At 51.7% G+C, this 1,035,350-nt stretch overlaps 5 protein-coding genes and 1 long non-coding RNA gene across 18 annotated transcripts; 3 read left to right on the top strand and 3 right to left on the bottom strand.

The window, feature by feature from the left end:
• Nucleotides 1-182,688: 182,688 nt before the first annotated feature.
• KCNK9 (potassium two pore domain channel subfamily K member 9) lies at nt 182,689-258,563 on the bottom strand. The gene is made up of 2 exons (XM_027063836.2): nt 257,914-258,563; nt 182,689-183,673 (listed from the first exon to the last, which is right to left on the bottom strand). The coding sequence occupies exons 1-2, from the start codon at nt 258,194-258,196 to the stop codon at nt 182,832-182,834; spliced, it is 1,125 nt and encodes a 374-aa protein (XP_026919637.1). The 5' UTR covers nt 258,197-258,563; the 3' UTR covers nt 182,689-182,831.
• Nucleotides 258,564-289,219: 30,656 nt separating this feature from the next.
• On the bottom strand, nt 289,220-855,739 carry TRAPPC9 (trafficking protein particle complex subunit 9). Of its 8 annotated transcripts, XM_053208248.1 has the most exons (23): nt 855,601-855,739; nt 848,925-849,518; nt 840,039-840,184; nt 837,380-837,508; nt 829,132-829,158; nt 808,969-809,090; nt 801,676-801,801; nt 780,467-780,683; nt 776,556-776,699; nt 744,841-744,967; nt 733,663-733,808; nt 725,291-725,376; nt 722,200-722,326; nt 718,528-718,660; nt 715,139-715,302; nt 697,916-698,068; nt 669,602-669,726; nt 501,657-501,799; nt 479,991-480,101; nt 426,194-426,337; nt 407,568-407,668; nt 290,394-290,614; nt 289,220-289,849 (listed from the first exon to the last, which is right to left on the bottom strand). In XM_053208248.1, the coding sequence occupies exons 2-23, from the start codon at nt 849,506-849,508 to the stop codon at nt 289,682-289,684; spliced, it is 3,444 nt and encodes a 1,147-aa protein (XP_053064223.1). In that variant the 5' UTR covers nt 849,509-849,518; nt 855,601-855,739; the 3' UTR covers nt 289,220-289,681. The 8 variants fall into 8 exon arrangements, with proteins under 8 accessions (XP_053064223.1, XP_053064225.1, XP_053064228.1 ...); XM_053208250.1 differs by lacking the exon at nt 479,991-480,101; XM_053208253.1 differs by lacking the exon at nt 697,916-698,068.
• On the top strand, nt 349,474-360,160 carry LOC128312824 (uncharacterized). Its single transcript, XR_008292616.1, has 3 exons — nt 349,474-352,018; nt 352,975-353,738; nt 354,354-360,160. It is a non-coding gene; the product is annotated as an uncharacterized LOC128312824 (long non-coding RNA).
• A 36,756-nt stretch (nt 855,740-892,495) lies between the features above and the next one.
• On the top strand, nt 892,496-895,540 carry CHRAC1 (chromatin accessibility complex subunit 1). Of its 2 annotated transcripts, none has more exons than XM_027063827.2 (3): nt 892,496-892,764; nt 894,085-894,211; nt 894,332-894,886. In XM_027063827.2, the coding sequence occupies exons 1-3, from the start codon at nt 892,618-892,620 to the stop codon at nt 894,394-894,396; spliced, it is 339 nt and encodes a 112-aa protein (XP_026919628.1). In that variant the 5' UTR covers nt 892,496-892,617; the 3' UTR covers nt 894,397-894,886. The 2 variants fall into 2 exon arrangements, with proteins under 2 accessions (XP_026919628.1, XP_026919629.1); XM_027063828.2 differs by lacking the exon at nt 894,332-894,886 and adding an exon at nt 894,893-895,540 and having other exon boundaries at nt 892,499-892,764.
• A 4,782-nt stretch (nt 895,541-900,322) lies between these two features.
• AGO2 (argonaute RISC catalytic component 2) lies at nt 900,323-1,014,388 on the bottom strand. Of its 4 annotated transcripts, none has more exons than XM_027063823.2 (19): nt 1,014,197-1,014,388; nt 964,002-964,197; nt 945,542-945,662; nt 937,491-937,672; nt 935,548-935,684; nt 934,637-934,771; nt 933,755-933,842; nt 932,955-933,102; nt 932,132-932,251; nt 931,877-931,999; nt 928,244-928,377; nt 926,344-926,528; nt 924,872-925,031; nt 921,161-921,251; nt 918,768-918,962; nt 916,707-916,841; nt 913,417-913,518; nt 912,658-912,857; nt 900,323-912,452 (listed from the first exon to the last, which is right to left on the bottom strand). In XM_027063823.2, the coding sequence occupies exons 1-19, from the start codon at nt 1,014,243-1,014,245 to the stop codon at nt 912,344-912,346; spliced, it is 2,610 nt and encodes an 869-aa protein (XP_026919624.1). In that variant the 5' UTR covers nt 1,014,246-1,014,388; the 3' UTR covers nt 900,323-912,343. The 4 variants fall into 4 exon arrangements, with proteins under 4 accessions (XP_026919624.1, XP_053064339.1, XP_053064341.1 ...); XM_053208364.1 differs by lacking the exon at nt 1,014,197-1,014,388 and adding an exon at nt 1,012,941-1,013,107; XM_053208366.1 differs by lacking the exons at nt 964,002-964,197; nt 1,014,197-1,014,388 and adding an exon at nt 1,012,941-1,013,121.
• On the top strand, nt 1,012,948-1,015,388 carry LOC106984415 (uncharacterized). 2 transcript variants are annotated; one of them, XR_008292707.1, is made up of 3 exons: nt 1,012,948-1,013,089; nt 1,013,921-1,014,058; nt 1,014,589-1,014,943. XR_008292707.1 is itself a non-coding variant. In XM_027063826.2 (2 exons), the coding sequence occupies exons 1-2, from the start codon at nt 1,013,934-1,013,936 to the stop codon at nt 1,015,136-1,015,138; spliced, it is 675 nt and encodes a 224-aa protein (XP_026919627.1). In that variant the 5' UTR covers nt 1,013,536-1,013,933; the 3' UTR covers nt 1,015,139-1,015,388. The 2 variants fall into 2 exon arrangements, 1 of the variants encoding a protein (XP_026919627.1); XM_027063826.2 differs by lacking the exon at nt 1,012,948-1,013,089 and having other exon boundaries at nt 1,013,536-1,014,058; nt 1,014,589-1,015,388.
• The last annotated feature ends 19,962 nt before the right edge of the window (nt 1,015,389-1,035,350 follow it).

Here is a 1,035,350-nt window from a genome sequence, read left to right as displayed (position 1 = left end):
TCTTCAGAGCCAGAAAGCTCTGAATTCCATTAAACGTCTGCTCTGTGCCCTGCAGTGTTCTGAGAACACCATTCCGAGTTTCCAAGGAGTTCTGACGAGCTTGGAAAATTCCAAGCCTGGTGCTTCTAGAAATAGTATTTGTGAGGGCTCTGAATGCGAGCTGTAGTCTGCAGTGCGGAAGCCCTGATGCCAGGTGTCCCAGGTATTCTTGGAGCTCCCCCAGAGCGGCTCGGCCAACCTCTCTTCTGTCCAAGGAGAAGGAATTGTTCTCTGTTGACTTGCCACCAGCACCAGGCCAGGCCACCTGCCCGCTTCAGGAGAGAGCAGAGGGAAGTTTTGGGGAGGGCCACAGGTGACAGCCGGGCCCAGGGAGGGAGCCTGTGCCGTGCCGTGGGCACCTGGGTCTCCTTGGTCAAGCTCCAGCGGGCTCTGTGAGCAGAGGGAAGGCCAGGTGCCACCATATTAATCAAGGATGTCACTTTAATGGAAGCAATGAAGTTATTACTTTATTAATTGATTAACTCATTCACGCTTTCTTTCTTGTTGCCTTGTGCCCATTTAGCTTTGTTCTTTTTCCATTCAAAATAGGGGCGATAAGACATATCTTGATGGGTCCTTGTCATGATAATTGGCAAGGATAGTGAGGGCTTGCATCAAGTTCCGGCACCAGGAAGGGCTCAACAGACTCCATGTTCTGGACAGTTGATGATCCGTTAGCTCTCTAATCATCTCTGCATCTCTGTCTTCTGCTGTCACTAAGCAAACTGAGTTTTCTGCCACACTCCATTCTCTTTGCCGGAGGGAGTGATCAGGAAAATAAAGAACACCAGGTTGCCAGCATTCAGGATGACAGATGGTCCTGATTTGCCCAGGATGGAGGGGATTACCCAGGAAGTGAGACTTGTAGTTCTTTTTTTTTTTTCTATGTTTATTCATTATATTTGAGAGAGAAAGAGAGTGAAAGCAGGGGAGGGGCAGAGAGAGAGGGAGACAGAGAATCTGAAGCAGGCTTCTCGCTGACAGCACAGAGCCTGATGTGGGGCCCGAACTCACAAACCGTGAGATCATGACCTGAGCTGAAGTCGGACACTCAACCGACTGAGCCACCCAGGCGCTCCAAGACTTGTAGTTCTAAATAGGAGAAGTCTCACCGAGATGAGTTGGTCACCCTACCTCAGTCAGCAAAAGGGCTGTTGGAGAACCAATAATGGAAGAGCAACGAAGGTACTCAAAGTCCCATCTACATATGGAGAATACATTGATTTTTCTTGATTTGCCAAGGTCTAGATCTCTCAACACTATCCTATTAAACACTGTCAAGCAGGACCCTCTCTCTGGAGTCCAGTCCTGGTTCAGCCACCTCCAATCCACTTGGACAGAGTACTTAGCTTTTCTCTGCACAACTTCCTTGTCTAGATTCAGTTTGCTAATATCTTGGTTAGGATTTTTGGATCTATATTTCTTGTAAATCACCCTTACTTGGTTTGGGTATTGATGTTACATTCCAATGCCTCACAAATGAGCTGGGGATGAGTTGTGTTCTCTGGAAGCATTTGTATCAAAATGGAATTATATATATTTGTATGTGTTTGTATATAAATTATATATATTTTTCATTTTGTCTATATTTATCGACATACTGCATTTGACACAGACAGTTATCTTTAATGTTTGACATTTGTAGTTATGTTCAATTTTCATTCCTATCGTTAATGTTTACTGGTTATTATTTTTTCTTGGTCAGCATTATTAGATGTTGTCCAAATTACTGACACCTCAAAAAGCAAATATTGCCCTGTTCTATTTTTGCTTTCTAAGTCACTACATTCTTGTCTTATATGTAGATTTTTGCTATATATTAAGAGGAAGCAGGGGAGAGTTGTCTTGGCCTTTTCCCAAACTGCCCGAAGCTTAACTCCCCAGCTGTAAGGCTGTCTTTTTCCCCAACATAAAACACCATGGTTTGGTACGCAATAATTTCATTATTATCAATGTACAGAATATTGACGATTGTTCACTCCAATTTCCCCTTCGAATGAGTTGTTTAGAACTTCACATCATTTCAAATTCTTTTGAGGACATGAAAGATGTGAGCTTTTCCCCTCCAGGCCTGTTCTCCATCCCTCTTCCATTCTGCGCTCTGTCCAACAAACCCACAGATGTGAACTGAGCCACTGGCTCCATGGCCCCTGGCTTCACGGGAAGGAGCCAAGAGGGGCAAAGAGAGCCAGGTGAGGTATGCATTCGTGGGCTCTTGTCCGTTCACTTCACTCAGAGCACATGTCACATCCTGGAGCTGTGCTGTTCACACCTGCTTACCTACCCCTGCATACTCTGTCTCCCCGTTGATACAGTAAGTTCCAGGGTGGAGGTTTCCCATCATTGAGCCCAGGGCCTGGCATGGATTAAGATCCCCTCTGCTACCAGGGCGCCTGGGTGGCTCAGTCAGTTGAGCATCCGACTTCAGCTCAGATCATGATCTCATGGTTCATGAGTTCGAGCCCCACATCAGGCTCACTGCTGTCCATGCAGAGCCCGCTTCAGACCCTCTGTCCTCCTCTCTCTCTGCCTCTCTCTCTCTCTCTGTCTCAAAAATAAATAAACATTAAAAACAAAATGAAACAGAACAAAAAAGATCCTCTCTGGCACCTGGTCCTGAAAGGAAGAGTTGGAGGGAGGTTTGTAGATTGCAGAGCTCCGCTCCGTCCTGCTACATCTATGAAGCTGGGGCCAAAGAGGCAAGAAGATGCATGGATTGTCAGGAATCTCATAAGAGGCACAGCCAGGCCGACACTCAGCTCCTGGGGCTCCCGCAGGTACAGCGTGAGTGCTCTGGGAGGGACAAGGGAAGGGACGTGAGGCATCACACCTGCACATGGTGTGGAGATGTTATCGATCCATCAACAAAGGAGGTGGAAACACCCGCCAGCCTGAGTCACTCCTTCCATTTCTTCTCCTAAGCCGCCCAGCCCCTGATGTTTGTGCCTCGTGTATCAAGCCTGCACAGACGGTCAGTTAATTAAATGAGGCCACAAAGAGCCAAATGGCCTGGAAGGTGTCTGTTCCCACTGCCAAAACTGTAACTTCTTTATGGCTGGGATTTTGAAAATAGAATAAACAAAAGTTTCCCAAGAAGCGGAGAGAAAACTACTCTCTTGAGATCCGACCAAGTAAGCAGTGACTGCCAAGGGACGGATGCCCAGGTCGCCATCTCAGAGCAGCCGGTCCCCACATGCGGTTTCAGTGCCCAGGCTGCCCACATCTCATTTACCTTCCTCCCCCACTGATCTGGGGCCAGTAACCAAAGCACAAAAGGGAAACATAGACATTTTGAAAGAAACCACTGTGGGGCCATAAGAGGGAAGGAAGGCCAGCAAACATTGTTGAAAATTTTGATTCCGTGTGCTTTTAAAAATATTTAAGACTTTCCAAAGAGGACCTTGCTCATATGTAGATGTTTAAAAACTCATAATTAGTTTTATAATGGTTACCTTTAAAGGAATGAGAGCACTTGCCCTTGGGTCAGAAGTGGGACCAAAATACCACCTCCCTGTATTCCCGTGAGCATGATTCCAATGGTGCGTTCATCCCCTGGGGGGAGGGGCACCTGCTTGGGCCCAGACACTCACAGCCTGCTCTCAGAATGAACCCTTCTGGTAAGTTCCACCTTTCGGTTTTTATAAAACCCTTTCATGGGCTGATTTCTCATCATTCCGTGAGCCTGGCAATTACCAGTCTTATTTAAAGAGGGAAAAAAATTGAGGCTCATGTAGGTTGAATTAATCTGCTCAGTCCATCCAGCACTAAGTGACAGCCTCCGAATTTGAACCTTACCTGTCCTGTGTATCGCTCTGGGACATATCATCATGTGTGTTGTTAGTTGAGTGTGTGTTTCTTGGGATAACGTCTCTAAGTTTCTTGGGATAACATCTCATCTACTTTGCTATTGGCCAATTCAGTCACTGGATTACACTGAACAGGGGCCTCGTGGTCACATGTTTAAAACGTTTGCCTGCACGTTTGAATGAATGAATGAACGGAAGTTCACCTGGATAAGTAACCTGAACAATAACAACCCCATCCTTGGCTCTGCTGTGTGACTTTGGACAACTCACTTTTGCTTTCTGGTCCTTGGATTTTCCACCTGTGACAAGAGTTCTTTAAATCCAATAATCTCCCACTTCCCTTTTTGTGCCACAGGTCTTGGCATGAATCAGCACAGCCAAATAGAAAGTGAGATCTCTTCCCATACTTTTTAAAAAATTGTTAATGTTTTATTTATTTTTGAGAGATAGAGAGAGACTGAGAGCAAGTGGGGGAGTGGTAGAGAGCGAGGGGGACCCAGAATCCGAAGAAGGCTCCAGGCTCTGAGCTGTCATCACAGAGCCCAACACGGGGCTCAAACCCACAAATTGCGAGATTACGACCTGAACTGAAGTCAGATGCTTAACTGACTGAGCCACCCAGGCACCCCTCTTCCCATACTCTTAAAACCAAATCAAAGACACCAGTAGAGAGAAGACAAACTTTTTGGCATGAGGCTTTCAAAGTGACCAGGCAGCAGGAATGACTACATAATTTGGGGGACCCGGTCAAAATGAAAATGCAGGTCCCTTACTGAAAATGCTTAAAATTTTTTTTGTGTGTTTATTGATTTTTGAGAGATAGAGAGTCAGAACGTGAGCTGGGGAGGAGCAGAGAGAGAGGGAGACACAGAATCGGAAGCAGGCTCCAGGCTCCAAGCTGTCAGCACAGAGCCCGAAGCGGGGCTCGAACTCACGAACCGTGAGATCATGGCCTGAGTTAAAGTTGGATGCTCAACCGACTGAGCCCCCCAGGTGCCCCAAAAATGTTTAAACAGATGACAGCAGAAGAACTTTAAGCCCTCGAGAGCCCTTTTGAGCACGGTGCCCTGTGTGAATGTGTCGCCTGCACACATGTGAAGCTGGCCTTGCAAACAGCAACCCATGAAAACACGTGCTTCTGGCTGATGCCACCTGATGGAAGCACTTCCCCTCCAGGAACCAGGGCACACAGCTCAGAGCTGGGCTCTGGGTGATGGCCCCCAGGGCTACGCCCCCCACCCTGTTGGGCTTGAATCTGCCTTTTGGATCACAAAACCGCCTGGGTAGTTGATTTGGGAAATGGTGTTTGACAAGAGGGCACCATTACCCCCCGGGGGACGTTGGACAACATCTGCAGATGTATTTGGTTGTCACGGCTTGGGGAGGAGGTACCGCTGGCACATGGTGGGTTGAAGACAGGGGAGCTGGTAAACACCCTGCAAAATACAGGACAGTCCTCTGTGACAAAGTCTTATCTGGACCCAGGGGCACCTGCGGGGCTCAGTCGGGTGAGCATCTGACTCTCGATTTCGGCTCGGGTCATGATCTTAGAGTTGTGGGATCAAGCCTGAGCCCTGCATCAGCCCTGGGTCTGTGCTGAACATGGATCCTGCTTGGGATTCTCTCTTTCCCTCTCCCTCTCCCTCTCTCTCTCTCTCTCTCTCCCCCTCTCTCTCTCAAATAGAAAAATTAAAAAATGAAAAGGCTTGCTGGCCCTAAATGTGATGGTCTCACAGTGAAAACCCTTGATTTAGGGCATACACTGCACCCCAAATTCAACTAACGGAGCAGGGCCCTCGACAGTCATTGACTTAACACCGACAGAGTGCACGCACCAAGGTCTCCAACATACTTCTTACTCACCTGTCCAGTTGGTCTGATGTCATCGATATCTGATCGGGGGGGATTTCCAAACGGTCCAGATCCCTTCAGACTCCACCGCACCAAGGGACGTAGAAGTAACATGGCTTTGGGGCAAGCATGTAAATGGACGCCACTACCCGTGCCGTGTGAATGCCAACTGTATACATGATCCTACTTTCTGATTCAAGTGTAAGAAAAGGTGGACTCTGCCATATTAATGGCCTCCTCGAGGATATGCATGAAACACATTGATGCGGCTTCTTCCAGTGGCGGGGAAGGGAATGGACTGTGAATTATGAATGAATGAGTCAGCAGTCCGTACGTAAAAGACAAGAGAGAGTTCTTGTACGCACCAGTGATGGTAGTGATTTAGCTAGTGTTTCGTGAACTTGAGGGAAAGACCAACCCAGCCCCGTGTCAGTCTTCTCGGGCTGACGTAACAGAACATCACAGAATGGAAATCAAGGCCAGACTGCTACTTCCCTTCACGAGATGCGAACATCGCTTGATGGGGGTTGGCAGTGCTAATGAGCAGAAATTCTCCAAACTCTGGCCTCCAGGTCAGCCTGCAGGGATCCCAGCCTCTACCCTCAGGCCCTCTCCCCACCAGCCACGAGGGCTCCCCAGACACCTGCCGGTGCAGGCACCGCAGGGGATGCCTCTTACCTGCTGAGTGGCTGTCTCCTCTGAATCACCCCTGCAGGATTCTGGAGCTTAGGGAGGAGCTTTTTCTAGACCTGGGGAGCCCTGGGGTCTGGGCTAGATATTGTCACACCAGGGCTAGTGCCTAATGAGTGGTTATACCTCACGAGGGTAAATGACCAAACTGGAAATTGATGCGGGGCCAAAACCCCCTAGGAGCTAACTCTCGTTCCCTAAAGCGCAGAATGAATGCCTGGCCTCTTCTCCGCAAGTCCCGAGAGGGGCTCACACGGGCTTCGGTTGCCCGTTTGCAAAGAAACACGGCTCCTCATTCCGCACAACCGGAAGATCCTGCTGTCACAACGTTCCGTGAAGAGATGTCCTCGTGAGTGGGCAGACAGCCCTCCCCGAGGAGCCCCCTGCCCTTAGCTCGTGCAGGAGACCCCACAGTGTGTCTGTTTGCTACCCATTCGCCCGCCCCTCTACCTCTTTGTGGAGGCCCTACATGACCTGGGGAGGGAATGGGCACAGCTGAAATGACCTCTCCAGGTCCTCACGGCAGGGGGTGGCTGTGTGACTCAGTTCTGGCCAGCTCCACTTGGGGAAACCTCACATGAGGGGAGAAGGCCACATGGGAAGAAATCCTCCTTTGCCTTTGCCTTTTCTGACTACCTAAAAAGCAGAAGCCATCTGCAAACGTAAAAATAAAAGCTAAAAGGAAAGAAATATTCTGGGTCCCTGACGAGTAGGCTGCACTGGCCCCGGACAACCTGCCTCCAGTAAGAACACGCCCGCGTTTGTTCACACCAGCCTTTTGCCGGGGTTACCATAGATGTGCCGCAGGCTGGGGCTTACACAACAGGAATGTGTGTTCCCAGAGTTCCGGAGGCTACAAGGCTGAGGTCAAGGTGTGCCCAGGGCTGGTCCTCTTGAGGCCTCTCTCCTGGCATGTAGACGGCGTCTCCTGCCCGTGTCCTCAAATGGTCCCTCGTGTGTGTTTGGGTACTTGTCTCTCTCTCTCTCTCTCTCTCTTTTTTTAGTGTGTATATATTTGAGAAAAAAGTGAGAGAGAGCCCAAATGGGAAAGGGGCAGAGAGAGAGAGACGGGGACAGAGGATCTGAAGCAGGCTCTGTGCTGACAGCAGACTGCCCGATGCAGGGCTCAAACTCACAAGCCGTGAGATCAAGACCTGAGCCGAAGTCGGACGCTCCACCAACTGAGCCACCCAGGAGCCCCTGTTCTGCTCTCTTCTAAGGACATCCGTTGTACTGGATCAGGGCTCACCCCAGTGAACTCGTCTTACCTTAATCACCTCTTTTAAGACCCCATCTCTAAACACAGTCACATTGTGAGGTAGTAATGGTTAGGACTTCACATATGACCTTGGGGGTGGGGGGTGGGGAGCCCAGGTCATCCTCCAACACCACCTCCCATTGTTGGGTTTTCTGTAATTTGCTGCGATCCACGCAGCTGTTTGCCATGTTGGGTAAACAGAGGCACCAGAGTTTGAGGGGTTGTTTGGTCCAGGACAGGGCCTCAAGGCCAGGTGGCCACCCTGGGAGGCACAGGTGTGTGCGCAGGGGGCAAACGCAGCCTATGGGGGAAGGGGCCCGGGGTGAGAAGGTGAGCAGCAGACAGCAGGTGGCAGGGCCACAGGGGTGACCGCGTTCCAGGGCCAGCACCCACTGTCTGTCTCGTATGAAGTTTGCGCGTGCGCAGCACATACCTCGGCACCGCGCAGGCCTGCTATCTGGCACAAATGGAAAGGAGCTGGGACAGTGACACACACTAACCCTTTACCAGGTCCTGGGACCCTCTCCCAGGGCTCTGACGGAAGCCGAGCGATGCGGGGAAGGAATAGAGAGGGGCCAGCACACAGGCCCTTGAGCCAAACCCGGGCTCCGCAACCCACTTGTTCCGTGACCTTCAGCAATCGAACGCCCTCTCTGTGCCTGTCTCCTCATCCCTAAACAGGAACGTTCACCAAACTCTCCTCAGTGGCTTACCTTGAGGAATAAACAATTAACACCTTTGAACCTTAGGAGAGCGCATAGCACACGGTTCTCCTTAAGTGTTCAGGATTGTGGGTGTTTGAAAATGTTTATTCTAGTCCCAATATTTAATCCAATACCATGGGCCCAGCGGCCAACCACTACCCTATTCTCAGTTCCGGATTCCTCCTGGCAAATATTCAGTCGGCAAGGGCATTCCTAATATTCATTAAGTGCCGACCGTGTACAGAGCACCAAGGTCAGCACTGTGGGCTGAAGGCTGTGGGCGGATGGAATATAATTGCGGTTGATAAACTGCATGCTGCTGTGTAGGGTTTAAGACTCACTAACACTACCGTCCAGTGTGCACCGGATGCTTGGGTGGGCGGCAGGGGGGAGGACGGCCCAGAACAGCGAGGGGCTGAGAGGGACCAGACGTCAGAAGAGATCTCACTGGGAGCTGCCACGGACAGGTACCCACTGTGGGCGGGCACTGGGCGCTAGGCCCTTTGCAGGCACGTTTTGTTGTGGGCCGGGGAACGCAGGGCTCAGGCGGGCCCAGGCGTCTGCTCCTTCCTGGGCCCTGGGGGAGATGCGCAGTGACTATGTCTGTCTGGCAGGCTATGGGGAGAAATGAGGCCGCTTGCAGGTGGAGACGCGGGTGAGCGGATATGGCTCCTGCCGCGGCTATTTCCCTGCTGCTGGGAACTTCAAGCTGCATGTTCAGGATGGAAGGTCTAAAACACGAAGGAGGACGGCCTCACCCACATCAGGCGTCACGTGGGCCATAAGCACACCTACACTCCTTGATTAAGCACCGAAGTGTCTGAGTTGTTAATTTATAGCCTCCCAACTGCCCCCACCCCCACCTCGTGCCCACTGATCCCCGCAGACTGTTCTCGACACTGCGGGAAGAGCAATCCTGTTGCCATGTGGATCCATAGCTCACAGCTTCCAGTGCTTTCCCTAACTTGAGCTTGGAGTGAAGTCCTCACCCCAGATGCCTCCAGCCCTCCGCCCACCCCAGGCCCTCTGCCTCCCCCCTCCTCCCGGGGCCCTCTGCCTCCTGGGCCTTCTACCCATCTTGCACCACTCGGCTCCCGACTCCCGCAGACCCCGGCTCCTGGCTGTTGCTTCCGCCAACAGGCTGCTCCTCGGAGCCTCCCCGGGCACCACTTCCTTGACCCTGAGGCTCTTCCCCAGATACAGTGCGCCTAGCTCTCGCCACTCCTTTGGGTCTTTGCTCCACGGGACTTTCTTAGCAAGGTCTCTCTTCAGCAGCCACTGAAAATGCGTCCCACCTGGGAGTCCTGTCCAGTCCTTGAAGCGGGGAGCTCCATGCCCGTCCCTCAGCCACTGCTCCTCCCTGTAAGGCCAGGCCAGGATCAGTGGGAACCTGCAGACAGGCTTTCTCTCCCCTAAAGACAATGACAAGGGCTCTTGGAGGCTGGCTTGCAAAACCCTCTTCATTATCCCCTTGACTTGCAAGCAGGCACCGTTTGAAATTCCCCCAGTGGCTGAGGCAAGATGGTGTCAGGTTGAGAAACGGAACAATGGCTCAAAAGGAGGCTTGCAAGCTCCTTCTTCTGCCCCGAATCCTCCAGAAAGCACTGGCCTGGCTCCAAACCATAATTGGAACAGAGAGGCGGGTGGGCTTGTGCAGAGTTGCGGGTCTCCTCTGTCCCTTCGTGTGAGCCTGGCCGCGTTTGCTCCCCTCTCTGACCCTGTTTCCTCATCCGAGACGCAGGGGTACGGGGACCCGGTGTTGCTCCTGTTCTCCCCGGGGAGGCCCGAGGGCTGTGGCTGGCATCTCTCCCCGTTGTTCTGTTCAGCGTCAGATGGTGCCGCGGTTTGACGAGCATCCCTGGGAGCCGTGACAAGGACAGAACAAGGCAACCTATAGCGAGCCCCTTTCACAGAACCTGACACAGACCCGCTGGGTCAAAGATGAACAACTAATTGTGGGTGGCTAACGACATCGTCCCCAAAAAGGATCCGTGCACCTGTCAGATGGCAATCAGAGAGGCCTTTAGGTATCAAGGGTGTTCCCTTTAATAATGAAACTGGAGGCAGGTGGGTGGGAAGGGAACTCCCTTAAAGATAGCCTCACCTGAATAAAGGACTTTCTGCTAATGAAACTCTACACCCAGATTCCAATGCAGGCTTTTCTAAAAACTTGCTGTGTGATCTGGGCTAATTGCTCAACTCTCTGTTTTTCATCTCAAAGATCATACGGTTAGAGTAGATAGCATCTAAGAGCTAGAAGGAGTGTTTGAAAACATCTAGTCCAATTTCTGACCATACAGATGAGGAAGGTAAGTTTCAGAGAGGAGATAGGACTTCTGATTCCAGAAATCTTTGGACTCTAAGTTCTAGGCAACTCACACAATACTGCGGAGAACCAATATTAGACGCACAGAGACAGCCCCACCCAGCAGGTTCAGATTCTTCCTCAGATGCGCCCACCAGTAATGATGATGGAGGCTTCAGAAGCCTGTTCATTTCCATTGAATGCATGTCTGTCAGGCCGTGCAGGGTGAAAAGGAAAGATAATGGAGTCGCATCCAACTCTCGACCCAGCTGATAAAGAAGACACTGGTGGCAGAGATCAGCAGCCAGCAGGGCAGGGGGAAGGGTAGAAAGAGTTTTCCATCTTCTTAAGCCAGACAGCTCTGTGACTACTGAGTGATGAGCCGCATTCATTCTGGATTATTCATTAAAGGCAACTTTGATTCTACCTCTTAAAATGGCTGTGGGGAGGTGTGGGGGAGGGAAGACAGGAAGAGCAAATAAGGGTCAAGAGAGAGCATCCCCTTAGCAGGAACCTAGGGTTCATCAGACAAAGAGAATTGTGGATCTGGGAGGAACAGGAATGTCCGTGTAGCCTCCAACTCCTATGTACAGAAAAATACCTTAATACATACTTTGGGGGGGCATCAAACTAATGTTTTCAGTCTCATTCATAAGTTATCCTTGCTTTACCTGACCCTTCAGTCTTGAGGTCCCGCAGGCCTCCAAACTTTTCATTCTTATCTCCCATTCGTGGGTCATGAATCCCCGTTGGAGGACCTTATGAAAATTGCTGACTCCTTCACCAAGAAAGGTCCCATAAACAAGTATGTGGAAATACAGACCACAATTGCAGGGAGTTCAGAACCCTTGGTCTATATATACTGGTGAGTTTCATTTACTCATCTAGCCTCTATACCCTATGTGCCTACAAATTCATACCTTTAACCCAGAATTTTTCTCAAACATCATCTATATGAACCCAAACGCTCTGTGCCATCAATACAGTGGGGAGGATTCCTACACCACCTGTACACCCCATGGGCTTTTGGTATGAAATGAGATGCCCCAGGAAAAAGGCTATGCATGCTGCACAGTGAGATGATACACAACATCTTGGAGAAGCCTGATCATGCTTTTCACTTATGGAGAAGACCAGGCACATAGAAGAGTTGTCTTTGTCATTTTCATCCAAAAGGGCAGAGGAAGGAAGGAATTTTGTATGTCACCGTATCTTGGGTGGATGGGAAGGAGAATTTCCTCATAATTCAAGCCGTCCCAAAGCAGAAGTTCACAACATGGGAAGACCCAAGCTGCTGCTTGGCTCCTTGGGTGTGTTTTAGAGGAGCGCTCTGGGTTTTTGATAGCATATTTCCAAACTGAGTCTTACAGGTGTGCATTTGGAAATAGGCTTCCCTCGCTTCCTGCAGTCTTTAGTGAAGCATGTCCCCAGCGTGTGTGCTGTTTCAGAACACCATCGAGCCGAGCCTCGAATACCCCACTCAGCCAATGGGATGGGGAATCCACCCTACAAAAGGGCTCTTGAGATGATTTGCTCATGGTGCCAGCACTTGGTTCTTCCAGAAACTTTACCCGTCTCCCACTCTAGACAGAACAGAGGTCTGGGTAGGAGCCGAAGGTTTGGGGTTGAAGAGATCTGAATCTTTACATATCGGTTTAATTTGAAATCACTTTCAAGAACTCTGTTTTTCCTGCCACTGTTTGTTCTGTAAACCCTTCATTAACTTCCATGGAAGCATCACCAAAACATGCTCCCTGATCGAGGACTGAGATGAATTTTCAATGTGGCCTTGAGGTCTATGAAGATGATAGCGATGGAGGAACAGAGACTTACTGAGTGTGTTGTGACAGAGAAAGGAGATATTTTATCTTGACAGTGACGTTCACAGACCATCATTGACTTTCTACAGAATGGGCATGCTAATTACCACTGGTGATACCTGTTTGTTTATTATAATTTTTAAAGATCTTTGGAGGAGTTCAATTTGATTAACTTTTTAATCTGCCCGTGATGGCTGTGATGCCCCATTTGCTGGAAATTAATGAAAATAGTAAGCAATGGAAAAGTTTGAGGGATTTGGAGGCGTCCTTTAATATAGGTTAGGACCCTTGGCGTCGGGGAAAGAGAAAACTGGGTTTAAAACTTCAAAGTCATTTAAACTTCTTAACTTTCAATTTTTGCATCTATAAAATTATATCCACAAGAGTACATTTTAAAATTATTTATTTGGTGGGGGAGCACCTGGGTGGCTTAGCTGATTAAGTGTCCAACTCTTGATTTTGTCTCAGGTCATGCTCTCGCAGTCATGAGATCGAGTCCTGTGTCAGGCTCTGCACGGAGTGCTGAACATGGAGACTGCTTGGGGTTCTCTCTCTCTCTCTCTCTCTCTCTCTCTCTCTCTCTCTGCCCCTCCCCTGTTCATGTGCTCGCTCGCTCTCACGAAATAACTAAATAAATTGAGGTATAATTAACATGCAATGTGAGATTAGTTTCAGATGTGCAACATACCGATTCAACAATTCCATACATACTTCTTATCACAATGAATGTGGCCACCATTTGTCACCATAGGACATTATTATAACATTATTGACTCTATTCCCTGTGCTGCACTTTTCACCTCTGCGACTTGTTTATTGTATAGCTGGAAGTTTGTACTTCTCAACCCCTTTATCTATTCTTTCCGATTGTGTTGAAGACTGAATGTGTTCACATATTTCAAGTGCTTGACATATTGCTCAACACATGGTAATACATCCAATGGATGCTGGCCATCCATATTTGGTGCTACTGGGTTTCTTGTTAATATGAGACACATTGTATCTAAAATAAATAGGAATGCAAAGGACTTCCAATAGGCAGAATGACCCTGAAGAAGGAAACTCTGAAGCACTCATACAACTTGGTATCGAGACTTAATAGAAACCTACAGGATCCAGAGAGTGTGATATTGGTAATATCGTCACAAAGAGATGAATGGATCGAAGGCATAGACCAAGTCATATATGTAATTTGTTGTGTAGCATTTTGCTGCAGAGAAGAATACGTTTTTAACAAAGGGGGAAGGACGAACTGGATAAATGTAGGAAAAATATCACACAGCTGGAATATGGTGCAGCCAAGATCTAATGATGAGTTTTTACCTTCAAAGTCTGTGTTTACATATTTCCCTCTACTGTCATCCAGCACAAAGATCTGCAAAGCATCCTAATTAAACATCCAGTCATCTTCGTCAAGCTGTTTCTCAAGTCATTCTTTACAAGGATAAGTTGAGATGATTTACAAGGTGGCTTTAGACTTGAAGAATCTGTCCCTAAATGACAGAGCAAGGATTGGACACCAGACCTTCCTGGGCACAACTCACGCTACCCCAACCTGCTTCTCAGCAGCCGCCTCTGCCCTGCAGGAAGCGAATGAGGGCTGCCTCGGGGACCTCAGGAGCCCTTGTCATTGCAGAATAGAGACAGATCCAGAAATATCTCAAGGGCTTGGCAATGCATTTAATTTAATCTTTCGCCTTGCCCCTGAAATCAATTAGACTTGTTTTTTTAAACTCCAGGAGTGTGTGCAGGCTACCGCCTTTCTCCAAAGTCACCAGAACATATAAGAAATGATTCCATGATCTGCCGACTCCCAGGCATCCCCAGCTTGGTTGATCTGCCTCCCTAAGGAGAACTGTCCTTGTTTATCTTTCTACAGCAAGTACCATAGGCAAACCCCCGATGCCAACATCTGCAATCCCTTGGCTTTTGGATGACGTCCCGTATTATGCAGGTCTATAAAGTGCTCACCAAAGGGATTGGCCTGGCAAGGGCTGCCCCCTGACCCTGCATATAAGCCACAAAAGGTGGGAGCTCAATCTGATGGGAGGAAACAATGAATTATGGTGGTGATAGGCAAGTGACTGCACTAGAAACCAGGCATCCCGGCCCAGGAGAGGTGAAAGTAGTGGGCATTCTACAAGGGGATGACATCCGGTTAGGTGTCAAGACATGTGTCAACATGAGGTCCAGGGCTGAGGCTGATGATGGGGAAGGGGAGGGATGGAAGGTTCCAGCAGAGTCCAGAAATCAAAGGGCACGTCTTTAGGAAGATGGGTACCAGAGCATGACCTGGGGAAGGTGAGCTGAGAGTTGAAGGACTGGCATGAGCTAAAGATGGAAGAAGAGGAAAAGGAGGGTCACTAAGGGACAGGAATGGCATATGCGGGAGCCTGATGCTGGGATGGATCATGGTGTTTCAAAGGGAATGAGAACAGAGGCTGCCGAAAGGGGGAGGGAACAGGGGGGCAGAGCAAGATGAGGCTGGGGGGCTGAGGTCTGGGGCTTCCTTTGTCCCAAATCATGGGAAGACACTGGAGGCATTAAGTGAGGGTAGCAGTGATGTGCTCTGTGTTGGGAAATGAGAAAGAAATCTGACTCTCAAGACAGAAAATCAACGATGCTTGTTGGATGTATAAACACATACACATGGTATAAGCACCCAAACTTGTAAGAAACGGATAGCAAACTGATTAGAACAGTCATCTCAGTGAGATGGAATTTCAAGAGGATTTTGCTTTTCCTAGGGTACCTTTCTGTATGTCACAAATATCTTGCATTGGTACATTTTGCCTTTTCTGAAAAGAAAATAAAGTTTGTTTTGTTTTCCTTCTTTAAAAAGCAAAATCTCTGCAGACAATGGTTTCTTTAGACAATAGGAATAGATCGCAAAGGAAATTGCCCTAATGTGACCCAGTCTGGGACCAGGCATGCTTTAAACATAAATAGAAAGGTCTTTTGATGATGTCATTTTGAAAGTGTCCTTGACATTCTTAAAGGTTTTAGCAAGCCCAAAGAAAAGGAAAAAAGTAGCATCATGTTGCTGAAAAGGACCTTACAGTTCAAACAACCCAACGTGCATATTTTACCACTGCAGGAAACGATGCTCTGAAAGACGTTTACTTCGAAGAGAAATCCACTCAATAATCAAGAGCATTTCTAAACAACAATAATAACCAAGTAGACATCTACATGTTTAAATGGTTTCAATCATCAATAGCAACAAAAGAGGTCGACTAAGAGAAAATCTGACCACATGTGTGCAAGTTCATCACAAAGACTGTAAGGAAAAAAGATTTAAAATTAAAAAAAAAAAAAAAAGGCCTGCAGAAATGAAGACCTATACACCTTGGTCAAGAGCAGGAAGATTTACCATCGGGACCTGCAGAATGGGCCACCATATAGCAGATGCCCCATATATCCAGGCTGGAGTGAATTCTTTGGAAAGAAGTCAGTCCTCCCCACAGGGTAAGCACACGGTCATTAGCGCCCCAGAAAAAATCCTGACAAGGTTGGTTGGTTGGCTGGCTTTTCTTTTTAAATCGGTGTTTTGTGCTGTAATTTCCACGAAACAGAATGCATTTATTTCCAAGCGTACGATGAATTTCTACAAACATCTACATCGGCACGATCACGACACCACTAGAGGTTCAGATACTCCCGAAATCATTGTTGCACAATATACTAACTAACTTGGGTGTACGTTTTTAAAAATAAAGAAAATAAATAAAAATAAAAGAACATCTCCATGACCCTGAAACGTCTCACGGGGGCTTTTCAGGAACTTGGCAGACTGATCTGTAAATACACACTGTATGGCAAAAGGTCAAGGAGAATGTAGACAGTGATAGGGAACAACAGCAAGTGTGGGGAGGGGGTTGATCTAACAGATACAAGATTAGTTTTAAAACCATAGTAATGAAGACACGAACAGTCCAAACGCATAGTTATGGATTCCAGAAATAGACACACTCAGATAAGAGGTCTCTCCACATTTCCCAAACTATATATGCCCCAAATAGCATCTCAGGTCAGTGTCACTGGAAGACGGCCACTCCAGCTCACCGGCGGGTTGTCCACGACTGTTCAATTCTACGTATAGATTACATTTTGGCTCTTCGTTCCTTCTCTCATTTCTTTATTTTTATATGGGATCATTTTCTCTGCCTTTGATGTTTAGTGCAGCTATGTTGATATTCAAGTTAATCTCTTATTTCCTTCTAAAGTGTTTTTACTTTGCCTTCATTTTTGGAGCTGCTTTTGCTTGATATGGAGCTGGAGGATGGTGTTAGTTTCCTTTCAGCACCCTGGTGTCCCCCTATGCATCCCTGACTTATTACAAATGAAACACGGATTATTACTTTTATCAATTCTCTCACAATGCGAGGACCCTGCGATAGTCAAATTCTAATGATTACCTTCATTTTTTTTTCTGTTATTTTAGACTACAAGAGATTAAGGACCCACATTCTAATCACTGGGTAACCACTAAAAGAATAAAAAAGTAACAGATGTAATGCAAAATTAATTTAATGGACAGACACAGGGAACAACAATATATTGAAAAGAAGGCCAAAAAAAAAAAAAAAAGAGAACAGAAATAGAAACATACAATAAATGGATGTGTCAAGAAGAGAACAAATAGTAAAAAGGTAGACAGAACCCTACATCTATTAGTCTTATTTTAATTGTAAATAGATATTCTTTCGATGAAAACGTTGAGATCATCGAAGCAGATACGAAAGCAAATGCAGCAATATTTTTGCATGTAGGAGTTGTATCTTTATTACAAAAACATAGAAATATACAAAGCAAAGGGTGAAATGTGTGTATCATGCAAATACTAACCAAAGGGAGATAAAATTGGCTTAGCTATATTAATGTCAGCTATATTAATGTCATGTGAATTCAGGCAAAATAGACTTTAAGGCAAAAAACATTACTAAAGAAAAACCACCTTTCCTTCATGAAAAAGGGGCCAAACCATCACGAGGAAATAACAGTTCTGAACCAGTGTAACTTCAAAACCTATAGAGCAACACCCAACCAAAACAAAAGGGGAACTGAAGAAATTCACAATGATCCTGGAAGTTCTATGACACTTGCCACAGTAGGCGATAGGTCATCCGAGGAAAAACTCCATACAGAGAAAGAAAATCAAAAGAAAACACCAAATTTAAATTATTTGACACATATGGAACACTGTGCCCACACTCACCATGTATGCATTCTCCGCAAGGATACATGACCGCTTCCCAAAGTTGATCATATAACAGATTGCAAAGCAAGCCTTAGCATTCAAAGGACTGCAATTATGCAGGTTAAATGCTCTGATCACAGTGAAATTAGGCTGGAAATATACATCAAAAGATAATTCACAAATCACCAAATTATTTGTAAGTTAAGCAATACACTTTAAAATAATGTATCATTCAAACAAAAAAATCACAACACAAAGTAGAAACGTGTTGAACTGAACATTAAGGATGCGACTGAGCAAAACGTTTGTGATACAGCCAAAGCAGTTCCTAGAGAGAAATGCATACCCTCAAGTCCGTATGTTAGAAAGGGAGAGAAGATAAAAAGTATGGACTCAATTCTATCTCACAAAACTAGGGAGGAAAGAGGATTAAATGGAAGCAAAGAAAAGGAAATAAAATAATAAAAAAAAACCCAGAATTTGATGGATTAGGAAAAAATGTAACATAGAGAAAATCATCAAAGCCACAAATTTATTCTTTGAAAATATTCATAATGTTGGTAACCCCCTAGCAATGCTATTCAAAAAAGAGTATGGGAATAAACATGTATTACCAACACTGGGCAAAAAAAAAAAAAAAAAAAGGTTGGGGGGCGAATCACTATACAACCTCATACATCACTGATACAGGAGTAAGTCGAGAAAACCACTGTGTAGCCCACATCAGTGGTGTGCACAAAGTTTGATGATCCTGTAATTCTGCATGGAGGGATGTGGCTTCAGGTGGTGGTTCTAGAGTCTGTATGTACATTAGAACGCCTGGCAAGCTAAAAATCAAAGCAAAACCCAACTGACAGATTAACGACATTGGAATATCCAGGCCTGGAGAGCACATGTATTCTGCCATTTTAAAAATGCTCTCGTTTTTAAATTCTTCTTAACGTATCACCAGAGTTGAGAACCACTTCCCAAGGGAAACATGTAAATATTCATAAGGAGATAAGGATATTCTTTGTAGCGTCTGCAAGGAAATTAAGAAGGAAACTATAAACGTTCATCAACAGAAACATAAATAATGAATCTGGAAATTTTCAGTATTGGAATACTATTCAATTCGTTTTCAGACAAATGAATGAATGCCCCAATAGGTTGACACGGAGGCAGCTCACAAAGTAGGAAGAAAAAGTCCAGTATGATACCAGTTTTATAGAGTTTCGAAAGATCCCCAAAATCTACTCCATGTTTTATTTATTTTATATATTTTTTATTTTTTATAATTAAAAAAATTTAATGTTTATTTATTTTTGAGACAGACAGAGTGTGAGTGGGGGAGGGTCAGAGAGAGAGGGAGACCCAGAATCCGAAGCATGCTCCAGGCTCCAAGCTGTCAGCACAGAGCCCGACACGAGGCTTGAACTCACAAACCATGAGATCATGACGTGAGCTGGTCAGAGACTTAACCAACGGAGCCAGGCAGGCGCCCCTCTACTCCATGTTTTTTTTTTTAAATTTTTTTTAACGTTTATTTATTTTTATTTATTTTTCATTATTTTTTTTAACGTTTATTTATTTTTGAGACAGAGAGAGACAGAGCATGAACGGGGGAGGGGCAGAGAGAGAGAGGGAGACACAGAATCGGAAGCAGGTTCCAGGCTCTGAGCCATCAGCCCAGAGCCTGACACGGGGCTCCAACTCATGGACCGCAAGATCATGACCTGAGCCGAAGTCAGCCGCTTAACGGACTGAGCCACCTAGGCGCCCCTCTACTCCATGTTTTAAAGTCAGCAGAGCGCAGTGGGTGAGAACTCAGATACCGGCTTCCCTCCCAACAAGTAATCATGTGATTTCTGTGCACCTCACTGCTCCCCCATATAAAATGAGGGCCACCTCAGAAGACTGCGGTGAGGACAGGATGAGCTGACAGATGTGAAGTGATCTGGGACCATCCAATGTTACCACTGTTATCGCTCAGGCCTCCACCGTATCTATGCTTCTTAGTATCAAGCATGGAGGGTTGGTAGAACTGGGTGGTGAGTGTTGTTTTGGTTTTTTTTCCTACATATTTAAAATATTTTGCAAGGAAAACAATTTAAGGGTTAGAGACCATGCTCACAGCTCAAGTCTTCTACCTGGACTCACTGCCTGTGTCACTCAACTGTTCACTGTAGACAGCAGTCAACCCAAGGTTCTGAATCCACATTGAGGGGAGTCTGAAAATCCCAAAGCCTTCTTGCCCCAGAGATCTTGCAACTAATTTAGCAATTGTGATATAAGAAATTAAATTCATTATGTGCATAGGAGTCATTTCTATTCCAACTGCTACAAAACTGGTCTGCAGAAGCCACAGTTTCAAAAGTCCTTTGTGAGATGCTCCTGGGTGGCTCAGTTGGTTAACCATCCGACTTTGGCTCAGGTCATGATCTCACGGTCCGTGAGTTCAAGCCCCACATTGGGCTCTGTGCTGACAGCTCAGAGCCTGGACTTGCTTCCGATTCTGTGTCTCCCTCTCTCTGCCCCTTCCCTGCCCACACTCTTTCAAAAAATAAATAAACATTAAAAAACTTTTTTTAAGTCCTTTGTGACCCTTTAATTGGCTTCTTGTTGTGTTGGGTTGTTTTTCCTTTGCTCACCTCTCCTTCACTGACTTACGACCAGAAAACTCAATGGGAAAACACTTCCTGGAATTCCCACCTCACTCATTATTACCACCAGACTTCATGCTGGCCGCTGAACACATTTCTCTCCTGATCTCCTGCCCCCTTCCCTGTGCCCCACTGTCCTGGCCACACTCTAGTTTGGGTTCTGGTTTTTCCTTTTCAAACCTGCCAAGCATCCTCTCATCTCAGAGTCCTGGTACTCACTCTGCCTGGGTCTCTCCCTACAGATCACTCTGTGGCTCACTCCTCCCTTCCCCTGGGTCTCCACTCAGACAGCAACACCCTTCCTGGCCAGCGCGTCTAAAATAGCCACTCCCCTCTATTACTCTCTGCCCAGCCTGGTTTCTTTCTCCTCCTGGCTCGCATGCAGGCCAGCCTCCAACATGCACAAGACCCAGAGCGAGGATGCAAACAGAGGCCCACGTATCTGATTATTTACGAGTTACGAGTCAAGCTGGCAAGTTGCGAATAAGATGTTTTCTATTCTCCTACATTGACAAATAAGCAGTCGTAACCACCTACCAGGCTAAGTTTAAATTTAGGATTTTCAGATTCCTCTGAATTTTGTACCAGAAAGCAGGGAGAGTGGGGCAGGCTCTGGTTCCCAGACTGGCTCTTACTCCCTTCTATCCCAGCCCGGCTTACAGACCAAGGGAACAGGCCCCACTGTGGGGCGTCAACCACCCCGTGTCTTAGATCATGCACATTCCCATGGAAGGGGCTCTGATTTTGTCTGGGCAGAGCCTTTCAAGTGATCGGACACTGCCGCCCAGTAGATGGCTCAGGGATGGTCACGGGCAGAGATGACTACACAAAAAGAAGATGTCACACAGGCAGAGACACATTCCTGGTACAGGTCTGTGGCTCAGGATGTGAAAGAACCAATCAAAGTCAGACAGGCAGGATGGATTATGGGCTCTTAGTGGCACTGGGTGGCTCAGTCAGTTGAGCATCTGACTTCAGGTCATGATCTCACAGTTCGTGAGTTCGAGCCCCACATCATGCTCTGTGCTGACATCTCAGAGTCTGGAGCCTGCTTCACGTTCTGTGTCTCCCTCTCTCTCTCTCTGCCCCTCCCCCTCTCATGCTCTGTCTCTCTGTCTCTCAAAAAAATAATAAATAAACATAAAAAAATATATATGGGCTCTTAGATCACCCGGCTAGTGTTCAAATCCTGGCTCTGTCACTTACCAGCTTTGTGACTTTGAACAAGTTATGTAACTGGCCTTTGGCTGCTCCAGAGGGTGTTTGAGGTGATTTCTCGAGTTAATCCAAGTGAGTAGAACAGGGTCAGGCAGTTATTAAACTCTGGTAGGTGTTAGGCAGTAGAGTAATGTAGCCTTGAAAGTCCTCACTCTTCCCTTCACCAAATCCTGTGATTTGTAATAGAATCAAGGGCTGATATACAAATTAAATGTCCCCTTGAAAATAAATTCTGAATTGTAGACTTTTCATTTCATAAGATTTTACAAGAAGGAGAGGAGAGTAGGCCCTGGAGCCACCCAGAAAATCTTCCAAGAGGAGCCCAGAGGAGGGGCATCAGGCTGGAAAGGGCCCCTTCATTGGAATAAGGGTTGAGTGTCCAAAGGGCAGTGCTTTGAAGGATACAGCGAATTTGGGTATTTATGCAGTAGTTTAAAGAACAATCACATTACGCTATAGTTGTAACTTTTAACGAACCGCTTCTCTGACGAGGGAGGAGACAGATGTTCTCAATCATTCTACTTCCTGCCCCTTGACAAGGCTTTCTTTTCACCATAAGGCAGCCTCCTCTTCCAAGTGGTCGTTTGTGGGTGCTTCCGTGAGCAGCCTTATTAGGAACCCTGCCCGGAAAGCCAAGTCAAGCTTGTCCACAGAGCCACTCAGCTGCCTTGTCTAATTGGAGTTTGCTAACAACAGGCTGACGGACAATGGTCTCTGCACAGATGCCATATTGATTTCAGTCCATCCCCAAAGCCTTGCCCACCTCATGCCCAGTTATGTTCTCAGCTAATTAAACCCTGGTGTCCTTGGGATCGGACCAAGCTAGATGCAGGGGATCTCTCTGCCCCTCTACTTCTCCCCTCGTTTCCTGAAGACTGACCTAGAGGGCAATCCAGGACTTGTGTTTGGAAAAGGCTGCTTAAGAACATGGTGAACACACTGGATTTATGATCTCAGAACTGATCTCAGGAATAAGAGCTAATGTTCAGTTATGGTGTGTGTGTGTGTGTGTGTGCGCGCGCGCGCGCGCACGCACACTACATGCTGCCTCTGGCTGTGGCATGGAGCGCTCTCTGCAGCAGTGCTCAGCACATCAGCTCTTTCCTAGCTGTCTTCTCATGGCTGTTGCCATTGGAAAGGGCCTCAGACCTCTAAGAAAATACGGTCCTCCCCCTCAATCCCCACCATTCCCCCTCCACCCCCCCCACTCCATGTTCTGGCTTTTCTGTGCTTGGTCTGCCAGGTCAGTGCTGGTCATTCCCATGCTTTTGTCTTTTGTTGGCTGCCTTTTTCACCCTCATGCTCCCCAGGGCATGGTCATGGTGCCCATAGTTTTACATGCTGCCTTTAAGCCCGTGTTCCTGAACTCTGGCCCGAATGACACTTTTTGGGGACTGTCTTGAGCGTTGTATGAAACTTGGCCACATTCTTGGCCTCTACCCACTGGATGCCAGTGGTGCACCAGCCCCCACGGTTGTGACAACCCCAAATGTTTCTAGACACCAGCAAGAGTCCTCTGAGGGCACGACTGTCACTGGTTGGGCACCCATGGTGGAAGCTGGTGCCTCTCTACTCTGTGCTTGCAGAAACTAAGAACCTGAGTCTGGGAGATGATAGCTGAGCACAGCCTAGAAATCTCCATGTGGAGCCCCTGTGGGTACCCGCCCCCTGCACACAAACATACACAATTCATCTGGGTCCCAGCATCCTCTCCTTGAGCCTCTTTCTGACTCACTGACCTCACTGATCCTCCATTCTTCTGTTTTCCTCAGTGGCCCCTCAACCTGCTTAAGTTTTTCTCATACCCACCCTGTGCTCTCCATTTCAATCACCACTGTTCTGGGGCAGGACCTTGTCTTCTCTTGTCTTAGTGACAGCCTCCCTCTTCTTCCTCTATCTTCCACAGGCAGCTAGCTTAGTCTATTTGAAATCCAAATCCATGAAAAAACAATTTTAAAAAATCCAGTTGGGTCACTTCTCAGCCTACAATTTCAAAAGGGACCAAGAGCTCCCCATGCTCAGCCTCATAAAGTCCAGGTTCCTAAGTCTGGACTGCTAAGCCATCCCTGCCTATCTTTCCAGAGACTCCCCAGTTCTTCAGTTCTATTAATGCCCAAATGTCTGCAGTTCTACCCATAAGCCATGCATTCTGTCTCTGGGCCTCTGTTATCATTCTTTGTACTGCTGGGAATGTTTTTTCCTCTCCTCAACACTCGGCTACATTCTAGACCTTTTCCAAATTTGCCCAGATATCTTTTCTCCCAGGAGGGTGAGAGAAGACCTGGAACCCCAGGCCAGGTTCCCCTTCTAGGCTCCCAAAGCACCTTGTAATCACCCCCACCAGACACTTGCCACATGCCACCTTCTCCCCACATCATGACCTGTTCTCAGCACACCCAGCTCTCCAGCAGTGCCTGACCCAGGGTGGTCTTCAGTACCTGTTTACTACCTAACCCAGCTTCAGCCCCTGGCTAATTACGTCTCATCCTGCAGCACTCAACTTGGGCATCATCTCCTTCAGACCTCAACGCCTCACTCCCCGCCATGGGGTTGAGTGCCCTTCCCCTTTGCTTTCCAAAGTCTCCTCTCTGTAGGCCTCCCATGATGTCTGTCACAGACTCTGCATGGCTGCCTTTCTCCTTCTGTCTCACCAACCATACTTAAGCTCCAGGACAGCAGAGTCTGTTGTGGGTTGAATTGTGTCTTCCCCAAAGTTATATTGAACTCCTTGCCCCTAGTAGCTAGGAATGTGATCTTACTTGGAAATTAGGGTCTTTGCAGATAAAGTCAGGTTACGGTGAGGTCATTAGGATGGGTCTGAACACAATGACTCATGTCCTTCTAAGAAGAGGAAAAGAGACACAGACACAGAGACACACAGGGAGAACACGGGACACATGACTGACAGAGGCAGAGACTGGAGTTGTGCATCAAGGACTGCCCATCACTGTTGCAGCCACCAGAAGCTATGAGGGAGGCATGGAACAGAACTTAGAACACTTTAAAAGAAGCAAACTTGGCTTGAACTTTGGACTTTTGCATCCAGAAGAATGAGGATAGATCCCTGTTGTTGTAAGCCACCCATTTGTAGTTCTTTGTTACCCAGCCCTAGGAGTCTAGCACAGGACACACAAGCTATTCATCTTCAACACCTGCAGGGGCGTCAGGGGTCCAAGGGCATTCACTGCCAACCTTGCATCCACCAGCCCTGTTTAGAGGGGCCTCTTTGAGGGCACCTGGGTGGCTCAGTCGGTTAAGCATCTGACTCCAGCTCAGGCCATCATCTCACAGTTCATGAGTTTGAGCCTGCGTCTGGCTCTGTGCTGACAGCTCAGAGCCCGGAGCCTGCTTCAGATTCTGTGTCTCCCTCTTTCTCTGCCCCTCCCCTGCTCATGCTCTCTTTCTGTGTCTCAAAAGTAAATAAACATTAAAAAATTTTTAAATCTTAAAAAAAAATAGAGGGGCCTCTTTGCATGTCTGCCTTCCTTTTATTTTTTTATGACTATTTCAACTAAATGTTAAGTTGTTCCTGGATGAAAACTTCTTCTATCAAGCGGGACCATTAATGTAAACTTCTCACCTACCCTGAGCTTACCAGTAATACCCCAAAGCCTCTGAAGGGAAAGAGCATCTCACTCAAGTGAGGACAAAAGCTTCCAGAATTTCCCCCAAAGTCCTTGCCTCATCAATCCCAACCGTCTACATGGTCATTGTTCTTTCTGAGAATAGATTCTCTTTGACATAATTAATTCCCCAGGCCTGTCTCTTGCCTCAGCATTTATTCATTCATCCATTCAACAAATATTTATCAAGAGATACTGTATTCCAGACATTTTTCTAAATGCTAAAACCACTAGGGATAGAGCAGTAGACAAAAATAATCAACAATCCCAGGCCTCCTAGGATGTACATTCTGGAAAGTAAAGCCAAACAGCAAACGAGCCAAAAGTTAGGAAAATATATAGTATATTTTGTATAATATTATATAATAATATATACTATATTATGTATATGATATCATATAGGTTCGTGGAGAATACTAAATCAGAAATGGCGAATAGGAGGTGCACATGGGTGGCTCCATTGGTTAAGTGTCCGACTTCAACTTAGGTCATGATCTTGCAGATTGTGAGTTCGAGCCCCACGTTGGGCTCTGTGCTGACAGCTCAGAGCCTGGAGCTGCTTCAGATTCTGTGTCTCCCTCTCTCTCTCTGCCCCTCCCCTGCTCATGCTCTATCTCTCTCTCAAAAATAAATAAACATTAGAAAGAAAGAGAGAAAGAAAGAAAGGAAAGAAGGAAGGAAGGAAGGAAGGAAGGAAAGAAAGAAAGAAAGAAAGAAAGAAAGAAAGAAAGAAAGAAAGAGAAAAGAAAGAGAAAGAAAAAGAAGGAAAGAAGAAAGGAAGGAAGGAAGGATGGAAGGAAGGGCAGGTAGGAAGTTTTGAATGGAGAGGCTGTGTCCACCTGACTGCCTTAGCCACTTTTCCATAGAGTGATAACCAACTGCCGGGTCTCATTGGCTTGTGAGAGCGGCCACTGCTTTCTCTTTGATGGGCCTCTAGGCCAGCCAGTTGCTATTCTGGGCCTACTTGGACTTAGCCGGGTTCCGTTGGTCTCCTCAGGTCAGGACTCAGAGTGGGGGGCAGAGTCTAGGATGGCCCCCAATGACCTCAGCATCTCGTCTCGATATTTACACCCTGGGGTAACCTGGCCTGGACTTAGCGACTCGCTTCTGATGGATGAACAGGGCAAAAGCAATGGGACAGCACTTCTGAGAGTAGGTTACAAAAGACTGCCTCTTCTGTCTTGCTTGTCCTTTCTTATTCTTTCTCTGCATCCTCCCTCTGAAGGAAGCAGCTGCCATGCTATGAGCTGTCCCACAGAGAGGCCCACATGGCAAGAAACTGGTGTCCCTGGCCAACAACCAGTGAGATTCTGAATGTCTGACTCAGGATGAGTCAGTAAATGAGTGCTCTGTGCTCAACAGGCCAGTGGATGACGTGAGAGGGGCCGACAGTGCCTCTCGATGGGAACGAAAGCACAGACACCTTCCAGAAGGTGGCATCGTACTAGGGTGGAGGGACACAGAAACATGTATTTTTCACAAATTTATTCTAGGCAAATCAGGTGCTGTTTTATTTCTTTTTTGGAAAGAGTGAAGTACGATCAAGACAGGAGATTCTTTTTAAAAAGATTCCCCACTAAGGAGCTGTTTTTATTTTGAGTTCCTTTGCTAATGTGTACTGATCAGATACCTTGGGTATCTTTTTCACCACGGTTTTATTATTGTTTTTCTTTCATGTGGAACTTCAAATATAACACTTGCTACTTTGCAAAAAAAAAAAAAAAGTCTAGTTTTTATGATACTCAGGCACAAGGCTTAAGATAAATCTCTCAGGATGGTTTCAGGGCCAGCGTGGGTGGGGGCAGGGCAGCCCCTGAAAGGCACTGGGACCAAGCTTGGCATGGGCAGGTGGACTTGAGGTGCAGGACCCCTGCTGGGGGACCTGCTGCAGTTGCTCCCACAAACTGAAACTCGGGATTTCTAGTACGAGAACCCGTGTTCAGGTCCCAGCTCTGCTGCCTCGCCTCTGTGTGGGCTTTGGCAAACCCCTTCATCTCTCTGGTTAATTCTGCTGACCCCAAAATGGATAAGCATGACGGTACTGTTTGCATCTCCAGGTTCTGATAGATTTTAAATCACATGGAGTATAAAAAGAACCTCAGATGTGGCCCTCTAACCCAACACGACAATGCAATGGTTATTAAGTAGGAAAAGATAGGCAGAGGTTGCTGGGACAAGGAAGACGTTGCACAGACATTGGGCCCTGCTGGTATTAGAACCCCAGGAGAGGGTTGGTTGCCCCTTCCCAGGGGGCACAATGCTGTTGAGTGGGCACTGCGAGTTCTGACCCCTGAAGGGAAGAATCAGAGTCGACCCTTTTGAAACATGACAGAGAGTGTCTTCCAGCCTCGCTGGGTTCCTGGACCATTCCTAACCCTGTTCGCCATTTTATCTTTCTCCTTCCTCCGCTTCCTTATTTCTTTCTCATTTATCATCCTTCTTCCCTGTGGCCGTCGAGGAGGTGACGGCTTGGGGGGACTTGCCCATCCACTGCGAGGGCCACTGTCTCCTGGCAGCCGCCAGCTGTAGCTCCTTTGGATGGCAGCGACGGAGCAGGGCAGTGAGTGGGGTCTGCCATGTTCACCCAATGGGGCTCGTCTTTGCTCCAGACCTCTGCGTGGACTGGTGGAGCCTCCGGTTCAGACTCGCCTTGCAGACGGAGATGTTCTCTGCTCGGCTCTGCAGCCTCTGCTTTCCTGTCTCAGGTGTCAGACCTGTACTGGGGTCTGAGTGCTTTCCTCCCCAATCCCATTTGGCCCCATTGATCTTGCACGCGTTCCCCTCCCCACCCCCACCCAGGATAAGCGTCTCCTGTGCCTAACCCCATGTCAGTGTATGCATACCGAACTGACCCATTTTCCTTCTGCACCTGCTCCCCTTCCTTCTTTCGTTGGACATCAGCTATGGTGCTCCACACAGGTGTAGGTCGTGCACCCCCAGCAGGCAGATCAGTGACACCATCTGGTGACGGGAGGGCTGGCCAGCTGGGACCTCAGGAGCCGCAGAGAGGTCATCTCAGGATTGAAAACGCCAAGCTGGTGGTCATGTTCTGAGCAGTTAGAGGTTGCTGCCGGCACCCCTTTGCCAATGCCATTCGCCTTTCAAGGTGGTGATGGCACCCCAGGCCCAAGAGTCATTCCCCCAGAATCTATTCTGGACCATAGGGGTCTCTGGGACTGACATGATCAGGGAGTCAGGAGGGCGGTGTGGAACTTTGGCTACAGTACAGTCACATCTCCTCTTCCTGAGTTTTCCCCGAGGGCCCACTGGTGCCTTAAGCGTTCACAGAGTGACTTTGCTCCCCAGTACTTAGTGCCTTTTGGTCCCACCTCCCCTCAAACCAGCCCCAGAGAGAGTCTGATTGGCACAGTGGTGGCTAAGATGGAAAACCTTCCAAAGGTTTCAGGAATTTTTGAGTGACAACTGATCTCACCCAGAGGGTATGTGCATGTTAACAAGGGTGAAAGACAAGGTCTGAAACCAAAGGAAGAATTTCAAACAGCCTGAGCCCAGATCCTGCGGGACCACTGGGATTGGTGTGTTCTGCCTGGTGCTTCTCAGGTCACGATTTCTTTTCACCGTTTTCTCCCTGCCTCTCAGGAGGGCAAGAGACCCGCACTTGTGGACGACCGGCTCTGTGTGCAGCACGCCTCTGAGCTGCTAAGCATGATCTTACTCAAACTTCGCAAGGATCCTCTGAGGCAAGTATTAAGAAATCTTGGGGAGGGAGGTTGTTTTGGTTTTTTGGTTTTGTTTCAGGTGAGAAGAGAGCCTTGTGGTCAAGTGACTTGCCGGGGGTGACAAGGCAGTGGCAAAACTGGACCGGGGACCCAGGTCTGGCTGACATCCACCTCAGGGTCTCTCCCCAGGGGACTTTCACAGACCTTCCTGAATACAAGGACCACCTGAGGTGCATACCCAAAATGGAGCTTCCGAGGACCCCTCCAGGCATTCGGAAGCAAGTCTGGGAATCATGCACCCCAGGGTGGTGGCCCCAGGCCCAGGTCCCCAGCAGCAGATTCAGAGGCAGAAATACAGGGCAGGACACTCACTGGGAAGGGCTCTCGGGATCCTCACCTGTAGGAAAGGATTCAGGTCAGGCTGTAAAAGTCTTCAGTGGGGGAACCTGCTGGAAACTCTGAGGCTGGGATAACCCATCAGAACTGGCCTGAGCTGGTCAGAGGGGCCAGACTTTCCACCCCTGCCTGAGCAATCAATCACCAGTGAGTTGGCCTGGGTGTGCCCGGGGACAGGCAGCGCTGTTCAGCCGAAGCAGTCCCCAAAATGTCAAGAGTGGAGAACTGGTAACCAACACCCCCCCAGCAGCTGGCAAAATAGATCCTTTAGTGCTGAAGGGGAATTTGAGCAGGGCCAGAGCGTCCACCACAGGAACGACTGTATAAAATCCACAGAAATCGTGATATAAAGTCCCAACGGTTAACGTACAGCAAGTGTATAGATTTTCTTGTCCTCACGGGTAGTTTGAGGCCAGTAGGGGGCAGCAAAGAGCTGGCCAGGGGCTGCTACACAAGTGTTGCCTGGATGGCTTTAGGAAACTTCCTCTGCCTGCCTGGAGGATGCAGGCAGTGGGGCTGTAGAAGACAGGATGCCTTATTAAGGGGCTCGCCTCCTTGCAGCCATGCAACGAGTTCCTCAGCCTCATTATCCACATCTGAAAAACTGTGGGATGTGGTAGTACCCACCATACAGTGTTCTCACGTCAAACAGTTGAAAGATGTACAATGCTTAGCACGATGCCTGATAAATAATGCCTTGTCACTGAACCTCATTAGACTTGTTGTTTTCACCATACTTCAGAGATATTTGTCATTCAATTGGGAGGCTATGGTGACAGGTTGTACACATGGCGAAGAAGATGGTGGGGCCATTTGTAGAGACCAGGTGGGGAAGGGGAGGAGCAGGTGTGCAGGGAGAGGAGGAGGTCAGCCCAGAAGGTAGACATTCTGGAGTCAGTGTTCAGGTAAGGATGGAGATATTAGGGATCTGAGAGTCGATGGCATATTGGAAATAATTATGCCAAAAGGATGTATGAGGTCATCCAGAGGCATGACCGATCAAATAATTAAGCATGCAGTCAGAATAGAGTTTCAGAAGAGAAAAAGGCTAAAGAAGGAACCAGGGGGATGCTGACATTTTAAGAGTGTTGAGAGAGGGGAAGGGCAGCCCATGGTTGAGAATGAAGAGGAAGCCAGGCAGGTGTGAGGACAGGTGAGGGTCAGGCAGGTGTGAGGAAGGCAGGTGAGGGTAGTGGTCCAGTAGCCAGGAGAGGAAGGTTTTCACTAAGGAGAGGTGGCCTGAAAAGTAAAGCAGGCACAGATGTCAGGCCGAATGGGGCTGGAGAGAAGTAATGGGCAACTTTCCCAAGAACAAACTTAGTGAGGGCAGAGGCCCAACTGTACAGGTCCAGGAGCCAGTGAAGGAGAACTGGTGGATGCATTCAAGGGAGGCATGCAGGTGAGAAGCCTAAAGATTGTATTAAGTAGGCAGTGGGGAGGGAGAGGCAGATGGATGGATGGGTGGGTGGGTGGGGGTGGACGATTAGACAGATGGACAGACAGGCTGCCTATGGTTTAAATATCATTTGTCAAGTTGTTCTTCTAAGCACTGACCTGTGTTATGAAACTTAACTGTATGAGATGTATACTATTAGTCTATTTTCCTATTCTTATGCTAATAGAACTCTGTTCTGATTGTCTCATCTTTGTAATAAGATTTCATATCTGACTTCTTTGGGCCTTTTCTCTCCATATAGGTTTTAGAATAAACTTAAGTTCCAAGAGAAAAAAAAAAAGGTAGGCGATTTGGCATTAAATTTTTAGATTAAACATAATCAGAATCTTAGAGTGAATCTACTCATCCATGAACATAGTATATATCACCATCTTTGCATTTCTGGGAGAAGATGTTCTCATTCAAAATTGATTTAAAAAAATTAAAACAAATTACCCTAACCTATTTTAACATAGGGCTATGTCGAGAGCCTTTCTTTATAAGTGTTTTCTAAAAGATATCACTTGTCTTCAGGAAAAAACCACATAGCCAATCATCTCCTTCCCCTATTTAAAATCTTTCAGTGGCTCTCTGTTGCCTACTAAAGACAAGATCCTTTGATGTACATGCATGGTTCTTCAGGACATGATCCTTAAGTTGCAAATTCTCTGCTCATCTCTGGCCCCTTTTCTTTGTTCATTGTGTCTAACCTGTCATCAATGCCTTAAAATATATTTATTATATTATAGTATAATAATACTTGATATTTATTTTATTTATTATATATAGACTATATATAACTATATATGTGTGTGTGTGTAGAGTTGACCCCAAGAATCTTTCATCCAGATGATCACAATGGGGTCCTGAACAGTTACCAAAATGATACTGTAAAATACAATTCAGTTTATGTCACTCCCAAATCCTTCAATTGGCCCAGTGGTATGCTGCAGTCTGTTCATACTGGCTTCTGAGTGAATTGTTAATACTCAGAAGTCTCACAAGCCAATTGTTAAGCTGTTGTTTGCTTGAAAATGATCCTGGCGGGACTACTTACTCTAGAAAATAAAAGGGCAAATTCTACAAATCAGTGAATTTTGTGTTTGAAGCCAGGTTTCCAGCACATCGCTGAATATACCCTTTACCCATGAGATAAAGACCACAGCCCATAATCAAGTTTCTACCTATGTCCTAGCCAAACCGTAGCTCCGAAAGCTTTTATACTTATTTGATTTTGCACGATCTTCCTTCTGACTGTAATGTATTTCCTTTTCCCAGCTTATATGCACCGCTGCCTAGACTCAGTTCAGTGTTTATCCCCTAAGGAAGCACAGGATCCCTCTTGCCTGTACCTGTACAAAAAGCACTTCTAACATGATGCCTAGTCATTGGTCTCTGTGTCTGTGTTCTCCTTAATCTGCAAGCTTCTGGAAGGCAGGCCCTCTTTGTTGTTCATCTATTTATTCCTGTGGTTAGTCCAAGCATCCTTCAGAGCTGTTACAAGTTTGGTTTCAGACTCCTGCAATAAAGTGAATATTGCAATAAAGGGAGTCAAATGAAAATTTTCCCCAGTGCATCTAAAAGTTATGTTTATCCTCTACTCTAGTCTATTAAGTATGCAATAACATTGTGCCTAAAAAATGTACAAAGTTTAATTAAAAAATACCTTATTGCTAAAAAATGTTAACCATCATCTGAGCTTTCAGCAAGTTGCAATCACTGGTCACAGATCGCCATGACAAAAATAACAATGAAAAAGCCTAAACTAGTGGAAGAATTACCAAAATGTGACACAAAGACCCCACGGGAGTGGACACAGTTAGAGAAATGGCATTAATAGACTTGTTCAACACAGAGTTACCACAAACCTTCAATTGTAAAACACGCAGCATCTGGGAAGCGCCATAGAGTGAAACGTAATAAAGTGAGGTATGTCTTCACGTTGTCTAGCACATGACAGGTGGTACGTAAACGTTGGCCATCTAGGAAAGGAGTTAATAAAAGATCTTCCCCGCCTTTTTTTAAGTGCCCATGTTTCCTTCATGCTTGCCTCCTTTCCCAGACTTTGTTCCTTCTGTGTCCCCCAGATCTGCCCTGTAGAGAGGAATACGGCATAGCACTGCCCCCAATCCCACACTTAGCCATAAAGCAGGACCGGTGAATCAACCCTAAGTCCAGACAGAAAGCAAACTGAATGGGAATTCTGTCTTCCCATCTTACTGGAAAGTACTGGAAATAATTGCTGGGGTAAAATTGTTGAAAGAGGCTGTTCTGGTTATCTATTGCTGAATCATGAGCTACCCCCAAATTTGGTGGTTTGAAAGAGCCATTTTGGGGGCACCTGGGTGGCTCAGTCGGTTAAGCATCTGACTCTTGATTTTGGCCCAGGTCATGACCTCACAGTCATGAGATTGAGCGCCGAGTCAGTCTCTGCACTGGCAACGTGGAGCCTGCTTGGGATTCTCTCTCTCTCCCTCTCTCTCCCTCTCTCTCTCTCTCTCTCTCTCTCTCTCTCTCTCTCTGCTCTTCCTCCCCATGCTCTCTTTCTCTCTCTCAAAATAAATACCTAAACTTAAAAAAAAAAAAGAGAGAGACTTTTTTTTTTCTCACAACTGTGTGGGTCAGTAATTCAGGAAGGCCTGGACTCTGCAGGTTGACTCTTACCCATGTGGCCTCCAGTGGTGTGGAGGTGGGGTGGAGGGTGGGGGAGGCCTCATTTGCTTCCAGGTTGGCATCTTCACTCACATATTCAGCATCTCTGTGTTCTCTGGCCTCTCTGTCTCCACATGACATTTCATCTTCCAGGGCTTCTCCATGTGGCTTGGGTTTCTCACAGCATGGGGATCTCAGGATAGTTGTCCTTATATGGCGGCTGCCTTCCAGAAGAACAAGGCAGAAGCTGCCAATCTTCTTAAAAAGTGGCCCCAGTGACCATTGGGCCACCTCTCATGCACTCTATTGGCAAAAGCAGTACTGGGCCAGACGGGCTCAAGAAGATGGAAATAGACCCCATTTTCTTTTCTTTTAATCATTTTTTAATGTTCATTTATTTTTGAGAGAGAGAGAGAGAGCATGAGCAGGGGAGGGGCAGAGAGAGAGAGAGAGGGGGAGACACAGAATCTGAAGCAGGCTCCAGGCTCCGAGCTGTCAGTACAGAGGCTGACGCGGGGCTCAAACGCACGAACCGTGAGATCATGACCTGAACCGAAGTCGGACGCTCAACTGACTAAGCCACACAGGTGCCCCAACGCCATTTTCAATGAGAAGGGTATAAAACACTTCATGTCTCTCTTTAATCTTCCACAGAGGTGACTCACTTTTGTCTCTCTCTGATGGAAATTGGATAGCAAGGCTACACTGAAAGGAAAACATGAAGCCCGGAGCACCCTCTGTGGAATCAGTTACTATTTCCAACCAGGTAGAGTGAAACCTGGCACCAGACATTTAATCAAATCCCAAAAGAAAGTGCTGAACTCAGTTTTTTCTAACATTGACCTGCAATCCATCTCAGATGACTTAACCTCCGGTTATTCCGTAAGTCACAAAAGTAGGCAGAATCTGTTCTCTGAGTGTCAGAGAAAAAGTGTTGCCTCTCTTGAGGTGACCAGGGAGTCCAGGAGCCATCCTCGCTGTGTCAGAGAAAACAGAAAGAATCGAGCCATCTAGAAGAGATCGGGATGAGAAGACGTGGCATGTAAACCATTCACACAAACTGCTGAAAGGGGAAGGCAGCAGAAATAAGCACACAGAACAGACAAAAGCCATTTTTTCCAGACATTGGATGTCAAGGCTTTAATGTGTTTCCTTGAGGAATATGAACTTTAATCACTAAAGGATTTTTATGCTTAGAGATCGCTGTATTAGTCAAGGTTAAACAGGAAACACGGAGACTCAGTTCAAAGGGATGAATGATAATTGTGGAGAAAGTAGCCTGTTAACAAAGATGAAGGAAGCATTGTGCAAAATCACAGGAGACGGTGAGACAGGAAGGTACAAACAATGGAAAGAAGTCATTGTGACCCTATGGATGGGGGTAGGAAGGGAAGACCCTAATGCTGGAAGACAACAAGACCAGAAGCTGTAGGGAAGGGCCGCCTGATGGAGCTACTGCGTAGGAACAAGGCTTCAACCAAGACCCAACTGTGGTCCAGCAGGGATTCTCCCGCCCCAGGTGAGCTGTCAGTGACTGCAGCCACCTGAGCAAACTCAGGCCGAACCAGCAGAAGACTGGCCAGTTGAGCCCATTGCAAATTGCTGACCTACAGAATCTTATATTCCCAGAAAATTTGGTGAAATTTCTAGGGGCCAGTAGTGTGAGGCACATTGATATATTCCTTCCAAGGTGAGCTACGCATTTCTCTCTCTGGCCCCCCTACCCATGAGAAGGCACAATACCTAGTGGGTCTCCTTGGGTCTTAGAGGCAACATATACTGTATTTGGTCAAGCTGCTCTGACCCGTTTTCCAAGTAACATAAAGGGTGCCCATTTTGATTAACGAGCAGAGGAAGAAAGGCACTGGATCTGGTCAGGGTTGTCATTCAAGCTGCTGTAGCCCTTAGGCCATATAACCAGCAAATCTGATGGTATTTAAAGTGCCTGTGGTAGATACTGATGCTTTGTGGAACCCTAAGCAGGTCTCATAGAAGAATCCCAGCATAAACTTTGAAGAATTTAGAGTGAAGCTCATCCTCTCCAGATATTATTCTGTTGACAGTTCCTGGCTTGGACAGGCCGTAGTGGACAATAAATGCCCATCCATAATTCTCCAAATGACTAGGCAACCCCAGGTATTCACCACAAACTGGATGTTGTCTGATCCAACACGTTACAATATTTGGCGTGCCCTGTAGCACTCCATCATCAAGTGGGAATGGTAGATACAAGATTGGCTTCCCAGGGTCTGAACTCAAGTGAATCTCATGGACAAGTGGCTCCAATTCCCATAACTCCTACGCTTGCTGTATTCCCTCCTATCCCTCAGGTGAGCACCCATTGCTTCATGGGCAATTCCCTACGACCAATCAGCTGAGGAAGAAAAAATTCCAGCCTTGTTTACAGAGAGTTCTGCACAAGGTTCTGGCACTATCCAAGAATGGGCAGCAACAACATCTCTGCCACATTGAGGAGCTGACCCAGAGGACAGTAAAGGCATTAAAGAAGCCCTCACAATGGCCAGAACTGCCGGCGATGCACCTGTGGCCCTTCCATTTGCCTGAAAGTAGAGATTGTCGGAGATCTCGTGAACACTGACTCATGAACACTGACTAAGTCTGGCTGGACCTGAAAGTAAGATGGTTGGAAAATTTCTGACAAGAAGGTCTGTGGGAGAGGAATGTACATAGACCTCTCTGAATGTTTACAACCGTGAGGATGTTTGTCTCATGTGTGAATGCTCACTAAAGAGCAATCAACGATAGATCTGAACGATCAGGTGGATGAAATGACTAATTCTAGGATGTCAGTTCATCTCATTCCAAAGTCACCCTGTTTAAGCAATGGGCTCCTGAACAGAGGGCATGGTGGCAGGGATGGAGATTCTGCTCGGGCTCAGCAACATGGACTTACATTCATCAAAGCCAATCTGGCTGCTGTCGCTGCTGAATGCCCAACCTGCCGACAGGAAGACCAACAATAGGCCCCTAATTTGGCTCCTTTCTCCTAAGGGGACCAGATTGCCACTTGGTGGCAGGTTGATTAATAGAACCACTTCCATCATGAAAGAAGCAGCACTTTGTTCTCTCTGAAAGAAAGACTTCCCTGGATGTGGATTTGCCCTTTCTGTCCACAGTGCTTCTGCCCAAACCAGCATCTTTGGACTCATTAGCTACCTTATTGACCATCATGGTAATCCATACTTCATTATTTCTGACCAAGCAAGATCTCGTAGCAAATGGAGGTTAGCAATGGGCTCAAGTGCATGTAAGTTACCAGTGTTACCATGGTCCCAAGGATCAGCTCGCTGTACAGAATGGTGATATGGTCTTTGAAAGTCTCCGTTTGGTATCGGGGCAGTGGGCAACACTCGGAAGGGATGAGGTATATACTCAGAATCAGCAAATGATATCCAGTAGTTTCTTCCTTGCCAGGACTTCCAGGTCTGGATACAAGGTGGAAATAGGAGTAGTTCTTCATATTTTCCCTTAATGATCCACTAGCCATGTTTTTGTAACCCATCCCTGCAACTTTCCACTTTCCTGCTTAAAGAGTCTTTAGTTCCCAAGGGGCGTCTGGGTGGCTCCATCAGTTGAGCATCCAACTTTGCCTCAGGTCATGATCTCACAGTTCGTGGGTTTGAGCCCCACGTTGGGCTCTGTGCTCACAGCTCAGAGCCTGGAGCCAGCTTTGGATTCTGTGTCTCCCCCTCTCTCTCTGCCCCTCCCCTGCTCATGCTCTCTCTCAAAAATGAATAAACATTAATTTTTTTTAAAAAAAGAGTTTAGTTCCCAAGGGAGGGATGCTTCTATCAAGGGACATAGTAACCATTCCATTGACCTGGAAATTTGGTTGGACACTGAATCAGAAGGCAAATATAGGGCTGTTGTGTGGGCTGGGCTGCTTGACCCTGACTATCAAGGGGACTGGGGGCTGCTACCAAACAACAGGGGCAAGGAGAAATATGTCTGGAATGCAAGAGATCTGGGTACCTCTTAACATTCCTTTATCCCTTAAGGAAGGTTGATAAAATATTGCAAAACACAATACTGACAAAAGTGAAAACAGTATAGCCATTTCAAGAATAAGGTTTGGAGCATCCCACCAATTAAGGAACCATAAGCATCTGAGGTCCTTGCTGAGGGGAAAGGGAAAATTCACAGGCTGTAGATGATGAAAGTTTGTAAGTGCTAGCAACAACTCATGGCCAATGTGAGAAATGAGGATTGCTAAAGTTTTCGGTCTTTCTTTCTTGCTCTTATATAAGAAAATTTGTGTAATATTAACCAGATCTCTCTCTCTCTGTCTCTCCCTCTCTCTGTCTCTCTTCCATTTTCCAACTATTTAGCATAAGATATATTCTTAGCAGTCAACCTTGTCTCGCAGGAAGTGAGATACAGGCTATCAAAGGGGAGTATGACTCAGCTAAAATGGCATTGGATACCATCAGATGGATAACTTGAACACATAGAACTTTGAATTCTCCTTTGGAGAGAGAGTTAGCATGTTTTCACTTGCACAAGCTTAGGTGCTTCATTTTAGGAAGAAGCAGGATTTTGCTTGTCTTTTCACTTGGAGAGTAAATGTGTTAAAGAGGCTGTCAAGGAATGGACAGTGTTGAAGTAGACTGTGCTGATTTTGCTGAGCCGGGGATTGGATTCCCCATAATTTTCTCCTCTGAATGATTCCAGGTTAGAGTTGTCCTAAAGAAGAACATACTCAAGGTCTGGAAGGAGAAGTGCCTGAGCCGCCATAACTCTCTGGAGGGGTTGTGGATGTGACAGAAAGATGCAAAGATGCCCTCTGGGCTCCAGGCCATTCACACTCTCCTCCACCCTGTCCAGCTCTTCCTCCCTCTCTGCTGACCCACAGCAATTCTGGGGCCCCCAGGAGAAGCCCAGTTGTGGTCACGCACAGACTGCTCTATGGGCTCTGCCCTTCAGCACCACTTTGGAAGCAGGACAAACAAGTCTCAGATTGACTGGTTAGTGCCTCCTTTTCCGACTTCTGGACTCACATTCTGCACCTGCTCCAACAAATGACGAGGTCTAATTCTGATAATGAAGTCTTTATTCCCTTGTCTCAGAGTGACTCTGCTCCCTTGAATGAATTCTGGCTTCTGGATGGGGTCAGCCAATGGAGAGCAGCAGACAAGACCAGAAGAAGGAAGGAAAAGTGGGTCAGGGAATACATTTCCTGGTCCCCCCACCCTGTGCTGCTGAGTCACTCTGGATCAACCAACCTAAGGTACAGCTCCCATGGGTCAGTCTGTCCTCAGAACGCCTCTGTGTTCCACTCCCTGCAATTGTTCTGCAGGTCTTGGGATGGGCCAGACTTCGTCTATAGCCCTGAGCCCCGAGGCTCTGCACCGCCCCTGCTGGTTTTGCTTCACCCTGCCCACACCTTTGTAAACATTGCTGCAGCAAATTCTCCTGAATTTTAGGTATGCTTCATTGACCTAAATGAAAAGTGTGCAACTACACAAGTCTTAAAGAGACTCCTAAGAGCCAACCTTTGTGGCCTTGGGTCAGGCGATGGATGGTTCCTTGGAGGTGATAACAAAAGTACAGTTGGACTTCAAAATGTAAGACTTTTGTGCTTCAAAAGACACCATTAAAAAGTGAAAACACAACTCATGGAATGGAAGAAAACATTTGAACATCATATATCTGACAAAGGTCTAGTATCCAGAACACATATATCTTAAAAAATATTATTACTCAACAATAAAAAGACAAGCAACCTAGTTAAAAACAGGCAAAGCATTTGACTCGATATTCCTCTCATACAGTTACATAGATTGTCAATAAACACAGGAAAAGATGCTCAGTGCCATTAGTCATCAGGGAAATGAAAAACAAAAACACTCTGGAATACTACATCATGTTCCCTAGGGTAGATGAAGTAAAACATAAGGATAATAACAAGTATTGACGACAAGGTGGAGAAATCGGAGCTCTTCTACACCTGCCGTGGGGGGAGTGATACAAAGCCCTTCTTCCTCCAAAGGTCAACCCTGAGTTGCCGTATGACCCCGCAGCTCTACTCCTCAGCTTATACCAGGGAAAATGGGAACGCACGGCTGCACCAAAGCCTGTACGTTGGTGTTCATAGCAACATTATTCATAAAAATCAAAAAGTGCAAACGATTGAAACATACATCACCTGATGGGTAGATGAGCAGAACGGGACGTGTTCATACCACAGGATATTGGCGATAAGAGGCAGGGGGCGCCTGGGTGGCTCAGTTGGTTAAGTGTCTGACTCTTGATTACCCCTCAGGTCATGATCTCACAGTTGTAAGGTGGAGACCTGCATCGGGCTCTGGGCCGGGCATGGAGCCTGCTTGAGATTCTCTCTCTCTGCCCCTCCCCTGCCTTGCTCCTGCACTCTCTCTCTCTCTCTCTCTCTCTCTCACTCTCTCTCACTCAAAAAAGAAAAGAAGAGAAAAGAAAAGAAAGAAAAGAAGAAACAGTAAAGTACAGATACACACTACAACATAGACCAACTTGTAAACCAGTGGACTATGTGAAGAATCCAGTCAGAAAAGACCACAGATGATAGGATTTCATTTATATGAAATCTCCAGACAGATCACTACATAAAGTGCTTGCCAGGGACTGGAGGGAGGGGAAATGCAAAATGATTGCTCATGGGTGCGGGATCTCTTTTTGGAGTGATACAAATGTTCCAAAATTAAATAGTAGTGATGGTTGGACAACTGTGCGAATGTACTAAAACCTGCCGAATTAAACACTTCAGAAGGGTGAATTTTATGGGATGTAAGTTACATCGAGATAAACCAGCTATTTAAAGAAATTAAGTGTACCACCTTTTTCCTGTTGGGACCCTGACTGCCAATGGTTGAAATAACAGACGTGCTATTTTATTATAAAAGCTGGTTTCACCCATGTGACTGAACCTGACATCATACCTACATCGTGAACGTCAGGAAAACAAAAAAGATGTTTTAGAGAGTAAACTCGAACTTCTCAACTGTGCTGTACAAGGCACACTTTCATAGTTTAACAATGGCCAAAAATAAGTTTTCATAATATTACCTGGCCATGCAGAAATATCACATCTAGAATTCCTGAATATCAGCCCTGGAAAGAAACAGCACTCTCGATAGTGAACCAGGATACATTGCCCCATCGTGGTTTCGTGGGGAAAATAGATCCTGAATGAGAAGCTGCTATTCCCAGGACACAGGAATCGGGTCCAAACGCTATTGATGAGAAACTATGTGATTTTATGGAGACGATCATGAGCGAGGACTTAAGAGTTTGTGGTTCTTCTCGCCACAAACAAAACTTGAGCCACTACATGCATAACAGGGGAGGGGCGGGAGGAGGTTGAAGGAGTCAAGAGCCTGGACCTTGGGGGGAAGTGTCTAACACTGGCTGGGCTCCTTCACAGGGACCAGCTGGGACCTCCTCACAGGGTGAGGGGCTACCCTGCCATCTCGCAGGTGGGGGCTCTGTAGACCGTGGCGGGAAGCCCATACAACAATGCCCTGTGGGGTCCTGGAAGGCAGCCGGGCCATGTGTTCATCACTCATTAGCTGTGCAAACTTGGGCAAGTCTCTGGTCCTCCCAGAACCTCAGTACCCTTGTCTATAGTAAATAGTACTATAGTAATACTATAGTAATACTATAGTAAATAAAGTCACCATTGCAGGGCCATCCCGGAAGAGTAAATAAGATAGAACATATGTGATGTGCATGGCACAGTGTGGGTGGTGCTGTGCTTGGGATGTGATTCCAGGCAGATGTCCCCGCCCCACTTCCCGGTCTCTCAAATGAGGATGTTGAACGAGGTCAGTGACAACTAAACTGGACATCCACCCATTTAATCAAGGAACTTGTTTACAATGGAGACCCCTGGGGCCAAGCCCAGGTCTCCTGGCCTGGAATGTGCAGGGGCAGAAACTGGGAGCCTGTATTTGCAAACGAGCACCCCAGGGAAGTCTAATCCTCAGATGGCTCCAGGACGAGGTTGGGAGCTACAGGGCAAGATGCCCTCTAAGCCCGGGGCCTGCGAGCCCGGGCTCTGGGCCGTGTGATGGTCCGGAGGTCACCTCTGCAGACTAGCTATTTTCAGATCCACCTCCCGGGCCTCTGGCAGTGTCTGTGCAGATTACACTGGGCGCCTGCTCTCTGCTTCTCTCTGCTTCCTAATCTAATTATCACAACAACCAGATGTGACAGGCTCCCTCTCAGACCCATTTAATAGCCTCCAAAGGCACCTCTCCGTGTTCCAGCTTTCTCTAATTTTCCCCTCCCTCCTCGAGCTGGACACCTTGGCTCCTGGCACCTTCCCTATGCCAATTAGCAGTGAAGTATCCTTCTGCCAAAATAATCCGATTATTGGGCGCTGAATAGCAACCACAGACTGTCACAATCAAATCCTCGTCCCCAGATCTCCAGGGAAAAGAAAATCAGCATTCTCCAGGGTCGGCCTCCTGAAAAAGTACAGCATCTATTTTGGAGAGCCGTACTTCTGAGCACTGTTGTGAGACCGTGCCTCTCCCTCCGTACCTTTGAAAATGCGGTGGATGTAAAAATCTCCTTCCCAGAAAAAAATGCACATGTGCGCCTTGATTCAATTCCAGTTTCCAGAGCTCATGGCCCCTTGGAGACCATCCTGGACCCTGGCCGTCCGTTGTCTCCTCTGTGGCTGACGTGAACAGTCCAGGCCCAATCTGTGGCCCAGAAACTCACCACGCATGGTTTCTGTATTCCCTTCCCTACCTTTCCCTATTCCCGAATTTCCCTTCCTTTCCAGAACAGTAAGTGGGAAATTCCCGTTCCTGGACTTGCCTCAACGTGTTCTTTACACTTTGCAATACGCCTGCCGGTCTTCCTGTGTCCGGAAGGTGCCTCTGTTATTTGTAATGCCGTGCCCGTGCCATGGCGTGGGTTTTTCTTCACCACGGATGGACGTTTAAATTCCTCCCTTCCTCTTTAAGGCAAATCGTGCACCCTTAGAGTGCAGAGAATTAAGGAATCAGCATAAACAATATTGATCAAGGGAGAGAAAGCATTATTTTAAAACACTGCAGGCCACAAATCGAATCGTGGTGTAACCGACAGGTCCGCCCAAGGCCTCACTGGCCGGCAGACGGAGCGCACACTCCCCAGAAGGGCCTGGTTAAGGGCACCCCCGCCCACCCAGATGTGCGCCCTGAATCCCAGGGCCAGTGCTCCTGCCTGTGCACCCTCCCGGGTTATTTCTGATTTCTTGAGCAAGCCGTGACTTTCCCGCACCCATTACTGAGCTCAGACTCCCTCGGGGAGCTCCACCGCGCACATTTACATGTTAAAGGCTTGAAGCCGAGCTAAAGGAAAGGGAGAGAGACTTCCATTCACATTCTGCACCTCCTCCTGTCACATCCTTCCACACCAGCTTTGCTGGTGCCAGTGTCAGGTGCAGAACAGGAACAGGCAGGCCTGGCTCCCCACTTGCTGGGACCAGCAAGCCGCCCTTCAGCCGGACCAGCCTCTCGTGCAAAGTACGTGAACAAGGGACTGTCGTTTTGTGGCTGTTGCAGGGCTCGTCCTGGGCCATGGATTCCCTCAAGTCTGTGGTGTCCTGGGCTTCAACAGTGACCCGTTTTGATGTGTCCAGCAAGCCCGACGATCCTTTTCTGTGCACACACCTGGCCTCCCTCCCGCTACCAGCAGCCGGACAGGTGGGGCTTATCAGGGCTTATTACCTTACAGCCTGAAAAGGGGTGTGACGGAGGACAGGTCACATGACCCAAGTGGCCCATCATTCATCCCTGGGTCTGCACCCCTGCGTGCTGGAGGGAGGGGCTGACTGGTAGAGGGGCGGGTGCGGCCACAAGCCATTTGCACAGAGAAGCAGAAGGTCTGGAAGTGGACGGAGAGAAGGGTCAGGTGAGTGTGAGGTCCTCAGCTCAAGTCCTCGGGGCTGCTTCCTGAAGTCCTGCCTTGGCTCCCTGAGCTGCCCCAGACAGCTTTCCAGAAAGTAGAACAGTAAATTCCTCTTCAAAAAAATTTAAGTCTCTTTGATGTGGGGCCTTGACCCATGAAAATAAATGCATGACACACATATAAAGAGTTTAGCAGCTAGATTTGTCTTTTGTGTTGAGTTAAAGGCTCTGTGCCCTGGGCCCCTCCACCTCTCTGAGCTCACCCCTGTTCACGCAAATCCAAGGCAACCATTTCTTTCCTGCTGCTGCAAATGCACTTAAGGAGTATTGTGGGCATTTCCCGTTCAGCTAAGATCTCTGTGCCCAGCTCTTCCCTCCGCCAGCTTCGCAGCTGTGCCTCCAACATCTAGAAGAGTGCCAGGCATAAATGGCGTGCGGTCACATGACTGAATGAGCCACCTAACAAACGAAGGAAGTCCTAGAGAGCAAAGGGCTCAGAGGCTGAACCAATGACCTAAAATTGCATATAAGCTCTACCACTTAAAAGCTTAGCTTCCTTGAAAAAAAAAAAAGTAGGTAATTTTCTGAGACTCTGTATTGCTACTCACAATGCAGAAAATATCCATGCACAATATAGGTTTTTTATTTGACATTTTTGGTCAGGGTTCTTCCAAAAACCTATGGTCTTAATCAGTGTTCTATAAATGGGTATAACCTTGAGCCCTTTCCTTCCTAAGACTCAGATAACTTATCTCGAACATGAGGATAATAAGCCTATTGATTTATTTTTTACCTCCTACGAGACCAGAGTGCATGAGCGTTCCATGTTAACTGGGAGATGTTGGCCAAATGATGAGGATAATGATGCTAACTGCGGTTAACAATTATGCAGTACATATTGTATTCTGGACATTGTGCTAATAGCTTTATTCTGTGAACTCACCAGGACCCTTAGTCAGGTATTAATCTGCCTGCATTAACGAGAAGGTGCAGCTGAGGCTGGGGGGGGGGTGGGGTGGCCGGAGGTATGCATAGCATCCTATGGTCAGCTGGCAGGACTGCCCTGCTATTTGGATCACTCACAGGCTACAGAAACATGCTGAGCAGGGAGGGCCACGCGGCCAGTGGGATGGTGGGACTAAGGAACCGAGAGGAACTTTTGGGGCTCCCAGATTCCGTGAATGTCATTGCCAACCAGCTTCCACTTATGATCTGTTCCCCAGTGCCGCTGTGCTTCCTCTGGGCTGCCACTTGATCAACTCCTCACTCAGTGTGGACCCAAGACACCCCCGATCACGGACCTTTGGGTGAGTTCAAAACAAAGGACACACCATTGTTAGAAGAGGGGTGTGGGCCCCACCTACTGGCTCTGGACCCAGAAAGCCTGAATGTGAACAAGGTGTGCCTCCAACGAGCTGCGTGACCCTAGGTGGGTTATTAATCGCTCTTTGCCTCAGTTTCCCCAGGACAAAAGGGGGCATAGTGAGAGTCTGTCCTCACAGAGTGTCTGGGAGCATTACATGAGTCAATGTAACTAAAGCACTTGGGCCCGTGTCTGGCCCATAGTGAGCATTCCATCAGCACTGGCTATAAAAAATAGGGTTCTGTAGAAATGGGAAGAAAGCAAGTCAGAATTAGCAATTCTGAATTCCACGATGAGAAAAGAACATTAAAGTAATCTCAGGGCCAACTCCCAGCGTACAATACCCTTTGGAATCCTTGAATCTCTTTTATAGCATTCATCTAGTCGCACATTCATTCAAAAACCAAACAAAAAGCCTTACTGAGCTTTGTTAACGCTCCTGCCTCCCCCCACCCCTCCACTCTTCCCACCTGAGACTCATGCAGTTATTAGCCTGCTGAACCAAGATGGAAGTGTAGTCAGCAGAATTCACTCAGTAAGAGCGTGCAGCCCTGCGTGGAGTCAGGAGAAATCCAAGGTGAGCCGCCTGGGGATGGGGCGGGGAGGGGGCACGAGTCTCTGAAGGTCCCTGGAAACTGCCTTCTAGGAAGGGGGTGCGCTGCTGAGACGTGGCCCCTTCGTTTGCAGAGCGCTGGTGGAAGCCGGGGACACACGCTCATATCTGACTAATGGAAGAGGGCGCCTTTGGCAATGGAATCGGAGGTGGGATCTACAGAGAAGGGAGTGGAAGCTTGCTGCTCCTAAGGCCGCAGGAGGAGAGGAAACAGGAAAACCACATGCAACTAAACAATCCCAGAAGAGGCACAGGTGTTGGAAGAAAATATTCCTTCCAGGCTTCCCCAATGGCATGCTGCAAGAAACTGGGCGAAATTTCTAAGAGGACATTTCACGGAGTTAACTTCACGGAGGCATTCAAGTAGAGAAGGGTCTCTTGCTGAGGGAAACACTGGCTTCTGAGTTCCCTGTGTCACAAAGAGAAAAGCAGACTCATGACTATAGGTCACGTGCTGTGGAGGGGTGTGTGCCTGAAGCCCCTCCTCCATCCTGGGAAATCTTCATCCCAAGCTTTTTCTGCAGGTGGATTATTCTAGCCAAACATAAAGATGCACTTTGTTCTCTGTCCAGGTTAGTAATGGGATGAACACCAGGACAGTGCATATAGACAAAAAGTGACCCAAGGATAGGAAATGTAATGGACTGAACTGTGTCGCCCGCCCCCCCCCCCCCACCGTGTTGAAGCCCTAACCCCCAGGACCTCCAGATGTGACTGTATTTGGAAAGAGGGCCTTTACAGAGGTCATGCAGTTAAAGTGAGGTCAGCAGAGTGGGCCCTGATCCAATGTGGTGTCCTTATAAGAAGAGATTGGGACACGGGCACACACTGGGGAAAGACCATGCGGAGGACACAGCGGGAAGGCGGCATCTAGAATTCAAGGAGAGAGATTTCAGAGGAAGCCAACCTTGCTGATTCCTTGCGTGGCCTTTATCTTCTGGCTTCCAGAATTATGAGAAAATAAATTTCTGTTGTTTATACCACCCGGTCTTTGGTATTTTGTTACTGCTGCGCTGGCAGATGAATTTGCAGAAGTGACATCTGGATGACCTCTATTTTACAGAAGGGGAGCTAAGCCTTGGTGAGAATTAAGTGATTTGCCCCAGTGTAAATGATGGAAGATTGTAACCAGGTGGGTCTGATTCCACAGTTCCTGCGTTACTTCTGCTCTTCTGTACTGCCTCTTAGGTGCAAAATAGCACGCTCCACGCTAGGAAATGATAGCAGGGGATCCCAAGCAAAGCCTTTCTTCCCTGCTTAAATACCTCCACTGCTAGTGAGCTCACTACCGTTCAGATAAGCCGTTTCCATCTCTGAACATCTGAACTTGTCAAAATAAATCTTCTTTATATGGAAAACAAATGTTATTTTAGAATATTCATTCAGTGCTTTATAGCCCTGTCTTTGGAGCAGCATGGACAAAGTATTTTTTTGTATCCCCAGAATGTCCTTCAAGTTCTGTTAGAGGACAGTCATGTCCATATTGCAGTGTCTCAAGATAAAGCAACTACCATATCATGAGAGCATCTTTATACGACAATAATTCCAACGTCCCTCCTTATTACACTAAAATTAGGTTAACCGACAGTTGCCTGGTCCAGTTAGTAAGACCATCCTTTAAAAATGGACAAGCGTGATTTGAAATGAGTATAATTTGGCATCTTTACCAATTCATAGGCACAGGAAATTATTCACCAACGGTTTGCCTTTTCCCTGAGCCAAAGACATACCGGGAGTGGCCTGTACGTGGACTTGGGCTGCCGATGTACGAAGCAGCCAAGTGGAAACCGCCATCTGTTAAATGGAAATGAGAGCACCTGAGAGGAACCTAGAGGCGGCATCTTCTCTCGAAGCAAAGCCGCGAGGAAGGAAGAGTCCAGTGGGAAGCTCCATCCCCACCACACGCTCCAGCACACGGTGTGGACAGGGGAGCCCGCCATGCAGTGCGTGCTCCCGGGGAGGCTGGCTCTGGCTGGCCTGTCAGAACAGTGGGGAGGGACACGTGGCCCCCTCCCCGTCTCTCCCGGTCCCTGGCTGTCATCCCGTCCACCCCAAGGTTCCCGTCAGTCCAAATCATCGTCAAGGCCACGGCAAGGTCCCTGCCAAGGAGAGGAAGGAAAGGTGCTACTTCCCTGGCCAAGTTGGATCCCAAACGGGGATGTGGGACCACAGGGTTCCCGTAAAAGTCACTGAAGAATTTTGAGTGGCTTCAGCAAAAGGACCAGAAGGCACGGTTCTACACTGCAGGCAACACTGAGAAAGGCTCAAAGTGCCCAGCAGAAAGGAGAAGTCTGAATGACTTACGTGCAGGCACTTTTGGAGAGCAGTATTAGTTGTGGCTCTGTGATGCCAACGCCAGTGCGAGATGGGTGTTTTAAATACTTTTAAGAGGTATATAATTTTCTACTTTCAAATGCATGCAGATATACAAAGACAGCTAATACAGGGATGCGTAGAAGGGCCTCCGAGAACTGGCTTTAATTAAATTACCCCATTAAGTGCTTCTTGATGGCTTCTAATGTGCCTGAACATTCACCACTAAGTACATTAAAACATTTTTCTCTCATAAGAGCAATAAAAAGGATGAACTACCTCAACAGCCTTAAAATAAATGAACATATCGTATCTGAAAACAAACAAAATAACGAAAACTAAACACACACAGACACACACACACACACACACACACACACGAAAATCTGGCCAAGTTTTTTTGATGGGTATCCAGCAGATTTGAAGAGAGAACTGTGCTGTCTTCCCAGGTGGGCACACTCAGTGTTACACATTATCCGTTCTTTTCAAGTCTACTTACGATTCCATGACTCCAACCTAAATCTTAGTGTGATGTGGTGAAATGCCACAAAGGGTTTCTAACGTTCGTCTGGAAATAAGCGCACAGAGGATGCTGGCCAAGATGTGTTGGAAAAGAATACTGGGTAGGACTTATCCTTCCAGGTAGAAACTGGAATAAATCAAAAATAGTTTAAACAGTATGATGTGCAATCTTACCAGCCACTTGGTGCCAGATGGGTCATGAACAAAAATGCACGCAGGGCCCTGATATTGCACGATGGTTTTGAACAGGGGTCACCTTTCATATCTGCAAAGGGCCAGATAATAAATATTTAGACTTGGTGAGCGATCCCTTCTCAGTTGTAACAACCCACATCTGCTGTTCTAGCACAAAAGCCACCATGGATGATGTAAGACGAGTGCCTGTGTTCCAATATAACTTTATTTACAAAATCAGGCAGCAGGCTCAGTTTAACTCATGGGCTGTGTTTGCCAACCCGGATCTTTAAAGGCTTTTGTCCAGAATCTAGAATTCGAAACGTTCATGTACATATTATCCTGGAACTCAGAACTGTTTAGACTTCTTAGGCAGACCTCTGTGGTAGACTGGGGAGAGGAAAAGGTCATCCTCCTTTTCAGCCCTCCCATCAAGAGTGAAACTAGGCTCCCACTCTCTGACTTGCTTTGGCCAGTAAAATGGTGTGATGTCATCATCAGGAGCCTGGGCCCCTGGAGGAGATGCGAGCCTCCTCTTATGCTGAGAGCCAGTTTCCATGGCAACAGACCTGGTTTCCTTTGCTGGAGGATGGGATTCTACGTGGAGGAGAACCCTGGAGCCTTAGCTGAGTTTCTGGATGCCAAGCAGACTCACTTACAAGCCCCAGTTGAGGTCAGCTGAGCCCGGGGAGATAAACAGAACTGCCTAGCTGAGCCCAGGGGAAGTCGCTGACCAAGAGACTCATGAAGTCAACAGAAGATGTCCTGTTAAGCCACTACATCTTGGGATGGTTTGTATGTAGCAAAAGCTAATTAACACCAATCTGCCCCTAAACGTGGAAAACAAACTTATTTCATAAGGTAGTTCTTCCAAAGGGAAGAATAATTAGCAAATCAACTATGCTTTTATTTACAGACTTGTTCTTAAGACCTCTTGGCTCCACTAGGTCCTTCTGTTTTCATTTCTGATTCGATTGTAGGAATGTACTTAAGATTAGATGCTTCATACTAAATGCCATGGGAGTGCAGGCACACTTCTGAAACATCTGATCTGTTAGAACCCATGATCAAGGCAGAATCATTTTTGCTCGTGACCGTATTAGCACCAGGAAGCTAAGTACCATTGCCCGAATTGTCTCAGACTAATGAGGGAAGAATAAGGAAGATTAACATGCAAATGGCATGTGTGTGTGTGTATGTGTGTGTCTGTCTGTCTTTCTGGACAAGTAAAAGGACATGATTTTATAGTGAGCTATATCCTATAAAGTTTTTCAGTAGTTTGGAGTAAGATGTGAGAGGAAATTAAGTGTCCGTATGGCAATAAGAAGTAAAGACATACAAATCACCAGAAATTGTCCAGCAGTGCCCATGGTCCTCCATATCACAATCAGACATTTCATTCCAGCAAAATAACTTTCTCCATCATGTCAGTGTCATCATTTAGAACTTTTCTGTTTTCTTATGGCTTTAATGGGGTGTGTCCTTTATAATTTTTCTTTGGTTCTGATTCTGTGTTTGCTCATTCTCTCAAGGTAAGATCAGAGCCTTTAACTGTGCTCGGTCCACTTTTGGTGCAATTCACCAGACTAAACCCGGACTAGATGTCAACACGGGAGGTCCCTGCTCTCATCAGCACTCCTGTCAGCATCTGAAATAAGGTAATCTCACTTGAATTATGGCTCTCAAACTTCAGGAACATGTGAAAATGCATAGTTATGAGCTTTACCTCCAGAAAATGTCATGAAGAGTAGAGAGTAAGACAGAAACCAAAGCAAAAAAAAAAGGCAGCAAAAATGGACAGAATTTAAGGTCGATATTAACAATTCAACAAAAGCAGTTGAGTATTTTTTTTTATTTTAGAGAGAGAGAGTTGGGGAGAGGGGCAGAGAGAGATAGAGAATCTGAAGGAGGCTGCACGTCTAGCATGAAGCCCAATCCATGACCCTGAGATCATGACCTGAACCAAAATCAAGAGTCAGACACTCAGTGACTGAGTCACACAGGTGCCTCGGCTGTTGAATATTTTAATACCACACGTGTACAGAACAACTAGACAGAAGATCGATGAGGAAACAGACAGCTTGAACACGATCAGCCAACTCCAGGCTAATGACCCTCATAGAGCAGCTCTGTCCTCTCAAGTGCTCGTTCTCCAGGGCAGGCTGTTTGTTAGACCATAAAACAAATCTGAATAAATTTAAAAGAAGTGAAGTCATGCAAAGTGTGTTCTCTGGCCACAATGCTAAGAAATTAGGAGTCAATTACACAAGGAAATCTGGGAAATTTCACAAATATGTGGAAATCAAACAATGCAAGCCCAAACAACCAACGGGTCAAAGGAAAGAAAATCTCAAGGGAAATTAGGAAATACATTGGGATGAATGAAAACAAAAACACAACATACCAAAGCTTATGGGATTCAGTCGAAGCAGTGCTTAGGAGGAAATATGTTCCTGTAACTGCTGTCTTTAAAAGGAGAGACCTGAAGCATAACCCCACTTCCTACGTTAAGCAAATAGAGAAAGAGCAAACTAAACCCAAACCAAGAAAAAGGAAGAACATTAGAGCAGAAATAAATTAAATAGAGGATACAAAAACACTAGAAAAACCAAGGCCTGGCTCTTTGCAAAGATCAACAACATTGACAAACCTTTATGTAGACTGACCAGGAAAAAAACCCAGAAGACTCACATAATGAAAATCAGGAGTCAAAGAGGGAATGTCACCATGGGCTTTACAGAAATAAGGATTGTATGGAAATACTATGAAAAAGTGTAGGTGAACAAATTGAACATCCTATATGAAATGGACACATTTCTAAAAAGACAGATTCTAAATTCTAAATGGGCACATTTCTACAACTGACTCAAGCAGATAGAAAGCTGAATAAACCCATAGCAAGAGCGACTGAATCAGTCACCAAAGACTTCCAAAAGAGAGACACCAGTACGAGACAGCTTTCTTGGTGAATGCTACCAACATTTAAAGAATTAAAATCAATTATTCCTAAACTCTTACAAAAAACAGAAGAGAGAACGCTTTTCAAGTCATTCTATAAAGCCAGGTTTATCCTAATACAAAAATCAAACGACATCACAAGAAAAGAAAACACTAGACCAATATCCTTTGTGAATATAAATGCAAAACCCTAACAAACTACTACCAAACCAAATCCAGAAACGTATAAAAAGGATCATACAACATGACCAAATGGGATTTATCCCAAGAATACAAGATTCAACACACAATATGGCATATTAATAGAAGAAAGGGCAAAAACCACAATCACCTCAACAGATGGAAGAAAAGCATCTGACAAAACCCAGCAGCCTTTTATGATAAAAACACTCAACAAACCAGAAGTAGAAGAGTACTTTTTCAACCTGAGAATTAATATGGGTTTATCAAGGCTATAGGATACAGGATCAATTTAAAAATTGTGTTCTATCTACTAAAACTGTCAAAAAATTATCATTTAAAACCATCACTTTCAGGAAGATGGAAAACATGTGCTTTGCCCTATTTCTCCCAATAGGGCACCTGGACACCTTGGACCTTATGTGTAAAACAAACGTGGCGGGATTCTGAGAAGTAGAGGGAAGAAGGCAGACTGTTTAGGAATCTCAGGACCCAAGGAATGACATGGTGGTGAGTTCCCTGTGTTTTCTTTTTGCCTCATTTATCCCAGACTTGGAGCCAAAGAAAGTGGCAACTCAGAAACACCAACAGCTACAGCCCCAAAAAGCGCCAACGAAAGCCTGTCCCGTCTAGCCAAGGGCCAGAAAGTAGGCAGCCTAGCAAGACAGAAACCTTTTAAATAATAACCAGTTGGCTCCATGAAAACATAAGAAAAATCTGCTACCCTACCCCCATACACACCAACTCATATGGCTGGACTTCTTCTGTCCTTTGGAGGCCCTAATGAGCCTCCCTCTTCTCAGGGTAGGGGCTAGCTCAGAGAAGGCCAGGTAGAGAAGCATGGCCTTCCCACCTGGAACAAGGCATGGGATCCCCTTCTCTGGTCAGTGGAGACCATGTAGGGAGCCAGAACTCCCAACTCCACCCTTGGGATGAGACCAAGGGTCTCCCAAGGGAGATCCTGTATTTCTACCTCCATCAGGCAGTGAGGCAGCTGGTGGGAACTTAATTGGTGTGATCACCATAGAAGACAGTCTGGCTGTTTATTTAAACATTTACCTGCATATGATCCAGCCATTCTTGTCACAGATCACTGTCCCAAATGTGGAAGTGTATGTCCACACAAAGACTCATATACAAATGCCCTATCCACCTTGTTGTTGTTGTTTTTATTTATTTATATATTTTTTGGTTTATTTATTTTGGGAGAGAGAGCCTGAGCAGGGGAGGGGGGCAGAGAGAGAGAGGGAGAGAGAGAATCCAAAGTAGGCTCTGTGCTCTCAGCACAAAGCCAGATGTGGGGCTCGAACCCACAAACCGTGAGATGATGACCTGAGCCGAAATCAAGGGTTGGACGCTGAACAGACTGAACCACCCAGCCCCCTGCCACGCCACCTTATTTGTAGTAGGTGAATGCTAAGAAACAGTCCAAGTGTCCATCAGCAGATGAATGGATAGACTCATTTTGGTGTGTCTGTACAATGAAATCCCACTTAGGAGGGAGAGAGACAAGCCATGTGACCAACAACATGCAAGAATCTCAAAATAGTTATAGAAAGCCAAACAAAAGAAGTACATGATGTGTGAGTCCATTTAAAAAACTCGCTATTCTCTAATGACAGAGAGCAGATGCGTGGTTGCCTGGGAACCTGAGAAAACAAGAAGAATGTAAGGAGAGCTCACTAAGGGATGCACGAGGAAGCTTGGGGGGTGATGGATCTGTTCATTATCTTAAGGCCCCATGTTTATCCCTATTGACTAGAACAGAAGGGTCTGGAACACTGATAAGTTAAGTTGGATGCCTTCATTAGTAAAAAAAAAAAAAAAAAAAAAAAAAAAAAAAAAAAAAAGGCAAAAAAACCCCAAAACCCAGAAGATAAATTTCTCCTCTATGTGAAGTTGGGGGGGAAAATGATAAGGGGACAAATTTGGGGCAAAATATGAAATTGCAAGGTTTTCTCGCTCAATACTTAAAAAACTTTGCACTATGAAAGTAGCCTGCTTTAGCAAAGAGCATAGCCTCCTTGCCCAGGTCCACAGGCTGAATCCTCAATGTAGATGTTTCGGTTCAGAAACATGGGCTGAACACTGCAGCCAACAGAGGTGAAATTCCCTGAATCTAGAAAAACTGATTAACACCTTTACGTGCAGTAAACTGGAATGCATCATGCATCATGCCTTTACAGTTATTTTAATAAATGGTCCAATAATTTGAAGTTAAATAATCTGTCCTCCTTGCTCCCTCAGCTCTACAGCTTGGAAGATATATAATAAGCTGAAATCATGGTACAGTCTTCTCTTCAGTGAGTCCTTTTACCAAATTCCAGTCTTAAAGGCATGACTGGAATGGTTCCTAGTAAATAGTAGTCCCTTGAATGGTCATATTTGCCAAATAAATGGCTAAGAGTAGATTTGCGGAATTGCAGTCACCCAGAGGTAAGAGGTGAAGCTCTTCGTTCCTGCCACCAATTCCCTCCGCTCTACCTCATGGGGACCTACTTGGATCACTCACTTTGGAAACCTTGCCATGTTGCTAGATACATCACTCATACCTCTCTAACTAGGACATCTCCCTTTCCAGGAACTTAGCCCAAATGCATCCAAAAGTGGGACAAAAACATCACAAGCTGTGTTCTCTCGATCCCAGGAAGCAAAATCAAAGAGCGTCTCCACCCTGGGTACCGAAGCGTCCACCTTCAGGAGCGTCCCTCTTGAAAACTACTTGTGTATTGCATCCTTCCTGAAACTAAATCCACGGAAGAAAAACGTGCTCCAAACACCAGAGTGTTTTTAAACAAGCCTTCTTAACTATCCTAAATATGGAGAAGGGGCAAACAGATTCTATTTCATTAACAAAATTCATGGCCAGCTCCTAACACACTCATTCTACAAGTATTTGTTGACCACCTACTATGTGCTGGTCACTTTTCCAGCTCTGGTGATATAGCCATGAAAGAAGAGGCAAAAATGGCTGTCCTTGTAGAGGACATTCTAGAGGGCAGAGCCAGCCTGAAATACTTACAATAAGTAAGTCTTAAAGCATGTGAGAAAATCCTCAGTTTTGAGGAGGTGAGGGAAGTATGGGATGGAGATAGGGAGTGCCAGGGAAGGGGCATCTGCAATCAGCTAGAGAAGAAAAGCCCACGTGGAGGCTTGTGAAGGGGGTGAGGAGATGAGCCACACAGATACTGCCGGGAAAGGAGGTTCTTGTCAGAGGAAACAGAAGGGCAGTGCTCAGACGCACCAGTAGAAGCGCCAGCCATGTTTGGGGGCCTTCATGGAGGCCCGGGAGGCTGAGAAGGACACCAGAGAAATGTGTAAATGTATACAGACCCTGGCTGTAAGGACTTTGACCATGCTGTGAGTGAAAGGGGGAATCCCTAAGAAGTTTTGAGCAGGGATGACATAATCCAACTTAAGTAGTTTTTGTTTTGTTCACTGTTTTTCAACTGTGATCAAATACATACAACTTTTACCATCCTAACCATTTGTAAGTGTACAGTTAGTGATCTTAAGTACATGCACATATCCAGAAGTCTTTTCGTCTTGCAAAACTAAAACTCTATAGATACTAAACAACGCCCTGCTCCCCCCTCCCCCCTCCCCCCAGTCCCTGCAACCCCCTTTCTACTTTCTGTCTCTACCAACTTGACTACTCTAGGTACCTCACACTGGTGCAATCATACAATGTGCTTTTATGATTGGCTTATTTTGCAAGCATAACGTCCTCAAGGTTCATCCTCATTTAGCATGAGTCAGAACATTATTCCTGTTTAAGGCTGAATTATTGTCCATTGTATGAACAAACTGCCTTTTGCTTCTTCATCTGTAAATGGACACTTGGGTTGGTTCTACCATTCCACTGTTGTGAATGATGCTGCTGTGAGCATGGAGGTACAAATATCTCTTCAAGACCCTGCTTTCAATCTTTTTGGGCATGTATCCAGAAGTGGAATTTTTGGATATGGCAGTTCTATGTTTAGTTGGTGGGGGTGGGGGGGGGGAACTGCCAGACTACTTAAGCTCTACTTAAGCTCTAGAGGGGCACTCTTGCTATAGTGTTTAGGGATACACTACAGGCAGGCAAGAATGATAGCTCACTCTTGCTCACTGAGGAGGCTGTCTTAGATATGTTTCCCTGCCAGACTCCAAGATGGAAATCTGCATGTAGACAGTGCACCAGCAATTATATCTGAGGGGAGGGATGTACCCAGGGAGGGAAGAAAATGGGATTTGGTGGAAGGAGGATTTGAACAGAGATGCCGATGCCAAAAAAAAAAAAAAAAAAAGTGCATCTGATCCATGGGACTCTGAAGCTGGGATGGCCCTTTAGTGCTGTCCAACCTCAAGACAAGATGGCTGGGCCTTCCTACCCAACAGTGGCCAGTCTCTGGATGTACGCTGACCCCACAGTGAAGATGTGACTTGGACTGAGCAACTCTCGTCCATGGAGGACACTCCCCAGAGAGGGACTCACTGACAACCTTCAGCCACCAACCCTACCAGCAGCTAGGAATGTAAGCTCAGTTTTTAGGGGGAAGGGGTCTTGACAGCATACCACAGCTCCTCACAGAGGCTACTGCAATTATCTATGCTTGGTCAAGGGTCTTAGCAGACAAGGTGAAGGGAAGTACAGAATTCTTGAACCATCTTGAAGGTGGAGTAGAAATTATTTGCTGACAAGTAGGATATTTGGTGAGGTTAAAACCCAAAGCCAGAATGATGTCGAAACTGTTGACCTAGCCACCAGAAAGATCAAGTTGCCATTTACTAAGATGAGGAAGACTATTATTGGAACAGGTTTTGGGGTGCCGCTCAGGAGTTTAATTTTGGACATGTTAAACAGGGGGTGACTAGTAGACACTCAAGGGCAAATGTCAAGCAGGTGGTTGGATATACCAGGGTGGGTTTCTGGGGAAAGGTCCATTTGGGTTATAAGCATAGGGACATTAGCATGTAGACATTATTGGAGACTGTGAGGTTGGAAAAGATCATGAAGGAAATGTGAAGAGGGAAGAGAAGAGGTCTGAGCACTGAATCATGGGCAAGTCCAGCTCTTAGGTGAGGGAGACCCAGCAGAGAAGATGGAGACGGGGCAGTCAGTGAGACGAGAAAATGCGAGAGCATTTAGTGTGTTTCCTATGGTGCTACCATCACCCTCTGCTCTTTGTCCTCTCCAGCTGTTATGTGTCCTGGAAGGCTGTCACCTATGTGATGCATCTCATGGGCTTCCTTGCCCTCGGGATTCCTTTCGGGTTTAGCCAGTGGGAGTCCCTGTCAGGACATCAGAAGGTGCCGGGAGAGAGGTGGAGATATTTATTCCTCCCATGTCATCCTTCCTCAAAGCAGTTTGGGGCTACTGTATCCTTCTATGATCAAGCTTTGTGCCCAGCTGCCCCTTCCTTGGCCCCAACTCTCCACTAGATCCTGGTACCAACATTTCCATCCTCTACCCCATGGGGTGTAGGAGTGCTGACAGCTTCTTGAGGGGTGGTTATTCTCCAGGTGAATCTACATCCCTTTACCCTGTCATGCTCTTTCAAATAGTCCACTCATTAAAATGTCCCTTTGAAAATTCCTGATGAGCATTTCATCTGGATCTGCCAAGACCCTGACTTATGTAATGTGTCATCTTGGAAGGAAAGGAAGATTAAGAAGTTTGAAGGAAAAGGGTGAAATCCACTGTGTCGTGTGCTGCCCGTAGTTTCACTAGGATGTGGACTGAAAACATGGCCACAGGCACCCACAGCCCGGAACAAGTGCAGATATTTGCAAGAGTGATGCCTTTAGCAGGTGGTGGCAAAGGGATGGTAACCGCCTAAGAGAGACAAAGAGAGGAACCTGGAAAAGCAAAGGTATACAACTGTTTTAGGGAGTTTTGCTGTAAACAGGAGCAGAAATGAAACCAACGCCAGGTTTTTAAGATTGGAGAAATGCATCCATGTGCATGACAATGACCCAGCACAAGGAGGAATCGAGGCTGTAGAAAGGAGTAGAAAGTTACTGCGGCCATGTCTTTGAGTAGGAGAAAGCAGATGCCTCCCTGTGCGGGGGATGGGCTGGCCCCCAAATGTTTCTGAGGGTGTTTATCTACTGGGAGAGAAGGCAGAAGGTGCGCTTCCAGATGCTGACAGGTGGGGACGTGTGGGAGGAGAAGTGTGTGGGGCTTCTTTTCTTATCACTTCTATTTTTTGAACAAGAAGAAAGGCCATCACCTGAGAGTGAGGATGGGGTGGAGGTGAAGTGTTGGGAGATCCGAAGAGAGAAGCATGGCATGCCATTGTCCCCAGCTGGGGAGACTGGGCCAGGGAAGGTAGGACCATTGTGGAAGTGCACGAGGGCCACACCATAGAGATTCAGTCCTCAACTTAAATAAGTCCAAGGTGTTCTGGGCTCCTTCTGCCATATTTAGCTACCTGGGTGCAGGAACAGAGTAGAGAAGAATTCTTTTACATGTCTGGGCTTTTCCAAGAGAGTACTGCCTAGCAAGAAAGGGCAAGAGAGCTGGGAGTTGCGCAGAGAGTGCTTGTAATCCTTTTTCAGGAATCAGCATGTTAAGGTGGAGTGCGACTAACAGTGCAAAGATGTGAATCCAGGTACTAGAAGGAATGATCTAGAAATGTGGGTGGTGTAGTTGATGTATCAATCCCTACCCAAGATGCACTGAAGGATACAAAGGATCTTCGTATATATTCCTCGTTCTCAGCTTAACGTCTAATGGCAAGGAGTACGTTTTACACTGTGGGAGAAGAGAGTTTAGCGCTAGACAGCACACTTTCTACATGCAGGGAAATTTGCAATCTCTGGCTTAAGAACCTTCATTGAAAGGTAGACATGGTTGCTCCATTGAACGGATGGGGAAACTCAAGCTCGGTAACTTGTCCTCTGTTGGAAGAGCTGGGATAACTCAGACTCAGTGTCTTAGTCACTAGTCACCTCGGCTGCCTCAAGACGGCAGCCTGCACAACAGATGTTATTTTCTCAGATTTCTGGAAGCTACAAGTCCAAGATCAAGGTGTTGGCAAGGTTGGTTCCTTCTGAGGCCCCTCTTCTTACCTTGTGGATGGATGTCTTCTCCCCATGTTTTCAAATGGTCTTCCTTCTGTGCCTACTTACCTGTGTCTAAATTTCCTCTTCTTGTAAGGACAGGAGTCACCTGGGATCAGGGCCCACCCTAATGGTCCCCATGGTAACCTAATCACCTCCTTAAAGACTCCATCTCCAAACGCAGTCATGTTCTGACATACTGGGGTTAGGACCTCAACATTGAATTTGGGGGTTCACAATTCAGCCCATAACAGACACCTACGTTGCATATGTGGGGAGTGTCCATGTGTGTGTGCATGGGTGTTTGTAAGATGTGGAGGTGTGTTCGTAAGTGCAGAAGGTGATGTTTTAAAAGTACACAAAAAATTAATAGCATTTGCCTTTCGGTTGGAGAATTCATTTTGGAGATAATGTATAAAGGAGGACTTGTGCTTCTGATTCTTACACAGGTCTTCATTCTTGATGTCTTACAATTAAAATATATTAGTTTGTATTGAAAATAATGGAAAAGTTTCAAACAATAAAGAGAGGAGGAGTATGTAACAAGGGCCACGTTGCACTTGAGTATGTAAACAAGGTTATATAGACTCAAAGCTTGTGGAGTTTCAGACCAAAACCAATGGTGGTAGTTGATCACAGCTAAGTGATGGGAGTTTCCCTCCCTGTGTGAGGATCCCTTTCTCGGAACCTTGGTGCCCTCATCTACAGGATGAGGGTCTGGCTGAGATGATGCTCAAGGCCTTTTCCATTTATAAATGTCTACATTCCACAGTGCCTGAAGGTTGGGGTGAGAATAGCAGGCAGGAGAGAATCTTGAGCCACAAGAGGTGGGGGTTCTAATCCTCATGCTGGTATCTACATCACTGTATGAACCTGGGAAACTCACTTTCTCTCTATGGTCTTGGTTTCATCATGAGCAGAGTAAGAGACTTGAACTAGATCAATAGTTCTTTACTCAGTTCTGGACTATCCTGACCAGGAGGAACTTCCCAGTGGCTTTTTAAAGGGCCAGTGAGCTGAGGTTTCTCTCTCCTGCCACAAATGGGCAACTTCATATCTGTCCATAAAAAAACAATCGACTTCTGGGGCGCCTGGGTTGGCTCAGTCGGTTAAGCGTCCGACTTTGGCTCAGGTCATGATCTTGCAGTTTGTGAGTTCGAGCCCTGTGTCGGGCTCTGTGCTGACAGCTCGGAGCCTGGAGCCTGCTTAGGATTCTGTGACTCCTTCTCTCTCTGCCCCTCCCCCACTTGTGCTCTGTCTCTCTCTATCAAAAAGAAATAAATGTAAAAAAAAATTTTTAAAAATCAATCGACTTCTAAGGAAGTTTTTACTTAGAGAAGCAGGTTCTTTGGCTAAAGGAAGTTTCTCACAGGGGAAGTGATTTGAGACCTGGCAGTTTAAAGGCTTAGAACTCTAAGGGACAGGCAGAAACAACGCCTGATATGTTCAAGCATTTATACAGGTGGAGTATGTAGCATGCATGAAGATGTAAACTGCCAGAGCACACAGGATATTGTGGGCCATATTAAAGCCTTGGCTTTTACTGTGCTGTATGTATTTAGGGGCTGTGTTAATATGTGCATACAAATTTATTATTATATCTTGACAAGTTATTCCTTTTATCATTATGTAGCACCCCTTTTCACATAACTTGAAAATAGCATTGATACAATGTTTTTTGATACTATTTCCCATCAATTTAATTTCAACTACTTTGATTTATTTTTATATGCTGCTTTTGTTGTAGATGGAACTTTTGTAAGCAGCATAGATGCATTTTTTATTTTGCATTATCAAATCTAATATACTCTGTCTTTTAATACATACACATAATCTGTTTACCTTTGTTGTAATTACTGATAACATTAGATTATTTTTACCACTATGCTTTCTCTTTCTCTGCTTTCTCTGGGGCTAATGGAGATTTACTGTTTTTCCTTTATCCTTACATTAATGATTCTATCTCTTTTCCATTGTGGTTACTCTTAAATTTTCAAAATATATACCTTTTTCTAACTACTTATGAAGTTGTTCAATGTCACTATTTTCAGCAACTTTCTCCCCTCACCAAAAGTGTTGGAACTCAGGCATGCTTTAATTACCCTACAGATGCTGTCTGCATTCATGCATCTCTTATTACCACTTGACTAGCATTTTCCTCTGTTGTAAAACACAAATAAGTAATATTCTTATTTGTTGTTAATGTTTTTTGTGTTTTTTTTTATTTTATTTTTAAAATTTACATCCAAATTAGTTAGCATCTAGTGCAACAATGATTTCAGGAGCAGATTCCTTAATGCCTCTTCCCCGTTTAGCCCACCCTCCCCTCCCACAACCCCTCCAGCAACCCTCAGTTTGTTCTCCATATTTATGAGTCTCTTCTGTTTTGTCCCCCTCCCTGTTTTTATATTATTTTTCTTTCCCTTCCCTTATGTTCATCTGTTTTGTCTCTTAAAGGCCTCATATGAGTGAAGTCATATGATTTTTGTCTTTCTCTGACTGACTGACTAATTTCACTTAGTGTAATACCCTCCAGTTCCATCCACGTAGTTGCAAATGGCAAGATTTCATTCTTTTTGATTGCTGAGTAATACGCCATTGTATATATAAACCACGTCATCTTTATCCATTCATCCATCAATGGACTTTTGGGCTCTTTCCATGCTTTGGTTATTGTTGATAGTGCTGCTATAAACATGGGGGTGCATGTGTCCCTTTGAAAGGTAAGATTTAATTACATTTACCAACATAGTATACTGGTTTCTCTCTTTCTTCTTCTTTTAACTTGTATCCTAGCCAAATTTCTAGATTCATCTCTTTTCATGCTCAAATATATCCTTATGGATCTGGGTGTTTCAGCGAGAGTCAGACTGAGGTCAACTCTCTTTGTATATGTGAAAACAACTTCATTTCACTTCACTTTTGAATAATGATATAGATTGTGTTTAATATTCCAGGTTGATATTTATTTCCCTGCTACATTTTGAAGATGTTAATCTAGCATCTAGTATAGTTGATTAAAAGTTCTATATAAGGGGCGCCTGGGTGGCTCAGTTGGTTGAGCATATGACTTTGGCTCAGGTCATGACCTCTCAGTTCACAAGTTCGAGCCCCGTGTTGGGCTCTGTGCTGACAGCTTGGAGCCTGGATCCTGCTTCCGATTCTGTATCTCCCTCTCTCTCTGTCCCTCCTTCGCTCGTCCTCTGCACTCTCTACAATAAATAAACATTAAAAAAAATGTTTTAAGTCCCATATAAGTCTAGTTGTTGTTCATTTGTACATAATATTTGCTTCTCTTTCTGGTAACTTGGAAGAGTTTCCCTTTATTCTTGAACTTCCTGAAATTTTACCACAGTGTTAGTAGGCGTGGACTTGTTTTATTCTACTCAGCAAGATTCACGTCTGTCTTCACTCTGGAAATGATTTTTCTTAGAATATTACTACACTTGCCACTCTGCCTATTTTCTAGTTCTGGAAATAGTGTGATAATGTATATATTATCCCACAATCTGTCCCTAATGTCCTATAACATCTGCTTCACATTTCAACATTTTACACTCCTGCACCAGGGTCTGGGTGAGTTTGTCACAATTACCTTCCAATGCTTCATTCTCTCTTTGTGTTCAGTTTACAGCTGTTCTACCTGTTGACTGAAATTTTATTAATTTAAATTTCTAAAGGCTTTGGTTCCTTATCTATCAATGCCTCGTTTTCCTCTCTTGCTTTTGTCATACAATGCTCCATGACTGTATAGAATTTTTCCTTTTTGATTTCTTCTTATTTTACTTCCAAGCAAGCCCACTTTCATTTTTGTTTTCTTTTAGCGTTTTTAAAATGTTTAGGGTCTCCTGGCTGGCTCAGTCAGTAGAATATGTGAGCGACTCTTGATCTCAGGGTTGTGAGTTTGAGCCCCACAGTGGGCATGGAGCCTGCTTGAATGAATGAATGAATGAATGAATGAATGAATAAAACTATTTTAAAATATAGGGTTTTTAATTTTTTATAGTATATAAAATTATCTCACCTATAACAGCTGTTTCTTAGTATTGGTCTCTCCACATAGTCCCCTAGGGCTCCCATTTCAAAACCACATACGATATTGTCATCTCACCGGGATGTTTTGGTGTTCTTCCCAGTTCTTGATTTGGGCTGCCTCTGCTCATTTCTGCTCCTCTGGGAAAGCAGCATCTTTCTGGCCACAGCCTTGGACCTTGATCACAAATTTCATCTGCCTCTTTTCAATGGCAAACCTCCCTTGACTATGAGCCCCTTGTTTTGTGCGATGATCCCGGATCAGCCGTTATCACACTCTAAGCCTGGGTTCCCCGTGTTAGTGGCCACAGCAGAATTTGAACACATGATTGTCCGTGTGTGCAGGAGGTGTGCATAGTGATTCCTTATTTACAGCTGGGCATCTTTGGTGTCTGACCCATGGAGGTGTTTGCTTTTATTTTCAGTGGGACTAAGTCCACTGATATAAGTGCGCACACACACATATTATTGTTCCAAATGTAGAGTTGAAATTGCACAAAATAAGCCTTAGGCCTTAGGCCAACGGGTCCCCATCAAGGAGGGGAATGATGAGGTCAGTTTCACACAGTAGCAGGAGGCAACTGCAAATAAGGAGGAGGAGGTGGGTCTTGTTAGCAAACCACGTCAAAAGGCAGTGGAGGAAGCTGAATGGGAAAAGCGGGGGCTTCAAATCTCGGCCCCACCACCTGCTTACGGTGTGACACTGGATCTCTCAACCTCCCCGCGGCTTCCTTTTCTTCTCCCGTAAGATGCGAATGGCGGTATACTATTTACCAGTAACGTTTGAGTGATGAGCTCAAATCGGGTGCTCGTCAGCCCTGACTCTTGTTTATTGAGCTGTTCCTATGCTAAGTGCTTTGTAGATATCATTTCAGTTACTGCTCACAAGAACCCTGTGAGGTCGGCTTCATGACGCTAACGTGCAGAGGTAAACTCTGAGGCTTAAGGGAGTAGCAGTAGTTGATTTGTCTGCGGTTGGAGGGCACGCAGGCAGGGGAATGCTTACTTGCCTCTACTTGCTGCTTCCATCTGGCCGGCAACCAGCAGACAGAAGACAGCTTTTGTTTTACTCTCCTTATTGATAAGGCCACGTCCCCAGTGAGAGGGAAAGAAGGTGACGGTGGCACAGAGAGTGGGGATACGGCAGGTGAGGACAGGAAGGAAGCGAGGACAATTCGGGTGTGAGCTAGAGGGGCGAGGGGGCGATATTCCCGAGAGCGGGGCACACCCATCTGTCTCTTGCAGGCACCATCTGGAAGCTTGCCTTCAGGCACACAGACACGGGTTTCCGCCTGGGCTCTTGGGACCTTGGGGAAGTCATTTCACCTTCTGGGCTTCCAGGTCCGCATGCGTGACGCGGGAGTAACGGTGCGTAGGCTGCAGGCTTGTGGGGAAGATGAAATCGTGTAGCACGTGTGGAGACGCCTAGAACGGTGCTTATCAGAGTAGAAGGGCAAGGCCAGGAGTCAGACTCCAGTCCCCGTAATTCACAAGTGCTTGCGCGTTCTGCATCCCGCCGAGGACCGGGCGCTTGACCCTGGCCTCCAGAGACAGGCAGGGCTGAAAATGCAGAAGGGAGAAGCCTGCAGACCACTTCAAGGATTGTTTCTTCACTTTTTCAGCTGCTTTTAGCCCTGAAGACACTTTCCATGCGTTGCTAATAAAGCCAAATGGGAAACCGGCCTAAAGAACGTAAAGGTGAAGGCTACTTCCTCCCTTGGTTCTTTCCACCGCCCCCCCCCCTTTTTTTCTAATTCTTGTAATTAAACACAAGTCCTGAATAATGCAAACCTATAATTCATGCAAATTGATCCCTAATGAGATGGAAACAAGCCAAGTTTTAATTTGTTGAACTTGTGGGAGATAGTATAATGAGTTGGAAGGAGCAGACGCAAAAATATGTCCCCTTTCCTCTAAAATGAGCCCAAACATTTCATTTCTGTGCCTAGTCTCAGGCGCTTTTAACACCTTCAATATGATTTTAAATATTTCTGTCAAGGAGATGACCGCTCATCACAGGCCCCCTGAGCTACCTTCACGCAGGCTTTGCGGTTTCCCGGGATCCCCACATTTGTCCAGGCTCTGCCGTGACCTCTACTGCCTACGACTTCTCAGTGGGTGACAGAACTTGATCCCTTAGCGGTCCGTAACCTGCAAACGCTCTGCCCAAACCGAAGCCTCAAGAATCTTCGTCATTCGTTCCAATGTGGGGAAGAGGGCGAGGTGCTCCTGAGCTCTGTTCAGGCGAAGCGCTCAGAATGGAAGCCAACAGAGAAAAGCATTTCAGGCAAAAGAACTGAATAAGCCAAAGTGTGGGCGCATGAATATGCATGAGGTGCTTAGCATGTAGCGATGAGACAGATCGTTCTCTTTGTGTGGACTCTGCTAGGTACACACGGAAGGAGGTCGCGCGTGTTGAATTCGTCGGGGTGCCCCTCCTGCGACTGCTGTCCTGGAGCCCCAGCCCTTCCCCTCAGCGGTAACCAACACATCCCCCTTTGTACAGAACAGGGGGGAGACCGGTGTGCATGTGCATGACCCACGCTGGGTGATGAGCAAGGGCGCCCCAGATGTGGTCCCCACTTGTGAGTGTGCTACTTAAGGAGGCCCCCAAGACAATTCCCCAGGAGGACTCGTAGGACTCACCCTACGGATGTGCCCGGGGGCGAAGCTTTACGACAGCAAAACGATCCAAAGCAAAGTCAGCAAGGGGAAGTGTACAAAATCCAGAGGGGACCAGGCGGAAGCTTCCAAGGGTCTTCTCTCAGCGGGCGCAGAGAGGAGGCACCCCGTTCCCACAGCAGGGAGGTGTGAACATGCGTGAAGTATCTAGCAGGGGAGCTCACTGGAGGCTCCGTGGCCAGGCTTTTCCCTGGGAGCTGGCAGTGTAGGCCCAGCCATGACTCAGGCCAAACTGCAGACGCCCACTGGGAACATGGCTGTTGAGAATAAACCCCTTTGTATGGTGGCCACTCTTATCCATTCCGAGGATGGTGGGAACCCTCCCGAAATCCACGTTTCCACCTCCAGCCAAGCACCAACCTGGCGAGGAGCCCTGCAAAGGACAGCAGTCCCCAGTACGCCGTGCTGAATATCCTCTTAGCGGGAGGGCAGGGAAAAGCGTTTACTAGCCGGTGCGGAACACAACCAGTGACGCTAGAGAGTATGGGAAAAATAATTTCTAATGTGTACTTATGTTTGAGAGAGAGAGGGACAGAATGCAAGTGGGGGAGGGGCAGGGAGCGAGGGAGACACAGAATCCGAAGCAGGCTCCAGGCTCTGAGCTGTCAGCACAGAGCCCGACGCGGGGCTCGAACCCACAGACTGCAAGATCATGACCCGAGCGGAAGTTGGATGCTTAGCAGTGTTCCCCGAGGGAGAAGAAGGTGGATGGAGAGAATGCTGGAGGGTCACGTCGATGGCACAGATGAGCGACTTAGGGACGAAACAGACTGGTCAGCACAGGCTCATTCATCTGTCTGTGTCCCCTTCCTTCCGCCATTGGAACCAATCGGTGCAGACGCAGTGACTGAGCGCCACACAAGTTTATTCTCTCACGGTCCTGGTGGCCAGTCTGAAATGAGTCTTCCAGGGTTAAAAGCAAACTACTGGGGACTCTGAGGGGGGATTCCAATTGTTCAAGATGTTCTGATGCCAAATTATAGATTACATTTATTTGGCCAATGGCTGAGTCTATTTTTTTTTTTTACAAGAACTTTACCAATTAGTTGTTAATAACAATCTAAGCTGAGAATAATTAAAATACTGTCATAGATACAAAATCAACTTGGCGGTCAGAAATCCCTTATATGGTGGCATCAATCAAATTGTTGAAGTCTGGCGTTTAAAAGAACGAGTGTGCAAGTTTCTGCAAGTTTTAAATATCCCGTCAATGTACATTTAGGGAGCACTAAAGGTGTTCAAGGTATTCTATTAAGGCAAGAGTCACGGGGGCATCTGGGTGGCTCAGTTAAGCGTCTGACTCTTGATTTCAGCTCACATCATGATCTCGTGGTTCATGAGATTAAGCCCCGTATTGGACTTTGTGCTGGCAGCACAGAGCCTGCTTGGGGTTCTCTCTTCTCTCTCTGCTCCTGCCCCACTAGTGCTCGCTCTCTCTCTCTCTCTCTCTCTCTCTCTTTCTCTCTCAAAATAAGTAAATAAACTTTAAAAAAAAAAAGAGTCACAGAACTTGATCTCTAGGAACCTGCTGGAGGAGACACATGCACAAACATCATGTGCAATTCTGGCCTTGAGAGACGAGGCCGTGTCTGTGCAAAGTGCCTGACGACCCCACCGTTTCATTCTGACCCAGAGAGTCCCACGAAATCCAGAGTAGGCATATGTTCAGTTAAGCCTTGAAGGTCACCATGACAATAGTCATGTTCATAGTTAACGATATCCACTTTTTCTGTTTGTATGAATTTTTTTTGAAAGGAAAAAGACAAACCCATGAGAGAGACACAAATCAGCACGGCTGTACGCATGACCGACTTCTTGCCAACGTAGAGAAAAGAGCAGGGGTTCTAGACCCACACAGACCAAGATTCAAAGGCTGGCTCTCACACTAAAGACCTGTGTTTATTTGAGTGATTTATTTAGCTTCTGTAAGTCTTGATACCCTCATTTATAGAGCAGAATTGTTAATAACACAGAACCTGGCAAAGTTACTTCTTTCCAACACCTCGGCCATTTTGCTAACTTGGTAAACTTGGGGGCAATTTCTTCACCGTTAATTTCTTCAACTGCAAAGTACAATTTACACTATGTACTTAAAAGAGATGCTGTGTTAAGATAATGATGTATGCAACATCTTCTCTGTAAATTATAGAATGCCAAACAAAAGTTAATATGTGCAATTTAAATACTGCCTCCGAGGAGATAGAACTATACATAGAGGTTCGAGGGATGAGCAATTAGAATTGGGTAATCTTGGAAGGCTTCCTGTAGGAAGTAGGATATGAATTGGTATATTTATGTCACTTTTGAAGCACTAGGTATAAATAACACGGTTCAGGTCTCCATGATAAGAGAAGTAACTGCTAAGACGTCCCCACTGGGGATTTAATCAGCATAATGGTCTTCTACACAGGAATATTGATTGAGTTTTCTTTTTATAATATAGTCAGCTTTACTGAGATAGCAATTCTTTTATCCAGGAAATTGATCGGGGACACAGCTCATCCAGGGTCAGTTTTTAGCATAAAGGATGGTCAAAACGGACAGTACATGGTCTAGACAGGCCCCTGAAATTTTGATTTTTCAGAACCATACTGGCAGATGAAGGAAGGTTCAACAGGAGTTACGGGTAATTAGAGTGGCAGGTGTCTCACTTAGAGAGAAAAGAGTCATGTGTACAGACAGGGTTCTGGCCTAGGGAAGCAGGGAGGTCAGGCACGGGAACCTCGCTGCCCCAGACAGCACCTGAGAGCCTGCTTGCTAGAAACAGGTCACTCCAACACCAGCTGCAGATCGGGGAAGTTTCTAACCATCACTCCAGTACGTCAAGAGAAGCACGGTGTGAACACCCTTTTGGAAAAAAGGAAATTTGAAAAAATATCAACTTTATTCCTTCATGAGTATGGAGAAAAAAGGATACATTGATGCTATGAAGGATGGCGTGGGCAGGGAGGGTCAAGGTTAGCTGCAGAGTCTTCTGCCGAGAATGATCTAGTTCGGTGCGGTAGAAAATTCCAGAAGGCTGTCTGGGAATTTTCAAAAGGTACAACGAAGTTTATCCCCTTGCAAAGAGTAGCAGAAAACCGTAAAGATAAGACCAGTTGAGTCAACTAGGCATCACAGAGAGACGTGGATGAGAGGGACTAGGGAGACTGGGAACAACTATCTTAAGAGTCAGACCAGAGTCTATAAAATAATCTTTAAGTGGATACAAAAAGGGGCAGGTGAAAATAAGTGATATGGACAAAAAATTTGCAAAACCATCCCAAATTGCAGAGAAAATGCAGAAAGATGAAAACACAAAAATTCAAAGTAGTGTAATTAATATCTGAAAACAAAGATATAGCAATAGGTTCAGAGGACACCACAATATAAAAATGTTGCCTTACTAGCAAATCCGAATATAAGTTATTTTTATATACAAAAATGTAACCAATTAAATAAAGTTATTAGAAAACCTAAATAGGGCAGCAACCATGGGCCAAAATGGAAGAAAAAAAAAGGAGTTAAGGAATTACTTCTGTAAAAGTGCTCAGACAAGGCATAAGTGAATTTTTTTTTCAAAATTCTTATCCCTTATAAGCAGGGCTAAAACACAGAAATATGGAAATGCTTTACACCCAGTATATTACCTTGTTTCCAAACCCAGATGAAGATAGCATACGAAAAAAATCAAAGGCTTACTTTGAAATATTGCTATTCAAGCCCATAATAAATTACATGCATATGAAACTCACAGTAAAATACAGTTAAAGTAATAAGGTATTATTTCAGAATGAAAGGATGGATTCTTAATTATCGTTAATATTTTTATCATTTCTGGAAGAGACAGATAATTTTTACATCCTCTTGGTGGTAAAGCCCAACCTTATTGTCTATTATTATCATTTCTCCATGTCTCTACCTCTGATTCTCTTCTCAGACCCTTGCCCTCAGCACCCTGAGAGATGGAACCCCTCTGCCATCTTGCAAAGGCCAGTGGCCAACTCTCTGGACTCACTGTATTCCAACTCTGGTCAGCATTTGACATGGTTGAACATGGCGTCCTTGAACTTAACACTCTCTTCACATTTCCTTCTGCCTTTCTGGTGGCTCTTTTGCTTATTCCTTCTACTCATGTAAATGGCAGTGCCCCAGGGCTCATCATTTATATTTATATACAGGGCTAACTTATGAGCTCCACTTTCTCGGTGCTCACTGTCATCACCTACTGAGACGTTAACAGACTTCTCGAGGCCAAAGTCTAACTCCCCATCCCTTCCTCCCAAAGGTTCACCCACTGAGTCACTGGCACCACCAGAACCTTAGGTGGCATCCTTCTCTGCTCCCTTCTCCTCTTACCCATGTGCAATCTGTCCGCAGGTCTTGCCAGCTCTGTTTTCAAAATTAATCCCCAAACTTCCCACTTGTCACTGCCTCAACCATGTTCATCCTCCAAGAGAGATGCTCTCATCTTTGAGTTGAAAGCCCATGAACACACTCAGGATGTAGGTAAGAACATGTGCATTATTCCGCATCCACTTCTACTCTTCCCTCATTGTACTCCCCCACCAGAATTAAGCTCTCTTAAAATAATGGAACAGGGCTCCGAAAAACCGTCTATCCCATCCCAATGTGTTTCCATTTATCTAACAACCCCTCTTGAACTTGGGTGATTGTCTCTCCTCTGCACACACCACCATCACAGAACTCACTTCCTCCAGTTTTCTGAGTCCCCTCTGCCCTCCGTGAGAGAATGTCGCTATAGGATCTGTCCCTCCTTCTATACCTGCGCTTTTCCGTACCCAAACTGATCATAAGCATCTGTGAGAGGAGGGACTTCCAGCTGGCACCCCACGATAAAGGGTCTCTGTTCCAGAAGAAACCTTGAAAATCTGCTTGAAGTCAACACTCAGACACTGAAGCCTTGGGGAGCAGAGTCCAAAAACATATGGGGAGCTACAATGCTTAGTCCTGGGAAAGGCGGAAGATGTGGAACACAGAGAAGGAATGGTGGGGGGAGGGGAGACCAGGAAGTAAGGCTCGCCGGCCAGCATGTCTCCTACGCTCAGGGAATCTTGGTCACGATCACACTGTGTCAGTGTAGCCGGCTCCCTCCCGTTCCCCAACTCTCAGGCAAGTTGCCACCAGGTATAAATACCGTGCAATGCTGTGTGCGCAAGTGCTCATGTGGCAACGGAGGGAGGAAGAACAGAGAGGCAGTGTGTCAACTCAACCCGGCAGACGCAGGAGTCTTGAGCCAGAGGCAACAGATGAGCATGTGAGATAACCACTCCCCACCCCGCCACACACACCTCTCATCACTGGAAGTGTATAGAATCTTAAGTAGGGGTTTTCCTGAGTGTGCAACATGGAGCTACCATCATGGACCGTCCACGGATGGTCTGTCTTCTACGGACCCGAGGGGTGGGGAGACGGCCACTGCTGCGTGGACCACACACGCTTAGCCTCCAGTGTGCACTGAAACACCCTACATGTCAACGCAATACCTAAACAGCCGCCAGTGTTGTTCATAAGGGCGGCGGAGGAGGAGTACTAGACCCTCTTACCCGATGAGACACTTGTAAGCTCTAATGGTTCAGTAAAGGATCTTTTGCTAACTCCAAAACGTGGCCTTAATGAATGCTGGCAAATGTTCAAAGTGAGGGAGGAGGTATGCAAATAGGATTAATCTGCGCCTTATCGAAGGTACAAACAGAAGCTGAGTAAATGTGTTCAAAGGGAGATTTGCTTGCTTAGTGCTTTGTAATACAGTCCCACACATACTCCATCAAGAGCTCAGCCTACAAACACATGCAGAGGCACATCTCCTACCAGCTGCTTGCCTGACTCTTCTCCGGAGTCCAAGAATGTCAGGCCTGGAAGTCACGGCACTGATTTCCAAACAGCCGTCCTTGGCCCAGTGTAATCCATAAGGAAGGTGCTCCCGTTTCTTTATAAAAATAGTGACAATGAGAAGGTTCAATTACAAAGAGCCAGTCTCGTCTCACGCACGTCTCTTCCCACGTGATGTGGCTCGGGCAGTGTGTCTGCACCGGCTGTGCCTCTTGCCTGGCTACACCTCCTACCGGATGGGTCCACGCTGGTTCTGGCTCTTGTCAAGCAATGTTAGCCACTGGGATCCAGTAATGGTGCCTCTTTGCTCCAAAACATGAAAAGAAGTGGATTTCTGGTGTTGCTAAATCTGGGCTGGCTCAACATTGCCTACTGATTTATCCACTGTCCTATGACCTGTTGAACCAACTCCCTGCATTAAATTCCCTCTCAAATACTTGGCATTGTTGGTTCTGAACAGAGATGGAAGGAAAAGGGGGGCCAGTCCTGATCAGTAGGTGGCAGGTTTAAGAAGCAAGGGAACTTACTTACCAGGCTTGCCTTGAGCGCCACCTGACGAGAAGGTCTCTGCACCCACCTGCAAGAATCTTCAGTTTATAGAGAGGCCTTAACAGGATTGATTCAACCACATCTGCCATCGAGATGTTCTCAACAACACCATGTTCTCTCAAGGTGGAGTCCTTGGACATGGCTCCACTGTGGGACAAGGATGGGGGTGGGTGTGGGGGGGGGGGTGGAGGGCAGAGAGCACGTCCCAAGGGAGGAGCCTCTGCTGGCCAGGGCCAGATTGTAGGCCAGCTGGTGGTCACGGCCTCTCCATGACCTTCTCCCAGCAGAATGGTGTCTTCTTTCCCGGTTTTATCCTAACCGGTCCATTATCTTTCTGGGGTTTTGTATAGTTACAAAGTTAATATATGAAAGTAACTACCACAATGCCAGCATCCGGTTGGCACGTAGTGGTTGTGGATATGCTACTCAGTACTCAAGATCAGACTCACAGATTCGAAATCTGGTTCCATCCCTTACTGGCTGTGTGACCCTAAGCAAGAATGGAAACATTCTTTGCCTCTGGGTGGCTCAGTCGGTTAGGTGTCTGACTCTTGATCTCAACTCAGGTCTCGGTTTTATGTTCGTATGTTTGAGCCCTGCATTGGTCTCTGTGCTGGGCAGGAAGTCTACTTAAAAAAAAAAAAAAAAAAGAATTCTTTGCCTCGTTTTCCAAATGTGCAAAATCAGGACAGAGATTTTGCAACAACCCAAAGCATTGTTGTAAAGATTAGTTTGGTTCATGTAAAGCACTGGTACCAGTCCCAGTTATAATGGGTCCGGTAAATATGGTTCTATTCGTGAGATTATCGCCCACACACAACAAGTCAACCGATAAAATTCCAGCAGAAAGGGGAATGCGAAATAAGTTTTTGAGACCTAGAGTGAGCTGGTTGGAACCTTAGGATTTCAAAAGCAAAACACGTATCTTTTAAATGAGATACTTCAAGAGGTTAAAGAAAGGTATTACCCTGAGTAAACTGGTAAGACTCTGGATGCTCTCATCCCCTGTAGAAGTGAATGGTGTGTATATCTACACGTATATGTCTATATGCGTACCTGTGTGTGTCTGTCTTTGTAGCTGGCTAGTAGGAGAGGGAAATGCACCTGTCAAGTTGTTCCTGGCTTAGCCGATTATATTCTCTGGAGAAAAGAAACCCAGTTCTGGAGGCAGGAGGCAGAAACTGGGATTTCCAGTTGTGGTTGCCACATGTAATGCTTACGTGATTGCGAACATGTTACGAACTCTCTGAATTTCATTCCATTTACCCCGCCGTGGAATGTGTCCGCCTTCAGAGTCTGTCGAGCAGAAGGAATGGAATTGTGCTTGTAAGATAACAGCGGATTATGAAAGGGATTTCAGCTGTTCTCCAGTAAAAAGCAGAGGTGCAGGCTCAGGCCGAAGAAACCGGGAAGCAGGCTTCGATCTCTGTTGCAGATTTTGGTTCCATTTTCAGAGGAGAAAATGTCCCATTTTCAGATGGAGGAAACAGATACTCGGGGAACTTGACTGTCTTGCCCAAGATTGTTGGTAAAGCTGAAGGGCCTGGATTTGAACTCGAAGAGCGTGGAAGGAGAGCTCAGGTTAGCAGCCTTGACTGTCTCGAACGCCTCTAACCGGGTGAGGCAGTGGGGCTGGACTGCATCTCCCAGGGGGCTGCGGGAGGCGTGAATGTCATCTGAATGTCATCTATGACATAAGAGCCATTGCCAAGGCAGCCCAGTGCGGGGCTCGAGAGCCAGGGGGATGGAACCAATGGGCTGCTTTATAAGCAGTCCCCAGTGACTTCTCAGACCCATAGGAAAGTTTACAACAAGACCATTCTCGAGTGAAATTAATTCATTGAGAAAAATGGTAAGGGGCCAGGGTCTGTTGCACACAGACATGTGCAGGTGCGCACAGAGGGGGCCATGTGAAAGTTAACGGGGAGACATGATAGATGTTGGGGGGGGGGCGCCACCAAAACCAGCCTCTGGTGTTGGAGATTCAGGCCTTTGGGAGGCCCCGTGTCATTTCTGGGCTCCGTGGTCACATGCTAAGAGAACCCGCAACAATGTAGGAATTACACTTCCATCAGATGTCAGGTGACAAGGGGCCTCGAGGTCCCCGTGTACACGTATTTGGTGTGTGCAGTAGAAACATTACCTGTCATATCTGTGCCAGCTCCACATAAGGAGAAAACAGGACAAATCATAATAACTGATTCATTATATACTTGTGTTTGCAAAATGTTTCCAAATACATCTTCCCAGCTGACTCTTATACCAACCCAACTATATTAATAAAAGCTGATATTTATTGAAAACTTACAATAGACCAGGCATAATAGTAGTAAGCACTTAACCTGTATCTCCTAATTTAATCCTAAACAACAACAACAACAAACACCCACCATCTTATTGGTGAGAAAACAGGTCAGGAGAGATTGAGGACTTTGTTCAAGGCCTCCCGGCAGGGAATTGGTGAGAGGCAGATGCCAGCCCAGAAAGTCCGCTTCCAGAGGCCAGAAGGTGTGGGCCAGGCAGCCAACCACACTCACCTCCTATAAAAAGTGGCTCTGAGGCTCGGAAGATTGAGCAATGACTTTGAAAAGTATTGAGTGCTAGCAAAGGGATCACTTTCATGCAGACACAGATCTCATTGCCAGCGGCGAACAGCAGGTGCCAAAGTCGCCTCTGCGGTGTCGGGCCAGATTGCAGTCCTTCTGGTGGGTCCGCGGTCGGCTGATTTGCCTGACGAGTGCCACGCTGGAGTCAGGAAGCTGCTTCCCAAGAGCGGGAGAGCCCTCCCCAGCTCCCCCCACACTGACCAAATGGCAGGTCTTCAGGCCTTCACTCGCTCATTTACATTTCAGGCAGAGCCAGCCCTGCTCGTCTCTAAATATTTTATAGTAGAGGCAAGAAAGACGCCTATTGTTTAATTTATACCTTAACTTTCTTCCTTTAACCCCTGTCATTGCCTGAAGCCGGAGCTGGAATCTAGGGAGAGTCTGGGCCTGGATTTAGAAAGCAAGTGGTACCCAGAAGCACCTGCTTTATGGGATCCTTATGAGATTAAATCGAGGCAAGGGTACAGGCAGCCAGACCCCGCCCACAGCTCGGGACATTTGAGTGAGGCCAGCTCCAGGAGGCCCCCAGGGCAGGCTTTCCAGTACATCCAGCACCTCCTTCTTGTCCCGGGGTTCAGTTGCTCTAACAGAATTAGCCCTGCTACTAAGTAAGGTGGAAGGAGTGGAGAGACCCAGCCACCCCACACTGTAACCCCCTTGGAGCGCCACTGCGGGGTCACTGCATCTCGCCTGCGTGGAGCCCTCTTTCTTAACCACTGCTTCCTTGACGTTCCCGCCGTCGGGTTCCAGGGCAGGCGTGCTTGGCCCTTCTAGAAAGGATGACCCTAAGCCCTCTGATGCTCGCCTGGGCCACAGTCCTGCCCCCTTGAGCCAGTTTGTTTATATCCACAAGCTCAGTGTCTTTGAGCGAGCCCTTGGGGCTGGGGGGCTGGCTAGGGGTTCAGGCTTTTCCGCCATAGCCTTGCCCGGCACCAGAAGCCACCCGCCACAGAAGAATGTCTGAGACCACGGTTCTCCCGGGCCTGTTTTGTTGCCACTCGTAGTAAGACTCGTACTCCATTAAAAAGGCTAAACAGCAATAAATGTTGAAATGAACAGGATGCGAATATAGTTGGGTCTAAACTGGTCTGTGCAGGGCAAACGGGCCCTCCGCCACCGGAGCTAAGAACCATATAGGGTGGAAGGAGTTATGGTTCTTGTTTCCAGATAGCTCTGGCAAGTGGCTGAGACTGTGTGAGCATCACTGTTTTATGGCCTGTCTGGTTTCCTCCTGGTATCATAAAGGCAGAGAACAGCATGTAAATCCCGTGGTCGAGGCGGGAACGAGGCGAGACCTCACGAATGCGATTGCATTTAAGCCAAGTCTTAAAGGCCGTTGGGATTGTGATATTCCCCAGAGACAGGGTGGGGGTCCGGAGGTGGAAGCACACGGAAAAGGGGCAGAACTGACACGCACGGGATGTTCAGGGAGGGTGGAATCATCCAGGCGGAAGCAGCAGAGGATAAAAGAAAAGAGGAAGGGGGAGGTGAGTTGTGGAAAAGTAGTTTGCGGGGCCAGCACGCTCCCCGGGAAGTTTAGATTTGACTCCCAAGGGAGTGCAGGCTCCCTCGGGGGGTTGCAATGGAGCAGTGGCCCAATCAGAAGAGGAGCCAGAGAAAGTGCTGGCGGCCCCTCTGTGTGTCTCAGTGAGGGGTGGAGGGGGTGTCAAGGGAGAAGAGCCACCATCCAGCCAGACTGCATGCAGCAGGAGGGCCCAGGCGGGGAGAGGTGACTGGGGACATCAGCGGAACTCGGTGGTCCCCAAGGGGTCAAGGGAGAACCCTTGCTACCTGCTTCTTCCAGATCAGGAGACAAGACAGCCTGAGTGAAGAAAACGAGAGTGTTGTGTTCACGGCGTCGATGGGAACGCAGGTTAACAATGGGCTTAAATGAAACTTTGGGGCTGCAGACCCAGTTAGGGGGTCTCATTAGAGGCCTACACAAGGGGCTTCAGCTTTGCTTTCCGGGTGACTCTTAGTGGCAGTGCCGTGGAGGTGAACGGGAGAGACACAGAACATGTCGGTGATGGATGTCATGGGTGCAGCGTGGTCTCTGAATGGGTCCTAGAGGGCAGGGCTGTGGAGAAGGGCAGCTCCTGCCACAGACCCGATTCAGCCTGTTTCTGGCAAAAATAATCAGAACTAATTTTAGGGTCTTTGCTGGATACCCTCCCCAAACTCACAGATTCACACTGTTATCCCCATTTCATAGGATGCAAAAGCATACTCACCTCAAAAGAGAAGAATCCCACAGTTGGCGAAGGCCCCAGTTTGGGCTCTGAGGCACCTTCTGTGTGGGCTAGTCTTTTTTTTTTTTTAATTTTTTTTAACATTTATTTAGTTTTGAGACAGAGACGGAGCATGAATGGGGGGAGGGGCAGAGAGAGAGAGGGAGACACAGAATCCGAAGCAGCTCCAGGCTCCGAGCTGTCAGCACAGAGCCCGACGCGGGGCTCGAACTCACGGACCATGAGATCGTGACCTGAGCCGAAGTCGGAAGCTCAACCGACTGAGCCACCCGGGCGCCCCAAGCCTCAGTACACTCAGAAGAAAACGCCAACCTGAAGCTGACTTGAACTTAAACTCGAGTCCTTGGTAAAAACTAAAGCTTTGGGAATCAATACCGTAAACTTAAAAGTAAGCTGTCTCCGATGTTACTTTCAGTAATAACAATCACGGCTCATAGTTACTGAGCACTTAACCAGCGCCAGGCTCCACGCTAAGTGGCCTACCCATATCACCTCTTGAACTCTTGACACGGCCATGGAGGTGATCTGGTACCCTCGAGGAACACAAGAGGAAAAAACCGAGGCTCCTGTTAACAAGTGGTAAGTCAGGGAACCGACCTCCATTCCCTCTGACTCTTGAGACTTGGCAAATACACACGGTGTTCTAGACCTAACACGACCTTTTGCAGGCAGCAATTTGCTTTTTTTTTTTTTTTTATTTTCAAGACAACACAAAGACGTTACTATTAATAGCCTCCGTGCAGCTGGAGCAGGCGGAGGCTCAGAGAGCTTAAGTGACTCACTGAACAGTCATACGGCTCCAGAGTGGCTTGCTGGGGATTTTCAGCAAGTTCCCCTGACTCCAAAATATATGGGTGAGTCAGGTACACAGCCCATCCTGTTCTTTCTCTAACCTGTTCCTCTTCCTTTACTTGTTCCCTATTTTGGTCCATGGCCTTGCCAAGTCACCCCCGCTCAGAACCAGAACCATCTCGATTCTTGTCTCCTTTCTCCCCGCCCACGTGCACAGTCACCGCGGCCTGCTTCTTTATTTCCTAAACGTCTCTTTCCTCCTCTCTGGCTTCATCTCCCCTGATTTAAATAGAGCCTCCACCTCCAACAGTCCGCTGGCCTTTCTGGGCACTCTCCCCATTTCTCCCAGGGACACGAACCTGCGGGTCTGCACAAGAGGTACCTGAGGGCTTTTGGACACACAGATCTAGAGATTCGGATTCTGGGGTCTGGGGTGGGGCTCACACCTTGGCGTCTCTAATGAGCTCCCAGAGGAGGCTGCTTCTTTGGCTGCTGCTTCTGGTCTGACTCACTTAGAGAACCACTGTCCCACACCATAACCCCGGAATCATCACTTCACTCTGTGCATCTAAACTCTCCCGCGTTTCCAGAGGAAGGCGGATTCCTGGCATTTTAAAACCTTTATGTGAGCCCAGGTGAGGCAAAACAGACCTGATATCACTGCAGAAACCAGAGCTGAGAAACACCACTCATGCTGATGGTGCACACGTACAGAAACCCTCCTCAGCTCAAAGAAACCAACCAAACTCCGTGGATGCAGAGGTCTGAGTGAGCGGGTCAGGGGCAACCGATCTATGTTCACATCCCCCCCCCCCAATTTCAGTGTTTCATTTATTTGGTCATTCCTTCATGACTCTAGGTGACTAGAATCCTTCTTTGAAAAAATGAACAAAAATCCTTGTTCTCTTTGGGTAAGTATGACCCATGAAACCTGCTCTTAGATACCAGGGATACCGAGATAAAAGAGGCTGAGAGAATATTCCCAAGTCCCCTCGGAAGGCAGGAAGCCATTCACTGCTCAACCTGCAGTTGGGTTTGGGAGGCTCAGGCCATGAACAGAGGCTTAAAAGTCCTGCTGGTGAAACTATCATCTGGATTATGATTTGTCAATCACTGTAATGCACTATATTAATAGAATAAAGAACAAAAACCACACAGTCATCTCAACTGATGCAGAAAAAGCATTTGACAAAAATCCAATGTCCTTTCATGATAAAAACACTCCATAAAGTAGGAATACAGGGAGACCTCTCAGCATGGCAGAAGGTCCATCTAGGAGACACCCAGCATTCTTACGGCTGAAAGACTGAATGTTTGCCTCTAAGGTCAGGAATGAGACCAGCATGTCTGCTCTTACCACTTCTGCCCAACATTTCACTGGAGGTTCCAGTCCAGATAATTAAGCAAGAAAAAGAGAAAAAAGAAAGACTTAAAACTTTCTTTGTTTATAGGTGACATTATCTTTAAATAGAACACCTGAAGGAATCCACTAAAAATCCACTGGACTAATAAATGGGGTCAGCAACTTTGCAGGATACAAGATCAATACACAAATTGTAATGGTTTCCTTACCTACCAATGAACAACCCTACAATAAAATTAAGAAAGCAACTCCATTACTAACATCATTAAAAACTGAAGTGTTTAAAAACAAACTTTAAAAAAGTACAAGACTTACACACCAAAAAGTATAAAATGTTGATGATACTTATAGATCAGTATAAAGGTAAGGAAAGCCCATGTTCATGGATCAGAAGACATAACATTGGTAAAACATAATCCCTAGGGAGAGATCTACAGATTTTATTTAATGTTTTTCAAAATCGCAGCTGGCTTTATTCTGCAGAAATGGGTAAGAAGATTCTAAATTTCACTTGGAGGTGCCAGGGACCCCGAATAGCCAAAACAGCGTTGAAAAAGAACAAAGTTAGATGACTCACAATTTTAAAACTGTCTACGAAGGTCCAGTCATGAAGGTGATGTTGTACTGGCATAAGGGTAGACATGGAGATCAATAAAGGGAACAGAGACCGCAGGAATAAGTTCTTACATTTACAGCTGATTGGTCTGCAAGAGGGGTACCAGAAAAACTCAACGGGAGAAGCTTGTGTTTTCAACAAATGGCGCCATCACAACTGGATAGGCATATGGCCCCTCCCTCAGATCATTAAAAATAAAAAGATTCCAAATAGATCAGAGATCTACATGTAAGAATTAACACTTTGAAAATCTTAGAAGAAAAGAAGGAGCAAATCTTCACGACCTGGGGGTTGACAGTGGTTTCTTAGATACAGAACCAAGAGAAAAAAAATAAATAAACTGGATTTCAATACAATGAAAAACTTTGGTGGTGAAAATGGCACTCTTGAGAAAGTAAACCGGCAACCCAGAGTGGGAAAAAAATATTTGTAAATCATGTATCAATAAGGGATTTTTATCTAGAATATTTTTTTAAACTCTTACAATAATAAAAGGGGGGCACTTCAAACAGACCCAAAAATGAGTAGATATTTCTCCAAAGAAGATATACCAGTGGCCAACAACTGCACGAAAAGGTGCTCAACATCATTAGTCACTACAGAAATGCAAATGAAAACCACAACGAGGCTGTGTTACACTCGGTGATGCACAGGCTGCTGGTGGGAATGTAAAACAGTGTAGCCACTTTGGCACAGTCTGGCAGGTCCCCAAAAAGTCACACATAGAGCTATCACGGGACCCAGCAATCCCGCAGCTAGGTATCTGCCCAAGAGACTTGAAAACAGCCCACAAAACTGTGTGCATGAAGTTCATAGCAGCACGATGCATAATAACCAGAAAGTGGAAACAGCCCAAATGTGTTTCAATTGATGAATGGATAAACACTATGTGGAACATTTACACAATGGAAATTATTCTGCCACGATAAAGATGAAGTACTAACTCATGCTACAATATAGGTGAGCCTTAAAACATTATGCTAAGTAAAAGGATCCAGACACAGAGGGCCACATAGTCTATGTTTCCATTTGTATGAAATGTCCAGAACAAGCAAATGTATAGAAACAGATTAGTTCCTCTCAAGGGAACTTGAGGGCTGAAGGGAACAGAGGAATCCCATACTAACGGGTATGGGATTTCCTTTTGGAGTGCCAAGAAAGTTCCCAAGCCGGGGCAACTGGGTGGCTTAGTCGGTTAAGCGTCAGACTTCAGCTCAGGTCACGATCTCACTATTTGTAAGTTCGAGCCCCACATCGGGCTCTGTGCTGACAGCTCAGAGCCTGGAACTCACTTCAAATTCTGTGTCTGTGTGTGTCTCTCTCTCTCTCTCCCCCTCCTCCACTCATGCTCTCTCAAAAATGAATAAACGTTAAAAATATTTTTTTAATTTAAAAAATTAAATAAACATTTAAAAATTTTGAATAAAAAAAGGAAAGTTTCCAAGCTAAACCGTGATGGTTATGTAAACACATTGAAATGTACAGTTTAAATGGGTTGAATTTATACTATGTGAATTATATAATAATAGAGTGAGTTTTAGTAAGCCCATAGGATTAACTCCTGACCAGAGCCGGTAGAATAAGCCGGTGGTGCATGGGAAGATGATACTGAGGAAGTCGCCCAGAATGCAATGGAGGGTTACAAAGAAATGACGGGCCTGGCAAGAAGCAGGGAGGCTAGATCAGGAGCCTCTGATGTCCCTGCAACAATAGTGCCAGAAGGAAGAAATTAACGAATGTTGACAATGGAGATAATAACCAAAAATATTCCAGGAGTGAAGATTTTTTCTTTTGTAAGACATAGTCTCTCCTGTTCAAAGATGATACACTGAGTTCCAAGCAAAAGGCATAGATGTCTCGAGAGACTTTAAACATAAAGAAAACAGAAAATCCTAGAAGCTTTTCAAAAAGAATAGTTCGCCTACAAAGAAATCCTCTTGAGGACAGATTTTCCATCAGCAAAAAAAAAAAAAAAAAAAAAAAAGACACAGAAATGGAATACTATCTTCAAGGTACCGAAGGAAAGTAACTTTCAATCCCAAAGCCTCACTAAGCCATAATTTATATGCAATGAAAAGTTGAAAAATTGCGGATAAACGCATGTCTCTGGAGCTAGAATGCACGGATTTGCAACCCAGCTCTGCTACATATTATCTATGGGGCCTTGGGCACAGTCGGCCTGAGTTTCCTGACCTGTTGCATGGCTATAAACACCACAGAGGGAGCTGTGAGTATTAAGTGAGTTGGTGGGTGTATGTACAGGTGCTCAGAACATGCGTGGCACATAGAACTGCTATTTAAGGGTTAGTTACAAATTTAAGAGACCTAATTTGACAATGAATATGGAAAACAGCTTTCCAGTCCTATAACCCAGAAAGTTATTTTTGTAAAAATTAGTATCAGATTTAAAAAAAAGACCCAAAAGAAAAGTATTAAAAGAATAAAAGGACCAGGGCACCTGGACAGCACAGTTGGTTGAGCGTTTGACTCTTGATCTCAGCTCAGGTCATGATCCCAGGGTCATGGGATCCAACCCACTTGGGGCTCTGTGCTGACATCATGGAACCCGCTTTAAGATTCTCTCTCCCTTCCTCTGCCCTCCCCCACTCTCATGTGCACTCTCTCTCTCTCTCTAAAATAAAATCAAGATTAAAAAAAAATTTACTGAAAAAAATGTTTAGAAAGAATAAAAGTGTCAACTCAATGAAAGGATAAAACAAACTACCCATCAACCTATATCACATGCAGGATCTTGCTTACATCTTTGTGCACAAAACATAACCTCAAGGTATGTACAATAAAAATTAAAGAAAAAAATGGACAAATCCATGGTATATTTTAATGTAACAAGATTACAATAGAAGTGTTGTGAATGAACACACACACACACATACACACATGTGCACACGCACACACACACTCTCTCCCTCACAAATCTCATAAAAATGTTTCAACAGTTTGAGTTTAGATAGTTTTTAACTATCGATCTCTTGATGTATAGTAAATTAGAAACCAACAGTGAAAGTGTAGAACAAACAGAAGCCACCCCCTCAAAAAAAATGTATACTTTGAAATCAGAGGGAAAAAATAAGAAAGAGTAAATATATGCAAATTAAGTGTTCAACAACCTAGAAAAATTAGATTAAAGGAGGATATAACAGAGAAGCCTGTTGAAAATGCAGAATTTAAAATTATTTTTTTTTTGAGAGACAGAGAGACAGAGACAACAAGCAGGGAGAGGGAGAGAGAGAATCCCAAGTAGGCTCCATGCTGTCAGCACAAGTCTGACATGGGGTTTGATCTCACGAACTAACAGATCATGACCCAAGCCAAGATCAAGAGTGGGACGTATAACTGACCATGTCACCCAGGCACCCTGAAGAGGTACAATTTATAGTCCACTAATATTTTGCTCTAAAATCTCCTTCCTAGTTGGTACCATTTGTAAAATACTGTTACTTTTCTTTTTACACATACGTTCAAAATGTTATTAAATTCTTAAAATTGTGAGACTCGTACCATAAATAGCGTGCCTCTGTGTATGTGTTTGTAATGCTTAACAAAGATTATAAATTCCAGGAGGAGAAGGATGATGATTTATTCACTACCATATCCCCATTCCATATAATAGCGCTTGGCATCTAGGAGCATGATAAATATTTATTGAATATTGTAGTTGAATATGAAGTAAAATGAGTCAGAAGCTCACCCTCAGAGACTTTTGCAGAGTCAAACAGAAGTGGATTATAATCCTGGTTCTAGAACATTCTGGCTGAACTCGAGCAGAGTGTAACGTCTCTAACTACAATTTCCTATGGCATGAAACGGAAATGACAAGAACTCCTTTGCAGGGACCTTGCAGGACTTAGGGATGGGGACCAAGCATCAACTGTTAAGTCAGGGCTCTGCTTTGTGATGCTGGGGCTGGGACTGCAAACCACATTTCTGCTGGTTCCTTGTTATGCGCTGGTGACAGTGGTGGGGGCAGGGGGGAGGACACTAGAAAGGAATGTAGGGCTGGGGGAGACGGAGGTTGCCTGCTCCTTCCTGTTTGCTCCCACGCACTTCCTGTCTACTTCCTGTTCATGTCTAAATTTTAATGTAACTCATTCTAGCCTTTTCCCTTGGATCCCGGAGCCCTGAAATCGCCACTTCTGTACATCTTCGAGTTCCCTTTCTATCCTTTTGCTTACCTAACAGTCGTCTCTGTTAAAATCTCTGTTGAAGTATCTTGTGTGGGTTTTGTCTTCTGACTGGCTGCAGCTGCCGGTTGATGAAGAAGTCAAAGCCCCAGTCTGGTGACTCCCCTGGTCTTTGCTGTCTTTCGCGGAGCCCTTTTGCTGGTATTTTGCTTTCTCACAACAGTGCCCACAAAAATCTCTCTAGGCAGCTCCCCTTCCTCAGATAAAAATGGCCAGATTTGGGGTGCCCGTGTGGCTCAGTCGGTTAAGCGTCGGACTTCAGCTCAGGTCATGATCTCGCGGTTCCTGAGTTTGAGCCCCGCATCGGTCTCTGTGCCGACAGCTCAGAGCCTGGAGCCTGCTTCGGATTCTGTGTCTCCCTGTCTCTCTGCCCCTCCCCAGCTTGCACTCTGTCTTTGTTTCTCTCAAAAATAAATAAACTTAAAAAAAAATTTTTTTTTTAAATGGCCAGATTTACAGAACCAAATCCTAGCTATCTCCGGGATTCAACTTTGCCCCTCATTAGATACACTGTTTCAAAATTTATTTGCCACTATTTTGTTTTAGGATAACAACCTGAGCTAGATATCGAATTAGTCTTCATTGATTTTTCTCAGCACAATGCTGAACTTGATCGAAATCTCTCGGTTCTTTTGAAATGTTTTCCCGTAAAGTCATACTCAAAAAGATACACACATTTGACAAATTGCAACGGTCTGATGAGAAAGTGAGGAGCGCCGACCTTATTTAATTCAGCTAATTAGCAGGCAGCCCTGAGAATCGGAGACCTGGCCTTGACTCTGGGTGGGCCCCACGAGTTATTAGCCGTGTGAACTTGCACACAACAGGGGACTGCTCAACCTAAATCTTCCCACACGTAGAACAGCTAATGCCTTGTTGGGCTATTAGGAAGATTAAGTGGTTTCTGTACAGTTCCTGGTACACAGACCATTTTGAGTCAAACTTGGGTAGCGTAGGCTACAGACACTGGTCTCATCCTCAGAACGAAACGAAACATATTACCTTCAAAATTTCTATAAGATACGGTTGGATAATTGGCACAGTTCTCTGGACCCGGAGGGCACGGGCTCTTTTCCACCTTCTGCATCCCTAAATGGAGAGGTGTATTCAGTCCATGACTTCCAGCGGTATTTCTTGGAGCCTGGATGATCCTTAAAGTTCCTTCAGAGGCTGACGTGAAGATCAGCGACGCCAGCCAGGAGACAGGAGACCAGTGGGGAGCCTTCAACCCATCAGGAAGGTTCTGGCAGCCCATAAAGGAATCTCTAGTCAAACTGGCACAAACACTAGAGACATTTGTCAACTCAATACCAAGTCCAACAGTAACATAGGCTTCGGTGTCTGAAAATAGCCACGAGGACCAAGTCTTTCCATTCTGTCCATTCTGCCATCCTCGGTGTTGATTTCCCCCTCAAGCCAGGAGGACGAGATGCTTAGAATCTTACAAGCTTCACACGTGATCCACTGACACCTTGTGGAAGAAAAGCGTCACCTCTTGCTTCACTATCGGGACCAAAGACTACTTTCCCAGAAGGCTTCTCAGCCTTTACTTGGTAACTCATCAGGCAGGGCGAGGCCATATGTTCATTTGCAAGAAATAAATGCAATCCCGGAGTCCTGCGGCTGCTTAGGGGAGGACGGCACTCACAAAACACCAGGTTTCCGTTACGGAGAAGCGGGGCTGGGAGAAGGGATCCCATTACAAGCACGTGTCAGGAGACCACTGACCCCAGTGACGCCCAGGCTTCTTCTTGGTTGTCGAGATCTCTGTGCGTCAGTTTCCCAGGGCTGCTGTCAGGAGTTAGTTACCACGGCGTGCGGCTCAGAACAACGGAATTTATTTTATCACAGTTCTGAGGCCTGCGTAAAACATCCAAGTGTGGGCAGAGCTATGCTTCTTCCAAAGCTTCTAGGGGACTACCTGCTGCTCACCTCCACTGGCTTCTGGGGGCTCCTGGAGTTCCCGGGCTGTGGGGCTGCACCACTCCACCCTGCCTTGTTGGCCACATGCCTCTGTCTGGACCAACCCTCTCTCTGCACCCCCTCCCCCCATGAGGGCACGCTCACTGGATTTAGGCCCACCGGATAAACCAGGATGAGCTCATCCCGAGACCCTTAGCCTGATTATGTCCGCAACAAACCCTTTTTCAGCTAAGATAAGCTTTATGGGTTGTGAGGACTAGGATGTGGATAGAACTTTTCGACAGGGAGGGGTGTCACCATTCAGCCCACTGCCCCCACCACAGGGCTGCTGTGACACAGCGGATTAATAGCTCCAGCGAAGCGCAGCCCCCAGTGAGTGTGTGATAAATAGTGGTTGAGTCTACATCCATTTATACATCTCTGCGGACTCAGCTGGCATTTTACTCGCTCCCTATGCCATTACTTCTGGGGTTCTTGGCAGAAGGCAGCCTTCCCTTGGCCCGAACAAGAAGAGAGTGAGCCAACAGGACAAAGGGGAGAGGCGGGTGGAGGCTCAAATACAGGGGTGAGGAGGTTGACCCAGATGGCAAGGAGAAAGAACAAGATGGCCGTGACCGTGGGAGTCCTGTGTGTGTGTGTGTGTGTGTGTGTGTGTGTGTGTGTGTTGTGTGTGCTTGTGTTAAGAGGTGCACCCAGGACTGCGGGCCGCCTGCCTCACTGCTTTCTCAGTCCTGCCATGGGCCAGGAACACATCCCATGCCTCGAGTCACCAACAAGCCCCAGAGCATGTCATGTCTTCTATCTTGAAAGACTCGCAGCGCCACAAAGGGCACGCCTTACCCTACGGCCAAGCTTGTTTTCCTTTGGGGCAAACACATCAACCTTCCCAATCCTTCATTTTCAAATAATAGCCAAAACAGTTTTCTCATCACTCTGTTTTCCACTTTTCAAAGACAGGTGGTGCTGAAATTTCATATTGAGATTTCGTGCTCAGCCATTGTCCCAGCTGCAGTGAGGGGCCACAGGGGTCACCACCCCAGGCCCGCATCGTACGGGGGAGGGATCTGAGGCTGTGAGAGACGTTAGCTCACCTGCCCACAGCCATAGTCAGGGGGTTGGAAGGAAAGGCCAGAGGAACACACTGAGCAAAGCCCCAGATGGAAAAAGTTCCTGGAAATCTAGGAAGATGTGCAGGGCGGGAGCGTGGAGCCGTGAGCTTGTCCCTTTCCTGGGTCGCCAAACTCGAGTCAAAAATTCCTGTTTTGTCGCTCAAATCATCCCTAAGATTCTTTATGCAGTCCCATTTACCAAATAAAGGTTAGACACTTAAACTGTAAAGGGGTCATTACTCATGTTCTGGAAACTCTGAGCAAGTGAAGTGAATCCAAAGTATAAAATAATAAGATCTATAACTTTGTCATTGATTGCGTCAAATGTGCTATTTATCACCAGCCATTGACATGCAGTTACCATCCTCAAACTGATCCCTATTATATTCACCTTTAAAAAAAAATTTTTTTTTTGGCTTGGGCAAAAAGCCAAAAGTCGAAAATGACAAGATGAATGGAAGAGGTCATCGAAGAAAAGAGCAACCTTGAAACCTTGAACTAGCCAAGTGAAATTGCAAAATTGCATCTTTTTGCCCTCTGTCCTCTGGCAGGCTCTGGCCGTGGGGGCTGGGCGGGAGAGAACAGCTCAGCCAGCACCTTCTTGGTGCTCCCCACGAAAGACAGACCCAAGAATTTAAGTGACTTGTCCATGATCACACGTTCAGTTAGTGAAACTGGCGGGCTGGGAACTTCTGTCTCCTGACGGCTTTCCACAATGCCACCTTGTTAACCCAGCGACTCAGGGTATGACTTTGTCTCAAATAAAAGTATCTCTGCTCAAAGGCTTTGAGAAAATTGCAAGGAGAGTAATTGACTTGGCAACAGCAACAGAGTAATTCTATCAGTCAAGGTTCAACCTGAGAGTCCCAGCCAGCACGATGGGGAGCATGAGAGGGTGGGAGAAGGGGAGGGAGGGGCAGATAGGGAGACAGGAGGAGGGAAAGGGGGAGGGAGGGGGAGGAGAGGAGGGAGGGAGGAGCAAATGGCGGGGGAGGGGGAGGGGAGGGAGGAGGGGCAGGGAGGTAGAGAGAGGAAGAGGGGGGAGAGGAGAGAGGGATGGGGAAGGAGAGAGAGAGCAAGGTAGAGAGGGGAAGGGGGAGGGAGAGAGGGAGGGAGGGAGAATATGGGGGGAGGGGAGGGAGGGGGTAAGGAGAGAGGGAGGAAGAGGGGGGACAGAGGGAGGGGGAGGGGAGGGAGAGGGAGGGGAGGGAGGAGGGGCAGGGAGGGACAGAGGGGGACAGGGGGTGGGGGAGAAGGATGGGAGAGAGGGTGGAGAGAGAGAGGGAGGGAAGAGGAGGGAGAGAGGGATAGAGAAGGAGAGAAAGCAAGGTAGAGAGGAGGGAGGAGGGGCAGGGAGGAAGAGAGAGGGAGGGAGAAGATGGGAGGGGAGGGAGGGGGGAAGGAGAGAGGGAGGGGGGAAGGAGAGAGGGAGGGAGGAAGAGGGGGGACAGAGGGGGAGAGGGAGGGAGGAAGAGAGGGGGACACAGGGAGAGAAGGAGGGAGGAAGAGGGGGGGACAGAGGGGGAGAGGGAGGGAAGGGGAGGAAGAGGATGGAGGAGGAGAGAGAGAGCAAGGTAGGGGAGGGGAGGGGAGGGGGGAGGGGGAGGGATGGGAGGGTGGGAGAGAGGGGAGGGGAAGCAAGGGGCAGACAGACGGGAGGCAGAGGGGGCGAGGACAATGGTCACACAACTCCAAGGACCAGCCAACCATTGTGAAGGCAGTGGGACAGGCAGGCCACAGGAAGAGAAGATCAAGTGTGGGCTGGGGCCCCACAGGCACGTGTGCACAGGCAGGAGCTGCCCTCCCCCCCCACCCCCGCCCTTCTCCCCAGGGAAAGCGGAAGCCCTCTTTTAAGGTCTCCCCTGATTAGGTCAGGCCCACTCAAGATGATCCCCCCAATTCAAAGGCAGCTGAATGTGGTCTTTAACCACGTCGTAGCGTTTGCACAACCGCATCTAGATTAGCGTTTCACTGAGTGATGGGTGAGTTGTTCCGCCCAGCCAAGGTGACAAGCCAAGAGGCTGTCATAACCATCACGGATCCCCGGTGAGGGAGCGTTCGAAGTCCACGGTGAAGTTTCCAAATTGTATTTATAATGAAACAATAGTTTCGAGAGATGCCAAGCCTCCAGATGCATTACTGGCTATAAAAGGCTATATGGCTGGATTCAATCTTCTAATATATGTCAAGGATTTTGCATCTATCTTCAGGAGAGGCGGTGGCCTCTGGTTGTTTTCTTTCTGGTAAGATCTTTCTCAGGCTTCAGTATCAAGATTATGCTAATAAAGTCAGGGTGGTGGTCACCTCTGGGTGGGGGTAGAAACTGCCAGGAGATGCCAGGGGACTTGCCTGGCACTGGGAATGTGTTTCTCCTGATCTGTGTAGCTTACAGGGGTGCATCCCCCTTGTAAAGACTCACTGATTTGCACCCCGATGAAACAGGCACTTTTCCACGTGTAGGTGTGACTGTCCAGGCCTTCAGGGAGCAGACGCTAAGAAGGGCTTTTCCAGGGGGAGTGTGATGGGGTGACAGAGGGAAGGAAAGGAGGGCCTTGGGTGAAAACTGAAGCAGGTCCCGAAGGTGCGGAGGCTGGAGGCTGAACGCTCCTCGTGGCCAAGTCCCTCTTAAAGGGAGGGCAGGCTGACCGCTGACCCGCACGCGTCCACGCTGCTCTGGAGCAGGTGCAGAGAGGCGTTTGGAGCCTCCGCGCCCCAAACTAGTGAGTCTTGAGGATACAGAATTCCAGCCCAGCTCCTCTTGGGTCCCATCTTTATGTCCTTCCCGTGTGTGGGACCGCCAGGGCACGGGTCCTCACGGGCTCCACATCGGGCCCTTTATCACTGCAGACCCGTACCGGACTGGCGAGCGAACGGGCCTGCCCCTCAAAACATCCCTCTGCGGCTCGTGGAGCCCACTGGAAACTTGAGGAGACAAGGTGTTAAATGCAGGCAAAGTCCTCTTGGGTTATTTTGCAGACAACCGTCCTCAGAAATTGGTGGTAATTAGTATTCTGGCTATTTTTCCAAGGCTGAATTCCTCCGAGGTGAAGCAGTTCAGCTTTGTAATACCTGGAGCAGAAATGATGCATGTTATGAGCGCAGGGAATCATCAAACAGCCACTGAAGGGCACCCACTGAGAAACCAGAGATCAGCCTCGTGAGACGGTTTGCTTTGCCAGGCTCGGGCCCCCTGCAGAGGGAAACCAAAGGCTACGGAACGAGAAAGTCCAGGCCAGCCTGTGCGAGGAAGGACCAGCCTCTCCAATTAATTAGCCAGAAGAGCAGCCTTACCTCTGATGCAGTGCCAGGGTCTGTGTTTCCCATCGTCGCCCTCAGATGGAGAACACTGGCTCCTCCTGGATCAGTTTCCTCTTGCAATTGTAACAAATGGCTCCAAATTTAGAGCCCTCAAATGAAACAAAGTTACTCTCTCACAGTTCTGGGGGTGGGAAGTCCTACCGGGCACCTCCTGGGGCTCCAACCATGGTGCTGGCAGTCGCTGCCCCCTCCCCCCCCCCCACCCCCCCCACCCCCCCCCCCCCCGGAGGCTCTGGGGAGAGTCTGTTCCCTGCTTTTCCCAGCTTTTAGAGGCACCTGCCTTCCTTGGCTCCGGCCCCAGCGTGCTAATCTCCACTGCTGACAACAAATCTCTTCTTCTCCAACTCTGACCCACCTGCTGTCCTCCCTCGGGTGGCTTTAAGTCAAATCCCTGTCCTTGTCTCTTTTGGGTCTTGGAGGCCATCTGCAATTCTGGGCTTGTGGCTCCTTCCTCTGTCTTCAAGCCAGTGGCCCAGCACCTTCAAATCTCTCTGTCCCCTGCCTCTGTCCCCCCTCCCTTTTCTCCTCTGTGCCCCGTCATCCTATTACTGCCCCTTCTCTGCCTCTGCCGCCTGAGGAGGTGCTCTTGGGTGTGGTGCGGTCATCAGCATGGAGTGTGAGAGATGTGTGTGTGTGTGTGCAAGTGTGGTGTGCACGAGCATGAGTGTGTGCGTGTGGTGTGTGAGGGTATGAATGTCCAAGTGTGGTGTGTGAGAGCCTGAGTGTGTAGTGTGGGGTGAGTGTGTAATGTGTGGGAATGTGTGCATGAGCACGTGTGTGAGTGTACTGTGTGAGAGCAGGAGAAGGCATTTGAAACTTGCCAGGTCAGAAACCGAAGTCTGGATCTTGCCCCCAGACACCTGCTCCTCTCCCGGTCTTACCCGCGGGGGGGGAAGTGCCAACCCCCTGCGGCCCCCTTGGCGTCCTTCCTGCACACCCCCTCCAGCCCACCAGCAAGCCCAGTCGCCTGCAGACTTACCCTAAGCCTGACACCGCCACGTCCGTGTCCAGACCAGTGGGTCCGCGCACAAAGACGCTAACCCCTCACTGCTTCTCTTGCTTCAAGAGGCTGTCCTCGAAACAGCAGACAAAGTGACCTTGCAGCTCACGCCCGGCCCCTCGAAGCAGGGCCTGCAAGGCGGGTGTGGGTGCACGGGACAGACTGAAGGAGTTCTTTCAGGGGAAAACGTCGGTGAGGGAGTAGGGGGGCACAGAATGCACGAGGGGACTGATCAGAGCCAGGACGGGGTCTCGGTGAAGTGTGGCCTCAGCCCATCCGCAGTGGGGGAGCACTCGGAAGAATAAACCGCGTAGCAGAGTCCTCACTCCTGGGCACAAGAACACTCTGAGCCCTTTGCTTGTCCCGAGGGCGGTTGTGGTCAGCTGTGGGCAATACGCCACGGAGGGCAGCAGCTGAGCACCATCAGCCATCAGCACTCGAGGGGCCAGGGATGGCCGCCCCGGCATCCAGGGGAAGGGCACGAGGGTGGCTCATCAACAGTTCTAGAACGGTGATTCTCAGACTTCGGCGCACATCAGAGTCATCTGCGGGAGGGTTTCCGGGTTTAGTAGATATAGGACACGCAGGTAAATTTGAATTGCAGGTAAACAAGTCCTTTTTTTTTGTTTTTTGTAGAAGTATGCGATATTGCATGGGGCACGGTTACATAAACATTATTCACTGTTTATCAGACATACTCAAATATACCTGGGCGTGCGGTGTTTTATGTCTTCCCCGGAGGGCTTGGTGACAAATGCACTGTGTGGTCCCTGAATCAGGGGGTCGGGGGTGAGGTCTGTGAATGGGTCCTTCTAATAAATTCCCAGGTTCCACTGATTCTGCTGATCCCGGGAGCACACGCATGTTGAAAACTCCTTTTGTAGTGTGTATTTTGAGAACGTAAGTCAGATTGTTGCTCAAACCCTTCTGGGGCTTTCCAATCCCATAAAGGAAAAGCCAAAGCCTTTTAAGGGCCCAGGTGCCCTGGCAGTAACCTCTCTGGCCACGCCCCCTAATTCCTTCCCCTCACCACTGTACAGATACTGGCCATAGGACGGTTTCTAGAACAAATCAGAGTCCAACCCGAGGACCTTCACACAGAATTCTCCTGATTAAGTGATTCTCCTCTAAGTAGATGCACTGCCTAGCCCTCCCCCTCCTTCCACCTTTGCTTAATTTCACTTTTGACCCCATTTTAAATTGCCCCATGACCCCCCCCCACCACCACCGATCTGCTCTGCGATGTTCATCACGGCAGCATGGCTTCCATCTGACAAGCAGGAAAATCAATCACTGTTTATGATCTACCTCCTCCTGCTAAACTCGAGTTTCCATGGGCATGCACATTGGTGTTGAGTGTACCCACTTCTATTCCCAGGAAGGATGTCATTTCCCAGCACAGAAGAGGTGTTCAGCAAACATGTGGGATCGGGGTGCAAAGACAGGAAGACGATGTACCCAGACGCCACCGGGCCCACTGTTCCCTCATTCTGTGAGCACTGGAATGAAGTCACCCTGAGTGCCAGGCACAGAGGATCGTCTGCAAAAAAGAGCTCTTTTGCAAACGGGTAAAGTGAGCCACCCAGGGTACGGGGAGGTGGAATACAGCTTTAAAAATGCGGTTGCAAGAGGACTTCGCGCGGTTGGACCATTGCACGACTGCCAGCTATTCGTCGTTGTTTCTAAATGAATCATCAGGCGACAGTGGCCGCTGACACAAGCCGCCAGCAGATAATGTCACAAAGATGAGGCTCAGAGCCCGTTGTGACAAACCCGCCAGTGTGCGTCAGCAATCAGCACCAAGCAGCCCTACGCTCTAAGTTCAGAGGGCTCCCTACACTTTGTCCCCAAGCATTCCAAAAACAGCACGAACATTTCACTCTCAGAAAATACAGTATCTGTAAGGCAGAAACAGCCAAGCCTTCCGTCTCTTCAGGGGGTTAGAGGCCTCCGTGAGAGCAGAGAGGCTGAGGAGGAAGAACCTGGCCCCACAAGTTGCTCTGCATGTAGGGTCCCGGGAGGTGCTGGGCAGATGGGCTGCTCGGTCCTTAGGCTGTTCACCCAAGGGTGGTGGCATCCACAAGCCAGTCACATGCAGCTTGGCCGTAGCTCGTTGTGCCAAAGCAAAGTTGCTGCGCGCGTCCCTTAGGGACAGATGAAGGCGCTTAAACACTTTGTGGTCCTCTCTAGAGATTAAAATCTTGTTAAATTACTGCAAAGTTAACTGAAGCCTCCGAGGGTGGAGATGAAAAGTATACAAACACCTTCCGCTATTTCTACCGAAATATTTTTTATTGGAACTACACCTAGACGGCTTAACAAATGTCTATATATTAACTCTGAAATGTGTTAACTAAAGTCATCAACACATGTATCAATTAAAACTAAAGTAAGCTTTACGAATGGAACAGATTCAAGATGCCTCGATTGAACATCAAAGCTGGCAACTGAACCAAAAACTGTGTCATTCGTTGACCTCACTGGATTGCAGTCCTGAGGACAAATGCAATGAAATAAACGTACAACCTCCCGTAGAGGCAGATTCCAAATTCTTCCTTCCGACCATGCGTGCTCTGTTTGAAGGTTCCTCACCTTTGGAACTACCTACGCTCTTTCATGGAGGCCTAAGAGTAAACACCTGACACCGAACTCCTCAAGCAGGGGGTAATCAAACTTCCAAAAAAGTCTCAACAGGCACAATTGGTGAGTTTGTTCGTAACTAAGGCACAGAGGTACACATCTAACGAATCTCACAAAACCCTTCACCTTGCTACCCCAACTTGAAACAACTTGAATTGAGAGGAATAGGACATGCTTCCTGTCTTTCAATAGGCAGAGTTGGAATAGGTCTAGGGTGATTTGTAAATCTAAGTGGTTTAGAGACACTCAAGGGCTTTTAAATACAATAAAGTGTTTCCTTACAGCTCCCAGCCCAACCCTTGCCAACTGCGGGAGGCCAGACCCCGTATCTTCCTGTACGAGGGTGACCAGCTTCCAGTTTGCTTGGGACCTGGGGGTGGGCGGGGGTGTCTCCCAGGGCACACAGACTTTCAGTGCTAAAACTCGGACAGCTGCAGGCAGACAGGGATGAGTTGGTCACTCCAGGTGAACCCTCAGGTCTCTCGGAAAATTCTTTCCCCACCATGACTGCCCCCGAGGCCAGGGAGGACCTCCTAAGAGTTATTTTCTCACTCATAGGATGCTGCTGAGGTTCCCTCCCCCACCCCGCCGCCCCCACGAGCTGTTGCAAGCCCCTCCCCTCAGCTCTGCATAGCAGTGTTTGTGGCTCTGCCCCCTGAAGGCGCCAGCTGTCCCTGGTCAGCCCCCAGAAGCCAACGGGAGGCCGGGGAGGGCTGGGCAGGTGAGTGGCTGCTGGTACAGGTGGCTGTCGTTCTAGTTAACTGAGGGGCGGGGGAGAAAGCAGCTTATAAAAAGGCAGGTTGCCACCGGTCCCTGGTGGAGGGTGGCTGTGAACTTTGACATGGGGGTGGTGGGGTTGCTGTGTGTTTTCAAGCTGGCAAGTTCGGCTCTCTCTCTCTCTCTCTAGATTCCTTCCTCTTGAGAAAACTCCTGTTTTTTGCTTCTCTCTCTTGCTTTCACCCCGCTAGAGCCTAAAGAGGCCGTAGCCAACAAAAGTCTGCTTTAGCGCATCTTCACCTGCACATCTGAGGCATCCTCTTTACGTAAAAGGCCCTCCTTTGCTTTGAGCCCTTTCCCCCTCTGAAGAGGAAGCCGGGAGCATGTCTTTGGTTCAGAGTGCTAAGGTGAGGCTCTGCTGCTTTTCTCCAACAGAACAGGGCAAGAAGGAACCGGCTGGCCCCTCGTAGCCCAACCTCGGGGGGAATAGAGTAGGCTTTCAAAGGCACCCCCACCCCCTCACAATGAAAATCCACGTTGATAGGCGAACCATAGGCAGGGCCCCACAAAGCCTCTGAATCAGGCGTGGAGAATCCTGGGAGCCTGGGGTCTGTGTGACAGCTGTGTCGGGCTATCCGTGCCCATCTTCCTTGAGCTTGGTTGTTAGCTGGGTCAGAACAGAGCCAGCAATGTGAGACGTCAAGTAGATGAACCTGAGCTCCTAACCAGTGAGCTGCAGGCTTTCCTACGTTCTGACCGCTCTCTCCAGGGCAACAGGACTGGCCGCTCTGAGCAGCGGGCACTGTCTTCTAGACGCGGCTTTATTAGTTCCTGCTGTGGTCCTGGGGGGGTCTAGATGGCTGCTCAGATCTGAATTCATGACGGTCGAGAACTCCTGACCCCTATCAGGTGTTGAATCCACACGGCACCAGAGTAAGGTGCTCAGCAGAACCAAAACGTGTGAGGATCTTGCCACAAGCTTTGCCTGAGACTCAGGATGTCAGTCCCTTCTCTGGGCAGTGACTAAAACAGACTGTTTTCCTTAGACCTCTTCTGATAATCCCCTCAGCCTGCATTGTCCTGGAATGAGCAGCAAAAGGGGCCATTACTTTGTCCTCCCTAGAAAACCTTAGGGCCACCTCTCCCTAACCTGTGAAGTATGAGGACTTCTACCTCCAGTCACTGAAGTGTTGTCCGGGTACCACATTGTCAGCAAAGAGCTGCAGACTGAGCTTTCTTGTAAAACTTAAAAGACTGTTACTGCATTAAGACCTTGGAGCTAAAACGCACCAAAACCTCTTCCTTTACCTGGCAGGGGTCCGATGTCCTTTGCCAATCCTTGTCTCGTCAGGATTCACCTTCCCAGGAGAAAGTGGCCCTGATCCTAGTTCCTGCCTTTCCTGGTGACCGACTTCCACACCTCCCGTCCCCTGAAGGACACTTTACCCCTACCTTGGAAGGGAGGAAAAGTCTTGTTTGGGCTTTCTCAAAGCACCCCAACTAGTCCCTGCTGGGGAAAAGAATTTAGGCCCAGTTCTTTCCAATTCATTGGCTCTGATTTTATGATGGGAGCCACGTGAACCTAGTTGTAGCCAGACTCCTTCCTACTCCTGTAAACCTGAGCTTTCTTGATCTGATGCTACTGCCCAAACTTGTGAAACCGGGAATAGGAAATAGCTTCTGAGGCTTTCACAGACCCCATCTCAACGTGGATTGTGCCCAGAGTCCGGGGACCCCAGCTGTGCCACTTCCGTGGGTCCAGGGGTAGCATCTGGTTGGAAACGGGGTGCTAACAAGATCATGAGGCAGCCCCCGACATGGCCACAAATGGCCAGCAGGTGCAGCTTACGCCAAGTACAGGTGATGCCAGTGCTCCTCGTGGGGAACTTGGAAACGCAGAGCACTTGAAAACTAAGCCCACAGCTCAGAGTGTTGCCTAGCTTTTGCTGCCCTGCTATAAATACGGTGCAGAAATCCTGCCCTCTCCTAAGAGCTTAGAGGAAGGTTCTACAGAGCCTCATGCCCTGGTCACAGCCTGGCCTTCGGTCTCCAAGCTGTCATTCCTTCGTGAGCTGTCACTCGTGAGAAATGTTGCCTTTAGCACCTTGGTGGTCAAAACCATCCTTCCCAAACAGTACGAGGGCCTGGGTGGGTGGGTGACCACTTTGAATCCTCCACAAAGGAACAGTGTAAGGACTGCTGCAAAGCTGAGCCTGAGTGTCTTTGAAGTATGGTGCTGATGTGACCTTAGGAAGGTAGGTGGTAGCTGATCTGGTCTTCCCGCATCTTCTCCGTGTCACACCCTCCACTCCGGCTGCAATCAAATGTACGTGAAGTTGAACATGTTGAGGCTGAACGTCAAAATAGGTGGTGTGCAGTGGGGAGGTTAACTTTGCTGATTTGTGCAATGTCCCGTGATACTTGTACTAGGGCCATTTAGATGCCATCCCGTGAGGGACCAGTGGCTCTTGTGCTGAACCTTAAGCTCTAGGTGCCTGGCAAACAGACTCCTCTGCCTCCAGGGGTGGTAAAGCTTGTAATCCTAGATTAAACATCCGTGTATATAGGCGTTCCCCCAGAGATCTTGTGGGATCTTCTAGGCTACCACAATAAAGCCGCGAAATGAACTTCTTGGCTTCCAAGTACATATAAAAGTTCTATACTGTGGTCTATGAAGTGTGATAACCTGGTCCTAAAACCCTTGAACTAAATATTGCTGGGAGAACGGTAACCATTTGAGCTCTCAGCAAGTCTGGCTTTCTGTTGGTGGAGGGTCTGCCCTGATGCTGATGGTTGCTGACAGATCCTGGTGGTGGCTGCTGAAGGCTGGGGTGACTGGCAATTTCTTAAGACTGAGATGAAGTTTGCCACGTCGACTGACCCTTCCTTTCACAAGTGACTTCTCTGTAGCATGTGATGCTGTTTGACAGCATCTTGCCCACAGTAGAACTTCTTTGAAAACCTGGGGTCCTTTCAAGCCCTGCCACCTTACCAACGAGGGCTCCGGAATATTCTAAATCCTGTCTTTCCAACAATCTCCACTGCATCCTCACCAGGAGAAGCTTCCGTCTCCAGGAAACATGCTCTCTGCTCCTCCCCGAGCAGCACCTCCTCCTTCACTAGTCTTATCCTGAGAGGACAGGAGTTCAGTCCCCTCTTCAGGCTCCACTTCTGATTCTGGTTTTCCTGCTGTTTCCACCACATTCACGGGGCGTCCTCTGCTGCTGCCCTGAGCCCCTCAAAGCCCTCTGCGAGGGCTGAATCCACTTCTTCCAAACTGCTGGTTAGTGTTAACCCTTCAACCTCTTCACATGATATCATAGATGTTCATGGCCTAGAACAGTGAATCCTTCCCAGAAGGTTTTCAACTTTGCCCAGATCCACCCAAGGACTCCTGTCTATGGAAGCTATATCCTTACAGAATGTACTTCCTAAGTAACAAGACTTGCAACTCAAAAGTTACCCCCGATCTGTGGGCTATGGAATGAATGTTGTGTTAGCAAACATGAACACCTTAATCTTGCTGTGAGGCTCCTTCAGACCTCTTGGGTGAGCAGGTACTAGGCTGAGAGCAGTAAAACGAATCTCTAGCAGTTCTCAACAGTAAGCCTGAAATACTCTGTTGAACCATGTCATAAGCACTCAGTCAGGCTTTGTTGTATTGATAGAGCACAGGCAGAGTAGACCTAGCGTCCTTCCTAGGGGCCTTAGGATTTCAGCATGGCCAATGAGCATTGGCCTTCTCTTAAAGTCTGGAGCAGCGTTAGCCCCTAACAAGAGAGTCCGTCTGTCCTCCGAATTCCTGGCTTCAAACTTCAATCTATAGATGTCCTAGATGACTGCCTCTTACAAACATAAGGTGATTCTTGCTATAGTGAAAATCTTACAGATTCGCTAAATCTTACAGGTAACTTGCTGTATCACTTTGTACTTGTGTTATGGAGATCGCTTCTTGAACCTGAAGAACCAACCTGTCAGCCTCAAACTTCAGCTCTCCACCTCTCTCGGCCCTTACAGAATTGGGAAGTTAGGGCCTTGCTCTGGACTAAACTTTGGCTTGAAGAAACATTAGGGCTGCCTTGACCTTCCATCTCGAATACTAAAGCTTTCTTCATATCTGCAATTGGGTTGCCTGGCATTCTTATTCCTGTATTTGCTGGAGAAGCCCTTTTTTAATTTCCTTTGGGAACTTTTTCCTTCGTGTTCACAACCTGGGTCACTGGCCAAAGACTAGCTTTTGGCCTGTCGGCTTTCAATGTGCCTTCCTCCCCAAGTTTTTTGACTTTGTGTTCGAGTGGAAAGAGTCCCATCTCCCTTGGAGACCATTGTAGGCTACTAATTGGTCTAATCTCCGTATGGTCTCACCAAGGCTTGAAGAGAAGGGGAGAGACCAGAGTGGCATGTCAGTGGAATAGTCTGAACACTGCCATTAGCTAAGTTTGTGGTCTTATGGTCATGGTCCTGGATCGTGGTGCCCTGAAACAATTAAAATCACCACATCAAAGATCACGGATCCCCGAACAACATCACCAATAGAAAAGTCTGAAATACTGTGAATTTCCAAAATGTACTGCAGAGAGCAAGTAGATAGGTGAAAAATCACACCGATAGACTTGCTCCATGAAAGGTTGCCACAAACTTTAACTGGTGTTTAAAAGTGCAAGCACTCGAGGTAGGTCTGTAGATGATCAAATGGAGAGCAGTTTCTGTAGCTGTCCTTCCCAACAGGGAAGAGAACTTTTCAAAATACTTGCACATTAGACCTTCAGTCAGGTCAGTAAGAATACTCCAAGCATCCCAACTGAGGGTTGTCCAGAGTCTTGAGTGCTAGACCAGAGCTCACAGGTACATGGCTTTGCTGAGGAAAAGGAGCCACCAGCCTCTGCCCTGAACTGTGCTTGTTTTGGGGAATCCTCATTGCTTTCAAGATAAGAATCCATTCTATCAGGCTCCAGGGTGACAACTGTAGCTAGACTTTGCTCCTGGTTGAAGCTCTGAAGGCCCCGAGGTGGAATCCAAATAGGCACGAAGTAGACTGTACTGAGCAAGTTGGCACTTAAGGCAGCCCGCTTAGATGTGGTTCTTCTCTCCCCACCCCCCCCCCCCATAGGTTTGGGTCTGCCTGAAACATTCAGGCTCCATGATTCCCGCTCTCCTCTTACCCATGGCTTGTCTCCTCCTGAGGTGGTTTTAAGACCTTCATGGACCCCTAGGAACTGGGTTCCTTTGCCTCTACGGTTCTGGGCTTGACTACAGCCTAGTAGCTAATAAGAATTTCATAAAGGGAAAGTTCTTACTGATTCAAGTGGCAAAAACTAGCAAAGGTTGGTTCAAATATCACCAAAGGCTATCTGGACCTGGGCTGGGATCAAGAGGTGGCAAGAAATACAAAGAGAACGGTTGGCTGCAGAAAGGTTAGCATCTGCTGGCCTGGACTAGTCCTGTAAGAAAGGAGCCCTGTCAGAGGGCAAGCCTCCAGATAGGAGCAGCTTTGTTGTTCTGATGCATGTGATGTTGGAAGTTGGCAACAGTTTTAGGCAAAGGACACTGAACTTGGAGCTCTACGGGGTTTGCCCTGGTCTATCCTAAACTCTTCGAGCTATGGAAGTTGGGAGGCTGTACATCACATGCAACCAGATCCTACCATGGCTCTTGATCCTTGTCTAATGAGGTTGCTACAGTTAGGGATACAGGCTAAGTCAGGCTGTCTTCCACATCGAAATCCCCTCGGGAGAAGGTGGGGGGGACACTCCTATATTCCTGGTCTGAGAATTCATGTTCTCCTAATTTAGCTTCTTACCACAGTTGTGTTTATCATGCACAAGTGCTGACAAAACTGAACTTGAGGCTAACTGCACCTTGGTGACCAGCATGAGTGGCAGGTAAACAACTGCTTGCTTGAAGTAAACAAAACTACCAGGAGCTCTGGGTCCCAAGTGTCCACAACCTGAAAGCAACCACAGCCAGAGCATTTTCTTTGCTACCCGGGCCCCTGGATCTGACTCAGTAGCTGGCCTTCCTACTACAGAACAAAGGCTTGATGTATCTGGGGACAACTGGACAAACCTGGCCCCATGCAATATCTGTACCAGCTGGGCTTCAGAAGATACTCTGAAACCTACACCTACTTAGGTAGAAGGTTCCTATGGGCATTCACTTTGGGTCCCAGGTGACCTGGCATCTGTCAAAGTATATTCGTGTCCCTCTACTGCAAATGGAACATATCTCCCTCCTTCCCTACCTCTTAAGAATTGAGAACCCGGTCTTAATATGAAACAGAGACCAGAACTTTGGAGGGATTATCCTCCCCATAGGCAACCTGTCTGAAGTGATGGTTTGGGGTAAAACTGGGGCAGAACAAGTCTCTTGCCTCATGCCCTAAACTGTGTGCTCTTCCCTGTGAAGAGGGCTATACACCCCTATACACTTGGGCTTCACTATCTTCTAGAGGTGAAATCTAGCGAAGTCTGCTATGTACTTCTGGTCCTCCAGACTCTGAGGTCTCAGGGCATGGGGTTCTGAATGGTTCGGGGTGGCGGGGGGTGCATGATTTCTGCTCAAGGGACCCAAACAAATCATGGCTTTTTTTTTTCCTTTTGAGTAGGTTTCTGAATTCTTCCTCAGCCTCAAGAGAACTTGGGGGCAGGAAACCAGAGGTTTACTGGGGCAGCCTTTCTGTACTAGTGTGCCTAGGGAAATCTGTCCAGTGTTAATACTATGACTGACAATACAGGTCACCATGAGTCTGGAGGGCTAGGTGCAGGAAGGTTCCCAAAGGGTGGCCTTCTGGGTTGGATGAACACTTCTCCCTTGGTTTTCTACCTGGGAGTTCCAGGAATCCTGCCAGGGCACACTATCTGTTTCACCAATATCTCAGTGGTTCTTGTTCCTTGAAGGGACTTCTCAGTCATAGAAGGCACAACGGGGGTCTGCCCTTCATTGGGGGTCTCAGTCCTGGAGAAGTGGATCTTCCATTCTCCAGGATTCTTCCCACTGCACCATCTTCTAGACACTCTACAACTCCTATACCTGGGTGTCCTCCTCAAACCAGGGTCTCTGTCCCGAAAACCATCCCCCCACTAATACTTTTGAGTTGGCATGTTGGTAAGATCTTCCCAATTTCTAGGATCTGAATGTGCCCAACATATTGCAACTTCTCTACCATGAAGGCTTGGGTTGAGGGGGCTCTGGCTCATGAGTCTCTATTTTGTTCATGTCCCCTTTAGAAGCTGTTCTTTGGCTGGTCCCCATTGCTCCTGCTCTGGGTTCTGTCTTGAGACTTCATGGCTTTGACTAGCAGCTCTGTGCCTGTTCCACCCCCTATCCCTGCTCTGCTCTGCTCTGCTCTGCTCTGCTCTGCTCCCCTCTAATGGAGCTTTTCCGAGTTGCCTCCTAGCATATTCAAACACCTATGGGCTGTCCCTACAGGGGTCTCCTAGGCACCCCGAACACGAGTTGGTCTTGGTGGACTTGACCATCTCCCCTAAACTAGCTACACCTCCAAATTCCTCCTCCTCCTCTGATACCATTTGGAGGGGAGCATAAAATAACACTTTCTCAGCTTCCAGATAACCTTGCACAGATGGTTCTCTTGCAGTCTCTGGGATTTAAGCAGCTATCCTGAAGTTTATAGTGAGAAGGGGCTGAGGGTAAGCTGGTGTTCGTGTTGGGTTACAAATCTGGCAATACTACCACTAACGTGACTTCTACATGCAGTGGCAGCTCCTAATGGGTCCTCCACCCTTCCATCAACATGTCTGAAATCTGTCTCTCTGGCTGAGGCCCTTGGGAATGGGATCAGCAGTAAGTTGAGGAAAAGGAGGCCCATATATGAACATAAGCCCATGGTGACTTGTATCAGATGAACAATCTTGGCAAAGGATACTCTCGTGATCCTGATCTGCAAGGCTGGCAATCCTTGACCTGCTAGCTTTTTGGCTAGAACACGTACTATTAAAAGCTCGGTGCCCACAAAAGCACCTAAAAACTGAAAACTTAGACTGGATCAGAACTCGGTTTCTGGTGCTGGGAGAGAACGACCTTGGCATCTATAGCTATGAAGCTTCCCATGTACAGAATGGCTGCCAGCAGTGCCCCTTCTCCAGTGGTACCCAGAAGTTCTGTGATGGATTTCCCTTGAATTCTGATGTCACTACTGAGACTTCGAATTGTCCTCATTCCTACAAAAAGTTCCCAATGTTTCTAACTTCAAGTGACTATCGGGTGACCAATGACTAATGCTGCTAGTAAAAATAGGTAGTTTCTGTAGAACTGTTGCTACATTGCTTTAGAAAAAGATGTCTCTCTTCCAGCCATGAGTGTTAGCTCAATCTTCAATGTCTGGATGACCTAGTCTGCCATGCTTTATGTACCCAGTACATACAAAGGCTGGGGATAACTTGGTGGCCACCTGCCACGAGACTGGGAACTCCTCAAGGAGGAAGTTGACCTGGAGCACATAAGGGCAGAGCCTTTCAGTTCTGGGTCTCACCCAGTTGAATGGATTGTGCGGAGCTGATCTGGCACTACTCTTGATCAAAACTACAGATGTTGGCGGTAGTCTGTATGACCAGACATCAAGGCAATTCTGGCTCAGGACCCTTGTCTAACACTCACTCTAGAAAGCCCTCTACTGAAGTGACCAATAAAAGTTGAAGAAGACTTGTTTAGAAAATGCCGTGAGGCCAGTCCTGTTAAAGTCTCATAGGTCCTTCCAGATGCCCAGTTCTATGAATATAGTCTGGGGTCAGACTAGGTCTCTTCCCCCCCCCCTTTCTTTTTTAAACCTTAAGAGCAGTTTTAAGCTCACAAAAGATGAGCAGGAACTAGAGGGACTTCTACCTGCTTCCTGCCTCATACGCATAGCCTCCCTCACTGAATATCTGCCAGCAGATGGTACACTTGTCAGTGAACCTACACTGACCCGTCATCTCACACAAAGCTCTTAGTTGATATTGGGCTTATTCTTTGTGTACACTTCAATAGACATTGTACAAATGTGTGGCCCATATCCACCATCACAGTATCCTATGGAAAATTTTCCTTCCCTAAGAAAATTCCGGATGAAGTGGTTTGTGCAAAGCAAACCTAATACGCTATGGACTTGATTGAAGATCCTCCTCTGAGTTCATTAGTGTGTGACCAGACTTTGGTCCATATAGACCTGCCACAGGCCTCCTCCATACTGTTATCCGTGGGACAAGAAAAAGCTCAAAGTCTTCAAGTGCATAAGGCAGGTGGTAAGGAAGTGTGTCAAAGACCAAACTGATCTTTGGGGTTTGTGCTAGAGGAAGGAGGTGAAATGTAAGCACAGAGCTGAACAGAATGGTGGACAGGACCTAGGTCTTGCATGGACTGGGAGCAGGGGTGAGTGCAATCTGCTGACTGTAACAGGGACACGCAGTGTGGGTAGCATTTTTCCATCTTCAGAGCTCCAGTAGACCTTGAGGATGGAACAAGTTGAAGTCCCCTCCTGCAGGGCCTACTAACTACCAGACCCCCGTGAGAAAGCAGGCTCACCAGGTCTGATGAGACGGGTAGAACACATTACTGTCCTTCCTCAGGGCAGTGTGGGTGCCGAAGCAAACAAAAACAAGGTCCCATCAATGTGACTGGCCAGCTATGTGGTCACATAAGATGTCTTTTCTTTCAAGTAGAAATAATTTAGGCTCACAACAGTTCCAAAGAACAGTACTAAGTTTCAGCAAACAAGTAGCCAGAGAATAAACCACTGTTCCCAGGAGACTGGTCAAGGCTTCCTTCAAGCTGATGAAACAAACGTGTGGTGCTAAGGAATCCAATGTGAAATATAGCAGCTCTGGAAGCCTTAGGAATTTGACTGCATTTGCCTGAGGCCAGCCCAGCCAAGGGTGTTTCCATAGTGACTAGCAGGTGCACAGGGAAATCTGGGTCTCCAACCATGTTCTCTAGGACCCCATCACAAGGACTCCAAATGCTGGAATTGAGCAGAAACTGTGAGAGGCAGACTTGTAAAGTTTGGACTGTCTGAATTTGCCGGTATGACCTTCTGTCCTTTTCAATGTTCCCCCCAGTTCTATTCCATTCGTGAAATGTTACAGTGAATGTATGTGTGAAAACCAGGGCCCGGAAGGTTGGAGTACATTACCAACAGAGATGTCTTCCTTGTGCCTCCTCTGATCATTCTCGAGGGCAAAGCTCATCAATGGTGATAGAAGTGGGAAAAACAAGTAGTCTTGAACTTCACATACTAGGATTCCATTTCTATATGCTCGTTTTCCACACTTGTCTGAGACTTATGCATGCTGTATATAGCCGTAGCTCCTTTCTACTGTACACGATTTCCTTATAGGAATATACTCTGCCTTATCCACTGTCATACACAGGGGGCGCCATTAATTTTTAGCCATCCCCAAGCTGTCATGTTGGATCTAGAACTGGTACACATACATACCAGTCCTAGGCTGGGTCCTAGGCTTTGTGCTTGGCTTTGGGATGGGGATTGGGGCAGGGTGGGGGCACACCAGAACAGTCTTCCAGAAGGTATCTGATTTTACACAGTTGCTAAAGCAACTGGAATGCTCTTATATGTACTTGCTAGGGCTTATAGAATTCCTGCCTTGCTGGTGACTCGGCAGTGGTATTTGTAGTATCTTTAACTACTGAGGTTGTGTCCTAGTTACTTAAATCTCCTGCTTGGGTATCTGGAATATGTAAGGTGTTTTCAACGTGACCCACAACACTTCGTGACGATGATGGGAAGAACTTCCAAGTCCCGTGGGCCCTTCACTAGCATGTGCATGTATAGTCTCTGAAAGCTCCAGTGACCAACTAGGGCCCTTGGACTTCTGGAGTAGTTAAGCGTACTTAGGACACTAGTGTTTAACTGAACTAGCTATAGTGAATCGACTGGGGGGGGGGGGTGGTCTCTGGTTCCTTTCAAGATACAAATATACCTGGAGTGCTTCTTATGTAAATCTCCTGCTAAGAAATAAGTAGGGGGTTCCAAGATACTCAAAGGAAAACCAGGCCACCCCTCCTTCCCAGGTCTTCTGAAGATGGAGGTGAATGTCAAGGGCATAAGTCATTGTAACCCTGTTACTCCTGGCTAATGACTGTCACTGCTTCAGTATAGAACAAGGCAAGGGCAAGCATTCTTCCATCTCTTCCATAATCTGAAATAAGGGTGTTCAGAGACTGAAAGAAAACTCCCTGGTGATGTCTTAACCTAGACTGGAAAATGCGATTGCTATGTGACCTCTTACTGCTGAAGGAATCTGAACAGAAGGAATCCTGCCTTCTATCTCCTGAGCAGGACTCTGCTCCCCAGAGTGTAACACGTGGGCAGGGAAAAATACGTTAGTGGCTCTCTGGATACCTGGAGCTACATGTAGTTTAAGAAAACCATGGTAGAGCACTGCAGAAGTCCACTTCTTCCACAGCCTCCTATGGAGCTTAAGGCAGCTCTGGCCTTGGATGGCCCTGGGAAATGGGCTGAAAACGTGCAAGGAAAGGTATAGCTAATAGACTTCACACTGGGTTTATTTTCCTCTAGGACTCTGGCTCCTAGGCCTATGGCTGGTTCAAAGAGTCTCTTAAGACTGGTGCCTACTCGGGAGTTGCCCAATAGACCATGCCTAGAAGATCCCTACTTCTCAAGGCTGAACAACTAGCTTCTCTGAATAGCAACTCCACACCTATTTGGTTGATGGTGTTGGAGCTCTAGGAAGCCTGGCGAGATAGGACCTCTTCCCAATTCCTCTAGGAAACTGGCTTCCACCTACACAAGCAGGTTTCCGTGTGGTTCTTGGGTCTCAACCCAGCTCCGTGCACTAACGGCCACATCTAGGTGGGTGACTTGTTGCCATACCAGCAAAATGTGTGCGTTAAACCAGCAAAGCTAAGTCCACCAGTGTCTCCCATTGACTTTTCTGGCTTGTATTTTCTCCACTTGAATAGCAAGTGTGTGATCGGTGGAAACCTAACCCATTAGTATCCTACAGAACATTAAGTGAAAACAACGTGGCCTATAGCCTTTGGATGCTAACTTCTTCAAATACAGAGTACTTCCAATGCATTGTGGTGATTTTAAAGAACAAGTGTGCCTCTGCCAGCGAGGAGACCATGCCCTAGTCGGTGAGGAAGACAATGTAGTCAGAGGGGTATAGAGTGTAAAGTTTCAAGGCAGAGATCATGCAAGGCCTTAGGGACTCCAAAGACTTCGTCCCCTACTTAAAACTCAACAGTACATTTCCATTTTACTCAAAGCAAAAATGAGGGCTTACTTCTAAGGCTTTCACTGGCTCTTTGTAGAGAACAGGTGGTAGGGAGGACAAAACCAGTTAAGAGTATCCTGTAGAAATCAAAACACAGAGTCATGATTCAGTCCAGAGGGGTGCATGGGAATAGAGAATGGACTGAAACTAGAATGTTTTGAAGGAAAAATAGACAACTGCTTTGATGCTCAAGTTAGGGAGACCACTATGAGGAGAAAGTCAGAAGTTGGGCAAAAGTTTGAGATCCATAAGAGCAAATAGCTGTTAAAAGCAAACTGTATGAGGTTTAAACTCTCCCCATATTCTCTATGCAGAGCGTAGTGAAGGAGTTATGTTTTTGTTTTTGTTTTCCTTCCGTGTCAGGTAAATGGAGGAAGGATGAGCCAACAGTGTTTGCAAGCAAGTCGTTATGGGGGATGGGTCTCCCAAACTCCGTTCAGAAAGGTTTACTGGCAATTGACACTGGCTGTCAAACGGTAGGACCTGCATTGATATCAGAGTAAAATAGTGTCAAAACTTGAAGGTAGTCCCTTTTAAAACTCAAGATGGCGTCTACAGGCAGCTGTGGGTACTGACAGACTCTAGGTGGAGTAGAAAAGCATCTTAGGTGGGATCTCAAAACCAGGAGACCAACTGCTCTGGATCCTCTAAATGTATGTTGAAGTAGCCATGGGTGACCTGCGGTGCTGAGGACAGAGGGGAGAGCAAGAGGCAAGTATGGTCAGTGAAGGGAGTGGGGGTGTCCCTGTGGGATCAGAAGATACTTGGAACAACTTGGAAAAACAAGGTGGAAAATGATGCTTGGGCTCTAGAGATGAGGAGTTTGAGGGAGAAGTGAGGAATGTTCTGGAGTTGCTAGGAAAACTTGCACCCATCTCTAAGCCCAGTAACTTCAGGGATGTAAGAAGTCCTAAGCAGAGGTGGTACAAAGGGGCAGCCATGTTTGTTTCCCCAAAATAACGTCCCCAAAATGAACTCTGCCATAGGAATACCAGAAATCCCCAACCCCCCCCCCCCAATCAAATGTTTTGGGGCATCGGGGGGCCTGGATGGCTCAGTTGGATACGCGTCTCTTGATTTCAGCTTAGACCATGCTTTCCTGGTTCTTAAGATTGAACCTCTCATCGGGCCCTGCAGAGCCTGCTTGGTTGGAATTGTCTCCCTCTCTGCTCTTCCCTCACTCCTTCAAAATAAACCTTAAAAAAAAAAAAATGCCCCAGGGCATCATACTAGGAATGATGAGTCCAGACAAATAGTAAAGACGAGATACATGAACCTCTTCAGACTCTATCTTCTTGACCACCACAACTTTAAAACTGTCTCCTCTTGTGCCTCTTCTGCCTTCTGACTCTTGAGGCTGATCTAAAGCCTGCAGTTCTAAATCCCTTCTCCCTACAAGTACGTTTTCATTCATTGTAAAGAATCTGACTCCAATTACCTGACTCTATCTTAAAAATACACAATTGACGTGAAAACGGACTTCCCCAGTGGTCATCCCTAAATTCTCCTCCCTGGAAATCACTGCACATGTCCTCTAGAAATGAGGGTCTGATCTTCATCCCTAATGGAGTTGGTCTGTACCATGCTAATAGGGTTTCTCCTTTCCGCCTCTTCTGCTAGGTGATCTTGTCCTATAACATCAGCACTGACCTCCCTAACTCTGAAAAGAGGGACTCCCAGGGAACCAAGGAAATGGATGTGTCATCAGGGAGAAAATCTCTGGCCACAAATGCCCAGTGTTTCCTGTTAGAATCAAATATAACCAGACACCAAAGCTTAAGGAGCTGGAGCTAGGAATTCTTTCACTTGGGATTGGCTGATTCCCCTACCTTCTGGACCTATGGTGTGGGCTTTGACCCTCATGTATATGCTGTCTTCACTAGGAGAGGACTCTGATAGAATCCTGTAGATGAAGTAGTAGCATCCTACCTAGGGAAGTCCTGTGTTCCTGCAAGAATCCTTGGTTTTCTTGGCAAGGTCAAAAGGATTGTGCCTTTTTAGCACTATGTTGTCTTTAATTGGCTAACCTTAAAAGTACCTTCGAATTTCTGAGATCGCAGGGTCTTAGGGAAATCAGGTGTGTAGTTTTCTTAGCTTTATCCAGGTACATCTTACATAAAATACAAAGTATGCTTTGAGTTTGGACACCTGCATAGACCCATAATACCATCACCCTGATCAAGGCAAGAGTATTTCTATAAGTGTACACACACCAGGCACTATTGACTGGATCCTACAGGGAACCAACGGAAAGTTATGCAGAGAACATGGTCTATGGTGATCAGTGATGCTGGCAAGAAGGCGTTAGGGAGGCTGAGTCCACAAGAAAGGGAAAACTCTTGAAAGGGGTATGTCCAAGGAGGAAGCCTGTGGCCCTGGTATAGGGTAGTGGAAGCTGGTGCATAGGGCACAATCCCCATATCGCCTCACGAGGTGCCCAAAGAAACTTGGAAATGTTGAGGCTAAGATAGTTCATGTCCACACTATAGTGTGGTAAAGATGGCCTTCTGGTGAGGACAACAGGCCACTTCCTCTAGGGTTACAGCTGGCTGGACTCCACTCCTAGGGCACTGGCACCACCACTGATGTCAGGTGAAACAGGATTCTTGGTGGTCCTCTGGATGAATACCCAACGCTCCTGGGATTCCTGGCCACACAAGGCCAAGTTTGTGTTCTGAAGACTGCATCTGGCCTAGATCAAAAGACCCAATCCCCGAAACATCCCTCTACCAGCCCCTCCCTTAAGTTTAAGGGACCTTAACAGGTCTCAGCAGGTGGTGGACCCCCAGCACAATATGGAGGATGAAGTCTGGCATTAAGCTCTCCAAACTCTTTCCAATCAGGCTGAGGTGTTGAGAGTCTTGATGGTCCTGTGTGAACTAAAAGCTATTGTTACCCCTGTGATCAAAGTTCAAACTGGGACCAGAGATGGACCAGTCAGGAATAATCCTCAGACTCCAGCCAATAACCTGGTAAAGCTTGTCTTCCAGACCTGGAAATGGCTTGGTCTTAAATCTTTGTACTGGCATTCTGCTGTGAAGAATCTCATGATTGCTTATGTGTCAGATGACCTCCAGCTTATGACCGTTTGGCCACTGGAAAGTTCTAGGCACTTAATGACCACTCTCTAGGCATTTATTGCTACCAGGACCCAGGCACAAGAGAAGAGTTGACTTTCAAACTAGTGGGAGTGGACGTGTTGCTTCTCCAGGAATCTGTTGTGATCACCCAGCTGGGCTCTTCAGCGGCTCCACACCGTAATTCTCTGCCATTGATCCTTCCTGTGTTAAGTCCCTTGAGATGTAAAGAATACGTGGCCTGGAAGCTCCTATCCTGGCCTGGGTGATGCACAGCCTCATTGCTCTGTGTGTCCAGCTCTGAAATAGCTATAAGGGTAAACTGTTCCATGGATCCAAGCAGCATCCTCAAATGTGCAGCCTTCCAATTCTAAAGGTGCCCATGAGGCAATGCTTCTTCATGTTAGCACAAAGACCATAACTTGCCCTCCTCTTGAAGTCATCCTGACAAGTTCCAGATCCCTGAACACCGCAATGACCCTGAGTCATGCCTTTCCCTAGAGAATCCTGTGTGCTTGAAGCAACCCTAGATTTTATCCCCCCCAACCCCAAGAAGCAGGGTCCCCCAGCTTCACATGGACAAAGTGGAGCTCTGATCTGCTTAGCCAGGTGACCTCTTACTAGCCAGAGGCACTAGCTCCATGAACTCGATTTGCTTGGGAAAGCCATTGCCTAGAGTTGGGTTAATGGTCAGGGTCCATTCTGGGCCTCCCTTGCTTTGACAGGGCCTCCAAGGACGTGGCTATTCTGCCTGGCACTGTTCTGGGCCCTCTCCTTTGGAGTAGATGAGGGGAACAGTGTTATACTAAGTGCTATACTTGTCGTTGGGGCTGTAACCAAGACTGTGACTGGATGCCAGTGCTCAGGGTAGATGTTCTGCCCAATGAGCTCTCTCCTTGACTTAGATGGTCAGCCTTAACTCTCCTGAAGGGACTTTCCTAGAAGTTTTTCCTGGGATACTTCCATGTGGAAATCACATAGAACCTAGAAGCTGGAGGCTGACCCAGGTTCCTGCATGTTGCTGGAGTAGGGGCACCTCAATGATGTCAAAGTGGGTCCTGTTTCCAGACTCCTTGGTTCTGTTGACCCAATCTGAACAGATTATTTCTACTGACCTACAAGTTCATGAATTCCTTCCTCTGTCCTCCATTCTACTAGAGTCTGTCCAGTGAATTTTAACTTTTCTTGTTGTTCTAGAACTGGAATATAGGTCTATCTTCTAACAATCTTATAATTCTAATCTGTGTTCTCAGTGTTCCTCTTGTCAGTCTTTCCCTTCAAGCTGAAGTTTTCCTGGTCCTCAGGAGTAATTTTGGGCTGTACTCCGAGAAATCAGGCTTACAAAATGCAAGCCTATTCTCCCATTTGAGCAGGTAGTCAACCTGTCTGTTCAGAATTCACATCCCTTTCATGAGCTGTGGATCAAATGTCAATTCGGCTAATGAAGCTCCTGCAGAGCTATTCTAGTCGATCCCACCTGTGTTGCCCAGATGACAAGACTCTCCCAGGCATCCCCTCTGCACCAGCTGGGAAGGGGGAGGTGGGCTGCTGCCCACAGGCTCTGGGAGAGGGGCACCTCTTTCTCACTGCAGGGAGTAGAAAAGCAACTTCCTCCCATGAAATCTGCTATAATAATGCTCATTACAGTTGGGAAAAGGCTTGATTTTTTTCTCACCCCAAGAACTGGCAGGTGTGATTAAAGCATTCTTGTCATGTTGGGTGCCCTTTTTCCAGGCTTCTGGCTGGAGAGAATAGCTGATGATCCTTGGCTATTTCTTGTCTGTGCCTGTTGGCATTTCCTGGCTGCAGCACTCCCCAGTGTCCAGGCAAGGGCATCTAGGAGCTCAGACAACAATCCAGGAAACTCTCGGCTGGGTTGTTGTTGGCATTCCAAGGTCTCCAGCCAGTATGCCTTCTCTGCTACTTCCAGCATCTTCTGGTCAGTGGCTTACTCGGGGAGCCGGCCATTTTTAGGCAAAACTGTGAACTCCAGCTGCTGACTGCAGGGAATGGACTCCTCAAGACCACGAAAGAACACCAGTTTGTACTTCCCCAACTACTATACTTCAGTTTTGCTTAGCAGCCAAATAAATGGTTGTTTGCTTATCTTCATCCTTTGGCTTCTGGACCTTATGCCTATCTTCTGATGCTTAAGCAGAAACAAAGCAATCCTGGGTGTTTTCTCAGACTCTGACTACTGCTGGGAATATAACGACATGTTTTAATCCCCTCTTATTCACCCATGAATGAACAAGTGAACTTCCCATTCTGTAGGGAAACAATTGGGCAGATGAGGTCAAAGTTTGTCCTACATACAGCCTAGGTGAGGAGGACACCTGCCACATGGGAACAGAGAATCGGGGGCTGCATGAGGCAGGCTCTGTAATGAACAAAAGATGGGTGTCCCCTGGTTTCCATGGAGGATGTTGTTGGCTTGTCTGAATAATACCATCGTCTGGCAGGGAACTGAAACCTGCCACTCGGGGATAAGCAGGGGTTGTGCCTGGTCCTCCCTTAAGGGTTGTTTGGCTGGACCCCTTCTCCACGGAGGCAGAGTCCAGTAGGGAAACTTGTGGTAAGGCCCTCCTGGCTTCCCCAGAAAACAAGGCAGCACCTAATCCTGAGCCTCCATCTCAGGCCTTAAACAACACTGGAGGAACCATCATCTTTATCCTTCTGCAGCCAATGTGCTAGCTCCTCCTTCAAACACCTCAGAAGGCAAACTTCCTTCTATGGATTCCTTCTTCTAGTCCTTCAGTTACCCTCATATTAACACCATCTCCAATTCTACAACCTCTTACCAACATTTGGGACTGCTGCTGAGTTTATTCCAACTCTATCAGCTAAGCCCAGCTCATCAGGAATATATGCTAGTAGTGGGTAAGGTTTGAAGGAGCCAGACGATTGCAGACGGAGTTCTTGCTTTGCAAGAGTGGCATAATCTAAAGACCCTGCCTACCTGGTGGGTCAAGATCTAGGCTAAGTCCGTGATAAATGATACTCGCACTCCCAATACATGGGTGTCCAACTTGGGTACTGCTATGCGGATACCAGGCTTCTATCTGCCTGCCTCCCACCCCAAGTACTAACCCTTTGTATTGGAGCTGAGACAATACACTTAAAACCACCTCCCCTCCAGTAGACATCCTTCCCTAATAGACCTCCAGAAACCTCCAAAATGAGGCAAGCAGGGGCTACTCAGGAGAACTTCCAAGAGCAAGGTTTCCCTCCTGTTGCATCCTGTGCAAGCTTGAATTCCCACAGTAAGACTAATACAGATGGAAAGTGGCCAGTAATTTCTGTCACCCCGGTGGTAGAGGCTCTTTTTAGAGGCCCAAAAAACCTAAATTCACTAGCCATAGTTGTGGTGCATAATTTCATTGTACTTGATTCTTAGCTGGGCAAGAAGGAACTGGAGGCTAGCACAAACACCCTTCTTGCTGGAACTACATAGACATGGTCAAGAACAAGTCTGTCAGTTAAAAGAAAAACCATCTGGTTCTCCATAACCGACCCAGTTGGATTTTTGGATGTGTTTTCGACATGAGCAGCACTTAGTAACCTAGTCTCTAGCTACCAGGCCTGATAAGAACTAATAAGCCTTCTGTTTCCAGTAATTTGCTATTACAGTTGGATTATGAATCCTACCCAGAGTCCTTAAAGCAACTGTACATCTGTTAAGTCAGATGTTTCTATATCTTAAACTAAAGTCACTCCTACTCCTTTAATTGCCTGACTACAGACTGCATTCCCAGGAAAACTTTCTAATTGAAACTGCTGCAATGGTTAGGATCTGGATGGTCTTACTTCTCCTGCCCTTGGCCAAAGGAGGTCAACAAGAGGGAGAGGGATGGAAAGAATCCTGATCATTCTAGTTGTGCTACCTGTTGAAAGCTAGTAGTTTTACAGAATAACAAGATTAAACCTGTCACTTCACAACAATGATAAAATGAGGCATTAATAAGATTCCTCTGTAGTTGGCCACACACCCACAAAAAACAGGCGTAAAATGCCAATGACTAGCGATCCTTAACAAGCATGGTTTTTCTCTGAATCTTGTATTTCTGTCCTAGCTCACTGTTGTGTTCTCCATAAGATGTTGAGAAATGGTCTGAGGAGGATGGATTTTTATTAGGCCTAGAACCTGGGTAAAGAAAAGGAGGAAGGACTAGGTAGAGAAAACAGAACTTGGGCTCAAGTCCAACAAAGCCTTGGATCAAACTGGCCAGGTCTTCTGTACTCTCACCTGTTGGTCACTGGGTGTTAACACTAAGAAGGGGATGACTTGTGGGGAAAGTGGCTTAAATATGGCAGACCCTGAAGGAGCTGGCAGCTGGAAGTAGCTGGGTAGCCTCCCTCACCACAGGTGGGCAGCAAGACCCTATTTAGGAAGGGACCTCTATACTCATGATACTTGAGCTCATGAAGCTGACCAGTCTGCACTGGCTAGAGAACAGCTTCTTAGACTAGTAAATCCTAAGATCAACTCCATCTTTCTCACAGTCTAAATACCTGACTTTAGGAAGAGGCTTCCATTTGGTGTGGTCTTAGTTTATGGCTTCAAGATGAAATTCCTACAAGAGGACTTGAGCCAACTAGTAAAATCCATTGGGCATGCTGAAGCAGGGCGCTGTGCCAAGACCAGAGAAGCTACAGGATGCAGGTCTTTGGCTAGACTGCAGTTCCCCAAGGGATGGCCGAGACTTAGAGTAATAGCTCCTGTTAGATTATAAGGTTAAGGGACTTAGAGGTATTGGTGAAGACGATGAATCCACTGGTAGAAGGATCTTGACAAAAAGGCAAGTGAAAGTCAGAAGCTGTGTGAAATGATAAATGATCCAGGAAAAAAAAAAATTCTACTCTTGCTCTCCAGTACCCTGATCTGTATGGGAGACAGAAGGTGGAGGAGAGCAGACTTGACATTTCTGGGGCCAGTGATGACTTTATGAGCAGGGTATGGGCTACTGGTGCAGGCATTTACCAAAATGGATTAAGCAGCACACTTAAGATCTGTGCATCTCTGCATATGTGGCTTTTATTTCAAAGGGAAAAAGCTGGAAACCACTATTGAACTGGAATAAGCATATTAATCTGATGTACTTAAGGCAAAGGCAGCTGATCCTATAACTCTGAAATACATCAAAAGTTAGATACACAACAAATATCAAAATGTTAACCATAATAACTAAGTAGAGGGGCAATATAGAATCTCAACTCTTCTGTACATCCAAGTTCTTAATACTAAAAGGGGTAAAAACAAAAAATCCTGAAAGTCCAAAGCTGGTGGCCTAATCCCTTCTGCATTAGCATGTCTTCACGTGCAGAAAAACAAGATCTTGCAGGACCTCCCATGGTTCCTCTTTTCCAATGGATTATATTAACCCATACGTACTACACTGCTGCTGGAAATAGAAGAAAAATCCTCCATCACCATAGGACCTTCTAGATAAAATGAAAATAGGCAATTAATTGGCAAGTACTTTATAGACCTTGTGTCTTAATTGTCACCACAGACCTAGAGGGAGTACTCTGAAACCGCACCTTCCTCACGTGGACACTTAAGCCTTAAATTACTCTAAAGACTTCAACTAAAAATCCATCTGTAGGATTCAATTACTGGATAAATCTGGAGTTAGGTGCAATTTTGTCTCGGTAACAGATCCTTTATTTCTAAGTTACAAAGAATTTGCTCAGAACCTCTCAATTGATCACCATACTCCTTTAAATTCAAATAAGATTCCAAATTAGCATAACATGAAGTAGAAAAACATCCTAGGTTCATTAGGGTCAGGATATGGAAAGTTCCCATACTTTTATGTTGGTCTAGCTTACCACTTTTCTGTAAACCTCTCAGACGTGATCATGCTAATGACCTGTAGCAAAAAGGAAAACTTGATCAGTGCTAAACAGAAAAACTGACATGCATACCTTGCAGTAGAAATCAGTATTGCACACGACCATGAACTGAAACTGTAAATCGTCAAAACAAAAAAGATGCAGGACACTGATAAGTACAAACTTGGAAGTGAAAGACCAGTGGGGGTGTAGCGAGGCCTGGCCTTGGGCACAAGGACCCAAGGCAAGGGTTCCGCTAACCTGGCTGAAGTGTCCTCTCTGCCACCATGATGTTTCTACCAAACTTTTTAAACTTAAATGGGACACCTGGGTCTGTGGGCTTTTCTCCATTCTGATTAGTGTTGAAAGAAACTAGCTCACCTATGAAAGTAGAGCCTTCTGTGTGTAGTTTTAGCTAAACTTCTAGGGACTGGTTTCTTTATAATGAGAAACTTCTGAGAGGCCTCAAGTATGAGAAAACCATAGAGTTGGTGAAGGAGGCACATGTTGGGTGCTGATTTCCAAGTTCATGTTCAGTCCTAATTGAATGATTCTGCTAGGGCTTCTGAAATAACAGCACGTTCTGAATGCTGCACATTCTCCATATTCCTGCTAAGGTTTGGGGCTGTAAAACCTAAGATAAGGGCATTCTGTGGTTCTAGGATAAATAGTGGGGCTAAATACTTGACCTGCCCCAAAGCCTGGTTTCCTGGTCTCGGGCTAGGGTTGAAGAGGCCCCAACACAGCCAGGATTAGCCTTAGCCTGGATGCTACTCGCAGAAAGATAGGAGAGGGAGGGAATATGTGAATGGCTAGTCTGGCTGCAGGAATCCAATTCCTGAGCCTCCTAGACCCTCTATGTCCACATGACACGCTAACTGGGTACCTCTGCCTATAGTTAACAAAAGCCAATTTCCTCAGCTTGATAAGAAAGCCAGTCATCGGTCATGGAGCACCAAGCTTTGTAAAAACTAGGCTCTTCTGGGAGGTTGCTTCTCCCCTGGTGGAGTAGGCTCCATGATCCTTAATTCTTGCTCCTGGGAATCTTCTGGCCTGACGTGAAGCTGGGTTCAGAAGCCAGCATCTCCTGGGTGTTGCAGCAGGCTCTTCTGGAGCGTGGTGCTGATCTCTACCCCCTGCCTGGGCTCTGCAGGTGGGACAGTCTTGGCTTCCTTAGTTCCTTGGCTGTGAAGGCCTTACCATGCATACCACTCTTCTGATGAGAGTGATCAGATTTCTACGGTGCAGTCCAGGGGAACCAGACTAAAAAAAATCAGCTAACGTGTGCCTACACGAGCCAGGAAAGTACATGTAGGGACCAGATCCTGAAGATGCTTGATCAAAGGACTTGAATTCACATGGGATGAGGGAGTTCGTCAACTTGGAGCCACTTTCTTTGAATATACTCCAAGACCTCATGGGACAGTAGAAACTCATTGGACAGAATTTGCTCAACACAGATCTCCTTGAGCTTCTAAGTGAAATGCTTGTTATCCTGGTAACAGGAAAAGGGACCAAGGGGGGGGGGGTCCAGTGAAGTAGGAATGTTGGGGGAGCATATATTATGACCCTGGAAATTGAATGGAAGATCATACCCATGTGAAGGCCTAGAGGTAAACGCCATCAAGAACCCATTGGTGAGAGGGACACAGCAACCCCAAGTACAATGATGGCTTCCTGCAAGATTGGGCTGTGGGCAGGAGAGGGGTTCATGGAATCTGGCTCACTCATTAACAATAGAGATTATTCCACATCCCTATACTGACCCAAGCAATAGAAGTCCAAAAACACTTAACTGTTGTAGCCAAGAAACCATGGCTTTCAAAGAACAGTGGAGATGATTAAGAGAAAATGTCAGATACTAAGCAGCACATCTGGCTGAATATCTAGTTTTCCCTGTGCGTAGGATCAAAAGCAAGAATGAGGAGCAAGGGACACAATAGTTGGAGTCAAGATCTCCTGGTCTAATTCCTGGACCTGACCATATGCATTCAGTTTTCTCCCAGGACTGTGCAAAATTACCTGTTCTTCTTAAACTACAGACTGTCAATGTGAATTTCTTGACTTTCTGCAGGATGTTCTGCTAGTTCAGTGTCCTGCTAATCATGCATGATGAGTAAGAAGTAGTTAATATGCAGGAGGCCTAGGTATATTGTTCCAACCCATATACTGGATGACCTGAAAGAAACTTCCAGCTTTGTGTGAGATTGTGAACAGGAAAGGACACTACAAGGGGCTTAGGCTGTAGAGCAAATGGCCTTGGCATTACACTTGAGCTACATAATCAGGCAGACTCCAGGGTGATGAAGATGTCAGTGGTAGGGAAAGGGGGCATGGTGGAGTTCACAGAAACCTGCCATGAGAAAATCACATGGTCGGTCCCCAAGGTTCTAAAGGTACACCATCTGCATCTAGCCCTGCAGAGAACTATCTTAAAGCAAAATAATGGCCTATCGTATGTGAAGCTGAAGCACCATTTTTGCAATGACGTGAGGATGGGTGCCACCTTTCAGGATTAATAGAACTCTCTATGGTGTTCTACCCCCAATAAAAACAATTTAGAAACCAAGGGGGGTGGAAATAAGTCACGCCTATTTCCATCATTCCTAGTGACCCATGGGGGACTTTGTGTTTACCATCTCAAATTCAGCCCTGCATGGATGGAGGCTCCAGCCTCAAGAGAGGGGCTTGGGGAAAAGGGTGAGAGAATGGTTCATTCCTGCCAGGGAACACAGCAAGTTTCCCCTTGAGCCATGAGATACCACTGCAGCCCAGGCACTTTGAATTCCTTGCATCCTGGAGCCACAGGCAAGAAAGGCCACCATTCCAACAGGGATGGCTGACCCTGGCTGATCATGTGGAGGTATGGAGCTGCTAGTATATAAGGAGGGGGGAGTGTACTCAAGTGATCCAATCAGATGCTTCCTGGTATTCCCTTTCCCAGTTGTGACTATGAAGTATAGCAATCTAGCCTGAGAAGGGTAGGTTTACTGGGGACTCAGACACTCTGGGGTGAGGGTTAATTCTCCCCTCCTAAGCCAATGAGGGCAGCAAAAGTGAATGGCTGAGGGTCATGGAGTTCCTTCAGTGGAGATGGGAGAAGGAGACTGAGTCCTGGGACCAAATGCAGGAACGGTAGCTGTGCATCACCTTGCTCTAGCCCTTTGCTGAGTTCAGGAAGGAGGAGGGTCCTACCAAGGCCCAGGAAGAGCTGATCCCCAAAACTCAGACCATAGAGGTATCCCTCTGCCCTATACTCGATCTGCTTCAGACCATGGCAAATGTGATTCAGATTTCTGGAAGAACTTCTGCCTGCCAGTCCACAAGTCCTCCAGGAGTGATGCTCATGTCTTCCTTGGAAGGGTATTGATCCACTCTTGAGAAACCTGGAGGCTCCTGACTCCCCATCAACAAGATGTCTATTCCTTAGCTGATCCACAGAAATGATGCCAATCTGTCCCACAGAGTCTTAACACAGCGTTTAACAAAACGTATGTTGGTGCTTTAGTATCAGAAGAGGTGCTTCCATCGAAAGATAATTCAGTGGCTCTGAAAATGTAGACTGATGGAATACTGAAGAATTGGATACTTGGAGCAAAGGGTAAATAGATGGACTTCTTTAGAGTTGCTTTTCTCAGGCATCCCAGAATTTGAGAAGCTGCTTTCCTGTGGCATCTGAGCATCTGATCCTAGCTATAAGAATTAGATACGGAAATCACCAGTGAGTAGATTTGAACAGCTCATTCTCAGGAGGACAGTAATATAAGGAAACAAGTCTTCTAAATTACATTTTCCCCCTGTACTTGCACTGAAAGTAACGGATCCCACAGAGGACAACACATGCCTCCGAATGTGGGTAGCCCTTACAATGGAGGGGGAAGGTCCCCTGTGATCATTAGAACAGGAGACCCTTTGTGGGATCAGGTGCTCAACAACTCCCCTGCCACTAGTGGAGGGTGGAGCTTCCTGATGCTTGCATTGTCAGATCTCTTTGTCCTGGAACAACCTGTATACCAGGCTCCATGGGTACGGACAAAGCCCAGAAGGTACTACAAATAAAGGATTACTGGGGTCAAAGAAAGCCCTCCAGGCAGAAAAAGGCCAGTGGAAATTGGTACTAAGACTTTAGCAGGAAACTGCTCAGAGGAACTTAAAACGGAGACCTTGTACATCCTATGTATCTGACAGACCTACAGTGACATTATTTTATCATAGGACTTTTTCACTACCCCAAAAATCCCTGTGATCCACCAACCATGGACCCCCTGAAATAAACTATGAACTTGACGAACTTAAAACCTCACTGGGTATTACAAGCATACAACCCTGATGGGGAAGTTGATAATGGAGGAGCCTATGCGCAGGTGAGGTGGGAGTTATATGGAAAACCTCTGCCTTCCTCTGTTTTGCTATGTACTTAAAATTGCTTGAAATCCCACGTTTCCCTCTGGAGCATGGCTCTATCCATCTTCTATGTCTGACTGGGGGATCTCTCTTGGAGTTAAGTCTACATATGGAACCTCTTAAGATCACCCCCTGAGCTCTCCAGAATCCCATGCCGGGGGGGGGGGGGGGTCTGCTGTTCCAGGGCTAGACTCATGGCTGCAGGTGTACCATGAGCACATTAGTTGATCACTGTGGGGTTAACTCCCTTCTGAAGGGGAAGCTGCTTCATGGTTACTCACAATGTGAACACATTGTACTTGAGACTCCATAGAATGACTTAGTCTAGGGATATAGAGTGTGTTGGTGATAATCTTGTATGAACTCCAGGATTTTTCAACCCTCTCCTTACTACTTTGACAAGTTGGCCTGTGGAAGGTTGACCTACTTTCACACCTGGTTGAAACACCATGACAAATGGGGTATGGTATCTGGATTCCTAAAGAAGATACTAAAGTATGGTGTCGAGCTTCACATGGGATAAACCTTCACCTACAAGGAGATAGCAGACAACAGGCTGACCAATTCTTCCATGGGCTACTCAAAGTGCAATCTCTTTGTGACTTTTCTGGACCTGGTGAACAAATCTAACTTAACACCTATGTCAACATGTAGTTTTGTGACCGGGTAGCTAGAGGGGGCATGCACAGTTACCCATCACTTCACATCCTTTTCTCTGGGCAGAGGAGTCTACCCAGACTGGGTCTAACTATAGACCTAACCATTTTGAGCAAATGGGGGAACTCCAGGGCACAGATAGCCACTAGAAGCCCAACATAGGGTAGAGATGCAGAATCCTTGGCAGAGTCTGCCTAGGAAAGCTACCCACTCTGATCAAATACTGGGGTGACTCCTAAAATTACTAGAGGCTGTCCAAGGATTCTCCTTGCAGGTGAACACCTTCCTCTTTAAAGACTCAAGGCATGTACTCTGGCTGCCCTAGTCCTCACCTGTGCCATACAGGTGCTCTTCATATGTGTAGAGCAGCTTCCCAGCTCTAGAAGGCAAACTTAGAAATGAGAGGTTGGAGTGAACTTGTGCCCCTTACTGTGGGTGGTCTCGGGCCACAACTGTACACATGCTTTTGCTCCTCCACCATCCATTCTAAATCCTCTCCTCATACCTCCCCTGGTCTCAGTGACTGATTTGATGTGACTCAAACCCTCCTTAAGGTTCTGAGCCCCTGATAAATCTCAGGCTGGTGTTGCTGTACTAGTCACCCTTGGTTGAGAGAGCACCATGAATGGAGTATGATGTGTCCAAGAGGACTAATCAATGTCATGGATCCTCCATTCTGCCTGGTGTCACAGAAACCCTACTGTGTCTTGATCAGAGCCAATGCCTCTACCAGGATAGTGACCCTTCTTCCCTGCTGGTTCTGGACACAGGGAGCCCAAAATACCCGGTAACCATTATGACTGAAAGGTCAACAAGACCCTTTGGCCGAGGAACATAACCTAGTCCTTGAGGAATGTAACCTAGTCTAACCCTGTAGAGGCAAGAGTTGCAGGGACAGGAAGCAGTCTCCCAGCAGGTCATTGGGAGTTATGGCAAGTGGCAGCCTCTGCTGTTTTAACCCCTTGGTTCCTGTACCTGTGTCCCTTCCACTGGAGACCGAGCACCCTAGGGACCTCTGTTTCTGCGCATCCTGGAGGATGGTGCCTCTCCTTGCAGAGGATTGCCTCTGAGCTGGCGCTTCAGCTATGCCTCCAGGAGGCTATTCCAACACTGTCAGGCCAGCACCATCTTAAAGACACATCTAGGAGGCAGCCACTATATCCGAGGGTCTCTCCATCATTGTCCCTCATAGGAGAAACCTCAGACACAGCCAAGTCCCCAAGGTAGCTCACAATACTTTTCTTAATGTTTATGTTTGAGACAGAGCATGAATGGGAGAGGATCAGAGAGAGACACAGAATCTGAAACAGGCTCCAGGCTCTGAGTTGTCATCACAGAGCCCAACGCGGGGCTTGAACTCGTGGACCATGAGATGACCTGAGCTGAAGTCGGATGCTTAACCGACTGAGCCACCCAGGGACCCCATTACTTCAATATTCTCTACAAGATAACAAATCTTCATCTGCAGAAAAAATCATTCTTTGCAAAGCCATGGTTCCCTCTGATTCACATAACTGTGTGCCTAGTGTCTGAGTCCTAGCTTGTGAATGGATCCCAGGAAGGCCTCCTGGTTTTATTGGGGGACCCTTGACCCATATCACCATGTTGTCACTGGAACTCCTTGTTTTTACTCTGATGTTAGCATGAAATTGAGGTCTTGCTATGTATACCCCCACCTCTGCCCCACCACATGCTCAACATCTGTGCTTGGTGGCAGCTTTTTGCAACTTTCTCCCATGTGCCATAACAGAAGCACAAAAGGCTCACAGAGCTGGCTCATCTCTCAGCTGGAACCTTCTCCCCAAGTACATCCAGTTGAGTCTGTGATCCTGGCTGACTTTAGGTATCCTTCAAGAACAAAATGTCACTCAAAACAGTGACCCACCTTTCTGTTGCCAGTTGATGTCCAGAGATGGAAAGCATGAGTTTTTGGAGCTTCCGATTAAAGGCCTTTGTGCCACAGGCCAAAGGAACTGGTCTTAGATCACAAATGGCACTAAGTGTTCCCGGGAAGGTCCCATGTTTGTTGTTACATGGTGTTCCCAGTGGATTCTGACTCAGAGGGCTCCAATTGTTATGTTGATGGGCATCTGATTTGAGAAAGGTAGAGCGGCCTGATGGTGTCACCAGCTCTGAAAGCCCTCCTTCAACCACAAGATGGTTCTAGAAGGCTAGCAGCAGCTCTTCTAGTTCCAATTAAGCCTGGCCTGAAGGTTCCTTCTTAGGGCGTAGAGGTATTGACCTGATTGGAGGTGAAGGTGACCATGAGGAAAAGGCTACTAGGTCACTCTGGGTGACTAAGGCTACAGTGGATGGGGGCAAATTCATGTGCACTAAGAATAAAACCCCAAGAGTACTGGTTCTAGGACTAGGACTCTATCCCTGGGAATGGTTCTGCTGGCTTCCCAAACCAATGATTTCTCTACCAACATGCCACATAATCTCATCCAAATTGGTGTGACAAGGGGCCCTGTCTCCAGATGCAGTAAACCATCTGATGGAGCAGCGGCTCTGAGAAGGAGAGTCGGGCTGTTGGAGTAAAGGGAAAATGCTGCCATGGATTAAACCTGATGGGGCTTACCTGAGAACTTCTGCAGAGGGGGCAATGCCCTTAACCGCTGTTCCTCTGCAATCCTCACCAGAGCTTTGGGATGGCTTGCCTGAAATAGCTAGAATCTGACCGCTGACACGAGGGTGAAGTGGAGGGCAGCCTGTTAGGAGGGAAGGGATACCCTTTAGAATTGGAGGCTTCGGAGGTGATACACTCCTGGGGTGCAGGCTAACCCAGTTCTGTGAGGCCCCTTCTCCTTTCTCTGCCTCATGTAACCAGTAGGGAGGGGACCCTAGGATGCTTCTGACTTTTGTGATACTGGCCATCTCTTCCCAGATGGCCCTGAATTTGGTGACAGTAACCCTGCTCTTTGATAGAAGTTAAATGATTGTCAGTCTCTTTGTAACTAATGGTCTTTCTTCAACCCATCCCACCTGCTTTCAGTTTCTGATGGGTTCCTTTGTGCTGATGTAGGTGTAGAAGATGAACGTATCCTTTGTGATTAAAAGGATAAAAGATTAAGTGATAGCTCACTTATTCAAAATTAACGTTTTCTTGAAATGTGTTTGAAGTTATAATTCCCTGATGCAACTGTATGTTACAGGCTACAATAACTCCCATTTCAAATACATAATAACGCTATTAATAAAAACAACCTAAGCCTACTAAAACATTCCCAGTGTTCACTGATCCGTGAGCTACCATTAGAACATGGGCCAGTCTGGAAGCACCGAGTCCCAAGACACAATGGGTAGATCCTGCTTGCCCCTTCACTTGCCCTCTCGAGGGCCAGTGAGGCCAGGCTTGAGGGTGTCTCCTACCTCAAAACGCTGTTTATTTACCTCCTGGGAGGGGTGTGATCTTCCAAGGTAACATGAGGAAAGTGTTTGTCACACTTCATTGGACCCTAGAGAGACAAAACCATATGTTTGAGGTCCTTGTAGAAAGTTAGGCTGGGGCATCCCCATACCTGGAATGCCACAGATTCCTTCCCAATAGCAAAGAAAAAGGACTCTAAGTTTGGGTTGTGGAGAGGGCAGGGGTCTATATTCCAGTTTAACTTTACAGAGCTAGTGACAGTCCAGTTGGCCACTGGGTCCAGCTGTGGTGCTTATCTAGTTGGGGCCCAGTCTAGTGGTGCTTCAGAAAGCTGGAGGGCCTAGAAGGATTCCACACCTCTTCTCTTGGGGCTGTGATGGGAGTGCTGCAGGAAATGATTGGTTTCTTGATTGCTTACTGAGGACCCTAGTTCAAAACAAGGGACCATGGAGGACTCTTGGGTTGTGACTCTGTTCTAACAAAGACGTAATTGTCTTGGCTCCATACTGGGCACTGCAAACTAAGCCCACATGGAGTTCCTTTGCTGATGCTGGTCAGGTGCATGGCTGAATTCTCATGCAGCCCTGGCCAGGTCTCTTGACAGATGGCACCTGTAGGAGGATGGAGCCCAGGCAAGCTTGCTTGTTTAATAACCAGAAGGCACATTGAATTCTGTGCTTAGTGCAGCATTCCAGAAAAGCCTTCCAAGAGGCTATACCTTGCTGGTACCTCTGAATACTTTTTTAGAATATGGAGAACTACTTGGTCTTTCACTTTATTTTTGATGCTTTTCCTTGTCCTTTTTCTTGACAAACCCTGGATTAGAGCTTCTCAAGTCTCCTTGACTCTAGGTGAGTCTTCTGATTTTTCCCAACCAGGGGGCCAGAGCACTGCAGGACTTCAAGGAGAACCTTCTGAAGGTTACAGAGTGTCCCAATTCACAACCTATCATCATGGGCTCTTCTACCAAAGGCTGACATACCACTTCTGCCTATTGTCTTCTGTACTTCAAATTTGAGCCTGAGCCTCATGCTGCTTCCTCCCCCCAGCTCTGCCCACTCTTCCTTAGATACTTTCCTCTGATGGTTTAGTTTTTCCCTTTTGGATGCTGCTGCTTTTATCCTTTGCTGGCTCCTTCTTTCTACCATGTTTTTCTTTAATGGTTGTGTTCCATGGGATTCAAGGCTATGCATCCTGAGCATTCTCTCCCTGGGTGACAGTAATGGAAGCACCAATGTGATCTCTATGGATCTCCTCTCTACCTTTCAGACCTGCAGCCTGAATGTGAGTGGAGCTTCAGACCCACCTATTCACCTGCATGTCTGATGGTCTTCCCAACTCCATTCACCCAAATGGAGCTCTGGTTCATTCTCTCCAAACCTGCTGCTTCCTCCCTCCCTGATAGCGCTCTGCACCAGGTGGCCAGGTCGGAATCACTCTACTTGACTCTTCTCTACCTTGCCATGTATGCAAATCTAACTCAAGTCCAGATTCTAATCTTCTCTTGAGTTTGGATTTAAGCAAAAGATGGAAGAATGGAGACCAATTCAAAACCTCCTTCTTTTTTTTCCCTGTTCACCATAGCAGCCTAACTTAATCCTCCCTTCTAGGCTTGCTTCCCTCCAACACTTGATTCTACATAGTGAGAGCTATGTTCCACTTTATTTCATTATCTGATATTTGTCATGTTTCTAACACTTAGTGGCAATAGGGGGCACAAAAGCCAGCGTTCTATTTGCTTTTCCTCGAGAAACCTGTCTCCCAAGCTCTCTAGCTGCCTCCCTCCCTATCCAGCTCTTCTGCCCTCACCCTTGCTCAACCCAAGCGTATGGCAGCCAGGCTGCAGGAATATAGGTCCCTAATGGGACCCAGAGGAGACCAGAAGAGGGTCCTGCCAGAATCACACCCCTTCTAAGAGTCTTCTTTCCTTGGAAATCTTCCTATGTCTTTCATAAAAGGATCTTGGGAACCGTGTTCCCAGTTTAGGAAGCCAGGGGGGGAGGTTTGGGTTACTAATTCAAAAGGAAGAGGGCAAGGAAGAACAATAGTGGAGGGATTTGACCTCACCATGGAAACCAAGTGCCTGGTAGGGAGCTTGGGGAGGAAGAAATGGGGGGCTGCCCAATACTAGAGGGGTGGAGCCTTCACACATGGGAGAGCCAAGCAGTGAAGATTTTCTTCGTGTTCTTTGTTGAACTCCTTATTTCCACTTTAACCTGGCAACTGTTAGACAGCTAAGCCTTGTGTGGTTCTCTATTGATGATAAGCAGTTATATTGATCCCTAAATGGAGAGTACAGAACAGTCCTTAGAGATCCTATTTCCTCTTCATAGTGAGGAAAATAGCTGCTCTTCTAGTGCCCATGGAGAGCCAGGCCCTGTCCTAGGATGTTAACTCAATAGTTCATGTAGTCTGAGGGTTAAATGGTGACAAGTATGGGCTCTTATTAACCAATAGAGATCTACGTAAAGATTCAGTGTATCCCTTGCTTGATTCAAATAAACCTATACTGTGACATATGCTGTATAGGATTGAGAAAGGCAGGACGATTCCAGTAAAACATGGCCTGAAATTCTTGATGCTAGTTCTTCCTAGCAGTAAGTAAACAAATGTGAAGATTTGGTCTCTAGACCCTTCTGTAGTAACACCACTGCGCTAGCTATGCCTGGGATGGAAGTGGTGGAGAGGGCAAAGTGTGGGATGCTGTTAGTTTCTGCTGATCCCAGGAAGCCTGTAAATATGTAAATATGTTCATAAAGTACTGACTGGGTACCAGACATCAGTGCTATCACAAGATGAAATCGTAACTGTAGACTTGGGGTATTTGCTCCTGTAACTTAAGTAAATGTTACTGGTCCATTAAGACTCAATTTGACAAACTGAACTTTGGTTGGTCGATCGTTTTTCTTAGCCAGGTAGGATGTTCCACTGCAATTCGTGGTGACATGAGTACTGAGGTTCTAGACCATGTGGGGGTGGGGATGGGTGAGGGTAATGTAGAATATGTCTCCACTTGGAGTATACTTGAGAATATACAGAAGCCATCATTCTGCAACATCACTAGGAGGGGGGAAGTGTGCTTGGAACTCGACTTGCTCAAAGCAACACAGCTAGCTACTGATGGAGAAAGAATGGAGTCTGAGGTCTTCCAGTGAGGCTGAAGGCCTTTGTTACTTGATGCTGGGAATTAGGGGAGCTAAACTATAGCCATAGACTGACCACAGACCTGGTACCTTGGGCTAATCTCCAAAATACATGTGCACCAGGCTTTCTGTACCTGTACACAAGAATGACCACCTGGGGGTTTTATCTAGTCTCATTGGATGGAGTGGATGTTGTGGGCACTAAGTAATGGAGAGCTGACAATGAGATCAGCATCCTGTTGGAATGCTAACCGTACTTAATGGGAAATGCCACTAACCAGACCTGCTGTGTTAGTCTGATTTCTCTGGGGAAATGGGATAGAGCAGATGATAAATTGGCTCTTATAGAGGTGTACAAGTCCCAAGATCTGCAGGCTGAGTCAGCAAGCTGCAGACCCAAGAGAGCCAATTGTGTGGTTCCCATCCCTAGGTCATCAGGCTTGAGACCCAAGAAGAGCCAATGTTCCAATGTCTTAGTTTGAGTCCCAAATCAGGAAAACTGACTTCTCTGTGTGAAGGCGATGAGGTGGGAAGAATTCTTCCTTGGGAGGGAGTCTGTCTTGTTCTACTCAGGTCTTGAACTGCCCTCTGTAGTGTGAGTGACTGACTTGGCATCCACTCTGCTCTATTCAGTCCACCAACTCAAGTGTTCATCTCATCCCAAAATGCCCTCACAGGCACACCCAGAATAACACTTGACTAGATACCTGGGCACCCAGTGACCCAACTAAGTGGACATGTAAAATTAGCCATCACACATGCGAATGCTTCAAGAATTCTAGATGAGGTTCTGTGTTCTTAGTTGAAAACCTGAAATAACACTAGAAAATGACCCATACATACAAAATCTTAGAAATTATGTGTTTTTTACAGAATATAGGATACTGTTCTATAAAGAGCTCTCATGGAGTAGAAAATACTATAGTCTAACACCTTGCCTGTAGCTTCATTGGAGGACCTTACTAAAACTCCTCTTATGGTCACGGCCTGGCTCCTGTCCTGGTTTTATTGTCTGTGCAGCTAGCCAAGTCCATTCCCTCAAGGGTGACATCAGAAGATGTTTGTCAAAATGGTGATTCTCAGTAGTATACAACCCTCTGCTAGGATGCCACAGCCTCCCTGCTACTCCGAAAAATGAAAAGTGGGGCTAATGTGACTCTTAATCCCCTCAAAAACTTTTGCTTCCCTTTGCCTCCTTTATACAAATTGGATAAACTCCATAACTCTTAGCTAAGGCAGGCCTCTCCCTCACTCCTCCAAGTTTGCTTCCTCCACAGCTAATGACCAATACCCCTCTAATTCACTTGGAATCAAGACTGGGCTTTGATAATACTCAAGCAGAAGCAATTTCCCCTTTGGCTTTTCCTGCCTACTTTTCACACCACATGGGACATCTGAAGAAAGAACTAACCTCTAATCTTAAGACAAAACCCATCCATAGCCAGGATCAAATATTTTGCTGTGTTTCAGCAGAATTGTTTATCCCATTTATCCCACTGTGTTTGGATTCCTCCCAAATTAGGCCCTGAGATAGAATACCCTGAGAAAAAGGTTTGACTGTGAAGTCCTGGCAAAGGAGTTGAGGTGATCTAGGGAAAGGAAAGCTGTGACCATAAGAGTCCTAATAAGCCAGCTTCTACAGGGATAGACTAGAGATTATACGGATTGCTAGAGCTTTTCTTAAGGGTTAAACACCTACTTCAGAATTATTCTGGACTGAGAAATCTGGGTTATATATGCTCATGACGTGTTAGTCATTTATTAAACAGTGCCTCTGAGATACTCTAAGCTTACTGGGCCATAGATACAAAGTGGGTTCTCCAGCCCATGAGTTGCCTCCAAAGAAGATGGAGCTATTCTGATGCAGAGTCCAGGATGTCAGCCCCGGGGTGCACAAAACTTCCAGCATGGGGATTCAAGGGGCATGGTAGAGGATGGGCCGTATGTTCCACTAAGTGTTGGAGATATTAAGATGAAGGCTTCTTTAAGTGTCCATAATGCAGAGTAGGAGCTGAGAATAGTGGATGGTAGAGAGGTAGGTTTTCCTTTTTTTTTTTTTTTTTCCTCCTTGAAATGGTATCTTAGAAAGCCGTTAACACTTGATTTTTTTCCTATAAGATGTAACAGGGCCAGTTCCACCACTCACCCCTTTCCATCTTGGATTAAGCAAACCTTTCATGGAAATCCCTTGAAATCCTATGTTCAGTCTTGGATATATAGAAACCAGCGCAAACATCTGGTCTGCCTGCAAGCCTGCTCAGTGTCTTTGCTCAATCATCCCAAGATACATATAGGGGGGAGAGAGAGAGAGAGCGAGCAAGGAGAACAATCTCTTAAGAACTAAGAGCCAAAATATCCCCAAATGTGATAAGTGACCTGAATCTATTCATCCAAAAATTGTAATGAACTCCAAGGAGGATAAACCTAAAGAAATCTACAAGACGCGGTATCAGATTGTCAAAGGACAAAAATGGAGTCAACTCATTATGTACAAGGGTATCCTCCACTAAGATTAACAACTGAATTCTCATCAGATCATGGAAGCCAGAAGGCTGTGGGGTGATTGACAGGTTTTTTTTTTCCTTTTTCCTTTTAGTACTTAAAGAATTTTATGTCTGGCAAAACTGTTCTCCCAAAACAGAAATCAAATTCCTAGACAAACAAAAACTGAGACCTTGCCATACAAAAAATGCTAAATGGAGTCCTTCAGATTTAAAGGACACTGGAAAGTAACTCCAATCCATGTGAAGAAATCACTGGAATATGTTTCCTATTGGGGTGATGCAAACATTGTGGAACTAGATAGTAGTGATGATTGCATAACTTTGGGGATATACTGAATGCTACTGAATTGTATATTTTAAAATGGTTCAAATGGTGAATTTTAGGTTCTATAAATCTTATACCAATTTTAAAATGTCTTCTGGGAGACCACCAACTGGAGGACTACTTAGGGCCCATCTGATTGAACTGTCATGCTCCCAAAGGATCTCATGTCCACAAAACCAAGGTATTAGAACTGCATAATCTTAGTTCTGGAACAGCTGAGAATATGTGGAAGAACATAGTGGAAGATGTCTGACAAGACCACGCACACATACTTGGTTACCTGGGTGGAACTGGCTTCAACCCTCAACCTTAATGAGCCAATAGTAAAGTTTTGGTTCAATGACCATATCTGATGGTTGTAGTCATGACCCATGCTGAGACTGCCTCTGAAATTCCTGGATTTTGAAAAACCTGTGTCAGATGTTGTTCATCTTTTCAGATCTGATTAACTTTGGGATGTATGAATGAAAGGTAGACTTTGGGTAACCTAGTTGCTCCCTCTTTGGGTTGTATTGGTCTTAGAAGGGGGCTGGACTTTGATAGAAGAGCCATCTATTCCTTGGCAGTAATGGTCTTCTCCTCCACACCCGAACCTCTGAAGATGAGGTACTTTTTCCTTGCCTTCCAGGTCCTCCAGGAGGAAGTCTCTTTGACCATCACTGTAGCTTCTGTCCTGGATCATTCCTGAAAAGCAAACATCTACCACTCATGCAGAATTTCTGGGATTACAGATTCTCCATCCAGGTGAAATTATTATAGCCTGAGTTTAAGAGGCTGATTAAGCCTGGCCATAGTCCTTAAGGGCGAAAGGTGTTGTAGACTGAGCTTTTCTTGTACATTCATCTCCATCTCAGAAAGCTGCTTCCTGAATTGTGTCCCATGGAGTACTGTTGAGAGCAGCACTTGTAGGAGGATTGATCCAGCAGGACTTGGGTAGAGAAGTTGATCTGTCACTTAGGCTGAGAGGGCCAGGCCTTTATGCTGCTATTTTGGGATAACTCTGAATCCTCCTCCCAGTCTCACAATTCTCTGTAGCACTAGTGGTGTTCCCCCACTGGAATGTGTCCCTGAGAATGGTGCATGACCTTTGGCAAAGATGATATCCTCAGACGAAGCAGCCCCGTAGAGTGGTAGCATTATTCCAGGTATCACTACATGTAGCTGAGGGGGGAGAAGCTCTCTGTTCCTTGAGTCCTCAGGCGGCAACAATAACTCATTTTTAAGTTCGTCTTTGCTATGTCCCCTGACATAAGCATGCCCCTTTTGGGAGCTAGTGCCTCTAAATCTACAAGTCCCAGAGTTGTAGAGTCAGGAAGAAGGACAAATCCACAAGTGGGTCACTGGGAGTGATGGTAAATGGGAGGTGTGCCTACCTGAAGCCTTTGACCTCGTCCTGATGCAGAATACGTTAAATCAGATACGTTTCTGTAGTGGTATATCATTCAAAGAAGGGCATTTAAGTGTAAAAAGGATGGATTGTGGTTGATCCTGTCACGGACCTGGGAGCCAAAGTATTGTCTGCAAACTGGTACTTCAGCTTTGAAGGAAGATTTGTATGTATGTACTAAAGAATTAACCCAGGACTCATGAGTTGTCTATACCCTGTATATTCTAAAGAAGGGTCTGATCCTTGCCTGGCTCTTGAGAGAGCACCTCTAATACTTTGGAACATCCTGCCTGATGAGCGTGTTTTTGCTTACTTGGGTACCATGGGCAACCCCAAACCGTCTATGCTAAACCATGTGATTTATAGTGGCAGACTTAGCCCACATGGTATCAGCTTGACCTCTGGAGGAGCTGGGTACTAAGTTCTCCCACACAGGGGGCCATCCCATACCTACTTCCAATAAAAACTCGATACCAAGGCTCACCTGAGCTTCCCTGTTTCCGTGTGTGGGTCACACATCATTGCTGGGAGACATAAGTATATGACCCCACTAGGAGAGAACAACTAGAAACTTGTGCCTGATGTCTCCTGGACCCTGCCCTTTGTGCATAGGGGCATGAGTAGCAGCCACTACAATGGGGCTTTACATGAAATCTTGTCCTTACTTGGCCACCCCTTCCTTCTCTTGCTCATCTTTAGTACCTTGTCACTTCCTCTTGGAAGCACTTCCCTTCATAAACCATTTGCATGTAATTTCCATATTTCTGGGATAATCAATGCAAGATAGTTTTTACCAGAAGTCTCCCTTGGAAGCAGAGTTTCAGAATGAGATTTTTGAAGATGAATCACTCGCCAGCCTAATGACCAGGATCCCATCTCTGGAGATAAGTAGATGACTGGTCATAATGGTAAAACTAGAGTGGTGGTTTTCAACGTGGTCCCCCGGCCAGCAGCATTGGCATCTCCTGGGAACCTTCTAGAAATGCAAATCTCTGGACTCCATTCCAGACCTACTGAATCCAACTCGGGGAGTGGGTCTTAATCAGTTGGAACAAGCTCTGTAGGTGTTTCAAGTACATACTGAAAGGCTGACTTCCACCTCTGGATTTGGATGGTGGAAGGGGATGCATGGTTTTGTGTAATCTCTAGCATGTGAGAAAAGTGGGGGGAGGATGGCTTGAATGAATTAAGGATTGGAACTTGTGGAGTAGGACTGGGCCAATCCTCTACGCTAAGTATGACCCAGTGCAAAAATTGAAAGGGCCCAATGGTGATAGTTTTAAGACTTTCCTCACCTACAGCCCTGGTTTCATGCAGTGAGCCCAGCTTCTAGAATTCCGTGGAGTTTAAGACCCATTACCTGCATACTGCAGACTCCTGGCCACCTCTTGCTATTTCCAATCTTAACACCTGGCAGGACACAGTCTCCTCCCCAGCTTTTCGATGCTGCTATGTCACTTCTAAAGCATGTACTTGCCATACCCTGTTGACTGTTCAGAATGTGTTAAAATAAAAAATAAATCAGAAGCTTAGGTATCTGGCCTGACCATGATTCCAACCCGCAACTTTAAAACCCAGAAAGAGCATGCTGGGGTGGAAAAGCCCTTTCCAAGCTGAACTTTCTGAAGGACTACATATGTAATTGATCAGCAATTCATATGCTACAATAGCTGCATTAATGTTTTCTACCTTCTGTTCACTTCAATTTCAGAGGTTCTATTGTGGACCAGACCAAACTGCAATATACTTAGTTGGTGCTAAATAGAAGTGTCCAATTTAGCATAGCCCTTTGGACTCTGAGAATTATGTGGGTTTTTACATGTTTTACTCCAAGCACAGTTATTCTGAAATAAACCTTCCCTTTAAAGAGGTTTGCCAGGTAAAACATAAGTGTCTAGTTAAACTTAAATTTCAGGAAAATGAATATTTTAATATAAATCCCAAATATTACATGAGACCTAATTATGCTAAAAAAAAAAACACTTAAACTTGGCATCCACTATTCTTATAAGGCAATAAAAATAGGATTTTTACAGGCTTCACACAGTGCTTTCCTGAAACCGATATTCTAACTTTTTGGTATTTCCTACCAATAGCAAAGCTAGATAGCTTTATGCCTCTAGGTATGAATAAGATCCTGGGATCTGAGATTATACTGACAGATGGTGACTCCATGGATGGCCTCTATGCTTCAGCATGGGGGGGGAGGGACCCAGATTAGTCTAACTCCCTGGAAATGGTCATTCTGTCACATTTCAGTTGGTACTGGTCCCATGGATGGTCAAGACCACCCTGGACTATGAAGTGTAGGCTCCTGACTTCAGCCTTAAACATCAGCAACAACATAGAATACCAGGCACTGGGATCTATCCTGGGACTAGAAAAATCAACTGGAGGCCTCTTAATTGGCAATAAACTGGGGATCTTAAACTTTCCTAAGCCTTCATTCAGTATTTACACTTGGCTCTTTCCATTTGCCTCCTGGACAACTAAAACTTTGCCCATATGTGATGGTTCCCATATATTTTAGTAACATGTTTAGTTCCCACATTCATTATCTAGTAATATTTTTTTTTACTTTAGGACTACATCTTTATTTTCCCCCAACAACCCTCTCAGCTTTCCTCCATTTTTATTTCATCGCATTCCAATATGCCAGTCATGACCAAATACATAGGGAAGTGTAGAGTCCGTGACTCCCATCTGTCCTCACCACTCCTTGATCTTCTATATCTTGGTGGCCAGAAATCTAATGGGAAATCTGTCTCCTGCCACTCCCCATCCATTTAACTGTTCACTTTTAGCACAAATGTAGCAGATTTAGAATCAGGACACCTACCCTTGTGGGAAACAAATTTATTGACTAGAGTGTGCTCCCGTGCTGTTCCTTTTACCTTGATCCTTAAAGCATCCATTCATGTTGACCTCTCCCCTTGCCCTCTCCAGAGAGGGTTTCATACACCTGTGCTATAGTGAGATTCTTGTCAGTCTGCCGCCTTCTGGGATTCCCTAACCTTCTAAGTGACTTCCTAGTTTGTATACATTAAGATTTACTTTGTTTTAAAAATCTACAGGTTTTGGCAAATACATAATGTGTCCACCAGTAGCTTATAGAATAGTTTCACTTCCCCCCAAATCCTGTGCTCTACCTATTCTCTCTCCCTCCTCCCCCACCAAATAACTAGGAACAAGTAATACTCTTACTATACGGTATTGGAATCCTACAGTACAGTCCTTTAAAAACTCGTTTAACTTAGCAATACGCATTTAAGACTGCTACATGCCTTTCTGTGGCTTGTTAGCTCCTTTATTTTTATTCCTTGGTAATATTCTATTAAATGAATAGAACACTTTACTCATCTATTGAATAATACCATGGTTGCTTCCAGTTTTTGGCAGTTGTGAAAAAAACTTGCTATAAACACTCATGTACAGCACTTACTTTGAAGTATAGTCAACAGTGGTATTTTCAAGTGCAAAATGATTCAACAACTCTATAGGTCTTGCAGTGCTCCTCGTGATAAATGTACTGTTAATCCCCCTTCATTTTATCCATCGCCCCTTACCATCCCTCTGGAAACCACCAATTTGTTCTCCGTTTTTTAAGTCTGGTCTTCCTGTGGAATTTAACAAGATGAAATGAGACATGAGCGAAATCCTATTGTATTTGTCTTTCCCTTATTTCATTCAGCATTCTACCCTCTAGTTCAGTCCATGTTGTTGTAAATGACAAGACTTCATTCTTATGGCTGAGTGCTATTCCATTGTGTGTATATACCACATCTTTATCCATTCATCTCTGGATGGGCACCTGGGTTGCTTCCTTGTCTCAGCTATTGTAAATAATGCTGCAGTGAACATGGGGGTGCACGTGTCTTTTTGAATGAATGTTTTCATTTTCTTTGAGTAAATGCCCAGTAGTAGAATTACTGGATCATATGGTAATTCTATCTTTAACTTTTTGAAGACCCTCCACCTGTGCAGGATTTTGTGTGCACAGAAATTAATGGGGGTAGAAATATCTAGGAGCATAATTGCTGGATTATGTTAAGACTATGCTTACCTTTGTAAGTTAGTGTCAAACTGTCCTTCCAAAGTGATTATACCATCTTTTATCCTCCCCACCGCCCCCCCCCCCCCACCAGTGATGATCCTAGAGGTTCTGCACCCTGGTGGGCATTTATTTTGTCAGTTTTTGTTTTTAATCTAATAGGAATGTAGTGGCAACTGGCTTTAATTTGCAATTCCCTGATGACAAGTGATGCTTAACTGGCCATTTGTGTATCTTCCTTGCTGAAATACCTGTTCAGTTCTTACCATTTTTAAAAATTGGATCACTTTTATTCACAAAATCTAAGAACCTCTTAAAATAGAACAGTATTTTCCAAGTCTGTGAAAGAGGTTAAGAAAGTGAAAGACAGCCACATAGTAGTACTCATTTTAACAAAGTCCAACTTACTGAGTTCTTAGATGGAACATCAAAGGCACAATCCATGAAAAATGTATCCCCAAACCCAAGATGATCATGACTGTTCTCACGTGTTCTCTTCTAGAAGTTTTATAGTCTTGCATTTTACATTTAGGCCCATGACACATTTTGAATTTGTGGAGAGTGTAAGGTCTGTGTCAAGATTTTTTTTTTTTAACAAGTGGACTTCTACTTGCTCCAACACCGTTTGTTGAAAAGACCATTCACAGTAGAACAAACACAGAGAAAAGGATAAGCTCTATTTGTGTGGATCTTTCTGGGCTTTGTTCCATGCCCTCAACCTATGTCTACTTCACAAATACCACACTGTCTTGATCACAGTAGTGATCTAGTGTTGAAAGTGGGTGATGTTAGACTTCTCTTGTTCATTCTTCAGTACTATTGACTGTTCTGAATTTTTGTCTTTCCATGTTTGCCTTTAGAATGTTTGTCAGTATCCACAAAGGGTGTACTGGGAATTGAGCAGCTCACAATAGCTTATGGGAGTTAGTGTGGGCAAAAGAAATCCTGTCCTCCAAATATCAGGGATCTGTGCTCTTGGGATCTGTGACCAGAAGCAACAGATCCCTGGTATTTGTGTAGAGGTATGGACAGAGGCAAATAGTCCTTGTTGGACCTCCCCCTCCTATTTTAACCTTCTCCTTCTCCAGCTGAAATGGAAATATGAAAAAAATGGAAATCTCAGTAACGAGATAAAAAACCTAAGAAACCAAAATTTTCTAGAGCTGACAAGTAAAATAACTGAAATGAAAAACTCACTAGAAAGATTCAAATACAGGTTTGAGCAGGCAGAAGAATTTGAACTTAAAATAGGACTACAAAGTGTTCCCTTTTAGGGACACCTGGGTGGCTCCATCTGTTGAGCAGCCAACTCTTGACTTAGGCTCAGGTCATGATCCGGGGTGGTGGGATGGAGCCCTGTGTCGAACTCTGCTGAGCATGGTGCCTGCTTAAGTTTCTCTCCCCCTGTCCCTCTCTCCTGCTTGCATTCTCACTCTCTCTCAAAAACAAAAATGTTCACTTTTATTCAGTCTTTTGTCAGACTCCAAGCCTAAGGGATCCAAGTGGACCAATATGGGCATCACTGGAATCCCAGAAGGAGAAGAGAAATGGGCAGAGAGAATAGTTGGGGAAAAAATAATTCCTGAATTCTTCCTAAGTTTGAACTGCTTAGAGTTTATGAAGCTTCTTGGATGTCTATATCATGTAAGGTGAACTCAGAGGACCGCACTGTGACACATTATAAGCAAAGTTTCCTAAGATAGATGAAAGGAATCTTAAATGGCAAGAGAAATGACTTGCCAAATACAAGAGGGCCTCAATAAGATTAACAGCATATTTTTCATCAGAAACTTTGGAAGCTAAAGGCAGTGGGCTGACTTCTCTTTTAGCCCCTTTGACTAGGTCAACCAAGAATTCTATACCTGGTGAAACCACCCTTCAAAAGTAAGGCATAATTTAAGACCTTTCCAGAAAACCAAAAGCCGATCAGAAGGACATTCATGACCAATAGACTTGTCCTGCAAGAATTGTTAAGGTAGTTATGTAAGATGAAATGAAAGGACACTAGACCATACTCGAGGCCATGTGAAGAGATAAAGATCTTAATAAAAGTAAAGGAGTAATTATGAAAGCTACTATTAAAACAGTGGCTTAGGACTCCACTTTTTCTACATAATTCTTCTAAATGGATTCTCTTAAACTAGTCTGGGGGCACAAATTGTATAAAGATGTAATTCTGTGAGCACTACAACAGCTCTAAAGGGAGTAGGGACAGCCCTAAAGGGAACAGAGTTTTTGTATATTATTGAGTTAAACTGGTATAAATTCAAATTAGAGTGTAATAACATTAGATATGTAATCCCCTGGTAATCACACAAGAAAATTATTATGGTATATATACAAAAGGAAATGATGGATTCAAATACTTCAAAATCAATTAAAACAAAATACACTAATACAGGAAATAAGCACAAGAACTAAAAGGATAGAAGTCTCTATCAGTAATTATTTTAAATGTAAATGGGTTAAAATCTCCAATTAAGACAGATTGGCAGACTGGATTTTCTTCAGTACAACTAAATGGTGTCTACAAAAGACCCACTTAAGTCCAAACACTTATAAAAAGATTACATGAGATATGTTTCCATTATTTAAAATAGTAATGAAAATATGGTAGGGGTGGCTATACTCTCTGGAAAATTAGCCTTAAAGGTTATTAGAGACCAGGACACTACATATTAATTAAAAGTTCAGTGCAAAAATATAAATACTTAGGTATCTAATGATATATTAAAAGGACAGAATTAAGGAAAGAACTAGACATCTCGGCAGTAACAGACTTAGGATCCCACTGAGGGGATTAAACTGGATAATTTCAACTGCTGTGTCTTAAAGTTTGCTGATGCTGCTTCCACTTCACAAAAGCTCAGCAGAAGGTGATCTTTTTAGTGGTCTTTCAACTCGTAATTGTGTTGGTTCTCCTATAACTTGTATTTCTTCATTAACCATCTTTATTTGGGAGATGACATTCTTCTAGTTCTTAGACATCTTTTGGCCTTTGTTTAGTTCTTTGAACATTTACAACAGCTGGTTTAAAGTCTAGATCTATGTCTGACTTCTTCCTTGGAGACAGTTTGCTGGCTGCTTTTTCTTTCTAGATGGTTCATACTTCCTCTTTCCTGGGAGACTTGTAATTTCTTGCTGGACATGTTAACTGGAAGTCCGATCTTCCCCTCCTTCTGTTTTGTTGCTTTTTGTTGCTGATCCTGCTGTTCTTTCTTGGATTCAAACAGTACTTTACAAACTTAAGAGCCTTCACTAAGCTAACTGCCATGTGTAGCCACCAGTCCGCTAATAATTGGACAGATTTCTCTTTGTAAAATGTTTGAGAGTGCAAGCAGAGGAGAGGCAGAGAGAGGGGGAGAAAGCATTCTAAGCAGACTCTATGCTGTCAGTGCAGGGCTTGATCTCCCAAATCACAGGATTTTGACCTGAGCGAAAATTACGAGTTGAACACTCAACCGACTGAGCCACAAAGGCACCCCAGGCAGATCTCTTTAACTGCCTCAGCTCTTAAGTCTCCAAGCTCTTACTAAGTGAATGTGTGTGTGTTGTAGATCAAGCTGTCAATGTTCTTGTAGGCAGTTTACGACTTTTCAGCTTTTACTTCCTGTTAGCACAGGGCCAAGATCAGCTAGAGGTAAGAAATCAGGACCTTCTCAGGTCTTCCCTGGGTATGCAACAACTCTCACCTATGTGTGGCCATGTAGATTTCCAGGAATAAGCTGGAACTTTTCAAATCATGCTGTAGAATTCTCATTCCCAATTTTTTTTCCTTTTAAGCTTTTGGGTCAACCTTTATTATCCCCAATTGGTAATGATGCCTCAGACCTCCATGATGTTCACAATTGCCACTGAGTGTCTTCAACAAACAGCCTGGTATAGGACTTGTCATAATCCTTCCTGAGAATGGAGATTTCCAGTGGTGTTTCAGGCCAAATCGTGAAAATTCTATTAATGTGGTTGTGGAGAAGCTTCAAGCTCCAAGTTGTTCTGTTCTTTCCAGTGGCTGCTGGTTCTCCCACCCACCATGGGAGTAATGTTTGTTGGCTGTAAGTAAAGTTGTAAGGCTGTTGTAATGTTTGGGCTACCCTGAGGCTGGGGAGAAGGAGAAAACACACTGAAGATCACTGCTATGACTGAGACGGAGTCATTTCTCTTGAAGAAATGCTACTGATGGTTAGCCTTTGACTAGCCTGAAAAGTTCTAAAGTCGACTTATTTTGCCAGTGTTCTCCCTACTTCTAATAGAAGAGTAAATTTTAAGAGGTTGTTTCTCAAACTAAGGAGTTCTTACAACAGCCATTTTGGTCTCAAACATTTCCTTCATCTTTAAAAATGACATTGGTGTTTTTGAAGTGTCTGGACCAGATACTTCCACTGGATCATCCCATATTGTGGGCAGAATCCATCCACTATTTCAAATGTCTTTTTTCCCCACAGAAAATTCTGGTGTTAAACCATAATTTCTCCGTGTCCTCTGGAGGAGGTAATATGGGGGAGATGGAGAAATTAAGACTATCAAAAAACTAATAGCAAAAGTATTTAAGGAGAAAAATGAGAAATGTTGCTTATTTACTGTTGATAGGATCTTTTGTGGATTTGATTATAATCAACAGCACTTTTTTTTTTTAACGTGTATTTATTTTTGAGACAGACAGAGCATGAACGGGGGAGGGGCAGAGAGAGAGGGAGACCCAGAATCTGAAGCAGGCTCCAGGCTCTGAGCCATCAGCCCAGAGCCTGATGCTGGGCTCGAACTCTGACTGCGAGATCATGACCTGAGTTGAAGTTGGACGCTTGACTGACTGAGCCACCCAGGCGTCCCTCAACAGAACTTTTGGTATGACTGGGTAGAGAAGGCGTACTGACATTGCAATAACCTACTCCTAATAAACCGCGTAATAATGTGTACAAACAGGAGTTCCCATAGAAATTCACTAATTCTGATACATCATAAGTTATTTCAACCTTTAGTGCTAATACCTAAATTGTACTTCTAGTGCAGATATTTATATTTGTGCATGGTATATGGTAGAGTATACCTGCAACTTCTGCATTAGCAATTTTGTAGATATTAGAGGAGAAACAGGAATCACCATTCAATTACTAAAGGCTACTAGCACTTCCTACAAAAAGTTTTCCCTGATGCAATTAGCAATATCTGTCAAACCTGACAATTGTCAAAGTGAAATCTTAAAATTCCCACTTGTGTTATGCTTTCCATTTTCAGTCACTTTCTCATTAAAATACTAAATACCACCAGTCTATTACAGGACTTGTGCGAGGTAGAGAGAACTTGGTTGTCCAATTCCCCCCACCCCCACCCCCACTACAAGTGGACTTCTTCCCACTACAAGATAATGGTTGCAAATAAGAGTTTAAGGCTTACAAACAAGTAAAAATGTTTGTTTTTCCTTCTGAGCCCAGAAGCTTTTCTAAGCCCATGGTCTAAGTCCAAGCCTGGCTGTCCTAGAAAAGAATTCCTTTTCCTAAAAGAGACCTCGAAATTTAATGAAGTGAAATCCTATACCTTTATATTTAATACTGGACTATCAGAGTTTATTCACTCTAGGATACTTGGAAGCCATGAATCACTGAGCTAAGTAAATAGTGAAGAAATTCTAAGATTTCTCCCACATCCAACTTGGCCAAGACACAAACCTATGATAAATAAAGGGATTCTAAAACAAGCGTCTGACAAATTTAGCGATGGAAATTTCAAGTCTCCAATTAAGTATCGTAATTGATTGTTGAGAAGGCATCTTTCCAAACAATTACTTTCAAAACTTTGCAAGTGCTGAGCACTAATTTTAACCCAATTATCTCTACATATCTTCTGAACAAATCAAAGTCCAAGATCAGAGTTCTTCAGTAAAAACTGTTCTTTTCCTATCCAATTCCCTTGCTAAAATTGGGACATCCCCCTCCTTCCCCGCCACCACAATCCCTACTTCAGAACTTCCACATTTTAAAGCCAACAAACTCAGGAACATATTCATTGGTTTGTCTTTCCCCAAAACAAAGAAACTTAAACTATTTTTGTGCTGTGGTTGTTTATTTTGCTCTCCCTTGTGCCTTGGGGGCTGGATACATCTAATAGCTAGTTCTCATTAGTAGAATATAAATCTAGGACCCTGGAGGCAAGGGACTCTGGCAAACTTATGCTGCAGGCTTGATAAAGTAAAATGGAAACAGAATCCATTTCCTTACCTCTAAATGCATGTGCTTGCCAAATAGAAACTTGAGAGGTGTCCTGCGTGATCCCCCGTTACCCTGTGGACTCTGGGGACCTGAATGCTGGGGAGAAGTGGCTATTGAGCCTCTGTAGCGGAGACCCTGAAAGTTAGATTTGGTCCCTCTCTTTTTCCTTAAAAACGTCACTGTAGGTATTTCAAGCAAAAAATCTCTAATTCAGAGACTCACACACTTACAAAATCACCAGAATGATGTCTCCCTGTACCTTGAATTATATGGCACTTGATGCCAAAACACGAGATTGGCTACTTCCTAGTGTCCTGGAGAGATTATAGAACAAAAAGGCCACATTCGTACTTTTCCCTTTTCAGTGCAAGGTATGGTCAGAGGAGCAGAGCTTTTTAAGCCTTCCCTAAAAGAATGTAGCCTGTCTTCTAGCTATGGGGTCAGTATATAAGAAAAACTCAAGTATTAGTCCTTCAAGTGGCAAATTAACTACTAAAACTTAGCTTCATATCTGTATCAGGGCTCTTAGGTGAAAGTCTGTTTCATTCATATAATCCCCTTTCCAATCTCCAGAATTCTCCATCATGAAACTACAAATCCTGCAGAGTTCCACTTCTGCCAAAGTAGCCCCTCCTCCCCTGGGTGAGGCCCCAGATCCCCCATGCACTCTTGCCTGGAGCTGTGGTATAGACCTGATCTGAGGAAGTTACCTCGAAGGGGATTCTGCATCTGTACCAATCCTCACTTCCTCCAGGCCCATTACAATCGAATCATCCCAGCGGACAGAAGTTGAACATAGGAAGCAATAGCTTACATGCTGTCAGAATTGCAACTTTTGGTTGTCACATCAGCTAAAGCATAGGTATGTGTGTGTGGGAACTAATTACAAGGGTGCTGGACCAAGGAAGATGACCTGGAATTACCTTGGTCCAAAATCCTCAGGAAAAGAGCCCTTCCTATAAAGGTTCAGATGTAATGCATGGTCCCTAGCAACAAACTGCTCGGTGTCGGTCTGTATTAAGTGAAGTCAAGTTGCCGGAACCTCTCTCATGTAGAGGAAGGAACCTAAAGACTCTGGAAGATGTACATTTCAGCATGTGGGTTGAGTAGTCTCTGGCTGCCTTGCTCCAGGGTTCCTGCAGCCATTTGACAACCACTCCCCTCTACTGCACCACCTCTGCCTTGCTTTTGGCCCCAGGACGGCTCTGCTGCTGTCGTGTGAAGACCTGTGGGAGCCCGTGTCTCCATCTTGGTTCAGGCACCCATCTAGAATTTCAAGGTAGTTGCCATCTGGCTAAAGCAGAATGGAATATTTATAGAATTCTTCTACCCTATTTTGTGCCTTGTATGGCACCTTCTATATGGTTCCTCAGAGGGTTCCAGAAGTGTTTTTTTAGTCCCAGTTTCCAGAAGTGATAAGGACCCCAGATTTCACCACCACAGATGCTAGCAGTGGCCCGAGGGGGCTTTCCTATTGAAGTGCATGTGGTGGCTGCCACCAGCCTCCCGTCTTTATCTGACAGTTTCCCTGGCCACTGGTGGCTACTCTGCTTGCACACCTGTTTGAAGTGCCTGAGAATTTGTGCCCTGAAGCCACCTGACAGTATTGAGCTCTGGTTACCCATAGGGTGAACATAGTTGATAATGTGCCATGGTGTGGAAGATGATCCCTAGAAGTGCTGGCAAGCTAATGGGAAAGTGAGGGAGGAGAAGGCAGCAAGGAGTCCCTCTCCCCAGGGTTGCTTCTAGGGGGACTTTAAGACCCTTAAACTGAAAGGTTTAAGGTTGACTGCAAGTGGCCTTAGGAAGTAGATGATCGAAATGGAAACCTGTCAAAAGATCAATGAAACACATTAAAAGGAATACTTTATATAAGCAAAAATCCTTTCAAATTGGGCAGCACCATCCCAGAGGGTGTTAAGAGCATTCCACAGACAGGAGCCAGGGGAAACACTTCTATGTGGCAGGCATGGAAGCAAAGAAGGAGTTGCTCCCCTGGCTGTGGCTTAAAGCCTACGTGGCTATTTGTGACTGGCTGTAGGTGGGCAGTTAAAATCCCTGGCACGCTGGAGATCCCATTACTAGGACCTTCCCTGTAGTTGATCAGGATGTGAAGTCGATGGAATAGGGATCTCTGACAAGGGACATGTGACAGTGTCTGGAGATGGTCTTGTTTGTCACATACAGGTTGGTGGGGGGAGACTACTCCTGCCATCTAGTATGTAGAGGCCAGGGATGCTGCTGAACAACCTGTCCTGCTAGCACAGCCCCAGTACAAAGATTACTTGGCCCAAGTCCACTCCATGGGGATCAGAAGAACCCCAGGAACCTATTGAGTCTTCAGTTATGCTGACCTCTGGGGTTTATGATCAAAACTGCCCAGATACAGCTGTAACCCCCAAGAACCCCAAGCAAGGGTACCCACCCAGCTGAGCTCAATCAACCCACAGAACCGGGAGAGAGTGTAAGGCCTTACTGTTTTAAGCCACTGAGAATTGGGGTGGTTGTTTACACAGCAACAGATGAACAGTAAGCTAACATGGTTGTTTTTGTTCTCTCTCCTGCTCCCAACCGAAAGAACCTTCACAGAGTGTCTTTTACTTAAGTTTTTCCTGTGAGGTCTTAGAACACCTGCTTTGTTTATTCAGGCTAATTCTCTATTTTGATTCTCGAAGTCCTTCATAAGTCTCAGTCCTCCTCATGTGGAGGACCTCAATCCACAAAGGTGAGTGGGAGAGTCCCTTTCAACACGGACTGTGCCGGGATTCCTGCTACAACCGTTGGACTCTTCCCAAGAGTCCACCAGCTGCTAGAGAGTTCTCACTACCTTACCAGACTGGTTATCTTCAGCAGGATTTGGGAAAGGCATTCACTCATTCAGAGCTCTGAGAATGCCTGACTGCCTCTGCACATGTTTGTGGAGCTAGGTCTACTGAACACGTTAAGTAGCAGGAGCTATTTTCTCCCCACTGTGAGTTGGATCACTTATCGATATAAAATAGCCCTTTGCTTGATTTCATAACATGTCTGGAATCAATGGATCCATGCCGCCTTTCTGTTCGTTGGCATTGCCCTGCAATAAAAACAGAAGTTTCAAGACAGGAGGGTAAACAAGCTTGAGTTTCTTACAAGGAACATGTGGCTGAAGTGTTTTTCAGCCCATTTTGAGTTGGGCATTTGTTTTTGTTTCTTACATTTTTTGTTAATGTTTATTCATTATTTTTGAGAGAGACAGAGTGAGCGGGGGAGGGGGAGAGAGAGGAGACACAGAATCGGAAGCAGCCTCCAGGCTCCGAGCTGTCAGCACAGAGCCCGACGCGGGGCTTGAACTCAGACTGTGAGATCATGACTTGAGCCAAGGTCGGATGCTTAACTGACTGAGCCACCCAGGCACCCCGTATTTGTTTTTTTTTAATAAATGGGTTTAAATCCTTTGTTTCATCTTTGCTATTACTGTTTGTTACAATAGCGTGTGGTGCTTTCGATCTTGGCTGCTCACAGGTGGAGGTGAGACCAGTATAGTCAGGTGATTTCCCAGAGAAGCTTTTTCCCAAATGGGAAGCAGTGGTGTGGGCACCAAAAACAAAAAACCCAAAACAAAAACAAAACCAGCCATATTTAAGCCAGTTATGTTGCTATAAATGGGTTAATGATAGCAGGTAAATGCTAGTGTCGTTGCAAGAAGTAAATCTGGTCATGTGTGTATGTAAACCTGAACTCCACATATATCCAAGCTAAATGTAGATAAATACTAAAATTAAGTTTCTTTAAACTTTATTTTGAGAGAGCGAGCACATGAGCAGGGGAGGGGGAAGAGAGAGGGGGAGAGAGACTCCCAAGCTGGCTTCAAGCTGTCAGCACAGAGCCCAATGCGGGGCTCGAACCCATGAAGCGTGAGATGGTGACCTGAGCTTGAAATCAGGAGTCGGGTGCTTCACCCGACTGAGCCACGCAGGTGACCCTTGAATTAAGTTTTTAAACGATGTCCGGCATTCAGAGAACAATGTCAGATCTACGAGATCCCAGATTACCATTACTAAACTAAGAAGTCTGGAGTCTATTGCTGCAAAAGCTTGAAGTGTGTGTTTCGTTGTAAAGAGGGCGGAAACCAAACTAAATCTACAGAGGGCTTTCTGACCCAGCCCCTAATAACCATGCCCCACGGGCTCTGGTTCCCCACGGGTTCCAGAACACTGGGAGGCAGTGGTGGCTGCTTCCGCAAACCCTTTGGGCTACAACCTCTTGACTTTGCCTTCACCGGTGCTAACGCTACTACCCAATGACTCCAAGTTAAGCAAACACTCACTGCAGCCTCAAAGTGCAGAGGAGAATGGTGTTGTCTCTGGAGGCATGGTGTCCAGGAGAGCAAAGGAGGGGGCTGCGTCCACATGCCTGGTTTACTCTTCCCCAGTGTCCCATTCAGTCCAGCTTCCTCTCTCCCAGATGCAAAATGAAGATCTGGGACAAAGACAGAAGCTAACATTCATTGAACCCTGGCCGCCTAAAAGGAAACATCCAAAGTAGAGAAGGAAATCCCCTCACACAGGAGAATCAAATGACAGCCCCAGTGGCACATCTGGAACCCCACACCCCTGTCCTGGCTCTCTCCTCTCTCCCCTGCCTCTTCATTACATCCTTTCCCTTTGCCCGGCCTTCACGTGTTCTCCCAAGGTCTGCTCCTTGGTCTGCTTTCTCTGTTAGCACTCTGCTTCCGGGGTGAGCTCATTTAGGACCTTAAATACCAAAAACAAATTTGGATAGTAAGATTACACTAGATACGGAAAACTGAAATTTCTAACTAAAATACAACCAAAATCTAGATTGTATTAGGACTATAAATGTCAATCCAGGAACGTGGTAGCATATCAAAATGTTACTCCTAGGGGGTGGCTGAATGTCCCCTGCAGATCTCCTCTGGCCCCCTTGATGGACATCTGAGCTAATGGGTGGTTGGTGTATGATCAGGCTCAGCTGTGTCCTTCTCTGGGCACTGGCATTGGCTGAAAAGACCTGCATCCCCAAGGTTCAAGGTTACACTCTCCCTGTGGATGTAGGTGTGCAAGCCTCCTTGCCTCGATCCAAGACCACTCTGATGGGGCAAAGGCAGAGGACTGGAAAGGAGAGTTTGGGCTGCCAGCCCCCCAGGGCTCTCTGGACGTGGGTGATCATCAGAATTGTTGTTTCACATAAATCTCCACCTTTGAGCTTGTTTCCATGGAACCAACCTGCAGCATTATAGACAATGACCAAATCTGTTTTAGCCCAAGAATGTAAAAATTCGACATCAAGAATCCTACCCTGTTAATGGTACAAATTATGTGACAAAGGAGGTAAAAAAAAAAAAAATTACATTAATGGCTAGCCAAATGTCATTTCCCATAAACCAGCAGTAGTTCCTAGTAAAAATTATATGTAAAAGAGGATTAATCAAAACTACTTCTGGGTTTTAATAAAACTGACCTTAATATCTGAAAATACGAAAAGTTCTTGTAGCACTTGCTGTTATACATTATAAAGACTGGGAAACATTAACAAGCATAATACACAAAAGTAAATACTCAGAACAAATATTTGAAAAAGCAACCATTCTTTATAGATGCTATAATTACATAACTATAAACCCAGAAATCCCTGGACGCTTTGCTCTGAAAATCTTGGTTTGTTTTTTTAACTTGTTATGGTGAAAATCCATCACATTTGTACCCAAAAATAAATAGCATTTCCCTATATTAACAAAAAGCTAGAAATTAAAATGACATAAAATCCCATTCACAGTAGCAATAAACCTATAAGATATCTAGAAACTTGCCAAAAATGGTCCAGAATCAATATGGAAAATGTTACAAAATCTTAAGGATATAAAACCAGACCTGAACAAATGACAAGACCTATTATGTCCGTGGATGGGAATATGTTTAATTATGACTAACGAGTTATAATTTATAACATCTGAAATCTGACCTCTTGATCTAAACACAAAGGCAACAGAGTCTAAAGATAGGAATGTAATGTTTTCAAGCAGAATCCTAAAGATCACTTTTAAATGTAATCAAGTGATTTAAATTTTACAAAGAAATGTTCAAATGAACAAATTCAAAGTGTGTGTTCAAAAACTGACTCCTGGGGCTTTTTCCCTGTCAGGTATTAGGACTTCTCACAAAGCTACTCTAAGATAACCGCATGTGGGGCGCCTGGGGGCTCAGTCCGTTAAGCATCCAACTTTAGCTCAGGTCATGATCTCACGGTTCGTGGCTTTGAGCCCTGTGTTGGGGTCTGTGCTGACAGCTCAGAGCTTGGAGCCTGCTTTGGATTCTGTGTCTCCCTCTCTCTCTGCCCTCTCCTGCACACTGTCTCTCTCTCAAAAATTAAAAAACAAAACCAAACAGAAAACAGCATGTTATTGTCTGAGGAACACACATACAGTCTGGCACACACTTCATCTGATGAAGATTCTGAGGCCGTTATTTTACCCCACTGTGGGTCCTGGATCGTTAATGGCTCTGCAAAGTGATTCCACTCCCCTTTGCCCCTGGCCCCCAGGCTTGGGAAAAACCTTTGCAAATATGTCTGGGGTTTTTTTTTTATTATTACTATTCCTTTTGAACAGGTTGTAACACCTCAATGGGTTTCCTCGTTAATTAGGTGAAAATTTTAACATCATGTTCATCTTTATGAGAATCCTCACTTAGATGAAAAAGTTAAACATGGGTCACCTGGATGGCTCGGTTAAGTGTCCAACTCTTGATTTAGGCTCCAGTCATGATCTCCCCTCCAAGTCAGCCTCCGCGCTGGGCACAGAGCCTGCTTAAGATCCTCTTTCCCTCTACCGCTTGAGCGTTCTCTTCTAAAAATTAAATAGAAAAATAAACACATTTTGGAGGTCTTCCCTTGGGATGCCCAATGGATGCACCTATCAGAGTCAGCTAAACTTCACCAAGGAAATGCTGCTTGTGGGCTGTGTTAGCCCATCTATATCTGTCTTGGGTCACAGCAGCCATAAAACATTGCTGACTTTTTCTAATCTTAATTTTCTTCTCTATTAATCTTGTGTCTTGTTTTTTTTTGGTTTGTGGCCCCTTAAGTAATTTCTTCTAGGGGCCACAGTGATTGGAAATTTGGTTTTATGATCTCCCCACTAAGTGATCTCTGTAAATTGACCAACACTTTCTAGAGATCTATTTTCTATTGGGTGAGAGAAGACTGAGAATCTGACTTGTTAGTCTTTGTCTATCTTGACCTCAATTAGTAATCCTGTCCTCACCAGGAAGGAGAACATCTCTTTAATCTCTAGACTGGAGAAGTTTGTGGGTCTGTGTTTACCCTTGATCCATGGCTAAGATTGCAGAATTGAAGCTATAAGCTGTCTGTATGTCTGCATCTATAATTCAGAAAGCCTTCTACCTCTAAGCAGTAATGTTTCCCTACATCCAAATGGCATTAATACATTAGATTATAACATCTCTTAAAGTAAATGAGCTCTCTTCTGATTATCTTCTGAAGATAAGCACTCATGATTAGAATATCCCTAATTCCGAGAAAATAAGGAAATTATAATGTAAGACTTCTAATATGCTAAATGAAGAAGCAAATCCTTAAAATGTCATTCCTGGGGCTCCTTCATGGCTCAGTTAGTTAAGTGTCCAACTCTTGATTTCAGCTCAAGTCCTAATCTCAGGCTTTGTGACCGAGTCCCTGCTTCGGCCTCTGCACTAACAGCACAAGGCCTGATCAGGATTCTCTCTCTCCTCTGCCCCTCCCCCCCACCCCCACTCGCATGCGTGCGTGCTCTCTCTCTCCCCTCACCACTCCTGCAAAATAAACTTAAAAAAAAAAAACACTCCTTACAAAACCAAGTTGGCGAAAAGATAATCCATAGACTAAGAAAAAGATCTTTGCAAACCATATGTCTGATGAGGGACTTCTACCCAGAACATATAAAGAACTCTTACAACTCAATAGCAAAAAGATAACCCAGTTAAAAGTGGACAATCGACTTAGCATTCCTCCAAAGCATGTGTACACATGGCCAATAAACACACGAAACTATGCTCAAAATCATTAATCGTTAGGGAAATGCCAAACAAAGCCACAGATGCCACTTCATGCTCACCAGAATTGCCATAATTCAAAAAGACGATAATGTGGAGATACTGGAACTCTCCTATGTTACTGGTGGGAAAGTAAAAGGGTGCAGCCGCTTTGGCAGAGTCTCCATTTTAAACACCAAACTCTTTTCCAGAGTTACCTGTGACTCAGCAATTCTCCTAGGTGTCTACCTAGAAGACAGGAAATCAGCTGTCCATGCAAAAACTTTTACGTGAATGTTCGTAGTAGATTCATGATCACCCCAAAGCTGAAACAACCCAGCTGTCCATCAACTGACGAGCACATAATACAACGTGTGGTTATCCATACAATGGAATGCCGGAAGCAGTAAAGAGGAATGAGGTACTGATCCATGCTACAGCTTTATGGGCTTAAGAAGTCGTTATGCTAAATGAAAACCCATACAAGACACCGTATTGTATGATTCCATTAATACGAACTGTCATCATAGGCAAAGCAATGGAGGAAAAATACGTTAGTGGTTGCCTAGGGCTGATGGAAGTGATGGCTTTCAGGGGTGACAGAAATGTCCCAAAATCTGTGGTGATTTTTGTATAACTATAAATCTACCAAAAACGTTGCATTAATACACTTAATACTGAATTTTATTATATGTATATTAGACCTCAAAGCTACTTTTAAAAAGTCCATGCAAATATTTTAATAATTCAAGTTCACCTAATTTAAATTTTTAGCAAGTGGAGACTAATATTTTTAATAAAAAGCTAGGTCTTTGATTTTTATCAGTGTTTAGAATATTCACATTTTTCATAATCTTAAATATGTAGGAATGATGTTGGCTCTTCTGAGCAGTAAACCTGCATCCGTTTAGGATGAACATCCCCAAGTAGAATAAAAATACGTGCTTTTAACTAACCAGGCTCATTATGATGATGAACTTGGGTTTATTTTGGCCTTATATTTTGTGATTTGTCAACTTCAAGGTTTTACGTTAAAAATCTTAGAAGTCTTTTAACTACTAGGTTAATAATATTCCCTGGATTCCTAGATGCTTTCTAAGTAAAACAGAAGCATGACACATGGATTACTAAGCTTATTATTTTTATACACTACGAAGAGGCTATATCTTTGGGTCTGTTAATATTTTCATTTTCGCCACTGAGAAGTTTATAAGGAATGTGGCAAAAGCTGTGTTATGTGTATTCATGACCTTTGATACATAAAATGCTGGTGTATGGCCGACATTTCTCCATTCCTTCTGCCTGTTTGTCTCTGCGAAAGCGCTAGTTACTTGGTTCTAGAGTTACCAGTCTGTCGAGCCTGCCCTTGGCAGCAATGGTCTCCAACAAATACAACCATGTATGTGCTTCTGGTTTGCAAATAAGAGTAGTTTGGTCTTAGAGCACAGCGTTCAGGATATTTCTTCTTCTGTCTCCAAACCCCTGTATACTCCTCAAAGTTCTTAAGCTCTCAAGAACTCGGGTATTAATGTCCAGTCTGAGACTTTTTATGTGAACTTGCTAGCAAAGCAAACTTCTGGCCTGTAAGGTAAATTAACACCCTCAATGCACCTATGTGCTTAATCAGGCCAGAACTAAGGAGACCGGCCTTCCTCTGTAATCAGGAAAACTTCAAGATTAACTTCGATTATTGTGTCTCAGTGGAAAATGATGGAAGAGTGTGTTTATAGCCCTCCCTTCTGAGTGGGATTCTGACTCTATGGGAGCTATTTGATAACTCTAAGTTGTCACTGATTGATAAAAGTACAAAATAATTCTCACTATGAAATATGAATGAAACCTCCACACCCCTTCCCCCCCAAAAAAGAAAAAAACCTAACATTTCTGCTCCATGGGCACATCCAACATTTTTTAAAATGATTTATTTATTTAAAAAGCATAAGCAGGGGAGGGGCAGAAAGAGGTGGGGAGAGAATCTTGAGCAGGCTCCACGCTCAGTGCGGAGCCTGATGCAGAATTCGATACCACAACCCTGGGGTCATGACCTGAGCTGAAATCAAGAGTCAGACACTTAACCTACTGAGCCCCACCCAGGTGCCCCACGTTTTTGGTGGTGGTAGTGGTGGTGTGTGTGTGTGTGTGTGTGTGTAAGTCATTTCAACATTTTTGATCTATAAACGTGTTCTTTGAATTCTTCTCAAACTGGTTATGGCATCTCCTCAGTTTCCTCATTATTTACTTAAAATATTTAATGAATCATCTTCATACCTGTATGAAGGTCATAACTTCCCTTTTCCCAAAATTCTCTTAACATGGTTTTGTTGTCCTGATTTGCATACCCTGGGAAGCTCCCTCTCTGGTGAAGGCTGCGTTTCAGTTCAGTGGGGAAAAGACTGGGGTGTAACTGCCACTGGTGTACCTGGCCCCCTCTCTGGGAGAGAACATTCTAGACCTCCTAGAACATACCACATAGGAAAGTGAGCTCCAAGTGGATTAAAGGTATACATGTACAAATGTTAGAACATGAAGATTTTAAAAATAAAAATGTGAATGATGCATCTACTAGAAGAACACTTAAGAGAAATGCTAATCAAACTGGTGTGCTGGAGACCTTCCTGAGCCAGGACCGGAAAAGTATGCCATTTGAATATTAAGGATGCTAACTTTTATCTTTCCTATGGGTTACATAAGATTCTTGCTCGTAAAATTGGTATTAAAAGGATGAACATTCTCTCAGGCTATTTGTGTTTTGACTGTATAATCTTGTTACTCAAAATTTTACACGCTTCAGTCCAATTGTTCTTACCATAGGGTTTCCTGTCTTGCTAAGGAAGGTCTCCATCATACCAAACTATTTTTCTATCCATACGTAGCTCTTCATAGCTCTATGAGTAGAAAACAGATCTGGACAGTTACGCACTACGGCACGCATGGAGACTTTTTCTGGAGCTGGGATTATGGGTGACTTTATTCTCCTCTCTTGGATTCTGTTTGCTTATCTCCTTAAGCAATATATGTTCGTTGTAGAAAAACTACAAAAGCAATCTAAGAATTTTAAATGCCTTCTCTCTAGAAGGACACGTAAAAGGCATCAAAGGTATGGGCTTTGGCGTCCACACTACCTCCCTCCAAATCCGCGCCCCAGGCTCTTAGTGAAGGGGGCACCACAAGCAGCTTGCTTTCCCTCTGCCTGATCTGCTCTTCTCCAGTGTACAGGGAGTTAATTGCAGACCAAGAGGCTTGCTGAGGTTGAGATGCTGTATGTAAAGTGCCTCCTATATAGTAGGGGCTCAATAAATAGTAGCTGTAATGAGATCTGTCGATCAGGTATCCTCCTGAGTAGGGTATCACAGTTTGGCATTATCGGCTTTTTAGATCACTATTTGGGGGGAGGGGGTAGAATAACCTGTCCTGTGTATTATAGGATGCTTAGCAGCATCCCTGACCTCTACGCATTAGAACCTCCCCACCCCCCACTACTGGGCATCCAAGTACCTCTGAAGGCCTCCCACCACGACTGAAGAGACGACTGGGGTCCGTGACTAGCCGAGCGCTGTCTGTGATCAGTGGGAATAGGACCATGCTGCCGTGTCCAAACTCAAGAAGGGGATGTAGGTGACCCCCCAACCCCCGTGTAGAATGTGTATTTGTGCACAAGCTGTCAGAGCAGAAGGTTCCAGGTCATTCCAGGGGCTGCCTTCTGGTTGTGGAATCCTCGGACAACACTGGGGCTTACTCAGGTGAAGGGCCTGGTGCAAAGGGAGCCCGGAGGGTATGCTCAGTGCCCGTGTGGGCTGAAAATTCATCTGGACTCTGCCTTCCTGATACTCGGTTATTCCGGGATTCTCCCAAGCCATGCGGGAGAGCAGGTGGTAGTGTGAGAAAGGTGGGATGGTGTGTATGTGATGCACAGGTGGCTGAGCACAGATTAATGGCCTGGCACACAGTACGTTGGCCATCGGAGATTAGTACAAAGACCACTGATTGCTTGAGGCCCTGCCTGTCCCAGGTCCTGCTTCATTTCCTCAGCAGGCCTGTAAAAATACCTTTCCTTGGCTATTATTTCCAGGACCCCTGTGGGGTTCAATGCTCTTGAACTTGAGCATTGGTCTGTCTGAGGGGAAAGACCGGCAGTGTAAAGTAGAATCATCAATCAGGCAGTGTCCTCGTTGAAAGGTCCCTATGCCTTTGCTTTGTGCTGCCCCGGTCCTGAAGATGGGAACATGTGTGGCTCTGGGAAGCCTTGCCCTCCTTCCCACCTCAGGTGGGTAATCAGGGAATGAGGGTTGTGGCTGCCTTCCTCCCACCACCCCACACCCCCACCAACCCCAGGAGACTTGGAGCTGTATCCCTAGCTCTCCCTTTAAGCAAGAACATTGACCGGCAGCTGCAAATAGTAATTTCCTCCATCTCGCTTGTTCTGAGGCTGCGTTCTTCCCAGGCCGTCCACCACCACTGACTAAGCACTGGGAGGTACTATGCTTTGCCACATGTGTCTGACGTGGCCTTCTCCAACCAGCCGCCTTTGCTCTGGAGCTCCTGGCTGAGTTGACTGAAGTTTGGTCAGACCTCTCTTGCTCTTAGGATTTTCTCTGTCCACCCCTGCTTCCTTGTTCTAACGGTCGCCGATGTTGTCACAATACGCCTCGGGCAATCCTAGTTCTGTCTCCCGGTCGGTTTCCTGTGGCTCTGCACCCATACCGTCCTTCCGCCAACGGCCCCTCCAGTGCATCTGAGCAAGATGCCACCCCTGCGGGCCCGGTGGGCCCACCTGGGCACAGAGGGGTTGGTCTTGCTGAGCTCTGGGCTTTTCAGCTTGGCCATCCTTGGGCCTGGCCCCACTGGGAGGCCTTATCCAGAAAGCTTACTCGACACCTGCTGACCTCCCACCCCTGGCTCACGCACTCCAAAATGACTTCGGCCCTCAGCACAGGCCATCCCTGCTGTTCTCTCTTTCTGTCACGTTTTTAAAGTTCCTCACACAGCCCTTCCCTTCCCCCACACACCTCTGTGATCTTGGCTCCCAGAAGGAGCCACAGCGTTTATCAACAGGGATCTGCGAGAGGCTCACAGAGCGCCCCAGTGTTCCTCTCCCCACGTGCACAAAGAGCGAGTAAAAAGATCCCCCAAGGCCCAGAGCAGAGAAGGGACCAGGACAAGTCACACGGCTGGCCGTGGGCAGAGGGCCAGGGCAGTAAAAGCGTGTTCTGAGGATATTTCACCTGAGATGTTCTGTCTCCTAAAGATAGGGGGTGTTGCACAGATCTCTGATCTTTGTCCCGTGAATCTCCACTAAAACCACAGGAAAGGAATTTTTTTAGGCTCTGAATCCAGATGAACAGGAAGAGGAGGGGACAGACCCAAATCGCTGTAACCAGGAAGCATGGGGATGGTAGGACTTCCTTCTGTGAGGCATGGGATACTAACCGGGAAGTGGGCAAAGCCAGGAACCAACCGGACGTATGCCACAGGATCTGCAGAAAACTCCAGGGTTGATGGCCCCAGGCACTTCTAGAGGTGGGGTGGAAACAGGCTGAAGGGAGGAGGATTCCATGATTGTCATCCAAAAGCCTCCATGGAAACCATCTCTCGCACCCCTGGACCCCCTCCCCTCTCCCTGGCAGAAGACTGGAGCTTTGTTCACTGCAGTGAGTCACCGAATCTGTAGCCCAGAAGACCCCTGAACACTTAGGGACAGAGATGCTGTTAGAAAACCAGAGGGGGCGCCTGGGTGGCTCAGTCGGTTAAGCATCCAACTTTCACTCAGGTCATGATCTCATGGTTCGTGGGTTCGAGCCCCACGTCGGACCCTGTGCTGACAGCTTGGAGCCTGCTTCCGATTCTGTGTCTCCCTCTGTCTCTCTGCCCCTCCCCTGCTCACACTCTGTCTGTCTTCCTGCCTCTTTTTTAATATTTTTGAGAGAAGAAAAAAGGTGCTAAGTGGCCGTGGTGCATACGAACGTGAGTGGCTTTGGCTCTTTTCCCTTCTCTGCTCCCAAATGCTGGCAGCCCAACCTTCATCCTCAGACGTGAGTTGGAAAAAGTAAACTCCACGAGCTCTGACCAGCTTCAGGGATCCCTCAAAAAAGGGCCTTGCGAGGGCAGCCCACACTGAAGCTGAGTCAGAAAACTATCCTGTGCTCAGACACCCCATCAGCTCCTTATCCCCCACTCTTACACATGAGCAGACAATCAGAGGTTACCAAAAGTCTGACGGAAACCTCCAACAAAAAGCAAAGGCCAAAACAAGTGGGGGGAACAAGATGAAATCACTGGGACAAAGCAGGAAAAAATTAGGAAAAATTATTAATGTCATGAATACAGATACTGTATTCATGATGTGGAAACAGGATGCTATCTTTTTAGGGGAAAAGGTGAGAAAACAGAAAGGAGCTCTTGAAATTGGAGAAAGAAATGCAGACACGAAAAACTCCATGGGAGGACAATGTAAGATGAGTTTTCTTTTTTAATTTTTTTTAAATGCCTGTTTATTTTTGAGAGTACGAGTGGAAGGGCGGTGGGCAGAGAGAAAGAGAGGGACACACGGAATCTGAAGCAGGCTCCAGTCTCTGAGCTGTCAGCACAGAGCCAGATGCAGGGCTCAAACCCACGAAGCATGAGATCATGACTTGAGCTGAAGTCAGAAGCTTCACCAACTGAGCCACCCAGGTGCCCTGGTGTTTGAGGAAATGTCCAGGAGATAAGCAAAGAACAAAGACGGAAATAGAAAATGAGCCATGCCAATAATAAACGACCGTCTCGGGCAATAGAAGCTGTGAATAGGGGTTCCAGAAAGCAAAGCCAGAGAAGAAAAGTGTTTAAAAATGTCTTCCCAGAAATTAAGGACCTGCTTTCTAGACTTAAAGTGTTTACCAAGTCCCCTTGCACACACTCATCCCTACACCTCAACATGAGGATCCAGAACAATAAAGGTTGTACGTCTTGAGAGGAAAACAAACCCCATACACAGGTACACAGGACCAAATATCAGAACGTCTTTAGACTTCTTGACACCACATTAAAAGAGAATTCTGCAGCAATACCTTGAAGAATATGAGGGAAAACGTTTCCAAACCAAAACTCTATTCCCATTCAGAACAGTAGCCACAATAACGGTAAAATCAAGACCTTTTTGTAGAAAGGTCTCCAAAAATGTACCTCCCATGGGACAATTTTGCAGAAAGCTCCCATAGGATATGCTCCAGCAAAATAATGGAGCACGTAGTGAAAGTGGGATTGAGGACACTGGAGAGCGCGCGCGCTCTCTCTCTCTCTCTCTCTCTCTCTCTCTCTCTCTCTCACACACACACACACACACACACACACACACACACACACACACACACACTCGTGTTGAAGACCCAGAATGACTGCTGTGTACCAAGCAGTTAGTCTGGATTGCACAAGGATGAGTCAGGCCAAATCTTGAGCACTGTGATTACCAAGAGACCTACTACGACCATTGCTAGATCCTGGGCTCGTTTTGTCGGAAAGTGTTTTCTTTTTGTTCAAGAGAACGTGAGTTGGGAACAGGGCAGAGGGAGACAGCATCTTAAGCAGGTTCCACGCTCAGCATGGAGCCTGACATGGGGCTCGGTCTCTCGAACAGTGATGGGGACTCTGAAGCTAAGCGACGAGATGGTCCACGGCAGTAAGTCCTAGATGCTGCTCTCCCGGGGGTGGAGCGTGTTGTCTTACTTGGTTAATATCTGCTTACAAACGTTCACCACAACTGTGAAGAGTTCAGTGCGGAAGGAGAATATAAGCGGGAAAACAGAATTTACATTGGGGGGGGTGGGGAGGTGGGGTCAGGGGAACCATCTGAGACCTGAAGAATGGGTAAGGGTTGACCAGGCCCCGGGCCCCAGATCAGGAGAACACGGGATGCCCTGAAGGTGCCAAGAGAAGAGTGTGGCTGGGGGACGGCCAGGAGGAGCACGTTGGACGCCGGGCCAGCCGGGCAGGGTTCATGGCAGGAATTCCTCCGCCCAGAACCTATTCATGGCTTCTCATCAGCTGCGGACAACAGAATCCTGGTGGTGGGGCGCTGTCACTGGCCAGAGAAGGCATGCTCTAGCGTGTCACTCAGTCTGATTGGAGAGGCTTTGATTTAATTCAGAGCAGACCGTGATCCCTGACCTCTCAAACCTCAGGAGAGCCAGGGCTGGGTGGGACCAGAGTTGGACCATCACCTCAAAGTCCCCTACAGGCCTCAGGGCCCAAGCCCCTGGGAGAGGCTTATCCGCATGACCTTGTTCTGGTTGCTCTGGTTCACCTAGGGACAACGGAGGGTGACAGGCACGGGGTGGCCCCTGGCCCCACTACTCCGTGCTGCTGGTTTGATTGAGTGCCGTCTGCCCAGCTCCTGGAAGATGCCTGGTACAGAGAGCTACTCGACAGGTGGTTTGTTGAGCCCGTGAGAGCAGGCATCAGATTTATTGTCAGCGAGGCGAGGGACATCCGGGGAAGGGGAACGATGTGTACAGAGGAAGGACTCTGCGGCCCCAGTCCCCTGCCTGGCATTGCTGATTAAATATAGACTTCTACTCCTTCCTGCCAGGACTTTAAGAGGAGGTGGCTTGTGAGCTGACAGTGACATTAGAACAATTAAGAGTGCCTGGGGAAATCTAGACCCCACCGCGAGAGAGGTACGGAGGAGGAGCGCTTATCTCCTGTTTTAATTATTATTAAATACTCGGTAATTGTGCTGGGCCCCGGGGACGCAATCTGCCAAGCAATTAGACCCAGCCAGGCCTTCGGAGGGAATTACTGGGGGAAGCGGTATTTCCAGGCAGTGAGCTCCCCGAAGCGAGGCAGGGTCAAGGGGAGGGGGCCTGCCAAGCTACCTGCGCGGGGTCAAGAGGCTCCAAGAGACAGGGGCAAAGTTGCTCTCCCCTCCCCCACAAAGCCCGGGCCTGGGGACACGTTTGGCCATCTCCCAGAGTGGCAAAGCCGCTGAGCACCCTGTGTGGCAACCCTAGGTGACTCCGCTCTGGGCTACCACCTGTGCCCATCTGCCTGGGACTGGGGAGTCCCAGCACAAGGGACATGGAGTGTAAAGATCAGGAAAGTCGCAGGCAGGACGACTTGGGCACTCCACGGTTGCTGGCAACACCAAGTGGGGGGCAGACCAGTCTGTCCTCTGAATGGCTCACAAAGCAGGTTATCCCCCTGCAGAAGCTGGAGCGGCTCTTCTCCCCCGCTGCCTCAGTTCCTGTCACACACCTTCCGTCTCTCTAGGTGGGCTCCCGCCCACCAGGCCCCAGACCCACCTGTCCGTGGGGGCTCCAGCCAAATGGTTGCCTTGGAGTCCAATAAAAAGACCGTAAGTATGGGGCGCCTGGGTGGCTCAGTCCGTTAAGCGTCCGACCTCGGCTCAGGTGATGATCTCAGTTTGTGAGTTCGAGCCCCGTGCCGGACTCTGTGCTGACAGCTCGGAGCCTGGAGCCTGCCTCTAATTCTGTGTCTCACTCTCTCTCTCTGCCCCTCCCCTGCTCATGCTCACGCTCGCTCTCTCTCTCTCTCTCTCCCTCTTTCAGAAACAAATAAATGTAAAATTTTTTTCTTAAACTTTAAAAGACTGTAAATACAGGTGGGAGATCAGGAAGGGAGGGCGAGGCACCCTGAGCCTAACTGTGGGGAGTCTTCTCCGCTCTGGGGCCAGAAGGCTCTTTGGGGCAGGCGGAAAGGGGAGCTGCCAGAGACCAGACACAGATAAACCACTACCATTCCACGGCCAGGCACGGAGTGGTCAAGGGGTAGCATGTATGCTGCTCTCCCTTCCCGCCCTCTGTCTCCCCCCAGTGTCTGCCACTGACCACCCCACATGGAAGCCGGAGGCACCTGGGGGATGCAGTCCGCAGGGTCAGCCTCCCAGTGCAGGGCAGGGTGGGCAGGGAACAGATCTGGAGAGCAGTCGGCACATGCATCCACAGGAAGGTTATCCCAGAACCGAGCCTCGGAGCCCTTGAGTGTGAGAGCTCCAAAGCCAAGCAGGTACCTCTTCCAAAAATGTGAAGTATCCGGGAGGTCATGAGCCTTCCAGCCACACAGACCCTGGCCTTACCCACAGTCCGGGCTCGGTGTCCTCCACCATCACACGAGGCTAAAGACCCCTCAGTATGGAGGGCACGGAGGGTGGGGGTGAGGGGACGGGGGGCCTGCAACCTGTGTGCAGGATGGGGGCGCGAGCGAATGCACAAAAGTGCTTGTCCGCTCTCCTCAGCTTGAACTCCGCCCTGGCCCACCTCGCCTCGCCTCGCCTCGATGCACAGCATCCGGCAGCACTCCTGGAAGAAAATATCATTTTCTTTGCCTTCTGGCCCCTGCTGTCTCCTGGAAGGGCTTAGACTAAGTTAGACAACCTACTCTCTTCTTTGGCAGGTACCTTTTGATCCCCAGGTGCCAGACAGGGTCTTTGTGAGGATTAGAGGTGCTGAGAAGGTGCCTGGCACCTGGTGAGGATTCCCCAAAGTCCTCTGTGGCTACCATTGCTGTCGGTTCTTGTTGGAATTAGGCCGAAACAAAACCCCCTGGGTAAATCCTGCAGCAAGCTCCCGAAGAGCCTGCCAGCCCTGTTCTATCGAGAAGCCACCGGTGACCGTGGCCTTTGTGTGTGTCAACCTGGTCCCTGGTTCCTTGGCCAAACTCTAATCCGGGCACTGCTGGGAAGGGTTTGTTTTGTTTTTATTTTTTTCATGTTTGTTTTGTTTATTGAGAGAGAGGGAGAGCGAGTGAGTGGGGGAGGGGCAGAGAGAGAGGGAGACACAGAATCCAAAGCAGGCTCCAGGCTCTGAGCTGTCAGCGCAGAGGGGCTCGAACTCCTGAACTGTGAGATCATGACCTGAGCCGAAGCCGGGCACTTAACCGAGTCACCAGGCACCCCTACAGCGTTTTGTAGATGTGCTTAAAGGCCAGAATTGAGTGACTTCCCTGAGGAAGGAGAGACCCCACCCGTGGACATGGCTTCAGCCTGTATTTGAGAGTTCCAGTCTGCCCTTCCTGGTGGTTTGCCCTGTGGATTCCAGACTCACTGAGCCACAGCTGGGACTCCACAACCATGTAAACCAACTCCCTGGAATCTCTTACTGCCTAAGTCCCCCTGGTTCTCCTCTGGTTGGGCATCTGAGCCTTGGAAAGGTTGAGGGACTTGCCTGGGTTTACTTGGTGAGAGGTGCGGACCCTGAGCCCTGCACTCCCCCCTCTAACTGGGAAAGGTCAGGGGCCCAGGGATGAATGGACACTGGTTATGCCCCCCATGTGCCTGGGGATTTGATGCCCTACTGCCCCATCATGTCCAGCACTGCGAACTACAGCATGCAGGTGGTAGATGTTTGTCTCCAGAATGAACAGAAGGGCCACCGCTGGCAAGACAGCTGGAAAGGAGAATCCTGTGCCCACTCGGAATCCCTCATAGAAAATCCCCTCCCCCAGCCTCCTCCTACCTTTAACAAGACTCCACCCACTCACCCTTCAAAAGCCATCTATTCCTGGTGCTGCACTGGGGCATTACCATGGCAACGGGACGACGCGGGAGGCCGGTCAGCCACTGGCTTCTCTGATGGCTCTATGGGGACCTCATGGTATGCAGAGCGGCTGTGTGAGCCAGCAATGTCTGCTCTGAGCTAGGATCCCCCCCTCCCCTCCCTCCCCTCCCCTCCCTCCCTCCCCTCCCCTCCCTCCCCTCCCTCCCTCCCCTCCCTCCCTCCCGGGCTCTACTTCCAGACAGCCCATGGTGAGGGCCATAAAAGGAACCCTGGCTGAGTTCTGATCCCAGCTGAAGCCAGGAGCAAATGGGCCCCACCAATACCCTAGGGAAAAACTGGCCCTAGAACCCCCCCAAAGGGACCTGCTGGGTGCATGGTGAGTGGTCAGAGACCAGTGTCCCAGCTGTGTCACTTCAGCCTGGAGCTGGAGGGGCCAGCCTTCTCTAAGCTGGGCGGTCAACAGACAGAGAGCTGGACTTGAGGGGGCTGGGCCCACATGCCTCCCAGGGTAACGTGTTCCTGGTCATTCCCTCCCCACCCCTCCTCAGGACGGTCCTCCATACCAGGCGAGTGAGGGCAAGTCCTCCCTGTCTGCAGGGGCGGGGGGTGGAGGGGACTGTGGGATGCACATTGGCTACGCCCATCACTCCTCACTGCCTCATAGACTCCAGCTCGAACCTGTTCTAGAATTCTCAGCCATGACCCTACAAGGGGGAGGTCCGATCACTTCTCCTTAACCGTGTGTGTCCTGTCGCAGCTCCAGGTCTGTGGAGGAGCGGGGAGAGGCGGCATTGGCTGGCGTGGCTGGCTCCTCCCCTTCCTCAAGCCTTTGCTCAAGTTCACCTTTCAGCCCTGAGTGCCACTTGCACAGGCTACCACCTCCTGCTGGCCTCCAAGTCCCCACTCTGGCCGCCGCCGCCTCTGTTCCGTGACCACACCCTCAAATGTGGGACAGCATCATTTCTCTATTCACCACATTTATTATCTCTCATCCCATACTACATACAAGCTCTTCAAAGGTATCTTTGTGCCTGCCTGGCATCTCCTAGGCTTACAATTATTTCCTGAATGAACTAAATGAGAAAAGATGGCTCAAAACAGAGCTCGCCTTACTAAATAATAAATGTGTGGTTTTGTGTATGAGGGACTAGGTTTGTGCTAAACATGCCCACAGAGCACAGTCTACCTTTAATTAATACTTTGGCCTATTTGAGATTCAGCATTTGGTCAGCACCAGGGTGTCTAATTTAGCTCTTCCCTGCATGACCTTGGCATGATGTATTTTAACTTCTCTGGTATAAAAAAAACCATGAAGGCTGCTGCATACAGGTGTGCCTGTTGTGCACTGCACAGGCAAGCTGGACCAAGGTGGTATGTGGGAATGGAAATAGGGCTGACCCTCACCGAGCTGTGCTTCTGGGGCCAGAGGCTATATCCATGCAAAGGAAAGAGTGATTTTTGTCTTTGTGAAGGTGCCATCTGCTCATCAGATCCTGTGGCCACTGGGTCGTATCTCAGTTTAACAGACACACCACACTGTCCAGGGACACATTGGTCCCATTTTACAGCTGAACATTGATGGGACTGTGCGGAACCCCCAAGTCCTCCCCACAGTCTTAACCTCACCTGCTCTGCCATCCACCCCTGATCTCCACTTCTTTACCTCTCTCTTAGTAGGTAATAGATGCTGCCTTTGCAGGGCACATGGCCACAGGACCCTGGACAGATGGCCGACCACATTATGAACAAGTCTTGGTGGAGGGAGGGAGGGGACTGGAAGGACGTGCCAAGAAGCAAAGAACACACCATGAACACAATTATTAATGGGGATAAGGGAGACCCTCATAATGGGGTGGGGGGCTGGCAATGTAAACAGTTTACAAACGAGGCCGGGTGAGCATCAAAACCTCTGAGAACCTGTAATGTGTTTTTGCTTGAGCAGAAATGTTGTCTGCCCTAAGCCACCCTGGCCACCCATAGATGGGCATCATCATGCCAACCACAGATGTATGACCCAAACCAAGTCTGGCCCATCAGATTCTCTCTGGGAAGTGGAATCGAAATACTGTGAATTAAGAGTAGGAAGACAAGGCGAGAGATCAGGTCAAGCAGGAGCGTGGGTGTAGCCCTAACTTGACGTGAGAGACCCGAGAGCTGTGAATTTGACTTGGGTCGTCGGTCAGGCGCTGAGCAACAGGATTATTGATGACCCTACGTCTAGGCCGATCAAATGATCAGTACCTGATCATGGTATCATGGTTCATCAGCTTGAGCCCTACATTGGGCTCTGCTCTGCCTGTGCATTGGATCTGTTGCTTGGGATTCTCTCTCTCTCTCTCTCTCTCTCTCTCTCTCTCTCTCTCTCTCTCAATAAGTCAATAAAATAAGAAACTACCCAATTCCCATCCCTGGTTCTGTTCACCTGGAACTACTTGCAGTCCCCACAGCTGCATCCCTCAGGCATCGGGGTTGGGATGATGTGGAAGCCAGAGGTTCACAGCAGGAACTGGACCCCGCACAGGTGCGGGTGGGCCATGGGGCTCTGGAAAATTTTATAGCGATATGTATATTGTTCCTCAGTAGATTTTTCCAGTGGCTCAGCCTCCCCCTGCTTTTGTAACATTCCAGAATGTTCATATCTGTATAACAAATAATCTCCAGCTAGAAAGAATGTCCATCTACCATGGACTGGCACGCTTGTAGAGTGGAACTCAGCAGTGAGAACAAAAGCCATAACAGGCAATGTGGGTGAAGTTCACACGTACACAAAAGAAGCAGATATTAGAAGTATACACACGGGTCCATTTATTTAAGATCTTAATATAATCAGAGGTCAGGAGGGTAGTGGCCTTGCTGGGGTGTCCGTGCCTGGAGAGGGTGAGGGCAGCTTCTGGGGTGCCCGTCATCTGCTTCTGGACTTGGGACTTGGGTGATGTGGATGGGTCAGTCTGTGGAGGTTCATCAAGCCGCACACTTAGATGGGTATACTTTTCTGTAACACCTGCCATGCCTCAATAACACTTAAATTGAAAAAAAGGAAGAGAATCTCAGTTCCAGATTTGCTTTCAGCAGAAGTTGAGTTGCTATTGGATGGCCGTATGTCCATTCGGGTGGTTATTCCAGAATACCACAGACTGGGGGGCTTCTCAACTACAGAAGTTTATTCCTCCTGGTTCTGGAGGCTGGAAACTCAAGATCAAGAGCCCAATTCCTGGTTCACGGACAACCGTCTTCTTGCTATGTCCTCGCATGGCAGAAGAGGGGGAGGGAGCTCTGTGGGGTCTCCTTGATAAGGTCACCAATTTCATGAGGGCTCCACCCTTCTGTCCTCCTCACCTCCCAAATGCCCTGCCCCCCGATACCATAGCACTGGGGCTAGGTTTGAACATACAAATCTGTGGAAGACCTAGACATTTGGTCCAGAACAGACCATTAAGAAATGTAGTGAACACAAGAGTTCTGCTCTAAAAGCAGGGCCATCCTCACTTGTGAAGGGTGCCAGTTCTTGGGGTGAACTGTTCCAGTGGGAAACCCGGCATCAGAAGTACCCAAGACCATGCATGGCAACAGAACGAATGCCGGCTTGTTTCCTAAGCAATTGCTCTCCTTTGCTAGATGACTCGTTAGCTTTCCCAAGACCATTGTTTGGGCAGAGATGTATGTCCAGCTCTCAGAATGATCTCGTGATATTTTGTCAACGTCGGTTTAGTCGTGTGAATGTAGCAATCACGTGTGTGCAGCAGGCGGGGTCCACCAGGAGAGAGACCACATACTCACAGTGGATGAGTTGAGAATAGTTGATTGCAAGAGCCATTTTCAAAAACTCAGCAGAGTACAAGGAAACCACAAAGGGTGGTACAGTACCTGGGGTGAATGGCAGGGCACTGTGGCCCTCTTGGGGGCAGGGGAAGGGGTTAGTTCAGAACCTTGAAAACCAGAGATTATGAAAAGAAGGCCACCTGGCAGAAGCTGGGACCCTTGCTTTAGAAACCATCCAGAACCCAGAGTCTCCCCAGGGCAAACCAGGAATAAATGTTCCCACCTTCCTTCCCCCCCAACCCCAAACTCCAGACTTCACTCTGGATGCTGCTTATTGGCCAAACCTAAATGGAAGCCACAGGTTTGTTTCCATGGACACAGCAGCGTGAAAAAAGGTGGAGAGATCTGGAGAGGAAACTCCCAGCTCAGCCTCTGACTTGGGATGGTGGATCACCAAATCCCACCTCACACTGGCTTCTTAAAAACTGATGACCTCATCAGCCAGTCGAAAGGGCAGGGGTGGATCTGGCCTTGATCAAGGATGCCTTGATTCAGGACTTAAATCCTCTAGGCTTTGTAGGATGAGTCTGAATTCTGGCCTCTTCCTCTCCACCTGCCTGCTTCAAGGGACCCCATGCCACGGCTGGTGGCACATGGACCCTTCTCCACCAGCTCCTGTGGGGGAGAGAAAGGAGGGCTCTGATCGGCTGCTCTGGGCCACAGATTCATTCCTGGAACAATCACCTGGTGGCACAGGGGACACGGTGCTCTAATCAGAGCCTGGGTGACCAGCCATGCATGTGGCCAGGGGCAAGGTCTGTTTCCAGTGAGGGGATCCTGCCAGTTGTTGAGCATGGCTACCCCACTGTGCATTCCAGAACTTGAGAAGCAACACAGGGTGACTTGGGAGGCCCCCTGTGAGCCTGGTTGGAGCTAAGCTGCATTGATCACCTGACCTCCATGAGCCTCTGCTCCGATGGTGGACCACATGCCAGTGTGGGTCTTCTGGAATTTGTGTCCGTTCAGAGCCAATGTCCAATAATCCCCCCAATTCTGGTTATTCTCCCTCCCACAATGCACAGTCACCCTGGTAAATGGCCATAGGTCCCTTCAGGGAAGGCTAGGAGGAAGATTAATAGTATCAATTTTTGGCAGTGTGGCTGGATCTTTCCTCAAGGGGACCTGGACTCCCTTTCATCCAGCAGTTCTGCGTCACTAAACTGGCTCAAGCCTGGAGTGTTCCCAGGATAAGGGACCAAAGGGGGCACGGGGCAAATAAACACTCTAGAAGCCACTTTTCACGGGAGACCTACGGCCACGGGAACGTGCTTGGAATGCACACAGCTGAGCTGAAAGGAACAGCACAGAAACCGCATTCTCGGTGCCTGGCACACAGCTAGCATTTATTATGAGCATTACATATATTATCTCAGTGGGTTGCTTGGCTCATGGGGAGATGTTAATAATAATAATTCCTCAAAAGAACCTGGTTTTACACATGTGAAACCTGCAGTGTAATGGGGTTAAGTAGCATTTCCGCCTGAGACTGTGGGCTCTGAGCCGGGCAGCTGACCCCATCCCACGGGGGACTCCCTGCGGCCCCTCCTGGCCCTGCAGGGGGCGGCCAGGTGAGGGAGTCCTGCATGCCAGGCTCTTGGGTTTGTTTATCCATGGTGTTCTTGGTCTGGCTGGGGCTTGAGTGGACAGGAGCTGCCGGGAGGTGGAGAGTTTCTTGGACAGCACAACTACCAAGCTGATAGACCTTTAACTCTGTAATGAGGACTTGAAAAAGCCGCCCAGGCTTCACCCGACACCTGGCCCCTGGAGTTCCATCCAGACACGTTGTGTTCTCTGTTCAGATGAATGATTCAGGGTTCTGATGAGAGTTTGGCAGGACAGGAATCCCAGCCATGGTTCTGCTTGTTTCTGTTCCCTGCTCCAATCACCACCACCACCGGCTCTAGACGCATTATGAAAACCAAGGCCCGGATTGCCATCCACGGCCAGTGCGTCCCCATCCCCTTCGGCCACTGCTGGTTGACGGACGCTAAGGATTCTGGAGAAGTGGCTCCTTGGCTTTGTCCTTTGTAGAAGGTGTCACCAGCCCCTTCAGGGGCCTCCCCCAATTGGGGGGGCGGTGTGCTGGACGTACCAAAGAGATGGTGTGAAAACAATCCCCGGCACGGAGATGGGACTGGAATGGGGCAATGCTTGACCCAGATAAGGAGGAGCCAAAGTGGGGTTTCATTGTAGGCAACTGCCCCCAGCAAGATGCTGCTGGCCAGTGGCTAATTCAATGAATTCTTATGAGCCAACCATGTGCCAGACACAAAAGGGCTGAGGACCCAGTGTCCTGAGACACATGGACCAGTTGGGAAAGTCGGAACTCCGGTAGGACTCAAAGGTATTTTTCTCCTTCACTTTATATGTCCACGGTTGGCCAGCTGGGGACTCTATGCTTCATGTCTTCACTTCAAGAACCAGACTCGGCGGCCACTATCTTGAAACCTGTCAGCATGACAGAAGGAGAGTTCCAGAAGGCCTCACACTGTGACAGTTAATACTCCAGCCAGGAAGTGACCTATGTCGCTTCCCTCATGATGCATTGGCCAGAACTAGTCCTAGGAATCCACTCACCCAGGGGGCCGGGAAGAGCCACCCTATCATGTGCCTGGAGGGTAGTGGACTGGAAGGAGTGGGTGCACAGCATGGCTGACCACCAGGGGACACATGCCTGGGGCCCCATGCACGTGAGCATGTGTGCTGGGGGGTGGGCGCAGTGCTCCTCAGACCCATTTGCTCAGGAGTCACCAGGGTAACAAAGCTCAAAACTTTCTTCAGGATAGTAAAGGCTGTGAGAAGTTGTGGTGTGGTGGGCTATGAATCACCAGGAGAAGGACCTAGAACACAGCAAGGCACATCACCTTTCGGGGGGAGGGGAGGAGCAACTTGGAGAACCAGTGTTGTGGGAGCACACTGTGGGAAATGCTGCATCATTCTGTGAAAAGCACTTGGGGGATGAGTAGGAAGACAAGATTTCAGGGCGGTGAAACTACTCTGTATGGTACTCTAATGGTGGATACGTGTCACCACACGTTTGTGCAAGCTCGTGGGGGGTACAGCACCAAGAGTGGGCCCTACCATAAACTCGAGGCTCTGGGTGATGATATGTCCATGTGGGTTTGTCTTATGGTGGGGGATGCTGACAACAGGGGAGGCTTGGGAAGGGGGGAGGAAGAGCTCAGGGAACCTCTCTGAACCGTCCTCTCCATCTTGCTGTGAACCTTAAGCTTCTCTAAAAAAAAAAATTTTGTTTAGGGCACCTGAGTGGCTCAGTCAGTTGAGCGTCCAACTCTTGATTTCAGCTCGAGTCGTGATCTCACAGTTTGTGAGATCAAGCCCCGTGTCAGGTGATGTACTGTCCTATGAGGAGCCTGCTTGGGATTCTCTCTCCCCTGCCCCCTCTCTCTGCCCCTCCCCCACTCAAAATAAATATTTTAGAAGGGGACGAATACTAAATAGGTGAAAACATTATCTGAACATCTTCTCCATTAAAAAGCACTTGGCACACAGTGATAGTATCTCACCATTACTAAGCAGTGACTACTTGGCCCTTAGTTAATAGTGTCTCTCTGCCCATGTGTAGATGAGGAATGTCCAAGGACATGGCGCCATTAAATGGTAGAAGTGACAAAGAATTATTAATCGTCATAAAATAAAGTTCCTTTTATTACTCCTTCTGGAGGACACAGAGATGCCCACAGAAGCAGCTGGATTGAAAACCAGCCCCTGCGATCGGTGATGTCCACCCTGTGGCTTTTGATGATGGGATTTTCCATTTGTGGCAGGGTAGAATAAAATCTTCAAAATCTCACGTTCTTTGCACTGTGACCTGTCCCCCGCCCCCCAATAGGAGTCACAGGACCTCTTTGTCACCTTGGTTTCAGCCACCCTGGTGTCCTATTTAGGGACCCCCAAAGTGAATGTTTTTATACTAAATATCGGGCTAACATCAACATACCCTACAATGTGGTGAAAATCCAACAATGTAGTACAGTAACGAACAGAAAAATTACACAGAATTTAATTTTTTTAGATGGTCATTTTTATTAATAGGTACACAGTGATAACTGTGAATGTTGACGAACAGATTCCCTGAGTAGGCTCCAAAGCCACCACCCTGCGAAGGCAGGACGTGGAGACTGGACGTGAGCAGGTTCTCTGCGTGGTACAGGATGTGGGACAGCAGCCCCTGCCCCCTGCCCCCTGCCCCCTGCCCCCTGCCCCCTGCCCCCACCTCGGGCGTGAGGATTGCTGCATCTGGCCCTTACCTGTGACTGAGGGGTCATGGCCATGTCTTGGCCCGTGCTGGGGTGGAAGGAGGCATGGCACAGAGAGAAAGGAAGACAATGCATGGGGTGTGAGGGTCAGGGAAGGCTAGTCTGGGGTCTGCCCAGGGTAATCATCTCTCTGAACCCTCCCAAGAAGTGGCAGCCCAAGAACAATGGGTAAAATAAAGGCTCCTCCAACTCGTGACCTGATTTTAGCCCTTCTACTATCGTAAGAAGCAGGAAGCTGACAACCTTCAAATTCTGGCTCCCTGCCCAACCCCCCCCCCAACCTTTTACAGATGACCTCACAGAGGGGTTCACAACAAGGGTCTCTGTAGGGCCTCCCAGCTCAGAATGACTTTTACATTATTAAATGGGGGGGAGGGGCAAGAGGAGAATAATATTTCGTTGCCATGAAAATGAGAGGAAACTCAAACTTCAGTCTCCATAAATAAGTTTTTTATTGGGCACCATCCCATACGTTCCTTTATGAATCCTCTCTGGCTGCTTTCCTGCCACATCAACCCAGTTAGGTTGTCGCACGGAGTCTAAGCTACCTAGCTGGCATTCTGTAGAAAGTTTGCCGATGCCTGGCTCAGAAGACCCAGCTCCTGAAGCCAGGCATGTGTTCGGGGAACAGGTGCAGTCACCAAGAGCTCAGGTACTCACCGGAGTCCATCCCGTTTCCTGTACGAACCTCTGGCAAGCGCCCAAGGAAGCCACACCAAGCTGGGAGGGCAGCTAGGTGTTCCGTGAGTACAGACGTTTCCTACAAGACAGGCAGCAAGGAACCTGGCCTTGTGGGGCTCCCCCTGTGGCCATGATGTGCTTTTGGCCAGGGTCTCCCCCTAATCTCAGTTGGGACAGTACAGAGACCGCTGTCTTCAAGGTGGGGCCCCCACCCACCCCAGCAGCGTCAACATCACCTGAGACCTTGTTAGAGGCATGTACTCCCGTCCCCATCCTGGACCTACATTCAGGGTGGGGTCTGGCAGTCTGTTTGTGGGAGCCCTCGGGCAAAGGTGATGCCCAGATTGGGGAGCCACGGCCCCCGGGAAGCTCTGACCCTGGCATCCCCAGGTGGGGCTCCATGAGGCCTGTGACTCCAGAGCACGTGTGAAGTCAGGAAGCCCCCAACGTTGGGGGGGCTACCACAGATTTTGCCCTTGATTTAGAGAATACCAGGCACCTGCTGTTTTCCCCATCTTTCTTCAACACTCAGCAGTTGAAAAGGGGCAAAGGGGACGTCTCCTGTTTTGAACTAAGGCTCCTCACTCAGAAAAGAAAAACAAATGCTGTGGGGCGCCTGGGTGGCTCAGTCGGTTGAGCGTCCGACTTCGGCTCAGGTCATGATCTCACGGTCCGTGAGTCTGAGCCCTGCGTCGGTCTCTGTGCTGAGAGCTTGGAGCCTGCTTCCGATTCTGTGTCTCCCTCTCTCTCTGCCCTCCCCCTGCTCATGCTCTGGCTCTGTCTGTCAAAAATAAATATTTAAAAAAATTTTTTTAAGAAAAACAAACACTGGCAAATCAGCTCTCGGTTCAGCTGAGGTCTTTGCTGGGCTTTTTAGGACCAAGGCTCCTTAGTGGGCCTGCCATGGGCTGCCCAGTTTTGACCCTGTCTACCTCGCTACAGGAAGCCGTCAGAAGGTGGCTGAGGGGTGGGGGGCCCCACATCAGGGGGACTCTTGCCCTGTCTTAGTGAAGGAAGACAAAGACACATTTGCAAACGTGCCATAGAGATTTTAATGAAAAAATTAGAAAAGTGCATTATTTTACAACACTACAGTAAATGATTCTTTCTTTTTCTGTAAAGACATTGTAAAATATATACAGGTTGCTTAGTGCATTCGTTACAAAAGAAAGATGCAATCCCTTGCATAAATTACATATTTTACACGGGCTGGATGTCTACTCGGACTTGTAAACATTGGTGATACAGTTTTGTTTGTTTTCGTTCTTCAGGTAAGCTGTGACAATAAATACCTCTGATTTCAGTTGATGGTTATCTCATTCTGTTCAACTTCAGAACGGCATGCTAAGGCCATTTGTGAAGGCACCCTCTCCACAGGCGGAGAAGGCCAGAGAAGATCAACAAAGGGGAAACACAGGAAAAGGACAAGAGTAGGCTTCTTGGAATTTGGTTCACTGTGGTCCAGTTGGAATCACTGGTTTTGCCGAACCCGGAATGGCTTCCCACCACCTGGTCCGATGCCCAGACCACAGTTAGACTCGTGGTCCGGTGCCCAAACCACCCACCAGGGTGGGAAGGGAGGTCCCAGCTAGGGGCTCGGGACAAACCATCCCATCCACCCGCAGTGTGGCCGAGCCGGCCCAGTTTCTGGTAGAAACATCCTGACTTCCAAAACCGTCCCCTGGGAACATCCTTGAGGGCCTCCAGCCACATCCACACGCCCATCAGAACCAGACCCCTGTCCTCTTCACACGCAGACATGAAAATGTCCAGCAATGAAGGAAAAAAAAAACAAAAACAAAACTCAGATACCCAGTCAGTGCACACACACACACACACACACACACACACACACGCTCTAAATGAATATGTGAGAATCCACATCTCTGTGCCCGCCCCATTCCCGTGCATACATACCCATCATTTCACTGCGTGTGAGTTTGTAACTAATTCAAGCTTAACAACTCTATGCGTGGGGTCACAAATGATGCTCTTTTCTTGTTAAAGTTTTGAGGTACAAGGACACACGGTTGGTTGACATTAAAAATTGTGCGTCTTCGAGGGAGCATCTGTAATTTCTTGGCCTGCTGGGAATAGCCTAGAAATTCTTCCTCCTTGTTAACCAGATCAGTGGTTTAAAACCTACTTGTCTTCTCTGAAGTCTCTGCCTGGGTCTGATGTCGGTTTAGTTGCAAGCCCCATAGTTAACATTTAAGGGCATACGAGACTGCTTCAAACCTTCCGGTGGGGGTAAGCTGGATAATGCAGAGGGTGGCCTAAGAGAACCTCTGGAAGTCCCTGCCATCCCCAGATGGCTGTCAAAATGCTATTTGTAGGCTGAATAAACCAATATATAATTGGCCTTTTTTCAGGAGTGTGTTCTCTGAGGAGCCATCAAATTATAGAGAAATATTATTAATTGTGGGTTCTGCTCCACTGGGTTCTCGATATCATGTTTTTTCTGTTCGTTGGATTTTTACATTTCTACCCAACTCCTAAAATTCAGCTCAGACTACAGTAATTGCTGAAACATGTTCTCATCCCAATATCTGTTCAGCCGACTCTCTTTCTAGACCTTGGGCATCTTGGAAGCATGTGCTAGAGTTTGGTGTTCAGAGGTCAGGGACCTTGATGGTCCCACTCACCACGCCTCTCGCTGAGGCTGTCCCATGGCCGATGCCCAGCATGCTCAGTGAATAATCAACAGGCCATACCACACATAGGGGCCCGTGGAGCCACCAGGGCCACCATGGCTGCAGCTCACACCTGGTGGCTGTAGGGTCCCCTTAGATTCAGGAAAGGCAAGACTTTCCCCCAAGGTTTGTCAGAGGCTTGGGACAGACTGTGGGCTTCGGGTCCTTGGAGGACCTCCCACCCACCCCCTCACCACGCATCTGGTCCACTGGGAACTGAAAGGTGGGGCCAGAGAGGAGAACCCATCAACAGAGAGGGGTCGGAGGAAGTAGATGGAGACTTGATTCATCGGTGTGAGAAGGCCTACAGAAAACCTGTACCTGAAAAATGTGCTGTTCCTGGGAGAGAAGAGCTGGTCCAGCTCAGGAACCCTTCACTGGGAGCACCTGGTCCTGCCCCCCCACTGAAAGGTCAAGCAAGAGCCCCACACATAATGACACGTATTTCCTTCATCTCCACCTATACCTATCTGGGGGACACCTGCTTCTCCCTGGCTATTACATCATCCTTCGTGCAAGAGACTAAGACACGGCTTGCCCAAGGCCATGTGGCCCGATCACAAAGGGGGAGGCAGGAAGCCAGGGCCAGGTGCTGACAGAGGTCCCTGAGGCCGCCAGCTCCCAGTGCTGAGGAGCTGGAAGAAGCAATGCTAGGGCTTCGTTTTCACTTGCCGAGGCTGAGGGCCACACCTCACGAAACCAAGAGCTGCTCTCTGGATGCTGGAGGTCTCCAGGAACCTGAACTGGGACCCAGGAGTGATAGGAAGCCATGAAGAACACAAGCTTCCCCAAGTAGAGATGCCTCACCTTGCAAGTGCCCTCCTGCCCTGACTCCTCCCATGGTCACCAGGCAAGGAGGCACAGGTGCCAGGAAGGCCATGCCCCTGTGCCTCAGGCAGAACCCAGGCAGCATCTAAAGGACCGGGTTCTCCACTCTCAATCCTTCTGGAACAATCCCACCCTTCTAGACCCTTCACAGGGGCCCAGGGAGATGGGGCATGTCCACCCGGATGACCTATCTGAACGTCAGTCCTCCTCCAAGCCATTCTCATGTCTCCCTCCCAGGGACGGTGACCTCCCCAGGCACAGAGTAGACTATGGAGAGGGTTCAGCTGAAGTTCTTCTGTCCCCTTTGGCCAGGCCCTTTGCCTCATGCAGGGGACCCTATGGCCTTTCTGGGAGACCCGCATCTCATAGTCACATTCTGACTCCCCTGCCTCCTGCCTGGGTCCACCAGCCCACCCTCCCAGTAGCAGGGAACTGCCCTCTGGGCTGGGGTCTGCCCTCTGGGGCCACTGCTACTCAGCCAAGACACCTGAGGACGAAGCTTGGCATGATTAATGACAAAGGCTTGCTCTGAGCATGGCTCTCCTCTCGGGCTTTGGGCCCTGGTGATTTGCACAGAGCTGGGCATTTGAACCATGTGAAGGAACCAGCACATTCAGCAAATGCTCTTCCTGAAGGCCCAGAACTTTGTCCTGTCCAATGCCCGCCCATCTGGAAGCCTCCCCGCTCACCTAGAAGTGACCCCCTTCTGCCTCCCCCCTCAGGCAGTCCCCGTGTCCCTTCTGGTAAGCAAGAAGACCCACCTCTCCCTGTGAGCCTGAGCACAGAGCCTGGGGAGGAAGGGCCAGAAAGTGTGCATTCAGGGCTCCCTCCCAGTGATGCTACTTCTGAGCCCAGCCGCCCCACCCAGCACAAGACTGGAGGAGCAGTAAAGGGGCTGTCTACATAGTGCCACACTGCGTGCAGGCCCAAGAGCTGTCGTGGCTCAGCCCCAGCAGAGCAAAGACAGCTGACCTGAGTCAGATGGGGCCCTGCAGGATGGCCCGTGCTGAGCCAGTGGCTTCTGTAGGGGGGCGACATATCCTCCCAGGAAGCAAAGAGCCCTGAAGTCAGGACGAGCTGAGAACACAGCAGGGAAGAACAGAGGTAGATGGAAGGGAGAACTGGGGTTTCCGGACTAATGGGAAGGCAGATCCTGGGGAGGCAGACCCATCCTCCTACCAGCAAGGGGGAGGGCTGCAGACACGGCATCCCAGGGTTCCCCCGGGCACAGGTGCTCTCTCTTTAGAACAGGCACCTTGTGCAGTCAGGGTGCCTTACGTAGACCCAGGAAACTAAGCAAAGATGCACCACAAGAAGCTATCGGTTAATTAAGGATCCATATGCCATTAAACACGTCTAACTGGGAGAGTTACCTTCAGCAGAAGGTGTCTGGGTTGATACTTCCAGATGCCGGTTGACGTCAGCCCAGCTGGTCCTCCCCAGGCTGGAGCTGGGGGCAGAGAGAACGAGGCAGACAAGGTTTGGGGGAGGGGTGGGGCACGGTGGGAATTTGGGACCTTGGCCAAACCCCTCAGTCTAGAAAGGAAGAAACTCGGGCCCAGAGAAGTGAAATGACTTGCTCTGGGTCACACAGCAAATCACAAAGGCAAGGTTTGAACCCTGGGTCATGTTTCCTAGGCTAGACTACTTTCCACTCAGCCAATGCCTCCCCTCAGCCTCCACCACTCAGAGGCCTCGCCTCAAAATCAAAGTCCACAACGCATTGCCTACGGGGGTGGGTGGGGAGCTCCATACCAGGATGCCACTCCTTGACCTTGACCGGACATCATGGCACGTGCCCGCCAGCGCTCACCACGACGGCAGATGGCCCTGGCTCTTCAAAGGGCCCTGCCCTCAGCACCACAGCCATAAGAGACCCTAACTCGAGGGGAGAAACCTGCAATAAGGGCAGGGGCCCAGACCAGCATCTGCAACTCCCATGAGGCCTTAGCCCAGGGCCCGAGGCCCTAGTCACAGGCAATCACAGAATCTGTTGATCAGGGAGCGGCAAATTCTTCACGCCAAGTGAGCGTGACCTTTTCCTTTCATCAGCTCCATGCTAATCTTTGGTAGCTGTCAGACTTTGCCAGGACAAGTCCCACGGATGCCCGAGTGACAGACCAAGCAGCCCTTATCCAAAAATGTTCCCCTATGCAAATTAGAGCCAATGTCCAGAAGACTTAAACACTCCCCCCGCCGCACACACACACACAACCATTAACGCCACCTCAACAATAAGACTCCAAAGGCTTCAAGTTTGGTGAGACTCCAGGATCTGCCTGTGGAGTTGTCACGGGAGGAGACCCCAGTAGGGACATTCGGATGGACAGGTCCTCCACAGAAGCCTGAGACTCGGGCTAGGGTGTGAGGGGGGAGAGCCTTGAAATAAACTTACTGTGTGGGCACTGGGGAGCCGGGGAATGTTCTTGAGCACAAGACTGGCCCGAACGACTGAGGATGTGAGCAGCTTGTGAAGGTTCTGGACAGTTGCGCCGCCTCCTGTCTGTCGGGTGTGGCTCTGGGGCAGGATTCCACTGCTCGCTGGCTGAAATCTGCACTCCCGTGCCATGCCTCTGCTGAAAACAGCACCCACCTGCTCCTTCAAGGCTTGCCCAGAGAGTTCTAAAAGCTACTTCCTCCACAAAGCCCTACCTGAGTTCCTCGACCAGACTCCATCACTTCCTCTCCACGGTATGATTTCAAGTCCAATGCCTGGGAGTTAACCCACGGGAGCCTTGAGGCTGGCCGCTCTGAGAGCAGCAGATGGTGAGGGCACCAGTGGGGCACCTGGCATGGACCGGGTACCCAGTGTCATCCCCTGTGGCTCCCATAGCCACTCTGCACAGCAGGGTTTATTTCTAACCTCCAACTTAAAGCTAGGGAAACGGAGGCCCAGAGAGGCAGAACCACCCCCCACCTGTGAATGTCAGAGGCCAGTCTCGGGTGTGCAAGGTGCCACCAGACTAAGCGGCTTCCTCCCCACACGCTGCCCCACAGAGGCAGGAAGGGTGTGCCTGTGTCCCAGGGCCCCAGAGCCATGATGGGCAGGTGCAGAGCTGAGGCCCCAGAGGTTCCGGTCACTCACTGCGCATGGTCCCACACTACTCAGCCTCTACTGGCGGGACTTCCGTGAGAACACAGCGCTGACCTGGCTCCTGGTGACAGACAGGGCCACCACAGGGCCCCCTCCCCCCACTGCAGGGTGAAATGGCACAAGTGTGCTTCTGGAGACTGAGGACGTACCAATCACCCACTTTATGGGAAGTGCCCAGCTGTGGGCAGCTTGGGGCACACTCAACATTGGCAGGCAAACGACACGGAGTAACCAATGGCAGATGACAGATTTTTAGCACACGGGTGTGCACCGATTTTCAGGGAAGGAGCAACTACCTGCATTGAAGGTCAGACATGTCTTGATAGCGGGGATGAGTGGCCACGTAGGCAAGAAGCTAGAAATGGGACTGTCACGGTTCACCTCTCTGGGTCCTCCCAGCACTTACAGCGCTTAAGGCCAGGACCATCGCCATTTGCCCCCCACAATGTTCTTCTGCAACAGAAAGAATTAGGGAGCCCAGAGGAAGGCATCCCTGAGTCCATCAAGGGACAAAAGGTCAAGAGCGGCTTTTGAAGGATGAGGGAGAAGCCCCCTTCTCCACCTGCATGCTGGAAAGCAGCAGGGAGACCTTCCAGGTAGCAGGAACAGCAGGGGCAAAGGCTCAGAGGTGGGAATCTGCCTGGGCATGTTTTCTTGATTTTCTTGATCAAAATGAAAGGTTACTTAGCCACGGCAGGTAGGCTGCTTTATGGCATCAGAACCGAAAAATCCGTGCTATAGAACCTGCCGGTGTAAAGATCTCAAAGATAGAGGTCAGAATCACAGTCTTTAATAGCCAAGAGCACTGCCATAAAACCAATTACAGTTCTATGATTATTAATTATAGGAAAGGCTCAGCGATCATTAATACTCATTGAGCAGCTATCTGGTGCCAGAGCACCCTAACTAGCTTACAGGATCCTTACAACAATCCTACTGGGTTCTACCTGCCAGCCAGCTTTGAAATCGATAAAAGCAGATCTCTGTGCTTCATGTGTATTTATAGCTGGATCACCCCTACAGATGTTTAGGGAAAAGATGGCTGGTGTTTCCACAGCACAGCAGAGCTCCGTGTCAGAAGTCAGAAATAGCAGGGTGGTGTTGGGCTTCGGTATCTAGGGACTCATGGACACCTCCAGAAGCTTCCACTAGTCTCACCAACACGAGAACCATGTTTAATGTGACTTCTCTTTCTACAATGAGAGGGGTAATCACAGAGGTCTCAAGAGAGCCAAACACCTCAAATGCATTAATCATGGCTACACATCTCCAGTGTTTTCTTGCCTAAAATTCCCTAACCTGAGCAAATCAGCAGACGGAAGCAGATCATGGGTCCGTTCCCCAAGACAACTGGCCTGGAATCTTCAAAATGGCAATCTCCCAAAAGAAAAAAATGGTGAGAAAGAATGTCCTAGATTGGGCAAATCTGGGCCAACCAGACAGGCAACATGGAACGTGACCTTGGGCTGTCTGTCCGATTCACAAGAAAGCTCCGGAGGACGTTTCTGGGACAATCGGGGAAATGTGGATGCTGTATTTGAGATATTATTATTGTACGAATGCTAACTTTCCTAAGGTGTTAAGGGCACTGTTCTCTAGGACAATGCTCTCGTTCCCAGGAGATCAGCAATTTTTTCTTTGGCTGATCCACCTAAATGTTCCAGACCCCACTTCATTCTCCACATACCTCAGCATGGGCATGAGGGCATGGGAAGGGTGGGAGAGGTAAGCAAATGTCACAAAGTACCAAACATTGGGGAGTCTAGGTGATAGGTATATGGCAATTCATCATGCTGTTCTCTCAACTTTAATCTGGAACTTTCAAAACAGTCGGTGGGGAGAATCATGCAAACAAGATCTCCCCCCACCCCACCCCACCCCACCCCACCCCCCAACAGCAGCGCCTACTAAGGTGTGCGGTCAAGAATGTACGGGTCCTGGTTCACATGATGACCTCTGTTCTCGGTGTCACCACATGTCCCTCTCTGTCTCCCCAGCACCCTGCCAAACCAAATCGTTGCTGGTATTCTTTCTGGTGTCCTGACCTTCAAATATGCTCATTGATGGGGGCACCCAGGGCACACGTCTTCGTGGGTCAAATTCATTTTGTGCTAAGTGCTCATCAATCCCACCCAAGCTGTCCCGTCGTGTTATGGGACAGTAAGAGGTCTAGGAAGGTCCTATGACTTCTGGGGGCCCAGCGAAGCAGCAGGTATGCACCAGGTCCCTGCCCTGCCAACCCTTCCTCTACTGGGAGGCATCCAGAGTCCCACACAAGCCATTACCGGAAGAAACCCACATCAGAGCCCCAGCAGCAGGCCTGCACGTGACACGCGCCCAGTCTGACACCCCTCTTGGAGCACTTCAGAAGGTGGTACCCGTCACACTAGTAGAATGGATGCATTCCAACACAGACCTCAGACCTCACGCCTCTGTGGATGCCCGTAACTGGTATCTTAATTAGGGCCAATTATTTAAAAAGACTGCCTAAAGAAATAGGGCCATAGACCTCAGTGGTGGGTGGCTTTCCTCCTCTGATCATCTGTGCTCTTACCTCCCTCTCCAAGTCAATGTGCACACACAGTGAACGCCTCTAACCCGTTCCTTCCAGCTGCTAGTGATCGTTGCTAGGAATCAGGATCCACAAGGCTTTCAGATCTAGGTGAGGCAGAGAAAAACGACCTCCTAGACTTATTGGTGGGTTTCTGAGTTACTGTCCAGACGGTTCCCCACTCAAGGCCCCTTGCGCAGAGAAGAAACAGCCAAGGTTCTGCAGTCACCCTCCCCTTTTTACAGATGGGGTTTCAGCACCTGCAAAGGCGGGCCTCCTGGCCAACAGCCTGGGTCCATCCGCTTCCTCTCCCAGTGGGGATCTTTGGGCTGCAAATGACCTGCTGTGATCATGCCCAGTGCAGGCAGCTCTTCCCCATCAGTGATGCACGGCAGGAGCACAACAGATGCTGCAGGGAGCACCGGGCAGCTGACTGCGCTGAAGGGTCTGCTGCCTGGGTTTCAAGACAAAGGGGGTGTGGGTGGGAAGAGACCCGATCCCAGCTCCGGGGCTAAGCAGGCATCTCAAAAACCCAGACAGTGGGTTCACTCTGAGGTAAATGAGAGTCTAACAGTCCCGTGGTGTGATAGCACCTTCCACCCAGCAAGGGTGTGGTGAAGAGGGAAACAGGGAAGGTCTCTAGAAAGCACCCAGACCTGTTTGGGACCATTAGGGCCACTGCCCACCCTCCTGTCTTTGGTGGAGTGGATGGATTAAGATCTCCTAGGCGGAAAACGTTCGAGCAAGAGTCCAAAAGCTCTTGAAGGATCTACAAGGCATATTGACTTTTAGACCCTGCATCTAGAACTGGGTGGCCAGCCAGTCCCCCTGTGATTCAGGTGGAATGCAGCTCTTCTCAGCTCGTCCTAACTGAAGCTGAAGCCTGCCTCCAAACTCCTGTGACTTCTCCCCTTCGCCGAGTGGGCACTGCTACCTGGAAGGGTGTGAGAAGCCTGACTCCGGAAAGAAGTCGTCAGGCATGAGAGGGAGGAACAGAGACTCCTTGAGGTGCTGAGGGACCTTGGGGGTATAAGCAACAGCAGTGACCGAAGAGCCAGAAAGAAAGCAGGAGAAACCCACAAGAAGACCAAGGGCCTGGCTGGCTGACCTGAGATGCCAGCTCACTCTTTCTGCACCTCAACTCCTCCCCCACCCCCCAAAAATGAGGGATCTCGGTGAGGTGACTCAGACTAAGCTTCCTCTTGGCTTTTTGAGGATTCTTGTGCTGACTGAGCAGGTCTCAGGTGTCCAAGCCCTAGATGGAGATTCCTCAGACCCATTTTATTGGAAGAGAAGGACCCTGGAGGCCCTTGACTCACTGTCCCCAAGAGAGCACCTCATTGGTGCGCATGGAGAACTCCTTGGCCAGAGACCACGGTAGCGAACCGCTGGGCCATCACCTAAGAAAGAGATGGCCGTCACAAAAGAAGCAAAGCTAGGTTCCCCTCTGTCCCCTCAATATACCAAGCATGAAAAAGGATGTTTAACTTTGGAAGAGAAGACTCACTGATTGTCCTTCAGAGGGCTGAACAGTCGCCAAGGACAGAGAAATAAGAGGGATATGGCAGGACAGGTTCCATGCTGCTTCCAATATTTAAGTTGGTGGTCATCACTGAACAGCAAAAACTCCATCCTACGATCCTTAATCCTATACAGAACAGTCAACTCTGTGGAAATATAGAATACGGAATGTTTTCCCAATCTCCCCAAGAAAGGAGGAGCTCTCTGTCACTGGAGGCATTTAAGTAGAAGGCCACTTTAAATGGATATTTGAGTCAGGAAACCAGCTCTGAATGAAGAGTTGAGCCCATGCTCCTCTGACTCAAGAGTCCTGGTGCACCCACCTGTGGACAGAGAGGCAGGTGCCCTCAGTAGAGGGCCTAACGAGGACACCGTGGTGTGGTGGGGTCCGCTTCCTGGACCAGGACCAGCTCTGGGACATTGAGCAAACCCCTCACCCTCTCAGTACCTCAGTCTCCTCTCTAGATCAAAGACATCTGAGGACACACCTTACAAAGGTTTTGATGAGAAACCTCACACTTCTTCTAAGCGGACTCCTCCAATACATGAAGCACTCTGCAAGGATGGGCTAGTATTTTCATACCCGTGACCCCCTATCACCAAAAATTTCTTCCGATGGGAAAAAAAAATTAACTGCTTCTATTTTCTGGACAAATTTTTATCCCTAAAATATGCATCTATTCAAAATGAGTGCATTGAGACAACCTTGAAGGTTGAGAACGGTCTATTCTGGCCTCGAGAAGCTGTGGTTCCCAGACCCCTTCCTCAGGCTCTGTGTCCTGATGCAGGCGCCATTTTCAACATGTGACATAAACACTGCAGCATCTGCCTCTTTGGAGGAGCCTGGACTGCTGCATTTCAGTCCAGTGGCCCAGGTGCTTGGGACTGGTGGCATTTAGTGCCCTCTCCTTTCAGGAAGCTTGAAGGTCCACTCTTTCTAGGGAGATCCTCCCTTCTGGGAGATCCCACGGGGGCTCCCACTGCTGCTTCTGGGCAAAGCAGTTAAAGCCCTTTTCTATCTAAGAGCTGTGACCTTTGAGTTTATGTAGAAGCCATGGGAGGATAGGTGAGTTTTACAAATGACAGGGGTGGTGACCAGGCAAATGAAAGGCACCAGACTTTCCTTTACTCCTGTCATTGAAAAGGCCTGCAACATGCCATATTCAATGACCTAGCTGCCCCCAGGAGACTAACAGGCCTTCCCATTGAGCCATCTAAAGGGAGGGTGGGGAGGAATTTCTCCACTCCTCAGGAAAACCATCCCCGGAGATCGACAAGTTCCCAACAGGCCAAGACACCACCCTTACCTCCAAACGCTTCCTGAGACCAACACAGACTTGCCCTTATTTACAAATCAAATGCAATTAGAGACCGTCTTTCTTGAACTACATACATACATATATATATATATTTTTTTTAAACAAGGAATGCCCTGTCATTTTTTTATTAGGAAAAGAAACCACATCCACGAATACCCATTCTCATCCAAGCATCCCACACTGTGATTCTTACTTATGCAGATCGATGCTGCATAAACCACCATCACCACCATGTAAGCGAGAGGGAAATAACAAAATAGGTACTCTGAGGTTCCAACAATTTTCCAGTTTCCCCTGACGCTTCCAGTTGTGTGGTAAATTGTTGGAACTGGAGATGATAAAATTAAAAATGTCTTTAATTCGTATTATTCTTGGCTTTTGATTAATTCCGCTGCTAGTTCTGTTTTCTTGCGTTGATAATGCATACCAGTTTTAACAAAGTGCATGCTTTTAAAAAATTTTTGAACTGGCAAGCTAAGATGATCCGTATCTTCTTTCCCACCCACCCCGAAAAAGAAGTTAATATAATTTAGAACGTAGCGTCTAAAGAATATGGTCATGACACATCTGGGATAGGGCCTGCTTATGGAGCATGCTTGATTTGGCAGAATGGTAAATCAAAAGCCTAGTGGGTTTTGTTTTCCCATTTTTGTTTGGAAGCAGCTGAAAGCAGGTTCTTAACAGAACTGTGTCGTGGAAAAGAAAATTAATACCTGCCACTTTCCGCTTTGTCACACGATACACACATACACACACAGGTACATGGGCGTGTGCACTCACTCACACACCATCCGCGCACGCACACCCACCCAGTGCTCGGGAGGACGAGAGGGAGGAAGTTAGGGCAGACACCACGTCGGTGGTCCCTGGCCGGCTGGCAGCCTGGGGGGCAACTTTGGGTCGGATATATTCTCTCAGCTCTGCCTGGTGGTCTTGGTCTCACACCTGTCCTGGGAGAGCCACCCCAGAGGTGGGGCAGGCTGGGGAGGGGTGTAAGGCATTCTTCGCTGGGAAGGAAGGAAGGGAGGAAGGAATCCATGCTTCATGCTCAGACGCGAGTCTCAGAGGGAGTCGGGCCTTTCTCTCCCCTTGGGCCTGCTCTGTCTCGCCGGGGGCGGTGGGGGAGGACGTGAAACCTGGGGGGGGGAGGGAAAAGGAAGGAGGGAAGGTAATCGTGACAATGACCATCACAACCAAGGATGCCCGGAACGAATAAATGAGAACGAAAAGACGAGGTGGGCCGGTGGCACGTGACGTCAAGGAGGACAAGCGACTTTTCCCGCCTGCCCGGCACGCCCCGCACCCTAAACGGACTTCCGCCGTCGCATCAGCCTGTGGTTGTCGGTAAAGCTGTGTAACCCGGGGGAGGTGGAGCTGATGGGGGAGGGGAAGAGGCTGTTTTTCAACGTGCTTGGTGAGATCTCCTCGATCTTGTACGAGATGGAGTGGAAGTACTGGGGGGCGAGCTTGGCGCTGAAGGAGTTCTGCTGGGCGGCTGGGCGGCCCCCATACTCCTGCGGGCGGTAGCAGGTGCAGGAGCACACGTACTGCAGGTCCGGCGCGTCCGCCTTGTAGCGGGGCCGGCCCTGCCGCGCCTCCTCGGGGATGTGGATGACCATGCTGTTGCGGTTCCCGGCCAGGGACGCCCTCTCCTCGGCGTCCCGTCGCTCGTCCTCGCTGTTCATGGTCAAGAACCTGAGGACCACCAGGTTGAGGAAGGCGCCGATGACCGTCAGCCCCACCAGGATGTACATGAAGCTGAAGGCCACGTAGAGCGGCTTCTTCTGCAGGGCGCCCTTGGTCTGCAGGGCCACGTAGTCCCCGAACCCGATGGTAGTCAACGTGATGAAACAGTAGTAATAGGCGTGGAAAAAACTCCACTCCTCGCACTGGGAGAACGCGGCCGCGCCGATGCACAGCGTCCCCATGCAGGAGAAGAAGCCCACGGTCACCATGTTCTCCATGGACACCTCCGTGTTGCGCATCCCGCAGCACCTCTTGATGCGCTTCAGCAGGTAGCGCACAAAGGTGTTCATCCGCTCGCCCAGGCTCTGGAACATGACCAGTGTCAGCGGGATGCCCAGCACCGCGTAGAACATGCAGAAGGCCTTGCCCGCGTCGGTGCCCGGGGCCGCGTGCCCATAACCTGAGGGGAGGGGTGAGAAAACAGGGAGAAGGCGTGAGGAGAGGCCCCATGAGCTCTGGGGTGGGGTCGCACTTGGGCATCTCCGTTGGGGTGGGGCTGGGACAGACAGGGAGGGAGAGAGGAGGACAAGGGGGAGCCGGGGAAGAGGTCGCTGGAGGCTGGGGCTGGGAAGACGGTGGAGGCCGGGAGAGGGGGGGAGAGGAACAAGGAAGAATTGGTCAAGGGTCCTTTGCAATTCAGGGGTGGGGGGGGGACTTGGGGGCGGTTCATCTGGGGCCGTTCAGAGGGGTGCGGAGGGGCTTTCCCTGCTCCTCTTAGAGCAAAGCAAAGCTTGAAAAGGAAAAGCCACACACCCACTAACGAGAAGACCGCAGAAGGAGTGAGCCCAAGGGAGAATATTACATATGCCCACCATGCAACACCAGTGCCGCTGCCTCTCTGCTGAGTCCTGGTCCTACGGTGCCTCGTTCTGACCTCCTAACAACCTTCCAAACCCAGCACGACGAGTCCAACACCAAGGGCGGGAAAACTGAGTCAGTTACTTAATAGCAGGATAACTTGATTTCTTCAGAGCTGGGATTTGAGCCCAGAGTTTTCAGGCACCAAGAATAAGGTGGATGTTGACAAGAGGAGTCATTGCAGAGTGGAATATACACACCATGACAGCAAAGACTCGTATCCGCTTTGTTCACGGTTAGATCCCCGCACCACCACCCCCACCCAAGGTGATAGGTAGCAGGTAGAATATTGAACAAATGAAGGAATAACATTGTGCCACTGTGTGAATGGAGGCTTCTCAGGAACGAGGGGACCAAAGAATCCTTCCAGACCTCCCATGTGTAAGTGCTTCTCAAACTCTTCATGCAACTTCATCCAGCCCGTGTCAACTTTATAGAGTTGAGCTGTATTTTCCTCACATTCTGAATGACGATGGCAGTGCTTGAAGGGTGAAGGCACCTGCCAGGGTCATTCAGCTAGTTAGTGATCATGTGAGAGCCAGGATAGGGTCCGCACAATATGGCAGAAAGAACATGAGACTCGGTAGGCTCTAGTTCAAGTTCTGGAACTAATACTGTCCAGGAAAAAAAAACAAACCAAACCCTGAATCCTGGGGCAGTATTTAGACTGAGACCTTCCAACATGTCAGATCTTGCTCCATCAAGAAAGGCTTCCCTGATGTTACCCCGAGCCATTATGGGCCCATAGCTCTTTAATCATGTGCACTATCTTGGGCACCAACCCTTCCCAACCCTGGTTTCTTCGTGTTACTACCATCCCATGTAAGTCCCAGTCCCCACTGGGACTGGGTTGTGCAGATCTGCTGAGTCAGCATCTAGTCAGGGCCTGGTACCTCCGTAGGGACCAACCAGGCCCCAAGACCTTCACCTGCCCCTTCTCCCCCCTAGGAAACAGTCTGACTACTCAAGTCCCCAGCTCTCTACCAGGGCCACATCACTTAGGGCCAGCTTGTCTGTCTCTCCCCTGGCATGAATCTGTGCGTGCCCTACCTGCCCCAAGGGCCCTAATCTTGCTAGAGCAGTGACCTCCTATGCTTGCCTCCAGGGCGCCTTCTCTTCATCCTCTCTGGCCCTCAATCCCACTGGGCCAGCACGGAGCTCCAACCCCTCAGAAACCCCATCGTCCTTGCACAAGAGGGAAAACGACAGGACAAAGTTGGAGTCAGGCCAGAAAGGCTAAAATGGGAAACAGAAAGCCGAGGGGGAGAACAACCAAGATAGTAACAGAAATCCAACCTGAAGAACAGAGCAAGAGCAGATTAAAAATAAATTCTCAAAGCCTCAGAGACCTTTAGGAAAATATCAAAAGGCATCCCAGCAAGACCAAAAAAAAAAAAAAAAAAGTGAATAGCCAAAATGGACCAAATTTGGTGAAAGACACATATTTACAGATTCAAGAAGCCCAGTGAACTCCAAGCGGGAGAACTACAAAGAAAACCAGCCATCAGAGCCAAACTGCTAAAAACCAGAGAGAGAAGTCTTGAAGGCAGCCAGAAAGAAACAAGACATCACACAGAAAACCATCTCAATACTCCTTCTAATCATAAGCAATAGGAGCCATGAAACCGTGAAAGAACATCTTTAAGGAGCTTGAAACAAACAAAAAAAGACTGGTAACTTGGAATTGTGCATCCACAGAAAACAGCATTTAAGAGTGATGTCAAGGGACACCAGGGTGGCTCCATCAGTTAAGCGTCTGACTTCGGCTCAGCTCATGATCTCACGGTTCATGAGTTCAAGCCCCACACCGGGCTTTCCACAGTCAGCACGGAGCCCGTTTCACATCCTCTGTCCCCCTCTCCCTCTGCCCCTCCCCTGCTTACTCGCTCTCAAAAATCAAATAACAAAAATAATTCTAAAGAATGAAGTCAAAGCACGTTTTAACATGAAAGAAAACTTGTTCTCAGTAGATCTGCACGGCACAATTACTAAAGGAAGCTCTTCTTCCTAGAGGGAAAGGGTACCAGATGGAGGCTTGGGTCTTCAGGAAAGAATGAGGCACATCTCGGTAAACAAGTGGGTTTATATTTATACAAAATGCAGGGGTGGGAGTCCCACTATGTCTCCATATAGCTCACCTGCGTGGCAGATACCAAAGCCAGATGGATGGTGGGGAAACAGATTGTTGGACACGTAGAAAGGTGGTGATGTTAGCTGATGGCTCTGGATGCAATCTATTTACTAGAGGAGACCAATGATGCATCTGCTGGGTCAAAAGCTGCTCATGGGGTTCTCGGGCCCCACCCACACCTGTCAGCAGTGATGGTCAGAGCCGTTTCCTTCACGTGGCCCCGGGGAACAGCAGCCCCAAGCCCGTGACAGGGTGGTTCGGTTCTCTGGCCATCTGTCCTGCTGCATAATGAAAGCACTTCATTCTGGTGCCCCCACGGCGTATCCCGCTGCTCCATTACAGTGGTGACACACAGCAGTCAGGTGCAGGTGTCGCCGAGTGTGGGAGATGGATGCCCCCAGAGGTCAGGACCTTCCGAGGAGGAGACAGCCAGGCAGGACCTCTTCAACACCCTGCTGTCTGGCTTCCAGTTAGGTCGCCAGGAGGCCAGAAGAAGACCAGGACCTTGGTCATGAGCCTCATCTGCCAGCAGCCTCACAGCCTCGAGCCACTCTCCACAGTCCCAGTAACGCAGACCGCACCCTGCCAGGGAGCCACGCCCTCCCTAGTGGCTTTCCCTCCGCCAGACTCACCCTTTCCAGAAGAGTCTATAAACAGCCCATTAATTGATTGCTCCAACTGAGAGTGCTGCTTCCTGCACAGGCTCCAACTGACACACCGCATGTATTCTCCACTGGACCCGCTTCCTGTCTCTGCTGTGACACAACACTACAACCAGGGGTACAAATAACCACGTGTGCAAGTAAAGTACGCACAAGCTATCTGTGGAACACACAAGGGCAGCGTCTACGGGTACATCACACAGGACGTCCACAGCACAGACGGGAACTTTGTGACCAGCGTGAACGTGTACGCGGAACGGGACCCATAACCACCTGCATTACACCAATACCCAAAAGGCACATACGCTATATTCCTAGCACACTCGCGTTCAAGGACACGTTCTGTCTATGTGCAATGTGTGTGTGTAGAGTCACTCAATGCGCAGGACGGGTACACCCTGTTCCCGTATATGCTGCAGGGATTACATGCAAGGATTTGAAATTCAACAGCATCCACGCAATCTATGAGTTACACGTATGAGAGGAAAGGAGAGCACGTGCACCAGACGTTGGGAAGGCCATCACTCCTTCCCCAGAGAATGAGGCATAAATCTCTGGGGTCTCACGGAACCTGTGTGACAGTTCAGGCCCTGAAAGATGGGGTTTTCCATCCATGCGTGAACGAGTGCACCCCGGCCTCCCTGGGTTGGGCGCCACATTCATTCAACGATTCATGTGTTTTCTGTCCAGACTGGTGACTGCGTACCAGGACCTGTGATTGTCACGGGGGATCCACAGGGACTTCTCCCAAAATCTCCCAAGGGGCTCTAGCCAGCCAGCCTGGGCCCAGGGCCCTGCCCAATGCCTGGCACGATGGGTCCTGGGAAGTTAAGGGCACATGGGTGTCCAGGCCACCGAGGACCTCCAGGCTGAGCCGCCCCTGTCCTCCTTGATCATTTCCCGTCCCCCAACCCCTGGTTAGGACCAGTCCTGGCAGCTCAGGAGCCACATCCCTGTCCAGGCTTTCCCACTAAGTCCCCAGGCTCCCCACGCACCCGGGCCAGTTCCCCCTCCACCTCTGCGCCCTGCAGAGGCAACATAACGTCAGAAATCCCACCGAGGACTACACTGCCCATCCCCCCCCCCGTATGAATAACCCATCCTTCTGGCAAAGCAGTGTCAAAAAATGATTGACACGGCATTCAGGAGGCATGCACAAGGCCCAGAAGAGATACCAACACCAGGTATCCGGTGCCTGCCTCTGGGCTGCGGGCCTGTGACCTCTGCAGGGTCACTCAGTTCACTAGATGGAGGTGGAAGAGGAGGCTGAAAAGGGGACAGTAGACCAGCCTGCAGCCGCCCTGGAGAGGCGGGGTCATCATTCCCCAGCCCTGCAGGTGACCAGCGCTGACCAACACCCAGAGCTCACGAGCTGGAGCACGCACTACTGGGTGCAAACCTCCCTGTGCACAGGGGCACAGCCGCTCATGCTGTCCGTCCGCACCCGGCCGTGCCTCCCGCAGACTTTTCCATGTGTGCAGAGTCAGGGACGGACTTGCTTGTGGCCCCAGCGCTGGCCCTGACAGGCTGCTTGGGTGGCTGCTGGGTGTGGGGCCAGCCCTGGGGCCTGCTCACAAGGACAGCGCCCAGTCTGAAAAGCTGCCCCCGGTGCTGCACTCCAAACACCATGCTCCCTGAGTTCCCAGGTGCTGAAGCTCCGACGAGTCACCCGTGAGCCCGTCTGAGGAGGTGACCCATCCTAACCTCCCCAGCCCTTGCCGCATCCTCACCCCCAGCACCTGCTGTAGCCTTAGCCTGCCGACCACTGCCAAGGCTCTACCCCCGCATCTAAGGTGTTTGTGCGGTGCCATGGGGTGCCTGGGGCTGGCCAGGAAAGAGCTGAGTGGCCCCGGGTCGAGTTCAGTCCCCATGCTGGCCCAGCACAGGAGCTGGCCCAGCACAGGAGCTGACAAGGACACAGATTGGAATCGAATTCAAGGGACCTCGGTGCCATGGGGCAGCAGAGTCCTTGTCAGAGGGACCCCGGCACCTGAGACCCAGCTTAGCGCACTGGCTAAGGCAGGGCCATTGCTTAGGGCCCAGGAAGTGGCGGGCAGGGAGGGCATGGGTTGAACTACAGCTACTGCCCTCCCCGGGCCAGGCCCGGCCCTGTGTGGGCTGCTGGAGAATCAGAGAGGAAGACAGACCTGACTGCCAACTCCAGGGAGGTGAGCAGGGTCACAATCATCTGCTCTGCCGGGTGCAAAGTTCTAGCACGAGGCCCATGCTGGAAGCAGGGGAAGCACAGAGGAACGACCCAAGTCAGACGGGGACATCAGCCTGCGGTCACTGCCTCTACACAGCCTCCAGGGTTTTGATGGGGAAGTAGGAGTTTGCCGGGAGGAGAGGAGGCTGCAGACTGCTCAGGCTGCCCACCTCCGTGGCGTTCGGACCTTGCTCTCACCAGTCAGTGTTCCTCCCCGGGCCTGGGAGCTCTCTGTCAGCAGGTGGCAGGGCCTGAGCCCATCAGGAGCACTAAGGACAGGGCAGGGGGTGAGGGAGGGCAGGGTCAACATGGGTGTGTGCGGTGAAGCAGGTTTAGGAGAATGGGAAGGAAGACCCGTGCCCCGTGTCCTGCCCCAGATTCTAGCACGTGAACCCCCACCCCCAGGAGAGCACCTACTTGCTAAGCCTGGAGGGGGCTGGAGGGTCCTAAGAGCCGCAAGGCTATTTGTTACGAGGCATGCGTGCAGTGACCCTGGAAAAGGCCCATATCACCCTCCCCACGATCAGAGAGGCAAAGTGAGGCCCAGGGGCAAGCAGGTCGCCCCCCACTCCACACACCAGGCCATCACCACCCAGACTGTACTCCCCTCTCACCCACAGAGAGTCACAGCTGGGCTGCTGTGGGCCAGGCCACGGACAGGGGGTCCTGGCCTCCCTCCCTTCCACCGCCCTCTGGCCAGACTGTGAGCTCTGAGGACAGTACTGCCCACTCCTGACTCACCTCTGTGATCCCAGAGTGTGGCATGGGGGAGGCACTTGGAGTTTAGAAGGATGCATCACTGGGTAAATGATTTCTGTCCCCGGGGCCCTGCCTGGAGTCCTGGCCAATCCCGAGCCCAGCACGGCTGGGGGCAGCTTTGCCCAAGACACTGCATCATCCAGCCTGATTTCATGGCCTCTTTAATATACTTCCTGGGTCTCCTTGATCTGTCCCGGGAGAGGCTTTGCAGAGAAGACGCCTGCGTCTCCCGGCTGCAGCTGGCTAACAAATAAAATGAATAGGCGCCAGCTTTCCGGAGGGGAAAGATGCAGGGAAGAGGGTAATAACACTCATCATTTCTGTTGGGTCTGGGGCTCCCTGAAGAACCAGCTGTGGCTAGAAGGCAGCCCTCCCTTCCAAGACGCCTTGTGCTCCTCGCTGGCTCCTACTAGACTTTCCAGAAGTTGACAATCACGAGACACAAGAAGTTTCCCAGACCTGGCCCTGTTCCGGGCAGTGATTCATTAAAGGTGCCGTGAGGGTCCAGCAGGCTCTCCCCACTGTGAAAAGTAAGTAAGGCAGCCAGACAGTGTGGGTCACAGAGCTGCCTTGCTCCTGGCACGCTGGTGCTCAAGAACTCTTTGTGGCTCCCCTTAGCTCCCTGGAAATCTAGGCCCATTAACAGCTGGCCTAAATGACTTCCTCAGGCTTGCACGGCACCGAACAGTTTGCAAAACTTCCTGCTGGGGACTGCCCCTCCCTGAAGCCTGCCCTGATCCCTTGGCCAGAATTCCACTCCAGGACACGGCAATGGAGGAGACGGGCCCCCGGCATGGGGCCAATTCAGGTTGGAGCCCCGACTCTGGATGGTCACCCTCCCTCCCCAGGCACCCTCACTCTCTTCTGTCACGTTCAGGGGGGCTGGGCTGCTCCCTGAGCCATCACAGGCAGGTGCTGGATGAGGGTGGTGGGGGCTGTCAGCTCCAGCCCACAGCTGCCCGGGTTGGGGACAGACTGCCCCACACAGGGAGGGAGATGGCTACACGGGCCTTGGGTAGTGGGAAACTTGCTACCGGAAGAGAATGAAATGTTTATAAAGGACATACAAGGTTTTTGTGCCAATAGGAATTAAAATAGGCACACACTGCATTAAAGAATGACTCAGGGAGGTGCCAGGGAGGGGGGCCGCCCTCAGCCCCCTGTGCTTCCTGGCTGGCTCCCCTACCTCTGTGTGCAACATGCATCTCACTCCTGCACCCTCCCACGAAGCTGGCCTTGCTCAAGCCCCCAGTGAGCGCCGCATGATTATTAAGACCCAGGTGTCTGCTGACACCAAAAAGGAAAATGACTCATGGGCGACCAGGGGGTGGAGAGTGGGCAGGACGGGTTCTCAGGAGGTTCCTGGGTAGGATGAGCAGGTCCCAAGGTCCACCACTCACTGACCATGACCTTGGGAAAGCCACCTAGACTCTCGAAGCCTGAGCTTTCTCTCTGTAACGGGGGAATGTGGAGGGAAGCAGTCCCTTGCGGTTACACGGCACCTTACAGTTCACAAAGGTGAGCTCTGAGGACAGTTCTGCCCACTCCTGACTCACCTCTGTGATCCCAGAGTGTGGCACGGGGGAGGCACTTGGAGTTTAGAAGGATGCATCACTGTGTAAGTGAGTTCTGTCTCCGGGGGCCCTGCCTGTCCACAAAGCTTGTCCACATCCATTCTTCCATCCGAGAGGGACGTCCTTCCTGCAGCTTCCCCAAGTCGGCTCTGCCTTCCTGCAACGTAACAGAGCTGGGTACCAGCGCCTGGGCTGGGCTCATGTGCAGGTCTCCGTTCAACCCCTGAGAGGGTCCGGTGCTTCTTGTGGGCTTTGATTGGGTGGCTAGCCAAGCCCCCCAAAACAATGAGCCTTTGGCTCTTTCCCGCCAGACTAGTAGGGTGCCAGAGCGTGATGTCTGGAGCCGCTGAAGTAATTTTGGTACCATGAGGATGGGTGCAACCACAGAGGAGAAATCCCTGACCGGAGAGACCGGGCGGATCATTGCACCCCTGTGTCTGAGCCCAGCTCACAGACGGTCCAGCCTGTTCCCCAATAAGTCTTTTGGCTTCAGCCGGTGTTTTGATTGCAATTGGTTAACACTCCACATGCTCTACTGCTTAGCATGACTAAAAATAAGGAGCAACAGTTTTGTATGGACAACGCAGTCCTCTGTAGGTCACTCCCCCTGCACCTGACACGGCTTCTCCCACAAGCGCCTCAGATCCGTCCGAGGGCAGACAGGTGGGGGAGGCGAGGCAAGCCGGCAGGCGGCCAGTGGCACAGCCCAGTCCCCAGAAAGAGCAGCTTCTCCAGGGCCCGGCCACAGGGCACAGGCCAGGGCGGCCCAACTTCCTGATTTTTAAAGAGAAGCTGGAAATACAGATTTTGTAAATGTAGAATCCAACTGGTGTCTAATTAAACATTTTAATGGCACAGGCCAAACAAAACGAGACAAAACAGACCATCTGTTTGTCTAAAACAAGAGGTCGTGATGCTCCAGAAATGGGGGGAAAGGAGGTGAGAAGGGCAGGACGGAAGGCTGGAAAGCGGAGGTGGGGGAACAGGGGGAACGAGAGGTCAGTGAGCCTGCCACTCGTCACTCCCTGCCACCAACCCTCCACGGTCGTGAGCCCAGGGGACAGCAATCACCAGCCAGTCCGTCTCACAGATGCACAAACCCAAGGCAGCAACAGGTGCCATCGCCCATGGAAGCTCCTCCCCAAGTGGGCTGAGGCCAGCCCTGCCTCCCGCCACGCAGACGGGAAAGCCACACCCAGGCGGGCACAGTCCTCCTAGGTAGACTGAAGCCCCTCCCACAATCCCCATGGGGAGCTCCACCCCCACAGAATGCACGAACCCATCTCACAGATGAGAACACTGAGGGTCTTTGCTCAGAGCCCTCGGATTCCAAGTCCCCAGCCCTTCACCCTTCTTGGAGCCATGAGGAGGCCCCAGTGATTTGCTGATTCACAGGTTTGGCACTCTGTGTTCTCTGGAGGAAAATCTGGCAGATTTGGTCTTATTTAATGAGAGAACATCTCCCTCAGATACTTTTAAGATTATTATTAATTTCCCAAATAGTTCCCTTTTGGTTTCTCTTCATTTTATGTCTTAGGGGGAAAAGGGGACCTGAAAATTTATTTTTGGAAACTATACAAGCTTAGGGGCACCTGAGTGGCTCAGTCGGTAAAGCGTCCGACTTCCGCTCAGGTCATGATCTTGCGGTTCGTGAATTTGAGCCCTGCGTCGGGCTCTGTGCTGACAGCTCAGAGCTTTGGATTCTGTGTCTCCTTCTCTCTTTGCCCCTCTCCCCCTCGTGCTGTGTCTGTCAAAAACAAATCAAAAGCATTAAAAAAAAAAAAACTTTTAAAATGTAAAAACAAAACATTGTCTAAGCTTATAAAAGGCATGAATCTGTGACCAGAGCGCCTGACCGGCCTTTCTGCTCTTCTGTCCTGTGCGGGGGCGGGGCACGCTGGATGCGGGGTTCTGGGTGCGGGCATAGCCCATGCTGGCCACAGGGAGCCTCCACACTTGGCACGTCGGCCTGGCGCCCACTCCCACGGCTCCGCCAACCGGACATCCTATCTTCTCGTCGGTCTGCAGGCATCCCTCAGGAGGGAGCGCCTCTCAGCGCGCAGACTCACAGGAAGCCTGGCCCAGACCCCAGCTGCACCTCCACCCCTGTTTCCTTCACCTTGGGAGGGTCCGGTGTGGGTCAAGTAACAGGTTATTATCCCAAGTGATGAACGAAAAGCAGCCCGGACGGCCACACACACGTCTCCGTTAGTCCCCAAAACAACCGTGCAAGGTGGGCATCAGGGAGCCCTTGGGGGCGCAGGCGCATCCAGGGGGGCCCTGCTGGAGGCGGTGTGCCCACCCAGGAGTCCACCGGAAGGCAAGAGGCAGGCCTTACAGCTTTCTCCGCTCTCGGCGCCGACCCAGATAACAAAGAAATGCATTCTATAAAAGCTATTTTTAGCACTTCTGCTGTAGGTGTCTACACCCAAAGACTTGAAAATAAGTCTTTAGACACTCGTACGCCCATGTTCCCCCGTGGATGAATGGACAAGCAAACTGTGGTCTACCCCCACGAGGGAATATTACTCGGTCTTGAAGAGGAAGGCTATTCTGACACATGGTAGAATGTGGATGAGCCTTGAAATATCACGCCAAGTGAAAGATGCCAGGCACCGAGCCCATACTGTAGGACTCCACTTCCACGAGGGGCCCAGAACAGGCAAATCCATGAGGCAGGAAGCAGGTGAGCGGTCGACCGAGGCTGGGGGAGGGAAGAATACGGGGTGGTTGCCTGCTGGGCCCGGGGTTTTCTTCTGGGGCAATAAAAATGTCCCGGAACTAGACAGGGGTGGTGATCACATGGGATTACGAATGGACCAGATGCCACTGAATTGTACACGTTAAAATGTGAATTGTGAATTTTACTTCAACGGAAAGAGTAAAGAAGCTATTTATTTTTAAGGCAAAACTCTCCCCCTTTTCTCCCTGAGGCTGAGGGAGGGAGGGAGGAGTGGCGGAGGCCTGGGGGTCGGTGGGGTTCTGGGAGGAGAGGCTGAGCTGGCCTGGGCACAGGGCCCCCGGCAGACTGAGCGCACCCAGGAGAAGCCCGGACCCTGGGCAGCACCGCCCTCCCCGCCGGCCTCCTGGGGTGCAGGGGCGAGGCAGCCCTCACACCTGCCCTCCACCCCCAAGCCTGCCTCACAGTCCTGTGGGCTCCCTTAACCAACCCCCACTCGGGCCTCTGGACGCAGGTGACAGGCGTCCGTCCTGAACCAGCCACGGGCCACCTCCTCCAACACAAGGCCCCCCTGGCAGGCAGCTCTGACAGCACAGCCTGGCGGGCAGAGTCGGAGCAAAGGACCTGGACCAGCGTCGGAGACCCAGGCCTGCTCCAGCGGGGAGGGAGGACCAGGCCGTGGGGCGGGCAGTGGCCCAGCCCGCTCCCTCCTGCCATGAGATACACGGCGATGCCGGGCTGCCGGGCTCTGATGAGGCACCCACGGGGGGGGGGGGGGGGGGGGAGGGGTGGCAGTGGGGGCGCAGCTCTGACACCTGGGGCAGGACGAGGTCAAGGTCAGCCCCGCCCACTCGAATACCCTAAGCCGGAAGCACAGAAGCCGGGACTACAGGGCTAGGGCTGGGAGAGGCTAGTGCCGACCACCCACCAGGCAAGCTTGTTCCTGCAGGGGCGCCCCCTCCAGGGGACAGGGAAGCGTGCGTGGGGCGGGGACTGGCGGAAGCCGCGTCCCCATCCTCCCGGTCGGGCCCTCCCCGGGGCCGGGGTGCTCCGCTCAGCGACCAAAGAAGCTCGGGCGCCCTCTGGCGGGCACTCGGCGGCCGCAGAGCCGCCAGCCCGGCCCGCAGCCCACGTTTCCCTGGGCGGCATCCAGAGCCCGTTCTCCTCCTCCTCAGTGATCCTTGTCATGCGCGGAGTCTCTTCCCAGAAGTTCCCATCAGTCAGCGGCAGCGCTGACGACACAGAGGAACGATCGTAATAACGCGGCACTAAATGACCGCAACCACCTATACCGAGGGCGCGGGCTGGGCCAGGAACTGAGCTAAATGGTTTAAAGACTCCCTCACTCTGGGGGGAGGGGACACCCTCTGCAGGTGCGTGCTGTCACCTCCACAGCGTGGAAACGTGCCTTGCTCCCACGCAGGCCCCTGACACCAGGCACGACCGCGACCCCACTGTGGGTGTGGTGGCGCCCACCCCTTCCAGAACGTGCCAGAAGCCCGTGGTTCCCTTCCTGCCCTCCTGCGTCCGTTCCTAGTAACAAAAAAAAGAAAAAGCTCCTCACTCTTCTTCTCTCCTTTCCTCCTCCCCCACAGTACAAAACCCCCCAAAAAGAAACCAGAAGAAAATGTGGTAAAAACAAACCCATATTTAAAAACTTAAGTTCGGGGGCTGCTTGGGTGGCTCATTCAGTTAAGGGACCGACTTCAGCTCAGGTCATGATCTCATGGTTCATGGGTTTGAGCCCTACATCAGGCTCTGTGCTGACAGCTCAGAGCCTGGAGCCTGCTTCGGATTCTGTGTCTCCCTCTCTCTCTGCTCCTCCCCACCCCCGCCCCCATGCGTGCTCTAATAGACATGTAAAAAAATTTACTAAGATCATAGGAATAAGTATATAAAATTTGGCTGACTTTTGAAAGTCAATGGTAGAATAAGAAAATGTAAAGTCAAGCAAGGCCTAACGCCCTTTAATAACTGGTACATTTTTTAAAAAGAGAAACCAAGTCAAAAATATTAAAACTTATGCTGTCTGATGCGGAGACTGTCTTTCGGGGCTAATTCACCCTGGAGTTCACGGGAGGAAGGAAGTGAGAATTCATACCAGAAAGACCAATAGGGCAGAACATGCAGAGCCTTGAATGCCAAATTACTCTTGGCTCTAAGAACCAGCCAAACTAGGCAGGTGGCCACGGCCCCAGGGGCTGGCAGATTCCACCGCTCTGTTCAGATGCTCCCTGCCCTCTCAAAGGACCCTGTGCAAATGCCACCTTCTCCAGGAAGGCTCTCTCCTCCTTCCTCTGAATCCCCAAAAGAGCCCGGGTACACGTGGATCTAAGTGGCACAGAGTTACGGGGCCTGATGGCAAGGTCCTCATCCCTCATCTGTGACATGGGCATGACCCATGGGGCCAACAAGGCCTGGGGAGCAAAGACAAGGGCGCACATTCCGAGTTGAAAATGGTAAACTACAAACACCCGTGCCTCTCAGATACCTAACGCGCCGAAATGAAGGTAAAAAGCGTTGTGTTTGTGGCTTCTGAGGCGTTGCTTCCTAAACTTTGGTGCTCACGGGGACTGGACAGCCTGGGATCTTATTATAGTGCAGGTCCTGAGTCAGGCGGGCTGGGAGCCCAGGACTCTGCATTTCTACCTAGGCCCCTGGGGACCCGCTGCTCCGTGGAGCTCCCGCCGTGCCGGTAGGACCCAAAGAGAAGCCAGGTCACATCAGAGCTGTAGGGGGGCCAGTGCCCCTAGAGATGGTACCAGGCCTTGTTCTAAGCACATCTGAGCTGGCGGAATTGAACTCGTTTCCTGCTCACATGCAGCAGCTGCAGGAGACGGATGGCAGCACGTTCCCTTCCAGGGCCTCAAGCGTTGGGAGATGCTCATTTTGTCTAGAAGCAACAGGAAAGGGCGGTTTCAAGCCCGTGGTGCCCACCCACATGCGTGACCTCCTGTTGCTCGTGCGCACACAGCTGGCCCACGCCGTCCCTTGCGAGTAGACACGGCGTATGACTCAGTGACAGCAGCAGGGTTCCGGCCTGGCCCATAAACACCGGCCTCACAGTTCTCTTGCTCTCTCCTCTCCTTCTCTGAGTGTGTCTGTCCCCTTCCCTCTCTGTCCCCCTCCCTCTCTGTTCCCCTCTCCCTCCCTCTCCCTGAAGATTGCAGAAGACTCAGGATCTCGGGAGGACAGAGCCTCTGGCTGTCAGGAGCCGGGGTTCCTGAACAACCACACACAACACAGCCCTGCTGACCCAAGAGGACAAGTCGCTTGTACTGTGCCACGCCCCTGAGACTCGGGCCACACCTGCAGTGACGCGTCCTAGAGATGGTGGTCTACCAGCTGAGAGGCCAGACCCCAGCGGCAAACACGTACAGACGGACACGGCCCAGCAGGCCCGAGGAGAAACCACACTTGCATGTGGACACAGACCCCACAAAGCCCTTCTGCAGCCCGTCCTCACATCTGCCATGTGGTCAGCACTGGAACAGTCCCGTCCATTTCACACGGGAGGAAACTGGATCTCAGGTCCTGTGCATGTGCACACACAGACACACGCAGGCCCGTGCACATGCAGGGATGTGTGCAGGCACAGGAACATGTGCACACACAGGTGCACACACACACGCACAGGCCCATGCAGACTCACACGCACGACCCCTGTGGCCCTGGATGCTCTTGGAGAGTCACGAAAAAGGAGCAGGAAAAACTGAAGAATCTTAGCCCCACTCCCTAACTTTTAGTGGTAAACACGCATTAAACGTGAGCGCTGATAAAAAGCACAGAACGATGCTCGGCTCATAGCCTTTCTGTGCTCGGTTTCCTTGTTGGCAAATTGAGAATACCACTACCGCCAGCCTCTTGAAGTTGTAAGGATTAATTCAGCCGAGTCACTTGCCCGATCCTACGTAGACAACCCTCAGTTGCCACAAAACCACCCTGTGTCAAGATCGTGTGAAAAGGCCGCCTCCGGCACCTGCGGGAGAACATACACACACACGCACAGACACACATGGCCCAGACCCACCCTAACAGAACAGTAACCCCAGGTCTCCCAGTCTCAAGGCAGAGTGGAAAAACCCAGACGTAGAGGCAGACCAGCTCAGCCTGACTCCTGTTCACCTGCACAACTTCAGGAACAGGCTTCGGCACCTTGTGCCTGGTCTGTTCTGGAGATCAAGTACACAGCACCTTCCCCCGAGGCTTGCTGGGAGTTCAAGATAACAGATACGAGTACCAGGCCTGTGCCTCCCTAATGTCAGGGGCCTCTCCCTGGACCCTCTGGTCTTGGCTTCTGCCTTTCAGTTTCCAAGATAGCGGGTAAACGTTGTCCAGGAGTTTATCACAGGTGCACACGATTCCTATTTCTTCTGCCTTATGCCTCAGGACCTTTGCACATGCGGAGCTGCCGGCCTTGAACACCCCCTCCTCTGCTCGACACCCCGCCTGCAGGCTCACTCCCTTTTCCCTCAGCCTTGGGCTGGGATGGCTCAGCGGCGGGGAGCCAGGGTGCTGAGTCAAAGCACTCCTGCTTCTGGCTCCCTCAGGCTGCTGGTCCCAAGTTCAAATGGCTTTGGGACCATGTAAGCACCATCTGCAGGGGAACAGAACTTGTCTGAGAGGTCGGAGGGAAGTGGAGACCCCGATGAAGGAGATAACCACCAGGGAGCTCCAGGCGGCTACTGCTTTAAGGGAGGGAGGCCCAGGAAGGGGGGGCCCGATGCTACACCCTTCTCTGAAAGGCAGGCCTCCAGATGCATCTGTGGACAGAGTGCAGACCACGTGTTCGCAAAGCCCCTCCCTTATTGCTACGTCCTCCTCATCCGCCCAGCAGGATGCATTTGTGTCTGTGTGCCAGTGACCCGCCACTGCCCCCCTGTGGCCCTCCCTGCGGGGCCTGCGGGACACGGGTGGCAAGCCCACCAAATCACTGGCCATCTCTTGAGATTTCCCACACCCTCCTGCCCCCTGGAAAGGGCCCTTCACAGAAGCCACTTGGGTTATCTGCACTGTGGCGGGGGGGGGGGGGCATCTGTCCTCCCCAGACCAGCAGGAGCACCTCAAGGGCGAGCTCTGACCCCAACTCTTTCTGAAGTCCTGGGGCCCTGCCGGGCACACAGGGAGTGGGTGCTTGCCAAACAGCTGGGTAAGGAAGGTCTGCTGTGGTGTCTCTCCACCTGGTCTCCTTACACACGGGATGGAAACTTCGAGTAAACCGCACCCTTGAATGAAGGGGGTGGTAAGTAGTTTATAAAGAAATCAGTTCACCGGGCCTGCCCTGGACTCCTCAGTGGGGGGACCCCCTCCTGGTGTGTGGGGCACTTGCGTTTTGCCAGAAACTTTCGGGGGCTTTGTTGAAGAGGTGTCGCCCTGGGGGTGGGGAGAAGCCACCTAGACAGACACCTCGAGGTGCCTGGGTGGCTCAGTCGGTTAAGCGTCCGACTTAGGTCATGATCGTGTGGTTTGTGGGTTTGAGCCCCAAGTCAGGCTGTGTGCTGACAGCTTAGAGCCTGGAGCCTGCTTCAGATTCTCTGTCTCCCTCTCTCTCTGCCCCTCCCCCACTCATGCTCTGTCTCCCTCTCTCTCTCAAAAATAAATTTTAAAAAAATGTAGAAAACAAAGAGCATAAGGATGTCGGCCATGTGCCGGGCACTGTCCTAAACACCAAAGTGCTGTACCCATATTTTAAACGCGGACTCTGAGGATCAGGGGTTAGTAAGCACAAAGTCACTGTCAACCTGGCAAAGCAGGGATTCAAATCCAGACCCCTGCCTGCCCCACAGCCCTGTCCCCTGGGCCACCTTGCTGCCAGGGTGGCCTCAGCTTGTCCACAGAGCAATGCTCACTGTCCTAGAGGAGGGTGGGAGGGGCGTGGGTGCAGGGCGGGGAAGAAGGCCGGGGCAGGAACAAGGGAAGGCCACAGAGAGGCAAGCGGAAAGTGTCGACGTGGACGAGAGGCAGGCTGAGGGCCCCGACGTCGGGGGGGCGGGGGGTGCGCCTGCCGTCACACGAACAGACTGTCACCGTCCGGGCTGGGGGCACCTCCTTCCTTCCTATCTCGGGGGATGAAATGGCCGTGTCATTCGTTTCGGCATTCCCAGTGCCTGGCACGTGTGGGCACCTTATCTAGTGCACTCACTCGCCAGGTGACTACTGGGCACCTAGCACGGGTCGGGCACCGTGCCAGGCACTGGGGAGCAGTGACAGCGATGGCCACGGTGCTGCTGACCGCAGCACAGTGATGGGCAGGAGGGCGCTCTGTGCGGGGCCCTCTTCTCCAAGCTCTAGCCGCTGGGGACAGTCGGCACAACACTCACAAGGATGCCACACAGCGTGTGAGGGAAGAACTCTCGGGTGGGCCGCTAATAAGCCCATTTCACAGGCAAAGAAGTGAGGCACAGGGAAGCTGTGCCCACTCAGGGTCTCACCTGCCCAGTCCCCCTCCCAGGCCCTGCCTGTAAATGGGAGCCTGGCCCCGCACTCAGATTCTGGAGCGGCCCGCCCACCTGCCCTGTGGAGAAGGACAAGCCACACACCTCCATCCCTGTTTGCAGGAGGTGTCTATAAACACAAGCTGGCCTCGACTCATCTCTCCGGAGCCAAGGAGCCCTTTTAATCAAAGCGGCTGCCCAGCTGTCTGTGGGTGAGGGACGGCCCTGGACCGTGAGAACGGCCCTGCACCTGTCTTGTTAGCGGCCTGGTGTCTGGGAGGCGCGGGGCGGGGAGGGACACAGCCTCAGCCAAGGAGCCCGGACCGCGGGGGCCACCCCAGCCTGGGGTGCCATGAGCTCTCTCTGCCAGGACCAGGCCCGGCCCCTGCTCAGCCCCCTCCATCCCCCCGGGGGGAAAACGAGGACAAGTTCAGCTTCTGTGGCTGCCACGGACGGGGCCCCTCCGAGAGCCCAGATGCTGGCCGCGGGGGGCCGTGCTGGGGAAGGCGGCCTTCACGGGACGGGTCTGGGAAGAGCGCTGGGCTCAGGTCACAGTCTCCCTCTCTGGGGCTCCGTTTCCCGTGTCCCTTGGGGGTGAGCTTGGCCCTGCTGCCTGGGGTAGCTGTGAGGGCTCAAAGGAGCGACCCTGCGGAGCGCTCGAACTCTGACGGGGTGCCAGGCACACAGCAGGTGCCGTGTCGATTCTAGAGAGAGCACAAGGCAGCCTTCTGTTCCGAGCTTCCTCCTCAGGGCACCGTGGCTGTGATGTCACAGACGTGAAGCACACAGTGGGCCCTCCACAAATGTCAGTGGGAACTGAATCCCGTCTGCCATCCCCCTCGTTCCCACAGTCAAAAGCTGTCCCCAGAACACAGTCTTCGACCAGGACGACCTGCTGGAAGGGCTGGGTCAGCCTTGCGGCAGGAAAGCCGTCCCCACCATGCGGACAGGGCCGACGTCCAGGGAGCCCTGCACCGGCTGGTCCTCGTGCTGGCCGCTGGCCGAGCCTGGTGTCCTCATCTGTCACAGGGCCCGCAGCCCCTCCCCAGCCCAGTGAGGTAGGCGTTGTGTGGGACCCGTGCAGCCCAGGCCCGAGCACAAGGACATCCCCACAGTGGTCACCTTTCCTCCCAAGCCAGCCCTGGGCCACCCCCACATCTTTCTGCCAAATCCCGCATCACGTCCTGCCGAGGGGCCAACCACCCTCAAAGTGTGGCCACAAAACGTCCCTGGGAAGCCACAGGGTGCTGGTCAACATGCAGGTTCCCGACCCTGACCCTGACCCATAGAACCAGGACCCTGGGCACAGGCCCGGCATCAGCATGGCAGAACCACCCAAACGAGTCGAGGAGCCCCAGCCCCCACATGCGGGGCTCTGGGCTTGGTGCCCACTCCGGGGCCTGCCGTGAGGCAGGAGACGGGATGGGTCTCCGGGCCTGTGCAGTTTGTGCGGACGTCCACAGGGTCCCCAGGGACAAAAGCCCATGGGGTCCCCAGAGGCAAATACCCACCGATAAAGCTTCCTTCCACCAGCCCCGCAGGGAGAAAATCATGCCTGACCACAGCATCGCCCCTGATACCCTTCCTGAAAAACGCCAAGGGTGACAGTCGTTTGGGTGGACTCGCTCCAGAATCTGTCACCGCCAGTTCCCATCACTGCCCAGCGCTGGGCACCACCAGCAAGGGAGCAGGCCGGCAGCTCCAGGGGGCTGCTTTGTTATCCGATTACCCTTCCTCACTGTTCGAGGAGACCCGGGTCCTGGCACCAGCCCCTCCCTGCCTCAGCTCTGTGACCTTGGGCAAGTCACGTAACACCTTGCAGAGATCAAAACCTGAAACGCAAAACAAGAAATGGAAAAATCCCCACAGATCTAATCCTTCTTAATTTATCTCCTAGACTCCCAGCTACTTTATTTCCTACTTCTTAGATTTTTTTCCATTTTGTAATTTGCTAATTGTAGGAATAATGCTCGCTGCAAAGTGTCGTGAAAAGTCTTTTTAAAAGGCTACGGAAGCAGGAGAGCATTACCCACAGACCGACCAGTTCAAGGGGCAGCCTCGTGAGCGTTTTCTCATATCTTCCAAATCCTCCTGCCGAACACACCTTCCAGGGCTGAGAGCAAACTCTAGAGAAGCAGTTATGTGGCCTTCTTGTAAGAAAATGTTTGTGTCGTTATATTACCGGTAAAAATTCTTCACAAACATCATTTTTAATTCTTCGTAAGCTTCAAGCAGACGCACCATAATTTCTTCACCTAAATAAGCTATATAGGGAATCCGAGGGGCTCTAATTTGTCTCCATTGCTAATAACCATTTGTGTTTTGGTCAAAAGCACACTATTTCCGGCCCTTGGGATCTTATTCTTACCACGTAAAAAGACCAGACACCAATGAAATGCCAGAACGTGGGATAAGCACTGCACAAAATTAAAAAATAGAGATGCTTCATCGTCTCCTTTCCTGAGGGAAGGGTCTAAGGAGAACCTTCTTCTCATCGCACCCCCCAACTGCTAGGGATGATTGCTCCTGTTTTCCTAGAAGAAACATGTTCAAAGAGGTCGAGTCCTGGCTTCTGCTGATGAACCCAATCCTTAACATGCTTTCTGAGGTCACAGAACCTCACTGACGGCCAGACAACTTCCAGAGTGGCAGAGTAAGGACTGTGAAAGATCTGCTCCTCCAAAGCCATGAGAACACTCCCGAAAGTATCTAAATCAACTTTTTTGAGGGGCACTCAGTCAGTTAAGTGTCTGACTTCAGATCAGGTCATGATCTCACAGTTCATGGGTTTGAGCCCCACATCAGGCTCCTTGCAGACAGCTCAGAGCCTGGAGCCTGCTTCCGATTCTGTGTCTCCTGGTCTCTCTCTGCCCCTCCCCTGCTCACACTCTGTCTCCCTCCCCTCAAAAATAAGCATTAAAAAAAATATATTTTTAAATCCACTCTTTTGAAACCTGGAAGTTAACTGCAGGCTTGCAATAATCCAAGAAGTGTTTATCCAAGAAAAATAACTACATTTCAGAAAAAAAGGAAAGCTTTACGGTGTTCCAACTTACCTACCCTCTTCCCACCTCCCTGTTCCCAGCTCCGAGACGCCCTTGAAAACCAACAGCCCAGCAATCACGATCTCTATGAAAAACAGCATCCACCAGCCACAGGAAGGGGGCAGAGCAAGTCTGGAGCACCCCCTCCCCAAAGCCTCACCCCGACAGAAATGCCATTATTTGGCCCGTCTGGCGGCTCCCTGTAAAGTTCCATTCCCATGGTTTGTCTTTATGTGATCTGACTCAGAGCCTGCTCAGTGATAAACCATATCGCCAGGACACTTGTTGAAAACAATCACAGGCCATTTTTTTAACATTACAGTTGCCTGAATGGGGATTACTAGTTGGAGCTCACAAGAGGGTGACCTTAAAACTAGAAAAGGAAAACTGGAGAATGGGAGACTTTGAGACACTCCAGTACACCCATGGGAACCAAAAAGGCCACACATGCACAGGGCTGTGCACGTTACCGGGAAACCCTTGAGGTGGTCCCCATGCCTCACTTCCGGCTGACCTTGAGGCCCCGCACAAGCAGGAAGCAAAGGCTAAGATAGCTGTAAATGTCCTGCCAGAGCACTGCATACCCCCGCCACACACACACACACACACACACACACACACACACACACACACACACATAGCTTCTCTTGGAGAAGACCGGGGGACCTGCTGGCTTAAGGCCTTTAAGGAAACCTCTGTCCAATGATTAGCTGACCACGAAGCAAACCAAGGAGAGATTTTGCAGCCACATGTGACAAAGATTACAGATGTTACAGAATTCATCCAGCAAAACACAAACAGCAATAACACTGAACCCTGTGGAGGAGGGCGAATTGATTCCCAGAGTTACCATATTGTATCATTTTAAATAGTTACTTTTGAACAGAAAATTCTAAGGCACACAAAGACCTAGGAAAGGATGGCCCATCCACAGGAATAACACACAGTTGGTAGCAAATGTCCCTGAGGAATCCAGAGATTAGTAGAGATACATCAGCTGTTACAAATATGTCCAAAGAATAAAAGAAACCACATCTAAAGACTTACAGGAAAGTAGGAGAACGGGGTCTCACTAAACAGTAACAATTGAATAAAGCAATAATAATAAAGCAGTGTTGAAGGGCTCAGAACATATACAGATGTAATTTGTATGATAATAACAGAGCAGAGAAGAGAGAGGAACGGAGTTTTGTGGCATTCTGCATACTATTGAAATTAAGTTGGTATTAATCCAAACTACACTTTAAAAAGTTAAGATGTTAATTATAACCCCCAGGGCAAGTACCAAGAAAATAATTCAGGAAACATAGTAAAACAAACAACAAAGGAATCCAAATTGTATACTAGAAAATATCTACTTAAAAACAAAATGCAATAACAGAGGAATCAAGGCACACACACACAAAGATATACAGAAAACAAACAGCAAAACAGCAGACTTAAATCCTACCTTATCAGTAACTGAATATAGATTGACCGCATACTACTATCAACAGGAAAAAACTGGCAGTATGGACAAAACATGATCCAGCCACACGCTGTCTATAAAAGACACACTTCAGATTCAAAGACACAACCAGGTTTGACTTAAAAGGACAGAAAAATCACGCAAACCACCCAAAAGAGCCACAGCGTCTATACTGCCATCAGACAGAACAGACTCTAAGACAAAAATTTTTACTCGAGCCGAAAAGGGAGATTTTACGATAGTCAAAGCTCAATCTGTCAGCAAGGCACCACCATTATTCACACACCTAACGGCAGAGCCCCAAATACGTGAAACAGAACGTCACTGCTGTAACGGCTGGTTAGATTTTTCTCCGTCACCGCCTTCAACCACGCCCTGTCAACCGTCCCATCGCCCATTCAGGACACCTGGGGAAGAGTCCATAACTTCCCCACCCCTTTCAGTTATTCAAACCTCAAGCTAGTCTAAGCGTCCTCTCAGACTCCATCTGAATCTCGTCTCCTCCTCTACGCCCAGGGCAATCCGTAGCTGGGATGCAGACGGGGACAGGAAGGAACGCAAGGGGACCCTGGTCTGGCCGGGACGCCTCCTGCCCCTGCCCTCACAGGCCCGCCTGTGTGACCCCAGGGACAGACCGCAGGAAAGAGCGGAGTCCTCTCCCCGTCTGCCTCCTGCTCCCTCTGCCCTGCGGTGGCCGAGGACTGGCACTGGTGTGGACACAAGCCTCGGTTCCCAGGTGCTTTCATGCCCCCGTGCCAGCGTGAGAAGGAAGAGCCCCCCCCCACCCCCCTCTTGCCTGGGGTCCCCTCACCTCAGGTGGTGGCCGCTGTCCCTCCCCAGGGCTAGGCTGGACCCAAGAGGGCCTCTCTCTCCCCGGGGCAGGGACCCCCAGCAGGAATTCCTGTGCTGGAAGTGGTGACCGCCCCTCTGCACCCGGGCAGGCCACAATCAGAGCCCCCCCCCTCCCGCCTGGGTCTCCAACATCAGCTTCCAGCTGGTCCCTAAGTCTCATGCCTTCCACCATCCATCCGCGTCCCACGGCCCACCCCCCTTAGCCGCTGCCAGGCCTCAGCACCCTTACCCCCTGCGGAACTGCTCCTGCCCCGAGCCCCCGCCACGGCCCCGCTGCCTCTGACATCTGGGCATTCGCTGCCAGGTGGATTTTACCAGATGTATTCTGCAGGCCACAGAGCCATTCGGTGTGTGATCCGAATTAAATAAACGGGAGGGGCACGGAGACGATGCAACCTGAGCTTTGAAGCCTGGGAGCTGTGCCACCTTAGGAAAGTTGCTTCCCCTCTCTGAGCTCCACTTTTCCCATATAGAAAATATCAGCTGCTGGGGTGCCTGGGGGGCTCAGTCGGTTGAGCGTCTGACTCTTGGTTTCGGCTCAGGTCGTGATCTCGTGGTCTGTGAGATCGAGCCCGGCGTTGGGCTCTGTGCTGACGGTGTGGAGCCTGCTTGGGATTCTCTCTCTGCCCCTCCCCTGCTCTCTCTCAAAATAAATAAAGTTAAAAAAAAATATTAGCTGCTAACGTTCACTCTCTGCCAAGTGATTCCACGCAGATAAGCCCACTAATTCTCCCGACCACGGCAGTCACTGCAGGAGTGGATCTGGAGGCTCAGAGAAGGTGAACAGCCTTATCGAAGGCCAGGCCTCCAGCAAGTGGTGATGCCAGGGCCTGACTGCACACTGGCGTATCACGGGTGACGGGCAAATGCCAGCGCTCTCCCCTTCCCTGCCCACAAGCGCCAGCGGACCCTGAGATGCACACAGTGAGTCCGTGCCCCGAGCTGAGCAAGTGGGTGAAGGGTGAGAACCAAATCACAAAGCCCTTTGCCCTGCACTGGCCGGTGGGTCCGTCTCCATAGCTCTGGGGGTCTGGAATCCGGGCCCGGTCACAGGGCTTGTTTTAGCCAAAGGGACAGTAGCAAAGGTGAGGAAGAAAGGGTGACAACACACTTCTGATTCTGGGCTTACGCCCTCCGATTGCCTTCAGGGCTCAGCCTCCGTGTGACAAGACCCCAGCCCTCGCGGAGCAGACAGTGGCTGGCCCGGCTGAGGCTCTAAACCAACCAGCCCCCCGCCCAGCTTGCAGGCCAGCCCCCGCCGGCTGCCCCCACCCAGGCCAGCAAGACTGCCCAGCCGGGCCCTGGACATAACCTCCCTGAGGACGGCATCCGCATCTGTGACGTGAGGTAAGGACCCCGGCCCTGCCCCCTCAGCACACAGGTGCCGGGGGAGAGGGCAGGCCTGTGCCAGGCCCGAGCCGCTGTCTGTGTCCCCTCACCTCCGCTGAGCCCGCTAACACACACCTCCAACTGCCCGCCCCCCACCTCTCCCCTGCCCCTCCAGGCAGGGCTCAGGTCACAGCGACTCCCGTGCCTGGGGCTCCTTCTAGCCCCAGAAGAGCAGCGGACATCAGCAAACCTCAGCTAGCACGAGCGTCCATAGGCACCGCGGAGCTGAAATAAAATAACGGTGTGGCCCTTTTACCTGCAGACCATCGCTGCCTTGGGGGTGTCAGCGGTCAAGCTGGTCGCTGGAACCCTCGTCTGTCACCCGACCCACCTCTTTAAGTCTGTCCTCGCTCCACTGAAAAAACCGCGCCCAGCTCCTGCCACACCGCGCTCATCTGTTCACGGGACAGGCCAAGTGGCCGGGACGATGATGGGCTAGTCCCTCGGCCTGTGACGCCAGCTTGAAGGTGTGCTAGTCCCTCGGCCTGTGACGCCTCGCCCCTTCCCCAGCAGGGCAGTCGGCTTGTCTCCCGGGTCCCTCTGGACCGGGCTGGGGGGTCCCCTGCCCCGAGCTCCTGCAGCTCCCGGACTGGCCAGTGTCAGAGCCCTTTGCTCACAGATCTGTGGGCAGGATTCAGGGGCCCCAGGAACTCGGATGAGAAATCAAACCACTTCCCTAATCTCCACCACCCTCTGGCTGACATTCAGCGTCTCCCACCACGCACGTGAACAAACCGAGGAGGGGTCTGCGGTGGCCGTCACTGCTGTCACCGCAGCAGTGAAGGAAACGCTGTATTTCCGTGCCACGTTCGCGGCTGGGGACCCTGACACATCGCGGGTGCATACTGTCACCTGGAGCCCAGCATAGTCACCCCCGGCCGTCCTTGCCGAATGCATCGGTCAGGAGGCACATTTCTCACCGGATCCCTCTGCAGAAATTATCTTCCTTTCCGTGTTTCGGTTTTACTGGTTTCTTGGGGAGGGTTGAACGAGATCAGGGAGTCACCTGCCCAGAGTCTGGTGCCCCTAGAGGCTCCCTCCCTCCTGGCGCAACAGGGCCGCCTGTGACCCGCAGGTTCAGGGGTGGACGTCTGGGCCGCCGTGCAGGGCCGGGCCATCTGTGCCCTGCAGCTGCACGCTGGATCCACCCCGGGTGCCCTCAAGGCACGGGACACTCCTTGAACTCCCCTCTCCAGCGCTGCCCTCCTGAAAACCAGCCATCAGCATGCAGGGCTCAGCACAGGTGCAGACCACAGAGCCTGTCCCTCATTACTGGAGGGACACGGGCCTGGCTCTGGCATCTTAGTGCTTGCCCAACCCCCTGAGACGGGCCACACGCCCTGTCGCGCGTTCACCGTGGTCTCCCCGCACCTGGCCCGGCCTGGGAGTCAAAACCATCCCCGCAAAACCACAGCCTGCCCAGAGCACGGATGATCATTAACAGGACTGGCCCCCAGAAGGGACCGCCAGCAACAAGTTCAGGGGGAATCAGGGTCTTGGGACAGACACTCCTTTCTCTCAGCAGCAGAACCCTCCCTCCAGAACGTGTTAGAGCTGGGGGAGGGGGTGGTGAGCTCAGCTGTGCTGTTCCCGGGGAGACAGGGAGGTGATCTGTCTCCAAATGAGGGAGCCTCTGGCCGGGGTGCCCTGCCACCAAGTGGGTGGGGTCCGGCAGCCCCACGCTGGACTGAGGGACACCGCAAGGAAGGGGGGGTGGGGGGGAGAGCAAAGAAGATTCTAGAACCTGGACCCAGAAGCCCAGTGCGGTTTGGTCCCTGAATATGTTGTGTGATGCTGAGGTCAACCCCGCTCTCCAATCACTCTCTCCACTGTGACATCATCGAGCAGGACAGCTCTCCGGCCCCCTTCCCCAGAAGAACAAATAATGCCCCTCTGAACGCCACCCTATTCAGGCAGAGGGCTGCGTGCGGCTGGCTCTGGCAGGCCCGTCCGTCCGGGACACCAGGAAGCATCCCTCTTGGGCAGGGAGAAGGCTGGGGGGTTGACAGCCCAAGCACACAACCTGGGGACTGTGGTCAAAAGGGGACACCTGCGGTCCATCGCCCTGCCCCAATACACCCAACGGCCACCGCCTCCGCAGTCCTGCCAAGGAGGCCCAGCCCCCGGGCCTCTCCCCACCTGCCCTAAACCCGGCTGGGCCTCATGCTCTCCGCGTCATGCTCCTGCCTCCCGGGTGTGCGGTGAACCAGCTAGCCACGGCCACGGGTTGCCTCTGTAAGGTGGGCTCTGATGCCCGCTCATTCCATCCTGTCCACAGAGGAGGGGCTTCAGGTGACACGGGTTCAACAGTATAAAAATCCACAACGCCAGCCAAACCAGACGGGCCCCCAGGAACCCTCACTCAGCAGTCCCCACCCTCCGCCGAGCTGTGCCCACCGCTGTGTCTCCAAGCCAATCCCTTTCCACCAGGCTGCCTCTTACAGGAAGCCTCCCTGCCATTCCAACAGGAAGCATTTTGGAGAAGGTGGGGAAGAACATCCCTTCTCTTGCTCAGTCACACACTGTGCAGGCATCATGGGAGCCCAGAGCGCTTGGAGCAAATAGGTCAGGGCTGGTCAGTGTGGAGCCAGCACCCCCAACCGGAGGCCACGTTCAAGGCCACGCTGATCAGTCCCTAGGCTGCGGGAGGGGACCTGGAGGAGACGCTGGGAGCCCGCACAGGTGTCCCTCGCCCAGACTCCCGGACTGTCCACAGGGGGCTCCCTGGAGGGGGCAGCAAACCTCATCTCCCATCGGGACTCAGCTGCAGCTGCACAAAATCCCGGGGAGCAGGGTCCCACGTACGACTGCCAGAGCCAAAGCCCAAGGGCTTCTAATGCAGACCCTGGGAAAGCCAGCGGGGGAGCAGGGGCCCTCACGGGGGCTCCCCCACACCTGCCCTGGACCCCTCTGGTAGCTATTGTGAAACAAAGATCATCCAGGCTTTAATACTCTTATTCTGCAGAGCTGGGTCCACACAAAGCATATCTACAGACCCCTGAGAAGAGGGACAGGGGAGGAAGGACCCCTGTCCCCAGCTCATAGGTGGCACGGCCGACCGTCGAGCCCAGGCAGCCCGCGGGTGGACCCGAGCCCAGGACTGCGTCCCAGCAGCCGGTGCATGCAGCCTGACTCCGGACAGTTTCTCTTGCCATTCTGTTATTTGATTCCATTCTATTATTCTATTTCATTTTTTAATATTCTAGCTGTGACCCACTAACTCGATTTCGTGACCCACTAATGGATCATAGCCCACGGTTTAGACAATATTCCCAGGCAGGGTTTTTCAGCCAGAGGCGGATCGGGGCAGGCCGGGAAGTGAGCGGGCTTGGAACATCCACACGGGTCCTGAGGCTCAGACCCGACATTCCTAAAGTGGGCGCCACTGCCCTCCCCCCATGCCGAGCTGAGGAAACTGAGGCTCAGGAGGCCTGCTCAGCAGCCCCAGGTGGCACAGGGGGGTTTGGAGCCAGGCCCAGCTGGGGCCACACCAGGCAAAGGGAGCTGCGGAGGTGGAAGGCTGGCCTCAGACCCGAACACGAGGATGCTTCCCTCCAAGCGCACCGCTGCCCCCTCCGCGGAGACCCTCTCCCCAACCAGAGGAGCCCTGGAGAGTGCACATGGGGCCCTGGGCACGGAGGTCGGACAGAAGACTCATGCTGTGTGCCTTTTGGGTGCCTCGCTCACCCTCTCTGGGCCCCGGGGGTACCACCTATAAGAAGAGGTCAGGACTCCTTCACCTTCCGAAGGCTGGGACTCACCCAGCTCAAGGATTCAGCTCCAGAGGGCAGAGTGCCTGCCCCCAGCACCAGAACGGGCAGGGGCCTTCGAGGTCTAGGCTGGGAGGGCGGGAGGTGGCAAAGCTAAGCAAGGGGGCGCTGGGACCCTCCCCAGCCCGGGGCTTCCCTGCCAGTAACCAAGGCTTGAACCCCCTCCTGCTCAGGCTGCGGGAAGCGCCACCAGAGAGGATGTTCGGAAACATGGCGCTCCACGGGAGGCCCGGGGCAGGTGTCTGGTGGGAGCCAGTTTCCTGCCCCCCTGCCACCTCCCCCACATTCCCAGCACCCGTGTGTCTCAGGGTCAGCTTCAGCCAGAAGGTCCCTCACGTCACCCGGAGCCAATTAGCCAGCCTTCTGCGCACCTGCCCGCTGCCATCCCCAGAGGCGGATGGGAGGGCTCCATCGTCACCGCCTGGGGCCTCACCTCCCTCAACCTGCTCCCCAGCCTGCACCCCCCAGGCAGCCCAAGGGGTTTCCTGAACCTCAGACCTGCCCTTGCCGGAGACCCTGAATGCTCTGTGACTGCACCCCGCTGCCTCAGCTGGCTCCTAGCATGCCCGGGGCTCTGGAGAACACCTGTGCTCCCCCACCGCCATCCTCTCAGATGACCGCACCCCACGGCCCTGCTGCTCACCTTTCCAGAAAGATCCCCCCTCCCTCCTCAGGTGGGAACTGTACCCAGTGTTCAAGGCCTGGGTCTGAGGCCACCGTCCCCAGGAGGCCCTGTCTGCGTCTAGGGGACAGGGGAGCCCCGGGGGCAGCACCTATCAGGAAAGCCTCGATCGGGGTGTCTCTGCCTCTGACACTCTGCATGGCACATCCACATCCCACTAGGACACAGCCCCACAGCCTGCAGGCCCCGTCACGCTCCCCGGCCGGCCCCCTGCCAGCCCCTGCAGACACACCGTGCTGGTTCAGTGTGCAAAGCCCCAGACCAACAACAACTGACGTTTTGCCAAAGCCATCAGTTTCCGAATCTCTTCCAGTATCCCGTGGAGGAGACAAGGGAACGCGGGCCGACGACAGGTCAGCGGCTTCCAAACTTCTGTTAGTAAGAACGACAGAGACCCGACTGCCGGGTCAACGCGGAAGGAGGTCTCTAGCGGCCGGCCACAGGGCTCCATCTTGACCCGAGCGATATTTTTCACTGATGATTCAGATATGACCCAGAAGAAGCCTCACACGGAACAGAGAGGGACACCCCACCAGTAAACGCTCACCGTCCTCAAGGAGAGTCCTACACACGGGAGCGTCAGGTATTCCAGGGGCATCTGCTAACTGACGGGCCGAAAGACTGAACGAACGAGCCATATCGTGGAAGAGTGTTCCGGCCATCTTTCCAACCTTTCACAGTCTAGAACTTAACAAGGGAAGATAGATCAGATTCCTAGAAACGGGGGTACGTTTGTGGCCTAACACTAACTGGCTCTTCTTGGTTTAATACAATGAGGTGATGTGGTCGCCCCAGAAGGGGGGACCCTGGTTCGTGGTCTGACACAGGCCATCTGCTACCACACCCACCTGTGGGCTGGGCATGGCTGCCCCTGCCCCCACACCCCTCTCCCACAGCAGTGGGGAGCTCCACAAGCCTGAGGTTCAAGGGCACAAGCAGAGAGGTGCTCGGGCCGTGCTCCGCTGAGCGTTAGCATTAGTGGACTGTCCCAGGGACGATGCCCGGGAAGGAAACGGTAGAGGCTGAGAGGTGGTTCCAGGCTTCCCACCATCACTAACCCCTGAGAAGTTGCGGGCGGGGGTGCTTACGGCAGAAGCTGATCTGTGTCCTTCGCTCCATTCACCCATTTAACAAGCATGTACTGAGCACTCGCAACCTGTCAGGCCCAGTTGTAGACATTTAGACTCTTTGGGGAAGGAGAGGGAGGGAGACAACACTAAACACTAAACACTAAACACTGGGCAGTGAACTGTGCAGTAGGACAGGAAGTGCTAAGGGCGGGCCGCCTGGCCGGCTCAGTCCCGGAGCATGCAACTCTTCAACTCTGCGGCTGTTAAGTTTGAGCCCCACGTTGAGTGTAGAGATTAAAAATAAAATCTTAAAAAAGAAAGAAAGAAAGAAAGAAAATGCCAAGGGCCCGTGTCATGCTCTCCTGCAGTGACCCCCCATGGCTAAGGGGCAGCCGTGCAAAGGTCCTGAGACACAAGCATGCTGGCCTATAGGAGGATGCAGAGGGACAGGGTGGCCGGGGGGCCGCTGGAGAGGGGAAGGAGGCAATGACATAACACGGACCCCATTAGCAGGGTCGGCGGGCCATTGTAAGGACACTGGCTTTTGCTCTGAGAGAGACAGGAAGCTTCTAGAGGAGCCTTCTAGAGCTTCCCAAAGTGCCCTGCCCTGACTGTCACTTTACAGGAACCCCCCCCCCCCGGAGTCTCCAATTTCCACACGAGCCAGCGATTCTCCAGGGGAATATACCCACAGGGCTGCCAAGAGGACCCCGACCAATACTTGCATACATCTGTGCCCAGCAGCACCGCTCACAGCAGCCGCGAGGAGGAAGCAGCCCACACGTCCGCACGTCTATAGAGGGACAGACCGGCCGAGGGCGGCGGGACAGCATCCACGGTGGGGTTATCCAGCCCTAGACAGCCATGAAGGGCTGAGCCAGGCAGCCAGCGCGGATGAGCCTCGAACACGTGAAACTGAGTGAAAGCAGCCAGAGACAAAAAGCCACATGTGGTCTGGTGCTGTCTGTGTGCAGTGTCCACAACAGGCCAATCCGCAGAGACAGGAAGCAGGTTCCTTGTGCCGCCAGGTCTGGAGGGAGGGACGCGGGGAGTCGGTGTTTACGGGTACAGGGTCTCTCCTTCTGGGGGGGGGGGGGGGAACTGGAACGAGACCCGAGTGGCGGCTGTGCAACACCGCGAATGCACTGCAAGCCACCGGACTGCATACTTTAAAGTTGCTGATTTTATGGTATGCATTTTATGTCAAGGTGGGGCGGGCAGAGGCTGGCCCAGCCATTCGCGCTCAACAGAGCAGTGGCCACCACGTCACCCCTCACAGGGGGCTCCGGCCCCCCGCCCCCTGACCCAGGGGGCGGCCACTAGCTCAGCACACAAATTCAGAGGCCGGCTGTCGCCGAGTGCTGACCACAAATGGCAGCTGGCACCAGCCCGTCCCCAGCAGCTGCGTCTCAGCCCTCAGCCCAAAGGTACAAGCAGGGTTAAGGATCTTCCCAGCCTGCAGACTGGTAAGGACCTGAGCCTGCCCGCAAGGAGCTCACTGCCAGCCTCCAGTGTCCTGGAGGGGCTCTGACCGCCGGGCCATGATGGGTACCCTCGGGCACGTGGGTGTCCCCACCACTCCAGGCTGGGATCTGGCCCAGGGGGCGCTGTCTCTCCGGATTTCAATCTCCACCTCCCACGTCCCCTGTGGCGGCAGGTCACTCCTTACAAGGGGAAAGAAGCCACTGGAAGCCTAAGGAATTATGTTCACTGGTTTTCATAAGCCCCTTCTGTGAATGTCCTCCCAAAAATAACCGAAGAAGGCTGAGCTAATGTTCACCCTCCAAGAAGTGTTCTCTGCCCTCCCCAGCGCCGCGGCCCCCCCCCCCCCCGCCTTCCACACCGCCAGCCTCGGATGGGACTGTGGCGCTCACATCCACTGAAGATGGACGGGCTCCCCTGAAATTCTCCTTTCTCACTCCAACTCGGCTGGTGGAAAATGGCGGGATTTTCGAGTAGAGGCGATCTGGAAAATCGGTCCTAGCAGCGGGTCACAAGCGTGTGTTTAATTATGCAGACGCGGAAGCCTGGGGCGCGGGAGGCTGCTCGGTGAGCTCGGGCCCTTTGATCCGGGGGTTGGCAAGCCCGTGGCTATCATGGCTGCGCAGTGAGGGTGGATTTTGCGAAAACAGAGAGTCACCGGGCGGGCCACAGTCGCTCCCAGGCTTCACGGGGCTCCTGCTCTGGATCCCACCCCTGGGCGGCCCCAGCCTGGCCTTTCTGTGGCTGGTCCCGTTCCTGATCCTCCTGCACTAGGCCAGCAGGGCGCTCCCCTGTGCAAGTGCCTTCCATGGCTCCCTAGCACCTGTAAGACAATGGGGTGTGGCTTTAGGGCTTCTAATCCCAGTTCTACCGCTTAGCTGTGTAACTCTGGGAAAATGACTTAACCTCTCTGCCTCAATCAGTCATTAAGAGGATACTTACTGGGCACCTAACATGCCCTAAAGTCTGGGGACAGAGCAGAGAACAAAGTACCACCTCCAGATAGGCAGTAAACATCTCCCCACCAGAATGGAGGCTCCGTGGGAGCTGAGTGGGAATTCTGTGCTCACCGAGGAAAGGGGGAGGGGTAGGAGTAGCAGTCAGGAAAGGACCCTCTTTTGTCATCTCCCAAAAGGTACTGAGAGAGCAAGCCAAGGAGATACCTGGGGAAGAGCATTCCAGGCAATGGAATAGCACATACAAATGTCCTGTGGTAGGAGCAGCCTATTCAGGTAAGTTAAGATCAAATGGGGCCTTGCGGCCGCATGAAGAACCTAGTTCAGAACTCCTGAGTGGCTTCTCGCTTCACCCAGCATAAGATCCAAAGGAGTGAATCTGTCTGATCTCCGATATCTCATTCTGGTTACTGTCTGAATACACCAGGAGCACAAGTGGGGCATCTTAACACCAGGAGAGGCTGAGCCCACTCACATCACCGCACAACTCTGTGGGATCCTAGTAGGCTCCCCGCCCGTCCCGGCCTCCATCACGTCTCACCTTGAACACTGCAACAGCCTGGCACACACAATGGTTTAATGAGCACTAAGGACTATCGACAGAGTACTCAGAGGCCCGAGGTGGGGGGGGGGGGGGGGGCAGCAGGGGCAGGTGCTGACTTAGTACAGAGGAAGGGGCTGAGCAGAGCCGGGTGCCCTGCGGCTGCCTGGCTGCTGTGTCTCTTCTTCCTTGTCCCCTCTCTGTCTTCCTCCCTGTCCTCCCCACTGAGGGAGGCTGACCCTGCGGAGGGACTATGTCCTGTCCCCACGTTAGGGTCCTTGTCATCTGACTCGGAGCAGGAAGGGACTGGATTTGAGCCAGACAGGGTTGAGCCAGTTTGCACCTAGACCAGAGTGAATTTCAACAAGCACAAATCCCTGGGAATGTGGGTGAGGGTCTCGACCCCGTTGGCGGGAGGACCAAAACAGCTGCCCATCATCCCTCAGTGAGCTCAACCCGGAGATTCACCAAGACCCCACCAAGCCCCTTGTCCCCACGTCCCTCCCAAGTGATTCTGGTGAGCCTGGTGGCTGGCCGTTAGAGCCCCACCCAATCCTAAGAACACTTGTTCCCATTAATATGGAAAGCTTGAGAATATCTGGATAAATGCAGGATAAATTCATCCAGGAGAGTATCCGGATAAATATCTGGATGAACGCCGGGCCACAGGCCACTGCAAACACGGCTTCATTGCCACTTTGCTTCTTCCTAGCTGCAAGACCTAGGGACCATGGTCCCCCACGTGCCCCCAGTCCGTGGTCCTGGTGGGGCCTGCCAAGCACAGCCCCGTCCGGCCCCTTGCCCGAGTCTTCCCCTGGCATTGTGCACAAGGACACTGGATCTTTGCTCTAGACTCATTTTCTGGGACTGATGCTCTGGCCTGAGCCGGGGAAGGAGCCCACCTGTCCACCACGTCGCCCGGCTCTAGCCCTCCCCGACCTCGGATCACATCGGTTGAGGCCCAGACCCCAAGAACCTGATGTCCAGTCAATTCCAACACTCCCCCATCTTATGAACCCCCTGCAGCACCAGTTGAGTCTCAAATGTCCTCACTCTCAACCCCCACGAACGGGTAACATCACCCCCAGCTGGCGAAGATTTGATAAGACAGTAAGTGACAGGCACTGGATTGTGGGGTGCAAGTGGAAAACACCCACCACAGAGGGTCCCCAAGGCACCAAGCCCTCCCAGCAGGCTGGAGCCAAACAGCCCAAACAGAATTGGCCACATGGGGATGCTTACAACCTGAGCAAGCGGGGCGTGAGGAGCTGACCACATGCACACGGGACCCCTGGGGCTGGGGGACCCGCCCTCCCTCCCTGACCTGTTGGCTGTCCCAAGGGCTCAGCACTCAAGCCACTGTCCTGCTGCCTTCCTGTGCCAGCCCCAGCACCCCTCCCTGTGCCACTTTGGCGGGGGGGGGGGGGGGGGCTTCTTCCTCTGATGCTCAGAACACAGGGTGCTGCCCACTGAGGCATCCACCAAGGGCAGGATTCTCCTGCCGGGAGCTGGAGGTTGATTAGATGGTTATTTGTTTTGCCTTCCGGGGGCAGGGTGGGGGGCGCATATGGACCCTAAAGAGCGTTCAGGAGAAAGGTTGGTATTTTATGGGCCCATAAATACACAGAGTGCTGCGTAGCCAAAGGCTGTCCCCGGAGCCAGGAGCCCAGTTGGCAGGTGGCACAGTCAGGGCACTCCTGACACCCAGTTCCTCGCTGGCAGCCGCGGTGGGTCCCTCTGTGCCACGGGGGCTCCTGGCGTGGGCTCCTCTCCTCTCCTGCGGCCTGAATGCAGCGTCCCCGGGGGCTAGGGACCATGATGCCGCCCACATGGGGCGTTGCTGTGCCACTTACGTCCCTCCTTCTGCCCCACCCGCACTCCGTCTCTGTTCAGATGTTTCTAGGATGTTGATGGAGCACACAGAGCCCGGCGCATCCCAGCCACCCAGTGTTCGCTGTATGAAGGGCGGACAATAGTCACAAAAGCCACCAGCCCTGTGGGCCTCTGATTCCATACTGGGCTTTCGAGTGACAGAGAGCACTCTTTTTGAAAGTATTTTATTACAAGAAATCACAAATATATGGCCAGGAACAGAAGACGGTATAAACATATTTTACACGCATTTGGCTCTATCTTAATAAAAAGAGCACCTGAAACGTTTTATTTCTTTGTGCCATATTTGCTTTGAATCGAATCCAGGTCCCCCACCCGGAGCCTCCGCCTACTCTAGCCACCTCCCCCCGCCACCACAGGGACCCTCTCCCAGTGTCAGGGCTCATCACTCCAGTGGTCCACACTCACAACCGCCACAAGAGACCCTTTCTCTCCTCTCCAGACACTTACGAGGTATCACTATATTTAAACACTTGTTTAACAGACACTCAAAACTCAAATCAGACGACGTAAGGGGAAGTGCTTTCAAAACCCATAAATCGCTCGACAAACACGAGGCGGTATTATCAGCTCAAGAAGAATCTGTCTTCCACGCCCTCTGGAGGCCCATGAGCTCACCACCCCCCCCCCCCCCCCCCCCCCGGCCAGCTCACAACTCAGCTCTCAGGCGGCACCCTCCCCAGAACTTCGGCTTCCACGCTGCCAGGGACCTCGATTCTCATGTCCTCAAACTCCAGAGCCTCAGGGCCGAAGGGGTCAGATCTAATCCCCATGCTCATTTCACCCTGGGGGTGGCGGGGGAGGGGGGAAGTGGAGGTCCAGAGTGGGTAAGCTAGTATACAGAGGCCACACAGCAAGTCAGTGCCCAGGCCAGGACTCTGGGCCTAAAGCCTTATCCACTCAATTCCCTCAAGAACAGAGCTTTCTAGTTTAACACCCTTGGGAAGGAAAAGGAGGAGTCTTTTTTTAAGAGAAAGAAAAGTCTAAATAAGACCAAGCATAACCTAGGAATAGCTGAAGTTTATCTCAATTTTCTGCTTACACAGCCAGAGAAGGCTCTGGGGAGTGTTTCTAACATTTACTTGTAAAACGAGCCACCAGGCCCCTGGGTGCCCATGTCCCACTGCCCCAGCTCCCTTCCTTGGGGACAGCTCTGCCTGGTGGAGGAGAGTGAGCCTGAGGACAGGAAGCTGGCCTCAGAGTGCGTGCCCACACACCCAGACCCTGCCAGGCTGCCCACGGACTGTACCCAGCGGGCAGGCAGACGGACAGACGCTCTCCAACACGCAGGGCCGAGCACTGACCCTCCATTCCACACCCACCCCCTCCCTGTCTGACCCCTAGACCCTCTGGCTTTCTGACAACAAGCCCATCCCTACTCAAGGGCCTCCCCCAGGCTCTTCCCTCAGCTAAGGCGACAGCAGCAGAGGCACACGCTGGGCGGATGCCTGGACTCTGCGCGGTCACAGATGAGATATCACATCCTCTAAGAGTCTTTCATTTTGGTCCCTGTGTGGTCGCATCACACTGCACTTTGTTCAAAAGCTTTCTCGGCACCTGAGGATACTGTAAGATCCAGAAGATAAGCATTCAATGCTGAATTCATGGCCTCTGTTGGGGAAGGCAGGTGGCAGTGACATGTCTTGTTTTCCATTCTATCCTGGGGCCTCACACGGAACCAAGCATGGATTTATGGAGCACCTATGGTGCCTGCTGCAAAAGGCTGGATGCATGGGGGGTTGAGTAGGTGGATGGGTGGATGGGGAGATGGATGGTGGAGGGGTGGGTGGCTGGGTGGATGAGTGGGTAGCTGGGTGGATGGATGGTGGATCAATGGATGGATGGATGGATGGATGGATGGTGGGTGGGTGGATGGGTGGGTGGCTGGGGAGATGGGGAGATGGACGGATCAGTACATGGATGGGTGGCTGGGTGGTTGGATAAACAGATGGGTCAGTGGATGGATAGGTGGCTGGGTAGAAAAATGCGTAAACATTATGAACAGGTGAGAGGATGGCTGAGTGGGCAAATGGGTGGGTACGTGGGGAGACAGAGATATGGATGAGGGATGGTTGGGAAGATGGATGGCGGACGGGTGGGTGGCTGGGTGGATGGATGATGGATCAATGGATGGATGGGTGGGTGGATGGATGGGTGGGTGGCTGGGTAGACAGGGAGATGGATGATGAGTTCATGGATGGGTGGCTGGGTGGATGGCTACCTGGGTGGTTGGGTAGATGGATGGTAGTTATGTGGATGGGTGGCTGGGTAGATGGATAAACAGTTGGGTCAGTGGATGGATGGGTGGTTGGGTAGAAAAATGGGCAAACATTATGAACAGGTGAGAGGATGGCTGGGTGGGCAAACGGGTGGGTGCGTGGGGAGACAGAGATCTCGATGAGGGATGGTTGGGAAGATGGATGCGTGGGTGGGTGGGTGGATGGATGGATGGACGGATGGGCTGATGGATAGAGAGATGAATAGATGGTCCAAATGGACAAATGGATCGGTGGGTGGGTGGATGGATGGATGGACGGATGGTTGGTTGGAAATGGACAGGTCAGTGGGTGGATGGGTGGACACACGGGCAGATGGCAGGGCTGGAAATAAAATTCTCGTGTGTCAGGATCCGAGTTCCCTGCTTTCTCAACCCTCCCCCCGACTCCCCTGCTCTCAGACACGGCTTAGGAACAAGCTGACAGCGACAAGCGATGGGGGCTAGGCTGCAGACCCATGCGGCCTCCAGTTGTCAGGAAGTCTGACAGTCCGTCTCACAGAGAACCACGTCCCTCCTTCTCTCCCCCGAACCTTGCTCAGCTCACTCGGTGTGTCCAGGAGAGGAGAGGGGAGGCAGGACTCACCACCTCCTGTGATCACGAGGAACAAACAAAACAAAACACTCCTTCCCCAGCTCGTTCCCAAAATAGCCTCTCTCGCCACCCAGACACGCTGGCTGGCTGGCTCTCCCTCATTCAGACCTGACTAGGCAGATTTTCTAGAGCCCTGAGCTAGGGGGAGGGAGGGGAGTGGTGGGAGAGGCTGAGACTCCCACCGGGTCCGGGGCCAGAATGACAAGGGCAGGGCCACCCAGCAGAGCAGCCGGCAGCGGAAGTGAGTGGAGCCAAGCCCTGTGCAATCACCGGCCATCCCAATTCCACCCTGCAAGGAAGCTGCTGTCATCCCCATTTCACATATGAGTAAACCAAGACCCAGAGAGAGGGAGTGATTGCTGAAGGCCACACAAGCTGCTCTCCCCATGTCCCCGGGCCTCCGTATCCTGGGCAGTGCCAACCAGAGTCAGGGGGAGAACGCAGATCCCAAGCAGTCAGGGAGGCCTCCTGGAGGAGAAGGCAGGGTACCCGAGAGCCTCCAAGCCTACAGCAAGGGCAGCTCCTGGAGCACCTTGAGTCTCTGTTTCCTGGCGCGCACAAAGGGAACAAGAGCCCCGGGAGGAAGGGCAAGAGGTGAGGTTCTTCTAATGGGAACTGAGCCACAAAACCCGGGGGGCACGCAGGAGACACGGTCGCCCTTCTCCTGGACACAGCCACGGAGGTCGGGATGGGCCCGGGGGGGGGGCAGGCAGACTCCCCGGTGCCAGTGAATGGGCCCAGACCTGAGCCGAGAGGCAGCTGTCGGCCCTCCGGAGCACAGGAATAAAGCAAACACAAGCAGCTTGAGCAGGGAGCCTGTGCTGGCTCAGCCCAGGACACGGCGGTTCTGCCTGGGCCCCCTGCCCATGCCTCCCGCCACCTCCCGCAATGTAACCCTTGCTCCCCTCTGGGCTTCCACCCGTGCTCTTCCCTCGGCCCCAAGGGCCTTTCCCATTCTCCTGGGTGCCCTCAGCCCTCCCCCAGCACCTCAGGCATGACCCCTCGGCCCTGCTCCCAGAGGGGCTCCCAGCCCCAGGACCAAACGGATGAGTCGCCTCAGATGGCCCCTCCTCCAGGAAGCCATCCACAACCCCTCACCACCTCCCTGCACACAACTGACCACTTTCTCTTTTAGGTCAAATTTTGGAGGGGCCCAAACTGATACGGTGCTCTGTCTTCTGCCACCAATACTTCCTAAATGACCGTGGGCATGTCCTAGACCTGTCGCCTGTCTTGGCCTCCACACACAGGCTGGCACAGGCCACCATCACCTCTCACCTGATATACACCACACCCTCCTCACGGCCTCCCTTCCCCGGCCCCGAGGGCCAGACCACAGGGTGACCAGAGCGAGCCTCAACACAGATCACGCTGCCCCGGCTCAGGCCCCGACACAACCTGTGCTCCCCTCTTCCGGACTCGTCCTCCTACAGACCCTGGCCCCCGGGCCCTTCCCCGCCCACCACCAGCGCCCCCACACCACAGCACGCTCCGTCCTCCAACAGGAACAGCCCATCTGCAACCTGCACGGTCCTCCTGGCTCAGTCCTGCCTGTCTCCTGGGGCTCACCTCCCACCTTGCCACCCCCAGGACAACTGCCTTGTCTCTCCAGGCCACACAGAGCAGTGGGAAGTCAGCCGCCGGCTTGAGCCAGGATGGGACCCAGGCACCCCGGTGCCCCTAACTGGCTGTGTGACCTCGGTGGGTTGCTGAACCTCTCGGGGGTCTGGCAGGGAATGAGAGCCGACCTCAAGGCTTCGGAACAAAGAGGATTCCACCCAGAGCACTGGTCACAGAGGTGACAGGGAAGCCGAGGCAGTCCAGAGCCGGAGGCACAGGACCACCCACCAGGGGCCGGAGCCACGTGGAGGGAGGATGTGACGTGCATTCTCTGATGTCCTGCCCACTGAATGGGACAGAAGCGAGGGGTTTCAACGAACACCTCCGTGATCTGTCTTAATATCTGGGCTACGTGAAAGTATCACCTGCTCAAACAGCTGGTCAGGGCTATTCTGTTTGTTTACTTTTGTGTTTACTCACCCTGGGCGAGTAGCACCTTTCCAAAGGTACCAATGCTAGTGGTGAAACAGAGTCTCCACCTGCCTGGAATGTTAGGATGTTGGTAAACGGGAGAATGTCTGCAAAGCTCTTAGACCACCCTATCACTGGCAGCAAACACTCAGGAAGACGGGAGCTATGTGCCCCAACTTCACCGTAGAAGGCACAAAAATGTCGGTAAAACCCACATATTGCATATATTTTTCATTCAGCCAACAAACATTTATTGACTGTGAAAAGTACACGCTGCCTTGTCATCAAGGGGCTTAATTAGCACATGAAACAGCCACTTCTACACAGGCTGTTCTGAGAACTTGGACATGTCTGTGACCGTCTTCATACTCCATATGGGAAACTGAGGCTCCCAGGAGTCATCTGCCTAAGGAGGTCTCAGAGCCTGTCGGCAGAGGAGCCCGGCTTCAGGGCCCTCCTTGCTGCCCCCATCTCACTCCCGAGGACCCCCTCACCACCCTCCCCCAGCTCCTGACCAGCACCCACACCTTCCATGCATCTTTGGTAAAAATGCAATGACTGTCTCTCAATAATAAATAAACATTAAAAAAATAAAAAAAAGGGGGGGGGGGGCACCTGGGTGGCTCAGTCGGTTAAGCGTCTGACTTCGGCTCAGGTCATGATCTCACAGTCCGTGGGTTCAAGCCCCGCGTCGGGCTCTGTGCTGACAGCTCGGAGCCTGGAGCCTGTTTCGGATTCTGTGTCTCCCCTTCTCTCTACCCCTCCCCTGCTCACACTCTGTGTCTGTTTCTCAATAATAAATAAACGTTAAAAAAAAAAAAAAAGAATGCAATGAAAATGCACAACTCCAGATACTTTCCCAGAGTGGAGCCAGGACTCAAACCAGGTGTGGTGGACTCCACAGCACCAGCTCCCCAACCTTCCCCAGGCCTCAGGCTGCACAGTGGGGCCAATTCATGCAGGCCACACACACATAATGAGCGCCTACTGTGTGCAGGCCATGTTCTAGCCACTGAGGAGGACAGTGATTTGGGGGAGCGGCTGTAAACTCCCTGCGATGGAGACATGACCACCTGGTGAGACAGAATAAGGCAGGGCCCGGGCATAGGTACATAACATGGGAGGGGAGTAAGGGTGATGACAGAGGGCTTGGAGCTCACTGAGGCAGGAAGTGGAGAGGTATCTCCCAAAAGAGCATCTCTGCCAGGAAGATGCGGTCCTGGGCAGGTGTCGAGGCAGCAGGCAGGCGGGAACAGAAGGACCGCATCTCCTGACCTTTTCCTGCTTCCCGGGCTGGGGGTGCAGGGGAGGCAGGTAGCCCATGGCTTCAGGGGTGTCCTGAGGGCTTTAGCACTACCTCTTTGTGGGAAAACTGAGGCTCAGCGTGGAAATCTGGTCCAGCTTCCCAGGTCTTCCTGGAGAATGAGGCCCGGACCCCACGACCCCCAGGGGGCGGCCAAGAGCCACCACCCAAGAAAACCAAGGGAGCTCACTCCTGCCCTCCAGAGCCCACGCCACCTGCTTCCCCACAGCCACGGCAGCTGCCTTAAAGGGCCCTGCTACCCACTCTGAGGTGGTGGGGTGGACACGAAGTCAGGAGAGCCTCAGCTGAAGCTAGAAGGGGCTCAGGACCCGACCCCAGCGGTGCTGGGCAGACAGCTGTGCCCTCCTCCTCCGGTGACTGCCAAGGGCCCGGACCATGCTCAAAGCCCCACCTGGAGAGCCACTGCCTGGGTTCAGGACCTGGGAGCTGTCCGCGCCCTGGGGGACAGTCTCCTGGCCTCTTGCTCAGGCCTTACTCTCTGAGTCCCTTTGCTCCTGAGGTCCCATAAACCCTGCCAGCCTCCAGGCCCGGCCTCCCGCCCACAAGCCCACTTTACTGCGGGCCGGGAGGGACAGGTGGGCAGCATGGAAGTGAGCAGAGAGGCCAGTGGTCCCACCTTCCCGGCCCGGGGGCTCAGGGAAGCCAAGTGAGGACTGGTGGGGGAGGAAGTCTGGCAGGAGGCACAGGGGTGGCCAGAGGAGGACAGGCACATGGTCAGCAACGGCAGGAGGGGAAGGAAGGATGAGGTCTTTGTACTGAGCCACATGCCAGGTGACTCTGCCCTCCGCCAGCTGCTCTGGTTAATGAGACAGGTAAGTGCGAGAAAGGAGATCATAGTTCTGACCATCATCCTCTGCTAACATTCCCCCAAAGGACAAGCCTCCAACCAGCCTCTGGCCCTCCTGGTGTGGGGGGAGGGGAGGGCTGGGGGACTAACCTCAGGCCAGGAGTAGCACCGGCATGGGTGTAGGGATGCTTCAGGTGCAGGAATCCAAACAGGGAGCTCCCCTGCTCCTCACCAGGGCAGCACCCCACTCCCACGAAGGACACCCCACGCAGAAGTGTTTGGTAGTTCTACCTGATGGATTTGGGGGGATGCTTACTTCCCAGAAGAAGGATGCACAGACCCCACTATTTTATGCAGAGTAATCAAGCTGACATCTGGTGACGGCATTGTTTCTCGTAGCGGCCGGAACAAACTGCCACAAACCTGGTGGCTTCACGCAGCACAAATTTCTTTTCTTATGGTGCAAGAGCTCAGAAGCCAAAGTGTGTCTCACTTGGCTAAAAACGGGGTTCGGGTTTGGGGGGATCTCATTCTTTCTGGGAGCTCCTGCTCTCTGCTTCCCTGGTCCCTCCCTCTGCCTGCAAAGGACCCAGATTACATCTGGCCCCCAGGATCATCCAGGACACTCTCCCTGTCTTCAGGTCAGCTGCTGAGCAACCTTAGTTCCGTCTGCAACCTTAATTTCTCCTGGCCACGTAAGGTAACGGACTCACGGGTGTGCGGGCTTTGGGGCGGGGGCATTACTCTGCTTACCACAGTGAGCAGCTGCTGGGTGCCCCCCACCCGCCCACAGCACTGCGCGGGGGCGGGGTGGGGGGGCCTCATGGAGGTTACAACTTCCCCTTCTGTGAAATGGAGCAAGGAGACGTGGGGGGGGGTGTCATTACCCCCAAGATCTGCCTCAAAACAGCCAGGGCAACATAAGCTACAGCCCACTGTCCAGACCAGCGCCTCCCAAACTTGTAACAGTCCCCCGGGGCCTTGTCAGAATACAGGACACAGGTCTGGATGACCCCAGCACTCCCCCTGTCTAGCCAGCTGTCAGGTGAGGCCCCAGACTGCCCCTTACATGGCCACTTGTGAGAATCTCCGCCCTAAACCACTTCACAAGAGCCAAGTTCATCAACTCCCCCCTTCTGCTCCCTCAGCACCATACCTGGTATGCAGAAAGCACTCACACATTAGCCAAGTACTCCCAAAGCTCAGTCTTTTTTTTTAAGGTTTCTTTTAATTTATTTATTTTTGAGAGACACAGAGAGAGAACGTGGGGAAGGGGCAGACAGGGAGAGAGACAGAATCCCAAGCAGGTTCCGCACCAGTAGCATGGAGCCCGATGCAGGGTTTGAACCCACAAACCATGAGGTCACGACTTGAGCCGAAGCTGGATGCTCAACTGACTGAGACACCCAGCTGCCCCCAAAGCTCAGTCTTTCAAGGGAGAGGTCAGGACCCACCTGGGATCTGAGCCCAGCTTACCAGGCATTCAAGCAACAGCAATCAGGCCTTCCTGTTATAAGGTGGAGGAAACTATGAGGGAACAGCAGGAACCACCTAACAGGGACAGAGGTGCAAATCTACTTCTATATATATATATTTTATTTTTTTAATACTTATTTTTGAGAGGGGGTGGGAGGCAGGGAGTGGGGAGACAGGATCCTAAGCAGGCTCTGAGCTGTCGGCACACAGCCCAATGCGGGGCTCAAACTCACGAACCGCGAGATCATGACCTGAGCCAAAGTCGGACGCTGAACTGACTAAGCCACCCAGGCGCCCCACAAATCCACTTTTACTATGTACCATGGGCCGGGTGACCAGAGGCAAGTTCCAAAGATTCCTGGGCCTCGGTTTCCCCACCTGCGCTGTCGCATAGGGCAGGCAAAACAGTATGCAATGCTGCTGCCAGGGGCTGACCCCCACCATATGCAGTGCTTACCAGACCCTTCTGTCCATTAAGTGCTAAGTAAATGGGTCCCCATGAGGTAGGTGCTCATAGGTCCCCATGAGGTAGGTTCCATATCTATTTCATAGATAAGGAACCTGATGGGAGAGAGGGTCCATTCATCAGCCACCCAGCTCTTGAGGCCAGTGAGTGGCACTGCTGAGACTCGAACCCGGCCGCCAGCCCGAGTCCGTACTCTCAACCACCACAGCGCTGCACACAGCGGCCCTCAGATACCTGCTGACTGAAAAGGAGGCACCTGACGACACAGAAAGACCCAGATCCACATCAGACTGCATCTTTTACCTGGCACCTCGCCGCCTCCCCAGCAGCATCTCCAGCAGCGTCTAGTCTGATTTTCTTTCTTTCCCCCGACTTTCGCTCCATCTGGTTCTCAACCGCGGCCGTGTGCCTCCTTCAAGATAAGACCCAGCGGGGCACCCACGGCCTTGCCCTGGCCTGGAGAGCTGGGTCTCGCCCTAGAGTAAAGGGGCTCCCCCATCCACTGCAGCAGCGCTGCGGCTACACTCGAGGCCAAACCGGGTCAGGTGCACGGCTGACCCGCCCAGCACCTGAGGGCTCAGTGGTGCAGGGGCCCGGAGGGAGGCACAGCCCGGCTCCCGCCTGCATGCCTGGGACATGATGTGGCCTCGGAGCAGTCCCGGTGGGACGGGGGTCAGGCTGCCGTCCCCACATTTGCAAAACGAGGCACCACGTGCAACTGTCTACAAGCATCCCTGGGATAGAGGTGAGGACACAGCACAGGGCTCAGCACATGGACGGTTCCAGCACTGCTAACGCCATGAGGCCAAGGACTTGTAGCAAGGATGAACATACAGGCGAGAGAGAAAAGCACCCATTTCCAGAACCTGCCACACCCTACACACCCCAAAGCATCTCTGCACGACTCATCCGCACACAGCAACATGTCCCTGCTGATTAAAGCTTGCAGCGGGCTGGGCACTTCCCACCTCCACTCCACGGAGAACTCACCGCACCTGTCACCCCCGTTACAGGTGAGGAGACTCAGCTGTGGTGGGGGGGGGGTTGCACCCTGGCTGGCTCCTCAACCTGGGACCCTGGCCCTCCGTCCCTCAGATGTGACGTTTGAGACCAGATGGTGGGGAAGGAGCCAAGGTCAGGATGACAGAGCTCCTGGGGCATGCCAGTACCCCATGTGAGACATCTGCTCTCTCTGAACCCTTCCCAGGACCCTGTGAGCCCAGGGCCACGGTCCACACCCCACAGATGGAGAAAACCTGTGGTCTCATGAGGCCAAGGGGATCATCCAAGGTCCTGTGGTAAGTGTGAGCTCGTCTGGGGTTCAAAGCTGTCTGACTCCCTACTCAAGGCAGGACCTCCATGAGAGCCCGCTCCCATGGGCCCACCCTTAGGGGTGTCCATTGGCTTATAAAATACGTGACCCAAGGTCCACCTTTAGGAGTGTCTGCCCAGTCCTGCTGGTGTTTCCTTGGGCACAGGGAAAGTGGGAGAGGCGGCCGGGGCCAGAACACCTGGTGCAGCAGGGCCCCCACTGCCCTCACATGCACTCTGCCCACCCAGGCCTGCCCAAGCCTCTGCCTGAGCCCCAGCACGCCTGGATCAGAGACCATGGGCCACAGTAGTGGGCAGAGAATCAATTTCACAAAAATGGGATCCTTACCTTTTTCTGAGGATGGAAGGAAAGGAGGGAAGGAGGGAGGGAGGGGAGGGGAGGGAGGGAAGGAAGGAAGGAGGGAAGGAAGGGAGGAGAGAGGGAGGAAGGAAGGAAAGAAGGACAGAGGGATGAAGGAAGGAAAGAAGGAAGGGAAAGAGAGAAGGAAAGAAAGAGGAAAAGGGAGAAAGAAAAAGGAAGGAAGGAGGAAAAGAAAGAAAAAGAAAGAAAGAAAGAAAGAAAGAGAGAGAGAGAGAGAGAGAGAGAGAGAAAGAAAGAAAGAAAGAAAGAGAGAGAGAGAGAGAGAGAAAGAAAGAAAGAAAAAGAAAGAGAAAGAAAGAAAGAAAGAAAAGAAAGAAAGAAAGAAAGAAAGAAAGAAAGAAAGAAAGAAAGAAAGAAAGAAAGAAAGAAAGAAAGAAAGAAGAAAGAGAAAGAGGGGAAAACAGCATCAGGGGAGCCCAACACAGTTACCGCTTCATGAACCGTCTCATTTGTAAGAGTGAAGGAGGTGGGCAGACACGTACTGGGCCACGGAGTATACGGTGGGCCTCACGTTGGTCAGCCTGGAGTCTCCTGAGGCTGCCATCCAGCTCGGCCTTCCTGGGGTCGGCACCGAGGCCGCCCGGCCGGCACCCAGCCCCTGGCCTCTGCCTGTGTCCTCTCCACGCTGCCCCGCTCCTCCCGGGAACATGAGGGGCCCACGGGGATGGGCGGCCTCCTGCCCTTCACATGCTATCACTCACGGCCAGGGCCACGCAGAGCCGGCGTCGGGCTGCCGGAAGCCTCCTAAGTGGCCTGGGAGAACGACGCCGTCCCGGGACCCCAAGGTGCCCCGAGCAGGACCCTCACCAACCTCTGCGGCCCGGGGGGCCACGGCCGTGAAGCTCTGAGAGTATCACCCCGCGGGACAGCAGCTCACTGCCCCCACCTCCCTTCTCTCCGGGAATCGCTGCACTTAACCGCCCCCTTCCTTTGCCAGGACAGCCCCCGCCCCCCACCCTCCCCTCCTCAGGGACGGCTGCCCACAGACCCGGGAGCCGCTGAGCCCCTTAGACTCTGGGGGCCTCTGACCCACCACACCACTATTTTTTCCGCAACACCACCAGTCACTCTCCGGGGCGCCAATTTTCTCTCCTCCGCGAATGGTCTGCAGGAGCCCCAGGCAGCACCGAGGGGACCGAGGAGGGCCAGGGTCCACCATGGGACACTGGCCCTGGCCCAGCAGCGGAAGGAACTAAGGCCCAGCTTCCACCCTTGAGGCACACGTGGGATGACACACACCCAGGGTACCAGCCGTGCACTTCCTTAGAAAGGCCAGCGCCCGACACCAGGAGGGGCCAGGCGCCATGACATTTCCCCTGCCAGGCGGACAGTCATCCCCCTTACGGAGGCGAGGACACTGAGGCTCGGGGACGTCGATCGGCGGCTCTTGGTGTCACGCACAATTGCCTGGAAGCAAAGAAGCCTTAGCAACCGCCAGGGGGAGGGAAGCTCACATCAGCTGTCCCCCACGCCCACCACACAAGGGTCCGGTGGACACGGGCCCCACCTCACAGCCCAGGCAGCACCATCCCTGGGGGCCTCGCTGAGGAAGACGGAACGGAACAGGGTCGGGCGTGTGTGACCCTGTGGCTGCATGTCCGGGGACACACGCGGAGGGGAAAGGGGATGGGTGCACGGACGGGAGTGCACAGGCCTCATCCCAGCAGCCCAAGCAACGATGAAAACTCGAGTTACTCTAAGCCTCCAACACAGGAGAATGGTGAGTCCCGGCTTAGGAAGACTCTACCGCACGGACGGACGGTTAAAACCGCGCTCCAGGGCTGTGGTGCTGTCTTTACGTCCATTAAAGCAGGTTCTGGATACGTCAAATAGAAAAACACCAAAGTTACAGGGAAGTTAAGGGGAGTAGAAACCCGTTTTTATCAAGTAAACGGGAACAGGAACCAGGTGCCAGCTGTACGTGTGTTTGGAAAGTAAGGGCAAGTGACATGTGGGGCCTCTGAGCCGTAGATCTGGGGGCAGGAGCGCAGGTCTTTGTTCCTTACTTGCGTTTTCTGTCTGCTCCCACAAGGACTGTGTGGTATTGGTGCAATTAAGAGGTTTTGTTTTTCAAGGTGAAAACCATCACGGTGAGACAGGCAGGCCGAGCTTCCCACCTCCGGCCTCCTCGGGGACGTCCCACCACAGGGCAGGGGCAGGGTCCTGAGCCCGTGACAACCACCTGCGGCTGCGTCATCCCCACCCCTGCGGCTGCTGAGCCACCCTGCGGCTGCTGAGCCACGCGGAGCGGGAACAGTGTCCCCTGCTCAGCTCAGCTTTAGACCTTGCTCATCCCAGGGGCCCCCTTCCTGCATGCACGTCTGTTCTAACAACACAGGTCACAAGAAGGAAGCACACGGAACACAGCAAGAGCCAGCCCACGTGGGCACAGGCATGTCACCTGCCACTCTGCTCCTGCAGCCCGAGGCGACAAGGCTGGCCCATTTGCAGAGGTGCCCAGGCTCCGGGTGGCCTGGCCCCAAAGACGGGCACTCCGTGGTCGGCGCTCCCCTCCCTGCCTCCCTTTCCTGGCTCATCCCTCCTGGGTGATGCTCTTCTGGAACCCCTTGGGCCTACACGCTCATGTCCTTGCTCTGTGGCCCCAGCAGCAGGCCCCCCAAGCCTGCGGGGGAGGTGCCTCCAGAAGCTGCCACGGGCAGGAGGCTTCGTAGCTCCGTCCCCGCACGGCGGCAACCCCAAGGCCACTTGCGTAAGGTCTTTCTTTATCCCCAAGTGTCCACTCGTGGCTCCCTGCTCATCTGCAGTCCGGTGGGACACGGGCGTCAAGTGTATGAACACACTCAGCTCATGTTCTGGTGAATGCCGGGAAGGGGAGGCTGGCTGGGGGCCACAGGAGCCAACAGCAGCCGCTCACCGTGGTCCTGCAAAGGCTCGGTGGCCAGGCCTACTCCCAAGCGCTCACACAATTCCCGGAGCCCAGGAAGTGCTCCCTGGGTCCCTCTGTCGCAGAGGGCATGTGCCCCGCCCACGGATGTCACCAAGCTGATCAGAGGCAGAATCTGGGGACAGGACACTGTGTCAGCCCCTCTGCACCCGCTCCACAGCAGCAGGCTGGGGAGCCCAGGCTTTGAAGGGGGTCACGGCAAGGCCCCTGTCACCTCTTACTAAACGCCCAACGTTCCGGGCAATGCCATACCCAGGAACAAAAACGGCCAAACCTCACTGGCTAGCCGAAATCCACTCCCTTGGGCAAACGTAGAAAACCAACAGCCAACACCAGGCAGTATTAAGAATCACACTACAAAATGGTCTCAAAATAGATCCCAATACATAATTCCCATGGCAACGGCCCCACGCCTGAGGACCGCCTCCGGGAGTGGGGAGCAGAGGGGACACGGGGCAGGGTGGGTCCAGGTTCTCCAGGACGTGGCCCGCCAGAGGGACACAGAGGGCCCAGCCCCTCCCTTCCAGTCCCATGCCTTCTCCAGGGACCGTGTGGGGAAGGACGTGGGGGTCCAGAAGCACCCTAGAATCTGGGGGGCTGGAGGGCCGTGGGGAGAAGCACCCAAGCCTGCGGACGCCCCCGCCACCCCAGGCTCCTCACCGGGCCGATCTTCCCAGTGTCGCCGGGCTCGAGGCTACGTGCCAGGGCGGACAGACTCAGAGATCTGGGGAGTACAAGTCCAGGGAGCGGGGACAACGGACGAGACAAGAGCAGTAAACAGCCACGGTTCAGCCCGCCCACCGCTGACAGAGCCCCTGCCCCATTCCAGGATGGGATGTGAGCGCACAGAATGACAGTAAGGAAGCCCTGGGTTCTTGGAGTCAGGGACCTGATGCCCCCCTGCTGCTGAGCGGCCGGATGAACGCCCAGCAAAGCCTGACACACAGAGAGGAGACCAGTGGTTGCTTCAAGCTGGGGGAAATGGGGGAACAGGGGGCAGGAGAGGGCTAAGGGCTTGGGGCTTCTCTCTGAGGCCACGGACGGGTCCTGAGGCTGAGCGGGGCGCTTGCACAATCTGAGAATGTACTAAAAACCATGGGATTGCACACTCTGAGAGCGAGAATCGGACGGTATATGAACTATATCTCAATGAAGCTATAACAAAGACGACCTGGCTGTACCTGGGCCGGCAGTTGGGACAGGACACCCTAGAAGTACCTGGCAGGTGCCAGGTGAGCAGTGGGGACCCCGTGCATTCCACCTGTCACCTCTGCAGGTCAGTACCTCAGTTAATGGCCCTGATGGTCTGACCTGGTAAGCACCGTGAGCCCATTTTACAGATGGAGACAATCGGGTTAGGAAAGCTTCGGAGTTTACCAAGGCTGCACAGCTGGCAAACAGCAGGCCGGAAAGAGAATGCGTGTCTATAAGCAAGACGTCAGCTACGTATGTTTGGGAGGACGGGCAAAGCGCCTTTTGGCAGGTTGCAGAAATGCCGTCCAGGAGATGGCCAGGCCTCCCTGAGCTTCTGCGGCGGCCGGCAGAGGGGAGGGGCCTCACGGTCCAACAGGACAGAATACACCCCAGCAGCACCCGTCACCCACGGCCACAGCAACCCCTCCAAGGCCAGATTCGGGGCCCCCCTCCCCCCCCTCAGAGCCAGCCCCAGCTGCTGAGACCCCATGCTCACCCCTCTGAGTTCCTCGGGCCCTAGGCACGCCCAGGACACGGCAGCCCCAGCTCTGTTCCCACAGCCCACCCAGGGTGTGATCTGAATGTCTGTGTCTCCCCCAAACTACACGTTGAAATCCCAACCCCCAAGGTAACTGGGTATCGAGTCCATCGTAACAGTGGGGCATCCGTGACCGTAAGCATCCTTCTGAGAGGTGAGAAAGCAGAGTGCTCTCTGAGAGCGACACGGAGGCCGCCCCCGAGCCAGGAAGAGGCCCTCACCCGGCCACGGGGCAGCGAGGGCACACTTCCCAGCCTCCAGAGCCGTGAGGTATGAATCCGGGGCGGCTAGGCCACCAGCCTGTTACGGCAACCGGCAGGCCAGGCAGACAGGCTGCAGTGTCCCTGGTGCCATCTGTGTGTGAGGCAGGGGACCCCACGCTCCCGTTTCACAGAGGAGGCTCTTTCTCACACTCAGGCACACAGCTCCAGAGGGAGGAGCCGGGGTTTAGAACCCCAGACCCCACGACCCCAGCGCCCCGCGCTGCCCGGAGCAGCTGGCCAGACAGCCTCCCTCCCCTTGTTCTAGAGCCCCGAGGCCCTCCTCCTCTGCTGACGTGTTTGTGGGGACTAACAGCACCCATGACGTCAGGGTCACCCAAGCTCCAACTCCCACTGGCCCCGAGGCCAGGGGCAGAGCAGGGGATCAGCACCAGGGAGGGCCCGCACGTGCCTGCATCCCACGGGCCATGCTCCCCGCAGGGCAGCGCAGGGACGTGGCAGTACCTCCCCCCAGAGCCTCCCCCACGCAGGGTCCCCACCCCGCGTCCTCTCAGTCTCGCTGAAGCAAAGCGGCGTGGGGTTCCAGAAATAGCTCCGGCCGTAGAGTCACACACACCAGGATTCAAATCCGGGCTCCGCGCTACTTGGCTGTGTGAGCTACGGGAAAGCAACTTCCTCTCCCAGAGCCCCGCTGCCCCCCAGCCCCACAAGAGCAGAGGTGGACGGACTGAATGAGGTAATAACGTCCCTGGCCAGGCCCTGCTTGGGGACACAGGCGGTGCCTGAACTGGAAAGGACGCAGGGATGGGGGCAAAGAGGACGGTGGGGAAACAGGCTATGACCTCCCACACTCCCTTCCACCCACCCCGACCCCCTGGGCTTCTTGTGCCCCCAAAATGAGCTGGACGCTCTCGTACCTCGCCCGGGTTGACCCCTCCCCACCTCCTGCCACCTTCCACAGGCTGAGCCACACTCGGCTTCTCCCAGAAGCCTCCGCGGCAGACCCTGCTGGGCTCACAGCTAGCCCACATGTGCCAGACCCCTTTGCGGTGAGGCAGGACCACGTGACTGCGTGCCGACCCATGGATGGAATGGGGGGGGGAGGGCAAGACACGACGATTCCAGGTCCAGCCCGTGAAAATGCTCCACGCACGCCTCCAAGCTCTTGCCCCACCAGCTAGTTGAACGGAGAGGACACCGAGGACCTGAGGAGAGCAGGGCCACAAGCTGGAAGGGGCCTGGGGCCCTGAATGACCCGGCAGGGCAGAGCCTGTCACCCGTATCCACGTGAGAGCGAGATGAGCTTGCACCGTGCTGAGCCGCTGGCACCCGGGGTTGTTTGTTACGGCAGTTAGCCCACGCTGACAAATACACAGCCCCGACTCCTCCCCCGACTCCCTCCTCGTGTCCCTCCTGGCCCTTGGTCCTCTGCACCATCATCAGCCGGTCATCTCTCTCCCGTCCTGTTCGGTGAGCTGTTGGAGAACCAACACCTAGGACTACGCATTTCCGTTCCTAGCTGGGGTGGGTGCAGAGAGGGCGCTCCTAAACTGTGCCCGGCAGATAGGCTAGGATTCCCGAGAACGGGAAGTCTGTCCCCACAGGGCCCTCCGGCCGTAGCGTGCCCCTGATCCTCTGAGAGTAAGTCTTACTAACCACATGCCAGGCACCGTTCTAAGCGCTTCCCAAGGACGCACTCACTTTGCCCTTCACAACACAGAGGCGCACTTGTCCACGGCCCATGGTGGGCAGGCCGCAAAGGCAGGACAGAAGCCCAGGCTGTGGGGCTCTGAGACACACGGGCTTCCCCAGGAACCATCCAGCGCACGTTTGGGCCCTCTCCTGTCCCACGCCCCACTGAGAATGCACCTTCGGGCCATCACAGCCCAGCCCTAGGGTCCACTGCCCCCCAAGCCGCCTTCACGGGCTGCTCACCCCCACCGCAGCTGAGTGCAAAAGCTGGGGACTCTGAGCAAGACTGGGGTGGGAGCAGGCATTTCTCCCCAGCCGGCCAGATGTGAGTGTCACAGGGGAACGGAGCGCCCTGGCGGCTGCCCGCCCCCCCCCCCCCGCCAGTCCAGGAGCTCCACATGGTTTGGGAATAAGGACCCCATGCTGGGGGGTCAGAGACCTCATGGGACCTCCAGGGCCTGCCCTCTGCACACAAGATGCCCCACAGACACTGCTGCCCCTTGCAAGATGGGCACATGTGTCGTGAGTGGTTCTCACCAACGTATGACCGCCGTGATGCTAAAATGCCATAACTCCCAGCGTCCGCTGGTCAGCAGCCACCCCTTGCCTGTCACCACCCTGCCACCCCATCCCTTACGTCTCCCAGCTCAGCTGATCACAGGCAAAGTGGGTCCCGCAGCACCGATGTCAGATGTTTCCGTGGTCACCTCTGGGTGTGCAAACCCTCATGCAGCCCATGGGGAAACTGAGGCTAAGGCACTGACTCACACCACGGGGAAGGGATGGCATCAGGCTTCCCAGCAGTCCCGGCTCACCCATGGCCTGTGGCTCTATCCACACTGCTTACACCGCAGGCCAGTCTGACCCCAAACGCCGAGAAGCGTTCATCATCCGGCCGACCCAGGCTGCCGCTTTGTTCAAACCCCAAGAGGCAGCTCAGGGCCCAGTGAGAGAGTAATTTCTCTAAACTCCAAGCACTCTGTGAGAGGTGAGAAGTGGGCTGGACCCCTTTACAAAGGAGAAGAGAAAAACCCGATGCTCCCAAGTGTCTGTGACCGCAGAGGGGAACGTGGCACCTCGTCCCGACGGGACAAGCCCGCAGCCACCCCGCTGAGGCACACGGTCCGTCACCTGCTCTCCCCGCTGCCCACACCTGCTTGGCCTGGTGACCACCGGCCCCCAGGGCTCCACCTTCTTCCCCAGAGGTCTCAGGGCCACAGCAACCCTTTGCAGGTTTTGGAATCCAGATTTCACCCACGGGTAAAAGGGCTCTCAGAGAGGGCTTTCCCCAGGAGGGGGCCTCCCCGAGACCTCCTCTCGGATTCAGGAGTTGAACCCACCTCCCCTGTGGGCTGAGAGAGCCAGAGCCACTGCCCCTCTGGGACCACTGTCCCGTGTTCACCCCGGCTCGCAGGGTACCTGTCTCCAGGTCACTTCCAAGTGCATCTGGATCTTAGCTCACGGCCAGCGTCTCTGCCCTCACTCCCGGCTCTGCTAGGATGAGCCTCCAAGAAGCCGGATGTCCTCTGTCGGGAAGGTCCCAGGTTCAGCGGCGTGGCCGGTTCTGACCTCCACAGACACCACTCCCTTTGACGGCCTGAGGACACTGGGCTGGCCTGTGGCCTCATGTGGCCAGGCTGGGGCCACCAATGGGTCCTTGCTGACATACAGGCTCCCATCCTGGGACCAATGTCCTCGCTCTAAGACACGGCAATGAATGCTCTCTCTCTCCAGACTTCAAGCAGGCCAAACAGCTGCCCCCTCGCTCCCCAGGCCAGCCACGCCCAGCTTTTCCATCCACACGGCGGTGGAGCCCCAGCCGCCGCTGCAGGGGCCCGGAGAAACACCCCGATGATTTACAAGTTTGTTTTTGTTTTAAAGCACATTTCAGAGTAATAAGCATCTGATTCCGGGACTGCACACAGGTTGTCCCCTAGATACCTCACCCCTCGTCCTCACGAAGAGAACCTCAGTCTTATCTGAAAGCCACGGGCCCACCTAGAAATACCAGGGGTGGCCACGTGACCCTGATGAGGCCAGGGAGGGCGGACGCTCACTCCAGGCGGGGCTGTGGGAGAGTCTATGTCCCTCATACTCAGGTGCAGCCCCAGGGGACACCCCCCTTAGCTCCTCCCCTTCCTCACCCCACCCCAGATGAGGAATGACAAATAAAAGCCACTCACTAAAGGGGACACAGGAGGCCAGAGGGGCTGAGTCCTTGACGATCTCCTGAGGAGCTAACCTGGCCTGTTGACACCCAAGCTTCCTCTTCCGGGGAAAATCCCCAACCGAGCCGCTGTGGTCAGATTCTCCTTCCAAGAGGTCAGCACCATGCTGACTGACGGACACAGGTAGTGACCATTCGGCCCAGGACGTCTGGGTGCGAGCATCCCCGGGTAACACTGGGGGCACCACAGTGACCGGCACCAGTCACCAGGCACCTAGAGCTCACTCTCCAGCATCTTCTCAGTCAGTCCTCGCGCTGGGAGTCCCACATCACAGGTCACATACTGCTCAGAGAGGTTGATGAGCTCACTCAAGGCCACACAGCCTGCGAGGGCAGAGCCCGGGATTTGGGCCAGGTCTCTCCCAGGTGCCTGTTCACAGCTCGGGAGACTAAAGCCGGGGAGGGGAAGCGGCCGCACAGCTGGGGGCAGAGCAGGACTCCACGCGGATTCACTCGCTAACAAACAAGCATTTATCAAGTGCCTTGTGTGTCACAAGCACCGAGTCACTGAGGACACAGGGACAAGGAAGGAGCCAGGACGAAGGGTGCATCACCACGGCCCTCCCACCTGTGTGCTGGGGCTCCTTCCCAACTGCCCTGGAGCCCCCGTCACGGCTGCCATGATGTGTTGAGGCGGGGAGCGTCCCTGCTGCGTGTGCCGGGCTCGGTGCCGTCCCGGGGTGCGTGGCCGGGGAGCCCACGTTCCCGGGTCCCTTCCCCTGAGCCACCTGGTCCCACCCCATGCCGGAGGGGACCTGGGAAGCTGCACCCACAGCCAGCGGGCGCTGGCCGCTTCGCTTCCTGCTGGCACAGCCTCGGCCTGGCGGAGCGAGCCAAGCGTGGGCTCCTGGCTTGATTTTTGGCCAGCAGCAGAAGTGCAGGGGCCGGAAGTTCCAGGGCCGGGTCCTCCGGGGCTGCCACAGGGGCAGGGAAGGCCCAGCTTCGTTCGGGACGGAGCCTTCGCCGGGGCCACGGGAGCGTGCGGCCTCTTAGCCCGGTCTCCCATTTCACGCCCCGTGACGCGTCCGAGCCGGGGCCGCCATCCGGAACCTGCAGATGGCAGCTCGTGAGGCCGGCCAGGTCCTGTGTGTCCAGAGGGGCTGTGATCGGACAGCGGAGGGCCGTGGGGGAGGCAGGGGGTGAGCCCGAGGAAGCTGGTCTGTCCCCCTGAGACTTCAGTGCCCCAGGCCTGCCTCTCTCCTTCAGTGCAGCCGGGACCTGTGCTCAACGGCCGGGGGGTGGGGGCGGGAGGCTGAAGCCGCTGCCACTCTCAGGCCTCCCCACAGCCCCGCCACCCCACTTCCCCTGCAGCCGGGGGCTCTTTCTCAGGTGCACCTTGCCCTGTGTCATGGCTACTATCATTGACTGGGGGACGGCGTGTCCTAAGTGAGGTGCACGCCCAGCGTGCACCAGGCCTGTCACCTGTAGTCCCTCTCTGGAGCCACACCCAGCCCTCTAGCACTGGCATTCTTGTGGTCCCCAGTCCGTAGTGCAGAAAACGAGGGCAGACAGAATGACACCTGGGGCCACCCTCTAGTAAATGGCTGAGCCAGGACTTGAGCCCAGTCGGTCTCATTCTCCGGCTCCAGAGCGGAGTGCCCTCCCCCTCCATGTCCTCCAAGGTGCCTCACCCCTGCCTTCAGTAGGGGGCCAGCCTGAAGAGCTCTCCCCGGGGGCACGGACGCCGTCCCTGACCGTCAGTCAGAACTCAGCCCCGCCCTGGCTCCGGCCTTCTCGGCACATCTCGTAACTGCAGCTCCAGACGCATGTTTGCTCTTTCCACAACTGAGTCCCCAGACGTGCGCCTCCCACCCCCTGCGCAGGGGCACCTGGCACAGAGTGTGCTTCCTCACAGCCTCCCCCGCCCGACGGCGCACCTTTCGGTCACCGTGCACCGCGTGCCCATGTCATCTCACCACACCCTCACGGTCTCTCTTCTACCCACGTTACCGATGGGAACCGAGCTACATGGCCTGTTCACGGTCGCCCGGCTAGAGAGAGGCCAGGCCAGGCCGTGCCCCCAGCAGAGTGGCGCCCCCGGCGGCTCTGACCGCTGGGCACCCTCCCCCTCGAACGGGCTGCTCCACCGAGCAGAAGGAACAGCACAGTGGCCTACAGAGGTGCCAGGCAGAGGGACCAGCCCGAGCAAAGGCGGGAGGCAGGGGCACAGGCCACCTGAAGAGAGGCAGCTGGCAGAGAAGGGTGGCTTCGCGTGGGCGTCCGCACACCTCAGAAGTCTGGACGGGATCCTGCAGATTCCCCGGAGCCCTCTCGGGAGCTGGGACGAGGGCCTCCGGCCTCAGGAGGCTCACCCCTGCTGCAGAGCCGTAGACGGCACAGCGGTGGGAAGGCTGGGTTGAGTGATGCCTCTGCCAGAAAGAGTGAGAGTCCGGAACATTCCGCAGCAAGGCTGGCCGTGGGTCAGGCCCACCTCACGGGGACGATCTGAGTGGAGAGGCCACCGGCCTGGAGAGGCCAACATGAGGGACAGTGCCCGGAGCACCACTGCGGAGCACGGCTACTAGGCTGGCCCGCTGGCCAGCCCGGAGTTAGGGGGAGTGAGCCACCCGGAAGAGTGGCCCAGCCTCAGGTGGGGAGAGGGCTCCCTTCCCAAGCTCCTGGTGGCCCCACAGAAACCAGGCCAGGCCGTGCAGGTGCCCGGGGAATCTGGTGGGAGACCAGAAAAGTCAGCGGGTGTCTCAGAGTGAGCGGAGGTGCAGGGACGACCCAATCCCATGGCAGGCGGGACCGCCCTCCCAACAACGACCCACCACATTGTGCCGACACCTGCCCTTCAGCTGTTGTTTTTCAAGAATTTGCTCTTCTGAAAGGCCTGGAGAATATTCTAGAACAATTAAATACAGCTTTTGCGGAAGCTGTTCCATTTACACGCCTATGTTCATTCAACAAACGTTCTCGGGAGGGCCTCCTCGGTGCCAGACGCAGAGGACAAACGCCTCAGCCACAGGGAGGTGAAGGCAGTCCTGTTGAGGCAGGGGAGGAAGCCAGGCCTGGGACGCGCTGAGCTGCACGCAGGGCGACAGGTGCTAAGCCCGCAGGGGCCCTGGCGCTGCAGGGACACGTGGGAGGGGCACCTAAGCAGCCAGAGAGGACTCCAAAGAGGGTGGGTCTTGAGTGGTCGGGAAACTCGGTCTGCAGGCCCCGGGTGCTGCCGGGACGGGGCTGAGCGGCAGGCGAGAGCTCCGCCCTCAAGGACCGCGAGAAGCAGCGCCCGCACGCTCTAGGCCGCCGGGGGCCATCGATGGCTTTTCGGCAAGGGAGTGACTCGACGCGATCCGATGGCCCGCGGCCAGCGCAATGCACATCAGCACAGGCCTTGAGCCACCCCAGAAATGCACGCGCCTGGAGAGGGCCGGCGGGAACCGCGGTCTTAGTGCTGTGTTGCATAATGCCTGGCGGCCCCCGCCAGCCCTCTGGAAACAAATGCTTAGGTCATCCCCAGAGGAAGCCAAAAATCAGAGGGCTCCTCTCTGTGCCCAGAAAGGACCTAGGCTGGGCTGGAAAACAAAACCCGAAGGAAAAAACCCAGGACACCTCTGCTGGCCGGGTCTCCCGGGTCTGCGGTGGGGGGCGGGGGTAGGACGGGCTTCGGCCAGGGGCGTCAGGGGCTGGGGACAGGGGCCCCCACAGGACTCTGGTAAAGCACACGAGAGCAAGGTGCTGGCCGATGGCCAAGCCCCCCCCCCCGCCCCCGCCCGGGTAGCGACACACTTAACACCCCCTCTTGGGAGGCCGCTGCTGGGCCCAGGAGGAAACGCTTAAGAAGCAGAGAACGATGTCCTGCCAGGGCCAGAGTCCCCTGCCTAGAGGAGGAGAGCAGATGTCTGGAAACGAGGCAGCCCCCTCCTACACACCCCTACGGCCATGCCCGCCGCCCTCTGGGGTGCCCCTCTGTGCAAGTGTTTCCCATTTCAGTGCCATCTTCTGGGCTGATTCCTCCACGAGCGATTCTGGAGACACCCTGGCCCTTGCCTTCAGCAGCAGGAGGCCTCAGAGCCAACCCCGTCTGCAGGATCAGGATCGCTCCCTAGACGGGGAGAGAAAGCCCAGGCAGGGAAGACAGATCTGTCCACGGGACTGCCTGCAAGGCACCCGGTCGCCCGTCGGCACGCGTAGTGGCTGACCGCGGCTGAGGGCTCAGAGGGCTGTCCCTGCCACGGGGAGAGCGTGAGCAGAGTCTGCAGGGCGAATGAACGGGTGGCCAGGGTGACCAGGAGTCGGGGCTCTGTGTCCCCGGGGCCTGGAGGCAGGTGTGAGACGGGGCACACAGCCACGCCCCCCGCGCTAAGTGGGGCCGTGAGACCCGCCCCCGGCCAACGAGGTAGGAGCAGAAGCTGCCCCGGGCTCCCAGGGCAGTGTGTCCAGAGGGTGGTGTTGGCTGGCATAACCCTGCTGACCTCTGCCCTGTCCTCTCCCTCTTGGAACAGAAATGCAGCCAGCACAGGTCCAAATGGCAGCACTCAGGAAGACGGAGTGGGCGAATCCGAGGAGCCTGGGCACCGATGGCCCTGGGGAGCACAGCCCAGAGACCTGCACCTTCGCCCCGGGACGGTCCACTCACACTTCCCCGGGGAATCCGCGCCCTCTGGCTGCCTCCAGGCCAGCCACACCTCAGCCTGGTCCCCATCGCTGTTCCTGACACAGGCACCTTACTTGGCCAGCCCTCTCCGAGCACAGGAAAACACACTCTGCAACTCTGAGCCCAATGCGTGATGTTCTCTTTTTGTCCTGCCTCCCAGGAAGCTCCAAATACGCATCAACTTGTCTCAAAGCCGTCGTGAAGGTTAATATGTATGAATCTCTCTCTCTCTCTCTCTCTCTCACACACACACACGATTTTTGACCTGGTTTTATACCTTACTTTTACACGTTTTGTTATAAGCCATGTCACAACCTTCCTGATGAAAAAGGGTAAAATAGAAGCTAAAAACACGAACGGCTATATAACAGGTGCTCATAAAAGAAATCAGACACAGACATAATCTCGGGACAAGAAAGAATTTACAGCTAAAAGTATCAAAAACAGGGACACCAGGGGGGCTCAGCGGTTTAAGCATCTGACCCTTGATTTTGGCTCGGGTCATGATCTCAGCATTCATGAGTTCGAGCCCCACATCCGCCTCTATGCTGACAGCACAGAACCTGCTTGAAATTCTCCCTCTCTCTGCCCCTCCCCCACTCACACTGTGTCTCTCTCAAAAACAAATAAACTTTAAATAAATAAATAAATAAATAAATAAATAAATAAATAAATAAAGGTATCAAAAACCATAAAGAAGCTTGCTTTGTAAAGCTTCTCCACCAGGGAGAGAGAACACACCTTTATACATCTAACCGCATGGCTTCAAAACACACGAAACTAAAATCGCCAGAAATACAGAAATACAATTTGCCAGAAATACACTGGCAAATCCCAGTGGCAAAGTGCTGAAGGAGGCACTAACAGACGTCCCTCGGAAATTCATCGGGCCTCAGTAAGAATGACGATCCTCACACGATCACAGACCGGGCGTGGGACGGGATGTCTCCGGGGCCCGGCAGCGGAAGCGAGCGGCGTGGGCACCTGATGTGACCGCCATGGGGGCCGTGGGCGGCGGGAATGAACGCAGGTTCCGCTATGGGCACAAAAGGCAACCAAACAGTGATCACTTAAAACACTCTGTGTGCCAAACCCCACGTGCGCGCAGGCTGAGTTAGCCAGCATTCGCTGGTTTTCCACCCTTGAAAAGGAGTCGAATAACGTAATAAACCAGTCTGATTTTACAGGTGTACGTAGAACTGTAGGCACAGCAGAGAGATAGATGTTCTTTTCCGGCATCCTTGGAACTTTATAAAAAGTGACCCTTGGGGCGTCTGGGTGGCTCAGTCGGTTAAGCGTCCGACTTCGGCTCAGGTCATGATCTCGCGGTCCGTGAGTTCGAGCCCCGCGTCGGGCTCTGTGCTGACAGCTCGGAGCCTGGAGCCTGCTTCGGATTCTGTATCTCCCTCCCTCTCTGTCTCTCCCCCACTCATGCTCTGTCTCTGTCTCTCAAAAATAAATTTAAAAAGTTGAAAAAAAAAAGTGATCCTTGAACAAGGAAAAAGCCCAAAAATCTTGAAATGTAGAAGCCATATGTAATTCAGACATGAACTTCCAGACAGAGAACACTCAACAGCCGTTAGCGCCTTCAAAAGTTTGGAATGCAACAGCCAACTCAGTCTTCTTGACAACCTTGAGGGCTCTTGTTATTTTCATTGCTATTATTACGCCCATTTTGTAGATGGCAAAAGCCAAAGCACAGAGAGGTTGTGTTCTACACTGAAGGTCACACAGCTAGCAAATGGCCAAGACAGGACAACAGCCAGGCAGTCTGGCCGCAAAGCTCACGTTCGTAATCACGATGCTGACAAGAGTGTGTGCGTGCACGTGTGCGTGTAAATTTAAAACAGAACACTTCAAATAATTCTTGGATTAGAGAAAAAATATGCCCAGCAGTGAATTATTTACAAATAAGTGATGATAACAGACCTGCGGGATGCAGCCATGGTGGTACACAGAGGAACATGTGTAGCCGTTAATGCCTGCATTTAAAAAAGAAAAGCCTGGTATCTCTCGGTGCTTGAAGGTGAAGAAGGAAGAACAAACCTAAGGCATGTAAGAGGCATTTGATAAATACCACTGCAAAAGTCAGCAAGACAGACGACATGACTAATAACCAAAACCAAGAAGTTCTTTTGAAAGATCAATACGTGTCCTCAACTAATTCCAAATATTTTCAAGCAACATCAGGGCCAAAGGAAGCTTGCGAGCAGGCCAGAGCCTGGGGGGGCAGCTGAGGAAGTGCTCCGTCCCCCTGCACACGGCCCGCTGCCGGCCGCTGCCCCGTCCCGGGGACCCAACCGCACAGAGCCGGCCGCTTCCGCTCTGCATTCTGTTCAAATGGTTTCAGTTTCACGATGCAAATTTTCAAACATATACTAAGGTAAGAGAACCGTGTAACAGACTCCCGCATACAAATAATGAACAGCTCACGGTCGCTCCACCCAATTCAGATTATTTTGAGGCTGGTAATTCCCGGCAATTCAGATTATTTTGAAACAAGTGCCAGAGGCTGCATTTTACCTCTAAGTGTTTTGGTATCTATCTCCAAAAGAGAAGGACTCGTGTATTCTATAGAACCATAATAAGATAACCACACCAAAAACCTAACATTAGAGTGTGTGTGTGTGTGTGTGTGTGTGTAACTTACAGAAATACTACATGTCACCTGTTTAAAAATCCAGTTACAGACACGTTTAGAAGCAGCACATCAGACTTCATGTATCCGAACCCGCAGACATGCCGAAGGAGGCAGGATCACTCCCAGTCTGCAAGTGGGGACACTGAGGCTGAGACCAGTGAGGGGGCTTCCCCGCCACCCCCTGCCAGCATGGGGAGGGGGCAGGGATGGGAGCTCGGTCTCCCGAGGACACATCGGACGCTGGGTCCACTCCGCCACCGTGGCCTTTCCACCCAACACAGAACTAGATTTTGAGAATAACAAAAAAATATGGGACACATCAGGGCAATAAAATATAAACTCCCCTTGACCATAATGAGACAGGCTCGTCTTCCTACGGGTGACACAGAGGAGAACCAGCATGCATGGAACAGCCTCTCCACGCGCATCCTGCACCAGGCGCTTTCGGGTCCGCTTTCACACTTAATGCTCAGCCCCAGGAGGATGTCATGGGCCGAGCTGCGTTCCCCAAAATCCATATGCTGAAGTCCTGACCCACAAGACCTCAGAATGGGACTGTATTTGGAGACGGGTCTTCACAGGCGTGATCAACATAAACCGAGGTCAGGCACGGGGCCCTGCTCCAAGGTGACAGGTGTTCTTATAAGAAGAGATTAGGACACGGACACACCAGGGGACGACCAGACACCTTGACCTCAGACTTCTGTTCTGTAGAGCTGGGGGAGATCAAGCTTCTGGTGCTCTAGCCCTGGGTCTGTGGCACTTCATCATGGAGTGGGGCTGCCGAATGCAGAGAGATGGCTCCCTGTCTGCCTTACAGAGGGGTGGGGAGCATTCGAACCCAGATCATAGTCCAAAGCCGTGCTCGCTCCACTGTGCCGGGCAGCTGAGTACAGGGAGCAGCGAGGGGCGTGGCGAGGGGCATGGACGGGCTCTGGGTCAGCCAGCAGAAGGAGCAGACAGCACCGGCAACCTGGCCTCATCGAGGGGAGGCGGATGTCCTGCCCGTGGACACTGGCTTTGATCATGTGACTGGCTTCAGCCAATGGTACGTGGATGGAATGACAGCATAAGTGTAGGGTCATGGCATAAGGGACCTCACTCGCCTTCCCTGCCTGCTGATCCCTTGCCACCATCGAAGGAAAACACACAACGGCTTAGCACAGAGCCGTCTGTCAGCCTGAAGACCAGCAGTGAGAAAAGGCGCCCGGCTGAGCCATCTGGGGCAGCCAGGCCCAGCTGAGCCACACACTGCAAGCAGTAATAAATGGTTGTTGTTGTAAGCCTCCACATTTGCGGGTGATTTGTTACACGTCGCTAGCTAGCTGATACAGAAGGTCGAAAGAAGCAGTATGTAACAGGATAGTTACAAGCACAGACTCTGAGGTCAGACTGCCCGGGCATAACTCCTGGCGTGGCCGCTCTTTAGCTGCGTGACCTTGGGCGAACTGTTTAACCTCTCTGGTCTACCACATCAGCTTAAAACGGGAATACACGAAAGTATCCGTCCGATAGGGTTGCTGAGAGGATGCAACTCGTTGAGATGGAGGCTGTCAAGAACCAGAACCCCATGGAGAAATCACGAATGGTCACTCCATTGTTGTGGCGAGAGAAGGGAGGTTAACCTTGCCCCGGGAAGCTCTGGTCGGCATGACGAAAACAAGCCGCCGAGAGATCTTCTGTCTCTTTTGTTTGTTTCAACACTGATGCCACATCTGCCTTTGTCACTGTGTGACCTCGGGCAAGTCACTGGATCTCTCTGAGCCTCAACATAACAGGGCTAATCTTTGACCCCACCTAGTTCACAGGGTTACAGAGGTGGTAGAGAACGGGCACCTGTGTTGTAAATCAGACACCCCCCTACCCCCGCCCAGGGACAAGCAACCCATGGAGTGCTGGCACGCCAGGCACAGCGACGGAAAAGCCTTCCATCTCCACAGCTCTCCCTTTCACTGGTGCAGGGTGGACAAGGATGCACGCCACCGTTGTCCACGCTATCCCCAAGGCAGACGCGACTAATCCATCGCGGAGGGCACTCTTCCCACTGGGGCTGCTTCTCAGCTTGGTGTTCCAGTGACCAAGCCAACCGGCAGGACTAGCGGGACCCGATGAAACTTCCCATCCCCGGAGCTTGACCAGGGCCCAGGGGCTCCCCTTCCCAGGCCTGGCTCCACGCTGTTCAGAAGGTCAAGGGCCCCAGGTCCACAACCGCACCCACGGAGTCCCTTGGACCAGCTGTGTCCGAGATGACGGTGGGTTTTTGGCACCTGGGGACACCAGCCTTCCGACGCGGCACGACCGGGTCCCGGCCACACAAAGATTGCTAAGAAAATGTTCTGAGATGGCGAGGACCTCAAAAACGTCTTCCCCACTGCCAAGAGCTGCCGAAGCCGCGGCGGCACCAGGAGACCCACACCCGCCCGTGTGGTTGGTGGGAACACTACCCGCCATCACCAGTGCCCTCGCGCCCTCTGGCCTGGGAATCCCACCGTCACCCAAAACCCTTAGGGAAGAACCCAACCCAAGCCACACATGCACACAGATGTTCACGAAAGCGCTGCCTAGAGTTGGCAAAAAATGAAAATAAAAAAAGGTACGTTAAATTGCCATGAATAGAGGAGTCAAGAGATGACAAGACATTCTGTTACTGGAGTTAGAGCCGTGAAAACAAATCTCCCTTAAGACGGCAGAAACACAAGGCAGTGCTGGACACAAACTTAGAAACAAAAGGGCTCTGAACTGCTAGGCGTCCCCTACAGACACTATGGGTGCCTACCAACACCTAGCTCCGCTCCTTCCTCACCATCAGAACCCCAGTTAGGTCTGAGAAACAGCACACCTCATTTTCCAAGCTCCCTCGCAGCTAGGGTTGGTCATGAGACACAGTCCTGGCCGTGGGTGGGCCATCCGGAAAAGCTCTTCAGATAGGAGCAAGCCCAGCTGGCACACACCTTTCTCTTTTGTTCTTCTGCTTCTCGCTGCCAGGAGGATGCCGGAGGTGATGCCGGTGCTGATGCAGCCATCTTGGAGCCATGAGGCACCGGCTTTAGGACAAAAGCCACACTAAGAGGGCAGAAGAGAATGACAGCAGGAGCCAGAGTCTCTGAAGGCATCCTGGAGTGCCTGGCAGCCCACCTGCTCATCCCAGACTCCAAAACAGAGAGACAGGAAACTGCTTTTGGTCAAGGCACCACCGAAAGCGTTTTCAGCTACAGGCAGCTGAACATAATCTCTAACACGCTCATTCTGATGAAGTGATAAAAACAGTACACAAATGTGGGCAAAATGATGAGCATGTGAGCAAGAAAAGCTAAAGTCATTTTCAGATACGACCACAGAACCACAGGGGAGTTGTGGGGGCTTTTCTCCCCTCTTTATAAAATGTTCTCTGCCATTGCATTCTCTGCTCAGTGATGTGAGCACACACCAGCATTCATTCTGCCGGTGCCTGGGTCCCTCTGGCCTGAGCACTGCCCCTAACAGATGACAGACCCATTCTGCCAACCGCCAGTGTTCCCCAGCGCTCTGGGTTTATCTCCCAGAAATGGCACTCACGCTGGGAGGCCCCTCATGACAACCAGACCCGGCAGGGACATCTCCCCAGTCATCCCCAGCATCCCGGGGCCTGGCCCTTTCCCAGGGCCCAGACAAGATACGTGGCTCGAAGCCCAGGCCAGCCCTGTACCACCAGCACCTGTTTTCACACCTACTCCAAGAGACACAAAGGCCCCAACACCACCTGGCAGACCATGGAGCCCAGAGCTGTCTCCATTCCCAGGGCCTCAGGGCAGGGCTGGAGCCGAGGCCACGCTCCCCCAACACAGCGTGCCCGGGGTGTCTGCTTAAGGGGTGGAAGCCGAGGGTCCACCTGGGGTCCTCCCAACACCAGTGAGCTTACCCTGCCCACCTGCGTGGCACCCCCCCAAGACCCCTAAAATGGCTCCCCCTGAGACCCCCTAAAGTGGCCCTCCAAGACCCCCAAAGTGGCTCACCTGAACCCTCTATAAGCAGGCTCACCTCAGCCCCACCTGAGATCCCCTGCCTATCCACATCCTGACGCGGATGTCACCTCCCCTGAGAAACCCCACCACTGGGCTGCCTCTCCCAGCGTGGCCCCCACCTGCCGTGGCCCAGAAGGTGGCTTATTCTCCAGTTCCGCGGAAGAGCTTCAGGGAAGAGAAGTCACCAGGCCAGGGGCTGTTCTGCACTTCAGGGGACACGTGGCGATGTCTGGGGACATTTTTGTGTGTCACAACTCAGGGGGGTGCCCCTGACAACGAGTCAGTGGAGGTCAGGGATGCTGCCCAACGTCCTGCCGCGTACAGGATGACCCCCACTGTGCAGACGCATCCAGCCCTGAAGTCAGGGGTGGGCCCCGGGGAGACCGCTGCCCCAGCCCGAGGTCACCGGGGAGGATTAGAACCCAGCACACCCCAGGCCTGGGCTGGGGCCCTCCGCGCGGTCCCTCCACGCGGTCCCGTGCTCTCTGCTGCGCTCACACCAGCATCCTCGCTGTGGCTCGGAAGAAATCATGGTCTCTTGCCCGCAGAGGTGGGAACCCTGCCGGCAGGCACCACACAAGCCCCCAACCAAGGCCCCGAGTCGCCGGGCAGAGTCACCTCACCGAGCTCCTCCTGGGCTCCAAGCAGCGGGCGGGGGCAGCAGCAGAGGAGGTGCGCGGGCACAAACGGTGGCGGGGGCCCGGGGCGTGAGCGCACAGCCCAGACCGCCTCCGGGGCTGGACGGCCCCCCAGGCTCTGCCCCTCATCCCTGGAAGACTGCAGCCACCCCTGAAACCCACAGCGTCCCAGCTACGTGCCCGCTCCGCACCCCCAGGGAACGGTCGACAGGACCCAGAGACACACATCACACGCTCACGCTCCCGGCCCCTGACCCTCTGGCCGACAGTCAGTCAACAAACGCCTTCTCTGCATCTTGCGCCCAGGCTGGGTGGAGGGAACAGCGCGTGCGAGGTCTCCGGTGGGAACTACCAGGTACGCGGTAGTCCGGGCCGTGTGTGAGGGAGGTAGAGGGAGGAAGGGAAGCAGGGAGAGGAGGGGCCCCAGGATAGGAGGCCGGGGGCGGGGGGGCCGGGCAGCGCCAGGGGTGCAGCGGCCACATGTATGAACCCCCGTGGCCCTCGGCCCGGGCAAAGGCCTCACGATGCTTGCTGGGAGGCCTCTCACCTTCCCCAACGGGGTGCCCCCCACACACCCGGCACAGCCGGTGAAGCCAAAGGCCGTGTCGCAGATGGGTGTCCCTTCCCGCCAGGCGCCCAACTAACTCACGTGGGTCTGTCACCGGTGGTGGGTTGGGGACCAACGTCACACATCTAAGCCGCAGGAGCGGGAAGGTCCCCATTTGGCACGACGGGCCCCTAACCTGCCATCTCCCATTAAAACCAACAGCTCGAGTTCCAAAGGGGCCTCCTCCATCTGGCACGCGCCCAGGGGCCCGAAGGCACAACCACGCGGGAAGATGGCCCCCTGAAGCAGCCAGCCCGAAGTCCTCCTGCTCCTGGGGGCCAGAGGTGGCACTTGGGTCTCTAGCGGGCCTGCCCTGAGCACCGTCCGGGGAGCCCGAGCCCAGCCCTGCCCTGCCCTGGGGCCTCTGGTGTGGGACGGGGATGTTGTGGCACAGACACAAAACTAGGGCACCGCGTGAGAGGCGTCCCAGGACGGCGAGGTACAGCAGGCCGGGGGCACAGCCACGCATCCCCTGCCCAGGCGGGGAAAGGACAGCGGGGGAGGGGCAGGGCACAGCTGGACCAGGGACGCCGGCGCGAACTGTGACCCAGGCAGGCACTGGACCGGCTGGGGCTTTGGCCCGAGGCTCTGGCCCTATGGGGAATGGGGTGCTGGGGGGCCTGGCAGGGTGTCACCTTCACAAAGGGGGTCATGGCGGCAGGCATCCCCAAAGTCGCATCCTCTCAGCTAGAACCGTCTGGGGAAATCGAGCACCTGGGCTTGTACGCGGTGGCCCCAAAAGACCCGGGCCCGGCGTCCCGCCCTGAGAGCCTCCTTCTGCAGCTGGCGGGAGCCCCTCACGAGGGTCCGGGCCACGGGCCCCACAAGTCGCAGCGCAGATGACCCTCGAGAAGGCGGGCGGCATAGCGGCACGTGACCAGTCTCCCACGTCGCACACAGGAGCCCGGCGTCTGCCTGACCGTCATCATCACAACCAAAAGCCCCAGGTGCCTCCGAGGACGCCTTTCACAGACGTGCGCTCAATGTTCACGGCCACACACGCAAAGCTCTAGGTCCCCATCTCACAGACAAGGAAGCGAGGCTGGTGGGACACAGCTGGGATTGGGCGTCCGGGACAGACAGACACGGGCAGTCCTGCCTGGGGCTACAGGCCCCCGGGGCTCCGCCTGTTCCCCGAGCCCCTCCGTGCCCAGTCCGAGGAGGCACGTGGCTTCCCCTGGACGGGAAGGCCGAGGCCACGGGCAGGGCTCAGATCTACCTCCCCCGCTCCCTGGACACCTGGCCCAGCATCCCCCGCTGCACCAAAGCTGTCCCCGTCATGACCACCGCACCATGGCCACAGGGCCGCCTCCTCTAGTCTGACCCCACGCTTCACCCGGGGCCACCCACTGGCTCCTTCTAAGGCTGGGCACGTGATGAGGGTGAGAACCGGGCAGGGCTCGCCCACCCCACTCAGCTAGCACCCCTGCGAGTGGCTGTTCCCCAGGCAGGTTTTGTCATGGCTCAAGGCCTGGCTGACCCCAAAAGCCCAGGCGGGAGCAGGTGGGGTGGGGATGTGGCCACGGCCAGGATGCACCCGCCAGGGAACCCCCAGCACGGACAGCTGCTCACAGTGCCCTGACCCGCAGGCCCAACACACTCCTGGCCACTCCTGAATTTCCTCCCCTTCCCCTGCCGCTGCGAATTCTTCTGTCAACCATCCCCTCTTCTCTGGGTCCACAGCACACGATCCCACTCTTTTCCTCAGAGATCCACGTCAGGGACCGTACTTGGGTTCACACCGACGCAAGACAGAGAAACCGCTGCTCAGGAGCAGACGAAAGAAGTCTGCGTGAACTAGAAGCTCGAGACACGTCAACGCAGGGAGGGGCTGCCCAGAAAAGCTGGCATACCAAGCGGGGGGGCATGAACAGAAGCACAGCACCTAGACGAGGGGAGGGGATATTCTGCACTCGGAGAGCACACACGCAGACCGAAATTGCTCGGAGAAGAACCAGGCTTAGGGAGGTACGACTGGAAGAAACTCGGGGGCCTAGGACTGTCTCCAATTTCCTAAAGTCGGTTACAGCACAGGGGGCAAGCCGAGCTCCGCTCACTCCTTCCTTTGGGGAACCGCAAGCTACAGCTTGGGCGCCCTTAGCTATTCTACAGGCAGAGATCCCAGAGGCGGGATGGGCAGGAAAAGGAGCCCTCAAACAAAATCCCCTGATGAAATGAACCCCAGAACCCCCTTCCCCAAGGCTGGCAGGGAGGCGGATGCTCCACTGGGGGAGGAGACCCTCACTGGAATGCTCACACCCCAGAATTCCTCTGCCCGCGGGGCTCCCTTAACGGCGCACACTGCCTGCCCCTCCTTTGTCAGCCCAGCCCGCCTGGGTCCTTGCCGCCAAATTCCTGGGGCTCTGCTGAGACCAGGACACTTGTTTCCCACGGTGTTTTCCTGGTGCTCCGGCAAGGCTGGTGTAAGACCAAGAGTAGCGTTGCTCCGTGCCCTAACTCACAGGGGCAGGCCCCCTGGGCTGGCGGCCTGCCCGTCCTGGCTCCAGGGCCAGCCGCACCCTGGACTGCCCAAGCACACCCCCCCTTACGGCAGTGGCACCACACGTCCATGTGCTGAGTCCCTCTTCTCTTCTGCACCTGAGCCCCCCCGTCTCCAACTTCTAAATGCAGACCTTCTGTCCCCTCTTTAGGTGACCACCACAGAGACTGGCCACCCCTTTGAAAGAATGACCCCCTAACACACACACCGCTTTTCCACATGGTGGCCCCACCAGATCAGAACCTCACACAATACCCTCATCGTGCATATAAACACACCCTACTACCTTGCACGCAAGGGAATGAGCTCCCTGTCACTAGGGGCATTCAAGAAGCTGACCGGCGGAGGGAGGTTCTGGGGTGCCGGTAATAATGTTTCTTGATTTGAGTGGGGCTTACAAGGGTGTGGTTTGGTCACAGGAACCACTGAACGATATACTTCTGCTTAAGCGCGCTTTTCCGCGTGAACGTCGTACTTCGGTCAACATTTCTAAAAGGCAAAAGTGCCTGGGATTGGCCGACCGCTTTTCAGGAAGGTGACGTGGCTGGAACACCTTCGGTCCCCCCACACCGGGGCATCAGCACTTACTGAGAGGCTACCCGGGGCCCTGGGCACTCCCACCCAGCACAGGGACGGAGACGGGTAAAACCCCAGCGCTGAAGGGGTGAACACGGTACATAGAGGGCTGAGTGACCGTTCAGAGGAGTCAACGAGCGAACGAGTGAGAGGGGGAGTGAGTGGCTGTAGAGAAGGCTGGTTGCAATCATGCACGGACACACAGAACACGAACAAACAGGTGCCTGGAGCACCCTGGGAGGGAGTGCAAGGGGATGGGGGGCGGTGCGAACGCAAGACGCCTGGGGGACCCGGGGATGGACCGGCGACTGGAGACGTGGACACAGGTGTGGGTGGAGGCCAGATGCAAAGAGGGCCGCTTCGCCTCCTGCTGCTGCTCTGACCCTCCTGGACCTGACTAGTGAGGTGACCCAGGAAAGAGGAGGCAGCGGCGACGGGTGTCGGGACGGTGGATGCCGTCTGATACCTGTCCCCGCCTCAGAGCACCTGGCCAGGTGTCCCCATGCCCTTCAGTAAAGCTATCTCTCTCACGTCACCCGGAGTCAGAAGGAACCTCACTTCTCGGCTTCCTCCACGACACCCACAGGCAGTGTTTACTGGAGGGCCGATGCTACCTCGAGCGCTGCGGGGTCCAGGCGGGGCCCGGGGAGGAGGAGCCAGCCACGCGCTCCCGCCCGCCTCCTGCACACCGCCAGCGGCCACACCGGAAAGTAGCAGGGAGACGCCTCCTGTCCAGGCCCCGCGCGCTGGGTGAGCCGGCCCTTCACCTGACCCTCGCTAAGCAGGTGTCCTGAACAGCGGAGTGAGAGGGAGAAGCAGAAGACGTGGATGGAATGTTCCACAGGCCCATCCTCGGCTCCTGGGACAAAGCCACAGTTGGAGCTCGCAGCCCTCGGCCTCCGCGTGGGCTGCCTCATCATGCCTCGGTTTCCCCATCCATCAGGTGGGGTGATGCTCCCACCGGTCTTGTGGGAGAAACGAGCGCAGGTGTGCGAAAGCACCACGATCCCTCCGGCACCAGCCCGCTCGGTCCCCCCGGGCCTGTTTCCACCCTGCGATCCTTCACAAGATGCCCGCGGGGGCGGGGGCGGGATGGACAGACAGTCTGCCTGGGGCGGGACAGATATCAACCTCGCTGGCACCAAGGGAGGCACAGGGGGCAGAGGCACAGCTCAGGGAGGCCGTGAGTGGCCAAGGGGAAGGCCAAGCCTCCCTGGAGGGTGAGAACCTGTCAGAAGGATGCAAAGGGCCAACCGAGGAACGCACCCCCCAGGGCCGTCTGCACCCGCGGCACTGAACGGGTTAAGGGAGTTTCGCTGTCCCTGTGCCTCACACTGAAGCTCAACCAACCGTTCGGGTTTCCAGCTCCGCCTCGCCCCCCCCTCAAGGCCAGGCCTTATCTTGTCATCTAGACTGTCCCCAGAGCCTCAGAGGCAACGCAGACCAGGCAGGGGCAGGCGCACAGCAAGAGTGTAAAACTATGTATTGAAAACTACACCCAAGAGTGCCAGAAAAACACAGAAAACGCTTTCCGCTTTGTGAAAACTCCACTCGGGCTCTGTGCGTGAATGAGGAAGGGGAGATGCCCCTCGGCGCTCCGACTTCAAGCCGGCAGGGGGCCTGGAGCAAGGAACGCACAGGGGCCCCGAAACTCTCAGGGTGTGCCCCACCCCCAGCCAGCAGACCGTGGCTCCCAGGCCTGTCACCCCAGCTCCCGGGGCAGCCACCCCGGCTTCAGAGGAGCCCAAAGGGCCCAGAGAGACACCGCCCCTCCAAACTGCAGCCAAAACAGAAAACCTGTGTCTCCTTCCCTCCGTCTTTCCCCTACACAGACCAGTTTTTAAATGGGCCTCCTGGACCCCGCAGAGGAGATCTGAATTCTAAGCACTGTTTCTTCCTCTGATGATCCTAGAGGTGGTGACAACTTAGATACAGACGTTAGATCCAAAACAGAAGTGTCCAGGAGATGCCCCCTCTGCTGTCAGAGGGGCACTGACCGTGGGGCGCAGCGCCTCCTATAGGAAGCCTACAGACTTGCTGGGAGAGTGGGGGTCCCTTAGGCCTCCGCCCCAAGCAGGAAATTCGAGTCAGGCCCTGGCCCTGCCAGGCAGAGGCTTCCGACCATCCTGCTAAGCAGCCGAGCACAACGGGACGTGGATACAGGGCTCCCACCTTCCACACGGGCCTCTCGGAAGTCAACACCACCCCATCCCGCAGGCAGCTTCAGATGGCAGGTGGCGCAGACATCAAAAAAGAGACAGAGGAAGGAACTGCACCCGGAAGCGGTGGAGGGCAGCACTGGGCGTGCCCTTCCGGGCCCGCTGGACCTGTGCTGCCCTCCTCTGTCCGCGGTGCCCGTGCCCGAGTCCCCCGCCCCGAGGGCTGGGCGAGGTTCACGTGCCAGCCCCTCACAACCTGTCATGGGGCCGCGGAGCCAATGCAAAATGGTAACCGCGTCGCTTTTAAAATCCACCTCACGGAGGGAGCTAGTAACTGAACCCGAGAAGCGCCGTTTGCCTACAGACCACGAGCGCCACGAGGTTCCTGCCCGCCTCGCGGGCTGGAGCTCAAAGTTGAAGTCCGCTCGAGAAATCGCTCAAGGTTAGATTAAAAATAAGAACGCCCGTGAAGATTCACCTGACCCGTTAATATCACCGTCCAATAGGAGACGGTGCCTCAGAGGGCCCGGCTTGGGGCTGCTTTTTGTTCTAGGCCTAGGAGGACCTTAATTTGCATTTATATTAAAAAAAGAAGAAGAAGAAGAAGAAGAAGAAAACAAACAGAATTAACTAGAAAGGTGCTTTGTTTCCTGTAAATTTGAGCTCTTGGGCTAAACAGCTTTCCAGGGCAGACAGCACGGACTCAGCCCGTGTCAAAGAGCGTAAATTCACACCTACAGAGCAAGTGCTTTGCACTGTGCTGAGGTAGCCGCAGGCAGCTGGGCGCCTGCCCGCCCTCGGGTCCAACCGGGCAGATCAGTCCTATGTCAGGCTCCTCCTGTAGGTGGGGAAACTGAGGTCGGGAGGAGCGACATGACCCCGCTGTGGTCTGCTAGGGTGGCCAGACTCGAGATGCAAGCCAGATCGCGGGGCTCCGAGTTCAGCGTCAGGGCGGCTGAGTTGGGGCAACGTTTTCTTCCTTGTCCTTGCGTCTGTGCCCCAACCTTCCTTCCCAGAAACTGGGGTTGAAAACTCAACGAAAGAAGTGAGGAAAACCAACAGCCGGCAGATGCCCCCCTGGTCCTGGACAGACTGGAGGCCCACCTGTGCACCGGGCCAAAGAACACCCTCGGTCTGGCCACACGTTCCTTGACGTGTTTCTCCTTAGAATGTGCTCGGAGCTACCCGCCAGGGTCAATAAACACGCCTTGATGAGAACTTTACCAGCCTCTTTCTATTTTCAGGTAAATGGGAGCATCTCAGGGTTTGATTTTAACTCCAACCCGCTCCGCGAGGCTGGAGCTCAGCTCTCGAGACCAGATGGGTTTCAGGTGCGCGTTTCGCTCCTGGGTGCAGTGTGCTAGGGATTTCACCTGCCGGGGGCTAGATCATCGAAGGCATGCTCAGGGGATGACGGGTTCCCCTCCCCGCCCAGAGCAGTCAGTTCTTAGAGGCCCATTTCTTGTTCTCGGGCTCTCCAGCAAACAGGCCCCTGAGCCCCAGGATCGGCACCATGTGCGTCTATGACCGCCACAGCTCATGCTGGAAGTTTCACGACAAAAATGACGGTAATGACCGCCTGGCCCTTCCAGGCACTGGAGGCACAGTGGGGTGTGGGGAAGGAAGGACTTTTCTGTGTTTTGGCCGCCGGGCCAAGCAGGAGCAAAGCTAGTTACGTAGACAACAGAAGAGCATTTTCCTCCCAAAGACGTAAAAACCTGCACCAATGAATTAAACATTTCAAACAAGATGACTCTCTACAAAGTCTTCTCAACCAAGAAGCAGAGACAGGCCGTCCTGTGCTGGTACATCCTGTTGCATATGGCACTGAGAAATCCTGCTTTTTCAGCACACAGAGCTTTCCAGACAAAGAAAAATACCAAGGGGGAAATTAGAGGAGGAGGTCCAGAGGAGTCAGGGCAGACGGAGGAGACAAGGGTGGGCAGGAGGGGACCTCTTCTCACGGCGAGGGGGCACAGGGGGCTGGGCGGGCACAGAAAAGAGGCCACCCGAGCCAACACAGCGGCCCTGACAGGGCCAAGGAGACGGCTGGGCAGAGACAGGGTGCCGCGCGGGGACAAGTTGCAAACCACAGAGACACCACCCTACCTACTGCCGTGTCCGCTGGGTTGAAGCGACCCGCTCCGGTTCCCAAGGGTCTCCAAGTGCCACGTGATCTCAGCCAGGGCCCTGCCCTGGGCACCCACTAGGGACTTTGCTCTCTGGCTAGCACCATTGGGAGAGGGACCCACGGGAGTCCCCAGGGTGTACCCATTGGACTCTCTTCCCCAGACCAGGGCTGAACCTCCCCAGTTTCTGGGGACTCCGCAGACCTGCCTCACCCACTATCACAGCCGGTGGGGGCGGAGGGGCCGGAGGACAGGTCCTGCCCTGCCCCCCACCCTCCACTGCCCTCTTAGAGCGCTTCACCCGGTTGCCACCCCCACCCCAATCACCAGAGAGTAAACTCTCTCTCTCCTCTGGGGGCCTGGCAAGACCGGGCTCCAGAATTCGAAGAGGAGCCCCGAGGGAGGAAAGCTGGACTCCGGGCTCAGAGAAGGCTGGAGGCTGGCGAGGGTCCCCCGCCGCCCGAGTCCCTCTCCGCGCGGCGGAGCCAGGCCAGCCGTCTCCAAGTCCCGCAGAGGTAGTAAGTGTAAGGCTTGGAACCCCGCGCAGCCCAGCCCGCGCCGGGGCGGTGGGTGGGTGGGTGTCTGCTACGGAATTATTCTTAGCGCTCCACTCTCTTCGCAAAAGTGGCGCCTCCGCCCTCCCGGCTCCGGCACGCTCGCTCGGGGCTCGCACGCCCGGCCCAGACAGCGGCGCGGAGCGGAGCACCGGGTGGGGTCCACGAGGGGCGAGGCGCGGAGGCGCAGGAGAGGCGGGGGCTCCCGAGAGAGGAGGGGGCGCGGCGGGAGGGGCCCCGGCGACGAGGCTGCGTTTAACCCTCGGCGCCCCGCACCCAGCCCTGCGCCGCGCGCTCAGCCGCCTCCCCGGACTCCTCCCGGGGCGCGGGGAGCCCGGCGGCGGCGCGCCCGGCCCTTACCTATGGTGGTGATGACCGTGATGGCAAAGTAGAAGGAGCCGGCGAATTTCCACTGGACGCCGGCGCGGTGCGGCTCCGACTGCAGGATCACCAGCTCCAGCTGCCGGTAGTCCTCGGCGCTGATGTTGTACTTCCCCTTGATCCGGATCTCCTCGGCTTTGAGTTTCTCCTCCTCGCGCATCTCGTGGTCCGACTCGAGGGCGTCGAAGACGGCGGCGCCCACCAGCAGGTAGGTGAAGGTGCAGACGATGAGGGACAGAGTCCGCACGTTCTGCCTCTTCATGGCCGCCAGCAAGGAGCCGGCGCGGGGGGCATGTCCCGCAGGCTCGCAGCCGCGCGCGTCCCACTGCAGCGCCCGGCGGCCGCCGCCGCCTCCTCCGCCGCCGCCGCCGCCTCCAAGTTGTAAGCGGCGGCGGCAGCAGCAGCAGCAGCAGCAGCAGCGGCGGCGGGGAGGCGGGGGGCGGGGAGGCTGGGGGGGCCCCCCTCCGCCGGGGCCGCCACAGCCGCCGCCACCGCGAGGCGGCTGGCGGGGCAGGGGCGGCGCGGGCCCGGGCTCGGGCGAGAAGGCGGACAGGCACAGGAGGCTGCTCGAGCGCCGGGGCCAGGCGTCCGGGAGCCCCGACACCCTGCGCCAGACCCGGCCGAAGCAGCCCGCCCCACTGCGCAGGGCCATGCACGGCGGCCCCGCTGGGCACCGCGCGGGCCGCGCTGCCCTCCGCGCCCCGCCCCCCGCTCCCGCCGGAAAAGCAGGGGCGGGAGCCGGAGCGCGGCTGGAGGGCGGCCGCCGGAGCCCGCGCCCCTCCGGGTCCGGCTCCCGGGCGGCGGCGCCCGGCTAGGAGCCCGCAGGTCTGCGCGCGCGCCTCGCGGGACCTCCTTCCCCTTCAGCCCTCTTCGCCCCCCCCTCGGGGGGGGGGGGTGGAAAAGTTTGCGAAGTGGCGGCGTCTCCGGAGTCCCCAGCAGGCGGGGAGGGGGCCGAGCAGGTGCAGCGGGCGGGGCGGCCGGATGCCCGAAGGTCCGAGCGCCCCGCGCCCACCCGGGCGCGCAGGGACGCGGCGGGGTCCCCGCCGGGCGTCGGCCGGTCGGCGAAGTTTGCTCGGCTCAGCCCCCGAGGCGCGGGAGCGGGGCGCGGCCCCAGGGCGGCAGGGCCCGCGGCGGAGCGGCCTCGGGGGCGGCCCGGGGACGGCGCGGCGGCGGTCGGCCAGCCCGCTCCTCCGGGGGCGGCGGACGCGGCGGCGGCGGCGGCGGCGGCGGGAGGGGTCCCGCGGGCCTCGCGGAGCTGCGGGATGGGCGCGGGCGCATGAGCCGCGCCGGGGTCGGGGCCCTCCGGCGTCCGGGCGTCCGGGGAGGCGGCCGCGGCGCTGGTCTGCCAGGGGCGCTGCGTGCGTGCGCGCCGGAGGGAGCCGAGTGTGTGTGCGTGTGTCTGTGCGTATGTGTGCCCGTGTGTGTGCCCGTGTGTATGTATGTGTGTGTGTGTGTGTGTGTGTGTGCGCGCGCGCGCGGCACCTCGCTCCGGCGGGAGGGCCGTGGGGGGCGGGGGCCGGGCTACGCCGAGGCCAGGCCTCCCTCCCTTCCTCTCTCCCTCCCTCCCGCAGCCTCCCGGGCGCGCCACCTCCCGCCTGGTCCCCAGCCAGCTGGCGAGGCGGCCTCGGCGGCTCCCGCTGCAGACCGAGCGCGGCGCACGGCGCACGCGGAGGGAGCCAGGGAGGGGCGGCCGGTGCCGCTGGGGAGGGGGCGGAGGCGGGCCGAGGACTGGGTGTCGCCAGAGTGGGGGTGGGAGGCGGAGCCACCAGCAGGTTTCGCAAGGGGGAAGGGAGGATAAATGAGACTGCTCGGGTCCTTGTAGCCCAGCTCCCCGGGAGCTCCTGCCGCTTCGCGGGGCTGAGAGTTTGAGAGAACCGGGCCTGGGGGAGGAAATGGGATTCATCCCGAGAAGGCCGACCGGCGGCTTAAGGGAGAGGAGAGACCCGGAGGAGGGTGGGAGCTCGAGGGGAGGGCGTTCCCCGGGGCGGCCACCGGCCGGGCGCACCTCCTCCTCGCGCGCTGCGGTCCCGAGGGCCGCCTCGGTCCCTGCGAGCGTCTCCGGCCAGGTGGCCCCGCACCTGCTGATCCTGAGCTCTTACCCGGAGAGCGCGGAGGATGTCACGGGCGGCTGCTACTCTCGCGGTCAGGGCCTCGGGGGGAGGATGCCGCATTCCTCCTTCCCTGTCCCCTCCTCCCTGTTGCTTTTCCCAGAAACACTCCTTGGTTCCCCGAGGCTGGGCGCGGGGTGCACCCAGAACAGAAGCCTGCCCCTCCTCCTGCACCCCAGCGCCTCGCGACGGCCCCACTGCCGGCCAGCCTGGGCAGGCGAACAGGAAGCCCAGGCTGGGGAGAGCTATTCCTTGAGTCGGAGAGGAGGCTTCGCCCTGCTTTGTCCCTTTCCCATACCCTTCAGGTCGTCGAGGGGTTTCCCTCGACCACCGACCCCCTTAATCTCCACTTGAGCAGTGGAGCTCGAAGTGGGGAGGCCGAAGGCGCGGAGACCCTGGGCTCCCCCTTGCCTGGGTCTGGCGACCTCCCTTGGACCCCAGCCGGGGAAGAGATGGAGACCTGGGGAAAGGGACGCCCCCAGGCGGCGGGCTAGGAGACTGGGCAGAGGCGGCCAAGGGCGTCGCGGAGTAGGCCAGAGAAGCCCACCCAACCTTGCGCAGCAGCGCGCGGGCGCCTTGAGCCCTCAGCGTCGCCCCCCTCGGGCAGTGCTCAGACTCCCCATCCGCGGAGACTCGGGGCCCCGCGAGTCTGGGAACCCTGCTAGGGCGCTCTCCACCCCACTTCTGGGATTCGCAGGTGTTTGCGCCCACGGCGCTGTGGGTGAGGGGACCCGAGCTGTGGGAGACGTCTGGGTCGGCGGGCACCGCTGGGCACAGGGAAGGGGAGCCCCACCCGGAGCAGTCGCTTCCCCAGATTCATTTTGGAACGGAGGCCCCTGCGCTTGGCGAATGAGCCTGGCCTCCCGGTGAGTCACCGCGAGCGGGCGACAAGGATTCCCGCAGCTGGTAATTAATCGCGCCGCTCGGCCCACGACGGAACCCCAGTCGGGCCTCCCGCCGCCCTGCAGAGGCGCCACCCCTGAGTCACAGCCGTCGGGCCTCGGCAGGCAGTCCGGAAGCCGCCTGCCCGCCGGGGCGCCACCAGGGGGCACTGGACTCCGACCCACAGGTGGCCCCGCTCTGAGCCAGCCCTGTAGGGGAGTCCAGGCTGTCCCCGCCGGCAGGTGCAGCAGCGGGGGCTGAGATGCGCTCCATCGACAGATCCCAAGCTTTGTAGAGAGCCGCTTTTATTCGGTTTACATACAGCCTTTCAGGAAAACGGAACCGCTTTGCGTGCCTACCGGAAGCGGCCTCAGAGATAAAACTAGTCCAAACTGCTTGTTTGACAGATGGGAACACTTCCAACGAGAGAGATTCACGTGCCCGGGGACACAGGACAATTACCATCTACAACCAGCTCTTGAACCTCTGCCGGGGTTCTGTCCAGCATTCCTTCCAGGACCCCAGCTGCCTTCTGACCCCAAAGTCCCAGCGCCTCGAATGGCCCCAGACCGCCCCTCAAACGCTGGTTCTTCCTTTTCTGTATTTCTCCAAAATACAGCCTTTGGGCTCAAAAGAAACAAGCTCAGGGAGCCAAGCCTCCCGGAGGGACCTTGGGGAGCTGGAAGAGGGGACACACACGCACACAGCCCTCTCTGTACCCCACACTCCTTCCATGGCCTTGGCCTGCAGGTGGAAGTGAAGTCCTTGGAGCGGAACTTGGCTCTTGGCATCTTCCCTGTGTCTCCAGCCCTCTTCGCTTCAGCTGCTCAGCACGTGGGTTGGTACCACTGTCCAGAAAGAGGTTAGACTGGTGACAGTGCCTCTGGGGAGCCCAACGCCCTGTCTACCTCCAAGGTTGCAGCCCAGCCCCAGGCGGCTTGGGAGCTCAGGTGTGGCGAATCAGAGCCCAGGCTTTCCACCCCCCACCTCCCCCGCCAGAGAGTGGCTGGGTGTGGCTCATCTCTCAACCAATGAGAGCCCGGGAAAGCATTCCTAAAAGGAGCTGATGGCAGAGAGCGGGAGGCAGGAAGGCCCCTCACCCAAGAGCCACCCGCTTTGCTTTAGGGGAACAAGTGCATTCTCTGTGCCGCTTAGGCCACCGGTGAGTTAATCCCGAGCCTGAGCACTGCTGCTGGTGGCCTGTCTGTGCTCCTCCAGTGGACCGTCACTGGGCCTCCCTGGACCTCGGTGTCTTCTTCAGTAAAAACAGATGTATTTGATTAGATAATAAAGAACATCATGGTTTCATAACTAGCTACTGACTACTTGTTTCCTAGGTTCTTTACACACGCCTGGCATGTTCTTAGACTCTAGGGGCTAAGGAATATGACCCCGTCTTACCCAGAGAAGCCGAGCGGTTGATTCTGGTCCCGCAGTGACTACGAGTGGCCCCGACTCCCAGCCCGGGGCTTCTTCCACATCAGCGCTCCGTGTCTCGGAAACCGATTCTGCTGCTGGCGGAAGGCCGGGAGGGCCAGTGCTCTAGGCCAGGGCCCCAGCTGGCTGCCCGGGTGCCTCCGCAGGCAGAACCATCTTGCTGGCCCACGACCATTTGCTGGCAAGGAGCCACAACAGCCCGCTGCTTCCAGAACATCACAACTCCCTGGGCAAGTTTAATGTTTTGTCGTGGTAATGCCCACATCATTGAAAGTGGGCAGGACGTGCAGAATCGTCGTCCCCATTTGACAGATGGGAAAAGTGAGGCACTAAGCCTAGCAGCCCCCGAATCACAAAGAGAAGCTGTAATGCCAGCCCTATCGGTTCCTCCCTGTGCCCCCAGCTCTGCCAGCCCTATCGGTTCCTCTGGCCCATGACGTTCGCAGCTGATGAACCCAGCAGTGGCCGATTCTGGAGGGAAATACTCTGTATCCCAGCAGCTAGGCCCATCAGGAGCTTCCCAGACTGTTCTTGGGAACATGAGAGAGTTACTCTGGAAACACTGGTTAAATGGGGAAATGAAGGATTTCTCAGAGCCCTCAGTCTCCTAACGGGCGTCATGACCTCCAGACAGGAGTAGGATGAGCGGCATTTCTCAAATTCATTTGACCACGGAATCTGCTTTTGGGCACAGAGTTGGCCCCAGCGCCAGGTTCCGGGCTGCTTTTTGGGAACCGCTGTGCCAGCCCATGGAGCTGGGCACAGAGGGGCAGGAAGCCTGGATTCCACTTCTGGTCCCACATGGACGAGCCCTCCTCCACCTCCAGTCCTTTCTGTCTCCAGCTGAGCACCGCCCCCCTCCTCTGCCTGCAGAGGTCTTGTGAACGTGCTGACTCTTGAACTTTCCTGATGGAACCCTCTTGGAGCTCCTAGTCAAGGCTCTGCCCACCCCTAGCATTGCTTCCCTCAGCTCCTGCCTCCCTGCTGCCCTCCTCCAGTGCCAGCCATTCAGTGCACATCGAGCCTCCGTGCCCTTGCTCATGCTGTTCCCTCTGCCTGTATGCCTTTCCCTGTCTTCTTTGGGCTCTCTGCTTTCAAGCTTCAGCTCTGGCAGTGTCTCTTCCAGAAGCTTCCCTGTCCTCAGGCTGGACTAAGCTCCTGTGTCCCTGCACACACTTTTCTTGCAGTGACTCCTTTGGTGCCTGTCACATCTCCCCTGCCAGACTGAGCTCCTCGAGGGCAGGGCTGTGCCTGCCTCAACTCGGTCGTGCAGAGCCTGTCACTCAGCAGGTGCACAGTAAATGCTTGATGACAACTAAAAAGCAGAGTGGGGTTCACTCACCAGCAGGTCTGAGGTCACTCTTAGGAAGTGATGTCTCTTAGGAAAGCAAGAAAAAGTCGATGCACAGAACAGAAAGGAAATACTGCTGTGCAGATGGCAGAGAAGGCTGCCTACTGGGGTCCTGTAGGTCCCCACACTTTAGGCCTTGACTCTGATGTCGCCTGGGGTCCAATGCAGTAAAGGAGGAGGAGAGAGAACAAGAAAGAGGTGGGAGAGAGAGGGGACATCAGGAAAGAAGCTCAGACAGGAAAGGGGACTGGGCCTGGCGCCAGTGGGGCCAAGGGCGAGTTCACCAGGACTGGCACTTAGGGTGCCTGTCCTTGGCCTGTGCCCGTGGCAGACACTGTTCATTGATCCCAGCCCTGTCTTCGGCTGGGAGACTCTTGAAACCGGGGTACACACAGGGCTCATCCTGGGCTCAGCACGGACATGTTTCCTTCCAAGGCCGTCACCAATCTGGCTTCAGCTGAGATGGCCAAGAAGAACGTGGACAATATGAGAGGACATAGGGACCCATTGCAAGTTCTTGAGCAGGAGGGTGGTACAGAGATAGTGGGGAACTGCACCCTGGTGTGCTGATCCTGAGTGTTTCTTGAACACCTGCTGGATGCCGGGCCTCAGTTGGGCATTGCATCCTCGTAACTCTTAGCTTAGGACGGTAGCCAAGACTCCACTGCCCTTGTGGGGGTGGAGGTGGGGTGGGAGCTAGGACGCTGTGCCCTTTCTTTCCAGGCATAGGTAACAAGGGGCTGGACCGGCAAGGTGACAGGAAGGACAAGAAGAAAGAGGGAGGGTCAGCCCTGCCCCTGGTACACAGCAGGTGCTAAAAGGTATTTCATTAATCCCATGATTGACTCCAGATGATGCCAAGATAAGTCCCAGGGTTTGGTGACATGCGGTGAGGGCCAGAGGGGAGGGAGGTGGGAAAATGGCCCAGCGCTTCTGAGATACAAGAGGCACAGCCACTGATGGGAAACTAAGGCTGGGTCTGCCTCCGTCTGCCCACAGGGTTCCAGAACGTTATGTCAGGGAGCAGGGAGCATGGGTCCAAGCTTGGACAGCCAGAGCCTGTGGCCTTTGGGTTGTCAGATCCCCACCTCCCCCGAATGCCCATTGCCAGGTGACCTGGGGACATGAGCTGCAAACTGGCTGGGGCTCCTCCCTGAGTTGTCGGGCCCAAGTGGGTCCTACTGGACATTTCCGAGCTCCAAAGTTCTTGGGTCTCAAGACTTCAGTGAGGTCTCCAACTGTAGCCATGTGGGTACAGTCACCCTGGGGTTCATACTCTGAACTGCTGTAGGGACAGATGGTGTGGGGAGCCGTGGCTCGGGGCAGCTCTGATCCGCTCCCGGAGTTAGGGCACTTTTAAAAGTGGGAACTTCGTGTAATGGGTGGTGAATGTGGCCAATGAAGCCAGGCTAAGCGCCCCCACCTTCAAGCCAAGGACATCCTCCCAAACCCCATGCACACATACTTTATTAGAGGACAGGTGATCAGTGGACTTCAGGCTTCTTAATGGGGCCTGAGCCACTGCCCATCTCCACACCTGATCCATAAATAGCTCCATCGCATTCCCCATGGAGCCCAAGTGCTGCCAGGATCAATCCAAGGATCGCAGAGGCTTCCTGCCCTGACAGCTCCCGGGAGGGGCCGCCGGAGGGGCGTGAACCTGCGCCCACCGGGAGCGTCTCATTAATTGAAGCCCCAGCAGCAGGCCGACCCCCTCGGGAGTCAGTTCTAAACCAGGCTCAGCCGGGTTCCTGCGCAGCAGTAAGGGCACCCTGCCCCCCCTCCACTTCTGGGTATGTGGGACTTGGCAGGACAGAGGCTCCCGGCGTTGGCCGACTGGGTTAATGAAATGGGTTTGGGAACAACAAACCGATGGCCCCGAAATGGCACTGGTGACCCTTCTCTCAGTCCCTTCCCCACCCCCCCCCCAGTGGCTGGAATAATTAGATATTCATAGAGGGGACATTTGTTGAACCCAACTCTCTGCCTTCTTAAAATAAATAAATACATAAATAATAATAAAACAAGAATAAAAACCTTCCCCTCTTAAACAAAAAGAGGGTCTCCTGGGTGACTCAGTCAAGCACTTGACTTCGGCTCAGTTCATGATCTCACACAGTTTGTGGGTTCCAGCCCCGCGTCGGGCTGTGTGCCGACATCTCAGAGCCTGGAGCCTGCTTCAGATTCTGTGTCTTCCTCTCTCTGTGCTCCTCCCCCGTTCACGCTCTGTCTCTCTGTCTCTCTCTCAAAAATAAATCATATTAAAAAACATTTAAATAAAAAATAAAAAGAATCCTTTGGAATAAGACACTACCTGCAGACGTGGGGAAGCAGCCCATCAGAACTTCCTCATCTTGAACCTGAGCACGATGGGATGATCTCCTGCAGTTGTGGACCAGGCGAGATAGGAGTGCTTGGAAAGTGCCAGCTCAGACGAAGGGGCAGGGCTAGGACCGAAGGCAGGTCTGGGACTCCAGTCACGGGAGCAGCCTGCCTCTGTAGCGCACGCTCCAGTGGGGCCAGGCTGTCCATCGTCCGCACTCGGGCTGTGGAGGAAGTCCGTGCTGCAAAGGCAGGCCACCAACGTCCAGATCCCAAGGTTGTTACTTTCTCCGGCTGTGACCTGGGGTGTGACCTGGGGTGAGGGAGGCGCCCTCTCGGTGCCTCTCCTGGGTTGGTCAAGCCAGACGAGAGCCCTCGGAGACGTGACCGGGCGTGGTGGCTCCATCATCGTGGCCACTCCCCCCGCGCCTCCCCGCCCACCCGGGCTGGCTGTCAGCGCTCCCGGTGGGAGCCGACTCACCTGGGGGCTCCGGTGGGGGTCCTGGGCACAGCGCCTGCGCGGGGAGTTTACGGATACCTGTGGAAGGTGTTGCAATATTTTCCCTTTCCACAAGCCTGGTTCTCGCCTCTGCCATTTTCACCTTTGTGCGGCAGAAGGTATTTTTGCAAACACAGCCAGGGTGGCAGCAACAGCGGGTCCCCGCGGCACACGGCTGCTATTTTGGGGACTCGCAGGTGTACGTATGGATCGTTACAGGCCTGTCGACTCACGGGGAGAAGGAAGAGAGCCCCCCCTTCCGCCAACCCCCCCGCCCCAGGAGGGTTCTTGCGCCAAGGCTGGGTCTGGACAAGGCCCTGTGCTCCTGTTGCAAACACCCAGCATCGTTTCTCCATTCCCCGCCCCCGCCCCCAGGCCTAGAGCATCCTGAGGACGGGGTCTGTTCAACCCACCGTGTCCCCAGCACAGAGTAGAGCTGGGTAAACTTTTACTGGGTTGAATCAACGCCCGGTGCTCTGCGTGCAAGTGCCTGGGCTCTTCTGAGCAGCTTTCTCTACCTCTGACCTGCTCTCTGCCCCCAACCCCCCCAACATCACCTGCCAGGCTAGGCACTCCATGCTGGATGGTCTGGGCTCTGCAGCGTGGACGGGAGACCGCGGGGTCTGGAGTTGGAGACCCAGGGCTCACATGAGGCCTGCGGGACCCCAGAGGGCTTCCCCGCACAGGGGTCTTTGCCTTCTGGTCCCCAGGCCACGGAACGGGCTAATCCCCAGCTCTCGCGGTTGTTGTGAACACTGGGTAGACTTGGCCGCACGCTGATGTGCACACAGTAGGGCAGAATCCAGGGTTTAAGTCCTTCCCCCCACCTAGGGCTGGAAGGAATGCTGGCAATTAGATCTCCTTCCTCCTTTGACAGATGAGGAGTCCCTGACCCAGAGAAGTCCAGGGAGTTATTGTCAGCAGAGCCGGGACACGATGTACCTCCTGGGTTCCCTGAGCCCAGGGAAGTCTGTGCAGCTCAGCAGTACAACCCTTGCCTCCAGGGCCCACTGGGGGGATTGGAGAGCCAACAGCAAGGTCCCTGCCATTGTGGAGCATACATCCTGCTGGGAGAGTGGACAGTAGACCAGGGAAGCGGCAGGGTAAAGCTGGAGCCAGATGATGGTAGGAAGATGAGAAAATGTGGGGCAGTGCAAGGGTGGGGTGCGTAGAGGGAGATTTGGACGTGCTGGTCAGGGATGGCCTCCCCGAGGAGACGGCATTTGAGCTGGGACGGGAAATGACATGTTCCAATTCAGGGGAGGCATCCAGGCAGAGGGAACAGCCAATGCAAAGGCCCTGGGGTCAGTGGAAGGAGTCTGACTTGTTCAGGCAAGAGCAAGAAGGTGGATGTGGCTGGAAGGTGGCACAGAGGCGATCAGAGGGTATGGCTCCCAGGCCCCCAGCAGGATGGGAGGCAGGGCCAGATTATGACGGTTCTCACAGGCCATGGGAGGGACTCAGAAGTCTCACGTGCACTGTGGGGACAGACTTGAGGCATGTCACTCCCCACTGGGTGGGTGTGGGGCATCCACGTCCTGCCTGCATCATCAGCGCAGGGTCTGGGGCCTGGGGATCTCTGTGACCCGGAGGAAGAAGGGCCCCCAGGAAGTGGATGGCTAATTAAAATAATAACGGCTCCAACTCTGATGACTCCGAAAGCGGGCGGTATTATTTTATCATTTGCTCACAGGGCGCTGGGGGCTTCTGGGGGTGAGCTGGGCGAAGTCACTGCAGGGTCTGACGCTGTCTGATCCCCAAGCCCCCAGGGCAGGCCCCACGGACGCAGCATCAGGAAGCATCCCAGTCCCCAAATCACTGCCCCGGGGCACCATCTCTATGGCTCTAATCTTTTAAATGGTGGCAGTTTGAATCGCTGCCTCTTTTTTTTTTAATCATTTTATCCTTTTTACGTATTTATTCTTGATCACAAATAATACTTTTTGCATAAAATCTAAAAAGGAGCAGAAAACAGAATGAGACACAAGAAAAGTACCCTCCAGGTCCTAAGGATTTTGCCCCCCACAAAATCAGGGAAGTTCGCAGCGTTTCAGCAACAGGCACCAGCCCTGACTTTTACACCCTGAAGCGGATGGCTGGCTGCTGGCGTAAGTTTAAAGGAGCAGGAGAGGGGGGCAAAGGCAGGGGATGTTCGAGAGGGTTTGCGGGGGAGGTTGGAGGGAGACAGGAGGCCCCGATGCCACCGGGCTGGGCCCAGACTCGCATCACAGGCCTGTGCCCATCTCTGTCCCACCCAGGTCCCCAGTGCAGCCTGGGGAAGCCAGACAGAGGTTCCATCCATCCCGGGTAGATGGCAGCCAGGCAGTCCTAACACCACACAGGTAATTATCACTGCACGAAGACTGACTCAAGCATGGGGGCAGTCGTGGCTGCACAGGGCCCCTTGTGCTCAGAGGTGTCCTGTCACAGTCGAGGGCTCAGTCTGTGCTCGGGGCCGGCCTGGCTCAGAGCCGAGCACCGACATTTCGTGGGTGAGGGCCCTGGACTCTGGGCCCCCCGGCCCTTCCGTCGCAGGATGGGTGCCGTGAAGGCTCCTGGCTGATCAGGTGGCAGGAGGGCGACAATCCCTAAGGAGAGCCATGTACTGGTTTCTGAACTTGAGATGGGGGTAATGCAAACAGGTAGGCTTGGAGCCTGATGGTCCTGGCTCCACCGAAGACTGGCTGGCTGACCCTGGGCTGGTCACTTCACCTGTGTCGCAGTCTCCCCATCTGTGAAATGGGGATGTGGTGCACGTTGTGCCCTTCGCAGAGCACCCTGCACAGGTGAGCACCGAATGCAGCTGCACCTGTTGTGTTTGTCTCTGTCTCTTGCCTTGAACCTTGTTCTCTTGTAAGATACCACTGTTTCTCCAGATGTAGGGACACTGGTGACCCCCACGCAACTGTCCTGGGGGGCTCTGGACCCAGCAGAGAGGCAGCACCAGAACTGGACACCAGAGAGAAGGCAGAAGAGATGGACGGTGCAGTGAGGAAGGGAGTGTTGGGGAAGATCAGAGGGAAGGTGGCAGAGGGGGTGACCAGGTGGGTCTAGGGGGCCCTCTCCTTGGTGTTTCCACCCCAGAGTCTCATCTCTCCCAGACTCGATCTTCGAATGCGAGACAACCAGGAACAGAATAGCTACATTTGTTCATTCTTTCTTGACACAGAGGTCTGCTGAGCACCTACTGAGCCAGTTCCTGGCCCGGGCCCTGGAGGCTGCCAAGATGAGGTCAGGGTGCTCACATGTCACAGACCAAGGCGTTGTGTTCCTGTTGGCATCTCTGGTCCATTGTCAGCAGTCCTGCCCCTAGTTTAGCCCCAAATGCACCGACCCATTTCCATTCTCATGTAGCCCACGCCTGGCCATACTGACCCTACAAGTGCGTCCAGAGTGTGCACCTCTCAGCTGTCACGGGGAGCATGAGGGAAAAGGATCAGGTCCAGGCTCTGGAGGTGAGGCCTCTCTTTACCTCCAGTTGATTTGCCTTTTCTGAGCAAGAGGCTGAATCCAGCTGAGCGTTTGGCCTCTACCCTCCTGTCCTTCCTTCCCTCGCTCTTCCCTCTTTCCCTCGGGGTCAGCTCTGTATCACTGGCAATGGCTCTCCCGGCTTTCTCTCCATTTCCTCTCCTAGGCGTCCTGCCCAGTTAAGTTCTTGTGTGTTCAACTGCATCCCAGCCACTGCTTCTTGGTGGTGGCGGGGGTGGTTTCAGACTAACACAGGGCCACTCTGCAGTCGGACCTGAGCCCCCAAAGAGCTGACAAAGAAACTGCTCTCTGCCACGTGAGGCTTCGAGTGCTGCCGGAAAGGGAGCCCTCCCTGGGAACTGATCTGCTGCATCCCGATCAGGCACCTCCAGCCTCCAGAGCTGTAAGAGGTATATGTCTGTGGCTTAAGTCTCCCCAGTCTGTGGAATTTTGGCATAGCAGCCAGAGTTGACTAAGACAGCAGTACCAAAACAATTTTTTTTTTAGTTAAAAAACTCAGTGGCTTAAAATTACAAAAGCTTATTTCTGGCTCATGTGAGTTGACAGGGAGCTTTGCTCAGTGAGGTCCCTCTGAGACCCAGGCTGACAGACGCTCTCCTCCCAGGGGCTTCCGTGGTCCCTGATGGGGAAGGGAATCTGACAGATCTGGCCGTGGTCCTGAAAGCTTCTGCTCAGAAATGTCCTTCATCACTTCGGAGTGTGTTTTGTTGACTGAAGCGTGCCACATGGCCAAGCCTGGGGCGGGGGGCAGGGGCGGTCAGGCCAACCTCATGCCCAGCGAAGACCTTTGCCCAAGAATCCTGTCCCCTGCCCGGTGGAGGTAAAAGGAAGGTGTCTGAGAGTAATTCCTGAGTCCTCGTTCATCCCCGGCATCCCTCACTCAAGGAAAAGACTCAAGAGAAGACTCAAGCCTGAATGTGAATGAGAGCAGGGCTCACAAAATGAAGATCCATGAAAAGGGAAAGACACAGCGGTGAGCGGCAGACCTTGATATGTGGATACAGTAAATCAAAATGAATAAGGACAGACCTGTCTTGGACCATGTCATCCAAGTGCTAAGTAAGGGTTCCTGAAATAGAAGGTCCATACTAGAAGCAAAAATTCTAATGATAATCTATTTATAAAAGTCACAGCTCAGCGACCTCTACAAGTTATGGGCATGGGGAAATGATAGACTTCCCAAGGATCTCATCTTTGACGGGGACAGGAGAGGAAGAAAATAAAAGAATTCTAGAAGTGTCATCTTATCAGACTGAGGAGAAATAATTAGGAGGAAAATAGAACATCTTATTGTGTGAGATAGCCGGTATCTCATTCTCAGCTACTGGTGGAGAAATCTGTGTCTGGTTGTACACACAGGGAAGAGAAGTTGGCCGTCACTGCAGTGGAAGGTGTCTCTATGTCTGCTCTGGCTGCCATGACAAAATTCCACAGATTAGGGGACGTAAACAAATGTTGTTTTCTCCCAGTTCTGGACACTGGTAGTTCATGATCAAGGTGCTGGCAAGGTAGATTTCATCCTCAGATTTTGTCTCTTGGCTTACCGATGGCTGCCATCTTGCTGTGTGCTCACATGACCTCTTCTTTGTGCAGGTGCTGAGGGGAGGAGGGGAAGAGAGAGCACTGTGTGTCTCTTCCTATAAGGACACCAATCCTGTCGGATCTGGGCTCCACCCTTAAGACTTCATTTAACCTTGCTTACATTCTTAGAGGCCCCATTTCCAAATATGGCCACATTGAGTAGTAGGGCTTCAACATAGGAATTTTGAGGAGACACAAACATTCAGCCCATAACTGAAGGGCCAAGGTAGGGACCTGCAAATTAATAAAAGGAAAAATGGAAGGACCAGGAACTTGATGAAACCATCAAAAATGAGGAACAGTGATGCAAAATACAACAGACTATTGTAAAAACCACATTAAACATAGGAGATAATATCTCAAATGGATAGGACTGAATTCTCCCAGTACAGGAAAGGCACTGTCTTACTGGGCTCAACAAGAAAAAGGAATAAAGGAACAAAGTTAATTATATGCTGTTTTTTAGAAATACACTTGAAACAAAATGATATTTTAAATATTTTTAAAAATTGTTGGGAAGATATTTACAAGGATAAAGCAAATTAAAATAAAGTAGAACAGATATTAATCTCAAACAGGTTAAAAATACTTACATGTGATAAATTAGAATATCATACGATAAAGTGATATATGGCCATAAACCTGTATCAAAAAAAAAAAAAAGATACAAAGCTGTATATAGCAAAGCCTATTAGGAAAGGACAGAGAACTTGATAAAAATAAAATTAGAGTATGATGCAACTGCACGTTTCTAACAGAAATGGACGAAAGTATCAGAAATTAAGGAGCAGTCTGATGTATCGCATGGCCACTGATTAGATCATAGTTTGAACAAATCAGATTTTAAAAAGTCATTTTAGAAACAATTAGGGAAATTTGGGGTGCCTGGGTGGCTCAGTCGGTTGAGCCTCCGACTTCAGCTCAGGTCATGATTTCACGGTTCGTGAGTTCAGGCCCCGCATCAGGCTCTGTGCTGACAGCTCAGAGCCTGGAGCCTGCTTTGGGTTCTGTGTTCCCCTCTCTCTCTGCCCCTCCCCCACTCATGCTCCGTCTCTCTCTGCCTCTCAAAAATAAAGAAAATAAAAAAATTTAAAAAAAGAAACAATTAGGCAAATTTGAATATGGAGTTTTAGAAGATCATGGAACATCACTGTAATTTTCTCATGTGCAATGATGGTACCTCGACTATGTGGAGAAGCCTCCTTTTTTTTAAAGACAAAGTCTATCCTGGAGCAGTTCTTTTTCTTTCTTTTTTTTTTTTTTAATGTTTATTCATTTTTGAGAGACAGAGAGAGACAGAGAGCAAGTGGGGGAGAGGCAGAGAGGGAGGCACAGAATCTGAAACAGGCTCCAGGCTCTGAGCTGTCAGCACAGAGCCCAACGCGAGGCTTGAACCCATGAACCATGAGATCATGACCTAAGCTGAAGTTGGGTGCTTAACTGACTGAGCCAGCCAGGTGCCCCAAAGCCTCCTTCTTTATTAAGGAGGCAAACTGAACTATCTAGGGATGAAATGCCATAAAACCTATACTTTAACTTTAAATACCTCAGTAAAAAACATATATGGTAAAATGCACCATTATTGAATCTTCCTGATGAATATATAGTATACCTTACATTTGACTGTTTTTTGTACATTTGACATTTTAAAACAACAAAGTAATAACACCAGAATTGAATAATTCAACCAATAAATGTGAATATGTATAATATACAATTACATATAAAATTTTATACACACATATCACATAATTACACAATTATAATATTTATTATATATTTTTAATTCATATTAACTATATTATATGTGAATATCATATATAAAAATTATATATGTAAACACACATGTTCTCAGTGAATACTTTTTCAGGCATTTCCAAAGGCCACTGATAAAAATCAGCATATAACTGTATTTTTAATTTTTTTTACTTATTCTTTTTAATGTTTATTTTTGAGACAGAGAAGGAGACAGAGTGCAAGCAAGGGAGGGGCAGAGAGAGAGGGAGACACAGAATCAGAGGCAGGCTCCAAGCTCTGAGCTGTCAACACAGAGCCCGATGTGAGGCTCAAACCCACGAGACATGAGATCATGACCTGAGCTGAAGTCGGACACTTAACCAACTGAGCTACCCAGGTGCCCCATGTATTAAAAAAAAATCAGTATATAATAGGCCACCAAGAAAATTTTACCCAATTCAAGAACACAAGAACAGTTTTTCACCTTGTGCCATATCAATGCAAGTAGAAATAAATGATTTTAAAAAGGGACCCAAAATCTTCACTTGAAGATTTAAAACATTCCTATAGAACTCTTGGGTCAAGGAGAAAGTCAAAGGAGAAATCACACACTATCTGGAAAGCAAAGACAAAGATGTGTCACACTAGAACAGTGGAATGGAGTGAATACAGCTGAGACTCACAGGGCCGGGGATGCTTTCACTAGGACCAGGGAAGACTGAACACAACATGGTTAGAAATCAGGAAAAGAAACAACAAAAGAAATACAACAGAGGGAATTCATGAATATAAGAACTGAAATTGAGGACATAGAAAACATTTTAAAACAGTGGAAAGAATATGTAAATGCAAAAGCTTGTTCTTTGAAAAGGCTAATAAAACTTTTTTCAAAGCCCTGTGAGTCCAATTATGGAGAATAAAGAGGGAAAGTGAAGTTAGGGCAGATTGCGAGTGAGGAGGCAGACAGACCAGTATAACTACAGATACAGGGGAGATAAAAATAATTATGAGGGAATATTCTATGCCACTCTGTGATAACAAATTGAAAACCTCAGGGAAATGGGTGATTTCCTGGTAAAAGTAAATTACTAAAGTCAGCCCAAGAAAAAATGGAAAATTCTAATAGACCAATTACCATATAAGAGATGAGAAGGTGATTGGCGGTCCATCAGTGAAAAGGCACCATAATCAGATGGGCTCACAGCTGAGTTCTATCTGGTTTCTAAAGAACTAATCATTTCAGTGCTGTTTAGACTATTTTAGGGCATTTAAAACGATAGAAGAGAAAGTCCCTTATCCATTCTGTGCATCTAGAATAACTTTAATACAAACTATACAAAATAAGGGGTACTATAGACCAGGGCACTTAAGAATATAGGTGAAAACTTCTAAATAGAACACTAGCAAATAGAATCTAGCAATTAGTCGAAAGAAGAGTATGTCATCCTTCAGGTTTCTTTTGGAAATGTGATGTGATTGAGGACCCTTGGCACTGGGGACATGTTGTAGGCACTGGTCACCCTCTTCTCAAAGCATTTCTTGTGACAGAGTAAAGATTGGGCAGAACTAAGACGTTGTTGCCAGATGCCAAGACTTTATACGGGAATATTATGGGGCTTATTTCCAAAACAAGCTCTAAAAGGTAGTATTGGTTCATCATCTTTTAAATGTTCCACAAAACCAATTACTTTCTGATTTGAAATCCGCTAAGGGATTTTTTTTTTTTTTTGCATTTAATTGAACACCGGTACACAAGACACTGTACTTTTGTTTGTGATACGTCTAATATCATTGAATCCTTGCAGCAGCACTGTGGGGAGTGGGTGTGATGGACACGGAGACTTAGAGGTGCAGTGACTTCTGAGAGCACTCAGAGTCTGGACCTAACCCCTGCTGGACTGACTGCTAAGCCCATGGGTTCAGCGGCATACAGGGAAGCCACATGTGGAAGTCCCCCAGTGACTTTCTAGTTCCTGGAGGAGTTCCATTCCTCTCCTCCAAAGCCAGGGGCAACGGAATGAACACTGGATTAGGCTCCAGGAGACCTGGGTTCTAGTTAGTGCTCAGCCACCAGCTTGCTGATGGGTTGGGTTTTGACTCTGAAGACCTTTGCCCTTCTGCAACGTTCTGCAGCGCCAGCTCTTGGTCGCTGTCCACGGTGCTGAAGGCACTCCTGCCCCAGGGCTCCAGCTTCACCCATTTTCAGGGAGCTGGCCTGGGTGGTTGCCAGGAACATACTGCGATTAATCAGCAGGTTTGAAACGGCAAACTAAATTCTAAAGGTGGAAGAAGGGAAGAATTCTTTATTGGTTTGCTGAATCAGTGCCAAAGGATCTTTCCTTTTTTACCGAAAGCCATGTCTTTGACAATTCTTGTCACGCAGGCCTGAATTGAACATCTCAATTTTTGGAGAGAGGCGTATAATTAAGTTTCCACTGCCCAGGTGAATAAATGGAACATTACCTAATTCCCAAAACCCCCTGTTTGCTCCTCTCAAATCCAATCCTTCTCTTCTTTACCCAAGAATCTATGCCAAATTTTATGTCAATTACTCACTTTTGTCCGTATGCTTTTTTTTTTTTTTAAACAATCTGTGTATGTATCTTTAATAAACACAGTGATTTACTTTTGGGATTTCAGGTAACTAGAATCGTAGCACATGTATTCTTTGATTGCTTTCTTCATTCCATCAACCTGTTTTTGAAGTACATCTGTATTGCATATTCACCATTGTATATAGCGTTCTGTTACACACATATGCCACAACATACATGTGCATTCCATTCTTAATATGGCAGATAGACTTAAGTCCCTTTTTCATATTATGAACAATTCTATAAACATTCTGGCACATGGCTCACATTGCACAAGCCATGAAATATTAAGATATGTACATTTTAGTGGGATCATTGGGTCATACGGTATGAGCAGTTCAGCTTTACTAGCATTGGTAGAGACTTCTGGTGCTTCCCATTCTCCCCTCCTCCCTATAGGAGACATGCCCCTTTTGCAGTCAGGTGGGGCCATATAACTTGCTCTTCTCTGTGGATTGTGAGCATGAGTTACATTATTTCCAGAATGAATAATCTCACTACAGTGTCAGACCCTCCTATTTCTCCCAGTTTGTGACCTGTCTTTCCACTTTCCTCATGAACAAAAGTTCTTAATCTTAATATAGTAAAATTTATCATTTTTTATGGCTTTTGATTTTTGTGTCTTATTTAGGATAGCCATCTCTACCCTAAGATTGTAAAGATATATCATGTCTTCTAAACATTTTATGCTTTGGCTTTCACATTCAAATCTTAACCTAGAACAGATTTTTGTATATGGTGTTTAGTAGGGTCTCATGTCTCTCCCTATGGCTACTCAGTCTCCCAGCACTATTCAAGGAAGAGTCTATCTCTTCCCATTGGCATGTGGTAGCAATATGTGTAGGGGTCTGTTTCTGGGCTCTCCATTCATCCATTTTTCTATTCCACAGTGTCTATTTATTTTGTATCATGATACATTTTGACTTATTCTTCAAGAATATGTTGGATATTACTGAGCCTTTGAATTTCTAAATAAATTTTAGAATCAAGTTGCTAAGTTTCACCAAAGAAAAAGTTGTGAAGATTTTTATTGAGGTTGTATTGAATCTATAGATCAATTTAGTGAGAATTTATATCTTTATGCTATAAATACAGTGTTCCACCGTTTATTTAGCTCTTCTTTAATACCCTCCAATAAGTTTTTTTCTTCACAATGATCTTGCACATAAGAAAGATTTACCCCTGGGTTCTGTATTATTTTCTTATTGCTGCTACAGCAGCAATACAACAATATAACAATAGCAGTAGGTGACTGCAAACTTAGTGGCTTAAACAATGCAACTTGTTATAGTTTGGATGTCAGGATTCAAAATTGAGTCTCACTGGGCAAAATAAAGGTGTTGGAGGGCTGTGTTCTTTGTGGAGGCTCTAGGACAGAATCTGTTTCCTTGCTTCTAGAAGTTCAGGCATCTCTTGGCTTATGGACTCGTTCCTCCATCTCCAAAGTCAGGAATATCAGGCTAAATTCTTCTCAAGTTGCCATCTCTCTTGTTCTCTTTTGTCTCCCTCTTCCTTCTTCTTTTATGGATCCTTGTGAATACATTGGGCCCTCCTGGATGCTTCAGGATAATGTCCCTATTTTCAAGTCAGGTGTTTAGCGACTTTAATTTTATCTGTACCCATAACTACTCTTTGCCATGTAACCCCATATATTCACAGGTTGTGAGAATTCGGACATGGACATCTTTGGAATGCCATTATTCTGCCTGCCACAGATTCTTTTTTTTTTTTTTTTGTAATTTTATGAATGGTAAATTTTATCATTTTATTTTCTAGCTGTTGGTTGCTGTGGTACAAAAATGCTGTGGATTTTTCTATATTGATTTCGTATCCAACAGTTTTGCTAAGCACTTATTAATTCTAATAAATATGAATATTCTTTAGTTTGTTGTTTGGTTGATGATATAATGTGCAAATAATGATAGTTTTGCTTCTTCCTTTCTAACCCTTATGCCTTTCAATTTGTTCTTTTCTTGAATTTCTCTGCTGGCATGGACCACTTATATAATGCTGAACAGAAGTTCAGCTCAGAAATAATGAGCTTGTTTTGTTCCTGATCATAAAGAGTGCTTATAATATTTCAACATTAAGAATAAGATTTTCTGTATGTATAGTTTTTATAGGTATCCTTTTTATCAGGTTAGGGAAACTCTCTTCTAGACCTAAATTGCTAAGAGGTTTTTTGGGGACTTAGGGGGTTTTTGAAAGTCGTGAAAGGACATTGACTTTTATCAAAGATTTTTCCCACATCTATAAGAATGATCATATAATTTTTCTTCTTTCATTTGTTAATGTGGTAGATTCATAATATCTTTACCAATGTAAAACCAACCTTGCATTCTCTGAATAGATGTAATTTGGCCATGATATGCTATCTTCTTCACATAACACTAATCTGCTTGCTAACATTTAGATTTGAATTTTGCATCTACACTGATACATGATTTAGCCTGGAATTTTCTTTTCTCATGCTGTTTGTCAGATTTTGGTATCAAGGTTATAATGGCCTTCTAAAAAATATGAGTGTTTTTCCTCTTTCCCCATATTCAGCAATATTTTGTATATCATTGGCATTTTTGCAGTTGTTGTTCCTTGAACTAGAATTTACTAGTAAAAACCATCTGGTCCTGGATTTTCATTTTGAAACAGTTTTTAACTACTGATTTGATTCTTAATGGCTCTAGGATTATTCAGTCTAATTACTATTATCATAAATTTCAATTTTTATCACATTTTCTAGAAAATTTATATTTCATTTGTTTTCAAGTTTATTGGTATGAAGTTCTTCATAATTTCCTCTTATAATATCCTCCTATTATTGTCTGCAGTATCTGATGTCCCCTCTTATTTGTAATGTGATTATTTGTGCCTTTTTTCTTTATTAATCTAGTCAGAGGTTTCTCAATTTTATTAGCCTTTTCAAGAAATAACCTTTTGCTTGTTGTTATTGTGTGTTTCTTCTTTTATTAATTTATGATCTTATCTTTATTATATTCTTCTATTTTCTTTAATCTCTTCTGCCATCATTTTCAGCTCCTGGAGATGGTGCTTAGTTCATTAACTTTTACACTTTTCTCTTTTGAATATAAGCATTTAAGTATATATAAGCATCCCTCTGAAATCTAATTTATCTGTATCACACAAGTTTGGGTACATACTTTTATTATTGTTCAACTTCAATATTTCTTACTTTCCAATGTAATTTCTTCTTTCAATTATCTATAAATGTTTCCTAATTTCCAAATACATGAGACTTTTATAATCATATTTTTGTGATTGATTTCTAACTTAACCATATTGGGTTCAGAAAATGTGTTGGTATGATAACAGTCCTTCAACTAAATATTGGGTCACAAAGCAAATCTCAACATATGTGCTTGATAAAAATGTCTCTCTATAGCTGTTGAGTGAAGTGTTCTATATAAGTCTATTAAATCAAATCTATTGAGTTTTTCCAATATTCTACATGTTTAATACTTTTTGTCTTCTTGATTTTTCAGTTATAGAGAGATATTTGTTTACTTCTTGTGGTTCTATCAATTTTGCTTTATGTATTTGTAGCTATATTGTTGGTTGCATATATATTTAGAGATACTATAGCCTCCTGGTGAGTTATCACTCCTATCATTATGATGTTATTGTCTTTATCTCTAGAAGTAATTTATTTTTTGCTTTAGACTTTCTATTATTGGGATTTTTCAGGAACAGCTTTTCCTTGTGTAGTCTTTTATTTGGGGTATATCAGTACTTTATTTCTATAACTTATTATTTTTTAATGTTTATTTAATTTTGAGAGAGGGCATGAGTGGGGGGGAGGGATAGAGAGAATCTCAAGCAGGGCTTGCATTGTTAGCGCAGACAGAGCCTGACTCCAGGCTCCATCGCACAAGCCATGAGATCATGACCTGAGCTGAAATCAAGAGTTGGATGCCTAACCAACTGAGCCACCCAGGTGCCCCTCTATAACTTATTTTATAACCAATTCTGTTACTTACCTGCTGTATGCCTCATTTTTCTCAACTATAATATGAGGATAATATAATTATTGTTGTGGTTTTATTTGTTCTGCCATTTTCATTTTATTTCTGTGGTCTTTTTTCTTTTTTTGCCTTCTTTTTGGACTGAATAATTCTGATTTTTTTAAAGTTCTTTTTTTTAAGAGCATCTAGTTTAAAGTTGCTCATGCTATTTCTCATTTTCCTAAAGGTTACCCCAGAATTGAAATTTACATGGTTAAAGCAACAAAGCTTAAATCTAACTTAATATCTTTACCCTCATTCTAATCCTTTGAAATTGAAATTAAAGCACTGTAGGGGTGCCTGGGTGGCTCAGTTGGGTAAGCGTCTGACTCTTGATCTCAGCTCAGGTCTTGACCTCAGGGTCATGAGTTTGTGCCCCATGTTGGGCTACATGCTGAGCATGGAGCCTACTTTAAAAAAAAATTAAAACACCTTAGAACACTTTGATTCCAGTCACACCAATATTTATGTTATTTTGCTATATATGTTAATTCTGCTGAACTCCATAATCCATAATTATTTACACAGTAAGTGCTTATTTATATACTCACGTATGTGCCACTTTATTGTTCCTTTCTTCACGCATCTCTATCTGGTATCAATTTCTTTCTGCCTGGAGTTCATTCTTCAGAATTCCATTTAATGGGGGTTTGGTGGTGGAAAACACTGCTTTTTTAAATATGAAAATGTTATTTCACCTGTTGAAGAGTGTGTTACTTAGCATATTCTCAGGTATTATTCCACTGACTTCTGAACTTTGTTTTTGCTGATGACAAGTCAGCTAGCAAGCAAATTGCTATTTAAAAAAATATTTTGAGAGGGAGACTGAGAGTGTGGGACAAGAACAGAGAGAATCCCAAGTAGTCTCCACAGTGTCAGTGCAGAGCCCGACGCAGGGCTTGATCTCACTTTTTTTGAAGGTAATTTGTCTTGTCTCTCCAGCCCCTGTTAAATTATCCCTTTGCATCTGGTCTTTGAAATTGTATTATGATGTGTGTACTGTGTATTTTAAATGTTAAGCTAAATGTTGAGTTTGTTGATCTTCTTAAATACACGGATTTTTGTCTTATCATTCTGAGAAGTTCTCAGTCATTATCTCTTTGAATACTGCCTTTTCTCCATTCTCTTTACTGTCCTCCAGGACCTCTGATGAGATATATGTGAGAGCTTCTCACTCTGTTCTCCGTGTTCTCTTAAGTCTCTTTCATGCTTTCTGATCTTTGTGGGCTGCATTTTTTATAACTTGTTCGGCTCTCTCTTTCATTCACTAGTTCTCCCCTGAGCTGGGTTTAATCTGCTCTTCAACCTATTCATTAAGTATTTAATTTTAATTCTATTTTTCAGTTATAGGAGCGCCATTTGATTATTTCTTTATGTTCTAGATCTTTACTCATTTTAATCTTCTTTTTCATTTCTCCTAACAGATTAAGCATGCTTATTTTATAGTCTGCGTGTGATAAAACCAATACCTGATTTTTTTTTTTTTATCAACCCTAAGTTGATTTTTTTCTGGCTCTCACGAATGATGCATTGTGTCCTTTTATATTTGATAATTTTCTTTTAACACTCCAAATTATTCATTTTCCTTGTAGAAACCCTTGGAATTCTGAGAAAAAGTAGATTCTTTCAGAAAGGATGTGCTTACTTCTGTAAGGTGCCCCGTATGTGATGGCAGGGTGTGTGAGGTGTGTAGGACCACTTTCAAGCTTATAAATGACTCAAGGTTTGGGGAAAGCACTTAGGGAGTGTGGCTTGGGAATGCAGGTGCATGGGAGGGCCATTCTGTGTGAGAATCAAAGCGTGGAGACAGAAAAGTTTTATTTCTGCCCTCTGAGTAGGGTAGGGGATATTTTCAGTTCATCCTTTACTAAGGATTTAATCCTTTGGGCTCCTAAATTCATGAGGAGCGGTCTCCTATGATTCCCCACCTGATGCGCCCAAGGGGTTGTCTTTCTCCTCTCAATTTTTTAAGACTATAAAAACTGATACTCCTATGTTGACAAAAACCCTCAAAGTGAAAGTTGGCATCAGTGCCCCACTTGCCTCTCTGGAGGTTCTGGGGCTGAGTATCTCTCACTTTCCTGCCAGCTAATAGATGCATTCACAAATGTTTTTTGTATAATTACCGTCCTTTTTCATTGTTTTCTGTAAGAGTCTTAGGGCCCCTAACCCATCACATTGACACCCTCTTTTGATCCTTATTTATAATTTGTCTTAATCCCTTAAGACAATGTTCAGAGGCCCCAGGAGCCAGGTGACCCCATGCATCCCACTCTCTTCTCTGCTTACTGGGAGCAGGCTAGCTCAGAAGGTGTCATAATGACAGTGCTTTCTGGGCTGGCAGGGATGATCTTTTGAAACCATCCACAAATCCAGCCTTTGCTTGAATACAAAGAGCTCACTGTGACAAGTCACAGAGCTCACTCCTTCGCCAGGCAATCCATTTCTCACTTGGGCATGTGCATTAGAAAGACCTGCCTTCTATCATTTCATGTTACCTAATAAATGAACCCAGGGAGCAGACTAATGGGGAACAGAGACATCAGGTGTCAGGCTTCCTAGAAGACTAGTGGAATGCCAGGCTCAGAGCTGGACAGGTACCTGGTAGGACAAAGAAAGGCAGTGAGAAGGGAGGAGAAGGAAGCCGGGATCTATCAAGGCATTGCTATCGTGTGTAGCAACGTTGAGGACAAGGTGCCCATGAAATGAGAATTTTTATCTCCATTTATCCAGAAGAAAAAAGAGGCTTAATTTAAGTGACTTGCCTGAGGTCAGAGTTGACAAGAGGCTGAGCCGGGCGGGGTCCAGCTCATCCGGCGTCTTCCTATGGATCTTTGCTTGGTGAATTTTGGATGACAGAGCGTGACAGCTGGGTGATTATGGGGCCATTGCAGGCCTGTTCTGCCTAAAGGGAACAAACATCAGGAGGACGAGACCAACCCGGCTCAGCTGGTGAAGTGAAAAGCACACAGCCTATTCCTGGGATAGCTTCTTCTGGCCCTTGGGAGAGGGGAGGTTTCTAGATACCCCAGCTGTAGGATGGCAGTGCCCAGGAGCACACAGCACCTGGAGGAACCAGGATGTGGAGCCCTCACCAAGACACCTGCTCCTGGGTTCCTGCCTCGGCCAATGCTAACGCGTAACACAGTCCCGTGATTGCGAGGACTCAGCCACACAAATGCCGACAAGCAGCCACCCCAGGTTTTCATGGGTCTTGGCTCCCGCTGAGCCCGCGACAAAGCTACAACTTCCTACAGTCCACGTGGCCTGACTCCGTTCACGTCTCGGCCTGAGGGTGGTGGGGGCATTCTGGCAGCGGAAGGGGCTGGGGGCATTGGAGCACGGGCTCTGGCTGGGTCATTTTTCGGGGTGCCTGTATTCTTTTGAACATCCCCTCCTCCAAAAAGACAACAACCTCTGCCCTTCAAGACTTCCCTCTCGTTGCAGTCAGTATCTTCTCCGGTAAGTGTTGTGAAGTTTCTGTTTGTTTGTGGAAACGAAAAATACGGAAAAAGTCAAAGAAGGACAATTGCCACTATGCTTCTCGGTGGGAGTCACACGCTGTCAGGGTTTTGCACAAGCTTTCCTGTGCTTCCATCTCCGTCCTCCTGTCTCCACCAACTCTCTCCGTCTCCACCCGTCATCGCGCCCCCTTTCTCTCCATCATCTCTATTTCTACCGCACCTCTCTCCCCCCTCCCCCCATGTACTTGTAAAAAGCAAGCTGCCATGACTGAGGTGCCCCCAGCCTGCACCCCATTCTGAAACCCCCTTTTGGCCCCGAAGGAGACCACTGTTCTCACAGAGGTATGTATCCTTTCCATCTCTTAAACATGTTTTTCTAGATAGCTTTTGATGCATAGAAATGTAGAGTCTGTTTGTTGGCGGGGCGGGGGGGGGGGTTGTTTGCCTGAGCGGGGTCAGCTGCACACATCAGTTCCATCTACAGCGGCCCCTGGGACGTGTGCACGCTGGGTGCTCAGGTACCGTCTGTCCCATTTGGCCTCGTCTCCATAAGTGCAGTAGACTCGTCCAGTCCCCATTAGTGGCCATTTAGGTTGTCTCGAGGTTTTTGCAAAGCCTGCGGTGATGAGATGCGTCTTGGCTTCTGCTGGGCTGGCTAAGCTCTTTGTCCTATTTCCTGTCTCCTGATTCCTGGCCCACCCCCTCTCCATCTGGGTGGGTGGAGGCCCTTGGGAGCCCGCCTGTTGGCCCTGCTCAGGAGTTTACAGAGAGCTGATACATGGCCTGGGGACTTTTTGTCTCGAGGGCCCTGATAACCTGGGCCCAGTGTTGTGCCCAAGCTTCCCCTTCTCCATCCCGTGGCCTCTTCCCTGACTGTGTGTTGGGGGTGGCAGAGGGGCAGGGTCGGATGAATACGGACCACAGAGCATCCTGTCCTGGCTTTGCTCAACACTTTTCACAGGGTGGAGAGTTGGGGTCCTACCTGCCTCAGAGAACCCCGTCTGGACAGCTCAGAGCATCTTGGGGGTCAGGAGAGCCTTGAAAGAGCCTCATGTCTTCTCCTCCTGTGGGTGGTGAATTTGGGGGCTGAAATGGGGTAGATCTCATTTTACGGAGCAGGACACTGAGGCCAAGGTCATGTGTCTCACAGGGCCAAGACTGCTTCACAGCCGGGGAATGGCTATGTTCATTCTTTCATTCAACCGATGTTTGCTGGGCACCCAGGCATGCTCATACATTCCAGGCTTCTAGATAGAACCTTCAAGCTCCCGCTGAGCTGCATATCATTATCTCCATTCTACACATGATAAGTCCAGGCTCAGAGAAGTGGAGTGGCCAGCCCGTGGTCACACAGCAAGGCAGAGCAGGAGCTGTGTTTGAGCTCCAGACCTCGTGCTCGACCCACGCAGGGCCCTGCCTCCAGACTGGGGACGGCTCGCAGCCACCTCCCACCCAGTGCCCTCCACCCACCGGCCACCTTCCCAGGGGCTCACATTTCAGCAGAGGACAGAGCACACAATGCACGAGCAAGCAAAGAGACCATTCCAGATTGGGCCACTTCCTCCACGGACAGCCGGGTGGTCAGGAGGGGCCCCTCGTGGGAGGTGATGTGGGGCTGAGAGCGGAATGCAGGCGGCCCCGTGAGGCCGGTGGGCAGGGCACCCATCCAGGCAGAGAGAACGGTCAAGCCCCCAGGGCACAACAGGCTTGCTGATGGAGAAGAAAAGGCCACCGTGGCTGGGGCACACTGTGTGCCCTGTGGGAGGGGTACAGGACGTGAGGTGGAGAAGCGGGCAGTGGCCAATACCCCCGTCCCCCAGGTCCAAGAGGACCCAGCCACAAACCCCACACCCCCCGCTGGCCCAAACCCCTCTTCTTTCCCTCCTGTCTCCCGGCCTGGCCTCTCCCCTGGGCTCCTGCCCGTTGGGCTCCTGCCCGTTTGCCTCCTGGGTGTCTCCGCCCTCCTCAGGCCCCCGTCTGGCCCCAAACAGAACCCGACCCCCTCCCCCGTGCCCCCACAAGGTCACCACCTCTTCGTGGGGCCTGCCCCAGCCGAGCACAGACCCTGTCAGTCCTCAGTGGCCGAGAGGAGTGGCGGGGCCCCTCCGTGTTCCAGGGGCTCACGAGCCTGCTGTCCTGCCTCCAGGTCTTCGCTCTGCCCTCCTGCACTCCTAGAAATCCCTTCTTCCTCCCCCACCCCACGCCACCTCCTCCAGGAAGCCTTCCCAGACCCTCCTGCCCACAGGCCCAGCCAGCCGGCCCTTTGGTCTCCCAGGTGCCGCTGCTGCAAGCGGGTTCCATATCCTCAGTCCGGCTGCTGGGCCCAGTGCACCTGCCCACCGGCCCACCTGTGGGCGGTGCTGAGTTCCTGGCTGCCTGGGACAGGTGCCCGTCTACCCGCTCACAGCACAGCATTCAGTTTAATCCAGTTAAGCCCCACAGTGTCCTGGGCTCCTTCCTCAGGCTGGGGCAGAGTAAAACCAAGTCTTCCCATGTCCCTCTTCACTGTTTGCCCGGCCCTGGGCAAATGGCCCCCCGAGCCCAGCAATCCTCGCCAGGGAACTGCTTCGGTTTCCTTCTGAAGGCGTCTCTGGACTCGAACCAAGGATGAACAGCCAGCCTCACATGGTCCCCACCCAACGGGGTGATGCATCTGTAACAGGTGCATAGGATGGACACCATGAGTGGACCCCCTGCCAGGAGTCCCAGGCTGCCCGGGGACACAAGGCACATTCCCAGACCCTGGCCCAAGGGCCAACTGGCCATTCAGAGAGCACCTACTGTGTGCAGGGCAGCGGAATAAGCCCTTGTCTTGGATCCCCTCATCTGAGCCTCACGGACAAGATGCCTCAGGCGAGGAGCCCAGGAAGCATCTCAGCCGGGACTTGACCCGGGACGAGGCCTCCTGCAGTGGGCTTGTCCATCTGACCTCCGTGGACGGATCATCTTGGATGGGGAGCCACGGACAGATGGTCACACGGCCCGGGAAGGCATTTTCTGGTGCCTGAGCAAAGGGCTTTGGCCGTCTGCTGCCAGCAATCCTGCTCTGAGGCCCCAGCCCCTGCCCCGGTGGCCACCTGGGCCTGTGTCCCGTACGGAGCCGTGAGCCTCGGGCAGCCGATGACGTGTAGCACTAACTCCCGCCACCCACGGCGTGCCCGCCCCGACTGCCCCGCAGGAGGCCACGGACGGCAGCCTGGACACGGGGTCCCTGGGGCCAGATGCCGCAGGGGGACCCTGTGCCTGGGGAGGAGGCTTGGGCCTAGAGTTTCGGGTCCCTGGGAAGCTCCCTGGCCCCCAGGCCAGCTAATGTAACCCCCCCGCCCCGGCCAGGAGACGAGGCAGCCGGTTCCCTCCCTGGCTTAGCCAGCGAAACGGCCTTCTCACAGCGCCTTCTGATGCCAAGTGCGTGGTTCCCACCCCAGCCAGTTCCCCGCTCCGGCCCTGGCTGGGTGTCCTGCAGGTCAACTTAGCTCTGACGTGAACTACCGGGAGTTAGGTCAAGGGCTCAGTCCCATAAAACGACTGCCACTGCAGACACCCTTTGCAAGTCCTGGCCGCCTGTACTTCTGACCAGTCAGCTACAAACTGGGGTTCCCATGACCCCCTCCTCAGGTCCCAGGGCAGCTCACAGAACCCAGGGAGATGCTGCTTATGTTTACCGGCTTATTATAGGAGATATTACAAAGAGTACAGATGAATGGCCAAATCAAGAGGTGCACAGGGGAGGTCTGGAAGGGTCCGGGGCTGTCCCCTGAAGCTGGGGTGACCCCCTCCAGCACGTGGATGTGTTCACTAAACAGGAAGCTCTCTGGAGCCTAGAGTTCAGGGAGTTTTGCAGAAGCTTCGTCTCACGGGAACAACGGGTCCTTAACTCAAGCTCCAGCCCCTCTCTGCCACCACCCACCTGATGGAGGGGGTGGGCCCGAAAGTTCCAAGCTTTTAGTCATTCTGGGTCTTTCTGGTGACCACGTCTCATTAGAACAAAAACACACCTATCACCCAGGGAATCCAAGGGACGTAGGAGGCCTGTGCCAGGCCTGGGCAGCGGCGGGATATCATTGCTATGCCACACCCAGCCCGTCTCAGAAAATGGCCTTGGGCAAGCCCCCACTCCCCATCCCTGCCTCCAAGATTCCGGGAAACTTCCAGTGCCCCGGGGACGATGGGGAAGCATTGGCTGCCGATCTGGTAGTGCCCGGCAGGCGGGCAGCAGGAACCAGCTCCGGGGATGGAGTATACACGCAGGCTGGGGGGCCCCGAGGCAGGCGCTCTCTTGCTACTATGTTCCGTCACTTGCCCTCTCCCTTCCCTTTGACCCTCACTCTCCACAGGGCTGGGGGTGGCGGTGGGGGCTCCTCCTAGACATGCTGCTTGGGCTGATTCCTGTCTCAGGGCTTGCTGCGGGGACTCAGACACGGACCCTTCCTGGGTTGGCCTCTGCCGAAAAGCTGAGGCTTCCTCCTGCCTGGGAGATTGGAGGCAGGGGGTAGGGGTGGGGCTGCTCAGAGCAGAGCTCAGTGAGAGACGTGTCCTGTGAGGGTGGACGCTGAGGAGCCAGGCGCGGGCCACCACGGTCCCCACGGGAGCTTCGTGCGATCTCAGTCAGGTGCCCCTCCCCTGGGCGGCACGGGCCTGCAGGGCAAGGCTGGGCTCTGGCCCCACTCACCCTCGTGGGAGCCGCTAAGCAGCCTGACCTCAGGGCCTGGGCCTGGATGCACATCCTCAGAGTGAAGTGTGGGGAAGGCGGCCCCTCCTGGCGGTCTCCTGGGTGCCGAGGGCTGCAGCAGCAGGGAGGACCCCTGTGGGGTTCTCATCCCACTCGGCCATCTCCTGCCATGTGCTCCAGGCACGTGGAGACTCAGTTCCCTGCTCCCCCCCCCCCCCATGAGGGGGATGGTGCCCCTGGGCCCAGGGTAGTTGGGGAACGCACAACAGGGCCACATGTCCCAGCCACGCTTGGCACAGGGGGGCATTGACCGGATGACCTCTTATGAGGTTGGGCCTGTAAAGTTCTCCCCACTCCGAACCCGCAGCTTTGATCGGGACCAGGGGGCTCTAGACCCCCTCAAAGAGCACCCACCTCTCAAGTCACAGGGTCCCCCTGGGTCAACGCACCCAGGCTTTCCTCCTGGACAGGTGACGGGTGACCGTCCTTCCTCCTCTGTCCCTGAGGGTGAGTCCGTGCCATACCCGCTGTCTGGGTGGCCTCGTGGAAATGGGGTGGCCCCAGAGTCCCACCCAGAGAGCAGTGTGTGGCAGACAAAAAGCAATGCTGGTGGGGCAGAAGTGGGGCGCTGGGGCCCGCCAGGTAGGGAGGGCTGCAGGTGGCAGGTGGCCCCGAGGGAGCGAGGAAGAGGGGAGTCCTAAGGGGACAGCCGCCCTCACCAGCCAAGGGCTGCCGTGGCCTCAGCAGGGCTTGTTCCTTGGGGCCAAGGACGCCCAGACCAGCGTATACCCGCTGTCACTCCTGAACGTCCTCCGAGGGAGTGGAAGGGGAGAAAGGAGAGGATGTGGTGTGGATCCCATGAGAGAAAGTGGGAGGCCGAGACGGCCAGAGCTGGGGAGAGGGGCCCGAGTCAGTGCTGTGACAGGGGCCGGGGACCCAGGCCCAAGGAGCGCATGCACAGGGCAGGGCTGGGGTCGCAGAGACAGACAGACACAGACCCGACCGCGTGGGCCACCAGCCACGTGTGACATGGGGATTTCTGTTCCGTGTCCCTACCGGAGTTGGGGGCTGATGGGCTGGGTGGGTGGCCCCCTGACCACACTGGACGAGCAGATGCGTGGATACAGGCGGAGCAGCAGAGAAGCAAGGCGGGCCTTTTATTGGAGAACTTGTCACAGACACACAGACACGCAGGCCTGGCCAGGGAATGGCCCCGGGCCCCCCAACATCGGCCTGCTGGGGGCAGACTCCCTCCAAGCCGTCTCTCCTGCCGGGGCTGCCTCAGGGGGGTCCCTGCCTCACGTGTGCCGTCTTTTTCTCCTGGCTGGGCTGCGATCCCCAGGTCCCGGGAGCAGGTGCAGGGACCCCGGGACCCGGGCATGGTGGGTGCTGCGCTCTGGGGTTTGGTTAATGCCAGGCTCCAGCGGAGGGTCCTGCTGGCCAGTCCAGGAAGGGGTGAGGCTGCCGTGTCTGGGGCGCAGGAGAGAGGGGAGGAAGAGTAGGGGCCGAGACTGGGGCCGGGTGGAGGGAAGGCGGGGGCCAGGCCGGGCCAGCTGCGCCCACAGGAACAGGGACCCCGAGGGGGCGGGAGGGGCTCAGGCCTGTGCATCCAGGGCCCGCACGTGCACGCTGGGCAGGCAGAACCAGGATGGCGGCAGCTCCTTGCTCGCACTGTCCTGGTGGAAGTGGATGTGGAGGAAGAAGTCACCCGTGTACAGGAAGAGCAGGGCTCCGAGGCAGGCCGACTGGCCTGAGGGCTGCACCTGCGGGGAAGAGGGAGCGATGTCAGCCCAGAGCAGCACAACCCCCAATGCCACCAGGAGACCCCTGAACCTGCCTGGAAGTGGGGGCAATGGGGTGGGGGGGAGGGCCCCCCCAAGGGCTTTCCTGCTGTGCTCCCCCAAGCAGGTGGCTGTCCCTCTCTGAGCTGTAGCTTCTGGCTTTGGAAGGAGCATAGCACTTCCCTCCCTGGACCATCCGGGGGTGCCGGCAGGGTGGGGAGTGGCTGGGGTGAGGTGTCATTTCAGTGGCGTGAGGGCTGCTCTCAGTGGACTTCCCCAGTTCTCCTGGGCCGCAGGCTGCCACGAAGCGGGGGGCGCTGACCGAGAGGGGCAGGGGCCGGGGATGACGGCAGTAAGGCCCCAGGTCTCGCCATCCTGGTTCACGGCCAGGACTCAGTACACAGAGAAGTGAGCTACGTGAGGCCCACGGTGAGTTAGGGAAGTCCCCGTCCCCACCAGGGGAAGGCAGGGGGCACCGGGACAGTGGCCGTGGGGGCCGCTCTGGGGCTCACAGACCGCCACGCACCGCGTCAAGGTAGAAAGTGCTGGAGCCCACGAAGGAGACGGCGTCATGCAGGTCGTAGTTGTGCACGCCATTCTGGTGGTCCTGGAAGGGGGCCACGGTGAGGGCGAAGGGCCCCACGCTGCGCGGGCTCTGGTTGGTCAGCCGCACCTCCAGACGCACAGGGTCGCCCACCCGGCAGGCTGCAGCCTCACAGTCACATGGCTGTCCGTCCACCAGCACATCTGCAAGGGTCACAGGACACGAGAATGTCAAGGGCACCGCCCAGCTGGCCTTGCCAGCCAGCCAGCCATCCAACCATCCGTCCAGCCATCCGTCCATCGATCCATCCATCCATCCATCCATCCACCCCCTAACTTGTTCCCCCACGAACGCAGCCAGCCCCTCCGTGTAGGCTGAGTGCTGGGACACAGACATGTGGCCCGGTCCTTGCCGTCCTGATGTGCAGGCTGGAGGAGACACGTGTGGGCACCAGATCTGTAACCCAGAGGGTGTGTGCCACGCTGGAGGGGCCCCGGGTCATTTAGGGGTCTCCCAGATGCTCCTGCCTGAAAGGGCTGAACCGAGATGGCAGCCCATGGGGGCTCCTGCAGGTGAGAGAGACTCAGAACCGCAGGGCAAGACTGTGGCAGGGGTGGCGCACGGTGTTTGTAAGATGAACAGCCAGTAGGCACCTGGCTGGGCCTCTGCCACACACACTGTTGATTCACACGCAGAAGGGCCTGCCCAGCTTCCCCCAGACACCCCAGAGGTGACAGGATGCCAGCTGGGGAAAGGTCTGGAACCCAAGGAGCAGAGCAGGGATTGGGGGGCAGAGGTGCGGGGGAGAGGGGGGTGGGGGCCGGTGGACTGGAAAGTGCCGTGCTGGGACCCCCAGCCCCCCGGAGCCCCGGCACATCCCAGTGGGATGATGGGAGGGGCGGTCTGGGGGACCTGCCTGGAGGCAGGGGTCGGGGGCACAGGCTGGGATCTGAGCAGGAGACGTTCTCAGGACAGGCAGATAAGGGGAGAGCAGACCCCGAGGAGAACCCCCGTGAAGACGAGGCAGAGACTGGGGGCCGCAGCACGAGAAGCTGCAAGGCGCAGGAAGGAGCCTTCCCCGGGGCCTCCGGAGCAGAGCACAGCCCCGCGGCACCGTGACTTCGGCCTTCCGGCCTCCAGACCCTGCTGCGTGGAGCCCACAGGTGGTAGCTTCTCATGGTGGCCCTAGACGCCGAGACGGCGGGTCAGGAGGTCGTGGGGGTCAGGGACGGGGTCCTAAGGCTGCATCGGGACCTGGCATCACCCGGTACCGGTGCGGCTGCCAGCCCGCCTCACCGACCTCTCCCTGTCACGTCCACGGGCCCATGGAGGGGTGACGTGACCACAACCCACGGGTGTGCACGTCCTCACGCGTGAGGACTGCTTGGAGCCACAGAAGCGCTCCCGCCCACCCCGCCGTGTAACGATTCCTCACGTGCTCATGAGCGTGACCCCGTCATCGCCACTTCCCATGGCGGGGGCCGGCTGGGGTCGCCAGGTGGCCGTGGCGAAGACCCTCCTGCCCGGCAGCCGGGGGGCCCGGGCATCCACATGAGGCTGATTCCTCACTCGGGGTCCTGGAGGCGCAGGCTTGGGGGAAGGTCAGGGTGGCCTGCCCTGGAGTGGAGGGGGGGGAGATCCTCCCTCCAGGGCGAGTGCGGTCCTCAGGGAGCGTGTGCATCTGTGCAGCTGACCCTGCGTGGCCAAGCCAGGGCTCGGAGCGTGTGAGCGTGTGTGCGTGTGTGTGTGTAAGAGCGTGCAAGTTATGGGTGGGAGTGTGTAAGTATTGCGTGGGGGGAGCATGCATGTATGTGTGTATGAGTGTGCGTGGGAGTGCAAGTGTGCATGCGAGTGACAGTGTGGGTGTGCATATGAGCGTGCGTGAGGGGCAGCGTGCGTGTGAGTGTGGACAGAGAGGGGGCGTGCCCGGACGGGCTCCGTGGGCAGCTGGGTGGGGGGAGGGAGCTGCGGGTCCAGAATACCCCACGTTTCCCACCAAGTCCGTTCTTCCAGCAAAGCCTTCTGAGATGAAGTGCCCCCCACATCCTTTGTTTCTTGAGAATCACAAGCTTTTACGACACGTTACGGAAAACTTGGGAAGTTCATAGAAACAGAACTCATTTTCTGATAAGCCCCCATAATCCCAGCCCTTCCCCCAGCCACACTCAGTGTCACGGTGCCGACTTCCACGTGTCTTCAGTACCGTGGCCCGGTACCTGCTCTCTGGGACCACGGAACATAAGCGTGTTCCACATGTTGATGTTTCCGTGAGCACATTTTCAAAGCCTGCAGGGGATTCCATTAAAGCAATAAACTAATCTACCCACCCAGCCCCACGCAGGCCGTGTCCACCTTTTCGGTATATAAATATCCCCGATGCACACATTTTTATACTGAGCTCTGTCTGGATTCCTGCCTCACGTTCCTGGGATACAGTGTCAGGAGTGGACACGAGTGAAAATGTCTCTGAGAGTGTGGGTGTGGGGCGCCAGTGGAGACTGACCTCCAGGAAGCCCCAGGGCCCGCCCCTTGCCCACCCCACATCCCCAGGAGGAGAACCCACTCCCTGCCGCCCGCCCCAGATCACTGGATAACATTCACTCACTCTAATGTTCGCTACCCGCCCCACAAGTCCCACTAGCACCTGCAGCGAAGGTGACAGGAGCAGAGAAATGTGCAAGTCCCAGCCTTCAGAAAGTTCTCAGTCCAGACAGGCAGGCCACGAGCTGGGCCACGCTGAGCCACACAGCCAGGTGTGCAATGGTGGGCGGGGGGGTGGGGGGCGGCTGCTACACGGCCCAGAGGACAGGCTGTCACCAAGTGCAGGCACAGGCCAGCCCGGTAACCCTAACGTCTGCTCAACACTGAACTGGACGTGACCCGGCACCACCTAAACCTCTCGAATCAAATGGGGAAAATGGAGGGAGCAGGTGTCAGGGCGCCTCGGTCGGTGGTTCCATTAAGGGAAAGACACGATTATGTGCAAATCAGTGAAGGGTGGCTGGCTCATTACATCTCTGCTCTTTTTTTCCTTGCAGAGAATTGTGTGGGTCGCGGGCTTGCTAGGGCAGCTGAGGACTGGCCTCTGGCTCATCTGCAGAGTGGCCCCCAGCCCGCCTGTGGGTGCTGTTAACCCTTCCCTGGCCTCCAGCTCTGTCTGCCTTCCGCCCCCCACCCTGGCAGGGGAGAGGGGAGACAAGGCTCTGCACGCAGCTACTGGTGGTGACCTTCCCTCAGCACTCTCCAGAAGGAGCAGGGACTTGTGGCCAGGCCAGGGCAGCAGGGGTGGGGGACGGGCCCCTGGCTAAGCAGCAGGCTGGGCTGGGGTGTCAACTTTGCCTTGACCCTTCATCCTGGGAGAGGCCTCTGCCCATCTGAGTGTCCTTCACCTCATCTGTAAAGCTGGGATACTGATCCTGGCCTCAGAGGCCTGGGGTAGGGCTGAGGACCAGAGAGAGAACAGAGGACCCAGCCAGGCCTTCCCTGCCCTGGTCTGAGGTGAGCAGTCCCCGCTGGGCCCCCAGATCTTTGGCTCTTACTCATAGATGTGACTGCTGGGCCCCTGGAAAACAGGCTGTGGTCCTCCAGAGGGGCAGGACCCACCTGTCTTGCCACCCGCTGGGTCTTCCCTCACAGGTGACAACTGTCCCTGTCATTCTGGCCTGAGGGCTGTGTCCTCCCTCACAGGGTGACAACTGTCCCCACCATCCTGGCCTGAGTGCTGGGAGTCCTGCACCCAGAAAACCCCTGGTACCAGGCAAACTGGGAGCGCAGGGCGTGCCCCCCCCCACCAGACCTGGCACCCATAATGACTGCCAGGGTCAAATTAGGGAACTTCTGCACTCAGAAAGCAGCTGTTTCCTTCCTTTCTGCAGTCCAGCATCTCAGATCCGGGCACCAAACCTTCCCAGGTCACTGGGAGGACACAGAGGGGCAGAGCAGAGGGCTGTAGTTCCCTGAGAGAAGGACAGGCTTCCTGAATTGAGAAGGGTGGTGAGGCCAGTCTCCCCTGGGACCCAGGGGTCGGGGGCTGTTTCAGAAACCTGCTGAAGATAAGCCCAAAGATGCTGGGGACGTGGAGGATGCTGGCTGTGCTCAGGTGGGGTCTGTAACCCCACTGGCACTGCTTCCCCAGCACATGCCGGGCTCTGGCTCTGAACCGGGCCAGCTGTGTCCCGTCCTGGGAGGAGGGCCCTTCTGGGCACAGCGGGCAGAGGCAGCCGGGACCAGAGGAGAAGACTGAGCTTTCCGCCAGTGGTTCACGGGACTCACTGGAAAGGGGATGGGGTTGGATAACTAAATACTTCTCAAAGGCGAGCTGTTCCGGAGTCATTTCTAACGTGCCGGGGAGGGGACGAAGACCACCGAGTCACCACGGGCCTGTGGCACATGCTGGGCTCGGCTCCAGCTTCTCGGTTCGAGTCCTGTCTGCAGAGGCCCCTGTGAAGGCCTCCCCGCCAGGTCAGCCCGCTGCCCTCACACGGGGAAGGCGGGTGCAATGTCTACCCGTTCACGGCAAGACTGGGACCTTGAGAGCCTGGGACCACGGCAAGACTGCGACAAGGAGCTCCTGCTCTGTGTGCACAGCGGACCGGCCAGCCGGCCCCCTCAGGTGGGCAGGGACAGCAGCGTGTGTGATGTGTCCCACGCAGGCGGCACGTCCCCACTCGAGTGTCCCCCACGACCACCATGGTGCCTTTCTATGGCGTGTGGGGTGGGCTCATCTGGGGTCGGCGTGAGTGGGGCCTAATTTCCCCCCTTGACCTCCAGGGCCACCTGCCCCGCTTCCCCCCACACTGGTGGGGGCACCCCCCACGTCCCTCTGCAGGCGGGGTGGGGTGTTCCTGCCGTCTGCGTCTGCACCCGACACTGCCTGCCTTCTCTGAGCCTCGGCTTCTGCTCTTTTAGCTGGGAGAGCAGAACGCGTTTCGGGGCTTTTGTGAGAATCGGGTGTGTGTGAGCAGAGCTGGGGGTGCACAGTGGCCTCAGGGCTGCTCTGAGTGGTGCTGTTACCACCGTGACTGGCACCCACGCTGGGGGTACAGGTCAGGCCCGTGGGGCTGTCACACCACTGCAGACTCCCAGTACCCTTCTTCACCTAGAGGACTGGGTGTTGCTGGGGAGCGGGGCCTTGGCAGCGAGGGGCTAGGAGCCAGCGACAGAAGGGACAGATGTGCAGCCTGTGAGCCCACATGGCCAGGACCCAGAACGTCCCAGACTCAGGGAAGCGGAGCCCCGGGAGGGGCCAGCCCACAAGGCGCCGACCTGCCCTCCCCCCCCCGCCCCGTGCCAGCGACAGGTGCCCAGCAGCTGTGCACGGGGCACCCCCACCTGGGAGCGGAGAGCAGGACAGACAGGTCTCCAGCTTTGGAGGGTCCCACCTTCCCGAACCCTGAGTCTGCTTTGCTGCCACAGGGATGGTGTGGAGACAGAATAACGCCCCTCTAAAGATGTCCACATCATAATCCCTGGGACCTGTGGAATATGTTCCCTCGCGTGACAAAGGCACTTTGCGGCTGTGATGAGGTAGGGATCCTGAGACGGGGAGATGATCCTGGAGTATCAGGTGGGCCTGATGTCATCACAGGGGCCCCGCCTTGCACCTGATGGTCACACGGAGGCCACTCCACCTCGGCACCCACACCCAGCCCATTGGCACGACCGCTGGTCAGTGGCCACCACTCCCTTCTCCACCCTAGCCCTGGCCAGCTTCCTGGCAGGCCTCCCTGTGTCCACACTTCCTGTTCTACCCTTTTCCACACAACAGTCAAAGGGATGGTGTAAAAATGCCATTCGATCTTGTCACCCCCTTGGTTGACCCTTGGCTGGCCTGTGGCTTCTCTTTATACTCAGAATGAAAGGGAGGTTCAATCAGACCATGGCTACTGACCCTGGCTTCCCAGGCCCTGCATGGCTCCAGCCAGGGTCCCCCCACTTCCTGCTCTAACCACACGACCTCCTTCCTGCCCCTCCAGCACGTCCGGCACGCACCTGCCCTGGGCTTCTGCACCTGCTACCCTTGCCACCTTGGCCCTGTCCTCAGGCTATTTTGGACCACTCAGTGAAAAGTCTTCCTATCCTTTTTCCTCTTCACGACCCCTCCGTCACCCTCGACATCTTATCTCTTGTTTACCCATTTGTTTAATATTAACTGTGTTCCTTCCTCCCTGGACACTGCGGGAGAACTGGCACCTGCTGTGTCCCCAGCACCAGGCCAGGCGGGCACTCGCTGTTTGCTATCTGCGGGGTGACTGAGAGGCTGGGTGAAGGAGTGCATGTGTGCGCTTTGGGGCTGGCCACGCCCTGCCCCCTTGAGGCCCCCAGTCACTCGTCCATAACTTGTGACTCAGGGAGACTGGGCCATGTCCCTGAAGTGCCCTGTGGGGAGGACGTTCAGATCAACCTGCCACTTCCTGGCTCCGGGTCCCTGACTCGTCCACCAAGCTTTCGTGGAGGACATTATTCATGCAGGAGAATCTCATGTTGTAAGAAATCTCCTGGGAGCAGATTAGTCTCTTCCCTCAAAGCATTAAATCGGGTCCACCTTCTCCCTCCGCCCCCGGCCCTGCTTCTCCTTCACTTTTAATACCAGCCAGAGTCACGGACTTAATTTTGTCTGGCCCAGAATTCTTCCCGAAACCGCTGCCACGTTTATGCTACAGCACGTCCCCGGGCTCTGGCAGAAGCACAGGCTATAAATAGAAGCAGGGATGAGGGAAGGGCCCCGGGGGGCCCACTCTGGAGAGGCGCGAGGAGGAAGAAGCTGCCGGTGCCAGCCTGCTCTTTGGCCGAGGGCAGCCACCGTTGGGTGGGGGTTGAGGTGCGGAGCGAGCCACAAGATGGGGGAGAGGTGAGCACCCTGGGTGGGGGTTGGAATCTGGTGTTGCCCCCACCTGCTGGTGTCTTACTCGGGGCCAAGCCCTCGACTGGCAACCTCCTGTCCCTACTGGAGGACACACAGAGCGGTGTGACTATTGTTAAGGGACCCTGAGGTGCAGGAAGCTGATGCAGCTGCCAGGGCCTGGGCCCAACGGCCTGGCCCCTGGAGAGCCTGCTGTGGGCCAGTGAGGTAAGCAGGGGCTGCCCCCAAGTCCCCAGGGGAGACCACCCGGACAGGGAGCCCGTCATCCAGGTCTCGGAATCGGCATGAGAGACCGGGGTCCCGCTTCTGGGACAGGTCTCTGCCCTCCAGCGTCAGTTTCCTATCTCTCCCCAGGAGGGGCCGGAGCAGCTCTGCTTGGCCACGAAGGCTCCCGGGAGGCAGACACAGGGCTAGTTTAGGTCCCTGCCTGGGTTCCTGTCAAACGCTGACTCTGCTGAGCTCTGCTCCAGTTCGCAAGCGGTGCCAGGAAGGAGCAACCTGTTCCTGGTGCCTTGGAGATGCGGAGGTACGGTCCTGGGGATGCACCAATCTACTGCGTGCATTTCACCCCAGAAGTTTCCATGATCTGAAGAAGCCCAGAGAAGGTGGAAAGCGCAGTGGAAGGGGCTTGTCCCGACTCAGCCCCTGTAGCTAGGCCTCTGGTACGCCTGGCACTGGCTTCCCTGTTCTTGTTGGTTCCTCGAGCACCCGCTGTATCCTAGCTTCTGCTCGAAGGCTCCACGGTGTTGTCTCATTCAGTGCCCGGAACAACCCGCCGGGCCGGCACCCTCGCTGGTGTGGACAGTCTCGGGAGCTGGCCCTGCTGTGCGGTGGTCCGGGCCGAGCTCCCCCTGCACCCCTGCACTCCAGAGCTTTACTGAAATATACTTCACAGACCCCACGGCTCTTCCATTTACAGGGGACAATTCAATGTTGTTAGTACATTTCCAGAGCTGTGCAGCCATCACCACGGACGATTTGAGGATGTTCTCATCGCTCCAAGAAGAACCTCCATTCCCTTAGCCTCACCCCCCTCCCCCCCCCCCCCCGTTCCCCCAGCCCTGAATGACCACTGACCGACTTCCTGGCTCTTCTGGACTTCACCAGGAGGAGAATCACGCATATGTGGTCTCTGTGTCTGCCTGGTTTCACTCAGCATCCTGCCATCAAGGGTCATCCTTCCTACCACAGGACAGGGCTCCCGTGTGGACATACCACACCTTGTTCATCCGTCCGTCCGTCCGTCACCAACATTTGGGTTGTGTCCACCGACGTCTGTCAGGAGCAGCGGTACCGTGGACTCCCGTGGGCACAGTCTGCGCGGATGCGGGTCTTTGTCACCCCAGGGCACATACCTCGGAGTCGAGTCGCCGGGTCACATGGGGACTATATTTAACCCGAGGAGCCAGCAGGCTGCTTTCCACAGCAGTGGGACTGTTTCACATTCCCACCGGCAGTGCACGGGGTTCCGGTTTCTGCATAGCCTCCCGACACCTGCTGTGGTGGCCCTTCTGGTTCCAGCCGCCCTAGTGGGGATGAAGGAACATTTCCCGATGGTTTCCTGGGTATTTCTGGTTTGGCCACGTCTGGTCATGCCGCACCGGCCCTTGCTGCCCCACGGGGTGGGTGGGTGTTCCGAAGGGCTCTTTTGTGAAGTCGTTACTCACCCTGCATAGCTGTGAGAACCTTCTGGAATCCCAAGCCCTTAGCTCCCACTCCTCCCGGAGCCCAGGACCAGACCCTGGGACAAGCAGGGACCGAGAGTGTGGCTGCAGGCGAGGGGCAGGTTGGAAGCGGGGGTCACAGAGTTGCAGGGGGGCCTCCGCGAGGAGAATGATCCTGAGGATGCGCAGGTCAGAGGTAGGCAGGCAGGCAGTCAGGCTCGGCTGCGAGGCCCACGGTTGTCTGTCCAGTCTGCTCTGTGCAGAGAGGCTGTGTGAGGGGTCACGGGCAGGGGCGTGCTCCTGGCCAGTCAGGAGACATCTGCTAACCAGCTGTGAACAGCCCTGGGGGTTCCGACCCACAGTAGACTTTTCAAAAGAGAACTTCCTGGCCGTGCTGTGTCCCGAGTGTCTGGCTTTCTGGGTCTGGGGTGGCGCTGAGCATATAATGGCGATGTGCCCGCGTCCACAGTCTCACCCAGAGCGGGCAGCACACAGGAGCAGGGAGGGCAGGAGAGGAAGCTGGGGCGGGACCTCCTGAAATACCAGTCTGCCCCAACATCATGTGCAAATCACCTTCAGGGGTAAAAAGGGTGGACCTCTTGCTCAACTGGCTTATGTGACAACCGGCTCACTTCTCCTTTAGGACCAGGCTCCCACGGCCAGCTGAGCTCAAACTCCTAGCAAGGACGCCCTCCCCGCCCTCCCCCCACAACTCGCCTCTCCCTGCCTTTGCTGACGGCAAGAGATGGGATGGCCAAGTAGACTTTAGGCACAAGTGTCTAATTTGGGATAAAGAAAAATTCAAGGACGTAAGAACAAAGCAATAGACACCAATTAGGTGAAGACCCAAGAACAGCTGAGGTGTCTCAGGTTTTGGAAGTTAAAGCAGACGCAAAACTTAAACTTCAACTTCACAGGACACACGTTTTTCTCGTCCACATAAATTTGGGGCGGGCCTAAATTTTACAGTCACATTTGATTCAGGTGAGGCGTGGCTCAGGCATTAATTGAGAAGCTTTGTCACTCTTTAAATGAAGTGAAAGAACTTCAAGCGGACAGACAAGCGGATCCTGGGATGGAAGGAGAGGTAAGGTGAGGCCCCGGGTTGCACCCTCCTCCCTGGCAGCGGCTGGGCGGCTGTCCTGGGGCACATCTAGCAGGCAACTCTGCAGTTTCCAAGAATCCAGTAAAAAGTGGAGAATTTTCTCTAATGCCAATGTACTAGTCAGCTGCCATATCTTTCCTCTTTACCAACAAGAGCCAAGTAACTGACCTTTTCTCTTTGGCTGTTAGGAAGCCCAGAGCCAATGGTGTACCAATCTAGACCACCATGTCGGCCCTCAGTGAGCCGTGTTGTAGTCTATACACGTACACACACATGTGTGCACACGCGTGCACACACACACACACACACACACCCTCTCCTACAGGTCTTGACCAATTATGCCAAATATGGTCCCTTTTAGTCAAGGAATTTCCGGTTTAATTTTGCTGCTTTCTTGTATATTGAGAGAGGGTTTAGAAAAGAGGTTAGAAGCATGGACACGCCCAGGAGGGGGGGTGATGGTGTTTGGGACAAGGGTATTGTGCCCAGAAAGGCCGCGCACAGCCTGGGGAGGGGGTGACAGACCACACAGCCCCCTCGCTGTTCCTGCGGCTCTGTGAGCCTCCAGCACCGGGGGAAGCGAGTCTTTCCGTCGGGTGTGCTGCTCGGACGGAGCTGGCCAGAGATGGACAGTGGCCGGCAGGAGGAGGGCCGGCTTGTCTGCCCAGAACCACAGTGCTGTTTTCGGAGAGCTCAGCTCCCGGGGTTCCTGCGGGTCACGGGGCTGGAACACAGGCTCTCTCTCTGCCCCCATCGGCGACTGTCAGGGTGTGCACCAGATGAGGCCGGAGCTCTGCTCTCAATCCACCAAATGGCATGCATTTTTACCAGTTACTGAGGTAGCTAATTAGTTCATAAACCAGAATGCCTCCTCCTCGGCATCCAGGGAGGGAGCCTGTTCAAGGCCCACACGTGTAATTACCCTCAAGTGGAGGACAGCTCCTGAGGAGCCGTTTGGCTCTCTTGGGTAAATAATTTACTTTTACAACTTTTCATTAAAGATTAAAGGGAATTAAATTAAAATTAAGGCGGGTTGGACTGGCAGAGGAGGCCCGTGCCACTCAGAATTCTCTCACCGAGAGGCTCTCCGGCCTCCTGAACCCGGCCGGCCATCAGCACGCCTGGCACAGGGCGTCCAGTGCTGCGGGGGGCTCAGGGGGCGGAGTCCAGGGTAGGGGTGGGGGCGAGCTCTGGCAGGAAGGGAGCACTGCCCCCAGCAGACAGGTCTCGGGCTGCATCCTGGCGCGGCTCGCGGCTGCCTGTGGACCGCGGCGAACCACCGCCTCGAACACAGGGAGAAACACGCATCCCCAACACTGCACACCGGTCTGGGGTCCCAGCCGCAGACACCCTCCACAGCCTCCAGGCCGGTGCCCTCAGGCCACACAGGTAGATGGCAGAGCTCAGATGCCAAGTGGAGGGCCAGGTGAGCCCCTTCAGAAGCTGCTTCCTCAGCTGAATGCAGGCACCACGCCCGCACCACCTGGCACATGGAATGGAGGAGACACACGCGGGCGAGGGCGGAGCCTGCCCAACAGGCATGGGGGCCTGGGGCAGGGACAGCAAGGCAGTGGCTCGGAGCACACTGACACGGCTACCTCGGTGGCAGAGGCTGTAAGTAAGGGCAGAGCCCCAACCTGGGTCCCCCAGGCACCAGAGCCGGTGCATACCCCTTCGCCGAGGGCTCCACGCTCACGGCGGTGCCTGCAGCTGTCTGCGCCCACCCTGCCGTCTGTGCTGGGCTCCTGTTTCCTCTCACTGGCACGCAACCTCCCAGCTCTGCATCTCAAAGCCCTGCTCATACGCCCCCTCCACCAGGGAGCCCTCCCTGCTCTTCCCTCAAGGAACACTTGCTTGAACTTGAGGAGGTTCTGGTGGCAGAGGCCGGCCGGGTATTCACCAAGCCATGCCCTTTCCTCCTGGGCACACAGTAGTGAGTGTGAACACGGGACGGAGTCCTGCTCAGGGGACAGCCGGGGAAATGACACCCCCCAAACCTGGCCCACAAACACATCCGTCCCACAATCCCCATCTCCACAGAGGACTAGAAGTGGAGAGAGGGGCCACAGAAGGGGCAGAACTGGGGTCCCCCACTGAGCTCCAGAAAGGCCCCCCCAGAACAGCATGAACCCTAAACACAGTAAGGTTGGTGTGAGGTCCCTGAAAGCTGCGGCTGTCACAACACCGAGCCGTGACACCCACAGGCCTCCAGCGCTCACATGCCCAAGCTCCCGGCACTCGGGAGCATGGCTCGGAGGCCTCGCTGGGTGCACTGCAGCCGGGTCCCCGCTCCTTCCCAGGGGACAGGGAACACACCGGCCGAGGGAGAGGAGCCTCCAGTGAGCCCGCCCCCTTCAACCGCCTGGATTTGGACACGCTGAGACAACCGGAGATCAAAGGGGAGAAAACCACGGAGGACGTGCCTGCTGGCTGGTAGCATTACGCAAAGACGTCTGAGAAGAGCAGAGAGTGTGAAATGACTCCCCCGTCCCCGAGCAATGTCTGTGCCTTTTCACTCTCTCAGGTTTCATCTTTTCTCGGGCCTTTCTACACAGAGCCGGCCCCGCCACCCAGGGAGCCCTGGCACAGCTCCGCGCTCCTGCACCCAGCCCTGCTCTCACCGCACGACACCATCCCAGCCTCGGACCCCCTCGCCTGCGGGGCCAGCTCACACGGGGCCTCCACCAGGATCTGCAGGCCTGCCACCGGCCAGGCCCCAAAGCCAGGACTCCGGCCTCCTCGGCTGCCCAGCAGAAGACAGAGGGTTTTCCGGAGAGAAGACGTCAAGTGACGTGGGACGTAGGAATGAATGATGCCGACTGCTCCTGCAGAGTAGTCCAGACCAAGGTGAAGGCGGTCGGCTTCTCCCTCCCTGTGGTCGCTCTCCCCCAGCACCCTGAGACCACCTCCACATGTCAACCCCCCACAGCCGTATGCAGTGCCCCTCAGAGCCTCCCCTCGCTGACTCCTACTGGCCTCTTCAAAACTCAGCTCAAGCAGCACCTCCTCCTGGAAGACTTCCTACATACTGCACCCAGCCCCACGCCAGCTCCTTGCCATACCAGGAACTGCCCCTACTCAAGAGTTTTCTGTTGACAGACTGCCTTCGGGCGGAGACTAGCTGCTCAAGGGTAGGGGCTCAGGGTTCGTTCACCGAACTAACTGAAGAATGAACTCAGCCAATCCATCACTTGTTGTGTGACCTTAGGTAAATCACTTAACCTCTCTGAGCTTCCCTGTCTGCTTCCTTATCTGCTACATGAGAGGAACGGGCTGGATGATTTCAAAACGGGCTATTACTTTATGGTTCTCATGCCTGGGCTCAGCCCCTCCAAGTGCATGTCCAGACCCCTCTTTCTACTGGGCCAGGGTGGGACGTCTGCTCCCACAGTATACCAGACACTGCCAGGGGCCTCCCCCCACTCCCACACACAGCCCAGGGCCTGACATCTGGCGGGTCAACGTTCATCATGTCGGACAGACTCTTCAAGTGGCAACAGCCCAAGCTGCCCGCAGAACCACAGCGTCCCGGAGCACACACAGTCAGTCGGGAACGACTTGGGCCACCAAAGAAACTTCCGAGCGGCCGGAGAGGCCAAACCACAGGGGCAGCTGGACAAACAGGGTGCTGGTGAGCCTGCTGCCCTGTGCTTAACTGGGAACAGGGTCAGGGCTGCTCCCGGCTGTATGAATGGGTGTCCCAGGGAGTCCATCACTGCCTTTGGTTCACAAGGACACGGTCAGGGGGCAGGGTCCCTCACCTTCTGCCTTCCCCGGGGCGAGGGCCGGCAGTGCAGGAATGCGTAGGGGGTGGCAGGCCCGGGGAGCTCACGGAGTAGGGGGAGACTGAGCCCTGCATAGACCCAGGGCAGGGCAAGGAGCCCACCAGCCCACAGCCCACCCCAGGACAGTACAGGGGGATGTCAGGGCAGAGACGCCTGAGGGTTAGGCGCCCCAGGTGTCCCAGGGTGGCACGTGGGATGCCTGCTGGACCTGAAGACCCTCGTCGGAAGCAATCCCCCTGACTGAGGCCCCAGGAGCAATGCTCCCAGCCTGGGCTTCTCTGACTAGGGCTGAACATCCCAGAGGCCCCAGAGGGCAGGATGTGCATGAGATCCCAGCTCTCCCCAGTGGAGGCATACGCCCTGCAAATGCGTGTGTATTTACCGCATCCCCGAGGCAGGTCTCCCTGGGGCTCTGGCCAGCTCCCATCTGCTGGTCCTCCGTGGCCCCTCGGCCCCCGCCACCCCGGCACAGAGACACATGTCCTCAGGCCGCTGCCCCTCTGTGTTAGCTGGGTCCTCTCCGGTGTGCAGAGGAGGAGCCTGGGGCCAGGCAGCACCCCTGCATGCACAACCCCTGGGGCTGTGCTGGGCATAGGCTGAGGGGGCGTCCAGGCAGACAGAGTCGGAGAAGGGCCTTGGCAGGCCCCACAGCTGGCCTCTGGGCCTCTGCTCTCAGGACAGACCTCTTGCCTGTCTCCACCAACGGGTGGCTTCTCTGAATGCACGTTCTAGGCCTGGGAGGGAGGGATCTGGGAGTCCTGGGATCTCCCCATGGCCTGAGGGATGTGTCCTGAGGGGCCACTCTGATGGCAGCTGTCCACCAGGTCAGGCAGTACGCTCTTGGGGGGCGTAGTCCTGATGGCGTGAGTGGCTGCTGCGGGTCACAGCTGTCACTGTACCGCCTCGAGGGGGCACTGATCCCATAGCAAGTGTGGATGATCCCGCCAGGGCAACCTGGCTTCCCACCCGGAGGCTTCCGCACAGCTATCCCTGGAGGAAGGGCTCCCTGGTCCTGTGACCACACAGATGACACACAGCAGCCACAGGTTTGCAGAGAATGCTCAGCAGGGAGGACACGCCCAGAGGGCCCTGCCTGGAGCTGCTGTGGACGAGGACTGACAAGCCTCAGTCTCCTCATCTGTAGGATGGGACGAGACCGCCCACCCGGCAGGGATGCGGGACGGCAAAGGGCTGCAGAAAGCAGGGTGCTCTTTGCGTGCAGGCCTACGCAAGCATGCTGTTCCGCTCGCAGCGTGGGGGTGCTGGAACGCTGAACGTGCTCCGAACTGCAGCCTGGGCTACCCCGGCTGTCCCCGCCTATCCCTGCTGTGTCCCCATACACTAGGAGCCCCAGAGGCAGGGGCTGAGGTTCACCCATCTCCTGACCAGCGAGTGCCTGTGAATGAAGGGATGTGTGAGGGGAGGGACGGCGCCTTCCTGTGGCCGCCGTTGGCCTCCCCACTTCCAAAGTCCCCCTGCAGTGGCCACCACTACAGCACGTTAACTCCCACTCTCTCAAGGCTCCCTGTGCACCTGGCACTGTTCTCAGTCCACTGGACGGATGATCCCATCAAGCCTCACAAAGGCGATAGGACAAAGGAGTCTTACTGTTCCCATTTTACAGATGAGGCGCACAGAGGTCAGGTCACCTGCCAGAGCTGAGATTCAATCTGCAGAGCTCATGCTCCTTCCTTCTGCGTGCCTTCATCTGTTCCCTGCGGCAGCGGCAGCCAGTGACACAGGCAGGAAAGACTGCCAAGTGGACCCACAGGCACCGAGTGTGACTCCAACACAGGAGCCAAGAGCCCTCGTCCCTCCACCAGGCAGCTCAGGCAGGGCTCTGCTCGGAGGCTTGCAGAGGCCAAGCAAGAGGGGAGGAGGCCTTTTCAAGGGCAGCGCCGGGGCCGGTCAGCGGGGCTGCAAAGGCCGTCCTGAGGAATAACTGGCCTGCTTCCTGCTAAGCCGACCAATATGCCATTGAGTCCAGCCTGGGGCGCCTGGGTGGCTCAGTCGGTTGTTGAGCATCCGACTTTGGCTCAGGTCATGATCTCGCGGTTTGTGAGTTTGAGCCCCGCGTCGGGCTCTGTGCTGACAGCTCGGAGCCTGGAGCCTGCTTCGGATTCTGTGTCTCCCTTTTTCTCTCTCTGCCCCTCCCCGCTCATGTTCTGTCTCTCTGTCTCTCTCTCAAAAATAAACACTTAAAAAAAAAAAAAGATTTTGAAATGAGTCCAGCCCATCCCAGCAAAAGGTTATGGGTAGCCCACTGGGTCGGCCCACCTGGCCATGTGTCTGAAACTTCTGGCCCAATTCTGTCAGCTATCAGTCTGAAAATCACAAAGGATTTCTCAGCTCTGAAACGACCAGCAGCCAGGGATGCTCAGGGGTCAAGATTATAGCTCCTGGAACTGACCACAACTTGGCTCTCAGACAAAACCGGCCCTTTCAGAAACCAGGTCACCCATAAGCATCCTTGCTCTAGGTATCAGGGCCATCCTCTGGCCCTTACTCATTTCTCTGCCTCTGTGTGCTGCCCACCTGCTCCCAACACCAGCATGTACCCATTGGCAACAGGGTCAGGCTCCTCTGTTTCACCTACTGAGGTTGTCGACCATGGCTTTGTTGTGCCCCCAGCTAAGGTGACCCCCACAGCTCCTTTTAATCTGCCTAGCTATTGGGGTTCCTGTGCCCACAGGATCTGGATACTTCATCTCTGTCTTCATAAACTCAACCAACACTAGACTACGTGTCCCATCTATCCACCCACTCACTCGCCCATCCCATTCATACGCTCACCCACTCACCCATCCACCACCATCTGTCCACCTATCTATCCATCTACCCAGCATGCATCTGTCCATCTAACACCATCCATCTATCCATCCATTTACCCACCATCCATCCATCCTCCCTCCCTCTGTCATTCACTTTCCATCATACTTCTTGATTGCATTTCCCCCCTTTACTAATTTGCTCTGTTCATCCTTCAGGGTGGGATAACCCCAGTGCCTGCTAAACTCTCATTCCCCCTTTAGGGCCTAAATTCACTACTGTCTCCAACACAAGCCTTTCTTATTCCTTCCAGATTTTCCTACGTTTTCCTGGGGCCTTGACTGTGCCTTTACTCAACTTCCTGAGTCAAATAGGCCACACTGAGTCTCCCCTCTGCCATTTATTAGTTGCTTGCCCTTTGGAGAGCTACTCATTTTAGGAGCTCCAGAATCCTACTTGGAATACAGACTGAAGGCAGATGGGGACTGAGGGAAAGTGCCTGCCCTCTGCACACCACCGGATGGATCATGTCAACCCCCTTCCCTCTCGCAGCATCACAGCTGGCTTATACGATGGCTCACTTATCTGTTGGTCTGTTTCCTCAGCTGCAACACAACCGTATTGTCTGTACTTCCCAAGCCCATTTCTTGGCACTTAGTAGGCATTCAATAAACATTTGCTGCATTGAACTGACTGCATTATGCCAAGTATGGACCTGTGAGCTGAGAACCACAGGGACAGAGAGACACTCTGGAGCAGTCCTGGTTCATCTGGCTTGGGGCACCCGAGCAGGCGGCAATCGCTCAGTGGCACAGCCAAGGTTGCCCTCGGTCTCTGGGCCTCGGTTTCCTCCTGTAAGATGTGGCAGTCACCTGCGGCCTGCAGAGCCCTTCCCCTGCCTGGTCTCAGCCACCTAATCAGCAGCAAATGTCACCACAGACGCACTGACGGCATAAACCCTAGACGACCACATCTACCCCCTCAGAGACAGGAGCGCTGCCCCCAGGAGCATGGTCTGTGGGGGCCACTGGTGGTCCCCATCCCAGGCACCGCTCCAGAGTGAGGCCTTAGTCCCCCAGAGGCTGGCAGTGCTACCTGTAAACAGCCTGGACTTAGGAGCACTGCCCCACCCAAGGTCACATCTCCTTCTCCAGGCTGCCTAAATCCAGGGGCTGCTGGAGCAGGGTGATGAGGCCCGACCCTTAGTCCCTGGGGGCCATCCCTGCTCTAGAGCTCTCGTGGGCCGGCACCTCAGCCCGGCTCCTCCCTGCCTCGCACACGGCACAGTGAGCCAGTCTCCACCCCAGTACGGGCCAGGGATCTCGACCCGGGATGCAAGCCAAAGGTACAGCTCCCTTCCCTCCTGTTGTTACACAGCCAGCCTTCCAGTTTGGGTTGGATACTTAAACCCTGGTGGGACGTCTTGCTGTAAAATGGACCAAAGCACCGCATGCACACAGCACCCTTTGGTGATTACGGGAGGTGAACCACGGAAGCTTTGGAGTACATGGCGCTGTCGCCGCCTGGGGGCCCAGGAAGGACCGGCAGGGCCACCTGTTCTGGTGGTCAGGGGCCAGTGGACCAGCGGGTGAGGAGACGGGCAGCCAGGAGGGCACCGTGGCTTGGCAGAGCAGAGGGGGAGAGGCAGGCAGGCAGGGACGGCGAGCTCTGTGCCGGTGGGCCTGTGTGCACCCTGCTTCCCTCTGCTGGCCCAGCGCTGGTGGGCCTGCTCCTTAGCCGTTCTGTGCTGGGTGAATCCGGAACCCGGGATCACATGGAGCACACGCTTCGAGGTGAATCCGGAACCCGGGATCACACGCTTCCAGGGGCAGCAGGCAGCCTTGACTACCAGCACGCTTGGCCTGTGCTCGTTGGTGCTGACGGTCCTGGAAGGTGTCCGTGGCCGCCCTGACGGGGCCCGTGCGTGCCATTCCGAGGGCGTCCTCGGCTCAGGTCCTCGTCCACTTCTGGGGCTGCTGGCCGGGCTGTGGCTGGTGAGCGCAGGTGCTCCCCCTAACAATGCGGAGACCAGGGGGGCCATCCCACCCTCTCATGGCGATGACACCCTGCCACGGCTGGTGCCCGCACAGAGATGGGAGCAGTCAGCGTCCAGTGGAGCTTTAGTGTGCTGTGTGGCCAGAAGACAAGGAGAGGGTGGACGCTCTTGCTAATGGGCATGATTCCTGGCCTGTGAGTGTGCCTGGGCTCGTCCTGAGTGAGGCTGGGCGCTGCCCTGGGTCGTGGGTACCGTGTTCCTGGGCTTGGTCTCTCCGAGCCTGCTTGATGACCCTGAGCACGGGGCAGAACTCGTTCCGCTTCCAGACTGACCGCGCTGCCCACAAGTCGCGCACCTAGTAGGCGCTCAATAAACGCTTGCTGGCAGACATGCCTTGTCGTCCCAAGGGGACGCCCCGGCCCAGGGCAGGGACGCTTCCCACAGCGAGACGTGCTCCCGGAGGCTACTGTGGGCCCTGGGGCTGGGAGGTTTCTCCAGGAATTGAAAAGGTCGTTCTGCCAGAGCGACCTCATTTATTATTTTAAACAACGCAGGGACTGTGCCCGGGGCCCTGAGGTGGCCTCCTACAGAGGAGAGGGCGGCCGGAAGGGGAATTACACACAAACTAGTCTTTGCCCCGTTCTGCTTACGAGGCAGTCCTGCGACACACCCAGCCGAGCACCTGGGCCTGGGAGTGGCCTGCACCTGCCCGCAGGAGCTGGGGCTCACGCCACAGGGTCTGCTGTGGGCAGGCGGCCTGTAGTGCTGGGCTCTGTCTGCTCATCTGAGGGAGTACGTGTCGTCCTGCCCGTCTCGCCACGGAGGGGAAACGCCAATGCCCGGGCTTGGTTCAAGTACAGACCCTCCCACCATGCTGGCGCTCACACTGGCTGTGCAGCCGCAGAGACGAGGTCCCGGCAGGGAGGCGGACGCAGACCCGGGACGCAGGAGGGACGGCCCTCCCGCCTGTGATGCTCAGGGCAGCAGGGTGGGGGATCCAGCGGCCGGGGGGTGTGTGGGGAGTGTATCCTGGGGACAGGGCGTGGGTTTGGGGCAGTTCTGGAGCTGGACGGGGGGACAGCTAGTCAGCAACAGTGCACGTGATGTCACTCAGCCGCACAGATGCTTACGTGGTTTTACGTCGTGTGTGTCATGTCAGAAGATGTACGGAATCCGATACGTTAAAGTTATAAATAAACTGCCTTAAACATTTTAAACTGCATGTAAGCAAGTCTGCAAATGGGCCAAATGGAATCAAAGGCTCCCCTAAGAGAGACTGTTAAAATACCAGATTCGTAAACGACATCGCAAGACACAGAAGTTCACGTGAAGGGCTTACGGAAGAGCTGAGATTTGGAATTTAATGTCATAAATTAAATAGCTTTTTAAAACTAAAGCTAAGTCTTTGGACGGTTTTTTCTATGAAAGAGAAAACACCCCCGGGAGCCTGAAAGCCTCCCATTTGACGCCTGGAGCCCCCATGACCCCTGGCCCCGCCTCCAGCCAGCAGCCGTGGGCCCCCACCCCTGCCGGTACCAGCCCGGGGCCTCGACTCTCACCTCAACAATCTCAACAATCTCATCTCAACAATCACCTGGCACTTCCCAGAGCCCCAGTCGCGCTCCCCCGCAATCCTGTCCTTCCCAAAATGGGCCCACAGCTACCTGCCTCCACTCTTTTGGGATGGGGGACGGTTAACTGCCCATTCCTGGCCCCCCAGCCCCAGAGAAGGGTCCCGGGGTTGTGCCACCAACCACTCTCTGGGATGCTGAGCGACAGCAGGTGGGGGCTGGGTCTCCCTGATGCTGCTACAAGACACAGCCCTGTTGCTTCCTCTGCCCGCCCCCCCCCACCCCGTGCCCCCCCCCCGCCCAAGGCCCCAGCAAGCACTCAGGGGACAGAGAGGTCTCCAGACAGATTGCTGTCTTCCATTTCTCAGAACACAGTGGTAGGTTCGTGGATCAGCACTGAGCAGGGCCTGTGCTTTTCAGGAAGATTCTTGGGTAATGGGCCCCTCGCTGGGCCTCCAGAAGCTGACTCGGCGGTGGGCAGGACAGTGGGCAGGACAGAGTGGATGTGCCCAGCAGTCTCGTGGGCAGCGGTGTGGCCGGGGAGCCCTGCACTATGGTCGAGGCCCAGAACGGCCATCCAGGAGGTGACATAAACCACCTTCCCTCGGTGGCCGGCCTCTCCTGCTCCCGCTAGTCGTGCACCCCCAGCCCCCCAACCCTCACCGCCACCACTGGCTCTAGACGGAGCGCCTGACCCCGAGCTGACCCCCAGACCTCAGAGAAGGGAGGCCCCGGGGACTGCTGTGGCGACAAGTGTGGACCTCTGTGGGCCAGGAGCATCGTGGGGCCGTGCGGCGGGCCTTCAGCTGGGCAGCGGGGGGACGTGAGGAAAAGCAGAGGGCGGGGTCCACAGGGGTGGGGGCGGGGGGACGGAAGTGAGCGCAAACGTGAGGTGATGGGAGCAGTGAGGCTGCACGGGCCCCGAGGAGACCAGGAGTGTGGGCTGGGGACCCCGAGGGAACTTGAGGGGCGTGCCTGGCGGCGGCTGACCATCCCCCCCCGGGCCCAGGCAAACGTCAGCCTGGCTGCTCTGTGCCCTCCTGGCCACGGTCTGCCAGCTGGCACCGTCCACCCTCTCGAGACGGGTTAGGGAGACCCCTGCCCGCAGCGTCTGAGCACAGGGCCTGCCCCACGTCTCCTCTTGGTGCCTCTTCCGCCCGCTGACCCTCCTCCAGTCCCGGCTGTTGCACGCGGACAGACGTGGGCCTCATCTCTCCCCACTCTCCGTCGTCCTGACCCCCGCAGCAATGGTCTGGAACAGTCTCCCTTCTGTTTCAACAAGCATCACTTTCTCTCTCATGGTACACGGCTTCCACACCGCCCCCCCCCCCCCCACCACAAGCCTGGCTGAAGGGTTAACACGCGCTCCACCCCAGGCCTAGGCAGGACGGGGAGACCCTGGACGATACCGGGCAGGGTGTGGACTGCCAGATAACGGGCCTGGGTTCAAACCCCAGCCCTGTATCTGCGAGCCCAGGTCACGGGGACGACCGCAGGCCGGGGCCTGACCTCCGGGCTTCATCCAGACATGAGGTGCACGTGTGCAGGTGTGTGGCTCACATAACCTGCTCTCTGGGGGCTCCAGGGAGGCACGGCTGGGCGGGGGGCAGGGGGCAGGGGGCAGGGCTTGGGGTATACGGTGGGTGAGCACGGCTCCTTCACTCTCGGTCCCTGAAACACCAGATGGAGAGAGCAGAGGGTGGAGAAGAGATGGTGGGAGGGCCCAGGCTGAAGGGTTGCGGGGGGCTGGGTGCCCCCGCCTGTCCCCTCCCTCTCCAGGACAGGCGGAGAGTGTCCCCACAACCCAGCGCCCCAAAGGACGCCGGGTCCCTGGCAAAGCTTCCGGCGTGTCCTCAGAGGCCCTGCCCCTGCTTCCTCCTCTGTGAAGCCCTCCTGTACCTGCCCAACTAGAGCAAGGCCCCCGTCAGTCCCCCACGCCAGGATGCGCCTTGCTCTGAGCCCTGACCACTGGTCCTCAGCATGGGAACGCACCAGGCTCCACTAAGCCCGGCAGCGAAGTTTCTGACCCTCAGTCCCTGCTCGGGCCGGGCCTCCAGGGGGACTTGATTGGCGCCTGCTGAGAGGATGGAGCAGCACACTTAAACCCCTTCTGGGTCACAGCACTTTCCATCTTGCTGGTGGTGACTTCTGCAGGTCTGTCCCTACTACATAAAATACTGCCTTTTTTTCCCCTAGCCTCAGGCCCTGCACTAAGTTTGGGGTGAGGGTCTGCTAAGCTTCTTATTCTTAGGCTGGGGAATTCTAAGAGAAGCAATCTTGGCACAGTCGGAAAATCCAACCCCCGCCCCAATAAATGATGTTGACCCTTATGTACAACTATGCACATCTCATCAGCTGTTTGCAGACCGGTTTTTCATTAACAGAAAATGAAAAAATTAGAGACAGAGAAGTCCCCAGAGATGCAGGAGGGGGGTGGTGGGGGTAGGGATGGGCCCTGGTGGCTGCCCTGCCCCCCACCCCCAGGGCTGGGCACAGCCACTCGTGGGACGTGGGACGTGGGACGTGGGACGTGGGACGGTCACTTTCTAACACCAGAGCTGGGGCGAAGCACCGTGCTAAGGCCACGCCAAGGTCTCGAGGCTGGGGCATGGCAAGGCCAGAATAAGACCTGTCTGTGGTACTCCATCAGGTCCCGCCCCCGTCCCCTCCCACGGGGCCGTCTCTCAACCTTCCTTGTCCAGCAGCAAAGGTCCAGGGATGGCTGGGAGGAGGTCGGCTCACTCCAAGGGCCTGGACCGGGAGGCGCTCAGGAAATGGCTGATGAGGAGCAGAGACCCCAGCCCTCCCAGTCCTGGTGCAGCTGCTGCACCTCTGCCCACCTGAGCCAGGCTCCCCGACGTTGCCATCTGCTGAGGGCCACGGAACCGTCCCTCCCTCCCGGGCTTGGGAGACAGGCAGTGTGTGGGAACAGCCCGTTCCCTGGGGAGCTGGTGGCGGGTTGGGGAGGCTCCTAACCCTTCAACCAGGACACTGAATTAGGGCCCCAAGCTCGTGCTGGTGTCCTCAAGCGGTCCCATGTCACCCCACCCTCTGTCCGTGCCCCTGCACACGCCCTGGCCCCAGGTCCCCCCAGCCAGCCTGAGGGCCGTCTCCCTGTCGAATGCAGACTGTGTATCTCAGGGCAGCCCAGCACGTGGTGGCTGGGCCACCGCGAAGGCAGACGGAGGGACGGAGCCTGAGCGAGCCCGGCCACAGGACTGCCTGCCCGTCGTCCCACAGAACCTGCTGGCCTAAGTGAGCGAGGCCAAATGGGCTGCCCCTGAAGAAGTTCCCTCGTGATGTTCCAGGTGCCCCACTGAGGGCCCCGGGAGCTCTGAGGCGCCCACTGGAAATGTGGCAATGTGGGCCGAGCCACCTGGAGCGGGGCTCTGAGGCCAACGCGGGCTGAGCCCCTTAGTCCTGAGCAGCTTGAGGGGCCCCTGCAGCCGGCTGCTCCCACGCCCTCCACCCATGGCCCACGACGACACGTGAGGAACATCTGAGGAACCCCGGCTGCACACTGGGTGTAGGGGACCCCGGGGTCCCGGCCCAGGCGATTCACGCAGGGTGGGCTCACAGCAGTGCAGAGCTCGGCAGGGACTGGAGGTCCCGGGGGCGACCTCGCTGGCCGTCCTGCTGGCCTGGGGGCGGGTCCTGGTGTCCTGCTGCTCTGAATGGTCGTGCGGAGCCGGGCTCCGGGGCAGGCGCAATCCGGGCATGCACGTGCAGTCCTGCGGCCGGCTGCGGGGGAGAGAGCTCCGGCCCCGGGAGGCTCGGCGAAGGCTCGCCCTCACCCGACACACAGCCCACGCCCGCGCCTGCACCACACCTGCCGTGTCTGGTGGCCCTGCTCCGCCGTCCACCCCAAACACGGCACAGGCCCCTTCTCTGGGTGGTGTGAACTGGCCTGCGGCTGGGCCCTCGCCCCGGCCCTGCGATCCGCGCCCCCCAGGCCTCGGGCGACAGCGTGGCTGCCATGACCACGCGGGATCACCTCCACTAGGTCGTGAGCCGCCTCGGCCCCTCACCTCTGAGGTTGGGTCCGGTCCACACGGCCAGCCATCTACCCCGCAGCCCCGCGTGGGTGCCTGACGGACCCTGCGCTTTGCTCCCGCCTCCACCCCATCTTGAGAAAGGCCCAACAGCACCTCTACGCCTCCCCCTTCCTCATCCTCTCCACCCACTCTATCCGCCTACACCGCACTCCAGAAATCAGACCGCTACAGACACCGCCTGCCTGGTCTCCTGGCTGTCGTTCTCATTCTCCACAGAGCTGTAGAAGTCACATCATGTAACTTCCCTGAATAAAACGCACCAGTGGCTCTTCAGTTCACTTAGAATAAAAGTCCACATTCCATAGTGGCCTCCCCCAAACCCTACATAGCCTGGCTCCTACCTATCTCTGTCCTTTCCCCATGGCCCACAGGGCTTCCTTCCATGCCCCAAACGCACCGATATTGCTGCCACCTCAGGGCCTTTGCACATGCTGCTGTGCCTGGAACACTGTCCCTAGCTGTTCACATGGCTGGACCCCTCCCAACTCAAGGCCCTCCCACTTCAAGAGGGGTCCTCCCCGGGCCCCCAGTGGCCCTCGGTTCCTCTCCTTGATTTTGTATCTTAGCAGCACAGCACTGAGTGAACAGTCTTTGTGTGTGGGTCTCTGCACCATCTGTCTCTCCGGCAGAAGTCGGGAGAGGACAGAACAGATTCTCCCTCACGGCCTCAGAGACGACCAGCCGCACTGACACCCTGGTCTTGGACTTCTGGCCGCCAGACCCACAAGACCACAGATTGTTGCTTTAGCCACTCCAATTTTCACCTTGTAGGGCAGCCTCCGGACACGAAAGAGAAGGCCGGCCGGCACCCACGCTCTGTAGTGAAGGCTTACGATGGGAACATAAGGCAGCAGGCCCAAGAAACTCCCCCAAAACAGCCATCTTGCTTTGCTCCCGATTCTGAGCTGAGCTCAGTGGCTCAGGGAGGGCTCGGCCAGGCCCAGTGACGTCCTTCCTGCCCCGTCCTGGGGGCTGCCTCACTCTCAGGGTCCGTCGCATGGTCTCTCACAGTGCCGTGGTCTCAGTGTGGTCACCCTGCGTATGTGGTGTTGACACTCGAGGGCAGAGAGGGTGCTGTCAGGCCAGCCGAAGGCTCTGTCACCCCTCTGGCATATTCTGTGGGTCAAAGCAGTCCCAGGGCCGTCCCAGCCCCAAGCGGATGCAGAAGGAGGTCCGTCCTCTTGACGGGGAGCACGAGGTTACAGCACAAAGGTGCATGTGGGAGGGGAAAGGGTCTGAGGAAAACACAGGCTGCCACAGGGAGAGGGTTCGGGCGCTGCTGGAGGTTCCCAGCACCCACCCCGGACACCCACCCGTAGCAGGGACCCAATCGGAAACAATACACACTGGTCCCTGACTGCAAGTCCCGTGACCGGGGCTCTCACAGGCTAGGGGAGCAGTGCCTGGGGCAAAAGCAGGGAGGCACAGATGTGCACAGAGGAGGTGACTTCTGGTTCAGGGAAGCTCGCCCAGGAGCAAATGCCAGGGTCCCGGCGGTGGGTGATGGCAGCTAAGAATCAGTCTTTCTGCTCCTTCCTGGTTCGGCTGGTCAGTCTCTGTCCACTGAGAAGCAGCACTCACCTCTCTGGGCCAACAACACTGCTTCCACGAGAAAAATGGGATTTTTACTGTTATAATCTTTTTAATGTTTATTTTTGAGAGAGAGAGAGAGAGAGAGACAGACAGACAGACAGCATGTGAGTCGGGGAGGAGCAGACAGAGAGGGAGACAGAGAATCCGAAGCAGGCTCCAGGCTCTGAGCTGTCAGCACAGAGCTTGATGCGGGGCTCGAACCCACAAACTGCAACATCATAAACTGAGCTGAAGTCAGATGCTTAACCAACTGAGCCACCCAGGGGCCCCAGAAAAATGGGAGTTTTAAAGCAAGTTGTGAATGACTGCTTCCTAGGTCTGCTTCATCAAGCAGTTTCTGACCCAGGGGGTGGGCGGCCGTGGCCTCTGCTGCTGAAGGCGGCGGGGAGAGATCCGGACCAGCCAGGCCCCCCCACACCATCTGCGGGGCTCGGGGCAGGAGCTCTGGCAGATACCCACCACCCGGTGTCCACACGTTCAGAAGCTACAAATCCAGCTAACAGACCAGAACCTAACATTTGTCTTCTCCTCCTCCTCCTCACTTGACAACGATACCTTCGTGAGGACAGGGAGGGCCGAGTTCTCATCTAGGATGTTTGGACTCCTCAGGGTTCGGGATGGGAGGCTGGCCCTCCCCTCCCCCACCTGTCAAACTTCTGCCTGCTGGGCCTTCAACGGCCTCAAGGCTGGTGACGTGAGTTCTGACTCCAGACAAGTGACGGGTCCCCCACTTCCCAGCACCTCCACCAGATGATGGCGAGCTGGAGAGCACTCTCAGTGCACTGGGCTGGGTGGTCCCCCCCAGAGATGGCCCCTGACACTCAGCCAGACCCTGGACCCAGAGTCACCCAGCCCCGCCCTCCTGGAGGTCCAAGGTCATCCTGCTCCCCAGTCCTTGGGCTGCCCACAGCACATATCTGCGTCCTGTGCTCTGCTCCCCTTCGCGCCCCCCTCCTCCAGATTCTCTGCACTGGGACACAGACATCCCTCTGCAGGACAGGGGGGCTCCCTCCTGGGCCACCCTGAGGGAGGGTCCCTGCCGCACCTGGTCAGAGGAGGGGGAGCCGTAACTCCACACGGGCGGAGTCTCGGCCAAGGAGCACCTGTGTGGTGCTCCCACTGCACACAGAGCAGCCGACCGGAGGGCTTGCTAAGGGCTGTGGCTTCAGAGGGGCAGGAAGAATGGTTTGTCATGAGCACATGAGGAGTCAGCATGCAAATCAGCCTGCTTGCAAACACTTTGTCCTCTTAAATAATTCAGTCATCTCCACCACCATCTTCTGAGCGCCATGTGTTTGCTTCGGAAGTGGGTGGCAGAGGTGGCCTGGGTACCTGGGTATCAGAAGCCCCCAGGGCCGCCCCTGTTAGCTGTGGACCCTGGCCTCCATCGTAGCTGGAGAGTGGGGATCAGAACCCCAGCCCTGAGGCTCCTGGGGTTGCAGAAGTGGGGCGAGGCAGCAGCCAGGGCCCTGCAGCCACAGCAGGCCCCAGGGGAGGGAAGTTACTGTGGGCCTTCCCGGCCCACACCCCCCTCCAAGCCCCGAGTCCATGCGGGCCAACCTGGCCCCTGGCTTCCCAAAGTGGGGATGGGGTCTCTGTAACGGCACGCGCTGAAACTTTGGCCTATTCTTTGATCAAATAGGGAAGAAAGCAATATTTACTGAGGGCCTTAACACTACCCCGGCTATGTGGAGTAACAGGCATGTTTCAAGCAACTCCTTTTTTTCTTCTCAATAATCCTATAAGCCAAGCTTTAGAGAGAAAGAAACAAGGCTGAGACAGGTAATTTGATTGCAGCCGTGCAGTGGACCAGCATGAAGACAAGCCTCCATCTGAAGACAGAGCTCACGGCCTCTCACCACAGCCACACAAAGGCCTAGTCTCTGGAGAGAGTGAAAACAGAATTGTGGATTTACCTAGGAAAACAATTCTTTACGGAAACGCCCTTCATGAGTCCTGGGGAAGTCTGAAAATCAGATGGAAGCCCCAGCCGGTCTTACCCACCAGAGCCCTTGTAGTCTGTCCGTCTGTCCGTCCCTCCAGCCAGTTCGTTCACCGGGCACCTGCCATGTAGCATGCACTGTGCTCCGTGCTAGGAGTACACGCTGAAGGCCCTGACTTCCAGCCTACTCCTGGCCGGAGAGGAAACTGGCAAGCCGTGAACACACACACACACACACACACACACACACACACACACACACGTGCACTTCTGTGCATTTATCGGTCAGCCAGCGAGGGATAAACGGGAGGCTGTTTTACGTCGGGGGTCAGGGAGGGTCTCTGTGAGGAGGGGACATTCAAGCTGAGTCTGGAAGGAGCTGGACAGACACCCGCAGGAACTTGCAGAGGCCTTGGTGCACAAGGACGCTGGGCAGAGAAGAGGCCAGAGAGCAGAGGGCTGAGTCCAGGAGGAGCCCTCTGGAGCAGGGCAAGCTTTCCCCCAGGCGACATGGAAGCTTCCAGAGGGCTCCGGGCAGAGGGGATGTGGGGGCTGACAGGCTCTGCGGGCTCCCTCAGCCTGCTGTGAGCAGGACACAGGGACGTGGGCAGTGAGGAAATCAGGCAGGGATGCTCAGACCGGGTGAAGCAGTGGTAAGGTAAGAAGTGGTCAGGCCCAGAGGGATCGGGGGCTGGGTGAGGGGGTGGGTGAGGGGGCATCCAGGTCCCAAGCAGCCTAGATGGCTGAGTAGGGCCCCAGGTGGGATCTGGGATTTGGGATAATGGGGATTCGGGAGTTCGGGGGATTACGGATTCATTCATGGCCTTCCTTAACTGAAGTGCCCTTTGGATATCTAAGCAGCCTCACTGACAGGGGCTGCGGAGAGAAGCCACATGCTGGCACACGCCGTGGGACCCCCACTGATGCGAGCCATCCAGACAGGCAATCGTGGAGACAGGAAGTGGATGGGGGTGGCCAGGGCTGCAGAGGAGGAACAGGGGTGACTGCCAATGGTCTGAGCTGATGAAAATGTTCTAAGATGAGACCATGGTGATGGCGGGCTGCATAGCTTTGTGAAGATACTACCAGCCACCAAACGGTGGACCTTAAAGGGTAAACCTTATGGCACACGAAATGTGTACCGATGGTAGAGACGAAGTCAAGGGTGGGCACGGAAGGGACGTTGTGCACTCGCAAGGGCCCCTGGGGCTCATGTGACACTGGGAGATGTCGGTATGTGAGAACTGAGCCCAGGGCACTGTGCCCCAGAGGTGGGGGGAGGGCAGCGAAGGCACACACGGTGTCCTCTGGGAGCCAATGCAGGAGGGTCTTAGAAGGAAGGGTGAGCAGGCTGACAACGTGATGGCAGGACAGGGGGTGTGGAGGACAGTTGTCTGGGTAGGATGGAGTGACGGGGACAGCAGCCTGGTGCACGTGGGGAAGGGGCTTCAGTGAGCCCAGGAAGAGGGAGGAGCTGGTCCCAAGTCAGTGTGGTTATAAAGGGGGCAGGAAATTCGGGGTGTCTGGAAGCCAGGCTCACAGGAGGCCACCACATGGCACGACAGCACCTTTGCAGAGGGGCACAAGTGGAGCTGCCCCCGGGGGCAGAGCCAGGCCACAGCCCAGGACAGCATGAAGAGGCGTGTCTCAGAGAGCGGCCAGAGCACTGTCCTGCATCGTCCCCTCCCCCTCCCCTGCGCTCTGGTCTGCTCTCCTCTCCCCAGCCCCATGGCTCCTTGCTTACTGCCCTTGCCTGGAAGTAGGCCGAACGCAAGGGCCTGGGTGGGTGCCCAGGTGTGGGAGCGGGAGCAAGAGGAAACCCTGTGCAGGGAGACTCCAAGGGAGGGTGGCCACTGGGAGCCCGGCCCACCCCTGCGGGGTCCTGCCCGGAAGACACGCGGTCGTGTGTTCGCTCACGGGTCTGTGCTTTTTCCAGAACGGAAGGCCACCTCCGTCTGAATTTTCAAATGCTCTGAGGCCCCAGCAGGTGAAGAGCTAGGATTTCAAAGGACGTGCTGGGCCTGGGCAGGGGGAGAGGTGAGGGGGGCAGGAGGAGAGGTGAGGGGGGCAGGAGGAGAGGTGAGGGGGGCAGCAGAGGAGTCAGTTCAAAAAAGGAAAATGAGGGAGGGCTTGTGGTCCGCTCACGGCCCGGCCCGGCCCCGCGTCCAGTGTGGCGCAAGGCCCCGCCGAGGCAGAGCAGCCGGGCTCCCAGGCAGGCCCCGTGGGGGGAGCCGGGGAGTGTGCAGGCCCAAAGCAAGAATGCCAGAGTGGGTGCGAGAGACACATGGCCTCGGAGGGCAAAGCCTGCACCAGTCTGCTTCCGGATCACGCCCAAGTCGGCGCTTTCCCCACAGCTGAACTTCACACACAAGCACGAACGCCCACCCGGCCGATCACGCTCTGTCCCCGTGCGCTCCCCCGGGGGGACCTCTCCTTGGGGCCAGGAGTGGGGGAGCCGCTCAGCCGGGCTCCTCACACCGGACCAGCAGCTCAGAAACCGCCAGTGGCCCCTTTTAAGGACACAGATCCAGTCTGGAGAGCTTTATCCCCAGAAGGGTTACAGGCACAAAAATAATCACCAAGCAATTTTCATAGACAAAACATCTAACACACAAAGCAATTCAACGGCAGAGTGTTTCGCTTTTTTTCTCTTTCACTAGTCCTCAGGGAACCGTCAAATCCCTTTGGCCCCACACATGGAGGAACAGAGATGGAAAATATGTCTCAAAGACCACACTCTGCCCTCCAGCTCTGAGCCCTTATGGCACGCGTGTCCTTGGGCAGGTCCCTGCTCGGGCTCCGTCCCGACCTGTGACCGCAGAGGGGCTCAGGGATCAGGGAGTCCCAGGGTCCCCCGCTCGGGCTTACGGGGCTGTGGCCATCTGCAGCCCGCAGCCCCCGTGGCCCCAGGCCGGGCCTCCCCTGCGGTCCCCACCCTCTGCATCCAGAGCATCACGCACATCCTCTGGAGGCAGGTTGTAATCCACCTAAACCTTCCTCCAACAAACACGTATTGACCTCCACACCAGGGTCTTTGAAATCAGCTCATGTTTCAAATCGGGGCTCTGATGCTGACCACCACTGGGACCTTGGGGAGGACAGGCCACCTCGGGGCACTTCCGTTCCCTCATCCCTGACGTGCGTACCTGGCATCGCATGGGGACCCAACAAGCTGGTCCCTGGAGAGGCAGTCCAGCCATGGCTCCCGAGGCTCCCATAGGAGGGAGGACACGGGTGGGTCACAGGGCTGATGCTCTGTGTTCATCAGCCTCCCTGCCTGGCTCCTCCTGGAAGCACCTTCTTCAGGGGCAAAGCTAAGCTGATGTCACATCCTCTGGGGAGCGTCCTGTTCTCCAGAGGGAGCTGCCTGACAACTGCTTTAATGGTGCCCATCGTAGGTTCCGTGTGTCTGGGGGCCCTGGGCCCAGCCCGGCACAAGTCCCGGTCGACAGCTGCTACATCACACCCGATGCCACCCCTCCGCGTGGTGATCACCACGGCCACAGCTGCCAGCCTCTGCTGGCCCCAGGACCTTTACACACATCACCTCACTTAATTCACATGACAGCCAGAGAGACAGGAACGGCCACTCCTCGTACCACAGATGCAAAGACACCCCCCCCCCCCCCGCCGCTAAGGGGTCACACCACATGGCCGGGCCAGCTCTGTCTGATTCCAAAGCCCTGCTCCCCCAGCTCTGGCCAGGCATTCTGTGGCATGCTGAGTCAAGGAGTTCAACACAAGGAGAAAACGCCAAGTGCGGGAAGGGGAGTCCACTTTCTCTCCCGACACAACAGGATGGCTGGCTGGGAAGGGCCCTGGACGGCTGGATTAGACAGGCCCCCATGGAGAACTCAGGCAGGTGCAGGTGGGGAAGGGAGAAGAGTTCCAAATGGAGGACATGTGGGGGCCCAGGGCCCCCAGAGCTGGGAAGGTGAGTGTGACCTACAGCAGGTCGCTTTCCCCGCCGGGCCCACATCCAACCGAAGCCAGAGGGACAGCAGATGTGAGGGGCACATGGTTCCAGAAGAAACACAGGCAGTGGGCTCTCACCCCTACGTCCCGAAGACTGGCCAGCCAGTAATCAACGCATGCAAAGTGGAGGGCGGTGAAGCCTGTCTTTCCAACCCAGTGACTGGCTCGGGGTTCGGGAAAATAAAAGCTGCTTCCGGCAAGAGTCGAGGGAAGTGATGTTCGCATACGTGGGTGGGCAGCATCCAGAACCTCTAACGTTCATGGAGGACAATCTCATAATGTAGCAAACAGCCTTAACGAATACACACACTTGGGGCAATTTCACCTCTGGAACGTTATCAGAACGGGTGGATTTAGCTTATAACACCAAGAACCTAGAAACCACCTACAGTCCCAAAACCCAGGGCAGGGGCTGCATAACTTAGGGAACACCAGTGTGGAGGAATACTACGCAGGCATTAAAAGACACACTTTAAATGTCCATGGCAAGTCTGTGAATATATACATAAGAAAAAGCAGATATACACCCATATTCTCAGTCGTGTCTCGTTTTTATAAAATACGTACATACAAAATAATCTAGATGACTGCATACCCATTTGTTATAACTGCCATCTCTGGATGACAGGGTTAGTGGTAATATCTAATTTCTCCTTTGCATCTACCTATAATTGTTATTTTTCTACAATGAATATGAGTTGTTAAAAAATCGTCCACCAGGGTTCTCTGGATGAACCTCATAGCCCACTTTTATTTTCATCGTTGCATAATTTGTATCAAATGAATACCAGTGTATATTTCACATTATGGGCTAAATGGTGTCCCCCAAAATTCACACGTTGAAGCTCTAAGCCCCAGTACCTCAAAATGGGGTCCTCAGTGGGTTCCGATCCAGGGCGACTGATGGGCACAGGATATATGCCCATGGAAGCCACGGTGGCGCTCGCAGCGGGGCCCACACGAGCCCCGGGAGCCGCTTGCCGTCCTTCTCAGGAGTCCCAGGAGCCTGTGGGCCCCGCCCAGAGTGGCCGCCCGGTAATGCAATTTTGACCGAGGCAGGTGAGTTCTCCTTACGTACGTGCCCACTCTTCTGAAATAGGGGCTAAGTGCACGCGTTCAGATAAAAAATGTTCGAGGAGAGAACCTGACGCCTGCCTACGTCACTGAGGAAGGGGGCAGTGGGGCTGGGAGGGACCTCACTGGTCATCTATAAACAACTCCACGGAGGGGAAGAATGGACACATGGTGGGGGAAGAGGACACGTGTCTCCTGACTCAAGCGTGGGGACCACAAGGTGCTCATGATGCGAACAGAGACGGGGCGAGTACGTCGGTGACTCCGGCCCGTGAGTGTGCAGACGGCAGACCCCACCCTGCCCCTACAGCCTCCATCTGGGTTGGGGGTGTCCAGGAACAGAGTTCCCAAAGCCTCCTTGCCTGCCGAGAGCTGAGGCCGGGAGGAGTCTCTCCCGTGGCACGAACCCGGACGGCTGCCCAGGTTGGCTGGGCCGGGAGATGACTCAGTTAACTGTGACAGCCCCTTCAGGGGAAACGTAATTTTGCTGCAACCTGGCTAGGAGGGTCGCAGGGGCGCTGCCTGAACATTTGCCAATGGCTGTTGATCAGTCCCGCCAATCGCCAAGGCCTACGTATAGCCTGCTTACACCCAAATGGAAAGCGATCATTAAGCCAGTAAGTGTGCACAGGTGAGCCCACTCACACACAGGTCCGTGCATGCGGGTGGCGAGGAGAGACCCCGATGGGGCGCCTTCATCTCCCCCCACAGGGACCCCGCAAGGCAGAGGGGATCATCTCATCCTGGAGTTGAGGACATGGAGGTGATCTGCCCACGGGTGCCCACCCGGTGACAGGTGGCTGAGCGGAAGAATGGACAGCCCCTCGCTGGTGAGGCCCACCCAGTCCCTGCTCTAGAAAAGGACTCCCTGGGCCCACCCACAGTGGCCGTGGTGTCCTCGCTGGTGGGGTGAAGGAGAGGGGCTGGGCCCCCCGTGCGGAGACCTTTGCTCCCAGCTGCTGCAGACTCTACTTGGGAGAAGAAGTGGACATCCAGAAAGATGACGAGGCAGCCCAGGCCGGGGCCTTGTGAGGGGCCCCTTCTCCAGGCCCAAACCCCTTCCCTCCAGCTGTCTCCACAGCTACCCCGTCTCACCCCACACCTCCAAGGCCCCAGGGCCATGGCAGGAACCCGCGGCCGCCCAGAAATCCCACACTCCGCCTGTCTGCTCCCTGCTCCGGCTGCACCCTAGCTGTCCCCCACCGCCCCACCTGCAGTCCTGCTCATCTCCCGAGGACACCAGGAGTCCCCAGAGCCACAGCAGAGCCCAAGGGTGTTCACAGGGGAGGTGAGGCCTGGCTGGGGTGACCGTGTCTCCTTCCAGCCTGAAGCCTGCTCTCCCCGCTCTGGCACCTGTCAGCAGCCCCACAGGCAGGGTTCATGCGGTGCTACTTCTCAGCGGCTGGCAGCCAGGGCCTGGCTTCTAGGGAGTGGAGCCCTCGCTTCCTTAGTGGCACCACGTGGCTGTGCCCACCCGGCAGGCAGGGTCGCATGAGGCTGGCTGTACCAGCTCAACGCCAGGCACACCTACGTCTCTGCCTCTTTGTCCGTGCTTGTGGCTGTCATAGGTCTTAACTAAGATCCAAAGGAAAAGTGAGACTGTACTTAGTGCTAATTGGGACCATTAAAACAGAAGTAAATGAAGATAAAGCTCCCAGTGGCTGTCAGAGGCTCTGCCTGCACTGGAGTTTTCCCTGAGGCTATAAATCACCCCTTGGTACCCCTTGAAGCAGCTGAGATGAAAGCTCAGGGAATCAGCCCCGAAGGCAGACTTCCCCTCCCTCAGGCAAAGTGGTGGTGACCAGACGACCCTCCCCTGAGGATGCGCCCCAGGGGCCAGCAGCTCCCTACTTGCCCGGCCCCGTGGCCCCCATGGCTTCGTGGCCCGCGCTCAGTTACCGCCAGCGCCTCCCGGGCACCCGCTGCCTGGCGCTGGGGCCCGTCGCCACTAAGGCCAGCTGCGCCAGCTCCATGCGCCTCTGTGCAGCGCAGCTCCTGTGCCTGAAACCAACCGATCAATTAATCAATGCATTCTTTCAACCGACGACTCTTAATTCAACTCCTCCTATGTGCCAGGCGCTCTTCGAGAAGAAACCCCACAAACTCGTAGAAAGAGAATGGAAAGGCAAACAACGTGCCTGCTCTCAGGAGCTCACGTTCTAGTGGGAAGGCAGAAAACACGCACACAGTGTGTGCTTTGTTGGGGAGGGACGGGCTCAGAGAAGGGGCCCTGCTGGAAACCGTCCTAGGGGGCAGCAGCCACAGGACTGGCAGACAGCAAAGGGGGCGCTCGGGGCAGGGAGGGGAGCGGAGCTCCCTGGGTTGGGCGGCTGGGCAAGCGAAGACCCTCCAGGCCAGCCGGGCCCCCTCCTGGCGGACCGTCAGCGAGGGCAGGTGCGCCTGTGTTCCGGGCCCCGGACTCAGCCGGCCCGGGGCAGGCACTGTGTTCCTCAGGCCCAGCAGCCAGCAGGGAGGGGGTGCTCGCTGGCAGTTACCGAAGGAATGTAGGTATCTCCCTGCCAACCCGAGCGCGACTTCTTGCCTCTCGTTATTGAGATGATTATTTCCTGATAAGGACAGGAAAGCTCGGGAAGGGGAGGGCGTGTGTCTCACTGACAAGGGAGGGCAGCGCTAGGGACTGGCCTCGGCTGCCCTGGCCAAGCCCGATCCCAGCACACACTTCTGGGAGTCCCAGGGGTGACAGGGCACAGGCGGTGGGCCAGTCATAGAGGGACATGACCCAGTGAGGTCGACCTTGGGGTAATGCCTGATAAAGAAGCATGTGGAAGGCTGTGATTCAAGCGGTGCCCCAAACACCCAGAGCGGGCCCAGGAGGCTCCCTGGCAGCTGCTGAGCCTGGGGTGGGACTCCTGGGAGAGTGCGGGCATCTACACCTGTCCCTCAGGCACTGGTGGCCAGTGAGCACACATTCTTGTGCATCCTGGGTATGGCCTCCTGTCCACAGGGAGGGACCCCGGCAGGAGGCCCTCAGGGCCCCTTCTCCCAAGCCAACCCAGGAGGCCTTGGGCGCCCCCAGTGCTCTGGATGAGCTGTCTTCAGCTCCCTTTTCTAACAAATGCAAGAGACTAGAATGTTGGTCTCTGGGGACCAAGACCCACGCTGTGATTAGTCATGTTCTGTGCCTTCCTTTCCTGTAAACACTTCCCCCTTTCACGAGCCGACAGATTTGCTGTTCCCAGAAACTGAGAAGAGGGCCTTTGGCCCAGGCCAGGCGCGGAGTGTGTCGTTCGAGGCTAGGAATCACCAGCTGCTCTCCCGGGGCACCGCCAAGCGGAGGGGCTGAGGCTACATCCCGGGGCGGGCGGTGCAGGCCGGCTCAAGGCAGGGTGGCGTCCCGCACTGATCCGGCCCGGCCGCAGCACAGAGTGCTGGGCTGTGTGAGCACAGGGTCTGGGCTGGGAGCCCGGCAGGCTGGGCGACCCCTGCCCCCTGCCCCCTGCCCTGGGGCGTTAGGACAGACACTTGCACCTCTACCCATGGTCCCAGGGTGAAGCCCAGACTCTGGAGCCTTTGAAGGCCTGCAAGACCCCAGCCGGGACCACGTGCTTTGACCTGTCCTCCAGGACCGTCTGTCCTTCCAAGCCTTGGTGCCTGCCTCGACGTGGCTATACCCACATGGAACCCCACTTCCACTGCTGAAATTCAACTCTGCCTCTGGGGCCGACCTAAAGGCAGGTCCCTTCCTGGCCCCTCCCTGCTATGATGTCTTGGGGACAGGCGCCCGGCCCGGTGGCCACCCGAGTCCCGGCCCGGTGGCTCATGCTGCCCCTGCACCTGAGCGGTCTCTCTCCTCTCACTGGCTACTCCCAGAGGTCGTGGGTATGAGCCTCCGGGCCGGCCCCACGCTACCAAAGACAAGGGGACGATGCTGGGCAGACTCCACCAGGACCCTGGCTGGTTCAGTGGGGACTCGGAATCCAGACCCAGTACCCTCTAAAGATGCTGGCCTGCACACCAACTCCAGGTGACCGGGTGTCCAGGGTCCCTCAGCTGTCCCAGGGAAGCCTGCCCCGGGGGGCCAGCGCGCCAACCGGGGAAAACGAACTGCCGCGTGACGTCCTCCGACTGCTCTCAGTCCAGCGCGGAGCGGTCTGTCCTCTGTGGTCAGAGAGAGGCAGGCCTGCCTGGAAGGCTGGATGGCACGGAGGTGGGGCTGGTGAAGGCACAGCCCACGGATGAGCACGGCTAAGTTACAGAAAGGGGACGCGTCACTCCTTCCAGAAACAGGAGCCTAATTACAAAATCAATCGCCGAATTAGGGAAGCGTGCTGATCACCGCAGCAGCCAGGCCCTGCACCCGGCCCCAGAGTGGTTTCCGTCAGCCGCCTCTCAGCATCCCAGGTTCTGGGCCCACCCGTCTGCCCGTGAGCACAGCTGTGTGTGTGTGCACATGCATGTGCATGTGGAAGGGAACACATCTGTGTCACAGAAAGACATGTGTGTGCACTGGCTTCAAGAGCTCCCAAGCCAACAAACAGATTTGACTTTTTTTTAAAGGATTAAAAAAACTTTTCCTTAATGTTTATTTAAATTATGAAAGAGAGCGCGAACAGGAGAGGGGCAGAGAGAGAGGGAGACACAGAATCCGAAGCAGGCTCCAGGCTCCGAGCTGTCAGCACAGGGCCCAACGTGGGGCTCGAACTCCCAAACCGTTGACATCATGACCTGAGCTGAAGTCTGTGGCTTAACTGACTGAGCCACCCAGGTGCCCCCAAATAGATCTTACTTGAGAAACTACAATAATGTTCCTTCCGGGAAACCAAAAATGATTTTGAGACAATAAAAGCAAGAGTCCATCATGCCTCTGAATTCATATAAAACGACCATATAATCACTTTTTCCTAAACCACAGATCCAATGTGCCTTTGAGCCTCTGCGCTTGATCCCTCACCTGCCATGGCACCCCCTCCCCCCGCCTCGATCATCTTTCAAGATTCAGCTCCACGGGCATCTTCTCTGGTACTTTCTAGCTCCTGGTCAAAACTGAACACATTCACCCTGTCTCTGGATCTGTTCCGGCATTCAGCAGGCAGCCTTCTGGATTCTCTGTTTGTGCACATACCTCCCCCAGGCTGGTCTGCTCCTCGGGCAGCGCCGGGCAGAGTCTGGCAGGACGCTGGGTGCTTAGTACACGTCTGCTGAATGAATGATGCAGGGTTTTGTTTTACTCAAGTTTTCCCAGGGGGGTTGTTAAAATTCCTTAGATCTGGTTCCAAATTAGCTCCAAAGGAAACCGAGTGCTTTATTCTCCCCCTGTCCGGGTAGGGGCTAGGTGAACATTTCCTGAATGGGCAAATAAATGAATAAATGACTTTCTTCTGGACAATCATGAATAAGTTATGCATCCTGGCCATGAGACTTCTTACATATTAACACGCACTTTGGGGAGACAAAATCATGTCAAAACATCTAGAGTGAAAGAGACTTTCACTTCTAGTCAAGAAGGAGTAGTAAGGACAGATTCACCCTCCCTCTGGCACAAAACAAGCAAGACAAAATGCACGAAACGATGGTTTTCAAGACACCGGCCATTAGGCAACACAGTACGGTGACCCCTGAGAGAGAAAGAGGTGAAGCGAGCCCCGTGAGACCTCGAGAAGTTCTGGGTCGTGACACAGGGAGAGGGGGCCCCCACGCCTCTGTGGGTTGAGGAGTGAGAGCGGAGAGTCTGGGGAGACGAACGTAGCTAGAGCTCACAGGATGGAAAACTGGGAGGACGAGAGCAAGAGGAGGATTTGTACCTTCCTCTGTAGAGGATCCCCTCAGGCGCTCAGCGGAGTACCAGAAGGACCCGAGGCCAGGGAGGGCCCGCCCAAAAGGACTGCAGGGAAAAGGGTCCAGGGCTCACACAGGCCCCGGAATAGCACCTACCCCCCGAAGCCAGGCAACAAAACATCAGAATTCTTAAGGTGCTGGCCTACTTACGAAGCTCTTGCCTTTGTAGCGGGGCATAATTAGCCCTAGACTAAACACTGCTCTGGTCCTGCCCCAAACATCTTGAAAGCAAAACCCCAAATGATGTAACTTTTTCTAAGTAATAAAACAGCGTCCTAGAATCTCAAGGATATTTATATCCAGCACCCAAAAAGATAAAACTGATAATGTCTGGCATCCAGGGAAAGATCACCAGGCATGCAAAGAAACAGAAAAACATGACTCACGAGGAAGAGGGAAGAAACCACCAATCAAAATGGGCCCAGAACTGACACAAACGTCAGAATTAGCAAATGAGAACACTAGAACAATTAAAACCACCCCAGATGTTCAAGAAGTCTAGCAATGGCAGAGAAGGTACAAAGAAGACCCAATTCCAACTTCAAACAGTGAAACGTACAGTCTCTGAGATGAAAGCAAACTGGACGGGTTAATAGCAGATTACGCGCCGGGGAAGAAAAGGTAAGCGTACCTGAAGACACAGCAATCAAATCTGTCCAAAATGAAACACACAGATAAAATATTTTATAAAAAGAACAACTGGTAAGCTCTCAGAAAATTTCAGGTGGCCAAACTTATCTGCAGCTGGAGTCCCCCGAAGGAGAAGAGCACGGAGGGAGACAAAAAGGATTGAGAACTAATGGCTGAACATTTTCCCAAACAGACAAAAATCATAAATTCCTGGATCTCAAAAGCCCACAAAATATGAAGTAAACTCAATCAAACTGCCCTCTACTCACATGGCTCAAACCTAGTGGTAAAGAAAAAAAAATCTTTTTTTTGAAGTGTAGTTTTATTATTTTTTTATGCTTTTTTTAATGTTTATTTTTGAGAGAGAGAGAGAGGAGAGAGAGATGGAGCATGAGCAGGGGAGGGGCAGAGAGAGAGGGAGACACAGAATCCGAAGCAGGTTCCAGGCTCCGGGCTGTCGGCACAGAGTCCGACATGGGACCTGAACCCACGAACCGTGAGATCATGACCTGAGCCAAAGTTGGATGCTTAGCTAACTGAGCCACCCAGGCGCCCTAAGAAAAAAATCTCAAAAGCAGTCAGGGTGGGGGGCTGGGAGGGGACATATTACATCTAGAGAAATAAAGAATGACAGCAGTTTCTCCTTAGAAAGAGTGTAAGAGAGGAGACAGTGAAGCAACATCTCACAGTACTAGGCAGGGTGGGGTGGAGAACTATTGACCTAGAACCTGAAACCAGGCAAAAAAAAGGAGTCTTTTAAAAACCAAAGTAAGATGAAGACTTTTTCAGAAATACCAAAGCAGAAAGAAGTTAGCAGCAGGAGGCCTGAACTTCCAGAAACATTAAAATCTTTAGGCACAAAGAAAACAGCACCACGTGGAAACACAGACCAACAAAAAGAAATGAAGGCACAGGAAATGGTAACTATGTGGGTAAATATGTAAGATGTTTTTTCATACTTAGATCTCTTTAAAATAAAAATGTTTTGTGGGGTTTATAACATATACACAAATAAAATATGTGATAACAGTAGTATTCAGGTTCAGAAAGAACTGAAACTCCAATATTACAAAGTCCTTGAAGTATAAAGTTGTATACTGTCACTTCTAGACGGACTGCGGTAAGTTAAAGATGTATGCCAATAAACCCTACAAAAGGCCCTACAACAACGAAATGAAAGGGTTCTAGTTATAAGCCAATAAAGGAGATAAGCTGTCTTTGTTTGCAGATGACATGATGGTCTATGTAGAAAATCTGAAAGAAGTAACAGCAACAACAACAACAAAAAGCTCTTGGAATTAAGTGATTATGGCTACATTGCAGGACATAAGGTAAATATACGAAAGTCAGTTAGCCCCCTGCCCCCAGATGAAATACTTAGGTAAAAATATAACAAAATGTGTGTTGGATCTACACGAGGGAACCAATAAAACTCTGACTAATGCAATCAAAGTACTAAATCTATACAGAGATACTACATGTTCATGAATAGGAGGATTGAATATTGTCAAGATGTCAGTCCTTCCCAACTTCATCCACAGAGTCAATGCCATCAAAATAAAAATCCCAGCGGGATTTTACTTTTTTTGGGCACTGACAAACTAGGTCTAAAGTTTATATGGAGTGGCAAAATAAAAATGAACAAACAAACACCCCCCGGCCCCCGCCACCACCCTGACCCAGAAGAGCTAACACAATATCGAAGGAAAAGAACAAAGTCAGAAGACTGGCATTATCTGACTTCAAGACTTACTATAAAGCTACATTAATCAAGACATGGGGGAGGGGAAGCGGAAAAACAAAGTTACAGAGAGGCAAACCAGAAGAGACTCTTAAGGACTGAGAACAAACTAAGGGTGGATGGGGGGTGGGGGAGAGGGGGAAGTGGGTGATGGGTAGGGAGGAGGACACTTGTTGGGATGAGCACTGGGTGTTGTATGGAAACCAATTTGACAATAAATTTTAAAAAAAAGTGTTATTGGTGAAAGAACAAACAGATCGATGGGACGGAATAGAAACCCGAGAAATAGATCCAGATCAATCTAGCCAACCAACCTTTGACAAGGAATAAAGGCAATACAGTGGAGAAAAGATAGTCTTTTCCACGAGTGATCCTAGAACATGTGCATCTAGACACAGATCCTATGCCCCTTCACAAAAATTAGCTCCAAATGTATCATAGACCTAAACATAGAATGCAAAACTACAAAATTCCTGGAAGCTCACATAAGAAAAAAAAATCTAGACAACCTTGGTATGGTAATGATTTTTTTTTAAATTTTTTTTTTAATGTTTATTTATTTTTGAGACAGAGCATGAACGGGGGAGGGTCAGAGAGAGAGGGAGACACAGAACCTGAAGCAGGCTCCAGGCTCTGAGCTGTCAGCACAGAGCCCGACACGGGGCTTGAAATCATGGACCACGAGATCATGACCTGAGCCGAAGTTGGACGCTTAACCGACTGAGCCACCCAGTCACCCCGGTAATGACTTTTTAAATAGGACATTGAAGGCACTCCTCTGAAAGATTTGGTAAGCTGGAATTCATTAAAATTGAAAATCTCTGCTCTGCAAGGACATTGCCAAGGGAATAAGATAAGCCTGGGAGAAAATATTTGCAAAACACATATTTGGTAAAAAAAAAAAAAAAAAAAAAAAAATGTAAAATACATATAGAACCCTTAGAACTCAATGATAAGAAAACAACTCAACTGAAAAATGGGCAAAAGGTCTGAACAGACAGCTCACCAAAGAAGATAAATGGATGGCAAATAAGCTTTAAAAAGATGCCCCACATCATAGGTCATCAGAGAATTGCAATTTAAAACACAGGATACCACTCTGGACCTGTTAAAGTAGCCAAATTCCCAAACACTGACTCCAAGTGCTGGCAAGGATATGAAGGAAAAGAAGCGCTCGTTCATTGCTGGCGCGAGTGCACGTTGGGACGACCATTTTGGAAGACAGTTTGGCGGTTTCTTATAAAACCAAGCAGACTCTTACCATACAATCTAGCAACCATGCTCTTTGCTATTTACCTAAATGATTCCGAAACTTATGACCACACAACACACGCACATGGACGTGGATAACGGCTTTTTCACAACTGTCAAAACTTAGAAGCAACCAAAATGCTCTTCAGTAGGTGAATGGATAAATAAACAGGGGTCCACCCAGACCCACGGAATTTTAGACTAAAAAGAAATGAGCTATTGAGCCATGAAAAGACACAGAGGAACCTTAAATACACATTGGGAAGTGAAAGAAGCCAGTCCAAAAAGGCTACACACTGTAGAATTCCAACTACATGACATTCTGGATAAGGCAAAACTATGGAGAGAGTAAAAAGATCAGTGGTTGTCAAGGGATTAGGCGGAAGGATGAATGGGCAGAGGACAGAGGATTTTCAGGGCAGTCAAACTACTCTGGATGATACTATAATACAGATATATGGATACATGTCATTAGACATTTGTTCAAACATGTAGAATTCACAACACCAAAAATGAACCCTAATGTAAACTATGGCTGGTGGGTGACACTGATGTGCCCATGTAGGTTCACTGATTGTGACCAATGCCCCACTCTGGGATAGTGACGGTAGGGGAGGCTGTGAGGGTGGGGGTAAAGGGTATGTAGGAACTCGCTGTACTTTCCACGCAGTTTTGCTGTGAACCTAAAACTGTTGTAAAACAACAATGTCTATTTTATAAAATGGAATCATAAAAATACTTAAGCCCAAAAGGAGGCAATAAATGAATAAAACAGAAAAAGAACAGTTGGGACAGACAGGAAACCAAAGATCACAGATTTCAACCTAAGCATATTAATGATTATGTTAAATGTTAGTAGACTAAACGTGAAAGGGCCCAAATAAAAGGCAGACATTGTCAGGATAAAAACAAAACATAATTTAGAAAGGCCCATGAACAAAATGTTGCTTACAAGAAATGCACTTAAAAAGATTTTTTTTAATGTTTGTTTTTGAGAGAGACACAGAGAGACAGAGTACGAGCAGGGCAGAGGCAGAGAAAGAGAGGGAGACAGAATCTGAAGCAGGTTCCAAGCTCTGAGCTGTCAGCACAGAGCCCGACGTTGGGCTTGAACTCATGAACCGTGAGATCATGATCTGAGCTGAAGTCAAATGCTTAACCAAATGAGCTATCCAGGCACCCCAAGAAATAAATGCACTTTAAATATAAAGAAACGAATAGGTTACAATTGAAAGCATGGGGAAATGCATATCATGCTAACACTCATGCAAAGAAGGCTGGAATGAATATATTAATATCAGAGCAACTGATACTAGGAGGTTAGGAATGTTATTTCATAATTATAAGGGGGCCAATTCATCAAAGGACATAGTCCTAAACGTTTATGTACCTAATAACAGAGCTTTAAAATATGTGAAGTAAAACCTGTTAAAGCTGCCAATAAAAACAGAGAAATCCACAACTGTGGGTGCATACTTCAAGACCCTTCTCTCTGCAATTGATACAAGTAAACAGAAGATCAACCAGAACATGAAAGACGACCATCATCAAGTAAGTTGGTCTAATTAACACTCACAGAACATACTACTCAAATAGCAGATATATATTATTTTCGAGTACAGACGAAATAGCGACACAGACCATATTTTCTCAACTACAGGTTTAAGAGAATTTACATCATAGAAAGTACATTCTCTGACAACAATGCCATTATATTAGCAATCAATCTCTAGGAAGAGATCTGGAAAATCTCCAAGTATTTAGAAATTGAACAACGTGCTTCCAAATAACCCTCAGGTCAAAGATGAAATTAAATGGGAAAATTAGAAATCATTTTGAATGGAGTGAAAATGAAAACATATCAAAATTTGTGAGATGCCAATACAGGGGTGCTTACTGGGAAATTTATAGCACTGAACACCTACTAGAAAAAAAGAAAAATCTCCAATTTATGATTTCAGCTTCTATATTAAGAAATCAGGGACACAGGAATACATTAAACCCCAAGTAAGAAAATAGAGGAAATCATAAATGGCCCAGTAGAAATCACTGAACTAGAAAGCAGGGAATCAATAAAGAAGAACAATGGAAGCAGAGCTGGTTCTTCAAGCAGCTCGTAGAGTTGGTGACTCTCTAGCCACACTGGTGAGGAGAGAAGAGGAAAGACCCAGACCATCCCGGTCAGGAGGGAGGGGGACGTGCAGAAGATGTGCACGCTCCCGCCCTGCGACCCAACGATTCCGCTCCTGGGCGGGGACTCCAAACGGATGAAAGCACACGTCCACACGAAGCCTTTTACACGAATGGCTGTAGCTGATTGTATTTTTAATGGCCACAACCTGGAAGCAAGCCAAACGTCTTCGTACGGGCGGAGGGGTAAGGAACGCGTGTTGTGAGCGTACGACGCACCGCGACCCAGCCACAGAAAGAACACACTGTGGGTTCACGTCGCGATATGAATCTCTCTCGACGCGGCTGTTCTGAATCCACGAGGCGGGCCACGGTAGCACACAGCGTAAGTGTCTGCAGACAGGAACCTCTAGGCAGTGAGAAGTGACCTACAGGAATGCAAAGGAGCCTGGTGACCGGGAGGCGTGCCAGGAGGGCGCAAGACGGCCCTGGCAAGGATGAGGCGAGCACACAGATTCCCGCTGCCCCGCTTGGCTCTTACAAGCACACCCGCCACCAATACCTGCCTCGCTAACCAAAAGAAATCCAAGGCGGATTTTGTGCTTGTAAAAAAAATAGAAAGCAGAAAATAAGATCAAGGCGAGAAGCAAGGAGAGCGCTCAGTGTTCACTCTGCAGCCAGCCACCACAGGGGCCGCGCAAGCCCCGAGCAAGGAGAGTGGTGCCACCGACCCCTTCCCGGGAATGGCCCGTGGCTGCCGTGGCCTGAGGAGCCGTGTCTGTGAGTATCTGTGCTTCACCTCCATGTATTTTGTGCATCTGTTAGCAAGACGCGTCCTCAGGGCTCCAAAACGCCCAAGAGAGGTTCTTTTTTGGGTCTGGTGACGGCTACGTAACTGCCACGAAGGGTTTCACAGGAACACCCGGCTTCTGGATAGCAGAGGGAACCTACATACGTTTCTCCAAACTCACCGAACCGCACGTTTCAGATGTACTTTACTGCGTGCTAATCAGACCTCAACAAAGCTGCTTATCAAAATCCGAAGGCTGGCCAGGGTGCAGCGGTGTTTCCTTTCATTACTGGCCCCCAGGCAGGCCTTGCCCCTTCCCCGAAGAAGCACTGAAGGGTTATATGACATCCAGTCACTGCTTAATCTGAATGCAAGGAGGGGGTACTTGCTCAGAAGGGACTGAGTCGCTTCGTTCCGCGTCACAGCCCAGCCGAGAGGAGGGGGACGGGCGTGGGCGGGCCCCGCGGGACTCTGGGGTCACCAGCGCCCTCCGACCTCATCGCAGCCGGAAGCACAGCTGCTGCGCCCGCCTGGGATGGACGAGGACCTCGGCTCAGAGAGGGGACTTCTTCCCTGGGGTCTCCTTGCCAACACGAGAAAAGGGTCTCACCAAAAGCTTCAGTGTAAATGGAGCAATCCTCTGACGTACGTTTACGTTTGTTTACAATCTGTATCAGGTTAAGAGTTAAAAATTGGTGACTACTTAACTGTGACGTTAATGTTTCGAACCAGCCTCACCGTTTTTTAACCTGTGAACCTAACACGTCCCGGCCCTTGGTCGGGTACTACCTACCCATCCGCACGCGGCCGTTTCTGCCCAGGGCGCCACTGTGTGCGCACCAGGGGCTGCGGGACAGCTGCTCCACGGCCTGACCTGGGGCAACGTGTGATTTCGTGGCGGGGGAAACCTGTGAGGTGGCCTCACTCCCAGGGCCATGGTCAGCATGAAACAAGCTGGGGCCCAGGAGAGCCTCGGGAGGCGCGGGGCACTGCCTGGAGACCAGAGGACCGCCCGTCCACTGCACAACGTACCCTCGCCTCCCGGGGGCCTCCCCTGCCACCACCCCACTTCTGGGGACGACAGAGGGCATCTGGATCAGGCCCTGACCAGCCACTTCTCCCGGGACTCGTTCCCGTCGCATACAGCGGTGCTGACAGTCACCCGGATCGCGGCCGCCAGCGCCCCTCGCAGAGCCTGGCGTGCGGCAACCCCTCCCCTCCTGCAAGACTTCACACTCGGTGTGGCCGCCGTGTGTGCGGGTGCGTGCTGGAGGAGGAGGGGCGGTGGGTTCATTTAAAATTTAACTTGCTTTCTTCTTCCCACAGGGACAAGGAGTGGGAACAGGTTTCTAAAAATAACCTGGCCTGTCAAAGCTGGTAACCATCAGGCAGGGCAAAGACAGGGCTACTTGGGGAAGGAGCGCAGCGAGGAAGGGGGAGGACTCCCAGCTCCGGACCCTCTGCTGCTGATGCCTGCCAGGCTCAGGGGCCAGTGAGCGGTCCACACCCTGGGCCCAGGACCGCCTCTCAGGCCAGGCCGTCGGAACCCGGCTTGGGTACTTCCTGACAACCGCCACCACGGAAGTCATGGCGCCTGGGTCAAGGGCTTCCCCCACGCTCCTCGACCCGACCCCTCACACACCTGCAGCGCCCCGTCTTCCTTCGTCAACACAGATGGAGGCTCAGAGAGGGTGGGAGCCTCCCCCAGGCCACCCAGCTGGCCTGAGGCCTGAAAGTTCAGCGCGTCTGGGATGCCTGCCGGGCACCAGGGCCCCCCGCATGTGGAGGTGTGATGCTGGTGCCCTCCCACAGGCTCCGGGGTGGCCGTTCACGTGCAGCGGGAGGGACTGCAGGTACTCCAGCCATGGCCTGTGCTGGGCTTGGGCTCTATCCACCTCCTACCTTCCTCTCCAGGGACGGAACGCGCCCAGCAGAGGTGTGCACGGCTAGAGGGAAGGAACCCCCGAGACGGTTTCAAACCGCCAATCCCGGGGGTCGCAGCCCAAGCCCCACACAAAGTCAGCCCCCCACGAGTCTCAGCAGATTCACCCACAAACCCGAACGGGGGACCAGACCGGAGGCCCTCTGCCACTGCTCTCCAGGTCAGCCCAGGATCTGGAAGCAAAGTCCACAGGAAAAGCACTTCACACGGAACGCTGGATTCTGACAGGGAAACGTCTATACACTAAGATGCAAACCGTGGGAGTGAACAGAGTGCAGCTAAGACCGGCGTGAGTGTCAAAGTAAACACGACACAGTTCTACGAGCCTGGAGCTCCCGTCTGGGGAAGTGCACTGCCCACCTACGCGTGGGGCCCACACGCACAGTGCTCCCCTCTCTGGGCAGCCGCGAGACAGCCGCCCCGGCCTCGGCCCCAGGCGACAGCACAGAGCCCGGTTGGGGGGGCCGTGCCGCCACGGGACAAACCACACCCTCCTCTGCCTGCCACCCAGCTCACTGGGAGCCCCACCGAGGGGGTCTCGGCACCTTGCCCACACCACCACGCTCATCACAGCGGCCTCACCGGACCTGCCTTCGCACACCTGTTTAGACTTGGCCTCACCATCCCCCGCGCTACTCAAATTTTAGCCCAGCTGAGCCACACTTTAAGACAAGGAAGGGCTGCCTGCCTGGATTACGCCTTCTAGGGGTCCCGCGCTCCGTGGCTGTCATCTCGTGGAACCCGGAAACGCATCTGCGTGGCCAGGATCCTCGTGCGCATCGGCGGTGTGGGGAGGTGGGGGTGGGAGGGAGAGTCGTGAGGATACCTGGAGCCTTGGCCATGCGACATCCACGTGGCCTCCTGCCCTGGCCAGACACAGCACGTGCTGACTGTTTGCTCACGTCTCCGGGGCTGGGAGAAAAGGTAAGCACACCTTTGACCCCGCCCCAGAGGGAGGCAGGTGATGGAGGGCGGAGGAGGGCAGCCAGACTGAGGCAAGCGTCTTACTGAGGAAGGACAAAAAGGCAGCCTTATTGAGCGAGATCTCAACACCGGGCTGAGCACATCCATTTTATTAACAGCCTCGATTGGAACATGTGAGATCAGTAATCTGATTAAGGAGGGTTTCGCTGGCTGCCTCCTCCCGCTTTCTCCCCTCCGCCGCCCCTCCCGACTGCGGGCAGGACATTTGGTATGGATCATCTTTCTCAGTAATGGGGTTATTTGGGGCCTGGCTGGGCTGGGGAACATGACGACGTGTCGCTGCTGAGCTGGGACAGCAGGTGTTTGTCGATGCATCTGTGGAAAATGCTCACAGCACAATCTCTGCATCAGGACACACACGCGGGCAAGGACACCGGGAAATTGAATCTTATTACTAATTAATGGCTTTAATGCCTATGATTAGGCCTGAAACACAGTCTATTTTCCCAAAGATAAGTTTAGCTCTGTTTGAACCAGGAACCCAAGTGCTCTGTTAACGCTGACGCCAAAGAGCTCAGCTCTGCTAATCAAATTCAGAAGTTCTGAATCGACCGCCTAGATTTTCGAAAACCGTCATCTGAGAATAAATGACACCAGGAGGGCAGCTTTGTTCTCTAGCAAGTGCCACGGTGGGGGTGGGGGGTGAAGGAGCACAGGTGTGGGGTGCAAAGGCCCAGGGGTCCATGCTGACTGGGCAAGGCTTGCATGCCAGGCCCTGTGGCCGGAGACTCAGCCCTGGGACTCAGGGTGTGGGGAATGTTCCAAAGGGTGGGGGTGCAGAGCGGGGGTTCGGGATGGGGGCGATTCTGCCTCCCCCCACCACAGGGCACTTGATAATGTCTGCAAACAGTTGTGGCTGTCACATTTGGGGGAGGGGTACCACTGGCATCTAGCGGGTAGAGGCATGGGGTGCTGTTGGACCTCCCATGGGGCACGGGACGGCCCCCGACAAAGCAGCATGCAGCCCCAAACGTCCACACTGCTGAGGGGAGGGCATTCAGCATAGGACACGGGGCCCGTCGGGAGCACACGACACCTCCTGCCGAGACAGGGTCAGTGCCTCTGGCCGGTCGGCCACAGACGTCACCTGCAGCCCGCGTGCACATGCACACTCACGCGCTCACCCCCAGGCGTGCACGGGGTGTGTGGCGGCGTGAGTGTGCCCCCACTGGGCAGAGCAGCAGCCTGCTGGAGGAAGCCCCGAGCGTGGGGCTGGAGAGGCAGGCCAGGGCCAGGCCGCAGGGGCCCTGCTTCTCTGGTCTGTGAAGACAAGGACCCTCCGGCCCCCAAAGACAGCGAGTCCTCTGCCCACAGGCACCCAGTGAGCAGCAGCTCGGTGGACGCCGAGGCCTGAGCACGGCAGAGCTGGCGTCCATGGGCCAGCGAGAGCAGGTCTCAGCCTGCACCACCCCGGGGCAAAGTGCCACTGTGTGGCTGGACTTGAAATCCTCTTGTCCAGAGACGTTAATCAACAGCAGCTGAATATCACCATCATTCACGGGAAAGCAGAGTGACAAAAGGCCTCCTTGGGAGGCCATCAGTCAGCAGGACAGGAGCTGGCTGCTGGCAGGGTCGCAGCCAACAGGACTTGCTTGCTGCCTAAGACGACTGACTCACTGGCCTTGCACGCCCAGCTGGGAGGTCCAAGCGGCCCAGCCATCAGGGGCAGAGGGGCCTGTGTCACTTACCAGGCTGTGTGCCCTGAGCGAGACACTTAACTTCTCTGAGCCTTGTTTCCACCCCTCTTATAATGGGACATAATTCTTGCCTCCCAAGGTTGCTATAAGGACTAGCCTGTGAGGGGGGATGCTGGGGGGCTAGCACAGAGGGACCATATTATGGATGAAGGCATTTCCGGGACTGGCCTGAGGGTCCAGAGCTGGTTGCAGGGCGGAACGAGCTTGCTAAAGGCCAACAAAACCATGTCTGACTCTGCCCAGGACACTCGAAGTTTCGCCTTCCAGCCCAGGTTCTGGCCCCCTACCTCCACCCTGTGGCACGCTCCCCTCCGTGGGGGCACCTCTGTGCCCTGTGTAGCAGCCTCAGCCTGACTCCCAGCAGATGCCCCTTCGCTCATCATTCTGTGGCTGCTCCCATCGGACTGGGTCCCACGCCCCCACCTCAGTTAACAGGACAGGCTCCTGGGGCCGGGCAGGGCCCTGAGGACGCAGGTGGCAAGGGTCTGCCTGTGTACAGGCAGCACGTGAGGGGCGGGCCACGAGACCCGGAGCCCGTCCTGGTCAAGCAGCTCTGAACTGGAGAGGAGGCGCTTTCCCTTCCCAGCTGAGTTGGCGAGGGGGGGGGTGGGAGTAATCAGAAGAGGCCCTGAAAACCACGTTTGGGATTGCAGGGGCCTCTGCACCCCTGTGCCCGGGGCCCTGGAGGCCCTCCTTTCCCACCACCCCTTTGGCCGCGGCACCAGTTCCATCACATGACCCCACGAGCACCGTCCCAACTCAGAGCCTTCTTACACCCAGGAGCTTCTCCCTCGAATGTTCTTTCCTTCCTGCAGGTCTCCTCGGAGAGACCTTCCCCGACAACCCTCCTCACCTCCGTCACCTCCTCGCCCTTCTTGACTCTGCTTTTCCTCGTTGCGCTTGGTGCCTGCGGACAGACTTCCGTCGTGTCCTCCTGCCCCCTGGCCCTCTGTCCTGGCTCCGTCCAGGAGCTCAGAGACTCGGTTTGGGACCCCACCCAGCACTGTCCACGACAACACCCTCCCTGGCTGCCCCCAGCATTCGCCAAACCATTGTACAACACAAATAGGGTTGCCCAAAGTTGCCGTCAACAAACAGGTGTATCAGGAGAAATGGGTTCCAAGGCCAAACAGGGACGTACTCATCACAAGGGGGACTTCCTGGAGCCTCAACTGTGCCGAGGGCAGTGGTCCCCACAAGGGGCTCGGGGATGCACTTTGGGAACCCAGGTGTGAACATGCACTCCCCGGGAGCGGGACAACGACCTGGCCATCCTTTCTGGCCCTGTTCCTGACACAGAGCGGGCCACTGTGTCCCCCTGTTCCCAGAAGACTGAGCTTTCCCTCTACTCTGTCAGGTCTGGGCCACCATGAGAGGGGTCCTGGGGCACACTGTGCCTGCCCGGGAGCTCTCGGTGCCTGAACCTCAGAGGGTCTGGTGGGGACAGGTGCTGAGTCAAGACGTGCAAACTGTGCAGCCCTGCATCCCAAACAAGCAGCACGGAACTACTGAGGTCACTGTACTTTTAAGGCCGTTCATGTGACGGAGGCTGTGTGTGTCCTGAAAGTGATCTGACGTCAGGCCCGTGGCCTGAGAAGGCGCATCTGCTCCTTTCCTAAGCCTGGGTGAAGAAAGCAAGGGAACAGAAGGGCAGGGACCAGGATTTATGAAGTACCTACTATGAGCTGGGTACCCCTTGTACCCTAACTCACCCAGTCCTCTTAGCTCCCTGGGAGACAGAGCTTGGTGGGTTCTTATGGACAGAGTGAGGATGTGCACAAAGGCTGATTCTTTGTACCAAGCTGGGCTCTTTATACACAAGGCTCAGGGGTGAAACGTCCTGGTCCAGGTCCCTATAGGCCATAGTGGGTCAAGGATGGGGACCCAGGTGTCTTGGCCGGCATAGATCCCGTTCCTCACTACCAGGTCTGTATCCTGCCCGTGACCCCATCCACCCACAACTGCAGCAGGAGAAAGGCCACCCAGGCTGCCACCGTGCACCCCCAGTGACCTCTCTGTGGGCCCTCCGGCAAGACCCCATGCTTCTCCTGGACACAGGGGTCTCAAACACTGCTCAGAAGTTGGGTATTTGGTCAGATAATCCCCAAGGACCTTCCAGCTCAGGAAGTCTGTGCTTCCATGATTCAGAAACGGCTTTCCCCCAGATCTCACATGGCTTAATTGCCAGGCAATGCAGCTGATAGGATCTGTAATCAAAGCTGGGTGGTGGGGGCGGGGGTGAGGTCATCAGTAAGGGGACACTTTGATGAGCACTTACGACCAGGATTTAGCCTCTGAAAGCATCCTTTTCAATTACCAGAAAAATAATCCACGAACTAGCCTGAAACCCAGAGCACGCGGTTTGAGTGTGGTAAGTGACCAGAGATCATGGCACCCGCCCAGTCCCCGTGAGGCTCAAGAGGTGGGAGACAGACCTTTGCAACTGAAAACCAGCCAAGCCTGAGCCAATTACCAGCCTGAGATCAATTCTCAAAATGGCACGGGAGGGAACAGGGACCCCGGTGCATGAATGCTTAGGGTCCTCAGCCCATGGTGGACAGTCACCGAGCAAATCCAACAGAGGAGACGGCCAGGCTCAGGCTCAAACTGCTTTAAGAACCAGACATCCTTAGTGCACCAAGGCGGCGGTGGGGGTGGGAGCTCACTGGAGATGCTTCCTTTCCTTTCTGTGCTGCTCACAGCGATAGCCACAAAAGTTAGCCCCCGAGCAGTGTCCTGGGCTGCTCAGGGTGCTCAGAGCCCAGCTCTACACTGTGGGGCGCCCTGAAAGTCCCTTAGGGATGCTGGGGCTCAGAGGAGTCCACCTCGGTCTCCTGACAGGCCTGTTCCAGCCCCCCACCGGAGGCACGTGCTCAAAACCAGGGTGATGGCAGTCACGCCCACCCTAGCCCCAAACCCTCCCAGCCCGGCCACCACTAATCTCATTCCCATCTCGGTACATGTGCCCACTGTGGGCATTTCACACGAACGGAATCATACAATAGGTGGGCTTTTGTGTTTGCCTTCTTTCAGTTGGCATGAGGTTTTCAAGATTCATCCGTGTAGCGTGGGTCAGTACTCCGTACCTTTTTATAGGAGGATAACACCCGCCATGGGGATAATTCACATTGTGTTTATCTGTTTGTCAGGTGGCAGACGCTTGTGTGGCCTCCACTCTTCGGCTATTATGAATCATGCTGCTTTGGATATTCATGTATGTAAGTTCTTGTGCGAACATTAAGTTTTCAATTCTTTTGGGGATATATACGTAGGTGTGGAATTGCTGGGCCATACGGTAACTACATGTTTAACGTTTTGAGGAACTGTCAGACTGTCTTCCAAACCAGCTGTACCGTTTTATATTTCTACCAGCAGTCTAAGAGGTTCTCCACATCATCACCAGCACTGGCCATCCTAGCGGTGAGAAAGCATTTATTGTGCTTTTGATCTGCACTTCCCAAATGACTAATAGTGTTGAACATCTTTTCATATGTTTGTTGGCCATTTGATTTTTCCTTGAAGAAATGTTCATCCTACTCCTTTGTCCATTTTTAAATTGGGTCATTTATCTTCATTGTTGAGTTGTAAATTCTCAGAATTCTTAACTACTCTGGATACTGGTCCCTTATCAGATACATGATTTACAAACATTTTCTTCCATTCTGTGAGTTGTCTTTTCACTTTCTTGATGGTGCCCTTAGGAGCACAAAAGTTTCTAGTCTTGTTGGAGACCAATTTGCCTTTTGTTGTTGTTGTTGTTGTACTTTGGTATCCCATCTGGGGAAAATAGGGCCAAATCCAGGGTCATGAAGATTCACTGCTATATTTTCCTCTAAATGTTTTATAGTTTTAGCTTTTACAAAGTAAGTATTTGATTCATTTAGAAATAATTTTTACATGTGGTATGAGGTAGGGGTCCAATTTTGTTCTTTTGCTCAGGGATATCCATTCAGTTGTCCCCGCACCATTCATTGAAAAGACTACTCTTTCTCTATTGAACTGTCTTGCCATCTTGTTAAAAATCAATTCGTTAATGTGAAGGTTTATTTCTGGACACTCAATTTTATTCCATTGACCTATACGTCCATTCTTGTGCAAGAACCCCACTATCTTGGTTACTAATAACATTATAGTAAGTTTGAAATTTGGAAATGTAAGTTGTCCAACTTTGTTCTTTTTTTCAATATATTTTGGCTGTTCTGGGTCCCATGGATTTTCATACAAATTCTAGGAGCAGGTGGTCAATTTCTGCCAAGAAGCCAGCTGGGATTTTGATCAGGATTGTGTTGAATCTACAGATCAGTTTGGAGACGATGGAAATCTTACAAAATTAAATATTCCAATCCATGAACAAAGGATGTCTACTTACTTAGAGTTTTTAACATTAAAAAAAGTTTTTTAATGTTTATTTTTGAGAGAGAGAGAGAGAGAGAGAGAGAGAGAGCGCGCGCACAAGTGGGGAGGGGCAGAGAGAGAGGGAGACACAGAATGTGAAGCAGGCTCTGAGCTGTCAGCACAGAGCCCAATGCAGGGGCTCGAATTCCTGGACTGTGAGATCATGACCTGAACCGAAGCCAGACGCCTAACCGACTGAGCCACCCGGGTGCCCCAGGTTTTTTAACATTTTCAAAAGTTTCTTTCAAGGTTGTTTTATAACTTTCAGTGTATACTTCTTATGTTAGATCTATTCCCAAGTATTTTATTATCTTTGCTGCTACTGTAGACAGAATTGTGTTCTTAATTTCATTTTTGGATTGTTCATTGCTGGTATACAGAAATACTGGATATACCAACTTGTATGGGAACAGAGACTTAATCAGAGCTGGGATTGAAAAATGTTACCTTAGTATCCTAAGAAAAGCTTCTGGAGATACTAGAAACGTTGAACTTGGTGGCTTAAAACAACGTAAACTTATTCTCTTATAGTTCTGGAGTCAGAAGTCTGAAATTAGTATCACGAGGCTAGAAGGAAGGTGTTGGCAGGACAGCATCCCTCTGGAGGCCCTAGGGGAGGTTCTGTTCCTTGTTTCTTCTAGCTTTTCATGGTTGCTGGCACTCTGGCTTGTAGCCACATCACCCAACCTCTACGTCCAGGGTCGCAGGGTTTTCTACGTGTCACAATCACCCTCAGAACGATACATGTGATTGCATTTGGGGCCCATGCAGATAGAAAATCCAGGACGACCCTATCTCAAGTTGCTTAACCTAATCACATGTGCAAAGACCACTTTTTTGGCCATATATGCTCAGATTCCCAAGGTCCCAGGGATGAGGACTTGTACGTCTTTTGGAGGGCCGTTTCTTGCCCACCACACTGCCCTTTGTGCAGCTGGGGATAACTCTGCAGACGAGAGGAATCCTATAACCCCATCATCAAATACGGCCCCTCAATCTGCCTGAACCTCCACTCCTGACTGGCTCCAAAAGGGCCTCACAGTTACATTTTCCATTCAGTTGCAGAAGGCTCTGGTAGAACCTGTACTCCTGAACCGAATGACCACCATGAAAACTCTACGCCCTGTCTCCACCCGTCTGCGCTGAGCCCTGGGCCAGGCAATGTAGCGAGTGAGGCCAGACAGCCTTCTGGAAGGCCCTGAAGTTCCATGGGCTGGGTCTCCATGGGTCATTCATTAAACGTTTACCGAACCTGGGTCTGTGCTGGACACAGGGACCCTGAGGCCAGTACAACATCACTGCTGCCCTCAAGACACAACCCCACTTGTTCAGCACCTGCTGCCACCTGTACAGTATGAGCTATGGGCCTCAAGCAGGCCACCTGTTGCCTCTGGGCCCCCGGCCTCTCATGACACCCCGCTCTGCAGCCCGGAGACTGGGTGCTCAGTACCCAGCGGACATGGCCTCAGGCCTGTTCTTACCTCCATCCAGGCAGAGGCTCTGGGCTGGGGTCCTCAGCTGTGACACTTTAGGTCACTTCCCCTTTCTGGGCCTCAGTCTCCTCCTCTGCCTGCAGACGGTTAAGCTAGAGGGTCTGGAGGAGGCTAGGAGGCTGTGTGGTCCCACCTGCCCGTCCCTCCAAGAGGAGGGAGCTCACAGCCAGGGGGGCTGCCCTGGAATGAGGACGGGGCCTCTTTCCCTGGCCTCCTCGTCTCCTTGAGCAGGGTGGGGGCCACAGGCTCGTCCCACACCCATGGAGCTCCTGCCGGAGGGAGATTTCCACAGCAGGCCAGTGGATGACATTGCAGGGACCCTAGGCTCCGCAGGAACAGAGGAGGAAGCGGCTGGGATGTGTGCTGCACAGGGCAGGCTGCTGGGCCCCGGGGCAGAGGACAGAAGAAGCGTCTCCTGGTGCACAGTGGGGTTTTGGCAGTTCTATGGAAAAACGGTTTTTCAGAAGGAAGCTATACATCAAATGGAATGTTTTTAATATGCATTCATCTATTTATCCAGCACTTGCTGAGGGCCTTGGAGATGCCCAGGCCAGACGCTGGCTCAGCTGCAGGCCCAGGGAAATGAGAAGCTATGGTCTGTTCCGTGAAGTTCTAGCACACGGCACTGATCATCACTGCGCTCCTGTACCTGGACCTTCACACGCGTGCTGTCCTCAAGTCCCACAATGCCCGTGCCCTGAAGCAAGAGACGGAGACCCTGCTGAGCAAGCGGGGACAGATGCTGGGGGGCTCCCTGGGAAAGATGCTGGGGAGCCCCCAGCTGTGCCCCTGCTGGCCGTGTACGTGGCAGAGGGGCCCAACAGGTGGGGCAGGAGCACGTGACAGACACATGAGGGGACCTCATGCTCCCTCTTTCCCACACTGTCGCACGGATGAAGCTGGCGGTGCCGGCCCCTGAGACGGCGAGGGACAGCCAGCACCCGCTTCGTCACGTGTCACGTGGGGCTCTCCCAGCGCAGCTGCCCAGGGATCAGGGCCAGTGTGCAGGCGAGGGGGCACCCACCGGCTAGGTCTCTGCACTCCCCTATCCGCACACAAGCCGGCCGAGGTCAGGCTGGAGCTAGTGATAAGGAGCCGCGTGCCCGAGCAGCTAAGGTTCGCGGAGCCCTCGCCGAGCCCCGTTCCGGACATCTGAGACACGTGAGCTCACTCAGCCCGCACACAGCCTTCTGAGTCAGGTGCTGGTGTCACCTTCACTTTACAGAGGAGGACACTGAAGGCCAGAGAGGCTGTGTGGTCACACACACAGCCGCCCCCGCCCTCCTAACCCGCACCATAAAATCAAGAAGGAGGGGAGGCACATGAGCAGATAGAGAAGCGGTAAGCTTTTGATGCCCGCCTTGGAACCAGCCACTTCGGCAGGCGCCCCAGCATGCCTTCACCTCGGGCGATGCCCCCAGGAGTCAACAAGGCAGGGGCTGGCACTGTTGAGATGGGAAAATCCGGGCTCGCAGAGCTTAGGTAAGTTTTGCAAAGTCCACACAGAAGGCCAGATTTAAATTCGCCTGCCCTGAACACATACACTGCGTGGCCTCGGCCTCATTCCCACACAGGTCCTGGAGCTGACAGGCACCCCGAGGTTGGGGACGGGGCAGTCTGACTGCTCACACGCGGGGCGCTGGGGCAGGACGGCTCAGAGCAGGGGATGGGTGGTTCCGGCCAAGTCACGGTCACTCCTGGCACTCACGAAAGTGGCATGGGTCACGCCAGATGGCCTCGCCACCTGACAGGGCAAGCCCCAGCCCTCACAACCCGTGACTCCTCAAAGCCTGGCTTTTCAGGAAGGCATCTCATCCTAGAAAATCCTGGTACTTCTCCATCACTCAGAGCATCAGAAGTTTAGCCAGAGACGCTGTGGCTGTCTCAGAAATACACAGGCGTGGCAAGAACCGGGCCGGCACAATCACCCAGACTCCTCTCCGGGGGACAGGGACAGCTGGCTTCCACCCACACCTCGGGCTGGCCGACCCCAGGACACACTTGAGGGTCGACGGGCCCAGCGTGCAGGGAACTGGCTCTTGTGGGGGGACAAGGAGGGGTGCCGTGTTCGGGGGAAGAGGCTCCCTCAGACACTTCGTATCCAGACCACCATAAGGGCTGCCGGGCATGGCAGCGCACGAGGTGTGGTCAGAGCGACAGGCGAGGCCTCCCCTGCCCTCGGCCCTCAGATGTGCTCTCTTCACCTTGAAGAGGCGGATGGTAGCCAACTGTGCGCAGGGCTGCCGCCAAGATGAGATGCGACAGGGCCGTGCACGCGGTCAGACCCTGTGAGACGCTTGCACTGGCCCCGAGGCAGACACTCAGTAATGGTCTCTTCTGTGGGCAAGGTATCGACTGCTGTTTATTTCTGACGATGGTGGAATGTGCTCCATGCAGCACATTCTGTTTGGAAAAATGACGGTCTTTGCCTCTAATGCTAAGAGCTGGTGTCTGGTTTGGGAAATAAAGCTTTGTGCTGGAAGCAGCAGTGGGGTTTGCAGCGTGGAGAGGGGGAGGGAGAGAGAGCATGGGTGCGTGTGTGTGTCTACGTGGCACGAGGGAGTCTGTGTGTTACTGCGTGTGTACCGTTCTGTGTCTGTGTGATGCTGCGTGTGTCTATGTGTTCTATCTGCGTGTCTATATGTTGTGTATCTGTGTTGCGTGTATTGCTATACTGTGTGCATGCGTCTGTGTGCCGTACGTGTGCATTTGTCTCTATGCTGTGGTGTGCGTGTCTGGGCGTGTGGCTGGGAGGAAGCCTAGAGCAGCCGGCCACAGCCTTCCCTCCGGGGGGGGTGGGGGGTGGGGACGGCACCCCGCTCCCTGCTGGACCCCGCACGGGGTCGCGGCACGGCGGCCAGGCCCAGAGCCCAACCCTTCGGGCCAGAATCATCTCTGGGCAGGCAGCTGGACCAGAAGACACGGCCTCTGCCCTGGGGCAGCCAGACGCACACGAGTCCCTCGAACGTGGCTGGGCACCCACTCCTGTGACAGGCCATCCCGGCAAGTGGTACATTAGGCCATCAACAAACGGTTCCCGTCTGGATTCACGGGTGGCGACGCCCAAAGAACGTCAAACCCTTTCTCCTCACGGGACACACTTAAAAGCCCCACGAAACAGCCAGGAGGCTGGCTGATCTCTCTCAAGAAGGACGTGGTGCGTCCTCCAGCCTCTTGGAGCCTGGTTCCCGCTCATCACCTTCCCGGGACAACCGTGCCGCAGAGGGATTTCTCTTTCGGTCACTTTGCCAACAATCATAAATAAGTGAACACTACCCGAACACGGCATCTGAACTTTCGGTGAATTCACCAAGTCAGAAGCCAAGGTTTTCCCCACGCGCCTTTGAAGCCGCCAGTCAGCAGACAAAACACCAAGACCACCACTGTCGACCCTTCTGAGGACAGGGCACCATAGGCAAAGCACAGACAAGCTGCTCAACTTGTCCTGCTCGGCATTTACCACAAAAGGAAAACATGTGACTGTGAACCGTACCAGAGCTGTTTCTACAGCTGCCTCCGAGTGCAGTCTCGTCCGAGGCAGAGTCGGCAGGGTGTGCCCTGTGCCGGCGACACAGCAACTCCGCAGCCCCACGACCGGGAGTGAGTGTCCCCTTTTCAGAGCACCCGAAGGCTGGCTGTACTGAGGGGAGGCAGACCGGGGACTGGGGAAAGTGGGAGACCACCGAGGGCCACCGGGCGGCTGCCTGCTCCAGAAGGGGCAGCTGTGCAAGTGCTCGGTGCGGACGGTACGGATCTCCTTCCCACCCGGTCACCCTTTCACTGCGGACGGCACAGGGGGTGGGGGGGGGTCTCCTTCTGACCCAGTCACCTCTGCTGCCCAGGACGCTCAGCTGCCCCCTGAGGTCCCGCCCTTCCAGCCCCGTTCCTCCTCCCCTCCCACTGCAGCCTCCATTCTCTCTCGGGGGTCCCCACAGACCAGCCCCGTCACGCCCAGACCCACACCAGCCGCCGGCACACGCCCTACAGCCGTGGCTATGCCCACCGCAGCCACGTTGCCGCGAGATAAATGACCGGCAATGGCGGGCCAGCGCCCAGGTCACCAGCACTTTCCCAAGGGCACGAATATCCACCAATTCCCTTGCCTTCCCCGTGCCCCCAGTCCCCGCTCCCACCTTGCTCCCTGATGGCTCCCTGAGCAGGTGTTGCTGTGGGCACACCTGCCTTGGGTGTAGACCACCAGGGACCTGGAAGGACATGGTGGTCGGGATTCGGGGGACGGGTGGAAGGCACACACAAATTTGTCTCCGTGGCCTCCTGACACCCGCCAACAGAGCAGCAACAGAATAAGTGAGGCGTGAAGCCAGGAGGAGGGAGAGGTAACAGCCGCTGAGGAAAGAGAGCAGCTAACTCTGGGGAGAAGGGAGGAGGAAGGCCACTGAACACAGCGGCAGGTGCCAAGGAGGAGGGAGCAGGGTGGGAGGTGAGGGGTGGGATGCTGGCGCAGGAGACACATGAGGCTAATGCGACCCGAGGCCGGCGGCATGGACACTGGGTCCAGGGAGCTGAGGGACACAGCTCAGGACCTCATGAGTAGATGACATCGTGTCGGCAGCCTGAAATTGGCTATCGTAGGAATGTGTGCATCTCTGAACCCAGCGAATGCCACCAGCCAGAGCTTCCCCCCGGCCCCTCCCCCAGACAGCTGGCTGTTAAACATTTACCAGCACATCACTGTTTAAATGCCTGGACCTCGGTCCAAGAGGACAGAAGGCGTATTCTCAACAGAAGTTGAGCAGAGGAGCCTGTGGACTCCACCCCACGGCATCAGACACGGAATGCTGGGAAGAACAGCGCCTTCTCTGACCTGCTGGCCCTCGTCAGCAGATCTGGGGGTCGGTCCAGAGTGAAGATCGGAGCATCCGGGCAGTGTGAGGGGTCCCCGAGGAACTGGAAAGGCCCCCCTCCCCGACAGGAATGAAAGCTCAGGGGCACAGTCCTCTGGAGAAACCTTTCCAAGGAAAGAGCCCAGATAACGGAGAAGAGGAGAGCAGGGACAAACAGAAGCCGTGTGGGAGCCGAGAAGACATCACAGCCGACTCTACCTGATAGTCTCAGAGGCCCCAGAGAAGGCAGTCCGTCCGCGAGGAAAGAACTGGATGCTGTGAAAAGGGGCAGTGGGACAAGGAAGAGCTCTTGGAAATTAAAAGCGTAACTGGAAAAACACAAGAAATGCAGGACACGGACTGGACACACTTGTGGACATTTCCTGGGAAGCAGAATAAAAATTCTAAGAGATGGAAAATGGGGAGAAAAGATAATCAAATGGCCAGCTAAGGAGACCCCACCTCTGCTTCACACGCACCCTGGGAGAGAACACAGAGGGAGCAGAAGGGGTGATTATTAAAGAAATCGTAGGAGAGATTGTCCTGCTTTTTCCTTCCTTAGTGAAACGGCCCACTAAGGGCCCCAATGACTTTCACGAAAGCAGCTCCAGGAGACATCATGAGAAATTAGACAAGGCCAGAGGAGGAAGACAAGATACCAAAGGCTCCCAGGAGAAGCAGGAGGGTTACTCACAAAGGTCAGCAATTCAGAATTCCCGGAGCAGCAGACTTCTCACTAGGAGCTCAGAAACTCATGTTTTAAATACGTAAGTTTTTGGAAGCTGGAAGACGGAAGAAATGCCCTCCAAATTCCAAGGGAAAGAGAATTCCAAGTTCTAAATCCAGGCAAATAATCAGTTAGGTTTGGGGGAGAATAAAGATACCTTTCAGACATGCAATACTTCAAAACTATTTTTTCCTGTGTGTTCTTTCCTGGCTCAGCACTCGAGGATGCGCTCCAGCCAGCTGAAGGAGGAGACCTGGTGTGAGAAAGCAGGGGCAGGAGAAGCAGGGCTCGGCCCAGAGGAGACACAAAAGGGCAGCCTGGCCGGTGGGGGCGGTCAGGACATCTCGCTGCTGGGCAGCCTGCGGGCGCACAGACCAGAAGGGCAGAGAGACAGGAGGGCACCGGGAGGGCGCCCTCCAGGAACGAAGCAAATCCTGCAGGTTAGCCGATGGGGCTGGTGGTGAGCGAGGGGTTTATGGCTCCGGTGGAGAGCTTCAGAAAATTAACTTCGGTTCACGGACAAATTTAAAAAAAGGGGGAGGGGGCAATTATTAACTGCAGAAAAAGCAAACAATATACAAAGAACGAAGTATAATCGTAACACATAGATGGCTCTGCTGGAGAATATTCACCTTGTCATAATAAAAATTAACAGAAGAAATGATGGTGGTTGAAGCAAAACCCGCGATCCACCCACAGTCAGAGGGCAGAGGCCGGAAGTCAGTGCGTGTCTGGCCCGGAGGCTCTGGAAAGACCAGTGGCCACTACTTGCATTAACTCGGCCGAGGTCTTCGAGGTGGGTTCCTGAAGGAACAGCTGAGCCGTCCTGGGGGTCAGAGTGCTCGGGGGTCAGGACTCAGCGATGCAGGGAGACAGGGCTGCTGGTCCCCTCGTGTGTCTCCTGCAACTAACGGGCTGTTTCAGTCCTGTGTGTATGTTAATTTGAATAAAAAGTATTCTTACAGAAAACTAATCATCAAAGGGCAATGTTAAGGAATGAAAATAATAGACACTTTAGACTCCTGAGTGCACCGGTATGCAGGAACACACAGACTGGAGTCTAGAGTCTGGGTCCCTCAAAGGGCTGGTCTGTTCTTTGGTCCCCTCGGCGAGGAAATGGGCCAAATGCCCACCCTGCCTGGCTGTGGGGGATGAAAGAAACTTAGCATGCCAGGTGCGGGGGACATCATGGGCGCTGTAGAAATACGTGATGGAGGGTCCTGTGGAAAGCGAGCTCTGTGCCTGACCCCTGGCAGGTCCTCAGGAAGGCAGTTCTTTACCACTTCCGACCCTTCTTCCAGGCTGTCCTCCAGGTTGTCCTGAGTCCCTCGGGTAAGCGGGTGAGAGCAGGGAGGCCCGGCTAGCTGGGTGGGGGGAAGAAAGCAAGAGGACGACTTGGGACCCACACCAAGGGGACGTCGAGTTTGCCTGACTTTGAGCAAGTCACTTGACCTTTGAGCCCCAGTGTCCTCTACAAGGTCTGTCCACAATGTACCCTCTGCAGTGCTGGTGGGGTGACAGGGTGAGCAGAGTATGAGGGCCAAGCCAGGCCTCTCACTGCCCCGAGGCCTGAGGCCTCTCGCTCCCCTTGGAAGGATGGCTGATGGGACTGATGCCGAGGCCCTGAGCAGGACATGAGGAAGGGAAGGGGACCTGCGACCTGAGGCTTGTTAGGGGAGACGAGCTTCATGTCCAGGGAGAGGTGAAACTGACGCTCGGAATACTAACTTTCTGGGGCTTTCCGGCTAACAGGCAACAGACTGAGACTCTGAATCCGGATCTGACTTCAGAGCATCCCCCCAAACTCTGCGAGCCCGGCCCAGAAACCAACGGAGGCCAGGGGCGGAGAGACCTCCAAGTCTTCAAATGCTGGAAGATTCCGGGAAGAATGCCGAGGACACACAGAAGGCGGTGCTGCATCAGGACCCTGTGCCCGTGGAGCTCATGAGGGTAGACACAACAGGGCCACTGAGGCTCCAGACAACCCATGTGCTTCCCGCTGCCACTGGTGCTGTGCACAGTGGTGTGGCAGGTGCCCAGCTGGGACCCAGGGGCTCCCCCACCCCTCGGCCTGGGCCAGCTGCACCCCAGGGCAGGCTGGGGAAAGGGACGCTGCGGGCAATCACTTGGTCTGCCCGCCAGTGACAGCTGGGGAGGAGAAGGGACAGAGCTGTCAGGGCCCAGCAGAAGGCAAACTCTATCACCCCGTGTCAGAGTCGACACTGGGGTCCGGGTGCAGTAGGTCACCTGCTCGAGGTCACACAGCTGCCCTGAGACCCAAATTCTGTTTCTAAGTCACCAGGATGGCTCCATGTTCCACTGACGCCCAGCGCCCATCCACTCACTTGCCTCAACCCGCCGGGGTCCACCGAGGGCCAGGCTCCGTGCTGCCTGCGGGGGCTCACGGTGGAGAAGGCCGGCCTGGGCTAACGAGGGAACGTCAGCGAGGATGAGAGCGGCCCTGCTCTAACCACCGCTCCTGGTCACGCCCTGGACCACCACAGCCACCCTGCAAGGTAAGGCCGAGGCCCACAGAGGCTGAGGAACAGTACAAGGCAACACGGGCAGAGGTATCAGAGCCAGGAGGTGAGCCCGGCAGCCTGACCCCAAGCCTGTGCTCCTTACCACGGGGCCAGACCCTTAAGAATCATGACGGTTGGTGAACGTCCACCAGACAACATGCAGGGCACTCTGGGCAGACTCGCTGACCAAGGAGGCTTCTGGAAGGCCAGACAAGAGAGGAGTTGCTCAGGCAAAGCAGGGTGCAGAGGAGAGCTGGGTTGTTCCCAGAACGGGGCTGACAGCCAGGGTTCCAGACCCAAAGCAGCTTGGCCCAGCCGGGGTTTGGGGAGGCCAGGGGAGGCGGGGAAGGTGTGAGTTCATTCAGGAAACGCCCTGTCAGTCCACCAAGTGCACATTTAGGATCGCGTAGGCCCAGGCAGGCACACAGACGGTTCTGAGAGCCCAGCTGCACGGGGCCAGCCAGGACCTGGCGCCACTGGCCCACCCACTGTGGAGATGGGTGGCAGGGGCTGGCAGAGGGGCAGGGGCTGGATGGTTCCTTCTGATCCTGACGATGCCTCCAAGGACGTCTCACGGTTACCAAGGGTTCCTTCTAACTGCCTTTCTAGGACTTTCCATTCAACAGTGCCTACAAGTGGGAAGGGACATCTCCTAAGAGGATGGTTTCCTCCGTAGGTAACATTCACATTTCAGAGACGGAAGCACGAGTCAGGACGACCTGGCTGTGCTTCTGGAGAGAATGCCGCGGTGGGCCTCTGCCCTGCTGGGAACGGGGGCTGTGTCCCCAAGGGTCCTCCCCCACCCGATGCTCAGAGGCCTCGTGCAGCCGGAGGCCACCATGACACATGCCATGGCTTTCCTTTGCCTCCCTTTAATGACCACACTTCTTCCTTTCTCCTTCTGCCTCAGTTTAAATGTCTGTTCTTTTTTTTTTTCTTTTTTTTAATGGACCTTTATAAGCCATTTAAGCCCTGCCCTCCACGCGGCTGGATGTAAACAAGCACACGTGCCAACCACTGTTGGGGGCCAGACCTGTGCCTAGGGCTTCCCGTCCATCCCGCCTCTGAGCAGACACAAGGTGCCCGGCCTGGAGCTGCACCGGGGAGGCTCGGAGACGCGACCTCCTGCTCAGCAAGTGCAGCCAGTATAGGCAGGACACGAGGAAGGGAAGGGACGGCTCTGGCTTGTCTGAAGACAGACCCTTAGAACGTTACTTATGGCAATGGCGTCTCAGAAGCTCCTTCTTCCTTGACAACTGAGCAGCACATGAGCCACTCAGAGAACGGGGGAAGACACGGCGGAAGAACCGTGGCTCACAGCCGCTTCAGGCACCCAGGCCGTGACGTATCCCTGCGTCACTCAAAATAGCTGCTATAGAGCCTAAGAAAGCCCTCTCTGCCTCCCTGGACTCCCTGCTCCACGCACTTGGTTAAACCTCACTTCTCATTCCTTACGTTACCCGTGGCTGCTTCCTGCTCACTGCCGTCATGAGGCTGGTGGGCAGAGTGATGGGTAGCCTTCGCTTTGGAAGGCTTTTCCTTATTTTAGTCTCTGCCACTGCTGGAGGGCCCCAGCCATGAGCCCCTGCTGTTCTGTAGCGTGGTGGGACAGCCATGGCTCAGGTGAGAGACTTTCAGGGGTGACCTCGAACAGCACACGCCAGGAGACATTATGACCTGCGCCCTGGGTCGGAGGTGACCTTATCGATGTCCTACAGAACCACTCCTAAATCCCAAAGATAAACAGGAAGATCCCAACAACGTGCCGAATTAATGTAGAGTTTCACCATTTTATTTTTAGGCCAACACGTACCAATAAACACTAAGTGATTGACACGTATTGATTACGCACTTGTGTAGGGATTATTGCCCTCATTTCACGGGTGAGGAGACAGGCTGGGGGTTGTCCAGTCACCCGCCCTCAGCCCAGGCTTCTGACTCCCAAGTTCTGCCGCGTTCCCCTTTTCCAAGTACCAGGCCCTCGAAGTGACTCTGATTAGGAGCTCAGGATAAGGTAAGAAGACGGCGACCAAACATTTAACAACCCACTGTTTGGGGGAAAAAAAAAAAAAACCCAAAGAACAAAAAAACGCAAACTGACTTGTCACATTTGCCAATTTCCATGATGTAAATTCTTCCCACCCTGCTGATTTCCAGCTACCAGTGTCATGTTAACTGAAGTCATAAAATTCCTGAAAATGTGAGCCAGTCCACGTGTACTCCAGCACATGTCTGGACAGTTTTCCTCCTCTGCCATCTCACTCCGTCCAGAAGGATCTGTTCAAGTGCCAGCACCTTGCAAAAGCCTTCCGTGACCTCCCAGGTACAACCCACACCATTTTCTGGCCCCTCCGCCCCTTGTACACTTATCAATCACAATGGCTATCCCCCAGCACGATCACTGTTGTGGGGAACCCCCAAAGATAGGGACCTCATCAGTGCCCAGAGGGGACCCAGGGGAGACAGCGTTTCAGAGACAACTAGAAAGAAATTCCACTTAGGAGCACACAGGCAACAAAATCTAAATCCAGTATTAGCAAACAGAATCCAACAGCCCTTCAATAAAACAATTCACCGTGACCAAGAATGGTTTCTTCTAAGGATGGGTCGCATCAAGAAATCTATCAGCCTGGCCTGAATCACCACTACACTTAAAATGGGAAAGAAATTATGATTGTATTAATTAGATTAATAAATGCCAAAAGTCATTTGGTGAAAAAAAAATGCAGAAGGCTTCTGAAAACAATAAAATAGGACTAGGCGAAAACAAAATTATATGAAATATTTTTATGAGAAAGCAAATATTTTACCTACACAATTGACCCTTGAATGACGTGGGGGTTAGGGGTTAAGGGGCGCTGGCCTCCCCACCCCGTGTGGTCAAAAATCTGTGTATCATTTTTTATTTGCCCAAACTTAATTACTAATAGCCTACTGTTACCAATAGAGTAAAGGGCTAATGCCTACTTTGCATGTTACACGTTAGACACCATTTTTACAATAAAGAGAAAAGAAACTGTTAAAATCATAAGAAATACTTTTACAGTGCTAAAAAAATCTGTCAGTGGGCCTCTGCAGGGCAATCCCGGGTCGTTCAAGGCTCAACTGCCCATAAACCTGTAAATTTGTTTCTAATGTCTAATTAGAATGTTAATTTTTAAGTGAACAAAAATGCCCTCAAACTTCATATGGACATAGAACTTCATATAGCTCATGGTTCATGACCACAATGGCCTCCTCAGTGCGGTCCTCCCAGCTGTAAAAGGAAGGGGCTGAACCGACATAGTGCCCGAGGACTCCGGTGCCAGACCCTGGGGACAGACAAGCTTTAAGGAAAGCTTAAAAGGAAGCACAGCAAGAAGGACTTGCTTTTGGGGCACCTGGGTGGCTCAGTCCGTTGAGTGTCCGACTTCGGCTCAGGTCATGATCTCACAGCTCGTGAGTTCGAGCCCCGCGTCGGGCTCTGTGCCGACAGCTCAGAGCCTGGAGCCCGCTTCCGATTCTGTGTCTCCCTCTCTCTCTGCCCCTAACCCACTTGCATTCTGCTCTGTCTCCCTCAAAAATAAATAAACATTAAAAAATTTTTTTAAAGAAGAGACTTGTTTTGCAGATATTAAAACAGCCTAAAGCCGCCATGATATCTGTGCAGAAACAGGCAAATCTCCTCAATACAACAGATAAGAGACTCCAGAGACAGACCCGTGTTTATAAAGAAACTAAATATGTCACACAGGTGGCATGTTAGTTAAGAGGAGAAAGAATATTTGCCAAAATAAACTGGTCCTGGCATAACAGACTAAACATCTCAGAACACAAAATTCAGGATCCACCTCATTCTACATCCACAAGTAAGATCCAGATAGATTAATGCTTTAAATCAGAGGGTAAAAAAAAAAAAAGAAATCAAGAGAACATGTATACAGGAGAAAGTGGGGGAGGCATTCCTAAGAAGAGAGACATACTTGAAGACTGCACAAAGTAGACTTCGTATGGCAAAAGCCATGTAAACAAAATCAGAAGAAACACCAGAGTGGGAAAATGTACCCGCTGCACATGTAACAGACGATCGGCTCTTAAGCCCAGGCTAGTTTCCTACAGACGGGAAAGACAAAGAAAGGATCTTCTAGGAGGGGTGGAAGACGCGCACAGGGAATTCAAGGAGCGGACTGAAGAGCCCCAACCTCACCGGTACCTGGGGAAAGGCAAAGCAGCACGACACCACGTTTGACGCGGCAGAGCACAAAGTATGGAGACATTAGATGGAAACGTGAGGACACGGGCAGGCAGGTGCGAGAACCACTACGGCAGCTCTTGCTTTGGGAGGTAGGCTGGGTGTTCACTGAAATGTCAAGTACATGGACCTCAGAAGAATCCAAAAATGGCAGGGTCCCACGTGTGTCAAAGAAATATGGGTCATATGGGTGTAAATTACACCTACATGCAGTTTGTGAGCCTGGAGAAACGTATGGACAGACACAAATATGTATATTCAATGCAAGGGTGTTGCTACTGGGTTTCTTCTTGGAAGGATGGAAATGGTAGGGGGGCCAGTACGTTTCATACCCGCCTCTATTATTTCACTGGTTAAAATAAACAGGGATTACTTCTATAATTTAAAAAAGTGTAACACGCGGTTTTAAAGCGCTTTCTAGACCGAAAACCAATACCAATGGCAAGGCTTATAACTGGTGTAACCATTGTCATTGCTTACAGGGTCCCTAGGCTTGTTACGGCTTCAGCGTAGAGCGATCAAGGATTCTCAGCATCGTAATAACCTGGTAAATAGGAATCAAAAAGGTAGCAGCTGGAGCTCTCCCTGCGGAGCTCGATGGAGAGAAAATGAATCACAGCACCACGTGCAGCTATTGGCTGGACCTAAATTGTTCCTCACTCTGAGAATTAGTTAAGTGGCTGAGCAATAAAGCAGAGAGATTGGAGAGTTCTTTCTCAGCACAACGGCCTTGACTTCTGCCCTTTCAGTCGGCATGGCTTCCTCGGGGACTGTGGCGTGCTACAGAGTCCCAGGGGGGGCCTCGGGAAGGCGTGCTCCGGCCCCCTCCTCCCCCGCCCCTGGCTGCCCCAGCAGCCCTGCGGCCTCGAGGCTCCGGACAAACCAGTTCATCCAACTTGACTGAAAACCCATCACTGGGGCCGAGCTGGGCCAGACCCGTGCCAGGCCTTGGGTTGCGTCAGTGACTCCTTCATTTCCGGCCAAGTGCTAGGGTGCCAAGGAATTAGGCATGGGGAGGCGACACAGACCCTGGCCCAAGGCGGCTCGTGGTTCACGACCACAATGGCCTCCTCAGTGCGGTCCTCCCAGCTGTGAAAGGAAGGGGCTGAACCCACACACTGCCCGAGGACTCCTGTGCCAGACCCTGGGGACAGACAGACCCAGGCTCAGAGCCCCAGTTCACAGACCGTCGGTGCCAGAAGAGAGCCCAGCAGGGCTGGAGAGAGCAGCCGGGGCCACGTCTCAGGCGGGCGTTAGGCCCCCGCAGAGGAGAGAACTGAGCCAAGAGCAGTGGGAAGGGGAGAGGTAGGCTCTGCCTGGACGTCACAGGGAGGAGGCAGTGGGGCTGGTGCCCACCGGGCGACAACTGCAGGGTACACGTGCACTTGTGTCCTTTGTCAGCAGCACACAGGGCCGTCAGAAACCGGGACCGTGTGCTGCACGAGGCTCTGAAAATGCAAAGATGGACAGAGCCTTGTTCCCACGGTCTGGGTCGGCTCCGGCTGCTACAACAACAGCCCACGGGCCAGGGGCTCGGACAACAGGCATTTGCTTCCTGCAGCTCTGGAGGATGGAGTCCAGGAACAAGGTGCTGGGAAGCTGGGGGTCTGGGGAGGGCCTCCCCTCGGGGTGAGTGTATGGGGAACTCGTGAGCTCTCATTCCTCTTCTTACAAGACAAGGACACCAGCGCCTGTCAGACTGGGGCCCCACCCTCGTTGACTTCCGCAGAGGCCCTGTCTCCAAACACAGCCACACAGCGGGTCAGGACGTCAACATATGAACTTGCAGGGGACACACTCACTCCATACATGACCCCTCCAGGTGCCTGGTTGCTCCAAAGGCATAAAGAGGGGAGGAGCCCCAGTTGTCATAGACAAGGTGGGAGCTGGGACTTAGGATGAACAGTGGTGTGGCACAGAGTAAAGGGTATTAAGTGAAGGGGTGGGAGGGTTAGAGTGAGTTGGGGGGCAGAGTGGGCATTCAAGCTAAGGGGCCTGAGTGAGGACAGGCCGTGGTGCCTATGACGGCAGGGAGGCTTGGAGAAAAGACCAAGGTGCAGGGGGCACCGTGGGGGTGGGGCAGTGGGTGAGGAATCTGAAAAGGCTTCAAGGAAGACACGGACGCCAGGCCAAGGATGTCATCCTCTAGCCCCAAACCCCCGGCGACTCAAGCAGGGGCCTCGGGCAACCCAGTGAGATCAGGGATGTGACCATTTCTCCACTGCTGGACACCTGGGCCTCTCTCCTGTGCCAGGAGCTTCCACCCCCGGGGAAGAAGTGAGACCAGGTCCCTGCCTTCCTGGATCTCCCCAGTTGGTGGGGGAGACACGAATCCACAGCACAGCCTGGGTGGGAAGTGGGTGTGGGAGGGTGCGGGAGTCATCCAAGGAGGAAGACCAACTGGAAGGATGGGAGGAGGCCAGAGGTTCCTGGAAGGAGCCCTGCCATGGTCAGTGGGGGAACAATGAAAAGTTGTTCTGGGGTTTCGAACGCACTGCCTTCAGGGGTCAGAATAAGCCGGGCAGTGTAGACAGATTATGCAGCCCCTCCCTTGCAGACTGAGAGGTGACCATGTCAGTGGGGGCCCAGTTCCTGTAAGATGCTGTGAAGGTCTGACCACTGACGCCATGACTACTGAGGCTGGAGGGAGGGTGGGCGGAGCAGGGAGGGGCCCTCGCCGCCGGGGGGCGCTGCCTGAACAAGCACACTCACGGACATGGTCCTCGACGGAGCTCAGGGTGGGTTCCTTGGTCAAGGGTCCTAGGACCCTTAGGGCCAGCTGGGCTTGCTGTGGTTCAGACATCTGTACTCCAGGACGCCTCCGAGCCTCTCCTGTGCTCACAGGAGTCTCCAACAGGGAGGTGGGTGTGCCTATGGCAGACTCCCTTCCCTTACACAGAGCACGGTGAGGAACGAGGGCTCCCGGAGATCACACAGGTGGGTGCCAGAGGGAGCGCGGCCACCGAGGCGCCCTGGACAGTGTGGGCAGACTCGTCAGGGGAAACCACTGTGGCCGGAGAGGGGAGTCCTGGGCAGGTGGGGGCAGGGCGTGAGTCTGCTGGTCCTCCCCGTACCGCAGTCTCTGGGGGTGGGACAAGGCCGGCCCTGGAGGCTAGAAGATGTGAGGTGAGGTGAGTCCCCTCTCCTCTCAACCCGAAAACAAAGGCTTATAGTGAAGATCAAAGGAGATGCGACACACCAGGAGCCCCTGTGGACTGTGACGCACTCTCCAGACACGGGGCAGTAGTTTCTGCATTACGTTGTGGATGACGAAGTCAGGCGTCCGTCTACAGCACAGCCTCCCCGCCCGCCTCGGAGGGCTACTGTGAACGCGGGGGTTGTTGGTTGTTTTCCTTTGTTTCTCAGCCAAACTTGCTGTTAAGCTCCAAGTAAGGCCAAGTGGGTGAAGCAGTGGCTACCAGTGTTGGCCCTGGATCACCGGGCCAGGAGGGGTGGCCACCGGGATGGGTCGGCCGAGCGCTGGGGACTGGAAAGATCTCACTGCGGGCAGCAGCCTGGGTGCAGAGGCTGGTGTTGGGTCCTCGGAAGGACCTAGAAGGACCCACAGAGCAGCCCTGCAGGGCCAGGCAGAGGGGCAGCTCCAGTCTTCCTGCGGGTGGCCTCCCCTCGGGGGCCTGTGGCTGCACTGGCTCCAGAAATGAGCCGGTATGGGACTCCCTCCACACCGTTGCTCAGCGCAGCACTCACAGCTGTGCCCAGGCGGTGCCGGCTGGCGGGACGAGGGCCACGGACGGCACAACGGAGGCCAGAGGACACAGTCGGGGTGCCGCATGGGCAGCAAGTGTGGCCTCAGGATCCCCTGATCTGACACTCTGACCCAAGAATCTCTGCCCTCCATCCCTGTGGGATCAATTAATGTTCCCAATAAAAATGGAAATTTAATTTCCATAAGTTCTAAGGAAAAGGTCACCTCCACCCCCGGGAAATTGCGTTCCTTGGTTGGTTTGTTTTCAGCCAGGCACTCTGCGGGACAGAGCGGTGACGCATGCCCCACGGAGGACCCGGGGGCAGCTCACCCGAACAGAAGGCCAGGCGTCCTCAAGAGTGGCCACACCCCAGACAACAGCAGAATGGCGTTTCGGTGCTGATTTTCCAGCCACTCCCTCCCTCACACGTCCATAATCTGAATATTTATCATGCGAGGGCGGTGCCAGGCTCGGGGGCTAAAAGTAGGGATGAGGCTGCGGTGATGAAGAGCTGGCCGGGGGCAGGGGAGGGGCAGGGAGAGGTTCTCCCAGGTGCTGCTCCCGCTGTGGTAGGCAAGCCGGGAGGGGTGTGGGGCCAGAGGCAGCCAGAGAAGCCAAGCTTTGGTGCTGGGAATAAACCGGGGGGCCACCGGAGAACCCTGAGACATCTGTGATCTGTTCCGGCAATGCGGACACGGGGTTGAAGGGACGAGATGACAGGTGGACCAGAGGACACGGGGCCTGGGCAGCTGAGGCCAGGGGAGAACAGTCAGCCATGCACAAGGCACACCTGATCCCTGGTGGGCAGTGACCTGGGGAGGAGGAGACTCGGCAGGGACCCTGCCAGAGTCCTGGGTGGGGACCGAGGGGACGCGACAGAGGAGGACAAGGCCTTAAACACGGCAAGTGAGGACTGGGTGTGCCAGAAGACCAGGCTGGAGGACGCAGAACCACATCCTCGTGGGGGACACGATGAACGGCAGGCAGGCCGTCCAGCAGCAGAGCATCGGAGGGCAAGAGGCCAAGGTGGGCCATCCTGGTGGTCATCCAGGGACCGGGCACCGGGAGGCAGGAGACAGCCCTCAGGGAAGGAGAAGCAATTCTGAAACCCTCGGAGACCACAGAAAAGGTAAGTACTTAGAACAGAACAAAGTAAGGCCTCCTGCACGCCGGGCACTTTATATTTGCCACCTCCTTCGATCCCACGGGGCCACAGTTGCCACCTCGTCCGTGTGGCTGCAGAAGCGGGGCCCCGAGGAGCACAGTCACCGGCCCTGGTCCGGCTGTCATAGGCGCAGCCGGCGACCGGCCTGCGTCCCAACTCCAAGCAAAGCCTCGTTGGCTGAGTGACTCATGCTAGTGTCGAAGCTCCTGTCGTCCTGTCCCACAGTCACCACGTGGAGCACTGGAGCCGAGGGCCATCAGGGGACCGCCAGGGGCTGGGGCCTCTTTCTGCCCCACTTCTTGGTTTCCCACAACCCCCAGGCCCTTCACAACTGGAGGCGGCACAGAGATGCAGCGTTTCAGCCTCTGGGTTATCAAATGAGCCTCAGCTGTGACTTATGGTGCAGCGAAGGTGTAGATGCCACGTCAGCCTTCAGGCCCACAGAGGAGGGAAGAATAAGGACAAAGACACAGAGCAGAGGCCTGGTATTCCTGCCTGAGCACCAGCAAGCCCCGTACGTCATCTTACCGTCACCAGACCCTCACGGCAAGCCCGCGGGACGTGTCCCTGTGCCCACCGCGCTGCAGGTGATAAAACGCAGGGCCCCGTCTTTCCTTCCATTTACAAGTAAGGCGCTGAGGGTCACTCTCCACAGAGCCATGGATCCGGGATCACTGGCACACCAAGCTAAGGAGTCCAGGATGAGGAGGCCACTGAGGACGTCAAGCAGAGGCTGACCTGCCACGTTTACAAAGATCGTTCTGGACTGGGTATAGAGGAGGGTCTGGCAGTGTGCATCCGTTCGTGTAGCACGCGTGTTGCTCAGTACCAGGCACGTGCGAGGAGCTGGCTTCACAGGAAGCCTGGTGGCTGCAGAGGAGCAAGGGCTCTGTGGCAGAGAACACAACGTGGGAAGACTGGGCACTGGGACCTCAGAGCAGGGTCCCCCGTGCACGTGGCAGGGGAGGCCAGTGATGGCAGTGACCCAGGCACGGCACGGTGAGGGTCTGCACCAAGCCACAGCACGGGGAAGTGAAAACATGGCAGGTTCGAGAAAGATTGCAGAAATAAAATTTACAGGTAGTTGTCAAGGAGGAATGGGGACATGGGTCAGAGGAATCCCCAAGGGACTCCCAGCGGTAAACAAGTTTCCCTGATAGTTTGTCCTAATAGGCAGAGACCATAGAAAGAACACCCCCCAACCCGATGCTTGCATGCATGCTCACATTAATATAAACACACATCTGGATTTGTGCACACATGTATACACAAATCACTCAGACACACATGCATGTACGAATATACATATATACACACGTGTGCACACATGTACACATAAACCACTCAGGTACACATGCATACGCCCACTAATATACACGTATGTACCCACATGGGCACACATGTACTCACAGATCACTCACAGGTGCACATATATATACACATACCAATATATACATGTCCACAGACCACTCACAGATGCACACACATGCATGTGCATGCTAATGCACGCAATATACACACATGTGCACACACAGATCACTTGAAGATGCATGCATACTTACTCAGGCAAACACACACAATACATGTGTCCACACATATAAATTACTCACACATGCATTCATGTACATGCTAATATATGCCTATATTCACGTATGCACACATGTATATACAACTCGCTCAGATGCACACATACACACTTATGTATATATGCATATGCGTGTGCATATGCTAATAAACGCATATATATGCATGCGTACACTCATGTACACAAATACACTCAGATGCACATGTATACACACACTAATATACACACATATATATGCACGTGTATATATGCACATATACACATGCTTTCACCAATATACACGTGTACAGATATGTACGCATATGTATACTAATATGCTCATGCATGCACACACTGATAGATGTATACACACTCACATGTGCACATGCACGCACCAAGACACATATACAGAGACATGTACACTAGTACACTCATACACACACACTAATACATACACATGCATGTGCACATACACTGATACACATGTACACATGCATGCATACACCTACCAATACACATGCACACATATGTGCACACTAATACACACATATGCGCAGGTAAGCACACGCGTATACTGGTGCATACATACCATGCACATGCTAATATATACATATACACACACATATGTGCACACATACACTAATACATACACAACTCACGGGCAAATCATGTCAATCATGACACCTGCTCTCTACATAGAACTGGGATAGCTTTGGATTTCCCCAAACTCAGGCATCCCCCAGGAGGCCCACCGCCTGTGGGCCCACCTCATGGCATCCTCACGAAGATAACCCACCCATCACCATCCCTTCACAGCAGGAAGTCTCACACGAATACACACAAGATCTCTGTTCACCACCCCTGGACTGGGGGCCAGGCACTACATAGGAGCTACTCGAAACACGGTCTTATTTGTATGCAAAGCAAGCTTGCGGCAGTGAGGTCATCACTGTCGTCATTCTAGTGAGGGAGACAGAGCTTCTGAAAGGCCGAGTCACGCATGGAGGGGTCTCGGCCAGCCCGCAAGAGAGGCAGAACGTGGCGGGTCAGCCCAGGGCCTGTGCTCTTCCCCCGGGCACCTGCAAGTCACGTTTCCCAACGGCCCTCATCCTGGCTGACCGTCAGAAGTTACTCAGAAGATGTCCCTTTTCCTCCATGCGAACGGCTCAGTAACCCGGTCTCTCCAGGTCCCGCTTCCTCCCCCAAGGTGTCCGTGCTGGCATCCTTCCTTCCAGGCTGTCACGGGTGTCTCCTGCCAGGAACATTATGAAGGGGGTGAGGGCAGGGGTGGCCTCAGAGGGGACCCCTTCTGGGGCTCTTGGGCTTTGTCAGGAAGGCTTTCTCTGCCCTTCCAGACTCACTGGTCTCCTCAGATGAGGCCTCATGAGGACATTTTCTAACCAAAGTGCAAAACAGTCCCTCTCTGCCTTGGCCTTCCTGCATGGTAACACCTGAATCTGTGAAACCTGACGAGGCAGGTGCACCACGGAGACGAGGTGCCCAGGACACCCTGCATGACAGCTTATACACCTGCCGTCTTCTGCCAAAGTCATGCTTCTGGTCGTCAGGGGGAGTGGCCAGGGGAGAGGCATCGGACCTCACCATTTCCCTGGAGCCCCATCAGAGTGAACAAACGGTTCTGCCCTCTGCTCGGAGCACCTTGCTTTGGCTGACCTCTATTCTACTCAGCGTTCACCATTCTGCCCAGAACAGCCTCCTCCAGGAAGCAGTCTTTGCCTCCAAGCTGGACTGGCTGTCCCTCCCTCCAAGTGGCAGGCAGAATTCTAAGATGACCCCCCAGTGACTCTCACCCTTGTATAATCTAACGTGTGGATAGAAGCTGTGGATGTGAGGATGTCACTGCCGTGATAATGTTTCATCATCTGACAAAAGGGAGATTATCTGGGTGGGCCTGACCTAATCAGGGGAGCCCTTTAAAAATAGAGGATTTTCTCCACTGATGTCAGAAGAGGAAGTCAGAGATGCAGATTTGATATGCTGTTGCAAGTCTGCGAGGGAGGGGCTACATGTCTAGAAGCTGACGGTGGCCTCCAACTGACCGACAGCAAGGAGATGGGATCTCAGTCCTAAATTCTGCCAATAACAAGTCTGAGAGCCAATTCTTCCCCAGAGCCTGCAGGTGAGAACTCCACCCAACCAACACCTTGATGTCAGCCCTGTAGCACCCTGAGCAGAGAACCTCCCTGAAGCCTGAAGCCCCCTCACCCTCACTGACGTCTCCGTAACGTTCAAGATTCTGCCAACAGCAGGGGCTTTCTGCCTTGGTTTCCCCAGAGCATCCTCCTACTGCCTGCTGGGTAGGGAGTGCTCCTGGGCAGGCTGCTGGCCCCTCCCCTTCCCCTCAGATGACCATCCAGCCTCCTCTACGCTGGCCTGGAAGGAGCTGGTCACAAAGAATCCGGCCACTGGCACTGGCCGACTACAGAGGGTCCTGTGTAGCAGACCAAAGCCCCCTCCTTACACAAAGCGGAGCCTCCCCCCGGTATGGCCCTGGCCCAAGGCTCACTGCCAGGGCACTGCACTGCCCCCTCCCCCGGTCCGGCCCTCTGCCCAGGATACGTGAAGAAGTGGAGTATTACCAGAAGAAACTGGTACCAAACTGGAGAGACCCATTTAAAGTAAATTATTGACTCATTAGGTGTTCCCTGTCACTGGAATGCCTGATTTTAGCTTCCTTCTGTCGTCACAGGCGGGAGGGAGGGAATGTACCTGAATGTGGGGGAGGGGATCCGGGCCACACTGAGTGTTATTTGTGGGCACAGCCAGCAGCTCAGAACCACTTCCAGAGCTGCCATAATTCAGATCAGAAATGGGACAGCTACGAGAAGGAGTCCCGGCAGTAGAGACAATTCAGGGTTTCGTCTGGAACGACTGGCTTCATATCCCTGCCCCCACCCCCACCAGGCCCGGGACCTCGGGCAGGCCCCGGGACCTTGTGGGCCTGTGATGTAAAATGGGGATAAAATGCCCACTTCAGAGCTGTGAGGGGTGGCCAAGTGCCCGACAAGCCCGGCACACAGTAGGCGCTCGGTAACCACCAAGCGCTCTGCCCTCCTAGTGGCTGCTGGTGCTGCGGTCCCCAGAGACCCTGGGGGCCGATAACCTCAGGCCAGGTCAGGCGTCGCTCCGGTCACGGCACACCTGCCTTCCGAGGAGCAGAAACTCTGGGCAACTCAGTGGCTACAAATTCGTATCTGGGCGGTGCTCCACGGACAGCAGAAGGCTATGCTGGCAATAAGTGGGCTAAGATTCCTATAATCTGGGCCACTCATGCATTCATTAGATGATCTACACATCGAGAGTGAGGTAGCTCTTTCATGGAGATTGAGAACAGGAGCCTCTAGAGCACATGTGAGGGACCCACTGCCAACAAGACAGTGCGACCGTGTGGCGAGTGCCAGGGGGGCTGTCCTCCGTGACTTAGCCTTTGGGGCCACGTGGGGCGGTGGGTACTTTTACCACCTGAGCCTCCAGCCGAGGGAGCTGAAGTCCGGACAGATCCACTCGTCAGTAGAACAGCCTGAACTTGGCCTCGATTCCTGCAGGCTGCAGGGTGAGTTTCTCCACCTGTCCTTGGTGATAAGCCGTCCTACATGCTGACCTCTCTTCCCTCAGTCTGTGCAGGAGCCCGAGGGGGTCACATCCGAGAGGCACAGGCTCCGTCACCAGCACCCCTATCTCAAGACGCCACGCCCACGTGGCAGCAGGCCCGAGAGGCGCAGGCCTGGGGGTGTGAGCACGCACGACCACGGGCGCGCCCTCACTGCCTCTGCCCACCCATCCCTCTGCGCCTCCATCCACCCTACATCCACAAAACAGTCTGACTAATAACCCTGGGAGATCTCGGAAGGCGGCAAGGAAGGAAGGCCGGTCACTGCCGCTGCTGTGAACTGACCGAGGCCCGGCCGACAGCAGATAAGAGCTCCTGTTGCCAAATCGGCTTTCTTTAATTAAGGGGGGAGATTGATAAGAGCTGTCAGGGTGAAATGAAGCATCACTGGTTTGCTACGACAGGAGGAGAGAGACCACGGAAGATTATAAGTTTCCTTGGCCAAGCCCACAGCAGCAGGGAAAGCGAGGCCTGGGCGGAGGACAGCAGGAGTCTAGTGATATTGTGGAACCGAGCTGCCCCGGAGCCTCCAGCACAGGATGTGGATGCGGCTGGATCTTGCCAGGTGCCTGGACAAACTGTATTTTTTTTGTGTATATATATATAAATAGTATCCTCACCGAAGGAAGCTGGAACAGCACAAAGGCAAGCGCTCCCAGACAAAGAGCGCATCCTGGCTTCTCAGGCATCTAAGGGCGGCCGCTCCGGTTCTGGCCGGGGACTGGGCCTACACACGCCTCCCGTGATCCTCCCCAAGCCCAAGGCTGTGGAGCCCTCTTACAGGTGGATTGGCAGGGAGAGAGCTCGCCAGGATCAGTCCCCAGGACTCAACCCCAGGCCGTCTAACCCCTGAAGCTGCACCCTCGGGGTGGAGGCCTCTTCATCTGGATGCAGGAAGAGAATGCAAGAGAAGCAGGCTTGGCCTCCCAAAAGGCCCTCGGAACGTTCTCTTGAACTCCCCATGAGCAGAGACCAAGGCTCTGAGAAACTTCAACATACGTGTAATTTGTTCTGAGAAGAAAACTGTTCTTCCAGGAGGATGCTTCTACTTGGAGACATTTTATTTTATAAGCTAAAGAATATGGTCGTTTAAAAGCCCCAACATTTTCTATTCTTGCTGCCAACAGTTAAGATGTGACTCCCTTCAGGGAGTCGGCGAGGCCTGATGGGAAGCCTTCTGCTGCTTCTATTTTTTTTTTTTTTTCCCCAGAAAGAAAACCAAGGCTGAGGACTGAAGCCTAGGGACCTGGGTTCAAGTCCAGCCTCAGCTGTGAGACCTTGAGCAAGAAGCACAGACCTGAGTTCACGGCAGGGTCTGGACAGTCTGCCCAGCAGTGGGGTTAGGAACCAGAACCAATATGAAAACGGACAGAAAAAGACTTTGTAAACTTCAAGGCTCAAGAGAACACATCCATATAAAAGGGCTATTCAAAGTCACCAGCTAGATCACGGTCCCTATCGTCACCACAACTAAGTGTAAGAACCCCATTGGCAGCAACGACCGTGGGACAGGCTGTGTCTACAGACACAGAGGGCAAGTGTACCTGATGGGGGCCCCTCCTGGGCACATAGCCGCCTGGCCGGTATCTTCTGGCTCCCGGCCAGGCACGGCCCCAGCACCGGGCAGCTCTCCCCGGGGCCTAGGGACTCGCTTCTGCTGTGGCCTGCTCTCCCGTGGAGCTCCCGTGGAGCCCTCGTGATCCCTCATTGACAATGTACGTACGGAGCTGCCTTTCAAGCTCTGTGAGCACAGGGATGGGAGCGGTCATGCCTCACTGCAGCCTGAGCGCTAGAGAACGAACACAAGTGCATGAACCAGTGAAGCCATGGAACTTCAGGGCACGTGAGTGGTGCTGGGGGCTGCAGAAGGGATCCTTTTGGGTCTGCGCCTTCTCCATCAGGGCTGGAAGCCACCCAAGCAGATGCCCCTCTTTTCCTGCTGCTGCTGGACCTGGGCGTTCGGAAACCTCCGGGGTGCCGGCTCTGGGGCTGGCCTGCGTCAGGTGCCCCTCCTCTGGGTGGCCAGGCTTCCGGGGCCCGACGGCTGGCCGTTACCTGGGTGGCGATGGCCATCCCCACCTGCTGGCTGCTGCCTGGCGGGAGCCTACTGGGGATTCTCGACCCTGTCAAAGGCATTTTTATGGTTGCCCCCGACAGATGGTCCTTCTGAATGATGCTTGATGTCCAGAAGTCGCCTGGAAACCTGATCATCAGTTTTCTTCCCGTTGTGCCCCCACCAGTCCAGCCCCTTCTGTGGGGAGATCCAGGCCTTTACCCAGCTGGTGGATGGGCAGCTGTGGGCCTGGTCAGCCAGCCTTGCGGCCAGGGCCACGTTTCTCCCTTTCCATAGAGGGAGGCCTGTTTGGTAGAAACATCTACCCAGTAATACCAAATACATCCCAACATAGTAAGCACCAGCCGCCTGCCTCTGGCCTTTGGTCAAGTTTCACCTGGGCCCCTTTGCCTGCCTGGCTGCCTGACACCGTTTGTTGGGAAACGTGATGCAGGCGAGCCCTGGAGGACTTGCTCCCTTGTACATCCAGCAAACGGAGCGCCTGTTAGGTGTCTGACCCCGTGCTTGGTGCTGGGGACGTGGCGAGGGGACATGAGTATCATGGCCTTGCTCTCATGGACACGCAGCTAGGCGGGGAGCTCAGTAAGAGCAGGGTCGGGGTGAAGCGTGACTTGTGCACCCCTGGGTGCTGAGGGAACCGGGCAGGCCACCAGGGGTCCACACAAGTGGACATGGGGGTAGCACAGGTCAATAAACACCTGATGCCAAAGGGACTCAGTCTTTGCCCCTTTAAAAGGGACTCGTTCAGGGAGAGTCTAACCCGTCATAGTGGTCCTTTTGCTCCACACACCTGCCAGCAGCCGTACCCTCAACAGGGCTCTGTGCACCTCCCTTGTCCTGCCCACTCCCTGTGACCAGCCACCCGTCCCTCAGGTCACCATTGAGATGCCACTTTCTCTGGAAGACTTGGACTCTGCTGGGTAGCTCCTCTGTTTAGTTAACAAGATGAGGGAGGGAAGGAATGCTCCGAGGGCAGCAGATGGCCAATGCATCAGGAGGGGGAGCACCGGACGTCCCGGAGCTGGGAAGTGCCAGCCTGTGCCAGGAGCTGGGACATGCGGTGGAAGTCCATGGCCTCTCCCTTCGGGAACCCAAAGCTTTCAGGGCAGTGTTCATGTCGTCTCCAGCGGACTTCATTTTCTAAGAGGCTGTGCCAAAGGATGAGGATGAGCAGGTATTCACAATTACTTCGCTTCTGTAGCGACTGCCACACAGGGTTGCTGTTTCCCATCAGAGGTGATATAAGTGGAATTTGCCACTGGCTGAGGCCACCTGAGCCCAGAGAGAGAGCCACACACACCTGAGGCACTCAGACGTGCTGGACACGGCTCCCAGCTTCCAGCCCTCACCTGGGGGACCTCTGGCCATGGCCACAGAAGGGTCACGGGACCTGTGCATGACCACTTGCCCAGATTTATCAGATGTTTCACCACCATGTGAATGGAAGTCACTGTGCCAGGGCAAACCTGAATAGACTCTCAGTAATGGATGGGACAACCCTGCATGGCTCCCCAGGAATCCCTGAGAGGCCCCGTCACTGCCCAGGTGCTGCGGGCTGACGAGGGAGGCTCCGAGGGCCCCTTGTCACAGGCTTCCAGGCTCTAAAGCAAACAGCAGAGCCAGGTAAGAACCCATCATGACTCTCACTTGCCTTCGGTCTCAGGCCCAGAGTTCTCCCGGGGCAGGAGTTCATAGCATCTGCCTGTTTCTGGATGACCTTGGCCCAGCAACGTGGGGGCGCCTCAAGAGCCTCCTGGACACCGCGGTCCCCGCTGAGGGATGCCTATGCCATCTCCCGCGTGTGGTCAGAGGCTGTTTTCACTCTTGTCCATCCGGAGCTCAGATGGACTGCTGTCCACGCAGATTTGCTTACAGAAGCGCTGTTCTTTGTTAAGACCCTCTGCTGCACCGGCCCGTCCACGGGAGTGCTTGGGATGCGTGCGTCCCGGCCCGCACAGAACGCACGTCCTCAGGCGGCTGTGGGCAGAGTCTGCTGGGGGCTGAGGTGTGCTCGATGGAGCCGGTGACTGCGTTTCATCGGCTGCTACTGGTCTCTGGAAACCCATCTGGAGAATTCTGAGCCTGGGAACCAGACAGTCCTCCGCTGGCTCGAGGCTCTGCCACAGAGAAGGCGGGTGACCTTGGGTGAGTCCCTTGACTTCTCTAAGCCTGATGGGGTGGGGTGGGGTGGGCCCTAAGTGACGGTGTGAGACCACAGCGCCCGTGGGGTTCCCGCCTCCGCACACGGTGCTCTCCTCTGCCCTCCCCACGGCCTCTACCCCAGGGGCGTGGCTGATGCGCCAGGACCCTCATGCAGGGCGGGCTCCACGGCCTTGGGAGCAGGGGGTGGGGAAACCCACAAGCGAATGCAGACTCGGTGACCACCTACTGGGTGTCTGCTATGTGCCAGCCTCCGCCGGTTGCACTTACTCACCCCTACCCTACCTCACACAGTCCCCACGCCATGCCCGCGAGGTGAAATGTAACTGGCTCCCTGTTTCAGATGCAGCAGGTGGCGGAGGGTCCCCGACTACACGGGTCACCAGGAGCCGAGCCCGGACTGGGTTCAGAGCTACCTACAGCCACTGGGGCCTCTTTAACGACCGCACACCGGTGGAGGCACGGGGGGAAGCACAGGCTCTGCGGGCGAGAGTGGGGGGAGGCTCTGCAGGGGAGAGTAGGGGGAGGGTCTGTGGAGGAGAGCGGGGCGGGGGGGGGGAAGGACTGGGCTGTGAGCGGAAGAGTGTGCCTCCCAGGTCTCTGTCTAGCCGGGACCTCCGATTGTGACTTATTTGGGCACGAGGTCCTGCAGACACAATTAAGGAACTCGGACGGGATCTTCCTGGCTAAGGGCAAACCCTAAATCCAACCAGGAGAGGGAGGGAGACACACACAGAAGGTGGCCGTGCGGACACGCAGGCGGAGACCGCACTGAGGCAGCAGGAGCTGGGAGCAGCAAGGAAAGATCTGCTCCTGCGACTTCGAGGGGCATGGCCTGCTCGCACCTCGACCGTGGACGTCTAGGCTCCAGAACCGTGAGAATAAATTTGTGGTCTTAAGCCCCTCACACCAGTCTGTGGCATCTTGTTCCGGCAGCCACAGCCAAGGCCCCGACAGACCCAGAGCCGCCTGAAGGGCAGAGTCCACGACATGCCCGGCCCAAAGCAGAACCCAGTGGACCCGGGCCACGGACGTGGACCTTGCTGCTACCACGTCCTCACCAGACTGGCAGGTGCCTCGGTCGCATGCACACAGCTCGCCCACGAGGAGGCGGGCTGCCGCGGAGGAGGGCAGGACCACGGGAGCACACGGATACCACTGGGGCAGCCTCGTTCGTTCTTTCCTCGCATGGCCCGTGGCATTTGCTCCACATCTGTGCTGTGACAGGCCTGGTCCTGGACGCTGGCGGCACAAAGCCGCTTCACGTGAGTCGGAAACACAGTGCGTATCATCGGTTTAGACACAAGTCTGAGCCTTCGAGGGAACATTCGCGCAGGGCCTGGCGGCACGTGACAGGGCTGGCTCTGCCGTGGCGGACACAGCCGAAGAGACAGCATGTCCAGAGGCGAGGAGGAAATGCAGCTGGACGCTAAATCCCAGGGGGTCTGCACCCACCGATGTCCTGAATGTCCTGCTGGGGGACTGCTGACGGTTTCCGCAGGGGGCTTCCGAGCAAGACAGTGACACGGCCCGACGCGGTTCTGGGGACCTCTCACACCAGGACCGTTCAGCCCTGTTCAGAGGCACCAGGGGCACAGAGGAGCCTGCCCTGCTCTGCTGTCCCTGGGGCTGCTACTAGAGGCCCTGCTTCTCTCTGGCCTTCTGTCCCTCGCACCAACTCAGAGTTTTCTGCCACCTTCTGCTGTTGTCATCTGATGCTGAGGCTCCTGCTTGACCCTGGGAAGCCAAGAGAAGCGGCATAGCCCCCCAGCCGCCTACCGGGGTGCTTGGGGCCGGGAGGGACAACTGGGGTTCATCACTTCCCTGCTGCTGGGGCTTAACCTAAAGCCACACAAATCCGTTTTCTTGTAGACCTGGAGGCCAGAAGTTGGAAGGGAGTCTCACTAGGCCAAGGGCAAGGTGCTGGCAGGACTGTGCTCCTTCTGGAGCCCGAGGGGAGCATCTGCCCCTGGCCCTTTCCAGCTTCAGGCGGCCTCCCACGTTACTCAGCTTCCAGCCCCTTCCTCCACCTCCAAAGCCGGCAACACAGTCAAGCCCTTCTTATTGACGTCTCTCTGACCACCTCTTGGGCCTCCCTCACCCACTTTTAAGGGCCCTTGTGATTACACTGTGTCCACCTGGAGAATCCTAGCTATTTCCTACATTTAAAGTTAGATTAACAACTTTATTCCGTGTGCAACCTTAATTCCCCCTGCCACTTACCGTGACATATTCCCACATTCTGGGGGTCAGGAACTTTGGGAGGCCTTCTGCAACCACATGGGCTGGCACACCCTCACTGGCCTCCTGCCCTCATTGTACCTGTTTCTGCCCCCATTTTCCCAAGATTTCTGCTTGCCTGGCCGGGGAGGCTCACCCATGAAGTCGGCCAGCACAGAAGTGGCTGCACTAATGGTCACCGCCTGACCACGCACCGCTGAGGGCGGGCTGTAACAGATCTGTCCCAGAGTGCTCAGGCCTCACCCTCCCAGAGAGGCCATGGGCACCTCATGGATGCAGACAGAATCCCCAGAATTCACCTTGCTCACAGCTGGGAGTGGAGGGAAGGGATCCCCGTGCAGGCCCCGGGGAGATGCACACAGCAGGCCCGTGCCACCAGAGACCCCGGCCCTGATGTACCCCAAGGCAATAGGACGAGATCTAGGAAGAAGTCAGGCCCAGAGGGGGAAGCCAGGACCCCCCCACCCCCCACTGAGGTAGCCAGGGAAGGCTTCCCAGCAGAGGGGGCATTAGAGCCAGGACAGCAGGAGCCAGGAGGAGCTGGGAAGGTGGTGGCGAGCAGGTGGAGACACAGAGGAGGGGGCCCGGCTCACTGCAGAGAAGCAGAGCCGGAGGCTTTGTGAGGCCACCCCATGAGGCCGTTGGATTGGAAACTAAGATGTCTGGATTGGATCCTTTTGGCCACTGGATCTATGCTTTTAAAAGACTGCTGTGGCCCTGACCTGGCCAGGTTGCAGCCTCTCTGGACAGCTGTAGGGAGCTTTAATTTTATGGCCCCTGCTTGGCCTTGGGAGCTTTTCCTCCTCCGCCCGCTGAAGGAACAGCCTGGGCCTGTGCCATCCTGCCTGCAGCAACGTGCTTTAGAAACCCTGCTACCGTCCGGCTCTGTCCGGAGAGAAGCCCTCCAGCCAGGCCACGCACAGAGTGAGCAGCACGGGTCTGCGGGAGAAAACAAAGCCCTTCGAACTTGTGCCAGAGCAGACACCGGCTTCGATCGCATGGACACCCCCCACGGGCACCGGCTTCGCGGCAGCCTTGACAAATAAACACAGTCGGCAGGTGGGCCGTCACATTTGTAAACTGAATCGACATCTTCTCCTGCCTTCTTCCTGGGCCACCATCACAGCCCCCCTGGCACCAGGAGCGGGGAGGCAGGCTCGGGATGCAGGGCGGACCCCGGCAAGGGGGCAGCGGGAGCCAGCACTGCCCACCGAAGCACAGGCAAGGGCACGGCAGCTGCCACCCCGCAGCGCACGGCCCTGCCCTTCGGGTTTCAAAGTCGCTGCAGGGGGAACAAGCATGACTTGGCCGGGTGGCCTCCACACTCGCACACCGAGCCTCCCCACGAAGTGAGTGCCCGTGCCAGGCCCCAGGACAGGTGTCAACCGATTTGACGTCCCGCAGTCCAGCAGGCAGGGGTAAGGATTTTCATTCTATGGCCAAGGACACCCAGGCGGGAGGGTGACGAGGAAGCTGTCCCTGCCCTGGCCTGGTGGTCAGCCCGCAGGCAGCTGGAGGCGGGCGGCCTGTCTCGCTCACGGGTCTGTGCCCGGCACTGTGTCTGACACGTGACAGCACTCACCAGCCCCGAGTCAGAGAAAGAATAAGCAGACACCATAGGTATTCACATATCTGTGGAATAAACAGTCGTGTGGGGTGAAGAGGGCAGAGATGGGTCTCCATTTCAGAAGTGAAAGACTGTTGGGGTGTCCGGCTGACCCAGTCGGTAGAGCATGAGACTCTTGATCTCGGGGTTGTGAGATCTAGCCCCGTGTCAGACACAGACATTACACGAAATTAAGAAATGAAAGACCGAGGCTCAGGGAAGCGAACCAGTGGAGCCACGTGGTGGCAGGGCTGGGGCCGGAACCACCCTCTGATCTCCCAGTGACATGCTTTCTGCATTCCAGGCTCCTGAGCCTCAGGCGGACAAGTCCTGCAGTGTCCACTCTGTGCACTGGGCTAAGTTAAACTCCGGGGAATTTCCATAATTCTTAGCAGGTGTGGTAGGCAGAGTTAGCCCTGCCCCCAGATGCCCGGAGCATCTGTCAGGTCACGTGACACTTGTCAGGTCACGGGGCAGAGGGGACTTTAGATTGTGCGTGGAATTAAGGTTGCTACTCAGCTGCCTTCCAAACAGCGAGATTAGCCTGTATCGCCCAGGCGAGTCCAACATAATCGCCAGGGTCCTTAAACGTGGAAGATGAACCCGAGAGATGGCATCGGGACAGAGGCTCAAGCGGCCATCGCTGGCTCTGGAGGTGAAATGCCCAGCAGCCAAGGAACACGAGCGGCCCCTGGAAACATGAGCGGATACGGAACGGAGCTTTCTTCAGAGCCTCCAGAAGAACACAGCCCTGCCAACACCCTGACCTTAGCCCTGCGAGACACATTCCTGACTTCTGACCTCTGGAACTGTAAGAAAACAGATGTGTGCTGCCTTAAGCCACCAAGTTCATGATTATTGCGGCAGCACCAGGACTCGGACACAGAGCCTAAGGCAGAGCTCAGCACCAGCTACTTACTCTCCTCACAGCTCGCCTCAGTTTCCCCTTGATAACCTGCGGATGGCCACACGCCACACTGCCCTTCGTGTCTATGCCCAACCTCTAGAAGGCACAGCCTGGGGGTGGGGTTCTCCAGACTTCCACAGCATCTCCCCACCTTCCAACACGGGCTCCTTCACGAAGAGACCCTCCCCACCCCACCCCAAAGTCAAGGAGCAGCCTGCACCCAAGACCTCATCGCTGGAAGGATCAGGTCAGGGACACCTGCAGAACTGCCCCCTGGCTGGGGACATGGTGTCTCTGCCCGCCTCCTTTTCCCCATCTGTCAATCAGGGCGACTAACAGCACACCAGGCTGTCTGGGAGCCTGCGTGCAACAGCCAAGTGCCTGGTGTAGGGAAGGGAGCCAACCCGCTGGCCCTCCCCCCCCCCCCCCCCCCGCACACTGTAATGAGGCTTGAAACCCTCCGCGGGCTGAGACAAAAGGACGAGGCATTTCTGTCTCACCGAGCCTTCCATCCTCATCCTCTCCGTGAACAACTTTTCCAGAAAGGCAGGTAGACTGGGAAGAAAACGCCTCTCTCCACGCCACGGAGACAGACAGACGCACACACACACCCAGAAGAGCTGGTGGGAGGGCTGCTCCACAGCTAGCCTACCTCCTGTTTGCCCACAACCCACAGACCCCAAATGAGGTGCTGTAAGTTAAGAAAGGAAGAGGGAGAACAAGAAAGGAAGGTGGGGGAGGGGCTCTACTCTCACAGGCTGTTAGTTTGAGCGGGAATGGGCACAGGCTTTCTGGATAGTCTGGGAAAGAAAACCCTTTTTTTCATTTTGTAACAGCAAGTACTCCTCATTCACCACTTACGTGAGGTCTTGACCTGCTTTTTTTAAAGTTTTTTACAAATGTATTTCTTTCGAGAGAGAGAGAAAGAGAGCGTGGGCGTACGCAGGAGTGGGGGGAGCGGGGAGAGGGAATCCCAAGCAGGCTCCACCCTGTCAGTGCAGAGCCCGCTGCGGGGCTCGAACCCTCAAACTGTGAGATCATGGCCTGAGCTGAAATCAAGAGTCCGACAAGTCACCAACTGAGCCACCAGGCGCCCCTCCATCTGCTTTTTCAGAACCGGGTTTGGGTCGCTCTGGCCACGCGGGTGCCTCGCCTGGGACCCTTAAGCGGCCAACCTGACTGGCCGGCCAGGCTCGGCCCGAAGGCCTCAGCCCTCACGGGCTCCCGGCCCTCACACGGTCACCAGGGCCACGGAAGCCCCATCGCGGCATTTCTTCTGGCACCTTCCCAGCCCAGCTTCATCACGGTGTCCTCTGGCCCCAGCACTTGACCCTGATTTTGTCCTGTGTTAGAGTTCAGTTTCTCCCATCAGAGGTAACTAAGAACGGTGCAGTCTTTGGAGTAAGAAAATTCTAGCTTTTAATCCCAGTTTACCATCGCCTGGCTGTACAACTTGGCTGAATCTCTTCACTTTTTCGGGTCTCAGAAACAAGGGCCCTGTGCCCCTGCCTTGTGGGGCAGTGAGGGAGGTTGGAGGAGGTGCAGACACAGAGCGCTGGCCCCTGTTTACACACTGGTCCTTGTCCCTCCCGCCTCGGGGCCTATGAATACGCACAGTGCTCCATCAACGTCTCCAAAATCCAAATACACCAACGTAGCAGAGACTGCTAATTGCCTCCTAATACTTTCCTCCACAGCGAGGGGATCCCAACTCTACCTGGGTATTTGACCACTGCGAACAAAGCCAAACTTCCCCACTTCCCTGGCCGCCAGGTGTGGCGCTGGAAGGTAAGCGGGGGTCTGTGCAAATTCCACCAAGTCTCCTTGAGGAGCGGGGGCGCCTTCCTCCCCCTTCCTTCGTTCTGCTGGCTGCACACCTGCAGGTGCCCGGCTTGGGGGCAGCCGGCCTAGACTCCCAGGCCACTCAGGGCGGGAGGAGTCCTGGTACGCGGCAGGGGGCGTGTCATGCCAGCTTTGGCCCTCCTGCCACCAAGTTTTGTGTGACTAAGACATTGTAACGTAAGCCACTATTATTACTTTGAGGTCTCCGCTCTAGTAGCCAAACCTCACCTTAAGGGACACCACCTAGGCAGCCTTCTGAGCGTTCCGGGCACGGTCCTTCTTCTTCAAGCGCTCACAGCCTGATGGGGAGCCAGCTGAGTCAGCCCCCGCATCACAGTCAGGGAAGCGCTTGGACCAGAAAGCGTCAAGGGCCAGGGGACGGATCGTCACAGAGCAGGTGACATGCAGTCTGCCGGGCAAGCAGGGGACACAGGGAAGGGTTTGGGCGGAGACAGGCATGGCTAGGAGGGTTCAGGAACTCTGTGAAGGGCCCAGAGGTAGAGGACACACAGCCACACCTGCATGACAGGCTGACGTCCTGGCTGGGAGAGAGAACAGTCCTGGCGACAGGGGATGAGGGCACGCTCCCTACCAGAGTCAACCATCAGTCCCAGAGCGAATCAGGCTCTTTCCTAGGCAGCCAGGACTGTGAGAGGCTGGGGACTGGGACCAATGGCCCAGTTCCAGGCCCACCAGATTCTCCCAGTGTACCAGCCTCGGGCTCTGAGTGCCCCAAGGTGAATGAGCCTGGTGAGATCCTGAATCAGCACAGTGGATGCCATGAATCCATCATTTCCGGAAGAAAATGAATAATGAGGATAGGTACTTACAAACTACTGCAAACACATTAATTCTCACACCCACGTCATTGTAATGGTCTCTGAAAGAAAACGTAACTACTGCACCGAGTTCTGGTTAATCTGGGATCGAAACTCGAATGTAAACACCGGACGCTGGCTGATGGTTTCCGAAGTCTGACACGTGTGAGGCTACAAGCCCCCACGGCCTCATGGGCGGGAGGGCACAGACCCACATGGACGAAGCATTTCTCACCCCCTCCCACTGGGTTCTTCTGCTGTCCGGATGGGCCCCGACACTCCCTCCAGGGGAGGCCCCAGCAAGCCCAAGAGACTGGGGTTCCCATGACTCCATGAGTCTGTGAGTTCAAGACCACAGCAAATCAACACCCTTTTAATTACACTGATGATCCGAACTCATCGAGAAGCTATTGAAACTACCGGGTCAAGCGAATCAAAACATTCCTTCCTTCAGTCACCCACTCAGACACTGCTTATTAAGAGAGAACTGTGTGCCTGGATCTGGGCTTCCAGCTGTCCCTGCCGGGCCAGGTCCCCAAATGCCAGCCGCCATGGGCACACAGCAGCATGAAGCCCTGCCCGCCAAGGAGGGAAGAGCCCGTGAGACCATTCAGAACCAGAGGGCCCCCGGGGAACAAACACACCCGTTTTCCAAAATCAAGGGCTTCTGCCAAGAAAGCTGAATGCCGGCTTATGGCAAACAGGAAAAAAAGAAAAAAAAGTTGAGGTTTGTGAGAAGGGGAAACACACACTCCCAGAAGAGCTGAGGCGAGGAAAGACTGGAACCCACGTTTATCCTGGAAGAGGGAGGGAATCAATTCAGTTCATTCTGTCAGAGTCGTGTGCGGGCACGTGTGCACGCGGGCGCGCGCGCGCGCGCACACACACACACACACACACACACACACACACACACGGGTTTCTGGAGCCAGTGAGCACGCTGACTCACCCCCATATTATGCTTCAAGACAAACATGGAGCATGTGAGACGGAAACCTGGAAGGTTTGGGAGCACTCACACCCCACGGAGGGAGCACAGCTAAAGACCCCTCCCAGACACAAGAATCCCCACCAACCAAGCGCTGCCCCTCCTGGCCCAGCGTGCGCCACCCCCTAACCCCCCCCCCCCCCCCACCAGCGGCCGGGACTTCAGTCTCCAGGAGCTGGAGGATTGCAGTCACTCGGCAGGACTGTGCTGGGACGCCCCACGGCCGCCTCCCTCGGGCACATCAGTCAATCAATTTCAATGGCTTTCTCAATGGGCCTTTGAGGGAAAAGGGCGGATGACAGAAACGGGTAACGGAAGAATGCAGGGGATGACAGCCCGGCTCTAGACAGCTGGGCCCGTGGGGCGCCAGCCAAACATCCATCATACAGCCAGCCACCAGTCCCGAGCAGCGGGCCTCACCCACGGGGCGGGCTCGGAGGAAGCGCCATCATCTGGCCCCCCGACCCTGAGGCCCACGTGGCCGCTCTAATGACCACGAGAGATGAGCGGCACACAGCCACGCGCATGTGCACACGCACGCACATCCAATGCACTTTACACAACGGCTGATGACCCACACAGGCTGGAAAAGAGAGCAACAGGATGTGCTGTGAGGCTTACGCGTGTGTGAGGACGTGTACACGCAGACTCTGTGTGCGGGACTCTTTCTACAGATGGACGTAAGCGCGGACAGGTGCGGCCCTCTCCACAGAAATACGCATGTGCGCACATACATCTCCCAGCCCTTGAGACAGAGATCGACGGACCGAGATGAATTTGAGTGTTTCGGAAGGAAGATGCCTGGGCCGAGCACCGTGCCCCGGACTAGGCGGGCCTCAGCTGCCTCCTCCTCCTGAAGCAGCCTCGCCTTGGCGCCACCTGCGTGTCTGATTCAGGGCGGGGTGACTTCGGCCCCACGGCAGGTGGGCGGTCCAGTGACCAGCGTGTTGGCCAGAGGCAGGTCTGCTCGGGATAGAGGGCTCTGGAGACACCCCAACATCAAAGGGCGTCACCTTAAAAGGCTTGTGCCTCTTTGAGTCACTGTCCATGCAGGTGGCTTCAGGACATGCCTGCCTGGGACTCAGGTTTCTGAGCATCAGCTCCACTTGTCCACCCCCCGCCGCACGATGCCCATCGTCAGCACTGCGCCTCCAGCAGCAATCAGGAGAGGCCATCCCTGGACCCCGTTCTCCCCTCCTGCCTTTGCCTGGACACCTGCAGACAAGATGGACCTTCTGGGGTCTCCAGGAACCCACTCAAGGGCCACGACACAGAGCACAGAACAAACGGGACATGGACGGTGTGGGGCGTGCCATCTGGACGCGCTCCCATCGCCAGGAAGCCCTCACGATGGTCGCCCCTGCCTGCCCACCTGCTTAGGTGTCCGAGGCAGCCAGGGTGCCAGGAACCAGGAAGAGAGGGAAACACAGCTGTTGCCTGTCCTTACCCCACCTCCCGGTTCTGCATCTTCGTTATGCTCCTCAGTAGGGATTTCTTCATAATCACAAGGGAACTACACAGCAATTATTATCATTTTACAACAAATACAACAAATGCATTTACTTACCATATTAAATAGACAGCATATCCTTGATTATATATACTACAGTATACAATGTAATCCTCGATAATACAACATAGGATGGTGAATACGGTCATGGTAACACCATCACATTCTGTGCAGGAACCGTGCTGAGTGCTCCCGGCCCCACACCCTGCCCTGCAAGGTGGTCTCACCGGCCGGCTTTGCCATGGGTGAAGGAGCTTCCTCTAGGGCACCCTACCAGGACTACTCTCTGAGTGTGTGTGAGTCAAGGGAGCACCGTCAGGGCGCCTCCGTGAGCATGAACCCCGGCTCGGCACCAGGGACTCCTGACCTCTGGGGGAGAGGGCCTGGAGGGGCTGCCACCTGTGGCCTGGGGGCCTGTGCATTTCCCCACTTGGCCCACAGTGCCCGGGCTTCCAAAAGTTTTTGGCTCTGCTTCCTGGTTCCTGTATCAGCATCCCAGCTGCACCTGAGCCCATCCCTGAACCTCCACCTAGTTGTTTGGGGGCTGGACCACTGTCCAAGTGCCCTGGCATCCGCTGTCTCCCTGGTTCACGCTACATGGGAAAGACTGGAGGAAAATTAGAATTGTTGAGTGTTCACTATGTGCCAATCACGGTGGTAAGTATTTTACACGCATGACTCTAATTCATGCTGACCTCTGTGAAGTGGGCAGTCTCGTGAGGAGTAGCTGGCAGAGCCATGACTGGCCCCTGGGGCTCTGGACCCCAGTTCAGGGCTCTCCCCACGTGCCCAGAGCAGCAGAGCTCCCAAGAGCAGTCTTGCCACTGCGACCCCCACAGTGCTTTTGTCCTAGCGACAGACAAGGGGTCTTACGACAATACTCTCATCATGAGTCACCAAGCTGTCCTGAGAAAAATAAGACACTCTAATACACATCTCAGGACATCTACAAAAGCTGGGCCATAGAATTTGTCTTGTGAAGGAATTCAAGCCCCCAAAAGGAACGCTTTTTTGTATGCCAATGAGTTGGGCAAGCAAACTGTCCATCCATCCAGAAACAGCCAACCACCCGCCCATTCATTTGTCATGCACTCAGCCTTTTTCACCCACCTGACCGTCCACCTAACTCTGCACCCACCCACTCACCCAACTTCTCGACCTGTCTGACCATTTACCCAGCTAGCGACGTACTCATCCTCCCATCCTCCTGCCCTCCAGTCCACCTTACCAACGACTACGGAAGACCAGTTGCGTGCCGGGTGCTGGGGCACCAACATGAAGACAACAAGCCCCCGCTGGAAGGGAACTCGGTGTGAAGGAGGTACCATCGCGTGAGGTCAACTACAGAAGCTCCAGCATCCACAGACTCTCACTTGAGTGACTGGCGGGAACAAGGACAGCCGAGAACGGACAGACACGACCACGAGCTCAGCCCCCAAAGGGCACACGACATTACTGGACACTTCCATGGTGTTGCTCCTGGACATACCGGTGGAAAGGCTAGTGACCAGACTTTCAGAGTTTACTCTGCTGGTTACTAGAGGAACTTTGGTCCAACAACACACTAAGTTCTACAGGAAGGCACAGAAGACGTACCACAGGAGTGGGAAGAACATTGCGCCAGGGTCAGAGAAGATGGTACATCACGTGCCCCTGACTTGATTCAAACCTAAGTCTGGGTGATTCGAAAGCTCACGCCCGTACCTGCTTTCAGTAAGAACTCAGCATCTCAGGCCCGGAACAGCTCAGCAAGTAGAAACGCTGACCCCCAATACTATCAGCTGCTCCCCCATCTTGACTGCAGGAGCAGTGGGGGTGGCCGGCAGGTGGTGGACTTCCTGATAATGCGGTGTCCTGGGAGGAAGGGGACCTCGGATGCTGTCCAGAAGGCCCCCGGGCCTTGGCGTGGCCCCGCACCACCCCCGGTCCTCCAGAGGAAGCACAGCACGAAGAGCATCATGGACACTGGGGACGTAGCCTGGGAAGCATGGAGGGTGCCAGAAACCAAGTCTAAACTTTCAACAGAGAAACCGACTGGTAAGGGAAAGGGGTCCCGTGGACTAACTGGAAATATGTATATTTAAGGATCTTAGAGCACACGGCAGGGGGCCGCATAAAGTAATTTTCTGCTTAACGTTCTGGAGAAAGTCGGAGGGCATCAGGAAGGATTTCCCGAGTCATGAGGCTACAAATGGTCCAGCCACCCCAAGGAACCTGAGCAGGCTCCGTCGGTATGAAGCAGGGCGGTGGCGAACGGATACGGGTTTAGTAACAAGCGTGCATTCCGCAGATGCTCCCGGAGGGCCTCCCACCAAGAGAGCACCTCGTGTCTGAGATCTGACCCCTGCCCAGCCAGCACCCCGTAGCCCTGGACGTGCCCGCCTCATCGTTCAACACTGGGTCAGAAACGCATCTGCTCGCGCCTGGCCCCCACTGGATCGTAAGCCCCTCCCACGATGCAGGGGGTGCAGCAAACACTCGTCCGGCATCAGTTCTGGCCCTGCCCTGATGCTCACGAAACTGCTTCTCGCGGGCAGTTTGCAGATGCGTAAGATGACAGAGAGGAATCACACCGACGGCTCCTACCCGGGGCCTCCTAGAAGCACCGATGGCATTTGGGCTCGTGAGTCTCAGTATTTCCGACAATCCATGGGAAACCACAGGTTTACCCTCTGTCGGGCAAGTGCACACTAAGGAAAACATCACCTGTCCTCCCCTCGGGCTAGAATGCTCTCAGCTCCGTGAGCGTGCACCAGTTACCGCGGGCTGGCAGGTATGTGGTTCTGCCTAATGAGACGAGAAAACGGGATCATCATCCTTCACTGAACAGGCTGGAACACAACCTTTTGAAATACGGGTGGACCCTGGGGAGAGAGAGCGGAGAACGACGGGTTCCTCGGCAGTGGGGAGAGAAAACCCCTCAGGTGCCTGCCCACTCCTACCTTCTGAGCAACCGTGTAAACCACGGAGCAGGCCACGTGTCGTTCCTCCGTTCAACACTGCTCTCTGCATCTTCCTTCCTGGTAAGGGATCGCTTATGAAACTTTTTTTTTTTTAATGTTTATTTATATTTGAGAGGGGGATAGAAAGAGAGAGAGAGAGAAGGGGGGAGGGGTGCAGAGAGAGAGGGACACAGAATCAGAAGCAGGCTCCAGGATCTGAGCTATCAGTACAGAGCCCAACGCTGGGCTCGAACCCACGAGCTGTGAGATCATGACCTGAGCCAAAGTCGGAAGCTCAACCAACTGAGCCACCCAGGTGCCCATCTTGTGAAACGTTCTTAAGCGACACCAAGGCCTGATATTATACTGCTCCTGTCCTATCAGCACACGGGAGGCCCTTGGCCCACAGACCTGCCCCGTCAGAGCCTGTGCTAGCTGGCGTGCCCCAAACCCAGCACCTGTCAGTAATGCCACAGCAGGCAAGAACATGGATGTGCAGGTCACCTTCTTCTTTGTGACCGAAATAACCAGTTTCCCGTTTGCAGGGGTCCTCACGGGGTGAACCACGGGAGAGGTCCAGAGATCAGCACAGAGTCACTCAGAAGCCCCTTCCAAATCTCTCCTCTGTTTTGGAAAGAGCTAGAGATTGTACCCCACCTTATGCAACACAGGGCAATGGATCAGTGACTTGGAGTCTGTCCGCCCCCAGCTAGGACAGGCTGGGAAGAAAGGGACAGAACCCAGTGCACCCTGAGCTACCAGCATGAGGGGCACAAGGCAGGTATTCACAGGGTGAACAAACAGATGAATGAGGGAAGGAGTGGATGAGTGAATGAATGAACAAACAGGTCTCTAACCCCTGGCCTCCCCCAGCCCCACAGGCTGTGACTGTCCCCTTCTGGGTTGGTGGTGGTTAGGAGCCGGGAGGAGGGGGGCCAGGGGCACACCTGGTGAAAAGCCGAGAATGGAGGGTGGGACACAGCATGGTGCGCTCTCTCCAAGGACCTAGCATGGAGCCTCGGGCACAGATGCCCCTCAGTAGATGGGGAGCACGATGGCAGAGCTGGGGACCAACACGGGGCAACGGTGAAGAGAAGGCAAAGGGTTCTCGTTTTGATTTGGGTATTTCTATTTGTATGGGAATGTGTGAATATTTAATACTTTTGTATTAGACACCACATGCGACTATTGTAATTATGAGGAATTATTATATATACATACATGTGCATATCACATATCGTTACATAACAAACGTGCAAACGTGTAATTATTCTCGTTTTGCTTCAACTCAAAGGGCAGGTGGTCTCACCCTGAGGCTCCCCTGAAGAAAGCAGTAAAGCCGGGAAAAGGAACACATGTGTTCATGCTTCATCTTTGAGCATTCTCGGGTGGAAAACTCATCGTTTTCTACCAGCTCATCGGAGCCTGGGAGGGTGTCTGGGGGTTCCCTGTGCCGGGAAACCTCAGCAGACCGACTTCTTCCAGCACTCGGGAAATTTCTGCGTTCCTTGCACGACTCTGGAACGTCAGAAACCGCAATCGCCACCTTCTGAGTCCAGATCGACAGGGCCAGCTTGGTTCCCTGGAGCTGCAGACCACAGACACCGCTGTTGACCAGGCTTTCAGCTTGGCTGGGAGTCAGGCCTGGGTTGGGGCCCCACCCTCCCCGGGCAGCGATCCAACCCTCAGCAGCCTCGTCTGCGCCCGGCGTGGAGGTGAGGGACGAGGCACGGGGGCACCCGCCACGGTGTCCTCACCGAAGCCTAGCCTATCCAGGCCCCCAGACTCAGATCTGGCTCCTCGTCTTCCCGGCCGTGTGGCTGGGGGAAGGAATTTAGAATCTCTGGGCCTCGGGGGCGGGGGAGGCGGTAAGAGTCACAGCGATCACGGCAGCTACCTCGTAAGGACCCCTCAGCATAATGCCAGGCGTGCAGTAAAATCGTAATAAACGCTAAAGAATGCCTCTCCTTTCTCCTTTCTGGTCGAATCTCTCAGGAGCCTTGCCGGGGGTGGGGAGTTCTCACGTGAGCTAAGCAAAGCGGTGCCAGTGGGCACCGGGGCCGGCACAGGGAGCACGCTGGCATCCCCTCCCATCCGCAAATCGTACCAGCCTGGCTACCCGCCTTGCCTTCTTGAAGCCAGGATGACAGGGCCCGGCCTCTGTGCGGGCTCCCTGGCTCCTGCCGCGGCGTGATTCGTCGTCTTCCTATGCAGCTGGCACGGTGCTCCTGAGGTAGACGCGTCAATCATTAAACCACTATTTGTTCACGTCCCGGAGAGGCGGGCGACTTTGCCTCCTCCACAAACATGCCTGGAAGACCAGCGGGCCTACGTGGTTACCCTGTCACCAGGAGCAGGCCCACAGATCAAAAGATAGATAGATAGATAGATAGATAGATAGATAGATAGATAGATGGATAAAAATAGGCCCAGAGACTCTGTGATTCTGGGACCTGAAGCCTCAGACGACAATGGCACCACCAGGCCGCAGGTCGACCTGGAGATACCCAACAACGAAAAGCAGGCATTGCCAACTTGGCCTCTCGTAACGGTTGTGTCGGGCACTCAGCACACATGGGGATTCTGAGCCCCATACCTGACTTCCGACATCAGAACCCCAGTGAGGCAGGGGTCGGGACCTTGTGCTTACCCTTCAGGAGATTCCAATGCGGCAGCCTCGCACCCGCGTCCTCCATGGGACTAGCTGGTGAGAAGCCCTCTCAGGTGCCGGGCACACAAGAGCCGCTGGGCAACAGGCACGCTCTTCTTCCGGAGGGCCCGGCTTGGCCCTGGTGTCATGGGGCCACCGTGAGACGGAACCGACAGGTCCTGAGGAGACCCCCGAGCCACCCTGTCCATCAGCAGGCACCGCCAGCACGGGCCTCCCACAGAATCGTAAACTGGGTGATGTTCTCCTCCTCCCGGGGCCGAGGAGACAAGAGGTGGTGGTGCCCGCAAGCAGGAAGGACGCAGGACACAGCAAGCACCGCAGTGGCTTCCCCGGGCTACCTCATCCGTCCTGGCTCCCGGGTGGAAACCCCTCCTACCACCACATCCTCGGCACGTCGGGCGTTTGGGAACTTGGGGGGCAGACGCTGGGCAGAGCTGCGGGTCGAGGACTGAGCTGGGAGGCCCCAGGCTGGGGGCAGAAACATGCCCAACTTCAGTGTGCCTTTCCTCACGGTTTCTCCTTCCACCTGGAACCTTGTGAGGACCTGTTGCCGACCCGCCGGGGACTGCATCCCGAAACCATCTCTGCTCCCCCGAGGGATGGACCTCACGGCCCTTGGTGCTCCCCCAGCCTCCCTGACGAGGGGACAGGGCGGTGAGCCCACCCACTCCCGATGCAGCCTGCGATCCGTGTGGGCCCCTGCTCTCCCCAAGCCCGCTTGGGCCTTCCCAGAGCTCACCTGTAAGGCAGGCCGACAGCAAAGTGGTCAGACTGGGGACGGAGGGGGCGGGCAAAGGGGCTTAGGAATGTCTTTTCTCAAGAGAAGCCACATAATCATGTCTGAATGCCGTCACCAATTGTGCATGTGACAGGCCTGCTTCCAGAATTCACTTTTGCCCATAGTAAAACCTGGTGCTTGACAGCAAAAGGCCAGGACATAGGAAGTTCAGGCAGAGCCAGCTAAGGCGCAAGACTGTATGCATGCATGCATTCATTCATTCATTCATTCATTCACAGAGTCGTTTTCTCAACACTTGTGTGTCCGTCTGCCCATTTGTCCTCATTCCTTTGTTCATTCACGCAGTCATTTCTCACTCAGATGTCCTCCGGGCACCTGGCGGGTGTCTGGTGTGCTCGGCATGAGGACACAAAGTGACTCTGCCACACCTCTGCCCTCAAGGAGGCTCACGGTCAGACGAGAAACAGGGCCACAAGTGTAGGAGGAGCCAGCTGGGAGGCCTGGGAGCCCAGGGCAGGGCTCAGAAGGATGGGGTCCCCGTGCTGCATCCTGAGAGGAGAGCAGGAAGGTGCGTGGGGCCCTCCGGGCAGAGGTGTCCGGAAGCTGTGTGTTGGCCAGCATGGCAGGAGGAGAGGAGGGCGACCAGCCCTGGCCCCGGAGGTCCCACTAGTGTCTGCCCTCTGAGGACAATGGGAGCCAGGGGGCATGTGAAGTAGGCAGAAAGTGTTTAGAAATACAGGCAGGGGGACAAAGCACTACGGCTTCCCGTGTTCACGAGGAACATGACACGGGTCTCACGGTGCGGCCTGACAGCAGCTCTGCGACGTGAACTCAGGAGAGTGGGGGCCCCCACGGCGAGCAAGGGCAGCAGCGGGAACCCCAACCTGCCTACGAAGGTCAGTCCAGTGCCTGCCGACGGCCACGTGCAGGGACACGCCAGCCGGGGAGGCTTCGGGGGTGCCTCGCGTGCCCCCAAGAGTCAGGAGCTGGGCGCACGGTCCCTTCGGTCTTCTGCCACCCCTCGGTCAAGGGCGAAGCCCCTTTCCCATCGGGAAGAACTCGTCAGCCGCTGCCACGGAGCCTGCGGCGGGGGAAGGGAGCAGCCAGCCCGAGTGAAGGCGCGAAGGAGCCAAGTGGCCTGCCTCGTGGCCCCCCTGCCTTTCAACCAGTCACTGAACAGACCGCTGTCCCAAGGATAGGAGGCCTTGCCACCTCGGAAGTGCTCGAAAAAGAATACTTTTAAGTGAGTCCGTGTACAAATGGGACCAAGTGGTCACAGCACATAGCGGGAAGAAGGTGTGATTGGGGCTTTACTTTGAAAGTGAAACTTAAAAAAAAATGATGAAAACAAGTTTACTTGAGGTGAGTTGATAAAATTCAGGTCCTATTCACCATAGGTGCCCATCCTTTCCAAGGGCAAAGAGTCCGTTGTGATCGCTTTTTCCGGTACCTTTCTCACCAGCGTGTGTGAGAGCACAAGACAGCACGCTTAGCCTGCACTCGACCCCACGGTATGACTGCAGAGGGGGCCGCTTCTGCACGGCCCTAGGAATGCCCCTGAGGCCCAGCTCCCTGGGACCTCAGCGGCCTCCCCAGCCGGCGTCAGGCCCCGGCAGGCCTCCTCCTCACCGTCAGCTCTGCCCCACGGGCCCTCCTTTGCCCAGGGCTGGGGGCAGGGCGTCCACCAGCAGCTCTCCCCTATCGTTTTCACCCACTTCGAGAAACTCTGCATCTTTGCCAAGGTTTGCAATGTGCCTTGCAACCGGTTGACATTTTCTCTGCATTCTACTGTCAAATGTTCAGAAGCTGGGGGCAGGGGACGGCACTGGAAGGGTGGTGGCTGCACGGGAGGAGGCGTGGAAGAACGTGCACGGGAACCCACGCTACCGTGATCCTCACCTGTGACGCGGGCTGCACCCGCGGGGCCCTGAACACTGAACGACGACACGCTGCACATTCCAGAAGCACAGCAGCTTTGCCCAGGCCAGAGCCTGCGAGCAGAGTGGAGGTCCAGGTCTGCTAATGCCGGGCACACCACCCACACCCCTCCGGCCACCCCATCCTCACACCGCCTACAGGCCACCCCGTGGCCCTGGCTCATCCTGCTGTCCCCACCTGGGATCTTTCCCTGTTTCTGCACACTGAAATCCTACTCATTCTAGCCCTCTCTCACAGGTGACTTCCTCCACCACGTCTCTGCCCAGCCCCGGACGAGGCACTGAGAACATTCTGTATTTGCAATGCCACACGAGTGACGCCTAGGCCAAGCCCAGGAACCTGGTGCTTCTCCAAGGCTGGAGCTCCCCCCCATCCCCCGCCCCATCCTCCAACACCTGGCCCCAAGTCAAAGTTCAAGAAGTGACTCTGACTTGAACTGAGCTGCAGGGTCTGAAGCCCAGATGCCCCCCAGGCGGCCACAGACCCGGATGGCTTCCTTGAGTGCTGGGGCACACAGGAGAGCCCCTCACACCATGCCCTTCCCGATCATCAAGCCCATCCTGTTTCCAGGTATTTAGAAGCAACAATCGATACCGCTCACTGTCCTGATGACCTACAGAGACATTAAGTTAAAGCAGGGCCCTCCAGTGCTTACGAAGCAAAGCTGGGTTTCCGCATAATGAAGTTCATGTTTCCAAAAATAGAAAAGGTGTGTGGGTGATAACATGCCACGGCTTCAGAAAGCAGGGGCATTAATGTTTCCTCGTAACGACAGCATGGCAGGCTTGGTGTCTGAGAAAGGGAACGGCCACCCAGAGACCATTCGGCCTGCAGCTCTCACCTTTGCACACACGGAGCAGGCACTGACACCACTTCTGTCCCCATGCAGCCAGCAAGGTGCACATGAGCTGCTGAGGACGGGTATTTTATCTTTGTACTTCCAGGGCTCCGCCCAGGGCCTGGGGCATCCAGAGGCACTGAACACAGGCTCCCTGCATGACTGAATCAATGACCGTCTCAAGCTCTTCATTAACCAAGTTTATCTGGTTTTCTAGAGATAAACCCACATCTTCTCCAAATTAAGAACAAGCTCATGAAAACCACTTGTGGAACGACAATACAGGCCCCAGTCCTAAAGAGACGGTCACAAGGTTCCTGGAGGCAGAGGAGGGCAATGTGCCCCTGGGAGCGGAGTGTCACGGAGCAAGGCACATCGTCGGTGGCTCTGATTTTCCAACACAAGCCCCCGAGGCTGGTCCGCACAGGAGACCAGCACCGGGGGATGCAACTCATGATGAAACGCAAGCTGTATATTCTCACTGTGGTTTCTCAAGAGCTCAGATGGGTTTTTAACAAAAGTTGGCCAAATTTAAACCAATCTGTTGCACACCAAATACCGGGACTAGAACAGACAGTCCAATCAGAGCAATTCTTCCTGCCCGCCCTCCCCGCCCGCTGCCGTTCTGAGCGCCGATTGTGTGTAACTGTCCCAAAGGTGCAGAAAACCCCAGTATTTCCAAGTCTGCAGTGAAGCCTCCCACCGCTCAGGCCGCCTGTTACGCCCGGAAGCACTCGATCCTACATGAGACCCTGGGCCCTACTTCGCTTCAGAAATTAGAGACCACGCCAGTCTGTGTCCGAGGCCTCATGCGAAGTGCCCCGAGGGGTTGGGAACCCAAAGAACGGATGGATTCGGGCCTCAGGAAGATCACACACAGATAAGTAGCTGCTGCCCAGAAGGGGAAGCGGGTGGTCTCCTGGGAGGGCGGCGGTGAGGACCGGTGAGCGGAGCTGCAGAATCTCGGCTGGGATGGGCCCGGGCACGAGGACACCGGCTGAACGGGCAGGGAAAGCAGAGCGCTGGACATCACCGCGCACCGTGCAGGCTTCAGGCAGGCGACCACGGAGAGGTCCTCCTGCTTTTTGTGACCTCCGACCCGTGGCAGCGTGGCCTCTCTCCACGGGGGACCTCACCCACTCCTATGGCCCGTGCCCGTCTTGCTCCCCTACCTCCGGAATGACCTCTGTCCTGTCCGGCCCCAGCCGTGTGCAGGTCTGCCCCTCTACTCCGGGATGAGGCCTGCACGGATTCGTCTGTGTTCCCACCATCCACCATCTCCTCAGGCTTGAAGGAGAGGAAGATTAGCAAAGGGAGACAAACATGTTCACAACCCGCCGAGAAACACACTCCAGCGTGAAACTCCCCGATGGCTGGGTGGTGAGCCTTCCTCCTGCTCCGGGCAACCAGCCTCCGTTCCACACCCGGCCTGGGCCTGCCCATGCAGAGCCCTTAGGTAATTCCCTCAGGGTTATGAACGAAGAACCTTCCATCTGTCAGGCCCAGCACTCCATCATCTCTGCTCACGCTGGGCCCTCCCCATCTTCCTACAAAGTTCTCCTCGGAACAGAATCTGCCCCTATCAGGACCACATCCCTTCCTCCTCCCGCAAATTCAGTGTAGGTCTAGTGAACTGTGACCAGGGCTAAGCTCCTTCTGTGTCCCATACTGTACATAAACTCTCCTACACCCTCCTGTTTTTCAGATCCACGCACAACCCCCATCCCTTGCCATGATCTCACTTCCTGTTTCACAAAGAAAACACAGGCCACCAGTGGGACCCCTGCGTCTTCCTGCTACAAAATACATGCCCCAAATGTAACCGGACCTCCCTAGATTCCCTGTCACCTGCCGACGTGGGGGCTTAGCCTCCTTACACACCAGGGCCAGCTGCAGCGGTCATGCCTCTGTGAGACGGTCAGCTCTCTGGCGACAAGCTGGGAACCTCTCCTGCATGCTGCTAGGTCCTGAGCCCTGAGAGCAGAGAGGTTTTGACAATCCTGACGATATGCTCCTGGTCATCCAATAAGCCAGTATTGGCACTAAGGGCTGAGCCCAAACCCAGCACTTTCCATCAAGCAGGCTACACTGCCTTCAGCATCTCCTACCAGCCCACCGCCCTTGCACCCCATTTCTCGCCCAGAGCTGGGCTCACGGTATGTGCGCAGGAAGTGAGTGTTGAGTGAATGAGCCCCCTGCACAGAAGGGGCTGGACCCACCTCGGCCATCTGAACATAGCTTACCGCTAGATGAGGCTGGAAGGAACATGCCAGCCTACGGGTTCCAGGAAGCCCGTGGCCATGGCAGAGAGGCTATCTTGCACCAATCCATTGCTGCACCTCTGTACTTTCTGTCAAGCCACCCACACGGAAAGGACACCTGGTTTCCACGGGCGCCCATCCTAGACCAGAGGAGCGTGGATGTGCCTGGGGCCCCGTGGCACTTACGAACCAAGGGATTCAGAGCAAGAGCTTTAGGCCTCTGAGCCCTGGTCTCCCTACGTGACAAAGCGGAGGCAGTTTCGTCTACGCAGCTGTCCAGCCCGTGGCCACCACGTCGTGACAGTGCTTCGCTCCCGCCCCCTTGTGAAAGCAGGCTCTTCACTGAGAACCAGCCAACTTCTGGGTGGGCCCGGGGGGGAACATGTGGAAGAACTGGTCGAGTCTCTGGAAGGGAACACAGAACCTTGTTTCCATGTGGGTTTATCATCAGATTCTCAGGAGTCCTCAGCACAAGATACCTAGTCACCACTGTCGTGTCTGGACACTTCTCCATTTGCGGACAACACGACGTCACCGGCCACTCCTGCTCTGCAGAGGCCACGTGTACATTCTGCCATCACCTTCCCCACTCTCGTTCGCATTGGGACTGTGGTCCATCTGCAGACTCAGAGACCAGGGTCTGCCGGCCAAACAATGAACCTACCCTCATGGAGGGAAAAGGTCCCGTCAGGAGAAGCCAGGCTCTTGACTCTGAAGGCTGTGCTCCCCCTGATCTGCTGTGATTTCAGAAGACGGGCTGACGCCTGCATTTTGCGGCCCCACCAGGAGTTACACATCCACCATCAGGGGAGATGTGGCGAACTCGTTTCAAGCTAAGGAGCTCGTCCTCCGACAGAACGGACATCTCTGAGAGCGAAGGTTATGTGGCTCTTTTTTTCCAGCTGTTGGACTGGATCAACGGTCCAGGGACGAATCGCCAGCCAAGGGCCTGGGGGAGGAGGCTGTTGTCAGGAGCTGCCTGAGGAAGGTCAGGAGGCTCAGTCTTTGAAGTAGGCCTGACTGCTCAAGGTCTGGCTTCAAAGTGGCCCAGAGGCCAGCGCTTCCTTCTCAGGTCCTCAAATGGGAAGGAGCTATTTTTCCCCCAAACCTCTCAGTACTGCAGACTAAGCTGACCCACATTTGCTTCCAGACCTTTTTTTCCTTCCTAAGAAATTAAACAGCTTAATTTCAAACACATTCCCTTAAGCATCTGCTCTGTGCTTGTTTAGCACATTCTGAATAATGCAGGGCAGACAAAAAATGAGGGTAAGGCACAGCAAGGCCAGCAGCCTGTCCCTGTCCTTCGATGGCAGCCCAGGAAGAGGGACAGACCAGAAGGGGACAGGCTGGGGTCCAGGGTGCTGGGTGTGACACGAGGGAGGTGAGGTGACCTCCAGGCCCCGCTCACACTGGCCCCACAAGAGCTCTCGGCCCTGAGCATCTCCCTGCACCGCTCACTTCCGGCAAGACTGTCCCTGGAGGGAGAGGGGAAGGAGCCTCAGAGCGGGAGCACTCAGAACTGGAAACCAGAGTTTCTACACCCAGACCTGTGTTCTTCCTGCTGCTGGTGGCGCCTGGTGGGGGTGGGGACGGCTCAGACAGGGTCCGTGAGTGACATCAACTGGAGGGAGGTCATCAGGCCGCCTGGCCTCCATCGGCTCAGCCGTACACAGGGGCCGGAGCATAGCTCGGAGGTGGTGGCCGTCCCACCACGAGGGAGCACGGCCCCTCTCCCTTCCCCAGCTGACGGGCAGCGCAGCTCGGTGCAGTTCCGGGAAAACGACCCAGATCCATCCTACTTCATGGTGTTTGATTTGAAGCAAGTTGCCAAAACGTGAGCTTCTCCATCTGCCACAGGGGAAATGTCTGTGGCTCTGGATGGTCCCCAGATGCTAGCCCCAGAGTATGGGGAGGGCTAGTGCCTGCCCCCCACCTCCAGACCACCCACCATCTTCCAGGGCCCTACTGAGACGTAGGCGTGTGAGAAGGGCCCTTTCCACTTGGTCTGCCTTCCTTCTACAGCCTGGTGTGCCGGGGGTGACTTGGTCACCCCTGTAGCATGGACAGACGGCCCGAGACACCTCCCCCACCTCCTGGCAAGAGCCAGAAGCCGGGAAGCCCCCTCCTCTGACCCGGAAGCTCCTCATGCCCTGTCTGGGTCCAGGGACCCAGAGGCCAAGCCCTGCGCCCTTGTCTCAGTCGACGCTTCCAAAACTACTGACAAGACGTCCTGCAGCTCATCTCCTCTGTGAGAAGAAGCCGCGGGACTCGAACTTAACACAGAGTGCTGGAGCCAACAAGTGGCATGGCTCCTGCGTGCCCTTCAACTCCGAATCCTGGGCCTGGCTCAGCTCCTGGCACCGACCCAACACGCTCACAATCCGCCTCCCTGAGAAACCGTGAACGAATCCCTGTGCACACGAGCAGAGGACGTGCTGCCCCAGGCCTGGCCTCAACGGGCTCCCGGTGGCACCACCAGGCTCAGGAAAACAGAGACGGGGGTACCGGACCTGACGCGCCCCCGGGAGCACCTCCCATGCTGAGTGAGCACAGCCTCTTGGCCAAAGGTTCCCCTTCCTCCGCGGGTGGGCCCCCTGCGGCTTCAACACCTGGAGCTCGGCCTGCTGGGTTGCGAGGCGCCAGGCCCCGCGAGGGACTCAGCTTCTGTGTGGTGCATGGAGCCAAAGGCGGGAGCCAGGAAGGACGGCGGGCACCCCGTTCTGAACGCACCCTCGACCTCCCACGCCGAAGACTCTCGTACCTTTGCAAAGGACTGAAGAGGCAAGCTTGTCAGCGCGGGGACGGCGGAGGCGCCCCGGCCACCACTGTGCATACCCAGGGCTCCCTGTCTCAGCCGCAGCCTTGGTTTGAGCGCTGCAGCTAAAAGCACACACGGGACGGAGGAGCCTGGGAGGGGCGCACATGGCAGTCGGCCCGTTCTCCCCACGGCAGGCTGCAAACAGGATCGGAACAAGGGCAACAGTTAACCCTGCCCGGAAATGCCAATAAACCCTGTGCTTGCAGCAAGGACCGAAGCATCGGGGGCCCAGGAACGGCACTGCCCACCAGCAGGAGCCCCAACGCCATCCCCACCCTGAGTGAGCCACCCCCCCCCGCCCCCGCCCCGGGCACAGCCCCTCGGAGAGGGGTGCGTGGGGCCTGGCATATGAGCTACTTAAGGACAGGCCTCATTTCCCTAAAAGATGCCTTGCGGGGCCACAGGAGAAAAGCAGGTAGTAAATACATACATTTATCACCGGTTGGCTGTGGATCCTCACAGCCACGTCTGGGTCTTAGATCAAGACAGTTGCTAAGGCCACAAAGCTGGGACGGGAGCCCTGAGCGGCTGCCTCCCAAGTCTGCCCGGAGGCGGAGGCAGAGGTGAGGGAGTGGGGCCGCCGTCCAGGAGGAGCTGGCTGCTGCAGGCCTTGCTGCCGGTGCCTTAGCAAGGACACGGCCCCAGCGTTCTACCGCTCACCTGCACTTCTCAATGCATGTGGGCACCCACCGTGTCCCCATCTCACCAGGCGTCCTTGCTCCCTTCCGGTGGAAGCCGCGCAGTACCCACCTGCAGCCCTCACCGGGCCTCTGGCCCAGGCACCAGGTCTTGGGAAGCAGGCAGCCTGGGGGCACAGCGGAGGGACTCGGAGGCCTGCAGTTGATTTCCTGGCCAGGAGACCTCGGGCGGGTCGCCTCGCCTGGCTGGAGGCCCCAGGGCTCTCGCCTGTAACTCTGTGACCGAGTCCAAGGCTCTGATGCGAACGGATGTGGGAGCGCTTTGTGAGCTCATCCTCAGGGACCGAAGACATGGGCACCGGTATCAGGCATCTTCTCCAGTGAAGCAGGAAACAAGAGAGGCAGAGCCTGCGTCTACACTTGAAGAGTGTCCACACTAGAGGGGGAGGCCTGGGTGAAGTGACTTAAGACGTGAAGGACACCACCAGCCCAAGGGCACAGAGCTGGCACGGCCTACACACAAGCATCGCGTGTTCACACACGGGCCCACACTTGCCGCGTCCCTGCAGAGGACACCCAGGGCAGGGGTGACGTGATGGGGGCTGGGCCGCACCGGGAAGCTCCCCAAGGGGACCTGAGCCTTGGAGGATATGAGGGCTAGGGACAAGGAGAGGCCGGCAAGGCTGCTGATGGGCCACCGGGCAAACGTGCAAGTGACCCTCTGGCAGAGGCTCCTCCCTCCTCAGGGCTCCCACGGCACCCCTGGATGGCAGCAGCCTGCGAGACGCCCCGCGTGACCAGACGGAGCCCAGGGGTGAGGGGCAGGAGAGGGGAGGGGGTGCATCTCAAATGCAGGGGCCGACAGGACCTGGACGGGGAAGAACCACCACCATCAGGACATCCTCCGGCAGCAGCAGGGACGCGGTGACTGGAGGAGGAGGGAAAGGGGCAGGAGGCAGCGGGGGAGGCGGGCTGCCGGTGGAGAGGCCTTTGTGATGGACAGCCGATGGGTAGGACAGGTCTGGGCTGCGGGGAGTGGCCAGCCTCGCGCGGAGGCCCCAGCGCAGCAGCAATGGGGACAGTCTTCACCAGGTGAGCCCCCAGGCTGCCGCAGCCCCAGCCCGCATTCAGCAGGATAACCAAGGCCCGGTTCCCAGCAAGGCCCTATTTAACAGCCAGGGCTCCCGGCAGCCCAGAGGATGGGGGAAACGTGGTCAGAGGACTCCTTCCTCTCCTGCATGACCTCCTCTACCAGAAGCCCTTAGTGCCCCGGCCTGTCCACAGAACCATCCACCCGGCCGGTGCCCAAGGACCTTTCCCGTGTTGTCCTCGGACGAGGCATCCAAGAAAGCGGGACCTCACTGACGGATACGGTAAGTCCTGGCTGGTCCGCGTCCGGACACCCCGTTCAACTACACTGAGCTCCAGCAAGAACATATATTCTCCCCCAAGCCCCGCATTCAGGGACTGGGAAAGGCCTGCAGAATCCAGAGAGAAAGGTTCCTGCAGTGCGGAAGCACCAGGGGCTAAAATTTACTGTCATGTGAAGAAACAATGGAAGATGAGAGAAAGACTGAAATGTCCACCTCCTGGGTCAGCAGGTCTCGAAATTTCTTGAAATACAGTCTTCCTGAAGGTACAGTGAACACCCAGGCAGTGTGACAGAGCATAAGCCCCATGGTTGGCCCCAGACAGACACCGATCCCAATGCCAGCTCTGTGACTTCCCGGCTGGTGACCGCACAGCTGCTGGTCCCCACCTGCAGGAGGAGAGGTACTCTGCCTGAGGGGTAGCAGGCGCGTCATGCAGGGCGGGAGGGAGAGCCGAGAGCACAGCGCCCACGGGGAACTGCATGGCCACGGCCCCAGACAGACCCCTGCTGCCAGGGCACTGGTCCTGGAGGAAAAGCCTCAGCAGATGGCAAGTCCAGTATAACCATCGCTCATGGCCTCTGACCTAGGTGGGGGCAGGTCATTTACCCCACCCCTGAGAGGCCTGCCCCAGCCACTGGTGACAAAGGTGACTTATGCCTCAGCCAAGTGCTGTGGCCATGTGCCAGGGGAGGGCAGGCGGCCACCAGCATCCCAGGACACGGAAAGTCTCATCAGGCCCAGGAGGGCGGCGTGAGGCCGCAGGGAACACGTGTCGTATGTGACCTCTGCCTGGCAGGTCCTGTGACCCTGGAACCACGGGCCTGACTTACATCTACACGAATTAGCACCAGTTCAAAGCAGCCGGCTCAGGTCTCTGGATTCCATGTGGTCAGGCGGCAGGAGCAGAGGAGCGGTCGTCACCACGGACGCCGTCCCCGTGGGGTCTGGCGGAAGGCTGCTCTCAGGGCCCAGAGCCGCAGGCACCCTCACAGATGCCGAGAGAGGCTCTCCTCCGTGAAGTCAGGTCGTTATGTCTGCTGGGAACACAGCCTTCCTCCCCAACGGGTCCATGAACTCCTCGAGGAAAGGGACTATTTCTCTCCCGCACTCACTCACCGAGTATTCGCTCAAGGCTCACTGCTTACCAGTCACTCAAGCAGCAGCTCTGTGCCCACTCCATGCCAGGTAAGGAGCAGGCCGGGGTGTGGGGATGCAGACGTAACTTGGAGCTCCCAGAGAGCCTGTGACAGGCACGGATACCCCCAGGAGAACCGGGAGAGCTCCGGGCCTGGGGGAAGAGTGGAGCCCAGGGAAAGGGGTGTTGGAGAAGAGTATACGCCTCACGCGGGCCCGGAAGAATGAATGAGCACGACTGACCAGCCAGGAAAGGCAATGGCAGGGGCAGGGGCCTCACCTCACATCACAGGCAGCCTGGCAGAGCCCGGCCCCCTTCCTGCATAAGCCGAGTCCCGAGGCCCCAGGGAGGGTGGTTGTTGGGGGCATCTGCATGACAGAGCGGCCCCACGCAGGACACCAGGGCCCAAGCGGGGGGAAGAGGGCGCCCACATAAAGGGCAGCCTGGCCGGGGTCTGGAGCATAAGCTGGGGTGTCCGCAGGGCAGGGCCCCTTCGCTGAGAGGCCGAGATCCTGTGGGGGAGGGGCTACAGCAGGTACTTGCAGCCAGTTTCTCAGTGCCAAGGGAGAGGGACACTTTTTATTTTCTTAAGTATTTATTTATTTTTGAGACAGAGAGACAGAGTGTGAGCAGGGGAGGGGCAGAGAGAGGGGGAGACACAGAATCCGAAGCAGGCTCCAGGCTCCGAGCTGTCAGCACAGAGCCTGACGCGGGGCTCAAAATCACAAACCATGAGATCGTGACCTGAGTCGAAGTTGGATGTTCAACGGACTGAGCTGCCCAGGCGCCCCTGGAAAACACTTTAAAGTTGGATTGCAAACCAAAATTCAACTCCTTGCTTCATCTAAGAGAACCACATGCGGGAAGAGAAAAGGACATCTTAAATGTTTAAAATAGAATGACAGGCAAAGGCATCCCAGCCCAACTAAAAGTAGGCGGGAACAAGAGTAATTGTATCAGACGGAACAACAAGCACAGAAACGGACAAAGAAGGGCACTTCAAGGGATACAGGGCGCAGCACAATGAGGACAAGGAGGATATCTATGCACCACAGACCTCCCACACTCGTCCTGCGGACCCAGGGCCACCGCACCCATAGACAGAAGTCCCCTCAGGGTGAAGAGGGCCCACAGTAGCAGCGGCTGTAAGACACCTCTCAAAGTCTGTGGCGGTTCAAAGTGAGTGTCCTAAAGACCTAAGCAACGCAATTAATGAGGGAATTGAACGGATACGTGTTGCAACACAGTATATTTAAAACCAGGAACATGCCTTCCTTTTCATCGTCTGTGGTGTGTTCACAAAGAATGAAGCACAAAGAAACCTCAGTAAACTCTCAGAGGTGAAAACAGCACTAGGATGGTCACAATTCCCTCACATTACAAAGTCACCACAAGTTCAGGCAACAGAACACCTATGTTTTCAAGGACCCTGGGGACAAAGAGGAAACAAACTAAAATTGCACAATGCCTGAACCATATCAAATGTGGACATGTCAACTATCAGGACACAGGTAATGGGGTAATTGTAGGAAAATTCATAGCCTTAAAATCATTGCACTACTAATAGGACATTTTAAATAAATGGACTCAACAGCTGGCTCCGTAAGTGAGGAAAAACTAACAGAGTGAGCCCACATGAAGCAGCAGTGTGAGGACGGGAACGGCAGGGATTGACTTAGAGAAGGGAGAACGGATGGGGAGGAGATCATCGGTTAGCCGGCTGAATCAAGAAAAAGAGGAGGAAGAAAAATTATATAAAAGAAACCAAACTGAGAAAATGACCTCAGGTGAAAAGGCAGTTAAATACCAACAGAAGTTCAATGTTTAAAAAGTGAGCTCCTTCTGAAGTTCCGTAAAAACATGAAAGGTGTTCCATAGGCACAGGGTTCTGACTTTGCAAGTAAATGGTCTGGTGCACGATAGTATGAATGCAGTTAAGCCTCGAATTGTACACTTTAAAATGGCCCAGATGGCATATTTATGTGTTTTTATCACAGTTTTAAATAAAGATGAGAAAGAGAGGCAAGAAAATGACATGGAAGCAAATACCCAAGCAAATATTAAAATATACTATCAACCCATAATAGTTACAAGGGTGGTTCTGCCTCATGGGTGGAAAAAGATCCATGGAAGAGAGTCCAAAAATGTTCCTACACACGAGAAAAATGACACTGCTTATCAGTGGAGAAAGTTTACCATTAAGTGACTTGGAGACAATTAAACAGTTTTCTGGGAAGAGAGGCTCCATGCCTCGTTCCTCACACCTTAATAAATTCCAGATCAAGAGGAGATCTCAGTGTTGCAGTGGATGAGCCCATGAAGCATGAGAATTTAAAATATGCATATAATCTAGAGGAGGGAAGTCTTTCTAAGCATGACACAGAAACAGAAGATATTTTTAAAGAGCTTGCTAAATTTAAAATAAGCGACTTCCAGCTTGTCTCGCTCATGTGAGGACTGGCACGCTTGCTTGTTCCGACAATGTTCAGGAGAGCGAACGACCAGGAACCACCTCAGGGCTGGTCAGAAGGCGCAGTACGGACAGAAGAATGTGGCCGCTCCGTGTGGGCGGCCAGGGGAGGGTACCCAGGACCTGTTGGTAAGTGAGGAAGACAAGTGGCAGGACTCCCTCATGGGCTCCCCTGGGGGAGGAAAATGCAGCAGGCTCTGGCACAGCTCGGCCTGTGGGATGGGACGGCTCCAGCGGGGTGGGGGGGTGGGGAGGGGGACGGGGGCAGGACAGAGACTCCACACACAGCTTGCTGCACCTCCCCAATTCTGAAGCTCGTTTGTGCCTGTTTATCTTTGCAAAAGCAACAGACCAAACGCGGAGTGTGTGGCCTCAAAGGGGTTACACTTAGACGGGAGCTTAGCAGGAAGCTTCCGATCAGAGTCTCTCCCTTTGAGGCAGGGGCACAGGCCTGGAATCACTCCTCACTCTGCCACCCGCATGCACGCCAGGGATGGGGACGTGAGCTTTCTATAAAACAAGAGTGGTCTTTCCAATCTCTCAGGGTTGTCGTGGGGACTGTGTGACTTGGGGCACGTTCAGCGCCAGCAGACGTCCACCCCAGGGCATTCTCCACACAGATAGTGGTGCTGATATCGCTGGTACAAGTTTGAGAGCTGGGACATTTCTTGGCTTGGTGGCTCACGTCTGTCATAACCAGGGTGCCTGGCCCACTTGTGCTGGGCAGGGAGGTCTCCCAACTCTTTGCCCATCAGGGACTGGAAACCTGCCGCCTGGCACCCTGGAGATCTCAGACCTGTCTCCTTTCTTCTCAGAGCTTGACAGCCGCACGCACACCTGTCCTTTCTCAGCACCTGTGGAGCAGGGGCACGGTGTGTAGCACGTGCACTGGACCTCTCATCTTCTCCTGGATGGCCTGTCCTGGCCCAAGGGGCCACAGGGCACCGGGGAGACCCCATACACCACACTGCAGAGACACGAACCTTGATTTCCCAGATTGGGAGTCAAAAGTTGAAAGGCATGGCCCCGTGGCCCATCCTCCCATGGGCAGAGACTTACTGCAGAAATCTTCTTCCAGAAGGAAGGTGGCTCTTAAAGAAAGCGGCAGGCAGCTGACGGCTGGGGGGCCCAAGGCAGCCCCCCTGCGCATGGCCCAGACGGGCACCTAGAAGGGGTTCAGTAGCCATTTGCTGGGTGGACGGCCGGGTGACTGGGGGCAGCACAGGGCATGTAAGAAAGCACCACAGGTCTGCAGAGAACCCTGGATCACAGGGAGCAGATCAGATGCGGAAGTAGCAACTTTGGGGACAAATTATATGATCTTTTCACTCACCAGCTTCTCCCGGAAGATACGTAATAACGCCAATCTCAGTGGGTGATTATGGAGAGTGAGTGAGGGGACACAGAAAGCGACCACGAACTGTTCCTGACGTGCTGCGGTAAGCTCTCCACAAAGTTACTCTTTGGGGGGAAATCATCACAAGAAAGCAGTGCTCCCAAACATTATTTTACAACTAGTATGCCTGGGACCAATGAGAAGATTGGGGTGGAGGGGGGCGGGGGAACAGGTGGGAAGACGGGTCTCACAGAGGTGCCTGGCCCCACAAAGCCTGCCTCACCGGTGGGCCTGTGTACTAACACTCTCTCCCGGGCACAGATGCTTGGAGAAATCCACAGCCCTGTGCCGTTGCCAAGTTCCCTGGGAAAGAGGCAGGGGTTAGCAGGCAGGCTGGGCCTCCAGGGAGGCCTGGGCCACCTGTGGCCACGTGTGGCTGTCACCTGTCCTGCCGATGGCTGGCTGGAACCTGCCTCTCCACGTGCCCTCTCGAGGCGTCTGAGACACGACATCACTTGCTGACTCACCACAGCCATTGCGCACGACTCTCAGGTCGGAGACAAACTGAGCTCCACAAGGCCTCCACGTGACACATGTGCCAAAAAGACACTCTGCCGAAGTGTCCCCATGATGCAGCCCCGCCTCGAGGCAAGGACAGCCTGGCTTCCCGGACCCCAGATCCAGATTCCTGAACAGGGTTGCCAAATGCAGCAGGTGCCACAGAGGTAGGAGGATCAATGTTCAGACGCGACAGGCCTGCAGGTGGTTCTGTGCCTTGTCCCCAAATGTAGGGCTGGCCCCTCTGGAACAAGGTGGCTGCAGGAGTCTGGTTCCCGAGCTGCCTCTGGCCTCTGCATCCAGGATGCCAGGCTGTGTGTGTGCCAGGCTGTGTGTGCCAGGCTGTGTGTGGTTAAGCCACCTGGGTCCACCCACATCAGACCAGGAGTGTCCTGAAGGCAGGGATGAAGTGGAACTTCTATCTGGGTCCCCGGCACCCGGGACAGGGCCTGCTATAGACTGGATGGTCAAGTAGACAGCTATCCACTGAGTGAACGTACAAATCCCTCGATCCAACAATCTAGGTTTTCCCCGTAACCTTAGGTGACAGAAATCCCTGAGCACCTCCTACCCTGTAAGAGGAGAACAGTGAGTAAGGCCTCGCAGACTCGCACAGGTTGGACAAACCGCATGGAAAGTGTGGACCCCGTGTCGCGCTCTCCAAAGGTGAGGGTGTTGTTCCCTGAGGCAGGACACCAGTGTCACATGTCTGCTGGTCCCCAGACCTGTGACTCTCACACCCGTGCACGCAGCCGGCACATCATAGCTCGGGTCGGGGCCGGAGCGCATGGGGGGGCTGGCTTGATGATGACTCAGAAGATGTGTGCTCAAAATATCCACTGCCTAACGTAGCCAGCACCTAACCTGTATTCCCGGCTGTCAATGAAAGCACAGACCATCCCTGATATACCTAGGAAGCTACGGAAAGTGTCATCAGCTGAGGGAGGTGGCGGGGGCACAGTAATGGGACACTGAAATCAGTGTGGCAGACCGCTTGGCCTCATTTGTCACCACACCCGGCACCTACGGACCAGAAGGGAAACGGCCCTCAGGCAGTCAGGGGACGCTGGGCTCTGCCACCCGCCCTGTCCTCCCGCCTGGTGGGCAGGGCAGTTTCCAGCCACAGACGGGAGCACCTGGGAAGCCGCAGCCCAATGATGCTGACCTGGGGTCCCGCCCTAGCCCCACCCTGCCTCTGGATGCACCCCAGAACCCCAGCTTCCTCCTCCCCATGACCAACAGGCACCCAGCAATTCCGCGGTCCCCCACCCGCCTCAGAGGCAGAGAAGCGCGACCTCACTGGGATCACGGACATCTCCATAAACCCTCACTGAGGACCTGCTGCCGTCGGGGCCTCCGTAAGAGACCGAGGTTCAGAGGACTCGTCCACTTGCACGAGGACGTCACGCACGAGGAAGCAGCAGAGCCGAGGCCAAGATGCATGGCAGCCTGGTGCCAACAGCGTGCCCGTCCACGCCAGGTGATGCCACCATCACACACAGATGCTGACACGTTTGTGCTCTCCAACCGCCCCATGAAACAGTAACGACTTCAGAGATTCCTTGCAGAGGGACTGACCCCCAAACACGGAAAAGCTCTACGTGCAAGCCGCTGCATGCAACCTGCAGAAACATGAACATCTCAAAACAACCCAAACATCCAACAACAGACCAAGCACTACATGACCTCGCATCCGTCTGATGAGGTTACCACTAGGCCTTTAACAGCGAGCATTCGACAGGCCTGTGATACAGGAGATACGTTTCGTCAAGTAAAAAAAAAGAAAAAAAAAGACGCAATATACAGACACGGTCTGGGCATCTCTATAAACAGAATTTAAATTTGGGGATAGCAAAAAGGCTTAGAAATACACAAAAGTTCAATGAAATAGAGGTTGTTTTGGAAGCTGGGAAGAGGGTCATTTTTTTCTGAACACGTTTCTGATTTTGCCTGGCTTTCCGCAGTGAGAATATATTCTTTTTATCGAGTCATCTGGTGGAAAGGTCCAGATTCCAGTTGAGGGCGTCTGCCTTTGAACGTGGATCAGTCACCCCTCAGCAGGGCGGTGCCGGACAAGATGGCTGATGTGGCCGAGCCGCAGCGTCCTCGTTTAGGGAAGGACACGTGCAGCACGCGAGGGTACCAGAAGTGACCATGTGGGTCCTCGTACCTCGCCTGGTATGTTATACACACGTGCAGAGTGGTGAAAGTAACAGGCTGGATGTTGGGTGGCCCACCTGAGCCTGCTCTAAGTCAGAGAGAGGACCCTGCCGGCACAGGCCAAGCTGGCCAGCATTTGGGCAGGTGAGCGAGGGCCCGGCCGGGCTAGGCCACCTGTGCAGCACAATCTGGACCCCCTCAGGTTGGAGGGGGGTCCAGTCATGGGGCGGGGGCGGGGCAGACCCCAGGCCTGCCTGCCGTGAGGAGGGGGGTATAACCTGCAGGGTTATGGAAGGGGGGGGCACTGGCACGGGCAGCGGCCAGGGAGGAAGACCCTGTCCACTGTGGACGAAACCCAAGCCCTGGAGGCAGGGCGGTCTGGGTGTCTGAGCCTGCTCAGCTATCCACACCTGGTGGAAATAGCTGGCTCTGTCCAGGTAAGCAAGAGATCGGACATTCCAACCTGGAAAAGTGGGCTGAGGGAAGCCCCCCATGGTGCAAACACTGATTCTCTGCAGAAACACCCCCTTCCTTCCACTCAGGCTGGACGCACGAAGGAGCCCCTTGGGTGTAAAAGGCCATCCATTCACTGCTGTCACGTCGGCAGCTCACGGACTCCCGCCGGCCTTCATCTGTGGGAGCAGGGAGCCGGGCAGCGAGGAGAACCCCCCCGCCGCAGTATGTGGGGGTCTCGCAAACTGATGGGGGAGGAAGGGAAGGCCAGGAGAAAGGTTTTTCTCTTCAAGCCCCTGGGACAATTCCCATGTGTTTCTAGCAGGCAAAAGGAGGAGATCATACTTTAATTAACCAGAGAAAAGACTTGACACTAATTACAACAATATCTGGGGTATAAAAAAAAAAAACAAAAAAACACACAAACTGCTTGCTCGCATCTGACCTAAAATAGATTATATAATGAAACCGTTTCCAGAAAATAATGAAGCCTCTCACTTCAACAAAAATACACTTAGCTTGTTTCTCAACAAAGCAGTTTTGACTCCTATTTGGGAAGACACAGGCCAGGGTAACGGCTTCTGGTGCAACAGGAAGCAGACATTTGGAAAGATTGTTCCAGGTGAACTCACGGGCCGGGGACCCAGTCAGGGTGTTGACCACACAGGCACCCTTCCGGGCTGACCCCGTGTGAAGCCGTCAGAGCTCATCCAGAGAAGGGTAGGAGCAAGGAGGCTGCACACCTGCTCGCGTCCGCCACGCCAATCACTCAAGACCCAAACGCGGAGGGGGGGCGGGGCCACGCACACGAGGCCAAGTGCCGCCACGGAGGAGGTCGGACTCCGCAGCGGCTAGAACCATACGGGGTCTCGACGTCCACCGCCACACGCGTATCTGGAGGGCGCTGACCCTTTCATCGGTCTGTGCCGATGGGACACGTCTGAAGACACACCCTCGCCGTGGCCAGCTGGCCCACGCAGCCGCGCACAGGAGCAGATGCGGGCGCGGGGAGGGCCGCGCTCACCCGGCGGGGACCGGCAGGTACTCACCCCACTGCAGCGGAGCCAGCTGCAGATGCTCCAGGACAAGCTGGCTCAGGAGCCCTTCCACGCTCGCCTCGCCGGTGCGCTTCAGAGATGGGTGAGAGCCAGTCAAGGAAAAACCTGTTCCCGCCGAGCCCCAGGGACAGGAGGAGGAGTTCTGGAAATTTCTACAGACTCCCACACGGGAACCCTCCCACAGCAGATCCAGGTCACCCCTTCTTCGCCAGTGATGGCCCAACCAACCACTGAGACGTGACCTGCGGGTGGAAAACAGGCATATAAACATGGCGAGTGCCTCTGTCCCTTCAACCTACGTCAAGTAAAGCCGCTGCCGTGTAAAGAAGGGAATCCATCGGGATCATTCTGATCCAACAGCTATTCTCGCTGGCGGAAATAAGGAAAATAGAAGTCGTTTTTCCTTAATGAGGCAAACCATGGCTCATTGTTCAATGTAACCCGATGTGTTTCTGGACACGTGTTGGCTTCATGCTGGTTTCCTGTCTGCCGTGCTACACGTCTTGATGTAATCACACATATTATTACAAATGGCTCACTTAGGCCAGTTCGTAATTGAGGAAGTCAAGGTTTCTCAGCAAGTACCAGCGGATGAAGAAATTAGGTTTAGGAAGGCAGAAAATAGATGTCTCCTGGGCGCTAATATTCAACAGCCAACGCGGCGCTGACACAGATCCGCAAACCTCTTTCCCTTTCCCTACATGAATTTAAGCCACAGAATGTAAGTTGCAACCAAAAGGGAAGAATTCAGTTCCTGACACTCTTCCCTGATTAGGGAAGTGAAAAGAAAACCCTCTTCTTTCTGCTTTTAGCAAGTTAACTGCACCCAGGAAACACATCGTGGCTCTAATCCAAACCATGGGTGGACATGCATGGAGGATGCCGAAATAACTCAGGAGCTCGAACCTGGGAGGCTTACATCTGGGTGGAGATGACAGCACAGGGACAGGGGGCCGTGCCCAGCAAGATGGAGGGCAGCTGTGTGGGGACGAAGCCACGCAGGCAGGGCAGATCAGGGCCCAGGGGGAGGCACAGAGGCACCAGGGCCCCGAGGAACAGAGACTAGAGCTCCCAGTCCTTCCTGCCGAAGGGCCTGGCACACGGGGGCCACGTGATCATCTGGATGGGAGTGTCTGGGTGCAGGGACACTGAGAGCAGTGAGGACACACCAGCCGGGCACCCAGGAAAGCTCGAGAGGGCAGGGCTGAGCGTGCACGGCAACAGGACTCCGCAGGGAGAGCAGGCCGAACAGTGCAGTGACGCCGGGATCCCTGCCTCCCACTCCGCCCCTAAGTCCTTCTTCGGCTATTTAGGACTTCTTCCAAAACACCGTGTGCTCTCTCTGGATTCCATGCTTCCCGCAGCTGTGCTGTGTTCCTAGAAGTGCTTCTCCCTGCCCTCCTCCCTCAACTCTCAAGCCCTCCCTGAGCCCCGTCCCTGCTCTGAAGGCACTCGGGCCTCCCCGTGGCAGCCCGCCCCAGATGTGCCCACTCTCCAGTGCTCAGCCTAGACACCAGCCCGGCAGCTGCATGAGGGCCCAGCCCTCGTCCTGGGACTACACAAAGCCCTAGAGTTGCTCGGTGGATTCTGTCTGATGAATAAACAAACTCAGGATGGTTACACGTCCTCGACAGGTGGTACAGGAGCCCACAGCCCTCAACACGCAGCCCAGAGGCCGCAAGACCTGGAAACTTCCCTACCCTGAGCCCAGTGCCTGCCTCTAGCCAGTGCCCTCTGCAGACGCTCGGCCCCAAACTCCAGGGAACCCGTGCTGCTTGCCCCCACCACACCAGCCCGGACATCAGCTGGGCAGGCGTGAAAGCAGGCTCCTTTCGGCCAAGCTGAGCTCCCCAACAGATGTGGGAAAACGCGGGGGCACTGCGGCCCGAGCCAACAGCACCTGTCCCCTCTGTCCCTAGAACGGTGGGTTCTGGATACCCTCAACCTGGCTGTGAGTCCTGGCACCACCACTGACACCCACTGGTCAGTCTACCTACGTTCCTGGGTCTATTTCCTCACCTGTGAATGGGCGTAACAGCCCACGAACTTCACAGGACTGTCCTGAGGAATAAATGGAACTGCAGTCCGGGCCACGGTGAGCACGCCATGAATGTCCTGTCCACGCAGACCCCTCCCCGGGCCCTGACGACGTCGTGCCTGGTGCGCGGCCAACCACACAGCGCCAAGCACTGTGAGCTCCCATGTCTCGGAGGCCCCGGAGTCAGCAAGCTCGTGGGGACAGCTCTCTCTCTCCCCCCCCCCGCCCCCCCACTGCCCTCTAGGAAGGCAAGCACGGTGGTGCTGGGGACTTATCTCCAACAGAAGAGGAAACTGAGTCCTTGGAGGGAGCGAGCGTTGGTGCACACACCCGACCCCAAGGCCCCCCTGGCCCTCCTGCTCCCTCAAAGTGGCAATGGGGTGGCATTCCCGAGCAACCCCGCGGATGCCCTGGCCCCTGGGTGTGTCACAACCGCTCAGTGTCCTTCCGTCCTCAGGCCACATCCCAGTGAGGGGAGCCCACTTCTTGGCACAGAGTGTGGGCGCATGGAAGCCACGTGGGGAGGGTCCTGCCAGTTTCCATCCCCCCAGCGGCAGCCAGGGCCCCTCAGCTCCATTACCTGCATGGCAGAAAGCCCGGCATCCAGGATGCATTGCACCTCAGGGGTGACTGGCGCAGCCCCCTGCCCAAGCCAGGACAGACACACAGCGTCCCAGACGGGACCCCGCACTCAGCACTCCCACCCCCACTGCTCGGGAGCCCGGGGGGCTTACCCAGCTGGTGACAGGCTGACATGGGGAGGAGGGGGTGCGTGCCAAGACAGGCCGGATCCTCATACCGAGACTTATTCCAGGCAAGTCAAGCTCCAGAACGGAGGACCCTCTCTGCCCACATCTTCCTGCAGGCGTCGCCCCTCTCAGTTACTCCTCTGAGCCTCACTCAGGCTCTGGGCACCTGATCACACTCACAGGCCGAGAGGGGGACCCTGGCTGAATGGGGAGAGGGCCCAAGGCCACCCAGGGTCTGTTCTCTCTACTTTAAGACTGGGAGGAGAACTTGTCTCCAACATGGGACTCTGAGATCCCAGAAACTTGTTCTCCCCAGAACTGGGCATTTAGGTCCAGAGTGGGGTTCAGAAAATATCTGTGGTTGTCTGTGATTGGCCACCCGGCTCCCCCAGAGGAAGAGGGTTCAGCCTGCTGCTTAGACCACCTGCTTTCACAGCAGCTGAAGATAACGGGCCTTCTCCACCCCAGAGCCAAGGAGCATTACCTGTGCAAACAACCACTGAGTAAATGGCAACGCACTCTGCCTTCCCAGAAATTGAATGTTCTCAAGAGAAGTGCTCAATATTAAAAATGTATTCACCGGGAAGGTCTCTGTCTTAAGGAACGGGACACTGTACGGTGTTTAATTTCCATGGATAATGACTGACCGATCGTGTTTCTTCCTCTCACCCCACGGATCCGAATATTCTAATTTTAACATGGGAGACGCCGTATTAACTTACTTCTCCAGGTGAGGAATGTGACAGAAGTGATTCCAGTCAGGGAAGAGTGGAGGGCTTCTCTGGAGAGGGGAATGCAGGGCCTGGCCAACACAGGGGGGCAAAGACCCGCCCTAGGAGGGGGCAGGCACCTCACTACTTCAGTGTCGCCTCGGGGCGGGGGGGGGGGGACGTGCTCATGTGCTTGCTCACGGACGGGCGTGCGGGTGTATGCCCACGGCCAGACCAGAGCACAGCTCACCAGGCCCCTTCTTCTCGCTTGGCGCTCACGGCCTAGTGGCAACGGGCCAGGCAGGGCCGGCTGCCCTGTGCTGCCTCCTCAGACTCCCCAAATCCCTCAGGCATGTGGGCTTTTGGGGGGCAGGCAAAACGTTCAGACCCCAACCTAACCCTATGGATCCGCACGGGTGTGAGTGTGCAGACTGTAATAGCCAAGATCACTTTCTGGCTGAGGCCTGGTCTAAGCACCTTACACAAACTGACTCAAAGTCTGTCACGCACTAAGTACTATGCCAACTTTGCACACGAGGAAATGGAGGCACAGGGAGGTTGGGACACTTACCCAAAGCCACACATTCACGATTAGTGCCCAGACAGTCTCACTCCAGAGTCTATGTTCTTACTCACTGCTCAAAGCTGTTACATTGCAGACAGCAGACAACAACGTAAGACCCAGGATGTCAAAAGTTCGGTTCGTGGGCCAATGTATACACACCAGCGTAGAGTCACGAACGCCCATGTGGTATTCCGCTCCCCACCAGCACTCACTCACTCCCAGGCCTCACCCCACAGAAACCCTGACGTTGGGCCCTCTCGGCAGTGCCTAAAGGAACACAGAGAAATTACCCCCCGGGCCAGGGGCTCTCATGGGAAGAAACCAGAGCCCCCAAGACAGTCCTGACAGTCCAGCTGCCTCTCTCCAACACAGAGCTGAAGGAGAAACTGTTGTACCTCCCAGGACAGTCTCCCTTTGAGAATCCGTGAGGCAGAGGGCCGAGGGCCTCACCAGGAAGAAAGCAATACAAAAAGTGACCACACAGGAGAGGGAGGCATGGAGGAGGGGCCACCCTGACAGCATGAGGGTAGGGGTGCCTCCTCCACGTGTTAACTCACACCGCACGGCCAAGGTGCAGACACCCGCATCCCGTTTGTTATCGTAAACACAGCGGTGCGCTACAAAGCCGCTCCGTTCGTGGCTGTCCTCCGATGATCACAGGCACTGATGCCTCAACATCTATCTCCCCGGGGGCACCATGAGCACGTCTTTCATCGTTCAAGTGCCAGCGTCTTTCATGATGCCTGGGCCCCAGTGATAGCTCGATAAATGTTGACATCACCTAATGAATGAAAGTGTGAATGCACATTTGCGTGACTGTCAGCATGTAGAAGTGGGTGGCTTTCATCAGAGGCTAACTTTCACTGGTGTGCGGTGCCCCCAGCTCTCACTGCCGGAGCAAGGAAAGTAGGACCCTCTGATAGGATTACTCCAGCGTCACCGTGGGATACCCGGTAGAGCCCTCAGCACAGCCAGGCACATGTGGCTATTACAACAGTTCGGAATGTGAGGACACAGAGCCTCGGAGAGGTTGGCAACTTGCCTGCTGTGAGTGACAGAATGGCCATGAGGCCTGGCCCATTACTCAGCAGCACAGGGCATGAACAGGGAGCGTGGCTGGGTTTCTCAGCTAATAGGAGCCCACCTCCCTCTCCAGGAGGCACGAGGTAGACACAAACACACTCCCAGGCAACGCTGGCCCAGTTCTGTGGACTCCTCTGTGACCAGCGTTCAGCACTGCAAGCCTGACCATGGCCAGCACATGGCTGGTCTGCTCTGTCCCTGTCGGTCAATCAGCCAGAGCAGCACACGCTGCCATGACACCACCAGGGAGAAACACAAGCAAACAGCTTTTCTTAGAGAACTTAGAGATTTTAGGCAATAGACTCTCACCTGGGATGTGTCTCTAAGAGGGGATGGCACCTGTCAGTCCCATGCTGGGACTCCTCTTTTCCAATCCCTGAATGAATAAGATCCATGGGAAACAGGATGAGGGGTCACCTCCCTCCCAAGAGAATGATCCAGGAATGGGCCAATGCCAGCCCCCAGTGAAACCACAGACCACTGTGCAGGTACTGGATGGTCACGAAGAGTGGGGTCCTTCTTGGGATAAATCACTTCTGCTGAGTTGGTCCCCTAGGCCCTGATCCTGCCACCCACTCAGGTCAGCATCTCCCTGCTGTCACGGCCCCAGTGCTACCCAGAGACAACCTCTCTGTTGGGAAAACACATCCCCTGCAGAGTCTGATGAAGGACTAGAGCCCAGGGACTTGCCAGGCAGTGGCAAAAAGCAGTTACATTTCCCTTCGCTCCCTTTGCAGCCACCATGTGAAGAGCTACTTTCTCTTTATAAAGACAACACCAAGTCCCCCTTCCTTAGCTCATGACCATGTCCCTGCACAGCACTCTGTGATTCACTGTAATCAAAGAGATGAAGGGAAAGCAGTCTTTCACGTGTGGCGCCGGCCAGGTAAGCCAGCCTCGCTCTTTTCAGTTTGGGTTTCAGCTGCGATCTGGTGGGCCACGTGCCTCACAGGCACACAGAAGAAATTCACTCTCAAGGGTGACCAATTTCCAACATACAACACGCTCCCAGAGGAATTCTAAGTCTCAGACTCAAAGACATACATCCCAAAAGACGGGGGCTGGGGGAGGGAACAAATGTTGGGGGCATTCCTGTCGAGGCAAGTTCTGTGGCAAGCGTTCTACATGTTCCCTTCAACCGGGGTGGGGGGGGGGGGCTGTTCCAGTTGAGACAGTGCAGATGAGGAACTGGAAGCTGGGAGCACAGAGCAGGGAATCCCCCAGAGATCCTTGCACCTCAGGCATCCCAGGGCTTTCCCACAGAATGGCAGCTCCACAAAGGAAAGAGATCTTGTTCGACATTACAGCTTCCAGACGGGCCAACCTCCAAAGTTCAAAAACCCCCGTGATGGCAAAGCTATGGGAGTGCAGGCATAAGAGTCACACTCTGCTACTGGGCAAAGGAGAAAGTTTACTATGAAGATGCAAAGTTTTCCAAGGCGTGCACAGTTAAGTGGAGAAACCAAGATGCAAAACATTCTTTACACAAAATACTTTTGTGTAAAAAAAAAAAAAAATCTATGTGTTTGCAATTATAGTTTCAGTGAGAAATTCTGACATACGTGGAAGGAATGGAGAAAAACGGGCATGTGGGGATGATGGGCAAGATGGCAACACCTTTTTTTAAGATGTGTTTAGCCACGTGCATCTTTTACACATTTAAAATCAACATTTTAGAAAAAGTCAACAATACAGTTCTGCTGATAACATTATGAAACAACACCGGGAGCAGCTGAAGTCAACACGCCTCATCCCAGTCAGAAGGGAGAGGGGTTCAGCATGCAGGTTGTCAGTGGATTTGAGTTTAACATGCACATTTTCATGTTTCTTTCTTTCCTGATTCCCTCCAGGGGTATCAGATTAAGACTTCAGAACATGGTATATTACTTCCTCTTAGGGAAAAAAAAAATATGCCAGACTTTCGAGGCAGATCTCACCACAGTGCTTGAAACGTAGAAATCGTGCCTACTGGACAGGGCCAGGATGAGGAGTTTTGAAATGATTATCAGAGGAGCAAGTTAGCGTGTGAGTAGTTACAAAGTTGCCAAATGGCACTGGGGCTCTGGAAACCATTCCAATAGCATATTTCTGTATTAATTTGCTTTCGGACATGAGCCATAAAATTATACAGCTGAGCTAATAAAGCTAATTACCTGCATGCACGCCCCTCCCTTTCAGCCCCATAAGCCACCAAAAAACAGCCTGCTGTCTGAGCCTGGACCCAAATGCAAAGCTGGCTGACCAGTCAGTCATGCAGCTGCCCTCATCACCTGCTAGTACACGCAAGACCGCAACGTGGCCGTAGCGAGGGTGGAGGTGGAAGCGGTCACTAAATGATGATGGTGATTCTAATCCCTGTCATCATTTCTGTTAGAAAGAATGCTTCCAAAGTGCTTCCCATGAGAAAGGCCCTTTGGTAAGGAAGTGATACGTATCATTGCAATTTAATGCTATCTTTAAGACTTCAGAACCCAATGGATGTAAGGTAGGAGCTGCTATTTCTATTTCAAAAAATTCTTTTCAACTTGGGCACAAGGTGAGAGCAAGAAAGGTGACACAGCCGTGAGGCGGCAGGATCCAGGTAGTCTGACCCTGCAGCCCCCAATCGGGACCCCACTTTCTGACAGCTTCCGGTAAACACTGGATCAATTCTTCACGGTACCCTCGGTGTGGACCCACAACCTCCACACCGGACAGACAAGGATCTTTCTGTGCACAGGGCTGGGTCAAGCCAGAGCCCAGAGGCTGCGGGGGTGGTGGAGCTGGCCATGCGGGGAACTCTCCGTGGTGCTGAAAATGCTCCCTGCCTTTAAAACCCTTTCTGGACACCCAGGACACAGCAATCACATCTCCAAGCAGTCTGCATGTCTTTGTCCTGAGATCCTGCTCCTGTCCCTTAGGAGGTCAAGGATGCGATGCCGCAGCAGGACTGTGGAGCCCCTGTTGGCATGGACCCAGGCTTTGTGGGTCTCCTAAACCACACCCACATATAATGATCAACAATCTGTGTGCCTGAACCAGGAGAACACACAAGCTCCCAGCTCAGGTTAGCACAACCCACATTCTGCCTCTGGGGTTCCCAAAGGCAGTATCTAACTCCCAGCAAGAAATGCCAAATGTCCTTTATGGTGCCCTCCATGCTTGCCATTTCTGCCTCAAAAACACTGCTGAGTTACCTAGAGTCACTGCTGTTGGCTCACTCCTACTGGTCACAAACCCTTGAAAGGTGGTGATCCATGAGCCCAGGGTCTGGTGCTGGACCTTGCTCAGCATGAACTTCTGCCCTCCCCTCCCCAAACTAGCAAGGTCAATAAGCAGGCAGCCATATCTTCCCAACTGCTTAGCTGAATTCAGAGGACTGCTTGTGGTCGTAAGCCCCAGGAGAGTAGGTGTCGTCTCTGGTCACCAGCACTGTGCCTGGCACACCGTAGGTGCTCAATAAATGCCTGCCTCTTTTCCCTGAGCACGTATTATGTGTTAGCTACCTACAAATCATCTCATACAGTCCTTACAACAATGGCAGATTGATGAAACCTCTTCGAGGATACTAAGAAACTTTTCCAAAGCCACATAGCCAAGAAGAGTGTGAGGTTCACATGCAGTTGATTCCAAGTGCACTGCTCATTCCCTGGACTTTCTCCGCACATGCCACATGTTTCCAGGGAGATGTGTCTTAAGTCCACTGTGTAGCAGATGGAATGGGTCAGGATCTCACCTTCAAGACATCTTCAAAGCAACAGACTCAAGACGCCATGGGGCCCCAGAAGGCACCTTGCTGAGGTCAAGATTCTCTTGGACCCTAAATGGCTCACTCTTCCTCCTGTGAGGTGATCCATGAAGTCCTGGGGTAGGACCTAAAGGTAGTGGGCACCCAGATGTGTCCAGCAATATTGGCTCAAGCCCACAGGGCTTGGGTATGTCCCACAGATGAGACAGTGTGGTACCTAGTTCTAGCACTGTAAGGCATGTGTTAAGTGAGGTCCCCTTCTGGAAGGTTTAGGGCTAGGGGAGGAGGAGGAGAGATGATGCTTCCTGCATGGCAAGAACAGCCCCAAACTGGCCAATGATGAGTACCAACACGAACCTAGCAGGCCATCCCTAAGCTCTGGGCTCCCACCTAATTCCCACTGTAGCACTGGTTACCCAGGCTCCAGACATCTGTTGCTATAACTGATTCCCCAACTAAGCCAGGGTGAGCACCCTGGGGGCAAAGACCAGGTTTCCTGCCTCTAAGTCCCTAATTCAGACCTATGGAGTTGAGAGGCAGTAAAAGTCAACTAAGTAAGTTTTTCCAGGAATAACGTAGAAGGAATTGTACTGGTAGCTTTAAGTTATATCTCTGCTGGGCCACAGTTTATCATCACGTCGCTACCTGCACAAGCTTGGGTCAGTGACCATTTACTGAGCACCTACTGTGTACCTAGACCCTTGAGTGTGCAGTCCATGATGACACAGCACCCTGAAGGACACCATGGTGAGGACATGTCTGAGCTTCATGCCCACCCCATGCGAGAGCTGTGCAGCAGAGAGGAGACATATGCTTACAGAAGATACACAAACATAATGAGTGACCCCCATGCTCAGAGAGACCTCATTCTATATTCCTTTTCCACACTCAAGGCTCAGAGTGCCGCCATTATTCTGGTTTTCCTCTGTAGCATTTTACCTAGCTAGCTAGCTAGCTAGCTAGCGTGTGTGTGTGTGTGTGTGTGTGTGTGAAAGCATGTGCAAGTGTGCGAGCGGGGGAGGGGGAGAGGTAGACAGAGACTCCCAAGCAGGCTCCACACTGTCAGCACACAGCCAGGTGTGGGGCTCAATCCCATGAACCATGAGATCATGACCTGGACTGAAATCAGGAGTCAGACGCTTAACCGTCTGAGCCACCCAGGCGCCCCTCTGCCTAACATTTTAGAGCAGAAATAGATGTCAGGTGTCTGTAGCCCAACAGGAACCCCAGTCCTAGCAGTGATCCTCCATATGTTAACTCGACACCCTGTGAGAGCCTCACCAAGAACACGAGACAGCAGAGACAGACCTGCACCGCCCTGTACATCTTTGCAGGTTCTTGCACCAAATTCCCAAAAGAAGGCAGCGGAATCGCACGATACAAAAACAAACACGTCCTGGAGACACCATGCCCAGAGAGCAGCGGGGTGAGGAGCACCAGAGCCATCTTCCTAAAGGGAGTCTCATGACAATGCTCCCTGGCCCAAAATCCTGCTGTGGCTACTCGCTGCTCGTGGGATAAAATCCGACTCCCTAGAAGTTTATGCAAGTTCCCCATGGGTGTTTCCGTGACCTCCCCCCCCCCCCCCCCAACGTTTTGCACATCTCACTCCCGAGAACATGTACCAGCCACGTCAAACTACCAGTACTTCTTACAACAGATGGTGCTGCCTCCTGCCTTGGTGCCTTGACTCGCGTCCTCTCCCTGCCTGGAACCCTCTTCAGTCTTTCTAGTGAGCACACCCCAGTCTCTGGAGCTTAAACTCCACTTCACCTGGGACGTCCTCTCTGACCCATGCCCAGCCTGGAAGCCAGCCCTTCCTCCCCCGCTGGCTGTGGTGGCTGAACCCTGGAGTATCTTTCCTGAACTGGTCACATGCATTTGTCCCCGTGTGCCTCCACCACTGCAGCGTGTGCACTGTGATTCATACCAAGTACCTGTTAATACCTACTCCGTGTACTGTGCTAGCTGTCGTGGACAGAAGGCTAACCAAGACGAGAGTCTTCCTACTTTTAAGGAGTTCAGTCTGTTGTGTAAGGATTATATGTTATTATTACTCACCATTATTAATTAAACTTAATATGTGGGCACAGTCTTTTTATTTACAACATTCTCCATGCATACTCAGTTAATATTCTATGTGTCTTGAGAACCATGAATGTTTGCTTCCAAATCTTTGAAAAGCAGCTAGATGCAAGGAAAATGCAGGAAGTTAATAAAATACCTTCCCTCTCATCTTCTGCTAGACCATTAGCAGTGAAATACTTGGGAATGTACTGCAATTTGAAAACACTGAGCAGTTTTTTGAGGTCTTGTCTTTATTCGTGTGACTCAAGTTTACCATGAATTGGTGTTCTGTTACAGAAAAAAGTGATTGCTCAACCAACTATTCCCTGGGGGAACCTGGAGCCCAGTGGGTCACCAGGCTCTCCTCTGAGCCCACAGGCCTGAGTTCTAATGGCCTTGCCTCTCACAGGAGAAAGCAGTGCCAGGATCAGAACTCTTAGTTCTTACCCACAGCCTTCTGAGCAAAAGCTGGAAACCCATCACACGAGAGCAACTGACAGTCACTTCCAAGTCGGCTTCTAGGTGAGTGTCCCAGAGAGGGTGCTCTCAGAAGGGGTGGGGCTATACCTCAGGTGACCCCCAGGAAGATGGGCGTCTGCACCCCACGTGCCAGATCTGGAAGAACTACAGGTGCAAGGACTTCGACCAGGCCCACTTCAGCTCAAATAAATGAGAAGATTGTCATAAATAGAAATTACACTAATGGAAAGGCTGCTTTGAGTGATTACTGAGCCTCTTTCCCGTGACCGTGTTTTCTAATCTGCCTCGTGAACTTTGAGAATGCTGACGTGGGCTGTTCTCCTCTCAGTAGGGGCGCCCGCATCTCGGCTCAGCTCCCTGGTGTCAGAGGCCCAACTGGACGCAAAATGCCATGCAGCGTGGTGAGCTGCCAAGGGGTAGTCTGCAGTGGCTCAGCTCTGCACGTCTTGTGGGGCTGCGGGTGGAGCAGGTGAAATGGAGGAGGACTCTGTGCGGGGTGGGTACAGTACCAAGCAGCAGGGTGCCCAAGGAGCAGTGCAGCCTCACTCGGCCTCATCTGGAAAATGGGGGTAATGCGGAGACCTTGGCAGTGACCAGATGCTCTTCTGCCGTCCCCAGCCTGGAGCCAAGAGCACAGACTCTGAAGCCAGACGACTGGGGACGAATCCCAGCTCTGCCACTCAGTACCTGGCGACCTGGAACAAGTCAGTGTCCTCACCTGTGGGACGTGCATAAAACTACTTCCTAGGGTTTTAGTGAAAAGCAAGTGAGTCAATCCAAATAAACCACTCAGAACAGTGCCCAGCACCTGGCAGGTGTTATATGGGCATTAGCGCTCACAGTGACTGTCACACCCAAAGGACAGAGGAAGGAGCAGGCTTGCACCCATACACACTGTGCATATCGATTCGGGTAATGTTTACACACACACATCGTCTGCGACAGGCACACACCATACGCCCCACCCCCACGCCCCACACACACCATGGTGCACACGCATCACACACAGATCTGAAACAGTGCTTTGCATCTGGGGAAGCCCTTCTTCACTCTCACGAGCCAAATTTGAAATCTATGCTGGGTGCCAAACCTTGATTCTTTTCAAAGTAACTGGCTACCGTGTCTGGATTGGGGGAGGCAGCAATCAAACCCGCGTCGTCCTCACCTTCCTCCCTCTGCGCACCGCAGGCCAAAGAGCCCGGGCCACGGCACCGCACTGGTGGTCGGTGGAACCTTCTCCCGGGCTGGCGAGGCTCCTCTGTGAGATCAAAGACCTCTGAGCCCAGTGATTACCAGCAGCTGGAGAAGCTAACCTCCCTGATGGCAGACACAGAAGGCAACCCTGTACTGCACTTAAGATGATCAAGCAGCCAGCTGTACTGACGACAGGAGCTATTTGTACTAAATTCATCTAGATTAAACCGCTTCTCCGCACAGGACTACTAGGAGAGCACGGCGTGCTGGGTTTTAAAGGAATCTTGTTTTAAGACATTTGATTTTTCTCAGGGGGTGCGAAGACACAGCCCCACGAAGCAGCATCTTGGAGAATAAGCCACAAGCCAGGTGGCGAGAGTGAAGAGTAAAGGGCAACCCCCCCCCACCCCAACACACACGGCTCCATCTAGGCCTCGCCTTGAAGGGAGGAGGAATCAGCTGAAGGCAGATTCCCCTTCACGAGAAGAGTGCAGTCTGGAAAACTGAGAAGCCAGGCATAGCTGTGTTCCAGGCCGGCTGTCCTGGTCAAGACCAACTGAACTGAGGACACTGTGCCTATAGTCTTTAGGCTTCTGCTTGTCAAGCCTAGCAAAAACCAGTCACAAATGTCACAGCCCGTGGAGCTTCCTGGGTTTGCAGAGGGCGACTGGTGTTGGCAAGGCCAGACGCAGACACTGCCTAGCAGCGCACAGGCTGGGGCTCCTGGGCCCACGCATGACCCCACGCTCAGAACAGCCGCACTGCTCCGTGTCCTGCCACGTTCTGGTTACTTAGGTTCACGTGACCTCGGCAGGCTGCGAGGACTCTCCACCTCCCGCGCTGGGATGTGAATCCCCAGGCATCTGAAACCCGGGCTGCAGTTGGGCTCCTTGAGCCTCTACCTGGCCCACAAAGCAGCCAGATGGTGACAAACGGTCTCCAGACAGCACGGAGGAGACGCGTGTTTGTCAGGCCACCTGGTGGAGACGCTGCCCAGATGGCCCAGGTCACCGGAGCCGGTGCACCTGGCTCTTGTCATGAAACCTACACGGGGTCGGATTCCGACGCGTCAGCGAGTATCCCACCGACCCCTGAAATGCTCCTTGGAGGGACATTTGCAACGAAACCGGGAAAAGGAGAAGGTGAGAGGACTCCAGGCTCATCCTTCACCTGTTTCCACCACAGATCGTCCGTGCACGGCTGCCCTCTGGAAAAGGAGCCAGGCTTCAGAGATGACTCACCCTGTGCGTGCAAACTCCCTTCACACACGCCACAGCAGCGGGCACAGCACAGCAAGGCTGGTAACCATGCAGTCTGCAGCATCAATGAGATGGAAGCTGTTCATTCGCCACGGGTTTTAACACCTACGTGCCGGGGAGGACACGTGGCTCTGTCGGGTCAGGGTCCACACCTGGTCTCGCTCATCACGGAGGTCCCTGGTGCTGAGCGCAAGCCCAGCACACAGCGGGCCACCAGTCAACAGCTGCTAAAGGAAAGGCTGCGATGTGGCTTCAAGGACAGCACGGCTGGGCACAGGAGACGTGAACTTTGGGAAAAATAAACCTCCCTGCACTTTGCAAGGCCTGTAGCAAACAAGACCTAGGCACAGAGTGCTGCTGGAGTCCAGCAGAAGGGGCGGCTCCAGCCGCGCGAGATAGGAGAGGTCAGTGATGGACCAGGCTCCTCGGGAGACTGGAAGCGCAAGGTCAACCACAAAGGATGAGGAAGACGCATCATCAAAGGATGAGACACTGACGGACACTCTCCTCTCCTGAATTACAAATGCAAAGTGAAAACAGACACAGCCGATCTCCAAACGCCCCAGAACCGGCCACTCTGGGGGACTCTCAGAACGGCAATCCCAGACCCTTGTGGCAGGTCCCATCACAGGTGGAAGTGAGGACGTGGGCAAGGCCTGGCCCACGGACTTTTGTGCAGGATGGTCCTCCTGTGAGGCCAGGTCACAGGAGCAGGGCGGTTCTGGCAGCAGGAGAGGGGGCCCACAGTGTGGACACCTCCCAACGTTAGAAACTAGGCTTACACCTGGACAGTGAGCCTCACTTCAAGTAGCCAGTAAGAAAATCACACAGGTTTTAGGATCCTGGCTATCTGGCCAGCTGTGTTGCTCTCAGGTCAGTTACTTAACTTCCAAGATGCATTTATTTTGAAAACCAGAGTACTATCTGTTTTGCAGGTTCGGGGTTAGAAGAAAATGCTAATATCTCGGTTGATACCTGGGAGATGATCAAAAGGGCAATAGGATTATTAGAACTAAGCCTAACAGCTAATTGAGCAAGTGTTCTCACCTGAACAGACAAGGACAAGGGCCCCTTGGGCCACAGCCTCTCCGTGGGGACACTGGAAACGGCAGAGCTGGGCCTCTGACCCCGGGCTCCAGCCCCAATAGTGAGGCATCTTTGGTCCCATCCCAAAGCCAAACAGGTACTTTCTGGATTATGTGTGGAAGGCTATTATCTGCTACCAACAAACTTAGCTATATCAAGGTTTCCAAAGTTCAGTAAAGATTGCCCAGGAGTGGTAGCCAGCAGGTAAGAAGGTGGAAAGGAGATTGCGCAAAGGAGTTGAAAGTAAGGGTGTATTGCATCGATGAAGTATCAATGTCTGCCACACGAGCCCAGCTCTCCAGGCCAGATGCTGCCTGTGCAGGCTGCTCTCCCACCCCCCTGGGAAACCGCACAGACATTACATGGACGTGGTTCCTCTTGAGAAAGAGGAAAAGTCCCTTTAAAAATTACCAGGCTGGGGAGCCTGGGTGGCTCAGTCGGTTGAGTGTCTGACTCTTGGTTCTGGCTCTGGTCATGATCCCAGGGTCCCGGGATTGAGCCCCACATTGGGCTCTGTGCTGAGCATGGAGCCTGCTTGGGATTCTTTCTCTCCGCCTCTGCTCCCCCCCCCCCCCCCAGTTCACTTGCACTCTAAAATTAAAAAAAAAAAATGAATGAAAACAATTACCAGCAAAGGTTGGTGATGAGGAATGGGTCATGCAGGAGAAAGAACTTCCTAACAGATTTTTGAGTATGGCAGGGAGGGGGAGGAGGGGAGGAAGGCCCAACTCCAGGCACAGCGCAGGAGGCCTCTAGACCCTGCCACCTCTCTGGTCTGCCTGCTGTATTACTGGTCACAGGGAATGACATAGGTCCCTGCTGCTTTCGGACTCTGGAATGTGCCAGCCCTCACACAGGAAGGCTCCTGTCTCAGTCCTTCCAGGCTGCACTGTAAGAGCCCATCTCTGGGTCTGCTCAGCCCCTTAGACTGGGGCATCTCTAGGGCCCCAGCACGTGAGCGCAGCAAAACGTACAGCTCGCTAAGCAGGTAAACACTGGGGCTGGAATCCCTGGTGTGCCCAACTGCTTATCTGGTCATTACAGATTCGATGCTGACGGGTCCAGAGGTCCACCATCTCCACGGAAACAGGTCGAGCTAGCCCTACATGCTACATGTGGGCCACTGTTATTACTCCTTAGAGGAGTGTCAAATTAGGCTCAAATCTTGGCATAAAGTCTAAATATTGAGAAAATATCACTAAAATGCATAATAAGAGTATTAGCCAATTCAATCTTTGGTCTTTTCATCTGCTTGAATCCAGGTTGACAACAGCAGAATTGTGCTATTCATCCCATGCCAGATGTCATTACCAGATATGAGAGGGAGGGAGGGAGGGAGGGAGGGAGGGAGAGAGAGAGACAGAGAGAGAGAGACAGAGAGACAGAGAGAGAGAGAGGTGTCTTACTGTTCATTCTCTTTAATGGAATCCGCCTGTAGGGACGGTCTCTCAAAAACTCCCAGTCAGTACATCTAGGAGACAGATGTACCTGGCACATGGTAGACATTCAATAAATATTTGTTGCATGAATTATTAAGCAAATACAGAAAATGGGGATATCAACCTCTTAAAGGAGGCAAAACTAAAAGGAGAGAAACCAAAGACATTTTCAGCATGTTTCTGGTCGGTGTTATCAAAATATAAGCATTTTGATGGTCAGCATTATCCCACTAGAAGGCACTGCATCCTGGCCAAGGGCCGCTGGCTTGCAGGGCGACTGATGGGCTTCTGGTAAGCGCCCGCTCCCCTTCTTCCTGTGTGTGAGCTGGAGAGGTTGTCATCTCTAAGACAGGGCGGCGGAGCCCCCCTGGGACTTGAAACCATGGAGAACGACCTGGGCCAGCCCAGGGGTGCACCTGGGAAGTGGCAGGTGCGTCATCAGCAGGTGCTACCGTAGCCCTAACAGCAGGGGTGCAAACCACCCCCCCCCCATTCCGAGGCTTCGTGCTTCTATCTTCACCCAGAATGAGACACTCGGGAGACAGATGCCTTCCTGCCAGGCCCCCCACACACACCGCCCTTCCCTCCATGGGCCAGAGGCGGACTCGTTCGCAGCCAGGACTCCTGGTCTGAGAGAAGCTCCCCGCATGAAGCCCAGAGGCCTGGGAGCAGGGCATGTCCTGCCTCACATGGGGACGTGCACATCTAGAGGTTACAGAGCCTCTCCACCCCAAACCCCCCTACCCCAGCATCAGCATCACAACCACAGATACCAGGACAGGAGAGCTCTGTGCCTTCTGCTGTCCCCCAACAGGACGGGGGTGGGGGGCGGGGTTGTTTCCTCGATCTTCCCTGAGGACAGGCAACCCCACCGGGCAGCCGGCTTCACCACGTCCTGGATGGACTCACAGGCGACCCAGCCAACCTCTCCCCAGGGGTGCGAGAGCACGCGTCAGAGACGGGAGGGATAAAGGAGACGGCCTGGTGTGCAGGGTGAATGCCGCTGCCTTCTGGGCTCTGTCACCAGCAGGCACTGGCTGGGCCCCGACCCTATGGCTGAGCTCTGGGTGGGCTCGAGACAGGGAGGACTCCAATCATCCCTCCTTTTCACCTCCTTCTGTACAAAGGCAAACACCTTAACTATGTGATGTGCCACTGAGATTCTGAGTCCCCGGGGACTTGGGTTTAATGTCTTATTCCCGAAGCCTCCGGTTTACATGTGAAGGGCTTATTTTGTCCCAGCTCCTTGGGGACAGGGTCTATCAGCTCCAGACCCTCTCTAGTGGGCACAAAGCAATGTGCCTCAACTCTTGGAGATGGCCACCTGCAGACTGAGGATCTGTCCAGAATCCAGGGAGATGGTCTAGAATGATCTGGGACTGCTGGGCCATCCCCTACCCTCATCCCTCGAAGAAACTTCTACTCACCCTACAAAAGCCACTCTAACATCTCCCCTTGTGTCAAGCCTTCTCCAAGGGCCCCATGCCCACAGCTTCCACCCCTGAACCTCACAGACGTGGTGTGATGCCCTGCCCTGTGCCTCAAGTGCATGTCGTCCCCAGTTGGCGAGCCACACCCCGCAGGGCCATGAAGAAACACTGAGGCTTCTCTTGCCGTCTCAGCCTAAGCGTCTCGCTGAATACCCAGCCCAAAGCAGGTGCTCTGGAAGACGGTCGAACACTCACACAAGTGCGCCTGGGATCCTCTCACGTGCTCGCTTGTGGAAAGGAGCACCTGCTGTGAGCCAGGCACGTCCCAAGTTTGCAGCAGGGCCGGGGACTGCCCTAGGCGCTCTCGTGCAGCACTGCCCCTGTGAAACCCCTCAGGGTTCTCATGCCTTGTAAGCCGTGCAATGCGATTTCAGTCTCCCGGACAACTGACCGGGAGGAGTGGACAGTCTGTGAAGCCTGGAGCCCAGCATTGACAGGCAGGCATGAGAACGTGTCACTAACACAAACATCAACACTGGCAAGAAACATGTGATTTGAGACGTTCCAGGGAAGTGGCCTTTCCTCACCCTGATCTGATACCCCGTTGGTGGGGCCCTGGGAGTGGGAAGAGGCTAAGAAAGGACAACCTTGGTCCGTGTCTCCTTGACACAACCCTTTGTCTACAGCTCCACGGTGAAGCCCCTCGGGGGTCCTTCCCAGAGGGCAGAGCCCCCAAGCAGGGTGTGCCCAGTGCCAGGGCGGCCACCGTGAGAAGGATATGATTCTCCAGTGGACGCCCAGCTTGCTGTCGATCTCCAAGCCGCGGGCCTCCTGCCTCTCCTCCTCCAGCTGCTTTGGATTTGCAAGCTGTCCCTTCTCCCCAGGGGATTCTGGGAAACTCTCGAAGCTGAACTTGTCCACTTGAATGGCCATTCTAAGAGAAGGGGGGAAAAAGCAGAGGATTAATCAGCAGGGCAGTATCTTCTGCTGGCTGTTGGAGAATCAGCACATGCCAGCGTGAGACGGTATAATGAATCATTATCGTTAGTAATTCATAATGGATTCATTCCAAGAAAATGAAATAATAGACTCCCAGGGTAGCAGTGGCTTCAGAGCTGGTTCAACACACAGTTTAGAGCTGAAGACACAGTCAGAGAGCCCAACCTCAGAGAAGACTCACATACCCCGAAGGAAATGTAATTTCTGGAACAGGACAAAGCAGACGGGACCCCATGTGGAAAATCAGAGAGGACTAGCAATTATTTAGCCCTGGGGGCCCCAAAAGCCTCCTCATCAGAGCCCTGCCCATCAACTCCCATTTCACCTTCGGCCACAGGACTTGCTCACACACACCAGGCCTGACCAGCTACACCCTGCCCATCCCCTTCTGGCCCCTGCACCCAGGACCTTGTCTTGTGACACCCACCCCTTCGGGTTTCTGCTCAACGGTCACATCCTCCACAAAGCCTCCCTGCCTGCTGTGTCCAGCCCTCTCCACCTTCTGGAAGCTTCTAGAACACACCAGGCTCTTTCTGCCTTAGCCTTAGTGCTAAGCTGTGGGGCTGGAGCCCCACACTCTCGAGGTCTGAGCTTAAGGAAGGTGTTCTGGGCACCTCCCCCACAGCATCCTCCTCCTTTCTCCCCCCCTGGCCTCCCCTCCATGGCAGCATCCATTCTGCCATAGCCTTTCCCACGCGCTGTAGACACGAACGTGTGGGCTTTGCTGTCCAACAGCTCTACTGGAATTTAGCTCCCTGAGGACGGAGGTCTGTGTGGTCTTGCTCCCACAGTCTCCCAGGCCTGGATAATGCCTGGCACGCCACAGCAACTCGGCCAACAATTCCCCGCATAAACGAACACGTGAACTAAGCACGTTCCCAGACAGCCTGGGCCGGCGTTCACCTCCTGCCTGACCTCTGCACCTGTGCCCTTCTGCTACACCCCCAGACCCTACAGCACCTGACATGTAGACGCCACATGGCACACAGGTGTGGGCGCTCTAATCGGCTGCTTGCAGCCTGCCTCAGCTCCCGACCGTGACCTTCATGCCGGCAGAGGCTGTGTCTCACTGATGCTTGCAACCCTGCCTCTTAGCACAGAATCAGGCATACAGGAGGTGCTCAGTAAAGGCGTGTTACGTGGATAGACGGAAGGAGAAGGGGAGGAAGGGGTTTTCTTTATGTGAGGCCCCCGACGTTCTGGCTCAACCGAAAGTTGACAGAGTCACTCAAAGGATAAAAGTGAGTGTGTTATCCCAGACTCTGGTGTGGCCCAAACATTCAGCCAAACCCAGTATGATCTAAGCGGCCCTCGGGGCTATTCCGTGGGACAACCAAGAGACAAGAGTTGCTACTCTGTTCGGGGTGTACACACCTAAGATTCAACCCCAAGAACCTTAACAGCTTAGCGAAAACTACTGGGGTGTCAGGAAATGGATGGCCTTTGGCCAGGAGATGTCTGAGGCTTGGAGACTCCCAAAGAATGAGAGACTCCTGTGCACACAGAGAACATGGCATCCCATAGCAAGAACTTCGTTCCAGAGTCACACTGACTCTCTTTTCAGCCCGTAAAACTCGTTTCAAGCCCAGAAAAAGCGGGAAAACAGCAAAAAGCACAATAAGGAAACAAGGACTCATCCTTAAACCCTAATTGTAATACTTTAATTCTAGAGTCTTTTTTCTAAGTATTTGTATTTTAATGCAGTTCAAACTACTATAGGTGTATGTTATCACACGTCTCATTTTATACGAACACACACATATATACATGCATTTTATATCTTGTTTTACTCTTTCAAGATACTGTGAACACGTTCACATCATTAAAAATTAGTCTGCAGAACGTCTTGTCACCCAACCCTGTCATCGCTTACTTAACAATTCCGCTATTTTCAGACTCATACTTTCCATTTTTCAAAAAGTTACTATTGAAAAAAATCCTAAACATCTTTGTGCTTCAATTTCCTGTCTGCATTTATGCTGCGGGTTGAGGTCCACATCTAGAAGCAGAGACCGAATCGAGAGGGTGGAAAAGGTCAAGGCTGGCAGGTGGGCGCCCAGTTCCTTCTCAGAAAGGCGTTCACTGGGGCACGCGCCCCAGGCAGCGAGGCTGGCGCCCCTCTCCCTGCGCCCCTGCCAATACTGGCCATGATCGATTTTCCGCCTTTGCTAGGAAGGGGCGAAATGCTACCTCACTGATGTTTTAATTTGCAGGTCTGAATCGCTCCTGAAAGAGAACGCTTTTTGAGAAGCTTATTAGCCATTTTTTGTACATACATTTCTTCCCTTGCGAGGTGTCTACATGTCCAGCAGGAGTGCCTCTAATGTCTCACTCGGTATAGGCTCTTTCCAGGCCCCACCTCGAAGGAAGAATGAACCAAACAAGGGCTCTCCTTAAGCTAAAGGTCAGAATATTCCTAAGTTTCACTAAAAACGCCAATTTCAGTTCATCACCTGATAACCCGAAAGGAACTAATAACTTTCACCTTTGAAAGGGGTTTGGAAACATTCTGGATACCAGGCTCTTCCTGTTGCACACAGAAGGAGACAGCGCACCTAGAATGCCAGATCCCCGGGGCCAGAGACACCCCAGACGCTATGGCCACCGGGATTGTATTTATGTGATCACTTGAAGGGCTTTTCTCAACAATCTCGATGAAGTAAGCATCACACTACATTCCGCCCCCACCCCGCCCCCCCCGCCCCCAGCCTTGATGAAATCATGGCCACGCGGGCCCACAACACGGAAGGGGGAAGAAAATGAAATGTAACAGACACTACGTGCCAAGCCCTGTGCTAAGTGTCCTGCACGTACCTTCGTCTGATTTATGACAGCAAGTGTAAGGACGGGAGCGGTTTGCTTTCTCACAGCTCTGATGAGGCGCTGGGCACGGGCTGCAGCCCCACACCACAGAGCCTGTCGCTCAGACTCAGCACCACGGTTTTGTTTTTCGCTCCATTTGGCTCCCTCTTGCTCAGGCAGAGCACCTCAAAGGAAATGATGGCTTGCTCACGCCGTGTGCAGAGCCGGAATGGGACACAGACCTAGTGACCGTGAAGCCTACTGCCACGTGAACCGCCACTGCCCCGCCACCTGTGACAGAGCTGTGAGCATCCCGAAGGCGGCACCCCTCCTTTCCCACAGGTGCTAACGCTGAGGTACCAAGAAACCGAGTACCACACCAGGGTCACCCAGCTCCAAGCCCTGGAGCCAGAATGCCAAGGCTGGAGGCCAAGGATTATTTCCCCAAACCACAGGCAGCATGGCTGGCCTGGACATCGCTACGTGGTCTCAGAGCACAGCCCCCAGACATCACCACCTCCGCCTCTATCCTCACCTCCAGGAAGGAGAGGGCAGTGTGCGACGACCTGTTTTCCTAGAGCCCAGTCTTGATGAGTGACCTCTCCCGCTGTGGGAAGCTGCTGTATTACGTGCAGCACCAGGGACAGCACCAGGCGGCAGTGGGGGGGGGGGGGGGGGGGCGGGGAGGGCTGCCTGAGAGCCCCAGGAGGGGTCCTGGCTCTGAGTCCAGCCGTCTCACTGGCTTCAGCCATCATGGTTTGAGGCTGTTGCTTCTGTCAGAAAGCCACGCGGACTGGGGACGACAGTGCTGCCGGCAATGACAACGACCAGGGAGGTGGGAGCAGGCAGAGGACAGAGCCCTGGGTTCAGAGCTGGATGCCCACTCCAACCCAACCAGAGATGCGGTCGGCAGTACCTGACCCGGAGGGAGGGCTGAGAGGGTTCACACCTTCTCACCCAGGCCTGGTAGCAGCCTCCATCAGCCCAGGGAAGGATCAGCCTCACGCCCTGGACGATGCACATCCCTCTTCTCAGTTAACAAGCATTCCTCATAACCAGGAAGCAACAAAACCCTCAGCAGACACAGAAGCCATGGCATCCCCACCGCCCTGCCAAGGACAACTTCCCGGGCACAGCCCTCCTCAGTTGGGTATAAGCTCATGGCCCTGTGAAACCTCTTCTTGGGGGTGAAGCAACACGGATGGGAGAGTATTGGTGCAATCCCCCACAAACAAGCGTCCAAAAAATAATCCCAAACACAGCTGACCCTCTGGCAAATCACAGCAAAACCGGAAAACACTATCTTCAGTAATGACAAAGGGAAGGAAAGGAGAACAGGTGGGCCCAGGACCCACAGGGTGTGGGGGCGCACCTGCCGTTGGGGCAGCTGCAGGGGTTTGGCACGTAGCCGCACGGTCTTCACGGGGGACTCACGCCAGCACGGAAATCGTCCTTCACGCACCTTTTCACCAGGATGCCTCTCCTGTCCGTTGTTGGTTTCTACTTATTTTAATTTTTTTTTTCATTTCAAAGTATAATTGGCACGTATTAGTTCCGGGTGTACAACACAGTGATTCAATGCTTATGCGCCACCTGAATGTTGCCGACAGTAAGCGCACTATGGTATTAGTAACTACACTCCCCATGCTGTACGTTTCATCCCCGTGACTTATTTTTTTGCCTGTCACCGCCCGCCTCCCCTCGGAAACCACCAGTTTGTTCTCTGTATCTACGAGTCTGTGTCTGTTTTCCTGTTTGCTCGTGTCTGTGTGTGTTTAGTTTCCACATGGAAGTGAAACCATACGGTGTTTTTCCCGCTCTGGCTTATTTCATTTAGCATCACGCCCTCTAGGTCCATCTACACTGTCACAAATGGCAGGGTCTCTATTTTTAATCAAGTAGCAGCATGACGCTGAGCGCAAGGGGCATGACCTACAGTCAGTGGCTGGCTTGGGGCAAGAATCTGTTCTCTGGGCTCTCTGTCCAGTGTGGTCTCAGAAGCGGGAGGGCATCTGCGAGGGACGCCAGGGCGAGACCGATCCCTGGTGAACGGCAGAGAGTGGAAGAGCCCGGCCACTTGCTGGCCGAGGAGGCAACCTCCAGGGCTCGGCCGCCAGCTCCACGCGAGGGCTTTCTCAGTTGTCTGTCTTCCACGTACCCTGTAACTTCTCGAAACCCAACCTCATTTTCTGAAGTGGGGAATATGCCCACTGGCTTGCTGGTCATGCTGTCGAGAAGTCTGATCCTGTGTGTAAACATGTGTGGCACTTTGTCAGGGTCCCTCTGGATTAGATGAAAGGACCAGACTTGAATCCCAGATGGGGGAGAGGCCCAGGCCCCACACACACCTGTCAGGACAGGACGCCTTCAGATCTTCTAAATCCGTGCTCAAGGGCCAGCTCTCCACAAGGTTTGCCCAACCGCACAAACCCTCGCTGCACATTTCCTCCTGGGAGACTGCTATCACCCCCACAGTCCCTCAGGGTGTGCAGAACACCGCAGCTGAGACTGGGGCTGAACCCCACCTTGCACGGTTTTGTGTGGCTTAAGCGAGACGGTAGACACAGCATGGTCAGCCCAGTGCCCAGCACACAAGCGGCGCGCTATAAATAGCACCTGCTGTCATGGCGGTTAATCCCTCGTCAGGGACCAGGAGCCCACGGCACTGCAGAGCCTCGGAGGTAATCTCGGCTGCCCGTGGAACCGCGGACACTCTCATTTCAGACGCGGTTGTGAGTCTACATGCAATATCCTGGGAGCGCTCCCCGGCCTCCCCGTCAGATAGTCCCTACCGCTACTCCACCCTGTTCATCTTCGATGAGTCGGAGTTACACAAAATTAATACGACTACTGAAAGCCAATTTTCATGCTTAATCTTATGGCCAAATGTGACAATAATAGTCAAGAGTTGGCACTGGAAAAAGGTGCTGCGATTTTTGAAGAGTCTATATAAAAGCGGCGGTTTTTAAAATATCACATGATCCAGTCTTTGAACAGCTGATAACCTCACCAGGGAAGTCATAATGATGACATTTAAATACAAATCAGGGAGTTGGATTTAGAAGGACGATCCACATGTAATTAAATTGAACTTTCATTGGGAGATAATTGATAGTTATAAGACTGGTATTCTAAATTTATGTGCCGCGTCACATGGGCGTCTGCTCGGCTCTCCCGGCCTATTCTGTTTTATAATGAAGCACAACCCAAGTGAAAGGAAGCAGTCAACCTTGAGGCGCCATCCATCCTGAGGAGGGGCTCCAAGCAGGCAAGAAAATGGCATGAACATCGACATCTGGATCACACCCAAAGAAGATAATTTTCTTCTTAGGCCTCATAGATCAATTATAATAGAGAAAATCCATTATTTTTAATTGAAGAGAAAAGATACACTGGATTCCAAACACCAAAGCCCAGCACAATCCAATCAGAGCATCGCCAGGGACCGCGCCAACCACAGGCCACCTGGGTGCCATCAGTGTGCCTCACCGCCATCATCTCCATGTTCACAGCAGCCCAGAGACGGATTAAGTCTGTATGCGGCAAAAATAACTTGCCTGAGGGCACAGAGATGGCAAACGGAGGTGAGGAATTCCTCACCAGGCCTGAAGATCCTGGAGCCCGAAGCGGGCAGTGACTGGACGAGTCCAGACGGGCATCCCCGCTCTCCTGAACTCCGGGTGCACACCTGGCGGGTGCTCAGCAATGAACACCGTCCACTGTCAACAGCTGTGCACCTGCGGCCGCTGTGGTTAGTGCAGCTACAGGGCCCGAGGGGCTGGACGATGGGTCGGTGCGGCTTATGAACAAGCCTGGGGCTGGGGGTCAGGGGTCTGAGGTCCAGTGCTCTGCCCCCCACCCCGTCTGCTCCGTGCACAGGCTGGAAGATCACGAGGCCAGGGCAAGCCGAGCAGAAGCCTGCATCACACAGATAGATGCCCAGTCTCTTTCACTGGTAAAGCCTGGGTCTCTGAGGTATTCAGTCTGTCTGAATCTCAAGTTCCTCGTTGTAAACTGAAGGGGTTTCGAACACACCTACCTCTTTAGTGTGGATTTTATGAGCTCGGGGAAGGCCCAGGGTGGGAATTACAGTGGCTGTCAGGTGACAGTGGCCTCTCACCGCCGAGACAACTTCTCAGGAGAGTGACTGTCTGGTCTGAACACCCCGGTACCTTAATCAGAGTCCAGCTGGTTCCACGAGAGACAGGGGCCAGTGAAGACACCCCCCCCCACCTCCGTGACACCGAGGAAGCTCCTGCAGTCATAGTGTCTCATTCTATACTCACCCACTTTTACAGAGGGGTGAACTGAGCTCACAAGAGGGAAACAGCCCCACACAGTCATCAGGTGTTACTAAAAACAGCCAGATTCTACTGGGGTCCGCAGCCTTGGGACGCTAGCTGCTGGTGCTCACCCCGCCCCACCTCCAGGGAACTGACTCCACCCACCCTTGCAGCCCTGGCCGAAACGGCTTCCCTGAGAGGCGTCCCTGCCTGCCCCCTCTGCTTTCTGAGCCTCCGAGGTGCCCGGGGATCGCCAGCGTCCATGCCTACCCCACCCAGGGCAGGACCGCGTGTCCACGCGCCGAACTTGCTCTGGGACCCCCGGTGAGGGGACAGGTGCAGCTCCAGGAACACCCTGCACTTGCAGACGCTTCTTTTATAAACTTTACACACTTTCTTCTGTATCAGAGGGAGAAGGACGAAACGAACGCTGCTTCCAGTGTCCGGAGACTGTGGCCCCGCTGCAGAGAAGCCAGGTCTGAAGCGTGGGACGCAAGGAGCGCCTGCTTCTACCTCGGCCAACGTGTGTGTGGAGGCACAACCCCTTAGCTTGCACGTCTGTAGGTGAACATTGATTTCAGGACCCGTAAGTACCTTCCTTGGCACGGAAAACAGCGCCCAGTAAAAGGAGGCGTGCGGGTGTGCACGGGGCCAGCAAGGGCGACCACACGGCGAGGCACCAGGTCCTCCCTCCGGTCCAGGCAACACCTGGGACACCTGTTTCCCAGAAGCCAGAGCCCAGTGGGGTGGGGGTGGGGGGGCAAGTCTCCAAAGTGAGAAGGCGACTTTGCTAAGTGCATCACGAAGGACCACGCAACAGAGCAGTCCCAAACCCCCCCAGTGAGTAGGGGCAAACACTCACCGCCAGGACCCCAGGCCCAGAGAAATGAAGAGAAAGAGACAGGAAGAAAACATCTCTGGCAGGTTTTTTCCCCCTAGTACGCTGCCATAGAGAGAATGCACGAGCAATACACAGAAGTATTTTTGACATCTGGATTTAAGACGGACCGTGGCGGTTTCCCTCGTCAAGACGCAAAAGGACCAACGGAGTTAAATAACCCTAAAGTAGCTTTCAAAGAGCAGCTACAGATCGATCAGACAGGGAAACCGATCAGAACGCGGCACAAGGATCCCGTACACTGCCAATTCCAAAGGTAAATGAAAATATACCGGACGTGTTCAAGGACACCGGTGTTTCAATTATCCTCCACGGAAATAAAAATTCCCTTGTAGAAACACGTTCCTGTTAAAGGGAGCTGAGCCTGTAGAAATTCCTACGTTGTTATCAGCCCTTGTGGGCAGCCATCTGTCCACGTTAGCATGCGGATTCCCCCACCTTCCACAGGCCACGTGCCTGCAGTCACCTACCCTGGGGATGGGGGTTCCCTGTGAGCCACGGGGACGGTCTCGGCAGGGGCCAGGGGCACCTGACTACATCCGCACCTGTGGAGTGGTCCCCTCCCCGAGGACTTCCTCACAGGCCGGGTGTACCACTAGGCTCTCCGCCATGTCTCCACCGCCCGGGTGATAAGTGTCGTCACAGGATAGTCTGGATCCTACAGGAGAGGAAGCTGGGACTCGGACCACCGAGCAGCATGTGGTGGGATTGGCACACCAAGGCTCAGGGGTCAGAGGAGCAGAAGCGCCCGGGGTCCAGGGGAGCCGAGTCTCCCCACATCACAGTGCTGCCCAGAAAGGGTCACAGGTGGCCTGGCAGACGCCGACCGGTCCCCAGGGCCGAGCCCTGACACGTGTGAGTCACCTCTGCGGACTCGGTTCTCTCGCCAGAAGGCAGCGCTCCTCTTGCAACAGTCATGTCGTGCCCCAGGAGTATCCTGGACATCGAGCCTCAAGCGTGTCTCCTGTGCAACGAGCACACTACCTGTCTACAAGCAGGTGAGCTGTGGACTAACTAGGACAGTGTGTGCTTAATAATAAGAAAGCCTAGGGGCGCCTGGGTGGCTCAGTCGGTGAAGCGTTCGACTTCGGCTCAGGTCATGATCTCACAGTTTGTGGGTTCGAGCCCCGCGTCGGGCTCTGTGCTGGCAGCTCGGAGCCCAGAGCCTGCTGCTGATTCTGTGTCTCCCTCTCTCTCTGCACCACCGCCCTCCCCCCCACCGGCTCACGCTGTCTCTGTCTCTCAAAAATAAATAAATGTAAAAAAAAAAATTAAAAAAAAAAAAAAAGAAAGCCTTTTAGAAGTTCTAGTTCTTTTATCGCTATCGTTACTGCACCTCTACCTTCTCACCGGCACCTCAGATCGATCCGCCCCAAACCAGACACACGACGTGCCCAAGCCTACACTCCTCCTGGGCCTTCTGCATGTCACCTCCCTCGGGGCTGCACTCCCCACTCCCCTCTGCCCTCCAGGCCTGGGATTCCAGGCGAGGCAGCCCCTGCCTCCTTCCCCACACCCTAGTCCAGGCCTCCTGCCCTGGGGTGTCATTCTAACTGCCGGCCCCGCCCTCCTCTCCCAAGCCCCCGGTACGCTGTGCCCAGGACACGGATCACAATGTATACGAGCTGCCCTGGTTCTGAAGGGCTCGCACTTTCCTGGGGGTGCGGACAAGTGGAGGCCGGCCTTGGAGGACCGTGGTCCTGCCAAGTGGTTTCCTAGAGTTTCCAGAGCTTTCTTCAGACAGACGGGGTCAAGGAGGTTTAGCAGAAGGCAGGGATCAGTCATCCCTGCACTGACAGAAGAAGCCAGATGGAAGGCTGGATTGGCGGGGTAACTGGTGACAAGGCCAGTGTGGAGGCCGGTGCGGTGGCCCAGATCCAAGAGAGCGTTGCCCTAAGAAAAACGAAGTTCCCAAGGTATGGAATTCTCAAAGGGACTGACAAATTGCCTAATTATCATATGTGTACAAAATAGCATTTGTGTGGCCAGCAAACAGCATAAATACAGACTATTTATAGAACACAGACACAGAATTAAAGGAGATTCCTGGAGGAAATAAAAATTAGAATACATTTCCCGAAGGCCAAAACTCTTTCAAAGAGGCAAGAGTGCCAGGGAGGAAACAACTTGCTAAAAGAGGAACCCCTAACATGTACGTGGCCCTCCTCTGGGCCAGGCCCCGCTCCGTCTGTGAGCAGACATCAGCGGGATGCTGGGCGCAGGACGGGTGGCCGAGCCCAGCCTGAACTAGCAGCGCGAGCTCGGGGAGCCGCAGGGGCCAGGCAGTAGCCGGGACATGGCAGGGCCCGGATGCCTCAAAACAGCGTTAGGAGGGTGCCACGGTCCCGGGTGCAGCACGCGGCCCCAGAAGGTCTAACAGCAGATGGCACCACCAGAGCCCCGGTGAGGCCTGGTGTGAGGGGTCCAGCTGGCCACAGCGCTACATTAACAGAGGGTGGGCTGGAGAGGCCAGACCGAGGCCAGCACTGGCGGGGCAGGTGGGGCGGTGATTCTGGGATAGATCCTGGGTCCCGAACTCAAGGGGGAAGGAAAACAAGAAGCGGGGGCCCGAACTGATCCTGCTTCCAGGAACAGCCTTTCTGACCCAGTCCTCCATAGTACTGCACCAGAGCTGGCTCCAGGACAGCAGTGAGCAAACCCATCCCAAGTTCAAAGTACCTTCAGGTCAAAGTGCATGTAACACACCCAACCTACCGCCCACCACAGCTGAGCCACGCCCTCCTGAAACCTGCTCACAACACACACACACACACACACACACACACACACACACACACACACACACGAGGCTACAGGTGGGCAAAACCATCTAACACAAAGCCTGTTTCATAACTGACTGTTGACTGTCCCTTGTGATGTAATGAAGACTGTACACAAAGTGACAGGATGGCTGTGTGGGCACAGGATGGTTTTCGGTGTTGGCTGTGGGCCCTCGTGATCTCCGGCTGATGGGGAGCTATGGCCACTGTCACCACCCCGTACCACATACGCATCGCTCCTGCACCATCGCAAAGTGGAAGGAGCTGGGTCAAATAATTATGAGGTTGGGGATGGTCTGTGCCAGCCTCCCCCTGCAAAACGGCTCAGAGTGACTTCCCCCCCCCCCCCCCCCAGCACTTCCAAGTCGAGACGCCGCAGAGCTGCACAGGCTTCCTTCCAGCTGCTTCCAGCTGCCTCCTGCTGTCACCACTGCTAAGGTGCCACTGTCCCCACACCTCCACGTCCCGCCACGCTCACGCTCACACAGCAGTCGGCTTACCCGGCCCACCCTCACCTGGCTGAGTCACCTTCCATCGAACCACCTCCTTTCTCACCCTCTGTGCTTCTAGTAGTTTCTCTGCAAAGTGTCTACTGATGAAATTAGCACTGAACACGCGTTTCTCCCCACACGACAAGTAGAGACCTAACCTGTCCTCACCTTCCTAGTCCAAGGCACCGTGCCTGGCACGTGAGTGCTCAAGAAAATGTTGGCTCAATCAAGAGGCACCCCGAAAGCTTTTTGTGTGGCTGAAGCATTGTCCACCTGCTCCCCCCGCCCCCAGACAGAACCACTCAGTACAGAGCAGATTGATTTAAGGCCATGAAATGCCCCCATTTTGTTAACAAAATGCCTCAATCATACTAAATCAGTTGCCATTAGTTAAAAAAAAAAAGCGCTATTACATCTAATTACACATTTCATTGATTCTGAGTTAAAGCTCTTATTTCCTAAATTAAACGAGGAAAACAAACAGGAACAGGAAACAGATTTCCCTGGCACGCGCTTGGAAGGTGTGCGCCAAGCTCGGGGAGAGGGACCCGCCAGGGTCCTCCCATCCGAAGCCTGAGCTCAGCGCAGGGAGAGCGGGGCTCTCGGGGCTGCGGAGACAGGAAATCCGGGTCTGCATTTCAGCTCTGTCTCAACAATGTCTGTGTCATCCTGAGCACATCATTTGGCCTTTTAAAGCATTTTCTTGCTGTAAAAATAAAGACAATGATGCCAACCCCAGAGTGTAGTAGTGACAGTTTAAAAAGCCACGAGCCACGCGCTGAGCACTGAGTATACACCCAAGCGGCGGTGGTAGCTGGCATCACTTCCCGGCATCCACAACATCCACACTGGCACTTAATCCCGCCACAGGGAGAAGAGAACCCCGAGGGCACAGGAAATAAAAGCTCTGCAGGAAGGCGTCCAAAGGCTGCCGCCGCCTGGGCCCACGCGCCTTCAGGCCTCACCTGTCGTGACTCACCTGCACACATGCGCCTGCCCCACGGGACCGCCTCCTGCCCGCGGACCTTCAGCACGCTCATGGGGCTGGGCCTTGGCTCATTGCTCAGGGACACACTTTGTCCAGCCTGCTCTGCCCTGTTCCCCACCCCCACCCCATGAGAGCCGCGTCCTTGCTACACTGAACACTAACGGGGGGTTTGTGCCCACTGTGTCAACACGGTGGTTTCCTGACATGTCTGCTTCACCCATCTCCATCCCCTGGACCGGGAATTCTACGAAGTGAGGAAACTAGGTCTTACTCATCTTTCACAGACCTGGAACTTGAATGTTCAACAAGTGTTTGCTGAATGAATCACTGCAACGTGCCTTGGATAACCTGGAAGATCTTAATGAAAATGAGGGGTCGGCTTGGTCCTGTGTGACCCCATAGGGAAGAGCAGAGGGACTAAAGCCACGCCGAGTCCTCCTCAGCCTAGAGACACCTGGCACATCCCCCTCCTACCCCCACTGACCGCAAAGCAAAGTTCAGGCGGATACAAAAACAGCCCCTGAGCTCTGGGGGCTGGGGGGACACAAGCAGAGCAAAGTCACACAGGACTAGCCCCCGACACCGTCCTCTCACTTTGCCCATGGCGTGGCCCGGGGTGCCCGGATGGCTGTAATTCTGATAGAAACACTGTCTTTCTGGCCAGAAACACCAGGAAAAGGGGTACCTAGGTGTGACAGGACATGTGTATGTGTGGAGGGAATCCAAGAGGGGACAGAGCCAGGGAAGGGGATCCCCCAACACAACACAGCAAAGGCTCAGAGATTGGGTCTGGGATTTGAGCCCTCAACACGCACACATACATTTGAGATTCACCTCCGAGTTGCGTGCACACAGGATGGACCCCATTCGGCACGGGCCGGCACGGACCGCGGGCGCGCTGAGGCCACCTCACGCCAGGCCACGGGAGCCAACCGTAGGCATCTCTTCTCAACACTGCATTCCGTGGTGTCGCGCTGGCAGCCTGAAATTGGCCACAGGGAAGTTTGAGCGCCGCAGAGACTAGCAGATGCCGTACGATCCACACTTGGTTATTAAAGATTTCCAGGTCACAAGTGGACAGACCCAAACGAAGGAAGCAGAGGCTTGGGGAACTGAGCTGGAGAGCTAAGATCCTGACCTCCACCCAAGGATGGGGAGCAGGATTTGTCACTGGAGCCTCACCAAACAGGCTGCCTGCCCAAACAGGCCATCCGTGTTCTCCAGAGCCTTATAAAAAGTAACATGCAGAGTTATAGTCCACAAAAAATGACATTCACAATGTCCCAATACAATTTAAAATAAATGCTATGCAAAACACCTAGGAAAACGTGACCAATTCTCAAGCACCCATGATGCCAACCTCAAGCTGATCCAAATGCTGTGACTGTCAAGGCTTTTAGGCAGCTATTATACATGCTCCCTAGGATAAAAGAAAACACACGTGGAAGGAACAAAAAAATAAAGATTTGCAGTAAAGAAATAGAAAACATTTTTTAAGGAGGCAAAAGGAAATTTTGTACCTTAAAAATATAATAAAAATTTTGAAAAACCTGACAGAATGAGTTCCATGGAACAGAAATGACAGAAAATTAAGTGAACTTGAAGACGAAGCACAAAAGAAAGTATTGTAAACGGGACTTCATAAGAATTTAAAACTTGAGAACCTTCAAACAGCACCTGAAGCAAACAGGAGACTCATACCCAGACAATAAAGAACGCTCACAACTCAATACCGAGAGCGCCAACAAACAACCTCACCAAAAATGGGCGAAAGACTGAAACAGACACTTCGCAGAAGGGGTGTAAAGGGGCAGCCAAGCACAAGAAGCCACTGAGAAGCCACCAAGAAGCCACCTGGAAGGAGCTTTCCACGTGAGCGCGTGTCCAGACCGGGGACGTGCACCTGCTTGCCTGACAAGTGCAAGAAAGCCCGGCCGCACCCCGGACTGGTTCCGATGAGCAGGGCTCCCGGATTCCTGGATGGTTATACACAGACCTGTCCTAAGAGCTAGTGGAATGAAAACAGGAGTCTCTCAAAGACTTGCACGCAAATGGCCAGAGCAGCAGATCTATAAAAGTCAGAAGGAGAAACAGCCCCAATGCCCAACAGGTGAACAAATAATAGTGGCATGTCCTTGTGGTGAAATACTGGTGGGCAGTAAAGGAGAGAGGGGCGCTGGGACACAGTACAAGGACGCAGCCCAGAACTGCAGGCCTGCGGGGCGCTGGGGTCTCCTTGGCGCTTAAGGCCTTAAAGGGACCAAACCGCATGCTTTAAAGACGTGCATTCTCCCTCTACAATGTGGTGCCAGAAGACAGAGCGAATGTCTCAGCCCAAAACCACCGGCCTCCATGACGTGGGCTCTTAGCCACCTGAAAGATGACACCTGGGCTTGAACCCTGGCCTGGCAGGTGACTGCCTTCCCTCAAGTCGATTCCCTTGTAAGGTGTAAACAGCCAGGGAACCCACCTCCCTGCAGGGTGCTGTGCTTAGTGAGCCACTGGCCAGGAAGTGTGTCCGGGCCATGGTGGTGGTGGTCACTCAGCCTCTTGTGCACCCGGACTGCCACCCTCACACCTCCACATCCCTGCGACACTCTTCCCTCCTCCCAGCAGCCACCACTAGTTACCGTTAGCGAGCAAGGACCCGATCCCTCCTCGGAACCCCAAATCCTGTATTCGGCCTGTTCAGGGGGCTTATGTGGTTTTCACCCGCACTTTTGCTGGGATCCTGCACAGCTCTCGCAAACAGCGGGCTCCCGGAGGAGGAACGCACCTTCTCCTGTGCCATACGCCCTGCGATTCCTAAGGTAAGGACCACGTGCTTCCACACCTCGAAGGACAGAGGGTGAGTGGGGCGGGGCTGTGACAGACTCTGTAATACCCTGAGGACAACTATTTTGCAGCAAATCTGTGAGAAGCAAGGGCTTAATGAAGGGCTGATTATCTTTAGTTCTATTCGTCTAAAACTTAAAGTGATTCTCTTACAAAATACAGTAATTCATGAGCAATCCCCTAACCTTGAGCTGTTAGAGGCCTTTTTGCTGCTTTCCCTAACAAAAGTCACACAGGTGGGACTGTGTCTGTCGCATCCCGGACAGTGAAGTCTCTGAGGCTGTTCACAGAACAACACAGGTTACGTCAACAACAAATGAATGTTCTTAAAACTCAGAGCCACCAGCATAAAGTCTGACAAATTTTAGTTAAGACAGGTGCCTTTAAATAACTTCATGAGGGGCGCCTGGGTGGCTCAGTCGGTTGAGCATCTGACTTCAGCTCAGGTCATGATCTCGCAGTCCGTGAGTTCGAGCCCCGCGTCGGGCTCTGGGCTGATGGCTCAGAGCCTGGAGCCTGTTTCGGATTCTGTGTCTCCCTCTCTCTCTGACCCTCCCCCGTTCATGCTCTGTCTCTATCTCAAAAATAAACGTTAAAAAAAATTTTTTTTTTAAATTTTTTTTTCAACGTTTATTTATTTTTGGGACAGAGAGAGACAGAGCATGAACGGGGAGGGCAGAGAGAGAGGGAGACACAGAATCCGAAACAGGCTCCAGGCTCCGAGCCATCAGCCCAGAGCCCGACGCGGGGCTCGAACTCACGGACCGCGAGATCGTGACCTGGCTGAAGTCGGACGCTTAACCGACTGCGCCACCCAGGCGCCCCCCAAAAAATTTTTAAATAACTTCATGACACGGCGATTTTCAAACACTGCTGGCCTCAGATTTGGAAACAAGAGGAAGCCGCTGGGCGCTGTCCACCCTCAGGCAGCTGCCCCTCCGGGCTGTGCCTGCTCCCCTCTCCCCCTGCGCAGTTTCCAGCGGCTCCGTAGCATGATAGCCCTACCTCCTCTGAGACCGTGCTCCTGCGTGTGTCCTGCAATCCCGGGCCACGGAGCCGTGGCCTGACGTGCGGGCCCCAGCAGGGCCAGGTGGAGTTCGCTTCAGGGTCTGAGAACAGGCTGACCCCAGGAGGGACCTCTGGGATCCCCTCGTGCTGCCTTTCCAGCCTCACTTCCAGCCCAGCCTCACATACCACAATCTCCCTGGACACACTGCCAAATGGGGGTGACAGCGACCCCACAGGTGGGGGGTCTTAGCCCTGGGAGCAGCACTCGGTGTGCACAGAAGGCCGTGGAAGTCACTGACGGAGGCTGTCCCTGGATGTTTCTCTAAAGCTCTGTTACGTACAGGGGACGTGAAGAAAACATTCGGCATCACGGCTGGCACAGAACAGGTGTTGGCCAAGCACAGCCGGCCCTCGGTTGACACAGAACGTGAGAACAGCTGGACTGCACCCTGAACTGTTCTCTCGGGCAAACCTCAGCCACGCCCTTAGGTGGACAGATGGCTCGGACCACACGGGAAAACAAGGGACTTGATGACTGACCGAAGCTCTGAGTTGAGCTTCTGTTGTGCATTCAAGAGAGCGATCGTAGTCAGGTCTTTAAGGAAACAGACTCCGGCTATTTGCAGCCTCCTTTCCAGCTAAGACGTTAAAAGGACAAAAAGGTAATAGTGACAAGATTAACATTCAAGGACAATTTCAATCTCTCCAGGCCTGTCGAATACAGTGAGAGGCATTCCAAATCTGGCCCCACGGAAGAGGAAATTGACGCAGACATTTCATTTTCCAGCCATCGGAGTGACCGGCGGCCCCTTGGGAGCCCAGAGTTTCCCGGGAGAGGCTCAGAAGAGGAAGGTGGAGGGAAGGAGGCCACGCGGTGGCGTCATCACGAAGGTGACATCACAACAGGGACCTTGTGAGCGTTCACCACACACAGACACGTGCATTAGGTCAGCGACTCTTCACGACCCTGCAGCGCCCCCTTTCACAGATGCAGAAACTGAGGCGCGGGCAGGCCAAGCACAGGGCTAGAATCGGCCCTGGGGCACCGGCACCGCCTCCCTTCCTGGCACTGCTATCCTGCACGAGAAGCAAGCCCGAGGCCCCGCCTCTCCAGCTGCCACCTCCCGGGCTGCTCCGGCAGGGTGAGGGCAGGAGCCCGTCGGCCACCCCAACCCCATCTCCACCATTACGAGCGTGAGGTCACGGCCATCTGAGCCGAGTATGAGCAACCTGACCGCACGAGACCGCCAGGTACCCCACGCCTCCAACCCTCACAACCACCTCGGGAGCCAGGGGCCAACACCCCAGCTCATGAAGGAGGAAACGGGCGATCAGGCAGCCTAGCGCTGAGGCAAATACAGAGGGCGGCAGCTTCCCAACGCGAGGCCTAACCGGGGGAATCCCAGAGAGGAGAAGGAAGGCTCTTCCAGGGCCTCCAACACGCGGCTCCGACAGCTGCCCCCCTGCAACCTAGTCGGTGGCGTTGGGAGTCTTAGAGCTGAAGGGGGCACAGGTGCAACAATCCCGAGCCCCGGCCTCCACTTGCCCGTGAGCTGCTGGTCCGCGTGGGCCGGTCCCTCCCGGCACAGACCTCCGTCACGGTCACGTGTTGGCCCATGGGGGTAAGACAGAGGCTCTGACTGTCATGTCCCATCACAGGGTCATTTAGGATCACAAGTGCCGCGTGGCAGGGGAGGGAGGGAAACCTCAACGCGTGAGGAGACCAAGCCTGTTTCAGCCTGGCAACGTGACTGTGATTTATCACTCGACGGCAGACGACGGTGGCCTGTCACAGGAGCGCTGCTGAAAATAAAGAATGAAAACCACCCAGAGCTGTTGTGCCACACAGCCAAATTAGAAAACGCTACTCCCTGGGTGATTTATGCTTCAAATTTTCCCTTGTTCGCAGAGAATTTGTCAAGCATTACGGGAGCACCTAGGAGTGGCAGCAGGGTTCAGGATAACAGGCGAGGTGAGTCCAGAGGTACGGCTGAGGTCGGCGGTGGCTCCGGAGTAAGAGGTCCCCAGCTTGGTGGCGCTGACCTCCCGCGTCCGGACACAGAAACTGGGTGGGCAGCGCCTGAGCCTTCAGGAGGGGCGGCCTCCTGGGAAGGGGGTGTGTGTCCTCACCTCATAGGGTCAGGGTCAGGCTCGGCCATGTGACGTGGGCCCGGGGACACACCCGCTCGGGATCAGCAGCCTGAAGGAACACGGTGTGGTTCGGCCGTCCCCCTCCCTGTGCGAGTACAGGTTACGGGCTGGCTGGCCTGACTTCTAGAACGGGAAGGGCATGCGGTGCAGGGTCCCGGAGCTTCGGCCAACCTCGCTGACGGCGATGAGCCACGTGAGCATAGCATAACCCGCTCTCCTCCCTGTCACAGCACGTGTGCACTTCAAGGCCTAGCTCAGTGGCCACCTCTTCCAGAAGCCTCCGTGACTCCTCAGCCAAGACCCATGTTTCCCCCGACCGGACCCCCAGCCCTTTACCTTGTCTACCTGGGGACTTTGTTACTTGGTTCCTTGCATTGTGGTTCTCATACTTCACTTTTCCTTCCCCGGCCACGGGATAATTTCCCCGAACACATGCCACAGGTAATACCACTACGACTCTTGTCCTAAAACAGCTATATCTCCATGAGCAAGATCTCTTCCACATTTAAGAAATATTGAACGATACTCTATGTGGTAGCTATACAATGAGTGAGCTAACATCTCCTGCGGGGAGGAATTCCTAACTTCTGTTAATCCATTTAGAATAAAGGAGAGCAACTACTTACAAACCCTCGGATGCCAGGCCAGAGCAGGACCCTGGGGCCAACAGAGGCCACGTCGGAACAACAGGGCCAGAGTCCCAAGCCCCCCCCCACGGCCTCCCGCCGGCTCCCTGGCCACGCCGAGGCTCAGGTCTCTGCGCCTGCATCTGGGCCTTTCCTCTGAGGACCGCCGGCGGTCGGATCTGACTCGTCCACACACGCTTGCTCATTTTCCTGATACCTGCCCTCAGCTGGGCCCTGTCTCGGTTTCTGATCCACGAGTACTGAGCTGCGGGGTCGAGTCAGACATACGTGACGTGTGATCTAAGCCCACAATCGGTTTTCCACGGGCACCTGTTTCAACATCAATTTCCCCCAAGAAAGCAGCTCGGAGGGACCAAGGATAGGACTCCCACGTCTGCCTTGCCTGCTGTGTGAGCCTAGTGAATCACACAACCTGTCTGAACCCTAACTTCTTTACCTGCAAATGGCAGTAATAACGCCTCGAAGGTTAAGGTAAAGACGAGGAATCATCTGCTCTAATTTGCAGCTGCTGGTAGTTACCAGCTGCTATTTTAGAACTCTGTCTGATGCGACAGCTTCCTGCCCGCAATTTCTCCATCCTCAGCTGAGACCAAATTACAGAAGCAAACATGAGAAGTTACTCAGCAGAATTCACGTTCGAGGACAAATTCGACCAGAAGGACGAAGCCACGCCGCAGCTCTCATTCATCCCACACAACGTTCTGTGCGCTGACACGGCGCCATCACTGTTTTAGGGGAATTGGCCGAGTCCTTGACTTCGAGGCCCCCCCCGAGTGCCCCCAGAGACAGGCTCACCAACAGGGTGCTTGGTGGTGGTGCCCAGCGGTGCCAATTTTCAGACGAGCAAGCTCTGGGCTCTGTGGACGTCGCTCTCCCAGCCTCTCGGACTGTGTACCACGGCTGGCATCACGCTACTGTCTCCGTGGTACCCGCGGCACAGTCAGCGACTGAAGTCACTGCTGCCGAAATGCTAAGTGCTTCTTCCCCTTTCCTTCTCCTCCAGCTCCAGGAACCCAACTCTCGTCCCGCGGCGGAGCCTCTGGGCTGAGCACGTGCTCAAAGACCCGCCCCTGCCACGGTGAGCGGACACCCCGGGCACAGTGCCAGGGGCCCTCCGGCGGGCGTCCCCGCAGACGGGGCGCCGCTCCAGACAGGACGTGGAGTCACTCACACTGGGGTTCGGAACCCCGGCTCTGCCAAGTGCTGCTGCGACCCTGGTCGGGCCGTGGACGGCTCTGAGGTTTTGCTCTCCCCCACTGGGTAACGGGGATGACGACCGGTGCACTTGCTGTGGTGAGAATCGAGTGCCCCCTCCTTCGTGGAGTCTTTGGCACAACGGAAACAGGAGGGACGGGGACCCGCGGGCACCATCAGGAAACCTGTGACTCCAGGCAGTCCCTTCCCGGCAGGACGTCAGCCCCCTGCCCACAAATCACCTCCCGCGAGTCCTGTAAAGACCCAGCAGGACAACACCGTGAGAGAGCGTGCTGCCAGCGGACACGCCACCGTTTGAGACGACGGAGGTCTTCACGCAAGACCATCCGTCCTATAATGATGCAAATGGGGGACCCAGTGGTGCCGCAAGCACAGCTGCTGAAAGGGAAGGAGGGACAGGCTTCGTTAGTCACACCTGCTTTTCACGTTAGACTCGACGACGGAAGACACTCGTCCTGCCCACCGCACGTGGCTGCAGGACAACTGGCGAGCCCTGAAGCCTCTGACAGTGTCTTCCTCTCTGGTGTCCGTGTCTCTGTCCTCAAGATAAAACAAAACGCGTATGCCATGGCGTCCTTAGAAGAACGAAAGGCAGAAAATGTCCTGAGTGCTGAGCACAGTGAGGACCACCAGGCCCAAGATGCGGACGTGGAAATTCCTTCTGTTTCCACTCCAGGCACCTGCAAACACGGTGAGCAGGTGCAGCCCGGCTGGCTCGGTCGGTGAGCACACGACTCTTCATTTCGGCTCAGGTCGTGATCTCACAGTCGCGAGATACAGCCCCGCGCTGGGCTCCATGCTGAAAATGGGGCTACCTGGGATTCTCTCTCTTTCTCTTTTTCTTCTGTCTCTCTCTCTCTCTCTCCCTTTGCCCCTCCCCTGCTGTGTGCACACAATCCCCCCCAAAATACAAAATAAAATAAATAAAACTCTAAAAGCCAAAGCACACAGGTAGCAAAGATGATGTCGGGGTCCCTCCAGAGCCCCAGACCAGGACACAGGCATGCGATGTGGCATTTTTGCACAAAGCATCTCCCAGATCCGAACCCCACATTAAAACAGGTTTCTTCAAGACTCTGTGTTTAAAAAAAAAAAAAAGTTGACATTTGTTTTGAGTTCAACTACCTGGCTGCATGAGCTCTGGGTCCCCACGGGAAGAGAGTGAATAAAGCACGATTTCTGTCACGACTTACTGAATTATCATTTCACGTACTTTCAGATCAGTTCCCTCATTTCACCTCCACACGGGCCCTGCCTCGCTCGTGGATGAGGAAACCCGGGCACAGGGCACAGGGCAGGCACTCACGGTCTCACCTGACAGAGCCCATGTCAGTGCAGGATGCACACATGACCTTTCCGAGCCACGCCCCACGGCGGGGCGGCTGGCGTGGGGCTGTGAGGACCACACTGCCCAGGGACCGCGGGGCCGGTGGGACCACTAGGCAAGGCGGGGCCACTCGGCAGAGGAGGTTCGCTTTGGCCTCACCCACCGGCCACATGCTGCCCGTCCTGGATCCCCAACCGCCGCCCCAGAGAGACAGGACGCGGCGGGCTAGGAGAGCCACAGGCTCAAACAACATTTGGCATATACGCCGCCGGGCTCGCCAGTCCCGCTAGAGATGGAAAACCCAAAGCACCTCCCCAGGTGATTTTCGAGGATGCAGTCGTTTATTCAGTCACAAACTGCACACCGAGGGCAGCCCTGTAAGGAGCCCCTGGGCACGTGGAAGAAACACACGAGGAGGGAGTGCAGCCCCACAATCAGGAGCCAGGGTCGGCGGGGGCCGGCCCACCTTACACAGAAGTGACGGGAATGGCGACAGAGCTGAGCGCGAGCCCCCGCGGGGTGCAGGGGTCACTGGAGGCGGCACCCGGAGGTGGAGGGACACCCAGCCTTCACGCGCATGTCAGCGGGTGACAGGGTGGAGGGGCTGCAGGCAGAAGATGGGCGGGGGTCAGGTGGCCCCGAGCCGCATCCCCGGCGGGGCACCGCGCAGAGAAACTGTGTTTACGGGATACCATGAAACCGAGACGAACAAGAAAAGCTCTCGTTACGTTGTGGGGAAAAGGCAGCTTACAAGAGCGGACACAACGCGATCCTGGCCCCGTATGCATCAAGTTGACACGCGGTGGATGTGGGTCTGGTGGGTAAGGGCATCCAGGGGGCGGGATTACGCGCGATTTGAAAAGCCATTTTCCTCACGGTCTGAGACCAGCATATGTCATTTCCGCAGGGCCAACAGGTGCCACCTCGAAGAAGAAAGGAAACTGTCACTGGGAAGCTGGACGGAAGGGCGAGGGCAGCCACGGCCAGTGGCAGGGTGAAGGCGGAGGGCCAGGGGCTGGCATAGGGGACGTGACGCCGCGGGCAAGCAGGTGGAGACGGGCAGGGGTGATCAAGCCAGCCCTACACAGTTGCCACCCTGGCCCTTCCATCTGCTGCAAGGCCGACACTGCCCAGCAAAGCAAACCACGTGAAAATACGTTAACAAGACCTACAAAGAGAGGCACGCTTCCTAAACTGCTCTGCACCTTTGGGGATTTGAAAACAGAGGACTCAACCTTGTGAGACATCGATTCAACTAGAAGAATCTTTCAGGAGTCTGGCTGATACCAAAACCCCAGAGCCATGGAAAGGGGACTAGGACAAAGGCCCTAATGGTAGGGAACTGATGACGGGAACAACAAAGAATTTTGGAAAGAATCTGTCCTCGGCAACAGCCCTTCGGGCAAATGCTCACTTGCTGTGACTGACCAGGACCAGCCTGACCACAGCTGGGGGCAGTTCACCTATCACCACAACATCTTCTACCCTAAATCCCAGAACCAGAAAGAAAGCTCTAAGCTCAGGGGGGGCAACAACAGTGCCCCAGGCTTGGCAGTCTCCCTCTCCGACTGTGCTGACGCAGCCTGTGCATGCAGGGAGGCGGGGGGCAGGGCAGGGGAGGTCCGGCTTGGGCAGGCGAGGGGTCTGCAGGACGTGGGTCCCTGCTACCCAGTCTCCAGAGTCTACAGGAGCACCAGAAACTGGACTGAATCTGAAATCTCTACATATTTTAGATGGTGGCTCCATGTTTTTTCCAACACGAGGCAGGCCAAGTGTGTCTGTGAGTAGCCCCGGGCCCACTGTTCCTCCATCTAAGCCTCCCTGACACGCGTCCCCCTCAGCGCACAGCCCCCAGAAACACCTCCTCAGAGGCTGTGCTCCAGCTTGGGGGCTCGTCATGGCCTGGAATTACTCTCGTTTGGGGACAGCTCTGGGAGTCAGAGCTGTTCACACACCGCCTCTGCCATCGCCAGCCCAGCAGGGAGCAGCTCTGGAGAGCTTCGGGAGAGAGGATCCAAATGGCACCTGCCCCCAACCACTTGGCCTGGAGGTGCCGGAGTGGGAAGCCCCGGGCAAGGGCAGAGGCGGTCGTGGCAGGCGGACAGGCTCAACGTGGGGCTTGAACTCATGAACCATGAGATCATGACCTGAGCTGAAGCCGGATGCTCAACCGACTGAGCCACCCAGGTGCCCCGGGAATCCCAAAAAGCTTTGAAGAGAGGTAACGCATTAAAGCTTAGAAAATTGTTCCCAGAACTGCTGCTGGTGTTCACAGGTATAATGCAAGCACGATTGTCAGATAAATTGGGAAACATGAAATTTTAAAGAACAGACAAGTTCTGGTATGCCCGAGGAAGCCCCAACTGCTCGTGCAGGTAACAACTGTAAACTCTGACCAAGACATTTAAAATCCAGCCACATGAAGGCACAGTAGGGTGAAGGAAAGCAGGCAGATCCCCGAGGAGAACGGACATTTGGAAGGACAAAGCCTCATTTCCATTGTGAATCCCAAGAGGGGGTTGGCTGGGCACTATTTCCCCCAACGTATCTGGCTCAAGACCTGCACGGCCATCCCTAAAGGAAGATCTCAAGGAAACGGGGGCCCTAAGACTGTTCCGGGGTTAGCAGGACAGGCCTCACCAGAACATGTGTCAGGTAGACCGGGTCTGTATTCTGATCTCACTAACCCCTGACCGTGGAGCTTTTGTATCTTCCTGAGTCTCAGGTCCACCATCCATAGAATGCGGCCAATAACTGATCTACTTTCAGGATTCGGTGGGAGCTAAAAGGGCCCGGGGATGTTCCAAGCCTACCTCGCTGTCTGGAACACAGCAGGCACGTGGTAATTCTTAGGGACCCTCCCCTACCCCTTGGGCAGCACCATGAAGGCACTTGTTTAAGGAACGAAAGTCAGTTCTGCTGAGGAGGAGCTGAGGCTCGGGACGGCCGAGGGGATGGCCAGGACGCAGGGCGACCCAGCCCTGCTCTTCTCCCGGGTAGCAGCGGCTCCACTGTCTGACAGGGCGACAGAGGGGCACAGGACCATCACCTACAGCCCACCAGGCAGCCACTTAAGCTCAGGGCACCCTCCAGGCAGGGAAGGCCAAGCGCCAAGACGAGGTACATGACGATCACTGTGTCTGCCAAGCATAGTCAGGGTGGGAGACGTTCCGGCCACCTCCGCTGCCACATCTCAAAGACTTGTTCGTCAGGCTCACCAAAAGACGCGTTTTAATAAAAGACAATTTCTCTGTTCTAATCTCCTTCCTTCTGAGGAATAAGGAGGAGGAAACGAACCATCTCTGCAGCCTGAAAATCCGAGAGTCTATCTTGCTTTCTCTCTACTCCACGACTTAATGTCTTACTAAATTCGGTCTCAGAATGGCTGATGTTTTTCTTCTTTCTGCGCTCCTGAGGCAAAGGTGCTGGTCCGTGTTATGCATGGTGAGCGTGTGCACCGTGCAAGGGGCTTTGTCCTCAGTGTCCCAGCCAGTCTTCTTCACAGGCCGGACAAGTCACTCCTCTTCTCCTTTCCAAGGAAGAATCGGCTCAGGGGACTCAAGTGACACGCCTGGTCAAACAGTGAAACAGACAGAATCACGGAAGCCTAGGGCAGAACCCAGTGAACTGGACCCCACGCACCGAAATGTCGCAGGCGTCCAGCAGGTGGACCATCTAAGGCTGCTCCCCAGGAACAGGGAACAAAGAGAGAGCCAAGAGCATGGAACAAGAGAGAACACTGTGCCAAGAACATGGAACAACGAAATAAAAAAGACAGCTGACAATGTTCAGGGGTGCCTACATTTGAGAACAAGCTATTACAAGACATGCCAGGACACCCGAGGATGGGCTGAGGGGCCGGTAGGCAGGCACGTTCACCGCGCAGGGTGACGGCTGCAGTGAGGACATCAGCACTGTGAGCCGGGCCCCTCCCTTGCGCCAGACCCCGTGCTAAGAGCATGAGATACAGCATCTAAGTTATCATAAACTACATTATCAAGAATAGCATCTATTAAGTTTTCTCATCAACTCTAACAAGTATACTCTGCTGATAACCACACTTTGCAGACGAGGGGACTGAAGGTTCTGGGCCCAGTTAATTCCCCCAAGGTCCTGCTGCTTGTAGGAGGGATCTGACTCCAAGGGGCCCAGGCCTGAGCCACCATGCACGCCACCTGCCATGAGCAGCAAGGGGACCGCAATTAGTGCTGAGACAGGTGCTGACCTCCGTGGGTGACCATCATGTGCAACAATGACCTCAAAATATGAAACCTAAAATGATGAAACTTCTAAAGTCAACCTAAGAGAAAATCTTTGTGGCCTGGGAATAAACAAAGATTTCCTCATACAGAAAGAAACAGGCGCCTGGGTGACTCAGTCGGTTAAGTGTCCGATTTCGACTCGGGTCATGATCTCGCGGTTTGTGAGTTCAAGCCCCACGTCGGGCTCTGTGCTGACAGCTCAGAGCCTAGAGCCTGCCTTGTATTCTGTGTCTCCTCCTCTCTCTGCCCCTCCCATACTCATGCTCGGTCTCTCTCTCTCAAGAATAAATAAACATCAAAAAAAATTTAAGAAAAAAAAAAAAGAAACAAACTGGTCAGTTAGGCCTCATTAAAGTTAAAAACTTCTGCTCTTTGACATTTGAGCAGATAAAGTAGGTTGGAATTAAATACTCACAGATCATTTATCTAATTACGTATTTTTATGTAGCTACGTTAAAGATCTCAAAACTCAATACTAATGAAATAAACCAGGTCAAAAATAAAGAAATGGAATGCACGCTTCATCCAGGAAAGTTACAGATGGCAAAAAAGTCCACAAAAAGGTGGTCATTGATCATTAGGGAAATTCAAATTAAAACCATAATGACATGCCTCTCTACACACCTGTTAGGAGGGCTAAGCTGAAAGAGACCGCATCAAGTATTAGGAATATGGAGAAACTACAGGTGCCCAACAACATGGACAAATCTCAGAATAATTACACTGAGTCCAAGGAGCCACGTCAACGGAGCAGGGCAAGGAAAGAGCGCGTACAATACGATTCATTCATATAAAACTCGAGAAAATGCCAACGCTGTGTAGTAACAGAAAAACAGGTCGGAATTTATTTCCCTGGGTACTGGGCCAGGGGTGGGGAGAGATAAAGGGGACTCAGGGAAACTTTTGGGGGTGAGGACACGCTCATTATCTTGACTACGGTGACTGTTTGCTTGAGTGTAAACTATGCCAAGATTATCAAACTGAACCATTCACTCCTGTGTACTTTATCGTACGTCAGTTGTATCTTAGTGACATTGGTGTCACAGACTGAATGCTTGTCCCCAGGACGCCTATGCAGAAGCGCTGAAGCCTGATGCGATGACGCTTGCAGATGGAGCCTTAGGAGGTACTTGGGGTCAGATGAGGTCCTGAGGGTGGGGCCCCAGGATGGGACTAGCACCCCCATGAGGAGAGACACCAGAGACCTCGTGTTTCTTGCCCTCACCCCCCATGCGCACACAGGGAGAAGGCGGCTGTCGGCCAACCGGGAAGTGTCCTTACCAGGGAAGGGAGCGGACAGCTCCCTGACCACTGACGTCCAGCCTCCGAAGCCCCGAGACATAAACGCCTGTTGCTCAGGCTGCCCCATTCGTGGTGTTCTGTTATGGTGGCCCGAGCTGAGACAGCGGTTACAAACCAACGTACAGACATCCTAAGTCACCTCGATGACCGCTTAGGGGAGGAACCTGCCGTGCAGTCTCAGGGCCTCACCTGCACCATCCCAGTGATGGCGTTCACAGTCACCGGCTACCGATCGAGGAACAAAGGCAGACGTGATCGCACTGCTCGACACTCAAATAACATCACGTGCGTCGATGAAGGTTTTCCCTTGGTCTGAATGAAGACAAACGTTGAGAATACACACCGTCCATCCCACCCACAGGCAGGCTACCAGCTCTGCAGTGGCATGTGCCCACATTTCTATCAGCTACTTGCTTTGACCAAAACATCTCCAGTTAATCTTCACACTGTAGCCCAGTGAGAAAAGGTCACTCAGAACTCGAGCAGAGGGCACAGTGCTGCCCGGGGCGCAGCTCTGAGGCCCCTCCGGTCAGTGGCCACGGGAGGGTCAGAGCACAAAACACAGAGAGGCCTCTGAATCACCAGCCATCAGACTGGACTGAGTTTTGCAAATCATTCAAGGCCTGCGCTTCTGCGTCCAGCTAACCCATGACAATGAGTCACAGCACCAGGACAGACTTCTGGGGGGTTGTGGTGGCCCGCCATTCATACGCCGCAACCTGTAGGCAGCTGTGTCTGCACACGGCCCTCATTCAGAGGCACAGCATTGTGGTGGCGGTGGTACTGCGTCTGCACGGACCGGACCTGGTCCTTGTGGAGCACTGCAGAAGGAAGGGGGAGCCCTGGGGACCCACCGCCCTGGAAGGAAAGCACCCACCTGCCTCAGGCCAGTTCTGCCACGGGAGGTCACGTGCAATCATTTCCAGCTGGAAAACAACCATCCCCTCTTCTAATAAGCCCAGAAAAACTTTATGGGGGTTCAGGAGCTCAAAGTCCAAGAGCAAGTGCATCGGGGAGCACTTGCGTAGCTTGCTTCGAGTCTGAGAGAAAATGGCAACAAAAGGCCATTTTCTCAGAGATGGAGAGGTCACATTCCACAGCGAGTGTGCTCGTGTGCTCTAGAAACATATTTTATCCGGTAACGTTTCTAAGTCAAAAGATGTTCCTCACTGGAGCTAAAAATAGCTAACACAATCCAAATCAGTCCCAACAGCAACCACCACCTTCGTCCGCGACACTTGGGCGGGCCCAGGCTGAGCGAGTTGCCATAGCAACAGTGCACAGGGGAAGGCGCCAGGAGAGAAGGGCCCGGCACCTGCAAGGTGTCCCGGGACTGGGCGACCCCGGAGCACGGCGCCAGAGGGGGTTGCTGGGGCCATCTGGCAGAGACGCTTCTTCCAAACACCCGTCTCAGGCGAAAAGCACACAAACTTCCGCGCCGTAACGTAAGCCAGCCCTGTCTTTGTACAGTAAGCAAGGAGATGGCGGGAGGTACTGGAGGGCAAGCACTGTGGAGCCGGACAGGGCTGGGGTCACGGGGGACCTACTGCACACTCACTGCTTGGACCAGGTGGACTGTCCTGGGTCCCGGTTTGCTCGGTAACAGACGGGACGGCGACAACCCCCACGGGGTGTCGTGTGACAACAGGATGTGCCTTTCCGGCCCCAGGCACACCTGTGCGCAAATGGGCTGCTGGCTGCCGCTGGCTGCACGTGCTGAGAAAGAATATGAAGACGTGAGGGTCAGGTGCCCCGGCATCAGGCACATCTCAGAGCAGAAGCTGGGTCACGGCCAAGAAACACGCTCGCTTACTCGTCAAGCCTTGGCTTGGCTGGGTCGGACGCTCACCGCGAGTGGTCCCGTTCCTCTGCCTGCAGGATCAAGTCGGCCTGACGTGTGGGGGGCTGCGAGCTGTCAGCCACGTGTCCAGGTGCCCCCCGTGCCCCCCAGAGACCCTGTGTTCTAATCAAATTCACCTCTTTGCTGTTCCCAAATGTACCTGACCTTTTGGCCCGTTTTCCAGCTCCACCCACAGCCCTACAGGAGTCACGCTGTGAATGGAAAGATCCTGAATGTCGGGGGGAGGGGGGGCTGGCACCAAAAGCACGTGCTGGGTCAGGGCCAGGGTCAGGCACGGTGTGGGGACCAAAGACGAGGCACTCGGCAGCGAGGACAGAGGAGCCATGAAGGCGGGGACCGACGCAAGACACCAGAGACGGAGGGACGGACAGAGTGGCAGCCCCAGGCCCTCCCAGCCGTCCAGGCCCCAGAACCGATCCCAGGACACCTCCTCCTGACAAAACACCTCCTGCTTCTTCAGCCGGCATGAGAGTCTTTATGCCCCCAGCTAAATTCTCCCATTTACTTTAAACCTCCAAGTCTTGTCTTCAGTTTTCCCAACACCTCAGCCTGTTGAAACTCGCCGCTTCACGAGAACAACGTCCGGGGACTCCCACGGCTCCTGCTGGATCCTCACGTCCAAGGGGTGCATGGCCCTCCCGTGGGCACACCGGAATCTCGGCCCTCACCTGTTCCGAGGTGGGAGCCCCACGTACCGTCTGTACATGCATCTTGCATTGCCTCCTCCGCTGGACGGTACGCTCCGCGGGACAGGACCCGCTCATTATTCCCACGCCCCAGTAGCACCCAGCTCTGAGAAACCCTCCGGGCTGGAGAACACAGACCCCTACTCTTCTGCCGAAGCGCTGCCCCCATGGACACGGAGACCACGGGTTCTGAAGACCGTGCACCTGCGGGGAGCGGCACTCAATGCTCCGTCCCTGAGGAGCAGGGCTGTGGGGCTGGGAGGACAAAAGCTGTTGGGCACTAAGTGCACGTGTGAGGTGCCCCAGAGCACGTTTCATCTACAGCGGCTCATGTGCTCATCGCGAGGAGCTGCTCACAGACGCGGAAGTCAGCGTAGGGGGGTTGAGAAATCATGCCCAGAATCGGCAGCCGGAATTCAAGTGTAACTGCTTGGCTGTATGGCCTGTGAGGAACATACTCTGGACCCAGCCCTGCACCGAGCCGCCCAAGCAGAGCACTGTGGCCAAGCCCTGCCCCATCCCAGAAGGAGGGCCCTCCAACCACACCCACCTGCCGAGGGCCTGCACACCCACGTGGGGCAAAGCGAGGGGAGACCCGGGCCCCAGTGAAGCTCTCCAAGGGAGGGCCTTGGAGCCCAGGCCCACTTCTACCCCGAATTCAGAGCCCTCCACCTGTGTGCCTGTTCCAAACCCGCCTCCCGTCCTGGTTCCCTTGTCACTGTCACTCACACCTGCAGGCCATCTGACCATTGACCAGGTCAGCTCCACCCACCCCCCCGCATCGACAGCCCCCACAAAGGCCGGACCGCTTCACGGTCACCACCCACGGCACCAGAAAATCCAGGCGTCGGGTCCTGCCTGCCTCTCCCTGGCACATCCAGCCCTGCTCACTGTCCCTGACCCTCCAACACCTCAGCTGGGAAGCAAGCACACGGGCCACCAGGCGGAGCTCTGCGGAGGGCGGCAGCGCAGGGCGGCCCCCAGCACCCGGGAGGGGCCCAGCCTGACGGGCACAGGGCAGTACCTTGTGTGCGGCCTGCGACAAGGACATCTGTTCCCAGGGATGCCCTGAGGAAGACGGGACCGCAAGTGTAGGCGGCCTAGAGGCGGAAACCCTAACTTGTTAGGATTTGCCTTCGGGGCCCAATTGTTCCCAACACCAAGTTCCGTAAACCAGGCAACAATGAAACGCGTCCTTATGACTCAGAGACAAGCGGGAAAACTAAAACCCAGCAAGCAGCCTATGGGACATTATGTTCTAGTCAGGAACGTGCACTTCTGAGATGACGTTTAAATGGCGGCAGCAGCAGGAACACGTTAGAACCCAGAACACGCACATGTGTGCACGGGTGCGGCCCCCAGACCCTCACTACACGCCCACCACGTGGAGCTGGGGCATGTGGGGAGCAGACCAGGACTTTCCAGATGGGTCTGCCTCAGGGCCTGTGCTAGTTCTGGGGCCGCAGAAATGGTCAAGCTACCGACATGCCCAGGCAGGAGAGCACGAGCAAGGGCACAGAGGCTCTAACACGTAAGCTGCACGTTCTCTCCCATCCGTTCGGTCGGCAAACGTTTACGGAGGACCCAAGATGTGCTGTGCTGGCTTCAGGTACATACGAAGATTTTACAAACGCTTTGAATCTGCTACTGCCACCAAGTTTAGGGCCTGTGCAAGGGGCACGCAGGGAGTCAAGTGAACTGAACAGAAAGGGATGAAAACGGGCTCAAGTTATGGAAGGGCGACGTGGTGCGTGTGCCAGGTCAGGGACGGGTGGACAGGGCCCCTCAGGAGGGAATCTCACCAAACGCAGGAAGGAGGAACAGGAAAGAGCGAGTTCCAGGTGGAAGGGAAACCATGTGCAGGGGAACACCACGGTGGGCCCCGGTCCACTTGCTAGAGCGCGTGGTGCGGGGGAGGGGGCATGCCTACAGGTACCAGTGAACAGACACGAATGAATCCAGGAAGATGATGTACGAGACGAGGCCAGGGGCCCTCACGTCCTGCGTCCTCACCGGCCGGCACCTGCCTGCCTCCCTACTACAGAACCTTTCAGGAGTGACAAGATCTTCTGCTACAGAATCCAGAGCAGCGCCTAGCACCATCGTCTCACACATCTGAAGAAGGGAAAGGAGGAAGCTGGAGAACTCATCAGTCCTGCGCAGGGGAGAAGGCCTTCCTGCACAGGTGAAGGGGGAAGCTCCTGGAATATTGACATGACATTCCTGAAACCGGAGGGACACCCTGGATGGAAGGGAACGCCCTTAGGCCAAAAGATAGATAAAGGGAGCCCAAAAACCAGAGTGAGGTCTAGCGGCAGAGCTGGAGAACAGAGGACGCCCGGAAGGCAGGTGTGCAGGGGCGAGATGAACAGACTCAGATGTAGGGTGGCCGCACACCCCACGGGGCCGTCTGGGGTCACCCGCTGGCAAGGCAGTCCCCTGCCCTGCAGAGGACACAGGGGAAGCCAGCTAACGTCCTACGGCTCGCTCTGGCTCATCGGAGGCACCTCAAGTGGCTGAGCAAACCCGAGGGAGAAGAGAGTCCATGGGCACCGAGACAGAAGAGAAAAAACAAGAAGGCCAGCTGGACGGCCGTGTGATTTCAGAACTGCAGTCTCCCCTCAAGGGAGCAAACACCCAAAAGCTGCTTTTCTAAACAGGGCAGGCAGGCGAGCCCTGGAAGGAAGGTGCCTGGCTGGCAATGCAATGGGCAAGTGTCAAGTTCAAACCTGTCCCAAATAAACATGAAGCTTCTACAGCCCCAGACACAGTGGGGGCTGCTGGTAGACAACACGTGGGCAACCCCAACGCACACCCGATGAAAATGGCATAAATGAGCAGTAGGGCTCTTTGAAAACCAAAAAGCACTTGGTAATGTACTGTGGTGAGGGTTTAAAAAAAAAGGATGTATTTCAAATAATAGTACATGCACATCATAAAAACTGAAAGACGTACAAGGAAATGATTCACCGTGATTCTCGAACATTTTGCTGCATTTCCTTGCAGGCACATGAACACGTGCATGTATTATTTATGCTACTTGATTTTTCTGTATTGTGTATCCCATTATAAACACTGCTTTGCATCCCGCCTTCCCACATATTAAGTAGTGGATCCTTACCCATGATGCAGGAATCCACCTCAGGCCCCCCTGAAGTCTGGGCCTACAGGAAGGTGCTGGGTCTCGGCTGTGACCCTGAGAACTGGGCTTTGTGCTCGTCCAGCCTCGTGGGAGCACCCGTGAACATTCAGCATGCGGTGGATGGGGGGACAGCAGAGTTTCTGTGAGAATCTGACCAGAGCCCCCTCCCCACAAGGGGGTCCAGCAGCAGCTTTGGGGCGTCCTGACCTTGCACACCAAGGCACTGGGGGCTCTGAGGGGACGGCTGCTGGGCCTCCTGTCAGGGTAGGACCGTGCCTCACACGCCTGGTGGCTGGGGGGGGGGGGGGGGGCGGATCTCCTCACAGCCTCGTAGGGCGTGTGTCTCTCCTGCCTGTGCCTGTCATCCTCACTGTGACAACTGAGAACTGCATTACAAATTCTACAAAAACACAATTTCTGATAGCTGCCTAAGTCAATTGTATCCATGTAGCATAATTTACTCATCACATCCTAGTGTCAGACATTTTGGTTTCTATAAATAACAGAAATAAAAGCCTTGTGTTCAGCACTTGGTCTATAGATTTCTTTAACGAGGAGAGCTTTCCAGGAGGGAATCACTCACCTGTTCAAAAGCTTCCGAGCCTCTTTGTTATGTCATCAGACGGCCCTGCAGTGAGGCGAAGGTGTGTTCACGGTCACGAAAACCTCAACATTTCATGGCGGAACATGCAAAAGTGGAAGGCAGAGGGACCCACAGGCCCAGAGGCCCATTCCTCTGCAGGTGCTGCAGAGCTGTGCACACAGGGTGCCACGCCCACTTGGGGACACGGGGAAAATGGGGGACAGGTGACTCTGGCCGATGCCCCCAAAGCCCACCTCACGAGCCCCGTCTTAGCAGTTCAAGGACATCAGAAGCATGTGGGCAGCCCAGACGGAAGGACAGGGCCTAGGCCTCAGAGCCACAGAGACGGTGGTACGAACCCCATTTCTGGTCCTACTGGCTGATCCCCTAATAACATCAGTCAGATGACGTCTGTCCTTCTGCTCATAACACTCCAGTGCCTTCCTGGTTCCGAGTAAACCCAGGGTATTTCCCAAGCCCTTGAACCTGCGAGGCTCTGTCCTGCTCTCCTTCCTCACTGCCCCTCCTGCCACGGATTCCTTCCAAGCACTTCGCATCACCAGACACTGCCCGGGGTGAGTGCCCCACTGGAACATAAGCCCCACGGAAGCGGAGACTCATCTCATGCTTACAGTTACATCCACAGAACTGAAAATGGAATCTTGTAGGCACGTGGCAGGCCCTCAGTAAATCCTTTTACAGGAACGAGTAAAATAACAAAAAGGGGAAAATGGCTAATTCTCTAAACCTCAGCGGCCATCTGTGAAACCTGGAACAAAATCTACCTTATTAGGAGGAGCAAATACAGTATTTTGAGATTTCGAGATACCTAACAATGTGATCGCTAGCCATAGTTTGGCACAGTGGTCTCCAAGGCCAACCAAGAGATCCTCCCAAGTGCAGAAGAAATAACATTATAACCTATTCTATGTATTTTGCCCACAAGTATACAAAAACCTACCTCTTCCGAGTACATAACGTGCAGGCTGAGAATAGTCCCCGTATGTGATTACAGTGGGTATCCAGGAAAGTGGGGACTAGAAAGGACTCTGCCTTTGACACTGGCAGACCTGGGTCAGAGCAGACGGCAGCCACTTGATCGGGGGCAGAGAGCCTCACTTCAGCAGGCAAATTTTATCCCCCCGTCCATAAGCTGAGGTCATCACAGCGGCCACCATCCTGAGGGCTACTGTGAAGGTCAAAGACAGCCTTCCAGGCAAAGAGCACGGCTCGGGGCCCAGCTGAACGAGAAGCAGAAGCCGACTGCCTGCCATCACATCACCGAGCTCTGAACTCGCCGCAAGACGAGCCTGGAGTGCACACTCCATGCATGTGCAAATGCTCACCCCAGATTTGATCAAGTTAACCGTTTAACAAATCTGTCAGAGGGACATTCTGGACCAAATACAGAACTGGGGAGCAGCGGAACACGGTTAGCACCTCAAGTCTCAACATTAAGGCTTCTGGCCTAAGAAAGCACAAGTCTGAAGGCCCCCAAGGCTCAGAACCCAGGACTGCATGCTACAGTGGGGGGGAGCTCCTGTTCTCTGTACCCCTGCAAGGTTGGCCAAGTGCTGTGCACCCTGTCCCCTCTTCTCCAGGCCGCCCCAGAACCGCTGCGAGGAGGGGAAGGGGGCACGTCAAAATGAGGCCGACCTAACAACGTGACTGACGGCATGCTGACCTCACAGGACGCGCCTCTGGGCGCTTCCCCCACACCACACACACACACCCCACTGTTCCTCTAGGTCCCTGTGCTGTTGTGACAAGTTACCACACACACTTAACACAAACTGTCACGTTACAATTATGCAGGTCAGAGGTCTTAAAACGGGTCAGCAGGGCTGCGTTTCGTCGGGAGGCTGAGAGGAGAAGCAAGGTTCTGGCCTCTTCTAGCATCTTCTGGAGACTGCCTCGAACCTCTCTGCTTCCATTGTCACATCTTCCTGGACTCACACCCGATCACCCCCGTTTCCCTGGGAAGGATCCTTGGGACAGCAGCAGGCCCATCTGGATACCCCAGGGGCAACGCACTGCATGTCTGTGTCCCTCCAAACCGCCAAAGCAGGGACCCCGATCCAACCTCTGCGAGGTGAGGCGGTCACAAGGGAGAGGTCCTCATGAATGGGATCAGCACCCTCCTAAGAGGAGGCCAGAGAGCGGCTCCCCTCTTCCCACCACGCGAGGATGCGCTGAAAAGGCAGCCGTTTGCAAGCTGGAAGAGGGCCTCACTCGAACTGGACCATGATGGCACCCGATCCTGGACACCCAGCCTCCCCGAACTGTGAAAAATAAGTTCCTATTGTTTAAAGGCCACCCGTCCTGTTACAACAGCCCACACAGACTAAAGCACCAGGACCATCTCCCTAGCTCAGAGGAGCTTCACTTAATCACATCTGCCTTGTAAGGAAACACACAGGTTCTGGGGATTAAGATGTAGATACCCTGAGAGGGGAGGGCATTATTCTACAACCATACCTTTTTTTTTCTTTTTTTTTTAATATGAAGTTTATGGCCAAATTGGTTTCCATACAACACCCAGGGCTCATCCCAACAGGTGCCCTCCTCAATGCCCATCACCCACCCTTCCATCCCTCCCACCCCCCATCAACCCTCAGTTTGTTCTCAGTTTTTAAGAGTCTCTCATGGTTTGCCTCCTTCCCTCTCTGTAACTTTTTTTTCCCCCTTCCCCTCCCCCATGGTCTTCTGCCAAGTTTCTCAGGATCCACATAAGAGCGAAAACATATGGTATCTGTCTTTCTCTGTATGACTTATTTCACTTAGCATAACACTCTCCAGTTCCATCCACATTGCTGCAAAAGGCCAGATTTCATTCTTTCTCATTGCCAAGTAGCATTCCATTGTGTATGTAAACCACAATTTCTTTACCCATTCATCAGTTGATGGACATTTAGGCTCTTTCCAGAATTTGGCTATTGTACAACCACACTTTTTAACCACTTACGACTGCACTGGGCCCTGGGGATAGAGAAAAAAATAAGGCAGAGACCCTGCTCCCGATGCCCCCATTTGGGGAAAGGCACCTGCGGACACACGGTAATGTCAGAGTGCAGTCTTAACCACAGGGGCAGGTACCAGGGGCCGTAAGACACAGAGAGGAAAGTAGTGTCTCAGGAGGTCAGGGAAGGCCTCTGGCAGACAGGACGCCTGGCCTGGGGCTGGGAGAACGAGCAGAGGGTCCAGGCTGAGAGAAGGGAGAAACCAGCCTATATGCGACTTGGACAGTACACCCCGTCTCAGAGATCCCTGGTCCAAACCGAGAATCCACCGCCTTTGGGAGGATAAAACTATTGCCGTGTTTACGAATCAGAAACCCAAACCAAGTCTAGTCTGGGCTCTTTCGCTAATCGGCCACAAAATCTTGGGAAAGACACTCTACCTTCTCTGGGTCTGAGGATCCACATCAGTACTGTGGGGTCTGGGCTTTGGGGATCTCAAAGACCCTTGCAACTTGCAGATTCCAAAGTCTCATGGGGTTAGGTATTTTTCAGAGCAATCATTACAGATGTTCGAAACTGCACCTCCAAAATGATACTAAGAACAGTTAAGAAAACATTGAGATTAAAGCAGAAAATCAAACATGGCAAGACTGAATTTCCCCACATTTGCTGAGTGCCTTAAGTTACATAATGTTTGATAGAAGCTAGATCTTTAATTTCCCTAAAATATTAAACATTTCTACTAAGGAACTATGATGACACCCCCCACCACCATGCTATTAATATGCTCACTGGAGAAGGTCATTCAGTGAGAGCAGCAGGGGGAGGCCGCCCATAACACCATCCGAACAAGTGCCTCCCTCCGTGGGACTAAGCACAGGTAGAAACTTCACCCTATGCTGGCCAGTGATGGCAGGGCAGGCCAAGGGCCCTCCTCACTGTGTGTCCTCAGCCTGCCCGGCTGGTGGCAACTGTGGGCTTGTACGTGTTCATCCCCTAGAGCAGGTGCGTCCCGGGGGAGGTGCTGCCCACCTCCCTCTACACCACCTATAGCTATGGTGTGGAGCTTGCTCCTCTCAGACCCTGGACACCTCACACATGCAGACACTTAGAAAGGGCTGGGAATGGAGAACAAGGATTTACATACTCTCGTGTATCCTGAAATGTGCCCTTTGTGCTCGGAGGTCACAGCTGCTCCCCACAGGACAATCCTTTTCTCCAGAATAGACACCACGTCCCCCGAACAGAGGGGGCTCTGCACAAGCCCTACTGGGTCAGGGAGCACAAGCCTCGTGCACAGAGCTGCAGAACGTGGGGTGCCAAGGGGGCCCTGCCTGAAGTCCTGTTGAAGCAGAAAATGCTGCCTCTGTGAATTTTTAATATAAACACTTACCAAGGACAAAGACCCCCAACGCACAGAAGCTTTGCCTCCCGGCCTCTGGGAGCCCCCGGCTGGCACGGGCTAACTAAGATTTTCCCATCAAGGTGTCCATTATCATTCATCAACCATAACCTCAGCTTCCTTGTTCTAGAAACATCCCCAAACACAAGGAGCAAATACAAATAATGCAATTACTTTTTAAAAATAGAGAAGAATCCCAGAGGGGAGAGAGGAAGCTCCATGTTAAGCAGGGAGTCTGCTGTGTGCTGAATACAGAGCAGGTTCACGAGGGATGATTAATTGGAAATAAGAGAATTTCCTTTAACCTAATCGCCAGTAAGCAGCGCAGAAGGAAGCAAGGCAGACGGGCATCTGGGAGGGCGGTGCGGCCTCCGGGACGGCCTCTCCCAGCACAACACCCTGTGTTCTCACCGAGGGGGGCTCAGGGGGAGAGGTCCTCGGGATGCATCAATTATTGAGAAGAAGAAACATCTTCCAGAAAAACGGGCATACACAAGCAGGAAAGGTAAGGGTGCGGCCCTCCCCGCCCCTCCCCCACGGGGCAAGGAGCCCATCCGGTTCTCCCTCTACCAGGCGGGCATAGGCCTTCCTCGGATCGCTGAGACGTCAAGGAAGTCTACCGAACCAGCCGCACAACACCGGGCACGTGCCGGGTGTCCGTGCATCGTGGTGCCTTTCTGGTTCTGCTACAGCCAAACCCGAGAACAGAGAGCAGGCCTGTTTCTTCACACAGCAGGGTCGGGGGAGTCTGACGGGTGCTCAGTAAACCCCAGTTAACGCAACAAGGGGCCCATTTCCACACCAAGCACACGCACATCACGCCAGGCCAAACGGGCAGTTGTGTGTGCCCTCCTCAGCACTGTGGCCCCAGGAGAGCCCTCTGGGTATACACAGGAAGGAGGGAAAGAACATAAAGCCAACTGTAACCAACGTGTTCACCCGAGGAAAAAGCAAGCATCCTCCGAAGAGGGCGAAGGTGAACCCAAGACAGGCCAGGCTATGCAAGTGTGTGAGGCAGACAGAGATCATGGCTGTGTCCACACATCCAGTGTCCCTCCCTACGGGGCCATCCACCCCCACGTCCTGGTGCCCTTCCCTACAGGGCCATCCGCCCCCGCCTCCCAGTGTCCCTCCCTACGGGGCCGTCCACCCCCGCCTCCTGACTTCAGGCTGGCTGTGACCTGCTGGACACAGAACACGTGGAAATGACAGGCCACATGCAAGCAGCATGCTCCCGAGCTGTCATGTGGCCTGTCCCCTCCCCTTCTCCCTCTGCCACAAAACCAGCGCGTCTTAGACAGAATGTGGGTCCTGAATGACAGCCCCACGAGCTGAGCTGCAGCCTGCCTGTCGTGCACACAGGAGGCCTGAGCAGGAAGCCATCGTTCGTCGTGCTAAGTCACGACAATTCCGGGCCTTCTGCAACTGCACAGGACCTGAGCCTCCACTGCCGGGAGGCACATGGGGATGTCATTCTGTTCCCAATGGGCTGGGAGCCAACACAGAGATGTGACAAACACGTGAGCCCTGCCCAAGGTGGCTCCCAGGGCAGGGACATGGAAGAGACACTGGCATCACGTGAGAGGCGGAGGGCGGGTGGACACAGTCTTAAAGGACAAAGAGGTGGTTAGACAGATTAGGCGGTACACGGCGTCCCCAAGAAAGGACCACCGGCGCCATCCAGGCCCCAGCCCCCGTGACGCTCTATGTTGTGACGCTCCAACGCGACGTCCTTCTTTTTCGTTTCCTTAACTGGAACAGTATGAGGAGAAGAGAAGGGCAGGAACGCACACATTGTTTCCGGCTTTTAAAGATGTACAGCGATTCTTATAAAACTGAACATACTTTGACCATGTGATCTAGACACCACACACCTTGCTATTTACATAAAGGAGCTGGAAACCTCTGTCCACACGAAAACCCGCACGTGCATGTTTACAGCAGCTTTATTCACAATTGCCTGAATCTGGACACAACCAAGATGTCTTTCAGGTGGTGCACGGGTAAGCTGTGGTCCATCCAGACAACGGGTTATCACCCAGCGCCTCACGGAAATGAACTACCGCGCCACGAAGGAACCCTAAACACGCATCGCTAACTCAAAGGGGCTGATCCGAACGATTCCAACTACAGGACGTTCTGGAAAAGGCAAAACTAAGAAGGCAGCGAAAGGACTAGTGTTTATGAGGGTTGGGAGCACGGAAGGAGGAACAGGCAGAGTGCAGAGGATTTCATCATGGCGGATGCAGGTCATTTGTCCAAACCCACGGAATAAGCAACGTAAGAGGTGAGACTCTCTTCCAGTACAAAGCCAGTCTCCCTGCAGGTGAGGGCGGTACAGGGACGTGGGCACGTGCTCTGTTTCTCCTAAGAAACCCGCAGCCTTCGCCCTGGGGCCCTACGACCTCCCCACCTCTCAAGGCTGGCTTGTTATCTAGGTGTCCCCTGGCCCCCTCTCAGGAGTCTTAGGCTCTTTCCCGGCATGGGAAGCCCACTGTGTCCCCAGTGTGGAGTCTCAGGAGTGTCCACGACGACCCTGAGGTCAGATGGGAGGACACGGCCACAGGCGAAGCAGGCCTCGGGCACGCCGTCCGCCAACTGACTCACACGTTCAGGAAAGTAGCCACTGCCCACTCCCTCGGTCTCGTCCTACGGGGCCTTTGCCTCTTCTCCTCCGTGCTGCTGAGACAGAACGGCACTCTGAGGGTCTCAAGAGAAAAGAAGTAGACTCCCATTCACGGAGAGGTCCCCAAATCCTGCCCAGGCTCTATGCTGGGACCGGATTGCTGGTCGTGCACTGCTCAGACCCACCTTGCCCGGCGGGCGTGGTCACCGTCCCTGCTTTGTAGATGGCAGCACAGAGGCGAGGGCGAGCTCTCCGGCCAGGATCATGCAATGTGCAAAAGGCAGGACGACTGTGACCCAGGTCTCCAGGCCCCAGAGCTCCCGCCTTCCCACCATTTCTGAAGTGGGGAGGTTATCAGCCACAAGCACGCTTCAGACAAAGGCCATGAGCTGTGACAGTAACTCACAGGCATTAAGAATAACGTTCATGGTTTCATGCGTGTGCAGGTACGTATAAACTCAGGTCCCTCACAGATCATACGTCGTGCGTGTAAAACACGTATGCCCTACAGGCATCCCTGGGAGATTCCGGAAGGCAGCTGGCAAGACGGCCATGAATGGGGAGAGGCCTGTTCCCACATGGACACTCCACACCCAGGCTCCAGGAATGACACCCAACACGGTGTCCCTCCTGCCTGTCTTGCAGCCGCTCCCGTGACGCACTGACTGCCCGGTTGCCGGCCTTCCCCGCAACCCAGCAGGAGTCTCTGTGCTGCCTGAGTCCCCGTGCCGGGCACATGGCGTGGCTCCCGACTCAGTCAGAATGGACCTGCGTGGGGAGTTCCCGGCATCGTGTACACAAGCCCGGCTCAGACCCTGGCTTGGACGCACACCTGCTGCGTCACGTGGGGTGAGTCACGTGATCTCACCGAGCCTCAGTTTCCTCGGCTGGCAAGTGGGGATCATCTGACAAAAGGGTGACAGAGGCAACCTGAGAGGACTGGAAGTCTGCTAACAGGCGCGGCTCTCCAACATGACCACGTAGGGGAGAGCGTGTCAGCAAATGGTCAGTGCGGAAAGCCCTGGAACGTTCCCTCTGCCAAGGGCGGCAGGCATTATGGTTTGAGCCCTGGAGACCATGCTGGCTTCCCTTCCATCTCGGGCAGGGGCCAGCAGCTAACAGGTCTTCAGACTTGATGTAAGTCCGCAGAGACTTTCTGAACTGACACAAATTAAAGGCTCCATTTCGTCCACCCCATCTCACCCGGGTTTTGCCGCCAAGCACTCCTGCAGGCGAGCACTGGGCCTTGTCATCCAGGCTCCCGGCCGGTTTTCAACTGCAGTACCTCCCTCACGATGTGAAAAACGTTGTGTAAGCCACAGTCCGCGGAAGGACACGGCCATTCTCCTGGGCCGGAAGTCACGTGCTAAGTCACATGCACACACGCACAGCACGCCTTTGACAAGATCCCCCCACCCAAGAGCAAAGTCGCTGGACCGGTTTCGGGGCTGCCGATCCAGGACGTGCCCGCCTGGGGGACCAGCCTGCCGGGTGCACCCCATGCCCAGCAGGCAGGCCCGGGTAACCCTCCTACAGCCCCTTCCACTTCTCCTCCAGCACGGAGTGGGGTTTGCGTTGCATTCCTGGGCTGCAAAGACGTGTGAGGTCCAACCCGAGGAAACACAGCGCCAGCCAGGCCCCAACAGAAACAGCAGATGCCCAGAGCCCCGCAGAGGGTCTACGCCCCGACTCTCTGAGCTTTCGCGGTGAGCAAGCCCCAGCAGGGCCGGGACAGCCAGGTCCCAGCAGCCTGAGGTCCCCTGTGCGGCTCCAGAATGCCCTTCCTAGGAAACAAGGGATCGCTCGGCCCTCCCACTCTCTCCCAGGAAGACCTGTTCCCTTTCTCCCAGCAGGGAACAGAGTAACAATGGCCAAATTTTCCAAGGGCCCCGCAGGGTACCTCAGCCCTGGCTTCTGTTCTCTCACGGGACCTAAAGAGGTCCCCGTCTGTGGGGCTGGAGGCTTCACAAGGCCCGAGCAGCAAGCCCCAGGTCAGAGACCGAGGACTTGGCAGTGGGAGAGACGGACCTTTGGCCCCCCGTCCGGTTCTCCTTGCCCAAGGTCAGAGCGGCATTTCTGCTTGGCAGGAAGCCAGCCTGTGGCCGCAGCCTGTGCAGCCCACCGAGCCCTCCCCCAGCCCGCTCAGACCCTGCATTCCCTGGGGGAGTGAACAGTAACACCATCCACCCAGCTGTCCGAACGAGATACTTCCTTCCTTGTCACACCCACCCCCAAGCCCTGCCAACTCTCCCTCCCTCCCGAGGGGTCTAGGGCCCAGCCTCTCCTCGCAGCACCCCAGTCGCACCCACTACCTAGACCAGGACCCGGGCTCTCTCCAGCTATCACCCCTTTCCAGACACTCCCTAGAGGCCAGTCTGACACTGTCCCACCTAAAACGCTCTTGTGACCGTCCCTTCCCCTCCAGAACAAGACCCGGCTGTGGCTCACAGGCCCTGCTGCCTCTCTGGCCTCCCCCTGGCCTCTCCTCTCTGCCCGTGTAGCCCCAACCCAGAACAGTACCCTGCCTCCTGCTGGACCCAGCGTGTTCTCCTGGCCTAGCAGCCCCGTCTCCCATCTTCCCTGGTCTGGCCAGCTCCTTCTTGGCCCCAGGCTCCCGGGAAGATCTTCATGGAGACACTGCCCACAGCCACCCCACCCCACCCCGCCCCCAGCTGGCCAGGGGATGGGCCCCGGCACTCACATCCCCTGCCCCGAGCCCGACACCAGGGTGGGTGGTCAGTCTGCACAGTGCTTTGTGCGACACAGCCAAGTCTCGCCCTCAGCTCTTCTGACAACAGCGAGTCTGGAACAAATGGAAACAGGAATGAAGGCCAAAGGTGTCCATTATAGATTTATGGACTGGTGCCTACACATCCCACCGCCACCCAACCCCCACGCCCACAACCCTCCACCAAATCCTCGACAGAGACCTTACTGAAGTATGTTAAAGGGACGCGGTCTCTAACCACTTGTAGATTATCCACGGCACAGCTCTGATGCGAGGGTGAGCCCCAAACTTAGAGGACCAGTTTATCCTATAGGGGATAAAATGTGGCATCTTCTTGCCAGTTTCCCCCACAGGAATAGGTACACAAGACGGAGGTAAGGAGAAGAATCACGCCTTAGGAGGACACACCCAGGATGCCCTTCGGTACATTAGAAAAGCGTGTTCCCCTCCGGGCGGGCACACTGCAAACACCACTCCCCCTGTGCAGGCCAATTAGAGGAAGGCACTCTCTTCCCAACGCTAACACCAGCCCTGACAGCATTCCAGACCACAGTGTGGGTGGAATTTCAGACCCCCCCGGGCCAGGGACAACTTACACAAGGTACCGACTATGCCGTCACATGCCACGGCCCCAGTTATGACTCAACCAACTCAAAGCAACGCTGGTCCCTGAAGCCCTGACCTCAGCATCTGAGGCCGGATCCCTGGAGCAACAGAGAGAATGAAGACCTCAGATCCCCGAGAGGAGAGGACACTGTGAATGACACTGCAGCCAGCCCACTGTTACCCCACTCACCACCAAACAGCACCCGAGCACCTACTACGTGCTGGACGCTGGACCAAGGAGGGGAGACATCCAACAACAACCACGACACAAACACGGCTCCCAAACAATTCCCCACGTGGCCCCGGCGGTTCCGGCACTTGCCACAGGGGAGAGTCACAAATCCTGGTGTCCTAGCAGCACCCAACCAATCAGGTCAGGACACGGGATTAGGAGGGGGGGAAGACAGGCATCACTTTATTAGAAAGGTCCCTGTCATTACACTACACAGCAAAGCTCGGGGCCTTCTAGTCTGGCAGGAGTGAGAATAAGAGAGACCACCGAGACCCCGTGGGCATGCAGAAGAGCAGGACGTTTCTAGCAGGGAGACCGGGGGTGCAAAGCAGGGCGTGACGCTACATCCTGCAGGTGCCCCCTCTGCAAGCCACATCTCTGCTCTCCCAGCCGCTCAGGGTGTGGAAGGAGGAAGCAGGACATAGGGGAAGGAGGCACGTGCTCCCTCTAGGGCTTCCTGTGGCCTCCTGAGGGTTGTCCTTCTGCCCTTGGTTCTAACAGGTACAGTCCCACAACGTGGCACCTCCCTCTGAGACCCCAGACTCCGGCATCCTCAGAGTGCCATGTGTCGGCCCCACGCCCGCAGTGGCCGGCTTCTAACTAATAATCCCAGTCCCCTGCCTTGGCCACCAGTACCAGGGACGGTGAAGCTCCCTGCAGCGGCGACACCGGACGCCTCGCTGGTCCGTTCTACGCTCACAGTTACCTAGTTACCAACCTCACGCCTCGGTAACAATTCCTTACATCAAATCCTCTCTGTGGCTTCTGACTCCTGATGACGAGAACTTTCTCTGCCTCAACATCAGACACCATCGAGAAGCCAGGGAAATGAGGTTCCAAATAACAACTAACCACCTAAGCAACACTCTGGTACAGTCATCTCCCCAAAAAGGAAACACAAGACCTCAAATGCATGCCCTTCACCCACCAGCCACGGCGGCTGGACTGGTGGGAACCGTTTTCAAGGCGTGACACGGGAGTACTGAAAAATAACCACGTGCCACCTGTGGAGCGCCCACTGTAGGTCGCGGGTGACGCCGTGTACTCAACACGGCTTAACGCTGGCATTTGTAACCACCTCTGACAGGCATTACTGTTCCCATTTTAAAGAAAAGCACTGGGACCTCAGACCATAAAAATCCTCGAAGGGAACACAGGCAGTAATTTCTTTGACATCGGCCGAAGCAACGATTTTCTATATATGTCTCCAGAGGTGAGGGAAATGAAAGCAAAAATAAGCTACCAGGACCCCATCAAAATACAAAGCTTCTGCACAGCAAAGGAAACAACCCACAAAACTAAAATTCAGCCTGCAGAATGGGAGGAGACATTTGCGAATGGCATATCCGATAAAGGGTTAGTGTCCAAAATATATAAAGAACTTCTAAAACTCAACACCCAAGAAACAAATAATCCGATTAAAAAATGAGAAGACGTGAATAGATGCATTTCCAAAAACAACATACAAATGGTCAACGGACACATGAAAAGATGCTCGATATCACTCATCATTAGGGAAACACAAATCAGAAGTACAATGAGATACCACCGGACACACGTCAGAACGGCTAGAATTAACGACACGGGACACAACAGATGCTCGCTATGATGCAGAGAAAGGGGAGCCCTGTGCACAGCAGATGGGAATGCGAACCAGCACAGCTACTCTGGACAACAGGCCAGAGGTTCCTTAAAAAGTTTCAAGAGAAAACAAACCACCACCTTACAACCCAGCAATTGCACTACTAGGTATTTACCCAAAGGATACAAAAATACTGATTCAGAGAGGTACACGCACCCTGATGTGCATAGTGGCACTCTCGGCAATAGTCAAATTATGGAAGGAGCCCAAATGCCCGTCGACTGGTGAATGGATAAAGATGTGGTGCGTGTACACACACACACACACACACACACACACACACACACACGCACGCTAGAATGTTTCCCAACCATCAAGAATGAAATCTAGCCATTTGCGATGATGTGGATGGAGCCAGAGAATATCATGCTAAGTAAAACAAGCCAAGGACAAATCCCCTATGATTTCACTCATATGGGGAACAGAACAAAGGAGCAAGGGGAAAAAAAGAGACTCTGGGAGGCAAACCGAGAAATAGATTCTTACCTCCAGAGGACAAATGGATGGTGACCAGGGGAGGTTGCAGGGGTGGGGGGGGGCGCAGGTAAGAATGGCAGTGGGCATGGAGCAGGGTACTTGCTGTGATGAGCCCCGGGTGTTACACAGAATCACTACATGGATCGCTACGTGGTGCACCTGGAACTAGTATTATGCTGCACGGTAACTACCTGGAATCTAAATAAAAGCAAAATAAAGGAACAAAGAAAGAAAAGCACTCAGAATTCACCAAGGGCCACACCACTTGCCCAAGACAGCGGAGGGAGCCAGCGGCTAAGCCTGGACGCGGGCTCGGGGCGGCCCCAGGCCAGTGGCCGCTCAGCCTTGGCGCACGAGATCCCCCGCAGCCACGGGCGGGCCGTGCGTGAGGAGGGGCCGCGTCCCGCACCAGAGGGAAGACCCCCGTCAGGAACAACGCGGCACAAAGCCCAGCGGAGGCCCCGCATCTGAGACTTTTCAGGAAAGAAAGCCGCGTGGCGCACAGTACTGACCAGTCATCTTTTTCTTCTCTCACCAAAAGCACCTCGCCCATCACCTGAGTCAGCAGAAGGCTGTGTCTTCCAAGGGGCCAACTCTGTAGCCCACCTGCTCCAGGCTGGACTCCGGCATTTCTCCTCGCTGCCCATTAATCGTCAGGGGCTCCTCCTGAGCAACCTGAGGCAGAGCCGGGTGGTGGAAGCCTCCCTGGACGGGGAATTTAACACCCTGGGTTCTAACATCACTCTACCCAGGGCCTGCTGGATAGACTTGAGCCTCAGTTTCCCCATAAGTCAGCTGAAAGATGAGAACACATCAAGATGCTTTCTGAAGCTGTTTCTAATGGACTTTCCCAGATTCTCTCCAGTTTTCAAGCAAATCCCCAAAGCCCTCCACTCAGAATGTGTCAGGAGACACCGCCCAGGTCAAGGGCACAGGCTCGTCCACCGCAAGGGGCAGGGTATGCTGCCCTGGCCAGGAGGCAAGCAGCAGTTACAAATATGAGTGAGGAGCCCCCAGCACGAGCTCGGGCCCACACAACGAGGTGTGCCCTGCGGGACACACAAAGAAAGGTCCTCAGAGCATCTGAAGAAAGTGAAGAGGAAAAATAAGGTTACAGGCAGTTGAGCGGTGCACCCAGTGTTTGGGCTTGGGCTGTTCTAGGCTGGGGTACACAGGAACCTGCTACACAACAGCAGGTAGGACCACGCAGAGCTCACGGTCACCCGCTTCCAGGGGCAGGCGCTCAGTGGCTACAGGTGCCCAGGGTGGGGGATGTGGGTGCCTGGGGATGGGGGGAATGCAAGTGCCCCGGGGGGATGGGTGGTATGGGTGTCTGGGGGGTGGGGGGGACACATGTGCACGGTGGGAGAGTGTGGGTGTTGGGGGTGGGGGGGTGCAGGTGCCCAGGGTGGGGTGTAGGTGCCTGGGGATGGGGGGGGACCCATGTGTCCCTGGGGGGTGCTGTGGCTCTCTGGGGATGAGGGGACGCATGTGCTCCAGAGGGTGGTGTGGGTGTCTGGGGATGGGGGGACGCATGTGCTGGGGGGCCTCACTCTGCCAGCACCTTCCCTGCCTCTAAGCGCCTGTGAAGACTTTCATGAGATCACAACCGAAAGAACTGGGGAGGAAGGGCCCCTTGCTGGTCACCTCTCTCAGCTGGACTTCTCGTCTGCTAAGAAGGGACGGTGACAGTGAGGAGGACGGCAAGGCGGGAGGAGACCCCGGAGGGCGAGCAGCGGTGTGACTGACTCACGTAGGCGCTGGCACAGCAGCACTTGCTGTCACCCCTACGTCCACTCATTCATTCCCGTGGCCAACGTCTTCTCTCCTGTGACCAAGGAAGAATGAAAACCCAGGGGAGGAAAGAGGCTTGTCTGAGACCCCTCAAGAGGCAGGAGAAGAGCTGAACCAGAGACGGCCCGCAGGGCGGACGCAGCCCTGGGCCGCAGCTGGAGCCCGCTCACAGATTAGCAGGAGATGTGGGGTTCGGGGGGGGGGGGCACCTGGCCCTCTCTGCCACCGGAACAGTGTCCAGGCGAGGCTTCGGAGCACCGGGGCCCAGCGTGCTCTGGGAGCCCCTCCTGCCCTGTGGCGGGAAGGCCACTCTAGCATGCCCGTGACAGGGCAGACCGCTCACCGCCAGCCAGCAATGGGTCCTCCCAGGGAGGCCCCATCTGGACATGCTGCTACACAGGCGGGGCCTCTGCGTGGGGCAGGGGACAGCGTGGGACAGCCTGAGGCACGGAACATCCTATTACCGGAGTTTTAAAAAGATGCGTACGTAAGTGAGGGTGGTCATGAAATTTAATTTTAATGGTTTGACAATTAAGCAAAAAACCACATTAATTACCATCTCAATTCTCCAGTAAATTTGCTGCTGGCAGCATCGTATTTTCTTAAGAAAGTTTATGCTGTTTCACGGTGAAAGCTTTCTACTGTTTCTAGTTGTCATCTGCAATCAGACAGGAGGGATGCCCAACTCCGGGGGACACGGCCCCGGGAACTGCAGACGGCCCCTGCAGAGAGGCACCGTGGCCAACAGGCGGGCTTGGCTCCGGGGGCACCTGACTTCCGCCCGCCTTGGGCAGGCGTGGCCTCTCTTCTGCAGAAGCAAACGTGCGTAGCGCTCTCACTGGAGCTGCTGTGAGGTATGGAGACGCCACGGCCTGACAAAAGGGGTGTCTGTGGTACACAGCCCTTGGCTAAATATGGTGTTGCTGCGGGCACCCAGCTAAGGCAGGGGGACAAGGTTGTGAAGGTGACCACTGATGGCGGGGAGCCCCAGAAAATGCAATCCCTACGGGCCAAGCGTCACGATTCACGTTTGGCAAAAGTGAGCTTAACTCGCGGTCCCTGATTACAGGACTGATGCACCGGCCATGCCCCAGACACTCATAAGGTGAGCGAGGAGTCACTGATTTCCAGAGGACCCTCCAAAGGAGAGTTCAGGAAAGGGAGGTGGTACTTTCTACATCCATTTGCTGAAATGCTCTATTTTAAGCTGAAAGATTGGGAAGATATCTCTAAGACACATGGTCACAAAAGTGGTGTTTCTAAGCTAAGCACACGAGCGTTTCATCCATCAAGAGCTCTCTCACAGTATTCCCGAGAGCACGCCGTGCCCGCACTTGTACGGCAGCCCAAGCTCACTCCTACTCCGCTGTTCTGCTCCACATCAGCACCCCTTCCTCCAGGAAGCCTTCCCAGCCGCCCCTCATCCTGTCTGGGCCAGATTTCTGACTGCATGCTTTCACCTCCCCTCACTGTGCATGCCGACTGCCTGATGGTATGCCTCGATTCCACACCAAAACAGAGGGCAGGGCGATGCCACCTTCCCTCACCGTCTCACCTGCTGGCCAGGCCCGCCACCAGCACAACACTCTGGGAGTATCTGTGAAATGAATTCATGAACACCTTGGAAGCCAAAATCCGAGCAGCTTCTCCATCTTCCCGGCCTTCTGTCGGCCTTTACACTTGATAGGGGACCTCACAGGGCTGGTCACACACAGAGCACAAGGGGAGAGGAACAGAACCTCTCTCAACCTTCGGTCACCATTGCAAGGACAGCCGTGAGCCAGATAAATGAGAGGCCCACCGAGTGATTGTGAACACCGGACTCTTCACTTATCTATCAAATGCAGACAACGCCTCCGTCGAGTGACCTTGAGGACATGAGTGCCTAACTCCCAACACACAAGCCCAGTAACTGTGCCTTCCATTGTTTCTTCCACCTGGAAGCATGTTGCTCCTTCGTGCTCCTGAGGACATATGCTTCCGGTACTGGGTAGAATGAGGTCACCTCTTCTACTGGTGGGGAGCAGAGGCAAGCACCTCAATCTAGTGGAGGGGTCCCCTTCCTGGAGGACAGGAGGGGGTCAAATGCCTGTTGACCCAGGGATGCCTGGGCTCTGGGCAGGGCAGTAACAACGCCACGCTAACCCAGCACCCTGGCCATTTAAGACTAGGCCATCTCTAGCACAATGCGCTGTCTGTCCGCCCACCTCCGGGGTGGCCGTGGGAACATCACCTACAGGCAGAGGGATTAACGTGGAGTCCAAGAACCACTGCGCCCTCACCTGCGGGCAGAGCCCAACCCCACGTGGGAGCTTGACCGCAGAGAAGCCTCCTTCTTCAGCCCTGGGCAAAGCATGAGGTACGGTGGGGATGGTTCCTCATGGGGGAAGGGAAGAGGCAGGACACTGGCTGAGCTCAGGACTCCGGGAAGAGACGGGACCCTGAGGACACGGCCTGGATACACAGGGACAGTGTCCCAGCCAAGGTCTGCCAGGTGCTGCGAGGCTCCACTGTACCTGCTCCCTCCACCAGAACTGCTCTGTGAGAACCCAAGAGCTGCGATGCCCGCCACAGGGGTAGAGGGTGTGTCTGATATGGTCCGGGGAAGGCCAGGGAGGCTCAGAAAGCAGAAAGGAAGCACCTCCCTGCGCCCCACAAACACCGAGCTCCCTGGCACTCAACACTGGTTAGTGGGGACAGTGGGACCAGAGCCAAACAGGACCTCCCAGACCAGTGGCTCACCACTCGCACCCGGGCCAGCAAGATGCCCCGTTGGGCAGGGAAGGTAGAGGCGCCTGGCTGGCTGCAGGGGACGCTCATCGCCTGCACCTCACACCTGCTCCCGCTGAGAGGGGCCCCTGTTTATCCCCGCACTCCTGGAGCCCGAGGCAGGTACCACAGAGCAGGTTCTCGAAGCACCAATGCTTATTGGGTGAATATTTTATGAATGAATAGAGAACGTGTGAGCTAGGAGCATTGAGAAATGAGAATTTAAGCACAGGGCTCGATAACGAGCAAGCCTGAAGCACAAGACTAATTTGTGATTATCTGCGAATGGGACTGCTAACATCATTCAGCCTTCCATCCATGAGAACGATCCAGGATAGAACGGGCTTAACAGTTTCTAATTTTTAACAACAGGTTTCACGTCAGTGTCAGAAGACGGCCAGATTTACATCCCCTGGGGCCTCAGACCACATCCAAACATCCAGACAAAGACAAGGCAGAGAGCAGAGAGCAGACAGCGTCCTCCACAATCTGGAGAACAACACTGGGCCCAGGCAGCTGCCGGGGGTGTAGACCCCAGGATGCGCCAGCGCCCTACAAAGCAGCCGGTCCTGCGCCGGGCGCCAGGCGCATTCAGCCGCGACCTGTGTGCAGGTGCAGCACGTGAGCCCCCGCACAGCCATCCCCACACGGCAAGTCCTCTGCAGGGGACCGGACAGACACCTCCAGGGGGAGTGTTCCGGGCTCCTCTCAAAGGCAGGCCATGAAAGGCCCCAAGTCACTGGACCTCAGGCCTCCAACTATCAGCCTAAACTGTCCTGCAGTGGGGACCCCAGAGCCTGACCCTGCATCCGTATGCGTCATCAGCAATAATCACATGACACAGCAATACTTTGGAGCAGCCTCAGAGTGGATTAGCGTGGACACAGACAAAGTGGCGTATTCGTGTGATGAAATATAAATACCAGTTGAAAGGAGAGAAGCAGATTTATACTTAGCTCCGAAGCGGAATGCTGATTTAAAGTTATAAAAAGATGCATTTTTAAAAAGACATATGCGATATAGAACTGCTTGTCATAAAAAACTCTGGAAGTAATGTTTGGTTGTAGATATAAATACAATAAAAGTAGCAAAACATGGTATGAATGATTCCATCGCCTCCAAGACAGCAATTCCCCACCGAGGAGGGAGGGAGGGAGGGAGGGAGGAATAAAGACGGCAGTCCAGGGAGGAGGGCTGAGCTACTCCTGCACTCAATTTTTTCCAGCATTTGCTTAGGAAAAATGTCAACCGTAATGCTGAAAGAACTCTCCCGTGAACATCCCATAAGGCCCTTGGAAGAGTCCACCGTCAACAGTTCACTCCATGTGCTTTCCGGCTCCTCTCTCCACGACCAGCCCCTTTACCCATCATTAGTGCTTCTCAGACCTTCCAGAGATGCTGCCGATGGCGGGCGGCCCTCCAAAGCCGATCTTCAGCTAGCGCTCAACATGTGTACAGTTTTTCTTTCGAGGTGAAGTTGACTTACAACGGAACGCACGAGTCTTAAGTGCACGTGCTGAATTTTAACAAATGCGAACCCGTGTGTGGCCCACACCCAAAAATCAAGTTGTACAACAAGACCTCCCAGACAACACCTGTGCCCCTTCCTGCTCGACCCCCAGCCCAGCCTCTGCAGAGGCAACCGATGTGCTGCTTTTTCCATGGTGCACCAGTTTGCTCGCTCTGGGATTTCAGGCGAATGGAGTCCCACGGCGCCTGCCTCCCTCAGGGAGACCCCCCTCAGTGCTGTGTTCCTGGGATTCACCCTACTGGCTGCGTATTGGGAACGTGTCAGGTCTGGTTGCTGAGCATTCCCCCACTTGCAGGAGAAATGCCACCCTTTGCTTATCCACTTTCCTGTAATGGACATCTGGGCTCTATCTTTTGGCTACGAACATTCTTGTGTAAGTCTTTTTGTGAATAAACATTTACATTTTTCTTGAATAAATTACTGGATTTGGAACTGCTGGGCACAGGGTAGGTGTACGTTTAGTTTTCTAAGAAACCGCAAACCCTCCTGAAAGTGGTCACACCAGCTCATCCCCCCACCGAGGCGGGCGAGTTCCGGCTGCTTCACATCCTCACCAGCATCCAGCACCGTCCGTGTCTTTAAACGCTCTGATGAATGTGGAGTGGTGTGGCTTGAAATTATAATTCCCCCACTGACTGTGTTCATGTCAGTTTTTTTTTAAACATTTTATTTCCCTAAATAAAGAGGAAGACACAGACAAGACTGACAGAGGAAGAATGATGAAGTGAAGGAGTGACGAAGAAAGATAGGAAGAGACAGAGATCTGGGGCCAATACAACCAAGTGCTAAAATCTGGGACATGCGTGTGCCGGTTTCCAAATTATTTTCTTTCTGTGGAAAGTATTTTGCAATTAAACATAAAAATTGCATTCCATTTCCATCTCATCCCAGCTATAATTCCGTCTATACCATACGAGCTGGGCTTGGAGACACAGGTGCCGACGTGAGCAGAGGCCCCGCGGGCCGGGGGCTGGCCCGGGGAAGGGGCTCCCCAGGCAGAAGAGCTTCCTCCTAAAGTCCACCTGCCTCGGGACATGCTCTGGGGGCCCTGGCTTTGCTCGGGTCAGCGCTCACTTCCAACTCCGCTCCTGCTGGACCAGGGCACGTCCACAGCTCGGTGGAGCCCCGTCTTTGCCATCTGGGGACTGGGAGTGGGTGGCACCACACCCCTCCCGCAGGACTGAGCCTGGCCTTTTTGCGGAATTCTTCCAAGGGACTTCCCGGTACTACCGATGCAGGCCCCACAATCAACATCAACTATTCCCAGATACAGCTTCCAGAATTTGCCAGCCAAGGCAGGCCCAGGCGCCACAGCGTCTCCCGAGACGCGGCTCCCGGAAGCACGTGCCACTGCTTCCTTCGACAGACACCCCGTGGCTTTACCTGGACTCGACACCTGCCTCCAATTCGAAGCCACTTCAGGTTCTTTCACTGAACCTTGCACGGAGAGACAGACAGACAAGCCCGTCTATCCTCTGGGGGCTCAGAGGGAGGGTTATCTCAAGGTGCTTCCGAGTGAGGAGACAGAAGCAGGGAGAGGCAGGACACGGGGACACTCACCGCTGACACTCGCCGGCGTGCAGGATGAGCTCCTCGTTGCCGCGGGCGCTGACCGTCAGCTCATGCTCCGTGGAGTTGAAGATGTCTAGGAGCAGGTGGCACTGGCGGGTACTGTGTGGAAGACAAGGGAAAGTTGAGGATCTTCTGAGAGCCAGAGAGGAGAGCTACTTGGCCTTTTCTCCCCCCCAAAGACCTCCCATTTCTTGAGGATATCAGAGGAGCAACGGATCAAACTGTCACGTGCCCCGGCATGAAGGGTTACAGAGGCTCACTCTGCAAAACAGGTTTGGGCATCAGATCCTCCCTGGCCCCGGGGACACACGCCTGTAATGCAGCGCGCCCTTTACAAACGAAATGGCCCTGGGACAGTAACCGGAGTTCTCCAAGCCTCGCGAGTGTGAGGCCTCGAACACCGGACGCAGAAGTAAGACAGCGGCTGGCAAAGCGCTTGGTGCACACACAGTGCCTGTCAATGAACGGCGCGTCCACGTCGCAACCCCGTTGCCGGGCCTGCAGGGCTCCCGCCGGGGCCCAGAGAGGTGCGGGGCGCTGGCACGTGGAGAACACATCGCGGGGCGGAGGGGGGGGAGGGTGTGTGTGCGCCTACTGGGAGCCTCACACAGACTGCACCTTCCTTACTCTCCCCCACACTCCTGACACCAGCAGCCCTGTTCTCTCTAGTCCAGAAGGTAACAACGCTCAAATCCCAGTGCCCCCGCCACAGCAGAAGTCCAGGAGCCACGGTGTTAGCCAGTGAGGACAGGAGACCTTCTCTCCCAGCTAAGACGTCCCGGCCCCCCCAACAAGAGAAGGTGGTCCCCTCTTCAGCCTCCCCATTCCCACGCCCCACCTGCCTCGACAGGAACAGGATGCTGAGCAGTCCAGCACCCACCGGGAGGCGTGGAAGCTGTGGATGTGAGTGGGGCCGGGAGGATTCTGGGAGGCCAGGACATGTGCAGCAGCAAAAGCAGCCCCTCGGCGCCTCCTGCCCGCCAGACTCCTCAGCTGCACGCGCAAACAGCAACCGCACGTGTGCCATCTGGGTCAGTCACCATTTGGTAGGTTTCCATTACACTCGAAAGCTCGTCTGAAGCTTGCCCAGTGTCTTAAATACCAAGTGTCACAGCGGGCACACGACAAGGAGCCAGTGTTTGCTCATGTGACAGAGACAGCCGTACCCACGACTGGAGCAGACACAGATGTCAGCAACAGAGGTAGAAATGGTTCTGGAGTGAGGCAAGCACTTTTTCATAGGAGGAAAAAAGGCCTCAGAAGAAGATCTGTGCTTGGGGTCTTCTTCAGCTTGGTAGGTCTTCAAAACATGACCCTCCAGCACCTGGGGGCTCAGTCGGTCAAGGGTCCGACTTCGGCTCAGGTCATGATCTCCTAGTTCATGAGTTCGAGCCCTGCGTCGGGCTCCATGCTGACAGCTCAGAGCCTGAAGCCTGCTTCGGATTCTGTGTGTGTGTGTGTGTGTGTGTGTGTGTGTGTGTGTGTGTGTCTGCCCCTTGCCTGCACACACTCTCTCTCTCTAAAGTAAATAAACATTAAAAAAAAACATGACCCTCCAAAGGGCATCAAAGTTCTCAAGTTTATGTCTCAAGGCTTTGTTGGTAGCACAGGAAGGTGGGAGGGCAAACATCCCGTGAGGGCTGCCTGCACTTCATTTCACCTCCACACCCTTGGGAAGCTGTCCTCCCCAGACCCGTTTATAGGTAAGGAAAGTGAGGCTCAGGGCACGGCCACCAACACCAGTGAGGCGGCCAACACCCAAGTCTTACAACTCAAAATCCTTTGCTTTTCAGGGTAGAGGGAGTCAAGTATTCTAAACTTCATTGTCTGCTCTTTCCAGAGAAGGGATCTGAGGGGGGGAAGTGTGCAGTCACCTGGCCAGGGATGCACACACCCACATGTGCACCGCCATCATCATCACCAGGCTACGGGGCATCTGTGAAATACCACCTCTTCAAGATGTGCACTTGTAAACCTGCACTCTCAGGGAAGGAAGGTAAACCTTTCTCGTTCCTGCTGTTTCTGTGAGACAGTGCCCCACACGTCTTCAGAGAAGCAGGTTCACGTTGGTTGATTCTAGGTTCCTTGGGTGGGAGTGTTTTCCCCAGAGGTACGGCACTTGGAAAATATTCATTAGCTCTGACAGCTGCATACAAGAGGCGTCTTCACTCCGCTCACAGAAAAATGAGCTTTCAAGAATGAAGATCTATTCTGCCTTTGTCATAACTTCATGAAATCTTTAATCACAGCAAAATCTTTCATCAGGAATGGGAATTCGTAAAACATTTATCAGAGGAGGAAAATTGAAGTGATTTTTTAGAGCAGGAAGAAAAGACTCAGATATATGTGGTTTTCACTCACAGAATGTTAGAGAACCACACGGGAATGAACGAACACCAGTCCGTCATGCTCGTGTGTCCTCTGTTTCCTCTGACTCACTGAGTGTGGGGGCCTCTTGACATGGTGTTTCTATTCCCCAGGAGTGTTGGAGTCATGATGTACTGGAAGACCTTTACTTTCCATCATTCATAAATTAATTTCCTCAACTGCAGCAGCATTTTGTACCCACCATAATGTCCTTTACTCTGTGTATCTTTCCATATCACTTTGGATGATTTTCTTAGGTTTTACGATCCATTTGAGCACATAGCTACTTTTAATCCCAGCTTGCTTTGCTTTGTTTTGTCTTCTTTTTTTCTTTGTGTTTTTCTGGATCCATCTTTATGAAGTATAGGGAAACCCAGGAATACTTCCTGGAAGAACTGGCCCATCTGCCTGGGAAGGGGATGATGCTGTCATGTAGACAGGAGACACACATTCCAGGCAAAGACAGCCGTGTGTGTGTGTGAAACCACCTCAATTGAGTTAGTATGTACTGTTTCCTCTGCTGAGGGTTAGGAACTGTGTTACTTCATCTAACACATACAAACATCCACTGAGTACCTGCTGTGTGTCAGGCACTGTTTCAGGCACTGGGAGTCTGTATGAGAGTAACGAGAAAAATTCACCTCCACCTTCATGGAAATCACAGTGTTGTGATGGGAGAGGGCTGGGAAAGAGGAGGCGAGCTTACAAAATGAAACGTTTAGTCATTTTGTAAAATGAGGAAAACCACACTCAAAAGGCTGTTGAATAGTAGGTGAGGACACAGACCCACACAAATCAGTAACTTTCGTATATGCCAACAAGAAACGATTACCAAATCATTGTGTTAAGAAAGCGTATTTACAATAGCAATGCACTTAGGAATAAATCTTTTTAAAAATGTTTTCAGGACATTCATGAAGAATGGTTTTAAAGTTTTATGGATTGGTATTGAAGACAATGGATAAATGCAGAAATGGATTTTGTTCAAGGAGGGGAAGACTTAACTTTTTAAAAAATACATCCCCACTTTATAAATTTCTAGAAATTCAGTGAAACACAATACAAAATCCCAACAGAGTTTCAGTTTTGGTCAAAACTATTCAAAATACTGCTTCTAAAATTTATATGTAAGACCAAAGGGCGAGTAACATACAGAACAATGGTCAGGATGATGTTTGGAAGGGAGCTGGCCAAACAGATATCAAGAACTGTTATAAAGCTGGAGTCATGAGGACAGTGATGCTGGGGGGCAGTGATATACCAATACATCAGTGGAAAAAAACAGGCCCCAAACAGATCCATGAATATAAGACAAGTAGATATATGACTGAAGTGGCAGTGTTGATTAATGGGAAGATTCACTAACTGGTGCTGGTACACATGGTGATGCAGACATACCAAGAAATGATATCCCTACCTCACACCATCAACAAAAATAAATTTCAAATAGACTTAGTAACTAAATGTTAAAAAAATAAGTCCTTTAGAAGAAAATATAGATAAACCTAAATACGAATACATCAAGAACTACATTAAATATAAATGACCTAAACATTATAATTAACAGAGACTGTAAGAACAGACTCAAAAAGATTGAACTATATGTTATTTAGAATAAACTCACACCAAATAAACATTCATTTAAAAAAAACAACAACCCTGGAGTATTACATTAGGATCAGACACTTCGGGGTACATGTAAGAGCAGAAAACAAGCAGAGATAAAGAAGAATGTTATATCCTAGAGGAGAACACAGGCAAAAACCTCTTTGACTTCAGTGGGAACAATTTCTTACTAGACCCATTGCCGGAAGCAAGGGAAACAAAGCAAACATGAACTATTGGAACCTCATCAAGATAAAAAGCTTCTGCATAGCAACAGAAACCACCAACATAACTAAAAGGCAGCCTATAGAATGGGAAAAGATATTCACAAAGGACATATCTGATAAAAGGTTAGTATCCAAAAATCTATAAAGAATCTATCAAACTCAACACCCAAAAACAAACAATCCAGTGAAGAAATGGGCAAAAGACACGAATAGTCATTTTCCCAAAGAAGACATTCAGACGGCTAACATGCACATGAAAAAATGCTCAACATCACTCATCACCAGGGAAATACAAGTCAAAACCATGATAAGATATCATCTCACGCCTGTCAGAATACCCAAAATTAACAACACAAGAAACAATAGGTGTTGGCAAGCATGTGGAGAAAGGGGAATCCTTTTAGACCCTTGGTGGGATTGCAAATTGGTACAGCCACTCTGTAAAACAGTGTGGAGGTTCCTTAAAAAGTTAAAAGCAGAACTACCATATGATCCAGCAATTGTACTACTAGGTATTTAACCAAATGATACAAAGATATTGATTCGAAGGGTTACATGCACCCTGATGTTTTAGCAGCATTATCAACAATAGCTAAACTATGGAAAGAGCCCATCTGTCCACCAACGGTTGAATGGATAAAGAAGATGTGTTGTGTGTGTGTGTACACACACACAGACAATGGAATATTAGCCACCAAAAAGAATTAAATCTTGCCATTTGCAATGACATAGATGGAGCTAGACTGTATTATGCTAAGTAAAGTAAGTCAGAGAAAGACAAATACCATATGATTTTACTCATGTACAGTTTAACAGAAGAACATACAGGAAGGAGAAGAGAGAGAGAGAGAGAGAGAGAGAGAGAGAGAGAGAGAGAGAGAGAGTACCAAATCATGAGAGACTCTTAACAACAGAAAACAAACTGAGGGTTGATGGAGGGAGGTGGGTGAGCAATGGGCTACATGGGTGATGGGTATTAAGGAGGGCACTTGTGATAAGCACTGGGTGTTGTATGTAAGTGATGAATCACTGAGCTCTACTCCTGAAACCAATATGGTACTGTATGGTAATAACTAGAATTTAAATAAAAATTTGAGAAGAAAATCAATAAGAACATGAAGGATCATTACACAATGATAAAGCATTAATTTACCAAGAACACATAATAATTCTCAACCTAAATACACCTAGCTACAGAAGCTTCAAAATGCATACAGAAAGAAAGAGAAGTGAAAGAAGAAATGGACAAAATCGCCAAGTTGAAGATGTCACCCCACTCTCAGCAAGGCACGGCAAATCAGACATGAAATCAGCAAGGACACAGAACAAACAACCCCACAGACCACCTGGATCTGATGGACACTAAGAGAACACTCCACCCAACAGCAGCACAACACATGTACTTCTCAAGCGTTCAGCAACATTTACCAGAATACTGACCATATTTTAAGCCATGAAAAAAATCCCCACGAATACTACATTCATGAAAACACTATACACAGGTATTCACAGCAGCTCTATTCACAATCACAAAAAGCTGGGGACAATACCCAGAAATGGGCCCACAAATATATGGCCAACTAATCTTTGAAAAAGCAGGAAAGAGAATCCAATGAAAAAAGTCTCTCTAGCAAATGGTGCTGGGAGAACTGGACAACAACATGCAGAAGAAGGAAACTGGACCACTTCCTTACACCAGACACAAAAATAAATTCCAAATGGATGAAAGACCTAAACGTGAGACAGGAAACCATCAAAATCCTACAGGAGAAAACAGGCAGGAACCTCTTTGACCTCGGCTGCAGCAACTTCTTACTCGACATGTCTCCAGAGGCAAGGGAAACAAAAGCAACAATGAACTATTGGGACCTCATCAAGATAAAAAGCTTCTGCACAGCAAAAGAAACAATCAGCAAAACTAAAGGCAACCCTTCAGGATGGGAGAAGGTATGTGTAAATGACATATCGATAAAGGGAATCTATAAAGAATTTATCCAACTCAACACCAAAGAAAACCCAATAATCCAGTGAAGAAGTGGGCAAAAGTCACGAATAGATACTTTTCCAAAGAAGACATCCAGAGGGCTAACAGGCACATGAAAAGATGCTCAACATCACTCATCATCAGGGAAACACAAATCAAAACCACAGAGATACCACCTTGCACCGGTCTGAATGTCTAAAATTAACAACTCAGGAAACAACAGATGCTACTGAGGATGTAGAGAAAGGGGAGCCCTACTGCATTCTTGGTGGGAATGCAAACTGGTGCAGCCACTCTGGAAAAGAGTGTGGAGTTTCCCCAAGAAATTAAAAATAGAACTTCCTTATGACCCAGCAATTGCTCCTAGGAATCTATCCAAAGGATACAAAAATGCTGATTTGAAGGGGCACATGCACCCAACGTTTAGAGCAGTGCTGTCAATAATAGCCGAATTATGGATAGAGCCCGAATGTCCATCAGCTGATGAATGGATTAAGAAGATGTGGTTTACATATACAATGGAATACTATTCAGTGATGAAACAGAATGAAATCTTGCCATTTACAACAATGTGGATGGAACTGGAGGTTATTATGCTAAGCTAAATAAGTCAGTCAGAGAAAGACAGATATCACATGATTTTACTCATATGTGGAATGTGAGAAACTTAATGGGTGATCCTAGAGGAGAGGAAGGAAAAAAATAAAAACAGAGAGGGAGGCAAACGTTAAGAGGCTCTTGAAAACAGAGAACAAACTGAGGGTGGCTGGAAGGGTGTTGGGTGGGGGGATGGGTTAGATGGGTGATGGGCATTAAGGAGGGCACTTGTTGGGATGAGCGCTGGGGGTTATAGGTCAATGATGAGTCACTGGTTTCTACTCCTGAAGCCAAGACCACAGTGTATGTTAACTAACTTGAAAAAAAAAAAAAGCTGGGAACAATCCAAATGTCTTTTAACTGGTACAAGAACTCACAAACTACAGTACATCTATACAGCGGAAACCTCCTTGGCAATAATAAAAAAAAAAAATCCAACTACTGACATATTCAACAACTTGGGACGGATCTCAAAATCAATAGTCAGTGAAAAAACTCACTTTCCAAAGCTTAAATACAGCATGATTCCATTTATATAACATTCTGGGAGAGTCAAACCCAGCGACAGAGAACAGATCTGTGGTCACCTGTTGAGGGGTGGGGCAGGGTAAGATTATAACGGGTAACGCAATGAATGAACTTTTGGGGGTGACAGAACTGTTTTTTACCCTGACTGTGGTGAATATACAAATGTCCATGTGAGTTAGAACTAATAAAACTGTACATCAGAGAAGTCATGTTTACTGTGTGTCAATTTAAAATGTTTTTAACTGACACAATTAAAAAATAAACATCATGACGAGTCTGATGAGCTCTAGTGCATAAAACTTGTCGTGAATGAATACCAATTCTGTAGCCCAATGTCTGTAATGTCTTAAGCAAACCGTTTCATTTCTCTGAGCCTCAGTTTTCCCAACGGGGACAAGAGTGCCTGTATCATAAAATTATTAAAAGGTTCCAATGGAAAAAGAAGGTGAAAGTAGGAGCAGGAAGAAAACTCCGGCAGAGGATTACATCAACACACGAGCTGGTGATTATTATTAGCTGGGTAGCTGTCAGTGGAGCCGCCAAAGGGAAAGCATACAGGCCTGCCAACCAAGCACTCCCAGCTAATTATTCAATATTGACTCAGCTGAAAGTGAGCCTGAGAAATTCCCACGCCAAGGTCTCAGTCTATCTAAACACCGCAGTGCCTCAACCAGAAAGTAAGTGGGGCGCTCTCTCCCCTCAGCCCCCCAGAGTCTGGTCAGTATCTCTGAGGCCTCCCAGGGTCTAAATGTTAGTGTTCAATCATCCTGAGGAGTGCAGTCAAGTGAGCAAACAAAACCAAAACACACGGGGATAGCCACGCACACCAAATTGGCCAAATGCGTGTGGTCTTTTATCAAAGTTCTGTAAGCCTTCTTGTTTTCTCTCATCTGCTTTCTTTCCAGAAAAAAAAATGAGTGCCCAGCTTGAGAATGGCAGGAAGGATCTCTGTTTCTAACTTTTCAGTTAATAAGCTCTTAAATAATGTTTTAAAAACTTCCCTTTAAGAGAAGCCACTTGGAATGGCTATAATTACAAAGACACACTAACAAATGTCGGCAAGACGTGCAGAAATTGGAACCCTCAGATACTACTGTGGGAATGCAAAATGGTGCACCCACTTTGCAAAACAGTCTGGCAGGTCCCTAAAAGGACTAAATATAGAGTTACCATATGATCCGATATTTCCACTCCTAGGTATCCCCAAGAGAAATAAAAACATATGTCCACACAAAAACTTGCCCATAAATATTCACAACAGTATTATTCGTAACAGCCAGAAAATGGAATCAACCCAAATACCCATCAACTAAAGAATGGATCAACAGAACGTGGTATATCCACACGATGGAATATTATTCAGCCATAAAAACAAAGGACAGGATACTTCACTATGGGTGAACCTTGAAAACCCTATGCTAAGTGGAAGAAGGCAGTCACCTACTGCATAATTCCACTGATATAAAATATCAAGAACAGACAATCTAGAGAGATTTGTGGCTGCCAGGAATGAAGGATGGGCGTAACTACTAAAGGGTACAGGGCCTCTTCGGGGAGGATGGAAAGTTCCAAATTTAGACTGCGCTAAGGGTTGAACAACTCTCTGAACATACTAAACATACTCAATTACGGTCTAAGCGGGTGGACTGTATGGTATGTGAATGACGTTTCGATAAAGCTGTTTAAATAGAAAGCAACCATGTCACAGGCTGAGGGTGCAGGACACAGAGCGCCCAGGAGCCACTGGCGCTCAGAGAAACATGCTCACGGCTCGGTCACAACGCGGTCTCGTCTTCCAACAGACCAGCATAGCACCACAGCAGCTCCGAAGAACCCACCGCTTACTCTCCGTTACATCGCCGAACTTGTACTCAGAATGGACCACGAGTGAGAGACAGGAGCCAGGAGCACACGTGTGACATTGTGCCTCTGGTGACTGACACCAGGTGTGTGTGCTGGGCACCGCCAGATGCTTTGTGACTCACAACGATAGCACATAAGCATGACTGGGTCCAATATGGCTTTTCGTTTTCTGGGAATGGTGAGAAGCCAGATTCAAATAGAATTGCTCACAGAAGAATATTTGCAAACAACCGCCTGGAATCACTCCACACATCAGCATTTGAGACTCACTCTACAAGGATTAAACAAACAAACTAGTAAAACTTTAAAAATGCAAAGTGCAAGAATTCTAATCATTAGGTTGCAAAGAAACTCTGGCCAACCTTTGCTTTTATAGAATCTGCCTTTACCCTTACGTTCAATCCCTAAATCAAATGTGACCTAGGCATTTTAAATTGACATTTATAAATCACACTTTCCAAACATATTAGTGTCTATTATTTGTTAAATAGAAAACTTTACATCTGTCTTTAGTAAGTATATGGTCTTAAAACGAACATCAACAGGTGATATTTAAGGATATCACAACCTAAGATAAAATACAGATCACTTAAAATTATATTTTTGTTGTTTATTTTTTTTTGAGTGAGAGCGCAAACGAGCAGGCAAGGGGCAGAGAGAGGGGGGGGGGAGAGACTCCCAGCAGGCTCCAAGCAGTCAGCACAGAGCCCAATGCGGGGCTCAAACTCATGAATTGTGAGATCATGACCCAAGCCAAAATTGAGAGTCAGACGTTCAACCAAGCCACCCGGGCCCCCCAAAATTATCAGTTTTAATAGTTTATTACTAAGTATCAGTAAGACACAAAAGGAGTCTCCTCAAGATACACCTGTGAGCAGACACAGAAACTGGGAGGCGGTACACTTGGGGCTCATGGCCAGCAGACCAGGAGCCAGAGAGGGCTAACCGTGTGGGTATCAGTCTAGACAGAATGTCCAGCCGCTCCTGCCTCTGACAGGCTGCGTCCCGCCCTCCAGGCCTCCGCAGGCCTACAATACACTAACAGCAGGAAAGACAATGAAAGGGGGGGGGTCAACATCTCAGGGAACACGAGCCAGCAGGTGGGGGGGGGGGGAGGAAGCTCCCTCCAACCTGACGCGCCCACCCACCGAACCGCCGTGGCAGCTGGGAGCAGCGGTGCTGCGTGTGGTTCTCTCCAAGAGGCAAGGCAGCCCTCCTCCCGTCCCCGCAGACAGCGGAGAAGGTGGTGATGGTGGGGCAGAGGCGGGCTCACCACCCTCTCACGTGGGCTCGCTGGCTGGACCACCCTGGCCCCTGCCACAAGGCAAGAGCACGAGTTCCCCACCCTGCGCTGGACCATCCTTCCCAGAAATGAGATGTGTGAGGCAGCAGCTGAGAGCAGCATCCCAACGATACCACCTCCGGTCCAAGTGGGAGCGGGGCCGCAGTGGGCCTCCCCCAGACACGGACCCAGGGCTAAGCACAGGGCACCGTCTCCAGGACTTCTGGGCCTTTCATGGCCTACTCTAGCTCATGGACATCAACAACCTTGCTAAAGCCTCTGTGTTGAAAAAAAATCTGGAAAGTTCGGGGCGCCTGGGTGGCTCGATCAGTTATGCATCCGACTTCGGCTCAGGTCATGATCTCCTGGTTCATGGGTTCAAGCCCCGCACAGGGCTCTGTGCAGACAGCTCAGAGCCTGGAGCCTGCTTCGGATTCTGTGTCTCCCTCTCTCTCTGCCTCTCCCCTGCTGGTGCGCGCTCTCTCTCTCTCTCTTAAAAGTAAATAAACATTTAAAAAACTTTTAATAAAAAAATTTGGAAAGTTCATTAAATATTATAAAGGGGTCTTCACTGGGCACTTCAAGTAATTCTTCTCAGTATTTATTCTCTCCATTTCCCAACTGCAGACCTGAATATTTTATATCCTACTGGGGAGGGCGGGATGTGGGCTGCACAGGATCTGTACATTTTTTGGCAACTTCCTGTGAAAATCTACTTCAAAATAAATTGGAAAAAAAAATGGCATGGGTCTGAATCAGACCAACAGAATTTAAAACCTCATTTCATTTTCTGTCATCTCAGAGGAGAGGAGGATTGAGCCTTTTTCTTCCTAGGTTTAATTGGTAATAAATACTCCGGTGCAAAAGATGAGGCAGCTCTCTGGTGCCTGCCAGCCACCTGGGGCCAAACCAGGTTAATACCCGCCCCCCAGCAGCCAGCAGGGTCCACTCCAGTGCCCAGCCGCACCCTGCACTGGGCGCCCCCTTCTGCCCGTCGCTCCCCATCACAGGGACCATGAAGTGCCCCACCCCCACCTCCCCGAAGAGTCTGCCATACCCCCTGTAACCATCCGATGCAAATTCAGCTGTTTTCTTCAAGATTCTCACCCCACACTGCTCACATCCCCATTCTAATATTTAACAATTCCATTGATTACTGCCTGGTTATTTTTTTAAGTAGGCTCCACGCCCGGGGTGAAGCCCAGTACGGGGCTTGAACTCACGACCCCGGGATCAAGACCGGAGCGGGGATCAAGACCGGAGCGGAGATCAAGAGCCGGATGCCTAAGGGACCGAGCCACACAGGGGCTCCAGTGACCGCTTGCGTCATTGGCTAGGCGGTACCGATACAGCAGTGCGTCCAGCAGTGGGGCAAAGGCGAAGGGACCGTTCAGATACGTTCCGTGAGCGACATCATAAGGACGTCCACAGAGCCCGCTGCACCAAAGCTGTTACGTTTCTGCACGACCCACCCTAGCCCTTTGTCCCTAGAATGTGGCACACGACTGGAACGTGCACGGCAGACACACGAGAAAAGTGACAACCACCTCCTTTCAGTGATCTACCTGGTGTCAGGCACTGTATTAGGTACTTTACACACATTTTTACGTCAGCACAACTGGACACTATCAATGTTATCTGTTTCAGGCTAAAGGAATATAAATGATTTGCTCAAGATCACAGTGCAGGTAAGCAGTGGAATCAAAATTTGAAAGCAGATACAAGTACGTCTTCTGAATCCTGGTGCTTGTTAAAACGCTACATTCTTGTTAAGCTTGAAACCAACTTAATAAATAAATATAACAACTTGAAAAAGATCTACCACGATAAAACCCAACAACCCAACGTTAAGATTGCCTTTATTATGGGTCTGTGAGCACATGTTCCCTACAGAGTTGAGCGGTCTTACCCCATGGGGGGAAATGGAACTTTTCTAAACGGCCAGGGATAAGTACTGTGATGTGTCAAGTGGTAGGATTTCTCTTAATAACGTAGTAACGATTACACCCTGGCCCTGCGCAGGGGAGAGTGTTTTTCACATAGCTCAGAGTAGCAATGCATGAGATTGGATCATTTATTCTAACAGACTAGAAAGAAATTGCTCCTCAGGAGAGACGAGGGCTGGGCATTCAGACAGGGGTGGCATGGCCCAATCCGTTTCAGTCTGCTCCCTAACAACATACCAGCCAGCTTTGTGTGAAACGAGTGAATCTCAAAGCAACCAATCTCCTCAATACAAGTCATCTGAGACCCATGCACACCCCTGAGGGAGAAGTGGGGGGAAAGAGCAAAGAGAGCTCTGCCTCCCATCTACACCGCGCGCTGGGGTCAAGAACACACCTGCATCCTCCGTGGCGTCCTCTGCTTCTCGCATCAGCTGGGTGAGGTGAGCAGGGCCACACCGAGCGCTCCCGTGAGGGGCAGGAAGGCAGACCTGGGGGAGAGCCAGCCGCCTCCAAAGATATGGCAGGGGTGAGGGGCAGAATGCAGACCAGAACCCAGGCCTCTGCGCTCCCAGCTCAGAGGACCGCTGGCAGAAACGGTGCCCAGAAGGCCGGAAAGCACACCATACCTCTTCCACTCGTTAACGTATGGCTCAGGCAACATCTCCAGAGAGCAAGGCCGACTTCGAAGGGTTTACGGAGTTTAATAGGACGCTGAGCCCGACAGACCTACGTCACTCCCTAGAATACAGCAGGCCCTGAATAAATAGGATTTCCCATCCCCCTTCACTCCTAAAACACTCTCATTAAACAACTCCCAGTGAGAAAAACTGCATCAGTTATCAATATTCGCGAGAGGAGCAGGTATATAGAACCATCCCAAGGAGCACAATGCCTTCATATCCATTTATATTTTGGGTTCCAAGTAGATTGTTTATGCCAGCATTAGTTATCTTTTGATGTGTATGTGGCTTTTTTGCACCAAAGTCAGCCCGAATCTCCACACAAGCTCCAACTAACACGTACTGGGGGTCATCCAGCCGTCTGTGCTGCAGAGGTCTTGAAGCCGTGACCCGTGGATGCCAGTCTGTCACCAGCAAGCTGTGAGAACCTGGGCAAATCACACACCCTTCTCTGGACCTCATTTATAAAGCAAATGAGTCAAAATGGGCCCGCTATGGGGATGGATGCTTGACTCTAAAATGGCATGATGCTAACAGAAAAATCACCTGTGAGCAAGATAAAAAATAATGAATTCCAGAGACACTGTCACATCAACCTCAATGAAATGCAAAATTCGAGTACCCAAATCAAATGCATGGTAATTCTACTATATTCCAGGCCATGTAGTTTACATAGGTCTCTAAGGAAAATAGAGCTTAAGAAAATTTTTTAGAAGCAATGCCTTTTACACAAAAGACACCTGAAAAAATGTAGTATTGCTGTCATCTACAGATCTTCCTCCAGTTACAGTGGAGTTACATCCAGATAAACCCATCCTAAGTTGAAATGCATTTCATACACTAACCTACCAAATACCACGGTTTAGCCTCGCCCACCTTAAATGTGCCTAAGAACACTTACATTAGTCTACAGTTGGGCAGAAACATCAAAAATGCCTGTTTAATAATATCTCATATAACTGACTACCGTACTGACCAACAGAATGGCCATTGAGGATGTAGAATGGGCGTCAGTGTGCCAGTCGTGGACCCTCATACTCACTGGCTGACTGGGGCCGCAGCTCCCCACCACTGCCCGGCCTAACAAGCCAAGTATCCACATACCGCTAGCCCAGGAAAAGATCCAAGTTCAAAATCACAAAAACAGTAGAAACTGAATTCAGATCACTTTCACCCTACTATAAGGTTGAAAGATTCTAAGTCAGGCCATCATAAGTCAAGAACTGTCTATACTCGTCCAATCACTCCTTAAGTTTCGCACGGCCCTACCATGGGCCAAAGGTGCCAAGCCTTGAGGTACCAAGGTTAACCTCCTGCCTCCGGACTGCACAGAGCTCAAAATCTGGCCAAGGAAACAGAAGTCCAGTGTTAGTCCCCCACTCCTCCCAGCAAATGAGTGGTGAAACCTTGCTCATTCTTCAAGAATTTGGACAATGTTCCATTTTCTTTGCCACCTTTCCTTCTCCAGTATAAAATCAAGTGTTCTTGTGGCTCCTGGGAGCCTCAGTCAGTTAAGCGTCTGACTTTAGCTCAGGTCAAGATCTCACGGTCACTGAGACTGAGCCCTGTGTCAGGCTCTGTGCTGACAGCTCAGCCTGGGGCCTGCTTCAATTCTGTGTCTCCCTCTCTCTCTCTCTGCCCCTCCTCTGCTCATGCTCTGTCTCTCAAAAATGAATAAACATTTAAAAAAATTGAAAAAAAAATCAAGTGTTCTCTCCAGTTGTACATATACTTTTGCATGTGAACAACAAAATTTTGGAGGTATAGTTCATATACAATGAAATACACAGACCAGAAATACACACACAGTTTGACGAGCTTTACATTTGTCTACAATCCTGTAACCCACACCTCCATCAAGATATACATTTCACCATCTCAGAAAGATGCTATTCTTTCTGGGGTGACCCCCTGTTTGGATTTGCCCAGCACTGAAGGCTCTCCCAGGGCAAAGGGATTTCGGACCTAAAAGCTGCTAAGTCCCAGGCAAACTGGCACAATTTGTAGCCTCATCCTTCCAAGTCAATTCCTGCCCTGCCCCACCTCAACCTATAGACAACCACTGTTTAGACTTGTTTTCTCAGAATGAGTTTTCCTTTTCTAGAAATTGTTATAAATGAAGTCATACAGTGATTAGCATCACAGTTTCGACTTTATTCCATGTTGTTGCATATACCTGTAGTTCACTTGAGTATGTTCGTCTGCATGGATATATCACAGATTCTTCATTCATTCCCCTGCATTTGGGGTTGTTTCCAGTTTGGGGTCATTACAAAGATAGCTGTTATGAAACTTCTTACAGGCATCTTTTTGTGAATATAAATGTTTTTCTTGAGTCAAAATCCGTGAGGTCCTTGGGTAGGCAGATGTCACACCCTACACAAAGTGCCTGACCGATGTGTAAAGGGGGGGTGCCACGTTACATCCCGTAAGTGATTTATAGGGCTCCAGCTGTTTCACATTCTTACCGGCAGTTAGTATCGTTGGTCTTAAGTTTGGCCACACTAAAGGGTATCCAGTGGTATCTAATTGTGGTTTTAATCTGCACTTCTGTAATGATGAATGATGCTCAGCACTTTTGGGTGAATATCTGTTTGTGGAGCCCGACGTGGGGCTTGATCCTACAACCCTGGGATCATGACCCAAGCCGAAATCAAGACCTGGACACCCAACTGACTGAGCCACCCAGGTGCCCTGTTCAAACCCTCCACCCATTTTTTAATTGTCACTTAGTGTTTATTTTTAAAGACTTCCCTATGTTTTGGATACAAGACCTCATTGCATAAATGTGTAATGCATTTTTGCTCACAGCATGCACCCTGCCTTTTCACGAGGTGAAGTTTTAAATTTTATCAACTTTTTAATTTTATAGTTAGTAGTCTTTGACCCCACCTGACGAATCTTTTCACCAAAGTTACAAAGATACTTTATAAACCTTTTCAAAGAAAAAGTAGCAAAGTTTTTTCTTTTAGGTCTAGAACCCATCTCAAATGAATTTTTGTGTATGATGGAATCTATGGGTGAAAGTTCTTCTTTTCCCCACATTCGTATCCAGTTCTTCCAGCACCATTTGTTGAAAAACCTTTTCACTCCACGTGAAGTTGTTTTCATACCTTAAAAATCATTTGATCATATATAAAAAAAGCCTATCTCTAGACTATTGTGGTCCATTGATCCCTCTGTCTGTAACAACAGCACTGTCTTAGCTAGTCTAACGGCACACTGCCTTAAAATCATCGCCTACACCAACTTTGTGTGTGTGTGTGTGTGTGTGTGTGTGTGTGTGTGTAGATGTGTGTCTAGTCCATTGGCAATAGGCATTTTGAAATAATTTCTGTAACAACTTGTCAATTGTACTCCAAAAAAAATCCGCTTGGATTTTATTTTTTTTCCAAGTAGGCTTCACATCTGGGGTGGAGCCCAACATGGAGTTTGAATTCATGACCTTGAGACCAAGAACTGAGTTGCTATCAAGAGTCGGACACTTAGCCGACCAAGCCACCCGGGCACCCAACCTGCTGGGATTTTGACTGAAATTGCACTGAATTTATAATCCAATTTGGGGGAACTGGTATCTTAGCAATAATTGATTCTTTAAATCAACAGGCATGGTATAGCTCTCCAATTACTTAAGTGTTCTCTAATTTCCCTTAGCTGTACTTTGACATTTTCAAGGTAGAGATCATCTTTAAAAAGATTTATCCCTAAGTGTTGAATGTTTTTTACTATAATACAAATATTTTCAAAATTTCATTTGCAAATTAATTGCTACTATACGCCAGTGTATAAAACCATAGTTGATTTCTGAATATAATATGGTATCATCCTGCAATCTTGTTAACTTATTAGTTCTAATAATTTCTTTAGGGTGGTAGATCCCTTAGAATATTTACGTACATGATCATATGTATCATGCAAACACATGTGATTGCTAACTGTTCTTCATTTCCAATTTTTACAGCTTTAATTCGTTTCTCATCTCATTGCCCGCCCTGATTAGGTAGAAATGGCAGAAAAGTAATGAATACACTGGCAAGAGCAAACATACCTGTCTTGACTGGTCCTGATCTCAGAACAAGTGCTCAGTCTTTCCCAATTAAGTATTATGTTAAGCTACATAATTTTAGGGTTTTGTAGATCATCCAGATCAGACTGCACAAGTTCTCCTCTGAGCCTTGTTTATGGACAGTTTCTATCATAAGTGTTCAATTTTGTCAGAGGATTTTTTTCATCAACTGACATCTTATTTTTCTCCTTTATTTTGTTAGTAAATGCACTGATTTTTCAATGGTAAAACAACCTTGTGTTGTTGGATGAAACCTGAATTGTTCATATTGCATATCTCTTTTATATTGCTAGGGTGGATTTATTAGTATTCAGTTCTGAATTTTTAGAATTATGCATATGAGGACATGGATCACAACATTTGCTTTCTCATAATGTTTCTCCCAATTGGCATCAGGGTGAAGATAGTGTCATAAAATGAGAATTGGAAGTATTCCCTCCCTTGTCTACTTGTGGAAGAATTTTCGTAAAAGTGGTATTATTTCTCCTTAAAAGTTTGATATATTTCACAGTGAAGCCATCTGAGTGTAAAGTTTGCTTCATGGGGAGTTTTTAATTAAGAATTTAAACTAACTGATATGGGACTATCTCAAGGACTCTATTTCTTCTTGTGTCAACTTTAGTAATTTCTGTCTTTCAAAACATTTTTCATTTGTAAAATTTATCAGAATATGATTTATCATAATATACTTTTATTATTTTAATGTGTACAGAATTTATAGTGATTCATTCACAGTAATTTGTGCTTTCTCCTTTTAATTCTGATCATCCTGGCTATAGTTTATTAATTTTATTAATCTTTTCCAAGAATCAACTTTTAGTTCCATATACTTTACATATTATTTTTTCATTTTCCATTTCATTGGTAACTACTCTTCACCCTTTTTTTGAACCATTCATCTTTTCTAATATATGCATTTAGTGTCCTATAAATATCAGTTAGCTGGAATTATTTACTACAAGTATACATGTTTCCTATATTCTTACTAATTTTCTGTCTGCTTGTCTATCAAATACTGAGATACAGGTGTTGAAATACCCAACTATAATTGGTATTTTCTATTTCTCCCCAAGATCCTGGTTTTATTTTGAAGTTATGCTTTAAGTACATTTGCATTTATACTTTTTATGTACTCTTGATGACTCGACCTTTCTATCAATAAAATTATCCTACCCTTTTCTCCTCAAAGTCTACTTGTTTGATATTAATATACCCACACCAACTTTCTCATGATTAAGTGTTTGCATGGCATATCTTCCCCCCCATATTTGTACTTACACACTCTACATAATTGTGAGTTTCTGGTAGAAAACATGTAGTTGTCTCTAGTTTGTTTGTTTGTTTTTATGTTTTACTATAGTCTGACAACTTGCACTTTTAAATACAGTCTTTAGTCCATTTACATTTAATATAATTCCCGGTACATTAGATTTAAGTCTACCACATTGCTATTCGACTATTAAGATTCTAGTTCTTTACTTGCCACCTCTTCCCCCCTTTTCAGACTAAGCATTTTCTAGTAACTCATTTTCTCTCTTCTGGCTTATTATCCACAATTTAAGTGGTTGCTAAAGGGTTTCCAATATGCATCTTTAACTTACTACATTTTAGCTTCAAACGGTATCGTAACAGTAGCATGTAAGAACCGCCATCCTCCTCTCCTCCGTCTCCCTTCCATTTCTTTGTGCTATTTTTGGTTACATATTTTTTACTTCTCTATATGATATGCACAACAAAATTATATGCTCTTATTTTTTCTTTAAATAGTCAATAGTCTTTTAGAGAAATTAAGAAGCAAGGGGAAGAATCTTTTCTGTTTATTCACTTGCTATTTCTATTTCTAGGATTCAACATTCCTTAATATAGACCCATGTTTCCATTTGATATTATTTCTGCCTGATTAGCTTTTATCAGGCTGATAAAACACAAGGACGGGCTCTACCCATTTACTACCCCACTGAGTGCTTTATCTAAAATATGAAATACTGTTGTTTATTTAAAGAATAAATGAAACATTCAAGGTACTTGTTGAAAGGCTTATAGTCTGGTAAGGACTTTACTAGAAACACAAGGCCCACAGAAGGACCAACCAACTCTATCTAGTCACATTCAGGAAAATTTTACAAAACTGGTGACATAGTAGATCATCAATGGCCAACAAACTTTTCCCAAAAGAGTAGGTGAAAGACAGTTTAAGAAGAGTTTTAGAAATGTATGCAAAGACATGTTGCAGGAAATGGTCTTGATACACCTAGTGCTGCTGACAGAGGCAAAGTGTCTTCTCCTGGATGTGTGGAGGAAGTGGGAACAAACAGAGCTAAAGGCAAAGGTCTGGCTCAAATTTTTAAGTCCTCTGAATATCACGATAGGGACTTTGAACTTTATCTCCCAAGTACTGGGAAAGTCTTTAATCCGTCTGCATTTACAGGATGATGCAGGAGCAAAACTGGAGGCAGGGGGACCGCACAGGCAACTACTCCTAAAGTGTCAAGGAAAGGTAACCAAGACGTGCAGTGGAATGCAGAGGGGGTCAGGAGATGTCTCAGAGGTTCAATCCACAGGATCTGGGGAGAATCAGACTTAGCGGGAACAGAAAGGGAAGGTTAGGAGATCGATCCCGAGAGCAAGAAAAAGACCACGTCGGCCGACAAGAAAGAGTAGAATCAATGGGTGGGGTAATCGGGAGCCAAAGAGCACTTGAGCTAACCACTGACTTTTCCAAGTGCGTTTGCTCCTTTCCACATGGCAGCATTTTTGTCATCTTAAATTGTCATTTAGAGCTGCAGGGGCCATGACATGGAAGCCAGGTATCAAGAGCGGGGAGAAAACCCAACTCAGTGACAACCTGTGCTGCTTCCAAGAACTATTTATATGAGCAGTGGCAGCAGGCGATGCGAGGATGAGAAAGGAACACAGCAGGTACATCACGGAGCAGCCCTAATGCCCAGGAAGGGCCTGAAATACTCTCACAGCATCTGGCAGCAGCCCTGGTCACAGCCTCCCCGGGGGTAAGTGCTTTGATGCTTTATACAACAAATGCAAAACAGAGGCAAGCCTTGGCAAGAAAGACTATTACTCCACGGACTGAAAAAAGTGACAGATGATGAAATGCGACGCTAAGAAGCCCAAGCTAAGCCATTAATTCTTGCGGAGCCATTCTCCAATGGCTGGGAAGAAAAATGGTCTTTCCTATAAACCAAAACCACACTTATTATTTGGGGCTGTATCACTTTAAAAGGAGTTTTTTATCAACATTAACGTGGGCAGCAACATCCCTCTCTTTCACTCTGTGGAACACGGAACCCATGGGTGGAGGGCAGGGGCTGCTGCCTGTGATGTTCTTTCTCAGTTCAAGGCTACAGAGGTGCCTGTGATCACTGCCACCGTAACTCTATCAAGAATAAACAATACTAGGGGCACTGGGGGCTCAGCTGGTTAAGCATCTGACTCAATTTCAGCTCAGGTCATCATCTCACGGTTCATGGGTTCAAGCCCCGCATTGGGCTCCACGCTGACGGCATGAAGCCAGCTTGGGATTCCCTCTCTCCTCCCCGCGCTCTGCCCTCCCCCACTTGCATTCTCTTTCAAAATAAATAAACTTTAAAAAAAAGAGGAAGAAGTAATACTGTCCCACTGCATCCTACCCCAACATGTAAGGTACCACTGGACATAACAATAAATAGGAAGTACTCGGTGGTAATCTGCACCTGCTTCCCACAGGCTGCTGGCCGCTGGAGGAAGAATCTGAGAAGAGCAGCCCCGTTGGATGGAACACCACCCACCACTTTCAGAACCAACCACTCCCGGCTCTCTCTCAAAGTTTTCGATGCGATATTGTCATTCTCCTGCCTCAGAGCAGAGTACCTCTAGGACCTCTGGCCACTTCTGGGTTTGACATAGACACGCTGTCTGATTTCTCTCCCCCTGGAGGAAGGCTAGGCCTGGAGGAGGAAACTGGAGAGAAAATGTCTGTGCAAGATGGGCGCCCTGGGCAGAAACAGCCCAGGGCTCTAGATGGCTGGGAACTCCATGAACGGGGAGGTGCCGAGATCCTGGACAGCCTGGCTCTGCACGCTGTTTTCCAGGGATGCCGGAAGTGACACAGGAAGAGATGTTAGACTCCAGGAGTCCCCAGGACGTGTGGCTACCTGCCGAACCCCTACTAGCAGGAGAGGGAATCGGACTGAAGCCAGGACCAGCCTCAGGGCCATGAGTGGGAAATGTGTCCTGTACAATGACGGCCACAAGCAAGCATGTTGTAATGTTGATGTTATTATTCCGCCACGTTACAAGGTGTAAAGCCCGTCCACCACAACTAAAGGAAAAGGCACTTCTTATAAGGCCTGTTTTTCTGATACAGAAACCTGAGTCCCAGGGAGGCTACGCAACTTGGCACGGTGGTGTGGATTTGACTAGAGGTGGGACCAAGATGAATCCTGAGGTCGGAATTCCAAATGCAGTGCTGTCAGATTCCAGAAGAAGGCAATCATAGCGCAGAGATCCTCTTACCTGGTCGCCGGCAGAGTAGTGACTCGGGTGAAGAACACAGACGGCTCAGCCTCCACGTGCAGCCCCAGGGACAGGTTCCTGTAATACCCTTCAGCGTGGCCCGGGCCTCCAGAGTATTTGAAATTCAGGATAGCTTCCAAGGTCTAAAATGATGTAAACACGGTAGTTAGTAATCGCCAAGTTGATGGGCTTTCTTCCAGAAGGCAGGCTTCACTCAGGTAAGAGGGAAGATAACCCCAACTGGGCAACTCGGAAACTGGGCCCCTGCACTGTCTTTCCTAGGATGCCCTGTGTCTGCACCAACATCCCTCAGCCCAGATGCACAAATGGAAAAAGGCTCCAAAATTATTCTGCGGTCCCTAGAGCATTTCTGAGAGAAAAACACATTTCAATCAGCATCACTTCAACATACAGACGAGAGGGTTGGGGGAAGGTGGCACTTCTGTCCGGGAGGTAGAGCATAGCTCCCAGGTCAACAGTCAGTAAGGCTGACCAGCTACAAACTCCTGACACTTCCTTGAACCCATCAAGAGATGAGGTCACGGGGTAACCACAGAGCCAGAAGGCCAAGGAGGTACAAGGCCCTTCTGGAAGGTAAAGGGTAGGGATATCTTCTCAACAAGTACAGAGCCAGCCAGCACACAACTGGCAGGAAGCAATTAGCCCAAAGGTTAATAAATTGCTAAAGGCTGAGTAGGGGCTCTAATAATAGCAAAGACCCCCTTGGGAACCCAGACCAGAAGATAGTTCCCACCCACTGTAGGCTCCTCACCATGAACCCTCTCTGGGTATACACACACAGGACTAGGGCAGGGGGCTGCGGTGGGGGAAGCAGAGGTAGCCTCCCTCCAGAGCACAGGCATGGAGGAAGGGAGTCAGCAGCCACCAAATAAAGGTAAGAAGCCAAGACACCAGCCCCAACCCCACACTCCCCTCCCATCCCCAAGCAGACCCTTCTGTAATCTGAAGCAAAATCCTAAGCTTCTGGAGGAGGGGCGACCAATGCCAAGAGTACAGTGGCAGGGATAAATACCCATTCTAGTGGGGGGAAGGGCAGGAGGTGGTCCCCAGCCAGAATCCTGTACCAATGCTGTCAGAGCTGGAAACCCACTCATCCACAATGCCCACCATGTACTGGGCAGAGAGGTCGCCGCGTGGGCAAGGAGCAGGGATGCCAAGGGAGCCCATAACATCAGACCTAGATGCACAGTGCGGGACAAGGACAGCAGGGAGACCCCACCTGCTCCTGCCACCAGCACCAGTGGGGAAGGAACATGGTATGGAAAGCCCCCAGCCCTGGTGGTGCAGGAAGGGCTGGGGATGGAGGAAGACCACTCTGGGCAAACGCCCTGGCGCCTCAGCAGCCCCTACCCTCTGCCCTGCCCCCCAGCATATGACAACAGCAGAGGAATTTGGGAGCCTGTGGCGCGCCCAAGTAACTATAGCAACAAGAAATCTCAAACCCAGCTCAACTCCTCACTCCGGTGACTCAACCTTCTGCAGTCAAGTCCCAGCATGGGCCCCAGCCAACTACGGCCCAGCCAAAAGCAGCCTGAAGCCTGGTTCTGTACACCCCCGAGAGCAGTTTTTACGGAGTCAAAAGGCTCTAAAACAACAACGAAGAAAAACAAAGAACATATGAAAGTAACCATTCGTGGCCGACAAAACCAAAGTATGTACTGTATGGTTCTTGACACGGAAAGCTTGCTGATCAAACTGGAAGAAGGAAACAGAAGTAGATCTTCGTGACCGTGGACGAGGCTGTGGTTTCACAGGTAGGACCCCAAAAGCACAAGCAACGAGAGACAAAAGTCACGGGAATCCCAGGGAGGCAGACCCTCAGGATGAAGGGCCAGAACGCCCACCGCTGCAGCTAGGCCACGTAAAGAGGGGTCTGAGAAAGTACCCACAGCCGGCCCTCAGCGGACCACTGAAGACACATGTGCAAGTCCGAGCTCTCCGCTGGGCCAGAGAAACCAGAGCGGCACCGGCCATGGCCATCCGGGACCTCAGCGCCATGTGCCCAAGGGGGGGACGCACGTGTCCTCTCCCCTGGTAAGAGCGCCACCAAGCCACGCTTCTGACAGGAAGAAGGAGCTGCCTGCCTTCCTCTCTCTGTTCAGGAGTCCTATTTCGATAAACCCTCCTGGCCAGACACCGTGTTCAGCCTTTAGTTATTGCTTTTGTTGACGGATTTCTTGTCTCCAGCGGAGAGGCGACTGCAGCGCAGACTTGGAAAATAAACAACCTGCATGGGCAAGTGGTCACAGAAAGGGCATCGGGAGGGGGACAAGAACTTGGCCGTGAGAAGGCCAGGTGAAAAAAAACTCCAGAAGTGGCCAAGCCGCACGGTATGGGGGAGGGGCGCAGGCCAGTTAAGCTCAGTCTGACGCACCGGCTCCACCAGGTCTCGGGCTCTTGCCCACCATTCCCAGCCCGTTTCTCCACTGTGACACAGGGACAACAATGAATGCCTATCTCAGACTCCAGCGAAGATTCAAGGAGAAAACGAGGTAGCAGAACCAACAGATGCTCATTAAACAAACGCCCTTCTCCCTCTGCAACCCCACCATTGGACACCCTGAGGCAACACGGCTTAAAGTGGGAAGAAATGGGAAATGGATTTCAGCACTGTTTCTTTTTCTTTTTTCCGCCCCCATTTTGTATCATGGTAAGATATACGTAATAAAATTTACCATTTTAATCACTTTTAAATGTAAGTTCTGTGGCATTAGGTACATTCACATGGCTGTACAACCATCACCACCGTCCATCCATATCCAGAACGTCTTCATTTTCCCAAACTAAAACTCTATCGTTAAACACTAAGTCCCTGCTCCCCTCCCCCAGCCCTGGACAACCACCCTTCTCTTTCTGTCTCTGTAAATTTGATGACTCTTAAAACCTCACTTAAAAAGATCAGTTTCTGTCCTGTTGTGACTGTTTATTTTACTCAGGTGAATGTCTTCAAGGGTCATACATGTTGTAGCATGTGTCACAACTTTTCTTTCTTTTAGAGAGAGAGCACATGTGAGCAGAAAGAGGAAGGAGGAAAGAATTAGAGGGAGGGGGAAGGGTTGGGGGAGAGAAAGAGAGAGAGAGAGAGAGAGAGAGAGAGAGAGAGAGAGAGAGAATGAATCCCAAGCAGGCTCCTCGTTCAGAGTGGAGCCCAACATGGGACTCAATCCCATGACCTTGGGATCATGACCTGAGATGAAATCAAGAGTAGGACATTGAACCTACTGAGCCATCCAGGCGCCCCAGAACTTTCTTTTGAAAGCTGGATAACATTCCATTGCGTATACAGGCCACATTTTCTTTTATCCATTTGTCTGCTGATGGACACCTGGGTTTCTTCCACCTTTCGGCTATTGTGAGTAGTAACACTGCCACGAACATGGGTGTGCAAATGCCCGTTCTGAGACAGAGCTTTCAACACTTTGGGGAATTCATTCATTTCTATATATCGAATTGTTTTAGGACTCAACATACCGGTTTCCACAGCTGCCACCAACAGTGCACAAGGGTCCTAAATCCTCCATAGCCTTGTCAACATCTGCTATTTCCCATTTGGTGGGTTTGTTGCTTTTATAACAGCCCTCCTAACGGGGGTGAAGTGGTATCTCTTTTTGGTTTTGATTTGCCTTTTCCTAACGGCTAGTGATACTGAGCGTCTTTCCATGTGATCGCCGGCCATTTATGATTCTCTTTGGAGACAGATCTGTCCAAGTCTGTCGCGACATTTTAAAAACTCACTTCCTACCCCTCTTTAAGGTGTCCTTCACACGTATGGGCTTATAGGTTCCTTTCAACTTGTGCGCTACCAGGAACACTTTCACTGATTTCCACCTGCATAAATGTTCCTCACCCTTCATGGCCCAGATAAAGCCACGCCTCATCCAAGATGACTTCTACACTTCCTCACTTCAAAAAAGGCTCAACAAAAGACAAAACCTTTTTTAATACCCAAAGATCCTATTTTGGACTCAGCAAAATCACAAATCTTCTTCCCACAGTATAAAGCACTGCCCTATCATCTCACAAAAGGATTGCTGGTTTCTTGTGAATGTTTCTCACACTTTTTGAAAAATCCCTAGTCACCAGCAAGTAGCAAGACCCCCCCAAATACACACATCCCAATAAGCCTTTCTCTAACAACCTTCTGAGTACAACAGATTCCATTTGCTCAGTCTATTCTTTCATTCGTCTTCTTTTCCCTCCTGGGTACTTTTGGTGTCAGGCTCTATGCTCCCAGCAGAATAAGGGTTGACCCCTGATCTCAGAGAACGCAGTACACGGTGAGTGAACAAGTATCTCAATAAATAACTAATAAACGAAGCCAACCCATCAGCCAACATCTACATGGCAGTCTTCCCACACTGCAGGCATGGTGGTCAGGGAAACAAACATTCTGAAAAACAGCCTTGAAATGCCCAAACCTGTGAGGTAACACAAGTGTCACATGGTCTTTGTTTTTTTCAGGCAAACTTAAGAGTCACTTTCAGGATGTGATGTAGTAGAAATCGCCTAGGAATGGAGCAAAAAATACACAGGATAGGTAACAGCATAACAAAGAAGGAAGAGTCTGTGGTTTTGTTTTTCTGGAAGTGGCTGAGTCTTTCCTCTGTTAAGAAGCAAGGAAAAGATGTAATTACAGGGAAAATAATTTATAAAAGTCAAGCAAATTAATTATTTTGTGAAATTATTGTTCCTGTCTTTCTGCCTTCATTTCAAAAAAAAAAAGCCTCCTCAGCCCTATAAAATTACAATATTTTAGTCAACAGAAAGTGGGTTGGTAAGGCAAAAGACACAAGATGCTCAAACTTTTTTTTCAATCAAAATGTAGTGAGAAGCAATGTGCTATTCTGTCCTGAGACTTCCCCTTCTCAGAACATGGTGCAGTCCTTACTTGGAACAGGACTATTAGAGAAATCAGTAGTGGGCAAGGAACTAAAGGAAAGAAACTTCTAGGCATACAACTTATTATTTGAGCTAAAATAAAAGGTCTTCCAAAGGCTACCTTTTATTGAGCACCTACTAGGTACCAAATACTATGATAAGTGATCTATATAGATTGACTCTAACATTCTTAAGAGTCCTACAAAGAAAGTCCGATTTTCAAAAACAAGGTTCACAGCAGTCAGAAGACTGCACCAAGCCACACACCCAGGAAGACAGCACATCCAGGATTTAAATGCAGAGCTACATGGCTGCATAGCCCTCTCTCTTGCCATTTTTGCAAACTATTCAGAAGAGCATTCATCCATCCACGTACTCATTTGCTGACCATGAACACATGTCTACTGTGTAAGGGACACTGGGAGAAGACACGAGGCCACCTACAGGGATTCAAGTCTAGTTAAGTACACAAGCCCAGAGATATCTTAAGATAAACCATGGCATGTTCTAGACAAACATCCCAGGATACATGGAGATACAGAATACTATTACAGCTGGAAGGCCAGGAGTTGGATAAGAAGGAACAACATCACAGCGAGAGGGGCATAATCAGCCAATTATTAAATTGAAATGGATAAATAGAGAAAACTAAATTAAACTAAAATCTAGTTCTTGAAAACATCATTAAATGTGATATTCCCCTAAGTCAGGCCTATGAAAAAAGAGAAGAAACTCCTTACCAATATCAAAAAGGAAATGAATGTCAGCATAGACCCTACACACATTAAAAGAATAATAAAATAGTGCAAACAACTTAGTGCCAATAGATTCAACTTAAATAAAATAAACATTACCAAACGGAACCAAGAAAAACTAGAAAACCTAAGGGCTCCATGTTAACTGATGACACTGGATTCACAACTGAAAACAGCTCTCCTAAGAGAAGCCAAGCTCAGAGGATTGCCCCACTGAATTCTATCAACACTTCAGGTTAGAGACAATACAGTTTTATACAAACACCTTCAGAAAATAGAGGAGATGGCCCCATTCTTTTTAAGAGGCCAGTCTTACCCAAATACTAAAATAAGGGTTTACATGGACAGAAAAACTACAGACCTAGGTTCCCTCATAAACTTAGATGTAAAAATCCTAACAAGGATACCATAGTTTTGAATGACACATTGGACCGAATGGACTTAACAGATATATTCAGAAAGTTTCATCCTAACACAACAGAATACACATTCTTCTCAAGTGCACATGGAACATTCTCCAGAACAGATCACATCCGGGGTCACAAATCAGCCTCAACAAGTACAGTAAGATCGAGATTATACCATGCTTATTTTCAGACCACAATACCATGTAACTTGAAATCAACCGCAAGGAAAAATTCGGAAAGACCATAAATGCTTGGAGATTAAAGAACATCCTACTAAAGAATGAATACATTAACCAAGCAATTAAAGAAGAAATTAAAAAGTACATGGAAGCCAATAAAAATGAAAACACAACAGCCCAAAACCTCTGGGGTGCAGCAAAGGTGGTCATAAGAGGGGAGTATATAGCAATCCAGGCCTTCCTAAAGAAGGAAGAAAGGTCTCAAAAACACAACCTAACCTTACACCTCAAGGAGCCGGAAAAAGAATAGCAAAGCTCAAAACCAGCAGAAGAAGGGAAATAATAAAGATTAGAGCAGAAATCAATGATATCAAAATGAGAAAAAAAAATAGAACAAATCAATGAAACTAGGAGCTGCTTCTTTGAATGAGTTAACCGAATTGATAAAGCCCCAGCCAGACATCAAAAAGAAAAAGGAAAGGACCTAAATAAACAAACTCACAAATGAAAGAGGAGAGATCACAACCAATACCACAGAAATACAAACAATAATAAGAAAACATTATGAGCAATTAGATGCCAACAAATTGGGCAATCTGGAAGAAATGGACAAATTTCCAGAAACATATAAACTTCCAAAGCTGAAACAAGAAGAAATAGCAAATGTGAACAGACTTATAACTAGTAAAGAAATTGAATGAGTTATCAAAAATCTCCCAACAAACAAGGGCCGGGTGGCTTTCCAGGGGGAATTCTACCAAACATTTAAAGAAGAGTTAACACCTATCCTCTTGAAGCTGTTCCAAAAAAAAAAAAATACAAATGGAAGGAAAACTTCCAAACTCCTTCTATGAAGCCAGCATCACCTTGATTCCAAAACCAGACAAAGACCCCACTAAAAAGCAGAACTATAAACCAATTTCCCTGATGAACATGGATGCAAAAAACCTCAACGAGATACTAGCAAACCAGATCCTACAATACATTAAAAGAATTACTCACCACGATCAAGTGGGAATTATTCTTGAGATGCAGGACTGGCTCAATACCCACAAATCAATGGGATAAAATAAAGGATATTAAAATATAAAGGACAAGAACCACATCATTCTCTCAATAGACCCAGGGAAAGCATTTGACAAAATACAGCATCCTTTCTTGATAAAAACCCTCAAGAATACAGGGATAGAAGGAATATACTCAAGATCATAAAATCCATATACAAAAGACCCACTGCTAATCCTCAACGGGGAAAATCTGAGCACTTTCCCGCTAAGGTCAGGAACATGACAGGGATGTCCACTCTCACCAATGTCACTCAACATAGTGTGGGAAGCTCCAGCCTCAGCAATCAGACAATAAAGTGAAATAAAAGGGATCTACACTGGCAAGGAGGCAGTAAAACTTTCACTCTTTGCAGATGACATGATACTCTACATGGAAAACCCAAAAGACTCCACCAAAAAACTACTACAACTGATCCATGAATTCAGCAAAGTCACAGGATATAAAATCCATGTACAGAAATTGGCTACATTTCTATATACCAATAACGAAGCAGCAGAAACAGAAATCAAGGAATCGATCTCATTTACAATTGCATCAAAAGCCATAAAATACCTTGAAATACACCTAACCAAAGAGGTGAAAGATCTATACACTGAAAACTATAGAAAGCTTATGAAAGAAACTGAAGAAGACACAAAGAAATGGAAAAAACACTCCATGCTCATGAATCAGAAGAACAAATATTGTTCAAATGTCGACACTACCCAGAGCAATCTATACATTAACTGCAATTCCTATCAAAATAATACCAACATTCTTCACAGAACTAGAACAAACAATTTTAAAACTTGTATGGAACCACAAAAGAGCCCAAATAGCTAATGTAATGTTGAAAAAGAAAACCAAAGCTGGAGACATCACAATCCTGGACTTCAAGCTGTATTACAAAGCTGTAACCATCAAGGCAGTATGGTACTAGCACAAAAACAGACACTCAGATCAATGGAACAGAATAGAGAACCCAGAAATGGACCCACAAACGTATGGCCAACTGATCTTTGACAAAGCAGGAAAGAATAGCCAATGGAATAAAGACAGTCTCCTCAGCAAGTGGTGCTGGGAAAACTGGACAGCAACATGCAGAAGAATGAGCCTGGACCACTTTCTTACACCAGACACAAAAATACCCTCAAAATGGATGAAAGACTAAACATAAGACAGAAGCCATCAAAATCCTAGAAGAGAAAATAGGCAACAACGTCCTGGGCCTCGGCTGCAGCAACTTCTTACTTGACGTGTTCCTGGAGGCAAGGGAAACAAAAGCAAAAATGAACTACTGGGACCTCATCAAGATAAAAAGCTTCCCCACAGCAAAGGAAACAATCAGCAAAACTAAAAGGCAACTGATGGAATGGGAGAAGAGATTTGCAAATGACATATCAGATAAAGGGTTAGTATCCAAAATCTACAAAGAACTTATCAAACGCAACACCCAAAAAAAACAAATAACCCAGTAAAGAAATGGGCAGAAGACATGAATAGACACTTCTCCAAAGAAGACATCCAGATGGCTAACAGACACATGAAAAAATGCCCAACATCACTCATCATCAGGGAAATACAAATCAAACCACAATGAGGTATCATCTCACAGTGGCCAGAATGGCTAAAATTAACAAGTCAGGGAACAATAGATGTTGGCGAGGATGAGGAGACACGGGAACCCTTTTACACGGCTGGAGGGAATGGAAACTGGTGCAGCCACTCTGAAAAACAGTATGGAGGTTCCTCAAAAAATTGAAAACAGAACTACCCTACAACCCAGAAATTGCACTATTAGGTATTTATCCAAAGAATACAAAAATGCTGATTCAAAGGGGTACACACACCCCAGTGTTTATAGCATAGCCAAAGTATGGAAAGAGCCCAAATGGAGTGATGAATGCATAAAGATGTGGTGTGTGTGTGTGTGTGTGTGTGTGTGTGTGTGTGTGTGGTGGAATACTACTTGGCCATCAAAAAGAATGAAATCTTGCCATCGGCAACAACATGGATGGAACTAGAATGCATTATGCTAAGCGAAATAAGTCAGAGAAAGACAAATACAACATGATTTCAGTCATATGTGGAATTTACAAAACAAAACAGATGAACCTAGGGGAAGGGAAGCAAAACTAAGATAAAAACAGAGGAAGACAAATCATAAGAGACTCTTAAGTACAGAGAACAAACTGAGGGTTGCTGGCAGGGTGTTGGGTGGGGGGCATAGGCTCAATGAGTGATGGGCATTAAAAAGAACACTTGTGGGGATGAGCACTGGGGGTTATATGTAAGTGATGAATCACTAAATTCTATTCCTGAAATCATTACACTCCGTATTAACTAACGTGGATTTAAATTTTTAAAAAAGATGTGAAAATCCTACATTCAGTAGCACATAAGATGGAAAATACATCATGACCAAATAAGTTTATCTCAGCAATGCAAGGTTGGTAGTATCAGAAAATTGGTTAATGTCATCACAACATTAAGAGACTATTTTACCAGACAAAAAGGAAAAGCCACATGATCATTTCAGTAACATCAGAAAACACAGTTGACAAAATTCAAAACCCACTTATGATTTTGTTTTAAAAATCTCCACAAACTAGGCATAGAAAGGAATGCCCTCAATCTATAAAACACACTCATGAAAAAAAATTTTTGCAGTTTTAAAACCACAGCTCATGGTCAATTAAGTGTTCTGTACAAATTTGAACCTGGACTCAGGCAAGGACATAGCTGTCATTACTCCAATCAACATTGTTATTGAGACCCTAGTAAGTCCAATAAGGTAAGAAAAAGAAATTAAAGACATACACGTTGGAAAGGACAAAGTAAAACTGTCTGCTCACAGACAGCACAATCATATAAAAACAAAATCCTAAGGAATCTACCAGAACTCTCAGAAATTGCTCGTAGTAATATACAATAGTACCATCACTTCAGAAAACAACTAGTCAAAATTCCTTCCAAACATAAAGAATTAACATACTGTTCAACAACAAAACTCTTACCAAGAAACACAAAAACACATATCCACACAAAGACATATATGTAAATATCTATGGAAATTCTATTCATAATATTCCCAAACTGGAAACAACCTCAATGTCCAGGAAGAGGCAGGTGACTAGATTAATTGGTGACTAATGATTACTAGATTAATCATAGTATGTCCATAAAATGAAATACTACTCAGCAACTGAATGGAACAAATTACTGATACACACAAATGGAAGAATCTCAAAAACATTATTCTGAGTGAAAAAGGGAGTAGGATATACTATATGCTTGCCTGTATAGGAGATGCTGGAAAAAAGTTGGTCCTTAGTGACAAAAAAAAACCCGTCAGTAGTTGCCTGGGGCTAGGGACAAGAGAGGATTGATTGTAACGGGATCAGGAAAACTTTGGAGGGTAATGAGAATATTGTACATTATGGCGGCAGTGGCGGTGACAAGGGATACGCTTTTGTCAAAACTCATCAAACTGTACAGTTAACGTGGCTGAATTTTATAGAAAGCAATTCACACTCAAAGTTGACTTCACAAATTGATCCTGACCATTAACAGGCACACAATGATTTGCCAACATTACACCAGAAGATTCCAAGTAACAGTGTGGGCCACACCGATGTGGGACTGCTCACGTCTAAGGACAAAGGATTCCAGGATTTCCAGGATTTCCAGGATCCAGGAGTCAGGATTTCCAGGTTCTACAGCAAAAATCATCAAGTGAAGTTATGATTTACTACAATTAAAACTTCACATAATCTCGGTAAAGTCATGTCCCTTCTCCAGGTCCCCATATCCTCATCTGTAAAATCAGGGTTGTGCCAGACATTACCCAAGGTTCTTACCAGTTTCTCGGTGAACTGTTATTATTCATTCTGTATTACTAATCTCATGTTTCATGATTCTAATCTAACTAAGGCTCTTGCCTGATAGACACCCTCACCTTTATACAGTATCCTAACTAATTTATAAGATATAGATCTCTAATTTTTAAAGACCCTAATTGGACCTGTCACCACAGATTTCCTTCTGCTCTCTTTCTGTGATAGGACATAAGATTAATAGCTGTGATATGATCCACTTAAGAAGTCAAGCATTCAGGACCAGAGGTCCCAGCTGGCGTTCATTCCCAAGAGACCAGCCCTATGGTTTACGTAAGGTCAGAGAAACATACAAATGAAAGCCATACCATTACTTTCCAGTTAATTAGCACTTTCAGCCAGTCTTTCTTCGGTGTTAATTATGCCTTAAAGATGCCAAGTGACTACAAATTAAATGGTACATCCACAATAATGTAGAAATGGGTTCAAGCAATGCCAGCCATCCAAATGGCTCCTACTCCAGAAGCACAACAGTCCCTCAGTGGCTGAGAAGGCTTGGGACACTAGGGCAGCATGGAGGCAGGTGTGCCTGGGACTGTTGTTAAAAGACCAAGTCAATCGGATTTTGGTACCAAGAAAAGGAGCCATTTTCACATCTTTATTTGAGAAGTATATGTTCTCATCATTTGAGGTTTTTAAAAACAAATTATTATTTTTTTAAATTGACCTATTAGTCTTCCAGATTTAAAGGTTTTATATATTAAGGGAATTACTCCTTGCCTGTGATAGAAATTGCAAACATTTTTCACAGCTGGACGCTGTCTTTGGTGCTGTTTATTTGCCTTGCAGAAATGGTTACTATTCTTCTAGTTAATGCATCAATTTTTTATGTCCCTTGCACCTTTATTTTTTATGGTTCCTGAATCATGGTTGGAAACACCCTCCACGCTCCCAGGTCATAAAATTTTTTTCCCTACTGCTTTAAAGTTAATCTTTTAAACTTTTAACTTCAATATTATCTCAAAATGACAAGAAAGTTCAAAGTAACCTCCCCATGACCTAATTCAAAAATTGTTCACATTTTATCCCATTGTTGTATAATTCTCTGTCACTCTTTCATACTTATATATAGATAAATACGCTAAGGAGAATGTCTGCAAGGTTTCTCCTCTGTTTAGTTCCTCGTTTTTCCCCAGTAATCAATAAGTAATTTGTGTGCAGATGCTTTGAGGATTGGTCAATACTGTATTCCTCATTAAATTTTCACCCACTACTGTACCATCCACTCACAGTCTTCTAACATCATCATTTCACATTTATTAGATGCCAATCTACTTACACGACCTTTTCCTTCCCTGTTTATTTGGTTAATATGCACACAGATTAATGGCTCCTTGTTTTATTCAATGGGTTATAATCTGTTACCACCATTACTCATGCTGATGCGCAGATGGTCCCAGATTTGGCATCTGTTCAGGCTGGCTGCTGTGTCCTTTGACACGCCCTCATCAATCTTTAAGCAATTCCTTACTTTACGGAACAACAGGATGTTCCAGGGTCATCTTCTGTGTTCCCTGCCCTAGAAATCAACCATTTCTTTGAAGAAGGCTGAGGGTCTTTTTTGTGGGGAATGTTAACAAGAAATAGGTGCTCACTGTGCTCAGTGCTACTAAGATGCTCCGGCTGGAGGGCTTTTTCCACGAACAAACCTCAAGTGTGAGCTTATGCCTGTGCTTATATGCGTGTGTTTATGTATACCGATACCTATTTCCATATCTAGTTTCATACAGTCACTTGCATATATATGGACAACAATATAGAAATACACCACAAACTGGGAGTTCGTAAGTGAAAACTCAGGTTCCAGACTCCCACCCTAAGATTCACTCAAATTTCCCCTTTCCACATCTGTAACAACCTTCTTTAATTGGGAGAAATGAGGTCCCATCATCCTCAATATGCTTACTCAATTGCTCACACATAAAATACATAGAAAGTAGTATCATAATTGCTAATACACACTATAACAAAAAACAAATCTACTAACTGGAGTTTGATATTTCTTAGGCTTTCCTTTTTGGTGTGAGGTAAGCTTACATACAGTAAAGGCATTCAACCAAGTATACAATTCATTAAGCTTTGATACACGCATGCCCCATGTAACTATTACCTAATAAAGATACACAACACGTCCACCAACCAAGGACGCTCCCTTGTGCCCCCTTCTAATCCAAGACAGATACACTCTCCTGGGCAACCACTTTTCTGAACATTTTTATCACAGATTTGCCCTCGCCTGAATTTCACATATAGAGCATCATACAGTATGTTCTCTTTCATAACTGGCTTCCTTTGTGCAACATGTTTTCAAGATTCATCCATTATGGTGTGTACACAGATATATATCATGGCAGCTACAGATGTATAGTTACTTTTTCACTGCTCAGTAGTATTCCATTGTATAAATCTAACACAATCTGTTTATCCATTCTCCAACTCACAGGCATTGGAGTTGCTCCCAATTTGAAGAAAATAAAAATTGAGCTACTAAAAAATTCTCAAGCAAGTTTTTTTCTTTTTTCTTTTTTTTTTTTTTGTGAAAGTATGTTTTTATCTCTCAGAGATATATACTTAGGAGTGAACTTGTTGGGTCATTACAGCAGGTGTGTATTTCATTTTAAGAAGACGGCAGTTTTCCAAATTAGGTTTGCGATTTTATACTCCCGCTAACATAAGAGAGTTCCAGTGGCTCCACATCCTTGCCAACATTAGGTGTTGTCGGTTTTTCTGAATAACCATTATTCTGGCACATGTGTTATCTCCCTGTGGTACGAATTCATGTTTCCAACTGGCTAGGTCTTCTTCATGTCTGGGTTGACAACAGTGCAAATGAAGAACATCTCCAGTGAGTAACCAACAAACAAACACAGGATGTGAGTGCATGGACACCACGTGACCCTGGCTCATGCAAACTGCTAGGTGAGCAGACTACAAAATAAATTAAAAAAAAAAAAAGAATAAAACAGAAGACACAGCAACTGATTCAAGAGAGGCAGTCATCTGCATTTACAAGCACCCAGCATCAGGCATGACAATGGCCTTGGGTAGGGTCAAGCAGAAACACTAAGAAAGGCAAGAGGGAGTTGCACAAAGCCATCTTGGTAGGAAACAATCTACTCTGTCAGATCCACGTCCCCAGTTTCCACCTTCAGAGCCAGGGGACAGGCACCCTCCTCCTTGGAGGCATGCAGTATCCTGCACCGCATCCACAGGACACAACTCAGTGCTTCAGAGTGGGCCAGCTCCCACCCCGACCGTGGGGCCACAGACACAGGACTCAGAACATGTCAACATTAGACTCTGGCACCTGGTACTCATGGAAAGCTGAGTATATCACATGGAAGGGGAAAAAGAGCCTAAATCCACACCATAGAATCGTGGCCCTAAATCAAATGCACTGTGCCATCTCCTCCAACGTTACATCTGTGACAAGTCGGTCTTTGATCTCATTAGCCCTGGCATCATCCCTCACACTGCAGCACGTTCATTACGTCCCTAATAGTAGTCCAGCCTTAGAGACAGGGATCACGGTCCCCCACACTTCCAGTGCATGCTGCCACTCTAATAGGCACGGGGCCATGTGGTCTGTTAACCAAGGCTGGAAATGTGGAGTTCATTTACTCAAATGGTTGGGATGCAATTTGGGCTTTACTCAAGAGAGGTACAAGAATCAGAAAGGCTTAATTCACAGAGAAGGAAGGATACTTTTTTGTTAATGAGGCTTAAGTAGCCAGATTCTTATCCGGGGGAACTGTAAGTAAGCCAGATAAACAGTGGGAGGATTTCCCAGCACATTAAGTGCTTCCCTGAGTGAGGTTTAAAAAAAAATACACAATTATTACACACTTTTTTAAACAGAATGATTTAATGTTCCCTATAGCTAAATAGTTACAAATGCCAGCTATATATAAATCCAAAACCTATGTTCCAGTCATTAAACCATAGAGTGCACCTGACTTCTCCTTCCCTAATTTTTACTTCCATGTTTTGACAGAAGACTTGACATAAAGATGTCTGTCTGTGCACATGGAAGGTCCCCAGTAGAAGCTCTCTGATCCACTCTGCCCAGCAGAAAGTGGCACCTTTTGCTATCATAGCAGCCAAATCCCTAGGACCTGATGATGCTCAGAGCACATGGAATGGGATGGGTTAGACATCTGCTCTACCCAGGGATTCTCTCAACTCTGGAAAAGTGGACACAGTGTCCAATGATCTCGGCATTGACCTTTCCATTGATCTCTTCGTTTAACAATTGCATGGTCTGCCCATTCCAATAAGATTCCACCCATCCCAAGTCTGAAAGGTCCGTCCAGGCTGCAAACAGAATTTGTGACCCAAGGCTAACCCTGTATCCATCTTCCAGGAGCAGGAACCCACCCACACAAACACCAATAGGAGTGATGTTAATACTAACATGTTGTGGCGCCTACAGCTGTCTTGGAAACTGCCAGACTCACCCAAAAAGTAGAACCAGAGGAGCTAGCATCTCTTCTCTCCCGTCCTGAGAACGAGTCACAAGAAGCATGAAAACTCCCTCAAGATTATCAGCAGTGCCTAATCTACCACCAACTGCCTCCCACCCAAGCCCCCCTAGCCAAGATGATCCATGACAATTATGACACGGTCAAGACATTCATGACCTCAATGTGTACCAACATTGCTTCCCAGAAGACCGAGTGACCCCTTTGACAAAAGCCCACTTGGTGGCCTTGCTCAGAACGTCATGCCTGATGCATCCCTGATACTACCAAGGCCAGTGATCAAGTGGCAAGGTCAGCCCTGAGCTGAACGGGTGCACACTGGCAAGGCCTTCTTTGCCCCCATGCCAAACGTGTGTCAGGTGTATGACCTACTGTCCAGAGGCAGCCAAGTCTGATGGCGTCAAGAAGGTGGGGGTGTAGGCACTGAAGGGCCCCTTGGAAGGTATCCCAGCTACCAGGGGACCCATGACTGCTGAACCCGTGATGAAGGTACCCACTCAAAGTTAGGAACCTTGGATGCTACAAGCTGTATTACCCTCAACAGAGAGCTTGTCAGGCCAATTTCCAGGTAGGAATTCAGCTACAACTGCATGGTGGACCCCAAAGTCCGTATGATCTCCACGGATGACCACTGAAGCAGCAGAAGAAAATGAGGCCTCAGCCACAGGGATTCCCTGAGCCATCTCCATTCCCAACATACTTGCCATCTCCTAGGCAGCTTCCATCCCCAGGTGCCTGAGAAAGGGACCCCAGGATCAATCCAACGGATGCACGGTACCCAGCAGGAAAACAAAATAAACATGTATATACAGTGAAGTGCGCCAAACCACTGGAGTCCTGTGAAACGATGCGCTCTCAGCACAGGTGTTCAAATAGCGAGCAGCCGCAGAGGCCACACTGCAGGGCAAAGATGACCCCAGTGACCTCTCAAGTTCTCCCTCCTGACAGCATGAATTCAGTGATTTTAGCTACCAAGAGTTAGAATTAAAAGGGGGCCTTAGAAATAATAAAGTCAAGGGGCACCTGGGTGGCTCAGTCGGTTAAGCATCCGACTTCAGCTCAGGTCACGATCTCGTGTTTCGTGGGTTCGAGCCCCACATCGGGCTCTGCGCTGACAGCTCAGAGACTGGAGCCTGCTTCGGATTCTGTGTGTCCCTCTCTCTCTGCCCCTCCCCTGCGTGCGATCTCTCCCCCTCTCAAATATAAAAAAAATAAAACATGAAATGAAAGAAAGAATCAAGTCAGCAACCTTGTTTTTCACCTGGGGAACCCAAGATCCAGAAAGGAACAACTGACCTGGCCAAGGCCAAGGCTTCCTATCACACCAACCCCCTATGGAGAGGATCCTAAACCTTTTCTAAAGGTGGTCACATGCCGAGAGGAGCCCAAGACAGCATTGAGATCTATTCCAGCTTGTCGGTGAAGCAAAACAGAGAAAACACCTGAGAACAAGCTATACTGGAAGGAGGGGCTATAAACTGAAGTAGGCATTCTTTATCCATCAGGAAGGAAGGTTATCAACAAACCATTACTGGGTAAACACAGAACACGTACTGGATGAGGCCACCGCGCCCACACTAGATGCCACGGGCACGGCAACGGCACCACGGAGATTCAGGAAACAGCCCCTGCTCTTGGGAGCCAAGTGGGGGGGGGGGGGGGACGCAGCATCAAGCCTTCCATTTGCTTCTGAACGTACTTCCACTTTCCCCAAAGGACAAAGGCAGAGAGCAGGGCTGCTCACTGCACTGTCCTTTCAACTTCGTGCTTAAAATGTTTCAAAACACAACACTGAAGAAAGTACGGATACATCAAGGACTCTAGAGCCTGGACTTTAGGAAAAACTAAAAACTTGTCAACAATGCAGCTACTCTGCAGAGCACACACGTGCTCCAGGGATGGTACCAGGTGCCCCCTGGAACAGATTCCCAGTCCCCCCAGGGCCTCAGCATGGCTTCAAGGACTCGCCACAAGGTCCTGGGGGGGGGGGGCCTCAGCTGGACTCTGACCCCCAGGCCTGTGCTCTCTCTCTCCTGCGATGTCACCTCTTCCAGCGCTCGGACCCGGCTGAGAGCAGGTGGTCAGTGGGGAAAGGGCCTTCCACCGAAGCCAGATGAGGCTGCTCAGGCCTCACGGCTGGGACTGCAGCAAAGCCTCCCACCAGACCGGACTTGCTCTCCCTGGAGCTGGGCTGCTCCTGGTCTCCCTCGTCTCTGCTGCTCTGCTCGGGGTTCGGCAGCCCTTCCGGCCGGTGGCCTTTGCTTCTTTCCCACTCCAGAAAACTTTTCCTTCAACAGAAAACACTACCTTTCTGCCTGCTTGGCCAGCAATGGCACTTCTGGACCCTTCGAGTCAGTGGCCCTGGTGAGCACCTACCTCTCTCGGGACCTCAGTCCTTTGTCCCCACAGTGAATCGATTTACCAACTGCTTTAGGGAATATCTCTTGGCTCAGCTGGCACAAAAGGCCACCACCTAGAGCCCGTATTCTGTCTCTTGAGCGGATGTCCGTCATCCCCACGACGGGGTGAAAGCTGGGCACAGAGACAAAACGAGGCGCTCCCGCAAGTGGTAGTGGCAGCTAACTCCAGGAGTGGGGGTTCCTTCTTCTAGTCTACAAGCTAGAGATCCTCCAGAATATCTCATCCTATTGGCCAACAGGAAACCGCCTTTGAATGACCATCTACCACAAAGCACTGATTCAGTTTTGTTTGTTCATCATGTGGTTTAAGCCTCACCATCTTTCAGGGAAGAGCTGGGCCGCATTTCACAGTGACGAAGAGGAGGCCAAAGGGGGGCCAGGACGCACGTCCTCGGCCACACCTCTGCAGAGAACCCTCATTTTCTACTCTCGCGTTCCCACATGAAGGACTTGGCCACGAGAACCGCTCACCCTGTCGACGCCCAAGCTCACACAGAAAACAGCATGGTACAACCCGTGGGGGTGGGGGGTGGGGGTGGCGGGTAAACAGACCAGGGGCACCACAACCAGACACAACAGGCCTGCAGCCCCGCGCCCCGAGGCCCCAGGCATCGGCCCGGCGGCCCACCAGCACCCCCCTACCGGCACGTGTGCCGACGAGAGCTCTGCCCGAGAGCCTGCATCAGGACCACCTACAGAGCCGGCTCCAACAGGCTGCTGAGCCCCACGCCAGTTTTCTGCTTTGCGGGTCAGGTAGGGTCTGAAGCTGCAGGTCTGGAGACCACGCACTGAGAACCACCACCTGGAGACGGGGAGCTAAAGCCAACTCCCCTGACTGGTGAGATGCGGGGAAAGAGGAGGTATGGAGGGCCCCACCCCGTCCCTCTCTCCTCCAGGGGCCCTGCCAGCTTGCCCCGCGGGTGACAACAGGGGTCTCCAGCCCGGCCCGTGATGGCGTGGACGCAGGATCATGTGGGAGGCCCTGGCGAGCCCACCTGGCGGCAGTGAGGCCGGACCTCCAACCTAGCCTCTCCAGATCGGTAAGGAGACCCTGCCACTCCCACCCATGCCTCTCTGCCATTCCACACTCAGCTCGCGCAGGCAGGGGGTGACCAGGCACCCTCTGGGACCCTGACACACACTGTTTGTAAACAAACAGAGGCACAAGGACTCGTTGAAACGTCAGGTCCCTCCCCCCAAGAGACCCTCAGGCGAGGCGGTGCCCCCAACGCCAGCTCGGAGACGGGCACACTGCCCACTGAAGGAGCTCCATCAAAGCTCACTGAGCAAGCGCATGAATGAAATACCTTCGGCACCGGTATTAAGGGCTTTCCGAGGATTATGTCTTCCCAGCCTCCGGGAGAGTAAATCTCTATTATAAATGGAAACCTTATAGTCCTGCAGATGCTATTTTTTTAATGCACAGCCGCGTAAGAAAATTATCCCTTGTGTGCTCAATATGCATTTCTAATTACACTCACCTAAGACGTCGTCACTCTAAAGACTAAGAATAGTTAAGTAATAAAAATTACAGAGGAGTAACATTCCGTGTCAGCTGACAATAGTAAGCCAAAGGAAAGCCAGGATTAGTGAGTAGTCAGGAAGTTATCATGAAAAATCATGAATATTAAAAACAAAACGGTCAGAATGTGGGCAAAGAACTTCACCCACAAAAGCAAGAGCCAAGTCACCACCAAGGCACCTGACTATCTACTTCATCTGAGTCTCTGCCTCTGGCCACCCCACCACCAGCACAGGTGCAAAGAAAAAGAAACGGGGAGACAAGGCACCTGAAGACTGAGTGCGGGAAGGCCTGCCGTTCACGGGTCCGGGGACCCAGGCCGATGGCATCACGGCCTGTGCCCTGGGCTCCAGCGCGTGCGATGACAGGCTGGCGGTCTACCTGCGTGAGGGGCAGGTGTGAGCATGCAAGGAGAAAACGAGGCTGCCGGGTGGAGCAGTCACTGGCTCCACTGCTTCCATGTGGAGACCAAGGCAGCGCGCTCTGGGACTTCCGGGGAGACCAAACCCACGGGGTCGCAGGAGGAAGGCCACTGCCCCGCTCAGCCCCCAAGCCGGGGAGGAGCCCCAGATCCGTTACGTCCCTCACCTCACTCCTTCCGCTGGACGGTCGCTCTGAGTCAATACTGGCCTATTTAACCAAGGAAAATGAAAACCAGTTATCACCAAGAGTACAGTTCGAACCTAGTTAATATTCTAACAGTGCTGACCGTCCACAGAGCCCTTCTCCAAAGTACAGTGGAATTTTAACCAGAAGGAAAAGGAATTTGTGACTGGTTCTAGACGGGGTCCATGGAGCTGACGCCAAAGGACAAACCCCCGTCCCCGCTAAGGAACACCCGGGCAAGACACCCCCGGCTGCTGGAAGACGAGGCTAGAAAGACAGGTGTGGGCGGGCTGGAAGGGCTCAGCCTGGACTCCTCAATGCCGCTGAGCCCCTTCTGTCAGGACCCTGGGCCTGGCGGCCTGCCCCGGCCTCCCAGCCAAGCCTGCGGGGGCTTCTGTCACGACAGCTGGCAGCCAGGGCCTCCCAGCAGAGCTCATGGGGTCCACAGCCTTGCAGGGCCTTCCCACGTTTCTCGAGAAAACAACCGGGGGAGGGTTTTCAGACACGGTGAGGCCAACACCTGCTGAAAGGCACAGAGTCTGGGAGATGCTCAGAGAAGGAAACTTGACCATTTTCTCCTCTCTAAAGAATCTAGGAATGAAGAAAAGAACACAGAGGTTTACTGTTCAATGCCCCCCTGCCCACTTCTAAGTTGTAACTGCCTCTACAATAGCCCTAAGTTACAAACGGTTTTCCTTCAGTCCTCATTCTGAGCTGTACGTGAAAAGCTGGGTTCAGGTCTGAGCTCCACCAGCCACAAGCCCAATCAGAGTATTTCACGCTGTTCCCTGGACTTCAACTTCCTCATCTATAAACCAGGAGAAACGTCCCCTGTTCCGGAGAACAGAAGTGTGTACCAAGAGCCTGGTGAGGTGGCCGCCACATCCCAGCACCCTGCCTGCTCTCCTGCAGAAGTGGCCATGACGAAGGACCGGTCTCCTTTGTGACTGGCTCAGCCCGGTGGCCTGGGAAGCAGGCCCGCAGCCCCCACATGGGCTTCCAGGCCGCCCCCTGCACAGCCTCCAGGGCAAGACAAGTGCAAGCAACTAAAGATAGCTCCTCGTGCTCAAGGGAGTGGAGTCACACAGCCTGCATGCATGCGCACGCGCGCGCGCGCACACACACACACACACACACACACACGGAGTCCTCAACAGAGGCACCTTTCAGAAGCACACGGGTGCTCGATGAACCCAGGTCCAACACACAGGGCAGGTCTTCAGCATGAATGTGCAGAGAGGAGACTAGGGGAGGAGCCCAGGGTAGAGGAGGAGCCAAGAGGAAGTGGGCACGTAAGTGTTCGCCGAGGCCGAGCTGGGGGGTGGCAGTGGCAGGCGGACCCATCACGTCCAGGGGAGAGGTTCCAGAATGCAGCGGAAAACCAGTGACGGCCTCGAGACTCAAACTAAGAGAAAAACCCCACTCATGAAAGAGACAAGGGTGGCAGGAGGGGCTCCAACACCACTGCCTAGTTCCTCCGGAGTCTCCACCTGTTTGAGAGCAGACGGCTCCTCAGTCCCCTACAGAGAGAGCAACAGTGACAACGCATTACGGGTGTCTCCCCTGACAGGAGATGGGCTCACGCACCCTCGCGCAGACCTGTGACCCGGGCTCCACCGGTGCCTTCAGCAGGAAGCTGCATCAGACTCCAATCAGGCTCCGATAGAAGCAGCGGCATGTGCCGGCCGGCCGTGCCCCTCTCCGTGGGACAGGGCGGGCAAGAAGAGGTCAGGAAGTCAGGTTCCTTGTGTGCTCACTGCCCAGAAGGTCAACAGAGGAAAAGACCAGGGGAAGGGGTCCTAAGCTGAGCTCCCAGGGACGGCAGGAGGTCATCCTAGGAATCAAAGGGCCATCAAGGGCCAGAGGCACGTGGCCAGCTACGGGAGACCCGTCGGAAGCCACAGGCCCCAAACCAGAACCCAGAACAAGGCCATGTACAGAGTGCTGGCCACAGAAGCCCAGTGCATCTTCAAACATGACCCAGTAAGAGCTGAGCTTGAAGCTCCTTCCAACAAGAAGTCCCCGTAATGACCCTTCTGGGGACACACATACTGGTTTTCCACTAGCTCTGCATTAACACCGTGGGTCCCCGGGCAAGGCGCCCACTCCCTGTCTACAAGAGGAGGCCGCACACCCTGACCTCACAAGGTGGCCGTGAGGGCTGCAGCCTGGTGCATACCATGTGCCCAATCAACTGTCAGGGAACGGGAGGGGGCGATGACAACAACAATGCCACTGTCCACACGGGAGCGCTCACACCTGTGCAGACAGTCTCACGGGAAGCTCTGGAAGAGACGCGCTTTGACCCTGTGGTCCATCTCTGTGCAGCCGGCGGGATGAGAGGCGGGAAGACAAGGAAACCAGCACCACTGACCACGGCCACTGGGCCCAGAGCCTGGTCACTCGTGCCCCTAATACAACAGGTGTCAGCGCATCCGATTTTACAGCTTTCCACGAACTGGGGACAAAGGCTCCAAGTGAGGGAAGAGCCAACCAAGGTTCAGAAAGGTTGCTATCTACAGCTCGGGTGCAGCGGGACAGTTTCCGCATATCCGTGGCCCAGGAGGAACATTCTGTCGACCTGCCAAGCTGCGCTCTCTCCACTGAACCACACTGCCCTAGCACCCAGCACCGTGCCCGGCAAGCACAGGCTGGAGATGCCGTGCCCCACCCCTTGCAAAGCAACCCTAGGTGTCCCGCACTTACCCCTGCCTCTGGGGCAGGAAGAGTGAGCTAAGGGATGCGGGCGAAGCATAAAGCTATCAGAAGAGCAGAATCGAGCACGAGGGAGCCGGGGCCCAGAATGCTGTGTGGATGGCCATGCTGGTGGGCACCTGTGCTCGGTTCTCAGTGTCTCAGAAATCTGTGCTGCTCTTAATCCCCATCTCTAGCCGATTAGTCTGCACCACCCCCAGGAATTGGGTGCTGCTGATCTCATATAACCTCTGGGCCTGGAACACCATAGGAATTCCAGAATCATTCACCCAAAGGGAGAAATGAAGAGTGAGGTGGAGGGAAGGCAGACCGACTATGGGCTTGCACACAAAGTCCAAGCCGTGCAGCGGACAGGGTCCCGCGTCCACACCCATATTCCGCCATTACAGATCTGTCTCTTCATCTCCATTTCATGCGACAAGGGCTCTTACCAACATCCATCTCAACTCTCTCGTTTTACAGACATGGAACTGAGACCCAGGTCAAGTAAGTTCCTCAAAGTCATACAACCTATGAAGGTCGGGGCCACAACTGAAACACATGACTTGGGGCTGCTGGCTCAGACTCTGTCCCACTGCCTGACACGCCGGTAACTTCTGGCAAGAGGAGGCAGATCATCTGACTTGAAAAAGTCAACGCTCCTTCCCTGAGCTAAATGGAAAAATCAATGCGCCCCAAATCAGCCTTGCCATTTGCCTGAGGAGGTGGAGTTTTCAAAGGTTACTTGTACTGCAACTGGGCTCCTGTCGTTTTCACAGGGGCCCTAAGGAAGGCACACGGGACGGATGGTCCGCACGTGGGAAGCGACAGCCTACACTGAGAGCAGACACTCGCAGTCAAGCCTGTCACCAGGCGTGACGAAGATTGTGACAGGGCCTGCGTCGGAGACCAGCAGCTGATTTCTCCAGCGCAAGGAAAGAGGCAGAGGCCTCCTCATTAGGCTTTCTTCCCTTCTGCTCATCCATCTCTGATAAAGGCAGCTGCAAGAGAAGGACACGGGCTACTTCCTTGCCTGCCTCCAAACCTGGGGGTTCGCCAGAGGCTGGAGGTAACGGCGGGTTACCAAGCGTGTGTCTACGCGGGCCGGCACCGTGCGAGGCATGCCCAGGGTCTCTCGCGGAACCCTCAGGGTAACTCTGGGATGGTGGCTTTCATCCTCATTGCACAGTTAGGGGAACTAGCACAAGGTCGAGGGCCAACGATTCCACTCCTCCCTCCTCCTCCCTCGATTCCACTACAAGTCGGCCCAGCCCTGCAAGGCACCGAGCCAACTGTGGAAGTTACATGCTTAGCCCATCATGTGAAACACGCAGTGTTAGCAGATGGGGGGGGGGGGTGGTGCGGAAACGAGGGGCCCGAGTACAGACCAGGGTGAACCGGCCTAATGGCTGAGTGTGCAGGGGACATATGCCATCAGCCAGGGGACTGGGCTGTCATGTGCTGGGTCAGCTCAGGCGTGACCCTCCGTGGCACTTCCGGGAGTCCTAAAACTCAATGAAGAACTCGTCCTTGGAGTAGTAACTTCAAGTTCCCTCTAACACCGTGGTGAGTCTGGCACAAACCACGTGTCTCAGGTGCTCTGGGCTGCAGGGCACACGAGTCCAGGACCTCCCATTGGGGAAACAGGGAAGAAGGGATGAACTTCTGTGAAAAGCCTACTATGTGCAAAGCAATGACAAACCTGGTCTCCTGATTCTCACAGCAAATCTCCATTTCACAGATGTAGAAACTCCGCCCGCTGGCGTCTGCTAGAACTCAGATGTGTCTGAACACAAGCCCAGGCTCCTTGCATCCTGCGCCTGGAATCGCCGGCCAGTCCCAACCCCCACCCGGGTACCCACATTTCCTCGGGCGGGTCTTCCCCACCACCCGCCAAGACAGCCAACGCCCACCCCCCTCCCCTGGGCCCCATGTAAAGGGGACTGACCTGTGTTACGGCACAAACACCTCCTCCTGGGACTACCTGAGGCTTGTGGCCCCACACTGGTCCTCACGGGGACTCAAGCCACCCTCCTGGGTCCCTGGCACGTCCACCTGGGGTACCCTGAGTGCTCTGTAAACATCTGTGGAGGGGGAGGCAAAGTGAAGAAGGCAAGGGACAGTAGGTTAGGGGACAAAGCAAGGGACCAGTCCTGAGTCTGGGGTCTCGCCAGGCAGCACTGGACAAGAGCAAACTACCAGTGGCCCCAGGAGGGAAGAGACCCTGTCCACTCGGTAGAGTACCGATGCCCGGCAGCCACAGAGCCCCTGCGTGCTGTGGGGGAGGGTGCCTGTGAGCACCCCATTTCTCGCTGTGGACTAGAAATCATGAAAGCAGGCCTGGATGGCTCTCTTTGGACCTTCAACTGTTGTGTCGACACAACCTCATCCCCAGGGCTTGTGGCCACTCTGCTCACAATGTTAACCGGAAAGACGACCTCTGGTTCTAGACACTCGTCTTAACTGCGCAAAATATTAGGGACCTGGAGGCCAGCCACAGAGATTTGGGCCAATTATTACACACCCTTCCCTCTCCCCGAAAGAGGTGAAGGGGCAGGTGGGCCTTTAAAAGCGGGGCCACGGGAGCAACTGGGTGGCTCAGTCAGTTAAGCATTGACTCTTGATTTCAGCTGAGGTCATGATCTCATGGTTCTTGAGACCTAGCCCTGTGTCGGGCTCTGTGAAGACAGCAGGAAGCCTGCTTGGGATTCTCTCTCAGAATAAACGTAGGAACACTTTTTAAAAATGGTGGAACCACGGAACCACGTGAGAGGCCCGTGATCACTGTGTGTGACCTGCTGAGATGGGCAGAGTGGACACCCAGGGCTCCTGCAGGCACTGTGGGGTCGGGGGTTCTCACATGGGGAGGTTGGCCCCCCTGCCTTTAAGGCCCCAAGTTTGTCTCTTTCTTCCAGCTAGCACCGTGGCGGTCCTTCTCGCTTTCTAGACCAGGGTCAGCTCCCTGGCACAGGGGAGGAGACAGCACAGATGCCACACCCGCCAAGGCCTTCCAAAGGTGGGGGCTTCCGGCCCCCACCCCTCTGAACCCGAACAGTAAAGTGTGCCTTTTTTGTTTTGCCTTTAAGAACATGCAACAGCGTATTCTCAGGAAAAGGGAAGCTTCATTCACTAGAGATCTGCTTGTAATGGCAGATAAAGGACATTTATAATTATTTAAAGATAATTAATTAGGATGGCTGCTCCCCCATGTAAGGTAGAAATGGCTTTGTGGTCCTGAGATCCTTCCGGGGAAGCACATGCAGAGAAGGAACTAATGAGAAGAGCACACATTTAAACTCGTTATTAGCAACTGAGTATTTCTAGTTCTCACAGAAGATCCTGCACAGCGTGAGTGTCGCTGTTTCCATCTAGATGCATCAGCCATCGCTGCTCCCACTGTAATCAGGGCATGAGAAGCAGAAGGGAGGGGGAAACGGAGGGGTGGGGACAGAGACCCTCTCGAACCCTTGCAGCTCTCCTCCAGCACCGGAAGCCTCGGCACAAGCAATGGAGGAAGGCAGGCGGCCAGCAGGGAAGCAGGCGGTGGCCAGAGGGATGGGCCAGGGCACGCAGAGCTCTGGGACTTGAGGCGAGCACGGCAGAGATGTCGGCATCCCGGCCCAGGGGTTTTAGAAAGCTAATTGAAAATCACCCCAGCAAATACAGAGTATGTCGAGTTTTATCTCAGCACACAGCACGGGGGAGGGCGTGGGGAGACTCCACGGGAAGAAGAAAAACACATACAGAAACCTCCTCAAATGTGCAGAAAGTCTAACGGTCAAGTCTGAGCTAATTTGCCCATTAAGTAAGAGCAGTGACGGATTACAGTCCACAGAATAAAACCACTATCCGTGACCTTCTACTGACAGTCAGTAGATGGAGGAGAGGGGACATCTCATTCCTACAAAAGAATTCCCACTGATACAGGCAGGAGGGATGGCAGAAATACAAAAACCACCCTCTCGTAAATCCTGTCATCACCACTGAAGGTGCAGGACTTATCACTGGGCGCAGAAGTCAGAGAAGAGAAGGGAAGGAGGGTATCTACACGGTCTCAAAGTCCCTCCCATCTTATTTGTTAATCACCAAAGGACAGCTGGTAACTTTTGAGCAATCTGACAGACATGTCCTTGAGCACATGATCAAAGTTGCCATCAGCAGGAACGAGACGTAACGACACCATGTGCCTCAAGGGGTGACACTTTGAGAAGGGCACACATCACTGGAGCTATTCCTGCCGAAAACCACTAACCTCCACTGACAGTCCCAAACGGAAGGGCATGCTAGTGTCTGGACCATGACAGGCAAAGACAGAGGACCTGGACCAGACCAAAGGTTGCAGGAGACCCATCAACCTGCTGCACTGTGTGGTCCTGGCCTGGATCCTGACCCAGACAGCGGCTACCTAGAAAAGGAAAAACACGGCGACCCTAGAATAGGATCCGTACTACTCCGCGTCAGTGTTAATTAACTTCCTGGTTTTAATCATTTTCCTGTAGTTACGGAAGACATTAACATTTGGGGGGGGGGGGTTGTGCAGCAATGCTCCGAACTATTTCCGCCTCCTTTTGGAAATCTGCAACTATTTCAAAATACAACGTTAAACAATTTTTCCTGGCAGGCAAGCAGCAGCTGTGGCAGCAGGTAATGTTCACCGGGCTTGCGGTGCTGGACGTACGCTAACCACAGCTCCCAGACTCCCTTGTTGACCCACGGTCGTGTGCAGTATTCCCACCTTACAGATTAGGAAACTGAGGCACGGGGTGGTAAGCCCCACAGTTAGTAAGCAGCAGGTGCCAGGGAAGAAGACGTGGAGAGAGGGGTGATTCCGTTCACCAGAACCCCACCAAGGAACTGCGCTCCAGCCTCTATAACAGCACAGGCTGGCTTCCTCCAAAGCATGTGAGTGATGGCCACATGTGTAGTCATCCCGAGGCCAGGACTGTGACCACATGGCCCTCAGAAGGGAAGCTCTTGGGGCCCTGAGGCCAGGCTGGGACTGGAGGGAGGCAGAAGAGAATGGAGAGGCTGCTGGAAACACAGACGTGGGCCTCAGAGCAGAAGGCCTGAGCACCTGCTGTCGTGCCTGGTGCCTGCACGTGACATCTGGGCCGTCCATGGACCCCTCGCCTCTAGGCCATCAGCCTAAGCGGGAGCGACCCTGGGAGGCCTCTTCCTCCCTGCCCAGGAGCACTGACACCAGCTCACATGTGGGGAGGAAGAGGACTAGAGAGAGGTGCATTCACTCTACAGTGACCCAGACTCCAGAAGCTGGCGGCCCCCAGGACCACAGCAGACATGGAGGCTGGGCCCGGGGGAAAGTGGAGCTGACAAGGCCACCACCACTTGAGTGTCTACTGACATGACGTCCACCGTCCTGCTAGAAGTTTCCATACACGAAGCCTCCTTAGATGGTCATCATATTTGCACTTTACCGATGAGAACAGAGACTTGAAAAGGTCAAGGCACCACAGCACCTGCTCCTGGAACTGGAAACCACCTCTGCCTGACCCTAGCCAGTTCTGTCTCCATTTTACCATGTTGCTTCTCAAGCTGGACATGACCAACCGCTCAGTGTTCACATGTGGAACCCACCATTCAGCTTGAGAGAGCACTCTTAGGAGAACAGGCTATCTTCCAAGCAGATCCTCGAACCACTCCTAGGTAACATTGCCATTTCAGGCAGGAGACCGGGTCAGAAAAAGCCAAGAAAAGCAGCACAAGGGGTTAGATGCAAGGAGACGACCTACCCTAGAGACAGCAGGCCGCGCCCAGAGGCCCCTGCACCCGACCACTGTGTGGACACGGCTTCTCTACTTTCTGGCCTCGGCTTCCCCTTGTAGATATGGGGGATGATGCCAGCCTGGCAGTGTCGCATCAGAGGGGACGGCAAATGCACAGGTGCAGCCATGCTGGCCTGGCCCCCGGGGCTGACGGGTGTGGGGCAGTGCGAGAGTCTCCTCCCAGATCCACTGTGTTCCGGGCGGCACGCCTCCCAGAGCGGCCACGTCCACGACATGGCGGACGGCACCGCCTGTGAGCTCTTGTCTTTCTAAGCACATCACATACAGGAAGCTCTCGGCAAACAGGACAGGGCAGGTCTCCTCCCAACTTCTGGGACGCTGTCCCCGGCTTGGTTGTAGAAGAATCTTGGGTCAGCCCTTAAATGAGCTGAGATCACAATCAGTCAGTGAGGACGGAAAATTAATTTCCTCTCCCCAGTCGCTTCTGAGAATCTTTAATATATGAGGTGCAGGGGTGCAGCGTCACGTTGGCAGCTAGTTCCAGAACGCCCTCCCCACCAACATTCACAGGGCTTGGTGTCGGCCTGCGAATAAGAATCTAAACCCATTGAGGACAGTACACGGGCCTTGAGGACGGTGCAGGTCCCTCCTCTTCCGCCACGTCAGACCCCACCCCCATCTCCTCCAGCCCAGCCACCGGACTTCTCCACCACTCACCCACCAGGCAGCCTCTCGGGCTGTGCAGACACCCTGGGCAGGCATGGAGACGCAGGGTGTGGCAGCACCCGGTCTCAGGAGGCAGGAGAGGCCAGGGACAAGGACACACTAGGCAGGGGGGACTGGGTGGGAACGTGCAGGACGGCAGCGGGTCATCGAGAAGGGCTGGGGCAGGAAGCAGTTTCGGAAACTGCAGGACCCGCCATGGGAGCTTCTGGATGGAGCGAGAAGTGTGGCGGATGGAAGAGGAGAGTTTGGAATGCTGATGGAAAGGGCAGGCAGAGGCCAGGTTCGGTACTTAGAGGCAGCAGTCCTCGAACTCTGCTGCAGACCAAACCTCCTGGACAGGTGCCTGTTGTCAAGGTCACTTTTTCAAGCCCCTAGCAGTGAAACCCAAGTAGATACGATGTGTTGTATAGAAACTGTCAAATTCAAGGAGTTGTGGCAAACATACGGTTATATAATCGACACAACAAACATAGAGCTTCCCCATCACCCGCTGAGAGTTCCCTCCTGCCCCTGTGCTGACAACTCACAGCCCCACACCCCCAGCAGAACAGAGAACCGCTGTCTATAGACAGGTTTGCTTATTCTAGAATACATGCACACGTCACCACACAGCATGCGCTCTCTGGGTCCAGCTTCGTGCATGCATTCAGCCTAACATCTCTGAAACCCCCCATTACCGAGCGTATGCTTGTTTGGTCCTCGTCACTGGCCCGAGCACGCCACGATCCCGCCCCTGTTGACTTCCTCCTATGTGACACAGGGCCATTTGCAGTGTTTGGCTCCTCTGAGTCAAGCTGCAAAGAACATCCATCTGTAAATCTTGTGTAGACCTAAGTTTTCACTTCTCTGGCTACGGGCCACGGAATGGGACTGCTTCGTGGTGCAGGCCACTGCTGACTGCTCTTCAGCGTGGCTGTGCCCCGCTCCGTGTGGTCCCCAGCTGCACACTGTCCCAGCTACTCGGTTCATCACTGGCTTCCCAGGGCACTGTGTGTGTAGCAATGTCTACCCGTGGTCTTGGGTTTTCTTCCCTGAACACTTATGACCTTGGCCATGGCTCCACACGTGTGCTGGTCTTTCATACGCCTGCTTCTGTTTGGTCAAATTTTCATACATTTCAGTTTAGGTTGTCTTATGGTTTTAAAATTCCTTCATATGTTCCACAACCAATTCCAGGTGGACTTTCAGCAAAAGTTCTATTTTGTTCTTCCCCCTCCATTTCTTTCATTAGGTTTACATTTTTCTTTAAATCCTTGAGCACAAATCTAGTAACTGCTTCCAAGTCTGTGCATGCTAACGCCATCACCTCTGTGTCACCTGAGTCTGTTCTGGTAGCCGACTCTCCTCCACCTTATGGCTCCCATGTTTCTGGATTTTGCAGGACAGCACACGCCCCGTGTTGCTGAGGGCCCGCTGAAGAATGAAGTTGGCTTTGCCTGCCTGTTAAGGTATTGTGGATCGGCATGCTCCTTGCACGGCTTGACTTTCAGCCCTCTTAGGGGGAATCCAGAGCAGCCTGTCCTGTAGCATGGGGCCGGCCCTCCTACTGAGGTGTGACCCACCCCCCCGCGGCCGTGGTTTCTACCACAGAAGGCTGCAGGTGCCCATACGGAGGTCTCTGCACTCAGGCTGGTAAGAACATGAATGCTTCCCAGCCACACGTGAGCTCCTGGATCGTCCAGCTCACCTGGAAGCTCTTTTCCTGGTTTACAGGGGTCTCTCCCTCCACGCACAGGGCTTAGGATTCAGCAACGAGCTCGAGGTGACCCCCACGCAGGTTCTGGAGCTCTCTCTGCTAGATCCTCCTCTGGGACTCCGCGCGCAGTTTCAGCCACCTCGACCTCCCTGAGCTCTGACTTCCGTGCCCTCCTCTTGGGAGAACGGACCTGCTCTGCTCCAGTTCCTTCTCCCCACACATCCTGGCCCAACGCCAAGGCAATCCTAGGGCTCACCTCATTTGTCTCTCTCCTCTCAGGGAGCATGACGTCGTGCTGAATTTCTGGTTTTGGTCTTGTTTTATTACCTGCCAACCGTTATTTAAATCATTTTTTCTAGTATTTCATAGCATGAGGGCAGGCCTGTCACCAAATGCTCCATCGGGATGCTCACATGGTGAGCTCCTAGGGCCCTCCACACACAGACCACATTCCAGACCAACGGAATCAGTACTTCTGGGAGGGGTCCCCAGTGTCAGCAGTTTTTCAGCTCACCAAGGGACGCCAACCCTCAGGTCAAGAATCTGGGCTTTCTGAGCGAGAGGTTGGAGTGCCCCAGGCCCATGCTTCCACGCACACCGCAACTGCCCGGAGAGACCGTGCCAACCCCCTACCTCACTCAGATCTGGATTCAGTCAAGCATGGGATCCTACTTTTAAAAAGAGGCGGCGGGGGGGGGGGGGGGGGGCAAGCTGCCCATGGGAAGACTGCCATTTCCCACGACCGGCCAGCAGGCCATGTCACCCTCCTCTGTAGCTCTCCTGACCCCCTCTTCGGCTCTGACACCTACCGTGTGCTGGTACTAGTGCAGAGCTGGGGGGCTGGGGATGTGAGCAGGGCTGGTCCCTGCCATCAGGGAGCCCACAGTTATGCAGGAAACAAGCAAACAGAAGGCAGGACAGTGAGCTCAGTGCTGTGTACCAGGACAAAGGGGAGGCCCGCCCCAGCGGTCTGTGGGTTCTCCAGGATAAGGATGAGAAGACAGGCAAAAGAAGCAGAAGCCGGTGGGCACAGGCTCTACGCAAAGGCAAAAGAAATATGAAACTCAGTAAAACAGGGACCTGGAGGAGAGGGCGGGCAGAGCCAGGGAGGAGAGAATAGGGAGGCAGTCAGGGCCAGGCGATGGAGAGCTTTGGGTACCTGTCTTAGCACAGCAGCCAAATTGATAAGCCCTGAGGGGTCCAGGCCAGTCTTAGCATCACCTTCTAGAGATCAGAACCATTTCTATCACGTGCAAGGAACAGGACAAGAATCCAAGCAGGACGCATGTCCCCTATGTCCAAGCCCACGGCCTATAACCTCTTCCCACCCACGTTTGTGTCCCCCCCCCACCCCGCCCTGAGTTCCCCTCCTGCCCAGAGGACAAGGCCAATGCTCCCAGGCCAGCCTGACCCCAGGGAGTTTGAGTGGAACACGGATCTGCCGCGCAGACCAGGAAGACACCGGGCCAGGCCAACGACTCCTGAGTGCTGACCGGACCTGCACGAAGCCAGCGGAAGAACCCCATCTTCCCTGAACACGGCACAGGCACAACCGGGGACCCGTGTGCGCCCTCACTCCAAGGTGTCCTGATGCTCCCTACTGCTTGGCAAAAGCATTCCATAGCATCATCTCAAACTTGGAATGAACCTACAACACTGACCGTGGCTTCCTGGAAAGAGGGGCACCATCTGGCACCTGCTACCTTTCCCACAGTGCCTCCTCTCCCTCTCCCCGTTCTGAGACCCAACAGCACACTCTCCAGCCTGAGCCCTTTGCCTGCCCCTCTGCCCCAGCTATTTCCTCTGACCTTTTGGCTTTTTTTTATCCTTCAGGGCTCAGCTTTGCCAGCACTGCCTGAGAGGTGCCCCTGGTCCCCCATAACCCTGCTCACTGCATGGCACCCATGTGTTCCTTTAAAGCACTTTTCCCCAGTCACACTCTGGCTTTCCTGTTCATTTGCTTAGTGCCTGCTCTCTCGCTAGAAGATTCGCCTCTTGGGGACATGGACCTCACCCGTTCACTGCCTTGCCCCCAACATACGCACAATGGAGCCCAGCACACAGTGGTGCTCAGTAGGCATACGCCCAATGGGGCCCGGGGCACACGGCGACGCTCGGTGGGCATACACCCGACGGGGCCCGGCACACGGTGGTGCTCAATGAACACCTGAGGAGTGACGGAGGGTCTTCAGGCTCTTTCCAGTCGGGTCCCAGATTCGACTCTGCACCCGCACACGAGACCCCTCCCCCTCCTGCGCCCTCCTAGTAAGCGCTCACAGACTCCCACGAGGCAGCTCTCGCCTGGGATGTCACCCCGCGGCAGCTCCGCTCAGTGCTTCTCCGTCCATCTGCTGTCCTTCCCTTCAGCACTGGACCATTCGATCCTGTCAAGGATTGGCACCTGTCGGCCACAGAGGCCCACGAAAAACGTGTGCTGGGTGGCTGGCTGGCCAGAACCAGAAAGGGGGACAGTAAAGAAAGCTTGGATTTTGATACTGAAGGACAACGATGCCGGAGTCGCGCTCCGACTCCTTAGCGCGTACTTTTCGTTATGGGACAGTTAACACAGCCGGTGTTAAGCCAACGGTTCCTGAAAACGATTCCGCCTTGGAAGAAGAATTTTACATCGTAAGAGTAAGACACTCCCCAACTGGAGGGCGGGGTGTACGCAGGGCTCTTCTTCCCCTCTCCCAAGGGGCCCACGTGCCTGGCACCCCTCTGGGCTCGTGCTGTCACTGTCACACAAAGCCTAAGCACCAGGCACAGCCTGCAACCTGAACACGTCCACACTCCCGCACCCCTGGGGATACTGTGTCCCTCTTCTCCACCAGCCCAACTCCCACTACCTGGAAGAGGAATGGCAGTGGAACAGCAGTCATTCAGTGAAGACTTTCCTGGGGAAATTAATCCATTTTTCTCCATGCAGTCATTATATTCCAGTTAGCCATTTATCTAGTGTGGTTTTTGCGGCTCTGCATCAAAACAGCGTACCTCTCCACAATGACATATTCAAATAATTAATTTTCCCAACTCAACGGATGTATCTGGCAGGAGTAACAAATTCCTATGCCAATTATACACTAACCCACATGACCCTTTCCCAAAAAATATAAAGAACGTCATTGTGTTCACACAATAATGGATTATGTGAAACGGTCGGCTTTTCTTTTTACCTTTTCTTGTTTTACAAAGTGACATTTTCTGATATATACCCGGAATTGCGTGTAACATGCGTCGGAGATTTCAATTCTAATGGTAAAAGGAAGGACACAACAACACAGGAGGGGCAAGAAAGCATTTTTAAATCGACGGACCATGAAGGCTCCTGGAGAATGAGGTGGAAATGATGGAGCTCTGACCACAGCCCACCAGGCAGCAGCATCCCTCAAGCACGCAGAAACACGTGGCGCTTGTGGACGCGCCCTGTGCTCAGCACAGGGTCCTAGCAGAATGGGCGAGTGGACAGACGAGAGAGAGGCCGGCGTGCATGCTCCAGGGATCTAAGTGACAGAGGGCAAGGAGCAGGGGCAGGAGGCCGTGTGAGTCGGGAAGCCTCTTGCAAACCTCGGTCGGTGTATTTTGGCAACAAGCTGACCTCCTCACAGTAGGGGCCACGTTCTGGGGTTTCTCTGGGACCGGTTTGGACGTCAGACTCCGGAAAAGGGACAGAGCAGTAGGATCTGGTACACAGGGACGCCCCCTTCACTGCACCCCTGCAGGGCTGTCCAGGCCCCCATCCACGAGCGCCCTCTGGCAGGACGTTTGCCTGGGAACTGAGAGTGACAGTGCATCCTGTCCACAACGGAAGGCAGGATCCTGTAGATTTTACACAAGCGCCACTCTCCCTCTAATGAGCACAGACTTGGTGCGACAGAAACGGTTGGTGACTTCGGCAGTAGCCACCTCCTCGTAACGAAAAGGAAGAAGCTACGTGTGAATGTCCCTACACCTGGTGTTAACTTTCCTCGTCACCTGCTTACTTGCCGTGATTGTTATTACTGAACTGGGGGCTCCGTTTCACATTGGAACAGCCTGTGTAAAGCATCCATCAGGGGACCTGCTGACACAGGGAGCCACTCACAACAGGTACACCGGGTATAGTGGGAGGACAGAACCCTTTCGGAGTTCTGCCTTTTGGGGTTGGGGAGGGTGAGGCACATCGTGTCCTTCCCCTTAGTTTCCTGTTCTCTAACGTGACGGCAGAGGGGGACTACAGAAACCTCCCGCTCACACGTCCAACCCCTGAAAGGTCAGCTTTCCCTGGCCGCCGCTACGGCTGCGCCCAGAGCATGGTGTGCGACCAGGGGTGTTGTGCCCGCCACCAGCCAAAGCCATCACGGACTTGGGTCTCGTCCCCTGGGCACCCAGGACTCTTCCTATTCCAAACACCTGCTCCAGGTCAACAGTCCAATATTTGGCCCTCGTTTGTCAGTGCTGAAACTTGTCCACGAGGTGTGTCTGCTGAAGGGCAGTGGGTGAAACTGAGCCATGTGCTGGGGCAAGACGCGGGAGTTGCAGGCAGCAGGTACACGGGGATGTCTCCTGGAGAAAATTACCACCAGGATGTTACTGGGTTGGCCCCAGACTGCAGTCCCCTACTATGTGCACGGCCCACAGCAAACCACCATCTAAGGAACAACTGTTGTGTTATTTTTTTTAAGTCTTAAAAAAAAAGACAGGCATCAAAACCACCTGGCGCCAATGTGAGCCAACACGGAACGTAAGGGACGGTGACGGGGGTCACGGCTGATGTCCGACAGCACCAGGCACAGGCTCGCTGGGTGGCAGGAGTCCAGCTTCTCTGTGCAGCGCTTGTAGGTACGTTCTCAGGAAAAGAAAGGCGTCTGTACTTGAAGTGCAAGCCACATGGTGACAGGCACCCGTCACAGCGCCAGGGGTGACAGGAGAGGGGAGTCCTGAGTACATGTAAGAAATACCTGTCCTTCAAACACCTCAGTCACACACCACAGAAGGCAGGAACCTTTCACAGCAACAGCAGCGGCTTATGCAAGACCCTCTCCTCCTAATTCAACCTTCTAGGCGTTTAAATGGTCAGGTTTGGGCCTTGGCAATAAGCCACTCTGATTTCACTCAAATTCGATGAGAAAACTACTGTCCACAGTTAAGTGATGTGGGGACAGGGTTAGGCCTTTGGTTCGACTTAAGCAAAGGGATGAACTGAAAGAAAACATGGAGGGCATCTTTCCCAATGTCTTCATTTTGAACATGCAAATCCGTAGAAGTAAAAGTCTTCACCAAGTCACAGGACAAGTAAGTGGACAACGTGAGTACATTAAAGGAGGAGAGTATAAAATGCCAAACTTCTGTTTTTGTTTTTTTTTAAGGTGCTGTTCACACAGACCAGTCAGAGCCCATGCAGAGAAAGGACAAGATTAGAGAGAGGCCTGAGCCCACGCGATAACAGAAAATGCTGAGCAAAGCAAGGAAGGAATTCCGGAAAGCTTGGATGCCAGCACCAAAGCTTTCAAGGACCACCGGAGGAGGAGTGAGCCGTGTGTCGTATCCACCAGGAGGAAGAGCCAGGTCCCACAGCGTCCAAGGCGGCGTGCATGTATAAGAGCGCCTCACTGGGCAGATGCAATGTGCTTTTACACAGGCCTTCCTTTATTTTGGGGGCTGCCCGTGGTAGGCACTTACCTACGCCATGTGTGCATGCACACGGACACGCGCATCACCTCGAATGGGGATTGCCAGCCTCCTCCTGTGTCAGAGCTCCGTGCAGCAAGGATTAGGACACATTCATCTTTAAATCTCCAATGCTGTGCTTGGCACTCAGTAATAGAATGGGGCCACCTGGTGATAGGCAAGCCTTCATGGACACATGACACGTGAGACATTTATGAAACCAATAGTCGCTGCACAGGAGCTGGAGAGAGGACGGGCACCTTTCCCAGCGGACGAAACAAACAACACGTGAAGGTGCGTGTCCTGCATTCGGTTTTCAGCAGGCTGTTGGCAACCCTCCAGTCACAGACGCCAAAGGCGACCAGAGGACCAAACACCCAGTGGGGCTTAAGGGACTCGATGGCCACCTCACATCGTGGCCGAGACGCTTAAGCAGGCACCCAAGTGATACAAGTTTTATATTCGCAGGAGACATTCAAGGAGTTATCTCAAATTATGAATTACACAATTTCCACCTCCAAAGACCTTTCCATCATCAAGGCTTGTCGCCCAAAAAAGCAATTCAAACTCCGCCAACCTCGTGATGAAACCAGGCCAGTGGATACAACAAGAACAGGTGATCACCTGTGTTGGGAAATTCTTAGATCAAAGACGCTTCATTTGTCCATGTGTGTTTTGCAGGCAGCAATCAAAGCCTAATTAGTTTACCAGAAACACCAGCACTCTGGCCCTTGTTCAGTCCTCGTTGGTAACAACGCTTCACTTGGCACAGCAACAGCGCTTTGCCTAATAAATCAAATCAGTATTAACTACCTGAATAATGCATGAGCCTTTCCACTGTCAATGCGAATAGGATTATTTAATCTGTGTTACTGTATTAAGGAATTCACCCTTGAATCTCCCTCGTATCCACAATATATAAAGGATAAAACACACCTAGAAGGAAAACAGGATTTTAAAATAATGTTGGGGGGCGCCTGGGTGGCTCAGTGGGTTAAGTGTCTGACTCTGGACTTCAGCTCAGGTCATGATTTCACAGTTTGTGGGATCAGGTCCCAGTTGGGCTCTGCGCTGACAGCATGGAGCCTGCTTGGGATTCTCTCTCCCTTTCTTTCTTTCTCTCGCACACCCGTGTGCATTCTCTCTCTCTTCTCCCCCCTTCACACACGCTCTCTCACTCTCTCAAAATAAATAAACATAAAAAAAGGGGAGCACTTGTGATGAGTGTTAAGTGTTGTATGTGATGCCTCACTGAATTCTATTCCTGAAATCAATGTTACGTTGCTGGTTAACTAACTAGAATTTAAATTAAAAATTAAAAAAATAAAAATAAAGTGTTGAAAAAATTACTTTCTGAAATGCACAAGCCAACTGGCCACGGCAGATTCGTGTCCTAGCACAAACACACGTGCCCACCAGCCCAGGGCTTTGAACACAGTTATGCCTATAGAGAGCAAACACTCCCATCCCCCCTCCTGAAGTCACCGTGCTCATGAAACTTGTCAACAACATAAGTGTGCAAACAGAATTTAATTGTAAAGACAAAGCAGCAGCCCAGTGTTGCTATCTTACCACCACCACCCAGCATAGCACTGATGCCAAAAGTTCGTGATTCTAAATCCGACCCCCAGGGTCAAGGTTCAGTGCCCACATAACCTGGGCCAATTGACAACTTAAGACCTCAGTGTCTTCCTTTACAAAGTTAATGTTACTCACTGCAAGGGTTTTGGTGGAAATAGGTAAAGCACCTGACTGGGCAGAGAGGCCTGAAATAACTTCACTATCGCTCTCCCGTGGGGATTCCCCTCTGGGCTGTGTCCACGTGCACGCAATTTAGGAATAACCAATACAGAGAACAGACCTTCTTCCAGTGACCGCGTCATGTATCATTACATATGTGAGCTGTCAGCCACCAAAACGTCCCCTGCTGACAGGCATGGGACTGTTTCTCCTACTTGCTCATACGAACAAAGCTTGGAAGGACACCTGCATGTCGGCTCTTTACTAAATTTGACTCCAAGACAGAAGCAAAAGATAGAAATGTCATCGTAGCACAGATTACGTGTATTGACCGTCGCCCTCTTAAGAGAGTGCAGCCACTCACATTGGCCACGGAAGCAGTGGTACTCCGGTCTCCACGCACGTTTGCCAGCAATGGACTTAACGTTAAAAAGAAAAGCATACCTAAACACACACATACACACACGTACTGGTGACTCACGGACACGTGCATTTGAGTGTTGTCGAATAATCAACAGTAACTGCTACGAGAACAAAAATGATTAGATACCAGGTGGCCCTTGCTCCGTGAAGGGAGGAACAACGGTGTCTTCTTTCGACACCTGTCGCGGTGGTTGGAGCCATTCAGCCACCAACCTCTCTTTCACAGCGGCAGGGCTGTCCCCTGAAGCCAGACAGATGCACGGGCTCCCAGCTGAGCCACAGTGACGAAGGCCATCGTGGGGCTAGCACACACTTCCAGAGGGGCCTTGGGATGTGCCAGCCAGTCTGCGTCCGTCGCTCACCCTCCAGGCTGTGTCACAAGGCAGAAGGAGCAGGAGGGCACAGGTCTGCCTTGGTGGCAGACGCGCTGGGTCTCTGACCCACGGGAGGTCCTCAGCAAGCATCCGCACCTCGTCACCCAAGCACACGTGGCTCCCACACCAGCCACTTTACCCACATTGTCTCACACATACCCTCACAAGCACCCTAAATGGCGAGTAACACTTTTTCTCCAGGTGATGGGTGAAGAAACTGCGGCCTGGGTGGGTGGTTCCACTTTTCTGATCCGATACAGCTGTCAGGTGATGGAGCCACATGCTAACTCGAGAGTTTTGAACAAGGCGGCAAAGCAATTTAATGGCAAAAGGAAAAACCCTTCATACCAATGGGGTGGAAAAACTGGATATTCCATATGAGCAAAGTGATTCAAGACGGGTCCTAGATCTCAATGTAATGGGAGAACTATAGAGCTTTCAGGAGAAAGCACAGGCAAACAGAAACAAGAAAGGACCATGCATGAACAGAACCATTGATAAAGTAGATATATCAAAGTTGAAACTTCCCATCAAAAAAGACCAGTAAAAACTGAATTCCATCTTCTACCCAGAGTATAAAAAGCTGGCAAGATCCTCTCTCCCTTCTAACAGCCAGAAAAACACACATAATCTACAAAACATAACCTTTCTCATCAGATAGCTGAGGCTTCAGGGTAACAAACCATCCACTTTATGAGGCCAGGATTTTTATGAGGCTAGGATTACCTTAGGCCACAATGAAGAGAGGCACTATAGGAAGAGAAAATCACAGGCCCATGTTACTCATGTACTCAGATGCAAAACAAAATAACATGACTGACAAAAATCCTTAAAAAAACAAACAAAACACCTCTCAGCAATCCAGAAGCACAAGGGAACTTTCTCAACCTGAAAAAGGACATCTGTGAAAAGCCAACGCTTAGCACCCCACTTAGTGGTGAAGAACTAAATGTCTCCCCTAAGATCAAGAGTAAGGCAAGGACACACCCTTCAACCATTCTCACTGAACATCACACTGAAGATCTGCCAAGTTCAGTAAGGCAAGAAAACAAAGTAAAAGACATATATTAGAGAGAAACTAAATTATCTCCATTCACAGATGACAACAGCACCAAAACCATGAAATACACATACACACAGAGGTACACACAGATACACAAACACACACAGATACACACCCAGATACACACACACCCAGATACCCACAGATACATACACACACACACACACACACACACACACACCAGGTGTGGGTGCTCAAATCTGCAGAGCACTAATAGATACAAGAAAGACCTGAATAAATAGAGAGATGTGCTCTGTGTTCATTGAAAGACTCCATATACTTAAGATGTCAATTTTCTCCAAATTCATCTACAGACTCATGTAATCCCAATCAATTCCAGCAGGATATTTGGTAGGGATCAATGAGCTGATTCCAAAATTAATAAAGAAAGGCAAAAGAATGAGAATGGCAAAACATTTTGAAAGAAAAGAAGAAAGCTGGAGAACAATGCTTCCAAACTTCCTATGAAGCTCCTACAATCAAGACAGTGAGGTACTGGTGAAAGAACAGAGAATCCAGAAATAGAATCAGGGACATACGGCCAGGTGCTTTCCAACAGAGGTGGAAAGGTAACTCCATGGTGAAATCCCAATCATTTTAACAACTATTTCTGGCACAACTGGACATCTACACAACAAAAATAAGTAAGTTCTCAACTCAGAGCTTGCAACGTGAAAAATAAAGTAAAATCAAAATGAATTGTAGTCCTAATGCAAAACGTAGAAGTGTAAAAGTTTCAGGAAAAATCCAAGGAGAAAATTCTTTACTTCCTTGTGTTAGATGTTAACCTCAAAGTCATAACGCATAAAAGAAAAATACTGATTGATTGTACTTCATCCAAATTTAATTTTTATAATTTTTATAATTTTTTCAATGTTTATTTATTTTTGAGAGCAACAGGGACAGAATGCGAGTGGGTTAGGGGCAGAGAGAGAGGGAGACACGGAATCCGAAGCAGGCTCCAGGCTCTGAGCTGTCAGCACAGAGCCCGAAGTGGGGCTCGAACCCACGAACTGCGAGATCATGACCTGAGCCGAAGTTGGATGCTCAACTGACCAAGCCACCCAGGTGCCCCTAAATTTAAAACTTCTATTCTTTAAAAGGCACTGTTAAAATAAGAGACAAGTAACAGAGGGGAAGATAGCTTTTTAAAGCACCTATCTGGTGAAAGTTTCATGTCCAAAGTATATCAACAACTCTCAAAACTCAGTAATAAAACCAACAATCTACCATTTACCAAAGATGAGCAGATGAAAAGATGTTTAAACTTCTCAGTCATCAGGGAAATACAGATTAAAAGCACACACCTACTATAGTCACTGAAAAACCAAGCTAGTCAGACTGAGCGTGGGCAAGGATGCGGGACAGCTGGAACTCTCACGCCCTGCTGGTGGGAATGCAAAATGGCGCAGCAACCATGCAAAACAGGTTGGCGGTTCCTCATAAAGTATAAACATGCACTCACCCTGTGACCCAGCAATCACGTCCCTAGGGGTTTCCCCAACAGTCAACTATAGGCAAAAGTTGATAGCAGCTTCATGCATAAACACCCAAAAGCGGAAATAAACCCAATATTCTTCAACTGGTGGACGGTTAAGCAAATCATAGTATCTCAACACAATGGAAGCTTATTCATCAACCAAAAGGGGTAAGCTACGACAGACAATACATCTTAAGTGCATTATGCTACGTGAAAGAAGCCTGACACAAAGGGCTACATACTTTGATTCCGTATGTTCGGAAAAGATTCAAGAAAAACAAAACCATAAACCAGAAAGTGTATCAGTGGTTGCCAAGAGCTTGGCAGAGGAAGCAGGGTTGCCTGCAAAGGAGCATGAGGAAATTTTTGATGGTGAAAGAACTACTCTATCTTGATTTTGGTGGTATTGGTTATGTGTATGACTTTGGCAAAATTCACAAATCTCTACACAAAAAAGGTGAATTTTATTGCATGTAAATTATACTTCAATAAATCTAAATTTTTAAAAAGTGAAGAGGCAAGCCACGAGAAAGCATTTACAATATATGTATCTGACAAATGACGTAGATCCAATATATATAAAGGACTCCTACAACTCAATAATAAAAAGATAGACAACCCATAAAATGAACAAAAGGTTTGAAGAGACACTTCAGAGAGGAAGACCTACAAGAGGCCATTAAGCAGGCGAAAAGGTGCTCAATGTCATTAGAATTAGGGAAATACAACTTCTAATACATGGTAAGTTAACCACTACGAGGACTAAAATTTTCAGGTTTGGGAACACTATTTCGGTAGACCAACTAGAGCTCTTACACGTTTTCGATGGGAATGTAAAGTGGTGCCATCATGTTATAAAATAACTTTTACAGTCTCTTATAAAGGTAAACGTCCACTTAACATATGATCTAACAATTCCACTCCTACATAATACCAGTGTTTCCATACTACCAATATTTCCAAGAGAAATAAAGTCCTACGACCATAAAATCAATTCTGCAGGAACATTCATAACACCTTTATTCCTAATAGCAAAAAACGGAACACTCCAGCACTTATCAACAGGAACGTGGATAAACACATACAATGGAGATGAAGTTCAGGAATAAACAGGACTTCTGATCGACAACACGGGTGAGTCTCTTGAACATTAACCTAAGCAAAAGAAACTGGGCCGAAGACTATTTGCAATGTGATTCCTCTCCTAGGCCGTTCTAAAATAGACAAGGGGGGGTGGGGGGTGGAGAACAGAAGTGGCCTCTAATTCGGGTGCACAGACTGATTGAGAAGGAGTAGGAGGGAGCATTCTGGAGAGGCTGAAACATCCTCAGTCATGAGAAGGAACCAGAGCAACAGGGTGTAGCCATCTGAGTTAAGATCTGTGCATTTAAATTGTGCATCAATTCACAGTTGAGGACAAGTAAATGACAACCGCCACTGCCATCCTCCTCATCACCGCCCAGGGACAGAGGAAGTGGTGTAGCCTAGATGACCAAGGCTTGCGGGAGGAGTGCCTGAAATAACTGAAGCCAGTGAGTGCACGGGTGGGGATTCAGTATGCTCCCATTCACTTTCTATGTGTTTGAAATTTCCCATAATCAACATTTGTAACTTAATCACCTACCATGCCCCAGATATATGCCTCCCATCTGCTGGCTCATAAATCCTAGCAGCAATCCTGGGGGGCCAGCTGATGGCACAGATGAACAGACCGGGGAGCCAAAGACAGTCGACAGCTGAGCTCTGCAGAGGCACCTCCAGCGCAACCGTGTGAGAAGTCGGCGTCCTCACCACCATCGTCCCCACCTACTGCACCATGAGTTTGCACCTACAGTGAGTACCTCAAGCCGGTGAGATGACCCAGCACGTCTCCATTCGCCTCTATTTCTGCAACCCAGTTTTTTGGAGCAGAGAAGAGGAGGCTGCCAAGTAGGGGAAGCCCCCACCCAGGGTCGCCGGGCACCTAGGACCTTCCCACGATAGCACAGTTTCACCTGTGTAACAGCCAGGGAACGAGCCTTCTGCAGCGAGACAGGGGCATTGTGAGTCACTTCTCCTTAGCAGCCTTTTGCTGTTGCAGATTCTGAACAGAGGAGTCAAACAGGGAAGTAAAAGCTCTTATGCTCACCCACCGGTAACAATGGTGAGGACTAGAGCCCTTACCACTACCAAGAGCTAATGTGACTTGCTTGCTCCTCTACAGGCTGGAAGCCCTTCCTACTGGAAGCCCCTTGCAGTCCTAAAAGGAGGTATGGTCATGATCCCCATTTTGTAAGTAAGTAGGGAGGCAGCGAGCTGTCTGACCACTTTTAAGCACTATATGCATACATCACGTCTCCCTGAACATTCGAAACCCTGAAGACACTAACTTGCAACACTAACACAGAATCCATGGTCCGCAATGGCTCCCTTGATAACATCATGAGGAGGATGCTTCCCAAGAGCCTCTCAAAAGATCTAGCACTTTCCCCCCTGCTGCTCGGTGAGTGGATCCAGCTAATCAGTGGGCTCAGATAATGGGCTCTCTCCAATCACACTAATTCACGGGTCTTGTCCTTATCCTTGTAAGTTTACAAAGTAAAAACTCCCTCAAAAATCACGGTCTCTGAGAAAGCCAGGATTTAACCAAGATGGCTCATCAAAATGTGAGGACACAGGAAGAGCACAGGAGACATGTCAGGCCGCCCGGGGCCAGGAGCGCTTCCCCCTCACTCCATACCAGGCCTCCTTCTGGGAGCCCCAGTGCCCATCAGGACCGGACCACCCAGTTCCTGGTGCATCACCAACTTACCAGGACACCAGTCTCAATTCCAACTGTCACATTGTGTGTGTGTGTGTGTGTGTGTGTGTGTGTGTGTGTGTGTATGCACGCAAGACCCTATATTAAAATACAAGTAACAAAATATAGCCATAGAAGGAATTCTAATCTAATACATACTTGTTTGTGTTTTGAACAAATACCTCCCCATTAGACTGACGCTCTATGAAGACTGACTCACTTGTTCGACAATAGGTATTCCATAAATAGCTGAGTGACTGAATGGATTAATGAATCAACAAATGGGTGAGTGAATGGACATAATCCCTGCTTTAGAAAATATGTGGCTTCATGAGAGAGGCTAAAAAGTAAGATAATCCAATGACTTTCTTTTCCTTCACCTCACACAAAATTGTACAAGGGTAGGTGCGACAGGACCCCTACTGGGCAAGTACGGACCCCAGAGTCAGAGGTTGACAGCCCCCTGGGCCAAAATGGGCCCCGGGAGGTGGTTTTAAGGGTCTTCATTTTTAACTGCCTCTGAGCAGGGCCTGTGCTGCTCCCTCTGGGACAGGGAGTCTGGGACATGGGAGGCGCATCCTGAAGGAGGCAGCAGCTGGGCCAGACCGTAGGGTGGAAAGACCAGAGGGGTTGAGACACGGAGCAAAAGCAAATAAAGCCGAGGAATCGGGGGGGGGGGGGGGGGGGGAAGGAGAGGCAGAAAAGCCATAGGAAGAAGCAAGAGTCCAGAAAGTCTCAGGTGGAGAACGAAGTCTGCCTAACGTGTCTAAGGTTGCTGGTCCTTACAGCAAAACACAGTTTTCTTCCCCAAAAAGCAAGCCCTTCATCCTGCATTTGTCTTGGAGCTCATGAAATTAGAAAGAAAGCACGTGAAAACCCACCAACAGTAGCAGAACCGCCGCAAGACAAGATGCCTTCAAAGCATGCAGTTCATCTCCGTTTAATTAGAAACTGTTCTCAAAGAAAGAAACAAAACGCTCCGCCATCAGCTTACAGACAAGGAATCTGTTCCGAAGGATTTCCTCACTGCTTTCTTGCTTTTAAATAGCTCTACGTGGTCACTTGCAAGAGTACCAAGGTTTATGAAATTTTAAAACAACATTTTAATTGTTAACACAAGGCCAGAACTGCCCACGTGGATCCTGTGGCAGTGCCCCCCACCCCCGCCCGCGGCGCTGGGGCCTGAGCCACTGACCGCCGACCTGGGAGAGGGTCCAGATTCAGCCCCCAGGCCTCAGCCTCCAGAGGGAGGGACGGGCAGGCGACAGCAGCACTAGACAGAGGGGAGGTCCAGGGCCTCAGTGGTGGACGTGGGACAGCTGGCTAGGCTGGGGGTGAGTGAGTAGGTAGGAACTTTGCAGGTGGGGAAAAGAAAGCCTACCAGGAATGGAAGCCCATCTGGAAAAAACACTACCCTGCAAGGATAAAGGCGTCTGATGCAGGACTCGAACCCACTTCAGAAAGGAACAGCTCATAGTCCAGCATGTGTCATCTTCAAGGACTCCATCCAGCAGAGAGGATGTCCTATCCAGGCACGTGGTCTGTGCCCTAAACCTGGATCAGCCCCTCCCTGTCTGCCCTCACCACCACCTGTCAATGGGAGACCTGGCCAACCATGGCTTGGCCCTTTGCCTCTGACACCCTCAAGACCCCACTTAGGCCCCTGGTCCTCTGCGCTAACGTCCAGCTTCTCAGCCTGGGACAGAAAAAAAGCCAGAACGAGCAAACACCAAACTGACAAGAGTTTATGCTTTGAATAGGCCAATCCTGGCTCAAATCCTGGTTCTGGCCGTCACAGGGCATGGGAATGTGGCAAGTTCCTCAACCTCAAGAAGCCCCAGAGAAGTGATGTGACACCCACCTGTGAAGGGCTGTGAGGACCGGGGCGGTGCAGGTGCAGAATCAAGGAGCCCAAAGTTTGGCAGTCCTGCTTGCTGGCCTCAATCACAAGCACTCTCCCGAAGTCATGCACCCGGGACTGCTCTCTTTCTCCCCTTTATTATATTTAAGTGTTTGTTTTTGAGGGAGGGGAGGGGTGGAGAGAACTTCAAGCAGGTTCTACCTGACTCAGGGCTTGATCTCGTCACCACAAGATCAGGAGCTGAGCCCAACTCAAGAGTCGGACACTCAACCGACTGGGCCACCCAGGTGCCCCTCTATTTCTCCCTTTTATAATGACAGGGACACACACTTGATAGTGACAGTCAACCCAAAAGCCCAAGCAAGCATACCCAAAAGGTATCCCTTTCACCTGGTCGGACGGTACCCCCTCTAACTTCTACTTTAAGAAATCTCACCTTATACGAATCAATTCTATTTCACGAAAAGGCCAAGGTTCCCAGAAGAGATGCTGGAAGACTCATGAGAATGAAGTACGTTAAAGGTCAGAAACAAGGCCTTTGACCGTGAACATCTGGTGAGGTCGTGCAAAGGTCTCTCAACAGCTTTCCTTGTAACTTGGCACTCGGCATTGTGGAGATTTAAGCCTTGCACCTACGATTCGGGGTGACTGGGCACACAAATCCGCCCACAGCCTGCCCATGTGACTCCCAGTGCTGGGGCCAGAGCCACACAAGCCGTGTGTGTGTGGACACTGACCCAAGTGCCAAAGAAACAGGCACAGAGTTTCTATCCAATGCTTTAGAGTTCAAGGTGCTGTACAACCACTATCTCCTGAGGTCCTCCTACTGGCACTGTGGGAAGGTGCTGGGATGGGCCCATTGTGTCCACGATCACAAGCCCTAGACTCCTCATGGGCCAGTAGTCGGGAAAGCCACTTCTTCCAGGAAAGCACCATGTTGCCTCTGCAGGTGTGACTGGACTTTCTCGGAGAAGGCACCAACCTACCAACCTACCAACCTGCAAGGGCATAATCAAGACTGAACTGCCACCTGTTCCCAAATACCTCTCCAGGTGACAAACCCAAGGGCCCTCCCCCAGGACACATTTCACCTGGCCCTCTCCCCTCACCGCACACCCACATCTCCAGCTATGAACCTCCTCATCCCTCAGATCCCAGTTCAATGCCCTCCTCTGACCAGACTGCCCCCCAACCTGTTCCCCTTCACTCTCAGTGTTTACTCCATCAAAGTCAAGGTGAAGAGTAAAACTGATGCGTATCTGATTCCTCTAGAAGAGAGCTCGCAGAAAGACACTACCAATCAAGGAAATCCTCTGTGGAGTCCTGGCAGGGGAGGGGTGCCAGGCAAGATGGTCATACTCGTGTGTTGAGTTCACAGTTCTATTACAATGCAAGTCTACAAATGTACAACTGTCCCCTAGAGCAACCCTAAATGGATAGGGTAATCAAAGTGGGCTGGACACACCTGCCTCCCCACCAGCCTGCACCGTCTGGGCACCGCTCTGTCCTGCACATCGAATCAGAGGCCTCGCCCACAGGAGAACTCATTCGGTACTTTCCTGCCTCGCATGTAGCAAGTCTCTGAAAACAGCTCTCCCTCTCCCGGGGACCCTGGGCACCATGGGCACTTGTGACCACCCGGCACCCAGCCCTCTCAAAATAAGACTGGTGAACCAAATGAAACTGAAGAATGTTTAACAAGCGAAGGATGTTGTCAGTGAAAAAGAAAAGCTTTAGAATCCTCTGACCCCACCTCCTCCTTATCTGAAATTTGAGTTATCAGCCCCAGATGAAAGCCACATGTTTTGTTATCGGACCCAGCAGCCACAAGAAAGCCATGCTTTTCTGACCCGGGCCAGCAGCAACCTTCTTCAAAGAATTTAAAGGAAAAACAGAATCTGAAACCACATCAGACAGCAGCGTGTCTTCTAGGGATGAAAATGTCAACGCACGGTGCACCACCAATTCCCTGCCCAGAGAGAACCCAGGCGACAGCCGCTCTGGGGCTGGAGAGAAGCAAGGGGACCCCCAAAGCACTGGCAGAGAACACATTCTGATTTGCCAAATAAAGATAGGTGAAAGAGGACAAGCCCCTGCATCTTGATATTCTAATGCATTTTAACAGCCTAATTAACATTAACGTGGTGACAGGTCCACAGAACAAAGGGGGTGAGAAGGTAAGTCTTCTCAACTACGAAACTTGAAAATACTGCTTTGAAGAGCCCAGCGCTTGACAAACTGTTATAAACTTCCTATTTTTCCAGCCTGATGTTTAAGTTAATTTTTCTGCTGGAAACTAAGTTTCTGCAAAAGACTGTTAGACTCATTCTTTTCTCCTTTTGTTAAACACAAAAAAATCGAATGGTCTTAGTTTGAGATCAAGTGCCCGCAGGCCAGAATTATTTACGTCTCAGTTAAGCTCACATTTGTTCGAGGTTATAACAAGAGTGTCCATTGCTGGAGAGTCTGGGGCAAGATCAATATCCTCACACACAGCTGGTGATGTTGAAGCAGGAGAGCTTCTCTGGAAAGCCATTTTACAGCAACCAACAAGTGACTTTAAAACGTTCACACCTTTTAACTAAGTAATGACACTTCTGCGAATCTAACCTAAGAATACGATCTGGAATTCAGACAGCATCTTTCCACAGAGAAAAACAATGTTTATCACAGCAGTGTTTATGAAGTTAGTAGTAAAAGGGTCAGTACCAGAATGCCCTATGTTTAAGAAAAATATTTAGAATATTCTGGTCACATCATATGGTCGTACATCATACAGCATTCAGATTACACTGACAGTGACGTTGACTGAAATGGGGAAAGGCTCCGTACTAACGCTGAGTGAAGAAGGCAGGACACAAAGATGTGCGTGCAACTTGTTACAACACAAAGAGTCAGAAAGGCAGGAGCTGTGTAGGCATCTAGCAGCTGTGTGGTCCTGGTCGAGGCATCTGACTTGCCTCATCTTCAGGTTCTACAGGTGTCAAGGTAAAAAGGAAAAAAACCCACAGAGGGCATTATTCTAATAAAAGGCTTAGGATAACATCTGTTATATAGGAGTCACTCAATAAATGGTGGCTGTGATCACAGTTGTGCAAAGAGAAGAGAATTAAAGACAGAGATTGAGTCCGGGCCATAGAACACAGTTGATTTTTTTTTTCCTCCCACATTTTTGTATTTGTAACATCTTCTGTAGTGAACACGTTATGCTATTATAATGAAAATACATCTCTATAAATGTAAAATCGTCCAGTAGAAAAATCCTAAACGGACAGAGCACTAAAATTATCCTAAGTATCGTTGCTTTTGATTCATCTTTAATTTAGCTGGGATCCCAGCCGTTTTTAATCTAGATATAATGGTTAACTCCATGGTGAACATGAGCATATTCCTGTTCTGTTTAAAAGCCTACATCAGTGGCCTACAGGACAACATCGAAGCTCACTGCATGACACCCAAGGTCCTTCACATCTGGCCCAACCCGCCTTTCCAAAAGTCAACATGAAAATCAAAATGCATCACGTCACCGGAGCTAATGTGCATTCTTAGTTCTGCTGGGAGCTGCCCAGGGATGGGGCTGCCGTGACTGGTGGGCGGGGCTGGGACCACACATGGCTCACGGTGGTGACCAGCGTCCAGGGAAGCCCTACCTGGTTCTTAGCCAGAGGGTGGGTCCACATGACAGCCCTGAGCCTGGAGCTGACACTTTGCCACCTTAACAGACACCTGACACTGACCAAATGTGACTCGGTGCCAGGCACAGAGCATAGCACGGGCTCCTACCTTCTTTTTCACTTCTCACAATAAATCCCTGCAGCAGGCACACCTTTGTTCCTGCTTCACAGACAGGAAACCCATACCTGGGGACATTCAGTAACTCGCCCAAGGTGGACAGGCAGGGAGCAGGACTCGGCGGGACTCGAAATGCTGAGCTCTCAAACTCCTCATCAGATAGCTCTGGTGTACGTGATGTGATCGCCCACTCACCGCCAGAACGCAGGTAACGGAGACAGACACACAGAGCCAGCGTGGTCCCCCCCATGCCCGGGTAAGCCTCGAGGCCAGCGCACGCCTCCTTGAAGAGGAGGGCTCCCCCTGTGCCCCAAGGTTTGTTGACGCCCTCTGGGACCGATAGGGACCTCATGATTAAGGCTCCTGAAGGAGCCCACGTGCCTGCTCCGGAGAGGGGGCCACCTCAGTCAGGTTTACACCTTAGGTTCCCTCTGCTTCACTGCAGAAAGGATGCTGTTAAAAGTGGGGGGTCAGGGCGTTAAAACTGTAGCCCACACTGGAAATCCACACTTCCACTTCTCTCTGCAGCATCCTGATAAAATGTCTCTAAGTATAAAACCATCCTTTCTCTTCTGTGTAGGTCTTCACGTTGTGCCATGAGAAGTCCTGGGAACCGTCTCGACCGAAAGCACCGGGAAGGCGCGGCCAGCTCACCAGCCGAGCACCTGCCTCCTGAAGGAGACGCGCTGAATGGAAGCAGAGCTTCTTGTGTCACCAGGTGCCCACTCTGCTGTTTCAAAGCGACCGGCTCTCCTCTGCCCTGCCCGTCCACTCAGAGGGCACAGGGACACGTAGTCTCCTGCGAGGCCTGCCGGAGAACAGCCCCACGCACACCCCTGTGGAAGTGGACAAGAGCCGACGCTTTGGTCGATAATGCCCTGATTTGGCGCTCTCTGTGCGGGGAGCCGCGGCCTGCCTCTGTCAACAAACCTTCCGTTTCTGATTCATTGTTCAAAACTAAACATCTCTTCTCCAAAGTGCTGCCGAAACTGTCTCCCGGGCCTGCACTCTGGACGGGCTGGGTTCTCTACAAGGGCAAGCAGGCAGGAGGACACAGAAGTGAGGAGTGCAGGCTTGCACACGTATCTCCCCAAGTGTCCATACCACAGCTGCGACCCTGCCAGGCACAGGGTTGCCTGATCTTGCCCCCTCTTTGAGACTTGAATGGGGCCCAACTACCAACGACCCTACGCGCTGCTGTCCCCACCCCCGCCAGGTGTTGGAGAGGGGGCGTGGCACCAGAGTGCTGTCATCAAGACAAGCCACGGGGGGCGGGGGGGGGGGGGGCTCAGGGTTTGGAGGGTTTGGAGGAAGGAGCCTCCTCTCCCCAGCCTTCCCCTCCCCGAAGGGCCCTCTCCAGTCCCAAAGCCAATGCAGCTTTCTGGCCTGGTCTCCCCTGATGCCCTCAGCAGCTCTGACTAGGTTTCCCGCTCACTCATGTTCTGAAGAGCCTCTTCCCCAGGCTCCGAGGGACCCGCCCTTGCTGCCTCGCACTGCCCCCCACCCCCTTGTGCACTCCCAGCTCCATCACAGATGTTCAAGTGCCCCTGGGGCACTGTGGGCCCTGCCACCACCTCCACAATTTCATCCAGCCCCAGGGCAGCAGACGCGCCCCGGCTCTCTGCACCTCTGCTGGACCCTAAGTGGCGCTCAGAGGGAACCTGCCCAACAAGGACCCTGAGTTCTCCCCACGATCCGATGCCGCCCAGCTTTCCTGACTTCAGTAAGGACATCACACCCCACAACTCTGGTGCTCGGGCCGCCAGCTGATGGGACACCCTTACTCTCTCCTGAACAGGTCCTGAGTCCAAGTGCCTGTCACCGGGAGCCCCTCCCCACCCCACCCCTGCCCCCACAGCCCGTGTCCAACCAACACAGTGACCCGTCTGCAGCACAGGGAGCTACCCTTCCCTGGGCCACTACAAAGGCCCCCGTGCCCCTGCCCCACAAAATCTTGGGGTCGCCAACAAAAGCTCCGAGAACGCTCACTCACGAGGCCTCGGGACTCCTCCAAAGCGCCACGCTGGACTCACCCTGCTCCTTTGCACGGGCTGTCCTTTCTGCTTGGACAACTACCGCGCACCCCTGGGTGTGTGCATGGCCATCTTGCTCTCACTGTTGAGACTTCAGAACAAACGCCCCCTGCTCAGAGATGCCCCCCCGTCGCGTATCACATTCTTTCCCAGAACCATCACCCTAAGAAATTGTTTTATTCATTCTGCCTTCTCCCCACCAGGACAGAAGCCCTCTGAAGGCAAGATTCTGTTTGTGGTGCTCATGGCCACACCCCCAGGGCCTCTGCACCTGCCTGACAGTAGGGATTCGGCACCTGTGAGCAGCGGGAGAATGAGAAAATCACCTAAGGGGCAGCCATCCTCAAAAACATTTCTGGTAAGGTCCACCAGCTGAGAGAGAAAGGAGGACACGCTCGGGAACGGGCAGCTGTGGCAAAGGGCGGCAGGGAGCGTGGCCTCCAGGGAGACGCACAGGGAGCGCCGAGCACCGTCTGAGAGGACAGACAAGAGACCGTAAGTGCTGCACGTCCTGAAGAAGAAACGGCTGTGTGGGAGGCGGACGACGAGAGGCAGGAAGTACACAAGTGTAAATCTCCTCATTTTTCACAACGAGAAATCAACCACCAATTTGGAGAGCGGAAACGCACAGTTTAGCAACACAAGGTTAAGCACACGATTCCCTCCATCTTAAAGCTCCTAGGCCACCGTTTCTCTTGTCATGCCTGAAGATACCCCAAGTGCAGCAATTCCTTCGGTGCTCATTCCATTTCATCCCCCTGTTCCAGTGAAGTCAACTAACAACAGTTAATAATTCTACTGCGAACAGTGACACTACTTCAGGGGACAACCATCTGTCCTTCTGGCCAGTCTTCCCCCCGCGCAGGAACGCAGAGGCCGTGTCTGTCTGGGGCTCACTTTCACAGCAGCAGCTGTCCCGGGAGCAGGAGGGGGGACGTGCTCTTCTCCATACCTTTCTGTTGTGCTTCCGTTTTCAAAACTGAAATTCTTTGCAGGAAAGCAAGTTGCAGGAAAAGCCAACGCAGAGGCTCTTCCCGCACCAGGCTCGTGCGGTGCCTCCGCAGTGTCTCCTCAGGGTCCTTGCTCTGCTGCTGTCCCGGCAGAGCCTTCTCTTCTCCCCTCTGTGCCCAGACAACCCTCCTCCGCAGGGCGCCCTCCCAGGGCCCCCGCCCCCAGCGCCTTCCTCCACATCCCCCTGGAGAGCTGCCACTCCACACCCTCCCAACTTCCTCGCTGCACAAGTCAGAAGGGCACTGGTCCGGAGCCTTCCGTAGCGGGGACGTCTTCAGATTTGAGAAAGGCGATGAGGTAGGCGCGCCATCCCACGCACCATCACACGCCACACCTGTCACATTAGGCGTCTGCTGTAACAGAGAAGGAGTCCCACTAAGTGAAACAAAGACTTTAGACAGCATCGCACAAAATCGGGTCTGGTTTCAACGCCCAATAGGTTGGACCCATCTTCACAAAAAGGAAAGCGTTCTTCGGGGAGCTTTTTGGATTTGGGACTAGGAGGCGAAGGGCCACACATCTGCACAAATCTTCCCCGCGCCAATACTCCGAGCTGCGCAGAGTGCCCAACGAGCAGATGTTCCGTTCCTGATGGATGAGTGGGTGAGAGGCCTTTGGAGCCTATGCCTACAAACCCAAGAGCAGGCAGATGTTTAATTACACACAGCCACACACACCAGGGATTCTACTGTTTCTGCTAGCTATTAGAGCTTACATCGGTTGACCTAGAGCTGAAGCCTAGCGAGTACTTCCATACGAATCCAGGTTCCACCTGAAACACGGATCACACCGATCCCCTCGCTCCAAGCACACCCCCCCTTCATCCATCAGACCTCCGGCTGCCGCTGCGGCTGCTCAGAGCCAAGGCTGAGAAACTCAGCTCCTCCTGTGCCCTGTTGCTCACAGCAAGCCCTAATCTGAGGGCAAGTTTTGTGTTTTCACCTGACATTAAACAGCTGATACTTTAAAAAAAAAAAAAAAAAAAAAAACTCTCATCGTGTTGATCTCCTCCGGCTGTGTTACCAGGCACCAGGTGATTCATTCCCAGTTGCCTGGGAGGCCTGGGGGATTGGAGCTAATCCAGGTAATTTTGTATTTATCGGACACTCAGGCCAGCTCAGGCCAAGTTCTGCACTGCACCCTTTACACGCTTTGTCGCTAATCCTGGAAACTGTCGCCCCTGCAGAGAGGCGGCCAAGGGGAGGGGTGGTGAGCGCCCACAGAGAGAGAGAGAGAGAGAGCAGCAGAGGACTTGGTGGCAAGGACATGGTTGCTGCTTCGCCAGAGAAAGGGACCCGGTTGCCACACCCCGCCCCTCCCTCACGGGGCCATGCTCAGCTAGTACCAGCACAGGTAGAGCTCAGTATGCTCACGTGGGATAAACCACCTCCTCGTGCACAGAGGGAGGGACCTCCCCAAGCTGGCGAGACCACACCCCAGACACATGGACAGTCACCTTCTCACACAGATTTAGCCCTCACTTCCTGCAATGTCCCTCTGCAGGATCGCTGAGGTCAAGACCAGACTGATTTCGCCTCATTTCCTAAAGCCTCCGTGGTGGACTAGGTGAGGACAAAACTGACAACATCTCAGACAAGTGGGAATTAAAACCAACTCCAGAGACAAGCAGTCTGGTCAACATGAGATGAACCAGGAGTGAGGCACGTGACGGCGGCTCTGAGGGAGGGCTCCCAAGCCCCCAGGAGTGCCCTGAGCCCAGGTCAACATATGTGTTTCTTTAGATTCACACAGCGATCACGGTGGGATTGGCCATCCGCTGAAGCGAGGACCGGCCACCCAGCGTCCCACCCAGCGCTGCCCCAGGTGAGGCGCCTGGCCCGCCCGCCCAGCCCGGAATTCTAACAGCCACAACTCCCGGCCCATCCTGGCTCATCCTGGCCCATCCTGGCTCCCTGCACTGACACCCAAGGCCGAGAGGGGCCCAGCGGGCCGATGGGAGGAGCAGGTGCACGCGGAGCTCCACTCTGGAGCACATGTCTGCTCCGGAGAAGCTGGACTGGCATGACTCTCCAGAACATACAGAAACTCAAGTGCTGACGGGATCGAGTCTGAAAAGCTCAGACACAGCCCAGAGACAGGGAATAAACCATGAATACACAGAAACAAGTCCCCAGCAATGATAAGAGCAGCTAAGAGAGGTCGTCCCGTCTCAAGGAAAGCAGAGGCGCAGTGAGGAGAAACCCTCGGCCGGGCTCAGGGCGCCGAGCACGCAGCGCTCACTACAGGCGCTCTGTCCGACCACTTGCCGTAGCTGCCTGGGAGGTCCAGCCGCCAGTGTCCCTCGCGTGCGGTGACGGCGTCGATGGCTGTGGACTCTCAGCGACACCAAAGCCCAGTGCTGTGGAAGAAGCATGGGCAGAGAGAGGGGCAGGCAAGGCCGAGCCCACAGAGGGGCTCTCCAAGCTCATGCTCTGCACAGAGGTGGAGACTTTCAGAGCCCCAGATGGGCCCCCCACATTGACAGGAGTTCGCCCAAAGGAAGGATCCCTTAGTACCAATTTGCATATGGGTAGCCACCCTGCTGCCTCTATTTTGGGCACCAAAGTATCACTACCAATGGTGTTTCCTGCAGAAAGCAGCAGGTAGTCTTTGGAAGATGATGGAAAATCTCATTATAAAGTCACGGACAGAGTTAATATTTGGAGAGATAATTAACTCCCATGATCTAGATAAGAGCAGAGATGAAAAACGCTAGAAAGTCAGCAGTGAAGCAGGGGCACCAGGGGCCTCTCAAGTCGGCTTCAAAGGGTTCTGATCTGCTGTCCCGCCCGCTGCGGCTAAGTTGCAAAAAATAACAGAATTAAAAACTGTTCTCAGCCCAGGACTGCTCTCCCCAGAGTCTCTCCTTAACACTCAGCGGCCCCCCACAGCCTTGGGACAGAAGCCGACCCCCCAGCACGGCCTTCAAGGGCTTCCACAGCCTGGCCCATCCTGCCCCTGCACGCGGCCCTCCACGCGGCTCCCTGCCCTCCGCTCTCCAGCCGCCGGCTCCCTCGGCCAGTCTCCAGGCCTCACCAAATGCATTCTTTACCAGAATCATCGAAGCCAAAGCCACCCTTCAAGGAGTGCCTCGTCTGTATCAGGCCCCCCTGCTACTGTCACCACATTACCTCATCCACCCTTTGACACTTTATACACCGCACACATCCTTATCCTTCTTTCACAGGTGTGGAAAGTGCTATCAGAGGGACTGAGTAACCTCTCCAATATCACACAGCTACTGACTCCAGGAATTGGCCAGGACGGTCTGACCCCCAAGCATGTCCCTTTGCCCAAATCCTGTCCTCCCTCTGACCAAGGGGGTGAAGAAGAATGTGCTCAAATGTCAGTCACCTCTGGGTGCTGGAAATGATGGTGTACACTTTCCACAGTTTTGCTCTCCTTTTTGTAACGAGCATACAGGTTAAGAAAATGGGACTTAGAGTCAGAAAAATCGACACTGCTGGCCCTGCCTCTTAGTTACAAGAACTTGGGCAAAGTTCACCCTACATCTCATGGTCCTGGTCTGTCAATGGGAGGAACCATCCACCTCCACATTACTCTGAAATCAAATTAAGAAGTAAGCATGTCGCCCAGCACGCTGTCTGGTGTCAACATGGTTGGAGAGTTATTACCACTTCTACAATAGGCAAAATAGCTTTTTAAAATGTCCTCTGTTCATCTTTCTCTTTCATCAGCACAAATGTAAACCACCCCAGAGCCCTTCGAGTCTTAGCTACCTGAGAACCTCCAGGGTCTGGGAGGAGGACATTCTGCCCTGTTTCCAAGGCAGCACCCATCAAGCCCTCCTGGCAGGCACTCTGTGTCTCTCAGAGTCCCAAGGCAGATTATGGCAGGAGGTGACCCCGGGTCCCGGTCAGGTGGAAACATAGCCCACTGTCCGCACCCAACCTTGGGAGGGTGAAGAACCCCCAGTGCATGATTGTTACCTGAAGAACCAGCCCTTACAGACCAACAACCCCTTAGTGAGCACAGGTGGACGCTGAGCCCGTAGAGCCAAGGTGCCTGCCTGACATTGCCTGGACGTGACCCCAGGGCTGGAATGAGAATCCCCCTGTGACCACAGATCTACTTTCCCTCCCTTGGTCCTCCTCATTCTTGCTTCCCTTCCAACACTGGCCCTGGACTCCACATCACACAGTCAAGTCAAGGGCGGCTGCCCCACACAGACTCCACACTGACCCTCTCAGCAGCATGGCCTCCATGGGGACAGCAGCACCAGGTACGTCCCCACTCTCACTGCTGGGCACACCTTCCCAGACACCTTGGGGCCAGCTAATCTGCAGGTGACCTGTGCCCTGGCCCGCTTGCTGCCCCACCACTCTGAACTTGGAACCTGACTGCCCGAGGCAGCAATAGGCAGTGTCTGCTGAGGGGCACCTGCGTGCAGGGAGCTGGGACCCCGTCCTGTCATGCCTCTGCCCAGGGGAAGGGGGTGGTTATCTTCCTCTTTGCCCAGGAGACTCCAGGCTCAGTTTCCATCAGCATCAGTGGTGGTGCAGCCCCAGGCAGGCCAGGCTGGCTCCAGAGGCTGCCTGCTTCCACTCCAGCCCCAGAACCCAAGTCCCCTTCAACGCTCCCACCATCCCACCCTACCCGGAGCACAGGCAGCCAAGAAAGGGCTGGATGCCCTATGTGCAGCCCCCCAGCTAGCAGGACACAGGGACACCTGGAGACGGGCTGCTCGCCCTCAGATACGCATCCACAGTGCCCACACACCTGCTGACCTGACACCAGCAACGCTGGAAGGAGAAGGACCTCAAATGCATCCGTCTGTTTTAGCGCTGAGCATGGCACCAGCAGACCTAACAGCAACACAGCAAAATGGACAGAGCTGCTCCCTGAGTTTGAATCCCAGTTCCAACACACTGCAGCATGTGATTTCGGGCAACTTACTTCATTTTCAGAGCTGTTTCCTCACCTACATAGCAGGGTTAATGGCATGTACCTAGTCAGCTCTTTATCGAGATGGTATTTTATGAAGAGACTGATGCAGTGCCTGGTGCTCTTCTAAGCTGGTACTAGGTACTCAGAGCTTTCGTGGTTGATGACCACCATACATGTTTTGTCCCAACAGTGAATATGTAAACCACGTCCGTTGGAACTGGAGTTCCAAAGCTCGATCCATGGGTCATGCCACAAAAGGGGTCTCTTCCCTCAAATGCCAAACCACAGTGGACTGAGAGGTCATAGCCACCAGTGTCATGCCACACAAGTACGAAGCCACCCCAAGATGTGAACAGGGACACAATTTACCCAGAGGCTACCTGGCTGGACCCCTGAGCACGTCTTCAGCACCATGGCCAGCAGCTTCTGCCAGCCAAGGCAGGAGAGTGAAGGAGCAGCTCACCATGACACTTTCCCAGCAGGCACCTGACAGATGGTCAGTCAACAGCCAGGCCCTTCCCTGGGCTGGGAGAGAGCAACAAGTCAGGCATTGGGAGGGCAAGGCCCTTCCAATAGCTCCACGGGACACAGGCTGGAGATCTGAGGACTGGTTCTAATCCTGAAAGACTTGCGTTCATTAAAAGCTGCATTCTTATCAAGAAACAGTTTCCAAAGAGAGAGAAGAGAGACGAGAGGGAAGCAGAGAGGCAGAAGGAAGGGAGCCCAGCACTCCCTCAAAGCCTCCAACAGACCTAAAGAAACCTTACCGACCCCTGTGTGCCATGGAAAAATCAACACAAATACATCCTGACACTCATCAAGAGGAATCCTTACTGAAAGGTCTGATATGCACACAAAGACCGCCAACCACAAGACAGTGCCTTTCAAGCAAGGGCAGCAAACGTAAGTAGGCATCTCCTGCAGCACACGTCTGAGCCTGGAAGCTGAGAGCTGGAGAAGAAGGCTGCAGGAGGAGAGGGGGCTGCCACCTGACACTTGGCAGGTACCTTGCTTGCTGGGAAGCTTACATTCAGCCAAGACTTGGAGGTGGTGAGAGGAGCCGTGGAGATCCCAGGGGAAGAGCATCTCAGGAAGAGTGAAGGGCCTCCGGTAAAGCAGGGAGGCAAAAGGGTAGGCATCATGGTCCTGTATGGGCTACAGCGGGCCAGGGGCAGGGCAGGGCAGGGCTGTGGAGAGCAAAGACAAAGGGAGTCAGATGGGAGTGGAAGAGGTTCACGCACACAACCTTTGGACCACTGTTAGGACTCTGGATTTTTCTGTGATGCAGGGAAGCCACCACAGAGAAGCGATGGATCTCACTTAGGTGGCAAGGGGATCGCTCCGGCTGCTGCACTGCATGAAGCACAAGAGATCACAGGGAGGAAAGCGGCGAACACAGACGCCGGTCTGGAAACCAATGCCATCACCCCAGGGAGAGCCAACGGTGATGCGGGCCAGTGGGATGGGTGACGAGCAATCCAATTCTGGACACATCTTAGGGTAGGGACAACAAAATTTGCTCACGAATGAGGTTTTTGAGAAAAAGTAAGGAATGATTCCAAAAACAAGAGCAGAAGGAGAGTGCTGCCATCCGCTAGGAGTGCACGGAGCAGGCTTGGAGGGAAAGGTCTGCTGGGTAAAGCACAGGGCGTCCAGGCTGCACAGCAGATACCCAGCCGAGGGCCCCGGAAGGCCAGCCAACACAAGCGTGTGGAGCGTGGGGAGGTCACCACGCGAGTGAGTGTGGAGCCAAGCACAGGGCTGGGCCTAGAACATTCTCACATGAAGAAGTCAAGGAGGAGGGGACGCAGCTTCTCATGGCACAGCTCCCGCACGGTCTTCCAGCTGCACAGGCTCTTGGTCTGGGTTGGGCTTTCCTCCACCTCCTTCACTGTTCGCTCCTGTTTCCCTCTTCCAATTGGAGTGGGCGGAGACAGTGAGCAGACACCTCTGGCTGCCGGGGGCGCGGGGCGATGGGCGCTTCCGATACCACCCTCGACCCCCCCCCCCCACACTCCCCAGCGCTACATCCTGCCTGCCTGCAGAGTCATGGTGCCGCTGCTGGACACCGTTCAGTCCCCACATCCCGACAGCTCCCGAGCTCATGTTTCTGAAGAGCCAGGACTATATCTGACTCACCAGAATGATGCAACCATCTGACACAACGCAGACAGCCAATAAAGAAATGAGATACAGTAGCCCCCTTATCCACAGGGGAGCCGTTCTGAGACCCCACAGTGGATGCCTCAAGTCATCCATGGTACCAAAGCCTATTTAGACCATGGGGTTTTTTTTCCTACATACACATATCTATGGTAAAGTTCACTTTATAAACTGGACACAGTAAAAGATTAACAAAAAGTAAAATAGAACTATAGTAATCAAAACTATGCAAATATGGTCAAAATACGGGGCCGTACTCCCCCTTCTTCCCGTGATGATGTGGATGCTTACAGGCCTACAGGATGAGACCATATGAGGCCACCACTGGAATTCCGGCCACATGTCACAAGGAGAACCATAGGCTTCCGGGCTGCAGATGACAGAGCCCTTGGATGAGGGGGACAACTGTAAACCTGGATGTCGAGAGGGCATGGCGGGGCACCTGCAGGGAGTTTGGTTAAGTGGCCCACCCTTGATTTCAGCTTGGGTCATGATCCCAGGGTCATGGGATTGAGTCCCATGTTGGGCTCTGTGCCGAGCATGGAGCCTGCTTGAGATTCTCTCCACCCCCCTCTCTAATAAAAAAAAAAAAAAAAACGGAAGAGTGCATGGGGAGCAGGAATCAGAAAGGACACCAGCTCCACCTCTCCCGCCCATGCAGAGGCTGGCAGAGCAGCAGCAGAGAGGGGGAAGCACGAGGTCCCCTCACCCTCAGCCCCACGACTCCCTCCGCTCTCCCAGAACCTTGAGAAAAACTGTCAGGAACCTCCCTTTCTGTAGAAGCATCGTGAACACAGCATATTGGGGCAATCACGTCACCTCCCTGTGCCTCAGTTTCCTCACTTGTGGACCAGGCCCAGTAGCGGTCTCAGCCAAGAGAGCTGTGAGGAGGAAGGACAGAACACGTGGGAGGTGCTGCCCTCCCCCAGAGACATCTGGCAGGATTTGTAGACATTCGGGCTGGTCACAACTGAGTGGGGGAGTTTACTGTTGGCAACCTGTGCGTGCAAGTCAAGGGTGCTGGTACCAGTGCCCCCGACAGGGGACTATCTAGAAGGAGCATCAGGAGTGCTGCTGTTAAGGACCAGTACCTTGAATCTGACAAGCAGCAACAAATCGTTGGTGGACTGTAGTCAGCGATGCCACCGTGACCACAAAGCACTCATAGCTGTTGGCTCAGCTGCCAATCCCAACAGCCCTTTGAGAGACACTGCTGCTCATTTACAGGTGAAGGTGCGGAGGTTCCACAAGACAACACAACACACCAAAGGTCACCCAGCGAGTACGTGACACGACCAGGTCTCCACCTGGGCAGCCTGACTGCAGAGTCGGGGCTCCACACACCTACCCACCACCGCGAGTTTCTGAGCTCACAGGAGGATTGGCAGCAGCATGGATCCTTCTTAAACATCACTCTTATGTTAGAACATTTCCCAGAGCCGCTCTGAAGAAATGAAGCCACTCTCCCTCTTCCAACCCTCCTAGGGATGGTGTTAAACTTTCCAAGTTAACAAGATGCCACCCCAACCCGCCCCCCGACCAGGAACCTGCACTGCACCCCAGGGAGCCAACCATGGCCTCCAGCCCCATGGGCCATGCTGCGCGTGCGCACTTCTCAGCCTGCTATCGGCCTGGCAGGGGCTCCACGGCCACCCTCGGGAGGACAGTCCTTATGGAGTCCAGACAGGGTCTCCCTCTTCCTCTCCCTCCCCCAGGTCTACCACGGTCCCCAGCACCTCCCCTTTCCCAGGGCAAGACCACAAAGACTTTGGTTCCTGTTCCCCTTACTGGGCTTTAGCACAGCCCATTACCGACAGGAGGGTCATCCAGAGGTTTCATCTCAGGGGAGCGTAGCCATGCTAAATCAGGGCCTGATGTAGTAAGTGCTCTATAAATATGTGGCAAATTGACAAATGAACCGCTCGTTTATCCTCAACAGTCATCCCTTCTCCCGAGACATCGCCTAACACTCGCTGAATCCGTCTCCTGCCTGGCCACTGGGTAGGACTCCCCCGCTGACCAGACCAACCCTTCCTGTTCTCGATTTCGTTTCTTCCTTCCTTGGAACCTCTAGCCTCTCCATCTTTCGGAAAGACAGACACAGCTAGACTCCATAGAGCTCTGTGCTCTGCAGAGCGAACGGAGCTCGTGTAGGAACACTCCTACTGTGTCCTCGCTCCCCACGAACTCCTTGCTTCCCCCCTCACACACGCTCCCTCCACCTCTCCCCTGTCCCCCTGGTGAGTATGTCATCTTCCTTCCAGACTCAGCGGGGACAGTAACCCCTCGCTGAAGCCCTTCCTCTTCTCAAGCTCCTCTGTCCCTCAATCCATCTTCCCGAGTGGGAGAGGCTCCACAGAGGGGCCGGACCACGCACGACCCGAGTCAGAGAGCCCCTTGAGGGTCTCCTCCTGACGGGAGCCAGCAGGCAGCATCTCGTCACACCAGACCTGCTGCAGCGCAGGGGGTGGCCCTCACCTCTCCTTGGAGGCAGGGACCAAGGGAAAGAGCAACGAAAGGTCTAAGCCCAGTTAAATCACTGGTGGAATGCAGATTTTATAATGATGGATTTTTTTTTTTTTTTTTAATGTCTGCTGCTCAGATCAAAAAGAAACCCAATGACAAAGTGCCAGATGATGAATCACACAGGGCTCGGCTCAACCTTCAGAACTGAGGCAAGGTCAGCACCACCTCAGAAAAGCCTCTCGGCTCCCACGCCACGGCCCGCATGCCAACGCACCAAGACCCCGGGCCCCGCAGGATGGACGCCGGGTTTAGCGTCCCGAGGCCAGGCAGCAGGGCACAAAGCTGGCTAAGTTGCTGACAGAGACAGGTGCCCGGGAAGCTGATCTTGACACAAGATCGGACACACGTGCCAACTGTCGGAGTCTCCCCTGGAGTAGACAAGGAGCTGGAGAGGGGCTCCGGGTTGGCAGCCACACTCATACGCGTCCGACCCTGCAAAGAGGAGGTCAGGGCCATCCGCGCCGGGAGGCCCGCAGGGTGAAACGGTGAGGAAGCTGGAGTGGCCAGGTGGGCTGAGACGTCCACTCCAAGAGACTGGCAGTGCCGAGAGCCAGAGAGAAAACACAGACTGTGCCCCCGAAGATAGCGGTGGAACAGAAGAGCCCAGGCTTCGGAGCAAGAGAAGCCTTGCCTTCAAAGTTTCTACTTACCAGCTGTGTGACCCGGGAAAAGCCAACGCACCTGGACCTCCACTTAGGAAAAGGGCACGAGGCCTCCTCCCTCAGAGCTCCAAGAATTGAATGAGACAACGCACATCAAGGGTCCGGACGGCACCCCACTCCTAGGGGATGCTCGGGAGACCCGTTTCATCTTTCTCTCCACAAGTATCATCTTTATACCCCCAGCAGCTCATCTGCCTGGCAGGCAGCGCACTCTTCATCAACCCTGGCGGGTCCGGGCCGCGGTGATCTGCGTCAGCGTGCGCCTGTGTCCAGAACGGGAGCTCTCGTCCTGAGCCCCGCCCCCCCCCCCCCCCCCGGCCCGGGGTCTGAGGTGCTCCTGACACCGTGAGGGAGATTTGGCACATGTGTGCTTTCCCGTGAGGAAAATCCACCCTGCTCCGCTCCGGGCTTCAGGTCCCAGTTCAAGCCCATCACCTCCCGCGCAATCTCGCAGGAGTTTCCGTCGGTGCACGTGGTGGGTAACTACGGAGTCGCGGAACCACCGAGAGGTGCACTCGCTCACTCCTCACACCCTCGACACGGCACACGGCCTTCCCTGCAGAGACCAGAGAAGGAAAGCAAACCAGCCCCGGACGCCCCGGGAGGTGCGGTGTGGACAGAAATGGAGGGTGGTAACACACCTTTAGAAGGGAACCTCACCTTCTACGGGGCACAGAAACAAGGGGAGCAGGATTCCAAGCAGATGTTTCGGCGGGAGGAGCGCTCAGTTCAGGGCGGGCTTCTCGGGAGACGGGACAACACAGCTGACACTGGAGAACCCAGAAGGAGGAGCCAAGAGCAGGGGGGCCGGGGGGTAGGGGTGGGGGCAGCATCCCCAGCAGCGAGCACGCACATGCCACAGCTCCCGGGCAAGGGAGACGAAAGGATTTCATCCCCACCAGGCCACACGAGGACCCGGAGAAGGGCCAGGGCTGGCCAGGTGAGAAATGCGACTGGACGAAGAGTGTGGACTCTACGTGCGACGAGGAGACAGGAGGTCGGAAACGGACCATGTGTAAGTGACCAGCTGGGGATCACGAGGCAGCACGCACCAGCTCGTGGGGCGCAAAGAGGAGCAAGACGTGGAAAAGCCCGAGGTCTTCACCTCGCCCACAGCCCCTACCAGCCAGGGCCCGTGTGCAGCTCCTGGTCTCCACAGCGAAGAAGAGTGTGTACGTGTGTGCGTGTGTGTGTGTGTGTGTGTGTGTGTGTGGCACCCGGTGAAAATCGCGGACTCGTAATCTGCGAGGATAAAGCGGCAGAGGGTGGGGCCAAAAGTTTCCCCAGTCCAATCCTCTATTTCCAAATAAGGAACTCGAACCCTAGAGAAAATAATACCTACATAATCATCAAATAAATTACAGAATCATTTGCAAAACGAGGATTAGGACCCAAAATGCCCACCTCCAGCCGTGAGCCCTGAGTTTCTCATCTTGGCGGCTCCCAGCTTCTCCCATAGCAGATGCTCAGTGCTCCCTCCATTTAATGGGCAGTTCTGTCTTCTGTCCCCTTCGCAAGCCACCGTCACCACCAACTCCCAGGGCCGGGCACATCTTCCTGACAGAAGAGGGCAAGGCCCGTGAGTGCTGGCCCTCCTGCCCTCCCCCTGGATCACGCCCCCTCCCCGTCCTCTCCCCTGTCACACTTTCTGAGCACGTGTGACCAGGACTGCTGAGCTGAAGGCACGAAGTCTGTTTGGACAGGGCTTTTCCCCACCCTCCCCACCTTAGAACACCATCCTCCTGGCGGTGTTACCTGTTTGGTTCTTGGTCATGCTCCCGGTGCATGGAACGGTGTCAGGGAATAGCAGAGGCTCAACAAACACGCACGCAATTAATCGCATCAGTGTTCCCAAAGCCCCAAACATCCACTACGTTGCTTCAGACACAGTAGCCCCACATCCATCTTCTCTGTGTTTGGGGGTTCTGTGAAGATTTCAACTGGACACAACATACTACAGCTAAGAATAAATTCAAAACCACTATCCAGAGGGTGTTTTCTTCTCCTCTTTTTTTTAAAAAAAATTTTTTTTAGTGTTTATTCTATTTTTGACAGAGAGAGACAGAGCACGAGCAGGGGAGGGGCAGAGAGAGAGGGGGACACAGAATCTGAAACAGGCTCCAGGCTCTGAGCTGTCAGCCCAGAGCCCGACACGGGGCTCGAACTCATGGACCGCGAGATCGTGACCTGAGCTGAAGTCGGACGCTCAACCGACTGAGCCACCCATGCGCCCCTAACGTTTATTTATTTTTGACAGAGAGGGAGACAGAGCGTGAGAGGGGGAGGGGCAGAGAGAGAAAGAGACACAGAATCCGAATCAGGCTCCAGGCTCCGAGCCGTCAGCACAGATCGACACGGGGCTCAAACTCACGGACTGCAAGATCATGACCTGAGCCGAAGTCGGATGCTCAACCGACTGAGCCACCCAGGCACCCCTCTTTTCCTCATTTCAAGAAAACTTTTACTTCCTGAAAAAGAATATAAATGCAGTTTCCTAAAACCAAAGCAGAGGTGATTTATAATTTACCCCAAATACTTTCTTTTCCAATTCTGAAGCAAATGTGATTCCAAAATGCCTCCAGGTACATGTTCAAACTTTATAAAAATTCTACACCCAAAGTCGCACGGCACAAGCAGAGGGCAAGTTGTGTCAGCACGAGTCTCTCCCGGGGCCGAGGGCCTGCACACACACCGGCAAGGCGGAGGCCCCTCCTTGCTGAGCCCAGGGGGGAAGGGGACAACCTGATGGGCTCTGGGGCAGTTTGGAGAAAGGCACGAGGCACTCCCGGACAACACGTGCCAGCAGACACAGCAGGGCCCACGGCCACTCTAAGAACAGCCGGAGCGAGCCCAGTAAGTGTAAGACCACCGCTCATCCACATGCAGAAAGGTGACGGTCTGGTCAGGGACAGAGTCAGGTGCTCAGGAAATGTGGCGGCCACGGAAGAAAGGCCGAAGAGAAGAAAGGCCGCGTGGCACCATGACACCAACGCAGTGGGTCCGAATCTCAGATCTGCCGTTTACCAGCTTGTGACACAGAGCAGGTACCATTTACTGCACGGGGCTGAGGAGGGAGCCAGAAAAGGGGGCAGGATTCAACCCACACTCTCATCTGTGCACATACGGGGTACTGGGTGCGGGCAGAAACCTCTGCGAGTCCTGGGTGGGCGTCAGCTACACCCTCCATAAACGACGCCACGCGGGCAGGGCACGTTACCAAACTCTTTCAAAACCACTGTCTTCATTTGGCAGCCGGTAACGTCTCCCACGTGACAACAACCAAACAGACGACGGCCACAGCCCACTGTCCTACCCTGGACCCCACCCCTGGTCTTACGAATGCCAAGGGTCACCAGAGGCTGGCGGGGCTGGGTGTGGAAGCCTTAGGTCCGGTATCACGCTTGGGGTCCTTGGAGCCTAATGCGCCCCCTGCAGTCCTGTAGACCTACTTCCCACCCTGCTGGGCGCTCCCCGGGGCCGACCCACAAGACAACAGCGACGATGGCCCCTGCCCTGGTCGGGCTTCCCGCCGAGCTCCCCACAGGAGGCACTGGCAGAGGACGGCTGGGCAGAGCGTGAGGCCAGGCTCCCGGCCACACTGCCTCACAGGTCAGCTCTGTGCTTCAGCTGGCTCTAGGCTCCTGAACCGCCCTGGGCCGGCTCCCACCTGGAGGGCACAGGGCTCTCAAGTCGTGCCAGCACCCGCCACTTGCCCCCACACCTGCTCAAGACTCCCTTCCCTCAGCTCCCCCCGCCTACGGCTGAGCCCCCTTCTTTCCCAATCACCGGCACGTGCTCAGGCACCAGGGAGGCAAGCTAACCCACAGGACCGCCCCTGCTCCCCTGCACGGGCAGGGCGCTGAGTGAGCCTCAGAGGTCAGCTCCTCCTCCAGGCAAGCTCAGAGGTCACCTCTTCCAAAGGTCCCTCTCAACTCCTCTCCACCTGCCTTGGCCAGGCGGGGCCGGGCCCCACGCACCCCACTCCCCGCAGCTGCCTCCGGGACTTGGGGGCGGGGGACCAAATGCCGCCCACGGGAATCAAGACAGAAACCTAACTGTGCAGTCGCGTTCCCTCGGGCCGACGGTAACCCCTTCAGGAGTCCCAAATGCACGGGGAGGACACCGTGGATGGAGACCCACCTCGAAACGGGAAAGGGAAGAAGGAAACTAACAACGGTGCGTGTGGCTCCCTGACAGGAACACAGACAAGGCCCTTCGTCCTGAAAGTGATCCATCTGATAGATGAACACACGGAAACGGCCAGCCGGCAAAACTCCTTAAAATATGCATGACGGCGAAGCGGCCTGGAAAAGCAGCGAGCTTCCCGGCGCAGGCCGGCACGCTCCATCAAAGGGGACACCTTAACAGGGGGACTCCTGCAGGAGGCGTTGAGGTGGGGCTCTGTGGCGTGCCTCGTCAAACATTCACAGCTTTCTCTGGCAGAGGACATTTTTGGGTAGCTCTCGCCTTTATCCGGACGGCCACTTTTATCAACGGAACGGTGACAATCAAACCGATGCGCCCACAGCCCGCTTTGGCCGGTCCCGCCACCGGGGCAGGAGGGCAGGTGGCGGCAGCAGCCAGCACAGGAAGCTTCCACCCGGCGTCAGGCACCAGGCTGGACCCGGCGACCGCATCACTTCCAATCCATCTCTGTACGCGCGAGGCGGGTCGGAGCTGCGGGGACACCGCCGTCATCATCCCCAGACCCCACAACACCCCGTCCCCTGGAAGCTGTGTCCACAGGCCACACGATCCCCTCCCGGGCCCTGCTGTTGGGAGGCAGACGGTGCGGTTCAAGCCGGGGCGTGTGCGACCCCACGTCTCCCCTGCTCCGCCACACTGTCTCCTGGACACGCTCCGTTTTCACGTTCCTCTTTTGTTTTCCTTTAATAAATAAAAACGATTCTCCCACACCATTTTTCATTCACTTATTTATTATTTACGAGTCATTTATTCGGTATTTACTGAGCATCCAGTACGCATTATTCAGGAGACTGTTTTAGGGCGTGGAGGTCAGTCCCACTCTACTTTGGGGAGCAGAGAAGGGGAAGGGAAGACACCACTACAGGCCCAGAAGGGAGTCATCGACAGTGGAGATCCGAGCACGGAGGACACGGTCCCCTGCCCAGGAGGACCTCTGCTTTAGAGAGGACACACAAGCACCATCCCAGGTGGCGTTTGCCGCGTCAGGTGCAGGCTGACACCCGCTCTCGGACCACACAGCGAGAACATCAGGAAAACAGCAGGAGACAGGCGAGGACGGGGACATTCGGGAACCAGCAGGGCTGCAGCAGTCCCGTTTGGGGGGGGTTGGGGAGGCCCACGTGGGAAAGGCACAACGTCACGAAGGCGGAGACCTGCATTGGGGAATTCTCCGTGGTCCCAACTGGCTGTGGGACGCAGGTGTGCGGCCCCACTCAGCTGCGCGGGGCTCAAACCCACACACGTGCTCATTACTGTTTACAGGGTAGGGCGACCAGTCTTAAAACTGCAGAATGTTGGGAAATTATTTTTATGTTGAGGAGAAGAAAGCACATCACCTGTTCCCCAGCTTCAGACTTTCACAGGGGGCACCATGCGAGGGACACCCCGGTCACAGGCAGGGCCCACGTTTGCCCAGGAGCATTCTGGGAGCAGCAGGGAGGAGGGAGGAAAAGCCCAGCCTGCTGAACACAGACCCTCCCCGCTCATCCTGGGAGCCGCCTGCCTGCAGGAGGCAAACATTTTTCATTCTCTATGCCTAATGCCCCAAAGGGGAGGGTCCTCGGAGGAAGCCTGGCCTCACAGGGAGAAGTCCAACTTGGGGGCGTTTTCACGAGGCCACGTGGCTGCCAGAACTGGGACACCACTGGTAACACGGAGGTTATGTTCACCTTCCGATCCCCAAGCCAGAGCCTGCCACAAGCCAAGTCTCAGAGGCCACGGCTGGCGTTTCCCACCATAGCTGCAGGTCAGGCCCTCCCCCGTGCACAACAGCTGGTTCACTGGTCAATGAGCTGACTGTGGCATGTGGACCACCCTCTGCAAGCGTCACTCAGCATCTCTAATCAGCCACTGTCACTTCTAAAACCCTCGCGCAAGTCCCCTCTCTGAGGCCGATAGGCCTCTCCAATTCTCTCACAGCACTCCGTGGTCATCCAGTGTCCATTACCTTGTCCGTGTCCCCATAAGACGCCTTCTCCTTTGCACCAAGGGCTGCATTTCAGTCCTGCTCATAACCCCTCATCTGGCCCCTCACCTAGGACACACCGCCCTAACTGTGGCTGGAGTAAACCAAGCACCCTCCCAGGCCTCACATCTCGCAAGCCAGTCGACATGCTGTGCCCACGATGCACCTAGCATCGGGTTAATATGGGTTAAGTTTATTTTTAGAATTTCCAATAAAACTCTCTCCAAAAAAGAAGATCTTCCTAACAGCAGCAACTGACGTTGCAAAAGACACGCGGCACTTTGGGGTCACGTAGCCTCAAGTCAAAATCTGTTATCATAATGTCATTAATTTGACTATGTTCAGTGACAAAAATCTGGGTTAAGACTGATCAAGAAGATGGCACTAATGTGGTCTCCTCGGCACTGCATGGTAAGGTCTTTAATCCCAGCACAGGATGTAATCATAATGGGACCATCCATCACTGAGGAAATCATTTCATAACTGCTTTTAGGCGCTGGGTCATTACATTCAAGACTTAAAGACAAAGGAGGAGAGGGGTGAAGCGCCACGGTTAGGAGGGCAAATGAGCGGCACAGGACAGGGAAGCACGTAGGAGGAGGCTGGAGAGCCGTGGTCCTCCACCAGTTCCCACGATGACAGCAGATACCAAAAAACCTTCTAGAACAGAAGGGAAGTCCAAGTCAAGATCGGTGATCCAGAAATAAGGCTGCTTCCCAGGCTATGTGACTAGTAACACAGGACTCAAGGAAGCCCATGCAATACCTGCCATAACGCCCCCCATCCCATTCAGCCGGGTCTTTCTGACCGCCCCACAGAGCCAGATCCACGGCAGGCCATGGAAAGGACGAAGGATGGAAGGCTTGTCCCTGTCTGCAGGAAGCTCCCACTGCAGCGGAGAGCATGGATCTGAAAGGAGGAATTACGACAGGTGCACTCACTGTAGCGGGAACCAGCACAGTGGCTAAGAGAAGGGACAGGGCGCTCATGGTCGGGAAGCCACCTGGATGGGGCAGTGATTGCACACCTACAAACTCGCCTCTATCCGAGTGGGTGCTGGCGAAACTTGGGAGACTATCAACATTACCGGAGGGAAAGAAGGACGGACTGCCAAGAAGGCAGCGTGGAGGGGGAGTCTGAAGGAGCTCGCGGGGTACCCGAGGAGAGGAAGGTCATGCCAAGCAGAGTGGGCAGCAGGCACCACGTGAAGAGGTGTGACAAGACACAGGGGTCTGGGGGCCACACGCCGTTCTGGATGTTGGTAAAGGGTGGGGTGAAGAGGCAGAGCGCATGCCCACCAGGCAAAGGGGGCGGACTCGGAGTCAGAAGGCCAGGAGGAAAACTCAAAGTGTTTAAAGCAGGGGTGCGGTGCGATCCCATCTGAATTTTGGAGACATCATGCTGGCAGCTCTGTGAAAGATGGAGAGGGTTTATTCTGCACCTGTTGGAAGAAACCCTGGCCAACTTTCGGAGGCAGGAAATTCACACCCAAAAGTGAGGATCGTCACTCCCCTGGAGGCAGGCTATTTCTACATACGACATGTTCTCTCCCTGTGACACTTTCAGAACAATCCACTTAGGCAGTCCACAAAACACTCATTTCTCTCCCCTGAGAGAAGGTAAGAATTGTACGAAACGTGAGGGAGACAGTGAGTTGCTTGTTCGGCACAGTCATTGTTTTATTGATGCTGAGGCCTGTAATTTACAAATTTTCAGGGGCCATTACGCCGAGCTGCATAGCTCTCTCATGCACTAAACTTGCTTCATACTGCTATTGCTTCTTCAAGACCATAAACGCCTGTTGTGACCCTACGTGGAAGCTCCCCAGGCTGTGCTCAGATGTGGGGTCCACCCCCTGGCAGCACCCACCAACTGTGACAGCCCTCAGGGGAGAAACCAGCTGCCGTGGACCCCATCCGCCAGCGCATGCAGTGTGCGCGTTGATGTGTGGGGAGGAGAAGAGCTCCATGGCGCTCGAGCGTGCTTACGGGTGCCCTCGGACTCCTTGGGGGTGGGACGAAGGCCAAGCGGGGCTGTGCGGGCAGAGTTCAGGCCCTCCCAGCCACTCAGATGCTGCCAGAGCAACGGATCACACGTGGAATCTATAGAAGCCAAACGGGGAGAGCTCTTCCTGCCTGAACCTCTAATACGTCCTTGTGCTCCATTGTAAGGCACGGTGGAATCTCAGGGAGAAGGCAGTCTTGGGAGTCTGAGAGTCTTACGAACTTCGCTGAGGTCATTTTTACTTGCTGAGACTCAGTTTCCCCATCTGTAAGGTGGATACGGTACCGTGTTCTCTGTAGACTGGTGCAAGGATAAAAATGAAATGATGCACATAACGTGCTGGGCACACAGCAGGTATATGATGGCAGTTTTTATTCAATGCCAAGCCGCAAGAAAAATACGCCGACAGGAAGCGAAGCAGCCTCCAACGAGGTGCATCACACAACTCCATGAGCAGCAAAGGGAAGCTCGATACTTTCCTCTTAAAAGGAATCTGGAAAATAAAGTCTGATTCAGCACCGTACTCGTGTGAAGAGACACGACATCAAATGCACACTGTCTAGAAAGAAAAGAATAGATCCCTTCCCACATTTAAGACCTGCCAAGACCAACAGGACCCTCCCTTCCTGCGATGGCGGGTCATTTGAAACCACATCTGCATCATCATCTGAGGGACAGCTTATGAAGTCCATAAAAGGTGATTTCTCACAGAAATTCCATGAGGTGGTTACTCATCATCTCATTTTACAAATTAGGAACCAAGATGCGCTTGGGGTGAAGCCCTGCTCAACACACTGGCCGCCCACCCCCGCCCCCGACAGCAGGACCCTGGTGGCTACGGTGCCCACAGGACAGCCAGGAAGGAGCACTCGAGAGGAAGCTCATCAAGTCCAGCCAGAACAAAGCTTCGGGACAGGTAAAGTCAGATTCCTACCCGATTTCTGGAAAGTAACCGAAGAAACACACACACATTGCCCTCAGAGTCCAGCCAGCACCTGTCAGGAAAGACGACTCGTGAACAATGAATGAATGGCCTTTGCTACACCTGCTGTGGCCTCCCAAGGGGTCCCAGGCAAAGGATTCCTCACCTCTCTGACGTTCAGGGAGAGCACCCTACATACAGTCTCTGCCCAGCCCACAAACAGCCCCTCTTGGGCACCTGTCTTCTTATGCACAGGCAAGGATGCCAGCAGCCAAGTGTGTGTCACTAAGGGGCTCAGGCCTCATGGCCACAGGGACAGGGCCAGGGGAGGACACAGAAGCTGAGCCAAGAAGACGCTTTCTCCAGGAAGTCTGGAGCTGGTGGCGCAGGTTTCACCGGCAACGGTGTGAACCCAAGGGTGAGACGCTATTGTCGGGGGCATGGGTTTGAAGAAGCAGAGGAGCCAGGGAACAGCACGAGACAAAAGAGGGAAAAGAAACCACGGAGAGTGAGAGAGGGACGGGGCACGCTGACGTGTGAGCGCTTTCCAGCCTGGGGCCTGTCCCTGGATCCCACAACAGAGCCAAGCTGCTCCCCGGTGTACTCCCTCTTCTGCTTAAGAGAGCTTCAAAGCCATTTTGCCAACTCCATCAAGTCTTAATTCAGACCCGTCCCTCCCCAGTACAGCCTAACATCACACCCAAGCCACAAGAAGGGTGAGGGTCTCTCGGAGACCAGGCGGCACAGCCAGTTTTTAAGTGTTGGGCAAGGACACAGAGGAGCAGAGATCCAGAACACAAGGCGGGGAGCTAGGGCACGAAGGCGGCCAGCCCAACAACGCCAGGCAGGGTCAGCCTGCAGCCAGCAAGCACATGGCAGGAGGGCTGACACTTGGACTGCATTCAGGAAACCGGGCTGATTTTATCCACAGCCTAAGAAAACCGATCAGGATGATGAACTGGTTGAACAGAAACGCAATACATGATAAAACAGAAAGGAATAGCTCCTCTCGTGCACCCGGGGCCCCCACCCTGGGCCCCCACCATGAGGCCAACACTGCAGCTGGGCTCTCTCAGGCCCAGGCCCTGCCCCTGGCTCCCGCGGGCCCCACCTCCGCTCGGCCCCCCAGCCCAAATACCCTTCCTTCTTCACGCACAGCTCCTACCCACCCTCTCAGGTCCAGCTCCAATAAAATTATTTCCATGAATTTCATTCCTTAAGGCTCTATTACATCGTTACAACTTCCAATGGTCACAAGAACACCTCCCAGGAGGCGTTAATGCTGCCGTCTTAGGGATGACTCATGAACAAGGCAGGGGACTTAGCCAGTTTTGACTCCAAATCCTTTCAACTTATGGCATGAGGTCTCCCAAATATCACTTCCTCCATTAAAACCTTCCAAGTTCATCTAAGCCAGAAAGGAAACCCCAACTGCACTCCTACAGACCTGTTTGGGGGCTTCCTGAAGTATTCTCCTCGGCCGGCTCTATGTGAGCCTGTTCCGACACCCATCCCAGGACCCCACAGACCCAATTCCCTGGCTCCACATCTCCTTCAGACTCCCGGAGGTCCAACTTCACCCATGACATGCTGGGCAAATGTTCAGGACGTGGGGATCACTCTGCCCATGAGACTTGTGCAGGATTGGTTTTTGGACATCACCTGCAGGCTTTCGTGTGCACATGCCTGGTCCTGCTCTAGGCGCTACAGCAGACTCCCCAGGACAGGGTGCCATGGCCTGAGCTTGGACTGGGGGAGACCTGTGTGTGCCCACGAAGCAGAAATTAAGGCAAACGTGGACTCTGGAACAAACTCCCTTCATCTCGAAATAGGGTGTGATTTCTTCTCCTTATTTACCAGAAACGGAAGCACAGCCGGCCCTAGGTTGAAAATGATGAATGGAGAGGACACTCTGCCAGCTTCTCTCCTCGGTAACTGGAAAAAGAGATTGCGAGCATTTCCCTGATTTGCAAGCTTCTGAGTTAATTAATACAATATAGCGTGCTTCCTCCAGAAAGGCATTTTAAATAGGCTTTGCTTTTAGGATTTTCAGTTCCACCCAGCTTCACTGAGATGCTTTTATTCAGTCATTCATTCATCTGCCCTTCCCACTGATTCCATCAGAACTCAAGGAGCATATGCTATCGACACACGTGCGAGGTTCTGGGAGCACAGGTGTGTTTTCAGAAATACAAGAGCAAAACCAAATGACTACGTAACACGTGTAGCTCCACGAGGGCACGTCCCTGGCACCGCAGTGCAAAGTGGAGAGGACACGCGGTTCCCGAGGACGTCACAGGCCTCCGGCGAGGAGGAAGCCTCGAAGCACATCGTGAAGAAAGGGAATCGGCCCAGCCACGTACAGATGGGAAGCTGGATAAGGAACGAAGTGCAAGGGCCTCTCAGGGAGGGAACGCAGGTGCGGAGACACAGGCGGGAGTCGGGACTGAGGGGCGAGGGGACCCCTGGGTTCAGGTGCCGTGGGGCATCCAGACACAAGAGACAGAGCTGTGCAAATATGAACGGCAAAGGCCATGGAGGAGTGGGGTCTCCCAGCAGCCTGGGTTTCATTCCAGGCACCCTGGGAAAGCCACCGGCCCCACTGAAGAAGGATCCCCTGGCAGGTAAGGGGGATGATAGGGTGGCGGGGCCTGACCCAAGGGGGCGAGGCCAGGGTGCCAGGTGCCACGGTGACCCAGGAAGAAGGGGCAGGGCCGGGCCAGTAGCACCAACAGCAGCACCAGAGGTGACACAACGTGTTCACAAGAGGACCTAATTTCCTCACCAGCATTAGAACCACAGGCACACCATGAGGTGACCACCAAAGGGGAAACGGTGTGCCTATCCTCCTGGAGACACAGCTGTAAGTTCTTTGATAGGAAACCAATGGCCGAAATTCCGCCAACGTTCACGGAAGGCCTCCTCGGCAGAGCTCTGTGCTCCTTCCAAGAGGGGCTCAAGTGGCCAGTAAGACATGGTCTCCTGCCCCCATGACACACAGGGTCTCACAAAGGCACCCAGGATCCCGGCCTTCTGCTGTTCACACTCCCATGGGATCCACTCCACCTGAGTGGGTTCACAACCACGACTTGCCTGCAGTAGAGGGAACACGCCAAGGTGCTGGGATGCAGGGGACGCAACAGACGTGATCACGTGACAGGAGACCACAGGCTCTCCTCTTGCGTGCTGTCCTCGGCAAAGCCAAGACATCCCGGGAAAGCCCACGTGGTGAAGACCCTCCCCCCCACCCCCCAGGCAGCCTCCAGAAGCTGCAGGCAGTCTCCGCCTGGGAGCCAGCGGCAAGTTGAAGGAACTGAAGTTTGTCAACAAACGGAGGGAGTTGAGAAACACATCCCTCCCCAGTGGAGCCCCAGACGACACGGCCGCTCTGGTCCTCACTGTGACCCTCACTTGGGAGGACCCAGCTGAGTGGCGCCCCAGGCCCTGAGCCCCAAAGACCATGGGATGAACATGAGCTGGTGTGAGGTGGTAAGTTCGTGGTACGTCGTTACAAAGCAACCGGTTCCTACTACAGATCGTTTGAGTCAAAATCCTCACCTTAGAGAGACCTGATTCAGTCCCAGAGCTGCCACTTGTGAGGCTCATGACCTGGGACAGGACACACTGGCTCTCTGGGCCGGAGTTTTCTCTCTCTGGGAGAAATAACGCCAACACGCAGGGGTTCCTAGGAGAACTTTTCACGGAGCGTGTGGGGAGATCTGCCACATACAGGAGCTCCGACCGTTCAGGCCTCTTCTCGAAGGCCTATAACAGGTGGGGGAGACGGACAAGACCCAGGCTCGAGTGTCGGAGGAGGGACGTACACCCCCCGGGAAAGCACACAGCACCACACATGCACACGCTCACATACACACCACGCCAGCGCAGCGGTGAAGGAGGGAAGGACGGAAGTGATCTCGTGAGGCTGAGGTGTGCGGCCGAGCTGAGTGCGGTCTGATACACAGTTTGTACGCAACACGCATGTGCCGAACGTGCGTCCACACAAGTTGTACTGAGCCCTACACGTTCTTACTCCTGCTCTACGTGCTGGGCAGGACCCATCTACACAATCACCACCTGACCTCCCCTGACATGTCCTTAATGTATCTCCAAGTGAATGCCCTGCAACTGAACGGTTTATTTCCCTTTCACTCCGGACCCTCTCAGGCTTCCGCGTCTCAGGGGAGGCCCCGGCATCCCCCCTGGTGCCTCTCACCGCCCTGACTCCCCCACACTCCATGCAGAAACAAGTCTAGTTATTGGTCCTGGCACACATACAAAGCCTCCCTCCCTCCCATACCACTGTCCCTGTCAGTCGGACACCCCAGCTGTCGCCCAGACTCACTACTGACCTGCCCACAGCCACATCTTCCTTCTATTTATTCTCCACAATGCAGCCAAAGTGGCTACTTGCTTTACAAGTGAAACTGCAAATTTTACCTCCCTGCCCAAAGTCCTTCCCTGGCATGCACCGCCCTTTCGTCAAGTCCAGACCCCTGACCCCCTGGTCCACGAGGCAGGTGTGATCTACCCCTTGCTTCTCCAAAAGCTCAGCCACTCCCACCTCCGGTTACGCAGGCACAGCCCTGGCCCTCACCTGTGCATGGCTGGTCTGCCCCCCTTCCACTGGGTCAGCCTCGGGGTCGGCTCCCACGGGGCCCTCCCGGCACCCCACACCCTACTACTTTCCTTGCACCTCAGGTATTTCTGCCCCATTGCTCATCAAAAATCAAAATTAATGCTCACTTGTTCCTTACATCCTGCCTTCTCAAGAGGCTGGAAGCTCCGAGGGGTGAGAACAATGTCTGGCGGCTGGTATATCAGGGGCTGAGACGGTGCCCGGACATCAAGGGACACTGACAAGTATCCGCTGACTTAATGGAAGGCTTTCCCTCTGAGGCGCGCACGGCTGTAACCTACCCTGGGACAGGGGGTCAGTCAGAGGAGGCCGGGTCCTGCAGTGGCCCCCCCTGGTGTCGAGTCTCTGCCCCCCCAGGGGTCTCAGGGGCCTGTCCCGGATGGGCTCTGCACCTCGACAGGGCAGCGGTCCTGTCCAGAGCACGGCCAGCCCCGCGCTGGAGCACAAGGTGAAGGCGCCCCGCGGTGACTCCCGAACCACGTGCTCAGAAGCAGCAGGCACCCCGGCCGTGATGGCCGCCGAGGACATGCTCTCCAAGTTGATCGGAAGGTCGGAAGTCCTCGCTCTGATCCAGGTGTTCACAGGGCTGCGCTCCACGTGGAGCTCCAGGCAAGAAGCCACTTCCTGGCTTCTGTCCGCCTGCGCTCCCCGGCCCGCCGCCCCTTCCTGGCACCACTCCGCCCTGGCTGCATCGTCACACGTCCCGCCACTCTTTCCGAACCTCCTGCCTCCCTGTCACGAGGGCCCTGGCCGTTAGGCCGGGCCCACCCAGGTAACCCAGGAAAACCTCCCCATCTCATCCTCAACAGGGTCACACGTGCACAGTCCCATCTGCTGCAGAAGGCGACATCATCACAGGGTCTAGGGTTAGGACATGGACGTCCTCGGGGGACCCTATTCCATTTCCCACGTGCCCCTTCCGTTCACATGGGCCAAAGCACGTCACGAGAGCAAGCCTGACATGCACGGGGCAGGGGCCGCCATCATCAGGACGCCTCCTGTCAGTGGGGTGAGGGCGTCGCCTCCACAGGGAGGGGCGGAGACTATTTGCTAACGGTCGTATCGTCTAGCAGAGTGGGGGTGACCTCTTGGGCACAGCAGTGTCGTTTGGCAGAGGGAACACTCGGTTGGCAGAGCTGGAAGAGAAGACCTTCCGAACCCTCAGGCTCCAGCCCTTCCGTTTTTAGAGCAAAAGCCCCCGTCCTCTGAAGGTGGGCTCTTGATAAGAGGAGTAAAGGCTCACTGCTCCCCAGGGAGGCGGCCTTGGATAAACCCTAGATGCTGTTTCCTCACCCTTAAAGCAGAGAGGACAAGAGTCCCTTTGGCGCTCCCTCAAAGGGGCCGTGTGGGAGGCTCGGAGGCCGCAGGAGCCCGGCCGGGGCTGAAGCTGCAGGTGACAGAGCAGCCAGGGCCCAGGGCAGGACGCGCTCTCCCCGGGGGCTGCAGAGGCCCTCCAAGGGACCACAGGGCTGGCTGGTTTCTGCAGGAGATCCCTCCCCTCCGTGCTGTGGGGGACGCACAGCAGAGTGAGGGGACTGCGCGTGGGAAAGCCACTCCACAGACAACAACGACCAGAACCTACACCCCACCTAGGGGGCAGAGACCGGACGCCATGACTCCCAGACAGATGTGAATGAGGTCATTCATTTCTGTGGAGCTCCGGAAAAGAAATCCATCCTACGACTGCAGGAAGTGCCCAGGAACAAGGGTGAGGACGCAGCAGAGGAGCGGGGAACCCGTCGGGCCACGCAGGTGCTCTGGCCCTGGGCCGTGGTGGCAGTTTCACGGGCACACACCTTCATCCCAAGTACTGCTCTGTACTCAGCCAGTACAGCAGTGGAGTTTCACTGGGCCTAAGTGACACTCGCTCAAGTGGATTCCAAAGACGGGGTGGAGGGGACACGGCCAAGTGGCAGGAAGGGGGAGCCATCCACTGGGAGGGGCGTGGGGCAGGGGACCAGCTTAGAGACAGAGGCAAAGCAGGTCTGTTTGGAGCACTGTGAACACGGGACACCGTCTGTGGCCACCAGACAAATGGACACGTATGTGCAGGTCTCTGTCAGAACCTCACTCACAAGGCCCCAGGTTCCGAACAGGTAAATTTAGTAATCAACACCCCCCTACCCACGTTAAGGGGTCCTGTCAGAGACTATCAGCAGAAGGGAATTCAAATACCACATCAAGCCAAGCTGATCAGACACTCGTAAAAATGTGGTATTTTATAATGTACAAAAGTTCCAAGAGAGGGTCCAATTTAGTCCGCAGTTGAATACAAGACACACAATGATCCTGAAATTAAATGGCATCAGCTGTCAAAATAGCAGCCTTCTCATCTGAATTGCAGCACTGTAGAATTTTAAACGAAAAAGCAACATTTAATTAGGACAATGTATTTAGCCCAAGTGTAAGTAGTGACAAGAGGTGGCTCTAACTTTACCAGAGCTCATCTCGAAGTCTGACAGCTGCAGCGACGTGGGGAAACCCAGCAATCCTGCAGAGCCTGGGGGCCTGGATTCTGCGCCACAGCTCGGACAGACAGACATCCAAACCCCCAGACAACCCCTGCGCAGATGGACCAGGAACCCAGTACCGGCTCCAGAGCCGGCTCTGGAAGTGAAGCATGTGTTTCCTTAACAGCCGTGCTCGTGCCTAACACAGGTATCTGTAAGCAGACAGAGAGAAACGCTCCTTCCCGTAGGCTGAGAGAACGAGTCGGTACAGTGCAAAACACTGAGTGAGGCACTTTTCCCCAAGCGGATGTCTGCTAGTTGTTTATGAGCACGAGGTTTAGAACCAACAAGGGTCCAGACAGAGGTTCCTGGAGGGCATGTACCACACCAGTTCGGCTCACGGTGGAAATGGATATAGGGGCTCAATACACACGTATGAACCAAGAACAAATGAATGAAAAGAATCCTGGGCATCCACATACACAACCAAATAGAATATGAAGAAACAGAATTAAAATAACTTCCAAGGAGTTAGATACGGACAGGAACAACTAAAATCTGTGGTTCTATGTATCGCCCATAAAATGCACTGTCACACAGCTCTCTTGTGTCATCCTGAGCCTCTGGAGGGCAGCGGCCTTATTATATGCATGACCATAACCCCAGCAGTCAGGTTAGTTTCTGGTATACAGCAGGCACTCAAACATCCAATGAGTTAAACAAACAAGTACCACTTGGCTTAATTTAAAGAGCTATTTTAAGGATGTGTTCTTTAAGACTGATTTCATTAATGATAAAAAATACACTCCAGAAATCATTTCCAGTGAACATTTAAAGGAGATATGTTGTTGGCCACCAAGTCTAGCCCATCATGGGAATTGTTGACCAAACCCCCAAATGCTACTCCTGTCCATCAACCAGTAAGAGCCAAACTAAGACAGGAATGAACTCTAAGTTAACAACTATTTGCATCTGTTGCAATTTCTTGCCAAAATCAGATCCCCATAATATAAAAGATAAGGTGGCTTCACTAGATTAGTGTCAAGTCATAAAGTGTCAAGTCCAAATTCACCTTTATTACTGAAGCGGAGGGAATACTGAATTTTCTGCAGAGTGAATACAAAGCCAACCAGATAGCATCTGTCTGACTTACGAAGACGGTTCACAGCAAAGACCTAAATTGGCTTTAGCCAAAAACAAAATTGGGACAATGACAGACACAAAAAGAGTTTTTAATTTGTTTAGCTTGTTTTTAATCAACATCAAAGGCAGGAAGTATTCCTCTGACTTTCCCTATGGCTCTTTAGTCACTGCCTAACTCAGACCGTCATACATCAGGCTTGATCTGGCTTGGTACCCTAGATCCAGAACAGAGATCTGGTACCCAAGATCAGGCTTGGTACCCTAAGTATGGCTTCATTTACTTTGGAGCATAAGGGAAGAAACCAATCCCAGTTCCGGCACGATATGCTACCTCACGAGGACATGGCTAGTGCTCAGAGTGATGGAGGTGGGCCCGTCAACCCATGCCCTCCCAGAATGGGCAGCTAGCCCCCAAGCAACAATGAGTGAGGGTCTCAAGCTGCTGTGTGGGCTGAAGACCAAAGAGGGGGACACAGGGTGTGGGGGAGGGGGTCTCGGGGCCAGAGAACGCTAAGGAAGCATCTCAAGGGAATGTGTGCCTCTACCCGTCATCCGGTAACACCCATCACCAAGCCTGGAGCCTCCGCATCCAGAATGAGGATTTACTTCCAGGTCCAGGTGAAACATTCAATTTCTTTGAAAGCTGTGAAAGGAAGGAACTAGCACTAATCGAAACCTGCTACACTCCATGTACTGTTGGCCCCTCCAAACGCCCTGTGAGATGGGGGGTCCTCAGTGCTCCACTTTACACAAGAGAACACTGAGGCTCGAGGGGCTCAGCTGCCCTAAGGGCCAGCAGGACTTAGCCAACAAAGGGCAGAGCTTAGACTCGGAAACAGGTCTGTCCAGATAGAAACACCTTGCGCTTACGCCCATGCACACTGCCTCCATGCAGCCCTTTGGATCAGGAGTCAACCTCTTTCCCAGAGAGGCCTGCACACACGAGCCAGGCTTGTTCCCAGAGCAGGCAAGTCCGCAGCCCTCGAAGCCCCCCAGTAAGAGGACTCCTCTTCTGTGCCTTTGTCACTCAGTCCATGCGGAAGAGCCTCCTGGGCATCTGCAGTTAGCAGGTCAAGTCCCTCTCTCTAATCAAGTCACCTCCACATCTTATTCCAATTCCCTATTTAAATCTGCTTAGCAAAAATTAGTAATAATAATAATAATAGTGCCCCATCTCCTTTCTGAACAGTTCAGTGCCCACATCACCAGGTGAGGTGGAGCAGGGCAGCCCTCCACAAGAAGAGGCTGGGTGTGGGGCGTCAGAGCCCAAGCAAGCCAAGGTGAGTGGGGCCAAGTGAGGGAGTGCCTTAAGGAGTCAAAGCTCAGGGGATGAGGGGGACACCTGTGGGTGGGGCTGACCTGACGGGGTGCAGGGCATCTGGGTAGAGGGGTGGTCCATCATGGGTGGCAGAGCTTCAACAGCCGAATGTGAAGGGCCAAATTGGGAGAGAAGGAAATCCTAGTGGTAGGACCATCTGGCAGGAGTCACTTGAATCAGAGAGGGGACACAGGGTATCCATACTGGGTGTGGCCCAGTATAGGGGATGAAGCCTCAGCGGGGCGAGAAGGATGTCCACACAAGGGCCAGGGGACAGCCTGGCACAGGGCATGAGAACCCAAGTGGGATGAGGAGGTCACGTGTGGGGCAGGAGCGGTGGGGTCCAGGGGCCAAAGCCCACACAAGGGGACTGAACAGTGAGTACATGTGTTCAAGATGAGGAGAGCCAGGCTTCTCCCTAAGAGAAAGGGAAGTTAGGAATATGGAGAGAGAACATTAGGATAAAGCCAGGGACATTGGATTGGAATTAGAAGTATTGCTGAAGAAACTCACGCTTTTCAATATATGTAAATAGACACAGAAATAGGGAGGTACGTATGTGTGCATGCACACGTACACACGTGCAGAGCCCGTCCGCTGAGAGGGACATCTCACTAGCCATGGGCACAACCTGTTCCCGGATCTGGGCTTCTCAGGAACCAGGGCTCCTGGAGAAAAGGTCAGCTGCACAGATGGAGCAGGGCAAGTACAAGGTCAGCTCGGAACATCTTATACCACAAACTGAAAGCACTGGGAAAAAAGGATATACGTACATCAGAAAGACAACGCAGCTCGAAGGGACTTCCTTTGGTCAAATATGAGACGGTACAGTGTCAAAGTGAACAGTGACAGTAATGGATTATAACCCAAAAGGCAAAAAGATTAGGAATCCGTAGGGGTGTGACTGAATGAGTAGACTGTTGCAAGGTAAGAAACAGGACCCTGACACAGTTTCGCGGTTCCCTCCTATAAAATAGCTCTCCGTTTCAGACAAGCTTCACAGCGGAGTCCGGCAGACCTTAACCACGTGCTCATCGTCAACATCAGAAGTGGAACAAAAATCTTGCACCACTGATGTAATGAGAACAGGCATCATTTCTGTCATGTTCCTGCCAAAGACAGGTAACCTGAATCTAATCGTGAAGAAACATCAACCTCAAATTGAGGAACATACCACAAGATCACTGAATTATAATCTTTAAAAATGTCAAGGTCATCCATTCATCTACGGATGGACCCTTGGGTTGCTTCCGTATCTTGGCTACTGTAAATTCACACTGTAATAAACATGGGGGGGTGCACCCACCTTTTTGAATTAGCGTCTTCATTGTCTTTGTAAGTATCCAGTAGGGGAATTACTAGTAACTCTATTGTTAATTTTTTGAAAAATGTCCATGCTGCTTTCCACAGGGGCTGCACCAGTTTGCATTCCCACCAACAGTGCACGAGGGTCCCCTTTTCTCCACATCTTCACCAACATTTGTCGTTTCTTGTGTTTGTGATTTTAGCCGTTCTGACAGTGTGACGTGCTACCTCATTGTGGCTTTCATTTGCATTTCCCTGATGATGGGTGACGGTGAGCATCCTTTCGTGTGTCTGCTGGCCATTTGTATGTCTTCTTGGGAAAGATGTCTATTCAGGTCCTCTGCTCATTTTTTATCAGATTATGTGGGGGGGTTTGGTGTTGAGCTGGGGTTTGGTGTTGAGCTGTGGAAGTTCTTTATGTATCTTGGATATTAACCTCTTACTGAACATGCCATTTGCCATTATCTTCTCCCATCCAGCAGGCTGCCTTGTCATTTTGTTGTGGTTTCCTTTACTGTGCAAAAGCTTTTTATTTTGGCGTAGTCCCAAAAGTTTAATTTTGCTTTTGTATCCTTTGCTTGAGGAGACAGATCTTAAAATAGGTTTCTTTTTCGTTTTCATTTTTTTCATTGTTTTGATGCAAACATACATGACAAGTCCAGAGTCAACCACATAGGTTCCCTCTTTATTTTTTGAGAGAGAGAGAGAGCGAGCTTGTGCATGTGAGCACACAAGCATGGGAGGGGCAAAGAGAGAGAGAGAATGTTAAGCAGCCTCCATGCTTAGCACGAAGCCTGATGCAGGGCTCAAACCCACAACCACGAGATCATGACCTGAGCTGAAATCAAGAGCCAGACACTCAACCTACTGAGCCACCTAGATGTCCCCCTAGAAAAATGTTTCTATGGCTGATGTCAAAGAAATCTCTGCCTATGATTTGAGTTTTAGGATTTCAGGTCTCATATTTAGGTCTTTTATCCATTTTGAATTTATTTTTGTGTATCACACACACACACACACACACACACACACACACACACACACACTGGAATATTACTCAGCCATAAAAGGAATGAAATCTTGCCATTTGCAACAACATGAATGGATGTAGAGAGTCCAGTGCTGAGATTAAGCCCAAGACATACCATATGATTTCACTCATATGCGGAATTTAAGAAACAAAAACAAAAGAAAAAAAGACAAAAAAACCCACAACAGACTCTTAAATATGGAGAACTGGTGGTCACCAGAGGGGAGGTGGGTGGGGGGTGGGTGAAATAGATAAAGGGATTAAGACTAACACTTGGAAAGTGATGAGGGCTGAGAAATGTCATTAATTGAATTCTGATACCACACAGCTGAAGCTAACAAAACACTGTTAATGATACTTCAGTACAACATATAAACCTAGGTTTAGCAAGATCATGAAACTCAAAGACAGCCTAAGGAACTGACGTGGAGCACAGAAGTCTAAGGGGTAGAACTCTGAAACAAATGATTTGGAGCACGACCCTTTTGTCATAAAGGCCACTATGGGGACACCTGGCAGATGTGGATGGAGTGTGAGGGTGGAAAGGCGGTTTCCTTATTTTGGTGATTAGGTAAGTGGCTGCAAAGGAGAATCCTTCTATTTGCAGGAAACACGTGGTGTTGGGGGTGACCGAACATCAGGCTGACAGCTCACTCTCAACAGAGGAAACACACAGTTCGTCGTGTTGTACTTGACTTGGGGAAGTCGGCAATTTCAATGTTTTTTAATCACACAAAAAAGTTGTCAAACATAGTAAACAATAATAAGAAATTACAGGGGCGCCTGGGTGGCTCAGTCGGTTGAGCGTCCAACTTCGGCTCAGGTCACGATCTCGCGGTCTGTGAGTTCGAGCCCCGTGTCCAGCTCTGTGCTGACAGCTCAGAGCCTGGAGCCTGCTTCAGATTCTGTGTGTTTCCCACCCGCCCCCCTCCCCGGCCCTCTCCACCCCACCCCTGTTTGTGCTCCATCTCTCTCTTTCAAAAATGAATAAACATTAAAAAAAATTTTTTTAAGGAAATTATATAGGATGGAAATTTCAAACAACCCATTATTCTCACTAAGGTAAGAGCCATTAAGGTGGAGCCTTCCACCTTCTTCCCATACAGATTCTGCTGTAAAAATCCACTGTAAATTACATTGAAAAATCCACTGAAATTACACTGTAAAAAGACTTTGTAATGTACTTCCTAAACCCTCTCAGTGGTTGCATATAAAAATGGCTGCATTATAGATGTGATCAGTAATTCAATTAACCAATCCCCTTATTTCACACAGATTGTTTCCAATTTTTTCTTTGTTATAAATAACATTGCAATAACCCTCTTTGCATGCAAATCCTTTTGCGCATCAGATTTTTCTTCCTTGGGGTATATTAGTGTAAGTGGTGATAGGTTTTAGACTTTTAAAAGGTTCTTGATACATAGAAGACTGCCAAATTGCCCCACAGAAACATTATACTAAGCTATGATACAAGCTGCTAAAAATTGCTTTGGATTTTAACACAATGGCCTCTGCCCAGCACTTAGCTACTTAGAAGGTTTTTGCTTAGACAGACATAGCTCATCTGGCCTCTCCAACAAGGCCCTGAGGAAAAAAAAGACATTAACATGACACTCCCAATACACACTGAGAAAGTCAAGCTCATGGGGTTGAGTGACCGGTTCTGGGCCTGGAAGGTCACAGGGCTGGACCTCAGCCAGAACCGGGTCCCCATGAGGGAGATCGCATGCCCTCTGTCCTAGCCGACCTTGCCTCTCGTAAATGGAGCACTTACCTATCCTTCTCCCAGAGACTTGAGGAACAAAATCTTGACATTGGGTCCCCTATGTGGTCCTCTCCACGCAGACATTCTTGGGGTCCCAGACAACTGCTTACTCACACCCATGTTCAGTAACATCTCACCAACTTCAGGCTTCAGCAAAAGGTCTGCCAAAGCTCTTCATAATGTGGACCAAAGCTTCTCTCCAGACTTCTGTCTACAAGAGGGGACACCGTGTGCTGTGTCCTGTGTGACACCACTGAGTCCTTGCAGAGGCAGCCTCTCCATGGCAGCGTCTCTGACTCCCTTCCCACGCACGGAGCTCCCACTTGCCCCACAAGGCCACGCGCTCTCTGCTTTCCAATCCCGGCCACGCATGACACCGTGACAAAAAAGCACTCTTCCTGCTGCCTAGGAACTACAGACAGTTGGTGACCGACAGTGACATTGCCACCTGTGTGCCCAGCATCCAGCACAGCACTGTCCACACACAGGGCACCTTCCCAGAGTACTATGCCCAAGGCCACGGACACCACAGCTGTTGGTACAGTCTCACTCCTCAGACTCTCTTTTAAAGAGGCACTACCTCTCAGGAAAAGGGCTGCTCAAAAAGGGACCGAACCCACGTAACACTTTGTTTCTGATTTTGAAACCCAAGGATGTTTTCATTTGCTGGAGGAGTTTTTCAGACAGTAAAACTTTCTCCCTGTATTGTTCAGCCTCACTCGTTTCCCATTCCCTTCCCTGTGTTATCCTGTGAGCCACTGAGAAATGACACCAGGGCTTGACTTTTCCTACTGAACTTCTTTCATCAAGCTCAGGGCCATGGAGCAGGACACAGAGACGGCCCAAATGGCAGCCCTCCTCCACGCGGGGAGTCCTCCTGGCCTCGGCAACAAGCGCCGGTGAGCGCTTGGACCTGTAGCTGCAGGCCTGAAGGTGAACAGGTGAGACCTTACCCTGGAGACCGTTCTGGTGGGCAAGAGACACAGGTCACAAGACAATGACAGGATGCCGATAGTGACGGAGGAAATGTGAAAAGTCTTAGAGACACAAGTGGGGACGACTGGTTAGAACGAACTTCCAGGAGGGGGAGGAGGAGGGGACCTGGGTTGAGAATTCAAGCGTGTGCTGGGCCCACAGGCAGGCAAGGGAGAGCATGAGCGTTCCCAGCTCTCATCAGAAACAGTCCTGGGGTGCCTGGGTGGCTCAGTCGCTTAAGCGTCTGACTTTGGCTCAGCTCACGATCTCATGGTTCGTGGGTTCGAAACCCACATCGGGCTCTGTGCTGACAGCTCAGAGCCTGGAGCCTGCTTTGGATTCTGTGTCTCCCTCTCTCTCTGCCCCTCCTCTCCACATTCTCTGTCTCCCAAAAATAAACAAACATTAAAAATACTAAAAATAAATTTAAAAAAAGAAACAGTCCTAAAACCCCAGCCATGACAAGTCTGGCACCAGATGGCTTTGCATGTGAATTCTACCAAATATTTAAAGAATTAGGACCAATCCTTCTCAAACTCTTCCACAAATGTAAGAGGAGTAACACTTCTTAAATCATTCTAGGAGGGGAACACTACTCTGATACCAAAGCTAAAGACATAACAACAACAACAGCCACGGGCCCATATTCCCCATGAACATAAATGCAAAATACTAGAAAACCAAACTGAACAACAGCACACTAAAAGGACTGTAAGGGTGGTTCAATATAGGGGGAAAAAATCTATCCATGTTTTATACCACGGCATTACAAGGAGGCAAGAACACGGGACCATCTCAACATATACAGATAAAGCACTTGACAAAATTCAATACCCTTTCATGGTAGAGACACTCGGCAAAATAGACGTGGATGTGATTTTTCTTAATATGACAGAGGATATTTATGAAAAATCCATAGCTAACATCACCTTCAACGAAGACTGAAAACTTTCCCCCGAAGATCAGCAACAAGACAGGCTGCCCATTTTCACCACTTCTACTCATTTCACAGAAAGTTGTCACCAGAGCAATCAGACAAGAAATAAAAAACATCCAACCTGGAAAGGAAGTAGAACCATCTCTATTCACAGACAAAATAATGTTGTATCCAGGAAATCCTAATCAAGGGATGCATAGGGAAGCCAGCAAAGCTAATACATGAATTCAGCAAAGTTGCAGGGTACAAGATCAACACACACAAATCAGTTGTGTTTCACACACCAGCGACGAACAACCTCAAAATAAAATTAAGAAAGCAATTCCATGGGGCGCCTGGGTGGCTCAGTCGGTTAAGCGGCTGACTTCAGCTCAGGTCATGATCTCGCGGTCCGTGAGTTCGAGCCCCGCGTCGGGCTCTGTGCTGACCGCTCAGAGCCTGGAGCCTGTTTCAGATTCTGTGTCTCCCTCTCTCTCTGACCCTCCCCCATTCATGCTCTGTCTCTCTCTGTCTCAAAAATAAATAAACGTTAAAAAAAAAAGTTAAAAAAAAAAAAAGAAAGAAAGAAAGCAATTCCATTTCCGATGGCATTTAAAAGGACAAAATACCTTGGAGTAAGTTAAACCAAAGAAGTGAAAGACATACACCAAAAACAAGACATTGTTAAAATAAATATCTAAATAAATGGAGAGTCCCCCGTGTTCCTGGATTCAAAAGTTAATTATTAAGATGGTAATACTACCGAAAGCCGAAGACAGAACGAATGCAGACCCTAGCACAATTCCAACACTCCATTTCTTCAAAATGAAAAAGCTGGTCCTCAACTTCTTATAAAATTATGAGGGGCTCCAAATAGTGAAAACAGCAATCAAAACAGGGAGGTACTGGCATGGGACACAAAGAACAATGGAACAGAACAGAGAGTCCAGAAAAAAACCCATACACCTGCAGCCAAGTGATATTCAATAAGGGCGCCCGGTCCCTTCTAGCACAGTCTCACCAATAAATGGTACTGGGACAACTGGATTTTACATGAAGAATGAAGTTGACCCGTACCTTCATATACTACACACCAATTCACTCAAATTAGATCAATTCTCTGTAAGAACTAAAAATATAAAACCTCTCAGAAAAAACATGGGGGGGGGTCAATCTTCTTAACACTGGATGTGGCAATGAATTCTTAGATGTGACACCAGAAGTGTGAGCAAAAAAAGGAAAAAACATGACTTGGACTCCCTCCAAATGTGCCGAGGACATTACCAAGAAAGTAAAAAGACAATCTCCCAAATCAAAGAACCTATTAGAAATTCGTATCTGATCAGGGTTTAATACTGAGAATATATAAAGAACTCCTACAACTTGAGAACAAAAAGACTAACAATCCAGTTAAATTGTGGACAAAGGACTTAAGGAGACATTTCTCCAAAGAAAAGATGCAAATGGCCAATAAGCACACGAAAACATGACATGGTTAGACATTAAAGAAATACAAGTCAAAATCACAATGAGATACAACTTCATACCTATTAGGATGGTGGGGAGGGGAATGGAGGGAAAGGAAGGGAAAGGAAAGGAAAAACAACCAGAGTTGGTGAGGATGCAGAGAACCTGGAACCCTCGCACGTTGCTGGTGGGAATGTAAAATGGTGGAACCAATGTGGACAACAGTCTAGTGGCTCCTCAAATAGCTACCCGGGCAATTGCCACGTGCCATGGCGATTCCACTCCTGGGTGTGTTCACCCGACAACAACAACGAAAATTGGAAAGTGGGCCTCGATGCTTGTGTGCCAATGTTCACTGCAGCGTGTATCACAACAGCCAAGAGGTGCCAACAGCCCAGGTGTCCATCACCAGTCAAACGGACAAGGAAAATGTGCTGTACGTACACGCTGGCATATTATTCCACCATCAAAAGGAGTGAAGTTCTGATACATGTGGCAATATGGATAAACCTTAAAGCCATTACGACTAAGTGGAATGAGCCAAACACAAAAAGACAAATATTGTATAATTCCATATATTCGAAATATCGAGAAAAGGCAAATTCATGAAGACAAAGTTAATTACAGGTTACCAGGGGCTGGAACATGGGGAAACAGGAAGTTACTCCTTAATAGGGTGATGGAAACCTTTGGCAATAATGGGGAAAGCTGCATAACACTGCAAATTTAATTAACGCCACCTAAACTGCGCATGTAAAAATGGTCAAAGTGACACGTGTATACGTCATAACGAAATTTTTAAAGAGAGAATTCTAGATAGTTGCTGCACTCAGAGTGGAGGAGAAGACAGGATGGGTCAACAGTGGGATGGGGGTGGGGGTTCTGAAATGGCAGGGGAGGAGTCTGGCTTGCATTCTACAAGCAAGGATTTTAAGGGGAAAAGTGACAGAACCCATAGTCTTAGAAAGATCCGTCATGGTAACAGAAACGACAAATTACTAAACTGCAATCAGGCAAGTTATTCATTACCGCAGCAGAGGAATGGGAAGAAGAAAAGGAAATAGATTTCCTTCTCCCCTTCCCTACCTGTGATGTTTCTGGCCATCTGGAGAGGAAGGTAGGTACTTTCACCAAGGCATGCAACCGCCAAGGGGGAGGGGCAGGAGAGAAAGGAAGAAACTGGTCAGGACCTGCCCTGGATAAAACAGGTTCCAGCCAGAACAAGCAAAGCTGCACAAAACCAGATGACCAGCAGGGGCAGGAGGAGGCGAGGGGCTGCCCAGTGGGGGTGGCAGAATTCTGTCATCTTGGCTCCTTACTGAGCACACACATACATTTATTGTTCTTTATTTATGCGCAAGGAACTGTGAGCCACCTTGGGAAGAAGTGAAATGAATCACCACTCTGATGGGTCCTCCAGGAACTTCAAGCCTGGGGTCAGGGCCATTAACAGCAGCCGGAAAGGAAGAAGGCACTCCAGGGGAGAGCGCGGGGGCAGAGCAGCCAAGGCTCAGGGAGAAACAGTGTGCGAGTTGGGTCTAGAAGGGTGGGTAGTTCCCCGAGAGTGGAGATGGAGAGAGGAGCCCATGGAGCTGCAGGGAGCACACATTTACAGTCAGGGAGCACAGTCAGAGAGTGGGCAGAGCTCTGGGTCTACAGCCAGGTCCAAGTTCCGGAGGTGCGGATGCAGGGTCAACAGGGCCACCAGGAGCTCAAGGGGGCAGTGCACGCAGTCCACACTCGGACCCTGAGTGCAGCAGGGCAGAGCGCAGGGTCCACACTGGGACGGGACGTAGTAGTAAGCAGCGTGGGGGCCACACTCGGAGCCGGGGCACGGTGTGCAGCGTTCACACTCGGACCCAAGCTGTGGCCATGCACGAGCAGGATCCACACTTGGACCCAGGGCACAGCGGTGCTCGGGGCAAGGTACACTCCGACCTGGGACGCAGGAGTGGGGAGTGTGGGGGTCACATTTGGACCCAGGGTGTAGAGCACCGGGTCCCCCAGGCTGGAGCGCAGGGCTCACACTCGGACCAAGCCTTGCAGCATGCAGGGTCCACACCAGGACCCCAGGTACAACTTTGCAGAGCAAAGCAGCCTAGAGCATAGGGTCTACACTGACAGAGGGTGCAGCAGTGAAGAGTGGGGGTCCACACCCAACCTGAAGGGCGGCACATCATCCCCAGGTGCCCACACACACTTCCTGGCCGTGTTCCTCATCTCATGCTACTCAAGGCGCCCTCTGCAGCCCAGGAGCAGCAGCGACGTGCCGGAGAGCCGATTCTAAGTGCAGGTTCATTAGCCCAGCCCCAGCCCAGACCTGGTGATCAGTAAACGTTGACCACCACCCTCAGATGATTCGGAGCAAACACCTGCTTCACACTTCAGTATTTCATTTATGATCCTATGAAGTAAATATTAGCATCCCCACTTTCTATATGAAAAACTGAGGCTTGGTGACATTATACATTTTGTCTAAGATAGTAACTAAGTCGACATCCAAATCCAGGTACGTCTGATTCCAAAATCTGTGCTCTTAAGCCTATCGGGGGATATCACCAAAACTCCATGAAATCCCGGAACATACATGGCAATAATACTATTATTAACGGAATAATTAAAATAGCTAATCACCGGGAAACACTCAAGTCTGCATCAGGCACCATGTCCTGACACATTCTGTCTGCTCGGAGTTTTGGTAAGAAGGACTTGCGAGAGGCCAAAAGGAAGCCCTAAAGCCCCTTTCTGAATCTCTGTGGTCTGTGTGATGTTCTCCCAGAACAGCTCCAGGCTCCTCTAGGTGCTTGCTGGAATTAATAGTAATTTCCAGTTCGGGTCTGACGGATCCTGCAGGTCTAGAGAGACTGTTCCTCTCCCCCAGCCAACACTGTGGGAACAGCAGCTCAGAACCATGAGCACACTGTGCCTTGTCCCCTCAGAGTCTAAGCGAGCAGAGATACATAAAGACAGGAGTGGATCTCGTGGGCTCTCCCTCAATGAGACAGAGACAAGTGGTTCGGAGACAAAATAAAAATCCTAAGGAAGGAAAGGGGAATTATTGGCTTTCAATACACAGTGGCAGAGTCCACCGGATCCACGGCCAGTTGTCTCCACCTGGGACCCGGAGCCAGGTGCACTGTCGGAGGCAGCCAAGCACACAGCACCACACGGGCCTCGCTGGGCTGGCACAGCACACGGTCTGTGCTCACTCCAAGTTAAGACACCTGACGGATGAACCCACAGACTCCAAGCGGCCAGGCAGGCTATCTGGGAACTCTTGAGTCAGAAGTCCACGACATGCCCATTCTAGAAAGGGCAGCCAAATAAAAAGTTTCGGAAACAAAGAAGGGCACAGCTAAAGCATCCTAAACTCAGGAGTACAAGGGTGGATGACAAGGTAAGGCACAGTGGGCACCTGTAACTCCTAGTCCCTCTGCTGGGACACTGCTCCCACTCCCACTGGACGGCCCTTTCAGATTCTTGAAACAGCCCTTTAAACTGTCCTTCCTGGGAGGGCCAGGTCCTCTCCCCTCCTTGCACCCATTTCACCTTTTCTGCACTGTGCTCAAAAGAATTTTTCTTAGAAATGGCTACAGAGCTTATGATCCAGCATATCTACTCTTAGGGTTACATCCAAAGAACCACGTAATCACATGGATCAAAAAGACACATACAGGGCGCCTGCGTGGTCGAGTCGGTTGAGCGTCAGACTTCGGCTCAGGTCATGATCTCACGGCTCAGCTCGTGGGTTCAAACCCTGCATCAGGCTACTGTCAGCACAGAGCCTGCTTTAGACCTTCTGTCCCCCCCTCTCTCTCTGCCCCTTCCCCACTTACGCTCTCTTAAAAATAAATAAATAAATCATAAAAAAAAGACACAGATAGCAATATCATCCAGTATTCTTAACAGAATAGCCCCAAACAGAAAAGAACCCAATGGTCTATCAACAGAGTAAGTTGGGGTGTATTCATACAATAGAATACTGTACCCCAGTGGAAAATTAACTGACTCCTGCCCCACATGACCACGTGGAGGTCATTGAAAAGCCAGACACAAGAAAGTACAGATGGTACAAAGTCATTTATGTCAAGTTCAAAAACAGGCAATATGATCAATGGTATTAGACTCTGGGGAAGGACGAGGGACAGTGAATGAGCAGGGACACCACTAGTGTTCTATTTCCAACCTGAGAAGTGGTTACACGAGAGGATTCAAAATTTCACAGGTACACAGGGTAGTCGATATTTCATTAAGCTGTATTACGATTTATGCATTTTTCTGACTTTAATTCAATAAAAACTTCATTAAAACCAGCCACCATTTACTGAGCAAATATTATGGGACAGTGCCAGGTTGAGTAGAGGGCATGCATGCATGATCTCACTGAAACCTGCCCACCGACCCTGCTGGCTGGGAACCATCTTCATTTTCCAGATGTGCACCTGAGACTCAAGCCATTGTGATGTGCGGCCTCGCTCGCTCAGTAACCAGAAGGGAGACCAGGGGCTTTTCCACAATACAGCTTATATGATATTTTCACTCTACTGTGGACATCAGTAATCCTCTGTCGATTCACGACGTAACCAGACCACGAGCTCCTTGGAAGCAGACCATAACCTGCCTCTGTTCTGCTCTGCACCCCCTGTACCTAGCGCAGGCCAGACGGAGCCATGAATAAACTACAGGAGCCCTAAGATAGGGGCAGACACCACGCTGAGCGCTTTTCTCAGAGTTTCTCTTGCAGTCCTTGTCAGGACTCTCGTTGCCTCTGCTTTACGGATGCTGAAATGGAGTGAAGACGTGCATCCTCAGATGTGGGAGTGAAAGAATGGGAGAAACATGATGGGCTGCCCCACCCCCAAGGACCCTGGGCTGTAAGACAGTGGCCAAGGGCATCTCCCCAGGGGTGTACCTGCCTCATCCCATGGGTCCCTGCTCGTTCCAGCGAGGTTTTCCCAGTTAGGCTGTTCTTTCCACTAATTTAAACATTGATTCCACGTCTCTCCTGTCCACGTCTGAAATGTCAGAAGGCCCCCCAACCATGACAGAGCTGGCGTAAGATACACCGAGTGAAGGAAAAGCTTCTCTGAGCCGCCAGCAGACTGTGCCAGGCACCTCCCGCTGGTTCTCCCCTTCAACACCAGATGAACCAGTTAGCCCCCAAACTGCCCCAAAACGAAGGTATGCCCAACCTTGTCCTGGTTTTAAAGCCACCTTGAAATGGGTGACCAAACTGGTACAAAAAAGTACAGAATCCCAGCTATGGATGGACAGCGCAGTCCCCTTGCCAACTACACGGCACCTTTTTAAAACGACATCTTTATTCAGGGATACACTTCTGATGTATATACACCATCGTAAGGTGCTAGAATGTTCCTGAATGTTCCTCCTGGCTTCATCTGCTTGCCAATTTGGTTACTTTCTTCCTGGGCAACTGACAGCAAACCAGCTTGGCAATCCTCTCAACAAGAGAGTGGAAATCCATCTCATGGCACATCTGGGGTTTTTTTTCCCCCATTAAATAAAGCATTTTTGAGAAAACATTGTATTTTTCTGCTTTCTCGAGATTCTCCAGAGGTTTGTAATCCACAGCTGGTATCTGATTGGCAGCAATCCACTGGCATACTCAATGATAAGACTTACTGGGCCATATGCTCATTTTTCTTGCGATTAAAAAAAGATGGCAAAGTCTTACCTAATTGTTTTTTGGGGTTTTTTTGTTTTTTGTTTTTTTTTTAACAAATAAACACAAGTAAGTGGAGCTCACACCGTTATGTTTCAACGTTGGTGCCCAGGCCCAGAATTTATTTCTTCAGTATCTCGGGAAATCATGGTTTTCTAAAATGTTCAAGTGTAGTTGATGAAATTCCTCCATTATTATATTCCCAGGTATTCTTCCTCACTTAGAGAGTTACGACAGTGTCTGCCATGATGTTTTCTCAAATACACATAAAAGGAAAACATGAACGTCATGGTGCCTTGTACCACAGGGTCCACCAACAAGGAAAGGAGCCTTCATTATTTCAATCACCGGGACACGTGTGATCTCTCCTGGTTCTGGATGTCCACACTGGGCTGTGTTCCCTTTGCTGGCCCGTCCCCTTCAACGTGCCTTAAGTTCCAAGACTCAAGGTGCCTCTCCACATATGTGTCTGACACTGCCCTGCAAGCTGGTCCCTACATTCTACTCCAATACATACGCAATTGATAAAAAGGTGAAAATATGCAAATTAATACTAGTTACTGCTGAGTGGTAGCTTCTTGGTGGGAGTATAGAGAAACACGTGGCAATGATAAACATCCAACTGGGCACCGTGGTTCCCTCTGTGGAGGGGGCAAGGCTCTGAGGGGGACTTCCTACACAGAAGCATCAAAGGAACCCAGCTCTTTAGCTGGGCAGTAGATTCATGACTGATCATTAAATTATTCTTTATACCTTTCTGTTATAGCTCAAATAATTCCTAATAAAATTTTAAAAACCCACTCTACCAAAAAGCCATTAATCTCTCAGTTTTCTTTTATTCATTCAACACTCACCAGTACCTACTGTGAGCCAAGCTCTGTTCACTGTGAGGACAGGGAATAAACCAAGAACTAAGATCAGTTCCTGCCCTTCAGGAGCTTACAGGCTGATGCTGGGGGTGGAGGGGAGTGGGAGAGGGAGAGGAGATGGAGAGGAAGAGAGTGTGTGACACCGGCAGGGAAGGAAAGTAGGAATCAGACCACACCCCACGTGCGCGCCACAAGGGGGTGCCCGTTGCGGGGAGGGGGACAGGTGGCCAGCACTGAGCTGGGCAGGGAGGGGTGGGCACAGAGGGAGGAGGGCTGAACCTAGCACTGTTCCCTCCTCCCTCTTCATTTTACACATGAGGAAATCAAAGCCAAGGAGCTGGACCAGGAATTCATGCCTTCTGACTCCCAGCAATGACCCTTTCACTGTATCCTTAAGCCACGCATCATGTTTATACATGTATTTTATCTTGTTCAAATAGACCATTCACTTCAGTCTTCCAACTAAGTCCTGTGTTCTAAGTAGCCAGGATCATCTCTCTTTTCCTATTGGGGGGGGGGGGACCCCATACACTTAATGCCTTCCTTCCCCCAGTACGCCTGGCATTTTATCTGGCATTTAACAGGAGCATAAAAATGTCTCTTGCATAAATCTCAATCAGTGAATGAAAGATAATTCAATTCAACAAGCAATGCTCTTATATACCAATTAAGAAAAAGAATCTGTGCATTTCAAAATTCCACCCAGAAATAGCTCACACTCCGCTATCCTGCTCCCTCCGACACCTTGCCACATTATCCAAATAGCTGCCTTCATAAAACTCAAGTCAGACCAAGTCCACAGCTCTCACAACCTTCAGGGGCTCCTCAGACAACACCAGTCCCTCAGCCTTCCTCAGGGAGACCCCACGACGTCCTGCCAAGGCGTCTCACGCCACAGCCCCTGCCCACGGGCCACCCACGGCCAGGCCCTCCTCAGCCAGCAATCTTTCTCCATCATGCGAACCAAAATCAATACCGACCATCAGCCCAAGTGGCAGCGTTTCGAGGTTTCCAGAAAATATTTATGCTGCTTTTTTTTTTTTTTTTGTAACGCTGATTTTGTTCTACATTGTAGAATGCTTCATTCCTCCTGCAACTATAAGCTTCTTGTGGGTGGAAGAACCAACCACGGCTCCTTAAAAACGGGGGGTATGTCTACTTACTGGACTGTGTCTACTTATTTTGAACCCATGACCCGGAAGTCCACGTAGGTAAATCAGGACTGAATCTACACCCTAAGGGACACCAGATTCAGAGCTCGCTGGAGGAGTGCTCCATTCAGGAGAGAACAATCAAGAGATCAGATTTCTTAAACCAGTAAGCTGCCAAGCTGGAGAAATCCTAGGCAGAGTACGGCAGGAACAATGTATCTTATGGGACTGAGCCCTCTCTCCTCGCCGGTGAGTCTATATTCACATTGAAAGCATGATTTTAGCACAGCAGTGCTGAGCAGTGGCTACAAAGCTAACTTTATTTTTCTATTTTTTAAGGGCAAGGAGGAACCTCTACTTCTATTACCCGTGCTGCCCATTCATTTATGGAGTTTATTCACTGTTTAAGCATTAAACACACTCCATTTTTTCGCTTCCATTTCAGAGTACATGTATGCATCTGAATGCTACTGGGCGCCCTAGGGGAACAAAGCATCCCGACAGATAGACTCTTCTGAGGCAAAGGGTTAATGGTAACCATGGCAACCGCCTCCAAGAATAGCATCCTCGGCAGCAGCATTCATGCTGGGGCCCTTGACAGAATGGTTATAAATATACCTATTAGCAGCCTGAGCTGAATCTTTAAACAGCACTGTTGGGAGAAAGGATGCCTAAAAATAGACCCACACGCTTGCATTTGAAGACGTGTCCTCAGAAACACTGCGTCTCGTGCACACTTTCACACACGCACGGGATGATTTCTCATTTTCTTTTTTCCAAGTGCCAAGGAATGAATGTTGGAAGCACACAATAGAGTATGTGACATTTTATGACCTTTCTCTTTCACTGTAATATTCCAAAAATGGAGCCCCCAAAACACAAAGGGCAGCCTTTTGGGGGGTCCTGCTGCCACAGTTGGCTCAAGTCACTGCCCAGGCACCCCGCACGGCAGAGCAAACCCCCGTCGGGCACCGTGTGTCAGCCTCACTGGGAAGGGTGCCCCTGCAGTGACCATACGCGGGGGACAGGCCAGGGTGGACAGCAGCTCCACGAAAGCGAGTGTCCCATCCCTGCTCCTGCTCCCCACCTGGGTTAGAGGCCACTTCTTCAGTGCAGTGTCCTATCCTCCTCTACTGTCCCCACCTGCGGGCACATCTGTATCCCTGTACAGGTGGATAAATGTATGGTTATCTTCTGCAGAGGAGCAGGAGACTCAGAGCCAGAGAGCCGCAGTCTCGAATTCCAGCTTAGCCATATTCTTAGTTTACTGGCATAAATAGATCAGCCTCTCCAAACCTCCCTCTCTTCATTTATAAAGAGGGATGATAAATGCCTGCATCGGAGGGCTGCTGGAGGAGGAAAACGGGAGAGTGCCTGGCAGCACTCAGCTTGTGTGCTCTCCTCCTGCTCCTACCTGTTCTCACGGAGTAGAACCCTCTGGAAGGCAGGGCCCGCAAGACCCAAGCTGTGCGTCCAAAGAGCACGTGCCCCGTATAAAAGCAGCCACAGCTCCACCCAGGGCCCCAGGACACAAATACAGACTAGAACGGCTACCCAGGCCCAGATGTGGGACCCCCTGCTCTGGTCTCATCCATCACAATCCCTCCATCATCCCATCAGTCAGAGGTGAAGCAATGCTGTGTCTAGAGCCCTAAAGGACATGTGCGACAAAGTGATAGGACAAGGAAAAAGTCTATTCACACCAACAGAGGGGCACCTATATATGCCACAGACCTCCAAGAAAACCGTATCCCAGCACAGAGCCCGGACCAGAGGGCCCGCTGCGGTCCCAGTGCCCGAGTCAGTCACAAGCCAGAGACCAAGCTCAGGTTTCATTCAGTACAGAGTGTTTTCATCTACCTCATACCTAAGCCTCTGTTTCTGCTCTTAAAACGGAGACGACAGGACCTACCTCGTGGAGGCGATGTGAAGAATGTACGAAACACACAAAGTGCTGGAACCTCCGACACACCTATCTGGCCCACCCTGTGGCCTGTGTGACAGGTGACCCTTGGGCTGTATTACTCCCTGGTTCTCTCTGGTTGGGGTCAGCCAATGGAGGGATGGCAAGATGGAAGGGTGTTAGGAGGGGAGCCCAGGGTATGTGTCCCCCGGTCCCCCTCTGCCACAGCACAGTGGGGCCGGGTGTCCCCATGCCCATGGCCCTGTCCAGCCACGCTTCCATGGCTCCAGCACTCAGAAGCTCCAGTAACACCAGCCAGGGCCCTCACTCCCTCAGGCCTAGAGGGGCTGGCAGATTCCCATGGCTGTCCCTTGCTCAGTGCTGTGCCTGCACACCTGTCCCTTCCTGCTGTGCCTGCTAAGACACTGACCAGTACAGGCAGCAGCCTTCTCTCCCCTACCACCTGCCTCTTGGAGAAAATGTCCTGGACTCGGGCAGGGGGCTTTCTACCAATGGATGTGAAGGCACAATATTTGTGTCAGCTTTTCCCATCTATGGAAGGACCTTACAATCCCTTCAACCCGCCCCTCCACTGGGCAGAAAATACAGTGAGCTCGCGTCCCTCTCCTTGTTACAAGGAGATTCTAAGGGAGGAGGTAAACCATGAAGGACCAAGTCTTCTGAAACCTCAGCACCAGAGTAAGTTACTGCAGGAATTCAGATGGGAGTGTAGGATTTACATAGCTCTCCCCAACTCCATGGATGAACTTGACAGGAACACTGTGTGCCATTGGGAACATGGTAGTTCCCGATCCTGTGCACTGTGCCTGTACGTGCTTCACACACACACACACACACACACACACACACACACACACTCTTCCAGACATGCCCCTCCCACCTGCCCTATCTCCAGAACAAACCAACCAATAACCAACCAGACAGGCTGAGAGGAATGACAAACGCCACACTCCAGTGACTAGTTAGTTCTGGAGAGGGAAGGGAGGACAGGAATGAAATCCGGAGTTCTCTTCTATGCTATGCTGAGTCAACTGTACCTTCAAATTTTTTTTTTTAATGTTTCTATTTATTTTTGAGACAGAGACAGAGCATGAGCAGGGGAGGGGCAGAGAGAGAGGGAGACACAGAATCTGAAACAGGCTCCAGGCTCCAAGCTGTCAGCACAGAGCCTGACGCGGGGCTTGAACTCACGTACCGTAAGATCATGACCTGAGCCGAAGTCGGAAGCCCAACCGACCGAGCCACCCAGACACCCCAACTGTACCTTTAACGTTACATGTCCTCGGAGGAAAGACAGGCAACTTGGTAAAATGTTAAGAATCCAGGAGCTGAGGGGCGTGGACCCAAACCCACATGGCCATAATAAATCTTCACTTTTTGCTTGTTTACATAGCTAGGCAGAGCCCCTAAGTGCCCCTGCCTTCTTCCTCAGACATAACCATCATCCTGAAACTGGTGTATGTTACGCACATATGTTTTTGGTAGGTACTTTGCTCTACAGCTGGACTATGCGAAGCGCATTTCACTGACAGGTTTATGTTGAAACGATGGGGATAGGAAACGTGAACGTGCCTACTAATCGCTTTATTCTGAAACTTACTGTTTCACTCAGTAAGCGATCATTTCAAGATTTCACCACATTGATAAACCTGTCATCCTAACTACCGCGGCATGGGGCAGTGCATGGATTTACCGAATTTTCCTTGCGAGTCCCTATCAACAGTCAGGTTCTTTCAGTGGCCACCGTCCCAGCAGTGTGAGAGGGAGCAGCCTGTGCTGGCCCCTGCCCAAGAGCTCCTCTGATGCCTTGTCGAAGGGGGGGGGGGGGGGGAGAGGCCAAATGGCAGGCCCAGCCTCGACTTTACTCCAAGTGCCAAATGGTTGCACAGATCTGTACTTTGGCCAGAACTCCATAAGAGTTCCTGTTTTGCTGCGTCCTTGCCATTTCTGGTACCACAGACTTTGTTAATTCCCATTCCAGTAAGTACAGACTTTATACATGTGAAACTGTACCTGTCCCCTCCGCCCGTCCACCCATCCACTAAAACACTGAAACCATTATGTGCATGGGGCACCGGGTGGCTCAGTCGGTTAAGTGTGGACTCTTGATTTCAGCTCACATCATGACCCCACGGTTCGGGAGTTCAAGCCCCGCACTGGGCTCCATGCTGTCGGCGCAGAGCCTGCTTGGAATTCTCTCCCCACCCCTCCCCTGCTCGAGCTGTCTCTCTCAAAATAAATAAAATAAACTCAAAAAAAGAAAAAGATTACGTGCCAATCACTGTGCTAAACACAATGAAGACACAGCAGGGAGCGAGCCTACAAAACCACCACTGCCCTTTTGGAGAGCAGGCAACGCGCAAAACCAAGGCAGATGATGAAGCTAGCGGCAGGAGGGCACGGAGCCCTGGGGGGACAACAAAGCAGGAGAGCGGGTTGGACAGGGAGCTGCTACTCCGAATCAGTATGCACTTCCTCGACTGCTATTTACAAGAGCTTTCCTAACAGTGTTCAATCACTGGGCGGGGCCACACAGGAACACAGACGTGGCCGTGCCAGCTGAGACGTCCTCTTCTGGAAGAGGCCTGCTGGGCTCCACAGCCCATTTCCCTAACTTCTGCTTCTAGATTCGAGTAGGAGTGAGAATCCCGCGTACAGTCTAGTCCTTTGTTGGGTAAGCGTGCTGATCACACCTCCCTTCCCGTGGGTTCTCTCTGCCTCTGTCCTAACTTTCGCATTATTTGGGATATGTCATATATACCTAACGATGCACAAAATGTCATGATATACATGTGACTTAGATTTAAATTTTGTTCCCAGTCTCCTTTGCAGAATTGTGTAAAAGTGTGATGTGATCAAATCAAGCTTGTCAGCCTCTTTCTTTCCGGTTTGTTCTCCGTATGCCCAGCCTGGGCAGCCCGGCCTGCCCCTGGGTCGCTGAGAGGGTCTCCTGTACCATCTTCTAAGGTTGCAAACATGTTGCTTTTCCATACCGGGGTATTTCTGCTATCTAATACTGATCTTGCTTGTGGCATTCCTGGGTTCTTCCCCTGTACATAACCAACCATGCCAGCACCGTGTATGAAAGGTTCTTACTTTTTCCCACCCATGTATAACATCTCCCCACCATTCCACATCCTATCAGTTCTAAAATTCTCATCCTAAGGTTTTTATAAAACCATGTTAGGTCTGCCATCTGGCTGACAACAATTATAAGACATCATAAATAAGATGAAACTGTATTTCGGAGACACAACAACGTTATTTCACAGAATTGATGAAATAGGGCACATCAAACTTCCCTGTATGTACAGATCTGACTTAGGGCTTTCTATTCCTTTCCATCTGTCTAGCTGTCCCTGTACATTTATGAGACTGTTTTAATTAGTCTTGCTTTGTCAGTCTTACTATCTCATAGGGCAGGACTCCTCAACTTGGTCACTTTCTTCTTGGCTCCCCTTGGCTCCTTCTTCTATATGAACTTTAACATTAGCACATCAAGCTGATTTTACAACTCCTGTTGGAATTTTTCCAGGAATTACAGGTACTTTGCAGATCCGGGAATAAGCAGACATCCGCACAAGACTGAGTCTTCTTGAACCCACAAGTATGATGTATCATTTGCTACTTTTTCACATCTCCTTGCACATTTTAGGATTTTCTTCATAAAGGTCTGACATACATTGCTGGGCTTTTTTTCAGGGTAATAGAGTAGTTGTCACTACTGTGAACGGGAGTGGGTTTTTTTATTATAAGATTTTTTTAAGTTTATTTATTTTGAAAGAGAGAGACAGAGAGAAGAGCAGAGGAGGGGCAGAGAGAGGGAGAGAGAATCCCAAGCAGGATCCTTGCCATCAGCACAGAGCCCGGGGTGGGACTCGAACCCATGGACTGTGAAATCATCACTTCAGCCAAAAACAAGAGTCAGGCGCCCCTCTGAATGGAATTATTTTAAACTGTATTTTCTAATCACCACTTGGTACAGAGATATGCTATTTTTTTTAATCTTAAATCAAGAAAACTTGAACTCTCTCATTCTAACAGTCTGTCCATAGCCTCTGGAATTTTCCACATAGACGAGCCCACCATATGCAGTTTGGTTTCTTCCATTATAATTCGCATACCTCTTACGTGTTTCATCCTTTCTTATCATGTTGGCCAGAAGTGAGAGAATTTTGAGTAGAAGCAGTGACAGCAGACATCCTGGTCTTCCTCCTAACTTAAGAAGATAATCTGTCTAGGGTGTCACCTTTAAACAGGCTATTTCTTCTAGATTTTTCACCAATAATTAAGCTAATACTGCCTCACAGTCTTAGTTTATGAAGAGCTATTATGAATGTATGTTGAGTTTTATTTTTTCTTTATTAAATTTTTGTACTTTTCCTTAAATTGTTAGTATGATATGCCACACAGAGAGAATTTCTTAGAACCGTCCATGCATGCATTTTTAAGATAACATCTACATGGTTGTGACATATTATTCCTTTCAGAGCCATCAGAATTAGATTTGCTGATGTTTTATTTGAGTTTTCTGCTTTGTGCTAAAATCGTAGTCACCAACAAACCTTTTGGACCCAGAACCCAGAAAGCTGCTTCATTTTTTTTTTTTTTCCAGTTCATGGAATGTTTATCTAATTTTTTTTTTTTTTTAACTCACAGCAGTATTTCTGGTTTTCTCCTTTTCAATCTTTTCTGTTATTGCCTAAGCCCTTTTGCCGGCAAGGACAAGACAAAGCAGGACCTCACAGGGCCGTCTTGGCTGCAACTCCTTTCCAACTCCCTCAGTTTAACTCTGTCCTCACTGTCTCCTTTGCTGAGAACATCACTTAAAGCCACTACCTACTACGGAAAATGGGACAGTGTGCGCTAAAATTCAGAGAATAGTTGAATTTTCAAAACCAGCTTTTCTTTTTTTAGAAAGTACCGGGAAATGTGACATATTTAAGGAATTTATGAGGATGTATTTAGTAAATTCACCAGCGACTCAATTCCTCTGTGTGCTGGACGTCCTGAGCACTCTGTCCGCCTCCTGGGGCACAGAGCACACGATGCTGCCACGCAGGAAGCAGCTGGGTGGCCACAGGTGCATGTGACAGAGGCCATAGCAGGCACCCGTCAACCCGCTCCCATCAGAGCGCGTTCCAAGTAGGGCTCAGCGAGGAGCCAATACCCACACTCAACGTCCAGGAGCGGGTGTCCTCGGGACACGCGTGAGGCCACGGGAGGGGAGGTCTCTGCACATGACGCTGTGCACATATACACCCGTCTTTCGACTGGACCACTCTTCATGGCAGCAGATCCCCAGTAAAAGAGATGCTCCTAGCAACAACTACTTACAACTATTTTTAAATAACACTATGACACTTTATAATTATTTTGAGCTTTTAAATTTCCTATGAAAATGTTACACCCACCTTCACGATATGGCTCTCACCTATTACTATGGCTCTTCTACTTTATAATGAGTAGTAACCAATACGCTTCTTAGAGTTACCCACACCACACTCTGAAACCACCCCCATCATTCATACGCTATAATCTCGGGCAAGCTACTTATTACCTATGAGCCCCAGTTCTGAAAACAGTGAGTACAAGCGGAGTCACCCTGCAGCATGACTGTGGTCAGCAATCCAGTCAAGTACCGACATCACCCATCACGTAACACAGGTGCGTGATAAGGGCAAGTTTCGTTCTCTTTCTATCCAAGCGTGCATTTATTCTTTTCTTCCTGTATGGCTGCCTCTTTTCCTCAAGTCCGTGTTTTACTCTACCCTGCCACGTTCAACAGCTCAATACCCACTTTAGTACGAACTTAAGCAGAAAATCCAACAAAGCCTAAGTGCTTCCTGGGGCAACAACGTGGGAGTCCCTCCCCCACACCAACCATCGTGCCGCACACCTCTTATTCCCTGTATGCTTACATGAATGATTTTCTTTAGTGGGGGCAGCACATGTGCTCTTAGCGCACACACACACACACGTTCCCATCTCACCAACAACTCAGTGTCTCAGCTGACACCTTACTGTGGGCACGAGACAGCAAGGCATCATGGATAACTGCAGGAGACACCGAGTTGCACTGGGTAACATCGTAAGGACAAGTTGGGTGCATCAGAGAAGCAATGTTTCAACCCCTAGTGTCCTAAAAGTCCTAATATTTACCTACAGCTTGATAACTTCATAGCAAGAAGATGGCAAATCAGAGAATAAATCTGAGCTGATGAACATCATCCGAATTATTTTCTTTTTCAGCCTGAACATCACTCTGTCCTAAACGAGCATAATTACACCGACTGCAGGTAGATAGATACACACACAGCTCAATCACCAATAACATCTCATGGTTTTTAAAGCACTTCTTATGTATTATTTCGTTTGATTCTCAAAATAAGCCATGGAGAGTGAATGTGCAGAAGAGGCAACACGTAGGCAAAGGGACTCACCATCGCCTAGGCAAAGCACATGGTGTTGGCACCCGGGCCTCCAGGCCCAGACACTCACCCCTGGTGCCAAACGCCACGAGGCTCTGGGGCTGTAGGAGGCTGCTAAGCACACGCAACCTCTCCTGTGGGACTTTCCATCCACAGGGAAGGCAGGCACCCATTCACTCATTTATTCAGGAATATTCACAGGGATTCTACTGTGGGCCAGATGCTGGCTCAGGTGCACAGCAATGAACCAGACAGCGAGGCCCCGCCCTCGGGAGCTCATCCTCAAGGGGGCCAGGCCAACAACAACAACACAACAAGGAGAGCGTGTGCAGGGAGGCAGCAAAATACCCAGACCGCCTGAGGGGGTCACAGGACCCTCAGCATTTAGTATTTATAGCTCTAGACCATTTAATAAAATGGATTCCCTCACTCATGATTCTGTACTTTCCAAATTCATTTCCGCTCACCCATCACGGCAATTAACCACATTTTCACCTGACTTGCACACCTGGCTTCTGGAGTCAGCTGTATTGCACCAAAGTGTTTTCTGTGCCAAGTTTCTTGAGGTCAGAGAAAAAAAACTCCCAGTTTACTTATCTCACCACATGAGAAGAAACTGGAGACCTGTCCACTTCTCATCTCAGTCTTAGTGCCTGGAGACGTTTAATGTACCACCAGGCCAGAAAGTGCCCCCACCGGGGCTCCAGGCTGTGAGAATACCCCAGGCAGCATGCCCGAAGGCCCGCGGTCACGGTGTCTCACGGAGAGCCTCACGTCCACACAGACCCTGACCCTAATCCCAGGAGCTCCTCCAAAAAACACTTTCCAGTTCTCTTGCTGGAATTCAGAGAAAACTTCAAGCAATTCATTTAGAGATTCCCCTCCACCACCATTTATATTCACCTTACAACCGAAGGCACACAAGAGTCTTGAGTTCTGAGCCCAAGATGAACAATGTAATAAACAACGCGAGTAGAGTGACTCTCATTTTGTGCTCAGTTTTTCTATTTATTGTTGCAATCTGTTCATATTTTATCAGGATTGCAAATTGCTAATTTACAAATACTATTTACAGCCATGTCCTATTGATTAGGTTTCCCAGAGGAACTAACCCACTTGGGAGCGGCTCTCTTGGTAAGTTCCCTGCATCTACAGCAGAAATGGTGAACGGGAAGATCTCCTACGTTCTCAGTCTGTACTTCGCTGCGCTAAACCCATCTGCCTGGTGGAGCTAAGTAACAAACCGTGTGACGACCCCGTCCAGGGGGCAGGTCCCATCACCCTCACACTCCTCAGAGCCACAGGGTGGTCAGGCGGACCGCCCCCCAGCGCTCTGGGTCTCCGCCAACGGCCAGAAGTCAGCAGGGCCCAGGGGACGAGCCAGTTCTGAGCAGACCAGGGACAGCTGGTAACCGTAGGCTCCTCAGCACCCGCGGAGGGAGAGGAATAGCATTCTCCGAGATTAGTGACTGGGCTTCAGTCACATTGTTCCCTTGTGAAATGGGGACCAGAGGTCTACCACAGAGGGCCGTGCGATGGTTCCAACGGGTACACACCATCTTCTTCCAGGGTGGCCGGCAAAGATCGGCGAATCCCGTGCTCACCTCATCCAAGTGTTGGCTCCGCGTGACCGAGGGCACAAAGGGCCAGCATGAGCCCCGAGGAACCGACATGAGAGCACGCTACAGTACAGCGGGCACACGCGTGCACACGTATGTAGGTAAGATTTCAGGTCCCACACTTTGTAAACTCCTAAAGGCTCCCGGCCACATGACACATAACGGGAGAGCTGCCCGGCCAGGGCCCACCGCCAGCAGCCCCACCCTGCCCTAGCGAGGGCCAGGGAGACACGGGGGCAGGACGTCTCTGCTGACAGCCCCGTGCCTGTGCCGGTGGGGGCACAGAGGTCACGGTAACAAGAACACGTCCTGAGCACTGTGTGTGTTCCGGGCACTACTGCCGAACTCTCTACTTGTACCAGCTCCTTTCATCGTCTCAGCACCCTCGTGAGTGTTATTACTATACCTCCGTTGTACACCAGAGGAAAGCCAAGCCCAAGAGTCACCTGCAGGGGATGCTAGAGCTGGACCACTGACAGCCGCAGGCAGGAACTAGTCCCAGGAGCCGCCAACATCAAGACAGAGACCACCTGGTGAAGGACTACACCCAGCCACACCCACATTTCGGGGGGGGGGGGGGGACAGGAGGTGCCTACAAAGGGGGGTTGGTGGGGGGCTTGCTGAGACCGTCCTGGGACCCAGGAGCCAAGAGAACAAAGACTTTCCACGAGGACCCCGGGGGCACGGCAGGGACTCGGCCCTATGCTGCTGCCCTGTGGGCCCTACCTCCTACAGGCGTTTTCTTGCTTCCATCAGTCACTGAAACCAACACAAAATGAGCAAATTCCTTTCCATTCTGGGGCCGGCACGGGTCTCCACAGAAAGCTTACCTGCAAGACAGAAGAGCTGACGCCGTAAGCGGCTTGTCCCGGCTGATGCGTGCGGGACATCGAAGCCAGCAGGACAACATTTAACAAGGACTCGTGTAACTCCCACGTCTGGTTTGCAAAACCTCAACTGTATGGGGACAGCTTAGGAGGGGCCGAGAGGGACAGCCAATGATGGAGTCACAGGGAGGGAGGGATCCCTGCCGCTCTCACCCTGGAGGGGTCGGAGCAGCACTCGGACGGGGCTGTGGCCTCAGGCCACACTAGCGACCAAGCAGCCCTGCAAGGGGGACGCCGTGATCCCAGGCACCTGGTGGGCAGGTCTGGCTTCTGTCCTCCGTGCGCCTGAGACTGGTGACAATCCCTCCTGTCGCCCAGCCTTCTTCCTTCCTGCATTGGCCCGCTAGGGCTGCCAGAACAAAGTACCAGAACCAGGTGGCTGAGACAACAGGACTCATCACCTCCTGATCCTGGGGGCTCCAAGTCTGAGACGGAAGTGTCGACAGGCTGGGCTCCTTCTGAGGCCTCTCCTGGGCTTGCGGACAGCCGCCTGCACGTTCACACGCATCCTCCCTGTGAGCGGCTCCGTCTCCAAGTTTCCTTTCAGATGAGGACAGCAGTCATACTGAACTGGGGCCCATCCTCATGACCTCATTTTCCCTGGACGGTCTCTGTAAAAACCATCTCCAAATAAGGGTCCAAATAAGGCCCAAGAAGGGCCTGCGGGTAGGGCCTCCACAGGCGAATTTTGAGAGAGCACAACTCAACCCGTGACCTTTGGTCTCTCGGTTCCCGTGACACACAAGTCTGTCGTCAGCTACACGCTCTTCTCTCTGTCTCCTCCCAACCACGGTGACGACTGCCTTCGTGGCGATGGTGCTCAGACTCTCATCAGAAGCCGAGCCCCCTCCCCAACTTCCAGATGTGAAGCCAACCGCCCACTGAGTGCCTCCACCCTCCATGTCCAGAGGCCTCCGGCTCAGGATGCCCGGCTTGGCTCCTGTATGCTAGGTCTCACTGAGGGAAGCAGCAGTAATCAGTGGGGGGTCAAGACGGTGGGTTGTGGGGCCAGACTGATGGGACTGGAAACCTGGTTCTCCTGCTTCCAGCCGTGTGGCCTAGGGCTGGTTCCCTCCCGTCTCCTCACCCACCAAACAGGGACTTGCAGGCTCCTTACGAAGATTACCTCGTGAACACAGGTCAGAGGCTTAAAACGAGGCCCGAGACCTCGTCATGCCGCATACCCGTCAACCCCTCACTGAGTCAGCCGTGTCTGAGCGAAGCCACTCTCCCAGGAACTCGTGCCAGAAAAACATGCATTTTAGAATCAGCTTGATTTCTGCGAAGAATCCAGCTGGGATTTTGATGGAGGCTGCAAGGAATCTGTCAATCCGTTTGGGCGGCAAGGCCACCTCAACCACATGAAGCCTTCCAATCCGCGGACACGGGATGCCTTCCCGTTATTCACGTCCTCCTCAACTTGTGATGCTCTGCAGTGTCCATCACACAAGGCTTGCGTCTTTTTGCGCGTTTTATTCCTATTATTTTTGACATCAGAAAAAGAACTGTATTCTTCATTTCCGGGTTGTTCATGTTAATTATTTATAACTACAACTGATTTTCGCTACATCCTGCAACCTTACTGAACTTATTGGTTCCAACAGCGTTTTAGTGAACTACTTCTACTACTGCAGGCTATTGCAAATTGCGGTAAGTTTTACATCCCCTTCTTAATCCAGATGCTTTTGATTTCATTTTCTAGCCCAATTATCCTGCGAGAACCACTTGCACAAGATTTAGTAAGAACGGCGAGCGTGGACATCCTCCTCTCACTCTTGATGGGAAAGCCCTCAGTCTTTCATGACCGGGTAGGACATTAGCAGCGGGTGTTTCACAAATGGTCTTTAGGCATGCAAAGAAGTTCCAGGCCCTCTCCCATGAGGTTTCAGGGCTGGGGGTGTGGGGTTACTTATCATCATGAGGGGGACTTCATCGGCTCTTGCCTACAAACCCACTCTCCCCACAGCTGCCAGAACGATCATTCTAAAAGACAAAGTCGATCCTATCCCGGCTCTTTGCTTCGTCTCCAGACACTGGAAGTCCTGGCCCATCCTCACTCTCCACCACTTTCCCTCTGCTCTTTGCCTTCTGGCAACAAACCAACGGTGGTTTCCTAACACACTGTGTTACTTGTGCCCTCCATGATTTTGTTCTCTCCATCCCTTTGTCTGGGATGCAATTTCTGTGACCACCCATTTCCTCGACGGTGTCTTTCAACTTTTCTAGTTTCATCCTAGGAGCTTCCTCTCTACACAGTCTAGGTGAGCTCCCCTTACTCCATCCCAATACCCTCTGTACCTGTGTCTCCTTACAATTACCATGTTTTGTTGTCAGTTTATGTTTACGGGTCTCTCCTCCCCCCACAGACAAGCAACGCCAAGCGTGGTCTCGGCCGTGAGCTTCACCTCCCCAGCATCTAACACAGTGTTGAGCACAGAGTGCAGGACCTACGGCACGGCAGGGACACATGCGTGAACGAATGACTCCCCGAATCCATCCTTCCCTTTCCTGGCAGCGATCTTTCTCAAGTATCAACTTGACTGTAACCCTCAATTGCTAAGAAGCCCTCCAGTCGCTGCTGATACATTTCAGGATCAAGTCCCAATTTCTTAACACGGCACAGAAGATTCCCCAAGACCTGCCAACCCCACATCTCCCCTTTCCCCTCCTTGGCACACACCCAGCTCTCAACCCCACAACAGTTCACAGCCCCCTAACACCAGGGCTCTTTCCAGCCCCCACCCCCACTTTCCCCTCCACACCAGACTGCCTTCATGTCCTTCCTTGCTGCTGTTCACCTGGAAACCATGAGATCTTTTTTTTTCCAAGAGTCAGTTCAAACATCACCTTTGAGCTTTGTGTAAATCTGTTTATACAGCTGTCTGCTCAGCGTGGATATCTCAAAGGCACCCTATGCTCCCCAAATCTAAGACTGAACTCACGACCATCTCTATCCTGCCCCCTCAAGAAAGAGAACACTTCTCTTCCCCGCATCATCCTGCTCAACGACTCCACTGTCCATGGTCACTGCAAATATCCAAGTCAAAAACTCCTCTCTCTACACCCTTCATCACAAGTGCCATCCTTTTTTGGTGTCTCTGAAGCCCATCCGTGTCTGTCTCTGTGCTGCCTCCTCACTCCAAGCCATCACTGCTGTCCCTGCTCTCGTGGAATGGCCTACTGTGATCCCTGGGTCAACACTAGCCTCCCTGCGAACACCACGCCCCACAATGCGGCCAGGGAGCGGGTCTTCTCTCCCTCCCCCACTTGCAACCCTCCGAGGGCTCCCAGTTACCTTGATGATCAACACCAAACCTCCAGGGGCCCACAGGGCTGCACGCACACAGTTCCCACCAGCAAGCAGGCCTCCTGGCCCCTCTCACCGTGGCTCCCAACCTCATCCTCAGTTCACTTCTCCCAGCTCTCACTCATCCACCTGGATCTGGACACCCCCTCAAGACATCCTCATCTGGCACCCGGCCTGCAGCCTCACACCGTCAGTCTTTTCCTGCCTCGTTTTTATCCCAGTTTGAAATAACACCCTCATGTAAATGGGAGACCACCAACCCCCAGAAGAGGTACAGTGTCATTAGGCCCCTGCAATCCAGCACAGGCCGACACAGAAAAGGCTAGAAGTATCTGTCAGGTGAATCAACATACGTGAAATCTTGACTCATTGCAACTGGCAAGTCGAAATGACCACTCCCTTCTTCGAGCTCCACATGGCTTGTCCGAGTTCCAGCTGAGCACTTGGCCAATACTGTTAAAATACGGACAGATCTCCCCCTACTGGACCGTGGGTCCCATGTGATTGGGGAGCCTCCTCTTTTCGGTCAGGGACACTTAGCAAATGTTCAACAATTACATATCTACCGAAGGGCTCCGTCCTTGGGGAGGTGGGTTCTAGGGGCTACAGCTTAAAAGGGCCAGAACTCTCACCGATCAACACAGGGGCAAGGATATCTTCCCAACCAGGACTGCTTAGGGCCGCCTGGGTGGCTCAGTCGGTTGAGCGTCCAACTTCGGCTCAGGTCATGATCTCACAGCTCATGAGTTCCAGCCCTGCATCGGGCTCTGTGCTGACAGCTTGGAGCCTGGAGCCTGCTTCGGATTCTGTGTCTCCTCTCTCTCTGCCCCTACCCTGCTTGTGCTGTCTCTCATAAATGAATAAATGTTAAAAAAAAAAAAAAAAAAAAAGTAAGCCAGGACTGCTTAGCTTAAGGACAGAAATGTGGAGATGGGGTGGGGGCAGGGGGAAAACCCCTCCTCTGTGTTAAAAATCTCTAATGCAGACCTGGCCAGGCCCTGGAAGGGGGGAACCAGAACCACAGGACCAGGGAGAAGCTGTGCACGTCAATGTAAGGAGGAACCTGAGTTCCCATCACTAGCCAGGACCAGGGTCTGCCCCCCACCCCTCCCAAGAGCCATTGCTTGGATGCTCTATAGACAAACCCTGCATGCAGTTAATTTCTTTAATTCAATAAATATTTCTTGAGCACCTAGTTCATGAATGCTAGGAACAGCAACAACAACAACAAAAAAAAAAACAGAAGATCTACAGAGCGCCCTGGGGGACCTTGCAGAGGACAGTGTTGATCACTTCCAAGCCTTACACAAGCAACCTTTTGGCCAAAAAGATAAATTTCTTTGGGTGTATTGACATGTGGCCCCCTGACTGTCCATCAATGCACAAAAGAGCAGGCCAAGAAAACCAACCGAGTGTGTAGTTTGGTTCCCGCAGCACTTGCCAGATTGACTGGCAATGCCTGACGGGAAAAGGGGCTGCGTCCTAATAACAAAAAAGACATCTCGCTTTTTTTTGCAGACGCTCAAAAACCCTCAGAATGACCTATCTGAGGGCTACACCTTTGCCAGTGACATTCCTGGGGACCTGGCGAAACCCAGTGGTCTGTGCTGGGTTTTGGAATCCACAAGGGAGGCGGGGAGAGGTTGACCACGCTGGGTTTTGGAATCAGGGAGCTGGGCTTCTGTCCCACTAGCTGTGTGACAGAGGACTCTCTCTCCCCCTCTGAGCCCTAGCACACCTCTTGCCAAATGCAAAGAGCAAAACTCAACAGAAACGGGATGGTTGTCAGGATCTAAAGCACACCCTAGCAGCAGGGCCTGGGGACACAAGGCACTCGACACCCCCCCTCACCTGTCCCATAGAGCCAACAGCTCGCAGCGCGGACCCAGGAGCAACGAGTCCCGGGCATCCGATCCAACGTGGACACTCGCTAGCTATGCAATTCCGGTGCCATCAGCTAACACCTTAAAGCCTCACTTCCTGCCCCCGGGAAATGAAAATGCTGCTGCTTACCTCACAGGGCTGCTGTAAGGCTCCAACAAAAGATGGGTACCGAAGTGATGTGCTCAGCCTCTGTCAGCATCACTGCAAGAATACTATCGAATTCTTCTTTTAATATTTTTACTTCTTTATTTGGAGAGGGGGGGGAGGGAGGGAAGGATAAAGACAGAGACAGAGAGAATCCCAAACAGGCTCCATGCTGCCAGTGCAGAGCCTGCTGTGGGGCCGGAACCCACAAATCCGTGAGATCGTGACTTGAGCCAAGATCAAGAGTCAAACGCTTAATCAATAGAGCCACCCAGACGCTCCTCGAATTATGTTTTAATTATAATTTTATTTTCTTTCTTCTAGCATACAAGAAAAACACCCCACGTTTCCTGAAGATATCTGAAAATCATCAGTATCTGCAGCAAGCACCTAGTGGCGCCTTGTGACGGAAGAACGGGGCCTGGCTCCCTCACGCCCCCTGCAAGCCCTCGGAGGGGCAGCCTCATGCTCTCAAGGACGGACCAAGACACTCTTTACATCATACCTCCGAGAAAAGAGGAGGGCCCCTGGTACAATGCGGAGACTGTCACCATACCTCTCGTACAGAGACGTGGCTGAGAAAACACGTGAAGAAAAAAAATGTGGAAAGCAGAAAGAATGACAAAAATTTTAATGTAGAAGGAGAGCATCTCAGATAAAAGGGCCATAAAACCATTACGCTGCAGCCCAACTGGAAAGACTCCTTTCCTATTCAAGTCCTTCCTCCTCTTCTCCCGGCAGACAGGGGAGGGTGACCTGCCACCATCAGGGGATGACGAAGGGAGCGCGCCGCTCTGCGAGGAGTCAAGAGCAGAACAAGGCTCCACGTGACACGCTGAAGCGCCGAGCAACAGGGCTGTCGTCTCATTTGGGCCCCAAGATTCAATTCAAAGAAACAGCCAGTGCAGAGTGGAACTTTCAGATGCCAATCCTGCATTAGATCATGAATTCTTTTCCACTCAATTCAGTAATTTTTCTTTGAAAAAAACAAAATGGGTTCTTTTCATACCATTTCACTGTCAAAACATTAGTCAACACTAAGAAGCAAAAATAAATCACCTAGTATCTCAAAACACAGAAATAAGCCTTGTGAACATCTTGCTGTATATCCTTCTAGACTTTTTCCTAGGCATGCATATAAAGGCATGTATTTTATACGAATGGGGGATCATTCATAACTTTTCTGTAACACCTATTTAATCGTGGATGTCTTTCCATGTTAACATATGTCCTTCCAGACTATTAATGTCCTCATACAGGTATCATAATTCCTTTAATTCCCTATTACTGAATGTTTATGTTCCTTCTGGTAATTCTGCCATTTTGAATAATGCCATGACAAAGGAGCTGGTATATACATCTTGGTGCGCTAGTCTATTTCTCTTTCTTCAACTGTATGTGGAATTTGGGGGTCAAAAGATTTGCACATTGTGGTCAGCCAGATAATGTCCCCCAAATCACGTCCACTCCTAATCCCTAGAACCTACCGATATAGTCCTTTACACTCAAAAGGGACTTTGCAGATGGGATTCAGTCAAGGATCCCAAGATAAGGAGATTGCCCCAGAGTAATCGCAAGGGCCCTTCTAAGGGAAAGAGGGAGGCAGGAGGGCCAGAGATTGCTGAAGAGGCAACACCACAGGCTTTCAGGACAGAGGGGCGGCCAGGAGCCACAGAAAGCTGCCACGTGTAGAAGCCCCAACAGGCAAGGAGAAGGGACCCCCCCCCCCACCCGCCACTGAAGCCTCCAGGAAGAAGGCAGGCCCCTTTATCTTCATTCACGGAGTCTTCTGACCTCAAGAAATGCAACATCGGAAGTCTGTGTTCTTTTAAGCCTCTTCGTTTACGGGCTTTGATGCAGAAGCAGGAAACGTACACGTTTTTACTCAATGTAGTGTTTCTTTACTCACCATGTTACACCTAAGGGAAGCGATATTGGATAATTCAGTACGACTCCCCCACTCCAATCCTGCCGCTGATCCACTCTGCGGCCACCATGGGCAACTTGTCGCCAAGAAAACGGAATTAACACTTTCTCAAGCATCTACCAGGAGCCAAGTACCACGCTGGGCTGGTCTCATACATGTCTTCCCTTGCAGTGGTGAGCAAGGACGGACTTAACTGCAACTTTACAACTCAACAACCTACCCCTTGAGAAAGTGAAGTGACTGCCCCCAAATTCATTATTTATTCAGTAAATATCAAAAGAGCACCTACTGTCACCCAGGCGCTCAAGAGGCAGCAACAGACACGACACAGTCCCTGACTCCGGGGGAGCCTGACTCCCCGAACCACACAGTGGGGGAAGCAGGCTGGGAGTGAGTCGCACCGGCCTCCCTTCCCTGCTCTCCTTCTTGCCCGCACTACTCGTGACCTAAAATCCCACTGAGGTCCCTTTAGATTTAAAATGTCTCTATCGGCTCATAACGCGTGCCCTACCCGGCCTGCTGGGAGGACCTCCCCCTCCTCGGTGCACCTGCCACGGTGCCTCGCACGCAGCCGGTCCTCTACCAATGCTTGCTACACCACTGTGCCAAACCCCACCTTTCCCACTCAGTGCGGTCTTCCAGCCGCACAGAAACCAGAGGGGGTCCTGCCTCCCACCTGCCCCACTGCAAGTCGAGTCCAGAGTCCAGTGCATTGGGCCCGCACTCTACATAAAGTGGTACTTCCCCGGGAAGACCAGCACTTCCTCTCAATCTCACCCAAGGCATTCAGCTCAAGGAAGGAAGAGGACAGGTGTCTCATTCCGCAAATCCAAGGGAAAGCAAGCACTGCTTGTAAAAGCGAAGGGGATCAATCCTAACCATCGCCCCTCCTTCAGAAGGAGCCTTCCCGCAGGAGCCCACGGACTGCAGCGCGGAGAAGGGTCTGCTGACAGCGGGCGCCCCCGTGCGGTGAGACGAGCAGCTGCAGCGCCGGGCGCAGCCGGCAAGACCTGATTTTGTTTCTTCCTCAAGCGGAGGGGACAGGGCACAAGTGGCCTCCCCACTGAGTGGTCAGCGAACGGGGGAAGACACCGGTGAAACAGACTTTCCTGGGTCTGGAAACGACAGCAGGAAATGCAAAGTGCTATTACTACAAACTATGAGCACCCACTATGTGCCATGTAACGCATCCAGCGCCTCAGTGACGGTCTGATTTCGTCTCATGTGGCTACTCTATCCATTTTACGGAGGGCTGAAAGTGTCACAGCCAACACCTGAGGAGCCCCAGAGCCCGCTGGAGCCCGGGTGTACTTCATCTGAAACCAGCAGGCTCAATCCTCCTGGACTCTTGCTTCTAGCAAGACACAGTCAACGGTCACCTGCAGGTGACTCCTTGCTCCAACTTTCATAAGGAACTTCATGACCGAGCAACTCCACCCGCTTCTCACGCACCCCAGTGGCTCCAAACACATCACGACCGGCTTCCGCCTTTTACCCCGCCGAAACCTTGCTCGACAAACTTTACGAGGCTGCCAACAACTTGCACGATGCCCAATTCAGGGGTATTCTCCCCATTTCTCCTCCCGGCCCTCCCTGCCATCAGCAGTTCCACCTGTTCTGAGGACCCCTGGGTTTCCAGAACCCACCTGTCCTCCTCTGTCCCTCCCCCGAGCTTCTGTCCACTTGCACAGCCTGCACACACCGCTGACGGTCTCCCTGAGTGCTGGCACCATGCCCTGCGCGTCCCCCACCTGCCACTCACGGCCAGGCCTCCAACTCTGACTCCCACTCGTCCCCTGGGCCAGGGACTTGTCTGGACAACCAGCTACTGCCCTCCGGACACGGGGGCACGACTCAGGGTCCCCTGGAACTCAGGACGTACCCGCCAAGTCCCTCTCCACCCCCCGCCACACCCTGCCAATCCTGAGGCGTGCCCACTTTCTCCTCGGGACGCGCCTCGTTATGCGCCTCTTCCCATCCACACCGGACACCGTGGTTCAAGGCTGCATCATCTCCCAGCACAACCAGCGGCAGCCCTGTCTCCTCTCCCTGGTCTCCTGTGAGCTACCAGAAGAGCGAGTCCCCACCACACCCCTGACATGCAACACCTTAGCATACATCAAGTCCCGGGTGAGCTGGCCCCTGCTGGCAGTAAGGCGTAAGCAGGTGCCTACTGGGCACCAGGACCCAGGCCAGGATGAGCAGACCCAATGGTGGCATCTCTGTGTGGAATGGGTCCTGTGCTATCCCTGTTTCACAGGTAAGAGAACGGAACCCACGGAGCTCACACCAAGTCAGCAGCACAGCCCTAATTGAACCACAGCAGTCGGCCCCAGGCCCGCACTCTCGGCCACCCTGTCACCTCTACCTGCTTCTCCACATCCTCTGTCACCGCTCACCCCTCTGGGGGGGGGGGGGTACTCCAGGGATCCACCGCCCCCCCCACCACTCCCACATCTTCCTCTGTTCACACTGCTCCCTTATGCCCCAAGCAACCCAACTCGTCCCTTAGAACACGGAGCCTAACTGTCCCCCCCACTGTCACCCCTCTTAGGGCCCTTTCCACATGCTGCCACCTCAGGGCCAGGTGGCATGGCGTCTGACTGGAATGAATGAAGCATCAGAAGAGGACACATAGCACCAGGCTCAGGCAGCATGACAGAAAGGCCACCAAAACAGAATGCTGGCTTATGTACGCTATTGGGTAGGATGGCTCTCGGTCCAGGTGGGGCTCGGCTGGGCATCTACACGGAACAGCATCACAGCAGCGTCCAGATGTGAGCCTCGAATAACGTAATTTTCTGTTAAAATACACTGTCCCTCCTGCCCAAGCCTTCTAGTGCACAATTCTGACACGCCAAGAGTAGTCCTCCCTTCTCTGTGTCCCCCTTGAGCCTGTGAGCTACTCGTAGACCACGCTCCCAGGGGCAGTGTGGGGTCTGGGACATATTCCCTATTTCTAGGGAACCATTCGCTGCCAAGGGACATATGTGCCAAGCCACTCCAGTGAGGGGCATTGGGCCAGGGCCCCGAAGGCCGTGTGCAGTGAGGAAGAAAGCAGGCTGACTCGGCAGGGTGGCAGCGTGGGCTGCAGATGCCTACACCTGGGCACCCCCCGCCCCCGCCAGCCTTCCTTCCCCCAAGTGTGTCTACAGCCTCCTGTCCAGGGAAGGAACAGTGGCTTTCACGGACAGGGCCCAGGACCAGGCCTGTGCGTGCTATGCTACCCCAAACCCCTCCCCACTCAGCCACGAGCTGGGATCCCCTCCTGAAGAGCTGGAGGGGAGCATCCTGTCCCCAGCCTCCCAGCTGGGATAGCTGCTATTGGCTCATGTGGACCCAAAGCCACTGTCTCTCCGTCATACCACGAGGACAAGAATACAGGCAGGGGAATCAATCAAACCTAAGCACACTCTGGCCGCCTTCACCTTCACAATGATGCAGTCACCTGGGTGATGGATCTGAGACTTAAAACTTATACCAGGTTCAGCGGGAGCATGTCGGGCCAATGTCAACAGCAACAAAACACAGGTCCAAGTAGAAAGTAAGCAGTTAGGTCTCTGGGGACCTTAACAGTGACACTTGTAATGAGGTGAAGAATACATGGTTTTGTCAAAGACTTTCTTAAAGACGTCACAAACCACGGTGAAGGGGTTCCATGGGATGGGCGAGAAAACAGTGTGCTACTTTGCACCTGTGCCCCCCCCATCCCCCCCGCACCAAAACACAGCGTGCACTTTGCCCACATCATCTGCCCAGCCCTCGGAGCCACCCTGGAACAGGCCTCCACGCAGCCACTCTGTAAGGTTGGGAACCACGGTGCTGAGCCATGATCTGTGTCGCACGTCAGCACCCCAGACAGGCCTCAAACCGAAGCCTGCCTGGTGCAAAGGCAGCTTCAATTGTCAGCTTGCTGAATTTATAGAACCACAAAGGCATCTGAATGGGACTACCTCAAAGAAAACTGGAAATTGCAGGAGTAAAACTGTCAGGTAGGAAAATGGAGCTCCAGATGCGTTTTACGTTAATATTCCACGAGCCCGAGTATGGATTTCTTTCTCTTCCCAGAGTAAAAGGCCACACACAAGCTAACCCCGTACCTCTGTAAGGAAGCTGTAACAATGCTCAAGGCCATCTCCCTTCCCTGGGTGACTGGCCCAGAGGGAAGAGCGCTCTGTTCTGGGTGAACCTGCTGCGGCCAGGAAGCCCACGATGCCCGAATGGGAGAAGGGGAGGGTCTGCAGAAACCCGTGAAGCAGGTGCATGCACAGAGGCCGCTGGTGCAAAGTGGAGAGACGTAGACGGAGAGCACAGGCCTCGTCGCCGCTCCTGAAGCCGCGGTTCTCGGCACCCATCAGCAGGTCAGGGAGCCAGGCTGACGGACAAAGGCAGCGGCGACACGGTGGTGAAGGAGGGATCCCACTGGATCATTACCGTACTGTCCTTGGCGTTTGTAGTGTGGCCCTTCCAAGTGACCATGGTGACTTAACTTTTCAGTAATTTTTTTCATGGAAGTGAATTTGACTTGACACACAACTCACCAGTTTAAAGTGAGTAATTCAGTGGCATGTAGTGTACTCACAACGCAGAACAACCACTGCTCCATCCGAATCCAGGACATTTTCATCACCCCAAAAGGAAACCTCATGCCCATTAAGCAGCTGTTCCTCCGACCACTGGTCCCGCCCTTCAAACGACCCCTCTGCATTGTCTCCATGGATTTACCTGTTCCCGACATTTCACGTAAACGGAACCATGTTCTCGTAACAGGTTTTCAAGGGTCACCCATGTGGTAGCATGTGTCCGTATTTTATTCCTTTTTATGGCTCAAAAAGAATCCACTCTGCAGAAAGCCAACCATTTTTCACCCATTCACTCATTGAAGAGGCTTCCACTCTTTGGCTACTGTCAACAGGGCTGTGGCAAACACGGGTGTCCACGCATCTGTCTGAACCCCTCTTCTCAATTCTCAGGTATAAAGCCAGGAGTCGAATGGCTGGCTTATGTGGTAACCTCTAGCTTTCTGAGCAACTGCTAGGCTATTTCTACAGCAGTTGCACCAATGACATCGCCACTAGTAAGGTAAGAAGGTCCCAATGTCTCCACCTCCTCACCAACACTGGTTATTTTCCATTTTTCTGATAATAGCCATCCTAGTGGGTGTGAGGCTATACCTCATTTTGATTTGTATTCAACAAATTCGGTTTTGATTTGTATTCAACAATTACTTTTGATTACAAGTGTAATCAATGTCCACCATTAAAACAACAACAACAACAACAAAAAAAAAAACGGTTACTTTTCCTAACTTAAATGAATTTTCCCAGACTCCTCTGGGCTCATGTTCCACCTTGTACTGACTTCATTGTTGGTCCACCTGCCTGTCTCTCTTGGCGGGGTGGGGAGTGGGGAGGGGGTTGACCCCTAACAACAATTCACAGCAGTATCTCCAGTGTCTACATATTCTTTCAACAAGTATTTATTAAAAGCCTCCTACCTCCCAGACACTATTCAAGACATTGAGGGAGGAATGGACAAAAAGGAAATCAAAAAACAGTTGGAAAAAATTTAAGTGAAACCACAACAATCCAAAACCTTTAGGTTGCAGCAAAAGCTGCTCTAGGGTGGAAGATTACAGCAATACAGGCCGACCTCAAGAACAATCTCCAAAAACCAAACCTGACATGTAAAGGAGCTAGAAAAAGAACAAAGCACCAAGCCAGTAGAAGGACATAATAAATATCTGAACAGAAATAAAGACAAAAATCTACAAATAGAAATGATCAATGAAACCAGGAGCTGGTTCTTTAGAAAGTTAAAGAAAATTGATAAACCTCTAGCAAGACTCCTCAAAAAAAAAAAAAAAAAAAAAAGACAGGATTCAAAATCATAAATGGAGAAATGACAACCAATGCCACAGAAATATACAGGATTATAAGAGAACATGATGAAAAATTTCATGCCAACAAATTGGACAACCTAAAAGAAATGGATAAATTCCTAGAAACATAACTTTTTAAAACTGTATCAGGAAGAAATAGAAAATATCAACAGGTTGATTACTAGCAACAAAATTGAGTCAATAATAAACTCCCAACAAACAAAAGTCCAGGGCCAGATGGCTTCACAGGTGAATTCCACCAAACATTTAAAGAAGAGCTAATACTCATTTTTCTCAAACTATTCCAAACAATAGAAGAGAAAGAAAAGCTTCCAAATTCCTTCTATGAGCTTTCCATCAGCATTACCCTGAAACCAAAACCAGATGAAGATACTACCAAAAATTAAAACTACAGGCATGTATCTCTGATGAACAAAGAAGCAAAAATCCTCAATATTAGCAAACAGAATCCAACAGTACATTTTAAAAACTCATTCGCCACAATCCAGTGGGATTTATTCCCAAATTACAAAGGCGGTTCAATATTCACAAATCAATGGGACACAGCTCATCAACAAAAGGATAAAAACCATATGATCATTTCCATAGATGCAGAAAAAGCATTTGACAAAGTATAACATCCAATCATGATAAAAACCCTCAACAAAGTAGGTTTAGAAGGAACATACTTCAATATAATAAAGACTACATATGAAAAACCCACAACCAACGTCATCCTCAATGGTGAAAAATGGAGAATTTTTCCCCTAAGATCAGGAACAAGGCAAGATGTCCACCCCGATCACCTGCATTCATCACAGTACTGGCGGTCCCAGCCACAGCAATCAGACAAGAAACAAAAGTAACAGGCATCCAAACAGGTAAGGAAGAAATGAAATTTTCACTATTTGTAGATGACATGATAGTATATACACAAAACCCTAAAGACTCCACTGAAAAAACTAGAAAGGATAAATTCAGTAAGATCACAGGATACAAAATTAATACATAGAAATCTGTTGCATTTCAATACACTTATAATGAAGTAGCAGAAAGAGAAATTAAGAAAACAATCCCATTTACAACTGCACCAAAAATCAAATCCCTAGGAAGAAACTTAACCAACGAGGTGAAAGGCCTACTCCAAAACTTCATTGATGAACGAAATTGAACGGGACAAACAAAGGGAAGATACCCCATGCTCGTGAACTGAAAAAACCAATATTGTGAAAATGCCTATACCATCCAGAGAAACCTACAGATTTAATATAATCTCTATTAAAATACCAACAAATTTCACAGAAATACAATAATCTTAAAATTTGTACAGAGCCACAAAAGAGGTTTTTTCCTGCTTTCTTCTCTAGGGTTTTCATGGTTTCCTGTCTCACATTCAGGTCCTTCATCCATTTTGAGTTTATTTTTGTGAATGGTGTAAGAAAGTGGTCTAGTTTCATTCTTCTGCATGTTGCTGTCCAGTTTTCCCAGCACCATTTGTTAAAGAGACTGTCTTTTTTCTATTGGATACTCTTTCCTGTTGTTTCAAAGATTACTTGGCCATACATTTGTGGGTCCAATTCTGGGGTCTCTATTCTATTCCATTGGTCTATGTGTCAGTTTTTGTGCCAATACCATACTGTCTTGATGATTAAAGCTTTGTAGTAGAGGCTAACGTCTGGGATAATGATGCCTCCCATTTTGGTTTCCTTCTTCAGTATTACTTTGGCTATTCGGGGTCTTTTGTGGTTCCATACAAATTTTAGGATTGCTTGTTCCAGCTTCGAGAAGAATGCTGGTACAATTTTGATTGGGATTGCATTGAATGTGTAGATTGCTTTGGGTAGTATTGACATTTTAACCATATTTATTCTTCCAGTCCATGAGCAAGCAATGTTTTTCCATTTCTTTGCATCTTCTTCCATTTCCTTCATAAGCTTTCTATAGTTTTCAGCATACAGATCTTTTACATCTTTGGTTGGGTTTATTCCTAGGTATTTGATGATTCTTGGTGCAATTGTGAATGGGATCAGTTTCTTTCTTTTTCTGTTGCTGCATTATTGGTGTATAACAATGCAACCGATTTCTCTACATTAACTTTGTACCCTGCGACTTTGCTGAATTCATGTATCAGTTCTAGCAGACTTTTGGTGGAGTCTGTTGGGTTTTCCATGTAGAGTATCATGTCCTCTGCGAAAAATGAAAGTTTGACTTCATCTTTGCCATTTTTGATGTGGAATGCAAACTGGTGTAGCCGCTCTGGAAAACAGTGTGGATACTCCTCAAAAAATTAAAAATAGATCTGCCCTATGACCCAGCAATAGCACTGCTAGAAATTTACCCAAGGGATACAGGAGTGCTAATGCATAGGGGCACTTATACCCCAATGTTTATAGCAGCACTTCCAACAATAGCCCAATTGTGGAAAGAACCTAAATGTCCGTCAACTGACAAATGGATAAAGAAGATGTGGTTTATATATACAATGGAATACTACTTGGTAATGAGAAAGAATGAAATCTGGCCATTTGCAGCAACGTGGATAGAACTGGATGGTATTATTGCTAAGTGAAATAGGCAGAGAAAGACAGATACCATCGGTTTTCACTCACAGGTGGATCTTGAAAAACGTAAAAGACCATGGGAAAGGGAAAGGGAGGAAAAAAGAAAAGTTACAGAGAGGGAGGGAGGCAAACCATAAGAGACTCTTAAATACTGAGAACAAACTGAGGGTTGATGGGGGGTGGGAGGGAGGGGAGGCTGGGTGATGGGTATTGAGGAGGGCGCCTGTCGGGATGAGCACTGGGTGTTGTGTGGAAACCAATTTGACAATAAATTAGATTTAATATAAAAAATAAATATTAAAAAAAAACTTTTAAATACAATAAAGAACTTCTACAACTCAACACCAAAAAGACAAAATAATCTGATGAAAATCAAAAGACATGAGTGGACACTTTCCCAAAGAAGACAGGCAAATGGCCAACACATGGACAGACGCTCACCATCACTCATCATCAGGGAAATGCAAGTCACAACCACGATGGGTTATCACCTCACACCTGTCAGAATGGCTAAAATCAAAAAGACATGAAATGAGCGTTGGCAAGGATGCGGAGAAAAAGGGACACTCGTGCACTGTTGGTGGGAATGCCAACCGGCACAGCCACTGTGGAAAACAGTGTAGAGTACTGAGGCTCCTAAAAAATTAAAAACAGAACCACCACATGATCCAATAATTCCACTACTAGGTATTTACCCAAAGGAAAAAAAAAAAACACTAATTCAAAACACCTGTTCATTGCAGCCTTCTTCACAGCAGCCAAGATATGGAAGCAGCCCAAACGCCCATCGATCAATGGGTAAAGAAGTGGTATGTATACACACTGGAATATGACTCAGCCACAAAAAAGAATAAAATCTTGCCATTTGCAACAACATGGATGGATCTAGAAAGTACAATTCTAAGTGAAATAAGCCAGAGGAAGACAAATACCATGATTTCATTCGTATGTGGAATTTAAGACCTAAAAAGTGACAAAAAAAAAAAAAAAAAACCCCACCAGACTGAAATTCTGAGAGCACAGTGGTTGTTACCAGAGGGGAGGTGGGTGGGGGGATGGCTGAAATAAGGGATGGGGATTAAAAGTACACTTATGATGAGCACAGAGAAACGGAATTGTTGAGTCACTGTATCATGCATCTGAAGCTACCATAAAACTTTTGTTGATTATACTTGAATGAAAAGACTCAGGGCACGGCAGAGAGCAAAACCCCACGCTCACCCTGACAGAATTCACAGGTCACTTCTAGGGAAGCAGACACCCCGTGAACTGGTCAATGTTGACAGGTGGTTGAGGGCTATGCAGAATGAACGCATCTGGAGCTGTATGGCCTGGCCACAGGCCTGTTGCTCTGGATTCCCATGCTTGCGTCCACCTGTCCCAGCTTTACAGGGAGGAGCAGACAGGGCAAGAAGTACCCCCAGAAAGGAACATGCGCTCGATTCAACGGCGGTGCAGATCACCCGAGAGCCCCCTCACTCCCATCAGCAGTTCTCATTGACGGATTCCCCAGGGCCCAGGGCCCAGGGCCCAGTCTGACACCGCCTGTGCACATGCATGCCCATGTTAGCAGAAGAAACTAAGACTAGCACTTGGGAATCTCTTCACTAGAGGAACAGAAGCAGCAGCCCAGAGCGAGATTCTGGAAATATGCTGGCCTCAAGCAACAAAGGAACCAAACAGATTCAAAGACAAAAGTGGCCCAAATAGATCTACTTTACATCATTTTTCAAGCAGTTTATTGGAAGCAGATCTTGTATGAATTCTCTCCGGTTGCTGTCTTCATGAGTTGAGGCCCTCACAGGATACTCAGTCTGTGATGTCTGTCAACGGCGAGGCGGGGGAGGGAGGGACACCCATCTAAGAGATCTGCCTGTCCCCTACTTCACACATGTCAAAGCCATCAGCTTTAATTTTTCTCAGATGCCCTCCCAGGCATCCTGCAGAATCCTCACATCATGCTACAGAAGGACAGAGTGGGGCGCTTTGGGGGGGGGGGGGGGTCAGTCAGTTAAGCGTCCAACTCGTGGTTTTGGCTCAGGTCCTCATCTCACGGTTTGTGGGTTCAAGACCCTCCTTGGGCTCTGTGCTGACAGCTCGAGCTTGCTCAGGACCCTGCCTCTCTTTCTCTCTCTCTCTTTCTCTCTCTCTCTCTCTCTCCCCCCCCGCCCCCCACACACACACACACCCTGCCCTATACACCGTCCTTCTCAAAATAAATCAACTTAAAAAAAAAAAAAAGGGACACACAGTTATACCTGTTCTCAGAATAAAGAAGCGGTGTCATGGAAGCAAACTGCACCCACAGCACCGGCTGCCCAGGGAATCGGCAGAGCAGCCCCAGCTGGAAGCCAGTGTGTCTGACGCGAATCCACGAGCTCTGCCTGCTGCCCTCTAAACCATCTGTTGAGCATCTGTCACGTGCCAGTGTGGTGGGGAAAGTCCTCGCCCTCCAGGAACTCCACTTCCAGTCGTGAGATAAGTCACGGCGTGTACAGTACAGCACAGGGCACACGGTCGGTGCTACCGTCCTGACACTGTCCTGACTGGGATGAGGAATGCTAACTAGGCCCATCTCGGGGATCACCTCGTAATGTGCAAAAAATACATCCAGTCCCTTTGATGTACGCCCGAAACTAATAAGGTATTGTGTCAATTATAATACAATTTAAAAAGTCCAGTTAGGGCAAGAAACCACAGTGGACGGTCATTGTAGGCTCCAGGGACACACAGTGGGGCCAGAGAAGGGGCAGTGGGCGGAGCTGACAACATCAGGAGTCGTTACAAGTAGACAGTGAAGAGGTCTCTAAAGGGAGCAGAGGACGTGGGTCACACCCATTTCTGATAACCGTGGCCCCACTGTCCTCAGCAGAAGCCCCCACCCCAGCGCCTAGTACGCATGCTCTGGGTGGGAGCCATCCACGCCCGGACTCAAGGTGCGTCTGGGGCTCAGGCGTCGCCAACGCCACCTGCATCCATCTCAGGCAGCTGGCTAGGAATGGGGAGAGAGGCCCAAGGTTTTCATCAGGAGAACTGACTGCTCTTTTCCCTCATCCTAAAGCTAGGGGAACACAGGCCTGTCCTTTCTGGTGGCCACATTTCTGCCACAGGCACGCTAAGACATCAATACAGAATCAGTTTGAAGGAAACAGAGATGAGAGTTCAGAGAGGAAGTCTGAATGTGAAAATAAATCTAGACCTATACTTTCCCATGAAATGAGCCAGTCAATCCTCTCCTGAGTGAGCCGCTTGGAGCTGGGGTTTCTGCCACGGGCAGACTAACGACAAGTACGTGGCTGTACAGAAGGTGAGTGCTGACGGAGTGGGCCCAGCGGGAGCCAGTGCTTAGGCACGCTGCCCCCCGTGCACCCCCAAAGCAGAGGCTGCACCCCGACTGGTGGGCGTGGGCTGGCACGTGCTGGCAGGTGGAACCGTGCTGGCTCCTCCCACTGTGTTCTCCTGCCCGCCCCCAGGATCACAGCTGGAGGGTGAAACGACCCAGCATCGTCCCCGCAGACCTAGCTATTTCTACAGAGCTGTGGCCAGAGAGACGGTGGCAAGACCCAGAGTGGGCAGAAGGCACACTATCGAAAAGGGAGGACCCACCAGCGCCCCCCAGACTCGGCCTTCTGCTCTGAGCCTGTGTTTACCAGAGCTTGGTCCTCGCACAGACGCTGGGGATGGGACCCTGAGCCTCACCTCCTTTCTTATACAGTTTCTTCAAGGGCTCAGGCCGCGAGAGAGAGGTGATTAGCAGGTCACCGTTTGGGCACTTCTGGGTCTCTGGCTACATCACCGAAACATCCTCAATCTTACCATTCTTACGCATAAATAATGGAGACAAAATTGTATCGCTAAAAATAGGTGGTAGTACACGTGAGGGGAAACAGTCCTTTACGAGAATATAGACAAAAGTAGTAAGTACAGGCTCAAACATTACTCATTTATTCACCCATTGCGAGCATGATTGAAGGTCTACTACACATAGATAGGAAGTGAACTAACCAACTGCTGAAGATTAATTCCTCCCGAGGAATTGATCTAAAACACATGCAAGTCATTGAGGGTCTCTGCACTCACCCGTGCTTAGAGCTGTGTCCTGTTAGTGCAAGAATTCTAAACAGCGACGTACAAAGTAACCTCCACCATCAGAGCACACCAAAGAGCCGAGGCCCTCGCCGCGAAGTCTCTTCTGACACCGCTCTCACAAGCTCCCAACACCACAGCTGCAGGGGATGGAGGGGCCCCAAGACGCTGCAAGAGCTAGGAGAACTCAGTGCCGCCCTGGCATCGCCTGTGCCGAGTCCTGGCGCAGGAAGGAACACTTCCGCCTCTCGCTGCACGTGGTGTAGGGAGGGCGACACCAAACCAACGCACGCTGCGCAGGCATCGCCAGTCTCGGATGCCGAGGAACGAAGATGCAGAATACCAGGTCTCTCTCTGCCTTCCAGGAGGGCCTGGTCTAGCGGAGGGAACAGAAGAGCAGCAGGAGTGACTGTTGTTCCAGGTGCCACATGGGAAGGGCGGAACCCGGAGAGAGAGAAAGGTGAAGCAGGAACGCGAGTTCAGGGCAGTCACTGCACCTCTCGAGGACGCACGACAGCAGACATCAGAGAAGAACCGTGGCTGTCTTGCTCAGGAACGGAAGGGCAAGGTGAGGAAGTGACCTTGGCTGGACCTCAAGGCAGAGGCACACCTGAAACCGAGCAGACGTGGCCGGGCGTTCTGAGCCGGTGAGCAGTGTTCCTTGAACGAGAAGGGAGCTCTACAGGAGCTGAAGGGGAAGGCCAGAGCCGTGTCAGACTGAACATGACCTTTTGTGCCAGTCTGAACGATCTCTGGTAGACAATGGGAAGGGATTTAAGAAAGGAATGCCCTAATTAAATTTGAGTTTTGTAAGAGGTATGGTAACAATAAGAGTGATTGACATTTCCCGGGCATTGGGCTAAAAGCTCAGCACTGTGCTAAATGCGTTCCATGAGTTTACGAAGTCTCCAACACAGTAAACATGCAACAATGTCAGCTATTGCTAGTACTAAATCTAATCCCGCTAAAAATATAGAAAGGAAAGTACTATCATTCTGAAGTTTACCGAGAGCTAGACAGAGGTTTGGGAGATTAACATTAATGTGACCAAGGTCAACAGCTACTAAGTGGCTGGGTCCAACAGTCTGCTGAAACTGTCTGAGCAACTACGCATTGGCAGGCAAGCAGAGAATGGACTGGTGGGGGGGGGGGGGGGGGGGCGGGGAACTGGAGCCAAACGGCCAGTTAAAAGGTTCACAATGGTCAGAGCCAAAATTCATAGGGCCCTAAGGCAGTGGCTCTAGGGACAAAGCTGCTCAAGTCACGTCCCACCCTTAATAAGATAAAGCTACTGTTCCATGGAGTCTGCGGCTGTACTGGGTTTATACTGACCTACGCACAGCCTATGAACCGAGGAGACTTCTAGTCCTTTACATAGTGCGAGAAAGGAGTGAGGAAGAGACAAGAGCACTGGGGAAATCACAGACCAGAGTCCCTGGGCCAGAGACATCTTCTGCCCAGCCCTCCCAATGTCTTCTAGAAGTCGGTGACTGACTCATCTTCAGGGTCCAGGCCTTCTGGTCTTCCACACACCTCCAGCAGGCGGCCTGCTTGCCCTGCGGTCACTTGCTAGCTCTCGTCTAGGACGTGCCTATAGACCGGGGCTTGAACTTCCCTATCCACTCCTGGGGAATATTTACCAGGAAAACCGGTTTGCATGAGATGGAAAACAATGAGGAAAGGAATGCTCTAGAGGTCAGGTCACCCTTCAACTTCTGGCTCGGTCGCGTGCTGTATGTGAAATGGCAAGGGACTGGTGTCTGGGCCTCCGATGACACCAGCATCTCTGAGAGGGAGTAACAGCGAGCATCTGGCCTGGCACAGCAAAGGACACATGGCAGAAGCCCAGTGAATGACGACAGCACATTATTATAATTATTAATCAGAACACGTGCGTGGGGTAGGGGTACAGCAAAGGGCAAGAGGAGAATTGGAAAAGGGACAAAAAGTTTACCTTTTTTGGGGGGGGGATTGAGGTGTCATTCACATACCACACAATTCACTCTTTTAAAGAGTGTACAACTCAGCGGCTTTTGGCACCTTCACAGAATTGTGCAACCATCACCACTATCTAACTTCAGAATATTTCATCATCCCAAGAGGGGGAAAAAAAATCCTGTACCCATTTCCAGTCACTGTGCACTCCCCCTGCCTTTCCCCCAAACTCCTGGCTATCACCCATCTGCTTTCTGTGTCTCCAGACTTGACTACTCTGAGTATTTCCTGTAAATGAAATCATGCAACGTGTGACCTTTCCAACCTGGCTTCTTTCACTCAGCACGGCATCTTCCAGGTTGTTCTTACCGCAGCAGGCATCAGTACTTTGTTTCTCTTATGGCTGAAAAATATTCCATTGCATGGATACACGGCAGTTTATCCGCGTCCGCTGACGGACATCTGGACGGTTTCCACCGTTCTGGGGTCATGAACGAAGCTGCTACCAACACCGCTGTGCAAGTCTGTGTGCACATTCATGCTTCCAACTCTCAGGGGTATCCGTCTGGGGATGGACTCGCTGGGTCATAAGACCGCTTAGTTTGGGGGATTTTTGAGGAACTGTCAAACTGTTTTCTAACGGTAGCATTAGTTTTGAGACTGTGATCTAAAGTCAGGGACATTTAAAAACCTCTTTAGAGTTTCAAAGAAAAGAAAAATGTGGTAGTAGGGGTTCTGCTGTTCCCTGGTTTCCATCACCCCATCTCAGAATCCGTCCAATACCATGTGATTTCCAATAAATGTCCCCTCAACCACGTTTCTATGGAATAACAGCACACACGGCTAACAGGGGATCAGCCGACAAAAGGATCCCCCCAAAAATTCATACCATCGTTTCCAAAATAACTGGTATCTGAATCATGGATGTCTATCCTACTGACGGTGGTAAAAGACATTTTTCTTTTCCTTGAGAGAAAGGAAACAAGCAGGAACTGGCAACGTTGTCACGCGAGCTTTTTAGGCTCAGGTCACGTATTGTGTGCATTTATTAAGCACCTAAGCCAACAGCAGTGCTGCTCAACTTGAACTCCCGGCCAGGTTCTGGTAGGTAGGGTGGTTCACAAACAAGAGAAACAGAGGTCAAAGCGATTAGAAAATTTAAGGCTCACATCTCCAAAGAAAGTTCTGCTTGCTGGTAAGACCAATCGAAAAAACAGAGAAGTGACCCAAGTTGTAAACACACGCACACAGTAGCTGAAGATTTGTATGTGAAAAAAGAGAATCTGAATCATTTCCCCGGGTTTTAATCCTGACACTGGCATGAAACAGCTGAATCATCTCAAGCCAACATTTCGGCCATTTTGCAGATACACTTTGTAACAGGTGCAAGCAACCGAGAGCCACCGCCATTTCTGAAATGTAGTGAGGGCTCCTTACTTGTGCAACCAACATTTACTAAGGTCAGAAGATGGCACATAGGACACAATTATTAAACCGAAAGTGTTATAATCAATACACATTTAAATTAAGAATGAATATCCCTGCCAAACGCTGGGCTATGCTCAAGGGATATACACAAAGACATTCCTCGCTCTTAAGAAGCCTGAAGTCTGATGGAGGAAGCAAGGAACGAATTACAACTCCATGTGTGAGGAGTATAATGACAGAGAAAAACACAGGATGTAATGAACACATCAGTACGTTAAGAGGTGAGGAAAGATGGTCAAAGATTTCTCTGAACACAGGAAATTTTTGGTCAGTTTTATGGAAAATAAGCAACATGCAATAAAATGCCAGCATATTAAGCGTACGGAACCACTGCCTTTATCAAGTGGATTTACTGCCGTAACCCCCAGCACAAGTAACATAAGGATCATGTATTTCTTCGATCCCTTTAAGTTCCTTCTTGCCTCTTCCCAGTCAGTGCTAGTGTCTGCCCCACCCACAGCCCCCATCAACCAATGACCTGCTTCCAGCCCTTACAGTTTGGTTTTATACATTCCAGAATTCCTTGTAAATAGAACCATGTGGTATATACTCTTTGGGTCTGGCTTCTCCCACAGAGCACGTTTTTGAGATTTATCCACGTTGTTGGGCATAATGGCTCCTGTTCTCACTGCCAAGCAAAAGCCCATTATGTGGGTTCATTCATTTACCTGCTCGTTGGCACTTGTGGATTTCCAGTTTCGGCTCCTATGAATAAAGCTATGAACCCAGTCGAGTCTCTCTGTGGACCAGGGTTTTTCCTTTTCTAGGGTAAATAGCGAAGGCAGAACTGCTGGGCCCTAGGGAAACTTCCTTCCCAAGAAAGGGCTCAGCAGTTCTCTGAACCACTGTACTATTTTACATTCTCATCAGCAACGGAGGGGACTTCCAGCTCCCCAGCAACACTTGGAATCCTCACTTTTAAAATTTTCGTTATTCTCATCAGTGCATGATGGGATCTCCTTGGGGCTCCAGTTTGCACCTCCCTACTGACACGTGATGGAGTTTCTCCCATGCAGATTGGTCACCCACGCATCTTCCCCGGTGAATTAGATGGTCAAGTCCCTTGCCTATTATCAACACAGGTTATCTTCCTGAGTTGTAAGAGTTGTGTATGTACACTCTAGATACAAGTCCTTCAACAGACAGGTTTTGTAAACACTTACTCCAAGGCTGAGGCTGGTGCTCTCATTTCCTTAAAAGTGGCTTTTGACAAGTAGGTTTTAATTTTGGTCAAGTTCAATTTCTCATTTTATCCTTCATGCTTCCTAATTTCTGTGTCCTAAAAAATCTTTACCTGTCCCAGGACCACATGTTTTCTTGCAAACACTTTACCACTTTATATCTCGGTCTATGGTCCGTTTTAATTTAATTTTTCTGCGTGAGGTGAGGGCAGAAGTTGACTTTTCACATACTGATAACTGTTCCAGGGTCATTTGTTGAACATGTTAATCCTTTCCCCTCTTTGAATTACCTTGGCACATTCAGCCAAAATCAACTGATTGCACATGGATCAGTCTCCTGCTAGATTCCCCATTTTGTTCCCATTATGTGTTTATCCTTACGCCAGGACCACACTGTTCCGATTCCCACAGCTTTGTTTTCTGGGATAGGTCAGATCCTGTGCACTTCCGTGTAAATTTTCGAGTCAAGCAATGATCTCTTTAGACAATAAGCCTGCTGGAATTTAATTCAAACTATACTGAATCTAAGAATCAATCTGGCAACAACTGCCATCTTAATATTAGGTATTACTATCAGTGAACATGTGGAACTTTCAGTCTCCTATTTATTTGGGGTCTTTATTTTCTCAAGGAAAATAAATATTTTGTAACGTTTGACTCAGAGTTCTCACATATCTTTTCTTAAACACAATCCTAGTTATAAGATTTTTTTGTAACTGGTATGGTATTTTTAACTTAATTTCCTAAATGTCCATTAATACACACAAATAGTATTGATTTTTGTATATTGACCTTGTACCCTGATACCCTGCTATATTAACTTAATTACTCTAATGTACTGTAAATTCCTTAGAATCTTCTGTGTACATGATAATATCTTCTGGGAATAAAGTTTCACTTTTCCTTTTCTAATCTGTGGGCTGTTAATTCTTGTTCATGCCTGATGGGCACTAGCTAGACTTTTTGGTACAATGTTAAATACAAGTATTAAGAGTGAGCACCCTTGCTTCTCACCAACCCTAGGACGAAAACATCTACCACTAAGTACCACATTAAGTACAGACTTTCCTGTAAATGCTCATCAGCCAACTGAGAAAGTTTCCTTCTCTAATTTACTGCAAACTTCCCTATCACTAGTGTGCAATGTGTTTTGTCCAAGGCTTTACATATGTACATATGTATATGTGTATACATACGTATGGGCTTCATATATATGTATATATGTAATATTCATATATAAGGGCTTTATATATATATTACATATTATATAATGATTATGATTGTGGTTTTTACTCTTCATTCTGTTAATATGGTCAATTACATGAATTGAATTTTGAATGGTTAACCAACCTTGCATTCTTAGAATAATTCCCACTGGATTATGATGAATTACCCATTTTACATATTAAAAGGAAGAAAAAGAATCCAGCAATAAGTATATCACTAGAGTCTACTTGCTAATAATTTTTTAAGGGTTTTGCATTTGTGTTCATGAAGGGTATTGGTCTCTAGTTTTCTTATAACATCTCTGATTTTGCTATCAAGATAATGCTGTCCTCAAAATAAACTGGGAGATGTACTCTCCTCTATTTTCTGAGAGAAGTTTTTATAAAATTGGTGTTTCTTCATTACAATGTGGTAAAATTCACCAGTGAAGCTCTTTGGCCAACATTTTCATTGGGGCAATGTTTTAAAATAAGAAGTTGACTTTATTAAATAGGAGTATTCAGGCTTTCTATTTCATTCTGAATCCATTTTGGTAATATGTCTTTCCAGAAATGCTTCCATTTCACCTAAATTATCAAATTTACTCACCTGAAGATATCTATTAAAATCCGTTATTATCCTTTTCTTATCTGTAGGAAAGATTGGTATCATTTATTCTGATAGTGATTTTTAGGTCTTTTTTTCTTTCTTGATCAGTTTAGGCAAGAGGTTTACGCATTTTATTGATCTTTTCAAAGAACAATCTCTTGGTTTTGTTGATTTTTCTCTATTATTTGTCTCTGATTTCACCAATTTCTAGTCTTTACTTTCTCCTTTCTGGTTACTTTGGCTTTAATTCATTCTTTTCTTCTTTAGTTAAAGTATAGTTCATTAATCAAACTATTTTTCTATGGGAAAATTACAGTTCAAACTATTTTTCTATGGGAGCAATTACAGTTACAAATTTCCCTCAAGGCAATGCTTTAGCTGCATCCAGAAATTAGGAAATCCATGTTTTTAGCTTTACTCAATTCACAAAGTTTTCTAATAGCCCTTGTGATTTCTTCTTTTAATCTGTGGATTTTTTTTTTTTTTTAGAAATGTGTTAATTTCCAAATATTTGGGCCAGTTAAGGCATTGTTGTTTATTACTAATTTAATTCTGTTGTAGTCAGTACATGATTTAAATATTTTTAAATCTATTGAGACTGGATTTACGGCCCTACATATGGTGTATCTTGCTAAAGGTTCAACATGTACTTGACAAGAATGTTTGTGATTTTGTTCTTGGGTGTTCTACAAATATCAAATAGATCCAGTTGGTTGTGTTATTGAAGTCTTCTTTATCTTTAGCAACATTCTATTTCATCTATCAGTTACCAAGAAAGGAGTGGAGGAATTTCCAACTATAATTATGGATTTGTCCATATCTCACTTCAATGTTCTCAGTTCTTTGCTTCATATATTTAGAAGCTCTATTATTAGATGCATACACATTTCAGAATGTTGCAGTTTCTTCAATTTATCCTTTCATCGTTAGGAAATGTCCCTCTTTATACCAAGTACTATTTTTGGTCTACTTGGTTTTATGCTGATAGAGCTGCTCCTGCTCTCTTCTAAGCGTCTGCACAGTAGGTCTTTCCAATCCCTTTAGGTTTATTCTGCTTTTATATTTAAAACGCATTTCCATAAACAGCATTTATTTAGGTCTTGATGTTTTTTGTCAAATAGGATAGTCTCCACCATTACATTGAAATGCTTAGACCATTAACACATTTAACGTCATCACAGATGTGGTTTGGTGTAGTTCTACCACCTTGCTAACTTGTCCCATTTCTTTGTTCCTTTTTCTTTTCCTGCTTTTAGGATTCTGATTTTACCTTCCTTATTGAATTAGCTGTATCTCCTGTATAGCTTAGTTTTGTGGCTTTACTATGGTTACAACGTGCATGCTGAACTTGTCACAATCTTCAAATATTACATAATTATACATACAGCCTAAGAATATTGTCCTGTGTATTTCCCTTTCTTCCTCCCACTCTATTTTTGTCGTATTTTTACCTTACGTGTGTTTTTACAAACTGGGTGTTTTTCCTTAAAATGTGGTTTTGGGGTGTCTGGGTGGCTCAGTCGGTTAAGCGTCCGACTTCAGCTCAGGTCATGATCTCATGGTTCGTGGGTTTGAGCCCCGCGTCGGGCTCTGTGCTGACAGCTCGGAGCCAGGAGCCTGCTTCGGATTCTGTGTCTCCCTCTCTCTCTCTGACCCTCCCCCGTTCATGCTCTGTCTCTCTCTGTCTCAAACATAAATAAACGTTAAAAAAAAAAATTCAAAATGTGGTTTTGAGAAATTTTTTAAATTCCAAGGCATAATAATTTGTATGTATCCATATTTCTACCATTTTCAACAAATTTCAAGATCTGAGATATTGCTTCCTCCTGCCTCATGCATGTCCTTTAAGGACTCTCACAGAGCAAGCCCAATAGAGATTAATTCTCTCAACACGTGCTGGTCTCTAAGTCTGTATGCCACCCTCATTTTTTTTTCTTTTTTTTTAGGATATGTTTGCTGGATGTAAAATCCTGGCTTAGCAATTATTTCCTGTTGCCAAGTAAAAGATAAAGTTCCATTGTCTCCTGGCAGCAACTTTTAGATCACAAAATGTCCACAATCCTGACCTTTGCTCCCATATAATGTATGCTTTTTCTCTGGCTGCTTTAAAAGTTTTTCTCAATATGATCAGCTTTTAGCTATTTGACTGTATGATTTTCTTTGTTTATCCTTACTGGGGTTTAAGCTTATTGCATCTAAGGATTTATCATTCCCACTCCGTGTGAAAACTCAAAACCTGATGTACTTGTTCAATTTAAGAGCCCATGTATTTTCTTTGAAAATACGTATATATATTTTGAGAACGAGCATGAGAGAGGAGAGAACATGAGCAGGGAAGAGGGAGAGACAGAGAGAGAATCCCAAACAGGCTCTGCACCATCAGGGCTGAGTCCGACACAGGGGTTCGATCCCATGAACCATGAGCTCATGACCTAAGCTGAAATCAAGAGTCAGACACCTAACTACTGAGCCACCCAGGCACCCCAGGCCCATGTATTTTATTAAGCTGTCACTCATGATCTCTGAGTATCTTACCCTCTGGGATTTTCCCCTGTTCTCTATTCCTGAAATTCCTCCTGGACATATATTGGATCCCCTTACTCTACCCTCCCAACTGCTCTTTGACATTTTCCCCTCGTCCTAACTGTGGATGCGCTGGGACACTCCTTAGGGCCCTTCAATTCTCTCATTCTCCCCTCAGTCCTCAAGTGCATTTAGCGTCCTCTTCACCGTGTGTAATTTTTTACTTCACATATACAAATACACATACGTATATATGCATAATACATATATAATACACATGTTTATATGTGTATACCATACATCTACTATCTTTTTTTTTTTTTTTTTAATTTAGAGTTGTCACAGTTCCCACTTGGCTCCTTTTCCAGTTCACCTGGTTCTGTCTCATCACGTCACCTCTTCTGGTACTGCCCTGACCACTGCCAACAGGACTACCTAGAAGTCTCTTCCGTTTATCCTATTTCTAGAGGTTCAGTTTCTTCTCGTGTTGCACCTGTGGTCATCCCTCCACAGTAACCCCACCCTCCGCATGGTTTGTGGCCTCTGACTGTACAGCCATCCACCGAGAAAGCCATTTCGTATGCCACCTTTTGGGTCTGTGGCCAGGGGAGTGACCACAGGGCGGTTCTGTACCTGACTTGGTTGCTCCCTGCTGACTCATGCAAGGAAAGGATGTCCTCTGGCTAACTGTATGTGTGCCCATAGTCCTCTTTGTCCCAGTCACTCTTCTAAGCAGCCCCCGGTTCTGGAGGGGAGGCTTTCCTGGTCCTGTGTCTGCAAAGCCCTCCCAGCTAGGCACCAGAGGCCTGCAGCTGCGATTGCCTTCTCCACGGCAATGGCACAAGCCCAGCGCTGGCTTGTAAATGTTACCACAGGAAGGCACTTTGGCTTTACTTTCCATTAATCACACAGACTTTGATTCCTCTTTGGTTTGGGTACCTGGAATCATACTCTCTAGGTTGCCAGTGCATACATCTATCAGAAAATTCATTCATTTATAGTCTCTAGGTTGAAGCAGGAGAGTGCCTCAGAAAACTGTCTTTCCCTAAGAACTTGGTCTATTAATCTATTGTCTACATATTTCAGCTAAATAAAAAGAAATATGGCTTAGGAAGATTGGCTTCCAAAAATAACTGCCCACTGCTTTCAACTCAATTTCACAGACCTCTGAGAATGGCTACTTCCCCAAACTGTTACTCAATGAGCAGAAAACAGCTCCACTGACACACTGGGATCTGCTAGTTCAACTGCACACTTCTACCCTCATACTCATTTTCAAGGCCTTCAGTGCACACTGATCCACTGAAAAGTGCTATTTCCGGTTTCCAACTTTCTGCTCAGAGCCCTTCCATCTTATTCTCCAACAATGAACACCAAGAGCCGGCACAACAAGCCCATGTCCCACGTGACCATTAAATCCCATGTTCACTTCAAGACATCTCGAGTTCTAAACACATACTGACCATCAAGACCTTCTCAACCTGGCTCTGCTCTCTATTCTTGGCCCAACACTCCGTCCTACACACACCTGACTCCCAGGCTCATGGGTCAGTTGTCCCACAGTCACCCTCTGCTCTGCCCGATGAGCCTCTCTGCACCCTTCACACCACGGTGTGCACCCTTCAGCTCCCAGCGGAGGCTTGCCTGTGAACGGGACCAGCAACTGCTCCCCCTTAAGACAGCTTTGTCTTTGTCACTGCGATTGCCTTAGCATTACCTTCCAGCATCAGCCAGAAGCTTCCATACCTAACACCTCACTCATTCCTCATAGGAAACTGTGACAGAGGAAAGAAGAGGTTATTGAACTGGCCATAGTTTTCCCCAGTTCCAGCTTACTCTACCACAAAGCTATCATCTCTTTCAGGGACACAATCATGCCTTCCCTCATTCTTTAGTCCCAAGAGCCCTTGCTGAGCCTACAAGGTGCCAGGCACTGCACTGGGCACCAGGAGAGAATAAAAGGGAAAGAAATGATCCCTATCTAGGGGTGCTCATAGCAAACCTGGGGAGCAGGGAAGGTTGGTGGCAGACACGCATACAGACAAAGCGTACAAAACTCGTCTTTCTTGTCTCTACAGCCCCGGGAGCTGACAGTGTCCTCAACAAGGGGGCCTACTGACTCCAGTGACATAGGCAAAGGAACCAGCTGGGAGAGGGACGAACAACACTGACAACTACCAGCCACAGAACTCCACGGCGATCGCTTAGCATCATACGCAGCAGCTCTGCCTGTTCAAGTCCGAACTGGGAGGATCCCAACAACACTGGCTGGTTGGTGACCAGCCATAAGCTCCTGACAATAAGCAAGTGAGGTTGAAGCTATCTGAGCATTAGCCTTCTCTGCCCAACAATAAGGTCTGACCCTCCGGTTCCCAGCCATGTCTGCGGAACTGGCCACAACACAGTCACCCAGCAGTGATGGGCTGGGGGTGGCAGGGTGGTGGCATGGCTACAGCCAGGAAGAAAGCAGCAGGACAGGGAAACAGCCCCCACGTGGACAGGCATATTCGATGAGCCTTCAAGTGCCACCTAAGCCAATCCCTTCTCTGCAGGCATGTCACAGTTTGATTTAGACAAGGCATGGTTTGTGGCTCTTTTTCCACTTTAAAAGTGCTATACTATTCTTTAAAAGGCAATATACATAAGCAGAGAAAGACTGGAAGAAAATTCCCCAAAAGGAGACACTGGTTGTTCACTAACTGGTAGAGGCAGTGCTTACTTTTTATATTTAGAGTCACTAAATGTTTTTCTTAGTTTTTGTATTTTATATTTTTTTATATTTAGAGTAACTAAAATTAGCTACTCTTAAATACTGTTTATTAGGAAGTAAAAGCCATATACAAGACCACCCTAAAACTTGCATGGAACCACAGAAGATCCCACATAGCCAAAGCAACCCTGGAAAAGAACCACCAAGCTGGAAACATCACACTTCCTGGTTTCACGCTATATTACAAAGCTATACTCATTACCACGGTACAGAATGGTGTCTTGTTTTGTTTTGTTTTGTTTTGTTTTGTTTTGTTTTGTTTTTAATGACATCAACGGAACAAAATAGTCCAGAGATAAACCCACACATATATGGCCAATTTACAACAAAGGAACCAAGACCACTCAATGGGGAAGGACAGTCTCTTTGATAAATGCTGTTGGGAAAACGGACAGCCACATGCTGAAGAATGAAACCGATGTCAATTTTACACCAACCATAAATTATCGACTCAAAGGGGATTAAAGACTTGATCTTAAATGCTGAAACAGTAAAACTTCTAGAAGAAAGCATAGGGGGTAAGCTTCTTGAACAAAGGCAATGAACTCGAGAATAAATGGGACAAGAGCAAACTAAACAGCTTCCCCACAGCAGAGGAACCCAAAACAAAAGGGCAACCCGCAGGTGGGAGGATATATTTACAAATCATCTAATATAGAGTTACTATCCAAACAATCAAGAACTCCCACAACTCATGAGTGCAGAAAAAAATCAAGTTAAAAAGCAGGCAAAGGAACCGAATGAGACATTTTCCCAAAAACATCCAAATGGTCAACAGGCACATGACAAGGTGCTCAGCATCACTATCAGGAAACTGCCAATCAACACCACAAGGAGACATCACCTCACACTTGTTACGATGGGGGTCATCAAAAAAAGAGGTAAGGGTTGGCGAGGATGTGGAGAAAAGGAAACCGTGGTGCACTGTTGGTGGGAATGTAAACTGGGGCAGCCACAGGGGAAGACAGCATAAAGGTTCCTCAAAAAATTGAAGATACAACTACCCTACAATCCAACAATTCCACTTCTGCATACATACCCAGAGATAATAATTACAGCGTGTCCAAGAGCTCTCTGTACCCCCAATTTCACTGCATTATGTCCAACAGTGAAGATAAGGAAACAACCTTAGTGTTCATCAACAAATGAACGGATGACGGAAAGATGGCACGGGGATACGATGGAATGTTATTTTGCCATGAAAAAGGAAATCCTGCCACTGCAGCAACACGGATGGGCCTAGAGGAAACTATGCTATGTTAAGTAAGTCAGAGAAAGAAATACTACAAGATGTCACTTCTGTGTGGCATGTTAAAAACCTGACCTCCTAAAAACAGAATAAGGGCCAGTAGTTGTCAGGGGTGGGGAGGGTGTGAGGAGTGAGTTCCGGAGACAGTCGAGTCCAGCATCGTGGCCAGAGAGAACAACACTCTATTGCCTAGTTGAAAGCTGCTGAGAGAGTGGATCTTAAAAGTTCTCATCACAAGAAAAACATTTTACTATGTGAGGTGAGGGGTGCTAGCTTAGCCTATTACGACCATTTCACAACACATACACACGCCGAGTCATTAATTGTACACTTCAAACTGATGTGTCAATTATTTCCATAAAACTGGGGGGAAAAAACCATACAGAAAAGTACACCAAACTTCAAGATAAGCCTGAATTATCACCAAGCAAGCATCTATAAAACCCAGGGCTCAGTTCGAGAAAGAACACAGACCACCCTCAGGCACCTTGCCCTTCCTTCTCCCCAGAGCAAGGTCTGTCCTGACTTCTAACACCAAACGTTAGATTACCATAGAATAAAAATGAAAACGTTTATTCCTAAAGTCACTACACCATTTTCAACAGGAAAGCCTTCTTTCCCTACGATATTTGGTAGTTCACAGCAAGGTAACAACTGTAATCACATTAGATTCTCAAATTTAGCTATCAGCTCAGCTACAGAAGTGCCTTTCCACAGAGACCAAAGCCTAGCAGGTGGCCCCCGTCCCCCAGAAGCCATGGTCACCCAGCAGGTGCACTGGAGCCCGTGGCTTGCTAATGACACAAGCAGGGGTGAGCTGGCCTCCTGCCCTCCGGGGCTCCGAGCCATGTGTGCCTGCACATGTGGGTACAGAACCCTGCAGGAACGTGTCACAGGGGCACAGAGGAGAAGCACCACGGGGTGAGGCCCCCAAGCCACAGCAGCCGCCAAGTATGGAGCATGAACCACAAGACACAGGCACTGGGCACGTGGCCTGGTGAGACTACAGGCTTGGGGGCTATGCCACCACAATGCCAGTGACCTTAGGACAAAAGAACCGCCTCTCCGTCTCCCTCAGCAGCCCAGCCGAGCAGGACAGGACTAACTCGGCAGCTCCTCGAAGTTAAGGACAGCTTCCTGCCTCACCACTCTGCTGTCCCCAGGGTGTGGCCCAACCATCACAGCGTAAGAGGGATCACAGCCTGGTGCTGTTCCAGCCAGGGGGAGGGGACACAGCTCCCCCTGCACCCCCTGCATTCCAGACGTTTCCTTGTCCAGAACCCAGCCTGTGCCCACACCCAGGAGCAAGGGAGGCTTGGAACAGGGTCCCCGGCAGCCCATGCCCAGCCGGAAGCAGGTAGTGAGTAGAGGCAGCAGGGCAGTGGGCAGGGAGGGCCAGGCGCAGCCTCCACCAGGGGGAAACAGGGGCCGGGTGGTGGAGTGCCACCGTCCTGGAGTGCCACGGGCGCCACACTCAAGAACCCGAGGACCTGGCCACTGATGGGCAGACTGGGAACGGTTTCCAGTGGGGAGTGCCACCAACAAACTTGTATTTTTAGAGGCTGCTCAAATAGCTTTACGGCAAAGAGAAACTACGGGCAAGGGGTCTAGCTGGGATGCCACCATGGGGTCCAAGAGGCCTGACCCAGGCACCTGGCATCAGAACAAAGGAAAGCAAGATGCAGAGCCTGGAAAAGGCGAGGGGCCCCCGCGCCCCCGGCTCTCCACCCATCACAGCACCAGGCTGCTGTGAAGGTCAAATCCTACCCAGGATACAACGCCTGTGAACAGTAAAGTAGAACATGGTCTCAAATTAAATTTCAACGACTCACACAACAAACATAAACCCTATTAAGGAATGTCTATAACCACAAGATAATAGCTGCCCTACAATTTGTATCAACTATTGTTCCTATTGTAGGATGCATCGATCTCTTCAAGAACTCATCAAACCGCTACAGAACTTCCATTTAACATTACTGCAAAAAACATAAGCCATCATCTTTCTCTTGACTGTATACTTCATTTTAAGCCTTTCTGCGTCCCATCTACAGGGAATTCTCAGGCGATGGGGTGTGAGACATTTGCTCAAAGCCACACAATTATCGGGTCGTAACAATTACGTGCAACACTAACCATTAAACCAGCATTTCAAGTTTTCCCGTTGTTTTCTGAAATCAACCAAATCCATAGGATTTGAAAATAAGTGAACAAGACTGTTGAGACTCAGTGGAAAAAGAACACACCAAAGAAAAACCTTGGTTGTTCTAGTGTAAGTAATTCTCATATTTGCCAAAGATACTCATCGGTACTTCTCTGCACGTTATTCTCAGAAGCTGCAGCTTAAACAGATCAGTAGGGTCTCCCTCGTGGCTCTGACTCGGCTCAGATCAGTCAACCGCTGCGCGTCACCGAGAAGAATCTCAGCCCCTGCCTCACCTAAATCCCTCTGCCCACATTTTCCTCCGCCCCCCCCCCCCCCCCGCCTCGAGTCCCAGCAAGACCCCGGTGCCAGCTCTTGACCTGTCCCCTCCCTCTCCCACCCCTCCCCAAGCTGTTCTTGTTCTTCTGGTTACTCCGATTTGCCCCCATGAGGACCCAGGAGCAGCCAAGAGAAACAGGGGCCTCTTCAGAGACCATAGGGGGAGGAGAAACAGAACAGAGGAGCAAAAGCTGGAATATTCTTCAGCAGGTTAGGTGAGGGGTGGGAGGCACTGGGAATTCTCCCAGCATAATTGAGTGATAGCGTCATTGCCTTCAAATTTTCAAAAGTCACTAGTATCAGCAAGGATACAAAACATGCAGAGAATCAAGTCAGCGCACACACACGATGTAACCAATCTGTAAAACCAGGAGCAGAAACCCACGAAGGAATGCATCTTGCCTGACCCTGCAAGTGCTGCCCTGGGACAGGGGTAACCTCTCCCTCCTCTGAGCTCTAGAACAGCTTACCTCTCAGCGCTGCTCTTAGAAACAGCGCTCCACACTCCACGACATCTTCTATCTATGCCTCCTACAAGAATCCCAGCCCAGCCCCAGCTCCATCAGGCCCCGACGGCAGCACTGGGACCAGTGACGGGCAGCTGCTCCGGAACGTGGCACTCCCCTTTACCCCGCCCCCTTGCCCTGCACACGTGGTCTCCCCGCCAGAAATGCCCTTTGCCTCTTGTCAAAGTGTTGTTTATCCCTCGAGTCTCCGTCTTCCTGACCACCCCTTAAATGGGGACACTCCCCAGGGAGCCACCTTTGCTCCTCTTCCCTTCTATTCATTCCCAGGAATCACACGCGATTCAGCCACTATCCACAGCGATGACCCCCAAGTGAGATCAGCAGCCTCAACCTCCCTCTAGAATTCCAGCTGAAAATTCCTCAAGAGAACCCATCCACCTGGGTGTCCAACAGGCAGCCCTGTCGCTCATGTCCCAAAGGCCCTTTGTCCCTGCCCTGTCCCCAGTAACACTCCAAGTGCTTCTGGAACCCCTCCCCGCTCCACCCCAGGATACAACACTGCTTTTAAACCAAACACTTCTAACATCAATCTCCTTTCTCACCACCCTCACTAAAACAGCCTTCTGCAAACTGGAATCATCTGTGCCTGGCCTTCCCAACAGCCTCCTGAATGGCCTGACGCACACCTGGTGCGTTTGCTACAAGGAAGCTGGACTCCATCAAGTCTGCCCGCTGCCCCAATACCTGCTCCTGCTAGAGTTGCTTCCACGCAGCCACAAGAGTGACAGATGAGACTGGATACCCAACTGCTGGCTTACAAAGTCCTTTCATGTAAGGTCAACCCCCCTGATCAAAGTGTTGCCATTGTGAAAACTTAGCAATCCGAGCACCAAACAAGTAGAATCCTGATATACCTCTTTAGGGCAGTGACTTTACGTATTTTTTAATGTTTATTTATTTTTGAGAGAGAGAGAAAGAACACGTGAGTAGGGAGGAGGCAGAGAGAGAGGGAGACAGAGGGCTCGATCTCACGAACCGCAAGATCATGACCTGAGCTTAACCAACTGAGCCACGCAGGTGCCCCTGGGCAGTGGCTTTCCCTATGCTTGCAAAGGGCCATTCATACAGCAGGGAGGGGGTTACGGTTGAACTCTAGTGAAATGGGAAGAAGACTAAGCCACCCATAAGGTATGATCTCATCTCTGCAAAAATATGCAGAGAAAAACTGGGAGGAAATAAACCAAAACAATCAAAGCATTCAGTTCTGGGTAGCAAGATTATAGGGACTATTTTGTTATCCTCCTTTGAATCTTAACTTCCCAGATTCTTCTCACAAGGAGCATTCGTTACTTTTGAAAAATAACGTTACAAGAAAAAATAAGCACAAATAAAAGCACGAACTCCAAAATCTTTTGCTCTGCATTTGCAGGCCTCTGGCCCTCGGCTCCCGCGGGCTGCTCCTTTCCCTCGCGGCACACAAACTCCCCCCTCCTGACACCCGCCGTGTGCCGGGCTGGAAGAGTGGCCAGGCTCTGCAGGGCAGACGCACGGCCTCCCCACCTCCCTCGTCGGCCATGGGACAGCCGCACTGACCGTCCGTTCTGAAGCACAGACGCTTCCAGGAAGACTTGAAGTGAGAGGCCAGAGAACTCAGAGTGAGTCACCTTGGCTCGCGCTACGAGCAGCTCTGGGGAGAAACCGGAGGAGAGTACGTCCCGGAACATCTCTCGAGAATAGCACAGCACTGGGGCGATGGCCCAACGGGAGTCCCAGGCAGGTACTGACCGCCGCAGGGGCTGGCCCGGCCACCCACATCTACAGAGGCGGGGCCATCGAGGCACGTCAGGGAGAGAAAGCAACAAAAAGTTCCACACAAGAAAGGACTAGTGGCCCCTGTCAGTTCTAAGCCCCTTTCTCACTCCAGAAATCTGCTATTTTCTTGAGAAGATTTACCTAAACAAACAGAAAATCCTTCTGTTGCCCAGACTTCACCAAAGGAGGAAGGTCAAATGCGTAAGACCACAGATGAACAGAAGGGAAGAGACCACCTTCAGACCACCGCAGCCGGGCAGGCCACTCCAGTGCCACCCAGCTAACAGCTTCCCAACAGTGGGCTTCTCCGGTACCAAGTCCCCACGTAGAGCCCGAATCAGCGGACAGAGAAGTGGGGGGGGGGGGGGGGGTGGGCAAGCCAGCCTCTCAAGTTCTCAGCAGCTGCCCCAGCTGAGGCGCTAGTCATCGATGGCTCTGACCACTAGGAGACCAAGGACAGCAGCTTGTGGAGGGCCTGTGTGCCAGATGCTCTCCTGGGCATTTTCTCTGCTCTCCTATCAACTGAGATGCTATTTATTCCCATTCTACAAATGGAGAAACTGAGGCTCACACAAGCTCAGTAACTCGTCCACGGTGACAGACACTGGCAGACCCCTCAACGTAAACCCTGGGCTACCATTAGAGCAAAACTTCTCTCCTGGTCCCACATTCCCTCCAGTGACACTATGCTGCCCAGGAAGAGGCAGGTGTGAAAAGGCCACAGGCTGAGATCGAGGAACCCAGAGTCTGAACCTCCTCTCTTGCACTCCCACCTGCCTGACAGAAGACATCGCTCCCTTCCCGGGCCTGAGCTCCCTGCAGGGAGCCACGTGTGTGTAACACTCAGGACCGCCACAAGGACTGATGAGATTACGGATACTGCCTGGCACACAGCAGGCATTTGAGAAACACAGTATCCCTTCTCCTTCCGAAAAACACGGGCATCTTGGGGAAGCTAAACCAACTGTGTTTATGTGCAATGCCAGCCTTCACACCGCCCCTTGAATGGACTGTCATGTGCAAACCCAGATCCAGGCAATGAAGACCAAGCAGGCAGGGTTGACTGCCAAGCCCCAGAAAGGAGTTCCGGGAAGTCAGAGCAACTTACAGGAAGCTCAGCTTCAGAACCTAAAAGATCTACTCCAAGGAGGTTCCCTTGAAGTAGAAATAACATGCAGTGTGCTAAATGGAGCGCCTGTCACATAGGTAGCCATTATTAACCATTTTCACTACTAAAAACTAGTGGCCAATATTAGGTATTTTCCCCCAAACTTCACAGAATGGGTGTTTAAATCCAGCAGAGGTAAAACGAGTGTCCTGCTGGGGAAAGACAAGTCTCCAACCTTTCTCTGCCACATATGCCTCCTCTCTTGAGTTGCTTAGAGCAAAGTTTCCAAGCAAAAAAACATTTCAAATCCCTGGCTCAACAATCTAAAATGTGAAAATGTGTTCCAAAGTGACTTTCTAATGGAGACCTTGGTTATTCCCCCAGAGGAATAAATTTAAATCACACACTTAGAGTGAAGGTACGGAGTCTTGCAGATCTCAGCTTAAAAATCATTAACACAAATTTAACCTAAAAGGAGTGACCTACCTTCAGGATGGGGCACCGCCTCAGGTTGTAGACATTGCCAGGTCTACCTGAGCCAGTTAAATATGTATCTGCAAAGTTGAGCTTAAAACATCTAGGACAGAACTATTTTTCAGATTCCTGCCAAGTTTGAGAAGTTCAGATTTGAGCCAGAAAAAAAAAAAAAAAAAATGACACTTTTCCACAAAGCTCCACAAGACCAGAAAGAATCTTTGCACTTTCAGAGAAAAAAAAGTTTGAGGATTTTTACTTCCCCTGGAACCTCCAACCGAAAGGTGTGAGGCTACACCAGGACAGGCAGAGCATGTGCCTGGAGGTCAGGCAGGCAGCCAAGCCACTTCCAAGCCGCCCTAAGTGAAGACGGCCACACTTCCCTCTCAGGGCCGTTCTGAGAACTACCGATAACCTATGCGAGCCATTAGCACAGACCCAAGAGGGCTGCTGATACACGGAAGCTAGTTGGTTTCATCATTTTGCGAAAAGAAAACATCGAGTCTAGTCCTGCCTTCAATGCTTACCCAGAGCCACGAATTCTGCTCTGAGGGGTGGTGTAGCATTCTAACCCTGGGGCTACCGGAGCACGCACTCTCCAAAGGCCTGTGAAGGAAGCAGAGCAGGCAGGGCCCTCCCACTCTGTGGGTGAGAAACCCAGGACAGCACAGGGACGGACTATCCCAAGCACGAAGGAATCAGAGAACACAACCTGGCTGGAGCCCGGGGTGGGTCCTCCTCCTCCTTCGCATGTGGACTTGCCAGCGGGACCCGGCCACCCTGGGATCGAGGACTCTCCCCATCAGAGATGTGGGTTTTCATTTCTGCTCTCCTCACCGAACAGATCAGGACCTTCGGGCCACAGCCCGACCGTTAGGAGGATTTCATTTTACAAGTTTCATGTTGCTTTTTTTAGATAGCTGGATCTCCTCAAGAGCACAGAACATAAAAGGGCATAGAAGAAACTCAGAATTTGTCATGGGGAGACGCAGCACAGGCTCAAGACAAAGCAGAGTCGGCGGCCTGGGGACTCAGTAAGAGTCCCTTCCCTGTAGCTTACCAAACACCCGGGATGAACGGGCCTGGACCGGCTAGTGCATCCCACATCAATGCTCAAGACACAAGAAAACAGCAATTTTCCTCGGCAGGCCCATGCAGTCAAGTGTGAAGGTCGAGTCTGTTGGCTGGCTGGTCTTCAAAAACCCCCCAGAAGCCAACACCCTCCAGGGGAGGCAGCTCACCACCCTCCTCAGGGCATTCACAGCATCGAGCATCTGACCCTGGCCCCGCGGTCCACCAGGGGTCAGCTCCTGAATGGCAGGGACCATTTCTTCCCTGTGGTGTTCTCAGAACTCGGCACAGAACCAAGAACATTCTCATACTCGGCAAATGTTTACTGAGCACATTCAACGTGCCAGACGCCGCTAGAAAGGGAGGATGTGACAGCGAGGACAGAAGGCACAGCAGGCTACATGCTTCAACTGAAAGCACAGGGCAAGGGGGTGAGCACGGGCCTCCTGAAGGCGAGGCCAGAAGCGCCAAGAAGGAAGGAGCAGGGGAGCTGGGGGCTTGTGTAGATCACAGCTTCTCAGAGCTCAGCAGAGAGAAGGTTCCCCAAACTTCAATGTGCATTCAAGGCCCCTGGAGATACTGTGAAAATGCAGATTCCAAACTCAGGAGACCTGGGGGGTTGGGGGCCAGATGGGCTTTATTTCCAACTGGATCCCAGGGGACACTGATGCTGTCGGTTGGCAGACCAGACTTCAAGTAGCAAGAATGCAGTGTATTCCAGATACACTTTCCGATCCACACAACAATCCTGGGAGATGCCTATTAACACTGGAGTCGTTTTTTCTTCCTGTAACTTTGGTTAGGTAACTTGCCTGATGTCACACAGGAGGTGGCCAAGCTGGAACATGAAGCCAGGCTCTAAGCCCCCAAACACCATTTCCAGTGCATCCTGCTGCCTCCAATAAGTATCTGCTCCAAGCAATACATTAAGGCAAAGCCACACAAATACGTATAATTCACCCCAACATCAAAGGCGATGATGTTTGCGTCATCTGAACCACCGTCTACGTCTGTCAATCTTCGTTTTATTACATGCCTGAGTTAAACAACTTTTCAGACTGCAGCACCAATATGCTTTGAAAACACACATGTGCACGTCGAAACATATATATAAATATTCAAAAAAAATGAGACCATAACCTCGGAAGATGGTGTCAGACTGGAAACCGCGGGGCTACAGACCAGAGGAACTGCACGGCACCTCTATGCCCTAGTTGGTCATGCTCCTCGTGGGGGCCCATTAACCACAGCTTGGAAAGTGCTTCGCCCATAGACAGGGTGGAACGAGCAGGAAAAGGGTGGCGGGGCAGGGGTCTCTCTGCTGGAGAGACGTCACAGGTAAAGGAGTGAGAAGGCCAGAGCAATCCCACTGGGCCCGGGTCAAGTCAGACACCAGTGTGAACTCATGCTTAAGCTAAGGAGGTGTTGCCTTAAGCACATGGATAAATCCCTTCATAATTGTGTGTAGACACGTGGGTTAGTGCGCACACACGTAGTTCCCGGCTCTGTCCTCTGAGGGGGCGGGGAGTAATGTCATGCCAGGGCGATTCCTAACAGAATCCCAAGTAATTCCCACAGCTACCTGCCAACTGAAGCGGAGCCCGACGCCCACTCTCCCGTCCCCATCCCCTGGAGCGTGGGCTGCATACGTAGCGACCTGCTCCCAGAGAATCGAGTACGGAAACTCAATTCAGGCCGACACCACTCAGGCCACATGCCTGAGGCCAACACCATCCATGGTACATGTGATGAGAAGGGCACATCACTCTTTCCCATCACGGGAAAAATAGCAGAGGAACCCAAATCCAGGAACAGTCGACAGAGGGTCTGATCACTACTCCTCAAAACCACCAAGGCCATGAACAAGAGAGACTGAGAAACCGTCACCAACCAGCAGACGCCAGAGGACTACACATCACGCACCTATGGGACCCTGGGACAGAAAGGCCAGTGGGGGATAAACTAGCGAAACCAGACCAATGAGCAGAGTTTGTCTCCAGCAGTGCGCCGATGCCGCGGCAAATGTGCTGTGGCAACACAAGATGTTTTCAGCGGCAGAAAATGCTAAGACGTACAAACACAGGAACGCGCTCCTTCTCTTGCAGCTTTTCTGCAACTTTCAACCCTAGATTCTAAAATTAAAAAACGCTTTTTAAAAAACAGATGAAAATCTCCAATCTTGCACCCAGTGGCCCCTCTGGGGCCCACTGTCAGGATGCCACAATCTCCTAGCTGCCAAGGCCAGGATGAATGTGTGAAGCTGGCAGGAGGGAAGCACCAGGTTGCTGAGCTACGGCCTAGAAGGCACACACCAGGTTATCCAAGCACTAAATATCCTTAAAGTGCAGTCGGGGCCCAACATAAACCCTCGAGCTACATTTCCCAGCCCGCTAAGTGCTGGTCTGCTCCCTCTACACTGATGTATGGACGCTGGAGACCGAAATCTAAAGTCTACGACAGAAATCCTTCATATTTATGTAGTTTCAGCATATATTTTGTGAATCTTTTTTTAATATTATAGACCTGTGTTGTATAGATTCAGTTTCTTGAGGGAAGGGCTTCCCGCCTGCAACTTCCTGGCTAAACACTGTGGATCAATGATCCGGCTTGCTATAACCCACAACCCGGCTTGCTGCAAAACCAAAATGTTCCTGGACTCTTCCAAGACTGTCACAGCTCTGTCTTCTGAACTCTCACTTGACATTTGACTGATTTTGTTTTATTCTTCCAGAAAACATCATCAGAGTACATTTCACTCAACTTGTTCAACGCCTTCCATGTGTACCGCTACAGAATAGCTCTGACTGCTCGGGACAGTTCTCATTTCACACATCAGATCTCATTGTCATGTATACCTTCTGTCAGATGACAGGCTCTGATATTTAATGTGAAAGTACAGTCATACTTTAATGGAGTCATTGTGATGCTGGAGACGTTTACACACATCACGTCTGACTCCCACTCAAGATCTTATCAAAGGGGAAGAAGGGAGAAAAGGATGGCAGCAGGGACGGGCGGAGGCGTGGGGAGGAGACGATGACCCGGCCCGGGGAAGGCATGCGTTACCCTGAAGACACGGCAACACAGGTACAGACACAACAGTGTCTACAGCAGCACTGTGAGCCACTGGGAGGGACAGCCTATACCCCACTAACGTAATACGACACCAGCAGGGCTGTGGTTGACTGGAGAGGGCCCAGAGGAAAGAACATGGAAACTTCCAGAACTATGGGAAAGACTGTGTTTGGACCCCAGCAATGCCATTTATAGCCGTATTAGCTGTTATGAAGTGCCTGCTCTAAGCCTCAGTTTCCCCTTTGGAAATGGAGATACCCATTGGACACTGTTGGCCAATAGTCAAGAGCACATTTTGCGTAAAGCATCGAGCAGGCTCCCGTGTGACAAATTACCACAACCTTCACAGCTAATAGTTCCCCCGGGGGGAAAGGCAACCTGAACAAGCTTCAAAGAAGGCACCTCCCTCCACCGCTCCTCTAGAGTCTGGAAATGTCGGCGAGCTGGTTTGTGACCGCTCCCACAACACTGACAGGCGACCCCTCTTATGTTCTGCACCGTTTCCATAACAAACTCAAATTTCAGTTACATTTTCACGTGTGCACTAGTAAATGGTAGTAGGTAACTGGTCCAAATGAGCATGAATTCTGAGTGGGAACAGTGACAACAAATTTGTCCCATCAATGCTAAAGAGAGGAGTCTGGCAGAGAGCACTGGATAGAGAGTCAAGGATGGGAGAGTGTCCACTTTGCCACCACCTGGGAACACAAGCACTCAATCCCCACAGGCCCCATTTCCCCGAGGAATAAAATAGGCTCGGCACCCCTGCTCTGGGACCACTCTTGTCACAAAAAGCAATGAATCTTTCCAGGATAAAAGAGTCATGTCCACAGCACACAAGAAAACTAACATTACCTAAAGCGGGGACCACAGAGCAATCAGAATGATGACTGTCACGTGGAAAACTACTTGGCCATGAGAAAGAATGAAATCCCGCCATTTGCAGCAACGTGGATGGGACTGGGAGGTATGATGCTGAATGAAATAAGTCAGAGAGAGACAGATATTGTACGTTTTCATTCGTGTGAACTTGAGAAACTGAACAGAAGACCATGGGGGAGGGGAAGGGGAAAAAACAGTCACAGAGAGGGAGGGAGGCAAACCATAAGAGACTCTTAAATACAGAGAACAAACTGAGGGTGGATGGGGGGTGGGGGAGAGGTGTAATGGGTGATGGGCATGGAGAAGGGCACTTGTTGGGATAAGCACTGGGTGTTGTATACAAGCCAACTGGACAATAAATTACGTTTAGGGAAAAAAAAACACCAAGTCAATGAAAACCCACGAGTCTTTAATGGTCTTCAAGGGAGGAGAAAGGCATAAAAAAAATCTAATTTCTCAACATTTGAAGACATTTGTAAACAGTTCCTTAATGTGAAATTACAAATTAAAAGGAAAGAGGAAGCATTTTGTTAACTGGTAGACATTGTATTTCTGAGTCATTGAATGACCCTGGTAGTTGAGCTAGTAAGTGAGAGAAGGCCACTGATCACATTAGAGACAAAATCTAGAAACCTGTTTCATAAAACCTTAATGACATTAAATCACGAAGGATAATCTCCTGATTTTAAAACCCTCAGATGCATGACTGATGCATTTGTATTACTACTCAAGTACCAACATGCAGAATATTCTCTAGGGGCTAGAGGAAGAACAAGGTTGGCTCAGACCCCCCCCCCATCACCCTCTCCAGGGGTCAACCTTCACCTCATTAATTTAGGTGGAAAGCTAGATATAATCTAATTTCTACATCTCTAATGTCACCCAACTTCAAGTACCAACTTCACCTGTGAAGCATTCTAGCCAAAAATGTTCCATCCATACCCATCAAGCCTTTACATACTATTTGCAGTTTAAAGGAAATCAAAGGATAAAGGAACAAATTGAGTAGTACTATGGGGCAGCAAGCAGACAAATGTAGATGGTAGGACAAATGGCCTGGTCTCTTCACAAGAGTTACAAAAAAACAAACAAACAAAGTGCAAGATTAAGAGAAACCATCTGGCTGACCCAGATGCAATGAGCAGTCCCCGACTCTGCACCGGTTTGGACCCATCAGGTGAAACAGAACTCGGGGATCAAACGAGGCAAATGTTTCTATCTTCTGCATATTTGAGGCAACTGAAAACATTTCCTAAAATATAGAATGGGATAGCACTAACTGAAGGAAGTGATAAAATATTTATGGTGATCTCATTTTGGTCTAGGGAAAAAAACACGCACCAGTATCCCTGTTCATAAAAACATGCCCGAGCATCCGTGTATGGGATGTTCGTGCAACACATCAACAGGCATCCACACGTGAACATTCAAACAATCCCGAGTGGTGCGCACTCTGGTTTCCCACGGTGGGGGGCGGGGGAGAGAGGGGGGTCTCGGGCCGTGGGAAAGTGCAAACCCACTCCTTGCACTTCTGCTCGTCTCAACTGCACTATGCAATTCGTTTTTGCCGCCACCATTTCTGCAATGATTAAAAAGCTCCTTCTGTGTGAAACGTGCCTGTGCTCCAACAACCTCCCAGGACGGCTCACGGAGGTCAGGATGGCAGCAGTGCTAAATGCTTCCACCTGTGTGGGGCCGCACTGTTGATAATGACCACCTGGGGTATCATGGGAGAAAGTAAGCTCTCTAGCACAAAGAGGCTGAAGAAAAATCGGTACTTGGGGGAAGGCTGAGTGACAGGTGGATTCGATAGCAGAGCGACCAGACCGTTTGGAAAAGACCAAAGGAATGTAGCTGGAGTCAAGAAGGCTCCACTAAGGCAGTGGGGTGTGAGCGACCATGGAAGAACACGCTGGCCTGAGAGACGCCGGGGAGGGAGCATCTACAGGACTTGCTGGCTGACGGGTTCTGGCAGCGACCGGACCATCACGTGCGAGGCCAGGGTATCAAACTTCAAAGACTCCGAACATAAGGAAACACGAGAAGACCTCCATCGACGTAGAAGGGGCAGGAGGCACCTAGGGCAAGTTATGGTGCCTGGAGAGTCCCATCTGGTGAAAAGTGCAAGGAGGAGGAGGGTGGGGGAGATCGGATCTCATCAACAGGAGATCGACAGACAGTCCCAGGGGAAGTCTTCATCACCATGCTGAGAATTTAAGCGAGATGCTGGAACTTTAGAGGACAGTAAACAAACCTAATGGAAAGGGCTTGTTAAAGAAATTCAAAAACCATCTCTGAAGCAAAGGTAAAACGTGTACCAACAGCCACATGAGATGCAGAAGCGATCACATTATTAAGCAGCAGTCATGAAGTCTGTCATTATGACCAATGCCAAAATTACATGGCCTAGAAAATTCTTAGTGTCACCGGGGCCTAACAAGGTATCACTGGTTCTCAGAAGAGACAAAGACTATCAAAAACGTGATAACTTGATAACCAGAAGTTATCAAAGGACGTCATTTGTATCACACAAAACATGGAGTCATCCTGAAGACCACACTGTGTGTTCATTTGTTTAGCCCTGCAAGAAAAGGAACCCCCAAGGTCACTAAAAGCATCTAGAATAAGAGTGTTATGTAAATCTCATTAATACGGATTCTTGTTTAAGTGCTGTGATCCAGAGGCAATCGTAAGATTAAGAACTTAAATTCCAAGATTGCCACTTCATGGCTGTTTGGAAATGAGACTTTAAGCCATGAACGTACTACATGACCCATCTTAAAAATCCAAGAGGATACGCAAAGAGATTGACAGAATATGGAGGCAGAGAAGGAGTCCGCCCAGGAGCCCTGACGGATTCTGACGAGGGGCCATGCCAACGGGCAGCTCTGGAAGGTCCTCATCAGAACGTGACCCTGCCGACGTTCCCCTTACATTCTGCTCCTCGGGCCAACCCTCGAGGCCAGTCTTAGGACTTTGCCTCGCCCTCTCCACACCAATCCCCATCACAAAGTAGCACTGCTGGGACTAGGAGAAGCCCCTGAAATCAGGCCCCTTTTTCCATGCTCCCTACTTCCCATCCCCCTCATCTTCCTCACCTTTTCAGTGCACAGACTGCACGTCTGGTGTCAGATTTATTCCTCAGTGTTTCATGGGTTTTGACACTGAGAAGGCTGTGTGATGAAAAATGCAACTCCTCCAGGGTACTGTGTAGGCACTTCCAGCAAGACAACCTGCTCACACCCAGTGTGGACACTCAGACAAGGACCTGAGCTTAGGATTCCAAGCCCCAAGTTCCCGCCTGGCTTTCCCTCCAAGCACCTTTGAAACTCACCAGTTAGAGTTGAGCCCCTGAAAAGTCAGTGACCTCCCTCCCAACCACCTTATAAGTAACAGGTGCTCATGCCCCACTATTTCCTGCTCTCTGGTGACCTGGGACAGAGGCCTGCCCTTCCACTGGCTCGGAGAATCCCCAACTGGACCGCAATTAATCCCAACCCATGGAAATGCCCACGCTGGGATCAGGCAGGTTTCTGGGCCTCCTAGATGGGGGAGTTCCCTAAAATAAAGCATTTTAATACCTGAATTTCATTTTAATTGTATGCTTCTGCTCAGACTTTATAATCTTTATCAAAATGCCTCCCCAGGAATCCAGGTACTACAGATCAGTGACTGGGGTCCCTCAGACCAGGCTACTTAGAGCTCATCACGTGCTAATCTAGGACATACTTGAGGAAGGTCACAACTGTTGTTAGGGACACACACAGTCAGTCCCAGGGACTGTAAAAGAAAAAACCAAGAAGAAGAAGAAGAAGAAGAAGAAGAAATTCAACATTCCATACCTTCAGACAGCGGTCCTCAAAGCACGGTGCCCAAAGCAGCAGCACCACCTGTGACCTCGTGCGGAAGGCACACTCCCAGCCCCCCTCCCAGAACTACCGAACTGCAAACTCTGCAGCTGGGGGCCAGCACTGGTTTGAACCAGCCCCTGCAGGATTTAGACACATGCTCATGTTTACAAACCGATGCAACATATGATCAATAGCAAAAAGAAATGAGGGAACACAGAAACTTTAGAAGCCTTTTCGTTTCCTTTGTTCTTTCAGTCAACATTTACTGAGAGCCTATCATGTGTTGGGCCCCGTACCAGGTGCTGAGGATGCCGAGATTAAGAAGGGATCATCCTTGGCTTTGACTAACGATGGGGGGCGGGGTGGGGGGGGGGGGACGGCTTATAATAAACACTTTGGCAGTTGTGGTTGATATTCCAAATAACATCCTGACTTCAGCACAACCGACCGTCACCGGCACGCACTATTTGGATCTCCCTGACAGACGTCCACGGCATCTCTGCAGAAAGGCCTCCGCTGACAGTTCTACCCAAACCGGCAAGCGAGCCTCATCCCAGCTCACCCCTTACTTTTCTGGACAGCACTTTTCACAACCTGACACGTCTGTTTACGGCTTGTCCCTTCCACCAGAAGGCGGGCTCTGGGACTCCAGCTCGCGTGCACGGACACACGCCCTCCGCCACTCGGAGCCGGGCATGATGCGGCTGTCCTATCAAAAGGGTGGACGAAAGGTCACGGGATTCAGGCGAACACAACCACGGCAGGCCCAAGTCCACAAGTGTTACACTGAGCCTCGAGGGGCATCCTTCCGACCTCTCCTAGATGTGGCTTCAGAATTCCACATGCAGCAGACTCTCGCATTTCTTCCTGCTGAAGTTCTTATTAAGTTTGAGAAGTGTTGAGCAGATTAAAGGATTCCTTGAAGCTTTTATGCTTAACTTTGTAGAAAGAAACGCCATCTCTCTGACTATTACTGGGACAGATTACGAATAATTTGGAAGTGAATTGGATTGGCCATTTTGTAAGCTTTTCTTATCTAGCGGGGCTAATAGCAGACACTTTACTCCTTACAACAGCCCAGGAGGAAGTCTTATTAACCGCATTTTACAGATTGAAACGCAGGGTCAGATAGGCAGAAAGCTTATACTCACTGCGCTATAAATATGGCTTCAATCAATAGAGAATGTTTTGTGCCCCATAATCAGTTCAGACTTAGAAATTATAGAGAGGCAGCACAGTATCGTAGAAATAGCACAAGCTTTAGATTCAGGCATATGCGGCTTCGAATTTTTTAACTTCTCCTGTGGAACCGCTTGCCCTTGGGCACGTTGCTTAATCTTCCCCAACTGTTGGGTGATTTCCACTTGCACACTGTGAAGGTAGGAGCCTGAGAGAACTACTCTGTACATACTGCTTCAAGTGCTCCATCTCCCAGGCGGCACATGCCAAGACACTCCAGCCAGCACGACCAATGCCATCCTTGAGCAACCTTGAGCATCCTTGAGGACCGTGAACCAATGGCCTAACATACTTTCTCCTCCCAGATAAAGGGAACCTTAATTCTGCCACCTCTAGGCCCCAAAAGGCTCATGGAGCCTTTTTCTATCTGGAACACTGCTTTAGAAAGCATGTTCTCTACATAACATAGCAAATGTATTCGAGTTAAAAAAAAAAAAAAAAAAAGACTAAGTTTCTTAAGCAGATCGTTCCAATCTGTCCATTTATAAACACAATTACTCAAATGTAAGAGCACATGAGAACTTTATGAACGTCCCACAGCCCTTTACACCGTTTACAGTTCTTTATTATAAAAGCTAAAAGATTCCAGAATACTTAATATGTGATGTAAGCTATCATCTAAATGTGCTGGGATTCGAACTGATTGGGAAGAAATTAACTTCATAGTCCTGCTTTGCCACACCGAGGACCATCTCCTCAGAGAAAACAGAATTCCCGTGGACAGGCAATGTTCAACCTAGTACTCTGGACTACCTGGATGAAGAGAAGGTTGCTGAAGCCCGAGCACTGGGCCACGTGGCAGGGACCACCCCGCGGCCACGAGGATCTTAGTTCGAGGAATTCGGAGACATCAGCACAGAATGACTATAGAGGTGGGAGCAGGCAACAGGTGGGAACGGGGAGGGGGAATGCCCAGCTCTGCCTGTGTGCAGGCGGACCAGACAGGCAATGGAAGAGCACAGCCCTCAGCCAGCATGGGGAAAATGCCCAGGACGCAAGGCACGTGGACAGCCAGCGCCGGCGACGAGCAGTGGGAGCTGAGCCCGGCCAAGCGCGCGGCCGCCCTTCGGGGAACGCGTGGCCAGCGTTCACCTGTAAGCCCCGTGGGAGGTGGAGGCGTTCGGTGGGTGCACTTAGCAGGCTGAGGAAGTTCCCTTCTATTTCTAGCTCGCCGACAGTTTTGTCAAAAACGGGTATTGCACCTCGTCAGATGTTTCTTCTCTATTAAGACGTTTTTATAGTTTCCCTTTTTTGGTTTGCTGAAATGAAGAATTACATTTGTTGGCTTTCACGTTATGCAGACAAACCCTACCCAGCAGGTGTCAGGGACGATGTCTGCAGCCATGTCCAGGAGTCTTTGTTGCCGTTTTCGTCATCTTCGTCTGCTTCTGTCACCAAGGTCGTGCTGACCTCACAGAACGGGTCGGGATTATCCCCACCTTCAAGGCCCTGGAAAGAAGAGTTGATGTACGACTCTGATTAATCACTCCCTTCGTGTTTGAGGAGGTGCAGGAGTGAAGCCCCCTGGGCCTGGATTTGTTCTATGGCCAAGGTTTTAACAAAAAATTCTACCTTCTTAGCGGACTTAGATACTCCCAACAGCCCGGTCTGTACGCTCTGGTGTTTTGTGTCTTTCCAGGCATCTGTCCGGTCCATCTCGCTTTTCAGACTTGGGGGCACAGAGCTGCTCAGAACACCTGCCTCCCTTCCCTCTGTAGAGTCTGTAGGAGGCCACGTCTTCTGCTCCGGGTGCATTCAGTCGTGCCTTCCTCTCCCGTCAAGCTGGCTGCAGATGGGTAAATTCCATTTTTCTCCAAGAATAGGCTTTCGGTCTCCTCATCTAGATTAGGGTGTTCATTCCCGTTTTGTGTTCTGATATTCATTTCCTTGTCTGCACAACGTTTACTTTCCATTTCTCCTACTTTCTTCAAGCGGAAGCTGGGGTCTGACTTGAGGCCCTCCTCCTAAAAGCACCGTTCTGGCAACAGCCTACCAACAGCCTGCTGTGTTTTCATGCTCACTCATGGCCAAATACTCACTATTTTTATTTTTTAACTCTTCTCCAGCCCATGGGTTAATCAGGAGTATGTCGTTTCGTTTCCAAACATTTGAAAAATACTCAAAGACTTAGTTATCAGATTCTAACTTCATTACTGTCAGAGTATACTTTGCAAAATGAGAATCCTTTTAAATTGATTGAAATTTGTTTTGTGGTCTTTATCAGTCCCAGCTCCCTGGAGAAACAAAACCACAGAGCCAAGAGACCAAAAAAAAAAAAAAAAAACAACCTCAGAGAGGGGAGCAGCAGCAGATGACCACCAACCACGTGCAGCCAGGATGTCGAGGCCCCGGCCCGGGGGGCTCGGGGTCCAGACGCGTGCGGCGATACTGCCTAAGCTCCGGGAGGTCAGCCTCCCAGCTCCCCGTGCTCACTTACACTACGAGGGCGGCCTCCCGTGGAAGTCAGGGGAACAGAGTTCCATCTGGCCTCCTCCAAACAAACACTCCTCCTGTCTGGCAAGTAACTTGCCCAAAATTGGCAAAACACGTGCTCGACCACCACTTCTCCAACACTTGCCATGCGTCCCGCCCTTTTGGAGGCCTGGACACAGGAGAACAGGAGGAGGAACCCTCTGCTCCGGCACCGTTTACGTCGTGGTGAAACAGTGAACACATTCAACAGAGAAATGCTGGGATCGCACAGAGCACAGAGGCGGCAGGAGAGTGAGGACTCTGCGGGCCCAGCCGGGCTCGTCCACACAACAGAACACGGGCCCGTGTCGGAGAGGCGGGAAGGTTCCAGCGGCGGGGGGGGGGGGGGGGGGAGGCTCCCAACCAGGAAGCCCCTGGCCCTCCCTTCAGCACCCCCTCCCACTCCCCACTCAGGCACCCCCGGTGTGGTTCCTCCTCCGCATGCTGCCCAACTAGTCCTTCAATGGCTCTGCACCAACAGCCATGCAGGAGAACAGATCTTCTCCCCAACTGGTAGGGCAGGAAACCAAGGCTCGAGAGTCTTGAGTGTGTGGCTGGGACACCGGCCCAAAGGTGTGGACAAAGGTGCCACCATTACGGCTGTGGCCAACACTCCTATTCTGATTTTTTTTAAGTATTTATTTATTTTGAGAGGAGAGCGAGAGCGAGAGAGAGCACGCACACACACCTGAGCAGGGGAGGGGTAGAGAGAGGAGGAGAAGGAATCCTAAGCAGGGTCCACACTCAGCATGGAGCCCAACAAAGGGCTCAATCTCACAACCACAAGATCATGACCTGGCCAGAAATCAAGAATCGAGTGCTTAACTGACTGAGCCACCCAGGTGACCCCCACTCCGACATTTTTAAAAACAAGATGTTGTTGACATGGGTGGGCATGTACCATCAAGCCCCCAGCAGCCAGATGTGCACATGTGGGCCAGAAGCAGGCCCACTGACCCACCTCCTGGAGAACCTTGGTTGTGGTAGGACTTCCGGATTGCTTTCGGCAGGCGTGAGGCGTTCACAGAGCAAAGCTGTAGATGGAGGCGTGGGCCTTCATTCGGCAGCTCGGGCACAGACCGCGAGCGATGACTGCAGCGTCCGCGTGGATGTGGCCGACCGGCTCCCAGATTTTGTGTGTCGTCCAGCCCCAGAGGCTGAAGGTGGAGGTTTCCAACAGGCAGGGCCACGGGGACCCCCGAGTGACACACGCCACACAGGCCACCTCAGGTGAGAAACCTCCCCGCAGCCCAGGCCAGAGCGCCCCAGGCTTTGGTTCCTCCTGGGAGGGCTTCAGGGAAGTCCTGGCCACCTCACTGTGCACACAGGGTCAGACTCGGAGGCACATACTGGCCTCGCCAACCCTGGGGAAGCCAGGCCTGAGCAGGAGCAACAGCCAACGACTTAAGCCAGGTCAGTGACCCCATAACCCGGCCCCACCCAGGGCTGCTCGCTGTTAACCAGGACTCACTTACCCAATCTTACTTTTCTCTTGATATACAAGAATCAGGTCTCAGTTTGGTATTTCTTGATTTGCTCCAGCTTTTCTCCCCCTACCAAGCTCTTCTATTAGTGAAGCCTCCCAAAAACCCTACAAAGCAAGATTATTCCATTTCACAGATGGGGAAATCGAGGGTCAAGAGAGGCCGTACTGCAGAGCATGGCTTCCAGGAATATTATTTCTAAAATGCAGCCACTTCACACACCTCTTTTTTCAATCAAAAGAATGAATCAAAGAAGATTCTTCACAAAGAATGCAGAAAACCAGTCCCCAACATGGACAGACACAATCAGTGCTGGCAGAGAAGGGGACACAACCTTTCTGGGGGATCTCTTGAAACACATGCTAGCTTTCCCCACTTGCACAGGGCACGGGGGGGAGGGGGGTCCCTAGAAGCTGCTTTCACCGGGTTACTGGTTTCCATGACTACACCATTCCTCAGTGGTAATTTTACAGCTTTAGCACATTTCCAATTAGGTCACATTATTTGTGCTTCAGGGAGGACAGGGGAGCATGCTGAGCAGAGCCAGGAAGTCCCGTGACAGGGCCCCCCCAAGCACAGCTCCCACACGGCTCCCTAGGAAAGCAGCCGGACCACAGAAGGCTTACTTGCACAACCTCACAGGTTTGCAGTTAGTTACCAGCACGACCGGGTCTCCTATGTGCCCGTGAATGCTCACGCACACCCCTTCTTGCCTGCCTGTCACCAGAGTGCCCTCCTCGGACTGCACACACAGGAGCCTGTCCTGCTCAGGGTCCAACCCCAGGGTAAGAAGTAACGTGGATTCAGCCCTTAATCCACCACCCGCACACCTGAGCCAGCCACTCCCTAAAGCTCCGTGTCCTTCCTTATCTAGTAGGCAGTTTGCCCAAATGGTGCACGTGTCTGAGCGAACATGGCACCTGGCACGGTTCCTGGCCTGCAGGACATACTTCACAAAGGCTAGTTCCTTTCCTTCCAGTTTTCTTGCTAAGAAACTGGTTGAGGAGGGTCCCCAGGCTGTCTGAAGTTTCAGTGTGGGTGGTGGGTACACAGGAAATGCTGAACGCCCATGCCCAGCAGGGGCAGACCCTAAGGGTCTGGACGCAGGATGGAGGGGAATGGGGTATCCAAGATCTACCAAGAGCTTGTACAAGTCAACACCCCAGAACCCAATAATCCAATGAAAAATGGGCAGCAGACGTGAACATTTCTCCCAGGACGACATCCAGAGGGCCAGATACGTGAAAAGATGCTCTTTCGTATTTTGACATAACTTACATCTTTTTATTTTGTGTATCCCTTAACCGCTCATTGAAGTTCTGGTCGATTTTACTATTTTCTCTTTCAATTTTCAAGCTACTTCTCAAGAGGCTGATCCACAATCTGTACCATTTGCCTTTACCAGTGAGATGGTTTCTTTCCTGATTTTTTTTTTTTTTTTTTGCTTCTATTTATGGCATTTTCTTTTCTGAAGACCCTTGGACATTCCTTGTGAGGCCGGGTTGGTGGTGCCAAGCTCCCTTAGACTTTGCTTGTGTTGGACACTCCTTGATCTCCTTTGATTACCAACAATAACCTTGCTGAGTGGACTACTCTTGGCTGTATGTTTTCCCCACCAGCACCTTTAACGCACCCTACCAATGCTGTGGCCAGCCAAGCTTCGGCTCAACAGCCAGCCGAGAGCTCTATGGGATTTCCCTTGTAGCGAAGCATTTTTTCTCCTGCTTCCTTTAAGAGTCGCTCTACAACTTTTGGTATGTTGATTAGATGGGGATAGATCTTCATGTGGATCTCTCTGGGTCTCTCTGTGCTTACTGGACCTTAAGGTCTGTTTCCTTCAGGTTAGGGAACTTTTCAGCCATTATTTCTTCACATACGTGTTCTTGTGCGCACGCTCTCTCCCTCCCTCCCTCCCCTCCTTCTAGGAATCATACAGTGGCAATGTTAGCATGTTTGGCATCATTCCAGAGATCCCTTCAACTACCCTCATTTTTTTTTTTAATTGTTTTCTTTTGGCAGTTCAGCCTGCTTGCTTTCCCATCCTGTCTTCCAGATCGCAGATCATGAGGCCCCTCTCATCTACAGTGAATCCCTCCACGGGTCTTTCATTTGAGTTACTTATTCAAGCTCTGACTGGTTGTTGTTTCTATTTTCTCTCTCTTTGTTCAAGCTCGCTCTCACTGAGTTCATTGACTTGTCTCAATTCAGGGAGGGTCTTAAACAATACTTTGAACTCTTCAGGAGGCATGTTGCTTATAACTGTTTTGTTTAGTTATTTGAGATTTTGTCTTGTTCTTTCATCTGGAACATATTCCCATCTCCTCATTTTGTCTGTGCTTGTTTCTATGTATTAGGTCAATCAGTTGCATCGTCTCCCAGTCTTCAAAGTAGAGGCCTTGTGGAGACGTCATCCCCGGGGTCCCACAAGTGCGCTCCGGCCCGGTCACCAGAACCGAGTTCCCCAGGCATGTCCCTTGTGTTGACTGCATGCATCATCCTGGTATGGCTGGGCTGTGACTGCTGCAAGCACACCTGTGGGCAGGGCTGGCTCAGAGGCCTAGCCGTAGCTGCTGGGAGTATGCTGGTGGGTGCAGCCGGCTCCCCTCCTCCGGGGGGCAGGACCCCTCTGGAAGGAGTTGGTCCTGCCTCAGGCTGCCTGCCAGGTACAGCAGGATGGGAGCCACCTGGAAGGGGCCTCTACAGGGGTAGGTGGGTGGGGCAGAGGGAGTCCACAGGGAACACCAGGAAGCAGCAAGCGTTGCCAGCAAGGTAGATAGAGCGTGTGCGAGTCTGCATCTGCCCATGTCGGGCCAACTAGGCTGGAAGGCTACACATGTTCAGCACCTCCTTTCCTAGAGAAACTTCCTACAGACCCCAGTCCCTCTAGCACATACCCTACAAGTAGTGAACACCCTCCTTCATCTATGGCACATGTGTTTCTGAAAAATGCAGCTCCGGAGCTGTCCCTGTGACCCAGTGATATAGCCCACAAGCCCTTTCAGAGCGAAGACTGAATTTTCTATAGCCCTCTGGTTTTGCTGGAGTGATGTCCCATTGATTTTCAAAGCCATAGGTCACGGGGGCTTGTCATCCCCAGGACAGGGTACCAAATGTGGGGCTTGATCCCTCGGTCCCTGGGGAGGACATCCACACCTAGGACAGCCCTTCCAATCGTGGGTACCCCTGTAGGAGTTTGATTCCCCATCACATTCCAAAGTGGGGGCTTCTTTACGTTTAAGCTGCGGAGAATCCGTTGTACCTGTCTTGAGGTCATTCTCAGACAGAGCTGCTCCATTGTAGTTGTAGACTTGGTATGTCTGTCAGAGAAGGGGAGCTCAGGATCCGGCTACTCAATCATCTTTAAAACTTACATTGTAGGAGCACCTGGGTGGCTCAGTCAATTAAGTGTCTGACTTCGGCTCAGGTCATGATCTCACAGTTCATGAGTTCGAGCCCCACGCCGGGCTCTGTGCTGACAGCTCCGAGCCCGGAGCCTGCATTGGATTCTGTGTCTCCCTCTCTCTCTGCCCCTCCCCCGCTCACACTCTATCTCTCTCTCTCTCAAAAGTAAATTAAAAAAAAAACATTTGAAAATAAATAAATAAAACTTACACTGTAAAGAGGAATTTAGGATAGGCATTTTAGCAATCACTATTGTGCCTTATATTCAATTCTTCCTGTACTCCAAAGCTCAAGGTCATATTTCAATCTGATTTTCTCCACTCACTTAGAAACTTACTTCATGTTTTCATATTAGTCCTCTAATTGATCAACTGTAATCTCCACCCTTATAAATTCCTGGTCAAATCTCTGTAGCACCAAAAGCAAAGGTATATAGTTGATTCAAGTCCCTCTGTTTCTGGTTCCTATAGAAAACATTACTTTATGGTCATAGATGTAATTAAAATGTCATAGGCATCTCAACAAAAAAAGATGCTCATTATCACAGAAATACAAATCAAAACTGCCATAAGGTATCATCACACACTGATCAGAATGGCTAAAATCAACAACACAAGAAACAATAGGTGTTGGTGAGGATGTGGAGAAAGGCGAACTCTCACGCACTATTGGTGGGAATGCAAACTGGTGCAGCCACTCTGGAAAACCATATGGAGGGTCCTCAGAAAGTTAAAAATACAACTACCCTATAATCCAGGAATCACACTACCGGGTATTTAACCAAAAAATACAAAAACACAAAATCAAAAGGATACATGTGCCCCAATGTTTATGGCAGCATTATCAACAGTAGCCAAATTATGGAAGCAGCCCAAGTGTCCCCTGACTGATGAATGGATAAAGATGCATAAACATACAATGGAATATTAGCCGTACAAAAGAATGACATCTTGCCATTTGCAACAACATGCACAGGACTACAGAGTATAATGCTAAGCGAAATAAGTCAGAGAAAGACAAATACAAAATGAGCAAAGGAAAAAAGAGAAGCAAACCAAGATACACACTCTTAGAACAAACTGATGGTCGCCAGAGGGGATGGGGAAATAGGTGATGGGGATTAAGGAGGCACTTGTCAACACCAGGTGTTGTTTGGAATTGTCGAATCACTATATTAAACACCTGAACCTACTATTACATTGTATGTTAACTACACCGGAATTAGATTTCTTAATTTTTTAAAATTTTTTCTAATGTCTGTTTTTGAGAGACAGAGAGACAGAGCATGAGTGGGGGAGAGGCAGAAAGAGAGGGAGACACAGAATCTGAAGGAGGCTCCAGGCTCCAAGCTGTCAGCACAGGGCCCGACGCAGGGCTCGAACTCACAGACCGCGAGATCATGACCTGAGCCTAAGTCGGATGCTCAACTGACTGAGCCACCCAGGTGCCCCTGGAATTAAAATTTTTAAGAAGAGGCATTGGGACTCTGTTTCTCAGTAATTTGGGGAAAAGGCACAGAGAAAGAAGGTGTCACGGTGCAACCGACAGGGATTGGAGGGGGGACTGATGGTGTCATCACCTCTGAGCCACGGTTCTCTCTTTGGAGGAGACCACCTACTCAGAAAGTTGTGTAGAACCTGTCCATTTGCATTCTCGTGACACAGGCCTGACACACAGGCCGCACCCAGCAAACGGAAACTCCAGTTGGGCACTTCCATTTAAGCACGTGTACACTCATCTTACATCTATACACACTTATCGCCCAAGAACTACAGCGCACCCAGCCTTGCAATGCTCAATTCAAGAAAACGCAATTGATGGCACAGCCACCATAACCCAACCAACTCTGAACGAGGACCTCCGGGATCCTGAGGTTCTTCCCTCAATTCCAAGAGTCTGTCCCACGGGGAAGGCCACACGACGGTGGAGCGGAGCGGCAGAGGAAAGTGCCGGTCCTCGGGGGGCCTGGGCAGGGAGGAGAACCGACGACGGGCCAGGGCTGGCTGTCAGGAGGCCTCAGGGGACGTCACACCCAAGGACCCACGAGGACATCAGCGCTGCAGCTTCCCCATCCCTCCCTGCCCCGAACTCCCCCAACAGCATCCCGTGCCCTGCGGTTCCACCACACCTCCCTGCCTTCCTTCCCGCGCCGCCGGGAAGCATCTTCCCACATCCAGTCCCCCGGCTCCCAGAGGAGCCCAAACCCGCAGTCGGGCTAGTGTGCGGGAGCCAGATGCTGGACAGCTCCCAGCTACACCAGCACCTCTCTCTACTGCGGCGCCCTCAGTGGCCAGGAGGACTCCCTGAAACCCGACTCCCTGTGACTTCCATCCACGGACAGGACCGCCATCGACCAAAAGCAGCTGGTGTCCCTCTTGCCCTGACCTCTCCTCAGAGAGCATCCGTGCTCAACATTCTCCACGCCACAACCAGCTTGGTCAATCTCGGTGGGTGGGTCCCCTCAATCAACACCCCCCAAATACTGGCGTCGAGACTGTACGTGGCACCACAGGGCTGGGCCTCAACACATGCTCACTCGACAAGCCATTCTGGTGACCCTGCTGCCCGCACCCCCGCCGTAGCTGTGAAGGCCTTCGGTGCTCTCGCTACACCCCGTCCCTGGGCAGGTGCAGACCGACAGAGCTTTCCCAAATGCTGTGGACGCCAAACTCCAAGCTCGGGCTCAGGCCCCTCCCAGGGCTCCTGGCAAACAGCGTCCTCTGCTCTGCCAGAAGTCCCTGGCACCTTTACACTAGCAGTGTGTATTCATTTTGACTTCCTCACCACTCAGAAACCAATTCATGGTTGGTGGCCAAAAGATTAAGTTTTGGGATGAATACAGAGAATGGTCACTCAATAAATACAGTTTTCAAACAAACAGGTAAAAGGTAGGAAACATTCCACTTTCATCACTGCACTCCTTGACTCAACCCCCAAATTCCCAGTATTTCATGGAAATGAGACTTAACCACACAATCATACAAGCTTCGTTGCAACGGCTTTCCAAAACATGCCACGGGGAGAAATACTGAGGAACCAGCTTTCCACCAACACGATTCTCTTTCTTTCTTTTCTGAAGAGCACTCAACACTCTGCCTCCAAAAAGGCAGAGTGGCCGAAACCGAGAACACCAAGCCACCGAGCAGACCGTACCTGTGCAGGGTGGACTCACCTTCATGTGGCTCGGGTCTCCTGGTTTGCCGCCTTCAGGGGCGTTCACAGGCTTGCTCTCCACTCGAGGCCGAACGACCTGTCGAAAGGGACTGCACAGCGGAAAGCCACTCACGCTGATTCCATCTAAAAGTAAAATTTTAAGATGCTTTAGCACTTATAGAATATGGAGTATTTTAAAACCGGTTGGTTTCCCTGAACTTGAATTCAGGTATCAGTTTCGAACAAAAAGAAGGTAGACAATTTTACACGCATATCTGTAATCAGCTCTGTCCCCAGTAAAGACCTAGAAACGATCACCAACACAGTACAATAAGCATCCCTGATGTCCAGACCATGGTCTCAAGTTCTCACTTGTTCACTTTTAGGGAAAAGCAGCCAGGGCAGGCTTCTCAAAGAAACGGATGACGCCAAGTCAGTGGCAGGAAACGTACGGGTGAGCTTGGACACCTCGTTCTACGCCAGAGCAAGGAAACCAACCAAGACAAGGGCTGGGTCAAAGGCCTCTGCACCCAACTGCAGAAGCTCCCACTGGCCAAGAGGAGACAATGCAAACTCAAAGTGATAGTAAATCCAACTGATGGATGCTCTTCAGGTAGGTGTAAATCCGTATCTAATGGATCTAATTTAAATCCACATCTAGGGGCACCTGGGTGGCTCATTCAGTTGAACATCTGACTCAAGGTCATGATCTCGCGGTTCGTGAGTTCAAGCTCCACATCGAGCTTGGCACTGTCAGCACGGATTCCACTTTGGATCTTCCGTCCACCCCCCTCTCTCTCTTCCTCTCTCTGCCCCGCCCATGCTCACGCTCGCTCACTCCCAAAAATAAATAAAACGTGAAAAAAAAATTAAATCCACATTTAATCCATGTGTTCATTGTAATCTTCTTTTAAAGTCAATAGCCATCTGTGGACGATGAGAATCTTGATTTTCCTGAAAATTGGTAAATTAAAAAAATCAAGCATTTATGAACTGTACAACTCGATAATCTCATGATGAGCAGCATGTATCTTTATAAAAGCATTCTAGCAAAATGATAAAGAAGGGATAAAATCGGAATACTATTTTACAACCCCTAGTCCAGGATTTTTCAACCTCAACACTGAGACGTGGGGCTGGACAATTCTCCCCGTTGGGGACCGTGCTGTGCAAGCAGGATGTATAGCAGCATCTCGGACCTCTACGCACAAGATGCCAGGAGCAACCTCCCCCCAAGTTGTAACAACCAACAATTGCCACACGTCCCCTGGAAAGGGGAGTGGGAGCAAAACCATCCCTGGTTGAGAACCACTGATCTGGACAAAGAGCATGGGCAATTAGTAACATCACAACGAGAGAAACAAGTGGGCATTCCCTGCCTCCTGACCTAAGAACACAAGACCACGCTGGACTTGCCAAAGGGATCAGAGGTGAACCTGATCCAGCTTCTGGATCCAGCTTTGCCCCATTTTCAGGAAACGCAGGGGACAGAAGAACACCACAAGTGTTCAGAAGGGCATCGCAAGTGCTCAATCAACAAGCCCACGCTGTCGACGTCTCCTTGGGCTGGATGTCCCAGCTTCCTCAACAGATAAATTATCAGGAAAAGGAAAGAGCAGGGGTACCTGCACATTAAGAGAAACTTAATCAACCCGTCTATGTAGGGACATACTCCTATGCTAAGACTATAAGTGAGTAAAGCTAAGTACTGACTAGAAATCAGGACGGGGCTCCCTTTGGGGGTGAAGATGGGGCACGTGAGAGGCCATCCAGCTGGCAAAGCTCTAGATTTTGATGCAGGTCCTAGTTAGAAGAGTGTTACCTTCTAACAACTCGTCAAACTATTTATTTGTTCTGTATCATTTTCATCGTCTTTTTTTTTTTTTTAATTCCCGTATAATCAACACAGCGTTAGGAGTTCCAGGTGAACAATATATTGATCCAACAATTCTACATGCTACTCAGGGCTCAAGATACCCTAACCCCTTCACCTATGTCACCGTCCCCCACTCACCTCCAGAATCTGTTTCTAATGTCGCCCTAAAAAGCTTTAAAAACACAGTTCTGTTTTTATTTTCAAAAAAATTTTAACTGACTTTTCAAGTAAGTGTTAGGATCCACATGTATGTGTGCCAGACCCTCTACCTTCTGGGACACTGTTCCATTTGCAAACAAGTCTATTTATATGGACAGGTCTGAAGTGACAGATACCTAAGTATCTGTTGCTGGAAACAAGTTCCCAACGAGCTAAGAAGACTCCAGCTGAGTTAGTGACTTTATTGAACAATAGTTTTATTATTCAAGAACATAAAGAGATGCTGTCCTGTTAAGTAAAGCTCCAGTAGTTGGAGCTGTGTAACAAACCAGCTGGCATGCACAAGTGTACCCCTGGTGTGTCAAGTACGAGAGGCCTCTAGCATAGACCAGGCTAGCGGAACAAGTTGCCAGAGGCCACGTGTGTGAGAACTGAAAACTACTAATTTTGGCTTAAGATACATGGGAACAGACACAAGAGAAAAACAAACAGCAAAAACTGAGATTGGTAAGATACCAACTCCTTTCTGTGAGGTATTTTGTGGCTTGTAAACTTGCCCCCATCTTACAGAAGAGCCATGAATAACCTCCCCGAGGTCAGAGTGGCAGTAACTGATCCTGGGACATGCTACCCCACATCAAGGGACTATCCATCTAGTAACTTGGATGGCTGGGTCCCCCAAGTAGGTCAAACTGCACAGGGACAAAGTGAGGATCGGGGCATTACTTCTGCAGACAGCAGGCTAGACAATTCAGACCAACTCAGCCACAGAGAACAATACAGAACACAAAATAGCCTTCAAATCTCTTCAAGGTGCTGGAGAAGCAGCAAGGCAGTGAGTAACCACAGGGCCATGATCTGGCAGAAGAAGAAAATACTTAGACGGGAGGTGGCATTAAATTTCCTTAGACACCTCAGGGTGCCTGCAGATACCAGAAGAGTTGACCGAGAAGCTGAGAATCGGGGCAGAGCCTCTGACAAACTCTCAGCACAAAGTAGGAAGTGTCCCCCAGGCAGAGCAGAAGGAAGTCCCAGAAGCTTTTAGGGGAGGCCCCAAAAGATGACCCCATAAGTGAAGGGTAGACTGGAAATAAAGCAGGCTCACAGGGGCCACGGCCCAGCTTTGAATCGGGTTGGTCCTTCTAACCAGATTCTGGCAATTCTGCCAGAATCCATTCCTTGTCACCTCTATTCTACCCCGTGTCTTCTCATCTTTGTGCTTTTCCAATTCTCTTCCCTCTGACAACCACCTACGTGTTCCCTCGTGTCCCACTGTTAGTTAACGCGCTGCCTGTTCCATCACGTGTCCCCTCGTCACTGTGGCAGAAAGCAAGGACTCTTCCTCGGAGTCCAACCACCTGTCTACCCCGAGGCCCGTGCCTACTGCATGCAGAACGTGTCCAGGAAGACAGGAAGGCACACAGGCCAGGAACTGCTGGCTGAGGTATCTTTGCCAAGTTACTTAAACTCTGAGCTTTCAATTCCTCATCCTCAAAATGGGACAGCCAGAACCTGTCAACTGCATGCTTCTCTGCAATAACGAGTTACTACATACCAAATATTTGTCGCAATGCTGGGTACCTGGCAAGCATTCAACAAAAACAGGTATTATTATTAGAGCAACTTACACACATTAGAGATTCCTTAGCGGACTATAGACTCCTTGAAGACACAATTCTTGCTTCATTATTCTATCCCTTACAGTAACTCACACAGGCTCTAGCAAATCAAACTCTCAGTAAATATTAAAACAATGACTGACCTATAGGGTCAGATAGGATACTCCGTTTGCACACCACGTTCACCAAAAGTCCCATCACCCCAAAGTCACAGTCAACCATCAACTCCGGGTTAGGCGAAATTCCATCATGCAAAGTCCCAGCCCACAGCTGTTACAGTTGAAGGAGTTTCCCTCCCCGTTCTCCCAGTACCATGGGCACCATCTAGAAAAACTCTCCACCACACCATGGGGCCTGTGAGGGGGCTAGCACTATGAACACAGACACTGCAAAACATAAATCCACACTTCTCAGCACCGTGCCCTAGACACGAGGTCAAATGGAGCCTGTGAACCAGCAGAGCGCTCAAGATGACCAACAGTCACTCAGCCCCTAGGTCACCCTCTGCTGAGTTAAGGTCAGGTGCCCAAAATATTTTAAATGTGAGCACGGTCACTCTGACTCCCACACTCACACACAGCCTGGGACACAGCGTCTTCTGCTCTCCCCCAGGCGAAGCTCCCATCATCAGCAAATTACACAAACACCACCAGCCCCCAAAGGACACATTCTTTTTTACCATGGAAATACGAGTCCTTTCTCACACTAACACACTGCTAAGGTCTCCTTTCCTGCAAGTGGTCCAGAGCCCTGGATGGCAAGGGGAGGGTGCCGTAAAGCCAGCCTCCCCTCTGTTCCTTGTTCCTTCTCCAGCAGCTGGTTTTGGTGGGACTAGGGGTGGCCCAAATCCAGCCGTGGCCAGAAACGGAAGCGTCGTGTCAACAGCGGCTGACCCAGACCAGAGGCACCAGAAGGGCCACACGTGGACTTTGTAGATTTCATGTACAAATTCTAAAGGGCAGAAGTTGGGGACGGAGGCATCTTCCTTTGAATCGAATGCTATGAAGACATCGGCATTCTTCCCAACACATTGAGAGAATCTGAGCAAGTCACAAAACCCTATGAACCTCCATTTTCTTAGCTTGAAAATGGCAACCAACTCAAGGTGATCTATGAAAATATAAATCTGCAATGTCTCTGAGCTAGAAGGATCTAGGCTATGCACTTAGCAAAAAAAAAAAAAAAAAAAAGCTGCAAATTAGATCTGAAATTTGCCTCCTTTTTGGACAGAGACCTCAAAACTTCAAAGAAACCTCAAAAACCTATCATCTTGAAGTGCAGAAAAATACAACCAAAGCCCCTCCACAGCTTCTTTACAGACTATTCTGCCCTCTGATCCAACCGCGGGTGAAGAAGGAATGCGTAAGTAGGAGCGGAGGCAGAAGGGAGCTATCTGAAGGTTGGAAGATGAGCCCTCGGCCCACACAAGGATGGGGCTGGAGAGAAGAGGCGGCTGCAGAGGGGGGGAGGGGAGGGACGGAGCAAACCACCCGCCGCGCCCGTGGAGGGGCGGCTCGCCAGCTGGGCCGGGCCGCAGGGGAGAAAATTCTGCTCACTCACTCGGGCAACTTTTCTGCCAGCACGGGCCATCACAAATAGAACAGAGAACAGATTGCAGTGGCAATTACTGGGAAGACAAGACCAAAAAAGTGACAAACAGGAAGGAAGCCTAGTGGGAAGACCAGAGAGGAGTGGATTCTCGGGGTATTTAAGAATGGATGAAACCGCGAGATCACCATGAATCAAATGGAGCTTGACAGAACTTCATAGTTACTGTTTACAGCGCTCAACTTTTCCATTAAGAGCGTTTCTGTGGGCAATTCAGAGGTACAATTCTGTACGCGAAAAGAGCCCGCTCCCGAATTCAGCTCCAGCACAACCACGGTGACCACTCGGGAGGAGGGCAGCTCAAAGTGGGACCCGCGTGGCAGAAACCAATGGCAGTCACAACCAACAGCTGCAGTGACGAGGGGCGGTGACGGCGTCTCCACGTGCCAGGCCCTGGCAGGGGCCATCGAAGGTCCCTCACTCCCCGCGGGGCAGCGCTGTCTTCTCGGCTCCACGGAGGAGGAGGCTGAAGAGTCTGAGAACATCGGTAACACCGCACAGTTCGTCAGACGCGGAGCCAGAACTCGGGACTGTCGGATTTGTGACCACCCGGAAAAAACGCGACAACACACGTCAGTGCCCCCATGAGCTTCCCGGACAGCTCGCCAGCCAGAGGGTGGTGCAGTATGCCACGCAGCCCTCAACCTGCCTTAAGGAGCCTCACAACGGCTTAGCGTCCACCTCCACTGGTGCGTCTCCTCAAGCAATGGGTCCATTTTTGCACCTTCCAAAGAAAGTAAGGCTTAAGGCAAAGTATCAATTTCTCTTGCGACAAGTTACAGGCACTGGAATAAAACAAAACTAGGACAAAATACATTTACAAAAGCAAAAGGAGACAACAATCTCCCAGGGGGAGTTGGTCAGAATATGCAGTTCCAGGTAGGATGTATTTTGAAGATGCATTTTCATTTATTCTTAAAAAATCAATGGGTGCCGGGGGGGGGGGGGGGGGGGGGTCGGCGGGAAGCCCATCTGGTTATCATAAAATACAAGGAAACCGAAGGAATACAAGCATTTGGCTCAGAAATTAGCCAATACTCATCCTCAACTTGCATTGAGAAAGCGGGGAGTTCATTCATTCAGAAACTTTAGGGTAGGCTTAGCAGAGAAAGTTCATGTAGAAACAGCAACCTTCATAAACCATTCACACAAAACCGTCCTCACATCCCCAGCAGGCCGGCTTTGACACTGGCCTCCCTCTGTTGGATGCTCAGTCTTGATCCTGTGAGGACTCCCCACTCCAGGCCCTGTGCCCTCACTGACCTTTGGAACCTTCATGTACGTGATGCTTAATAACTACCCGCTGAGCCCATGAAGGGTTCCCAACTAGCTACCCTAGGCCCACACACATGAGCTGAGCCCATGAAGGGTTCTGGGTGGTTCCCAACTAGCTACCCTAGGCCCACACACATGAGCTGAGCCCATGAAGGGTTCTGGGTGGTTCCCAACTAAGTACCCTAGGCCCACACACATGAGCTCCTTGGGATTTCACTTATTGGTAGAACACTCATTTATTCCCACACTCCCACCCCCAAACCTGCTCTGACCTCTGAACACTCCCATGTACCCCCTGCACTTCCTCATTATCCATCAGCCCCCTTACGTCCCTGTCTGCCCTCTCCAGCCTTCGCTTCCACAGTCGAACCACAGGTCACAAAGCATCGTCCGTAAAGGATCTGACAGTAAACACTTGAGGCTTTGTAGGCCGCAGGTCTCTGCCACAGCTACTCAGCTGAGCTGCTGTCGGGCACAAGCAGCCGCCAACATCCAGAAACGCATAGAGGTGGCTGCGTTCCAGTAACACCAAGACAGGCAGCAGGCCCGGGGCTGGCGGCTGGGCTACAGTCGGAGACACTCACCTGCACTTACAACACCCCATCCCCCAGGAAAGCACCCATCACTCCCCTGCCTGCTCCTCCCTCGACCCACCTGACAAGGCCCCACTCCAGGCTAAACCCCAGTCTACCTTCTCTGTAGGGGCACCTGAAGCCCATGGTCAACGGGGAAAACCATGCACTGGGCCCAGCAGGCTGCCTTCAGACCCACCACCACACACCTGGGGCCCATTGTCACCATGTGCGTAAGGTGGCCCCCAGATGAGTCTTCCCTCTCCTCACATGTCACTACCACCCACTCCCCTGCCTCCTCCCCACTGAGCAGCCAAACCCAAGGGGAGCAGAGAGACAACCAGAGGAGAGGGGAGGACCACCCATCTCCCATCACTGGGCCTAGGACTGCACTTGGGGTCCTGTTAAGGGACAGCCTGGCTCGTCCCATTTCCCGGGTGCTCCCTGTGAACACCCTCCCTGTGCGGTCAGCAGCTCTGCCCCCTCCCCTACCACAGCTCTTTCTTTTAACACCCCTACTGAGATGCAACCAGCACAGAGTAACCACTGAAGTTTAAAGCATCCAACCGGAGGCGCTGACATTCGTAACACCATCAACACAACGGAGATCGTGAATATATCCATCAACTAAGCTTGCCTATGCGTCCTCGCATCCACCCGCCAAGTGCCGTCCTCCCCAAGCCCAAGCCTCCTCCCAGCCCCATGTAAGCACTGCCGTCACCCTAAAGGAGTTCACGTTTTCCAGAAGTTAATCCAGATGGCATCATACCCATTAGATACTGTTTTCTGTCAGGCTTCTATCACACAGCATCCTCCTCTTAGACTAATTCCAACATACTGCATGCATCCAGGCTGGACTCCTTTTAATTGCCGAATAGTAGTCCAATGAATGCCTGTAACAATCTGCTTACCCATTCACCTAATTTATGAGCCCTCAGGCTGTTTTGAGTTTTTATTACGAATATAGCTGCTCTGAACACGTGTGTCCTAGCCACTGTATGGACACATGCTTTCACTGCTCTTGATTAAATTTCTAGGAGTAAAATGGCTGGGTCACACGGTAAGTATAGGTGTGATTTTCCTAAACCGTTATTGATGAGCTACTAACATTTGCAAATAAGTCAAAAGGACTCCAAAGAACAAGGAAGAAGAGACCATCAAAAATGAGCAGGCGACCTGAGAAAGAACGCAGCATGACCTCTAAAAAGGAGAAACAGGGCAGCGCAAACGCTCATCGAAGAGCGCACCCGAAAATCGGCTATCCCCGACGGAAGACCCCAGGCGCGGCTCTACCCGACCGCACACGACACACACGTCCGCGCAGGAGAGCGCCCGTGGGTCCCCTCCAGGGGCACGTGTGGAAGTCCGGGCCACAGCAAGGCCTCCTCCCAGCGCCCAAGGTGGCTCTTGCAGCATGCCGTACAAGTTCCAGGAAGCTCCTACCTTGCAGCCTACTGGTAGCAGTCCCCTTTGTTGGGAAGGAATGCCATTTGAGTCCCCGGCTGCACAGGAGCCCAACCACAGCAGACATTAAGACCATTTCCTAATTCTTTTGACAGGACAGTATTCAATCTTCTCCTCCCAAGACGCTCAAGTGGACACAACTGAAGCAGGGGACGCTGAACCCCAGATAAGGACATTTGTGGCCACTAGAGACAGGGCCTAGAAACGCGTGACCAAGAACGCAGACTTCCCTTCTCGCAACATCTTCAAGAGAAGCCAACACTTCCCAGCCGCTGGCCACCCTGGTGCTCCACTGACCGAGACAGACCGCACCACCAGAGTCGGGACAAGGACCCTGGCATGGACCACAGAGCCCTGCGCTAACCTGACTCTGGCCGGAAGCCCCTCAGGGCAGGAACAGTGACCTTCCACCTGTACTTGAACCATCTGTCACGGCACATAGCACATGGGGGAACTATCTGCTGGGTTAACAAATGCATCTACATCCTTCCGTCAATTACTAAGCGACGGGAAACACCTCTCACCGTCAGGCCGCTGCACGGCACACAGGTGGCACAGGGCAGACCTCCAGGGCCATCACTCAGACGGGCGGGGACACGCAGCCCCCTGAAGCTGCCTGATGGGACGGCCCGAGCTGCGAGCCTGCATCTGGAAGCTCCTAATCAAAAGGAGGGAACCAATGATTTTGTGAATGAGTGACTTCATGGAGGAATAATCATCCAAGGACTATATTCCAAAACACCAATAAGTCACTTCTCTGTAGAATAAGAAGGCCAGAATGGGTTGCTTTGAAAAGAGGTGCGTTCCTCATCACCATGCTGGGCCAAGCCGGAAATAGCAAACTTCTTAGCCAAGACCTTGGGGACAACTGGCACGAGGACAAAGTGTGGTGACCTGGCCCTTGTCTCTCCTTCTTGAAGCAGCTGTCGGGTCATCCAGGGCCCCCGTGTCCCACTAGCCCAGGCCTTCTCCCTGTGCACATAGAGGAGGGGAGTCCCATGGGACCAGGAGACAGGAGGCCCTGGGTTCCAACCGCAGGGTATCCCCACATCTGGCCACAAGTGGACTGCTGACCAGAGTCTGGACATGGAACCAGAGCTCTGCCAACCTGCCCCCCACCTTGGGGAGGACATCCCGGCTCCCTGTTCGACAGCACAAGTGAGGAAGAGCTCCTCGCAGGTTCCCGCTCTGGGTCGTACAGCTTTTACATCTTGTTTACATGCATTACTCCATTTCTACTTCAAGAAACACAAATAAATGAACATCATTTCTCCAAAGAAAGCTGCAGAAAAAGCTCAATTAGCATATGTTATTTTGGGATAAAAATCAGGCAAACAAAACCAGAGTACTGCCAGTTTGAAATTGGAAGTAAACGCCTTTTCACAAGATAATCAAGGGAGAGTGGTGGTGTCCCAAGGCAAATAATGACATGTGCCTGTTCTCCTCTTAGAAACGAGAGATGCAAAGTACAGTCCGAATGTTTTGTGTACCCTTCACAGCACTCCGTGAGCACGGAGCACCCCCAAAACACAGGGAACGTCATTAACTTCGGTAGTCACCCAGCCAAGCCACAGTTTCCTGTTGGAACACCAGTTTAAAAAGTTATCAAAAGTACACCCCAGTCTCCCACAAAACCCTTCTTCCCCAACAAATCAATGTTCATACCTACAGGCACATGCTCATAAGGACTAACATGCACACCGTTCCAAAAACTTGCTTTCCTCTTTCTGCCACGAGGTTTTGTGTTTTTTTTTTTTTAAGTTTATTTATTTTGAGAGAAAACACATGCACATGAGTGGGGGAGGAGCAGAGAGACAGGAGGAGAGAGAATCCCCAGCAGGCTCCACACTCAGCATGGAGTTCAGTGCAAGGCTTGATCGCAAAAACCATAAGATTGTGACCTGAGCAGAAATCAAGAATCAGACACTTAACCAACTGAGCCAACCAGGCGTCCCTGCCACAGGGTTTTCAGCCACACATAAAGAACATTTTCCCCAGCTCACCCATTACCTGGACACCAAAGCCAGACAGAAACACTACAGAAAACTACAGACCAATATGCCTGCTGCAACCAGATGCAAAACTCCTTGATATAACATTAGCAGGGGCTCTTGGGTGGCTCAGTTCGTTAAGCATCCAACTTCAGTTCGGGCCATGGTCTCACAGTCATGAGTTCAATCCCTGCATCGGTCTCCATGCTGGCAGTGCAGAGCCTGCTTAGGATTCTCTCCCCGCACCCCCCCCCCCAACTCTCTCTCTCTCTGCCCCTCTCCCCTGCTCGTGCTTTCTCTCTCAAAATAAATAAACTTAAAAAAAAAAAAAAAACAGTAGCAAACAAATTCAACGGCACATTTAAAGGAGTATATACCATGATCAAGTAGGATTTATCCCTGGGATGCAAAGACAGTTTAACATACATAAGTCGATAAATGTGATACACCATGCTAACAGAAAGAAAGAGAACAATCCTATCATCTCAGTCGATACAGGAAAAGCATTTGCCCACTTCAAAATCTTTTCATGATAAAAGCCCTCAGAACTGGGTGTTGAAGGACGTACCTCAACATAATGAAGGGCATATAGGACAAGCCCAGTTACCATACCCAATGGCAACAGCTTGCAGCTTTTCCTGAGATCAGGCAGAAGACAAGGTGGCCCACGCTCACACGTGTTCAACTTAGTGTCCAAAGTCCTTGCCAGAGCCATCAGGCAAGATTAATAAAAGGCATCCGAATCAGAAAGGAACAAGAAAAAATGGCTCTACTTGCAAATGCTCTGATCTTAAATATAGGAAATCCTTAAAACTCAACCAAAGGGGGAAAAGACATACATTAGGTCTGATCAAATTTAGTCAACTTGCGAGATAATAACATTAGTACACCAAAGTCAGTCGCTTTTCTATGTGCTAACAAAGAAATGCCTGAAAAATAAAGACAACAATCTCATTCACAATAGCATCAAAATCAAGAAAACACCTATGAATAAATTTACCTAAGAAAGTGAAAGATCTGAACACTGAAAACTGTACAACGTCAATGAAAGAAACTGACACAAATAAATGAAGATATCCCCTGTTTATGGACTGGAAAAATATTGTTTAAAATGTCCCTACTACCCTAAGCCATCTATAGATTCAATACAATCCCTGTCAAAACTCCAGTGCATTTTTCACAGAAAAAGCACAAGCAATCCTAAAATCTGCACATAGCCACAAAAGACCCCGAGGAGCCAAAGCAGTCCTGAGGAAAAAAGACAAAATCGGAGGGATCACACTCCCTGATCTCAAACTCTACTAGGTAGCTGTAGTCATCAAAACAGCATGGCACGGGCATAAAAACAGACACGCATACTACGGAGACAGAACAAGAGCCCAGAAAGAAACTCTCACAGAGACTGTCAACTAATATTTCACAGAAGAGCCAATAATACTCAGCGGGGAAAGGGTAGTTTCTGAGATAAGTGCCGTCGGGGGAAGAGGATAACCACACGCAGAAAAAGGACACCGGAGCCTTATCTCACACCAGGCACAAAAGTTAACTCAAAAGAGATTAAGACTTCAACAGATGGACTCCAGCAAAGAAGCTCCTGGAAGGAAACAGGAGAAAACCGCCACAGCATTGGTCTTGGCAGCCGTGTCTTCATGGGACACCAACGAGCAAGGAACCAAAGCGAAGTCAACACGTGAGACTACCAAGTAAGCACAGCCAGAGAAACTATCGACACAATGAAAAGGCAGCCTACAGAATGGGAGAAAATCTCTGCCAATCAGGTATTTGGCAAGGGGTTAACATCAAAATATATGAAGACCTCACACAGCTCAGGAACAAATCAGCAATCTGATTAAAAAAGGAGAAGAACCGGGCTGCCTGGGCGGCTCAGCCTATTGAACATCTAACTCTTGATTTCGGCTCAGGTCACGATCTCACAGTGTTTGGTTTTGAGCCCCATGTCGGGTTCGGTGCTGGCTGTGCTGAACCTGCTTGGGATTCTCCCTCGCTCCCTCCCGCTCCCGCTCCCGCTCCCTCCCTCTCCCCTGCTCACGCACTATTTCATGTGCATTCAAAATAAACTCATTAAAAAAAAAAAAAAATGAGAAGGGGCGCCTGGGTGCCTCAGTCAGTTGAGCATCCAACTTGGGCTCAGGTCATGATCTTGCAGTTCATGGGTTCAAGTCCTGCATCAGGCTCACTGCTGTCAGTGCAGAGCCCACTTTGGATTCTCTGTACCCCTCCCTCTCTGCCCCTCCCCTGCTCATGCTCTCTCTCAAAAGCAAAACATTTTTGGGGCGCCTGGGTGGCTCAGTCAGTTAAGCCTCCGACTTTGGCTCGGGTCATGATCTCGCGGTTCGCGAGTTCGAGCCCCGCGTCAGGGCTCTGTGCTGACAGCTCAGAGCCTGGAGCCTGCTTCGGATTCTGTGTCTCCCTCTCTCTCTGCCCCTCCCTGCTTATGCTCTGTCTCTCTCTCTCTGTCTCAGAAATAAGTAAAACATTAAAAAAAATTTTTTTAATAAAAATAAAACTTTTTTTTTTTAATGAAAAGAACCAAGTATTTCTCCAAGGATGAACTACTAACGGCAACAGGTACATGAAAAGGAATTCAACATCACTAAACATCAGGGAAATGCAAATCAAACCACAATGAGCTATCATCTCACACTGATTATGATAGCAGTCATCAAGAGACAAGAGACAGGAGTTGGCAAGGATGTGGAGAATAGGCAATCCTTGCACTGTGTTGGTGGGAATGTAAATTTGTGCACCCACTGAGGAAAACAGTATGGAGATTCCTCAGAAATTTACAACCACCATATGATCCAGCCAGTTCTGAGTATACTTCCAAAGGAAATGAAAACAGCATCTCGAGACATCGGACTCCCATGGTTATTGTAACATTATAGCCAAGATACGAAATCCACCTAAATATCCATCTACAGATGAGTGGGTATACACAGATGAGTGGTCTGTATACGATTCGATATTATTCCTTGATAAAGAAGGAAACCTTACTATTTACAACAGTATGGATGCACTTTGAGGACATACTAAGTAAAATAAGTCAGAGAAAGACAAATACTGTAGGATATCACTTCTATGTGGAATCAAAAAGAGCCAAATACATAGCAACAGAAAGAATGACAGTTACCAAGGGCTGAGATATGGGGAAAATGGGGAAAGGTTGGTCAAAGGGTACAAGCTTTCAATCAGAAGATGAATATATTCTGGGGCTCTAGTGCACAGCACTGTGATTATGTTTAATAATAATATATTACATACTTAAAGTTGATTTAAAAAATAGATCTTAAATGTTCTCACCACATGGGAATGCAAACTGGCATAGCCACTCTGGAGAACAGTATGGAGGTTCCTCAAAAAGTTAAAAATAGGGGCGCCTGGGTGGCTTGGTCAGTTAAGCATCAGACTCTTGATTGTGGCTCAGGTCATGATCTCACAATTCGTGAGATCGAGCCCCCGGTCAGGCTCTACAATGGGCACAGAGCCTGCTTGGGATTCTCGCTCTCTCTCCCCTCCCCACCCTCCCCTGCTTGCAAGCATGCTCATGTACATGCATGCTTTCTCAAAAAACAGTTAAAAAATAGAACCACCCTGTGATCCAGCAATTGCACTACTAGGTTTTTACACAAAGGACACAAAAATACTAATTCAGAGGGACACGTGCACCCTAATGTTTACAGCAACACTATCTACAGTAGCCAAATTAGGGAAAAAGCACAAGTGTCCATCACCTGACGAATGGATAATGAATGTGGTATGTGTATACACAAACACACACAACATACATACATACACACACACACACACACACACACACACTCACAATGGAACGGTACCCATAAAAAAGAATGAAATCTTGTCATCTGCGACAACACGGTTGGAGCTACGGAGCATTAGGCTAAGTGAAGTCGGAAAGACAAACACCATAGGATTTCAGTCATGTGGAATTTAAGAAACAAAACAAATGAGCAAATGGGAGAGAAAAAAAAACAGACACAAACCAACAAACAGACTCTTAAGGATAGAGAACAAACTGAGGATTGCTTGAGGAAAGTGGCCGGGGGGATGGGTTAAAGGGTGATGGGCATTAAGGAGGGCACTACTGATGAGCAATGGGTGATGTCTGGAAGTTGTGAATCACTCCGTTGTACACCTGAAACTAGTATTATACCGTATGTTAACTGAAATTTAAACAAAAACTTAACAAAATGTGATCACCACAAAAAACCCACTAATTATGTGATATGATAGAGATATTAGGGATATTAGCTCTAACTATGTATGGTAATCATTTTGGAATGAGTCAAATCAGCACATTGTAACTTACGGTGTTATGTGCCAATCGTATCTCAAAGCTGCAAAAAAATAAAACCAGTAACTGTACACCCTTCATGTGTTTACTTATCATTTGGACACATACTTGTGTGAAATGCCTGTTAAAATATAGTCTTCATTTTTTACTGGGCAACAGTTTTAGTTAGGTGAGAAAGGCAAATTCAAACCACAATGAAATACCACTACACGTGGGGCAGAACAGCTAAAATTTAAAAGACTGACAATATCCAGGGGTGAGAAGGTTCTGGAACAGCAAAGAACCTTCAGGTAGATGGTGTGGGTGTAAATGAAAATAAGCATTGAAAATATGTGTGGTAGGGATGTCTGGGAGGCTGTCTGTTGAGCATCCGACTCGATTTTGGCTCGAGTCATGATCCCAGGGTCGTGGGCTGTGTGCTGAGAGTGCAGCCTGCTTAAGATTCTCTCTAGCTCCCCCTGCCCCTCCCCCACCTCCTCCCCTTCTTAAAAGAAAGGAAGAAAACCTACATGGCTATAAATCTGCTAGAGCTAAACACACATTAGATCTATGATCCAGAAAACCACTCATAGGCTTATGTGGGCTTATGTCTACCCAGTACCTGTGCCAGAAAAATTATACCTATTCATAATAGCCAAAGGCTGGAAACAACCCAAATGCCAATCACGAGTGGATAAATTGTGGTATCTTAACACAGTGGAATAGCATCCAGCAACATAAAGGAACAAACAAACCCAACATGCATGGAACTCGGACATAATGTTGAGGGGGCGGGGGGGACCACATACACTGATTTTGGACTTCTGCCCTCTAGAACTTAAATTAATGTTGTTTAAACCCACCCCCAAAAAGACACCAAAGAATATGTACTGTATTTCTTCCTTAACAAAGCCAAGAAGTCAAGAACAGGCAAAACTAACCTATGATGACACAAGTCACAATTACAGTGATCTTTGTGCAGGCCAATCACCAGTGACAAGACTCAATTACACCGGACAGGTAGAAGTTATCCAGTCGAGTTCTGGGCGGTGGGTGCAAGAATTGAGGAGAATAAAACATTCATTCAGCTATATACATGCTGTGTTCCCAACTGCATGTAAGCTATATCTCCATAAAAGGTCTCAATACCTTTATAACAAAAATAAGGTATCTGGAAATAAATCTAGTGAAATTCTTTAAAACCTTCATAGAGAAAATTAGAAAGTTACTGAGACACATTTGAGAAGACAAATAAATGACAGGACATCGTTCATCGATAGAAGACGCTCATAAAAATGCCAATTTCCCCCACCTGGTGTTCAGGTCAGTTCTAACAGACTACTTGGAGGAACCTGATACATGGATTCTAAGACTTATATAAAGGAGCAAAGGACAGAAAGTATCCCAGTACCTCAACAATAATCCAGAAAGGAGACTGGCCCTACCCAACGTCAAAACTTCTCACAGGAAATGGAAAATACACAGCAGCGGGGTCTGCCTGAAGCAGCCCAGACTTTCAAACAACTGACCTCAGACCAGGATGACGATGTTTTCCCACAAGGAGAAGACAGTCCCTATCAATGGTTTCCAAACTTGGCTGCAGGGAAGATTCATCTGGAACAGTTTAAAAACCCAGATGGCCAGGTCACACCCCATGCCCCACCAAGTCACAATGTCAAAGGGTGGGAGCCAGGAAGAGGTTTTAAATATTCCCCCCACCATCCCCAAGTGCAGCAAAGTCTGAGAACCACTGGTCTGTTCTCAAACAGTAAACCTCAGAGAGCACGGCACATCAGAGAAACACAAGTCAGTCCCTGTTTCGGAAATCCAAGCCCAGTGAGAGACAAGGGTGGGCAATGATGCTACACAGACAGCCACAGTGAGACCACACAAGCCATACTGGGGACTTTATCCAGAGGTCAATGCAGACCCTGGAAATCACACGGCAAGATGACAGTCAGATTCTGCTTTAGGAAGGACCATGGGGGGCACCTGGGTGGCTCAGTTGGTTAAGTGTCCAACTTGGGCTCAGGTCATGACCTCACGGTTTGTGAGTTCAAGCCCCACATTGGACTCTGTGCTGACAGCTCAGAGCCTGGAGCCTGCTTCAGATTCTGTGTCTCCCTCTCTCTCTGCCCCTCCCCTGCTCATGCTCTGGCTCACTTCTGCTCGCTCTCTGAAATAAACATAAAAAAAAAAAAAAAAAAATTAGAGCCAAAAAAGAAAAAATTAGAAAGGACCATGGGGACAATGTAGAAGACAGAGAAAGGAGAGCACAGTGAGCAGCTGGGAGGCCAATCATAATGTTAAACAGACAAGAGGGGACAGAGAGACTTTAAAAACAAACTTAACAAGACTGGATGCAATCAACAGCAGGAGCTAACAGTAAACCGATCTGCAGTGATCCATAAAAATCATTCCTTTCTCTTTGCAAAAAACAAAACCTCTTGAATCCCTTCTACTGAACACCCACCTAATTTGTTTCCCAGTGAACCACCACCAGCTGGCTGGCAAAGCAATAACGAGGGCAGTGAGATCAATGGTCCGGAAGGCTTCAGCTCTAGGGGCTTGCAAAGGATCACCTGTTGCTCATGAATGACAACCGCCTGGGTTTTCATTCCATCCTGGTGGTTTAGAAAGTTCTCTTCCAACCTGAATTTAAATCCAGGAACGCAGTCAACCTTCCCCACTGCGTAGGGGGTGGGGAACAGTGGCCCGGCGACAAGTGCACCTCCACAGGTTGCTAGACAGACGTCTAGGGCCAGACCTCAGCTTCGGGGCGTTGGGAAGCTTTTCCTCGCCCAGAGAGGTGCTCCTCAGAGCTCCCAGGAAAACACGTCTTCCCCTTGGCTGAGCCACTGAGCTGTGAAGTTATTGTTTGGGAGTCAGAAGGCTGGAGGCCAGTGCAAGCTGTCGGTGCATTGGCAACCTCTCCCTGCAGAAAGGGAGCAGGTAAGCCACTGAACACAAAACAAAAGCAGTAGGTCATGTGACAAATGGCCACACAACCTGAAACTTACTGCAGGTCTGCATCACCCCACAGCAGGCACATTTCTGAGTTCAGCTGAAAGATGTTGAGAACTGGAAAAAGCATCACTCCCACCCTTAAGAAAAAAGCTGGATAAACTGAAAAACAGCTTTTCCCAAACTGATCAGAGAACTGAAGTCACAGGGAAAAACTAACCTGTGATCTGTTGACAGGCAGCCGCAGGGGAGGAGCAGGACCCCCAGCATCGGCCTGCACGGGCCTCTGACAGACACTAGCAAGGTTCAGCTAGAAACAGCTAGTGAATTGTTCAAGGCCTTGCAGGGGCTTCAAGAGTGTAAAGCTCCTGGGGGATGCTGTACGATCCTGACCCTAGGTCTCCTCAGGGCCGGCCAGGAGGGGGACGCCGGCCACCACGCCAGCCCCGGTCCCTCGGCTCTCCCGTGAGATCCAAGCCCTCACCTGCAAGGGGAGAAACAGCAAAGACTGTGCCCGGGGGCACGATGGACGCCCACCACAGCTGGGAATGGGGAACAGCCGGCAGCCAAACCTCCCCCCAGATTTGCCTGCCCTCTCTCCCCTCCAGAATTAAGAGCCTCACGGGACACGTGGTCAGATACACAGACCAGGAGTGGGAGAAGTCTGGCCTGGGTAGGATGGTTACGGAAGCCGTGCAAGCAGAGTGGAGGGTTTCGAGAGACAACGAACTCGACAAGTACAAGACGGCCTTGGATGGAGCCCTAAGGAAATCCGTGTGCAGTGGGGAAGGGGACAAGGGAGACGCCGCAGAAGAAGCTGACAAACAGCTCCAGGTGTGGAGACAGGAGCCGGAATCACAAGACACACAAGACGCTGGCCCTGCCCTTAAGATGGGGGTCGCGAGGAAGACCGACCGTGAAGACACGGCTGCAGCAGCTGGGAATCGGTGCCGACACAGAGATGCCACGGAGCCGCAGGCACCAAGCCCAGGCGGGTGCCAGACAAAGCGCAGCCAGGGGGACAGGAGCACCGCCTCCCAGGGTTACGGCGACAGATTCGAGAGAACCAACAGGAGGTGCCTCAGTAACATGCCCAGAACACGGCGCGCGTTCAGTGTTCCTTTCCCCGATACTCACTAGCCTCAGAAAAAAACCACGATTCAATAAAATCGTTGGCCACCCTCATAAAATCAGGTCTGTGAAAGCCTAGGCACCTAGAAATTGTAAACATATTATGGCAGCAAGATTCCAACCACCTTTGATTGAAAAAATAAGACTGAGATTTGCAAAAATTCCTATTTCTTTTCAGAGAGAACAGCAGACCGGGACAAGGACACCGACCAGCGCCCCAATTTCAGAGGGCAACGCTGGGGTAGTGGACTAGATGGGAGTGTCTGCACCACACCTGCTCTCAACATCAATGCCTGGCCTCCAGAAGTTCAAGGATCCGTTATCATTGAATTGTGAAGAAGCAAAATATAATGAAATGTCAAATGTAAAAATGGGTTGTTTTTTTTTTTTACACAAGTCTCCAACTTGGGACAAAGAACGGAAAGCACCCCATTTTCCCATAGGCAAAGCCTGTCTTAAGCATAATAAGCATGAGGCACTTCAGGCAGGAAGAAATGCATTCTTCCCCAGGGAACAGAATAAACTCTAACAGGAACTCACCACACTGCTCGACCAGCTACTAAAGTCTGTGCTGCAAACACACGGGGTCTTTCAGGGAAAGAGGCCAGTGAAGGCCTTTTGAATCCCCTTCCTGCAGGAGGCCCTCCTCCCCAGCCAACCAGGCTCCGCCTGCTTCACACCGACGACGACGAGCCTTACCCTTGAACCACTGTACCTGTCATCCACCACACCCAGGTGAATCCACTCACTCACCATCTCAAAACCGTCTCCATCACAGCAACCTTCTGAAAAGCTCTCCATGGTTCTCCAGGATCTCCCAATAAAGCCCCACAGGGCCCTCTCTCAAGGGCCCTACATCCAGAAATCAACACCTGATCATCCCCCCACGCAGCTCTCCCTTCCCCGATTTCAGGGTCAGGGACACTCGAGGCAGCTTCACAATTTGCTCTTCCGATAACTATTTGCTGGGAATCTTCTCTGAGCTGGGCCCGGTGCTGGGTTCAGGAACAGTGTGGGAGAAACTGAGAGCATTCAAAGCTGCCAAGGTAACACCCAGGCCAGGAGAGGCCTTCAAAAAGGAGGTGAGCAAAGCTGGGGTTCGCAGGTGAAGGCTGACGGGCACTCCAGGTGGAAGAAAAGGCAGCGGCTCAACACAGCGTTTCAAACGGCTGCAGTGTGAAACGCAAGAGAGCGACTGCAAAAATGAGGCCCAGGGGGGTGGGGCGGGGCTGGGCCCAGATCACACAGGGCCTTACACGCCAAAGCCAGAGCACACTGGTTTTTGAGAAAAATCGAAAACATAACAGAAGACGGATTCAAGAAGGCAAGGCCGGGGGCAGGGAGGAGAGTTCATGGGATGTTATAAGGTTCGCAGGCAAAGCGGGAGGCAGGACGCAGGGATGTGAACGGATGGAGCTTTAGCAGTGACAGAGCAGCCGCTTCTGGGTGCACGGTGACGGCTCTCGTCCACAGAGGGAGCAAAGGACGAGGAGCAGGAGTGCAGGGAGCTGCAGTGTATCGGAGTTTACGGGGACGCACGTGAACCATGGGCACTGCCACGTGACCGTGTCAGGAAGCCAGCTACAACTATAGCCGTGCAATTCAGGAGCAGAAATAAAGATTTTGGAGCCTCAGCGCAGCGCTATTAAAATCATTTAGGACAGTATGACATAAAAAGGGGGCAAAGGGCCAACTTAGGAATGTCATTAGCTAGAATACAGCCAAACAGAGAGAAGCCAGTGTGGGCGAGTCTGGAGGACAAAGGGGCACCCAGACCTCAGGGGGCTGATGAGTGGGATCCTGGCCTGGGGAGGACAGGGACGAGGAAGGGAAGAGAAAAGTAGCAGCTAGAGAGAAACCCACGCTTGAAAGGGTTTGTTCTGTGTTATATCAATTTTAAGATAAAGATTGAGCATAATTACTGAGGGACTGGTACATCACTGCTCCAGCCTTGGTATACAGAGGAGTCCCCAGGGGACCCTGTCGGAAACACAGACCCCAGCCCAGTGCCCTCAGAGATGGTCTGAGAGGGGCTGGCAGGCCGAGGAATCTGCATGTTATCAAGCAGCCTCTGGTGCATGCTGTCCATAGACTGCAACCTAAAAACCCATTGGTCGGGGCGCCTAGGTGGCTCAGTCGGGTAAGCATCTGACTCTTGGTTTGGGCTCAGGTCATGATCCCACGGTCCGCGGGTTTGAGCCTGCATCAGGCTCCACACTGTATGGGATTCTCTGTCCCCCCCATCCCCCTCGTCCCTCCCTGCCTCTCGTGCTCTCTCAAATTAAATAAATAAAAACTTAAAAAAAAAAAAAAAAGTGGTCAAATTTAAAGGCCCAAAGAGAAAGGATCCTTGAACACATGTCAAAGAATTTGCCTCTGATTAAAGGAGAGACCTCTTCCTCCAGGATCAAACAGATGGAAACATACACGTACTCCAGACGCGAGAAGGAAGCAGAGAGCCCTGCCCAGCGGCCTCTGTGAAAAGAAGCCATGTGCCGAGAGGAGGCATGCAGGCGCAGGTCAGAAGACCAGGAATGCAGCACACGGGCAGCAGACGACAAGGCATAGGCCCATCCCAGGTCTCTGAATGACGGGGGAAGGACTCCCTGATGCAGACAAGCACCCTCTCCCCGCAGCGTCCAAGTGCAAGAGACTGAATGAAGGCTGTTCAGCAAAGGCAGCTGGTTCAAGCAGCATCTTCTCAAGATGCAAGAACAACAGATAATCTGAAGGACAGGGTCTGGCATCGCCCTCTCCCTCCCGCCACCCCGCCAAGAGTGCTAAGACATCTAAATGTGCTGGTGTCAGAGGCACCTGGGAGGCTCATTCGGTTGAGAGTCTGACTTCGGCTAAACGTACTAGTGTCACATGCCCGCTACGAAAGTTTCCTAGGCTCCAATTGTCCACAGCGCCACAACAGCCATGCCTTCTCTACGGCCACCAAACGCACACGCCTGGCAATATCCCGTTTGTTACCTAAGGAGGGAAGGAGCACACAACAACACAACAAAGCCTGAAGTGAGCAGGGACGCTGGTGCTATTACGTCGGGCCTTGAACACATTGGTCCACCTCCTGGGACTCGGGTTCCCCAGGGGCAAAACAAACTACTAGACCGGATACCATCTTGTCTCCCCTGGTCTGGGATGCTGAGCATCTCCAGGGCCCACAGTCAAATGGAGATGCCACAGTCAGTTATCACGTCCAACAGAAAGTGCCAGCAAAGATCACATTTCTCCTAAAAAAAACTGAGAGCCAAAAAAGTCTACAGAGAGAGACACCCAAATTAATTGATTAGAAAGGAAACCAAAAGCAGGGGATGCTTCCCTTCACTGTCAAAAAGCAGCAGCCCCAGAAGACGGTTTTCATCCAAAGCGTCAGCCCCAGTAAAATCAAAGCACTAACCGGTCAATGTCGCTCAAAGTTCGTTGTGCTCAAATGTCCCCCCGGAGAAAGGCACGTGCAGCCAGCCTTACTCGCTCTTCAAGACAACACCTTGATGAAAAAACTCCTTGGCAAAAAATAGTTTTTCGACCTGGTCTGATGAATCTGTTTCTAATGTTTTTTGTTGGTTTAAAAACATTTTATCATAAAAGCTGCGTGAAGTAAATGTATACTGCTGTAAACCAAGGTCTACTGGAGTCACCACACGGCTCAAGAAACGGGGTGTGGCCAGGCCCCCGGCAGGCCTGGATTTGCCTCATCCCATCAGAGTGTCCTCCCTCCCCTGAGCCAGCCCTGCCCCGACTTCACGGGAGTCATCTCCGTGCTTTTCTTAACTGTCCTACTACCCAAGCATGCAGCCGTGGGTGCTTGGGCTTAGTTGTGGTGTGTATTTTCTAATATGTTGTTTAAATTTACTCTGATTTAAGTTTAAGCTAGCCAGGTTTAACTACAGGAAGACCTTTGATCCCTTTGGGGGGTGGGGAATGAAATACACATAAGTCAAAGTCACCATTTTAATCATCTTTCAGTGTGACGCTGAGTGGCACTGACACCTTCACCCCGCTGTGCAAGCTGTCCCCGACTTCATCCTGTTTCCCCTTATGCTCTACCTGTTAAGAACCAGGTCGTTGGGCTGTAGAGTTTACCCTACAGCCTGGACTGGTGTCGCTGAACAGGTTTTTCTGTCGTCCGAGTTCCTGTAAACTGATAGCTGGATCTAGAGCGCTGACCTGTCCCAGGTGTGATTTTCGGGAGGTGTGTATTCTGCCCCCAGGGGGACCATAACGTCCTGCTGTCTCTTATTCTGTGACGTGGCTGCTCGCTCACCTACTAGGGACGGCAAAATGAAGGTACTTCAATTCCATCATCCCTTCTCAACCGTTAGCTGGAACATGTGGGTAAAGGGAGACCCCTCATCAACTGCTGGCTTGTCCCATGGTGCACGTGTACAGAAAAGCAGAATAAACACTCATTACTGACCGTGTACAAAATAACAAACTGGTCCCCTGTCATCTGCAAAGGTGGAAGATGCTTTCTGGCAGCACAAAGAACGCGGGATCAGAACAGCTGTCATCCCCAGTGACCCTCAGACTGTCAGCGGCAGGGTCTTAGGGCAGGCCCTCCTGACACGACTCCAGCCCACTCTGACAGCGTCCCTGCTACAGCCTTCACGCCACATTCCAAGATCATCTTCCTACACTGCCAGCTCCAGACCGGGAATGGTCACTTCTCCGAGGAACCCTGGCTTCCGAGTCGGGAGGAGGGTTTCCAGACCATGATGGGGGGATTAGGAAGGCTCCCTGCTCTGGGGCTGGTCAGTGTCTAGGCCTTGGCAGACAGACAGGCTGGTTTTTAAGTACCTCACAATTTCGTATTGGCATTTTTATTCCAGTCCTAGACGACAAGGCTCTTACTTAATCTCTACTAGCTTACATCCGTTACCTCCTCTCTTGCGTACAAGAGTCCTAGTTCAAGACCAGATGCTAGAATCAGATGGTCACAAAATTAATCACTCACTTTATTCCACACAGTTTCAGAATACCAATACCAACATCATCTCCATCAAAATAATTACTAACGCAGTTTAAAACTACTTTGCAGGGAGTGGCCTCGTCATCACGGAGGAGTCAGTTTTCCACGGTCCTCCCCACAAAGCACACTGATTTAGACCATCAGCCACGTGCGAGAGCGCCCCTGTGAGAGTCTGGGAGTCCAGCAGTGAGCGTCGGCTCCAAGAAACCCAAGAGTGGACACACCGAGGAGGGCCGCGTCCCCCTCCCACAGCAGCACAGCCAGCCCAACCCCAAGAGAGGCCAGATCCCGGCCCAAGACTTCTCCCTCGGGGACGGGGAGAGCGTGAGTGAGCCCCTTGCCTGCTCGGCTGTGTCCGTGGCTCACGTGCCCCGTCTGGAACACAGAGGTCCCAAAAATGTCCTCGGAGCACTTTTATTCAACCCAGGATACGATTAGGATCGCATCCAGCATCTCACTGTTGGATTTCTCCTCAATCTCCTTTAATCTAGAACAGTCCCCCCACCTGTTTTTACAAAATGGGAATTGTTTTGTAAGATCATCTACTTTACAGAGCTGTTGGGAAGGTTAAATAGAAATTGTACAAACAAAGTGGCTGATCCAGGCTTCTGTGCAGCCTCTAACATTGCTCAATAAATATTAATTCTCTTCCATCTGTCCACAACGCACATTGAATCCAGTCTCCTGGTTTGCATGATAGCTATATTTATTGCTCTAAATTCTTCAAATGGCATCTAATTTCGGTACCCACAGTTAATCTGAGTCCATGCTGGAAAAGCAAATTGGGTCCACAAGTGGTTCCCGGATGAAGGCTTCTGAAAGTGCCAGACTGAGAGCCACACGCGGGTCACCTCCCAGTTCCAAGAGGCCACTGTCACCGAGTTTATGGGTGTCTCCAAGCAGGACTACACGTGGCCTCTCTGGAGCTGTCAACTCCAGGTATACAGTACCGTGATTCAACACGTCCACCCGTCACCCAGTGCTCATCCAGGTCGGTGACTCCCAACCCCATTCGCCTGGCTCACCAGTCCCCCCACCCGCCGACGCTCTGGCAACCACTGGTGTGTCCGTCCTCTGTGTGTGAGAGCTTGGGGTGGGGCGGGGGGGGGGGGGTTGTCTCTTGTTTCTTTTTTGTTTGTCTTGTCTCTTAAGTTCTTGACCCCTTAGCCTGAACTACACGTGAGGGTATACTCTGGAAGGGTCTTTTGTGGGCCGTGGTGCCCAGCTTTTTTCCTCTATAAAACTTGCCCTGGTTGTGGCCATTAAGATTCTGTGCCTCAGATTCTACAATCTGCCGTGAAAATGACCAGCCAGAGCGTCTGTTCACCGTTATCAGCAGAGAGGGCATCTAGTTCGTAACAACCACATTGCGTGTCACCCACGTGCCATCGCTAACTGATGGGAAATTAGGGCAGCCTCCCATTTACAAACAACTCGGCGATCATTATCCTAGCTCTCTTTGATCCGGTTTTATTTTAAAGGACAGGAGAACGTATTCCCAGACGACAAATCTCAGATTACAATTTTACTTTCAGCTCGGAGCTGCAGGGACCACGCTCCAGAGCTCCGTAACAAGAGGTGGAAACGCACTAACATAACAAGCTATGTGCGCCTGAGCACATAAGCTCACACGGCCACCAAAACGAAGACAGGTGGGGCCTCCCGGAGGCCTCCCGTTGAGTCGCTCAGGGAGAGCGCGCCCCCTTCGGCAGGCAGCCAAGTCAGTGTCCTGTCCTTCCCTGCCCACAGCCAGGTAGCTTGGCTGGAAGTCTATCTGCCCAGACAGGCCCCGGGGACAGCATCTAATCAAGCACTCCCTGGACAGGTGTCAGGCACCACTTACTCGGCCAAACTCCCTTCTCGGGAAAAAGACAAGTCAGAACCTCTGTCTGCAGCCCTCTGTCTACTTGCAGAGGAGGGCACTCTGGTGCTTTCAGGCAGTTTACAAGCAGAAAAAAATCCATCTTATCTGATATTCAGGCCTGGTATAATGTTAGGTCCACTTGACATTTTCACAGTTTGTAAAGTGTCCAACAGCAAACTGGCTTTTCTACCTGCATTAATAACATACAAACAATTTTCATCCAATATTAGTATTATACGAGGAGCCTCGCTATGGTCAAATACCACAGAGTACAGGAGAGCAAATTTCATGCAGTGCGTTATGGACTAAATGCTTATGTCCTCCCCAAATCCCTATGTTGAAACCCTAGCCCCTGGTGTGACAGTGCTCCAAGGTGTGGCCCCTGAGAGGTAATGACATTGAGAGGAGGTCATAAGGGTAGAGCCCCCACAGTAAGGAAGGAGGAGGAATCACTCGTCCTGACTACATCCTGTGCAACAGCTCTCTCTCCGTTGCAGCCCAGACAGGGTGAATACGGGACGGATGGGGTCCTTGCTCCCTGAAACTTCTCCTCTAAAGGCAGTTTCTTGTCTGCAACAAGAATGACGAGGGAAGAGGTGCTGGTCCCACTGACGGGGTCAGGGCGGCCTCTCTGCAGGGGAGGCTTCTGGATGGAGATCTGAACAACTTGGGGCGGATCTTGCAGACTGTGGGGGAAAGCAATTCGGGTAAGAGCAGAGCCCCTACAAAGGCCCTGAGGCAGGACAGCTGGGCATGCTCCTGGGACAGGTGGCCAGTATGGCTGGAGACTCCTCGGAGGGACAAGAGGGAAGAAGAGAATTCCCCATGATGGGAACGCGAAGCGTTAACTAACCTCTACCTCTCGGGTTCAACAGGACAGCATCATTCCTAAGCACCCAGGTCCAGCTGGAAGAGACCGGCTGCGTAAGAGAGCCCCGTTCTCAGAGACAGAGAGAGGCAGACAGACAGACAGACATCTAGCCCCTGGAGGCAAAACCCACTTCCTAACTGACAGGCCTCTGGGCCTCTGTACCCACCAATTCCTCACAAGGCCTGGGGGCCATGCTTTTTCTTTATCGAAGAAACTTCCTGGTCAAGGCCCAAGTCACACCATCAACTCTGGGGGCCCCTACTGGTCCCGACCAGATACAGATACAGATCCCGACTCACGATGTCCCTGAGTCACAGGGCGCTCCGGTTCCGTATTATTTTTCTGGCTGACCCTCTGGGCAACAACGGGCCGCAGAAGGGTTACAAGGACACACTCTGGAGCCAGCTGACGGGGTTCACGGCCTAGCCCTGTCACTTCCTAGCTGTGTGACCTTTGAAGACTTAGTCAACTTCTCTGGGCCTTAAGGTCCTCACTTGTAAAATGGAGGCATTAAGAGCGCCTATTTCAGACGGCTGCTGTGAGAATTAAGTGGTCCATTTGTGTAAACCTCTTAGCTCTTAGTTGCTATCACCCTCATTGTTCTCCGGGCGACCGACCATCACCCATTCTGCGGTCCGAGAGCCTACTCCAGTGCCTGTTTCGTAATCAGAGACAGTTAGGTGTCGCGTCACGCTCTAAATGAGTGATGGGGAACAGAGTACAACGACAGCCGCTGAGCCCTGACCACGCTCCCGGTGAAGTGCAAATGCTCCCACCGACCCGAGAGACGGTCACTTACACTAGAAGACTCAGGCACAGACACGCCAGAGTCACTCGCCCAAAGCAACACGGGAAGTTCTAGCGACAGAACCCGCCGTCTCAAACAATACCCTTCAACTGAATGTCCGTGGCCCCCAAAATTCAAGTGCTGAAGCCCTGACCCCACATGTGACTGTGTTTGGGGATACGGACTGTGAGGAGGCGATAAGGGTTAAGTGAGGCCACGAGGGTGAAACCATAACCCAACAGGGCTGGTGTCCTTGTAAGAAGAGGAGGGGACACCGTGCCGGCACCCTGACGCCCAGCCTGCAGAACCGCGGGAAATCGATTTCTGTCCTACGGAGGCACTGTCTGTGGTATCTCGTTACAGCAGCCTGAGCTAACGAACACGCACCACGATGCCTCCAAACGAACGTATGAACGCATACGTTCATTCACAACTGGACACAATGAATCTAGGAAATCCGACTCCTCACCAGCTAGTCCTAATGCTACAACAAGTATTAATGCCCATTTTCTCCAGACACCACCTCCTTACAGAAATCACCAGACTCTGACAGAGAACTTTATCGTCACAGATAATTAGATCACGGCAGTTATACTTGAAAAAAATGCAGTAGCTCCGCCAATTTGAGATGACCTCCTGGCAAAGGAGCACAAAACAGTAAAGACGGGGAAATTAAGAAATGATTTAACTAAAAAGTACCCTTATGACTTTCAAATCTATACAGTAACTCAGTGGGCCAACTAAACGCCAGGAAAAGTCGCGAGCAGCTCAAGCTAATGAATGGCAAGCAGGTTACAGCGGGTAAACAGCAAGCCCGAGGGGCCACGACGTTCTGTTAAAACTGGGGGGCTGGGGGGGAGCTCACCGTCACTGAGGTCTTGGAGGAGATTCTCCTGGCATGAGAAATCCAGTTTCACCTTGATGTTGACGACGAAAGTGGCCACCTTCCCAGGTTGCAGAGGAAACTGGGCAAGGGTTTCTTCCAGGTTCCAGCTCAAGAAGTCACCATACAGTTTCTCTACAATGACAATGGCAGTGGTGGTGATGACGGTGTCGCTGAGGCAACATGAGACTTCCCAATCCCCCCAGAAAATTCTGATCCATTCCAAAAGGCAAAGGAGAAGGCAAACCATTTGCAATGTGACAGATCAAAGTACTAAGAAAACTCCAGACCCGTGGGTGTTGCAAGGCAATCACCTGTGTCCGGGAGCGAGGCACAAAGAGGCACAGAGCGCTGAGCTCAGGGCCAGCTCACCTCCGCCCCTGCCGCGCAGCCTCCTCTCTCTGACCACATCAGCGCACCCCTGCTCTCGTACGTGGAATCAGAGCTGACCTGAGCTTCCCCACAACAAGGACGATCCAGGTTGTATCACCTTATGGAGAAACATCCATGTTGAGTGGGAGAAGCACAGTCAGTAGGAGAGCCTCGCAGGAAACAAGAGGTCAGGGTCAGACGTACGGGCCTGGGTGCCAAGCCCGGCACAGGCCTGCAGAGGGGCCTCTCACTCTCCTGCGGACCCTGCACGTCAGGTCACGTGGCCTCGGGTCCGATGCCTCCGTCTCTGACTAACTGGAACAGATAGAGGGCAATGACTCCATCAAGCCAAGGTGTCCTCGCGTGGACAAGGGGTGACAACTCCCACATCACAGGGCTGCTCTGGAGATTAAGCAAAGCAGTGTGTGTGAAGCACTATAAACATTGGGGCTACAATGCACGGAGGGGGAGGAAGGGAAACAGGAAGGAGGCGGGGGGGGGGAGGGGGTGTTTGTGCCATTTGGAAGCAGCCGTGTCACCTTCGTGGCTCACAGGCCTGCCAGATGACCCCTGCTTCAGGCCTAAAATCAAGGCCCAAAGTCACACACTACCTCGGCATCTGGTGGAAATGGGAGGGGAGGGGCTTGGACCAGCCTCACCAGCAGCCGCCCCCACACCCTGCGTCCCACCGCCCTGCTGTGTGGCGGGTTTCAGCTCCCTCCAGCACATGGCCTTACTCAAACAGGTCAACGATATCCCCCACAGGCTCCAACTGCGCCCACCCACCTCCCACAGCCCACCTCCCACAGCCCCACGTGGCCCCACGTGCACACGCTATCCCCTCATCCAGGCTGTATGTGTGACTAGAAAATGCCATTACGTCTGCCCCGTCCCAGGTGTCATGTGCTCAGCCGTCCCCATAACACTAGGGCAGGAACCTCTCCTCACCGACCAGGTGATGGGAGATCATTAAAACAGGCCCCTCCTCTGTCCACCAGGAAGGCCCTGCTGGGGTTGTCACCTCAGGGCCCAGCCCCCTGGCTCTGCTCCTGTCCCTCCTCCCACAGGCCCTGCAGTCCCAGAGGCAGAAGCGACTTGCTGCCCTTCCCACTTCTGGGCCACCTTCCCGTCTCCCCTTCTAGAAACCACTTATTGGTGAGAAATGTCCTGTCTGAATAAGGCAGCCAGGACTTACAGAGATTAGGTAACTTGTCCCTGGTTGAAACCCAGAGCATCCAAATGGTTCCAGAGCCATCATATCCATTCACTTCCTGCATGGAGGCACCTCAAGGCACAAACATAAGGTTCTGCTCTTAGGACCCAGAAGTCACCCAAACAGGAAGTGAGTAGAAGACGGGGAGCCTGACTGAGACCCACACTGAAGAAAACAGACATGCAGGGCTCGCTGACTGCAGAGCACAAGGCCAACCCAGGCTGCGAACACAGGTCACCTGGTGCCCTCGGTCAAGGCCCGCCCCCCCCCCCCCGCCCCCCAGCGAGTCGGCCACACTCTGGCCACATCACACCTCCCAGACCACATTTATTCTCAGCGGACCCTCGGAGGCGGATGCTAACAAAGAGGAGCAGGTCGGGTGGTGTCCACGCAAGGCGCTCAGAGGCCGCATCCGCTTGTCGACGCAGCACTCACTGCACGCCTCGGGGGTGTCAGATGCTCCACACACAGGTTACGTCTCCATGCCCACCACAGCCATCCTGCCCAAGGCGGGCGTGCTTGGTCAAGGTCATTCGGCTAGTGAGAGCAAGGCCTGGCACACGACAGGTGCTCAGTGCACCAGCTGCACAGCAGCCACTTCCGCGGGCTCACAGGGCGTTCCGAGGCCCCGTCCGAACGACCGCATTCGTTCAGAAGGACCGAGGAAGGGTAGGAGGTACAAGGGCTCCTGGGTCGTAAGACCAACCATAACATGGGGCAGAGTCCCCACAGGCGGGGCAGTGGGGGACGTGCGCGCACGCCACAGATACGACCCCTGGAGAGACTGCTCTGCAGACACGGCTTGGGAGGCGGGGAGAGGTCAGGCAGGTTAAAAAGACGGTGGGATGGGGCGTCTGGGCGGCTCAGTCGCTGGAGCACCCAACTCTTGATTTCAGCTCAGGTCACGATCCCAGGGTCACGCTGAGCGTGGAGCCTGCTTAACATTTTCTCTCTCTGCCCCTCCCCTAATGGCATGTATTCAGGCGCTCGCTTACTCCCTCTCTATCTCTTCCCCCCCCCGCCGAAAAATAAAAATTAAAAAAAAGAAAAAAGAGGGAGCAGGAAACCGTGTGGCTGGCCCAGGCTCGTCACGTATGTGCCGGCACAGCCCTGCGTGTGTAGGACATCCAGCGGCCCTGCCGTGTCTCCCTGCATGGCCACCCGCACAACAGACCCTCCATGTTTGCTGGTCACTCCTCTGCCTGTGGCCGCGGGGCGGCAGCCGCCTCTGGGAAACACCGATGGAGTTTCCCCAGCTGACCTGGCCCCTGGTCTGAACGGCAGCCCCAGAACTCACGCCGGGTGTGCTCCCTGAGCACGCCAGCACCCAACTGCAGAGAAGTTGCTGCCTCTGCTCCCAAACCAGTAAAAGGGCCCAAATGCTCTCAACGACCTAGTAACTCACATTCTATAAATACGAGTTTGCCTGATTACTATCCTCTACGTCTCTACCCTCCAACCCAGTAAACTATTTCGGAACAGAAGGGGCACGATAATGCCGGGCTACGTGCAGCCAGGACAGAAGCTCACGTGGGCTGTACGTGCTGGAAGGCCAGGTCCCAAAACCCCAGGGGTACCGAAGTGCACACTGACTTCTCTAAACGGCCAAGCAGGACTGACCAACCTTAGTGTGAAATGCCAGTACGAGCCAACATACTGAGGCCCTGCAAAGGCCACGCCGCCCAAAGGTCCCATCGGGCCCGAGGCTTCCCAGGCACAGGCAGGAACTGGGTGAGGGCTCTGCGGCACACTCCAGCTGACCCAGAGTATGAGGCCCCGAAGGCACGGACGTGCCCTGGCAGGAGCCGCCTGGCCTCACCCCCTAAGCCCTAGTTACACATCCACACACACACTGCTCCTCCCCCGAGATCTCCTGAAATCTCACTCATCCCTCACAACCAGACTCAAAGGCTCCTTTCCTGCAATACTTTCCCATCCCACTCGGCTCCTCTGGGTTCCAAGTGCCCACCTCTGTTAGATCACCCCCCCGCGTCAAGCAGCTCACTCTTCCACCAACCAGTCAACAATTGGAAGATGGGCCAGACCTTGCCTTGAGGCTCTCCGCTCCCTTGAGAAGCAGGGCACCATACTGGTTAAGAATGCCAGGGTCAACTCTTGCTTCAACTCCTGGCTCTAGCTGCGTATCCTTGGGTAAGCCACCAAACTTCCACGTGCCTCAGTGTGCTCGTCTATAAAATGGGTTGTCATGGAGAAGAAATGAGCTAATGAAAGTAAAGCAATGAGAACAAGGTCTGCCTTAAACACAGCCCTCCATGTTAGCTAGTCCTGCTGGACCACCCCAGCGCCCCTCCGTGGAGCTGTGCGTGGAGTTTCCAGCTCTGTGCTTGGCACTCAGCAAGAGCACAGCGGTGTCAGGTGCCATCAACATCCTCCCACTCAGGAGGAACAGCGCCGGGCACGCGGGGGGGCACTCAGGAAGCGTTCGATGTAGAACGGACAAATGTATTCCAAGACGTTTCAGATTTAGACTTAAAACAGATGGGAAGAAAGCGACACGAGAAAAGCAGATTACAGGAGCGAATGTATGCTTTGATTTCCCTGCATAAAAATGTTCACATGGAAAAAAAGAAGAAAGCAAACCTGTAAGCTAATGTTGGTGCTCTCTGAGGACTGGGACGACAGGTAACTTCAAGCTTTTCATTTCCTGGACTTTCTACAATGAAGTAATATATTACACTTTCACAAACAGACACACACGCGGACGCACATGTTAACGACGGACTCTTGCGTCTAAACCCGCCCCAGCCCACGCCGCTCCGGTGTCACGTGGGGAGAAGCCCTGTGAATCTGGCCTGTGAGTCCACGCTGAGGACCGAGGCCCAGCCAAGAGAGAGAGAGAGGTGGGGCTCTGAGCCAACCAGGCGGCTTTCTGCAGTGCCCTCTATCAGGGCCAGACAGCAATGTGAATTGATGACAAGGACAGCAATCACCTGGAGCACATGTGTCACTGAGTCCCTCAACTCCGCCAGCTGGATAAACTTCTCTGGAGCAGGGGTTTAAGTCTGCTGCAGCTCTGCAGGCTGGCAGGCGGCCAAGTGCCCAAAAAGAACTTGAGGGGCTCCGGAGAAGCTGGTCCAAACTAATTCGGTAAGCTCGGCCTGTCCTTTCCACTCCCCACGCCAACTTGCTCTGCAGGGCAGACGGGAAAGCCCGGGAACAAGACAAGTTTCTATCCTAGAATTCCCTTTTAATAATAGTAATTGACATAACCATCTATTAAGTACTATCTTCTAACTTCAGACCATAGCTATGTTGTTCCCATGTTATCAGACAGGCAACTGCAACTCAGAGAGCTTAAGCGACTTACCCACTGTCACACAGCTCTTTTAGAAGTCAAAGAACCAAGAGTCGGGGCCAGGACCAGCAAACACCAGGCTCTTCCCACTATATGTTCTGCCTCTCACTGCTTTTCTGGAACATTAACCCACCCAGCTTCACAACCAGAGTGCAGAGTATGTACAACGAAAGCATCACTACAGTGATGGGATAGAGGACCTTGAAAAGAGATGGCAGAAAATAGAATGTAACAGGTCGTGTGCGTCGGGACCAGCACTGCCCCCTGACAGCTGTCCTCTGTCATCCCAAGATGCCTCTTCAGAGGGGGAGAGAACACCAGAGTCAGCATGAAGATACCATGAGGCCCCTTGGCCTCGGCACACAGGCGGCCTGGATGATTTATGTGAAAGTCTGGGAACCGCAGAGTGCCCTGTTAATGTTTGTTTCTCACATCCTACCGCTGCCCACTTCATTCCTCCAGGGAACACTCACCACACGGCCACTGACTGTCCCCAGGGCAGCCACTGTGCTGGGTTCAGGGGGAAGGAGGTGAGAAGCGGTCCCTGCCTGTAAAGGGACACATGCCAATCTCTGACTACAGGAAGGAACAAGTGTGGGGGGCAGAGGAGAAGCCCCCAGGAGCTCAGAGCAGATGACAGAAGAGATTCTTCTCAATCTGAAAATTTCTTAAAAGTTTATAATACCATCACCCACAGACCAGATTCAAAACTGCTCCATCAATGCACTGCCCAAATTGGGGCCGCAAAAAACTGAACAGCATCCACCGTCCCGGTAGCGTGAACTGGAAAGGGGGCCTGCTGAGGTCCCAGATTTGTGCAAAAGAATGGATTCTCTCAGCCAGCAGTCCAGTCTAGCGGAAATTTATAACCAGGGTAGGAGGGCGGAAACTAAACTAAAACCGGTATCTACAGCACTCTTCTTGGCTGTTCAGGTGACTTTTCATTTCTCAGCGTGTTTCAACCGAGAGATCAACTCTGCCCAAATGAGCTGTGAGATATCCTCGGGGCTCCCCATGGTCTTGGCTGCAGTACACGGAAGGCTGGATGTGTCACAGACCCGGAGGCAGGGGTTTGTCACAGAGACGTGAAATTAGAGGAGCAGCATCGACTGTGATCCCACCTGGGCTGGGGGGCGCCCACAGACACAACCCAGGAAAACACCAGACACCTACTGCATGCTAGGTGCTGTCCCCTGAACAGCCCCGCCAGGTGGCTGACGTTTAAGGACAGCTTCCGCAAGGCAGGCGCCAGGCCAAGCTGTCACTGAACCCACACCACGACCCTCGGAACATGTCCTGCTACCGTCCCCTTGCAGACAAGCTGCTCAAGGCCATACAGGTGGGCGTGGCCAGGAGTCCACCACCCGTCATACACAGACCTATTCAGTCCTGATGGCAGACTCACGAAAAAGTGCTGACTTCCGTGTTCAAAATGTACTTTTGGGGCACCTAGTCTCAGTCAGTTAAGTGTCTGACTTCGGCTCAGGTCGGGATCTCACGGATTTGTGAGTTCAAGCCCCGCGTCAGGTTCTGTGCTGACAGCTCAGAGCCTGGAGCCTCCTTTGGATTCTGTGTCTCTGTCTCCCTCTGCCCCTCCCCAGCTCATGCTCTTTCTCTCTCAAAATGAAACCAAATTTTTTAAAAAATTTTTGAGTGGCACCTGGGTGGCTCAGTCAGTTAAGCATCAGACTTTCAGCTCAGGTCATGATCTCATGGTTTGTGAGTTCAAGCCCCACATCAGGCTCTGTGCTGACAGCTCAGAGCCTGGAGCCTGTTTCAGATTCTGTATCTCTGTCTCCCTCTGCCCCTCCCCTACTCACTCACACATGCTCGCTCGCTCGCTCACTCTCTCTCTCTCAAAAATAAATAATCATTAAAAAAATATATATGTACTCTCTTCCTGGTTTCAACTGTGTGCACCAGCACTGCTTGGTGTCTGCACTTCCTGGGGGAGCCTGAGCCCCGCTGAAGCGGGCAGCAGAGTGCCTGGTCGCTATGGGCTGTCAGCGTGAAATACCACTGGCCCCCAACAACCAGTCGGGAATGTGATGTTCTGAAGTTCCCGAAGTGCAGGGCCAGACACTCACTTCCTCTTCCTTCCCTGTCCTGCTCGTGTACTTCCTGCCTGTGCTCCCAGGGGCCGAACGCACCAGGCCCCGCAGGAGTGATCAGAGGCATTCCACTAGATCTCCCGATGAATTCTGTACACTTCTCCATCGGGACCCTACAACTGTGCAGAAGGCCGACCCGTACGGGAAGGCCACCGCAATCGTGCCCACGAGGGGACACGGAGCTGAACGAGCGCTAGACATTCGTGAACCTCAGTGTCTTCCTGGGAGGAACACCAGTCAGCCCACTCACTGTGGCTACTCAAAGGTAGCAGAAATAATACAAGATGTGCTGCTGGAATCCAATTCCGTTCAGTGAACATGCCTGACTCCCCACACTGAATCGTGAGCTCCTTCAGGACGGGGTTCATGTTTTATTCATGGCCCCAGAGTGGTGAGTGTATATAGACGTGACATAAACGTCTGATTGTTGAGTAACACAAAGCCAAGTGAAGTGAGTGTTATTGTAACCGCGTGTAAGCAAGACGACGTAAAGGAGGAACAGCATAATTCCATCGGAGGGATCGGGAAAGCTTTCGGGAGGTGGCGTGGGGGCTGGTGTGTGGATGATGGATGGGATGTGAGATGCACACAGGACCCCTGAGGGTCAGCAAAGCTCTGGAAACATCCAAGTGGAAGCACACTCTGCAATGCAGAGGACGGGGACTCGGGACTGACTCCTGGGTGTTCCAGCGCCCGACACTACAGCCACCGGTAGCAGGTGCCCGGTAAGGCTTGTTGAAGACTTGAGCAAAAGGACAGACAACTGGTCGACACGAGGACAAATGAGCGAGCAGAGGATCAATGGTGGGAAAGAAAACGGAAAGGGGACCTTCCCACCGCCTCGTGGCCCACAGCGCACATGCCACAGTCCAGGTCCCCCCCCCTCAGCCCCAGGAGGGTGGGGGTGGGGGGTGGGGGGGGGTCACTGCTGTCCTGATCCCCAAGCACAGGACCGGAAACAAGCTGGGCACGACACAAGCGTGTGTGCAAAAAGGAAAGGTGGTGGGCAGCAAGTCAGATGGTGAGTTTCTCTGAATGCCGAGCTAAGAAACAGAGCCTACGAAAGCTCCGTAAAAAAGATGTTCAGTAAAAGTGAGACAAGAACAGACACCTTTACAGGTAACACCACAGGTGGCATGAAGACAATGACGACAGCCGTCAGGAAGAGCTACTGAGTGCCGGCCCCTCGTGATGCGAGGCGCACGTGTTCCAACACCCGGAGGGACAGCATAGTCCTCTACCCAGTACGCAGGTCAGACCGTCACAGAACTGCGCACCACAGTCCAGGCCATCGCGCCGGGAAGGGGCAGAGCCAGAATGGAACCCGAGTGCGTCCGGTGCAACAACCGTAACGGCAATCGTACCGGCTAAGTCTACGCTGACGACAGCCGGATCCAGGGGGCTCCTCACCGGCCTCCCAACCCACTGCCGGCCACAGCAGCCTGCTCCCGGCTCCCTTCCACCTGCGTCCACACCCAGGTACGCAAGTGGGACTCGGCACGACCACGGAAGGAGGCATCGAGAAACCTAGTCCTTTCTCCCATTCCCGAGACACGCCAGGCTTTCACAACGCAGGAAGTGAGAAACCACTTCTCCAAGATTTCTTTTTAAAATTTTGCCCTGTGTTTCCATGTTTAAAAATAAACATAGTATAACATAAGCAACTCGGAAACAGGCCAGGCCAAAAAGTTATAGACCCTGGTGGGGAGGGTAACTCTTACCGTAACTTTGCATGGCACGCCACCTCATCACGGAACCCCTCGGGTCCTGAGGAGTGCACGGCAACAGGTTCCCCTCTGTGATTGAGAAGAGAGGAGCCAGTGACCCCATACTCCAGAGCTGCCCCTGCTTCTCTCCCCTGTCTGGCTTCGTTCCCCGCGTGACGGCAGCACTTACGTGGACCCCACTAGGCGGTTTCCAGTCCTGAGTTACTACAGTTTTAAGGCAAGAACACGCTTGTCCATCTTTTGTTACATCTCACCGTTTCAGGAAAAATCTGAGAACAAGGAGAAGGCTAAGATGGCTTCTGAAAGCCACGAGGTCAGCCCAGGCAACTGAAACAAAGGCGTCCGTCTTCCCCGAGTGGGGCCTGAGTTTGCTTATTTAGAGTTGGACTTAACAACTCTGACGCCCTGGTTTCCCAGGCCCTGGCGGACAGACGTGGAAAATGGGAAGCAGGAGTGCCGATTCATTCCCCACTTCCAGGGAAGGGAACCCAGTAATTTCTCAGCACCTGCCACCTGCCAGGCGCCGTGCTCAGTGCGCCAGAGGATTCACCGCATGTTCCTGAATCGCCACCCAGGAGGGAGCCAGGCACCCGGGGACAGCCCAGGCTGGAACACTCACCGCTTGCTCAGGACTCGTCCTGCAGCTCATAACTAACAGATCGGGGGCCGGAAGCCCAATCCGTCAGACGCCAAGACCCACCTTTCCCTCCCCCAGGCCGAGGAGAGGCCGTGCTACACAGCCTACTGTGACAGAGCCCAGGGGCCACAGCAAGAAGGAAGGGGAAGGAAAGTTCGCAGGAACCGGAGGCTAAACACACGGGCCAACAGCAGCGCGGCTCCGGACAGATCGGACACCTGCCGCCCGGGTCTGTGCCCCCACCCACAAAGGCAGCAGGTAAGGAAAGAACATCGCAAGTCGTATTCAGAATTGAGTTCCGAAGCGCGGGGAATACGGAATAACAGCTCTGAGCGCCCTGCTGGTTTCTCTTTAGTCCCAAGGCTTAGGAGTGACATATTCAAACAGCAGGCAAACCCGCTCACCCAGCACAGCTAATTCGCCCACCGCTGACAAACAACCACCACGTTTGTATCTGAATAGCGACTCCGAGGAAGTTCAACTACATCAACTACAACATCAACCACATCAACTACAACAGCCGCGGTATCAAAGCAGCCCCGTGTGCGTGGACAGTGGAACGAAGTGAGGAGATGCAGTGCCCTACAATGGGGTCCCACTCCCCCGAAGAAAGACGAGATCCTGTCGTTCACAACAACGCGCACGGCCTAGAGGGTGTTATGCCCAGTGAGGTAAGTCAGAAAAAGACAAATCTCCTATGATTTCACTCGTATGTGGACTCTATAAAACAGGACAAATGAATAAAGAAAACAAAACAGAAAAACGCTCACAAACACACAGAACCAACTGGCAGTGGCCAGAGGAGGGGGTGGGGCGATGGGCAAAATAGGTGAGGGGGTGAGGAGGTACCAACTTCCAGTTGTGGAATAAATGAGTCACGGGGATGTGACGTACAGCCGAGGGAGTACAGTCAATAACGCGGCCACAGCTCTGCATGGGGACAGATGGTAACCAGACCTACGACGATCATTTCATGATGTACGAAAATATCAAAGCCCTATGTTAGTAGACGCCTGAAACTAACATAATACAGTATGTCATTTACAACTCAATAAAAAATATTCTCAAGTTTGACCTAAAAAAACTCCCATGTGACGATACGCTGCAAGGAATAACCAGATAAACATAAATCAGGAGCATAGCTTCTGTCCCTAATTTTTCCCCCTGTGGAATTTAGCTTCAGAAATAACAGTCATTATTCTAATGCTAGAGTCGAGTTTCACGCAGTCCAGTGAAACTGGCTATTTCACATTGACAGTAATACAGAAATTGCTACTGCTGCTGACCCTCAACACTGAGGCCCATTCATGTTTTCTTCTAGTTGCAGACGAGACCACACTCTTCAGGAGAACAGTAAGCAGCAGAGGCTCACTTCCACCCAAACACTTAAGAGTTTTTAGTTACAGCAACATGGAGTCCTCGCTTTCTGTCAAAGAAATGACGCTAGAAGAATAAAGACATCAAGGGGTGTGTGTGTGTATTTATGTATATGTGTATGCGTATGTTTGGGTTTGTACACACAAACGTATCTAGGAAGATTGTTAAAAGGCAAATACAACCAGGGCGCCTGGGTGGTTCAGTCGGTTAACTGTCTGACCTCAGCTCAGGTCATGATCTCATGGTTTGTGGGTTCGAGCCCCACATCGGGCTCTGTGCTGACAACTCAGAGCCCGGAGCCTGCTTTGGATTCTGTGTCTCCCCCTCTCTCTGCCTTTCTTCCATTCAAAAGTATCTCTGTCTCTCAAAAATAGGCATTAAGAAAAAAAAAACAAGAGGCAAATACAATCAATTCTTTTTAATTTGGGCTTAATTATAACAAAATCCATGGTTATTTAAGTACAGGCAGAAGTGTTCACCTTTAACAACCTACACATAAAGACTTGCTTGCAAACGTGTTATAATTAAAATTTACGTGACACTGGCAGGTAACCGTTGTCTGCTGGCGCTGGATTATAACTGCTCATCTCCACGTCAGGCACTTCCGATCGTGGGACACACTCACCCCGTGAGGGCCTAAACTACAGTTCAGACTCCTGAGGGGACCCAACAAGGTCTGTGTGACTCCTAATATCATGCACCCTAAATGCAAAAGGATTTTAAAAACAGGTTTGTAGATTAGGGATTAAAACAAGACAGGAAAGCAAGGAAGATGGAGGAGGAAAAAAACAATTTTTCTTTATCTGAAGCAAAGGGGGTTTGTCCAGAGGGGAGAGAGGACGTGTCCAAGTTGTCAGGGCCCCTGACAAGACTCTGCGTGCTTTAAGGGCGTCAGGAACAGGAGGAAAGAGAACGTGGGGCCTGCACGGCCTACGCACACAGGACACACTGAGAACGATCAGTATTCTTGGAGCAAGCACGAGGCAGACGCTTTTGTGCTCAGAACCATCCTAGGACCTCTCCGTGTCCTGCGCGAACATTTCAGCCTCGTGACAGCCCGGCACAGCGGTGCCGACCCCGCTCTTATTGAGTGCCTGCCGTGTGACGAGCATTGCTCTTAGTTCTTGGGCACTGGGGACGCGGCAGTGAGAGAACAGGCCAGCCAGACCTCTTACGTGTGTCGTGATCGTTGAGGAGGGAAACAATGCCCGAGGACCACGCACCTGGCAGGTGGTAGGCGCTACAGCGTAAGAGTCCGGGTTACCATTGAGGTACACGGCAGCCAGCGGCAGCACAAAGAAAGCGGTATGGAGACCAGAGAAGGAAGCATCAATTCCATGTGGAAGATTCCCACGGAGGAGACGCTTACGTTTACGAGGCCCTTAAAGAGGCTGAGCCCGGTGGGCTGAAATGTCACCCGGACTGTCGCCTGGACTCTGCTGCCTGCCCCACTCAATGCCTCAGGTCCCCAGTTTAAGACACTTTCCCTCTTCTCCGGTATATGAGATCATCTATTAACACAGAAAGCTTTTTGGAACTGCGGAAGGGAAGTGACCAAAATTATTCCCTCTTATATTTTAGAAGCAGATTGTTTGTTTTTATGAGTTTAATTCCAGAGGTGAATGTATTGTAACTGGGGATGAGAATTTTAAAAGACCGAAGCTTTCCTTCCTCACGTGTAAACGTGCTGTTGGGAAATAGGCCTGCCACGCTCTATACTGTGGCTCCAAGGCTCCCAGTCTCGTGATTAAGGGTAAAGGTCCCAGAGCTGAGAGGGAGGGACCTGCAGTCCTCGTGACCTGTCCTGTGGCCTCAGACAGATCATTTAACCTCTGGCGTTTTCGCTATCCCCATCCATGCAGTAGGGGTAATGACACTGTCCTACTACCCTAGAGCTAAGAGTAGGGGAGGGGCTGCATGGGAAAGTGACACGGCAAGAAGGACAGGGAGGTGTGGGCACAGTGGCCACAGGAACTCAGTTTGGGAACTGGGTGAGGGGTGATTGGTGGAACATGGGATGTGCCCGCCTCCACAGGCTTCACCTTGGAATTCTGTCCAATCCCCATGACTGTTTCCAACTGGCTGCATCACTATCAGTAAATACCGAGAGCCCACTCGATAAACATGCCCACTCTGGGGTGAGCCGAGATTGGCTGGAAAGGGAGCGACGGGACCCTCTGCACAATAAAAATATTCTACGATAGATCTTGGTAAGAGCTTGGGCTGGACACGTGTGTTTGTCAAAACTCATCAATCGTAACTTAAGATGTGTACATTTCACTGGGGCACCTCACTGGGTGGCTCAGTCGGTTAAGCATCTGACTTCAGCTCAGGTCATGATCTCACGGTTCATGAGTTTGAGCCCCGCATCAGACTCTGGGCTGACAGCTCCGAGCCTGGAGCCTACTTCGGATTCTGTGTCTCCCTCTCTGGCCCTCCCCTGCTCAACACTCGCTCTCGTGCGCACGCTCTCTCTCTCTCTCTCAAAAATAATTAAAAAAAAAATATTTACACATTTCACTGCATATACATTTTACCAAAAAAAGTAAACTTTGAACTCTAATTAGTGATGTGCATCCTGAAGTATTAATGGATAAAATGCACCGCAATCTGTGACTTACTCTGAACCACCCGAAAGAATAAGATGGGTTAATGGATATGGATAGGAGGCTGGGTAGATAGATACGTGATCAATCAAATGTAGGAAAACGTTAATTACAGAACCTGGATGGTGGTACAGTGTCTGCTCTAAAATTCTCTCAGCTCCTCTGTGTGTCTGCACCTTCTCATAATAAAACACTGGGGGGTGGGGGCATAGCTGACACAAAGAGTAAGTTCCACAGGAGCTCAAAAGCAGAAGAACACCAAAGGGCAGGGTAGCCCAGACAGGGGGACAAAAGCTGGACTGCAGAAAGGCAGTGCTCGGCTAAGAAGCAGCTGAAGGTCTCCACAGGAGGAGAAGGATCCAAGCAAAGGAGGAGAGGCTGGAACTCACATGAAGCTGTGTATCTGAGGGGACCCACACAACTCATTAGAAACATCAAAGTGATCCACGCACATCTATCCCCCACCACCACCACCCAGCAAGCGAGACAGGCACACTCCTATCAGTCTTGTTCTGTAAATGAGAAAGCCCTTTCCGTCCACAACCCCTCAGCACTAAGCACCTACCAGGCACGAGGCATGGAAATCAAAGGGCAATCATCCCTGCCTCTGGGAGACTTGAGACAGAGCCATGAACCAGCAACTGCCTGGGTAGGGCAAGGGTGCCTGCATTAGCATCCTGGGGCACTCTGAGACAACAAAGGCAGGGACCCAACGGCCCAGGCTAGGAGGGTACTCCCAGAGTGACCACTAAGCAGAAACCCAGATGAGATGTGTTGGTAATGGAGGTAATGGAGGCAGGAGCAGAAGTTAGCAAGTTGAGCTCTAGGGAGAGAAGACAGTTTACCCTAAAGGGCAAGAGACCGCACGGATGTCCAGGAAACTGAAGTTAGTTCCCAACAACCCATGTGATCAGAGTTTAAGGGGAGAGGCGGCCAAAGATGAAGCTGAAGCGTGGGGCAGAGGCCCCATGCACAGGCCTCTGTGACTGGGGACCAGGACAACAGGAAGTTGTTGGAGGATTTCCAAAGGGGACAAACAGGAGGATTCCTGCTTCAGAAAGAGGCAGCAAGTTCGTAACGATTTCCACGTGGGTTTCTCTGAGAACAGGAAGAGATGCTTTCCAGTTGCTAAGCTATGACACAAGGTAAATTACAGGATGTGCTTCACCATGGTTATCAGCTCTGTAATCATCTGCCATTCACTATTAGTTCCCTTGTTCCAACATCAACCACACCCTCTCACCAATTAGTTACATTCGCAACACCAGAAAAAGGTATTTTGTGTCAGAGAGGCACTTTCTACGTAATAACCCATATGCACTTATTACCAACAATCAGGGAGAGAAAGGATGAGCCCAAGGGAGGATCACCACAGCTCCCCATACGCTAAAAGTGTACAAAAATGTTTTAAATGAAACACAAAGAGCCATGAGCACAGAAGAAAAAATAATTAGTGAACCTGTAGTAAAATAAGTAACTTGTATGCACCCAAACAACACTAAGAGAACATACAGGCAACCACACAGAAGAAGACATTCACACTTATTCCCAACAAGAAACTCATACTGAGAATATACACAAGTCTTACAAGTCAGGAGAGAGGGGTAGACAGAGGGAGACGGAGACAGAGAGAGAGAAGGAAGAACACTCAATGGGAAAAACGGACAAAGCACTTGTACAAAAAAGGATCTGAATAGCCAAAAGCATAGGAAAGGCATTCAACATCACTGGTTGTCAGACAAATGCAAACTAAAACCCCAGTGTTATATGGTCGCACCCCACCCTCAGCACCAGCACGGATGAAATGACTACAAACACCGAGTAGCAGTGGGGACTTGAGCACCGGGACTCACACAGCGATGGTGTGAATGAGTGCAGCCACCTTGGAAAAGTATCTGGCTCGAATGCTGAATACACGTACACCCCACACCCGGCATTCTACTCCTGGAGATACACTCAACAGAAACATCTGCAGAGGTCCACCGACACATGTGCCGAAATACTCAGAGCAGCACTATTCTCAAACGCCCCCAGAGGAAACCACCCAAACGGGCTCAGTCGTAACCTGTGACGCGTTCACAGTAGAGTGTTCTACGACAAGGAAAACAAATGGTGATGGTGGTGGGGTAGTGATGGTGGTAGCAACAAGGGTGGCAGGAGGGGTGGCAGCAACGTTGCTGATGGGGGCAGCAACTGTGGTGATGACGGTGGTGCAGGCGGTGGTGACGGTGGTGATGATGACAGTCACAGTGGGGATGGCGGTGGTGGGGACGGTAGCGGAGAGGGTGGTTAGTGGAGATGTCAATGGTGGAGATTATGGTGGCGATGGTGGCGGTATGGAGATGGTGGTGACGGTGGCGGAGATGATGGAAGCGGTGGTGGTGGTGGAGACGGTGGAGACAGTGATGGTGGCAGCGGTGGTGATGACGGTGGTGTTGGTAGAGATAACGGTGATGGTGGTGACGGTGGCGGAGACGGCAATAATAATAACAGCTAACGAGCCTGAGGCTAATAACATGCCAGGCACGTTTCCAAGCACTTTGGGTGTCTGATCTCATTTCATTCTCATTATGACCCTGTGATGTAGGTGCTGTTATTAGTGTCCTTTCACAGAAGGGGAAAAATCCAAGAGAGGTTAAATGACTTGCCCAAAGGTAATACAGAGCGAGTAAGGAAACAGGCAAAATTTGAGCACAGGCAGCATTTCCCAGTGGGGAGAGGTATAGACGGGGACAACAGGCAAGAGAAGACAGGCAGACACAGGTTTCATTTCCCTCGTGCATCAGAAGCAGTGGGAGAAACAAGGGAACGCGAGACGCACTGGGACTCGCCCCCACATTACCCCCCCAGTGGGACGAGCTCACATTACACCCCCCCACCATGGGACGAGCTCACATTAACCCTTTTTACACAGTCCAAATTCCCTCTGTCGTGGCATAACTGTTTCCAGGACAAATTCTCCCCAACTCTTCCTGGACCTTCCCTCCAACTGGAACTACAAGATGGCGTGAGGCCCTACCTCTAATAAACACTTACTTCACTTGAGTTTTCCCATTACAGTGTCATGAGCCTGCGGAGGGAGCCCTCTGCGGGGGAGTAGTATGTGGATGGCACATCCGGAAACTCAAGCTCCCGCCGTGCACCTGGCTCGCCTCACCCCTACATCAACCTCACGTGCACACCCCACATTTTCCCTCTGTTGTCTTCGCTCTCACTGGCCCATATGATTTCTCTGACTTTAGTAAATGACCGGCTTTTCTTTGCCCCTGCCTCCCTCCTATACAACACCCTCCGCCTTGATCAATGCCACTCATAACCTGTAATATACTCGGTATGCCACCACACGCTACTTGCTTCCCTCTCAGAACCTCACGTGGCAGGGGCCACCTCCCCTACCTACCCGGGAAGGAAGTGAGGCATGTAAAGGACAAATAGCTAGTAAACAGAGAAGCCAAACTCTCAACACAGGTCTTGTGACCCGCCCCGCCCAGCTCATGTGTCCTGGGACAGGAAACGGAGCACCTGCCTTCAAGAGGGAGCGCACGGGCTCTACGCCTGTACCCACGGAAAACCTGGGGCTGGGCGGATGAATCCCAGTGGCACCACGTCTGAGCCGCTAACGTTTCTCTCCATCCATTCAAGAGCGTCCTTCCTGAGGATCTGGTACATGTGAAGAGCACCAGGGACGAAGGAGCAGTCTTCATTCCTTTGTGTGCCTTTCACACACCCATTTCACGATGGCAGCAAATTAAAAGAGTAAGAAGCTTTTACGGTTTCTGAGCACCGGTTATTCAAAGTGTCTCTTTGGCAAAAAGACAAGACAAACATTTCTGGGGTCAAACCCACCTTTGGTGGTGAGAAGTCTGGAGGTGACTTCCAGTGTCTCCAGTGGCTCCGTCCCAATATTTTCCAATTGGATGACGAGTTGCTGAGCCTCCCCGTTGTAAAGCTGGACGGACACATTAGTAGAGATTTCATCACCAGAGGAGGGTTGCAAGGAATGGGCAGATCTGAAATAGCAGTAAGAATTACAGGGATTTTTTAAAAGAAAGAATCAAAGTAAAGAAAAACAACGGCATCTCAGAATATTCACATCCCCAGACTTAACACGTTCCAGAAGCAGGAAGTGGCGAAGCCCGGCTTTCAACATGGAACTCAATCTGAGCTATCAGGAGGGGAGGGTGAGCGCCACATGCGGAGGGCGATCCACACACAGACGCATCTGGGGTTTCCACTCTGCCTCAGCGTCGTGTGTGTGTGTGTGTGTGTGTGTGTGTGTGTACGTGCGTGCGCACGTGTAGCATAAAAATACTTAACTACTGGATTATGGTGAGGCCTACGAGACACAGTGAATTAATTCAAATGATCTGTGAACCGTCACTCTCTAAAAAGAAATTTTTAAATCTCATGCTCACAATTGTCTTGGGAAAACCCACAGACTGAAGAAGAAAACAGGACTGTTCCGACGGATACCATGGGGACTGGAGTGGCGAGTACGTACAAGAGACTCCACGTCACAGGTACAAACGACAACCAATCCCTGCAAGTGCCTAAGGGGACACAGGGCAGCTGGGCGGCGTCCTCGGGCCACATGGCATCCTCTGCGTGGCCAGGTGAGGCCCAGGCCTCGTGGGAGCGCAGGCCAGCATGCAGCCCAAAGGCTGCGCCACAACCTCAGGTTCAAAAGCACATACAATGCTCTGGAGAAGACTGGCCACAAAAGAAAGGGGGTGGTCACTGGAGGAAAGGGTGAACATTCTTTCCTGGGGTCCCAAGAGCCCACGTGGCCCCCCACTCTCTTCCTCCTTACACCTGAAGGATTTCCACAGAAAGCCCATGAGTCTACACCATATACTGAACTGACCCAGAAGTGGACAAAGACTCCGGGCCACACCACCCCCACCCAGCAAGTGCCCAACAGCCTCCCCGCCAGCCAGGTCTTTCTAACTCTGCTCCCGGCCACAGAACAAAGGACCAGGGTCAGACCCAAGTCCCATTCTACATGCCACAAGACAGCTTCATATCCCCACACTGCCCCAAAAAAAGATGGCAAGGAATGTGCCGGACAGTGCTGGTCTCACCCCTCTGGCATCCAAGGGAGGAGACGGGGTTTAAACAAGTTGGGCATACCGAGCCAGCCCTGCCCTTCCTGGGGGCCTCCTGCCCCAGGCTCTGAGAGAGGAGCTTCTGTATCCAAACCACATTTGCAGAAAATAATAGCATAATGAATCAAGGTGAATTACTTCACATTTTACACCTTTAAAGTTACTCATGAGTCAAGAAATAAACTTTCTCCGTCAAGGAAGGGAGATGAGTCCTATCCTCACTATAAACAAACTTCTTTCCAGATTTTAATTTGCAGTCCTTCTTAAGTGCAAAAGCTGTTTGTAGTCAACTTGAAATTGCAGAGGACGTATACAGAAAAACTAAAACACAGTGAGACTACTTACTTCGCCTCTCAAACAGAGAGGATACCAGCCCCTCTGGGACCATAGAAAAAGAAGGCGGGAGAAAGCAGAACCTTAGCCAGGCCACAGGGCCTGGCCGACACAGGTGCCGACTGTCCCTGAGTACAGGGTTCTATGTGACAGAGCCGGGGCCAGAAAGGGGCTGAGTCCTGGGTGAGCCGTGGCAGGAAGAGGATGGCAGTCAGACATGTCCCCTTTTCTGGGCATATTTTTTCCTTGCTTGATCATCTGGCTAACTTGTGTGAATCTTGTAAGGCCCAATTTAAACATCATATCTGTGATATGATGCCTTCCTAAACCATGAACAGGAGTCTTCAGGTTAAGGAGCACTTAGCAAACTTGACTACGGTGAGTCTGGCTCCCCTCCGGACATGAGCTCCTACAACAGGCAAGGCCCAGGTCGAGGGCATTTCTGATTACTTGCTAGTCCTATAGACTAGGCCCAGATCACATGGCAGGCATCAAAAAAACGTGTGGGAGTGAATGTGTTAACTCAGTCACAAGGATACTGATGTTAGATTAATCAGAAGCAACACTCATTTAAAGAATAGTCATCTGAAATCATGTGCTCCACACTAAAACCAACAAAATTCATTTTTTTTAACTGAGGTGTTACATACAATGAAATTCACTTGTTTTGAGTATATAATCCAATCATTTTAGCAAATTTACTGAGTAATAGAACTGTCACTGACAACCAACCTGTTTTAAAACATTTCCATTATCCAAACTGAGTATCTTTATGATGTACATTTTGAAGCAATTAAAATAGAAATTTTTTTAGCATATGTTATATGGCTATGCAAAAAATAATAAATGATACTCACATAATGTGACATCATCTCAATATTCAAACATACATTTGCAAAAAGAAGGTAGATAAGCGATGGAAAGAAAAACCAGAAAGCATTCACAGTAACTGTCTCTGGGACTTCAGAGATATACTTCCCTTTTTTCTTCATGTCTTCCTACAAGGCTACTTTTCTACTTTTTATAAGGTAAAAGTTAACTGTCTTTCACACAAAAAAAAAAAAGATTACAAAGGCTAATTTCACATTTTGTTCCGTTCGTGGTAAGAAACATTTCAACCGTGTTGTGCTTCACTTTAAGCAAAGCATATTGCCTACTGGTTACCTTGAAGAAACCCTTCACCCATATTTTTTTTTAACGTTTATTTATTTTTTTGAGACAGAGAGAGACAGAGCATGAAAGGGGGAGGGTCAAAGAGAGAGGGAGACAGAGAATCCGAAACAGGCTCTAGGCTCTGAGCTGTCAGCACAGAGCCCGACATGGGGCTCAAACTCACAAACTGCCAAGATCATGACCTGAGCTGAAGTCGGATGCTCAACCAACAGAGCCATCCACGCTCCCCAACCCATATTTTGATCCTAAGAATCATATATTAACTCAGATTCTTGGTACCATTAAAAATGTCTACTACAGAGGCACCTGGGTGGCTCAGTGGGTTGAGCATCTGACTTCTGCTCAGGTCATGATATCACAGTTTGCGGGTTCAAGCCCCGCGTCAGGTTCTGTGCTGACAGCTCAGAGCCTGGGGCCTGCTTCAGATTCTGTGTCTCCCTCTCTCTCTCTGCCCCTCCCTCGTTCATGTGCTGGCTCTCTCTCTCACTCTCTCTCTCTCTCTCTCTCTCTCTCTCTCTCAAAAATAAACACTAAAGAAATTTAAGAAAAAAGAAGAAAAGAAATGTCTCCTCCCAACTACTCTGTGCACCCTTTCTTGTCAGAAGGCAGATGCCTGCGCCCTACCTGGGCAGTGAGGTGCTGATCTGCAGCCTGGGCAGGGCGGGAATGACCTCCACCGTGGAGCCACTGGTCTTCACTCCCGGGAGGTTGTCCAGCAGACAGTCACTGAAGACGCCGAAGACCGTGGTATGGTAACCTGGGAAGCGAAATGAAGAGCTTCACAGCCCCTGGACAGGCCTCCAGCCTCGGGCCCACACCTAAAGGCAGACTCCAGCAGGGAGGAGCACGGCCCCCCGCCCCAGACCTGTGTCCGGTCAGCCCTCACCCCGCCGGCCCCACCCGCAGCTCAGCCTGAAACCCTGGGTGACGCACGCAGAGGGGTGACAGTCCCCGCATTCCTACCCACGGGGCCGACTGGGTCGCAGCAAAAGCACATGCGGGTCTTGGTCAACTGAGTCAACTTAAGACCAGGTCTCACCGCTCTCACGATCTGCTTTTCAAATCTGCCCGTCTCTAAGACAGTGATAGCTAGCGTTCCTTTGCAGGACATAACGTGACTGAGTAAGTATCTGGAAAATGATCCGACATCTTCCGGGGACAGATCGAAGTTCAAGAGCCAACTATGGTGACTATGACTGCTACGCGATATGACAAGCCTGCTGGATGTGTGCAAACACCGTAATCTAAGATTAGCGAGTTTCTCGTGCCAAAAACAACAAAAAAACCTCCACTGCTTAGACAAGCACTTGAAATTACTTAAGAAAGCTTTAAAATGGCTTTTGAAATTTCGAGAGAGAATTATTATAAACAATATTCACCGTATAACAAAATTAAACCATGCCCACGGGCTAAATGCTCTGTGCCTTCACATTAACGGAATGGATACTGATCAGAGAAGACAGCTGTTGGCCCGATAGCCGTGTCCTTCACCTTCTGCCAGCGTTAAACTGCTCTGGCGACTCAAAGTTACCCATCACGGCACCCACACTTCCTTCCTTTGGAAATAGGTCACTTAAAAGCCTTCTTTCATTTAGCCTGCGAACATTTTCCTCCCCAGAAACCCACATCTGGTGTAACGCCCCTGCATATCCTTCTTTCTATAAAACCCGATATAGGGGCACCTGGGTGGCTCCGTCAGTTAAGTGGCTGACTTCGGCTCAGGTCATGATCTCACAGCTTGTGAGTTCAAGCCCCGCGTCGGGCTCTGTGCTGACAGCTCAGAGCCTGGAGCCGGCTTCGGATTCTGTGTCTCCCTCTCTCTCTCTGCCCCTCCCCTGCTCACACTCTGTCTCTCTCTCTCTCTCTGTCTCTCAAAAAATAAACATTAAAACATTTTAAAAATAAATAAATAAATAAAACCCAATACAATGTGGTTTTGCCTAAGCAAACTTTGTTTTCCACTTCTTCATTAAAATCAGTCATTTTCCCTTTCTTACCTGTTGCTGAAAATGACTACAAAGAAATTCAAAACCTGATGACCAATCCTGCCGTGTCTAATCATATTTCTGAGAATACACAGTCAGCCCTTCCCACTTTGCACAGCAGGTGCGCCAAAAATGAACACCAACCAGTCTGTACCAATAAGAGCTGTGCTACCAGGGCTCTGAATCCCCGTGCACCGGTTATCGGTTATTGGTTAGCCCGTCAGTCCTAATTATTTCCTCTGCCATCCGTCTCCCTCCCTCCACTCCCCGGTCACGGCTGTGGCCCTACCTTTGTCATTTCATCCCTGGATTATGCCAACAACTTCACAGTCGGTCTCCCTGCCTCCCGCCCATCTCCAGCCCACATTGCACGCAGCAGCCTGGGGTCCCTCTGGACTGCCCGCCTGGCTGTATCTCTCCTCGAATCGAATGCGGCCCGCGGGAGAAAACCAGCATCCCGTGGCATGATTTACAAGGCCCTTCCAGGTCTGTCCTCTGTCTCCCTCCCTTCACGGCCTCGTCACCCCTCAGCTTTGGGCCAGGTCCTCAGAGCCGCCCCTGGTTCCCCAACACACGCGGGTCTCTGGACCACTTGTTCTTTCTGCCTGGAAGCCCCCTACTCCCCACCCCATCCACTCGCATAATTCCCCTTTGGCCTTCAAAGCTCAGGGTCCCTCAGTAGGAGAAAGAAAGTCCTTCTCGGGCCACACTCCCCTTCTGGGCCTTCTCCCCCACGTTCGGCCACTCACGTGCTCGGCCCCTCCCGGCACTTGCTGCCACATATCCTAACCCACCTCACCCCCCGCAGACATCGCCCTTCCCCAGAACTGTCCCCATTTCAGTCACTAAGTATCTACTGAAGACCCACCGCATGCCAGGGACCAGCAAGACTGACGAGCCCAGTGAGCAGTTGCAACCACTGGCCTGGAGGGACACACGCGGGTGCGGTAGGCACCTGACTCAGCACGGAGAAGCTGAGCACAATCCCCAAGGAGAGAGGAAACGTGAGCCAAGAACTGAGAGAGGCACAGGGCCAGGCAAGTCCGGAAGCAGCAGCAGAAGGAAAAGCACAGGCAGAGGCTCAGAAAGCCTATGGGAGGGACGCGTAACTCAGGGGGAGGGGAGGGGCACGAGGCGCCACGGGCCCGGATCACACGGGGGAGCTCCGAAGCCACGTTACGGAGTCCAGCCCGGATGGGGCAGGTATGGGGAAGGTGCTAAGACTCGTGGTTAAGAGATGACACGGGCAGATGGGCACTGCGGAAAGGCCACTTGACAGCAGTGTGGGAAGCGGGCTCACCAGCCACCAAGACTTGACAGAGAAAGATGAGCCCGTCCGTTGCTTTTGTGACAAACCCTGTAAGAAGGTCTCCTTCTGTCTCTGAGGGCCTGCAGAGGCAGACAGGAGCACTGAGGTTCCCGTCAGTAGGGCAGGGGCAGGGGTGGGGCTGGTGAGAGGCGGCAGGGGGCAAGGCAGCATCCGAGGACCCGCTTCGGGCACCCAGCAGGATGGTGACGCCCTCACCGAGACGGGGCAACCAAGGTGCCAGCCGGTCAGTGGTTGGCTATGCAGGTTCAGGAAAGGGGTCTGGACGGAGCCACGGCCTGGGAATCAGCAGCACATGGATGAGCCCTGAGGCCAGAGAAGTCACTGAGAGGACAGAGACTGCCTAGAGGTAGCCCGATGGGGGCGGGGGGGGGGGGAAGAGGGCAGATGGGGGAAGGGAGGAGGGAAGGACAGAGCCTGGCCCTGAGGAATACCACGGAGGGTCATGTAGAAGCAGCATCTGCAGGGCACTGAGTGTGAAGGGGAGCAGAAGGGGTGTCTGACAGAAGCTGGAGGAGGATGCCCACGAGGACGGGTGGGCCCAGCAGCAATGGCAGACCAAACTGGGTCAGCCAGGGACAACCCCCGCACACGGCAGGTCACAACACCAACAGAGAGGGGGACAGTGGACTCTGCGTGTCTACACGGACCCTTGATGAGGTGTGGCAGGAGGGCCCGATGGCGGAGGGGAGCCCACAGGCACATCTGCAGACCCACCGGAGGAGATGGGCTGCACAGAACGGTGACAGGAGGGCGAGGAGGCCAGACACGGAGTCGGACCCCTCCCGCTGTAACAGCGCTGAGGGCCGACTGCGTCCCGGGCACTCGGAACCGTTCCTCTCCATGTCGCAGCCCCAGGCATCGTGATCTGGCCATCGCCCCTGGACTGGGACTGACACCCGGGACCAGTGACGGGCCTCCGTGGGGCAGGACGGGGGTTCGGCAGCCCTGCTCGAGCTGCACTCAGAAAGCAAGTCTCCTTACCGTTCACAGTAATCATTCCAGTCGTCTGTGGGACCCCAACGAGAGTCACTGGGTAAAGACCAGACTCCGCCGGAAGGGAGAGCGCCGCGGGGAGAGACTCGAAGTCCACGCCGCTGGTGAGGAGCCCCTAAAACAAGCAATAGCAACGTGGGACACAGCACAAAGCACCGCTGCCTCACGGGTCCCCCCAGACGCAGGGCGCCCGCCCGCCCACAGGCCCAGGCCAGCAGGAGGAGGACGGCAACGCCTGGCCTGCGCCAAGGTCCACAGAGAGCCGCAGGCTTGGTCTCGCCGTGCACGTGACACAGACAACCTGGAAACGGGCAGCACTGTGGGTGCCTGCACAATTCCATCTCGATGTTAGCCCTGCCTTCCGTTGCTTTGCCAAGTTGGAATGTAAACGTAATGGAAAAAAATAAAATACGTGAACACAGAGAAAAAAACAAAGGATGGAAATACGATCACCCCTCAACACCCCTCACTGAATGATCAAGTCACGTCACCATGTGCCAGGCTGTGCTCCACAGGGAACAAGGCAGATTCCTCGGCTTCGGGGAGCCGCCCACAACCCTCAACAGCACAGGGATGTCAGTGCTCAGCACTTCTTCTCGGCGCTGTAACAGAGGTCCTACCCAGTGCAAGAGGCAAGAAAAAGACACTAAAGGCACGCAAACAGTTTACTCGCAAAAACCAAAACTATAAACATAAAAAGCCCTGTGGAAACCACAAGGAACCTTGAACTGACAAGTGCGTTTAGCAAAGGCACAAAGTCCGTGTGAAAAAAAGCAAAGGTATTTCTATAATCCAGCAACAAAGAAAAAATATTAGAAAATAAAATACAAAAACACCATTAACTAAGAGAACAGAAACATCGACCGCGTGGCAGTCGAGCTGACGAACGACGGGTAAAGAGTGCTCCCCAGGCGAGGACACGCACGAAGGAGAGGCCCAGGACCTTTCTGGGGCTTGTCTTCCGCGGTGCCGCGGTCTACGTGGCCCTGAACCTACCAGACCCAGACACGCTACAGGACTGAGCCACTGAGCCAGCACAACGGTGCCGGGGCCCCAGTTCTCACGCTGACGGAAAGGACAAGGCGTGGGAAGGAGGAAGGCAGGACAGGGCCCCGTGGAGACTGGCGAGAGCCGGCGGCACCACCCTGAAGTCAGGGCTGACGCAGTCTGTACGTGTATCGTGCACACAAGTGCGTATGGGCACGGGTGTGCGCGTGTATGCAGATGTGTGCATGCAGGTGTATCTGTAAGCACATGTCTGCGTGCACGCGCGCATGCTTTTCCTCACTCTGTCTCTAGAGAGCCCCCAGAAGCAGACACTCCAGCAACACGGAGCGCACCTAGGCCCAGATGTGGAGCAAAAGCGCGCAATGATCTCCATGCAGAACAGAGGCAGTGGGCCAGAGAGCAGGCACAGAAACCAGAGGATGGCTACTGGCTCCAGGCAAAATGTGTCGGCATTTTATTTCTTCTCAAAATAGCGATAAGCAAACGTGGCGAAACGTGGACGGTGGACATTCTAGGAAGGCCTAACACTCCCTGTAACATTTCATACGCTTGAAATATTTCGTTATTTTTTCATTCTGGCCACGATCTCTGGGCTACCTTCTAGTGGCAATTTGTATTTTATCCTTTGTGCTTCCTAACTTTTTATTGAAAAGCACATATTACTTTTAAACCAGATAAAAATAAAAGCCACTTTTTAAGACAAAAAAGATCAGTGTGTCAGAAAGAACAGCAAGCATCTGATACTTGAAGCACTTTGGGGAAAATTCTCTAAACAATTATTTCCCGATTCAGGCCAAGAGACAGAAAGTCACCATTAAAAGGCCTGATGCGAGAGCAAACCCTAAAGCGGGCAGCTTCTTGCACAAGAGGAGGACGACAGTACTCACTCCTGCCGGCCTCCTCTCTGAGTGACCTCAGGGCCGCAGGCTTGACGGTGGGCTGAGTGTCTCAGAGCTCAAATGAATTCTGGAGACCTATGCCTCACGCGGAGAGCCGGCACAGTACCTTCGATAACCACCAGTGGGCCGGGTGCACTCCCACTCTTCCTTCTATTCGCAGCTAAGCCTTTGTCTCTCCGGAAAGCCTTCCTGGACTCTCCACGGGGACCCTGCAGCATCTCGTGCGCCCACAGCACTGACCGCGGCAGGGACCAGGTCTCCCAAGGACCCTGCCCGCGGCCTGATACGTGGCATGAGCACTCAGCAAGACATCTGCCTGAAAAGCCCACCTCTTACCCTGAGCGTAAGTCATTCAACTCTGAAGGAAAACGTGAACGATCTCAAAACCATCCTTCGCAAGTCTCTGAAAAATTACCAAGCAGTACTATACGCTAACATGCAGCATTAGATAACAACATACGGCACAAAGCCTACGTGACAACACACAGCAGCCGGTGGTGACCCGAGGCACCGAGCAGTGCTACATAATAATAAGCAGAGAAGACTTGAGAAACGGAACCCGCGTGACGGGTGGGAGGCTCTGCTCCGAAAACAGGATGAATCTGGAGAGACAATACACATCTCCTTCCCACGGACTGTGGAATTGGGTGAGTGGCCCCAGGAGAGACCGCTACGGAGTGAACCTTCAATGCCCTCCACAAAACATGGGAACAGAAAAGCAGAATTCAAAGCGAAGAGAAACCTCACACTGGCGGTGCAGTAACTTCCACTCTTACTCCACACAGTCTGCTCTTCCCTCAGGCCTTGATCGTCTAGCAATAAAGTAAGGCTGATACTGAGCAGTGGACATAATATACACTTCGTAACCTGTGCCAATCTCATGTAAATTTCAACATGATTATTTCAAATCTCACATCCAATCGACTACGCTTGGTATGTGTTCAAATCAGAGGTTATCTGTTCACGGATTCAACCACAGAGCACCAAGCACTAAGGACGCAGAAATGACAAGACATGGTCGGTCTTCCTTCACAAAACCTTATAGTCTCTGGCAAAACAAATATAAAAATAGACACATATCATAGGGCGTGTGTCTCAAACATTAATTTAAAAACTTAGTTTCATGGTAAGCTGGTGTTGAGCCCAAAAGGTCAGTGGTTAGTGATACGTACCATGTTTTCAACTCGGAGTTCAAACGGCATCGGGTTGTAGACCATCAGCTGAACTTCACACACGTCTCCTTGAACCCACTGGAAATCTAGAAACACACACACACACACAGCCATGCGTCAGCTGGTATCCTGCATCTTTTACATGGTTTCAGATTACTCTCTGGCAATTCATCTTTCCAGTGAGACAGTGGGCATTAAGATCGTCTCTCGATGAAAATTCAAAGCCAGCGTCACTGCAGCTTTTTCTCAAAAACAAAGTAAGTCACCACTGCCACTTGGATGCTTCGTATCCGCCTTTGGTCACCATCCTGAGCAGGTTGAATTCATGCCAGGGTGTCAAATGCAGCTTTACAAACCTGAAATCAATCCAGACAGCACCACTCCTGGCGCAGACCTGTAAGTCACACAGACCTCCACTGACCCAGAGGCTGGTACTTAGGAAGACAGTGATAGTCAACTCCAGGGAGCATACACCATGACCCCACCCCCCCCCCCCGTCCCCTCTCTAAGAATGTGAGAGAAGATGGTGGCCTCTCCTCCAGGCCACGCCCAGGTCAGCTGTAGTCCAACAGCTGTCGAAGGCAGAATTCTGAGATGACCCCCGAGATCCCCAACCCTGGTGGGTATGCCCTGTGTAATCTTCCCCCCACCCCAAGTGTGAATACGGTGATTAGGTTAAGCCCTATAACAAAAGTGAAGGGATTTTGCATAAAGGTCCCAAATCACTTGGCTTCCAGCTCATCAATGGGAAATTGTCCTCGGGAGGGGCTGATCTAATTAGGTAGGCCATTAAAAGGGACCGCACCCCTCCTGGGAGAAAAGATTCAAAGCATGAGTGGGTGTATGGAGAAGGCCACAGTGGCAAGAATCCAGAGGGCCTCGAAGAAATGGCAACGGTCCTGGTTAACAGCCAGCAAGAGAGCTGGGACCCCAGTCGTGCAACCACAAGGAAGGGAATGAGAACAACTTGAAGGACCCTGACCCAGATCCTTCCCTCCAGCCTCCAGATGAGGACAAAGCCCCAGCTGACACCTGGATTTCAGCCTGGGAGACCCTGAACAGTGGACCCAGCTAACGCACGCTAAACTCCTGACCGACAGAAACAGCGAGAATATAAATCTCAGTTGTTCTAAGCCACTAAGGTGGTAGTGATTTGTTACAAAGCGACAGAAAACTAAAGCAGTCCCCACCTCCACTCCCCTGGCTCTCTGCTTCAAGATAACCCGTTCGCAAACCAGAAGGAACTTCGAAATCAATTAACATATGTTGGGCACGAGTCGTGTCGTGTGGGTGTGAGGCACTGGTGAGGAGTTTATCTCATTACTCTTCATCATCACCTCGTGAGACAGGCCTCATAATCCCCATTGTGACAGGGCAGACACTCGAGGTCCAGACGAGTTCGTAAATGCGCCCAGGAATCACGCAGCTAGGAAGTGGTGCAGCAGGGCCTCGAACCCAGCACTGGGAACTCAAAGAGTATCTAGAACAGACACTGGTGTTAAAAGGGTTTTTCACAGTAGGTACTGAGATTTACTAGTTAGAATTCTTCAGCTTTCACCAAGCTTTCATAAAGATACCAGTGCAAACACTGTACCCTCCAGCCTGCACACAGACTAGACCGGCCACGCCAAACCTGTGACACATGGCCCACAGCTGGCATCCTCAAACTGATGAAATAAAGAAATAGCCTGCCAGGTGAGTTCGTTTTAAAAGTGCGGGCATAACCGTGGGGCGCCTGGGTGGCTCAGTCGGCTAAGCGTCCGACTCTTGGTTTTGGCTCAGGTCACGATCTCACGGTTTCATGGGTTCGAGCTCCTTAGTGGGCTCCACACTGAGAGGACAGAGCCTGGCTGGGATTCTCTCTCTCCCTCTCTCTGCCCCTCCCCTGCTCATGCACGCTCTCTCTCTCTCTCTCAGAACAAATAAACTTCAAAAACAAATAAAAACTCGAAGTGCTTGCACAACCATGTGTTCATCTGAGCCTGCTGTCAATGCAGGGAAGTGGTCAGCAGAGCAAGGACGTCCTCATTCACACACAAGGAGCAGGCCCCGCCAGGCTGAAGCGCCGCCCTCCTGGCCACTTCGCGAAGGAGGCGGCTGAGAGCGGGACTCGCGGCTGCCGGGCTCCAGGCCCGTGCTCTCCTCTCTGTGCTGCCCCACCACGCTGGCCCCAGAAACCCAGGCCTCCTCCGACCTGCATCCCGCCCCCTCCTTCCCCGGCCACCCGGCCGTCAGGCGGAACCCGCCAGGACAGGCTCACAGAAGCCATCCTCCGGGGCGCGCCGTGCCTCCACAGGGCCCTGCAGCAGCAGCTCTGAACCCACGCCGGGCGCCTTCCCACAGCCAGTGAAAACGTCAACTGTTTTAACAGGCTGCTCTGCCCGGCCGCTGCGGGGCCGTTTTCTCTGTCATTGTCAAAAATCATCATTTAAAACCTCATTTTCTGGGGCACCTGGGTGGCTCAGTCGGTTGAGCGTCCGACTTCGGCTCAGGTCATGATCTCACAGTTCGTGGGTTCGAGCCCCGCGTCGGGCTCTGTGCTGGCAGCTCGGAGCCTGGAGCCCGTTTCGGATTCTGTGTCTCCTTCTCTCTCTGCCCCTCCCCTGCTCACACTCTGTCTCTCTCTGTCCCTCAAAAATAAGTAAACAAACATCTTTAAAAAACACTTGTAAAAGTCATTTTCCTGGGGTTCTGAAAGGAATCATTTAAACTTGCGTGGCCCCACTCTATAAAGGTAAATCTAAGATAAGTCACTGGTGACATCACCAGTCACGTGACTATTTTTTTCTGAAAGAAGATCATCGCTCCCAGCCTCAGTGTGTCAGACCACACGGTGGAGGCCCTTCCTCGAGATTCCCCCCCAGAAACCGCGGAAGGAACAGCCACGGATCCAGGCCCTGCCCGCCCTGAGCCACACCACACTCTGTCCACTACGCTGGATGACGCACGCGGCAGGACGCGCTCCTGAGCCCCGCTGCATCCCCAGCACCTAGCACAGCGCTCGCCACAGCTGCCAGGGACCTTCGGAACATCCCCTCGCTCGACCCTCACGAGAGCCCTCTGCATGAGCCGCTCTGGTCTTCCGCACGGCAGCAGCCCGGGGAAGCGCGGTCTCGTCTGAGGCTGCACCGTGGGAAGCCGCAAGGCCAGGTTGTGGCCCGAGGCCACGTGACAGCCACGGCCTGCCCGGGCCACCACACTGCCTCTGGGGCGGCGGCCAACCTCAGCACTGAGCCCGGCCCTGCCACCGTGTCCGAGCACCCATCACACAAACCCCCCGGCCCTGCCCGCCGTGCCCAAGCCCGGGGCATGTGCCACAATCGGCTCGGCCCAGAGCTGAACTGGGGCAGCAGCAACGCTGGCAACAAGCAGACAGAAAGATGGGTAAGGTCTTCCAAGCTGGAGCGCAGCCGGTCCCAGAAACTGCCCCCCGGGGTTTTTTGTTCCCGAACACCCTACGTCCCTTGCTGTGATGATGGCTCCCCCAATTATACGCAAAGATTCATTTATAGAGATGGGAGTTTTAGGTTAAAGATCTGTGATTCTTCAAACCTCTAGGCAGGTCTTCGCTGATGAGTGTCTTGCCAAAAAGATACTGGAAGCCACAGAATATAAATTACATATTCCTACCCGTGGGTATTCAACAAATAACATGCACTTTGGCCGAGGCTTCTGTTATATTTCAGAAAAACCCTTGCATCATCCACGGAATTCATCCTCAGCCCAGATGAGCAGGTGCTTGTCACTGCAATGAGGACCCACGTGATGAGGATAATTCCTGGGCTTTGACTCGTAAACCTTGGCCGGAGACTGGGTCCCGCACTCGCTGGCTGTCCGGCCCGGGGTAGGTCATTCTTACTGCCTCAGTCTTAATCTTCTCCCTTGTCAATTGGGGATATAATGCCTGCAGCATCATGCAATTATGCGAATCACTGGAAAAGTGCTTGTTTAAGCTCTCTGCAACAATGCAGGGCATTATTTTCATAAAGAGAAGCCTCAACCACTTAAGACGGGAGAGGAAAAACTAAAGAGGCAGGACTGACTCTAGAGGGGCCTGGGGGAGGGGTTGGAGCCACAATCACACAGACCCAGGCTGAGGTGATGGGGGGGGAGGGGGTTGGCTAATGCTCTGCTGTCACCAGGTCAAAGCCTTCATAATTTCTGAACAAGGGGCCCCACAAATCATGCAGCTGGTCCTGAGAAGGAGTCTCATGCTTCCAGGCCTCCCAAACAACCTCTAGAAATTCCTCTAAACAAAATGGGTGACAGTTTCCTAAAAACATTCTTTCATGGAGAAAGCTCATGGCCAACTCCAACGAGACCGAAAAGAATAGCCAGAGACTCCAATGGCCCAAGGGAGTACAGCTTCCACTGCGACGGCCTGAAGACGAAGCCCGCCCACCATCAAGAACCAGGAAGACACCGCCTGGAACTGGACCCCAGTCTTCTACCTCCAAAGAGGTCAAAGGAGGCGTTTCCGTGGGGAAGACAGGCCCCGCCCACGGGAGCCCCGGGCCCTCCCCGGTCTCCCCCCATGCACCCTGAGCCCCCCTGCTTCCTCCAGTCCTCCCAAGCCTGTCCTCCAGAGCAGGGGTGCCTGGGGGGGGGGGGGGAGGAGGAGGGGCAGGAGAAACTGTCTCCAAATCAACAGACTCCAACTAGAATGTCAAAGACAAGCTTTCACCACAAACGCCTGTTTGGGGGAGGGGGGGGTCTCTCCCCAGTAACATCCAGGAAACACTAGCAGCTGGTCACTCATTCACGTTAAGGAACATTTACCGGTCTTTGCTGACTCCGTATTAGGTGCCAGTCCCCGCTGGACAACGGGAGGGAGCTGGCGGCACAGACCCCACCACAGCCCCGGGCTGCCACAGATTCAATCACCAACGCGAGGGGAGCCACGTCACCCGGCACCACCACCGCCACCAGGGAGGCCACCAGGGGCAGAACGGCCTCTGTCACCCCCACGCAAGGGCCACCGTGGCAGACCCGACGGCATCCGGCCGGCAGGGAGTGGGGGGGGATGTGGTTTTCAGGCTTTCGGCGCAAGCAGCCCGGTGAGGAGGGCAGGCAGCAGCATGCGGCTCCTGGGGAACATGCCCGTGGCCTGGTTCTCGTTCCCCTGATGGTGGCGCAAACGGAAAACACTCCAACAGTGTCAGAGAAGGCTCAAGACCTCATCGTCTTAAATATATTTATTAAAGCTATGCAGTCGAGAAAGGCCAGGGTTCCAAAGCCACAGAGGAGGCTGGTTTTTTTCCACTTCAGCCCATCTCTGTTTAGTTAATGGCGCTAATTAAAACTAGCCATTATGTTATTTATTGGTCCACCTACTGGTACTTTCTACTGCTTGAAATTGCTACTTAACACTTCCCTCCAGCTTGTACCTACACCTCACGACTGCAGGGGCCACGACTACCTCGGCATCGTTAGAACCGCAGGGCCCCAGCTGCCACATGCCTGGCAAGTAGGAAACCTGAGGGGAGTTTATCGATGGGTGAACGACTGAACCAATGGGGACACACACGCACACACGCGCACACACGCACATACACAGAGAGACTGTAGTGTGCTTCGCACTTGGGATCCTGTTTTCAGAAACGTATCAGAGGGGCACCTGGGCAGCTCAGTCCACTGAGTGTCCAACTTGAGCTCAGGTCCTGATCTCACGGTTCGTGGGTTCAAGCTCTGCATTGAGCTCTCTGCTGACAGCATGGAGAGATAAACTTAAAAAAAAAAGAAAAGAAACTGGGGCACCTGGGTGGCTCGGTCAGCTGAGCATCCAACTCCTGATTTCGGCTCAGGTCATGATCTTACAGTTCAGGAGTCTGAGCCCCATGTCACGCTCTGTGCTGACAGTGGAGAGCCTGCTTGGGATTTTCTTTCTCTCTCTCTCTCACCCTCCGTTTCTCAAGGACACGATCCCGTATTTCTTCCTTTATTTGCTTCTTGTTTTAAATAACGAACCACCAGAGCCTCCCAAACCATGCCTTGCTCCCCAAGAGACAACATCACCACCAAGGGAGCCTCTAGGACGCCTTCCGAAGTGTGAGGTTTCCCTGCCCCCAGCTGGTCCAACGCCTACTGCTTGTCCACGCTCAGTAGGAGAGTCAGCAGGTACCGCTGGTGACAGGCCTACCGTTTCAGACAACCTGACCTCCACCTCATCTTGTCATTCAACCTCTCGTGTGTTTACGTCCTGCCTGCCCACACTGAGCGGGACACCAGCAGAGGGCAGGGGCTGGTGTCATCACTCACTCGAGCCCCTGCCACATGTGCTCTGTGCTCGGCAGAAAACCGGAGGGCACCGGCCTGCTCTAAAAAGATGTGGACTCAGGTTTTCGCTCTGCCACCTGGGAGGTCATCACTCTTTGTTTCTGCAACTATAGAAGAAAACTAACACTTACTTCTTCCAGAAACACTAGGAAAACTGCATGCGCTGAAGTGTGACACCCTCAGATGAAGGTGGAACAAAGAAATGCCGGCAGTTACAAGAAAGCACGGGGTCTGTCGAGTACCCCCGGCCCAGGTACGCCCTCTGACTTAGGAACAACTTCCTCTCCGACAAAACACTTCGGTTTTAAGGTGTTCAGATAACTAACTGGGAATAAGGTTTATTATGAGATCCATACAGATGCTAAGAAATACTAGTGCCGGTATTCACGTAAGAACTCTTCACTGAGACCGTGTGGCGTGCATAATGCTGGCACTCTGGCCTTGAGCCACATGGTGCAAGCCAACAGGCACGAAATGCGCCAGGAGCCAAGGCCTGAGCTGAGTTCTTCAACAAGTCATTCAAACTTTCTGGCTCTCAGTTTCCGCATCTGTAAAATGGGGTTCATAATATCTACCCCATTCCTTCCAGCATCCGTGCAGCACTCTTCCAGCGGCTGGTGGGAGGGCAGCGGGTGATCAGACGGCAGGGACACAGAAACAGGTGAGCGCGTACCTGAGGACTATGAAGAGAACCCAGCCTCACGGAGGGCTGGGAGGGCGGCCCCAGCGGCGCAGGGATCAGAGAAGACCGCTCTCTCTGAGGATGGCACGGGGGATGAGCCCCGGGCAGAGGGCGTAGCCGGCACAAAGCCCCGAGACCTCAGCTAGACTGTAACACTCCAAGGACAGCAAGGAGCCGTGCGGCTGGGTGTGAGCACAGGGGCAGTAAGAGGGGCAGCAGCAGAACACAGAGGCAGGCCACGGACGGTCCACGCTGCAGGGCGGGGGTGGGGGTAAGAGCAGCAGGACCCCTGTACCCTGGGAGGAAGCTCCTCATGGAGTCAGGCTGCCTTTTTGCTACCTTTAGGGTACAGATTAAGAGGAGGAGTAAAACAGGAGAAGAAAGCAGAGAGCAAAAGCTTCTCAGGTCTCGTGTTGAAACTCCTCAGAGGGAATCAGCAATGACCCACCAGGGCCGCGCCCGTCAACCCTTCAGCTACGACACTGTGACACACAGGCTCCCGTGTGGCAGCGCTGGGCACCATTATGTCAAGATGTAAGGGGCCCAAGGAAGGCGGAGCTGGCGGAGAACGAGACCCGCCGCTGGGCCAGGCTTTGGAAGGACAGAGAGGGGGCACCCGAGCCTGGGTCTGCTGCGAGGAAGGAGATGAGCACACAGGGCTGAGACCCGGGGGGAGCTTGGCGCACAGAAAAGCACGTTAGAGAGTCTCAAGAATGACCGCTGACCCTTATCTACCGCTGACCCTTATCTATCCCTGAAACACAGCTCACCGGTCCTTGCTGGGCCACCAGACGTCTTGGCATGGGCATCCGCAGCTCCAGCACAAACAAGGGCTCAACAGAGAAAAGAGAGTGATGCCCCTACCCCAGTCCAGCCCAAACCTAGGTCAGCCTCTGATGGCTGATGATTCCCAAGTCACTCTGGGCTCCAAAGATCACTCTCTGGTCGTCTGCCTCAGTCTAGATAACGCAAGTCTGCCCATTTCTAAAACTTCCCCAAAACTCACCTTTGATGGAATCAATTTTAAAAACTCAGATCTAGGGACGCCTGGGTGGCTCAGTTCAGCATCCAGCTCTAGATTTCAGCTCAGGTCATGATCTCACAGTGTGTGGGATCAAGCCCCACATCAGGCTCCACGCTGGCAGGCAGAGCGTGCTTGGGATTCTCTCTCCCTCTCTCTCTGCTCCTCCCCCATGTGCTCTCTTCCTCTCTCAAAATAAATAAATAAGCCTTTTTTAAAAATAAAAGTAAAAGACAAGACATCAGATCTAGGGGCAAAGGTCTGACGCTGGCAGCAAATGGGACGAAGTGACATGGAGCATACACACACATGCACGAAGGAAGCGGAACGTAGAAAAGCCAACGGAAGCCGGGTGGCAGGGCACAGCCAGGAAGCCAGGATAAATGGGCCTACCTATTTTCTTGTTCCGCTCTTCTCCACGGTTGTGTGCGATAATTGGTGAGTAGATGAAGGGGCTCTTGGTTGACACGTTCTGACCCAGCAAGCTTTTCATTTTCTGTGGCCGGAGGCTGGTGGGAAGGTTCAACAGCTTCACACGCCTGTTGTTTCAAATGGAACAAAAACACTTCAGCCGCCTTGTTAGTGTGGCCTCAGCATAAATACTGCCAAACCTCATGTGACAGAGAAACAACAAACCAAACAGCAGAAGGAGAAACACGCTGCACCTGACCTCAGGGGACCATGCTCCCCAGGGCGGACAGCAGTCACGCCCTCGGCCAGCCCCCAGGGCCAGGAGGACCCGGCCGAAACCTGAACTGCACCGCTTGCCAGCTCCACGCCTGGGGACAAGTGCCTTGCCCTTTCTGCACCGGGCCCCTCGTCTACAGGACGCGCACAGGGCCCTCCCCCACAGACTACTGGGAGGCATCGAGTCAAGGCTCCGTTACCTGCCGGGCGGCACAGGCTGTCTCCCTGCCACCTGCCTCCCCGCCGGTGGGCGCACCCTCCACACGGAGGAGCCCCTGACCGTGAGAGCCAACGGTGCCAGGTACAAAGGCTGATAGTGCCGTCTGCTCTCCTGAGGAGGAGGGCTGACTCCCCAGCAGCACAGCCTATGTCTTAAGCTGCTGTCCCCGCTGTAGGTGTTCGCTCACAGCCACTCACGCTCAGGTCGGTCAGCTACCCTTTATCTGGAAGTGGCCGAACTCCGCAGCCTGAGCACATCCAGACCCCTGCTCCCCACTTCGTACATATCACCTCAGTTAAGCATCCCAACCACCCTCCCAGCTTGGGTTCTATCACTATGCCCTCCGCGTCATCAATCAGGTAACTGACATGAGACAGACTGCAAGTTACCCCAATCACACAGCCGAAAGCTGTGACACCACAGGAGGTGCTATGCTTTTTTTTTAATACGAAATTTATTGTCAAATTGGTTTCCATACGACACCCAGTGCTCATCCCAACAGGTGCCCTCCTCAATGCCCCTCCCCCACCCTCTCCTCCCTCCCACCCCCCCATAACCCTCAGTTTGTTCTCAGTTTTTAAGAGTCTCTCATGGTTTGCCTCCTTCCCTCTCGGTAACTTTTTTTCCCCTTCCCCTCCCCCATGGTTTTCTGTTAAGTTTCTCAGGATCCACATAAGAGTGAAAACATATGGTATCTGTCTTTCTCTGTATGGCTTATTTCATTTAGCATAACACTCTCCAGTTCCATCCACGTTGCTACCAAAGGCCATATTTCATTCTTTCTCATTGCCAAGTAGTATTCCATTGTGTATATAAACCACAATTTCTTTATCCATTCATCAGTTGATGGACATTTAGGCTCTTGACATAATTTGGCTATTGTTGAAAGTGCTGCTGTGAACATTGGGGTACAAGTGCCCCTGTGCATCAGCACTCCTGTATCCCTTGGGTAGATTCCTAGCAATGCTATTGCTGAGTCATAGGGTAGATCTATTGTTAATTTTTTGAGGAACCTCCACACTGTTTTCCAGAGCGGCTGCACCAGGTTGCATTCCCACCAACAGTGCAAGAGGGTTCCCATTTCTCCACATCCTCTCCAGCATCTAGAGTCTCCTGATTTGTTCATTTTAGCCACTCTGACCGGCGTGAGGTGGTATCTCAGTGTGGTTTTGATTTGTATTTCCCTGATGAGGAGCGACGTTGAGCATCTTTTCATGTGCCTGTTGGCCATCTGGATGTCTTCTTTAGAGAAGTGTCTATTCATGTTTTCTGCCCATTTCTTCACCGGATGATTTGTTTTTCGGGTGTGGAGTTTGGTGAGTTCTTTATAGATTTTTGGATACTAGCCCTTTGTCCGATATGTCGTTTGCAAATACGTTTTTCCATTCTGTTGGTTGCCTTTGAGTTTTGTTGATTGTTTCCTTTGCAGCGCAGAAGCTTTTTATCTTCATGAGGTGCCAATAGTTCATTTTTGCTTTTAATTCCCTTGTCTTTGGAGATGTGTCAAGTAAGAAATTGCTGCAGCTGAGGTCAGAGAAGTTTTTCCTGCTTTCTCCTCTAGGGTTTTGATGGTTTCCTGCCTCACATTCAAGTCCTTCATCCATTTTGAGTTTATTTTTGTGAAGAGTGTAAGAAAGTGGTCTAGTTTTATTCTTCTGCATGTTGCTGTCCAGTTCTCCCAGCACCATTTGTGAAAGAGACAGTCTTTTTTCCATTGGATGTTCTTTCCTGCTTTGTCAAAGATTAGTTGGCCATACTTTCGTGGGTCCAATTCTGGACTCTCTATTCCATTGGTCTATGTGTCTGTGTTTGTGCCAATACCATGCTGTCTTGATGATTACAGCTTTGTAGTAGAGGCTAAAGTCTGGGATTGTGATGCCTCCTGCTTTGGTGTTCTTCTTCAAAATTATTTTGGCTATTTGGGGTCTTTTGTGGTTCAATACAAATTTTAGGATTGCTTGTTCTAGCTTCGAGAAGAATGCTGGTGCAATTTTGATTGGGATTGCATTGAATGTGTAGATTGCTTTGGGTAGTATTGACATTTTAACAATATTTATTCTTCCAGCCCATGAGCACGGAATATTTTTCCGTTTCTTTATATCTTCTTCAATTTCCTTCGTAAGCTTTCTATAGTTTTCAGCATACAGATCTTTTACATCTTTGGTTAGGTTTATTCCTAGGTATTTTATGATTCTTGGTGCAATTGTATATGGGATCAGTTTCTTTATTTGTCTTTCTGTTGCTTATTAGCGTATAAGAATTGCAACTGATTTCTGAGCTAAACCTGCCCCTCCCGCCCCTGTGCACCTTGCGGATCCACCCAGCTAATACGCCCTTGGCCAGGTCCCATCAAAGCAGCACCACAAGCCTGGCAGTGTGCATGTAGCCCAGACAGGGGCCACACCACTCCACAGTGAGTCCTGCCCCTGGGAGAAGGGAAGATAAGGTACACACCAGTCTGACTGTGGCCCCAGCAGTGGGCTGGGGGCAGACATCAGGTCTGACTGCAGCCCCGCCCACCAACACAAGTTACTCCGGAGAGCACAAGGGAAGTGCCCTGCAGTTTGGAGCCACCGCAGGGACTGCCCAAAAAGGCACTATGCTCTTAAACCACAGCACCTGTGACCCTCCATGACCAGCTAGGCATAACCCCAGTGGGGTTAGAATCTGGAATGTTCCAAGGCCAGGGTGGAGGTGGGACGCTGGTGGCCTGGCAGCGACCCTCCCAGCACACCTGCCCTCTGCACGTGCAGCGCCTCCTGGCAGGAAGGGAAGGCCAGCAGGTTGTGAGGGAGCCATGGGCGTCCCCCTGGGACTCCGCCCAGGTCGTGAGGGAGCCATGGGCATCCCCCTGGAACTCAGCCCTTTGTTTGTTTCTCATTTCCTTTCAGCACCTTTAGGACGTTGTTTTTCACATATTTTTTGTCCCATCTGTTGATGGGCGTTTGGGTTGTCTCCGTGCCTGGGCCATTGTGAGTAATGCTGCAACGAACACGGGGGTGCACACGTCTCCTCGAGATGCTGTTTTCACCCCCTTTGGATCCATACGCAGAAGCAAGATTGCTGCATCATATGGCGGATCTATTTTTAACGTTCTGAGGAACCTCCACAGTGGGTGGACTGATTTACATTCCCACCAACGGCACACAAGGTTCCCTCTTGTCCACATCCTCTTGTCTTCTTGACGACAGCCACAGTAACAGGTGCACAGTGATAGCTCGTTGTGGTCTCGATTCGCATCTCCCTGATGACAAGTGACGCCGAGCACCTCTGTGGTGCAGACACACAACAGGATGTCACTCAGCCACGAGACAACGCACGCTGAAGCAGTGCGCCAGCCTCCAGCTCTCTCCCCTCCACCACGCGGCGATCCGGGAGGCCAGATACTGGCACAGTGGGGCACAGGCGTGGACGCAGGCTCCGGGTCACCGAGTAGCCTCAGAGGTCACCTGCCCTGGAAAACCGCCCGACTTGCATCAAACTTCGTGTGAGACATAAACCCTTGTTGTAAGGGCTCATCTCTCCGAGATTCAGGGTTAGTATTTCTGCCACAGCGCAGGCTAATCCACATTGACTAATAAAGACCCCCGTGTAGAATCGGCACAATCAGTGCCTTTCTCAGCTGGAAGGAATCTCAGATACCTAGTGCAATCCTGTCCTATGTACAAGTATCCCTACGGCACGTAGCGGTCGCTCACAACTCCCCCCGGCCCCACCGTGGACTGTCACAGCCACACGCATGACTGTCATCCATTTTCCACAACGATCCAAGGGAGGAGACAGAGCTTACAAACCAAAGTGCTCCAAGCCAAGGATTCTATCTTGCACACTTGCTCTGACTCCCCTGTCTCTGCATGCACCCACTATGCTTTATTCATACTGGATCAGAACCACTCACAATTTCTTACCTGTTTCAGTTCGGCTGTGAGCTCTCCAAGGACAAGGCACCTGGGCGTCCAGTGCCCGGTAGCTCAAGAAACAAACACTGAATGAATCACCTCCCAAAGCTGAATTTCTAACTCAGCTTCCAAATCTTTCAAAACGATAAACTCAAGCCAAAGCAGTTGATTACCAATAGTGGCAAACCCTAGCTGTCTGCAAGCATTCAAAAAGTTACGTGCCACACTACACTGGGATTAAGGTGACCAAACCTCAAGACTGGCCAGGGTGCTATGCCTGGTATGGATCTCACATCCAGCCAAAAGCGTTCACCTGCAGGTAATTCTCAGGCTGCCCCCTGAGAAGCATACCGAGGTGCGCACAGACCCTGACCAGAGTCTGAAGGAACCACCAGCTATTCAACTGTCATGGATTACGTCATCCCCCTGCACCTCGGCCTTTCCACCTGCAGAACAGGAAAACAACCACTACCTGATAATGCTATGGGGAAAGAGGACACCTCCTTTCCTAGTTCCACGCCTCCGTGGGAAGGGCTGTCCTCAGAGTAATGGTCCTGTCCTCGCTCTGCCCCTCCCTCACTCCTCCTAAGGCAGGTGGCCAATTCAGAAGGAGAACCAGCTTGTGCAATGCTCAGCACCTTCTCTTGGGGCCTGCCTGCAGAGGGCACACACTGCAAAGAGGCGTAGTCACCGGGCTTTGTTAGACACTGGGGTGGCATCATCTGGCCAGACCTGGGCCATGCCGCTCACTGGATCTTCCGTCTGCCTGAGACAAGTCTTTGTTTCTACTGATCGGAACTCAGGCAAAGACGGAGAAGTATCTGAAGTGATACATTCAAGCTGTAGCAGGCCACTTTTGAGGACTAAGCAAGCTCCTACATCTAGAGCACCTGTAATAGTGCCTAATACAGAGTGGGTTGCAAAAGCCTTTCTCTTCCCCCCCCTTAAAACAACACTTGTTTACCAACAGACACCAAAGCCCCTGGTGCAAAGACTCCAACACTGGACTGGAATAAAGAAATTAAGTTCTGGTTCCAAGCCTGCTGGGACCAGACTGGTTCCAAGACTGCTGAGCCTTGGACCAAGCACAGTGTCGTGTTTATTTACATGTAAAACGATTCTGTTTTCTTACAACACAAAGAGCTCTCCACCCCATGCCACAGTCACCACCTAAAAACGAGATGTCATCTGTGATTCTACAGGATTCCTCTATACAAGCACAGAAATTCCAGAGCTCATAAAAGGCTTCTATAATAGGCAGAAGAGGGGCGCCTGGGTGGCTCAGCTGAGCACCTGACTCTTGACTTCAGCTCAGGTCATGATCCTAGGGTCGTGGTATCGAGCCCGGCGTCGGGCTCTGCACTGAGCGTGGAGCCTCCTTGGGATTCTCCTCTCTCTCTCTCTCTCTCTCTCTCTCTCTCTCTCTCTCTCTCCCTCTGCCCCTCCCACCTGCTCACTCTCTTGGAAAAAAAAAACACAGAAGTAAAAAATAAACTAAAATTAAATATGCAAAGGAATTCAGAGAAGGAATTCTATGGTCAGCCAGAAAAGTAGCCCAACAAGCAGTCACAGCATTCATTCATAACTCAAAACTTGGCATCAAATGTCTTTTTATAAAATGTATCCTATAGAAGAACAATTATTGAGCCCTTGACCTAAAGGAAACATAGTTCATTGAGCAGGAATCACTGCAAAACTAATAACATTACACATAGTCTGTGAAGCCGCCAACAGGAAAGCAGATTTCCAGGGATAAAGTGTCCAAAACAGGGCTCATATTTAGAGATTCCACTTGGAAAATGCCGACCTGTCAAAGCCTGACTGTGGCTGATGGGGACCGTGCAGGGCAGCGCAGAGCACCCCCTGGGATCGCGACATGAGCCACACCAACGACAGGAAGCGGGGAAAACTGCCGACCTTCTCTTGCTTGGTTTTGACTCCATCTACCTTCTTCACAGCAGAAACCTATCTACGAACCTGCCGGGGACCTCTGCACGGAGGGGCAGGGACTAGAGCAGCCACACGTGCCCCACACTTGGCCAAACACGACCAACACGGCTGGAAAGGGCTCACGTGCCGCCACGGCAGCGACATGTGAGCACCACAGTTCTCACGATCCCCACAAAGCGCTTGTGAGATGCTTCAGGGAGGTTATGCGTGTGGCGATCACACAGAGAAAAGATGCCGGGCAGAGGCTGAACGTGATGAGGTCCCAGGAGCCGAGCCCGGACTGGGATCTGGGAGGCTGGCTGCCCAGCTTCATCAACCAGGAAAACAGCCCCAACTGTCATGGCCTCTAGTCCCCTTTGTGAATAAATACCTGTAACCCTTCCTCAAATAATACAATTAACTTTAAGTTTTAGGGGCACCTGGCTGGCTCAGTCGGTAGAACATGCAACTCCTGATTTCGGGATTGAGAGTTTGAACCCCACGTTGGGTGTAGAGATGACTTAAAAATAAAATTTTTAACAACAACAACAAAAAAAAGTTTAAGTTTTAAAAGTACCAAAGCCACTCAAAGCCACTCAAAGCCCATTCTGACTGGAGGCTTTGATCCTTATCAATTAGAATACCCACACGAACTCTAGAACTCTTTCCCAGACTAAAGAAGTCCAATATTAGTTTCTCAGAAAACAAGCAGCAAATCCTCCCCCAATACCGCCCCCAGATGAACCCTCACTATTTACTGTAAATGGCGGCTAAGCTTTACTACCATTTCTTCCTTAATAATTCACAACTTCAGTACGTGAACACTCTACAGGACTGTTAGTGGCCTTTGTGTACATTATCATTTTATGGAGATTTCTAGAAGGAACAAAACAAGAGGGCTTCTAGTTTTCATGGGACTTCCTCTGCTCTCACTCTGGGCAGTGGGAACCAGATGTGGGTTTGGCAGCCTCCTGCTTGACCATTTGGTGTGGGTGTGGCTCTTGCCTGACCACAACTGAAGCCCCAGCATTCACTACTGGGCTGAGCAGCTCAGACACTCAACAAATATTCGATCAACTGAAATTTAGAATAGAATTACAGCAGAGGGGCACCTGGGTGGCTCAGTTGGTTAAGCGGCTGACTTCGGCTCAGGTCATGATCTCACGGCTCGGGGGTTCCAGCCCCGCGTCGGGCTCTGTGCTGACAGCTCGGAGCCTGGAGCCTACTTCGGATTCTGTCTCCCTCTCTCTCTGCCCCTCCCCCACTCACACTCTGTCTCTCTCTATCTCAAAAATAAGTAAACATTAAAAATTTTTTAATTGGGGCGCCTGGGTGGCTCAGTCAGTTAAGCGGCCGACTTCAGCTCAGGTCATGATTTCGCGGTCCATGGGTTCGAGCCCTGCATCGGGCTCTGTGCTGACAGCTCAGAGTCTGGAGCCTGCTTCCGATTCTGTGTCTTCCTCTCTCTGACCCTTCCCTGTTCATGCTCTGTCTCTCTCTGTCTCAAAAATAAATAAATGTTAAAAAAAAAATTTTTTTTTAATAAAAAAATAAAAAATTTTTAATTGAAAAAAGAATAAAATTACAGCAGGGATATCTTTTGGCCCCTTTTGTTGGGCTAACTTGCATCACATGACTACTTTAACCGCTTCTGGGTGAGCCCAGGTCACGTGCCCATGCCACACACAACAGGTAAGTATTTCCTGTAAGCTGATGAGATGGTTTTACTGTCAAGGATGAGGCAAGTTCTCAACAGACGTAAGGGCTCCAGTCTTCTCTTCTACAGCTGAAGCCAAGCCCACGAGGCATCTCCAGCAAGATAGCAGCCTGTGCCTCACAATCCTACCCAGCGGGTCTGGTCACTCACGGCTGTGGGCCTTTTTCAACCAGCTCCTCTGGAACACTTCCCGGAAGCTTAGTCTTCAACTGCACCTAATGCTGAGCTCCTCCTGGGGCTACAGGGCTGACTCTTGAAGCCTGGCTTGAATCTGGCTCTAATTATGCGGACAAAGTCCTTGTTTCCAGGCACAAGTGCCCGAAATGTCGTCCCAGTCCGCATGAGCTGCATCGGCCCTCTCCAAGAGAAATGAGGAACGCAGGTTTTGTAGGAGGGTGGCAATCCCACACGCAGCGTGGACCCCCGACCATCCCACCCAGGCTCTCTGAGCTCCCACCGTGCTCCGCAGTCTGACTGAACACCAATCACGTGGTCTGCCACCTGTAATCAGCATCTGCACTTGCTTTCTCACACGATGGTACAGGTCTCAGTCTCCACCGCTTAACTCTCGTCAAAATCTTGCTCCTGAGAAACCACACTCATGCCTGTTGTATATGTAGCCCCCACAATGCAAGACACTCCCCACTGTATGGCGGGGACAATCCAGACCATTAGAGTGCCGGTCGTGGTCCGTCAGGCCTGCTGTGACACAAATACCAAACACAGGGGGGCCTAAACAGCAAATGTCTCCCCCTCACAGCCCTGGAGGCTGAAGTCCCAGACCAGGATGCCAGCACGCTTGGGCCCTCGAGGACCCTCGTCGTGGTTCCCAGGGTGTCCTCACACAGAGGAGAGAAAGAGCCCTGTCCCCTTCATCCAGAGTCAAGTTGCGGCCGAAAGAAATTACAATGTACACGGAGGGTGTACGTATTTGCGCCTGGGGGGCTTCAGGAAAGGCTGTAGAGAAGAGATATTCCTTGAACTAAATCTTGAAAGACGACTAAGTAGCAGGCAGTCAGGGCAGCAGAGACATTTCAAGCAGAAGACGAAGCCCAAACAAAGGAATAAAACCCCGTCACACACTTCTACGGCCCCAAGTGCTTGTGCAAGGTGCACGGCCCTGGTGGGACCAGAGGAACAAGAGCTCACAGCAAAATCTGGAGACGGAGCGGCCACAGGCGGCCCTGTAAAGTCAGGCAAAGCAAACAAGTCGGGTTCTGTCCCATGAGCAACGGGGAGCAAGGCAGGCTGGGAGATGTGCTGACCTGCCAAATCTTCCAAAGGGGTTTCCTTCCACTTCACCAGTGGTGCTGATCTGCCGTGGGGTGAAGAACCCGCCCACGGGGCATCCCACACCTGATTACATGCAGTTTCTCTTTCTAGTTTTAACAACATCAGGCATGAGCGGGGTGACGGATGAGTCACCAGGACAAATGGCTCATTTCTGAGGCTGACGGTCTCTGAGAACCATTCAGAACGTGTTTACACCTGGTGGGTAGTACATAAAACCAGTTTTTTGTAGATCATCCCTGACCACACCAGGCAAGAGAACTGGCACCGGGCCTCCGGCAAGGCTCACCTCGCTGTTCAGAGGCAGCTCCCCAGCACAGGTTCGTTGCCGAAACACTGGTCGCTGAAGATTTAACAGTATTTGCCTAAACGTCAGACCACCTGCTTCTACCCAATCTGTTTCATCTAAGGATTTTAGACAGCCAGGGGATTAAAGAGCTAACATCACAGTATTTTTTCAATCAATTCTCTATTTGCAAGTGTAGGTGTAAGATGTCTCCAAGAAGAAAACGGAGACTTACTGAGTGCTTGGATGTGCCAGCCACCGGGCTCCAGGCTTTTGTAAGCATCAGCTCAGCTAAAACAACACCCACGGCCCCAGGAGGAGCAATTTTCACACCCATTTTCAAGATCTGAAACTGAGGCTCACAGAACCAAGGTCACACACTAGTAAAGGATAAACCCTACGTTCTAACTTCCATACGGGGCTGCCTCTGTGACATAACCTTCCCCTCCCGGCGTCTCCGTGTGGAGAAAAGCACTTCTCGTCCTCAGCCCCGATAACCTGCCAGGACCAGCCCACCCTGCTCCACTGACAGAACTCCCCACCACGTGGGGATCTAGATGCAGCACCAAAATCCTAGACTGTTCTGTTAGGTTCAGGATGTCCCATTATGCACATCTAGACGCTGACAGTTCATGACGAAGATGAAAAATCATTTAAAAAGACCATAGACAGCGGCGCATACTGTGAGGCAGGCCAGCAGTGGGTGCAATGGAGACCCAAGACTCTCCTACCCATGGCGGGTGTGTGCACCAGGAGGGAGTGCCGGCAAAGGCCTCCTAAAAACCAGGCCTGTAATGAGTCTGAAAAAACGAGCATGCACGCAACAGGTTACCGCCAGGCAGAAGAAAGACAGACCCCAGGGCACGCACGGCGTCAGGGAAGTCATCAAAGTGTGTGGGAGGGGCTACACCCTTGTCCGTGTGGCAGGGGCCTGTGGTCTAAGGAAAGGGGAAACCCTGGAAGCCTGTAGGAGGAAGAGGCAAGGTCAGGTATGTCTCATCCCCGCAGAGGTCACGCCGCGGGCTCTGGAAGCAGGCAGACCAGGGTCTGCATCTGGTTGTGTCGTCCACGAGGCACACGGCAGTTACCCGATGCCACTGGCCCGATTCTCTCATTGACACGATACTCCCACTTCCTAGCGCCACTGCTGAGATTTAATGAGATAATGAACCAGATACACAGCAATCAAACGTGGAAACTCTCAGGGGTGGAGGGGAGGGAGCAGGGCGGCTCAGTCAGTTAAGCGTCCAATTCGTGATTTCAGCTCAGGTCAGGATCTGGCGCTTTCACGAGTTTGAGCCCCTCCCTCATCGGGCTCTGCAACAGGCAGCATGGAACCCGCTTGGGATTCTCTCTCTCTCCCTCTCTCTCTGCCCCTCCCCCACTCCCACTGTCCCTGACTCTCTCAAAATAAGTAAATAAAACTTAAAAATTTTTTAAAAAGACAATGGAAACTCTTGTCAAGATCTACACTTATGACGCAAGTGGTAGAAAAATCTGGCAGTGAGGCGCCCGTTGGGCACGCTGGCAGGGCCCGCCTTACCTGACGATGGGAAGCTTGGTGAAGGGCACTGGAGGCAGGGTGGGCCCACCTGGGAGGGTGAGGAGTTCCATGGTCCCAGGACATTTGCACGTGTAGTTCTCCAGGCTTTGAGTCACGTCTTTCTTTTCTGAAAAGAAAAAAACAAAATGAAGGTCAATTAAATAAGAGTAAAAGTAGGGGTCTTTGGGTTTGGCGGGGGCGGGGGGGTGGTTTGAGCAAAATAAAATTCTTAACCCAATCCATGCCAGTCCAGCGAGTCCATATTGTGACACAAATGAAGGGGCGCTGCTACAAGAGACCAAAAGAAAGCAGATGCTTTATTCACTTCATTTAAATAATCACCAGCAATGGCTCCATTCAGGGGCATATGGATAAAAAGGAAGTTGAATTACTGTCTTCCAGAAGACTTCATTTCCCAAGAGAAAAAATCCTTACCAAATTCCAAGAAAGTCAGTAGGCAGGCAGGACTGGAGAATCAGTATATTTTATTACCTGACAAATACATTTCCAGAAATTACTAGGTACCAAGGTAAATGCCAGGCCCTTTCCCCAAGGAGTCTACAATCCATCTGTGTCATAGATATTTAAGAGAATAATTACAAACCCAGACTATTTTGCTCCACCCCACCCCCACCCCTTGGCTGGGACGGAGGAAAACAGGATACAGGGAATGCCGGCTAACGGTCCACAACATGCTCACAGGCTTTGTAACACCCCGGAGCACAAGAGCACGTTACACACCCCAAACTGCGTAACTACTAAGGAAGGCAGGCATCACAATGCTCTTTTTACAAATGGAAAAGCTGAGACCAAACCAGGCCCAAGGCTTGTCAAAGATGTGTCAGACCTAAGCCAGTGGTCTTCTCACTGATCCCTTTGGAAGGATTAAGGGAGGCGGAAAGGGAGTTCACTCCTCCTGGCTTCCATTTCCTCTGCCACTGCCTGCAGGGAAAGGCGGAGGGCACGGGGACAGTGGTGACAGAGGGACACAACACCTAGGAATCGCCCCAGCTTCAGATAAATGGCTTGGTCCCGCTGGTCCAAGGTGGGATCGCTTTAGGGGAAGGCATTCAACCAGAGCCAACCTTCTGCTCTGAAGAAACTACTCAGGATGGAAAGAGGTAAAGCATTAAAAAGCAGTGACTGGCAGGGGCGCCTGGGTGGCCCAGGCAGTTAAGCGTCCGACTTCGGCTCAGGTCATGACCTCGCGGTCTGTGAGTTCGAGCCCCGCGTCTGGCTCTGGGCTGACGGCTCAGAGCCTGGAGCCTGTTTCGGATTCCATGTCTCCCTCTCTCTCTGCCCCTGCCCTGCTCACACTCTGTCTGTGTCTCTCGCTCTGTCTGTGTCTCTCTCTCTCTCTCTCTCTCAAAAAGAAAAAAGAAAGCAATGAGTGGCAGATGTGAGCACTGAGTGCAGTGAGACAGTGAGAGCTGACGGTCATCACACAGCCACACGGCTGCACTGAGAGAGAGGGGACAAGGTTGCCAGAGAGCAGATATAGTGCTCCTCCGGGACTGGGGACCATAAGTAGCAAATATCGAGGTAAGGACATGTATTTTAACTGGTAAAAGCTGCTGCCACAGGCATTTCTGTGTCTAAGCAGCATTCTCTGGGAAACAGGGGGGCAAGAAAGCAACCAGAATTAACTTTGGATGTGACACTGTAATGTTTATCTGCAAGATGAACAAAATTCTTTAAATAAGGAAATCATCTTCGATGTATACATGATAAATCTCCTGAAAGGCTCCAGGCGATGGCGTGCAAATGACTTCATTTGCCTAATGCTGGGTACGGTGCTCGTGGCTTAGGTGTCTTATTAAGTTGGATTACGGCCTCTGAGTAAACCCTGCTGAAATGAAGAGGGAAATGAATCTACCCGTGAAGCCTAACGCCCCCTGCAAAGTCATCCAGGAAGAGCCCCGCAGCACATGCCTCGGCTTAGCTATGGATCGGCCTTTCCGCGCCGACACTGTGCACAGCGCAAGTGCCAGCAGGGAGGCATCGCGGCTGCCGGCCTCTCGTGCAGGGCCGGCTCACCAGGGACCCCACGGCCTGTGCGTTCCGGCCCCTCCTTTCCGTCTGCTCGCTGTCCAGGCGGGGGATAAGCCTGGCTGCGAGCGTCCTCGGGGCTCTGCGGAAGCCAGGTGAACCGGCCAACATCTCAGGAGCCGCTTACGCTGCTCCATGTGCACGGGGCCCTCCCCGCCAGCTGTGCGCGGTGGCTCCAGGCAGATCAACTCTCTCCTCACTTCCCATCAGGTGACATGCTAATAAGCTGCTGAGGGGGAGGCCCCCTCCCCCCGGAGCCAGGGAGGGGACGTGGGGGTGTCACCGGTTCCTGACATGACTATCGGCCAATTCTCCTCCCTTATCCCTCTCACGGCACTACATCAGGAGCGCCCTCTGCACCATGCTCACGTCCGGGGCGCCCTCTGTCACCGCGCTCACATCGGGGGCGCCCATGCCTTCTGGAGCTTCCACAGGGCACAGGAACTAGGACCACATCCCACCACCCAGAGACTTCATGTCACTGCAGTGGAGTTTCTGGAGTAAATGCTTGTGTGCGATTGCTGGTGAGGTCCATCCGATGGGAAGGTCCCACTGACCTCTCTCCTCGTGGATTTGAGCACCTGCCCTACGTTGTTTCCCAGATTCGTTATTTTATCAAGGATTACAAAATGGTGATTTTGTAATTCTTAAGTTCTCTGTACTTAAAACCTAGAATCTGTCTGTGAGGAAGGATTTTGTTCCTTATCAACCATCCCAGAACACCAATGATACAGAAGAGAGGGGTGATGAATGGCTGAGCCTTTCCCTGTACTTACTGGAGTGGACAACTGCCTCCAGGGATGTCCAGGAAGTTAGATGTGATTTAGTACCGTTATGAACTGGTGGATTTTTATACATTTGGTATGTCACTTGATTGCCATCACACTTTTTTCTGATGTTCAGGTTGTCCCATCTTTGTCCACTGGGAGCTCTGTCACAGTGATTCCTGTGTCCTTTAAATAAGGCCTCATTATTCATCAACAGCTTGCTCTTTCTAGCTCATTTTCAGTCCCAGACCTAGAACCAAACCAGTTCTCCAAGAAGCCCTGGATCCTAGTGGGAAACAGTGCTTAGAAATCAGAGTCTGGAAGCCAAGGGCACTCATCACTGCTAGATTCTTACTGTCTCTCTAGGCCTTGACAAAAGGGACCACTTACAAAATGTTTTAAGTGTTGAGATTTTGTTAAGTGACTTTACTTTAAATTTTAAGATTTGGCAACTAAGGGGTGCCTGGGTGGCTCAGTGTGTTGAGCGATCGACTTCAGCTCAGGTCTTGATCTCACGGTCTGTGAGTCTGAGCCCTGTGTTGAGCTCTGTACTGACAGCTCAGAGCCTGGAGCTGCTTCGGATTCTGTGTCTCCCTCTCTCTCTCTCTGCCCCTCCCCACTTGCGCTCTGTCTCTCTCTCTCTCAAAAATGAATAAACGTGAAAGAAAGAAGAAAGAAAGAAAGAAAGAAAGGAAGGAAGGAAGGAAGGAAGGAAGGAAGGAAGGAAGGAAAGAAAGAAAGAAAGAAAGAAAGAAAGAAAGAAAGAAAGAAAGAAAGAAAGAAAGAAAGAAAGAAAGAAAGAATATGATGTCAAAATAAAACACTACAATTCCTCACAGGTGATTTCACAGAGGCAGGACCAGAGTCTGGGAGAAGACCACGCACGAAACCTGATTCTACTGATAAGGCTTCATAAAGAAGAAGCAACATTCGGTCTTTGTCTAGGGGCACAGGTCTCTGGAAGCAAACACCATGAGTACAATACTTGGAGGTTTTGCTAAGTTGCAGGGAAAGAATGACAAGAATAAGGACATATGGCCATTAAAGAAACCATGTCTGAGGGGGAAAAAAGACTAAGGACACAGAGTGAATCCCAATATATCATTATAAGTCGTATGTGCACAACAAAACCTGACAGAGAAGCTGTCCGAGGCACGTGTGAGAGGGAGCAGGCTAAGACTGAAAATGCCCAAAGGGTTGAGGGTGCAGGGGGCATGGGGGCTCCAGATGGAAACAGCAACGTAGAATATGACACTGGCTGCCATGGGAGGGGGCTGCTGGCTTTCCCATACGGTGACTAGCAAACATTTCACACGTGCCTCACACGTGCGTCCCTCTCTGAGACAGGACACCTCGGAGACTTGTGATGTTTGCTGCAGGGATCTCACTGCTGGCAACAGAGGACGCACCCAAGTTTGCCAGGCAGACAAGGAAGGCCTCTGTGCAGGGAAGGAAAGGAGAGGTGCTCAGAGGCGAGAAACGGTGGGGCCGCTCAGGGTCCACTTAGTTTGTACTTGGTCCTGCCGTCAATGGAGACCAGCACTGCTTCAGCACTAAGCGGCCCCTACCTGGACAGCTGCAATCACTACTCCCACTTGCACGTACTGAGCACTTACTGCATGCCAAGTATTGTACTAGGCGCTCAGACTATAGAGTCTGTAAGGGAAGAGACCCTGGTACAGAGCAGAACTTCAATAATCTTTATCCAAAATACGTCTACAATCCCCTCCCACAAAATCCTGCCAAAAAGGGGTGGGAGGCATCATTATCCCCCTTTTAAAGTGATAAACATTAGCTTGGTGACAATCTGAGAGATCTGATTGTGGATTAATATAAAATGCTACCAAAATGATTTATTAATGCTTAAGTGTGATATTAAATACCATGGTTATATAAGGAAATGTCCTTTTTTTAAGCAGTGCATCCTAAGGACTGAAGGTGTGAACTGAAATGATGTCTTAGGGTTTTTAAAAAGTAATCCAGCACACAAAGCAAGTGAGAAATGAAGTAAATGTATAAAAATCTTACTAAGCATCGAATCTGGTGTATGGGACCGCTTCATTATTCCTGGTACCTTTCTGTTTGAGAATGTGTCGCAGCAAAAATATTTAACGAGCCTGGGGAGGTGAAATGATCTGCTCAAGAGAGGCAGCGAGGTGGAATTTTGGAATTTGGATCTGAGGTGATGAAGCCTTCCTGTCCCCCAGATTAGGCCTGATCACAGACACCCCAGTGTCGCGGTAACACAAACAGCAGGGCTCCCAGCCACAGCGGTTTGAACCCGTGTTCCACACGCCCAGCTGGAACGAAGCTCGTGACCAATCCGAGCGTTGTCCTAAGCGTAGGATTTGGTCAGAGGGAAGTGAGAACTCCTTAATTTATTCCACTAAAACTCAGCTGCCTTAGTCTGCTCTGGCCGACATAACAAAATAGCATAAAGTGGGTGACTCACCACAAACACATACTGCTCACAGCTCTGGAGGCTGGGAAGCCCCAGATCGGGATGCTACAGACTCAGTCCCTGGTGAGAGCCCACTCGACGGCCTGCAGCTCCCACCCTCCCGCTGTGTCCTCGCAAGGCCTTCTCTCCGGGCACGTGTCTCCTCCTCCGAGGGCATCAATCCCACCAGAAGGGTCCCACCCTTAAGACCTAATGCACACCTGATTACCTCCCAAAGACCCTGCCTTCAGTTCAATCATACTGGGGGCTTGGGTTTCAACCTATGACTTTGGAGGGAGACACACGCAGCCCATAACATCACTATAAACTTGTCCAACTTTGCCCAGAAGACCCGACGGTTCATTTCACTCAAGCTTGAGCACCTAATACCCTTGAGAGTTATTTTTCCATCCCAGAAATTAAAGAAATCATGCAAAGACAACATTTTTAAGAAAGCCCAGTTGCCACCTGCCTGTAGTGTTTCTTATAGAAGCAGAAAATATGAGCACCCCGACTTCTGAGCACAAAAAAAGTCACAGGCCATTTGCCATTTCAAAAGATGACACTGGCACAAAACCCAACACATCCTGATTTCACAGTTCAGCGCTTTGCGCTCCTTCTAAATAATCATCTCAGACGCCCGTGTCTGCATAAATCAGGTATGATGTTCTGAACAGGAGAGAAGAGGAAGAAGCACATCTTTTCTTCCAAATATGAAAGAAAAATACTAAGGAAGAAGAAAATAGAAGATACACAGGAAAAAAGCAGAGGTGCGGCCCAAGACGACGATTTGAAAGTACACTTTCGGAATCGGTTCTGACACCTTCACTTACAGAAAATACCAACCGCAGCTCACCTTGGAACTGCTTTCCTAAGACTAGTATTATTGATCTTTCAGCATTATGATGCTGAGATCTTTGAGGGGGTTCCCAATAAGTAGACCTCCTTGGCCCCCCCTTGCTTCTAGATAAGTTGAAAACAAAACAAAAAGAAAAGACAGGGATAAAACGTCATCTGTGTTACCGACACAGCCCATGTTAGTGCAACTGCTCACTGGCACCAGGACCTGGGCAGACAGAGGCTGTGCCGAACTGGGCGGGCCCCACCACCCAGCCCGCTCTGTGGCCATACACGTCACTACCAACGACTTGGAAACGTGCCTTACTTATTTTCTCTTTTCGTCATAAAAGGAAATGTCACAGGGTGACCCAAAAGACAACCGCACAACCCTCGTGTACGGCTGGTGGGAGAGGGCAAAGCGGGGTGGCCTCTGAGGAACACAGTATGGCAGTCCCACAGAGTCACCACACGAGCCACCGATGCCCCTCCCGGGTGGATACTCAGAAGCAGTGAGGGCAGAGGTTCAAACAGATAACCTGCACGCCGTGTGCACAGCAGCGCTGGTCACAACGGCCAACAGGTGGAAGGAGCCCAGGGGTCCATCAGTGAACAAACACAATGTGGTCATGGAGAAAATGGAGTGTCATTCAGCCTTAAGAAAGGACGGAGACTCTGACACCTGCTATGACACAGATGAGCCTTGAGGACATTGTGCTGAGTGAGGACAACTAGCTCATGAGCCCCCTGCTGTGAGGGCCCTGGAGCCGTCACATTCATGCACGGGAGAGGCGAGCAGGAGGTACCAGGGACTGGGAAAGGGAGCTACTGTTCAGTGGGGACAGAGCTTCGGTTTGAGATGATGGGGAGACCCTAGAAATGGGCAGCGGTGATGGATAAACAACAGCGTGCACGCACTCGATGCCACAGAGTTACACATCTAAAAATGGTGAACACGGTAAACGTTATGCCGTGTATATCTTACCATGATTAAAGAAAAAAATCAGCGAAACTAAGGCATGTGCCAGGTGTGGTGTGGGCCCTGGAACACAGAGATGTGTGGGCACGAGCAAAGACGCCACACTCCAACCAGTCTCCCTATTAAGGATGTGAGGGAGGAGGCTCGGCCGTGCGAGCGGACACGGCGCTGATGGGTGTCGAGGCTGGTGCCGAAGGCCACGGGGCTGGGGGGACGGCAGAGGCACCGAGCGGGACGTCACAGGACAACAGAGGCCAGCAACCACAACGTCCCAACACGGGGCTCAGACGCACCGCGTCTGAAGTACGGAGGAGCTGCCCAGAAGGGCCAAGAGACCCAAGGGACGGCCGGCTGGTGACGAGGCCGGTGGACCAGAAGAAGGTAGGGTCCTGAGCACCAGGAAAATCAGCAGAGAGAGAACACCTCCTGGGGAGAGTGTAAGGCGGCCACGGAAGACCGGAGGCCCCATGACAACACTCAGGGAAACACAGAGGCAAAGGGCAGGGAGAAAAGGAAAAAGTAGGAAATCAGCTTGAAAAGAAACCATCCTGGAAGTTCGGACTGAGACGCAAGAAGCCAAAAGATGAGCGTTTCCACAAGAAGAGAAACAGGGGTGAATGCGACACAGAGGCCGATGAGGATGCAGACAGAAAACCAATGTCACTCCTGAAAGGTTCAGGGTCACGTGTCCCCATTGAAGGGGACCGTGGCAGGCGCAGGAACCCAACAACAACCACTTGGGACCTGGTGGGAACCGAGAAAGTGGCGCCAGCCCCCAAGCCAGGAGTAGCGTGCCAAGTACGTCCCGGCGGCCAGCGGGAGAGCCCAGCCCGCCGTCAGGGGCTGTCACCTGCACCGTCTCACCGCTAGATATTAACACTGACCCAGTGATGAAACGCCATCACCCACCCCACTGCAGCATCCAGGACGAGATACGGCTTTTCTAAGGTCACACGGCTCACGAGCAAGGCTGGGGCTTTAAGCCCAGGCTTCTCAAATCCAGTGCTTTTTCCACCATATGGAGCGACTTCCCTTGGGCATTACTGTGCCCATTTCACAGAGAGGAAATCTGAGGCTTCAGAAGGAATTTCCTAAAGCATTCAGATACGAAGTGGCTAAATGACATGCAAACTCAGAGCTCTGAGTTCAAACTGTTTTTTCCGTTGTGTTGCACGGCCCACCCGAGCCGCCCCAGTATGTGAAAATACGGAGGAGAACACGGGTGTCTTGGAGCAGCGAATCCAACACGTCCGGCAAGTCAAGCATCTTACGTATCAGGAAAAACCAACTCAACTCTTCTTCATTCCACGTGTACATCCAGGCGGGACAATGGTCCAACCCCAAAAGGCAAAACAGTCCCCGTGTCACTAGAAAGATGACTAACGATGTGCCAAAACAGCAGACGCTGCAGACGCCCTTGTGTGCCAAGAAAACAAGCCCTTCCCTCACTGACGGGACGGACTTAGACAAACCCGCAGTGAGCCACACAGGCCGCCTCCGGCCCGCATAACTTCCTTCTTGTTTCTCGCTTAATTTACATGGTGGCAGGTCAGAGTCTCTGACAAGCGACCATTCAAGTAGACCAGGAGATGAAACATTTTTCCTTGTTCCTTTCAAGTATGTAAACATGTTCTACCACAATGAAAGGCAATTATGTGAAGCCACCAGCTCGTTACATCCTCATCTATTTAAAGCACTACCTAGAAAACATTTAAATATCTCTAGAGACCTCAATAAAACACCCACAAGGGGAAATTCTCCTAAGCATAAAGACTTAATAAATAATTAGAAAGAATGTGCACATCCAACTATGAACTAACAGTCAGATAAGGTAAGGTACAGTAACAGTGCAAAGTTACATAATCATTAACGATGACATTTATAAAGAGTCTGAGATAATACGGAAGATCTCTGTTATGTGGAAAATCAGGATGCAAAACCGTATTTATAGAATAAATTCAATTTAAAGATAAATCCAGGGGCGCCTGGGTGGCTCAGTTGGTTGGGCGTCCAAGTTCAGCTCAGGTCATGATCTCACCGTCTGTGAGTTCGAGCCCCATGTCAGGCTGTGTGCTGACAACTTGGAGCTTGGAGCCTGCTTCGGATTCTGTGTCTCCCTCTCTCTCTGCACCTCCCCTGCTCACGCTCTGTCTCTCTCTCTTAAAAATAAATAAACATTGGGGCACCTTGCTGGCTCAGTCGGTTGAGCGTCCGACTTCAGCTCAGGTCATGATCTCACAGCTCATGAGTTCCAGCCCTGCGTCGGGCTCTGTGCTGACAGCTCAGAGCCTGGAGCCTGCTTCCGATTCTGTGTCTCCCTCTCTCTCTGCACCTAACCCACTCGTATTCTGTCTCTGTCTCTCTCAAAAATAAATAAACATTACTAAATAAATAAATAAATAAACAAATAAACAACAAATAAACATTAAAAAAAATTTTTAAAGATAAATCCAATTTAAAAAGAATAGAAAACAATACAAAAAAATTCACTGAAATGTTAACAGTGTTTGCCCATGCAGGATTATGCATAACTTTTTCTTTTCTGTTTTTTTTCCAAGATTTCTAAAATAAGTATAATAAGTACACACTACTTGTACAATAAAAAACATTTCAGAAATACTTGGAAGTGAATTTCCAACACCATTTGGTAAAGAAAAGCCAGGGGTCGTGCACAGGGGTGCTCCTCACGCGTGAAGAACACAGCACCCTGAAATGTCCGTGGACAGCGCCGAGGCACCCTCGTTGCGATGGAGCTCCTAGTTCACTATGAGGGCGTGTGCAGCCTGTCCCCCCACACGCGCTGTTCTCGACGGCAGCCTGACGTTTAAGGAGGACTTGCTATACGCCAGGCACTGGGCCAAGCACTCCAAATGCTGTCTCACTAAATTGTCCCCAAGAGATTACGTGAGGGGTGCCACCGCCACCCCGATTTACAGAGGAGCAGAGTGAAGCTCAGAAAGCCCTGCTCCGGCCGAGTGTTCCCTCCACGTCTCCCCCAGGCTCTCCCTCATGACAAACTGCTGGCTGTGCTCAGCCATGTCCTTTCTTCTGAAACTATTTCATACTTCACTCAGCATTCCTTTAACCAACAAATACCGGGGGTGCCTGGGTGGCTCAGTCGGTTAGGCGGCTGACTTTGGCTCAGGTCATGATCTCATGGTCTGTGGGTTCGAGCCCCATGTCGGGCTCTGTGCTGGCAGCTCGGAGCCCGGAGCCTGCTTCCGATTCTGTGTCCCCCTGTCTCTCTGCCCCTCCCCTGCTTGTTCTCTCTTTCTCAAATAATAAACATTAAAAAAAAAATTTAACCAACAAATACTGGCTATCTGCCCTGCGTGAGGAAGATCTATACCTCAGACCCTCAACCGATGGCCTCCTCTTTGAGGACAACAAGATCCCCTAACTCCTTAGTCTCCATCAATACATACTAACGAATAACGTGGAAAAGACAACAGAAATCAATTCGGTTTCACATGTATTGACTACTTTCCAGGTAAAGCACTGTCCAGAATGGGGAAAGATCAAAGGTGAGTAAGACCCAAGGAGGGCATGACCTAATAAGAGAGCCAGAGCAAAATTACTCTCAGGACACAAGGAAATGATCCTGAATTCTGAAGTAGGTAAGGCCAGGAGGAGGTAAAGAGGGGGCGAGTTTGACTTTCCCCCGTTTGTAGGAGGCGGAGCTCACTGCGACAGGAACAGCGCGGAAAGCCATGTGACACGCTTAAAGAACGACAGAGAAGTCCAACAGATAGGAGACACAGGTTAAGCAGATGGAAGTGAAATGAAATTAGGTTAAAAAGATGGTTTGGATCAAATCGCCAACGTCCTTGAGAAGGAGCTGAGACTTTATTAAGACAGAGAGGGGCCGTCACCGCCACTCGCAGGAACAGAAGGATGCGATTTCGCTTGCATTTCAAGGAGATACTTCTGGCTTCAGTGTGAAGAATGGATCAGAAGGAGCAAAGCCAGGAAGCAGGATAGGAGTCCAAGAACTGGCTCTTGAAAGTCTGAACCATGGCTGGGACAGTGGAAGGGGGAAGAGGGATCCCACGTGAGAAAAACTCAAGCATTAGAACGGATAGAGGACCTATCCAAACAATTAAGAGGATACAGGATGCAGAATTTAACAAGCAAAACGGATGAACATACGGAAGGAAAAAGAGAAGGAGGGGAGCAAATCATAAAAGACTCTTAATGATATAGAACCAACTGAGCGTCGCTGGAGGGGAGGCAGGTGGGCGATGGGCTAGCCAGGGGATGGGGACTAAGGAGGCCCCTTGTCCTGATGAGCCCTGGGCCTTGTATGTGAGAGACGAATGCTTAATTCTACTCCTGAAACCAATACTGCACTACACATTAATTAACTAGAATTTAAATAAAAATTTGGGCCTGGGGAGGTAAAGAGGATATAGGCCAGGCAGGATAATTTGGGAATGACTCCAAAAGTTTTAGGCCTCCAAGAAGAAAACTGTGACACCCTCGAGGAAAAGATAATTCAGCTGGGGCAACGGTGAACTTAGGACCCTTTGAAATTCAGGGGACACGTCCGGTTTCCACGCGTAAATTAGAGTTCAGAGGTCAGGACTGTAAGTACAGCTGTAGGAGCACCAGCTGCAGAGCCAGGCAGACGAGGCAGGAAGCTGAGAGCAAGCCGGGGCCGGGTGGGCACCGTGGAGGCAGCGAAGCGCAACACCCAGGTTCTGCGGCCGCTGGCACAGAGGAGGGGGCCGAGCGCCTGCAGGCGGGAGGGGAGAGGAGGGCCTCGGTGCAGGCCGAGCTGAGGCAGCCTCCCCGAACCCCGGGACCCAGCTGGTTGAAGGGGAGCTGGAGGGTGCCCAGGAGGGCCTGGCCACTGCCCTGCAAAAGCTGGAGGAAGCCAAGAAAGCCTCTCGTGAGAGCAAGAGGGACGTATGAAGGGCACTGAAAATCGAGCCTCACAAGGCGAAGGAAGGGAAACCTGGGTGGCTCAGTCAGTTAAGCGTCAGACTCTGGATTTCAGCTCCGTTCATGATCTCACAGTTCATGAGTTCGAGCCCTGTGTTGGGCTCCGGGCTGACAGTGCAGAACCTGCTTAGGGCTCTCTCTCCCTCTCTTTCTGCCCCTCCCTTACTCATGCTCGTGCTCTTTCTCTCTCTCTATCTCTCTCTCTCTCTCTCTGTCTCTCTCCCTCTCAAAAATAAATAAACTTATTTAAACAAGAGCGTCCGACTGGCTCAGGTCATGACCTCGCTGTTCTGGGTTCCGGCCCCACGTCGGACTCTGTGCTGACAGCTCGGAGCCTGGAGCCTACTTCAGATTCTGTGTCTCCCTCTCTCTCCGCCCCTCTCCCACTCGTGCTTGCATGCACACTCTCTCTCTCTACCTCTCTCAAAAATAAACAAACATTAAAACTATATATTAAAAAGAACAATGAAGATGAACTCTAGGAAATCCAACTCAGAGAAGCTAGGCTCAGAGGGGGCAGAGAGGGCAGCCCGGAGGCACGGAGTGGCGGCGGGGACGCTGCTGATGACGGAGGGGGGCCCGGAACGCACAGAGGTGTGAGCTGAGCCGCCGGGAGATGGGGGAGTGGACCACACTGGCGGACCAGAAGCTGGAGGGCCTCAGTGCTGCTGAAGGAAAGTACTCTCAGAAGGAGGGCCAAGCGGAGGAAGAGACAAGGATTCTTGAGGATAAACCCCAGGAGGCAGAGGCCCGTGCTGAGATTGCTGAGAGACTGCGGACGGAGCAGGAGCAGACCACCCACGACTGAAGCCAAGACCCCCCCACCACGAGGCAGCAGCTCTGCGTACAAGGTGCCGGGCCAGCCTCTGCCGGATCCGAGCGGGATGCACAGCACCCCGGCCCGCCACTCTGAGCCTGCCCCAAGGTGCCCCAAGCTGGCCTTGAAACCCAGGGCTGGCCTTTAACTGGAAGGCTGCTGTCTCCTTTTGCCGCGCCTCCCACCCCACCCCTGCGTCTTCTTGTCTCTTTGCCGACCCGCCTCTGTCTCTCCCATGAGGCCCCGGGAGGGCTTGAGGCTGAGCACCGGTGGGGACAACGTTCAAGGGAGTGCGAGTGCGGTGCCAAGTGTCTCCAGAAACATGCCGTGAGGGGGGCGCCTGGGTGGCTCAGTCGGTTGAGCGTCCGACTTCGGCTCAGGTCATGATCTCGCGGTCCGTGGGTTCGAGCCCCGCGTCGGGCTCTGGGCTGACGGCTCAGAGCCTGGAGCCTGCTTCGGATTCTGGGTCTCCCTCTCTCTCTCTGACCCTCCCCCACTCATGCTCTGCCTCTGCCTCAGAAATAAATAAACATTAAAAAAAATTTTTTTAATTAAAAAATTTTTTTAAATTAAAAAAAAAAAAGAAACGTGCCGCGAGGAACACACTTGACAATTGTTTGGCAGCGACCACCTGCAAAACATTCCTAATGACGCCGCGGTCCTGAAGCAGCAGTCTTGCCCCGCCCTCAGTCCTCACGTGCAGAAAGTCACTTTTCAGCTGACACACACCCGCGTCTCCCCATGGTGGCGGGGAGAGTGGCACGGGCCCGCCTCACTGAGGGCCAGGGCCCAGAAAGGAGATTCCCAGAGGAGTCAGCCAAGAGAGTGTGGCTCAGGGTTCGGCTCCCAGCCATCTGTAAGCAACTTTATTTTTGATTTTTTTTTCACCAGAAGTGACCAAGTTAAGATGTGAGACCTCCACCTGAGACCAGATCCTTGCCCTTTCCTTACCCCTTTCCCAACAGCCCACGGAATGGGTCATGTTCCCCTTATGTGGAGGTGACCACTTATTTGCTCTCCTGCCTCCGTAAAAGAAAGAAGAAAATTAAGAGAATTATGTGTTTGCCGCTAGATTTAGCCGCATGAAACAAACACCTGTCAGCCCCCCCTTCTCTGGGTCTGAAGCTGCTGTCCCTGAAAGTGCCGTCTCACTGTGCTTTGTATCAGCTAGTACTGGAGAAATCCTGAATAGCTTATGTACAAAACTGGTTTTACATTTTATACTACTTTGAAACTTTGCTCCTTTAGGGTTGGGGCACCCTGGCCACCCCGTCGGGCTGAGAGCTCTCTACAGTCTGGGCTGACATGTGCTGGTCTTTTAAAGTTTCTTTCCCTGCCCAATTCCCCTTCTGGTGAGATTTGTGTGAGGTCTGTTAGATGCACATCCAGCAGCTTCTGGGCTTACAACACACTCTCCTTTGGTGGGCTCTCTCCGGGCGCCAACTGGGAGAAAGAAACCAACAGTGTAACTGTATTCATGCTGAAAATTGACAAGTGTCTTTTTGGAATAAAGGACCAGTTCCTCCATTAAAAAAAAACAAAACACAGGAAATATAAGCGTAAAATATGAGCAAATTTTTATTTTAAAAAGTATATTTTAGGGGCGCCTGGGTGGCTCAGTTGGTGAAGCATCCAACTTCGGCTCAGGTCATGATCTCATGGCTCATGGGTTCGAGCCCTGCATCAGGCTCTGTGCTGACAGACAGCTCAGAGCCTGGAGCCTGTTTTGGATTCTGTGTCTCCCTCTCTCTATGCCCCTCCCTGCTCATGTTCTGTCTGTCTGTCTCTCTCCCTCAAAAATAAATAAACATTTAAAAAAATATCTAAATATATATTAAAAAAACCCATATATTCATATATCTCATGGTTAGTGGGTTCAAGCGCCACGTCAGGCTCTGTGCCGACAGCTCGGAGCCTGGAGGCTGCTTCGGATTCTGTGTCTCCCTCTCTCTCTGCCCCTTTCCCTTTTGTGATCTGTTTATTTCTCTCTCTCAAATATAAATACACATTTAAAATAATAATAATAAAAGTATATTTTAAATATACCAAGAGGTTAACTCCTTTGTTTTTAATTTTTTTTAATATTTATTTATTTTTGAGAGAGAGAGACAGCACAAGCCGGGGAGGAGCAAGGAGAGAGGGAGACACAGAATCGAAGCAGGCTCCAGGCTCTGAGCTGTCAGCACAGAGCCCAATGCAGGGCTCGAACTCATGAGCTGTGAGATCATGACCTGAGCTGAAGTCAGACGCTTCACCAACTAAGCCACCGAGGCACCTCAGCCAAGAGCTCAACTCTTAAATCCACACCATAAGTCTTCATAGACTATTTTAAATTTACACCCTCGCTGACCTACTTTGTGATTTCTGGTTGTTAATCACCTTGCTTTTCAATACTCAAAGAATTACTTCTACATAATATTAATCTTGTAATTTTTTAAAACCAGAACTTTCCTTCCAGCTGCTCTGGTTTCTACCCCAAGGAGAAGGATATGAGTGGCATAAACATACTTCTGTGGCACGTCCCCGAGGTAAAAAACCTTTCTGACTTTACAGCACATGATCACAAGTTGCAGTGTAACAAAAGATTTCCCTCTACAGAGATCTGTCACGTTTCCAGATGCAGCTGTGGTCCCGGGGAGCCCGCGTCCGCAACGCCCATGTGTGAGCAACACAGAGGCCATGTCAAAGTGAGGACCACGGAAACATCGGGAAAATACACAACTTCTCTTCCTTCCCACCCTCCCTCACCCCGTGACACAACTGGGAGGGAGGCCCAGGAGAGCGCTTTCCCCGGGCCAGGGTCCAGCCCACGGTGATGCGGATGACGAGGAAGTTCCAACGCGTGTTCTCTGGGTTGAGGAGCAAAGCAATGAGCTGGGGATAAAACGAAGCCGCTGAATAAACGCAATCTGACATCGTCTCTCTCCTCCAATCCTTGTCTTTCCAACAAATGACAGCTGTACCCAAGCTGACAGAGAACTCTGCACGGGGACAAGCTAAGGTGTTAAGGTGTGGCACGTGGCCGGGCTCCTCATCAGGGCAGGGCGGGGACACTCAGCGGATGGATGAGTGCTTGTCGAGGAGGGGGCCCTCAGGGCCAGCGGCCCGAGCGCAGACTCCAGAGCCTGGGGCCACAGCCCCCTCCCTCCCAACCCTACAGTGGAGGCTTCAGGCTAGCTGACCTCCGACCTCTGACCTCACCTCCTCACCGCAAAGCAAGCGTAAGGACCGCGAGGCTCAAGCGGCCCACGCGTGTCAGGGCACGTGCAGGGACATTCCCGGGGCCCAGCGTACGACACCCAGTGCCGTCGGGACCCTCTTGGGACCCAGAAACCGCCGTGAAGGCAGAGCAGGTCCCGGTTCTCTGCGCCCTGAGGGTGCTGCGCTTGGGAAAAGTCGCAGCAGGAAGAGCGGGAAGAAGGAGGGGGCGCCCGGGAGGGGGAGGCCGGTCAGGCCCCACGGTCAGGCCTCAGACGGGCAGGACCAGGGCGGGTGAGCCAGGCACTCACACGGAGAATGAGGCCACCAGAAAGGCACAAACAAACCCGAGGGGAGGCCACAGGTCTGAGCCCCACACGCGCACCACAGGGCCCCCCGGCTCGCCCACACGGCCCTGCCAGCGCCCGCCTTGCCAGCGCCCGCGGGTGGGCTGCTCGGGCGCCCCGTGCAAGGCCGTGAGCACCGGGCCCCGGGCAGCGTCCACGCCCGGGGTACTGCTGGTGACGCTGTGAACTCGACTCGCTAAAGCCAAAGGGAGCCTGAGGCACGGAACCAATGGGATCGTGGCCCGCGTCCCCGCGGTGAGCCAGGTGCTGGGCTGGGTACGGGGCACGGGGCGTCCGTCCGCTGCCGAGGAGGCAGCGGGCTCTGCGAGGGGCCGAGAAACCACCCCGCTCGGGACGCTCCCTCCCGTACCACACGTGGCCCGGCCACAGGTCCCTGCCCCTGCAGGCTCACCGTGACATCACAGCCTCCGGGAGCCCGAAAGCCGCCCGCAGGCGGTGCCCTCCAGCCCACCTGTTGCGGCACCTTTCCCACTCCGGCACCGCTGGCTCTTTCTGTCACTGGACCTAAATCCACGGGCAGCTGCACCAACACTGCCCTGAGCGCCGCTCTGGGACGCTCTCTTACCCCACTGCCGTGAGCCGCACAGAGAGCAGAGCCTTGACATCTGACAGAAATAAGCCCCTGGACCTTTGCATCTTCCCGGGTTCACTGACATCATCCCCGGAAGTACATGAAACACGGCTGGAAGGTCGGGAGCACCTGCAGACACTGAGCGGGAACTCGCCTTCGCGATGACGGAACGACGTGCCGTGACAGGCGGGTACGGGCAGTCGATCAGCCTCAGTCAGCAGCCTGGTGACACTCTCTTCTTCCAGCACCGTCCAAACCCCCTGCCTCTGCAGACCGTTCGACCTACCACATGACACAGACCCCCGGTGCTGTTCACGCAGAGAAAACGGGCTGGCACTTTGCGCTGCAGTTTGGATGTTGTCTGGACTGCATACAGGCCCTCCTCCCCTGCAAAGGGGGGGGTCACCTGTCCAGATAATCACCCAGAGAAGAGATAAAACCTGAACAGCCTGAAGAAGGCCTCTGCCTTTTACTAAGGGACGTGCCATTTCTGGCCCCAAAATAGATCCCTGCCACTTAGAAGATGCTTTGTCAATCTCAATTTGAATTCAACTCAAACTCTTAAAAAAAAAAACAAAAAAACAAAAAAAAAGATGCACAGAGAAGTGTGCACAAATGCCTCCGTCCTCTCTCTTAAGTCAACGTCCCAGGACACCAGGCAGATGCAACAGCTGCGTGAGCCAATCAACGTTATTCTGTGCACGTGCTACACAGGGAGGAGACGCGGACACGTACGGACCACTGGTCGTAAGAGACACTGGAAGTGTGCAGGAGACCCATTTCAAACGAGTCCCCTCCATTTCAATTCCACTGCCAGCTCTAAAAGGAAAGTGCTGTGACTTAAGGCAAATTTTGACTTCTCGGTGGGTCATAAAAATCAGCTTAGTGGGCAGTGACGAGCATCCCAGGGGAGGGGACAGGACAGACCAGAGTTCACGTTCCAGGCTGAAGTGTGTCCCCTGCAAAATCATACGCTGAAGTGCTCATGCCCAGTAGGACACCGCAAATACGACCGAATTTGGAGACAGGGCCTTTGCAGAGGTCATTATGGCAAAGCGAGGTCACAGGGGGACCCCAGTCCAATCTGACTACAGTCCTAATGGGAGGAGATTAGAACAGACGCGTACAGAGGGTGACCCCGTGAGGGCAAAGGGAGAGGATGCGGTCCGTAAGCTGATGAGAAAGTCCTCAGAATAAACCTGCCAGCGCCTCCATCTTGGACTTCCAGCCTCCAAAACTGTGAGAAAATCGGCCTCTGTTGTTTAAACCACCCCGTCTGGTATCTCGTTCCAGCAGCTGAGCTGGCTGAGACGGGACATCACACATAATCGATGTTGCTTCATGAAACATACGGGTTTGAGTACACAATGTACTTCCTAAGCTGGGTCACGGCCAAGAAAGTCTGAAGGCCACTGCTGCAATGACAGCAGGTGAGCCATCCTCCCTTATGCCGACGACGTCCTGCCTCGATCCCTCACTCCAGGAACTGCGTGTGCAACGTGTGTGGAAACACCTTGGCAAGTCAAGCAAACCGTCAGTGACAATGACAGTTTATCGAGCACATACTACGTTTTAGGCTCTTCACAGACACTGTCTCTAACCCTCCCAGCAGCACAGAAGGAAAGCATGATGCTCCCGCGACCTACCTGTAAGCGGTGTCAGGGAAAACGGGGCAATTCTTAACAAGCACCTATGGAGCCCCCCTGAGCCAGATTTCGTGCTGGGCTGGGGTTTGGGGAAAAAGAGGCCTCAACCCCACCTGCCGGCCTCAGTGCACACAGTCCACAGACAGGAAATCCCGCCGTTAGCGCGCAAGTGACAAGCAGGGTTGCAGAAGTGTGGGGGACATGGAGGAGAAAGACTTTTCCTGCTGCCTGAAGGGTCAAGGAGAGCTGTCAGAGGTGGGGGAGGTCGGTGCTGCGTTCCGGGCAGTAGAAACCCCGAAGAGAAAGCTCACACGTGAGCAAGGAGGCTCTGTTCCGGGGACAGCAGCTAGGCCTCGTCCACGCAGCAGCCACGGGCTGCGCCACAATGAAAGGCACACTGCCAAACACACTACGGACTTGAACTCTATTTCTGTAGCAACGGGAAGCCTTGCGCGCGTGCTGAGCAGAGGACTGCTTTGCGTAAAAACGTGCCATGGGAAGACCACCTGAGAGTCTGGGGGCCGGTAGGCCGAGAAAGGGGTTCCGGGAGACAAGGACATCCCCTGGGAGGTACCGCCGTATTCTAGACCAGAAACGGCCACATCTGGCCTGGGCAATGGCACACAGACACTTCGTAAGACGGTGGGCAAGTCACAGGACAGCAAGACCACACCCCACGGCCGACAGCATGCCCCATGTGACCCATGGAGTCCTGTCAAGGCTACGCGCAAAGGGCCCCTCGTGATACCACCCCAGGGTGTTCTATTCTGGTTCATGTAAAACTTGGCAAATTAGTATTTTCCCGTAACTACTAAGTCCGCTAATATATTTGGGATTTTGACACACTGAGAGTTTTTCTGCTCATTATGTTACATGTGTGGTTTCTCCACCGAGAATGTGTTTAGCTAGCAGGTACTTATTATGTTGTGCTACACAGTATTTATCTCTTCAAACACAACTACAAGAAGTCAAAAGCTTCCCTTCACTTCTGCCCCGTTTGGGTTCAGCCCCTTCTGTCTGTTTCCGAACAAACAAAAGGGACTGTATAAACCGCGGGGGAAACAAATCACACCCTTTGTGGAGGAGCTCCCACATAAGGGTTCATACGTTTATCCTCCCTTCTCCCCACCCAGGTGAAAAATGAAAGCCACCTCAATGAAAACCTCCGAAGAAACCACAGGGGCCATCTGGAAAAAAACCTACGAGGGGTAAAAAGCATGACAGGAATGGAAAACGTGAAGCCAAATAATACACATTACCTTGACAATTTAAAAATTATGGCCTTCATTTCTGGGCAGAGTTCGTATCGCAGTTCCTGATGCCTTGCTACACAAAGCTGGGAGGTAAAACTTAAATCTGAAGACCGTATGTTTCCTAATGGGAATAAGTTACAACATGTGGAGTTCAAAACCCAAGCCCTGGGTTTTCATCCATTAGTCCCCATTATAGGAGACTCTCAATGTTATTTTTTCCATAATCTCTGATACCAAAATCCAGTAAAATGATGTATTCTTATTTTCTTTTTTTTTTTATGTTTATTTTTGAGAGAGAGAGAAGCAGAAAGTGAGCGGGGGAGGGGCAGAGAGCGAGGGAGACACAGAATTGGAAGCAGGCTCCAGGCTCCGAGCTGTCAGCACAGAGCCCGACACGGGGCTCGAACTCACGGACTGTGAGATTATGACCTGAGTCGAAGTAGGATGCTCAACTGACTGAGCCACCCAGGCGCCCCTGTTTTCGATACCATCTCACAATTTACTTAAATTCAAAAAATGTCAGAGAGACATATTAACATACCCTCAAGTACAAAAGGTCACCAAAAAACTGTAATTCACAAAAAGTCTACAACCGCGGCAGGCGAGAAAGCATGGGGGTGGAGACACGGAGGTGGGCTTGTCCGTACGTGCCTCGTCCCGCCTGACACCACGCAGTCCGGAGCCTGCTCTCCCGACTCCCTCACAGAGGAAGGTTTTGCCGACACACACTCGGCCTCGACAACTCCGACTTCACGTCAACCTCAGGCTCTCCTCTCAATGAAAGCATTTTGCCAAATCTATAAATGTAACGCCATCGTGTAGTCTTACATGACTTTTCCGACAAGAAATCTCACTGGGTGTCAAGCCACAAGTGTGATCTGGGAAAACTGGCTCCCACGGAGCAGGGACGCCAGAGGCCCCCTCTGAGGACAGCGAGCCTGTGTATTTCACTTCCTAACCAAAGAAATAATGACTAAGGAAGGCAAGAGAAAGATGCTGGTTTTCAGGAATTAGTGACAAGGACTCCGTGAAAAATACCCCACTGCTTCTCAAAGGCCATTTCCCAGCCCCTGGAGCACACAGGCTCTTCTGGCCTCCCAGGGGTCCCGGTGAAACACAGACTCCTGAGTCCTGGGTCCTGGCTCCAGAGTGGGGCCCTGGAACTGGTCCTGCACATCCTGAGCTAACGGTTGGCTCAGCAACATTTTCTTTTGACATGTGAGTATTTCCCCCGAGAGCTAAGTGTTATCTGCACCAAATACCCGAATCCACACACAGCTGAGTGATGCACAGGAGAGGAGGGACTCGGCCTCGGGAGCCTCCGGCCGCAAGGCAGACGGAGGAGGGATGATGGGTCTTAATCCTCACGGTTCCACAAGAAGCGGGCTTGGGTGCCCACTTCATAAAAGGGGAAGAGGAGGTGGAGGGAAACTGGACAACTTCCCTCGTTGGACGGTGAGTGAACAAACAGTGAGCGGCACCTGCCCCACACGGTCCTAGGTGGCAGCCCAGGACACAGAGCCTTCCCCCAGCATGCTCGTGTTCCGGCCAGGAGGGCGAGTAGCCACGAAAGGGCAAAGAGATAAGGGTGCCACGAGGCAGACGGCGAACAGGGCACGTGAACTCGGACCCGAGGGACACAGAGAAGGCGGTCACACAAACATCTTGGGGAGACGATTCAAGCAGAAAGACCCAAGTACACGGTCTGGAGACAGGGTGGAAACAAGCTTCCTGGGAGGACAGAGACAAAAGCAACAAGGCCTGAAGCTGAGCAGAGGATGGAAGGAGGCTGGTCTGGGGGGCTAAGGAGGGAATGATGTGGGGCCAGTCGACTCCTCAACATGACGGGAGCCCATGGATGGTCTGAAGCAGAAAAGCAACGAATGTGAGAGCAGGTGCAGGGCTCCAGGCCAGGGAGACCCCGGGCGGCTGAAGGGGCAGCTGAGACCTCACAGTGGTTTCCCCTGTGCCTGTAAGGACGCAGGTGGGGACAAGCGGCCACATCGGGGGTCTATTGAGGAGGTGAGACCCTGAGGACCTGCTGATAGGTCTCAGAGGAGGGTCTGACAGGGAAGAGAAAGAGTCAGGACTGCCTTCCCAGTTTCTGGCCTCAGCGTCTGGCCGAGCGGGGTACGGAGGGGCACGTCATCTGGGGTGCAGAGCTCGACACCAGGGACAGGAGAGAGCTGCGCACACGGACAGAATCCTGCTGACATCCACCAGGAGAAAGTACCCATGGACAAGAGCAAGAGAGTGCTGAACGGACCCTGCCCAGGGACACTCAGGTCACGGAGAACAGAGACAGCGGAGCTGCTGCTGGGGAGGGCAGGCCAGCAGGTGAAGGTATCAAAGAGTGAGGAGGACGATCGGGCTGTTTGAAGATGACCCCAACTGGGGCGCCCGGGGGGCTCAGTCGGCTGACCCTCCGACTTCCGTTCAGGTCATGATCTCATGGTTCGTGGGTTCGAACCCCGCGTCGGGCTCTGTGCCGACAGCCCAGAGCCTGGAGCCTGCTTCGGATTCTGTGTCTCCCTCTCTCTCTGCCCCTCCCATGCTCATTCTCTGTCTCTCCCTGTCTCAAGAATAAAAAAAAAAAGAAAGAAAAAAAAAAAAGAAAATGACCCCAACGAAAGGCAAGGCAGGGGTGATGGGTCTCGACAACGTGCCCACGTGAAGAGTGGGGGTTTCTGAAGGAGGACTCCAGAAGCAGCAACAGGAAAGGCCTGCACCCCAGCTCCAGGCCGCGAGGACTCGAGCTATAGGAGAAGCAAGGCCCTCAGGGGAGAGCAGTTTCCCAGGGTGCTGCTGGCGCCCTGAATGCACGGCTGGCTTCACCCCTGCCTGGGGCTGCTTGTTCCCGGCGACTGAGTGCAGATGACACACGTGACCACAGTCACATCCAGGACACGCCCACACGTTTCCAAACCCCACGCTCAAGAGCCACCAGCTTAACAGAGACAGCTAACGGACCATTCAGGAAGGAAAGAAGGCTGAGCCGAAACAGGGCATCTGCCACAGCAGAGCCTAAGTCCTGGCGGCCACAGTGGAAGGGGCCAGGAAAGCAAGAAGGGAGGGGAGAGGGGGTCTGCTCAGGGACACAGGTGGCATCTCTGTTTCCAATGTCAAGGTCTGCTGGGGAGACCACCATAAAAATGTTTACAACACTTTCCTGACACTTTCAGCTTTAGTCCAGTGAAACGCTTGTGGGAGGCGTCCCAACCCCTTTATGCTGCCGGGCACCATCCAGGTCTATTATGGCACGGGACAGATTTTATAGTTAGCTGTGCATAGGTCCTCTGACGAGGGCTGAAAGCCGGCTTCTAGAGTCTGCCTGCCCTGAATAACTGGGAGTCTCTGGGTGAACTACTCGGCATCTCAAAACGTCAGCAACCTCGACAGGCCGGGGGGCTGGGACCCTACCTGCCTCCCAACCCCACCAATGAGACTCGAATGAGGCAAGACACAGGAAGCTGAAGAGAACACTGGAAGGATTTCATGTGAAAGCCACACAATTAGCATACAGACACACAGGAAAAATACTCAGCCTTTCAAGTTACCAAGAAAATACAAATTAAAACACCAAGGCAGCACCCTGTACGTAGTGAACCGGCAGCACACTGCCAGCAGTGTAATCAGAACCAAGCTTCCAGAGGCAATTTGGCAATATGCTTCCACAGCAATAAAAACGTCCAAAATGACTGATCCAGTAAGCCCTCTCCGGATAAAATCTCCCTCCTGCTAAAAAAGCCAAAGACCTGAAGATGTTCACCACGGCATTGCCAGGAACAGCAAGAGCGGGCCAGGAAAAGAAAGCAAGCAAACCAAAGTACTTACGATGAATGCATTCAACACGACGTGAGTGCCAACACGTGTCCCTAGCCGGCTACAGGGGACAGGGTTCTCTCTGAGGTGATAAAAATGTTTACAAATGACTGTGATGGGGGTGCACATATCTGTGAGCATACGAAAGTGTGAAGTGTACATTTTAAGTGGTGAATTGTATGGTCTGTGATTTCAATCTCAATAAAGTTGTTTTTGAAAAGAGGAAAACGTGTGTTATTCGTGCACTCAAGAACATGTGCACGCCAATGCACGCCACGAGGTGCCAGGGGCGAGAAACAGCTGGTTAGAGACCCTGCAGCCCCAGCGGGCAGTCTGTCCATTAGACAAGCAATAGGCACAGAGCAGGTTCAAAGTGCTCCTGTAGGCAAGTTACATCCGCCAGTGGGGACACCGCAGAGGAACCCAAGATGGCCTTGGGGGCCCAGGAAAGGCTTCATAGGAAAGTATAAACGTGATGTCTACGCTGAAATGTGAAGGATGAGCACAAGTTAGCCATGAGGAAGGAAGGACGGCAGGGAAAAGGAAAGCAGGAAGGGATGAGGAAGAGAGAGTCATCCAGGTAGGACGCCCTGCGTCTTCATCCATTCATCTGTCCACGGCCACTTGTGCTGGTCCCGTCTCAGGGCCATTACGCCCAATGCGGCTGTGACCACCGGTGGCCAAGTGTCTGTGTGCACACGTGCTTTCTCGGGTCTTGAGGGGACACCCAGGACCGCCACGGCTGGGTCGTACAGTACAACCACTGGTCATCCACTCTGCTTCCCCAAATCCCAGACAACAGACTGCCACCAAGCTACCGTGGCCAGCTTGCCCTAAACACAGCAAATACTCTTAATTCCACCAGCATTAGAGAAAGATCTTCTAAGTGACACTATTTCTTCTACTCAGTCTGGTCTGGCAAACACCAATTGGTTCTTCAAGGTCAAGGTCACCTTGTTCATGGAACATCACCCCTAACACTCTTCCACCTCTGAAAAGAACTGTCAACTGCCCCATGATGCTCCTGTACCCACCTGTTTACACGGACTCCTCTCTCCCCTTAGCCAGCGCTCTTCCTCAAGCCGGTTCTCTAGAGATAATCACCTAAAACGTTCTTACCACTGAACGCACACGACGAGGTCAGGCACCACCCTAGGCACTTCGCCAAACGTGTAAGACTCACAGCCTGTGAGCCACTCTCGTCCCCAGTGTACGGGCAAGGAGACTAGGGCTGAAGGAAGTTAAATTATTTGTCCAAGGTCACGGAAGTCATAAAGACAACGGCATTCAATCCAAGTCTGTGGCAACTCAGAATGCGATACATGGGACTGATGGATGACACAAGTAAATGTGGGGGGACAGGGAGGGAAAAGAGGGGACGAAGAAGGAGCGGTTACCATGGTAATGAGCAGTAGCTCTCAACACCTGCAAAGCCCCCACATCTCCCATCCCACCTGTGCTTCACAATGGCTCTCACAGTTGAGTAGGGCACGGATTTTCATTCCCATAAAATAAAACAGACCAGGAAACCAGGCTTCGGTAACCTCTTCAAAGGTACCCAGCTTGAGGCACCTGGGTGGCTCAGTCAGTTAAGCATCCAACTTTGGCTCAGGTCATGATCTCACAGCTCGTGGGTTTGAGCCCCACTGCTTCGGATTCTGTGTCCCTCTCTCTCTGCCCGTCCCCTGCTTGTGCGCACGTGCTCTCTCTCTCTCTCTCTCTCTTTCAAAAATAAACATTAAAAAAACTATTTCTGGGGCACCTCGGCATGCCTCCCGAGGGCTCAGGCGGGGGCTGAGAGGGGACAGAGACTGACAGGTGTAAGGCCACCTTCAGGGAGGACGACAGTGTCTGATGGCCAGATGACCCTGGAGATGTACCAGGGCACCTTCAGTGGGTGAACCGTATGGTGGCGAGTGCCTTCTCAACACATTTTCTTTTAAAACATACAGTCTAGTAAGATACTCGAGTTCCCACAGGAAAAGCATGACAACTGTTGTGGGTGGGGACGGGCGACACAGTGGCCACTCCAGAGGCCCGCACTGACCCGCATTACCTCACTCACTCTCACACTACCCTCACAAGATGCACCTTGTAATCCCGTTCTAGGACAGGGAAACTGAGGCTAGCTCTGAGCTCCGAGCCCTGAGGCGCCCCACACACCACCTCAGGGGTAGAGGCCAGCGACCTCGGGCGCTAACAGCCAATCGAGTTCACGTTCTAGACCACAGCGACTGGGATTCTTGCGCTCCTCCAGCGGGACCACGACCTGACTGCCTGATCTCACTCCACACCTTCAGTGGCAGGGCAGCAACGGGCACATTCCCAACAACTTCAGTGTGGGGTGCGGGACGTCGGCCAGGAAGGAGACGGCACGCGCTCGAGTGCCAGACCCACTGACCGCCTTTCCTCGGGGGCCCGGCCCTCCCCTGGCCCTCTCCTGCTTTCCCACCTGCCCCCCACCCCCTCCCCGCTGCCATCAGACGGGAGGGATGGTGCTACTGTGCATCACCTATGACACAACTCAGAACATCTGCACGCCGACCAGCCCTCTGCACTCACTCTGCCGTTCTCCTGATGAGAGATTCCATTTCTTTTTTTTTTTAATTTTTTTTTAATGTTTATTTTTTTTTTGAGACAGAGGGAGACAGAGCGTGAGTGGGGGAGGGGCAGAGAGAGAGGGAGACACAGGATCTGAAACAGGCTCCAGGCTCTGAGCTGTCAGCACGGAGCCTGACACGGGGCTCGAACTCACTCGCCATGAGATCATGACCTGAGCCGAAGTCGGACGCTCAACCCACTGAGCCGCCCAGGCACCTGAGATTCCATTTCTCTCGGGTCCTCTTCAGGCACCTCAGGCAAAAGAACCACTGACCTCTGACCAAGGAGCTGGAGTCCTGGTCCCCTGGGCGGGAAACAACAGAAATGTCCTAGGACACTTTTTAGGCACTTCTTTGAATCAGACACACTGCACTCAATCCCGGTACCTGTTCTCTAATCTACAGGAATCCTGCCAAGTAGATAAGAAATTGCAGCTTTGACAGGTTTTCGACCCAGTCGCCTCCAGCAAAATACTGAACCCAGTAACACCCAAAAACCCATTAGTCCCCAGCAGGGACAAGCCCAAGCAACCATGCGAAGTTTATTTTTTTTTAAAGAATTTTTTTTTCAACGTTTATTTATTTTTCGGACAGAGAGAGACAGAGCATGAACGGGGGAGGGGCAGAGAGAGAGGGAGACACAGAATCGGAAACAGGCTCCAGGTTCTGAGCCATCAGCCCAGAGCCCGACGCGGGGCTCAAACTCATGGACTGTGAGATCGTGACCTGGCTGAAGTCGGACACTTAACCGACTGCGCCACCCAGGCGCCCCAACCATGCAAAGTTTAATTTCACTAACGAAGCATCTGAACCTATAGCAAGAAGATCACCCTGTCTGCCGCCATAACACGGTGCACCAAGTCTGATGGAGGAAGCTCCCTAACACAGGTTCACTCACTGGCTGTCCCACAGTCCCAGCAGCACCGCCACCCTCCGTCTGTTCATGAGGCACAAACAGGAATTACTTAAAGCGGGGCATGTCTCTGCACCACACTCATGGAGCACACGTACTGTGTGGCTAATCTTTATCCTCTCATCTGGGACTTTTCATTTGAATCTGTCAGATTCAATCTCTACCTAATTTTTCCTCTTGCCTTTAAGTAACTTGATGTGAAAGCAGCAAGCCTTTTACTTTCCACGGGAATGGGTGTCAGCAACTACAAAGCCATCCTAGAACCACCAACACAAGAATCAAAATCAGGTGGCCGGCTGGGGCTGGCCCCCCGGGCAGTGGCTTCCCGAACCCTGCTGCAGAAGGTCAAAGGCTAGAGGGATTCTTAAAGTGGCTAGCTAGAAGACACAGGAGCTGGGCAGCACGGCAGGGGCACACCAAACGGGACAGAAGCCCCCACTCACCCTGCAGCATCGCAGGGCCTACCAGGAGCCAGGTTCTGGGCCAGGTATAGGGGACACTCCCTGTCCTTGAGGAGCTCACAGGCTGTGGGGGCGGGGGGGGAGGGGACAGACCAGCAGCGCTGGGAGCCAGGACCACGTGAGCAGGGTAGGCTCCATGAAGGGGGTGTCACAGTCAGAAGGCGGCAGAAACAGGCGTGACCCAGAACGTAGGCAGAGATGCAGACGGCCAGGGCACAGGCAAGTAAGAGCAGGAAGGGGCGCCCGCCACACTGAGCCTTCGTGAAGTCAGGGATCCCGCTCCTTTTCAAGGGGCCCCTGGGCAGCACACAGGACCAGGTTTGCACCTACAGCCCACGGGGCTCACCAATGCACTGCCACGATGCCACGGGAGCTGGCACGCCCAGTCAGGAGAAGCGACCCCACATCAGTGATCGTAAAAGGTTAACGCGGTCACGCTTCCCAAGAAATGTCCATACATCCTCAAGTTAGTACTTTCATCTTGCAAAAACTGGCAAGAGTGCTGGGAACTGAAGCCTTTTGTGTTAACAACCGTCCTCGTATCTTACGAGTTCACTCAGATCTGCACACAGTTGGGGTACATGTGGGAGAGGGAAGGGCAAGAAAGCCCCAGATCGTGGCGCCTTCACCTTGCAAACGCCCAAGCAGTCTGACGTAGGACGTAGAAGACTAGAAAGCACCCCCCTCACGCCCAGGATCATTTCTTTCTTTCTTGGCTGTTTCCTAGTCCACACTTCATTTCAATGCAGCAATACGTAGAAATATTAACTATCAACTGTATAACTGATACCATGAGCTCTCCAGAGGAAAGGTCATCCAATAAACTAAAATATTGATCATTAAAATAATAACAAACAATCTCACAACTGTGCCACCCTAGCTGTACAAATGAGAAAATGGAGGCCCAGGGAGAACGTCACTATCAATCCGAGGTTACAGCCATCAGAGGAAAGAACTCTTGAGACCTCCTGACTTTTGTCCTTTTCTCTGAAGACTCCAATTACCCAAATACCATTACACACAGGCCTTTAAGGAGACGACTCTTTGCTCAACAGTCAGACGCCCCAAGTTCCTCTGCTTTCAAACTCAAGGTCTTTAGATCACCAACGGACATGACCTCCAATAACTAGCAAGCTCCTCCTCCCCGGAGCTCCAGGAAGGACGACAGACGGTGACCAGCTAGCGACGTGCGGATCTTTCACCACAGCCATGAGCAGCGCACAGAGGAAGAGAACAGAGTGGGAGGGTCTGGTCGTGCCGGCACCTGCCAACAGCTACCAAGAGGGAGTCCATACCTGGAGGAGTCACTTGGTGACAGGGAACGGAGAGGGGGGCGGGAGCACAAAGGCCCTGCTGCAGGACAGGGGGTGCACATTTAAGAGAAAAAACTGCAAGAAGAAGCAGACGAAGGTGTGAGCAGCTCCGGACAAGGACGTGGGGCCCCGTCCTCGCGACTCACAGTCGTGCAACATGGCACACAATTAAAGGTGAGGCATGTGGGAAAGCGGTGCCGAGAGAGAGCAGGGCTATGACGAGAGTGGGGAGGGACACGTGCCACGGATCAGAACTCTCAGGCCCAGCGGGCAGGTTCCACTCAGACTGGACACTATGTCGTCACAGTTGCTGGGGCAGGGGGCGGTTCAAGCACCCTCGGGGAGAGGGGGGCGGTGAGGAGAGCCAGTCACCCATCGCAAAGCAAATGTTCAGTGCAGCAGACAAGGGACAGACTCATGCCCGCGTCACCACTGGACACTAGAGACGGCCTGTTCTGGGAACTCTGCCTTCGTCTGCAACCCTGGCTTCAGAGAAACCGAGGTGCGGACCGTTCACGAAGCCAGCTGCCATGCGAGTCCTCAATGGCCGAGTTCTGCAGGCGGCAGGAAGACAAACACAATTCAAATGCTGCACCAAAGGCAGCGGAAACGAAGTGGGCACAGAGGACGAGCTGTCCCGCCATCCGTGGGGGACTCTGTCTGGGCAGCGAAGCCCAAAGAGATACAAATAACCACGGGACGTGGCAAGCGCGTCAAGGGCATTAGCAGTGAGATGTCACGGGAGCTCCTCGCTCTGAGACCGCTGTGGAAGTCACCTGAGGAACGTGACAGTCCCAAGTTCCAGCAGGTGCCACCGGGCACAGAAAACGGCACACGATGGGAACATGTGGTAGGTACAACGTGAAGTCCGCGCGGCCAGCCTGAAGTTCGAGGACACACGGGACGTGGAGGAGGAGGTCCCACAAGAGGAATCTCACCCAAGCCTGTGACGCACCCTTGAGCTTCACCTTGAGCCAAGGTCCTCAACTGTTTCTGCTTAAAACACAGCACCGCACTTGTGCTGTAACAGCTACGAAAGAACCCCTTTCCTCTCCCGTTTTAGAAAAGCGCATGAGTCAGACCAACTGTTTTCTTGGTTTCGTAAAGGCAATCGCATGCCAACTTGAGTACTTGTTCTGAAGCTAACCATTACCAGTTGTAGTATAAGCTCCAGGATAAATGCTTTATTGCAACTAATGCATTTAAGCCTCACACCCCCCTTCCATCCTGGAGCAGAGGAGACTGTTATGACCGCAGGAAAGGAGAGCAGTCGGGGGAAATCAGCAGGCAGAGGGGGAGGAATACCCACTAACGCTAAAGCCGTGAAGACAGAGGATGCACGGTGAAGGAGTGCGGTGGCCGAGCCGTGGCAGATCCCCGCAGGAACACCTGGAAAGAGGTCTGTCTGCTCTGCGGCAGACAGCGGCGCACCACCAGGGACGGGAGTGCTGCCCTCTCCGGACTGTTCTCTGCTGGAGAGAGCCGCCCGCCCACGAGCATGCCCCCTCCTGGGGCGAGCATGCCCCCTCCTGGGAGCAGCGTGCATCTAGGGCCCGGCTGTGGGAGCACTCGGGCCTGGCCCCTCACCACCCAGCAAGCTGTCTCTCTGAAGGGCCATCCTAGCTTCAGAGTCCCACGGGGTCAGCCGAGGCCTTACACAGCTGTGGGAGTCGTCTCCAGAAACTGCCTCGGCAGGCACAGCAGGACTGGGCACCAGGCCTGGCTTTCGAGACAGTGCAGGCCAGCACTGCCGGGCCATCGCAGCACAGAGCCCTCCGTGGGCCGGCGGGGCCTCTGCTGACACCGCACAGAGGCTCAGCTCCCTCTGCCCCACCTTGCCTCCTTCTCCTTCGGTTATCGATCCCAGGAGCACTTCTGAATAAATTCCCCACTTGTTCATCTCCAAGGCAGAGAGGGCACGGGGCCCAACCAGCAACACACACGGGCTGGCTGAGCGGCCCTGGCAGAAGGGGCGGTGGGCCGGGGACACCACAGAGCTCCAGTGCTGGCGTGCTCCCTTCCAAGCAGCTGTGGCACAGGCAAAGGGCCGTGCCCTGCAAGTGGCCAAGTGTCTGGACCCAGGGTGGAATCTGGGCTGGAAATAAACAGATTATGACTGAAACCCAAAACACAAATGCCACCCAGTAACCATAGGAGCAGACGACCGACGGAAGGGCCCAGAAGAAAGTCGCCTGACACCTGGGCACAGATACCACATGATGCCATGGGTACAAACACAGGCAAATGGCACCCTTGATTCTAAGAGCAAGACAGAAGCCGCCCTTAACGGGCACACAGGGGTCCTTGTGGTTCTGGTCACGTTTCCCCTCCAGCTGCTGGTTACAGAAACGGTAACAGTCACGGGGGCAAATGCACTGAGCTACGTTCTGATGAACCAGGCACTTCTCTATATACACGCTCTACTTGGACATTTCTGTCTGATACAATGTAGGCAAAGGGAAGTGGGGCCTGTGCCGGGGGGGGGGGGGGGGGGGGGGGCATCCCGCATCCCGGCACCAGCCAGAGACACAGAAGCAGCAGAGTGGGGTGAAAGAGGGTCCGGGAGGGGAGGGAATGCTGGGCAGCAGCATCAGGCACCCGTGGAGGACAGTGAGGGCAGCACGGGGAGCAGAGGACGTGTAGGATGGGGAAGCACCACCCACCTAGACCTAAGCCCAGTGTTTATGGGGGCCAGAGCCAAGAGTGCTGAAAAGGGCGGTAGTCTGAACTCACTCACCCTGATCGGACAAAAAATCCAGCATGGTCTGCAGCAGGAAGGACAAGTGCCTGACGGAAAGAGCAGGATTCCCCATCCTTCGGGAGGCGTAGACCAATTCGTGAAGCAAACGCATCTGGACAGCAGCCCAGCCTCGGTGTGTACCTGTGGGATGGAAGTCACAGAAGGTTCTCAAAGGGCTCCAGGAGGGCGCCGGCCACGGAGCCGAAGATGCGAGCCTCCATGGAAACACGTGCGATGGCATGTGTCAAACCTGGTGATTTAAAGACAAGTGCCTCGACTATCAAACCAAAGGACGACAAGAGAAATGTGCCATGTTTACGCACCCCAGAAAGACCTCATAAGGGATAGGTGTTTTCATACAGTTAAAAAAATGGTTTATGGTACACTTTTTCTCTTCTATGAAAACACAATGCAAACATAAGCACTTTGAAGGGCTCCCGGGTGGCTCAGTTGGTTGAATGTCTGACTCTTGATTTCAGCTCAGGTCAGGATCTCACGGTTCGTGGGACCAAGCCTCACATCAGACTGCGCACTGACAGTGAGGATCCTGCTTGAGATTCTCTCTCTCCCTCTCTCTCTCTGCCCCTCCCCTGCATATTCTCTCTCTCTCTCTCTCTCTCTCTCTCTCTCTCTCTCTCTCCCCCCCCCCAAACAAATAAATAACCACGTGGAAATCATTACAATAAGGTTATAATAAAAGATTATGTTTCCAATGGCATGTATTTGAGTTAGATACACAACTTTTTTCAAAGAAACACTGGTACTTGATGGGCCTTCGTTAGCAACCACCAAGGCCATTAGAAAATGTGTTTGTTTGTTTTTTACTTTAGCCTATAAGAAAAGATCATAAAGGCAGACAGCTAAAAAAAGGTTACCAACAGACTTCTGCAGCTGTTCCTCTGAAATAAATCAGCATGGGTAAAATTTAAGGTGAGGGAGTCAGTTGCACAGCCATCGAAAATTACCTCTTTAGGACCTCAGAATCTTAGAGTTATTTATTCCATCTCCCTCTGGCAACAATTACTACTTCTAAATATTTTCTACCTGGAGATCCCTCATGAAGGAGACCTTGTAATGGGTTGCCAACACACATGTCACTGCACAGTGTTGCGTGTCTGGGGCCCTACGGCTTGGGAGAGAAGACTGTGGGCTCCAGTCACAGCCCCCACTGACCTCCTCGCCCACTGCCCTGCCGCACACGGCTGGCCAGCCCTCCCTCTCATGTCCTGCTGCCGTATCGTGCATAGACTCGGCCCCACAGGCGTTATCTGGCAGGTACAGTGAGGCACCTGTAACCTCGTGATTTATGCCTTCCACCGACCCTCCATTTCCTTGGGAGCCAGGACTGTGTCCTATTCACCCAAGTATCTTTAACTCCTGGTGGGATGCCTGATACACGGTGGGGTTTCACAGCATGTGGGTCAAGTTGAAAGCCTCATGAAAGGCAATGCCCTCTTTTTCAGGCATGCAACTTAAGCACGTAGGGTAAAATGACATGATTTCTGGGATTTGCCCTAAACACTTCCACCAACGACGAAGTGGCACACTCTTGATAATCACTTGCTCTGGGTGATGGGCTCATTGTACTATTCTCCTTAATTTGTATATATTTAAGTTACTTCATAATAATTTTCTAAACTGAAAGTCTTGGAGGTGCATGAACACACACAGACACACACACACCACAAAATCTACCTCATACCCTAGAGTCTGTCTTACAAAAACACTGGGAATGGAAAACAGCAGCACTTTTCATACCACGGGGACGCAGAGAAAGACAAGTCCCTGCAATACTTCCTCACTGTCAAAAGAAGCAAAGGCCGAATGCCAAAACGAAATAAGAGATTTTAAAAAGGATTAAGAAGCTGAAATCAATTTCATGACTAACCAAGCCATGAATTCTAAATGACCCAATTTAACGAATCTCAACACTAGGACATCAAGAAGGTTTTATCACTTAAACATCGGGCAAATATCCCTATGCTGATTTTTTTTTTAATACATAATGATACAGTTCCTGCCACAGGCAATTATGAGTAAGGCTGAGCACAAATTTTCTTAACACTAAATAGCGTACAAGCCACAATTTCTATGTGATTCAAACTGCTCCTGCAATAAAAGGTGACGCCCTTTATTCTTAAGACAGATTTGCAACATATGACCAAGTGATAACATTTTCAACACTCTTGCATTCAGAAAGTTCTCCCAATTTGAGAGTTTGTTACGTCAACAATTGCCTTTAAGCAAACCCATCTGCCCTGCCAGTCTCTTTTGTAAAAGCTCCTGGGGAAGACTGAATCCCTCACTCAGGAAAAGGCTGATCTTCATACACAGCACATATACACAGCATATTCACAAATCCTCATACACAGTAACACAAGATTAAAATGATAATACGCAGCCCTGTGAGCTGGCCAATACAACACCGTATGCTTCTGTGTGCCTACCCTCACTTTCTGTAACCAGCTAGGGAAAATGCTCATTTCAAGAAATAGAAATACATTTCAGGTCCTGAGAATACAATTTACTTTCATCCGCAGGTTCAGGGTTTGAGAACATTTCCATCTAATTCTCTGAGAAACGTTTGAAGTGGTCCAGAGCAACAGCGGAGATGAAGTTTAAAGTGATTTCTATTTCTTATTAAAAATATAGCCAGCCAACAGTTATCATTTTTACTTTATTTGATCGCACTTCTTTACCTTCGGTCTCAACCTCTTTCACAAAACGATGGCAAGTGTCCCCTCCCAAACAAAAGGCTAAAAAAGTACCGAATCACTTGAAGATGTGCTCGTTTGCTGTACTTTTTAAAAGAAACCTATCTTGTTCATCTCATTCAAAAATTAAGATCAAGAAATTCTATTCGACAACTGGCAACCAACACACGAAGCTGTAGCCGCTCACTAGGCTTTGGGACACCTGCCGCATGCCGGCCAGGGGACACAGTGGGAGTCGGGGGCTCTGCTCCCACAGGGCACACAGGCTAGTGTGGAAAGCATGTGTGAAACCATCGCCCCAACTGATTTTTAAATGCACGTGCAAATTATGGAAGGTGCCAGAAGGAGGAACAACAGGATTCGATGAAAGAGGAAAGATAAACAGGTTCCACTTAGGCTGAGGGACCCTGGGGGACCTCTCTGCGTAGGTGACATTCAGCTGAGACCCAAGGGCGGCTGGCAGTTAAACAGTGAGGAACAGGGAAGAGCGTCCGGAAGGAAGCCTCCGACCCTGGACTCTCAGATGTTATGTTTCACAGGACACATCAGACAACTCCTGGTGACTCACAGAAGGCCTGGGTAGCCGGCTCTCCCTCTGGAGCCGGCTTGCAGTTACATTCAAAGGGCACCAAAAAAAGGTAACTGGAAAGCAACGGCGACCTTGCCTACTGTCTCTCTGAAGCACGGTAAATGGGGATTCTATTCAGTGTGCAAGTGGAAACTTTTAAAATACCCTTTATCCTCTCTGTACAGAACAACTGTGTGATTGCTCTAAAAACTCTGCCCTTTTCCCGAGCACTAACCTCCTCCCACGAAACCTCTCTGGAAGGTGGCTGAACTGAGCCTGTACCCACCTTCACAGCCCTATCTCCTCTTCCACCAACAACACTGAGCTTTTTGAACGTAAATCCCACAGGCGTCCATGACTTGCCGGTTATTTCTGCCCTGAACTCCAATCTCTACCACCAGGGCCAGGACAGGAACCAGCCAAAAGAACGCCAGCCCCCAAGCAAAGCACCACTCTTTGTTTATTAGATCATCATAAGTATTCTCGTAAGTACCCAAGGGCAGGCGGGGGCTTGGTCGTTTTGAACCCCATCCATCGCCAACCACAGTGTCTGACCAGGAGGGCAAGTGCTCAAACGATGCACGGGGAACTGGGCCAAACAGTTGCAGCAGTGAGACCTCCAATACCTCTGCTGAAGTCCTTGGGGTCCAGCGACAGGCTGTAGCCGGGAAGCGTCTCCAGGAGCAGCTTGTAGCAGGCCCTCCACCCGGGCTCCGAGATGCTCGGGGCCACGCACTGCATAGCGGCCACGCGCTTGAAGAACGCGGACTTCCGATGGAAGCCAATCAGCTCGTAGAGCTCAGAGAGGATGCTGTATCGCTGGATTTTTTCTTCTTCGGAGAGCTGAAGCACAGACAGGAAGAAAAAGCTTTTGAGAAATGAAACACATAAAAAGAGCTTTTTCATAAAACAGAGACACAATGAAACGCTGAGGCAGGGCCAGGCCGAGTTCCCACACCCTGAAGACACCACCCGGAAAAGCACAGAAACGGTGATACACACAAGTCCCAAAGCCTTTAGGAGACCCATCTCTTCGAGTTCATCCTGTCCTTTTGTGAGTAAGGCCCGTAACTCTGGAACAAAGGCATTTGTTACGTAGCACACGGCATCCACTTTTAGCTCCCTTAGAAAAGAAAAGGAATGACAGTTCACCGAGACACTAGGACTTCGGAAGGGACCTCCATCAAACACGCAACTTTTCAAAGCAGAAAACATGGAGCCACATAACCAGACAATGAGTGGTTAACAACCACAACACCTGACTTGGGCTTCAGCCTTCACACTTCCAGAAAGTTTTCTTTCATCCATGACCTGCCTGGACTCTCCCCACACGCCCGTGGTGCAGGAACAACTTCTGTTTCTCAAATGGCAGCAAATCTATTGCACCTCAATCATTACAACAATCCCATCAACTATTTGTACCCCAGCTCACAGATAAGGGAATCTGAAGCTCAGAGAGGTATTAACAGCTATGTAAATCACACAGTCCAGAAGTGTCAGAGACCAGACCAGAATTTGGGTCAGGGCTCTGCTGACCTCACTGTGCCACAGCTACCTGTAAAGAGGGAGGCTGGTCCCCACCCACCCTGCTGCTCAAGGCTATGCCGCTTAAGGAGGTGGTTCAGTCCCTCTGCCGGCCCTGCTGATCAGCCTGTTGCCCAGATACCTCTGTGAGCACAGAACCACAGCCTGGCGGCCCCACCAACTTGTGCTCCTCAGTGCCCTCTCCGTGCCCACCTCCATGGTCCTCACCTGGGCCCTCACCTGGAGGACGAATCTAAATGGTCTCCCAACCAGTGTTCGAGACCTTCCTTTATCCACTCACAGACACGCGCCAGACCGGTGTTCCTGGGGCACAGCTCAGAGCCCGTCACCCCTTCTCAGAAACACTGGGAAGCCCCTGGGTACTACAACCACAAACCCAGAGCCCTCTCTGGCACACCAGTGTGCCCTCGTAACCCCAGGCCCGCTGCCTACCTGTGACCCAGCCAAATGGGACAATTCTGACGTGTGTGTTTTCTCATTCTGTCGACACCTGTTCACTGAATGCCTTCTGGAGTCCACCGCCCCTGGGGCTGGGCTCACGACAGGAACAGAACAGGGAAAGACGCCTGCCCTCAGGGAAGACAACAGTGAAGAAATGTAGGAAGAACTGCTCAGAGTTGATGAAACACAGATGAGGGCTGACTCTCCAGGAGGTGGGGATGAAGGAGGGGTCAGCCAGGCCCGGATATTCCAGGCAGAACAAGAAAGTAACAGGCAGGCCCGTGTCCCCCCACGGCAGCAGCCCACCCAGCACCCCTCCCAGACTCTGGGCCTCCTGCTCTCCGGTGTGAGCAGCCTCTTCCTTCCCTAAATCCTCGCCGCCTTTCTGGATTCCACTGCGTCATCTCCCTCTTCTCCTGCATTAGTCACATTCACACTCAATCTCCGTCCCCCACCACACCCCCCGTACGACCACTGGACATTTTCTAAAGTGAAAGCATCATTTTTTTTTATATTTCATACAGGATTTATACATAGAATATATAAAGAATTCTTACAATTCAATAATAGGTAGACAAGCAACCCAACTTAAAATGGGCAACGAGCGGGCGCCTGGATGGCTCAGCCAGTTAAGCGTCTGACTTCAGCTCAAGTCATGATTTCTTGGTTCGTGGGTTCGAGCCCTGCGTCGGGCTCTGTGCTGACAGCTCAGAGCCTGGAGCCTGCTTCGGATTCTGTGTCTCCCTCTCTCTCTGCCCCTCACAGTGCTCGTACTCTGTCTCTCTCTCTCAAAAATAAACATCTTTAAAAAAATTTTTTTTAAAAAGGAGATACACAAATGGCCAATAAACACATAAAAAATATTCAACATTAGCCATCAGGGAAATGAAAATCAAAGCCACAAAGATACACCATTCATACCCACTAATAAGGCTAACATAATAAACACGTAATAATAAGTGTGGAAAAACTGGAACCCTCATACACTGCTGGTGGGAATGTAAAATTGTGCAGCAATTTTGGAAAACAGTTTTGGTGGTTCCTCAAAAGATTATACAGAGAGTCATCATATGACTCAGCAATTCCACCCCAGGTATATAGCAAACAGAAATTAAAATATATATATTCATTGGGGCGCCTGGGTGGCGCAGTCGGTTAAGCGTCCGACTTCAGCCAGGTCACGATCTCGCGGTCCGTGAGTTCGAGCCCCGCGTCGGGCTCTGGGCTGATGGCTCAGAGCCTGGAGCCTGTTTCCGATTCTGTGTCTCCCTCTCTCTCTGCCCCTCCCCCGTTCATGCTCTGTCTCTCTCTGTCCCAAAAATAAATAAACGTTGAAAAGAAAAAAAAATATATATATATATAAATAAATATATATATTCACACAAAAACTTGCACATGAATGTTCACAGCTGCATTATTCATAATAGCCAAAAAGTAAAACAACGTGAATGTCCATCAACTTAAGAATGGACAGACGACACGTGGTATATCCAAATAATCAAAATCGTTTGGCACTAAAAAGAAAATGAAATACTGATACACGCCCCAACTTTGATAGACCCTGAAAACACTATGCTATGTGAAAGACAGAGATTATATTGTACGATTGATTCCTTCTTTGTGAAATGTCCCAAATAGGCAAATACAGAAAATAGAACGGTGATTTCCCAGGTTTGGGGTGAAGCAGGGGAGAAACACAGAAGGACTGCCAATGCGTGCAGGATTTCTTTTCAGAGAGGCATTATTTTTTATATGAAATTTTTTAAAATTTTTAATTGAACTATAGTTGACCGAAAATATTAAATTAGTTTCAGGTGTACAAATAAAGGTTTGACAATTACAGACCTTATCAAATGCTCATTATAATCAGTGTAGCTACCATCTATCACCACAGAGGGTTTACAGTATCACCTGACCATATTCCCTCCGCGGTACTATTCATCCCTGTGCCTCACTTATTTCACAGCTGGAATTTGGTGCTTCTTCATCCCCTTCACCCATTTCCCCCATCCAGCCACCCCTCTGGCAACCATGAGTTTATTCTCTGTATATATGAGTCTGTTTGTCTTTTCACTGTTATCGTCTGTTCATTTTTTGGGGGGGGGGTTAGATTCCACATGTAAGGGAGATCATATGTTGTCTTTGTCTGACTTATTTCACTTAGCATAATGTCCTCTAGGTCCATCCACATTATTGTGAATGGCAAGATTTCATTCCTTTTCATGGCTGACTAACACTGCAGTGTGTGCATGTGGGTCCACAGACAGACACTTGGATTGCGTCCACACCTTGGCCACTATAAATAATGCTGCAATAAACACAGGGGTGCATGTATCTTTCCAAATCAGTATTTTCATTTTCCTCAGGTAAACGGCCAGAAGTAGAATTACTGGATCATATGGTCCTTCTATTTTTACACTTTTGAGGACCCTCCATTCTGTTCTCCAAAGTGGCTGCACCAGTTTGCATTCCCACCAACGGTGCACGAGGGCTCCCTTTTCTCCACGTGTTCACCAACACTTTTTTTTTTTTTTGTCTTTTTGATAACAGCCGTTCTGACAGGTGTGAGGTGGCATTTCATCGTGGTTTTCATTTGGACTTCCCTGATGATGAGTGATGCTGAGCACCTTTTCATGTGTCTGTTAGCCATCTGGATGTCTTCTTTGGGGAAAATGTCCATTTAGGTCTTTAATCAGATTGTTTGTTTGGTTTTGAGTTATATGAATTCTTTCTGTTTTGGATATTAACCCTTTATCAGATATATCATTTGCAAATATCTCCTCCCATTCACTGGGTTGCCTTTTTGTTTTATGGTTTCCTTTGCAAGTGCAAAACCCTTTGAGTTTGGTGTGGTCCCAACAGCTTATTTCTGTTTGGCTTCCCTTGCCTGGGGAGACAGATCCAGAAAAGTGTTGCTAAGGCTGATGTCCAAGAGATTACTGCCTATGTTTTCCTTTAGGCATTTCATAGTTTCAAGCCTTATATTTAGGACTATAATGCATTTTGAATTTACTTTTATATACGGTATATAAGAATGTGGTTCAGTTTCACTCTTTCGCATGTAGCTAGCTGTCCACTTTCCACAACACAATTTATTGAAGAGACTGTCTTTTCCCTATTGTATGCTTTGGACTCCTTTGTCATAGATTAACTGACCATATAAACCTGAGTTTATTTCTGGGCTCTCTGTTCACTGATCTATGTGTCTGTTTCTGTACAAGTACCATACTGTTTTGATCACTATAGCTTTCTAGGATAGTTTGAATTCAGGAAGTGTGATGCGTCCAGCTTTATTCTTCTTTCTCAAGACTGCTTTGGCTATTTGGGGTCTTTTGTGGTTCCACACAAATTTCAGGATTCTTTGTTCTAGTTCTCTGAAAAATACTATTGATATTTTCATGGGAATTGCTTTGAATCTGACATTTTTCTGGGTAGTATGGAGTTTTAACAATGTTAATTCTTCCAATCCATGAGCATGGTATATCTTTCCATTTATTTATGTCATCTCAATTTCATTCACCAATTTCTTATAGGTTTCAGAGTACAGGTCTTTCAACTCCTTGGTTAAGTTTATTCCTAGGAATTTTGTTCTTTTGATGTAATTGTAAATGAGGTTGTTTTCTTAATCTTCCTTTCTGTTATTTCATTATTAGTGTATAGATATGCAACAAATTTCTCTATATTGACTTTACGTCCCACAACTTTCCTGAATTCAGTTATTAATTCTAGTAGGTATTTGGTGGCATCTTTAGGATTTTCTATAGATAGTATCATCTCGTCTGCAAGTAGTGACAGTTTTCTTTTTTTCTTACCAATTTGGATGCCTTTTATTTCTTTTTCTTGTCTGACTGCTGTGGCTAGGACTACTAGTACCATGTGGAAAAAAAGTGACAATAGTGGACATCCTGGTCTTATTATTGATCTTAGAGGATATTGGCTGTGGACTTGTCACATATGGCCTTTGTTATGTTGAGGTATATACTGTAAAGTGGAAGCATCATTTCACATTCACACTGGTAACCTAAGTGAATTACAGTTGCCCCACATGTTCACCAACACTTGATGTTATCAGTCTTTTCCATTTCAGTCATTCTGGGGGCTTCAGTTTGCATTTACCTGATAACTACTAGTGTCAGACATGCTTCCATACAATTACTGGCCGCCTCTATATCTTCTATCATAAAGCATTTGTTCAAATTTTCTGGTCATTTTTTTAAAGTTATATCATTTGTCTTATTACGGAGTCATAGGAATTCTTTATATATTCTCAATGTTCTATTTTCCCAGTCTGATGCACATTTATTTTCCAAAAGGAGTCTTTTGATAAGCAGACATTGTGAAGGAGCTCAATTTATTAATTTATCAATTGTAAAGTAGCTCAATTTATTTTTCTTTTATGGTTAAAGCTTTCTGTGCCCTTGCCGAAGAGACTTTTGCTTACCCCAAAGTCCCAGATATATTCCCCTATGTTCTCTTGTAGAAGCTTTATGCTTAGGTACAGGATCTATGGGGATGTGGATTTAAAGGACAAGGTCTTTGCCCTCTTAGCATACAGTACCAGCTGCAGAGAGATGCCAGCGCAGTGAGGTGCAATCATGGGCAGGAGACTAAGGAGGTCTACACAGGAGAGGCAGGAGTACTTAATGCTTTCAGCACATACCTGTAAACTCCCAGACCATCAACTGTATCCTTTGGTTTTAAATACGGTAAAAGATGTTGGGGGATGTAAAATATTAGTAGTCATAGCCAGTATGCTCACCGAGGCCACCATCTAAAATAAGGATGACAGCCAAGGCAAGATGAGAAGCCGTGGCCTCTAATCCCTCAGAGTTCCCACTGATTCTTTCATGGACACTATTAAGGATGAAAGACCAGGGGCACGTGGGCGGCTCAGCTGGTTGAGCCACTGGCTCTAGATTTCAGCTCAGATCATGACTTCATGGTTTGCGGCCTAGAGCCCCACCTGGGGCTCTACGCAACAGCATGGAGCCTGCCTGGGTTTCTCTCTCCCTCTCTCTGTGCCCCTCCCCTGCACACCCATACTCTCTCTCCCTCAAAATAAACAAACATTAAAAAAACATTTAAAGATGAAACACTGGAATACTCTCATCGGTAATATACTCTTTGATTCTTTATATCATTTGAACATAATAAGAAACAAATGATAAACACTATAAATAGAACTACAATCACTTCAAGCCCCAGAAAATCTTGGGCACAACTGCTTCAGAGCCCCCGGAAAACACTTGACTGAAAAGCCCCTCATTGCCCATGGGACCTGTGAAAAGCCATGTTAGGTCAGCAGAGACATCCACAGCACAAGAATCTGGGGAATATAAAAGAGTCCCAGGCAAAATTTTAGGCCACAAGCTTCACCAAATTTTGATATGAAATCAAATTCCCAAATTCATTTCAGATCTGCTGCTCTTTTAGGGAGTATGAATCAACACATCTTGTTCTAGTTTTTCAATAGGCTGCATGGCCATGACAGCTGAGCCCACAGGGCCCAGACATTTGCATGAAGTTCCAATGGAAAGTAACTGAAAGATTACTCAAGACAAGTAGCTTTATTCATAGGACGGGCTCTGAGGAATTCCAATGCTAACTTAACCATTCCCTCCCCAACTTGAAAGCACGTTCACACCCGTTTTATCCACTGGAAACAAAGCTGTGCTATTAACAAACAGGAAGCTGGCTGTCTGGAAGGATGGGATAGGCACAGGAATCAGAAAGACCCAAGTGCCAGTTCCAGATGTGCACATCACTAACTCTGGCGCTTTCCTTATTAATGCAGGTAATAAAATCCATTCATGACCATCGGGAAGACTAAATGAAATACTGTGTGTGGTCAGCACAGGCTTAAAACTCCTAGTGAGTGTGCAGGAAATGGGAAATACCATTGTTAACTAATTAACGCCTTTGATGTCACTGGTGTTAACTCAAAATTAGCCAGCCAGAGATGTTCCAGAAAATGCCTCAACGGCCATCAGCCTTCTCAAACATGGGAACCTGCGGGGACCTGACGAATAAGGCAGCGGCAGTCGCTGTGAGACAGCCCGGTGATGGCTCTACCAGTGATGACTATGACATAGCAGGGCAGAAAACCGTGGGGACCGTACATTCTCAAGTGTGGAAAACACATTCTGTTTCTATCCACATTTATTTCTAGCCATAATTATACAGAGAGAAAATATATCTTCAAAATTACACAAAATTTCCATACATACGTGTCAAAACAGTTTGGAAAGGAAAGAACGTAACTTTCTTCCCTGCATCCCAAAGCAGGGTTACGAGGTTTGTACCAAGGACCTTTCTTTAAAAAGCATCTGCTAAAGTAACTGGATCCATTTTGGGTTTTAATCATTCAAAGGGAAAGGATTAAAAACAAAACAAAACAAAGTTACGTAAGCCCTGGTCCCTCGATGGTTGACAAGGTCATGGAGGAAACAGACAAGCCAACAAGAAATCAGTCTCCTGAGTTCCCAGTGCCCGAGAAGAAGAGGGATGGAGGGAGGGGTGGTACTGGGGCAACTGTGCCCAGCACTGTTAGGCAGGTACCTAAAAGGCTCCTAGAGCAGGTGCATACACCATGTGCCTAACACCTTGACAAACATTAAAGAGAGATGAAACTTTATAGACTATCAACCCTTGGTAAGGATGCTACCCAAAAGTGCTAGAGCACTTGACTTTGCTCATCTCAGTTCCCTTGATTTCATTCTTAGATAATCTTAAAAACCAAGTCACCTGGCCTCAAGAAGCACTGCCTGCCTTTACCAACTTTGGGTTTAGTGACCGAGCAAGCTTATGCGTAACTGGACAAACTCTGACTGTGTCTTTCTCAGCATCCATTCTTTAATTCTGAAGAGTCCTGAGTTGAAGTATATCCACCATAAAATCTATTCCTTCCAATGACAAGTCACGGAGCCCGGAATTAAAAGCCAACTACATAAGTCCATATACAACCAAACTGTCACCCACCCATCATCACTTTCTTAATATTATCTCCTGCCTGACTGTAATAAACACCTCCCTCCACCAAGCTCATAAAACACAGATTTGTCTCCTCAAATAAAATGTAAGCTCCATAAAAGAGAAGACTGTTTCATATTCACCTCTGAATTCCTAGCATACTACAATATCAATGAATATAATTATGAAGATAGCTTTTTCCTCTAAAAAATCTTTTTGGATATTTAAATGAAACCTTGGGAGAAAGGCAGCGTTGATATATTTGGGCTCCAACATCCTGATTCAGAACCATATGAGGACCTTTTTGTATTAACTGTTCATTGATGCATTCAAAACACAATTTCTCATTCCAGGAGGATTTATGTATTTCTGCCAAGAGTTTACGGTCACTCCCATGCCAGGACAACTTGAAACTAAATCCTCAGGTTGGGTTGTTTTTTCCCTTCAAACAAGATTCAGAGTTTCCTTATTTTCTTGCTTTGAGGAGTGGGATTTTTTCTTCTAGGTCTCCCTTTCATTAAACATAGCTCAGGGAAGGTCTTGGCTTTACAGATGGGTCTGCCACCTGATTCCCAATGGGGGCCGCCCTGAAGCTCACCTCCTGTCCCTCCTACGTGGGCTGTTGAAACCATGTTCCCAGAGGTAGGTGGCATTTGCTGCCTTCTGAGACTCACTTACCTTCCAAAATTCATGCTTTGTAGTTGTTTTGGCCCCAAAGGATTTCCCCCTTACTTTTTTGCTATGCATCTTGAAAAGTTGGGGGGAAAACTTTACCTTTTTTTTTTCTAATATTTATTTAATTGGGGCAGAGCGCAAGTGGGGGAGGGACAGAGAGAAGGGGACAGAGGATCTGAAGCGGGCTCTGCGCTGAGAGGCTGACAGCAGTGAGCCCGATATGGGGCTCAAACTCACGAACCTCAAGATCCTGACCTGAGCTGAAGTTGGACACTCAACTGACTGAGCCACCCAGGTGCCCTGAAAAGTTTTATCTCTTAATCAGCATATTTAAAAAACACATGCAAAGAGGGCTTTTGAGAGTTTCTACACCACGATATTGCCCAAACAGAAAATACACTAGTTTTCCTCTAAACATACATATCTAAATTTTTCTTTAACTATTAACGGACATTTTTTAATTAAAAAATAATTAAGGGATGGGGCGCCTGGGTGGCTCAGTCGGTTAAGCATCCGACATCAGCTCAGGTCACGATCTCACGGTCCATGAGTTCAAGCCCCGTGTCGGGCTCCGTGCTGACAGCTCAGAGCCTGGAGCCTGCTTCAGATTCTGTGTCTCCCTCTCTCTCTGACCCTCCCCGCTCATGCTCTGTCTCTCTCTGTCTCAAAAATAAATAAACATTAAAAAAAAATTTTTTTTTAAATAATTAAGGGGGCGCCCAGGTGGCTCAGTCAGTTAAGCATCCGACTCTTGATTTTGGCTCAGGTCATGATCTCACAGTTCATGAGACTGAGCCCCACACCCGGCTCTGTGCTGACAGTGTGGAGCCTGCTGGGGATTCTCTCTCTCTCCCTCTCTCTCTGCCACTCACTCACGTACTCGCTCTCTCTCTCAAAAATAAATAAATGAACTTTAAAGCAACTAAAATAAAATAAAAATAGATAGTTAAGGCCTGCCATAGACACATGAAAAAATGCTCAACATCACTCAGTATCAGGGAAACGCGAACCAGACCCACAACGAAATATCACCTCACACCTGTCAGAACGGCTAAAATCAAAAAGACAAAAAATGACAACCGTTGGCAAGACTGTCAACAAAAAGAAACCCTTGTGCACTCTTGGTGGGATTGGAAACGGGTGCGGCCACTGTGGAAAACAGCATGGAGACTCCTCAAAGACTTAAAAACAGGGGCGCCTGGGTGGCTCAGTCGGTTAAGCGTCCAACCTCGGCTCAGGTCGTGATCTCGCAGTTGGTGAGTTTGAGCCCCTCGTCGGGCTCCATGCTGACAGCATGGAGCCTGGCTTCAGATCCTCCTTCCCCCCTCTCTGCCCTTCCCCTGCTCATGCACGCGTGCGCTCTCTCTCTCAAAAATAAACATTTTTTTAAAAATTAAAAATAGAAATACCGTATGGTCAAATAGTTCCACCCCTGGCTTTTATCCAAAGAAAACAAAAACATTAATTTAAAGATAGACGCAACAAAAAAATAAAAAATAAATACAAAGTAAAAAAATAAAGACAGATGCACCCCTCTACTTATTGTAGCACTATTTATACTAGCCAAGAGATGGACACAACCTAAGGGTCGACTGACAGACACTCATGGATAAGCATAGCGTGTGGATGGTGGGTAAGGAAGACACAGACATATATACGCACATACACAACGGAATACTACTCGGCCATAAAGAAGAGATGGGGTTGTGCCACTGCAACAATACGGATGGACCTGGAAGGTATTACGCTGAGAGAAGTCAGTCAGTCAGAGAAAGACAGATACCATAGGTTTCCACTCATTTGTGGAACTTGAGAAACTGAACAGAAGACCATGGGGGAGGGGAAGGGAAAAAAGAAAGTTACAGAGAGGGAGGGAGGCAAACCACAAGAGCCTCACGGATACTGAGAACAAACTGAGGGTGGATGGGGAGGAGGGAGAGTGGAAAGCGGGGGATGGGCATCGAAGAGGGCGCTTGTTGGGATGAGCACTGGGTGTCGTATGGAAACCAATTTGACAATAAATTATTGTAAAAAAAAAAGACTGGAGTTTCAACGACAGAAATGATAATACTAATTCACTCACTATAAAATACGTCTTCACATTCAGAGAGCAACATGGCGGGGTCCTCAGGGACAAAGGATTTTATGAAAATGCTCAGCTCGGGACAGGCGTCCTTGGTGAGCGCCACAGCCACGCAATCTGGCTCACTCGTGCCACCTGACTGGGATGCTCCAAAGGCGCTTCAACCTCCACCTGCGCAGAGCCGTCCCCACGGTCCTCCTCCCACAGCTGTCCTCCTTGGGGCCCCTGGCCGCCTGCCCCCACTGGCACACACACCTTCCCACACCCCCGCCCAGAGCTCAGCATCGTCCTCGCACCCCCAGCTCCCTCACAGCCTGTGATCAGGGACCACTTCCTATCAAGCATACCTCCCCTGACAGCCCTTCACCAACACGCGGCCTGAAACGGGCACCATGCTGCGCACTGCACACGCGTTAGGTCGCTGACACTTCACGACAGGCCCGGGGCATCAAAGCGTTAGCAGTCCAACTGATTAGAGAAATTCTGTTTCCTCAAGTGAGCCGTCCAGGTCACACAGCTACTAGGGGGCAGAGCTAGGATGAAGCCCCACCTGACAGCCAAACCTCAAAGCCACCTCCTCTAAGTCACCCCGTCACCCCCTGCCCAGCCTTCCACAGGTTTCCAAGCATTCTACACGCAAAGAATGATCCTTCACAGCACAGTAGGCCCTGGCTTAAAGTCCTCAGGCTGTACACTGCTCAAAGGATAACCCTACGGGAGGCTGCACACAGCCCACAAAGCCTGTGGCGGTCGGCTTCCTGTCACCTCCCCCGTGAGCCTCCCGCACGCCTGTCCAGCCGGCTCTGTGTGCCTCAGACCCTAAGCGCCCACCCTCCCTCCCACCATGGGGCTCCCCGCTTGCTAATCCTCTGGCCCAGAATTCAAATTCTGTAGAACCCTGGACTCCCACGCAGGAGTACCGTACCACGTAAATCTCAATCACACAGTGGACTCCACGGTCACCCTCTTTGACACAGACCCAGGGTCAGCTTTCAGAAAAAGGCTTTCGTGGGAGGAACCCAGATCTCGTTCTTTTTATGTGACTTCTACCCATTGAGCCGTAGTCAGCGCTCGTGGCTCTGTTTCAACAGATGACTGGCAAAATATTTAGTAAGCTCACCTCAGCAGGCCATGACGAGCATATTAGAAAATATCAAATTGGCTGTGCCTACAAATGCAGCCAACCAACACGGCCATGGGGGAGAGAGCCCTCGTTCTCACAAGTGCCGTTCGATCATTTACACCTGGAGGTGTTTAATAAACACAAGTGCTAATCAGTCAAGCTCCCGAACATGACCCTCTTCAAAGACATACGAATCAGGTTTCGAGTACAGCACTCTTACCAGAAATTTATTTTGGAACAGATAGCCCTAAGCTACTCTATGCATCTGACTCAAAGCATCTGACTAAATTCACCCAAAGGATTAAGGTGAAGCCATCCTGAATACGCTCCCAGTAGGACCCACACAGTGCCCCACCCAAGGGTCTGATTTCTCGCCATCACATCATGTGCTCGGGTAGCTTAACCTGAGTCTGGGTTTCTCGTTTATAAAATGGGGGGAAAGAGGCAATTGCAAATAGATTCATTTAACAGATATAGATCTGGCACTTACTGTGAATAAAATCCTAGGAATACACAGATAAATGCCCTCAGGAAGCTCAGCCTTTCCATTTACAATAGCATTGAAAAGAATAAAATAATGAAATAAATTTAACGAAAATGCATAAGACCTGTACACTGAAAACAACAAAATACCACTGAAAGAAATTTTTAAAGACCTAAACATATGGAAGACACCTCATGTTCATGGGATGGAAGGCAATATAAAGACGTCAAAACTCCCCGAAGTGATCTACAGATTCATCCCGATCCCTATCAAAATGCCAGCTGGCTTCCTTGGAGAAACTGGCACGCTGACCCCAAAATTCACACAGAAGTTCGAGGGACCCAGAATAGCTGAAACAATCTTGAAAAGGAAGAGCAAAGATAGAGGACTCACACTTCCCAACTTCAAAACTTACTACACAGCTACTGTGATCAAGTCAGTATGGCACTGGTACAGATGGACATATAAATCAGTAGAATAGAATCTAAAATCCAGAAAAAAACCTTACACTTACAGTCATTTTTCCACAAGGGAGCCAAGACCAATCAGTGGGAGAAGGATGTGTAGTCCACAGAGGGCGCTGGGACAACTGGGTGTCTACCTGCCACAGAAGGAGTCTGCGCTCAACTGTGTACCATCAAAATTAACTCAAAATGGACTCACCGATCTAAATGTAAAAACTAAACCCATCAACTTCCCAGAAGGAAACGGTAAATCTCTGTGACACTGGATCAGGCTACGTTTCCCTAGATGCAACACCAAGAGCATGAGTGACAAAACAAGCAACAGGTAAACTGACTTCATTAAAATTAACATCCATGCTGCAAAGGACATCATCAGCAAAGTGAAATGACAATCCACAGCAAGGGAGAAGACTTGTGCAAAGTGTCTATCTGATAAGAGACTAGTATCCAGGATACAGAACGAGCTCTTACAAGTGAATAATAAAAAGAAAACAAAACCCAATTTCCCAAAAACTGGCAAAGAATTTACGCACATATACAAACAGCCCATCAGTACACGAAAGGCTGCTCAACGTCATTAGCCATCAGGGAAATGCAAACCAATGACACAACACTACACACCCAGCAGGACGGTTATAACCAAAAAATGGACAATAACAAGCATCAGCACGGATGTGAAGACAATGCCGGTGGACACGTACAATGGGGCAGCTGCTTTGGAAAACTGTCTGGTAATTCCTCAGAAGGTTAAACACAGAGTCGCTGGATGACCCAGCAACTCCTCCTTGGCATATACACCCAACGGAACTGAAGACACATGTCCTCATGAAAACTTGCACATCAGTGTTCATAGCAGCATTCTTCAAAACAGCCAAAGATGGAAACAACCCAATTTCCATCGACTGATGAATGAATAAGCAAAATGGGGCCTATCCACACTGTGGGAGACTATCCAGCCCTGAGACAAGAAGGAAGCACGGGTTCCTGCTACAACACGGATGAACCTTGAACACGTTATGCTCAGGGACCCAGCCAGACACACAAAGACCAATACTATCCTTTTAGGTGAGAAGTACGTAAGTGTTCATTGTACGACTCTCATAACTTTTCCAAAGGTTTAAAATCTTTCAAAATAAAATGGATTACACATTAAAAACACAAAGTAAGGGCATCTGGGGTGGCTAGTCAGTTAAGCATCGGACTCTCGATTTTGGCTCGGGTCACGACCTCACAGTTCGCAAGATGGAAGCCCGTGTGGGGCTCTGTGCTGACAGCACGGAGCCTGCTTGAGATTCTCTCTTCCTCTCTCTCTGCGTCTTCCCCATTTGCACGTGCTCTCTCTCTCTCTCTCTCTCTCTCTCTCAAAATAAATAAATAAACCTTAACAATACAAAATAATTTCTCACAGGAGGGTTTTAAGGATTAAAGGCAGAAGCACGTGTAAAGCTCTCAGCATGATGCCATGCACGTCCGCACGTGGTCACTGCTGTCACTGCCACTGGAGGAGGGGTGCCAACGCCCACGAGCACTGCATTTGTCACCGCTGTCTCGCGTCTGCCGTCCAACAGACGTTAGCGAGACCTGCCCTCTGACAAGCGTGCGTGGCCCAGCGACCACAGAGATGACTAAGACAGTCCCTGCGCTGGACTCCGCAGGCATTACCAGACTTTCTCAGTAGAGATTTAGCACTTTAATGGCGGCTCCGTTTTTAAGCAACTCCCAGGGCAAGTAGCTTCGAATTTTGAAGAGCCATTCTGTTTATGCATTTACTTACATTCTGCCCCACTCTAAAAAAAAAAAAAAAAAAAACAAAAAAACTAAATCAACTTTTTAAACACAACTTAGCAACAATAACAACAAAAAGACAAAAGTGGGGCGAAGAGAAAGTGAGGGGTGCACAGTTAAATGAAACCAGGGGAGGTAAATCATAACGCGGGCCACGACGTGTGTACCATGATTCAAAGCGGACAACAGATTCTGACAGCTGACGTGGAAGAGACGAGCTACAAGAGCCTGGCGCCCACGACACAAAGATCTGTGTCAGCTGCCGGCCCGTCCCCAGGCGGGAAGCTCTGCCACAGCCTTCTCACCTCGGAGCGCCATTCTCAGTGCCCCCGAGTTAAATGCAACCGCGTGCGAGGCACCGTCTCTGTCTCTGACTCTCCCCCGGTGTCAGCCCTCGCCCTGTGTCCTCACTTCACTGGGCTCCCACGCCAACGAGTGAAGCCAACCCCGTGGCCTGGAGCGCGGCTCCTCCCCTGGAGCCCAGTTGGCGGCAGGGTCCCCCCCACCCCCCCGTCTGCTCTGCTCCCTTCTCCGCAGCCTTGACTTCTCACCAAGACATTTCCTCCTATGCCTGCTGCCCACAAAACCCCTCTGCCATATCCAAGAACGCCGTGCCGTATCGTGTTCAATCAGAAATTTCTCCGTTCCCTCTCGCCTTTCCCTTCTCCGGGAAGGAACTCGACTTTCCTCCTTCCCCACGCAACCATTTCTTTTCCTTGCGAGAGCTGTGAATCCCCCACGTGCCATCCGGAAAGCCGGGTGCCCTGCTGGCCAGGACTGACACGTCTCGGCCTCACCTAGGCTGTATCTTTACACTTTCCCCTTCTATCTTAAAAAGGCTCTCCTGAATCTCCCCATCCCTCTGATTTGGGGCTTAATTTGACATAAAGTTCTGAGGTCACAATTATCATGTGCATATCTGCCTGCTTTTACTGGGTTTCCTTAGCAACAGCTTCATTAAGGAATTGCAGCCAGACGTTTAAAGAGGCTGTTCTATCTGAACGGAGTAGCCTGCACAAAATTCAAATGGCTCTGAGGAAAAAACTAACCAGAGACAAAGCAGTCGCGGATCATGAGCCAAAATGTTCTTCAAGCGGCCCAGAATCATTCCTGAGCATCAGGTCTACGGCAGGCATCAGTGCTGGGATGACTGCACACTGGCCCCACAGCACACTCGCCAATCTGGTAAGCTGCTGGGCTTTCTCCAAGTTTCTCAAACAATTTCTTACTACCACTTTCTCTTCTTGTCACCATTTTCTACTAATTAAGAAATTAATTTCAGCCACCTGGGTTGTCCGGGGAAAGCTCTGCGATGCAGTTCACGGACCTCAGACTTCAGAGTCACAACCAGCTACGTTTCAATACCGGTGGTGGTGTTTACGAGGCAATCCTGGCACGGGCACGCAGCCAACTGGTGTCCTCAACTTGCTCTTGCCTACAACTGGCTACAGTAAACTACTTCGCAAAGTTGCTATGATGACACGGTCAACATGTCTTCACGCCTAGTTCAGGGCCCGTAATAAGCTGGCTGCGTAATTAGTTTCAGGTATACTCAGGGAGTTTCCGTTCACCTGATGACGGGGATGCTCTCCCTCTCCCTTGTCCCCGCCTGGTAACAGAACTTCTGTCGCTGGGATCAACGCCACCAGAGCAGCCTGGCGAGAACATTCCCCAGCTCTGCATGATGAAGCACGTCCTTTTCCGCTGTAGAACCGCTCACGGTCGGTAGCCATTTATTTTGTGTATGTCTCCTGCCTGCTTCCCCCCTAGACTCTACACTCAAGCGGTACAGTAAGCCCAACCATGTCTGTCCTGTCACCCACTAAATATTCTAGGGCTTGCAGACGGCAACACGGCACCTGGCCTCTGCCAGGGAAGGTCATGTGAAGGAAAGTGTCAGCAAGCATGCCTTCCAGAGGCCCCTTCACCGCTGAGCTTGGGATCTGACTCTGGACACGTGACATAACCCTTCTCTAGCCTGAGGCTCCTCTTGAATAAATAGGAATAACTGCACTTAAGTACCCAGGGTTATGAGAACTAGTAACAAATTCACAACCTAGGAAAGAGCCTCAACAAACATGAGCTGCCTTTATTGCTCCGATCCACGACCGATGGGGCAGACACATATACAGAGCGCTTTCTATGCGCCGAGCGGTATGTTGAAAGCACTCGCCGTGTATTACAGTAACGTAATGTACACTTACAACAAACCCGGGAAGAAGCAAACAGTATCCTTCCCGTCTACAGACTCGCAAACAGGCTATGGGAGGTCACACGTTAGTCCAGGGTCCCGCGGCCAGGAAAACAACGGCAGGAACCCAGGTCTGGGGTGCCAGCACTGGCAGCCCTTCCCTGACTGCTACCATTTGCCAATGACGCCCACGCATCCAAGACACAAGTTTACAGTCATTACATGAAGTGTGTGCTACCATTCGCTATGAGAGACAATTATCGCAAACCCCTTGCACAAACAACGTAAGAAATGACACGTCCCTGGACCCAAACACGAGGAATTCTGCAGAAACCCTCCCCAGCACCACTAGATTCAAGCATGTTTCTTATCTGTTTCTATGTCTGCACAGGGCTTCTTAAAGCAGAAAGTACCTACGAGACTCGTTACCTCCGTTCCTTTCAAACCTTCCACAGTGGCCAAAACCACCGCCAGGAATAAATACAACTCATCAGTTCTACAATGGCACCCATGTGATCAAGAACCGAAAGCCTATTCCATTTCAGAAAAACCCGAGACCCTTTCTTTTCTTGTTACTCTAAAGTCCCAGCAGAGCTCATTATTTTGCTGCCCCGGCAAGCACACATGGGAGAGACGTCAACTGTGGCAAAGTGTCGTGTCGGGGGAAACTGAAAGGGCCGCGCCCCAGAGCACCTCACGGCACTCACCCCAACCCGCGTGTCTCTGCTGACCTCTGGTGCTGTCCCTGAGGACCGAGCCAAGGGGCAGAGGGCCGTTCCACCAGCACCAACTTCCCAAGCATCGTCAGCAACAACACTTTATTTTACGAAAGATGTGTACTCCTACAGCCACCTGCAAAGACGGCGTCCCGGCAAGCCAGAATCGCCGACATTCATCCGAGAGGCGGCTCCGGCCACACGGCCCAGCGAGCGAGCGTTAAGGCCTCCGGGGGCCTCCCCCGACCCGGCCCCCGGCACCCAGCCCGTGGTCCCGTGGCTTCAGGTCTTCTGGTGACCGCTGGAAAGCGCGGCCCACCCTCCACTCTGCTCCCCCCACCCCGCCGAGGTGACAGCAGCAGGGCGGCTGCAGGGCAGACACCACGACACTCCCGGACATGGCGCAGCAACTCTACACCGAGCCCCCCAACCACCGCGAGGGCCTGCTCCCCCGTCACGTCACAAAGGAAGATACTGAAACACAGCGATTCTGCGGAAGGTTGCACAGCGAACCAGGGGCAAAGCCAGGACTGAGCCCAAGCCTGTCTGACCGCCCTCCACTCCTGCACGAATCCTCAGTGTGAATTCCCACGAGGGCCCCCACCCCCCTGATGAGCCCGTGTCTCCACACTCACTCCGGACCCACGACAAGGTCTGGCCCCGGCCTGCCTCCTGAGCGTCTCCCCTCTGCGGTCCCTCAGGAACAAAATCCCTCGGGCCAGGAGCGACCGCCACTCAACAGCTCGGAGTCTCTGGGGTGCCGTTTCCCTGACACCAAATGGCCCCAAACAAAATGGTGGGATTTTTCTTCTTTCAGTTTGTCTGTACTGGGTTTACTGGCTCTCCTCTGTTTCTGTGTCTCCCTTCTGTGTCAGGCCTACAGCTGCTGCTTCTTACTGGTTCCAGCAGCCTCCGTCTACACCTGAGCTAAGAAATCACTGTGCGGGGTGCCTATGGGACTCAGTCGGTAGAGCATGAGACTCTTGATCTCAAGGTCGTTAAGTTCAAGCCTGACACTGGGTGTGGAGCCTACTTAAAAAAAAAAAAAAAAAAAAAGAGCCCTGATGCCTATTCTCGTTCAAAACATAAACTGATTCTAGTCTCTCTCCCCCTCCCACCCCCGAGCCTCCCCCTCCCCCTCGCCTGAGCCTCAGCCCACATATCTAACAGGCTTCCCGTCACACCCACGGCCGGGTCTGTCACCTCTGCTCCAAAGCACCCTCCACAGCCCCCCTCTCAGAGCACAGCGCGACCTCGACCTTGCAGCCACAGCCTGGGTGGCATCCAGCCGACCCTCACGCAGTCGTCACCACTCCCTTTTCACCACCCACGCGTGTTGGCTGTCCCGCCTCTCAGCTGGGAGCATCAGGACTGCTCACCAAGCACTCTTCCCCACCTGAGACAAGGGGATCCTGTCATTCCCATGCCTCCAAGCCCTTTCCTTTAAAACCCACTGTCAGGGGCGGGTAGGAAGCTCAGTCGGACGAGCGTCCGACTTCGGCTCAGGTCATGATCTCGTGTTCATGGGATCGAGCCCCGCTTCGAGCTCTGTGCCGACAGCTCGGTGCCTGGAGCCTGCTTCGGATTCTGTGTCTCCCTCTCTCTCTTCCCCTCCTCCACTCATGCTTTCACTGTCTCTCTCTCTCAAAAATAAATAAATACTAAATAAATAATAAACATTAAAAAAAATTTTAGGGGTGCCTGGGTGGCTCGGTCGGTTGAGCATCCGACTTCGGCTCAGGTCATGATCTCACACTTTGTGGGTTCGAACCCCACGTCGAGCTCTGTGCTGACAGCTCGGAGCCTGGAACCTGCTTCCAGTTCTGTGTCTCCCTCTTTCTGCCCCTCCCCTGCTCACTCGCTCTCTCTGGCTTTCTCAAAAACTAAATAAACATTAAAAAAAAATTTTTTTTTAAATAAATAAAACCCACTGTTGGGAGAATACACTGCAAACCCTTCACCTGGCCAGAAAGACCTCCATTTCTGACTTGGGCCCCCTCCCTCAAGCTCCCTCTCCAGCCTGTCTCCATCTGGCCTGGTTCCTTCCAGGGAACATGCCGTCTCAGGTTTCAGACTCACTCCTGCTGAGCCATCCTCCTGGAATGCTTGGTCCCCCCTCCTCCTCTCCTGGCTATCTCCTATCCAGCCTTCCCGTCCCAGCTTGAACCTCCCAGCCTCAGATGGCCCCTGACCCCACACCCTCCACCACCACCAAACTAGCTCAAATCGGTTTGCCACGCTCCCTTGTCCCCTGTTTTTCAGTCACCCCACCACCAGAGGTCCACCTTTGCCATGAGGCTGTCAGCTCGAGGAGGGCAGAACCTGCCTTCTCCCCACCCCTCCCCCGCCCAGCACAGCCTGTGCTCAGCAAAGAGCTTTGCCACTAGTTACCTCTGTCCCACTCCCAGCCATAGGTCCTTATAGAAGCTGCTGAACTTTGAGACTGGGTGGCCCTGTCCATACAAATCCAAGTTAAATTAGCTAAATGTCTCCAATCTTTCTAGACTACCAACTTTGTGATTTTGCATTAGCAACCTACAGCTAAATGTTCTAATGACTTTGTTTTATTAAAATCATATCCAGATGCAGACTGAGTGGTATTTCTTGAGTGCCTACTGTGTACCATGAGCTGTCCAAAGAACTTTCCCAGACTTTGTGTTTTAGAGACCTAACGACCCAGCCCGGGTTACAAATGGCAGTCGCGCCACAAGTGACCAGAGTGAAGCAACAGGCAGAGCTGGACCAAGGTCACGAAGCTGGCGAGAGACAGAGTGGTTTCTCTACTCAAGAAAAATTTTGAAGGGCAGAAAACTCTGAATGTGGGGGGCACCTGGGTGGCTCAGTCGACTGAGTGTCCGACTCTTGATTTTGGCTAATGTCATGGGACTGACCCCCACATTGGGCTCCACACTGAGCGTGGGTCCCTCTTGGTATTCTCTCTCTCCCTCTCTCCCTCCCTCTCTCTCCCTCTCTCCCTCCCTCTCTCTCCCTCTCTCCCTCCCTCTCTCTCCCCCTCTCCCTCCCTCGCTCTCCCTCTCTCCCTCCCTCCCTCTCTCTCCCCCTCTCCCTCCCTCCCTCTCTCTCCCCCTCTCCCTCCCTCCCTCTCTCTCCCCCTCTCCCTCCCTCTACCGCTCTCCCCGCTCACATGTGCTCTCTCTCCAAAATTTAAGAAAAAGAAAAGAAAAATCAGAATTCTGAAAGTAAAGTATCATAACGTAAAGCAGTATTTAGGACACCGAGTTCTGGCTGCAGACTTCACACCACACTGAGTCCTAGCAGCAGGGTCGCAACAGGCTCCAGGAGAGCTGCGCTAACCCTTCCACGCACCGCACCCGCCTGTCAGGAGGACGTGCACCCACCTGTCGAAGATTAATGTAAACCGCGTTCTGGAGAAATTCTGAAGCATCCATGCTCCGCTTCTGAATGGCAAGGACTCGCACAGCCTTGACACACGCTTCTAACTCAATCACTCCGGCATTCTTGTACTGTAGGGTACAAAGGGAGATCCTCATCAAAAAAGATGATTTTCTCCCGTATTGTAAAGCCTATATACCACGGGGAACGCGGGGACCCTTCAGGGCACCTCCCCAAGTTCCAGGACCTAACAGTGCCTCCCAAGGGGGGCGGGTGGAGGGCAGAGAGGGAGGACCGTATTGGGGAACTCTTATCACGCCACACTGTGTGGCTCGGAGCCTGGAGCAGGCTGCTGAGTGGCCCCTGGACCCCGACCCAGTGCCCTCCCTCCAGCACCCTTTGCCCCGCCAAGGCTGCACCACAGAAACTCTGCACACTAGCTGTCGGCCTGTTTTCTTTTCCACTCCAACCGGTTTTGTTTTCTTTCTAAGTATCCCGAGCTGGAGTGATTTCCAATGGCGGTATCTGCAGAAACTTGCAGTTGAAGAAAAGTTTAACAGAGATAAATCCATGTACACCAGGGCCTAAAGACTGCCCGGGGGGAGGAGGTCCCTCACAGATACTCCTACGGAGGCATCAAACACTGGAGTCCCCCCTTTCCATCAACAAGTATTTACCGAGACCCCCCATGGGCCCAGCAGGCAGAAATGCTCGGGAGAATGCAGTCTGTCCACCTACCAACTGTTACAAAGGTCACGTTTCTTACTAAAAGTATTTTTATAAGGTAGAAAAAGAAAGTGCTGTGCTGTTAGGGCAGCCTCCTTCTTCCCTCTTTTCAAGTATGTAACACGTACGTAATTCATGGCACGGGACAAAAACCACCACGCACAATCATGAGGAGAAACTCTGCTTCCCTAACTGGCAACACTGAAGTCAGAAATCACCAATTTTTACATACCATTTAACAGCACAACAATAAACTCACAGAAGGACTTTATTCCACTGAAATTAAATGACTTCTTTTCCTTCAAAACCCTTGAAACAACTTCCATGTAAGTGGCAATAAAAGCCAACTCCATTTTTTTCACAAATGTTTATGTTACACTTACATATTTTTAATTATATTATAAAGATTTAAGCTGTAATCACAAAAAATTGCTCTTACATCAGTAGAAAGGTATCCACAATCAGCAGGGATTAGGTAAAGAATGGACCATTACTAAAAACCTCCATACCTGCTCTCTATAAGCATTCTCCCGGAACAAAAATTCTGGGATGCAGGGACCAAGCCCCGTTCTCACTACTGAGTCCTTACTAAGGACTGTCCTAGCAGCACAGATCCCAGCATAGCATTGTATAATCAATACTTCAGGAATAAATGAGGGAACTCTCTCATTCAATTCTAAAACAAAAACCCTAAAATAAATATTATCCTTATGTTAGGTTCTAAAATGAGACTTAAAAAAGTAAAGTTTCTTGGGGCGCCTGCGTGGCTCAGCCTGTTTTGGATTCTGTGTGTCTCCCTCTCTCTCTGCTCCTCCCCTGCTCATGCTCTGTCTCTCTCTCTCTCTCTCTCTCTCTCTCTCTCTCTCAAAAATAAATAAACATTAAAAAAAATTTAAAAAAAAAAAAAGAAGAAAAGTTTCTTGCCCAAGGTTACAAAGCGAGGATCTGGTGGAGACGGTTTGAATTGCATCCATCTGACCCCACAACAACCGGTGGAGACAAGGTTTGAATTGTGTCCATCTGACTCCAGAACTAATATGGAGCAAACATGCCATTAGGAACCAAGTGACCTACCAGGGTCGGGCCTGGTTAGTACTTGGATAGGAACCAAGTGACCTTCACTTGAGAGGCCACAGGAACATAGCTAAAGGTAGATGAACACCGAGAACTCTGCCCGACACCATAGCTCAAGCGTGGAGGGTCCTCTGCCTCCCAATCCAGCCGTCACTGTGTGACTTCAATCGAGTCACGTACCCTCTCTGGGCTTTAGTCTCTCACCTATGAAAAAGTATGAGGCTACATGCTCTCTAAAGTTCCCTCCAACTATAAATACGATGACACCAATGTCTCGGGAGAATGTCTATGTCTCCATTTCATTTCTTCTAATAAAAGAGAATTTCCTCGGCCACAAATCAGAAATCAAATAAAAAATCATTTGTGAAGCCACCAAGAATCTGCTTACAAGATTTCACTATCACTCACAGTGAATGAAAACCGAAAGATGGTGCCTCTCCCTTGGTAAGTGAGAGGCAGCCTGACGTGTGTGTGCATGTGTGTGCGTGTGCACGTGTGTGTGTGCGTGTGTGCACGTGTGTACAAATCAAATACGATCAAATCAAATCTGAGAAGTATACAGAGATTCTTATACCACTGTCGTCTCATGGTGGGGGAGGACGTAAAGGAGGAAAGACAAGGAGCTAAGAGGAAAACGAGGCAAATGAACAGAACTACAACCAGAGAAAGGAAGATATCACTTGTTCTGTCTGCTTGCATCACATATACAATATTAGGAACGGGCTTCTCCCCAGACGTCTCGTTGAGCACGTACTCAACGGAGGAAGGACAGACGATGACCGTTTTTTTATTGAGCAATACAAACGGGTCTGCCCCGGTAGTAGGCATTTTACATGTATAAATTGTTTACTCTGATTAAAAACTCGATGCAGGGGTGCCTGGGGGACTCAGCCAGTTAAGCATCTGACTCTTGATATCTATCGGCTCAGGTCATGATCTCACGGTTCATGGGATCGAGCCCCGCATTGAGCTCTGTGCTGACAGCATGGAGCCCGCTCAGGATTCTCTCGCTCCTTCTCTCTCTGCCCTTCTCCCACTATCTCACATGCTCTCTCTCTCTTGCTCTCACTCTCTCAAAATAAATAAACATTTAAAAAAATTTTTTTTTAAATCTTGATGCAGTAGGCCTTAACCTCACCATTTGAGAGAAAAGAAACCCGGGGCTGAGAGAGCATACCAAGGAAATGAGGTCAGACGGCACAGACACAGTGGAGGAGAGACTCAAATCCAGTTCGGTCTTACTCCAGAGGCTGCTCCTTCCACTCTGGGGACTGGAAAACTCAAGACCCACGGCCACCTGGCTCCCCTGCTGTGCCCACGGCAGACAAGTCTCTCCCACCGAGAAGTCTCGAATTCTTACTAACACAGTGCTGTGGGCAGCCACTAACTTTCCATCAGATATGGCTGGGGAAGAGCCATCCACCTGCCATGCCCGCAGGGCTCTGCCACAAAGGCAGGAGAGCCTGGTTCCTGTGCACGTTCAGAGCCTTCCCTGGTCTAACCCTGGCTCCTTCTGCTTCTCTAGTCCAAAGGCAGTCACCAAACTGCTAGGATTAGTTACAGGAGCCACGTGACTTCTCTCCATCTGTCTGCCCACCTACAGAACTTAGCTATGATCATTTTGATAATCTTGGAAACAAAGTTTAAAAGACAGAAAAGAAAGGAGTTTGAAAAAAGTACTTAATATTTAAGATTTTTCAACAGCCAGTTACAAAATGAATATTAAAACCTCAATCTGCCTTTCTACATTTCAGCTATAAGCAGTTCAAAAATATAATGGCAAAAAATCTCATCCACCAAATTAACAAAAACACATGCAATAACTAGAAATAAACTTAAAAACAATGCTCACGTTCTCTACGAAGAAACCTGCAACTCTGTATTGCGGGACTTAAAATAAGATGTGTGAGTGCAGAGACATTAACATATTCGACAGAGACAGTAATTTTGCAAAGATAGGAGTTCTCCTAAAAATAATTCAAAACTTACTTTAAGCCCCATGAAAATTCCAAACTGTTTCGTGTGTGTGTGTGTGTGTGTGTGTGTGTGTGAGATGAACGAAATATTTCAGGATTCTTGAGGAATTATTATTCATAATACTAGCCAAGAAAATCTAGGATGGGAGGAAGGGATTTTAAAGAAAAGAAGACACACTAGTATATATTAAAGAAACCACAGGAGATAAAATATCATGATGCTGGAGTAAGAAAAGAAATTCGTAGAAAGGAATAAAAAGCTCAGAATTAGACTCCAATATATGTATGTATTCAGTGTAAGTGGGATTTCAAATCAGAGACAAAAAGTATGAATTCCATAAATTGTGGTGGAATGAGTATATAGTAACCTGGAAAAAATAAATGCTATTTCTGTGTCATAATGTACACAAAATAAATTACAGGTAAGGAGATAAATATTTTAAAATGCTAACCTCATCAAATACAATACTTTCCATATACTTAACTCTGCTTATCCTCACCACAACACTTTCAGATAGGTACTATCATCATCCCCATTTTAAAGATTAAAAAAAAAAAAAAATGAGGATGGGGCTCCTGGGTGGCTCAATCAGTTAAGCATCGGACTCTTGATTTCGACTCCGGCCATGATCTCATGGTTCATGAGCTCAAGTCCCACATCAGGCTCTGCACTGACAGTGGGGGCCTGCGTGGGATTCTCTCTCTCCGTCCCTCTGTCACTCGTACGTACTCTCTTTCTCAAATAAATAAACTTTATTATTAAAAAAAAAAAACTGAAGAAAAGAGTTCCATGTTATTGTTAAGGTATTTCTAAGCATAATACCAAAGGTAAAAACCCAAAAGGAAAAAATTTACTATATTAGAAACATGTTTTGACCACAAAAAGAAAAAGAAAAGAAAAGCTCCTGAACAAAATCAAAGGCAAGCAACCTTAGGAAACAGATTAGTAATAGGCGTCAATGAAAGAAAAGAAGCTGGTATTCACCACATATAAAGAGCTATAACAGAGCAACAAGAAAAACACCCTAACTTAAATGTGTACAAAGGACACAAATGGGTAATTCATATAAGAAACAAAAATGCTATGAAGTAAAAACTGTCCAATATCTCACTGGTAATCAAATCCAAACTAAAACAATGGGAAGTTACTTTCACCCATCACGGTGACAAATACTCTGAAAGGATACAATAGCTGGTGTTTGTGACAGAGCAGACTGTTACCCTTTTGGCACGACACTATGGCAATGTGTAAGTAAACTCTAAAAACACCATGTATGCTCTTTGACTCAAGTCCACTTCTAGGTACTATCTCCTTAAAAAAAATAATAAAAAAATAAATCAGTCCAAAAAGATTTCTCTACCAGGGCGTTTATCACAGCACTGTTTACAACTGTGGCAAGGAAAACTGAAATGAACTAATATTTGTAGAAGAGAATCAGTTAAATAAATCTATACCTTTTCATACCCTATTGGAGAAGGAATGTGGGGAGTAACTTGAAACTAACTTATCACAAGTGTAAATGTCATATCCAGTGATTAAATTTCCAAAAATCTTTTTTTCTTAATTTTCAATATTTAATTTTTGTATTTTTGAGAGAGCGTGAGTGGGGCAGGGTCAGAGAGAGAGGGAGACATAGAATCCAAAGCAGGCTCCACACTATCAGTGCAAAGTCAGGCACGGGGCTCGAACCCACGAACCCTGAGATCATGACCTGGGCCGAACTCGAACGCTCAACCAACTGAGCCACACAGGAGCCCCAAATTTCCAGAAATCATAACGAAAGGGATAATCACACAAGTATATATGTACAAGAATGTTCACTGATGCATTTTTCCCTAACAGGGGAAAGTGAGAAAACCTAAGCATCCATCAAAAGGTAAGAATTTAGGAAATCAGAGCAAGCAGTGAGCTCTGTGGGAGCAGGCATTTCGCTTTGCTCTAGGTGCTGTCTACTCCCCATGTTGGTTTCCTGATGGCCTCTTACAAAAGTGTTGACAAATGACTACATCCACACTTTAGAAGACTTTCCACCCAAGGGGCGCCTGGGTGGCTCAGTCAGCGAAGCGTCCAACCTCAGCTCAGGTCATGATCTCACGGTTTGTGAGTTTGAGCCTCACATCAGGCTCTGTGCTGACAGCTCAGAGCCTGGAGCCTACTTAGGATTCTGTGTCTCCCTCTCTCTTGGCCCCTCCCATCCTCGTACTCTGTCTCTCTCTCTCTCAAAAAATAAACAAACATTTAAAAAATTTTTTAAAAATTGGAGTGCCTGGGTGGCTCAGTCGGTTGAGCGTCCGACTTTGGCTCAGGTCATGATCTCGCAGTCGGTGAGTTCGAGCCCCGCATTGGGCTCTGTGCTGACAGCTCAGAGCCTGGAGCCTGTTTCAGATTCTGTGTCTCCCTCTCTCTCTGCCCCTCCCCCTCTCACATGCTCGCTCTCTCTCTCTCTCTCTCTCTCTCTCTCTCTCAAAAATAAATAAACATAAAAAAAAAAACATAGAAGACTTTCCACCCTATCTAAAAGAATCAAGCAGGTTTGCAGTGGGAGGACATCTGGGATGAATCTGTGAGTGAATAAAGCAAGTTGCAGAATAACACATGCGGCATAATCTCATCTTCCTAAATAAGAGATATACATACACACATATATGCATTTCACAGGCATAAAGGTCACAAGAGAGATGTACCAAATTGTTAACGGCTGTTACTCTAAGAAACAAGGATAGGAGAGGTGGGCGGGCTTCATCTTCTGCTTTTGCTACCGCTCTTCTACACAGCTTGACTTCTTGTTTTCAGTATTTCAGAAAGTAGATATGAAATTTAAATTTTTTTTTTTTTTTTTAAATCCAAGGGTCACCTGGGTAGCTCAGTCGCTTAAGCATCTGCCTTCGGCTCAGGTCACAGTCTCCCGGTTCGTGGGGTCGAGCCCCGCGTCGGGCTCTGTGCTGACAGCCTAGCCTGGGGCCTGCTTCGGATTCTGTGTCTCCCTCTCTCCCCGCCCCTCCCCCGCTGATGCTATGTCTCTCTGTCTCTCAAAAATAGATAATAACATTTAAGTAAATAAATAAATAAACCTAGAGTGTTAAGAAGGGTGCATCCAAAAGATGGAATGCCGCCCACATCACTGAGAATCAGGCTGTGGAAGGTTTAACTACAGAGACACGCCACATGGAAAATGCAGGTCTCCACACAGTAAGTACAGGGTGCTCACCGTTTTTTAAAATATAGGCAATATATGTTGACAGAAAGACCAGAAAATAGATATTAAAATGTTAAAATGGTTATCTCCGAGTAGTGGGGCTATGATCGTCCTTTTTCCCCTTTTTCCAAATATTAAATTCACACTATTATGAATCAGAAATAAAGAAGTGTTTTAGTATATAGTATCATGCATTAGAGAATGATACATGAATACTTACAGACCCAAAGAATTGGGATGTACTGCAGTACTTCACAGTGTAAACCAGGAACCCCGGATTAAAACAACACAATTATGTAAGGGATTTATGAAGCAGTAAAATCACCTTGCTGTAATAGGAAATGGCCTCCTTATATTTGTCAATTATGTCCTCGGGACTCAGACAGTTCTTAGCACGTCCAATTTCAGCACTGGTGTCGGGATTTATGCCATTGGTTGTGAGGGCACCTGCAAAACAAAAGAAAGAAAAGAAATAATCTTTTGCTTTTTCTGTCTTGCTTGTTTGAAAGAGGGGCACAAACCAGGTAAAACTTAAATATTCCCTACTGCAATTCAAATAATGATGCTGTTTTTTAAACCTTCCTAACTCATATACCCCCTTCCTGGCTCATATACCTCCTTCCTGACTCATATATCCCCTTCCCAGCTCATATACCCCCTTCCTGGCTCATATACCCCTTCCTGGCTCACATACCCCCTTCCTGGCTCACATACCCCCTTCCCAGCTCATATACCTCCTTCCTGGCCCACATACCCCCTTCCCGGTCACATACCCCCTTCCTGGCCCACATTACCCCTTTCCTGGCCCATATACCCCCTTCCTGGCTCATATATCCCCTTCCTAGCTTATGTATCCCCTTCCTAGCCTGTATATCCCCTAGAAGTCTTACCATCGAAGCACCATATGAAATGTTAAGTGACTCAAAGTAAGTTTTCCTCCTTGTTGAAATTTTCTGTTAAAGAACATGGAGTGCATTATAGAAAAGTACCGTGTTCACAATAACCAGCTTAGGCATCTGGAGGACCACGCCAGTGGCGAGCACTATCTCACAGCTCTACACTCTGAGTGCCAGCAGGAGGCCACACTGTCTTCTCAAATGACCACCAACTACATGAAAGCATTTTCTGAACCGTCCAGCCCTGAAGAAACAGAACTCATAAATGCTAGGATCCTTTCTGTGGTCGTCATTGTCTATTTCTGGCTGCCTATCAATTAGCAGAACCACCTAATTCCCCGGCCACCAGACCAATGTGGGGGAGAGTTCTGGAGAAATCTCCATTTACAGAACATAACCAACTACACATGGAACTCGGACAGGGAAAAAAAAAAAAAAAAGGATGAAGCAGTTTTCGATTTCACAGAACACAAAAGCGACTCTCCCAAGCCTCGGTAACAGGAACAGCTGGGCTCCTGCTAAGCCGCTAGTTTATCACCAGGACAAACTCTTCAGGCCTTCACGCCTGCTGGGGTCTCAGGCACAGGCTGCTGCCCATCCAGACAATCCATAGGACACAGGCGTGCCTCTCAATGCCTGCCCCACTCGTGCCAGCTTGTCTCCTACCCTTGCTTCTGACCTTGGCCCCATCTTCTCACCTGCTTGTTTGACATTCTGTTCTTCTCTAAGCTGTCTCAAATGCTTTTGGGAACAAGACAGAAGCGTAAGTGGATAGAAAGACAGATGGACAGGTGACAAACGGACAGAAAGACTCCAAGAAAAGGGAAACAAAGAAAATTTCCTACACAAAACCCTCCTCTCGTTGGGGAAGAAAGAACCACCACAGGGGACCAGGAAGAGGCAGGTGGCTTAGGATCTTGTTTCCTCTGGATTTTGTGAAAATCACAGCAAGGGATGAGAGGGTAGAACTATAAATAATAAAAGAAAAGGGCATGCTCGAAAAAACCTAAAATATACATTTTTTAAAGAACAGATTCCAATCACTGAGGCCCAATGACACAATTCTTGAGTGCTACAGAACTGAGAATTCCACCTCCGAGCCACAAGACACCCCTCTGGAGCAATGAGCACTTACACAGAGTGGTTGTACCATCATCACAGCCAGAGATACGTTCTTTTGCACTGAGAAGGACTCAGAACCTGTGCTAACAAGGACTTTGCAGGTCCTCACTCACAACCCCCAGCCACTCTAGGAAGAAGGCACTCCTAGTGTATCTCATTTCCGCGGGTGATGAAACAAGTCCTGGAGAGGCCGAGTATCCTTACTAGTGTTCAAAATTACAGAGCCAGTGACTCCAGGGTAGGATCCGAACTTGGGCCTACATTTTCCACCACTGTACGATTGTGCTTTGCATGTTTTCCTATATATAATACACTTATTTCTGGCTAAAATATTTAATAAGTAATAGGCAGTCTTGATTTATTTAATAGGCTCTAACAATTTATCTTTACGTCCTTAAATTCTACTCTTCTCCCTTGAAGAAAGGGAGGGAAAGATAAGAGGGGCCAGAATGAAGCGGGTCCTTTGCTCTTCATATGGTACCTCCTCTCTTCCGAACAGTACATGATCAAGACGTCTCCAACCAGGAAGAAGGAGGAAATGCCCCTCCATCTTTTACAGAAATGGCACCACTGAAAATGAGGGTTCATTCAATGATGACCTTCAACACCAATACGGGGGGGGGGGGGGGGGGTACACGCCCACACCACAGCCCAGAACAGCACAATATGTCAGAAACTAACAAGGGCAGAGCTCACAAGACAGCTTAGTGGGTCACAGCGAGTTAATTTTGTTCAATAAAAGAATAAGAAGCTCTGAAAATACTAGTATGCGATAGATGCAATCTTTCTTGACATCTACAAAGTGTCAACAGCCCGCACATAACGTTAATGTGGACCAGTGGAACCAGGAGTCATCAAGGCTATAGCCTGGAGTCTACAAACGGGAAAAATCAACGAAACAGCCAGGCTGACAGCCAGGCTGGAGGGGAGGAAAAGAGAGAACACAGTTAGGAAAACGTGGGCAGAGAAGTTGGGAAAACAACATAATCACACGGGTTCTCAGGTGTCCATCCAACCATCATCCATTCATCCAAGAGACAGGGAGAGAGTTACGGAGTCCGCTTGCGTGCAAGACTGCGTACAAGGCACAAAGCCGGAAAGGCTACAGACACAAAGGAAAGCAAAGCAGAAATAAGAAGGCATAAAGCAGAGACAAAGGAGGCAGGGGACAGAAAGACAAAACCGTGAGAGAGAAGAGAAACACCGGTGTTCAGAAAAGGCAGGGGCCAACTGGCGCGGTGGAGATGCCGGCAGCGGTGCTGGGTCACACCTACAGCCGCTGTCCTGCTATAAAGGAAAGCCCCGCAACGTGGATACTCCGCCCCGTCGGCGGAGGGACAGCAAGGAAGACAGTGCCGCCAGTAGGTCTGGATGTTACCCTGGGCGAGCGCATAGTGAGCTCCCCCAGCACGTCAAAGACCGGGGCAGACACGGACCCTTTTCATCAGTAGTACTGGGACGGACCCCTGGATGGCCATTTGGAAAAAGATGAAAACAGACCTCACACCAAACACAAGAGTAAATGCCAAATGATCTGGGATCCAGATATAAAACAGAAAACCATAAAAGAAGTTCAACAACATAGGTGAATTCCTCTAAAACCTGGACAGAGGGAAAGCTCTCTAAATATGATGCAAATCCAAGCGCAGTTTTAAAACACTGATAAATTCGGTTATGTGGCAATGCAGCAAAAATACCACAAATGAAGCCAAAACATAAATGACGGTCTGAGAGAAAATAGCTGCAATATATATCACAAAGGGCTAAGAGCGCTAATATATAAAGAGGTCATAAAATTGAGAGACAAAAAGCTGAAAGCCCAAAAGAAAAAAATGAGCCAAAGATACGAGCAGACAATTCATAAAAGGAAAACACAAAGACGGCCCTCACCATTTAAAAAGATGCTGGCTATCACCTGTGGTAGGAGGCACCGCTTCTCACTCTTAGCGAGCTGGCAAAGCGTAAAAGTCAACAAGGAGCTCGGCTGACAAACTCGTGGAGAAAAGGCACCCTCCTGCACGGCTCCTGTGAGTGCAAAGTGGTGCGACCCCAGTGGAGAGAAATTTGGTAAAATCTAGTAAGTGTGTCTATATTGTTTAACCTTTTGACCCAGGAACTCCATTTCTAGGAATTTATGATGAAGACACAAGCCCAGTAACACAGCAGTACATATGGATGAGGCTACTCACTGCAGCAGCACCTGTAATTACAAAATGCTGGAAACCAAATGTCCATGCAGAGGAGACGTGAAGAGAATATGGCGCAGGTGCGTGCACGCGCGCGCGCACACACACTGTGTGTCACAGCTGCGGAAATGGATGAGGAAGATCTCCACAGCCTGATAGGAATCGATTTCCAAGATATGTTGATAAACAGAACAAAAAAAGCCAAATATAAAAGAATATATGTCATATGCACAAGAAATAGAAATAAGAACATCTATCTGGGTTGTTTTTTTTTTAACAACAACACACACACACAAAACACAAATAACCCCTACAAGAATGAAAAACTAGGAACAGATGAGATTAGTTACCTATGGGGTAGATGGGAATCAGGTGGGAGGGATAAGAAAGGCAGTGACCCTTCTCTGGATATAACTTTTTGTAAGGTTTTGACTTTTAGAACCATGTTCATGTTTTATACAGTAGTAAAAAAAAAAAAAAATCAATCAGTAAAGATAGGGAAACCCTATATGGCATACAAGCAGAAACAAATGAGCCCAACAGTATTTCAAAGTAGTAACACAATTACATTGACAGGGAGATTAAAGAACAAACCCAATCAGCTTCTGATCACAGTACCTTGCACATTTATCCTCAGTATGAAGACAAAGAGAGCACAAACAATTCTCAAATTTTACTTAAAGGTTTGTTTTTGTAGTGATACTGGTTAGTAATTCTGACGTTCTATATACTGTAGGACTGAGAAAATGAGTGCACACTGAAAATAGTGGGAGCCAGATTTCCCACTGTTGGAGAAGGAAGATATGAATATAAACAGGGAAAAACTAGAAAGATTCCTTGGGGTTTGTTTGGGTGGGAATTAGAGATCACAGAGTATGAACTCTAGATGACACTATGAACTTCTCAAAGGGTGTAGAAGCAATAAGCCTATTTAGTGCCCAGGTTTTGGTTTCTAAATACCATTCACCAACAAAAGGAACTAGAACACTGGAGAGGAGTGTCTGATTTCAAAGCTGGGTCAGGGAAAGTATAAAATGTACATAAATATCTCCATCCAGAAAGTAAAGAAGTGCTCAAAAAATGATGGGGAACTTATAAAGGATGCCAAGGCCAGCTTGAAGAGCTTCCATTGATCAAATCTAGCCAATGGACCATATAATAAAGAATGAAAGCAATGGATTAGAACTCACTGAATAAAATAAAGATCCACAAGTCCTCAGTAATGACAGATGGACAGACGGATGGAAAGATGGGAGGGAGGGGTGGTGGGAGGGGTGGATGAATCGACAAATGGGAGGAAGGAAGGAAGGAAGGAAGGAAGGAAGGGAGGGAGGGAGAGGAGGACAGAGGAGCTCTTACTTGCATTAGAATGCTAATAAGTGGATAAGTAATGATGAAGTTAGACCATCAACACTTGGCAACCATCAGCAACTCAGGTAAAAATCTTTAGTAAATGCCAACTGCTATATAGAACTTTGATGAGAAATAGGGTATTTACATAGTCTCAAAGTGTTTTTCCACAAATCACTCATCAATCACAAAAAGGAAAATAGTTAACTTTACCCTGGAGAAACCTAGCCAACTCCACAAAGTTATCGCCAATAATGGGACAAACCCACCTCGCGGGTTCCCTGATACAATGCCATGAAGACAAAACACCCCTTATTCTGCATCCTTCACCCTAGCAAAATGCATAACATCATAATCATGAGGCAACTTCAGGAACCCAAACTAAGGAACATTCTATAAAATAAATGGTCTATGCTCTTCAAAATATCAGTGTCACAAAGGACACAGAAAAGCTGAGAAACTGTACCAAGTTAAATGATACTAAATGACAGGAAAACAAAATGCAATGTGTGAGCCTGAGCTGGATCCTGGCTCGAGAGACAGAACTGCTGAACTGCACCAGTTAGTACAACAGGTTAGTACAGGAAACTGAGTACAGTATTCTCCCAGTTTTCAATTTTCCGATTTTAATCACCACACTATGTTTTTGTATGCGAATGATCTTGTCGTTAGGCAACGCACTACCTTACTCAGGGTAGGGGCAACAGGCCTGCAACTTACTCTTGAATGGCCCTAAAAGCCGTATATAGGCACGCAGAGTTCAAATAATAAAACAAGTGGTAACAATGGTAAATCTGGATGAAGACAGTGTCAGATTTCTTCGCACTGTTCTTGAAACTTGAAATTTTTGGAAGTTTTACGTTATTTCAAAATCAGAAGTTAAAATAATTATAATTCTGGTAAATTCAATCACAAAACAAATCTATTAAAAACAGGATGTGGGGGGGGGGGGGCGCCTGGGTGGCTCAGTTGGATGAGCGTCCGACTTCAGCTCAGGTCACGATCTCACGGTTTGTGAGTTCGAGCCCCGCGTCTGGGCTGATGGCTCAGAGCCTGGAGCCTGCTTCCGATTCTGTGTCTCCCTCTCTCTCTGCCCCTCCCCCGTTCATGCTCTATCTCTCTGTGTCTCAAAAATAAATAAACATTAAAAAAAATTTTTTTTAATTTAAAAAATTTAAAAAAACAGGATGTGGGGGGGCACCTGGTTGGCTCAGTCAGTAGAGCAGGGAGGGGACTCTTGCTCTCAGGGTCATGAGTTCAAGCCCCATGCTGGGCATAGAGGCCTGGCCACCCAGGCACCCCAAGACTACTTTCAAACAAATAAATACATACATACGGGGGCGCCTGGGTGGCTCAGTCAGTTAAGTATCCGACTTTGGCTCAGGTCATGATCTCAGGGCTCGTGGGCTCAAGCCCCACATTGGGCTCTGTGCTGATGCCGGGAGCCTGGAGCCTGCTTCAGAATCTGTGTCTCCCTCTCTTTTCCCCTCCCCCACTCGTGCTCTGTCTCTCTCTCTCTCTCTCAAAAATAAATAATAAACATTAAAAAGAAATTTTAGGGGTGCCTGGGTCGCTCAGTCGGTTGAGTGTCCGACTTTGGCTCAGGTCATGATCTCGCAGTCTGTGAGTTCGAGCCCCACGTCAGGCTCTGTGCTGACAGCATAGAGCCTGGAGCCTGCTTCAGATTCTGTGTCTCCCTCTCTCTCTGTCCCTCCCCTGCTCATGCTCTGTCTCTCTCTCTCTCTCTCTGTCAAAAATAAATAAACATTTAAAAAAAAAGTTTTTTTAGGGGCACCTGGGTGGCTCAGTCAGTTAAGCATCCGACTTCAGCTCAGGTCACGATCTCGCGGTCCTTGAGTTCAAGCCCCGCGTCGGGCTCTGTGCCGACAGCTCAGAGCCTGGAGCCTGCTTCCGAATCTGTGTCTCCCTCTCTCTCTGCCCCTCCCCCATTCATGCTCTGTCTCTGTCTCAAAAATAAATTAAAAAAAATTTTTTTTTAATTTTAAATAAATACATACCCACACACACATACATACATGCACACACACATATACGTAGCTACATAAATAAAACCTAAAAACATCTTTAATTTAAAATACAAAAAAACAGGATGTGTTTTTGTAAACACAAGAGCACTACAACATACACACTTAGGAATATAAATGAAGTTGGAGAAGACACATCGCAGACCAAGATCATAGGCCACAAGCAGAACAGTGATTCTTCCACTCATAACATCCACCACGTTCCTCCAACAAGCCAGCCACCTGGCTGGCGCTGGGAAGGGATGCACTGCAATGAAAACATCACCGCAGGGGCCCCATGATAAAAGTGACACTGTGACGACTGCCAGACCCTTCATAATGAACCAAGTCTAGCATGAGGATCTAATTTCTTTTCCCTGAAAAAGTAGAAATCCCAGAATAAGAACGGTGATATATCAAGAGAGTTAGAAACTGACTCAGGAAGAAATACTGAAGGAGTTGTGATTCTTAAGCAAGCGGAAGGAAGTTGGAGGAAGCATGGTAAAAATCCCAGAGCAGAGATAAGATGAGACCGGAAAAAGTCACTAGCAAGTAGAACCAGCAGACCTATGGAGCGCCCCACCCGACGGGAGCACGGGAGGGGAATACACATTCTCCTCAAGCGTACACAGAACATTCTCCAGGAGAGGCAACATGCTAGATCATAAAACATATCTCAACAAATTGAAATGAACTGAAATCACACAAAGTACGATCTCTGACTACAACAGACTTATATCAGAGATCAAAAATGGAAGGAAATTTAGGAAATTCACAAATATTTGCAAATTAAATGGCACACACCTAAATAACCAATGTGTCAAAGAAGAAATCACAAGGGAGATTAGATAATACTTTGAGCTGAATGAAAAGAAGAGCACAATATACCAAAAGCAGGATGCAGCAAAAGCAGTGCTTAGAGGGAAATTTATAGCTATAAATACCTACTCAAAAAAAAAAAAAGAAAGAAAGAAAGAAAGAAGACCTCAAGCAACAACCTAAGAAAGTAGAATAACAACAAACTAAAATCAAGGCAAAAGAAGAAAATAATAAAGATTTTTGTCTTTATAAAATAGAAATAATTGAAATAGATCATTTTAAAAATAGAGAAAAATCTACAAAACTAAAAGTTGGTTCCTTAAAAAAATCAATAAAATTGACAAAATGCCCCCCAAAAAAGGACAGAAGAGTCAAATTACTAAAATCAGGGATGAAAGGGGATGTCTGGCTGGCTCAGTCAGAAGAGCATGGGATTCTTTATCTCAGGGTTGTGAGTTCAAGCCCCACATTGGATGTAACGATTACTTACATAAAGTAAGTAGGTAAACAAATAAATAAATAACAAAATTTTAAAAGATTACAAATTAAAATAAAATCAGGGCTAAAAGAATGGACACTACTACCAACATTAAAAAATAAAAAGGAGGGGCGCCTGGGTGGCTCAGTCGGTTGAGCGCCAACCTCAGCTCAGGTCATGATCTCACAGTTTGTGAGTTTGAGCCCTTCGTTGGGCTCTGTGCTGAAGGCTCAGAGCCTGGAGCCTGCTTCACATTCTGTGTCTCTCTCTCTGCCCCTCCCCCGCTCATGCTCTGTCTCTCTCCCTCCCTCCCTCCCTCTCTCTCTCTGAGAAATAAACATTAAAAAATAAATTAAAAAAGAAAAATAAATAAAAGAAAGTTTAAAATTAATTAATTAAATATTATTAAATTAATTAATTTTTAAAAAGGATTATTATGGGGCACCTGGGTGGCTCAGTCAGTTAAAAATCAGACTCTTGGTTTCAGTTCAGGTCATAATCTCATGGTTCAAGAGTTCAAATCCCATATCAGGCTTCATGCTAATGGTGTAGAGTCTGCTTAAGATTTTCTCTCTCTCTCTCTCTCTGTCTGCCCCTCTCCTGCTCACTCTCTCTCTCTCAAAATAAATAAACAAACCTAAAATTTTTTAAATAAATAAAAAATAAAAAGGATTATAAGGGGATATTATGAATCACTGCATGCCAATAAATATATACCCTAGATGAAATGAGAAAACTCCTAGAAAGGTGCAACATACCAAAACAAACTGAAGAACAAACAGAAAAACTAAATAGACCCATAACAAATAAAGAGATTAAACCAGCAAAGTTTCTCAAAGAAAAAAAAAAAGCCCAGACACCAATGGCTTCACTAGTGAATTCCACCAAATGTTTAAAGAACTAACACTAATTCTTCACAAAAAATATAACAGGAAAGAACATGAGACATTCTATGGGCCTGACACCAAAATCAGAAAGACGTCAAAACTACAGGCTAATATCTCATGAATACAGATGCAAAACTCATCAAGAAAATAATAGCAAACTGAATCCAGCAACATTAAGATGATTCTACAATAAGACCATGTGGTGTTTATCTCAAGACTTGTTTAACACACAAAAATCAATTAATACACGCTATCAGCAGAATGAAGGACAAAACCATGATCACCTCAAAAGATGCAGAAAAAGCATTTGACAAAATTCAACATTCTTTCGTGATAAAAACACTCAACAAACAGGGAATAGAAGGGAATAAATAAAGAACATCTGTGAAAAATCTATAGCTAATATTATACTTAATGTAGAAAACTAAATGCTTCCACTCTAAGATCAGGAATAAGCTAAGGATGTCCTCTCTCACCACTTTTACTCAACAAGGTACTAGAAGTTACAGCCATGACAATTAGACTAGAAAATTAAATAAAAGGCATCAAATTGAAAAGGAAAAAATCCTATTTTCAGGTGACATGATCTTGCATATAGAACATCCTTAAAAATCCACTAAAAAAAACTATTACATCTAATAAATGAGTTCAGCAAGGCTGCAGAATTTAAGAGCAATACATAAAAGTTAATTGTTATTTCCACACATTCTACACACTTGCAATAAACAATCTGAAAATGCAATTTAGAAAACCCTTCTACTCACAATCATTTCAGAGAGAATAAAATATTTAGGAATAAATTTAACCACAAAAAAGAATAAAATGATACTCTGGAAACTCAAAATACTGTTGACAAGAATTAAAGAAGACCTAAATAAATGGAAAGACAACCCTTGTTCACGGATCACAAGATAATATTCTTTCTCTTAACTATGTTTTTATTGTTTATTCATTTTTGAGGGAGAGAGCATGCCTGGGCGAGGGGCAGAGAGAAAGAGGGACAGGGGATCTAAAGCAAGCCCCATACAGGGCTCAAACTCACAAACCGTAAGATCATGACCTGAGCCAAAGTCAGACACTCAACAAACTGAGCCACCCAGGCACCCCAAGACTTAATATTCTTAAGACGGCAATGCTCCCCAAATTGATCCAGAAATTCAATGTAATTTCTACCAATATGCCAGCTGGATTCTTTGCAGAAATTAACTATCTGAATCCTAAAATTCATAGGGAAATTCAAGAGACCCATAACAGCCAAGACAAATTTGGAAAATACAAGGGGCACTTGGCGTGGTTTAGTTGGTTGAGCATCCAACTGTTGATTTCGGCTCAGGTCATGATCCCAGGGTCATGGGATCAAGCCCCATGTCAGGCTCCGCACTGAGTGTGGAGCCTGCTTGAGGTTGTCTCTCTCCCTCTGTTCCTCCCCTGCATTCTCTCTCCCTCTTTCTAAAATAAAAATTTAGGGGCACCTGGGTGGCTCAGTCGGTTGAGCGTCCGACTTCACTCAGGTCACAATCTCACGGTCCGTGAGTTCGAGCCCCGCATCAGGCTCTGTGCTGACAGCTCAGAGCCTGGAGCCTGCTTCAGATTCTGTGTCTCCCTCTCTCTCTGGCCCTCCCCCCGTTCATGCTCTGTCTCTCTCTGTCTCAAAAATAAATAAATGTTAAAAAAAAAAATTTTTTTTAAATAAAATAAAAATTTAAAAAAAAATTTTTTTTTTAAATCCCAGCTGGATTCTTTGTAGAAATTGACTAGCTGAATCCTAAAATTCATGGGGAAATTCAAGGGACCCATAACAGCCAAGACAAATTTGAAAAATATGAACACAGTTGGAGGACTTACATTCCCCAGTTTCAAAACCAATTACAACTTATCCCTAGGAGAGAAAATTACCACTAATTTTTAAATTTATTTTGTTTATCTTTATTTTCTAAATTCTCTACAATGAACATGACTTTTACAACAAGGAAATATAAGGTACTTTTAAAAGCATGCACACCTAAAATTGCATTAATTAATTATAAAGCAGTAGGGGCACCTGAGTGGTTAAGGATCCCACTTCCTCTCAGGCCATGATCTCGTGGTTCATGAGTTCAAGCCGGGCATCAGGCTTTCTGCTGTCAGCACAGAGCCCACTTTGGATCCTCTGTCACCCTCTCTCTCTGCCCCTCTACCACGCAGGTACGCGTGTGCGCTCTCTCTCTCGCTCTCTCTCTCTCTCTCTCTCTCTCTCAAAATAAACTTGAAAAAAATTATAAAGAAGTAAACAAATAGCTAGTGAAAAAACAACAAATGAGTACATTTAAGTTGTTTATAAATGGAAAATTTAAAAGCGCAAACAGGGGCGCCTGGGTGGCTCAGTCGGTTAAGCATCTGACTTCGGCTCAGGTCATGATCTCACAGTCTGTGGGTTCAAGCCCCGCATCGGGCTCTGTGCTGACAGCTCAGAGCCTGGAGCCTGCTTCCGATTCTGTGTCTCCCTCTCTCTCTGTCCCTCCCCTGCTCATGCTCTGTCTCTCTCTGTCGCAAAAATAAATAAAAACATTAAAAAAAATTTTTTTTAATAAAATAAAAAAAAATAAAAGCGCAAACACATGCAGTTTCTACAGAAATCTATAAAACATTGAAATACCCATTTTCAAAAATTATAATTGAATAATAAAAATTCAAGAAATGAAGGAAAATCATATTTGACACACCAACTTCAGGTACATGGAGAGGAAGGCCTAGAAATCACAATTCCTGTAACTCTGACACTAACTCAGTATAATGAGAGGAAAATCTTTATCCAGGAGACGGTAGAATTCTGAGCATAAGACAGGTTAAACCCAGTACAAACTGCACTAGACAAAGTGATGATTTTTTAAAATAGAATTCTAAAGTTAGAACATTGTTGAAAAGCTACAAAAATGCTCTGAAAAGCAGATTGAAATAGAGGGGAAGTCTATCCTCACACCACATACAAATGCAAGCTTATATTTGTTTACTCACGGCACTAATTAGTTTAACCAAGGCAGAATATTTTAATTAAAACAAATAATCAATATTACACTTCCCTTGTCAAGTCTAGTTCATGAAATTTACTCTGCTATGTAACCATAAAATGTCTTAGATAGATCTAAAATTAGTGAAAACAGCTTTGTATGGTTCGTGGAATTCTTCTCAAAGTTCCAGGCTTTTCAAATAGATCTGAGAAGTATTTCTACGTTATCTTTTCCCTTGTGAAACAAACAACAGATACTGTTGTCAAAATTCTGGTACTACGGGGGTGCCTGGGTGGCTCAGTCGGCTGAGCGTCCAGCTTCGGCTCAGATCATGATCTCGCGGTTTGTGGGTTCGAGCCCCGCGTCAGGCTCTGTGCTGACAGCTGGGAGCCTGGAGCCTGCTTCGCATTCTGTGTCTCCCCCTCTCTCGGCCCCTCCCAGGCTCATGCTCTGCCTCTCTCTGTCTCTCAATAATAAATAAACGTTAAAAAAAAATTTTTTTTTTAATTCTGTTACTATGGACGGTGATCATGGTCACAGTGTTCTAACTAATCTGCTGGACAAAAGGCACTGTCTAAACACTATAAGCAAACAAAATGAATATAAGGAAGAGAGTGACCCTATTCTGGGAGACTTATAATCTATTTCAACACCGGGGGTTTGTTTCATTGGTTAGCAAAATGAAATCAACCCAATGTTTTCTCTGAATGCTCTGTAGTCATGACTCTCCTTTTAGTGTCATGACTAGAAAAGCCTGAAGCACAACTTTCTTAGGTCAATTAGCAACAATCATCACTGGAGGCTGAGTAATGCAGAGATTCATTCATAGCAATGCTTCCACCTGCATTAAACCTAAATAAACCTACACTGAACTCTGCAAGGTGAATGAAGAGATGAGGTCCCAATGAGAAAAAAAAAAAACAGTAAGAAATCAAATAGGCAAAGAGTTTTTAATAAATGATTTAATAAATGAAAGGAACAGAGTATGGTGGTTAAGAGGCCAGATACTGGAGACAAACTCATGGGTTTGAGCTGCCACATCACCACTTACTAGCTGTGACCTTGAGCAGGTCAATGCACTTTTCTGCATCTCGATTTCCTCATCTATAAGCGAGGCATCACAACAGTAACTATCTCCTAAAATCTTTGTAAGGATTAGGTTGCTTTATATGTAAAGTTTATATACGGCACCTTATATCTTAGATATGACCGAAAAGCACAAGCAACAGAGAAAACACAGACACACTGGACTTCATCAAAATTTATAATGTCTCTGCTTCAAAGGGCACCATCAAGAAAGTGAAAACAACAACACACAGAAGAGGAGAAAAAATTTTTAAATCATGTATCTGATAAGGAAGCTGTATTCAGAATATAAAAAGATCTGTTACAACTCAATAAGAGAAAGACAAGGAACTCAAGTAAAAAATGTTTGATAAAGGATCTGGACAGATATTTTTCCGAAGAAAATATACAAATGGCCAAGAAGCACGATGAAAAGATGCTGAGCATAGTTAGCTATACGGGAAATGCAAATCTCCAGGACAATGAGATACCACTTCTTGCTCACTGGAATGACAATAATCAGGATAGTAACAAGCACTGGTGAGGACGTAGTGAAATCGGAACTCTCCTATGCTGCCGATGAGAATACAAAATGGTACAACCACTTTGGAAAACGATCTCGCAGTTCTTCAAAAAGTTAAATACTGAGTCACCACATGATCCAGCAACTCCATTTCCTAGGCTTACAGATAAGAGAACTGAAAACATTCACCCACAAAAACTTGTACGTGAACGTCCACAGCACCATTACTGACAACAGGCAAAAAGGAGAAACAACCCAAATGTCCATCAACTGATGAATGGGTCAACAAAAAGTGGTATATTCACACAGAATAATATTATTAGCAATGAAAAAAGTACTGATTCATGCTACAACATGGATGAACCTTGAAGACATTACATTAAGTGAAAGCAGTCAGTCACGAAAGACCACATGTTGTCTGATTCCATTTTCCTAAAATGTCCAGAAGAGACAAATACATAGAGGCAGGTGAGTGAGCGTCTGGGATTGGGGGTGTGGAGGACGAGGCAGTGAAGAGTGACTTCTAAGGAGCACAGGACTTCTAGCTAGGGCAGTAAAATGTCCTAAGATTGATGTGGTGATGTGTGCACAGCTCCGGGAATACAGTAAAAACCACGGAATTGTATATTTTAAAAGGGTAAATTGTATTAAAGCTGTTTAAGAAAAAAAAACAGCACCTTAGAACGGTGCCTTCACTGTAAGCACAAATTTCTTATTTATTTTTAAGTTTATTTTGAGAGAGAGAGACAGAGACAATGCCAGTGGGGAAGGGGCAGAGAAAGGGGAGAGGGAGAGAGGGAGGGAGGGAGAGGGGGGGGGGGGAGAGAGAGAATCCCAAGCAGGCTCCAACCTGTCAGCGCAGAGCCCAGCGTGGGGCTCGAACTCACGAGCCATGAGATTATGACCAACTGAGCCACTCGGGCGCCTCTTGCTTATTTTTATTATAGGCAGGAGAAAATCCCTTCAATGTGAAAACAGGAAAGCAAATTTGAATTAGCTGAAATTGGCCAACAGTTGAAACAGTTGCTGAATGGACATGACATGTTCAGAAGTGACAAAAAAAAAAACAGTTTGACACCAGGAAGCATTCTGTTTCAAATGCAGATCAAGGGCTCAAAAGCCTAGCTGCTAGAAATGACTAAAGAAGAAACTTGGTTCTTTTTCTTTTTTTTTTTTAATTTTTTTTTAGTCCAAGTTAGTTAACATACAGTGTAATAATGATTTCAAGAACAGAATTTAGTGATTCATCACTTACATTTGATGCCCAGTGCTCATCCCAACAAGTGCCCTCCTTAATGCCCATCATGCACTCAGCCTATCTCCACACCCCCCTCCAGCAAGCCTCAGTTTGTTCCCTGCATTTAAAAGTCTCTTATAGTTTGTCCCCCTCTCTGTTATCTTATTTTTGCTTCCCTCCCCCATGTTGATGTTTTGTTTCATAAATTCCACATTTCAGTGAAATCATATGATATTTGTCTTTCTCTGACTCATTTTGCTTAGCATAATACACTCTAGTTCCATCCACACTGTTGCAAATGGCAAGATTTCATTCTTTTTGATGGCCGAGCAGTACTCTGTGGTATATATACCACATCTGCTTTATCCAGTTGTCAGTCGATGGACATTTGGGCTCTTTCCATACTTTGGCTATTGTCGATAGTGCTGCTATAAACACTGGGGTGCATATGCCTTCGAATCAGCATTTTTGTATTCTGTGGATAAATACCTAGTAGTGCAATTGCTGGGTCATAGGGTAGTTCTATTCTTAGTTTTTCGAGGAACCTCCAGACTGTTTTCCAGAGTGGCTGCACCAGCTTGCATTCCCACCAACAATGCAAAAGAGATCCCCTTTCTCCGCATCGTCGCCACCATCTGTTGTTGCCTGAGTTGTTAATGTTAGCCATTCTGACAGGTGGAAGGTGATATCTCATTGTGGTTTTGATTTGTACTTCCCTGATGATGAGTGATGTTAAGCATTTTTTCATGTGTCGGTTGGCCATCTGGATGTCTTCTTTGGAGAAGTGTCTATTCATGTCTTTTGCCCATTTCTTCACTGGATTATTTGTTTTTTGGGTGTTGAGTTTGATAAGTTCTTTATAGATTTTGGATACTAACCCTTTATCTGATATGTCACTTGCAAATATCTTCTCCCATTCTGTTGGTTGCCTTTTAGTTTTGCTGATTGTTTCCTTTGCTGTGCAGAAGCTTTTTATTTGGTGAGGTCCCAATAGTTCATTTTTGCTTTTGTTTCCCTTGACTCTGGAGACGTGTTGACTAAGAAGTTGCTGCGGCTAAGGTCAAAGAGGTTGCTGCCTGTTTTCTCTTCTAGAATTTTGATGGCTTCCTGTCTCACATTTAGGTCTTTCATCCATTTTGAGTTTATTTTTGTGTCTTGTGTAAGAAAGTGGTCCAGGTTCATTCTTCTGCATGTCACTGTCCAGTTCTCCCAGCACCACTTGAGGAGAAGCTTGGTTCTTAAAACAAATACCAGACCAAGCACCCAAACACTGTCAAACTCTTCCTTCTGGCCCTCAAGATAGTTGTAGGAAAAGCAGGTATAAAAAAAAAAATCTGAAAGTTTGCTTTGAATGGTATATCCAATTCAATTTCAAAAATAAAATGGAAGTGATCCAATTTTGTCATGACTTCATGTGGAAGGCTTTTCTAGGGAGCTGAACAATTCTGTGACCCCAGAGAGAACATCCGCTGTTCAGATTTAGAGACAAAGAAGAATCATACTACATTGCTCCAAGGAGTGATGAAGTGATTCCCTACCAACACATTTGCCAGGGTTTAAGTAGCAGGAAAGAAATTGTTGCAGAGGAAAAATTTTCCTCTACCCTTCAAAGGTTCCTCTGGATGGTCTAAGAATTAAATTGACACGAGACAAAAATTTTTTAAAGGTTTATTTATTTTTGAGCGAGAGAGCATGAGCAAGGGAGGGACAGAGAGAGGGCGGGGGGACAGAGAATCCAAAGCAGGCTCCATACTGACAGCAGCAAGCCTGATGTGGGGCTCGAATTCACAAACCATGAGATTATGACCCGAGCTGAAGTTGGACACTCAACTGACTGAGCCACCCAGATTCCCCTGATATGACACAAATTAACAGAAAACGAAATTTAATTTCGTGCATTCAGGAACCCCATGTTCATGAGCTACAGAGACAGAAAGGTAAAATGATGAACCTACGCCATCCTGAGCTAAGGAATGGGAAAGGCCTGGGCTTTAAAGGGAAAGAGCACAATTCACAGGGCAATAAGAAGAAAAGCACATGTTTGGTAATTGGATATATGCCCTGCCATACAGATGGGTCATTTTTCTTTCCTTTTTTTTTCTAATTTAATTTTTAGTTAGTTAACATACAGTGCAATATTGGCCTCTGGAGTAGAATTCAGTGATTCATCACTTACATGCAATACCCAGTGCCCATCACCACAAGGGCCCTCCTTGATCCCCATCACCCATCTAGCCCATCGCCCACCCTCCTGCCTCCATCAACCTTCGGTTTGTTCTCTATCATTGAGAGTCTCTTGTGGTTTGTTTCCCTCTCTTCTCCTCTCCCCGTTTCCCATATGTTCATCTGTTTTGTTTCTTCAGTTCCACATATGGTGGATCTTGAGGAACTTAACAGAAGACCATAAGGGAGGGGAAGGGGGAAAAAAGAAAGTTACAGAGAGGGAGGGAGGCAAACCATAAGAGACTCTTAAGGTGAGAACAAACTGAGGGTTGATGGGGGGGGGGGGGAGGCGGAGAGAGGAAAGTGGGTGATGGGCATGGAGGAGGGCATTTGTTGGGATGAGCACTGGGTGTTGTATGGAAACCAATTTGACAATAAATTATATTTTTAAAAAAATAAAAAATAAAAAAATAAATTCCACATATGACTGAAATAATATGGTGTTTGTCTTTCTCTGATGGACTTATTTTGCCTAGCATAATACACTCTAGCTCCATCCATGTCATTGCAAATGGCAAGATTTCATACGTTTTGATGGCTGAGTAATATTCCACTGTAAACATACATCTCTTCTTTACCCATTCATCAGTCAATGGACATTTGGGCTCTCTCTATAGTCTGGCTATGGTCGATAGTGCTGCTACAAACACTGGGGTGCAGGTACCCCTTCGAATCTGTATTTTTGTATCCTTTGGGTAAATACCTAATAGTGCAAGTGCTGGGTCATAGGGTAATTCTATTTTTAGTTTTTTGAGGAACCTCCACACTGTTCTCCAGTGTGGCTACACCAGTTTGCATTCCATACGGGTTATGTACATAAAATTTATCATTGGTAATAACTCTTATTCTGGAAAAGATACCAAACTGAGATTCTTCTAGGTAGCTAAGAGAGGAACTAAAGTTTCTCTTGATCCCACAAAGTTCCAATTGCCTTCAACTCCAAATAGGCCACATGCCAAGCAGGCACAGTTTGCGGAGACTTGCTCTGAACCCCCTCAAGACTAAGGCCTGAAAGATCAGACCTTAGTGAGGAAGTTGGCCCTGGCACCAAAGGCCCCGTGAGCAGAGGCCAGAAGCAGAGTGGCAGGAGCTGGGAGGTAGGGAGAGAGCAGCACCTCAATGTTCTACCTGCCCTCCCCTAGGAACAAAGATCAAGTTGGGACTGCTACAGAAGATGCTCTGGGACACCCCATGCTGGTTTCTGTGTCCTTCCCTGCCAGCTGCAACCTCGACCACAGGATTCCCACATGTCCCCATATGACAAAACCCGTAGACCGCCCCCTTCTACCTCCATTACTCTAAACTCGATTTCATTTCCATTCAACCTCATTTTGAAAAGTTTCAGGAATAAAAAAGATGTATTCTTTTCTCTCAACAAAGGACTGGTTTTCTGACAGCTCAAAGCTACTTCTACTTGGTGTAAGTATCTACTTCTCCTGCAAGTCGTGGTTGACACACTAAAATGCAGTACTTCCATCAGGCATAACTAGCCAGGTTGGGCTCAGCAACTTCTACTGATCAAACATCAGTACGCCCGACATCAATGTAATTGTTCAGCTTCTCAGTGGGGGGCTGGGGGGGTCATTCAGTCCCTCAGCCACCCCCAAATTATTTCCTCATCGCAACCCAGGTCTCCAGAAAACAAACCAAAGTCCTTTGTTTTCCTTTCTCTACACCTTCCACAAACCCTGTCAGGAAATTAGCACAATCGTATGTCAATTATATCTCAATAACCTAAGGGGAAGAAGGAAGAAAGGAAGGAAGGACAGAAGGAAAGAAGGACAGACAGAAGGATGGAAGGATGGGAGGACAGAAGGAAATGAAAGAAAGAAAGAAAGAGAGAGAGAGAGAGAGAGAGGAAGGAAGGAAGGAAGGAAGGAAGGAAGGAAGGAAGGAAGGAAGGAAGGAAAAGAAAGAAAAGAGAAAGAAAGAAAAAAAAGAGAAAGGAAGAAAGAAACTATCATGGAACATCTTCTAGAGGAAGGATTCAACACAGATGTGAAAACAGAAATCTGCAAATCTGAAGCAATTTCATTTCAGAACGGAGACACGTTGTGAGATTGAAATAAATGCACTGGTCACAAAACATTTATTAGCATGACTGTCCAATTTCTACTCCTCAAAGGAAGAAATTTTTTGATTTTTTATTTATCTTTTGTCATTGATTCTAATTAACCCAGAAAATAATAGAGCTCATTATGAAATAATTGGGCACTACAATAAAAGAGATTTAGCTGCATTAATTACAGAAGTTAAGAAAGAAAAACCCACCTCTGTAAAACACAAAATTTCTTTCTCTGTTAAGAACACATATACAGAATGCAGTAAAGAATTTAAATTCATGTTGAGAGAGCATAAACCACAAAATCAAAGTAAAGTCATTACTATGAATAAATTCACAATTAACTGGATAAGCATGCTCGATGCATTCAAAGAATTTTAAATCATTGCAAATCATTCACGTAACCATGCGAGACAAAGAATATACCTCTTCAACAGACAACATAAATCAGCAGGGTGCCCCATCAAACAAAGACCACACAATAATCAAGTATTTAACAGTTCTGATTTAAAGTTACTTAAATCAGAATGTTCCAAAGATCATAATCCAGAAATTTTAACCATTCACTCACACCACCATGAAACAAGCACTTAAAGAACCAAAAGAAACTAAGCACATAGATCATGTACCTGGATCAATGAGAACTTCTTGTGCCCCTGGAAGAAAGAACAGAGTATGGTCTTTTATTTGGAAAACAAAACTATTTTTAAAGACAACTACTAATCACATTTCATGCTTCACATTGCCTTGAAAACTCTGAGGCACGTCTCTCTGATCAGAAGAGCAATTCTGAATAACAGTATGTCACAAGTTTGGTGCCTTTTTGCTTTGGAAGGAAAAAAAAAAAGCTGCCATCACCCACACCCTGCACAAACTGTAAAGTGCCTCTTGCCTCCTGCCCTCCCACCTTCCAAGTGCATACTCCCCTGCTCGCCTTAACCAAGGAGAATTTCTTATTCCCACAAATAAGCCAAACGACAAAGGAACAGTAATTTTTTTGTGTGCAAATATATGCCCACAGCTTGGAATGGAGGGGAAAGTTATTGGAAGGTTATATGGAACTTAGCTCTACCCTCCTGAAATCTCACACTCGTTCACTGAATCGCTGCACGCTTCACCAGCTACGGATTTCCAACTTCCAGAAGGTGCAATACAAAACAGTTAACTTCACTATTATCAAGAAGCTTTTGAAAGCCTTGATCATCTGCTAAACTACCCAGATACTAATGAGATCCAACTAGCCTTCTCTGGAGGACAGAATTCCCTGTCACCTGAAGAAACACTGATCTAAGAGTTGTGCTTATCATTAGCTACAATCATTTGCAAATATGTTGACAAGTTCAAAAAGGTGTGTCCCAGTAAAAGCTAGTCTTATTGAAACAGCATATTCATTCAATTGTTTATACAGAGACTACGCCCCACAATCCTATTTAAGAGCTATTTTGTGTACTGCAATCTCTACTGTTAAATGAAGACAAAAAAAATCACTGCGATTTGAAAGCCATGACTATAATAAAATTTAAAAAATAAAAACAAACATAAAAAAAAAAAAACAGGTGCTTCTACTGCATACCAGCTATACACCAAGCACGTGCTTGACAACATTGTGTGTGGCCGTGTGATTCTCACAGCATCCCCACAGAGTGGACAGGGACGATTAGCCCCACACCGCTGATGATGAAACCGTAGCTCCGAGGAGCCAGGGATGCCCACCGTCCCACCCCCAAGACACGTGCCCTGTGAAGAACACACAGACCTCCCCTACGGGGACACTTTGGGGAACTGGGGGCTTCCAGATGACCCTACGAACTTCTCCTTCATTGGAAAACCTGTTCGAGTATATTACATTGTGCCATGTCTGTTAAATAGGGAATGAGACTGAAACTTTTTCCTGCCTCAGCACAGTCATTATCACAACCATCAATTACTTGACCTCTCGGCACATGTAGTGATGAACCGGGCCCCATACTAAGTGCACTGCGACTGCAGGGCTTTTAAAGTCACCTTCGTCCGTGTGTAAGAGTCTTTGTCTCACGTCTCACACAGGCCGAGGACTATCACTTCTCACTGGCCTGGAGGGACCGCCTAAAACAACCCTCGTCTGCCTTTTAAATTCCCTTCATCTCATCCCGTGTGAGTCTGTAAGCCACATGGCCCAGATAGTTTCTTCAAACAGCAAAGAAAAAGCTCAGCCACAAAAAAAGTAGACAGTTCTTTCCCAAATGGACTTTAACATCTAATTGGACTTCCTGGGAGCCTTTCCTTTTATTAGCTCACCTCCAGCCACTTACTAGTGTTCTCACTGGGAGGAGCAGCCCAAGTACTTTGCTGTCTGTTATCTGGCCTGTTCGGAAGGGTGGGGGGACACAGGAATAGTGGGTGCTGTCTGAGGATATCGCACAGTGAGCGAAAGGGTGTCCTGCAGCCCGGTCTCCACGGCTACAAGTACCCTGATGGGCTCTGAGATTTGATTATCAGCATCATGAGGCTCCAATGGACTGATTTCACATTAACCGAACTCCTAAGAGACTAACATAAGAAGAGTGGAGGTTGAACTTGTTAGTGTAACAGAAGACAAAAAAGTTACCGATCAGACCAAATATCACAGTGCAAATATCACAGGGCAAGAGCACACTGCCCCTCAACGGCCAGATCACAGGCAGAAGCAGAGCAGGACGGGTTTTCTTAGATTCACTGAGACCAAATATCTGTTAGGGGGACGGACTTGCCGCCTGGACGAACAATCGAGGCTGGCCACGGTGACTCCCACGGACACCACGGTCAACACTTGCGTAACTCTCCCTCTGCCAGTCTTTCTAGGCTGGCAGAGCGCTGACTGATGGACAGACACACATGCAGACCTGCAGACGGGCTGACGTCCCAGAAACACCTGAAACCAGTCTCCGGGAGCCCAGCCACACTGCCAGGTGCCTGCTCTGACGCCAGCTCCGTGAGCTTGGTCGGGTTGCCTACCCTCTCTGTGCCTCAGTGTCCACATCCGTAAAATGGGGGCAATCATCAAGCCTACCCTGCCAGATGCTGTGAGGATTCAGGGATTACATCAGGCACGCTCTGAGAAATACGGATAGCACATGTGAAGTATTCAACGAACGGTAACTATTAAGGTGACTTCACAAATCTCCCTTCTAATCATCTTCCATAGTTCCTCATTGTCCCATTTACAAGCTCTTGGGGAGTACCGTTCTGCTCTACCCTGTGACCTGGGGAAAGTGGGAGGAAGAGGCCATTCCTCCCACTGCTCCGGTCCCCACGAGGAGGGCTCTCCCCATAATGCTCCTGACCGTGTGGCCCGGCTCGTCCTCCTCACACGCGTGGCGTGGCTTCGGGAAAGTTTGGGGGGCGAGCTGGGCATGTGAACCCCTCTTCTTCCCTGGGGTGCCCAGCTTCCCCAGTGTCCTGAAGACTTGGGCAGGTCCTCTCAGGCCCAGAGCCCCCTGGGCCGGTCTGACCAGTTCCAGATACAGGAGGAACACGCCCATTTTCCTGCACCCCTAAATTTCGTGGAGAATGTGGCTTTATCAGTAATAAAGGTGACATCTGTCTCCTCCTGCCCACTCCCATCTCATCTCCCAGTGGCTGGTGGAGAACACAGGAGTGCAATTATTGGACCCCTTAAGCCCCAACATACGCTTAATTAACGAACAGTTCCGTGACTTCAGGTGGGTTGACCACAGAACGCCCCATCTCTGACGCTGCCGCTAAATTACGGCCACAGGAGCTACCGACCCTCCTCAAACCGTTCACTCACTTCTTAACTGCATCTTTCTTCGTGGAACTGTCACTTCCAATTTTAGTAATCGCCAAAGAGTATAAAATAACGGCTTTGTGCAACATAACAGCTAAAGTTCACGAGCTCTTTTACGAGATAACCACTGTGCTAAACGCTTGACATAATTTCTCCCTAATCCTCATAATTCTCCAAAGAAGACATTAGCACCCTCATCCAGATGAGGAAAAATCTCAGAGAACTGACGCCAGTTCGCACGACCAAGTGGCGGCCTGCACACTCACGCCCAAGACGAAACACGAGGCTCGGTCCCCGAAACCAAATCACCTTCCGCTGATTAACCCTCGGAGACTTCGCGGTTCTTCAGCTTGAAGGTGCTCCAGACGCTGCATCTACCCCTGTTATGAAATCACGGCTGCCTGGCTTCTAACACTGGAAGAAAGTCCAATTTCACCACTGTTCACACAGCACGTCTGAAATTTTCACGCCGAGATGACAGAATAAAAATAAGATATAAGTGGAACGCCTAGACAGAATGGACGCTGTACCATTCTGAAACACGAAACAAAAAAAAAAAAAAAATCAAATTAAAGGACTGTTGGTTAAATAAATCTTCTTTGACAAACAGGAAAAGTGAGACTGAGACTTTTCAAAGGTGCAACAGCGCCACCTACGGCCACAGAAAGGCTTTCTACGCTGCTGGAAAAGGTGCACGAGAAAGTGCCTGCGCGGTAAGAAAAAAGATCAGCAAGGGTTTTAAAAACAGGGTGCTCAGACACCTTAACCGAAGGCTTAGCGAACACACAGCGAGCACACGGCAGCTTCAGGGAAGGGGGCGTATTCAGCACTTGATCTGGGATCTTCAACACTCCCGAATATAAACAAGACACAGGCTCACGGAAACTAATCTGAACGGGAAGGAGTCTTGGGCGTCGGGTCCAGCCTCTTCGTTTTGCAGACAGGGAGACTGAGACCCAGGGAATCTGTCCTTCCAGCCATCAGCAGGAGAGCTTACTCCTAGTCCTGGCATGTTGCACTTACCAATACCCGGCAGATCTATACTAACCCTGTGTTCATAAAGGTCACATCGGTGTTTTTCTAGCAGTAGGTAGGTACTCTAAGTGTCTTGCAAAATACTGCCCAAAGAGCTGGTAACTACATCATACAACTTTGTTGAAATACAAAAATGTTCATTTACATAGTAAAACACTATGAGTTCCCCCCTTCTATTATTCCCTCTATTTAAAAAAAAAAAAAAAAGTGATGCCAAATGAACATTTTGACTTGTTTTAACCTATTAAGAGTACAGAAAAAAATCAAAATTTTCTTCACTCACAAAAGAGATAAGCTTATTCCCTGAAAACAGATCAACATCAAGTTTTCTAAACATACTGGCTATGTAATGTAAAGGTTTTAATGGTTACATGGCAATATGAATTCTAAGTTGTAAAAACACACGTTCTATACAAATAATCTTTAAGTTCTCCATCTTAAGGCAATTTAGCTATTCCCTATGTCACTAGAACGACACTGATCCCATCAAAGCTTCATACCCCACTAAAACAATGTAACTGGGTCCCTATCACTTTCAATCATACTCGTATTATCATATGCATATACGTATGGAGCATGCATCAGAAACAAACCGCCCTCTTCAGTATTCAGGGTTGATACTTGTAAATAACCTATGCTATTGTGACAGCAAATGCTTACTGAGCACCTCTTAGGTGCTTTGTATACAAGGCAGCTAACTCTCATAATCACACAAATTAAATAACATCACTCAAATTTCACAGGTGAGGAAATATACTTAGGCCATAAAAAGCAAGTCCCAAGTCCCATAGAATCTGCGTGCTCACCAGCAGAAAGAGAAGAGTCTAGGTTTTTACCTTCTCTCAACATTCACTAACTTAATCTTTTCTTCTGTACTAATGCCTACAGAAAACCATTTCTGTCTTTGGAGGTTTTCTCCCAACAAGCATCACCAGAGAAAAGCAAGGGCTAAGCCATTAGCAACGATGGCTGGATTTTCAAAGCCCACTTCTCTTTTGCACTGTAATCATTTTTAAATGTTTTATTTTTTAGCGCTTACAGAGTTGAAACTAAAATGGTAACTTTTTACATTGTTTGCTGAGACTAAATCAATTGCAAAAATATGTCATTTCAGGGACGCCTGGGCAGCTCAGTCGGTTAAGCCTCCAGCTTCGGCTCAGGGCGTGATCTCACGGTCCGTGAGCCCCACATCGGGCTCTGTGCTGACAGCTCAGAGCCTGGAGCTGCTTCGGATTCTGTGCATGTCTCTCTGCCCCTCCCCTGCTTGTGCCTTGTCTGTCTCTCAGAAACAAATAAATGTTAAAAAAAAAAAATTTTTTTAATATATATCATTTCAATCTATGTCCCTCTGTCTCATGGTCTCACTGATCTCTTCTTTTAAGGCCTCATCAGGCTGAGATCACTAAAACGTGGCAGTGATGAACTCACCAGTGCTCTGGAAACCAGTCAACGGGCGGCTGATCAGAGCAGCAACCCAGAACACAAGCTGCACAGTCAGCGCAACCTGGGGCCCGGCCCCGAGTCTGCCTTCGCTGGCTGCATGACCAGGGGCTGGGGCCCAGCTCTTTCTGCCTCAGTGCCTCACCTGCAGAAAGGAGATACTGATATGTGCCCTCCGACACCTGCTGGGAGGCAGGACATAAGGACAGCGCTGAGCACAGCCACTGGCCTAGGCAGGTGCTGAGTAATCCATAGCTGTTTTGATCATGACAATGATGGTGATGATTAACACATGAAGACAGACCAAAGCGTAGAGGTAACCACAAAAAAGAAACATGTACGAGTCAATAAGCATTTCTCTTCACATTGACTGCAGAATGTCCTATTGATTTTCTTAATAAACCAAGGTTTGTCCATTAATTATAGCATTACAAGTTCACATGCAAGCTTCCAGAATAAAAGAATTTCTGGCTTCTAACTTTTGAATACTAAGAAAGTTGAAGGAAAAAAAAAAAAAGAACAAAAGCAAAAGAGGCAGGGACTACAGAATTCTTCTGCAACTACAATAACTCGATGTTAGGAGAGAAACAATTTCCTTTCATCCAAGGACGTCTGCCGGATCCGAGATGTCTGGGGTATTCTAACCGTACTCATTAATTCACATCACCAAGTCTTCAAACTACCTACTGCTCACCCTAACACTCTCGATGACATTGTCGCTGACAGTTACCCAGGGCCGGGTAGGACAGGTCCATCTCGGGCACCTTCACAGGAACCCTAGGAGGGGAATACTGTCACTACCTTCCCCGTTCTGGAGACAGAGAAACTGAGGCACCAGGAGCCTAAATGCTCCAGGTCCCACTGATAGTAAATGCTGACAGTAAAGGACAATGTGCATTTCTGCTGTTGAGGAAGGAATGGACGCAAATGCAGGGAGAATGTTAACAACCGGCTCGTCTGGTCTTGACGCCATCCGCCATGACGTAAGAGCAGGGTGCGGTGGACAGCCCCGGGGTCACTATTCAGGACAAAACGACACGCCTGTCCGTGCCACCGAGCACAGCAGCAGACCTGAACCCTCTTCTGCGAGAAGGGCAGTAAAGTCAGCCCAGCTCTGTCTGCCCTCACCTGAGCTTCACTGCACAGCCTTCCCATCGGTGCCTCCAACAGTCAGAGCGCCCGGGCGGTCTACACGACGCGAGGCTAAATAAAGACACTTCTCTACTGCAGACAGAGCAGTTTCTCAGAAAAGTTTAAACCTTTTTTTTTTTTTTTTTTTTTTCCTACACTCAGCAAAGTGGAAAAATGAAACATTTCTCTAAAAAGTCTTGAGTCTCACTAATCACATCAGTACAACAGTCTCAACACATCAGAACTCTTCAAATCACGGGGGAAACAACCATCCCCACCAGAAGGCACTCCCAGAATGTGCAGGAGACTGACTGGGGAAACGGGAGAGCCCCACCGCAGGGCCACAGGGCCGCAGCCAGGGCCACAGCCACGCGCTCGGCCTCTCAGCCGGCTTTCCCTTCCCATCAAGTAACTGGGGGACGACTGAAGTCATCCAGGATGCTGTGCTGAAGAAGGATAAAATATCTTCTCTTCTAGAACCATTACAGACCCACCCATGCAGCCCTACACACAACTGTGCAGCCGCAGGAAACCAGCTCCCGAAGGTCGCGTCTCACTCTCTGTTGGTCACAGGTGAAGTCAGGACAAAATACATTCAAGCCACTCCCCTACCCAATACGCATTTACTACCAAGGGCTTTCTGTCTGGGGAAAAAGTGTCAAAGAATCTCATGGATCAAAAACCACCTCAAGGTTGGGCATGAGGCCTTGATCTCCACACTCTTTGCTCTTATCTTCATGACCTAAGCAGTATAACAAGTTCATCCCTTAAGGGTCAAAAGGCTCAAGTTTATTCGGAAAAACACTTGTAAGTCTGCTCCTCCAAGAAGACGTTTTATCCCTCACTGGTGCTGACAAACCTAAGCAGATCAAACTGAACTTATTAAAAGAACTTCATCGGGGCGCCTGGGTGGCTCAGTCTGTTAAGCGTCCGACTCTTGATTTCAGCTCAGGTCATGATCTCATGGTTCGTAAGATCAAGCCCCGCATCAGGCTCTGTGCTGACAGCGTGGAGCCTGCTTGGGATCTCCCTCTCCCTCTTCCTCTCTCTCTCTGCCCCTCCCCGCCTCACGGGAGTCTCAAAATAAATAACTAACCTTTAAAAAAGAAAAGAGAGAAAGAATGTCATCAAACTGAAAACTAAGGAAGAGACCAAGCCCTGAATTAGCTGTTAAAGTTGACACCTGGAGCTAGCTTTCCTAAATACACAAAAATTAGGAAAAAGACCCAGGCACAGAACTTTGAGGCCAGTCTACCAAGAAACTTTATTCAAGTGTTCCAGAAATGAAACAATCATTGTAATCCATCAACAGTAAGATTCCATAAGATCAGTACTCAATAAAATCAGAAGAAAACGTCTCGTCCAAGATTTCTGACTCAACGGCTTTTCTATTTTATGTAAACATTAGTCAGGTTTCATTCACTCAGAGAGAAACGTAATCAATTACTCCTGCATGCTTAAGAGACAGGGAAGGAATCCGGGCGGGAGGAAGGCACAGAGCTTACCTGGTCGGTGTCTGTTGGCTGCTTCAGCAGGGAGAGAGCTCCCCTGGAACCTGCGAGCTCCAGTCTTACCCCCAGTTCCACCAGGATAGTGACAGATGACAGACGCGGAACATAACCCTTCAAGGGCAGCTGGGTGTTTAAAAAACAAAACAAAAAAAAAAAAAATACAATTAGTAAAGTTAGTGGCCCATCATGAGCTCAACCTGCAGGGCCTAAGAATGATCTGAACACGGAACAATTCAATTATGTAGAAATGCCAGTTTCTCCCCAAAACAAAGATGGTTCCTCCAGATCACGGGTTTTGTTCCCAACAGGAGCATACCACCCACTACCTTTCCCACGCCCATGCCGAAGCTGGCAACACAGAACACTGTCGGGAGACTCGAGGTCTCACTGGGAGACTGAGCACACACGTGAAACAGGCCAGCCTCTTCATCCTTGTCACCAACACTTGAGTGCCCACCACGTGGCAGGCCCAGTGCCAGACCCTGACGCTACAGAGCCAGGGAGCGACAGATGCTCTGGATCGAAAATGTTCAAAAATAAGACAGCAAAGCAGGCCCACAACACCTTGCCCCGCCATACGCCCTAAATGCATCAGTTTCCTTTGGAGCAAACACCTGTAAGCCTGTCTGGTCCTCAAAGGCAGCCACGGTTACTTAGAGTATGGCCGGCAGGCAGGCAGAGCCTAAGAATCAAGCTCGGCCCCAGGCCTTCTAAGTTACTCTACAGTGTTCATGTCTATGACTGCAACGCTCCCCAAACCTTTTGGTCTTAACACCCCTTCGTGCTGTGAAAATCACTGAGGATCACAAAGAATTTTTTCTGTGCAGGTTACATCGACAGATATTTACCATATTTGAAACTATAACTAAAAACAGATTTTACTAGGTATGTGTTCATTCCTTTTTAAAATAATAATAATCCCACTATATATTATATATTGATGAACAATAACTATTTTCCAAAACAAAAATATAGGTTGGAAGCCTGGTACTGTTTTATATTTTTACAAATGTCTTTAATGTACGGCTTGATACAGCGAGTTGGAGTCTCCCATCTACCTCTGCGTTCAATCTGTGGTGATGTCACAGGTCACGTAGCCTCTGGGAAACGGCACTACACGTTCGTGAGAGACTGGACCAGGCAAACAGCATACAGCACAGGCCGTGCCCCACCCCCCCCCCCCCCCACCCTTCTTCAGGGACACTACCGACCCAGCTGGTCCCTATGTGGGTCATGAGCAGGGACCCTTCCTTCTGGATAAGTGCCCACCACAGGGGCCCTAATGTTACAGCTCCCTGAAGTATGGATATATTCCACCGACCAATCTCTAGCCCCCTTAAATCGAATTATGGAGTTTAAGTCCATTTTAAGAATTTCTTATATTTAATGGTTCCAGAGCACATTGCTAAACTTCCATTAAAGAACTTACTCCATTACTGTATTCTGACTTGTATTTATCATAGTAGCTCACAGGCCTCCCGACTAATCTTTCCGGGAAAGAAACTGATTTCACTCCTTACCCACACAACATTTATTTAACAAGCGTTTATGGAACATGTACAATAAGCTGCGTTATGGACACACACAGACCACGCGTCCCACCCCACGCCAAGGAGATGGTCCCTGAAGGAAAAACGCATGTAAACACACAATTCCAGCACAAAGGGCAAGCTCCACAACAGATGGGGCTCTGGACGAGACTCTGCAGGCCCCCACTGCCTGGAGGGGTGAGAAATGGCTATCCTTTGAAGTAGGTTTTTTCCTCCTTTCTTTAGTTTTTCAAATTGAAATGTAACTCACAAAACTCACCCACTGAAAAGTGCCCAAGTCAGCAGTCGTTAGTACACAGACAGTTGGGCGACCATCACCACCGTCTAACTCCAGAATGTTTCCATCAGCCCCAAAAGAAACTCCACGGCCACCTCTACCTGTGGCAGCCAGGAATCGGTTCTCTGCCTATTCTGGACACTGCAGCTGATAGGTGGCCCTTTGTGCCCGGCTCCTCTGACTCTACGTGGTGCTATCAAGGTCCGTCGCATTTTATGTCTCTCATGTTATCGAAGTACAGGGGACGTACCATGTGGTTCTGGTTTCGGGTGTATGCCACACGGACTGGACGACTCCATACGTCACTTGGTGCTCCTCGCGACAAGTGCGGTCACCCTCTGTCACCACTCCACGGTATTACGGTATGACTGACTATCCTCCCTGTGCTGTAACTTTTCACATTTTCACACCTTCACGACATTCCACTGCGTGGACATACCACTTCTGGCTGACCCGTCCACCAGCTCGTGTACACACGGGGTTTTGAAGAATGAGGGCAGGAGGTGACTTCGGTGGGGAATGGCATCAGCAGAGGGCAAGATGTGCTTAAAAACAAACAAGCCCGGAGGAACACGGAAAGGCAGCCCATGATACAGGACAGTGTGTGGGGGTGCCTGCAGGACGCCGGGGCAGGCCCGGGTGGGGACACAGCAGCAGACACGGCAGGAGGGCTGTCCCCGCCGATCCCCGACACCAACCAGACAGCCGACTGCCTCTCCTCCCTCATCCTTCATTTTTGGAATTCCTTTTCATTTTTCTCTTTTCTCTTACTGCAAATAACAGTTGCTGCAATCACATGTCTGATATCTTCATGAGATGACCTTACCTCCGAGCCACAGGAAGTCATTGACTGAGCGGAGAAGTTCCACGGACATGTGGTAATGCACCAGAGAGTCCTGCAGCATCCCGGCCTGGAGGCACAGGTCTCCCACGTGCTTCCGCATGCGCCCCTGGCACCGCTTCTTGTAATGTCTAAAAGACACAACGCGCGGAAATGTGTCACTGCTAGCACGCACGACTTCTGCCCCCAAATCACACTGGCTAAGCACTATTCAACCCTCTCACTACAAAAAAAAAAAAAAAACCGCTAAGAAGGCAACGGTAGCTCTGTAATTGAGAGGCAGCAACCATCATTGCCAGTATGTGAGCTGGAACAGTCCCGACTTCAAAGACACCTGCCAGGTATTTCCTAGAGGGACGAGGTACATGCGACTTCCACCATGCATTTCCCTCAGACAATATTTGAGTGGGATTTTCCTTCACAAATTTTCCTACTGTAACGACAGCATGAGAAAGTTTATGTTTCAGCTTTTTAGAAAATCAATCACCTTCCACTTCCTTAAATCCAAACCTACTATTATTTTATAAAGAGAGTGATGTTGCGTATCACAAGCCAGCCGTTGGCTTTTGCAAATAAGACCTTTATCTTCACTACTTTAGAGCCAGCTTCAATAATGCCTTGAGAGGGCGGGGCCTGGGGCGTCACCAACAGCTCCTTAAATATTGGCAAGGATGTGCTATAAATAATGCAAAGGCTTCTCCCTCCATATCAACTGAAAACCAAAAAAAAAAAATGTATCAAAATATTCGTTTATCATTTTTTAAATATTCCTATTCTTTTGAATATTAAATTTCTTCAAAGAGAAGTGTTTTTTTTTCAAGAAAAATCGCAGCTATATTAAATTTTTTTCTCACCAAGAAACCCATCATATCAAGAATAAAAACCCCTACAGGAATCCAAAAGACGTGAAGTTTCTAGCTAACTGAGTGTTATTGACAGATCTCAGTACAAAGTTAAATCTTCACAGATCTAACTCTAACAAACACTATAAACTCTTTGGCCACCCCAGAATTTAGTCTTTCTGTTCCCAGTATGGGTTGTACTAAGATCATCACGTAAGGCAGGGGAGAGAGAAGAGGAAAGCCCAGTCTCCTTCACAGCCACAACGCAGTGTTAGCATGCCCCCCTCCCCCACTAACAAGCCAGCCCTCCCCATAAGAAAACTCCACACCTATGCCACCCTGGCATCCCCAACCAGACGCCCTTATCTCTCTCCTCCTGGATACCTCCACAGCCTTCCAACGAGCCCCTCGCCAGTCTCCACTCCGTCCCCGCTACACTCACGCCCACCCGGAGCGGCCTTCCCGAAGCATAAATCTGATTCAGTCCCCCACTTCAAACCCTTCAAGGTTCCCCAGTACAGTTCTGGCTCCCCCACTGCGCCCCCCTGTGCTCTGCAGCCTTACCCGACCCCAGTGACCGCGGGCCCCACCGTCTGCCTCACTACTTCACGCTCTCCTTAGGCCTCACCTCATTTGATGGTCAGCTTCTCAAGACAGCCTTCCCTGCCTCCTACCTCTGCACTTTGGGCAGGCGTCCCTGCTGTGCTCCTAGAACATTCTAGCTGAATCAATTTCTGACATCTGTAAGCCCCAAAATGACACGTACGTTTTGCTTCCTACTGTGTATCCATTCCTCTCCCCTGGACGCTCAGCAGCACGTTTGCTATCAATAAACAGATGAATGGATGGGTCTCAAAGGGACTGAGCTGCTCCTGCCCGGCCCAACCCCCTCCTTCCACTGAACCCAAAACCAAGAACCCTCTCCTAAAGGCCACTCCCCACTGACCCGTTCACTGCCTCCCTCTGTTGTCAGTTCTGATAAAACCCAAGCTCCTCTGAAGCCCTGTATGACAGGCCCTCTCGAGTGTCCTCTCCACCAGGAGCAGCCCCCACCCTGAAGCCTGGGACACGGACCCCCGGCCCCCCAGCACAGGACACCTTCCTCAAGCCCCAACCCCACGAGCCTCCAGGCCTCCACCCGGGCTGCTCCCGCCACCTGAGCCGCCCTCATGGTCCCTTCACCTGGCTGGCTCTTATCCCGTCTTCAGAATACACACAGAGCCCTCTGTCTCCTGGAAATCTCCCCTTGTTATGTCCCTCAGGTCTTGGCCGGGCTGCCCCCCACAACACGACCGCACTGTTACCATTCACCCCATTAAAAGCAGGGCCTCTCTGAGAGCATCTGGGGAGACGAGGAGGATGAGAGCAGAGAAGGGAGGAACGAAAAGCAATCACAGCCAGGGGCGCCTGGGTGGCTCAGTCGGTTGGGTGGCCGACTTCGGCTCAGGTCATGATCTCACAGTCCGTGAGTTTGAGCCCCGCGTCGGGCTCTGTGCTGACAGCTCAGAGCCTGGAGCCTGTTTCAGATTCTGTGTCTCCCTCTCTCTCTGACCCTCCCCCGTTCGTGCTCTCTCTCTCTGTCTCAAACATTAAAAAAAAATTTTAAACAAAAAGCAAACACAGCCCAAGCCCCAAAGTCAAGGCTTCTCACGTGTGTGTCACAAGCCACCGGACCTGACGGGCAACAAAACTTCCACTTAATACCCGTGAAAACATCTCACCGTGATACCAACATGCAGGGACTTTTCACCCTACTGAGTAAAATTAGACAACAATGTCAACGGAACAGAAGTTCAGGACGCACCACTGTGTTCTCCGTTCCAACCGGAAAAGGACCCGGCATCCAAACGCACATTTCCCACCTCCAGCAGCGTTACTGTCAACTCCCGACACGTGGCTCAGCGTGCGAAGACTGCCACGGTGCTGAGTGACATACGTAGGGACTAATCGGCACCTTCCCCCTCCCCTGCCCCCTTCCCGTCTTAAACTGGCATTATTCCCCCTCGCGACAGAAGCCCCGTGACAGGCCCTCACTCTTCTCTGGACCCGCAAACATCGTGCCTTAGCCTTAGGAGGGTCAAAACAGAACTGCTTCCTCCAAAGTCACTATCGACGTACTCAGGAGATTCTTTTAAAGTCTTTGCGGGGGAAAGACTATTCCAGAACCATCCACCAATCCTACAGGTCAGCTCCTGCTCCCAGTCCCCGCAGAGCCCTACCCAACGTGCCTTCTGCTCCATGGGACAGACCAGGAGTCTGGGACGCCCCGACTCCTCAGGCCTCTGCGCCCTCCCTCAAGGACCGGCGCGGCTCTATCCCACCACCCCATGCGACTCTGGGTCCCAGGGGCTCTCCTCCACCCTCCTGCTGCAGGAGCGGTCCTCCGGGATACAGGTCCAGCACACCATCCCCCCCCCCCCCCCCCCCGCCCCGGGCTTCCTTAGCAGCTGCCCTGCCCTCCAGCACTTTTAAGATAAATGGCGCCAGCTCCCAAAATCCCAGTTGGTACGTTGAATAACATACCGGGCTTCCCTCCAGCCCACCGGTCACAGCCCCGGCCCCTCCTCCCGCCCCAGTCTACACCTCGCTAGGTGAGCTCACCCACACCTTTGGTTCTAAACACAAGCCACATACCGACACCTCCCAGGGTGTCTCTCCAGTCCACTGTCACCTGCACTCCAGGCTCATAAATCCAACTGCCTCTTTGAAACGGTCACTTGAATATCGAACGAATACAGGCATGTAAAAACACGTCCAACATTCGCTCCGGAATTTGACCCCCAGCAGGTACCTCCAGTCCTTCCCAGCAGACAGCCCCACCCCACGCCCAGCTGTTCAGGTCAAAACCCTGACTTTCTCACTTGATTTCCTCTTTTCCTCACCCCACCCCCCCGCCCCCGGCCCAGTGACGAGCCGTGACATTGCTGTCCCTAAGTATACCTCAGTGCAGGACACGGCAGGCGTGCGCTGAGTGTCACAGCCCTCTGAAGAGAGGGAGGGCTCTCCTGGCACCAACACTCAGGGAAGGCACGTGGTCTCGCACAGGAGGCCGAGAAGACGGCCCAGAAAAAGAGGCTCATGGCTGTCCCGCAGTCTGAACTTTGAAGGGTCCGAGGTCTGGGAGAGCTCCCGCTGAATGCACCTACCTGCCAGAGGTGAGCAGGTGAGAAGGGAGGAGGCCGGGCAAGGCCACTCTTACACCAGTCCCCTGGGGCCTAGGGAGCAACAGGAAAGGTCCCGTGTTCCGGGGCACAGCCCGGCCATCACAGCATCCCTGCCCTGCCTTTCTGAAGGCGGACGGCTTCTCGTACTTGCTACACCGCACTCCTGCCTTAGTCCCCCACCCCGGAACATGAGGGACTCTTTCTGAAAGTCCAGCCAGTCTCAACTGAGGCAAAGTAAATGAAGGACAAAAGTATTCCCCTTCGGGCCAGAGCATTAAAGAAGAAATCAGGGCCTCCGGGCCAGCACGGTGGCCGCGGCAAAACCTCCCCCCCGGGGGAGCTGGGCCGGGGCGGGGGAACACAAGGACCTGGATCAGCCCCAGGTTCTCCCTCCAGGATCGAGCTTGGTTAACTGCTGGAGTTCCCCCGCCGCAAACTAATGACACGCCCTTCAGTGACAGACGTGAGCCTCGACAAACACAGAAACGGCTAATTCTCACCAACACAGGGTTTCATGAAGAGTAAAGGCTGCTGCAAGTAAGGGCCCGTTCGACCGCTCAGGTGAACCCCATGACCCGGCTCTGCATGCCTCCTGGCTAACACACAAAGTCAGCTGTGGTCAACCACAGAGGTCCCCGTGTCCACAAGATCCAAACGAACCAGCTATTGAGAAGGCCACGTTTTCCTAATGCTTAGAAACAGTCCCTGTCGTAAAAGGGCATGAGACCGGTGCAGACCGTTGGGACAGTCTCTGCCCTTTTATGAGGGAGAGATGCTAAGGCGAAGTGATGTCAGTAGCATGCTGCGGGGGTGGGCAAGGGGCAACCGTGCCCTCCTCGGCGTCCCGTCGCGTCCCTGCACCGGCGACCGCCGCGGCAGCTAAAGCACCGTCATGCACATCACACAGCAACAGCCAGGAAACACGTGCCCAAGGTGCTCATTCAAAAGCCAGAATGGAGCGAGGGGCCGCTGTCTTAGACTCTACAGGTTAAGATGCCCCGCGGAAAAGCCCGCGAAGCCACCCAAATCAATTAGCATCTCACTTCTTCAAAACGAACAAAAAAGATGAATCAGGGCTCGTTTGTCACCAAATGCGAAGGAAGACCAAACAAGTTCCCCAAAGCAAATATTTTAAACAGATATCAAACACCCATGGGTTACGTGCTAAAAAAGCAATAAAAAAAAAAAAAAAATCTTTTAATAAGATGATTCAAAAATAAAAACATGATCAGAGTAATACGGATCCAGGCAGCGGTAAGTTTTGGTTTTTTAAAGCAGTAAAGGCAATGAGGAGGCAGCACACAGGGAAATCTAGCTGTTTGCAAGGCAATATGTTCACAGCCTACCTTTTCAGACCCAACAACATACTCACAGGGCGGTATGACAGAAAAAAAAAAAAAGGAAAAGAAAAGAAAGAGGAACAAGCAAAAATTAGAAACACACAAGAACAAAAATAACTTTCACACCTACGACACTGCACGTCCAGGAACCTACCAATGGGCTCTCATGAGGCCAGGGGCACACGGGATGTTCAAGTAAAATACACCCGCACCCCACGTTACTGGGAAGTGTGGGGCCTGCACTCAGCCGAGTCGGCCACGGGGCCTATCCATGTGGCCAGTGCACCAACCGAAACTTGGCCTTCACCTAGACATTTCCTTGTGAGCTGCAGAATACGATCTCATTTCAGTTGGACGCTCCTACAAGAGCTGCAGGAACGGAACCCGCTACACAGCAGTGAGAGCAACAGTGTTAGCAGAGATTATAGAAGAATGTATTTGATTTGAGGTCAAAAGAGAGCTGAGTGTTTACAGCACTCAGAGCAGAATGGACCCACCGGGAGGCCAGTTCAATCCACTGCCGCTTTTCCGGGGCCTAGAGCCACACCTGGCACGTGGAGGCCCTCACTCGATGCTTGCTGATATTATTACCCGGCACGTGCCAGGCAGTGGCCCAAGACAGTCCTGTCTCTCCCTTCAAACCATGAGCATAGATTTCAAAGGGCAAGAACAAGCTGGCATTCCCTGGTGGGTCTGCAACCTCAAAGCCAAGAAGTCGATGACTAAAATATGTCACTGGTGCCTCGTGTAGCAAAGGAGGATGTCCCAGGCATGGGGTCAGAGCGGGGTTCCCGGCTGCCTTTGAGGCTTCAGCCTCTCCCCCACTGGTCTGGGCGGCAGGGACAAGCCAGTCCATGCCCACACCACAGGCCGCTGCGGCTGGGGAGTGCAGGGGCTGTGTGCACGGTGCAGCCCCATGTGGTAAGGGACAGTGGCCAGGGCACCCGCCCCACGGAGCACCGCTGTGGAGAGGGCTCAGTGGGCACCATAGCTCTGTCCCTCGTGGCTGACCAGCTCCTACACCTTGCCACCCCGGCCCCGAGGCGTAAAAGGGGAGGACCAGCATGTAGACCACAGGGCCACCAGGAGGACTGAGCACAGGTCACAGGTGCAACATGCCTGCCCCTTCCTTAGGCCACTAAAAGTGCGTGGCGAGGAAATGAACACCACCCCAGACCCTGCAAAGCACCACAGGCAGGTGGAACTTGGGCTACTCTGTGCTCCCCACTCACAGGGCTGGCCTAGGGCCTGGTTTTTCTCGGTTCTGTGACAATTTCTCCTCCAACTTACCAACAAGCAGAAGGGCAGTGTTTGACCTTAGGTAAATTCAAGAAACTTACTGACCACCTACTTTGCAGTGGGCACTCTGCCAGCATGCACACTGGGTTACTTAAGCCTCACCCGGGAGACCCTGATCCACAATCTACAGAAAGGGACACAGAGGGGGACCTGGGTGGCTCAAGTCAGTTAAGCATCTGATTTTTGATCTCAGCTCAGTTCATGTCAGTTTGTGGGATCGAGCCCCACATTGGGCTCTGTGCTGACAGTGCTTAGCCTACTTGGGATTCTCTCTCTCTTCTCTCTGTCCCTCCCAGCTCGTGTGCACATGCTCTCTCTGTCTCTCTTTCAAAATAAATAAACTTTAAAAAAAAAAAAAGAAGAAGAAAAAGAAGGAGGAGGAGGAGGAGAAGAAGGGGCACCTGGGTGGCTCAATCAGGTAAGTGTCTGACCTTGGCTCAAGTCATGATCTCACAGTTGGGTTTGAGCCCCACATCGGACTCGCTGCTCTGAGTGCAGAGCCCGCTTTGGATCACTCTGGATCTCTTTGGATCGCTCTGATCTCTATGGATCGCTGTGGATCTCTATGGATCACTCTGGTCTCTTTGGATCACTCTGGTCTCTATGGATCACTCTAGATCTCTATGGATCACTCTGGTCTCTTTGGATGGCTCTGGTCTCTATGGATCGCTCTGGTCTCTTTGGATAGCTCTGGTCTCTACGGATTGCTCTGGTCTCTACGGATCACTCTAGATCTCTATGGATCGCTCTGGTCTCTATGGATTGCTCTGGTCTCTTTGGATCACTCTGGTCTCTATGGATCGCTCTGATCTCTGTGGATCACTCTGATCTCTATGGATCGCTCTGGCGCTCCTCCCCTGCTCGCTTGCCCTCTCTCTCTCTCTCTCTCTCTCTCTCTCTCAAAAATAAATATTAAAAAAAAGAAGAAGAAGAAGAAGGGGACTAAGAGACTAGGTGCCCAAGGCCACGAAGCCGACACTCTCCCTCACTCAAGGGGACCTCCTCTAGGCAAACTATCACACGTCGTTCTCTTCCGTGCATGGACACAATGGCCACAGCACAGGGAAGCAGAGCAGGGGACAGACTGGGGGAACAAACAGCACAGAGAGCTAACCTGCAATTCTGGGGCAAAGTTCAGTTGTTGACTGAATCTCAGGGGAAATGTGAAGCCTGATCTTTTCCTGCTCTGTCCAACACCCCCTCTAATACAGAGAATGTGAACACACTTTCATCTGTATAAGGAGCTCTTTGGGAAGTCCCTGGTGGTGTTTCTGACACCCTGATGATGCTTGTCTAGGCTGACTGTCAGCGAGGAGTCAGATGCTGTGGCTATCGTAGGAAGAAGGGGCCTGACCCATGCGCAGCACCCAGCCTGGGCGGCCAGACCTCCTTTCCTGCTCAGCTCAGCTAGCTCCTAGCTCTGGCGCCTCTCCTGCTTTGGCATCTTATCTATGAATCGAAGAGACAAGGATGAATCAAAGTTTCAAACTGGGCGCTGAGGCAGTGCTATCCAATAGGAATAAAATGTGAGCCACGGAAATAAGACTTTCCTTCCAGTTGCCGCAGTTTAAAAAGTAAAAAACTACTGAAATTGATTTTAATATTTTGTTTAACCTAATACACGTAAAATACTACCATCTGACATGTAAAAATATTAATGAGGCGCCTGGGTGGCTCAGTCGGTTAGGTATCTGACTTCAGCCCAGGTCATGATCTCACAGTTCATGAGTTTGAGCCCCTCGTCAGGCTCTCTGCTGTCAGCACGGAGCCCACTTCGGATCCTCTCTTCCCCTCGCTCTCTGTCCCTCTCATGCTCTACATCTCTCTGTGTCTCAACAATAAATAACCATTAAAAAAATAAAAAATACATTAATGAGATATTTTCTTTTTTCCATGCTAAGTCTCAATACCTGATGTGCGTTTTACGTACAGCACATCTCAGCTCAGACTGGTCACCTCTCTGGTACTCACAAGCCACAAGGGGCTACCATGTTGGACAGCAGCTCAGGGGGTCCCACAAGGTGTCTGAAATGGGGGAGGAGGAGTACACACTAACCCTGCAAGGATTTCCCTTAACAGAAGGCTGGCCCATCCTTACAAGTCTGAAAACTGCAGACTGCACCTGTCCACCCCCCCACTGCAGTGAAACTCTGCTATCTGCTTATCCCGTCTTGCCGTCCAGAAGCAGCCCGATCACGAAGCCTCTGGGCCCCTAGGTAAACTTACCTGCTATCTGTGTCCAGTCCCACAAAGTCCTTTTTCTCAAACGGGACACAGAGGAGGGGGATCTTATCCCCGGACTTGTCTGTGGCCCTGTCCAGACGCTTGGACTCGAGCACAATGAAGAGGGATTCGATGAAGTCCTCGATTCTCTTCTCCACCGCCTCACAGTCCTCGTAGTTGGGGTAGAAGGCCACATCGGTGCGCGGCTGCTCCGTGATCTCCCCCTGCAGCCCAAAGACAAAGAGGCGGGAGTCGTAGAGCGTGGAGCCGTAGATCTCCTTCTGCACGTGGAACTTCTCGAAGGTCTGAGGCCAGTCCTTGGCCGAGAAGCAGTCTGTGATGGTGATGAGGCCCACGACCTTGCGATGGGTCTGGAAGTCGCCCCACTCGTTGTTCTCCGGTGGGTAGTGGTGCCTGTAGCGGATGTAGAGCACCCGCTGGGAGTCCCGCACGCTGATCTGGCTCACGGAGGAGATCCTCTTGTAGATCCTGAAGAAGTTCTCTTCCGAGACAATGCCCACAGGCTGCACCACCACGAGGAGAGTCTGGTGGTCCTCGGCACATTGCATGTAGTCAGGGACACTCATTTTGAAGACCCTGCCCAAAGAGAGAAAGGGGACTTTGAGGTGCACGGGTGTTGAAGGCTGTCGGCCCACCTTGGGATATGGTGGTTCTGACGCTCACAACCGGGGAGGCCGGGTAAGCCCCATGCAAAGCCACGGGCTACAATCTGTCCTTGGACTCCTGCACACGGCCACCACGGCTCTTATCACAATACCACAGCTCTCGGCCTAGGCCTCGAGGTCCTGCAGAAAAAGCGCGTCTCTCATTGTCTATTTCCAACACCTAGCCAGGTGCCGATGGAACCACTGAACTGCTCCCTCTTCCCCTTGGCAGGACATAATGAGAAGAACCACAGTGGAATCAGAAGATCTGGATTTGAACTCCAGTCTACAGGACATAAATGGTTTATATGTGTAGTATCTCACTTAAATCTCTCCGTAACACCACCTCAACTCTACTGGTGAAGGACCTGAGGCAAAGAGAGCCCCCCTGAGAGGCAGTGTTTGAGCCCGAGCCCCACAGCAGGTGCCACACGGCCCCCTACCCCTCCTAGCAGGCATTCTCCAAACATTCTCTTCCACGCTGCCTCAGAAAGAACCACACCCACCACAGCGTTCAACAGAGAGGTATGGCAGTCCCTGGGAGACTTCTCAAGCCCTCAAGGGCCGGGGCCGAAGGCAGAGATTTAAGGTTTTCTGTTTCTCAAAAGGAGGCATGGCTTTAAAAGCAACAGCAAAACACATATCTGGTCCAGGCCTTCACTGCGCAGAGACGAAGGGAGGCCCAGAATGGCAGTGGACAGGCCCTACAGACAAGGACCACGGACAGGCCCTACGGACAAGGACCACGGACAGGCCCTACGGACAAGGACAAGGACAGGCCCTACGGACAAGGACAAGGACAGGCCCTATGCACAAGCACCACAGACAGGCCCTATGGACAAGGACAAGGACAAGCCTTATGGACAAGCACCGCGGACAGGCCCTACGACAAGGACAAGGACAGCCCCTATGGACAAGGACAAGCCTTACAGACAAGGACCGCACACAGGCCCTACGGACAAGTACCACGGACAGGCCCTACAACAAGGACAAGGACAGCCCCTATGGACAAGGACAAGGACAAACCTTACGGACAAGGACCGCAGACAGGACCTACAGACAAGCACCATGGACAGGCCCTATGGAAAAGGACAAGGACAAGCCTTACAGACAAGGACCGCAGACAGGCCCTAAGGACAAGCACCGTGGCAGGCCCTATGGACAAGCCTTACGGACAAGGACCACGCACAGACAGGCCCTACGGACAAGTGCCATGGACAGGCCCTACGACAAGGACAAGGACAGGCCCTGTGGACAAAGACAAGGACAAGCCTTACGGACAAGGACGGCAGACAGGCCCTACGGACAAGCACCACAGACAGGCCCTAAGGACAAGAACAAGCCTTAGGGACAAGGACAAGCCTTAAGGACAAGGACCACATGCAGACAGGTCCTACGGACAAGCACCGTGGACAGGCCCTACGGACAAGGACCATGTCGCGGCAGCACCTGCAAGTCCTGGGCGCTGTGGAGGCATGAAGTGTCCACAAGGCCCAGGAGAACAAGTGCATAGAAGAAAGAAAGAAAAGACAAGGACAAGCACACAGGCCTTCTCTCCACAGTGCTGTACGGTGAAGTGTCACCAAGTTATTCAGTATGTTTGCACCCAAAATCGAGGTGTCACAGGTTACAGAAGTTGGGAATTTTGAGTCACGATGGAAATCCCAGCCTTTGCTATGGCGTTCCCACTTCCTGCAGGGGCTCAGCGGGCACTCTGAGCCAGGCTCTATACAAGCCATGAGCTCTCCCAAATATAGATCCTTATTAACATGTGCACACATCACACCTAGACCCACCTAAGAAAAGCCACCTACAGATAAGATCGAAGTAATGAAATTTAAAGCAGCCAAGTAACCCACGTTATCAGCAAAAAGGATGCTGCCAGCCCATTAGGTGGCAGAGGACATGAAGGCAGGCACAAGTCCTTCGAGTATGTCCCTGGCTGTCAAGCTATGTGACCATGAGTCGTGTAGTTTCACCAAGGTTTAGTTTTCATTTTTGTGAGGGGCTCTGGTTGACATTAATGATGCGTAAAAGCTCATCATTCACATGCCCAACATTTAGTGACAACCTCCCACATGCCAGGCTCCGTACAGAGGAAAAGACAGGGTCCCACACATATTCATGAGTACAAAGAGAAGAAAGATGTTAATCCTCCCCAACCTGGTATATAGATTCAATGCTACTCTGATTAGACTTCCTACCGGGAAGTCTATATATATATATATATAGACTGTCAAGAACAGCCAAGAATCACTACTGAGGAGGGGCATGTGTCCCCCTCCCCAACAGCAAGACCAGATACAACTACAACTGCTAACAGAATACAGGGTTTCTTTTGGGGCTGATGAAATGTTGTAAAAACGTGTGGATCTTGAGAAACTTAACAGAAGACCACGGGGGAGGGGAAGGGAGAAAAAAAGTTACAGAGAGAGAGGGAGGCAAACCATAAAAGCCTCTTGGATACTGAGAACAAACTGAGGGTTGATGGGGGGTGGGGGAAAGGGGAACGTGGGTGATGGGCATTGAGGAGGGCACCTGTTGGGATGAGCACTGGGTGTCGTATGGAAACCAATTTGCAATAAATCATATTATAAAAAAAGAAAGAAAAATAAATGTGGGTAGTGGTTCCTTGCATGGCAGAGAGGAGTGCAGTTCGAGAGAGACACAGCAGGCTTCAGAAGTAGTAGTTCTGTCCCATTCCTTAAGCTGAATGGCAGACACAGGGGCAGGAGTTTTGCCATTGTTTAAACTATACATAAACATTACATATACTTTTGCTGTCGTCTGTATTTTAAAATTTCTAAACAGTTGAAAAAGGGAAAAGGTCCAACTTCAAGGAGCTTACAGCCTACTTGTCAGCAGGTCAACTAGTTTTGGAGGACTTGGGGGAGGGGTTGGTTTTTTCTTATTTTAGAGATGGGGGAGGGACAGAGAGAGAGAGAGAGGGAGAGAGAGAATCTCAAGCGGGCCCTTCAATCTTCCAACCGTGAGACCAAGACCCAAGCCAAAATCGAGTCAGATGCTCAACCAACCGAGCTACCCAGGCGTCCCCAGGTCAAGTAGTTTTAGAGCCTCGCCTCTGCACCTGTCCTCTGTCAGCAGGGTATGCTGCTTAGTCCTGCAATGCCTTCTTCTCTGAGCAAGAAAACTGAGACACAAAAGAGGCTGGTGCAGGGGCGCCTGGGTGGCTCAGTCGGTTGAGCGTCCGACTTTGGCTCAGGTCATGATCTTGCGGTCCGTGAGTTCGAGCCCCGCGTCAGGCTCTGTGCTGACAGCTCAGAGCCTGGAGCCTGCTTCAGATTGTGTCTCCCTCTCTCTGCCCCTCCCCTACTCATGCGCGCGCTCTCTCTCCCTCTCTCTTAAAAAATAAACAAACTTAAAAAAAAAAAAGAGGCAGGTGTGTTATAGGCACAGATCCACCTGAAGATGGGTGGACGGGGGGTCCTGGACACGGGTCTCAGGACAGGTGTTCCGTTTCCCTAGCCTCAAGTAAAATGAGAAAAACCAGAATAAAACTAACCTTACATAAATTTAGTAGGTGCTTTACAAATATTCACTATTATTGTAATTGATGGTAATGAGCTTCCACATTTTTTGGCCTTAAAACACCCTGGTTTTTACAAAATGTTGGTGAGAATAGATGGCAGTTATTTTTCCATTGTCCTATCTAGGCCAACACTAACACTGGCATGCCTGTCTCTGACCCCCAGTTTTTCGGAATTTACGAATCTATGAAATCTAAACAAATAAGTCACCCTGAACCAAATGATCCCTCTGGGTCCCTTCCAGTTCTAACAAGGCACTAAAAGACGCCAGCAATCAAATCCACGCCCCAGGTCAATAAACCTTACAGCAGCCTCACGCAAGGATTATCCCTGAGGCGGCTCAGTTTCAGCAAACTTCTTCACTTTTGCCCCAAATTCAAAATACGCATCTAACACAGGAGGAAACTGGTCTCACGCAAGCTGGAGAAAAGAAATCCACTGGGCTCTCTATAACGTGCCCTATTGAGATTTCCCATCAATCCTAAGAAAGAAGTATTATTGTCTTTAATCTTACAGATGAGGTAAGGCTCAGTCATTCTGCTCACCATCTCCTAATGGTAAGTGACAAGCTGGCACCAGGTGCCAGGTTCATGCTTTTCCACTGGCTTCTTCAAGGGAGAAGGTGATGAAATAAGACCCAGCATTGAGCCAGTCGTAGTGCCTGAGACTCATCTAACACAATATTAAAACATCAAAACTACATTTCTTCAACATGGTAGTTCCCCCAAAAGCTAAACATAAAGCTACCGTATAAACAGCAATTCTACCCGGAGGTACCTACCAAAGAGATTCGAAAACATACGCCCACACAAAAACTTGTCCACAAATGTTCGCAGCGGCCTTATTCTTAATAGTCAAAAAATGGAAACACCACCAGTGTCCATCAACTGATGAACGGATAACCAAAATGTGGTCTATCCAACAACAGGCTATTACTCAGCCATAAAAGGGGAACAAAGTACTGATGATACAGCTACCACACAGGTGAACTTTGAAGACATGCTACGTGAAAGACAGCCAATCACAAAAGGCCATGCACTATATGACTCCACTTATATGAAATGCCCACAACATGCACATCCCTGGAGACAGAAAGTAAACTAGGGGCTGCAGGACCAGAGAATAAGTCGCTAGCAAGGAGAAAGGAGTTCTTTTTGAACTGATAAAAAAATGTTCTGATACGACGATGGTTGCACGACTGTGAATATAGCAGAACCATGCGGCTGTACATTTTAAATGGGTGGATTTTGTGGTATGTGAGTGATAGCTCAATAAACCAGTTATTTAAAAAATTGCGTTTCTTGGGGCACCTGGGTGGCTCAGTCGGTTGAGCGTCCAACTTCGGCTCAGGTCATGATCCCACAGTTTGTGAGTTCCAGCCTCACGTGGGGCTCAGTGCTGACAGCACAGAGCCTGGAGCCTGCTTGGGATCCTAGGTCTCCCTCTCTCTCTCTCTCTCTGCCCCTCCCCCACTTAGGATCCTGCCCCCCCCAACTCATGTTCTCTCTCTCTCTCAAAAACATTTTTAAAAATTTAAATAATAAAATAAAATAATAATTAATAAATAAATAGTTATACTTCTTGACAACTATTTTTCCCTCTATACTACGAGTCTGCCACACAATTTAAGAAAACCAAACAGAACCCTGCCAGGAGATCTTTAGTGTGGCAATATTCCTGGGTCTCCAACATCATGCCTCCGATGCTGTTGTGTCATGTTGACAAGCACTCGCTGGGCTGGATTAGGAACTGGCTGCAATTATTTTTCAAAAATTGCCAGTCACTAGTTTAAACTGGTGGGGGGGGGGCGGTGATGGATGGAGGATGTCACAGCCCCACGCCTTCAGTTCATTTTGAACTAAACCGAGCCCTGTTCAACATTTTAATCCCTCTCTCTAGAAAAAAAAACATAGGAACTCAACAAGCACCCTGTCTGAACACCAGAAAACCGTGGGTTAAAAGACATCTGTGCCGGCGGTTCCCGAGAGGGAGAAGGAGCGTAGGCAAGCAGAGTGCGGGCACGCGTCTGTCCCCGCCACCCCAGTGGGGTCAGCCGGAGTTGACCACGCGAAGATCTCATCCCGGGGAAGAGCGCCTGCGGGCGCCGAGCTCACTCGGAGGCACTCTCTACCCCGCGCAGAGCCAGGATGGCAGGCACAGGGGGGAAGCCCCGGGCAGGCCGGGCGCCCAGCCGGGAGAGAGACCGGCGCCCGCCGGGGGTCCCCAGACCCGGCTCGGCGCAAGAGGGGAAGGGGCCGCCGCCGCGCGCCGCGGAGAGCAGGGCCCGGGACCCCAGGGTGGCAGGTGCGGACGCGGCCCTGGACACGTGTGCTGCTGGGGCGGGTGCGAACTGGACCCCGGCCCGGGCAGGTGCGGGCTGACTCGCGCCGTCGCTCGCCGCCACACACAGGCAGCCCTCCCGCAGCCGGCCGAACCCCGGCCCGGAGCCCCCCACCTCGCACTTACACAGCCGGCGCCCCGGGCCCGGAGCAGGAGCCGACGGCCTGGCGGGCGGCGGAGCCGAGCAGCCTCTGCGGCCGCTCCCCCTACTCAGAGCTGGCGCTTCCTACCGGCGGCCGCGCCGGCATCCTCCTGCGCATGCGCGGGGCCAGTCCGGGCCCGGGCTCCGCTCCGGGTTTTACGAGAGACGCGGAGGGCCGCAGGGAGGAGGAAGAGAGAGGGGAAAGGAGAGGAGAGGGGAAGGGAGGGAAGGGACAGCAGATACCGGGAGAAAGCCTCCCCTCCTGGGGCGCCACACCCCGCAGGGTGTGTGTCTCTGCGCCACTTTCTAACCCCCTCGAGGCGCGCTGCTCAAACTTCAACGCCCCTGCCGAGGCCCGGCAAGACCCCTAAAGTGTCAACCCACCGCCCCCTCCCCCTGCCAGGCTCCCCTCCGCCCCGGGGACCAAGCACCCACAGAAGGGATCGCTGATGTTCAGAACTACCTGTTGGCTGTAGAAGTTCTCCTTTTGCAGGCTTGGAAACTGAGGCACGCGCGGTCTAAGCGTCCTCCTGGGCGTGCTTCACCCGCACAGCAGCCGGGCTGGGCAGGGGCGCGAGGTGAAAGGTCAGAGCCGGAGCAGGAGCGAGGTCCGATCCCTCGTGGGTGGAACCTCTACCCCCCTGGAGGGCCCCAGCAATCCATCCACACCCAGCCCCCACCGACCCCGAAATGGCCCGGGCAGGGGGGGGCGGGGCAGCTGTTCCAGAGGGCAGAAGCCACTTAAGGGTTTAAACTTCTCTATTTTAAAAATAAATTTAAAAGGAATTTACATACATGCCTTAGATCATCCACAGCATGTTTGGAAAGGCACACAAGGAATTGTTAATGGTGCATCTCCAGAAAGGGCTTCGAGAACTGAGGGTGGTGGAGGGAGACACTCTTTCCCTTGTGCATCTTTGTGTTTTGTTTAAATATTTTACCATGAGCATGTATTTCTTTTTCAATTAAAAAAAAAAAAATGTTTCTAGGGGCACCTGGCTGGATCAGTCGGTTAAGCGTTGGACTCTTGATCTCAGCTCAGGTTTTTATGTCAGGGTCCTGAGTTCAATCCTTGCATTGGGCTCCCAGCTGGCGATGAAGTCTACTTAAATTTAATTAATTAATTCTTTTAATGTAATAGAAGACCAGAACGGTCCCCTCAGCAAATACAGCAGCCATGAAAACCCATGTTTGCTTTGAGTCAGGCAAGCATTTATTGCCTCTTTGCTACGTGCCCGGTGCTGTTTTATGACTTACTTTATTATTCATGTTTTCTATAAAATAATAAAATGCTATCCCTCATCCTCGTCCAGGGCCAGTGGAAAACCAATTGAGTTTTTATTGAATTGTTTTCCAAAGAGTAGGAATGAGTTATAAGCAGAACAGATCTTCAGGGAAAAACGAGTAGAGCAGATTTCCAGCATACCAGAGAACCAGGAGGTGTTTTCAACAGAGGCACACAGGGACTGAGCGAGAGCGCCTTCATGACAACACAAAAAGATGCCCATAGTGCCTGCTCCACGGCACTAGGAGCGAATGCTGACAGTTACAGAAAACAGCCATCTGTTGGGCCACCCTTGATGGAGGTCTGTGTGCCAGGTGCAGAGCTCCATGACTTAGCTCACACTGTCTTCATAACCTCCATGCAGAGTAGCTATTCTTAGTGTTGATGTCCAGAAAGGACACACCGCTTGGCTGCGGTTACACAAATGGCTGGTGTCATTTAGGGATTCAAATCCAGGGCTGTCTGACTCCATGGCCTGTGCTCTTCCTCTGTGCTTATTCTCTAAATGAATAAGACAAGCAATTAAAAAGCGAGACTGAAAGCTGGCAAAAGGAAACACTGCTATTTTAGTACAGTGTTTCTCTGTTTACAGTGCACTCACTTATACTAATTTATTTTATTGTTCCAGCAAGTCTGTGAGAGAGAGAGGGAGAGAGAGAAGGAGACTAGCCTACATTTTTACCAACGAGAAAGCTGAGGCCAGAGAATGTACGGGCTGGCATTCAAATGGATCCATGGGGGTGTCCACACCAGTCCAGGGCTGTCTTGCTCCTGGAGTTGTGCCCCTTTCATAGCTTTAACATTTCCCGAGTGTCTCATCTGAATGTTCAGAATTCAAAGAAGATCACAAAATCTGCTCTCCAGGAGTCTGTAGATTGCACTCAAGTTGGACTGGAAGGAGCCTCTAAAGTAATCAGGTCCAACCTCACCCATACCAGATCCCTTCTACAAAAGTCCTAATGGAGGTGGAAAGTTTGATGATACAGAGCTCTATTAGGAAGTTCTCCAATAAAATGAGGCAGAATTTGAGGCTTATCAGAAACATCCCAAAGATGAGGACCAACGCCCAGGAGGCTTTGTGGAGTTGAGAACCATCACTGAAACATGAGTCACGAGTGCAGGGAGAGCACCTTCCCCATCACTCACTAACTACACAACCTCAATGTCTTCATCCATAAAACGAGGATAATCACTTCATGGGCGGTCGCCAGGATTCAATAAAATCACATAGGAGAAAGCGTGTTGAGACACAGTGGGGCAGACTGGGGTTCCATCTCAACACTGTCACATGCTGCTTCTTCAGCTTTGGGAGAGGGTGACCACATACCTTGATTTCTCTGAAACAATCCCAGTTTATGCCTGTTGTCCTGACCACAAGTGTTCTGGTCAAGCGATATGATCTCCCCACTTTGGGCCAAGTCCATCACCCCTCAGGATTTCTGATCCCCCAAGAGCATAAAGGGTTCCTTACCCCTCTCCGTGTTGTAGGGCTCTGTTCTACCCTGCAGTCTACTCAAACACGCCTGTAGTGCCCTGTCTCACTTGGGCTCTCTAGTTCCCAAGCGAAAAGGGAAGAGGTTCATTTTGTTAGCTACAACTACCTAATACCACTAAACACCAGCCACTGGAGCCGCTCTTTCCCATCTATTCCCTCACAGTAATAAAATCACAAAAGCCACCACTTACCTGGCAGGTAACGTGCAATATGCTGATCACAAAATTTCTCGTAACCCTCATGAGGGCTTTACGAGGTAGGTTGTTCTGATTTAGGGGGACTAAGCAATAACATCCCTGTTTTCCCCTCCTGAGTGTGGAACAATTGGGAAACAAGACACAGAGTCAGACAGCGGATATTTACAACTCAGTTTTATTACCACTGTGTTGGTTCGACAGGGTGCTTTGGACCTGGAGGCCAAACTTTGATTTTGGTTTACGAAATCCTTCACCTTGGCATTACTCAGACTCGAGTCTTAGCCAGCGCTGGACAACCAGAGGCCAGAGAGAGTGAGGGGCAAAGCCGGGATTCAAACCAAGAGAAGCGCCAAAGCTCAGGTTAAACTTCACGACACCCGCGCGAAGAGCTACACTCTTTTCCGAGGTAAAGCCTTTCAGTGTTCCACTGCTGCTTTGGGGCGGGGGAGCTCTCCGCTGAGGTCCTTGCAGGAGGATGGGATGGGTGTCCCCTCCCTTTGCAAGGGCGGAGAAGAGAGGCGACACGGTTGCAAAGGAGGGAGCCAGCCAAATCGTGGACTCCTGGAGTCCGACTCGGCTCTAAATCCCCAGCGCCGAGCACAAGCTCCGACACAACGTACTCTCAGGGAAAGTTGAGTGAATCAATCCATTCTATGAATGAGCGAATGAATGAAACTCCAGAGCCCGCCAGAGGTCGACAGCGGGTCGCATAGCGGGGCTTCTAACTGACCAATCAAAGCCTTCGCTCGCGCGACACGCCCCACCACCGACACGCCCCCGGCCCGCCCGTCTGCAATCCCACGGGCTGCGCAGAAATCCCGGAGCAGCGGATCAGTAAACCTGCGTCGGTGGGAAGTGCGCATGCTCTAGATCTGGCAGCTAGGCGTCCTTTAACCGCGGCGCCCAGGGGGCGGATTTGAAAGCGACAGGCAGGACGACGGAAGCCAAGCTCCACCTGCGTCCCCAACAGCTCCTCCCGCAGAATCCGAGTTGGCTGTTGGCTAATCCCAACCCCGTCACGACAGCCCAGCTACACGGGGAGAGATGCTCCCAATTGGAACCTCTCCACAGGCCGCAGGGTACGCGACGAGAGGCCGGAAGTGACGAATGGGCGCGAGCGCCGGGACCGCGGTTCGACGCTCGTTGCCGGGGAAACCTGGCCAGTCGCGGGCGTTCCGAGTGCGTCAGCGGTTCCGAGGTCCCCGCGCGGGGCGGGCCAGCTGCAGGCCGGGAGGGACCTACGGCCTGACTCTTGGGCACGCCCTTTTCCGCCCAGAAATACGCGACAGGGGAACCCGACGCAGGGGGGTGGGAGGCGGTGGGTCCCGCGCCCGTCTCCCTCTGCAGCGGGGCGACCCGCCCACCCGGCTGCTGGGCGTTCAAAGCCCAGGCCTGGACTTCGGGGCAAACTCGCGGCCCTTTTCTCGCCCCGTCTAAGCCACCCCCTTCTGCGCCTCCTGGTGTTTTCGGTGTGGTCCTTCGGCGCAGAGGGCCCTCCCCCCAACACAGGGCTGCCCCCCGACCTTCCGCTGCAGGGCACCTTCCCTGGCAGCGCCGGTCCCGGACTGATGGGTTTCCTCTTTGAACCGCCCTGTGCTCCCTCACACTTTCTTCTAGAAGTGCACAGTCCTTTCGTTTTACAGAGACCGGTTCTTTGTCCCCAACGAGCTTGTGTGGGGGAACACTGTTTTGGGTTAACGTTTTTACGTAATTTCAAAGTCACAGGAAACTGGCGCAGAATTGTAAAAAGAACTCCCATACACTCTCTCTCTTTATTCACCAATGATTTACATTTTTGCCAAATTTGTTTTTTATCATTCTCTGGATAGGTAGATATAGGTATCCATGAACATATCCCAGCTGTGTACTTTGTAGCTATTTCCCCCTGTTGCAATTAGTTGTCAGATCTTTTATCTGGAACGGTTTTTCAGTCTTTCTTTGCTTTCGTGACTTTAATATGTTGGAAGAATGCAGGCCAGCTACTTTCTAGACCGTTCCTCAATTTGAGTTTGTCTAATGCTTTCTCCTGATTAAATTCGGGTTATGTCTTTTTTTTTTTTTTTTTTTTTTTTGAAAAATGCCATAAAAATGGTGTAAGCCCTTAGTGCCTGTGGTCTCAGTCCACTCATGATGTTGGTTTGTCCCATTTTGATAACTGGTCACTTGCCTAAGGTGGAGCTTGCTGTCTCTCCCCTGTAAATTTATTCCTCTTCCTGTTGTGATAAGTAATTTGCGAAAAGATACTTTGAAACTACATAAATAGCGCATTTTCCTTCAAATTTTCAGCAACGAACTTAACATCCACGGGAATCTCAAGAATGACTGCCAAACAGCCTAGTAATGACTACAATATACTGTTTACTACATTTCAAAAATGCAAATGAGCTGTGGCATTTTCTCAGAAATGACATGTGTTCTACCAGATAGTAGGTGATCAGTAAATATCATTTACTATGTTAGGTTTTGTTCTTTTATAGATTAATAAAGAGGCTTCCTGTTTCATGAAGGATAATTAGAAGCATCATGTTAATTTGACATTCAGATCATTCTTGTTCCTGCTAGCATCTACCTCTGTGCCTGTCATATATTAGCAATAAGTTCTTGGAATCAACAAAGGAAAACATCCCCAAACACACACACACAGAAACTACATACGCCAAAGACTGAAAAGTTATAAATTTGAGCAGCTAATACTTATGAGTTCTCACCAATACATGGTGGTAACTTATAGAACCAGAGAGATTTAAAGATAAATTATATTCAACTTAAGAAAATCGGATTTTACATTTTTAAATCTTTTTTAAACTGCACCCCTAGGATCCCACTGAGGACCCGCAATGGCCACCCTGTCCTCTCACACATTTTACATTTCAAAATAAAGTTTAAATAAGGGAAAAAATATTTTTAAGAGAAAAATCCTGAGAAGGGGGAAAAATCATGGGTAGCTGCAATTCCATATGTGACCACCAGGTGGAGGAATAAGCTAAGTAGCTACTAAAAAACAATACAAAGCAAAACAAAAAAACCAAGCATCTTGTCTGGCCTGAGTTAGGATCTAATTGCCTTAAATTGCCTCCAAAGCCTTGGATTTTGTCAGTTTGTCAGGGAAGCCTGGATCAATCAGTTCTGGGCAAATTCAGAGTCTACTGAAGCTGAAAAGCAATTCACAAGAGAAAGATGAATTGGTTAGTGGCTTAATTCTTGAACTCAGTGGTTTGAGAATTCAACTGTTTTATATTATATTATATTATATTATATTATATTATATTATATTACATTATATTTATTATATTATATTAATATCATATTGTATCATTATTTTATATGTTACATATAAGATAATATGTAATAATCCAATTGGAAATGTATGTTGTATATTATATATATTACAGATGTTATTATAATTCAAGTCATAGTATTCTTTATACATTTTGTGTGTTTTAAATATCACAGCATTGGGGCGCCTGGGTGACTCAATCGGTTAAGCATCTGACTTCGGCTCAGGTCACGATCTCGCAGTCCGTGAGTTCGAGCTCCGCATCGGGCTCTGTGCTGACAGCTCAGAGCCTGGAGCCTGTTTCAGATTCTGTGTCTCCCTCTCTCTGACCTCCCCCCGTTCATGCTCTGTCTCTCTCTGTCTCAAAAATAAATAAACGTTAAAAAATTTTTTTAAATATCACAGCATTAAGGCTAATTTTTATTTTTATTATTATTGGGGTTTTTTAGTTTTAGAGTGTGTGTGAGCAGGGGAAGGGGCGGGGCAGAGGGAGAGCAACAGAATCTTAAATAGGCTCCATACTCAGCACAGAGCCCAATGCAGGGCTCAGTCCCACAACTCTGCAATCATGATGCTCAACCAACTGAACCACCGAGGTGCCCCTAATGCCAATTTTTAAAGGAAAGACTGAGGCCATGTCTCTTCTGTCTGCCAACTTGATACGGGATATATCTGAATTATTCAAAGAACATCAATTAAAGTATTCAAAAAACATTGATCAAGTGGAAGGGTATTTTTAACTTCAATTATCCATACCTTTTCCATTTCTTCTTTCTCTGAAGCAGAGAAAGAGGATTCAGATTGCTTTTGAAACAGTAGAATGGTGGTTACCAGGGGCCGGGGGTTGTCGAAATTGCAGAGACATTGGTCAAAGGGTACAAGCTTGCAATTAGAAGATGGATAAGTTGTAGTATATTGTTGAGATAGAATAAGTTGTAGAATAATGCTGTAGTATATTCTTCAAAGTTGCTAAGAAACTAGATCATACATGTTCCCACCACCACAAGGAAACGATAAGTATGAGATGGGATGTGTTAGCTAACACAACAGCAGTAAACCTACTGCAACATACAAGTGTAACCAGTCAACACGCTGCATACCCTAAACTTACACAATGTTATATATCAGCTGTATCTCAATTTAAAATAAAAAAAGAGAGAGGAGGGGCCCCTGGCTGGTCCAGTCAGCAAAGCATGGGACTCTTGATCTCAGGGTTGTGAGTTTGAGCCTCATGTTGGGAGTAGAGATTACTTTAAAAACAGATATATACTTTTTAATGGGGGTGCCTAGGTGGCTCAGTCGGTTAAGCATCCGACTTCAGCTCAGGTCATGATCTCACAGCTCATGGGTTTGAGCCCCACGTCGGGCTCTGTGCTGACAGCTCAGAGCCTGGAGCCTGCTTCGGATTCTGTGTCTCCACTCTTTCTCTGCCTCCCCCATTTGCGTGCTCTCTCTCTCTTAAAAAATGAATAAACATTTAAATTTTTTAATTTTTTAAATAAAAAAGAGGATTCATATCAAACTGAATCAATGCTAATGGGACAACTTTAAATCATGCACCACCTGACAGGACACAGTAAAGGGAACAGAGCATCACTTCCGTGATGTTTCTGCGAAAGATGCACAACCTGGATTTAACCACGAAGAAACAACAGATGAGCCAAAATTAGGGGCATTCCACAGAAGAGCTGACCTTTGATCTTGAAAAGCAAGTGTTGAGGTCATACAAGTGAAGGACAGACTGAGGAACCATTCCAGATTAGAGAAGAAGAAACAGACAAGACAACTAAAAGTCACACATGACTCTGGACTGGATCATTCTGCTAGAAGGAGGAGGAGGAGGAGGAGGGGGAGGAGGGGAAGGAGGGGGAGGAGGGGAAGGAGGAGGGGGAGGGGGAGGAGGAGGGGAGGAGGAGGAGGGGGGAGGAGGAGGGGGAGGAGGAGGGGAGGGGGAGGAAGAGGAGGGGGAGGGGGAGCAGGAAAGAAAAGGAGCGGTGGGTAAATCTTGAACAGAGTCAGTCTGAGGATCAGACCATACTCATGTATCAATGATACTAATGTATCAAGGCTAATGTCCTGATTTTGATGGTTGTGGTTTATGAGGAGAATGTCTTTGTGGAAAGTACACACTCACCTCTCTAGGGGTGTTGAGGCAACAGGTCAGCCATGCACACTAAAATGGTTCAGGAATAAATTATGTGTACTATACTCGAAACCAGTTTTCACTTGTTGAAAAATCATTAAAAAGAGAATTCCAAAGAAAGTCCAAGCAGTAAAAATACACTACAATTTCCTGGCCTGACTCAGAGGTACTGAATGACAACACTGGAGGTGTGGCCTTAAGATGTGTATTTTTAAAAGCACAGTCAGGTTTGGAAAGTAACTAGTTCCAAGGCCACAGAAAAGGAAGAATAATCTGTACCTACAGACCAATCTCCTTCCACCTTCCTTTCCCTGAGATCATCGCTGGGGCAGCTAAAGAAACCTGTTCCACACGAGTTGCCTGGTTCGACGAAACCTTCTGAGGCTCCCAGAAGGAAGGACTTCTGGGGGCCCCATCCTGGTCCCGGGCTGCACCCTTGCTGTCCCCTGTGTTAAGACACAGCCTCAGGTTAAAGAAGCTGAGGCTGGTGATGGCAGGTCCTGGGGGCCCCCTTCCCCTCCCTCATCATCCCCAAGAAAACTGCCGTAGCTCTCCTCTTTCCTTTTCTGCCTGGACCCAAATGCCATCCCAGCTTCCCCCCGTGAGTCCTTGTGTGCCCATACAACCCCTAAAAGATACTTCAGGAGCCCCAGGACAGCCACCTTCAATAGGACCTTACAAGGGCTTCAAAAATCGCTCCCCATGGTTACACATAACTCTGAAGATCCTAAAAGCCAATAGATCGTATTCTTCAAATGGGTAGATTGTGTGCCTTGTGACTTCTGTCTCAATAAAGTTGTTTTCTTTTAAGTTTATTGATTTATTTTGGGAGAGAGAAAGAGAGAGAGAGAACAAGCAGGGGAGGGGCAGAGAGGGTGGAACAGAGGATTCAAAGCGGGCTCTGTGTTGGCAGCAGAGAACCCGATGCGGGACTCCAGCTCACGAACCGTGAGATCATGACCTCAGCCAAAGTCAGACGCTTAACCAACAGAGCCCTCAATGAAGTTATTTAAAAAACTCACTCCCTGCCTGCCAGTCTCACCCCTGCCGTCCCACCCTGACGCCCTGGTTCAGTTTCCTGAGTGTCATTCTTCCCACACCTCTGAGTTCTCCAAGACGCTGTCCTCTCTCCTCCCTACAATGCCCATCAGGCAAATTTCTACTCACTCTTGGAATCTGAACTCAAGACCTTCACCCTCTGGGAAGCCCCCTTGACTTTCCAAGCAAAAGAAGTTACTCTGTCCTCAGGGCTCCCTCCACCACCCTGCCATGTCTCTTTGTTGTAAGACTTCCCACTCCGTGCTGTGATTGACTGTTCTCTGACCTTCTCTAGCACGGGGACCAGAATGAGTAAGGGCTTCAGTGGAAAGTTGTTTCATGAGTAAAACGTAATGATGTTGGAAAATGGGCTGTAGCCCAGAGAAAGCAGGCTTGACTCAGAAACCCTGGGTGGACAAAGATAACATCTTTATGTTATCCCAGGGGCCTCAAGAAATAAAGTAGTATTTGACAAAGAAGGCAGTCATTAATAGTCAGAATCACCTATTTTATTATGTTGTGCTAAAATCAGCTACCATTTATTGATTGCCTAAAATATGCAGATACTATTCTAAGAACTCTATGCATTGTCTTGTTTTAGGGGACTCAACCCCTACTGAAAATCGCAACGTCCACACGCACTCTTAGACTACCTCTGCAGTGGGAGAATGGAGTCTCTACCCGCTCCTAAGGGAGAGTAAGAGCAAGGAGGGAAGCCGCAGGTAACACCAGAAGTGGCAAAGCCCGTGCCTTAGCTCCGCCCCTATGTTACAAGTATGTGAAAGTATAATTTTCAAAAAGTGAAAAACAAATATAGGGAGAATAACAGCATTCAGGCCTATCCTCCCACTGTCGACCTACCAGAAAATGGGAAGGACGGGGGTCTGGGGGCTCAGTGCGTTAAGTGTCTGACTCTTGATCTCGGCTCAGGACATGATCTCGTGGTTCGTGAGATTGAGCCCCGTGTCGGGCTGTGCACTGACAGACTGCTTGGGATTGTGTCTGTCTCTTTCTCTCTGCTCCCCCCCTCCCCATGCTCACTCCCTATCTCCCTCTCTTTCTCCAAATAAATAAACTGAAAAAAAGAAAGAAAGGAAGAAAGAAGAAAGAAAGAAAAAGAAAGAAAGAAAGAAAGAGAGAGAGAGAGAGAGAGAGAGAGAGAAAGAAAGAAAGAAAGAAAGAAAGAAAGAAAGAAAGAAGGAAGGAAAGAAACTGGGAGGAAAAAAGCCTGTGTTCAGACCCCAGGACAGGGCAGCTCCCAGACAGAAGAGAAACAAAAGAGGACCTGTGTGTGATCACCGCCTTCCTGCCTGGAGCGCACGCCTGACCCACGGCCCAGACAGGAGTAACTCAAAGCCCACCAGTTCCACCGTGTTGAGGACACAGAGACTGAAAGGAGAGGACTGGGGACAGCTACCCCCAAAGTTGCCCATGAGTTCCTGGACTGGGCACCCAGGAGCACCTGCACAGGAAGAGCACAAACCCTCCCTCTCCCCTTACCAGGTCCTGGCCGGGGCGCTGTGAGTCAGGCTTGCTGGCAGGAATGTAACACGATGCAAAGGCTTTGGTGTTAAGATGTGGCCAGTTCCGTTAGACACACACACATTTGGTGTACGATCCAGTCATTCCCCTCTTAGGAAGAGGGACAAAAACCTACGTCCACGAATGTTACAGCCGCTTCATTCCTGATGGTCACCAATGGGAAATAACCCAGTGTTCATCAGCAGGAAAATGGGACAATCCAGAGCAAGAGAAAGGAGAAACTACCGACACCTGCTGCCGTGCGGAGGTCTCTCCTCCTTGTGCTGGTGACAGACAGTCTGACACAGAAGAGTAAATGACTTCATTTACACGAGACTCTAGAAAAGACGCATCTCACCTACCCTGACATGAGACATCACGTGTTGCCTGGGGCCCAGATCGGAGTTGACTGGAAAGGGGCACAGGGGCTTTCTGGGTTGACGGAAATGTCTGTACTTTGATCGTGCCGGTGGTCTGCAGGTGGTGGGTGCACTGACCAAATCTCATTGACTTCTACACTTAAAATGGGTACATTTTATCATGTGTAATAACATACACAGTCAAGTTGATAACAAGTACACAAAATGAACCTGAAGCAAATCAAAACTCCCCAGAAGAGATAATACAGAAGTAAGGCTGCAAAATGAATACAAAATAAAGCTCTAAGTTTCGGACTGCAACGTTGCATCTCTATGAGACGATATTCATTTGCCTTGCTCTGGCTCAAAAACCTGCGTGTCCTATCAGTTTTCTACAATTGAACACCTGACCTCACGTATTTATTAAAGCCCCAATTTACTCCACCAGACTGACCCTCCCCAGCGCTCAGCAGGACACTGAAAGAACGCATGGTAAACTCTGTCTCATTTCCAAGTGTTGGATAATTTTTCCTTACAATTAGAATTTTTGAGACGTGTCAAAAGCGTGCTGGGGAGAAAACCAATTTTCTCCAAAGCCTTTTTGTTGGCTTTTATTGTTCTCAGCAATGAGAAAGGGTTTGTGAGATATTTTTACTCTCCCCCACCACACACACACACACACACCAGCTCAGACTGTAACTCATTTGCATACCCTGCACGATTTCAGTGAAGAAGAGAAAAAGTTTCTCTTGGCAAAAAAAAAAAAAAAGAGAGAGAGAAGAAAAGTCTCATTTTGCTTTTGACAGATCAATGTTATATGTAGACATGTTACTTTATAAAATTTTCGTAAGCATTATTCAGACTCGGCGGGCAATTATTTTCATGAACATTTCCCAAAATATTATTGGATGCTGTAAATTAATATATATATTTTTTGACTTGGCAGAGGTGAACCAGGATTAACAATATTTCAATTTTCCCACCTTCTTTTGAGTATGCTGGGTTGAACAGGATGCTTCTTTGTGAAAAATAGCAAGTATATTTAAGAGTCCTGTGCTAGAAGTCCAGAGAATTGAGAGGCACTGCGATAGCACATTTCTTCTATTCCCATCTACTTATTACTATTTTAATGTCTTTTTTTAAGTTTGTTTATTTATTTTGAGAGAGAAAAAGAGAGAGAGCACAAAAGCACGGGAGGGGCAGAGAGAGAGAGAGAGAGAGAGAGAGAGAGAGAGAGAGATGGAGAAAGAGAATCCCAAGCAGGCTCCGCGCTCTCAGTGCAGAGCCTATGCAGGACTTGAACTCATGAACCGTGAGATCCTTGAGCAGAAATGAAGAGTCAGATGTTCAACCAACTGAGCCACCCAGGGACCCCTCCCATCTACTTATTTATGTGAATAAGTTTCTCAACATTTACACACTAAAGCTAAAACTAGGGATAGGATTGGTGCTGGATTTCTCTCTTTCAAGCAAAAAATAAAACTGTGGGGGTGCTTGGCTGCCTCAGGGTTGTGAGATCAAGCCCCATGTTGGACACAAAGCTTAGCTTAAAAAAACATTTGCAGATTCATAAAATAACTTTAACATGTTTGTTTTACTATGAGATTTATTTCCAATGAAACCTTTATGTCAATTTAATATTTATCCATATTTATAATATATTTGTGATGCTTTGGTCAATTGTGTGCCGGTGGTGACTTTAATGATAAGTCCACAAAAAAGAAAAACATTGTAATTCGTAGAATCTATGGGCTTCGGAAGTTTAAAGTTGTTTTTAAATGTCAATTTGTGTAGATATTTTTATCAAAAGGAAATATGTCAGGTGATCAGAAAAGAATGAAACTCAGGGGGGCACCTGGGTAGCTTGAGTGTCCGACTCTTGGGTTTCAGCTCAGGTCATGATTTCATGATCATGACATTGAGCCCCAAGTCAGTCCATGATCTGCACAGAGCCTGCTTGGGATTCTCTCTCTCCCCCTCTCTCTGCCCCTCCCCAACTCACAAACATACATGTGTGAACTCTCTCTCTCTCTCTCTCTCTCTCTCTCAAAAATAAATAAATAAACTTAAAAGAAAAGAAAAGAGAAAAGAAAAGAAAAGGAGAGAAAAGAAAAGAAAAGAGAAAGGAAAGAAAAGAAAAGAAAAGAAAAGAAAAGAAAAGAAAAGAAAAAAGAAAAGAAAAGAAAAGAAAAAAGAAAAAGAATAAAGCCTGGTGTGGGAAATGGAACGGGAATAGGACTTCAAGGTTCAAGGACAGTTTGTTTCCAGGGGGTTATGACACCTGGTATTTACATTCTACTTGGATACAGTTAAAAGCAACATTTAAAAAATGTTTGTTTATTTATTTATTTAGAGAGAGTGTGAGAGAGGGGCAGAGAGAGAGAGGGAGAGAGAGAATCCCAAGCAGGCTCTGCACTGATAGGGGCTCAAACTCATGAACTGTGAGATCATGACCTGTGCCGAAGTCAAGAGTCAGACGCTGAACCAGCTGAGCCACCCAGGAGCCCCTAGTGACATTTTTGTGTTAAAATTTCAGTATTTATAAATGCTGGAATTTACATCCTTTGCAACTGCTTAAATTGAAAACATTTAGATATCTACATAAAAGCCACTAGAAAACATATGTCATTTTTGAGAATTCTTCAAAAAATCTTACAGTCATTGGTGAAGTATAACAATTTCTCAGGAAATGTAATACCAGTCAAGACGGGGGTAAATTTAAGCTTCGACATGTCCCTTCTGTTCCAAATCACAGCAATATGGAGAACATACAAAAGAAGCAAATTTTAAAATACATAAAATAATAACCCAAAAATACGGCACATGATCCCCTTGATGGGAAACAGAAGACACAGAACTGAAGGGGGAAGGAGTGTGGGAGACCTGAGCTTGGCAGAGGAAGGTGGGGTTGAATCCAGGAGGGGAATGAGCACTGCAGGCACACCATGTTAGATGTGAAAAGACACAAGACCAGAGGACAAGGTCCAGACCCACAGGGGGCTCCCCACTTGCGAATGGGGACTACGAAACATGCCCTAGCAAACTAATAGACCAGGAGTATCTTGAAGCCTCCCAACAGCCTTCCAAATTAGCATGATCAGAGGCGCCTGGGTGGCTCTGTTGGTTGGGCATCCGACTTCAGCTCAGGTCATGATCTCATGGTTCAGAGGTTCCAGCCCCTTGTCGGGCTCTGTGATGACAGCTCGGAGCCTGGAGCCTGCTTCAGATTCTGTCTCTCTCTCTCTCTCTCTCTCTCTGCCCTTCCCATGCTCACTCACTCTCTCTCTCCCTCTCAAAATAAATAAATAAACTTTAAAAAATACAATAAAAGCAGGGGCGCCTGGGTGGCTCAGTTGGTTGAGCGTCCAACTCCAGCTCAGGTCATGATCTCAACGGTTCGTGAGTTCGAGCCCTGCGTCGGGCTTTGTGCTGACAGCTCGGAGCATGGAGCCTGCTTCGGATTCTGTGTCTCCCTCTCTCTCTGCCCCTTCCCTGTTCAGCCTCTGTCCCCCTCTCTCTCTCTCTTAGAAATAAACATTAAAAAAATTTTTTTTGATAGGCATGATGATCACAGGAATACAATGGCCCCACGATATCAACATGCTGATCCCCAGAACCTGGACATAGGGGACCTTTCCTGGAGAAGCGGCCTCTGCAGATGTGATTGAATTAAGGGTCTGGTGATGGGACATTGGCCCGTGGGCCCAGTGGGGTCTCAAAGGTCCTTACAAAAGGAGGCAGGAGGGTTGGAGTCAGAGATGGAGATGTGGCAACAAAGGCAGATGTCACAGAAAAGAGACCTGGAGGGGCTGCATTGCCGGCTGTGAAGGTGGAGGAAGGGGCCACAAGCCAAGGAACGAACACAGGTGCCCCTATGAGTGGGGAAAAGCAAAGAATGGATCCTCCTTTAGAACCTCCAGAGGGAACACAGCTTCAGGGACATCTGTCTTCCACAACTTTCTTTTTTTTTTTTTAAGAGAGAGAGGAAGAGAGAGAGCACGTGCTCACAAGCGGGGAAGGGGCAGAGGGAGAGAGAGAATCCCAAGAACGTTCCAAGCTCAAGCGGAGCCCGACGCAGGGCTGGATCCCATGACCCTGGGATCGTGACCCGACCCAAAATCAAGAGTCAGACACTCAACCGACTGAGCCACCCAGGCACCCCTGTCTTCCAGAACTTTAAGAGAATACATTTGCGTTGGTTGAGCAGTTGAGTTTGCGGTGGTTTGTTACAGCAGCCATAGAGAACTAGTACAACTCCCGTCTTACAGATGGGATGACTGAGGCTCGTCGTGAGGTCCCCCCAGCTGGTGAGAGGGGGCTGGCTGACTTCAAAGTCCACGCTCTCTCCCTGACTCGCTCCTCTCATCCCCGTATCTTGGTGCTGGTGGGGGCTCTTGATGGTATCAACGGGGCCACCCTGGACCAGGACCACCTTGGCCACCCAAGCCCAGCCCTGCTTGGAGGCAGGCGGCCCCTTGGAAGACACAGCCTTCCGGAGGAGACGCTCTGTCCTCGTAGCGGTCCCTGTGCCCGCCCGCAGTGGTGATGGTGACCGTGGTCTGCCATCAGCCTGCGCTGCCTTCCACAGGAGGGCCGCAGTGTTGGGGACCAAAGGCCATGTGTCATTTCTCTCAGCTAGAGAGTCTAACTCAGGCCAAACTCCCAGCCCCGCCACTGCCGGGCGGATGCAGTTAAAAGAAAAACGCCAGCCTTTTGCAGAACTCTTGCTAGTTATCAGATATTGGGGACCAGCCCTGGAGAGCCCTTGTAAGCACTTGTCTTTCCAATTGAGGTGGGTGATGTCAGTCCTGGGAACAGCATGTACTGGAAATAAATTTCCTTTCAGAGGGACATGTCTGAGCCAGAGCCGTCAGGGAAAAGTGGGTCAGCACTTGGCTTTTTTTTTTTTTTTTAAAAAACAAGTACACTCCTAACCAGAGCTTTATTTGGGCACGAAAAGCCAAATAAGCCTGGCCTTTACAAGACTCCACCATCCTGCCCACATCCCAGCCAGAGAACGGTCTCCAGGCTGATTCAGGAGGGCAGGGCTGGGGGCCCAGCACTTGTGAGGCACCTTGCTGCTGAGCTGAGCGCCAAGCCCTGTTCCCGAGGGTGGGGGCTTGAGGAGTATGGTCACTTCTCCCTGCCCTAATGGGCTGCCACAAATTTTGAGGCAACTTTTTTTATCTTACAGCTGGGTGATGGGGAGGTCCCGTAGACTTCGGGGGAAGAATCTGGTTGCCTGGCCCATTCGAGGCGTTGGCAGAATCCACTTCCTTGCAGTTTTAGGACTGAGGCCCCACTTCCTCTCTGGCTATCAGCTGGGGCCCGGGTCGAGGCTCCAGGGGCAGCCGGCCCCATCCCCAAAGCCACGAATGCGTGTGGAGTCCTCTCCCAGCTGCTGAACTCCCTCTGATGTTGAATCTTTCTGACCCTTTGTCTGCTTCTTCCTTTTTTAAAGGCGCCTGTGTCTACACTGTGCCCACGCGGATAATCCTGGATAATGTCTCCAACTCGAGGCGGCAGCTTAGTCACATCTGCGAAGCCCCTTTGCCACGTGAGAGGGCATAGTCACAGGCTCTGGGGTTGGGGCACTGACATGGGGGGGGGGGGCCACTGTTCAGCCCACCTCGAGGAAGCAGACGAACTCCAGCCCCTAGGACAAGAACGGGCTCGGTGACAAGACCGTGGCGGGCGTTTAGGGAGTGCGTTGTGGGCTGCCCATATTTACTCCTGCCCCTGCCCCGCCATGCTCCACTTAACGCTCCGGAGACTACAGCTCAGGGAAGGGAAACGACGTGTCTATAGTCAAAGTCCTAGTAAGAGGCAGAACCCAGGTCTGCCGGATGTCACCAGCCGGAGAGGCGGGTGTGGGCCGACAGGGAGTGAGCAGGGCTGTTGGGACAACGTACGCTCACCCCAGAGCCTGCAGCGGGGCTGGTGCCTAGGATTGACGACATCGCGTCGCCCCTGTCTGATGGGCAGCTCCCAGCCAGGCTCCCAACGTGCCGCTTCCATGTTCTGTCCCGTCCCCTTTTCTGGAACACTCCCTCCCCTTGGCCCGAGCACCGCTCTCCTGTCACCCGGTGCACCTGTCACGGTGGGCATGCCTCGGTTGGGTGCAGCCCTGCCTCTTCCAAACTGGGGCCTGGGAGCCCTCCAGCCCCCCCAAGGGCAGGCAAGCGCCCCGCCCGCTCTGTAATCCCAGCATCCGCCTGAAATGTGAGCGTCTCTTGGGCTAAAACCACTTTAGGAAATGACGGCTCTTCCCCCACCCAACGTCCTCATCATACACACCTGGCCTTGCTGATGGGGGGGAGGGGGGGCAGTGCAGGCCTTGCACCAAGTCGAGAGCTAGAGGCAGGGTGTTTCCGGTGGGGGCGGGGGGGGGGGGAGCAGGGCTCTGCAATGACCACCGGCTTCCCACGCTGGGCCCCACCACTTACCTATGGGATGTTTTCCCTCTTGGGCCCTCAGTTTCCTGATCTACACAGGGGCTAAAGCAGCCCCCCTGGAGAGCAGCGCCTGGCGCACGGTGAGGCCCACACAAGGGTCAGCTGTCGCTCTTTGCATTAGTATCCTTTTCAAGAGTTCAGAGTTAGCGACAAGTGTGTCTGAATCCCCAGCCTGTCTGCCTGGCAGCTGTGTGACCTCAGGCACGTGGCCTCAGCCGGCTGAGCCTCCCCCTTCGGCGGTGAAATGCAGACAGACCTGGTGCTTCCTTCGGGGCATTTGTGAAGGTTAAAGGCCTCAGGGGACCTGCAGGGAGCCTGCACACAGTAGGTGCGCTCTCGATTCTACTGCTGCCCGAAAGCCCCACATACCACAGAGGTGCACTCTGTCTCATCCTGTGCACGGTGATAAAGCCGCTCTCACCTGCTTCGCCTACTCGATAAGCGATCCCTGGGGACCTGCTGAGCACTGGGCCGGCACGGGGCTCTGCAGTCAGGCCCAGGGCTTCCCCCAGGGAAGGGGGTAGAGGGACTCGGTCAACCCTGGGGCCCTGGGGCCCAGTGCATCAGGGGGGGTCTTTACACAGGCTCACGGAAGGGCCAGAAAGGACAGGCAAGGAGGAGGCTTTGGCCTCAGTAGGTCAGTGGGTGAAGAAGGAGGAGAGTGTGAGAGGAGACACAGCAGGAAGGAAGCCCGAAGAAAGCATCTCTTCTTCTGGGCCAATCGGAATAACACGCTCCCCTGGCAGGAGAGACCCTAGATAGCCCACGTGGATACCGTGTGCTCAGGGCTTTGTGGAGGGAGGCCACTGACTGGCATCGACGATCAGGGCATTAATTATGTCACATTACGAGAAGTCAGGGGGACGTGAGTTATTTCAGGGGCCCACACTGTCATCAAGGGCCCCAGGGCTCCCCCTCTTAGTGCTTGACTGCTCTCTGCATCACAGCCTCATGTATCAAACCCAGAGGCAGGAAAAAGGGGCTGTGTAGTCTCATTTGTTTCAGTTGAGATATAATTCACGTATATAAAATGTACCATTTTAAAGTGCACAAGTGAGTCGTTTTTACTCTACAACCATTTCTTTCTTTCTTTTTTTTAAGTTTATTTATTCTGAGAGAGAGAGAGTCTGTGTGCCAGCAGGGGAGAGGCAGAGAGAGAATCCCAAGCAGGCGCTACACTGACGCATGGAGCCCTACGTGGGGTGCGATCCCATGAACCTCAAGATCATGACCTGAGCCAGTGTCAAGAGTCAGACGCCCAACCGACTGAGCTGCCCAGACGCCCAGTATAACACCTTCCAAGTGTGCAGCTCAGAGGCATGAAGTACATTCACAATGCCGGGCAGCCATCACCCCCATCCACCTGCAGAGCCCTTTTCATCTTGCAACACTGAAGCTGCACGCTCATTAAACACTCACTCCCCAGGCCTCCTTCCCCTCTGCCCCTGGCAAACACCATTCGAATTTCTGTCTTTATGACTTTGATGACTCTGAGTCCTAGTTGCACTTTTATTTTATTTCATTTATGTTTATTTATTTTTGAGAGAGAGAGAGAGAGCATGAGCAGGGGAGGGGCAGAGAGAGAGGGGGACAGAGGATCCGAAGCAGGCTCTGTGCTGACAGCAGACAGCCTGACTTGGGGCTCAAACTCATGAGCCGTGAGATCAAGACCTGAGCTGAAGTCGGACACTCAACCACTTGAACCACCCAGGTGCCCCCCCCCCATTTGCACCTGTAAAAACTCTTGGGATAGGGACGCCTGGGTGGCTCAGTCGGTTGAGCGCCGACTTCGGCTCAGGTCACGATCTCACGGTCCGTGAGTTCGAGCCCCGCATCGGGCCCCTGTGCTGACAGCTCAGAGCCCGGAGCCTGTTTCAGATTCTGTGTCTCCCTCTCGCTGACCCTGCCCCGTTCATGCTCTGTCTCTCTCTGTCTCAAAAATAAATAAACGTTAAAAAAAAAAATAAAAAAAAAACTCTTGGGATAACACTAGGGACATCGGATAACATAGGATAATCTCCCTATGTTAGTTAAAGTCAGTTGATGAGCAACCTAATTTATTCTGCAACCTTAATTCCCCTTTGCCACGCATCCTAACAAATTCACAGGTTCCTGGATTAGGCCAGGAACGTCTTTGGGGCCACAATTCAGCCCACCGCACGGTGTGAGGCAGAACCTTCGGGCATATAGTGTGCGCACCCACTTCTATCTGGGGACACCTCCACACATCTAGATGATTGCACACACTCCTAGAGCAGCAGGGGCGGCCGGTCCCGGTGAATTTATGCTCTTACTTTCTCACTCCAGAATTAAATCTACTTCAGTCGATATCTTCAATATAGATTCAGGAGGGAACGCTCAAAAAAGTGTGTTTCCACGGAAAACTCATAACGAAGCCAGAGCTCTGTGTTCTCCTGTCTGGATGATGAGGAATTTCTCATGAAAAGACACGTTGTTTATTTCATAAGACGGGAGAAGATGGTTTCTGAGAGCAGCTCTGGTTGGATCAATTCAAGGCACTCAGAGAAGAATGCTGTGTGGTGCTGTGGCCATGGCATTTTCCCTTGTCGTTCGAAAGAAATTTTTTCATCAACTTTAAAGCCTTATTTTTCTGATCTCTACTTGGATTCCTGGAAATAAACCATGGAAGAGCCTTGAATTCCTTCCCCAGGGCACTGTGAATTATAGCTCAGTGAACCACCCTCATTCCCCAAACATTTACTGAGCACCTCCTATGTGTCAGGCCCTGTATGAGGCTCACGAACAAGCAATGGTCCCTGCTTTGTAGAACTCAGGGGTGGACTTGCACTTGTGAAATGCACTAGGAAAGAAGCAGGGATAGCATTCCAACATAAGTTACTGGGCTGACAGAGCACCTTTCCCTTCCCGAGACATAGGCATGATTTGGACCATGCTTTCCACCCTTCAGATCAAGAACATCCGGTGTGCACCTCTGGAAGGGATTACAAGTGCTGTCTTTCTTCCTTTCTTTCTTCCTTCCTTCCTTCCTTTCTTTCTTTCTTTCTTTCTTTCTTTCTTTTTTTAATTTTTAAATGTTTTATTTATTTTTGAGAGACAGAAAGAGTGTGAGTGGGGGAGGGGCCGAGAGAGATGGGGAGACACAGAATCCTAAGAAGTCTCCAGGCTCTGAGCTGTCAGCACAGAGCCTGACGTGGGGCTTGAACCCACAAACCGTGAGATAATGACCTGGGCCAAAGTCGGACGCTTAACCGACTGAGCCACCCAGGCGCCCCACAAGTGCTGCCTTTCAAACATGACATGGGTCTAGACAGCTAAGGAACCTCTTGAGACAGGATGGCTAAGAAGTCAATACATTGACTGCTGAGGGTTGACATTTGAGACATATTTTTTTTCTTTTTTTTTTTTCATGTTTATTTATTTGAGAGAGAGAGAAAGAGAGAGAGAGAGAGAGAGAGAGAGAGAGAGAGAACAAGTGGGGGAGGGGCAGAGAGAGAAGGAGACAGAGGATGTGAAGTGGGCTCCGTGCTGATGGCAGAGAGCCTGACCCGGGGCTCGAACTCACAAACTGTGAGATTATGACCTGGGCTGAAGTCAAACGCTTAACCGACTGAGCCACCCAGGCGCCCCACAAGTGCTGTCTTTCTTTCTTTCTTTTCTTTTTTTATTTTTTTTTAATGTTTATTTATTTTTGAGAGAGAGAGAGAGAGAGAGAGAGAGAGAGAGAGAGTGTGTGAGCTGTGAGTGGGGGCGGGGCAGAGACAGAGGGAGACCCAGAATCCAAAGCAGGCTCCAGGCTCTGAGCCGTCAGCACAGAGCCCGACACGGGGCTCGAACTCACGGACCGCGAGATCATGACCTGAGCCGAAGTCAGACGCTTAGCCAACCCAGGTATCCCAGCCATATTTTTTTTTCATAAAGTGTATTGCAAGAAATCTAAAAATGAGGGAAAGAAGAAAAACATTCCATAATTGTACTACTATCACACAACCACTTGTAGCAATTAAATGTATTCCCTTCTAGTCTAAAAACAATGAGCAATGATTCAAAAGAGCAAGAGAAATACTTTAACGTTGAGCAAAAATGCAGGACGCCAAACTGGGCAAAGAGCAAGAACGCGACACAGAAACTGTCCTGCACACGGTAAACGCCGGGAGGGAACTCACAAACGTGGCGATTATGGGATTGGAGTCGTGGAGGAACGTGGACAATTTCCACAGCTCCCTAGAATGGCGGTGGGTTTGAGGCCACAGCTCAGGCTCGAGGAGGGACTAAGCCACGCAGCGGGCTGGCGCACAAGTACAGCAGTTAAGCTTGTAAGTGTACCCAGGGCACCCGGGGGGCCTCAGTTGGTTAAGCCTGGGATTCTTGGTTTTGACTCTGGTCACGATCTCAGTTCGTGAGTTGGAGCCCCACGTTGGGCTCTGTGCTGATGGTGCAGAGCCTGCTTGGGATTCTCTCACCCTCTCTCTCTCTCAAAATAAATAAATATACTTAAATATACTTTTTTGGATACAGGTATCCAAAAAAGATGCAGAAAAAGTCAAGAGGACTCAAGAACTGTGGTAGGAAGAAGTCAGCCTCTGGAGTCAGCCAGACCTGAATTTGACTCTTATCTCTGCCTCTACTTTTTCTTTTCTCTTCTCTTCTTTTCCCCTTCCTTCCTTCTTCTCTCTTTCTTTTTCTTTCTTCCTTTCTTTTCTTTCTCCTTTCTTTCTTTCTTTCTTTCTTTCTTTCTTTCTTTCTTTCTTTCTTTCTTTCTTTCTTTCTTTCTTTCTTTCTTTCTTTCTTTCTTTTTCTTTCTTTCTTTCAGGCTCCAGGCCCAACGTGGGGCTTGAACTCACGACCCTGAGATCAAGAGTCGCATGTTCTACGACTGAGCCAGCCAGGCGCCCCCCTCCTTCCTCTTTACTATGTGACTCTGCGTGAGCCCCAAGCCCGCTCTGAGCCCCCGTCTTGCCATCTACACAGTGGCAGGCGGAGCATCCGCTGAGTGCGAAGTCAGCGCGAGGCACCGGGGCAGGGGCTACGCGGCCGTCTCTCCTTTGAGGGTACATTACTCTCACCGTGTGCGCGAGGCAATTGAGATTCAACAGCGTTCAGGAATGTTCCCAAGGGAAGGGCAGCACAGGGACCACGCGGGACAGCTGAGCAGCTCTGACTGGAGGTCAGGAGGACCTAGACGTCACCATTGCCCAAAAGGGCGTGAGTCCCGGCTGACTCGAGGGCAACCTTCGCACCACAAAAGCACATGTTTCTTTTTTGCTTTATAATATAGCTGATGGTCACTTCTAGTGGTTGTTATTAGAGTCACTGCAAACTGAATTAACACATACGGAGCCACTGCTCCTCGGGGACACGGGTGATGGGGTTTGTGGAGCCCCCGGATTACGACACCCTCACCAACAGGACAATAAACAGCTTTGTGCTTGGTGTGTTTCTGTTTAAAGACACTTTAATATATAGCGGCGATTCTGTAATATTCCTTAATACCAAACTCATGCAGAAACTTGAGATAGCTGTGAAAAGTTATTTCCCAAAAGCTTCCCCAGACTTTGCCCAACCCGAGTTTCCAGCTGGCGTGGTTGCAACCACTGTGCCCATAGCTCCACAGCCTGACTTCCACCTACCAGAAGCATTTTCCGTGCCCTTACGGCTGGGGGCGGGGCACCCAGGGAGCCAAAGCAGTTTGACGGAGGCCACACAGACCAACACATCCCAGCTGAGTAATAATGAAACTGAGCATCCAAATGAACCGTGGTGGCACAGAGTACTCCTGGACATCACTGGTGGGGTCAGCGAAGGGAGGGCTGGCCAAGGGCCCAGAGGAGCAGGGGTTGCCTGAGGGCTCCGAGTTGAGAGGCATCCAGACCCCCCTCCCCCCAAGCAGGTTCCTGGGTCTGAGTGCTTTGCAAATGTCTCCAGGCTGAGGTCTGCTCCCCGGAGGTCAGACTGTGTGTGTGAGGTGCAAGTACTCTATAATCCTCACTGGAGGACGACCTCAGCACTGGGGGGTGGGGGTTTGGACAACAGCCCCCAACCCTCAGGGTCTCAGTGGGACAGCTCCCAGGCTCCCAACTCCTGGCCCCCAGAGCTCCCCGCACCAAGCCACTCCTGGTTTCCAGCCTGCCATTAACCCAGATCCAGGCAAGTGCCAGGTTCTGATTAGAAACACAAAAAGGGATTCACTGTAATGGGCACCAGCAGGGAAAGACAATGGGGGGTGTTGGTGACTAGGAGACATTTAGCAGACGCTGCCCGAGAGGAATCTGACCATGTGGGCCACACATGAATGCCCTGGGGGATCTGGTTCCCACCAGTTATTTCTAAACCTCATCACCGATGGGTGGAATTAAGAGTTTTGTGGTTTGTGGATCAAGAGCTAAATTCTGTAAGCCGGAGGGCACGGACCCATGGGGACAATGGCAGGATTCCCACATCAAAGCTGGGTCCCGCACCCTGCCCATCTCCTCCCCCCACCGCCCCACAGCAGGAATTTGGGTCCCGGCCATTCCCTCTGTGTAGCTGCAGCCACAGCTGTGACTGCGGCCCCTCCTTCTCCAAAGTTGTCACTCAGACGGGATTAGGAGGCACCACCAGTAGTCTGATCCCCTAACTAGCTTCCTTTGCCACCCCCTTCCTAGAGGCTGTTCCTTCTGCCCACAGTGCCTTTCCCTCTCTGTGTGGCTGAACTCCTGCGCGTCCTTCAGGCCAGCTCCATAAGAAAGGTCTCAGGGAACCTGGGGGGCTCAGTCTGTAATGGGTCTGACTCTCAATTTCAGCTCAGGCCATGATCTCACAGTTCATGGAATCGAGCCCTGTGTCAGGCTCCGTGCTGACAGCACAGGATCTGCTTAGGATTCTCTCTCTCTCCCTCTCTCTCTCTCTCTCTCTCTCTCGGTCTGTCTGTCTCTCTCTGTGCCCCTCCGTCACTCATGCTTTCTCTGTCTCTCAAAATAAATAAACTTAAAAAAAGGCCGGGGAGGGGGCGCCTGGGTGGCTCAGTCACTTAAGTGTCTGACTTTGGCTCAGGTCATGATCTTGAAGTTTGTGGGTTTGAGCCCCAGCTCAGAGCGTGGAGCCTGCTTCAGATTCGGTGCCTCTCTCTAAAAAAAGAAAAGAAAAGAAAAGGTCTGAAGGGGTGCACCTTAGGAGGGGGCAGCAGCAGAAATCCCTGTGAGGCAGGATGCTGGGTGTCTGCGTGAGGTTTTGTCATCTTCCTTCTACATACCTGCTTTCTCTAAATGTTTTCTACCCTTGATAAATGTTGCTTTGGTAATCCGTCTCCCCACATGTGAAGCTCCCTGCACGTCCCCCAAGTGGTGTTGATCTCCTGCTCCTCGGGGCTCCCTCTGCGAGGTCCCTCCCCCGCTCCTGCACCCTTCAGGGCCCTTCTGACAGTGTGGGGCCCCACATGCACTTGTGTCCTTTCCTGAATTCCACCTCTCACCACGCTGGCTCCAGAGGAGCAAGGACAGTGCCTTTTCTTTCTTTCTTTTGTTAAATCAACTTCACCGTGACATAATTTCATACAATAAAAGGCATCCATCTGAGGCAGGCAGTTATTAATGCATTCAGATGAACATATACATATACACCCTGGGACCAACCATCACAATCACGACACAGAATGTGCCCCCAGCCCCCGGAGTCGGCCCCCTCCCCACCTTGGCGAGCAACCGAGGATCTGTTTCCTGTCACCATAAATTAGTTTTGCCCAATCTAGAATTTCACATGATGCTTTTGAGGCTGCTCCGGGTTGCCGTATGGGTCGTTCTTTATCGCTAAGTCCATTGCTCGGACATGCGGTGACTCGGCTAACAGCCCATCTGTTGGTGGGCATTTGGGTGGTTTCCACTTGCAGCCACTATGGAGAAAGCCCATATGAACACCCAGGGGCAATCTTCTGTGTGGACAGGAGCGTTGGCTTCTCTGGCTGAATACTGGGAGTGGAGCTTGTTGGGTCACCTATAAGAATGCAGTTAGGGGCGCCTAAGGGTGGCTGAATTGGTCGAGCGTCTGACGTCGGCCCCGGTCATGATCTCACGGTTCGTGGGTTCAAGCCCCGCGTCGGGCTCTGTGCTGACAGCTCGGAGCCTGGAGCCCGTTTCGGATTCTGGGTCCCCCTCTCTCTCTGCCCCTCCCCTGCTCACGCTCTGTCTCTCTCTCTCAAAAATAAACATTAAAAATAAAAAATTTAAAAAACTGCCTTTCACATTTTAACGGCCAATCTGTCTTCCCAAGTGTTGGCACCATGAGAGTTTATCAGCGGCGGTGTGTGGAAGCCACAGTTGCCGTGCACTTTCTGTACCACGGGGCGCCACCCCACCACACCCTGCCTTGCAGAGGCTGCACCCCCGGCTCCCGGCCCCGTGCTGCCCGAGTGCACTCATCCTTGTGAAGGAGTTCACAGGTGCACGTCCCTAGCTTTTGTTATTTCCCTATCATTTCCAGACCAATGTCCACTCCACCTTCCACGTCCCTGGGTGTCCTTAAAATCTTTTGTTACTTTTGATACTTACACAGATAACACATGGTCAGGGTGCAGAATCAGGAACATTAATGAAAACGTGATTTTTAGATTACCCCTAATCTCTCCAGAGATCCGTGTTCCAGGCTCCACACTGGGAAAGCACAGACGAGTAACACATCCCCAGCTCCGGGCCGCCGGGGCTCCAGCTGCATAGACACGGACCGCACAACAGGGCAGGCACGGGGTCGGCTGGAGAAGACGAGGCGCACAGGGGAGGCCAGTAGGTATGTCTGCAGGGAGGAGGAGAGGAACGAACAGGGGACACCCAGGGGGCCTGGTGAGGGGTGGGTGGGCCACAGGTGGGCTGCATGGGGGGTTGGGAGTTCCCAACCCCCAAGGTTAATGAGAATGACGCCCAGATGGTCTGCTGCCTCCTCAAATGCCAGGCGCCTCCCTGCATCAGCCCCGGATGTGCAGTCACAGAGGACTCTGGGTTGCCTTCGATTCTGATTTTCATACTCGAGGACAATCTCCCCAGCAGCTTACAGCCACCTTCGCCGCCTCCTCCTCCCCCTGCCCGGCCCCAAGTGTGGCACGACCTGGCGGGCTGGCTCCTCGGGCCCCCCTTCCCCAGCTACTCCTCTTCCTCAGCCACCCTACCAGTCTGGAGGCTCTCTAGGCCGCCCATCTGGTGCTGACCCTCATACGTCTCTCCCCAGCCCTGCAGTCATCCCAGTACCCCACGCTTGGGTGTCCATGGTGTAGCTGACCTTTCTTCTATCTGGTGGTCTCCCAGCCATCTTGGACGTCCTATGCCCTCTAGAAACTCTTGGCACGCCCGTCCTTCCTACCCCAGAAATGAGCACCACCATTTCCTCCAACCTATAAGCGAGGAGTCATTCTTTTATTTTTTAAGTTTATTTATTTATTTTGAGAGAGAGAGAGAGAAAGAGAATCCCAAGCAGGCTCTGCCCTGCCAGCACAGAGCCTGATGCGGGGCTCGAACTCACGAGCTGCGAGATCATGACCTGACCCCAAATCAAGAGTCGGATGCCTGGGTTGAGCGTCCGACTTCGGCTCAGGTCACGATCTCACAGCTTGTTGGTTAGAGCCCAGTATCCGGCCCTGTGCCGACAGCTCAGAGCTGCTTCGGATTCTGTGTCTCCCTCTCTCTCTGCCCTCCCCCACACGTGCTCTGTCAGTCTCTCTCAAAACTAAACATTAAAAAAAAATTTTTTTTTAAGTCAAATGCTTAACCACCCAGGTGCCCCACTGAGGATTCATTCTTAATTTCTCTTTTCTTCCTCACCCACCTCTAATCCATTACTAAATGCTATTAATTTCACCATCCAAACTCTCCCGAAATCCCTTCAGGTTGCTCTACAGTCAATGCTACCTAGACATTCAGAAACATCATCACTTCTTGCCTGAACTGCCTCCTAGCTTATCTCCTGTTTCCACGCTCGCCACACCCCAGGTTAAAATCATATCGGCCAACAACATTTTTTGCATCAATAGAAAAATGCATCCCTAAAATTCATATGGAATCTCAAAGAACTCTGAATAGCCAAAAAAATCTTACAAAGAACAAAGTTGGGGGGTGCCTGGGTGGCTCAGTCGGTTAAGCGTCTGACTTTGGCTCAGGTCATGAGCTCACAGTTCGTGGGTTCAAGCCCCGAGTCGGGCTCTGTGCTGACGGCTCGAAGCCTGGAGCTTGTTTCAGATTCTGTGTCTCCCTCTCTCTGCCCCTCCCCGGCTCGTGCTCTCTTTCTCTTTTAAACGTAAATAAACATTAAAAAAAAAAAAAAAAAAGAACAAAGTTGGGGACCGCGTGGAGCCTGGTTGGGATTCTGTCTCCTTCTCTCTCTGCCTCTCTCCTGCTCGCATTCTTGAGCTCTGACTCAAAAATAAATAAAGTAAAAAGCAACAACAACAACAACAACAAAGTTGTAGACCTCGCCCTTCGCTTCAAAACTTAGTACAAAGCTGTAGCAATCGATACAATGTGGCACTGGCCTAGAGACGGGCACATAGATCTGTGGAATAGAACAGAGCCCAGAGAAACCCCGCGTGTACGGGCAAATGATTTTTGACCAAGGGTGCCAAGACCAGTCAGTAGTGAAAGGAAAGTCTTGTAGAGACAGAAAGTAGGATGGTGGGTGCCAGGGCTGAGAGTGGGGACTTAGTGTTTAAAAGTAAAGAGTTGGGGGCGCCTGGGTGGTTCAGTCAGTTGATCTTAGCTCAGGTCATGATCTCACAGTTCGGGGGTTCGAGCCCCGCGTCGGGTTCTGTGCTGACAGCTCAGAGCCTGGAGCCTGCTTCCGAGTCTGTGTCTCTCTCTCTCTGTCTCTGCCCCTCCCCTGCTTGTGCGCTGTCTCTCTCTCTCTCTCAAAAATAAACATTAAATAAATAAATAAATAGAATTTTTTTAAGTTAAAAAACATTTCAAGAATAAAAAAAGCTGCAGTTTCAAGGTGACTGGGTTGGCTCAGTTGGTTGAGTGTCTCTCTTTTTTTTTTTTTTAATGTTTATCGATTTTTGAGAAAGAGAGTGCAAGTGGGGGAGGGGAAGTGGGAGAGGGGGGCAGAGGATCCAAAACAGGCTCTGCAGTAACAGCAGTGAGCCCAATGTAGGGCTCGAACCCACGACCCATGAGGTCATGACCCAAGCCGAAGTCAGACACTTAACTGAGTCCCCCAGGCACCCCGGCTGTCTGGCTCTTGATCTCCGCTTACGTCTTGATCTCAGGAAGTCCAGCTTTGGGCCACACATGGGGCACGAAGCCTACTTTAAATCCACACACACATAAGAAAATAGAAGGTACAGAGTTTCAGTTTGGGAGGACAAAAGAGTTGTGGAGACGGACGGATGGTGGTGACTCCGTGTGGATACGCTTCATGCCACTGAACCACACATTTAAAAACAGCTTCAACGGTAAATTTTAAATTAATTTTTTAAGTAAACTCCACCCCCAACATGGGGCTCGAACTCACAACTTCGATGTCAAGAGTCCCATGCTCCACTACTGACTGAGCCAGCCTGGTGTCCCTTCGATGGTACATTTTATTACGCAACATCTTTTTTTTTTTTTTTTAATGTTTATTTTTGAGAGAGCGAGAGCGAGCAGGGGAAGGGCAGAGAGAGGGGGAGAGAGAGAGAGAATCCCAAGCAGGTTCTGAGCTGTCAGCACAGAGCCCGCTGCAGGGCTCGAACTCACAAATGGTGAGATCAGGACCTGAGCTGAAATCAAGAGTCAGACGCTTAACCTACTGAGCCACCCGGGCGCCCCTCAGTTGTGATATCTTGCCATGACAAGTTTTCGTGCTGAAAACCCTCCAGTGACTCCCCACTACTGCATCATGGGCCGCCAGACTCCGTACGGTCTGGCTCCTACCAATCCCTGCCCTTGGCCCAGACTGCTCCCGCAGCCCCTGCCCCCCCACAGGAAGATCAGCGCAGCTTTGCAAGCCGTCGCCTGTTGGCAGCCATGACAGTGGGGGGCTCTGGTTTGCCCCTCATTATCCCTGTATTCAAGCCATTATCTGTAATGACAGCCTGGCATAATTATGGTTTTACAATTTGTGTAATTACATTCTACCCAGTGAAATAATCATTATTATCATTAAACATTTATCAAGCACTTCTAGCCGTTCAAAGCTAGTAAGAGGTGGCCTCAGCTCTCACAGATCTTTCCTAATCCTGTCGCAAATTCTTTTCAGCTTAGGCTGTTCTTCCTTCTTGGCGAACAGGGAACTTGCGTGTTTTTTTTTTTGCCTGGGGCTCTACAGGCATGAGCTCACACTGGTTTCTCAATGATGCTGGGGGACAGAGGCTATGATCCTTACTTTACAGACGAGGAAACAGAATCAGGAGAAGCCAGGAAGAGCAGAGGTGAGACTCAGATTTAAGCCTTTCTGATAGCAATGCCTTAACCACTCTTCTTATGCAATATAGTTTGGCTCCTTAGGATGGGCTACCTGCCCCGCCCACCCCGGTCCCCCAACCCGTCTTATTTACAATTTACAATGCCAGATAGTGTGCTAGGCTTAGTGGGAGAAACATACCAGCAAACAGATCACTCTACAACAGTGTCCTAAGCCTGGGCTCACACTCAAAGGCCGGGGCCAAGCTGACGGTGGAAGTAAACAGGCAGGTGATGATAGAGGGTGATGGGCTCTGTGGCAGACCCCAGGGCACATGACTCCTGGAGAGGACAACCGATCTTGCCATGAGGCCGTGTGGGATCAGGGTTGCCTCACTTTCTCACTCTTTTAGATTTGTAAGTGAAATCTCCAGAAATTTAAATGTCGGTAACTTTGGCACACACTGGTTATTGTCTAACCTACAGCCAGTCCCTGTCTTAAGACTCCCCTCCCACCCACCTCAATTTTTCAGTAGGGATTACTTATCCTTTGATCACAGGGAGACAGCCTCAGGGACTAAATCCTAATTGGTTCAAAGCAGTCGGACTGGTCTCATTCCTTTTGGCCAGTGATTGCTCTCAGGGTGAGCTAATGACCCAATTCTGACCTAGAGAGTTAAGGGAATGAGTGCTGAGATCATCCCCTCCTGGTAAAAAGACAGTCCTGGGACCTAATGAGCAAAGAGCCTTTGGCCTCTCGCCCTTCTCCCTTGTTCCCGTCTAACGCGGTCATGACCTCTGGACCAGCAGCAGCCATTTTGGAACCATGAGGCAAGAAACAACGAAGCCTGAAACCAATGTGCCAAGAGGGACACGGCAGAAGGACACAAAGATCTGGGGCTGGTAAAAGACAACAAGTGATGTGTCCAAGCGTGGCATCTTGTCACTGGTTCATTCACGGCCTCCTGTGCGGAAGGAAGGGGAGCATCCCACAGGCCACATGCCCCTCACGGCTCTTCCAACTCTGAGTGCATCTACAAACCCCTTCCCCAGACTTTTTTGTCTTGAAGTCTCCAATCTTGTCCTGTCCGCATTCCTGGACCCGCAAACGGTGGTGAACTACTACCCCTGAATGGCTGTCGGTCCCGTACCCCTGGCTTTCTCTCCATCCCGGCAGTGGGCCTCTGGGAGGACCCCCGCTCACCTCCACCTTTCTGGCACACTCGCGTGAGGCGTCACGGCACTCCCGTCCCCGTGGTGTCCGCGTTATTTACAGACCAATCTGTTCACGGGCTCTGTTTTTCTTCTGAGACCACAGCTGTGGGGAGTGGGCAGAGAGAGGAGGGAGGGGGTGTGCCCTGGGAGTCTGAGCCACCCGCTCAGGTGACTTCCTTGTGCTCCCGGGACGGGCTCGGGGCTGATACACCTCGACTTCCCCTGGACAGTGGGGTTCACATCACACCCACCTCAGGTCACACACTCACTTGGGGTCTCATAATCTGGCATTTCGCCTCTACCAGCGTCCAGGGGCAAAACTCTAAAGCTGTTTCTCAAAAGGAGAATAGTTATTTGTAGAAGATGCAGTTTTGCTCCAAACCCCTTGGAGGCTGTGCTGTGCCTGTTATGGGGACCTGCCCGACACCCCACCCCAGATCTGTGGGGTCACCTGGTGCACGGGTCACAGAAGCACACGCAGAGGTGCTTCACGGTCTCTAAGAGTCACAGTGCCCCCCCCCCCAACCCCGTGCAGGACACGCCAAGTCTCACCCCAACGATTTCGCAAAGCAAACCGATCGAGCCACTCCCAGCTGTCGGCAGGACAGAACCCCTGAACCCTAGTAAGTCAGCTACACTGGAGAGTTCAGCCCAACCCAACATAACGCTCTGCCCTCCTGGACTGACACCATTAGGGGCCGTGCCTCATGCACCCCCAAAACGTATGCTGATGAAAACGCTTATGTGCCCCAACTCTTTTATCGTGTGAACATCTCCTGCATCGGATTGGGCCGTTGTGGCCCTGGAGCATGCTGGGATCGGACTCCGACTGTGGAGTGGAGGTAATGAGGGGCCAGTTGTGGGAAGACTCCCCTGGCCAGGGAAGCACCTGAACTAAGCTCATTAACAGGACTCTGAAGCCATCAAAGACTGGTCTCCTCAGGCAGGGGGCCATTTCCCAGAGGGACGAGGGTCGAAGGTAGCCTTGGCCCCTCCCAACTGTCCCTACTGACCTCAGGACCCTGTTCTTCCCAGTCAACAGCCTAACTTCACAGGAAAGATCTGGTGAGGCTGTGAATTCAAATCAGGTAGTAATTCTGCCTCAGAAAGAATCCAAGGTGGGTCTGACCCTTAGCCCTACGAGCCCCGAGGGTAAGGAAGATATGGAATCTTAGGGCCACCACGGGAGCTGCTTCTCTGGTCAGGCGTGGTCGGACAGTCAAAAGCCCCCCAGCACCAGTTTTCTTTCCAAACGCTCTCCAGGGCAGTCGGGAGCCAGCCTGTCCCACGAGACTCCATTTCCACCATGAGGGTCACCTGTGGCCCCCTGCCTTCAAGGAGCACTCCACCCAGGCAACAACAGGCGACAACTAAATAACTGTTTTCCAGGGCGCGCTGCCAGTGAAGGCATCTCTGTACCAGCACGGTCAATGCAGGTAACCAGCCCTGGATTCCCGCTGTACTCGGTCGGTCTCCTTGCACCGACGTTCAATCAGGAAAGCAGGAACTTCTCTGCGTGTTTCAAACAGACGAGGGTTTAATGCCGAGAACTGCCTCCAAGGGTGACATTAGGGCTGCAGGAGTGTGAGGAAGGCGCTCTGACATCTCAGGGGAAGGAGGCACAACCCAGAGATCGGGAAGCCGGTGCCGCCCCTGGCATGGAACCCAGGCTCCCCAGTGAACTCCCAGGGGTGCCTGGTGAAGATGCTCAAACCATCACCTTCGCGGGAACATTCCCTGTAGCCGCCTGCAGTCCCGCCTGCTGCCAGCACTCTGGTACAAGCAGGGTGGGACTTCCTCCTTCCTCTCCACTGCACCTCTCACCTAGGCCTCCCACTGGCAGAGTCTGACCAGAGGCCAGCTGGCAGGGGAGGTAACTGCCTTCTAGTGTCCTGGGATGCAGACACAGGAGGCAGCAAGAAAGAAGGAAGACTGTGCAGAGGCATCAGAAACAAGGGGCATTAGGGGCGCCTGGCTGGCTCAGTTTGTGGAGCGTGTGACTCTTGATCTCGGGGTTGTAAGTGCAAGCCCCACGTTGGGTGTGGAGATGACTTAAGAATAAAATCTTAGCACAGAGCCTGAATGCGGGGCTCGAACCCACAAACCATGAGATCATGACCTGAGCCGAAATCGAGTCAGATGCTTAACCGACTGATCCACCCAGGTGCCCCCTGAAGCTTATTTCTTGTTTTAAAACCAGTGAGCACTTTCCCTCTTTTCTGAAGATCTCCTCCTTTGCACCTTTCCTTGTTCCTAACATGATCGATGACCGAATGTCACCTGCAAATTCCCTAACCTGAGCTCCTCATCCTCCACTTCCTGAATCCTTCTGGCTCTCCTGATCCCTTCCTCTTCTGTTTTATCTCCTAACACATCCTGCTTTCCAACGTGCCAAGAAAGACAAACCTTACAAAAAGCAATAACCAGGGACGCCTGGGTGGATTAGTCGGTTGAGCATTCAACTTCAGCTCAGGTCATGATCTTGTGGTTCGTGGGTTTGAGCCCCACATTGGGCTCTGTGCTGACAGCTCGGAGCCTGGAGCCTGCTTTGGATGCTGTGTCTCCCTCTCTCTCTGCCCCTCTCCCACTCGTGCTCTGTCTCTGTCTCAAAAATAAAAACACACTAAAAAAAAAAAAAGCAATAACCATCTAGAGAAACAAAATGTCTAGGAACTTCAAAATACATCAGCAGTACGGCGTGCTCCCTGTGTGGACTGAAGGACTCCACTGTGTAGTGGGTGTTTGTTGGGTAGTTTCTGGCTCACCTTGGCAATGTCAACCACTTCCGGAGGAACGGAGCTCCCTGGAGTAAGAGCCGAGTCCTGAAGCTGAAGCGGGGCCTCCTCTCGGCCCGGCACCAGGCACGCTGTCACTTCACCATCACTTGGCAACCGGGCTGGCCTTTTATGTTGGGTCTGTTCTCACCCCCCAACTCTTAGGGCTTCCAGAAGGAGAGCCACAGGTCTCACCTGCCTGCCTGAGCGGGTCCCACGTCTCCCACACCGTCTCGCTCACTAAGCTCCAACCACACTGGCCTTTCAGTTCCTCCATTTTGCCAAGGGATCTTCCTCCTCGGGTGTCCTTTCCGCAGGCTGTCCTGTTGGGGGGGCTCATTTTGCCCCAGCCCTTCTGCACTGCTGGCTGTTCCCTTCTCTTCACACGCAGCAGAGATCTCACTTCTGAAAGGCTACCTGCCACTCACACGGGTTTCTCCAGAGCACTTACCATAGGAGAGGTTCCTATTTTTTTTTTCTGTCTCCCTTGTACTTGAAAGCAAGCTCTGGGAGAGCGGGGACCAGAGCTGTCTGCTCACTGGCTGCCCCTCCGTGCCTAGCAGTGCCTGGCATGTATTTGGACCAAGACCTGAGGTGACAGTGGTGAAGACATCCTTGTATCCTCGGCCTTCACCTTCTAAGTCCGTAGCACATAGCAGGTGCTGAAACTACTGGGTCATTATGGCCGAAGGCAGATGCGAAAACTTTCCTAATACCACTAAGATCAGTAATCTGGAACATCTGTGATACCTGGTCTTGGGTCCCCTCTACGGGAAGGACAAAGAGCAGTTTTCAAAATTTACTAAACTCGTAGAGACATGCTGTAAGTTTTATATTTCGTGATCATTACCTAAGTGATGAACAGCCCTGAAGTCAGAAAGGTGAAACATGTGCTTTGAATTTCCTAGACTGTTTGTTTGTAGGTGAACTTTTTTAAAAGTAGCCTCCACGCCCAGCCTCACGTGAGGCCTCAACTCACAACCCCGAGACCAAGAGCCGCATCCTCCACAACCGAGCCAGCCACGTGCTCCTTTTTATATGAACTCTGAAATCAAAGTTGATTTGGGGTGAAAAGGCCTTGCAGCAGGAACACTGAAACCTTACACGGTAATTTAGACTTTTGGAGGATGCTTTCTAGTTCACAACGGCCTTTCTCATTCCATCCCCTTTGCTGCTCAGGGCTGACCCGAGAGGGAGGTGGTGCCGGGTGGACTATCACCGTCAGGGCGCGGAACTTACGCCAGGTGTTTCCACACTTCCTAGGACCCCGTGGTTCAGCAGTGGGGTCACACTGCTAGTGAGCCGTAAGACAGTCATCTTATTCAACTTCCCAGCCGTTTTCTACCCAGTTGACCAGTTTCTCCTTTCAGAAACGCCTTTTCTTTTAGTTTATTTATTTTGAGAGAAAGAGCATGCATGCGAGCATGAGTGGGGAGGGGCAGAGAGTATCCCAAGCAGGCTCCATGCTGTCAGCGCAGAGCCTGACGTAGGGCTTGAACTCATGAACCGTGCGATTGTGACCTGAGCTGAAGTCCAGAGTTGATGGTTAACCGACTGAGCCACCCAGGCACCCTCTGAACTGGCTTTCTGGACACCCAATCTCTTGGGTTTCCTCTATTTAATGGCCACTTTTTTCCAGTCTGCTTTGCTGGATTTTCCTTCTTTCCTCCATGTTGAAATGTTGGGAGCACCCTAGGATGGAGTCCTTAGATCCTTCCACTCTATCTACACCCTCCTCCTAAATATGTTCATTCAAGTTCACGGTTTTAACTACCACCCAGACAGTGCTGGTTTCTAAGTTAACTGCTCCGGCCTCAACTCCAGGCTTCAAGGTCGAATTATCCGCTCAACACTGCCACTAGTGTTTCACAGGCAACTGGAACTTTAACTTGCTCCAAAGCAAAGCTTTTGGCCAAAGTTGCTCCTCTGGCAGTGTTCCCCGTTCTGGAACATGGCATCACCATTCTTTGGCTCCACATCTGACTGGCAGGTCCTGCTGGCTGTCTTCATATTAGATCCCAAACCTACTCCTTGCCACCACCTCACTCTAGTCCAACCCACCATCGTCTTTGTCCCAGCAGCAGCCTTCCTACTTCTGTTCTGTCCTGTTCTTTGTAAAATTAAGGGGGACCTCCTTCACTCTTCCCAGGGCCTCCGGATTCATTAGGTGGACAGAATTCCATGATCTACAAAGCCCTGCCCGATCTGGCCCCGGGCTGCCTCCTGCTATTCTTTTCTCAGCTCACTTTACCTCAGCCACACTGGTACCTTATTCATCACCTCCAGTCACCTTCTACTTGGTCTGCTTCCGCCCTTACAACTAACTACTCCTGGGCTAGTCAACAGTCCGCAGCCAGAGGGATCCTGTTAACACTTGAGACGTATCCCATCACCCCTCTGACAGCTTTCACCCCCTTCCCATTTTTTGCTGGAATAAAAGCCCCTGGCTGCCCGCTCAGTCCAACTGCAGCACATCGGCCCCTTTGAGCTTCCCCGACCGGCTCTGGCCTTGGGGCCTCCACGTGTGTTGTTCCTCCTCCCAGGAAGGTGCGCTCTCTCCCCAGCTCTGAAGACGGTACCCCGTCCCCGTGTCTCCGAGGGCCGCTGCGGCCACCAGCCGCGCCGAGCTCCCTGGCCGTCTCCGTCCGCCGCGCCCCCAGGTCCGCACCGCGCGGGCAACTGGCGGGAAGCCCCGCTCGCGGCCCTGGGCGGCACCGCCCCGCCGGCTGCCTTTCCGCCCGCTCCGCGCGGCATCTCGGGGTTTGTAGTTCTGCCCCGGAAGGGCGGCTGCCGGCCCCCGAGGCCGCGCCTCCCCGACACTACAACTCCCACGGGGCAGCGGGCCTCCGCTCCCGCACCCGCCAGGCCGGCAGGCCGCCTGCCTCGCTCGCGGCGGGTCTGGCGGCCGCCGCGGGGAGGGGCGCGAAGATGGCGGACGCGGTCGCGGGCAGGGACAGGTGCGGGGAGCAGCGGCTCGTGTCGCTGCCGCTGTCCCGCATCCGGGTCATCATGAAGAGCTCGCCCGAGGTGTCCAGCATCAACCAGGAGGCGCTGGTGCTCACGGCCAAAGCCACGGTGAGGCGGGCCGCGCGGGGAGGAGGGAGCGGCTGGAGGGGGGGGGGGGCGACCGGAACCGTCGGGCCCCGCCCCGCGGCGCTGCCGGTGCCGCCCCCACCCCCCGCCCCTCGCGGGCTCGCGGCGCGCGCGCCTTCGGCGGCGCGCCCTGTCCCCTCCCTCGCAGCGCGCGCCCCAGCGCCCGGCGCCCTCGCGCCCACCGCCCCGCCCACCGCGCCGCTCCCGTCCTGCCTCGCGTGCCTTTCGCCTACTGCGCGCCTACCGCGCGACTCCCGCCGTTCCCCGCGCGCCGCTCCCGACTTCCCCTGCGCGAGGCCCCGGGTGGTGGCGCTGGCTGACGCGACCTGACGCGTGCCTCCTGTGGCGTCTTCTCCACGCTCATCACCGCACTCCGGGCCCCCAAACCTTCCGTTCTTCCGCTTCCGCCCTGTTCGTGGTTTTCGGGCCCCGGTTCCTCAGGGTTCAGTGAGAGGGTTCTGGAGGTGCAGCCCGACGACGCACGCACCTTGTCCGCGCAGCGAGGCCGGACGTCTCTCGTCCACAGCCGGCCTCCGTCCCAGCCCGTGGTGCCAGCGCCGTTCTAGGTGCAGGTGGCTCAGGGTCTCTTTGGATTTGGTGTGGACAGTAGTGCTCCAGCCCCCTTTGTGTTACTGCACTGGGCCGTGCTGAAGCCTGCCTTGGACTGCGCAGCCCCTGGGGTCTCAGTGCGGTGTCCCTGCAGGGTGCTGGGGCAGAGCTGAGACCTTCTGCCCGCCTGATCCCGGAGCCCAGGGGGGTAGTCGTCCGATCAGCACGTGGTGCTGGGATACTTAGATTCCCTGTGCACTTTCATTCCTTACCCACCAACCTAGAGGGAGGGGAAGAGAGAGGCTCCGTCCAGGTTGTTGATTTGGGGAAGGTGTTTGGGCAAAATGGGAAAGGTGGTCAACTCTCAGCTTCAGGTTGACTATTATAGTCGTACGTCACCACCTTAGACGCTGTATTTTAAAAATGTGTTCCTGAGTCAGAGAGAATTTTTGAATGGTCCTTTGCTCCTTAAAACAACCTATAGTTTTCACATAATTATAATCCATTGTTGAATTTAAAAAAATTTCCCTGAGTTAGAAATCTAAAATAACTTTAGGGGAAATGCCTGCTTCCCTGCCAACTTTGATACACCTTTGCTTTCTTTCTGACCCATTTCTCCTTTCCCCAGTAGTTTTCTGTAATTTGAGAAACCCAGGTAATCCGCAGTCATCTAAACAATGTAATTTTAAAAATTAAGTTCTGCGGTAAATTTTCAGAGCATACTTTTCATTTCACTTTTTCATTTTGTTTTAGGAACTCTTTGTTCAGTATCTAGCCACCTATTCCTACAGACATGGCAATGGAAAAGAAAGGAAAGCACTCACTTACAGTGATTTATCAAATACTGCAGAGGAATCGGAAACTTTTCAGTTTCTTGCAGGTACTTAGCTTTTGAAACATTCTGGTTAAAACAGATGTAGTAATTTACAGCTTTTTTCCCCCTGCTTTCACTGAAATAGACTTTTTTTTTTTTTTTTTTTTTTTTTGCTGCTTTCTCCAGGTGCCAAAGTTTACCATGACCTGGCACAGGAAGACATTTTTAGTTTTGTCAGAGTATGTTTGTAATGTGGTTCACCTAGAATGATAGTGAAGTCAACAACCTGCACAAGGATGTTTGGCTGGCTGGGTGGCTGGGGGAGCCTGGCTGACTCCTTACCACTGAAGGGAGAACTCTGGGCTGGTCTGCTCGGCCCCAGAAACAGAGAAACTAGTAGTTGTTGTTGCGGAACAAGCTGTGTGGGCCACAGCTAAAAAAGAGCTTTAATCTATCCCCCCGGGGCCCGCCGGCCTGTCTCAGGTGGGTAGGACAGGGTTGCTCCCAGTCGTTACCAGCACACAGGAGCTCATGGTTTGCAGTCCGTGGAAAGGAAACAGGTCTCTGGCGTTAGTCAGGAGGCAGCGCTGGTTTCCTGCGCTGTCACCCAGAGGCAGGGTCGGAATTCTGTCGTGTTTTGGAACCTGTTCTAGAGTTCAAAGCAGGGACTTGCACATTTTGAAATTTTCATTGCTGTGTTCATGGTCTGCCAAAACCAATTGCTGATGTCAGCTTTATATTTTTAAGATATATTACCAAAGAAGATTTTAGCTAGTAAATATCTGAAAATGCTTAAAGAGAAGAGGGAAGAGGACGAAGAGAATGACACGGATGATGGAAGTAATGGGGACGAAGCAGAGTCCTAAACCCAAAGTCAGCCTGCGGAGCGCCCTCCTGGATTAGCACCATTGCTTTGGAGTAAGCACAGCACCACGTGACTTTAGACTCTTCAGTTGTCAGAGACTTCAAGTACATTGTATGCCCTCCTGGCTGCCTCAGGGCACCTGATGTGCCCACGCCATAGATGGCCAACAGGAAAGGAACCCAGACAGCAGCCTTTCCCTGAGGGCCGCACGCTGCAGGCCTGGGGCAGGGCGTACCAAGAAAGCTGCCTGTGCAGTCGGGCACGCCTGGTTCATCTGCCGCGGGTAAGCTGTAGAGGCAGACAAGTTGGCTTAACTTTTTAATTTACGGAGAGATTTTAAAGAGCTTCTAAGTATCAGTTGTGTAAATTCATAGATGACTATTTGGAAATTAGTTGTTGTAAACAACTAGCTGTAGTTTGAGCTAAAAATATAGTTTATGGGTAGTATGTTACATTTGAAAATTTGACGATTTGTCTTAAATACTGCATTTTTATTAACTGAAAAATAAATTTCTTTATTAGAAGCTGTACATAGTTTAATAGTAAATGCTTTGTGGAACTAGATTTAGAGCCCTCTGTTCTCATGCCTTGCTTGTTACCTGAGACGTATGCAGAATTTAAAAAGAAGCATTTCTGGGATGCCTGCGTGGCTCAGTTGGTTGGGTGTCCAACTTCAACTCAGGTCATGATCTCACGGTTTGTGGGTTTCAGCCCCGCGTCTGGCACACACTGGCAGTGCAGAGCCTGCTTGGGATTCTCTCTCTCCCCCTCTCTCTCTGCTCCTCCCCCACTTGTGCACATGTTCTCTCTCCCGAAATAAATAAACTTTAAAAAATAAATAAAAACCATTTCTAACACTTTTATTCCCAGAGAAAAAAAATCTCGTTAATATTTTTTGTATTTGGTTTAATTATCTCTGCAAAGGCATTTAAAAAATTTTTAATATTTATTTATTTTTGAGAGGCCAGCGGTAGGGGACAGAGAGAGAGGGAGATGCAGAACCTGAAACAGGCTCCAAGCCCTGAGCTGTCAGCATAGAGCCCGACGCGGGGCTCGAACTCAGACTGTGAGATCATGACCTGAGCTGATGTCAGACGCTTAACTGACTGAGCCACACAGGCGCCCCATTTCTTAAAAACATTTTAAAATACTGTGTATATTGAAAATCTTAAAAAAAACTCTCCTTTTATTGTTCATTACACACAAAGTAATTGTTTTTATTGTTCATGAGAGAAAACCATAAGCTCTATTTGTTTTTTTTGACAGTAGGGTAAATTTTTGGCTGTCTCTTGTCTCTCTTTTTTAAAGATTTGGGTTACAGTTTACATCCAGTAAAGTCATCCTTTAACATCTGATGTGTTGGTTATGTAAGTAATCAATATGTAGGACAGTTCTATCCCCCCAGATATTCTTCTGTACCCTCAGAGCCCCGTTCACTTACCCTCCGGTAACTACTGATGTTTTCTGTTCCTCTTGTTTTTAAAATTGGTTTAAAATTAAAAAAAAAAAATTTTAATGTTTATTATTTTTGAGAGAGACAGATAGCACGAGGTGGGGAGGGGTAGAGAGAGGGAGACACAGAATCCGAAGCAGGCTCCAGGCTCTGAACTGTCAGCACAGAGCCCGATGCAGGGCTGAACCCATGAACCATGAGATCTTGACTTGAGCCGAAGTCAGACGCTTAACTGATAGGGGCAACTGGGTGGCTCAATTAAAAAAAGAAAATTTTTTTTTTTTAATGTTTATTTTCGACAGAGACAGTGCGAGTGGTGGAGGGGCAGAGACAGAGAGGGAGACACAGAATCCGAAGCAGGCTCCAGGCTCCGAGCTGTCAGCACAGAGCCCAACACGGGGCTCGAACTCAAAGACTGCGAGATCATGACCTGAGCCGAAGTCAGACGCTCAACTGACTGAGCCACCCAGGCGCCCCTATTTAAACATTTTTAGAAAGCCACATTGTGGTGTACCGTTCTGAGCTTTGACAAACTCAGGGTTGTATAATCACAAGATATAACGGTTCTGTCATCCTGCAAATTCCCTCATGGTCAGATTCATTCCAGCCCTTTACCTTGGCAACCCCTTGAGCTATCCTTTTTACCCAGAGGAGTCAGCAAATTTACTCTGGAAAGGGCCATATAGAAAATACTTTAGGGGTGCCTGGGGGGCTCAGTTGGTTGTGCGTCCAACTCTTGATTTATACTCAGGTCATGATCCCAGGGTCGTGGGATTCAGCCCTGCGTCGGGTCTGCTTGGGATTCTCACCCTCCCTCTCTGCTTGCCCCCCAGCCCTGTACTCTCTCAAAAACAAAACCAAAACATTTTCAGCTTTGTGGGCTATATAATCTCGTTACCACTGTTGAACTAGGCTATTGTAATATAAGCAACCATATATAATACATAAAGTAATGAGTATGGCCATATTTCAGTGGGACTCCACTTCTGGACACTGAAATTTGAATCTTGTATAGTTTTCATGGGTCATGAAATATTATTTTGGTCTCCTTGAAACATTAAAAATGTAAAAACCATTCTTAGCTTATGGGCCATACAGAAACACAGTGGGCTGGCTTTGGCTCACAGACCATGGTTTGCTGACCGGTCTTTCCCATGTCACAGAAACGGAATTCTAGAGTACAGAGCCTGTGAACCCAGCTCTGCCCTGTTAAGCGTAATGCACAGGGTTCATGTTATTGCTGGTCCCACTCCTTATTGCTGTGTAGCCCCCCACCCCCGCTAGGGATATACAGTAGTTTATCCATTCCCCAGGCCAACACATAATTCCCAATTTGGGTTGTTTCCAGCATGATTACAAATAAAGCCCTAGAAACATTTGTGTGCAGGTTTTATGTGAACAGAAGACGTCCCTTTGCTTGAGTATACACTTGGGAGTGAAATTCGTATTTAAGTTCATAGGAAACTGCCAAACTTGTGAAGTGCCTGTACCATTTTGGATTCCCATCAGTAGTAAAGGAGTTTCACTTACTCTGCGTCCTCTGCAAAACTTGGTAGGTTGTTTTTGTTTTTGTTTTTTTAAATTTCAGCCCCTTTAATGGGTATAGGTTTTAATTTGCATTTCACTAATAACTAATGTTGAGCATCTTAGTATTTGCTCATTTACTGTATTTTCTTGGGTAAAGTGTCCAAATTGCCCATCTTTTTATTGGGTTTTCTTTTGGTTGTGTTTTGAGAATGTTATATATTCTGAAAACAAGCCCTTTGCTAGATTATGTGATTTGCAAATATTTTCTCCCAATGTGTAGCTTGTCTTTTCCTCGTCATGACAGCATCTTTCAAAGAGCAGAAATAATGATATCTCTATGAGAAGTTCTTAATTTTGAGGAAATCCAGTTTATGTTTTTTTCTCTGGGGATCATGCTTTTCTGATCCTATCTGAAAACTTGTCATCAAACCCAAAGTCACAAAGATCTCTGAGTATCTCTTTAAGTGCCGTGCACGGCCACTAGTATCTGTGCCTTCAGGACACAATGCTGTTTAAGAAATCCCCCAGAAAAATACTCACTGGTTTGTGTTCAACCAACTGAACATTCTTAACCCATCTAAGCATTTCCGACCCAGTTCAGGGAGCTCTCCTCCTTGGGTCGTGTGCCAGTCTGATCCAAGAGCCTCCTCCTCACTGGTTTCCCCATCTCTGCAGCCTCCTTCCTCTTCCTCTTCTATACTGGTAACAGATTATCAAAACAGATTTGTGAAGATTTTTCTTTTCCTGGTCAGAAATGTTCAAGTAGCTGTCGGGACCCAAGCCTCTTCTAATACTGTGTACATTTCATCGAATCCTCCCATCAACTGTATAGTGTCCGCGTTTCACAAAGGGAATGGGTGGTCAGGTCAAGGCACTAGTGCAGGACATACCTAGGAGGTGGTGGGCATGGGCTTCAAATCCCAGACTACTTTCTTTACTGGACCATGCAGCTTAGAAAGGATCGTCTCTCCCCGCCTATGTGGAGCAGAAACACCCTGATCAAGTAGCTTGCTTTTCTGAAATTATTTCCTAATTCGTGTAACACTCACCATCATAGGTTTTTAAAATTTTACTTCTTTAGAGAGAAAGCATGTAAATGGGAGAGGGAGAGGGGAGAGACAGAGACAGAGAATCCCAAGCAGGGTCTGCACTGTTAGTGGGGAGCCTGACTCTGGGCTTGATCTCATAAGCAAGGGAGGTCACAACCTGAGCCAAAATCAAAGATTGGATGCTTAACCGACCGAGACTCCCAGGCGCCCCATCATTACAGTTTTAATCCTTAGGTTTTTGTAGTCAGTTCGTGACTATAATGCTTCCGGCCACTCAATAAAGTGAGACTTAAACAGCAAGAATGTAATAAGGTAAGCCCATATCGATTAAGAGATTATAGAGCTCTCATCATTTTCTTATATTCTTCCAGTAGCAGCTAGATGTCCCGGGGCCAGTGGGCACAAAAGTGCTAGGTGGTTTTAGATAGTAAGTCAGTGAGAAGTACAGGGTCCTGGATACATTAGGCAGGAGGTAGTGGGAAGAACTTCATCTTGATTTTGTCAGGAAAGGGGAAGGAAAAAAAAAAAAAAAAAAAGACTGGAACAAAATACACCAGCAGTTTTAAGAATCCCTATCCGTGTTGTGATTATAAATAATTTAAAATTTTCATCTTTATGTTCATCTGAATTTTTACATTCTCTGTAATTAATACAGTCTTAAAAATCAGAAAATAACAAGAACGAAACCTTGGCCTGCTTTAGCACCAATGTACGTGTATCCTAGGGTTTTCAGCCATTGTTTGGCTTTAAGTCCAGCCCTCCTTTCCCAACAGCATATATTCTTGAGGGTACAGGTAGTGGGAGTCACAAACAGCCCACAGCAAGGCCACCAGGGCCTTCAGAGCTGCAGCAGTATGTGTCACCCTAGCCTGGTGGAGGGGGTTGTGACGCACCAGGATGAGACACCTGGATGTGGTCAGTTCCGGTTCCCACACAATGTGGATCTCAGGGCTTGCATTTGCCTGGGGCTTAGTTCTGCGGCTTTTGACTTCATCCTTTCTCATGGCATTTAGAGTAGAAACACCCCAGTCCCCCTAGATACCGCATTTGTTTTTCTAGTTTGTTCCTGTGGCTCTCATCCCCAAACCCGAATTCTCAGGGACTGATGCTTAGCCCTTTTGAGTTTCTGGATACGTTGTTCAAGGAATTGGTCCAATACTTGCAGACTAGGCCTCTGGACGTCCATCACTGGAGGCGTGCTCCCACCTTGGAATCTTACACCGTACCGAAGATCGTGCCCAAATAAAATCTGGGAGTAACTGAAAATCTTTGGGAGAGGCAGCTGTAAATATGAGGAATTTTATTTTATTTTTTGCTGACATACTATGAGGCAAAACAAAATTGACACCATACAAAATAACTTTATAAAATATCATTCACATCATATTTTATCAGATTTACAGCATTCTGTGCATGTTAAGGGTTATGTAAGGAGGTGAAAAAACACTATGCCAAACTTTTAGTATTAGTTTATATACACACAGTAAGAAACAAAACAAGTAACTGTTAGGTTTTCCATGAATTTATTGCAAAAATAGTGCAAACTACTTAACCTAGTAAGCTGTAAAACAAACTTGAAAGGACCCAGCTAAGCTTGAACGTGACAATAGATGCTCAGTGTCTCAGCCTTTGGCATTCTTCACCAGTTTGTCTTTCGTCCATCAAGACCACTCCCCACCTGCCGGGTGAGGGTGAGGGCTGGGGATGGAGAGACGCGGAGACTGGCTCTTCCGAGACCAGATCCATCCGGCTGCCTGATGCCAGCGCTTCCTTTAGGATCATGCTACTTACTCAATGGCAATTTTGTGAGGTCTGTGTTGAAGCCATTAAGATGCCAAGATGTTTAAGTCTGACCTTAGAAACAAGTCATCCAACCTCTTGATGACACGGAGAAAAGAATTAAGGAAGCAGCATGAACAGAAAGGACTGGGAACATTATTGTCTGCCTACACACACGGTATCCTTTTTCGCAGGTGCATTTGGGTGAAATAGCACTAATGGTGGGCGACCTTTGAACCAGATACTGAAGTTGAAAAGACAAAAACAAAGGATCCTGTATCCCGACAAGAGTCACTTTAAAATCTCGTCCAACAGTCTGTTGGGGTCCAAAAAGCGTAGATCTAAACAAAATGATAAGAGCAAAACAAAATGCTACATATAAAAGCTAAAGAAACAAAATGCAGCATATTCAGGTTCTTTTTCTTGAGGTACCTATATAAATTTAATCACCTGCCCCAAAGTACTCTTGTTAGGTGAAAGAACAGAATGCTTACTGGTGAGCCAATTGCGGGGCGTTTCTCACCACTGAGAAAGTGCAACGGCGCCGATCTGTATATGCAGCATACCGAAGGATGAGCGACTCTACAAAATAGAGCTCAAGTACTGACCCGATGGACGCTCAACAATGAGAACATTTAACTAGAATCATCCCATTTTTTGGAGATCCTGCAGCAAAAAGCCTCCCAAATCAACTTTCAGAGTTTTGCCACTAAGGAATGTTGGTTCTCTTGTAAAATTCAGAGATCTCTTTAAAATAGTAAAACTATACACTACAGGAAAGATCCCTAATTTTTATTTCTTATTGTTATAAAATCAAATTCTTAAGACTCCAAAATATTGTGTTACCTCCAAACAATTAAGTTAAAAAAGATCACCACAGTAGGAAAAGTCTAGAATTGTAAACTGCCAAATATAAAAGCATGGAAAGTCATCGATCTCCTACCTTAACTTTCTCACCTGCCAGAAAGCTTGCCTAACTCAGGGCAACCCCGGGGCTGTTGCTGAATGCAGGCCTCCCCCCACCCCACCACGGCCCACCCCACACTTCAGTGGCTCCCGCACCCCCCTCTTCCTCCGGCTCCCCCCTGGCCACCAACACCTCCACCAGGAGAGACGAAATCGACAACAGTCCATTTGCTGCTTACGAAATAAATGTATAAAATACGCCAGAGGTGGCGGGGGGGGGGGAGGGGGGGAGGGGCACAGATGGCAAAACCCGCAACAGTTAAGTACGTGGGAGTTGTTTTGGCTGCCCCTTCATTGGCACAGAAAATGAAGAGAGAGCTTTAAGTACATGCATAGAAGAGTTTGGAATTTGTTTGTAAAATGTTAACTTGCTCTTGGACATAATTTTTTTTTTTTTCTTTTCTTTTCACAAGAGGGCAGTTGGGATTTCATTTCTACCTTACTTGTTGGCTGGGGGCAACCTATCAAATTCCATGGCCAACTGGGCTTTTCTCCCCACCTGCAATGTAAGAATTTTAATTTCATACTGATTTTTTCAATGCATTAGGATTCAACACAAAAGGCACAAAATAAATAAAAAGATTATTAAATAAACAGAAATTATGATTTCAAGCTTTGTGTGGAGTTATATCCTGCTGTTTGGTTACCTTTTCCAATTTGATTTGACAGACTTAGTAAATAGCACCCAACTGTTTAACTGAGGTAGATCCACATTGTAAAGAAAGCTGGGTCCCCTCCATTTTATGTCTAAGTTTAAGATGCTTTTACAAAAACAAAAATCCAGATAATCCTATGCGGAAGCGATGGCAGGTGGCACTACCTGAAGAAAGCTTAGAACGTGAGCAGGTTCAGTAAGATTCATGCCCAAATCACACTCTCCATTTGCCATAAATAAATCTCAGACTGGAGGGAAAAAAAACAAACATTTAAAAGTAACCCTGAAAAAGTCTCTAGACTTTCAGAATAGGTCATTTTGACTGCCACAGAAATGCACAATGGTCCGTTTTCATCGAGCAGTGGCAACGGCCACGCCAGACCAGAGAGAGCGAGAGAGGGATCTGGATCACCGAAAGTTTCCCTTTGTAACTCCAGAGAAGAGACTGGTTGATTTAGGATATAGCATCTTGATCTGAACAGTTTAAACCCACCCTGCCTAATATTTTTGCATACTCTGAAACTTACAATTTTAACATCTGATTAAGGCTTGATTTAAAGTGGCATTACCACCTCGCGTCATGCAGGCATCGGACATCCTCAAAACACACGGAATGGTAGTGAACAAAAGACAAGGACGTAAGCCTCCGAATTGTATTTAGCAGGTACTATAATTTTATAATTAATTGTACAATTCATGTAGCAAATGAGAAATTATACAGAGAGGCCAATGTATATAAATACTAGTTTGTACAGGAACTTGCAGTTTTACAAAACAGCACTGCACGGTTTCTCTATTGCAAGCACAAGACGTCGTCACATAGACCCACCGCACAGGTATAAACAGTCCGTAGACAATACGCAGAGTACCGCCTGAAACGAGGCCCTTGTAGCTGCTCAGCTTCTTAGAAAATAGTAAACTTTCAATGGTCACAATACATTTGGATTCAAAATATCTTCTAAAATGTTTTATTGTGGGGGGAAAATTAAGAAGGGGCAAGATCTACCTATGGAACTTCTGAATTAATTCATTTTTGGTTCTTTTTCAATTATTTTATAAAAATAAAATAAAACTAGAAAAGTTGATAAAACTCAGGGTTAAAACCCCTCAATACATATTAGGTAAGTAATCTGAAGTGTATCAGAGGTAAGAAAAATCTGGATTTAGACACTACATTCTTTTCTTGTATTTAATGAGTAATTAGCCACTTTGCTGCACAGAAACTTAACAATTACTCTCTTAAAACTTTTTAAAAAGTAAAAACTCACTTGCCTCTATAGTTACAAAACATGAATTCATACCTTCAGCCACTACATTAAAATCCACTATCAAACTCAGGACTCAAATTTCCATTTAGTGCTACACGATATACTCTCAGGATTTTAGTCACGCGTGTATTTATTTGCCTTGGAAGAAGATACGAAATTCTGAATGTGTCCTCCCCTCTGCAGCCAGCACCTCTGCCGAGGGAAAGACCACTCACTGCCTTTCAAAAAGGAGAGACTGGGAGAAGGGAGGGCCAAGAGGAGCCGCTAAGGATGCATTTCTATGCATTTTCAAAATAAATAACATTGGGTTCCTTCCCCCACTCGAAAGCAATACAATCATCCCGGACAGGGTAAGGTGTTTTGTCATTAGACCATCAGCCAAGAAACTGCTCAAAACCTGGCTTGGACGAGTTAGAGATAAAAACTGCATTGTAGGTATGTCAGCATCGGGAGTCCTATACGCACGGCTCACCCCAGTCAGCAGCTTCCCCGCACACCACACAAAACAGCAACGCTAACGAAAAGCGTCCCGAGAGAAGGACAGTAGGACTGAATAGCACCTTACGTCTGAGGACTTCACGCGCAATTTACCAGAGACACGATTCCAATTCCTTTTCTAAAAATCTAGTTCCATGACACTAAATAGTCTTGTCAAGCGACTAAGGGGACAAAACCACCAGGTCTTGCTGACGGTTATGGTCGACGCCTGACTAAAAGAGATGGACCTTGCGCGCATTTCCCGGAATCCCCGCCGCGGACGTGGACTTGGAAAGGAAATCCTGCGGCTACAAGAACCTAACGTTTTTCCGACGTGAGACAGTATGCACGGGCATCACAGTTTACAGAGTCAGGAGCTGAGGAGCAAACGCAGCTTCAAAGGCAGAAGGTCAATGATTGACTTGTGGAATGATCCAGGCTTACTTCCCAATGAAAACGCAGCCCCAACGCGATTCCAAAAGGACACTGAGGACCGGACTTTTAAAGGCACAGAGGCTGAGACTGGGTCTTCCAGAACATGCTCAGTCTGGTACCGAGGGAGACCAGAGGAAGGCCTGGTGCCACCCGCTTCCTGGGTCAGAGGGACCTGCCCTCTCCCGCCCCTCCCCCCCCCCCCCCGATTGTCCCCACAGTCTCTAGAGTTCAAAGGAGCCTCGGCTCCCCAACACAAGCACCGAGGTCTGCCAAGTGGTGCCAAGGGGCCACGCAGTTGGCCTGCACCGCACCCCTGGCCTCATGGTGTAGGCTGGTCTTGGGATCGACTCACGGTTTGAAGGACCTTGATTCAGAAGGTGCTTAACGAGGGTGGCCTCAACATCTAGTTCCTGGAGACACTTGAGGAGGAAGAGTTTATATTTGGTGTTTTAGCTTTAACTCTTTCACATCAACCAGTAAGAGAAAAGTGTTAACAAAAGCACCAGTAGTCTTCAGCTCCCTCTTTTAAAATAATTTTTCATGAACGTGAAAATGGCGGGAGAGGCCCACCCCAGGATTCTGGAGACATTTATGCACAGAGCTCACGGGCAGATCTGAGTTCAACAGTTCACATTACTGAATCAGAGCGGGCTGCCGTGCGGTGTCCCCTGAAAATGCCCTGAATGGGATTCTGGTCGAAGAGAAGGCCAACCCAGAGCGCCCGAGCAGTTCCAGAAGCAGCAGGTCAGCAGACACGGAGGGTGCCCGCGCTGAGCGCCCACGCATCTTGGGGAGGGCCCACGCATCTGTGTCTACAAAACAGTGTAGTCGCGCCATTACAAAACATTCGTAGAAAGACCGCAAAGGACACTTAGCTCTTTCAGGATTAAAGCACGCCGCGCAGCGAGAAAAGCATCAAAACCCAAAACGACAGTGCTAAAGGCAAAAACTGCCAGGTCATGTTACACGCGTAACCTCTCTGCGCCAAAGTCAGCATCTGATAAGCGTCCGGTGAGCGAGCAGAGCAACCTCCACGCCCCCAGACGTCCGTTCCCGCAAAACCGCCCGCCTGTCCCTCAACAATTTAAGAGCAAACCAACGGAGGGGTCTCGCAGCAAATGCGGACCTTCCAAAGATGAGAGAACCTAACGAGCCTAAAGACAAGAGGTGAAGAGGGCAGAGGGCGACCCCGACTGACCCACGGCAGCGTGTGGGCAAAGGACGTTCTGGCAGCAAAGTGGTTAATCACAGGGAGGGCTATTCAGAGCGGAAGGTGACAGACTCTCAGGACAGACTGCCTGCCCTGCGAGTTAGCGAGTTAGTGTCAGATGACCCAGGGGGCCCTGGGAACTCCGACTTCAAGATGCTGGCTGTGGGCCCTTATGTCCGGTCAAACAAAGGGCCTTGGACTCGGACAGAACATTTTGCTTTTAAACCGTAGATCATTTTTAAGTAGGGAGTGACAGTAACTCAAGGTTCCAAGGTCAAAGGCCGATCACGACCGCACTGTCTCCTGCGACCACACGGCCACTTTAGATGGATTATTTTTGCACAAGAGTCGGTGTTTAAGCACCTTTGTGATTTTACAGAGCGTATAAAAAGGGAGGAGAGCGCAGAGGGAGCCATTTTCAACCCATTCACAAGTGAAGCAGAGAAAAGAGTGCTTTCTCACAGCAAACAGGGAAGCGCACAAGGCCAGGACCACAGGCCGCTTCAGGGTCTCACTGCACGCAGCCCCGCACGCAGCCCCGCAGGGAGGCGCTCCCGCCAGCCTGGGAGGACGGTGCGGGAGGCTCTTCCGTTTCATTCGTGCTGGCTGCTTAGAGTCCTAAAACGAGTCCTAAAACGAGTCCTAAAACGGAGCCGGGCAGCCCGGAGGAGTCCCGGCCCGCCTCTCTTACCTCCGAGGGGGAGGAGGGGACTGCCCACGGGTCACAGTATGGCACACACATTTTCAAGCCAGAACTGGAGAGAGAGATGTTCACAATTCAGTTTATTCAGGCAACGTTTTGGCTATTTTCAGTGTGGATAGCTACACTTAAGAGCAAACACGAATCTACTGAGAATTCAGAGGTAGCCTTTATCTGCATTTATTTACTTTTTTTTAAACTAAAAGGTATTCAGAAACCACTTCCTGTAGTGATTTGGCTAGGCCAATACATTCACTTTAGACAATAAAATGGCAAAACATAACCAAAAAAGCATTACGGAGGGCACCACGATGGCATCGGCGCTACGTTGACACACGTTCGTGACTGGTTTGGGTCTAGAAGCTCCGTGTATGTCTTACTGGGTAGCCTGACCGCAAACAATTACACACTGTGGGCTGTGGGCTGGAGCACATACTTCTCATCTAGCAACGTCACAAGGCATAAAGGAACAGCGCTGGATCTCAGGTCTCTCCAGCATCGATGGGCTAAGCCACAAATGACGGTTTTGACACAACAGTGATCTCATGGCTTTAAAATGATGGCTGACCAAAGAGAAGTGAGGGAGGCCCTCACCGTCTGGCAACATTGGCCACACAGATGCTTCTGATCCGAACTGTCAGATGCTGGATGGAACTGGAAGAAAATGCTTTAAGGAGCCAAGAAAAACCACCAGCAATTAGACCAAAGAGAGCGTTCAAAGGATTTATAATTAACCCTCTTAAAGTTAAATCTTCAGACCTCAACGGGAGAGCATACCCTCCTTTCAATAAACTGCAAACTTCCTTTCTGGAAAACAAGAAAACGAGGCTAAGTTGTCCTTCATGAATGGTCAGCAGACACAAGGCTAAAGAGGCAGCGTGAAGTCCACGCGACTCTAACACATAATACTGAAAACGTGCCAGTACCCTACAACAAAGCGACACGTCGCGTTCCTATCACGTTTGCGGCCCTACATCTATTTACAATCATTTCAAACAAGTACAGCAGATGCAAAGTTGGACATAATAAAAAGGAAGTTGTCAAAAAATCAGTGCAATTATTCTGAGTTGAAAATCTTCCTTACAAAAGAGTCAGCATGTGTGTGTAACACAGACAGCCCCATTACAAAGTCACACGTGCACCGTGTCCACACTGAAGAGAACGTCACCGCAGCCGAAACCCGCAGGCAGGGCAGCTCGAGGGAGAAGATTCTTGGTTACTTTGGGGAAGGGCTTAAAATATAAATAAACTATTTGCATTCTGAAAGTGAGGCGTACGAACACTGAGGAAGTTTCTATTTATTGTACATTCCTTTTCTCATGAGCGTGAGAGATGAGTCCAAGAGAGGTCACAGGGAAATTTCTATGGCTTGTCTGGGCCACTGGGATTGTCCACTGTCTGGATTATGTCAACTTCTAAAGCTCCTCCTAATGGAACTGCCTTAGGTGTAGGAAAATGCCCATGAAAAATCCTTTTAACTGTCCAACAGATCAAAGTCCCGTTGAAGGAGTATATCCAGATCCTGACGGCTCCACGAACCAAGCCAAGTGCTTCCATGATGCCAAGCAACCAAGAGAAGCCGTCCCAGCCCCCCAGGCCCCCCAGAGACAGTCTGGTGTCCCAACTGCAGGACGCGTGGCTGGTCTACCCTTAACATATCGTATCAAATATATAATTTGACTGAAAAACTGCCTTGTAAAAATAAAATTTAAATCACCCTGCAGGTCAATGTAAAATTACATTGCTGCGTATATAAGAAAAACAATTCATCCAGAAAAATTACATTTGTGGCTTTCAAAAATAAAATCATCCGGCAAACTTGCAGGTAAACATTAGGCAATTTATAAAAGTTGGGGAAAGAAACTGCTAGCATATCCATCAGGTACCACATGCACTGGAATATCCACATCGGCCAAATCGAACCAGAGCAGAAAGAAAAAAAATAAATAGCAACATTTGCATTTACCAACAATAAAAATAACATATAATATGACATCAGTAAAACTACCCCGCACCCCGCTGCAGGAACTGAACTACACGGTCTTTTCCAATGAGCACCCCGCAGCCAGGGTGAACATCAGTCAGAGCAGGGACCCCGGCCAACCTCAAAAGAGCAGGGAAATCACTCCGTTGCCACCACGTCCCTCTCGGGCAAGCCCCCCCCACCCCCACCCACCGAGGGCCAGGGGCCGCCTGTGGTTCTAGAGTGCAAACATTCATCCACGGGAGTGTGAGAACACCACCAGAAAGCGACATCACGTTAAAAAGTAAAAGCAGACCCTATAACGTATCAAAAGTGTGTGTGTGAAGATTTCTCAACTCCCAAACAGTCCCTTTCTAAAAGTACAGGTATGCCCAGTTTTACAATAACGTATCCGCACTAGGCAATTCTGAGCTTGTAGCACACAAACAGGCTGGAATCTCAGCGTCCCCAAGGGGCACGGGCACAAAGCAGCGGCCGCCCTTGGCTCCCCCGGGGTTTCCTTCATTGCTTTGTGACTAGGGCGAGAGCGGGGCGAGCAGAACAGTGGGGAAGGGAGGGGGGTACAGTCATTTCTCTTAAAGCGAACATTTTAAAATCTACTAGGAAGAGTACCAGTATAAGAATCTCATTGGGAGGCCTCTTTGAAAGAGACGAGATAAATCCTAGTTTTCCTCTTTAATGAATCCAGATTTCTACATCATAATTTTCACATTCAGTTTGCTTAAAGCAAGGCACACCTTACTTAACAGTGGGGCGGGGCAAAGCCAGCGAGCAGACGCCACTCGAGTCCACACAGGCCCCGAGCCTCCGGTGACCGCACGCACGCGGAGGACGGGGCTCCCCTGGGAATCTGGGGCCACGAGGGCCGAGGTAGCCCAGGGGCAGGGGGTGCAAGCACAGTCAGAGACGGGCGAGGGCCCCTTTTGGCTTCCACATGAACAGGGCTCAGACTTAGTCTACTGCACTTTGAGGTTTTACGCTGTCTCAAAACTGATCCTAATAACGGGGGGATTGGTAGAAATTTGGGAAAACAATTATTTACCTGAGAAACTGTAACTACAGCCATTTGAATTCTGAATCATCAGATGTGTACAAAGGTATGCAGCTAACCCAGCTGGAGACGTTTGGTCTGTTAATGCTTTTAGTATGAAAAGTTTTATAAAACTAGCATAGGGCTGTACAAAGTACCTTTCTCGAAGTACTATGCCCACGAAAAGGAACACCTTGCCTTCAAATGATTAAAGAAAAAAAAGGTCTAATTTTCCGTCAGCCTGTGATCTTTCCTAGGCGTTAGCTTAGAAGGCACCTGCCCGCACTGCCAAAGGGCTCCCCCGGGCTGGGCCCTTGGTGCTCGAGGGAGATTACTCTTCAGAAAGTTCTCCATCACGGGTTCTCAGACTTCAGGCAGCCCCGCAATCCCGGCTGAAGGTACAAAATACAGACGCCCAGCCCAGCTCTGGAGAATCTGATTCAGGGGTCTGCATTTTTACCAAGCACCGCCACTGCCCTGACTGCCAGGACCCTGTGGCAGGTCGCAGAAACAAGCCTTTGAGACACACGGTTCCAGATGACCCTAAACATGGCTGAAAACTAACCTAATTTCAGATTTCGAAGGTGTATTAGTGAAGAGATTCCCTCCTTAGCTTGGATGCTCCTGGTAATTTAAGCCAAGAGTGTATTGGTATCCTTCTGAAAATAGGAGAAAGTGCCACTTGCCAATAAAAGGACAGGGAATTGCAACATTTCTTAGAGCAGAGGCTTCTGTTCGTTTAAAAAGACCAAAATAACAAGAAAACAAAACAAAAACAAAAATAAAAACCAACAAAATAACAACAAAAAAAACCAACCAACCCAAAAAACAAAAAAAACCCCAAAACAAAAAAGATACAGCAAGAAAAGGCTAACGCCATTACTAAGACACCCACATGCACACACAGACACGCACGCACACACCACTCTGAGTATATATCTTCACAAACAATAGTCGCCCCTTTGTCATCGCCGCCAAAATCTAGGCCGAGTGTCCGTCACAGCCCCGCCTGCGGTTGCCCCTCCCCCCTCCGAGCCAGCAGACAAGGATGGAGGTGGGGGTGCTGTCTCCAGCAAGAGGCAGCCCATCGGGACCCCCGCCCCACCGCAGGGCCAGAGGTCAGTGTCGGGGAGGGGGTCTGGGGAGGGCCGTCGGCAGGGAGGGGTAAGCCTACAGAGCACAAAGCAGCACTGGGCGGGGGGGGGGGGGAGGGGGGGAAGGGCTCGTGTCCTTCCCCGAATCTCTACACTGAACGTGGATTTGATTTGTTTTAAAAACGGTCTACGAGGACAAACAGCCCACTTAGCACAGAGTCGTCTGCTGTTACCCTTCCGGAGTTGTCCGTGGTATCACGCTTAGTGCGACGGTTTCTAGATTGGCAAACCCGTGTCTGGGGCCCAGAATGCAAATCTCTTCTGCGGGCTTTGCAGTCCGCCACCTCCGCAGGTAGGCTCCGTCGCGGGCCTCTGGCCTCGCGCCCAACGGGGAGCCACCGCCGACAGCTCTCTGCGCGTTTCAGTGCATAGATCCTACGAGACTCGTCTAACAGAGAACCAGACGCAGAGAGAAGTGCACTCCGACACGTGGACCTGTTCCAGGAATGGAAGAATAAGTACATTCCATCTGTGCTTAACCGGCTGAGCAACACACGGGGGCGGGAGGTGGGGTGGCGGCGAGCGGCTGCCGTGCGCGCTCGGTGCCCCCCAAGGTACAGGCTACGCAATCTACGCGGGGAAGGCGGGTCGCGGTCACATTGAGTCAATTGCATACTCCTGTACGTAAGCGCGAGAACCACACGAGGCGGTCCAGTCTCCAGGCTCCAAAACACTCCTGATATGCTAAACAGATCACAATAAGCACCCCATAGTCAATAAAATGAAAAACAGCATCTACCTATCACATTAATACTGCAAACCAGATATATATATTTTTTCTCTTACATTAAAGACATAACAGTGAAAAAGGATTGTACTGTATTTATCACCACAGACCCGTATTCTTTAGAAACTTTGGAAAATAAATGTCACAGTCCTATAGGACAAATCTTACGATTAGACTGTCGGCATATTGTCTTTTTTCTTTTTTTTTTTTTTTTAAATAAATTTTTATTAAAATGGCACTTGTCTGCCAATCTCTCTGGACCTATAAATGTTGTAAACACACATGGCCCGTCTTCTGCCCCCGCTCCTTATTTCAAGCTGAGTGAGAGGCGGGTGGTGACAGAGCGAGACGCCCGTGGGCGCCTCGGCGGGCCACCTGCCCTCGGCCCCGAAGAGCTTGTGTGAGCCCTGTCAGGAGCGGACTAGGGTCACTCTGGTGTAGACGTCAGCGACCACGTCACAACGCTCAAGGCTTTAAAACCACTGCCGTGCTCTGTGTTTTGCTTCCACTCTCTGAGAACGTTCACAGCTAGTTTGAGCCCATCAATTTCATAGAGAATCATGTATTAAAAACAAGTAAATTGAATGACCAAATAAATTAAAAATGTTTTAAAGCCCTGAGTTCATAGACTGGTTTTAGGAGATTTTTAGGAAACACGGGACTCTATTTTAAGAAGCAGCTTCTAGATTTTGGCAAACCATACTTCCTACGACAATGGGGTCTCATACAGGTCTGCAGTTCAAAATCCAAGTCTGAAATCCGGGACGGAAGGCATTCTGAAAGATGGAGAATCTACTAAAATCGATGACGTCTCATGTTCGATGCTGGCTGTCACGGAAGGGCTGGGCATCTGTTGGTCTGAGTGTAGCTGGTCTCATGTGAATCCAACTCCGTACACCATCGTAAACACTACGACACGTCAAGCAAAGTACATGGTGCGCAGCGTGTCCTGATGAACCTGGACCGCCTTTGCCAAGGCTTGGTGGTCTCGCCCATTACTCTGCCCGGAGGTATGGCTTCCTTCGGCACTGCGGGCGCGGGGGGACAGACAGAGAGAGAGCGCGGCCTTCAGTGCCCCGGGTACCCGGGGAGGTGCCCACGCAGCCGCCGGGCGGCGGGGAAGACGCCGGCGGGTGGGCGCCCGACGGCTCCGGCCGCCGGGGCCCGGCCGCTTCCCCGTTCGGGAAACGCAGCTGCTGACGCGACCCCGGCCGGCAGAGGCACGCCGCTTACCTGTCATGTTCTTTGTCCACCAGGTGGTACCTGGCGCGGAAGGCCACCAGGTGAGCGTAGTAGGCCGGCGCCGGGATGGACACGGAGCGCGTGCAGCGCACGTAGGTGTGACACAGCTGGTAGGTGAGGATCTGCAGCTCGTCGGAAGAGAAACGATTGTCGTCCCAAAGCACGTGGTAGTGGGAAGGCCTGCTTGTTCCCTAAAAGCGGACCAGAGGGCCAGGGCGTGAGCACGCGAGCGAGGCATCCAGAACTCACCCACACCGGGGTGCTGCCGAGACCCGTCCACGCGACGCCTCACCGAGGACGCGGCGCCGCACGTCTGATGACAAAAACCGCGGGTCCCTGCACTGACAGAGCGTCCCTGTGCGGCCTGCAAACACGCGTGGCGGGGGACAAGGGTGAAGCCCACCACGTGGGAATGAGTTGGCCCGGAGTCGGCCCCAGGCACGCAGGACGCCCCTCGGGCCTCGCCAGCGCCCCTGGCCTTGCACCCACTACTCCGCCTGCCTGACCTCACCTCATCTAAAACGGGGACCCTGGCCGCAGCACGCCAGTGGGTCCTTCCTCCCCAGCGCCCCGTGGTCCCGACTCACCTGTTCGCCGGCTAACTGCCCCACCTCCCCGGGGACGGGCTCGGGCCCCAGCCCCGCCTTCCACACCACGTCCCCGGAGCCCACGGGAGCGCTCGGCGTGAGGTCTGTGATCCTCCGGTGTTTGCTGAACACGCAGACCGTGTCACAGAGACTGTGTCCTCACCTGGATGCCGGCGTGACTACACAGGTAGAAGTCAAACTCGGTCGGGTGGGTGATTTTCGTGTCCACAGTCGTGCCTGCCGGAATGTTTCCACTTTTCCCAACCTTTGGCAACACAGGAACCCGTCAGACACGTCCAGGGGCAACAGAGCAAAGCAAGCCAGCCAGCCTCGCCCACGCTGCCGTCTGGTGCTGGGCCTTCCCGACCACGGGCTGGCCCCATTTTGAAGTCTTTAAATTGGCTACGGTATTAAAGTAAAATTTAATAAATCCTAGCCACCAGAAGTAAGGAAGCTCCTGTTCTAGGCAGGCTGGGGCCTTTAGGAGGCCCGGGTGGGAGAGGCAGTGTCTTCCCTTTGCTGAAAAATCTCTGCGTGTAATGCTCGCAGGCTCTTCGTTATTGTTGAATCTAAAACTGTGCACAATGGACACTGGACAGGTCCTCGTCCACGCACACGTGATATTCAAGGCAGGGGGCGACTGGGTGACTCAGGTCATGATCTTGTGGTTCCTGAGTTCGAGCCCTGCTTGGGATTCTCTCTCTCTCTCTCCCCCTCTCTGTGAACCCTGCCCCCCTTGTGCACGCGCTCTCTCTCTATGGCGCCCCCCTCTGCTTCCCTTCTATGTTGCAGTCTCACTCGGATTTAGACTTTATCACTTTTTCGCTACGTATTTAAGTCTCCATCAGCACCACACCGTGTTACTTCACAGGTTTTTAAATTGCATACCTACATCATACATATTCTGCAACTTACTGTTTCTGCCCAATTTTTACCATTTTGAGATGTAGTCATGTGATACGCAGAGTTTATTCATATTCGTTACTGCACAGTATGACAGTGTATGAACATCAGAGACAGTACTGCGATAAACACTCTTACACGTGTCTCCTTATACACAGGCAGGTGGGTTTCTCCAGGGCAGACCTTTAGAATTACCCGACTGCACCCAAGTTGGCTATCAGTCTGCACTCCCGTCAGAAGCATTGGGGTCTAATGATGCGTTTACTTGTATCAAGGACTATGCTAAGTGCTTAGTGTGTGAGCTCCGCTAACCCTCCCGACATCCTGAGGAAGGTGGTACAGGGAGGCTGACGCCTGTGGGCAGTCCAGATGCTGAGGGGCAGACTAGAGCCAGGCTGCCTGGCTCCAGACCCCGTGCTCCTGACCCCGGCACAGCGCTCATACCGTCGCCAACACTTGGTATCATCAGGGTAACTTTATGAGTCCCCCCGACTTTTCCCATTCTCTAAAGTATTTTGTGTAAGATTATTCTTTGAAGGTTTGGTAAAACTTGCCTATAAAATATCTGGATAAACTTCATAAAAGAAACTAAATAGTTTCCGCTTTTTTCCTATTCTCTGCCACACTTTAAAATCATCCAATCTTGAAGGTTTGGTAAAGCTTGCCTGTAAAACTCTCTGGGCCTGATGCCTTTTGGAAATGATGAGTGGATTATCCCCCTGAGCTGATTTCAGTGATTTATGTAATTGCACAAACAACTGTTGGTATCTATTTCTAGGTTTTCTAAGGTATCTACCAGCATAACGCTATTACTATCCCATGATGATTTAAGGTAACACACACCCCTTCCTGAGATCATACATAGTTCTCTATTTGCTACTTAAGATTGTTAGAGTTTCCTCTCTTCGCCTCATTGTGTCTTGCTAGGTTTACCTATCTTCAAAGAAGGTTTTGCTCGTGTTAATCTGCTCTGTCTTCACTTTCTCCTTCATTATCTTCCATTTGGAGGGGGGTGGTATAGCAACAAGCAGACTTTGAGCCCTCTTGACTCCTCGCAGGAGTCAAGTTTGCAGGCCAAGGAATGAGGGGACCCAAGCACACCGGCTCCTCAGCTTTTCCTTCCACGCCCAGACAGACATCTCACTTCTGTCCTTCCTGTACCTTCGGGCTTCTTTGATGGTTTTTATTTTCCAACAAATGTATCTAAGTCTGTACACTTCTATCCAAGCACTGCATGAAGTCTGATGTGAAACGCTCGTTTTTATTCAGTTCTGATTACTTTGTATTTTTATTCTCTTTATGTGTTTAATGCATGTACTACTTAGAAGAAGAGAAGTTAAAATTTCAGGCCTTGTTGAGATGTCTTTTTAGTTCTACTCTTCCTTTAAAATTTAATGTCTGATAAAAAAAAAAAAAAAAAAATTGTGGTTTGCCCAATACTGAGGTTTGGAAATCTCCCGAGATTGCCTCTGTGACCCGGTACGAGGCAACTTTCACGAGCCTTCCACGTGAACTCAACTGTCAATGGCTGGGTTCTAACTAACCGTAAGATCTGGCGTGGTCTCTTCATACTTCCCATTTCTAGCTTGGACTCATTTTGCCTGTTTCAGTTTCTGATAGCAGGGCGTTAAAATGTACCTCTTTGCTGGTGGATCTGTCCGTTCCTCCTTGGAATTCTGTCGCTTTTTTGCTACACTGGTTTTTACCCCCCTTTCCATATTTTTTAGGTCACAGCGTTACGTCCAAACTCAGTTGTTCTCTCTTCTGGGTAGTTCATCCCTGTGACTGTGACAAAGTGTCCCTTTCTGTCACTAACGATTTGTCCTCTGTCTGGCAGACAGTCAGCGTCTCTCGGCTGCTGTCCTGGCTTGGTGCTGTGGGTACCGACCAAGTGGACGGCTACAGGCTCTCAGAGTAGAAGTCTCGCCCTTCTGGGGGGGTCCCTTTTCTCAGGCAGGTACCTGATAATGTGAAGTTGAGGACAGTACGTCTACGTGTAGATTTATTTGTATTTATCCTGTTGGAAACACAGAAAATACTTTCAACCTCAGGATTCCCACCCTTTCTCAACTGTGGAGAATTCTGAGCAGTTACATCTACGAATCTTGCTTCTCGCTGACACCCCTTGCTCCGGGACGTCCGGAGACATACCCCTGGACCGGCTCCCCAGAGCCGCCTCCAGCCTCCCGTGAGGGTCCCCAGTTTGCCGTGTTCCAGCTACTCTGTCCACCGCCGTGGTTACTAACCGGGCCTTTTTCAGAGCCAGATCCCTGCTAATTTCTTTACTGGACAAATGCCGTCTCCTGCCCAGACCTGTCCCAGGCCTGTGGGGTTTGCAGGTCCAAACGTCCCACCAGACTGAGGAGAGCCCTTCGATGGCGCCTGAGGCTAGGTCCCCACGGAACTCGCCCAGGACGGGGTGTCCCGAGACACCTGGAACGGTGGGGGCGGCACCAGCACCCTGCAGTGCGGCTCAGGCCGAGGGCTGAGCACAGACCCGCGTCCCTCGCGGCCCCGCATCCCAGGCCCTCCCTGTGGCCAGAGCCTCACCCTCTCGTTCTTGTCGGTGCAGAAGAGCCGCGTGTGGTGCCTTTTCTGCACCACTATGAACGTGATCCCTGGCTGGTAGTCCTTTTCCAGCTTGATACACGCCTCGCGAATGGCCAGTAGCTCGTGGTGGAGAACCTGGGGGGGGGGGGGGGAAGACAACGCACGCCTTACTCTGCTTTCACCGCCTCTTTCTACCTCAAACTACGCCGTTCGGAACACGTGCTGGCCGACGAACGCTGCAGCTCAGAAACGATACTCCAGCGGCCTGTTAGCAGCTGCGAGCCTCTGCCTCCCCGCAGGTGCGGTTTCGTTTACGTAACTGAGCAAACGAGACCCAGGTCTCGTGCTTCGGTGGTTTAAATGAGAGGATGCATTACGTTGCTCACACTGTTTTCTGGAAGGTTCTCAGTGACTAGCACCCACCATACACGGGAGTAACGAGGCACCGTGGGAGACACACGCGTGAACGAATCCGTCCAAACAACTGGCTTTCTGTGCTGGAGAGGAGGGAGAGAACCTCGCAGAACACAAGGACCTAGGAGCCGGGCCCGAGGTCAAACCCGAGCCCTACCACCAGGCAGCTGTGTGGCTCGGGGAAAGCCACGTACCCTCTCTGATGCCCGTTTGTTTTCACTTTTAAGACGGGAACAGCCTACGTCCCGCAGGCTTGCTGCGAAGACTAAAGTGGCGCACGAGGCGCCTGGGAGCCAGGCCACGAAGAGGAAGACGCTGTTCCCACCGCCCGTCTCAGAGGTAAGCGGGCAGAAGTCCTCTCACGGTGGTGAAGGCCGTTCTAGGCACCACACACCTTACGTTTCTAACCCCTGTCCTAGTTACAGGTCACGATGATGTTTCACAAACGCCAGCTGTGGTCATTCCGTGAGACCCCGAGCAAGTTCACAGTGATGAGAACAGAAGGCGCGGACCCCTCCCCGGCAGGGCCGGCTGCGGCAGAGGCTGAGGGGGCTGGGGGCGCAGGAGGGAGGTGAACATCTCCAACCGAGGGAACCCAAGAGGTTCTGCACAGGAGGTGCCTTCGAGGTCGGCTGGCACACGCTGGCCGGGACGGCACAGGAGCGGCCCCCCCACCCCCCCGCACACGCTCCGAGGGGCCCTGGCCTCAAGTGTCGATTCTGTTCTTCCCGCCAACCGTGGGCCTCAGGGCGATGAGCTGCTTCTACTCTGGACCAGGAAGGTCCAGGCCGTCCTGCTCACGCCTAGCCAGGTGCCATCCAGCCTGTTTGTCAAGGCAGCCTGGGGGCCTCTGGAACCCTCCGGCGCAGCTCCCGGAATCCCCTCCCCTCTGGGGTCCCTTCTCCCACAGGACCGGACACGGGCCCTGTATCTTCTGCCTTCCCTGCCAACATCTCCCAGGAGGCACGTGTTGGGATAGGGTGGATGCGAGCTGGAATTAGCTTGGACGGATGTGGAGACACATCCGGGCACCAAGCTCCCGAGCTCTGGGTTCAAGGCCGACCACTGGTCACCTTCACAGGGAGGTAAGGCAGGTGCCCGGGAGCCGAGCACAGTCTCCCTGTACCCGCTGCCTCGCCTCTCCTCCACTACTCCCCGCGTCTGATGGCAGCCAGCCGGGCCGGGATCCACAGGTCACCCGAGACCCCGCCGTTCCCTCCACGTCCAGATGGTGGCTGGGAACCCTGTGTTTAACCCTCCTTCCGAAGGGGCCCCCGCCCAGCCCCGCTCCACGGCCCCCTGCAGTCTGCCTTTCACACTGCACACGGTGACCCCCAGACAAAACTGTTGTCTCCAGCTCACAGACTCTCCCCGGCCAAGCCTCTGGAAGGGCCGTGTGCTGACCTAGACCCAAGCTCCCTGCACAGCCCTTGAGGCCTCGAGCCCAAGCCGAGGCCCTCGTCCCTCCCGTCCTGGCTCAGCACCGCTGGCCGGGCATCCGCTTCCCTGGCCCGCCTTCCACGCTCTGGCCGGATAGAAACCACATCACCGTTTTCACCAGAGAACCGGACAAGCTATCGTACGGGACAAACGGGTGACCCTAAGGCGTCCTGAGACCACAGAGAGGGAAATCACGAGGCGGCCTACCTGCTGAAACTGCCCCTCCGAGACGCCGTCGCGGTAGAAGATGATGCGGGTCGGCTTGAAGCGCGTGGACTTGTAGAACTGGATGAGGAGCTCGCGGACCATGGTGGCCAGGTCCTGGATGATCTCCTGCCGGTGCTGCTGAACCCGCACGGTGGCACAGTAGCGGTTGGGGTGGGCGTCCATGCTGCCCACGACCTGTCGGGACAGGTGCAGGGAGCGTTGGGGGGACTTCCCGGAAGCCCCCTACTCTCGGTGTGCGCTGGAGGAGGGACTGGGGATGGACAGACTTGCCTATGCCCTCAACTTGACATCACAGTGAAGGGACAGTGGCTGGTCAGTTGTGAACCTGCTGCCTTTATGTTTCTTTTTAGTATGTGGGCAACAGTGTTCGTAAATAGACTGCAAAGAATAAAAACTTGCTTAAAGTGGGGGTGTCTGGGTGGCTCAGTCGGTTAAGGGTCCGACTTCGGCTCAGGTCGTGATCTCATGGTTTGTGGGTTCGAGCCCCACGTTGGGCTCTGTGCTGACAGCTCGGAGCCTGGAGCCTTCTTCGGATTCTGTGTCTCCCTCTCTCTGCCTCTCCCCTGCTTGCACTCTGTCTCTCTCTCTCTCTCTCTCTCCTTCTCTCTCTGCCCCTCCCCTGCTCATGCAGTCTCTCTCTCAAAAATAAACATTAAAATTAAAAAAAGAGTTTGCTGAAAATATCTAATAAAAAATAGGCAATTATTCTGAACCTTTACTCCGCTTGTGATCACATGGGGCTGAATTACATCAGCCCCAAGAAAGCAACTTGTATCAGATTCCCTAGTTTTTTCAAAGCACACTGCTCACCAGGGGAAGCCATCTGCGTATCAGTGCACATCCCAAGATTCTGAACCCCAGAAACGGCAGGCCATCCCCAAGGCACACTGGCACGTAAGCAGTTGCCTGAAGGTGCCGACCAGGAGGAGCCCGGAGAACAAGGCACACCTCCACCCTGGGGTCTGCTGTGCCCTTTGCTAATCAAACAAGGGCGGGCTGAAAATTGTCTAACAAGGTCAGAGCTGCAGTCCAGGTAGGAAGAGGAGATACCTGCAGGAGGAATCAGGTGACCTGATGCTAACCTGATAAAGGAACAGGGCCCCTGAGTAACTTCAGACACACCTGCTGGGGGCCCACAACAGTCCCCGGGGAAGCCTGCACCTCCCAGGGGTCCTGGCCTTCCTCCCGACTGGGGATCAGCCACCCCTCGGGGTCAGACGTGCCTCGGAGAGAAGCACTGGGCTGCGGGAGGCAGGCCCCGTCCACACGCGTGCCACACGTTAGAGACCCGCATCTGCGGCTGCTGCTGCGAAAGCTAGGACGGGTGACTCCAAGCCCCTCCACGAGGCACCTGAGGGCACTGCTCAGACCTCAACCTGAGCCTCAGGGGGTCTTGAGCTGGGTTTTCTGCAGCTTCTCTCGAGCAACTGAGTTTGGCTTTTCCGGACTGCGTGTTTAAAACGAGAAAACTAATACTGACCCACAAGATTAGGACTCAGTGTAAGTATGCACCCGGCCCAGAAGTCGCTGCAGCGGCCCCCGCTGGACGTGCTGGGGACACAAGCCTTGAGCCCCAGGCTTCCTTCCCTCCACTTGGCTGCCCTGGCTGCAGGCCGCCGGGAGGTCCCGCCACACAACTCAGAGGTACCGCCCTGGGCTCTGTGCTCCACAGGCCAAGTCCACGCTACCCTGAGCGTGTGCTTGTCTGGTCCTCTTGAACCAAAGCCATTGTGCTGACCCTCCCGAGATCAGTCAGCTGTGGGCACAGAGCGGGCGCCTCGCGTGGTCCCTGGGGGCTGGACACGGCCAGCTAGCGTGTGGGAAGCTTGGGGGGGCTCAGGGCCTGTGGAGCGAAGCTCCCCCCGACGCCCCAATGGAACTCACAGGCGGAACGAGGGAAGGGCTACGTTGAAGTCCGGACGGTGTAATTACTTCACGCTTGGTGTTTCGTAATAAAAACAGAAAATGTTCACAAAGAGGCACAACGTTAAAAAAACCCTCGTTGCAGCATCTGGCCCAGTGGGCAGAGGGCCACCGCGGGCCTGAGCCGCGGGCGGGACCCGGCAGGACGGGAGCCACCGTGCCCTTGGCCTTTCTGCTGCCAGATCCGTGCCGTCTGGCCCAGGCCTGGGCAGGCGGACTCACTGCTGTCACACGTGGGTAGCCACGTGCCACGTGCCCTCCAAATGCCTGTTTCCCAGGACACTCTGTCTGCAACTGCCCAGGAAAGCACAGTGGTGTTCAGGAAGATGCTCTGGCCACACCCCGCAAGGGGACCGCATGCCCCCCTCAGGCAGCTCGGCCAAGGCGTGGGTCCCACAGGGGGCAGGACGCCACCAACAGAGGGTCCGGCGGGACGCGCGGATACTCACGGCGGCAATGGAAGGCTTCTTCCCGTCCCCAGCGGGTGGGTGGGTGACATCGGCCCCCAGAAAGATGACGGGCTGCTGGAACACGGGTGGCCTGCGGAGGGAAGCGGGAGCATCTGAGGCTTGGACCGCTGAGGACACTGGTGCCAGCGTCACTCGCGGGCACAGGCACCACGGCTGTTTTTAAAAAAGGTCTTATCTTTTAACGGTCCATACCAAAGACCTCACTCATAAAGTGACACGGGGTCTGAGAGCTGTTTCCGAATAACCCAGGGTGGGACCCGGGGGGATGGGAGGGGGTGTGGGGGAGTGTGGACTAACAACGCTGGTCCGGGGCCAGGGTGGGGGAGGGGAGGGGAGCGGAGCGGAGACGAACGACACTCGGGCGGACAGCTAGTGAGGCCAGGGTCGGGGGGGGGGTGGGGGGGGGGCGGAGGGGGGGTGTGGTCTCCATCTGTAAACACCTGACCGTCTCCACAGTGATCCAACGTACTGAAATGATACTAAAATCACGTCTAGAAGACAGTAATGCCACATGCCAGACTGCGCGTGTATAAAGGTCCCGCGCTTTGCTACAGCCTGGACCCCAGCCCCGCTCTTCCCGGGTCTCCCCAGGCCCAGCCGCAGCACGGGGCCGGGTCACCCTCTGCTGGGTGTTCACCAGCTTCCCTGTCCCCTGCCCACGAGAGCCCAGGAGCACTCCCCCGGTCCCAACGCCCAGAAATGTCTCCAGACATCACGTGTTTCCTGGGGGTCAAAACCGCCCCAGGTGAGTAGCACACCAACAGCTTCCCCGCCTCTTTCCAACGCTGTGTTCTAGCACCTTCCTGAAAAGGCCGTGTACACGGCACCTGGGAGCGTGGGGTCACTCGCTAGCTTTGCGTTCTGAAGTTCACTCTCTCTAGGGCTTACTTTTCTCTTCTGGAAAATGGACACAACATGAATACTTCCCTCCCATGGTTGTTGATGTCAGTGTTTTCAGCGGGCCGGGCCTGGCCCGCCACGCTCACTAGGAGCTGCTGACATTAGTGTCCTTCCCGCCCAGTGACCAGAAGCACAGTGTCATGGGGAGATGACCCCTGCGGGGCTCCCGTGGGACAGAGCTCTGCCGCCCAGAGCCGAGAGGGGGGGGAAAGGGCTTCGAGTGTGTATGCCATGTGAGTTTCCACACAACGTGGACAAGGTTTCCCCCTTCAGTGCTTGCAAGCACACCAAGGGGGTTCTTCCCCCTGGGGTCCCCGGGACATCGAAGCAGGGCACAGGCAGGCACTGTGACGTCACATGGAAGGGCCGGGCTCGGGGAAGATACTGCCCGCGGCCTGGCTGACCGGCCTGCCTCCGGGCCCTGACCTGGACCGCGGCCCCCCAACCCCTCTCCGTGAGCCTCTGGGGCCCGGCCCCCGCCTCGCTGTCCCCAGCACGAAGACACCAGGCACAGAAGAGGCGCTGCCGCTCTCCTCCCGGCTCCACAGCTGTTCGGACTCACCTTCAACAAGGAAGACCACACCTGCCCATGAACTCCACTCCCAGGCTCCCTCCGCTCCCTAGCCTGCCAGCTTGCTGCATGGCCAAGCTCCTAATTAGAGGGACCCATTCACCACCTCCCAACCAGCTGCAGGCCCCGCCCACCAGGCTTCCTGCTGCCTTGGCAACAAGACAGTCTTCCTCAGGTCCCCGCCCCCACACGGCAGAGCCTGAGACCTCATCACAGGAGGCTCCTTGGTGGCACCACGTGACAAATGACACAGGAAGCGTTGCCCTAGCTTTCCGGGACCCGTCTGGCTCTCCTTTTGGTGGTGGTGGTGGTGGGGGCGGGGGGGGGGGGGGTGGGTTCTACTGCTGGCTCCCTGTCTCCACAACCTTTTAACCCTCAACTCTCCAGGGTAGTAGGCTTGGCATCCATCCTGTCTACACCCTGCCCTGGGGGATCTGGGATCTCACCAGCCTTGTGGCTTTAACACCGCCTCTCTGCTGGGTTCCCCTAAACACACATCCCCGAGTCCAGATCCCTGTTTCCGCTCCCCCACCCCCACCACCCTGAGCCCCGCTCCAGCACACCTTTCCTGTCTCGCTCACAGCAGCGCCATCTTCCAAACACACGGTCTCTGGGCACCCCCCTCCCCCACACTGCCAGCACCCCTCCCGAGACGGTGCAGGTGCCACCTGGTCCCATTCCACCCAGAGCTGGAGCAGCCTTCTAGAACGGGACCCTCCAGGGGCTGCGTCTTGCCCGGGGCGGGGGGAGGGGCGCCTTGGGCCCCCTGGTCCTTTGCTACCATCGGCTCAGTGCCGCCTTCTCCAGCAGACTGGCCACAGAAACCCAGCTCCTCATCCTCCTGGCCCCGTCCCTCCCATGATGTCACTGGTGCTCCCGTCAAGTCCCTCGTGCTGGGTCCTCCCACGAGAAGGCTGGGACTCTCCCTCCTGTACTCACTGCTGTGGCCGGAGCTCAATCGACAGAACCTGTTCACTGAGCGAACGGGGTGCTGGGCTCACCACCTGCTCTTGAGAGGCCCTCACTCCTTCCCACAACCTGAGTGGATCGACCTCACCTCGCTGAGCCAGTCTCCCGAGTTCAAGTCTGGGAGGCTCTAACTTCAGGTTCTTTCCGCTTTCCCACACGGCGGCAAGGCAACCTACTAAAAAGCCGCTTAACAACGTAGCTCAGTCTTCTTGGGGTGTGGTCCCCGGACCACAGAGCATCACTTGTGGGCTTGCTAGGAGTGTCAGCACTTGGGTCCCGATCCAGAGGTGCTGGTCAGAACCTCCGTGGTTTAACAAGGCCCGAAGGTAGTTCAGAAACTCGCCCAGGTGGGCCGTCACGGGGGGCTCTGCACACAGCTGGTGCCTCCTAGGGTCTCTCCCCCAGACACACGGAAGTGGCGATGGCCGCTGCTGTCCTCACGAGAGCACTTCTACCCGAGGGCAGTGCGATTCCCTGGAGGGTGTGTCCAGTAACCTGCTTTCACCCACGCTTCTCGTTCAGATGCTAACCCGACTGCCAAGATTCTTCGGGGACGAGACCCCCTCGGTAACGTCCGTCATCACGGAAACCCCTCTCTGCTGCAGCAGAGGCTGGCCAACCCTCAGGAGGGACAAAAGCTGACCCTGGCCCTCTCCTCGAGCGCCCAGGGCCCCGTGCCAGGCCAGGGGGTACCGGGGGGCCCCGCAGCCCCACCCCACCCCACCCCTCCCCTGCTAGGCCCCGACCCCGACCCTGACCCCGGCCTGGGATCTGCCAACAGTCTGCTCTTCTGTGGAGCTTTTCCATCCCAACGGCTGCGTTGCCAGCACTGACCGCATCAGGTGGCCTCCGTCCCCTGCCTGGCTCGGGAGACGCAAGGGCGGCTCCCGCCTACACGGCAGCTACGGCAGCTACGGCTCCCTGCTCGAGGCGCGCTTCAGCTCGGGAGGCTGGCGTCCCAGCCGTTCAGGCTGAGCTCTGGCTCCGCCCTGCCAACTCCCTTCACGGCACAGCCGCCGCACCACACGTTTGAGCACCCCCGGGCCCTTCTCTGCCCTCCCCTCACTCAGGGAACCTGGCCAAGGCAGCCGAAACTGCGCCTTGCTTCCTGGCGTGTCGCATCGCGTCCAGGACGGCGGCCGGCACACGCGCTCACACGTGGCCTGACCTGTGTGCGCTTCCCCACCCCGCGGGGAATCAGGCCGACTCGGCCACATGTGGTGGGTGCGGTGGGGCGGGGGCATCCCTACCTCCCCTGGGGCAGCAGGATGTTGTTCACGCCTCCCAGCTTGACGTTGATCTTCAAGCAGAGGTTGGACAGGGTCTGGGGCGTGGTCCTCTGCACGTTCTTCATCTGCACACACTGCGTGGCCATCCCCAGCACCGTGTCTCCCACGCGCTTGACCTCGGCTGTGGAGCACCAAAGACACGCTCACTGGCAGCTCTGGCCGGCACCTCTTCCTTAGCGTGCCCCCCCCCTCTGCCCCCCAACGCCACAGGGGCCCAGATGCGCGACCCCAGCAGCCACGTCCGGCTATGTGGCCCAACCCCATCTGTGGCTGTGGCTGTGGCTGCGCCCACGGAAGCGGGTGACTGGCCGCCGGCACAGGGAAGTCAGGCCCCGGGGCTGGAGTTCTGGCTCCGGAACGGCCCAGGCCAGGGTCACCTCGGTCAGGGAGGCCGGGGAGTAGGACAAGTCTCACGGCAGGAAGGAAGTCCATTTCAGCGGCTTCCAGGGCTGCGGGGCGTTTTGGGCACAGCCAGGCTGGAGGGGAGGACGGCACGGCACGCCCACCCCTGTCATGGTGCTCAGGGTGGTTCGAATAAAGACACAGGCATCCCTGAAATCCGCAGCAAATGCAAGCCTGACGTCAAACAGCTATCTAGGCCCACGGCCCTGGGTTCTGGATTCCTTCATGAAGCAACTGTCAGCTACTCCCTGGGCAGCCCTGTGGAAACAGGTGACTTCTGGATGGAAACACTGACGGCGTTCTCTTTGCTCTTTGCGTACGTAGCTCAGAGGGGAGGGAGAAACGTGGCTTTTATGCACCTGATTCTGTCACCGTCTAACTGGGAATGCAGCTGGCGAGCCTCACTGCACCCCACACACCCCCAGGTTCTCGTTCCAACACCTCCTCCACTGGGCGCCTCTGGGCTCCCACGGGCTTTCTTTTTCTTTCTTTCTTTCTTTCTTTTTTAGCAACGCCCCCATCGCCTGCCCTGGAGTCAGCAGTCTATACCCGCCACTGCCCTGGGGCTGCCTGATGGGGGGCTGGGTCTCGTCACTCTGAACTCTCTGGGCCTGGGGCATCATCAGAGGTACTTGGGGAGTGTCAGCTGAATGGACGTGCAACTGCCCTTGTGGCACGAAGGACTCTGATGAGCTTCCAGAGAGCTCTGAGGTGGGCCCACAAACGTCACATGGAGGACGACGGATGGTGGCCCCGGCCATCACTGTGTGTGCACTGAATGGACCTTCCTCCGTCCAGCCACCGTCACGTCGGATGGGGACACGATGACGCAGCGTGTGCTGGCCTCTGGGAACTGTGGCCTCAGACGAGACCAGCGCAGGCAGCAGCCGTCGGAGACCGCCTCGTCTTTCCTAGCTTACAGATGAGCCAGAAACGAGCACTCCCCGGTGTGGCAAAAGCACAAAGGGCTCTGGCTGCACCCAACACCCACGGAGGTCATGAGCAAAGCCAGCCAAACCGCCAAGGCCTACCGTAAACGGGGGTTTTGCCAGGCAGGATGACCACCACCAGCTGAAGGCCAGCGTACGTGTTCTTCAGGTGCCTGAACATGGGCTCCACGCTATCCGCCCCCTGGGCGTACTTGCAGAAGCACGGCTGGCCCTGGATCGGCATCCCAGCGTCCCTCGAGATCTTTCTGAGCTGCTCTGTGAAGGATCTGAAGGAGAAGGTCGTTAGACTTGACCGCACAGGAGCACCAAAGAATCCAGACCAGCCAGAGGCCCCAAGTAAAGGGCACGGCTTTAACAGACAACCCCAAACCATTTTCACTGACATCAGCATCTTGGTTCAAGACCCGGACACAGCCGACAACGTGCTAACTCTTGGAAAACGGATATGCTGAGTACACGCGGGGGTATGGTGGGTACACACGGGGGGGTGTGCTGAGTACTCGCGTAGGGTATGGTGGATACACACACGAGGTATGGTAAGTACACGTGTGGGGTGTGCTGAGTATACACGTGGGGTACGGAAAAGTCTCCTGTGGCTACTTTGCCTTGATAACACAGAAGATTTCCAACCACAAGGGCCCATGTGCCTCACCCTGTGACACCCCCAGGGAGCAGTGACAGTGCTGTCCTTTTAGAGCAATGCACGGAGCAGCTGCCGCCACTCGGCAGGCCCGGCCAGCTCCCAGGTTCTGGCCCAGAACACGGGACTCCGTGGATGGCCAACAATGTCAGGGAGACAAGAACTGCGAACGGCCCGTCCCCCGGGACTTCCCCCGCTATTCTTGTGTGTACAACTTCACTGGGGTGACACAGTTGTGCGAGGGAACACAACAGACCACGGCTAGAATGGCACCAGCAGCGACTGCCAACAGGCCGGGTGAAGCCTGGTGGGGGGATGGGGGGGGGGGGCACAGACAGATCAGCAGCTGCTATTTTAAACTTAGGAATAAAAATAACGTCGCCTTCTCCAGTAATGGTAAGGACACTGTGATCCAGTGGGGCCAGGGCTCAACCTCCCGTACGTGAGTGCAGTTCTGTGTCCGCACTTACATCTACAGGTGGATTCCCTGCGGGCCCATCCGGCTCCAGGCAACGTGCAATGAAGGAGCCAAGGTCAGGGTGCGGGGAAGAGAGGCACCCGGTGTTCTGGTCCTAACCTACTCTGTTTCTTAGCTAAGCTGCTCTGTGCTTCCAGCGAATTCTGCTGGCGGCGTGGAAGACGCCTCCGACACACAGCCTGTCTCCTTGACGTCAGCTCTCGAGAACTTTCTGAGCCGTGGCTTTTCAGAACCACCCTTGGCTACCTTCTCAGGCTTTGAGTTTCCTCCTGCTTCCACCCAAGACAGGAGGAAAGCAAAGGCTTTCTCTTCCCTGTTAGGTTTGTTTGGCGCAAAAGCACGAGTAACAAAGCTCTATGGGTTTTGTTTTTATTTTTTAATTATTAAGCAGGCTTCACGCCTGGTGCAGAGCCCGGTGCGGGGCTCGAATTCACGGCCCTGAGATTAAGACCTAAGGTGGGAACAAGAGACCCCGGAGCCCCAAAGCTGCGTGGTTATGGTGCTAACTCTCTAAGGGTCCACAGCCTGGGCCGGGCCGGGGCGGGGGGATACAGACATATGAAGCTGAAGGGCTTTTTTAAGGGAACTTGAGTTCACTGAATATAATTTTCTCTTTTGCATCTAATTTTCAAACTTCTTGTTCACTTTCGGTTTTATTTCTTATATAACCTGCACGGCTTCTCCACACTCTCTCCGCTAGTGAGTCTGAGAAGTGAAAGCGGCCTCGAGGCGGCTCACGTTTCCTGGCCCGGCCCCCATCCCGGGCACATGTCCGCTGGCCTGGAAAGGTCACCAACTCCTGCCGCGGCCACCGAGCCGCCCCACCCCGCCCCCGGCCCCGCGTGTCTCCTCAGCAGCCTTACTTCAGGTGGACCTCCGTGCACTGGCGCTGGGGGGCGAAGCACGCGATGGCCCACACCTTGATCTCAATGCCCGTGTGAAACTGCTTGTTCCTCATGTCCCAGACGCCCTGGACAGGGGTGGCGATCGCTTTATTCTGCAAATGGCAAGACGTTCAGGGTGAGGGAAAATGGGAAACGAGACCTCCTGACCTTGGGTGGTGTTACTTTCCCTACCCCTGCCGATCCCCTGACCAGGTGCTCCTGAGGCTGAGAACTGTGCCTCTGTGTGGTGTCCCACCCCTGACCTGCCCAGCGCCGCAAGTGGGCCAGAGGTATCTGCAGGATGGATGGACGGACGGACTGACGGACGAAAAGGTGGATGGGAGATGAGGGATGGGAGGAGGGAGGGATGGGAAGACGGAGAATGGACGGAGGGGTGGGTGCGGGGACAGAGGAGGAAGGACGGGTGGATGGGTGGATGGCTGGATGGGTAAACAGAGAATGGAAGGATGCACGGAGGGATGAGTGGATGCAGGCCAAGGACTGCAGAGAGGCCCAGAGCTGCCGCCAACCTCAAGGGTAGCCTGGAAGAACGGAAGTGCCCTGTGATGCTACAGGAAGGCTTCCTGGTTCAGAACATGCTCTCCTTCGTTTTATCTCCTCTGGGATCACGGAGGCAGCCAGGGAAGGGGAGGCCCCGGGCCGGGGAGCAGAGTGGCCAGCTAGGACCCCTCCACTCCACGCCACGTGCCACTGCCTGCGGTCGTTCCAGGAACGGAAGCTACCCCCACTTGTGAAGAAAGAGCAAGCGACGTGTCCACCTGGTTTTGTCATCTCTCGACCAGAAAGGACCAGGCCTCAGCGTCGCCACCCGAGCAACCTCTGAGTTCCCTGAAGTGACTCTGGAGGACAAGGCCAGCAGGGAACGGCCACGGGGAGGAGGACGGGGCTGTTCAGGCCCGCGGGCACCACCAACGGGCAGGGCCGCATCTGGGTCCCTGCATTCAGTTGCAGAGGTGGTTTTAGCAGAAAACATTTTTAATTTACAAAAGTAACACCGGCCTATTGCACGAGTCAAACACTACGGAAAGAAACGCTTTTCTTTCCTGTATTTTGGTAACGACTGCCGTGGCCCCACCGGCTCCGTCTCTAAGAGATGGGCTCCAACTACCAGTGTGGCGCTCCAGGCTTAGCAAACACACACCCACTCAGCAGACGTGGGCTCGGACGACACCCGCGTTTCTCAGCCTCAGCACTGCCGACACCTGGACGACCGTACGCACCGTAGGATGTCAGAAGTCTTTGTCACCAGATGCCAGCCTCCAGACACTGCCAAATGTCCCTTGGGGGGCACTTAATGTTTCGCTCTGACAATGGACAACAAGTCGGACAGGCGATGGGGAGTCCAACTCTTAACCTCGGCTCGGGTCACGATCTCACAGTTGGTGAGATCGAGCCCTGCACTGGGCTCTGTGCTGAGAGCTTGGGATTCTCTCCTCTCTCCCTTTCTCTGCCCCTCTCCTGCTTGCATGCACTCTCTCAAAACAAATTAATAAACATTAAAAAGAAAAAATTTTTTAAAGAAGCATTATAAACTTTCAATCCCTACAATCCTCGTGTTTTTGCGAGATGAGATTACAAGAACAAATTTATTTTCCAGAACATTCCTGTATTTACTAAGAGACAGAATGTTGAAACAGATGCGGGCTCGGGCAGTGAAAAAAAACTCTAGATTTGTGATCTTGGTTTTACCATGTAATGAGGGCCTTTCTAGGCCCCTACCTGTGAAACAGAACGAAACGCTCTTCCTCCTACGGTTGTGACAAGGGTTCAAAAAGGTGCTACGTTTGCACTGTGTCTGGACATAGGTTCACAAGTGGGCCTTGCTGAGAAAACCTCTTTCAGAGGATGGGGACCAGGACGGGGACCCCCACACAGAAGGAACACCATGCAGTAAGACTCAGAAAGAACACGCCATGCCTCACGCATGCATGGGAGCATCTCCAAGACCTCTACGGCCTCTAAGAGAAAGCTTTAAGTAAAAAGAAGTGTATTTAATGCATCACTATTTGCACTGGAAGGGGTGGAAAAAAAATTGTGACTAACCCCTGGGCAGTTTTATAAAGGGCAGAGAGACACCAGTCACTTCCTGGGGAAGCAACCAGGACAGAGGGAAAGAGATTTCTTCCTGGAATTCTTTGTTTTGTTTTGTTTTTTAAGTAGGCTCCATGCTCAACATGAGGTTCAAAGTCACGACCCTGGGATTAAGAGTCGTGTGCTCTTCTGACTGAGCCGGCCAGACACCCCCTTCCTGTGTAGTTCTGTGCACTTTTTTTTTTTTTTTAATTTTTTAAAATGTTTATTTTTAAGAGAGAGAGAGACAGAGTGAGAGCGAGGAAGGGAGAGAGAGGGAGACAAAGAATCCGAAGCAGGTTCCAAACAGCTCTGAGCTGTCAGCACAGAGCCTGACATGGGGCTCAAACTCATGAACCGTGAGATCATGACTCCAGCCAAAGTCGGACGCTTAACCAACTGAGCCACTCAGGCACCCCTGTGTACCTTTTGAACTCTGGAACACTTCATTTTATTTTATCTTATTTATTTTATTTTTTATTGTTTTTTATTTATATTTGAGAGACAGAGAGACCAAGCATGAGCTGGGGAGGGCCAGAGAGATGGAAACAGAATATGAAGCAGGCTCCAGGCTCTGAGCTGTCAGTACAAAGCCTGACACGGGGCTCGAACTCATCAACAGTGAGATCATGACCGGAGCTAAAGTCGGATGCTTAACTGACTGAGCCACCCATGTTCCCCATATTTTGTTTTACTTATTTTTTGAAAGAGGGAGAGAATCCCAAGCGCTGTCAGCACAGAGCCCGACTCAGGGCTCGATCCCACGACCCTGGGATCAAGACCTGGGCAGAAATCAAGAGTTGGACGCTCAGCTGGCTGAGCTGCCCAGGCGCCTCTGAACTTTGGAACACTTGAAAAAGCAGAGCCTACGTTTTACAAGAAAGGGAAAAACCCTACAAACAAAACTAGGCCTTGCCACTGGTCTGGAGGACTAGCATAAAAGGTAGAGTCAGCTAGAATGCTTCCGTGAGAGCCCGTGGCCTGTGAGGCTAAGGCCTCAGGCCCCAAGGAGGTGACGACGACCCCTCTCGTGAACTCTGTCAGGGCTCCATGGACAGAACACCCTATTGTGCACTGATAAAAGCCAGGCATTTCATGGGCAACAACACACGAGCAAAAACATGAGTGACTGATGGCTCTGTTTGCCAACAAATACCTCTGAAACAGAAGTTAAAAACCCAGAAGAGCAGTATAAGCTTCTGGAAAATAATTCGGTGCTGGCAGAGTACCCATCACGCAAAGAATAACGCTTCTCAGATACTGATGGGCTAATAAAAACTACCTGTTGGAAAGATAAAGGGTAATTCTGAAAAACTTCCAATACGACCAAGACAACTCCGTCCTTCCTGAGGCTCCCTAACGTGGGCCGGCTTCACCCAGTGTGGGAAGAATCCCTTACCTGGACCACGGTCTACGCCTCTGGTGATGGGTCCGGCCTCAGTGGGCCCAAAAGCTGCTGTTCACCACCGAGCGACAGGCACCCATCGGCGCCCCCCTGCCCCACCCCAGCCACGCACGTACCCTGCCCCCGTAGAGGATGGAGGGCGGCTGGAGGACCCGTCCGGTCACATCTGTCATCTCGTCTTTGACCATGATTCCAAATTCACGAACATACGGATCTGTATTAAAACTTGCGCTTCGCATCTTGAAAAGGAAAAAAGAAAGAAGCCGTGTCCGTCCGAAGAAGCATCGGGGGCTCCCCTGCCCTGGGAGCCACATACCGCGTTCCCCTGGGCGTCCCCACCCCAGGGCTGGCCCCAGGAGCCAGGCGCTCACCAGCTTGCTAATCTCTTCTTGCCGATCGGGCGCCGACCTGGCAGTTGCTCTGATCATGGTTGAGGTCTGATTGTCGGTCAGCTTTTTGATACATCTCTGTCCTGCTACTATGTTACAGACCTACAAAGGAGAGACCCCGGGCGTCGGCACCAGCGCAGGAGGGCCGGGCGGGGGTCTGAGGCTGAGCACGGGGCTGGTGGCCCGGCTCTGCCTGTCCTACACGTGTCTCTTCACCACGGTGTCTGTTCCCGGAACCCACCAGGAACACACTTGCAGGGGCCGCTCAGGGGCCCTGTGGCAGGCACCAGAAATCCTCCTCGGTGAGCCCAGCCTGGCACCAACAGGAGGTGGGACCCTCCCCAGGTGGGAGCTTGAAGCTGCCTGCTGACGGGAACGAGGCTGGCCTTCTGGACTGGGGTGCGGGAAAACCAGCCGGGTGCTTGAGTAACCGGACAAGGACAGAGAATTTAAGGCACTGACAGGAAAGAGTTAAAATCGGGGCCTCAGTTTTAGCGTTTAATCTTTCCAGGATCTTCCCAGCAGGAAGTGAATCTTAGACGAGAAGTGAAGAAACTAGCTTTTCTGAACATCTTCTACCCTGTGGGACGGACCTGCTAGGCACACGGGGCTCGTCCTCGATGGACGATGGACGGGGGAGAGTCCCCACACACCATTTCATTCACGGGGAAACAGATGTGACGGGCGTGTCGCCGTCACCAGCCCGGGGGGCCGTAGGCAGGCAGGACCAGAGGCGGGGCCCTCCCGCTGGTGTGTGTCTAGGCTGCACTTCGTCGGCCGGAGCCGCAGCAGAGACCAGACTTGCCTCGAGGGGAAGGTAGGTGTGTTTCTGCTCCTGTCCGACTTGTAAACATGGCAGGTGGGGGTAGCGCAGAACCAGCTTGTGCCTGTCCTTGAAGTACTGGGCCACCGTGCACTCCACCGTCTGCCCGCTCTCCTGCTGAAGCGGGAATCTAGGAGGACAAAGAAGGGGTCAGGCCGGAGCCCTGCACGTGGCCATGCCCACCCAGGGCTGCTTGCTGGGGGCTGAAGGAGGCGTAGGGTGAGACGTGTGGGGCACCTGATCAGGGACCTTCAAGGGCTCAAACCCAAGCCATGCCCTCTGGGTAAGTAGTTCCTAAACTTCCCTGTCCTCTCTGGAGTTGGGAATCACAGACCACAGATGTCTACACTACATGCAAGCAATTCGGGACAAACTCGGGACGGACAAATGAGGACAAATCCAGAAAGGTCTGTGCGTGTTCTGGCCAAGGCTGGGCCAGGGCACAGGAGCAGGAGCCGGCCGCCCCTGCGATCCGGGGCAGGGCCTCCGGACCCCCGACCCCTCCCGGCACCAGCTCAGCACTGACGACTGGAAAACAAACAAAAACGACCCTCTCTCGCCTGAACATTCCAGAAGAAAAGTCGACAGGGAGCCGCCAACCTGCCCCACCCTGTGCAAGTGCTATTCCTTTATTTTATTTCATTTGGTGAAGTTTTTGGCCCCACTGAGCCAAAGAACAGGGCTAGAATTTTTAGCTAGAATGAGATAACCCTTTCCGGAAGGGTCGCCGCAGTGACGGGGAGAGCCACAGCCGGTGTGGGAGGGACAGCGAGGCCACTTACGTTTGGTGGCTGGCGGGCCGCCGGGTCACGTTGCAGACACGGTACTTCCTCTTCATCTGCCCACAGTGCGTGATCTCCACCTTCAGACCTGACAACAGAGCAGCCGAGCTTCAGGGTCAAGACCCGCCCTGGGGGCCTGGGGCTCGGGCCCCCGCTTCCCGAGCGCCAGCTGGCGCAGAGGCTGCCCTCGCCCTGAGAGGGAGGGGGACTGTCAGGCTGGGCCCATCTCAGCCACGGGGATGCCTTCGGCCCCAGAAATGCCAAGGCCAGAGGCTGGACACTGTTTTCAAAGAAGAAAGAGACCATGTTGGCTCAGTTGAGACTCTGCACTTCCTCTAGGATTATTTTTAGCAACGGGTACGTGCGACAGCCTTTAGAAAGCCATCGGGAAAGGACAGGTGCCCGGGAGGTTGTGGGGGGGGATGGCCTGTGTGTGTGTGGGGGGCTGGGTGACAGGTGCCAGCCAGCTTTCCGAGGCTGGGCCCAAGCCAGGTCACCGCACTCGGGCTGTGTCTTCCGGAGTGGAACCCTGACTCAGTGGGTGCAGATGCCACCATTGTGAGGACCACGTGACCAGGCACGAGAGCATGCGCCCCACCCCAGAACAGCAAGAGACACTGACTATAACCACACTGAGGCTCTCTGGTCCCAACAGCCAATGACCTGGATGCCACTGGTCACTGACCTGCTCCTCACCCTACACGGAAAGCCATTTATTTAGAACATCATCATTCCTGCTCTGTGAAAGGGGTTTAATTCATCTCTGTGCTAATTCATCTGATGGCTAACCTCTCTTGCCCCGCCCCCCCACATCCCTGTCAGGACTTAAGGAAACGCACTGGGGAGCAGGACCCTGGCCCGATGCGCGAGGCAGTTACCCACCTTTGATTTCTTTGGTAAACTTTACCCTTTGGGAATCTGTCAGAGGTTTTTGTTGTTCTTCAATACTTTTAAAATCCAAAACTTCACAAACAAACTCGATTACTGGCTGTGCCTTATAAAACGCAGTTGCTGAGACTACAGGTGGGAAAAAACAGCAAAAAAAAGCAAAAGCGTGACGTGGGATGTGCCCGGTGGTGCCCCTTCCATGCCGGCCACCTGGGCTCTGTCCGCCTGATCCCTGGAGGCCACCTTCGGGCCTTGTAGGTGGGACAGAGCCAGAGGGGGCCGCTCTATATCCCTCCAGTCAGGGCTGACAGGAAGGGGTTGGTACAGCCCAAAGACAAAATCACCCTCCGAGAATAAAATTAGGATTAAACGAAAACCCCAGCAGATCACGACAACCACAACTCTGGGTTTTCTGAGTGTCTCCGGGTGTAGATCTCTCTGAAGTTTACTGTTGCTTTGTGTGATCCAACCTTGAGAGGCCGCCCTGAACCTGGACACAAGCGCGAAGGCAACACAGCAGGCTGGCCCTTAGTCAGCCCCCCTGTGCTCATATCAAGCAGGCTGAAAATGACAAGGTGAGATGAAGGGTGGCCCGAGCAGTGGGGGGTCCGTTCACCTTCCCGCCCCTCCCAAGAAAAGCTGACCCTGCCGGTGGATGCCAGCAGCAGCCTGTCAGAGACGCAGACCCCTGGGCCCGCCTCAGCACCCTGATCCCCGCTGTCTAGAGTGAGCCCTGCAGGCGGCTCTGGTGGGGTCTGAGAGCCACTGCCCAAACCTCAGAGCAGAGGACAGAGGCCAGGGGCAAGAGCGGCTCTGGCTTTGACAGAGGCCACGTGTGGAACCGGCCGCACAGGCGTCCCCACCCCCCACCCCTCCCCCACCCCAAAGACCGGGGCTTTGCTTACCATCAATGTTTAACATCATTTTCCAAAGAGAAGGTCGGACGGACTGATGGAAGCCAAACCACACTTCCCGGCCCCCCCCGAGGGGGTTGGAGCAGCCCTCGGACGCTGTGAAGAAGGAGCGGCCCACGGGGGTGTACCTGCAATGAGAGACCCCCATCCGATCAGGCGAGCTTCTGCCAAGCTGACTCCAGGCTTGCGGGTCGCACGTCACTCGCGCAGGCGAACGCTCATGGTCACCAACAATCCTGCTGTCTTCTCCGCACGGGTGTGCTGTCACTGAGCTACGCTGCTGAAGACGCACCCCTGGGGACGCGTGGCCTTGCCACAGGGCAGGGAGAGCAGCGTCCTCAGGTGCTCCGGCTCGGCGCCCACGGCTGCTGGACCCCAGACACAGGCCATGGCTGCACACGACAGCCCCGCCCCCCTTGACGCGGCTGCGCTCAGACCTTTCTAGAAACAGGCCGTGTCGGGTGTGCCGAGGTGGCGGGACCGGGCCAGCCCCGGGCCCTGGGGGGCCGCAGGGACGCCCTCCCCCGCCCGTATGGGGAGGAGGCGGCGGGACAGAAAGGTCGGGCCCGAGGAGACTCACACGCCTTCCAGGGGCCGGCTGCTGACAGCGCGGAGGGCAGGGGCCCCGTGGGCGAAGCGGACATGTCCGCAGCACAGCAGCACCCACGCGTCCGGTCACCCGGGGCCGTGTCGTCGCTAAGCATCCAAAGGGAAGACACGCTGTGTGGAGGCCGCATTCCCCTCTACGGGGGGCCCCGTCCACGGGACTGTGCGGGCGGACCCTGCCCTCCCCCTCGGACAGGCTCATCCTGCCACTTTTTCTGTTATTTTTCCACAACAAAAGTAGGCTTTCCTCCTGATTATAAAAGTAACATCATAATTAATTCAAAAGAACACAGAAAGCAAAACTTCAGAATTCACAGTAATTCCTGCCAACCATTAAAAAAAGGTATTCAACGTTTTGGCAACTGCCTGTCCAGATTTTTTTTTTTCAACTGCACCCACCTGCCTTCCTGCCAACAACAGTTCCAAGCACTCACAGACTACACCCTGGGGGCCGGGGATCCCTGCCAGGAGGTACAGCCTGCCACGTATCGGGTCACCCCACCCAATCTGGAGACTGAGAACACCAGGGTCCCTTTTGAAATCTCACAGGCACTTCAGTGCACCTGCTCTCACACCTACAAAGGGACAGAAGAGGCCCCACCCTCCCCTCAAACCTCAGAGCTTCGGTCAATACTCGGGAGAGGTCAGCAAGGGGGCTCGTTTCTCCTTCTGTCCCTGGTTCATTCAAACAGTCCCCAAGGCCCTACCGTGTGCCACACACCTGGAAGCAGCAGGCTTCCCGGGTCAGAAACCCAGGGTCCGGGGGCAGCAAACTGGCCTCACACAGGAATTAGTGCAGCCCCGCCACCTGGTAAGTTGTGAGCCTCTCAAGGGTCCACCCACCCTCTGTCCCGTCAAGTTCAAGCGTGGCGATCTGAACATGCACCGTGTCTCCTGCCGTCTCAGAGCCGGCCGGGTGGTGGGTGCTCAGCCACGTACGGGGCTGGGGATGCCCTCCTGCTACCACTAGTCCCACGAGGGAAGGCCACAGAGCAACACAACACAGCTCACGAGGCTAGCCGAGCGAGAACGTGACGGCTGGTGGGCACAAAGACAGGCAGGCCTTCTCTCTGCCCAACATGGGCCCCGAACTCACAACCCCGAGACCAAGGGTCACTTGCTCTATTGACTGAGCCAGCCCGGCACCCCTGGTGATTTAGTTTTACATTAAAGATTTTCCATGTTAGTATCGTCATAATTTTCATCATAAAACCCAGGACCGTCACCACCCCGATTCCAAAACTCCACTCCTCCTTGGACAGAGGTTTCATACTCGCCAGGTAGCCCTCAAGGGGAGCAGCCGACACTCCTGGTTCCCTGGTCCTCACCTCATGGATGGCAAATGCCGCATGACCACGTCCAGGGCCTGGATCGTCTCAAAGGGGACGCTGGGCAGCCGCCCCGAAAGTGCATCGTGTAACGCCTGTAAGCTCACACAGGACACCCACTTGATGGACACCTTGAAGATGCGGTCTTTCCCTTCTCCGGGCAGTGTGACCTCCAGCTCCACCTGTGAGGAGATCCAGAGCACATGGTCATTCACACTTGCCTCTTCTTGTTCCCCCCCCCCCTTTTAAGTAGACTCCACCCTGGGCGTGGAGGTCAACACAGGACTTGAACTCACGACCCTGAGATCAAGATGGGAGCTGAGATTGAAAGTCAGATGCTCAACTGCCTGAGCCACCCACCTGCCCCTCACACTTGGCCTCTTAAGAAGCTACTGGGAGGTCAAAGGTGGTAGGTCAGCTCTCAGAACACTCCTGGCTAGGGAAATCGAGCCAGTCCCTCAGATAACTGCTCACACATGGGCACGTGCACACCCCCCCAGCGTAACCCCTGGGATTTCTGCCTGGTCCTGCACACAGGGGCGCTCAGGAGAGGCAAGCACCTGGAGACTCTATCCTAAGGACGCATCACTAGAACGGGGCTGATGCTATACAGCAGCTTCTTGGCCTCGGGGTCCAGACGGGGGTGGGGGTGGGGGCAGGGAGTGCGACACAGGCTGAGGCTGCTTCTGGGACATAGGAAGGGGGCCTGGCAGCCAGCTGGGGGTTCTGGAGAGCTATGTCCCAATGCAACTGAAAAGCTGCAGGGGGTCTGGGGGTTCCCATTTTCTGGGTCCTCTGAACAGACACGTGGCAGAACAAATGCTAACTGTGGATTCTAGACTGTGTGTGCACCCCTACAATGCCTTCAGCTTTCCTCTCTGATGGAACAGGTTCACGATGGAATGTGGGAAGAGGAGTGTCTGAATCAAGGATGCGGTGGTGGGGACACGCACGGGGCTCTTCCCCCACCACTTCCAGAAGCTGTCCTACGGGACTGTCTGTGCCCCAATGGTACCAGCATCTCCGGGCACAAAATAAGCAGAGAAGAAAAGCCTCAACTACAAGACCCAGGAGGATCTCCTGGCAAGAAATTAAAATTCTCAGCAAAGCCTCAGAATATTTGCCACAACAGTTGCTCAATGGTCCACAACGGCTCCGACCAACAGAACTTTCTGTGATAATGGAAACGGTCTCTTCTTGTGCTGCCCAGGATGACAGCCACGGGCCGCGTGTGGCCACTGAGCACTTGACATGTGGAGGGTGTGGCCGAGGGACTGAATTTTCAGCTTTGTTAACTTTTAGCCAACCCACATTTACACAGCCCCGCATGGCCAGTGGCTGGCGTCCTGGACAGTGGTCAGAGGTTCAGTCCCTGAAGCAGACACCGAGTCGTCTCTCTCTCTCTCTCCCATCTCTGAAGCGCCCCTCGCCCCCTCACCCCGCTCCACGTGATGCTTGGATCTCCTTCACCCCCATCACTTCGCTCCACCACGTAAAATCCTACAGTTAATTATTTGGTAATTGATGATGTCATCCTAAACACAGGGCACGCACAACACTCGGTGCCTGAAGCCGTTTCGGCATTTGTCAACCATACTTCCCAATCGTCACGGAATGTCTACTTTGACAGATCACAGATTACGTACATTTTATCCTTAAATAACCAAAGATCCCAGTAACTGAGACTTTGCTCACTACTTTCTTTCTTAACGTTCATCTTCTCTGTTTTGAGAGACAGCACGAGAACAAGTGGAGACGGGGGGCTAGAGGGTCCCAAGCAGGCTCTGAGCTGTCAGCCTCGAGCCCGACATGGGGCTTGGATGCTCAAACTGTGAGATCCTGACCTGAGCTAAAATCAAGAGTCAGACACTTCACACTGGGCCCCCCAGGTGCCCCCAGTAATTTTTACACATGAAAACACAGATCTGGGGCACCTGGGTGGCTCAGTCGGTTAAGCGGCCGACTTCGGCTCAGGTCATGATCTCACGGTCCGTGGGTTCAAGCCCCGCGTCAGGCTCTGGGCTGACAGCTCGGAGCCTGGAGCCTGTTTTGGATTCCGTGTCTCCCTCTCTCTGACCCTCCCCCATTCATACTCTGTCTCTCTCTGTCTCAAAAATAAATAAACGTTAAAAAAAAAAAAATTAAAAAAAAAAGAAAACACAGATCAGACGGAAGGTCCAGCCCAAGGCCGCACATCCATGAAAGGGCAGAGGCCGTCACACTCAGGGCAAGACGACACACATGTGCAGCCACCGCCCGTGCGCCCAGCCTACCTCCCCCCATCCAGGCTCCCAGGCCTCCAAGTCCCAGAGGGAAGGGGTTCCATCCCGCTGCCTCTGCCCCACCTGCCTGGCATGGCCTCCAGCCAGCGGTCACGTGCCATATGGAACATTTGGGCCACACCGGCTCACTCGTCACTCACCCGTCGCCCGTCACTCGCCCGTCACTCGCCGTCACTCGCCCCTCGCCTGTCACTCGCCCCTCGCTCGTCACTCACCCCTCACTCGTCACTCGTTCGACAGGCCTGCTGTCGGCTCCCAGCGGGCACTCTCAACCCCTGGGTAACATCCCCCCTCGCGCACTCACCGCACCGCGTCCAGACGTCACCAGAGAACCAGAGAAGTCACCAGCAGCACCGCGTGCCGTCACGCCTGACAGCCACTGACTGGATGTGGCCGGAGGCCCAGCCGAGGAGACAGCCGTGACAGAGAGGACACTTCCAGGCGCGTGAACCTGACCAGCAAGTGGCCGCAGCCCAGCCACAGAAGGGCGCGACGGTAGGGCCCCTTCCAGAAGGAAACACCGTATGTGACAGACACACACACACGGCTGCTAAAACCAGGGCCGACACCGCAGTGAGGTGTCACCTCTCGCCTGTCAGGACAGCTAGAATCAAAACCACGAACAATTAACCACAGTTGGCGGGCACGTGAAGAAGAGGGACTCTCGTGCACTGTTGGTGGGGACGCAGACTGGCGCAGCCGCTCTGGAGAACAGCGTGGAGGGTTCTCAAAAAGTTAACAACAGAAGTGGGGCACTGGGTGGTTCAGTAAGGGAAGTGTCTGACTCTGGAATCCGGCTCAGGTCATGATCTCACAGTTCCTGAGCTCGAGCCCCTTGTTGGGCTCTTGTGCTGACAGTGCGGAGCCTGCTTGGGTTCTCCCTCCCTCCCTCTCTTTCTCTCTCTGCCCCTTGCACACTCTCACGTGTGTGCGCACTCTCTCTCAAAATAAACAAACATTTAAAAAAAAAAAGTTAAAAACAGAAGTATCACGTGATCCAGTAATTCCACTATTGGGTATTTAGCTGAAGAAGATGAAAATACTAATTTGAAGAAACACATGCACCCGCGTGACCACTGCCACGGAAGCGGCCCGGGCGTCCACGGACTGAAGACTGGACACACCGGAACGTCAGCCACACGAAAGCGTGGGATCTTGCCATTGGCAACCACGCGGATGGAACCAGAGGATGTTGCACCAAGTGAAACAAATACCGTATGACTTCATTTATATCTGGAGCTTAAAAGACTAAAGGAACAAATGGAAAGCCAGAAAGGAGACTCCTCGATACTGAGGACTAGGGGTCACCAGAGGGAAGGTGGGGACGGTGAATTACGTGAAGGGGCACAGACTTCCAGTTACGACTCATGGGGATGACAAGGACAGCAGAGGGAAGAGAGTCCAGAACGCTGTCCTAACTTTGTGTGGTGACAGACGATGACCACACTCGTCACGGGGAGAATTTCATAACATACAGGACTGGTGTCGCCACGTCGAATGCTGGGAACGCACGGGATGCAGTGCAGTATGTCACCTACACTCTGGTTAGAAAATAAAAGTTTGAACATGCCCCCCTCCCCCCACCCCCAGCCCCGGTCTCTGGAGCCCTGGGTGGAAGGGGTGCTGTGTCCCGCGTGAACAGGTGTGCAGGGCCGCCTGGGGCCGAGGCGGGAGGTCATGGTCTGGCCTCCGGCACAAACGCTGTTTTTATGAAGTAACGAGGCACTCAGATAAACGTACCAAACTTTTCTTTGCAGGAAAAGCATCGCGATGCCGTAATCTTGCCAGGTCGATCAAGACAAAGTGCAAACAACCGAAAGAGTGGTAATTACATGAGGTGACGGACGTGTTCATTAACGATGGGGATCATCTCACAACGTAGATGAACGTCAAATCGTCACATGCGCTTTACAAATGTGCAATGTTATCTGTCAATTACACCTCACTACAGCTGGGGAAAATGCCTCCGAGCACTGGGGAGGGGGGTGGTTCTCAGGGCGCTGTATTTTCCTCAGCACAAGATGCTTATGGAAATCTGTAAGTGGACTGCAGCCTCCCCTTGGCCCATACGCAGGGAGCCGCACGTGCTCCAGGCCCGATGGCAGCCTCTACCCAGCACGGCGCCTCGAGAGGCTCAGGGCCAGCGGAGACCTCGGTGGAAATGCCCCATCGTGGGCAGGGCAGCTCGAGGCTGCAGCTGTGACACGACCTGAGGACACCCTCCTGTCGGTCTGGGCCACACGCCGGACCCACCGCCCTCAGTCCCGACGACGCAGCAGCCCGTGGCCACCGATGCGAGTTGTGCGGGACGCAGGGCCCTGTCGGGCTCCCTGGCTGCGCACACGGGCCACGAGCCCGCCTGCCTCCCAGGGCACTTGCGACAGCGCCTGTAAAAAGCTGCCTGTGACACAGCTACAACTGTTGGAACGTGGTCACCGTCTTCTGAGCACCGACACCTGAAACAGCAGCAGAGGGACACAGCCCAGGCCTGGGGGTGGGGAGCCAGCTGTGAAACTCAGGGTCTCCAGACAAGGCAAAGGCACACGCTCAACTCCCTCCTCAGAGCTGCAACAGGGGGGCTCCGTTTTGGTGTCTGCACGGCCAGGGAACAGAGGAAGGGACAGCGGACCCATGAGGGACAGAGAGAGACTGTGGACAAAGGAAGCAAGTGTGTTTCGACCGGGTTTTCTTTTCTAAGACTGGGCTATTGTGCAGTCGAGGCCATGTGGGGCGGGTTGTGCACTGAGCCAGGTGCAGCCAGTGCCCAAGCTCCAGGCCTCACTCCTCCCAGAAGGGGACAGGCGGGTCCCATCTCGTGTTAGATGCGTCCAGGGGCCTCCTGCGAATGTACAGCAACCCATCTTCTCAAAAGGCAAACTGTCATCCCTCCAGATTACTTTGGACAAAAACCACAGTCCTTCCTAGCACATCCACGAGGGCGGTTGGGAATTCAGTCACTGTCCTCGGGTGGGACCAGCAGGTGTAAGTGGCTGCTCTGTCAGGTATCAGGTCTGAGCCAGGCCAGCTGGGTTCAAGGCCCTGTGACACGCGCTGTGTCTCTACTGGAGGGCCCCTCGGTGCCGAGAGGCAGCGGAGTCGCCCCAAAGAGCAGACGAGGCCGAGGGGATCCCTCCCCCCTGTGCTGCCCTAGGAAGGGCCCTGAAGGATGGCTCCCACCCCCCGGCCTCCCGCAAGCCTGCTGACCGGAAGCTTCGCTGCCCCGCCGGGAACCCCAACACCTTTTCCTGTCAGGCCAGGTCAGCAGCTCACGGCTCGGGCTTGCCCGGGCACAGGGGTGATGAGGCGGGAGCGCCAGGCGTTTTGTGCAGGGTCCGCGTCCCTTTCAAGTTGTACCCTTGGCCTGACAGGACACTTGCTTCCAGGAAAGAGGCGCCGGTGCCGTCCCTGAACAGACAGACCCTGTCACTACAAGAAGCCGAAGACCCAAAGAGAGGACCCAAGGCCGGGCCCAGCGCCAGGAACCCAACATGACGCACGTTCTGATCTCGCAGAGAGAGCCCAGGAGTTAAATGCAAGTCCTCTGAGCTCTGCCACCTGCTGTGAAACGTGAGGGCCTGGCCCAGGGCACAGGGCCTCTGGGCCCCAGTCAGGGCGCCTCCCCTTCCACACAGGGCCGGGGGGTGAGGAGGGCGGGCTCTTTCGGCAGGACGGAGGAAGGGTACACGTTGTGTGTGCGGAGGGGGACGAGAGCCACCCGCAGGCCCCGTCCAGCCGCTGGCAGACACGGGATCCTCTCTCTTACTACACAGGTGCCCACGACACAAGGAAGGCATTTCGCAGAAAAAAGCAAATGTAAGAGAAAACAAGAGACGCTTTGCTACACGAGGTGAAAGGACAGAGGAGCAGAAAATCAGCCATGTCGTGTCAGCTCCCCAACAGAAGAGAGGAAAGTCTGCATATCGCAACCACTTGATAGAAACCTAACGGCTGGAAGGAGTGGCTGGGGGGTGGGGGTGGGGCTCTCTACGTTCGTCCACAGACACTGAGCGCCCGCCAGGTATGGGGGGCGGGGGGAGACAGCGTGCACGGGGTGGGGGCCACGCAGACCCCTGAGACCACCAACCACAGCCGTCCACGTCTGCCAGGCGTGTGCCACGTCCCAGGCGCCCGTACGTTCAAACAGGACAGCTCAAAATAGGATCTGGGACCCAGAACTGCCCCTTAGAAATGCAGACGCCCTCCTGCCCCCGGAAACTGCGTCCGGGGCACAGGCAGCAGGCCACCAGGGGACGCAGTCTTCAGGGTGGATCTCTTCGGCTGTCACCAGGACCCCGGGAGGTGGCTTCTATACCTCCCCCCTTTATGGAAGCACCTGGGGCCTGGCCAGGTGGGCGGGCTTACCCAAGGTCCCACACGGCAGCAGAGGGCACGGCAAGGACTCGGCTCAGATCTGTTTTCACCCCAGAGAGCCTGTTAACGTCCACAACAGACAAGCTTCGCATGGGAACACGGGATCAACTCCCCTCACCCCTTCCCAAGGAAAACTATTTCTATGCCCCGCCTAGTGTCTACTTAGAAATATGCACAGATAAACTGCGAATAAACTCCTTATGCTTTTCTCCTGTACAACTTTACACAAAACCAAACACGCACATTCAACATAACACTTCACAATCAACACATAGTGTATGTGCCAGCACGCTTATCTGTAAGGCGCGATCCCACTCGGGGCACAGGCACAGGCATTCGGCCCCGGGACTCCCTGCGCCCGTGTCAATCGCCCTGCGCCCAGCCCTGCAATGTCCCGCCGGGCACCGCCGTTATCTCGGAGCCCCCTGGAGACCAGTGGGTATGGAGCTCTTATCAGCACCCAGCCTTCCCTTGGCCACAACGTCCTCTACCGTTATCAGAGCACCACAACTCGGAGCCACGCTGCTGGGAGCTGAGACCACCCGGTCTCCTGGCAACCGAGACCAGCGCAAGGAGCTTAGTCATGTTGAGACGATCGAAAAACACAAAAGCAAGAACACTTGATGCCTTTGGAGAACGTGCAGCTCAGTGGCCAGCAGCGTGAGACTCCATAGGCACCGAGCTGCCTTCCTCCCGGGGCCCCGGGGCTGACGAAGCTAACTGGTCAGGTCATTCTCGACGGGAATCGAGTTTACTGCACGCACTGGACCAGCTGTTAAGTTACTAGTTTCTTTGTTGTGCTTTTTTTTTGTCTTTAAGGTTCATGTGAAGATTATTCCTGAGCTGAGTCTTTGCTCTTCTTCTAATAAACAGGACCCGTTACCATCCCGGATCAGCCCATCTGTTGGAAGAAATGCCAAGAAGTGACAACGTCTAGGCAGGAACTGTAGCCCTCTTGAAGTAAAGCCACGATAAGGACAAAAGCAATCATCAAAGGCGACAGTTTGAAACCACCAGGGTTGGTTAATTAGTCGACGATTATTATTTCAGCCAGAAATCAGCTGTGCCTCACGGCCACCGTCACACGCGCCTTCACCTCTGCAAACATACTTTTCCAAAGGGCTTTTACTACCCGGGCTCCTGTCTCACGGTCTGTGGCATGTGTGTTTTACATTCAAAAGGCTCGTTCCAAGAAGCTCTGAGCTCCTGTCTCTGACCCGAGCCAAATGAGCCCTCTAACACTGAAGGCACAACACACGGAAAGCGGCCTTTGTGGCCGCAGGACGAAGCGTAGAGCCAACCGCAGCTTTCTCTCCCGGGTGACTTAGCACGTGACGACAGGTTTGCCTTTGCCTTCACTGCACCCTGCTTGACCCCAACGCACCCCTGTGCGCTCACCTTATCCCTCCCGATTGGGAGGGGCATCGCTGTGTAGAGATTCTTTCTTCCATCAAACACTGGTTTCCGATCCCCAAAGATCTGTGTTTTAAAGTGCTGGACCATATGTTCCACTATTTCCCTGAAACAAGACAATTCAAGCAAAAGGTCAATAAAATCTGAGAAATGAATAGAAAGACGACATTCTTCTAACACTGGTTTATAAGCAATTTTGTACAACCTATGGCTCCTTCTAGTAATACGACTTTCAGCTTTCTTCTATAAACAATCAAACCAGAACCTTCACTGGGTTTCTGCTCATTCGTTTGGCCACTCAAACACGGGAGAACTCTCTCCATGCCAGGCACTGTGCACGCAACACAGAGCAGACAACAGACACATCCAGAACCTCCTGGAGGCGCTGAAGACAGGACCAGCATGGATGGGATTCCTGTTCCCAAAGCTGTAGGATCGGACACCACGCGTGTCACTGCAGGACTCTGCAGGCCTCCCCCCAGAGCACGGCATGACCCCAGCCCGGCTGACACTGGGTGCTGGCCCGACCGTGACCTTGCTTTGGTCACCGGAAAGGCAAAGGGTCTGCTCCAAGCACAGGCTTCCAGGGGGTCTGTGTGATTGGCTCGGCCTCTCGCGCTCCCGTGATCTGCTGTAAGTATGCACCCCTGCTGATGCCCCTTCAGTCCGGGGTCCACAACAAAGACCCTACGTTCGACTCAAAGCCAAAGTCTAACCTAACCCAGCAGGGACAAATGACCTGAAGGGCCACGAGCATCAAACAGGATGTGTGTTGTTTTAAGCCCCTCAGATGCTGCTGCTGCCACGTGTTCCCCGGCATGACGGCACCAGAATTCCAGCGGACACAGAGAGACCGTCCCGTGGCAGTGCTCTGTAAGCGCCGAGTGGTCCCGTGGCCCTCCCTCCTCACTGCACTACTGGCCAAGAGGTGTGCAGAAACACTCTGGACGGCCAGAGACAGCCGAGCCATCCCGCTGGCTCCAAGACTTAGGCAAAGCAGCGCCCGCCCACCCTCTCCGCGTGTTTCTTCAAGAGAGCCCCACTCAGCACCTCTCGACTAGCATTGTTTTTTTAAACGTTTATTTATTTTTGAGACAAAGAGACAGAGCGTGAGCAGGCGAAGGGCAGAGAGTGAGGGAGACACAGATTCTGACGCGGCCTCCAGGCTCCGAGCTGTCAGCACAGAGCCCAACGCGGGGCTCGAACTCACTAGCCATGAGATCATGACCTGAGCTGAAGTCGGCCGCTCGGCCGACTGAGCCATCGATCAGCATTTCAATTCACCTCACCAAATACTGGACTTTTCTTACGCACTATGCCTGATACAGTACAGATAGGAAAGGCCCTGATGCCTGCCTGGCCCCCGAAGGTCCTCGTAAGGGAAGCATGCTCCAAATCTCAGTCATTGTCAGGAAATAGCAGCTCATGGGATGTGGCAGACAGGGAGAGGTGCAGTGTGGCAAGAGGGGAGGGAGAGGACATTTTAGAGACTGCCCCCCGCAAGGGAGAGCTGAGCTCTGCTTGGTTCTAAGGGAGCTTCTCTGGGGCAAAGCCTTGGTCATCCTTCAGGAAGCAAGAATCAGAAATTCATTCCATTCCTTTTCCAGAAAATGAGGACAGCTGGCCTAAGAAGACTTGCCTTATTCAAACTGGCTTTGCCCAGTTGACCTTCAACTGTGCTGATCATGGCAGAGAAGTCTCTAGGGATCCAGCCGATCCTGCCCAAATACCCACTGCCCGGGGGGGGGGGGGGGGATCCTCGGCGCAAACAGAGCCTCTGGGCAACATCCTGTTTGATGGCTCCACAGAGAATCATCAGGCCTCTGACAGAGAGGGAGATCACAGCCTGGGCAGGTGCAAGGCCCCGGCAACAACCAGGGCGCCTCTGACCTCCAAGTCTGCCGTTCCTGACCAGCAGCCAGGGCACAGTCTCTCCTGGGTCTCCACACTCTGCTCTGGGCCCCCGGAGACAGGCTGTCTCCAGACCACCGCTCTCCAAGCTTCAAAATCCTCATCTTCTTGGTCAAGATGTCACTGCCCACTCAAGGTCTAGATGGCTCCCCTGGACAGTTCCACCCACATTCAAAGAACAAATCACCCAACTGAATTCAAAATTATCGTGAACAGAATTAAGAGGATACAGGCTCCCAACTCATTCTATGAGGCTGGCAAAACTTTTACCTCAAAACCCAACAAGGTGATCAACAGCCCGTCTCACTTATAAACATGGATGAAGAAGCAAAGTACAGTTGACCCTTGACCCACACAAGGGTTAGGGGTGCACACACCTCCAGTCAACCCCCCCCCCCCCCACCACACACACAAAACTTTAGACACTCCCAAAATGTAACTCAGCACGGTCCGGGCTCTCACCTGTCAGCACAGACCATGACCTGGGCCGAAGTCAGACGCTTAACCGACTGAGCCACTGAGGCACCCCGCAAAATGTAACTCCTAATAGACTACTACTGACCAATGCTTACTGGTATCAGAGTTGATAAACACAAATTTGTATGTTATACGTATTACATGCTATATTCTTACAATAAAGTAAGCTAAGGAAAAGAAAATGTTATTAAAAAAATCATGAGGAAAAGAAAACATATTTACTTTCAGAACTGTCTTTATTGAAAAAAATTCACATATAAGTGGACACGTGCAGTTCAAACTGTGTTGTGCAAGGGCCAACTGTATTAACAAACTGAGTCCAGCAACACATTAAAAATAAGACAGCGTGGAAAACCAAAGCTGGAGGCATCATAATTCCGGACTTCAAGCTGTATTACAAAGCTGTAATCGTCAAGATAGTCCGGTACTGGCACAAAAACAGATACATAGATCAATGGAACAGAATAGAAAACCCAGAAAGGAACCCACAAACGTATGGCCAACTAATCTTCAACAAAGCAGGTTAAGAATATTCCACGGAAAAAAGACAGTCTCTTCAGCAAATGGTGCTGGGAAAACTGGACAGCGACATGCAGAAGAATGAGCCTGGACCACTTTCTTACACCAGACACAAAAATAACCTCAAAAGCGATGAAAGACTAAACATAAGACAGAAGCCATCAAAATCGTAGAAAACAGGCAACAACCTCTTTGGCCTTGGTGCAGCAACTTTGTTTTTTTTTTTAAGGTTTATTTTTATTTTTGAGAGAGAGAGAGAGAGAGAGAAAATGAGCAAGTGGGGGAGGGGCAGAGAGAGAGAGGGACAGAATCCAAAGCAGGCTCCAAGCTATGAGCTGACAGCACAGACCCCAATGTGGCACTCGAACCTATGAGGTGCGAGATCATGACCTGAGCGGAAGTGGGACGCTTAACCGACTGAGCCGCCCAGGCGCCCCTCAGCTGCAGCAACTTCTTACTCGTCATGTCTCCAGAGGCAAGGGAAACAAAAGCAAAAATGAACTATTGGGACCTCATCAAGATAAAAAGCTTCTGCACAGCCAAGGAAGTAATCCGCAAAACTGAAAGGCAACCCACGGAATGGGAGAAGATATTTGCAAATGGCATATCAGATAAAGGATTAGTATTTAAAATCTATTTAAAGAACTTATCAAACTCAACACCCAAAAAACAAATAATCCGGTGAAGAAATGGGCAAAAGACACGAACAGACACATCTCCGAAGAAGACCTCCAGATGGCTAACAGACACGTGAAAAAAATGCTCAACCATCACTCATCATCAGGGAAATACAAACCAAACCCACAATGAGATACCACCTCACACCTGTCAGAATGGTAACATTAACAACTCAGGAAGCAACAGGTGTTGGCGAGGATGTGGAGACAGTGGAACCCTTTTGCACTGCTGGTGGGAATGCAAACTGGTGCAGCCGCTCTGGAAAACAGTGTGGAGGTTCCTCACAAAATTAAAAATAGAACCACCCTACGACCCAGCAATGGCACTACTAGGTATTTATCCAGGGGATACAGGGGTGCTGTTTCAGAGGGGCACATGCACCCCCATGTTTGTAGCCGCACTATGGACAACAGCCAAATTATGGGAAGAGCCCCAATGTCCACCAGCTGATGAGCTGATAAAGAAGATATGGTACATATACACAATGGAATACTACTCCTCGATTAAAAAAGGATGAAATCTTTCCATCTGCACCAACATGGGTGGAACCAGAGTGCATTATGCTAAGCGAAATAAGTCAGAGAAAGACAAATACAATATTTCATTCATATGTGGAATTTACAAAACAAAACAGATGAACATAGGGGAAAGGAAGCAAAACGAAGATAAAAACAGAGGAAGACAAACCATAAAAGACTCTTAAATACAGAGAACAAACTGAGGGTTGCTGGCAGGGTGTTGGGTGGGGGAATGGGCTAAATGAGTGATGGGCATTAAGGAGGGCACTTGTTGGGATGAGCACTGGGTGTCATATGTAAGTGATGAATCACTAAACTCTATTCCTGAAATCGTTGTTTTCTAACTTGGATTTAAATTAAAAAAATAAATTAAAAAAGTGTGTGTGTGTGTGTGTGTGTGTGTGTGTGTGTGTGTGTGTATATATATATATACACACACAAAGACACTGTGTCAACCTTGGCCAGATACCAGGAATGAAAGGTTGGATTTAATCTGACAAAAGTAACCAACACAAAACATATTACAGACATCAAGTAGAATTTACAGCTGTAAAACTTCTGGAAGAAAACATAAGAGAAAAATCTTTAATGAACCTTAAAAAGAGAAGGATTTCTTAGAACATTAACAGTATGAACACCAAAAAAAAAATTAATAAATTGAAAAACATCATCAAAATTGAAAACCTTTGGGACGCCTGGGTGGATCAGTCGGTTGAGCGCTCAATTTTGGCTCAGGTCACAAACCCCATGTCCAGCTCTGTGATGACAGCTCAGAGCCTGGAGCCTCCTTCAGATTCTGTGTCTCCCTCTCTCTCTGCCCCTCCCCTACTCTCTCTCTCTCTCTCTCTCAAAAATAAATATTTAAAAAAAATTAAAACTTTTACTCTTTAAGAGATACCATTATGAAAAGGAAAAGGCAAGACACGGGGATGGGAGTAAATATTTGAGAAATACAAACACGTATCTGACAAAGGACATGCATGCATGATATATTTTAAAAATCTCTTAACTCCGTAAGACAAAGAGGCCAACTTTAAACAATGGGTAAAAGACAAGAACAGACACACTGGCAAAGGAGCTACTCAAACGGCCAATAAGCACAGGAAAGGGTGCTCCTCATTAGTCAGGAGGAAAATGCTAACAAACCCACAAAGAGACACCACCACATACCCAACAGCTAGGGCTAAAATGACTGAGCAGGACCAGGCAGAGGAAGGGTGACAGTCTCACACACAGCTGCTGGGAAAGTACAGTTCCGGGGGTGGGGGGGGGGGGGGCGTGGGGGGAGGAAGTGGGGAGGTTCTTATAAATGTCAGTGTGTATTTACCATGCCATCTAATAATACCCAGTAATGACACATCAATGCTTGCACGCAAAGGTTTAGAACAGTCCTGAACTGGAAACAACCCCTATGTCTGTCAACTGGGTGACCAGACAGATGAGGGCACAAATTTCTAACAGGGCACTTATCCCACTGTGCGGATTACTGGTACCCGCGACATGACAGCCGAGTCTTAGAAACATGCCCAGGACAGAGGCCAGGCACAAAACAGTGTATGCTGTATGATACCATTCACATGAGACTCTCTAACAGGCAAAAAGGAATCCACATTAGCAGAAGGCACTTCAGAGGCTGTCCGGGGGCAGGGGACAGGGGACTAGTTGTGAAGGAGCAGGAAAGAGCTCTGGGGCCGTCAGGATGTCCCACACCTCTACTGAGGTCCTTGTTATGTGGACGTATGTTTTTTTAAAGCTCATTAACTAAAAATGGATGCATTTTGTTGTACATAATTATATCTCAATAAACTTATATTTTAAAAATCAAATGTAAAAAAAATTTAAATTAGGATTATCTCAAAGATGTAGGAGAAAGCATTTACTAAAATTCAACACCCATTCACAATTTTTTTTTTTTTTTTAAATTAGCAAACCAGGGAACAGATGGAAATGTCCTTCATTGGGGAGAGATCTCCCTCTGGGATTCACAATAAAACAAAGATGTTGCTTTGGCCGCTTCTGCTCAGTGCTGGGCTGTAGGCCATGGTCACCATGTAGGGTAAGAAAGGGAGGAGGATTGTAAAGATGAAAAAACCACCATTATTGGTGGACATTAGGGCTGTATTTGTTGAAAATCCAGACGAACCTGCAGAAAAACACTGTATGCTTCACAAAGAGTCCTTGCCCTTTTATCTGTGTCCAGGGCCCAGCACATAGCAGATTCTCCAGAAATGCACACAAATGCACACATTCCCCTAGTACGAAGGCTTCTTTTGTTTTTTTTTAATAATTTATTGTCAAGTTGGCTAACATACAGTGTATACAGTGTGCTCTTGGTTTTGGGGTAGATTCCCATGGTTCATCGCTTACACACAACACCCAGCGCATATCCCAACCTCCTCAATGCCCATCACCCACTCTCCCCTGCCCCCCCATCAACCCTCAGTTTGTTCTCAGCATCCAAGAGTCTCTTATGGTTTGCCTCCCTCTTTGTAACTTATTTTTCCTTCCCTTCCTCCATGGTCTGCTGTTAAGTTTCTCAAATTCCACATATGAACAAAAACATGCTGTCCTTTTCTGATTGACTTATTACTAAGTCTTTATTTGTTCACTCACTCACTCGTTCATTTGTCCATCCTCTCAGGGGGGAGTGGGGAGGGAGGGGAGGAGCTTGTGGGCAAAATCAATCGTCAAAGAGACCAGGAAGCCCAGTCTCACGCATGAGTGTCATGAGGGGAAGGGGTACGAACCCCCCCACACAGGTGTATCTGCTGCCCCACCCTCTGGACCTCTCTATAAAACACAGATGTACCACAAAGCTTTGGTTTCTGGCAACTGCATTTATGGAGTTATACTTTTTCTTCTCCTATGAGTTTCCGTGACAGCAGAGGATCTCCTGAGTTACTCGGCTACATAGGATGGTCATGTTTGGAAACACAGATTTAAATGATCGTACTGTATAATGCCACATGATATCAAGACATCGTTTGCTATGTACTCATACATGTTTCCAGAATCAGTGGCCACCCTGCCTATCAGCCTCCCCCTTCCCCTTTTCCCCCCTTCCACAAGGAAAGTACCACCCCTGCTGTCCCTCTCTGCGCTGAGATGGGACAAGAGCATGTGGGGCTGTGGTGTGGTCACTTATGTCCCAACGAGGGATATATTTACCCACAGGGTGAGCGGAATGAGGTACAGGGGACAACTAGTTCCGAGTGGCACACACAAATCTTGTATTTGGGAACTGGAAATACCAGAAGTGTTTAAAACAAAACAAAACAAAACAAAACAAAACAAAATAAATCAACTAACATACCATCGTCATGGACTGGAATATTCGATTCTCTCCAAACAAAACCACTCCTTCAATCCCAAGAAAAATCCAGAGGGATTTATTTGATGGAATTTAATGGCTAATTTCTTTTTTTTTTTTTAATGTTTTATTTATTTCTTTGAGAGAGAGCATGCATGGGGGGGGGGGGCGTGCAGAGAGAGAGGGGAACAGAAGATTCAAAGCGGGTTCTGTGCCGACAGGGTGACAGCAGCAGGCGGGATGTGGGGCTCAAACGCACGAACCGCGAGATCGTGACCCGAGCCAAAGTCCCACACTCGACCGACTGAGCCACCCAGGTGCCCCTGACTAATGTCTCACATGGACTTGGGAGTATGGGCACAGAGGCCAGCTAGCACACTCTGAGCAGGAACGAGGTGGACACGTGAGGGTTACAGCGACAGGGACGGTGCTATGGTGAAGGAAGGGCACGCAGACCCCGGAACAGCGTGAGGAGCCTAGAAAAAAGACGCATGGGCACGCAGACGTCTCTCCTACGGCAGAAGCGGCAGAAAAGAGAACAGGGCACACTCCTCAGACACCTGTGCTGAGGCGACCAGGTGTGTACTGTTCAGAGCAGGGAAGCCGTGCCCTTGGCCCTTGAAACGTTGGTCTCTACCAACACTTGCTGCCCGAGGCTGAACCCAAACCAATCGTCACCACGACGATTCCACTCAGGTACCACACAGTGGGCTCTTCGGTGGCAGGAGTCACATCCCACGCTCCCAGCAGCATCCAGCCCCTGGCAGAACTCGGCACACCGCTGGGGCTCGGTCATCACAAGTCGGGATCACCCGAACGTGCTACAAAGCGACCCTGCTCGGGTGACCGGTCCTACGGAACCCTGGCCACCGCAGGGGCCGAGAGAAGGCACCCGATACCACCCACGTTCTGCTCCCAGGCCTCAGAGGCTGACTCTCTTGGGAAAGGAGGTGCCGTCACCTCGCATCATCTTGTGCCAAACCCAAGGAATCCGCCCCCCCCCCCCCCCTGTGATTTTTATGACAGCCGGTCACTGACCGTAAAACACGAGGTCCCTTCCCTTCATGAACACTGACCGACTCCCGGGGACTGGCCGGTGACTGACTGCCCTTCCTTCCTTCCTGTTTCTTGGTCTCTCTCTGTTTTAATGGTGGCAAAACACAGCGACATAAAATTCGCCCTTTCCATCATTTTTACACGTACGTTTCAGTGGCGTCAGGTACATTCACGCCGCTGTCCGACCGTCACCACCGTGCGTCTCCAGAACTTCTTATTCCTCAGGGGAAGGCCCGCACCCCTTCCCCACCGCACCCCTCCACCGAGCCCTGGGGACTAGACCTGACTCGAGGCTCCTTAGCAACTGCTGAACTGCTGAGGAGCTGGCCGGGGGCGTGTGACCTGTCGGGTCCCCGTGTTTAGCTCCTCCTTTCCGCCAAGTCTCACTGAAAGCAAAGTTCCCGGACTACGGGCCTTTGGCTCCCTGGACCAACACCTCCGCTGAACGTACGCTCAAAAGGCCGCAGCCCCCGAAGGCTCTCTGTGCTCGTTCCACAGGCTCGAACCGCACGCAGGGTCCACACGCTGGGCGTAAAGATGCCAGCGCTTAGCCTCCAGCAGGCCCTTCACACGTACAAGTCGCTCAGCCCCCACAGCAGCCTCGGAGGTCAGCACCGTCCTCTCCTCTCACGCACGGGACACAGAGGCACAAAGCCACATGCTGCCAGCCGGCAACAGCAAGGTTTGAAGCTGTTTGCTGACCCAGACAGGCTGGCACACTCCTGTTTTCTTGGAGTGCCCTTTTGCCATAATTCTGGGCAAATTTTTTTCTCTCTCTCTCTTTTTAAATTTATTGTGTGTGTGTGTGTGAGAGAGAGAGAGAGAGAGAGAGAGAGAGAGAGAGAGAACAAGCAGGGGAGGGGGCAGGGGATCTGAGGCAGGTTCTGGGCAGACTGACAGCAGAGAGCCCGACGTGCGGGGCTCGACCTCATGAACTGTGAGATCGTGGCCCGAGCAGAAGTTGGATGCTTAACCAACTGAGCCACCCAGGTGCCCCATGGGCAAGTTTTCTCTTTAAAAAAACAATGCATTCCTTTGTTCATCTCGAGCGACACAAGTTTTGCATGACCACGTCAGCACTGCCAATTTCGAATATGGATCATGCTGGAAGTCTGCCCAGACTACCTCCGCATCCCAATCCTCCTCTCCAAAGCGACTTTATCCTTTTTCAAACCCATACATTTACATAAATATGTAGGTACATAAAAAGAAATACAGTGTATCATTATTTTTCAAACATATGGCATCAAACAGACCCTTCTGGAGTTTGCTGTCTTCCCACTAGGTGCCTTTGAGACCTTGCCTTGTCACTACATACAAAGTGGCCATCAAGTCTAGAAATAGAGACGTTACCGTGTCTCATAACATAAAGTCATATTAACAAGCCACTTATGACCTAGTTGTCTGTTTCCAGACTGCACGTTCACACGTGAAACTCCATTGCACTGTTGTCCACAGTTGCACTGCACCGCACAGGATGTTTACTTAACCATCCCTACCGACCGACGTGTCCATGGTTCCATCCCTACCGACCGACGAGTCCATGGTTCCATCCCTACCGACCGACGTGTCCATGGTTCCATCCCTACCGACCGACGTGTCCATGGTTCCATCCCTACCGACCGACGTGTCCATGGTTCCATCCCTACCGACCGACGTGTCCATGGTTCCATCCCTACTGACCGACGTGTCCATGGTTCCATCCCTACTGACGTGTCCATGGTTCCATCCCTACTGACGTGTCCATGGTTCCATCCCTACTGACCGACGTGTCCATGGTTCCATCCCTACCGACTGACGTGTCCATGGTTCCATCCCTATTGACATGTAGATGGTTTGTTTTTTTTTTCCATCACAGTATTAGACATCCTTGTACACCTCTCTTTGGGATAAATACTTAGAAGTGAAGGGTATACGGGGGGGCCTGGGTGGCTCAGTTGGTTAAGCATCTGACTCTTGGTTTCAGTTCATGAGTTTGAGCCCCACATCAGGCTCTGCACTAACAGCGTGGAGCCTGCTTGGGATTCCCTCTCTCTCCCTTTCTCTCTACCCCTCTCCCACTTATGCTCTCTCTCAAAATAAATAAACTTAAAAAAAAAAAAAAAAGAAAAAGTAGTAGAGAATATACATACTATTTTAACATATACACCAAACCGCATTCTAAAAAGTCTGCACCAACATTCAGCCCCTCTAGTGGACAGTGCCCGAAGCAAACAGCAGGCTGCAAATGACACAGTCATGCTGCACCGCCCCACCCTCCCACCACTTGCCCGCGTGCACGCGCACGCACACACACACCCCACAGAGTGATCACTTCTGCAGTGTCCTCCCAGGGCCACATAACAGAGCCCAAGGGAAACAGAAGGAAAGGACAGTCAGAAGACAAGGAACACACCTTCTTTCTGTAGTCCGTCCTGGGCTACTGAGCAGAATGCTGCTGATTTTGACCCCCGAGGAAGGCTCCCAGGCGGCAAGGCCCACACAACCCAGACCAGCGCCGCGCTCTGACCATCCTGGGTGACCATCTCTGTACCCACAATGATACTGGAAGCCTCTGGGGAAGAGGTACCTTGCCTTATACTCAATCCCTCCTACAGCAGCCACTCAGTGAACAGTGGGGGATGGGATGGCCAGACACAGAGGGCACACGAGGCCAGGACTCACTGTGACTCATCGCAACACAGACGGACGGCATGTTTCACTCAGCCTCGCACAGAGCTTCAGCCTGAACCTCCTAAACATCTACCACATGCACTACATGGAGTTTTAAGAACTCAGAGTTAAGACCTGGTCCCTGCTGCCCAGAGACAGCCGTGCGGAAGGAAGGACAGGCTGTGAAGACCGTCTTCACAGTCAGACCACAGGCTGAGCTCCGTGCTCGTCTGCCGCCTTCCTGCTCCGCCCCGAGCTTCCCTCCGGCAGCGCACGCCTGGGGTCCTAGAGGCTGCTGGCTGGACTCTTCCCCACGAGGAACACGGACGGGGTCTAGCCTGCCCACACCGCACCCCCGGTGCCACAGTACCTGCCTCACGACTGGAGGCTTCATAAATGCTGGCTGGTCATGCTGGAAGCAAGGTTGGAAGAAGGACGGATTGAGTTAGAAGGTGTTAGGATTAAGTGAAGGTGGGTTTTGGCAGCACCAGAACTTACACCCAACTTCTCCCTATGCTATTCTGGTTGATAACAATCTTGGGATTGGACCTTAGCCAAAGTCCACCAGAAGGAAGAGTGAAGTAGAGAATTCTGAAGGCTCACACATTTAAGTAGGCAGCGAGGCTCAGGCTGGCCCCCAACCCAGGGGGAAGCAAGGCATTCCGGTAAGTGGGCTGGCCTTGGCCATGAAAATGCAGTCTGCGCCCCACCTTTATTACCTACTTGTGTGACTTGAGGGAATTTCCAAATACTGGGTGACTTTAGAACCTTGAGGACGTAACTCCAAGAACGTAGCAGTGCAGTCAAAGACATCGCGTTTCAATCACCAGCAGCCTTTTCCTGCTGCCAGATGACAACGTCTTAGTCATGCCTCCTTCATGAAAGGAAACATCCCGTACAGTGCGGTTCATCACCTAAGAGCCCAAACGCCACCACATGAATACAAAGCCCAGAAATGTGTGTGGTTACTCACGCCTCCGTGTTCCACCTCCCAGAGTGCGTTCACATCACTGATCCACACACGTGTCTGTCTCCAGGAAAGTCAACGACGCACAAACCCACTCAGGGAGAGTCTCAGAGCACAGAAGACACTTCCAGTAAAAAAAAAAAAGGTGTTTAAACCAGCCGTGCCCAATGTTTTTGTTCGGAAACACGTTTTTTAGTAAGCACATATTTTAAAGGATCTTATATGACCGTCGAGCACGGTCTCTTTGGAGCCATACCTTCTTGGGATAAATACTTAGAAGTAGAATTGGTGGGTCAGAAGGTATATACTATTTTTATTCTAATATTCACACCCAATAACCCTCTAAAGAGCCTGGACCAATGTGTACCGGTCACAGTGAGCAAATCCGACTGTTTGGTTTTATAGATAAGGGAACTGAATCCCCAAATATTCTTTCTCTTACAAAGTTTGTAATCAGGGGGGAAAAAAAAAACATTGCAGCAAAGAGCACTTGAGAGGGCACTATCACAAACTGGGAAACCAATTTAAGTTCTTAAACTGCAACTGAGAATCTGATCTCTGATCATGACAAAGTAATTGGTATTGAACTTATCCTTCTACCCTCAACAACTACAGAACTAGAGAAAAACAAGACGGCTATTTCCGGCATTGAAAAAGAGGCAGTTTGAGACTGTGATTATTGAGGGAAGGGAAACGCGTGAGGTAAGCCACACATCCACTCCACCTGCGAGCGGTTTACAAACCACAACACGGGAGGAAGGTGCAGCAGAGAGGACAGTCTTGTTGCGCTGAGGAGACAGGGAGGACAGTCTAGGACTGCAGAAGAAGTCGGGATTTGTGGGCAGGGTACCAGAGAAGAGAGCAAAAGCCAGATTCCCTCAATGTAACACACATAATGTTCAACAGCAACAAAAACGTACTATGTGTGTAAATAAGCAAAAAAGGTGATATGTAATCTAAGGTAAAACCCGTCAATAGAAACAGATCCCGAAATGACCCATATGTTGTAATTAGCAGACAAGGACTGCTCATACATATGCTATTACTGTAAGGACATTCAAGAAGTCATGAAGAAAAAGGTGGGAACAATGAGTGAACAGATGGGGAAACTTAGCAAAGGATATAAACTATGAAAAAGAACCAAATGCAAAAGCTAAAACTGAAAAGCACACTATCTAATTGAAAATCTATCATTAGACGATTGTACAGAAGACTGGATGCTACAAAAGGGGCGGGGGAGGTAAAGTGATCTTAAAGACATCAATAAAGTTACCTGAATTGAAGAAAGAGGAGGAAAAGATTTTTTTTTTTTTTTTTTTTTATCACAGGCTCAACGATCGGGAGACAACATAAAAATGGCCTAGAATACACATAACTGCAATCCTATAGAGAAGAAAATGGGGCAGAAAAAGTATTTGAAGAAATGATAGCATTCCACCCAAATTTCATGAAAGATATCAGCATTCAAATCCAGAAAACACCAAGAAGGAAAAAGAAAAATAAAATCACAATTAGGCACCCCAAACTGCTGAAAAGCAAAATTAAAACAAAATACTCAGAGGAAAAATGACAAATTACGTACAGGAGAAGTACAAGAAGAAAAGTAAACTGAAACTTCATCTGAAATAATGAAGATTAAAACTTTAATGAAGACGACAACTTTAAGGTGTTGGGGGAAAAAATGTCAATTTGGAATTCAATGTCCTCCAGCAAAATATCCTTCAAAGATAAGGAGGAAATAAACACATTTGTAGATCTCAAAAAGGTGCTGGAAGAATTCATCACGGGCCCACCTGCACAACAGGAAGGGCTAAAGGGCATTCTTCAGGCTGGAAGGGAACGACGCCAGGTGAGAACCCGGATCCGCAGAGAGCCAAGTAAGGCTCATTTGTGGCTGAACAGACCATTTTCCCAGTTTCTTTAAAAGAGCAGCACTGCACCATGGAATTCATAATGAATAAAGAAGTAAAATGCATGACAACAATAGCAAAAGGACAGAGGAGTAAGTAGCATTATATTACTATAAAATTCTCACAGGGGAGTCATCTGGGTGGCTCAGGCAGTTAAACGTCCGACTCTTGATTTCAGCTCAGGTCAAGATCTCACGATCTGGGAGATTGAGCTCCACGTGGTGCTTTATGCTGACAACGTGGAGCCTGACTGGCATTCGCACTCGCTCTCTCTCTCTCTGCCCTGCTGCCCCAGTCTCACTCAAAATAAATAGACATTTAAAATAAAAGAATAAAAAACACAGATATAGAAATTTTAAAAAATAGCAACCACAAAAAATTAAATTCAAATTTATGTTACATTTAAGCAAACATAACATACCCGATAAAATCAAGAAATAAAGGAAGTCCCCATTATATGATATCTACAAGGGACACGCTTGGAGTACGTACACACACACTCCAAGGGCTGAGTGTGTAAAAGCTTGTACAAAGTTGTACATCAGCTAAACAGCAAGCTTAAGAATGGCCATGGGATTGTATTAATAACCAGAATTACAAAATATAGAGAACACTTCCTAGTGATAAAGGGTTCAGTTTATCACAGAAGACAAAAAACATGAAAATGTGTACCCCTAATAACAGAGCTTTGAAACACAGCAAACAAAAACAGTACTAAAGGGAGAAACAGACAAAACCCACACCATACTCGGACAATACGACGAGGACGGCGATAAAGAACTGTCGTGACGCTACAGACCAACGCCAATTACTACTCAAATCCCCACACCCGCCAAGCACAGGACACACATTCTCTTCAACCGGATGAATAACACTTACCAAGATAAATCGCATACTTAGCCATAAAATAAGTCCCAACAGATTTCAAAAGGCTGAAATCTTACAGAGTATGTTCTCTAAACTTTATGGTTATGGTTTGTGGAATTAAATTAGCAATCAATATCAACAGGTACCAAAAACAAAACAAAACAAAACACCAAAGAGTTAAAATTTGAACACATCTCTAAAAACAACAAAACCCCACAGATTAGAGAATTCACAAGAAAATGGAAAATATTTTGAATTAAAATTAGAATGTATCAAAACGCGTGGGCTATAGCTAACATCAGGCTCAGAGGGACATTTACAGCTTTAAACAAATGGATTGGAAAAGAAGGAAGGTTTAAATTTGATGATCTAACCTCAAAATGAATAGAAGGATAATAAATATCAGAGAAAAGAAAACGGACAGACGGGTGGATTCAACAAAAGAGAAAAATCAACAAAGTAAAAAAGCTGTTTCTGTGAAAACATGAATATCATTGACAAACCCTAGCAAAGTTGATCAAGGTAAAAGAGAAAAAAGACAAATTTAAAGTATCAGGAATGAGGCGCGCCTGGGTGGCTCAGTCGCTCAAGCGTCTGACCAGCTCAGGTCATGATCTCGCACTTCATGGGTTTGAGCCCTGCGTCGGGCTCTGTGCTGACAGCTCAGAGCCTGGAGCCTGCGTCCTCTCTCTATCTGCCCCTCCCCTACTTGTGTGTGTGCGTGTGTGTGTGTGCTCACGCGTGCATGCTCTCTCTCAAAAATAAACGTTAAAAAAAACAAAATATCAGGAATGAACAAGACTCTCACCACACGTCCTACAGACATTAAAGGAACACAGGCACCATGTTGCACCAGTAAATTCAACAACTTACAGAAAATGGACAGATGCCTTGAAAGACGCAAACTGCCAAACAGACACACAGAGAAAATTCTGCACAGCCTGGTACCTAATAAAGAAATTAAACCGTACGAAGAAAACTCCAGGTCCAAACGATTTCAATGACAAAGCCAGTGGAACATTTAAGAAGGAAATTATACCAATCTATCTTTCCTCTTGGGAGTTTTGGGAGGAGGAGGGAACATGTCCCAGCTTTTCACAATGCCACGTGCCCCTGCTATCAAACCTAACCAGAAAAGTAACACCCATGTCTCTCAGGAGCAGAGGCACAAAAATTCACAACAAAATGCTAACAAAGTACTGCAGTTTATAAAAATAATAAGTCATGACTAACGATGTATATAAAATAATACATCTTAACTCTGAGAAAGTCCAGCCACTCTAACATAAAAAAAAAAAAAATCAATGTAATTAATACACCTCCTTAATAGGAGGTAGGAAAAAAGGAAGAAAAACTATATGATCATCCCAAGAGATGCAGACAAAGCATTTGACAGAATTCAACACCCGATGATGAGAATACTTCTCAGCAAATCAGGGAGAGAACTCCCTCGGTCTGATAAAGGGTCTCTAAGAAAATCCTGCGACTAATAGAATACACTACAGGTGAGAGAATGAATGATTCCCCCTTAAGAGTGGAAACAAGGCAAGGATGTCTGTTTTTACCACATCCATTCACCATTATTTACAGTGGATTTCCTAGCCACTGCAATAAAGTAAAAAAATGCTTTAGAAACTGGAAAAAACTAAAACCATCTTTGTTCAAAAGTAACAAAAAAACTTTTTTAACATCTTGAAAGTGCACAATTAAATGGTTTTAGTATATTCACAGGGTTTTTGTCTCCCTTAGAGCACCACAATCTAGGTTTTGAACATTTGTCATGACTCCAAAAAGAAACCCCGTACTTGTCAGCAGTCACTCCCTCCTGAGAAACTTCCCTCGTGGACAATGCAATTTTAAAACACAATTTGTAGTAACATCAAAGAACACAGCACACTTAGAATAAACAAAACGGAAGACCTCTATGATGAAAAGTATGAGTAAGTTCTGCAAGAAATTAAAGTAGACCTCATGAATGGAAAACATAGCCATGTGTGTGGACCAGAAGATTCAACAGTATCCACTTTCCCCAAATTTATCTACAGTTTCAAAGCAATCACGATAAAAAAATTCCAGGGAACTTTCTGGTAGCAACTGACAATCAATCGATTTACCCCCGCCCCCAAGGGGGCCCAGGTAAATCGATGGTGAAAGAAAAGTCTTCTCAACAGACCCTTACCTCCCACCACACACAAAAATTAATCCAAGATGGATCACAGGCCTAAATAAAAAAAACAAGCCCAAATTGTCTGCTTAAAAAAAAAAAAAAAAAAAAAAAAGAGTACCTGTACCCTTCAGATAGGCAAAGATTTTTTGGAGAGAACACATAATATGGTAACTATTTTCAAAATTTTATAGATTGGATGTCAACAAACTTACAAAATTCTGCTCATTGAAAGACACCATTTAGAAAGTGAATCAGCAGGGGCAACCCGGGGGGCTCGGTCAGTTAAGTGCCCAACTTTGGCTCAGGTCATGATCTCATGCATTGTGGTTTGAGCCCCACGCCGGGCCCTGTGCTGACATCTTGGAGCCTGGAGCCTGCTCCAGGATTCTGTATGTGTGTGTGTCTCTCTCTCTGTCCCTCCCCTGCTTATTCCTTCGCTCTCTCTCTCTCTCCTGTTCTCTCTCAAAAATAAATATTTAAAAAAAAAAAAAAAAGTGAAATGACAAGCTGCAAACCAGGGGAAAACACTCCCAATACTACAGACCTGGACCTTAAATATAGTAAAAACTCCTACAAATCAGGAACAAAGAGACAAGCCAGGGAAGAGGCTTCGACAGACACTTTATTAGAAACACTACGTGACACTATATAACATGTAAACATAATGTAATTATGGTTATAAGCACATGAAAAGGTGCTCAACTCACTAGTTACCAGGAAATGGAAATTAAAACCCCCAAAGAGAAACCATGAGACTAAAACGCGAAACTCCAGGAGCCTGGCCGTCCCCCGTGCTGAGCGGGACGGGGCGCGCAGGCCCCACGCCACCCGCGGGAGAATGAGGCGGTGCGACCACTCTGGCGGCCTCTCGTGCAGCTAAGCCTACACCCACGCTGGGATCCAGCAATTTCCCTCCCGGGTATTCATCTCAGAGAAACGAAAATGCACGTCCCCAAAAGACTGGAAGAACAACGTTCATCGTGGCAAAGCCCAGACAGCCCGAGCGTCCGACAGGAGAATGAATAAAGAAATCACAAAATATTCCTCGGCGATAAAAATAAGAGGCTATTAATACACGGTAGTCCCACAAACACCAGGCCGAGTCTAGGGAGCAGGTGGGGCGAGACGATCTCACAGGGCAGAAAGGGACAGAACAAAGGGACGCGGAGCACTGGCCTTACTTAGCGCTGGGATCGATGGAGAGGGCAGGAGGCAACGGGCACGTGCACACGTTCGTCAAAGCTCACTTGACAACTGTATCCAGACACAAGGAAACACACAAAACATTTTTCAAAAAGGAAACGCCAAGGGACACCTCGGGGAAGGAGCTGCCGGAACGGAAGGGTCGATTACTTTAACGCCGGGACCCGCGTCAGCCGGTCGAGACCGATGAGGGATGAGAGGACGGAATACCTGTTGACTCTCCTCGGGCATTTCTCCGGCTTGATATCCAATTCATAATGGTAGATGTCAATTTTTGGAATGTCCATTTCAAAGAAGTTGGCCTGTAACTTGATTGTTCTCCCGGAGGTCCCGAAGTCGGGTCTGGGTGGAGGCTTGAAGGCATATCCTTGGATGGGTGGCGGTGGCGGCGCAGGAGGCGCGAGCACTGGAACGGCCAAGAGAACGCCCGTTACACAGAGAAACACCCGCTTTCCCAGAGCGCTCGCGAGCCCCTCCTGTGAGTGACCCGCCCCTCCCAGCCCTCGAGGACCCCCGCTGTCCCACGTGCCCCCCATACGCTCATCCTCGCCTCCTCCTGCCTTGTGTCCACCCGTTTCCTGGGAAACCCTGACTCTCGTGCCCCTGGCCCTGCCAGGTCTGCGCCTTCACCCAGACCCCCTAACTGCCAGGCTCCGGGGACCCTCTGCCCTTCGGTGACGTGTGCCACTACACCATGCCCTCCCTTTCCAGGCTGTTCCTCCCTTGCTCTGCCCAGATCCTTGGAACGTTGGGTTTTCTCTCCCCAGCCCCCGTCATCTCTCAGATAGGCTCACAGACGGTTGACGCTGCATCCACAATTAAACCACAGTTCGTGCCTCCATCGGTGAGGCCGTGGCCCACCCCCTACCATGACCTTTCCCACACGATCTGCACGCACAGCCGAACACACAACTGTCCTCATTTTACGTGCTTCCTCTGGAATCCATCCGTTCCTATCCATCCCTCTCTGCCCCTGCTCGGGGCCCCGTTTCACCCTGACAGGCAGCTAGGGAAGCCTGCTAACAGGGTCTCGGCATCCAGGCAACCCCCCACCACTTTCCGCCCTCCAGGCCAGAGGGTCCGATCTCCACGGGTCCAAGCACCTCCACGGCTGCCCAGCTGCAACAAGGAGCCCTCACGTCTGCGAGGTCTGGCCTCAGCCTGGTCTCTGGCCGCTCAACCCAAGACCTCCTCGACCCTGAGGACCAGCCTCACTCTTCACAGCTCCCTACTTCTCCTGTCTCTAGCCTGCCTTGTTCACATCTCCAGAATAAATCTGCTATGCTGAGCTGGAATCCCAGCCGCCTCTCCAGCTGGACCTGAGCGACTTGAGGACGGTCTGCCTCCCCGAGGGCCTGAAAGCACCTGGTGCACAAGAAGAGGCCAGAAACACCTGGTCAGGCTCCGGAAGCTGGGGTTCAGACAGGTAAGAGAGGGATGCCAAAGTCACTCAGAAAGCGTCCTTACAATGGACCACCGAAGTAGGAAGGAGGATGTTTAGGACCTCAAGAGACGAGAAAGCCGAGCCTTCCTGACATCAACACGCGTGCACGCACCCGGCCACACCTGGCCCCAAGCACCACTCCCCACGTGGCAGCAGGTATTCCAGCGGCTTTGGACGGACGGCTGTGTTCGGGTCGACACGAGGACTCCACTTTCCGCGCGATCTCTCCCGCCCCTGGAAACCACAGCTCACCCCTTCTCTGCAACAGACCAATGCCACATTTCCACAAAGGAGGGGGTCTCAACACAAGCCAATTGTTTACTTAAAATGCACTGGAGGGGCGCCCGGGTGGCTCAGTCGGTTGAGCGGCCAACTCTTGATGTCAGCTTAGCTCATGATCCCAGGATTGTGGGATCGAGCCCCAAATTGGACTCCAAGCTGAATGTGGACCTTGCTTCAGATTCTCTCTCTCTCCCTCTGCTCCTCTCCCCTGCTCATGTTCTCTCTCTCTCAAAAAAAAAAAAAAAAAAAAAAAAAGAAAAGAAAAGAAAAAAGAAAAAAAGAAGAGCTGGGGCGCCTGGGTGGCTCCATCGGTTGAGCGTCTGACTTCGGCTCAGGTCATGATCTCACGGTTCATGGGTTCGAGCCCTACGTCGGGCTCTGTGCTGAGAGCTCAGAGCCTGGAGCCTGCTTCAGATTGTGTGTCTCCTTCTCTCTCTGCCCCTCCCCCACTCGCGCTCTCAACTGTCTCTCTCTCTCAAAAATAAACATAAAAAAATTTTTTTTAAAGCGCTGTAGTAACTCACTGTGTATTTGCTGTGTATACTGATGTTCCTTCTTTGCATACGAGAGACAAGAAAGATGGGGCAACTTTAATTATCAGAAAAGCAGACAATGCCAACAGGGCACTACCCATATGTAACTAAAGGGACGAAAGTCATCAAGGTGGTGTCCCTCCTTCATTCCTATTTAAGCCATTGATTTAATCAAAGAATGTTCCCTCCTGCCCCCAGCCCTCCCACAGACAGTAGAAAGAAACTTCAACCCAGTTCAAATTTTCAGCAATTCTGTTAGTAAAGTTCAAAATGCCGCTTAGAAAAAAAACCAATTAAAAATTTTTCCAATAACAGAATACTCTTAATTTTTGCACACGTTTTCATTTTTTTAAAATCCTCTTTATATATATAAAAAAAATCCATGTACTTCAATCCCTACTGACATTTACTAGAAACAAATGAAGTCTACTAAAAATAAGCTGTTTTTACTGCATTTATGACCTAGAAAAACCCAGAGTTCTTGAATTGTTTTCTGTCTTGTTTTCGATGAGAAAATGAACATGCTTAAAGGTTATTAATCTCCCTGAGTTACACCATCCGGAAACCTGCAGGTCTGTCTCACTGAGCACCTACGACCCTAGAGAATGGTATCTACAGACCTGCACACAACACGCCGTCCCTGCCACAGCATGCTCGCATGTCCCTTAGGGGCTGGGTGATGCGCCTGGGACCGGGGAGACAGATATAACCCGCGTGTCGCCTCCCAGGACAGGGTCTGAGTGTCATCTGACAGATCAGGTGTGTTTACTCCTCGTAAGCGCGGCTCACACGCGATCCTTTGCACTACAGACCCTGACCGCGTCCGGGGGTGGGCTCCACCCTCGCCCAGCTCTGTCCCCTGAGGAGAGCCCGCTAGCACAGGGTCCCCACTCTCAGGGGACGCCTAGCCAGTGAGGGGAATCTTGTGAATACAGGAGCGCAGTTAAACCACAGAAGTGACACCTGTACCCCAGGAAATGTCCAGCCACAGAGCCAGAGGCATCTGGTGCCCAGGGTCCATTCCAGGAAGCAGAGTCGTATCTGCACTGAAGGGCTCTCCAGTTTACGAGGGGCTTTCACATACTTCACTGTGTGTCACAGTCACGGAGCAAAGGTGCTCCCTTTGAAAGGCGAAGCCGTCCAAGGCTCAGACGGCGACAGAGAGTGGTGGTGCCCAACTCTGAGCCAAGACTTCCTCCTGCCAGTAGCAGCCATCTGGCCCGGCAGACACGGGTGATTTTACTTGCCTCCTATCTAACCGCTGGCACAGAGATGCCTGGAGCCCAGTTCTCTGCTTGGACCTACTTCCCCCACCTGCAAAGCACGAATTCCTCACACATGTGCCATGGAAAACATGGAAAACTGTCCACTGACTGGTATTAATGAAAGCAGCAGAAAAAAACGCGACGGTAACACATTCATGAGATATATAACTTCACAAGATATTTCTTCCTTGCGTCTAGCTTTTAAATTTCTTTTTAATGTTTGCTTATTTTTGAGAGAGAGTATGAGTGGGGGAGGAGCAGAGAGGGAGACACAGAATCGGAATCAGGCTCCAGGCTCCGCGCTGTCAGCACAGAGCCCGACGTGGGGCCCGAACCCATAAACCACGAGATCATGACCTGAGCCGAAGTCAGATGCTTAACCGACTGAGCCACCCAGGTGCCCCGAGGCCCCAGCAGTCTTATGCCTCCCTGCCCAGCCTCGATCCTAGGAGAAATCTCAGATCCGTTTTTGTACTTTACAGAGAGTCAGCCTCGAGCGTGGAGCGCCAAGACAAGCGGGACTCGCGAACCAAACGCCAGAGAGGACCCAGCGCTGGTGACGCTGCCCAGAAGCGCCCGTGCGTGAGGAAGGGGCAGGACGGCACACGGGGGTGAGGTCACTCTCGCGGGACGGTCAGCTCTTGGCCCCAACTGGTGGATGACGTTCCAGCGTGAAAACCAAATGCTGCCAGAAGCCAAATGCTGCACAGCACCCACACCTTCACCACAGTTGACACAGACTGACTCTGAAAATTAATTCCAGTATCGCCTAGAGATGAACTGTCCAAGCACACCCGGCCCGCGGCCCCCTTCCCCTCGCCGGTTCTGCAGCAGGAACAGAGTCTGACTGCAGACACGCCACAGCGCGGAGCAGTGGGGGCAGGGGGACCCCGAGCCCACCGGGCCTGTTGCGGCCTCTGCAGCCACGGGCACCGTCAACATCCACTGAGGGAGTGAGAGCCCGAGGAGGAGGGGAGGGAGGGGAGGGAGGAGGGGGGAGGAGGGGGAGGGGAGGAGGAGGGAGGGGGGAGGAGGGGGAGGAGGAGCAGGCGGATCTGGGAGCCACCACAGCACGGCCATGGCTCCGAGGGTCCGCTCAGCAGGGACCTGGCCCCCAACCCGGCCCTGCAGGAAGACCCCACCTCCGCCCCAGCTGTGGCCAAGCCGGCCAGCCTGTGCCAGGCCAGGCCATCCTCCCGACCTTCCAGGTTCTCCCCCTCCCCAGCTTCTCCATCCTTCACCGAGAAATCCGGCTTCCAGCTTCCCGTGAAAGCTGTGCGGCGACGCCCAGGCCCGCACCCTCCGCCCCCCCAAGTGGCCGCGCCCTCCCCCCCCCCCCCCCCCCCCGCCTGTGGCTCCACAGACAGTTCCGCTGGGAACCGTCGGCGCTCCCTCCAACACTGTGGGGGCAGGATCCGGGGGGGGGGGGGGGACGGGAGGGCAGCCCCTCCCTTCTCACCCAGGAGCCCCGGATGGTCCCAGCTGGAAGAGACCCGGTTGAGGGGGAGGGCGACTGTCGGCCGTCACCGACTCCCCCGCCAGCCCCCACTCCCGACGGGGCAGGTCCTGGGGGCAGGGAGCCCGAGAGCCTGAAGGCGTCAGGGAACCCGGGCCACGAGTGTGTGAGGAGCTGCTACCCATAAGTCAGCACGTGTGTTTCAAAGATCCGTTTTTAGAGCCACAACTCAATCAGTGAAAGGGAAGCACAGTGAATGAGTAATCGACTTCCTGTATGAGTAACTGGGCCGCAGCAACCAGGAAGTTTGGGTGTTTTTTCCAGAAGCCATGGAAGGCTGGCTTGTCCTTGCGTTTGAAGCGAGGCTTCTGCGGGACGGCGTGGTCCTAGAGAAACCCGCCCCACGGGGTCCAGACTGTCACCAACCTGTCAGAGGAGGGTCCCAGATCAGGCTGTGGGACCCTGGCCCCGGCAGCCCCCTCGGCAGGGTGGAGCTCTCTCTGGTCCCACCCTCCGCCTCCGTATGGGACGGAAACGAGGGACAAGGAACTGGGGTGACCAGAGGAGACAAGTGAAGGTCTGCTGGACGCCCTCAAACGGGTGGGTGCCCTGGGTGGGGGTGGGAGGCGCCCCAGCAGCTCAGGGCCTATCGGCGCAGGCCTCCATGAGGACAAACCACCAGCAGCGACACTGCTAAGAACTTTCTCTCAGGGCTCTGCTCATATCCAACTCACTACCTTCGGTGTGGCAGGGGTAACAGACTCTCAGCCCTGCAGTAAAGGCAGGCAAGTGGGGCACAGAGCACCTGGGGGGGAGGGGGGGCAGGTCACAGGTGGGTCCTCAAGGAGCAAGTGGGCAATGCTGGGAGGTTCCCCTGCCTGTGGCCACCTAAGCACCCCCAGCAGGCAGGTGGAGGAGGGCAGCGGCTCTGGGCTCACAGCTCACGGCGCAGGGGCTGGGGCGACACCTCCAGGCACCGGGCAGGCGGAGGGGAGGGGCCAGGAGGGCACCAGTGCCCGCCGTGCCCAGAAGGAGGTGTTGCAGATGGGCTCCGGGCAGGCTGGGGCAGGGCCTGCTGTGGAGATCTTTCAGGCCCCTGAGAGAGTGATGCCCTAACCCCACCGAGAGGCCCGTGGCTCAGGCTTCAACCCACACAATGACCTTTCCTCTCTCCTACCTGGAATTGGGAGGTCGCAGAACCGAGGATCCAAAGAGACACTCTGACCCCTTTGCTATATGATGAGCACTGTGGCAGGAGCAGGGTACAGGTTTCAGTCTCCTGGGGGAGAGGAGACACAGCCGGCCACACTAGCGGGGCGCCACAGCACAACTTCACGCACAGCTAGGAGCCCCTCCGAGAGGAAGAAGGTGGCTCCCTTCCAGAAAATCTCACACGCATCTTGTCTCGTGAAGGATGGACCAGATAACTGAGAGCTTGTTGGGGGGGGGGGGGGGGGGAGGGGCACCCAGGATACCCCACCCTTCACCTGTCTTCTTCACCTGACTAGAGATCATGGAGCACCTTCTAAATTTTTTTTTTTAATGTTTATTTATTTTTGAGAGAGAGAGAGAGAGAGAGAGAGAGAGAGAGAGAGAACGTGAGTGGGGGAGGAGCAGAGAGAGAGGGAGACAGAGTCCAAAGCAGGCTCCAGGCTCCGAGCTGTCAGCACAGGGCCCGACACGGGGCTTGAACCCACGAACCATGAGATCATGACCCGAGCCGAAGTCAGATGCCCAACCGACTGAGCTACCCAGGCGCCCCTCACGGAGCACCTTCTAAAGCAGCACCTGCAGGTGATGGCCCCCTGAACCAATGTGTCTTTGCCTGCAAAGGTAGACACAGACTGGGTGACTGCTTTCATTCACTGTAGTTTTTAGAACAGAAGATACAGAAAAACACGGAGAAAATACAAGGCCACCGGAGATGGTCCTGTTGAAATGTCAGTCTTCTGCATACCCATAGGACACGACATGTGCACCCGTGCTAACACAGAATCATGCAGACTTGTACCGGCTTCTTTCATTTAACATCATATTATGCAATTCTCCGAAATGAATCTTTAATGACCACATTACTCACTGAGCCATCTCCTGCGGATGCATTTCAGTGGTTTCCAAATTTTCACTTTAAAAATGAAATGCTGTGCCGACGACCCACGTAGAAACATCTCTCCCTACATCCTCGAGAGGAAGCAGGGGCCAGCGGGAGGGCTCAGTGCACAGGCGGGCCACCCTCCACAGCTTGAGCCAAGTGGCTCCCACCGCGTCCGCCTTCTCCCTGCGCCCTCCTGGCCCACCCTTCTCCCTACACACTGAAGACACAGCCCACCTTCACCCCTCCAGGCTCCCAGCCTCGAGAACAATGGACTCGCTGACCAGTTCATCTCCTCAATCTGACCCTAGGCTGCAGGCAGCAACGCGGAGCACAGGGGAAGAGAGACGGGGCGGGGGGGGGGGGGGGGGGGGGGGGGGGAGGGGGCAGGCAGAGACAGAACAGAACCAGGGCCTAAGCCCAGATTCTGGGCCTCAAGGTCTATAGGATGTGAGCCTGCAGTGCTCCCCTCCCAGTGCTGCTGCGGAGCCCCACCCTGCCACCTGCCGCCGTCCCTCATCTCCGCCCTCCCTGCTACCCTGCCCAGCAGGTCAGAGGCCCCCTGACCACTGGCACGCCATCACGTCAAGGCTCAGCTGGGGACGCGTGCCTCCTGAGTCCGCACACAGCAAACCAGGCCTTGGGGGCGTCCTGGGCTCCCCACCATGCCGAGGGCCCTTCCAGGACACATCGCCAGGGATCCACGCAGCCAGCTCAGAGGGTCTGTGAACGGGACGGAGCAAGGGACACGTAGCGCTTCTTTCCATTATGAACACGGGCACGCGGAGACGCTGGGACCCTCACGTCATGTGGCGGCTGTTACAGACACCACAGAGCAAGTCTGAATTCACGGCTACTTCGAAATCATGAGACTTATGAGGCCCGCTGGTGGACCGGTTACAAAATGTGGTAACGTTTGCTGTCATATTCTGATGACTGTATCTCGACATGACCGGCTTTCCTGGTCATCCTACACATCTTGTTCTGTGCCTTGAAAAACAGGATTCTGGTAAGGGATCCGCCCATCGCCTTCACCAGACCGACAAAGGGGTTCGTGACCCCCGCATGCCTGAGAACCGCCCGCTGTCAGGGGACGGCACAGCCTCATCTGGAAGCAGAGGAACTGGTGTCTCAGTTCCTCCTGGTGTCTGTGGCCCTGCGGAGGGCGGGCGGGTCTGCGGACAGCACCACGCCCTGCGGGCCTCAGAACGGGGCTGTCTCGAGGCCGCCCCAGAGCGTCTGTCCCTGACGGGACGTGGGCTCACGGCTCACTGGCTGCCATGCCGGCTCCCCAGGCCCGTCACGCAGGCCGCCTACCAGGCAGGGGCTCGGAGTCGGGCCTCGGAAAGCACACGTCCCGCTACGGCCTCGCGGCACAGCCTCGTGTTTACGACGCGAGGCCAATCTGTGTCCCAGTACCCGAGCTACACGCGGGCTCAGGAGTCAGCTCGGGGGAGGCCGCTGTCCCCAGCAAGTCCGTCCGGTGACCAGCACAGAAGGCAAGCAGCAGACAGGCATGGCTGTTCGGAGAAGCCCTTCGTTTCTGCTGTTTTCTAAATCCCTAAGCAGGTGGAACGGAATTTTCAAAATCCCTGCGCGAGCCATTAGGCCTGGGCACACGCGGGCACACGCGGGCACACGCGGGACCACGTGGCTGCGCCCCCACCCCCACCGCCCGCCCGCGGTGGGGCACCAGCTCACGCCATCAGGCCAAGAGCAACAGCCCCGACCACAGATGACACATAACAAATAGCAGAATTTGGGGCCGGGAGTCACCGTGGAAACCAAGGAGAGTCAGTCACCCTTCCTTCCCCAACCTGCTCTGAGTCACGGACCTCGAGCCCGGCTCCAGGCGGGTCTGGGGGCTCTGCCTGGGGGTGGGGGTGGGGGTGGGGGTGGGGAGAAAGAACACCGAGAGGGGGGCTGAGACTTCCCGCCCCCCCAGCCCCCCCCGCAGGCGGCGGTCCTTCCACTACGTCTTATTAGGAGTCCAGGACGTTCAGAAACAAAAAGACCTACCTGACCCTTGGCTCCCGGGTGACTTAAACGTTCCTCAAGAAAAATCTACATCACAGAGTCGCTAAATAAATGCGGAGTCTGGCTCTTCAATTAAGCAGCTTTGGTTGCTGGCAAGCGAACCACTGTACCTCCATCTGTACTTGCCACGGGGCTGGCACAGGGCACCAGAGGGAGCCCGGCCGCCCAGCACCCGGGTCTCGGTGGGACTGGGGTGTTTGAAGATTTGCCACCAAATGCCACAAGGCTACCGTATAGCTCTTTCCAGAACCTCCAAGTGAGCATGAGTATCAGCGTCCCATAGCCTCTATTTTCCTTTTAGAATTCTGTGTGCGTGGTATTGGGCATCGGCCAGAAACCATGAAGGCAAAAGAAAGTGACAAAAATAGCTCAAGGCCATCCAGCCCGTCCGTGCCACAACGTGGGCCAAGCCGGGCACAGACATCAGCTCCCTCACACTTTTGGACATCTCTTGAGGAGGGAAGAGGGACTTGTCAGGGTCCCAGCCAGGCGGTGGCCGAGAAGGGCCACACCACCACCCAGGGCCGGGGGGGGGTCTCCCGCACACCTTGCTTCCCCCACAGGCTAGAAAAGGACGGGTTCTGACACTGGCCGGGGCACAGACCGCAACGCGGATGCTGTCAGACCAGCCCTCTCCTGCTGCACCCAGCACACACGGCTGCCACTTGGCGAATTCACCTGTTGCCTACACAGGCGGGTCTCGCTTACGGCCGCCCAAGCCGACGGAGCTGCATTACACACAGTCACGGCAGCCTTTCCGGTGAAACGAACGGAGGCATTCTCGGAACGGAGCACCAAGAATGCAGAAAGGAACATCTGCTCCCGTCAGCTGGAGAGCAAGTTAAGAGGACACACGCTCTGCAGAACTGCAGTGCGAGACCCCGGGCAGCCAAGGAGCCAGCTGCGATCAAAAACAAAAACAAAACCAGACCTCGCCCAAGTTCCCGGAGGGATGCGTTTTTATCTGGCCAGACGCCCAGACAAGGTACTTGTGCCCTGACATCCGGTTCAGGCACCGCGGCCGAGAAGAGCCCAGCTGGGACGCACAGACACCCAGTACGGGCCCTGGTGCTCGGCCCCCAGACCTGCAAGGCTGGGGACGCCCCTGAGGTGGGCGGAGCCTAGCAGGGGTGCCGGGTCACTGTGTAGGGGGGCTGCACTCTCAGCACACTGGAGCCGGGCGTCCGTGCTCAGGGCTCCGCTGGCCCCACCGGGGCGCTTCGGCGTGACAGTGACCGTCAGCCCAGAGGGCAGCGGGCTCAGAGGACACCCCAAGGCCGGCGCAGACCCCGACCGCGAGTCCCTGCCTGGGAAGCGGGAAGTGACGCCCTCCCTTTCTCCAGCAGGAGGATGTGTCCACACCCTCGGGAGGCGCTCCCGTCCGCTCCTCTCCCTTGGGCATGTGTGCCCAGCGCCTCCCGCCCTGAACGAGGATGAGGGGAGGAGAACCCAGACGAAACCCCGGGCAGGCTCGCAGACGAGGTGGCGGAAGGACGGCCCTGCGAGGAGAGCAGCCAACCGTGGAGTCACAGAGCCCTTCTCTAGAAATGTGTCACCTTCACGCGGGCTACAGTTCCTGTAACTCTTCGTTTCTTCCCCTCGTGGTAAAAACCCTCTGGGAAATTCCAATCTGTCGCCCGGTTCTTGGCCACGCCCGAAGAAGTGGCCCTGAGAGGCAACGCCGAGAGGGAGGGGCCAGTCGCTCTGGGGGCGAGGGGACTCGGCCCTGGGCAAGGCAGGTGCTCCTGGGTGACGGTGGGGTCCTGGCCGGTGCCCAGGGCCGCGCGCAAGGCGAGGGGAGTCGGCAGGAAGACTGCCACCAAAACGCGTCGCTCGCGTTTTGTGGTTGAACGAGTACCCGTCTAAAAATACTTTAACCTCGTTTTAGCGAACAAAACAGCACGTACAGGATACATGTCACACACGTAGCTTCAGGACGAAGCACAAAACAAACATCCAACCACCCTCATGCCAGCGACTAACAAGGTTATTCTCTATCTTCACTGCAAACTCCCAGAACTTCACCCACAAAAGATTTTTAAATAGACTTTTGTGAAAATCCAACCATCATTTCAAACACTATTTCCTTGAGAAATGGTCCCCAAGCCACCCCCGTGATCTGTAAAAAGAAAACTTCCCCATAAAAGTTGTTTTAATAAACTTTCCCCCATACATCAAAGATGTCCCCTCTGACCCTCCATCTGTCTTTAGCCAATAATATTACACACACTGTAATAAGTCCAAGGAGGAATTTAGGAAATCCTTGAGAAACGTAAATCGCCACCCCCCTTCCGCTGAGGCGTCCCCCGAATGGCTGGGATGGCCACTGTCCACTGCCGTCCTGCTCCGTGGACGTGTGGTTCTTTCAAGAGCTCGTCAAGACATTTGGCCACGCGACCTGAGCGCTCTACGAAAGCCCTGAGGACACACGAAAACCACCCCCGGGTGTCTCTCTCTCATGCTTCCCTGTAACGCTTACCAGCTGTGACTCTGTACTTATTTTGTGATTCTCTGACCAGCCACTGCCCCTCCCGCCAGCTCGTGAGCATCGCCAGGGCAGGGCTTGTGTCGGCCTCTGTGCAACCGCGGAAGGAAGGAACGAACAGATGAATACAACACTAGCTCAGTGTCAACACTCAGTCTTCGTAGAAACCCCTCCACCAAGCTGTAACTCGACGCGAGGTGTTTTACGGCAAAAACACGGAGCATCCACGTGGAGACTATGACTCCGTCTTCCACAAGCTGTCTCCACCATCTCAACCAAGGAAGCTGTGTTTATCAAGCATCTACTACGCTCTGGGCGCGACTCCGGGTACCTCCTCGTCTGTCCTCACATCCCCCGTCTCGGACACGAGTTGTCCACACTTCACAAACAGGAACCAGGGCACCCCGGAGGGCGACTCAGTGCCAGGCCAGCGAGGTTTTAGAACCTAAATCCTTCTATCACCCCAAACATACAAGAATCTAACCTCCCGTCTTCTGTTCCCATCCTCTTAAGCAGAAAGTTCATGACTGTGTGCTCTGTGACAGTAATGAATCCACCCTGGTTACCGAGGACATCTCTCCACACCAACAGAAAACGACTAACTACCCCTTCTAGCGTGTGTATTAGTTTAAGCTCTCCCGCAATTCCTTGGGAAGAACCACGTGTGCCGTCCCGGTTAGCCCTCACCGTGGGCCAGGCACGTGTGACCCCCAGCTTGCTGCTGGGACACCGGGAAGGTAAGGACAGACCAAGCTGGGCTCAGCTCAGGTCCTGCTGCTATGAGAGCACATGAGTTCTGCCACCAGGCCAAGGTGCCTCAAGTCCTTTTGAGACAGTGGATATGTTTACGCCAAACACAGTTTCCAAAAGAAACGGGTGGGCTAACAGTGCATAAAGTAGGCCCCCCAAGTTCGTTCTGTTGGCACAGGAGAGCCCAGGAACAGCTGCTACTAAAGTGAGGTCTGACTGTGTGCCCAGCCTCAGGCTACGTGTCACATACGCTCCCTGAGCACCTGCTGTGTCCCTGTCCCCGGGGGACTCACTTCAGCAGAGGGCAGGCAGAGAATCACGTCAGGAGCAACCGTGAGGACAGTTCAGGGCAGGCTAAGGTGACATTTCAACTGTGGGACAGGAGAGAAGGGACAGGTGGAACACTGACCACTTGAGGGAAAAGTTAAGATGAGCTCCCTCACGTCTTATTACAAAACAAACTCCAAATGGACACAGATTGTAAATAGGCAACATTTCTAACTGAAACAAAGACATCCAAAGAACTACTTTAAAATTGAATAGTCTTAAAAAAAACTAAAATCAAAATTAAAATTAAATTAAATTAGTCCTTTATAATTCGGGAGTCGGAATGTTCTCTTTCTTGGAACCAAAATGCAGGTCACAAGAGACCAGTCTGACTACACGGGATTTTTAAAGCTTCTCTGGTTGCCCAAGAAATTCGGAAAATGTTGTGACATAATAACTTCACAAACCTAAAAACATAAACCTGGGTAGACGGTCTACATAGATTCACAAGGATTTGAGACTCCAACGGGAAAACAGGGAGAGTGCGCACGGGCAACACCAGTAGCCGACAAACAGAAAACATATTCAGCCCTCATTCAAAAAATGCAAATTGAAATCGTAAACAACTTTTTTTTGCCTACCTGGCATTTAGAAGAGCCGGGGAAAATGATCAGTCTGATTACATCTAAGCTGGCTGGTCTTGAAGGTATGTTACAGAAATCGGTTAAAATCCTGTGCCCTTTGATGAAGTAACTCAGGATACAGGCATTTATCCTCAAGCACGCAGACACCTACACACAACAGCAAGACATCCCCGCCCCGGAACGCATCAACGCCCACCCAACACATGACCGATGAGGACTTCGTCAGCACAAAGTCTGTTAAATAAGCTGTTGCGGTAACCTACCGACACCGCACACAAACAACGACTCCACATACTGGGAAGCGGGAGAAGTTCCACAATGGCGTTGGGGGCAGTCCCATTTGTCACGTATTTACACACGCACACGTGTGGTGTAGGAAGGCTCATAAACAAAAGTGGTGGCTTCTGGGAGGTCATGTGATAAGTTGTCTTTCTGCGCTTTCTGCCTCGATTCTTTTAAGCGGACTATTTATTAGAAAAACAATAATAAAGCTATTTTTTTAAAAACCTACAAAACCAACTTTGAACAAATTTTGGCAGGAGGATAAATGGGTGTTTACTCTATTTTTCTCTGACAATTTCCAAAGTTCAACAAAAACTAAGGGGTGGCAAGCATAGCCAGTACTCCGCCTAAGAGACATCTTTTTAAAAAGTTGCCCAATCCAGGGGGCGCCTGGGTGGCTCAGTCGGTTGAGCCTCCGACTTCAGCTCAGGTCATGATCTCGCAGTTCGTGGGTTCAAGCCCCACGTGGGGCTCCGTGCTGACAGCTCAGAGCCCCGGAGCCTGCTTTGGATTCTGTGTCTCCCTCCCTCTGTCCCTTCCCAGCTCATGCTCTGTCTCTCTCTGTCTCTCAAAAATGAATCAACGTTAAAAAAAAAAAATTTAAAAAAAAGTTGCCCAATCCAGGATGTGAGGTGGGTGTGTTAGGATTCCCACGTATATCTGAGGCCCCTCATCCACAGCCACACAGATGCAGACAGGAGGGGCCCAGCTTGGAGGAGACACCCCGTCATCTAGAAGATGGGCAGCCACCAGGCCACCCGCAGGGCCCCACACGCGCAGCCACGAGGTTGTCCTGGGGAGCCCCCTGGCACCTGCCAGTGCCCGGGGACCTGCCACACGGAGGTAAGCCCGCACGTCCCTTATTTCAAGTCCAAGATTAAAGCCACAATTTGGGTTCTATATCCCAGATAAAGCGAACTCATACTGAAAGTGCACCCAAGGGAAAAAAAAGTAGGGGACCAATTTCTGCCCATTTATAACCGTGCCCCACACGCCTCCTCCCTCCTCCTCCCTTCAGGTTACAGGGTTGAGTCAGTTTCTGAGGTGGCAACCAACCGTCTCGCTTACGTGCAACCTTTGCAGCAGGCACAAGCGGGGGTCCCGATGCCGAGCACACACGGCCCCTTCCGATGCCACAGCCCGGTTCGGGGAGCGTGGCATCTGCACTCGCGCAGGGGTGCTGCCCGCACAGACAGCCCCGCGGTCCAGCTAGAGCCGTGACCGCCAAATGCAGGTAGCCACCAACGTTTTGTTCACTTTTTAACGGAAAAGAAAACACACACATTGGGAGCACATCTCGCCTGAGGGCAAGCACCTTCTGCAGACGTGCCGTTCACGTGGCAGTCGTGGACGGGGTGTGCTGCAACGTGACCTTCTCACTGGGAGCGGCCGGGAACAGGTCTGGCTGCCTCCTGTCTGCCCTTCTGGAAGGAAGGCACGGCCACCGACCAGCTGCGTGAGCCAAGGCTCTTTCCGTGGGACGCACTCCTGACTTCAAGCCCTAACCTGGGTAACGGACGAAGCACAACCAGCAGGCGGGCGTGTAGCTAACGCGAATCCACGGATCCTGATCCATCACCATCAGCTCGCGAGGCCTGATGAACTTAACAGACAAGGAATCAGGAAGAGAAAAATGGCATCAAAAACGAAAGAAACCACAATTTCAGTTCTGTCCCACGGGGCTACTGAGTGAAGTCTTCGCTTTCCGCCTGCCGTGGAAAGAGTAAGTGTCTATTTTTACCGGCTAGGCGGCGAAACCCATCATCTCTCCCTCCTCGGCTAACACACAACCCGTGTCACTCAGAACCAAGGCTCTGCGTCATCGGCCCGACTGGGGAACTGACAGGTGACCCTGGGTGCCCAGGCTGCAAGGTGGCTGTCCACTGCCGTATCAGTTATTCTACGTGGTCCAACACAGACGGAAAAGGACGAGCAGGACTGAGGCCAGATGCCCCAGAGGGCTGACGGCCCCACAAAGCAGCTCGGCCGCTTAATGTGGCAACGCAGGTGGGAAGGGGACACACACAACAGTCCCCATGGCCCTTACGGAGGACAAAGTCAGGGGCTTTGTCAGACATTTTGAAGCCATCACACCCAAAAGAAGTATCTTAGATGGGGACCCTGGGGGGCTCAGTCGGCCGAGCGCCTGGCCCTTCATTTCGGCTCAGGTCGTGATTTCAAGGTTCGTGTGTTCGAGCTCCACATCGGGCTCCGTACTGACAGCAAGGAGTCTATTTGAGACTCTTTCTCTCCCTCTCCTTCTTGCTCTCTCTCTCAAAGAAAAAAATGAAAGGAGGAGGAGGAGGAGTCTTAGACCAGGCCAGCAGGACTCAGCGGGACCCGCTGGTTTGGGCTCAGTTACTGGAGAAGGGCTCTTTCTAAGCCGCTGCCAACCTAGAAGACCAAATGACTTCAATCCCGACCGAGCAGGCATGAGCTTACATTTCTTTCCGTTGAAGCCAATCGCTTTGCTAAATTCTATCCAGGACAGTCCCGGCTCCCTCCCCATTCCCTGCCAGGCCTGACAGCCGCCCCAGGAGAACACTCCATCTCCCCGCTCGGATGAGTGCCCACCGTGCGGCAGAACCCTCAGCGACCCTGTGCCCTCTGCGCACGGGCCACTCCGTGAGCCGCAGGGCGTCCCTGACCTGGCTTCCGCACGCCCACTCCCTCCCCAGCCCGTCCAGCTCCTCGTCTCGGCCCCTGGAAACCAGCCACAGCAGACGTCTCTCTCCTGGAGACCCCGCGGTGCCCAGAGCCACCCAGAGCCCCTGCCACCCGACAGGACACTCTTTCAGATGCCGCAGGTTCACAGGACCCACTGACCGCGTCTTTGTCCGGCTGCTCCTGCTCAGTGCGTCCGACTAGAGCAACAGAGTAACTCGCCACGTTCTCCAACTTACGCCCCGCTTTGTCACACCTCTGTCACGCGTGCAGCCTGCCGATGCCAGCGCCCGATCTACCCGGGACTTCAGGGGTTTGGGGGCCACGCGTGTCCTCCCACACACCCCAAGGCTCACTCGCGTCGCCCCCCCTCGTGAAGCCGTGCGGCCGGCCAGGGCGGCGCATCTGCTCTCAACACCTGGAGAGACGGCCCGGCCCTCACAGGGACCTGACTTCACACTACCTCTGAGGTCCCGGCGGCCCTCTAGCCGAGACAGTTAACGCACGCACGCCTCGGAGCGCCCCGCGCGTCTAAACCCATTTTGGCACTAGTCGTGTGGCACGCATACACACGTCCCTTACGTCGTCCGGAAATCAGGACCCTCTCGTGATTCTCAAAGCAAAAACAAACAAGACAGGCAAAAGCCCGTGGCCACTCAGAAGGGACTTCTTGGACCTAGTAAGTTACCCAATGAAAACCTCCTGAAAACATCACTCACTCCCGCAAAAGAAGTATCAGAAGGGTTTCTCCTGAGGTCAGAACCAAACACCGAGGCCTGAAATCACCACTTGGACAGGTTTTACCAAGTGCAGAAACAAAAGAAAAAGAAACAACCAACACGACTGGAAACAAAACCGCGAAAGTGCCACGTGGAGACACAGTCACCTGCATCAAACTACGGCGGAACCACAGACAACTGTGAGAACTGAAAGAATTCATCAAGCTTGCTGAAAACAAGATTCTAAATATCCACTGCCTCCTTGTACCTGAGCAGCTCCTGATTAGGAAAATGACTTTTACAAAGATGCCATTTAGAAACAACAAAAACCACAGGTACAAAGGAGGGACGAGGCTAGAATCTGCTTGAAAGATACTTCAATTAATTAGTCTTGCACTCGGTGATAGGCTCAGCCATCTGGCCTCATGTTAACGCATGTTCTCTCTTCAAACCCCTGCAGCACGCTGATAAGTCAGCATCACGGGGGGCTTAAAGATCCAAGAAATGTGCACTGTTCACGGAAAAAGGGAGCCAGATTCTGGGTGGTTATTCCCTATCAGGATCCTACGAGAAGGTGCGACGTGTGACTCTTATTAATGATATCGCTGAACTACTAAGGCCATTTCCCTGAAACGCCTTCCGGTTACTATAATCTGAGTGCCAGGTGCCCGGACAAATGGCACCTCACCTTTCCCGTGAGGTTCAAAACACTTCTGCTAAGGTAGGGAGTGCCACCATCTTGCAGAAGAGACAGAGACAGACAAGGTGAACTGACTTGCCTGAGGTCGCACAGTCGCAGAGCTGGGACCCGGACTCCGGCGTCTCTGTTTCCAAAGTCTGGACTCTTCCCGGGAAGCCTCCATGCCTCCTCTGGCTCTCTGGCTGGATCAGGATGGTTTGGAAGGATCTGGAAGGGCCAGGAGCTCCCAGCTGCCATAACGTGTGACGGCAGTTAGCTGACAGCCCTCACGCAAGAGCACGGTCACGAACGACAACTGGGCACCTGATGGCTATCCTGAACCACAGAGCCGGTCGTCAGACTCTTGCTTCTCAACCCGAAATAGGTCCTAACTGGTTTGGAAGGACAACACGGCGGCAGTCTTAAAGCAACCCAATTCCTTTTGACATCGAGAGCTGGGGGCCACATCCCCTCCCCTTGAGTCTGGGCAGACTGGTGACAGCTTCGACCAGCAGAGCAGGGGAGAAAGGGAAATGATGCCGGGGATTTGTGAGGCTGGATGAGAAGAGGCCACGCAGCAACTGCTCTGCTCCCTGGGAATGTCTGATTTCCAGATACTTCCTCGAAGACCTCAGCCCGAGCCACACAGAAAGGCCATGTGGGCGCCCTGGCCAGCAGGCTCTGCTGAAACCAGCCTTGGTGTCAACCCAGCCCGGGTGCCAGACCGACCTGCGAGTGGAGAGGTGTCCAGATGGTCCCAGCCCTGAGCCACTCCGCTGCCTCCCGGATGAGGCTTGACGGGGCAGAGAAAGCACACCGCCCCTGGGCCCGGTGCCAATTTCTGACCCAGAGAATCCATGAGCACAACAGCTGTGGCTTTGCACCACTCGGTCTGGGGGGCTCTTCCCACAGCACCCAGAGCAAACACCACATCTTTTACAGGCCCACCGACCAGAGCTTCCTGGTCGCAGTGCTGTTCCCTACGAGGGCCCCCAATTCAGTACGGACTGTTCAGATGTCCAGCTGCCAGCCAGTCCTGTTACGATAAAGAAGGCCACAGGACGGGGGCGCCTGGGTGGCTCAGTCGGTTGAGCCTCCGACGACCTGGGCTCAGGTCACGATCTCACGGCTCAGTTCAGAAGTTCAAGCACTGCACCCTGCTTGCTGCTGTCGGCGTGGAGCCTCCCTCTCTCTGCCCCTCCCCTGCTTGCTCTCTCATTCTCTCTCCCTCAGAAATAAATAAAGCAATGAAAAAAATAAAAAATAAAGAAAGGAGGCTGCACGAGGACACCTTAAATACGTATGTTATGGAGGAAGGCTCACTGGGGAGTCTTCCGGCAATCATGTCCCCACTCAAGGACGTGGAGGAAACTAGCAGACAGCTCAGCACACGGAAGGGGCATGTGGCTGCGAAGCCCCCAGAAGAAACGGGCTTTCTGATGCCCTGCGGGGCTCACAGGAAGGGAACATGTCTAAGGGCAGAAAGAAAACAAAGGGAGATGTTGGTCGGTCAGCTGAGCACAAGCGGTTCCCCTGGGATCCAGGGTTGACGCAAGGCCGGTCTGAACCCGGGCCCCAAGTATGACAAAAACACCATGCTGCTGATTGGTCCCATGTTGCCTTAGAGGCTGCCGGCCTCCCGTGACCCTCCGGGTGTTCCGGCAGCCTGCAAAGCCGTGGCCAAATGTCCGGCACGCCCCTCCCGCCCCCTCCCTCAGCTTCGGACTCACATGCTTCATGGAGGGAGGGTGTAACAGCCATCAGAAGAGGGTCCTGGGCACCTGGGGGACTCAGCAGGTTGGGCCTCCGACTCTTGACTTCAGCTCAGGTCATGATCTTGCTGTTCAGGGGATCCAGCCCCACATCAGGCTCTGTGCTGACCGTGCGGAGTCTGCTTGGAACTCTCTCTCCCTAGCTCTCTCTGCCCTTCCCTTGTGTTTTTTCTCTCTCTCTCTCTCAAAATAAATAACCATTAAAGAAAAAAGAGAAGAGGAAAAAAACGGAAAAGAAAAAGAAAAGAAAAGAAAGAAAAGAAAAGAAAAGAAAAGAAAAGAAAAGAAAAGAAAAGAGAAAGAAAAGGAAAGGAAAGGAAAGAATAGAGCTGTCCCAGGCCCACACCTCCGGGAGCATCTGTTGGGGGCGAAGAACTATGGTGTCCTCGCCGGGCCCAGCCCTTGCCTGCAGACCAGGGTGGAATCAGGGACAAGGCTCCAGCCACCCCTCCCCCTCTCTGCTGTGACTCTCCCCTCTCAGTCAGGCTGTTCCCATCTTCAACAAAACGAGACAGAGACAGAGAAAAGACCTCCTAAGACCCTGGAGAGGAAACCGCACATCAGCTATAAAGCAGCTCTGATTAGACAGAAGCGAACGTCAAGGGTGAGGCGTCCCCAAGAAAGAGAAGTAACATCCCGAAGCACCGAAACAAGCAACTCTTGAACCCACGAGTGCGAGCGGGAAGACACTGTAAGGAACTAACACAAAGTCGTTCAGGGGTGAAAAGCGAGCCCGGCCAGACTCCAGGACAGAGCGGTCTTTGGATCCCACGGTCCGCCCCCCAACCGTCGAGCCACTGGTTGCGTTTACTCCTAACTGTCCCCCAGCTCTGCAGCCGGGCGGGGCCCCCCACCACGCGCACGCACGAAGTGCTCTCCCAGGGTCACACGGTCAAACCTCGGCCCGGCAGTGCCCTCGGCTGCACCTGACAACGAGCGGGCCCGCTCCTCGTGACTCCTCGCGTCTCAGCCCTGGACCCCCGCTCCCCAGCTCTGCCCCTTCATCCACTAGCACCCTCTACACCCTGAGCACCGCTGGAGGCCTCTCCGGTCCACATGCCCCCAGGCACCTCTCAGGGCTCCAGCTTCACGTGCTGCACACCGTGCAGACTCGAACGTGTCCCGTGCTAACTCCCGCCCTCCCTCACGCCTCCCTCCCCTCTCCCCGCCCCTCTGAGTTGGCCACACTGGGCGCCTCCCAGTCCCATCCTCCCAGCACCACTGCCCCTCCCCAAATCAGGAGGATCCCCCCCACCCCTCCAAACCCACCTGAGTCACCAAGACCCCGCATTACTCCCCCACCCCCACCACCCCCAACGGGGTCTTCGTCTCAATCATGAGGCCACGGCTCAGGCCACCACGATGCTGTCACCCGACTCTCCCTCACACCCAGCCTGTGACGAAACCTCCCTGCCTCCACCTTCACGATGCCCCCCGTGGACCTGGAGTCTGCCAGCTCCCCGCTCCGCCTCCCGTGAGCACACGGGTGCAAACCCGCAGGACTACTCCGCAATTCCTAAGTGGTCCCCCCCGCCCTGCCATGTCCACACAGTGGTCAGAAGATGGCAGGCAAACTGTGTCACTCTGAGCCCCCAAATCTGCGCCCCCCCCCCCCCCCCCACAGCACCCTTCTCCGTCAGAGGCCCCGGCTCGGCCACCCTGCCAGCTCTTGCTCCCCCCTCCACCCGCAGCTTCCACCCTGCCTTCCCTCCACCCAAACACTCCTCCTCAGAGGCCTGTGGCCCGCGCACTTGTTTTCAGGAGCCACCTTCTCAGGGACACCTCCTTGTCACACGTGGCATCGCCCGGCCCCTCCTGCTCTACCATGTCCCGGGCTCCGGCCCTCTCGGCCTGCCACGGCCGGGCCACCCCACGCCGCCCCTGTGCCGGTGAGACCGGGGAGACGCACACGCCGCTTCCTGCGGGCGAGGGGGTGCTCGGCCGTCGCCCACGGCGGCTGCGCCGGGCCGGGCACCCAGCCCACATGGCCCTGGAGAGACGCACGGGAAACAGAAACTTCTCGGTTCCTGCGAGAGCGGTTCTGAGTCTGCCTTAAGAGCTTCCTGCACCTGGACAACCGCGTCTCTCTGTAGTCACTCTTTTCTACAAGGAACGCTTCAGAGTCCCGTTTTAAACAGAGCATGAGAGAGGCTGCAAATAAATATTACGAAGGGAAAGCTGCAGCTTCTGTTTATATCTTTCTTTTGTGATCAACACGGATTCTCGTTACACATGAAAATACTCCCAGCCTGGGCACCTGCAGGGTCCGGTTTGCAACGCGGCCGCTGTGAAAGGAAAGAAACACGCTTCCTCTCCTCAGCAATATATTCAGCAATCAAGCATTTCATCTCAGACGTTATTGTAAGGATGCTCCCGTGTTTATTTTAAATTACAATCCCTGTACGTTGTGAAAAGTAATGCTATTTTAAAGAAAACAAGGCACACGTTCATCAGCACATATCATGGTACGATTACCAAAAATAAACAAACAAACAAATCCCAGAATGCCCCTTGCACCAAGAAAAGCATCTGAAAAGACTAAGTAACACGAGCTTCGGCTTTGAGTAATCTCCCTGCTCTCTTCAGCAAGGCTCCTGCCGCAGACACCTGAGGTTCACTCCAACTCGACCGGAGTCCCCTCACTTGGAATGAATACAGCTCCCTGAGGGGACACCAAAAAGCAAGTTTACCAAAAGGCAGACACCAGAAAGTTCCCTCAATCGGTGCCGCTGGACATCTGAGATGCCGCTTCTAAATACCGACATCCCGTAGAGGTACAAGTTTTTTGTTTTTATTTTGTTTTGTGTCAGGATAATTAATTAGGATTTCTTGAAAATCCAGCAGGTAGAATCCCCAGGACTGTTAGCCCTCTTTACTCAATTTTTCCGTAAGAGAGACGAGCCCACAACGTAACGTAAATAGGAATGTGCTCGGTGTTCTTTAAAGGGCTGGAAAGAAATTCGGACACCTGCACGCATCTCAGATCATGGACCCTGCCAGGTGCAGGATGCTTCCATCTTTAAACGACACAATCGCGGCCTTTTCCCATTCACGTCAGGCTCCAGTCCCTGGCTGGATCGCGTCCGTCTTGACACCGAGTAAGGGGGGCGAGGGGGCACTTTCCCCAGCACCCTCTGCAGCTGGGTGAAGCCCGGAGACTAGGTCCCCTGGGTCCTAGTGGACCCCATTTAGCATAAGGTGGGACCCCAGGGCCACGTCTGCTGCCACCTTCGAGCCCAAAGCTGAGCCTGGAAATCTGGGTTCAGGAAGGGGCACGCATAGAATGATCCGGGGCCAGTTTTGGGGGGTTTTTTGTTTTGCTTCTGTTTTTCGTAACCATATTAGAACTCACACGACAAAAAGGTACCCCCTTAACCGTTTTACAGCGTATGATGCAGTGGCTTTAGCAGATCCATCAGCACCGTCTGGTTTCGGGACACCTTCACCGCCCCAGAAAGAAACCACACACCCCGCAAGGAGTCACTCCTACCCTCCCCCTCCACCCCCGGTGACCAGTCATCTGCTCTCCTGTCTCTGGATTTCCTTGCTCTGGGCACCTCACGGACACAGACTCACACGCCTGGCTGCTTTCACCGAACACGATGCTTTCAAGGTTCACCTACGCTGCAGTTTTCACAGAGTCTCCGTGAGGAGCGCGTTCCTGGCACCGGCTCCCGGGCGCACAGACGTGGCAGGTGGCTGGCCGCAGACTCAGGTGCACGGCCCGCCCTGGCCAACGAACTGTGTGGGGTAGCCACGACCGTCCGAGGCTTTCGGAAGAACCCGGTGTTTGCACCCAGGTTCCGGGGGGGGGGGGGGGGGGGGCGCAACGAGGCTGAGTGCAGCAGCACCGAGGGAGCCCAGCCGTCCAGGCCGCCAGAGCACCCGGCCTTAATGGCAGAACTGCCTCCCTCACCAGCCCACGGCGGCCCAGGTGCACAACCCGCGGGCCCGGAGCAGACGTCGTTTGAAGACGGAGTTCCGGGGGCACTCGGTAAATGACGCAGTGGACAGCACGTGTCCCTAAAACCACGTGAGTGACCAACGCAAGCTCTGCACTGTGGGCAAAGTCAGGAAGTCACCGGGCAACGGGCAACGGCCTCCGGCCAGGAGTTAACCTCCACGAGCCTGAAAATTACGTGAGCAAAACTGTTCAGGTGTGCCGGAATTCACGGCTGACTGTGTGTACAAACACTGACGCCAACACACCAGCGATAAAAAGGCAACCGTGAGGCCACGGGGGAACCTGAGCCCTGACCGTCCCTCTGCCGTTGGGGACCAGCCATCGCTTGGGAGTCCTGGCACGTGACCCCACGTTTCAAGAGCCCTCGTCGTTAGAGACGCACACTGAAGTCTGTGTGGACGAATGACGACGTGCAGGACTGCCTTCGAATTGTTCCAGAAAGGAACCCAAACCGGCCACGTGTTAGGACTCCTGGAGGCCGAGGGAGGAGTGCTCTGGGGACCATCAGACTGTCCGCTTACACACGCTCGGGAGTAAGAAACGCGCCTGGAGGTGTGCCTACTGACAGACGGAACAGCACGCGAGGGGCCCGGGCGGTCCCCCGTGGCTGGGGCTGCCCGTGGTGCGGGGGTTACCGCCACACTGCGCGGGGCCAAGGCCCAGCGATCCCCTCCTCTGGCCACTTCCCCCCGACCGTGGACTGGACAGGAACACGAGTGATGAGACACGTGGCTGAGGAAGCTCTATGAGACGGACCCTTAGAGAAAGGGGGAAGCTTCGAGCCTGCTCAGGGCCTCCACGGCAGCCGGGGAACCTCACGGCTCTCGTGTGGGGGGACCAGCAGGCTTACCGGGGTCCTCGGGGAAGGGACAGGCCGACGAACTCCCGTGAGGTGAAACAGAGTCAAACATAACTGTTTGCCCCACTCTGCTATTGACATCTCATGCCTTCGAGTTGTGAAATACATTAGACACGGCCAATGTGACAATTGACGCAGAATGCTGTTTTTTATGATTGTAAATTGATAGGCTCGCGCTAAAAATTTACAACTCAGGAGGGCTTACTAAAAATACGTAAGATTCTCCCATGCTTACAGACACAGAGAAAACAAACACCAGTGTGCAACGTCTTTTCAAACGTCAACTACATCTCGATTTGCCTAAAGTCAGCAGGCAGATTCCAAACTCTCAACAGGGGCTCAGGGAGACTCCTCAGCAGGGCCCCCAACACCCGTGCGCTCACACAGAGGCACCCGGGGCTCCCCCACGCTGCACTCTCTCCCCACAAGGCAAACAGGGAACAACAGTGACATCGTCCAAAAGCCAATGCTCTCAGTGCAGCATGGAATACGTAGCAAACCGTCCTGTGTATCCCCTGATAAAAATGTCACACACGGGGCACCTGGGTGGCTCAGTCGGTTCAGCGTCCAACTTCGGCTCAGGTCACAATCTCGCGGTCCGTGAGTTCGAGCCCCGTGTCGGGCTCTGTGCTGACAGCTCGGAGCCTGGAGCCTGCTTCAGATTTTGTGTCTCCCTCTCTCTCTGCCCCTCTCCTGCTCATGCTCTGTCTCTGTCTTTCAATAATAAATAAAGGTTAAAAAAAATTTTTTTTAAATGTCACACATATTTGTAATTTTGGCAAAGCTTTAAGGCACAGAAAAGTAAGAATTTTATAATTTAAAAATATCTTAACTGGAAACAACTCCGAAGGTCTACTGTCCAGGGAAGGGATAAAACAGAATGCGGTACGTCCCCACGATGGAATGTTCTCCAGCCGTAGAAAGGAATGAAACACTAACACCCACTGCAGTGCCGTGAACCCTGAAGATACTCTCAGGTGATATAAGAGGTACCATTCTGGACGCTCCTACAAGCAGAATCATGGGACATGCGGACTTTGGTACCTCCTATACTCTTGCGGAGAAGAGTGGTGGCCAGTGGGTACAGGGTTCCTGCTCGGCGTGGGTCGGGGGGGGGGGGGGGGGTGGTGACAGAATTCTGGAACTGGGAGAGAGGCGGTGGTCCCCAGACTGTGAGTGCGCGTGAGGCCACTGAATGGTACGCTCTCAAATGGAGAACTTTACGTTATGCGTATCTTACATACCCACAGGGAACGTGTGACCATCCTGTGCTCTCAGCCCTGGGCCCCTTCACGCTCGTGGAGAGGAACGGGCCTTCCTCTGCCCGCTGCGGCACGGAGCTCGCCTGCCGGACCCGGTTATCGGCACTATAACTCATCCTTCAGATCTTTAACCACAACACATAAAAAATACAGTGGTAATTTGGGGTTTTGTGAGCTATATCTTGAACAAATAAAGCTGTTGTTTTCTCGAGTGTTAGTGTTATACCAGAGAGGGCTAAGCATCCCAACGTGGATCTCAGCATGGTCCCCCCACCCCCTGTCCCCTCTAGCACGCCTCCCTTGTGCCACTCAGTGCACACTCTGGGCCCCCAGCCACGCTCCAGGGGCAGGACGCCAGTCCCGAACAGCCCGTGTGGCCTGCACTCTGCTTCCCAGTCATCAGAGGAGGCCCAGCAGGTGCCCACAGAGGGCAACACAGCGGAGGGCCCGAGCAGACAGCACTCACGAAAACCCCAAGGAGCGGGCGTGGGCTGAGAGAAGGTCACGGCAAGCGTTCGGCGACCTCGCCCAGAGCTGCTCGCTCGTGGCCACGGGCTCCAGGAAAACCACTGAGTCCTACACTCGGCCAGCAGAGCGTCTGTGGTTTGAGGCCACTGATCTTCCCTCCCCGAAACACCCAGAAGCCCTACATGCTGAGGGAGCCAGACGAAAGCAGTAAAAGGGAGGGACGTCCCTGCAGACTTCTTACTTTCTAGTGGCTTCCAAGAGTGATACCAGGGTCACCTGCTGGGTCACAGAGCAGATTCAGGATGTCCAAATGGTCCCACGGGTGGTCAGGGTGGGATCCCACACAGGGCTAGCACAGCTGAGCAGAGGAGCCGACCGTGAAGCCGTTGTCCGATCTGTCCATCCACAGTATCCAGTGCCCCTCCTTCGCACTGGCGCCCCTCGCTGCACACCCACCGGGGTGGGACCTGCTAACATTGTCTCCCAGGGACCCGAGCCACTGCTGGCTTCGCTCCGTGGGCCACAGCAGTGTAGGGATCGGGGAGGTGGGATCAGGCTGCTGGGGGGGGAACAAAACAAGCCTCTGACTGGACAAAAGACCAAGGCATTCTTACTTAGCTATTTGGCAAGGCTTCCCGAGATGCCCACTCTGAGCAGACCCTGGAGGGAAGGAACGTCCATCAGCAGGAAATGGGTGGGCAGGACCAGAACCACGACCAGGGACCAGACGCCTCAAGGGCACGAGGGCAGAAGGGGGAGAGGCTGGCGTGGGCCCGGTGAGGTCACACTGGGTCGTGATGCCAGGCTCCAGGGCTCACAGTGTGTTCTATAAATAGCTGGCAACCTCTGCGACCGGCCAAGCAGGCAGTGTGATCACAGCAGGCCACGGTGGCCCCCTGCCCACTGCCCTCTGGCCTCGGTTCCGGCCACGGCGGGGTTTGAGCATGCGCCTGTCCCACACCCCTCCCTCGGGCCCACGGATGTTGCCCCCCCCCCACCCCGTCCCCCAGCTCCGCTGTCCAACAACGCCCCCCTGCACCAGACGCACTGTGTCTGTCCACCAGTTGTCTGCTCCCCCAGGTCATAAGCTCCCCGAGAGCAGGAGCCCCCTGGGTCTGCATCACCTCAGCAGCCTGCACATGGCTCAGCCCACGGCAGGTGCTCCCACACACTGAGGGAGGAAGGCACGGTGCCAGACTGCAGAGACACAGGTGAGGAGCACAGGGAACAGGGAGGGGAGGGCCCCGCACCAGTCCGGGCAAGACGGCAAGGTCTCTGCCCTGTCCCCGGGCCAGGGCTGGGACAAGGCAGCGCATCAGTTAGCACACTCTTCGAAAGTTTTCAAACGCTCGGAGGTGGACGCCTGCTGGTTAAGAATCAATTAGAACACTTTTCTCTATGTGGGTCACACCATTCACTCATCTTTTTCTAGAGCAGGTCAGAAGCTACTACGAAAGCACACACACCATCCTGAACAGCAGCCACAGAGACCACGCTTTACCTGAGCACACCCACCAACGAATCCCCAAGTGGGCTTCTGGCTGTTCCTGGGGGGGTGGGGGGGAGGGTAAGACACTCTGTGTTTAAATCCAGTGGCAACAAGGAGCCAGCAGGACAGGCGGTGGGGAAGGGGGTCACTCCCCGTGCCCCAAGAAAAGTGTCTTAAACTCATTCCGGACACAAGCCAGGAATGCAGGTCGCTTGCAGACTGCCAGGCTCTCTCAGACGAACCCCCCAACTCAAGAAGTACCAAAACAAGGACGAAAACTCATCCGTATCGGCTGGCGAAGACAGAGGCTCTCTTAACAGAACGACCTTTACGAACACTTCCACAAAAAGCACAAACAGAATTCACCAAACTGAAGACGCCACTCAGTGAAGCTGCCTATTTCCAAAAAGAACACAAGACCCCTTGCCGACAACCCGAAACACGGAGCCAGCAGGCTGGGCCCCACTTCCTTCCACACCAAAGATGGGGAGTCCTCTTCCTACCCACCCACACCCGCGCCAAGGAGCCGGCCCGCCCGGAGGACGCAAGCACAGCCCCCGAGCCCCTCACGCGGTCACGGCCAGGCCACACACGCGAGAACCCAGACTCCAAATCTGACTCCCTCCTTGGCGGTTTCATTAAAACACGCTCGTAAGGCTCGCTGCACTTTCATTAGTGTGGACTCTCTAACACTCTCTGCCATCAGATAGTCACACAGCCATCATTCCACAGAGAGAACAGGACTTAGGATTCTCCTAATGCAGCAATTCTCAAAGAGGGGTCCCCTGAATTCCTGGGGGGGTTGGGTGGGGGAAGAGGGGTCCCCAGGAGCCTTTGAGGGCGTTTCCCAAGGTCACAGGTGTTTTCGGCACGACACCGAGACATTATTTACCCTCTGTGTACACGGAAGGGTCAACGGCCGGTGAGACTGCAGGTGCCGATACCCGGCTGGGCGGCGGCTCAGCACTGGACCCGCGTGAGGCGGGGAGGCCGGGCTCCCCACAAGTGCCCCGCGTGAAGGATTCATCTCAAGAAACACTGACTCTTCAGCCTTTTCTATCTGTGTGAGGAAACAGGAAGTGTGCGTCTCCCGAAACGCGGCGGCTGTCTCCTCGTCTAGAGGAAAAGTACTGGCGTGAGTGTCAGGCCGCGAGCTGAGCGGCCTCTTCCCGGGGGGGGGGGGGGGGGGGACGGCCTTGGGTGGGGGACAGACGCGTCCCCGGCCCTGAACCTAGTGGGCCTGCCACTCCAGAAGAGCCGCCGGGATCTGCTGCAAGGATACGAGGCAAGCTTTGCCGCCAAAATCCGAACTGTGGAAAACGCGTACTCACCCCCACGAGCCTAACAGAGACTTCTTTCTGGTAAGACGTGTGGCGACATCCACGAATACGCTGTGTGACCGTGGGCAGTGACATGTGCCGATGTTTGGAAAACCCGCGCAAGTCAGCGAGCCAATAGCGTCCAACACCTGCCGTGTGACATCACACCCAGCTAAGTACCGATTCCGCTGCACCTATGTGGTTTCAGATCCCGCTGCCACCAGCTTCCAAGAAACTACTATTGGCTGAGTTTGGGGGTGGTAACAAAGAGGAACAGCCACAACCGCTGAAAAGGCTACTTAAATACTCCTCCTGGGCGCCTGGTGGTTCAGACTCTTGATCTCAGCTCAGGATCATGATCTCAGGTCCTGAGGTCCTGAGGTCCTGAGGTCCTGAGATCGAGCTCCGCGGTGGCTCAGCACAGAGCACGGAGCCTGCTTGGGATTCTCTCTCTCCCCCCACCCCTCCCCTACTCATGCTCTGTAGTGTGCTCTCTCACTCTCAAAACAAACACTCCTCCCCGCTTTCAGCTGTTTATCTGTGTGAGGCCAGACTTCTTCCTTGCACTTCAACAAAAACAACACATCCCCGTAGACTCAATGTGGAAGGCAGCCGCTTGCATTAGGCCAAACCTTAAGGCGATTTACAAAAAGCGTAAAACAGTATCACTCTTCTCACTACATTTTTTTTGTTTGTTTTTTAAAAAGTTACCTTTCATTAAAAAAAAAACAAAAAACGATCTATGAACACACATCTCCTAACGTGTGCGATCTATTAATTGACATCTATTAACATATGCTCTCTTTACTATGCATGCATTATTTTGTAGGCTCCTTGGGTCTAATTTCTAACACGGTAATTATTAATAGATAAAACCCACGGAAACAAGGGTCTTTGGGGTCCTTGATCATTTGAGACGTTACACAGGTCCTGATGCAGAAAGCTGTCAGAGCCACTGTCTGAACTGCTCATTTTGTGGGTGTGGACTGTCATCCAGACTATCTTCTGAAAACACTGCGGCTCTGCCACAGGCTTCTCCAGGAATAATGGCCCCACCTGCGGCCACTGGGGACACACAGGAAACTCCAACTGTCGGGGCCCCACAGAGGTTCGTGGTCTAGCAACCCCGCGGGCTAGCTGGGAGGGCCCACCCCGCCCCGCCCCAGGCAGCTGGGCTCTGGGCAGTGCAGCTCAGACGTGCTCATCAGCAGTGCCGCGTCTCGCGGACACGGGACGTGAGAAGGACAGACGGCCCCAGATGGTCCTCTCTCTCTAGGAAACTGCCAACCAAAAAAAAGGAAATGGACACACACAAAATGTCAACAGAACAAACACAGAGTTAATCATTAATAGACAGTCCCTGCTTGTTCCAAAGTCAGTGCAATGATCCACGGTAGACCTCAGTGGATTAAGTTAATTTACAAACGTCTTTGGATTAACCCACTTAGCATTCTCCTCCAACAGAAACAACCCAGAACGGGGAGGGAGGCAAGTACACAGTCTGTACCAGCAGCGAACTTTCGGAATCCAGGAACAGAGGCCAGTGCGCGTTTCCAATACTTTTGTTTTCTCTTTTGGAGGTGGGGAGGTTTTGGCAAATCATCCAATCAGTTCCGAGTTCATTCAGCCACTCCAGTTTAAACAACTATTTATCAAGCGCTCAACTCAAAGGCAGCAAACATCACTCGCTTCAAAATACATAAACTCTCACCAGGGAAAAGATTTGAGCAAACAGCTTTCTTGCCCAGCTACTATTCTGGAGAATTACGGGCCTGATGACGGCCCCTCACCAGCCTCGGGGGCTCAGTCGGAGGTGATCCTACCAAGAGGGGAGAGGAGAGCATCTGCAGACTGGCTTGGAAATGCCAGTCTGCCCTCCTCCTCCTCTATTTTTTAGCTCAATCTTAAAACAACAACCCGCCACTGAATTTAGGCCCCCGTGTCCCCCTGTACTAACGTGCCAACTGCGCACAGGGACAGCAAGGACACCAGCCCACCAGGGAAGTGATCTCGACATGGGCATGCGCCATGATCATACCGGCTAGGTGAAGGTCGGCGCACAAACCACGGTGAGCGACACGAGGCAGAGAGCCAGCGGCACCCCAGCCACCAGGGCTCACCAGGGCCCACCCTCCGTGCAGGCATTTCCTTCTGATGTAAAGTGACCTACGGGTCCAGCAGCTGGGCCTTCACCCTATCACCCAATCCTGGTCATCATCCTTCACAAAAGACTGAAGTGGTCTCAGACATCGGTAAGCGGCAGGGGCAGCTTCAGAAAATGCCTCAGATATTAACAAAGGTGTGGTTAGTGGAAATCCCCCCAAGTGTCGAGTTCTGCAGGGTCAGAGTCACAAAGTATACCAGAGGGCATCACAGACCCACAGCTTAAAAAAAGAAAGCAGGGGCGCCGGGGTGGCTCAGTCGGCTAAGCGTCCGACTTCGGCTCAGGTCATGATCTCACGGTTCTTGGGTGCGAGCCCCGCGTCGGGGTCTGTGATGATGGCTCCTGGCCTGGAGCCTGCTTCGGGTTCCGTGTCTCCCTCTCTCTCTGCCCCGCCCCTGCTCGTGCTCTGTCTCTCTCAAAAACAAGTAAGCGTTAAAAAAATTATTTTTTAATAAAAAAAAAAAAAAGAAAGCAAAAGCAGAACCCAAGTCAGCATTCATTAATTCAGAAGAGCATTCTAAAAAACTTTTCAACTGATTGCTCTTTCGTCTCTGCTGCTACAAAGATTTCTCTTAAAGGATCCTCTACATTTGCATAATGGTGGCAGAGCAAAGAGCTACTGTCCTGGCGTTCAACCACGGGAGCGGGCCCACTGGTGTGTGCCAGGTCCTCCCGATATCCAGATGCCGCCGATGGGGGTCAAGGTCCTGGACCCTGTAGGCAGCTCCAGCACGGCCTGCTGTGCCTTAGTTTCCTCACTGGCAGTACTGACTAGGGCCACGTCAGCACACCTGAAGCACCGCCCAGGTACAGAACACCTGAGCTGAACTGCCCCCCCCCCATCCCCCGCCCCGGTCCTCACTCTGCAGAAGTCACTTCCGGAGCCTCATGATTCTCCTTCCGTCTTCATCACACACACCTGCGGCCATCCACGTGGGTCCCTGCCACACACCTACTCACTACCTTCTGCACACTTCCCCTACTGTCTCCTAAGTCCCACAGTCAGGCTGTAAATAGCACTTGCGGTCTTAAGGCTAAAAACACTGATTTGCCAAATGCAAGCATTTACGACGGTCCACTCTTAAAACAAACAAGAAGGAAACAAAGTGGAGGGTGACAGGGGCCCACGCGGGATTCAGGTCCCGATGCCCGGAGGCAGCCGACCAGGGGTCAGCGTCCACCCACGGTCTGCACCCGCCCTCAGTCCCCCGGCCCACAAGGGGGCCGCTCTCGCGTCACACTGGCTAGCACGGCTTTCACGACACTGAAACACCGCGTGAGCAGCGGCCAGCTCAAAGCCAACGTCCCAAAATGAAAAGGGAACCCCTCCACTACCAGACCAACAGCCGATACTTCAGGGAACAATAAAAAGATACCACATCAGGTGGGAAGTAGTTTCTGTGGACTGCAGCGTGTTGGGGGACACGGACGGAAACTGGTTAAATGAAGTCCTCGCAGGCTCACAGCGGGTTTGGGTTCTCTGGTTTGTTCTTAAAATCTAGACAAGCCTCCTGCAGGTGTTTCCCTGCAACTCTACCGTGTTCCGTGCAGAGATGTGCCCCTTCCGCCCACCACAGACCCCATCCACACCGAGGCCTGTTTCCAATTAAGACACACTATAGAGTTACAGCACCAATGTGCCTGCTTTGCTTCTTCTGGGGCTTTGTTTAGAAAACAACTCTGACAGCGTTCACGCAAACAACTCGGACCAAGTACGGGAAACAGTCACTTAGAAGAATCAGAAAAATCTGTTCCCGTTCAAAGAAGGGTGTTTTACGAGAAACACGTGCCACACTCGTCTGTATGGGTTTGTAGTCTCTCATGGGGAGTCTCAGAATTGAAGGGCCTCAGCCAGCAGACGTGTCTTCCGGGAGCGTGACGGAAAATTCCGTGGAGAGAGCTGCTGTCCTGCAGGACTCAGAGGGACACCCCACACCTCGCATGGGCACCCTGCAACCCAGATCCGCGCAGTTTCTCCACCCCATCATCCAGGCGGGAGAGAAGGCTCCCGAGGCCCCCCACCACCGCCACAGCGGCCCTCACTGACCACAGACAACAGGCCACACTAGCACAAACTTACCTCGAAGCATAGTTTTCAAATTCCCAGAGAAGGGCATACTCCCCAAAGGAGCTGCGTGCCACATTTCTTCTACCCACTAAGACAATCGCTGATATGATAAGTAATTTGCATTGAGCACATCCGAGGCACCAGGAGGCGCTTTCCATGTAGGAACTCACTTTACTTTCACGGTAAGGACTATTAATTACAATTATTAGAATAATTAACATTACATAATTAACAATCATGACAATAATTAAGACAAATAAGTATACCAACAGGTCTCTGCTATAACTAAATATCCCTGCACATTACATATAAAATATACAATGTTAATTACCCTGATAATTCTAGGAATAATTTTATATTAACCATTATTAGTTGCAATAACAAAATGGGTACGGTCATTATCTTCACCCTTGTTTCACAGATGAGGAAACAGGCACCGGGAGCTAACGTGATGAGGCCAGGAGGTGAACCCGGGCACGCAGCTGCAGAGCCCCGCAAACTGCCTTCCTCTCTCCTCTCGGCCTTGGGGTACAGGTGGCCACACTGTGGGCGCCCAGCAGGTGTCCTGGAGGCCCCCCCCTTTGAATGAAGTCAGCTTAGGGCAAGGGGGCGTCTGGGACTAATCCCTTAGGGAAGACATGTTTTGGCATTGTTTGTATCTCAGTGCCTGTGTGGTTTTATGAAGCAGATTATTCCCCCCACACACACACCCTGCCTCCACCAGACAGATCGTGATGACCTATTCTCAGCTACATACGAGCTGTGCGGTCCTGCCCTCAGGCCCCAAGCCCCCCAACACTCCATCAGGGACAGAAAATACCTCTGAGGGGAAGGAGGGTGTGTTAAGAGGGCACGGAACAAGGATAATGACACCAGCAGGTGATGGGGCGCTCGCTGCGGGCCAGGCAGCCGGTTCATAAAGCCACCGACCGAATCCTCACGACGGTCAGGGCTGTCCACGCCAGCTCCATCGCATGAGGCCACGGAGGCACAGGAGCCGGGAGTCGGGCCACAGCTGCCCGCGGTCACGGCCCGGGTCCGTGGGGGCCGCCTTCCCACGGTAAGCACGTTGTAGACGGGGCCCTGCGCCCCCCGGATGCCCAGCGCTTATCAACGCCCATGAACGGGGGGGGGGGGGGGGGGGGGGACAGGTGAAACATCGGTTATGTGTGCGGGTGACCCGACTATCTCCACACAGGGGACTGAGGAGGAAGGAACAGCAACTCGGGTGACACCGCAGGTAAAGGTCACCCCTGGCCCCTGAGGTGACCTGCCTACTTTGCAGGTCACCTGCCCCCCCCCCCCCCCCCCCCCGTTATGCTGAAAGTGCACTGTCATGAAGGTAATAAACAAGGTTGAGAAGGTGAAAAAAGGGAAAAAATATCTAGAAATAAACTCATACATATTAACTATGTCTCCTGAGGATTATTAGGGGTGACTCTTTTCTCTTTTTATTTCACTATCTCCTAAATTCTTTGAAATGAGATGTATTCTTTTCACCGTGAAGGGAAGAGTAATTTTTTAAACACTAGGACCAGGAGACAATGCTGCCTACAGTGGGAGTCTACACAGCCACAGGGTTCCGCAGGAGACCCCCATCGGGGAGGGGTGCGAGGGAGAGGGGCTGCATGGGGGAGGGGAGGGAAGGCTGAGGGGGAGGGGCTATGGGGGGAGAGATGCAGGGGAGGGGGTACAGGGAGGGGGGAGGGACACGGGGGAGGGCTGCAGGGGAGAGGAAGAGGGACTGGGCTGGGGGGATAAGGAAGAGGCTGAGGGGGAGGGGGGAGAGGCTGCAGGGGAGAGGGGGAGGGATGCAGAGGGGGGAGAGGCTGCGGGGCTGAGCTGCCCGGGCCGCTAACCATGCGCGCACCCGCCATGTACACGCAGCCAGCGGCGTCACGGGGCGTTCCGCTAGCAGCTGTTCCAAGTGCCATCCGGGCTCTGGTGCACACTCTGTAGCGAGGCCAGCGTGCACTTGAGCAACGCCTAGAGCAAGTCCGCGCAGGAGCTGGGGCTCGGCCCTCCTGCGTTTGCTTCAGTTCCACCCGCGGCACTAAGAACAACGTCATTTTCCAGTCGGGACTACTTACTACCCTCCGCGGACACGTAACGGAATGCGTCAGGCACCAGAACTAGAAGCGAGGACCTGAGACCTCCCACAGTGATGCCGGGGTGCACAGGCGGGGGGTGTCAGAGAGAAGGGAGCAGAGGACAGAGGCACCGGGGAGGCCCTCTGAAGCACAAGGTCCCGACCGCGTGTTGTCTGGCTACCCACAAAACGAGGCCCACACGCGCGCGCACACACACCAGTTCTCTAGTTGGTACATCATCTGTCTCTCCCAAGGACGCCGGTTAGCAGTCTTGCCACCGCTTTCCGTGTAGTAGGTCTGAACGAGACACAGACTTCTCACTATCTCACAAGACGTCATAAATGAGGAAAGAGGAAAGCCAGAATTAACCTGGTGGTATTGGACCAGAATCAGAAGTATCAGCAGGAACTCACGGTTTTTCATATATAAATACAGAAGGACGGATAAATATAGACGTGCACGCACGTGTGTGTGAGAACAAACACATAGCTTGCCTAGCCGTGTCTACCACAAGGACCCCCCAACAAGCAAAGCACACACACCCCGGGCCCAGGTCTCCTCACGCCACTCTCGGCTAAAAGGAAATGGGCTGCGGCAGAAAAAACCCAGCACTGGTGAGCCTGGACCAGCCTGTAGGTCTGGAAGGGAAACAGTAAAAAAATGATGGGGGTGCGTTGAAAGGACCGAGGCACCCACCGGGAAAGGGCTCCACATCAGGGTCACAAAAGACAGAGACTGAGGGACTGTCACAGATGACACAAAGTGCGAGAGACGTCTGGGGCGCCTGGGTGGCTCAGTCGGTTAAGCGTCCAACTTCGGCCCAGGTCACGATCTCACAGTTCGTGAGTTCGAGCCCCACGTTAGGCTCTCTCTCTGCCCCTTCCCCACTCACGCTCGCGCGCTCTCTCTCTCTCTCTCTCTCTCTCTCAGAAATAAACATTAAAAAATAATAATAACTAAAAATAAATCCTGGCATGAATAAATGGATGTATCTTACGGGTATTAAGTAGATCTGGGCAAAACGTGCTTAAACCTAGCATTTGTTTGCACTTTAGTAAATAATGAGGGATGCCAAAATGGCTTATGACGTAGAGAACTTCATTCTCTGAAAGGCAGTGGTAACAGGGTTGGTGGGAACGTAGGACGGTGCGGCCCCCGCGGAAACCAGTGTGACCGTCCCCTCAGTTAGGGAGTATAACCCAGCGACTACGGATTATGTCCACACACCGCCTGGTACGTGATGTTCCTGGCAGCAGTATTCACAGCAGTCGGAAGGCAGAAACAGCCCCAACGTCCACCAAGAGACGGGACACAAACAAACGGTGCGACATCCATACAACAGAGCCCTTGAGCCTAAGGAGGGAGGCGGCGCCAACATGGGCCGCATGAGCCTTGGAAACACCGTGCTCGGTCCAAACAGCCGCGGGCGTGAAAGGTTCTGTAGAGTTGGATTCCATTTACACGAAAGATACAGATTAGGCAACTCGCTGAGACGGAACGCAGAATGGTGTTGGCAGGGGTAGGGGCAACGGTGCAGGGCTGACGGGTAAGGGCCTCTTTTTGGGGCGATGAAAATGTTTTGGAACTTGTGAGACGTAATGGGCACACTGCCCCGTGAATGTGCTTAAATGCCACTCAAGTGTATGCTTTACAATGTCTTGTGACGGGGCGCCTGGTGGGCTCAGTCGGTTAACTGTCCCCCCTCTTGATTGGGGCTCAGGTCGTGATCTCACGGTGGCAATAGGGAGACCAGCATGGCTTCCAGCTGGGCGTGGAGCCTGCTTGGGATTCTCTCCCCCCCCCCCCACTCCCGCCCTCTCTCTGCCCCTCCCCTACGCACACGCTGTCTCTCTCTCTCTATATATAAACAAACATAAAATCTTCCAAGAAAAAAAATAAAAAACAAAATCCCTTGTTAAGTGAATTTCACCTCCATTTATAAAAAGGCTATGACATTTTGAAAGAATTTCCTATCTTTGAAAAATCGAGTATCTTCTTCTCCCTTTGTTAACGAGGCAGACACGCTTGGAAAAGCCCACACCAACAGGATCGACAGCGGGGGGAGGGCCGTGGGGCCCCCAGGGGTGCACGCTGACGCTGGGAAGTGCAGCCAGGGAGGCGGGAGTTGTCTAGGACGAGGGAAACAACACAGCGTCAGGCTGGGAATGATCCCCCCCCCCCCAAGACTTGGCAAGATTCCTTCACAGCCCTCACTCCACAATGCGCACTTAAAAGTACGTTATTTCACTAAAAGCACGCAGAAGTAGATGACAAACCACGCTTCAAAGAGCCGCTTGTGGGAATGACAGTGGCTACCACCGGGAAGCTTAGCAGAGTATGTCCTGCAATCCGTGACTGGTGTTTCATCCTCGCTGGACCTGGGCGGATGGCGCCCCCGACCCTGGCCCACAGCGCCCCTTCCTCGCCACCCCGATGGGGCGGCAGCGATAACCCACCTAACCCACCGGGACAGCCCCCTCCGACGGGCGGGGGGGCACACCGCTCCAGGCAGCTGGTCGACGCTCTTCCGAGGGAGAGGATTCCCTGAGGGAATGAAAGTTAAATCCCTCGAAAAGTCAACCTAGGGCTTTGCTGAAGACCAAAAAATAAACTAAAACAACAAGGCCACACGGAACCCCCACAGCTTTACAACCGAATTTCTTACCTTCTTTTCCATTGACGTCAGAGCCTTTTCTCTTTCAGAGAATTTTCACCCAAGACATTCTGTCCTTAATTCACCTCTAGAATATTCCGTGACTGAAAGGCCCGCGGGCTGAGCTCCCTGCTCGGCCCCGGGTCACATTCCGGCACTCCCAACGGGCCGGTGCTCGGAGCACGGACGTGGTTAACGCATGTGACTCCCGCAGGAAGGCAGGTGGGGGGGTCACCCCCTCATCACAGAGCCGCAAACCGGCTCACCGGCTCGGGAGCACTCGGGGCTCCACCGCCCAGAGGGGAGGGGGCCGATTCCCACACCCGGGAAGCTTCGAGCTGGGCGTGCGGCCGCACCCGGCCACCTCCAGGCCTACCTCCCGAGAGCGCGGCTGTGGACAAGACTGATGGAAGCACAGAGGGAAGCAGTCGGCCCCCCTCGCTCCACCCCCACCGGCAAGATCAACAGTCGGGCTCAGCGGGGCCAACCCGTGGGGCGCGCACTGCACCCACCAGCACCTAGAACGGACGTACCCGCAGGAGGGGAGCCGGGAGTTGGTGGGGACAGAAGACGTCCCGCTGTCCGCCCTGTGACGGGTTATGATTTCACTTTTCCCGTGTGCGTCCATTACCTACGTAAGTAAATCACTTCCTAAGTGGCCCCCACGGTCCTCTTCCCTCCAGCTGCTCAACATCCGTCATCCCTGATGGACGGTGCCACACTCCACTCCAAACAGAGGCGCGAGAGGCCACGGCCACGGAGAACCACAGAACCATGGGGGCACGGGAGCGCCACCACCCGAAAAAGCACGGGGGGGGGGGGGGCTGGCTGGGGGGTGTGGCTTTTCAAAAGCGGACACAAGCTTCAAGTCAGTAGATTAAAACAAGAAGCAATTAAATGCAACAAACGCTTAGTAAAAAAAGAAACAGCACTGTGGACGCTGGAAGCAGACCAAAATGATTCAGGGCAGTGAGCAAACAGTTTACCGGCGATGAAGGAGACAGACAGACCTCCAGGCAAAACGTGCCGGGTGCCATAAACGTGCAAAGGGAATGCTATGGATTTTTTTCTCCTGGATTTCCTAGAATTGCCTTAAATGGAGCCCGTCAATAAAACAGAAAAGTTACCCCTGCTGCTCCTGCCTCACCACAGTCATCAGTGCTTCCTGCCCCACAGGCAGGCGACCGTCCACACCCTCTGCCCTGCCCTGCCCCCCACCGTAGGTGGATGGAGACTCCCACCCTATCTGTCACACAGCTGCCAAACACCCCCGGGGGGGGGGGGGGCCCTCCGGTGCCCGCGGCATCCACGGCCTCCAGGCCCAAGCGTCCTACAGCTCTGGACACTACCCAGACCTCTCTCTCTTCTCAACCGGTCGTCCAGCCTTCAGGCTGGTCCCTGACGTTCCTCTGCCTTCAAGACATACCCGTAACCAAACAGGGGATGGGGGGAGTTTTTATTGCAGAAGCCAAACGTCAGCGTCTCACAAACCCTAAGGAATTCATGGAACCTAGTGATCGACACCCCACGGCGACAGTGGTAGGAATAGCAGCAGACCGGCCTCTCGGAGTCTGAGCCTCGGAGGTGAAGTGTCAGGGCCCCAAAGTCCTCGAACCCTAGCAAGCAGAACACGCATCAGATCAAGCCTTTGGGTCTGACCACCTATTTGCAGGAAATCCACACAGGACAGAGGCACGTGCTGGATGACGCCAAGAGGTCACCAGCCCGGTCCAGACCGTGGGAAACCCACATACACAAACCAGCTTCTTCCACCAAGAAGCAGCAAGGAGGAGGCGGGGAGAAGGCTACAGATGAGGACGCGGGACGCGGCTGTTTGGGGCCGGGGAGGCGGGGGTCACAGCTACATGGGCACAGGGCTTCTCTGGAGGCACAAGTGTCCAGAGATGGTGGGAGCGGCCGTGCACAACCGTAAACGTACTGAGTCTTACTTTGAATGGCAAACTGCACGGTGCGCGAGCGACACGCCAATAAAGCTGTCATTTTTTTTTAAGCTTATTCATTTACTTTGAGCGGGGTGGGGAGAGCACGAGCCCATGCAAACGAGGGAGAGGCAGAGAGAGAGGGCATCCCGAGCAGGTTCCGCACCATCAGTAAGGAGCCCAGCTCGGGGCCAGAACTCATGAACCGCGAGATCATGACCTGAGCTGAAGTTGGACGCTTAACCCCCCGGCGCCCCCAATCAAGCTGTCATTTTAAGAGGTACTGAGAGGACACATCAACCGATCACAATGTGGGCCTCACCTGGATCCTGACTCGGTCACCTGTTAGAATCTACATCATGTGTGTAACTGGGCGGATGGGCAGAGAAGCTGTCTCTAAACCGGTAACTAGGGGCCCCCTGAGGAGTACTGGGCGGGGGGGGGGGGGGGGGCGGCGGGTAGCAGGCAAAGACACCCTCACCTTGCAGAGCCCGCTCCTGGAGAATTGTCAGTAAAACAGCATGCCTGGGGTCCGCACCAGAACAAGGGGCAGGGATGGCAGAGAGGCCTCCAGGCGAACCAGGGATCTCTGGGGGCGTCACACATGCTTCCACTCCTTCCCATCTTCCACCTGACCCGGGCTTGGCCCCCGTAGGCGACCTCCTGTGGGCGGAATCGCTGACCGGCCGCCACGCCTCCAATCTGTTTCCCACACAGCAGCCACAGGGCCAGCAGACCCCTCCTCCCCTCCTGGGCACAAAGTCCTTCACGGACTCCCACCCGACCCTGACTTCCCCACCCACCTGCACCTGCCTCCCTCCCTCCTCTTCCGGTTCTTGCCCCAAGCTCACCTTCTCAGGCACCTGCACCGTCCATACAACGGGGCCGCCTGCTTCCCCCCCACCCTGCTCACCGGCCCCTGGTCTTTGGCAGGTACCCCAGACATGCTTCGGAACCTCCTGACTGGTGTGTGTCTTCTTTTGATTGTCTACCTCCCATCACACACGTTCCAGGCTGTTTGTCCCCAAGAGCCTTCACAGCCCACAGCTCAAGGTTAAGTTGTAATTACGAGTCTCAGACGCGCAAGGCCCCTTCCAAGTGTGATCTGATGTCCTCATAGGGAGCCACGTGCTTTGACATTTAGCAAAGTGCATAATTGTCGAAGCGGCAGCACCCATTAGGAACAAAGCACCCCCACAGTGGCCGCCCCCTGCCCCCCCCCCCAAGTCACCGGCAGGGCCACTCTAGGGTCACCAGGTAGAAACTATAAGCAGAAAATTGTGACTCGGTCCCACCCGGTTGGGACCGGCTCATCGTGTGGGGACACACCCTGGTGCTCTGTCACAGCACTCCTGGCCATGTGACCGTGCAAGGTGGGTCCCCAACTACTGTGAGTCCTACGTGGGCGAGTTCTATCGCGACAGTGTACTAGCTTCCGGTCCCTTCTGAGGGATGCTCACGGGAACAGTGGCTCTGAACGCCGAGGCCAAGCCTTCAGGTCCCTGGTGTCGAGCCTTACAAGGCGGCCATTACACACAAGGCACCTGGCAGAGGTTGTTTACTGGGGACGTGGGTTTCTAAGTGTTTTTTTTTTATCCCTCACTGCCTGCAAAGACCCAGAGGTCAACAAGGAGGAGGGGCAGGCCGGGAGCCCGAGTGCACACCCCAAAGGGCTCCTGTGCAGAATGAATAAGGATGCTCCCCATGGCAGAAACAGAAGCAGGCAGCAGGTGCCTCCCGCCCGCCGAGCGCCGTGGCGAAGGGCGTGCCTGCATTATCTCCTCTGATCCGCTCATTCTCCCTGTGAGGAGGAGACCGAAGTTCAGAAGTTCAGAGAGGCTCACGCCCAGTCGTGAAGCCAGGATTCAAGTGAGGTCAGCCCGACCTGGAGCCTATGCACCAGGTTTATGTCACGGGGGGGGGGGGGGGGGGGGGGGGTGGAACCACAATGCCCTGGTGACACCCAACAGCTCTCAGGGGCTGCAGGCACCTTGGCACCCGGCCTCTGCACCCTCCTGTGCCTTCTCCCCACCGTTTACTGGTATTTCCCCACCATTTACTTTGTTTCCACAAACAAACAAATGTTGCCGCTGAAGCCCGGGGCGTCACCCCTCCTGGAGCCTGGGCTGTGTCGTGCCCACTGCGTGTGGACGGGACCCTCACCGCCCGTGGGATTCAGAGGCCCCTGCCCAGTCCCGTCAAATGCCCTGCCGCCTTTGTGTCCTGCACAAGCTCGGTCACAGCAAGACCGACCGCGGGGCCTGGGAGTGTGGTGAGCAAGATCCCCCCGCAGGGGCTCCCACTACCCAGTTCACGGAGCACCACCCACTCAGTCCCCAACACGGGCACAGGCCTGCTGGGCTCAAGCTCCCTACCAGCAACGGAGCGAGACCTTGTCCAGAAAAACGCCCAATGGTCATATTGTGTCCCTTGACTCAGCAATGACAAGCCTCTCAAATGGCTCTGACCCGTGAACTTCAGTCAGTATTCTGCTCTCGTGTGCATGCACTTTCTACGGTAGTAGAGCTCGGAGCCCAAGCACCCAGAAATAACTAGAAGAGATGGGCTTAAGTTACAGCGACAGAGATTCAGGGGAGGAACCACCCTGATTCCAGAGTCTGGCTGGTTTTAAGGCTACGGGTTCTTGACGACGTCGTTGGCCCGTTTTCCTGGGGAAGGCGCTGCAGCTCCCAGAGGCAGCCCTTCCGTCCTCTGCCCCAGTTCTACCCGGAGGTGACAGGTTCACAGCAACAGGGAACCCTGACCCGGGGGCAGGGAGGAGGGGCCGCCACCAACCAGACCTGGGAGCCGAGCAGAAAAGGGAACCTGACGTGTCATGTTTCGTCAAAAAGCCATGTTGGGGCACCACACTCCCACCTCCCAGGAACGGGGCCCCAGGGCCGGCAACCCCCCGCCCCCTTCTCCCGCGGGAATGTCAGGTGCACCGTCTACTCCCCTCCCACCCCCACTCCTCACCACTGGCTCTCACACCCGCAGCACAAGGCAATCACCGGGGACGTTGGCAAAATTTAACTTCCAGGGTCTTCGGGAGACTCTTAGACCCGCTGGTTTTAAGGCTACAGGTTCTTAACGACGTTGGCTAGGCCAAGGAAGTGGGCTCGCTCCCCCGGGGCCCCAGCTCCCACTCGGCCCCCTGCCCCGTCCTCCATCTCCCGGTGGCCTTCCAGCCCCTTCTCCAGAGCCCGCCTCAGACCCAACATGTCCAAATGCCACACGTGATCCTGCCCCCCAAGCCTGCCAGTCTCCACCGCGTCTTATTTTTGTTAACATCGTCACCACCTGCCACATTCAACAAATGCGGTCACGGAGACGAGGATACGGCCGGCTCCCCACCACCGTCTGTGGCTTGCTTCCTCTGGTGGGCCCCATGCCGGGTGCTCCTTCAAGCTTCACGAACTCGCCTGGGGGCAGGCAGGGCCAGGCCCCTCGAGGGTGAGGACCCAGGCCAGCGCCACCCAGCACATCTCACCTCAACAACCCTGAGGTCAGGGCTGTTACCGCCATTTTCCAGGTATGGAAACTGAGGCTCAGAAAAATTACATCCCTGGCCAGAGGCCCCAAGCCAGCGAGGGGTGCTATAGTTAAGTACAGGATCCAAACCTGGGCCCCAGCTTCTGCGTGGATGGGACCCGCGGGGGTCCTGTCTGTCACTCCACCCACAGCCGTCCCCTGGGGGGCGGGGGGAGGGTCCTGCTGTCTCAGGCCCAGACCACTACCTACAGTCTCCCCGCCCCACGCTGGCCCCTAGCATGCCCGTAGCACTGCCAGAGTCACCTTTCTAGAACAAGTCGGCACTTGGCACTCCAGCAGAGCAGATGGGGCCTCTAGTGGGCTGCCCCACCTTCCCTCCCACCTGCACGCGGCCCCTGGGCACTCACAGTCGGAGACGGGGTTCCCAGGGATCACCAGCGCCTTCCTCAGCCCCAGCCACCATTCCAAGTCAGCAGAGGAGTAAAGGCACCTCAGGACGTAGACATGAGGGGACCTAAGCCGGCCAGGCCCAACTCCCTGCTTTCAGGTGAGGAAACCGAGGCCCAGGACACGTACAGAGCCCGCGGTGATGCTGTGACTCCCTGTCTGTCCACTGCTTGAGCTGTGACCTCGAGGAAAGGACGAGGACTGAAAGGTGGGCTTCGAGTTCAAGGAGCCCCTGCCTCCAGCCGGCAACGGAGGGAGCGAGGTGCGGAGCCCTGTTGGTACAAACCGGCGGCAATCTCTCAAAGACCACGCTCGCATCCTCCAGACCTGATGAGGAATTTAATTTAGTAAGAGCAAAGCCACCGAAGGGCGCAACAAGTTTTAAACGTTTAAGCCCTGGGGGGGGGGGGGGGGGGGGGGAGGCGCCTGGGTGGCTCAGTTGGTTGAGCTTGGGCTCAGGTCACGATCTCGCAGTTCGTGGGTTCGAGCCCCGCGTCGGGCTCTGTGCTGACAGCTCGGAGCCTGGAGCCCGCTTCGCATTCTGTGTCTCCCTCCCCGCAACCTCCACTCACACTCTGTCTCTCTCTCCTTCAAAAATAAACAAATGTTAAAAATTTTTTTTAAATGTTTAAGCCCCGGGGCGCCTGGCTGGCTCGGTTGGTGGCACGGGCAGCTCTCGGGGTTGTGAGTTTGGGCCCCACGCTGGGTGCAAGAGTTTACTTAAAAATAAAATCTTCAAAAATAAGTAAACAAAATGAAACGTTTGAGCCCTTTATTTTCGAACAGACCTACAAGCCTGGGATGTAACAACCGCTTGGAGTCAGGGAGATATCCGTCCCGATTTGCCCAGGTAGTGCTGCTGCCTTATGTCTCAGGGACATAACGAAGAACCACCCCCAGCCCCCCCATCACTTGCCAAAGTTCCCAATGTAGACGATAAACTGTCTGGTCACCCAGGGTACAGCTCTATCGAAAGATAAAGTAGAAAGGCACAGTTGTTTGGTCATGAAAAGTAAAGACCCTGAGACCCATCAGTGGCTTTCAGTTTTTAAAGCTGGAGAGAAAAAAGCAGGGAAAAAATCATAGTGCGGCTTAGTGATAGTTCAACCGTCTAGAGTGCCCACGGGCAGGGCACCTCGCTTGGGGCTCGGGAGACGTGGGTGCCAGCGGGTCACAAAGTGCGGGGTGGAGCCATCAAGTCTAGAGACATGGCCAGGAACAGACACGGATGGAAGTGACTGAGGAGAGAGCCCCATGTCCCCACCTCACCCGCAGAGCCCCACCTCACCCGCAGAGCCCCACCCACACCTGGGGAAGAGCGGTCTCCATCATCCGTGACGCCAGAGTCACAAGTACGTCTGTGTTTTCTATATGTCGTAAATGTCCCTTCTGCTCAGAGCACCACAAACAAACAAGATTCTTCTGCAACGGAAAATTCCAGATGCAAAGGGGTCTGCGTACAAACACTAAAGATAAATGTGTCGTAATTAAAATCATAGCAACTGGGTCTCCAACCGGCCTTCCTCAACAAAACGGAGGTATCCTGGACAATGGGGTCCTTCTTAGAAAATGGGGGGGGGGGTGCATATACATACTCTAAAGAAAAGCGATCTTAAAGACTAAGTGTCCCAGCAAGTCCACAGCAGGGGGGTGGGCAGGGGGAGGGGTGCTAGCTTTAGAGTCCAGACTAAAGAGCCCCAAAAGAAATAAAACCAAATTTATGTGTGAACTTTATTAAAATCCACGATTCCAAACAACCCACTGTAAGCACACACGAGAAACTGATTATGGACCGTTAAGTGTGAAAATGGCGCGGAGATTAAAACGTCCCTATTTCTTAGACATGGTACTTAAGTGTCAGGGGTGAAAGGCCAAGTCTGGAAGGGGCGTTAGAGTATTTCCAGCAGAAAAGGGGGGGAGGGGCACATCTGAGGCCAAGGCAGATAATCTTGATAATTGTTGAGGCTTGGTGATGGAAAAATGGGGGAGTACTGTGCGACTCACTCTACTTTTGTGTACTTTAAACTATTTCACAACAGAAACTGTTAAAAAAAATCAAGTGTTACATTTTGAACACCCACAGTAACAATTCAGGAAACAAAAACATACTTTATCAGGCTAGCACGCTAGAGTAGTATCGTAACAGTCATTACAAAGAATAAACCATTCTGGTATCGTTTGAAGTTCTGACACTGAAACTAGAAGTTGACAAGAACTAATATTCTGCTTCTCAAAACCAGGTAGGTCTTAGGACTCGAAGCTTTTATATTTTGCCTTCCTACACACTTATGTAAACGTTTCTTCAAGGTTTGAAACAGAAGGGCCCCTGGGTCGTTCCGTATTAAGCGTCCGACTTCAGCTCAGGTCGTGATCTCATGGCCTGAAAGTTTGAGTCCCATGTCAGGCTCTGTGTGGATGGTGCAAGAGTCTGCTTGGGATTCTCTCTCTCTAGCTCTCTCTCTCTCTCTGCCCCTCCCCTGCCCATGTTCTCTCTCTCTTCCAAAATAAATAAACTTAAAAAAAAAAAAAAAAAAAGAAAAGGCTTGTCATAGGTCCATGCCTCCCTGCCCGCAGGAGTTTCTAGAGGGGCAGAGAGGGACCATCTGCTCTATGGCCAACGTGCACCATCGCCGGGAGACCAGGGCATACCTTCACTGGCAACTGGGCCGGGGAGCACAGGAACGGGGTGCAGGAACAGTTCAATGGCGCTAGAAACCACCCCGAAAGCCAGTTATTCCCAAAGTCAGGATCCCTTTAGACAGCTCTCAAATAAGACTCCTGTGTCACAATAGTTACTTTGTTGCAACGCTGAGAGGGGTTAAACACACAGGGGATGGGGCACCACAAAAGCAAAAGAAACAATCCCCTGGGCTCCCTCAGACACACTTTAAGATCTTTAAGTTGTTAAACACAAACACACAGACCAAAAAAAAAAAAAAAAAACAAACCCAAAACAAAACAAAAAACAAAAACCGAGCCAGATCATCTCCCAAAGTTCAGGGTCACTGGGGAACCCACCATCCTGAACCACTAACTCTTCTGAAGAGCTAAAAACCTGATAAGCAGTAACTTGTCTTCAGAGTCCAAACATTAATTCCCATATCATAATAGCATTTATAACGGGCATAACTTTTACCTACTGTGAACTCTACCTTTTGAATTCGTTTATTACTAAGTTGCTTCCCCAGTACAGTAAAACCGAGAGTAGCAAACCTATGTGTCATTGTTCTACAATCCAGGTTGACTGTCTTTTCATTATCCTAAATTAGGAAATATAACATCCAAAGAAGTTTCATTGAAGAAACTCTTCGAGAAGTTCCTTCTAAGCCAACTTAAAAGCCTCTGTGCGTAGAATACGAGAGGTGCACCCCGCCTTGTAATTACAGTGCACTCGCACAGCCTGAAATTTGGGCTCGTTCCCATCCTGCCATCAGCTAACAACCATCCGACAGACCTATTTGTTTTTCCAACCAAAGCCGTCCAGTTTCAGGTTTATCTGTGAACCACGGGGCCCTCTCCCCGGCACGCCACAGTGCAGAGGCCCACAGCAGAGCAAGATTCTTCCAGAAGCTGTCAGTGACCAGAAATGAGCCTGGAGACCCGGAGGACGACAGGTCTTTGGAAACCAGAGGTGAGAAAATACCCCCCGTGCGGGGCCTACGGTTCAGGGTGAGCAGCGCTCCCTGAAGCTCTGGGTTCAATTATACCTGAGCGCATGCGCACAGCAGTCCAGCCTAGAGGTAACAGGTACTTCTGACTGTGGGTCAAGGTCAAAAGGACTGAAAGCCACTTCTTTGAGGAGAGTGTCCAGAGTAGGCTTGGAATCAGACAATGTGACCTTGGCAGGGTTCTTAACCTATCCGAGCCTCTGCGGTCCACCTTCACAGTGAACATCACCAATTTAGCAAGCCATCCTACGGGTTAGTTAGCGCGAGACGCAGCACAAAAGCTTCACCTTCCTCAAGGTTCTTTACTTTTTCCGGGCCTTCAACTTGCAAACTGAAAATCTGAAAAATTCTACGGTGTAGTGACTGCCCCTTGCTGGGTTCCTTTAGGGGCATTCCGGGGGGACCCTCACTCAGCCAGCTGAGAGGCTACCCTGCCCTTTCATGGGGGGGGGGGGGGGGAGGGGAGGGGAGCCTGCCCGCCCAGGGTGTCAAGAAGTCAAATCTGCCCCCAGGAGTGTGCCAACAGGGTCCACCCTGGCAGGCCTGAGGAACCTCCCAGGTGTAGGATTAAAACCATTCTTCAATCAAATTGCTGAGAGGCTGGAAGGGCTTAAAAGTTGGTAGGGCTCAGTCTCGGAAAAGCTTTCCAATTAAGTGACACCAGAAAGAAGACCGTCAGGATTCACGAGGCACAGGGCCGTTGGTGAACAGCCCCAGCAGCCAGGGACGGCGTCGAGGGAACTGAGCAGCTCAAGAGGGGCTTCCAGACCCCTGACCCCGAGCAGGTGGGGCCGGGGCCCCCGCCAGCACGCGGCGGTGGGGGGGCCGGGAGCGGAGCGCACCTAGCACCGGGGCCGGCCTGCAGCCTGCCGGAGCCTGGCGGACAAAGCGCACAGGCGATGCCCTGTGCAAGGGGCAGGGCCAGCCGGGAAATTTGGGAGCCACGTGCCTGGGGAGAAGAAAACGGCTTTGCAACACTTGACCGCTCTCTTGGCCCAGCGACTCCGCGGCCCCTCCGCTGTGCGCTTAAAACAAGGGGGCAACGGGTTACTCCTTCAAGTTTTGTAGAGCTTTTCCAAAGAAAGAGCGCGGACCGGTGCACAGGGGTGCTAAGGGAGTCAACGCCTCTCCTCGCCGTCTTCTAGTAAATTGTAAGAGGCAATTAGCGCTTGAATAAGGAGCCGGCGTGTCTGGAATGAGAACCAGCCGCACGCAGCTTCAGGGTCTCGAGGGGCCGCCCTGCACCCTCCCGGCCCGCGGCCCTAAAACTGCCACCGGGGATTGGCCCAAATTCAGCGTTTCCAGACTTTCCCCCGGAGCAGGGGCCGCACAAGTGCTGGCAAAGAGAAAAACGAAACCGAGTGCGCTCCAGGCCCGCCGGGCTCGCCCTGGCGCCGGGGGGCCCGCGCGGCCCCGGCCCCCCGCCGTCCGCATGCCCCGAGCTCGGCGCCGCCCCCGGGCCCGAACCCCCCGCCGGCGCTCAGGGCCCGGCCCCGCGGGGCGCAGCGGGGACCCGCGCCGGGGCGGCGGGCGAGGCGGGCGCGGGGCGCGGGCCTCGGGCCTACACGCGGGCCCCGGCCTCCGGCTCCACCCGCGGGGGGCGGCGGGGGCGCTGGAAGGGGCCCAGGCCGCGCGGGGCGCCCCGACGACCGGGGGCCCGAGGAGGCCGAGCCAACGGCCGGCGGCCCGGCCCCGCCGCCGCCGCCGCCACCCCCTCCCCCGGCCGCCGTCTCCCGGCCGCCCGCGCCCCCCCCCCCCCGCCTCGCCCTGGACCCCCGGCCCGCGCCCCCGCCCCCCGCCCGCCGCCCCGGCCCGCGCCCCCCGCCAGCCCGCCAACCGCCGCCGCGGGCACGAGCGCAAGCGGCCGGGCCGGCGCCCCCCGCGCCAGGACTCACCGGGGCCGGCTCCCGAGTACATGGTGGCGCCGCCGAGGGGCTCCGGGGCCGAGGGGCGGCCGCGCGCGCGCCACGGGCCCCGACGCCGCGAGCCGCGAGGGAGCCGCCGGCCGCACGATCCGCCCCGGCGCGGCCGCCTCGCCAAACAGGTTTACCCGACGCGGCCGGGGCGGCGGGCGGAGGCGGCGGGCGGGGGGGCAGGGGTGGGGGGGAAGGAGGGAGGGGCGACAGAGAGAGGGAGGGGAGGAGGGAGGGGGGAGAGGGAGAGGGAGGGGCGAGAGAGGGGGAGGGAGGGGCGAGGGAGGAGAGGGGGAGGGGGCGAGGGAGGGGAGGGACGGGGAGGGGCGATGGAGAGGGGGAGGGGCGAAAGAGGGGGGAGGCGGGAAGGAGAGGGAGGGGCGAAAGGGAGGGGGAGGAACGGGGGGGGAGGGAGGGACGTAGGAGAGAGGGGAGGAGGTGGAGGAGGGAGGGGCGAGGACGAGGGAGGAGGAGGGTGCAGGCAGGAGGAGGGGCGGGGTCGGCGCGCTGGTGGCCGGGAGCCTGGCGGGGGGGGGGGGGGGCGCGCGGGAACGGGACGCGCGGGCAAGCGGGGGCGGGGGCGGGGGCTGCGCGGGCCCGTGGGGCGCTGGGGCCCCCGCCGCGGGGGCGGACGTGGGGCGGGGGACCCCTCGCAGCCACTCAGAGCAGCGACGTGGTCGCCGAGTGGGCGGGGCGGGCCAGCCTGGCACCGCCCCTGAGGCCGGGAGAAAGAGAACACCCCCTTGTCCCCGCCGCCCCCGCGCGCGTGGGGGAGCGCATTCTGGCTGCCCGCGGGTGGCGGGAGACGGGGGCTGGGTGGGGGGCGCACGGCCCTTACCCCCCCCCTCACCCCGGGCCCCCTGCCTCGGCCGGGGGGAACGGGGGCACAGTGCGGCCGGGCTGTTGGAGTCCGGGCGCCCCGGCGCCCCGGCGCCCCAGCCTGGCTTTTTTTTTTTTTTAAGTTATTACGGAAACATGAATGTCGGGAAGCTAGCTCCCAGCCCGGAGCTTGAACTTGAACGCCTGCTGGCCCTCGCACACGACCACACCGCCACCTCCCGGCCGGGAACCCAGATAATGCACGTACCCAGCCGTGAACAGTAAGTTTTCAGGAGACGTTAGGCGCCAGCAACCGGGACACCAACCCCCACGGCCCCTTCCAGCGCTCAGGCGCCTCCCCAGATTGTTCTCGCGGGGCCTTTCCTCCCCATCGTGCTGCTGCGGGCGTCTGCACTCACCTCCCGTGTTCTTAGGAAGGTTCTCCCTCCTCCCCACATCCTCGCCCATCCTTCTGAACCCCTGGGTCCAGCCGTTTTCGGGGCTTTTCCAGCGAAGCCGTGCGGGAGCCCTCTCCCTTCTCTCCTAGTTGGTGGGTGACGCCAAGTCTGAAGGTGAAACACAATCCAGTTTTGCTCGTCGTTTTAACATACTTCGTCCTGTAAACGTGTCATCTGCATATTGGGTGCAAGGAACGGAGTGTTCTTCCTGACCAGGGTGGTGCAAAATCTACCAAGAGTCCTGCCCGCAAGGGGCGTAGCATCCTAAATAGGTTTTGGGGGGGGGTTGCTAGTTCTTTGCAATCCTCAAGCACATCCCTAAATAAGCGCCAGAAAACCTTGATTTCCTTCAGAGAGAAACTGAAAAGGACATCGATCTTCACCAAATCATTGACAGAAGCGGGGTCCGTGCCGTGGCATCAGCCTCCCGGTTGCCCGTGGATCCCTCTCCCGTCCTCTGCTGAGCACCCCCAGCCCTCAAGGTGGCCTGGACCACGTGGAAAGCGCTGGCTCTCCAGCCACAGTCGTCATTCGTGTGATCACACATCTGACTTTGTGCCTCCCGTGCTCAACACCCTTCACTGGCTCCCCATTTCCATCTGCGTGTGGTCCCCAATCCGTAACTCGGTGTGTGACACAGCCCCTGGCGGGTCAGAACCTGTAACGTCACCCCTCGCCAGGCTCCTTGATGCACAGCTTCGTTTTCTCCAGACTGTTAATCGTCCGGGTGTGAATCAGTACTTGGGAGAAAGGTGCTTGGCGGTGCCCGGAGAGGCTGACCCACGGCCCCGGGTCGCCGAGCAGCTGGCAAGTGTGTCTGCGAAGCGCGGGGAGGGGTGGGGGTGGCGGGCGGAGACGCACAGGTGCCACCCCAACAGCCGCCAGCCCGCCGGGAGCGGGTGATGGAGGAGCGCAGCGAGGAGGAGACGCTTGGATGTGGGTGGACCCCACCCCCGACGGGCGACCAGCACCGCAGGGTCACATCTCTGCAAGTGACAGAATCGGGTGCATAATTACGTCGTGACAGGCCGAAGGGAAGCCAGAAGGTGGTGGCCGGGAGCCGAAGCGCGGGGCTCTGCGGGTGGGGGTGGGGGGGCCGGGGAGGGGCGCGGGATGCTCCTTCCGGCGGTTCCGCGCTCAGTCGCGAGTCTCAAGCCGCACACTTGCGTTTTGTATACATTTCCCGCCCCCGGCGCATCGCACGATAAATAAGATTGAGAACGATAACCAGGAGCGTGACGGCCCCGCCGTAGGTGAGCCCGCAACTCCCACGGGCCCGCTCCGGGCCTGCCTCTTCCCACCCCTCCCCCCCCCCCCCCGCTATTTTCTGCCCGAAATCGCCGAATCCGGGGCCTCCCTACGGGGCTCTGTGCTGTCCGGTCTGGGCCCCAGAAACGCCCGGAAGGCGCAGTCCGCGCGCCCGGCGCCCGCTCCCGGGAGCGCACGCCCGCCCGCCTCGGGTAACTTCGGAGCAAGGGCTCCTGTGCGGAAGGTCAGGCCACCCCGGGTGTCCCCAGCGCCTCGCCGTGTCGCCTCTCGGCGGGGACCGCGCGCGCGCGCGCCCCCTGCTGGCGAGGGGGCGCCGTCTCCCGCCCGGGGCCCTCGCTCCCCGCGGCTCCCAGACGCCCCCTCCTCCCGCGCCTCCCGGCGACGCTTGCCCCCTCGAGCTCGGGGCCTGCAACGCCAAGCCCGGCGCATCTCCTGTCCCCCGTCTTCCCTCCCCGCCGGCTCTTTCCCCGTGTTCCCCAGCGCGGCCGGAGGGTTCATCCTCCAGCAGAAAAAGCCGGGCCCCCGCTGCCTTCGTCTCTTGCAGCCAGTGGACGCACATATGACCCCATTTAATTGGGTCCCCAACTCTTGCTGCAAAATGTCTCTCGAGTCGTCTCCCCCCCCCCCCCCCAGCCGCTGCTCTGCTTCTCCCTGTTTTCATCCAATACAGGGGTGCTGGCCACATGGGGCCGGTTCAGGGGTCTTCTGGTGCCCCGTCTTTCTCCCTGTGCGATCCGCTGCTCGGTATTTGGGGGGTCCCCGTGCTGCGCTAAGACTGCAGGGCTATCGTCACGGCCTGGGACAGGGACGCTGGTGGGCCTGCGCGCGGGGTGCACCCACCCGCCCCAGCAGGAGCTGCAGGAGAGGCGGAGTGCTTAGGCGGGAACACGCGGTGCACTCCTGCACCCGTGGGACCCACAAAGCCCTCAACATTGGGGCCCTTAGTTTCCACAAGTCTAAAATGTAGACGCTGGAATAAATCAGTTCCAGAAACATGTTCTGCACTTGATAAAAGCAAGGCCAAGAGGTCAAATAAATGGGAAGCACTGGGTTAACACTAAACAGACTTAGCGATCACAGACCTTCTCAAAACCTTTAACGAAGCGTTAAGAATCATGATTCTACGAAGAGGAAGGAGGGGAACAGACAGGAGGCAGTCCCACATCTACGCGGCCACACAACTCTGATCACAGGGTACCGCCAGGTTCCGTGGAGCGCACTTTGGGAAACACTGAGGCAGCGCTCTTCGTGTGACCCCTTCCAGATCCTTTGAGTGAAACTGTTGGTTGTTTCCTGAATTAAAAACTCAAGAGTGCGGTTGTGAGCCAACAAATACTCGTACCGTAGTAGGAACAAAATACGCGTCTAAGCAATTTCTACACACTGAACCCAACGTTCGATGGAAACCACTTAGTTTGAATACATAAATCACTTGGTCCTCTTGCGCACCCAACAGAGGCTAAAAATCCTGAGCATGCAAGCAACGGGGGGGGGGGGGGGGCGCTGACCCCCCTGTGCTGCAGAGGGCGTCACTTACGGGAACATAAGTGCCAGGAGTGTAGCAGCGGCTGCAGCCTCTATACATCCAGGAGACACTCCTTTTGCTCTCGGACACGTTCCTCTGTCTAAAAAGGAAAGGCAGCCGACATGCCACCAACACGCAGACACGGAGAAATGAACTCAAAACGGATGACAGGTTGCGACGTCAACATAAACCGTAAAGAGAAAATTTGGGGGATCTGGGGCCGAGCAAACAATTCTCAGACGTGGGCCCCAAAGCGCAACCCATGAAGGGAGAAACCTACGGGACTTCATCAGAGTTAAAAGTTTTGCTCAGGGAGAGGCTGCCTTAAAAAGGTCAGAGGACCGGACCGGCTTCGAGCAGGAGAAAATATTTGCACACCGAGTACCTGACGGACGACTGGAATCTAAACTATATGCAAAACTCTCAAAATTCAACGGGAAAGAAAGCAAATCGTCAGGGCACCTGGGTGGCTCAGTCGGTTAAGCGTCCGACTTCGGCTCTGGTCACGATCTTGTGGTTCGTGAGTTTGAGCCCCGCTTCGGATTCTGTCTCTCCCTCTTCTCTCTGCCCCTCCCCTGCTCATAATCTGTCTCTCTCTCTCTCTCTCTCTCTCTCAAAACTGAATAAACTTCAAAAAACAAATTTTTTTTAACGAAACAAAACCCAGTCGATTTGGAGCATGGGCAAAAGACAGGGAGAGACACCCCATCAAAGAGGAGATACTGATGGCAAATGGACCACCGCGGACCATCAGAGTGGTGCACCTTCAGACCACAATAAGACGGCCGTGTACGCCCATCACAGTGGCTGAAATAAAAAATAGTGACAACAACCAAGCTGAGGACGCGGTGGAGAAACTGGATGGCTCCGCCTTGCCGTGCAAATGCCCAGCGGTACAGCCCCCAGGGGAAAGGAGTTTGGCGGCTTCTCAAAACACAAAACATGCAACCGCCACACGGCCCAGCAATTGGGCTCCTGGGTATTTGTCCCAGAAAAAAGGCACCTCGTGTTTACACGTAAGCCCGCACGTGAATATTTATAGCGGCTTTATTTGCGTAACCAGAACTTGGAAACAACCCAAATGTCATTAATTGGTGAGCAAACAAACTGTGGCCCATCCGCACATGGAACGTTCCTCACCAGTCGAAGGGAACAAACGATTGACACATACAGCCACTCGGGTGAACCTGAAGAGCAAAATGCAGAGTGGAAGAAAGTTGCGTATTACGCGATTCCATTTATACACCATGCTTGAAAGGACAAAACTATGGGGATGGAGAGGAGACTAGTGGTCTGGAGGGACAGAGAAGGGGTGGAGAGAAGGATGACGAGGCTGTCGCTGGCAAAGACAGCAGGAGGGTTCTCACGGTGGTAGAGAAGCTGTGTGTCTTGATTCCTATGGATGCTAATACCCGGTTGTAATATTGGACTATGGTTTTGCAAGATACTACCATTGGGGAAACTAGAAAGGGCAGTGGGATCTCTCCATCCTGTTTCTTAGGACTACGTGTAAATCCGCAATTATCTCAAAGTCAAAAGGTTAATTTAAAACAAAGGGCGCCTGGGTGGCTCAGTCAGTTGAGCGTCTGACTTACACTCAGGTCATGATCTCATGACCTGTGAGTTCGAGCCCCACATCAGGCTCTGGGCTGACGGCTCAGATCCTGGAGCCGGCTTCGGATTCTGTGTCTCTCTCTCTCTCTCTGCCCCTCCCCCGTTTGTGCTCTGTCTCTCTCTGTCTGTCTCAAAAATAAATTTTAAACTTTTCAAAAATTAAAAAAAAAAAAAAGAACTGCTCATCAAAAGGCATTTTAAGTGAGCCCTCTTTTTGGATTTTTTTTTTTTTTTTTTTTTTTTTTACTGGGAATAAACCATGAGACTGTTAGGGAGATTTGAATTCTGATAGGCTGTTTGGTGATATCGAGGGATAATTATTAGCATTTTGAGCTGGGATGATGGTTTTTGATTATGTCAGTAAAAACAAAACAAAAAACCAAAAAAACCAGGAGTGCTGGTTTTCTAGAGCATTAAATTGAAGCACTCCCCAGCATGAAGGGGCCACTGCTGGACTTTGCTTCCAAGTTACCCAGTAGGGACTAGAGATGGAGGAAGGCAAGCAATGGGCGTAGGGGGTCACTACACTCTTCAATGTTTGCACATATTTGAGAATTTCCGTAATAAAAAGTCCGAGAAGGGCATCATAAAGTGTGGAAAAGCCCAGAGAGTGGGAGGAGACTTCGAGCCACATATGGCCATCAACCAGCCAAAGACCCAGAAGCCATAAGGGAGTTAAACAATTTCTAAAGAAACACAACCCAGTAGAAAATTGGCAAAACACTCAGACGCTTCAAAAAGAGAAGGGCAGAAGGCCAGTAGCGGTGTGAAAAGGGCACTCACCTCGGTGATCAGGGTGAAGGATATTAAAGTCCCAAGGCGAGACCACCACAGACCCACCGGATCAGGGGCTCTGGAAGGGCAGGAGGGGGACACTGGGGCCTGTTCTGAACTGGCAGGGGGATCATCAAGTGTCTTTTACCCGAAGTTCCCTCTCCGCCACCCCCAGCCCATCGGCACCATCGTGATGCCACCTCCCCGTCATCTTGGCTCGTCTACCGGTCGCCTCCGGCCCCACCTGATGCAGTCCACTCCTGCCCCCTCTCCGCACCCCTCCAGGCCACTCTCCGGGCTCTCTGAAGTCTGCTGGACCATATCCCTGCTGGTCCAACTTTTCCTGCGTCCTGCTGCTTATGGGGGTGAAGACTCGCCCTAGTGTGGCCTGACTCCTCGGGACGGTCCCTGCCCTCTCCCCACCTCGGTGCCGGCTGTCCTGCCCCCCTTCCTCACTTGAGGACACCCTGAGCCTACGGCTGAGAAGCTAGCCCAGAAGTAGGCTGTGGACATCTAGCGTTTCGTGCCGGAGGGGGCCCCAGGACGCCGAGGTCTCCTTGGCCGGCCCACATCTAGAACATCACCTCCGCTCTGGAGAGTTCCACGCGAGGAACCCTGAGGAACCCAAGAAGAACGCCTAGCGTTTACGTAGTGCTGGGTTTCCGTGCCATGAACGGCAGCTCGCGGAGGCTAGATGGCCTCGTTTCTCCAAAGGGGCAGGGGGTGAAGTGCCACAGCTCTGGGATTGGTCTCGCGTCCTGCACCCCTGCTGCGTTCCCACGGTGTCCTCACCGGGACCCACAGGCCAGCCATGGTCAGGAGCGAGGGGACACATGCCTCGTCCTTGCTGCAGGGCCTGGCACACTCGTGGTTACTCTGGGAGGGGTGGCCCAGACTCACCCGAAGTCCTCTGTTTCAAAACCGTGTTTCCCCACAGCCCCACTCGGAGGAAGCAACCAGAATTGAGACACATCTAGAGGCCGTGTGGTCACAGCAGAGGAGGGTGCCCGTCGATCGGGGGTGGGGGTGCTGCTTCAGGCCTCTGGTTGGGCTCCCACCGGCGCAAAGGGAAGCGTCTTGTTCTGTGTTTCTTGCAAAAGCAGAACTGAGCATGTGGCCCCGAGACGGGAAGAGCTTTCCACCGTCCCATGGGGTCGCGCACCCCCCAAAATCCCAGAAAGGATTTCCATCACGGTTAAATAACCACTGGCGTTCTGTGCTTCTTCTGGCCCAACCCCGTTCTCAGCATCACGCAGGCGCCGTCGTTCGTTCAATCCTCGGAGGGCTCCCCTGGTGCTACCGATGGGGACACTGAGGCGGAGGGACCGCACGGCCAGTAAGAGGCACAGCCGGGCTTTGAACCTGAGCGGCACGGCCACCCCCTGACAGGTGCGCCTGTGCGGTTGGTGTCTCAGTCTCTGTGTGAGGCTCACTGGTGCGTATGGCAACATCGTCTCCAGCTCTGTTCACCTACCCCCTGAAATAACTCAGGATTTCTATCCCCCTCACACACTAAGCTGACACCTAGCCTATCTGGTAAGTTTAAATAGTTACAAAGAATACAGTTCCTGGCATGTGGTAAATACTGACACTTAAAACAAAAGTGTCCTATCACTTTTTAAAATGTAACCAGATGGAAAATAAATACATTGATTGGATCCAACATGATCCATTAAAAAACGGAACCTGATCAATCTCTTTTTTGGCATTTAGATACTTGATCTTTCTGTTACCCCCAGAGCTCGTATTCCCATTTAAATTCTTCGGCAGATACTTACCCCGAGTTAATACTTTTACATCTCAAAGTCTTACTGATCACTCTACGTGTTCCTATACGTTGTATCTATACGTCGAAATTTTAAAATTTGTTTTACTTCCCGCAAGCCTCTCAGTGTTGGAAAAATTCCTCTGGAGTTATTTTGCATAATGATCAGCTCACAACTGCTTAAAAAATACACATATATTATAAACTTGGAATAATAATTATTGGCCACGAAAAGAACAACTTTGTTGGAGTCGCACCTCGTAAAGAAAAGCGTGGGGCTTTCTTTGCCCACGACTTCGCGGGTCCGGGAATGACTGACTCATTACTGAACTGACACGATTCTGTTCTCGTTTCCCATTTCTGTAGCCGTCAGGGCTGCGAGCTGTGTTCCGACAAATAGTAGATGGGAAATTTTGCTGTGGCCGTGGGGGTGTCTGAGCCCCTTCCGCGCCGCCTGCGAAAATCGCGAGGTGATCTCCTGCCAACGGTTAACGGTGTCATGATTTACAGCTGACAGTTCAATCCAATTCGCTCCGTTTTGGTGGGGGGGGGGGGGGGGGAAGCTGAGCGCTGGAAATCACCCGGCTTTCCCAAGGATCTTTTATGGGCCCAGGAGAGTCTGCGTGTCTGCGAGAAAGGTGTGGCAGGCCGGATTCCTGTCCCCCAGTCGTTGCTCCTGCCCATCTCCTTCGGAAACGTTCATTTCTCACTCCATTGATGCTGACTCAATGTTCGCAGTGGCCCCAGGAGACTTTAGTGGGGTTGTGTGGTTGTGTGGTTCGACCGCAGCCTTGGCCTCTCCCCACAGTTCACCTGGGTCAGCCAGAGGCACTCGGCCCGGCCCCAGCGCACACAGGGAGCCTCCCGGCCAAGGGCACCGGGGGGGCTAAGGCTCACGGTGAAATCCCCGTGTTGTTACAGTAAAAGCAACTGATTCAAAACCCCGGGGGGCGTTTTAAAAACACGGCCATTGACAAACTGGTTGTACGTAACTGCCAACGAGTTAGAGGAGCCGAAAGGAAAATACCTTGAAAACCGAAGACTAAAATTAGGTGGGACTCGCGCTGCCAGTCGAGGCCGCGTGGGTGTGCAAAGGCTCTGCTCCTCGGCCACCTGGGACATGGGGGACACGGGTTCACACAGGGCTGGGGGACATGACGGTGTCGTTACTCCCCTGTATACCTTTTCCAATAAAGTGTCTTAAAAGTTAAACGGCTTTGACTCCTTCTTCAATTTTTGTCGAACCCTTAGAGCTGCAAACTTAGTTCATTCAATTTATGGAAAAACTATGCATATAATCCTACTCGTCAAACGTGTCAGCCAAAAAGTGACTTCATTTTACGATGTGAACGCTAACAAACATTTCCAGGAATATTACAGAATCTACCGAGAATTAAAGAAAAGAATGCATCCTGTACGACAGATTACTAAAGACAGTCAAGCTTACATTTAATAAAGATTAAAGTCTAATGTAATTAGTGTATCTATTTTATAATATTTTACAAGAGCCAGAAAACAGAGCATTATATTCTTTTTTAAATTTTTTATTTATTTATTTTCGAGAGTGGGAGCACGAGGAGGAGAGGCGCAGAGAGAGGGGGGAGACACAGAATCCGAAGCAGGCTCCGGGCTCCGGGCTGTCAGCACAGAGCCTGATGACCCCAGCTGAAGCCGGACCCTTAACTGACCGAGCCCCCCAGGCGCCCCTGGATTGTCTCATGAATTTAGAGGAAGGGGAAGGATATACTTAAAAACAGTCACTCCTGGGGCGCCTGGGGGGCTCAGTCGGTTAAGCGTCCGACTTCGGCTCAGGTCAGGATCTCGCGGTCCGTGGGTTCGAGCCCCACGTCAGGATCCGTGCTGACAGCTCAGAGCCTGGAGCCTGCTTCCGATTCTGTGTCTCCCTCCCTGCTCCTCCCCTGCTCATTCTCTCTCTCTCTCAAAAATAAATAAACATTAAAACAATTTTTTTAATTAAAAAAACCAAAAACAGTCACTCTGGCAGCTCACATGTCACATTTACTTTTTGCTGTTGGGGCAGAAATAGCAAGCATTTGAAAATACGAACTAAGAGGAGGCTGGATTGACCGCAGTTAGAACACTTCTTGAAACGTTTCAAAAAGGTGGGACTTAACTACCCCACTGGTTCAGGCCCGTCCACTAGGAGAGAGAGAGGGCACAGGTTTCCTCCAACGTATCTCGAGAAAAGTGCTCGTCTCCGGAAACGCTCCGGCTGGGTCCCACGGAGCTGCGGTCGTCGGTGTCAGCGTTCGGCTGCTGCGAGTGGCTTTCCCTTCCCACCTGGTAACCTGCCAACCAGGAGGAATCCTGAGATCGGCCCAAGGAGAGAGTTGCGCGTATGCGCTTGATAGGGCGTCTTGGGCATTCGCTACTTCTGACCTATGTCTTTGCTATCGCGAGCTTCTCCCTCAAGGCCGCTCTGTCCTTTGGCGCGTGTTGGGGACACAAGGGGCGTAATCCAGGTCATACCTCCCCGGACGCAGAGTGTCCCAACGGCCAACCCCCAGGGTCCGGGCCCCCCGGGGGCCCATGGGCCTGGCCTGGCTGTGAGTGCCCTCCCGAGCTCAGGTCCAGGCACCAGAGTAAGATGTGGGACCAGGGAGGAGGCCCTTGTTCCTCACAGAGAGAAACATCTACAGAACCCGATCGTTCAGAGCCGTCCGAGCTCCCTGATGAGTTGGGGTCCCAGGGGCACCTTCCCGGCTCAGAGACCGTGCTCTCCACGGCTCTGCGACCTGGGCCACGCCGACCACCTTGAGACACTGGATGTCAGGACACGGGAGCCACGTAAGAGGCATGCAGGTTCCACATCTAGTTTTGTGCCACTGCTGAAAGGGAATGTGACCGATGTCTTTCAGACAAGATCTAAAGGGGGCCCTTGGGTCTGCTCAGTAGTCCCCCGGGTGTCAGAAGATTGGCCATCTCTGGAGATTTCTCTGGTAAGCTTCCGTCTACAGCGTCACCCTGGAGGGCGGGAGGTGGAGGGGACAGCGGCAAGCTGGGCGGGGGGCGGGCTCTGGGCTGCTTCGCTGGACCACTTCCCTCGCGAATGACTAAGGGACCCCAAGGATAGTTAGCACTGATCCTACTTTGTCCCCTTTTTTCCCCGAGATAAAACACTCAACACACAGCTCCGTGGCTTTGGTACCTTCAGTGGCATCAGCTGCCTCTGTCTAGTCCCAGAATTTTTGCATCACCCCCCACAGAACCCCACGCCCACTGGTAGCGAGCCCCCAAACCCCCTCCTCCAGCCGCAGCAGCTGCCGCTCTGCTGTCTCTCCCCACGGCCTTGTCTGTTCTGACCGTTTCCCACAAAGGGAGTCATGTGCCATGTGGCCTTGTGTCTTACACTTAGCGTCATTTTGATCCCCTACATCTTGAGGGGCCTGTAACCCCACGCCGATGGCTGGTTTCCAAGTCTCTGGGGGGACGGAGCTAAGGTTGGTCCTAGCGCCCCCAGGGTCCCTCACCCCATCGCTCGCCCAGGACTCCACCTCTCCGGCCCTCCCCTCCAGCAAGGCCAAGGGCAGCACCCCGGGGCTGGGGGCAAATGCTGGGGCAAACTGTCCCGCCCCAGTCAGGGCCTCTGCAGACCCCCGGCCTCTCCACGGGGCGCAGTCCCCAAGAGGGACCTCCCCCTGCCTCCGGGCTTTTCTCTAAGATACTGGCTACACTGCAGCTCAATGTGGGGAGTGAATTGATCCCGGGACCCCTGCTCATCAGTATTTCCAGGAACTCCCTGCAACTTGCTGTCAGGGGACAGATGACAGGGAGATCCCCCCAAACACACACACTCGTTTCCTGGGACCCCGCCAGGCAGCGCCCGCACACCAGCTTTAAGGACATCCTAGTTGTTGGTTGTACCTAAATAGTTTGCTTTGTTATATTGTGTTTGAGCTTTTCCCACTGAACGTTCTATTGTAACACCAAGTCCCAGGTCTTCCTTTCTTTTGGTCCTTTAAGGTCAAAAACCCACTGATTTTCCTGTTTACTTGTTCTTCCGTTGCTTTGGGGATGTTACGCCGCCTCCAGATGCCTTGTTGTGAGGGCAGCCTGGCTCCCAGCTCCCACCCCCTCCTCCGTGTCCAGCCCGACCGGGGAGGGGAAGTAACCTCGAGTTGAATTTTACTACCTAGCATGAACTGGAGTCCGGCCCATCTTAGTCCGTACTTGACTTTCAATGTCAAAACAGAGGGGCCGCTGAGTTCTTATGCACGGTGTTCACTCCTGGGCATAGGAAAGTGCTTGGTGTATGGTGCCCGCTTGATGGGCCTACGCTGAGTAAGTCGGACACACGCAGAGTGGGGTTCTACCCGGGACGGACAACGATTCAGATCAGGGGTTGGAAGGGACAGTCGGAAAACAAAGTTGGTTTTTTGCTTAGATGCTGTGGTATCTGGCTCTTTCAATAAACTGGATGGAGGGGCACCCAGGTGGCTCAGTCGGTTGAGCATCTGACTCTTGATTTCGGCTCAGGTCACGATCTCATGGTTATGAGTTCAAGCCCCAAGTTGGGCTCTGCGCTGACAGTGCAGAGCCTGCTCGGGATTCTCTGTCTTCCTCTCTCTCTGCCCCCCCCGCCCCCTCCCCCCCCCCCCCCCCCCGTTCACGCTCTCTCTCAAAACTAACTAAAACAAATGTAAATAAACTGAATGGAGGTGCATGGCCTTCATCTAAGGACACAAAGTCAAGGATCCAAGGGTCTGATTCAACAAGCTGACCTCATATGTGAAGTTTGACCTCCTGATTTAAGCAATTACCGAAATGAGCTCATGAATTCACTTATTCAAGGGCGTTTCGGCTCCAGAAGCTGGTGGAAATGTCAGGCCCTAACGAGGGGCTAGGAACCACTATTTACAAGCACTGGAATAGGTGTGGGTGAGACAGAGAGCATGTCACACCTGTGAGCGAGGAAGCTCTGAGCAGGGGACCTGTGAGCATAGACGTCACTGAGAAAGGATCTGAGGGGACGTGTCTGCAAAGAAGACCCATGAACAGCCAATATGCACATGAAGGTCGCTCAACGCCGTTAGGCCTCAGAGAAATAGAAATCAAAACCATGTAGCCAGCACTAGGTGGTCAGAAAAATGAGCTCTCACCAGTGTTGACAAGGCTGTGGAGGGGACAGGAGCTCCCACACAGGGCTGGTGAGAACGTGAAACGAGGCGGCCACGCTAGAAAATCGTCCGGCAGTTTCTCAGATGGCGAAATACAGAACTGTCATACGACATTCCTGGGTATATACAAAAACTCGTATATAAACGTCCGTAGCATTATTCACACATGACAACCAAACACGTAGAAACAGCCCGAATGGATGCCCAGTCTCGGTCTATCCACACGATGGAATATTATTTGGTGATGGAAAGGAAAAGAAGTACTGGTGTGTGTTAGAAAAGCAGACAGACTTTGAAAACATGACACTAAGCGAGTAAGTCAGACAAAAGGACCACGTGTTGTGTGATTCCATTCACGTGAAAGATCCAGAAGAGCCAGAAAGGAGATTCGTGATTGCCAGGGGCCGGGGTGGTGGGAGATGGTCAAGGTTACAGAGTTGTTTGCGGAAGCAAAGCAGCCTTCTAGAATCGACCGTGGTGATGGCTGCTGAGAGCACTCCAAGATGGCGGCAAGAACAAAGGCCGACAGGCCCATACGAGCGGGAATGTTCTAGGCCCACGTGCCCAAGGTCGGGGGTGACAGAGATGTGGTAGGGAGTTGGCAGTTCCCAGGTCGTGCTGGGCCCTGGGGAGGAGGGTGAATTTTCATATTTTATTCTAAGTGTGCTGGGAAGCCTTGAGAGGTGATGAGAAAGGGCATCGCATATTCTAATCATAATTTGAAAAGATCAACACACTCTATTGGCCAGTGAGGGAAGTAGGGATTTTACATTCTTAAAAGGTTGTTAAAAAAAAAAAAATACCACGTACAGAGACCATACACAGTCTGCAATTCCTGAAACTGTTGCTATCTGGCTTTTTATCGAGAACGCTTACTGAACCCCACGTGTCTTCGGGGACATTGATGCTTCTTGGTTGAAAGAACGACGGGTGGCAGGGGGCAGGGGGCGCTTCCGGGAAGTGGAGAGACTTTTACAACTGGGTCTAGAAGGAGGGGAGAGGTGAGGGGGGCGGAAGCCATGACCGTGCCGAGCAGCTGGGACTTGGTCCCATCCACACGTCTGCTGGACTCCCGTGCAGCCACCGTGGACAGCTGTCTGTCCCAGGAGCCGTTTGTCACACGTCACGCCCTCCTCCGGGGTCAGCTGCCAGGACCATGCTTCATTCCAGGGAGGACGCCCTCGGAGCCCCTGTGCCTCCTTCGAGAATAGTAATCTCAGCTTAAATATAATCCGGTAACGCCTTTCTGAGGTTGTGCCCAGGACGCCCTGATGGGGTCTTGAACACTCCTGGCCCCGGGCTCGTGGGAGGAAGAGGGATGGTCTGCGTCATCGTCACGGATGCTCCACCTCAAGTCTCCTTATCTCATCCTGAAAGGGTAACTTCTAGTCTCCGACCTACGGCTAGTGCTGCTTTATTTTCGAGAGTCAGGACAGCCAGTGACAGGGGCTGGAAACCCCGTGAGGAAGTTACAGGTGCATTCTGGGTGGCTCGGTGACCGGGAGGATGAGCCACCACGTCCCAGGTGTTTGGTAGCACCGAGGGTGCAGTCCCTCCAACGTCAGCGTGACCCCCACAGATCACTTGCTCGTCTAAACGGGAAATGCAGCTGAGCAATGGTTGTGACCCTGTGGCCAGGGTCAGGAGCAGCATCACTGGGGTGGGCCCCCAGATTTGTGTCATCTTATGTCACCTGCCAGACATGCACATCACCTGAGACGCGTTCTAGACAAAGACCTAGGCCCTTCCCCGAGACCACTCTGGTTTTCTAAAAATGCTTATTTTTGGGGCGCCTGGGTGGTGCAGTCGGTTAAGCGTCCGACTTCAGCCAGGTCACGATCTCGCGGTCTGTGAGTTCGAGCCCCGCGTCAGGCTCTGGGCTGATGGCTCAGAGCCTGGAGCCTGTTTCCGATTCTGTGTCTCCCTCTCTCTCTGCCCCTCCCCCGTTCATGGTCTGTCTCTCTCTGTCCCAAAAATAAATAAAAACGTTGAAAAAAAAATTAAAAATGCTTATTTTTGATGTTCTTATTTATTTTTGAGAGAGACAGAGACAGAGCACAAGCAAGGGAGGGGCAGAGAGAAAGAGACACAGAATCGGAAGCAGGCTCCAGGCTCCGAGCCGTCAGCACAGAGCCCGACGCGGGGCTCACACTCACAAACCGCAAGATCACGACCTGAGCTGAAGTTGGCCCAGGTGACAAGTGAGCCACCTAGGTGCCCCTCGAAATGTTTCCATTTTGTTAAAAAAATTTTTTTTAAGTTTAACTTTGAGAGAGACAGCACGAGTGGGGGAGGAGCAGAGAGAGACAGAGAGAGAGAATCCCAAGCAGGCTCCACCCTGTCAGTGCAGAGCCCGGTGCGGGGCTCGAACCCACGAAACTGCAAGGTCATGACCTGAGCCAAAACCGAGAGTCAGCCCAAACCAACGGAGGCACCCAGGCGCCCTGAAATGCTTTAAAACACGGACCCTCCCTCTCCCTATGCGGGAGGCGATGTGGGCGTGACGGCCGTCAAGTCCCTGCTGCCGGGTCACCCAGGCCCAGACTGGCAGTCAGTGTGTGTCCACACTCTCGGGGAGCCCTCTGCACTGACGGTGGAGATCTAACAGGGCTCAAGAGGGAAAAGAAACAAAAGAGTTGCATAAAAAAAAAAACAAAAAAAAACCCAAAGCTACTGGATAATCTGATCACACACAAAATTATTTGGTGAATCTTTGCTTAAGAGTCAAGCTATTATGTTTTCTCTTGTTTCATGTGTGAAAACATATTGCCAACCCACTATGTGGAATTTATTTTCCTTCACGCACCTCATACAAATGAAACAGTACAAGCAAGCAGGTCATTGAACGAGGGTCCCTAACTTGTGCGCTGTTTTAGGGGAGGTGGGCTATCCTCACCTGAGGGACATACTGAAGACTCTTGGTGTCACCGAGCAAAACGAGCCAGGACCCCCGCCACCAGCATCTTGGCGGAAGTAGGCGGGTCTTGCGAACCCCGCGCACACCGTGGGTTTTGTGGCCGGCCGCAGCTCCTTCCCTCTGGCAGGAAGTGCCGTGTTTGCCCTTTGCCGCATCTACCTCGGGGGGTGGAGACCAGTGTCAGCCGACTGTCGACATTGCAGAAAATGCGGATGTCACCCTGAAGGGATGCACCCCTGGGGAACCCTGCGGCGGGACTTCAGTCACATCGACGGAGAACTCAGTCTCCTGGAGAAAGAAGAGGTTCCCGGCTGCAACGGAGGGGAAGAGAAGAGAACTGAGCGCTGGCCGCGCCACCTGCAGCCCCGCACAGAACGTGGTCAAGGGCATTACTCTGGCTTCCGTAACAGGGGGAGGGCCGGGCACGCGCGCTCCCCCATCAGCGTTGTTACTCGGGAGAATGGTTCTCTTCTAGGAACCCAACATTTCTTGGGTGAGAAAACACCCACAGGATTCGGACGAGGCCAGGTCTTGCTTGTTCAGTACCTCAAGCCCAGAAAGATGAGTTAATTCTTGAAGGAAGGGACACTGAACTTGCATCAAACTCAGCTGCTTTGATTCAGCAAGCCACAAGAATTAAAACCAAGGATGTCAGAACATGTTGGATGGTATCTGTTTCTAAAAAAGGAACAGTTCAGCAGGCTGATGAGTAGATGGAAGTTGTCCAGCCACGGAAACAGCAAGACGCTGATGATTTTCCAGATTTATCAGTGATATTTTATTTCGTTTACTTGTTTTTAAAGGTTTTATTTATTTTGAGAAAGAGAGAGAGTGAGCGAGCAGGGGAGGGGTAGAGACAGAGGGAGAGAAAATCCCAAGCAGGTTCTGCACGGCCAGAGTGGAGCCTGACGTGGGCCTTGATCCCAGGAACCACGAGACAGTGACCTGGGCTGAGACCAAGAGTCAGACGCTCGACCGCCTGAGCCACCCGGGTGCCCCAATATTGGTGATGTTTTAAAAATGCAATCAAAGCTGTACTGACTTGGGAATAAAAATAAAATCAAACGTCTTGTTTATCTGGGCAAGTGTTATCACTAAATTTACATCCAAGTTCGTTAGCATCTAGTGCAATAATGACTTCAGGTGTGGAATCCAGTGTTCATCCCAACAAGTGTCCTCCTTAGTGCCCCTTATCGTTAGCCCATCCCCCTTCCCACAACCCCTGCAGCAACCCTCTGCTTCTTCTCTGTATCTAAGAGCCTCTTATGTTTGTCCCCCTCCCGGTTTTTATATTATTTTTATTTCCCTTCCCTTATGTTCATGTTTTGTATCTTAAAGTGCTCATATGAGTGAAGTCATATGATATTTGTCTTTCTCTGACTGGTTAATTTCGCTTAGCATAATACCCTCTAGTTCCATCCACGTTGTTGCAAATGGCACGGTTTCACTCTTTTTGATTGCTGAGTGTGTGTATATATATACATATATCCATTGTGTATATATATATATATATATATATATATATATATATATATACACCACATCTTCTTTATCCATTCATCCATCGATGGACATTTGGGCTCTTTCCATACGTTGGCTATTGTCGATAGGGCTGCTATAAACACTGGGGTGCATGTGTCCCTTCGAAACAGCACACCTGCATCCCGTGGATAAATGCCTAGTAGTGCAATTGCTGGGTCGTAGGGTAGTTCTAGTTTTAGTTTGTTGAGCAACCTCCACACTGTTTCCCAGAGCGGCTGCACCAGTTTGCATTCCCACCAACAGTGCAAGAGGGCTCCCGCTTCTCCACATCCTCGCCAGCATCTGTTGTTTCCTGAGTTGTTCATTGTAACCACTCTGACCGGCGGGAGGGTATCTCGGTGTGGTTTATGATTTGTATTTGTATTTGACTCGGTGCTGAGCGATGTTGAGCGTCGTTTCATGTCAGTTGGCCATCTGGATGTCTCCTTTGATGAAGTGTCTGTTCATGTCTTTTTCATCTGCTGCAAATGTTAATGCCACCAGTGATTTCGTTATTCTTTCTTCCCAATCTAAACACAACTTTTAAAATTCCTAATTGACTTTGGGTCTTGGGTTAATACTAAGTTGTTTGCCTGAAAACTTGTAAAGAAATTGAAATGCACACAGACAGAAAAAGTAGACGTTTGTCACACAATTCCACACATGCTTCTTCCTGTTTTCTCTGCAAATAAACACATTTTTCAAGGTGCTGAAATTAACATAGGAAAATCAATGGATTTAAACAGCCTCTTATACTCGATAAGGTTGGTTACATTTCAAAATGAAAGCGTTAGGGGCACCTGGGGGGCTCAGTCGGTTAAGTGGCTGACTCTTGATTTCGGCTCAGGTCATGATCTCACGTCACGGTTCTTTGGTTCAAGCCTCACAGCATGGAGCCCGCTTCAGATCTTCTGTTTACCTCTTTCTGCTTCTCTCTCTCTTTAAAAGATAAATAAATGTTAAAAATACTAAAAAAAAAAAAGAACCAAATGAAAGCGTTAGCTAACACGGCCCTTTAGGCCTGCTTCTGTAACTACACGCAGGTGCACGAATACGTGGGCCCTTGTCAGGACACAGGGAGGTTCACACATGGCTGTGTGTCACAGAGGAGGGGACAGAGAGGCCGACACAATGGGGTTCACCATAGGAGGGTGTGCAGCCCCCTGCCTCCTGCAGACTCTGCCTGGAAAGTAGGATTTTCCCTCACCCCGATGTGCACCCCCGTTTTCCAGAAAGTCAGTTAAATTCTGTGCCGATCCCACGTGGGTACTGAAGTCCCACGGTGACAGTGGTTACGGGCTGCTTGCGTGGGGATGAGCTGTAGTTCTCGGTCCGTTTCTGTGGACTCGCAGGCGCTGGGCCTTCTCCGGCACCTGGCCCTGACCTTGACCTGTGTCCTGGCAGTGTCTCCAGAGGCCCGTGTCCAACAACGACCGGGCTGACGAGGGTGCCCCACACCCAGGTAAGTGGGGGCGCACCTGTGAGGCTGTGCGGTGGCCGTGAGTGCCCACACCGTCTGGGGGGTGGGGGAGCAACGCCGAGTTACAGAAATGCCCACAAGAAAACTGCCCAGGTGCCCGGCCCCAGGTCACCCAGGAAAACGTGTAACGCAGGGCAAAACTGAAAGCCAGCGCTACCCGGTCCATTTTATTTTTTCAGTTTATTTCTTTATTTTGAGAGGGAGGGGAGGGGCAGAGAGGGAGGCAGAGAATCCCAAGCAGGCTCCGCACTGTCAGCACGGAGCCGACGCGGGGCTCGATCTCACAAATCATGAGATCGTGGCCCGGGTGGCAATCGAGAGTGGGACACTTAACCGACTGACCCCCAGGCGTCCCCCCGCCCCGCCTTTTTTACTCCAGATCCATATAAACATTCACCAAGTCCTGGCAGCAGTGAGGGGGTGTGTGTGTGTGGGGGGGGGGATTCCCTTCTGCAAAGTCACTGCCTCAGTGACAGATAGAAAGCAAGTCCGGCTGGATCCCCACTGGGCTGCCTTGTCGTCTCCAGAGCACATTCAGACGCACAGGGTGTTGGGGCACCAGTCAAGCTTTTCGGTCCACTCAGCACCACCGCGGGCCATGTCACCCCCAAAGCTGGGAGAAAGAATGAGTAAGCGGAACCACGGGGCTCACGTTACCACATACGGAACATGTTGGCCGGCCTGAATCTGGTAACGCGGAGCCTTCAGGCAAGCCGAAACAGGGTCACTGTCCCAAACTGGCCTGCATTCTTAAAAAATACAGTCATGAAATTTCGACAAAGGGAACTAGAGGGTAGCCGTGTGCCACGAACGGTGGACAACAGGTTCCCAGAGGAAGAGTTGTAGTGTCTGCCGATTTCCACGGTAGAGATACTCCCGCCCTGGCTAATTTCAAGCTGCCGAGGTGAGGTCACCGAACGCAGACGTGGGCAGGGACGCGCAGAACACACGGTCACACAGCGTGTGGTCAAACAGCCACAATCGACATACACAGCCCGAGAGCTTAGGTAACAGCACGATGTAGTAATGAGGAAGCGCTGAGTTCTGTGCCCTTGTTACCTTTGTTTCCAATATAATTTAATTAGTTATAGGTGTATATAACTTAATTTCTAATAACGGCGGTGTTTGACAAAGAGCTTGCAAAATTTCTGGAAACCAGCACCACCAAAACACCAGGACAACCAAATGAAGGCATGACCCGGGACTGGGTTTTGGATTTGGGGGAAAATGATGTAAAGCACATTACTGGCGGCTCGTACATTAGACAACGTGAAGTCTCCGGAGTGTGATGCCGTGTCGTGTGTGTAAGTGTCCCTGCTCTCAGGAGACGCACGCTGAAGTACTTGGAGGCAGGACTAGTGTCCTGGGGCTGCTAACCGGAAGCTTAAAGCAACAGAAACTTCCCCTCCCCCAGTTCTGGAGGCCGGAAGTCTGAAGTCAAGGTGTGGGAAGATGCCTGGAGACTCTGAGGGACAATCGACGTGCGGGGATGAACGGCTCCACTCCGGAGCGGGAATGTGACGAGACGAGCACCCGGGACACACGAGGAGGCTCTGGCACTCACAAATAAATGCTCACCAGTCCCGTTGCAAAAAAAGCAACATATTTGTGCAGACACTTCACAGAAGAGGTAAGGAACGGTTAGCATAGAGAAAGATGCTTAACATCAGAGACGCACACTGCCACCAAGTCGGAAATGACAGGACCAACGGGAATGGGCACTGGGGAGGCTCAGACACCGCTGGTCAAGGCGCGATGCGGCACAACCACATGCGAAGATGGTTTGGCGGTCTCTAAGGAAGTCGAACATACACTCACCGTAAGTTCCAGAAACAGCACCAACGGCTGTTTGTCACGAGAAACGGGAATGTGTTACGTGCACGTACACGCCCGCGGCAGTGTCGGTAACGATGCAGCAGGTGCACAGGTGAACGGGCTGCAGCAGCCGGGCCGCGGGCCGCACGGGATGCGCACGCAGCACGGACAGTCCGAGATGTCACCGAGTGAGGAGCCAGAGTGCAGACGGCGCCTTCCTAGAAGCGGGTAGAGGGTTAGTGCTGGAGGTGGGGCCACCGCCCGGGGCAGGATGGGGACTGGCGGCCAAGTGGAGAGGGGGCCTCCCGAGGGGATGGCAGCGTGTCCCCTACTCTGTGCAGGCCTGGAGAAGAAGGCCCCCCAATGGTCTCCCGCACAGGTTCCTGCCGTCTGGACGGACAGAGGACAATCGGGCGGCTGCCACCTTCCTGCGAAGCGGGGACTGGGGTGCCGTAAGCGCTACGCTGTGTCTGAATCGGGCGTCAGTTACAAGACTGTGTTGCTTCGTGACAAGTTCAGCGAGCACCGTGTGTGTGCCCTCTCTCTATGTGAAGTACTCCCTAACTAAGCTCCTGTTAAATACAAAACAGCTGGAGGAACCCAGACGTGAGGTTGTGAGCGGGGGACGTTCACCGTCTGTCGTGCTCCTCCTGCCCGGCGCGGACCGCCTTTCACGTCAGGTCGGGGTCCCCCGCAGGGTAACACAGCTGAGTCCCCGAGCGGTCCCTGTGACAGTCCCTCGGTCCCCTGCGCCAGCACACCACAGGCCAGCTCCTGTGCGGACGCCACGCCGTCTGGCCTGTGTTCGCCCGTTCCCGCGACCAAAATGCGTTTCTTTCTTTGCCTCACAGGATGCGCGAGACCTACCTCAGTTGTTCGCGCCAGAGGGCGAGACACACCGGGAGGAAAAGGATACGATTTTAAGCGACTCTCGCTGTGAGGCAGTGCTTCTGGTGGCGACTGGGCCCCCTTCCCCGGGGACACTGGCCCGACGGCAGCGCCCCTCCCCCCCCCCCCCCCCCCCCCGTGACGTATGTGGGGGCGTTGACCTCACGGCCACCACTGCAGCGAGGAGGAAGCGGGACAGTGAGGGAAACTCAGGGTAACACCCCCTGGCCTTTTCCTCCCAGGAAGTCGGTGTCCTGGGCCCAGAGAAGGAGCGGCCGCTGCTGCAGCCATGGGAATATGTATGTACCTGGGAACATCCCCTCAATCCCTCCACTCGGGAGCTCGGCTCCTGGCTCTTCCCCGTCTGCAGAGCCCACTGCCGTTTGCTCCGGCTCAGAGGTTCTGGCAA

Source organism: Acinonyx jubatus, chromosome F2, assembly GCF_027475565.1.
Source record: "Acinonyx jubatus isolate Ajub_Pintada_27869175 chromosome F2, VMU_Ajub_asm_v1.0, whole genome shotgun sequence".
Taxonomy (NCBI): Eukaryota; Metazoa; Chordata; class Mammalia; order Carnivora; family Felidae; genus Acinonyx; species Acinonyx jubatus.
Note: the sequence above shows the minus strand (reverse complement) of the source record. Positions and strands in the feature narration are given on the sequence as shown.

Excerpts from the sequence above, each read along its gene's own strand:
- LOC106984415 (XM_027063826.2), top strand. The coding sequence starts at position 1,013,934 with ATGAATGTCGGGAAGCTAGCTCCCAGCCCGGAGCTTGAACTTGAACGC. Across the intron at positions 1,014,059-1,014,588 it reads CACGTACCCAGCCGTGAACA|AGAGAAACTGAAAAGGACAT; the intron begins GTAAGTTTTCAG and ends GATTTCCTTCAG.
- AGO2 (XM_027063823.2), bottom strand. The coding sequence starts at position 1,014,245 with ATGGGCGAGGATGTGGGGAGGAGGGAGAACCTTCCTAAGAACACGGGA. Across the intron at positions 964,198-1,014,196 it reads CCTTCCTAAGAACACGGGAG|TGCTCGCGCCTCCTGCGCCG; the intron begins GTGAGTGCAGAC and ends TGGCCGTTCCAG. Across the intron at positions 916,842-918,767 it reads CGGAGGGGCAGTTTCAGCAG|GTTCTCCACCACGAGCTACT; the intron begins GTAGGCCGCCTC and ends CCCCCCCCCCAG.
- KCNK9 (XM_027063836.2), bottom strand. The coding sequence starts at position 258,196 with ATGAAGAGGCAGAACGTGCGGACTCTGTCCCTCATCGTCTGCACCTTC. Across the intron at positions 183,674-257,913 it reads CACGGTCATCACCACCATAG|GTTATGGGCACGCGGCCCCG; the intron begins GTAAGGGCCGGG and ends CCCTCCCCTCAG.
- TRAPPC9 (XM_053208248.1), bottom strand. The coding sequence starts at position 849,508 with ATGAGTGTCCCTGACTACATGCAATGTGCCGAGGACCACCAGACTCTC. Across the intron at positions 744,968-776,555 it reads GGATTTTTTGTCCGATCAGG|AAAAGAAAGACGTGACTCAA; the intron begins GTGAGTGAGTTC and ends TTTTCTTTTCAG. Across the intron at positions 480,102-501,656 it reads ACTACTCTGCCGGCGACCAG|TACCCGCCAGTGCCACCTGC; the intron begins GTAAGAGGATCT and ends TCTTCCACACAG.
- CHRAC1 (XM_027063828.2), top strand. The coding sequence starts at position 892,618 with ATGGCGGACGCGGTCGCGGGCAGGGACAGGTGCGGGGAGCAGCGGCTC. Across the intron at positions 892,765-894,084 it reads TGCTCACGGCCAAAGCCACG|GAACTCTTTGTTCAGTATCT; the intron begins GTGAGGCGGGCC and ends ATTTTGTTTTAG. Across the intron at positions 894,212-894,892 it reads AACTTTTCAGTTTCTTGCAG|ATATATTACCAAAGAAGATT; the intron begins GTACTTAGCTTT and ends TATATTTTTAAG.